This window comes from Chlorocebus sabaeus, chromosome 7 (genome assembly GCF_047675955.1).
Source record: "Chlorocebus sabaeus isolate Y175 chromosome 7, mChlSab1.0.hap1, whole genome shotgun sequence".
NCBI lineage: Eukaryota > Metazoa > Chordata > Mammalia > Primates > Cercopithecidae > Chlorocebus > Chlorocebus sabaeus.
Genome location: NC_132910.1, coordinates 114,227,557 through 115,380,989, shown reverse-complemented (window position 1 = coordinate 115,380,989; position 1,153,433 = coordinate 114,227,557). Strand labels below are relative to the sequence as shown.

At 35.8% G+C, this 1,153,433-nt stretch overlaps 3 protein-coding genes, 1 non-coding gene and 3 pseudogenes across 12 annotated transcripts; 3 read left to right on the top strand and 4 right to left on the bottom strand.

Moving 5' to 3' along the window:
* Positions 1-5,441: 5,441 nt before the first annotated feature.
* LOC119623968 (U6 spliceosomal RNA) lies at positions 5,442-5,547 on the bottom strand. The gene has a single exon (XR_005240070.1). It is a non-coding gene; the product is annotated as a U6 spliceosomal RNA (small nuclear RNA).
* Positions 5,548-238,934: 233,387 nt separating this feature from the next.
* On the top strand, positions 238,935-1,055,186 carry MARCHF1 (membrane associated ring-CH-type finger 1). 8 transcript variants are annotated; one of them, XM_073017702.1, is made up of 11 exons: positions 239,438-239,804; positions 500,751-500,825; positions 613,334-613,542; positions 689,292-689,400; positions 744,922-745,070; positions 890,073-890,123; positions 967,096-967,175; positions 967,453-968,220; positions 995,238-995,418; positions 1,033,012-1,033,159; positions 1,050,941-1,055,186. In XM_073017702.1, the coding sequence occupies exons 5-11, from the start codon at positions 744,960-744,962 to the stop codon at positions 1,051,237-1,051,239; spliced, it is 1,638 nt and encodes a 545-aa protein (XP_072873803.1). In that variant the 5' UTR covers positions 239,438-239,804; positions 500,751-500,825; positions 613,334-613,542; positions 689,292-689,400; positions 744,922-744,959; the 3' UTR covers positions 1,051,240-1,055,186. The 8 variants fall into 8 exon arrangements, with proteins under 8 accessions (XP_072873802.1, XP_072873806.1, XP_072873803.1 ...); XM_037986963.2 differs by lacking the exon at positions 689,292-689,400 and adding an exon at positions 578,027-578,060; XM_073017701.1 differs by lacking the exons at positions 239,438-239,804; positions 689,292-689,400 and adding an exon at positions 238,935-239,120.
* Positions 401,610-418,001, top strand: LOC140712134 (uncharacterized; annotated as a pseudogene).
* On the bottom strand, positions 425,297-428,706 carry LOC103236735 (endoplasmic reticulum chaperone BiP pseudogene; annotated as a pseudogene).
* LOC119619652 (14-3-3 protein theta pseudogene) lies at positions 665,857-666,993 on the bottom strand (annotated as a pseudogene).
* Positions 1,055,187-1,059,698: 4,512 nt separating the features above from the next.
* On the bottom strand, positions 1,059,699-1,085,775 carry TMA16 (translation machinery associated 16 homolog). Of its 2 annotated transcripts, XM_008000176.3 has the most exons (8): positions 1,085,431-1,085,775; positions 1,077,485-1,077,577; positions 1,073,183-1,073,295; positions 1,067,417-1,067,454; positions 1,066,130-1,066,214; positions 1,064,821-1,064,969; positions 1,062,763-1,062,805; positions 1,059,699-1,060,918 (listed from the first exon to the last, which is right to left on the bottom strand). In XM_008000176.3, exons 2-8 carry the CDS (start codon positions 1,077,515-1,077,517, stop codon positions 1,060,738-1,060,740), a joined length of 642 nt encoding a protein of 213 aa, XP_007998367.1. In that variant the 5' UTR covers positions 1,077,518-1,077,577; positions 1,085,431-1,085,775; the 3' UTR covers positions 1,059,699-1,060,737. The 2 variants fall into 2 exon arrangements, with proteins under 2 accessions (XP_007998367.1, XP_007998368.1); XM_008000177.3 differs by lacking the exon at positions 1,077,485-1,077,577 and having other exon boundaries at positions 1,085,463-1,085,601.
* An 18,388-nt stretch (positions 1,085,776-1,104,163) lies between these two features.
* TKTL2 (transketolase like 2) lies at positions 1,104,164-1,108,560 on the top strand. The gene has a single exon (XM_008000175.3). The coding sequence runs from the start codon at positions 1,105,276-1,105,278 to the stop codon at positions 1,107,493-1,107,495; it is 2,220 nt and encodes a 739-aa protein (XP_007998366.2). The 5' UTR covers positions 1,104,164-1,105,275; the 3' UTR covers positions 1,107,496-1,108,560.
* Positions 1,108,561-1,153,433: the final 44,873 nt, after the last annotated feature.

Below are 1,153,433 nucleotides of genomic sequence, written 5' to 3'. Positions count from 1 at the left end.
TGCTATAAACTTCCCTCTGAACTTTTACTGTATCCCACAGGTTTTGGTATGTTATGTTTCCATTTTCATTTGTTTTAAGAATTTTTGATTTCTATCTTAATTTCTTCCTTGACTCAATGGTCATTCAGGAACATGTTACTTAATTTCCATGTATAGTTCCCAAGTTTCTCTTGGTGTTAGTTTTTAGTTTTATTTCACTGTGGTCTGAAAAAAATATTTAATATTATTCCAATTAAAATTTTCTTTTGAGACTTGTTTTTTGACCTAACCTATGGTCTAATCTGGAAAATGTCCATGTGCTGATGAAAAGAATTTATCTTCTGCAGTTGTTGGATAGAATGTTCTGTAAATGTCTGTTCAGTTCATTCAGTGTAGAGTCCAGTTTAAATCCATTTTTTCTTTGTTTTCTGTTTAGGTAATGTCTGACTCTGAGAAAGGGATGTGAAAGTTCCTCACTATTATCGTATTGCAATTTATCTCTCATTACATCTAGTAATATTTGTTTTGTAAATCTGGGTACTCCTGTGTTGGGTGCATATATATTTGAAATTGTTATGCACGCCTGCTGGATTGATCCCTTTATCATTATATAGTGACCTTCTTTTTCCTTTTTTTTACTAGTTTTGATTTAAAGTCTATTTTATCTGACATAAGTGTAGCTCCTCCTGCTTGCTTTTGGTTTCCATTTGTATAGAATATCTTGTTCTATCACTTTACTTTCAGTCTACATGTGTCTTTACTGGTAAGGTGAATTTCTTATAAGGAGTATATACTTGGATAATTTTTAGAATTCCTTCATCTATCTTTTAAGTGAAAATTTAATCCATTTATATTCAAGGTTATTGGTATGTGAGACTCTATTCCTGTCATATTGTCCTTGTTTTCTGGTTATTTTGTACATTCTTTGTTCCTTTTTTTTTTCTTTTATTGTTTATTGTTGTGGTTTGGTGGACTTCTGTAGTAGAACCATTTGAGTACCTTTTTTTTCTGCTCTCTGTGATTGCTTTACCTGTGAGGTTCATACTTTCATGTGTTTTTGTGATGGTAAATGTCATCCTTTCACTTCCAGTTTTAGGATTCCTTGAGCATTTCTTATTGGATCAGTATAGTGATAATCAATTCCCTCAGCATTTGCTTCTCTGGAAAAGAATATTACTTTTTCTTCATTTAGGAAGGATAATTTTGCTGGATATAGTATTTGTAACTATCAGTTTTTTTTTTTCCTTTCAGCACTGAATGTATCATCCCATCCTCTTCTGGTCTATAAAGTTTCTGCTGAGAAATCCACTGCTGCCTGACGTAGTTTCCTTTATAAATTACTAGATGCTTTTTACTTGCTGTTTTTAGGATTCACGCTTTATCTTTGACTTTAGAAAATTGAATCATGATGTGGCATGGAGAAGTCCTATTTGCATTTTACCTGCCTGGGGAATCTCTGAATTTCCTATATCCAAATGTCTAAATGTCTTATTTGACTTGGCAAGTTTTCATGTATTAATTTACTAAATAACTTTTATAATACTTTCGTTTTCTCTTTGCTCTCATGGACACCAATAATTCAAATATTCTTTTGCTTATGTTATCCTAAATGTCATGAAAGTTTTGCTCATTCTTTTGCCTTTTTCCTTTATTTTTTTCTAGATAGATGATTTCAAAAAATCCTGTCTTCAAGTTCTGAGGTCCTTTCTTCTGCTTAATCTAATCTATCATTGAAGTTTTCATGTGTTTTGTTTTTTAATGAATTCTTTAGTTCCAGAATTTCCATTTGATTCTTTTTTAAAAAAATCTGTCTTTGCTAAATTTCTCATTCTTGTTCTGAACTTTTTTCTTCATTTACATGTATTTTTTCTGAATTATTTTGTATCTCACTGAGCTTATTTTACATCAATATTTTGAATTGTTTATCTTGGATTTCAAGAATTTCTTTCTGGTTAAGATCTATTGCTGGAGAATTATTGTGTTCCTTTAGAGGTGTCATATTTTCTTGCTTTTTTATGTTTCCAGTGTCCTTACGCTGATGTTTGTGCATCTGCTGTAATAGTCACGTCTTCCTGTTTTTGAATTTATGTTCATAGAGGAAGTCCTTTTTCTGAAGATATGGATATGATATTGGTTGGCCAGGGCACTTTGACTTTGATTCTGGGTATGTGCAGTAGTATAGAGTGTAATCTCTGTAGGATTTTGGGGGGCATAAACAGCATCAGTGGTATCTGTGATTTCCTTAGTGGGTTAGGGTACGGTTACTGGCAGAGACTATGGTGACGTTGTGCTGAGGACAGAAATGCCAGGTGGGCCAGTGTTCAGTCCCCAGTGGTGGTAACAGTGGACTAAGCATGCCTGTCCTTGTGCCTCATGGGAGTTTCCGCTGGTCACATGGTTAGTAGCTGCCAGTGGGCAGAATCTTGGATCTCCAGATGGCTTGCTCAGATGCCAATTATAGCAGTCATGGACCAGGTGGGTGGGTGAGTTTCCTGGCCTTAGGAAGCCAGTGTGGTATAGGCAATGACAGTAGCAGTGGCAGGATAATTCTCTGGGTTCCAAGTGATGTACAGTGATGTTGGCAGTGGCTGCAATTAGCTGGGTGGGAAAGTCTCCAGGCCCATGGGTGGTGCTTGTAGGTAGTTGTCAGCTGAGATGGTAATAGCTGGGAGTTTAGGCTCAGCCTCAGGCCCCTGGGAGGAGTGCTCAAGTGCCCAACATGGTGGATTGCGTTTGGCAATCCCCAGGAGCCCAGGCTATGTGCTCTACCTAAGAGGAGAATAAAGCTAGGCTTTGCAGGCTTATGCTCAGAACCCCCTCCTACCACCCCAGTGGTGAGATCAGGTACCAGCCATGGTGGGCAGGGATAGGGTAATACTCAGGTCACAAACAGAGTGCTCAAGTGAGGGGCAATAGCAGCTGTGCTGAGGCCCTGCCACTGGGGGGAGTGGGGCTGGCCTCGATGGCCACAGCCCAGGCTGGCAAGTGGGGAATGCATATCCCTCTCACGCTGTAGTGCCAGTGGGGCTTGTCCCCCAGTCCTGGTGGTGATAACCTGTTCATAGCTTGTGCCTCAGCCCCAGCTGCTAGAGACCTTACTTAGCTTACGACTAGGTTCCAGTGGAAACTTGCACTGGCATCACAGTCTCAGTTCCAGTAATGCTTGCTTCCCGTCACCAGAAGCTGTAACCTACATCTCACTTGCTTCTCAGCCCCAGCTGCATGACTGCTCCAAGGTTATGCCCCACTTTCAGCAGCAACAGCCCACATTTCTATAATACCTCAATTCCCACACTGCTGTGCCCCAGTGTAGCCTGCCAAAGGCTAGGTTTGAAAATGGTGCCCTGCTGTGGCCACATTAGGTCTAAGAAAGGTCTCAGAAAGGGTGTGGGACTCAGCCTGAACTCCCTCCATGGAGCAGCTCTGTCCCACAGCCTCTTGGAAGCTCCCTGTGTTAGTTTCATGGGTTGGGAGGCTTGTTGGGGTTGGGGGGGACTCTCCTGTGGCCAGGATTTCATGATTCTATGGTGGGAATGTAGGCCCCTGGGATGTCTCTCACTTACCCTTTCTTCGCTTTGTGAAGTCACTCCAGAGAATTGTTATTTTATCAAAATGAGATAGCCAACTTCAAATTTGAGGTACATTCTCCTTGTATTAAACCAAGTGGCAAAATCAAGGTGACCAAATTGAGAAGAAAATGTCCCTTCCATCAAACTCTACTCATTTTTAAAAAGCCTTACTTTTCAGATTTAAAAGCCACAAATATTGTGTCGTAGATATGATCAGCAGGTAACAGAAAAAACATAGCAACAATGACAAAAGACATTTGAGTAGTCAAATGTTTGAAGCTTTGAAGATTTCCAAACCCCTAGCTTTGCAAGTTGTTTTCTTTGATTTTATATTACTTCAGTCCCCATGCACCTAATGCAATCAGAGTCATATTGAATGAGGATGTATAAATGCATAGTGACTGGGCATGCAAAAGGCTAAAAATGAGCAGGTTTGAGTCTGATGGTAGCTGGAATTTGCAGTTGAAACACTTGGCCTGAGACTGTCAGGGCCAAACAGTACAGTTCTTAAAATATAATTCCTGAAAGAACTTACTCTTTATCAAGAAGTCAAAGTAGAAATTAGGCTAACCACTCTTCTGTTCCATCTAGTGATTCTACCCAGTATCATTTCTTGCTAACCATGTGCCAGATTGTCTATCTGCCAAGGCACACTTGAACTCACGTTCTAACTGTCAAATGAGTTTGTGATTTCAGGGTAAAATACAGGCAGGAATGCTTGGCATTGGCACTATCCACTTAGCCCCAAGTGACCATGGGCTATTACATAATTTTGGTGTGTATTTGTACACTCTTCTAAGTACATTCAAAACTCACTGGCACTAGCATTGTTATTAAAACAATTCACTGAAGAGATAGAGTTTTAACCAAATGCATTTTTTTTTTGTTTCATTTCAAATACACTAACCTTAGTAAAAAATGTTCAAATCACTGCTTAATCTTCTTGGTGGCTTCAGGGTCAGTTTTAAAGTGTTTCTGTATAGTGTAGCATCTGCAAGAATGTGAAGGATTCCAACTTTGAAAATAAGTAACCAATTACATCCAAGAGGAGAAAATAGAGCCAAACCTTGGCGATAGTTCAGTTTATCACTTCCCTAATAACACTTTTTAAACCATTTGATGAATTTTTTTTTTTTTGAGATACTGACAGCTTGTATGCTTTTGTTTGGCACTTATAGTGAGAGCAAGGATAATTTATTAAAGATTAAAGATGTTTTTCATTTACTTAAAAGGAGCAGGTGTTAACTTAGGCTTCCAAAATTATTTGGAAAATGGAAATATCCTATGGAAATTCACAGAGTCCTGAAAATCACAATATAATAATTTTATATCTACTCGACACAAGTTTTGAACATTCTAATTCCTTGGAGGTACACTGTAAATGGACTGGGCTAGGAACCAGGAAATCGTCAGTTTTGCTTCAGGTCCCACACTATCTCTCTTTATGACTTGAGACAAATAGCTTTGCCCCTCTGAATCTCAGGTCTATCATTTGTTGATTGTGAAGATCCCTTTCAACTGTAAAGTGTTACATCTGAATTTATATTTACATGAGATAAGTGTGGGATTTGAAAAATACAAGTCTCGTGTCATCTCTGCACATTTTCCACAATGCAAAATAAGGCAGAGACAATAAATCTGTAATTATATTAATCTCCTGGTTAATGACTAATCATATAAAATTATCAGGCCAATGAAAAAGATTAGTAGTCTCTAATCTGATATTAGAAACTTCTCCACCATTTAATTAATTTTTAATTTTATGCATACATAGTATATATACTTATGGGGTATATGGGATGGTTTGATACAAGCATGTGTAATCATCACATCAGGATGAATGGAGTATCCATCACCTAAAGCATTTATCCTCTGTGTCACAAACAATTTGTTAAAATTATAGAACACTTCACAAATGTGCATGTCATCCTTGCCCAGGGACCATCCCAATTTTCTCTGTATGTTTCAGTTTTAGTATAAGTGCTGCGGAATTGAAGACTCCACCATTTTAATTGTTCATTTCTATTGAAAATATTTTCAAGGCAACTGCGTAGGCAGCAGTGTGGAGGAGATCAGGAATAGGCATTATTATTAACCATTAGAATAGGCTGGCTAAAAACCTTGATTGATGAATCTTATTTCTATGTCTTAGAACAGCTAAATCTGCAGCTCATGCCAATGGCTTGATACCTGCTTCAAGGTAATTAAATGATTTCCTAATAATCTAATGATTGTTTCAACTGCCAACCATTTTTGAAAAGAAGAAATATACTTCTGTGTAAACTAGCATTAAACTTATTTTGGTTTAAAGATATATTTTTCTCAAACTGAGAAAATTTTAAAAAATCTGTAATTGTCTTTTCTAGTTTATGAAATCACTTCTCCCAAGTGTAACATAGGCTGTGAATCTATCTAAAATAGTGAGCTGATAGTCTCTAATAAGTTTCTCGGGTCAATTTACCACTGCAAGCCACTATACTGTTACATTCAGGCAGAACAGGCTAACCACAGTTAAGTGTTTCCAATTATTCTTGTTCTCCCTGCCCATTTCATTTACCTTTTGATGACTTTTATCTCCCAGCAACATGCAAACCTATAAGGCAGAGAATGTGGTAGATATTTCAGTAGCTTGTCAGGTTCACTTTTGAAGAAGAGCTTAAAAACAGCTATGCCTTATTGGTATGCAACTATGTCAAACTGAGTGGTTTTAATATTTTTCTTTTACTACTGAATACCAACAAAAGTGTCTGGTGCTATTAGCTACAAATTATGCTGCCCATAACTTATAATTAGAAGAATATTAGCATTTTCACTCCTTGCTTCTAACCAAAATATTTGATTCCTAAGTTTTAGTATAATAATATTGAAAATTAGTATGGTATAATTGGAGTATAGTGACATTTTCACATTTTTAAAAATCCTTATCCTTTTTATATTCCCTAGATAAAATTTTCTGCAGAGTCTCCCATAATTCATGCATATGACCCCATGTAAAATTTCCTTGGCAGGGAAATTCAGAGTTTAAAATGGCTTTTTTCCTATAGAAAGTTATAAATTTAAATCTTGTTTTTCTGTTCAAGTTGAATGATAATTAAAAATCTAATTAGTACAGTCTTTTCTTGGTGTAACACACATGGCTATGACAAAATAGTGATGCAAACCACTGTTTTTAATATTACATGTTGACTTTTATCTTGAAATAAAATATGCATTTTTACTGATGTTTATTTGTATGTGATTCTCAGCATAAGATCAGCTTTAAATATAACTGCAATCATTTGAGACTTTTTCCTACAGGGAGCTTAACAGCTTGAATTAACAAGCTTTAATGTAAGCACCACAATAATGAATAAAATATTGTCCCACCCAGACTTACAGAGCAAACATATATATACACACACATATATATTTGTGAAATATATATTCACGTATATATTTGTGAAATATATTTGCACGTATATATATTTGTGAAATATATGTGAACATATATTTGTGAAATATATATGCACATACATATTTGTGAAAGATATATATGTGAAAAGGATATCTGAGACACTTAGAATAACTATAATAATGATCCTTTTATTAGTTAATAATCTATAGCTCACACTGAATGCTAACTCTCTACAATGAACTGGTTGCTCAGCAGATGGGTTTTGGATGACTTGGATTTGTGAGTCCATGCCTGTCTCCCCAGCTCCTTCCTGATCATGGGCCTTTTGAAGGAGTGGGTGGAAACAACCTTGAATAGTTTCTTACTTAGGGAGAAAAGAATCCACTTTGGGTATTTATCCAACAACAACTAAGAGCAGAAGAATCAGTGGTGTGTAGACTATTCACAAAAGTCAACCCACAATAACATTGTCCTCAATTTCCAGATATCTTTTCAGTTTTTGACTTGAAGTGATGCCCTCCACAGTTCCAGCAGGTTTTCAGGAGGCTAAACAGGATTCATGTCTCCATTCAAACATCACTGTTAACAATATTTCTGCAGGTCAGAAAATTCAAGTTTTCTTAACTCTTCCTTTCATCCTGTGTCTCCTCCACACTTTCATAAACAAAATATCCCTGAAGAGATTCTAAATAGAATTTCCTCGAGAGATGGTGGTGGTTTGGCCAAGCAGATTGGAAGCCTATGCTCAGTGACCTGCTCACCAGGGCACTTGAAGAGAAAGCATCCTACTATGTGACAAAGAAAAAGACTTGGAACTAAAGGGCCTGTGAAGGTGGTCTTTAGAGTCAAACTGTATCAACCCATTTTAGCTAAAATTTCTGACACCAGAAAATAGAACTGCCTTTTTAAAACTAAGAATTGAACCACAGTATCTGTAAAAAAATGTGATCATTTAAGCAATAGTACAAGGAGTTTGGTGATGTACTAAGTGTGAGTACGAAAAAAAAATCTTCTGAAACTCTTTCTTGACTTAGTGCCCAGGCGCAATGTGGACAGAAGGGAGAGATCCCATAGCCTCTTAACCATGCCATATTGGCATAGGTTTTTGCTAGTTTGCCCAGTCTTCCTTCAGCTTCTCATGTTTTGTTCAGACCCAAAGGTTCTGCTGACTTCAAAGGGAGTTTCATATGAAGCGAGATGAAAACGGCAGGGGTGGGGGAGACTGTGAATTTCAAATTGAACTGTGGAGAATACAATATTTTTAGCAAGACACAAGATAATAGATTTTTTTTCATTTGAGAAGAATGATATTTTTCTTCTTTGTTTATTCTTACAAACATAAAGCACAATCTCTGTTCCTACAGTGAAGAGTCTTGAATATGTCTTTTTTTCTAAATAAGCATAGTGAAAGGTTGTGGTTTCCCTAGCAACAGATGACTTCTTTCTATATTTTTCTCTTTGGGGAAAAAACATACTTTGGCTTTATAAAGAGCCTTTCATTCTGGGTATCAAAGCATTTTATGGCCAAATTGTCACCCTGCCCCAGCAAAGCAGACGAATGACAGCTTCCCCACTTTATAGATGGGGGAGGAAAATGGCCGCTGGAACTCACAGCTGCAGTGGGAATCATCCGCAGCTCTGTGAGGTCTTTGCCAAGGGAATATGGCAGAAACACCCTAAAGTGACTCACAATAATTCAGGCCCCTGAATGACTCCCTCCCCACTGAGTGTAGGTGGGACCTGTGACTCTGTGACTTGCTTCTAATAAATAGGATATAGCAAAGGTGGTAAAATGTCATGCCTTTGCTTAGGTGACATTACATAAAACTCCATCATAGCACATTGGAGAGGGGGAGACTCCTGCTGCCTTTCGAGAAGCCAATAGCCATGTTGTGAACACTTATGAAAAGGGCCATGGGAAGTCCTTTTGGAGATGAGAGCAACTTTCAGCCAACAGCTGGTAAAAAGCTGGGGCTGTCAGCCCTACAGGTGCAAGGAAATTAGTTTTTCCTGCAGCTTGGAAGAGGACACCAAGCTCCAGAAAGGAACAAAGGCCAGCTGACACGCTGATTGCAGATTTTAAGACTGAGCAATGGTGCCAGATAAGCCATAGCAAGTCTCCTGACCAGCGGAAACTGTGAGATAATGAATGTTTGAAGCCACTAAGGTTGTTATGCAGCAATAGATAACTAGTAGAGGGGGCTATGCAAATGGATAGTTGTTAAGCTGACTAGTGAGAAGTTAGAAGACAATAAAAAGGGGGGTAATAGGGTAAAGACTTGGAAGACAGATCCATATAGGATTATATGCAGATTTGGCACTTAATATCTTACCCTTTTTAAACTACAATTCCTTCATTTGCAGAATGGATAATACCTACCTCTGCAAGCTACGATAAAGATGAAAAATTATGGCTCTAAAAGTATCTGGCATTGTGCCTGTCACATAGTATATGTGCAATAAATGATAGCTAGCAGTAGATATAGTTATAACAGGAAAAGAATTTTGACCCTGATTCTAGAGCTCTAGTAATTGCTACATGAACAGAGGACATTGTTAAAGCTAGTGTTCCCCTAATAAACATCAGTTGATGGGATGAGGTCAACTGAGCAGTTCAAGAAAGCATCTCACCTTTCATCCCATTGGGAGCTCACAGTACCTGGGGCAAAGGTGGCAGAATTTATAGGCTTAATCTATTTGGAATCTTGGCAGTAGAAAGCCTCCTGCTTGTATGGTGGCTTCTCTTGAGTTCTGTTTATTTTATTCTATTTTAAGGGATACATTGAGGACATTGTCTAGGATCGCAATATTGTGAGGCATTTGGATGGTGGAGAATGAGCCATTGCTGGCCACTTATCCTTGGATATACCCAATTGGATTATCCATCCATAAAAGTTCCTGTGAGGAGACAGGGGAGAGGAACGAATGGAGGAGGAGCAGAGATTAGTGCAGAATCACAGAAGATGCAGAATGAGAACAAGGAAGATGTCACTTTTACGGCTAGAGTGTGCCTTGCTTTGGCAAATAGCTGCCTAAAACATGAGATGTGAGCATAGACAGGTATGACTCTAGGTTATAAAAAATGGAAGAGATATGACCCAAGTAAGAGTGTTACCTAAATGTGAACAGTTCTATACTTAATCAGAAGCCTGCTGCCAAGGTTTTGGGTTTTCTCTGCCTCTAATATAGGTTTCAAGAAAGGATGCCCAGTAAAATAAGCTCACAGTTCTGACTGGATCCTAGAAGTAGCCTGACCTCCTTTAATATGTAGAAAATATGACAGTCTCCCTCAGCGCCCTCCCTCCCTGTACTATAGTTTGCTCTTAGAGCGGTCAAGTGCAGAAGGCCTTCAGTAGACAAAGAATTGTCACCTAGCAACAATTTATCAAATCACTTCTTTGGGAAGATTCATTTGTAGTTATGAGATTTGCATGGTTAAATTTGTAAACTTTGTGATTTATATTTGTTTTTTCATCCATGTATTCACAGAGGCATACATCTTTAAATAAACGGCAAACAAATTGACGTATGCAATAAATACCCTTTTCAGCTAACAATGCTTGATTAAGACATGTAGTGTAACGAAGCACTCAAGAGATTAGGTGCCCTGCCCAAAGCCATTTAAAATATAAAAACAATGGGAACCTCTAAAAAAAAAAATTCTAATTTTTCTCCATGATCAGTGCTTAAATGCTATTTTTTCTTGATTTGAAATATCAAATTTTGCAAAAACTTTCCCGTCCCCTCTTTTAGGTCCCCTGCTTTGCCAGTTCCCTAAGCTTAGCTCAGGATCTTACATGCCCTAGAAGCTAAGACTATGAATGTACTCTTGTGCAAGTGGTTTCAAGACAGTTCTTCTAGGAAGAACCTGTAAGGAAGTGAAGGAAGCAGAGTAGGGGTCTGGGAAGAAGCGAGACAAAGATGCAAGTTCAGCTAGATACTAGCTTCAGGCTGAGCCTGTGAGGAGTTCTGGGGCCGGAATGGTAGCCCATAGACATTCCAGCTCTAAGTGAGGCAGCTGGAATTTTGTTCTGCATATCAGCCTTTGGCTATGGTTGTGGGCTGCTCCTGAGCCAGGAATAACCATCCAAGAATGTTTAAGCTAAGTGGCTCCCACTGGTGAATAAGAAATCTCCAGAGATGAGTACCGCTCATAACCATGAGTCCTTACCAGTCAACACTGTAAGCAACTGGAGGACGGATACACCAGTCCAGGAATTGGGAATTGGGGTAGGAAACCAGGAGCTCTCATTACATTCAGTGTACTTATCGGGGATTCAGCACTATCTGCTTCATAGTGAGACTTTCTTTAAAGACTCCTAGACAAATAGAGTACATAATTATTTCCATGATGTGGTTTAAAAGACACACTATCCATCTCTGGAGGCTGGATGTTCCACAACTTGTGTTTCTTTGGGTTAAATATTGCTCTCTTCAAATAACCCTCATACATAATAGAAATTAAGAGGTAACATGAGATCCTCCAGAATGAGAATTAGCTCCTCAGAGACAGAAAGGTCTTACAGCAGTGGAAGAGCATTGGTTGTGGGGATGAACAAGAGAGAAGCACAGCATAAAGGGTTGGGGGTATGGGCACCCAAGATACTCTCACTTCATTTTCTTAATTTACCCAAGGCTGGTACTAACTACATCAGCTACTCCACCCCCAACTCCAGCAGGCTCAGTGGGTAAGTTACACCACTACCTACCAGGCTGACTACAGCTGCAATGTGAGCAGAACCCTTCATAAGATTAATCATATCAATGAGGCTGAGAAACAAAGAACATGGGACAAAAGAGAAGCAGCAGAATACAGCTGTTTCATACCTTAACATGCAAAACTTCCTATACCTGTAACAAACTCCCAAAGGACTCACAGGGAAAGAAAGCAGTTCAAAGTCTTGACTAGGGGGGCGGGGGAAGGGCGAGAAAGAGAACTGAGGATATTGATAATCAAAGATAGGAATTTCATACTATTTTGAAATAAATGGGAAGTCAGTATTGTTTTGGGGGAAGGATTTATTCAGGAATCACAGAATTTCTTACAAATTATGATTTAAAAAAAAACAAGCTTTGAGAAAATCCACAATTAATGAAGAAAGGGAGAACACTACACTGTCAGAGGGGCAGACTGCTGCTCTCTGAACTTTGAGCTTCAGCTGTTAGATCAGTGTGCAAGTAGCAAAAGCCAGCTGGTTAAGAATCCTGCAATGAAATAGGTGCAGAGAGGGAAAGCAAGGCTATAACCTTGCACATTCATGAATGATTTATTTGCTGGAAAGCCAAGTCCACTTGGGAACTGCATATATTTCATAACTTTGCTGGTTGCAATGAACTTCTCCATTTAAACTAAGTGTGAATAAGGCAACCATGCTGCTGCCTAAGGTTTTATGAGATAGGCCTTTATTTTATCCTGATTTCCCAGCAGTCACAAAAGGAGAAAAGGAGAGAGAAAGATAAAGAACAAACTTCTCTTTAACAGGAAGCAAGCCACTTTTCCCGATCAGATTTGAAGAACTGACCTTTTTCTAACCATTGAAAAGGAAAGAGTTGTATCTCTAGAAGTGCCAAGGAAAGCAATGTAAAATAAATGTTTTTCAGTGTACTTGCATTGGTATAGATACATAAATGTATTTCTCCATACAAAGTTTCAATTTGAATGAGAACATCTAACAATGTAAAAAGCTCTTTTCTACATCATGTTTGCTGTTTTTCATGATCACTCAAAATGTCTCCTATTATTTGAACAGTAGAAGTATTTCTAAAGCAAGCTACAAAATAGTAGTTATTTTTTTCAACACCACAGTGGTTGCTCGAATAACAACAACAAGAGTTAACGTTTAATGAATATTATGTGCCAGAAAATGTCCTAAGTGGTTTGCATATATTAAATCATTTAATTCTCAGGACATTCTTTTGAGATGGTATTATGGTTAATTTTATATGCCAACTTGGCCATAGTGTCCAGATATTTGGTCCAACATTATTCTGGATGTTTCTATAAGGGTGTTTTGGCTGAGATTAACATTTAAATTGTTCGACTTTGAGTAAAACAGATTACCCTCCATAATATGGTGAACCTCATTCAATCAATCGCTGTTGAAGGTCTTAGTAGAAAAAGACTGATGTTCCCCAAGCAAAAAGGAATTCTGCCAACGGACTGCCTTCGCATTCAAAGAGCAACTCTTCCCTTTTTCTCCAGCTTACCAGCCTACATCATTGGCTTTGGGACTCCAAACCTCCACAATCACAGAAGCGAATTCCTTAAAATAAATTTGTGCTCTCTCTTCTTCTCTCTCACACTGTCACACTCTATGACTGTATCACATACCCCTTCTTGGTTCTGGAAGACTCTGACTAATACAGATAGGTATTATTTATTTATTTATTTATAGATGAGAACACTGAGAATTTTAGCCAAATTTGTCTTGAATCAACTTGGAACCTCTGACTCATTTTTTAAAGTATTTCTTAAATTCCTTCTTTACTGTTCAAAGCAACTGAACTACAAGGTCTATAGAGAATCAGACACACCCTATATTTGAGGGCACCCATATAAACATGACTTTATTTGTTCCATAGACAAGAAATCACTAAGAGTAATTGTAAACAAAAGCAGTCTATTGGTTTTATTCTATGTCATCATGAAAACCAAGATCTGCAATAATTTTCACCTCTTTTACCAAGGTTGTGTTTCCTAAAATTGTTCCCCCTCAAGTCTGCCAAGATCAAAACATCTCATTATTTGAATTAAGCAATCCAAATTGTATGATTTTGAAAAAAAGTTGTGGTTTTGGTTTCCCCCCAGAATCAGATATTAGGTATATTAAACAGTAAATTAAATTCTATTTACATGAAAATTTTTAAAAATCCAGGTGCTAACCAAGACTTTGGTTTTACCAAAATTTATATTAATGTTTTTTCTAACTGTATAACGTTTACAGATCACTTCCGACTGCCATTCTGTAAGTAAAGCAAAAAGAGTGAAAGAAAGAAAAAGAAAGAAAAAAACGATCTAGACCAGCCTGGTCAACATGGCGAAACCCTGTCTCTACAAAAAAATACAAAAAGTTAGCCAGGAGTGGTGGCACATACCTGTAGGCCCACCTACTAGGGAGGCTGAGGCAGGAGGATCATCTGACTCTAGGAGGTAGAGGCTACAGTGAACTGGGATTGTACTACCACTGCACTGCAGCCCAGGCAACAGAGTGAAACCCTGTCTCAAAAAGAAGAAGAGAAGAGTACAAAAGAGAAGAGAAGGAAAAAAAAAAAAGGAAGAAAGCCTAGACAAACGAAGTTCTCAGAATCAGCTAGCCCATTCAAATATAAAGGCAGGTTGTATTAATAGGTTTTGGAAAGTACATTTTCTTTTCACCTCTTAGGGACTCAGATTGGCTCAGATATTACTTGATCATTAGTAATAGCATTTCCAAAAAGAAGATAAAATGTGCTCATATAGCAGTTTTGTCAAAAGAGAAAACAATATTGCTAAAGTAAAATGTCTGAATACAGACTTCAGGTAAAGAACCCAGGACACGGGTGCACTGGTGCCTCTTTGAGACTGCGCTGTCTCTGAGCACACCTTCCAAGCTACTAAATGCCACTGGGTGACTAGGACAGTGGTCCTCCTGCTCTAGGTGAATGTGGTCCCACCCGAGGAATACAGCTGGAAGCCCATCTTGACTTTGAAGTCAATAGAGACCAATGTGTGATCATGGGCTAATTACATTTTTAGAGCTTCAATTTGTTTACCTACAGCATGGGTGTATCAATACCTGCCTTGTTCTTTTTGCCATCCATTCTCCCATGTCTGTTGCTCCTGCTTCAGAAACCCCCATTGTTTCTCTCAATATTCTCTTAACTTGCCCTCCCACTCTAGTTTTCACCCCTATAATTCTTCCTCCATTCTATTCCAGGGTGATGTTTTTTAAATTAAAACCAAAAACCAAAAAACAAAAACCTTAAGGGAGGCCAGTCTGCCTCCATTGAACCCATTAATAGCTTTCCATTGGTTTTTATTGTTTGACCTCCACATTGTGCACTGGCTTTGACTTGATACCCCATATGCTAACTCAGGTCTGCTCAGCTGTTCTGACCTCCCTCTAGCTCTTCTGTTTCCTAAACTCCTCACCTGCTGACCCCTCCCACACACTCTCTATACCTTGAAACAGGACACCTAAACTGCCTGCCATTTCACAAACACACCAAGGGATTGTTTTTGTTTTTGTTTGAGACAGGGTGCCGTTCTGTCACCCATGCTGGAGTGCGGTGGCAGGATCACGTCTCACTGTAGCTTCAACCTCCCAGGCCCAAGCAAATCTCCCATCTCAGCCTCCAAGTAGCTGGGACCACAGCCATGTGCCACCACAATGCACTCTTTTTTTTTTTTTTTTTTTAGCTAGGATCTCTCCATGTTGCCCAGGCTGTTCTCACACTTCTGTGCTCAAGTGATCCTCCAGCCTCAGCCTCTCAAAGAGCTGGGATTATAGGCATGAGCCACCACACCTGGCCTACACCATTTTTTTTATTCCTCGATACTTCGGTGTATGTATCCTTTTTCATTTGAGTTGATCTCTTTCAGTCATTTCTATCAGATTTTTCTAACCTCCCCACATACACACATGTGCAGACACACATACACACACACACAAACACACCCCATACTTTTTCTCATCAAAATCAGTCAAATATCTTCCTTTTTGGAAATCAACCCTGGCTATGACTTCTTTGGTCCCTTTTAAAGTATCATCACCAAATCTTTTGCCCACACTTCTGTTAAAGTACATATTTGCACTCTTTTGCAGTTCTCTTTATATATATTTGTTTCTTTATTACATTGTTGCTTGGGGGCAACAGTTATGCTCTGTCCATCTTTAAATTCTCATTGCCTATCACAGAAAGTACGCAACAGATGTTTGTTGTTTGGAAAAACCCACATAATCACTAAGTCACTATGTCAGTAAGTCACATAATCACTACTAAATCACTAAGTCACTATGTCAATAAGCACTGGCTTCCCCTCCATCTTATGAAAAGAAAGCCAGTGTGAAATAGTAAAAAGCTTACCAGTAGGAGGGATTGGGAACACCTGAGTCTTAAATCTTGCTGTTATAGAAAGCTTCTGGTTTGTCCTTGGGTTTCTCCCTTACTTCTCTGTGCCCATGTTTCTTTAACTATCATACAAAGAGAGTAAACCAGCTTTTAGAGGATTTTACTTAAATGCTTAACTATATTCATGCTTAGTTGGTTTATGGCTGTTTGGATGTTTCCACACGATGCCAAATAAATGAATGAAAAATAAAAACTCAATTGCCTAGAGCTCTAATGCCTGATGCCAGAAAATTCCAATGGGGAAATGATAATGTGTGAAATGTATATGAAAAATATCTTGTTTTGCATAGTTTATAAAATTAGTAGTTTTAACACATTGTCAGATGCATTGTTTCATTTTAATTATCGCAATATTCTTGAATTATTTTCTTCCTATAGATGAGGCATCTGAGTCTTAGAGATGTTAAGAAATTTGCTCAAGATTACAAAGGTAATGAAAAATAGCTGGAATGAAAATAGAATCTTCTAAAAAGGCATCCGTTATAATCAAGATATTCAATCAAGAGATTAATTTTTTTCCTTTTTAGGAATAATATGGAATCAAAATAGTAAGAACGATAGTCTACATCATAGTCAGCCTCATCAGGATATTACTTTTGAATGTTTAAAATGAAGAAAGAAAGGACAGGCAGAGAGAGAGGAAGAAACAGAATATTTTAAATTATTAGGTAAAACGTAGTTGAGTACATATTAGAGTAAAACATTATTTTTTAGAAAATTAAAATGTTATTTTTTCCAAAATTCACATCTAGGCAGCTTGTTCAAAACTTAAATGTCAAAAATTTTATTTTTTATTCATACATAAATTGTGCATGCCAAAGTTCTCCTACATTATTTTCTAGTCCATTGGCAATTGCTCCTCTTCCAAGTGGTCAAGTTCATTTATTTTTGGTTATCACAATCTGTTCATATTTTTCTAACTCATCCTTTTATTAAATGAGAGAAGCTAGCAAATAAATCTATTTAGAAAATGAGAAACTAGTCCAAATAAAAACATCTGTAATGCTTCATAATACTCTTTAGAAGTGTTTTTATGGCCTGCTATTCATCAAAGTGCTGTTTCAGCTTACTAATTTGGACATAAGACAATACATCACTTTTATCAATTTTAAAACATGTATTTTTGGGAGGCTGAGGCAGGAGAATCGCTTGAACTCGGGAGGCGGAGGTTGCAGTGAGCCAAGATCACACCACTGTACTCCAGCCCAGGTGACAGCAACAGAATTTGATCTGTATTATAAAAATATAATGAGAGCTTCCACCACCCAGATTTTCTTCATTAGAGAGGCAAGCCTGAAACAGGTGCCCACTGAAAAAAAGTGAAGAAAGAAGCTTAAATAGTTTTTACAGTGATGTGTGATACATCAAATATTTTAACTCACCTCTCCAAGCTTCTTATTTTTAGGACTAAATATTTATTTATTTATTTATTTATTATACTTTATGTTCTAGGGTACATGTGCACAACATGCAGGTTTGTTACATATGTATACATGTGCCATGTTGCTGTGCTCCACCCATTAACTCGTCATTTACATTAGGTATATCTCCTAATGCTATCCTTCCCCCCTCCCCCCACCCCATGACAGGCCCCAGTGTGTGATGTTCCCCTTCCGGTGTTCAAGTGTTCTCACTGTTCAATTCCCACCTATGAGTGAGAACATGTGGTGTTTGGTTTTCTGTTCTTGTGATAGTTTGCTTAGAATGATGATTTCCAGCTGCATTCATGTCCCTACAAAGGACATGAACTCACTGTTTTTTATAGCTGTATAGTATTCCATGGTGTATATGTGCCACATTTTCTTAATCCAGTTTGTCACTGATGGACATTTGGTTTGGTTTCAAGTCTTTGCTAATGTGAATAGTGCCACAATAAACATACATGTGCATGTGTCTTTATAGCAGCATGATTTATAATCCTTTGGGTATATACCCAGTAATGGGTTGCTGGGTCAAATGGTATTTCTAGTTCTAGATCCTTGAGGAATGGCCATACTGTCTTCCACAGTGGTTGAACTAGTTTACAGTCCCACCAACGGTGTAAAAGTGTTCCTATTTCTCCACATCCTCTCCAGCACCTATTGTTTCCTGACTTTTTAATGATCATCATTCTAACTGGTGTGAGATGGTATCTCATTGTGGTTTTGATTTGCATTTCTCTGATGGCTAGTGAGGACTATTTTATTTCTACTTTGTATTATGAAATATTTCAATCATATAGAAAACTATAAAATAATATATGCAAATTCAACAACAGCTTTTTCAACCTTCATATTTTACCATATTTGCCTCAGAGTCTTTTTAAGAAATAAGATGTATCAAATACAATTAAAACCCATGTATATCTGTGTTCCTTTCCCTTCTTTTCTTCTTCAGACAAAACTTCTATTCTGAATTTGGTATTTATCATTTGTGCACATAATTTTACGGTTGTGTTACATATGTGCATATCAGTAAACAATATTTTGTTAGGCATGTCTTTTGGCTCTATAATGGCATTAACTGTACCTATTATTCTTCAACTTGCATTCTTTATTCTCTATTATCTTTATAAGCATCGTCCATGTTGATGTATGTGATACTATCCATTCACTTTAGCTGCTAAATAGAATTCTACTGTATGAAAATGCCACAATTTATTATTCAATTGATGAATAAGTTGCTTCCAGTCTTTCTCACTTAAAACCAGTGCTTCAGTGAAAATTATTGCCATGTATTTCCTTATGCATATGTACCTAGAAGTTAAATTTCTGGGTCAAAGCCTTGAGCATCTTGAAAATATGATCAAATTATTTTTCAGAATGGTTGTACTGAGTTTCACTTCCACATTCAATGCTATGTATGAGAGTTCCTATTCCACCACATCTTTAAAAGCATTTAGTATTTTCAGATTAAAAAATCCAACCTGATGAGTGTGACAGGATGTTTTATTTGTGTTTTAATTTGTATCTTCCTAATAATGATATAATTTAGACTTTTTATTGCCAATTTGAACTTACTCACCTACGAATTATAAGTTAATTTCACGTATTTTATTTTTCTTAATGTGTAATTCTTTATACATTTTAGATATGAATCCTTTTATGGAAATCTTCTTTCCCACGATATAACTCATTTTTGATTATAGTATCTTCTGAAATGCAGAAATTTATAATTTTAATGTAAACCTAATTATCAGTTCATTTAACTTTTAAAGAATAAATTTCCAGTCTTCTGCTGGCATGGGAGAAACCATTTTGCAATTTAATTTTTCTTCATCAACTTTTCGATTTCATACCTATTTTTAACTCTGTGTTTTTCCCCTATCATCAGTCCTACCTTCACTCCTGATTCTAGATATACCTGTTACACCCCTTTCTGAAAGTTTTGCCTTCTCACAAACTGTTGGTTTGTGCTTTTTGCATCTCATATGTTGAAATCATAATGATTTTCTTCAGTATTTTTGCTAAATATTTTAAAGGGCTGCTTTTTCACATTTAGGTCTTTAGTCTACCTGAAATGAATTTATGTGTACTATGAGATAGGGATTTAATTTTATTGTCCCAATTGTCCCAGCACCTTGTGTTGCATAGGCCATTTGTCCTCCATGGATTTGTAATAACACCTCTATAATTTATGAAGCTTCTTCAAAAGATGATGTCTCAGCTGGATGCGGTGACTCATGCCTGTAATACCAGCGGTGTGGGAGGCTGACGCGGGCGGATCACCTGAGGTCAGGAGTTCAAGACAAGCCTGGCCAACATGGTGAAACCCCATCTCTACTAAAAATACACAAATTAGTTGGGTGTGGTGGTGGTGCCTGTACTCCTGGCTACTTGGGAGGCTGAGGTAGGAGGATTGCTTGAACCCAGGAGCTGGAGGTTGCAGTGAGCCAAGATCATGCCACTGCACTCCAACCTGGGAGACAGTGATATTCCATCTCAAAAGAAAAAGAGAGAGAGAGAGAGAGAGAGAGAGAAAGAGAGAAAGAAAAAGAAAAAGAAAGAAAGAAAGAAAAAGAAAGAAAGAAAGTCTCTTTCTTAGCAATCAGTTTCATGCCTTTAGTTTGGTATTCACACTCTGCATCAATTTGTCCCTTTTTATATTTTTACAACTTTATCAGAAGTCTTCATATCTGCTAAGGTGAATTTATACCATTTGTAATCCTTAAATTTTTATGATTATTCTTAATCTTTTAATGACACATGAGAATTTTTGAATCAGCTTTTCAATTGCAATTTTGGTAATAAAATTACCAAACTCCATTGAGATTTTAAGTGAGATTGTATTAAAACTTCAGATTAATTAACAGCTAAGTTACATATTTGTTATTTTCAAGTTTCCAATTTAAAACTACATATTTTCCTTTTCATAATCTAAAACATCATTTGTTGGATTTTAGCTTGGTGTCTACTTTTCTATCTTTTAACTACTACGTTTAAAAACTATATTTTAAAGTGTTGCCAATGTATAAAATTGCAGTTAATGTTTGTGTATTTACTATGCTATTGTCTTAGGTGGTTTTAATACTTTGCCTATACATTATCTTGGATTTTCTACGTAGATCATCTTTTTATCTGTAAATAGAGCTATATTTACTTTTTAAAAGAAAATTATACCTTTTATTTCTTGTTTTTAACTGACTGAGCTGGTTAAACTTCCAGCACAATTTGATTAGAGGCACCCTTTTTTGATTCTTGACATGAATTGGAATATTCCTAATGATAAATATAAAGTTTGGTCTTGATATTTGGTAGAAATACAGGTTATGACTATTTTTAGTTCTAGTTTTCTATGAGTTTATATTTTAAATTGCAATAGAAAATTTAACAGATGCCTCTTCTGTCTTATACAGTTATTTTTTTCTTTGTATCTTTTGGTTAATGATATTAACAGATTTTCTAATGTTAGAAATCTCTTATTTTCCTGGTATAAATCCAGTTTGCTAAAGATACTTACAGTCTTTAATACAAACACTGTAATATAAAAGAAGTTGCTTGATTTTATGCATTGCAATGCATTTTCTCATAAATATTTTTGTTGTATTCTTTCTGATTTTTTTGTATCAAAATTATATTCTCTCATAAAATGAGTTGAGAAAAATTCTTTCATTTTTTAGTCTCAGGAAGAGTTTCCTGAAGATAATCTGCTCCTTGAATGTCACTTACTAAAACATCTAGATCCGACTTTTGCTTAAAGAAGATGAGTTGGAGATGTATATTTGCCTCTGCTCCTTCCCAAAATGAAGGGATTTATAAAGCTGAAAAATAGTTGGACAAGTGATAACTGTCAGACGGACTGAGTAACCTGAATCCTAAACAGGTTGCAAAAGAAGTCAAGAAGAAACACAACTACCACCTCAGAAGGCAAAACTTTCAGAAAGAGGTGTAACAGATATATCTAGAATCAAGAGTGAAGGTAGACTGATGATAGGTGAAAACACAGAGTTAAAAATAGGTATGAAATCGAAAAGTTGATGAAGAAAAATTAAATTGCAAAATGGTTTCTCCCATGCCAGCAGAAGACTGGAAATTTATTCTTTAAAGAGAATAAAACCAAAGGTGGGAAACTATGTAAAAAACTGAGGCATTTAGTTGAAAAGTTATGTAAGAAATATGGTAGCCACAGTATTTTGCATGAATCACTCTATGAATTTTGGCACTAAGTATTCTACACTCCAGGAAGGAGATTGAATACTACAAATCAAGGCTTGTCTATAGTGTTGCCAAATAAAACTTGAATTTTATATATAGAATAAATACTTTTTAGTATAAGTATGTCCCCATTTAATAATTGGATCACACTTACCCTAAAAAAATTCTCCTTGTTTTTCTGAAAATATAGTTTAATTGGGCATCCTTATATTTTTTTTTTGCTACATCTGGCAACCCTACTTGTTTGGAGAATCTGACCAGCCTATGAAAAGTACCTGAAGATACTGACGTTAGGTGTCCCACAAACTGTCTATATTTAAAATGCCCCACACATGTGCAAAGATCTTCCTATCAGCTTTTTAATGTCCCACTTTTTTTTTTAATCAGAGCTCAATAAATAAAAGTCCCTTTATTCACCAAAGAAACTGTTAATACTTTGATTAATACAACGCAAGTTTCACTTGGTGGTTAGTGTATACCATATGAGCCCATGTCTGTAAATATCAATGCCTTGTGCTCTTGTTTCTTTGACATGGAAATTTAGTATTTTCTTTTTTATTCTCCAAGTTACACTTAAATTACCTGCTTTACTTTTTATTTATTTTTTCAACTTTTTAGAAAGTACATGTGCAGGTTTGTTACAGAGGAAGAATGTGTCATGTTGAGGTTTGGAATACGAATGAACTCATCACCCAGGTAGTGAGCTTAGTACTCAATAGGTGGTGTCTTTCAACCCTTGCCCGCTCCTGTTTTGTATTTCCCAGTGTCTACTATTCTTATTTTTATGACTACATGTACCCAATATGTAGCTCACAGTTGTAAGTGAGAACATATGGCATTCGGTTTTCTGTTTTGGTGTTAGTTTGCTTAGGATAATGGTTTCCAGCTACGTCCATGTTACCCTAAAAGACACAATTTCATTCTGTTTCATAGCTGTGTAATATTTCATGGTGTATATGTACCACATTTTCTTTATCCAGTCCTCTGTAGACAGGCACCGTGGTTGATTCCATGTCTCTGCTATTGTGAAGAGTGCTGCAATGAACATATATGTGCATGTGTCTTTTTGGTAGAACAATTTATTTTCCTTTGGGTATATACCCAGTAGTGGGATGGCTGAATCAAGGGGTAGTCCAATTCTGTTTTTTTGGAAATCTCCAAACTGCTCTACACAGTGGCTGAACTAATTTACACCAATGGTATATAAGTGTTTCTTTTTCTCTGCAGCCTCACCAACGTCTGTTATGTTTTGATATTTTAACAAAACCTTCTCTTCTTGGTGTAAGGTGATATATCGTGGATTTGATTTGCATCTCTCTGATGATTACTGATGTTGAGTACTGTTTCAAATGTTTGTTGGTTGCTTGTATGTCTTCTTTTGAGAACTATCTGTTCATGTCCTTTGCTCATTTTTTTATAGGGTTATTTGCATTTTGCTTGTTGATTTAAGTTCCTTATAGATTCTCCATATTAGACCTTTGTTGGATGCATAGTTTGTGAATATTTCTCCCATTTGGTAGGTTGTCTGTTTACTCTGTTGACAGTTTCTCTTGCTGTGCAGAAGCTCTTTAGTTTAATTAGGTCCCCCTTATCAATTTTTGGTTTTGTCGCAATTGCTTTTGAGGACTTAGCCATAAATTTTTTGCCAAGGCCTATATCAAGAAGGGTATTTCCTAGATTTCCTTCTAGGATTTGTATAGTCTGAAGTCTTACATTTAAGTTTTTAATTCATCTTGTGTTAATTTTTTAATATGGCGATAGATAGGAGTCCAGTTCATTTTTTCTGTTTATGGCTAGCCAGTTATCCCAGCACCATTTATTGAACAGGAAGTCCTTTCACCATTGCTCATTTTTGTAAAGTTTGTCAAAGATTTAAGATAGTTTTAGGTGTGTAACTTTATTTCTGAGTCTTCTATTCCGTTCCATTGGTCTCTGTGTCTCTTTTGTACCAATACCATGCTGTTTTGGTTATGGTAGCCTTGTAGTATAGTTTGAAGTCTAGTGTGATGTCTGTGGCTTTGTTTTGTGTGTGTATTTTTTTCTTTTTTTTGGCTTAGGATTGCTTTGGCTATTCAGGTTCTCTTTAGGTTTCATATGCATTTTACAATGATTTTCTAATTCTGTGAAAAATAATGTTAGTAGTTTGATAGTAATGGTATTAAATCTGTACATTGCTTTGGGCAGTATGGCCATTTTAATGATGTTGATTCTTCTCATCTATGAGCATGAGATGTGTTTTCATTTATTTGTGTTGCCTCTAATTTCTTTCAGCAGTTTTTCTTTTTTCTTTTTTTTTTTTTTTTTTTTTTTTTTTGGTAAATCTCCTTGTAGAGATCTTTCACCTCCTTCATTAACTGTGTTCCTAGGTATTTTATTCTTTTTGTGGCTATCATAAATGGGACTGCATTCTTGGGAAGTCCACTATTTTCCACAGTATTTTTTTTAATATAAAAAAAAGAACTGCTATGGAGTGATGTCATGCTACTCTGAGTTTATTATTATTTTGCTCTTAATGGGTTGCTGCCAATCCTGATGCTAATCACCTCTTCTTCTTTTCATTTTTTTTTTTTTTCAGGTAAAATTCACATAACATAAAATTAACCATTGTAAAGTATACAACTCGATGTCATTTAATGTATTCACAATGTTATGTAATCATTATCTCTAATTCTAACTTTGAGTTATAATATAATCCAATGTCATCTTAATCATTAGTTAATTAATTATGTTGGCCTAATTGTTCCAGCTTTGGCTGCTAGGAGCTCTTTTTTTTGGCCTCTGGGCTCCATGAGGCTTCTTTTCAGTTTCACTTCTGATTGACGGTGGTGTTGTTCTTTGTTATTATTATTATGAATAGTGCTGCTAGGAATATTTTTGTACAACACAAAAATGCAAAAACATGGCACTAGATACACCATATTAAAGACACTTGTTTGCAATATGGGAGCTCAACCCAGAAGGCAGAGCACTGCCTTGTTCAGCATCATCTGGGAACATGTGCACCAAACAATTCAACTTCTTGCCACCCTGCATTTGTCTGCAAATAACCTTTGCAAGTGCAAAGAAGTGACTTTGTAAATACAGAATCTGCAAATAATGAGGATCTACTGGGCTTGATCTTCCTCCATCAAACTATAAAATTAACAAAAATAATGAATTACTTCCTTTGCATCCTTACTATTTAGCACAGAGTATGTAGTAGGTAGGTTTTCAACAAAAGTTTAACAAATGAATTAAATCTCAATAAAAATTCATTAAGCAAATTGTACCTTAGTGGAATTCATATGCAAGAAATTTAAATATCTAAAAAACAAATTCTAAGTGAGGCATCGAGTCATGTATTTGTTTTTTTTTTTTAAAAAAGCATATTTATTTTAATATTTAGTTTTATTTTTAAATTAAAGTTATTGGACAGTTTTTTTGTTACTTAACACTTATAAGAGGTGAGACAAATACAAACTATGTATTAAATACTGGCAGTGAGTAAAATTATTGTACCATGCATTTATAAAAGCCATGGTTTTTAAAATTATTTATCTTTTTATTTGACATGTAATTATACATACATATGGAGTACAATTTGTTTCCATACATACCTATGTCATATAATGATCATATCAGGGTAGTTAGCATATCCTTGCCTCATGCATTTATCATTTTCTTGTGGTAAGAATATTCCAAAGCCCTTTTTCTCACTTTTTTGTAATGTACAATATTTTACAGTTAACCATAGTCACACTACTGTGCAATAGAAATTTAGAATTTATTCCTCCTATCTAATCATCACTTTGTGCCCATTAACCACCCTCTCCCCATCCTCCTCTTACCTCTCTCCAGTCTCTGATAATCATTGTTTTACTCTCTGCTTCTATGATATCAATTTTTTATTTAGATTCTATGAGTGATATCATGTGGTATTTGTCTTTCTATGTGTAGTTTACTTCACTTAGCATGATATCCTCAAATATATTAAAAAGGAAAGAAAAAATTTCCTTGAAACAAACAAGAATGAAACACATCATACCAAAACCTACAGGATACAGCAAAAGCATTTCCAAGAGAAAAGTTTATAGCAATAAAAGCCTACATCAGAAAAGAAGGAAGATTTTTTAATAAATAACCTAACAATTCATCTTAATGAACTAGAAAAACAAAAACAAACTAAACCCAAAACTGGTAGAAAGAAACAAATATTAAAGCTCAGAGCAGAAATAAACAAAATAGAGACTAAAAAACAACACAACACAAAACAACAATTCAAGATTGGCAAAAAGAGAAATTAGTTTTTAATAAAGATAACCAACTTTTTTTTTAAAAAAAAACCTTTAGCTAAACTACAAAAAAAGAGAAAATACTCAAAATCCGAGGTTTAGAAAGAGACATTAAAACTGATACCACAGATATACAAGGGATCATAAGAGACTACTATGAACAACTATATACCAAAAAATTTGATAACATGATATAAATTGATAAGCTCCTGGACACATACAACCTACCAAGATTAAATTATGAAGCAATAGAAAATTTTAGCAGACCAATAATAAGTGAGGAAATTGAATCACTAATAAAACTCTTCCATCAAAGAAAAGCCCAGGAAGGGCTTCACTGCTGAACTTTACCAAACATTTAAAAAGAAGAACTAATACCAAGTCTCCTCAAAGTACTCTATAAAAATCAAAGAAAACAGAATATTTCTAAACTATTTTTACTAAGCCAGCATAAAAGCTGTGTTTAATAGTAAAAAGGTCCAGTCATACAACTTAACTGAATAGTACAACGTTCCACTTATACTACTTACTTCTAGTTAAAACACATTCTAATTTTGGCATAATTTACCTTTCTCACTCAATTACTACTATCCACAACATTTTTTTTTTTTTTTATCCAAATTGTAAGACTTTATCACTTTGGCAGTATGACTTAACTGTACTTAAGAGTTTCTTAAATGTAATTTGAAATTTTAATTTTTACTTTGTTCAATTTTAAAACGTGATATAATTACCATGAGTTAAAACAAACAATGGAATTTTTAAGTGGTAATAGAAATAAACAGAAATTTTAATTATTTTATATTTCTACTAAGCATAAATAAGAATAAACTGGTTCTAAAATACTACAATGTTTGGCATCTTTACTGCCATCTTTAATCCTAGTTTTACTCTTCTCAACAAGTCTAAGAAAATGGCAGTGTTCATAAGTACAGAAATGGCTATATGCAGTAGGTGGCATTCTACATAGTCAAATGAACTCTTTATAATATTAGGTTGAAATGCAGAATGTTGGATAATCACTAACATCCCAAAAGTTAAAATCAGAAAAATGCAGAAAATAGAAGTGGTTAATATTATTTTCCTTTGAGAAAGCCAGAAATAATTGTATTATAAGAAATAAGCAATAATGGTCAAAGATGTGACTAATACACTGTACTTCTTTGAGCTAAAGGACAATTTTCACCTCAGAGTAGATAATTCTGACTTTTACATTCTTAAATTTCCTTTCTCCAGAACAGGATCTTATTTTAAGCCATTATTTAAATAGAGTTAATAATCCAAAGTCATATTTCTCCACAGGAAGTTTTCATTTTAATGCATACACTGCAAAATGGCAAATGACTACTTCATTTATAAAAAATTGATAGCATAATAAATGCTAATTTAAAATAACTGTCAACAGACATCAATAAACTTTTCTACCGCAAAGATTGGAAGTTACTACAATACTGAGGTAAGAACTAGCATGATTCTTCATTATGGTTAGATTGCTTTCATTAAATAATACTGTCATAATATTCAAGGAAGAAACTTTAGTGGGTCCTTCTGAAGCTACATGATTTTACACAGCCTGTTCATTCCTTTAATCCTTTTTCAGTTGTTTCCCTTATGTAATAATATTTCCTCAACATTTTTTCTTCTTTTGCTCCTTTTCTCTGGTCTCAATCATCCCGGCCAATTTCCAGGACAGTATGGACTTGCTTAAGCAGTAGAACAAGGGCCAAAGAATTTCTATAAAGTAGTCACAGGGGTCCCTTGCAGTTCATTCCATAACATTCTCAACCCAAGCCTTTAGATCAAACGTCTTTGCAGCAGTCTTAGGAAAGCTTATGCTTGAATAGTGATAACTTTGTCCTGGATTTATTAGTGAGCCATTACAATTTCACATGACCATTGGTTGTCTTTTTTTTTAGTTCTACTGTACATTTTGTCTTTTTTTCTGATTCTTTTTTTATTGACAAAAATCATACATCACATATATTTATAGGATACAGTATGATGTTTTGATATATGTATATGTTGTGGAATGGCTAAACCAAGCAGTTAACATATTCATTACCACACATACTCATGTTTTGTGTTGAGAACATTTAAAATCTACTCTCAGCAATTTTCAAGTATATAAGGCATTGTTATTAGCTATGATCATCATTTTGTAAATAGATCTCATGAACTTATTCCTTCAATCTAGCTGAAACTTCCTGTCCTTTTGTTACCCGAAGGCCAGGTGTTCCATCTAGGTTCAATTGCTCATGGCACAGAAAGCCAGTCACTGAGAACATTGCCAAGGAAGAAGGCTTTTTTATTCAGGTGCTGTCAGCCAGAGATGGATCTATCTCTGCCAACCGACTCAAATTGGGGGTTTCTATAGCACGGGAGGAATGCAGCTATGTGTGGGAAAACAGGAAGTAGGAAGGGGTAAGGAAGCAATCGTAACACATGAGAGGTCTGGAGTCTCACTGTCTGAATGTGGTTTTCTGGTGAGTTTCAGTTCCTTGCCAGAGGGTGGATTTCCTTAGGAAAGAATTCAGGTAAGACAAATGTTAAGCTTCAAGTTCTGAGTCCACGGAGGGTGAATTTCTCTGTTTATTCAAAAAACCCTAATCGTCAGTTCTATGGGACAATTGGGCTGGTTTCACTCTTCCACTCTGCTTCTGTGAGTTCTGCTTTTTTAGATTTTACATGTAAGTGAGATCCTGCGGTATTTGTCTTTCGGTACATGGCTTATTTCACTTGGCGTAATTGCCTGAGACGTTTCCCTCCCAAGGGTGCCCCAGGCTTGATCCCCTAACCAGACCTGCCCAGCACGGGAAGCTGCAGCTGATGGCCCCATCCGCACTTCCTTTTTGTCTTTCCCTCCTTTCTTATGCATTTCCCCCTTGCTCACTCTTCTTTCCTTACCCTAGAGGCCAGCCCATGGGAGCCACATTAACTCCTGAACCTCAGCCTGGGCAAGCGCTGGTGTGTCCTGCTGCTGGGGCACAGAGGGGAGGGCGCCAGGGAATCCTGGGTTGTTCCCACCATGCTTTGCACAGCCTCTGTTGGGTCTGGTCAAACCATGGCCATGGCCGCTACCAGCCTCCCCTACATCGTGCCCTTAAGGAAGACATAGACCCCCCACTCCCAACTCACAGAGCCATTATTTCTTATTCCAGCTACTGTAGTCCGGAGATATTTAATAATGAGAGACTAAAATTTCTTTTGTTGGCTTTCTTTAAAATCCTAAAACAAACAGTTCCTTAAAGAATTTGTCCAGAAAAGACTGACCATGTCATTTTCAGGTAAGATTCTAGACCCCAGATTGGGCAGTCCCTGGACAAACTTATTATTATAGTATGTTCCAATAGGATTGCGTTCTCTTTGGGCCAACAAATATTAAGCATTGAATTAACCATGATTTCTATGATACAGTATTTGCTAAGCTGTATTAGAAAGCAGAGACTGATACAATTTCCTTGTTGCAAGCAACAGGCAATTTAAATGCATTCCAGAAATCTTGAAGCTGTGTCAGATAGTTGGTGTTGAAAATATGTGTGTTGTCCATGATGGTGGTGATGTTTCTTACAGTGAAAAACATTTTTCAGATGTTAATAGCTGGCCCTCCATTCTCTTCAATCTCTCTTAGCACCTCGATTTACTCACACCTACAAATGCAGTTTCTCACTATCTGAGGAAAACGCGGCACCAGGACCCAGAGTCCGTATTAGATCACCTTTTCTTGTCCTTGGAGGCCAGTGGGATTTTCTCAGTACTGTTCTTCCAAAAACGTTTTGATTGTACCATCAAGCATTTACTATAGAAAATGCTCTTTGCAAAAACCAAACCCCGAACCACACATCCTGCTTCTGTCTGCCTATTCTACACAGTTCTCCCTAAGTTTGGCATTCCTGTGCCATCTTCTACTCAGTAATCCCCTAGTTTTAAATAAACAATAATCAAAGATGTTTTATTTCAGTGTAAGCGTATTGAGTGAAAGACAAAGCAGCAAGACAAAATAGCTCTTACTGCATTTGGTATTTATCTGGGCACTTGGTTGTGAAGACTTTTCAATCATTACCAGGATATTGTTATGATGGGATTTTTACTCATCCCTCTTCTCTGCCCCATAATTGACGGTTGTTAACCTTTCTTCTTTCTACCACAAAAATCTCTTCCCTGATCTGGACCCACTCTCCATTAATACTGCCAAGAACCTAATTCATACCTCAACCACTGCTCTCAACTCTTTTGAACGTAAGCAACTTTTTAAATGTTAATAAAATTGTGTATTTCCTCCTACAAAAAGGGACTGATATTTTTAGTGTCTGATGTTTGAGAAATTCTATAATGACAAAATGTCATTGTATGAATGACAACCTATAGTGACAAAATCAGTAGTAGCTATTGATTTTCAACATATTTTAATAAACTCATACTTTATCAATCACAATATCTAAATTCATTTCCCCATGTGCGTGTGTGTGCATGTATGTGCTCTAAGGTTTTTTGCCTGCTTTGTACCTCTCCTTTTTTGGGACACAGGCTACCTTCTTCTGATTTAGTTGTGTTGCCTTTGCCACAATAATTGGCCTTGGGTTTTAGGGTAATCATGTCACACATTTGCTAATATCACTGCTTATGTCAGGGATTGGTCCAGAGCTTTGGCAAGTGACATAAACTAAGATCATCAGGGTTCCTCTGTGACTTGGAAGAAGAGCCCTTTTTTTGCCTCGTGGGAAAGCCGTGAAGATGGGAGCCTAAATGCTGCAACAGCTGACTCCTTCACAACCTTATAAAGGTTGGAATGAAGCCAAAACACAGAGAGCCGCATAAATGAAAGATAAAAAAATGAGACAATATCTCCTGCTTTTTGTGTAGGCTGGTTCAGGTTGAGTTTCTGTTGTTTTAAACTTCCCATCCTTGGGTGCAGTGTTAAGAAAGCAAGGTCTGAGAAAACCAGATGACTTTTCAAAAAATCAAATTCATTTTTTAAATTATAAAAGTAAACATCAACATGAGTTAAAAAAACAAATCAAACATTACATAAGAATATACACTTAAAAGTGAAAATTTTCCCACCCAAATCTACAACCCAACTTTTCATTAGAGATTTCTAGATATCCTCCGAGAAAAATGTTAGTACACACAAAGAAAAATGTCATATAAAGGAGAGTCTTTTTAAACTTTGTTTAAATCATTAGTATCATATAATACATGTTAATCCAGCTTTTGCTTTCATACTGGAAATATAGATCTACTCCATTATTTTTAATAAGCTTTCATTGTAATGATATGCCATTATTTGTTTTACCAGTGCTTTATCAGTAATTAGCAAAATAAATAGAATGTTAAGACATTTGCTTCAGTGAAGAAGCAAGCTATTTTTTTTCGCATTGTTTAGATGTGAAAAGACAGAAGTTTGTATTTGTTTCACATATACTTACAATGGGAATGATAATCCCCATTCGAGTGATGGAGTTGACTATCTTAGCTATGCAGCTTTAAGAGAATTCAAAAATAAATAGTTGAGAGGAATTGTCTTTAATTTTGTACCTTTAAAAAATATGTGCTGGCTGGGTGTGGTGGCTCATACCTGTAATCCTAGCACTTTGGGAGGTTGAGGTGGGTGAATTGCCTGAACTTAGTAGTTGGAGACCACCCTGGGCAATATGGTGAAACCCCATCTCTATTAAAGTACAAAAAAAAAAAAAAAAAAAAAAAAAAAATTAGCCAGGTGTGGCAGCATGTGCCTGTAGTCCCAGCTACTCAGGAGGCTGAGGCAGAAGAATTGCTTGAACTCGGGAGGTGGAGGTTGCAGTGAGCTGAGATTGTGCCACTGTACCCCAGCCTGGGTGACAGAGCAAGACTACGTCTGGGAAAAAAAAAGAAAAAAGAAAAAAACATCTGCTAAGGGCTGGGCACAGTGGCTTATGCCTGTAATCCCAGCACTTTGGGAGGCCAAGGCAAGTGTATCACTTGAGGTCAGGAGTTCGAGACCAGCCTGGGAAATATGGCAAGACCCTGTCTCTAATAATAAAACAAAAATCTGCTAAGTGTTTAAGCAGAGTAAATCTTTGGAATTATGATTCAAAATTGGACCTATGTATTTAAAAATTTCTTTCCTCGTCATAGATGAATACACTATAATTTCTGAAGACAAGAAATATCACACACAGAAATTCAAAGTATTTTCTGAACCCTATGGCAGAACTATCTTTAATCGGCTTATAGTTTGGATACATTTAAGAAGTATGCCCATGTTTCCTTTTTTCTAGTTTTTTTTTTTTTTTTTTCTTATTTGGGGTTTTATATTTAGTTCTTCAATTTCTTTCATATGCTCAAAATCAATGATATTTTTTTCCATTAAGTATGATGCTATCATTCCTCGATTTTGTTTGATTTCCCCCACTGCTGTTAGCCCTATGTGCGTTGTATCCAGTCCCTGCTGTGTACAGTTGGATAAATACACATTCTTAATGCTTAGTCTGACTATAAAGCAACAACTTTGAAACACATATTTATGTACCTGAATTACCTTTTGCAATCTGATCAAGTTGGCCTCAATAAGCTATATCTTATCTCCCTTATCTGAAATATATCATTTTACCAAGAATTATGAGAAAAAATATTTGATGATACACATTACAAAACCTGGGATCTATGACCTCTGAGAAAGTAGTCATTGAAGACAGTTTTTAAAATATACGTCTATTAAACATCAAATCAACAATACCTCAGCAAGTTTAATTTTCTGCGATTTTTCCACAAGATACTCCTGTAGTGTGGTAGAAATAAAACTTAGATTTATAAAATACTTAGGATGCAGAGAGAGAGAGATACCTGCCATTGTGAAAGGTTAACATGAGTCTTGCAAAAAAAGTAATTATGTAAATTTAAGTCAAGACTACCAATCATTTGAAATTCTATGAAATAGCTAAATGTGAGTTTCTTAATAGATAATAGTGAACATTCCCTGCAACAGAACCATGACAACCAAAGGAAAAGATTTAAATATTCCCGTGATAATGACTATTTCAAATTCACGTTGTGTCTTCCCAGAAGAACTCTGAAGGCTTTATGAACAATTCTTTTTCTTAGTAGCTGAGTTTTAGTGTAGACTGAAGAAAGCTACTCAAAAACAAGTGGGCCCTACCTAAAAACTTATTTTGTATATGAACCATATAAAATATAAGGGATGAGACAAAACTCTTCACAATGATAAATATGTTCCAAAAATGTAGGTTAATGGGAGCAGTGTAGGATTTAGTAAGTTTTCACTGGAAAAGCAGTTCCAATAAATTTTCTTTATTAGAAACCTCTGCCCTTAATTGCCAGTGTCCTCTATAGCCCATTAGGTATACTTAAATAAATAATAAATATTACTCAGAATGGTTCTTTATATTCCCCTCTATAGAAAAAAAAAAAAAACAAAATAGTTCAAAAGTCAGGACAGCGTGTATTTTCTTGGTTCAATTTAGATGCTTCATATCGCTGCAGAATGTTCTGTTATTAGACAGTAGTGATAGTAGCACATTTAGGAACATTAACAAGTAATAGTTCTGGAGACAAGCCAATTGGCAAAAGTTGCTACCATATCAAACAAAATTAGCAAGCTCTTATATTCCCTCCTGCACTGGAAGTGGAAATATCTTTACAATCACAATTATAAGACATTGCATATGATTGCATTATTTTTAATGTTTATATGCACAAAGTGTGTACATTTATAAAATACAATCATTTTTAGTTAACATTCACAAAGTGCTTTGAGACACTAATGGCTTGATAATTGCTATGTGCCATGTGGTTATCCACATGTAGAATTAGAGAAGTTTTTCTGAAACATATGGTCTTGCCAAAAATGCAATGCAAACCAAGTTGTCCTCATACTGAGCAATTGGGACTCCTTATAGTCTCATGAAAGAAGATCCTGTTCTCTGGAAAGCTAATACTTTTCTTAATCAATATTCTTGACATTTTTACATAAAAGTACAGAGTTAAAAATTTCAAAGATGATCTTTCCTGTGATATCAATGGTTCTATTCATTTAAAAAAAGAACAAATATCAGGTTTGCATATGGCTTATCAGATACTCGCCTCTTTTTCCAACTTTTCTGTTCCTATATAAACCACCCTACCATACCATATAAATTTAGTTTCCTGAGATGTTCACCTGGGAAAGGTGTGTTATTTGGCATAAGTTTACAGTGATCAACTTAACCCAAACTTATAATAATAAAATTATAAATACTATTCATACACTTTTTTGAGTGTCTATAATATGGTAGGTACTTTACCAGGTACCTTACGAGGATCTACATTGTAGGCATTCACAGGGGGTAATATTCAAAATATTAACAACATCATAGCATATGCTGATTTATCAGTATAGACAGGTCATAGCTACAACATATCCTGGAGGCTACTTACCAGCTGAATATCAGCTGCTCATTAGTTTTATTAGTTTGCTAGGGCTGCTGTAACAAAGTATGCATATTGTGTGGCTTAAACACAAATTTACTTTTTCACAGTTCTGAAGGTTAGACATTCAAAATCAAGGTGTCAACAGGGTTGGTTTCTTCTGAGGGCGATGAAAGAAGCATTTATTCCCGCATTCTCTCTTGGCTTGTAGATCACCACCTCTTTCTTGTGACTTCACATGATCATCCCTCTGTCCATGTCTGCGTCCAAATTTCCTCTCTTTATAAAGACTCCAGTCATATTGGAGAAGGGTCTGTAACTAAGCAGTTTAGCTTCAAAATGCATTCTAAAACTTTTTTTCCTTTTTCTCTTTTCTCCATATAGTCTCAAATGTAACTTTGAAGCAAACTGCAGAAACCTTTTTTTTATCCTTAGTCTTGAAATACAGCCTTGAAATGTACATTGAAACTCTTTGTTTCCCTCCCTTTCCCACCAGAAACTCCCATGCATAGTGCTCGCTTATGTAATTATGAGCTTGCTTAGAAATTCCAGGAGCTAATTTTGAGAAAAATCAGGCATGGAGACCCAGCTACGAAATTCCAGAGATAACCTCAAGGCAGTTAGTCTACAACCTGACCATTGTTGAGATAATGTCAACCCATGCTCCCAGTGGACCATGACTCAAGATAGCCACTGGAACAAGATACACAGACTTTGTGCCCGGCACCACTCCCACATGCCTCCGATTCCAAGTTCCCCTTTCTAACTTCCTCTCCCCAGCCTAAAGTTTTGGAATAAAGTCACTTTCCTTTCACAGTATCTCATCTTTATTCATTTGGCTTTGCAAGCTGGGAGCAGCCTAGCTAGCATTTGGTTACAGGCCTGCCCTAATTACTTCATTTTAGCCTAATTACCTCTTTAAGGATCCTGTCTCCAAATATAGTCATATTCTGAGATTAGGACTTAAACATATTAATGTAGGGGAGAGGGTTATACACAATTCAACCAATATCACCTGATTATATTATCTCCATTTTCAATAAGGAACTGAACCCTAGTTTAAGTATCTTAAGGTCATATAAATAACAAACTAAAACTAGAATTCAAATCCAAGTAAGAGTTCAGTGCAAATGTCACAATTATTAAAACCTTTAAACAATTAATCGTTAATTACTTGATTTAATTTTCTTCCTTAAAAGATTTTATAAAACTTAGCATTAAGCTAATAATAGACACATTTTAGCTAAAAGCCAAGTTCATCAAGTTAGCATTATCAACTTCCAATTATATGGTATTTGATGTAATTTGTGGGTTTTATTTGTTAATATTTTAATACTCATCTATCTTTCACAACAGATTTAAAGAAGTTTATGTAAAAAGACATACCTAAAGCAAAAGCATAAAATAAAGACAGCAAAATTAAGAGCCAACGAAGAACGATACTGGATTAAAGCAAAGAAACACAGATGAAAACACTAATAATAATATTTCTAAATGCAAACTATTTCTGAGCATCCTTACTTATATGTGTGGGGATCCAGGGAGGGAATCAATGCCCTGTTATGGTATATCTGCATTTGGAAAAACGATCCAAAACTTGGAAGTAAGGCAAGAATATTACAGCAAGCTCTTTCAAACTCATGCTAGTACATTGTATAACAAGCTCACCTGTGAGACAACTGCCTCCCTAAGTGTTATTTGACTCTCTAGAAACTGGAACTTTGAGAATGTACAAGTTATTAGGACTCAGATTTTTGAAAAATTAGATGTTGCTTGTAGAAAATGGAGAAGCTGCAAATATTTTTGTTTAAAAAAGATGAAGGCCAGGTGTGGAGACTCATGCCTGTAATCCCAACATTTTGGTAGGCTGAGACACGATGATTGTTTGAACCCGGAAGTGCGAGACAAGCCTAGGCAACATTGTAAGACCCTACAAAAAAAAATTAGCCCAGCATGGTGGTGCATGCCTGTAGTCCCAGCTACTCGGAAGGCAGAGGTGGGAGGATCTTGTGAGCCCAGGAGGTCAAGGGTGCAGTGAGCTGTGATTGTGCCACTGTACTCCAGCCTGGCTTACTGCGTGATTTCTATTAGAAAAGATAAATCAAGATTTATCACTGGGATAGGGATCATCATGGCTTACGGGAGGCTGGACTAGGTTGCAGCTCCATACAGAGCAGCATTTGGAGATTCACATAGTGAATTTTAGCTTCAGATTGACTGCAACAACAAACCAGCAATCCAGAGAGGACCCACAGAGCTTTGAAGGAAGTGGACTACTCCTGCTGGCCCTGGGAGACACCCCAGATACTGTGCTGGTATCCACGGCTGAGAGTCCCATAGATGATTCATACCACAAGACTCGCAGACAACCCTCAGTACCAGCCTGGAGCCAGGTAGACTCACTGGATAGCTAGACCTAGAAGAGAGATGACAATCACTGCAGTTTGGCTTACAGGAAGCCACATCCATAGGAAAGGGAGGGAGAGTACTACATCAAGGGAATACCCCGTGGGACAAAATAATCTGAATAACAGCCTTCAGCCCTAGACCTTCCCTCTGACAGAGACTATCCAAATGAGAAGGAACCAGAAAACCAACTCTGGTAATATGACAAAACAAGGCTATTTAACACACCCAATAAATAATGCTAGTTCACCAGCAATGGCTCCAAACCAAGAAGAAAATCCCTAATTTGCCTAAAAAGAATTCAGAAGGTTAGTTATTAAGCTAATCAGGGAGGCACCAGAGAAAGGCAAAGACCAATGCAAGGAAATCCAAAAAATGACACAAGAAGTGAAGGGAGAAATATTCAGGAAAATAAGTAGCTGAAAGAAAAAACAATAACAAAATTCAGGAAACTTCGGACACACTTTTAGAAATGAGAAATGCTCTGGAAAGTCTCAGCAATAGAATTGAACAAGTAGAAAAAAGAAATTCAGGGCTCAAAGACAATGTCTTTGAATTAACCCAATCAAACAAAGACAAAGAAAAAAGAGTTAGTAAATATGAACAAAGCCTTCAAGAAGTCTGGGATTATGTTAAATGACCAAACCTAAGAATAATTGATGTTCCTGAGGAAGAAAAGAATTCTAAAATCTTGGAAAATGTATTTGGGGGAATAATCAAGGACAACTTCCGTGGCCTTGGTAGCAACCTAGACATCCAAATACAAGAAGCACAAAGAACACCTAAGAAATTCATCACAAAAAGATTATCACCTAGGCACATTGTCATAGGGTTATCCAAAGTAAAGACGAAGGAAAGACTTAAGGGCTATGAGACAGAAGCACCAGGTAACCTATAAAGGAAAACCTATCAGATTAACAGCAGATTTCTCAGCAGAAACCCTAAAGCCAGACAGGATTGGGGCCCTATCTTCAGCCTCCTCAAACAAAGCAATTATCTCAGCCAAGAATTTTGTATCCAGTGAAACTAAGCATAATATGTGAAGGAAAGATATGTGAAGTCTTTTTCAGAAACACAAATGCTGTGAGAATTCACCATTACTAAGCCACCACTACAAGAACTGCTAAAAGGAGCTGTAAATCTTGAAACAAATCCTGGAAACACGTCAAAACAGAACCTCTTTAAAGCATAAATCACACAGGACCTACAAAACAAAAATACAAATTAAAAAGCAAAAGCAAAAAACAAAAAAATCAAAGTACACAGGCAACAAAGAGCTTGATGAATGCAACAGTACCTCACATTTCAATATTAACAGTGAATGTAAATGGCCTAAATGTTCAACTTAAAAGATACAGAACCGCAGAATGGATAAGAACTCACCAACCATCTGCTGCCTTTAATAGACTTACCTAACACATAAAGACTCCCACAAATTTAAAAGTAACGGGGTGGAAAAAGGCATTTCATGCAAATGGGCACCAAAACCCAGCAGGGGTAGCTATTCTTATATCAGACAAAACAAACTTTAAAGCAATGACAGTTAAAAGAGAAAAGAAGAACATTATATAGTGGTAAAGGCCTTGTCCAACAGGAAAATATCACAATCCTAAACATATGTGCACCTAACACTGGAGCTCCCAAATTTGTAAAACTAAATTACTAATTACTAAAATTACTAATAGACCTAAGAAATGAAATAGACAAAAACACAATAAAAGTGGGGGACTTCAATATTCCACTGACAGCACTAAACAGGTCATCAAGACAGAAATTCAACAAGGAAACAGTGGATTCAGCCTATACCTTGGAACAAATGGACTTAACAGATGTATATAGAACATTTCATCCAACAACTGGAGAATACGTATTCTATTCAAGAGCACATGGAACTTTCTCCAAGATAGACCATATGATAGGCCATGAAACCAGCCTCTATACATTTAAGAAAATTGAAATTATATCAAGCACTTTCTCAGACCACAGAATAAAACTGGAAATCAACTCCAAAAGGAACCTTCAAAACCATACAAATATATGGAAATGAAATAACCTACTCCTGAATGAGCATTGAGTCAAAAACGAAATCAAGATGAAAATTTAGAAATTTTTTGAACTGAATGACAGTAAAGGCACAATGTACCAAAACCTCTGGGGTACAGCAAAGGCGGTGCTAAGAGGAAAGGTCATAGCCCTAAATGCCTACATCACAAAGACTGAAAGAGTACAAACTTGACACTCGAAGGTCACACCTCAAGGAACTAGAGAAACAAGAACAAACTAAACCCAAACCCAGAAAAAAGAAAATAACCAAGATCAGAGCAGAACTAAATGAAATAGAAGCAAAAATATACACACAAAAGATAAATGAAACAGGTAGTTGGTTGAAAAGATAAATAAATTTGATACACCATTGGCAACATTAACCAAAAAAAGAGAGAAAATCCAAATATCCTCACTAAGAAATGAAACAGGAGATATTACAACTGACACCACTGAAATACAAAAGATCATTCAAGGATACTACACTATAAACACCTTTAGACACATAAACTAGAAAACCTAGACGAGATGGATAAATTCCTGGAAAAATACAACCCTCCTAGCTTAAATTAGGAAGGATTAGATACCCTGAACAGACCAATAACAAGCTGCAAGATTGAAATGGCAATTTAAAAATTACCAATAAAAAAAGTCCAAGACCAGATGGATTTACAGCAGAATTCTACCAGACATTCAAAGAATTGGTACCAATCCTTTTGATACTATTCTGCAAGATAGAGAAAGAAAGAATCCTCCCTAATTCATTCTATGAAGCCAATATCACCCTAACACCCAAATCAGGAAAGGACAACCGAAAAGGAAACCACAACCAATATTCTTGACGAACATAGATGCTAAAATCCTTAACAAAATTCTAGTTAACTGAATCCAGCAATTTATCAAAAGGATAATCCACCATGACCAAGTGGGTTTCATACTAGGGATGCAGGGATGGTTTAACATACACAAGTCAATAAATGTGACACACCACATAAACAGACTTAAAAATCACATGATCATCTCAATAGATGCAAGAAAAGCATTTGACAAAATCCAGCATTCCTTTATGATTAAAACTCTCAGCAAAATCGGCATATAAGGGACATTCCTTAATGTAATAAAAGCCATCTATGACAAACCCACAGCAAGCATAATACTGAATGGAGAAAAGTTGAACTGGAATAAGACAAGGATACCCACTGTCACTGCTCCTCTTTGACATAGTACTGGAAGTTCTATCCAGAGCTATCAGACAGGAGAAAGAAACAAAGGGCATCCAAATCGGTAAAGAGGAAGTCAAACTGTCACTGTTTGCTGATGATGTGATTATTTATCTTGAAAATCTTAACGACTCCCCCAGAAGGCTCTTAGAACTGATAAAAGAGTTCAGCAAAGTTTCCAGATACAAGATTAATGTACACATATTAGTAGCTCTTCTGTACACCAACAGCAACCAAGCAGAGAATCAAATCAAGAACTCAACCCCTTTTACAATAGCTGAAAAAAAAAAAGGAAAAGAAAAAGAAAAAAACTTAGGAATATACCTAACCAAGGAGTTGAAAGGCCTCTACAAGGAAAACTACAAAATACTGCTGAAATAAATCATAGACGACAAAAATGGAGACACGTCCCATGCTCATGGATGGGTAGAATCAATATTGTAAAAATGACCATACTGCCAAAAGTGATCTACAAATTCAGTGCACTCCCCATCAAAATACCACCATCATTCTTCACAGAATTAGAAAAAACAATTCTAAATTTCATATGGAACCAAAAAAGAGCCCACATAGCCAAAGCAAGACTAAGCAAAAAGAACAAATCTTGAGGCATCACATTACCTGATTTCGAACAATTCTATAAGGCCATAGTCACCAAAACAGCATGGTATTGGTATAAAAATAGGCACATAGACCAATGGAACAGAATAGAGAACCCCCAGAAATAAAACCACATACTTACAGCCAGCTGATCTTTGACAAAGCAAACAAAAAAAGTGGGGAAAGGACACCCTTTTCAACAGATGATGCTGGGATAATTGGCTAGCCACATGTAGGAGACTGAAACTGGATCTTCTCTCACCTTATACAAAAATCAACTCAAGATGGATCAAGGACTTAAACCTAAGACCTTAAACTATAAAAATTCTAGAAGATAACATTGGAAAAACCCTTCTAGACATTGGCTCAGGCAAGGATTTCATGACCAAGAACCCAAAAGCAAATGAAATAAAAACAAAGATAAATAGCTGGGACCTAATTAAAGAGCTTTTGCACAGCAAAAGGGACAGTCAGCAGAGTAAAAGACAACCCACAGAGTGGGAGAAAATCTTCATAATCTATACATCTGACAAAGGACTAATATCTAGAATTTGCAACAAACTCAAATCAGTAAGAAAAAAAAAATCCCATCTAAAAGTGGGCTGAGGGCATGAATAGACAACTCTGAAAAGAAGATATACAAATCACCAACAAACATGAAAAAATGCTCAACATCACTAGTGATCAGGGAAATGCAAATCAAAAGCACAATGTGATAACACCTTACTCCTGCAAGAATGGCCATAATCAAAAAATCAAAAAACAGTAGATATTGGTGTGGCTTCGGTGATCAGGGAACACTTCTACACTGCTGGTAGGAATATAAATTTGGATAGCCACTATGGAAAACAGTGTGGAGATTCCTTAAAGAACTAAAAGTAGGGCTACCATTTGATCCAGCAATCCCACTACTGAGTATCTATCCAGAGGAAAAGAAGTCATTATATGAAAAAGATACTTGCACACACGTGTTTATAGCAGCACAATTCACAATTGTAAAATCATGGAACCAACCCAAATGCCCACCAATGAATGAGTGGATAAACTGTGGTATATATGTACGATGCTCAGCCATAAAAAGGAATGAATTAACAGCATTTGCAGTGACCTGGATGAGACTGGAGACTGTTATTCTAAGAAAAGTAACTCAGGAATGAAAAACCAAACATCGTATGTTCTCACTGATATGTGGGAGTTAAGCTGTGAGGACACAAAGAAATAAGAATGGATTTTGGGACTTGCAGGGAAGAGTGGGAGGGAGGCGAGGGATAAAAGACTACAAATATGGTGCTGTGTATACTGCTCGGGTGATGTGAGCACCAAATTTCACAAGTCACCACTAAAGGACTTACTCATGTAACCAAATACCACCTGTACCCCAATAACTTATGGAAAAGGAAAAAAAAGGATTTGTCATTGTACTTCACTGTATGATATTAACCAGTTTTGAATCTAAATTAACCTCCTTATTCCAGCAATCATTTTCCACACATCTCTTTCTTCCTCCCTCTCTGTCTGTCTCCTTCCCTTCTGTGTGTGTGTGTAATCCGCTTTGCCATTCCATATCATTTATAAGTTAAAAAGATCTCTTGATGTTATACAGATGCTCACTAAGAGACTTATCTATTTTTTTGAAAACTGTATCTTTGCATTTGGCAAATTGATGAGTCAGTGATCTTCCAGGCAACTGTTTAATTAATTAATATGTGCAGGGCAAATATTAATTTTCATATTTTATGTTTAGATGCCTGGGCCAAATCTCAAGAGGGACAAGAGGACAGAGACAATCTGTTTGTGCCCTGGGCCCCACTCTAAGGATTAAATGTAATCTGCTGTGATCAAGGTGTGCACACAAGGTGTGCAACACTTCCTGTGTTGAGGAAGCTCAAACTCAATTGGTGCTGCCTCTGAGCCCACCTTTGAGAGAAAGCTGCAACTCCACATATCCAAAGGATGGGCGGTAGGAATCAGGGCCCTCGAGGCAGAGAAGACCTTTACACTGCGGAGAGGGTCACCAGGGAAGCAGCCCGGTGCTGGCCATTAGCATTTGGCAGCCAGACACCACTTTGTAATGGCTTGCGAGCAAAGGAACTTACTTAGAAGTCCACAGCAGAAGGATATGTAGGGGCTTATTTCTCAGGTCATAGAGGATACCCCTTAAAATTCACAAAAAATGACTGAAGGGGAAATGGTACTTTGCTTTCAAGGTAAAGAATATAGAATGAGAGTGAGGCCTTAGCAAAATTCAGATGTTTGTGTTGATGTTATTTCATTTAAATAGAGACCAAGGAGAATTGAAGATATTTTATTCATTCATGACTTAATATTTCAGCAGACCTTATTCTATTTAGGTAACCAATCTTAAGGAGTCTAAGAGTCATCTTTATATAATATTTTACAACGCTAAAGAAATGTATTCTCAGCAGTTGGTGATACTATCCCATTCATATTAGTATAAGAAAAAATAAGTGGTTGTGATTGTCAAACTTCTGAGTTTTTTTTTTTTTTCAGCCAGCATGCTGACAACATTAGATAAGTGATGCCAGACCTGACAATTGTTTTATCTTTGAAAAATTTTGTAAACAGTGTCAGAGCTCTTATTTTTTAAAAATATTATTTTTTAGAAACTAAATTAATAAGAGATTATTAGTAGAGGAACAAGAAGGAACAGAAGAGCATCAAGAAGGTAAAATAACTTATATCCAACCAGGATACTTTTAAGAGTGAAAGGAGAAGCTATTAATAATTTATACTTGTATAAACCAGGACTGTATTAAGCAAATTGGGATTTAAGGTTCCTTTAAGAAGGAGCAGGAGTGGCAGAATAAACTTTAAATCTTTCCTAGATATTTTCAGAAAATAGAAATGTATTTGTTATAGGTACAGAGATGCACTGTGCAGATGAGATCCCCCTTAAGAAAGTTGCCTTGTAATCAGAAGTAGTGTCAATAGGCAGACTTTACAGCCAGGCCTTGCAGATGCAGAGCATGCCTTGTCCAAGATCATGCCCTTCCTGAGGCAGCTCTGGCCCTTTCAATCCAACACAGGACAACTCCCTCAGGCCATTTCACTCCAGCACTCCCAATGGGTTGACTTCTCTCTGCCCAGTCCTGCTTCCATTCCCACAAGTGTTGATCTCAGGAGTATGTCCCAAGTGCCCTGGTGCCTGGGAGTGGTTACAGTAGGCAGGCTTCATTGTTGGGCCCTGCAGATAGAGTACCGCCTTACATCTTACATACTGCACTCCATCTCAGAGTCTGCTTCCCACAATCCCAACCAGGGACAGTGCTTGACATTGGCATGGTAAATAGAACTGTAACAGGCCATGTGCAAAGTGGATATAACCACAGACTCCAGAACACACACACAGACTGCTTGGTTAGAAGCTGGCCCCACCACTTACTAGCTATATGGCTGTGGGCAAGTTACTTAGTCTTAATTTCTTTTTCTATAAAATGTATGTTAAGGTAGAACCTACCTCAAAAGGTTGCTGTGAGATTTAAATGAACTGGTACCTACAAAACAGGTAGATCAGTGATTAGAACATAGAAAATTCTCAGTTAATTAAGTCTTTGCTGCTATGATTAGTATCAGTGACATTATTTTTAGTCTGTCAGCCAGAACTGGAAATAAACCAGCATCTTCAGGGCATAGAAAAGCCGTAACAACTTTGGATTGATTGAGTTCCCTAGGACGGAGCCCTTTCTCACATTTCAGTGCAGCCCACATGTGGGCTTCCTTACCAAGACATAGGTCCTCAGTGACTTGACTCTTCCATTACCCAGTGCTGGAATCTGGGTAATTTCAATGATCCTTATATAATATTCTTATTTCAGTGATGAAATTCCCTGCCTGCCATCCAAATTTACACAAACTCTAAATTTCTGCTTGCTATATCCCAATATTAATTCCCACAACCAGGTCCCTGATAGTTGCTCCTGGACCTCCTCAATATCCCATTATCTATTTACCTGAACCTCCAGCCATCATCTGGGTGAGCAGGTCTCTGAGACTCCCCTCAGTTTGATCTTTTGCCAACAGCATGCTCATCCTGCCTTTTCTTTCTCTCTAGATCAATTGCCCAAGTTGAAACCCAGCTTTAATTCCCACTCAAACAATCATCTCCCATGTTTTCTCCTAGGTTTACATACCCAACCCTTTCAAGCTGCAGAGACCTCAGTCCCCTTGTTCTATAATCTGGCCTCTGCTGATGCGACCAACATTTCGGTCCCAATCATTGTGATGAAAAGGAAATCTCTCACGGCAGCTAGCCATAAGTGACACAGGGATGTTGTAAACGTGGCTCCATAATATTATATCAACCACAGTGAACGTCAAGAGACTGATGAGGGTTTAACAAATATCTCCCCAAGTGACCTACACTGGAGTGCTCAGCACATCCGTTGCTATTGAAGTGAAAATCTAGCTTGTAATAGCAGCAACTGCTTCTACGGTTAGAAAATGAATATTTCTTTCTGAGATATAATTCATTCATTCTGGAAAAAGGAACTGTTTGTGAGGGAAGAAAGAATACTTTTTAATTAATTTATTATTATTGTTTTATTATTGTGTTGTAACAATTATTTTTTATTTTAAAATTTTTTTATTATATTTTAAGTTCTAGGGTACATGTGCACAACATGCAGATTTGTTACATATGTATACATGTGCCATGTTGGTGTGCTGCACCCATCAACTCGTCATTTACATCAGGTATATCTCCGAATACTATCCCTCCCCCCTCCCCCATCCCCACAATAGGACCCGGTGTGTGATGTTCCCCTTCCTGTGTCCAAGTGATCTCATTGTTCAATTCCCACCTATGAGTGAGAACATGCGGTATTTGGTTTTCTGTTCTTGCGATAGTTTACTGAGAATGATGGTTTCCAGTTGCATCCATGTCCTTACAAAGGACACAAACTCATTCTTTTTTATGACTTCATAGTATTCCATGGTGTATATGTGCCACATTTTCTTAATCCAGTCTGTCACTGATGGACATTTGAGTTGATCCCAAGTCTTTGCTATTGTGAATGGTGCCACAATAAACTTACGTGTGCGTGTGTCCTTATAGCAGCATGACTTATAATCCTTTTGGTATATCCCCAGTAATGGGATGGCTGGGTCAAATGGTATTTCTAGTTCTAGATCCTTGAGGAATCGCCACACTGTTTTCCACAATGGTTGAACTAGTTTACAGTCCCACCAACAGTGTAAAAGTGTTCCTATTTCTCCACATCCTCTCCAGCACCTGTTGTTTGCTGATTTTTTAATGATTGCCATTCTAACTGGTATGAGATGGTATGTCATTGTGGTTTTGATTTGCATTTCTCTGATGGCAAGTGGTGATGAGCATTTTTTCATGTGTCTGTTAGCTGTATGAATGTCTTTTTTGAGAAGTGTTTGTTCATATCCTTTGCCCACTTTTTGATGGGGTTGTTTATTTCTTGTAAATTTGATTGAGTTCTTTATAGGTTTTGGATATTAGCCCTTTGTCAGATGAGTAGCTTGCAAAAATTTTCTCCCATTCTGTAGGTTGCCTATTCACTCTGATAGCAGTTTCTTTTACTGTGCAGAAGCTCTTTAGTTTAATTAGATCCCATTTGTCAATTTTGGCTTTTGTTGCCGTTGCTTTTGGTGTTTTAGACATGAAGTCCTTGCCCATGCCTATGTCCTGAATGGTATTACCTAGGTTTTCTTCTAGGGTTTTCATGGTATTAGGTCTAACATTTAAGTCTCTAATCCATCTTGAATTAATTTTCGTATAAGGAGCAAGGAAAGGATCCAATTTCAGCTTTCTACTTATGGCTAGCCAATTTTCCCAGCACCATTTATTAAATAGGGAATCCTTTTCCCATTTCTTGTTTTTGTCAGGTTTGTCAAAGATCAGATGGCTGTAGATGTGTGGTATTATTTCTGAGGGCTCTGTTCTGTTCCATTGGTCTATATCTCTGTTTTGGTACCAGTACCATGCTCTTTTGGTTAATGTAGTCTTGTAGTATAGTTTGAAGTCAGGTAGCGTGATGCCTCCAGCTTTGTTCTTTTGGCTTAGGATGGTCTTGGCAATGTGGGGTCATTTTTGGTTCCATATGAACTCTAAAGCAGTTTTTTCCAATTCTGTGAAGAAAGTGATTGGTAGCTTAATGGGGATGGCATTGAATCTATAAATTACCTTGGGCAATATGGCCATTTTCACAATATTGATTCTTCCTATCCATGACCATGGTGTGTTCTTCCATTTGTTTGTGTCCTCTTTTATTTCACTGAGAAGTGGTTTGTAGTTCTCCTTGAAGAGGTCCTTTACATCCCATGTATGTTGGATTCCTAGGTATTTTATTCTCTTTGAAGCTATTGTGAATGGGAGTTCATTCATGATTTGGCTCTCTGTTTGTCTGTTACTGGTATATAAGAATGCTTGTGATTTTTGCACTTTGATTTTGTATCCTGAGATTTTGTTGAAGTTGCTTATCAGCTTAAGGAGATTTTGGGCTGAGATGATGGGGTTTTCTGCATATACAATCATGTCATCTGCAAACAGGGACAATTTGACTTCTTCTTTTCCTAACTGAATACGCTTTATTTCTTTCTCTTGCCTGATTGCCCTAGCCAGAACTTCCAACACTATGTTGAATAGGGGTGGTGAGAGAGGGCATCCCTGTCTTGTGCCAGTTTTCAAAGGGCATGCTTCCAGTTTTTGCCCATTCAGTATGATATTGGCTGTGGGTTTGTCATAAATAGCTCTTATTATTTTGAGATACGTTCCATCAATACCTAGTTTATTGAGAGTTTTTAGCATGAAGGGCTGTTGAATTTTGTCAAAGGCCTTTTCTGCATCTACTGAGATAATCATGTGGTTTTTTTCTTTGGTTCTGTTTTTATGCTGGATTACATTTATTGATTTGTGTATGTTGAACCAGCCTTGCATCCCAGGGATGAAGCCCACTTGATCATGGTGAATAAGCTTTTTGATGTGCTGCTGGATTCGGTTTTCTAGTACTTTATTGAGGATTTTTGCATCAATGTTAATCAGGGATATTGGTCTAAAATTCTCTTTTTTGGTTGTATCTCTGTCAGACTTTGGTATCAGGATGATGTTGTCCTCGTAAAATGAGTTGAGGGAGGATTCCCTCTTTTTCTATTGATTGGAATAGTTTCAGAAGGAATGATACCAACTCCTCCTTGTACCTCTGGTAGAATTTGGCTGTGAATCCATCTGGTCCTGGACTTTTTTTGGTTGGTAGGTTATTAATTATTGCCTCAATTTCAGAGCCTGCTATTGGTCTATTCAGGGATTCAACTTCTTCCTGGTTTAGTCTTGGGAGAGTGTAAGTGTCCAGGAAATTGTACATTTCTTCTAGGTTTTCTAGTTTATTTGTGTAGAGGTGTTTATAGTATTCTCTGATGGTAGTTTGTATTTCTGTGGGGTCGGTGATGATATCCCTTTTATCATTTTTTATTGAGTCTATTTGATTCTTCTTTCTTTTCTTCCTTATTAGTCTTGCTAGTGGTCTATCAATTTTGTTGATCCTTTCAAAAAACCAGCTCCTCGATTCATTGATTTTTTGGAGGGTTTTTTGTGTCTCTATCTCCTTCAGTTCTGCTCTGATCTTAGTTATTTCTTGCCTTCTGCTAGCTTTTGAATGTGTTTGCTCTTGCATCTCTAGTTCTTTTAATTGTGATGTTGGGTATCAATTTTAGATCTTTCCTGCTTTCTCTTGTGGGCATTTGGTACTATATAGTTCCCTCTACACACTGCTTTAAATGTGTCCCAGAGATTCTAATATCTTGTATCTTTGTTCTCATTGGTTTCAAAGAACATCTTTATTTCTGCCTTCATTTTGTTACATATCAAGTAGTCATTCAGGATCAGGTTGTTCAGTTTCCATGTAGTTGAGCAATTTTGATTGAGTTTCTTAGTCCTGAGTTCTAGTTTGATTGCACTGTGGTCTGAGAGACAGTTTGTTATAATTTCTATTCTTTTATATTTGCTGAGGAGTGCTTTACTTCCAACTATGTGGTCAATTTTGGAATAAGTGTGATGTGGTGCTGAGAAGAATGTATATTCTGTTGATTTGGGGTGGAGAGTTCTGTAGATGTCTATGAGGTCTGCTTGGTGCAGAGTTGAGTTAAATTCCTGGATATCCTTGTTGACTTTCTGTCTCATTGATCTGTCTAATGTTGACAGTGGGGTGTTAAATTCTCCCATTATTGTTGTGTGGTAGTCTAAGTCTCTTTGTAAGTCTCTAAGGACTTGCTTTATGAATCTGGGTGCTTCTGTATTGGCTGCATATATATTTAGAATAGTTAGCTCTTCCTGATGAATTGATCCCTTTACCATTATGTAATGGCCTTCTTTGTCTCTTTGGATCTTTGATGGTTTAAAGTATGTTTTATCAGTGACTAGGATTGCAACCCCTGGGTTTTTTGGTTTTCCATTTGCTTGGTAGATCTTCCTCCATCCCTTTATTTTGAGCCTATGTGTGTCTCTGTAGTGTGAGATGAGTCTCCTGAATACAGCAAACTCATGGGTCTTGACTCTTTATCCAATTTGCCAGTCTGTGTCTTTTAATTGGACCATGTAGTCCATTTACATTTAAGGTTAATATTGTTATGTATGAACTTGATCCTGTCATTATGATATTAGCTGGTTATTTTGCTTGCTAGTTGATGCAATTTCTTCCTAGCATCGATGAACTTTACATTTTGACATGTTTTTGCAATGGCTGGTACTTGTTGTTCCTTTCCATGTTTAGTGCTTCCTTCAGGATCTCTTGTGGGGCAGTCCTGGTGGTGACAGAATCTCTAATCATTTGCTTGTCTGTAAAGGATTTTATTTCTGCTTCACTTATGAAACTTAGTTTGGCTGGATATGAAATTCTGGGTTTAAAATTCTTTTCTTTCAGAATGTTGAATATTGGCCCCCACTCTCTTCTGGCTTGTAGAGTTTCTGCCGAGAGATCTGCTGTTAGTTTGATTGGCTTCGCTTTGTGGGTAACCCGACGTTTCTCTCTGGCTGCCCTTAACATTTTTTCCTTCATTTCAACTTTGGTGAATCTGACAATTATGTGTCTTGGAGTTGCTCTTCTGGAGGAATATTTTTGTGGCATTCTCTGTATTTCCTGAATTTGAATGTTGGCCTGCCTTACTAGGTTGGTGAAATTCTCCTGGATGATATCCTGCAGAGTGTTTTCCAACTTGGTTCCATTTTCCCCGTCACTTTCAGGCACACCCATCAGACGTAGATTTGGTCTTTTCACATAATCCCATATTTTTTGGAGGCTTTGTTCATTTCTTTTTACTCTTTTTTCTCTACACTTCTCTTCTTGCTTCATTTCACTCATTTGATCTTCAATCACTGATACTCTTCTTCCAGTTGATCGAGTCAGTTACTGAAGCTTGTGCATTTGTCACGTAGTTCTTGTGTTACGGTTTTCATCTCTATCAGTTCTTTTAAGGACTTCTCTACATTGGTTATTCTAGTTAGCCATTCGTCAAATCTTTTTTCAAGTATTTTAGTTTCTTTGCGCTGTTTATGTAGTTCCTCCTTTAGTTCTGAGAAGTTTGATTGACTGAAGCCTTCTTCTCTCAACTCGTCAAAGCCATTCTCCCTCCAGCTTTGTTCCATTGTTGGCGATCAGCTACGTTCCTTTGGAGGGGGATATGCGCTCTGATTTTTTGAATTTCCAGCTTTTCTGCACTGCTTTTTCTCCATCTTTGTGGTTTTATCTGCCTTTGGTCTTTGATGAGGGTGATGTACTGATGGGGTGTTTGTGTGGGTGTCCTTTCTGTTTGTTAGTTTTCCTTCTAACAATCAGGACCCTTAGCTGTAGGTCTGTTGGAGTTTGCTTGAGGTCCACTCCAGACCCTGTTTGCCTGTGTATCAGTAGCAGAGGCTGCAGAAGATAGAATATTGCTGAACAGTGAGTGTTGCTATCTGATTCTTTCTCTGGTCGTCTCAGGGGTGTACTCCACTGTGTGAGGTGTGAGGTGTCGGTCTGCACTTAGTGGTGGATGTCTCCCAATTAGGCTACTCAGGGGTCAGGGACCCACTTGAGCAGGAAGTCTGTCCGTTCTCAGATCTCAACCTCCGTGCTGGGAGATCCACTGCTGTCTTCAAAACTTCCAGATGGGGGCATTTACCTCTGCTGAGGTTTCTGCTGCTTTTTGTTTAGCTATGACCTGTCCCCAGAGGAGGAGTCTACAGAGGCAAGCCGGCCTCCTTGAGCTGTGGTGGGCTTCACCTATTTCGAGGTTCCCAGTGGCTTTGTTTACCTACTTAAGCCTCAGCAATGGTGGGTGCCACTCCCCCAGCCTCGCTGCCACCTTGCAGTTAGATCTCAGACTGCTGTGCTAGCAATGAGGGAGGCTCCGTGGGCGTGGGACCCTCTGGGCCAGGTGTGAGATATAATCTCCTGGTGTGCCATTTGCTAAGACACTTGGTAAAGCACAATATTAGGGTGGTAGTTACCCGATTTTCCAGGTGTTGTGTGTCTCAATTTCCTTTGGCTAGGAAAAAGAATTCTCTTCCCTCTTGCACTTCCCAGGTGAGGTGATGCCTCGCCCTGCTTTAACTCTTGCTGGTCGGATTGTACCCGTGGACCAGTGCCAACTCTCCGACATGACCCAGTGAGATGAACCTGGTACCTCAGTTGAAAATGCAGAAATCACCCATCTTCTGTGTCACTCAAGCTGGTAGCTAGAGGCTGCAGCTGTTCCTATTTGGCCATCTTGGGTGCACCCCCAGAAAGAATATTTTGTATTGACTTTTGTCTTTAAATAAGGCAGGAAGAGTGAAGCTAAATTGTCTGCAGAATCCCCTGCTCCAACATATTGACCAATTTATTTTTATTAATAAGTAAATTTTTTACTTGTAACTAATTTAAACTTTTAAACAAAATTTGTTTTTATAAAGCAAATATTTTTTATTCCTAAAGAAAAACATTTAGAAGAAAGCATTTTTAGTCATATGTTAATTTTTGTGATAGGCTGTTTGCCCTGATGTTTTAAAATGCATCATGAATATAGTAAATCTTAATAATTCAAATTGCCATACCTCTTATAATTTCACATGTCTCTCCTTCAATTATTTTGATAAATAAAACAACTAAACATCATGTTCTGATGTTGATTTAAACTGTTTTGGGGGAAAAAGTATCAAAACAAATCCCTGCTTTAAACCAGACTGTGTGAACCTTCTACAATGAAGCTTCTGGTCACTATAGAGTGTGTGGCCTGTAGTGAAGTCATTTCAATAAACAAGGAGGCACTTCAGGTTAACATTTGAATTGTGACTTCAAGGGGATGGCAGGAAATTGTTTGATTTAAATCAGATATATCAAAAATAATATATAGTCAAGACTTAAATACTTTGAAGTCCCGATTACCCATGACACAGATTAAAATCATTTTAAAACTTCGACTATTCCTTTGCTGGTAGAAATCTACCATGGAGATGCCGAGTTGTTAGACAATGAAGCTATAGATTCATCTGTCTTTTAGTTTTCCACTCATGCTGCTGGTGTGCATTTTCAGGCTTTCCTAAAAACATCTCTGGCCTGTCTATCAGCTTTCCCTCAGGAGAGCAGTTAGCACTGCGGGAGACCAAGCACTCTTCACTGGTCCTAGAATACAGGCAACTACTGATGTTTAAAGATTTCAATGTTGACACAACCTATTATGATCCTGAATGTGGTTTCTAACATGTCCATATTTCACTAGCATACTACATTTCCACTGTAACTATTTTATCCCTAATCATAGACAGATAAGTCCCTAAAGAAAAAACATTCTTTTTAAAGACAGAGGATCCTAGCTCACTGTACTCCTCTGACATTTGAGGGAGATTCAGATACTTCCACAAGAGTGTTTAACTCCCACCCACCAAATCCTGTTTTGACATGCATAGTTTATCAATTATACTGGTTTTCTTTTCTTTCAGCCACTGTACAAATTATCTTTAAGAATTGATGCTAGAAAACGTGTTCACAACCAAAATAAGAAAAACCTGCACTGAAATTTATACCAATCATTCTTCAAATGATTCCAAAGTTCCAAATTATTATGCATTTTGGAGCTGGAGAAAAAATACTCATAGCATATTTTAGGTCAACTCATTTCAGATAAAATAATGCAGAGTAAAGTTAATTCCACTACGTTTAATTCACAAATACTCAATAGACTCTCTTGCCTCTTATATCCTTGCATTTGGCACCATCCCAGAGCTCTGAGGTAATATGAAAACATCATTGGATACACATTTTTTTCTTTTTCAAATTTTATTTTTGATTCAGGGCATACATGTGAAAGCTTAATACTTTGATATATTGCCTGATGCTGATGTTTGGGTTCCAAATGAATCTATCACCCAGGTACTGAGCATAGTAACCAACAGTTTTTCAACCCTTGGCCCCCTTCTACCCTCCGCTCTCTAGTAGTCCCCAGTGTCTATTGTTGCCATTGTAATGTCCATGACTACCCAGTATTTAGCACCCACTTATAAGTAAGAACATATATTTGGTTTTCTGTTCCTGCATTAATTTGCTTAGGAATGCAGCCTCCAGTTCCATTCATGTTGCTGCAAAGGACATGATTTTGTTCTTTTTGTGGCTGCATTAGTATTCCACAGTGTATATGTACCACATTTTAAAAATTCAATCCACCACTCATAGACATCTAGGTTGATGCTATGTCTTTGCTATTGTGAATAGTGCCATGATGAATGTGCGAATGCCCATGTCTTTTTGGTAGAAAAATTTGATTTCTTTTGAATATATACCCAGTAGTGAGATTTCTGGGTTGAATGGTAGGCCTGCTTTTAAGTGCTTTGAGATATCTCCAAACTGCTTTCCATAGGGGCTGAACTAATTTACATTCCCACCAACAATGTATAGTGTCTCCTGTTCTCCACAGCCTCACCAACATCTGTTGTTTTTTTTTGACTTTTTAATAATAGCCATTCTGAGTGTATGAGATGGTGTCTCACTGTGGTTTTGACTACTTGCATCTCTCTGATGATTAGTGATGATGAACAATTTTTCTTGTTTCTTGGCCACTTGTATGTCTTCTCTTGAGAAGTGTCTGTGTCCTTTACCCACTTTTTAGTGGTGTTTTTTCTTGTTGATTTATTTAAGTTCCTTATCGATTTTGGATATTAGTCTTTTGTCAAATGTGTAGATTAAGAATATTTTCTCCCATTCTGTAGGTTTTCTTTTTACTTGATAGTTTATTTTGCTGTGCAGAAGCTCTTTAGTTTAATTAGGTCTCAATTGTCAATTTTTGTTTTTGTTGCAATTGCTTTTGAGGACTTAGTCATAAATTCTTTTCTAGGGCTCATATCCAGAATGGTGTTTCCTAGGTTTATTCTTCTAGGATTCTTAAAGTTTGAGGTCTTACATTTAAACTTTTAATCCATCTTGAGTTAATTTTTGTATATGGTGAAAGGTAAGGGTCCAGTTTTGTTCTTCTGCATATGGCTAGGCTAGCCAGGTATTCTAGCACTATTTATTGAATAGAGAGTCCTTTCTCCATTGCTTATTTTTGTCACTTTTGTCAAAGATTAGATGGCTGTAAGTGTGTGACTTTATTTCTCAGTTCTCCATTCTGTTCCATTTTCTCTGTTTCATAATTTAGGAGAATGGGGCTTCTGTCCCCTGACTACATTTAACATCCAAGAAAAATACTCTAAGTGCCTTAGTTTGTGCCATGCTATCACTCCTGTGACCAAGAGGATAGAATAAAATAATTTTTTGAGGTGGAAGGAAATGAAGCTCCTCAAAAGAAAAGAGAAACTGTCCCCTGACAGAAGGAAAAAATAACAGCTGCCCACTTTGAAAAACACCACGGTCTTCAACTTTGACTTTCAGCAAGTTACTGCCTGTTTGAATGCCTAGAATACATTGCTTATAATTGCTATTTCAGATATCATTAAAACTGAAACCTTTTATTCCTGACCATGCTCTATTCAGATGTCCCAAGTCTTGACCCCCAAAAGTCTGACATCCTTATCCACACCAACCCAGACCAGGGTCCCTTTGAACTAAAAGCAGACAGTGACACTCTTGGCTTGCTCTTTAACAGAGAGCTCAATTAAATAAGAGAGGTAGTTCCCTTATTGGGTTCACTTATCATTGATATTGAAATCATCTTGAGAAATACAATAGTTTTCTCTAAGGACTTCAGGACTTTCAATTATAAGCCAAATATATGCCTAGTCAGGACTTTCAATTATAAGCCAAATATATGCCTAGTCCATAACCTTGACATGGTTCTTGTACTCTCCAGTGTGGTTCCAAGAATTGGGGATAGACTGGTAAGGGCAAGAGAAAGACCAAAAAAAAAAAAAAAAAAAAAGACAAAATTTTCATTAAAATATACAATTACTGTAAATGTCAGATGAGCTGCCTACAAGACAAAGAGAATGACACAAGGCTAAGATAGATTTGAGTCCTTTCCATTTTAAAAGCGGTGAGTCATTGGCCATTATTCCACATGGTGGCCTAATAATACTGGAGAGATTTATAAGAAAAATTAAAAAGTAATCCAGACTGTGCACCAGTGGCACCATTCATTGGTCATATCCTGCTAATTGTTCTTTCTATTAGCTTCCTAGATGAATACCATTCTGGCAACAGAAAAAAAAAAAAAAAGATTCCCAAGGTTATAGCCCATTTCATTTCTAAAATAGTCAAATTCTTACTAAGATGATAAATCAGTGTTTCAAAAGAAATGACTCATTCACTGTCTGGCAGGTGGATCATTACTGAATTAAGAGTTCCTAATAATATTATAGATGTAATAATGTATTATAGCTCTTTTAAATAGTAGGTCAAGAATTATGAACCTTGCCTTTTAATCCATATTGCCTTAAAAAGCTATTATAACTAAGCACATAAAAATTAAATACATTTTTCCAGGAGTTGATAAAGAGAATTTATTATTAAATTTGGTGCCAGAAATATGGCTATAATGGTAACTAAAAACAGAACAGAACAAACAAACAAAACCTATCAGGATCAATAACCACTCAAAAGGAAAAAAAAGGAGTTTGAATTATAATACTCTCAAATCAATGGCCCTCATCAGTTTAAATTTTTTTCAATAATCCAGAAAATCAGTTATTGATACCTGACAAATAGGGAGTGAACTACATAAAAATCACATTAAAATCCATACCATTTACCTTTGATGCCATACACAAAATTGAGCAAAATAATATAGATCTATTTTACTCAATGCGATGAAGTGAATTCAACTTTTAAAATGCAATGATTCTCTCAAACAATTGGGTTTTTTTCTCATTGATGAATTGGTGGATTTATTACTGGGTTGTTAGATTTGGTGGCGATAATCTGAGCCAACCTTGAAATGTTAGTCTGTCCAGGGTCTGCTCATCAGTGGCTCTCTCTATCATGGTTGATTATGTTTTTCATCAGCCAGTGATTTCACTTACCAAAATGAGGTCAGTAGCTATGCCAGCTCACTCCACTTCCTTTTAAATAGCTCAGATGTTTTATAAACCAAGAAAATAGAAGCTTCTATGAGATTAAATCAAACCAAGGTTCAAGGCTCATGGTGCAGAGAAACAGATTTCAGTGAATATTGGGAAGAACTGAAAGGTGAAGAGTTTTGTTTCCATCTCAGGGGGACAGCTGAGAGATTGTTTTACTGCAGGTGATATGTCTGCATGTTACTTACTCATCACACCTGCCAACCTTGAAAGGGTCTCTTTGTCATTACTTATAACTGCCAATTTACAAGATGGCCCAATAGGGAATGAAAGAACCAACTGGAACAAATAGAGGTTTTACCACAGCTGCTGTCTGCCTACTCTAGCCAGCACAAGTAGTGAATCGTAAATAGGAAGGAGCAACTCAAATACTTTTCCTTTCGGGTCACTAGACATCACAGGCCTGCGTGATGGGCCCTGGCCTCAGCAGCTGACATTCGTGGAATGCTGTGGACCAGGTGTTCAGATTCATAGCTGAAAGGGCTTGATTTGGTCATATAAAGACTTTCTGTATTAACTGGTTCAGGAGATACCTAGAATTTTTCCTAGTAACGTTACCTTGGGTTCATATTCCAAGGAGGATGCAACCAATTAAGCAGAAGCATCAGTAAAAAGACTCAGTGCAGCAATAGGGGACCCACCCAAAGAAAACCATGATAGTCAGATTAAATAGAAATGAGATCTACTGAAATTGAAAAAAATAAAAAAGACTTTGGACTGCCTACAACATTTCCGCTGTGCTGTTGATCACCCTCTGGTCATGCTTGTGTGTTTAGGCATTTCAGGCTAGAGACTGTTCTGGGCACATTATAGGCTCCTCTGTTCACCCTGATCTTACTTTGATTTGACCTTTTAGTTAAATTGGCATTTTGAAGGTGTTTGGAAACTATGCCTTAGGGAAGGAGCTTGCAGTGGTGAGCAGAGAGAGTACTGATGCAAACGATCACAATTTATAACCATTTTGGTTGCCTGTTGACAGTGGAAGGTCATGAGACAGGGTTTTGAATATATTCCTGGGGACTATTTCAACCCCCTAAGGTGGCTGCAGGTTAAAATTTCATTTGGATGTGGCTTTAAAGCATAATAGAATGGCCTAGGGAGCTTTTAAAGGTACCCATGCCTGGACCTCACCCTTGGGCATTCTGATTTAATTGGACTCGAATAGAGCCCAATTATCAGAGTTTTTAAAAAGCTCCACTAATATTTCTGACATGCAGCCATGGCATAGAAGTCCTGCTTTATTTCAAGAAAAGCAGGAGAAAAGCCATATACAGAGACATGGTGAGCTCCGCTCTATGAAGGCATGTCTGCTGCTATCCTAATGGCACTGGCTCTGTCATTTGATGAGATGCCTCAGCTTCAGAGATGCTTGCTTCTGTGTTTCTTCACCAGCTATTTCATGTGTCAGAAACATTTGGACTAAATTATTCAGGCTGGGCTCTTATTACCTTCCTCCTCCTTCAATAGTCATGATATATATGTAGTGCCTGGCATGCATGTGGCATGTATACCAGTTAATATCTTAAAATAATTGTGGTATCTGGCAAAACTTGATTTTAAGGAACTCCTGCTGAAAGAATGCCACAGTGATCATTATAACACTAATGACCTTTCAAAAGTATAAATCTTCTCTAATTTGGCCTTAAATTTTCTTTTAAGTTGGCATTAAAGAGATCCTTCTGTATCTAAAATTTGATATTCAACCACAGTAAGGAAGGCTACAGTTTTTAAATTGACACAATTTCTTTGATAAAGTAAAGGCTGTCAAAATTATATGTAGAAGCCCTAAGGCAGGAGGAAAGATACTTTCCATCTTGGTGGTAAATAAAGTTCTTGACAGTCAGTGTCTGAGTGAAGGAGGAGAGTGGTCCAGCTGGCACTCTCCTGATAGTCATTCTTTGGTATGATGGAAGGAGGTTTAAGGAAGGGGGACATAATTAGGTTTCATCAAAATATCATGACAGAATCCTCTCCTCTGTGGGACTAGCCTTATGGAAAAGATTATCATACCCAATGTCATTCTATAAATCGGTTGCGCTATGCAGTCTATGATAAAAAATGTTTGACATTCCATGAAGCCTAAATGAAGAAAGCACAGCACATGAATTATGATTTAAGTGGGAAAGCAACCTCATGGGAAGAGAGCAGTTTAGTCCATGACAAGAAATTTGGGCTTTGCAATTCCTCTGTGTTCCAAGTTTCAATGGGCTTATAAATAAGAAGTGGTGAATGATTGACTTTGTTGCAGGGTATGCAACATTATGTGAGAATTAGAATGGATATTGGATATTGGCTCATTAGTCCCAAAAATGTATTTGGCTTTTAATTTTGTAGTGCAAGCACAAAATTTGGCATTAGGAGTCTGGGTTCTAACCCCAGATTTTCAAGTAAGTAATGGTGAACAACGAAATATCTCTGCATCTTTTTAAAAAATCACCTGTAAACAATAGAATCTATTCACTCATTTGTTGGTTTATTCAAGAAATATTCCTGGTTGCCTATTACGTGCTTAAGCACCTTGCTAGGCACTGAGGATACAGAGGTGCAAACATGGGCCTTGTTCACAGTTTATAGCCCAGACAACTAAGTAAATATTGATTGTTCAGTGCTGTCAATACAATAGTAGAAACATATAGAAAACAAGCAAGAAAGTAACTAACTTGGTTGGGGAAGGGAGGTGAGAATCTCAGTGCAGACTTAAAGAACAAGAACTTCTTGAGCAAGGTCATAAACATAAAGATCCACATTAGTTTAAGATTCTGTGATCTTAAAATTGTAAATAAACAGTTTAATAATAAATGGATTTATATGGGCCACTTGCTGTCTCTTCTAGGTATAAGTTGCAAGAGTTTGTCCATCAGTTCTGTAGACCTGTGAATCCTTTAGAGCACTGGCAGCATCATTTTATCACTCTTCCATAGTGCTGTACCAGGCCCCATCCTGGAAAGCATCATGGTGCCACAGTCCCTCAATTCAATCATTATGGATGTCTACCATATGCTTGGCTTTGTACCACACACTGGGAAGATGAGAAAGAGCAAGACATGATTCTGCTTTTAATGAGTTTTTAGGCAGCTAAAGAAAAAGATTTACAAATGAAAGCGTTATAGAGTAATGAACACTGTAATAGAGATAAGTAAAATCTCTACGTTTGTGTTTGTGGAAACACACAAAACCAGGGTGCTTAGTTTTGACTGGGAGTAGAGGTATTAGAAGAATAATAACACCATTGTTCATGTATTGAGCTCTTATATCATGCTGCCATTTTCCATGATCGTCTCATTTAATTCTTATTGTAATTCTGTAAGGTAAACATTATTACCCCTTCTAACAGATGAAAAGAAAAACTGAGGCCTAGAGAGGTTAGTAATCTAACCCCAAATCAGTTATTTTTTAATAAAGTGAGTTTCATATGCAACTCTGCCTGTGGCCAGAACCCTCATGTGTTAGCCATAATTTGACACTCCTTCCCAAAAGGAAACTTTCCTAAGGAAGTGGTTGTATTAATTTCCTAGGCTGCCATAATACATTACCACAAACTGAATGGCTTAAAACAACAGAAATTTATTCTTTTACAGCTCTGGAAGCTGTCAGTTTAAAAACAAGTGTCAAATAAAGAGAATTAAAAATAAAAACCATATGATCATCTCAATAAAATCCAATATTCCTTCAAGATAAAAACTCTCAACAAACTAGGCATCAAAGGAACATACCTCAAAATAATAAAAGCCATCTATGACAAACTCACAGCCAACCTCATACTGAATGAGCAAAAACTAGAATTATTTTGTTTGAGAACTGGAACAATCAAGGATGCCCACTCCTACCACTCCTATTCAATATATACTGGAAGTCCTAGTCAGAGTAATCAGATAAGAGAAAGAAATAAAATGCATCCAAATAGGAAGTCAAATTATCTCTCTTCACTGACAATATAATTTTATACCTATAAAACCCTAAAGAGTTCACCAAAAGATTCCTAGACCTGATGAATGATTCCAGCAATGTCTCAGGATACAAAATCAACATACAAAAGGTCAGTAGCACTTCCATACACCAATAATATTCAAACTGGGAGCCAAATTAAGAACACAATCTCTTTTCAATAGCCACACACAGAAAATATACCTAGAAATCCATCTAACCAAGGAGGTGAAATCTCTACAAGCAGAACTACAAAACACTGTTTAAAGAAATCATAGATAACACAAACAAATGGAAAATCATCCTATGCTCATAGACTAAAAGGATCAATTTCATTAAAATGGTCATATGGCCCAAAGCTATCTATAGATTCAATGCTATTCCTATCAAGTTATCAATGTCATTTTTCACAGAATTAGAAAAAACTCTTCTAAAATTCATATGGAATCCAAAAAGAGCCAAGACAATCTTAAGCAAAAAGAACAAAGCAGGAGGCATTACATTACACAACTTAAAATTACACTACAAGGCTATAGTAACCCAAACAGTGTGTTACTGGTACAAAAATAGACACATAGACCAGTGGAAGAGGATAGAGATCCCTGAAATAAAGCCACACACCTACAACCAACTGATCTTTGACAAAGTCAACAAAAATAAACACTGAGGAAAGGATACTCTTTCAATAAATGGTGCTGGGAAAACTGACTATCTATATGGAGGAATGAAACTGGACCCCTAGTTCTCATTATGTACAAAAATTACTCAAGATGGATTGAAAACTTAAATGTAAGACCTCAAACTGTAAAAATCCTAGAAAAAAACTACAAAATATCCTTTTCAACATTGACCTAGGCAAAGAACTTATGATTAAGTCCTCAAAAGGAAATGCAACAAAAATAAAAATTGACAGTTGGGACCTCATTAAACAAAAGAGCTCTGCACAGCAAAATAAACTATCAGTAGAGTAAGCAGAACACCTATAGAGCAGGAGAAAGTATTATCAAACTATGCATCCAACAAAGGATAATATATAAATCAACAATTAAAAAAACATATAACCCCACTACAAAGTAGGCCAAGGACATAGACACTTCTCAATAGAAGACATACCCTGCACATGTATCCTGGAACTTAAATTCAGTTAATAACAACAACAAAAAAGACAAACATCCAAAAAACATATGAAAAAATGCTCATCGTCAGAGAAATGCAAATCAAAACCACAGTGAGATACAACCTCACACCAGTAAGAATGGTGATTATTAAAAAGCCAAAAAATAACAGACATTGGCGAGTCTGTGCAGAAAAGGGAACTCTTATACACTGTTGGTGGGAAAGCAAATTTTAGTTCAGCCCCTGTGGAAAGCAGTTTGGAGATATCTCCAAGAACTAAAAGTAGAATTACCATTCAATCCAGCAATCCCATTACTAGGCATATACTCAGGCAAATAAATTGTTCTACCGAAAAGTCATCTGCACTCATATGTTTATAGCAGAACTATTCACAATAGCAAAGACATGGAATCAATCCAGGTGCCCATCAGTGATGGACTGGATAAAGAAAATGAGACACACACACACCATGAAATACTATGTAGCCATAAAAAATGAACAAACAAAATCATGCCCTTTGCAGCCACATGGATGCAATGGGAGGCCGTTATTCTGAGCAGAATTAGAATTAACACAGAAACAGAAAACTAAATACCGTGTGTTTTTTTCCCTTATAAGTGGACACTAAACACTGGATACAAATGGACATAAAGATGGGATCAATAAATATTGGAGATTCCAAAAAGATAAGGACGGAGAGGGACCAGAGTTGAAAATTACCTATTGGGTACTATGTTTGCTACCTCGGTGATGAGATCATGAGAAGCTCAAACCTCAGCATCATGCAATGTAGCCATGTAACAAACGTACACATGTATCTGCTAATCTGAAATGTAAAATAATAACAAGAAGAATAATAATAAAATAAAGTCAAGGTATTGGCAAATCTATGCTTTCTTTGCAAGCTCTAGGGGAGAATCCTTTTTTGCCTCTTGCAGCTTTTGGTTCCTGTAGGCGTTTCTTGGCTTGTGGCAGCATAATACCAATGTCTGCCTCCTTTTTCACATGGCCTTCTCCTCTGTGTCTCAGGCTCTTCTCCTTTCTGTCTCTTATAAGAACACTGGTAATTAGATGTAGGGCTCACCGTAATACAGAATGATCTCATCTCAAGATCTTTACCTTACTGATATCTGCAAACACTTATTTTTTTTCAAATAAGGATCCATCCACAGGTACCAGATTTTTGGAGCACCACAAATCGACCCACTAGAATGGTACTTTAGTGGGGTTTTCAGGACAGGTTGAAGTTAGTCAGAATGGGAGAGACAGCAGAGGTAACAGTTGGTTCAAAGACCAGACATTTAAGAATATGCCATATGAAACAAATCCTGCACGATCTCACTCATATGTGGAATCTAAAAAAGTTGATTTTCTAGAAGGAGAGAGTAGAATAGTGGTGACAGAGGCTGGAAAGGGTAGTAGGAAGAGGGGGTGTGGGAGAGGTTGGTCAACAGACACAAAGTTACAGTTATACAAGAAGAATAAATTCTGGTGTTCTATTACACAGTAGGATTGCTATAGCAAATAACAATGTAGTGTATATTTCAAGATAGCTAAAAGATAAGATTTTGAATGTTGTCACCACAAATAAACTAGCTTAAAACGATGAATGTGATACTTACCCCAAGTTGATCATTATAAAATGTATGCATTCATTAAAATATCACAGTGTTCCCCGTAAATACGTACAATTATCATGTGTCTGCTATAAATAAAAAAGTTTTTAAAAAGAGACAATGCCATCCTAGGAAACTACATATACTTTGTTATAATGGGAATGCTAATACAAAAATAAACAACAAACAATATGCTGAGAAATGAGGTTCAAAAACTAGATGGTAACAGGATAATAGAGAGTCTTGCCCACTAAGCTAAGTGGTTAGGCTATATTCAAACTTGAGAGTCATTCAAAAATCTTTATGTAAGGAAAATGTAATTAATTATGCATATGATAAAAGTCACTCTAATGCCAGTGGAGGAAGCAGTATAGAATGTGAGTCTGTGGGCAGGGAAATTCATTAGGAGGCATTTGATAAAACCCAGATGAATGAGAATGGATCAAAAACCATTAAAAGGGAAAGGAATTATGAAATCAAGTGATTATAAGTGATAGATTTGATCAGATTTGATAATCAATTGGACACATAGAACTAAAGAAAAAAAGCTGAAAATGAGTTGGAGGTTTTAACATGGACCACTGGGTTGACAGTGCCGTTCACCAAAAAAGAAAACAAAGAACAGGTGCAGTGACATGAGGAAGGAGAACTAATTTTGCTGTAGACTTGTTGACCTTTAGGACCTTAAAGATATACAAATGGACTAGACAGTTGAATGTAGAGAGCTGCTGGTTAGTTTTGTGTAATGCAATTCTGCTACTTCCTCTAGAACGTAACTCTTCACAGAACCCATATTTTATTCATATTTACATTCTTAACAGCACACCTGGTAATAGTGACAGGAGGCAGAGGAATTCTAGGCAGACGGGGCAGGTCCCTGGCAAAACCCCACCTTTGAGCTAAAAAGCCTGAAACCTACAGCCCAAAGTGAGAACTTCCATCCATATGTGTCTGCTCTCTCCCAATTGGTTCTTTCTAAATATTATCTTTTTACCAATCGAATGTTTCCTTTTCCAAAACTACCTATGACCCACCCCACCCCCATCCTGTGCCTATAAAGACCCCAGACTCAGTCAGCAGAGAGAAAAAGTAATTGGACTTCGGGAAAAAGTGGTTGGATGCTGGGGAGAGGCGACTTTGAAATGGGGGTGGTATGAGGTAACTTGACTTCAGAAGAGAGAGGCAAAGAGGTGGCTTGACTTCAGAGGAGAATGACCTGCCCTTCCCATCCCCTTTCCAGTTCCCCTCTCCACTGAGAGCTGCTTTCATCACTCAACAAAATTCTCCACATTCACCGTCCTTCAATTCATCCACATGACCTCATTCCACCTGGGCACCAGACAAGAATTCAGGATGCACAGGGTGTGGGTACCGAAAAAAGTGGTCACGCTGGCCCTTTTCCCTAGCTGGCAGAAGGTAGCCACCCCACATGATGAGGCAAAGGGCACTGAACTGGTAACACACTGCTGTCTGCAGACAGCAGAGCTAAGAGAGCACTGTAACATGCCCTCTGGGGCCTTGGGGTCACAAGTACCCCACCTGGATGCTGCTGCAGGGCCTGCATGGAGTTTGCTCCTGCCAGTGCCAAAGCGGCCAGTTCCTGCATTCACTCACTCTGGTTCCTGCACTCACTAGCTTGCTTGCTCCCTCCTGCGAGGTGTGGAGCCCAGTGGACCTGAGTGAGTGGAGCTTGCTCCTGCTGGTGCCAAAGCAGCCAGTTCCTGCACTTGTTGCCCCAGTTCCTGTGCTCATTCGCTTGTACATTCCCTCCTGTGAGGGGTTGAGCAGGGCAGGCTGAGTAAACGAGGCGCTCCTGTTGCAAGTCCCGAGAAGGGGTCAAGAAAATCTTCTGTATCACTGGCTTTGAGTAGGAGTTATAATGTCTGCTGAATTAATTTCAAAATCATTACTATTAATTTGGTGTCAATGAAACTATAATAACCCATAAATGATCATGCATTGATTTTTAAAATATGTGTGATGTATTGATATTTTAGATATGTGTGGTGTATTAAGCAGGTTTCTTTCCATGTAGGTCTTTTATTAGAATGTCTCCATTCTGTGAGAAGGAGAAATGACTTTCTAACTGCTGAGTTTAGACGAGGGGCTGGGCCTGCACGGTTTACAAACTCATTCTTTCTGTGAGTGCCTCCCCTGCTAAGGGCACACATCTGCTCTGTTTCTTCTCACCACACGGGGACAGAGCCTGAGGGGGATGCCTGGTGCCACCTGAAACAGACAAGACTGTCTGAGGCTGAGGATCAGAACTTACTGCTTCTGCACCTAAGCCCTGGTCTGAAAGTCCCGTCAGTAATAATGCTGAGTTTGTTAGAGCCATCCTCCTGAGTCTTGCATAAATTATTGATTCCTAAAATCCCAACAGACATCTTTGTGGGCCTAATTTCTCTCACTAAAACAAAATTGACTCGTTCCTTATGCAAATCTTTCAAGAGTTCCTCTTTAAGTAGAAAAGTTTTTTAAATTAATTTTTATTTTATCCATCTGTGGGAGAAAAATTATCTCCATTTATTTTGTTTTATATGTGTCTAAACAGAACAGTCTTTATTTTACCTAATTTAAAACATTATTTGAACTACTAAATTAATATATGGTTATCATAAAACATTGAAATTATGACCAAATGAAACTGTTTCTTTAAAAGAAATAATCTATAATTTACCAGATGGAAAAATAATTACAATTTTTTGGTGACTATCCTTCTAATCATTTTGCTTTGCAAACATATACTGTTTGTTTCTTGATGTACAAAAAATGTCATACCATCAGTCTATTTTATGAAAAGTTCTGATGAAATGCAATTCCATGTCACAAGATTTACTTTAATGTCATTTCATGTGACTTAATGTTACTTCTTTGTATTGATAAACTAGAGTTTACTTAATCAATTTCTTGCTTTTAGGCATTTAGATTATTTTTATTTTGATACTACTATAAACACTTTTGAAGAACATTCTTGCAGCTTCATCTTTGTGAATATTTATGGCATTTTCTTATAATACATTCTTAAAATTGAGATTTTTAAGGTATTGAGACATTTTGCCAGAATTTTTATCAACTACATAAACGAACAAGTTCCTTGTCATTATTTAAAACATTTGATGATATAGTAGATGTACTGGCATTTCCAGTGGTCCTTGCAGATGCACACGCTACCTACTTCTACCCAGTTCTATGTTTCAGAAGGCTGATGCCTAAAGATCAGAGACTAATTTCCTCATCTCTGGATTCTGGTGAGGTTTGGCCCAGGGAAGGCAGCAGCAGGATGTTGGAATGCTGGTGGAAAGAGAATGTGTTTATTCTCATGGCCCTCTCTAGGCCAGCGTGATTAGGAGTAGCTACAATTATCTTCTGTTGGGTGTCCCTTTTATAAGCTGCAAACCAAAAAGTATCTGAGACAGGAATCAATCAACTTAGAAGTTTATTTTGCCAAGTTTAAGAACACGCCCAGAAGAAAAGAACATGGAATCACACTAACAGCCCGTGGTTTGTGCTTTTCTCCAAAGGTGATTCTCAGGGCTTCAGTATTTAAAGGGGAAAAGTGGGCTGGAGGGGAAAGAAGGAGGGTATGGTAATCACATGTTGTCAGAGAAAAGGAGCAGCTAGAGGAAAAGTGAATTATGTATTCACCTTGCACTCAGTATATCAGCACCCTACATAAGATAAGGTGATTATAGAGTAGCTACCGTGGAGATACTTAAACTTTTATCTGTAGCTATCTGCTTAGGAACAAAAGGAAAGGCAGTTTCTTGCATGACTCAACTTTCAGCTTCATTTTTTCCTTTTGGCATAGCGAATTGGGGTTTTTATTTTCTTTTCACAAAACCAGAGCTCTCCCAGGATCCTAATAAATACTGCCTTCCCTTGTCCTATCAGGCCAATAATGGTGAGTGTTTTCCATGATTACTATTAGCAGAGTGCCTCACCATTCCTAATTAAGGTATCGCCAGTGTTAAAGCAGCCCCCTCTTTAAACTCTCTTCATCTGTCTCCTTCCAGGACTTGGACTAAAATATTAGGCTAAGCACAAATTTGTAAACATAGGATGATACAGGGTAGTCTATATAAAATGCCTGTGAATAAAAAATAGCAAAGTAAACACTTTCTATCCACTCTTCATACTGTGATATGCTTGTCTCTAGGATGCTAGCTTTTTTTCTATTAACAGATTGGTTAGAATCATTAAAAACATCAAGCTACTTTTTAAAAGCTTAAAGAAAAATTAGTTTTCTCATAAGAAATTAAAATTAAGAGTTTCCAGTATGTTGAAACATTGTCAAGCATGAATTTTTGCCATTTTATAACATCGAAATAAGTAGCTTATTTTAAGCAAATGTTCAGAAATATTTATTTTTAAATTATAACAAGATATAGAGAAGCACCAGCCAGAATTTACCTACAATTTTCAGTTATGCTCTTCTCTAGCACATTGCATACAAAGTCTGCATATTGAGAGATGTTCCAGACTTTGCAGTCTCTTTAATTTTGTGGCTCCATCTCGTATTTTTCTGCTAAGATTTTGCTAAGCTAAAGCGCCTTGCCAATGTCAGTAATCTGTTGCCTTTTTTAAACATAGTCTCCTTTGGTAATCTCTACTCACCGATTCTTCACCCAGGAGCCACTTTCTGGGGTTAACAATCAAGAAACAATGTCACTGAGCATCATCCTGAACCTTCTGCACACTATAGCACCACATGGCTGTGAGTGAGTGATGCCAACGGTATGGTACCTGGCATTGTGCTGAGATGACTGTTACATTAGCTCAGCTTGGCTACTGGACAATATCCCAGCAGGAAGTCTTAAAAACATTTCTCAAGCAGTTCAAGACATATTATTCTATTTTTTTTCTAAATTTAGTGTGTGTTTATTTTAAAAGTCACTAATTTTGCTACTATATTCCAAAAAAGAGTAAAGTCATAACAGAAATGGAGAGCTAGATGTATCATACTTACAAAAAGCCTGTTATGACAACACCTCAAAGCTGCAATGGGTTGGCAAATACACATGTTCTAATATCCTCAGGAATAGATATAAACACCTGTTCCTCAGTGGTAACATACAGATATGTAGATATAGATTAGATATAGATGTATAGATTCAGATATAGATATAGATGGATAGACAAATGTAGGTATTTGCTGTCAAGTTGCAGTTCAGAGAATTTGCCACCCTAAAAAACGTTATCTAGTCTATGACTAAAAATAAAAGTTTTTTGCCAGGCGCAATGACTCACATCTATAATCCCAGCACTCTGGGAGGCTGAAGTGGGTAGATCACCTGAGGTCAGGAGCTCAAGACCAGCCTGGCCAACGTAGTGAGACCTCGTCTCTACCAAAAATATAAAAATTATCTGGGCAATGTGGCACACTCCTGTAATCCCAGCTACTAGGAAGACTGAGGCAGGAGAATGGATTGAACCCAGGAGGCAGAGGTTGCAGTGAGCCGAGATTGCATCATGCACTCCAGCCTGGGAGACAGAGCGAGACTCCATCTCAGAAAATAAAAATAAAATAAAATAAAGTAAAAGATTTTTCCCTATTTTGTCTTAAAATTACTTAATTGTTCTAGATAGCCCTGAAAGACTAACAAAAGTGGCGAAATAAGCCTGTAATCTCATGGCACTTTGGGAAGCCGAGGCGGGTGGATCACTTGAGATCAGAAGTTTGAAACCAGCCTCACCAACATGAGGAAACCCCTGACTCTACTGAAAATACAAAAATTAGCTGGGTGTGGTGATGCATGCCTGTAATCCAAGCTACATGGGAGTCTGAGGTAGGAGAATCACTTGAACCTGGGAAGCAGACGTTGCAGTGAGCTGAGATCCTGCCACTGCACTCCAGCCTGGGTAACAGAGTGAGACTCCATATCCAAAAAAAAAAAAAAAAAAAAAAAAAGGTGGTGAAATAAGATATCATCCATGAGAAGTTGAGGAAGTTAATTATTTGGTATAATTATTAGTTTGATGTTGTTGAGCCTTTACAGGTGTAAGACAATAGACCATGTTAGATATTTAAGAGTTCATATGTAAAGTTTAAATTGTGATTTTTTTAAATTACCAAAACAATATTTAAAATAGTAGTTTTGAACTTATAGTAATTCCAATTTATGTTTCTGCTTGAAACTTCATTGTAGTTCCTGAATGTTTTTTTAAATATGTCAGCCTGAGAGAACTAGACATAATTGAAGAGCCTGTTGAGCAGTTAGCAAATACTTGTACTATGTATCCTTAATAAAGTATGACAGCCCCCTAGATTAAGTTTTTGTTCAATTCAGCTTGAAATGCTACTATTCTTGAGTCAAGTTTCAGTGTAGTTATAAAGCATTCTAATTCATGGGTGTCAGTTTAGTCTCTGGAGTACTTGAAATGCCAGAAGAGAACACTGAGAATTAAAATAACAAACAATTAAATATAAAAAGGCTACCGGGTATAATCTCCATTCTCTAGTTCTTCCCAGACCAAATGTATACAAAATTACATGAAAATGAGCTCTACTTATCATCTTCAACAAAACAGTGTTTAACTAGTTTTGTACAATGCCAAGTAGTTTGGAGTGCTATACGTAATTAAATGCTGCAGAAGTCTAATTCCTTTGATGACAAAGAGAATTTAAAGTAGAGGGAATTTCAGGCAAAAATATTACCCTTCCCCATGAGCTTTAACCCACTTCCTTTCAACATTAGAAATGGATCACATTCAACAGACATCAGTATTTCAAATACTACTTGAAATTTGCAAGTGCTAGATCATCACCAATGACACCCTGTATTCCCTAGGTGAAAATAAAACAAGTGGAAATCTAGAAGAAATTAAAATGGCCTATGATATGTTTTGGTTCTGTGTCCCCACCCAAATCTTATTGCGAATTGTAATCCCCACATGTTAAGAGAGGGATTTGGTGAGAGGTGATTGGATTGTGGAGGGGGGTTTTCTCCCATGCTTTTCTCATGATAGTGAGTGAGTTCTCATGAGACCTGATGTTTTAAAAGTATGTGGCAGTTCCTCCCTCTCGTTCTCTCTTTCTGCCAGCATGGTAAGAAGTGCTTGCTTCCTTTTTACCTTCTATGATTGTAAGTTTTCTGAGGTCTCGTAGTAATACTTCCTGTTAAGCTTGCAAAACTGTGAACCATTACCCAGTCTCAGGTAGTTCTTTATATCAGTGTAAAACTGACTAATACAGAAAATTGGTACCAAGAGAGTGGGGCACTGCTATAAAAATACCTGAAAATGTGGAAGCGACTTTGGAACTGGGTAACAGGCAGAGGTTGGAACAGTTTGGAGGGCTCAGAAGAAGATGGGAAGATGTGGGAAAGTTTGGAACTTCCTAGAGACTTTTTGAATGGTTTTGACCAACATGCTGATAGTGATGTGAACAATGAAGTTCAGGCTGAGGTGGTCTCAGATGGAGATGAGGAAATTATTGGGAACTGGAGCAAAGGTCACCCTTGCTATGCTGTTTGTTTGTTTGTTTGTTTGAGATGGAGTCTTGCTCTTTTGCCCAGGCTGGAGTGAAGTGGCATGATCTTGGCTTGCTCCAACCTCTGCCTTCTGGGTTCACCTGCCTCAGCCTCTCAAGCAGCTAGGATTACAGGCATGCACCACCACAACCAGCCAATTTTTGTATTTTTAGTAGAGACCGAGTTTCGCCATGTTGGCCAGACTGGTCTCCAACTCCTGACCTCAGGTGATCCACCCACCTCGGCTTCCCAAAGTCCTGGGATTACAGGCCTGAGCCATCATGCCTGGCCCATCCTTGCTATGCTGTAGCAAAAAGGCTGGTGGCATTTTATCCCTGCCCTAGAGCACTGTGGAACTTTGAACTTGAGAGAGATGATTTAGGGTATATGGTAGAAGAAATTTCTAAGCAGCAAAGCATTCAAGAGTTGACCTGGCTGTTTCTCAAAGCATACAGTCATAGGCATTCCAAAGAGGTGGCCTGAAATTGAAACTTATATTTAAAAGGAAGGTAGCAGAGTATAAAAGTTTGGAAACTTTGGAGCCTGACCACGTCGTAAAAAAGAAAACCCCATTTTCTGGGGAGAAAGTCAAGCCACCAGCTGCAGAAATTCACACAAGTTAAGAGAAGCCAAATGTTAATAACCAAGACAATGGGGAAAACGTCTCTAGGGCGTTTCAGAGATAGTCACAGCATCCCCTCCCATCACAGGCCCAGAGGCCTAGGAGGGAAAAATGGTTTTGTTGTGCCCAGGGCCCTGCTACTCTGTGCAGCCTTGAGACATGCACTCTGCATCTCAGCAACTCCAGCTAAAAGGCCCCAGTGTACAACTCATGACATTGCTTCAGAGGGTGCCGGCCCCAAGCTGTGGTAGTTTCCATGTGGTGTTGGGCCTGCAGGTGCACAGAAGGCAAGAGTTGAGCTTTGGGAGCCTCCACTTAGATTTCAGAGAGTGTATGAAAATGCCTGGATGCTCAGGCAGAAGTCTACTGCAGGGGCGGAGCCTTCATGGAGAACCACTGCTAGGGCAATGCAGTGGGGAAATGTGGGATTGGAGACCCCACACAGAGTTCCCACTGGGGCACTGCTTAGTAGAGCTGTGAAAAGAGGGTCACTGTCCTTCAGACCCTAGATTGGTAAATTCACTGACAGCTTACACCATGCTCCTGGAAAAGCCACAGGCACTCAATGCCAGCTCATGAAATCATTCATGTGGGGACTGTACCCTGCAGAGCCACAGAGGCAGAGCTCCTCAAGTCTGTGGGAGCCTACCTTTTGCATCAGCATACCCTGTATGTGAGACATGGAGGGAAACAAAATTATTTTGGAGCTTTAAGATTTAATGGCTGCCCTGTAGAGTTTTGGACTTACAGAAGGCCTGTAGCCCCTTTGTTTTGGCCAATTTCTCCCTTTTGGAATGGAGTATTTACCCAAGGTCTCTACTCCCATTATATCTAAAAAATAACTAGCTTGCTTTTTATTTTACAGGCTCATAGGCAGAATGGATTTGCCTTGTCTCAGATGATTCTTTGGATTTGAAAGTTTGGGTTGATGTGAAAATGAGTTAAGACTTTGGGAGACTGTTGGAAAGGTATGATTGTGTTTTTAAATGTGAGAAGGACATGGGATTTGGGAGGGGTCAAGGATGGTTGATGTGGTTTGGCTCTGTGTCGCCACCCATCTCATCTCGAATTGTAATCCCCATGTGTCAAGGGAGGGACCTGGTGGAAGGTGATTAGATCATGGAAGCAGTTTCCACCATGCTGTTGTCATGATAGTGAGTGAGTTCTGAAGAAATCTGATGGTTTAAAAGGATATGAAAGTTTTCCCCAACCTCTGCCTCTCTCTCTCTCTCTCTCTCTCTCTCTCTCTCTCTCTCCTGCCCCCATGGTAAGAGCTGCTTTCCTCCCCTTTGCCTTCTGCCATGATTGTAAGTTTTCTGAGGCTTCCCGTAATGCTTTCTGTTAAGCCTATGGAATTGTGAGTCAATTAAACCTCCTTTCTTCATAAATTACCTAGTCTTAGGTAGTTCTTTATAGCAGTGTGAAAACAGATTAATGCAGCCAATTAGCAAGAGTCCAACTCAATTCAATAAATTTTAACTGAGATTCTACATGCAAGACAAAGATAAAATATAACCATGACCTTATGTTACTTACAACCTAATTAGGAGATAATATAAATTTATAAATAATAATAAAGTTAGAATAAATAAAGACAAAAAAGCAAAATAGAGATAATTACCATGAGACATACAAAGGAAAGAAAATATCCCTCCTTAAGGAAATCAGAAAACTTCATGAAAAAAATCACTTTTGAGATGAAAGTTCACATTTAAACATAGGGAAGATAGGAATTTCAGTAGACGGTAAACGCATGGACAAAAACAGGAAAAACTACATTGCACACAGAAAAAAATGCTTGTTCCACAGCAGAATAGTTGAATATATGAGATCAATAATTGAATGATTGTGTTAAGACCTTCAGATTTCACTCTGTAGGCAATAAAGAGGCGTAAAAATTGTATGTGCAGGGAAAGTCTCATAGGTAAAGTTGTGATTCATATCTCAGCAATGAGTAGGAATAATTGGTGTGGGGAGTTATAAGAATTGTGAAGATCAGTTAATCAATCTCAATAGTTCAGGTGAGAGATAATAATTAAACTCAATACTTCAGCCAAAATGGTGGTAACAATTTTTGACGAATTTTGCTGCTCTACCTGAAGTCACCAGATCTAATCCTGTGAGAACAAGTCTTTTGTTACAACACAGTAGTATGTAGTCAACATGCTATAATACAGTTAGAAACAGAATCGGCTAAGTTATGTCATCGTAGCTGACTATAATAATATTAAAATAGTAAAGTTCAATTATCTTCAGGAGGCTGACCGCAATGAATCCAGCATCCCTATGCATAGGTGTTTCTGACATCTCTTTTTGTTTGTATGTGTTCTGGATAGAAACATTAAACTGAGTGACTAGGACTTGGGCCAAAGCGCTGGTGCTCTATATTGGCAGCTGAAACAAAAAACGCTGTCTGAACTCTTAATCCTATATTTGTGCTTTCAGTGTTTTTTAAATTTTTTTGGTTTGGTTTGGTTTGGTTTATGCAAAAAAGGATGCAGTGATAATTGATGTCATGTTGGTGGAATCTTCCTTATTTTCCGAAGTTGGCTCTTTCTGCTGACGTGAATGCCTTTCTTCAGCAAATAGCCTGAATCTAAATAAGATAAATAGTTGTCCTCTGGGGTTTACAGCAGAATAGCCTCTGGGCATTACTGAATACACTCAATTAGGAGTGTCATTCCCAGATGGTGACAGTGACAAGAAACTAAATCCTAAGAAAGTGCAATCTGGGCACTTGAATTTCGGGTGACTAATTTGGTTGACTCCACGTGCAAGGTTTGACCTACCACTACAGGTGAAAGGATTTGATTGAGCATAGATCAAAAATCTTCCCAGAGCTGAGTGACCTTGTTAAGCAACTCTGCTACATCTTTTATGCAGTGAGTTACGCTCAGCAAAGCACGGATATTTTCCATTAACCTCTGAGACAACAACAAATTTAGCCATTTCCTTTCCCTACTTAGTCATCTCACTCAAATCCTTCATCAAAATGTCCTTTGTTTCCCCCGTTTGCCACTTTGTCATGTGGGACATGTGAACTAAGTCCCCAAGTAAGACCGCTGTCCATATCAGATCTATAGGGCTCTTGAGTTTTAAACTGAGTTCCTGAAATTCTGATTTCTGTAAAAGAATTCCAAATATAATTTTAAAGTGCCTGGAGAAACAGATGGAAACTTCTTGTCTTCCATAATCTTCTAATCAGACTAACTGAATATCTTTGTTAAGCTTCATCAAATCAGTCCAAAGATATTTATTATAAGCTAAAAGCGTCTAGCCCTGTGTTAGGCATTTGGTATACAATGACAAGTCATGATTCCTGGGAAAATAGAGAATGCCACTTATAGAACAGGTTTACAGTCAGGTAGACCTGTGTTCACATCCCATCTCTAACTTTTTCTGTGTTTTTGATGAAATAGTCAATTTCTGTGAGCCTCAGTTTATGCATCTGCAAAATGGGGATAATAGTATTGTCTCATAGGGTTTGTAAGCATTGGATGCTGTAGTTGTAAGCGTTGGATGCTATAGAATGCTTAGTTGAGTTTGTGCAAATAGGGAGGATACCCAAATGCCAGCTGTTTGTTGTTTTTGTTGCAGGAGATTATTTTGTTTGGATTTTTTAGAAGATCACTGTCTAGAGGAAGGAATTAAATTAAACAAAGAAGGTAACATCCAGATGATCACACCAATGGGCAACTCTCCTTCATCTGCAGTAGATCTTTAGTTATTTATAGGACTGCCATTTTTTCACAACCCTTCAAATTAAATGAAATATAAGAGGCCACATTTATGTCAATATCATAAAGTATATTTCATGTGTATAGACATAAATCATAACAAGAACCCTTAAACACACTTCTCATCTTAAGGCAGCAACAGAGGAAGGCTTTAAAGCAGGGCGTAGTTGCCCTGCATGTTATTCGCATTTCCACCAGCATAATAGGTCAAGGCCAGGCCTTAGTCACACTCTGGTTCAGCCTCTGCTGCTTTATAGGAAAGCAGTGTACATGCTGTTTTGCTGAACCTGCTGAGGAACAGTCATGCCTGGAATTGTTGCTATGCTACTGAAAGGACAGCAAGCTCATGATATTCCCACAGCAACTATGTAACATGCACAGAAATCTGTTGGGATTTCTAACAGAACTCCGAACAGCCAAATGGCCACTTGAAAAATGTCTGATTCTTTTTATAACCTAGATCTTGAAACACACATGATCAACAAATGGCAAACATAATTAGAAATTGCAGGAAACATTTTTAAATGTTGAAGATCTTGTTGGATCTAATCACTTTAGTTATTTTTATTCACATTGGTCCTCCATGCCATGTCACATCATCAAAGGCTCAAATCATGCAAAGTAAGAGTTGAATAATAAGGTGGATAGAGACCGTTAGAGACTCAAAAGAAGACAGTGACCTAAAAAATTTACAACTGCTATAGACCTAACATATCCTAAGTGCCCAGTGATTCTGCTGGCTTTGCTCACAGAAATATTCATACCTGTATAGTAAATGCCACATATGGGATTCTGCTCCAAACCACCCTTCCATCCACAAACCCAGCACCCATGTCCACCTGCAAAAGGCTTCCTAGGAGGCCTGCCTCATGACATGCCACAGGATCATAAAAATCTAGTTTAACATAAATGAAAAAAGTAAAGGGATTTGACACTGTTGGACGTCTAGATTTTTAGGATATTCTGAATGCAGAATTGGAGTTAGCAATATTTATCATGAGGTATTTCTCTTTTAACTTAGATTCAACTTTTAATTCTGTCTCCCTTAATCTGATAGATGGTCTGGAAGGCATTATGCCTCCTGGGTTTATCCCAGATGGGCTTCTAGATCTAGCTTGTGTGATTTCTGTTACTTGCTGCTTTTATTTTCTCTTACTGCGCATTTTCCACTGACTTTAATTAAGCTCCCTTTAGTGTTATGAGGTTCTCAGTATCTGATCTAAACCCTTTCATACCTAAAAAAAACAAAAAACCCAAGTTGGAAAGAGAGCAGTGCAGTCATAAAAGAGATGTGGAATATGTTTAAGTTTCTGTATTATAAAAGGTCAGCCCTTTAAATGGTCAGGTCAAATAGGATGAAATTTGGGCTAAACCAAACCTCTGTGAGAGCCACGATCCCATCCGCAGACATACTACTGCCGGGGGAGGAACTGCAAAGCTTCTTTTCTCTTTGTGGTGCAAGTCACATTTCAGTAGTTGAAGCCTGCTTTGGAAGTGAATGGTACTGAGGCTCTCATAACCAACACAAAGTCATATAGAACCCAAACAAAACTTCCTTTTCGAAATTAAAGAGCTGATAGTTTATAGTGATTGTTAGAATCAAGAACACGGGACTTTAGAAAGGCATTTTAATACTGATAACCTTGTTTTCTTATAGGAAGTTTTGACTTTTTTGTTGCTGTTTTGTTTTTTAGTGTAACATGCCAGTTCAACAAGGTTAAGTAAGGGTCTTCTAGGATAATGACATACTCAGAGGCACTCAAGAAATTTTATTGTACTGCTGTCTACAACATACACAGTTTCTTTTCTTTATTTCTTTTATTTTCTTTCTTTCTTTTTCTTTCTTTTTTTTTTTTTTTTGAGATGAAGTCTCCTTCTGTCACCCAGGGTGGAGTACAGTGGCGTGATCTCAGCTCACTGCAACCTCCACCTCCCAGGTTCAAGTGATTCTCCTGCCTCAGCTTCCCAAGTAACTGGGATAACAAGCACTTGCCACCATGCCCAGCTAATGTTTGTATTTTTAGTAGAGATGGGGTTTCACCATGTTGGTCAGGCTGGTCTTAAACTCCTGACCTCGTGATCCACCCACCTCAGCCTCCCAAAGTGCTGGGATTACAGGCATGAGCCACTGTGACCAGCCCACATTTTCTTTCTGTAGCATTGTTGGTTAATAATGTCTCCCAGGACATGATAGCAGAACCCTAACTTCACCAATTCCCCCACGCTGTCTTCCATGTGTTAGCCATGCTAGCAAATTCCTCAAGGGGCATGTACAGCAAAGATGATATAAAGGCAAATGACTATTTTATTACTAACTAGAATTCTGCTCCCTGAACCTCATAAAGGCCACAAGGACCCTATCTGCTTTTTTTTCACTTCTAACTGATTATCAGGTAAAGGACTTGCCCTAGATGAAAAGCTCATGTAGACACTGCTTCCTGCCTTCATTCTCCTGAGCCTTGGTCTTATTTTAGTGTCTGCTCACAAGCTGGAGAACACCTGGTCCCATTTTAATATACCAATCCCATAGGGAAAGACTGTAAAAAGGAAAAGATTCACAAGAGAGAAATAACCTAAAGAAAGATCTTCTTACACAAAGATAAAAGTTTCTGTCTCTTTCCTACTCATATTAAAATCTGTACTGTTTGTCTATCTGACCCATCAGGTAACTTCAGGACTTCCCTCATCTTTCTGTAAGAGTCCTGTGAGGGAGGTTAGAATGTACCGTTAGTTAGTGGCCATTCTTCCACAGTGCTCTGTGGAAGAATCACCTGGGAAATAGGGTAAGGCCCAGGAACACACACACACATGCACACAAATGCACATGAGGGAGGGAGAATACATATATTAAGTGTCTCTATAATTTCTTTCTTTTCCGTCTCACTGCTTCAATAGATATGTAATTTCTGATGTCATCTCTTAAAGACTACGTCCATTGCTTGTAACAAAACACAATGCCGTCTCAATAACTGACTTAACAGCAAAGAGGTGTTTTTTTAAACCACAGAAATGGAATAGTCAACAGAACTAAACATCTAAATAGCAAAAATATTCACATTGGTTAGAAAGAGAAGTGTTAGTTTATAGGAAAGGAGAGAAGCTGGGTAATATTATGAGAAGTTTGATGGCAGATAACACAAAGGAGGGTTTCAAGTGTCTGCATACATGATTGTCCCAAAGGACCACAGGAATTTCTAGTTTCCCCCAAATATGATGAAAATCAAATAGTTTTTCCCACCCACAACCTCTACTTCTACCTCGGCTGGAGACAGAGAAAGCTCCCATGTTCACTGTTTTATAACACGAGTGTTTTCTAGAACACTTGTATGCTAGGAATCATTAAAATTGTCTTTGATTGCTCCATGTACCAGCTGCCTAACTGCAAATTTAACACAAAAGCCTCACCGTGGTATGTGAATGAATGTGTTGCTTTAGCCCTTAGAGAGATTTCTCAAATTCTAAGAGGCAAAATATGTCTAAACCAACCACTAATAATATGAATTATTATTTGCCTGTTAAAAAGAAGAGCTGTAAACAAGCCAAGCCTTCCTAATCAGCATGGAAGAGTTTGAAACCAAAATATCTAAGTTATTTTTTAAAAGTAACTTAACACATAGCCAGCCTATACTCAAATGGTGAGAAATAACCCAAAAGGTATATATAGAAAGCACCGTCCTCACCAAAAAGCTAATAATTAATTTTTAGTGAGAACTGTATAATAAATAATTGATATAAAGAATCAAAAAATCACTATAAATTTTGCACATATCCTTTAATATATCGAATACCTATCATTGTCATCACAGCTTTAGGATAACTGTTTTGTTAGTATGAGTACCGCATACTACTTGATAAAAATTTGCCTTCCAGTTAGCTGGTTTACTAAGCAACAGCAATGCAGGTCTTACCCACTTAACTGACATGTTGCTAGGAAATTGTAACTATAACTCAATTTTAGTAAATCAAATAGAAACTTGCAAATGCTTTTCATTATACATTTTAGAGATGCAGTCAATTGATAGTTCACAATACAAAACCTTCCTCTTCTCTATTTCCTTTATTCTGGTCCTTCAAACAGAGTAAATTAGAGGCATTATATGGGAATAAATTGAAAAACATTCATTCAGCAGTGTCTAGGGTCTGAGAAAAATGAAGAGTCAGGAAAAGGAATGAATCAAAGAAATGAGCAATTGAAGGAGTAGTAGACCTCGGAATGCACAAATAAGCACATCTAGAAACTCTTACGTGTGTGTACTACAGAGGAGACACTAATAGAAGATTTCTTAAGACTTTTATAGACCTACAAACCTGTGAGTGAGTGAGTGAGTGAAGATGTGGCCAGTGGTCATCTTCAAACTCTCTGTTACCTAATTTTCATACCATAATCTAATTAACTATTGTCACTTCTGTTTCTTAATATGCTTGGAATCCAGTTCTCTCATACAAAGTTTTTTTCTCAGTTTAATGCTTTTTTTATGGTTTAAAGGTCATTGATTTGACATCAAGCAGAAGTCATAGCAGTAAGTAAAATAGAGCATTAACTAACAAAGACACACTTCTAGGTAGAAGGTATAGCCTCAAATCCCCCTCCTGGTTAGCCTGTGAGTCAAGCAACTTTCCTTACCTACAAGCTAAAATGATGTATTTTTTTTTTTTTTGAGACGGAGTCTTGCTCTGTGCCCAGGCTGGAGTGCAGTGGCCGGATCTCAGCTCACTGCAAGCTCCGCCTCCCGGGTTCACGCCATTCTCCTGCCTCAGCCTCCCGAGTAGTTGGGACTACAGGCGCCCGCCACCGCGCCCGGCTAGTTTTTTGTATTTTTTAGTAGAGACGGGGTTTCACCGTGTTAGCCAGGATGGTCTCAATCTCCTGACCTCGTGATCCGCCCGTCTCGGCCTCCCAAAGTGCTGGGATTACAGGCTTGAGCCACCGCGCCCGGCAAAATGATGTATTTTTAATGAAAATTGTTTTTTATAAGTAATAATAAGAAAAGTCTGGTTGTAATTGTTTGCAATGATGGTCAGACAGTGAAAAAAAAAAAGGCAGGCTTATTTCGACTGATGTTTATTTTTATTTATTTATTTTTGAGACAGAGTCTTGCTCTATCACCCAGGCTGGAGTGCAGTGGTGCCATCTCGGCTCACTGCAAGCTCCACCTCCTGGGTTTACTTACACCATTCTCCTGCCTCAGCCTCCCGAGTAGCTGGGACTACAGGCGCCTGCCACCACGCCCAGCTAATTTTTTGTATTTTTAGTAGAGACGGAGTTTCACCGTGTTAGCCAGGATGGTCTTGATCTCCTGACCTCATGATCAGCCCGCCTCAGCCTCCCAAAGTGCTGGGATTACAGGCGTGAGCCACCGCGTCCGGCCTCGACTGGTGTTTTTGTAAGAGCCAAGTAAAACAGGAGGAGCATTGCAATGGTAGAAGTGGTTGCTTGCCTTTTGTTTACTCATCATCATGGTAATACACCAAGATTCATTATAGTGTATGAACTATATTCTTGACCTTTACGTAAGCACCCACTGGCATAAGCTTTTTTCTCAATTTTTCACAGCAAAGAAGTCATAATAAAAACGTCATTTGTATGTAAAATAGTGAAACCTAAGTCTATTTCTCTGGGAATAAAAAATGAGAGCACTTTTTCTCCGTGCTCTTTGATATCTTAGTTTCTTCAGGAAATTTTCGAATTAGCTGAATTAATCATGAGACATCTACAAAGGTATCCTTACCTGAATCTTTCATGGACTAAAAAATTATGTTTATGTTGAAGAGGCCCTATGTTCCCGTAACTTAAAAAAAAATTTCTCGATTGTATTGAGGAATTATGTAAACAGGTGAATGCAAGATGTCACTAATAGAAAAGATACTGTTGAAAACAGTAGGCCAGTGAGGGAACCACAGCAGTAATTCAAGCTTTTGGTCTAAGGTGATAGTCGTAATGATTGAGAGTATTAGACAGAAAATATTTTGAAGGTAGAGCAAAAATACTGTGATGGGTGTACTGGATATGGAAAATGAAGAAATGAGATGAATTAAGGATACATAAGTAATCTGAAGGATGGTAGTTCTGTATACTGGATGAGACCAGAGAAAGAACGGGAAGAAAAAAATGTGAGTTTGAGATATTTATTAGTCATCTAAATGACACGTTAAGTAGGTGAATGGATTTTGGAGAAAACCTGAGCTAGAGCTATTTGGGAGTTATTTCAGTATCAAGCGTATTCAAAGCCATGAGGTTGCCTAACAAGGTGTATAAATGGAAAAGCCCACAGGCAGCTCAACATCTAAAGGTCAAATGAAGGAGGCAAAAGAGAAAGGGAATGAGTGACAATCAGGCAGGAAAAAAAAACAAGAAATGATGATGTCTCGGGAGCTAAGAGAAGAAAATTCTTCAAAAAGAAAAAAGTGGCCAAATGCCATTAACAAGTCAGTGTCTGCAGGGTAAACACACCAGATGGCAATAGCTTAAGCACACCCTTAGAATGACCCTGGATGGCAGATGCACCTTAATGTGTGTTCCGAGCTAGGGAATCCAGGCTTGGCCCACCGGGAGATTCATTTCTTATCTATGAGAAACATCTGAGCCTCCATCCCGTCCTGTGAAACATGGGCCATACAGGGCATTGAGTTCCTCAGTTATGGGTTAAATGAAGGTGGCTGGATGGGGGTCATTAAAGTCAGGATGTTAAGTGAAAGTGCGGTTTGCGAGTGGTTGCAATTCTCCTGCCTAGCTCACAGCCACTAGACCGTAGGAAGGCTGATATGTTGTCCAACCTGCTGCCACTGGACCGTTCTGTATGTAAGGTACTTCTCCTGTCTAGTCTGCCACCACAGCACTCTCTCCCCTGTATGTAAGCCCCCAGTAAAACCCCACATCTCATTTGCTGGCCCTTGGTCTCTTCTTTGGCCTCTTCAACCTAACACTTTCCATATTAAGGTTAATAGGGGCTCAGGACAACAATGTCAGAGGGTGTGGTGACTGGATTTGGGGAATGGACTTCATTGGTCATGCAGTCAAGTACAGTCTCAGTGAATTGGTGGGAACACAAGCCTGATGGGAGTGGGTTGAGAAGAAAATGGGTAGCGACAAAATAGAGACAGTTGCTACAGAAAATTCAACAAGTTTTGCAGTGAAGAGGACAATTTGAAGGACCACAGCTGAAGGTAAATGAAGGCTACAGAGAGAGTTGGTTCTTTTAAGAGGGAAAGTGCAAGCCTATTCATACACTAGTAAGAACAATTCAGTAAAACAGAAGACACTTTCAGGAAAAAGATTCAGTGGAAAGGAAGGTGATGCAGGAAGAAAGGAGACAAAGAAATGAGAAAAATCTTTGAAGGGTTCTTGGGATCCAGAAAACAAATGGAAGGGGTGTCCTTGATAAGGACGAATCATTTTATCCTTGTGATTCAGGTGCAGGAAGGGAGGTAGGGCTCACAATGGGAAAGTGAGAAAGTTGCAGTGGTACGTATTTTCTGAAAGAAAATGAGGCTACATCATCAGCTGAGTCAGTGGATTTGATATGACAAGAAGGTAGACAAAAAGAGAAGAGAAGAGTAAGAATAAAATTGTCATTTTGGAGAGGGAAGCAAACTACAGAAATATGGTAGGTTGGCCAGAGTTGATTGCCATCTGGACATTCGTGGTCATGGTTGCGTTATGGTTTGTTATGATCAGATATTTAACATAACCCTAATCTTACAAGCAAAAACATATCAAGAATAGAATGAGCAAATAAAATCAGGATATAATTTCAAACATAGCTTTAATAATTGTTTAAAACCTGTTCCCCAAATAGTTGGGTCCTTTACAGAGTGGTGTAGTAGTAGTTATTAAATACATAGAAGAGTATAATGTTTACAAGCACAGATTTTGGAGCCACACGGCTTTGTCCCTAGGTAGCCATATGATCTCAGCCTTTATAAATCTCAGTTTTCGCATCTATAAAACAGGAATTATGTCTAATTCAGCATCACTGGGAAGATTGAATGTGTGCTAATGCAGGTTAAGTGCGTAGTACAGAGATTAACACATTCTATTTAACGAATAAACGGTAGCAATCTCTATTACTTGTATTATCAGTGATGGAGGTTACAATAATGTTTGACTTGTGAATGTTGATTTAACTTACGTTTTTAATGTGTAAACTGGCCAGAAACAGAGAATTAAAGGAAACAAGATGCATTTACCTGGATAATCAGTTAATACATCATTAAGGATTAACTATTCTTCTTTATTTATTATCTCTCATTTGATTTACTTTCTTTAATCCTCATTCCCATGATTTTAACTTTCCAGCTCAAAAGATAGTGGGGGTGAGTCATGGTAGCTTATGCCTGCAATCCTAGTGGTATGGGAGGCTGAGGCTGGAGGATCGCTTGAGCCCAGGAATTTGAGCTGCAGTGAGCTATGACTGCACCACTGCACTGCAGCCTGAGCAACAGAGAGAAACCCTGTCTCTTAAAGAGCAAACTAACAACAACAACAACAACAACAAATCACAACGGAAATGTCTCCTTTTTTAGATCAAATTATATCTCTGTTAAAACAAACAATTTATAGTCTCTAATCCTCTGAAGTCTTCTCTCTTCTAAAAAAGCAAGGATCCACATTTGATTTAAGGCAACAAAGAAAAGATACGAAAATGAAAAAAGTTACTGAAATGCAATTAGCATTCAACTATGCTAATAAAGAAATAACCATAACAAACTCTAGTATTTCCATAAGAAAATAAATGGATGGGGTCATACAGGAAAGCCAGCTCCTAAGCATCAGAGCAATGGAGAAAGCGCAAAGAGTACACAGTGTAGAAGAAAAAGAGGCAGCCAGAGAGCCCAAGGGCATGTCTAAAAATCAAAGGCAGGCAGTTCACATCTAAGAACTGGGAAAGGATTATATTTCTAACTACTGAAATTAATATATTTTTTCTCTCTATGTCACTGAGAAATGTAAAGAGACCTAAAAGTTAAGAAAAAAATTTCATATCAACTTAATCATTCCATCATTTTTTTGGTAGCAATTTAGATGAGTGTCTGCTGTATGCCAACATATACGACTAGTCCCTGAAGATACAGAGAACGTTGGGTTTCCTGCTCACAAATCCTTCCCTGTTGGAACAATTAACCCATGTGGGATACAGGGGCAAGAGGAGCCTAGAAAAGAAAGCACCCATACATACCTTTGAAGCAAGTAATTTTATTTATTTATTTACTTATTTTGAGTCGGAGTCTCACTCTGTAGCCCAGGCTGGAGTGCGGTGGTGCAGTCACAGCTCACTGCAGCTCAAATTCCTGGGCTTAAGTGATCCTCCATCCTCAGCCTCCCATCGCACTGGGACTGCAGGCATAAGCTACCATGACCCGCCCCCATTACCTTCTGCAGTGGTGCGATCTCGGATCACTGCAACCTCTGCCTACCAGGTTCCAGTGATTCTCCTGTCTCAGCTCCTCGAGTAGCCAGGGCTACAGATGCATGCCAGCACGCCAACATGCCCAGCTAGTTTTTTGTATTTGTAGTAGAGACGGGATTTCACATGTTGGCCGGGCTGGTCTTGATCTCCTGACCTCAGGTGATCCACCTGCTTCGGCCTCCCAAAATTCTGAGATTACAGGTGTAAGCCACCACACCCGGCTGAAGCAAGTAATTTTTGAATGTTCATAGAAAGTTGTAAATATGTATTTTCCTATTTGCTTGATTTACTTGGAGCCTCTGTGAAGTGATCTTAGTGCCTGGCCCAAGCATTCCAATATGAACTGCCATTGTGACTGAACAGCTTTTGCAACATCATATTTTTTTTATTCTTGGTAAAATTTTTTAAAAAGACAATAGACAACTTACCAGTGAACTTTATTACCTTTGTTATTTAGTCAGGTATATGGTCTTGTTTATTTTATTATAGTTTTTAAGAATTAAATGTATGGGCTGGGAGTGGTAGCTCACACCTGTAATCCCAGCACTTTGGGAGGCCTAGGTGAGCAGATCACATGAGGCCAGAAGTTCAAGACCAACCTGGCCAACATGGCAAAACCCCGTCTCTACTAAAAGTACAAAAATTAGCCATGCGTGCTGGTGCACTTCTGTAGTCCTAGCTACTCAGGAGGCTAAGGCAGGAGAACTGCTTGAACCTGGGAGGTAAAGGCTGCAGTGAGCTGAGATCCAGCCACTGCACTCCAGCCTGGGTGACGGAGTGAGACTCTGTCTGAAAAGAAAGAAAAAAAAATCTGTCATTAAAATTATTTTCCACTAATTGTTATGCAAGAACCAAGGTACCAAGATTGCAGTCCCTTATGGGACAATTTAGATCGGAAAATAAATGAGGAACACCTCTAACTCCACTGTAAATGGACTTCGTTGTAATTTGTTTGTTACAAAATTCTCTGCTGTGACAAAGATATGTGCACCTGCAAAATTTTTATAGTAATGCATTTTAGATAGTGAGGAACACCAAACCCAAAAGACAATCTTTGAAAGAGAAAAATTTCATTTTACAGTTTATTATTTTTGAAGCATTAAAAAATGTCATAAAATAAGTCAGAAGGAAAAAGAAATATCCTGCACATTTCTGCTAAATCACCATAATCTCTGAATACAGTAGGCGTGCCTGGCTCTTCCTTGAAAGCAATGTATTACAGCTTCCTTTAATAAATCTTAGGGCACTGGAACTAGATTTAACTAGATAGAGTTATTCTGTCAGATCTTAATAAATGCGATTATAACTGAAAATCTATGCATTTTCTAATTTATGACTTTATGCTTAGTATTTAAAAGCAAGGAAGAAAACTGGGTTGGATTACTCCAAAAGGCTAACCCTGTGCCCCAGTCACATTGTAACTACAGAGAGATTCCCCTTGTTTGGAAGTTACTTAGCTCAAGACAAAGAAAATGAAAAGTAGCTATAAAAAGCTTAGCTTGGCTTTACAACAAATGGAGGTGTGTTCGCTACTTAAGCTCTGTTTTATCCTTCCTGCTAGTGACTTTGTCAAAGGAGATGCATTAATTGTAAGCCATGAAAAGACTCTTTGTGAGGATTTGGGAACCTTTTGTTGCTCAGCAATTAAACATGATGGAAAACAGTTCAAGGTGGGCTCTCACATGTTACTGTGAAGGAAAAACCTAGCTCAAGACTTTTACATTCATTGCATATATATTCTGGGATATATATATACACACACACATATATATACTTAGAATATATGCATGTATACACACATGCATGCACACACATGCATATATGTATATAATAATCAAGCTGCCTCTTTCCGTTCCTTCTCTCCGAGTCAGGTAGAAGATTTAAAAGCATACCACAGCTGTCTGTTTCAGAATACTAAATCACTTTAGAAGGGACAAATCAAAGTCTTTTGACTCAAGTCCATCTTGTCCATTTAAAAACGATCATCACATCTTATGTCAAAATAGAGCCAACTTCCTCCTCCAGAAATGCCAAAATTCACTAACATGTAACTCAGCTTGAAAGAATTTCTTTGATATGGTTAGAAGAGATACTTTTAAATATACTAAAATGGCAGTTTCAGCCTGGGCTAGAACAGTGAAATCATGCCAGAGAGGTATTGGTTTTCAGTGAAGGTAGGAACAGATTAGGATTATAACTTTAGCCTTAATTTGTTTTTCCAGATATAAAGCTCTGAACTGCAGAGAAGTGCATGAAAAATGCAAATACCTTACTAACACCAGTATCTGTGTGAGGAGTCGTTCCTTGGCAATGAATTATGCCCAAGTGATGATGACATACTTTGTGAAAGAATTGGATTCTCCCTATAAAAAGAAAATTTAGATTCTTGTTGAAATCTCTTAAAGACAGGTTAATAACTATTTTACCTTTCACATGTAATATCACTTTTCTGTAAAACCATTCACAATGATTTTTTCCTACTAGAAAGTAATAATGTGCCATTGTTAAAAATGTATATCACTTCCAGCTTCAAATAAGCCTTGTTAAGGCCATAGTCCTCAAAGGGTATGTCTTGCAGCAGGCAGGTCTATGCAGACCTATCCCTAAAGTCCGAGGAAGTTGAGAGGCCAAAGAAAGAGGCAGGCAAACTGAGTTTCTTAGAAAGAAACATTTAATAGGGACTGACAAACAGAAGCCATGTCTGTGTCTTGAGTGGTGGCAAGACAAGATGGTGGATCCCTGTGCCATTACTCCTCAAACCCCTCAGACAGAGAGCTTGTGTACCATAGGGAAGGGGTGGTTCGGAAGGGAGGTATGGGACAATTGAAGTATGATAACATCAAGGTTGTTTTACCTGGGGGCAGGATTTACAGTAAGTACCTGCTCTACACAAGGAACAATAGATGAACTGGAAATCTTAGAGGCCTTCCCAGAACAGGGGTTAATCAGAATCCACCGTGGTGAATTACCATGCAAGATGGAGTTGCTTTGGCCTCTACATGGTATAACAGGTGGCCTGATCTGTTACCAGATAAGTCACTGCTATCCAGACAGAATAACCAGATAAATCTGCTTCTACTACTATTTCTTAATAACATTGTCTTAAAGGAGTTTATCAAGAAATACAGTAAAAGGATCAATAGAGAATTAATGGATAAATGATTCTATAAAATGGCAACAATATACAGTGTGCAATACACTAAACTCGTGTACACATGCACAAAGGATATGAAGAATTCTAGTTCCTTAGACTGTAAGCTCTTTGAGGTCATGGACTGTATTTTAATTTATCTCTGGCTTTCCAGCATATAGAAGAAAGTCTAGTACTAGGTGGAACATCTTGACTAAATATCTGATCCCTGGCAACTGCTAAAAAAACTTTAGTGAGGTATGGTCAAATAAATGATTTTTTTCTAGGCTAATCTGGAATTCTCCTCATTGATATTGATGATTTTATTCTGGAGGTCCTGTACTTTTCTTTTACAATGGCAATCTGTACTTTCCAGATTGTCTATAGTTGCCTAGTGTTAATAGTACAATGAAATCCTCACAAACCGATTTCTAAGAAATTCAGTCTTTATTCAGTCACATCTGTTGAACTGTCAGATTGACATAAACCCAGGAATGACTTCCCTGTTGATTTCTGTATTCCCATGACTTTCTCTCCTTTTGTTCTATTGGTGGTTTGTTCCCATAATAGCAATGGGAAGAGGGTTTTGTCTTGCTTGTTTTGTTTCTGAAAATACTTCTAGGTTAGAGTTTAAGCTAAAAATCAATCCTAGCACTGGCTAGAAAGAGAGACATTATGAAACTTCTTAAATAATACTGTTAAATCTATTCCCTGGATGGCATTATTAAAAAACAACCAAGAAAACACATCGACAGATTTATAAGGAAGCCTTCTTTTCTTGCTAATTGCCTGCTGCCTTAATTTAAATCACAACTAGACTCTTTCTCTTTCTAGTGGTTCAGCATTAGAGCTATAACCACTTAATAAATGGAAAAATAATTACCTAGGATTCTCTAGGAAGGCACTCCCTCCTCTCAACTATTTTTTTTTAAAGCTGAAAACATTAAAACCCACTTCTGACCATTATCCAAATGACCACTTTTAAAATTTGAGAAGAAAAAGTATTAAATGTGCTTCATCCTTCTCTGCAATTATGTTGTAGATCAACCAAAACGTGCTTTCTATCTTCACCAGGACCTAATGCCTGAAACAGTAATTTCTTCAAACACAAACACAAAACTGCACTGATTTGCTGCAGAGACACTGAACATTTACAAATTTTACCTACCATTTCTTTTCTTTTCACTTCAGGTCTTCTTGTCATGCTCCTATGAGATTTAATCACACACAACAAAAACTTGATGTTCTTCTTCTACTTCCTTGGAGCTATAATTTTAGTTTCTTTGTTATCTGCAGAGTTTATCTTTTCTAGCCCATCAAATTCAGTCAAAATGATTTCTTTTTGCTCTTTAGGAAGTTATAGTCTCCTTTATAGTCATGTCTTGGTGTAAAGCAATGGAAAGTTTGAATTAGTCTACCGTGTTTCTGAAACAAATTTTATTCTCTTTGCTCTCAGGCTGCTGATTTCTTGTGGGATCCTGTTTGTACTCCATGTATATGGTATTGGTGATGATTGGATTGGGTTAGAGGGCCTACCTACAAAATATTTTCTTCAAATGTTGGCTCTTGGGGCTTCCCAGCAGTTTTCTGGGATGTAGTTGCAAAAATTAAGCACAATAATATCCTCTTTCATAGAGCTCAACACAATCATAGCTATAACTTATCAGGCACCCTATATGTGCCCTTTATACCAATTTTCTCTATTCATGACCGTGATCCTACAGTAGTACTCTTATTTACATTTTACAGGAAGAAAGACAGATAATCAGGATATTTAAATGACTTGACCTACGTATCAGCTAGTCAAATCCTGGATTGTTGCCATAAAGCCCACTTCATTGTCACACCACCCTGCCTATCTAATTAACCACAAATATCCCCTGGCCATTTTCCCCCTTCCCTCTAATAGCAGTCACATTTATCAACTCTGAAACCATAGTGAAATCTGTATTCTAGAGTAGTGGTTTCAAAGTTGAGTAGGTAAGAATTACCTGGGCTGCCGATTAAGAATGCAGATTCTTAAGCCCTATCTCCCAGAATCTCTGACTTAGCATTTTAGCATTTCATAGTGAGCCTCATTCATTGGCAATTTGACAAGTGCTTCATGTGATTATAATATAGGTGGTCTGCAGATCATACTTTGAGAAACACTGGCCTAGTTTCCAATTATATCTCGTGGGACCAGAGCTCAGTTTGTCTCACCTTAAAATGCTTCCCTTTTTTCATTAATTTAAGCTGTAGATTTTGAATTTTCTTTTGTTTTGCTTGATGGAAGACATACATTATTTACTGGAACTTAAATGACATATTACAATATGCATCAAAATCAAGATATTTAGACTAACGTGTTAGTCCATTCTTGCATTGCTGTAAACAAATACCTGAGATTGGGTAATTCATAACAAAAAGAAGCTTAATTGGCTCATGGCTCTGCAGGCTTTACAGAAAACATGGGGGCATCTGCTTCTGGGGAGGCCTCACTCAGGAAGCTTCCAATCACGGTGAAAGGTGAAGGGGAGCAGCATGTCACATAGTGGAAGCAAGAGCAAGAGAACAAAGAGGGAGGTGCTGCACACTTTTAAACAACCATATTTCACAAGACCCACTCACTATTGTGAGGATAGTACCAAGGGGGCTGGTGCTAAACCATTCATGAGAAATCCACCCCCATGATTCAATCACTCTCACCAGGTCCCGTCTCCAACACTGGGGATTACATTTCAATATGAGATTGGGGCAGCAACACACATCCAAACTATATCTCCTAATAATTTATGTAATCCACTATATAGATTTAGAGTATCCAACCTCCTTTAATTTCTACCAATTCCTGAATCCCATTTTTCCAACTCTCTTGTCAATGCCTTTGTTCCTTTTATATTGGTGCTCACTCATTTTACCACATATATACATAGAAATTCTATCCAAAAAATTAGTAGTAGAGAAGGGAGGTTACTTAGAGGTGAGTCCACTTTCAAAAATACTTAAAGCCTGACAGAGCCAGGCATAGTGGTTCACTCCTGTAATCCCAGCACTTTGGGAGGCTGACGTGGACAGATTGCTTGAGCCCAGGAGTTTGAGACCAGCTTGGGCAACATGGCAAAACCCCGTCTCTACAAAAAATACAAAAATTAACCAGGCAAGGTGGCATACACCTATAGTCCCAGCAACTCCAGAGACTGAGGTGGGAGGATCTCTTGAGCCCAAGAGATCGAATCTGCAGTGAGCCATTACTGCACTACTGCACTCCAGTCTAGGTGACAGAGTAAGACCCTGTATTAAGAAAAAGAAGAAGAAGAAAAAAAGCTTGACATCAAGGTAGTCTGAAAACACAGCAAGCAAGCTCTGGCTATGAAGTGTCAAAAGGCCACGTACCTCTCTGTGTTACACTATATTACCACTTCAGAGCCTAATATGGTTTTTTGTTTTTTTTTTTAAATTGTTGTTTTGTTTGTTTTTAAGACAGGTCTCGTTTTGTCACCCAGGTTGGAGTGTAATGGCACAAACAAACTCACTGCAGCCTTAACCTCCTGGGCTCAAGACATCCTCCCATCTCAGCCTCCCAAGTAGTTGAGACCACAAGTGTGCCACCATGCCTGGCTAACTTTTGTATTTTCTTTTTGAAACAGGCTGTTGCCATGTTGCCCAGGCTGGTCTCAAACTCCAGGGCTCAAGCAATCCTCTTCCCACCTCAGCCTCCGAAAGCACTGGGATTACACGTAGGAGTCACTGTGCCCTACCTTATCAATTAATCTTCATAATATTGATTCTGAATCCACAAAATGTTAACTTATATTTAGCATCTTCATTTTAAGAAAATAATTACATGTACAATATATGAGAAACATAAAGCAGCTGTTATACTCACAAAGGTAAGCCCTCAACTATTTGAGAAACTGCTACCTAGAATAGGAAATAGCTTCACCTTTAAGAATTTTGAATAGTGATAGCAATATATGTATAGAAGATATGAAAATATAGTTCAAGAATGTCTCTGATGAATCAATAAATGCATACAAATACATAGAAAATATATTGATCGGAGGCGCCAAGATGGCTGAATAGAAACAGCTCCGGTCTGCGGCTCCCAATGAGACCAATGCAGAAGGCAGGTGATTTCTGCATTTCCCACTAACGTACCTAGTTCATCTCTGGGACAAGCTAGGCAGTCGGTGTGACCAATGCGAAGAGTGATCAGAAGCCGGGTGAGCCATCACTTCACCCAGGAAGTGCACGGAGCAGGGGAACCTACTTCCCCCAGCCAAGGGAAGTGGTGAGGGACTGTGCTAGGGGTACTACGCTTTTTCTATGGATTTTTGCAATCCGTGGATCAGGAGTTTCCCTCTTGAGCCTACACCACCAGGGCCCTGGGTTTCAAGCACAAAACTGGGCAGCTGTTTGGGCAGACACTGAGTTGCAGAAGTTTTTGCATACTCCAGCAGGGCCTGGAACTCCAGTGAGACAGAAGAATTGTCCACTCTGCTGGAAAGGGGGCTGAAGCCAGGGAGCCAAGTGGTCCGGCTCAGCAGGTCCCAATCCCATGGAGCCCAGCAAGCTAAGAACCACCAGCTTGAAATTCCCAGTGCCAGCACAGCAGTCTGGAGTCTGTCTGAGTCTGATGGGGTAGGGACAACCACCATTACTTTAGTAGGTGGTTTTCCCCTGACAGTGCTAAGGGGACTAGGAAGTTTAGAGGGGATGAGATTGGCCACAGTGCAGCAAAACAGCTGTGGCCAGACTGCTTCTCTAGATTCCTCAACGGCAGGGGATCTCTGCAGGAAATCTACCAGCTCCACTCAGGAGCTTACAGACAAAACTCTCATCTCCCTGGGACAGAGCACCTGGGGGGAGGGGTGGCCACAGTCTCAGGTTCTGTGGACTTAATCCTTCCTGCCTGCCGGCTCTAGAATGGGTGATCATAATGAGGGGGAGTCCCCAAACACAGCTCACCAGCTATGCTAAGAGACAGACTGCCTCCTCAAGTGGGTCTCTGACCCCATGCCTCCTGAATGGGTGAGACCTCCCAACAGGGGTTGACAGACACCTCACACGAGAGTTCTGGCTGACATCAGGTAGGCACCCCTCTGGGATGAAGCTTCCAGAGGAAGGAGCAGGCAGAAACCTTTGCTGTTCTGAAGCATCCACTGGTGATACCCGGGTGAACCGGGTCTGGAGTGGATCCCCAGCAAACTGCAGCAGACCTGCAGAAGTGGGGCCTGACTGCTAGAGGGAAAACACACAAACAGAAAGCAACAACAACAACATCAACAAAAAAGACCCCACAAAAACCCCATCCGAAAATCATCAGCCTCAAAGATCAAAGGTAGATAAATCCATAAAGTTGAGGAAAAACCTACGCAAAAATGTTAAAAATCCCAAAAGTCAGCGTGCCTGTTCTCCTTCAAATAATCACAACACTTCTCCAGAAGGTCACAGAACTGGGCTGAAGCTGAGATAGATGAATGGACAGAAGTAGGCTTCAGAAAGTGGGTAATTTCGCTGAGCTAAAGGATTATGGTCTAACCCAATGCAAAGATGCTAAGAACCATGATAAAAGATTACAGGAGCTGTTAACTAGAATAACCAGTTTAGAGAGGAATACAAATGACCTGATGGAGCTGAAAAACACAGCACGAGTACTTCGTGATCCAAATGCAAGTATCAATAGCCAAATCGACCAAACGGAAGAGAGAATATCAGAGCTTGAAGACTATCTTGCTGAAATAAGGCAGGCAAACCAGATTAGAGAAAAGAATGAAAAGGAATGAACGAAACCTCCAAGAACTATGGGACTGTGTAAAAAGACTGAACCTACAACTGACTGGAGTACCTGAAAGAGATGGGGAGAATGGAACCAAGTTGGAAAACACATTGCAGGATATCATCCAGAAGAACTTCCCTAACCTAGCAAGACAGGCCAATATTCAAATTCAGGAAATTCAGAGAACCCCAACAAGATACTCCACTGAAGCATCTACCCCAAAACACATAATCATCAGATTCTTCAAGGTGGAAATGAAAGAAAAAATGTTAAAGGCAGCCAGAGAGAAAGGTCAGGTCACACACAAAGGGAAGCCCATCAGACTTACAGCAGATCTCTCAGCAGAAACCCTAGAAGCCAGAAGAGACTGGGGATCGATATTTAACATTCTTAAAGAAAAGAAATTCCAACCCGGAATTTCATATCTGGCCAAACTAAGCTTCATAAGTGAAGGAGAAATACTTTTTTTTTCAGACAAGCAAATGCTGAGAGATTTTGTCACAACTGGGCCTGCCTTGCAAGAGCTCCTGAAGGAAGCACTAAACATGGATAGGAAAAGTCATTACCAGACACTACAAAAACACACTGAAGTACCCAGACCAATGACACTATGAAGCAACTGCATCAACAAGTGCAAAATTAACCAGTCAGCATCATGATGACAGGATCGAATTCACACATAACAATATTAACCATAAATGTAAATGGGCTAAATGCCCCAATTAAAACACACAAAATGGCAAGTTGCATACAGAGGCAAGACTCATTGGTGTTCTGTATTCAAGAGACACTTCTCATGTGCAAAGATGCAGATAAGCTCAAAATAAAGGGATGGAGGAAAATTTACCAAGCAAATGGAAAGCAGAAAACAGCAGGGGTTGCAATCCTAGTTTCTGACAAAATAGACTTTAAACCAACAAAGGTCAAAAAAGGCAAAGAAGGGCATTACTTAAAGTTAAAAGGCTCAATTCAATGAGAAGAGCTAACTATCCTAAATATATATACACCCAATACAGGAGCAGCCAGATTCATAAGACAAATTCTTAGAGACCTACAAAGAGAGTTAGACCCCCCCACACAATAATAGTGGGAGGCTTTAATACCCCACTGTCAGTATTAGATCATTGAGACAGAAAATTAACAAAGATATTCAGGACTTGAACTCAGCTCTAGACAAAGTGGACCTGATAGATATCTGCAGAGCTCTCTATCCAAAAACAACATATTTTTTTTCAGTGCCACATGGGACTTAATCTAAAATTGATCACATAATTGGAAGTAAAACACTCCTCAGCAAATGCAAAAAAACCCCTGAAATCATAGCAAACAGTCTCTCAGATAGTGCAACCAAATTAGAACTCAAAACTAAAAAGCCCACTCAAAACCACACAACTACATGAAGATTGAACAACCTGCTCCTGAATGACTCCTGGGTAAATAACGAAATTAAAACTGAAATCAAGAAGTTCTTTGAAACCAATGAGAACAAAGAAAAAATGTACTGGAATCTCTGGGATATAGTTAAAGCAGTGTTAAGAGGGAAATTGATAGCACTAAATGCCCACATCAAAAAGCTAGAAAGATCTCAAATTGACACCTTAACATCACAGCTAAAAGAACTAAAGAACCAAGAGCAAACCTGAGAGCTAGCAGAAGACAAGAAATAACCAAGCTCAGAGTGGAACTGAAGGAGATAGAGACACAAAAAATCCTTCAAAAAAAATCAATGAATCCAGGAGCTGGTTTTGAGAAAAATCTATAAAATAGACCACTAACGAGACTAATAAAGAAGAAAAGAGAAGATTCAAATAAACACAATCAGAAACAATAAAGGGGATACCACTACTGACCCCACGGAGATACAAACAACCATCAGAGAATACTATAAACACCTCTATGCAAATAAACTGCAAAATCTAGAAGAAATGGAAACTAAGAAATGGGAAAACTAAGTAATGAAGGAACATATCTCAAAATAATAAGAGCTATTTATGACAGATCCACAGCCAATATCATACCGAATGGGCAAAAGCTGGAAGCAGTCCCCTTGAAAATTGGCACAAGACAAGGATGTCCTCTCTTACTACTCTTGTTCAACATAGCGTTGGAAGTTCTGGCCAGGGCAATCAGGCAAGAGGAAATAATAAAGGGTATTCAAATAGGAAGAAAGCAAGTCAAATTGTTTTTGTTTGCAGATGACATGATCCTATATCTAGAAATCCCTATCGTCTCATCCCAAAAGCTTTTTAAGCTGATAAGTAACGTTAGCAAAGTCTCAGGATACAAAATCAATGTTTAGAAATCACAAGCATTGCTATACACCAACAACAGACAAGCAGAAATCCAAATCAAGAATGAACTCCCATTCACAATTGCCACAAAGAGAATGAAATAGGAATACAGCTAACAAGGAAGTGAAGGACCTCTTCAAGGAAAATTACAAAGCACTGCTCAAGGAAATCAAAGAGGACATAAGCAAATAGAAAAGCACTCCATGCTCATAGATAGGAAGAGTAAATATCACAAAAATGGCCATACTGCTCAAAGCAATTTAAAGATTCAATGCTATTCCCATGAAACTACCATTTACATTCTTCACAGAATTACAAAAAACTGTTTTAAAATTTATATGAAACCAAAAAAGAACTTGCATAGCCAAGACAATCCTAAGCCAAAAGAACAAGCCTGGAAGTATCACACTACCTGACTTCAAACTATACTACAAGGCCACAGAAACCAAAACAGCATGGTTCTGGTACAAAACCAGGCACATAGACCAATGGAACAGAATAGGGAACTCGGAAATAAGACCACATGTCTACAACCATCTGATCTTTGACAATCCCAACAAAAACAAGCAATGGGGAAAGGATTTCCTATTTAATAAATGGTGCTGTAAGAATTGGCTAACTATTTCCAGAAAATTGCAACTGGATCCCTTCCTTACACCTTATACAAAAATTAACTCAAGATGGATTAAAGATTTAAAAATAAAAACCAATGCTATAAAAACCCTAGAAGAAAATCTAGGCAATATCATCCAGGACATACGCATGGGCAAAGGCTTTATGATGAAATAGCCAAAAGTAATTGCAACAAAAGCAAAAATTGACAAGTGGGATCTAGTTAAACTAAAGAGCTTCTGCACAGCAAATGAAACTATCCAGAGCAACTAGACAACCTACAGGATAGGAGAAAATTTTTGCAATCTATCCATCTGACAAAGGTCTAATATCCAAATTCTACAAGGAACTTAAGCAAACTTACAAGAAAAAAACAACCCCATTAAAAACTGCTCAAAGAAGACGAACAGACACTTGGCTCAAAAGAAGACATTTATGTGGCCAACGAACATATGAAAAATAGCTCAACATCACTGAGCATTAGATAAATGCAAATCAAAACCACAATGAATACCATCTCACACCAGTCAGAATGGCGATTATTAAAAAGTCAAGAAACAACAGATGCTGGCAAGGTCGCAGTGAAATAGGAACACTCTTTACTGTCGGTGGGAATGTGAGTTCAACCACTGTGGAAGACGGTGTGGCAATTCTTCAAAGATTTAGAACCAGAAATACCATTTGACCCAGCAATCCCATTACTGGGTATATACCCAGAGGAATCATTCGACTATGAAGATACCTGCACGAGTATGTTCACTGCAGCACTATTCACAGTAGCAAAGACATGTAATCAATTCAAATGCGTATCGATGACAGACTGGATAAAGAAAACATGGAACATATACACCATAGAATACTATGCAGCCAAAAGAAGAATGAGATTATGTCCTTTGCAGAGACATGGATGAACCTGGAAGCCATTCTCAGAAAACTAATGCAGGAACAGAAAACTAAACACCACATGTTCTCACTTATAAGCAGGAGCTAAACAATGAGAACACATAGACACAGGGAGGGAAACAACCTTACTGGGGCCTTTTGGGGAAAATGGGGTGCGGGGAGAGCATTAGGGAAAGGAGCTAATGCATGCTGGGCTTAATACCTAGGTGATGGGTTGATAGATGCAACAAACCACCATGGCACATGCTTACCTATGCAATAAACCTGCACATCCTGCACACATACCCTGGAACTTAAAACAAAAAAACACAATAGCCAGGCTTGGTGGCTCCTGCCTGTAATCCCAGCACGTTGGGAGGCCAAGGTGGGCAGATCACGAGGTCAAGAGATCAAGACCATCCTGGCTAACATAGTGAAACCCTGTCTCTACTAAAAATACAAAAATCAGCTAGGCATGGTGGTGCGCACCTGTAATCCCAGGTACTAGGGAGACTGAGGTAGGAGAATCGCTTGAACCTGGGAGGTGGAGGTTACAGTGAACCAAGATCGCACCACTGCACTCCAGCCTGGCAACACAGCGAGATTCCGTCTCAAAAAACAAACAAACAACCAAACAGAAAAACACACAAAAAATAATTTTTAAAAAAAGAAAATGCGTTGATCCCTGTTGCTGTGCCCTTCTCATTACTATTATTTATTTTATGAATGTAGTTTTTGTCCTCATATAAAACCGTAACATATAAAAAATTTGGTTCATCTTTTTTCTCTATTTACTCCTTGTTTGCCAAGCCAATCTTTATTGGTTAAATTTTCAGATGGACTTAGGGAATGCTGATATAGGATGGCAGTTGTCAGACAAATTAGCAAACCATTATGTAAATACACATGTCTATTTTCTGATATTCTGACAAGCAGCGGCTGTGTCATCCACCTGTGGATTGGCACATGCTAGTAATAGAAGGGTTGGTTGGAGCAACTTATGTGACAGGAACCTTACAAAGACTAAGACTAGTCTGGGAAAGCTTCCAGTGAGGAAGTAGGTTAAAACAAATGAGAGAATAGACCATTTTAGTCAACTGGATATGGTGTGTGCAAAATGGAATGGAGATAAGAGAGAAAGAGTTTCTTGGTAACACAAGAGAGAGCACATAAGACAAGAAGAGAAATGTAAAGCAAGTCTAGAAGACTGTAATCCAGAGTTTTAATTTAATTCAAATTACAATTTTCATCCATTATAAACAAAAGATAATTTAATGGAGTCTCATGTTATAAAAGACTCTCAAGCACTTAAATGATGTGTGAGTCTCTACAGAACTGTGGTAAGTGGCTATTCAGAGTGTCTATTCAGATTATTATTTAATGTGTCTCAGGATAATACATTTCCTTCCTTACTTAAAAAATTTCCTATTTTAGAAAGGTCTTAATTATTAGAATACAGTCTTTTGGTAATATCCACTTACCATTTATAGTTGTGACATGGGGAACCGCACAGAAGAACAACCTATATGCCACCTGTTTGACCTTACAGTGAGAAGGGAAAAATAGAAAAAAGCCCCACAAGCTCTTACACTAGGACTGTCAATACTCTCACCCTTTCATCATCTTGGCTGTGCTGAAATCTGAAAATGTCTATGCTTTTTTGCTTTTCCTCACTTTTCATTAATCCCTCAATATGATAAAATCTGATTACTGATTTTTTTTTTTTAACCGAACTTTTATCTACCTGCCTACCATTGGAATTGTACTAAAAAAAAAAAAAAAAAAAAAAAAGACATTAAGACTTGCTAATTTTCCAAACAATGGACAAGACTAAATCCTTACATTATAATTTTTTTGCATTTATTACCTTGTCTTTCATCTCCTTCAGTAGCTTCTCTCAGTTCTCGTTTGCCTCTCGAGGATTCTATGTTTCACTCTCTTTTTTCGCTTTTTATCTCTTCATAGGCAACTTCATTTGTTCTCATGGTTTTAATTACCATACTTAGACCAAGAAAGTATAATTCTTTATTACTCACACAGATAACTTTCCTAATCTCTATAAATCTTATTGTGTATCTCCACTTAAATGTTCCAGAGGCTCTTCCAAACTGAAAAGTCTAAAGCTGAACTTGAACCCTCTCCAGGCCGTGCCTTACTTAATACTCACAATGTCATTGGTGTATATACCACCATCCAATCAGCCACACAGGCCAGAGGCCTGGGAGTCACCTTTCAGACTTTGTCCCCACTCTTCCCTACCTCTACCTTCCATTGGTCACAAGCCTCATTGATTCCACCTGCTCTACATACCTTGAATCAATTCTTTCCTCTCCATTCCTATCCCTATGTGCTAGCTCAGTACTTCTTAGGTCTTGTCTAAACCCTTAACTGATCTCCCTCTTCTAAGACTCAGTTCCATATCACCACCAGAATAATTGTGCTAAAAGGTGAATTAGACCACGTCATTCCAACTGCTAACTCTTCACCTGTTCTGTATCACCATGCAAGAAACTCAAATACCTTAGCGTGGATAAAAGGCCTTTTGCACTCTGGATCCTGGCTGTGTTTCCCTTGTTTTCTCCTGTCAGCCTTCCTCCTGCTGCCTGGGCCTCAGCAGTGCTCGTAGTTCCATCTGCTTATAAAGTGCTGCTCCTACTCACCTGGCTGGCACCACTTTCTTATTCCTTGGTAAACAATTCACCATTCAAAACCCATTTCAAAATTTACCCTCACCAGAAATCACCCCCTGACTAATCCACACTTTTCTGTGTTAACTTTGGCATACTCATATTGTGGATCTATTGGATTCTGAACTCCTGGGGAAAAAAAAGATTGCTTCTTTGCAATATTCAACCTCTTTCTCCCTCCTTCCTGTGCATAGTAATTCACAGGCACATAACATTTCAATATTTATTGAATAAACAAATGTGGTCATTAAACCACATAAATTAACATTAAAATTGTCAGTCTAATGAGGAGAACATATTTAAAAACCATTAAAATATAACACATCTTTTTTTTTTTTTTTTTTTTTTGAGACAGAGTCTCACTCTGTCTCCCAGGCTGGAGTGCAGTGGCATGATCTTGGCTCACTGCAACCTCCGCCTCCTGGGTTCAAGCGATTCTCCTGCCTCAGCCTCTCGAGTAGCTGTGACTATAGGTGCATACCACCACACCAGGCTAATGTGTGTGTGTGTGTGTGTGTGTGTGTGTATTTTAAAGTAGGGATGGGGTTTCACCATGTTGGCTAGGCTGGTCTTGAACTCTTGGCCTCAGGTGATCTGCCGGCCTTGGCCTCCCAATGTGCTGGGATTACAGGCATGAGCCACTGAGCCTGCCAAAATATCACACATCTTTCGACATCTTATATCCCATGTCTATGTGGGTATTGTAGTAACACAGGCTGCACAGACTGCTTCTGCTCTGCCTAAATGTGGGCCCTAATGGATGTTATCTCTAGGCTTAACATGTTCATCAGTTCATGAACTGGAGCTATTAGAATCTGAGAAAGTACTGGTAACTCCTACTTCCCCATCTTGAGATATAAAGAGAAACAAAGAGAAAGTCGACAGAAACAGAAGTCTTATAGAAGGAGGAAAGAGGTACAAGAGGAGGAAGGGAATTGTGGAAGTGGTTGAGAGCCTGGCACATATTGGCATTAACAAATATTTCTGCATAAATGAATGATGATGGATAATATAGAAGTATAGAAGCAAAAGGGGAAGTCTAATAATACAAAAAAGTTGTGATTTTAACTACTAACTTTCTCTTAAGTGTGATTAAGCTACCACTGAGTGGATCTTTCTTGATCTGGCTCAGTGATATACATTGATTCACTCCCTGCTGCCTTAAAACTTTAAGTAAGGTTTGAAGCTCATGCTCAAGGCTATGGACTATGATGACAGGTAAGTAACCTATTTTTAAGAAGTTTAGGATAAAAAAGGATGAGTTTGTGTCCTTTGTAGGGACATGGATGCAGCTGGAAACCATCATTCTCAGCAAACTATCGCAAGAACAGAAAACCAAACACCGCATGTTCTCACTCATAGGTGGGAACTGAACAATGAGATCACTTGGACTCAGGAAGGGGAACATCACACACCGGGGAGGGGGGAAGGGGGAGGGGGGCGGGATTGCATTGGGAGTTATACCTGATGTAAATGATGAGTTGATGAGTGCTGACAAGTTGATGGGTGCAGCACACCAACATGGCACAAGTATACATATGTAACAAACCTGCACCTCATGCACATGTACCCTAGAACTTAAAGTATAATTAAAAAAAAAAAGAAGTTTAGGAAGAACGCCAGAGGAAGGGATGCTCTAGAATATAGAGCTCAATAAATATCTAATTGTTGACTGAGTCCACTATCAATTCATAAACAGTCTAAAGCCCACGGTCTTGACCATCAGTCTCTCTAAGATCCATTGACTAACTCATCTACTCACATCCACAATGATGTTTTCAAGGTGTCATCTTCTTCAAACCCCTGGTCTTCCTTCCTCAGAGTCAGACTTTGACCTCACCTCTGCTTCTCAGAAAAAATAGAGGCTGATAGATGAGAACTCACACACCTTCTTTACAAAATATAAGCACCCATCTCGGGCTGTATCCTTTTTATCCTCTCTGTTGTTACTGCAGATGAATTATCTCCTTTCCTCTCTAAGGTCTATTCTTCCATCTGAGTGCAGGAGCCTATTTCACTTGGCCCAGATCTATTTTGTGGGTTTGACCTTTCTCTCATAACTAAATCATTTGGATTCGGTTAAAATTCCTTAAATCTTGAGTTGCCTACATATTCCCTCCAGCGCTCAGGCTTCTTTTCTCCTTTCATTCCCTGTCAAGCTTTTAAAAAAATTGCTGCCATTTACATTTTCTAGCTCCATTTTCTCTTCTCCTGCTCCTCCCTCCACTCTCATGTGGTCTGCACCCTCATCAGTCCGCCAGAATATCACTTGCTAAGGTCTACAATGAACTCCATCTCCCCAAATTTAGAAGATACTTTTCATTCTCCACCTTACCGAACTTCACATCAGTGTTTGACACTGTTGACTATTCCCCTTCCTTTTTGAACCAATCTTTCTCTGTAGTTTCTATGACACACACATACACATACATGTGCACACACACACGCGTGCACACACACACACAAAAGAAAACCCCATGGTGTTTCTCCTATAATTCTTGTTCTCCTTTGCAAACTCATCGAATGTGAGAAACTCTTAAGGCATGGCATGAAGTTCTATTTTCTTCTCACACCACAATCTTTTCTGAAGTAATCATACCTGCAACTATAGAACAACAACAACAACAAAAAACAACTATATGGATAAACAAATGTGACCTATCCATACAGTGGAATATTATTCAGATATTTAAAAAAATGAAGTTATACTTGTTCCAATGTGGATGAACCTTGAAGACATTACTAAGTGATACACTTATCATTATACTCAGTGATACAAAAAGCCACATATTGTATGACTGCATTCACAGGAAATGCTCAGAACAGATAAATCCGTAGGAAACAGGAAATAGTGCTTGCCTAGGACTTGGGGTAGAAGGTCAGAGCAGTGAGGGTGTGGGGGAGGTGATAGCTAAAGTGCGCAGGGTTTCTTTAGGGCGTGACGAAAATGTTCTAAAATTAACTGTGGTAATGGTTAATTTTATCTGTATATCTGAAACATACCAAAAACTAATGAACTGTGTACTCTAAGTGGGTAAATGGTATCCTTGGTAAACTATATCTCAATAAAGCTATTTTTTAAAGTTAACAACAACAACAACAGTAACAACGACAACAAAGCAACTGTATGGAAATGACCCCAAATTTTATCTCCAACTTACACCTCTTCTTTGACCTAAAGACCTATGTAGCCAACCTCCACTTATATTTCTCAAATGCATCCCTAGATCAGCATACTAAACAACAACAACAACAACAATTTCTGGCCCACTCCACATAGCCTCTCTCTCCAGATCTGATCCACTTGTCTCGATCCCAGTGGACAATGCCACCTTCCTTCATCTGTTATGCAATCCTCAGTTTATGAGTCATCTCTAAAACCTTCCTTCCTTTCAGTATTAAACCCAAGTGAACTCTCATGTATTCCCGTGCTTCCATCTCAGCTACCAACACACTAATCCAAGCTCTAATTATGACTCAATTGGAGTAGTTCTGCATGTTCCCATCCACTTCAATCCATTCTCTAATTCTTTTCAGGGCTATTGCTTCAAAATACAAATGTGAGTGTGTGACATTCCTCTTCTCCCTGCCTTGTCTCAGCTTGAAACACTTCAAAGAACTTAAAGACCAAAATCTTTAATATGGTCTAAAAAGACCTGCTATCACAGACCCCTTACTCTTATTCCCAAGTAATCTCATCACTTACCCCTGCATTTGTCTAAATCTTGCTCCTCTCTCAAGCTCAGCTTCTCCGAGAAGACTTCTCTAACCTCCCTATGTTCTTATAGTATAATATTATTCTCTCCACCATCATTCCTATCCCCATTAGAGTTATACATATATTTGTGTCTCCTCTTAAGACCATCCTTCCCACTAGATAGCGATTTCTATAAGGACACAGATCTTGCTATTATTTTTGTCGTATTGTTGTTGTTGTTTTGCCATCTTTATACATCTTTGTATCATCTCAAGTGCCTCACAGAGATAATCTGGACTAAAATAGTAGATTCTTAATATATATTTTAAATTACGCAGTTAAGCAGGTTAAGAAAAATCTGATTTTACTTAGGAAACTTTCAGCGCTCCCTTCTGAACCTAGTGAAGGTGGGATTTGCCAGAGTGAGAGAAGGGGTGGTTGAACTCTTCCTAAGGCAGGCTTATATAGTCAAAGAATTGCTTCCTGAAGACAAAGTTTGGCTAAATAGGGAATGCAGAAGAGACTTGGTTGGACATAGAAAATTCGGAAGGTGTAGGTATGACTGAGAGTGCTAAGGAGTTGTAGGAGGAGAGACAGGAAAGAGGGGAAGCAGCTAGGAATGGAGAGAAAGCTGGGGCAGAGAACATCCATGGAAATTTTTGCTAACGTGTAGCCCTATAGTGTCTCATGTAAATACTTTTCCCCATTAAACTTTAAGTAAAACATGTAATTAAGTTGCTAATGAGCAATGGCATTGTATCTGGTTTGGTCAGGGGCAGCAGGGAGATGAGGAAGCAAGTTGCTGATTTCTGCTGCAATGTGGATGCAGGATGAGAATAAAACACTTCACTGTGATTACAACACATCCAGAAACTCTAGTAAGAGTCTGAACAATTTCATTTCTCACTCAGTTATTTTGGAGATTTTAAAGATGGTCCTGTTTGACTTTGCAGTTACCTCGTGTTATCGCAAATTGGTACTCTGATAGACCATGAGTGAAGTATTTCAAATATAGTGACTTGACCATGTAAATAAAATTTTGTTTCTCTCCCTATAATAGGAGAGCATTTCCAAGAATGTTCTTTAAACAACATTTAGCTTGTAGTTTTGTCTTTATCTCTTTAGCAGTGAATAATTAGAAACTATGGGTTTGTGAATTCTTTAGGTTTAGAAAAATGTTAAGCAGTACAACTTACAAATGTACAATGAAGATATGACTCATTACTATTGATTCTTAAGAATCTGAGTGAAATATTTCAGTATGAAAGAGCATTTTGATGAAATAAAGGAGCAAGAAAATTACATCTGCTTACTTTGATCTAAAGCCACATTGCATGGTTTAGATTCATGAATACATTAATCCCAGAGGCTATGCTTGGGAGGTAGAATTATAACACTGTCGTACAGCACTTATGATGCTTTTGTGATTTTTATAAACAGAAATTCTTTTTATTGGTTATGTCTCACCGTAGTCTTATGAGTCAATCTCCTTATATTGACAGCATATTTGAGTCCACTGACAAACAGGTAAAATAAACTGCTAGCATCACTAACGAGTGAGAGAACTGGAATAAGTGCGTTAGTGTCTGGGTTACCAGACACCTTCAATTTTTTTTCCAATGCATCACATGGGTTTCTTAGGTCACAAGAGCACTGACTCTTCGTGTGACTGTCTTCAAATTTAAAGACAATCTTGATTCATGCATTGGGAAAGATCTGCATACTGCAGAACATCTTTTATTGATAATCTCATTTTTACATTCAAAATCTGCAAATTAAGGCAAATACACCTTCCAGTTTCACCAATGATGGAAATGAAACCCAGGGAAGTGAAATGATGCTCAGGAACATGCAGCTGAAGGACCTAAGGCTAGAATTGCACCATCCAGGGTTACTGAATTATGGTTTTACATATATTTTTACACTAAAGATTATGTGTTTCTAAAGACAACACAAGATCCACAGCATGACTTTTAAAGACACAAAATTGCACACACTGAAAATAAATTAAATTGGGTTTTCTGGTCTTGGTAATAAAAACAGGGTTTTTTTTCTTCTACAGAAATAGTACCATTTTTTATAACATATAACTATAGATTGGAAACAAAATAAAAAATGATTTACAGAGTGTTACCAATTTTTGTAATACCCAATTGTATAATAGAAACAAGAGAAAACAGAAACTATTTATAAAGTTTTTTATTACAGTGCGCTCAAAAAAGAATTAAATAGATCATGTTTACCTACCATTATCTGTGAATACATATTTAGTGAGCTCCCTTAATATGCTTTGGATTTTTTAAGTACAATAAAAAAATATAAAAGACAAGGAGAAAAGAAATGAACCAGTTCATAAAACTAAAAAAACATATGTTCTCAAGCACAGAATCTATCAGCTCAATAAAAAACGTTTACTTAAAAATAAAAAGAAAGAAACTTTTGGAAAGAATCACATAGCCTAGAGGAGAGGACATTTTTTTTTTTTCCCAGGAAACTAAAATAAATGCTTCAGCAAATATTTAGCAAAACAGCAGCATACTTGTTTTAAATACTCAAAATGTTTGCCTTTTTAATTGTAGGAGAAAAACATATCCAGTGGGAAATATGTCTAATCAGTTTCAAAACATTAAATTTTTCTTCTTGCACTCTCAGTTAAAAATTAGTTGTGCATATGATAGTGTATATACAGATACAAAACTGCTGCCTCTTTCTTTCCCTGTATAACATCACAGTGGTTTCAGAGCCAGTTGAAGGTTTTCATCAGGACTGTTCTCAAAGCTTCTGACTCCATTAAAATGAAAAATGACATTAAAATGTAGAGTACTTGACACCAAAAATGTTTTACTGTTATCACCCATCCAAATAGATGCCGGGCAGAATTGTTTAAAGGAACCGTAGAGTTATTTTTCGGATAAAGCAGAGTGACAGGTGATATAAATAACTCCATTATTTACATATTTCTTCTACACTGCTCTAGAAATGAACAAGTAAGAATTTTGTGTTGTTTTCTTTGTTTTGTTTTCCTCCTATTAGAGGTTTTACACTAGCCTTCTTTAGGTCTTTCACTAAGGAATAAATTCACACCCCAAATCAATGAGTAGGTAAATCTTCAGGAATGTAATTGAAATTATATTCAAACTTTTGACTGAGAGCAATGTCCCCAGGTCAATACAGTGTCACAGAATCCTGTGGCAATTCCTGAGACACAGAGCATTTTAAAGGGAGAGGAAAGCTGACTCTAAATAAATAAAGATAGTACTTAGAGAAACAGGGTAGAAAAGAGGTAAGATTAGTTTGATGCAAAATTTATTGTGGTTTTTGCCATGAAAAGTAATGTCAAAAACCGCAATTACTTAAAATTTTTTTTAAATTATACTTTAAGTTCTGGGATACATATGCAGAACAGGCAGGTTTGTCACATAGTTATACACGTGCCATGGTGAAAAACCACAATTACTTTTGCACCAATCTAATAGAACAGGTAAGAACAGATAATGAAAAGTTTATTGGACTGAAAAGGAGAGAGAAACACAATGCTGTGGTGTAGCATTGTGAAGGGAGCAATCTACTAAGTGGAAACAGGTAGAATATAGTATTGTTCTTCTCATTCTATAATAGTGCTACAAAAATATATATTATCTTGACTAGATTTGCTCCTACCAGCAATTTTATTGTATGAGTTGTGTACAATGGGATGCCTTACAAGATTAACCACACACAAGAACAAGTCTCATGCAGTGAGCATTCTGTATAGGAAGTTACTTACCTGTGACCTTATTTGGGATATAAGAAACTTGACTACCTTGGCCAAAAATTCAGTCTCTTTCCTTGAAAACATTGTATAGGAATTTTAAAATCAGGGCTTTCAAAAGTCCCCCAAAATATGGGAAGGTGCATGGAGTTTAGTTGGGATGATACTGTCATATGACCTCAGAACTACACATAGCTCCCTTAAGCATAGAGAATGATGCTCTGCCTGCATGCTTTTTTTCTATTTGCTAAAACACCACAATGGCAAATGTTCAAAGTGTGGTTTATTTCCAATCATGCAGTCCTACCTGCCCATGTATACTAGGAAATGCTTTCTTCTTCTTCTTCTTCTTCTTTTTTTTCTCCTTTGCCTTTGAAAGAAATGCTACAACTTGGGGTAACCCCATATCAGAAAGTCAACTACTGCTTTCAAATACCTTTTATTCGATATGTAATAGAAACTATAAAAGATATGAGATGAATTATAAATAATAATTCACCATTGTCCTCCCCTCTCAAATGTATGCAGTCATGTCCCAAATCAATGAGTGTTTCTGAGCAGTCTGATTAGTCATTTCAGAATAATATTTTACTTCACAAAAGTTAGGGGATTTGGTCCTCTGACATTTATTTGACAGTTTCTACATATCAAAGTAACAAAAGAAGTACTGTTTCCAAACTGGAAAGCCTCTCACTGTTCAGGCCAGAGCTCTCCTAACTTAAGCAGAGAGAGAACATATCTAGGCCCATCATTGCTCTGTTGACAGGGCTAACTCCTTCCCATCCATACCACTTTACTTTCCTGCCGGTTGACATTGGAACAAATGCACAAAAAGAGAGAGTTCCATCCTTATTGGCAACACTTAATTCCTTTAAGTCGACTCCTTAAACAAACCTGCTCGTGGTCAAGATGTCTTAAGACTCTACAGATTATCTGGAACCTGTCAGGCGCCGTCTGTTAACTTGATTGATTTGGATCTCTGGTTCACATATGGTTATTTCCTGTGTTCCATTATTCAAGGTAGTCTCTCACAGGCCAAAGGCCACGCCAACAGCTCTGGTTAAAAAATTCTAATGTATTCGGTAGATTTTTGTTTTGATATTTAATTCTCATTAAACTTGAGCAATATATAAGTATAATTGGTGAATGAACATCAGGTAAATAAAAAACTTGAAGTATTTATATCAGATCATAAATCTTTCTCATCTTTCAAGTTTCCATCTCCTTCATGAAACATTCCATGATTTTTACATTAAGCTGTTTCTTCTAATTTCTACAAATCAAAGAACCTATAAATCAACAAAATATGCCAGATGCTCCACTATCTCTACTTCTAAAGTGTTCTTCCAGAATATTTCTTATACTTTGAAATAGCACAATTTTCTATAATGTTCAACTTCGCTCATTATAAAGGAAATAAAAATTAAAACAAGATGTCCTCATTGGCCCATGAAACTAGTCAAAAACTTCAAGTTAATTAACTAATTATAAATTAATAAGTTGAAATTTAGAATACCAAAACTAGTGAGTAAATGGTGAAATGTGTTCTCATTGGTCTCATCCTCCAGTAAAATGGAATCTATTCAAAAAGCACGGGCCTCCTTTCTTTCAATACCCACTTATCCTAATTAAAATTAATTCTTGTTAACTCATTTACTTCTGTCCCCTCAAATAGTATGGATTGATTACCTTTAGTAGTTACCAAAAACAAAAGTCAAGTACTCAACTTTCTTGTTTTTTAAGAAAGCAAAAGTGTGTTAAATTTCCCATCAACAAAGAGGGGGAGCGAAGCCCATTAAATAGAACTCTTTGTACTTGTTGATGACAAACAACATGTAATTTCTAAATTTCTAGTTGGCTGCATGGGCCTTTCTAAATTATTTTTTTTAACTTTCATCAATGTAGAGTTGCCCATGATTATAAACATAGAGATCTTAGTATCCTAACTTAACAACACGTGAAAGAGATAAACCTTGTCTTTCAAAGTTACTTCTCCCTCCAGTTTATTGACCCTTTTGGGCAGGTGAGATAATCCCTCTTTTAATCTGAGCGAGCAAAAAAAGTCAATCAAGTTCACTATAGTAAGCAGTACAGAAATCATGAAAATTGGACTATAGGACTGAAAACTGCTAAAACATGACAGCAAAAGAATGAACAAATGAACAGAGCAGATATAAAAGTATCTGTAGTCTCTTACTGTCAAAACTTTAACATGCAGATTTGAAAACATTCAGCAAGAAGAGGAAGCGTCTGGCAAAGAGATTATACATTAAATAAAAATGAGATTTCAAATAATGGATCTTTGCCTTTATCTTTGCATAGAAAAATCTCTGCCCTATCGCCAAAGTTGGGTTTCCTTGGCTGTGAGAGAGAGGAAGGGGGAAATGGTTTTAGCAATTACTCAATGAGTGAAATACAAAAAAAAATGGAATGAAGACAATTGATCTACGTTAAATTGAAGCTCCAGAAAAAGAGGAGAAAATAGAGCAGAGAAAATATTTGAAGGAATAATGGTTGAGAAATATTCAGAACTAATTAAACACTCCAAGCCACAGATCCTAGAAACTGAATGAATACTTAGGAGAACATTAAAAAATAATATCATAGTGTAAAGACACATAACAAAAAACAAAGATCTTATGTAAGAGATTGCTTACATAGGAGAAAGAATTTGACTGGCATCTCACATCTCAATAATAACAACACAATCTAGAAGACAGTCAAATTATATTTTCAAAACACTGATAGAAAATAACTCAATATATAGAATTTTATGAACAGCAAAACTACTTTTCAAAACGAATAAAATTATGCCTTTTCACACAAAAATATGACACCTTAAAAATATACAGCCCCACTGAACTTTTAGATGATATGTTTCAGGATAAAAAACATGGTCACAGGAGAAATAAGTAAAATATAAAAAAAGAAAAATAAGTAAACAATGTAAACGTAATAAAGAACATGGTCACAGAAGAAATGAAATATAAAAAAGAAAATAAGCAAACAATGTGAACATAGTAAAATCTAAATAAAAATTGCTGAAATAAAGTATCAGTTGGACTTAGAGCATTTAGAAGGACTTTGTATTGTTTGAAAAGGAGATAAAGTTACTACTAATAAAATTTAAACTTTATTGTGCTTAATATAAATGTCAAAAATTTTAGAGTATAGAGGTTATAATTTTCAAACCAACAGAGGAGAAAAACTGAACCAAAACAAACGCTAAAAAATAAAACTTAATCCATGAAAAGGCAAAGGAGAAAGAAAACGTAGAATGAATAGAAAAAGAGTTCTAAGCAAAATAAAAATTAAAAAAAAGTCTAAGCAAAACAGCAGTAATTGTATATACTTAAACTACTTAGTTAAAACACAAGACTGACTAAATTTTCAAAATCAACTGCACACTGTTTACAAAAGAGGCATTAAGATAAAGAACAAAGAAAGTGAGAGAGGAAAAAGAATAATACTATTCAAGAGAAATCTGATGTGGCTATATCACTATGAGGCAAAATTTACTTTAGGACAAACAAATTAACAGAGATAGAGAATATCACTTAATAATAAAAGATTCCATTTCCTAGGACATTATAAGAATACTAAGCTTATATGCATCAAATAAGATTGCCTCAAATTATATTAAGCAAGTTTTTAAGAAATGATTGCACCTCAAGAAGAAACTGACAAATCTAATAGACTAAGAGATTTTACTACAGCTTTTTCAGTAATTTGTACTAATTTCTTTAAATAAATTCTTCATTTTTAAATTTTAAAATGTAAAACCCTTTTAATATAATTTATGGTTTCCTAGCTAAAAATTAGTTAGCTAAGTGTCATACTTAAAACTTTAAAAAGAAGCAGAATTAAACCCAAAGAAATTAAGAAGAACAAAATAATAAAGTTAAAGCATAAATTAAACAGGAAATAATCAAATAAAGAATCAATAAAGCCAAACGCTGGTTCCTTGAAAACATATAGTTGACAATTATAATTGGCGAGACTAATAAAGAAAACAAAACACAAATACAAAGCATTGAGAATGAAAAAGAAACATAACTGTAGATGTAAGAGATTTTTTAAAATAAGAGATTATGAAAAACTTTGACAATACATTTTAATATTTACACAAAATAGAAAAAAATTCTAGAATAACATAATTCACCAAAATTGGCTAAAGAAAAAATAGATAATCTGATCTGTCATATATTCATTGAATAAATTACATCTGTTTTTAGAAACTTTCCACCAAACTAATGTCAGTTGAGATGATTTTATAGGCAAGTCCTGTGATACATTCAAGGAATAGATGAATTCAATCTTAACCAATGTCCCTACAGAATAGAAAAAAATGAAGTACCCTCTGTTTCAGTTAGGATAATTATAGTGTGTCTTATCAGAGAGTCAATACTAATTTTAGTATCCTAAAGAAGGCTGAGGTTTGTTTTTCCATTATACAATAATCCAAGGTTTCAGATCAGAGAGTGGTTACCATTCAGGACCCAGGTTCTTTAATCTTGTTTCTCTGCTGTCTCTCTGGTTCTTGGTTTGGGGAAATTTGAGGAGTCTTTTCTGTTATTTTTGCTTTTGGGTTTTAAATTTTGGACTGCCTGATTGAAACTACAGTGCAGGCACATCCACATTCTGGTTCATAGGAAGTAGACAGAGCATATGAAGGATGGATGCCCCAATATTTTAAGTCTCTGATTTGAAAATGGTGTGTATCACTTTGGATCACATTCCACTGGTATAAACTTAGCAAGTAGTAAATATCCCTTGGAAATTGGAAGTCTGGGAAAACTATCCCTACTCTACACAGGTATGTTTGAACAAGTACCAACTCACTTCTGGCATCTCAAGTATGTAAGTAACAGATGAATAAGCACCTATTAGAACTGCTGTAAAAATTCATGGAACAGAAAAAAGATTTCTCATGTTCCAATCTAAGAGTCTTTTATGCTCCAGGATTCTGTGAATCTATAACATAGATTTCTCAAAAAGCAAAAAAATAAAGAAAACAGAACAAGAAAATGGGTGCAAAATAAGAAGGCTGACAGTGCCATTGCAAGCAATTCACCTAAAAATTTGCCCATGCATGGAGCTGAAAAATTATGTCATATTGGCTGTAAGATTGTAATCCAAAGAATGGTGATTCAATTCCCTTTTGCCTGAAATCCATGCAGTTAGAATAAATTTCTCAATCAAGGGCCATTTATGTATTTTATATATAATTACCATCATATGATCCTTTAATTGGTTCATTAGTAAAGAAAGAGAACACAAATTTTATGTAGAATCTATTATACTAGGTGTTCATGCATAATATTTATTTAATCTTTATTTTTATAGGTAAACAATTTAGAATTAAAGAGATTAAATCAATAGCCGGAGGTCACATAGGTTTTCGTGCCCATTGACTTGATTTATACATTGATTTCTTTTCATTCAGCACTAACAGCCCAGTTATTTGGAGGGTTTAGCATCATTATACCACACTGAAGAACAACAGTAATAATTCACTATAATATAAATATAGTTTCATTTTAAAAGAGTAAGAATAATTTTATGTAGAAACTGATTTATGCAATTATATTTGGAAGAAATATATGGAAACTAATAATTGTAAAATAATTTAGCTTATTGATGAAGAGTGTCAGAAATGGCATGACAATTGCATAAATTATTAAAATTTGTACAACTCTTAAAAAGATATCAATCAGAACATCAAAACTTTTTACCTCTTCAAATTGGAAAGGTCATATTTTTAGTTTATTATTCCCCTAATAGAATAAATTGAGTTAATTCCCTCATTTTAAATTAAATTTTAGCTCACTGATAGGCCATTACTGACAAAATTGGTATAATTTATTGTTTTATAGGGAAGAATAAAACATTCAAGTTTGTCTTCAATGATAAAATATTCTATTTAGTATTTGGGTATTATCTCATGTTTCAATAATAATTTCTTATAGACATTTAGAGCCTAATTCACCTAGAAACTCAGCTGTGAGGGAAAATGTCATCTTCTCTTTTTCTAGAGCCTCCCTAACTTAAGTGGTAAATATATTATCTTTTTTTTAGCCATTTCATAATAATCCAGTAACATCTCAACTTGTTTTAAAAATAAACAGCATTTGTTTAGGATCACCAAGACATTTCAAAAATGGCCTAGAAGTGGTAATGACTCGCTGTCTCCTGCACATGTCTTTTACTGATTCACACATTTCCCTATGGCTTTGACCCCAGCTTTCTCTTGTCCATAGTGGCTTACATTTTTTAAATTGAGTCCTTATGATAATAACAATAACAAAGAAACCCACATTTTTCTTTTAATTTTTATTTCTTTTTTTCTAAACTGACTTTGCTTACCTCTAGGGTGCTTCAAATTTAATTGTGTGGAAATAAGCTGGATGGCTGATTTAATAGTCACTTTTGACATTATCCAAAACCTCTTAATGAGAGCTGAAAAACATTCCAGTTTTATAAATACAATTTTTTGAAGTTATAGTGCTATAAACTAGAACCTACTAAACTAAAATACTAACCACCACTTTCTAATTCTAGCAAAGAGACAATGGTATGATGTGGCATGAGTGAGATATAAAAAATGAAAAGGGAATGATAGACAATTCCAGATTTCTGTATTACAACACAAGTGTCATAACATTACTTTTGAAAGCAGCACAGATTATTTTACAGACTTAAACTGAAGACACTCTTAGAATGAAAAAAACAAAAACAAAAAAACTCTTCAAGCACTGCATCTTTATTTTGTTAAGTTCCAGGGTACATGTGCAGGATGTGCAGGTTTATATATACGAACAAAGCACTGCATCTTAAAAGGCATGTCATGATGTATGGTACATCATACTACAGGATAATTGCTGAGCGTACTTTGCATTATAAATATGGGGACAAAGTTTTTGGTTTTGTACATTACCGTTGTGCAAACGAGAGGATAAAGTGTTAATCGTGACATAGTTAGATCAACTGACATTTTCCCTGCACAGCAGCAGTGATCTTTTCAAACTGTTAGTTCTATGCTCAAACCCTTTGTGTGTTCCCATCTCAGTGGAATAATATGCCAAATCCTTACTAGCGCTTAGGATGATTGATCATTATGTGGCCCCTGAGAACCTCTCTGACCTCATCCACTTCCACTGCCACCAGCTTCTTCATCCCGCATCACATGAGTCTCCTTGCTGCTCCTCACATGTGCTAGATAGTCTCTTACCCCAAGGTAACATTATAAAACTTACCTCTGCCATGACCATTCAGGTGGAAATCAGTTTGGCTCCTTTCATTTCAGTTCTTTGCTTAGATACCACCTTGCCTGTCCAATCACAACCCTGTCCCTACTTTTCTTTTCTCCATGATAGACATAAAAGATAATTGAATTTTTTTTTTTTTTTTTGGCCTGTATTTCTCCACTGAAATGTAAACCATATAAGAACAGGGCTTTTTTTTTTTTTTTTTTCCAAATATGTGTTCCTGTTGCCTAGAATAGAATCTGGCAAAAATTGGCCACTCAGTAAATATTACTCTGAATTAATAAATGAAAAAGTTGGCCCAAGATGGCAGAATAGGAACAGCTCCAGCCTCCAGCTCCCAGCATGAGTGACACAGAAGATGGGTGATTTCTGCATTTTCAACTGAGGTACTGGGTTCATCTCACCGGAGAGTGTCGGACAATCAGTGCAGGTCAGCTGGTGGAGCCCAACCAGTGAGAGCTGAAGCAGGGTGAGGCATTGCCTCACCTGGGAAGTGCAAGGGGGAAGGGAATCCCTTTTCCCAGCCAAGGGAAACTCAAACAGACAACACCTGGAAAATCAGGTAACTCCTACCCTAATACTTCACTTTACCAAGGGTCTTAGCAAATGGCACAACAGGAGATTATATTTCACACCTGGCCCGAAGGGTCCCATGCCCACGGAGCCTCCCTCATTGCTAGCACAGCAGTGTGAGATCTAACTGCAAGGTGGCAGTGAGGCTGGGGGAGGGGTGCCTGCCATTGCTGAGGCTTAAGTAGGTAAACAAAGCCAAGGGGGCTCCAACTGGGTGGAGCCCACCACAGCTCATGGAGGCCGACCTGCCTCTGCAGACTCCTCCTCTGGGGACAGGGCATAGCTAAACAAAAAGCAGCAGAAACCTTGGCAGAGGTAAATGTCCCTGTCTGATAGCTTTGAAGAGAGCAGTGGATTTCCCAGCACAGAGGTTGAGATCTGAGAACGGACAGAGTGCCTGCTCAAAGTGGGTCCCTGACCCCTGAGTGGCCTAACTGGATGACATCCCCCACTAGGTGCAGATCCATACCTCACACCTCACATGGCGGGGTACACCCCTGAGATGAAGCTTCCAGAGTGGGAATCAGACAGCAACACTCGCTGTTCAGCAATATTCTATCTTCTGCAGCCTCTGCTGCTGATACCCAGGCAAACAGGGTCTGGAGTGGACCTCAAGCAAACTTCAACAGAGGGTCCTGACTGTTAGAAGGAAAACTAACAAACAGAAAGGACACTCACACCAAAACCCCATCAGTACATCACCATCATCAAAGAAAAAGGCAGATAAAACCACAAAGATGGGGAAAAAGCAGTGCAGAAAAGCTGGAAATTCAAAAAATCAGAGCACATCTACCCCTCCAAAGGAACATAGCTCATCGCCAGCAACGGAACAAAGCTGGACAGAGAATGACTTTGACAAGTTGAGAGAAGAAGGCTTCAGTCAATCAAACTTCTCGGAGCTAAAGGAGGAACTATGTAACCAGTGCAAAGAAACTAAAAACCTTGAAAAAAGAATGGATGAATGGATAACTCGAATAATCAATGCAGAGAAGACCTTAAAAAAACTGATAGAGATGAAAACCATGACATGAGAAATACGTGACAAATGCACAAGCTTCAGTAACCAACTCGATCAACTGGAAGAAAGAGTGTCAGTGACTGAACATCAAATGAATGAAATAAAGCTAGAAGAGAAGTGTGGAGAAAAAAGAGTAAAAAGAAATGAACAAAGCCTCCAAGAAGTATGGGATTATGTGAAAAGACCAAATTTACATCTGATTGGTATGCCTGAAAGTGATGGGGAAAATGGAAACCAAGTTGGAAAACACTCTGCAAGTTATCATCCAGGAGAATTTCACCAACCTAGTAAGGCCAACATTCAAATTCAGGAAACACACAGAATGCCACAAAGATACTCCTTGAGAAGAGCAACTCCAAGACACATAATTTTCAGATTCACCAAAGTTGAAACAAAGGAAAAAATGTTAAGGGCAGTCAGAGAGAAAGGTTGGGTTAAACACAAAGGGAAGCCCATCAGACTAACAGCAGATCTCTTGGCAGAAACTCTACAAGCCAGAAGAGAGTGGGGGCCAATATTCAACATTCTGAAAGGAAAGAATTTTAAACCCAGAATTTCATATCCAGCCAAACTAAGTTTCATCAGCGAAGGAGAAATAAAATCCTTTACAGACAAGCAAATGATTAGAGATTCTGTCACCACCAGGCCTGCCCTACAAGAGATCCTGAAGGAAGCATTAAACATGGAAAGGAGCAACCAGTACCAGCCATTGCAAAAACATATCAAAATGTAAAGTTCATCGATGCAAGGAAGAAACTGCATCAACTAATGAGCAAAATAACCAGCTAATATCATAATGACAGGATCAAGTTCACACATAACAATACTAACCTTAAATGTAAATGGACTACATGGTCCAATTAAAAGACACAGACTGGCAAATTGGATAAAGAGTCAAGACCCATCAGTTTGTTGTATTCAGGAGACCCATCTCACATGCAGAGACACACATAGGCTCAAAATAAAGGGATGGAGGCAGATCTACCAAGCAAATGGAAAACAAAAAAAAGCAAGGGTTGCAATCCTAGTCTCTGGTTAAACAGATTTTAAACCATCAAAGATCCAAAGAGACAAAGAAGACCATTACATAATGGTAAAGGGATCAATTCATCAGGAAGAGCTAACTATCCTAAATATATATGCACCCAATACAGGAGTCCCCAGATTCATAAAGCAAGTCCTTAGAGACTTACAAAGAGACTTAGACTCCCATACAATAATAATGGGAGACTTTAACACCCCACTGTCAACGTTAGACATATCAATGAGACAGAAAGTTAACAAGGATATCCAGTAATTGAACTCAACTCTGCACCAAGCAAGCCTAATAGACATCTACAGAACTCTCCACCCCAAATCAACAGAATATACATTCTACTCAGCACCACATCGCACTTATTCCAAAACTGACCACATAGTTGGAAGCAAAGCACTCCTCAGCAAATGTACAAGAACAGAAATTATAACAAACTGTCTCAGACCACAGTGCAATCAAACTAGAACTCAGGACTAAGAAACTCAATCAAAACCACTCAACTACATGGAAACTGAACAACCTGCTCCTGAATGACTACTGGGCACATAACGAAATGAAGGCAGAGATAAAGATGTTCTTTGAAACCAATGAGAATGAAGATACAACATACCAGAATCTCTGGGACACATTTAAAGAAATGTGTAGCGGGAAATTTGTAGCACTAGATGCCCACAAGAGAAAGCTGGGAAGATCTAAAATTGACACCCTAACATCACAATTTAAAGAACTAGAGAAGCAAGAGCAAACACATTCAAAAGCTAGCAGAAGGCAAGAAATAACTAAGATCAGAGCAGAACTGAAGGAGATAGAGACACAAAAAACCCTCCAAAAATTCAGTGAATCCAGGAGCTGTTTTTTTGAAAAGATCAACAAAATTGGTAGACAACTAGCAAGACTAATAAAGAAGAAAAGAGAGAAGAATCAAATAGACACAATAAAAAATGACAAAAGGGATATCACCGCTGACCCCACAGAAATACAAACTACCATCAGAGAATACTATAACACCTCTACACAAATAAACTAGAAAACCTAGAAGAAATGGATAATTTCCTGGACACTTACACTCTCCCAAGACTAAACCAGGAAGAAGTTGAGTCCCTGAATAGACCAATAGCAGGCTCTGAAATTGAGGCAATAATTAAGAGCCTACCAATGAAAAAAAGTCCAGGACCAGACGGATTCACAGCCGAATTCTACCAGAGGTACAAGGAGGAGTTGGTACCATTCCTTCTGAAATTATTCCAATCAATAGAAAAAGAGGGAATCCTCCCTAACTCTTTTTATGAGGCCAACATCATCCTGATATCAAAGCCTTACAGAGATACAACCAAAAAAAAAAAACAGTGTGGTGATTCCTCAAGGATCTAGAACTAGAAATACCATTTGACCCAGCAATCCCATTACTGGGGATATACTCAAAGGATTATAAGTCATGCTGCTGTAAAGACACATGCACACGTATGTTTATTGTGGCACTATTCACAATAGCAAAGACTTGGAATCAACCCAAATGTCCATCAGTGACAGACTGGATTAAGAAAATGTGGCACATATATGCCATGGAATACTATGCAGCCATGAAAAAGGATGAGTTCATGTCCTTTGTAGGGACATGAATGCAGCTGGAAACCATCATTCTCAGGAAACTATCGCAAGAACAGAAAACCAAATACTGCATGTTCTCACTCATAGGTGGGAATTGAACAATGAGATCACTTGGACGCAGGAAGGGGAGCATCACACACCAGATCCTATTGTGGGGAGTGGGTAAGGGGGAGGGATAGCATTAGGAGATATACCTAATATAAATGACGAGTTAATGGGTGCAACACACCAACATGGCACATGTATATATATGTAACAAACCTGCATGTTGTGCACACGTACCCTAGAACTTAAAGTATAATAATAATACAAAATACAAAATACAAAAAAACCCAAAAAACAAAAAACTCATTTTGGAGAAAATACAAAAATAAATAAATGAAAAAGTTAATGTAGTATAATGGTTGGCTCATGTTACTTTTTCAGACAATATTTTTGACACCCGATTTAATTAGGCAGTTTGCTAATGTGTTAACCCTAGAAATTAAGTAGTTCCAAGCAGAAATTGAATGCTGTATCCCAGCCCCACACTGGTGTCCCCTGGTTATAGCCTGTGTACGTTTAATCACAAGGGTATTGGGACAATGAAGAGTAAAGAGATGAAACACAGAAACATAACGGGAAAAATAGCTTACAGAATATGTGTAATGCTTATGAATTTAAAAGTACAGCATCAGATCTGTGATACATGAAGCTCCCTATGTTTTCAGAATTGCACGTGTTACTTCACCACCCCACTCTTACCAGACTATAAAACTTATTCTGGGGTGCCGGGCAAGATGGCCGAATAGGAACAGCTCTGGTCTGCAGCTCCCAGCAAGACCAACACAGAAGGCGGGTTATTTCTGTATTTCCAACTGAGGCACCCAGTTCATCTCGCTGGGACTCATTAGGCAGTGGGTGCAGCCCACAGAGGGTGAGCCAAAGCAGGGAGGAGTGTCGCTTCACATGGGAAGCACAAGGGGTGAGGGAGCTACCCCCACCTCCCCCCAGCCAAGGGAAGCCGTGAGGGACCCTGCGGTGAGGGATGATGCTATCTGTCCCAGATACTATGCTTTTCTCAAAGTCTTTGCAACCCACAGACCAGGAGATTCCCTTGGGTGCGTATACCACAAGGGCCCTGGGTTTCAAGCCCAAAACTGGGAGGTCGTTTGAGCAGACACGGAGCAGCCTCAGGAGTTGTTTTTTTTTTCATACCTCTGTGGTGCCGGGAACACCAGTGAGACAGAACCATTCACTCCCCTGGAAAGGGGGCTGAAGCCAGGGAGCCAAGTGGTCTAGCTCAGTGGATCCCATCCCCATGGAGCCCAGCAAGCTAAGATCCACTGGCTTGAAATTCTCATTGTCAGCACAAGAGTCTGAAGTCAACTTGGGATGCTCGAGTTTGGTGGGGAGAGGGGCATCCACTATTACTGAGGCTTGAGTAGGCGGTTTTCCCCTCACAGTGTAAACAAAGCCACCTGGAACTTCAAACTGGGTGGAGCTCACCACAGCACCTCAAAGCCACTGTAGCCAGGCTGCCTCTCTAGATTCCTCCTCTCTGGACCGGGCGTATCTGTTGGAAAGACAGCAGCCCCAGTCGGGGGCTTAAAGATAAAACTCCCATCTCCCTGGGAAAGAGCACCTGTGTGGGGAGAGGAAGGAGCAGAAAGCATTCTTTGCTGTTCTGCAGCCTCTGCTGGTGACACCCAGGCAAACAGGGTCTGGAGTGGACCCCCAGCAAACTCCAGTAGACCTGCAAAGAGGGGCCTGACTGTTAGAAGGAAAACTAACAAACAAAAAGGAATAACATCAACATCAACAAGAAGGACAACCACACAAAAACTCCATTCTAAGGTCACCAACAGCAAAGACCAAAGATAGATAAATCCATAAAAATGAGAAAAACCCAGTGCAAAAAGCCTGAAAATTCCAAAAACCAGAATGCCTCTTCTCCTCATAAGGATCACAACTCCTTGCCAGCAAGGGAACAAAATTGGACAGAGAATGAATTTGATGAATTGACAGAAGTAAACTTCAGAAGGTAGTTAATAACAAGCTCCTCCAAGCTAAAGGAATATGTTCTAACCCAATGCAAGGAATCTAAGAACCTTGACGAAGGGTTAGAGGAATTGCTAACTAGAATAACCAGTTTAGAGAAGAACCTAAATGATCTGATGGAGCTGAAAACAACAACACGAGAACTTTGTGAGGCACACATAAATATCAGTAGCTGAATCAATCAAGCGGAAGAAAGGATATCAAAGTTTGAAGATCAACTTAATGAAATAAAGCAAGACAATATTAGAGAAAAAAAGAATAAAAAGGAACAAAAAAAGCCTCCAAGAATTATGAGACTGTGTGAAAAGACCAAACCGACGTTTGATTGATGTACCTGAAAGTGACAGGGAGAATGGAACCAAGCTGGAAAACACTTTTCAGGATATTATCCAGGAGAACTTCTCCAACCTAGCAAGAGAGGCCAACTCAAATTCAGGAAATGGGAACACCACAAAGATACGCCTAGAGAAGAGCAACCCTAAAACACATAATCATCAGATTCACCAAGGTTGAAATGAAGAAAAAAATGTTAAGGGCATCCAGAGAGAAAGGTCAGGTTACCCACAAAGGGAAATACATCAGACTAACAGCATATCTCTCTGCAGAAATCCTGCAAGCCAGAAGAGAATGGGGGCCAATATTCAACATTCTTAAAAAAAGAATTTTCAACCCAGAATTTCATATCCAGCCAAACTAAGCTTCATAAATGAAGGAAAAATAAAATGCTTTCCAGACAAGCAAAGACTGAAGGACTTTGTCACCACCAGATCTGCCTTACAAGAGCTCCTAAAGAAAGCACTAAATATGAAAAGGAAAAAGCAGTACTAGCCACTGCAAAAACAAACCAAAATGTAAAGACCATTGACATTATAAAGAAACTGCATCAACTAATGGGCAAAATCACCAGCTAGCATCATAATGACAGGATCAAATTCACACATAACAATATTAATCTTAAATGTAAACAAGCTAAATATCCCAATTCAAAAGCACAGATTGGCAAATTGGATAAAGAGTTAAGGCCCATTGGTGTGCTGTATTCAGGAGACCCATCTCATGGGCAAAGACACACACAGGTCCAAAATAAATGGATGGAGAAACATTTGCCAAGCAAATGGAAAGCAAAAAAAAGCAGAGGTTGCAATCCTCATCTCTGATAAAACAGACTTTAAACCAACAGAAATCAAAAAAGACAAAGAAGGGCATTACATAATGGTAAAGGGATCAATGCAACAAGAAGAGCTAACTATCCTAAATATATATGCACCCAATACAGGAACACCCATATTCATAAAGCAAGTTCTTTTTTTTTTTTTTTTTTTTTTTTTAAAGGCAGAGTCACTCTGTTGCCCAGGCTGGAGTGCAGTGGCATGATCTCAGCTCACTGCCAACTCTACCTCCTGAATTCAAGCAATTCTCCTGCCTCAGCCTCCTGAGTAGCTGGGATTACAGGAGCGTACCACCATGCCAAGCTAATTTTTGTATTTTTAGTACAGACAGGGTTTCACCCTGTTGGTTAGGCTGATCTCAAACTGACCTCGTGGTCCACTCGCCTTGGCCTCCCAAAGTGCTGGGATTACAGGCATGAGCCACCACACCCAGTCAATAAAGCAAGTTCTTAGACATCTATAAAGAGACTTAGACTCCCACACAATAAGAGTGGGAGACTTTAACATCCCACTGTCAATATTAGACAGATCAACGAGACAGAAAATTAATAAGGATATTTAGGACTTGAACTCAGCTCTGGACCAAGCAGACCTAATAGACATCTACAGAATTCTCCACCTCAAATCAACAGAATATACATTCTGCTCAGCACCACATCACACTTATTCTAAAATCGCCCACATAATTGGAATAAAACACCCCTCTGCAAATGCAAAAGAATGGAAATCATAACAAATGGTTTCTCAGACCACAGTGCAATCAAATTAGAACTCAGGATTAAGAAATTCACTCAAAATAACACAACTACATGGAAACTGAACAACCTGCTCCTGAATGGCTACTGAGTAAATAACAATTTTAAGGCAGAAATAAATAAGTTCTTGAAACCAATGAGAACAAAGACACAATGTACTGGAATCTCTGGGACAGAGCTAAAGCGATTTTCAGAGGGAAATTTATAGCACTAAATGCCCACAGGAGAAAGTGGGAAAGATCTAAAATCGACACGCTAACATCACAATTAAATGAAGTAGAGAAGCAAGAGCAAACAAATTCAAAAACTAGCAGAAGACAAGAAAGAACTAAGAGCAGAACTGAAAGAGATAGAGACGCGAAAAACCCTTAAAAAAATCAATGAATCCAGGAGCTGATTTTCTGAAAAGCTTTACAAAATAGATAGACTGCTAGCCAGACTAATAAAGAAGAAAAGAGAGAAGAATCAGATAGACACAATAAAAATGATAAAGGCGAGATCACCACTGATCCCACTGATCTAAGGAAGAAATCACCACTACCCGCTAATCCCTGGTAGTACGATAAACATCTCTATGAAAATAAACTAAAAAATCTAGAAGAAATGGATAAATTCCTGGACACATACACCCTCCCAAGACTAAACCAGGAAGAAGTCGAATCTCTGACTAAAGCAATAAAAAGTTCTGAGATTCAGGCAGTAATTAATAGCCTACAAACCAAAAAAAGCCCAGGATCAGAGAGATTCATAGCAAAATTCTACCAGAGGTACAAAGAGGAGCTGGTACCATTCCTTCTGAAACTATTCCAAACAATAGAAAAAGAGGGACTCCTCCCTAACTCATTTTATGAGGCCAGAATCATCCTGGTACCAAAACTTGGCAGAGACACAACAAAAAAAGAAAATTTCAGGCCCATCTCCCTGGTGAATATTGATGCCAAAATCCTCAATAAAATACGGCAAACTGAATCCAGCAACAAATTAAAAAGCTTATCTACCATGATCAAGATGGCTTTATCCCTGGGATGCAAGGCTGATTCAACATACGCAAATCAATAAACATAATCTATCACATAAACAGAACCAATGACAAAAACCACATGATTTTTCTCAATAGATGCAAAAAAGGCTTTTGACAAAATTCAACACCCCTTCATGCTAAAAACATTCAATAAACTAGGTACTAATGAAAGATATCTCAAAATAATAAGAGCTATTTATGACAAACCCACAGCCAATACCATACTGAATGGGCAAAAGCTGCAAGCATTCCCTTTGAAAACTGGCACAATATATGGATGTCCTCTCTCACCACTCCTATTCAACGTAGTATTGAAACTTCTGGCCAGAGCAATCAGGCAAGAGAAAGAAATAAAGAGTATTCAAATAGGAAGAGAGAAAGTCAAGTTATCTGTGTTTGCAGATGACATGATTGTGTATTTAGAAAACCCCATCGTCTCAGCCCAAAACCACTTTAAGCCAATAAGCAACTTCAGCAAAGTCTCTGGATACAAAATCAATGTGCAAAAATCACAAGCATTTCTCTACACCAATAATAGACAAAGCGAGAGCCAAATCATGAGCAAACTCCATTCACAATTGCTACAAAAAGAGTAAAATACCCAGGAATCCAACTTACAAGGGATGTGAAGGACCTCTTCAAGGAGAACTACAAACCACTGCTCAAGGAAATAAGAAAGGATACAAACAAATGGAAAAATATTCCATGCTCATGGCTAGGAAGAATCAATATCATGAAAATGGCCATACTGTCCAAAGTAATTTATAGATTTAATGCTATTCTCATCAAGCTACCATTGACTTTCTTCACAAATTAGAAAAAACTACTTTAGATTTCATATGGAACCATAAAAGAGCCCTTATAGCCAAGACAATCCCAAAAAGTTCAAAGTTAGAGGCATGATACTATCTGACTTCAAACTATACTACAATGCTACAGTAACTAAAACAGCATGGTACTGGTACCAAAACCGACATATAAACCAATGGAACAGAACAGAGGCCTCAGAAATAACACCACACATCTACAACCATCTGATCTTTGACAAACCTGACAAAAACAAGCAATAGGGAAAGGATTCCCTATTTAATAAATGGTGTTGGGAAAACTGGCTAGTCACATGCAGAAAACTGAAACTGGACCCCTTCCTTACACCGTATACAAAAATTAATTCAAGATTGATTAAAGACTTAAACGTAAGACTTAAAACAATAAAAACTGTAGAAGAAAACCTGGACAATACCACTGAGGACAGAGGCATGCGCAAATATTTTATGATGAAAACACCAAAAGCAAATACAACAGAAGCCAAAATTGACAAATGGGATCTAATTAAACTAAAGAGCTTCTGCACAGCAAAAGAAACTATCATCAGAATGAACAGGCAACCTACAGAATGGGAGAAAATTTTTGCAATCTGTCCATCTGACAAAAGGCTAATATCCAGAATCTATAAAAACTTAAACAAATTTACAAGAAAACAAAGAAACAAACAAGAAAACCTATCAAGAAGTGGGCAAAGGATATGAGCAGGTACTTTTCAAAAGAAGACATTTATGTGACCAAAAAACATGAAAAAAAGTTCATCATCACTGTTCATTAGAGAAATGCAAATCAAAACCATCATGAGATACCATCTTACGCCAGTTAGAATGGTGATTATTAAAAAGTCAGGAAACAACAGATGCTGGAGAGGATGTGGAGAAATAGGAATGCTTTTACACTGTTGGTGGGAGTGTAAATTAGTTCAACCATTGTGGAAGAGAGTGTGGCAATTCCTCAACATCTAGAACTAGAAATATCATTTGACCCAATAATCCCATTACTGGATATATACCCAAAAGATTATAAATCATTGTACTGTAAAGACACATACACACGTATATTTATTGGAGCACTATTCCACTTTTCACATAGCAAAGACTTGGAACCAACCAAAATGTCCATCAATGTTAGATTGGATAAAGAAAATGTGGCACATATACACAGTGGAATAATATGCAGCCATAAAAAGAATGAGTTCATGTCCTTTGAAGTGATGTGGATGACGCTGGAAACCATCATTCTCAGCAAACTAACAGAGGAACAGAAAATCAAACAGGGCATGTTCTCACTCATAAGTGAGGGTTGAACAATGAGAACATATGGGCACAAAGAGGATAACATTACACACTGAGGCCTGTCGGGGGGGTGGAAGGCAAGGGGAGGGATAGCATCAGGAGAAATACCTAATGTAGATGATGGGTTGATGGGTGCAGCAAACCACCGTGGAACATATATGCCTGTGTAACAAACCTGCACGTTCAGCACATGTATCCCAGAACTTAAAGTATAATAATAAAAAAAAACTTGAAAAAAAAGTCATGATAATTTCTGTTTCTGAGACAGGATGTTATTTAAATTTACTTTTATGAATTTATAATGTTGAAAGTGATATTACCAAGGTGGCAGAATAGGATTTTGTAGTGCTCATCCCATCACTGAAACCTCAATTAAACAACCATCCATTCATTAAAAAACAAACAAACAAACAAACAAACAACAAAGTCCTTCGCAAGATTTAAGGAATCTAGTGAAAGATTGCAGCATCTGGGTGGAGCACAGAAATAAGAAAAGATGCATTGAAGAGGATAGGAAGGATAGTTTTATATTATCCGCATCTGCTCCTCTTTCAAGTCTGGGTATTGCAGAGTGCAAAGTGGAGAGAGATACCCTGTGTATAGGGGAAGGAACGTGAAGTAACCACCTACCTTTGCAAGAGTCCGTAACACCAGGCCCACTCCAGTGGACCTGGTGTTAGGTCAGTCTTGCAGCCCAGGCTCCAGATTGGCCTCTGTAGCCCCAGAATTCAGCCCCGTCTGAGCTGTATGACAGCTCTTGCAGCCCCAGGCCCTAAGCACACCACAGTGCCAAGCTGGCCCCTGTGAACCCAGGCTTCAGGCTGGTCCACATGATGCCAGGCTCTAGGATAGCTTCCATAGACAGGACTCAGCTGTCCCCATGAACTCAGTCCTAAGCTGGCCATGCAGACTTGGGTTAATGGCCTGCCCTAAAATCAGATCTGCCCCCATGGATCCAGGATCCAGCCCTGCATGGACCCAGGCTTGAGACCCATCTGCACAGACCCCAGGGTCTAAGCCTGGATCCAGGGATGCAGGATCCAGGTCTACACCCGAGGGCCCAAGCTCCAGACCTGCCCCTGAAGACACAGTGCCAGACCCACCCATATGGACAAAAGCTCCAGACCTTCTCCAGTGAACCCAGACCATATGCTAGTCCCTGGGTACTCAGGTGCTACAAGAAGACACAAGGGAAATGCATGCACACCTCCACAGTTGTCTCTGTAGCTTTCTCCTTTCCAGATAGCTGCCTTAATAATTCCAGCTGTCTTGGTCTTCCTGAACTACCTCCTTGACTCAAGAAAACTACCAGTCTTTGTTTGGGTCTCTCTCTCCTGCATTGCAGGCCAAAACCCCTCTTCAGGCCGTAAACTTTAGCATTCTTAGATCTCACCTTATTTCTTTCCTTTACTTTAACACTGCCTGTTGTGCTATGTCTGAAAACTGTTGTTTCATGTATTTTGTCCACTCTTGCAATTATTTCAGTGGGTGTGAGGGGGATGCATATCTAGTTTCTGTTACTCCTTTTTTTTTTTTTTTTTGGAGACGCAGTCTTGATCTGTCGCCCAGGCTGGAGTGCAGTGGTGGATCTCGGCTCACTGCAACCTCTGCCTCCTGGGTTCAAGCGATTCTCCTGCCTCAGCCTCCTGAGTAGCTGGGGCTGCAGGCGCATACCACCACTCCCGGCTAATGTTTTTGGATTTTAGTAGAGATGGGGTTTCGCCTTGTTGCCCAGGCTGCTCTCAAACTCCTGAGCTCAGGCAATCCGCCCACCTTGGCCTCCCAAAGTGCTAGGATTACAGGTGTGAGCCACCGTGCCCAGTCCCTGTTACTTCTTAATGGGTACAAATGAAAGTTATGGGACAGAGGTTTTGATGGGATGTGGGAGGAGGCTTGTGATATTATGTTATTAATATATATAGAACATGAGGTAAGAGTATACTATAATACAATTTTCTTTAAAAGTAAAATCCATTTTAAATGTTTTTTCAAACATATTGATTCTTGACTTTTATGTCTTACATGAATTATAGGATGATTACAATTGGTAACTATTTGTATCATTAAGTAACTTGTTTTTTGTTGTAGCTTTTTCTTATAGTATTAATTAAAATAATATATTGTGATATTTTTGTTTCATTTCTTTAGTCATGTATTTCAAGAACAAATTTAAAATGTTTGAAATAATTGTACTTTTTTCTGTTAGAAACATTTCCTTTAGGTATAAATATATTCCATATATTTTAAACCACTAAAACTATTGAGGTATGATCTAACTGACAGTATATAGTTATATTATCTAAACAAGATGCCTAGATCAATTGTGTATAATCATATATAAACCCCAAATTCTCCAGGAAATACTAGCTTTGAGGCACAAGTGAAATCACATATTTTTTATACCCCAATTCTGATTTCTCAACGACACCCTTCTTGTTTAAGCAATGGTTCAAGATAGTTTTTGGTTATTTCTAGGAATCCCTAAAGATGTATCTCATGCATGCCTATAAACCAACCTTATTCCAGTGAAAGATCTGCAGTCCCTCATATAGCATCTACCATGTTTGACATCCATAGTGCATAAAGTCACTCCATAAAGCCACTCTGCTGACATGGCTGATGGCATCTGTAGTGGAAATAACATGGTCCTAGCTAAGGGTGTTGTCTTGTGATTCGTTGAGTCATAGCATGGTGCTGGTTTCTGTGCAGAGGCAGGGAGAATGTGCTTGGAGTTTTCCTCAAACTTTTTCTCAAAATACAGCACTTTCTGCCATTTATTCTTCTCTTAGAATCTTGTCAAGTATTTTATGAAAATAGTGTTATCAGCTTCTAGCCTTTACTTTTGTAATTAATGTGGTTCAAACCAGTCCAGGGAAGCCTGATGGGTAATAGACATAGTTCTCTTAATTATCCTTTTTGTTTCTCCTCAGGGACCCTTGGCCTAGCCAAAGTAATGCCACTTTCTGTGGTACGAAATAACCTCCTCCCTGTGTATTAAAGTACACAAATTATATACTGAAAGAGGATGGTGCTATTCCTACCAAAAAGTGAAATTACCAAGATACTTTTAGAAATTAGATACTAGAGAACGTTTGAACATTATAACATTTCTAGTCTCTGATAAAATGTAGATAATTTAACTCTATCTTTGAAAAATAATGTATATCAATGATTGGGTCATTTTCTACGTCTAGATTGTGTAGTTTGCTAACTTTCCTGAATAAATAATGATCCATTGTCATAAACGCATTTTAGGTATTAACCTACTTAATCCTCACAACAAGCTTATGCGTTGTGCACATAATATTTCCATCTCAAAACTTTGCCTAAGTTTCCATAGCTAGGACGTAGAAAAGCCAGGATTACACCCATGTTTTTCTTGCCATATTTTGCCCCTTTAAGGAGGGAGTTAACTCTTGCAAGGTTTAAGTTGATTATAATTTTGACTCCACTTTGAACACTTACATTCAATGTATTTTATATTATGTCCCATACATATACAAATATACATACATATATATGCATATATATAATGCTGGATATTTGAATATTAATCTATTACACTTGAAAATTATACAAGGATATATTAAAATATCACTGGCATATGTGGTGTGTGTGTATTTAGTTTATTGGTATCTGTTTTCCTCAAAGTGGCATAGACACAGATCTGCTTAAATTAAGTTCATTCCAATGTGTCTAATTCTAGACTAGAATAATGAACCATGCAAATATTTTCTCAAATGCATTACTAATTTATATGAGTAGATCCTTTTTGTTTTGTTTTGTTTTTTGACACGGAGTCTCTCTGTCACCCAGGCTGGAGTGCAGTGGCGCAATCTCAGCTCACTGCAAGCTCCGCCTCCTGGATTCACGTGATTCTCCTGCCTCAGCCTCCCAAGTAGCTGGAACTACAGGCACCCGCCACCATGGCCAGCTAATTTTTTGTATTTTTAGTAGAGATGGGGTTTCACCGTGGTAGCCAGGATGGTCTCGATCTGCTGACCTCCTGATCCGCCCATCTTGGCCTCCCAAAGTGCTGGGATTGCAGGTGTGAGCCACCACGCCCGGCCGAGCAGATCCTTTTGTTTAAACAATTGATCTACCTAATCGGGTTGTTCTAATTCTATATGTTAGAACTAAAAGGGTAGAACAGGAGGAGTTGTGTGGCATTTTGCACTTTATTGAGATATGAGTACTATTGGTGCCCTGGTGTCAGGGCCAACTGTAAATAGATAATTTTTTGCACCATTCTATAAACTTACCTGAGAAGTGTACTCTTAGTGGGAGAATATTGCCTAAGACCATCCTATGATATCTTTAGTGTATGATATCCTTACACTCTGTTACTGTAATTGAAGAGGCTCTTTTAACCTGGAACCTTCTACCATGAAACAACTACTTGTTTCCTTGTGTTAATGCACTGGTGTTCAGTTAGTGTGCCAGGTTATGGAAAGATTTGGAAAGAGTTTTGCTAAGGGAAGGGTGAACTATTCAGACTTGAGTAGGTGTTGTAATGTGTAACGTGGAGGCTTTGAGTGTCCAGCATGGTAGGATGGTCAAAAGAACGGATAAAGATGAGGAACAAAAGAGGGAAGCATGGATGATACTTGTTTCAATATTTTATCACATTTGGATAAACTGTTCATAGCTGCATTCTGGAGTGTCTGTGTTTCATTTTTAACTCCCTTTACTTATTGTTACATATTTTAATCCCAAACAGTATTTCACTTGCCCCCAAATGTCCCTGATCGTCATTTACTTTTTTGCTACCCTCTTTAATTCTTTGTTAATTTAGACTTAGATTTAAAAATTTTTCTCAGCTTCCCAGTAGGATGTTCAATGAGGCCTCATTTTAAATATTATAGATATTAAAATTTCATTTCAAGTCAATTCATTAAGTAGCCACCAAGTGTTAATAATTAAGTTTTTTTATGCTTTTAAATTGTTGAATATTGTATAAACAGACTATACTGAAGCAGATGAGAAATGACTTCTATAGAGTCCTTTGCAATAAACAATGACCAATCACAGAGTAATCTTTGTGGCAGAGGATGGTGTCAGGAAGTGACATGGTCTTATCTTGTGTATGGAACAGAGCCATCCATACAGTGTATGACCAGGCTAAATGCCACCACTGCAGTGGGACTTTCAGAAGGTTCAACTTTCCTGCCTGGTAAGACTTTTAACTGTGTGATTCTCCAGATAGGCCTAATTCCAACTTGGTCTATAATTTATTCAGTATATTTAGACATGCTTCTCAATACACACATTCTAGTCCTTTTTCTCTGTGATGTTTTTATTCCTAAGCAATTTGACGTATTCAGGGTAAGGTACATGTTACTGTAGATTTATGATAAAAAATTGATTAAATGACTTCTTATGATGAAATGGATGAACATTTGTCTTTCTTCAAATTATCATCACTTTTGCCCTTATACGAGGGGTCTTCAAAAAGTTCATGGAAAGTTCACATTATAAAACAACTATGTATGGAATTCATATTTTTTTTATGCTAAAATAAACTCATACCACCTGTTACAACATGCCCGAACAGGATCTAGTTTAAGGCACCAAGAAGGATACAACATCAGTTTGAGAAGAGCCCCTTTCAGGACAACATGAATTCTGCTAAAATTTAAGCAAGAACAAACATCAAATTTGTGTTGAAGCCTGGGTGGAAGAATGGCGAAATCATTAATACTTTATAAAAAATTTATAGGGACGACGTTCCAAAAAGGGTAGCAGTTTACAAATAAATAACTCATCTTAAGAAGGGGTCTGATGATGTTGGAGAAGAAACAGAAACCTGCAGCAGCAGACCATCCACATCAATTTGTGATGGAAAAATTAATCTTGTTCATTACCTAATTGAAGAGGACTGATGATTCACAACAGAAAGGCCAACACTGTAGACATCTCAGTTGATTCAGCTTACAAAATTCTGACTAAAAAGTTAAAGGTGAGCAAACTTTCCACTTTATGGTGGAAAGGAGAAACTTTCCACATTATGGAAAGGGTGCTCGAACTATTGTACCCAGATCAGCTGCAGACAAGAGCAGAAATTTTATTTGAATTTTGAATAAGTGGGATCAAGATCCTGAAGTATTTCTTTGAAGGATTATGACAGGAAATGAAACATTGCTTTACCAGTAAGATCCTAAAGACAAAGCACAATCAAATCAGTGGCTACTAAGAGATGAAAATGGTCCAGTCAAGGCAAAGGTAAACCAGTTAGAGCAAAGGTCATGACAGCAGTTTTTTGGGATGCTCAAGGCATTTTGTTGTTGACTTTCTGCAGGGCCAAAGAACAGTACCATCTGCTTACTATGAGTGTTTTGAGAATGAGAATCAAAGCTTTAGCAGAAAAATACCTAAGAAAACTTAATCATAAATTCCTTCTCCATCATGACAATGTACCTGCTCATTCCTCTCACCCACAAGGGTAATTCTGAGAGAGTTACAATGATAAATGATTAGGAATCTGTCTTACAGTCCTTATTTGGCTTCTGACTTCTTTTAGTTTCTTGATTTTTGAAAATCTTTAAAGGACACCCATTTTTCTTCAGTTAACAATGTAAGAAAGACTGCATTGACATGGTTAAATTACTAGGATGCTTGGTTCTTTCAAGATGAACTAAATGGCTGTTATCATCACTTACAAAAGTATCCTAAACTTGATGGGGCTTATGTTGCGAAATAAAGTTTACATTTTTATCTTGTAATTCCATGTTTTCCGCAAACCTTTTGAAGCCCTTTCATATATTACACATAACAAATGTACAACCAAAATCAATATAACAGCTGTATCTTTAAGGTAACCAGTAGGGATTTACCATGTGTGGAAGACACAGAGATGAGCCACACAGGTCCCCATTCAAGAAGGAGGGTGGCCAGCTGACAGCCTCCTGTTATTAACTTCTTCAGGTCTGTCTCAGCTTTTGAGTTAAGGTCATTCTATTCTTGAGGTAAGCCCAGCCAATGACTGAGCAAGACTGTGGAACCATTTCTACCTAAATGCGATTTCTTTAATGAATGGTTTTTGTTCCTGCTGTCTCATGGCTCCCCTTGATTGATGCTGCTTCCTACCTTTTACCTTCGTAGGTCTCACCACCAATAAGTCTTTTATATGTCTAACTCAGTCTCAGCATCTGCTTCCTGAAATCAGGACCCAATTACTGTGATAGGATTGTATAGTTCACCTTAAGCTTTGGCTTTTCATTGTTTTCCAATTTCCTGCTGGAAATGTAGGAATTGAAGGGAAAAAGCAGAATAATTCAATCTTCTTAGAGGACTGTTATGGCACCTCCTCCCTGAGCCTCTGGTTGTATGAAGGGAGTGAAACCAGTTTCCAGAAATACACCTATCCTTTCTTGGGCTAAACGTCAATGCTACAAAATGAGGGTGGAAATTTGCAGGCCATTAAACTCAAATTTAAGCTCCATCTTTTCCCTTTCATTAAAATGGAAAAACCAAGCAAGCCTGTGTTTCCAGCTTGATAAAATAGCCTGCTGCTAATTGGTCATTTTCATAAAAGAAAGGGACTTGTAATCATATAAGCTTCAGCTGTTAAAAATGTTGCTTCACTAACCATTATACATTCCCGCTCTAATGAACTCTTCTACTTCTCTATGTGCTAGAAGATTCATTTGGGTCATTTAAAGTCAATTCTATGAACCTTTAAACATGCAAAATGATGTTAGTACCCTATCCTGTGGCTTCTAAACTTTAAACTAGGGCTGAAATGTTTTTTATTGGGTTAATTGGCTTAAATATGAAATTTCTAATTACCAAGTGCGTGTAGTATAGAGGGAAAAAAAGATAAAATGCTGCTTTTGTAGAATAAGATAAAGCTATTTATGGTTTCAGCTGGCTAACTGTTGAGAAATTCAATAATATAACAGTAAGAGACTCAGGAGATGCTCTTCTCCCTAGAGCATCTTCCTTCTCTAGTTTTCTTTTTCATTTCTTTTATTTATTTATGTTTATGAGGTGGAGTTTTGCTCTTGTTGCCCAGGCTGGAGTGCAGTGGTGCAATCTCAGCTCACTGCAACCTCTGCCTCCCGGGTTCAAGTGATTCTCCTGCCTCAGCCTCCCAAGTAGCTGGGATTACAGGTGCACACCACCACACGCACACCACCATACACTCTGTTTTGTATTTTTAGCAGAGATAGGATTTCATCATGTTGGCCAGGCTGGTCTCGAACTCCAGACCTCAGGTGATCCATCTGCCTTGGCCTACCAAAGTGCAGGGATTACAAGTGTGAGACACCGCACTTGGCCTCATTCTCTTTTTTTCTAAAACCATTGTGGAATTTCCCCCATAACAGAATTTAAAAAGGCTAGATCTGAAGTCAACCTATCTAGATTCTTGTCACAACTCTGCTCCCTGCCTGTTATGCAATGATGGACCCATTTAAATTTCTGGTCTATGACAAAGAGGTAATAGAGAACCTGATTTCTTCAGAAGGAGGCTGTGATCACCAAATGGAAAGATGTGCATGAAAATACTTTTTAATCTCAACACATTTTAGAGTGGTAGAAAAATGTTATTATTTTGTCTATATTATCAAATTGACAAAACATAACTGACATATTTTGAGAAAACAGGTATTCTGCAAGGAAAACAAGGCAAACATTTACTCTCAAGACATAATCATAATTGTAATCACAAACCAAAGGATAGTTTGGAAGGGTATAGAGTGACTGTGACTAAAATGTATCAATTTATGTGCATTTGAGTTTTGTCCGTAGGACGTGAAGACGCTCGTTTTTGTGCCATATTCATTTGATAGATGACTATGCATCTCTAAATTTTATACACATACATTTGTATGTATTTAAGAACTTTTTATTTTTTACATAATATACTCTTGCTCACATACTTATATACGATCATGTATCACTTAATGACAAGAACATGTTCTGAGACATGTATCATTGAGCTATTTTATTGTGAAAACATCATAGAGTATACTTACACAAACCTAGATGATATAGCCCACTGCACACCTGGGCTGTACGGTATCGCCTATTGCTCCTAGACTACAAACCTGTATAACATATTACTGTACTGAATACTGCAGGCAATTGCAACACAATGGTAAATGTTTACATATCTAAACATGTCTAAACATAGGAAACATACAGTAATAGTATGGTATTATAATGTTATGGAATCACCTTCCTGTATGCAGTTCATCGTTGACCAAAACATGGTTATGTGTGGCATGATTGTATATACAAATTATATTTTTCCTTCTTATCTTCTTCTCCTCTACCCCTTCCCTTTTCTCTTTCTTTTGCTTCTTAATTTTGGTTAAGAAATAACTACTTGAGGGGGGAAGGCTTGCATTGGGAGTTATACCTGATGTAAATGACGAGTTGATGGGTACTGACGAGTTGATGGGTGCAGCACAGCAACATGGCACATGTATACATATGTAACAAACCTGCACGTTGTGCACATGTACCCTAGAACTTAAAGTATAAAAAAAAAAATACAAAAAAAAAATAATAAATAAATAAATAAATAAAAGAAATAACTACTTGAGTCACGTGTGGCCACATTTGTCAAATTACACAGCAAGAAGGCCCTTTCATGGCCTAACTTGAGCCAGCTTTGTTTTCTTTCAGGACTGCCTTTCCCGCTAACAACCCCTCTTCTGCCCCTGGAGCTCATTTGTCTTGCTGTGGTTTCTGTTGCAAAGTCTGAAGTTATTAAGAAAGGCAGTGACAAAATGCCAACAGGAACATCATATATAACACACAGGGTCTACTATCGAAAAATCACTGGAAATGCTACATAGGCACAAGTCACTACATTAAAACAACATATTTTTGTTTGATCGAGAAATACACTTTTTGAGCATCTATTTTGTGCCAAGAAGTTTTAAACTATTAATATTCCATTGTAGCTACCCAACAAAGGGAAGCAAAGATAAGAGATAATCATTATCCCATCACTAATACATTTGATTTTCTCTGTTTCAAGTAAAATGAATATACTCACTTCATTAAAATTTCAAACATTATACAAGATTGACATAAAATGAAATAAAAAGATCTTATCCTTCTTTCTAAAATTTTCATTAATGTTCCTCAGAAGTAAATAGTCTTAACAGTTTACTGTACATCCTTTCAGAATATTTATGTATTTATCTACCATATAAGTCTCCTTGCAATGCTGTCAGAAAATGCCATAGACTGGGTGACGTAACAACAGACATTTGTTTCTCACAGTTTTGAAGGCTGGGAAGTCCACTATCAAAGTCCTGGAAAATTTGGTTTCTGGTAAGGGCCCACTTTCTGGCCTGCAGATGGCTGCCTTCTTGCTTCTCACGTGGTAGAGAGAAAGTAATTTCTTTTAAAAAATTTTATCATATTTTAAACTCCAGGATCCATGTGAAGGATGTGTAGGTTTGTTTAACAGGTAAATGTGTGCCATGGTAGTTTGCTGCACCTATCAACCTGTCTCCTAGGTATTAAGCCCAGCATGCATTAGCTATTTATCCTGATGCTCTTCCTCTCTCTGCCCCCTGCAACAGGCCCCAGGGCCCAGTATGTACTATTGCCCTCCCTATGTCCATCTGTTCTCATTGTGCAGCTCCCACTTATAAGTGAGAACATGTGGTGTCTGGTTTTCTGTTCCTGCATTAGTTTATTGAGGATAATGGCGTCCAACTCCATCCATGTTCCTGCAAAGGGCATGATCTCATTCCTCTTTATGGCTACACAGTATTCCATGGTGTATATGTACCACATTTTCTTTGTCTAGTCTATCATTAATGGGCATTTGGGTTGATGCCATGTCTTTCCTATTGTGAATAGTTCTACAATGAACATATGCAAACGTGTATCTTTGTAATAGAATGATTGCTATTCCTTTGGGTATATAGCCAGTAATGGGATTGCTGGGTCAAATGGTATTTCTGGTTCTAGGTCTTTGAGGAATCACCATACTGTCTTCCACAGTGGTTGAACTAATTTATGTTCCCACTAAGTATAAAAACATTCCTGTTTCTTTGTAGCCTCCCCAGCATCTGTTGTCTCCTGACTTTTTAATAATTGCCATTCTGATTGTCATTAGATGGTATCTCATTGTGGTTTTGATTTGCATTTCTCTAATGATCAGTGATGTTGAACTTTTTTTTATATGTTTGTTGGCTGCATAAATATCTTCTTTTGAGAAGTATCTGTTCATGTCATTTGCCCACTTTTTAATGCATTTTTTTCTTGGAAATTTGCTTAAGTTCCTTGTAGATTCTGGATATTAGATCTTTGTCAGATGGATAAATTACAAAATTTTTCTCCCATTCTGTAGGCTGTCTGTTCAGAGAAGGTTACTTGTTTCTCTCTTTCTCTGCTCCCCTCACTTCTTATAAAGCCGCTAGTCCCATCAAAAGGGTCTCATCCTCATGACCTCATCTAATCCTAACTTGCCATCTTTAAATACCATCACAATAGGGAACAAAGCCTCATATGAATTCGGTGGGGGACATAATTCAGTTGGGTGTGTATATATACATATGTATGCAAATATGTGTGTGTATATATAATAATTTGAATCATATAAAAATTGTTAACCAATGTGATTTTTTACTTTAGCAATTTTAACTTGAGTAATTTTCATTGCATAAACAATGCAATAACAACATTAAGGGAAATTTGAAAAAACTAAAATAACATTACCCATATAGTTTTCTTTATTAATATTCTTTTCCATTTTTTCCACATAAATGTCTATTTTGCACAGTTATAATTGTAGTGAACAACTCCTTTTAAATTCCGTGTTTAAAAATTGACATTGGTGTAAATATTTTTCCTGTGATTATTTGATGTTAATAATTGTCATAATTACAAGTATGTACAGTATTTTTTTATTCACTCCTGTTGATAGTGGATTGTTTTTCTTATTTATGACTGGAAATGTGGTTATAAAATTCATTACTTACTAAAGTAGTATGAAAATATGCATATGTCACCACAAGTATTCTGTTACTCGCTATATGACTTAGAATAAGTCTAGAACTTAACTACGCCTCATTTTTCTCATTTGTACAGTGAGCCCAAATACTATACTTATCTCTTTCCTAAAGTTTAACGAAGGTTATACCTCATAATACATTTTAAGCCCTTAGACTACTCTCTAGCATACAGCATATGTTCAACAAGTGGTTATTTATTAAGTAAAAATATTAACAAATGTGTTTTACAATGATTTAACATGTTAAATCATGTTAGACATATGGTTAAATCAAAATCAGATGATTGGGGGCCCACAAACCTAATTATCAACCAAATGTAACTGTAATACTTTCTACAAGAAATCCAATCTATTAAAGTTGTTTTTCTTTTTGATAGCACTACAGTAAAAGATGAATAGGCTAGGCATGGCTCACTCAACTTTTCCCATTAATCAGAAACTTCCATTGACTCAAGTGATTGCTGACAGCTATTTTCTGAATATTTACAGAAGGCAGTGAATGGATGACCTACCGAAAATATCATTCGTGAGAAGACACCATTTAGTGCAGTGGACCATGAAGAGTTTACTCTACTTAGCAAAAAAATAACGCTCCCAGGGCTGTATCCTTACTGATGATGAAAAGGGAAGTCTGTATGCCGAAAATGCTGACATTCCAGACAGATGGATGTCTTATTTCAAAGTTCTCCTGAACAAGCCATGAAGAACAGTATTAGCTGACCCTCCGGGTATGATTGACTTTGCTACACAGAGCATCAAGAGTGACCTCAATTCCATATCCATCAGTGAGATTTATGACCCAATTGTAAAAAGCAAAAAATGCATTAAATGCTAATGGAATATACAATGAATATCTTGTAAGAAATATACACATGCATGATGCATGCACACATGTATGTACATGGATATATTCCATTGTAGCTTTGCCAGGAAGAAGAGCCATTGGTGTATGAATCTTCCTGATACAGAAGTGATTGAAAATTATGAGGAAAAATATATTTAAAATCATGACCTCATCTTCCTTTTGATGCTTGTAATGATCCTTAAAGATTCTCTTAATGTTTTTTGTTGAGGAGTGAGTCTGAGTAGGTTGAATTTATGCATAATCATTTTATGGTTGAGCAAAATTTTATGTTCCTCTACAGCCATCCAAGAGAGACTGGGATTTCTTCCAGGGCTATCCCAGGCTTCATTAATTTTAAGGCCACCTTCAACTACGCAGATCATAGTTACTTAAGAAGAATTCTTATACCATAAGGACAAATAAATTTTCTATTGGATATTCATGCATTTGATTCTATTCCAAAAATTATTGGGTACATTTTATGAAATTCTGGGGACTGATGCCAAATTGAACACATTCAAAGATGGGATAATCTAGCTTAGGAATAGTTTATGCAAAAAACATTTGAGTATATTCTTCATCATTTTTTCCTGCTGGAGTTAAAATAATAACATAAAACTTGAATAATGCCATTTGTAGCTTAAAGAAAGTCAGAAGTGGAAATTGGGTTTAGAATCAGATATCTATCTAATAGTCTAAAAACTCTGGTCATATATACACAGAACTCAGAAAAAAAGATAAAGAAAATTTATTTTTTTGATAAAGATTTTTGGTTTATAGAATGTTAGGCTTTCATGGAGCCTGAAAATCACCAGCTCCCACCTCACCCCATCTCCCACATCTCTCATGGTATTTTTGTCATATGATCATTCATCCAACCTCTGCCTTATATCCTAGGCAGTTCCACAGTTGGAAAGATCTAGTGGCTGAAATTGCTGATATGGAGACAAAAATTCCTCCCCAAAGTGCTCGCTAATTTTTTCTGAATCTGTCTCTGAATAGGTGAGAAGATTTGTTCCTCTTGTTGACTGATGGTTCTTATACATTTTAGGAAAATGATTGTGCTCTTCGCTGGTCTTGTTCAGGCTAAGCAGAGTTAAACCCACAAACTTTGGAGTCCAATTGAGATAAGATTCCTCATTGCCCTTTCCTATTTTTGTGATCTTACTGAACCTTTCTTAGTTTCCCTTTCTATAAAATAGCTATGAAGCAACTGACCTTCTGTAACTCTGAGGATTAAATAACAATGCAGGCTCTTGACAGATGTTAGCTACTATTTTTATTTTTTTAACCATTCTTATGTAACATAAATCCTTAAGAGCTAGAATAGATACAGATAAGTTTGATTTGAATCCATTTTTTTTAAAGCAAATATGTAATTCCTGGAAATTTCTGGAAGTGTGTGTGTGTCTGTGTCTATGTCTGTGTCTGCGTCTGTGTGGGGTGCAGTTGTGTTTCTCTGGCATCTCTAGCTCTGGCATTTTGTCTCCACTGAAGTTTTGCTTTTTGATTTGTCTTTATTCCTAAATAGTCAACTAAACATGAAGTTTAGCCTCTTTGATTTGACGCACATGTACGCGCGCACAACCACCCACACCCACACACCCATGTCAAGTCTCTGAACACGCAACAACTTTGATAAAGGGTTGGGAGATTAAAAGAACTTTATTTTGCAGCACATGGAAACTTAAAATTCAATATCTGACATTTTTATTCTAAAACATTTTCTTGCATCAGCTACATGTCTTTTTGCTACCTCTCTTTTTTCCTCTTCTTGCTCTCCAGGCCAAAACTACCAAAATTCCTCTGAGAATATCTTCCCTAATTAAAATAATAAAATTCGTAAGACTTAACTGGTTAAAATCTAAGAATAGTAGTGATCAGTTTGTCTCTAATTAATACATTCCTTTTTGGGTGGATCTTATTCCTTCATAAAGATTCCATAACAAAATAATGTAATTCTGTAGAGAGCTTTCTGCACTGCCAATTTGAGAAGGCAATGGAGCTATTTACAGAAGATCTTTAAACAAGAGCAGTTTTTATTACTTTGAAATCACTTGCAGATGTTATTCACTATCTTTGCAGTTGCCATAAGATCAAAACTCATATATGGCACTTGTTACAGCCATCTGTTTAATGCTTTATTGAGAAACTTCATCATTCCAGCTTTTTCAGGATTTTGTGAGCTCAAATCTCTGCAAAGGTGAATGTTTAAAACCTAAGTACTTACTTTTGGAGTTTAAAGTCTGTCTTCACTGCTAGATGAGACTGTAAGCTATGTGAGGGCAGGCATCCTGGCTGTATTGTTTCCTGATGTTTGCTCATCACTTGGCACAATGTATGCCACATGATAGAGTTTCAATCAATGTTGGTTGAATGAATGAATGAACACATTTTTAAGATATGTTACAGAATAAAAATGCAAAAAGTACCCTTAATTTATTTTTAGATAAGGAAGCCAGGGCCTTAATAGCTTTAAGCCAGGGCCTTAAATAGCTTTTAGAAATCAAGACCAAAATTTTAATGATTATAAGAAATTATTTTGGAAATGGTTGAGACTTTCTGCTACTCATGTCAGAATAATAATTCTTGGTGAACAGTAGTACTGGAGTAACCTGTTATTATTTAGATAAATGTAGACAGAATTTTTATAAGACCTTTCTGTTAGATTTAAACACACAACTGCCCCTCCCCACCCTCCCTCTGACTCCCTGTCAAAAGTCAAAGGCAGATTAGCATAGAGGTCTTAGGAAGAACTCTGAATTCAGGCTGTCTGAGCTCAAATCTGCATTCTGTACATCCCAACTAATGTATTCCTGGCAATCTGAATAACTCTGCGTTCCTCACTTGGAAAATAGAGGTTGTAATGTACCCGCATCCTAGTGTTACTTTATATTTCTATTCAACAGTACCCTTTCTTTCCCTGCTCTCTTTGCCTGCATCCCTCCCTCCCTCCTTCCCTCCCTCCCTCCCTTCCTTCTTTCCTTCCTTCCTCTTTCTCTCTTTCTCTTTTTTTTGCTTTCTTGCTTGCCAAAGTGGCGTCCCCTTAATTGCTTCCTTTTTTCTATAATAATATCCTAATCTCCTTTATATGAAGTTGAAACAAAATTGATTCAACTTTTTCGTGGCCTTCAAATGGGTGTTTCTAGCCCCCTCAAAGAAAATGTAGTAAATTTAAATGAGCAGGGAAATATAAGGTTTAAACTATGATTGGGATTATCCTTTGTTTTCTATATGGAGCTCTTTTCCCCCCAAGCTGAGCAGCACTATGGTAGCTATCTCATTGTTATCTCTACTGCTTTGTTTTATTCATTTTAAGACACATATGTTTTTCACATTTCAACATCTCTGAAACTGGGATGCAATTTAAAATCTACAGAGCCTTGTAGCCACTGTCAGCCATGCATCATAGAGAATTTATCATTCTTTGTGTGTGCATGAATTTAGTCATGGCTGTACATATTGTCCTTTCACTGGAGTTCTGTGCATTGCCAATACTACACATTGGTTAATTGTGATTTAACATGTCTAAGCCTGGCACGATGGCTCACATCTATAATAACAATGGCTTGAGAGGCTGAGAAAGGAGATCATTTGAGACTAGGACTTTGAGAGCAGCATGGCAACATAGCAAGACTCCATCTCTAAAAATATTTTTTAAACATTAGCTGGTGTGGTGGTGCATGCCTGTAGTTCTAGCTGTTCAAGAGGCTGAGGTGGGAGGATTACTTGAGCCCAGAAGTTCAATGCTGCAGTGAGCCATGATGGCACCACTCTACTCCAGCCTGGATGACAGAGTGAGACCCCAATATTTAAAAGTTTAAAATATATTAATCTATGATTTGGCATTACAATTAAAAGTTATGGGGAAAAGCAAAAAAATAGCAGTAAGACTTTTATTTATTTATTTATTTATTTATTTTTGAGAGGGAGTCTCACTCTGTTATCCAGACTGGAATTCAATGGCATGATCTCAGCTCACTGCAACCTCCACCTCCCAGGTTCAAGCGATTCTCATGCCTCAGCCTCCTGAGTAGCTGGGATTATAGGTGCCTGTCACCATGCCTGGCTAATTTTTGTATTTTTAGCAGAGATGGAATTTCACCATGTTGGCTAGGCTGGTCTTGAACTCCTGACCTCAAGTTATACATCCACCTCGGCCTCCCAAAGCTCTTGGATTATAGGCATGAGCCACCACGTCCGACCATAAAACTCTTAATGAAACAAATATTCATTATTGCATGAATAACCACAATTCCATTATTTTCTTTGAAAACAAATTCAAGTGTTTTGTGGAAACTGATGGGGTTCAGAAAATATATAAAATAATGCTGTATCATATAACTGGTGTCATCTTATATTCATTGAAATAAAGTAAATTTTTAGGGATCCCAAAATTGCAATAAATTTTAAAGGTATATTACTTAAGTGCTTCCCATGTATAACACAGCAAGTATGTTGGATGTCGTTTTAGTCTCCTAAGGCTGCCACAAAAACACCACAAACTAGGTCGCTTAAAATAATGGAAATTTATTGTCTTAACAGTTCTGGAAGCTAGATGATCAAAGTTAATGTGTCAGCGGGGCCATGCTCCCTCTAAAACCTGTAGGGGAAATTCTTTCCTTGCTTGTTCCTAGATTCTCATGGTTACCATCAATCATTGGCATTATTCAGTTTGCAACTACATCACTCTAGTCTCTGCTTCTGTTGTCTCATGGCATTCTGCCTGTGTGCCTGTATCTTGACATGTTTTTTACCTCTTGTAAAGACCCCAGTTATATTGGATTTGGGTCTAATCCAATGACTTTATCTTAATTAACTAAACTTTCCAAATAAGATCACATTCGTAAGTACCGTAAGTTAGGAGTTCAACATGGTTTTTTTTTTGACAGACACAATTCAAGCCCTTAACGGATACTATTTTGAAAGAGAAAAGATGACATAAATATATGTTCAGCCCACAGATTTATTTCATTGTGGTAGAAGAGAATACACACACACACACTCCAACACACACCCACATGCATGCATACACAAACACACAACAGGACAAGCTGTAAAGAAATAGCTATCATAAGAAAATGTAGGCAAAATGTCAGAACAGTTGAAAGGATGAAAATATTACTTTAATAGTACTTGTCTTCTAGGAACTTCCATTCCAAACAATGTATAGAACCATAAACATGTTGGGGCTTTGTCTACTAGCACAGCAGTGTTCATTAAATAATTAACTAATTCCATTTATTAATGTTTAATATGTAATAGTGCTATGTTCTTCTCTACAGATAACCTAAGAACCTATATCTAGATTTATTTACAACAACTTCCAATAATGATCACTGCTTCCCATTTAACCTGTGAGATTAGTCATAAAAAGATTATTTTTACTATTTAATGTAGAAATGTTAAATATAAAATATGTAAGAATTAAACAGTTATATTTTTTAATATTAACTTTACTCCAGGGGCTTGAAATAAATAATATATTTTCCACAGTTACCTTTTTTAAAATCAAGAGTTTGCTTAGATGTTTGTTGGAAGTACCTAGTTCAACAATGAAAATAAAGTTGACTTTTTCTAAAGCTTTTGTTTTGTTTTGTTTTAATTGGATGCTGTGAGTCCAATTAAAACATCTCTATAATATGTGTTTTATGTTTATTTTCTTGGGAAGACCGAAGAATCACTCAGGCTCAGTTTAGCCATATGTAAAATTTATGTGGTGGGCAGATTTAAGGTGGTCCTTAAATCTCATCCATATCCTTGTATAAATAATCCCCTCTTCTGAGTGTGGGTGGAACATATTAGTTTCTTCTAGACAGTAGAATATGGCAGAAGTGATCAGATGTCATTACTGTGATTGTGTTACAATTTATTCAATATTTTGTCTTGAAATGGACACACTAGTGAGACCCTCCCCAACCCTTTATGAGTTTTGAAGAAGCAAGCTGTCCTGAATAACTGGCCACATTGGAGTTCACATGGCAAGAAACTGTGGATGACCCTTAGGAACTAAGAGCTGTTTCCAGAAATGAACTGAAGCCCTCAGTTCTGCAGCCACAAGGAAATCAATTCCACCAAAACCCAAGGGAACTTGGAAGTGTATCTTTCCCCAGCCAAGCCTCTATGGAGACTACAGCCACAGACAGAACTTAAATTGCAGGCTAGTAAAACCCTGAAGAAGTGAACCAGCTAAGTTGTACCCAGATTTTCAACCCACAGAAATTATAAAATAATAAATGCATGTTTTTTTAAATGGCTAACTTGTGACCACTTGTTACGCAGCAATATAAAGCAAATACAAAGTAGAACATTATGAAATCCCAGGATAGTTGGAAGAAGTAAATAAGGGAAGGGACAAATCAAGGTAGCTGAATAGATGGCTCCATCGATCATTTGTCTCACAAAGACACCAATTTAACAACTATCTACACAAAAAACATCTTCATAAGAAGCAAAAATGAGGTGAGGACCCAAGTACCTGGTTTTAAGCTCATATAGCTGAAAGAAGCACTGAAGAGGGCAGAAAAAGTATTGAATTGCCAATGACACTCCTGTCCTATCCCCCAGTAGAGGCTGCGTGGTGCAGAGAGAGAATTTGTGTGCTCGTGAGAGTGGAGCAACTGTGAGACATTGCATTAAACTCAGTGCTGCCCTGTCAGAGTAGAAAGCAAAACCAGGCTGAACTCAGCTGATGCCCACCCCATGGAGGGAGTATTTAAAACAGCTCTAGCCAGAGGGGAATCACCCATCTCAGCAGTTCAAACTTGAGTTCTGGCAAGACTCTCCTCCATAGGCTAAAATGCTCTGGAGAACTAAATAAACTTGAAAGGCAGTCTAGGCCACAAGAACTGAAACTCCTAGACAAGTCCTAGTGCTCAACTCAGCTCAGAGCTAATGCACTTGGGGGCCATAAGACCTACAGAGACACCAGCAGGGTGGCTAACTGAGTGCTTGCACCACTCATCCCTCAACCCCAAGATGCACAGCGCTCTGCTCCAAAATGAACTTCTTCCCTCCACTTGAGAAGAGGAGGAAAAAAAAGTAAAGAGGACTTACTCTTACATCTTAGATAGCAGCTCAGTCAAAGTAATATGGGGCACCAGGAAGAGTGATGAGGCCCCCTTTCCAGGCCCTAACTCCCAGATGATGTTTCTAGACACACCCTGGGGAAGAAAATAGCCTGCTGCCTTGAAAGGAAGGATCCAGTCCTGGCAGGACCAAATGCCTGCTAACTAAAGAACCCTGGGGCACTGAATAACCAGAAGCAATGCCCAGGTAGTATGCCGAGGGCATTGAGTGAGACTCTGAGACTTGCTGGCTTCAGATAAGACTCAGCAAATTCTCAACTGTAGTGGCTACAGGGAAAGAATCCTTCTGCTCGAGAAAAGCAGAGAGAAAAGTCAAGTGGACTTTGTCGTGTACCTTAGGTACCAGTCCAGCCACAGGGTGGGTAGAGCATCAAGTGGGCTCTTGGGGTCTCTGATTCTAGGCCATGGTTTTAGATGGCATTTCTGGACCTTCCCTGGGGAGAGGGGAGCCCCCTGCCATGAAGGGTGAGTCCCAGCCCAGGCAGCATTCACCACAAGCTGACTGAAGAGCCCTTGGACCTTAAGATAATATTGGCAGTAGCATAGCAGTACTCCCTGTGGACCTGCTGTGGTGTTGGTCATGAGGTGAGGCTCCTCTGTCTGTGGAAAAAGGATGGCAGAGTGGGAAGACTACATCTCACAGTTTGAGTGCCAGCTCAGCCACAGTACAATAGAATACTCGGTAGACTTGTAAGATTTTTGACTCTAGTCCCTGGCTCCTGGACAGTAGCTCTAGAACAATCTGGAAAGGACACAGGCCTGGCTGGCTTTGTCAACTATTGATTATAGAGCCCTAGGGCCTTGAGCACATATAGGTGGTAGCCAGGTAGTGGTTACAGTGGACCTCAGTCAAAACCCAGTGCCGCACTGGCTTCAGGTCTGAGTCAGCACAGTCCCAGCAGTGGTTGCAACAGGGGTGCTTGTGTCACCCCACCTTCAGCTCCAGGAGGCTCACAACAGAGAGAGAGACTCTCTGTTTGGGAGGAAGTAAGGAAAAAGAATAAGAGACTCTTCTCTGCTTAGTAATCCAGAGAATTCTTTTGGATCTTATCTAAGACCATCAAGGTGGTACCTCTATGAGTCTGCAAGAACCACAGCATTATTGGGTTTAGGGTGCCCCATAATGCAGATATGTCTTAGATTACAACACCCAACTTTTTTTTGAATATCTGGAAAGCCTTCCCAAAAAGAATGGGTACAAACAATCCCAGACTGGAAAGACTACCATAAACACTCTTCAATGCCCAGATACTGACAAGCATCCACAAACACCAAGACCATCCAGGAAAATATGACCTCACGAGATAAACTAAATAAGGCACCAGAGACCAATGCTGGAGAAACAGAGATATGTCACCTTTCAGACAGAGAATTCAAAATCCTTCTGAATTTTGTGTTGTGGAAACTCTAAGAAATTCTAGATAACACAGAGAAGGATTCTATCACTTAATTTAATAAAATAATTAAAATAATTAGAAAAAAATCAAGCAGAAACTCTGGAGTTGAAAAATGCCATTGAAATACTGAAGAATACACCAGAGTCTTTTAAAAGCATTAATCAAACAGAAGAAATAATTAGTGAGCTTCAAAACAAGCTATTTGAAAATACACAGTCAGAGGAGACAAAAGAAAAACAAATAAAAAACAATGAAGCACATCTACAGAATGCAGAAAATAGCCTCAATAGGGCAAATCAATGAGTTATTGGCCTTAAAGAGGAGGTGGAGAAAGAGGTAGGGGTAGAAAGCTTATTCCAAAAGATAGCAACAGAGAACGTGTCAAACCTAGGGAAAGACATCAATATCCACGTACAAGAAGGTTATAGAACACCAAGTAGATTTAATCCAAAGAAGACCACCTCAAGGCGTTTAATAATCAAGCTCCCAAATATCAAGGATAAAGAAAGGATTCTAAAAGCAGCAAGAGAAAAGAAATAAGTAAGATAAAATGGAGCTCCAATACATCTGGCAGCAGACTTTTCAGTGGAAATCTTACATGCCAGAAGACAGTGGTGTGACATATTTGAAGTGCTAAAGGAAAAATCTTTTACCCTAGAATAGCATATCTGGCAAGAATATCCTGAAAACATGAGGGAAAATTAAAGACTTTCCCAGACAAACAAAAGCTGAGGGATTTCATCAACACCAGACCTGTCCTACTAGAAATTGTAAAGGGAGTTCTTCAGTCAGAAGAGAAAAGGACATTAATGAGCAAGAGCAATCATCTGAAGGTACAAAAGTCACTGTTAATAGTAAGTACACAGAAAACACAGACTATTATAACATCATCACTGTGGTGTGTAATCTATCTTAAATAGAAAGATTAAAGATGAACCAATCAAAAATAATAACTACAAGAACTTTTCAAGACATAGGCAGTACAATAAGATATAAATAGAAACAACAAAAAGTCAAAAAAGCAGGTGTGTAGTTTTTATTAGTTTTATTTTTTCTGTTTGTTTATGCAAACAGCGTTAAGTTGCCATCAGCTTAAAGTAATGGATTATAAGATAATATTTGCAAGCCTCGTGGTAACCTCAAACCAAAAAGTCTACTACAGAAATACAAAAATTAAAAAGCAATAAATTAAATCATAATACCAGAGAAAATCACCTTCACTTAAAGGGAAACAGGAAAGAAGAAAAAGAAGACCACAAAACAACCAAAAATCAAATAATGAAAAGATAGGAGTAAGTCCTAATTTATCATTAATTAAACATAAATGAACTAAACTCTCCAAAAGACATAGAGTGGCTGAAGGGATTAAAAAAACAAGACCCAAAACCTGTTGCATGCAAGAAACACGCTTCTCCTATAAAGACACACATAGACTGAAAGTAAAGGGATGGAAAAAGATATTCAACACCAATAGAAACCAAAAAAAGAGCAAGAGTAGCTATACTTAAACATCAGACAAAACAGATTTTAAGAGAAAATTTAAAAGAGAAGACAAAGAAGGTCACTATATAATGATAAAGGGCCCAGTTCAACAAGAGGATATAACAATTATAAATAGATATGCACCCAACCCTAGAGCACCCAGATATATTAAGTAAATATTATTAGAGCTAAAGAGACAGACAGACCCCAGTACAATAATAGCTGGAGACTTCAACACCCCACTTCAGCACTGGAGAGTAAATCAACAAATAAACACTGGAGGTAATCTGCACCATAGAGCAAATGGAGCTACCAGATATTTACAGAATACTTTATCCAATGTCTGCAGAATTTTCCTCAGCACATGAATTATACACAAGGATAGACCACATGTTAGATTACAAACAAGTCTTAAAACATTAAAAGAATTGAAATAAAATTAAGCATCTTCTCTGACCACAATGGAATAAAACTAGAAATCAATAACAAGAGGAATTTTGGAAACTAGACAAACACATGAAAATTAAACAATATGCTCCTGACTGACCAGTGGGTCAATGAAGAATTTAAGAAAGAAATTGAAAAATTTATTCAAACAAATGATAATGGAAATACAACATACCACAACCTATGGGATACAGCAAAAGCAGTACCAAGAAGGAAATTTATAGCTCTACGTGCCTACATAAAAAAAAGAACTTCAAATAAGCAACCTAATGATGCATCTTAAAGAATAAGAATAGCAAGGGCAAACCAAATTCAAAATTGGTACAATAAAAAAAAAAAAAAAAAAAAGATCGGAGCACAAACAATTTGAAATTTAAAAAAGATACAAAACATCAACAAAGCAAAACATTGGTTTTTTTTTTTTTGGAAAATATAAACAAAATTGACAAAACTTTAGCCAGACTAACAGAGAAAAAGAGAGAAGACTCAAATAAAATCAGAAATGAAACAGGAGACATTACAACTGGTACCACAGAAATTCAAAGAATCATTAGTGGCTTGTATGACCAACCGTAGGCCAACAAATTGGAAAACCTAGAAGAAATGGATAATTTCTTAGACACAAACAACCTTCCAAGATTGAACCATGAAAAAATCTGAACAGATCAGTAACATGTAATGAGCTTGAAGCCAAAAAGTCTCCTAGCAAAGAAAAGCCTGGGACCTGATGAATTCACTGCTGAGTTCTACCAAACATTTAAAGAAGAACTAATTGCAATCCTACTCAAACTATTCTAAAAAATAGAGGAGGAGTTGGTATTTACAAATTCATTTTGCAAGGCCAGTATTACCCTAATACCGAAAACAGACAAAGGCATGTCAAAAAAGAAAACCACAAGCCAGTATCTCTGATGAATATTGATGGAAAAATCTTCAACAAAATACTAGCAAACTGAATTTAACAATACATTACAAATCATTCATCATGACCAAATGAAATTACAAGGAGGGTTCAACATACACAAATCAGTCAATGTGATACATCATGTCAATAGAATAAAGTAAAAAAAAAAAAAAATTATTTAAATTCATACTGAAAAAGCATTTTATAAAATTCAACATCACTTCATAAAAATCCTCAAAAAACTCGATATAGAAGGAATATACCTCAACATAATAAAAGCCATATACAACAAACCTATAGTTAGTATCATGCTGAATGGGGAAACACTGAAAAACTTTCCTCTAAAATCTGGAACATGACAAGGATGCCCATTGTCACGACTGTTATTCAACATCGTGCTGGAGGTCCTAGCTAGAACAATTAGATAACAGAAAAAAAAAAAAAAAAAAAAAGAGCATCCAAACTGGAAAGGAAAAAGTCAAGTCATTCTTGTTTATAGATAACATAATCTTATATTTGGAAAAATCTAAAGACTCCATAAGAAAACCATTAGAATTGATAAATTCATTAAAGTTGCAAGATACAAAATCAGCATACAAAAATCTCTGAACACAATGGAATGAAAGTAGAAAGCTGAAAGACTTTCCTCTAAGAAAAGCATTTCTATATGCCAACAGCTAACAATCTGAACAAGAAATTAAGAAAGTGATTCTGTTTACCGTCACTACAAATAAAATTAAATGCCTGAAAATTAGCTAAAGTAGTGAAAGTTTTCTGCAATAAAAAGTATCAAGCATTGATGCAAGAAATTAAAGAGGACACCAAAAAATGGGAAGAGGTTCCATGTTCATGGATTGGAAGAAACAATATTGTTAAAATGGCCACATTACTCAAAGCAATCTATAGATTGAATGTAAATCTCTATCAAAATACCAATTTTTTTTTTTCACAGAAATAGAAAAAAAACTAAAATGTATACAGAACCACAAAAAGACTAGAATAGCTAAAGCTATTCTAGGCAAAAATAACTAAACTGGAAGAATCATGTTCTCTGACTTTATACTACAGAGTTATAATAATCAATATGGCATGGTACCGGCATAAAAATAGACACATAGATCAGTGGAACAGAATAGAGAACCCAGAGGTAAATCTACACATATACAATGAGCTGCTTTTTGGCAAAGGTGCCAAGAACATACATTGGGAAAAGGACAGTCTCTTCAACAAATGATGCTGGAAAGACTGGATATTCATATGCAGAAGAATGAAACTCGACTCCTATCTCTAGCCATATACAAAAATCAAATCAAAATTGATTAATACTTAAATAGAAGACCTCAAACTATGAAACTACTAAAAGAAAACATTGGGGAAACTCTCCAGGACATCAGGGCAGGCAAAGATTTCTTTAATACCCCACAAGCACAAGCAACCAAAGCAAAAATGGATGAATGGGATCATGTCAAGTTAAAAAAAACCTCTTCAAAACAAACAAAACAATCAACAAAGTGAAGAGCCAACCGACAGAATGGGAGAAAATATTTTCAGACTACCCATTTGAAAAGGGACTCACAACCAAAATATATAAGTAGCTCAAACAACTCTATAAAAAAACCCCACAGTTCTATAGGATTAAAAAATGGGCAAAAGATCTGAATAGACATTTCTCAGAAGAAGACATCCAAATGGCAAACAGGCATGCAAAAAGGTACTCAATATCACTGATTGTCAGAGAGATGCAAATTAAAGCTACAATAATTGAGGAAATAACAAATGCTGGTAAAGATGTAGAGAAAAGGCAACCCTCATACACTATAGGTGGGAATGTAAATTAGCACAATCACTATAAAGAAGAGTTTGGAGGTTCCTCAAAAAACTAAAACTGGGGCTACCATATGATCCAGCAGTCGCACTCCTAGGAATTTGCCCCAAATTAAGGAAATTAGTGTATCAGAGCTATCTGCACTCCCATGTTTATTGCAGCACTATTCACAATAGTCAAGATTTGGAAGCAATCTGAGTGTTCATCAACAGATTAGTGGATAAAGAAAATGTGGTACATATACACAATGGAGTACTATTCCTAAAAAAAGAATGAGATCTTGTCATTTGCAATAACATGGATGGAACTGGAGATCATAATGTTAAATGAAATAAGTCAGACACAGAAAGACAAGCTGCATGTTCTCATTTATTTGTGGGAAATAAAAATGAAAATAGTTGAACTTATAGAGACAGCAGAAAGATGGTTACCAAAGACTGGGAGTAGGGGAACTGGGGATGGTTAATGAGTACAAAAAAAAAAAAAAAAAAGTTAGAAAGAACAAATAAGACCTAGTATTTGCTAGCATATCAGGGTGACTGTAGTAAAAAATAACTTAATTGTACATTTTAGAATAACTAAGAGAGTATAATTGGATTTTTGTAGCACAAAGGATAAGTGCTTGAGATGATGGATATCCTATTTACCCTGATGTGATTATTATACATGGCATGGCTGTATCGAAATATCTCATGTAATCTATAAATATATATACTTACTATGTACCCACAAAAGTTTTTTGCAAAAGAAGCAAATAAGTGATGGAAGTGAAAGACTCAGCAGAGGTTCTGGCATATTCTCTGTACTAGTCACATGTTAGTTTCCATGAATTTTCTTTGCATTCGGAATATTTCATGAAGTTCTGGTTATTGCAACTTCAAGCAGAAACAGTGCATCAACCTTTATAAAGATTAATTGTATATTAACACTTGGGTAGTTTTAGTAGCAGTAAAAAGACAACTGGACAAGCAATGAGGAGTTGATCAATATTTATTTATTGCCAGGAACATTTTTCTGGTTTAAAGTTCCTATGCCAAAGACCTTCAAATTTGGTAAGCAGCAAAGCATCACTGAACCACTTCCCCTCCTGGTGAACTTAACAGTTCCCAGTATGAAATATAGATGATGTTTGAGGCTTCACTGGAAATCTGTCTAAAACTGTTCTTCTGATTCTCTGCTTGTGTGTATCTGTCAAGACATACATAATTAATGGAAAATAGTTCCCAGAAATGTTATACCTTTTAACAGAATTTAAATCCTAATACTGACTTTGATTATCTTAACTTCAAAGTATATGTACGATATAAATTGGATTTATTGTGTGCCATTTTTCATTTGAGTTTTGATGATAATAAGATCTGAAGTGATTTCAACAACAAACTAAGACATTATGTCTTCACTTACTGAGGCTCTGTCTCCCTCAGTATTCAGCATTATTCAAAATCAGGCCTATAGTTGTTACTGAACAAATTCATAAAATGTTTTAAATATGATGCTACATAATAATTTTTCTCTTCTTTTTAATTTTTTCTTCTACAAATAGCAACTCCGTTATGCCACTGTATGTGTCGATTACATAACACAAAGCAACAGACTTTTTACAAGATTTGAATGCAATAATTTGTACAATGGGCATTATGAAATCAATTTTGTCACAAATCTAAAACCATTAATGACATACAATCACTACTATTTCAGAAATCCTGTAACCTAGTCTTTCCCAAACTGCGTTTCATAAAATGTCCCATCATAGAGCTCCATACACAAAATTAGGGAAATTTTGAGTGCAATATTGAGACTTTTGATATGTTAATGTACACTCCAAGGAAGGTAAATATTATGCAGATTTTCAAGAGTTTTGATAACAGATTTCCCTTTTCGAGGATCACCTATTAACATATGCTGGGACTAGAATTTATCAGAATCCATTTTCAAAAATTCTTTTTTGATTTTTGATGTTACAAAGTGTTGGACACCTGTTCAGGGAGAATAAAACTCAGTACTGGTTGTTTCTATTGGAAGGGAGTCCAATTGCACTCACTGCTGAGGATTGAACACAGTTCTTATATGTTTTATGTATGTCTAGTCTAAAAAAATCACAATTCATTGATTCAGAGACAAGGAAAGAAATGGCAATACTTAACAAATAGGGGAAATTATATAGAATTCCCAACCTAATGCAAGAGTTTACCCTCAATATCTAAAAAGTAATAATAGCAAAGTAAACATTTCCATAGCAAAAATCAAATAAAGGAAGGGATAATAATGAACAGCCACATTGGCCTGTATCACCCCTCCAACCTCTTCAGTTTGCTTCTCTGAGTCAACCTCTGTTTTAGGTTTTTTTCATGGTTGCCACATGGCTCTAAATAATATGTGCTTATGTTTTATCAAATTTAGATACTATAGCTTGATTTTCTGTCATAAGAGATGAGGATTTGCTCATGTACACAACCCTTCACCACCCTTACCTTTCCTCTGCCAATAGGTAGATCACTGTCCTCAAGGACTTTGCTGACCACCCTGCAAACTCAAACTACCTGAAGCTGTGCTCCTTGTTACATCAGCTCTAGACAGCTCTTTTCTTCCCTTGAGGCTTCTCAACCTCTGTCAGCTGCATCTTTACTTTTATACAGAGAACATAGATAATTATATTCCCTCCTGTGTGAATAGTCTTCTGTGATTTGATTATAAAGGTAGAAATGAGTAAACATCATCTGCATATTCATTAGCTTTAGAGCCAAGTCATGCACAAACTTTCTGTTTCTTTTCCTTTGGGTCCAGTGCCCTGTGCATTTCAAAGAAGAATCCTCCTAGTGTCTACTCTATTTCAAATTTGTTTTCCTTCCCACACTTCATCAGTTACTTTTACAATGTGCTCAAGTTTTGGTGAATTCTCAATTATTTTATCTATTTTTCCATCCTTCATCTCTTTTTTCAAATGTTTCTTTTATTTATTTTTATTTATCTTTATGTATTTGCTTTTAATTGACAAATAAAAATTGTATCTATGGTGTACAACATATTTTCATATATGTATACATTGGGGAGTGGCTAAATCAAGCTCATTAATATATCAATTACCTCACATCTCATTATTTTTGGGATGAGAACACTTAAAATCTAACTCTTAGCAATTTTTAGGTATACAGTAGCTCCTGTTTATCTGCAGTTTTACTTTCTGCAGTTTCAATTACCTGTGGTCAACAGCTGTCCAAAAATATTAAATGGAAAATTGCAGAAATAATTCATAAGTTCTAAATTGCACCCTTTCTGAGTAGCATGATGAAATCTTGCGCCTTTCTACTTTGCCTGCCTGGACGTTGAATCATATCTTTGTCCAGCATATACACACTGTACACACAACACAGTGGTTAATCATCAACATCATCTGCATCAGACATCTGATCATGGACATCATCATGGTTCAATGATCCAGAATTACCTGGAGCAGGTGATTTTTCTTCTCCTTGGGTCACAGGGGCATATCTCTCATGAATGACTTAGCTCCATCCCCTTGGTGATGAATGAGTTCTCCTTGTCTGAGTTCATGTGAGATCTGGTTGTTTAAAAGAGCATGGCACCTCCCCCACATCTCTCTTTCTCCCACTCTCCCCATGTTACACCACCTACGCTCCTTTCCACTACGTCTGTAAGCTTCCGAGGTCCTCAAAATAAGCGGGTGCTGGTTCCATGCTTGTACAGCCTGCAGAACCATAAGCCAACTAAACTCCTTTTCTTTGTAAATTATCTAGCCTCAAGTATTCCTTTATAGCAACGTAAAATGGCCTAACACAATTGGCTTCATTTTCTTTTAACATTTATTTTTGACAAAAAGTCTTATATTAGTCTAGTTCTTGTTCCTTTGTAAATAATCTTTTATTTCCTCTGTGGGAACTTTTCAAATTTTCTTTTCATTATTGCTCTTCTGAAATTTTACAATCATGTATTTTCTACTTGGTTATTTGTTTGCATGTTTGTTTATCTTGTTGGCTTTTTGGTAGGCCTTTAAATAAGAAAGCTTGGGTCTTTTAATTCTAGGAAATACTCATATTATTTCTTTTATAATTTTCTTACCCACATTTGTTTATTCTCTCTCTCTAGAATTTTTAGAATCAGAAGGCAGAGAACTTTATTTATATGTGTATTTTATCTTACCTCATATCATTTTTGAATCTTGGTAAATCAAGAAATATACAGGCATAATTATTGTGACCACTCACACACTGCATTTCTTCTTTATCTTGAATCTTTCTATTTATTTTTATTTTCAAAGTAAGTATTTTAAGTTCACAGTTATTTTCTTGTTAACTGAACAATCATGCTATTCTTGTTCTATGCATGTACTTCAGTTGTTAAGTGACTCTGAGGTACTAATTTTTTTAATGTCTCTTCTTTCTCCTGAATTATTCCTCTTTGATTCTTTTTTAAGTTTGAATGTTTTCTTTTATATTCAAGACATTTCTTAAACATCTGATAATTTGTGTTTGTCTAAGAAGGACTGAGACAAAACAAAAAGTTGATTTGGAGCTGATGTATTGGGCTGGTCTTTTGATAGTTAGGCATCACTTTAAGCTGTTCGGTTGGTAAGCTAATGTGATGAGACACTGCCTTCTACTGACAATGTCAGGGCCATATTGCCCAGTTCAGGAGTCCAGAATCCAGAAAGCTTATTCAATTTTGTTTCATTTAGAGAAAAATCCTCAGGTTTTTGTGCTTTGGCTTCTTCATTTGGGACAGGGAGTTAAACACTTTGGGAGGCCATTGGAAAAGGAGTGTTTGTGTGTGTGTGTATATGTGTTATAAATATACATATATTTGTATATAGTTAAAATATTTGTACTGCTAAGGACACAAAATCAAAAAATATTTTTAGGTCATTTTTGAAAACAATATATCTAGTTCAGGAATGAAAATGATGAAATCATTCGGCTTATATAATATTAAATGGCCTTGTACATCACATTAAATGAACATTTAAATTAACTTTATTATCTATGTAATTTAGATGTGGACAAGTGAGACATTTGGATGAGAACAAGTGAGATTAAATGAACATTTATTTTCATACTAAAACAGATGACTGTGTGCTAGTGCATTAACATAAAATGATTATTGTTATATTAAATCACTCTAAACAGAGTGTTTTTATTTAATATATTTACATCTTAAGCTCCTTTCTTAGGAGAATAACTTAAACTTCCAAAGTACAGGAGAGTTAGTATCAGAGTGCCCTATCCAAAATGCAAATCAGCAAAATTCTGTGGAAGTTCTAACCATGATAGGGCACCAAGACACAAATGAGTGATCTGGCTACTTCCTCAGGGGATTATAAGAAAGATCTTTTCTTATGGACATTATCTAGTTTCTGTCTTCACGTTACTCAGCAAACACTTCATGCACACGCTCTACAAGGCAATCTGGGAATAATAACACAAATGACCAATCCTTATGTGTTATAAAAATTTAATAAAGTACCTGCCTTTCAGAAACTTTTGTAAATTCATTTTAATGAAGCCTAATTTACTGTGCAAAGGATTTTCCCAACTTATTTTGTTAAACAAAATAACTAAAATAAACAGGAAAACTCACTGTACCCATGTCATCTGCCTGACTCCCCAACTCTTTCTATTTATTTGCTCTTATCCCTAAGAGAATTGTCTGAAGTGAAGGAAAGCAAGGGCTCCGTAATCAGAAAGACTTTCTTTTTAACATTTTCTAATTGTGATCTGGAGTAAGTTAGTTGATTTCTCAGTCTTGTTTTGTCATCTGCGTAAGGGTAGTAACAGTGAACTCATTGGGTTGTTGTTAAGTATTAATTAAAATGATATATGTGCCAGTGCCCAGCATTTCGCTAGGTATACAATATGGTCTTGAAAATGCAATTCCCTTTTCAGTCTAATATTTACTCTCCCTTTCCAGGTTTCCTGTATTTCAGCTGACAGTTAAGTCCCTCCCAATGTTTTCAGTTCTAGACTTCTATACAATTTCATTCACACCTGAATCCTTTGTTATTTAGATACTTCAGAAAATTTAGCCCTCCAATGCTAAGATTCCATAAGCATGCTATACTCTGCCATTCTTCTATGGACAATTTTCATTTGTAAGAGCAGCCAAATCAAAGTTGCATGAACATGAGTTTTCTGTGGCAGGAACTTTAAGGCATTTTTAATATTCTCCAATAAGTTTTCAAAAAAGTATTTTTGGAGATAATTTTCATCATTTTAAGGCATCACTAACATACTCTTGATTTTTCTGGGAATGATTTTTTTAGTTTGTAGATTATCCTTATCCTTTATTTCTCCTCCCTATTTTGTCTGCCTCTGGGCTATTTTTACAGCTCATTAGTGTTTCCATAAGAAGATGGGAAATGGAAATAAAAGAAGATGAAACTCAAATTCAGGCAGTACCTATGCAACATAAAACGGACCTTCAGGGATGAAAGAAAATCCGTCCGATTGGCTGTGGAGATGTTAATGACTGAATTATACTCCCTATTTGATTTCAGACTGTTATCCACACACAGTGCTTGTCAGCTACTTAAACTCAATTTGCTTCCTGAAATAGCTGATTGGTACTCATTACTATGGTGATATCCATCAGTCACCCAGACCATCATGCATGCTGAATTATTATCTTGATCTTTGGCTGTTGGAAAAGATGCCTCCACATAGCTTTCAGCATTATCCTGTTATGTTTGCTGATTCACTTACCTCTTCTCATTCTTCACCTGCCTATCAGGGCCTGGCATCTACCAGCAACTTCATATTTGGTGGAAAACTGTCAGTTACACTGATATCCTAGGAGCCAGTATAGCTAGTAACTTCAAGGACATTAGGAGATCTGACTCCATTCACTCTTTTTGGCCAGAGAAAGGTAGAATTGGTTTACGTACTTGAATAATCTATTCTGTCTAAGGCTGGGTCATCAATAGTTTTCCATTTAGTTTTCTGGAAGTTTTTTTTTTTTTTTTTTAATACAAATGCCATAGTATTTGAAAAAACATATAACCTGGACAAAAGATAATTTGCTTTTTAAAACATCAAAATTCAGTTTATTATAACCAGTTATATTATTTATAGTTAGCTTAGTATCATATTTTGCTAACACCTTTTATTCACAGATTTGGTTATGGAACTGTGGGTGGCCATGGAATTCAAATGATTTTGCTTCAAATTCCTAGTAACATGAGAATTAAGAGTGGAAAATAGGCAACTGAATGTGTGTACATAAGTCATTGTTTAGAAGCAGCACTAAACTCTTGGCCAGAGTGCTTTTCCATATTTAACATATGCTTTTCCATATTTAACAATATGGACTTTAATAAGACTTCTGAAACACCTATGTATTAAATGTTTCTTTTAATTTAGTGTCTTCGTGTGAGTTTCTTTTTCAATAGAAATAGAATAGAAAGAAGTCATGAGAAACTCCTAGTCAAACACTCATGGGATATTTAATTGCCTGTTGTTGGCTTAATATTGTTCATTTCAGTTTGCAGATGTTATTCGGGTTCCAAAAATACTGCACCTAAAAATTGCAATATTAAATATTGTAATCTCTTCCTCCACTCTCAATTGGCTAAAATTGCCATAATTGCCATCTAAATTGTGGAATGACCCTAGCAAGGAAAAGTTAAGCTTGATGGAGCAACTGTGACAAAAGTCTTTTTTGGCCAGGCTCATTTTTGCAGTGGTTAGACTGAAAACATTTATGTACAGGACATGCTGATGAGGCAAAGAAAAATGGGGCTACAAAGAAAAAGCAGGAACAGAAAATGAATGGGGAATTTGTGTGAAAAGCAAGGAACAATAGAGCTGTAGTTTCCTAAATTTAGGGCTGTATGAATATGCTCCCCATCCTGAAGTATGAGAGAGAGCTAAAGCAATGGCTGAAAAGTCTGATGTTGAAATATCACCTTGTTATTATAATTATTTAAAAATTATATTAGAATGAAAAGAAAATGGGAGAGTCAAGTTGGCATAGTATAAAATTTATTTCACACCCATTACTGGATTTCAAGAAACTTGCTCAAAGATGCGAAAGGGCAAGTCACTGTATGTTTGAGGAGTAATGTCCTGGTGTTTAGGACACTGTGATGGCAAACAAAAATCCCACTGTGAAAACTTATGAAAGTAGTGGAAACTAATTAGCTCTCCTCCAACCATGTGGGGATATCGTAAGTTAGAACTCAGGAGCACCCAGGAAGGGATTATGGACTTCAGAGGGGAACAAGAAAGGGAAAGTACTGCTGTCACCAAATTGTCACATTCACATCACAAAGAAAATGGATGAAAACAACAAAAACTGGTACTTTTCCACATCTTGAGCATTTAATTGAGATCTCAGGTTGCTTTTAAAATTGAAATATGGCGTAATTAACTCTCTTATCAGACAACAGCCAGACTGCAATGATTATTTAGGAGAGTTAGGGAGTGTGCTCTCTAGTCAACATGACCTTTATCATTTATTAGGCTATTCATCTGGCTGCTTTAAAGGTTTTTTAAGAAACTTTTCTAACTACACAGGTAAATATCTTTGTAATCTTTATTAATTGATTGTTAAAGTCACACTCAGAGTTCTATGCCTTGCATTTGCAAAGGTCAGAAATGTTTTGTGCATAAATGGCATGGGGGAATTCTATAAATAATATTTCTGATTTCAAAAGGTCACATGGAAAGGAAAAAGTTATCTTTGTACTGCATACGTTTCATGGCACATCGTGTACTTTTGTAAATGAGTCTTTGCCAACATACCATATAATATGCTCTTTTTACACTGACATTTCCCTCTCTTTAATCTGGATTTTACTGTAACTGGGTAAGAAGGAAAGCGTATACTTTATAGGCTCAGCAATCAACGCGTATCTGATTAGAGGAATCGTGAGAACCATGAGACTTCTAAAGTTGAGAGAAAGGTTAAAGATTAGCTTGAACGCCTTCTTTCTCTAAAAAATATATAAAGACCAGACATGTCACATGACTTGTTCCACTAAGAGAACTAGTTATGTCAGAGTGGACCTAGGACCCAGGTACCTTGATTCCCAATTCTGTGCACTTCGGTAATGTGATCTCAACGAACTACTGGACACACTTCTTTCAGAGAAAGGTCTTCACAAAGCTAATTCTCAAAAACAGAGTCCTAACTAGAATTGCTTATTTTTATTTACATTTTATTTAAAATAATAAAACCTTTAATAATAAAACCTAAAAATATTTTATTCATAAAAAATAAATTTAATATTTACTATAGAAATAAACTTTCTTTTTCTGTAGTAAATAAATGTAGAAACAAATAATACATGTATAGCTTGTATATATGAATTATCACAAAGTAAGCATATTCATGCAACCAATACACAAATAAAGAAATAGAATATTTCCTGTACCCCAGAAACCTCTCTCTGGGTCCCTTTCTAGTTCACTACCCTTACCTTCTCCCCAAAGGCAACCATAATCTTGATTTCTGTCACCATATATTGGGTTTTGCCTGTTTTTGAATTTCATATATAAATATGTTCTTTTGCATTTGACAAAATTTGTTAAATTTATCAATGTAATTTCACATAACTTGTTTTCCTTGAAATGATATGTGGCCTTCGCTTGTTTGAATATGCACCATTTTCTTATCTGCTCCAACATTAATGAACTGCTGGGTTTCTTCCAATTTTGGACTACAGGTTGATTATTCTTTATACAAAATTCTTGGGAAAAGATATGTTTTGGATTTTGAATTTTTCAGATTTCGGAATATTTTCATACACATAATTCTATAGCTTGTGGATGGGACCCAGGTCTAAACATGAAATTCATTTATGTTTCATGTATATCTTATATGCGTAGGCTGTAGGTAATTTTATATAATATTTTTAATTGTGTACATGAAACAAAGTTTTGACTGTGACACATCACATACAGTCATATTTGGAATTTTCCACTTGTGGCTCGAAAACTTGGGGATGTTGGAGCATTTTTAATTTTAAAATTTGGGGTCAGTGGTGCTTAATCTATATTACAAACAATACTTCCATAAACATTATTGTTCATGTTTTTGGATGCATATATGTATCATACCTCTTAGATGAGTCCTGGAAATGGAATAAAATAATGAGGTTTGTATAGGTTTGATAGACACTATCAGCTTTCCAAAGAGGTTATGCCACTTTACACTCCCAACAGCAGTGTATACCTCACTCCACATTCAGATCAAAGCTTCTGTATTCATTTGTTTTCACACCGCTAATAAAGACATACCTGAGACTGGGTGATTTACAAAGGAAAAGAGGTTTAAGGGACTCACAGTTCCATGTGGCTGGGGAGGCCTCACAATCATAGCGGAAGGCAAGGAGGAGCAAGTCACATCTTACATGGTGGCAGAGAAGAGAGCGCTTGTGCAGGGGAACTCCTCTTTATAAAAACATCATATCTCGTGAAACTTATTCACTATCACAAGAAAAGCATGGAAAAGACCTGTTTTTATGATTCAATTACCTCCCACTAGGTCCCTCTCATGACACATGGGAATTGCAGGAGCTACAATTCAAGATTAGATATGGGTGGGGACACAGCCAAACCATATCATTCTGCCCCTGGCCCCTCCCAAATTTCATGTCCTCACATTTCAAAACCAATCATACCTTCCTAACAGTCCCCCAAAGTCTTAACTCATTTCAGAATTAACTCAAAAGTCCACAGTCCAAAATTTCATCTGAGATATGGCAAGTCCCTTCTGCCTATGAGCCTGTAAAATTGAAAGCAGGTTAGTTACTTCCTATGTACAATCAGGGTACAAGCATTGGGTAAATACATCTATTCCAAATGAGGGAAATTGGCCAAAATGAAGGGGCTACAGGCCTCATGAAAGTCCAAATTCCAGTGGGGGCAGTCAAATCTTAAAGCTCCAAACTAATCTCCTTTGACTCCATATCTCACATCCAGGTTGCACTGATGTAAAAGGTAGGCTACCATGGTTGTGGGCAGTTCCACCCATGTGGCTTTGCAGGTATAACCCCCCGCTCCTGGCTGCTTTCATTGAGTGTCTGTGGCTTTTCCACGTGCTTTTCCAGATTCCAAAATCTGAAAAAGTCCAAAATCCAAAACACTTCTGTTCCCAAGCATTTTGTATAAAGAATACTCAACCTATAGTCCAAAATTGGAAGCAGCCCAATAGTGCAAGCTCTTGGTAGATCTATCATTCTGGGGTCTAGAGGACAGTGGCTCTCTTATCACAGCTCTACTAGGTGGTGCCGCAGTAGGGACTCTGTGTAAGGGCTCTGATCCCACATTTCCCTTTTGCATTCTTCTAGAAGAGGTTCTCCATGAGGGTCCTGCCCCTGCAGCAAACTTCTGCCTGGGCATCCAGGCATTTTCATACATACTCTGAAATCTAGGTGGAGGTTCCCAAACCTCAATTCTTGACTTCTGTGCACTTGCAGGTTCAGCACCATGTCGAAGCTGCCAAGGCTTGGGGCTTGCACCCTCAGAAGCCACCACCTGAATTGTTGCTTGGCCCATTTTAGCCATGGCTGGAGCAGCTGGGACACAGGGCACCAAGTTTCTAGGCTGCCAGAGCAGGGATGCCCTAGGTCCAGCCCACAAAACCACTTTTTTCCTCCTAGGTCACTGGGCCTGTGATGGGAGGGGCTGCCGCAAATGTCTCTGACGTGCCCTGGAGACATTTTCCCCATTGTCTTGGTGATAAACATTTGGCTCCTTGTTATTTATGTAAATTTCTGCTCAGAAAATGAGTTTCTCCTCAGAAATTTCTCCTCAGAAAATGAGTTTTTCTTTTCTATTGCATTGTCAGGCTGCAAATTTTCTGAACTTTTATGCTGTTTTCCCTTTAAAACTGAATGCTTTTAACAGCACTCAAGTCATATCTTGAATGCTTTGCTGCTTAGAAATTTCTTCAGCAGGTATCCTAAATTATCTTTCTCAAGTTCAAAGTTTCACAGGTCTCTAGGGCAGGGGCAAAATGCCACCAGTTTCTTTGCTAAAACACAGCAAGAGCCACCTTTACTCCAGTTCCCAATAAGTTCCTCATCTCCATCTGAGACCACCTCAGCCTGGACTTCATTGACCACATGATTATCAGCATTTTGGTCAAAGGCATTCAACAAGTCTCTAGGAAGTTCCAAACGTTCCCACATGAGTCCTCCAAACTGTTCCAACCTCTGCCTGTTACCCAATTCCAAAGTTGCTTCCATATTTTCAGGTAGTTTTACGAAAGTGCCCCACTCTACTGGTACCAATTTACTGTATTAGTCTAGGTTCATGCTGCTAGGGTATGTATTTATAAAGGGTATGTATTTATAAAGAAAAAGAGGTTTAATGGACTCACAGTTCCACGTGGCTGGGGAGGCCACACAATCATGGTGAAAGGCAAGGAGGAGCAATTCACATCTTACATGGTAGCAGGGAAGAGAGAACTTGTGCAAGGAAACTCCTCTTTACAAAACCATGAGATCACATGAGACTTACTCACTATCATGAGAACAGCATGGGAAAGACTTGTCCCATGATTCAATTACCACCTAGTGGGTCCCTCCCGTGACATCTGGGAGTTGTGGGAGCTACAATACAAGATGAGATTTAGGTGGGGACACAGTCAAATCATATTAGCTTCACATTACCATACTTTTTTAAAAAATTATTTTTAATTGACACATAATATTTATACATATTTGTATGGTACAAAGTGTTATTTCAATACATGCGTACAATCTGTAATGACTAAATCAGGATAATTAGCACATCCATCACCTCAAACATTGAGCATTTCTTCATGTTAAGAACATTCAAAATCCTCTCTTCTAGCTATTTGAAAATATACAATAAATTCTTGTTAACCATAACCACCCCACAGTGCTAGAGAATGCCAGAACTTATTCCTCCCATCTAGCTATGATTTTGTATATGTTAAGCAACCCCTTTCTATCCCCCCTTCCTGCCACTTTTCCCAGCCTCTAGTAACCACCATTCTATTATACTCATATGAGCTCAAAATTTATAGCATCAACATGTGAGTGAGAACATGTAGTACTTACCTTTCTGTGCCTGACTTATTTCACTCAACATAATATCCCATGTTGTTGTAAATGATAGGATTTCATTACTTTTGTGGTAGAATATTATTTCATTCTGTACATATACCACATTTTCTTTATGTATTCATCTGCTAATGAACACTTGGGTTGATTCCATATCTTGGCTATTGTGAATAGGGCTGCAGTAAACATAAGGGTACAGATATCTCTTTGATATACTGATTTCCTTTCCTTTGGATAAATATCCAGAAGTAGTATTACTAGATTATATAATAGTTATAATTTTAGTTTTTTGAGAACTTTTCATGCTGTTTTCCATAATGGCTATACTAATTTACATTACTGTCAACATTATATAAGAGTGTCTTTTTCTCTGCATCATTACCAGAATTTGTTATTTTTGTAGTTTTGATAATAGCTATTCTGAAGTGAGATGCTATCTCATTGTGGTTTTGATTTGTATTTCTCTGATGATTGGTGATGTCGAGCATTTTTCCATATACCTGTGGGCCATTTGTATGTCTTCTTTTGAGAACTGTCTGTTCAGCTAATTTGTCAATTTTTAATCCAATTATTATCATTATTATTATTTTTACTGTTGCATTGTTCGAGTTCCTTGTATATACTGGATATTAATCCCTTGTCAGATGAATAGTTTCCAATTATTTCCTCTCATTTTTTTTCAGTTGTCTCTTCACTCACTTGATTGTCTACTTTGCTGTGCAGAAGCTTTTTCACTTAATATAATCTCATTTGTCTATTTTTGATTCTGTTGCCTGTGTTTTTGGAGTCCTATCCATAAAATCTTTGCCCAGATCAATATTTTGAAGCATTTTTCCTGTGTTTTCTTCTATTAGTTTTACAGTTTTGGGTCTTACATTTAAGATATTCATTCATTTGGAATTGATTTTTGTATATGGTGAGAGATAAGGTTCTAGTTTTAGTTTTTCAGCACATTGATATTGAGTTTTACCAGCACCATCCTTTCCCCAAAGTATGTTCATGGTGTTTTTGTCAAGATTCAGTTGGTTGTAAATATGTGGATTTATTTCTGGGTACTCCATTCTGTTTCATTGGTCTATGTGTCTGTTTTTAATACCAGTAACATGCTGCTTTGGTTACTATAGCTTTGTAGTATAGTAGTAGTGTGATGCTCTGAGCTTTGTTCTTTTGTATCATGATCACTTTGGCTATTCAGGGTCCTTTTTGGTACATATGAAGCTAAGATTTTTTTCTATTTCTGTGAAGAATGTCATTGATATTTTGATTGGGATTATATTGAATCTTCAGATGACTTTGGGTAGTATCATCATTTTGACAATATTAATTTTTCCCATCTATGAACATGGGATGTCTTTCCATTTTTTTCTGTTCTCTTCAATTTCTTCATTAATGTTTCACAGTTTTCCTTGTGAAGATCTTTTACCTCTTTGCTTAATTCCTGGATATTTTAATTTTTTATAGCTATTGTAAATGAATCACTTTCATAATTTCCTTTTCAGTTAGCTTGTTACTAGTGTATAGAAATGCTATTGATTTTTGTATGTTTGTTTTGTATTCCATAACTTGATTGAATTCATTCATCAGCTCTGAATTTTTTTTTGGTAGAGTCTTTAAGTTTTTCTAGATATAAGCTATGTCATTTGCAACAGAGATAATTTGACTTCTTTTCAAATTTTGAGGCCATTTATTTCTATTGCTTAGCCTAATTGCTCTGGCTAGGATTCCAGTACTGTGTTGAATAAAAATGGCAAAAGTGGGTATCCTTGTCTTGTATTTGTATAATATGTGTATTCCACAGCTGTTGGATGAAATGTTCTGTAAAGTTCTTAAAGGAAAAGCTTTAAAATTTTCCCTGTTTGGTATGATGTTAGCTGTGGTTTTGTCATACATGACTTTTACTTTGTTAATATACATTCCTTTTATACCTATTTTTTAAAGAGTTGTTAGCATGAAGAGATGTGAAATTTTATCAAATGCATTTGCTGCATCTATTGAGATGATCATGATTTTTGTCCTTCATTATATTCATATGAGGTATCATATTTATTGATTTGCATTTGTTGAACTATCCTTGCATCCTTTTGATAAATACCACTTGATCATGGTGTATAATCTTTTTGATGTGCTACTGGATTTATTTGCTAGTATTATTTTGAGCATTTTTGCATCTATATTCATCTGGGATATTGGTCTGCAGTTTCCCTTTTACAATGCATCCTTGTGCTATTTTTATAACAATGTAATGCTGGCCTTGTAGAATGAATTTGGAAGAATTTTTTGCTCTTCAATTATTTTGGAACAGTTTGTGAAGAATTAGTGTTTGTTTCTCTTTAAAATTTTTGTAGAATTCAGCAGTTAATTTTGCCATTCCTGGACTTTTCTTTGTTGGGAGACTTTTTATTACTGATTCAATCTCATTAACTTGTTATTGGTTTGTTCAAGGTTTTTATTTCTTCATAGTTCAATCTTGGTAGATTGTATGTATTCAGAAATGTATCCATTTTCTCCAGATTTTCCGACTTGTTAGCACATGGTTGTTTATAATAGTGTTGAACTACTCTTGTATTTTTCTAGTATCAGTGGTAATGTCTCCTTTTTCATTTCTAATTTTATTTATTTGGATTATTTCTCTTTTTTCCAGTTAGTTTAGCTAACAGTTTGCCAGTTTGGTTTATTTTCTTAAAAATTTTTTTCATTTCATTGTTATTTTGATTTTTTTTAGTCTCTATTTCATTAAGCTCTGCTTTGATCTTTATCATTTATTTCCTTCAACTAATCTTGGATTTGGTTTTTCTTGGTTTCCTGTTTTCTTGAAGTGCAACATTATATCATTTATTTAAAATATTTCTTCTTTTTTGTTGTAGGCATTTATTGCTAAAAACTTTCCACTTATGATTGCTTGTGCTGTATCCCATGGGTTTTCTTATGTTGTGTTTCAATTTGCATTGGTTTTATAAATTTTAAAAAAGAATGCTTTTTAAAGGATCTTTATTGATTCATTGGTCATTCAGAGCCATGTTGTTTAATTAACATGCCTTTGTAAAGTTTCCAAAGCTTTTCTTGTTATTGATTTTTAGTTTTATTCCATTCTGATTTGAAAATATATTTGACATGATTTTGAGTCTTAAAAATTTGTTGATACTTGTTTTGTAGCCCAACATATGGTCTATCCTGGAGAAAATTTTACATGTTGATTAAAAGAAGGCATATTCTATAGATGTTGGATCAAATATCAGTTAGGCCCATTTGGTCTGTAGTGCAGTTAAAATCCGATTCTTTGTTGATTTTCTTTGTTGATCTGCCCAATGCTGAGGGCTGGTTGATAAGGTCCCCAACCTCTCTTATTAGCTCTAATAATATTTTCATTATATATCTGGGTTCTCTGGAGTTGTGTACATATATATTTACTATTGTTACATTTTCTTGTGAAATTGATACCTTTCTAATTATATAACTATCTTTTTGTCTGTCTTTATAGTTTTTGACTTAAATTCTATTTCATTCTATGTAAGTAAAGCTACTCCTGCTCTAAACTTTTGGTTTCCATTTGTGTGGAATATCTTTCTTTTATCCTTTTGCTTTTAGGCTTTACAGGTGAAGTGAGTTTCTTTTGGGTAGCATATAGTTAGGTCTTGATTCTTTGTTTATTAAGCCAGTTTTTATCTCTTAATTGGGGGATTTAAACTATTTACATTAAAGGTTCTTAATGATAGGTACAGACTTAACTCCTGTCATTTTGTTGATTATTTCTGATTGTTTTGTGCATCATTTGTTTCTTTATTCCTCTCTTATTATTTATCTTTGTGGGGTTTTTTGTAGTAATATAATTTGATTTCTTTCTCTTTCTCATTTGTATACCTGCTCTATCAGTGAATTTTATATTTTACTGTGTTATCATAATAGTAGTTCTTGTACTTTCACTTGCAGATGTAGGACTCTCTTAGGCATTTCTTACAGAACCTACCTAGTGGTGATGATTTCCTTCAGTTTTTTCTTGTCTGGAAGAGATTTTATTTCTCTTTTATTTCCCAAGGATAGCTTTGCTGGGTATGTTAGTCTTCACTGGCAGATATTTTCTTTCAGCACTTTCAGTATAAAATATCATTCTCTCCTGGCCTGTAAAAGAGAAATCTGAGAAATCTGCTGTTAAGTCTGATAGATATTTTGTTATTTTTGACTTAACACTTTTCACTTGTTGTTCCTAAATTCTTTGTCTTTGCTTTTTGTCAGTTTCATTGTATTCTGCCTCAGAGAGAACATTTTTGGAGGTTGAATCAATTTGGGGATCTGGATGTCCACATCTCTTTATAGACTTATGAAATTTTCAGCTATTATTTCATTAAATAGGTTTTCTATACTTTTTTCTTTTCCTTCATCTGAAACTTCCAAAAGCAAAAATGTGTTTTCTTAATGGTGTTCCATAAGTCTTGCAGGTTTTCTTTATTCTTTTCTATTCTTTTGTTGTTTTTTTTGGTCTGACTGAGTTATTTCAGAAGACTTCTGTTTTCAAGTTCAGAAATTCTTTATCTTGCTTTAGTCTATTATTGAAGCTCTTGATTGTGTTTTTGTATTTTATTCATTACATTCTTTAGTACCAATATTCTGATTGTTTCTTTCATGATACCTATCTCTTTGATGAATCTCTCATTTAGATCATGAATTGTTTTCCTGATTTATTTGTGTTATCCATCTGTGTTCTCTTATATTCCACTGAGTTTTGTATCATTATTTTGAAATCTTTCTCAGGCATCTAGCAGATTTACTTTTTTGAGGACTCTGTTACTGGAGAATAATTGTGATTCCTTAGAGATGTCCTTTTTTTTAGTTTTTGGCTTTTTAATGTTTCTCATGTCCCTACGTTGGTATCTGTACATTTGGTGGAACAGTAATGTCTTCTAATTTTTAGAAAGCCCTTCTGACTTTTGTATGGAAAGCCTTTTTTTTTCCTGTGGATTTTTCTCATAATGTCAGTTGGACAGGGTGCTTTGGCTTTGGTTCTTTTTGGGCACAATAGTGTAGTCTCCATATGACATCTTTGGCTGTAATCTATGTCAGCAGTGTTTATGAGTGCCTAAGTGGCCTAGATTGAGTGTGTTTATGGAGACCATGTGTTTATTGAGTGTGTTTACAGAGTGTGCTTTGCTGGCAGTGGCAGAGGGTGTCTACCAGGTGGGCCTAGTCTTCAGCCCTGGAAAGGTACATGATAGCTCTTCTGTTCAAAAGCACAGGGTTACCATTAGCAATGGTCCCAAATGGGCCAGTCTTTGGGACTTACAAGAGTGGGCACAGGGCATGGCAATTTTGTCTTTGGAGGGAGCAAGATTGCCAGCAAAGATGGGCCCCAGGTGAGCAGGTTCTCAAGCCCTTGAGAGGGGTGCATGGCAGTTCCATTGCTGGAGTAAGGTTGCCACTGCAGTGAACCTTTGTGTGACTGGAGGGTGACCGAGATATAGATGCTTTGTGTGACCGAGCATCTATATCACTGAAGTGGGAAGGGTCACTGGTGAGAGCGGGCCCTTGGTGGGAAATGCTGGTGAGATTCGAAGGTGCTTGGCAGCTCTGCTACTGGAGTAGGTGGAGTTGCTGCTGAAAGCAGGCCGAAGAAGGCCTAGGTGAGCCAGTCCTTGGGTTCTAGTGATGGCACCTCACTGTTCTACAGCTAGAGTAGTTGTGGTCACTTGTGGCAGCAGGCCTTAGGTGGTTCAGTTCTCATCATCCTTGAGGGGATTCATAGGCAGATGATGATTCTGCTGTTCAAGTAGAAGTGGTCACAGGTGGTGGCAGGCTGGGTGGTCTGGGAACGTCACATGTGGCTCCCTCTATATTTTGGGTGACCTCCCTGCTGCACTGTACCACGTGTTCCCGAGCATGTAGGGTGCTGCCTGGGTTCAGGTGCCTGGTTCACAGATGCACCACTGGATCTAGCTTAGGCCATGGCCCTGCAGCCTTCTGGTGTGGGTGTGGTGGGATGAGTGAAGGGCCCCAGAGATGTGGAGGTGCAGGGGCAATTGGGCTCTTGGAGAGGATGCACTCCAGCAGTGGTTTTTACTTCAAAATAGTACCATGTTCTGGTAGCCTGGATCCTGGGGAGTGTCGGTGGGGAACCCAGTGTGAGTTTTCCTCCCTGGAGTAACGCAGTCGCAAGGACTCTAGACAGCTCCCTACGCTGCGTTGAGACTGTGTGAGTACTGTGGGGCTCTCCTGTAACTAGGATTGCAGGAATTTATGGTGGGAATGTGGATTCCTAGGGATCTCCACTTACGTGTTTATCTGGGTTCCAAGCTGATCGTGGCTGGGTGCTTCACTTCCTTCTCTTTGTTTCCATCCTGAGTTATGCTTCTGTCCTGAGTTTCTATACTTCAGGGTATCTTTGTTACTTTCTTGCTGCATTCTAGTATTTTTTCCTAGACACTATTTGACATGTGGTTTTCTAGTTGTTTTGATCCTTCTTTGTGGAGGAGGCAAGTACCGGGTATCTCTACTCAACCATCTTGATGATGTCTTCTTTACCAGAATCTTGTTTTATTTTACTTATTTTTTATTTTATTGTATTTTTTGAGAAAGGTTCTCACTGTTGCCCTGGCTGGAGTGCAGTGGTGCAATTGCCACTCACTGCAGCCTTGACCTCCTGGGCTCAAGTGATACTCCAACCTCAGCCTCCCCTGAGTAGGTGGAACTATAGGTGTATGCCACCATGCCCAGCTAATTTTTTAATTCTTTTTTGTTGTTGTTGTAGAGACAGAGTTTCACCATGTTGCCTAGGCTGGTATTGAACTCCTGGGCTCAAGTGATCAACTCATCTAGGTCTTCCAAAGTGCTGGGATTACATGTGTGAGCCACCCAGCCCCAGAATTGTAAATGTTATCTAATCTAGTACATATGTAGTGGGGTATCACTGTGGTTATGATTTGCATTTTCCTAGCAATTAATTAATTTGAACACTTTACAAACGTTGGGTTTTTTAATATTCCCTTTTTGAAGTCCTTTGCACATTTTTCTCCTGGCTTATCTGCCTTTTTCTTACTTACTGGTATCTTAGTCTGTTCTAGCTGCTTTAACAAAATATCATAAACTAGGTAGGTTATAAGCCACAAAAATTTATTTCCCATCGTTCTGGAAGCTGGAAAGTCCTTGAACAACACACCAGCAATTTCATTGTCTGAACAGGGCTTGCTTTCTGGCTCATAGATAGCACCTTCTCTGGTAGAAGGGGCGAAGATCTCCAGGGTCTCCTCTATAAGGACACTAATTACACTTATGAGGGCTTTACTCTCAATATCTAATCACCTCCCAAAGGCCCTACTGATTTCAGCATGAATTTTGGGAGTACACAAACATTCAGACCATAGCAGTTGGTAAGAGTTCTTTATGCATTCTGAATGAATTATTTGCCAGCTAAATACATTATAAGTGTGTTCTAGACAGTGGCTTGCTTTTGTATGATCTTAATAATGTGTTTCAATTAAAATAAGCTCTTAATTTTATTGTAGTTCAATCTATCAATGTTTTTCTTTATGGTTAGTGTTTTTTGTGCTCTCTATAAAAATATTTGCTTACTCTCAAAGTCTTGAAGATATTCTCCCATATTGTCTTTTAGTTGATTTATTGTTATGCCTTTTATATTACATTTAATTCACTTTTGTCATAAATCATGTGTTCCTATGTATATGTATTTCAGGACTTCCTATTCTGTTTCTTTGGCCTGTTTGTTTTTCTATGTGTCAGCACCATATTGATTTAATTTCCTTTTGTTCGAATTCTTTGAAAATGCTGTTAGTTGTAGTTTGGGTCTTCTTATTTCATCCCTTTTCTCTCTATTTCTCCATGGAGCTTTCTGAGTTATTTTCTCAGATTTCTCTTTGGGTTATTAGTTTCCTCTATGACATATGTAATTTGCTGCTAAATCATTCACTGAATATTAAATTATTGTTCTGAAGTTCTTTTGAAGTCTTATTCTGTTCCTAAGATTGGGTTTACTTTCTTATGTCTTTAAAAATGTTTATAATTTTTCATATCATGAAAAATGATGTTTATATTTTTTCAGATCATGGTTCATAAAAAACCAATATTACATGGTTTATTTTTATAACATTACTGTTTATTGCTTGATGACTCTCACTTATAATTTTGTTTCTAAGTGTTGATTATACATTCATCTTTAGTGAAGATTTTTTTTTTTCTGTGATAATTCCTCATGACAAGACAACAATCTTTCAGGGAGGTTTAGAGTTTGCATCTGCTGGATATTTTATGCATCTCATTGGTCTAGAGCCCATTTTATGTTAGATCTTCTCTGCTTTTTGGACCACATATCAAAGCAAACACCAAATCTATGTGTTTCAGACCCAAAATTTCTCACTGGTTTTGGTTGTACCCAGAAACCTCACAGGGATAGATTTTGTCATTCCTCAAAGAGAGTAGAATAAAGGTAATGTATATTTCTGGTGATAATATATGTGAATTATTCCAAAAAGAAAAAAGCGCAGCACAAATGTAAAATGTTCTCATTATTTTTTATTTTATGTAAAATTTCTATTTGCATATGTTCAGTACAAAGAAACTTTACTGAAATTTGTTATTCTATCAAATAACAACAAATTGAAGATCTAATTTCAAAACTATAAGGGGAAATCTTTTCCCTTCTATGATGGTCTGCCTACGTATTATTGATACTGAAAAAAAAAACAACCCATATTTTGCTTTTACTTTTCTATTGTTTGCATGTCGCCTCTAAAACTCATGTTGAAACTGAATCCCCAACGTAGCAGTATTGAGAGGTATCCCCTTTAAGAGATTATGGGATCATAAGAGCTCTGCCCTCATAAATGGATTAATGGGTTAATAAATAAATGAGTTATCATGGGAGAGAAACCTGTGGCTCTGTAAGAAGAAGAGAGACCTGAGCTGGCACATCACCGCACTCGGTCCCGTCGCCATGTAATGCCCTGCATGTAATGCCTCAGGACTTTGTACAGAGTTTCTACCAGCAAGAAGGCTCTCACGAAATGTGACACTTCAAGCTTGGACTTCTCAGTCTCTGTAAGTATTAGAAATAAATTCCTTTGCTTTAGAAATTACGTAGTTTCAGGTATTCTGTTATCAGCAAAAGAAAAAAGACTACAACAGAAAAAATTGGTACTAAGAATGTGGCGTTGCTGATAAGAAATACCTGATAATGTGAAAGCAGCTTTGAAACTGGGTAATGAGCAGAGGCTGGAAGAAATTGGAGGAGCCGGTTAGAGAAAACCTAGCTTCTGTGAGGACTTAGACGACAAGAAGAGTCAGGAAGGCTTGGAACTTCTTAAAGATAGGTTAAGTGGGATGACCAGAATGTTGATAGAAATATAAACAGTAAAAGTCATTCTAATGAGGTTTCAGATGGAACTGAGGAACAAGGTATTGGAAAGTAGAGGAAAGGTCATTCTTCTTATCAACTGGAAAAGAGCTTGGCTGAACTGTGCCCATTTCTGAGGCCATGTGGAAGACCAGACATGAGTGCGATAAACTGGGATATCAGGAAGAAGACATTTCTAAGTAAAATATAGAAGGAGTTACATGGTTACTTTTGGCCACTTGCAGTGAGATGCAGAAGCAAAAGAATAATTTAAAGATAGAACTTATAATTCAAAGGGAATCAGAGTGGAAAGATGTGGAAAATTCTCAGTCTGGCCACTTAAAGATTGTAAAAGTGAAGAAGTATGTCCAGGAGAGAAAAACAAAGGTGTAGCCTAGTGACCATTTGCTAAAGAGATTAACACAGATAGAAGGAAGCCAGGTTTTGTTTTTCAAGACAGTGAAAAAAAGACCCTGAAGGCACTTCAGAGATCTTCAAGGATGGCCCTCCTATCACAGGTCAATCGACCTAGGAGGGCAGATTGATTTCAGGACACAGGCCCAGGGTGCTCTCCATAGGCTCACTGCCCGGGATTTCCTTGGGACTCCATTTCCCCACACCCCAGTGCAGTGCCCCATGGCTGCTCTAGCCATGGCTCAAGCAGCCCTAAGTGTGTCTTATGTAGCAGCTCTGGAAGGTACAGGTCATAAACCTTGGCAGTGTTCACATGCTATTAATTCTGCAGGCTTGCTGAAAGCAAGAACCTTCACCCAGATTTCAAAATATGTCACTGAAAGCCTGACGGCCCAGACAAAGACTTGTCACAGGGATGGAGCCACCACGGAGAGTCCCCATTGGAGCAATGCCTAGCAGAAATGTGGGGCTGGAGCTGTTGCCAAGAGACCCCATCAGGGCAAGACCTAGTGAATCCATGGAAGCAGGACTACAACTGAGACCCCAGAACTGTAGATCTACTAGTGGGCAACATTAGCTTGGGAGAGCTGGGTGGACTGAGCCCAGTTAAGCCAGAGTGGCAAGGCTTAACTCCCACACCAGTGTGCAGAAGATGTCAGACATGGAGTCAAAGATTATTCTGGAGTTTTAAAACCCAATGTCTATTCTCTTGACTTTTGGAATTTCATAGGTCCTGTACCATTTTTTGCCTATTTCTCTCTTTCAGAGCAGGAATCTGTATCCTATGCTTCTCTCACCATTGTATCTTACAAGAAAATAACTTGTTTTGATTTCACACGCTCACAGATGACACTTTGGGCTTTGAACTTTTGAGTTAATGCCAAAACAAGTTAAGACTTTGGGCTATGGGAATGGAATGAATGTATTTGTATGTGAGAAGAACATAAGTTTTGGGAGGCAAGGGTCAGAATGCTATGGAATGAATGTCCCTTTCTAAACTCAAGTTGAAATTTAATCTCCAATGTGGCAGTATTGACAGGAGTGACCTTTAAGAGGCTCTGCTCTCCTGACTAGATTAATCCATTTGTGAATTAATGGATTAATAGCTTAAGGGATTAATGAATTATCATGGGAAAGGAGCTGGTGGCTTCATAAGAAGAGGAAGAGAGCTAGCACATTAGCAAACTCAGCCCATTCAGCATGTGGTATCCTGCACCACCTTGAGACTTTGAAGGGTCTCCACCAGCAAGAAGGTTCTTTCACCGTGGACTTTTCAGCCTCGACAACTGTAAATATCTTTTCCTTATTCATTACCCAGTTTCAGGTATTCTGCTATGAATAACAGAAAACAGATGAGGATATACCCCATTTACATTTTACATTACACTTTTATCTACTCTCTCTGATTCCTTCTTACTAACAGAATGGAGATTCCACCAGGCCTGACAGCCTGATGTACAAGAAAATGCACAAACGTAAGCCAGTGCTTCCGTAATTGCGTATATAGCAGACTAGATAAACCACAGAGGTTTTCATCCTGCTGCCCCACCACAGGCTGCTCCAGGATCTAAGTCTCATTATGTATACTTAAAGGCAAATGTACAGTACTTCGTGACTCATAGACTGTCCTTCAGATTAGTGGTCAGAAAGAGTCTAGGCTCAGCAAAGAAGCAGCTAATGAGAGAAAAAATCAAGGAGAACAGTGTTGGAGTTAATTCATCTTTGTTAAGACACTTCATTGCAGAAATATTGGCAGCACTAGTTGTGAGATACTTGCTAAGGATGAAAGGAAGAAACTCCTATTTTCTTTCTCCCCGGGGAAATAAGGGCTAAAAATGAATTGGACCAAAAAAATAAAAAATAAAAAAAGCAGGCAGAACATTCTCATCTGACCGATCAGATTTCTTCATAAAGCTGCATATGTAAGATTTTCGACTTGCTCCTGAAACATGGAGAGATGTAAGTTATAGGTGCAGGAATTAATAAAAATAAATCCAACAAAAAGCTCCTCTCCTCTTTCATGTTAGTAAAATATCTCTGCATTTCTTAGGTCCTAGATTAGTTTTTATGGCTATTATATTTCAAATACTTATTAGGTTGAACTGCAATGACCTAAACATCGACCCTTCATCCATGCTAATGTGTCAAATGGGAATCTTATTTTTTTGTACTATTTGGGTTTAAATATTCCCTTAGTTATAAGTTGTCTTAAAAATGGAATCAACCTTTTGAGAATTGAGAATACTTTTGCATTAAAATGCTACTTTTATTAAATTTATTAAAATCTCAGAATTTTAATAGTAGATGATTAATGTTTAAAATGACAAAATAGAATTTGTATTAATTAGGTTTCTCCTAGCTCTAAGTAGGTTTTATGTGGAATTAGCTATGACTAATATTGGCTTATATATTATATAAGAAGGACATATAGAATTGACTTATTTATTATAGGTGTTGGTATATGTGCTAGTGAAATGTCCCAGGACAACCATAAGAAGACTACATTCTAAACCATGTCCCCTTTTGCCTATTTCAAAACACTAGCTCCAGGTCAGCTGCAAAATGCTCTTTTTCTTTTTTTGGCTCACTGCAAGCTCCGCCTCCCGGGTTCACGACATTCTCCTGCCTCAGCCTCCCGAGTAGCTGGGACTACAGGCGCCCGCCACCATGTCCGGCTAATTCTTTTGTATTTTAAGTAGAGATGAGATTTCACTGTGTTAGCCAGGATCGATCTCCTGACCTCGTGATCTGCTCGCCTTGGCCTCCCAAAGTGCTGGGATTATGGGCATAAGCCACCGCACCCAGCTGCAAAATGCTCTTGTCATTGCTTTCTTTTCCTTATCAATCCTCATCAATAGGAAAAAAATTGAATCTTGCTGGAGATAGAGTTTATCTATTTAATGCATCAAACAAATTAGATCAGGATATATGGAAGCAACCCAGAACTCTCCAAACATTGCTAGTTGTTCTTAGTTTGACCAAATGTAAATGTTTGACCTAAAAGTATATAATCCTGCAGATGTAATAACAAATTCAAATATTTAAGATCAGATATACAGCTGTATGGGCACAAAAATATGTATATGTATATGTATATGTATATCTATATCTATATCTATATGTATATATGTGTCTATATTTTTCTACACCTTCATATCAACTTGGATTTATCAAGTAAAATTTGGTTATTTGTCCAATAACAATGATACTAGAAGTATGACCAGAATTTGCCTACTTATGACTTAACTTTCTAGTTTTCTTTAGCGCCAGCAAAAATAAATGTGTCCTTACCTTAATGCCATCTATGAATAACATCTAACAGCTAAGGATTTCTGAACACCCACTTTATTTAGAGCTTTGCAAGCACTGTCTTTTTAAAATTCATGTAAATGTTTGAGGTGAGTTCTATTTTTATCATGTTTATTTCACATAAGAGGAAACTGAGGCTTAATAGTGATAGAGCTAAGGTTTGAAACTGGGCTTTTCAAAACTCAGAAGAAACCAATACAGACAGATAGCCAGTGGATAATTAATATAGCTGTGAATATCATATATAGTGAATATTAATATATCCGTGTTGCCACACACAGTATATACATAAGATTGGTTCTCAAAGAAATGTACAGAAATTATGGGTGTACTTGCTCATAATTTCTGCTGTAAGCAGATGTTCATATTCTATGTACAAATTTAGACACTGTGTTTTTTATTTTTTGTTTGCAGCAAAGAAACATGTTTAATTTTGTTAGCTTTCTCAAGTTTCTTTATGTGTTTTATTAACATTAAATTACATAGTATCAGCTAGATGCTAGAGTTGTCATCCAAGAGAGAGAAAACACTTACATTGGCTAAAGCAGAAAGAGCAGTACAAAAGTATTGGTTTATGTAACTAAAAAGTCCAGAGATAGACTGAGGGATAGCTTGATTCTGACTCTAGTGATGTCATCAGGGCCTTATTTCTCTCCAAGTGGTGGTAACTGACTACCAGCAGTATCAGGTTTTCATACCCCAAGGACAAGTGTAAACAAAGTAAAATAAAATAAAAGCCTTGGGGCAGATCCACCTACATCCCATAATTAATTCTATTGAATCTGATTTTATCATGTGGCTTAACGTAATCGTTGTGACTAGGAAAATGCAATACTTGTCCAAGTCTGGGTCATGTATCCTCCTGAATGAGGGTGAAGGGGAAGGAATTTCCATTCAGTTATGTGGACTAATGATGGGCATTAGCAGATCTTGAAATCCAATTCAACAAATTATCATAAGAACTAGGAATGTATGCTCCATGGCAAAAATAATAAAGTTACATGACAATTCTTCAAGTACTTCTAACACTTTACGAGGGACACTGAATACCTTCATAGGGAGATAGAGGTTTTAGGGCAGAACCAATGGAAAAAAATGGACGTCAGATACTGAGTTTTACGGTAAAGCATTTTAAAATGCTGTCTTTTTCCTAAATACTGGAATATAATTTTTGTGAGGTAGCTATATAAACATGATGCTTGATAAAAATGTGATCATGAATAATTGTAACTGCTGACTACAAAAATAAATACTGGATCTTACACTATAGGAGGATAAGAAATTCTGCATCAAACTAAGGATCTGGTCTATGCTGTAGTCCAGAATTTTCCCTCTGTCAGTTAATGAGGAGGGTCTTCTTTTTAAACTTTTATTTAAAACCCACAGCTAATACCATAAGAGGGTCTTTCCAAGTGTTTACATATATTGTACCTGATTCTGTCCTTGTCAGAGATTAAGGTTGTGTTTTATGTTTTGTTTTGTCTTGTTTTGACATTTTATGGCTGTTAACAACAAAAGAGATTTGAACTAAGGCCTGGTCTGGCAAACTTTGAAAAGCAACTCATTCACTGTTGGGGAGAAAATGCTACCAGAGGTTAAGCAATGAATGGGACACTCAACTTGGAGTTCACTGTACCTGTGTGAGCATGGGCCTATCGGTACTGATGCTTTCTTCTGAGGCATAAGAGTGTAAGATTTTTCCTTATTTTCTTAAAAAAGAAAAACAGTGGATTATGTTTGTATTTTCATTAGGTATACATTTTACCACCCAGTTGAAATGAATGAAAGACTTTTGCTCCATGGCTGTAGGACTTTAGTTTCATCAATCTTTTTTTGGTTGATAATGGTTACATTCTTATGTTCCAATAATAATATTAGACATAATAATATTATTAATATATGTAGCTGACACTTATTGAACGTTCATTATGTGCCAAGTATTCAGCTAAACCCTTTTAAAGAATTTTTTGGCAGCGCAGACTCCTGAACGGGGAGGCAAACTTGAATATTGAGCTGCCTACTGAACATCTCCTTTCGGGTGCTCTGAAAGCATCTTACTTATATCTTTAGTTTCAAACTTTCTATTCTTCTGTGCTTTCTAGGTCAATAAACACACAATCCACTCAGCTTCCCAGTGTAGGGTCTGGGCATCACATTTGACATGTTGTTCTTTCTCCCCATCCTGATTGATCAAACATCAAGCCCTAGTGTATAGAACTGACAACTCTAGCCTACAGATAGCTTGCACAGTGTTCCCACCTTTCTTCATCTCTGTAGTTCTCACCTGATGCACACCTCACCTGTTTCATTGCAAGAAGCTCTTGGTGGATCTTTAAAGATATGAATGATCTTATCATTTCCTTATGAAACACTTTTCTATAGAATAAACATCTACCTTTCTGTTCTGCCTCATCTGCTGCTACCCCTGGCCCCATACTATAGCTTTTCTGAACATTCAGATCTTAGTTTAGAAGATACTTCTTCAAGGAGAATTTCCTTGATTCCTTACGCTTGTTTTGATATCTCTATCACAGTCTACCATTTGTTTTATTTTTCTTTTCAAGATTATGTGCATTCTGACTGTCTTCCGCACCAGACGTAGACTACATGAAGGCAGGAGTACATGAGTCATGTTCATCATAATATTTACATTGTCTAGCATAATGCAGCTCCTGCATAAACGTGATTTAATTGACTGAATGAATGCACAAAACCTACACAGGTCCTCCTTTCCAAACCCTGGTTCCCTAAAATATGTCATTCTGCTTTGAGACACATTTTGGTTTTGTTTGCACTTCATGAACATTCAATCTTTGCCTCAGGAGCCCAATGGGAAAACCTAGTATATTCAATATAGACATTTACATTTTGTTTTCTATTTGGGAAATATATCAGTTTTTCTTAGTAATAAAATTTTCATGCTCTTTTTGAAAACTTAGCAAAAGGATCAGAGAGGAAAAGACGTTTTGGAGTGAAAGTGATTAAAGCACATTTTAAATAGTGCTGGATTATCCAAAGGCAGTTTTAAAATGTGCTTCAGGCAAAAGATTTTGAATATTGACATTTCCCAAAAAGAATCAAAGTAATACTGATGGAAAAAAGTCAGAAATTCTTTAAACGTCCTAAAACTCATCTTGATATTTATTATTGATTTTACCTTTGATTATACAAGAGGGACAATAATATTAGGATCACGAAAAGCCTTAACAGAACCTACCTTAGAATGCTAGTGTTAGAGTTGTATAATTTTCTACATTTTCTAAAGCAGTACTCTTTCATTTTTATAACAATAATGATAAGCATACATTATTATATATCAGACACTAAGGTATGTATTTTACATTCATTCTCTTTAATTCATGTTATCTTGAAAGTTAGATGTTTCCCTTCCAGTTTTAGAGATAAGAAAAGTAAGAGAATGACCAGGTAAGTAGCAAGATCTGCTTGGCTCTCCAGCCCATATTTTTTCTGGCAGGTCATACTAGCTTTCTCTGAGTGAATGGGGTCATAACTTCTTCCCCACTATATTCATCCTGGTAAGACAATTACAATGCTGACTATGCAGCGGGATTGCATATATTGCTCCAATCTGCTTAAATTGGCTACTGGACAAAACTGAAGCAAAGCCCTAGCAGCTCAATAGAAAATCTATATGTTCCAGCAGGATGCCCACAGGGAAGCAGCAGATCTCTAATTTGGAACAATCAGCACAGCATGGAGTGTGGCAGGGCTGCTTTGTAGAAATATACAAGAGTTTCAGTCATTGTAGTTGAGAGAAGAACTAAGATTTATTGTAGAAACTAAGGGTTTTCTTTCGAATCAGTCATTGCATGGATCTGAAGTCAGCAGTTAAATTTATTTTATTCAGGGCCTGGTTATGTGTCCCTAACTGGCTAAATGGTGTTATTTAAATACAGATCAGTATTTAGTATGCATAAAGGTATGGAGAAAGTTTGAGTAAATAGAACAGTGTCCATGGTAAAACCGGTTAGATCCAATAAAACATTTAAAATAAATACAATTGTTCTAGAAAAGTTTGAAAGCAGCTACAAAGAACAGGGGAAATGCTATGGCTGTAATTTGTGGCAGATACTTCTTGGAGAAGTAGTCCTCTTCAACTTGTTGGAATGTTTTTGCCTCTGTTTCCCAAGGTAGGCCCTTGAGATGCCATGGGTCAGTGCCAGCTGCTCTCCTTGCAAGAAAGCTGGTGTTGAGCTAGATCTGCCTCCAGTCTCCAGGAGAACCAAATGTGCATATGTTGGTAGAAATTTCTGAAGAAATGTTGTATAGAAACAATGGTAAGAAAACTTAATAATCAGATGATGATTTAGGCAATGTAAATTGAATACTTAAAAACCAGTGAACCACATTTACCTCAAAGGTAGCATAGTAACATTTTCCTTAGTTTTAATTTACTAGCAAATGTCTTCTCTTTATTTCTTTTATTTTTTTTTTAAGCCTTCTTTATAAAGTGTGAATCTAAGGCAGCCCTCTTCTTTCTAAGCCTTGCCCCATCCCCCAGGTTGATTTTTTACCCCTACCCTGCTTTCCTGACACATTCTCTTCCCTTGAGATATAACTTTCCACACAATATGTTTTTGCTTTTCATGTGAATTTCACTGAGTCACAGTGACTGTGCCTGTTATAACAGTTCAACATGCAGCTGGTTCCATAGTGATAAAGGCACCAATTTTCCACATATCATGGAACATAAAGGTTAGAATGTGGTGTTAATAAGGCCAAGTGTGCTTATCTACTTATAGATCAATTAGCATTGCTTGGAGAACTTATCCATATTAAGGGTACTGTTAGGGATTATATCTCTGACCCCAGGGATCAAGCATGCCATTGCTCATAAGGTGAGGCAAAGATTGTTACTTGTCCCTTAATATCTATTCTCCATTTCCTCCACAGATAGAGGCTATGGGCTCTGTGAATAAACATTAAGGAAAAAGTATAAGACAGTGTTTCCCAATGTCCCCTCCTGCAAAGTGCAGTTATGTGTCCAAAGCTGTACTGTAGAGATGAGACCGATGAGCTGGTAGAACCTTGGGACCCTAAAGCCTCCAAACAGGAGAACCCAACCCTGTACTGTCCCTCTCCAGACTTCTCCATGAGAAAGATTTTAACTCTTGTCTTATTTAAACCACTGTTATTCTGGGCCTTGGTTACTCAGCAGTGAAGCAATCCTAACTGATGTGTAAGGCAAAGAGTGTGGATGTCCCAATGAACATTTAGAACTTAGATCTTCAGAATACTAGTCAAAATGATAAAAAGAGTTGGTTATAGTACTTAATTAGTGAGTATTCAGGATTACTTTTTACATTAACAAAATTTAACAATTTTTCAATGTTGTTCTATTATATGAATTAAATGAGAACACATATAGTTCACCTGATTAAGTACCATATGCATAGCCAGTGCTCAATAATGATCATGTTCTCCTTCTAAATAAAACACAATGTTTCCTTGATAAAGCACTTTCTATTTATTTTTTATTGTAAATATCATTACAAAGTGTTAAAATAGAGGATTTCTGTGACCTGAAAAATATCCTATAAAAGCATTCATAAACTTGTTACTTCTTTCAAATAATGCTGTCTTAACACATGAATTGTTTTATTTCAAAGTAACAGTCTTTTCCCATTGTGGTACATGGTTACATTAGTGACCCTCAAGGAACCATGCCTCCTACTAGCAGTGCCTTTGGATGGTGGTCATCTCCTCCCACATTGACACTAGGCTTGGTCATGTGACCTGCTTTGACCAATAGGACCTCAGCAAACATGTGGCAAGCAGAAGCTTACTATGTGGTTATACATTGAAACATGCCCTTTTGGAATGCTGCTGCCACCAGTTGAGTGGGCTTGGAGTAGCTGCCCTAAGGATGAAAGATCACACAGAGAGGAGGAACCTGCTGTCTCAGGTGTCTCAGCTAAACTCAGCTGCTAGTTAACTTTCCAGATGAAGACAGTCCTAAAAGTGATCTCCAGGTGAGATCAGCAAAAAGCCACCCAGAGTCATGAGAAATAATAAATCATTGTTGTTTTACACCTGTAAGTTTTGGGGTGATTTGTTATTCAGCCATAGATAGCAGACATTCGCACACGCAAAGTACTTTTATGTGTACAAAGTATATATACATTTTTCATAGTAAGGAATAGAATACAAAGATAGCTAAGCTTTACTTTTCTCCTTATACTCTACATAACCATAGCAAAAATTTTACTTCATTTTTTATGTGTTTGACAGCAACAAATTAAATTTAAACTGTCAATTATTAAATTTGTGCATTGTGCAAGCTTTAACCAGAGACTGACACTTTGGATAGCTACAAATAATAATATTTTTAAAATTATAGAAAAATATATGATAATCAATTGAAAGTATTATTTTAATTAATTTTTTTTTTTTTTTTTTTTTAGAGAGACAAAGTTTTGACCTGTTGCCCAGGCTGGAGTGCAGTGTCATGATCATGACTCACTACAGCCTGAAATTCCTGGACTCAAGTGATCCTCCTCCCTTAGCCTCCCAAGTAGCTGAGACTACAGGGACATGCCCCCACACCCAGCTAATTTTTAATACTTTTTATAGAGATGGGACCTAACTATGTTGCCCAGGCTGTTTTTGAAATTCTGGGCCCAAGAGATCCTCCCACCTTGGCCTTCCAAAGTGCTGGGTTTACAGGCATGAGTCGCTGTGCCCAGCCGAGTATTTTTATTTAAATTGCAGGACTTCAGAGGAAGATAAAACTCAAGGTGGAAGACAGGAATAAAAGAGAGAGAGGATGAGATTGTTGCTCTGACTATATTTTTAAGAGGTAAATAACTGAGGAACCAATCATACAACATACCAGGCTATTTACCTGTTTTCCAAGAGTTCTTTCTTTGTGTTTATCCCATTAGTGAAAGACAGTGGTTGGAGGCAACTAGATGCTTCCAGCAGATGGAATCAATTTGCAAACCAGACAGAATCGCGTTCTCCATTTGCTGTTTTTATTATGATAATCTGCTTTCTACATCAGTGTTTTCTAAATGTCATGTCTTGAAAAATCTTTTAGGGCATCTAAAATCAAAATATAAATATCAGATTTTTAAGTGGTATTAGTTCCATAATTTCCAAATACCCATACTAGCTGTGAACTAACTGGTATCATCTTCAGAACAAGAGAAGTCTCTTTCAATTAATATTTTTACTCTTGATTCAGGCTAATGATAACTGTAACATTTTTATATAGGGAAGTGTATTTTTATTACAATTTTGTTACTTGGTTAGTTTACTTTTCTCACAGGTGTTCCAAGGATCTTTTTTGCATACTGTATTAGGTCTTTCTTGTGTTGCTCCAAGGAATACCTGAGGCTGGGTAATTTATAAAGAACTGAAATTTAAATGACGTATCGTTTTGCAGGCTGTACAAGTTGGCACCAACATCTGCTCAGCTTCTGGTGAAGGCCTCAGGAAGCTTACAATTATGTTGGAAGGTGAAATGGTAGCAGGAATTTTAAATGGTGAGAGTGGGAGCAAGTAGGGGGAAGGTGCCACACACTTTTAAACAAACATATCTCACATGAACTCACTCATCACCTAGGGGAAGGCTCTAAGCCATTCAAGAGGAATACGCCCCTGTTATCCAAACACGTTCCACCAGGGAATTGGCAATACAATGTAATTCCCTACATTACATGCAATCCATATGTAATATAATTACATGTAATCAACATGTAAATGTAATCTCTGCCTCCAACATTGGGGATTACATTTCAGCATGAGATTTGAAGGAGACAAATATCTGAACCATATCATGTTCATAATATTATGGGTATATACTGACCCCAAAAGCCAGAATACCTGAAGTCTAGACCCAGATGCAACATTACGTCGTCACATATGAGTAATTTAACTTGGCTTAATTTTCAAATTAAAACATAGGGTTAGTAGCATCTTCTCTGTTTTCCTCACAAGATTTCTGAAGAACAAAGCAAAGTCATCTCTGTGATCAAATTATTCAATATTAACAATATCTTACTATTTAGAGTAAACAATAAGATATTTTGAATGGTAACTGAAAGGTTTATGCTTAATTTCTCAGTAGTTCTTTAACATTTGTACATTATAAATTTTTGACACTGTACGTTGAAGGTAGTTCTATGGATATAAACTAACATATCATCATTTTGGTCTCTCAATGTATTTGGAAGAAAATTATTGAGGTGCAAATGAAAACCTTGAATTACCTCTGGAAAAGAAGCATGTTTCAGTGACACATTATTATAAAAAAATCATATACGCAGTTTGGGACTTTTCCATGGTCACAAAATAATTATTTGTTTTTTCACAAATGTTGGTTAAAAATGATGTGAACCTTTTTAAGGTGACACATGACCTACTTTACCACGTTCCAATTATATGCAATTTTCTTGATAATATATCTTGACATTTGCTAGATAAACTGTTTATCATTTCCTCTGAGTACTTTGTTAGTAGCAAACACTTTGAAAAAAATCTTGAAATATATGGAAAAATATGTTGCAGACAATATTATTTGCATACTATCAATCTTATGTTTGACTTCAAAAATATTATTTGAATCATTTGCATGAAAACAAGATCTTTGTCTTTTGAGAGTTTATATTCTCCTGTTGTTATATATGTTATACTGGATTATTACTTCAAGTGAGGAATAAACAGCAGGAACAGATGAACTCTGAAAAATAAAGATCCCCTTTTTATGCAAATACATCTAATAATTAACACAGAGAAATAGGAAAGTTATACACAATTTCTCTGACAGAATCCAATAGAGTTTTTCAAAAATAAAAAAAGGGCTTTCACGTTTTGATTTAACATCTGAAGTCAGTGGAGTTTGCATATGTTACTTTGATCTTCAAAACCCTATGTGGTCTCCGTGCTAGTGACTTTTAATGATGTCTCTTAGATTCCTGGTGGTTCTTTTTCTCAAAAGGTCTAAGGAGAACATAAACATAATTGTTTTCTCTCAAAGTTTAGTTTGCAAACACGTTTTGTGTTTGAAAATGATGCTGATAATAATTACAATATATGTATATAGCTGTATTTATATGTATATGTTTATGTATACATATATATGTAGTGCTTTTAGTACTTTATAAGGTACTTGATTAGATATATAAATTAAAATGTATTTCTCTGACAAAAAAGCAGTAGTTTTCAACCTTTTCGAACATGGGAATAAATTCTTGTTATTAAATAATTGTAAGTCCCCTCTCCACATAGTAAATGTTACATTTTTATTTATTCCAACTTCAGACAGTGTTAGGCAGGAATCTAGACATAACATGGCGGCGTTACCCGGTGTAGCAGGCCTTTTGTTAAAGACTCCCTTCACCCTCGTACACACCGGCAGACTTACATGCGTCAGAGTTCCGGCTGGGCAACCACACTCCCCCATGACCTGCAGCTCACCTGCACTCCACAAGTTCGTAAACAGCAGTTTCGGTTAACAGTTTCCAAAGACCCCTTCCTCATGACCCTTCCTCAACTCCTGCCCTAGTAGTCTCAAGACCCCCCAGGCCCTGTTTGCACAACCAGCTTCCCTACCTCTGGGGCTATACAAAGCCCCTACCCTCCTCCCTTAGCGCGACTTCCTCGGCCCGCACCTTTGGACAGAGGAACCTCGCCTGCAAGTCCTAATAAAGGCTATTCTCACTGCCATTTGCCTTGTGTCTTCGTTCCCGATTCGGCCCCAGCCTCAGTTTACCTTTACAGACAGTGCTTATTGTATACTCTTTTCTAATAACTGTACTCTCCCCTGCTCCTGTTTCTAAAATAGCCAACTCAACGTATCTCTGACTTGTTACTGAATAGTGCATCTCTGCTTGGGGCAGCTGGACTAGGACTGGTGATAGCCATCTGCTACCATTCCTTTTAATTTTTTATTTGTATATATTCATGGGGTACAACTGCAATTTTGCTACATTGACATATTGCACTGTGGTGAAATGAGAGCCTTCAATGCCTCCATCACTGGAGCAATGTGCATTGTACCCACCAAGAAACCTCCCATCATTCGCCCCCTCCCACCACTTCACCCCTCTGAGTCTCCATTGTCTATCATTCCACACTCTGCTTCCATGTGTATGCATTATTTAGCTCCTACTTAAAAGTGAGAATATATGGTATTTGTCTTTCTGTGCCACACCTTTTAAAATAGCAGGAGGCCATACTGAAGGATGCAAAAAATGAGCTCAAATTAAGACTACTGGATCTAATATTGTAATGAATGGAATGTTGCTATTTTCTAGATAGGAAGACTTGTGACTGACTTGTTAAACAGTGATTTTGTGGCTTAAATATGCTATGGCTTGCGTGTATAGTGGTCACTATTTCAAAAGACAGCATCACTTGGATATATAAATGACATTTGGGATGAAGGCAAACATTTGTAAATAGCCCCTACTCCATTTCCAGGACTTGCTTGGAGCCTCCCACTTGAATACACAATATCTCTTTCTTCTGGTCATCTCAGGCTTAATATAAAGTCTCCAAACTGGCCACCTCCTCTTTTACTTTAACCCAGAGTTTTTGATGTTTGAGATATATGTATATGTGTGTATGTATTGGTATATATATAATCTTATATATATTCATATATATGATATATATGGATATATATGAGACATATATATATCTATATATTCAATGTGACTTAGGCTTATTCATGATTAGATGCAGGAGATCAAGGAGACAAACTGAGTATTTATACAAATGACAATTACACCCTGAACGTTTTAAGTTTCGTTTTCTAGAAAGATTACACCTTCCTCGGAAGCAGAAGCAACTAGCCAGAACAGCCCTGAAGATATTATGCTGCTCAATTATATAGAACTAAAAACAAGTTTCTAAAAATGACCTGTTCTTATTTAACTAGTCAGTTTTAGTTGTTCCTGTCTTGTTTTCTTATGATAATGAAGTATGCAAAAGCAAGTTGATTTTCAATCATCTCTTTGTCTCTAATTCTCACAGTAGAGCCATTCACTTTTTAATTTGTAAATTTTGACCTAAATACAACATTATAGAAAGGCACACATATTTTTATGATACTCTAGTGGGTCTGCATAATCAAAGCACAATTAGATGTTATCCTAAGAATATGGGTGCAGCCTTCCATGACCAGTAAAAACTCACTTCTGAATGGTACAGACTGTGCTTTCAGACTGGCCCTGTCAGTCTGATCCAAGGAACATTTCATTTTATTTTTCTATTCTAGGGCATTATTTCAATGCATTATCAAATACTTTAGAGTAAGAAATGTATTGTTTTTGGATTGAACCAGTTTTTATTGTGAACTACTCAAAAAAATGTTAAGAAGAAAAGAGTATATTAGTGAGGGGGCTAGATTTGCTAACTTTTTGGGAATGACTCTTTCTTCTAATCTTGCTTCTTCCTAATAATTTCCTCCTTTGTTCTTTATGGATGTGCCAGTTTTCCTTCCCTCTCAGGTTCTACTCTTTTCATAGTTTGGGCAAACTCTGTTTGCCTAAACTGTTTTACTACTGGCACGACTTTAGATAATCACCAGAACTTTACTAACCTAACACCTTCTGTGATCTGACTCCTAAAATGAAGGAATTTTAATTAGTGTGTCTTTTGGTGCTATAGAAGTGACTACAGCAAGTAGAAAAAGCACTTCTTTTTCTAAAAACCTTTATTAAATGAGCTACCTGACTGACCACTGGATGTTAAAAAAAGTCCTGAATGTGAGACACCCAATTTAAGAGTAGTAATCATGAAAAGGTGAAGAAAAAAAAGGTTACCTGTGTCAAGTACCAAAATAAGATAAAAATATTTCTTCTAAGTTTTTATTGTTTTATTAACACTATCTTTCCCTAATGTAAAATTTCTACTGGATTTGAAAAAAATGTTATTTTAATGAAATTAAATTAATTGATTAAAATTAATTAAATTAATAAATTAAATTTAAAATTTTAATTTAATTTTCAAATTAAAATTTTTAACTTAATTTAAAAATTTAAAAAATGTTTAGTGAAGACTGAAGGGAATGTGTAATTATAGAATTAATCTCAGTTGAAAATCTGCAAAAAGTTTCCAGAAGGAAGTACTCGTTACCTCCTTACAAAACATTCTCATTATGTGCCAGGCTGTAATCTGATCGCTTAACCCTATCTATGCCATCATCCCCTACAAGGCTAACCCATAGCTAAGTAGGTTCAAAATATGCATAAAAGATACTTGCTTCTTTCCATCATTCACTCCTAGATTTTACCTTTCCAATATAGTAGCTCGGTCAGCAAAGTGTTCTACAGTGGTGTGATGGTTAATTTTATGTGTCAACTTGACTGGGCCATGAAGTGCCCAGATATTTGGTCAAACATTATTCTGTGTGTTTCTATAAGAATGTTTTTGGATGAAGTTAACATATAAATTGGTAGACTTTTAGTAAAGCAGACTGTTCTCCATAATGTAGGTGGGCCTCATCCAATCCACTGGAGGCTGAATAAAACAAAAAACCCAGCCTCCCTCAAGCAAGAGAGGTTTCTCCAGCGGACTGTCTTGGAATTTTATCTGTGACATTGCCTTCTGATCTACAGATGACACTTGGACTAAAATTGGAACATCAGCTTTCCTGGGTCTCCAGCTTGCTAGCCCACCTTGCAGATTTTGGACTAGCCAATTTCTATAATAACATGAGCCAATTCCTATAATAAATATCTTTCTGTATGTACACATCCTGTTGGTTCTGTTTCTCTGAACCACAAGTAATACAAGAGGGTTTTATTGAAATCTCAACCATTATATTGCTCTATTACCAACTAGCAATCATTTATATTTTGTCTTAATACATTTAATTTCTGTTGAACATCTTTCATTAATCTTTCTAAAAATATTGGTACATGGAGTAAAATATTTACATACTTCACTCAGACGTGCAGTTTTTTTTTTTATTATGAAATTCCTCTTGTTAATGAGCCACTACTCCACTAATGGAGTTGGGCTAGGGGTAGAAGAGCTAAAACTTGCCAATTAAATTTATCGCAAATGCTTCAAGTTTAGAATAGCTTCTTTAAGGTCTTCTCCATTTGTTTTGGATAATAATAAAATTAAAGCTTTAACAACCAGTCCTTTTTCTCCCTAATTTTTTTTTTTTACCTTTTCTCCTCCTCTTATAAGAACAATATTTAGATGTAGGAGAAATCTTATGGTAATGGATTAAAGGAAATTAGAAAAGCGAGTTTGTGTGCCAGTCTTCATGTACTTTTCACGGGCTTCTGTGAAATGGCCTAGTCCATCCTGGTCACTAGGCATGCTGATGGAATCTGGTGTAGATGTACATCACTAATAAAAATCATGACCTGGCCGGGCGCGGTGGCTCAAGCCTGTAATCCCAGCACTTTGGGAGGCCGAGATGGGTGGATCACGAGGTCAGAAGATCGAGACCATCCTGGCTAACACAGTGAAACCCTGTCTCTACTAAAAAATACAAAAAACTAGCCGGGCGAGGTGGCGGGCGCCTGTAGTCCCAACTACTCTGGAGGCTGAGGCAGGAGAATGGTGTAAACCCGGGAGGTGGAGCTTGCAGTGAGCTGAGATTGCGCCACTGCACTCCAGCCTGGGCGACAGAGCGAGACTGTCTCAAAAAAAAAAAAAAAAAAAAAAAATTCATGACCTGTTCTTTCTGAATTGGAAAAAGTCTTGGGAAATTTGGTTCTGGCTGGCACTAAAGATCTGTCTGGTCCTGACTATAACCTTCACTGAATCCCGGGCTTGGAGGTTCAACCACTGGTTTTTGAGTCCTGGACTTGGAAGTTCACCTACTGGTTTTTGGTACAGGAGCATTTTACCTGATTACTGTTACTCTCACCCATTAACAAACTTGCTTGCTAAATATCTCTGCTTTCTTCTAGAGTTCCACTTAGAGCACATGGAATTCTGAATACTTTTATGAACCTAGTAAGATTTGGACTGCTACCTCCAGCCCAGCCTATGCCTAAATATGCCATACCATTCCTTTTACATTACCGCCTCTGTTGGTGTGGAGAACCATTTAAAGAAGAGGCCTTTATGAGATGGGAGCAGGGTATAGGAGCCCTCTGAATCAGACATTTACTGAGGTGTCTAACTTCTCAACATAAGCCAGGGGTGAGGGAATGCTAAAGATCTTCCTTTTAGTCTTACTTCCAAATACTTCTCTCTTTCAGATTTTCCACCTACTCTTGAGAACTTCTTTTCTAGGTTATTTTACTTTCTTCTTTACCTACACTACATGCTGAGACCTATATAAACTCCACTCCTACTTTTTGTAGGTAATAACCTTCATGGTGTCAGAAATGGTTATAGGGGAAAGAACTGGATTTTAATAGAAGAAAATAAATGGATTTGATATTTTTAAAGCATGATTCCTGCTGGCTATTATGATATTTTTTGGTATACTTACATCTTGAGCAGTTCCACTAAAAGGAGCCAACTTTTTTCCTCTTTAGGTTTTACTGAGAGTTGAAACTCTCAGTAAATAAGTAAAATAAGTAAAACAAGATTCTATAGATTCTACTATCTGAGATGCAAAGGTTTGGGGTGCTCTAAAAGTGGTTGTAAATCGCTACAAAACACAGAACTGTATAAACCTTTTCTTTAGGAGTGTGGTTCCTTACTGCAATCTTACCTTCAAAATAATTACACAATCCAAGTTATTTGGGGGCAGTGTCATCATCAATTGCAATAATCAAATCATGCCAATGGCTCTTTGAGCTGAATGTAGTACATTCTTTAATTTCTATCACTATATTATTTGCTTGCACATAATTATGCATATTATTTTTTAAAATCTTAGAAAATAAAATAAATGCTGCCATGACAGTCTTAGAATTTTTTACAACATGGACTAAATAGGGTTTATGATGAGAATGGGCTTTTCCCTGAGGAATACTCAGACCTCAACTGAAGGGACTGCTGGGGAAAGTAAAGAGCCTTGATTTAATAGCTGGCATTACACGGATCAAAGGCTTCTTACTTGGTGCATTAGGTGCTGCTTTAGTATAGGGTGGGCCACATCTGAAGTGAGGTGGGTGGCTGAATTAAGATTGGGGAAATTAGAGAAAAGTAATCATAGAGTATTGGATTCTATGTCTTAGGTAGAGGATTATTGACAGCTAGACATGATGTAAAGTCCTGATCAATTACATTGGGTCAGACAGGGCTATACAGTGGGTGACCAGGAAATTTACTGGTAGTCTTTACTAGAGCTGAGATAATGTGCTAAGGGTTAAAGAAAAGCTGTGGCTTGCGGGAAGCCATTGGAAAGTTTTGAGCAGTAGTGAGACAGTCTGAATAATGTTACTAAAATGTCATCCTTTTAGGGGAAGAAGTTATTAAAACAGGGAAGATCATTTGCCCCATTTCTCTACTGTAAAGTTACTGTTTTCCCCCTTTCTATGCATAAGTCTTTGTAAGTGGGTCACAAAGTCCAGCTCACATTCACGGGAAGGGAGAGAGTAGTCTATCTATCTATCTATCTATCTATCTATCTATCTATCTATCTATCTATCTATTTATCGATCTATCTATCATCTATCTAACTATCTTATTTGGAATTATTTGGACACTGTTTAAAAAAATTTTATTGTTATTGTATTTTAGAAATGAGATTTCACTCTGTTGTTCAGGCTAGAGTACAGTGGCTGTTCCACGGGCACAATTCCATTACTGATGAGCACAAGAGTTTTGAGGGCTCTGTTTTAAAATGCTTTATACATGTTATATATTTAAACCTTATTACAACTCTATGGCCTATGTGTGTTGCTATCCTCACCTTAAATTTACAGATTAAAAAAACTAAGGCATAGAAAGGTCATGTGTCTTTCTTAAGGTTGCATAACTAGATTTGATACAGAGCAACTGGCTACATAAGGTATTTTATTAACCCCAGCTATTGCTACAGTTTCCTGCAGAGCCTGATTAATGAAAACCATGTGGAAAACCAGTTGATAAGGAAAGAGTATAGATTTATGGTTTCTGTCTTAGTCCCTTCAGCCTGCTATAACAGAATATGAACTGGGTGGCATGTAAACAAGAGAAATTTAGTTCTCAGTTCCGGAGGTTGGAAAATTCAAAATTTAGACACCAGCAGATTCCATGAGAACCCAAGGAGAACCTAATTTCTGTCAGTGAGAACCAAAGTCCTCACTGTTTCTTCACACAGTGGGAAGGGAGAACTCTGGTCTCTTCAGCCCCTCATAAGGGCACTAATCCCACTCGTGAGGCCTCACCCTCATAACCTAATAATCATCTCCCAAGGGCCCTACCTCCCAATACCATTGCATTGGTTATTAGGTTTCAACATATCAATTTTGGGGGGCCACAAATATTTGGCCCTTAGCAGTTTTTCATCCAATACCATTATGTCAATCAACAGATTAATGAATAAAAAATGATGAGGCATATATACTCAATGGACTACTATTTAGCCACAAAAGAAGGAAACTTTATATTTGAAATAACATGGATGAACCTGGAGGACATTATGTTGAGTGACATAAACCTGACACAGAAAGACAAATATTCCATGATCTCATTCATATAGAATCTTAAAATGTTGATCTCACAGAAGTAGAGAGTAGAATGGTAGTTACCAGAGGCTGGGATGGTTAAGGAGGAAGGGAGTTTGGAGAGATTGTGGTCAAAAAATAGATATTTACAGTTAGGAGGAATAGGTTCACGAGAAGTATGTATGGTGTGATGACTACAGTTAATGACAATATATTGTATCTTTAAAAATGTCAAGAGAGTGCATGTTAAGTATTCTTACTATAAAAATGATAACTATATGAGGTAATGCATATGTTAATTGGCTGGATTTAGCTATTCTACAGCGTATATGTACATCAAAACACAATGTACCTAATAAATACATAAACTTTATATCATTTACAAAATAAATTTGAAAAAATAAGAAATAATCCAATTTCTTGATGTTTCTTAAAATTTTTGAATGTCTGAACACCATTTCTGCATGATAATCATACATTTCCTAAAGTAAAAAAAAATTAAAATCCTTAATGTAAATTGGTTCACCAACAAACTCAAAGAATTAGATGAAAATACAGAAAAGATGTTGCAGTTTGTAATTTCTTCTTAAAGTGATGAAAATGTTCTAAAATTGAGGTGACAGTGGTTGTGCAACTCTGTAAATACCATTAAATCATATCCTTTAAATGAGTGAATTATATGGTATGTGAATTACACCTCAATAAAGCTGTTAAAAATATTAATTCTGTCACAATAACGACCAGTGTGTAAACTGTCATGAGTGTCCATGTGAAGAGACCACCAAAGAGGCTCTGTGTGAGCAATAAAGCTTTTTAATCACCTGGGTGCAGGCGGGCTGAGTCCGAAGAGAGAGTCAGCAAAGGGGGATAAGGGTGGGACTGTTTTATAGGATTTGGGTAGATAAAGGAAAATTACAGTCAAAGGGGATTTGTTCTCTGGCTGGCAGCTGTGGGAGTAACAAGGTGCTCAGTGGGGGAGCTTTTTGAGCCAGGATGAGCCAGGAAAAGGACTTTCACAAGGTAATGTCATCAGTTAAGGCAAGGACCGGCCATTTTCACTTCTTCTGTGGTGGAATGTCATTGATTAAGGCGGGGCAGAGGCATTTTCACTTCTTTTGTGATTCTTCAGTTACTTCAGGCCATCTGGGTGTGCAAGTCACAGGGGATGTGATGGCTTGACTTGGGCTCGGAGGTCTGACATAAACATTTTTGCCTTGGAGTCGCATACTCTAAGGAAGAATGTGTATACTTTCTAGATTGTACCATCTTCTTTGCCCTTTGACATCAGTATGCAGTTTTGGCTGTGAGAGCCTGAATGGTGGTAATGGCTACTAGATACAGGGCTCCAACATACCAGGCCCTATGCTGACCATTTTATAGACATTATTTTATTTAATTCACTAAGATATGTTGGTGTTAGTGTCTCCATTTTATGGAAGAGAAGACTGAAGCTGAGGATAGGTAATGTTTTGGGCTGAATGTTTTTGTCCCTTCAGAATTCCTATGTTGAAGCCTAATCCCTAATGTGATAGTATTTGGAGATGGGGCCTTTGGGAGGTAATTAGGGCATGAGGGTGGAGCTCTCATGAAAGCAATTAGTCCTCTTATAAAAGAGTCCCCAGCGAATGCTCTCACTCTCTTTTCGCATACAGGAATACAAAGGGAAGTCAACCACTTACAAACCAGGAAGAGGGCCTCACCAGAAATCGACTTTGCTGGCACCCTGATCTTAGACTTCTCAGCCTCCAGAACTGTAAAAAATAAATTCCTTTGTTTAAGCTACTCAGTCTATGGTATTCTGTTACAGCAGCCTGAACTAAGACAATTAAGTAATTTAATTTCATTCGTACAGGTAGTTAAGTAGTAGAACCAGGAAGTGAACCAGATCTGCCTGATGTCAAATACTATAAATTCCTGTCTTCTAATGTGGTCCCCTTTTGCTGAGATATTCCCTTGCTTTGAGATGGGAAACAGATTTAAATGACTGAAGTTTCCCTTGAAGGTGCTTTTTCCTCTGGTAGTCTTCTCCTCCGCTTTCTCCTACCCCTTTTACTATCTCTTTTCCTCTTTCCCCTCCTCCTCCTCAGCTCCCTCCTCCTTCTCCTTGTCTTCCTCATCCCTCTCCTTTTTTCTCCCCCTCCTCTTCATCCCCCTCCTCCTATTCCACTTCTTCCTTATTGTTCACCTCCTCCTCCTCTTTCTCCTTTCCGTCTTCCACTCTTACTCCTCACCATTTCCTCCTTGTTTTCCTTTTCCTCCTTCCTCTCTTCATCTTCCTTTATTTTTTGCTAAAAACAAAAAGATAACAGAGAACTTTGGAAATAATAGAAACAGAATATGTAATTCAGGAATAATGGCAGTTTAATTAAATTCTGGCTCCTTTCTGAAAGTTTTATAGAGGAAAAATATATGGTCTTGGACTTTATTGTGCTGTAAAATCTTGATTTTAATTCCTAAGAATAGACTTCCTTTTTAAGGTTACCATCTGCCTGAAACTGGTTGAGAGTAGCCTTAGATTATTGTACTTGTATATTCTGGAATGGGAACTGGAGCAGGGAAGTCATTGTTACCTTGTTCATGGATGGGGCAGCCTGTCCATTTTTTTTCCCCTAGAAATAATGTTCTCCTTAGTATCTGTGAAGGCACTGTGGCATTTCTTTGTCACTTGAGGCTTTCTGAATTAATAAAATAATACACCAAGTATTCATTAAGTGCCCCCAATATACATAGCACTATTGCACAGTATTGGGGCCAAGGGGTAATTGAGGATCTGTATCAATCCAAAATTTTATCAGCCTCTCCACTACCATAAATTCCCCAAAGAAACAAGTAAACTAAGTAAAAACTGTTGCTTTGAAAAGGACGTTTTAAGACAAATCCCCTAGACTACCCTTGCCTTCCCCTTCAACAACAGGTGCTGCTAATCCTATCTACAGATAAATTTTGGAACTACTATTGCTGCAGTGGGTATTTTGGGAGAACCCAAGCTTTATAAAGTCTGATCTTTTCCCTCAATGAGACTATAATCTAATTGGAGGGTAAATTTATAAACTTGTGAAAAAGTAAATATATTGTCTTTCTGACACCCACCTCTTCTGCTTTTTTTCTCAGTGAAAAAGCAGAAGAGGTGGGTGTCAGAAAGACAATATGAGTTTTGGAAGCATTCACAAGAGGAGCAGAGGTCAAGCACCAGCCCCTGCTGTCCAAGACCTAGATTTCAACCCTGGTTTCACCACTTGCTATGTGTGTGACCCCAGGCTTTAGCTTTCTCATTCTTCGTAGGATATTGCGAGGACTAAATAGATTAATACACCTAAAATGTGTAGAACACTTCCTTGCAAATCAGAACAATGTGTTAGCTGCCATTATTGTTTCCAGAAGGAAGGGAAACCTCATATTTGGGTTGAAATATGCTCAGGGGAGCTGCCTGCAAAAGGAAATCATTTGAACTGCATTTGCACAAAAGGTTAGAATTTTGATAGGAAGAACATCTTGAATCAAGAGATTCAAACACTGAGTGTAGAAAAAGTACATGGTGTTTGTTATTGTAATGCTGCAATGATTTTTTTCTCTTTTGTATCTCTTTTTACCAGGGTTCCAGGTAAAAACTATTAACAATTACTATTAATTTATAATAATGGGAGAGAATTAGAGACTCGTTGCAGCCAAGTGTTTTCATGGTGATTTTTAAATAATGATGAGATTAAATTTAACAGCGAACACAGTGCACTTACAATGGGCCAGACCTTACTTATTGGGCTTTATGTAAATGGATGATCTCACTGTATCTCAACAGTCCTAAAGGATGGTTTTATTTATGTTTTAATAGATAGTTGAGAGGCACAAGGAGCTTAAGGAACTTATCTATGACTACTCAGCTAGACACTGGATTCAAAGACATGAGGTCAAGCTCTAGAGCCCTCATTGAATTTAACCCATTAATAGGGTGAGAAAATACACTTCAAATTATGTAGTGTGAAAAAGATATTTTAAGATACACAGAATTAGGCATGGTGACACACCTGTAATCCTAGCACTTTGGGAGGCTGAGATGGGCGGATCATGAGGTCAAGAGATGGAGACCATCCTGGACAACAAGGTGAAACCCCATCTCTACTAAAAAAATACAAAAATTAGCTGGGCATGGTAGCACATGCTTATAGTCCCAGCTACTCGGGAGGCTGAGGCAGGAAAATTGCTTGAATTGGGGGGATGGAGGTTGCATTGAGTCAAGATCGTGCCACTGCACTCCAACCTGGCAACAGAGTGAGGCTCCATCTCAAAAAAAAAAAAAAAAGATACACAGAATTTAGTGCCTTTAAAATCATATTACTTAGGCTACATATTGCTGTGTTCCTGGGTAAGCAGAGCTCTGGTGTTGATAAGCTAGGAAACAGAATTGACTAACCAATCTGATGACTCCAAACCACTGAATGAAGTGTATGTAGTTACAAAATTAGTAATATCCAGGAGTAATTTCTCTATACTATGAAAAGGCTCTTTAATATGTTACCGTTGATTTAAAAGCATGATTTTTTTTGTTTTATTGCATTTTACATGCCACATTCACACACACACACACACATATACACACACACTCATTTTTCCATATGTAGTCCCAAAAGTTTTCTTTATTAGCTGGATATAAGGTCTAACCTGTATTCAGGAGCATGAACTAGATACCTGAGGACCTTTCCAGAGCTCTGATTCTTAGGATATATAGCAACTTCAGATAAGAAGTAACTCTTGAATCATTTTCAGTAAACTTGCTTACACTCCATTTGTCATTTTGTGTTCTTGACCCAGAAAAAGGAGAAGTTATTTAGAGGCAGTGGCTGAAGCGTTCACTAAGTAAACAAATAGAGTTAATGGAGCACAGTATGTGGCTCCACATGTGTGTCTTTCCATTATAATGTCATATGTCATAAATGATACAGGGAGTTCTAAGCAAGATATAGCAAATAGCAAAGCATTTTGTAATGCAAAAGTGTAGCTTTTCTTCAGTGAACAGCACTTTTGTTTGGCTAGAAGTGATGATATTAAGGAATTTATAATGATAATATTAGATTATAAAGACTATCTGCTTGAATGAGAAGTAAGATGTTGTCAAGACTTGCCAAGAATGACATTTATTTACTCTTTGTTAGATATATATTAGCATACACTGTAAAAAAATCAGAACCTAGACATATGGCCAAAATAAAGAGACTTCAGACTTTAGAAGATGCAAATAAATGTGTGCCATTTCTCACAGTTGATTCTTGCTATTTTAATTCTAAAGAAATGTATTGCCAGTTATTTTAAATATGCTTCTTTGCATTTATTAAAAAGTCTAGGATAGTATTGCCCCTTGTTGGCTAATCATCAGAATTCTCTAAAATAGATTTTTGCATATAATTTTGGAACAATTTAGTAGCTTTGTGTTGGGGCCCAGAAATCTCAATTTAGATTATTTCATGATTATTAAACCAAGCATGATTTCTAGATTATTACTTCTGTAAATGATCACAAAAGATTTCCAAAAACTATGACTTTTGTTTTATCTTCTCAAGGCACATTGGCATACTTACTGAGAAGAAAGCTTATTATTTTAGCAAAGATGAACTATGTGCCAACAAATTTACTTATATTTTTGAAAATTTAACTAGTGGTCAAAAAGGGTAAGTAAATAGCATATGTTCACACAGTTGGTAGATACTGGAGTTAGGATTCTGACCCTTTCTACTATGTCATGCTTCTCCTCTGAGGCAATTGTTTTGGATTCATAGAGAGATGATAATTGCAGGCATATCTTGGAGATACTATGGGTTTGGTTCCAGACCACCTTAATAATGCAAATATCACAATAAAGTGAGTCACTACAAATTATTGGTTACCCAGTGCAAATAAAATGTTTACACTACACTGTGTCTATTAAGTGTGCAGTAGCATTATGTCTGAAAAAAACAATGTGCATGCCTTATTTTAATAATATTTTATGACTAAAATATGCTGACAGTCATCTGAGCCTTCAGTGAGTCATAATCTTGTTGCTGGTCGAGGGTCTTGCCTCAATGTCAATAGTTGCTAACCGATAAGGGTAGTGGTTGCATAAGGTAGGGTGGTTGTGGCAATTTCTTAAAACAGGACAACAATGAAGTTTGCTGCATCAATCGACTCTTCCTTTCATGAAAGATTTACCCATAGCGTGCAATGCTAGTCAAGAGCATTTTACCCACAGCAAAACATCTTTCAAATTTAGAGTCCATTTTCTCAAAGCTTGCTGCTGCTCTACCAACTAAGTTTATGTAATATTCTAAATCCTTTGCTGTCATCTCAACAATATTCACAGCATCTTCATCAGAAGGAGATTCCATCTGAAGAAACCATTGTCTTTGCTTATCTATAAGAAACAACTCCTCATTTGATAAGGTTTAATAATCAGATGGTAGCAATTCAGTCACATCTTTAGGTTGCACTTCTAAGTCTAATTCCCCTGCTATTTCCACTACCTATGCACTTATTTCCACCACTGAAGTCTTGAACCCTTCAAAGTCATGTATGTAGGTAGAGATTAACTCCTTCCAAGACTCCTGTTAATGTTGACATTTTGGCCTTCTCCCAGGAATCACAAATGTTCTTAATGGCAACTCAACTGGCGATTTCTTTCCAGAAGGTTTTCATTTACATTGCCCAGATCCAGCATAGGAATCACAATCTATGGCTCCTATAGTCTTACAAAATATATTTTTTATGTTTTTGCTTTTATTTTATTTTTATTGCTATATCATTTATGTGCTGCAAGAAACATGGGAGTTGTACATATCTTTTGAACACATATGATATTTTAATATATGTAATGATCAAATCGGGGAAATTGGAATATCCATCACTTAAACATTTATCTTTGTTTTAGAGACATTATAATTCTTCTAGTTAATTTGAAATATACAATAAGTTTTTATTAACTATAATTTTCCTACTGTACTGTCAAATAGTAGAACTTATTTCTTTTATGTATCTTTGTGCCCACTGACAAACTTCTCTTTATTCCTCCTCTTCCCTTCCCAGCCACTGGTAACTACCGTTCTACTCTCTATCTCCATGACATCCATGATTTTAGCTCCCACATATGACTGAGAATATGTAATATTTGTTGTTCTGTGCCTGGCTTCTTCATTAGCATAATGACTGCCAGTTCCATCCAGGCTGTTGCAAATTATATGATTTCTTTCTTTTTCATGGCTGAATAATATTCTTATGTGTATCGCATTTTAAAAGTCTATTTGTCTGTTGGTAGACAGGTTGATAACACATCTTGTATACTATAAATTGTGCTGCAATCAACATGAGAATGCAGCTATTTCTTTGATATACTGATTGTTTTCTTCTTTTGGATGTATTCCAGCAATGACATTGCTGAATTATGTGGCAGTTGATCATATGAACTAGCAATCTTATTGCTGGGATATATCCTATTTCTAGTTTTGTGGCCTAACATCCGGTCTATGCTGGAGAATGTTCTATTTCCTGATGAGAAGAATGTGTATTCTGTAGCAGTTGGATAAAATATTCTGTAAGTATGTGTTAAGTCCATTTGGTCTAGAATATCATTTGTCTCCAATTATTTTGTTGATTTTTGCCTAGATGATCTATCCATTGTTGACTTTTGCCTAGATGATCCATCCATTGTCAAAAGTGGAGTATTTAAGGCCTCTACTATTATTGTGTATTGTAGTATATCTTTCCCTTTAGATCTATTAAATTTGCTTTATATATTTGGTGCATACATATTTACTATTGTTATATCCTCTTGCTGAATTTACCCCTTTATAATTATATAATGACCTTCTTTGTCTCTTTTTACAGTTTTTTTTCTTAAAGACTATTTTATCTGACATAAGTATAGCTACTTCTGCTTTTTTTTTTGATTTGCATTTACATGGAATATCTTTTTCCATTCCTTTACTTTCAGTTTATGTATGTCTTTGCAAGTAAAGTGAGTTTCTTGTAAGAAAGGAAAGTCTTTGCAAGTAAAGTGAGTTTCTTGTAAGACCCAGCATAGAGCTGGGTCCTTTTAAAAAATTATTGAGCTGGTTTATGTCTTTTAACTCGGGAATTGAAACTGTTTACCCTCCAGGTTTGTATTGATAGGTGTGGACTGACTCCTGGCATTTTGTTGGTTGTTTTCTGATGCTTTGAATTTAGGCATTGACTTACCCTTTCTAGCTATAAAAGTTCTAGATGACATTTTCTTTCAATATAAAACTATTCTTTCTATATTGAAAATATGTTATTTAGTGTAGCCACCTTCATCAATTATCTTAGATAGATCTTCTGGATAATTTGCTGCAGCTTCTATGTCGGCATTTATTGCCTCACCTTGTGCTTTTATGTTTTAGAGATAGCTTCTTTCCTTAAAATTAATGAATCAACCTCTGCTGGCTTCAAACTTTTCTTCTGTAACGTTATCACTTCTTTTAGCCTTTATGAGTTGAAAAGAGTTAGGGGCTATGCTCTGGATTAAGTTTTAGCTTAAAGGAATATTGTGACTGGTTTGATCTTTTATCCAGACCAGTAAAGCATTTTCCATGTCAGAAATAAGGCTGTTTCACTTCTCATCTTTTATATGTTCACTGGAGTAGCATTTTTCACTTTCTTCAAGAACATTTTCTTTACATTCACAATTTGGTAAACTGTCTGGCACAGGGGTCCTAGTTTTCAGTGTATTTCAGTTTTTAACATGCCTTTCTATCTAAGCTAAATCATTTGTAGCTTTTGTTTTTAAGTGAGACATGTCAACTCTTCCTTTTACTTAATACTTGAAGGCCATTATAGGGTTATTAACTGGCCTAATACTAATACTGTTGTGTCTTTGAGAATAGTAGATTCTCTATCTATGTAGGTAGAAATAGTGTTGTCTCCTCTGAGGAGAGGGAGAGAGATAAGGGAAACAGCCAGTGGAGCAGGCATAACATTCACATTTTCAGTTACATTAGCCATCTTACAAGGGTAGAGTTTGTGTTGCCCCAGAACAACTACAATAGTAACATTGAAGATCTCTGATTGTAGATCGCCATAACAGGTATAGTAGGAATGAAAAAGTTTGAAATACTGGGAGGATAACCAAAATGTGACCCAGAGACATGAAATGAGCACATGTTATTGGAAAAATGCTGTCAGCAGACTTGCTTGACCCAGGGTTGCCAGAAATCTTTAATTTGTAAAATATGCAATACCTGTGGAATACAATCATGCACAAAGCAGTAAAATGAGGTGTGTCTGTAATGGAATAACTGCTTTATTTGTCAAGCATTAGTTTCCATGTTTATATAGTGAAAAACTAAATATCTTTTCTATGTCATTGAAACTCTATGTTTAGATCGGATAAAACATTTGCAAGATTCTTACACAAGACATGAAAAATATTTTAACAATCAGTAGTTATAGACAGATCTCATTAAGTAGTCTAAAAGACTAATATTCTGTTGTAGTAATAAAATAATTAAATAATTTTTCCTTCATCTATATATATATATATATATTTCAACTTTTTTTTAGAATCATGGGTACATGTATAGGTTTGTTACAAAAGTAGATTGTGTGTTGCTGAGGTTTGGGGTGTGACTGAACCAATCACTCTGGTAGTAAGCATAGCACCCAACAAGTAGTTTTTCAGCCCTTGTCTCCCTCTAGTAGTCCTCTCCCCTATCTAGTGGTCCTCAGTGTCTACTGTTCTCATCTTTATATCCATATATACCCGATATTTAGCTCTCACTTATAAGTGAGAACATGCAGTATTTGGTTTTCAGTTCCTGCATTAGTTTGCCTGGGAGAATGGCCTCCAGTGACACCCATGTTGCTGCAAAGGACATGAATTCATTTCATTTTATGGCTGTGTAGTATTCCATGGTGGACATGTACCACACACATTTTCTTTCTCCAACCTACCATTGATGGACACTTATGTTTTTGTTTTGTTTTATTTTGTTTTTGTTTGTTTGTTTTTTGACAGTCTTACTCAGAGGCCTAGGCTGGAGTGCAGTGGCATGATTTGGGCTCCCTGCAACCTCCGCCTCCCAGATTCAAGTGACTCTCCTGCCTTAGCCTCCCAAGCAGCTGGGGCTACAGGTGTGTGCCACCATGCCTGGCTAATTTTTGTAGCTTTGGTAGAGACGGGGTTTCACTGTGTTGGCCAGGCTGATCTCAAACTCTTGACCTTAGGTGATCCTCCCCACCTCAGCCTCCCAAAGTTCCGGGATTACAGGTGTGAGCCACTGCACCCAGTCAACACTTATGTTGATATCATGTCTTTACTATTGTGATTAGTACTGCGATGAACATACAAATGCAAGTCTCCTTTTGATAGAATTTCCTTTTGGTATGTACCCAGTAGTGGGACTTCTGGGTCAAATGGTAGTGAAACTTTTAGTTCTTTAAAAAATTGCCAAACTACTCTCCACAGTGGCTGAACTAATTTACATTCCTTCTGACAGTGTATATGTGTCCCCTTTTCTCTGCAGCCTCACCAAAATCTGTTATTTTTTAACTTTTTAATAATATCCATTCTGACCGGCGTGAGATGGTATCTCATTGTGGTTTTGATTTACATTTTTCTGATGATTAGTGATGGGGAGCATTTTTTCATGTTTGTTGACTGTGTGTAAGAGGTGTTTGTTCATGTGCTTTTCCCACTTTTTAATGGGATTATTTGTTTATTGCTTGTTGATTTGTTTGTTTCTTATAAATTCTTGATATTAAATGCTAGTTAGATGCCAGTTTGTGAATATTTTCTCCAATTGTATAGGTTATATGTTTACTTCCTTGATAGTTTCTCTTGCTGTGCAGAAGCTCTTTCATTTAATTAGGGCCCCTTATCAATTTTGTTTTTGTTGCAATTGCTTTTGGGAACTTAGCCATAAGTTTTTTGCCAAGGCCTACATGGAAAACAATATTTCCTAGGTTTTCATCTAAGATTTTTATAGTTTGATGTCTTACATTTAAGTCTTCAATCCATCTTAATTTTTGTATATGGTGATAGGTAGTGGTCCAGTTTCATTCTTCTGTAAATGGATGCCAGTTATTCCAGTATCGTCTATTGAATAGGGAATATTTTCCCCATTGCATATTTTTTGTCAAGTTTGTTGAAGATCAGATAATGCAGCTTTATTTCTGGGTTCTCTATTCTGTCCTATTGGTCTGTCTGTTTTTGTACCAGTACCATGCTGTTTTGGTTACTGTAGCCTTGTAGTATAGTTTTAAGTCAGGTAATGTGATGCCTCTGGCTTTGTTCCTTTTGCTTAAGATGGCTTTGGCTATCAGGGTCCTTTTGGGTTCCTTATGAATTTTAGAACAGTTTTGTCTAATTCTGTGAAAATTGATATTGGTAGTTTGATAGGAATAATAGTAAATCTATGAATTGCTTTAGGCAGTATGACAATTTTAATGATCTTGAGTCTTCCAATCCATGAGCATGGGTTGTTTTTTCATTTATTTATGTCATCTTTAATTTCTTTCAGCAGTGTTTTTTTTAGTTCTCCTTGTAGAGATCTTTCACTTTCTTTAGATATATTACTAGGTTTTTCATTTTTTGGTTTGTGGCTATTATAAATGAGTGTGTGTTCTTGATTTGGCTGTCAGACAGAATGTTATTTGCATAAGAAATGTTATTAATTTTTGCATGTTGATTTTGTATCCTGAAACTTTGCTAAAATTGGTTATCATTTCCAGGAGCCTTTTGGCAGAGTCTTTAGGGTTTACTAGGTATAGAATCATATTGTCAATTAAAAGAGATAGTTTGACTTCTTCATTTCCTATTTGGAGGCCTTTTATTTCTTTCTCTTACCTTTTTGCTCTGGCTAGGACTTCCAGCACTGTGTTGAATACAAATGGTGAGAATGGGCATCTTTATCTTGTTGCAGTTCTCAAGAGGAATGGTTACAACTTTTGCCTGTTCAGTATGATGTTGGTTGTGGGTGTGTCATAGGTGGTTCTTATTATTTTGAGATGTGTTCCTTTGATGCTTTGTTCATTGAAGGTTTTTATCGTGAAGGGATGTTAAATTTTATCAAAGCTTTTTCTGCATCTATAGCAATGATTGTATGTTTTTTTTTTTTTAATTCTTTTTATGTGGTAAATCACATTTATTGATTTGCATATGTTGAACTGAGCTTGCATCCTAAGAATAAAGCCTGCTTGATCATGGTGAATTAACTTTTTGATGTTCTTATTTTTTAGTTAAGTTATTTTGAAACCTTTGCTAAGAGCTTTTAGACATTTTTGTTCTGCTATTTCTGATATATAAAATAAGTGATTGTTTATTACATATGATTAAATTGAGCCATTTATCTAAATTTACAGTATCAATGTACTTTACTAGGACATATGCTAATGGAATTTTCAGTTTTTCCAATATCTAAATTCACTGATTAATACTGCAACAATGCTATATACAGTTAAAGCTGTGATTTTTTTTGGTTGTCATTTGGATTTATTTTAATCTTAAGATATTTCTTGACAGTCTTAGCCAAGCTTGTTCTTTAAATTCAAAACATTATCAGCACTGGGAATGTTTCTTTTGTTAAGATAACATCATTTAGGAGGATATAAATAAACCTTGCATTTGGAGGGGAATGGGTTTTAGACCTTTAAAAATAGTGAGGTGGGGCATGGAGTTCCTTAGCAGCACAAAGCCCCCGAGACTACCCACATGAGCAGCATGTTTATAGTAGGAAATGCCAAACTTTAGCTTGTAGTTTGGGGATCCCTTTTTGACATGCAGCATCTTTCTTTTCTAAAATTGTAGATTTTCCTTTAATCCCCATGTCCTACTGAACTTTTTTCATTCAGATTTAAACACTTTTAAAATTTGCATTTATATATGTAATTACATGAGTAATAAGTATCAGAACAATTGAAATAAGATGAAAGCACATGTAAAAAGCACATGTCTTCTTTAATCACATTTCCTTCTTCTTACTTCATTCCTAAATTTGGTGTGGAGGTTTAGTTTTCTTGTTTACATATATGGGTACATTTTATTCATAGTCTAATATAGTTTGAATATATGTCCCCAACAAATCTCACATTGAATTGTAATCCCCAGTGTTGGAGGTGGGGCCTGGTGGGAGGTATTTGGGTCACAGGAGTGGATCTCATGGCTTGGTGCTGTCCTCACAATAGCAAGTGAGTTCTCAAGAGACCTGGTCATTTAAAAGTGTGTGGCACTTCCCTCCCAGTCTCGCTGTCTAGCTCCTGCTTTAGCCATGTGACATGCCTGCTCCTACTTTGCCTTCCACCATGAGTAAAAGCTCCCTGAGGCCTCCCCAGAAGCCAACCACATCCTGGCTTCATACTTGTATAGCTTGTAGAACCGTGTTCCAATTACATCTCTTTATAAATTACCCAGTTTCAGGTATTTCTTTATAGCAATGCAAGAACAGCCTAATACATATTCTGTTGACTTGATTTTTTTTGTACTTGTTTATTTTCTTCACATTTTTGGAAAATTTTACAAATCTCTATTATAAATAGAATTTCAATCATTATTAAGATTGTTATGAACAATGATGCAATAGATACTCCTATACATGTATTTGTGTACATGAGTGATACTGTTTTGTGAGTGAAATGTATTTCTAGAAGTACAATTGCTGGGCCAAAAAGTATGTATATTCTAAGTATTAAAAGATGTTGCCAGATCACTTTCACGTAATTCCATCGATACCTATTCTAAAACAATATTTTATCAATTTTTTAAAATTGTGCAATCTAATACCCCAAAACTTGATATTTTATATATATTTTGAATTTCTTCTTTTAAATTTTAAGTATATTTGTATATTTTAAGTATATTTGTCTATTTTTAAATTTATAGATTATTTGTATTTTTTCTGATAAACCTTTGCTTGGAAATTGTCCCCATTTGTATTAGATTTATAAGAGCTCTTTACATATTATAGAAATATATCATTTATTTGTTACAACAAGCCATATATATGTTAAAAATAATTTTTCAAAATTTGTTGCTGATACTTTCCCATGATACTCACTGGAAAGAAGTTTTAAATTTGTATGTAATGAAATCAGCTACTTTTTTCTTATGACTGTTGAAGGTTATTGGAAGAGCTCTTCCAACACAGAATTATATTTTAAAATATTTTTCTTGTTCAACTCCCACTTATGAGTGAGAACATGCAGTGTTTTGTTTTCTGTTCCTGTGTTAGTTTGCTGAGAATTATGGCTTCCAGTTTCAACCATGTCCCTGCAAATACATGAGCTCATTCTTTTTTTTATGGCTGCATAGTATGCCATGGTATATATGTGCCACATTTTCTTTATCCAGTCTATCTTGACACAGAGAGGGGAACATCACACAACAAGGCCTGTCGGGGGTAGGGAGCAAGGGGAGGGAGAGCATTAGAACAAATACCTAATGCATGTGGAGCTTAAAACCTAGATGATGGGTTGATGGGTGCAGCAACCACCATGGCACGTGTATGCCTATGTAACAAACCTGCACATTCTTCACATGTATCCCAGAACTTAAAATTTAAAAAAAATCAAAAAAATTTTTCCTGTATTGCTTCTAGTTACTTTTTTAGATTTGTTTTTGATATTTAGATACTTAATCTATTTGGAATTTGTTTTTGAAAATTATATGAAGTAAATATCTAACTTAGTTTTTTCCAAATATACAGCTAATTGCCTCAACATCTCTAATTTCTCCTATTTTAAAAAATACTAAGCATATAGTTATATTTACATATCTTTACATACATATACTATATAGTTTTATATATGTATTAAATATATATCAAATAAATATCCATGCTTACCTGTGTATATAGCATATGTTTATATAACATACAGATGTATATTTATGTATTTTTGTTTCATTGATATATTGTACTTTTTATGCCACTAATACATTATTTTAATTATGATATTCTAGAGTATAGTTTAATATAATAAAAAACAAATCTCTATTATCCTTTTTTTATACATTTAATTTTCCACATAATTCAGAATTGCAAGTTTTTTAATGGATGACATTAAAAAATAGATCTTATTAAGATTCATTAAGAAATCTAATTGAGATTTTTGTTTGAATTGAATTTACAAGTCAATTTTGGAATAACTTATGTCTTTGTAATATTGAGTCTTCTCAACTAGAAAATCAGAAGGTAAAAAAGCAACAGATGTTGGCAACACTGTGAAGAAAAGGGAATTCTTATACACTGTTGGTAGGCATGTAAATTAGTTGAGCCACTGTGGAAAGCAGTTTGGAGATTTCTCGAAGAACTTAAACAGAACTACCATTTGGCCCAGAAATTACTGGGTATATATCCAAAGGAAAATAAATCACTCTACTGAAAAGACACATGTACTCTATGCTCATTGCAGCATTATTCACAGTAGCAAAGACATGGTATCAACCTAAGTGCCCATCAGTGGTGGATTGGATAAAGAAAATGTGGTACATATACAGCATGGAACACTACACAGCCATAAAAATGAATGAAATCATGTCCTTTGCAGCAACATGAATGCAGCTGGAGTGTCTTATCCTAAGCCAACTCATGCAGGAACAGAAGACCAAATACTGCAAGTTCTCACTTATAAGTGGGAGCTAAATGTTGGGTATTCATGGACATAAAAATGGAACAATAGACACAGGGGACACACTTTATTAGTAAAGGGGAAGGGAGTAGGACAAGGTTTGAAAAACTACCTGTTAGGTAATATGCTTACTACCTGGGTGACGAGATCAGTCACATCCTAAACCTCAGGATTAAGCAATATACCCATGTAACAAACCTACACCTGTAGTCCCTAAACCTAACAAAAAAAAAAAGTTGAAATTAAAAAAAAAAAAATCAGCATGATTCTCTACTGATTCAAATAATCATCTATGTCCATCATTTCTTATTAATTTTATTCTTAGGTATATTGCCTAGAACTAGGTTGGCTGAAAGCAAAAGAAAATCAAAATGACAGTCACTCACACATGAAAGACATTTAGTTCTCTCTCACATGACAGTATCTCACAAACAGCTAGTATCATAGTTCTGTCACACAGTCCTCAGGGTCCCAGGTGCCTTCTGTATTTTCTTAGTGTCTCTTAAGGTGTCAATTCTGGTAATTAAGATTTGATATAACTGCAAGAGTGGTGGCTCTCATATCCCCATAAACAAGAAAGAGGCAAGGAGAACATCCAGGTGCCTTACAGGGAAAGCTTTTAGAAATGAATACAGAATTATTCCACTTATATCTTTCTTATATCCCTTTGTTCAGAATAAGGTGCTACATGGCCATACCTAGTAGCAAGAGAACCTGAGAAATATTGCCTTTATTTTGGGAAGCTATGAGTCAGCAAAAACTGACTAATATCCTATTAGTATGGGAGAAGGCAAAAAAGGACATTATGGCACAGCTAGAGTCTTCACCACAGTAGACACTTTTTAGTTTGTGTTGCTATTACTAACACATATTTTTCACATATATTTTTCTCCAATACCTTCCCTTATAATTATATAAAGTACAACTCTTTTATAACTTGAGAAATAATGCCCTCTAAATTTCCAAAAAGTAGGATTGTGTCATTGTGCAAAAAGACCAAGATGACCAAAGTGAGCCCGTATAGCAGCTAACTGAGCTTTGCAGTCAGACCATATGATTCAAATCCACCTTGGTGCTGTCTGGGAACAGTTCTGCCTTCTGTGCCTGATTGGGTTTTCCAGAATGTCTGAAACATTTTCAGGAATACTCAGGTTAAATGGAAGCCCCCACCCCCACTTTTTTTTTTTTTTTTTTTTTTTTTTTGGTCTTATCAGAGAAAATTAGGCTGCCCGAATCCTGAGAACAGAGGAAGCCATCCTTACCCTCTCCTGCTCCAAGTTTTCATTGCCTGGAGGATCCTATTTAGCATCGTTCTTTTTTCCTCTTATTTCTTGCCCACAGCTAGAAGTTCAGCCTACCTCTCATTTAGAACTGGGGCTCTGAACATGAAGGTAATTATCTGTGTCAGGTACAAATTCCCATCAGTGGTGGGTATATTATGGTGGAGTTTTTGGTAACAAATACATATTGTGATAAAAGTAAATAAAAAGATAAATATAAAAAGTAAGCCTACATCACATATAACTCCCTATGTTGAAATAAGTATTATTTTTTTCCCCCCATATCCCTTTTTATTTCTTACGTTTTCTTTTTCTGTAAACTCACAAGATGACTGTGAGATGTGAGGTAGATTGATTTGCACAGCTTTACTGTTAAATCACCCGTTCTCCTACCTGGAGTGTTCAAACCCTTCCCACATCATTAATCTCAACTGCTGAACTGATGGGAATTGAACTCTACAAACAGGTTGTCGGCCAAAGGAGATGTCCCCAGGCAAATACTTACGTTATTTTTACCTAGTAAACCACGTTTTCTTTTTTAAGAAAACAAAATCAAAATAAAAACAGCAATCTGTTTTCCCCATAGATGGATAAAATGACTCAAAATGTGTTGAAATTGAAATGGAAATGAATCACCTTTGGACACCTTCAGGACTTGCAACATCTAAACTAATAACTAAGGAAAAATGTATGAAGTAGTAGATAAAAGACTCAATTATACCTGTGGCGTGTGAATATTTCTGCCTGGAGTTAGACAAAACAATTTGTGTCACAGTCCCAGAGTTGTCTTCAACTGAGGCAGTGTAACGTAGTGGTCAAAATGATGGGCTCAGTGTCACGCAGACTTGGTTTGTAGTCTCACCTTTGCCTGTTACAATCATGGCTGTGTTATTTCTTCCTGCTAAGGTTCAGCTTTCTTATCTTTTGACTGAAAACAACACCTGCCTGTGAGTCTTGTTGTAAACATTAAATGAAATAATTTGGGCAAAGATTTTAGACTATAGTGAAATAATAAATATTAGCTACAACTTCTGATACTAGTACTACTACTATATTTTTATTATTACTATTAATATTTGCACTCATACTATGTGAAGATGCTCATCTAAATGCTGTGGGCCCCAAGGTGTGGAGGGTAGGATGTTAACCCTTAATATGCTTACAGTCTAGTTTGGAAGAATACACTTAAGTCATAATTACGTTTTATGGATAAAAGTATGATAGTTCTTATTAAGACAGAAATCATTTTGTTTTTCTAATAATGAACTCCAATAAATTATACTGCCTTGATTCATTTGCAGTGTGATGCTGCCATTTATCCCATAGTAAGTGGTATTTATTCCCATAGTCCTTGAATCTGAGTGACCTTGAGACTTGCTTTGGCAAAATGATGTTGTGTGACTTGCAAGCCTAGGACTTAAGAATTTTTGCTGCTTCCACTTTCATTCTCTTGGAACATTGCTGAAATTACATGAAGAATCTTTTTCTAGCTTCCTGGAGGATGAGACCATATGGAAGGGAACCAAAACATTCATTCAGGCAACATTCAGTGCCAACTTCCAGGTGCATAGTTGAGGCCATCTTGGATTATCGAGGCCCAGCTGAGCCATCAGATGAATGCAGCCACATGAGTGATCTTAGGAGAAATCAGCAGAGAAGCCACCCAGCAGAGCTCAAGCCCGATGCTCATGATCAAGTAAATGGTTCTTGCTTAAAGCCACTATGTTTTGGGATGGTTTGTTATGCAGCAATAGTTAACTGATCCAGTTTTATATGTGATTTTCCTCTACAAATGTCTTTCACTTAAACAGTTTGAAGGCCCAGAGTTGTGCACATTTCTTTAAAGCACATATGCTGGATCCAGAAACTAAACATTTCAGCTTATGCTCGCTAAGTTGACATTCAAATAGAGAGCTTTTTTTTTTTTTTTTAAATTTTTGAAAAAAAGGGAAGTGGTAGCATACAGACAGTAAACAATATGATCTAAGAAAGAAAAAAAGCAAAGTTATATTTTCTGTAGGTTTCTTCTTGAAATCCAATGAGAAAAATACATTGATATGTAAAAGTAAAGTAGAAACTGTGGTAAAATTTTGTTAGTTAAAATTCTGAAAGGCATTTTCCCTCAGTCTGGCACCTGAAACATTTGAGGTATCAGGAGAAATTGGAATCTGAGCAGAGAATGGCTTTACCATGATTGGTCTTGGGGAATGTCAACCACCTCTGCTCTGCAAATGACATGAAATCAAGAGTAAGCCCAGGGTAAATGCAGGAACTTAGGGAACAGCCCAGTAAAAATCCATGTTCTTGAAAACAAGAATGCAAGAAATCAAGAAAGATGAAAGTGTAGGAATTTTAAAGGGTCAAGAATTTTTAGAAAGAGTAAAAGTGGGTGTTTAAAATAATTGTGGTTTAGCTTGAAGCTGAAAGGGAGGGAGGGAAGGAGGAAGGGAAGGAGGGAGGGAGGGAGAGAGGGAGGGAGGGAAGGAAGGACGGAGGGAAGGAGAAGGAAGAAAGGAAGGTAAAAAAGAGAAAGTTCCTGGGGTCAAACTGGGACTGTTCCAAAAGTCTGAACCAGAACGTACAAAGGCCATGTTAGCTGAGTAGTTAAACTTTCTTATAGTCCACGATAAGGAAAGCCCTTGAGAGAAAAACAGGAAGCGGTTTCTTCCAGATCCGAGAATCCTTGGGTGTCGTCTCACAGATGGTGTACTATGCCGTTAGTGCCACTGGACACTTGAATGAGCCATTCTAGAAGGTAAGGATTTCTCTTGTTAACCACATCTATGCTGGCTTTGTGATGGTATACTCCAAGAATTAATATTACGTTTAGTAGTTCTCAACATTTTATCTATTTTCTTTCAGCAATAAGATGATTTTGCTACTTCTCGGGTAATTAAATAGAATGTACTAACTGGGGTCTTTTAAAATCTTTTTATAAATAATTCAAGATTGGAAGAACACTTAAATACACTCATTTTATAAAAACATTTAAAAAGAATATTAGCATTAAAAGTGATTGAGAAATTAAATCAGTCTTGATACTAATGTTTGAGTTGCAATTATTTTCTTTTTATTTTTAATCTATCATTGATTTATCATGTAACCTATAAAAATTGACAGCCATTAACTGGACTATAAATAATGAAACAATGAAATAATGTGAAACAAGGATTATTTGCTTACTACTTTGGAATTAGTTTGATGTAACTGCTACATGAATATCAGAATTTTAAAATTACTTCAAGGAAAGTTTTATGCCAATAAATAACCATATAGATTTATTTTATTATAACAGCTTATATTCTTTGAATATGAAACAGTTCTTTCTTTTTAAAATTATTTCTTTCCTATATGGTAGTAAAGAAAGAACTTGATGAATATATTAACCCTTCCAGAATTCTATAGTGTTATATTGTAGTAAAGTAATTGATATATGACCTGTGCCTAAATAGTTGTTGACAGTTGTATGTCATTATTTGTACCCAATAAACATGGTATCAAGTTTGTCAAGATTCATCTTAGGTTACTAGTAAATTTCTAGTTTTCAGACACTTTTATTAGGTATATTTTTTCATTTTTAACGATGAAGTCATTGAGGATATAGCATTGAACCAGTCACTCAGGATCACAGACACTATAAATGGTATTTGGACCCCACATATTATTCTGTAACACCCATCTCAAGAACAAAAAGATATGAACATTTTGATATGCTGTCCAAGTTGTTTATGAGTTCAACCATAAAATGCAAGAATTTCCAACAATTAGTCTCCAAATGTCAGTGGGGTGAGTATATTTGGAATGAGGTATTTAGCATCTGAGAATACTATTAGTTATATGTTAACATATGTGAGAGGAACACCCTTGTTCTCTCTGACAATTATCTCCCAGTTTCCCAGGTAACACTACTGTGAGTTTTGCATACTGCACTTTAGAACATTTTCACCTAATGTCTTCTACAGAGAGTTTTGAGGTAATGTTGAATATATTCTATGTCCGAAGGCATCTTGAAGGAAGTGACATTTGAATTGAAGTCCGAATAAAGTCAAGGAGCAGATACCTAAAGAGAGAACATTCCAGGAAGAGGAAACCTCCAGTGCAAAGGCTTTGAGATAAGGGCATGCTTGTTGATGAGAGAAATAGCCAGAGGCCAAGGTAGCTGGAATTAGTGAATCAGAGCGAAGGTGATAAGTGATGCAGATGGAGAGTTAGTCTGGGCTAGCCCAAGTAATTGTAGAACTCTGTACATTTAGAAAAAAGACTTTGGATATTTTTCTAAGTGTCATGGGAAGATCCAGAAGGGTATTAAGCAAAGACTAATTATCTTCAGTGTCTTAAAGGGATTGCTATGGTTGCTCCATGAAGAAATGACCAGAGCACAAACAGGAAACTATTTAGCATGCTGTGTGACCTTGTTCTAGGGAATGATGGTGGTGTGGAATGGGGCAATAACAGAGGAGGAAACCAGAAGTGGTAGAATTTATGTGCTGCCTTAACAAAACTTATTTTTTCTTTTTAATTTTTGTGGGTTAATGGGTACAAAGAAATAGAAAGAATGAATAAGACCTACTATTTGATAACAAAACTTCTTGATGGACTTAACGTGGGATGTGATAGATAGTGAGACACTAAGAACAATGTGCACACATGCCAGTGCTCTTTACTAAAATGGGTAAGCCTAAAGGAGAAGTGGTTGTAATGATTTTGTTTAAAGAAGCTCACTCAAGTGAAGACTTCTGCATATAGGTCTGAAGTTTATGGGAGAAGTTGAGTCGGAAGTAAAATTTTAGTCTTCAGCATAAAGATTGTATTTAAAACCAATGAAACTGGATGGGGTCATCTAAGGAGTTAACAGAGATAAAGACAAGTTACTAGGCGTAAGTCCCAGGGTCCTTCCATATTTATACATTAGGGAAGGAATGGCATTCATCACAGGAGATAGAGAATGATCTGGTATGAGAAAAACTAGGGAAGTGTGGTGCTCTGGAAACCAATGACCAACTGAGGCAATACAAGAAAAAGCAAGTGAATGTCTAGAAGGTTCCAGGAAGTCAAATAAGATGAAGACATGAAAAATGAAACATTAGAAGTAATGTGGAGGTCATTAATTAACTCGACAAGAGCTGTTTTAGTAAAGTGGCTGAGATGAAATCCTGGATAGAAGTGAGTTCCAGACAGAGCCAGTGAGTGTGAAAATAGAATCAGAGAGTGTGGGCAATTGAAGTTTTTCTTTAAAAGAGAGTAAAAAAATAAGGAAATGATCTTAAAAGAATTTTTTTTTTTAAGATGGAAGAAGCAACAGCATATTTGTGTGCTTACAGCAAGATCCAGTAAAGAGAGAATACTTGAAGAGGGAATGACCTTGGCAGACAAGGAGAAATGGGATCTAAGGTGCAAGTGGAGGTGATATCTTAGTAAAAATAGGTTTACTTTGTTTGTTGTACAGATGATATATTTTGTGAAGTTGAAGATGCTATCTAATGAGAATGTCTTCATGTGCATGGGAAGTGGGAGAGGATATTCAGCGGTTCAGGAAAGAATAGAAGATAGGAAATAATTGCCTGAGGAAGTCAGAGAATGAGTTGACTAAGGAAATGTATTAGGATTATAGGCAGTAATAAAAGTTTACTTGGATTGGAATGGCCTGAAAAAGAAATGACAAATCATACGCTTAAGCCATCAATAAACAAGTATATTCAGTATAGCAGGTGAGGAATCTGGCAGCTGTGGTGTCTTAATGGCAATCATATTTAAGCTTGAGTAAATAGCTACATTAGTTTCCCCAGTAATTTTCTGATTTGGAGGATATCAGTCATCACCTGGGGATACAGACCTCAGAATCTTCCTTGTATGAACATAGATTGTCTATTACACTTGTTATCAGAATTCTAACAAAGTCAGTTGTGTCTAGAGTAGGACTCCATCTTAAGAAAGGAACACGGTATGCTTATTTTGACACTTAGGCAAAAACACAGTTTTCCAGACTGGATTCACAATAAGAAAAAAAGATGAAGAAGAGAAACCTGCTGTAAGTGGGGATCCAGATATCCGTGATCCATCCCAGCTCACAGAATACTGCATCATCTTATCTCAGACCAGGAATTCTCATTAGGTCAGGCTTCCCAGTGTATTCGTTCTCCTGGTCACTTTAGACTCAATGTCTGCGTGGGATTGACCTCCAAATTAAAGGCAAAGAGAATGGCAAATAAATGGAGCAGAAGCAGCCAGGATTGAAAAGAGTTTTAAGGAAGTTTACTGATTTGAAAAGAGTTCAAAACTGTCGATTGAAAGTATACAGTTAGGAGAAAAAGTGAAAGGTTTTCAGGACCAGAATTGAATTACAGTATTTGGTGAATAATTTGATGCTGTGTTTTCATTTGGCTAAGATTTAAAAAGAAAAAAAGTAAAGAAACATGGCCTTCATCTCCTGACAACTGAAAGTATGCACATCCATCTGCAAAGATGATTTTTTGTTGTTGTTGAACTAAACTAAAGCACAAATTGATCATGTGTGTCCTTGGATAGAGGACATTAAGCAACAGAAGGTACAGTATCTTTAAGCACAGTTTTATAATCAGTAAGGAAAGCCTGTACACTTCATTTTCGTAATTAATCCTCCATAAAAATAGAGAGTTTGACACTGAATTAAAACCAAGCAAAGGCAATTCTGTGAGAAGTGGAGATAAAGTTGTACAGAAACTTTGTTCCTGTTGGTCAAGCTCAAAGTAATGTCAGAACATGGCATCTTTCTATTAAGTGAGTAATAAACACAACCATTATGAAACAGCTTTCAAATATCAAGTACCTTAAATGAGTTTTGTACAGATGTTGGAACTCATTCAATTTCTGTTCAAATCCTATGGGAGCTACCGAGTACAGATATTTTACACTCTTGATTACATCAAAGCCTGGTGTTTTAGATGACGAACAGGACAGAAGCCCAACATGATCCAGTCATCCTATGATACCAGTCATGGCATGGCACCCCCCAGGCATACAAAGTATTGGGCATTGCCATAGCTTTATCATGTGCCTTTATTTGGCCTAAGAGGTTGAGGTCCCCTTGATGCCACTCACACCAGTCCCTCAAAGGGGATAATAGAACTATATAATTTCCTATTTCTTTGTCAATAAATGTAGTGCTGAATGCTGAGCTGCCTACATAGAATTTGATGATAAATTTCAACTCAGTATTTTATGACCTCTTAGATCAACATCATAAAATTGATTCATATTTTGTGAACTTCTCCTAAGAGAGGTTTTCCTATTTATTTTATACCAAGGAATAAAAATTGAAAACAAATTTCTTTTCCTGCGATATATATTATTCAGTCTTTATCCTGTGTAATTTACTACATAGAATGCCCAATTCCTATTTTAGTGCCATTGAACTCGAATCTTGTTAAGATTATAACTGCTTTTATTGAACCATCTACTATCCTTCTTTTTCCATCAACATGATTTTGTGGCAAATTAATGGTGATTATCTAAAGGAAGAAAAAATTACTCTATCGAAAGCATTGAACACATATAGAGTCAGGTTAAGAAATAAGAATTTGTCCTAGAAATCTAGTAGCTTAAAATATAGTCACATTTTAAATTGTAAAGTACCATGTTTAAAAGTTATATTCATAAGTGTAGTATAGTTTTCATTTCAAAGAAACCTTAGACATAGCTTAGGTTGACTCAGATTTTTTTTTCTTTTTAAAATTATTATACTTTAAGTTCTGGAGTACACGTGCAGAATGTGTAGGATTGTTACATAGGTATACACGTGCCATGGTGGTTCCCTGCACCCATCAACCCATCATCTACACCAGGTATTTCTCCTAATACTATCCCTCCCCTAGCCCCCAACCCCCGACAGGCCCCATTGTGTGATGTTCTCCTCCCTGTGTCCATGTGATCTCATTGTTCAGCTCCCACTTATGAGTGAGAACATGCGGTGTTTGATTTTCTGTTCTTGTGCTAGTTTGCTAAGAATGATGATTTCCAGCTTCATCCATGTCCCTGCAAAGGACATGAACTCATCCTTTTTTATGGCTGCATAGTATTTCATGGTATATACCAAATTGTAAAGACTCAGATATTTTACAGAATACACAGACACATAATTGATACTTTCTGGAGGTCTTGGAATCCGTTATTAGATAATTTTCGTTAATTCTCTTTTAGGATTGGTATCTGAATTAAAACTAAATTCAAATAATTTAGGCACTGTTTAATACACTGCATATACTGCATGCTTATTTTTAAAATTGTAGGTTTTTTCCTACATTGTGGAATTAATTCATATTTAATGCTCAGTGGGACACCATTTGACTAATTATGGGTATATATGTTTGTATTTAATTTATTAGTTTTGAAGAAAAACTTTTAATTCATTAATCACTGCAGTATATATTCTCTCTACTATGTAAAATGAAGATGGTTTCTTTGTAAAGGTTGTAAAAATTCATTATTTGGTAATGTGACTGTAAGTTAAAGTTACAATCCTGCCAATGGTAAACTATAGAATCTTATAAAAGCAATGTAACTTTTCTTGGCCTTGGTTTCTTTAATCCAGACATGGTTGAAATGATTTATAAGATCCTGTTGAGTTTAATATCCTAAAATTCTATAAAATTATCAAGTCATGTCCAAAATTTTTTAATAAAAAATAGATAACAGGGTTATTACAGTTTCGTACAGGTTGTGTTGTTAATAGCTGTAATAATAAAGTATAAACATTTATCAGCTGAGATTTGTTTAATAACTGATGTGTTGACCACTAAAATGTTAGCATTACGTTTTCTCTTAAGTTGATTTAGATGATTTAATTTTTAAAATAAACCCTCTCATTACTTTTAAATCTATAGGTGGGATACCTTGCTATAAAGGGAGATCTGAAATAAGTGTGCTTCCAGGAGATATATTCACCTTTAGAATTAAATACATAATCCAAGTATCAGATGAAACATTCTTCCACTAGAAAATGACTTGTTTTGAAAAGAACAGTGTCTATAGAAATTAAGACTACCTGATGTAAATACTCACTATAAACAGATTATTAATGACAAACTAGCTATTGACACTTTCAGAGGCTTTTCATATGCACTTACTCATTTGATCTTTAACTTTAAGAGTAAAGAAAACAGTGCAGATATTACCATTCTGTTTTACAGATGAGAAAATGTGAGAGGTGAAGTGCATTTTTTTAAGGCTCTACAAGTAATGCAGATGTATTAGTTACCCCTCCCTTGCCCCAATTCTCTAGTGTTTACATGGACTGTATGTGTGTGAGGGGGAATGTTAAAAGCAGGAGATTCAGTCTTAGCATCACTGAAGCTATGTGAGTCATGTGTAGGTCTACAGTAGTCTGCAGTTGCTGGTCAATGATGGTAGCTTCATTCATGGTCCTCAAAGATGGAGTTGAAAGGCTTAGAGGTCTTTCAGTTTCATCTTGCTTAAAAACTTGCAAGAGGGGCCGGGTGTGGTGGCTCATGCGTGTAATCCCAGCACTTTGGGAGTACAAGGCAGGTGGATCACCTGAGGTCGGGAGTTCGAGACCAGCCTGGCCAACATGGTGAAACCCCATCTCTACTAAAAATACAAAAATTAGCTGGGCATGATGGCGGGTGCCTGTAATCCCAGCTGCTCATGAGGCTGAGGCAGGAGAATCACTTGAACTTGGGAGGCAGAGGATGCATTGAGCTAGGCCACAGAGTGAGACTTTGTCTCAAAAAAAAAAAGAAAAAAAACACTTGCAAGAGGATCAGCGATCATACACTATCTTTTCTGAGGACAGCTTTCCTGAGAATAAAATAGACAGTTCTTTTCTAGAAGGACCAGATTTATATTATACAAAAATATAAACCAAGTATGTGGACTGTACTAATAAATTTCCCTGTTTTCTACAAAGGGAAAAGTTCTTATAATTAAAAGGCAAACATCCCTCTTACCTCTCCGTCTTTTCCCTGGAACAAAGGTGCCCTTTTGAGTCTTGTTAACTCAAGCATTTCAGCCTCAATCTGGAGGCTGAGTGGAGCTTTTTTGATCACTCATTCCTGGTACTTAGGAGAACAGGGTGGATTCTTTTTTTAGAGCTGGTGGGCATTCTCATGCTAGCTCAGTATCCCGCACTCCCTCAGCAAGTGCTGCTGCTGCCCTCCTCACAAGTTTCCTAAAATCATGATGTCTTGCCAAGGTGATTATAAATTTTCTTTCAAAGTCTGCACAGGGTAGTATTGCACGGGGAAAACATTTATATATTAATATTACTTGGACTGTTCTGTCTTGGAATGAATCATCTTGACCTCTTTGTTCCAAGGAGCATTCGACAAATTACAGAGCCTGTTTATATTACAAGGACAAGCTGTATGTTTATATTACAAGGACCAGCTATGAATGAGTCTGAACCACCTAGTAAGGGAGGAGCCACTCTAATACCAATTCTTTTGATTCCAAACTTTCTGCTGATTAGGAATGTAGTTGTATTCAGTTCATCTTGATGATTTATGTACATATGTATATATGTACATTTATATATACACACACACATAAAAATATAGGTTTCACTCTTCAATGATAACTCTCAATTTGGTGAGGTTCTGCTGTTTTCATGTTAATAGTTACTGTGGAAGACTTTACTGGTGCTTTCCATACTTCCTGTTTTCCTTTCTTGCTACATACCTCCTTGAAACTATGTGTGGCAAAGTGACTGGCTTTGGGCAATAAAATGTGAATGAAGCACTTCTGGATGGAAGCACATAAAAACTAGTGCAGTTTCCTCATTCACTTATTTCTTGCCATGATAGACCATAAAACCTTGTACTGCACTGGTGGCATTATTATAATATGCCCATTTCTGAACCTGGGTTAAACATAAAGAATGCATGAGAAATGAGCCTTTGTAATTTTAAGGTTGAGATTTTGAGGGTTTTATAAAGACAACATAACTTAGCCTATTCAGACCATTATAGCAAATAAATTTATCTCTGAATTTATTGAGCTTTCTTGTCTATATAACCCCAATCCCTTCAAGTGCTAGTTCATTCAATTGAAAGAATTTTTATCTTTTACTAATATGGCTTACTGCAAGTCATGTGTGTATATATGTGTGTGTGTGTATATATATACACATGCTAATGTTAGTATATATATACTAGCATCTATATATACTTATATATATATATCCTGCCACATATGCTAATTTTTCTATTTTACTTGAATGTTTTAAATGTGTCATACATTTTTAACTTAGTGGCACAATTTTAACATTGCTACAAAGGTTTTGTTATAAATGATTTTAAAATATTTGAGTGTACAATAGAAGGGTAATATATAGGCAAAACTCATGTGTTAAGTATATACACAGTAGAAACAAAGAGCTTGTAAGTGTAGACCGAATCTCTAAGATGCTCAGTAAAGATAACTGAGGTAGTCAGCAGGGTATAAGTTGAACATAGCTATAAAAAGATAGAGACATCAAGACACCAAATAGTAATGATACACTGAATATATACGAAACACATACTACACATACTACTCATGAAGCACTAAATATATATAAGCCATTAGGTGTTTCTAAAGTTTTCATGTAGTTACTCACTGGTAACATTAATTTACCAGTAACATTAATTCTGGCCACATATGTCTCCTACTCAAGAAATACAAATAAAATTTATAACTTCCCGTAGGGCTAATTGGTGTGTACAGCAATTGATCTATTTGCCTTGCATCTCTCTGGTAATGCAATTGTGTGTGCTGGTCCCAGGTCTCCTGTGCTGTTGGGGTTATTTACTGAAACATCAATTCTGGTGCTTGCAGCCATACCATTAGTAAGATAGTATGGTTCAGAAGAGAAAGAGGGAGATCAAGGTGGAGATGGAGATGGAGAGAAAGATGAAGGGAGAGAAGAGAGATATGAACATGAGCTTTGCACAGTCTGGAAGTGAGGCAGTATGGTTTTCCACTCCACTCGCATAATATCTCAAGTGTGCCAACTATGTCATCTTATCCCGCTTGTAGCTCACTGTACATTTTGATTAATTATATACATCAATTAATCGAATATCTTAGTTTGCTCTGTGAGCCTTTTTGCTCTGTGGCCTTTGGGACTTTGCCTGCCAGTGTATTCGGAGGATATTATTGCATCAAAGTATTTACCTTGTGATAGGTTTCTTAATAATGGAAAATGTTTTAAAGCAGGACTAATGGACATAGCAAAACTAGTTGAGCTGTTACATTTGATGATTATTAATCCTGCTACCCAGTCTGTGAAATGTACAAACACGAAAACGTTGCTTTCTGCAAGTTTTAGAGATTTATCTCTATGATCAGTACTTTTTCTCTGGTAAGACTGTACCTGGAACAGAAGTATCTACTTTTTTTGCATTTTCCATAGTTTGATATAGCTCAAAAAAAATTATCATTCTTATCTCTTTAGTCTAATTTGATGAGAGCAGTTTTACATTTCGGCATAGTCAAAAAAATAGGTAAATGTACACAGAAAAAGGTTAATGTAAGAAAGAGATCTGTTAGTCATGAAAATTCTAATTAGAATCCACTGAGAAGTGCAGTTGTACCTGTTTTCTTGATAACTCTGAAAATCTAGTTAGTGTGAATAAAATCCTAGCAGAGGGAGCACAATGATACTGATTCTTTCTTTTCCTCTAAATTACTCCTATAAGATCTCAGAAAACTGTCACCCTGTAGTTTTATGTTGATAGTGCACTCATGTGATAAATAAACTTAAGTGACTATTGCTGCCTCAACAGAGAATTCAACTACTGCTCTTTAAGTCATCAGAGTGGGCAAACATTTACTAAAAAAAATATGCTAAAGATAGGCTTATGGACACCTGACTATGGTGAACAATGTGACTATTGTCCTTGAAGGTAAAATTCATATTTCTATATGCCAAATATTTCTGCATATTTCATGATATTTTTTCCTAAGCTGATAAAAGTCCTTCTGTTCTGCCGCTTGAGCTTTTTTGCAAATTATTTGTAAAATTCCTAATTTTTTATTTTTCTTAAAAGTTATCAAAAGAAGAATGTTCTGCCTACCACAAAGCACCCTCCAGTTCAGGCTCCTTTAAACAAGTTGATATCCAAAATATTTGAGAATTCTTTCATAAACTTTCTTTAAGGGCCTGTCATGTGTAATATGTTAAATGATGTTAAAATTACAAATGTGAAGAAGATATAATCTTTGTCTTCAAGGAGCTGATGTGTAATAGAGTAAGAAATGTTTATATGAAGTGCAAAAAATGTAAAAGCTACAAAAAGGCAGCAATACAGTGCTATAGGAATCTAGAGGAGGGATCAAGGAGAGTGAGAGATGGCAACAAGAAAAAAAAGGAATTTTAACCCCAAATAGTCAAATAAATCATCAAAAAGAATAAAGTTAGAGCCATTACACTATCTTATTTTAAGTGACACTACAAAGCTATCGTAATTAAAACAGCATGCAAATAGCATAAAAATAGACACATTAACCAATGAAACCAAACAGGCCCCAAATAAACCCACATATTTATAGTCTATTGATTTTTGATAAAGGTGCTAAGAACACAAAATGCAAAAGGAAGTTCTCTTTAATGAAAAGTGTTGGGAAAACTGGATATCCACATGCAGAAGAATGAAACTGGCATGATGGCATGTGCCTGTAATTCTAGCAACTTGGGAGGCTGAGGCAGGAGAATTGCTTGAACCCGGGAGGTGGAGGTTGCAGTGAGCCAAGATCGCACCATTGCATTCCAGCCTGGGTGACAGGGCGAGACTCCAACTCCAAAAAAAAAAAAAAAAAAAAAAGAGAGAGAGAAAACAGAAACTGCATCCTTAACTCACACTACATTTAAGAGTCAACCCAAAATGGATTAAAGGCTTAAATGTAAAGATGTGGAACTGTAAAACCACTAGAGGAAAACAGGAGAAAAAACTTTATGACATTTGTCTTGGCAATGGGTTTTTGGATTTGACCTCTATAGCTCAGGCAACAAAAACAAAAATAGACAAATGGGATTACTTCAGACTAAAAATTTCTGCACAGAAAAGGAAGCAATTAACAGAGTAATATGGACAACCTGTGGATTGGGAAAAAATATTTGCAAACCATACATCTGATGATAAGGGGTTTGTATACAAAATATGTAAGGAACTCAACTCAATAATAAGAAAATAAATAACCAATTTAAAGAATAGGCAAAGGACCCAAAAAGAGATTTCTTAAAAGGAAACATACAAATGGCCAAGAGATACATGAAAAATGGTCAATCTCACTAATTGTCAGAAAAATGAAAATTAAAATCACAATGAGATATCACTTTACAACTGTCAGGATGACTAACATAAAAAATGGAGGATAATGGGTGTTGGTGAAAATGTGTAGGAAAAGGAAACCTTGTGCACTGTTGGTAAGAATGTCGATTAATACAGCCCTTATGGAAAACTTCATGGAGATTTCTCAAAAACTAGAATTACCACATGATTGAGCAATTCTGCTTTGATGTCTAAAGGATATAAAATTAGTATTTGAAGAAAATATTTGCACTCCGTGTTTATTGCAGCACTATTCACAATAGCCAAGGTATGGAATCAACCTAAGTGTACATCAACAGATTAATGAATAAATAAAATGTGGTATGTACACAAAGTGAAATACTATTCAGCCTTTAAGAAGAGGGATAATGTGTCATTTGCAACAGCATGGATGAACCTGGAGGATATTGTGCTAAGTGAAATAAGCCAGGCACAGAAGGACAAATATCTCATATTCTCACTTATAAGTAAAATCTAAAACATTCAGACTCACAGAGGCAGAGAATAGAATGATTGTTTTTAGACGCCGGAGGACAGTGGTTAGAGTGGAGATGTGTTGCTCATAGGGTACGGTGTTTCAGTTATACAAAAGAAATAAAAGTAAATATTTGAAAAAAAAATTAGGTTTCTTCCAGGCAACAGTTTGCCATAGAAAGAGAAACTAAAATTTGGGGCTTGGAACGAGTTGTGTGAATCTGGCAGAGCCTGACTCTTCCTTGTTCCATCAAGCACAGGGCAATCAATTGTCCTTCAGAAGGTTTGAGTTACCGTTAGTGGAAAGGATGCATCTTTATCAAATTCTAGGAGGGTCTACTTCCTCTTCTCTTTCCACGAGCCACCACTTAACAATATTTTTATTTTGTTGGAATCTTTTTCTTGAAAATCTACATCTTTTTCTGTAAAATGCATTCCTAAAAAATCTCAAAATAAATGTCCTAATCAAGTAACTTAAAAATAAACTATTTTAAAAGCTAAAACAATAAGTTTTTTTAATTTTTTTATTTTTATTTTTTATTTTACTTTAAGTTCTGAGATACATGTGCTGAACGCGCAAGTTTGTTACCTAGGTGTACATGTGTCATGGTAGTTTGCTGCACCTATTAACCTGTCATCTAGGTTTTAAGCCCTACATGCATTAAGTACTTGTCCTAATGCTCTCCTTCCCTTTTCCCCCCACCACCGACAGGCCCTGGTGTGTGATGTTCCCCTCCCTGTGTCCATGTGTTCTCATGTTCACCTTCCAGTTATGAGTGAGAACATGCGGTGTTTAGTTTTTCTGTTCCCGTGTTAGTTTGCTGAGATGATGGCTTCCAGCTTCATCCATGTCCCTGAAAAGACATGAACTCATACATTTTTATAACTGCCTACTATTCTATGGTGAATAAGTTTTGTATGAGACAACTACTAAGAAAAAAAAAAAGGAAAAGAAAAAAGGAATTTTGAAGGGCTTAATGAATTTAGAAATGAAAGACATGTGTGAAGATAAAAATTTTGCCAAGGAAAGCCAACTGCCTGCTATGGGAACTTAGTGCCTTGAAGAGAAGTTACTAAGTATTAAGGTCAATTCAGAAGTTAATTTGCCTTATTTTTAACTGCAGGGAAACAGAATTAAACTTAATTCTGCCACGATAGTAGAAGCACACTGAGAATTTATAATTCTATGGTAAAATATTGAAAAACATAGTACTAATATGTTTTGAGAAGAAAGTATATATTGACACTGGAATTATCCTCCAGGGAGAAAAACCACTTATGTATTCTTAAAATATTTTATTTAAATACAATTCCCTTGCAGTGCATAAGTTTCTATTAAATAAAATAGGACTTATAAACATCAGTGCCAACATTTACCAATCTTATAAATTCCAATACTTTAGGTCCCATAAGCGTCAATTGAATAAAAATAAATTAAGTAATGATTTAGAAAACTTAGGAAAATAGCAATATGCATTCTTTTGCAGCGAGAAGGACAAGAACAATATAGCCTTGAGGAAATTTTAGCTATTCTTTTTTCTCTACTTTGCTTGACATATTTAGCTACCATAATAATCTTGATTTTTTTGTGAGTAGAACAATTAAATTCTTCTATGAATGTAAGAGATAAATTGAGTTACATACACATGTGTGTATATTTACTCCAATTTCTAAATAGTGCCTGGTCCCAACATATCTGTTTACACAGCCTGCTCCTGCTGCTGCTATCTGATTATTGATGGGCAAAGTGCTGTCCAGGGTGCTGAACTCAAGCTTACTGACCCAAGTGCACAGAATAACCATTAATCCAATAAAAACACTCCTGCTGAGTACTTATGTGATCTCAAGAATCTCAACTGCTTACCCAAGCAACCACTATCAATTCCTTACAGATGGTTCTCAAATTAAAACCTATTAGTCAACGCAAGTCTAATGATGTGTCTCAGCCTTACATGGGCTTCAGAACCTGTTAAAGGGAATTCCTGTGAATAAAGGACACAATAGACTAATCTATATATTGGAATAATGGCTTATTAATTTCCACATAGCACTACCTAATGAATTATCAACAAACATATAAATAATCTACTTTTAGTAAGAAAATAGTAATAACTAGCAACTGAGTCTGTGCCAGGCACTGTTGAAAGTGCCTCATATATATGAAGTAATGCGATCATCACATCAACCCTATAAAATCAATACTCTTATTTATCTAATTTTCTAGGTGAAGAAATTGAAATAAACAACTAGAAAATGGTGGAACCAAAATTCAAACTAAGGCGAACTGGCTCTAGTAAGTATGCTTTCAATTACTACAATATACTCTTGCTACATGGGAAATCAAATTATATGCAGAGGTTACCTTGTAAGGTTACAGTAAAGAAAAATTATTGATATGGTTTTATGCTTAATGGCAATTAATTATGATGGTTCGTTGAGCTCATTTTTACTATAGTAGAAGTAGAACCAGTCAGGGCAAGAAAATGGGCAAAGGGACTCCCTGATTTCTTTTTTTTTTTTTTTTTTTTTTTTTTTTTTTTTTTTTTTTTTTTTTTTTTGAGACGGAGTCTTGCTCTGTCGCCCGGGCTGGAGTGCAGTGGCCGGATCTCAGCTCACTGCAAGCTCCGCCTCCCGGGTTTACGCCATTCTCCTGCCTCAGCCTCCCGAGTAGCGGGGACTACAGGCGCCCGCCACCTCGCCCGGCTAGTTTTTTGTGTTTTTAGTAGAGACGGGGTTTCACCGTGTTAGCCAGGATGGTCTCGATCTCCTGACCTCGTGATCCGCCCGTCTCGGCCTCCCAAAGTGCTGGGATTACAGGCTTGAGCCACCGCGCCCGGCCGGGACTCCCTGATTTCTAATGCAATTTTTTTTTTGTATTCCATAATAATAAGTCAGTTAGCAGTTTGTTTAATAAAGGTAGTATTGCATAGTAATTAAGCAATCTTAGAGGTTAGACTACCTGAGTTCTCAATACCACTTGGGACATCATTGCATAGCCTTTGCCAGTTGCTTTTCTTTGTTTCACTTCAATATTTGTACCTATAAAAGGAGGAAAATAACAATGTCTGTTGCACATAGTTGTTGTGAGGATTAAGTGAGTTAATGCATGTAAATCACTCAGACAATGCCTTGCATTTAACAAACCCCAATAAATATTAGTTATCATTATTGCATGTTTTCATGGAATTAATTAGATTGCAATTAGATTTGTCATAAACTTTATTATCTTTCATAAAATATTCTGAAGCTAAACAACAATGTTTAAATATTAATTTTTTTCTTATGTATTGATTTTGTGGTTGAAATATAAAGGTTTGACTGCTTTTCTGTTTCCTATATGTATCTTCTAAATTTGTTCTATATAGTTGAGTAAATTAGAAACAACAAACATTACAAATGAAGACATCAAGGTAAACAGTGTTTTTCCCTGTGCAGATAATTTACAATGTATAATATTGGCGACAAAAAAGTAACTACTATCAGCACTCATATAAGTAACAAGTCAATTAAAGTTAACAGAATAATTGGTGTTTCTTGACACATATGGTCAATTAATCATTATTGGGTAACTTAGATGATAAAGAAACCAGAATAAAGTACACAATTGTCACAATGAGATAGTCAGATGCCACACTATGTACATATCTTTCTGGTATTGGATCAAGGATATAAACTAAATGGGCACTTTAGAAATGTTGCAGTGCAATAATTTCTAATAAACATTGCTTTATTTTAGTATTAAAAGTAGTATAATTCGTTTATAAAACATTAATATTATTGACACATTATTGTATATTTGATACCCAGATACCCTGTTAAGTTCTGGAAGCAAAGTAAAACAACAGATGAACAAACAGAAAGCAAGAAAAAGTTTTCATCTTTAAAGATCTCATAGCATAGTGGGAAAGATAAGCAAATACATAATGGCAGTATAGTATGGGGAAATATGTCCAAAGTGGCATGGGCATTAAAATGAGAATGGCCATGTAAGAGAGTTTTCAGAGCATGTAATCTTTTTATCTTCTGGATTAGCATCTTATTGGAAAATATGTCTTACATTTTAAGGTGTAGATATGAAATCAGGTCTGATTTCAAGTCTTAATTTTACACTTTATCATTTGTAAACCTGTACAAACCTCCTAAACTTCACCTCAGTAATTATAATGAGTATTAAATGAGATAATGGACATAAAATACTTAAATAAAAATCTAGTCTATTGACATTCAATATAATGTCTCTATTAAAAATATGAGAAGAATTTGCCGTGAAAGGGTTATTGAGTATGGATGAGTACCTTTCAGAAATAGGAAAAAGATTAATGAAAGTGAAGATGCAGAGAGAGTGTGGCACTTAAATAAAATGTAAGTGCATGTGGGTGAGTAGTAGAAGAATAAACTGGAAAACTGAAATCTAGATTTTATCTTTTGAATATAAAGATTATTTTGATATATACAATGGAATATTTGATTACCTGCAGAAACATGTAATGATAAAGTTAGTATGAAGCATGTCATGTTTTAAATGACCAGGCATTTAATTAGTCACAGTAGCATAGTTCTTAAAAATAGTAGTATATGCAAATACAAGACTTTGAATATTTCATGGAAAATCCTTGGGTGATGAGGATTTTTAGCAACAACTCTCTAGTTGGAAACTACTGCCGATGACAATGGGGAACACTGAGGAGTGTGCTGAGGATAGAATGGCACTATCAGGTTTGCATTTGAGAAAGGATATTCTGTCAATGGCTGAAGGAGGTTTTACACAGAATGTGTGGTGAGGGTAAGATTATAGGCATGAAATCAATAGAGGTCATTTCAGTGATAGGGAAAAGGAATGTGTACCACTCTGAATCTTAACAGAAAGGAGATAGCACAATATACTGGGATTTCTTTTTTATTGTTTTAATTTTTCTGTTATACTTTAAGTTCTAGGATACATGTGCACAATGTGCAGGTTTGTTACACATGTATACATGTGCCACGTTGGTGTGCTGCACCCATTAATTCATCATGTACATTAGGTATGTCTCCTAATGCTATCCCTGGTGTGTGATATTCCCCACCCTGTGTCCAAGTGTTCTCATTGTTCAATTCCCACCTATGAGTGAGAACATGCAGTGGTTGTCTATCCTTGTGACAGTTTGCTCAGAATGATGGTTTCCAACTTCATCCATGTTCCTACAAAGTACATAAACGCATCCTTTTTTATTGCTACATAGTATTCCATGGAGTATATGTGCCACATTTTCTTAATCCAGCCTATCATTGATGGACATTTGGGTTGGTTCCAAGTCTTTGCTATTGTGAATAGTGCCACAATAAACATATGTGTGCATGTGTCGGTATAGCAGCATGATTTATAATCCTTTGGGTATATGCCCAGTAATATGATGGCTGGGTCAAATGGTATTTCTAGTTCTAGATCCTTGAGGAATCGCCACACTGTGTTCCACAATGGTTGAACTAGTTTACAGTCCCACCAACAGTGTAAAAGTGTTCCTATTTCTCCACATCCTCTCCAGCACCTGTTGTTTCCTGACTTTTAAATGATGTACATTTTAGTAAAGAAAATACTTACATGTGAGTAGGGTTAAAAAACAAAACAAAACAAAACAACAACAACAACAAAACAGATTAGAACTATCAAGAGTGGGAAGCCATGGTTACCCTTAAACCTTACTAAGCTTAAAGTCCCAAGAAAGTCTGGCTGATGGCTGAAAACATGGAAGAATCTATTATGATGAAGCAAAGTAGCATCTTTTAGAACCACACTGAAGCATGGAGGAAATTGAGGAAACACAAACCCAGCTCTCCTTCTTCTCACCCTCTAAATCCTTCTGGTGTCTCCAAATAGAACCCAACCAGAAGCCAAAGGGCAAGGAAAACTCCAAAGAGGATGATTCTTTAGGGTATAGAGAAAGAGAAAGAAGAGTATAGGGTAAAATTTTTTTTTCTTTTTTTTTTTTTTGAGCCTATGTGTGTCTCTGCATGTGTGGTGGGTCCTGAATAAACTAATTGGTCTTGAGTCTTGATCCAATTTGCCAGTCTGTGTCTTTTAATTGGACCATTTAGTCCATTTACATTTAACGTTAATATTGTTATGTGTGAACTTGTTCCTGTCATTATGATATTAGCTGGTTATTTTGCTCGTTAGTTGATGCAGTTTCTTCCTAGTATCAATGGTCTTTACATTTTGGCATGTTTTTGCAATGACTGGTACTGGTTGTTCCTTTCCATGTTTAGTGCTTCCTTCAGCATCTCTTGTAGGGCAGGCCTGGTGGTGACAAAATCTCTAAGCATTTGCTTGTCTGTAAAGGATTTTATTTCTCCTTCACTGATGAAACTTAGTTTGGCTGGATATGAAATTCTGGGTTTAAAATTCTTTTGCTTAAGAATGTTGAATATTGGCCCCCACTCTCTTCTGGCTTGTAGAAATTCTGCCGAGATATCTGCTGTTAGTCTGATGGGCTTCCCTTTTTGGGTAACCTAACCTTTCTCTCTGGCTGCCCTTAACATTTTTTCCTTCATTTCTACTTTGGTGAATCTGGCAATTATGTGTCTTGGAGTTGCTCTTCTGGAGGAGTATCTTTGTGGCATTCTCTGTATTTCCTGAATTTGAATGTTGGCCTGCCTTACTAGGTTGGGGAAGTTCTCCTGGATGATATCTTGCAGAGTGTTTTCCAACTTGGTTCCATTTTCCCCGTCACTTTCAGGCACACTAATCAGACGTAGATTTGGTCTTTTCACATAATCCCATGTTTCTTGGATGCTTTGTTCATTTCTTTTTACTCGTTTTTCTCTAGTCTTCTCTTCTCACTTCATTTCATTCATTTGATCTTCAATCACTGATACTCTTTCTTCCAGTTGATTGAGTCAATTACTGAAGCTTGTGCATTTGTCATGTAGTTCTTGTGTCATGGTTTTCATCTCTATAAGTTCTTTTATGGTCTTCTGTGCATTGATTATTCGAGTTATCCATTCATCCATTCTTTTTTCAGGGTTTTTAGTTTTTTTGTGCTGGTTACGTAGTTCCTCCTTTAGCTCTAAGAAGTTTGATAGACTAAAACCTTCTTCTCTCAACTCATCAAAGTCATTCTCTGTCCAGCTTTGTTCCGTTGCTGGTGATGAGCTGTGTTCATTTTTTAGGGGGAGATACTCTCTGATTTTTTGAATTTCCAGCTTTTTGCACTGCTTTTACCCTGTCTTTGTGGTTTTATCTGCCTTTGGTCTTTGATGATGGTGACGTACTGATGTGGTTTTGGTGTGGGTGTCCTTTCTGTTTGTTACTTTTGCTTCTAACAGTCAGGACCCTCAGCTGCAGTCTGTTGGAGTTTGCTTGAGGTCCACTCCAGACCCTGTTTGCCTGGGTATCAGCAGCAGAGGCTGCAGAAGATGGAATATTGCTGAACAGCGAGTGTTGCTGTCTGTTTCTTGTTCTGGAAGCTTCGTCTCAGGGGTGTACCCTGCTGTGTGAGGTGTGAGGTGTTGGTCTGCACCTAGTGGGGGATATCTCCCAGTTAGGCTACTCAGGGGTCAGGGACCCACTTGAGCAGGCAGTCTGTCCGTTCTCAGATCTCAACCTCCGTGCTGGGAGAACCACTGCTCTCTTCAAAGCTGTCAGACAGGGACATTTACATCTGCAGAGTTTTCTGCTGCTTTTTGTTTAGCTATGCCCTTTCCCCAGAGGTGCAGTCTACAGAGGCAGGCAGGACTCCTTGAGCTGCTGTGGGCTCCATCCAATTCGATCTTCCCAGTGGCTTTGTTTACCTACTTAAGCCTCAGCAATGGCAGGCGCCCCTCCCCCAGCCTCACTGCTGCCTTGCAGTTAGATCTCAGACTGCTGTGCTAGCAATGAGGGAGGCTCCGTGCGCATGGGACTTTCTGGGCCAGGTGTGGGATATAATCTCCTGGTGTGCCGTTTGCTAAGACCCTTGGTAAAGTGCAGTATTAGGGTGGGAGTTACTCGATTTTCCAAGTGTTGTGTGTCTCAGTTTCCCTTGGCTAGGAAAAGGAATTCCCTTCCCCCTTGGGCTTCCCAGGTGAGGCAATGCCTCACCCTGCTACAGCTCTCTCTGGTCGGGCTGCACCCACTGACCAGCACCGACTGTCCCATGCACCCCAGTGAGATGAATCCGGTACCTCAGCTGAAAATGCAGAAATCACCCATCTTCTGTGTCACTCATGCTGGGAGCTGGAGGCTGGAGCTGTTCCTATTCGGCCATCTTGGGCACCCCCCTTTCCTCTACCTTTAAATAAAAGCAATTAATATAAGAACCTCTTCCATGTCATGTTCATGCCAATGACCAGCATAACTGACAAAGCAGCTGGAAAATTAACTAAAGCCATGGGATGTGTCCCTGTCCTGTCAAATAAAGATATTTAATGATGGAAGAACGTACTGGAACTAAAGTCAAAATAACACTAATATTTAGATCACAACTATGCAATAAATAAATTTGTACCTGCTAACATATCTAATGACTACAAAGGTAGCCCTTGTTTTTTTAAATGGTTTATATCATAAATGAGTAGTTCAAAAAGTCAAGTTAGGAGCATACTTTGAAAAAATGATACGTTGTTATGTGTACCTTTTAACCATTTCACACGTTCTCTCAAATAACCCTTATTAACAGAGTTTCCAAACATCAGCAATTATGAAACAAGATAAAATTTAAAAACAGAGTTTGAAAAAGTCTATACTAAACCTTTCTGTTTAAAGAAGCTTTGGTTATATATCTGGGCTCAGGTAATATTACTTTCTATGATAAAAAACATACTGGGCCTTTGAGGTCCAATAAGTAAAGTGATCTATTTTCCTTGTTAATATTCACAGTAGGAAAAAAAGCCTTCATTTGGATGGGTGATGTAGTTTTTCTCTCCCAGGGCTACTAATGGATTAACTGTACAGAGAAAATAGTTGCTGAGGTAGTCTTTATCTTTATTTAAATGAATGGTTTATGGCTCTTTTTCTTTTTTATTTCATTTTGCAATGATCTGTCTTCAAGTTCAAAAATCACTGTACCTTGCTTTATTTATGAAACTGTTTAAGGATAAATCCAAAACCAAAATTTATTTGGTAGTCTGAGATTCTTTTTCTTCATAAATAACTTTGAAAGCATTTCATTAGCAGGGATAATGGAAATAAAATTAGTGATGAATTTGTTACCTGATGGAAAAGTTCACAAAATCATATTATTTACTTCATCAGATAGAATATATATGTGTGTATATATGTATATATAATGTATGTATGTATATAGCATTTTATTTTTTCATATTTCATTTGTTTTCAGTGAAAAAATGCCTAAAAGTTGTAAGTATGCTGTTATGAGGACAGACTTTATATGTTTAGGCTGATAGAATCAAATTTTAAATTTGATTTGTTACTAGTTTAGTTGCCTGGACAATTTTTGTAACCTCTGTAGGTCTCTGTTTCCTCATCTTCAAGAGAGTTTAATACAGTTATATCATGCGGTGATTTGAAGAGCAGATGGAGTAACATATAATAACTTAGCACAGTATTTGGCACATGATACGGGCTTATTAATATTATTTCTGTGTATTATGTATCAACAATTAACAAATTGGTGTGTAGGAAAACTTGTTTTTAAAAGTCAAGATTGGGTGCAGTGGCTCAGGCCTGTAATCCCAGCACTCTGGGAGGCCAAGGTGGGCAGATCACCTGAGCTCTGGAGTTTGAAATCAGCCTGGTCGACATGGAGAAACTCTGTCTCTACTAAAAATACAAAAAAAATTAGCTGGGTGTGGTGGCGCACGCCTGTGATCCCAGCTACTTGGGAGGCTGAGGCAGGAGAATCGCTTGAACCCAGGAGGCAGAGGTTGCAGTGAGTTGAGATCATGCCAATACACTCCATCCTGAGTGACAGAGCAAGACTCTGACTCAATAAATAAATAAATTAATTAATTAATAAATTAATAAATAATAAGAATAAAAATAAAAGTCACTAGCTGTAAATGAATCTATCAATTTAAATGAAACCACAGTATAAAAAGTTTATATTCTGTGGAATTTGGAAAGAAAACATATTAAAATATGTCTATTTTTCCCACCAAAGCACTTGCTGCTTTTGTGAAGAGACTCATGTATCAGTATGAAAATGGTACAGTAGAGCATCAATAATTGAGGCAGAAATAATATATCTACTCTAAGTCTTCAATTCCAAGGTTTAATATATTCACCATTTAAATATGATTCAAATGTAAGTTAGGTTTGTAAAACATGATTTCAGACTTTTTTTGGCTAAGATTTATGATACTTTTACATTTTCATATAACAATTAGATGTTTTATTTATTTATAGCTATCCATTTGGATAAAAATATTTTGAAATATTCAAACACCACATTTTAAGAATTAAAAATAAATAAAAAAGCAGGCAGTAGTAGTGGAAAATGTCATTGGCACAGGCAAAGGTATTAGTAGGTTGGGACACATTAGGAAAGAAGTTACTGTAGAGATATAGTAAATTCACTTTGCTAAGTAAGATCAAGGTCCTGAGTGATTGCCACAGCACAGTATTTTTAATCCCAAAAAAGTCCCAAATCACACACTGAAGACATTTTTATAGAACCAAACACATTATCATGTATGAATGTATTTTTTCTTTAAAGTAAGAGATTTAGGTTTTGCTTTAATTTCTTAGAGCAGTGATGAAAAAGAAAACAAAGCTGAAGGATGCATTTTCTGATCTTTATGGCTACTATTATAAATTCCATGTATCTGCTAACTATGACCTTCTTCTTGTCTCCATTCTTATGAATTAGTTCAGAGAATGCTGAAGAACAGGAAGATAAACAGAGGCAAAGAAGATAGACGGGGCATCAAAGAACCAATCTCTGAGGGAAGGTTTACAACTTGACCTTCTGTTGCACTTAGAACAGTATCATTAGCAGTACTAATTACTTTTTTCAAGCCATTAGATTGTTTTCCTATTCTCAAAGACTGACATTACTTACATTTCCAAATTGTTACCTTTTCTCCTAGTTTACTTCCCATTTGGCCTGATTTTAAAAAATCTTTATTATTTTGGTATTTAAAAATATTTGTTTCTAAAATTTGTTCAATGATTTGACTTTATTTTTTGCTTATTATATAATGATATAAATACTAGTGATACCTAAAATATTTTAATTTGAAAATAAATGAAAGTGAACACTTACAGATTTCACACATTATTTCCAAGTATATGCATCACAATTTTTCTATACTCTATTTTATTAGTTTTTAATTTTTGTAGGTACATAGTAGGTATATATATTTATGGGGTACAGGAAATACTTTGATACAGGCATACCATATGTAATATTCACATCAGGGAAAATGGGGTATCATTGCCTCAAGAATTTATCATTTGTGTTATAAGCATTTCAATTGTACTCTTTCAGTTATTTTTAAATGTACAATAAATTGTTGTTGACTGTAGTCACTGTTGTGCTATCAAATACTAGATCTTATTCATTCTATCTATATTTTTGTACCTATTAACTATGTCAGTTTCCTGCCCCACCCTCCACTACTCTTCCCAGGCTCTGGTAACCATCACTTGAATCGCTATCTCTGTGAATTCAAGTGTTTTAATGTTTAGCTCCCACAAATAAGTGAGAACATGTAAAGTTTGTCTTTTTTTGTGCTCAGCTTAGTTTGCATAAGGTAATGCCCTCCAGTCCCTTCATGTTGTTGCAAATGACAGGATCTTATTCTCTTTTATGGCTGAATATTACTCCATTGTGTATATGTGCCACATTTTCTTTATCCATTACACTGACAGTTTATTTTTAAAAATAATTTCTGATGCTGCTTTTTCATACTTATTATTTTTCCTCAGAAAAGTCCCATCGGATTTCACAATTTCACAATACAATAAGAAGCCTGTCTGATAGTGAGTAGCCTTTAAATTGTTGTCGTTGTTATTATTATATTGAATACTTCTCCTTGTATTTACAAAAATTAAGGGGTTTCTAACTGTATCAACACTTGTAATAAATGTTATTCTTAGTCTTCACACTTCTAAAGGATAATGGTGATGAATGCAGTGGCAGAGGCTGCACGTTCCCACCTAGCGCTCTCGCTGAAGACTGCCTAATCAGCCCTGGCTCTGGTACTTTTCTCTGCAAGCTTAGTCTCTTCCAGGAATGCCAGGTGGTAGGTAATCCTGGGAACTCAAGAGCCTCCTTGAAGCTTGAACTGATTAGAGCACAAACCATGAGCTGTTGAAATCTGGTCCCTGAGCAGGAGAGTTTTTGACATGAAACTGCTCTAGATTGCTGTAGGGCTGGATCTCAGATCTGGTGTATCTGCCTGTTTCCATGAAAACAGCATAATCTTCAAAAATACTCAGGCTGTTTGTCTATTCCTCTAATAAAACTTCTATTGATATTACGTAGAATCTTGAGCAAAAGATTTGGCATTGAACCTTTTATGAGTTTCAATAAACCTTGTGATTTACACAGTTTCATCATTGATGACAGTCTTTGGGTGAGGCCACAAGGGAGTCACTTCTCGAGTGTCCATTAGCATATGGTAGGAGGACAGGAAGTCAGTACTAAGGCTAGGAGTGAATTCCTGCTGGTGCCTTCTTGCCTCAGACCAGCGGTTCATGTTCATGTCACAGATTGTCGAGGTCCCTTCGTTAATGTTTTGCCTCAGACTCCCGCCTGTAAACAGTACACATCTTTCTCCCTCACTTTAGCTGCTCATCACTGAAGCTGTCATTGGTCAGACATCCTAAACTTTCTCATTGTGACTAGGGCTTCGAGGTTTCCAGGGGTTCTAATTATTATCCTGGCTGCAGTGTAGGTGTCCATCACCGAGATGGGACACCTGAACTACTAAGCAGCCATAAAAAACTTTCTCCTTACCCTTGGCATCTGCCATCAGCCTAACTACTGATTTAGGAATCTACGGCAAAGAAGAGGCTCTTCATCCCCGGCCCCATCCCCACTGCGCCCACCCAGCCCACATACACCCTCGGAGCCACCTTTCCGAAGACTACCCCTCTGTCCTGTCCTTGACTCCAGTTAACCTGGAGATACTAGTTCTGGGAACTCCTAGAGGCTCTGCTGCCGCCTCCGCCTGCTCTGCGTTCCCCGCGTGAGCGCTGGATTATTCCAGTCTTTGAGCATGGCAGATTTCCACCGGATGACATCATGGGAGCCCAGTGAATGCCGGCTCAGAGAGGGGGACGGAGAATGGGAGGGGGAGCAGAGGAGGGGAGAGCACTGGGGAGCGGAGCCAGAGCCGGGCTGCCTGCCACCCGGCTGCTCGTCCGCTAGCTGGGGAGGAGCGCTCCACCCGCATCTGACAAAGGATGGGAGAATGCCCGCGCCCCGGTATGCCGGCCGCGCGCAGCCTGGCGGCCGCCTGAACCACTTCACCCTCCGCCGGTAAGTGACTGAAAACATCATTCATTCAATCAGCCTTACTGGGAGTCCCCTCTCTCCGGTTGGTAGTCCTGGGCGGCTTGTCCCTGACCCCGAGCGGGGCTTGGCACAGCATCAGCCCCGGAGGGCAGGCAGCAGGTGCTTTTGCCTGGTGGGTCCACTGGGGAGCGTGGCTGGGGGTTCGCGGCGGGTGCTGCCACCCAACCTGCTGGCGGCGGGCTAGCCCAATAGGCGCCTCTCTGGTGAGTGGAGGCGGCTCCAGCCCGCTGCCTGGGGTAGTTGCTACTATTGGCCCCCCGCGCCCGTTCTGCGCGCGCGCCGTTTCTGGCGGATCCCCAGTGCGTTGCGCGCTGTTTACACCGGCGTGGTACTAGTCACCCAGCCGCACCCCTCGCAAAGCGCGGAATCGATGACAGCCACTTCACAGGCTCACGCGCTCCCGGTGTGGGCTTGAAGGGGACAGGGACAGATTACCAAAGGAGAGCGCTCACTACGGAAGACACAGGGCAGCCTTTGTCTTGGGTTTAGCGCTGATGCGCTCAACCCTGAGTCAGGGTGACTGCAACTGTTGGGTCCGATTCTGGTTCCCTGCAACCGCCCTCCTGGGCGAGGGATGTCATTGTGTTCCTGCGGCCAGCGGGACTGAGAGCTGTGACTTAAGACGCCAGGAGGGTCCTGCGCTCACGGGTGAGTGTCGCAGTTATCCAGGTGCCGAGGGAGCTTCTGGAGCTCCAGGAAGTGGAGTGGCCAGTCGAGGCTGAGAGACGCCCAAGTTTTATCCCCAAGTGGTGTGAGGGAAATGGCAAAGTTAGGGAGACTCATTCTCGCTCTTTTCTCTGGTTTCTGAAGAGCTGAATTTGGAGATTTGTGACAGGTGGATGGAGTCAGAGGCATGCCCAATATGTAGTTAGAGAGCCTCACGTTTTCCTGGCAATTCTTTTTGTTATTCAGTAGTTGCAGAAAGGATTTGCTGCTAAACATTTTTGAGATCAAAATGTTTTCTATTATAGAGCTCTGTAGGTTTAACGAAAAATGATTCTGAACCTGCTCAGGTACCTTAGAGTTGTCTCGCCTGTAAGTGCTATATAGTCAACATGTTAACACCCAGCCCCCTGGCTTTTTGCTTGGCGGACACACGTTTTATTGATGAATTCCTTGTTTAGGAGGTTCAATTTTCAGATCACAAGGAAGCGGTGGTACCTATCAGAACATCTGTTTCTAATGTCAATGTGTTTACAAAAGAAATATCTTGTGAAAAAGAAGGAAAGAAGCAAAAGTTGGCTACTTTGGGATTCAGTTCCTCTTTTTTTTTTTTTTTTTTTTTTTTTTTGCCATCCACTACAATCGAAAACGTTTAAACTTTAGACAGTCATTTTGTATTTATGAATTTAATGTATATTAAATGTAAATAATCCTTGAACATTAAGGAGATTCTTGGTATACAAGTTTGGTATCCCAGCATCTAACATAATGCTATGGCATAAGAAAGTAACAATCACAATTATAATTCAAAGAGTTATTTTATTTTTCTTGAAAGAGGCTAATTTTTTTTCAGATGGTCTTTTTTTTTCTTTAAAGATAGATGATTCTAATGAAGCTTTTCTGAAACAGGATTAAAATAATTTTTCTCAGAGATTGCTCTTTTGATAAAGTTTGAGTCTTTTCAGAACAGATATGATAGAAAATTATTGGAATAATCAATGTGGTGGAAGTAAAAAAGAAACTGGGTGAGATAAGACAGGGAGGCTTTACTAAATATGAATGGTGGGACTATCAGAAGGTGCTGTGTCAGTTTTGATTTTGGAAAAGCTCATTGTAGCTTTTACATGCTTGTCTCTCCTGGGAAGTGCATAATTATATGGCTGATTATGCCACGCTATGTTGAGAGACCAATGTTATGAGCAAAGAGCTTGTTTTAATCTGGGACTTATGGGGTTATCAGCCACGTTTTCTTCTGTGATACAGAATTTTTTATTTCATTGTTTCTTGACTAATTGTCACAATAGGCTCCACCTGCTTTATCCAAGTCTTCTTTCTAACTTGGTTATACCATGTTTTTATAATAAAGTGTATGGGGTTTTACTTGAAGGTTCTTAGGGAACCTGTTGCTCATGTTGACTGCTTTCCTCAAGTATTGGAATAGCAAAAGCTCTTTTTGAAATAGACTTGTGAACGTACGAGCTTCTGACGTGCTTACATGATGGGGTGTACGCTCCATAGAAATCTACATTTACATACAATATATGTATAACTCTCATCGGGTAGTCAGCTGGCAATGATCAACAGGAGGTACCGTGGTGTTTGGCTCATGGTTTTTGGCAAATGATATTACCTTTAGTGATAAGATGTTTTACCTCCTTTACATAGTAAATAAAAATGTATATTGAGGAGAACAGATTATACTTTATATATGAAATCTTTAATTTTATTTCAAAAATATTTTATCCAAGAAGGTCAAAAGTACACAGATTCTTCACTCCACATTCCACTAGAATACTGAGAAAAGTTCTCAGAATGTATAAGCATATTACAAATAGATATAATTTGATTTATTTGATAGCCAGTACAATATTGTTTTTAAAACCACATGAAGTAAAATAGTGTCCTTGAACTAGAGAGTATTCTTCTAATGTTCTTTAATGTATTTCACAAATACTTTGCCTATTTTGTTGCACAAGGGGCTCTTAACTGGGCAAGGTGAGAAAGAGGAGGAAGTTGTATTATAGGACAAAAATAAAGCCATTGCACAAAGCCCAGGGCAGGCAATAGTGATGTTCCAAGGTCATTGAAAAAAACGTGATGTCAGGACACTGGGAAGTATCCATGGAAATATCCTGTGTGAAGAATAAGTTTATGCTATTTGATGACCTCTTGCTTTCATTGTTCCAGTTGTGTGATTTAACAGATACTTTAGGACCTCTATGATAGAGCAAAACTTCCTTTACCCTCCTTGAGGCAAAATTGTGTCTTGAACTCAATCAGGACGTTGTCTTCTGGGCTTTTTCATGGTGTAATTCAAATTCTTGCTTAAGGATGTTTTATGGATCACAAAACATTGTTGCTTTCACTTCCCTGTAGGCTTTGACATGGAAATTGGTCAGTAAAACCTTGGTTGAAAGGTGTTTGCATCCTAACTTTTTCTGGAAATACAACAGTGAAAGTCAACGGTTATAGTGTTGCTGAAAATATTTAGGAGCGTGATGATCTAATATTTAGAGGGTTAAAATAATGCTGTTAATGTAGTTTTAAAAATAAAATTTAAAAAATTGAGACAAATTCTCTGAAGCCACAATTATCCCTTTGCTATATATTGGGTTCATTTTGCAATTTATGACTTCCCTATGATACTGTTAATTCATTTCTACCTCCTAGTGTTTCAGTGATGAACAGTGGTAGGAAATACATGTTCTGCTTTTGACTTTGTCTTGTACTTGAGGACAAGGGTCAGAGTCTGTAAACATTAGTTTCATTTTACATAAAATAAAGATGACAATATCTGCCTTGCCTTTCTCATGAGGGACAGTGCATAGCAAATGAACTAGTGTACAAAAATGGCTTGGAAAATATAGGAGGAACTGTCTGACAAATATCATGTATTAGTGAACTTAATCACTTTTAAATTTCTAATTAGTTTCAGTTAAAGAAGTAAATTGATAGAGGTAAATCTAATATGTGATTTCTGTTTTATTAGGTTGTTGCAAAAGTAATTGTGGTTTTAGCATATCTGGTATGTTAAATTTGTGGCATTTTTGCCAATTCATTTATTATAATTTATTCATAAAAATTATGAAGTAAGTGGTTATGTATTTTTATTGAAAGCGTGCTGGCAACAAATTCACTCATTTTTTGTATGTCTGAAAATATTTTTAAATAGATGTAATTTTTAAAGCTGAGTATAGCATTTTTGTTTGGCAGTTTTTTTTTTTTTTTTCCAACACGCTATTTTTATTTATTTATTTTTGAGACAGAGCCTCACTCTGTTACCCAGGTTGGAGTGCAGTGGCACAATCACTGCTCACTGAAAGCTCTGCCTCGCAGTCTCAAGTGGTTCTCGTTCCTTAGCCTCCTGACTAGCACCCATGCCTGGCTAATTTTTGTATTTTGAGCATAGATGGGGTTTCGCCATGTTGGCCAAGCTGGTCTCAAACTCCTGGACTCAAGCAATCTGCCCGCTTCAGCCTCCCAAAGTGCTGAGATTACAGGCATAAGCCACTGTGCCCAGCCAACATTTGTTATTCTTTTGACTTCTCACTTCCATCAAACCTGTCAGTCGTATTGTTGCTGTGAGGGTAAATGTGTCTTTGTCTCTGGGTGATTTTATGATTTTTCATTTGCCATTATTTTCTTTAGTTTTCTATGATATTGCTAGGTATAGGTTTTTTGGATTTATCCTCCTTCATGTTTTCAGAGCTTCTTGAATTTGTGGATTGTTATCTTTCATCAGGTGAAATTTATTGGTGAATTCTTGACTATTATTTTCTCATATACAGCTCTACTTTACTGTGTCTGTTTTCTTTTCCTGAGATCTGAGTTACATGTTTAATAGATGATTTCCCTGTACCCAACATGCCCCCTGTACTTGTTTTACTATTTTCTACTTTTTTTCTCTCTGTGCTTGTTTGAGTATTCTTTTGATCTTCTCTTCAGTTTACTAACCTTCTTCTACACTATGCCTGTTATACTGCCAAGCTCATCCACAGGTTATTCTGTAATTATTTTTTTTAATTTCCAAGTGTACATTTGATTTTTTCTATAGATTCCAATTTATCTGTTTTCTCCATCTTTTCTTCTATGACTTTGAGCATATTAAACTTATTCTAAGGTTAAAGTCTGTTAATGTCAACTGTATTGCTGTAAGCCTCTTTTCAGCATATCTTTACTCTTAATTTTAGTTATTGTATGTAAAAATTATAAAGACTCGGCCAGGTGCAGTGGCTCTTGCCTGTAATCCCAGCACTTTGGGAGGCCGAGGTGGGTGGATCACCTGAGGTCAGGAGTTCGAGACCAGCCTGGCCAACATGGTGAAACCCCATCTCTACTAAAAATACAAAAAATTAGCCGGGTATGGTGGCGGGCACCTGTAATCCCAGCTACTTGGGAGACTGAGGCAGGAGAATCACTAGAACCTGGGAGGCAGAGGTTGCAGCGAGCTAAGATCATGCCACGGCACTCCAGCCTGGTCGACAGAGTGAGACTCTGTCTCAAAAAAGAAAAAACAAACTTATAAAGGCTCCAGATGATCTATACATCTCCAAAAAAGTGTCAACATTTCCTCTGCTACACAGAGACGATGGGTGGTAGCCAATAGTTGTAATCCACCCAGTGACTGAGCTGAGTCGTGAGTTGTTAGATTTCTGGGCTCCCAGATGCCAAGGCGTAGATGTCTTAAACCTCTACTGGTGCATTCACAGGCCCTCAACACAAGCCAGGACAAGATTCCTGAGAATCCTGCTCTTCTTTCCAGAAGCTTCTTTCTCAGTGTCTTAGCCTCCACACATATGTGTAACTTCAGGCTTTAGTAAATCTCATGTAGGTAAAATCAAGTATGTGTCAAGCTGAGTGCTACACCTTTTATTTCTCACCGGGCTCTTGGCCCCTCATAGCTAATTTTGTCTCTCCAGCCCCTCAAGACTGCCAAAATCTCTGCTAGATTCTTTGTCTCACATCAGTGGTCCTCTGCTCAGGCAAAGCCCATGTTCTTAGTCTCTCACTGTCTTTCCAGATTGGCAGTTGCCCCCCACTCTTTATCCCGGGGAGGGGGGGAAACACATTCTGAAAAGTCACCTTACATCTTTGGTACCTCTTCCATCTGGAATCTTGAAGCTTCTAGTCTTGACCTCTTCTGAAGCTCTCCACCAGGTTTTATCAGAATTTTGTCCTTATATCTGGCATTTCTAGTTATTGTTGACCAAAATCATCAGCTGAAATGGGTAATTATTTTTAACTGATAATAAGCATAGATGTACAGGGATCAAAGATCATTTCTTGGTGGTAAAATTGGAGTTAGTAGTCCCATCCCACAGCCTCCTAGGCAGTCCAGCTAACTCCAAACATATTTTTAAAAGTGATATAAAAAGAAGCCAGATTCTGTTAAACAGCCATTAATATACTATGTGCCATTTTATATTCACATGGTTTGTCTATGTTTTAAATTTTGAGGTAAATCTTTAAGACCAGTGATTGAAATAGCCAATAGATTCAAGTTATTGGTAACTCAACATAAGAAACTGCTAAAACTTTTGTTTCTTTTAGGACTAATACACACCCAAAAGTGCAGACACAGACACGTGTGTGTATATGTGTGTGTGTATAAAAAAGTAAGGCTCTTTTCTGAACACAAGAACTCCGTGGTTAATGAGTCATTCTAACTTACAAATAAGCGCTACATTTATGGAGTGAAAAATGTGTGAAGTCTGGAATCTCCCTCTTCTTAGAAACAACTGTCCTATTTTCCCAACTGTTGCTCTGAAAAGCAACTGATACAGACTGATTGCTTGTGATATACATGTAATAGTGTTAACAAGCTAGTACTATGTTGATCTTTTTCTTATCGGTATATGGATAAAACTCAGAATGTATTTCTAGACCAATTCATGGAACTATAGTTAATTCAGGTTATATCTGAAGTAGATTGTTAGAGATATGTGATTTAAATTAACTGTGCTTTTGTGGATTGACCTAGAATTTTTGTTAAGTCTGCCTAGTGATGGATGGATACTAATGTGGAACTATTATATGTAATGTTATTTTTGAGTGAATTTTATATTCCAGGTAACATATTCCAGATAACAAATTCCAGAAATCACTGACTATTTGGGACATAATGATTGGAAGTTGGAGAATGCCCGAAATAGATTCTTCTGCCTGCCTTCCATTCAGTGTCCTGAGGCACATTAAGAGATAAATGGAAGCTTGGTAGGAGTGATAAATTAGGTATTGACACTGAGGCTCATTGTTTGGGGCTGACTGTGGTGAGCAGTGATCTGATTCTCATGAAGTATATCGCATGCTTTTTGGGCCCTGCCGGATGTCCTGTCAGCCTCACATCTGCTTCCGGCTCTGGCTCGGGCAATCATTGTAGGCAGCCTTTGACTCAGTTGTGCCATTTCCCATCTGAAGCTTGCGATGAGTGTCTTTCATTTCCTGCTCTGTGACTTTACTGGCATGTCTTATCTTTCCCCCTGCTTCTGACTGTGGTCCATGCAGCCTGGAAGTGAGGAGGAGCTAACACCACCGTGGAGCCTCGCAGTCAGTGGGAATGGGTGGAGAGTTCCGAGATGCACTCTGTAGCTCCTCATAAGGTCCAGGTGAGAAGGAGCCTCAACCGGCCATGGAAGTGACCCAACTGCATGCACCTGTATTAGCCTTTACTCTCTCCCTGGTTCACTTTACCCAGTGTCTCACTCCTGCTTTCCAGGATCACCTTGTATTATTTGCACATAATTTTTTAGTTCAGACTCTGCTTTTGAAGAGAGCCTGGGCCTAAGATTTATGACTTTCCTTCTCTAGAGAAAAATGAATAAGAGAAAGAAAAAGAAGCAGGATTAAATCATAAGCTACATCCATTACAATGAGAGAAAATAAGAAAGAAGACAAAATATGTATTTTCAGAGGTATTTTATTTACAAATCTGTCATCTTTCAGGTCACAAGTGAGACCATTTAAATAATTTCTCTAGTAACTATGAGGTCATCTGTCGACATAATGATTAATTTCCATCTCTTCCTTCTTCCTTTTTTACCGTCCTTTAATATGTATTTATTGGCAGTCTATGCTCAATACTCAGCTAGGTCCTGGTAATGTAATGATGAGTGAAAAATGTGGCATGATTCCTGCCTCTTTGGAGCTTTTTATTTCTATGAAATTAATTAAATACTCACACAAGCCAGTGCACATACGCAAAAGTGAGTATAATGAAGGCCAGATGCACAGTAATGGGGAAGCCTATTAGAGGGGAGTTTGACTCAGCCAGGGAGGTCTGGACAAACCTCCTTGAGGAAGCGACAATTTAGCTGACATCTGAAGGAAGGAAGAGTTAATTAGGTGGAGAGAAAAGATAAAAGGGATAAATGAAGTGTGTTCAAGCTCCTATTGTTGGGGGAAGCGTGAAAGACTCATAGTCAGAGGGAGTGTGAAGTGGGCTGAAGAGATGTACCAAACATAAGGGACTGTCACAAAATATTTTCCACATTAAGGAATGAATTGTGCAGGTGTGTGCGCGTGTGTATGTGCATGCAGTAGGGGAGAAGTAAAAAGGTGATAACAAATACAGACCATCTAGTGGCAAAAAAGAAATGTTTGAATCTGCGAAGAATGCTGTATCAAATATGCAGCCTATCAAATATTAAGAGTTATGAACATTTGAATCAAATAAAATTTGTAGGAATTATCATTTAAAGTTAGAGAACTTCTCAAGAAATAGAGTTGAAAGAAAGGAGAATGAGCTATTTATTTATTTATTGCTCACTGTATTTGTTCTAGCTCATGGTGATGATACCTTAAGGACTACCTCCAAAGTTTTTAAGTTCCATATAACTAAGTAGTTTTAAAATAGTTACAAAATTTATATATTTTTGCTAGTTATCTATTGATTTTTAGAGTGGCAGGATTATGGGTAGATTTTTTCTTTTAAAAGTATAACATTTCAATTAAAATTTTCCTTAAGATTTATTTTAATAGTGTAACACACAAAGGTCTATTAGATGTTACTGAAGCATGGCCCATAGTCACATTTAATTATTCATTCTGGAATCAGCTTTTGTATTTAGGTTTTTAATGAAGTTAAATTGCCTCTATACTCACATGAGTTTGGATTTTGGTTCTGCTAATTTCTCCCAAATTTGAAATTCAATCAATTAGAGACAAATTATTTTCCACTTAGAGCTCTATTTCCTTTAATATTCCTTAGCAATTTTGTTTACATGGAACCCAAAGTCATGTCCCAGGCACCCTGTGAAATGACCCTTTAATATTTAGCATAATGTATATAGTAAGTCCTTGCCAGCTACCTTTCCTTTTAATAAGATAACTTAGTTTATTTATAGCTTACATTTAAACTTAATCTTTTATGAAATCTTTTAACCTCGTGAGTAAGTCTTATTTTAGAAACCTTTACTAAATAAATGGACAAACAAGTATTTATTAAGTAACTACCACATGAAAGAAAGATCCTGTGCCATGAAAAATGGCAGAGAATTAAAGAGATGGAGGAACAATTTGACAGATTATTAAGATATTAAGTGACAAGTATAATATAAAAGGAAAAGTCTGAGACTTTTTGGCTTGTTCCTTATGACACTCATTGTAGAGAAGATGAGTCTTCAGAAGTGATAATAGATGCTATTTCTATAGCTTTTGTTATGAGGATGAGCCATAGTTGTCAATTTTCAGAAATTGTTAAAAATGATGCAGAAGGCTTTAATTTTTTTAAGCATACATTACCCAGTAATGTCAAAAATAAAGGAAATGTTTATTTTACAAATAGAATTTTCAACTGTTAATAGTTGTCATAGGACTATGGTTAGCTTTTTGTCCTGCTTTTTTTATTTCCCCAATACTTTTAATAACAATAAGACTGAATTATTATCATAATAACAATTTAAAGAATTATTGAATTGAAAGATGAATATTAAAGCGAAACTTAAAAATGTTGACTTCTGTTAAATCTAATTAGTTTTCTTGGGGATTTAAAAAATAGTTTTCTGAGTGTATATTTATTCGTAATAAAAAATTATATGTAGAGGAAAAAATGATGTGAAAATAATCCTCTGTTTCATGCTAATTTATATTCTGTGGCAACACACCTAATGTGAAAATTTATTTGAAAAATTTCCCTCAAAACAGTGTAAGAGAGAACATATGCTGATAAATTGTTTTAAAGAAATTGTTGATTATCAACTATTGGAACTAAATTCTTTTTATAAACAACACAGAGAACAGTTTCATGGTTCATATAGCTAAATTTTACTTTTGTGTGTTTTCATGGTGATGAATGAGTAATCTACATTTTTACCTCCCATTTTTTTCATGGTGGGAACAGTTCAGCAGATTATGGGCTGTGAACTGACAAGCTACTCATTCTCTCTTGGGCTCCTATTTATTTAGCAGTGAGTGTGGTGTAATCACCACATGGCTACTGGGAGATGCATGCCTTTAGAGACAGAATATTTTTATGGTGGATCTTTCTGGATTCCAGAAAATTATCATAATTTCCTTAGGAATTTTTTTTGTTATATAAAATTTTTGGGCCTGGCATGGTGGCTCACGCCTGTAATCCTAGTGCTTTGGGAGGCGAAGCAGGCAGGTCATCAGAGGCCAGGCCAACATGGTGAAACCCCATCTCTACTAAAAATACAAAAATTAGCTGGGCATGGTGGTGCACACCTATAATCCCAGCTACTGGGGAGACTGAGGCAGGAGAATCGCTTGAACCTGGGAGGTGGAGGTTGCAGTGAGCCAAGATTGCACCACTGTACTCTAGCCTGGGTTAGAGTGAGACTCAACCCAAACAAACAAACAAACAAAGAAAAAACCAAAAAAAAAAAAAACAAAAAAAAAACCCCAAACCACCGAAAACAAAACAACACAAAAACAAATAAAGCGATTTTGCACATTAATTTTTAGTGGGAAGATTCAGTTTCTCTGTTGGAAGAATGAGAGATAAGTGATAGTTGGAGAAGCTCAAACTCCACGCCATATTCAGCTGTGTTGAAATATCCACTCAGTAGTGAGATGACACTAGTTGAATTGCTTAACCTGTTACAATGTTGGTTTCCTTATCTGCAAAATGCAGATAATAGTATTTTCCCAGTAGCAAGGTTGTTTTGAGGATTAAAGGTAGTAAGAAAATTCCCTAATAAATAGTAAGTATTTAATGGGTTCATACCATCATTAAAGCAAATATACATATTCTTTAAATTCTCAGGCATGGTTTCATTTTTATAAGATATATTTTATACATTTTAAGATTTTAGTTATCTTGCTACTTTTTAGACATGAAGGAAATGTAGAGTTTTATTTAGTTATCTTGCTACTTTTTAGACACGACGGAAATGCGAAGATTTATTTGCTTAAGAAACTAAGGAAAGGTGGCCACCACTACCACTGCTACCAACCGAATAAATAAATGAATCAATTAATGAATAAATAATATTAATGACTAGTATCATTTTGTAGTGAGTGTTTTATTTTTCCTTTTTCTCTTCCTGTATTTTTAAAATTTTCAGTACTGAGATCCTATCACTTTAATAATGGTAATATAAAGGAAACTTTATTTCAAAAATAAGTTAATTGTATAATTATTCGTTTATGAATCATGTACAACACAAACATTCACTCTGATAGCTGAGGGTGTTTTTACCATATTATAGTAGGATAATAAGCACAACACAGGATAAAATTACAAAATGTGGATTTTTTTCAATGGTTTATAGCTGTAAAACTGAGGTAAAATATGTTTATTATAAAAAATTAAATATAAAAATATTAAGACTGAAAAGTGAATGTTCCCCTTCCATTCTCTCCCAATTAAAGAATATTGACTTCTTTCCAGAGATGTATCCAAAATATATATTTATGCTTATATATTAGACTATAACATTTCAATAAATATGTAACATGCTGTGTGTTAACTTTCTGGAGTCTCTGTTGTCTTTTTCACGTCAATACAGTCTACTTACTGTGCAGTATTACATTTCTGGAGGTGATCAGCAATTTATTTCTAGAAAAACTTTCTGTATGTAGCCCCAAAGAGACATGTATTTATGGCAATGTCATTCACATTAATTTAAAGATTCTAGATAATCATTAATTATGATATTTTGATGCAATTGAATACTATACAGAAGTTAAAATGAACTAAAATTCACATGTCAACATTGATCATTATTTGAGTGAAATATAATTATAATTTCTTTTTTTAAATTTATTTTTCTTGAGAAAGGGCCTCCCTCTGTCATCCAGGCTGGAATGCCGTGGTGCCATCACTGGCAGCCTCGACCTCCTGGCTCAAGTGATCCTCCTGGCACAGCCTCCAGGAGGAGGCTTTAAAATATAATTTGAGCGAAAAAAGTTACCAAGGATAATTGTAATGTATAAATGATACATCACTTTTACAAATATTATAAACAAAAAGTAATTCTGTAAATTAGTTATAGGTACTTAAATAAGAATCAAATTGTGAAAATGTTGTAGTGGTATTAAGAGAGCAGTTTCTATCTTCAGCAAATCTTTACAGATCTGTCTATCTTTCCATATTGGTTATAGCAATTTACATGTCCATCAGTAATGTATAACATATTATCAGATTTTTGGTTTTCCATGCATATATTTAAATGTCTTATTGATTTTTTCACTTATTGGTGCTATTGAGCATCTTTTCATGTATATAAGACTTCACTTAAATATTCTCTTTTGCAGATTGTCTTAAATTTTGTTAATTTTTCCTCATTGGTTTGAATTTTTAAAATGAATTTTTAAGATTTTTTTGTCTACTCTAAGTACTAACTTTTTGTCATTTACATGCATTGAAATATTTTCTTGCATTCTGTCCCTTGTTTTTAAGTTATGTTACTATGTCTTTTTGTATAGAGATTTTGAAATTTTATTATGTTCAGCTTTATCATTCTTTTCCTTTACAAATTTAGTATTTCTTGTTTAAGTAGTCTTTTCTTACTTAGAGATTGTAAAAATCTTCACTCAGTTTTCTACTAAAGCTTTAACATGTTTAGCATTATGATCTTTGGCCCAGTCGGATTTCATTTTTGTGGTTGTTTTGGAAATAGGGATTAACCTATCCCCCCACCACAAAATGCACAGCCAACTGTTCCAGTTTAATTTTTCCTACTGATTTATGAGGCTAACTCTGGCATATCTAGGTGCCGTATATTTATATCTGTTCTTGGTTCTCTATTATGTTCTATTGATTTATCTAATCCTTTTCCAGTTTAATACTTGATTCTTCAATCTTTTTAACATTATACACCAACTTTATTAAGATGAATTCTCCTCATTCTCATTTTTAAAAATTTTCTTGGCTGTTCTCACAAACTTTGTCATTTTTTCTTAGAGTCTGCTTTTTATATTTATATTTATATTATTTATTTGTTAATTTTTGAGATGGAGTCTCACACTGTCACCCAGGCTACAGGGTAGTGGCAAGATCTCTGCTCAATGTAACCTCCACCTCCTGGGCTCAAGAGAGTCTCCTGTGTCAGTCTCCCAAGTAGCTGGGACTACAGGGGCACGCTATCACGCCCGACTAATTTTGTATTTTAGTAAAGACTGAGTTTCGCCACGTTGGCCAAGCTGGTCTCCAACTCCTGACCTCAGGTGGTCTGCTCGCCTCGGCTTCCCAAAGTGCTGGGATTGCAGGCATGAGCCACTGTGCCCAGCCAGAATTTGCTTTTTAAATTCCATGAAGTAGTCTATGTGATTGATATTCCTTCGTTGCTTATTTAGAGCCTTTCTCCATGGAGCTGCAACTCCTGTACTTCTTTGGCTTCTAACTTCTAGTTGGATTTGGCTAATGTGAGACACTACCAGGAGACTGTGGTGAGAGAGAATGGTAAGGGAATTTGTTCCTCTGGTCCCTCGCTGCCTCTTAGCAGGTGTAGAGGTGAATGCATACGATGATGGCCACGGCTCCTCTATTTCAAAGTTCCAGTTCAATTTGGATTTCCATAATACTGTTTCTTCCCTTTCCCCCAGCAGGCCTGAGAGGTTGTGGTGGTTGTAGTAGGGGTGGTAGACAAATTACTTTCTTCTTTTCACCCTGACCACATTTCTGTCTTAGTCCCTTTGGATGTGATATCTCTTTCCTCCAAGGCTTCTGACATATACTCTGTTGAGACTGGAAGGAATTAGGTTTATTATTCAATTTGAGACAGCTGTCATTTTTATGATAGAAGTTTCCTGTCCATATATTTGTTACATAACTCCATTTATCTAACTCTTCTTGAATGTGCTGCAATGATGATATAATTAATGTCTTCTGTGAAAATCTTGCTTAGGTTTTTGAGATTTATTCCCAGGATTATTATTGTTTTTGTTGTAATTATGAATAAAATATTTAAAAAGATACATGTTCTAAATGTTTATTGGTGATGCATATTGATTTTTACATCTTGATTTTTCATCCCGCAACCTTACTAAACTATTTGATTTCTTCTCACAGTTTGCTTTTGAGGTTCTATTGTATAGGCTAGATAGATAATCATGTTGTGTGTGTATAACATTTAGAACTTACTTTTTGAAAGACATGCTTTAAATGGGGTAGTTTTTTTAATCTTCAAATCAATCTTATGGTAGAGGTACTATTATAGTACATAAGTACATTAGAGAACATTAGTACTTTATAGGTACCTTATAGTACATAAGTACATATGTAAGTACATATATTAGTATATAAGTACATATGTACATATGTATATATGTACTTTTTTTGGAAGAAGGGTTCCCAGAGGTTCAGTGATTATAGCAACTTGATAAAGGCAATACAGCATGCAGTTGGCAGTTATTACTATTTCATATTCTATATAAGAAAATCTAACTACAGAAATATGAACCAATCTGACGAAAACCATAGAGTTAGTAAGTGGCAGGTGCAGGATTGGAACTCGCGTGTTCACTTTGATGCTCTTGAAATCATGGTGTCCAATTTTGAAATTGTCTTATCTTTTGAAATCTTTATGCCTATTTTTCTGTCCATAACACAGTAGTGGGAACTCATATACAAAGTTGTAGTAAAGGGATTAATGTAGACACAGAGAACCACCCAATCCCCCTTCAAGGATTGTTGCCCAGCTGAAGGGAATGCTTTCAGTGGGAAGCGTCTGGCTGTGAGCCTCTCTGGGTCTGTCTCAGCTGCCAAGAGCCACCTAGACCCTGGTTAAACCATCCCCCTCATCCCTGGAGCATTCCACTTACCTCAGAGAGAGGGAGCTGATATAAACATTCAGTCATAGGACAACTCTGATGGACCCTTGCTCTGGATGGATGGAATGAGACTTTGCTAGCCTGCAGCACAGTTCAGCTTCTCCTGCTGTCCAGTCAGAACTCCTGTGCTTTCTAAAGTGTCCGTGTCTAACAGACATTTTGTACCATGACTGTTCACAGCATCTGCTTGTAGAGACCCCAAACTGCAGTAAGGTTGCAAGCTGGTATCATAGCCTTTTCCTTGGTTTAAAGTAAACAACTTCTAATATTTCACAATTTAAATAGGTTTCTTTTTCTCCTTACTGTGGAAGTCATATTTATTTTCTTGTGAGCTGATGTTCAAGTGTTACGAATATAATTTTTTAGCTTCTAATCTGTTCATATGGTGAATTTCTAATAATAAACAGTCTCTGCATATTTAGGATAAATCCTGGTTGGTCATTATGTGCACATATTGCTGAATTTGGTTTGAAATGTATTTTTTAGGATTGTTGTAGCTGTATCAAGAAATGAAATCTCGTATTTTTCCTTTTTTGTGTTGTCTAGCTTTGATGATAAGGTTATATTAGCTATAAAAGTGAATTTTTCCATGGAAAAGCTTGTGTGATTGGAGAGATACCTTTTTCTTGAATGTTCAGCAACACGTGCCTATAAAACTTTCTAGTATTAGTGCATTTTAAGTTACTAATTCAAGATAATAATCATTATAAGTCTCCTGATGTTTTCTATTTATTTTGAATTATATTTTTATTATGCTTTTTAAGAAAATTATTTCATTTTTCATTTGTTCTTAAATTATTCCACATAATATATCTTTAGGTTTAAAAAAAATCTCGAATTCATCTAGAATTGTATGATATTATTTTTATTACCAAAGATTTTTTTCATCTAGGATTTGGCTATTTTTTAAACATGTATAAGAAAAATCGGTTTTTTAAAGAAAACCATTTCTTTGTATTTTTTTTTCTAGTTCATTCACTGATTTTTTTCTGCTTTCTAATTTCTTGGGTTTAATCTTTTATTGTCTTTTTTTACTTTTTTTGGTGTTGAATTCTTAGCTCATTAACATTTTTATCTTTTCTGATGTGTACTTCAAGGGTTGTATTTTCACACTATATACTAATTTAGCTATGTTGCCAAATTTTGATATACATATAGTGTTTGAATATTGGACTTAAGAGATGATGGAGATACAAAAGATACTAAAAAAAGCAAAATGACTCTAAGAAGGTTAATTTACATCTTCCTGCACTGGACTCATGCAATTTCACAGGTGAATTTATTTAAAACTTTAAGAAAAGATAATGAAATTTCAATTTCAGTTGTTTTAGAATACTGAAAAATAAAAACATTCTAATTTTTAAGAAATATGCATAATGTAAACACAAATGTTGTAGAAAAATAGAAAAAGAAAATAAAAGTAAAAAAGAAGGGGAAAAGGAAGAACTTTAAATCTAAGTCATTCCTACCAAGTGAATATTGGTATCAAAATTCCAGAAAAAATATCAAGAAAAGGAATATGGAACTATATTAAAACAATAAAGTATAAAAACGAAGTTATTTCTTGGAATAACTTTCTAACTTTAGAAGACCTATTAATATATTTCATCCAATTAATATTTTAAGGGTATATATTACTAGATATTTTCAATAGATGTTCAAGTGATTTTTGATAATATACAAATACATTTCTGATTTAAACACATTAGTAAAGCAATAGAAGGAATTTTCCTTAGCATGGATAAATACATATTTAACCTGATGCTTAGAGTAACAATTTCAGTACGCTGTCTGTATAAAATTAGGAATAATAGAAGACTCTCCATGATCACCATTACTATTTAGTATTTTTTCTGGAAGTGCCCGTTACAAGCTAAGAAAATGTAATAAGGAGAAATTTGGACATGAGTAGGCAAGTCTGTCAATATTTGAAATATGACTATACTTGTATGGTAGTGGTTTCTGTGAAAAAATTCCCTCTCTCTGGTGCTTGGGCCCTCTGAACACATGTCACTTTTGTAACAAGATTTTCTCCCTTTGGTAACTACACTGTACCTAAAAGAATGGAAGAAACTTAGGCCTTGTGTTATGAACTAAATGATGCAAATTTGCAATATTGCAGTGGTTTGAATTAAGGTAAAAATGCTATGAGGTTGGTACTTAGTAATGACATAAATAATGAGTAAATTATTTTGGATTAAACTGTTCTGAAACACTTAGAAATAAGAAAATTACCCTAATTTTTACTGTAAATGTAGATAACAGGTACATGTAAATAAACATGTATAAAACTTTTATAATAAAAAAAGGTATAATATAAAAATTTAATATACTGAAACATACAAAAATGCATATACAATAAATAAAATTATATAGCTCACTGGAAAAACTGAGGGAAAATGCAACAGTCTTGTCAAAATGATAAAATTATGCTGATATTTTTCCTTTTTCAAAAATATATTTAATATTGTTAAATCATATTTTCAACAAAATGCTTTAAAAATTATAGTATTTGTTGTATGTCTATGTAGAAGGGTCAGGGTCTTAACCTGCCAGTATAAGACAAGCCGCTGCCTCCTAGGAACTTGAATGTATGCAACACAGAAAAAGAAAATAATACAATATTAACTTATATTTATGTTATTCTTTAATTTTACAAAAGATTATATGCACATACATTATTCAATTCAGTTATCACTACAGTCTTTTCTATGCTGGCCCTTCTCCTGGAGTATAAGCTTTATAAGAGCCAGGACTATGTTTGTATCTGCATAGCCTAGCCACAATTCATTGCTATGTGTATGCCCATTGGTCTGTTTATTGGAATGGACAAGCCCTATGAAATATGCAGTAGTAGTATTTATATGCCCTTGAATGAGAAACTTATATTGGAAGGTTAATGATTTTGTCCCGTTAAATATTGTCAGGATTTTAACACAACTTTTCTGATTTTATATTCATAGTTCTATTTATGATATCATCTTTTTTTTCTGGTAATAATTTGCCAAATTATTATAACAATAGAAAATACACAGAGAATCTTGCAACTTCTTGTTCAAAACAAATGTATGCAATGTGCGCATTTCAGAGGGGAGAGAGGTGATCAAAACTTTAGGAGCCTGGGAAGGCATCATGATGAAGTGAAGGACAGGAGGAGGGGGAGATCAAGATTAGACGCCTTATATTTTTCTTCTCAAAGTCTTTTATAACGTTCATACAAAATAATATTAGAGTATATACTTGTTAATAGAAAGATTTTCCCTAGTTAATGAAACCTGCCAAAATGTGATGATTTGATGCACAAACTGAAATCAACAAACAGGAGTTCAAATCTAGTTCAACTTTTCATTAGCCTCTGACATTGGAGACATAGTTTAATTCTTCTAATCCTCAAATTTCTCATTGGTAAAGTATGAATGATAATATCTAAGTAAATGAGATTGCTATATTAAATAAACTAGTGCTTACAAAGGCCTTATACATAAGTGTTTAGTCATTGTTAACTGTTCTTATTATAGTTATCATTTATTTTCCTTCACATCTGTGCTAAATTTTTTCAGAGATTAAGTAGAAGCTTGGTTTTTCTTAACACAATCCACAGCTATGTTTATTTTCTGTTACCTTATGATTTTTCTCTGTCTTATGAAACAAGAAAGATCTAGCCAACACGTATCAATTTCTACTTAAGAAAGCAAAGTTTTGTTAATGCCAAATAAAATTTAAAACAGTCGAATGGAAGTAGAACGGAAATGATGCATTGTGAAAACCAATCTGAATCAAGCTTTTTTCACTAAATATTTGCATTTTTCTCTAATTCACTTTTTATATGAGTCCAGATAGATATTTCTCATGTGAGCATTTCTAAGGCATTTCTTTTTTTTAAGTTGCAATTATTTTGTACATTTAGGAAGTATCAGTGGTTGCATGCAGTCCAAGAATCTGTTACTCTATTCATTGCAGGGAGTAACAAAGACATAGTAATCAGCCTGGTTAACCGAATGGCAACTCCACTCCCTTTTTAATAATAATTCCATAATTATCAATTTTGAGGGATAAAAAATACCTTTCGTATGTTCTAAATTTTGTGGTATGAATCTTCAGTTTTATTGGGTTTCATTAACTGAATGATTTTATTGAACATTTTGTATGTTACTCTACCCTGAGGAACAGCTGTGAAAAGATAAATAGAGACTCTACAGGTTATAGAATTACAAAAATAAAAAATAGCTAGAAAAGATAAAGGAAAAAATGGTGAGGGGAATATGTGAAAGAAAAACACCAAATGGGTTAAACTACCTACATCAAATGGTGAATACAAGGATTGAGAGAAAAGAAGGAATTTTTATTAAAAAAAAAAAAAAGGAAAATTGTTCAAGACAAGGTTACAGAGACGTTAAAAAAATTTGAAATTGAAAAATTTAACTCTAAGAATAAATGGGAAACCTCTCAAGGAAACATTAAAATGAAGAAAAATCAGAACAAGGGGGTGGCAAATTGAATATGGAGAGTTGTAAAAGGTATGTTCAATGTTAAATGTGAGCATAAAAATAAATGAGTAGATTCGTCATTAAAATGTAGAGTTAAACAATTTCTTTTGTGATAGATAATGGTTTTTATTTGTATCTTGGTTCAGATGCTTGCTTTACCATTACAGCTCACAGAATGAATGTATTTTTAAGATTTACTAAATTCAGAAGTGATCTCTGAATTTCAGAAATAAATCAGATATTCGAGGGCTCTGGTAGGAACCTTTAGTCCTTTACTCACGTTTTTACTGACTATATGAACTTGCACATAGTCTGTCTGTAATCCAAATGAAATGGTCTAGTGCACAAACATATTGTTTTCAAGAAATACCAGAATTTTTCTCTGACTAAAGATGATTAAAAACGGTTGTTCTAAAATCATTTCTAATTTTTGATTTAAGATGTCTGGTCTCTCCCTTCCCTCCTTTGATAAACAAGATGGCTACATTTCCTAATTTTTCTAGAGGTTTATACAATACAATAAAGATAAAATCTAAATAATGGACCACAGAAAATTGTTACAAAAGGAAAATATTCATTCTTTTTGTATATTTTTATTATGATTAGGGTTTCTAATACAAAGGAAAGCATTCTTTTGTATTAGAAGCCCTATCATTGTGCTTGCTGAATTGTACATTACTGATAACACCAGAAGACCCCTACATTCTCTACTCAATAGGAGAACTAATGAGGTGGCATGTGATGTAGATCCGTAGTATGTAAGAAAACACACATTCACACACACACACACACACACACACACACAGCTCTTGTTAATAATGTAATGTTAAGTAATACAATGCAGGGCATTTACATTGAATGACAGTTTTGTTTACAGCAGATTTGCTGGTTCAGAAGGAAACAGTTGATCCCCTTAAACTCTTTTACTTCTTGAGTAGCCCTATTTCTGTTTTGTTCTTTTCCCCCAAAACAATGTATGGCCAGGAGCTATCTGGATGAACTTTTTTGGCTTTGTCCTGTGGATGCCTTTTAGTCAATTGACACTATCCACATCTCTAGTGGCCTCTGTTCTATTTCTAGCTATTCAGAGAAAATCTGCCAGTTACAGTTTTGGTGCCCTGGAATTCTCTCACAAAGATAAGAAGGAGTTTATAGTTCGGTTTCAACTCTTGTTTAAATATTTCAATATTCACATTTTCTTACTTCTTCAGAGAAAGAAAATTGGCCTTTCTTAGTCTACCCAGTTTCTGCCCTTATTTTTTTTTTCTCAGATTCAGTCTGTAATTATACATTTTTATTTTATATCCTATGGATATATCTTTTCTTATACCATTTATTGATTCTATAAAAGTCTGCCGTGTTGAAGTTTGAAACAGAATAGAACATATGTACATTTTAGGTATACTAAATTGTTTTCTTGTGGGTTTATTGTTAATAAGCCTTTTGCCTTCTGGGCTGTTAGATTGTTGCAGACTATGGCAATTATGTATTCAACAAGAGCTTATGTATTCAAATTAGTATTTTTTTAGACATTGTGAGAAATGATCTTAACAATTATATATTACAGAGAAATAGTTTTCCAGAAAAACAATTGAAAGACAAGGCAGTTTAGGAGGATCATCATAAAATATCAAAATGAGAAATTGGAACAGAACAACAACTATTTATAGATGATACTATTTGTAAATGAGTTTTCTAGCCATGGCAAAAATTTATGTTTTTGTCTCTCACTAAATTATGTTAAAAATTGTTATGCAAATTCCTTGTGATTTTGTACTGGTTATTTTCTTCACTTGTCTAAGTCATAGATCACAATTTAAATTTTAACCAGTAACAAAAATGTGTACCATTTGAACCTCAGTTATTGGTTTGTTTTATGAGAGAAAATTCCTGACCACTTGTTGGTAGTAAAACGTGGCTGGTTTCTAGTCCAATTAGCCTTGGGTGTCTGTGTGTCAGTAAATGGGGTACAAGGCCCCTAGTCAAGGCAGAGCTTCCTCTAGCTCCCTGTGTGGCCCTGATCTTCACCCACATAATCATGTACCCCCTGTACTCTTGTCTCCCAGACATTTTCACTAATCATTGTTCATCATCTAGATTTTTCTGGTTTGGGGTACATCACTATTTCCCTTTAACAGTACAAGTAATAGAAAGTTGGACATTTTAAAACAAAACAGAATTATTCACAAGTTTGAAAGATTAATTTTTTAAAAGTATGTGTCCCTGTCTTAGATATAATCACACACAAATGTCTATAGGTTTTAGATATTAATCATTATAGAAAATATTTTCTATACAAGCCAGTTTCTTTATTTGTTCACTTACTACATCTCTTACTTCCATACCCCAGTCATACTTAAATTTAAACTACATTTTTTGTTGATAAAACCATTTGGTGTCTACTAAGGGAAAAATATGAAGAGTCAACCTTGAAATCTACAAATGCATAATTTACCCATGAGCTTAAGTGTATCCCCAAACACTTGATTTGTAATACTTGGTCCAGCTAGATAGAAATACATGATTAAAATTGTTAGCATTCATTTCTGTAAATGAAATGTAAATTAAATCATATGCTCTATGGTCATTATGGTACAGTGTTGTAAATGTAATTTCAAAATCTATTCCAGAAGTTTGTATACTTACACATTTATTAAGTCCTTCCTTAGTAAGTTATCATTTAAAAGTGTCCATGTTTAAAATGAAAACCTCAGAAAAGCATGTAGTATATTGATTATGCTACAATAAATTCTCATGGTGAAGGATTCTTTTGGCATACTTTATCACTCATATCAAAAACAGCTTTCTACAGTGGTAGTAAAAGACAGGCGAAGCTCAGAGTTGCATGAATATATACAAAAATGAGAGAAAAACCACAGAGGCAGAGTCTAGATGAGAAGGTGGGGGGCCAGGAAACTGTTCTGTTTCTAGATAAACAGCAGTTTCAGTAGATACTGCAGGTCTTTGGTAAGGCCCATAATGGAATGACATCCAATTTCTTTATAGATTTATATTGTACTGATTCATACATTAGCAAATTAGGAAGTGTGACAACAGTTGCAGTTGTAGGAGGATGGCGGTTGCTGAAGGGTCTAATTTAATTTGAACTTTGAATAACTGTAGGCAAAAAGAGTAAGAATTCTTGTAATTAATATAAAAGTTTGGTAAATGGAAATGTCTATTTTTAAATGCAAGTGTGAAACTTAAAAGGTAGAAGGGCAGAGGAGAGAATTAACTAATAAAGCATCAGAAGAGGAAAAGAGTACAGTCGGGTTTAAAATTGATATGCTTTGGTCATGCTTAGCCAAGTGTTTCACCAGTCCTTCATGTGGATGAACCATCATCAAGACCAGTGTTACGGTACACAGCACCGTACACTGTACCGTAATGACCCTAGACCATCGAGTGCTCTAGACTCTCAAGGGCTCTAGGGTCATTATGGTACAGTGTTGTGTATGTAATTTTAAATTCTGCACATAGAACTCATGCATATCAGTAGGTTCATTTTATGTGTATTTGCCTAAGATAATTTAGAAATAGTATAGAAATAGTTTACTACCAATTACGGGTTCAGGTATTCTCCACTGATTATTCCTTTTACTATAAAATTCTGAGTTAGAGAATCTTTTTAGCTATTATTATAAATTGATATATGAAAACGACAATAGCAATAGAAATTTTGGAGACCATAGCAGAGAGAACAGTGCTGCAGGCCACTTATTGTAGTGTTTCTCCAAGCATGTCCATGGACTACCTGAGTAAGAATCTTTTAGAAGGGCTATGAAAATGTGGAGCCCCATCTCAGAAGAACTCTTTGGGTGGGGCTGAAAAATCGACACTTAACTCTCTGGGTGATACGTATGTACCACAAACTACAACTTCATAGAACACTGTTGGAATAAAGCTTATTCCTGTTCGAATATGAACACATACCAGGCCATGCAGTAGGAATTGTTTTTTATTTTCTTAGTTTTCTTCAGCCACTTCTCCTTCTAACTATTTTAAAGTGAAAAAAAAAAAAAAAATAGAGACATAAGAATCTACAAATAGTAGAAATGCCTGTTATGGATTTTTTGGAGACCTAGAATTTCCATTCTTCATTCAACAGGGAGTCAGATGCCTGAGAGACCACTGTACCTGGGAAACATCACAAGATAGCTACCTACAGTATCAAATATTTTGCAAAATCTGGATTTTTTTTTCTTTTTTTGCCAGTGGATCCAGCTGGAAGCTTTTATCTTGCAGACAAACCTGGTGGGAGAAAAGCCAGTGGCTCTGCTGGGTTTCCGCATTATTGTGATGCTCTTGTTAGTGATTACACAAGGACAATGAATGAGATAAGCTGGGGTAAGTGTTGCAGTAATAGGTGCGCAGTACCTGCCCAGCATGCTGATTGCATGGAGTGTTCCAGGGGGCGGTGTTCACGCGACCTACTAGAATATGACACTCTCTGGAATAATGTCATTTTTTAATTTAAAAAGTTTCTATCTGTGGTTGTCAGATTTTTGTGTGAATCACAGTCTCCTTTAGAACTGCTAAAAATCAGATTTCTGGGCCCTACTCCCAGAGGTTCTGACAGTTTAAATGAGAACACAGCCTGTCATTTTCCTAGAGACTTGTGTTTACCGGAGAGACGGACTTACAGGTGGTAGCTAAAATGTAAGCACATATGTTACAGCACTGTCAGTATTTATAAGGACATTAAAAAATAGACATTGGTACAGCAGAGAAGTTACTATAATAACAATAAATAGTTAAGCTTTGGAGGATGCCTTAGTTACTTTATTAAAGCTAGCACATTGAGATGGCAGCATAAAAACAATTTGAATATTCTGTTGTAGTTGATTACAATGTATATTCACTTTCCTATATAGAGTACGGATGATGAAATTCCATAAGGTACATACAGCATATCAGAAGTAAGGACTTCAGATGAGCTTAACTAAGCATCATACCATAGAAAATGTGTCTTTCTTCTCAATAGAGGAAGCAGCTCAGGGATTTATCTTGAAGTGTAGCAGAAATAGTAGCTTAATGGAAGGATCTCACTTCAGACAGATCTGCTGAAGTTTGTTCAGAACTTTTAAATGCATCAGACAACAATGCTGAAAACAGTGGCAAATGAGAGAAAGAACAAATTCTTCCCCAAACATTATTTCATGAATAGAGTACTATCTCTCAGAACCACCACACACACGCAATGACACACATCACTGGCGTTAATAGAGTGCTTAAAGCATGAAGTGAATGACCACATCTTCCCAACATTCTCTAACTGCTTGGTGCACAGCAACAGAATTGCTTTCCTATTACATATATCTATTGCAAGAGAAATGTTTACTCTGAATCCCCAGAATAAAACAAAATTTTTTGTTTTTGTAATTTGTTAGTTTTTTCGGAGTAGTAAGAGAAAGACCTTTCTTAAATGGATTGAGATATCATAATATATTATCATATTTTTCTCCACATATTTTAAAGAAAAACATAATTGCTATAAAAATACATGAAAAAATGAAATGACCTTTGGAGTTTCCTTTCACATTTTTATGTTTTCAATTTTTTTTTAAATCCAGTTGCTTGATGTCCAATATTATCAGTAGTCAGAAAAACCCAGTTCTTAAAATAATAAATGTTACTCTATAACATTTCTATTCCATGAACTATTCTGAACTTGGTTTAATAGAAACCACATTTCGTTTTCTTAGGATACTATTGATAATATTAATCCAATTACAACCTGATGATTTTATTCACTGACTTCCTTCTTTAAAGATAGCTACTTAAATAATAAACTACTTAAGTGAACCAGATCTATCAACTACCATTTACCCAGAGTAGTATCTCCTTTCACTTGCTTTTCATTCTGTGTATGTCACCAAAGCAAAATTCATGTTGAAAATGTCATTTATTTCTGTAAAACAAATTTCAGATATCCTGTTTAGTACGTTTCATTTAGAAATTCTTGCTATTCTGTTTCTTATCTCAGTTTTTTTTTTTTTTTTTTTCCTTAAACTGAGCCAAAGTTTCTTCTAATTCTTTCTCTGGTGCAAAGAAAACTTCCCTGGGTGGCTCATATTCAAATTAAGTTGACTAGTGACTTTCTTTGTAGCGTTTATGTCCCCCAGTGACATTGGCAAGTTCAAGGCTTCCCCTTTATGACCTCTATCATTTCTAGGCATTCCAAGAAAATGCTGTGGCCTCCTAGTACACATCTAAATCTTCATTACCCCCTGGGGTCAGTCTGAGAGCAAACCTTACCTAGCAGAAGAGGCTTTACAAAATCTCCTCTGACTCACGCTGGGCTCTAGTTCCATAATGTGGACTGATTAATGTAATCTCCAAGTTTTTGTGGAGGGAATTTTCTCACCTTCCTAAAGAGTGATTCATCTTGTATTTATTAGGAAAAAATAGCCACAGTATATCATTTCTACAGAGTTTGCCTCTCTTGTATTTCTCTCCTTGTCATCTGTCACCTGATCACTGAAAATCTGCAGCTCTGTGAGATAATCTGAAACTCTTTCTGATAATATATCTTTCTAGAAAATGGATGTTTTCCTTTTCTCCTGAGGTTTTGGGGAAAAATTATTTCTTAAAAATCTGTTTTGTACAAACTCAATACCTAGCTAAAGGTTTGATGTTGTCGGTATTGGGGAGGACAGAAAGAAGCTGTTTTAGTTGTTATCAATTGACACTTCAGTACTCATTATAAAATAATATTCATTTTTACAATGCCTTCATCATTATAAGATTCTGATTTTCTTCTACCTTGAAAATTGACTATACTCAGAATTATTCTCTTAAGTGTATTCTATTGCATTACAATGTTTTAAAATTAGCATTTCTTATTATCTTAAATGGGTGTGGTAAACTGAATAGTACCCTCCTAATTTAAAACTTTCATCTCATATGCGCTGAACCTGTGCATATTACTTTATTTAATGAAAATTACTTTATTTAACTAAAGTGACTTTGCAGATATGATTAAATTGAGGATCTTGAGATGGGGAGATGATTCTGGATGTGGCAAACTGTAACACAAAGGTCTTTATAAGAAGGAATCCGGAGGAACCCAGCTCAGAAAAAGATGTGATGGCAGAAAGACAATGAAATGATGAGCTTTGGAGATAGAGGAAGGAGCCAGGAGCCAAGAACTCTAAGTGGCCACTAGAAGCTGAAAAGACAAAGATACAGATTCTCCCCTCACAGTCTCAAAAATGAATGAGCCCCGGTCACGTTTTAGCTTGCTGAAACTGATTTGGGACTTCTGACCCGCTAGACTTGTAAGATAATGCATTTGTGTTGTTTTAAACCACTAAATTTTTATTTATCTATTTTTTTCTTTAAAAAAAACAAGTTCAGGTATACATATGCAGATTTGTTATATAGGTAAATTTGTGGGTGTTTGTTGTACAGATTATCTTGTCACCCAGGTATTAAGCCTAGTACCCATTAGTTATCATTCCTGATCCTCTCCCGCCTCCTAGTCTCCACTCTTAAGTAGGCCTCAGTGTCTGTTGTTCACTATGTGTCCATGTGTTCTCATCATTTAGCTCCCACTTATAAGTGAGAGTATGATAAACCACTATTTTTTTTTCTAATTTGCGCAGTAATAGAGAACTAATACAATGGGCATGAGTGTTAACGATACTGTTGTTAACACTTTACTATGTTAACATTGGTTAACATAGTAACTATTTGTTAACTATTGTTAACATCTAACTACCCTTTGGTATATGAAGCTAGATTGGCACACATTGTTTTCTCTTTTTCTTTCAGTTGACAAGAAATAGTTGTGCATATTTATGGGATACAGAGTGATATTTTGATACATGTATACAGTGTGTAGAGATCAAATCAGCAATTAACGTATCCATCACCTCAAACATTTATTATTTTTTTGAGTTGGGAAGATTCAAAATCCTCTCTTTTAGCTTTTTGGAAATATACAATAAATTATTATTAAATATATTCATCCTATTGTGTCATAGAACACTAGAACATATTCCTCTTATCTAGCTATGATTTTATATCCATTACAAACTTCTCCCTATCCTCCCTTCCCCCAAACCCTTCCCACTCTACTAACCTCAATTCTACTCTGAACTTGTGTGAACTCAACTCTTTTTGGCTCCTACATAAGAGTAAGAAAGTACAGTATTTATTTTTCTGATGGCACACCTGATTTTAAACGTAGACGTTTTGCACAGTGAGTCAGCATACATATACATATACATACACGTCAGTATACAATACCATGATTATGAGAGTAAAGCACCTTTTTCTTTTCTTGGATTATTAAAAATATGTATCTTTGTTTAAATGTGTATGCTTCTTATGCACTTGAATGTGTTTTATGTGCATTATGAACATTACAAACTAATCCTCACAACTATGCAAAATATGTGCTATGACCTCAATTTTTTAATGAAGAAACTGAGGTTTAATTGACCAAAATCATACAATCATAAGTGATAGAGTTGAAATTCCAGCTTTCATGTTTCTGACTTCAAAAGTCAAATTTTTAAAAACCACTATGTTGTATTGTCTTCTGTATGTTTGAAATCTCTTGACAACTTTTGAATAATTTGAGTGGATAAGTTTAAATGCTATCATTTCATGTGACTTTTCTGTTTTACCTCAAGTGCTGAAGAAATATTTTTCCATCTTCCTCCTTATTTCTTTCTTTATATTACGTTCTTTTATAGGTAACTGCTATGTGCTGATAAATATCCTTGTAAGTATAGTGATTTTGATTATGTTATTCAAGTCCTATAAATTATAGAGTACTTGAAGTCTTATGAAAACTTTTACTCCCCAAAATTTTATTAATTCCAGAAGCATTCCCATAAAAGGACATGAAAACTATAATATTGGACAAATACTAGAAAATAAGTACTGTACTTTGAAAAGGATATATACTAGAAAAAAATACCACCAGTCTTTTTATATAAAGATTGATAGTTCTGAATGGGATTGTTATAAAAAAAATACTTCAAAATTGAGAGATGTTGAGTAGATGATGGTTTGATATTTATGTTTTTTTTTAACAATACTGTTGGAGATGAGAGGAATAAAAATGCAGAGGTATTGTAACTTTTTTTTAGATTTAACTTCTATTCGGGAGATGGAGCAGAAAACATTCGTGGAGTTCATAGTACTTTGAGAAGTAGAATTAACTTTCAATTCATTTGTGTCATTTAAAGAGGATATACATTATATACCATGAAACTAAACATGAACTTATGAGTCGGTGCAGATCTATTTTGGTAACTGAAAAGTTGATAGACAGAATGGATTCCACAGATCTGGTAGGGAGAAGGGCTAGTTTTCCCTTCTCCACCATTACCTGATACTGTTCTATGTGCATCAGTACCATCTCTGGTGGGAAAAGTAAAGCCTTCCCAGATAGAGGAGATTCTTTGGGTATATAAAAGCATTGCTTACCCTTAGAACCTCAAAGCAGGTTTTGTTGATTATGAATTAACTGTCTTCACTAGACTATGAGACACTCTAAATCAGGGAGCTTATCTGGCTAATTCTTTGTGGTATCTCCTGTATCTGGAAGAGTAGTGTTTCAATAAATAATCACTGAGTGTGTAAGGATGAATTGACCAGACATCCCCTGCCATGGTCACTTAATGACTGAAGACCAGAAGACCATGTTTCTAGGCAAGAATGGTGTCTCCTGTTTCCTTTGCTGTTTTTCCATAATGCTTACTTGTTATTATTAATTCATTCTCTGTCCATAGTTTTATGTCTATTTAGAAATGATTATTGATATTAACTTCCCATGGACTTTAGAGCCCTATGTTTCTCAAGATCTGTCTCTAAGGCTTCATAGAAAGAATATCAGTATGTTCTCTGTCATTTGGATTCTTCATGTAGCACCAAGGAGAGCAACATCTACTTACAAACAAGCTATGTCATATCTATGTCTTTGGCACTTCTAGGTCAGGGGAACAAGCTGTGAGAGTCAAAAGAAGGTTGGATTAGATAAATTCCAACATTAATGTAGAAGTGAAAGAATCGTGTTCATAAAAATTCAATAAATATTGTATCTCTATTCCTCATTTCTTTTTGAAGCAAATCAGGATGAATCTTTCCTCTTCCTTTCTTCCTTCCTCCCAAAAGAAAGTTTATAAATCAATATTGGCTAAAATGCACTATGGGCTGCTGAGCAAACTCTGTGCTTTTAAGTAAGACTGATCTTCTACAGAAGAAAAAAATGAAGCATACTCTTTTGATGCCAATTATTGAGAAACATGTCTAGATTTTATCTCTCCCTTTTGCACCTGCTTCTAGAAAATTGCAAAAATGTCAGATTGCCACCACCTCCCCAAGCAAGTGTTCAATTCTTTTTCATTTAATTGATGCTTATCGTTTAATTCTGCCTGCCCTCCCTTCTCAACTACATCTTTAAAGTCTGATAGGATTAGGAAAAGGTTAACTTCTTAAATGCTACGTACTGATACACTTCTTAAATGCTATGTACTGACAAAATGAATATATATAATAAATGGCATTAAACACCATGAAAACAAACATTTTCTATTCATTTTAAATAGCTCTAAAATAGATATTTTTCATTTTGTTTCTTTGAGCCTCTTGGTTTTTGTTTCCAATTTACCCTACAATCCCTGAATTAATGTCCGTGAAGTATAAAACCTCTTAGTGACTGCAGAACTCACAAATAACAATTTTTCCTCAGTACTGATCTCCACTAAAGAGCTATTAAGAGTTTTAACTGATGTTTTATTTTGAGAACTATGATTAGGAATGTTTTGATTATTCTAAAAAATGGCAGCACAGTGGATATCTTAGAACTAAATAATTAGCCCAGTTTGGGAAATGGAACAAGTTGGCTTTTAGCAAGATGGTAACTTAAAAGAAAATAAAAATAGCTAAGAACAGTCAAAGGAAATAAACTTTGAATTTAACATGATGCAGAGGGTACGTCAAGCCCCTTGGCTGAGTGGGATAATAGAGGAGAACACCTGGCCCCTTTATCTAAAAGAGATACTTGTTTCTGGCAAAGAAAAGAATTTACCTGATTGTTCATTGTTCCTGCTCTGCAGGCCATTTTTCAGCCATACAAGTCACCAGAGGCAGTCCTAGTTCAGCAGCATTTGGAAGGACACATAGAAATAAAATCTGGTACCTCTGACAATGAAAAATGATGGATTAAATAAAAATAAGGATATTCAAAAGAGGTTTTCTAGAAGAGCACATCACTTCTTTATTCAGCTCAGTGCAAATTCAAGTTGTTCCTCACAATTTTTTTTCACATGTTCTTTCTTTATTTGACAAATGTGGAGTACCAACTATGGCCAGATTCAGTTCAATGTGTTTGGGAAGCATCAGTGTCTAAGCAAGGGTCCATTTCTTCCCAGCGCACACTCACTTGGAGGGGAGTCCCAGTTGTGAATGTCAGGATACAATGAATTTTAAAAATCTAGTCTGGAAATGAGAAGGCTGATATATGAATCTTAAAAAACAGAGAATTTTCTAAATTAAAGAATTCAAATATATTGTATTTACATTTACATTTTTTTCCTAAACTTGTTTAAAAAGGGATACTCCTGACTCATTTAGGTATGATGAAAATCACTATAAAGTATATGGCTCTCTGCAAATCTGCATTCATTCATTCATTCATTCATTCAACAAATTATAACCGTACTACTGATACTCATGCTAGGTGTTGCACAATAAAGCCATTGTTTAATTCAGCAGCATCTCTGAAATGAAAAGAATAAGCATTTTTTCATGTTTTAGTGTTTATAAATAAGCATATGGTCATATATATACATACAGGTTTGAGGACATCAGCATTTGTCAGGGCCATTCATTACTGGGTTTGGTACTACAGATACCAAGAGGCAAAAGATGAAGACCTGGCCTCCAGGGCCTTTCAGTCTAGCAATTGTGGTGTATTCTTTAAATACTAAATATATGCGACCAGTGCAACTCAGATTTATCTGCTCTTCAATAAATAGTGGATTGTAGAGAATTATAAAATCACAGTTTCTTAAAGCATAAGGGTTTTTATTTTTACCATGTCAGTGGTTCTACCTGTTTAATAACATTTGACTTCTGTACATTTATAGAACGTAAAATTCTAGTTATTCCAGTATGTCCTTTGTCTCTTTATTACTTGAACTCAACTCCTAAGAGACTCATTTTCTATATCCTGATATACCTAGGGCATTATCTGTTTAGTTCTGTTTAACTCGTTTACTCAGAGCTAATGAGAACAAAGTTTCAGTTCTGATACCCAAAGAAATATGTGGTCATAAGCTGCTGCACATTTGCCATCTCAGCTCTTAACCAGAGTAGTGAACTTGTTTTAGTAGCAATCAAACCATTGGCCTGAAAAACATTCATTTTATTGTTAAAAATGTAGTTTATGTAAATGCCTGATCTTGTTTAGTCAATTACTAATAAAGGCATTATGAATGATTTTATTATGAGTCATTAAAATGGGCTTTAGTATATCTTTTATTAAATTCTTCAGAAAGCTTCCAGTATTTGCAATGCATTATGAAGTTATGGAATTCAGGAGTGCTTAAGTGTTGACAAAAATTAGAAAAAAAATAAACAACTTTGAAAACAAACCAGCAGCAGATGATAAAATACCACAACTATATCTAGTAGGGAAGCCAAGGTCCAACAACAGTATTTAACATTGACAAGAGTTCACAGTAAGGTATTAAGCAAAGTCAAATTTGCATGATGTGTTAGTTACAGAAAAACCTTAAAGTTTTAAGTTTTAATCTTTTAAATTTATTATTATTGTTATTATTATGTTTGAGACAGATTCTTGCTCAGTTGCCCAGGATGGAGTGCAGTGGCGCCATCTTGGCTCACTGCAACCTCCGCCTCTGGGTTGAAGTGATTTTAATGTCTCAGCCTCCCAAGTAGCTGGAATTACAATCATGCGCCACTACGCCCAGCTAATTTTTGTATTTTTAGTAGAGACAGGACAGGGATTCACCACATTCCCCAGGCTGGTCTTGAACTGCTGGACTCAAGCGATCCTTTGGCCTTGATGTTCCACAGAGCAAGGATTACAGGGCTGAACCACTGTGCCCAGACATACATTTTATTTTTTTTAACCAACAATAATTGTACATATTCATGGAGTACATAGTAAAGTTTTAAGACACATAATGTGTGGTGAACAGATCAGGGTTATTAACATAGCCATCATCTCAAACGTTTATTATTCATTTGTGTTAGGAATGTTTAATATCCTCCTAGCGATTTGAAAATATATATTATTATTAACTACAGTTATCCTACAATGGTATAGAGCGCTAGAACTTATTTTTCCTATTTAGCTGTAACATTTTGGCCCACTAATTATAGATTTAATGACTAGCATGGTGGCTTAGCATGTGTGAAATGTTTAATTACAATTTGCCAAAGAGAAAATTTCATTAATGAGCCTATGAATGAACTGATTTTGGTTATGAAGAATAAGACTTTTTAGATACAAAGAGCAAAAGACTTCTTTAGTCTAATCTTCAGTTTCTTTAATTTGTAATGCTGGGTAGGTTGGTTCAGGATGGGGGCGTTGCTTGCTATTTTTAGTTTTATTTCTTTGTGTGTATGTTTTATTATTATTATTATTATACTTTAAGTTCTAGGGTACATGTGCACAACGTGCAGGTTTGTTACATATGTATACATGTGCCATGTTGGTGTGCTGCACCCATCAACTCGTTAGCACCCATCAACTCGTCATTTACATCAGGTATAACTCCCAATGCCATCCCTCCTCCCTCCCCCCTCCCCGTGATAGGCCCCAGTGTGTGATGTTCCCTTTCCCGAGTCCAAGTGATCTCATTGTTCAGTTCCCGCCTATGAGTGAGAACATGCGGTGTTTGGTTTTCTGTTCTTGCGATAGTTTGCTGAGAATGATGGTTTCCAGCTTCATCCATGTCCCTACAAAGGACACAAACTCATCCCTTTTTATGGCTGCATAGTATTCCATGGTGTATATGTGCCACATTTTCTTAATCCAGTCTGTCACTGATGTGTGTATGTTAATGGATGGACAGATAGGTTAGGTTTTGCCAAAGTTAATAGTTAAGTAGCATAACAGGACAAAAAATAGTTCACAAGCTCCAAGTTAATTTCTGAATGCTAGTCCTTTCAGGATAGTTGCCTTTCTAGATCCTCAGTAAATTTAAACTTTTATCACTTAGTTTCACTTACCCAAGTAACACAGCAGAGTGTTGACACAGAAAATTAAATATACAAAAAATCATATTTTATCATTGAAGATAAAGTCTTCACTTTAGTTTTCAAAAGTGCTGACCAAAACACACACACACACACACACACACACACACACACGTGCATGAGCACAAACACACATATTCTTATTTTCTGAAGGAAAGACTGATCAATACACAGACTTATTTTTTAACTTTTATTTTAGGTTCAGGGGTATACATGGAGGTTTGTTACAAAAGTAAACCTGTGTCACAGAGGTTTCGTGTACAGATTATTTTTTCACTCTAGTAATAAGCATAGTACCAGATACACTGTTTTTTGATCTCCCTCCTACTTCCTTCCACCCTCAAGTAGGTCCTGGTGTCTGCTGTTCCCTTCTTTGTGTCCATATTTACTTAGTGCTTAGCTCCCACTTATAAGTGAGAACACGTGGTATTTGGTTTTCTGTTCTTTTGTTCGTTTGCTTAGGATTGTGGCCTCCAGCACCATCCATGCTGTGCAACGGACATGCTCTTGTTCTTTCTTATGGCTGCATAGTATTCCATGGTATATATGTACTACATTTTCTTTATCTGGTTTACTGATAGACATTTGGGTTGATTCTATGACTTTGTGATTGTGAATAATGCTGTGATGAAGATATGTGTGTATGTGTCTTTATGGTAGAATGGTTTATATTTCTTTGAGTGCATACCCGATAATGAGACTGCTGGGTCCAACAGTAACTCTGTTTTGAGTTCTTTGAGAAATCACCACACTGCTTTCCACAATCACTGAACTAATTTACATTTCCGTCAGCAATGTATAACTGTTTCCATTTCTCGGCAACCTCATCAGCATCTGTTATTTTTTGACTTTTTAATAATAACCATTCTGACTGGTGAGAGATGGTACCTCATTGTGGTTTTTATTTGCATTTCTCTACTGATTAGTGATATTGAGCAATTTTTCATATGGCTGTTAGCTGCTTGTATGTTTCCTTTTGAAAAGGAGACATTAAAAATCTATTCATGTCCTTTGCCCACCTTTTTATGGAGTTATTCATTTTTTGTTTGCTAATTTGTTTAAGTCCCTTACAGATTCTGAATACCAGATCTTTGTTGAATGCATAGTTTGCAAATATTTTCTCCCATTCTGTAGGTTGTCTGTTGATAGTTTACTCTGTTGACAGTTTCTTTTACTCTGCAGAAACTCTTTAATTAAGTCCCATTTGTCAATTTTTATTTTTGTTGCAATCGCTTTTGGCGAACAGACTATTTAAAAAAATTTCCTCAGCTTTGTGGAGGTATGATTGACAAGTAAACATTGTATATATTTAAGGTGTACAAAGTAGTGTTTTGATATATGTATACATTGTGAAATGATTACCACAGTCAAGGCAATTAACATTTATCACATCATATAGTTACCAGTTTTTTCAATGTGTGTACTGAGAATACATAAGAGCTACTCTCTTAGCAAATTGCAAGTAAAAAGTACATTATTATGAACTATAAACATCCAGTTGTATATTAGATCTCCAGGACTTATTTATTTTATAACTGAAAATTTATATCCTTTGATCAGCCTCTCCCTCGTTATCCCCATCTCCAATCCCTGGTAACCATCCTTCTCTATTTCTGTGAATTTCCCTTTTTTAGATTCCACATATAAGTAAGATCATGCGTCATTTGTCTTTCTGTTCCTGGCTTATTTCACTTAGCATAAATTCCTCCAGATTCATCCATGTTGTCACACATTGCAACATTTCCTTCTTTGTTAAGGCTAAATAATATTCCATTGTGTGTGTTTGTGTGTGTGTGTTTGTGTATATACACATACCATATTTTCTTTATCCATTCATCAATAGACACTTTGTTTTTTTTCCCATATGTTGGCAATTAGGAATAATGCTGCAATGAACACAAGAGTTCAGATATCTCTTCAAGATAGTGATCTTACTTCCTTTCGATATATACCAAGAAGTAGAAATGATGGATTATATTGTAGTTTTATTTTTAGTTATTTGAGGAACCTCTGTAATGTTTTCCATGAGAGCTGTATGAGGTTATACCTTTCTACCAATAGTGTGTAAGAGTTTCTTTTTCCCTAGACCCTAACCCATGCTCGTTATCTTTTGACTTTTTAATGAAAGCCATCTTAACAGGTGTGAGGTAATATATATCATTGTTGTTTTGATTTACATTTCCTTGATGATTAGTGATGTTGAATATCTTTTAATTTACCTGTGAGCTATTCATATGTATTCTTTGGGAAAATGTTTATTCTGGTCTTTGGTCCATTTTCTGATCTGGTTATATGTCTTTTTTGCTTTGAATTTTGTGATTTTCTTATGTATTGTAGATGTTAAACTTTTATTGGATATGGGGTTTGCAAACATTTTCAGTGTACAAATCTTTTGGTTAAATTCTTGTTTAAATTCTTGTTTTATTCTTTTTGATGCTAATGTAAATGTGACTCTTCCCTTAATTTCTTTTTGGGACATTAGTGTATAGAATGCAACAAATTTTTTGAATGTTGATTTTGTGGACTTCAACTTTACTGAATTTGTTTCAGAGTTTACTTTATGTGAGATTATGTCATTTGCAAACCAGATGCTATAGTCTGAATGTTTATGTTCCCTCATAGCTTATATATTGAAATCCTCACCTCAGCATGATGGTATTAGGATGTGGCCTTAAAGGACTAATTAGGTCATGGGAACAGAGCCCTCATTAATGGCGCTAGTACCCTTATTAAAGAGGCCCTAAAGAGACCCTTCAACCCTTTCACCACGTGATGACACAGCAACATGATGCCATTTATGAGGAAGCTGACTCTCATGAGTGACAAAAATCTGCCTTGATCTTGGACTTTCCAGTCTCCAGAACTATGCAACATAAACTTCTACTGTTTTTAAGCTGCCCAATTTATAATATTTTGTTTTAACAACCCAAATGGACTAACATGCAGAGACGATTTTACTTATAATTTTTATTTGGATGCCTTTTATTTATTTTTCTTGTCTAACTGCTCTGGCTAGGACTTCTAGTGCCATGTTGAATAGAAGTGGTAGAGGGGGCATTCTTGTCTCATTCCTGATCTTAGAAAAAAAGCTTTCAGCTTTTTACTCTCGACTCTACTGGGTTTGTTTGTTTGTTTGTTTGTTTTTACTTTTGATGGAACCTGGTGGTTTGTCATATATGGCATTTCTTTTTTTAAAAAAATTATTTATTTATTTATATATTTTTTTAATTATTATACTTTAAGTTCTAAGGTACATGTGCACAATGTGCAGGTTTGTTACGTATGTATACTTGTGCCATGTTGGTGTGCTGCACGCATCAACTCGTCAGCACCTACCAACTTGTCATTTACATCAGGTATAACTCCCAATGCCATCCCTTCCCCCTCCCCCATCCCCATAATAGGCCAGTGTGTGACGTTCTCCTTCCCAAGTCCAAGTGATCTCATTGTTCCATTCCCACCTATGAGTGAGAACGTGTGGTGTTTGGTTTCTGTTCTTGTGATAGTTTGCTGAGAATGATGGTTTCGAGCTGCATCTATGTCCCTACAAAGGACACAAACTCATCCCTTTTTATGGCTGCATAGTATTCCATGGTGTATATGTGCCACATTTTCTTAATCCAGTCTGTCACTGATGGACATTTGGGTTGATTCCAAGGCTTTGCTATTGTGAATAGTGCCGTAATAAACATACATGTGCATGTGTCTTTATAGCAGCATGATTTATAATCCTTTGGGTATATACCCAGTAATGGGATGGCTGGGTCATATGGTATTTCCAGTTCTCGATCCTTGAGGAATTGCCATACTGTTTTCCACAGTGGTTGAACTAGTTTACAGTCCCACCAACAGTGTAAAAGTGTTCCTATTTCTCCACATCTTCTTCAGCACCTGTTGTTTACTGACTTTTTAATGATTGCCATTCTAACTGGTGTGAGATGGTATCTCATTATGGTTTTAATTTGCATTTCTCTGATAGCAAGTGATGATGGGCATTTTTTCATGTGTCTGTTGGCTGTATGCATGTCTTCTTTTGAGAAATGTCTGTTCATATCCTTTGCCCACTTTTTGAAGGGGTTGTTTGTTTTTTTCTTGTAAATTTGTTTGAGTTCTTTGTAGGTTCTGGATATTAGCCCTTTGTCAGATGAGTAGATTGCAAAAATTTTCTCCCATTCTGTAGGTTGCCTGTTCACTCTGATAGTAGTTTCTTTTGCTGTGCAGAAGCTCTTTAGTTTAATTAGATCCCATTTGTCAATTTTGGCTTTTGTTGCCATTGCTTTTGGTGTTTTAGACATGAAGTCCTTGCCCATGCCTATGTCCTGAATGGTATTACCTAGGTTTTCTTCTAGGATTTTTGTGGTATTAGTTCTAACATTTAAGTCTCTAATCCATCTTGAATCAATTTTCGTATAAGGAGTAAGGAAAGGATCCAGTTTTAGGTTTCTACTTATGGCTAGCCAATTTTCCCAGCACCATTTATTAAATAGGGAATCCTTTCCCCATTTCTTGTTTTTCTCAGGTTTGTCAAAGATCAGATGGCTGTAGATGTGTGGTATTATTTCTGAGGGCTCTGTTCTGTTCCATTGGTCTATATCTCTGTTTTGGTACCAGTACCATGCTGTTTTGGTTACTGGAGGCTTGTAGTATAGTTTGAAGTCAGGTAGCATGATGCCTCCAGCTTTGTTCTTTTGACTTAGGATTGTCTTGGCAATGCGGGCTCTTTTTTGGTTCTGTATGAACTTTAAAGCAATTTTTTCCAATTCTGTGAAGAAAGTGATTGGTAGCTTAATGGGGATGCATTGACTCTATAAATTACCTTGGGCAGTATGGCCATTTTCATGATATTGATTCTTCCTATCCATGAGCATGGTATGTTCTTCCATTTGTTTGTGTCCTCTTTTATTTCACTGAGCAATGGTTTGTAGTTCTCCTTGAAGAGGTCCTTTACATCCCTTGTAAGTTAGATTCTTACGTATTTTATTCTCTTTGAAGCAATTGTGAATGGAAGTTCATTCCTGATTTGGCTCTCTGTTTGTCTGTTACTGGTGTGTAGGAATGCTTGTGATTTTTGCACATTAATTTTGTATCCTGAGACTTTGCTGAAGTTGCTTATCAGCTTAAGGAGATTTTGGGCTGAGATGATGGAATTTTCTAAATATACAATCATGTCATCTGCAAACAGGGACAATTTGACTTCTTCTTTTCCTAACTGAATACCCTTGGTTTCTTTCTTTTGCCTGATTGCCCTAGCCAGAACTTCCAACACTAGGTTGAATAGGAGTGGTGAGAGAGGGCATCCCTGTCTTGTGCCAGTTTTCAAAGGGAATGCTTCCAGTTTTTGCCCATTCAGTATGATATTGGCTGTGGGTTTGTCATAAATAGCTCTTATTATTTTGAGATACGTTCCATCGGTACGGAATTTGTTGAGAGTTTTTAGCATCAAGGGCTGTTGAATTTTGTCAAAGGCCTTTTCTGCATCTATTGAGATAATCATGTGGTTTTTGTCTTTGATTCTGTTTATATGCTGGATTACATTTATTGATTTGTGTACGTTGAACCAGCCTTGCATCTCAGGGATGAATCCCACTTGATCATGGTGGATAAGCTATTTGATGTGCTGCTGGATTTGGTTTGCCAGTATTTTATTGAGGATTTTTGCATCAATATTCATCAGGGATATTGGTCTAAAATTCTCTTTTTTTGTTGTGTCTCTGCCAGGCTTTGGTATCAGGATGATGTTGGCCTCATAAAATGAGTTAGGGAGGATTCCCTCTTTTTCTATTGATTGGAATAGTTTCAGAAGGAATGGTACCAGCTCCTCCTTGTACCTCTGGTAGAATTCGGCTGTGAATCCATCTGGTCCTGGACTTTTTTTGGTTGGTAGGCTCTTAATTATTGCCTCAATTTCAGAGCCTGCTATTGGTCTATTCAGGGATTCAGCTTCTTCCTGGTTTAGTCTTGGGAGAGTGTAAGTGTCCAGGAAATTGTACATTTCTTCCAGATTTTCTAGTTTATTTGCGTAGAGGTGTTAATAGTATTCTCTGATGGTAGTTTGTATTTCTGTGGGGTTGGTGGTGATATCCCCTTTATCATTTTTAATTGCGTCTATTTGATTTTTCTCTCTTTTCTTCTTTATTAGTCTTGGTAGTGGTCTATCAATTTTGTTGATGTTTTCAAAAAACCAGCTCCTGGAATCATTTATGTTTTGGAGGGTTTTTTGTTTCTCTATCTCCTTCAGTTCTGCTGTGATCTTAGCTATTTCTTGCCTTCTGCTAGCTTTTGAATGTGTTTGCTCTTGCTTCTCTAATTCTTTTAATTGTGATGTTTGAGTGTCAATTTTTGATCTTTCCAGCTTTCTCTTGTGGGCATTTGGTACTATATAGTTCCCTCTACACACTGCTTTAAATGTGTCCCAGAGATTCTGGTATGTTGTATCTTTGTTCTCACTGGTTTTAAAGAACATCTTTATTTCTGCCTTCATTTCGTTATGTACCAACAGGTCATTCAGGAGCAGGTTGTTCACTTTCCATGTAGTTGAGCAGTTTTGATTGAGTTTCTTAGTCCTGAGTTCTAGTTTGATTGCACTGTGGTCTGAGAGACAGTTTGTTATAATTTCTGTTCTTTTACATTTGCTGAGGAGTGCTTTACTTCCAATTATGTGGTCAATTTTGGAATAAGTGAGATGTGGTGCTGAGAAGAATGTATATTTTGTTGATTTGGGGTGGAGAGTTCTGTAGATGTCTATGAGGTCTGCTTGATGCAGAGTTGAGTTCAATTCCTGGATATCCTTGTTAACTTTCTGTCTCGTTGATCTGTCTAATGTTAACAGTGGGGTGTTGAAGTCTCCCATTATTATTGTATGGTAGTCTAAGTCTCTTTGTAAGTCTCTAAGTACTTGCTTTATGAATCTGGGCGCTCCTGCATTGGCTGCATATATTTTTAGGATAGTTAGCTCTTCCTGATGAGTTGATCCCTTTACCATTATGTAATGGCCTTCTTTGTCTCTTTTGATCTTTGATGGTTTAAAGTCTGTTTTATCAGAGACTAGGATTGCAACCCCTGCTTGTTTTTGTTTTCCATTTGCTTGGTAGATCTTCCTCCATCCCTTTATTTTGAGCCTATATATGTCTCTGCATGTGAGATGGGTCTCCTGAGAACAGCAAACTGATGCGTCTTGACTCTTTATCCAATTTGCCAGTCTGTGTCTTTTAATTGGACCATTTAGTCCATTTACATTTAAGGTTAATATTGTTATGTGTGAACTTGATCCTATCATTGTGATATTAACTGGTTATTTTGCTCATTAGTTGATGCAGTTTCTTCCTAGCATCGATGGTCTTTACATTTTGGCATGTTTTTGCAAATGGCTGGTACCGGTTGTTCCTTTCCATGTTTAGTGCTTCCTTCAGGATCTGTTGTAGGGCAGGCCTGGTGGTGACAAAATATCTAAGCATTTGCTTGTCTGTAGAGGATTTTATTTCTCCTTCACTGATGATACTTAGTTTGGCTGGATATGAAATTCTGGGTTGAAAATTCTTTTCTTTCAGAATGTTGAATATTGGCCCCCACTCTCTTCTGGCTTGGAGATTTTCTGCCGAGAAATCTGCTGTTAGTCCGATGGGCTTCACTTTGTGGATAACCCAACCTTTCTCTCTGGCTGCCCTTCACATTTTTTCCTTCATTTCAACTTTGGTGAATCTGACAATTATGTGTCTTGGAGTTGCTCTTCTCAAGGAGTATCTTTGTGGCGTTCTCTGTGTTTCCTGAATTTGAATATTGGCCTGCCTTACTAGGTTGGGGAAGTTCTCCTGGATGATATCCTGCAGAGTGTTTTCCAACTTGGTTCCATTTTCCCCTTCATTTTCAGGCACCCCAATCAGACATAGATTTGGTCTTTTCACATAATCCCATACTTCTTGAAGGCTTTGTTCATTTCTTTTTCCTCTTTCTTCTTTAGACTTCTCTTCTCACTTCATTTCATTCATTCGATCCTCAATTGCTGATACTCTCTTCCAGTTGATTGAGTCGGTTACTGAAGCTTGTGCATTTGACATGTGTTTCTCGTGTCATGGTTTTTATCTCTGTCAGTTCATTTATGGCCTTCTCTGCATTGATTATTCTAGTTATCCATTCTTCCATTCTTTTTTCAAGATTTTTAATTTCTTTGTGCTGGGTACGTAATTTCTCCTGTAGCTCTGAGAAGTTTGATGGACTGAAGCCTTCTCTCAACTCATCAAAGTCATTCTCTGTCCAGCTTTGATCCGTTGCTGCTGATGAGCTGTTTTCCTTTTGAGGGGGAGATGCGCTCTTATTTGTTGAATTTCCAGCTTTTCTGCACTGCTTTTTCCCCTTCTTTGTGGTTTTATCTGCCTTTGGTCTGTGATGATGGTGATATACTGATGGGGTTTTGGTGTGGGTGTCCTTTCTGTTTGTTAGTTTTCCTTCTAAGAGTCAGGACCCTCAGCTGTAGGTCTGTTGGAGATTGCTTGAGGTCCACTCCAGACCCTGTTTGCCTGTGTATCAACCTCAGAGGCTGCAGAAGATAGAATACTGCTGAACAGCGAGTGTTCCTGTCTGATTCTTGCTCTGGAAGCTTCGTCTCAGGGGTATACCCCACCGTGTGAGGTGTGGGATGTTGTTCTGCCCCTAGTGGGGGATGTCTCCCAGTTAGGCTACTCAGGGGTCAGGGACCCACTTGAGCAGACAGTCTGTCCGTTCTCAGATCTCAACCTCCATGTTGGGAGATCCACTGCTCTCTTCAGAGCTGTCAGACAGGGGCATTTGCATCTGACGAGGTTTCTGCTGCTTTTTGTTTAGCAGTGCCCTGTCCCCAGAGGTGGAGTCTACAGAGACAGGCAGGCCTCCTTGAGCTGTTGTGGGCTCCATCCAATTCGAGCTTCCCAGTGGCTTTGTTTACCACTTAAGCCTCAACAATGGCGGGCGCCCCTCCCCCAGCCTCACTGCTGCCTTGCAGTTAGATCTCAGACTGCTGTGCTAGCAATGAGGGAGGCTCCGTGGGCTTGGGACTCTCCTGGCCAGGTGTGGGATATAATCTCCTGGTGTGCCGTTTGCTAAGACCCTTGATAAAGCACAGTATTAGGGTGGGAGTTACCCGATTTTCCAGGTGTTGTGTGTCTCAGTTTCCCTGGCTAGGAAAAGGGATTCCCTTCCCGCTTGTGCTTCCCAGGTGAGGCGATGCCTCACCCTGCTTCAGCTCTCGCTGGTCAGGCTGCACCAACTGACCAGCACTGATTGTCTGGCACTCCCCTATGAGATGAACCCGGTACCTCAGTTGAAAATGCAGAAATCACCCGTCTTCTGTGTTGCTCGTGCTGGGAGCTAGAGACTGGAGCTCTTCCTATTTGGCCATCTTGCTCCAGGGCCACATATGGCATTTCTTAAGCTAAGGTACATTACTTCTACTCCTAATTGGTTGAGTTTGTATTATGAAAAAATGTTGCACTTTGTCAAATACTTTCTCTGCATCTTTTGAGATGATCAAATGAGTTTTATTATTAATTTTTTTAATGTGGTGTATCACATTTAGAGATGTACAAATGTACCATCCTTGCATCCCAGGGATAAATTCTACTTGCTGAAGGTATATTATACTTATAATGTGCTGTTGCATTCAGTTTGCTAGTATTCTATTGAGGAGTTTTGCATCTAGATTCATCAGGGATATTGACCTGTTACTTTTTTTTGTTTTGTTTTGTTTTGTTTTGTTTTTGTTTTGTTTTGTTTTGTTTGTAGTACCCTCAACTGTCTTTGGTATCAAGGTAATGTTGGCCTTAGAAAAATGAATTTGGGCCCAGCACAGTGGCTCACACCTAGTACTTTGGGAAGTCGAGGCTGGCAGATTGCTTGAGCCTAGGAGTTTGAGACCACCCTGGGAAACACGGTGAAACCTGTCTCGATTAAAAATATGAAAAAATGGCCAAGTATGCTGGCTCATGCCTGTAATGCCAGCACTCTGAAAGGCTGAGGTGGGCAGATTGCCTGAGGTCAGGAGTTTTTGAGACCAGCCTGGCCAATGTGGTGAAACCTTGTTTCTCCTAAAAATACAAAAATTAGGGAAGCATGGTGTAGGGTGGTCCTAGCTTTTTGAGAGACTGAGGCAGGAGAATCGTTTGAACCCGGGAGGTGGAGGTTGCAGTGAGCCAAGATTGCGCCACTGCACTCCATCCTGGGTGATAGAGAGAAACTCAGTCTCAAAAAAAAAAAAAAGAAAGAAAAGAAAAAGAAAAGAAAATAAAGAGAAAATTAGCAAGGCCTGGTGACATGTGCCTGTAGTCTCAGCTACTCGGGAGGCTGAGGTGGGAAGATAGCTTCAGCCCAGGAAGCAGAAGTTGCAGTGAGCTGAGATCTGGCCACTGCACTCCAGCCTGGATGACAGAGCGAGATCCTGTCTCAAAGGAAAAAAAAAAGAAAAATGAGTTTGGAAGTATTCCTTCCTCTTTGGTTGTTTAGAAGAGCTGGAGAATGGTTGATGTTAATTCTTCTTTAAATATTTTGTAGACTTCACCAGTGAAGCTATCGGATCCTGGCTTTTTCTTTTTTGGGAGGTTTTTGATTACTGATTCAATCTCCTTACTCATGATTGGTTTGCTTATTCAATATCCTTATTCATTATTGGTTTGGTCCGTTTTACTATTCATGATTTAGTCTTGGTAGATTGTGTATATCTAGGAAGTTATCCATTTCCTCTAGCTTATCCAATTTGTTGGCATGTTATTGTTAATAATATTCTGATTATTTGTATTTCTGTGGTACCAGTTGTAATGTTTCATCTTTGAGTTCTGATTTTATCCTTTATTTGAGTCTTATCTCCTATTTTCTTAATCTGGCTAAATATTTATTGATTTTGTTTATTTTTTTCAAAAAACCAATCTCAGTTTCATTGATTTTTTTAAAAATTGTTTTCTAGTGTCTATTTATTTCTGTTCTGATCTGTGCTATTTCCTTTTTTATGCAAACTCTATGCTTAGTTTATTTTTTAAAAAGTCCTGAAGGTGTAAAGTTAGGTTGTTTATTTGAGATCTTTCTTTTTCATTCATGTAGGCATTTATCCCTGTAAACTTCCCTCTTAGAACTGCTTTTGCTGCATCTCATAAGTTTTGTTATGTTGTTTTTAATTTTTTTTGCCTCAGTACATTTTAATATTTTTTAAAATTTAGTTTTGAATCATTGGTTGTTCAGGAGTATGTTGTTTAATTTCTATATATTTGTGAGTTTTCCAGTTTTTTTCTTGGTATTGATTTCTAGTTTCACATTATTGTGGTTGGAAAAGATAATTATTATTCTAACTTTCTGAAATTCGTTAAGGCTTATTTTGTGGCCTAACATATATTATCTGTCTTTGAGAATGTTTAGCATGTGCTTGAAAACAAAGTGTATTCTGCTGCTGTTGGATGGAATATTCTGTATATGTCTCTGAGGTCTACTTGGTTTAAAGTGTAGTTCAAGTCTAATGTTTCCTTACTGATTTTCTGTCTGGATGATCTATCCATTGTTGAAAGTGAGGAATCAATGTTTCCTAATATTGTATTGCTGTTCATTTCTCCCTTCAGTTTTGTTAATATTTGATTTATATATTTAGGTGCTGTAATATTGGGTGCATATATATATTTACAATGCTTTATTCTAGTGATGAATTTTTTTTTTTTTTTTTTTTGAGACAGAGTTTTGCTTTTGTTGCTCAGGCTAGAGTGCAATGGTACGATCTTGGCTCACTGCAAACTCCGCCTCCCAGGTTCAAGTGATTCTCCTGCCTCAGCCTCCCAAGTAGCTGGGAATACAGGCATGTAGCACCATGCCTGGCTAATTTTGTGTTTTTAGTAGAGATAGGGTTTCTCCATGGTGATCAGGCTGGTCTTGAACTCTCAACGTCTTGTGATCCACCCACCTCGGCTTCCCAAAGTGCTTGGATTACAGGCGTGAGCCACTGCACCCAGCCTGAATTTACTTCTTTATCCATATATAATGACCTTCTTCATCACTTGGTACAGTTTCTTACTTAAAGTCTGTTTTGTCTTATATAATTACCCCTGCTCTTTTTTTGTTTCTATTTGCATGAAATTTCATGGCTTCACTTTATGTTTTTTTAAAGCTTAAGTATCTTATAGGCAACATATAGTTGTTTCTTTTTTAAAAAATCCATTATGCCACCCTGTCTTTTGAGAATTTGATCCAATTACATTCACGGTAATCACTGATGGGCAAGGACTTACTATAATCATTTTATTGAATATTTTTATGGTTGAGTTACATATTCTTTGTTTTCTTTTAAACCATTTTTGCTGCCTTCATGATTTTATAATTCTCTGTAATGGTATGCTTTGATTCTTTTCTCTTTATCTTTGTGTATCTATGATAATTTTTGCTTTGTAATTTCCATGAAGATTTTGTAAAACACTTTATCATTGTAACAATCTGTAAGTTATAAGAGTCTCATAGTTTTAGGTGATAACATAATTTTAATTGCATATGAAACTACACGTTTAAACTCCCTCAGTTTAGATTTTTAATGTCAAAATTTATATCCCTTAATATCATGAATTTTTTAACAAATTATTATACTTACAGTTATTTTTAAATACTTTTGTTTTTATCCTTCATATTAGAGTTCTGTGAGAGCAACATATTAGTTAGCCAGGATAGGGATTCTGAAGCACTTCGGCATTTTCTATGAAAGTGCCTACTCAACTCCTCTTGTGCCTTCTTTAGGAGGGGGGAGAATTGTTAAGATTCTGTGCCTTTTCTTGATCCAAGAAAGCCAAGTGAAGTGCTGATAGTCTTTCATTTTTTTCCCCCAGGGTGATACATTGACATGCTTGAGTTTGTATGCCTTCTTCTGATCCACAGAGTTAAGCTAGCTGGCTGCATGTGGTCATAAACTGTCTGCAAGACTCATACTCACCACCTGGGTATTATGTGGAGAGCAGGCTATGAGTTAGGGTGTAAGGTGTGTGGACCATTGAGAGTGTCTGTAGGCTAGTTAGGAGGTGTACACATGCCAGATATCCCAAGTGGTTTTGGGTGGTTGTCCACAGATTGGTTAGTAAGGACCGTGACCACTTTTTCCTGCTCCCAGATTCTCTTAGCCATTCACTCATACATGCTGAACATCTTAGTATTTTGGGTGAGTGAGAAAGATAATGGATCTCCTGGGCAGCATTCCGCATAGCTGAGGGAACCATGTGCTCACTTGTTACACTGTCACTTTTCCCTGTGAGCAGAGCCCAAGGGAGGTTCTCTTGGCATTGAGCCTTGCTGCCTTGGGGTAAGGTGCCGCAGGTAAAGTGAATTTTTTTAACCTTTTTAAATGCATCTATTTTCAGATTTTTGTGCTCCAACAGTCTGGTGGAACTTCTTTGCTGGACACCCAAATCTCACAGTCATCCACAGCTGGTAGTCGAAATGGATACTTTTGCAGGGTGATGATGGCAGAAAACTCCCATTTTACCCTCTTGTTAATTTGACTGAATAGCTTACTATTAATGTATTCAGTGCCAAGTACTCTAAAACTTACACTTTCACAGGTTTACTTTTTTCCTTTCTTTTCCTCTTTTCCTTTCTCTCCTCACCCTCCTTTCCCCTCTCCCTCCCTCACTCTCTTCCTACCTTTCTTTTCTTCTTTCCTTCCTTCTTTTAGATACAGCTAATTCCTGTTGGAAGTTAGAAGATTATTATATCCTCACTAGGTTTTGAAAGATTGATGGATAAAATTTTCCACAGTCATTAAAATGCCAGTGTATATAAATTTGTTGCTAACTTGTAGGAGAGAAAGGTTTTTGTACATGCCAGCCCTATTCGTATTTTTTTCATGTGATGAGACAGATCTTTTTCTGTTAATACTAACAAGAACTAAAGAGCAAAGATTTACAACCTGGTAGTAACCTTTGAATTGTTGACTGCCACACCTACAAAATAGGGTGAGAATAAAAGCAATGCTTATACGGATAATATTCATGATTTTTATTCTTAAAGAAAATTTATCCTCAACATAAGTATAAGCAACTCCTACTGTGAAAGAAGGTATTTTTTCAATACACTGTTTACTGATTCCAAGATGCATTTGTAAAAATATGAATATTTGCTTCAATAGAAAAAGCGTGTAACTTTTGTAATGTATTGTAAAATAAATGGAGCAAAGAAACTGATTTGCATAAAATGATGCTAGGGACCTCTGAGTTCTTTGAGGCTGGTAAATCTTTCTTCAATGGATATTGCATATTTTGTACATAGTCCAAAAGGAAAAATTCTATCTGGTTAATATTTCCTTTATTCCTTTTTTTTTGTCTTAACCAAATACCAATGTTTCTTTACCACCATAACACCACTTCCTAATGTTTCCTAAGGATGTTTATCTGACATGTGCTGTCTTTCAGGAATATTGGTAGTGTTCAGAATAGCCAATTTGGTTGTTTCATCTCTCATCTGTCAAGAAGACAGCAATTTTTCCCCTTTGGTGGTCTGGTTAGAAAAGTTTCGTTTTCACAGCTGTGAACCTTCTGCTTCAGCATTTTATATTCGTGGGTTTGATACTAATGTTGTCTCTTGGTACAGTAAATGCAAGTTCATTAACTCCTATCAGACATTTCTGTTCTTTCCACAGCTACTTATTTTTGGTGAAAAAAAGAGAAATATTTCTGTTGGAAATACTAGATGATAACATACTAAGCTTGCCTGATTGATTACTGAAAGAGTACATATATTCAGTATATATATTGTTCTAGAACACCGTATTAAAGCAAATGTCCCAATAAAGTGAGTCACACAAGTTTTTTGGCATCCCAGGGAATACAAAAGTTATGTTTATGCTATATTTATAGCATTACATCCAAAAATATGCCTATTTTAATTTAAAACTACTTTACTGCTGAAAAATGCTCATGGTCATCTGGGCCTTCAGCAAGTCATTATTCTCTTTGTGACTGGAGGGTCCTGCTTCAATGTTGGCGGCTGCTGACCGATCAGGGTGTTGGTTGCTGAAAGTTGGAGTGGTTGAGGCAAATTCTTAAAATAAGACAATGAATTTTTTTTTTTCATCAATTGACTCTTCATTTTGTGAAATATTTCTCTGTAGTATGTGTTGTTTTTTGATAGCTTTTAACCAAACGAGAACTTTCAAAATTGAAGTCAACCCTCTCAAACCCTGCCACTGCCTTTTCATCTAAGTGTATGTAATAATCTAAATCCTTTGCAGTCATTTCAACAATGTTCACAGAATCTTCACCAGGAATAGATTTTACTTTAAGAAATCACTTTCTTTGCTCATCAATAAGAAGCAAATTTTCATTTGTTTAAGTTTTATCATCAGATTGAGGAAATTCAGTTGCATCTTCAGGCTCCAATTCTAGTTCTCTTACTATTTCTACCACCTCTGCAGTTACTTGCTCCTCTGAGGTCTTGATCTCAGCAAAATAGTCCGTGAAGGTTGGAATCAACTTCTCCCAAACTCGTGTTAACGTTGATATTTTGACCTCCTCGCATAAATCATAAATGTTCTTAATGGCATATAGAATGGCAAATCCTTTCCAGAAAGTTTTCAATTTACTTTGCCCAGATCAATAAGAGGAATCACCAGTTATGAAAGTTATAGCCTTAAGAAATGTATTTTTTAAATAATAAGACTTGAAATCAAAATTATTCCTTGATCTATGGATTGTAGACTGGATATTGTCTTAGCAGATATGAAAACAACATAAATCTCCTAGTACATCTCCATCAGAGTTCTTGGTGATCAAGTATATTGTCAATGGGCAGTAACTTTTGAAAGGATTTTTTTTTTTTTTTCCTGAGGAGTAGGTCTCAACAGTAGGCTTAAAATATTTAGTAAACCATTCTGTAAACAGATGTGCTGTCATTATGGGTTTTTTTGGTTCTATTTATAGAGCACAAGCAGAGTAGATTTAGTATAATTCTTAAGCACCCTAGATTTTTAGAATGGTAAATGAGTGTTGGCTTCCATATAATGTCACAGTTGCATTAGCCCCTAACAAAAGAGTCAGCCTGTCCTTTGAAGCTTTGAAGCCAGGCATTGATTGACCTCTCTCTCTAGCTATGAAACTCCTAATGGCATCTCCTTCCAGTACAAGGCAGTTTCATCTACACTGAGAATCTGTTGTTTAGTGTAGCTACCTTCATCAATTATCTTAGCTAGATATTCTGGATGACTTGCTGCAGCTTCCATATGAGTACTTGGTGCTTCACCTTGCACTTTTTTTTTTTTTTTTTGAGACGGAGTCTTGCTCTGTAGCCTGGGCTGGACTGCAGTGGCCGGATCTCAGCTCACTGCAAGCTCCGCCTCCCGGGTTTACGCCATTCTCCTGCCTCAGCCTCCGGAGTAGCTGGGACTACAGGCGCCCGCCACCTCGCCCGGCTAGTTTTTTGTATTTTTAGTAGAGACGGGGTTTCACCGTGTTAGCCAGGATGGTCTCGATCTCCTGACCTCGTGATCCGCCCGTCTCGGCCTCCCAAAGTGCTGGGATTACAGGCTTGAGCCACCGCGCCCGGCCACACCTTGCACTTTTATGTCACGGAGATGGCTTCTTTCCTTAAACCTTATGAACTCATCTCTGCTGGCTTCCAGCTTTTCTTCTGCAGCTTTCTCACACCTCTCTACCTTCATGAAACGGAGAGAATCAGGGCCATTCTCTGGATTATGCTTTGGCTTAAAGGAATATTGTGGCTGGTTTGATCTTCTGTTCAAACCACTCAAATAAGTCTGTTTTACCTTCTTATCATTCATGTGTTCACTGGAGTAGCACTTTTAATTCCCTTCAAGAACTTTTCCTTCGCATTCACAACTTGTTTAGCTGTTTGGCACAATACGCCTAGCATTTGGCCTCTTGGCTTTCAACATGCCTTTCTCACTAAGCTTGATTGTTTGTAGCTTTTGATTGCAAGTGAGAGACAGTGACCCTTTCTCTTAAACACTTAAGAGGCCATTGTAGGCTTATTAATTGGACTAATTTCAATATTGTTGTATCTCAGGAAACAGAGAAGTCTGAGGAGAGGGATGGAGATGGAGGAATGGTCAGAGCAATCAGAATAGACATGTCCTTCATTGATTAAGTTCACCATCTTATGTGGGCACAGTTCATGGTGCCCCCAAATGACTACAATTGTTACATCAAAAATTTCTAGTCACAGGTCACCATAACAGATATAATAATGAAATCATTTAAAATATTGTGAGAATTACCATAATGTGGTAAAGAGATACAAAGTGAGTACCTACTTTTAGAAAAATGGCGCTGATAGACTTGCTCAGCACAGGGCTGTCACAAACTTTTAATCTGTAAAAAACAGTTTCTGTAAAGTGCAGTAAAGTGAAGTATAATAAAATGAGTTACATCTGTGTACATATGGAAAATATATGCATATTTATATACATATACAATTTTGTAATCTATTATTTATATTTCATCTTTATTATGTAAAGTCTGAAACACATGTGGAGAGGATAATGAAATGAATTCCCATGTTTCTGTCACTCAACTTTGACAATGACCAACTCATGGCATTCTTATTTCTTTTTTTTCACACTCCTCTCATTTTCTTTGATTATATTGAAATAAATCCCAGACATTTCACATCATTCGTAAATCTTTGAGTATATATTGTTAAATATAAGAACAATTGAACAATACCATAATATTCCCTAAAATTTAGCAATAATGAAAGTGTATTTAATATAGGCAGCTTTTAAACGTTTAATTATGTTAATGTGTTTTTTTCTAAGTCTTCTTGCAGAACTTTTCACCCACAATTATAATCTTATGTTGCTGATTTGGCATTTAGACTATATCATAGATACCCAGTTAATCATGATATAGTTAAGGTGTAACACCAGTTGCATTGAGTTCTAGGTGCTGAAATCAGGGTTCTCCTTTTCTCTGCTCAAGGCCAGCCCTAAAGTAAATTTTGAAATACAGTAAAGCTGATCTTCTTTTCTGCACCCTGTTCTCAGGAACCCAGCTGTCTCATGAATGTTGCCCCTAGAACTCACAAAAGGACATAGAACCCAGCATCTTCCCCTGCTCCACAGTGCTGCCCGCTGCCACACCACCTAGTTTTAATCCTGACTGCCATCAGCAATACAATCTTCTGTTCTCTCAAAGCTCCATTTCCTGAGCTAAATTTTAGTAGAAGAGCAACTCATACTAATTTATGTTTGTGAATATTATGTCTAATATCCGTGAATCTGAAATACTCATTTTTTGTAAAAGCAACCGTGGCATTATTTTTAATAACAGGCAGGTAAAACAGGAAGGTCAGAGGAGATGGAAGCTGCAACAACAGTCACTTGTGTGTCTGGGTGGTAGGTAAGCTCTGGGTGTGCTGAAAGTGACAAATAAGAAAGACCTGACGGAGGCAGGTTCTAGCCCATTATTCTGCCTTTTTCTCTTTCTATTTGCATACTTATTATTACGTTTTGGTCTTAACTTTAATAGGAACAGACAGAATCAGAGAAAAACTAAGTAGTAAGGGAAGAATATAAGGTAGAAAGAAAGACAGAGGTAAGAGGGAAACCAGAAGGGAGATGAATGCTCTGTGGAGCATTGAACTATGTGGGATCCTGACATATTTCTAATGAACAAAACCGTTGGGACTAGGACTATCCATGTAGTTATTAAGATGATTTCTAAATGACAAACACATGAAAGTTCTTTTATTGTCTTCTCTGTTATTGTATATATTTGAAATTTTACATAAAGATGAAGATAAGCTAGACTGTAAATAAAAGAGATGAAAATGAGCTTCTTAAGACTAAGCAGTATTCAGAGATTTTCTTTTTATCAACATACATAAAATTTGTCTTGAGAATTATTATAGATATGTAGATGTATTTATATACACACATACTCTACTATATATAAATGTGACCAAAAAAGAAGGAAAATGGGATAAATTAAAGCATTCTTATAAATATCTTATAAAACAACCTGTTAAGACACACAATTTTAAAGAGAAAGAAGTGAACTCTGCTAGCATTTTAATAGCCTTATATTATTACCTAAAATGTACATGCATGTATGCATACAAACATGAAAGGCTGAACAAGCAAAATTAAAATGCCAACATTTATATACAAATGAGGAGTCTAAAATCAAAGAATTACACTTACATTCTTTCTCTTCAAAACATTCTGTCTTAACAGCTTGCTTTGTAAAGCATTTGAAAGAATGCTTTAACTCGCCACCATTTTTCTTTTCTTTCTCATACAGGACCTTAGTTATTCAGCATTGTAATTAATTCTTGCATTTCATACTTTCCTTTTAATGTAACTTATTTTGAATGAGGCACTGTTTACTTTTCTATTTCCTCTGTCTCCACCTTTAATAAAGCTCTAAGATTATAAAAGGTAATGCTATTCACTTAGGAGAGAAAGTCTTATTATTATTTTTAAATAAAAGGAGATAAGAGAAATATTAACTAATAATATAAAAAGGATTAATGAAATTACTTGAAAACTGTTTTCATCAGGATGGTATTAATGGCTAAATATTTCAGGCTTTCAAGCAACTTAATTATCTACTGACATAAAAAAATGTAAAGTTTTAATTCAGGAATGGATGTGCTTTTATGTGTTTGTAGGTACCATTAAAAATCACTTTTACAGAACTGGAGCATCATTATATCTAGGTCTACCCCTGAAAAACCTGTGATTTATATTTTTCAATAAATATAGGTGTAGCCTGAATGGTTAACAGCTTCATTTCCAAAAATGTGGTAAAATCTCAAGTGCTATTCTGTAATCTTTAATATAAGAAATTTGGTGCTAGGTAGGATTTTGGTATTTTGCACAATATAATCCTATCCTGTATCAGTTAGCCGTGCATTTTTGAAGGCCCCCTACTGCCTTCATGCAGAGGACCAGCTATGTGCGTGTTCCTCGGCATGTTCTTGCAGCAGCTTTAGTACATCGTCATGTTTGGCTTTGTCTATTCATGTATTTTCAAGGGAAATTGTAATAATCTGTTTTATTTTCTAAATGACACACTTAATAATCCCAAAGTTTGCAACTTGCACAGTTTGAAGCATATGGAGCTTTCATTTTGTGGTTAAAGGTGGGTTTTATGGACATATGTCTGTGTGTGTGCACCGGGCTCTTGGCAGCAGTGGCAGCTTCAAGAGATCAAGTGGTGGAGGGGAAAACATGACAAACTTCAGAATTTCTTCTTAACCCCATCCTGTAAATGGGGTTTGGTTGCCTATAGGAAGGGAGTAGTGAGACAGCAACCTAATAAACTGGTTTTCTGTAAAGACTGTGTGGGCTCTGAGCAGACACAACACTGCTGTGTTGTCTAGGTGATGAAATAAGGTTTGCAGGTGAAAAGGCCTTTTTGTTTTTTTCTAACCTTCTTTCACAGAAGCTGAATTTGGTCAGATGGCTTTAGAAGCAGAAGGTGAGAATGCCCTTGGCATGGACTTGGCATTCTTACAACGAGTATTTTGCTATAGTCACCCAAAGGGAGATAGTGAGCAAAAGAGGAAAAGTGAACAGATGCTATCTGGTAACTGCAGTTGGCAGATTGGTTTGTGAGCAAAGTGAGACATCCCTATGAGGGCTTGAAGAAACACAGAGAACCTCTGATATGGTTTGCATATCATGCCTAAATCTCATGTTAAATTGTAATCCCTATTGTTGGAGGCGGGGCCTGGTAGGAGGTGTTTGGATCATGGGTGTGGATCCCTGGTAAATGTCTTGGGCCATCTCCTTGGTGTTAGGTGAGCTATCACTCTGAGTTCTGGTGAGATCTGGTCATTTAAAAGTGTGTGGCACCTCCCGGTCCACTCTCTCCCTGTCTTGCTCCTTCTTTCGCCATATGATGTGCCTGCTCTTGTTTTGCCTTCTGTCATGATTGGAAGCTTCCTGAGGCCTCCCCATAAGCAGATGCTGCCGTGCTTCCTGCATAGCTTGTAAAACTGTGAGCCAATTAAACGTCTTTTCTTATAAATTACCCAGTCTCAGGTAGTTATTTATAGCAATGCAAGAATGGCCTAATACACCCTCTGAATAAGTGATGGAAATATGGTGAGTAGATGGGGCTCAGCCCTTGTAATTTGAGCATTGATATAAGCGTGATCTTTTTTTCTTCCATCTTTTCATTTATTCATTCTTTCTCCTTTTTCTTTTTTTCTTTATTTCTCCCTTTTCATTTTTAAATCACATGCTGGTGAAATGTGGAGCACATTGACTACTTTCTTCTATTGTAATGTAAATATATATTATTGTAACACTTTAAGCAGAAGAGGGTGATGAATTATAAAGGAACCAGATGTCACAGTTTCCATAAGAAAAAGGTTGTCATGGAGGTCAAGGGACAGTTTACTTTTGCCAAAGTGCCATCTGTTAGTTTCTGATGATAATGTGGATTTTGTTTGTTTCTGGCAGTTTTTAATCTTCTTCCAAGTGTCAAATGATTGAATATTGTTTGGGGTGAAAAGTTCCTTCTCCAGTAATGAGATGTAGAATATTGAGTAAATCATTAATTTATATAATGCATTACATGTATGCTTAGGTTGGTGATCTATTTGAAATATATTAGTGGTTCTCCCAGGAAAAAAAAATCTTAACTGAAAGTTGATTCTGTGGCGAGAATGCTTAAACTAGGAATCTTTTGTAATTTAGTATGCCTCCACCCATGTTATCCTGTGAAATATATAAAGTCACATTTAATTTGTTTAAAAATATTTCATATGGCCCGGGGTGGTGGCTCATGCCTGTAATCCCAGCACTTTAGGGGGCTGAGGTGGGTGGATCACCTGCGGTCGAGAGTTCAAGACCAGCCTGGGCAACATGGTGAAACTCCATCTCTACTGAAAACACAAAAATTAGCTGAGTGTGCTGGTGCATGCATGCCTGTAGTTCCAGCTACTGGGGAGGCTGAGGCAGAAGAATTGCTTGAACCTGGGAGGCAGAGGTTGCAGTGAGCCTAGATTGCGCCATTACACTCCAGCCTAGGCAACAAAGCAAAACTCCGTCTCGAAAAAAAAAATTTCATGTGACTCGATACACTGATTCAACTATCCGCTTGGTCTCTGCTCTTTAGTTGCACATTATATTTAGTATTTGACTGATTTGAGAAATACAGACTGACACTGAAACAGTTTTCATATTTGAATTGGTGAATACATTCTTGCTTTAAAATTTTATATAATCTCCTTATTTTTGATACATAGTTGTAGAATTGTATAAATAAATCAAAATCATAAATCTAAAGATTACTCTGCTGTTTGCATGTCAAAAAGTAAATATTTGCCAGTTAACGTTTCAGCGTCTTTCAGAACACACCTAATTTGTTGCCCTAATGCTTTTCTTATTTAGATATGAGAAAATACGTCATGTGCTAAAATATTGGTCTAAATCTAACTTTAGAATTTTCTCCACAGGTATTTTTAAAGTAAAAAAAAATTCATGATCCACAGTTAGCCCTCTGCTCTTTTGATTTTGTGTACTCTCCCTGAGGGTATAGGATAATATACAGCCCAGGTTGTGATGACACACAGTTCTGTATCCCTAGCCCAGATATCTCTCCTGAGACTCAGGTGTGATGCCTAGTTGCATACTAAAAATGTTTTCTTGGATGTCCCACAGACAACCCACATATGACATACCTCATGCTGGACTTTCCTCCCAATCTGTTCTTGTTTCTATTTTAAAGAATAGCTGCACCAGCTTTCCAGCTGCAGGGGCTGGAAACTACACAAGCTGGAAAGTTATTGTAAATTCCTTTGTTTTGCCAGATTCCTACACCAAATTAGAAACCAACTATTAAAGATTGATTTCCTTCATTGCTGTATGTTTTTCCTTCTCCTTCCTGACATTGCTTTAGAATAGGCTATCATCAGTTCTTCCTGAATTACTGTGATGACATCGAAAGTGGCCTCTCAGCCTCCAGTGTCACTCTTCCCAGGCCAACCTGGACTTGGAGTGCAGGGGTGACTGAGCATGTCACTCTCTGACTTAAAAGCCTTTTAGGGTCATGTTCAAATTCCCAAGTACAATATATTTTTTAATCTCTTACATGTGTCATTTCACTGACCTGACCACAATCACCTCACCACATTCCTCTCCCTTGCCCCGACTTTAGCTCCAACTGTTGCAAAAAGGAGTTGTAATTCTCCTTTTACCATAATAATGCTTCATTCTCTCATCAGTTGCACAAGCTGTGCTCTTCACTTTTCCTCCATTCTTTAACAATCATCTCCATAGTCATATCTAGAATTGGGTTTGTGTTGACTTTTTAGTTTCATTGAGCGATGCTGCTCCCTCTGTTTCCTCATGAGACTGCGTATATCTAATCAGAGCTGTTTTACAATGACTTGAAATTGTTGGTAACTTGTTCATCTCCTTATTGAACTACTTGAAGTTAAGACTATATTTCTGATTACTATTTTTGTTCTAAGTGCTAATATAGCATCTGGAATATAGTGGACACTCAATAAATATATTTTGCTGACTGAATAGAAGATAATAATAGCTAATACCTACTAGTACTTATATGTTGCCAGGGATTGTTCTAAGTCCTATATATTTATATATACACACAATCCTCACGACAAACCTATGAGGTAGGTACTATTATTAACCCCCTATTGAACCGATAAGAAAAGTGAGGCATAATCAAGTTAAGAAAAATGCCTAGGGTCACAACAAATAAGCAGAAAATCTGAAATTAGGCTACAGGAAGACTTTAGTTTGGCTCCAGAATCTATGCTCTTAGCTACTATCTGTGAATAAGTAAGGTTTGTAGTTTAATTGAAAACATATTAGTTGCCTCAGAAAAGTTTTAGTTATCTTATTGCTAAATCTAGTTTATATAAATACAGCTTCATTAACAGCACTTTGAATTTGCCAGATAGATATAGTTCTGCTCTACATAACAGCAAATACTCGCTTTCTATAGTGACTTTGCTATATTCCTGATTTCATTTCTATCTACCAACTCACTGGTCCTTGTCCATTTCCCTTGTACAATGTTCTTCACTGTCCAGTAGTCACAGTTTTGCTAGCAACTATCTTTAGAGTCACGTGTTCTCTTCCTGTTTTGATGATTACCTGTATCTCTCTTGGCATCCAATTAATCCTTATTTTTGGAAGAATATCTTTGATATTACAACTTTTCGTTCATTAAAATTTAATTTCCTTTTGTATATGATGTAGACCACTGGCTGGATGCCTAGATCAGAAGATGATGTGGATCTTAAGAACTAGTCATTTTGCATCTCATTGTCTGGCAACTGGGACCACACCCATGCTGCTTCTACATTGCATTTAACCCCATTTGGTAACTTGCTATTTCGATCATTATGTCCTCAGTGGAGAGCTGCAATTCTAGTAAAGACAAGATTTTTTTAAAAAGTAGGAAAATTGAAATAATAACAAGCTTTCTTTACTGCTTGATGAGACAATATGCTGCTGGTTTGGGAGTTTAGAATGAAAAACATAAAGAATATTTTATTATTAAGAAATGTTTTAAAGCACTTATTAAAATGGGAAGTTTTGGAATCGACATAAAAATGTACAATAGTGAGCTGCAGCTTGAGTGTCTGTTATAGCCACTGCTTCATGTATTATGTTTTTAATGCACAATGTTATTTTAAATTTATTTTCATTTTTATTTTTATTTTTCCCCTTGCCTCTGGGCATCAATTATTTCATGCATGGTATCTTTGCCTATTATAAAATTTTAACATAGTGAAATGTTTCTATCATATTTCTGTACATTTTGGGTTTTCTTTCTTGAGCACTGAGGTCTTTTTTATTTTTATTTTTTTTGAGAAGGAGTCTCGCTGTATTGCCCAGGCTGGAGTACAGTGGTGTGATCTTTGCTCCCTGCAACTTCCACCTCCCGGGTTCAAGCGATTCTCCTGCCTCAGACTCTCGAATCACTAAAGTCTTATTTGTATTTGTAATCTCAGGTTTTAGTATGAGTTTTCTTATATTGGTTTTGTAAGTTTTGTTTTACTTTTTCTTTAAATAAGTGTGTTTAAATCATCTGAAACTAATGTTTGTATATGAAGTAAAAAAGGGTTCCAACTTAATACTCTAAGGTATGTAGCAAGTTATTTCAGTATTATTTCTAAACAATTCATCTTTTAAAAAACTGTATTGGACTATCATGTAGTTTTCTCACAAATGTCTGTGCAAATTATATATATATATACACACACACACACATATATATTTTTATTTCTGTCTACCAACTCACTGGTCCTTGTCCATTTCTCTTGCACAGCGTTCTTCTCTGTCCAGTAGCCACAATTTTGCTAGCAAGTATCTTTAGAGTCATGTGTTCTTTTATTGTTTTGATTATTACCTGCATCTTTCATTATTACCTGTATCTTTGATTATTACTTATATGCAGTATGCACACATATACATTTAATATAGACTTATTTATTTCCAATGATCTATTTGTCTACTCCTATTCCTATGCTAATAAAATATCAATATGATTACTTATCTTGTAATATCTTATAAGGCAAATAAATGTTGTCCACTCTCGATATCCTTTTTTTCCTTTATTGTACTATTCTTGGTTATTCTTGGAAATTTATTGTTTTCACACAAACTTCCATGTCATTTTATTAAATTAAAATTATTGGTATTTTAGTTATAATTGCATTTATCGTTAAATTTTTAAGACTTTCTATTTTGATTATATAAATCATCCAAGAAAATAGAATGTATTCCCTTTCATTACAACTTCTTTTGATCTCTTCCTCAATCATTTGTTTTCTTTATATAGATCTGAGACTTTCTGGTTAAATTTATTTCTAAAGATTTTATGTTTTGTTGCTCTTGCAAATATCTTTTGTTATTTTCTTTTTAAATTACTTATTGCTAACATAGAAAATAAATATTTATTTCTTCCTTATTGGAAGCAGAAGTTTTTCACTCATTGCTAAAACAGAGGCTAAATATTGATTTCTTCTAGCTTCTTACATTCAGAACTTTATTGAATTATTACATTGAGTATAGAGATTTTTAAACTTAGAGTCTCTTGAGTTTTCAAAGTATAAAATTGTATAATACATTCATCAAAGGAAGTTTTATATATTCTTTTTTGTTATTTATACAATTTTATATTTTTCTTTGATTATATTTACTAGAATCTTCACATCAAGGTTCAATAATAGTGTGTTTCCCTGTGCAATTTCCAATTGTAATTGTAATGGTTTTTGTGTTTCAATATTTGGGTTAACATTAGCTGATTTTTAAGTAATTGCCAATATATGTCAGCAGTGTTTTACTTTTTCTGTTTTATTCAGAATTTCTTTTAGGAATGTATGAAATGTGTCAAATGCCTTTCCTACTTCTAATGTTATAATCGTATGATTTTCTTCCTCTGTTTGTTTGTGTAATTGATTATGTTATCAGGTTTCCTGAAATAGACTTAGGTCATGGGGTATTAATCTTACTACACAGAACTAGGTTCTATTTATTCATATTTTACTTTAAAGTTTTCATTGAAATAATTAAAATTGGTCTTTATTTTTGTTTGATCTTTATTAGGTTTTGACACGAAAGTTATGCTGTCTTCCTAAAATCAACCGAATAATTTTCCATGTCATTTTAGCTTTTACATTGTTGACTATTTTAAATAACTTTGAAAATATGTGTTCCTTAAAAGTTAGAGGCTAGATAGAATTTGCTCTGAATCCCCCTAATTCAGGTTATTTTTCAGATAGTATATCTTTCATCACATTTCTGATCTCTTTTTAGCTGATTGATATAGTACTAATTTTCCATGTCTTAGGGCCAGTTTGGTAATTCCGATTTTGCTAAGAAATATGTTATTGCCTGTCACTTTAAAATATACTGCCGTAATTTCAATTATAATTTTTCCATTTCAAATATAATTTTTTAAATTTAATGTCTTCTGTAAGTGATGTGCCCCTCTTCTCAGTACTAATGCTGCATTTTTTTTTTTTTTTGCTACTCATCCTCTCCTTAATGAGTAGCTTATTTGCTTCATTGGTATCTTCATAGAAGTTTTGAACTTATATTCATTAATTTTATATAATTTCTGCTTTGATATTTTACATTAATTTCATCTTCCAAGTGTTAAAATAAGTGTAACTGAAATTATTTCTGTTTTCTTATGAGGACTATTTTTAAAGATATGCATTAATCTTTAATATTATAGGCACTAGAGACTGTATATTTTCCTAAGTACAGCTTTTGCCATGTTTCAATTACTCTCAGATGATAGTTTTTTCTTACATATGCTTTTTATATAGTTTATACTTCAGTTTTGCTTTCCTCTTTGATCCAGGGATTATTTTAAAAGTATGTTTATTAATTTGAAATAGGCTACGATTATCAAACATTTTCTTTTTTCTTTTTTTTTTTATTATACTTTAAGTTCTAGGGTACATGTGCACAACTTGCAGGTTTGTTACATATGTATACATGTGCCATGTTGGTGTGCTGCACCCATTAACTCATCATTTACATTAGGTATTTCTCCTAATGCTATCCCTCCCGCCTCCCCTTTCCCCACAATAGGCCCCAATGTATGATGTTCCCCTTCCTGTGTCCAAGTGATCTCATTGTTCCATTCCTACCTATGAGTGAGAACATGCGGTGTTTGGTTTTCTGTTCTTGCGATAGTTTGCTGAGAATGATGGTTTCCAGCTGCATCCATGACCCAACAAAGGACATGAACTCATCCTTTTTTATGGCTGCATAGTATTCCATGGTGTATATGTGCCACATTTTCTTAATCCAATCTGTCACTGATGGACATTTGGGTTGATTCCAAGTCTTTGCTATTGTGAATAGTGCTGCAATAAACATATGTGTGCATGTGTCTTTATAGCAGCATGATTTATAATCCTTTGGGTATATACCCAGTAATGGGATGGCTGGGTCAAATGGCACACATTTTCTAAATTTATTATAATATGATTAGAATAACTAACCTGTAAGATCTTAAAAAGAAACAACACCACAAGGTTTCTTAGAGGGCAAGTATATGATTTATTTTTGTTGGTGTTTCATAAAAGTACCAAAAAATGTAAATTTTCTAATGGAGAAATGTGAGGTTCTATATATAGCTATTAAATTAATTTGATTTATTTTTTAAGTGAAATTCTCTGTATCTTTGACAGCCATTTATAATTTATTTTTTAAATTATCAACTTCTTCTTTGATTTCTAACAGTTTTTACTTTACACATTTAGCAATCATATTTAGGTATCTTTAAGTTTATGGACATCATGTCTACTCATAAATTATAATTACCTAATATGACTTTACCTGTGTAGGTAAATGTAAAGTTCCACTTGAGCTGATAATATTATTGATATTCTTGCATTCTTTCTGTTTTCATTTATACATTTTGCCTTGCTAATCCTTTTATGTTGTCTTTTTAATTTTTTTATTTTTGTGAATACATAGTAGATGTGTATACTTATGGGATACATGAGATGTTTTCACACAGGCATGCAATGTAAAATAAACACATCATGAAGAATGGAGTATCCATCCCTTCTAGCATTTATCCTTTGATTTACAAACAATCCAATTAAATTCCTTATTTAAAAATTTACAATTAAGCTGTTATTACTGACTGTAGTCACCCTCCTGTGCTATCAAATAGTAGGTCTTATTCATTCTTTCTGTTTTTTTGGTACCAATTAACCATCCCCACCTCCCCCCAGCGTCCCACTACTTTCTTCAAAAAACTAAAAATTGAGCTACCATGTGATCCAGCAATCACACAGTTGGGTATATACCCAAAAGAAAGGAAATTAGTATATATTGTCTTTCTTTATCACTTTGATTTCAGTAGTTTCTTAAATAGCGTGTAGCTGAGTTTTTTCCTTTTTCGTTTTGTATTTTTACCCAACACTACTCCTTGGCTACAGTTTTGGTTTTTAATTCAGTTTTTATCATCTAATTGATAATTTAGTAAATGACTAATATATTCAGTTTTATTGTTTTCATAGATACCATTTTCTCTAAAAGAAACTGTCCTTCCGTGTTTCTCCTCCCCCAACACTCATCTGAAAGAAATTTACAATATTTATGCTTTTCTTTGTATTCCTAGGCTGAGACATTTTACTCTTTATTTCCTTCACTCAAAACTTTGAGTTTTGAAGTCACTGTAATAATAGCTATGACTTTCTCATGAGGATTAAATGAAAAATGCTTAAAGCATTACTTTGATATATAAGCAGTCAGTAGCCACATAGAATCCACAGTAGGTATTAATTTCTATGATTATTATAATTAATTATATTAGATTACGCTAGTACATTTATCTGCTAGTAAATACAAGAGGCTTGATCGCCATTATTTGTTTTCCTCTTTATCTTCCCTGTCTTTAGATGTTTTGTGCTATCTTTTGAAAGTTGGGTACATGGGTAATATACCCTCAGACTCTGCATGTTCTCAAAAGTCTTCCTTTAACACTAAAAGATGAATGACACCTTATCATGGTTCTAGGTTCTTGGGTTGCAATCCTTGAATTTCAGGGATCTTCTAGATGTTTTTCCATTAAATTCTTTCATCTGGTGTTGCGGGTGAGAAATTACATGTAAGTCTGATAACTTTCTCCTTTTCACATAATGTATTCCTTGTATGTGGAATAGTTTTTTTTTGTTGTTGTTGTTGTTTTTTAATCCTTGGTGTTCAGGCATGTTGCCAGGATGTATGATGTTTATTATCTCCTTGTATCTTTTCTCCATTATTAAAATATTTCTTCTACTTGATTTTTCAATCTACTATAGGAGACCTCAACAGAATCCAAGCACTCTTTAAATTCATCCACTGAGTCATTTACTTTGCAAATCCTAATTTTTAAAATTACTTTGTTTAATGCTGTTAACTCCGGAAAGTCCTTTCTTTTCATTGGACTTGTAATTGCTTCAGATATTCTGATGATATATTTTTACTTAAATCATCAGCTATCTTCTACAGAGGTTTTCTATCACCAGCATGTGTTTGTTTTGACTTTCTGTCTCTCTCTCTCTCTGTCAGTGATTGGTTTAAAAATCATCTCTGTTATATTACATTAAAAATCATCTCTGTTGGAGTAGCCTGTAGCCCTAGTGGCCATTGTATCACAAGTATCAGATCCTCTGTATTCACCAGATCACTCTCTGATGCTTGTCTCAGGCTCTCAGTCCATCTGTAATTGAGAAAAGCCGTATCAGATCTCCATTCCGAGACTCTAGCCAATGCTTTGCTGACACTTTTCTGGTCTTTGACTTGGGAAAGACGGAGAGATGGGAGCTTGGAACAGCGGAGCAGAGGTCACCTCCCCAGAATTTTCAGTTCCCAACCTACAACCCCCCAGCCCTGCTCCCCACACACACATTTTTATCACATTTTAAGGACATATCTATAGTTTTACTTAAGGGAAGCTTTTGTTTTGGAGGGGTCACCAGTTACAAGCATCTGGATTTCTTTTAAGGATATGAATTCCTAGGTCATCCCATGTTATAGTTAATTGACGGGTTTTCTGTTTTCAGTCTTCTCTGTGTGTTTGCTTATAAGTATGATGTACATGTTTATCTGGGATGGCAAAGGCTATACATTTGTAGGCGCGGTAAAATGAAATGCACAGTAGAGAGGAAGCCTGTGTTTTCTTGTTGTGTCTCTCAGCTTGTGTATGGAGACTGGCAAGTGAGAAACAGTTGTCCCTTTCCTTCCAGAGCTGCCACTTCTGTGACTTTAGTCGCCTTGCCCACTGTTTCTTATCATTTGAGGAGCAGTAATTCCTTAGTTCTCCAACTTCTCCTACTTCTGGTGTTTTGCAAGGGCTCCCCTCTCGTGAAAGATTTTGGATAATAATGTTTACCTTGGGAACCATCACCTGGCAGAGGATTTTGGACTTAATTCCCTAATGAATGAATTCTACCTTATTAGAAAATTTTCATGATTACTGGGCAAATTAAGTAGAATGCATAATTCCAGGAAGATAGACATATTGTTTTATTTTCCATCATTTCTCCAGCACCTAAAATAGTGCCTGGCAATAGCAGATGCTGGCAAATGTTTTTTGAATAGAAAATTGGATTTAATAATACAATTAGACGCATGGATGTGTGAAAAACATGACAGAGATTGTTCTTATCTGCATAAAGCATAAAATTGTGTTTATATTATCCCTCTTACAGTATAAGAAATTATACATATGTTAATCTTAAAATGTCTAGAGAAATGTAGCATAAACTACTTGGGCTTAAAGGTTTATTATATTGCTCATCTTACATTTGTTCTCTGCCATTCTCTGTGGTTATTTTAAAAATATGCATACATTTTTGCATATTGCTTTGCTGTTCTCATTCTAGGATATAAATACGACCAGCAGGGCCCCCAGCTATGTGTAAGTCATTCACAAAGACCACTACGTCAAATACATCTTTGTTTTCCCCTTTAAAATAAAGGATCTATCTGATTATCTGAACTAAATTAAACTGAACTAACTAAATAAATTATCTGAAATAAAGAGGAAAAGTAATTGAAACATGAGATACAGTATTGGGGTCTGACATTTTTCACATTCTTTCCTTATCAATGACAATTTTAAAGACCTTTTTACCCCACATGGGCTTATTAAAATAGGACATTTTTAATTAAAATATGGTTCTTGCTTCTTCATTGAAGAAATATTACATGCAGCACAGTTTGGGGTGAATTAGTCAGGTGAAGGCAGCATTCTGTTTGGGATGCTGCTCATCTTGCTTGCTGTGGGTACCAGGTCAGGGTACAGTCATTCCTTGGTATCCATGGGGAATTGGTTACAGGACTCCTGTGGATACCAAAATCCGTGAATGCTTATGTTCCTTATATAAAATGGTGTAATATTTGTGAATAACCTATACACATCCTCCTGTATACATTAAATAATCTTTAGATTACTTATAATACCTAGTATAAGTTAAATGCTATGTAAAGAGTTGCTATGTTATATCGTTTAGGGAATAATGACAAGAAAAAATGTCTGTACATGTTCAATACAGGGACAACTATCCATTTTCTTTCTAATATTTTCAATATGTGGTTGGTTGAATTCATGGATGTGGAACCCATGGATACAGACAGCCAACTGTGATTGTCTTTGGGGGTCCACCCAATTCAGATATCCAGAACAAAACCTGTAGAGGTTCTTTAACTCTGTACTTTATAATGGCAACCAGATAAACTGAGTATTATCAAGTCACAGAATGAACTGAAAATTACATGATTAATTTAAATAGAAATATATGTGTGTTTTATATATAAACATATTACAAATGATATAGATTAGTATTCTCATATTAAATTCATTTTTTAAAATAAAAAGTACTTTTGTGGCTAAGTGAAATGTAAGGCTAGTCCTTCATAATCCAGGTCAGGGTTGATGAACCTTGTCTTTGTCCTACATTACACACATTTCATTCTGCTTCAAGGCATTTAATAATAGCCACATAGAATCCACAGTCTGTGAAAGTACTCAAGAGTACTTTAGGCAGTCATCATTCACATTCATTTCTATAGACCAGTTATCCTTCTTTTTCATTGCATGAGACTTGAAGCAATTCCTTCTGTATTTACCAATTCTTAAAACGCCTGCCACCTCTTTTGTGCTATAATGTTTTCTCTCTCTTTGTAGGGTGCTTTTACTCTGTGACATCTAAATCTATGTCCTTCTCCATTATAGTCAGTTACTTTCACTTGACCATTTCTGAATTATGTGTGGCAGTATGAACGTTTTACAGAACTTCTTTCTACAGAAGGGAGAATTGATTCCAAATCTAGCATAACAAAACCAACCCCCTTACTTCTCACGTTAACATCAAACATTTCCTTGCGCTGTGGATTTTACTTTTTGGCTATCACCTGTATGATTGCTGGTTGTAGTCCACTGTCTTTTTCTAGAACACAAGTCTGCAGTTGATAACAGCTAACATTTTTTGAATAATTACCCTGTGCAAAGACTTGTTATAAATGCTTTACCTCTATCAATTCATTTAATCCTTACACCAACTCTATGAAGTAGATTTTGTTATTTTCCTCATTTTTATAGATGAGGAGCCTGAGGTAGAGAGAAATTAAACAATTTGTCCAATTCATACGTTTAGTTAAAAGAGTAACCAGGATTGAGATCCAAGCAATCAGGATCTCAAGTCTGCGCTGGTTACCAAATCCTGAAAATTGTTTTTAGCTTGGATAAAAGTGCCTCACCAGGAAGGAACAAATAAACAGAGGATTGAAACACAGTTGACCTAATTTACATTGAGTATAACAAATACGTGGGCTGGTATCTCCACATATTTAGTAGGCCCTCAGCCTGCACAAAGCTACTCCTCCATTCATCTACAGTTTACCAACCAACTCACAACCAGTACAACAAAAAACTTGCCCACTTGCAACAGGCTATTCTACTCTATTCTATTCTTTGATTTCTTTTTCAGGCAGAGATGGCTAGTTGTCTCCCAATACTCACTCCTCTTGAGTAAAAGTGCTGTTCAGCCAATGTAGTCTTCAGCCTCTCTCCCTCTTAGGAATGACCCGGTGACTGAGTTCCTGTCAATGAGACAAGGGCAGATGTGTATGGGGTATTTAGGGAATCCCTTTTGAAAAGGGTGCTAGTCTCCTTTTTCACCATCTTGCTTAGGTAGTGGATGTGATGTTACAGTTGTATGTGTAGATACCAGCACAGACCGTGAAGACAGTTGTCCTCCAGGAACAGCTGTGAGGTGAGCTGGAGAGAACCTGAATCTGAGTACAACTTTGAGGTGCTACTCTACCAGCTTACTTCCAGGTTTCTCTTAAATACAAGAGAATTAAACATCTGTCTTGTTTAAGCAACTGTTATTTTAGATGTTGTATTATACAGCTGAAGTTAACTGACACATACTCTAAGTAGAAGGGTTTTGAACTAAAGGACAATACCAAATCAGGTAAGCTGGTTAATAATAATTTGGACATAATATAATTTAGAGTACAGTTAGTTGCTTATTTTGAAATACAAATGTATTTACTTATGTCACTTTTCACATCTTCAAAACATTATCTACTAGAAAGTATGATGATCAAGGCAATAACAGAATAACTTTTTGTATTAGTTCATTCTCACACTGCTATAAAGAATTACTTGAGACTTGGCAATTTATGAAGGAAAGAGGTTTAATTGGTTCACGGGTTTGCAGGCTATACAGGCATCTGCTTCTGGGGAGGACTCAGGAAACTTACAGTCATTTCAGTAAGGGAAACAGGCACATCTTATGTGGCTAGAGTAGGAGGAAGAGAGCAAAGGGGAAGGTGCTATTTACTTTTAAACAACCAGATCATGTGAGAACTCACTAACAGAGAGCAAGGAGAAATCCACCCCCATGTTCCAATCTCCTTCCAACCGGCCTCTTCTCCAACTCTGGGGATTATAATTCGACATGGGATTTGGGAGGGGACACAAATCCAAACCATATCACTCTTAGCATAAAAGTATTTTGTAAACGAAAATATATTCTTTGGTTCTCTTAAAAATTGGTTCCTCACATTTTTAGGAAAATGTGTTGTCATTGCTGCTTCAATGGACAAGCATAGGATTTGGATATTTAAAAATATTTTAGGCAGACTTTTGTTATTGTGTCTTTTTATTCATCTTTTTTCTTATCCTTTTTATAAAAAGCACAATGTTAGCACCAATATCCAAACAAAACTTTCATTTCTACCCTTTCCCATCTCCCCTAATGAATTTGTTGCCCTCTTAAAATGAGTCAGCTGAGATCTGAATACTTACAAGCTGATGAGCAGAATCTGTCTTTCATTGCTCTAAAAAGTAGTTGCTAGTATGACTTATTCATGCTTATTTTTACCAAATCCCTCTCCTCAAAACACAGAAGTCATTGCAGCTTTTGACATGGCATGCTAGGTTTGGAAGGTTAGTTGGTTTGGGAGTGGGTAAACCTGACTTGCAGTTCTGATTCTGTTACTAATGAGTTGAATAACCTTGAGTAATAATAGGCACTAACATTTTTCACTCCTCACTATATGGCAGACACTTGTCTTATCACTTTGTATATATTAGCTCATTTGTCAACACAATAACCCATTGAGAAGAGTATTTGTTATCACTTCCAGTTTGCAAATAAGGAATTTTAGATAGAGATTAAGTTATTTGCACAAGGTATTACAGTTAAGCTGGACTTAAAACTCAGCCTGTCTACCTGCAGGTCTTGCACTCATAACCTCTACTCTGTACCTTAAGTTATATAACCGTTATAATACCAATTACTTATCTCTAAAATAAGGTTGATGTTTAGCCAATTCTTTTGATATATTTAAGAGTCTATGATTAACATAGTGTAAATAGATTATTATTATGTATGACCTAGTTATGATCCATAAGGATCTCATATAACTAACAGTCTCCCAATACCTCTCAATGCTCTAGCCAGATGCTTTGTGAAAAACAGAATTTCTTGAGGCGACTGAAAACCTTCAGCTTCCTGATAGAGGTTATCAGCTGGCCTGGGGCAGCTAAAGCAAGTTCTAAATCATTCACAAAATGGACTATTAATTTAGACAGTAGATAACTTTGTCTCCATATGTTTTCTTTCCTGCTTCCATCTGATAGTGATACAGAGTACGTCTACCTCCCTTTCTTATGATACTGTAGTTGGCTGGATCCTTACAATATGGAATATAGTCTGCATACTGAAGTGATTTTTACCTTGCAGAATTAGAAAACTTTGATACAAATATTGTCTATTGGTGTATTAAGTTTTCATTGATCTGCCATGTTTCCATAGTGGTTTGCTAACTATTGCATCAAGATGTTTGTGAGTCTTTTCATTGCTTCTGCATTTTCCACAAGATAGCATTGTAATTGAAAGTTAAAGGTCTGTGGAAATCTTTTTTTTTTTTTTTTTTTTTTTTTTGTCAAATTAACCCAATACAAAAGAAATCTAAAGTTGGCCTTAGCTACTCTTATTGGCATTGTTCACTTGGTTTTAATGATATCCGAAGTGTTTTATGGAGCATAAACAAGTTTGGTGCTTCATGCGTAAAGCGTAGCTTGGTTATCTTCCTTAGTATTCTGCCATACTCCAGTAAACTATAGCATAACTCTTTTCTGTTTTACTAATCTACTCTGTTTGACATTCACCTGGCAAGAGACTTTAAAAATCATTTCACAATGTTGTTGGATTGTCACTGTTACAGATAAGAGTTTTTAGCGAATGTAATCAAATGATATACATTTTCTGATATTTTCTTGGTTGAACAAAAAGAATAGGACCTGGAGGTTTTATTTTACTTAATATATTAAAATAAAAGTCATCACATTATAAACGTAGTGAACATAGTATCTGACATATAGTAGAGATTTGATACATGTTAAATATACAACTAAGAAATAATAGGAGTTAGTGGTGATGAAAGGCAAGAGCCACATTAAGAAATTCCTAACAAATATTTATTTAAAATTTTATATGACTGAGAAATGGTATATTTTGTATTCTCAAGAATATGGTAAATTTTTTTTAACATATCTGAGTATTTTAGTTTGGTTTTGGTTTAGTTTGGATTTTTCCAGAGTTAAAATCTGGCTCACTTTCAAGTGTATGCCTGCGGGAGTACTGACTGGTAAAACTCACGTTGCCTGTGGTAAAGGTGATATTTGTAAGTGCAACAGGAGGAATTATTAAGAGTCAATGACTTATGTACAGCTGAGAAAATTTTTAAGGTAAAATTAACAGTGAAAGCCTTCACATTGGACCTTGGGTGGTAAGAAGAGAGAGCAGCTATTCCCAGGTGTCTTTCCCTAGAGAAGTGTGACGCACGAGATTCATTTAATTGGTTCCAGCGTTGTATGGATCTCTCTTGCTAGCAATTAAGATAAAAGATAAGTAACAAGCTGTGACGAACACTCTGTCTTAAAGTCAGAACTTGAGTAATTAAATATAGACAGAAAGTGTACTTTCTCTACTCTTTACAGAAGTCATGATGAAAGAAGCGATCCATTCTGACACAAAGCAGAGAATTCCATAGAGCAATTTGAGATAGAGAAGACAATCAGCAGAACATGCTGAATGGGCATAAATGAAGGGGCTTCTGCAAAAGCTGAAGGAATTTAGCTCTACCTTTGAAACAATAAAGGATTTTAAGCAGGAGAGTCTCGGAATGTGATTTATTTATTGGAGCACTCCCTTTGGCATCTGAATAGAAATGTAGTAAAAGAGATGCAGCTGAAGCTGGGAGACTGTTCTCTTTTAGGCAGATAATGAAGATAGGAAGTAGAGCAGATTAGCTGGGATATAGAAGTCATGGATTTGAGAATTATTTATGAGCAAAATCCCGTCAGGGCTTGGTAATGAATTGAATGTGGGAGAGGAAGGAGGCTCAGACTGACCCTCAGGTTGCTAGTATGGGTGACTGGGTAGATTTAATTTTCATCCACTGAGTTAGGAAATCTAGGGAGAGGGGTATTTTGGGAAGATGATGCATTCAGTTATTCGGAGATTTTTTTTTTTTTTAATTAAATGCACATGATTTTGGAAAGGAAATTCATTAAGCTTTAGTAACTATTTAAAACTGCTAATATTGTTATTTAGGGAGGAAGAAAGAAGAGAGAGAGGGAGCTGGAGCCCTGGCAGAGACCATACCCACTTCACTGCTCTGCCTGGCATGTCTCAGCCTTCGTTCCTGTATTTCTAAAATATATCTAAGCAGTGTATCTTTACCTTGCAGATGATCTAGGCTTTGGCCCAGCTCTATCAATAAGCTTAGATATTGGGGGGTCATTATGGAAAGTTCTGCTGTTTAAGGAGTCAGATGATCAAAAGGGGATGACTGCAAATCTACACGTTTGTTTGTTTGTTTGTTTGAGGCGGGGTCTTTCTCTGCCGCCCAGGCTGGAGTGCAGTGGCGCGATCTCAGCTCACTTCATGCTCCGCCTCCCGGGTTCACGCCATTCTCCTGCTCAGCCTCATGAGTAGCTGGGACTACAGGCACCCGCCATCAGGCCCGACTAATTTTTTTTTTTTTTTTTTTTTTTTTGTATTTTCAGTAGAGACAGGGTTTCACTGTATTAGCCAGGATGGTCTCGATTTCCTGACCTCGTAACCCTCCCACCTCGGCTTCCCAAAGTGCTGGGATTACAGGCGTGAGCCACCGCGCCCGGCCTACACATTTTTAAAGAAATATTTTTCTTGATTTTTTTTCAGACAAAGACAAGGCATCTAGTGCCAACATCCTTGGCATTGAGAGTGTGAGTACTGACCTTCAGAGAAGTCCTGGCTTGTTCTACAGTTGCTTTATTGTTCTAATGCAAACTTGGAAGTTTGTGGATCCGTAGTGCTGACACAGGGCTCATGCAGGCTGGCCCCATATGTCAGTTACTACTTTTCTTGTGTAAAACATCTTCCTCTTTAACAAGCATCTTGAATTCAGTTTTAAGAAGGTTATTAAAATCTATTGATATATATATTTTTTTCCTTCCACACGAAGAAACGCTGTGAGCAGTATGAGACTAAGAACCTCTGTGGGTTTTATGTAAATCACAGATTCTTCCCCCAATTTTAGATAGTTAAGATTAGTGTAAAGAAAATAATTCACAGGTGCTTCATTTGCTTTTAGTATCTACAGTACAGTTGCTTTACATGTAATTCTAGCAAAACATCCCATATGCGACCTATTCATTGTCATGAAGCTTCTGGGATATCTGTATTCTGTAATTTGAATTTGCCATTTCTAGAAGATTGAAAATACATGAGAATTATTGCAAGCTACGAGAGTTGATTCACCTGAGTCTGGGGTAGCAAGAAAATTAATACCATCTTCTGTTCTGGCAAAGGTAGTGCCACATATAAAAAAGGACTTTTTGACATGCATAGAGAGTAATGAGTAATATGTGGTCATTATGGTCTTCTTTGAAACTTGGGGATCAAAGGGAAGCAAAATGAAAAAGAAAATTAGCCCAAATTTAAGAGAAGAGAGAAAATCATTGTTCAAAACATTAAATAGAAAGCCATAAATCTTTCCTCCATCCCAGGAAGAACTTCATGGCATAAATAATAAGATTATTTTGTATCTTTATTATTTGATGCATATGCAATGTTACAACCTAATTTTTGGTCTCCATGCAAATAATTAAGTCTTATGTGAAACACACCTGACACCAATAATACTTTGTGAGTAGAATAATGGGATTTCAAGTTCTTCACAAATACTATCTAATTTGATTATGGAAAAAATGTTCACACAAAAAAAGATAATCACCAAGATTAATAAGACTCAAGATGATATTTAGAACCATATTTTTTTTTTCTTAGTTTCATAGCAACCAGGAACTAACTACACAGATTTCTTTTTAAATGTCTTATTGCTTTTCAGAACTTCAACACACAGTTTGGACAGATGGTCAGTGGAAAGGTTTCTTATAGAATTGTTCAGTGAATAGTAATCTTTAAGAAAATGTATTTTTCCTCAAAATTTGCATAGCAGAGACATCAGCTAATTGCATATCTCATTTTGGAACTAAACCCAGTATGTTTAACTTTATTTTCATGGTAAGTCATAAAACTAAAGAAGATGTTTCTGTAACTGAGCTTCATAGTTATTTTCCTTTTCTTCCCCCAGTATTACCCTGGAGAACAACTGAGAGTTATTTAAGAAAACCTTGGGTATTATGAGTAATAATCCTCATAACGATGGATCAGTACATATCTGTCTGCAATTCAGTATAGAGCACAGTCAACTAAAAAGAATACTGTTTCAAGTGCACTCACCTGTTAGCATACTAAATAAACCTTAAAAAGCAACTACTTTATTTCTGGAGGCAAATTCAGCATTTACAATGCTATTAGAATGGTTCCACTTTTTATTCTCCTTGGAATTCTTTATGATGAATTCTAAGACAGAGCATCATAAGAAGGAAGGTGTTTTTAGTGGCAAATTGGAGCACATAATCTAAGAACTGAGTTTTCTACATTGAGCTTGTTTCAATTTTTAATATTGACCCACTAATCACTAAATGAAGAAGAAAAATCAATATTTATTCTCTACTATCATTATTAGAAAAAATTCTAAACTGTGTATAATAAATTGTTTTTATATTTCTCCAGTTATCTTATTTGATCTCTCAGTTTCCTTATGAAACTGTATTTCTGTTGTTTTATAATGATTTAAATTAAGGAGCTATGAGTAGTGGCTTTAAGCAGCTATGTAATTTCTCCCAGAGCAAATTGTTATGCACAGCAAAGGATGAAACACTGTGAAATCATAAATATTATTATTCACTACTAGAAATACATTTCAACTTTGCGTTGAACATAAAAACACATTTTTGTAAACAGAATGGTTTTAATAGTTTCTTGAATCTACATGTCCTGTATAAAAATGATTTTTTTTTCCTAGTAGTTCAATAAAACTCAAATACCATTTTTCCTAAAGATTTGGAAAATGATTTAGAAGGAACATTATTTTATGTGTTTGTTTCTTTGAATAAATATGTGATTATTTCACACTGAATGCCTCTATCAAAACATCTCATGCGGCTGGGCACAGTGGCTCACGCCTGTAATTCCAGCACTTTGGGAACACAAGGTGGGCGGATCATGAGGTCAAGAGATCAAGACCATCCTGACCAATATGGTGAAACCCTGTCTGTACTAAAAATACAAAAATTAGTTGGGCATGGTGGTACACGCCTGTAGTAGTCCCAGCTACTCGGAAGGCTGAGGCAGGAGAATCGTTTGAACCTGGGAGGTGGAGATTGCAGTGAGCCGAGAGGGTGCCATTGCTCTCCAGTCTGGCGACAGAGCAAGACTCCGTCTCAATAAATAAACAAATAAATAAAAATAAATAAAATAAATCTCAAGTACCCCATAAATATATACACTTTCTACGTACCTACGGATTTTTTTTTAAAGTAAAACAAAACAAAACAAAACAAAACACGATTTGTCATGAAAGACAACTCCTGCATTACATGGGCTTGGTTTCACTCATCATTCTTGATAGAGGAACTCTGAGGCATCAGAAAAAGAACACGTAATATAACTGCTATTTCTGACATACCATTAAGTTATTTAAAAAAAATACAGCATTACTACTACTTGGTAATTGTATAGCAATTCCAATTGTCTAGTTTAGTCCTTTTGCCCTTAATATTTTTGGATATTAATCTTAGATTAAAATGTCTTATTCCATTGACCTTGATTCAATTCCACAACTAATTATTTGTTGGTTACTATATTCTTGAACTGTGATAAACAGAATATAGAAATAGAAGAAAACAGAAAGGCTTGAATTGCCCCTGTACTTAGCACATTTATAATTAAAAGTAGAAATCATCTTTCAGTGATTAATAAAAATCATGATGCCACCACAGTCACTTCTAATCTAAGTAATACTGTCTTGCACTCAGCCCCATGACTGGGAATGCTCTGCTAGTTGTACTAGATCTAGAGATGAGCATTTGACCAACAATATTCCATCTGTGGTCTTGCCAGCAACTCTGGAGGGACTCACAGGAAGGGTTCTGTCAGTCGGGCATCATTATCATCGCCTCTTTCTGAAATGTGGCAGGGAGGACAAAGCAGACATGCAGACAAAAGCAGACATGCAGACAAAAGCAGAAAGCCACAATAACATATACACACATACTGGTTAGAAATTAATCAACACTTGGGAGTTGCCTGGAGTTATAGTGCTAAAAAGGATTCCTTTTTTTTTTCTTTTTGGCCACATACACAAATGGTAAAATAGACTTTATTTTTAAATATCCAGAGCAAGTAATTCTATATTTTTAAACCGTTTGCATATTTAGTTATTCTTGCAGCTTAATTTTTCTCCATACCTAGCACTCTCTTTGCACAATATGGATTCTATCTATCTATCTATCAATCATCTATCTAATCTACCTACGTACCTATCATCTATCTATTTTTTACTGATGCAAAATTTTATATAACACTGAGCTATGTCCTCCTTTATCTTTTTTTTTTCTTTTTTCTTTTTTTTTTTTTTTTTTTTAGCTTTTATTTTAGGTTCAGGAGTACATGGACAGGCTTGTTATTTAGGTAAACTTGTGTTACAGGGCTTTGTTGTACAGATTATTTCGTCAACCAGGTACTAAGCCTAGTACTCAATAGTTATTTTTTCTACTCTTCTCCCTCCTCCCACTCTCTACCCTCAAGTAGGTTCTAGTATCTGTCGTTCCCCTCTTTGTGTCCATGAATTCTCATCATTTAGCTCCCACTTATAAGTGAGAGTACGCATATACCCTCATTTTTCTCTAACATTATTTCTTGTCCTGTGTGAACATTTTAAGAGGTTTTCAACTTCTGATTTTTTAAAGTTTTTAATTCTATAAATTGTTTTTAATTTTGATATTTTTTACAAATAGCATTTGTAAAAAACTCACACAATTAGTTGTGGTGTTCTGGAACTTTAAGTAGAGAAGTGCAAGGAGTGCAAAGTGAACTGATTTTCTAAGAAAATTATCTTAGAAATTATCTTAGAAATTTTCCTTAAAAAAAAGGAAAATGATCTTGCTTACAGATCATATCTCCAGTGAGTGTGATTTAAAATCAATAGATCCCACCAACAATATGATTATTATCAGTTAATGATTTCTTTGTCCTGGAATCCAGAAAAGAAAATAGTAGATAGGTTATTTCCTACAAATGTTTGTTTTTAGTTCAATATAATTTCTAAGGTAATGTTTGCCGATATGTCTCACATTCAATGCTAGGTTTTAATGAAATATCAAGACCCTCTGAATTATGTACAAATCATAAGTATTGTGATTTTTTTTTTCCTAATTAGAACAAAATATATCACATCAAGTTTAGTGGTTTTTGAAAGAATGCTTGATCTCATGGCTCTGGGTAAAAAGGCAAATTTTCTGGTTTATCATTCCTGCCTCTCCCATACACTGGTCTATATTCTTTAGTGTATAGTTATGCTGTCTGGCAGATACGAAAGACTCAATGTAACTATAAGACAACTTTAAGATTTGACATGTTTAGTGGGCTCAAGGGGTCAATAATGTGAATGAAGAGACATGATTTGAAAGCATTTACAGCACCACAGTTTTGAAGACTTAAACATTAAGCTCATTATTCTTCTGGAAAGGAGGTAAAATAGGGGACTACAGCCATCTTATGGCTTACCTGGTCTTGTTACATTGCACAACTTGCATTATAGTTTTGTTTACTTTTGTTGTACCTGTACTCTGTCTCCTAACAAACTGTAACACGAATTTAAGACATAAATTATTCCTTAAATTTATCTGTACCTGTAGCATTTGGCAAAGTCTCTTATGTAGAGGGTGACAATCCACAGGAGGAGCGTTTTTGTTGTTGTTGAATTATTTGTAATTGAGGTCTCTGTTCTTTGGCATGGCAAAAATGAAATGGCATTGAATTCAGGCTTTCTCTTCCTTTTGCCCAGGGAGCAGGGATGTGAGAGGTAAGCTGAGATAGCACAAGAATTACATAGGGTTGGGAAGAGATGAACTTTGGCTTTTACTGGCCACATCTCCACCTATCAGCTATCGACACATCCATTGTTTTATTTCAGCCTCAGAAGAGTAAACAGGTTGCTGCTGTTTGGTCCTTCATTCTTATCCTCAAAGTTCTATCAGCTCCATCCTCTTTAATGTATCAGAAATAATTTGACTACTCCCTTACTATGCTGGGCTGTAAAGTTTTGTAGGTAAATACTGAGGTTTTCCAAATTCCTTAGCATAAGTCTGTTTTCCCCTATTCTTTAGATATATCAAATGTATCTGAGGGTCCTGTCCTTTGTACAGGAAATCTCTATCTAGTTGGGCAAGAAATGAGGTGTGGGTGGCGAGGAAGTCTAGTTTCTGCTTCTCCTGTGTTCCCCCTAATCTTAGATCTTTTGTTCAAGCAAGAGTTGTATTTTTCCAGGCCTAATGTTAAAAGTTTAAAAGTAAATTTTAACTTTATATAGCTAAAAAATAAGAAGGAAATCATTACAGGCTAGAGTGCCACAATGTAGAAAATATGCATGTAATAGTTCCAAATACGTAACTAAGCATTTAAAATGAAATATATAAGGAATAGATGTCATTGATGACGATTAGTTTATGGCATGTTGAATACCTATCTTTTAATTAACATCTTTTGTGTAAGAGGCTAAATTTATATCGCCTTTTTGATATAAATTAAATATGGACTGTCTTTTCCAGATCAGGGATAAATAAACACAAAAGAGCCAATTGTTTTCAAAAAATGCAAATGTTCTGTATGTGTACTGAATCACATTAGGACTCTCATTTATCTTTTCTCCATCTTGTTTGTTTATCTTAGTTTTAGAAGGAATATCTTGCCTTTTGTTACAGCAGACATAGATTATGATCTAAGATTAAGGAATATTAGAGGAGGGCCTAGGAGGTAACCTGAACACAAATGACTACTAATAATTTTTTTGAAACAAATCATTTTATTGCAGTAAGGAAAAAATGATTTGAAGTTGAGTTTTGTGCAAGAGGTTGATGATTATGATATGGCAAATATGGGGAAGAGTTTAGCAACAACACAACAAGCTTTGACCTGTTCCTAACTCAGAGTGTGACCTTGATAGAAATGAGGCTGGTTTGATTTTAGCGGATAATTTCTCAAGATTTCATAGAATTATATAATTCTAATAAAAAGTAAAGAATTTCAACTGAAGAAAAATGTATTGATATTGATAAGTTGACTTACTTTTTAATGATTATACTTTTTCTGACATGTTAAGGAAAGGTGAACAAATCTGTGCACTATCATCCTTGAGAATGAGAGGTTTCCTGACAATGACAAATTCTAGGGAATTAACGTTCTTAGCTATTTTTTAAAATTTTATTCACAGATTTATTTCATGTATAAAGACAATTTAATTTCACTTTAATATAGTTATTTGTAAATAAGACATATATGTGTTAGTGAGAATTATTTGTAACAATCAGTAACATCTTAAAAGTTCAAGGTATTATCAATGATTTGAAGTGAGTTTATTATTTAACATGCCAGGGTACTAGTCTTTTGTGTGACTTTTCCCTTTGATTTTTAGTTGACATATAATAATTTTACGTATTTTGGGGACACAGAGTGATATGTCAATACATGGGTACAATGTGTAATGATCAAATCAAGCCGATTAGCATATTTGTCACCTGATCAAATCAAGCTGATTAGCATATTTGTCACCTGAAACATTTGTCATTTCTTTACGCTGTGATCATTCAAAATCTTCTCTTCTAGCTTTTTCAAAATATTGTGTGTTGTTATTATAAAATTCTAGCTGCATGTGTAAAATATGCAGAGGTTTTCACTATTAGTCATTGGTAAGTAAAAATATTAAATATAGTCTATACAAAATAAATACTTCAAATAAATGATATTTTATTTTTTTAAAAAACACCAATTTACCAATCTTTGAAGAGAAGAATACTTACAAAAATTTGAGAGTTTTAGAATAAGACAATGCCTCACTCTTAATCTCCTCATTTGGTCATGCTGTTAGTTAGGACTCTGGTGTTCTGATTTCTAAAATAGCACTTTGCTGATTATATAATTCACTCCAGTTCATCTTTCAATTCTCTCCTGCATCTAATTTTTTACCCCACTCCTAATTCTTTAGAAGTTAGATTTAAGCTTAAATGCCCTTTATCTTGAACTCACCACTCGACAGTTAATCTTTCTCAAAATATTCTGCACTTTTATTTTACAGTACTTAATAATTTGTAATTTTGTATCTATATGTGTGTTGCATTTATTTGGTTAGTATTTGTCTTTCCAATGAGGATGCAATTCATTATAGGTTGGGGATTTTGCCATTTTGGGGGTCACTCTCCCATTTCACAGTGCCTAGTATGGTGTCTGACACATGGTACAATGCATTTATTTGCAATGAGTAAATTAAGGTGTGACTAGATGAGTGAGTGGGTCCACTATGGCCAAAGCAATGTGTTTGTGGTTTTTACAAATGATGTCAGAAACTTAGAGTATGTCTTGTTCATAAATTTATTTGATGAAAACATTCAGATTCATGAAATATCTGAAAATCTAAAAGCAACTGTTCTAAAACATAAATAAAACTTGAATGGTTTATTTACTATACTTTGCTTCCTTCTTCCCACAAACAAAGACAAAACGAACAAATGTAAAAACCTCCTTTGGAGCCTGTAGTGAAAAACACAGCCCTGGTATTTATGGGCATTTATAAAAGTATAGCATGTGAACACAATGGATACATCGGTAATGCAAAATTTTCGTGTAAACATTTTAGTTACCAGAAAGCATTCAGAGGTTAAGGATCAAAGGTGTTTTTAGTGTTATTTGGGGAAATAACTTATTTCTTGTTACATGTCTTGCCACAATCTATTTCAAAATAAGGTATTTCTGCCAGAGCAACTCAACACTTAAAATTCAGGCTAGGTACCTCTAAAAATGTATATACTGTACGTTCTTAGAAATTATCATTAAAGAATTCTGTGCCAGATCTGACCACTGCTGTAGTGCTATATTCTTACTCTAAATAGTTTCAAAATGAGTGCAAATATGAAGGAATGGGAGGGAAATACACCAGGGGCTGTACATGATTTCTCATTTATTGCAAAATGCACTTGTAGTGAATGTAAAAGCTCTTAGCTTACTAGTTAGTAATATCCACTTTACATTATTCGATTGATTTGCTTCTTTAGCATTTAATAGACTGTTGCTAGAGGCCTCACAGTTTGCATTTTGCCCCTGTAACTTGTTCTGTGTTCATGGATTACCTTCAGGGATATATATACTTGTTTTTCTCCCTTTGGTTATAGCTAATCATGTAACATAGTTTCTGGCATCTCTTCGGCAATCTCCTGCTTATGATCTTAATTGCAAGCTTCTGTACTATTTCATGGCTTACAGTCTTCCAATCTTTAAGGATTAATTTATAATTTGATTGTTTTCAAGAATGTGTTTTAGAAAGAAATAGCTTGCAGTAGTCTATTTGGAAGGGATTGCAAAGAGTATCAGCTTGATATCTTAAATGCATGCAGTGAATAGGGATAGGGAAGCTTTTATTTGGATTCATCACTGGGGGTGTTGATTACCCAGTAATGCCCATAGGGGCTATAACTTTTCTCTTTCCTAAAAGCAAATAAGAAAATAAAATGTCTCTTTATTTTGTCTCTCATGAAGTTTCACTTAAGATCCCTGAGCTGAAAGGTATGTGTACATGTTAGTGTTTGTGTGTGTACACGCGTGTGTGTATGTGTTGGTGGGGAGGGGATGGGGTTTGGGGTGTATAGGTGCAGTGGTTGTGGTGGGAAGAATGTAGTAGAATAAGTTAAACCCCATGAACTATATGGCTAGTTAATATTAGTCATTACAAGGTGACACAATAATGGCATGAGTATAATTTCATATAGAAACGAATGGTAATTTGTTAAGTATCTACTCTGTGCCAGGCACAATGAAAGATATTCTATGCACACAATCTCATTCATTCCTCATTTAATCCTTGAAGTATCAAAGACAAGGAGGAGGAAACTAAGCTCCAAAATGTTAAATCACTTGTCCAAGCTGGTCCAATAGTTTAGCTTCCTCTCCTTTTGGTACTTTTGCTAAGTGTTCTTCCCCACCACAAATGAGTTTTTCATTTCTTGAAAGGGAAATATGCACTCTTATGAGAAAAATCAAGTTTCTTGCCTTTATTATACTGGAATAAATCATAAAGTTTGGTCACAAATTATAAATCAGAAAGAAGTGTTCCATGTTCCATGGGTCATAAGATTAGAAGAAGGAAAACAAAATTGAACTGAGTAGCAGAAACTGTGGATGTTCACATATTTGCATGACTTATTCCACACTAGAGGGAAACCATGAACCATCCCAAGGAGCAGAAATAAAATTACAGACCCCAGTGTGAGCCTGTGGAAGTAATGGTGTCCAACCACTCCAGAAAGAGGAACATCTATTAGTGATTTTTTTAAAGATCTGTTTTGGAAGCCTTATAATTGTAAACATGAAAATATACTTGCAATTATGTCTATCTGAACTCTCTCATCCTGCAGATAGAGTTTATTATTTCTCCAGGCTTTAATAGCATGTGAAATAGGATATCTTTTTTTTTTTTTTTTTTTTTTTTTTTGGAGACAGTCTCTCACTCTGTCACCCAGGAGTGCAGTGACATGATCTCGATTCATTGCAACCTCCACCTCCCAGGCTCAAGTGATTTCATGCCTCAGCCTCCTAAGTAACTGGGATTACAGGTGTGGGCCACCATGCCCAGCTAATTTTTGTAGAGATGGAGTTTTGCCATGTTTGCCAGGTTGATCTTGAACTCCTGGCCTCAAGTTATCCACCTACCACAGCCTCCCAACATGCTGGAATTACAGGTGTGAGCCACAGTGCCTGGCCCAAATTATTCTTTATAATAGAATTTACAAACATTTGAAACGTGTTATTAGGCTTTCTTTCCCCAGCCTTATGTTCTGTAACTAAAATTCTCAACCTTTCTCAACCTTTTAGTCATGACCCCGTGATTAGTAAAGCTTACCCTTTTCTTAAAAAAGAGGTCTGAAAAATTAAAATTTGTTTTAAGATTTTTAAACTACTAAGTTATATTTTTAAATCAAGACATGTTAAAATTCCAGTATGTCATTTGTAAGTTTTACTTGTCATGTGTTGGAACAATGTATTTATGTAAAGTGTTTAATGAATTAGGTATGAAAGATAATAGCCCATAAGAAACCCAATGTTTTGGGGTTCCCAGAGGGTGTTTGATAAGCTCTTCAGAAAGGGAAAAGAGGAATTTTCTATTCTGCAGTGCTCATTTGAAGCGTCATCAGTCTCAATTATATATGTGATTTGTGGCTAGATTTGCCATCACTGCTTTCCAAAAGAGCCATTTAAGTTCTGAATGCCCCATCGGTCAAACAGGATGTGTTTCTGCTTATGTCAACAGTATCTGTCTCCTAATTCAGAGACTGATAAGTCCATACTCCTCTCCTGGACTAACCTGTCCTCAATGCCCTCTGCTTTTGTCTCCTCCACAGTCCTAGCCAATCATTTGTCTTCTCTCTTAGGGCACCCTCTGTCTTTCCCCCTTCCTCATGACCTTCCTCTGGCAATTAACTTTTCTCTTCCATACTTTGCTTTGATTTTTCTGTCAAAGTCAGCCAAATTCATGACCATTTCCAGCATTCAGTCCTTTTAGAATGGTTTTCCATCCACTTTGGTACACTCTTATTCCGTTTGCTGTATATGATATGAACCATTGACATTCTTTTTTATTTTTCTGTCAGTTTTATTTTTTGACACTTTATCTGCTCACTCCCTAAATATATGAATTCAATAAATTTCTGACCTTGGCCTTTTTTATTGGCTCAGGGTTTTCTTCTTGGTTAAGTTTGCGTACTGCCAAGGTTTAGCTAACAGTTTTGTGCTCATGATTCCCGAATGTACAAACCCAGCCCTATCCACTCTCCTGGGCACCTGGGCAAAAAGTGAACTCTTTTTCTATTTGGTAGATATTTCAACCTCTTTTTTTCCTGTAAAATTCAGTGTGGTTAGATCCAGACTTGCATTCTTAAGACAGCCTTACAATTAGCCCGTGTTCCTTGTGTAAACTGATGGTTTCTTTAACCCGCGTTAGAAAACAAATAGGTAGGACCTCATTTTATTTTCCTCACTTCTCAATTCCTAGCAATTGTATCTTCTAAATAGTTTATTTTTCCATCTCTACCTTTCAGTTGCTACTTAACCGTTCCCATAGTTTCCGCTATCGTATCTGGTACTCCGATCTCTAATGCATTTTCTCCTTTAGAATTTTTTCACATGGTCATGGTAGCTATTACTCCTCTGTAAAACTTAAATGTCTCTCGTTTTTACCATATTAAATACATTAATTATGCATAAGGGCACTTTAAGATCTGGTGTTATCTTAATTTATAGTGTCTTTAAAAAAAATAACATCTTTCCGAAGATCCTAGGCTAGGCAACCTAAACATGACGTGTGTTTGTGTTTCTGTGTTTCAGCTTTTTCTTCTCTTCCTCCATCTACTCAGATCTTCCTTATCCTATAATGATCAGTTTAAGTGTCACCTCCTTTTTTGGTGCCACCCTGAATGAGACTGGGCAAATGGGTAAATTCTCCCTCTTTACCATTTGCGTGTAAGTATTTGGTGCATTGACATACTTGTTTCATTCAAACTAGTATCACTTGGGAGGCTGAGGTGAACAGATTGCTTTAGCTCAGGCATTCCAAACTAGCCTGGACAACATGGCAAAACCCCATCTCTAGATAAAATACAAAAATTAGCTGGATGTGGTGGCACACACATGTAGGCCCAGCTAGTCGGAGGATGAGGTAGGAGAATTGCTTGAGCCCAGGAGGTCATGGCTTCAGTGAGCTGAGATCACTCTACTCTAGCTTGGGTACCAGAGTGAGACCATCTAAACAAACAAACAAACAAACAAACAACTAACTAGTATTACTGTTGATTTCATGCATATCTTCCTTCATCAGTTGCAAAATATGTATTCAATGGTAGAAATTGTTCAAAACATTGGAAAGGGTCTATAGGAGAGGTTTAGGGTACAGTTTTGGAATTTTAGGTTATATTGAGATAGTCATGGCTAGATCGGAATCCTAGGCATAGGTTGTAGGATCTATGGGTATCTTAAAAGCTCACTGTGACCAGAAATAAACTGCCATAAGTATATACCAATTGACTCTAGTCAGCTACGTGTATGATTTATTGTCTGAGAAATTGCTTCAGCTGGGGTATTTATTGTGACAGAGAGCTAAGAGTGGTCATTAGTCTCAGCAATAATGATGATAATGATGCTCTACAGTGATGGAAGTAGGGAGGATGGAGAGGAATAGACTTTAGAATTGAATTGAGTGCCTATTGTTTTAGAAGTGTTCTGGTTCTAGAATAGGTTTAGGTGTCTTAAATTTTGACTTTGGTTACTATTATTTACAGGTCCCAGGGCTCTATGTGGGGTTTATATTTGTTTGATTCATGTAATTTTCTTCTAACTGAACACATTTGCTAATAGAATTCTGCTAGATAATTAGTGAATTCTACTGCAAATTGAAATATTTCATATTGAACAAGTATTCTTGGGTTTTTAAAATATAATTTAATTTATAGAAAAGAATCCATAATCATGCTTACCTTTGTTTTAGAAAACTAAGTAACATAAAAGTTACCTGTTTTTGTATTATTGCCACCTCTCTAAGATATTTTCCTCTGTAAGAGTTGAATGTAGCATTGCATAGAGTCAGAGCCCAGTCAGAACCCACTCCATTCAACTGTTGACTGACTTTAGAACATCATGGAACATAGGTTGAAACAATATTTATGGTCTGGGTAGTTTCAGTTGTACCAAATAGAATAACTCTCCTCTGTGCAGATAAGGTCTCAGCAACTTCAATTGGATTGCTTTGGCCAAATTTGTCAGATTTAATTTGGTGGGAAAAAATCCAACTTCCTTAACCTTCAAAAATTGTGCCTTATGTACTTTTGATTACTTGATTCATTTTCCTTAAATGAATCAAATACCCCATTTCAAGAATAAAGGCAATCTCTCAATTTTCATCTTATTCTTTAAAGGCCTGCTGCTTTTGGATTCAATGATTTCCTTCCATTACAGTATTTCTAAGATTTCCATTTAATGTGTCAAAGTTGTCAGGACTTTTAGTGCTAGGTTTTTTTTTTCCTCCATTAAAACAAAGATTTTTAGAACTACAAATTATTGTGGACATTTAAGAGATTAAGTCTAGGAGCCTGTTTTAATGGAGAGAAGAAAGCTCTAATGGAAAGAACATAATACTACCTCCTTGTGCAAAGCCCAGAACATAGTAGGCACCTGATAAATACTTGTCAGATGAATAAGAGCTTAATGTTTTCTAAAATATTAATTTTGAGCAGGTATTTGATTAGTATGTATATGTGAGGAGAATATGTTTTGAGATAGTATGACTGCATACTTTAAAATGTATTTTGTTTAAAATATAATGATTTTTAAAGAAAATACACTGGAAACGTACTTTTTATACACCTCTATTTTATTTAGACCCTTTTTTTGTCCTGAAAAATAATTAATCATACTACCCTACAGAGTACACATGAAAAGGAAGTGAATTATCTATCTATCTATCACTTAATTTCCTCTAACCATATCAAAGTACCTCACTTTGCATCAATCTTTGTAGTAGATTAACTTGTAGAATAATAAAATATAACCTTCTTTCTAGAGACACTCTCAGAAGAGCAGTTATTTCCAATAACCAGAGTGCCATTTGTCCATGGAAGCAGTATGTATTGTCCATAACCTTAGACTTATATCATCCTAAAAGAAAACCTTATTTTAATCTCTGGTAGGATTTGAGTGTACCCTTGTAGAAAACAAAGCTGAAAGGCCTATAGAGAGACCAGTTCTTAATATTAAAAAGGTAACTGTAAATCCATGTAAAGGTATTGCATCACATTATGTGATGCAAAATATGAAAACTGTTTAAAATATATAAAAGGGAATTGTCTACATTCTGGGCTATAAATTAGGTTTGTAATGGGTTACTTTAAATGAGTATTCCCTGCTCAGACTTTGTAGAAAGTATCTGTTATGGAAAGATTTTAGGGCCATAGGGTTTTTTGTTGTAACCTACATCCCAGGAAGAGAAGTGCTACTTAAGCTTAATTAATTTGTTCTATATATTTATTCTCTTTTTAGCATTGTAGAACAGTTATGCAGGAGCCTTTTGTTTTAATCTGTTTTAGTTTTGAAAACTCTTTTTATGTAGTTGTTCCATATTTGAATTTGCTATATAAATGCTATTTAGTAGTGGGCAGTTTGTAAAGAAAAAGTACATTTCTGCTGAAATATCCAAGCGCTTTTACTTATGAGTAAAAATTGCGATTATGCTCAGGGTCTTTTAAAACTCTTTTTGGGTATTTTTTTTTTCACCCTGAACATTTGGTATTGTGTTAAGATATATAACTAGATTAGATAGGTGTGGATTAAGATGTGACTTGTCTTGTGAAGCTATATCACAATAAAAAATCATAAGGTTTTAAATTGAGGAGGTTCATGATATCTATTTAATACTTAAGTAAGTCTACTTTAGGTAAATTGAGTCTTATGGCTTTTACATTTGTTGACTTTCTTCTCCCCCTTACCTTCCAACTTTTAAAACGCTTTTTATTTTTGAATAGTTTTAAATTTAGGTTTATGGAAAAATTACAACAGTAGTACAATTCATGTATTGTATTCATTCAGTCATAACCATGGTATATTTATCAAAACTAAGAAACCATTAATTCTTGCTGCATTACTACGAGTTAAACTGCAGGCTTTGTTCATAGTTCACGGCTTTTTTCACTAATACCGTTTTTCTAATCCACAGTCCCACCTAGAATATTATGCCATGTCTAGTCATCTTTCCCTTAGTTTCCTCTGGTTTGTGAATTTCTCACTCTTTCCTTGTTTTTCACAACCTTTACAGCGTTGAGGAGTACTGATCAGCTATTCATAGCATATCTCCCATTTGGGGTTTGCCTGATGTTTTCCTCATGATTAGATGAGGAAGAATACTAGAGACTGACTTGCTCTTCTCATAGGCTCACATCAGGGGTCCATGCTCTCAACATGATTTATTGCCAATAAGGTTAATCTCAATCACCTAGACAGGGCACTGTTTGCCAGATTTCTCCACTATGAAGTTGCCTTTCTCAGACCTTCTCATACTCTATTCTTTGAAAATGAGTCATTAAGTCCTGCTGACCATGCGAGGCTCCATCTCCATTTTTAATGAATTAGGAAATATGTGGATGAATTTTTCTTATTGTTTGCATTGAGAATTTTAATAGTACTTACCATTTTTGTATGCTTTCTATAGTCAGTCTACTGTACTAAACATGATATATCAATCATTTTTCTTAATACTATAAATCTATGAGATAAAAATTTTTATTTTATTTTAAAGATGTGGAAACTGTGTCAGAGATTAAGCAACTTGACCATTGTCACACAGAGCAAGGGTGTGAATCCAAGTCTGCTGGGTGCTAGAGCACTTGCTTTTAACTATTAGGCTCTACCGCCTCCTTAATAGACATCCCAAACCTTATCAAATTTGCTGGTGAGAAATTTTCACATGCTCTTTTTCCTGGCTTCTTGGTTCCATCTTAATTAGAAGGTGCATGTTTGGGGCATGAACATATGTAACCTGAAAATTCACCTTTTCTAGAGACCATATTACAAGTGATATGCATTCATATATAAGGTAGATGTGGGATCTGAGGATGACAGAGTAATTATGTACAAGGGCATCAGTGTTAAATTAAAGAGTTTGGGCTGGACATGGTAGCTCATGTCTGTAATCCCAGCACTTTAGGAGGCCAAGGTGGGCGGATTACTTGAGGTCAGGAGTTCAAGACCAGCCTGGCCAATATGATGAAACCCTGTCTCTACTGAAAATATAAAAATTAGGTGGGCATAGTGGGATCTGCCTGTAATCCCACCTACTCGGGAAGCTGAGGCAGAAGAATTGCTTGAACCCGGGAGCTGGAGGTTGCAATGAGTCAAGATCATGCCACTGTACTCCATCCTGGGTGACAGAGTGAGACTCTGTCTCCAGAAAAATTAATTAATTAAATAAGTTGAGTACTTCTAACAGTTAAAACTTCTTTGATTGTCAATGGAATATTTATCCAATGAGTTAAAAAAAGCAACAGCTATGACAGATGTAGGAGAAATATGACCCATCTTCACAAAGCCAGTGGCCCTCAGCCTGTTGAGTGAACTAACATATGTTTGTTTGATTGATTTGGTGACACTGGTTTTGAGCCATAGAAAAAATAAACTAGTGTTATTACTAATTACTTTTTAAATTAAGGTAAAATTTTTTTATTTGAAAGTTTCAAAATTATTCTTGAGACAATTATTGAGAATCTATACAGAAACAAGGTTGGGAATTTCCGTTTAAGAGATTCCTATTTTGTTTTGAAATGCCAGACAAATTTCTCTTCCTTAATTGACGGTTTGTGTATGTGTGTGTATTATTCTGTTTTTGCTTTTAGATTCACCATTAATTCCTCTTCATACTCTCATACTCTATGTACTAAATTAACAAGTCTTATTAGTGTAACTAACTCAACAAATGCAGCAGTTTACCTGGTCTTCTTACTTTCATTCTCTTTCTCTTTTCTCCTATGAGAAACACCATCATGATGTGACATTTATGCTTACAAATTCCAGTGCCATCTTATATGCAGAATTGAGAGGCAAAGATATATGCCCAAGTTGCTTAAAAATTTGAAGCCTATTTAATAGTTCTACGTTAATTGCAGCCATTGCCCTCCTGAATATTATACTCCCACATTAAACTTACTTTAGTTCAAACAAAATCTTGTGATTTAATTTTTCCGTGACTCTTCACATACAGTTTCCTTGTGGGAAATGGCTTACTTCTGTAGTCAGAATGTACATTGTGTGTGTGTGTGTGTGTGTGTGTGTTGAAGTTCAGAACACATCACCCCAACATATATCACTTTAGTTGTAAGAATTATTTTGAGCCAAAAGCCCTTGAAAACCAGCAGATGTAAGAAGGGCATTCTAATCTCCCCTTCTTTCTGAAAACAGGAGATAAAAACTCCCATGTGAAAGATACCCTTCCTGTGCCAGGAGAAAAACATTCTTCTACAGGGAGTCACAGCCAAGAGAATTGTACACAAACAGATTTTGTTAAGATGATTCTTATCTTCCTTTATTCTCCCCCATAGTTTAGTTATTTTTCTACAATTGCATTTCTTTGTTCAACCTAATATAAAGCACACTTAGGTTTTGCCAATTCTTTGGATATTTATTTCCTTATGAGGGCTCCCATGTTATGTAAAACTTATGTAAACGCGTATATTTCTCCTGTTAATCTACCTATACCAAATTAATTCTCAGGCCCAGCCAGAGACCCTAGGTAGAGGTAAAGTGGCATCCATTAAAATACTGGTAAGTTTGGAGAACCATTTTCTTTCAGCTAGACTGAGGTTTAGTGTCCTCTGTATGGTCACAATAGGGTATATTTCAGAAGTGACACCTATAAATAAATTACAATATATTGCAATTACTTATAGCCATTAATGCCTTCCCTACTTGTTTGTAAATGTTTTGAGGCCAAGAAGCATTGCAATATTTTATTTGTATTCACAGTTTCTATGACAGTGCTGTGCATTTCAAGTAGAAGTTCAATAAACATTAAATTATAACGTATAATATGTACAATGTTTATATCTTAATTGACAATATTAATATGGCAAAAATCTTCTTGATTGACAAGATTTCATAGAGGCCGGAGAAAAAGAAAATGGTTGGGTTGTAAAGGAGTGAAAGAGAGAAATAGGAAGCAGGTGGTTTTTGCAGCATGTGAAAAAATATATTCTAGAGCTGGGATAGCAAATAGGTTTTACTTGTAGCATAAACTCCAGTCCATTGGTGTGGCTAGAGCTAGGTGTGAGAAGTCCCTGAATCCATGGCTGGGCTCAGAAGGAAAGAGAGATACAATTGATTTGTGTATTAGTCAGGGTTCTCTAGAGGTATAAGGTGAATGTATATTTGAAGGGGTATTATGAATTAAAATGAATATTATTAAGGGGTATTGACTCACATGATTACAAGGTGAAGTGCCACAGTGGGCTGTCTGCAAGCTGAGGAGCAAGAAAACCAGTCTGAGTCCCCAAACCTCAAATTAGGGAAGCCAAGAGTACAGCCTTCAGTCTGTGGCCGAAGGCCTAAGGAGCCCCTGGCAAACCACTGATGTGTAAGTCCAAGAGTCCAAAAGCTGAAGAAAGTGGAGTCCAATGTCGAGGGCAGGAAGTATACAGTGTGGGAGAAAAATGAGGCTTGGAAGACTCAGCAAGTCTGCTCTTTCCACCTTCCTCTGCCTGCTTTATTCTAGCCACACTGGTAACTGATTAGATGGTGCCCACCCAGATTGAGGGTGGGTCTGCCTCTCCCAGTCCACTGACTCAAATATTAATCTCCTTTGGCAGCACTCTCACAGACACACCCAGGAATGAAACTTTGCATTCTTCAATCCAGTCAAGTTGACACTCAGTATTAACTACCACGATTCGTAATGCTGCATAGGCATAGAGCAGAGGAACTAATGCGTGGAAGCCTTCATGCCTATAGACACGGCACATGTAGTCTTTTTATTTTATAACAAAGAGTCACTCAATTCTATGTGCTAGCAATTTTAAGTGTATGTACTAGCTATTGCGATTCTTAATCAGAAAAAAATCTAAAATTATTATATGCATAGTAGTTACTTGTTAGTACAGACTTTCTCAGTCAATGAACACTAAAATATCATCGTATTAAAAGAAAAACTTTAGACAAATTACATTTAGCAGAGTTTATTTGAGCAAGAATGATTCATGAGTCAGGCTGTACTCAGAGCCAGGAGAACTTTCGAGAGTTTCATCCAGCAACATTGGGAGGCAGTATTTATCGACAGAAAAGGAGAGGCGTGAGCCACTGCACCCAGCCGGGGGAATGGGAATATGATTTTTACATGTTATCTGAAAACTGTTTATTAACATCTGTGAGATCAAGAAAGCATCAGCTTCAAAACCTGCCATATAGGTATAGGAAGTTTGGAACTCTCTTTTAAGAAATGCTGCTTCGCCAATTTGTTTGGTGGCCTGGAATAAAACTCTGTATGAAAAAAAAATGCATAAACATTTATCACTTTGAATTGTGAAGTGTTTCATAGAAGTTAGACTCTAATTATGAAAAGTGTTTTAGTGATACACTTAATCTATTTTGCATAAATTTTTCAAGATGAGTTGGTAAAAATCTACGTATAAATAAATCTAAAAGAGCCCTTTTTATAAATATGTGTTCTAAGTGGTAAGAAATCACAGTGTCAAAGTTTTAAATAGGAAATGTGTTGTTTTCCTTTAGTGGCACATAAAATAATGCAACATTTATAATTGATAGCATTGTATATTCAATAAAGTATGAAAAAATCTCTGTTGGTTGACAACATGAAAACCAAAATTAATTGTGACTTTAGCAAAATGTATGACAACATCAATAATATTTGTTGAATGAATGAATGAATGAATGAATATATTACGGTAACTATAAATAACATTAAATTCCTGAGAAAATATAACACTTCAAAAGCACCTATGAGTCATTAAGGAAATACAGTCATGGCCTACATAATGATGCTTCTATCAACAACTAACTCCATATACAAGGGTGGTCCCATAAGATTATAATACCACATTTTTACCATACCTTTTCTATGTTTAGATACACAAATACCTATCACTGTATGACAGTTGTCTGTGTCTATGATACATGTCAACTGTATTCAGTACAGAAATATACTGTACAGGTTTGTAGCCTAGGAGTGATAGGCTACACCATATATCCTGGGTGTGGAGCAGGCTATACCATCCAGGTTTGTGGAAGTGCACATACTCTTTGATGGTTATACAATGATGAAATAATCAAATGGCACATTTCTCAGAATATATCCTCATCATTAAGTGACATATGACTGTACTGAATAAAGTTCAAATAAATGATAATTATGTCTTATGACATGTGAAATGTTAGTCCAGACATCGATCTCTACAAATGAGATAATTTTGTTACTAAATTAGCCATTCTGCAAACCGTTAGTTTAAGGAATATTTATTGCATTTAAATTCATAGCACTAGAAATGACATGCAGTAAATGGTTTTAATTGCATATAGCTAAAAATCAATCACATTATGTCCTTTCCAAAAAAAGACTCCTATTACTCAATCCAAATTTGTTTGAGTAATCGAAAATGCTGCTTTATAATGTCAAATTATAAAATCAAATAGAAAAACTATACCCAAATTTTCAAAAATTATCAAGTATTTTAAATTTGTAATCTGATGATATGCTTTGTCATCTGCAGAGTTTGACCTCTAGTCATAGTCTCTGGGGTAGTGTGAAGTTATTTTGAAATTTCAACTTAAAGATAATAAACAGTTATAATACTACAGGTAAGCATCATAATTTAAAAAACATCTTTACTTAAAATTGAATAAATTAAGAAAAGTTAAAAGATTGAAATATTTTAAATAAGATAGTAGTAGTATATTTGTAACTATAGTTACTTGGATTTTCTTTGTCCTTGCTTGGAGAAATGTATCTATTTCTAGAAGTTAAACGCAAATAGATTTCAAGGATAGCTTTTCCATGATCTTTCCTTCACAGACTATTTATATGACAGTTTGAAGTATTTAGCATAAAATAAATTCTTATCTTTCATTAAAGTAAAGTATGAACACTTTTCAAATGATTTTTACTATTTGAAAGTATTTCCCTCTTTGAATTAAGTATAAATTAAATATTCATTTATTTTATCTTTAAACCACATAATTGAAATTCCCACCTAGTATATTATTAGCAAAAATGAATTAGGTAAGTAATTAAGAATATTTGGAAGGGGACGTTCTTCTGTGCTTAATTTCTTTTGAAACAATTTTTTTCTTTTTTTCCATTCATGATTCTAATTTAGTGACATCACCAAAGTTGTGAAATGGAGGGTATCGGTTTTTGAACTTTAGGAATGCTTCTGAATACATGTGCCTGCCTTTCACAAAGCAGTAAGTTAGTAAACCTCAACTGTTTATATAATATTCTTATAATGAAATGTCTTTTTGTTTGTTTCAACTGATGAAATTTCAAACAATATGATAATTAATGAACAGGTCTCTTTGATTTTTTAGTGTAATTATGGAGACATCATTATTCATCCATTCATCAAACTTGTACTGAGTTACTGGCAAGCTCTGGGGACTATTCAAAGTGCTGAGGCTACAAGATGAATAAGATACAGTCTCTGACTGGAAAGAGTACATTTCTAGTGGTAAAATAGATATGAAGATAAATAGTTACAACTCAGTGTTGAATGCCATTATACAGACATGTATGAGATGTGTCAGGGCACAGGAAAAGAAATGTCTGTGTGTGTGTGTTTGTGTGTGCTGGAGGATTTAAAAACAATTTCAGAGAAGGAGGCGAAATAGAAGCTTTAGGGGAATACATGAAGACATAGAATAATTAAGAAGCAAGTAACAGACATGGCTGAAGTGTAGACAGAAGTAGGACTGAAGTGGTAGAGATGAAGCTTGAAAGATAGGCTGGGATTAGAGCATAAAGAGCTGAATATTTTGATCTTTGATCAAAGCCACTTTGATAAGCCACTGAAGACAACAATGTATGGTATGATCAGATTTTTGAAAAATCCTTGATTGAAGGTGGGATGGTAGACTAGAGACTAGTACACTCATAGCCTGTGAGGGTTTGATTAGATGTGAGGGAAGGGAGCTGGACCAGCCAAGTATAACCGCTGTTGCTTAAATCTGGGGAATGATGGTTTGAACAGGTTTCTTTTTCTTTTTCTTTTTTTCTCTCTAAGCAGTTCTAGCAGCTCATTCACTCCTACCTGCTGTGACAACTCACCTCCTCTAATTCACAGAAAAGTGGCCACATCAACAAAATATATTTGCAAGTCAAATTCAACTTTAAAAAATCTGTTTCATAATGTTTATGAAAATCCATATGATGATTAATGTATTTCAGGTTTAGTTTCATTACTTTCAAAATCCAGATATCAATAAAATCTAAAACCATCTATAAAATCACAGAATACTAAACTACACTAGAAATTACTGCTAAGACTATATCAGTGATCAAAGCCACAAATGGAGGTTCACAATCTTCCTAGGATTGATATCATACAGCATCAAAAGTGGAAACCACTTTTCATTTATCATTAGACTGTAATACATAATGCCACAGACACAAGTGTTTGTTTTATAATGAACATTTATACATCCAGCCAGAAAATATCTGTGGTAAACTAATGAGAACACCAGCTTACTTAGGATAACTTGAAACTTACTAAATTTGTTGAAGGAAAAATGAGTGTAGCAAATACCAGGAAAAGAAAAAATATTTTATCTGAAACATTCCAAAGCTCAAGCTTTCAAGATTTAAGGAATTTTTACATAGTCAATTCTAGCAAGTACAATTAAACCATTTGGATAGACAAGGAATAAAAGAGAATTCCTAGTAATAGAGTTTGTTTACAAGTTTTAATTGATTGAGAAACTAAACGTATATACCTTGCTGAGAGTCAATAACAAATGCCAAAGATTTCTGAGAGATTAAAGTCAGATAACTCTCACCTGAGAAGTTTTTCCCCATGTTTCAAAAGGACTCCCACTCATGTGTCGAGTAGGTCTCTAGAAATGTGGTGAAAAATGAACATTTGGCTAGCATTTACATAATAATATATAACCATGGGGAGATAATTATAATTGTTGTATTTGAGGGAAATCTCTATTTTATTTATTATATTATCTTCTAGTATGGCATTTAATCTAGCTTGAGGACTTTCTATTTTTCCCATTTTCTCTCACAATTAGTTTTTCATTAATTTTGCTTTCATACCTATTAATAGAAATTCTCATACTGCTGATTTCCTTTTTTTAGTTTTTATTCGTTTAGCTATTCTTTCCCTATGAATACAACACAGTAACAGAATTGAATTTCCATCATTTAGATAAATCTTTGAGATTCATGTGTCTATCACTAATAGCCCTACCCACCATTCTTTTCTTTTTTCACTTCATTCTTGCAATTAATTTCAATGGATTCCCTTTTCCAACCCTTACTAAGAATATTAATTTCAAGATCACAATTCTGACTTTTAATGTACCTTAAAGTTTTCCAAGTAGCTATAACTTTTGCGGTAAGATTTTTTTCTTCTACTTTTTTCTTAATCCTTTGCACAGTATCACTGGCTATTTCTAAACCCTACGAATACCTAGACGTCAGCATTAATTCTCTTACCTTGAGAATTGCAACCTAGGATTTTGAACCACATGGATCATGGATGTAATCTGCCTGTAACATTTTTGCATGCTCCCCACACCCACAAAACATTTCCTTTTTAAATACTCATAAGCTACCCATAGCAGCCTTAGTTTAAATTGTATCTTTATGTTTCTGGGCCAGTTTATGTTAACCTAAGTCATATAATTCATTTCAGTATGTTCTGATTCTCTGAGAAATCAATTACTGTAATCTAATGGTTTTCTAAATGAATATCTAAGAAATTTTATTTCCACTTACAAAACTTTATGTAATTATGTGATCAGGCATTAACTATTCTAAAGAATAGATATTCTATTCTAAAGAATAACTATTCAGTTCTAGAGAATATTCTAAACAACTATTCTATTCTAAATTATTCTTCCAGAATCTCTTATGAAGACAAAGTTTAGTTTTCATGACATCCCAGCACTGCTTCTACCACAATGATAAAACAGATCATTTTCTTTTTCACCTCCTGAAGTAAGAGATATTGTGAAGATCTCAGTTTGAAGGAAGGGTTGCTTTTCATTTAAATCCTACTGGGGTTGCACACAAAGTAATTAGGAAGAGCGATAAAGTCTTGGTGACTTTTTAAAAATTCAGCTTAGTGATTCTAAGGAATGCTTTGTAGTACAGCTTTTTAATCAAGATGTTCCATGACATCTTCACTGTTGTGAAACTGAGCGATATCTTACAACACGGCAACTGTTTTAAACTATATTGCCATTAATTTATCCTGGAGGCTGTCCTTTGGAGTGACAGGCAAGGAACATAATAGCAAAAACAATGACAGGCAGTCCGTGACAAGTTCACCTTCTCTGAGGATGAGTTGTTTTCCTCTTCTTTCCACTCCATGAAAACCCAAATTTGACTATTAATGACAATGGACTTTGTAGAACCCTTGACCTGAGAGACAAATGACCTTTAATTCAGACTTCATTTATTTTTTATATATATAAATATAAAATTCTATAGTTATATATAAATATGTTTACATATTTATATAATATAAAATTATATTATTTAAAAAAATAAATATTTAATATACAATTATTTTTTTCTTCTGCTTTTTTCTCAATCCTTTGCACAGTGTCACTGGCTACATCTGAACCCTAGGAATACCCAGACCTCAGCATTGAGTCTCTTTCCTTGAGAACTGCAACCCAGGATTTTCAACCACATGCAACATGGGTGTAATCTTTGCCTGTAACATTTCTGTTTGCTCCCTACACCCACAAAAAATTTCCTTTTTAAATCCTCATAAACTTCCTATAGCAGCCTTAGTTTAAATCATATGTATGTTTCCTGGCCAGTTTATGTTAACCTAAGTCATTTCAGTATGTTCTGATTCTCTGCTTATTGATTTATAACATAAAAATATAAAATTATTATATTTTATATTTTATATATATAATGGTTTGAACAAGAAAGTCTTTTCTTTTTCCTAAGCACTATCAGAAGCTCATTCATCTCCTACCTTCTAGGTATACATATATATATATATGTATGTACACACACACACACACACACACACAGAGTACATATTTTTAGCAGATATTCCCATGGCTTCTAAGAAAATATGTGTTTTCTAAGCACACATTTCCATGCTTTTGTAGTATCAAGGAAACTGAGTCAATTTTCTGTTTGCTCGTATAACTTTATATTTTTTTTGAAGAAACATAGTATTTTGTGAAAAATAATTGGAATGAATGATTCAGTAATTATACATTAATTAGCACAAAACATTGCCAAAATATGTTAATAGATTTATGAGTAGTTTAAAAATAGATTTATAGTTATTTTTAAAAATGTTGAGAATTGATTTAAAAGTGTGATACAGTTCATTGATTGTTGTATTCAATTATTCAATCCTCATACAGAGCAGGAAACATTTGACTTTAAAAATAGGTCTATGGAATTTTTTATGCTGATCTCCTGTGTAAGGTTGCCGGTCTAAATATAAGTTTCATAAAAATCACTCCACCAGGGTATGTAACTAAAATTTCCCTTTATCTTTTGAGAGCTGAGCACAAGTAGACTACTATGCTAAGTACTAAAAGATGTTCTATAGCCATTTTGTTGGAGCTATTTTGGTTTGTGGAGTATTTTCTTTATTGATCCTATCAGGTAAATCTTGATTTTTCTGTTGCTATGTCATTATTTTACCTGTGTGCTTACTTTTTACTCACTCCCAGGCATGCTGAAGGGGTAAGATGAGACCCGAGGTAGCCCAGATCGTAATTTTTTATGAGAAGTTCTGCTGGGAGTAATATATATGGCATTAGTTTTCATTAATTTTTATTTCATACAATTTGTGGCTTCAGTTTAGGCTATTTTAAAAAAAACTATAGAGTGGGTAGTTTTTTATTAGGATATTCAACTTAAAAAATAAAATTAAACATTTTTGTTTTATTTTATTTTTAGAGATGGAATCTTGTTATGTTGCCCAGGCTGGAGTGCAGTGGCTATTTGCAGGCTGAATCATAATGTACTGTAGCCTTGAACCCTTGGGCTCAAGCGATCATCCTGCCTTAGCCTTCTGAGTAGTGAGGCTGCAGACACGTACCACCGCTTCAGACCAAATATCTGCAATAGTAAATTGTAGTTTAAATTTTAGGATCTTTTGTTATATTGAAAATAACAGTTTCCAGTGACATGTCTTATTATAATTGTCTTTGTTCTAAAGTGATCACAATTCTTTAAATTTACAATACCAGATAGGTATGTAATTGTTCAGCAGAGTCAGGTAGTTTCTTATTCTAAAATATTTCTACACTGACACCTACAGTAGTCAACCTACTTTTGTAAAATAAACCACTGCTGAAGAGGCTGACATTTAATTTATTACTATGTGATCAGTTCATGAAAGAAAAACAAAATCAACCACTATAAAGGCATGTGTACTTTAGCTAAGTTTCCTGGGAGAAACCTAATTCTTTGAAAGTTAAAAAACCTCAACCATATTTGGGTTATTTTGTATCTAATTTTTTTTCATGTTGTATTGAAAATATGTGCTAAACATATACAGTACTGAAGTACTGGCTACTTCTCAATGTGTGTCAAAAAGAGATAGTTGCGATGGAGAAATACCTTTGTGATTTTGAACCAGTTGTCTTTCAACATATAAGGTAAATTCTGGTAGCTAATTAGGCATCTGTGAGGGGAAGAGACTAGCAATAAAGAACAACCTAGAAATCAAGACTAAGACCAGTCTGTTCTTAGTTTTGTGCCTTTACAAGACTGTAGGAGCTATTTAAAACTAATTAAAAGTGTTTATGCAAAGTAGTTTTTCAGCTTTTTCAAGTTGATTGCTTCTTTAAAGATATGTAGCTAGAACCTGAATATTCAAATCCTTACTTAGCTAATTGCCACAATACGTTATAAAGGCATATGTGCACCAAAACACTATAGGGCATCTTATTTCCTGTATAATTTTTCTACTCTGGAGAACTGAGCCAGATTAGCTTGTTCTTGCTCTCTCTTTCTCTCTCTCTCCCCCTCTCTCTCTCTCACTCTCTCACTTTCTTTAGCTTAAGGACTGGATTAAAAACAAGTTGAGCCACCTCCTAAATACCTTTTCATTTGGCCTATACTTACATATCCAAGGAATCCTCAAATTAATACATTATCAAAAACAATCCAGCATCACATTCAAACTAAAAATATGTATTTTCTGCCTACCCATTAAGTGATTTGAATAGCAAACCTCAGCATCTCAGGACCTAAGCTGTCTCAGTTTCAGTATCTTTTACCTCCAATTCATTGCTTAAATTGCTCCAATGGAATTGACCTTAAAATGTCAGAAATTAACCTTGATTGTTAAATACAGTTGTCTTTTTAAAATCATTCTCTTAACCACAAGTACCATTTGACATTTAATAATTCTCTCTGAACTGAAAGTGCTTATTGATATTTCTCATGATAATAAAATGACCTCATGTGGATAAATAGAATACATTAGATCAGAGCAGAATTGAAAATTCCTCTGCCTTGGGTTTCCATGATGTCCCCTTCTTCACCACCTTCTGCATGCACTCACTCCCTCCTGAATTTTCTTCCATCTTCATTCTATTATGTTGGTTTTCTTTGGCGAGATTGTTTAATGACTCTGTTGGTAATTTTGGACTCCATTCTGCTATTTTCTTACTGTATACAATCTCTTTGGTTGATCTAACTGGCAACCACAGTGCCTTTAATGAGTACACACATACTGATGAGTTTCCAGGACTTTCCTGAGCTTCTGGCACTGCCGGGAATTCTCACTTGGATACTCAAAATGTCCCAAAGGGGATTCATCATGGTTGTTCCCCAGACCTCCCTCTTGTACTTTTCCAGTGTTCTATTTGTTAGTGAATATTACTGTCTTTTTTCAGTTTTTTCAGGCATCTTTCTTGTAAGGCAGGCTAGGAACACATATATTTTGTGATGAACAGGTAAGAAATTACTCTACAGTGGCTTATATATGCTGTGAATGTGGTAGGGGAGGTGTGTTTAATATTGAGAAGGGAGGAAAAGAATGACATACTGAACCCAGGGAGTGGGTGAATAAAATTACTAAAGAGGAGAAGTAGGCTTGTTGGACAACAGTGAATATCCATTGGAATTTTTATGTTGCTGATTTTAAGTGGAAATCACTAAGCAAGGTTAAGTGATTTTTCTAAGTTCAGAAGTTTGTGTATACAAACCTGAATAAGATTTGTATTCAGTGGGGATGTAGTAAGGATTGGTATTTTTGTTCATTGAAAACTACACTATCTGGCCGGGCGCGGTGGCTCAGGCCTGCAATCCCAGCACTTTGGGAAGCCGAGACGGGTGGATCACGAGGTCAGGAGATCGAGACCATCCTGGCTAACACAGTGAAACTCCATTTCCACTAAAAAATACAAAAACATTAGCCGGGTGTGGTGGGCTCCTGTAGTCCCAGCTACCTGGGAGGCTGAGGCAGGAGAATGGCGTGAACCCGGGAGGCGGAGCTTGCAGTGAGCCGAGATAGCGCCACTGCACTCCAGCCTGGGGGACAGAGCAAGACTCCGTCTCAAAAAAAAAAAAAAAAAAAAAAAAAAAAAGAAAAGAAAAATGAAAACTACTCTATCGTGTGAATCTGGTGGAGCTATCAAGTTAATACTGTTGCCTCATTTCTTTCACCGTAAGTGAAGTCCTGAATCTTAAAAAGGGAAACAAGTTTACCCCATTTCAGTGTCCACAGTGATGGATGCAGAGGCAGGTATATACTGCAAGTAGGGTCAGAGTCATTTATAAGTGCTCGGTTAGAGATACTGGATCTCCTTTCTTCTAAGGTCATTGGTTTTAAAGATTACTTAAGTCTATTATTAGGGATTCATCATACCTGCCTAGAAATAATGATCACAGGGAAGGAAATAGAACAAAGAGTTGGACAGGCAGAGCCTGTTGAGCATGTTTGAACCTCTGAATTCAGATGTTCTGGTCTCTCAGATTTCCAAATTATGAGGAACAAGAAAAGTTTCGTTTTTGTTCGAGTGGGTAAAATCGTTCCACCTGTAACAAAAAGCATTCTGACCAAAAGACCAATTGAGTATTTTTGAGTAAAATAGGGGCAAAGGAATTGAGAGTGTGTGGTTAAGGGAGTATTTATAATGGCAAGTGAAACAAGACAGTGGTGATGAATGGTGAGAAAGTAGTATAGGTAAATGTATTCGAACAGTGGATGAGGTGGCAGTACTGAGGTATTGGAGATGGTGCAACTGTTGGTGATAATAAGGTTGCAGGTTTGATCACGCCAGTGGGTGGCTGAGGTGGATACAGGTGAGGTGTTCAAGGAATTGAGAGTCCAGGTGTAGGTTGATAAAAGTTGAAAGTTTTGAGCAAAGTCACAGTTGTTTGTAAATTAAAAATCTGGAGATAATATAGGTGAAGGCAGTGGTAAAATTAGATGGTTTGAGTGTTGGAGATGGTAGGGCTTGAAGGAGTCAAATGATACGGAAAGGAGTCAAATGATACAGTGATACAGAAGTGGTAGTTGAGGGCAGGGAATATATTGCCATGAGATGTGTGATGTGAGGGAGAAGCAGCAAACTCCATGTAAATGGGATTCAGTTAATATAAAAAAGCAAGCTTCATATTCAGAGAATATAATGATTTATGCAAGTTTATAAGGTCGATACTAGAGGTCTATAGGGTAGAGTGAAACGGTGAATGGAAGGAAGCCTAAATATGACATTGGGCCAGATGAGGGATGCATGCGACTGGTGTGGGGATTGAAAGCCAGAAAATCCTAGCCTAAAGGATATGACTGAGTTTTGCAGATGGACATTTTATAACGAGTTTCAAATCATTTGTTAGAAGAAGGTGGACATGCTGACTGGCTCTGCAGCCTGCAGTAAGGTGTGTATGATGGGCTGCCTGAATGGTAGACTCTAGTGCTCTCTTTTATAGGCGATGGCTCCACAATGGTCTCATGTCAACTGCTTCATGTCGCCCTGATGATAAAGTTTTGAATTTAATGTGTTATTCAGGTTCTTCAAGACCCAGACCCTTTAGCTTTCTTGCTTGCCACTTCTCAGCATTGCAGCCCTACCAAGCCACTCTTAGTTCCCCTATAATTCTCCATAGTCTCTCTTGCCTCTGGTCTGTACACATATTTTTCTCCTACTTGATAATGTCTTTTCTTCTCATTCCAGCCCCCTCTGTTTTTAGATAACACTTAGAGTTTTCACTCATGATTCAACTTTAATATCAGCCTCCCAGGAAAACATTTTACTCATCAGTATTGTTATCAATGCTGCCCATCCACAGGTGCTCATGCAATGTATTTTACTCCTATCAGAGTGCCTAATATACTACATTCATTCTCTTTGACTTTCAATGTAAGTCCTTTGATGGAAGGCAGTATGACTTCTATATCCAGCCCTAGAAGAGAGGCATTTGATAGTTATTCAATATGTATTTGTAGCATGAATGAACTGAACAATTTAATACGTTCATGACACAATCAAAGTTTTCCTTGACTGTTTCAGGTGATCGATCACAAGATTCTGTCATGCATTTATTTTTGCAGAACAATAAATGATGCCTATGTACCTGAAGATCATGCACCCTAACAGATACAAGAATATAACTGAAACACTGAGAAATATTTGAATCAAAAAATTTTTGAGTATTCAGGTTGATTGTAAACAATATGGGATTTTTCCATATTTTATGGAGGAAATTACAAGACATTCCATTCAGTCCTCTCTTCATTCCCTAAAGTATTGTACAATTGCTCAATCATTCTCTCTGTAACCAGAAATGTTTATTCTAATAGAATCAGGCAAATTTTTAGGACTATACAATTACAGCTAATATCTACCTACCTGGAAGGTGTGAGGTCAAGAATAGGAAAATAGAAATATGTGTTCTAGTTTTATCCAGTGGCATTCTCACTATCTAGCCACTTAATATAAAAGATCTAATAATATTAGAAAAAAGAATTTCCCAAAATTTGAAGTGGAAAATGGAAGTTTCCATTTTTAAAGTGCCTCATATTTGTTCCTGAAATGTACCTAACTTTGTGAAAACCAACCAGCCTTCTGTTTTCTGGGTTTAGTTGGCATGTGGAATAAATTTGGTTTCAATATTTGAACATAAATCTATAATCCTTCTGGAGTTTATTTTGGTTTATGTCACAAGGTAGGAATCAATGTTATTCTTTTTCCAAATGGTTAGCCAGTTGTTTCAACACCTTTTCTTGAATAATTCATTTCTTTCCACTAATTTAAAATGCCACTATTACGTTATACCATTGTAATTTATTTAACTAGGTCTATTGCTACTCTTTCTATGCAATTTCACTGATTTTTCTATTACTGTGTTGGAATATGCAATTTGTTGTTAAAAGTTCAGTGTTTGAAGATGTATAGACTTAGTCTGACATTTTAATTCTGCTTTATGCTGTATTCATGACTTTGAGAAAAGATCTCTGTAAACCTATTACTAAAATAGGAATAATAATAAATTAAAGTTGACAATATATACTTCTCATAGGATTATTAAGAGTATTAACTGAAATAATTCATATAAAATATGTCACTTAATATAACCAGTAGAGGTTTTTAACCTTTATAAAATAGGGTTAGAATTTGAAAATTAATCAAATATGCTCTTGCCATGTATTGAAAATAATACATAATTCTACCCTTTAAGTTATTGATGTGATAAAATATTTTAATGAATTCTCTAAAAATGAATGTTTTTTAAAATTTCCAGAATAATACATACTTAGTTGGGTATTTCATTCATATTATATAAAACTGGTCTTAATTTGATAATATTCTATTTATAATTTTGATTTGTATCTTTTGCCATATTTAATATTAGGTAATTGTAATTAAATTACACATAATGATTAGGGAGAGGTTTCATATTCTTCTAGTTAGAAATAGTTAAACAATGTAGTAGTTACTTTTTTAACATTTTACAGTTACATTTCACAGTTACAGTTTCAGAGACAGTTTGATACTTATCTAAAAATTTTCAATTTATGAAATTTTTTAATTTGACAAATAATTGTACATATTCATGGATATAGAATGATATTTTGATACATTTATACAATGTCTGATGATCAAACCAGGATAATTAGCATATCCATCACCTCAAATATTTGTCATTTCTTTGTATTGTGAACATTCAACATTCTTTCTTCTAGTTTTTAAAATTTATAAACATTTAAATTTTATTATTACAGAAGTTTAAATTTTTTTGATTCTGAAAAATGTCATATACATATGCAACATTTTATCATTTATTTATATATCTATGCATCTTTCATTTTAGTTTTGACAGAGATTTTCTATTTTATCATTATTTCAAAAGAACTCTCATCTGTATTTATCAATTATATTTCCCTTGTTTTTTCCTGGTATATTAATTTATTTACTTATCTTCTAAAAATCCTTCCATATAATCTGTTTATTTTGTTTCCTTTCTATAGCTTCTTCAATGATACTTCTGTTTTATTTTCTATTAAAATATTTAAATCTTGTATGAATTTTTGTCAGATTAGAAATTTAGGGCATTTCTTAATCTTCAATATAAATAAAAAACTGTTCTATAGTGACAAAAAGTACAAATGAGTCTAACAAATTATCAGCTTTTTTATATGCATAGACATGCACAGATTTTGGTAAATATGTACCTAGTGTATTGGTGAGCTTATTTTTATCATCCTTAACTCATTGTATAGTCTAAATCTTGGGGAAAAAATGAAATACAATAATCAGATGGTGTGAATAAGAAAGTTGTCCTAATGTTTGTAAGCCAAGCAACTGTTTTAACTGTCCTCCTCTTCCTGATTGACTTCTAAAAGGGATTAATCTATATTGGATCCTATCATATATGTTAGGGTATAACATTTCTGGCTATAAAATTGAAATTTAAGAATAACTTTACTGCTACTCAGATACATTTTATTTCAAAAACATACACTAAGGTGTTGCTGTTGAATCTTTACAAAAACATATTCACACAGAACTTTCAATCACACTGAGCCATGTTTGAACAATCTTTCAAGATCAACTCTGGCATAAACTAACATCATACCATTTAACTCAGAAATTACTTTAGTATTTGATTAATGGGTATATGTTTGGCATGTAATGTAATTTTCTGAATGCTAAATCAAGTTGTAATTTTGTTAGTCAAGTTGATTTAGTGGCTTGGGAAGAAAGCTTTTAATGTTGCCCTAATTTTTCCTACCTTTGACATGATCCTTCACATGTCTTATTTTGCTTAGTGATTTTTCTTTTTTGTTGAGACAGGGTCTTGCTCTACCACCCATGCTTGAGTGCAGTGATGCGATCACAGCTCTTTGCAGCCTTGACCTCCCAGACTCAAGCTATACTTCCACCTCAGCCTCCCAGGTAGCTGGTACTACAGGCGCATGCCAACAAACTTGGCTAATTTTTGTATTTTTTGTAGAGACAGAGTTTTGCCATGTTCTCAGACTGGTCTTGAATTTCCGGGCTCAAATAATCCTGCCTTGGCCTCTCAACATGCTGATATTACAGACATGAGCCACAGCACCTGGCCAGTTTTCTTCTTTAAAAAATCTATTGGTTATTAATTTGGAGCCTTCCTTTTCATAGCTGTGCTCCTTAATTGGGAACAAACATGAATGGACCACAACTTAGCCAATTTTCTATATATGATCTTTGCCATCCTAATTTAAAAGAACATGATTAATTCTTTCTTTTCCTCTATCATTCCACAACACTGTATTGACTATAAATTCTAAATGGTGCACTGGATGTTGAAAAAATTGATGATGAGCAAGAACAAAATTCTTCCTTTCAGGAGACTTACAGTTCAATATGGGAAATATAATTTGTTAAAATATAAAAGTGCAATTGTGTTACATGCTGTACAAAGTACATGTTGACATGTGAGCATATAATAAATGGTCTAGAGGCCAGAGAATTGCCAGAGAGAATGGACCTCCTGCTGAGATTAAAAGTTGAGCAGGGATTAGCTGGCGAAAGTGGAGGGATGATCCTTTCTAGGCAGGAGGAAGAACGTGTACAGAAGCTCTGAGATGTGATGCAACAAAGTCTGTATAAAAAAGCTGAAGAAAGGTCTAATGTGGCTTAAATACAGAAGCTAGTAGGAGAGGAGTTGAAAAGAGGCTGGAGAAGTAGAAAGTGTCTGCATTCTGCAGGAACTTACATTGTATAAAAAGAATTTCTCTTTATTCTAAGTGCACTGTGAAGCTAATGAAGTGCTTTAAACAGGTGATGTGATTTTATTGAATTTATTACTTCACTTAACAAATATTCATTACATGCCCACTGTTTGTCAGATACTGCTGTAGCCCCTGGTGATACAGTAGGGAATAAAACAGGCAAAAATCCCTGTCCTCTTGCAGCTTATAATGGACTGCAATGTTTAATACGTCAGAGGAGGTCCATAGAGCAGTGACTTCTAAGCAAGAATCTGAAAAAAATGAGGAAATCCAAGGAGTGAACAAATGGTTCAAAATCCCTATAATTACAAGCAGGCATGGTGAAGCAATTGTAGTTTTTTTCAATTTATGAACGTTTTCATTTGACAAATCATAATTGTACATATTCTTAGGATACAGAGTGATATTTCTTTACATGTATACAATGTGCAGTGATCAAATCAGGATAATTTCCACTAATTTAACATGCCACCGTTATGTTGTATCATTGTAATTTATACATACACTATATATACACACACACATATACATGTCCATATATATAGTGTGTGTGCACATGTACACACATGCACGTGTGTATATAATGCACAGTAATCTAAGCAATGTGCAAAAATAAAATTAGCTAACAGAGATAGTATAGAGTGAGAAGAGAGGCAGATTAATCTTTGAGGAAAAGCACAATTTTATGGCTGAATGGAGAAAGCTGAGGTGGTTTCTACGATGGGGAATCAGATGAAAAATGTAAGTATGTTGTTTGACTGAATTCAATAAAGAAGGGTAAAAGAGAAGAAGGTAGTGGTCTTATCATTAAATGCCACTAAGAGGTCAAGATAAAAACTTCAACATATTATTTTGGGTTTAGTAATTTAAGGGTTACTAAATTCTGTTTTGGAGGAGGAACAGATTCCATGTCCACTAGAATGGAATGAACAAGAAATGGAGGAGGAAAATAGGTAATTTTTCAAAAGTTTTCAAAAATATGAAAAGAAGAAATGAAATAGTACTTGGAAGAGATTGTTGAAATGGGAGAGACTATGGTGGCATGTTTAGAAGCAGTTGAGATAGATCCAATTGAGATAGAGGTATTGACTATATAAACAAAAGAATGACAAATTAATAATAGTGTAATGGATAAGTTGATTTTGGCAAATATTGTGAATTTTTGTGGAAGTACAACTAAAAGGCAATGTCACTCCAATAGTCACCAGAGTAATCAATTTGCTTCTTGCTGTCCCTTTAAATATAGTTCTCTGGTATCAGCTAATATATTTTTAACTAATGCTGCTTCTTCTTAAGGAAAAGGGAAAAGGCCTTTTACTTTCTTTCAGTTTAGTATTTGGCTTCAATGATTCACTGCTTCGTCTTGCTCCACCAAAGATAAATGAAATCTACATCTCTTATACATTAACAATGCATGACAATTTATAACTAGCTAAATTTTTGGAGCTAACTTTAAGTACCTGAATGGAATTTAATCAACCCACTAATCTCCTTCTCACTTCTCAGTTATTTATCAAGTTTATGTCAAGGGACAAGGAAAAATTACCCAAACATTGTTTAGAACAATCATCATTAATTAGTAACACTTATCCAGAAGGGTTTTTAACCTTTCCCCTACTCAAGGATTATTCTAATGTCGGAGCAGAATAAAAAATATGTGCAGCGATGCTGGTTTTTCCAAGCTTAACATTTCTCACAAGTCAATTAGCTTTGTACTGGGAGGAGGGCGTGAAGGGCTGCTTGCAGTAGTAGTATCTGTAGCAGCAGCACAATGGCTGCAGACGAGGAAAACAGTTTCTAGGAAAATCATTCCCAATTCCTCTTATATAATTTTATGTTTTTGACAAGATTAATGACCCATGCTCCCTTCCTTTTATTTCTTTTTTTAGAATGCTGTGTTGGCATGTAGTTACTATATTTTATTAAAGGAAATTAGCCTTATCTTTCATTATATTTTTATTAAAGAAAATTATTATATTACTCCTTTATGTTTTTATTAAAGGAATTTATTATTATTTTATTAAAGGGAATTAGCCTTATCTCTTATTATGTCTTTTATGACCTTCAAAGTAGTGTCTCTTCTTAAAAGTGTACCCTGAAGCACACATGAAGCAACATGTAGAGTGCATAAATTCTGGCCAGATGGTGATACCTAACCTAATCAGCACCAGGGCTCTTGACTTTGCACTAACAAATATGAACACTGGGGAATTTGGAAATGATCTCGCATCTAATATACAATAATTTTTAAGGTGATTTTCCTCTTACTCATTTTTTTTTTCTGGCTGATTCATATGAATTCCTCTCATTAAGAAAAATAAACCATCCACGAGTCAATGAAGAACTGAGTATCACCTTGTTAATCATTCAGAAACATGTTGCAGGCTTACGCCATTTTTGATATAGATTCTGAAACAATTATTTGCTAAGAGCAAACCTGAAGGTGTGGATAAGACCTGAGTTACCTTCCTGAGCTGAATGGTAGTTAAGCTGCGTGTGCGTACAAAGTATGATTTTCTAACCACTTGCTCACCAACAAGGAAAACTTTTAAGTAGAGCAGAACTTGAATAAACAAGACATTTCTTTCTTTTGGTAGAAAATGATTTACCATCACTGTCTAGTTAATTGTAGACTAGGTAATTTTAACTTTGTGATTTATTACCGGAGACATTTTCTTCTGTACTGTAAAGTGTGTGTCAAAAAAATACAGTGATTTTGAAGGGTTAGGGGCCTTTGATAAATTGCCTGCAATTCTGGCAGTATGAACTGAATATTAATTTCTCTCTTTCAAGAACATTTTTATTTATTAATTCCTTACAAAAACTCCCTGAACTTTGGAACAGCTCTCATTTGCCTGTATTCTTTTTTTCTTCTTATGGTACTCCTACAGAGATTTGGCTTGCATCTTTGAATAAGCCAGGACATCTTCAGAAATTGTCTGATTAAAAACACCACCAATGGAGCTTCATTAAATTTGTATTGCTCTGACTAGTGAAACACATACGTCTACGTTGCTGAGGATATTTTACTGCAGTTTGAGTTGTAATAATAGCTCTGTTTAAGATCTGTCAGTCACTTGAATCTTCTCTATGGCTTTGTATGTTAGAAGTCAATTTGCTTTCTTAGAAGGCCATATTCTATCTTGTAACTAAACAACTGAATTTTATGTCTTAGCATAGATGGTTTATTACTTTCTGGTTTTTCTTTAGTAAGAATCCTATAAAAACACTAATATTTTTCTCTGAGTTTAAAATTCAACACATGCCTACTGATATGGTTAGACTTTGTATCCCCATCTAAATCTCATCTTGAATTGTAATCCCCATAGTCCCCATAATCCCCACATGTCAAGGGAGAGACCAGGTGGAGGCAATTGAATCATGGGGGCAGTTTCCCCATGCTGTTCTTGTGATAGTGAGTTCTCACGAGATCTGATGGTTTTATAAGGGATTCTTTCCCCTTTGCTCAGCACTTCTCCTTCATGCTGCCTTGTGAAGAAGCTGCCTTGCTTTCTTTTTGTCTTCTGCCATGATTTTCAGTTTCCCGAGGCCTCCCAAGCTATACTGAACTATAAGTCAATTAAACTTCTTTCCTTTGTAAATTACCCAGTCTTGGGCAGTTCTTTATAACAGTGTGGAAACAAACAAATACACCGACTATATAAAACTTAAAATACAAAAATGTCAAAACATTACCTCACTAATATAGGAGCTAATATTTTGGTGTACTTTGTTTAGTATTTTATATTAGAAATATGTATATATACATTTATATATAATTAAGAACATGTATGTACAATCTTGCATACATCATGTACTTACATCTACTTAAGAAAATAGCTATGCAATATACCATTACTCAACTAGATTATAATTTTTTCTCCATTTCTTTATTATGTGTTAGTTATCATTTTCTACTTTTTATTTTCTACTTTTTATTGTATAATTATGCAAAAAAACATTCAATACATAGAAAATACATAATGTAGTTATAGGAATAAAGAACGATGGTAAAATCAATGCTAATACCCACTACCTGACTTAAAGAATACAATACTATTTTTTTTCCAATTGAAATACCCTGAGCTACTCAGAATTACTGATACCCCTTTTATCTTTTCATTAATTTTCTTCTAGTTTTCTCACATGTGAATCTATTTCTAAATACATTTCTTTATTTTGCAAGTTTTTGGACTTCATATAAATGTAACCATATTGTATATATTCTTCTGCAGCTTCTTACTTTTTCACTAAACAATATGTTTTACTGATACTTACATTCATATGTACAGTAATAATTGATTTATTTTAATGGCTATATATCATTCCATTGTTAGAATAGACCAGGATTTATTTTTACTTATTTTTTTTTTTTTTGCTGGAAAACTGGGTGTTTTTTTTTTTATTTTTTGATATCACAAACAATGTTGTAATCATTTTGTATTTACTTCCTGGTCCACTCCTGTAAGTTTCTCTTGAGTACAAACTAGCAATGAAGCTGCTGAGTTACTGCATATACATACTCACAACTTCATTGTATAATGCAATATTCTATAAAGTAGCTGTATCAGTTTATACTTTAACCAGTAATGGACAAGATTTTCTGTTACTTCCCATCTTTGTTAATTATTACTTTTAGACTCTAACTTTTATCAGGCTCATGGACATAAAAAGCATCTCAGGGTAGTTTTAATTTGCATTTATCTGCTCATCTATGAAGATGAGCTTCTTTTCATATAATTGTGAGTCGTTATTTTTGTTTTGCCTTCTTTTGTTTATGCATTTTGCTTGTTCTATGTCTTATTTTTCCTGTTGATTTTTGGGAGTTCATATATTATATATTCTAATTATACATTTATTCACTCAAATGTATGTTACAAGTATTACAGTTTATGAATTGTCTTGTCACCTTGTGATATCATCCAAATATAGAAGCTTTATATTTTGATGTAGTCATATGTTCATTTTTCCTCTTTAATGTTTGTTTTTCTTGGTTTTATGACCTACCAAAGGTAACAAAATTTCTCATTTATTTTTGATCTAAATGTTTTAAGTATTTTCCTGGAGTTCACCTTGAATTGATTTCTATTGGAGATAGGTATCCAATCTAATTTGCCTCATATGCCTCACTTGTTCTATTACTGCTGTAACAAATTTCTACAAACTAAGTGACCTAAAATAACACAAGCTTATCACCTTACAATCCACACAAGTGAGAAATCAGGCATCAATTTTAGTGAACTAAAATCAAGTTGTCGGCAGACATGTTTCTTCCTGGTGGCTAGGGTAGAATCCATATCTCGGCCTTTTCTATCTTCTAGAGCACATTAGCATTCCTTGTCTCATTGCTTCTCCTCTCTCTTTTTAAAGCTGGCAATGTCACATTTCTCAGACCATTCTTTCATTGTCACATCTCTTTCTGGACTCAGCTTCGAAAGGTTCTCCATTTTTAAGAACTCATGTGATTAGACTGGGCCCATCTGGATAATCCTGGAAGATCTCTCCATCTCATTCTGCATCCTTCATCACATCTGATAAGCCCTTCTTGCCATGCAGTGTAATATATTCACAGGTTCCAGGGTTAGGCATGGGCGTCTTTGAGGGCCATTATTCTCCCTGCCACATTATTTGCCTAGTATCTTTTATTACATGGTCCACCTATTTACTTACTGATTTCTAATGACATCCCAATCAGTTATCAACATTTTATATAAACATTGTTTTTAATTTTTATTTTATTCCATTAGTTTATTTTTCTACTCATGAATTATGGTACATGAGTTTATTTTTGCAAATTTAAACTCAATAACATGTTTTAAGATTTCCTCAACTTTCTTTTTCTACTTCTTCAGAAGTTGACTATTTTGGCCCTTTAGTCTTCTATACATTTGTATTCTAAAATACAAAGCATTTTAGAAATGCTTTGTTAAGGACTAAGAGGAATGCTACGATTTTGATAGGAATTTCATTGAAATTTGGGTATATTGGCATTGCTACAACGGTTAGTGTTTAATACATGAAAATAATATATCCCTTCCTCTTTTCCTAGTATCATGAGATATTTGTTAGTCAAGCATGAATATTGAACTTTATCAAATGTTTTCTTATGCCATTGTGGTGGTGATGTGATTTAGCTCCTTTAATTAGTTAATGTAATGAATTACATTTGTAGATTGCTCTAACTATTGAAACAAGCTTGAATTTCTGGGATAAGCCCAATGTGATATTTAGTCAACAAATATTCATTGAGTATACCCAGTATGTAACATGCTTTAAGAATATACCAGTGAACCAAACAGACCGAAATATCTGACATAACAGAACTTAACATTCCAGTATTTGGAGAGAGATATTAAAAAAGTGAACATGTATATTTACAGTTTGTCAACGAATGATAAATGAAGACTCTTAAAGTAGGTGGGGAATTCAGAGTGAAGTCTGTAATTTAAATAGGGTGGGCAGGAAAGATTCACAGAGAATGGGACATTTAAGAATAGACTAGAAGGACATGCAAGAGCAATTGCTATGTTTATATGGGAGAAAAGGTTCCAGGTGGATGCAGTAACAATGGCAAATATACTGAAGTAGGAGCATGCTGGATTTTTTGTGGAGCAGCAAGGGGGCCAGTGTGACTGCCGCAGAATCGGCCAACGGAAGATGAGAAGATCAGACCAGACCAGCACTTGGACATCTGATGGAAAAAGTTTCTCAAGTCATCATGAAGATTTCACTTTTACTATAAATACTATGAGAAACCATGAGATGTTTTACAGAAAGAAAGGAGGCATCATATATTTTAAACAAATTCTATAGCTTCTGAGTTGAAAATAGATTGTAGGGGCCCATAGCAGAAGCAGAGGTAACATTTAGGAAGCTGCTGTAAAGAATATCATGAAAAGAACAAACAAATAACGCTATGTAACGTGCTTAAATGGACTGAAGAACATGTAGAAAATCAAAATAATGTTACCTTTGCATCTTGAATCAGTACAATAAATCCCCCTTCCTAATCACAAAAGAAAAACTAAACACAAAAATCAGGTTTTGGTTGCTCAGACAATTTTACAGGTGAGTTCTAGCAAATATGCCAAGAATGTTTAATTGCACTGTTACAGAAACTCTTCTGGAGACAAGAAAATAAGACACATCACCCAACTAATTTCATGATAACAATGTCAACGTATAATAACAGAAAAAGTGGATCTCCAAAGAAATAAATTTATTTGGAAATAAACAAGGATTATGATCTGAGATATTTGTGCTATGATGAATCATAGGTGCATCCCAAGAGGTTGAGGTAAGGAAAACATTTAAAGACAAAAAGAAGTCTATGCGAGCTGTTTTGAAACAAACATCACTGGTCATAGGGCCTGATGCGGGAGCTGGTGTTAACTTATCGGCAGAAACAGCCATTGCTAGGCAAGTGTTCTTGTGAGGGTGGCTTATCTAAAATGCTGCAGTCTTGAGGAATTTTTTATGATAGGTCCTATTTTAGATACACCTACAGGATGAGCTGGACAAACAGAGTGTGCTGGGTGGGCAAATGTCTTGTGAGTTTATAGAAAGTCCTTGTGATAGTGCTTATCTTGTACACACACAAGATCCTCTTTTTCGTGACCCAGTTCCACTTTGCTTCTGGTCTGATGTAAGTGACTTTGCCTTATCATTGGCAACTTTCACTGTAGTATAATCTGCACGTTAAAGTTACCTAAGAATAGTACAAAGAAAGAAAATTAAAGGTATGTCTCTTAAAAAAATATAAACCCCCAAATTGTTAGGAAATTGTAATGAGTATAAAAGATAATTCATTATAATAGGCACCTCAAGCTTCACAGAATTCTGACCTTTGCTATACTCTCATCCACAATCTTTTCTCCTAGTAAATGGCAGCTCCTTCTGTTAAGTTGTTGAGGCTTCTTATTGCTTTATTCTTCACATAACAGTGTGAATTGAACAACTGTAATCATCCTAGTCCATACAATTGTTATATTTTAATTTAAAGAAGATCAACGTGTAATTCTTTTTTATATCTTTCTGGACAATTCTTTATATTTTAACAGTAGTCAGAATTTGATCAGGAAAGCAGAAGACATCCTATGTATTACAATGATAAAGGTTTAATATTAATGAGGGCCTTACACTATTATTGGAAGAGCTAGGTGAATAGATATTAGAAAAGCAGCTAGACAAGATCAGAAGAGGTCTGCTTTGTATCAGAGATCTCAGCCTGACAGTCTAGAGTGTGGGCACAGAACTCAAGCTTATAGGAATTTCTGAAGGGTCTGTAAATCTTATCCAGATGGACAGTGGGAGCTCATAAAGAATTCTGCAAGCCATCACATCTGTCAAACCTGCTATGTCTAATCCTTAAGCCTGCTTTATATAAAGACCTCCTCTTCACTCCTCACTTCCAGCTCTCATGAGTTTCTTTCACAGGCAAACTCAAACCTGGAACAGTATGTCTGAAGACTTTGGGTGACACAGTACCCAGACTTAAATAGGAGGGGAGCCATGGTGGAAGTTGGCCATCCAGCACAATTTTCTTGGTGTTTTCTCATAGTTTTGATTCCTTAAAAAAACAACCACATTAAAATGTTTGTTTCATTATCTATATCTAATAATAAAAATATTTAAAGTCTTTTCAAGTTTGAATATGCTACCCATGTTGTGGCTACCCCCATTTTGTGTGTGTGATTTGTGTGTGTGTGTTAGAAGCTCATGACCTTTGAAACCTGATCTTATGAGTTTGCTTTGATGGTGTATTTGTCCAGAGAGGATTTTTTTTTTTTCTACCCGGCATTTTGGACTGCTATCAACCTGAGACCACTTTGAATTAAATTCTCAGCCTGCAAATTTGGAAGCCACACAGATTGTGTGAGTTCAGGCTGAAACCTGTTTGAGAGCTGAATTCTGGCTATAAACTCTACAGGGAACATATTCTCTCTCTACTCAGAACTGAGACCATAGGGAAATTTATTTGCTGGCTCTCTTTGCAGATTTATTTATTTTTTTAATTTCTAGTACACACGCTCACTGAAGGTATAGTACTTACGTGAGAATCTCAAAATCAGTTGTGCTCTTTGTATGACCCTGGCTTTGTTTCCTCCTGCTCTCTTACTTTCAGTGTGACTCAATATGTCTGCTGCTGCTATGGTCATCTTAAATTTCGACTGAGGGTGGGTCTTCTTCCAAGCTCACTCACATGGTTCTTAACTAGATTCAGTTTCTCTCAGTTTGTAGGACTGAGGACCTCAGTTCTTCACTTAGGGTTGGCTACAGGCAATCATCAATTTCTTCTAACAGGACTTACGCTGGGCCACTGACAACACACCAGTTGGCTTCATTCAAGTGAGAGGACAAGAGAAAGAGAGAGAGGGAGAGAGCACAGGATGAATTTCACAGTATCTTACAACCTAATCTCAGAAGTGGCATCTCGTTACTTTTGTTCTGTTCTATTCAATAGACACAAGTACCTGGGACAGCTCTTACTATAGGGAAGAGATTATATAATGGTATAAATACCAAGAGGTAGAGATCATCAAGAGCCGTCTGGTAACAGCCACCATACCTTATCCAGAATATTTCTTATTCAGGCCTTCAAATGTGCTGTCTTTTCTGGTCTAATGGAAATGACCCTTCCATACAATTTCTTCTCCTAAATTGTACTCCGACTCTCTTACCACATACAAATGTTTATGTTAGATATTTGTGTCTGTCTTGATTCTTGGTAGGTTTTTAAACTCTGTGAATATTGGACTGTGATGTACACGTCATTTCAACCCACCCTGTGTAACCACCAAACCGTAGCAGCTTATTCAGTAAGCACATACTTGGCTCTTAATGACTATTGCTTAAATTGATTAATTGAATTAGTATTTTACCTTCTCCGTTGCTTAGCTAAGCAGAAGAATTTGTCATTAATTTAGTGACTGGTTCTCTTAAAAGTTACCTTTGTCTATATCATTTTGTTATGCTAAAACACAAATGTACAAGGTCAAACAACATTCTCAAGATTTTGTTTAAACCACAGCTCTCAGTTTTGTATATTTATCTCTTGTTTTCATACACACAGTTTCTCCTGAAATGGGCAACAATTACAGGAGTTTTGTTTCCTCTTCTGAACTAAGAAAATAAATATTTAATTCAGAAATTTAGAAAAGTGAACCTGAAAAGTCACAGGGTTAGATGGGTTATGAGGCCCACTGGTACATGTTAGTGATGAATGTGGGTTCTAAGAACTCCATGGATTAGAATCGCAGAGACCACAGGCAAACATTTACTTGTTTTAGAATAAGCACATTTGAGTCTGCAATGAGTATTACTATTTTTAGGTTGAAAATGTAATTGGTTTCTAATAATAACCATATTGGCTAGCATTATTTCAATCGTGTTTAATGTCATTTCCAATGTCATTTCGTGTCAGATATCTCTCTTGATTCTCAATAACAATATAGACAAGACAGCAAATGCTATTGCCCAAGTTTTTTAAAGAAGAATCTGAAGTGAAATGATATCAAAAGACCTATCAAGACCTGTATCCAGGAAAAGGTAAACCTGAACGGAAATTGTATCCCTTTTAAATGACCTACGTGACATACCGGATAGTGTTCATAATCCATTTAGTGCTCTGTTCTAAAAACGAGACTATATCCATTTATTCACTTGTTCATTTATTTAGTTTTTGTTCAGCCCTTACTGCATATTCCAGGCACTATTCTGACTGTGGCAGGAGTAAACAAACAGGCATGGTTCTTACTTGCGTGTAATTACAGTCTTATAGTGAAAACAAGTGTTAAACAACAAAATCTCCCAATTATTTTAAAATTATAAATTTGAGTCGATACTACATGGCCATATAATTGTTCCTAATTTGGTTGGAGGAGGGAGGCAGTTATGGAAGCCTTCCCCAAGTCAGTGTCATTTAAGCTGAATTATGATAGATGATAAGTAATTTGTCAGGGGAAACATACTCCAGGAATAAAGAAGGTACAAAGGTCAGGGTCTGGGAAGAGCTTGTCTTGGTCCAGGAACTAAAAAATGTCAGAGTGGCTGGATCTGAGAAAGAGACAAAGAGTTATTAAATGAGGCAGCAGGCTTCAGCAGGTGCCGCATTGCTCAGGGCCCTGTAGGTCATGCTAAGGATTTGGGATGTTAATGTCAGTGCAAACAATTGAGTCATAAGCAGAAAGTAAAAGCATGATTCCATCAAATGTTTATCTCTAAACAGTAATTTTATAAATACAGGTTAAATATATTCAGTATTCCTTTTCAACAAATATTAGGTGCCTACCATTAGCCAGGTACAGCCCTTAGCTACTTTGAATGAAGCATATATTCCAAAGTGGCAGAATTTCTTAAACAAAGAATCTAAAGAATGTACACCATAATCTTGGTATTTTATACATTTCTTGAAATTATTTTTATGTACACTGCTTTGCAGAATTTTAATTGGCTTTGAAATAAACAATGACAATAGTCCTCCATGTTACTATTTTCAAATTTTCCCAATACCTACTAAGACATTACATAATATACAGATTTATTGTCAATAGTCTGTATCAAATTGTGATGACATATTTGAAATTAATATTTTGAATCAAAGCAAAATCACAGATTTATACTTTATGTTATGAATTAGATTTACAAAAGGAGCATGATAATATATTCTGTTGTCATTGCATACAAAATAACATATGGAGTATGAATCAATAATTTTTCAAATACAAACCTATTACAATTAGGAATACAGAGAAATCATAATTAGGAATACTTCTACAATATTAACTGAGTTTAAGAGCAATTCTGAGCTCCACGGCAATGGTGACACTTGCAAAATGATGGTGTTTTTTTTTTTTTTTTTTTTTTTTTTTTTTTTTTTTAAAGACGGAGTCTTGCTCTTGTTGCCCAGGCTGGAGTGCAATGGTGTGATTTTGGCTCCTGGATTCAAGTGATTCTCCTGCCTCAGCCTCCCTAGTAGTTGGTATTATAGGTGCCTGCCACCACACCCAGCTAATTTTTGTATTTTTAGTAGAGATGGGGTTTCACCATGTTGGCCAGCCTGGTCCCGAACTCCTGACCTTAGGTGATCCTCCAGCATCAGCCTCCCAAAGTAATGGGATTACAGGCATGAGCCACCACACCCAGCCAGTAGTGGGTCTTATATCTCAATTTGGGCTTTTACTAACTCCCAATGCCTTGTTTTCCTCATCACTTGAAAGGAATGAATGAGAGATATGTGTTTTTCATATTACCAGGTAGATGATAAGGAGATTTTAATTTTCTTTTTAACTTTTATTTTAAGTTTAGGGGTATTTGTTACATAGGTAAACTGGTGTCACAGGGGGTTATTGTACAGATTATTTCATCACCCAGGTATTAAGCCTAGTACCCAATAGTTATCTTTTCTGCTTCTCTTCCTTTTCTCACCCTTCACCCTCAAGTAGACCCTAGTGTCTGTTTTATTCTTTGTGTTCGCGAGTTCTCATCATTTAGCTCCTGCTTATAAGTGAGAGTATGCCGTATTTGGTTTTCTGTTCCTGCATTAATTTGCTAAGGATAATAGCAGGTCTATCCATATTCCTGCAAAAGATATATCATTTTTAATGGCAGCATAGTATTCCATGGTGTATATGTACCACATTTTCTTTATCCAGTCTGTCATTGATGGGGATTTAGGTTGATCCTATACGTTTGCTATTGTGAACAGTGCTGCAATTAACAATTGTATGCATGTGTCTTTATGGTAGAATGATTTCTACCATATACCCTGTATATACCCAGTAGTGGGATTACTGGGTAGAATGGTAGCTCTGCTTTTAGTTCTTTGAGGAATCACTACTTTTCACAATGGTTGAACTGACTTGCACACCCAATAGTGTGTAAGCATTCCCTTTTCTCCACAACCTCACCAGCATCTGTTGTTTTTTAACTTTTTAATGATAGCCATTCTGATTGGTGTGAAATGGTATCTTATTATGGTTTTGATTGGCACTTCTCTAATGATCAGTGATGTTGAACTTTTTTTTCATATGTTTGTTGGATGCATGTATGTGTTCTTTTGAAAAGTGTCTGTTCATTGCCTTTGCCCAATTTTAATGGGGTTGATTGTTTTTCTCTTGTAAATTTCTTTACATTTGAAATGTTTTTATTATTAAGTTGAGCTGCCTCATTCTTTGCCTAGTTTTTCACTTTAAAAAGCATAAGGGTGGACATGGTGGCATGTGCCAGTAATCCCAGCTACTGGGGAGACTAATACAGGAGGATTGCTCGAGGCCAGGAGTTGAAGGCTATAATGTGCTATGATCATGACTGTGAGCAACCACTGTACTGCAGCCTGGGCAGAGCAACATGGCAAAACCACATCTCTAAAAAAAGAGAAAATATAATTTAAATCTTTAAATATATATGTTTATGTGTGTATATGTGTATATATATTGCATTTATCAAATATGTTTTATAGTTTCCATTCACAGCACATAGTAAAATGTCTTAACCTCCTCCCTCGTGTCCATTGCTATGTGGGTTTTTCTAAGTGTGTGTCTTTTTTACCTAACTTTTCTGTTAGTGTCTCATAGTCTTCCTAGGTCTCCCTCTTTCTCCTGTCTTTCATACAAATACACACACACACACGCGCACACACACACCACACACACGCACACATACACACACCACACACACGCACACATACACACACGTACCTTGAAAAATAGCTTTTCTTTTTCTTAAAACTGCCCAAAGCTTTCATAAAATTAGCCCTGAGGAACTCTTATGTATCTCATCCATTCTTCTTCCTCTTGTCTTCCCTTCCTGAAGCCGTTTGTAACTTACTCTATTACACTAGGAAGGGGAAGCAAATTTTCATATTATCTTCTTGTTATATCCTTAGCATTACTGGACCTTTGTGGTTTCCATGGATGAGGGACACAGTATTTATTGATTTATTCTAAACTTCAATCACTCATAATATACCCACTTATTCCTCCTTCTTCTGTGATATTGGGAGTGTACAGTTGTCATTGTGACAAACCCTTTGGTGTCAGTATCTAAAGTGGATGGGGAGAAAAGGAGAGCTTTGCCAATCATGGTCTCCAGTGCATTTCCCACTGTCAGCATCAGAGTCTAACGCTGTTTTCATCCACACAGCCTAAGGGAACCGTTTGAGTGACTGACTCCCTCCCTTCACTTCAGCCCATCACTTGAGCATTTCTCTCCCTTGCAAAAAGACAAGTGGTGCTTCTAAGACTTCAATAATTCTGAATATAATTGAGGACTAGATGTTCCTGTTTTATATCCTATAGGGCTGGCATCCCTAATGCTCAAAGTACAATAAAGTGTAGTGGCAGTCACTGGGTGTTCAGCCATGCTGGGTCATCAAAATAAAAGGAGATTGGCTTCCCATTCCTATCAGTGACCTCATCTCTACCAGATGTATAACTGGAAGAACAATGCATTTGCTTAAACGTCCAAAGTGAACCACACTTGTTTGGTGTTGTGGGGAAATGATGGAAAAGCACCTTTGTTTATTAAGGATCCAATTTTGATAGGCTGAGGCATGTTTTTCCTCCCAAGTCTGCACATAGTCATGCATTAAATATTAATAAGCATTTTCTCTGTATCAGGCTTTGGGGATATATTCACCTCTTGGGAGGTGAACATGATAAATAAGATCCTTTCTCTCATGTAGCATTCTCTCCATTCTTTTTTTTTTTTTTTTTTTTTTTGAGATAGGGACTAGCTCTGCCACCCAGGCTAGAGTGCAGTGGTGCAAACATGACTCACTGCAGCCTTGACCTCCTGGACTCAAGTGATCCTCTTGCCTCAGCCTCCTGAGTAGCTGGGACCACACACACACATCCACAACATCCAGCTAACTTTTAAAAAATTTTGTGAAGAGAAGAGGTTTTGCCATGTTGCCTCAGCCTCCTGTGGGATTACAGGTGTGAGCCAGTGCACCTGGCCACATTTTCTTTCCATTCTTATGGAAGGGAGTAGTCATCAAAACAGTTAATCAATTGAGACTATATTCAGTTGTTATAGGAACCATGAAAAAATAAAATAGAGTGTGTAAAGAAATCTTGACGGCCAGGAAGCTTTTACAGGGAAGTGACATTTGAACTGAGACCAAATACTTAAAGGAGCCAGTTCTTTGAAGAGTTGATGGTAAAACATTCCAAGTAGTGGGAACAGCAAGGAGAAAGGATTTAAGGTGTAACCTCAGGTTGATTAAGGAGGAGCATGGTACAAGAGGATGTCAGAAACATAGCCAGGAAAGAGATCATTTAGAGTATGCATAAGTATTTGGATTTTATTCTTTGGAAAATAAAAGCCCATTGAAGCTTTAAAGCGAGGACCTAAGAGTTAACATAATTTGTGATACCTTAAAATATTTTTTAAGGTACCTTAAAAATTTTGCTGAATGACAAATTCGTTGAAGTGAGTCAGGAATGTATGATTTTGGACAATTGACACAATGCCTGAGGCATAGTTTCTTCATATGGAAATTGGAGACAATGATCATATCTACCTTAGCAGATTATATAATGAATTATTTTCCTAGGGCTCCTGTCATAAAGTACCACAAACTGGGTAACTTAAGCAACAGAAATTTATTGCCTCACAGTTCTAGAGGTGAGAAGTCCAAGATCAAGAAGCTGGCAGGGCTAGGCTCCCTGAGAAGGTGCTAAGGAAGGAACTGTTCCAGTCCTCTTTCTCTGCTTCCAGTAGTTTGTTGGCTTGTGGCAGCACAGTGTGAATTCTTATATGACATCCTCTCCGTGTGCCTGTCTCTATGTCCAAATCTCCCTTTTATTTAAGGACACAGTCATACTGGATTAGAACACCCCCATAACATGAAGATTGCATGAAATTATATACATAAATAATTCAACAACATAGCTTCCAAATAGAAAACACTCAGACTATGTCATCTCATCATTATTTCTTTACACCTTTGTATTATTGGAATAGCTGTAGTCTTTTTAGAGGTACAGTTACTCATCTTTGTGTTTTCCACTCCTTTATAGCTAAGGGTAAGATGTTTTTGCAAAATCCAGTACTGCATATTTGAGAAATGCTTTTTATTCATACACATACTGCATATATGGTTACACAATTCGATTTTGTAGGTCTAATGAAGTTGATTTTTCTAGGAGTTCCTATGGCTAAAAATAGTCACAATTGTGTACTCCAGTAAATCGTCAGAATGAAGGAAAATAGCTTGAGTGAAATTATCAGTCTGGTTTTTCCAACTTCAGCTGTGTGTCATGTTTGGTTAGTCAAGAGAAACATCTAATGTGAGGCCCCTGGAGGACAGCTGATAAGTAAGCACACCAAGTAGCACATCTACTGGAAAAAGTGTGCCCGCCAGAGAGAGAGAAAAGAGAGAGTTAATTTACCATTTGCTCAAGTAAGGAATGATCCACAAATTCAACAAAATCTAAGTAGTCTTAAAGGACATGTCATTGGCAGATTTATCTTCTAGTCTCCTACTTTGTCTAACACTGCTTCAAAACAAAGCAATTTACTGAACCCAGTGGTCTCATTATTCTGAAGGTTTATAAGGTTAAAAATACCTAGAGTGTTGGGAGCAGCAATAGCACTGAAGTGGGATATTGGTAGTGGTGTGTGTGTGTACAGCACCTATGAACACACAGAGACTGAAGCTTGAAGGCTGATGACCCTGAGTTAGGAGAAAAGAATAAACTTTTTATTAGATTTTTTTAATGTCAAGAAGAAAATTATTTATCTCCACATTTCTTGAATATTACCTTCTTACAGCTAGGTCAATGATTCTCACCCCAGCTATATATTAAAATTACCTGGAGATATAAAAAAACTATCAATGTTCTACCCTTCTACAGATTAAATCATCATCACTGAGGGTGGCCCTCCAGCAACCAGGTTTGAGAACCACTTTAGACCAGAATTTTTCACTATGCCATTCAGTAATAACATTGATAGCTGTTGGATATGCAAATTGTAGAAAGACAACTGCAAATGGTTTAGCTTATCCCCAAAAAGCTGAACTATCTTAATCCTCATGGCTACTTTAGAGTAACCAAATCCATGTAGATGTCAGAAGCTGTGTCATACACCTATTTCAAGGGACACATAGAATTTACCTGTATATACCTACCTCAAGGGTCGCATCGGTTTGCCATTCCCCCTAACAACAGCTTAATAGTATAAACTGCTGAATTGCTGTCTGCCTAATATTTATTGTGGCTATACTTCTTATTTTTTTTCTTTTTTCTTTTCTTTTTTTTTTCTTTTTGAGATGGGATTCCACTTTATTAGTAGCGTGATCTCAGCTCACCGCAACCTCTGCCTCCCAGGCTCAAGCGATTCTCCTGCCTGAGTCTCCTGAGTAGCTGGGATTATAGGTGCACACCACTACCTCCTGGCTAATTTTTGTATTTTTAGTACAGATGGGGTTTCACCATGTTGACCAGGTTGGTCTTGAACTCCTGACCTTAAAGGATCTACCCCCCTTGACCTCCTAAAGTGCTGGGATTACAGGAGTGAGCCACTGTGCCCGACCCAGTTGTGGCTATACTTCTGAATTAATCATAACAGAATAACTGTATTGATGGGTGGGTGATACATAGGGATGGAATGAATTTAGGACGAGTGTGATCTGCCTCTTCAACATAGAAAATGAGGTTCAGTGAATTCAGTGTAATACAGATTTGTTGCTTACTGCTAAATCTTTTACTGAAAAAATACTTGTTTTATCTCTAAATATTATAAACATCATGCCTATAGTAAAATAGGTTCTCAGAAGTTTTTACGTGTTTTTTAAAATGAATTAGCCAATTGATATAAACTATGAACAGACTTTCAGTTACTATATGTTTGATTTTATAATCTCATTTTGTTGACACATAAATACTGAATGTGCTTCCCAAAAGTATTTATTTCTATAATTCTGACATGTCATTGTTTTTCATCATTAAAACACACCTTAGACTCTAAAGATAACAATTCCCCAGAATAATCAAACTAGAGCTACTAAAGTGAGCAATGAGAATGATAAAAAATAAATTCAAGTATTCTTTGAATACATATGTATAATCAAAGAGGTACACTTTATTTTGATGCCCAAGATGGAAATGTATCATAAAATGTCTGCATAAAATGATCAAAACATGAACCTTGAAGTACATTTCTTTGATATTGTGATTCTTTACACATGGCAGAAACTAATTTTAACAATTACGTTCACTGGGAAAAGAACTCCAAGACTGAAAGGTAAAATGACCTACAATCCCTAAGATAGAAAATAAGGCTCTGGGCCGGGCACGGTGGCTCAAGCCTGTAATCCCAGCACTTTGGGAGGCCGAGACCATCCTGGCTAACACGGTGAAACCCCGTCTCTACTAAAAATACAAAAAAAAAAAAAAAAAAAAAGAAAATAAGGCTCTGAATGAGGAAGAGGGTGCCACACCCATAATTAAATGTGAAACAGAAACTAAGACACAGATTTTTTTCTATTGTTTTGTCCTTTGTTATTATTATTATTATACTTTAAGTTCTGGGATACATGTGCAGAATGTGAAGGTTTGTTACATGGGTATACACGTGCCATGGTGGTTTGCTGCACCCATCAACTGGTCATCTACATTAGGTATTTCTCCTAATACTATTTCTCCCCTGTTCCTCCACCCCGCTACAGGCCCTGTGTGTGATGTTCCCCTCCCTGTTTCCATGTGTTCTCATTGTTCAATTCCCATTTATGAGTGAGAACATGCAATGTTTGGCTTTCTGTTCTCGTGTTTGCTGAGAATGATGGTTTCCAGCTTCATCCATGTCCCTGCAAAGGACATGAACTCATCCTTTCTTATGGCTGCATAGTATTCCATGGTGTATATGTGCCACATTTTCTTTATCCAGTCTATCACTGATGGGCATTTGGGTTGGTTCCAAGTCTTTGCTATTGTGAACAGTGTTGCAATGAACATAAGTGTGCATGTGTCTTTATAACAGAATGACTTATATTCCTTTGGGTATATACCCAGTAATGAGTTCAAGCGATTTTCCTGCCTCAGCCCCCAGAGCAGCTGGGACTACAGGCACCTGCCACCATGCCCCGCTGATATTTTGTATTTTTAGTAGAGATAGGGTTTTGCCATATTGGCCAAGCTGGTCATGAACTTTTGACCTCAAGTGATGCTCCCACCTTGGCCTCCCAATGTGCTTGGATTACAGGCGGGAGCTGCCATGCCTGGCCACACTATTGATTTTATTATGGTTTTTATTTCTATGTTTTATTAAACATTAAAAAATATACATTATATATCATATGTTATATAATTTGTATTTTTCAAATATATATATATTTTATCACTATCTCATGGTTTTTCAAAGAAATTTATCTTACAGCTAGTTAGTAGATCAGAATGTAATTTAGCCTAATTAAATACAAAACAAATGTGTTAGAAAAAAAGGATGAAACAAAACTGACAATTTATCATACTACCTAACCTATTATTTTTTATATGGTTTGGCCTGCAATATATCTCTAAGGTTTTGGAGTCACACTAAAAAGAAAAATCTAACTTACAAAATGTATTGTATTCATAAGAGAAACAAGAAAAATTATCCAATTATTTTTAAAAAATTAAGATAAAATTAAAGGTAAAACAGATACATAGATGAGCCTAGGTGTAGATATATTTGTGTTTACATTCTGAACAGGCACCCTTTTGCTGCTGCATCACATTTCAAAGTTTTACTGAGTAACTGCATTTTAATTTTAAGAATTAACTAACCATCAATTTTAATGTTTCCAATTTTGTATATATTATGTGATGAACAGTTTATTTATAGCTTTTCTTTCTTTTTGAGTTCTTCGTAAGGATAAATTCCATGGTTATGGAAAGATTTGGTTCTTGAAATGTATCATCAAATGACTGTCTACAGAATTGTGACAATTACACTACTATAATTTCTTCATGAGTATAACAGCTTCCCCATAGCTTCACCATCTTAGAGTATTATTTCCTTTTTAAATAAAGTATTCTTGGAAATAGAATTAATCAGTGATATGGTATTATATTAAAAAGATGACCAGAATACACACCAAATTGACTACCAATTTATGTTCCTAGCTGTAAGTATATGCTTTTGGGCATAGCTACTAAAGCCTCCTTTTGATTTATTTTATAGTAGTTGGTCTAGTCATGTTTTCAACTTATTCTTGTACACATTCTTAAGCTGTTCATAGAAACTAAACTGTCAAAATTATTTTCATAATATTTTTCTTGATATTCTCCTGTGATGCTTAAAAGTTTTCTGTCTGTATTCATGTCTCCTTTTCATTGATAATACTTTGCTTATTTTTCCCTTCTTTTTTTCTTAAAAAAAAAATCTTGTCTATTCAATTAATTCTTTGGAAAAAGCCAGTGCTTTTTATTTTGTTAGTTCACTGTCTTCATTATAATCTTTCTTTTTCTTTTCTTCCTTTCTTTCTTTCTTTCTTCTTTTTTTTTTTTTAGCTTCTTGTGCTACAAGTTAGTTCACATTTTTGGTTTTTTTGTTTTCACCCAAATACATTCAGGGCTATAAATTTTATTTTGAGCACCACTGTGGAGATTTCGTGGAGTTTGGAAAATAATGATACCATTGCTATTCAGTTCTAAGTAGTTCGCAGTTCTCTTTTATTTAACGTCTAATATATAAAATTTTCAGATATTTAGATTTTTGACTTGTTGTTTTCTAATTTTATTGCATTGTGATCAGTGCTTAGTGATTTTTATGATACAATTTAAACATATTTTTATTTTTATTTTTTATTTTTGTAGAGAGAGGGTATCACTATATTGGCCCGGCTGGTCACCAATTTCTAGCCTCATGCAGTCCTCCCACCTCGGCCTCCCAAAGCTCTAGGGGGACAGGCATGAGCCACCATGCCAGGCCAACATTTTTTTTTTTTTTTGTGAATGCCTTTGTGATCTACTAGGTGGTCAGATTTTATAAATATTCCTTCAATGTTTGATTAGAAAATTTATTCTTTATTTGAGTCAAAGCAATTAAGTCTATTAATTATGTTGTTCATAACCTCAATACATTTCTTATTTTTTAGGTATTTGGTCTATTAATTTCTTAGGGTTATCTCAAAGTATCAAATATGATTTATAGTTTGTTGGCTTCTTCTTGAAATTGTATCACTTTTTCTTTATATATTTTAAGGCTGTTCTACAAGGTACATAAAGACTCCCAATTGTTATGTCATTTGACTTTTTTGTTCATTTGAAAACTTTCTCTTTTTTATTTTAAAAATTCAACAACTATTACATTTTGTCTGATATTACTTTTTCCTTTTTTTTTTTTGTTCTTTTCAACATTACTGTGCCACTTGATTTTAGGTGGATCTGTTGTAAAGCGTAAGTTGGATCTTGTTATCTCTGATATTTTCCATCTTTTAAATTGGTAAGTATATCCCATTTTCATGCATGGTTTTGTTGAAGAATTTGGACCTATTCTTACCATATTACTTTTTTCTTTTCTACTTTTTTTTGTTCGTTCATTGATTTTTATTTTTCATCTTTCTTGCCTTTTCATTGATCATTGTATTTTGCCCTTCACTGGTTGGGCAGTTATAATTTCTGTTATTTTAGGGGCAATTCTTTATTTTTTGTTTCTGTTCTTTATTTTTTAAACTTCATATATTGAAATAATTAGAGACTCATGTAAGCTGCAATATGAGAACAGAGATATTTATGTATCTATCATCCAGCTTTCCCTGATGGCAACATTTACATAACTACACCACATTATCAAAAATCCTCAAATTGGTATTGTTATATAGAAGCAGATAGGCTACAGTTTCACCCGTTTTGGCATGACTCATTTACATATGTATATGTGTATAGTTCTATAATATTCATGGTTGGGTGTGGGGGTTCACGCCTGTAATCCCACCACTTTGGGAGGCTGAGGTGAGTGGATAACCTGAGGTCAGAAGTTTAAGATTGTGATGGTTAATACTGAGTGTCAGCTTCGTTGAATTTAGGAATACAAAGTGTTAATCCTGGGTATGTCTGTGTGGATGTTGCCAAAAGAGATTAACATTTGAGTCATTGGGCTGGGGACAGCAAATCCACCCTTAATCTGGTGGGCACAACCTAATCAACTTCCAGCAAATATAAAGCAGGCAGAAAAACATGAAAGGGAGAGATGGGCCTACTAGCTTCCCAGGCTCCATCTTTCTGCCATGCTGGATGCTTCCTGCCCTTGAACATCGGACTCCAAGTTCTTCAGTTTTGTGATTCGGACCGACTCCTTGCTCCTCAGCTTGCAGATGGTCTATTGTAGGACCTTGTAGTCGTATAAGTTAATACTTAATAAACTCCCCTTTATAGATATATATTAATACTTAATAAACTTCATATATATGGGAATTTATGGGAATTTATTAAATATTAACTATATATGTACACACATATATATACACACAATATGTGTTTGTGTATGTATATAGTTAATACTTAATAAACTCCCATATATAATATATATAAACTCCCCTTTATACATATATATAAAGTTAACACTTAATAAACTCCCATATGTAATTATTAACCTTATGTATAGCTACATATATTATATATAGGAATGTATTAAATGTTAACTATATATAAAGGGGAGTTTATATATATAATACCCCATATATATAGGGTATATACATCCTATTCTGTCCCTCTAAGAGAAACCTGACTAATACAGAGACCAACCTGGTCTTCATAGAGAAATCTCATCTCTACTAAAAATACAAAAATTAGCCAGGCACGGTGGCACACACCTGTAACCCCAGCTACTCAGAGTCGAGATCATGCCACTGCACTCTAGCCTGGGCAACAGAACGAGACTCTCTCAAAAAAAGTTCATAACAAATATAAATTTGTATGATCAACATAGCAGTCAAGATGCAGAACTGCTCTGTCCACAAAGGAACTCATTCACACAACCTCTTTTCAGTAGCACTACCTTCCATACCTTCCACGACAACTACTAATCTGATTTCTATCTCTATAGTAATGTGACCACTAAAATGTTATATAGATAGAATCATGCAGTATGCAAACTTTTGAGATTGCTTTTTTCCCCCTTGGCACCTAAACTTTGTGTGTTCTGTAATTTCTTTCATTTTAATGCTGGGTAGTATTTCATTATATGGATGTGTCAGATTTTCTTTATCCATTTATTCCTTGAAAGACATTTGGGTTGTTTCTAGTTTCAGGCTAGAATGTTTATAACTGGTTATAAACAAATAAACTGGTTTATAACAAATAACTGGTTTATAACAAATAAACCAGTTATAAACATTTGTGTATACATTTTCATATGAATGTAAGTTTTCATGTCTCTAGAGTCAATGCCCACGTATATACTTAACATTTTAACACAAAATTAAATAAACAAATATAAGAAGATACAGATATATACACAAAGCTTAGCTTTAATCAATATTTTTGCCCCAAGCAAATCAATAAACTGAGTATACTAAACAGACTGTATTTTTGCTGTAATCCACTGCTACCCTCCTATTGTCTGTTATTTTAGTTCTGACTTGTTATTAAAAGCATTTTAAAATCATTACTTATTTAAATGTTACAATAGATTTTATTAATTCATTGAGCTTACTTTATTTTACAGCTTATTTCCTTCTGAAGTTTTTCTTCTCAGTGGAATATAGTTTTACTTCAAAAAGGTTGAGTAGTCCACTTTCTAAGTCCTCAAATGTCTGAAAATGCCTTTATTGAGCTCATCTCTTTTGAGTGGAAGTTGAACTATTTCAAGATTTCTCGATTTAAATTCTTCTCACACAGTATTTTCAAGACATTTTTACAATCATTTTTGTATTTCATTTTGTAAATCACAAGATTGAAGTATTATATTTCCTTCATTTTGGGGTAATCTATAATTTCTATTTGAATGTTTTTGGGTGTTTCTTCATGTCTATTATTTTCAAGTTTTATTTTTAATATATTGTTATACCCCTGTTGTTTTATTTTAATTCTTTTCATGATACACTGGACTTTTTCAGCTGGAGAATTTGGCTGTCCTCTCTTCACCCAATCCTGGCTTTGGAAAATTCTCAGGCATTATTTCTTCAAATATAGATTAATTTACATTATCACTGACATTATCTCTTTTGTCCACTCTAGGACTGCTAAGAAATAGATCTTAGAACTTCCGAATCTATATTCCTCATCACTCTCCGCTGCCACTTTTTGAGTTTGTCTGATAATATTTACGTTTTTATTTATAATCGTGTTTATTACTATTAGATTTTTGTTATATTACCATTTACATTTATTTCAGATTGATAACATTTTCCTCCTTTCTCTGAGGATATTAACTTGTTAAAGTAAATAATTGATTGATTGATTCATCTTACCATGTCTAAGGATTTTACTATGTAAAATTCATTGATTCTTTTTGATGGTATTGGTGTTTCTCAGCTTTGGCTTCCCAAATGGCTTTGTTTTGAGGCTGAACTCCCTGAGCGGTGGCTGCTTTTTGTTACTGATGAGGGTGCTGAGCATGAGGCACAGCTGTGGGGATGGAGGAGCTTTAGGAGGCGGCTATATTGGGAAGCAGCTTCCAGGGCTTCCTGCCTTGTGTGAAGCTTTCTGTGTCTTGTCCCATTCCTCTAGTGATTTCTTTCTTTCCTTTTTTTTTTTTTTTTTTGGCGGTGGAGAGAGACATATAGTTATACATTTTTAAAAATATCTGCTCTACCTATTCTTCGATTTGATGCAGGAGGGGAAGATTTGAGCATATGCCTCATTTTTTAAATAAGCCAAATATTTAGATATATTCACGGTAACACTGGCTTAAGCCATACTTGGCAATATAGTAAATTCTCCTTTTAATTGTATGGCTCAAGTTATAGAGGCTAATCATCTCTTTTAGGACTTTTTAAAATACTCACATGTAGGCAGATTTTTAAAAATTCTAATGCATTTTAGTTTAGTAATATTATTTCTGAAAGTAATTTGAGAGTGTTTCTCCCTTAGGCTTTATTTTGTGATGATTTATCTAAGATGAAAATTATTTTCTTAAATAATCAAATAAAAATTATTTTTAAAATCTATTGGTGCTATGTGCTCTTTTTGTATACAATTACTTATTTTTTACACTTTTCCTTTAATCTTTCTTAAATTTGAATCATCAGCGTATTATGGTGTTAATTTTGAAATGTATCTTTTTGGTTTCTAGTTTTATTTTCACCCATCGAGATTTTAGTTATTAGCATGCAGCTATGATGTGATGTGTTCTCTCTGTTGGGGATTCTGCTGGAAGGGTTAATAAGGCAATGAAGAAATCGTTCCCCTTAAGCCAGTCCTTGAATTTTCAAAATCACTGTGAATTATAAAGGAGGCAGCAATAAAAAAGTTTTGTTTTATCAATACATGAAGTAATTTGCCTTTACCATCATCCTAGTACCTAGAGTGCAAAACCACATTCATTTACATACTTTGTAAAAACAAAATTTGAAGTCTTAAAGGGATCATTGTTTCCATGTGAATTTCTGTTTGGCCTGAGGCTAACATTTGGCATCTGTGGGGCTATACAGGATTTTACTAGAAGTGCCAAAGAAGAAAGGCTGCCATGGCAAACATTATATTTCATTACACACAAGCATTATCAAATGTTCTCAACCTCATGGCTTACTTACCATCTCATGAAATAAAAGTAAAACATTGTGACTTTGAATCTGCTCAGTATAATTATATGTTCTGGTATTATGCCTTTGAACAATAGAAAAAGTGACTTTTTATGCCATGTTAAGGAAAGAGCAAATTCAAAGAGGTTTTGTTAGGGAAATATATTTCAGAAATGAATAACTCACAGGAAAGAACATAAGGTTTATACCAAATATTTAATCTTACATAATGGCTAGCACATTGATGATGATTATGTATGTTAAATCATTATACTAATAATAATTGTTCATCGTCATATGTTTCTTTATTATTGTTGTGGGTCTATTAAATGTCAGGAAGAAAGGACATTACTCAAGTATTACTCAAGTATTTGCCTGACGCAAATGAAAACCAAAACCAAAATCAAAAACCAAAAAGAGGCAGGGAGTAATTTAGTCCAATTTGAAAAGTAGCAACAAGAGCATACATTCAGATATTTCTGGTTGATAGATTTGAAGGGTTTGATGGAGTCTTCCTCTTCTTCATTTCCATTTTCCATTATATTTGTATCCTTTTCTTGTTCTAGGCAATGTTGTTAAAATAACTTATCATCTAATTTTTATAGCTTCTACTAATTTAAGAAAATTTAAATTGCTTTAGTTGCAACAGATCCAAACTCCAATTTATCATGTTTTATGAGATTTATGATCAATTATCAATTATTTATTTAATCAACCTGGGATGAGAAATAATTTCCCAAAATATAATTAAAATGCCACATCATTTATTAGTATAATATATGTGATGTTAACTTTATTAATTAAGAAGTATTGAAGTGGAAAATTAAAAGATTTTTAATTTTCCCCTAGTTGTATCTCCCAGTTTACACAATAAGATCAAAATAGTACTGAAAGTATTTGGCCTATACCATGCAATTCAAGGTTTATATTCCACAGTGTCCACATTCAGAACATCTTCTATGTTGGCTTTATGGGGGAACATTCTAAAATCTGGTGACAAATGAAAATCCTTCAGATGTAACAGTTAATTTGAATATCGACACTGAAAAAGTGTTGCCTTCTATTTTCTTTGACCATCTCTCCTGCCTCTTTGTTTTAATGCCATATTCTCTCCATTGACATTGTTTTAATGCCATATTCTCTCCATTGACATTGTTTTAATGCCATATTCTCTCCATTGACATTGTTTTAATGCCATATTCTCTCCATTGACATTGTTTTAATGCCATATTCTCTCCATTGACATTGTTTTACTACCATATTCTCTCCATTGACATTCTGAAACATCATGACTTTAACCATGCACATTACTCACCCCAAATCTGTCTTGGAGGATCTGCTCTGTTTCTGGAGCTCCAATCAGTGCTGCATGTGGTCACCCAGGTTTTCCACCTCTTCCTCTAACTTAGCATGATACAAACTGAACTGATTGTCTTCTCTAGACCTGCTACTATCTGTGATCTTGGACAGATAACTTCAACTACCTCAGTGCCACCATCTATCATGAGGTTAAATAGGATAAAACCGGCAATATGCATAGAAATGTGTATGGAGATGCTCAGTAATTATTTGCTCTTCCAACTCTTCTGTCCCTGAATTCCTCTCTCAAAGTTTTCTATTTGCATTTTCCATTTCTGTCAAGGGAAGCTCTATCTAGTCATCAAATAATCATTTTTCAGTTTGTTCTTTTCCTTGCTTCCCACATCAAATGTATGAACTCTCTTAAGACTTTTTTTTTTTTTTTTTTTTTAATCCTAACCGTCTGCGTTCTAGGTTGAAATCTAATTGCATGGGTCATGATTTTTAGCTGGCTTTTATTGTTCTCCCTGACCCTGGCACTTTTTTTCTTAATTCATTCTTATACATTGCTTGGAAAAAACTTCTTGAAATGTAGTCCTATTGTGTCCTTCCTCTACTAATAAATTTTCAGGGGATTCCCCAATATCTACAAAATAAAATTCAACTTACAATGTTTTAGATTTAGGACCCTTAGTAATAGGGAATCTAGGCGTCTCTCTTTTTCTTTCTTACCTACTCTTTGGAAACCTCCCCTGCTCCCTACATTAAACTGCTTTGATTGCACATATACATCACGTATTTTCATTTCTCAGTTTTTATTTATGCTCCTCTCTGCCTCAGGGCCTCAGAATGTCTTTCCCATTCCCATACATCAAAAATCAAACCTGTATTTTAAAGGTGCAGCTCAGAGCCTTCCTTTCTTCCAGTGACTTCAAGTCACTTCAAGTGATCCAATCATTTCTTCACCTAACTTCCCACTTTACTTGTATGTTTCACTACATTCTGCTTTAATTACATGTCTTCTTGTGCTGTTAATCTTTAAGAGCCTTGATGGCAGAATCTTTATCTTCTTCATGTTGGTATCTACCCAGGGATTGTAAATAAATAGTTTCATTTAGAACTTTATAACTATTTGTTGAATAAATAAATAGATATAAATGAAATGCCAGCAACACTTGGGGAAAAGTTTTGGTAAGCAGAAATTCTGGCAACACTTGGTAAATATAAAGTATCGCTTTAGAGGTTCATGTTTGGTTTATTTACATATTCCAGTGAATGAATTATGAAATTTAAAATTTCCTGACCCTTATATGAAGCAGTATATTGTTTTTGTGATCTTTGCTGTCTTGAATCCTTCTGATTATATGAATAAATAAATATAAAGAAATGAGAAATAATTAAGGATGAGATGTTGCCACTAATATTTTCCTCTTTTGTTTTTTACAATTGTTTTCCTAATTTTACGTGGTCAGTGCTAAACATTGAACAACTTATCCCTAGAACACAATGGAGACTATATTACCAAACTTCTTTAAAACATTATTCATTTATTCTCATCCTGTTTACATTCCTCTGAATATATAAAAGAATTCTTGTGGATATGAAAATTTAGGTTGTTTCAGAAGCTGCTTGAGAATATGTTGAAACCTTTGATAACATGGAGGAAAACTGTGAGAGGTAAAAAAATAAATTTCTAAGAGAATCATTATAATCCTTTTTTCTCCAAGAATCACTGTCACCATCCCCATTATAATAATCTTGTAGCCATTACTAGGCAGATATCTAAAAGGCTTTAACAATGTGACATTTACTCTCACAATGCACCTTGGGATTGGTGCATATATTTTGTTTTTTTAATTAAATTCAGCTGCTAAGAGACTTACCCAAATCACAAATTAATAACAGAGTTACGGAAAGAACTCATGAAACCACATGACTAGCTCTAGTATATTGGTAACTAAATCACTTTATTGTTGTGTCAGTGTTTAATTAAAAAGTTGTATGTTGCAATTTGATACTTGGAGCAGTACTTCAGGTATAGTATAGGTCCTGATTTTCTCTAGGTTCTGACTTTTGTGTGGTTGTAAGAAAATAACTTCAATTTTATAAACTTCAAGAATGTGATATTGTTCCCCAATGGCTTCCCATGTTTACTAAGTGTAGAGTATTATGAGATAATGTGGTAGATTGTATTTTCCAATATGGCTGTAACAACATCTCACGTTCTCAAGCTCTTAAGCAATGCAACTTGACCAATTCCTCGTCAGAAAGGGAAGCCTAATTCTGCTCCCCTGAAATTTAGACTGGCAGATGATAGATGCAAATATCTCCTTTCCCACGCTAGATGGAATGCTCCAGCATGAAGTTTATCTGACTATGCAGAAAACAGTTGCATAAGATCTCAGTTACATTTAGCCATGATCAGTTTGAAAAAAAAAAAAAACAAAACAGTGACATAATATCTCTGCTGCCATATTTCATTCCTCTTGTCCTTCTTTCCTATTGCCTGGGATTGCATTCCTTTATATAATAGCATATGTGTCTGTTCTACTTTCTGGGAAGTCCATTATAATATACACAGAAAGGAGAAATTTCTTGATTTTAGGCCTCTTGACAAAACCACAAAGACTTATCATTGTGTACTGGGAAGGGAAATCGAACTATTGTCAAAAAAAATTAAAATATTAATCAATCTAGGAACTCAGGACAACGATGTGTGCTGAGTGATTGCTAGACCAAAGTAGCAAAACTGCAGTGGTGTTGCAGCAAAGAACTAGCTTAATTATTGCAAGGCAGCTGAGTGGAAGGACTGGAGGTATTTCTCTTTCCTTTTTTTTTTTTTTTTTTTTTGAGGCGGAGTCTCGCTCTGTCGCCCAGGCTGGAGTGCAGTGGCCGGATCTCAGCTCACTGCAAGCTCCACCTCCCGGGTTCCCACCATTCTCCTGCCTCAGCCTCCCGAGTAGCTGGGACTACAGGCGCCGCCACCTCGCCCGGCTAGTTTTTTGTATTTTTTAGTAGAGACGGGGTTTCACCCTGTTAGCCAGGATGGTCTGGATCTCCTGACCTCGTGATCCGCCCGTCTCGGCCTCCCAAAGTGCTGGGATTACAGGCTTGAGCCACCGCGCCCGGCCAGGACTGGAGGTATTTCTCAAATCCACTTCCTCAAGAGTTCTGAGGCTAGGGTTTTTAAAAATAATCTCAGGGTCCTAGGGAATGGATACTGCTGATTGGTTGGGGATGAAATTATAGGACTGTCCAAATGGTCTTCGCAGGCTGAGTCAGTTTCTGGGTGAGGGGGTCGCAGGACCAATTGAGTCAGTTCCTTCATACGATTCATGGATCCCAGTGAGGTCAGATAAGGTTGCCTTAATGCAAAAGTCTGAAAAAAATCTCTGAAAGACTAATCTTAGGTTTTACAAAAGCAATCTTATCTATAGGAGTAATTGGGAAAAAGTCCCCAATCTTGTGACCTCTGGCTAAATGAGTCCTGAGCAGTAAGCAAGCTAGGGAAGAATGGCTGGTTATTGCCTAAATATGCATAGGCCCTAGCAGAATCCAGGCCTCTCTCATAATTCTAACCCTGTGGCTTTTTATTAGTTTTACAATTGTGGTTTCTGTCCCCGAACAAGGAATGGAGGTAATTTCCCCCAACAAAGAATGGGATGATAGCTCCTGATATCCTTGCTTTAAGTTTAAACTGTAAACTAAATTTCTCCCATAGTCAGTTTGGCCCATGCTCAGGAATGAGCCAAGGCAGTTAGCTTGTGAGATTAGAAGCAATATTGAGTCAGTTATGTCTGAATTCTCTCACTGTTACAATTTTTGCAAAGGCAGTTTCAGTGGGTGGGACCTAAGATAAGAATGCCTGAGGACCACTTATTTTCAAAAGACTTAAGGGACAAGCAGAGGAAGAAGAGACTGCTTTTATGGTAAAGGATTAGTTGGAATGGTGGGAGACACCCGGGTGGGAGTAACAATCTGGGAGCAGAGGTCCAATGACGCAGACATACAGCAAGATGAGGAATGAGGAGTCTCCATTGCAGTTGGTCCTGGAAGCTTATCCAGACACCAATATACATTTCAGAAAGCAATCTCTAAAAGATGGCTAAGGTTATTTCAAAGTAAAGCCAAATAAAACGTAGTCAAGCCCCTCTCACGTGCTGGTACTTTGTGATCACCTCTAATGGATTGTTTGTTACTAATAGGCTAATAGAAAAATTCTAAAATTTGTGAACTGAAAGTGAACTTGAAGAGGCTTATTGACAAAACAAGAATAAAGGAACATTCCAGTCTCATGGCTCATTAGAACTGGAATCCAGGTCTCCTGGTTCTTATTTACATGTCCCTTGAGGTAATACAGATCTTGAGATGAACAAGTCTATTTCATTTGTCCTGTAAGTCCAGTTTATGTCAATGCTTAGCACCTAGAAAATGTGTAATGACTGTTTATTGAATTAATAAATAGCTGTGACCACACTGTGAATGTTTAAAGCAAGATGCTCTCTTGCTCTACTTAAACATGTACTTATCAATGCAAGAAATAGAAGAACGTATTTTCTATAAACTAATCATAGTATTACATTAAGAATGGTTTCTTGCTGTCAGAAAGATTTTCATAAGTATAAAATCAACACTATGTTCTGTAAAATTGCTGAGGAAATCAAGGAAATGAAAAGCAGAATATGACATAGACATATCCTCTTTTAAAAATTATTTTTGAAGATTCAAGTTTTTGAGAGATGATCAAGTTTAACATCAATGCTTACTTAAGGTGTCATGGTTTAATTACTGGAAATGTTGATGGGCCCATCATTTAGGTAGGGTCAGTAAGCAAAGTTCCTAAGTACGAGACGTTTTCAAATTTTGTCGAAACACTTACTCGTGCTCAAAGTATGTTTGAATTACTCATACTGTAGGGCTCCCTGACAAAGCAATCTGAATACTGTATAATCCAGCAGGAAAATCAAAGTTGTAAAGGACTGTGTGACTATAATAATGTCAAACCACATGATTAGGAAGATCTCTAGGGATACTAAAGTTTTAAAAAATTATCACATACTAAAAGTCTCAATAAAAATTATCTCTAGGTAAATTATTTAAAAAATTTTAAAACTATAATGGTAGTTCAAGTGTCTGCCATATAGGTAGGAACTATCAAATAAGTAAACTTAGACCTTTATCCAACGATAATGGATGCTCCAGAGTTCTTGTAAAGTGAATACACTATACTTTGATAATGACACATCTATTTTGTCCCTCACTCAGAGACTATCCACTTTTCTTTGATACACAATTTAAATAGGACCTAGGGCCACCAATTATGAAGGATGCTGGAAAACTTTATATATATATACATGTGTTTATATACACGTATATATACATGTACACATATATGTGTGTGTGTATATATATATGAAGTGATTAAATAATAGATGAAATGTAACATATCAAGAAGCTGAGAAGAATGAAATACCCCTATAATCACCTGAAAACCAATGGTGATCCATAGGCATTCACTATACAGGTGAAAAGCCCAAGGAAACTGTGAACCTTGAGATCGTAACTCTAAGTAAAACAGAATATAAGGTTTCCTTATCAGGGTCTCCAATTATCCAAACAAAGTCAAGTATATTATTTCTATTCGTAAGACCTTATAGAAATACATATGACATTTTAAAAATAGTTTCATCCAAAATGACCTGATTAAAAAGAGAGTGTTAATATTCATAGAAAATCTATTTAACCAGAAAAATAAGTAGCAAAATTGATGAGAATTTGGTTAATTAGGGTTTTATTTCATATATTTATAAATACATATTATTCATTAAACATAATTTCTTCTATTGTAGGAAACTCAGTAACTCTTTTCTGGATTCAATGTTAAATAGCTACTATAAAAATATCTTAACCATAATTTGTTAAAAATATAAAATGGAATAATGGACTTTTTTATCTCTTTTTAGATAATATTTAACTTAAAATCTACCCTCCAAGGAAGGTTAAAGGCATAAACAAATATAAATTTACTACATTAGTAATTAAAATATAAGTCCTTCAAGGGATGTACAGTTATGGAGGACTCAGTTCTTTCCTTGTAAAGTCATGCAAATTGAATTTTGCAGAATATTTGGTATGCAAAATCTGGAAAATGTCAGTATGAATAAGCCCGGTCAATTGTTGATTCAACTTTCTAATGGATTTACTATTGTTTTTCTCTGTAGATTCTCTTTGTCTATTCTAATATTTACTTCACTGCTATGATAGAGAGGAATGGGTTCCCAAGTGCCCAGGGTTTCTAAATTTGCTTTTGAACTAAACTGACAGTTATGCACTCAGTGGAAATAACTTTCAAGAAAAGGAAATGAAAGCTCTTTTCTAAAAATTGGGAAATTACCAGTGTTTACATAATTTAAAATACATTTCTTCTATATGGATTTCTACTTCAAGCTCATAATGAAATATTTCCTTTTAGTGGTTTTCCAGAATCATTGAATTATATTAGGTTAATTGTTTTTAATTTTAAAGTAGAAATAACATCCTCCCATGTATAGATAAATCGATAATTTTTAAATTATTGAATATTCATTAAAATAAGTCACATGAATCAATCGTTCTTTCCCAAGTTTTTTTTTTTAGCAATTTGTTAATACATATACTAGGTTGTATCCAGTCTGTTTAAGAATGCATATTCTTAATTTCCTTATTTTAATGATGATAAAAACTTCATGCCTGAAATTTGTGTTTTCATTTCAGCTTTAAAACCTCTCTCTAGGTCAAACACAAAGAACTATGCTGCATTTTGGAGGGATAGTTTAAGTGCAGAAAGAAGCACTTTCTGAGCAGCATTAGTATTTAAAAAGAAAATGAGTTCAACAGAATAAAAAGCATTATCAGAGTGTTTTACAATCAATAAAGATAATTATTTTGTAAATTTTATTTCCGATATGTTCATATTTCTGTCTGTGTGTGTATATGTGCATGTACTAAGTCATAATATAAAATGTATTTCTTATTGTGGATTGTGGTCCAAGTGTTTGAATGTTCCCAGTCTTTTAAAAATGCCTACACATAATAGGTAAGTGAGAAAGGATAGTGTTAGCAGAGAGAAAGAAGCAGCAGCATAGAGCAATGTCAAACAAAGAAGAAAAGCATGATACACAGAATGGGCAAAAATATCAAACGAAACAGCAGTAAGTGCCTCATGTTTAACTGAGATCTTAGACAAAGCCATCAGACTTGACAGAAAAAAGGTTTCTGGTGTTAGTGAAGCATGCAATTTTACTTGGGTGTTGTATGTAACAGCCAGATTTTTTAAAGAATTGGGACAGATAGGGAAATAATTATGTCATCTGGTGTAAGTGATTTATTCAAAGATTTCCGAATAAAACAGAAAGAAAATGAATAATATTTAAAGACATGGCATGGTCAAGGAAAAGTGTGCAAAATGGTAGAAAATTGGGTTTATTTGAAAGAGGTGGTTGGATTTGAAAATCTGAAGAACCAAATGATAGATATAAAGGTAGAGTCGAGTCCTGTGTTGCTGAAAGCAAAGGTGGATTTTACTGTTGTACAGTTACCAGAGATAGACAATGAGCAGAGAAGTGGAAGAAGGCTCAAATCAGAGGAAGCATTGTTAGAAATGTATAAATTTCACAGTTTTTAGGGGTCAGGGAGAAATTATATTTTTTAGATTTCAAAGCTGCTATTTGAAAGGTGTTCCAAATAGAACATATTAATCATTTGGGTTACATATAGTCAGTCTTCATTATTCTCAACTTCTTTATTTGTGAATTTGGCTACTTGCTAAATTCTTTGTAATCCCAAAATCAATACCCTTGGCACTTATGTGGTCATTTGCAGATACATGCAGTGTGGCAAAAACTTTGAGATGTTCAATGTACATGTTCCCACCTAAGGTTAAACAAGACAATGCTTTGCCCTCTTATTTCAGATCTCATGACGTGAACAAGCATATTTTTGGCAGCCTATTTAGTGGCATGTTTTTTCCCCATTTTAGTGCTTTTTGTTGGTGATTTTACTGTTTAAAATGGCCCCATCATAGGGCCAAAGTGCTGCCTAGTTTTCCTAAGTGCAAGAAGGCTGCGATGTGTCTTACAGAAAAAAATATGTGTGTTGGACAAGCATGAGTCCTGTTGCCTATGAGTTTAGTGCTAATGAGTCAGCAGCATATTTTAAATAAGGTGTGTTTCAACAAAAGCATGAATAAAACAAGGTTATATATTGATTTATTAATGGAAATGTTGCAACCGGCTGCTGTGGAAACCTAACCCAGTATTTCCCCTAGAAGCAATGGTTCAATGTTTGCTAATTTAGTGTTGACAATGGCTTTATAGAGCATAAACTAGTGGGATTGACAAACTTTGTGTCTTTTATTGTTCATTGTGATTTGTGAAATGTGATTAAAATAAGCTTGGTACTAAAATATTAGAATCCTTAGGACATCAGGAAGATTCTATTCTTGAGTGTATTGCTTCGGACATATCAGGAGACAGTACATACATTAAAAATGGCACACAAGCCATTTTTAACCTAAGCAATGCGGCCTCTCCTTGTATAAAAGTCAAGGATGTGAACTAGGGGAAAGGAGGCCAAAAGAACTTTCACGGTTTTTATTACTTTTTATTTCAATAACTTTTAGGGTACAAGTGGTTTTTTGTTACATAGATGAATTATTTAGTGGTGAATTCTGAGATTTTGGTGCACCCAACACCTGAATAGTATACATTGTACCTAATGTGTAGTAGTTTTGTATCCCCAGGGCTCCTCCCACTCTTCCCCTTCTGAGTCTCTAAAGTCCACTGTATCACTCTGTATGCCTTTGCATACTCACAGCTTAGCTCCCACTTATAAGTGAGCACATACAGTCTTTGGTTTTCCACTCCTGTGGTACTTCACTTAGAATAATGTTCTCCAGCTCCATCCAAGTTGCTGCCATGCCAATTTCTGCATATAACCAGCCTCTTCACTAATAGTTCCTGATTTTTTTTTGGAGAAAGAAGAGTAGAAGAGAAATTAAACTAGAACTTAAGAAGTAAATGACAACTTCAACTTTATCTGAGAAGGTTCTGAATCCTCAGCACTTATAGAAAGGGAAAAACAACAGGACTAAAAACAACAGAACTCAAATTTCAGTTTGAGTTCAATAATTTTTTGAAACATATTTATTTTTACAATGGTTCAAACACTTTAGATCTAACATGAAGAAAACATTTAGTATTCTAAAGAATAAGTAGATAATTTTGTATATTTTTGTTATTTAGCACCATTTAGAATTTGAAATTTGAGATACAGGGAAATGAGGACTATTCCCATAGTCCTTGTGTGTAACTACAGAAACTAAGCTGGATAAAATCAAGAATGTTTTCTTGAAAAGTTGATAATTACATATGAGAAGTGAATGATTTGGAAGAAATAAAGAAGAGGCCTGGGGAAACGTTTAGAGAACACCCTTCTTTAACGCATGTGAGGAGAAAGAGACATAAAGGAAGGGAAATTGGAACTAAATTGTAGCAGGAGAAACAAAATAAAGTGTGACAAAAGTATAGATACCTTAGCCTGATTGAAGTTGTAATAAAACTTATTTTGGTGTGAAATCACTTTTTTTCTTTTCATCAGGCCCCAACAAAGATTATCAGAATCTGTGTAAATCAATAGCACAGCTGAGTAGAAATTCAGGTGCTGAAGTAAATATGGATTCTAGTTAGGGTAGTTTAACTGAAACCCTTTTTCATCTTGTCTGCTGAGACTGAAAATCTTTTAAAAAGTTTTATATCTGCCTTTGATTTAAGATGTTAAGATGCCTCAAAACCACCTCATTTTCATTGTACATTTCTGTGGATTTAAGAGATTAAGGCGAATTAGTTCTGATAACAGGGCGTAACTTGAAAAAGCTTGAAAAAGTATCCCAAGTCAATCCATTATAACATTTCATCACATTTATCTTTTACTGTTTCCTTTAGAAATGTGTTACAGTAATGCATTTTGTAAAGAAAAATGGGAACAAGTAGGCTGAAACCCTGTATTGGTCATTTATTCTATCATAGGAGTGTCAGTAAATTAATTTCACTGAATAAAACAAGGTTTTATTATATATTATATTTATATTATAATCTATAATATATATTTATATTATAATCTATAATATATTATATTTATATTATAATCTATAATTATATTATGTATTATACATTATAATATAATTATAAATTATAATTATATAATATTTTTATATTAAAGGTTTTATGGTTGTTTTATGGCCATGTCTTATTAAAAAATGTTTAAATAAATCATAGAAAAGATAAGTAGGCATTGCATTATACCTTTCTAGCCATGACCATACATAGTTATTGTATAGCAATTATTCAGCATATCATACATGAATCTATAAGCCTTTTTGAAAGAGTTTTCAGAAGATTGTCAAATTAAATATTTTTCAATTGTTTACCTAGATATTAATAACCATAGCTTGTTAAATCATTCTGTTGCATCCAGAAGGTAATTATCCTTCATAGTAATTTTAGATAGGTAGCAATTCCACTGTGACTTTTCCAGAGGTTCTCTATTTCATCTTAATTCAAAATGTCAAAATAGACCTCAATTGATAGAGACAATTCAGAAGTAAATGATGGATAAACATAAATTCTTATTTAAAAATGCTTCAGAAATAATTTGCTATTTGATTTGAACTTTAATTGATAATACTCATGTGGCATCTAAATTATAAGAAAAACTTGGTTTTCTTGTAAACTGAATTATTTTAAAGTGCCCTTATAGAAATACATTTAGATTTCATGTCACTATTTTCTTTCTTGGTAGTGATGATGGTGTTGGTATATCCTTTCAATTTTTCAAAAATATTTACATGATTCAATTTCCAAACATGAAAGAGACCTTCATTTTTTAACAGTTTGCACTGACCATAAAAGTAATAACTCATTGACTATCCTTCTTGCCTAGGCTAGTTGCAGAGAAAATGGGCCATCTTGGAGGATAGGACCTACAATTTGGAACCTAGTGGGGAGACAATCTACTCAAGCCATGGTTTTAAAGGCATGGATATCATCCACAGCCACCAATCCTGTCCCGTGGTTGGCCTAGAGTAGTTCAGTCCAGGATAATGGTTTGTCATGAGAGATAAACAGACCAAGGCTCTGAGAGGTGTAAGAGGGGAGATGAATAGAGAAGTCAAGAAGTCAGACATGAAGACAAATTTTAGTCAGTGGCAATATCTTAGACCCTAAATTTTAACTAAAGCCAAGCTCTGGGGATTCGGGGCATTGAGAAAAATGGCAGGGCCTTATACTCAAAACAATTATGTCATTGGGCAGGTTAATAAGATAGAAATTGCAGAAAAGTAAATAACACCAGGATCTGATTATCAGTAACTTTGAACAGCAGAGTAATGTTTTTATGAAACAAACAGAAACCCAGTTATAAGAGTTGGACTACAAAGTAAGAGTTAAGAGAGTAAACCTGCTGATAGGATTTATTTATTTATTCAACAAATACATATAGGGGTACTATTAATTACCAAATCCTGTGTTATAATTCTGAGTCCAAGAGTATTACTTTTTAGATGCTTAAAAGCCTCTTATATGGTGCTGAAATTACTTCTAAAATAGCTGAGCCTGCAGATGGGGTTCCAGGAGAAGTTTTGCACAGGTAACGGTTGTAGCTAGTTTTGTGTAGGCGGTTTTATACAGGTAGTTACAGTGTTGAGAAAAACTCATGTTCACTGTTGAAGAAGTTTTATAAAATGGACAAAAATACAGCATGTGTCTGTGTGTTTCTGTGTGTGGCATTTGTAGTTGTGTAAGTACTATTGCATCTTACACTGAAATTGAAGATACAGAGTTGTGTGTGTATACAATTTCTCTAATTTAAATACTCTAACCAGCCAAGCAAAGGATAATTTATTTTACGGTCACAATTCAATATAACATATTAGGAAGCATTTTTGATATGATGCATAGAATTTTAATGTATGACATTAAGCATATTATTTATGATTAAAAGGAATAACCACATGTGAAATACATTATTACCAAAGAAGCTGTAAATCAGTTGGTGACTGCATATTGGCCAAGGATGAGTTTATAGTTTAGAAATAGTAGTTCTAATCTTCAGGATAGGGAGACAGGGGTTTGTGTTTTTAATTATTGGTTATCATTCATTGCTCTTAGTGTTCAGTGTCTTATATACTTAATATAAGGCATGCTATGCTCCCTTGACTTCAGATACTCTTTGGTCATTATGTCTATCTGTGTGTGTGATACGATTTTATAAACACAAAGACACCTAAGAACATCCAGTGATAGTCCCAGGAATAATATTTATTCATGGTGAGGGATTTACAGTGTTTTCTAGTAATAGGCATAAATGTAATGTGATAACTATATTAACCTTCAAAAATTATCAATCCCTTTTGTTTGGCAGTGATTAGAACCAAGAAATGATGAATGAAAATGATGTTGCTTGATTAAAATTAGGTTTTACTAAAATTAGTACTGACTTTGTTCTTTGTGAACTAATCAAGCTTGTCATGTGAGTGACTGCCTTCTTTTCTTTAGAAAAGATTGTATGCAAATGAAATAATACAGTGGCTTAATTGCAAAATTTCTTACTGGTCAATCACCCTATTAAATATTTTATAATACCTTTATAGGCATTAACTCAAGGAATTTGTTTATGATATGACTAGGGGTAATTCAATCATTTTAATAGCAATTATAGTGTCAAAGCATATAAGTTGTCCATAATTAGTCATTAGGACCTGAAAGTAGAAATGGTTATAGATTTAAGAACTTATTTTTTTCTGTCAGAATTTATTACTTACCATTATGAGTCTTTCTTATGATAGTGGAAGTTCAGGGAAAAGTATATAGAAAGAATGCATTCTTTGGATACTTTAATGTTGGTTATTTATGTATAATTTGGGCTGAAAGACTAGAGCAAAAGATAGGACCCTTCGTTCTGAAGCCATGAGGTTTGATTCTGAGCTCTTAGTTCTCCACTGCATATCAAAATGTCTGTACTCATTTCTAACTCTTTCGTTCTGTTTTCTCACTTAGTAATGTGTGTGTCAAGCACTTCTGAGTGTTCTTTTCACACATCTCTGCTAAAATTAAAAGATGTCATGTTAACCGTTTCAAAATATGAACAATTTTACACACTAGATTTGTTCTGTTTTGATCCAGATTGCAGAAATATGTCCAAGGGGAAAAGAAGATTATAACCTATCAAGAATATAACAATTGGCATTTCTAAATTTTAGCATGCTGTAAAAAAATAAATTGGCCATTTCTCTATCAATAGAAATATGAAAGAAACCATATTTTGATTGTCAGGAACAAATATTGTGAAAGAAATTTGTGTGGGAGGTCAGATTGGGTGACATGTGCTTTTATTTCACCTCAAAACATTTTACTATTATATTTTTATTCTTTGTTAAAAATATTTTTATCCTTTTCTTTCTTCACCAAAACAATATAGAGTTATTGGTAGAGACAGAATTTGATGAACTGAAGAAAATACATCAGTTCTTTTCACTCCTCACTTTAAGTCCTGGACCTTTATATCCATCCACATCCTATTTAATAAGAGAGGATTCTGCTAGTTGCAAGGTGAAAGGATTTCCTGAGCATTTGTGTCCTATTTTTTACGTATCTATTGTTCCCAGAATTTCTAGGCGGCAGTGTTTTCAGGAACAGGATCATTTTGACATTCTGGGGATTATGAAATTTCAATTATTGTCTCAGAAATCAGTACACTGCACAATAAAAGCAAATACACATTCTAACCCTTTACCAATAATAATAATAATAATAATAATAATAATAATAGTGACATGTAGTAGTTATTCACTGCTGCATAACAAATTCCTTCCAAATTTATTAACTCAGAACAACTCAGGAGTGGCTTAACTGGGTGGTTCTGGCTAAGAGCCTCTAATGCAGTTGTAGTCCAGATGTCACCCTGTAGGTAGATAGTAGAATGATGACTACCAGAGGCTTAGATAGAAGAAATAAGTGTTAATATTTGGTAGTAGAGTAGGGAGATTATAGTTAATAATAATTTATTATATATGTGAAAATAGCTAGTAAAGAAGAATTGTAATGTTCTCAACACAAAGAAAAGATAAATAATTGAGGTGATGGTTACCCCAATTATTCTGATTTGATCATCACATATTATATACATCAATCAAAATGTTGCGTGTTACCCCCAAATATATATAACTATGTTATATTAATTTTTTTCTTTTTCTTTTTCTTTCTTTCTTTCTTTTTTTTTTTTTTTTGAGATGGAGTTTCGCTCTTATTGCCCAGGCTGGAGTGCAATGGTGCGAACCTGACTCACTGCAACCTCTGCCTCCTGAGTTCAAGTGATCAGCCTCAGCCTCCTGAGTAGCTGGGATTACAGGTGCATGTACTATGCCCAGCTAATTTTTATATTTTTCATAGAGATGGGGTTTCATCATATTGGTCAGGCTGGTCTCAAACTCCTGACCTCAAGTAATTCACCTGCCTCAGCCTCCCAAAGTGCTGGGATTACAGGCGTGAGCCACCGCACCCAGCCTTATATCAATGTTTTTAAAAGGATGCTTAACTTGGGACTGGGTACAGTGGCACACACCTGTAGTTCCAGCTGCATCAGAGGCTGAAGTAGGAAGATTGCTTGAACCCAGAAAGTTAAGGCTGATGATACGATTTGGATCTGTGTCCCTGCACAAATCTCATGTGGAATTGTAATCTTCCATGTTGGAGGTGGAGTTTAGTGTGGGTCGATTGGATCATGATCATGGAGGTGTTTCTCATGAATGGTTTAGCATCATCACCTGGTGCTGTTCTCTCGAGAGTGAGTGAGTTCTCATGATATCTGCTTGTTTAAAAGTGTGTAGCAACTACCCTCTTGCTCTCCTTCTTGCTCTTACTCGGGCCATGTGAAATCTGTACTCCCCCTTTGCCTTCTGCCATGATTGTATGTTTCCTGAGGCCTCCCCAGAAGCCAACCAGATGACAGTATCATGCTTCCTATGCAACCTGCAGAACCATGAGCCAATTAAACCTCTTTTCTTTATAAATTACTCATTCTCAGGTGTTTCTTTATAGCAATGTGAGAATGGACTAATTCAACTGCAGTGGCCATGATTGTGTCACTGCACTCCAGCTTGAGTGACAGACTGAGACCCTGTTTCAAACTTGGTCTGGGAGTTCCTCTTTCAAGAAGCACCACTCACAACTATTGGCCAAAGGGCCTCAGTCCCCCATTGGCTATTGGCAGCTGGCCTCAAGCCCTGGTCTCACAGACCTTTCCATAGTGTTGCTTATGAGAGGGCAGTTAACTTTCCTTAGAATGAGCGATCCAAAGAGAGAGCACACAAAGGAAGGCACAAAGCTGCTTTTATAACCGCGCCTCTGAAATGCAGCCAGTATTTCCACCTTATCCTATTCATCATTAAAAACAATACACTAAGTCTAGTCCACACGCAAAAGGAGGGTAATCAGGCTTTGCTTCTTGAAGGGAGATGTATCAAAGAATTTGTTGACATTTAAAACTACAAGGTAACACTTCTGTTGATAATAGCTGCTATGTAGTGACAACCTTCTATATATTTGAGATCCTTCTTTTTGAGCACAAAGTTAGGTCTATGTAACTTCTCTTTTAACATCCAATTTTCCCTGATACAGATGCCCTGCCTTAGCATATACTCACAAAGCTATGCTTTCCCCTTTCCCTTTGTTTCTTTTACAGTCCTGATTTAAATACCGAATTTTCTTTATCTGTTGATTTCATTATAGACTATAATGTGATCATTATTTGGTCATTACTTTGTCTTCCTCTCCTCCCTCTATTACGACTAGGATTTGGTCCACTATTCCTAGAAACATTTGTTTGATTTCCCTTATCAAGAAAACCAATAGATTTTCACCCATTTGTTCACACAAGCTAAACTTTGTCAAGAAATCCTGGACAAAGTGGTTAGAAAATAAAAATGTACCTCCCTTCAATTTAATGTTTGAGGGTAAGTAAATTGTAAAGGGCTATGAATTCCCTCATATATTCTTATTTTCCTGATCACCAAGATTTTAACAAGTCAGATATACAGTTGGGTTTATCCTTAATTTAGAAAAATATGTTTTTCTCAACATTATGCATTTTACCGTCATTAAATCTTATGCTGTTTTGGAGGAACCTCCATGGTACACCAAAGGGTTCCACTTGCAGATTAACTACTAAAAAGAACTTTTCAAAGTAAAGGCTTTTAACCATAATAATCAACTAAGAATAAACTTATTATAATATTCCATTTAACTCAATTAGGGCAACTCGTGTTTAATTCAATCTATAGGTGTTCTCTAATAGACTTAGGAATTTTTAAGTTAATGGGACAAATAAATAAATTATGGTGAGAGCAAAGCAAATTTAACCCACTGTCATCCAGGGGAGAGTCTGTACTTCTAACCTTAGCTGGAAACTTGGTAGTATCTTGACTACACAATTTAGTAAACTGAGGGTGTGCTTCACCCCAGGTGCTTATGTTGCCACCAACATCGTCAGTATCATCATCTTTATCAGTTCACATTTATTGAGAACTTATTAGATGTGTAATACCTTGCTTACATTGTGTAATTTAATCATAAAATATCTATGATATAATTCTTCTTAATATTTCAATTTTGCAAATGAGAATCCTGGGTCATAGAGAGATTATGTGGCTTGTTGTCCAAGGTTACATTTCTGGGAAGCAATAAAGGGAAATAAAATCTAGGATTTTCTATGTTATTAATCACCAGGCTGTATCATCCTCTGGTTATATTACAGTGCTTCCCCCATGGATGACATTGACTTTACCAGCTATACTGCCTCTACAATTCATCACAATGTAATGAAATATTTCTCTTCTCAAACCTTTGGCAAAGGGAGTCCTACAATAGTTGAGTGTAAACATGTAGTTTCTTTCTTTTTTTTTTTTTTTTAAATTAACAACCTTGAGTAGGTACAAGAAGCACGTGGTGGGAAATATCTGAGATTACAAGGGTGCTCCTCTTGTCCTCCTCTCCCACACTGTTGTTTAAAATTTTTGTTAAAATAACACTGAGGTAAATAGAAAGACGTTTGCTAGTTTCAAGATATTTGTCAACATTCCTGCCTTTGTCTCCACCCCCAAACTTTAGCATAGTCAATATGATGAGTGCCTCTGTCATCCAATACCAGCAAATGCCATATTCTTCAAACCCTTTAATATCATGGCCTTTGATATGTTTTGGCTATGTGTCCCCACCCAAATTTCACCTTGATTTGTGATGCCCATGATCCCCATGTGTCAAGGGTGGGACCAGTGGAGGTAATTGAATTGTGGGGGTGGTTTCCCCCATGCTGTTCTTGTGATAATGAGTGAGCTTCATGAGATACGATGGTTTTATAAGTGTCTGACATTTCTTCTGCTTCAACTCATTCTCTCACCTGTTGCCCTGTGAAGAGGTGCCTTCCACCGTGATTGTAAGTTTCCTAGGCTTCCCCAGTCATGTGGAATTGTGAGTCAATTAAATCTCTTTTCTTTATAAATTACTCAGACTCTGGCATTTCTTCATAACAGTGTGAGACTGGACTAATTCAACCTTCTTGGCCATAGTTTTTGGATCACTATTAGCAAATTTATTATTCAGTACTCTTCAGTTGTAAGATGCTGTAAAAACATAGAATAAAATAAAAACCACCCGTAAATCTCTGTTTGCTGATAATCTAATTACTTTTGGTTTAATTCACCAATTTCTTGGGGGACATGGTGTTGCAATAAAACCTGCAGTTTGGTATTTTCATCAATAGATCTCCTTGGCTCCTTGGTTACACTTTCATTCAGCTGTTATGGGTGAAAACCTTTCACTAGGAAGCAAGTTAATGGGAGAAATGGGGATGAGCCATGGCAAGGGAAGAACATACTGTCATTTGAAATGGGCCATGGCTGTTTGCAATGTATCTATACTCTCTATACATTTAGTGCAAAGTTTTATATAATATATACACACACACACACACAAATATTTATGCATACACATATAAACATGTATATAAAAGTATATAGATATTATATGTTTTATTAGACATATTTTACAAAGTTTCATATGCTGTTTTCTATGTGTTGTATCTATTTTCTCCCACTTTTCATTTATTTCTGGTTTTTTGTTCCTGCATTTTGGGAGGTTTCCTTGTGTCAATCTTTCATCTCACTATTTGTGATTTTCAGTTGTCTTTGGTCTACTATCCAATCTATTTTGTTTGTTCATTTACTTATTTTTGTCTGTGTAAACAATCCCCTCTAACAACTCTAATAGCTTATTTTTCCCTCATAATAATTTATTGTTGCTGATATACGGAGGTGATACCCCTTGGAATATCTCTGAGAATATCTATTACATTTATTTATTTTCTGCTTCATTTGTCCACTTTATTTTTCGTAATTAGTCTGTTTGTGAAATTTGGCTATTTGTGTAAATGGGTTAGTGAGGCTTCTTTTATTCTTAATGTTAATTTTCATCAACTTTTTGGTGATTGAGAACATCCAATCAGATGGAATATGAGAAAAAAATAAAATAAATGGAAGATCATAAATGGTGAAGGTGAGTTGATTGTGTAAAATTCTTCCTGCAGCAGTTGATTGTGTAATCCTGCAGTTCCCATTTCGTGATATACTAATAATACTGCCCTCAGTTACTTCTCTGCAAATTGGAATGACTGAAATTTGAACAGGTTAAGAAAAAATTTAAAACAGAAAACAATAGTTGTGATTTACATTTATGAAAGACATTAAAACAAGTAGGAAATCTTTTAAATGAGTACTGATAAACTTGGTGAATAATTTGATGTTTAATTAAAAAGAAACTGCCAGGCTGGGTGCGGTGGCTCACACCTGTAATCCCAGCACTTTCGGAGGCCAAGGAGGGCGGATCACGAGGTCAGGAGATCGAGCCCATCCTAGCTAACACGGTGAAGCCCCGTCTCTACTGAAAATACAAAAAATTAGCTGGGTGTGGTGGCGGGCGCCTGTAGTCCCAGCTACTCAGGAGACTGAGGCAGGAGAATGGCATGAACCCAGGAGGTGGAGCTTACAGTGAGCTGAGATCGCGCCAATGCACTCCAGCCTGGGCAACAGAGCGAGACTCCATCTCAAAATAAATAAATAAATAAATAAATAAATAAATAAATAAATAAATAAATAAAATATAATAAAATAAAATAAAAAGAGAGAGAGAGAGAAAAAAGAAACTGCTAAACTGTTTTTCAACATGGTTGTACTATTTTGCATTCCCAATAATAATATATGAGAGTTCCAGGTATTTCACGTTCTCACTAGCACTTCGTTTGTCAGCTTTTAATTTTTGAAATTTTCAGCCATTCTAGTATGAGTGTTGTGGAAAATACAAAAATGTGCATAACTCACAAAAAGTGAGTAGGACTTCTTCCTATTCAGTTAAGGTGCACTTTGCCATTTGATCTTTAATGCACTGTAGGATGACCTAAAAGGAATAATTAGGTCAAAGTTATTGAAGTGCATTTTTCCAAGTTCTTTCCATGTTTACTACCTTCAATTTCAGTTATCTCCCACCAACCACCACCCCCCCCCCCAAAAAAAATCCTCCTTTAGAGGATATCAGTCTTGACACAGGTAGTTTGGACACTGTGGGAAAATAGAAATAGGCAGTTAGAGGAGTTACTTGAATTTGTATAATTATACACCATTTTATTTTATAAATTTTTTTATAAAAACATTAGACAAAAGAGGATATACTTGAGACAAAAAACCTGTTCATTGCACAAATGTTTCTTAAATGTCTACTTTATAGAATACATTATGTTAAGCACTGATGCAAACACAAAATAGAATGTAATTTGGTACGTGCAGGATAAAGCAATTATACAATTATCTCTGGTCCAAAGTAGATTGTGAAATGTACCATGAGAGACGTACACCATAGAGCCCTGGAGTTGGGAAGCAGAAGCAATGACATCTGTTAGGGAGATTAGGGAAGTCTTAGTGACAACAGAGAAACCAATTCAGCCCTGAAGAATGCATGCGTGTCTGTCTGTTTTGTTTTGATTTTTAGTCATAAAATTAATGATTTAAAAATCCAGATGCTTAAAAAAAAACTAAACTTTTACCACACAAAGAAAAACTCAGCATCGAAGCGTGTTTCTCTTTCACCTTTTTCTGTATTCCTTCATATATTTGAGAAAATAATATGCATATAACTTTATATGTTGCTTTCTAAAGTTAATGGGATATTATTTAAATAAATAAATGACTAAGAATTTTGCTATATTAAAAAATTTATAAACTTAACTATTTATTCTAGCATTCTACATACCCTAAATGCTGAGCCAGCCCTCTTATATAAAGCCTTTAGGTAATGTCTTATGTTTTGCTATTATAAGTTACAAACAGAAAATGCTTTCATGTAAAAGCACTTTTCTGTAATTTACATTCTTTTAGAATAGATTATTAGGACATAGACTACTAGATCAGAGATTGTGAACAGTTTTCATGCTAGCGAGATGTAGGTAGATGGATGAAAGACAAGGTAGGAGTTTGGGTAGAGAGTTTTTTAAAAAAGGGAAGAGTTAAATTCAAATAGTAAGACAGGTAAGAAATCTAGGACACACATGGAGAGTGTATAAAACTCCATTTTGATGTCAGGGGTGTCCAAATTTTTGGCTTCCCTTGGCCACATTGGAAGAAGAATTGTCTTGGGCCACACATACACTGATGCTAATGATAGATGATGAGCTAAAAATCGTAAAAAAAATCTCATGATACTTTAAACGTGTACTTTATAAAATACATTATGGTAGATACTGCTGCAGACACAAAATAGAATGGTGTAAAATATGAATGCAGCCCAATACGAATTTGTGTTGGGCCTCATTCAAAGCTGTCCTGGGCTACATGCGGCCTGTGGATTATGGTTAGACAAGCTTGGACTAGAGGGTAGAGTATACGGAAAGACGCTGTAAAAGAGAATCCTAGAAATGTATACTGAGGTAAGACTAAAATTTCCTGGAATATTAGTTTCTTTAGGTGCTAACAGGTCATACTAGATGGTGCTCTGGGTATAAATAAATTTTAAAATGTAACAATTGGACAAATTAAACAGGTTTTTAGAAGAATTTTCAAAGCCGTTAATATGTTAATGTGAATGACTGTTGTCTAAGAAGATACTACAATATGTAGGGTTTCCTATGTGTATTTTACTAAGGAACACTTTTTAAAAGAGCAGCATTAGTATTTCAGGAAACACACTTTGAAAACTGGTAGGCAAAGACAGTAAGGATTTGATTACTAAGGAATTTGAATTCAGTTTGATGGGCATGAAAATCACTGGTGAGAACATTAGTAGTTTCTATCCAATAGTATATGAAGGCATTGTGAAATGAGAACCTATCTGCCAACATTTACAATAAATAGTGAATTTTTTTTCTCTTTGGATCTTCTGCCTAAAACATTGGACTTAGAATACATAAATATCCATTGCTTGAGGAACGAAGGCAATTGATATTTTTCACTTGCTTCTCCAGTAAGTTTGTTATTGTACTCATTATTCAAACTTTCCACTTCCTGGTTGAAAAAATGCTCATCTTCAAAATTTGCTATTAACTGCCACAATTGTCACTATGTGCGTGTGTGTGTGTGTGTGTGTGTGTGTGTATATATATATATATTTGTTTGCATGACAGCTTCTAGTTTCTTCCCTCACAATTTTGGTTAATTTGGAATAAAACAATAAAATTATATATGATCTTTTGCTGTCAGTTTAAGTTTCTAAAACTTCATGATTGGTTCAACTCTACAACATTTCATTTGAAGTTTTCCTTCAAATATTCTCACTGATATGGTTTGGCTGTGTCCCCACCCAAATCTCACCTTGAATTGTAATAATCCCCAGGTGTGAAGGGTGGGGCCAGGATAAGATAATTCAATCATGGGGGCTGTGTCCCCTATACTCTTTCTGTGGTAGTGAATAAGTCTCACAAGAATCTGATGGTTTTATAAATGGTAGTTCCCCTGCACAGGCTCCCTTGCCTGCTGCCATGTAAGAAGTCCCTTTGCTCTTCCTTCATATTCTGCCATGATTGTGAGGCCTCCCAAGCCATGTGGAACTTTGAGTCCATTAAATTTCCTTCCTTTATAAATTACCCAGTCTCGGGTTTGTCTTTATTAGTAGTGTGAAAACAGACTAATATACTGACATTCTTTATTCCTTCTGTGTTATCAGATACATAGTTCATGTCTTCTATCAAATAATACATATCATAAACACTGAGAAATCATTACTCATTATTTCTAAAACCACCATCAAAATATATAATCTATCCTTACTGTTTTTGAATAGTCTTAGACATTTGTTACAAATGAGCTCTTTCTCTCCATCTCTCGCTGATTCCCTCTCTCCATCCTTTTTCTCTCTCTCTTCCTTTCTCTTTCCATTTTCACTATTTGGCCGACTCTGTAGAACTGCCTATAGAAAACACTTATGAAAATTTGGGCAAAATGGTGTATCTTGCTAGCATGTGTTAACAGGGCTTATCATTTTTACAAGTCTACACTAATAAGCCACTTTTCCCTTTACAAAATTATTTTACGTAGATCCAGGCTCCTTTCCTTTCTAATATACACAAAACATATTTCTTTTATATATATGAAATCACAATTTCTGTGATATATTTTTGAAATATTTCCCATAAATTAATTTCCTTATATGCCTAAAACATAAGAAACATAATCAAAATGAACAGGAAGACAGAAGTATAAAGAGACGCATGTTGACCCTAAAAATATCAACTGTTATTCTAAAAAAAAAAAACGATGTTGACAGGTGGTGTTATATGTTTTTATACTAAAATGACAAGAAAACAGTTTACGTTTATGCTGCTAAAGAAAGTGTACCTACCTAGTAGATTGAATTAATTTGAAAGGCACCTACATAAAATTTCCATTCTTCTTTCGTATTAAATTATAGGGTTAATTTCTGAAGGACATATATGGCGGGCACCAGATGTAATCTTCCCATCATCTTGTCACACAAGGTGCAATTTTTTTCTTCACTACCTGAACCCTGATTTCTTTAGGTACTGGCAGTTATCCCTTGAACCTAAGAAAAGTGGTTCAGGAAATGATTATAATTGATTCAAACTAGGCATGGTAAGCTCACTCTACTGGGCCAGTGATTAGTCTAGAGTGGACATATGACTCATTGCTGACTAACAGAATGTAACCAGTCAGCTGGCCAGCATAACCCTTTACCCTTTCTTCTTTCCACTGGGAACACTGATGTTTCCAGGTGCAGCAGCAGCTGTCTTGTGACCATGAGGCAACAGGGAAGAGTATAAAAATCATCAAAATATTGATGATGAAGAAGAAAGATAAAAAGATCCTATATTTCTGAAGACATCACTGAATTTCTAGCTCCAAATGTGTATGTTAAAAAAGAAACTTATTTGTTTAATTCACTACATTTAGGTTTTTTTTTTTGTTGTTTTGTTTTTACTTTTAGCTAAAATAATTTCTTTTTTTTTCTTTCTTTTTTTTTTTTTTTTGAGATGGAGTCTCGCTCTGTCGCCCAGGCTGGAGTGCAGTGGCCGGATCTCAGTTCACTGCAAACTCCGCCTCCCGGGTTTATGCCATTCTCCCGCCTCAGCCTCCCGAGTAGCTGGGACTACAGGTGCCCACCTCCTCGCCTGGCTTGTTTTTTTTGTTTGTTTGTTTTTTTTTTTGTATTTTTTAGTAGAGTTGGGGTTTCACCGTGTTAGCCAGGATGGTCTCAATCTCCTGACCTCGTGATCCGCCCGTCTTGGCATCCTAAAGTGCTGAGATTATAGGCTTGAGCCACCGCGCCCGGCCAAATAATTTCTAATGACTGCAAAGTTGATGCTATATTTTTTATTAATCTTTTATGTGGATGTAGGGAATTTGTTACATTATTTTTTTAATGAATTTTATTTTCTACTCTTTCTTTAGATCTCAGTTGCTTTTTCTGAGTATTTAGTTCTTCCACTATTGTTGTGTGTATTTCTCCTTATATGTTTTGTAATTTTTATTTTATTTGTGTAATTTCTTATTTAATGTCTGGTTTATCCACTATATATCTGATTTCTGTAATGTTTTGAACATTGGGACACTATCCCATAATGTTTGCTTTAACTTATGCATTTGAAACAATAGTACACAGGTTACTTCCAACATGTTCTCAAGAATGGTTTCACTGTAGAAGTGATGCCCTTATTGTCAACCATTCAAGCCTAAATTTAGTGAACAAAATGTGACAATGCCCATTACTGTGTATAAACATTATGGGATACATGTTTTGAAGGTTAAGATCAATTCTGAAAGGAATGGGAGATTATGTTCTTCTTTCTTTTCCACATGTTTTTCAGACTTCACTAGGATGAAGATCAGAACAAACAAAAATGATTTGAGGCATTTTTGCTTAAAATGCCCCTAAAATACATTATTCAATGTCTACTACTGTTTTTTTTGCATAAATGTATTTTATTTATGATAACTGATGTGTAGGAATGACAGTACAATTTTCTAAAAGTTTTTAATACTTTTCAGAAAGTATTATTTCCAGAAATATAATATGAATTTCTGTGTATATAGGAATGGAATATATATGAGAATATATATATCTAGGAATTCATATATATAATAAATTCATATATATAGGAATTCCATTCCTATATATATGTATGTGTGTATATATATGGGAATATATACACATATATAGGACTATATATATATATGAATCTCACACAAATACATGATGATAGCTATTTCATTCAAATGTTTAATTACGTAGAGACAGATAAGATAAATGTGATTTTGAGTGCATTTGGGAAGGAGGGGTTTAGATAGTCCATTTGTAAAGGCTTTAAAAATGTTAGAATAAGATTGCTAGTTTAGATACATGCAAAGTGACCTATTGTCTTACAAGGCAATAAAACCATAAACTTTGGGGATATAATATCTACAGGACAGAAATCTGTAAATTGATATGTAACTTCACCGTGTCTGGGGCCAGGGCTATAAATAAACAGTAAATGACAAAGTCAAACACATGTATGTTCTCTTAGAGACAAGTAATTTCGGCGTGAGTTTGTTAAATAATGTCCTAGCGTAGCATTGAAAAGTCATATTGCTCATCATTTTTTTATCCTTTTTATAAATTTTGATTAAATTTTAAGTGAGCTGATCAGAGTCATTGGACATTTAATAACTTTAGAAATGTATAGAGGAACCGACTTTTTAAATTGCTCCCTTACAGGCTTGACAGTTCTTGTGTTTAAAATCATTTTATTGTTATGAAGGCATAACTAGATACACTCTTCTACTCTGTGTTAACATTTCATCAGTGAAATTGGTTTGAAATATTGAAGGATTCATATCTCTGAAGTTCGTAAAGAGAAAAACTGGATTGACATAAATGTAAAACAAACTGGAATTTCAAGTTTTATGTTATAATTGATTATTCATTGTTATGATTCAAATGATGTATGTTCTCTATACCATATATTACCACTCTGAAGAAAGGTTCGTTTGAAGATCATTGGTTTTACCTGAGATGAAAAATAACATCTGAAGTTTAAAACTGAATTTTGAAAATTGGGTAAGAAGCAACTAGTGAGTGTGGAAAGCGGATACATTTTGTTTATTAATGAATCCGTTGTTTTTGAAAAATCTTATTTTTGTTCTTTAGACACTAATAATGATCACTATATAACTAAATATTTAATTTTAATATGCCTTCCGCATGATTAATACTAACAATAGACTTCAGCACCACTGTAATCTTCCTTGATGAATGCCCAAACCGAGGCAGCTGCTAGGAACACTCATGTGTAGCCTTCTTCACAAAAATGCACAACTCTTGCAAAACAAAGCTAAGTTTGTATTTCCCAAGAAAGAACTAAGTCATAGGAAATAATGGAGTAAAGTAATTGTTGTGGTAACCTACATCAATATCATCTATATATCCTTGGGTATTTCAGCCTCCTGGGGATACTTTTTACATTAATTGCTATATAAAATGGCCCATGCCCAATTTTGTTGCAAGGATTTCCCAAAGGCTCCTTATCTACTGTTACTTCTTTACCTACTCCTTTCTCTGGCTCATTGCTTCATTTCCTGTGGTTACTGTCCTGTCACCGCCTCCCCTTCTTTTATTCTCTAACCTCATTAATGCAACACTATGAATTTAATACTATTCGTGAAGGTTTAGGAGTAAGACCATTTCCATAATGAAAAAGAACAAAAATGCCACTTAAGTTTGAATACTCAGCACTACAATTCTTCGGCTTTTATGTCCCCTCCTTGTTATAGAAGAGTAATTTTCTACTAGATATTTCCAGTAAGGTCTCTCCATTACCTCCTGATACTTCTCTATAATTTTATTTTATTTTAATACCAAGTACTTATTTCCCTCTTTCTGACCTCCTATCCCAAGACTTATAGTTTTACCTTATTATGCAGGGAAATTTAGCACATTGTCTAAATGTTTCTCATAGTCTTTGTCCAGTGAGCCTTGCCTTTTTAAATAAATAAAACTCCTTAAAAATATTTTAAAGAATGTCTAAGACCTCTATGATGAAATAACTCCCTTTCACAAAATAGCAGAAGTTAGGCCATCTTTTTTTTGAAAAAATTTTTTTCCTCGCTCTCTCTTTTTGTTATAATAATACCTCCACTAAAAACCTTTCTTATACTCAGGGCGAGGGCAATTCCCCAGCCTATTCTGTAATTGTTTTCTTACCATATAGGCAAAAAGAACAGGGAGACTGATGAGTGGGGAGCATCTTTTAGGCTTCAGTTTGGCTTTCTGGGGATGCCCATGTTCTGGAGCACAGGAGTCTACCCTTCTCTCTTGAGTTCTAGTTTAATAGACCTTATAAATGGTTGGGGACAGAATGTGCTCCTGGGACAGGAATAGCCCATCAGTGCTAGCATCTGACAAAGAGTCTTTATCATCCAAGGTGTCACAACATAAATCATTTGTGGGAGCATGGCCTTTATTTATGTCATCTTGATTAAAATGACTGCTTTGGGGTAAAAATTATCTTCCCCTCCTGATAGGCCATCCTCAATCCTTAATAATACTAACAGGCACATTTCCCAAAGGCTTATATAGAATTTTTAGCTTTTGATGAATGAATGAATGAATGAATACACAGAATCATTTTGTTTTGTTTGTTTGTTTAACAATGTCTCAAAACTTTTACCTTTAATCGAAGTCTTATTTTACCCCAGGCTAAATCAATTTAAGCCTACATAAGAATCCTAGCTAGTTGGATATAGCCACGTGACACTTGTTTCAAAATTGTTTGGGGAAGTTGTTTGGTTTAGTTGAATGAAAATGTCTAGAAAAATAGGTTACTCATAAGTGAATGGTAATTTAGTAATAATACTTAGTCTAAAAGAGCTGCATTATGGTCAACAGCAGGATAAAATCACTGGCAAGCAGCTGAAACATTGACAAATTATCATCTCTAGTAAATAAGAGTGAGAGGTGATTGCTATATAGGTTTTTAAATTTCTTTTTATCCTTATAGTTCTAATTCTACATTTGTACTCCAGCTATATTTGTTTTCATGCCACTGGTTAAGGTAAAATATCCTACTTTCCTGGATTATTTACATCAGTAAATTTGGTGAATTGTAATCAGATGTATTTAAAATTTGATAGTTAAAGTATTCTTGGGTTACAGTACATACTGACCTTTGCAGATGACAGAGAACAATGGAAATATTATTATGTTTGTAAAGTCAGGAATGTTCCCTGCAGTAACAAAGACTCCAGTAGAGCCCTGCTCTCACATGGTTTTCTCAAGGAATGAGACAGCTGTAGGCCATAGATAACTCCTTTATTTTTCAAATTGGTAAAAGCATAGAGTATGAACTCTGTATTCTATCATGAGGCTCAGGATAATGAAAATTTAAATATTTTTCTTCATCAGTAATTAATCTAATTCAAGAAATGACTTTGCTTTATTAATAGAAAAATTAACTAAATCATTTCTTTGTTTGCGATTGGGTTCCAACTAATTAAATTTTCACGTAATTATTTTTTCAATCTACTGCTATTCCTTGTAAAGCATATTTTTTCTTCTCTTTCCTTATTAGCACACATACCCTTTCACCTTAAATTCAGAGATTTAATGAAGTACTAATGAGACTTGCAGATTTAAAAGAATGTTTAACAATATTATTTTCCAAGACATTTAGAATAAAGAGCTGTAACTGCACGTTATTTATACTTTAACTACCTGACAGTTTCTCCTAAAAGACATTTTCATTTCTAAACAAATGAATCAACTGCCAGCATTTATACTCATGGTGTTTTCTTGGATAAAGGTTAAGGGCAAAGAAATGGCCAAACCATAAAGGGAAGTACATTCATGAGTTCAAATGCTGGTATCATTATTGACAGATTTTGTTTGTTTGTTTGTTTCACAGAGACTTTCAATGCAGTTTAGGTTTGTTCTATTATTGGGAACATTTTCTATGTCTCTGACTCTAAGCAAAATTGAGGGCCAGGTGTCCTCAAGAATTATGTAGGCATTATGTGAGAACCTACTTAAATACAGAAATAATATTTTTCCTACTTTTTTCATTGTATATTCTTTGGTCACTTCTGATTATATTTCAACAATTTTATCTTTTTAAATAAAACAAAAAGATAGGTCCAAATTTTCTCTAGCATGGTTAATGGAAAATTGTTTTTACTGTTGTTAATATAGAAAAGTATATTTCAACCTCACGAATCATCACTGGGAGTGTTATATACTTCTTCAGGACTGTTGTCAACCTGCTTGGCTTTCGTCCTTGTGCTCTGGCTATTCTACCTTGGCCTCATCTCCCCCTCCTAAATCTTACAAATTTCAAATTCTTTCTCAACCTTACTTAATTTTGTTGCTTGAAGTTCTTGAAGCAATGACGTGATTTTGATACGGATGTGCTGGGAAGGGAAGGGCATGGTCCCTTTAAATGATCTGGAAAGGAGAAGGGCATGGTCCCTGGCTAGGGCTCCACCCCGGGGCCTGAGCCCACAGACTAGGTGAACACGAGCTTTTTTGTTTTCCTGCCCAAATGTTGCATTTCCCAAGACCACTCTGGCCTGTCACATCCCTGTGACATCCTGTGCCTATAAAAACCCCAAGACACTAGCAGGCAGATACACAAGCAGTTGGACATGGAGAGGAACCCATCGCTGGAAGAAGACAAGCAGCTGGACGTCAAGGGGAGCACGCCAGCCGAAGAGCACGACAGCCGCCAGAATGCTGGCAGGCTATCCACCTGCGGAAGGAGGCGGGGTTTGGCGAATGCTCCAGGGGAAAACCATCTCCCTTCTGGTCCTCCATCTGCTGAGAGCTACTTCCACACAGTAAAACCTTGCACTCATTCTCCAAGCCCACATGTCATCCAATTCTTCTGGTAAAGTAAGGCAAGAACCCCAGGATACAGAAAGCCCTCTGTGATAAGGAAGGGTCTAATTGAGCTGATGAACACAAGCCGACTATGGAAGGCTAAACTCTATGGACAGGTAAACTAAAAGAGCACCCTGTAACATATGCCGACTGGGGCTTCAGCTGTCAACATTCATCCCTAGCCACTACCATGGGGTCAGAGCCCCACAGCCTGCCCATGTGAGGTTTGAGCAGCCGGGGTACTGAAGAAGCGAACCACAGCCCCATCGCACGCCCTGCAAAGGGGAACAAGGGAACTTTTCCCGTTTCCATTTCAAGTGTCAGATAGTAATGGGGATGTGATGAGAAGTTAAGACAGAAGGGAAATGGTGGGGATTGTGGTAAACCATAAAATGTGTGCCCCACATTATAGACATTAATGAATTATAATTTAAAAGGAATTATAATTTTTTAAATATACAAAAATATTTTGCTTACCAAAGACCCTTGACCACAGTCACCCCAAAATCCACCAATTTGTGAGCTGGCTTCTAAACTGACAAAGATTCTGAAGATCAGAATTTTATGTACCTTGTCCAATGACACATTGCTATAATAAGCTATGACTTGGATCTATGTCTACCATTTACACAACCTTTGATCTTAGCCTGATAATATATTATCATGTCATATTAGACATTTACAAAGTGGAGGCCTTTTTTTTTTTTTTTTTTTAGAATAATGGGGATTCAATGAAGTGAAGTTATACAAACTTTGTTACATAAACAAAGATGTGTTTTAGAACCAACTTATAGTGACAAATGGATTGTAGACTTGCAGGTACAACATGGTTTCATGTTAACCAGAGAGGAAGCAGTTAGGAATTTATATAACATATTATCATAAATGTAGTAACTTAATACTCATTTACTGTCGCACAGTTCTGTAGGTCAGAAATCTGAGTGACCACCACTCAAAAATATATGAAGACAACATAAAATACATAATTCTTTTTTTAATGTAAATTTTTTTACTTTTTCATTAATTATTTACTTAAAATATCATTATATGTATCATGAATACAGAAAAATATATATTTACAAGGACTATTTTTAATTTTTTTTATTTTTATGGGTACATAGTAGGTGTATATATCTACCCATAAACATATCCATGAGTTATTTTTATATAAACATACAATGCATCACAATTACATCAGAGCAAACAGTATAACTATCACCTCAAGCATTTATTTTTTCTTTGTGTTACAATGCAATTATACTCTTTTAGTTGTTTTAAAATGTAGTATAATGTAACTTCTTATTAAGATGAAGATCATTAACATTTTGCCTGAAGTTTCAAACTCCAAAACCCCAAATTAGATTTTAATAAGATTTTTATTGTTCATTTATATATTTAAATTTCTAAATGTGCTTTCATTTATATAATAGACGAATAACATTTGAAGATATTATACTTTATTATATCGTCTAAAGGACATCTCAGGTATAATAGATACATTTTAAATTTTTAAAAATTCATTTTAGTTTTAATTTTTTAAAAATATTGATGACCTAATTCTATTAGCATATACCTATTTTATTAATATTCCTTTTTTGTTGTCTATAGTCGATGTGTTATGTAGAAGTTTTAAAAGTAAAACACCAGGCCGGACGTGGTGGCTCACGCTTGTAATCCCAGCACTTTGGGAGGCCAAGGCGGGCAGATCACGAGGTCAGGAGATCAAGACCATCCTGGCTAACACAGTGAAACCCCGTCTCTACTAAAAAAAAAAATACCAAAAAAAAAAAAAAAAGCCAGCTGTGGTGGCGGGCAACTGTAGTCCCAGCTACTGGGGAGACTGAGGCAGGAGAATGACATGAACCCAGGAGGCAGAGCTTGCAGTGAGCAGAGCTTGCACCACTGCACTCCAGCCTGGACCAAAGAGCGAGACTCCGTCTCAAAAAATAATAATAATAATAATAAAATAAAAATAAAAGCCCAGAGAAAAGTAATTAAAGGCATTATTGAAAATTTAAGAAATGAATTACTTACAATAGGCACTGTTATGTGACATAAAAATACATATATAACATAAGCACGCATCTATATATATATATATGTAATATATATGCTGGTTTATCATTTACCCATTTGCTTTAGTTACATTTTTGCCCTTTGCTGTTATGCCCTTTCTTTCAAAACACTGATATAAAAGTATGTGTATACAGTCAATCTTTATGCCCTGGAGGCCCTGAAGACAGAAACACTGGCACTTTCAAAATCTGACTCACAACTTACCGGTGGCATGATTGCATAAACACAATACCTTGGTGTTTCTCGTTTTTCTGTCTTGTAAAATGGGGAGAATAATGGCACCTCATATGGCTAGCATAATGATTAAATGGGAGAATTCTTAGCATCTTGGATTCAACCAACCTTGGAGGAAATTTCTAGGGATACCGAACCCATGGATACATAGGACTGACTTAAGGGACTTGAGTGTCAGTGGATCTTGCTATCTTATCTTCTAAGGACCTGGAACCAATCTCCCGTGGATATTGAAAGCTGATCATATACATACGTATTTTTTTTTTCTGAGTAAAAAATAATACGTGGAGTATGAAATAAGATGTTGAAACAAACACATGTGTCTTTGTTTTCTCTCCTATTCCCAAACACATGAAAAAACAGAAAATATACTTAAAAAAATTTTAAGTCTGTTAACATCCATGGAAAGATAGCAAAATAGAAAAATGTCTTTAAATAATTCAGAGCCTAAGCTCTGAAGACAGAAACACTGGCACCTTGAAAGTCTGACTCATCGCTTACTGGCTGGATGATTGCATAAACAAGATAACTTGGTGTGCCTCATTTTTCTCTCTTGAAAAGTGGGGAAAATAATGTCATCTCATATGGCTATCATGACGATTAAATGAGAGAAATGTGTGCCAAGAGCTTTGCATAATGCTTAGGACAGAGCAAATGTTTGATGAATGTTGATGGTTGTTGTATTAAATAGTTGTTATTGTTTTTGTTGTTGTTTCTATTCCTTCTCCTCTTTCTCCTCCTCCTCCTCTTCTTTCTTCCTCCTCCTCCTCTTCCACTTTTTATCATTATTATTATCATCATCATCATCATCACTTTGAGAGTAAATTATTAGTTTCTTTCAAAGGAAGTAATATGCTACATGACCCCATAATAGTATTCTTTCTTCTCAGGGACTTTGTTCCATGACTTTTCACAATGTTTTCTTTATCTCTCCCTTTTCAATAATTCTTTCCTATAAGCATTCAAACATGTTGGAGCATCCTCCATATTTTAAAAATATTCATTTAAATTTACTTCTCCCTCTGGCTACTGCTCTATCCCTGTATGTTTCAAAGCAAACTCTCTCAAAATAGTTGTCTAAACATGTCATTTCTGCTTGCTTCTTTCCACTTCAACTCATTCCCAGATGGCATCCATACCTACTACTTTACCCACACTGATTCTTCTAAGGTCTTTAACCATTGTTAGGTTTCTATAAGGCCAATATAAGACCATGAGGGCAAAGAGCTTTTGTTTCCTTCTACAGTTTTAGTACCCAGGATATGCCTTGTGTTGGCAAACACTCTATAAATATTTGTTGAATGAATGGATACAATTTTCTGTCTTTTTCTCATAAGAACTTCTAGCATTATTTCCTATTTTTAAAACAGTCTCTTAACTGGGTCTTTGACTTTTGCCAAATCACATTTGATGTTCTTTTCATGTTATTTTTATTGACAAATAATAATTGCATGCAGTTATGGGTTGCAATGTGGTATACACACACACACACACACACACACACACACAAAGATTAAATCAAGCTTATTAACATATCTACCACCTCAACTACTTATTATTTTAGGGGTAAGAATGTTTAAAATCTAATATTTTAGAAACTTTTGAAATATACAGTGCATTATTACTATGATCATCATTCTCCATGATAAATCACTAAAACTGACCTCTCCTGTCTAAGAGGAACTTTGTACTCTTTGACCAACCTCTCCCCTCTCCCCATACTACCCATGTTCCTAGCCTCTGGTAACTACTGTTCTACTCTCTGTTTTTATGAATTTTACTTTTTTTAGATTCCACGTATAAATGGTATCTTGCAGTGATTGTCTTTCTATATCTGGCTTATTTCACTTAGCATAATGTCCTCCAGATTCATTCATGTTGTTATAAATGATAGTATTTCTTTCCTTATAAAGGCAGACTAGTTTTCCATTGTGTATATATGCCACATTTTCTTTATCCATTGTCCTTTGATAGACGCTTAGATTGCTTTGTCTTGGCTATTGCCAATAATGTAGAAATGAATATGGGAGTCAGATTCCTCCTGCCTTTCTGACTGCATCTCAGTCAACTTTGCTGGCTCCAATTCTTAATATAACTGCTACATATTGAGGTCCTTAACTGAACTTATCCACTCATTTCTTAGCTTTATTCGTATAGTATCATAACATGAAACACTATCTATATGCCAAGGAATGCCAATATTTATACGTCCAGATGACTCAGATCCTCAGAGCTCCGGCCCGTATCTACGACAGTCGTCTTGACTTCCCCAGCTGGGTAACATACAGGTATCTGAAATTCAATATGCCTCGAACTGAACTCCTGACCTTTCTTCCATATCTATTTATCTTCTGATTTTACCTCTCTTGGTTAATTGAATTTTCATTCGAGTTGCTCATGCTAGACACTGAGTAATTATCTTTGATATCTCTTTCTTCTGCATCTTCTCTATATAATCTGCCATGAAACTGTGTCAATTTCACCTCTAAAATGTTCTTCAGCTTTAAGCCATCAGCTTTTTCTCATCTTCACAGATGCTGATAAATGATCCAAAGTCTCTCATACCTAGGAAAATGTCATAGTTTTTTAATCAATCAGTTTATTCACACTCTTGCCTCTTTCCAATTAATATTCCATACTGTAATCAGAGTGATGTTTGTTTGTGTTTAAATGCTTTTTCATTTATAACTGAAAACTAGAATAATATAGCAGAACTTTCTTTTGTACTGTTCAATAAGAATAATTTCATTAAAAAGGTAGAAAACATTTAATTATATGTAACTACCTAACCAAGATGTTTATTCAAATAACTCATTAGCCAATAAGGCCTAATTATTTACCCCTTTTCACTGCATTAAAAATTTTTTTTTCTTCCTTTAATGTTAGGCTTTTTCTCATCATTAATTATAAAGTACACATGATTTCCATGAAATCTAAATTTTCTTCTAGAGGCCACTTAGTAAAATTAATTAAGAGATTTTTATCCTATTAGTAAAATATTCCAATTATACAAATGCATGTTAGATGAAGAGGACTGATTTTATGAGAAAAGCCAGTGGTTCAAGTAAGGGAAAGGCAATTTGTAACACTGTTTTATGCAATGAGGACAACATTATTTAATGTATAAAAGCATAATATTAAATATTTCCTGTTTTGTTTTGCTTTCTGGCCATTCCTTTTTCTCCATAAATCTGGATCTCTCTACTATCATGTTATTTGCTTTGCACTGCAGGATTTTTGTACACATATGTCATATGGCACCCTATAGTTTCAGAGACTATCTAGCTTCTAATCAATCCATCTCCTCCTCTTGTTGGGTGCTCCAGCTTGACTTATAGTTAAGTATGACTAAGTTCTGGCCAGTGCACTATGAGAAGATTGCAGCCCTGGGCCATAAGAACCTCCCTGGCATGAAACTCATGCTCCTCCCAAAGTTGAAAACAGTATAGATGAGGACGGAGATCTTGGAAGATACATTGTCCAAGCGGTAGACCTATAAATTGGAAGAAAATCATTCCTGAATTACTATTTGGAGGAGAGTCTTCTGATCAGGCATCACATTTTGTTCTTGATTGAGCAGAGAAACTAATATGTTAAGCCACTGAGATTTTTCCTCTTTGTCAAGAGCATTGTTTTAACTAATGTTAATGCAAAACAATTACAACTAGTTTCACTGGCTTTTTCAATTAATGTTTAGCATACAAGGCAACTTTTATTTTATACACACAAACATTTTACATATGTAAAAATATATATGTGTATATATATATTATATATATATAGAGAGAGAGAGAGAAAGTGAGAGAAAGAGAGAGAGACACACAGAGACAGAGAAACAGTGTATCACTCTGTTGCCTCCGCTAGAGTAGTATAACCTCAGCTCACTGCCACCTGAACCTCCTGGGGTGAAGTGATTCTTCACCTCAGCCTCCCAGCAAGCTGGGACTTACAGGCTCACACCACCACACACACCTAATTTTTTTTTTTTTTTTTTTTTTTTAGAGATGGGATTTCAGCATGTTGCCCAGGCTGTTCTTGAACCCCAGAGCTTAACCAGTTTCCCACAAGGCAGCTTTTAAATGCCCATTTCAATATCCAGAGCTCTCACTCATTTTCTTCTCTTGAAATAGCCCTGTCCTTGTCTGACACTACTTGTAAAGAATCTTCTTTTCTCTCTTGCTTGATCATTTATCCATGTTGAGAGGAATGACACTTATTCCTTCTATAGACAAATCCAAGTAAGGAGGCAAAGATTACTACTTCTTTTTGGGAAATAACTTTAGATAGCATCAGGGAAGACTCAGGAAAATGTCAAACTTTTGCAGTTTGTCTACAAATACTCAGCTTTGGGTTAAACTCACTTTAGATGCTTAGGGCTGTGCATTACATAAAGTTCATCCTTCTCAGTTTACAAGGGAGGTAGGGGAGGCAGGAAGAAAGAATTCAGCCCAGAGTGTCAGCAGAGAGGATCTTTTCTAGATGCAATTTAAATTCTGTCACTCTCTTCCATCAAACCCTTAAATACCTTTCCATTGTACCTGAGTTGCTTTTGACAGTCTTGATATGACCTAGCAGGCCTGGGCCCTTTCCTGCCTCTCCAGTCCCTTCTCAAGCTTCCTTTATTTTGTTCCAGCAACATTAATGAGTTAGTCCCTTGAAGACACAGAGCTCTTTGACATCAGGGATTCATACACAATCCCCCTTGCCTAGAAAACTTCTCCCTGAACCTTTGCCTGGCAGTTCCTATCCTCAAAGCTCTGCTTAAATATCCCTCATTCAGTGAGGTTTTTTGTTTTGTTTTGTTTTTTCAACTTTTATTTTAGGTTCAGGGGTACATGTGCAGGTTTGTTACATAGGTAAACTTGTGCCATGGGGGTCTGTTGTACAGATTATTTCATCACAAGGTTATTAAGCCTAGTATCCATTCGTTATTTTTCCTGATCCTCTCCCTCCTCCCACTCTCCACTCTCCGAAAGGCCTCCGTGTGTGTTGTTCTTCTCTCTGTGACCATGTGTTCTCATCATTTAGCTTCCATACCTGGCCCCAAACCAACTCCAGTGCAACAGTGCACACAGTCTTCAGCAGGGGACCCCCGTTCCCCCTACAGGTGCCTTCACTGCGCTGCTGTGGTGAACACCAGCAGGGAGGCAGGCACCCCTTCATCTGCTAGCTCTAGGCTGCGGCTGCCTCACCTCAGTCCCCCCAGCACAGTGGACTCCAAACCTTCCGTGAGGTTTTATCTATTTCTGACTCAGTCAAAACTGGTTTCTCTTTAATATTTTCTTAATAAACTATGCTTTACCTTTATTGAAACTATCACAATTTGTATTTATAAATGTATTGCTGTGGTAACTGGTTTAATACTGCCTGTTTTCTTCCCATCTGGATTCATTGCCAGTGCCTGTAACACAGTAGGCCTCCAAGAAATACTTGTCAAATGAATAAATAAAGAAACTTAAAATAAAAATTGAAAACCCTATTGAATTTATTGGTCCACAATGGATTAAACATTTCCAAATTGGCAGGGCTGTAACCAGGAGATCATGTTATACAGACATATCAGGAAATAATGTTTTTATGCATTGTAAAACACAAAATAATGAACACTTACCTTTGTATATATGACTACTTTTCATTTCTTAATAACGGCTTCTATTACCCCTTCCTCACTTGTAAAAAAATCAATGAGGAAAAGAACTTTCTATTGTTAAACGAGTTTATACAATAAATGCTTAGAACAGGACCTACAGCCTAGTAAATTCTCAGTCAATATCCCCTGTTACTATTATATCATCATTTTTATTTAGTGTTCCTGGTAAATTTTATGATCAAATTAATACAATTTTTATTTGGTATTATCATACTTGTTAATGATAATTCAAAACTTGATTTTTCTCTACTGTTTACAGCGTTTTTTCCTTTGTTATTGATTTATATTTAGCTTGAACAATTATTAAATAAAAGTATACAGTGACTAATTCCCAATATATATTTGAATATCTTAGAGTTACTTGTATACAAAAGTTTAGCCTAATCATTAGTAATAAGGAATTGTCAAAGGAATGAGGCCCCAATTCAAATCATCACTGGCCATCAGAGAAATGCAAATCAAAACCACAATGAGATACCATCTCACACCAGTTAGAATGGCGATCATTAAAAAGTCAGGAAACAACAGGTGCTGGAGAGGATGTGGAGAAATAGGAACACTTTTACACTGTTGGTGGGATTGTAAACTAGTTCAACCATTATGGAAAACAGTATGGCGATTCCTAAAGGATCTACAACTAGATGTACCATATGACCCAGCCATCCCATTACTGGGTATATACCCAAAGGATTATAAATTATGCTGCTATAAGGACACATGCACACGTATGTTTATTGCAGCACTATTCACAATAGCAAAGACTTGGAATCAACCCAAATGTCCATCAGTGACAGATTGGATTAAGAAAATGTGGCACATATACACCATGGAATACTATGCAGCCATAAAAAAGGATGAGTTTGTGTCCTTTGTAGGGACATGGATGCGGCTGGAAACCATCATTCTTAGCAAACTATCACAGGAACAGAAAACCAAACACCGCATGTTCTCACTCGTAGGTGGGAACTGAACAATGAGATCACTTGGACTCGGGAAGGGGAACATCACACACCGGGGCCTATCATGGGGAGGGGGGAGGGGGGAGGGATTGCATTGGGAGTTATACCTGATGTAAATGACGAGTTGATGGGTGCAGCACACCAACATGGCACAAGTATACATATGTAGCAAACCTGCACGTTGTGCACATGTACCCTACAACTTGAAGTTTAATAATAATAAATAAATTAAAAAAAAAAAAAAAAAAGAAAATGAAATATTCTTCCTTTTTTACTTGAAACAAAGATGAATGTAGAGACTGTATTACAGTAAGTCAATGGATAGAATTTTTTTCCTCTTTGACATTACTAATGCTTAGTTTGATGTCTGATGTAACAAAGCACTTTCAAATTTTAGAAACTGAAGCTTCTTTTAATTTGTATTTTAATGAACAAGTTTTCTGGAACTTGTTCTGGCCCATTCAATAAAAAAAATAGTAAAAAGCTTTAGTTCGGTTTGTGTATTATGAAATAAAATTTATATATTTATTTATTTATTTATTTGTTTGTGACTGAGTTTCACTGTTGTTGCCCAGGCTGGAGTACAATGATGATCTTGGCTCACTGCAACCTCCGCCTCCTGGGTTCAAGTGATTCTCCTGCCTCAGCCTCCTGAGTAGCTGGGATTACAGGCAACCGCTGTCGTGCCTGGCTAATTTTTGTATTTTTAGTGGAGACCAGGTTTTGCCATGTTGGCCAGGCTGGTCTCGAACTCCAGACCTCAAGTGATCTGCCTGCCTCAGCCTCCCAAAGTGCTGGGATTGCAAATGTGAGCCACCACACCTGGTCAAAATAAGATTTATTATTTTTCATTTTCACTATTTAACAAAGATAAGTGGGGGATGGGATGTCATGTTACTTTTAGTCTTCAGAAGCAGAAATCTAAGAATACCAAATAGAATAGAATAGATTAATAGAGTGGGTCATTTACACAGTTTCAAGTATTTTTTGAATGTAGTTTTTGTTTCATATTATTAAAGCTGAGCCTATTATTAATAGTCATTGTCAATGAGGTTTGAGTTTAATTGTATACTGATCAGAAGATATTACTGTGAAGTATTTCATTCTGAAAAACTTTATCAAATTGTGTAGTTCAGTTAGATTTTCCTTTCTTTGGCTACCTTACGGATTATTTTTCACTATTTTTTTATGGTTGTAGAGATACGGTAATCTAGGTTAAATTAAATTCCAGAATAGTTAGAGAGATTTTTTTTTTTTTTAAGTAGAGAACTGTGGCTCAACGTTGGGTAGCAAGAGCAAAGAAATAACAAAAATGTTTCAAATTTCTAGCAAGTATTTCAAAGAAAACAAACAAAAATTGTATCTTCATACTATCACTAAATTGATAATCGGCAGATAGGATAGAACCTATGTTGATTACTCATTTAGAACAATTTTGATTATTTTAAATTAAATAGCAAACTTTAAAATCTTTCTTTTTCTTATGCAATCAGTTGAAGACGATGGACATGCCTGTTTCCTGTCAGTTTATTCCCCAGCAAAACTGTTTATAGTAGCGAGTTTGCACTGGAGTTTCCAGAGTTCAAACCCAGGTTCCACAATATGACCCTGGGCAACTTATCCTACATAAGCCTTATTTTAGCTTTTCAAATACAAGTGTCAATAGTGCCTATACTTTTGTGTTTTATAAACAGTAAATAATCAAGTAAAGTCCTTTGCACAGTTTGAGGACATATTGACTGCTCAGTAAACATAAGCAAACTCTCATCATTACTTAGCGGCAGAATGTAATCATTATACGTAGATGGTTTTCTTTTCTGTCAATTACTAACAATGAAATTAATTCTTAGGTATCAATATTTTATATAGGATTAAGAATAAAGTGTTTATATAGAATTAAAATAAGAATAGTAGATTTAAAGTCAGTAAATCAAAGGAATGGATACAGTAAAACACTACATAAAAATTAAGACATTTTCTCAAAGAAAATGTTCACTGCATTTGGATCATTTTAGTTTAAAAATAATTGAATACTATTTTATTTAACTGTTTATACTAAAAGAAATTAGGTTTCTTGATTGTACAGAGACATGAAAATGCTGAAATGGCGAGAGAATTTCATGTTGTAATTGTAAAATTAAATATTTAATGCTCCCATTTACGTTTACAAGGCCTTGAAGAAATTACCTTCTGATGAAACTGAATAAGGCTGGAAGTGTCACTGCAGAGAAAATTCTCAGTACTTGGCTCTGAATTGCCTTTTGACACCTTCAGCATTACCTTTGACATTCTTTTCACAGCCTCAACCATTACCAGCTTCCTGATGCCTGTCATAGTATGCATTTTCAGGATTCCAGGGTTTCCGAATCAGACAAGCTTCCTGCATATTTCATTAGGCACAAAGTTTTTAACACAAAATGGTTAGCTGTAACTGGGTCATTGCTACTGAGCAAGGAATGACACATTTAATGTCATTTTTCACTGGCAAAATATGTTCTGTACTTACAGTAAAATGTGACTTACACAATGTAAAAAGCTCATATTATTTTCCCTTTGCCTAGCTGTCTCAAAGAGCAAAAGCTTAAGTCGTGATTTTTTTAAAAAATGGATTCTTTAGTGGAGGCACATGTCTAAAATTTGAAGGAAAACATTACTTATCCAAAACAATTTTTGTAAGTGAAAAACAGTTTTTTTGATTTGACTGCTCTTATATGTCAATTTCTAATATTTGTTCTACTTTTAACCATGTTCAAAATGGTGAACTATCAGTTTGCTGTTTTTTAGTTTGATGAGATGATATTAAATCTGAGAATTTTTGACGTTTGATGAGACTTCATGCCACATACTTCAATTTAGCATCTATCAACCAACCATGCTTAGACACATAAACATAATCAGGCCTGTTTCTCATATATAGTAGGGAAAAAAGAAATCACATCCAAACAATTCTAATAGAGGGACTGGATACTAGTAGAGTGATGCCCAGAACACTACAATGAAGTCACAATTTTAGAATTACAAATGTAAATCAGATGTATAAATACATATTTTTATTCCTTATCATTGAAGTTAACTTTTCTGTAGATCTGTACTTAAACATGATAGTAGAACAAAACACACTTTACAATTGTAACCCAGTTACTTCCCATTTTTAGTTCAGTCTCAGCTTTTTTGTTTCTTTTATTTTCTTCTTGAGGTTACTTCACAATGATGCCTACTCTCAAGTGAGGGTGTTTTCCCTACACTCCAGTTTGAAAGTCAGGCAAATCTCTACTATTTTCAAAGTCCTTCAGTGACGGATATATTATGTGTCAACTTGGCTGGGTCATGGTACCCATATTTGGTCAAACATTATTCTGGATGTTTCTATGAAGTTGTATTTGTTTTGTTTTTTGGCCCAGGGCAGGATGGTAAAATTAACATTGAATCAGCTAGACTTTGAATAAAGCAGATTAACCTCGTTAATGTAGGTGAGCTTCATTCAGTCAGCTCAAGACTGCAATCGAACAAAAGACTGTCTTCCATGGAATCGAACAAAAGACTGTCTTCCATGGAGTAAGAACGAACAAGACCAAGAGACAGCCTTTAGACTTGCTCTGCAACTCTTTGCTGAGTCTCCAGGCTGCCAGGCAACCCCATTATATTTTGATTTACCAATCCTCCACACTAGAATGAGCCAAATTAGCAAAATAAGTTTCTCCCTCTCTCTGTCTCTCTCTCTTTCTCTCTCTCACACACAGCCACACACCGCCCCCCATCCCTCTCTCCCCTTCTTTCTCTTTCCTAAATGTCCAATAAAACTGCTTCATTATTATACATCCTTCCTTCCCTGTGGTTAATATAAGCTGTTTGTTTGAGTCTGCCAATGTTTAAAATGCGATTTTTACAATAAAGCTCTAAAAATCCCATAAAACCCCAATGGGTGTCTGATTCTAGGCTGAATCCAGGGCTTTCATTACTATTGTCTGTATCAAGGAGAGAGAGGGGGCGAACAACTCCAAAATCAGAAACTCAATTTACTCTCTTATTCTCTCTCTCCCCCTCTCTCTCTATCTGTGTGTGTGTGTGTGTGTGTGTGTGTGTGTACATTTGTATGTGTTTCATTTTGGTTTAATGGTGGATGGATATAGGTCAAAAGGAACTAAGAGAATAAACATTACATTGACTACCTCAAAATATTGTTCCACTACAGTTACTGTAATTTGGTAAGTAAATTCATGTTTCCAGTATCTTGAAGGATGCTTTTATGTTTTATGAAATCGCATAAGCAAATAGTAGGAAATAATCTAGAACTATGACTACCATTGTGTAGATACATCAGAAAGAGCTAACAAATTATAAAGCAGTGAGGTGTAGTGGAAAAGCATGGACTTTAATCGAGTCAAATTTGACTTAAATCCTGGTTTGAATACTAGGTATGCCTTGAACAGGTTTCTGAAACAGCTTAAGCTTTGATTTTCTAACATATATACTGGGGATAATAACAAAATCTGCCTGATGAGGGTTTTTTTGAAAATTAACATTTTACACATTCTAGTCTTTTAAAAATACAAATTATTTTATACCACTCTTCTGCTTTAAGTGTTTTATTTCCTTACCAATATACTCCATAACTTCTTCCTGCCTCTGCAACCATATTTCATACCACTTTTGCCCCTTACACTCTAAGATACAGTCATATGGAACATTTTATAGTTCATAATATCTACTGCATTCTCTTGTAGGAACCCAGTTTTCAGATTCCTTCCTGGGCTGGGGTCGCCGCGAGAGACCACTCGACACGGAAGTCACAGCGGAGAGATTTATTGCTAGCGCGCTAGGGTCCTATGTCCAAAGTTGGCCACAGGACCCCGAATGCTTGTTACAGACAGTTTATAAAGGAAAAAACCACAAAATTTTACAAAGCTTGAGGCGCAAGATGATTGGAGCAGGTTATGGCCTGAGCGAGATGTCTTACTTTAATTGGTTGGTTTGAACCTGGTTTGAACCCGCGCGGGGTATTTCCCGGACTTGTTCTTCTGTTTGAGTTCCAGGAATATGGGTGGGTGTTTTAGATAGCCACACGGACATCAGGCGGGTGCTTTAGATGGCCACCTGGTCGTTGGGTGGGTGCTTTTAGATAACCACCTGGTGTGGCTTTTCTAAGCTTCTAAGTTTCTAAGTCTCTAAGTTTCTAAGCTTCTAAGTCTATAAATTTCTAAGTCTCTAAGTTTCTAAGCTTCTAAGTTTAAAGGTTTTTAAGTTTCTAAATCTATTTTCACTCTCACTTTTGGGTTTTGGTGTAGATTATGTCCTCTGACTGGAACTCTCCCTCCACCATCTCCTTAGCTTAGACAATGCCTGTTCATCTTTCAAATTATCCAAATGTAACGACGTTTTCTTGGGCAGGCTTTCCTGATCTCCAAATCAAGGTCAACTCCCTAAGCTCCTTGGCTCCCATACTGAAACTTCTTCTTATGTAATTCTCATAAACAATAGCATAGTTTTTTGCATGTTTTTCTTCCCTATAAATTGCAAATTCCAGCAGAGCTGCTATATTTTCATTTCTTCCTGAGTGTTTTCCCACAAATTCTATAGCCTGTGAAAAGATTGTTTTAGGGAAATATTATTTTTTAATATACCATATTTAGTCAATGTAGGATATATGACTAGTACCCACTGAAAACCATCTCGTGATCCTTGTGTAAGAACTAATTAACACTAGACATATTATTTTCCTTGCTCACTAAAAATATAAATGTCTCAGAAAGTAGAAAATTATTCCTCTCTAAATAAACATACATGCCATTCAAATTTTATTCCTCTACTATTTGCCATATCTAAACCTAGTTAGATACTTTGGTTTTAGTTATAATCTGATAGAACAGATACAACCAAGATCACATTGTGAATCAGAAGTGGAAAATTCATAATTCATTATGATACCAATAAAAGATAGATTTAGCTTTTTACAGGATTTTTTTTTTTTTTTTTTGGCATTTTATTCTTTCATTTGAGGGGAACTCTCACCAAATATGTCTTTCATGGTTCACTGTGTTATTTACTATCTGTGATGCATATTCTTAGGTTGCTTTACACCTAATCTATAGATTCAAAGATATCCTGTGTCAGGTCTCTAAAAGTAAAAAGAAAATGGGTACTTGTGAAGGCTGATTCACAGTTAGTAGTGTAGAGGGGAGTGCCTTGTGTATTCACAAATTATCAACCAGAGAATCAGATAAGATTTCCTTTAGTCACACACACCTACCTTCTTAGTAGGAAGATCTACATACTTGAAAAATTGTTCTGCTTGACCCAAGTTACTTATCAATCCCTTTATTATAATATTTGTAAGTATTGGGGCTCGAGAACCTAGCGGAGCTGGTTGAGCCTTCAAAGCCCTAAAACGTGTGACCATGGGTTCGGGGTTTATGGATTGAATTCCGCCGGCGCAGGAGCCTCTGCAGAGAGCGAGCGCGAGACATTGCAGATGGGCAGAAGGATTCATCAGGGCGCCCTCTGATGTGAAATAGCTTGTCCTGGACAGCAGTCGGTCGAATGAAGGCAAACTCGAAGGCCTCACAGATGACTCTGAAGAACTGGAATTCTTAAGTACAATCAACGTAGGCCTCGCCTCAATCTCAAACTTACCAAAGTTAAACTAACTTAAGAAGCTTGAACTAAGAGCCTCGGGGGGCCTGGAAGTATTGGCAGAAAAGTGTCCAAACCTCACGTATCTAAATTTAAGTGGCAACAAAATTAAAGACCTCAGCACAATAGAGCCACTGAAAAAGTTAGAAAACCTCAAGAGCTTAGACCTTTTCAATTGCGAGGTAACCAACCTGAACGATTACCGAGAAAACGTGTTCAAGCTCCTCCCACAACTCACATATCTCGTCGGCTATGACCGGGACGACAAGGAGGCCCCTGACTCGGATGCTGAGGGCTACGTGGAAGGCCTGGATGTGAGGAGGAGGAGGAGGAGGAGGAGGAGGATGAGGAGGAGTATGATGAAGATGCTCAGGTAGTGGAAGATGAGGAAGACAAGGATGAAGAGGAGGAAGGTGAAGAGGAGGACGTGACTGGAGAGGAGGAGGAGGATGAAGAAGGTTATAACCATGGAGAGAGAGATGACGAGGAAGATGAAGAAGAGTTTGGTGAAGAAGAAAAGGGTCAGAAGCGAAAACGAGAACCTGAAGATGAGGGAGAAGATGATGACTAAGTAGAATAACCTATTCTGAAAAATTCCTATTGTGATTTGCCTACCCATATCCCCTCCCCCCATCCGATCCTGCGCCCTGAAACTTATTTTTTTCTGATTGTAACGTTGCTGTGGGAACAAGAGGGGAAAAGTGTACTGGGGGTTGTGAGGGGAGGGAGGGCAGAAGGGGGTGGACTAAAATACTATTTTTACTGCCAAAAAAATAACAATATCTGTAAATATTAACTGGGATACTAGCTTTGTAGAATGATTTCTATTAATTATTCTCTTTTTTTTTTTTTTTAAACACATTCTCTTAAGTATAGTCCTTTCAGTCCAAGGAAAAGACACTACAATCCACTTATTAATGCTTGCTACTATGTTCAAGTAAAATAAGCTCCATGATTAAAAGAAAGAGGGGAAAGAAAACATTTGCAACGAAAATGTTGCTAAAAATTTAAAACAGATTACAGTAAATGTATTGTTAAAGCAAATTCTATTTTTAAAATTTATTACTAAGAAAATAATTTGTTGCTAAAGCAAATTTTTGGAAAAATAATAATGCACTTTATATATTAAACAATGATGTATAAGCTTCAAATATCTCAGAACTTTATTTTAATAGCATGTTGCAAATTATTTAAATCATGCAAAATCATTGCAAATAAATAATAAAGCATACCTCGGGACATTATGAATATAGTTACTTTGGTAAAACAGTTTGAAAAATATATATTGTACCTTAGAGACTGTGAATCTATAAATTTTTTATTTAAAAGCTGAGTAAAAATGCATTGAGACAAATAACTATCATTGTACATTGAAAGATACAACCAGCAATAATTCAAATAACCGGAATGAAACTAATAGTAACATAATTAAAAACTAATAAAGAGCAGTGATTAAATGCTATCATCAATAATACCTTTATGAGTCAAGGCATTCATGAATATAATGATTGCTAGAAAACTGCAGCATTTCAAGTATATTTATGTTGAATTTTTAGCATTAATTGTGGTCTTTGTTTTTAGCATAGATTTGGAGACCTCAATACATTATAGTAATAAAGTAGCTATTAGTATCACTTTTTTAGTTCTAATAACTCTCTTAACTAATACCATGTATAAAAATAAAAGCATAGAATTTCAGTAAAGACAAAAAATGATTTATAATTTTAGATTAATTCAAAACCCAGTAAGAGTAAACTCTAAGGTGTCCAACAAGTTAGGGACCATATATGAAGTGTCAATGGCTTACCTTTGTAGAACTTTATTGCTGGTCTGTATGATCTTCCTGGTCTGTTTTAGTTAGAAATTCCCTTATTTTATAGATCATGAAAGTGAGACTATCAGGGTTTCAATTCTAGGTCCCAAGCACAATCCAGGGAGTCATAGAGCTAGAATGAGGGCACAGACAGTAATCCAGGGTGCCTTCTTTTATTTATTTATTTATTTTATTTTATTATTATTATTTTTTATTATTATACTTTATGTTCTAGGGTACATGTGCACAACGTGCAGGTCCCTTCTAATGCACAACGTGAGAATAACTTTCTATTTTCATTTGTCTGAGAAATTGTTGGTATAAAAAGATTCTAGAGAATTTGAGGTATATATCTTACTTAGTTTGATTATATTTTACCCAATAGCTTTGTTTAAAATATTTGTAATATCCTAATATCACACTTCCCATTAACGTAAAAAATAAATTTTCTCTTTTTAATCCTTTTTTATAGTACCATAGAATTCTGAGATCTTACATGTAAAATTGCATTTGGAAAAATATTCTCCTTTTGTTTATTTGGTAAACATATGAATGCTGGTTACAAGAAAAAAAATTTCTAGGTCTTTTAGAGGGAATACAAAGATTTGGTAAAGAATAAATCATGTCCTCAAAGAACTTAGAGCTAATGAGTGACTATAATATAAAAATAAAAGACATGGATGATGCTGGAAACCATCATTCTCAGCAGACCAACACAAGGACAGAAAACCAAACACATCACATGTTCTCACTCATAAGTAGGAGTTGAAACATGAGAACACATGGACACAGGGAGGGGAACATCACACACTTGGGCCTGTCGGGGGATAGGGGACTAGGAGAAGCTTAGCATTAGGAGAAATACCTAATGTAGATAACGGGTTGATGGGTGCAGCAAACCTCCATGGCACATGTATACCTATGTAACAAACCCGCACTTTCTGTACATGTACCCCAGAACTTAATGTATAATAAAAATAATAATAATTTTACTTTTCATACTAAGTGAAGTTTTCAGGTGTCTGTAATGGTGTGTTAGAAATTAGCATAACACAATTTATTTTAGAATTTCTGAAATATTAAATTTTTGAATGTTATTATTAGATATCAAATAGTTAAATTCATGCTTTTCTCGCTTTTGAAAATCCATTAAATGCATCATAGAACTTGACCTTAACATTTTGATATTAGTCAGTGCTATCCTGCTAAATTTTATTGTAAAATGACAGCATACAATTAAGAGATGCAGGCTGTGAGTGTGAAAAGTTAATTAACTGCAAGATTTTGACAGACACCAGGTAATTAAACACTAAAATGAAAATAGTTTTTTGAAAAAAAATTATGTTTTATTTTATTTTACGATGGTAAGAAATGTGAAATGGAATGTTTTCCATTAGCTGGATTTGTTCGTCCATCATGATCGTTCTCGCATTATGCTCCCAGTGAAGTCATCGTGCCTTTCCCACCTGCAGTGCCCTTAATCTGTTTCTTAAAGTAATTTTAGAAATTAGAATACTGCTGTGGCATTAAAGTTTAATACTTTGTTGGCACTATAGGCAGAAAAAGCTAAAAGAAAAAAAAATCCACACAATTAAAATTAAAATTATGTTTCTTACCTTTCTCTCTTTTCACAGAAAAATAAATGGAGCTTGTGTGTAATGTAGTCATGAGGACAAAATTTTAAGTTATGATTCACTATAATGCAGTGGGAGTATTATACCTTATTGTGTCTCTACCTCAGTTTCCTGATATTTTTATGTGGTGATGATTCTGGTCGCCATTACCCACTTTTTTTTTTTTTTTTTTTTTTTGAGACGGAGTCTCGCTCTGTCGCCCAGGCTGGAGTGCAGTGGCCGGATCTCAGCTCATTGCAAGTTCTGCCTCCTGGGTTTACGCCATCCTCCTGCCTCAGCCTCCCGAGTAGCTGGGACTACAGGCGCCCGCCACCACGCCCGACTAGCTTTTTGTATTTTTTAGTAGAGACGGGGTTTCACCGTGTCAGCCAGGATGGTCTCGATCTCCTGACCTCGTGATCCACCCGTCTCGGCCTCCCAAAGTCTGGGCATTGCCTACTTTTGAGAGAGATAGCTCATTTTTGCTAATCTTGAACCATAGTCATCAAGACCTTTAAAATGAGTTTTAGACTAGAATGTGCTAAAAGCCCTAGAACATTAAAGTCGCTTACTAGTAACTTCTAACCACAGAAATGAAACTTCTTAGGGTGAGTTAACAAAAGCCAGTTGCTTCTTATGGAGACAGCTTGTTTACTACAAGAGTCTTTGGAAATTATCTGACAAACATTGGACTGACTATTGGTCTGAAATTTATAGATCTTTGCAACATTCTAGTTGACAGATGCAGGGTGATTTTGGATGGCATTTGTTCATTTACCCATTCATTTTTAAAATATTTCTTATGTCATAATAATTATTCTAGCACTGAAGATAAAATAATGAGCAGACTAGGAAACTGCCCTCATAGAACATCCACTGGATTGTCAATGCCCAGGCGGCCAGCAGCCACATTGACACGTGAAGTGTATTCCACTTACTCAATTGAACAAATCCAAGTGAAGGAGTCACTGTTACTGAAGGTCCTCATTATTCCAGAAGAAGCTCTTTCATGTTCTGTGTCATGAAGCAAATACACAAAACCAAAGTGAGAATTAAGCAGTGCAGGCTTTAGTCCAGTGGCCTCGGAATTGGAGAAGTGGGAGCATAGCTCGCAAATCAACTTCATGGCTCCTGAGAACCATGTTCTCCTGAGAACTAAGGATACAGATATAGGGTATCCTTAATGAAGGTATGGGGCATTAAGAACAAGCAGAAGAATAGTCATGCTTTTTCTTGGAAAGGGACAGAGATTTGCTTGAAATCAAGGCCAGACCTCTTTTTTGACCTTTTTTGGCGTCTTCCAAAAGAGGTGATTAACAGTGATTGTCAAGTGTCGTGGCACCAGTGGGAGTGTCATTTAGTGTGAAAATTAGATAATAATGAAGCTAGAGTCCTTCAGAAGTCAAATAAGCTGCCTAAGAGATAGCCTCTGACCACAGACATCCTGTCTCCTAAAAATAAGCAGAGTTAGAGCTGAGTAAGAATTTAGCTATGTCATACAGGCGTAGGTATTTGGCAACAAGAGCCAGGTAGGGATACAGATAAGTCACATAGGCACTGCAGTGGGTAAGAGTATCCTCCCTCTAACTAGTCTCAGAAACTCAAATTGTGCCTAGAACTTTTCATAAGGAATGTTCTTCCAAAAAGTGCCTAGTAGAAGACAAAGGTCATTGGCATAGCAGCTACAAGTTCCCAGTACAGTGTTCTGAGTAATTTCTTAAGGGGAAGAGGACTTTCGGGCATGCCTAACTTGAATGTACCGCTAAAAATTTTATAAATGTTTCATACTTTCAAATTTTATGATTTATTGTTTTATTATCTTGTTTAGGGGGAAAGAATCCAGCAGAAGTAGCCCCAGGTGCTTCAAGAGTGACTGAAGTGTTTTTAATTCCTTCTTGTAATTTCCAGTATTATAACTTGTAACTTTCCACTTGAAACATTTGGACAAGTGGAACCCACTTTATTCTACACTGTCCAAAAAGTGGCAGTTAATACTTGTTGAATGATGGAAACAAGAAGGTCAGAGATAGCTAACTTTTTACTTTGCTGGTATTGGCTACCTGAATGATTGACTCCCTAATGAGGGTTCATGATGGAAGACTTTGCATCGTAATATTTACTTTGAAGCTGAACATAATTAATCATTCAGTTTGTGGTTTTAAAAGCTAAATTCTCCTAAACTTATATAAGTAAACAGTAAATCCTAAGGTAAAAGTAAAGCAAAGATGTATGAATTTAAAAGAATATTGTTTTAAAATATAGTCCACAAATTCCTGGTTACAGACATTATGAACTTTTAGAGTAAAATATGAATAAATATAATCCTATACTTAGCAATTTACAAATTAAGATAATCTTTATGGAAATTCTGTTCTGTTTTTAGTAATGACTATGCTCTTACTTGTTAGGAATGTACTGCAATGTCAGTTTTCTCCCTAATATTTACTTTAGAGGTATAATTGTTCTTGAGATTTTTCTTGTCATTGGTTTATGTAGGCTTATCAAATTTTTAGTTGTCATATTTTACCATTGGTTGTGTTCTATTACTAGTTTCTCCAAATAAACTAATTACCTAAAAGCAATTCCTGAGTCATAATTACAATGATAAGAATAGAAACACAATGTTACAACACATATGATGTAGCAAATATTTATCACGAATAGAATTTGAGTAAAAATATAGGATGTGAATATGTATCTGTCAGCAAGTGTTATTGTAGAGATTTCAAAGAAATCCATATAAAAATGGGGCAAATAAGAAGTATGACTCTCAGAAAACTAGACTATATTGGATTCCAACAATCCATTTGCCTCGAGTTTTTAACATATCACTTATAAAACTTCCAAATTGTGATTTTTCAGAATAAGTGCAAAATTACATTTCCCTCTACAAACTTGATTAACTCTATAATTGTTTGTGGAGCAGGCACACAACTTTAGAGTCATCATTCAAAATTGCATTTCTCAAAGCAAAAAGAAGAATAAATAATACTATTACCAAAAATTTTGTAGAAATAATTGCAGAGATAATTACAAATATTATACCCAGAGAGAAAACAAAATGAGTTATTGGCAACATTTTTTTGTTAAATAACAATGCGTGATGACACACTAAATGACATATTCTGTAAAAGTAATTACTTTCTAATATGTATTCTAACAGATACTTTATTTTATAGCTGTATTAATTAATGTGCATAGTATGAATTTGCTCTTTGCATTTGCGCAAACACAGCATGAGGGAGGTATGCAATGGTGATTCAACTTCAGCTATATGAGGATTACGAAAGAACAAATTTACTTTAATTAAAAGGACTTTGCATTGACTTTCAATCCATAGTCTGAGTATTGTTTACATTGCATATTGAAGAAAATGGTGAAAATTATGATTATGATCCAATCACTATCAGACAATGCCATTCTTTTCAGTATGCAAAGAGATTTACATAGTTCTGTTTATCTATCCTGAGGTCAGCTGACCATTTAGGGAATGACAATTTCCTGAGCGTTTGAAATGAAACAAACAAACAACAGTAACAACAAAGAAACGACAATAAAAACAATTGCTTCTTGATACTAAAAACACAAAAAGGAGTACCATGATTTCAAGGGACGTGCCCAAGTGGCTAGCTCAGTAATGTGTCCTCTGCCCTAAAAAGTCTGAAACTATTGCTTCAAGGCTGAAGGAGAAAAACTTCCTATCATGCAAATATAACAGGATTTCATATGAAGATGAAACTCAACAGTCAAAAGTTGGACATTCTTGGATACTCTTTCTAAAAATTTTTCCTTTGAGAGAGTATTCTTTTTAGACCAGTGTAAATAACTAAAATTTATTGGTGTCACTTATGGCAGAAGAAGCTTCCTACACCAATGCACATGGCCCAATTGTTAAATAGAACATTTTGAAGGTGAACACATGCCATAATCTAGGTTTTTTTTACCCGCTCTTTTTTTTTTTTTTTTCTTTTTTTTTGAGACGGAGTCTCGCTCTGTCGCCCAGGCTGGAGTGCAGTGGCCGGATTTCAGCTCACTGCAAGCTCCGCCTCCCGGGTTCCCATCATTCTCCTGCCTCAGCCTCCCGAGTAGCTGGGACTACAGGCGCCCGCCACCTCGCCCGGCTAGTTTTTTGTATTTTTTAGTAGAGACGGGGTTTCACCGTGTTAGGCAGGATGGTCTCGATCTCCTGACCTCGTGATCTGCCCGCCTCGGCCTCCCAAAGTGCTGGGATTACAGGCTTGAGCCACCGCGCCCGGCCTACCCACTCTTTAATCTGGCCAATTCTTCTGCCCCCGACCCAAAGACGTGAGCAACTGCTAATGAAAAGCCATAAACAGCCACTTGGGCTATAGCATTTTCAACTCCACTGTGAGGTGACGATTCCAATTACATTTCAGACTTAACTTCTCTCAATTTTTTTCTAAGGAAAGTTCCTGAGTCCAGTATTTACAATATTATAGCACTAGCAGATCTGTGTCTACAACTCATCTTTTTCTGCTGTATCCTCTTCGCTACTGGGGGACGGCCTGCACTTCCATAGAGTTTGCTGATAATTGGCTGAAGAATTTCTTCCAGTTCCTTCTTCTTAGCTTTGAAGACTTCAATGTCAGCAGCTTGATGGCTTTCCAGCCATTCAGTCTTTTCTTCTACAGCTTTTTCCATGGTCTCCTTATCTTCAGAGGAAAGTTTACCTCCCAGCTTTTCTTTCTCTTCAATCTGATTCTTTAAAGAATAGGCATAGCTTTCCAACTCATTTCTAGTATCAGTGCACTCCTTAAACTTTGTGTCTTCCTCAGCAAACTTCTCAGCATCATTAACCATCCTTTTGATTTCTTCAGGTGTCAGGCGATTCTGGTCATTGGTAATTGTGATCTTATTTTTGTTCCCTGTACCCTTGTCTTCAGCTGTGACTCAAAGAATACCATTCACATCTATCTCAAAGGTGACTTCAATCTGTGGGACCCCACGAGAAGCAGGAGGAATTCCAGTCAGATCAAATGTACCCAGAAGATGATTGTCTTTTATCAGGGATCATTCACCTTCATAGACCTTGCTTGTAATGGTTGATTATCAAAAGCTGTAGAAAAGATCTGAGACTTCTTGGTAGACACCACTGTGTTCCTTGGAATCAGTTTGGTCATGACCCCTCCCACAGTTTCAATACCAAGTGTAAGGGGACATACATCAAGCAGCACCAAGTCACCTGTATCTTGATCACCAGAGAGCACACCAGCCTGGACAGCAGCACAATGCACTGCAGCTTCATCTGGGTTTATGCCACTGGATGGTTCCTTGCTATTGAAGAACTCTTTAACCAGTTGCTGAATCTTGGGAATTGGAGTAGAGCCACCAACAAGAACAATTTCATCAATATCAGACTTCTTCAAATCAGAATCTTCCAACATTTTCTGGATGGGCTTCATAGTAGATTGGAACAGACCCATGTTTAACTCTTCAAATTTGGCTGGAGTCAGGGTCTCAGAAAAGTCTTCTCCTTCATAGAAGGAGTCAATTTCAATTCTTGCTTGATGTTGAGAAGACACGGCCTGTCTGGCCTTTTCTACCTCTCCCTGGAGTTTCTGCACAGCTCTGTTGTCTTTTCTAACATCTTTGCCAGTCTTCTTTGTGTACAGCTTGATGAAGTGTTCCATGACACACTGGTCAAAGTCTTCTCCACCCAGATGAGTATCTCCAGTAGTGGCCACGACTTTGAGGACACCATTATCAATGGTGAGAAGAGACACATTGAAGGTTCTGCCACCCAGGTGGAACACCAGGATGCCTTCTCCCCCTCTCCCTTATCCAGGCCATAAGCAATAGCAGCTGGGATAGGCTCATTGATGGTCCTCATAACATTTAGCTCAGCAATACTTCCAATGTCTTTCGTTGCTTGGCGTTGGGCATCATTGAAATAGGCTGGTATGGTAACAACTGCATGGGTAACCTTCTTTCTCAAATAAGCCTCAGGGGTTCATTTCATTTTAGTGAGAACCATGGCAGAAATTTCTTCAGGAGCAAATGTCTTTGTTTGCCCACCTTCAATATCAACTCAAATGTATGGTTTAGTTTTCTTTTCAACTACCTTGAACGGCAAGAACTTGATGTCCTGCTGCACAGACAGGTCGTTCCACGTGCAGCCGATGAGCCGCTTGGCGTCAAAGACCGTGTTCTTAGGGTTGGAGGTGAGCTGGTTCTTGGCGGCATCACCGATCAGATGCTCCCCTTCAAGAGTGAAGGCCACATAGGACGGCGTGTTGCGGTTGCTCTGATTGTTGACGATGATCTCTAGGCGCAGACGCAGGAGTAGATGGTCCCCAGATTGACGCAGACCAACGTGCCCACGTCCTCCTTCTTGTCCTTCTCCTCAAACGTGCCGCACCAAGCAGCAGCAGCAACGCGGCCACCAGGGAGAGCTTCGTCTTGCCAACCAGTCAGGCAGCAGCAGGCAGGGCGTTGCAGGCAGTGCAGCCACGGGCCGCAGCACAGGAGTGCAGTGTGGTTACCCACCTCTCACATTTGCGAAACACCCCAGTCGGTCTTCTGTCTGTGCTATCTTGGCCAGGGTTGAGAAAGTATTTTGTATATGTACTTGATCGTATGTAAAAACCACAACCAAATGTGGCAAAAGCAGAGAGAAATAATTTCCTGGGACTGTAGGCAGTCAAAAGTCAGACTTGGACTCTCTGTGTTGCCCTCAGCTTTCGAGTTTTAACTGTGCCCTGCTCACTGACTTGGCATTTGAATGAGTGCTAGAAATGGCCCTTAATGGAAAATTATAAGAAAACACTCAGAATTTCTAAGCCTATGTTCAATCTGAGTATTCTGAAGGGCTTCACAGTGTTAGAAATAATTACCATTTACAATAACTTATAGGTTTACTAGATTTTCTAAATTGAGATTTAAAGAGTCAAAAAAGATGGGGAAAATAACATACAAAACAAGCTATCTGCCATCAAGGCTGAATAGACCTATGTTGGCGAAAATAGTTATAAATAATATAATTCCTATCATTGCATGAAACAATTGTGACTAGTCACTTTTAAAGGCTATACTTTATTTTTATTACTAAAAACATTGTATTGATTTCTCTTCATTTACCTACAACTGGGGTCCGTGTTGTCAAGTGCTCAAGCTGATCCTAAGCAGCAGCAAATATTGCAGGTGCAGGTGGTCCTTACCAAGCTTCCATTGGTTGAGCCAGTGAGGAGACAACACACCTGAATGATGTAGCTGTTTATTACTCACAGCACAGCAGACAGCATGAGCTTCAAGTTCACATCAAACCCCCGGGTCCTATGGGGGCAATGTGGAGGAAGCTTGGGTAGACACTATACACAAGGTGGGTCTGTGCCACAACTGAGGAGTCTTGGAAATCCTGACTTATAAGGGGACTTCAAGCAAACCTACTCATCCTCCACTTTAGAGAGAGACATTATTCATATTTTATTGGTCAGGAAACCAATCTGCCCTCTGATCCAGAGGGAGACACTTTCTCTATCACCCTGAAACATCTCCAGGAGAGGAGGGAGACCTAGTTTTATGACCCTGGTGCATAAGCAAATCTGCTCCCTGCCCCCACAGCAGCTTTGTAGATTTCCATGAACAAAGCTGTCAATGTTTTTTGCCTAGAGGATGGACAGAAATACCAAATCCTTGGAGACTATCTCCCCAACACACAAGTGTACCCAGTGCCCATAAATGGCGTTTAGGGTTGAGCAAGATCAGAAGATTATGTGCATTTCATGGAAAAAAAAAAAAAAAAAAAGATTGCTTCAGCCATAGTTGAAGGCACTTGATACCATCTCAAGTCATATTGTTTTTAATGATAAGAATACTTACAAATAATTGATTCACAAACATGGAAACTACTTTTGACACCTTAGACATCCTTGCTCTAGCCTGGAGCCTTTGGATACATTCCTCTCTAGTTTTGGGATTTAGTCACACACCTTCAAGGCTCTGTCCACAGGTAGCATACTTAAGAATAGCCCTTATATTATAAAGAACCTGATAATATTTAGCTAATTAAATGGTAGGAGATAAGAATAAGAACTCTTCAGGAGTCTTTAATTTAGTTCAAAACTTAAAGAGTTCTCAAATAGTGCAACATTGCCCTGAGGCATTTATTCATGTGAGCTTCTGTCACTAAGAAAGTAAAGAAAGACAGATCTGAGCAAATCTGAATTTTTAACTGAGAGTGGAAGAGCTTTTCCTTTTCACCTCAGATCATACTGTTTCTGCTTTTAAGAATGGAACAGTAGGGTCAGATAACACAAAAGGCACCCTTCCAAATAGAAGCCAAAAAGATCGCACTGGCTCATAGAGGGTATCACTGCTTGAATAAAAGTCAGTAGTAGGAAGTTAGAAGTGAGCAGTGTATTGGTTCTCAATTTTTTACAAAATAGAATCACATAGAGTGTGGCTAAATGATATCAATTCTTTGAGGATGACAGGTTTTTTAAAAAGGAGAGCCATAGACCAAAGTAATGATTAATTGAAGCAATTTTTCTACCTTCAAGGAGATCCTGAATATAACACATTATTCACATTGGTGACTATGGGGCTTCAGAATTACTGCATTTTCAAAGATTATTAAAACCAGAAATTGGCTGGGCACAGTGGCTTACGCCTGTAATCTCAGCACTTTGGGAGGCTGAGGCTGGCAGATCACCTGAGGTCAGGAGTTGGAGACCAGCCTGGCCAACATGGCAAAACCCCATCTCTACTAAAAATACAAAAATTAGCTGGTTGTGGTGGCAGGTGCCTGTAGTCTCAGCTACTCTCAACGCTGAGGCAGGAAAATCACTTGAACCTGGAGGCAGGGGTTGCAGTGAGTCAAGATCACACCACTGCACTCCAGCCTGGGAAACAAGAGCAAGACTCCATCTCAAAACAAAACAAACCAGAAATCGGCATTTGTCTTATTAAACCCTCAATAAAATAATAGACTCTTGCAAAGAACTTTAAATATTGGCTTGAAATGTGTGTGTGTGTGTGTGTGTGTGTGTGTGTGAGACTAGTTTTAATATCTTCTACAATTTAGAAGGAATTTTAGTGTTTATTTTTTTCTGAAAATAAGTAATTTATTTTGTATAGATCATACAGGTATCTTCTTATCTCAATGCGGAAAAAAAGTCTTTCTTTTAAATGCTCCAGAGTTTGCAGCAAATATTTTAGTTAATAGCTCTTCCTTTAGATCAACTGAGCCTCAGATGTCATGAAAACAAACATGAAGTTTAATCACAGAAATATATTACTCTTCAACAATCCTTATGTCTGTAAGTACTTAATGTTGTCTGACAGTATATATTATTCTATAATAAAATCTGTTTTGCTAGTGTATGGTAACATATCAGATAAAACTTATTGGACGTGTACAGGACCCAAGATTGGTTAAGTGTGGAAAGGAATTTTCCTAATGAAGTTATTGGAAATAGTGATGGCAATATTTCTGTATTTTAAATAAAAGCTAAATTCAATTAAATATAACCATTCACTCAGATGCCTTATGTGTGCTATAATGTTTATCTGAAAATGTTAATATTAGAGTCTTAACTAAAACTAATGTAGTATGCTAACGCAACACACAGCAAACACAGAAATAACCATCAGAGTTGAGGTTTACTGATATTTTTGCCCATTCCCAACACCCATCCTAGGCATCAAAATGTAATTCTTCAAGAGTTCTGTGAGGAAAATAAAATGGATTTGTCTAGAATGACCTACTTTATATCGTTAATGCAGATTTTAAAAATTTTGTTTTGCTTTTTAAATCCTTATGTCTCGTTAAAATTGTGATTAAATATAAACAATATGAAATTTACCATCTTAATCATTTTTCATAGTTCAGTGACATTAAGTACATTCACTTAGTTGTACCACTATCACTACCAGCCATCCAAAGAACTCTTTTCATTTTGCTGTACCAATATTTTTAGATAACATACTCTATGTAGGTGTGGGTATTAGTATCTATTTATAATCACTAAGAATCTTGGAATTGCATTTAGGCATTATGGCTAACTGAGACTACATGGACAGGTCTGATGAGGCTTGGGCCTTTCTTGTGTATCTCAAATGGTCAGGTCAACATTGGGAGTTGATCATTACTTTAGGGGTCATACCACCAAGGGATTTCATGTTTGATTATGTTACTGTTTAAGTATATCATTCTGTATGAGTCTTTATCAACTAATTTCTATGGAGGTTTGTTTTCTATCAGTAGGCTAGGCAAACTTCTTGCTACTATTTAACTGGTGTAACCCTTTCTATTTCAGGCACAATCCATGTTCATCAGTGCAGAGTGTATCCTTTTGTGTTTTGTGTGTGAAACAATGGACATGTAATTCTTTTGGTAGAAATAATTACTTTCTCTTCAATGTGGAAGCTAAACGTGGATAACTATTCACCAAATAGGTGATATGGAAAGGTCGAAAAGAGGTATGTGGCAAAAGCATATCTATAATATTTGAGGGAGATACTGTTTTGTCAGTTTATTTCAAATCAAATACTGTAAATTTGTATCATAATCAATGGGGTGAGTGAAGGGATAGAAACTGTAAATGGAAAACTGAAGACTTATATAGGGAAAAAGTTGTAAAATCTCATATTGCGGTGTTGAGCAAACCAGCTTTACACTTTATGAGTTTCTGCCACTGTTGTATTGAGAATACCTATATCTGAACCTCAGGATTTTTAAAAAATTTCTTGTGATTTCCCATCATTGCCTCCCTCCCGCCAAGGAATTATAGATTTCATACAAGACTTTGAAGATTCTACTCCAAGAGGCTGGCATGTTCTAAAGGGAAACCTCTTCCTGGAGCACTTTCATTCTTCTTGCCTCTTTCCTCTGCTTCCTCCTTCAGTGGACTAAGGGCCAGTAGTTTTCTTTCCTACCTCTTCCTAAATGTCACTTTCCTATGATGATTTTTTTCTTTTTGTCTCTCCTAGACTTGATTAAATGTCCCTGTTATATGCTCCCATAAAATCCTGACCTTTTAGTCTCATGAATTCCATTGCACTTTATTTGAATCAGGGTTATGGTTGGCCTCTTCCTCTGCTGTATTTTACATTCCATGATGGTGGTTACCTGCTTATCTTGTCAATGCTGCATCACCCAGCACTATGCGTGGTATCTGGTATCAGCCTGGAATAATTTTGGCTCCAAAAGTTAAAAATGTACATTTAAACAAAGCAATAAAACTTCTGGAAGAAAACCTAGGATATTTATTTATAACCACAGAGTGAGAAGGCTTTTCTGGCATTCAAGATTAAGAAAATTGAAAGAAAAGATTGATGCTTTTGATCACATAAAAATTAAAAGCTTTTACATAGCAAGAGATCTCATGAAGTCAAAAGGTAAATGACAAAATGGGGAAAAGATTTTCTACTCTTATCACAAAGTAAAGATTATAAAGAAATAGACCAAATACTCAGTGGATCAAAAGTAACGATTTGAACAGATAATTCTCAAATACCACTTTTTATGCATTACCTTGGGAAAGTTAAAAGATCAATTATACATTCATTTGACAATAATCAGTGTGACTGTGTAGAGTGAATTGAATTGGATTGGGTAGGTGGGAATAGAGACTTGAGGTGAGTTTTTAATGTACATTGCTTTTTAACATTTTACTTTTTGAATCCGGAAGTCATATAACCTGTTAAAATTTAGTGATCAAACAATTGGAGAATGGAAAAAGTTAACAGTTGTAAAAATATAAAATACGAGGCAAGTATAAGAGCTAGAACTTTTAAATATTAGGCTGAGGGAAGTTAAGGCTAAATTGGTAATAGTCTTTAAGCTTAAATGCTTCAGCTTAAAAATAAGGGATTCACACTTTGATCTCTTGGTCACTTCAAATTCTGAGACTCCATCATTTGACATGAATGGTTTTTTTAAAATAAGAAGTCTTATGTCTAGATATTTTCTATCTCCATTAAGAATAGCACAAAAAATGTGAACTTAAATTTTCAGAGGAAAAATATGAGGTTGGAAAACTATAAAGAATATCAAATTACTAATTTCTAATAACAGGAGTCTTCACTTGCATATATTGAGCATCGCTATGTAGCTGACTTTGGGAGCCTCTTTGTTTAATTTAGAATTATTTATTTAATTTAAAATATACAATTGTAAAATACGTGTAACAGTATTTTAACTGTTTTTTCTTGCACATACATTAGATGCTTTTATAAATGTACATGTAAACACTAAAAATGTGTGTATATTATATGTTATCGATACATGTATAGAAGGAAGGAAGGAAGGAAGGAAGGAAGGAAGGAAGGAAGGAAGGAGAGAGATGATATTCTTTGAAAAAAATGAACTTATATTTCTCTGCAAGTGCTTTTTTCACTTACTAATATGCCTTGCTTTCTCTGATACCTATATACCTAACTTAGAAAACACATTCTGTACAACTCTTGCTTTTTAACCTTAACAAGGTCAGTTTTATTTTTGAAAATATTTTATAGAAATATTTAAAAATTGCTATATATTTATTAGTCAAGTTTAGTGATTATATTTTTAAATATTTTCTAAATGATTCTATCTTTATTCGCTGTATTGATCTGCGGCAGGCTCCCGTTACACTATGTGGTCTAGAGAAGTACATGGAGATCTAGAGGGAGCCAGATTATGTCTACATATTAATGTCTTTATGAAAAACCTATTAGTGTTTCATAGCTATTAATTGTTTGTCAATGTCATGTTTATCTGTGTATTTCATTCGTTAGTTTATGTTAATGTATTTCAGAGAAAATGAAGAGAAAAAAATACTTTTTACCTGAAGTTCTAATTGTACAGCATGAATTGTCTATTATATGTTGTATGCATGATTGAGTCCCAAAAGAAAAAGCTGACACTGGCAAATGATTTAATTTTGTCTACATTCAGAGAATTTATAATGTGATACTAAAAATAGAATTTCAAGCAACTGTGGCATAGTCCTTAGCTAAAATACATTAATTTGAAACCAAATTTAAAAATAACAGTAGTTCATGGACTGTGTTGCCACAATATAAAAAGAAGATCATAAATCTAAGGAAGAATTATTTATAGAAAATCTCTGAGCTAGGACTATATTGTCATGTTCTAAGCAGCACTTAACACATCTATTTGATGGTACTAAAAATATAATCACCTTCCTGAAGAAGCCTCATAATTTAGCACTGTTCATTACAGAAAAGTTATCAAAAAACTGTCATGGAAATAAATAACTTGGAATGGTACTATTTTAGGGGGTTTTATTTTGTAAGATTTTAGAATTTTATTAGAATGCCTCCTCTGTGTCTTCAAATTCGAGTCCTTTCTTTGTCTATTTCCCTAGCATGAAATTAGTTATAGTTCTTGAACATAGTTAATATAACTTGTTATGCCTTAGTGTGTGCTAAAAATTAGATATACATTGTGTATATAGTGCGCTTGTGTGTGTATATATATGATTGTGTGTGTCTTGTGTATATGTATACACATATATGTGATACACACATTATATATGAGATACAAAAAGATATATAAGACCATGAAAGCCTTAAAAAGAAAAATTCTATCTAATTTGGGAGCTAAAATTGAAGGGAGAGTAAGAGTTAATTAGTCAAAGGTGGTCAATGTATTTAGGCAGAGGACGTATTCACACAAATGTTTTGTGGAGGGAGACGCTTGGTGGGTGTGAGGAGATAAAGAAGGCTTCGGTGGCTAAAGTGGGAGAGGCAATGGGGACCCCACACTGTGCGAGCTTGCAAGACAGACTAAGATTTTGTTTTTGTCCTATGAGCAGTGGGACTCCAGTAAAATAGGATTTTAAATAAGGAAATGAGATGATGAGACTTTTACTTTGAGACGATTTCTCTGATTGCAGAATTGAAAACAAGTTTTAGGAAGGTAAATGTTGTTTAGAATGGATATTAAGTAGCCTAGTGAGAAGGCTGTTGCCTGATTCAGGTGAGAAATGGCAGGTTGGACTAGAGCAATGGAGATAAAGATGGCAAGTAGACGTAGCAGTTCTAATGACATTTTCTCCTTAAACACTAAATTCTACATTGGTCTAAACTGTATTACTTATTACTTACTAAATCTTACAAAATGGTAAGAGTTAGAGTGCCTTGCAAGAGATTATTAACATAAATGTCTCTGAGGATTAGGGTGAATTTTGGATGCCCAGACTCATATTCAGCTGTCTTGACATAAATAAAACATTATCTGCTTAAAGATGATATATCACTGTCTCCTCTGCTGCGTAATCCCTCCCTTTATAAAAAATAAAGGAGCACCATGCCAGTTCTCGTATTTTAATAAAACTTAAGCCTTGAAATATTTTATCGTTACCAAGCTCCATATAATTTTCAGTCAATGCAACTCTGAAATAAATTTTAAAGTTATTAGATGAATATTAAATGGACAGCTAGAATACTATTAGGTAGCAATTTTATATAATTGACCTTCTTGAAAGGTTAGTTGCACTAATCTTCCATCTTAGGCAAGAGTATTTTACAAACACGTAAAAGTTCAAGTGACATAAAATTCTTTAAATTCAGCACATGCTGAATTTATCTAATAACTCTATATTTATTATATCCAGTAAAATTACCAGCACAGAAGCCATAATTCAATATAAATTCCTGCATTAAAAAATGTATAACTCTGTGCCTAATCATGAAATTTTTTCACAATTAAACATTGGGAAAATTTTGTCTTTTTAATTTAGTGCTTTTACTACTAAAGGATATGACTTTTATTAAAGTCCTGTAATTTCAATCAAGAAACAGTTAATCAGCATTTGCAAAGTACAAAGATAAGTCACTGCTAGAGAGTCAGTGGTGAATGAACCCAAATGTCCAACATCAGAAGTTTTACCATCTAGTACGGAGTTATTTTTTCCTAGTATATCCTTGCCATAAACATTTAGCCAGTATTCAAATTCTCCCTTTGGAAATTATTAAAATATTCTTAGACTGAGCAAAACTTTCTTCTCAGTATTTTTCCTGACTTGTTTAGTATTACTATGGGTTATAGGTCATCTAATTGTTTTTATGCAAATCAAAATTTTCTTTTTTTTAAAAAAGAGACTTTGTCAGCTGGAGAGTAATTAACTACAAATGAGAAGACATATTAATAGTATCTTATAAAAAGGATATTTGTAATATTAGCCTATAAGAAAGGATGAATGTGCAAAGTTTTCTCATTAAAGTACCCTTTCCAGCCTCTATAAGTATGTGCGTGTGTATTTTAAATCCAAGTAATTAATTTTTTGAAGTGACGTTTATTATATCAACTGACATTAATTAGGAAAATTGTATTTTCAGTGGTTTCTGTAGCACTTTGGGAACATACTGTGTTTCTGAAACTATTCAATATTATTGTATTGGTGTATTATTTACTAATCCATATAAACTTACTACTATTTTCTTTTCTTTGTTCAAGTATTACATACTTTGTCTTAAGAATATGGCTATAAGAAATTCCAAATGAAATCACAATACAGAGCTAGTGACAAATGGTGTCTATTATTTTTCAATAATTTTAGCTTAATAAGAGTTTACTATGTGCAGAATCCCGTACTGGTGTAGAGAGGAAATCACAGCCTCGCCTTTGCATAGTTCCATTAAAAAGGTGGAAAAAAATTATCTCCCTCTATCTCATTACCAGCTCCTTCTGCTCCCTGGGATTATGCCCCTGGCAAACTCAGTGCTCATTGATAAACCATTTATAGAATCAGAAGACTCCCAGCAACAGTATCAGGAGGAGAACATAATCTCATCCCACAACCACACTGCCCAGCAACACAGGGAGAGTCTGCGTGCCACATGGTGTTCTCTATAAACTGCAGCCCTGAGCTTTTTCTCTAGGTGGTATCATTTCATCTCCGGGTTGTGGTGGTTCCAGGGGAAGGAAGATCAGCAGCTGTGATGCCAGGTTTTTCAACTCGTGGGAGAAAGGCTTCTCCTTTTTTTGGTAATTTTCATTTTCCGTAGGCCTTTGTATGATTATCTTCTTCTTATATTTTTATTTTTAACCTCAAGCCATATTTTTAATTTAATTACTATAGTAAAATATACCAGCATGTTTGAAATAAGTCAACATTTTATTATTATTAGATGTTAAGCTCCATCTTAACAGAGAAAACATGAACCCATCGAAATGTAGCATAGTAATTAACACTGTAGTGATATTTAAGTATTCTTATACCAATGGTACCATCAGTACTCGGTGATGTAATCTAGGAGCTTGGACTCCTTAGGTCTGATGGAAAGTACAGACCCAATCATAATTGTTTTTCTGTTATCTCATTAACTAAAATTGTTAAGGGAGGTGAAGAAACCTCACTTACATTATATCCAACTTGCACTCTTTTCTGCAACCAGACTGACTTTTCCATGTTCCTCCAAAGAGCCCAGATCTTTACTGGACACATAATTCTGCTCCTGCACTTTCTCCTTGTGTTTATCTATCCCTCAGTCAGGCCTCTGTTTAAGAGTCACCTCTGTCCAGAGGCTTTTCTGTCTCTTCTGGCTGTACAAGGTTGAGCAGGCGGGGAGTTAGGCATCTCCAAACTAAAGTTACTTGGTACAAAGATTTTATCCCTTTCCTAACACCACAATACACAGTCATTGACACCAATAGGTCCAAAGCTACCGGCAAGATGATGTAACTTTATTATATTGAAGTTATTTGAATTTAGATATATGTACTGTTTTTTGAATTAGGAATGTGATTGGGTTCAAGGATGTATTTTCAGAAACCTGAAGTCTTATGTGTAAAATAAGACCATCACTGCACATCAGTACTCTGTTATAGATCAATAAAAGAGCACATTTCAGTGACATTCTGTGTAGGATAGATTGGCAGATTGTTATACCTAAGTTCATGATGGTGGAGTTACTGTCTCTCTCAGACCAAAGCAGATGCAATGCTTCTTGTGATCTGACAGATGCAGAAGTATACTTTTAGCTACATTTTTTCTCTGTCTCTATCTCTGTCTTTCTTTGTCTCTCTGTGTGTGTGTGTGTGTGTGTTTCTCTCTCTTTGAAGCACACACTGAGACTCAGAGAGAGAGAGATGAGAGAGAGAAATCTGCATGCATGTTTGCATGACATTTTACCTGAAATTATGGAAGTTGTAACCCTTAGTTTTCCCTGGGTTTGGGACTATCCATTTTTCTTCTTAAGTATGTCACTTACTACTATCAATATTAAGGCTTGCTTTTGTTTAACTCATATCCGGTAAGTCTGCATTCTCCATTAAAAAACCTACCTTGTTAGACGAAAAAGAACTTGTCCTTAGTTTTACCTTAAAAGCAGAAAAGAAAAATCTATATTGAGTCTCTGAAAGAGTAGATGACATTGACTTCATTCCACAATAATCTCCTTTGTCATTTACAAGCCGTGCAATTCTCCGTGCATGGTAATTGCACCAGCTGAGAAATCAAAGAACCTTGATTTGATGTTCAGTTCTGTACCTTATTTATTGTGTGATTTTGGTAAATTACTTCTTTAAATCTTGGTCTTATTATTTAAAAAAGGATTTCTCTTTTGGCCATAGGAAAGTTACTTGTATAAAATAGTGCATGTGAGATTATTCATTGATCAAATCACTTGATAAGGATTTATGAGTCATTTCTATGTGCCAGTATTGTTCCAGATGCCAGAGGTACAGCACAAAAGAACACAAATGTCCTACTCCCTTCTAGCTTCACTGCAGTACACTTGAAACTATTAAGGGCTATATTAAGGAGAATATCAGAAAAGGCTGTGTAAATCATTTAATTAAGCTGTTGTTTCCATTGGGAATAAGAAACATGCTTATTTCTATCATTCATATATAGAGAGAGAGCACAAGGTACTCAGATAAGTATCAAACTGAGTTTAAGAAAAAAATCAAGAAAAATCTAAGAATAAAATTAAGGAATCAGAAGGCCTGATGGCTATTCACAGAGTAAGTTGTTTCAGACACTCAGTGTGTTTCCTGAGAAACTTATCGCTTGGTTATTTAGTGTCGTAGAAGGACTATAAAATTAAAGCCCTTGCTAGTGGATCTAATGGTGATATTTCCACGAGGCAGCTGTGTGAAAAAAAAAAAAAATTAGCAGAACAAAAACGAACTATCTCTATCCTTCTCAGAAAAGCTGCATCTTAGATTCCCAAATTCTTAGGGCAGGAGCATATTAATTCTGATAATTATTTGGTTCTCTGATTTCATAATTCTGTACTCCTGTATCTTTTTTGTCACTAGGGAGTTAATTTTAGGCCAATTAAATATTAGGATTGCTAAGGGGTTTGGTATTACCTGAAGTCATATAAAAATGGGATGACTATTTTTTTTCCCTTGTGATATGTATCAGTTTGAACAGAAAAAAATCCATAGCAAATATGTTGATAGCTTTTGGTAGTGCTATATGATACTGAATATTTGACACTATTTTGCTTCTATGTCTGTGCATGTGGCAAGCACCAATGACTATATTATAATTAACACTACATTAGTAAAGACCAAGTATAAAATGATTACCTCTCTTGCATGCAACCCTTGGCATTTCTGTCACCATGATTGTATTTAGTCAGGTTTGCCTTGGTAACTATAAAGGTTTGAGGTAAGTGAGATGTTATGAGGGATTTTCAGGCCATACTAATAATACTTTCTGATATTCAAAGGTCTTTTGAAACTTTTAGGTCTTGAGTTTCTTTCTTTATCAATAGATTGATATTTAAAATCATTTTTATCCCCATATTCCAGCAAATATAGGTTCCTTTTTTTGATGATTGACTTGATGAGGACTGATTGCTAAATTTAGGAATAGTGCTAGGTTATTGAGGCCCAAATAGAAACAGTTTAGAAAGGATTACAGGGGTGTATTAGGGTTCCCCAGAGAAATGGAACCAAGATAATGCATATGTGTTATATGTGTTGGGGAGTGGGGGGATGAAAGAGAAAGAGAAAGATTGTAAGGAATTGGCTCAGGTGGTTACTGGGGCTAACAAGCCCAAAACTGCAGCCCAGGGTGGTGGGCTGAAAGTTCTGGCAGGAGTCAGTGCTGCAGTCTTCAGTCTGAAGACAGTCTGGAAGCAGAATTCCTTTATCATCTGCGGACCTCAGTCTTTTCTCCTAAGACCTTCAACCTATTAGATTAAGCCTGCTTACATTATGGAGCGTAATCTGCTTTACTTCAGAGTCTTCTGATTTAAATGTGAATAACATCTACAAAGTACCTTCACAGCAACAGCTGACTGGGATTTGACAGAACAACTGAGTACAGTAGCCTAGCCAAGTTGATACATAGAATTAACCATCATAAGGGAGTCTTATCATACATTAATTTTACATAGAAATTTTGTTGCCTTAGGAAAAAAAAGTAAAGTAAATAGTATTGAGAAGACCTAAATTTTACCATTAGAACAAATGTGACCACCTATGGGAAAACAGGGGCCAAGGTTGTGGGTAGTTATATCTAGATTTATACCCTGAAGGCTTAAATTTTCTTAGCTTTATAGATGCATAAATCAATTGTGGATAATTTTGTAATAAAAAATCATAATTGCAGCAAATTAATTACTAGCCATTATATCAAGTAATCCACATTTGTTATTTCATTTGCACAAATCTAGACACATATTATCTTTACTATAAAGATGAGAAAATTAATGCTTAAATAGGTTGAGGTTTGTGTAGGGTTACAGCGATAGTAAGAAGTAGAACTAGGATAATTACTGTATGTTTTAAGGATTTTTTGCTCTTCTCACAGTTCAAAACATATCCTAAATGGAAGATTTTACAGTTTTCGTCCTTACATACACCATCTGGATGAACCCAAGATATCTCATAGCTAATTTTTATGAAAAAAAATCTCTCTTCCCCAAATGATGAACAATTAGCTAATTAGTAATGGCTTATAAAAAGCATGACTCTTTTATCTTAATAATTTACCAGAATTAGTTTTTGTGGTCAGTATTTTTTAAGAGGTTTATATAGGTATTAGGCACAACTGGACAACTATCTGCTACTGTTAAATAATGTATCTATTTTAAGAGAAATACATTAGAACAACATAAGACTACATTCCCTTGCACCTTTAACCCAGTAGAAAAAATGAATCCGTATAAGCTTAATCAAAACGCTTGACTACTGAGGTTTTCTAGCATCTGGAGAAAGAAAACCGGGAGAAACAATCTCAATAGATACAACCATCAGGTTGAACTGCTCTCCAGCCTTCCTAATCTCATACCACTCCTCACTTGTACTCCACAATCACTCTGCAGTCTTTTCTGTTTTCTGAACAATATCACAGTTGTATTTCTAATGCCGAATAACACATCTGGTGCACAGTGCTTAATAAATAACTTTAGAAAGGTCAGAAGGAAGGAAGCTAGGAAGGAAACAATATTTTCTAGAAATGCTCACTTTTAGCTCTGTATTTACTTCACCTCAATCAATCCCATTACTTATATAACACTCTTTTACTTGTGTATTTGGCAACCAAAAAGCTGAGAGGTTATGGTGAAATTTGTCAGTTTTGATGCAGGTGATTATTTCTTTTTCTTTATTGTTTTTTCCCATCTCCCACTATGGACTAGTCACACATAAAGCCCAAGATTGCACATTGAATCTCAGCATGTTCTGAGCCATGAAGAATACATTTATTATCTTTGAAATTTCTTATTTTAAGTCAGAAGGAAATATTGACTAGTGTTTTCTAATGGACACGTTTTAGAAGGTTTGTTGACCTTATAGTGTGAAACAGTTTCTACTGAGTAATTACCCTTTTTTTAAAAACAAACAAAAAACAAAACAAAACAAAAACAAAAAAAACCTCCCTGACTATACTTTCTAACAATAGAATGGCACTTGTTATAAAATTGGGAAACATGTTTTAAGAATGAGAAAGGAAAGGAATTGTGTGTTAGTCTGCTCTTGCACCGCTCTAGAGAAATACCTGAGACTGAGTAATTTATAAAGAAAAGAGGTTTATTTTGGCTCACGATTCTGCAGGCTGTACAGGAAGTGTGGCTCTGGCATCTTCTTCTAGTGAGGACCTCAGGAAGCTTCCACTCATGTCAGAAGGCAAAGTGGGAGCAGACATGTCACATGGCAAGAGAGGGAGCAAGAGAAAGGGGAGGATGTGCAAGGTTCATTTAAACAATCGGCTCTCACATGATCTCATAAATCAAGAACTCATCCATTACTGAGAGGATGGCACCAAGCCATTTATGAGCCATCTACCCCCATGACCCAAACGTCTCCCACCAGGCCCTACCTCTAACATTGCAGATTACATTTCAACATGAGATTTGGAGGGGAAACACATCCAAACAATACTAAATTGCATCTGCCATTGTTATTTTAATCTAACAATTTGTCTGATTTGCTATTGGAAAAGTAATCTGTACTTACGACATTCAGCACAAGTAGTCAACCTCGCCCATCTGGTTTGAAAGTAATAATTGGAAAAAATAGTCATCATATGCATTTTGAAGCAAATAGAATTGGTTTGCCCAAATTATAACCAATTGCTAATTTTATTGATCATCTTTTAAATAAATTATATTTGCCATCAGTGTTCAAGAATAAATTATTTTCCAGTATAAAAAATCTGTTCTGGAATGTGTGTTTAATTGTTCTAGAAAGAATAAGAATCAGAAAGGAAAGGAATACCCTACACATAGTTTTGTCTAAGTGTTGATTTAAATACAAAACTTAAATATCTGGAAATACGTATTTGGTTTCTTTTGCACTCAAAACTTGCACATTGTAGTGTATCGAATTTTCACTCCATTAGATTCCAGTTTTAAGAATTCTGTGAGTCTGTGAAGTAATTATAGTGCCTTTTTTTTTTTTTTTTTTTTTTTGAGGTGGAGTCTCTCTTGTCGCCCAGGCTGGAGTGCAGTGGCACGATCTCGATCTCGGCTCACTGCAAGCTCCGCCTCCCAGGTTCAAGCCATTTTCCTGCCTCAGCCTCCCGAGTAGCTGGGACTACAGGCACCCGTCACCACGCCCGGCTAATTTTTTGTATTTTTAGTAGAGACGGGGTTTCACCATGTTAGCCAGGATGGTCTTGGTCTCCTGACCTTGTGATCCGCCCACCTCTGCCTCCCAAAGTGCTGGAATTAAAGGCGTGAGCCACCGCCCCCAGCCTATGGTGACTTTTTAAAAGTGTCCTTTTATAATAATCTGACACACACACACACACCCCACACACACACACATTCTTTTAAACTTCCTAAAATCTCTTTAAGTTATTTATTTACGTATATTTTACCTTGATTTTTATCTTTTTTCTTTAAAAAAATTCTTGTGTGAGAATCAAGACAATGAATTTGCATATCTCTGTGTATGTAACTAAGAAGGTGAGACTTATGTAACTTGTAACTTGCAAAGATATTTTTGTCTATAATTCAATATTCTATAGCATCGTCTAGTGGCTTCATTGTTTCCCTGGTGCTTAGAATAAAGAAGGTAAGATAAGGAAATTCGGTTAATAAAATAAAATTGAAGCTTATAAGCAAATTCTTGTTTATGAGAAAAGGTATACCTTGTTTACCACCTATAAAGTGATTATAATCTCAAAAACAAGAATTTAATTTGTTTATAGGGTTTCATTTTATGTTATTAAACACATTTACTCATCTTCTTTGTTCTAGGCACTAGGGAAATAATGAAACCACATGAATGATGTCATAGTTTCCACTCTTATAGACTAGAGAAAATGAGGGGTAGACAAGAAAGGAGCATCTGGGGATGGGTAAATAGGCATGATTAGGGTAAAGACTCCATATTGGGCCACAGAGGTTGTGGTTTGACATCTTAATTCTACCCCATGGGAGCCTGAAGACTGTTGGAGAGACGGGCTATGACATAGTGATCAGGGTGCCGGCCAGATGGACAGCACCCACTATAAATTTTACCCAACAGAATGGACTAAACTTGGGCAAATCAGAATGTCATTCTTAATAGATTAATTGAAAAATGAAAGAAATATTGGATTTGCTATATCACTATTGTTTCCTTAACTTTACATTTCAGTATTTGTTGAGAAATCTCCTGAACCAAAGTTTAAAAGACTGAATGCCTTTTCTTCCCCAGCCCAGTTTCCAATGTGATGAGGCATTTGGATGACAGGAATAGTCAGTATACTGAGAACCTTGATGATAAGTTTTATTTTTTTAGTTTATTATTCCTAAAAAGTGTACTTAAATTCATTTTAGGCTTGGTACTCTAGTAATTTGTGTGCTTTCCTTAATAACCTTTGGAAAAAATAATGTATTCCTACTTTTTTCTTTTAATGGTGTAATAGCTTTGATTTTTAAAATTTTAACCATTATTTGAGAAACAATCATTCCCATAATCTTCTAATCACTTATTTCACTTAATATTACATAGTATAATAAACATTTGATAATTTAATGGCACAGAGCCATACACTTTCAAATCAAGTGGGTAGACATAAACAAATATTTATTATATTACTACTCTATATTATTATTGTTAATGTTGCTTAGTGATATAGTCATTTTTCTAAGTTAACAGTAACTTATGGTAATGGAAACACTCAAGCTCATGAATAATCACATGCTCTTTGTATCACTTAATGATGATGGAATTTACAGGCTTTCCATATTCACATTGGAAAGGAATTATTTGAATTAATAGTAAAATAAAGATGTTTATAAAAGGACAAAAGTACTATTAAGTGCAAATACATGCATAAGACATTTTTCTGGTAGTCTATACTTAGCATTTAATTAATTGCAATATTTATTGAATGATAAAAAATGAACATTTCAATATGTTGGTTACTATAAAATGAAAAACATGTTTTTTCCAATGTGGAATCTCCATAAGTAACCAGCGATAACTAGTTATTCCATTTTAAATTAATTTTGTCAGATTTTCTTTGATGCCTTTATTAACATACATAAGAGCCGTCCTAATTACCCATGAGTATTTGTGACCTGTGAACATAAGTAACATGCCAACCAGATATTATAATGGCTTTCTCTCCAGTGTTCTGATCACATTTCTTCTCACCTCCACAGGGATTTCATTCATTAGTTTTGAATAATTTTTTTTGTACTATTTAACTCTTATATGTCCTTCAAAACTTATTTTAAGTATAATTTCTTCTAATTGGATTCAAAAGACTGCCCTTCCCTACTCCCATAGTATCATTGGGAATGCTTCTCCCACCAAAATCATAGAAATATCTCACTATGGTCAAGAATTTATTGGGGAACCCTAACAGACTGTTTGCTTTTTGAGGGAAGGAACCATAAGTAAGCTAATGTTTAGTAAACATTTATTCAGTGCCTGGCATTGTCACATATATTGTCTCATTTAATCTTTACAACCATGGTGATTGTAAAAGATAATGCGATCTCATTATATTGATGCAGGCTCAATAAATACTTATTCATAATATTATTGATGACAATAATAATGTCCCTCATACGTCTGAGAATATATAAGCTAAAACAAGTTTTGAAATCTACCGCCCATTTATCACAAACTCTAAAGATATGTTCATTAAAGGCAGTTAATACCTGTTAAGTGTCATGAAAAAGTAGACCTTTGCAAAATATGCTAAAGCTCGGTGTCCATCACAGTGCAGTTCAACTCATTATGCTCTTAGAATGGCACACTACATTTTTTTGAGATGTGTTTACTATTTTCATCAGATTTATGGAAAAGTTATATTTTCATTCTAAGAGCTGGATCATATTCATAGGACCTAAGGTGTTATCCTTCCATTTTATTTTATTTTTTTGGTGGTTTCCCTGTACATATGCCTTTGTGGGAAGATAGCTGAGAATTTTGGCTTTCAAAATACACCTGAGTCCAATTAAGCAGACTGAAGTACAGAGAGCAGTAAGAAAAACTGGCCAGAAAATGGCATGAGTTACTACTGTCAAATGAAGGGTAAATGGATATTTTGCAAAAGTGATACATTTTTAATTCACCAAGTGGATTTAAATCTCGTGGTTGTGTTTTCTGGCTGAAGATGATATATAAGGTATAAAGTGAGTGAGTCATTCTCTCAAGTAAAGATGGTAACCACGAAAGGTCAAGTTACTCATGGTTCAGCAATATGGCACCCGTGTCCACAGTCCTGAGTGGTCATGGTTTTGTATAATTTTCAACTTTAAATAATTTAAAACCATTAAATTATAGAGAGCTTTTAATATGTTGAAAGCTCTCTGCTTCTATAACTATTTAACATTACATACTTTAAAAAATATATATTTCTCTTTTGGGGGTTTATGAATTGCCATTATCCCAAAAGAACACATTTTAAAATAAGACTACATTTAGAAACTAGTTATTTTCTTGGTAATCTATGGTCTGTCTTTTGAAAACCCTCAGCATTTTGATGTAAGATTTTTTTGGATAACTTGATTATATAAGTGAGGCAATGATGAAAAGCGTTTAACTGGCTTCACACTTCATTTGGACTGTGATGGATTAGACTGAACAAGCTCACCTAACATGCCTATATATTTATCATCCTGTGCATGAAATAAGGGTGTCAGGAGAAATACAGTAAGAGACAAAAGGAGCACCTCAAAGGCAAGGGTCTAGAGTAGGCTGATGGGACTCTAACCCCAGGTTGATGTTTTAAGTTTAGTTTTTTAAAGAAATTGTATTGTTTATGTTTGAGGTTTACAATATGATGGTATGGGATAGTAAAATGTTTATTATGAAGCAGATTAACATATCTATCATCTCACATAGTTACTTTTTCGTGACAAGGGCAGCTAAAATCTACTTATCCAGCAAAAATCCTTAATACAAAACAGTTTTATTAACTTCATCTTCATATTGTACATTAGATCTCTAAACTGGCTTATCCTACATAGCTGCTACTTATTGTTTGACCTATGTCTGTTGACCATGCCTCCCCACCCTGTGGTAATGGTAACCACTGTTAAATTTTCTATCTCTCTGTATTTAAGTTCTTTGTACAGTACATATAACATAAAAAAGATGTCACAATCAACTTTATATTACTGGATTCCAGTTAACAGTAAACTTTCGGTAGTAAAGGTTTCAGGAAGTAAAAAGTTATACACGGATTTTCGACTGCGTATGAGGTTGGCACCCCTAACCCTTCACATTGCTCAAGGGTCAACTGTAGGAGTGTGCATGTGTTTGTGTGTGTGTGTGTGTGTGTGTGTATTCCACATAAAAGTGAGATCATGCAAGATTTCTATTTCTGTGTCTGACTTACTTCACTTAGCATAATGTTCTGCAGGTCCAACATTGATGTGGCAAATAGCATAAAATTTTATTGTGTGTGTATACACAAACTGTATATATATGTATGCACACAGATATGACATTAAAATTTTTTCCAGATCTTGGCTATTGTGAATATGCTTTAATGAATATGAGAGTGCAGATATATTTACAAGGTGGTGATTGCATCTCCTTTGGGTGTATACCCAGAAAAAGTATTACTGGGTTGTATGGTAGCTCTATTTTTAATTAAGAACTGTTTCAATCTACATTCCTACCAACAATATACTAAGGTTCTGTTTTCTCCACACCCGCACTAACATTTGCTATTTCTTATCTTTTTTATAACAGTTGTCCTTACAGGTGTGAAGTGATATCTCATAGTGGTTTTAACTTGTATTTCCTTGATTATTAGTCATGTTAGGTACATTTTCATATACATGTTGGCCATGTTTATGTCTTCTTTGGAGAAATGGCTGTTCAGATCCTTTGCCCGTTTTTCAATCAGTTTGTTTTTTGCTATCAAGTTGTAAAAGTACTTTATAAATTTTAAATATTAGCTCCTTACAAGATGTTTGTTTTGTAAATATTTTTTCCCAGTACCTAGATTGGCTTTTCCTTTTTTGAGTATTTCCTTTGCTGTACAAAAGCTTTTTAGTCTGATGTAGTTCCATTTGTTTATTTTTGCTTTTGTAGCCTGAGCTTTTAATGTGACATCCAGAAAATCATTGTCAAGGCCAACGTCAAGAAGCAATTCTGTGTTCTCTTCCAGGAGTTTTATAGTTTCAGTCTTATATTTAGGTCTTTTATCAATTTTGAGTTGATTTTTGTGTGATATAAGCTAAGGGTCCTCTTATTCTTTTGCAGGTGGAAATCCAGTTTTCCAAGACCATTTATTGAAGAGATTATTATTCCCCACTGTGTCCTCCTGGTGACATTATTGCAAATTAGTTGCCCTTATATGTTTGAATCTATTTCTAGACTTTTTGTTCTGTTCTATTGGCCTTTGTGTCTCTTTTTTGACAATACTGTACTTTTTAAATTACTATAGCTTTGTAATATAATTTGGAATCAGGAAGTGTGATGTCTCCAACTTTGCTTTTCTTTCTCAGTATTAGTTTGTCTATTTCAAGTTTTTGTGGTTTTGTATGAATTTTAGGATTTGTTTTTCTATTTTTGTGAAGGACATCATTAGAATTTTGATAGGAATTGTGTTAATTCTGCATGTTGCTTTGGGTAGGGAGGACATTTTAATGATATTAATAATTCTTCCCATCCACAAATATAATATACCCTTCCATTTATTTGTATCTTCTTCAATTTCTTTCATCAATGTATAAAACATTTATAAATCTTTACATTTTTGGTTAAATTTATTCATTGATTTTTTCTTTACCAGAAATAAGTTTTTTCTTGATTTATTTATCAGTTGGATCATTTGTGTATAGAAATACTACTGATTTTTATAGATTGAAATATCCTGAAAATTCACTGAATTCATTTATTACATCTAACAGCTTTTGGTAGATCTTTGGGGTTTTCTACATATAAGATCATGTCATCTGTAAATAGAAATAATTTTACTTCTTCCATTCTTATTTGAATGCTTTTTATTTCTTTTTCTTGTTTGATTGCTCCTGCTAGTACTTCCAGTACTATACTAAATAGAAGTGGTGAGAGTGGGCATCCCTGTCTTGTACTAGATCTTAGTGGAAAAGCTTTCAATTGTTCTCCACTGATTAGAATGTTAATCGTGGGATTTTAATAAATAAACTTTAATATGTGGGGATATTTTCCTCCTAGAGCTAAAGTGTTAAGAGTTTTTATCAAGAAAGGATGCTGCACTTTGTCAAATACAAAGTCTTCTAAAAACCCTCAGCATTTTAATGTAAGATTTTTTGGATAACTTCATTATGTAAGTGAAGAAATAATGAAAAGCCTTTAACTAGCTTCACACTTCATTTGGACTTTGATATAATTTTATTAGACTGAACAAGGTCACTGAACATGCCTATATATTTATCATCTTGTGCATGAAATAAAGGTGCCAGAGGAAAAGGCATGAAGAAACAAAAGGAGCACTTCAAAGGCAAGAATCCTGATTAGGCTGATGGAATTCTATCCCCAGGTTGATTTTTGATAGGCATAAAGTTATTTGAATTTCTTATCCCAAATTCCAATGGGAGTGTGTCTTGTTAAAAGCTGAGCCTATCAGTCTCTGTTCCTGGCATAAATTAATTTTTAAAAGTTTTCTGAAAATGAGTTGCTACATCATTTGCTGAGCATATTCAACCTCTATACTTTTATATTAGATTAAAGCAAACATGAAATGAAAAAAAAGCAACTGAAATGGCATTTCACTCCTCTTTCATTTTGCTCTCCACTGTCCACAATTACTCTGGTGACCCACTGACTACTTGTTGTATCAGAGTAGGAGAGGCAAGAGAAAGAAGAGAATTAAGAGGGAGAAACACTGCAGCTTAAATTGTAATCTTAAAAAATGATAGAAGCAGAATTTAAGGTCATCAGCAAGTTCAACACACATCCCCTCAATGCCCACCTCTGTATTAATCTAAAATGCAGCCTCTGTATTAATCTAATCTTCAGTGCATGTACATTTTGTGTTTTTGCTCTACAAGAAGCCTTCAATATGTAATCTACCTTCACCAGGCACCAACTACTTAATAGAATGAAAATAAAAACTTATAATAAAAACATATCTTAGTCAGCTCAAATGACCATAACAAAATGCCATTGACTGGGTGGTTTACATAACAGAAATTTATTTTCTCATAATTTTGGAGGGTATAATTGTGAGATCAAGGTGCCAGCATGATCTGGTTGTGTTGAGAGCCCTCTTCCTGTCTTGCAGAAAGTTATCTTCTCATTGTATCCTCATGTGGCAGAGAGAAACAGAGACAGAGACAGAGAGAGAGAGAGAGAGAGAGAGAGAGAGAGAGAGAGAGAGAGAGAGAGAAAATGTGCTTGTGTTTCTTCCTATAAAAACATTAATTTTTATCAAATTAGGGTCCCACCCTCATGACTTCATTTAAACTTATTTACTTCTGTAAAGGCCTTATCTCCAAATATAGTCACATTGGGGGTTGGGACTTCAACTTATGTCACAACTATTCAGTCCACAACAATGGATACAATATTGTCTCTGGGTCAAAGCTTTTACTAGAAAAATAGGCAGAACCACAGCTCAGAGATTCTTCTCTCTCTTATTCACAGAACGCTTGGGCTATCTGACATGTGCTCTTTGCACTTATGGATATCTGATCCCCTTCTGTAGGTAATTTTCTTTTCTGCCTTCTCTACCTTGCACCGAAATAGGTAAATCCAATTCTTGCTGAAGTTGAGCTTCTTTTCCTTATGCTGATTATTTTATGATTCTAGATGCTTTCCTCTAGTGGTTGAGTGGGTCAGGGAGAAAAGGAATTGAGGAGGGTCTTACTTGGCCCTTTGTTGTTTTATTTCATTTTATTTTATAAATTCACCATGATAGAGTTACCTATACATGAAGTTAATAACTTCCGGATATGTATGTATGTGGAGTCATTATTCAAACCCATGTTCATGTGCATTCAAAGCCTTGATTGTTGTGGCAATCCATGAAGGTTCTCTACCACCAAATTAATCATTGAAACACTGTTTTCTTACACCAACATAATGGCACATACTTGAAACAAATTATTTGTATAGACATTGTAACGTGTACAACTCACCAATTACAGTCACCTAATTGTGCACATTCAGCATTTTTTTGTTATGTAGATGACTTATTTATATCATTTCTGAATATGGCTAGAAGTTGTCAGGGTTTTCCTTTACTTGCTGGGTCTGAATATTTATTCATAGATCTTAATAGATTTCATAATGTTCATAAAATTCTCATCTTTTAAATATATGTAGTGTCTGTTATCCCATTTTGTCATTCCTGATATTGGTACATGTGTCTTCTGTCAATTTTTTTTTCCTGAACAAGTTGGACAAAGGTTTATCTATATTGTTGATATTTACAAAGCACTAATTTTTGGTCTATGGCTTTTAATGAATTTTAAATCAATTATCTATTTCATTGATTTCTTCTCTAATAATTTATTATTACTTTTATTCTGCTTACATTGGGATTCATTTGCCTTTCTTTTTCTAATATCTTAAGGAAGAAGTTGAAATATTTTACTTGAGATCTTTTTCCCCCTTTTCTAATATAGATGTTTAGTGCTATTAATCTTTCTTAAGAACTGCTTTAGTAGGATTCTCCAAAATTTTGTAATGTTTTGTTTTCATTTTCTATTAGTTGAACATATACTCGATTTTCCCTTCTGATTTTCTTCTTCGACCCATGTGTTATTTAGAATTCTGTCATTTAGTTTTCAAATGGTTGTGAATTTTAGAAATCTTTGTACTATCAATTTTTAATATAATTTCATCATAATCTGAGAACATACTTTGTATTATTGTCAATCTTTTAAGATTTATTTTGTGACCCAGAATATAGTCTATCTTGGTAAATGTTACATATTCTTTTGAAAGAAATGTATAGTTTGGTATTAATTAGTGGAATACTCTATAAACGTCAATTACTTTAAGTTGGTTGATATTGTTGCTTTTGTGTTCCACTAATTTTCTAATTATTTGTTCTGTCATTTATTCAAATGAGGTATTACAATCCTTAAATGTAATTCTAGATTTCTGTTACTTCTTCCAGTCATATGTTTTGCTTTATGAATTTTGAAACTTTCAATTTGTCCTCTCTTTTTTGTATTAATTATTTCTTGTTTTCTTACTTTTTTGTATTAATTGATTGGTTTTCTAACCTGGTATTTTCCTCTACTAGTTTGAAAGTTATACACCCTGGTACCATTATTTTAGCATTTACTCTAAACGTTTAATATGTCAAATTTAAACTCAAATATCAAGAGCAAGTTCTTCAGGGTTTCAACCTTTCTTCCAAACATTGCAGTGAAATTTCGATCACTTTATCTCCAATTATTTTGTATCTTACTTGTATGCTATCTTTATTTTGTATTTTAGTTTTATCTTAGTTTTTAATTCCTGAAATATTATTATGATAATTTTATAGTCTTATTTTTATTGAAATATCACCAAATATATAATAGTTTGCTTGCATTTTAGTTCTTCCTGTATTTAGGATCTTCTATCTGGGATAATTTTATTTTTTGCCTGAAGTGCATTCTTTACTATTTTAATTTAGTAATTCTATTGATGGCAAAATCTCTGTCTTTTTCTGAAATTTCTTATTTTGTCTTCCTTCATGTATGATATTTTCACTGAGTGTAGAATTCCAGGTTGACTTTTATTTTATTGCAGGAGATAGAAGATTGTGTTCCACCATTTTCTGGCTCCCAGTGTTGCTCTTGAGAAGTTAGCTGTCAGTAAATATGTTGCTTATTTAAAGATGATGTATTTTCCTGACTAGCTTCCCTTAAATCATACTTTTTTTCATGTATGTCCTGCTCTTTTTTTCATAATTTCACTAAATATTGTTTTCTTCTTATTTAGTCTGCTTTGAATTTCCTGGGCTCTTGTATTAGATAATTGAATCTTTCATCTATTTTGAAAAATTCTCAGTAATTCTTTTACTTTTTCTCCTGCCTCATTGTCTTCCTTATTTTCTTCTGGAACCTCAGTTGTATATTGTTCTGGATATCATTTTTTGAATCCTCTTTATTTACTTTTTCCCTTAAAGGGTGACATGTAGGGACTGTGTCAGTGACCGCTATTGTCCTCTGGTTTCCAAATATGTTCAAATAATATGAGACAGTGAGTTTGGGCACTGATTGCCATTAATCCCCCTTTGCCAGGCTTTTTGGTCATTTACTGAAGGTCACAGCTCCTGTCAGGCAGCTTTTTCCTCACAGCTGCCCTCTCTGGATTCTGTCATATTCCCTTTCCTATTCTTCGTAGGCCTATAAACCTTCTCACTGGATCTTCCATGACACTTAACCTGCCTTTCAGATTTGGTGTCTCCATGTCCATCTGTGTTATACTCTATGTAATATCTTCCAGTTCAGAATTTCTTTCTATAGTTGTAATGATTTGTTTTGCGCTTCAGGAGTCTAGAAGTTCTATTTGGTTCTTTATCAAATCTGTTTTGTAATTTGTTATACTCTGTGTTTTTATTTTATATTTTATCTGCTTATTTTTTGTCTTTAAACATACAAAACATATTTCTTTTATATGCTGTCTGATAGTGGTTGTATCTGAAGTCTTCGTGCCTCTGGTCTGCAAATAACTGTTTTTGTTGTCTTTTTTTCTATTTCTTTTAGTGTTCTGTGCTTTTATGAATGTGAGATTGTATGCCTTGGAGTTTCATTTATGGGAATTTTCTAAATCCTGGAATAAACATGGGTTTCTCCAAATAAATGGGTTTTCCTTTGCCGGGTCCCTCAGTGAACTATGTGTCAAGGATCACTATAAATTATAACATATTGGAATTTGGACTACATAATGGATGGCTAATAATTATTACTGTTTCATAGCAGCAAGGTGGCTGTATCTAATTCATATTTACAGTATGTTTAGACAATTGGGAGCCTAGAGTTGCAAGATGGATTTCTTCTGGGAGAAGACTCCTGATTTTGCAGGAGTTACACAAGACTATGAAGACATAAATTTAAGTTGCATAAGACTATGAAGATATAAATTTAAGTTTATGAGATTTAACAATTACCCTAAAGATGAAACTTGTAATCACTGCTTCATTCTTGGTTTCCAACTTCACTTAGGTTTTGGTCTGATGATGATGATGATGATGATGATTTTAACATCACATGGAAAGATTTAAAGATATGCTTTCCTAAATTGTATCCAACATGGCATATTAGTCTGTTCTCACATTGCTATTAAAAATACGTGAGGCTGGGTAATTTATAAAGAAAAGAGGTTTAATTGGCTCATAGTTCTGCAGGCTGTATAGGAAGCATGATGCCGGCATCTGGCTTCTGGGGAGGCCTCAGGAAACTTACAATCATGGCAGAAGGTGAAGGGGGAACAGACACATCGCATGGCTGGAGCAGAAGCAATAGAGTGAGCAGGGAGGTTTTACATATTTTTAAACAAACAGATCGCAGAAGAACTCACTCCCTATCATGAGGACAGTACCAAAGGGGATGATGCTAAGCAATTCATGAGAAATCTGCCCCCATGATTCAATCACGTCCCACCAGGCCTCACCTCCAACACTAAGGTTTATATTTCAATATGAGATTTGGAGGGAACACACATCCAAACTATATCAATTGGTAAGTGGGTTCAGTTAAATAATCACTTAATATACCTTGTCAGCCAAAGTGCTGGTATCAAAAACTGTCATGTTATTCTTATATTTTTGTCATTTTTTTGTATTAGGTATGTCTTTTGTAAAGAGCATAGAGTTAAGTTTACTCTTATTGAATCTGAGATTTCATGTCTTCTAACTGTGTGGTCTGTCTTCTGTTATCTTATTACATGCTTTCTGATCTTTAAAATTTTTTACTTGGCTTAATCTTTAAAAGCTTCATGGAGAAGTTACAGCTTAAGCTGAGTTGTGATGAAAGTGTACCTGTCAGTTGGAGTTTTGTAATGAGAGAAGGAGAAAGCACTCACTGTCAGTGGTTGAATTCATACATTAATATTGTATCATGCTGTACCTCTTATTTTAAAAGTAACACATAAAAATTGTATCCAAAGTTATTTTCTGATAATGGCTATTTTATGAATTTTTTTAATGTAAAACATTTTATAAAGCCAATATTCACACAAGAAATCTAAAGTCATATTATAATAGTGCAATTTTAGCATGCAGTCATGTGCCACATGATGACCTATGGTCAACAACATACCACATATGCGACTGTGGTCCAATAAAATTATAATACCATATTTTTACTTTACCTTTTCTATGTTTAGATATGCTTAAATACACAAATACCATTGTGTTCCAATTGCCTACAGTGTTCAGTAGAGTCACATGCTATACAGGTTTGTAACCTAGGAGGACTAGGCTATCCCATTTAGCCTAGGTGTGTAGTAGATTATACCACCTAGGTTTGTGGAAGTACACTCTGATATTCCCAAGATGAGAAAATCACCCAAGGATGTGTTTCTCAGAACATATCCCCATCGTTAAGTGACACATGGCTGTATTTCTAATAAAAATATGGAATTTGAAAAGTAATAAAACCTTTATAATTTATCCATGATTAGGGCAGCTAATAAAATTAAAACTTTGTAGCATCTAACAATAATAAAAAAATTGAGTGTGTCTTAAGTATGTTTAAAAAAATGCTAAAGCTAGGTCCTGGTTCAGTAGGAAAGATGTTAAAAGGCATAAGTGGTGATTTTTAAAGCCATTTTATAGGTCAAAACACTGAATGTCTTATATTTACCATGGTGATTAAATTTAGTGTTACAGATGAAGAATGAGGTCCAGAGAAGAGATGCAATTTACTGGAGTCAGGGAGCTCTTAAGTGGCGGTTTAGCTCCAATGCTGAGTCTAAATTCACTTCTCTTTCCCCTATACTAGATTTCCTGCTAGCTTACATTCCTTCCATCGCTAATAATTTTCCCCAGAAATGTTTCATAAATATTTCCTTTATAGCTCCTTTACACTAATATTAAAAACGTTTCCTCACAAATTTACAAGTATCACCTGGACGAATGCAGAAGCTCATATTGAGAACATGCTGCAATGATCTGCTACATGAGGAAAATCCTATTAACATTACTTTCCTCTTCATTTCCAACACTTAAGAAAACCTATTGTCAAGTAAAGTACAGTAACAAAATTCTAGTGAATTCATTCATTTTTCAATTCTTCCTCAATTGTGTCTTTTACCCATTGGTTTATTAAAAAGGAGAGAAACATTTATTCAAAGAACAAATGAAAATAAATTAAATTTGTAATTTTTTAACGTAGACGTTTTGTGGTAAAGAAAATTATATATGATATTCATAGTTTGTGCAATTATTTAACAGAGATGAAATAAATATTAGGTTGATACAAAAGCAAAATCTGCGGTTACCTTTGCACCAACCTAATATTTGTATGACTGTGTATAATTGCTAATGCCCAACAGTTTCAAGTTAACGTGTTTTAGCAGCAACAGCATGTGCAGTATTTGTTATGTTAGCCTTACAAGATTAATTACTTTATTATCTCCATTTTGTACAAGAGCAAAACCAACTTGAAGAGATTAAGTAATTTGGCCATTGCCACACTAGTCAATCGTGAAATAGAAAAGTTTGTCTAATTGCAGAGCCTGTGTTCTTAACCACAGTGCTGTTATTGGAATCTCAAGCACACTAAACCTTGGCATGAAAAAGCATAAGTATTTCTAGAAATCTACATGTACCATTTCTAACTACTGTGACTATTATTGTGATGAAGGTTTAGGAGGAGAATGATTCTCAGAAGTAGACATGTCCATGCTGAAGATGTCATTTAAACTGTGCCTTGAAGAAAAGGAAGAATAGAGGGAATGGAGGCTAAAAAATACATTTTTGGTGGAGCATAGTTGGAAACAGATGTGGTAATAGAAATAGCAAATATGGCAACACACAGGTCAGTCTGGCTGGGGAGAGGATTGTGGAACAGTTAAATGAGATGATTAGAATTAAAGCAATTCTTTCACTTTTTATTCATTTATTTTTAATTTATTATTATTATTTTGAGATGGAGTCTCACTCTGTCACCCAGCCTGGAGTTGCAGATCACTGCAACCTCTACCTCCCTGGTTCAAGTGATTCGCCTGTCTTAGCCTCCTAAGTAGCTGGGATTACAGGTGCCCCCCGCACCACACTTGGCTGACTTTTGTATTTTTAGTAGAGACGGAGTTTCATCATATTGGTCAGGCTGGTCTCGAACTCCTGACCTCAGGTGATCCACCTGCCTTGGCCTCCCAAAGTGCTGAGATACAGGCATGAGCCACCACACTTGACCTTTTTTCACTCTTCATATTCACATATTTGGTTCAAATTTCCTTTATAAAAGGAAAAATACATAGGCATTATCACTTTAAAAATGAATTTGTCCTCATGAAAATTGTACTTATAGTTCTTGGCCATGAAGTGCAGTACTTATTTGATTAGGTGTTGAAATATAATAGGAAGAGTCTTTTTTAGCTAATTAAAACATTGACTTATATCTAAGCTTGCCACTGATTAAACAGAAGTTTTTTTTTTTTTAATGTAAGAACTTGTCATTTCTGTTTTATTTCAAATATAGCATCAAGTGCATGCAAATACTTTCCCTGTGTGCTACTGATGAATTTAGCCAAGTGAAAGTAGAAGCAATTACTAAGAATAGTAATGACTAAAACATGTTTCTGAAGAATCATCAAAAACAGCTTTGGAAAACCATTGCTGGAATTGCCATTGAAGTTGCTGCTGTTGTAGCTGTTTTTTCATATTTATTTTGGGTTGACTTGTAATTCCTCTCTCAGAAAAGAAAAATATATGTTGTAATCACAACTTCAAGTACCTCAGAATGTGTCCCTATATGGAAATTTGTAATTACTTAAGATGAGGTCATAGTGGAATAGGGTGGGCTCCTAATCCTGTATACTGGTGTCTTTTTAAGAAGAGGATCATGGGAACACACAAACACACACAAGGAGAGCACCATGCCGGGATGAAGACAGAGTCTGGAGTTACACAGATCCAAGTCAAGAAATACTCAGACGCTAGACAGAGACAAAGGACTCCCCTGCAGATTTCAGAGCAAGCATGGCCCTGCTGACACCTTGATTTCAAGCTTCCAGAACTGTGAAACAGTATGTTTCTGTTGTTTTAATCTACTCAGTTTGTGGTATTTTGTTATTGTAGCCCTAGGAAACTAATACAATATGCAAAGTAATAAGATGTATGGAACAGGTTTTCAACACAGAGCAATATGCATTATTTTCACAAACTATGAAGCCGCCTTTTATTTTTTTAAGGAAAAATATTTTGTTTAATCCGAATAATATTATGCCCATAAGTTGTCTTATAAAGATGTTAATATAGTTACTTTAACATCAATTTAAAGAACTATCTTTTCTAATGTGCTAATTTTAGGTTTATTGAAAATAAATATGAATTATATAACTATATGAGAACATGTTAATATATGCCATAATATCTTTTAATATTGTAAATATTTAAATTTATAAATTCTAGTTCTTAAGATTTTCCATTTATGGAGAAATAAATACATTTAAATGTGCATATATATCAGAAATACAAAAAGCAATTTATAAGAGTAAGAGAAGTAGCAAAGTTAGAGGAAAAATACTTAAACTGAAGTTCAAATATAATTGATTTCTAGTCTTAGCATAATTGTTTAGGTGCAGAATGTAATCCAGTCCTTTAATGCATGAACAAACCTCAAGTATTTCATTTGAAAAAACTAGTATAGTGGTGAGATGCTTTGAAGATCAAATGAGCAGCATGTCTCCAGCTGGTGGAGTTTTTGCACATCATAGGTACTCAAAATGGGCCTATAAACAGATACATGGGCATAGTCTGGAGGACTCCTGATTTAGGATGGGATATATGTGACATTATTCATCTCCCATAAAATGACAAGAATTCAGGCCGGGCCATGGTGACTCACCCCTGTAATCCCAGCACTTTGGGAGGCCAAAGTGGGTAGATTGCTTGAGCTCAGGAGTTCGAGACCGACCTGGGCAACATGGTTAAACTCCTTCTCTAAAAAATACAAAAATTAGCCAGATGTGGTGGTGTGTGCCTGTGGTCCTAGCTATGTAGGAGACTGAGATGGGAGGATGGCTTGAGCCCAGAAGTCAGAGGTTGCAGTGAGCAGAGATGGTGCCACTGCATTCCAGCCTGAGCAACAGAGTGAGACCCTGTCTCCAAAAATAAAAATAAAAATAAACCAAGACTTTGAGTTTTATCTTCCCCATTTCTCTATGGACTCCATTCCTCCCCCATTTTCCTACTGAAGTCAGAGTTAATTTTGTTTAATTAATTAAATACTAGTTTGGGACTATGTACTAGACATTTTTAAATGAACAATGAAGATCTAAGACTAATATGAAGCTGTCATTGTCTTCAAAAACTTCAATAGTTTTGTGCGAGAAAAATTTTTGGAGTTCTTGTTAAAAACGTAGAACTGGGGGCCTCATCTCTAAAAGTTAAATTCAGTAGGGTTACAATTGGACCCAGATTTCCCATTTCAACAAGAGCCCTAGGTAATTCTGGAGTAAATAGTCTATAAACCATCTTTGAAAAAACCTCTGATTTTAATGACCTAAAGCTGATTGAAACAGTCCATTAAGTCTTTTGATAATTTTTCATTACAGAAGTAGACACTTTCCCCCAAAATTATGATTTATTACCACTAATATATGTTACTTTGTATCACAACTGAAAGATGAAAATCGTTTTGAGGGAGAAAGTAAGATGAAGAGAAACAGGTTATAGATAATAAGATTTGCTTTACACAAAAATCTCTTTAAAAATTTTTGCATAAATTTAAGTGGCACAAGTTCAGTTTTATTACATGAATACATTGTATAGTGGTGAAGTCTATAACCATCACCCGAATAGTGTACATTATACCCATTAAGTAATTTCTCATCCCTTCCCCCACCAAGTCTCCACATCTATTATTCCATCCTCTATGTCAATGTATACACATTATTTAGCTCCCACTTGTAAATGAGAACATGTGGTATTCGATTTTCTTTGAAAAAATTCTTTTAATAGAAATTCCTAAATCCATAGCCCTAACAAGAACTGTTAAGTGTGTAGAGAACCAAGGCTAGAGAACATATATTTTGCTGCATCAAATTTCTTTGAACTCAGGAAATTAAATCACATTATTAGCTCTTCAGTAAAGTTAGTGGAATTTTAATAAATTACTGGTATTCTTGAAATGTTGAGTAATGCTAATTATATGAAAAATTAAAAATGCACTTCTTTTTGTTTTTTTGAAAAGTTTAGTTTGATAAATTATAATGAACAGGTAAGAGATTTCCAATTGATATGGACAGGAGACAGGGAAATACTGGGAAGAAGAGAGTGGTTCCTTGGCAAAAGCCCCACCCTTAAGCCTGGATACCCACAGCCCTAAGTACGAACAGGCATTTCTGTTGTCACAGCCAAAAAGTTGCCTTTTGGCTCACCACACCCCCTATCTTATGCCCCTATAAACCCCACACCCCAGGCTCCAGAAGCTGACGAGGAGACAGACAAATGACAGAATGGTGTGGCAGAGAGGATGAGAAGCAAAGGAATGTTGGGAGGAATTTGGCTGGGGACAGTCGGAGAATCAGCTGCTGGATGGCCAAACTCCAGGGCAAGATCATCTTCCCGCTCCATTCCCTGTCCAGCTCCCCATCCAGCCTGCTGAGAGCCACCTCCACCACTCAATGAAACCCGCACATTCATCCTTCAAATCCATGTGTGACCCGAGTCTTCTGGGAGGCTGGACAAGATCTTGGGGTACAGAAACTGGCACAATGGCCCCCTGCCCTTGCAAAAAGGCAGAGGGTCCACTGAGCTGGTTAATCCTTAAGGCATCCATGGATGGCAAGGCTAAAAGAGTTCACTGTAACACACACCCACTTGGGCTTTGGGAGTCTCAGACACCTACCCTTAGATGCTGCTGTGGGGCCAGAGCCCAAAAGAGCTCCCCTCAGTTCCAGCACCTGCCCATCTGCATGCTTCCCATCCCATAAGGGGTTTGAGCTTGTGGTGGCTGAACAGAGAGCCACACCCCTGTTGCATGACATGCAAGGGGGGCTCAGGGAACTCTCCTGTTTCATGATGAGTACAGCAAAATATGACGAAGTTGGAAAAGACCCAGGCTCAGAGTTTGGGTCATGAAGTTACTCACACGATGTCACTAATTACTTGAATTACTTGAATCAAAACCCTTAACATATCTGTAAACCAGTTTCCTCATCTATATAATGTGGATAGAGGCTAAATGAGTTTTAGACTTTGTTCCATTTCTAAAAGATCTAATTCTACCTTAGGGATTTTCAAGGCATCCATTCCCAAACTTTACAGCATAAGTAGAAATTTTTTCTTTTCCTTTTAAATAGACTGTTGGCAAATGGCAAGATATTTTTCACATTTAAATGGCTATCTATGAAGCCTATTATTGTTAATATTTACTTCATAAAACACACATAAGTACATGTATTTAATTATATTGTCTTTTGAAATAATATTTGTTTAAAAATATTTCACATATATAACCCAAAATGTGTGCAATGTACCCAATTTACATTTAGGCTGGCTCTTGAGTGGCAGAAAAGACAATATAGAACAGGTAAATAGAGTAATCACACTTCTCTGGCTGTTTATAGTTTAGAAAGCTATTTCTGAATCTGTCATTAACAATAAACTTAAGACTTCAAAGAAAAGTCCTTAATATTTTAATGTATCATACTTTGTATATATTGTTATATATGTATTTATCATACATGTTGTTTTTCCTGATTTTTGTTAATAGCACATTTGTTTTAAAAGCATAAATTAAGATTTAAAAAGTCAAATTATATTTTAAATGCACAAGAAGAGATAGCTTTTTAATCTGTGATGAATTTTTATTTTTAATTTTTAATTTTGGTTATTTGTATGATGTATAAATCAGCATAGTTTGTCTATGGAGAACACTTTTGCATAAAAGTATCATTTATCCCTAAGTGCTAATTTGTAAAAAGTTAATCCATTTTTAATCAAAGTTGGCCAAATTACTTTTCCCATGTAGGTGGATTTTCTTTATTAAATTATTATTATATTCTCATACAAGTACTATTGTGTGAGTAATAGTCTAACTAATTTCAACATTTCAAATTTAATTTAACAACTTGTGTTTATATATTTTGATTTTATCTCAATGGTTCTTTATTTTTCCACCTGGATGGGTACTTGAGTTCAAGTTATTCCTTCTATAAGATATGTTAGAAAGTTTTCTTGTTTAAAAGGGTAGGGATGGTTTTTAAGTCGATAAAAAGAAAACAGGTGTAATAAAAATTAACAGATTCATAAATCTAAGGTAGTTTAAGTGACTGCTTTAGTGGTTGATGGTTAGTGAAGATTTGTGTGTTTCTGTTTGTGTGCATTAGTATATGCAATGTAATCATTATTTTCACCGAAAATGTCAGTTTATATATATTTTCTGTTGATGAAAAGAGTCAAACTCTATAAAATATTTGAAGAGATTTATTCTGTGCTAAATATACGTGATCATGGCCCATGACACAGCTTTCAGGAGGTTCTGAGAACATGTGCCCAAGGTGTGGGGTACAGCTTGGTTTTATATATTTTAGGAAGGCAAGAGACATCAATAAAATACTATTAAGAAATCCATTGGTTTGGTTTAGGAAGGTGGAACAACTCAAACTGGGTGGAGGGGGTAGGGATGGTCTTCCAGGCTATAGGTAAATTTAAACATTTTCTGGTTCACAATTGGTTGAGTTTGTCTAAAGGCCTAGGATCAATAGAAAGGAATGTTCAGGTTAAACATAAAGGATTGTGGAGACCAAGTTTTATCGTGCAGATAAGCTCTTAGATAGCAGACTTTTGAGAGAGCAGTTTGTAAATTGTTTTTATCGAACTTAAAAGGGTGCCTGGCTCTTAGTTGATTATCTCCTGGATCTGAGAAGGAAAGAAGGGAAACAAAGGGAGAAGAGGATTCTCTATAGAACATGGATTTTTCCCACAAGAGACTTTAAAGGGCAATTTCAAGGTATGTCAAGGAAATGTATTTTGGGGTTAAATAGTTTTTTCCTTGTCTCACAATGTTATGCAAGAGTCAGACTGAAAAGTATGTCACAATATATAGGATCAAATAAAACCCATCTGATGAGAATTCCTGGTTTATAGAACATGACTCTCTAGACCCCTTAGGTAGAAATTTGGGTAAGATAAAAAATCAGAGCTTAGTCCTCATTTCTGATTATCTGGAAATATGGGACAGCAGAAAGTTAGAAATGACAAAATAAAATACATATTTTTAAAATTCAGAATAATTATGATACCATCTTAGATAAAACAATCTCCTCTACATCACTCTGGTTCCCATGGTTTAATTTGACTTACACCAAGTATCACCACTTGAAATCACAATCCTTAATGTATGTATATATGTAGGTACATGTTTATTTGTTTATTTTCTATCTTCCCCCGTTTCCATTAGAACATAAACATTCCATAAGGGCAAGGATTTTGTCATTCTTATTCATATTGCAACTGCAGGACTCAGAATAATGCTTGGCAAACAGTAGTCACTAAATATATAGAATGAATGAGTGTATAGATATGGTTAGAATTATAGAAGCTAACAAGAGCTGCCCAACCAAGAAATTCTTTTTTTTTTATTTTTTTTATTTTTATTTTTATTATTATACTTTAAGTTCTAAAATGTGGCACATATACACCATGGAATACTATGCAGCCATAAAAAAGGATGAGTTTGTGTCCTTTGTAGGGACATGGATGCAGCTGGAAACCATCATTCTTAGCAAACTATCACAAGAACAGAAAACCAAACACTGCATGTTCTCACTCATAGGTGGGAACTGAACAACCAAGAAATTCTTAGTGAAATTGTGAAGGGCAAAGGTCAATGAAAACTGAATAATTGGAAACGTCAAGAAAGCTGCAGTTCTATAAACACATGAAGTAAAAGCTTAAGGTGTTTAGAGGCTAGGGAATTAGGACGTTGGCCAATATTTTTTGTGTGGGTGGCGGGGGGGTGGGCTGAGTTAGAAAGAAATACTTTTAATTTTATTTCCCTATTTTAAATAAAGTCACAACATGAAACAACCTGAAAAGCATTTAGGCCAGCACTCAGTGCCTTCTTTGCATGTAGTGGCTTCAGTGGAGTAAGAGAGGCTTGCCCTTGCTGCTTGAATGAGCCCTTGGGGAATATGATGGAGCTGTTTTCAGAGACAAATCCTGTGAGCATTGCAAGCCCAGAAGTGGAGATAAAGAATATGCCCAATTCTGAGCACAATTCCTTTAGTCTGAGACAAGTACAGCATAGGAAGTATTGCTCCAGGAAAGGACTATTGTTTGTAACATTAAAAAGTACCTCTATTTTCAATCTTTCAGTTTATAAAATTTCATAGATAAGAATAATTTCTGTCTGAGAACAAAGGATATCACCTCTGTCACCACACAACTGGTGGCACTGGTGGTAGTTTTCGTATTGTAATTTTGAACTTAAAGAACAAATGAACTTGCAACCAGTCTTTCAAAATTCAAATAGAGGAGCTTCTGTAGTGTTTTTTTCTCCTTAGAACTATCTTAGCTCTCCTATTCATCACTGACTTAGTTTCTATTGCTGTTACTACAAATTATTGCACACATTGTCTTAAAATAATTCACATTTATTTTCTTACAGTTCTGGAGGGCAAAAGTCCAAAGTGGATCTCCTCCGGCTCAAATCAAATGTCAGCATCATATTCTTTCTGGAGGCTCTAGGAAGAATCTATCTCCTTTCCTTTTCCAGTTTTGAAAGATCCTTGGATTGTGATTTTCTTTCATCTTCCAAGCCAGCAATGGCTGGTCAAGTCTTTCTCACATCACAGCACTCCACCACTGACACTTTTGACCTCCTATTCCCATTCAAGGACACTTGTGATTACTTTGGGCCCACTCAGATGGTCCAGGATATCAGCTGATTAACAACCATAATTCTATTTGCTACCCTAATTCTCCTTTGCTAAGTAACATATTTCTAGATTCTGGGCATTAGAATGTGAACATCTTTTGGAGACAGCTACTTGTCTACAGATATATTTTCTTTATGAAAATGTGTGGTTTTTATAAACATGTATTTCAAGAAACGAACTATTCTATTTTCATGTCTTGTTGAAATGGTCCAAGTCTAGAGTAGAAAATAATCAACACTCTTGTTTACTCCTAGTCAGTTTATTCCTCAAAAAGAACCAAGGTCAGGGTGTACCCAGAGCAGAGTCAAGCTTAAAGAGGACCAAGCTCAAGACCACCAGAGTAGGGCAAGGTCAGAACACTCACAGCTGAAATTTATTTTTTCCAATTAGACTTTGCTGCTCTTTTGAAGAATACCTGTTCTCCATGAGAAGAAAGCAATGACGTTGCTTGTTATATGTAACGACCTATTTGCAGACACAGAAGTTTCAAAGAGGGGTTTATATGCAGTGACTTTTGGTACAATCCCTGTGGTTAGTGGAAGCATTTATACCCTGGGAAAAACTTGAAATTAGCGCTTTACTTTTGCAAAGCACACAACACTTGAGGCACTCCCAAAGTTTTTAAAAATAAAGTTCGTAACAAATTACTTGAAATTCATTATTATCTCTCCAGGTAAACTCTAATAATAAAATGTATGTATTTGACCTCTGTGACAGATTCTAAATTGGAATTTATCTCTGTAATTAACTTGTAATGGAATTTCACTTTCTAATTGTGTGCACATAAAACCTAACAGTTGCTTATTTTATACTGTTTTTGGCAGGAACTGTTCCATCACATCGTTTTATGAGGCAATAATATAGTGTCTAAATAGAAACACTCAGAGCACAAATAATTTATCCTATCGAATAACAAAGAGATTTTCATCAATAAATCAGGAAATCAGATTATTTTTCATGTGGGCCAGCCCTGAGTGAGACACTAATGGCTGCAATAAATGTCATGATTAATGACGTTTGAATGTCAGAAGTTTGAAAATTCAACATAAATTTATTAAATATCCAGACATTCATAAATTGATCCACACCTCAAACCATTTAAGTTTCTTTACATCATTCATCCAACATCTATGTTCTAGAATCTTCTCATTTATCTCACTTTAAGTATATCCAGAATTGTGTGGATTCATGGCATTCTTGACCAAAACCAGGAATTTTTACTACTGACCCAAATCTAAAAATGTCTGTTTTTACTGAAGGAGTCCTTGAAGATGTTGCTAAGGAACAAGCTTTGGGAAACAAAGACAACGTTTAATAAAAATGTATTGATTAAAAAGAAGAAAAGCTCTGAAAGGCAGTCATTTCTCGAGAAAGCTGATATGTTATGATAAACTTTTCTAGGCTTTTGTCTATTCCCTGGTTGTTGTGCCATGTAAACATCTTCTTACTCCACTCTCTGAGCAATATATTCCATGTTCTGATGATTTCTGAAGTGTTATTTGTTGGATTTAATAAGAATTTACATTTCAAATGCAAAGATCTTAGACAAGAGCTAGAGTTCATAGGCCATACTAAATATATCTGAGTTAGTCCATTTTGCATTGCTAGAAAGGAATGACTGACTGGGTAACCCAAAGAGGTTTATTTGGCTCACAGTTCTGCAGGATGTACAAACATGGCACCAGCATCTGCTCAGCTTCTGATGAGGCCTCAGGAAATTTATGGTCCTTGCAGAAGGCAAAAGGGGAACTGGCATATCACATGACAAGAGGGAGCAGGAGAGATGCCAAGTTCTTTAAACAATCAGATTTCACGTAGAGTAAAAACTCACTCATTACCACAATGGCAGCACCAACCCATCCATGAAAGACCTGCCCCCGCCAGACCTCAACACCTCCCATTAGGCCCACCTCTAACATTGGAGGTTATCTTTCAACATGAGATTTGTAGGGGACAAAACATCTGAACTATAACAATATCCTTGCCTACAGGAAATTAAATATCATGTTAGTAGACAGCACTTGTGAGACATGTTAGTGTCTTTGTCCATGTTAATTGTTATGGGTGGTTTGAAGGCAGAATAAGCAACATTTGCTAGAATCTTCTAGAATTACTTATAGGAATAATCTTTTTTAAAAAAGTAATATTTATAATGGCACAGTGGTCAATTAGCCAGAATTTTCTAAAGGACTTGGCACATGCTTAACAATAGCTTGATAAACAGAATTTTTCTTATAACAATAATTTTTTTTTATTTGAGGACCTTCATTGCTATAGGAACTTCAGCTTCAGTCAATGGCTTAAATAGAAGCAAAATAGAAGAAACTGTGCTCACCTACAGATTTTTACAGACTGAAAATTTATAGGGAAAGCAAAGTACGAATAAAGAAACTAGGAAAAGGATAAAGAAATGGTAGAATGGGGTAAAGATTAATTAAGAGAACATGGCCAGCCATCATTAACAGTAAAGGATTACTTAACCAGGATTTTTGGATATGATATTTTCTTCAAGAGTCTGAATTATCAGATGTCATTTGTGTTTATTTTGACACTGATTGATTTTGGAATTGTATTCAAGAATTGAGCAAAATCTTGTGAACTGGCATCATGTCAACATCCCCTACTAGTAATTGTAGTTCCAATATCTTTTTGGTCCTCTGTTATATAGAGTTTCTTGGTTAAATCTCTGTGTGTGTGTGTGTGTGTGTGTGTGTGTTATTTTTTTAAACCAAGGTTCATGATCATCACAACTGGATAGCTATTGCCATAATGTATTTTTGGAAATATGAAATGAAAAGGACTGAGTACTAGACTCCTTCTAATATCTGAATTTGGATATTAAAATAAAATATGAATGTATTTTGCTTTATCAAATTTTAGCAAATTTGAATATTCTATAGATTATACTTTGCTATATGTATCTAAAATCCAGAAAGACTTTTAATGGAAAAGCTAAATCAAGCTGATTAACATGTGTAATTTTAACTAACTTTTAAAATATAGTTTGCACTCTTTGAGTAATTATTTGGGGCACCAGGGTTTTTATAAAGGCGATTTTCAACAGTTATTTCTGCACAGTACCTTTAAGAGGGTATGTGAAGAATTTACACTTTTACCAAGTTGCCATTTTCCCCAAAGCTTGCACACTGCCAGGTGAAATCATGGGCTCTATGTCGCAACTTGTAGCGGTGCATGTCTTCTTTTTTCAGTTAGAGTGTTAATCTTGTTGTAAGGTGCAAATCATAAAAATATGACCAAGGATAGACCAAGGAATAGTTAAGAGCCTGATTTGGTGTGGAACAGACTTGTTAATTTTAATAAAAATGATGGGAGGACGTTGTCTTTAAATAAGTTTTAGTATGTGACTCTTCTTTGTAAGTAGTTGTCTAAAGACAGCTAAAAAGAAACCTGCTGGAACTGGGTTTTAGATGAAGCAAATAGAAGTCGACATTGGTTGATTACATAAAAAAGAAACCAATATCTATGTCAGAGACCCATGGTGATCTTAAAATATTAGCTGACAGAAAAAGTTCTAGAGGTTCCCATCCTTAGAAAATATCAGTAGTAGCATACATTTGCCACAAAGGAAGGATAAGGAAGTCACTGATGCCTGCTGCTACAACCAGGAGAAGCAGCTGCTGATCAGTTCTCCCCAGTTTTCTCTTTCCACTTAAACTCACCAAGTGATCTACTGTTAGAAGCCAATTTCAGAAGCTGCCATTGAGAATATACCATCAGATGACAGGAAAATAGGGTGCTATTATTCAGAGAACCTCTCAACACTTGGGGTTGCAAATAGGTTTCCATTCTTATGCTAACCCTCATTGATTGTTAGAGACCTCCTGCAGCACTGTCTTGAGGAAATTTAGGAGGTCATGTTCAGGTTACTTGAGTAAGGATGTTATGATTAGTTAGAGATGTCCTTTGTGGATAAGAGTATAGGCATGCAGGTGTAGCATGAGTCACTCTTGACAACTGAGTTCAGCGTGTGTGTGTGTGTGTGTTTGTATGTATGTATATATGTGTGTGTGTATATATGTATTGTGTGTGTATGTTGCCAAAACACTGGGGGTTCCACCTAGGTCCTGCTGCTTGCTGCACAGAAAGGAAATGAGGGAGACAAGTTTTGCCAAGGAAGAAGACTTTAGTTGGGTGCTGCAGCCGAGGAGATGGCAGATCAGTCTGAAATCCATCTCTCTGACTACAATTAGGGGTTTATATAGCAGAAATGTACCTACATGCAGAAAAACAGGAATTAGTGAGGGGTAAGGAAGAGCAGTTAGTCAACAGGAAGCAGGTAGTTTGTTAGGTAATCTGTGGGTGAGGGGTCTGACATCTTATTGTCCAAATGCAGTGATCTGGTCAGTTTCAGCTCCTTGATACTATCTGGGAGGCCTGCTGGTTGGTTTCCTGAGAAAGGAACTCAGGTAAGACAAATGTGAATTTCTCAAGTCCCAAGGCTTTGAGGGTTGATTTGTTTTGTTTATTCAAAAGAAATGATAAACATCAATTCTATAGGACAATTGGGTCAGTTTCACATATATATAGTGTGTGTGTATACATAACATGGTGTGTGTGTGTGCATGTGTGTGTGTGTGTGCCTATGTATCTTTAGTATCTAAGGGTATGTTTTACCTCATATATAGAGAGAAATACCGGTGCTATTAGAATCCCAAAAACCTGTTAAAAGGTTTAATCCAGAAATAGCAGTCTTAATTTGTTAACTTTTCCTTAGATTTATTACATAGATTATACCTGAAAAAATAGATCAATTAACAAGCCTTTATTATTGGGGGTTGGGAGAGAAAAATGAAGTGAAAGATGTCATCAATTGCCCAGAAATTTGAGTGAGTCAAAATCTAATTTACTATCTCTATTTTCCTAATGGTTGACATAGTTAATGATATAAATAGTATTAAACACTATTTTTAGCATTTATAATAGCCATTAAATATACATGTTTGTATATAGTGTTTTTTAAATTTTTGTTCTTTAGCATTGGTTTTCCATTCTGCTTAAAGTGTCTTTGAACTTTCAAACTAAAGACATTTTCTACTTCTGTGCTGAGTAAGCAACTCTTAAAGCAGGGATGAGCAGCTCCTCCTCTCAGATCTGGGTTTCTCTCATATAAATACTACAGGTCATTTCTTTCACTCTACCACATAACTTTACTTTCCCAGCCCCTTGCTGACAGAAGGATGTCCTTTCCCCCTCCCCTCCCCTCCCCTACCTTCCCTTCCCTTCCCTTCCCTTTTTTTTTTTTTTTTTTTTTGACTTTAGTTAGCTCAGCTACTGCTGCCAATCAGCATTTCATGGTTTTGTTTGTTTGTTTGTTTCTTTTGATACAGAAAGTCACTAACTGTTGGACTGTCAACATTTCTTACATGAAAAGGACTGGGTTAATGATTATGAGAATTTGAAAACCTTTTAAAGGTTAGAGCTTTCTACTTAAGTTTGGGCACTTTGCTGGTATCCTTCAAGATTTTTTTTTAAAGTAAAGAACCCTGCATTTCGTCTGGTACATGATGTTCGTATGTGTTTATTATTAAATATTGTCAGGTTCTCTGAGATTTTCTGTGTTATTAACCAGCTAAGTTTCCAAATTTTGCAAAATATTGTACTCATCTTACCACAGAGCTTTATATTTTCACAGAACTCTTGAGTATGTTTCATGTACTAGACCAAAACAAAATTATTGCTTTAATACACATTTTACATATGCAAAATTCAATTTCAAAAAAGCCAAGTGAGTAGTTACAATGAGATAACTAAAAAATAAATTCTAGCTTATTTTTGTTATAATAACAATTTCGTCATGGCTAAGTCCATGCCATACCAACCCAGTATTTCAGAATACTTTTTAAAATCAAATTGTTCAGCCCTGATAGCTTTCAAATACCTAATTGCCTATACAAAAATTTAATCTCTCTGAGATAGTCTTACTCATTGCCGAAAACCTCTTCTAGCAAGGAGCTATCACTTAATGTACTCTGGACAAGCCTCCACATAAGGTGATGAAATCTCCCTCTTCAGTTCTTAGCCCTCATGAGATCACCAAGGCAAGCAGAGGAGTGATAATGACTGATGCTTGCTTCTACTGGCATTAACACTCTGCACTGTTCTGTCCATACCATTTCATCTGAGTTGTGTCCATACCCATTCCTTAATTTGCTCCTGGTATATTCCCATTTGGTAAGTGCTCAAAACCTGCTACTACTGCAAGTCCTTCAAGAACATCTATATCTCAAAGTCCAGGCCCTACTTCTTGGAAGTGATCTCAAAGTCCAAGGTCAGGCCTAGCTCCCTTGCTCCTACTTCTGGTCACAGGATCTCACTCTTATTTGGCTCACAAACACTTGAAACCCTTTATGTCTCCTATAAGAATGTCTTTGTGTATTATGTCAATGTAACATTGACGTATAAGTACATGTCTATGTCACATCAACACATTTTCCAAAATGTAGTTGAGCAGTCTTAAACAGGGCCATATATACGACAATAATTTTATAGTGCTGATTGGTCTTACCCAAGCCCAGACCATTTTTATTTTTTTTATTTTATTTTTTATTATTATACTTTAAGTTCTAGGGTACATGTGCACAACATGCAGGTTTGTTACATATGTATACTTGTGCCATGTTGGTGTGCTGCACGCATCAACTCGTCAGCACCCATCAACTCGTCATTTACATCAGATATAACTCCCAATGCAATCCCTCCCCCCTCCCCCCTCCCCATAATAGGCCCTGGTGTGTGATGTTCCCCTTCTCGAGTCCAAGTGATCTCATTGTTCAGTTCCTACCTATGAGTGAGAACATGCGGTGTTTGGTTTTCTGTTCTTGCGATAGTTTGCTGAGAATGATGGTTTCCAGCTGCATCCAGGTCCCTACAAAGGACACAAACTCATCCTTTTTTATGACTGCATAGTATTCTATGGTGTATATGTGCCACATTTTCTTAATCCAGTCTGTCACTGATGGACATTTGGGTTGATTCCAAGTCTTTGCTATTGTGAATAGTGCCACAATGAACATACGTGTGCATGTGTCTTTATAGCAGCATGATTTATAATCGTTTGGGTACATACCCAGTAATGGGATGGCTGGGTCATATGGTAATTCTAGTTCTAGATCCTTGAGGAATCGCCACACTGTTTTCCATAATGGTTGAACTAGTTTACAATCCCAAATATCTTTCTTTTGACAAATATCTTTCTGAACATCTGTCTAAAGTCTAAGGGGGCTCAGTTTAGGATTTTCAGTGTAACCTCTCAACAGACACACACACACACAGAAGCAATAATCAAATATTAAGATAATACAGAACTGATAAGGACTTCTCTCAAAGACGCATTCAGGTTAGTCAGGTCAATGCTTTCTCCAGGAAAAATGGCAGATGACTCTCTTTATATTTAGATAATAAAGAGCCTTTTCAAATTATTTTGCCAGATCTAAAGAAGACACTCGTTTCACAGAGCCAACCAAAAGTATAACCCAAACTACTTACAATTTTAAAATCATGTGGTTGGGCATGGTGGTTAGTGTCTGTAATCCCAGCACTTAGGGAGGCTCAGATGAGAGGACTGCTTGATGTCAGGTGTTCGAGACCAGCCTGGCAACATAGCTACATCTCATCTCTTGAAAAAATAATGCTCCTCTACAGGTTCTTCTCCTCAAGGTTATCAACTCACTACCCAAACAAACAAAAAATTAAGTATCTTATACACTTATATTTTATGTGTGTGTTTTTTAATTTAGTTGTTAGGAGGGATATAGACTTTTCCAATATCTTCGTTCAGAAATAATCTCCTCTTTCCTAGACATTCTGTACAACACTTTGACTCTCTTCTTGCGTTGCTGGCTTTTTAATCATTTAGGTACCTTGGTTTTTATACCATATTGTAAACTGTGAGGATGGAGACAAAGATCATTTTCATCTCTGTGTTCCTTTCCATGCTTGGTTAATACACTACCCAACATGTCCTTTTGCGTCATTGTTTCTTAAGAGTAAGGGTCTTGCATTATGTTTTAATTTAGTTTGTATGGCTCCTATAGAAAAAATATTCATAGACTCTTAAAGCTGTTGGAATATTACCTTTAATGCTCGTGATCCCTGATAAAGAGGTGCCAAGGCAATGTTGTCATGTGTGTAAAAGGTTAGAGGCAGATGCTGAGCAAGTTACTTCACTCCCTGCATCAGTTTTCTCATCCATGAAATGAGGTTCCTAATGGGACCTTCCTAATAGTGTCTTATGAAGATTATTTGAAATTAATTTATGTAAAGCTTTTAGAACAGTGTCTGACACATGGTTCATATTCAGGAAAGGTTAGCTCTTATTATTAACATTATCTTAGTAATTTGAAAGACCAATATCTCTTTAAGTCAAGCCAAAGGAGAACTAAATATACCAAAAATGTACACTATCTAGCCAATGCTAATGAAAATTTAGTTTTGTGGTATGTATACTGCCAAACTTAAGTAGCCCACAGAATGAGCTGACACAGTCTTAGAAGTTTTCTATTTTCCAGGATTAAAAAAAAAAAAAAAAAAAAGAAACTTAAGGTTACAATTGCAAAAAGAAAAAAAAAGAAAAAAAAACCTAGATAGTGCCAGAGATCAGTAAAAAATAAACCAGATGAAAAAGTACTTAATAAATGAAAATGTCTTATTTGGTCCCATAAGTCCTGTTGTAAACATAAACACTCTTACTGCTCCCGACAGCTCACTGGCTGCTGGGGCCACTGTGATAATTTGACCCTTAACAGCTTTCCTTGGCTTTGTCATTACTACAGTGAGACACACCTGGAAGAACCTAACAGCCAAGGAGTAAAGGAGTGAATAAATTTCAGAAATTACCACCAGGGAACAATGTGGTTTCATGCCCCTTACTTTGTGCTCATTTCAGGTCAACTTGCTCAAAAGAACCTCACAATAAATCTGTTGCTATCAGTTCTTCTTACCAACTTTTTATCATTTCTATGTGTATTTTATTTTTTCTTGTTTTGGTGGCTTAAAGATTTTAATTCTATCATAACAAGGGAAAATATTCCCCAGAAATCTGGAAACTCTATAATGATTAGATACAATACTGGAATTTACCATTTTATTAATGGTGTACTTTATTAAATGTAATTCCCCAAATTAAGATGTTAATGTGTTTCTTTTTTGTATATGACATGTTTTACCAGGAAAACATATTCTCATATATCCTGAAAAAACATAAAGAGTTTTTATTATTAGATGTTAACCTGATAAACCTAATCCATAGCATCTGGCTGAAAAATCTGAAATGCATTTTCCACTAATATTGTGAAAACAGGTTGATAGCTGAATTTTCCTTGCTGCTATTAAAAAAAGTCACTCTATTGATGTTGCATGAAATATATTGCCATATATTTTATCATCAGTTTTGTCTGTCATGTTCTATTATCCTACTATCATAGAAATATATTAACATAATTATTTTACTAAGATTAGTTCTCCTTTTGACATATTCTAGAGTTTCAGTCTAGTAAGCAACAAGGCTGTCTATTAAGGAGAAGAAAAGTCTTTAGGAAAGTCCTGACAATTTTAAAGTTAGAAAATGCTTCAGAATTAATATGAGACAGATACCAATGACAAAAAAATACAATAATTATTAGGCAAATAATAAGAGCGGTGAATTTGAACTGAATTGAAAGACATTAAAATAGCAATATTTTTGACTAAGGTAAAGCTTGTCATGTTCAAATTTCAAAATACTGTTTTTTTTTTCCCTTTAGATATGAACAAATTGTTTAGACAATGCGTTTCTTTCAATCCTTTGGGGTCTAACAAAACTTTAAAATATCCTTCTTTCATACATGGGAAAGTGATGTGTCAAAAGTCTGCATGTGTGTTCCTAAGCTTTGAAATGGTGTATTTTTTTTTATATATCTACCCCTATGTCACAAATCTGCAGTCTTCCTACCCCACTTCTCTTCCATACCACATTGATTCTTTGGGAATAATTATAGTCAGGGAAACACATAACTTTAACAGTCCCAGGTCACATGAGTTGGTTGACTGCTCATGCTCTGTCCGCAAACTCTTAACTTCACATCCCAGGTGTGTTCACGGGAAGCCAGCCTTGGTGGGGCACCAGGTGACATGGAGCATTGCAGCCTCTGGTGGGTCAGTTGAAAGGCTCCGCGGTTGAGGTGTCCCAAGGAGCCTTCTGATGGAGTTCCTGAAGTGCTCAGTAAGATACACAGCCCTTTGTTAAGTTCCAGGAGGCCTAATTGCTTTCAGTACCCCACTCTCTTCCCTGCTGCAGCCAATCTGCTATGCTGAGCCCCTGAGGATTCTGGTGGGGCAAGAAAGAGGTGGCTCTTGAGCAGTGTTCTACATATCTGGGGAAGCCAGATTACTCACTCACTCTGTTCTGACTTTCCCTTGGGGAAGGAGTTTCAGGACAAGGGATATCTGTTGGCACTTAGCTGGGCCCTCTGCAGGAGAGATAATGTAAGTGAAGTGAAACTGTTTTTCTTACCTCTTCAATGCATCTATTCTTGACTTTTATTTTTTTCTACTTCAACTGTTTGCTGGATCTTCTTTTTTGGACTCCTAGACTTCCACAAATGTACTCTTGTCGTGGGTGATTGTCCAAATCGGTGCACTGTGAGAAGATAGTAAACTATTCTGCCATCATGCCAACATGACTCTCCCAGTTAGGATATATTTAAACTGATGCTGATCTGCACAGGAAAAAAAAAAAAAATGAAAATTTGATCACTGAAAAAAATATGTGTATATCTTTTCTCTATATCTTATCATTTTTCTATCTAGAAATCGATGTAGTCTTTCTTATATAAAGTTTCTAAAGTTATTGTTCTATGGCTTAAGTATAAAAAGATTTACCTTTGGGCCTTTAGAAGAATCTGGATCCCTGAAGTGGACCCCTGAACATTCTCATTTATTGAGTTGAGGAAAAACTTAAGTTTCTGCATTTTCACAAGGAATTCCAATAATCCTGGTGTGGATATTTCTGAGACCACATCTTTGAATATTTTAAATGGTAATTATCTCCATCAGTATCAAATGCAGTTATGCATTAATTAACTTATTTTTGTTGATGGCTTATACAGTCTGACTCTATGTCCCCATCCAATTCTCATCTTGAATTGTAATCCTCACGGGTTGGGGAAGCGACCTTGTGGGAGGTGATTGACTCATGGGGGCGTTTTCCCCACGTTCTCATGAGAGTGAGTGAGTTCTCATAAGATCTGGTAGTTCTGTGACAGACTTTTCCACCCTTCCCTCTGCACTTCTCTCATTCTTCTTCTCCTTGTTGCCATGTGAAGAAGGATGTGTTTGCTTCCCCCTCTACCATGATTGTGAGTTTTCTGAGGCCTCCCCAACCCTGTGGAACTGTGAGTTAATTAAACCTCTTTTTTAAATAAATTACCCAGTCTTGGGTATTTCTTCATATCAGCACAAGAATGGACTAATACAATGGCTTTAACAATTTAAGCAAATCCTTCACTGAATTATTGATTGGCTGTCATGCTAAAACAGCATCAAATATTTTTAAAAGGCAGCGCTCTCTAATTCTTCTGTGTATACTGTACTCTATTGCTGTAGTGTTTCCAAATGGAAGAACTCTATAGTTTTAACTGAATCATAGTGCCTCTCCAGTATTTCTGATTTACATGGAGCTAAGGAGGCTCTGCATAAAATAGAAGAAAGAAGACACAGTGCACCAATTTGGACAATCACCCATGACAAGAGTGCCTTTGTGGGAGTCTATGAGTCCAATAAAGAAGTTCCAGCAACGAGGAGGACTATGTCTTTTTATTTAAATAAGAGGATCTTAAAGACAATGATCAAAGCAAATTCTTCAAAGGACAAACTAAAATGTAAAGGAAGTATCATGGATACCCATTATCCTGCCTAATTTTGATGATATTGTCCAGATGCAGGTCAACTTGCTCCATACTTTACTTGGTTAGAGATATAGTTGCTCAATTAAACTTAAGCAAAAAAAAAAAAAAAATTATTGTTATTATTTTTTTTACTAAGACTGATTCTCTGACGACTCCATAATACTTGTTTTTGTGCTTTGAATCTCCTATTTTTTTTTTAAGTTGGTAACATATGCTAAAAGAAGCTCAAGGAGTTAAAAAAAAAAAAAAAGGAGAGAAAAGACAAAAGTAATTCTCTCTTTTATACCAATACACAATCCTCAGGTTCTTCCCCTTGTAAGCAAATGCTATCAGGCGTGTCTATTTCTTAAGTTTATTTCCAGAGTATATTGAATATTGTGGAGTGAGGGTAAGTGTGATGTGAGAAGGAATATAAATAAATGCAGATCAGGAAATGCCCTTGGTTTCAAATTAGCAGGAGACATGCACTAAAGAATGTCTTAGTAACCTAAATGAATTACTATTACTAAGCAGCATTTTTACCACCAGAGAATGACTTAGATACCAGAGAAAATGTAATATATTCTTCGAGTATGCATATATTCTCTGAGGAAAAATAAATGAAATTTTTCTTAACAAGTACTGCTTTCAGCAGCTAACAGAAATTTAAATGATAATGCATTTTAGCATAATGAAAATTACCTGAGTTTTAAAATAACCCTTGGGATTGTAGAAACACTGGCAACCAATCAATTGTTCTTGCAAAGCAAGATCAATGACTACCCTCTTGTAGGAATGTGTTTGGAAAACAATTTGGAGGTAAATGGAGAAATTGCTTTCTTTGACCTATTTATGAAATTTCTTTGTAATACGTCACTAAAAAGATTTTTAGAAAGATTAAAAAATATATAATGGCACCAAAAGGGCAAAAGTTGTAACTAATTATTAAGTAAGAATGACTTTGAAAACAAAACTTTAATTGAATACCTACTACTTATAAGATACTATGCTAGGGTTATAAAATAACTTTGAGAAATTTTCAGTATAATTAAGAAATGACATATATGCAGAGTATAATCTTCATCTAATACAGTATCTATTTAGAAAATGAGACAAAATTAAGTGGACTCCGTAAATCAGATTCTCTTCAGACTTATGCTACTCTTTGTCTTTTTTGCAAAGTGCAGTAGGTCATCTAGGTTAATGGGACTGCTAGCAGTTAGCAGGTAGATGGGCAATGCTCACTACTGAGATCAGCCAGATGCTCTGCTAACACATACCACATTTTAAGAGGTTTAGCTCTCTTTTTGGGCTGTGCTTCTATCAGCACTTACCAACAGCCTCGGTTAGTAATTTATTTTTGGTAAAGTTACCAATAACTAGTCTTTGGTCATTAGAATTCATGTCGGTGCAAATATATAATTTCTCTTTAGGTAAGATTTCATTCTCCGTTGCACTGTAGATTTGTGTTTATATTTGTGCTTATATTTTAATGTGATGAGACTTTTCTTCAAATAAATTTTATAATGGTTTTGAATTCAATAATACGATAATCTATTTTTCTTGTGCAAGTTCACAACCAATTCAGAGAGAGAGAGAGGAATCGCAATGACAGAAGATCAAAATGTGAGTTTTATTGTTGATAAAAGCTAGATTGGAGTACATGGCTTCAATGTGCAGTAATAATGGACATGTCCTTCAATTTTAAACTAGGCAAACTTTTCCACTCCAGTCTTTAGAGCAGCTGGGCAACCACACGTTTTCCCCTCAGGGACAGGTCCTTTACTGCCTGTCTGAGAGCACCCTAGAATATGTGCATTCTGCTGAGCTATCCATATAAAGAGTAAGACCCCTAAAGAGACTGAGCCACATTTTGTCTGTTTTTTCTCCCAAATACACCAGTCAGATAATTTACTCCCTTTCCTCCTTAGAAAGTTGATTTCAGCTGTGGGGCAACTATAGTACAAATTGTGTCTGGGATACTTTATTCCGTCAGAGAGCAAGGAAGCTAAAGACTAATGGAATCATGTCAAAAGGAAAAATAACCCAGCTTGAAGATGTTCTTGCTGGATAAATTTATGACACAGTGAGCATGAAAACAAAATACTGTCTAGAATTGATTATTATATATATATTTTAAAAAATCCATGGACCCTAATGATAATTTATGAATAAATATATATACACACACAAACATATATAGATACACAAATATGAAAATGAGAAAGAAGAAAAACACTTTTCTTATGCAAGATGCACTAGATTATAAAGATATAGAGAATGATAAGACTGGAAATTTAACATTTGTAATTAATTCAGGTTAAGTGTCATCGGTAAACACTAAAGCCATTATGTCGATGGTCAGTGGAGAACAGGATATTCAAATGTTGGCAAAGGAATCCAACACAGATTGCAAGGGGGAAAAATGTACACTTAAAATAGCCAGAACTTGCAGTTGTCATCTTAACTAAATAACTGCATTTATAGTTGATGATCACTAATGGTGGGACAAGGTGGTAATTTTTTACTTTTTGCAGTGATGCAATATGAAGAAAATCACCTCTAATGTATTCTTGCCAACAATGTCAACCATAATCTAATCAAACATCTACATTTAATTAAAGAGAATATAGAAGACAGAGGAAAGGTTAAATGATCCCAAGTGTTAAAAATCACAAATTTGGAATGAGAGGCATTCTACAAGAAAAAAAAAAAAAAAAAAAAGACAGGACTGTTTTGTCAAAAAAAAAAGTGATTGTTTAAAAAAATTAAGATGAAGAGGCTAAAAGCAAACAAATGCAATGTATAAGCCTTGATAAGATCCTAGTGAAAGGAAGAAAGAGGAAGGAAGAGGGGGAGGAAGAAAGGGAGCAAAGAAAGGATTATTTTATCATTATTTTTCTTACTACAACAACTTGTCTCTCTTGAAGTGTAAAACATTTTTATTACTAGCTAACAGGCAGCTACAGGTTTTTGTTTATTTTGCTTTATGTTGTTCCATTGGCTGTTCTGTGACTAATTTCTTACTGTTAAGAATCAATACTTTTCACGTAGTAATTCAAGCTTTTATTTATATGTAGAATTCATACATTAATATTCTCAAGTAATTTCTGGAGAGGACTAGTATGTCAATGTATTTCTCTAAAATATATTTGCCTTTTTAATAGAAATTTACATGACATGTATCATATGTATTCAATACACAGACGTCATGTAATAAATTGCATTTTTATGTAAAGCTAATGAATTCACTGAAGACTTCTCAGGAGTTAATTTATTTAATGTGGTGGCTGTTTCATAATATATCTGTAAGTTACTTAGAGCAGCAGGTAAAAGAAACAAGTTTGCAAAATGGGCCATCAGCACTAGAATTTTAAAAAATTTTCTCTTCCCTTTAATAAAGCTTTAGATCCTGGGATAGTCACAAATTGTTTCCTATTTCTGTTTGCCTATAATCATACAAAAGAAGAGGTATAAATTTATATTACTTAAATATGATATTAATTTGTTTTTCTCAATAGTTCTCAAAAACTATTTCCTTTAAGCACATTACAATGCTATTATAAAAACTGCTCTCTCAAGTTTTAAAACAAATTAGGTCTACAATTATGGGATTGTATTTCCAAATGCCACATGTAATTTGCTCTGACAGAAGGGATTTTTTCACATAGACAAACATTTCAAATTCTTCTATTGTTTATGGAAAATTAAAAAGAAAACTTCTCATTTCATACCTGCATATACTTTATTTAGCTTCCTTCCATCTGCTCTGCACATGCTTTTATAAAACTGTATCCCATGGCAACCCCCAGTGGCATTTTAGCTCCACGTCTCCCAACTGAGCTCATCTCTCCTAGGGAAACCACCTTAGCACCTCAAGTAAACTCGTTTTTCATTAATTTGGAGGGAGTTTGGTTTGGTAGAATTCTCTCCACAATTTCTGTGATAGGATATATATGTTACATACACATTTCTTTATGCTTCCAAGAAAATACTTGATTTTTCACATGGTTTGTGAATCATGTTTAAATCCCAAAGAGAGGAATGAGTCGAGTTATTTTACAAAATCACAAAGAAATGGCAGATAATCATTTTTATCAACGTAAAAGATGTCTTGTATACTATAAAGTTACTTGAAATAAAGCTTATAACGTTTAAACATGTAATGGGAAGAGAGAAATTCAGGTACATGCATGTACTTCAGATTTGTAACACATAACAACATCAGTCAATGTATTAATTTATGCTGGCGAAAATGTGATATACTGGACAGAACAGAGCTGGGATCTGTTCACAAGGTGTGGCCACTGATGGCCATAATATTTAGAGAAGTCATTTAATCTCTGTAAGACCCAATTTTCCAGATCAGAAACTGGGTGAAGCCTCTCAGGGTGTTGTGAAGATAATATGAGATTCTTATAAAAACACTTTGTTAAGGACAGAGCACTGTTTAGCGCAGGGTTTATTGTTATATTCTTTAAATTGGTATTTTATTGCGAGTGTCATCTATACACAATGAAAATATAATGATATTGCAGCTTTAAGTACATTTATTTGAAACAATGAAATGATACCGTTAGAATCTTGAGGAGTGAAAAAGGAACAGTAAACTGCTTTCTGAATAATCTGTCCTTTCTTCAGAAATCAAAGCACTCTATTCCTTAACATTCAGTATCTCAATTTAAAATTGCTTTTATACCTTTTAATACACATCCACACTTTTAAAACCATTTTCAAAGCATAATTATTTTGAAAAATGTGTTAACATTATAATAAACCACTATGAAGAAACTAAAATCCATATGTGCTTATGTGTATCTTTAAAATATTCCATTTCTCTTTCTGGGTGTAATCATTGTTTCTTAAGTTTAGAATAATAATGTTTATAAAGTAGTGTGGTTTTTATACATTCTAAGGAATTTTATTCAAACCATTTTATTTTATTGCAGATACTTTTCCAAAATCTGAGTCATCAATTACAGATATTCTTGATGAAAATTCAGAACATAGGATTTATTTTCAAAAAGTGAATGTGATTGTTTAGGACAATTTTCTTGTTCAACTTTTAAGTTCTGGGTTACATGTGTAGGATGTGCAGGTTTGTTACATAGGTAAATGTGTGCCATGGTGGTTTGCTGCACAGATCAACCCATTCCCTCAGTATTAAGCCCAGGATCCATTAGCTGTTCTTCTTGATGCTTTCCCTCCCCCAACCACGACAGGCCCCAGTGTACGTTGTTCCCTGGCATGTGTCCATATTGTTCAGCAAAATTTATTTAGAACAGTGTTACTAAAAAAATTCCACACTTGATTATACTTACTGGTATGGAATAAACTATGGGAAACAATCTACACTGAGACAATACTTTTTGTTTTACATGAGCAAATCATATAATCTACTAATTCAAAAAAATATATGTAGCTTGAAATGCTTAACAATATACTTTAATGACTAATTCTCTGAGACTATGCCATCCCTTTTGATAATTTATTCTCAAATAATTGATTCTAGCATTAAAATTGGAAGGAAGGTCTCAAATAATTTTCTGTTTTTGCTTAACTGTAACCACATAGAATAGGAAAATACAAATTCATATGAATAAAATATTATGTTAATTCAATTTTTTAAATCAGTTCTTCAAATTAAACATTTTCTTAAAGATTATTACCAAGCCACTATAAAATTGCCTTAATAAGTTCTAAAATAAATTAGATTTATAATTATGAGATCATATTTCCAAATGACAAATTGCATTTGAGGTGATGAAATTTCCTTCTTCTTCCATCTTAATCATTATTCTACTACAGGAGAAAAGTCACAAAAAAATCCACAGTTCTAGATGAACTTATCTTTTGCTAAAATAACACTTTCGGCTTCTCAATCATTTCTCCAAGGAGAGGTGTTTACAAATCAAAATCTGTACTCTTTATCTTCTTCCCTGACTTCACTTTCATAAGCAAACTGGTTCAGAAGCCATTAGGTGGGATGAGCAACATAGACACTTGTTTGGATGGTAGGGAAGGGAGTTGGAGCTACCAGACAACAAAACAGTTGTTAAATAGAACTCAAGAAGAGTAAAGAGGGAGCCTACCTGCTGAGGTGTTGGCTTGGTAGGAGGTATTGGAGTCTGAGTGAGATGACCAGTGTGGCTTTGTAAAGCAGATATTCCAGTACTGGGTTTTGGTGCCCAGTAGAATGAGAAGACCACACGGAGAAGCAGATTATAGCAGATTGTTCATGTTATTTCATGGTTGCAGAGGGACATCTTCAGCATGGAGTGGGCATGCTAAGTCAATGGGTAAATCCACTAATAATTTTGGAGATTCTCACCAGCAATGTATGTATATGTAACCATTGTTTCCTTACAACATAAAACTTGCCAATATTTCTTCTCAATATTTAAAAAATTTTGCCAACCTGATAGATGAGAAATAGTGTCTCAAGGTGTTGTTACTTTTTTTTTCATTATGAGTTCATGAGCATCATTTCATATATATAAGGATCATTTGTATATCTTCTGTTATGAATTCTCTGTTCATATATTTGGCTATTTCTGTGGAATTTTAAGGTTTTTTTAATCCTTAATTTTTAAGAGCATTGTGAATATTAATAACTGTTTTCTGAGAGTTTTTGAGTTTCATCTTTTGAATTTGCATGTTGTATTTTTGTCATTTTAAAAAATGTGATAAAATCTGTATTTTAAATATATATAGGTGATTATGTGTACATTTTCTTTTATTGCTACCTCCATATTATAAGGAATTAATCCATGTTTTCTTCTTATGTATTCATTCTCTTATTTTTTAGATTTGATGTCTGATGTTCTTAAAGTAATTCTGGTCTGTGTTGTTAGATATAGATCCAATTTTAATTGATTTCCAAATAGCTACACATTTATCCTCACATTTTTATTTTGAAAATTCATATTCTTCAGAATTATACTGATGAGTCTAATTCTTGAATTTCTACTCTATGTCTATTCATGAGCCAGTACTATTCTATTTTATCTACAGAGGCTTTATATTATGTTTTACTGTTTGCTGGGGCTAAGCCCCCTTCATTTTTTTTTTTTTTTTCAGGAGGTGCTCACTAATTCTCCATTGTTGATTCTGCCACTTGTACTTTAGTGTCATTCTGTTAGAGTTTAGAAGAAAAGACTTTAGCATGTTGAGGGAATAACTTAAAATTTATGTCTTACCTTGGATTACAATTATTGTTTTATGTTTATTGTTTACTTTGCATCTTTCATAAGTATTTTTAAGCTTTCTTCACATAAATTATTTTAATTTTTTGATAAATTTATTCCTAATTCTTTGATCATTTTATTGTTCTCATTGCTTCTATAATAGGTGAGTTATGCCCCCTCATGGTATATCTTCAATTCTTGAATGTCAATTTTTTATTTTTCTAGTTTGCTACAGTTTTTGGTTTAATATTTGGTTCCGCATTGTTTCAGCTCTTGAATATGCCATGTAATACATTTTATCATCTGGAAATATAATTTTCCCCTTTTTTCAATGCTCATATATCTAATTCTTTTCTCTTATGTGACTGCTTTGACTAATAAATCTAACACAAGTGAGCATAGGGAGAACCACTGCCTCGCTCTTATTTCCTTCAACATGGACAGGGTGAGCATTTTCTAAAATTTTAAGTTCTTCTTCTCATTTGATTAAAAAAAAAAAGAAAAAAAACTGTCTAAATTTTTTCTCTCTTCTTGCATTTTACTATATGCTTTTAAGAGAAGACAAGCCACATCTTCAAAACTTTGCTCAGATGTAGCTTCAGGTAAATACCAGCTGGATACCTATTTCATCACCCACAAGTTCTACCTTCCACAAAACACGAGGACAGAAACTCAATTCAGCCAAGTTTTTGGCTGCTTAATAACAAGGGTAACTGTTCCTCCAGGTCAGTTTCCAATAATATGTTTAATATGTTCCTTTTTTTTTTTTTTTTTTTTTTTTTGTGACGAAGTTTCACTCTGTCTCCCAGGCTGGATTGCAGTGGCACTATCTCGGCTCGCTGCAACCTCCGCCACCTGGGTTCAAGCAATTCTCCCGCCTCAGCCTCCCAAATAGCTGCGATTACAGGCACCCACCAACATGGTGGGCTAATTTTTGTATTTTTGTAGAGCCGGCGTTTCACCATATTGGTCAGGCTGGTCTTGCACTCCTGACCTCAACTGATGCGCCTGCCTTGGCCTCCCGAAGTGTTGGGATTACAAACGTTAACCGCCGCGCGCCGTCCTCATTTCCTTCTGAGACATCATTAGAATGGCATTTACCATCCACATTGCTACCAACATTTTGCTCAGCAATACTCAAACCTTTTTCCAGAAGACTGAAGACTTCTCTACAGAAATCCTCTTCTCCTTCTGAGCCCTCACCAGTACCACCCTTAATCCGTTCATAGCAAGATAGGGTTTTTCTACAATGTATTTCAAAACTCTTCTAATTTCTACCCATTAGCCAGTTCCAAAGTCATTTCCACATTTTCAGCCATTTGTTACAGTAGCACCTCCATTCCTCCATACCAATTTTTCTGTTTGTGTTCATTTGGGTTGCTTTAACTAAATACCATGAAGTGAGTGACTTATTAACAAAAGGAATTTTTTTTTTTTCTCACAGTTCTGGAGACTGGGACATCCAATATTGAGCACTGGAAGATTCGGTGTCTGATGAGGACCTACTTTCTGGTTCATAAATATTTCTCTCTCACTGTGTCCTCACGTGGTGGAAGGGAAGAAAGAACTCCCTTGGGTCTATTTTATAACATCATTAATCTCATTCACGAGGGCTCTGCCCTCAGGATCTAATCACCTCCCAAATGTCTCATTCTCTAATACCATCACATTGGTAATTAGATTTCAATGTACAAATTTTGGAAGGACAAAAGCCTTCAGACTATAGCATTATTAACTATGATGTTGCTTAGAATTAAAGGATGAAGACTGGAACCTTAGTCATTTGACCCCAGGAATGACTGAGACTTGACCTTGTTCAAACTTACAACATTAACTCACGGAACATAGGTGTATAATACAGTGGTCTTCAAACTTTTTGACACCAGGGACCGGTTTCGTGGAAGACAGTTTTTCCACAGAATGGGGTCAGGGATGGTTTCGGGATGAAACTGTTTCACTTCAGATCAACCAGGTATTAGATTCTCATAAGGACTGCACAACCTAGATCCCTTGCATATGCAGTTCACAGCAGGGTTTCTGCTCCTATGAGAATTTAATGCCCTGCTGATCTGACAGGAGGCAGACCTCAGACAGTAATGCTGCCTTGTCTGCTGCTCACTTCCTGCTGTGCAGCTCAGTTCATAACAGGCCCACAGGTTGGTACTGGTTCACAGCCTAGGGGCTGGGGACTGCTGGGATAGTAGATCCAACACAAATGTGAGCTTATAATAAGATTACTATGTACTGAGTTGAACACTTTGTACCAGGTAGCTGGAATTGTATATATGTAAACAATAATCATTTCAGGAGTGATTTTGGATATCAGAAGTTGTGGCCTGGGATTCATAAGACCTCTTGATGTACATTTTGGGCTTCCTATTTTACATTCTTTCTTAACTTAAACTTGGTCCTGAATGAAGTATATTGTCTCATGTGCTTGATTGCCATTCCAAACTTCCAACACAGAGTGGGAGTTGCAATGAGTTTTGGGTGAAATGTATATACATATATATAATATGTGTGTGTGTGTGTGTATGTGTGTGTGTGTGTGTGTGTATGTATGTGTATATATATATATATATATACACACACACACACACTTTTTTTTTTTTTGAGACAGAATCTTGCTCTGTCACCTAGGCTGGAGTGCAGTGATACAATCTCGGCTCACTGTAAACTCCGCCTCCCAGGTTCACACCATTCTCCTGCCTCAACCTCCCGAGTAGCTGGGACTACGGGCGCCCGCCACCATGCCTGGCTAATTTTTTGTATTTTTAGTAGAGACGGGGTTTCACTGTGTTAGCCAGGATGGTGTCCCATCTCCTGACCTCGTGATCTGCCCGCCTCGGTCCCTCAAATGTATTTTATTATGTTGAGTATTTATTCACTGAGTCCTATTCATAATGTTTTTATTAAGAATGAATGTTAAATGGCAAAAATTTTCAGAACTTATGGAGATGATCATGAAAGTTTTCTCCATAAGTATATTTACCTAATAAATTTTGTAGTCAATTTCCTGATACTGAGGCATTCTCTCACTTTACTGGAATAAACTGTCACGTTTGTAATGATGTTTTCAGTTTTTTATCATTCAGTTGAATTCTGTTTTAAAATTTATTTTTATTTTTAATTTTTGTGGGTGAGTACATAGCAGGTCTGTATATTTATGGGGCACATGTAATACAGGCATGCAATATGAAATAAGCACATCATGGAGAATGGTGTGTCCATCCCCTCAAGCATTTGTCCTTTGAGTTACAAACAATCCAATTACGTTCTTTAAGTTATTTTACAATATATAATTATGTTATTGACTATAGTCACCCTATTGTGCTATCAAATAGTAGGTCTTATTCATTCTTTGTATATATTCTTTTTTTTTTTGGTACACACAAATCATCCCCACTTATCCTTCACCCTACACTATCCTTCCTAGCCTCTAGTGACCATCCTTCTACTGTCTGTGTCCATGAGTTCAATTGTTTTGATTTTCAGATCCCACAAACAAGTGAGAACACGCAATGTTTGCCTTTTTGTGCCTGGCTTATTTCACTTAACATAATGATCTCCAGTTCCAACCATGTTGTTGTAAATGACTGGATCTCATTTTTATGGCAGAATAGTACTCCATTGTGTATATGTAACACATTTTCTTTATCCGTTTGTCTGTTGATGGACACTTACGTTGCTTCGGAATCTTAGCTATTATAAACACTGCTGCAGCAAACATAAGAGTGCAGATATCTCTTCCACATACTGATTTTCTTTCTTTTGAGTATATACCAAGCAGTGGGATTGCTGGATCCTATAGCAGCTCAATTTTTAGTTTTTTGAGGAATATCCAAAGTGTTCTCCAGAGTGGTGTACTAATATACATTCCCACCAACAGTGTGCCAGGGTTCCCTTTTCTCCACATCCTCACCAGCATTTGTCATTGACTGCCTTTGGATATAAGCCATTTTAAAGTGGGGTGAAATTATATTTCATTGTAATTTTGATTTGCACTTCTCTTACGATCAGTGATGTTGAGCACTTTTTCATATGCCTGTCATTTGTATGTCTTCTTTGGAGACATATCTAGTCCAATCTTTGGCCAGTTTTGATCAGATTATTACAAATGTTTTCCTATAGAGTTGATTGAGTTCCTTGTATATTCTGGTTATTAATCCTTTGTCAGATGCATAGTTTGCAAATATTTCCTCCCATTCTATGGATTGTCTCTTCACTTTGTTGATTGTTTCCTTTGCAATGTGGAAGCTTTTTAACTTGATGTGACCCCATTTGTCTATTTTTGCTTTGGTTGCCTATGCTAGTGAGGTATTGCTCAAGAAATCTTTGCCCAGATCAATGTCCTTGAGATTTTCCCCAATAGGAAACTATTATTTGATTTTTTGTATATGGCAAAAGCTAAGGGTCTAGTTTTGTTCTTCTGCATATGAATATCCGGTTTTTCTAGCACCACTTATTAAAAAGATTGTCTTTTCCTCAGTGTATGTTCTTGACATCTTTGTCAAAAACGAGTTCACGGTGGTGTGTAAATTTGTTTCTGCATGCCTTACTCTGTTCCATTGGTCTGTGTGTCTGTTTTTATGCTAGCACCATGTTGTTTGGTTACTATAGCTTTGCAGTACAATTTCAAATCAGGTAATGTGATTAAACCAGTTTTGTTCTTTTTGCTTAGGATGGCTTTGGGTATTCTGGGTCTTTTGTGGTTGCATATAAATTTTAGGATTTTTAAATTTTATTTCTGTGAATAATGACAGTGGTAGAGATTGCATTGAATCTGTAGATTGCTTTAGGTAGTACGGGCATTTTAACAATATTTATTTTTCTAATCTATACACGTGGAATATTTTTCCATCTTTTGGGGTCCTCTTCAACTTCTTTCCTCAGTGTTTTACAGGTTTCATTATAGAGGTCTTCTACTTATTTGGTTAATTCCTAGGTAATTAATTTTATGTGTGACTGTTGTTAATTGGATTACTTTTTAAAATTTCATTTTCACAGTATTCACTATTGGCATTTAGAAAGGCTATTGGTTTTTCTATGTTGATTTTGTATCCTGCAACTTTACTGAATTTGCTTACGAGTTCTGATAGCTTTCTTGTGGAGTCTTTAGGTTTTCCCAAATATAAGATCATATCACCTGAAAACAGGGATAATTTGACTTCTTCCTTTCCAGTTTGGATGCCCTTTATTTCTTTCTTGAAATTCTTGAATTTCTTGAATTGCTTTCTTGTCTGATTCCTCTCGCTAGGACTTCCAGTACTATGATGAATAACAGTGGTGACAACTGGCATCCTTACCATGTGCCAGATGTTGGAGGAAAGGCTTTCAGCTTTTCCCTGTTCAGTACCGTACTTGCTGTAGGTCTGTTGAAGAGGCTATGTTGTCTCTGGTATATGCCCTGGGGTTCATCGTCTCGCGCCAGGAAAATTTAGGACACAAACATATGCAAGAAGTTTAGGAGCAGAGATTAAATAGGCAGAAGTGAAGAGAAAGAGAAAGGGCTCTCTCTGTAGAGAAGGAGGGGTCTCCGAGTAGAAAAGACTGGCGGGAGGATGCGACAGGTTTTGTAGTCAGGTTTGAGGAAGCAGTGTCTGATTTATATAGGGCTCATAGATTGGTTCTATCAGTTATGATGTTTACATAGCGTGCGGGAAGGCTGCCCGCCCCGCCCTAATCTTATTATGCAAATGAACTTTCCAGTTGATCGGCACTACCTTGTCTGCTCTTTACTATACATGTGGCTGATAAAAAGAAGGAAAGATGGAGACGCCATCTTGAACATTATTGGCCCAAATGCCAATATCTATGTCTGCTGCTTGAATTTACAGGCCACTCTTCGTTAGAAAGGAAAATAAGTTGGGCTGCTTTTCATTAAAAGGAAAATCTTACTGGGGACTTCCATATCCTCACTATATGTCTAAGTGATTTTTTCTTAACTCTTGTATCACTGTCATAAATAACTTTTATTATGCTGAGGCACATTCCTTTTATCCCCAGTTTTTTTAGCATTCTTATTATGAAGAGATGTTGAATTTTATTAAATGCTTTTTCAGCATCGATTGAAATAATCATATGACTTTTGTCCTTCATTCTGTTGGCATGATATATCACATTGATTGATTTGTGTATGTTGAACCATACTTGCATCCCTGGGATAAATCCCACTTGGTCATGATGAATATCTTCCTAACGTATTGGTGATTTCAGTTTGCTGGTATTTTGTTAATGATTTTTGCATCAATATTCATCAGAGATATTGGCCTGTAGTTTCTTTCTTTCTTTTTTTTTTTTTAATGCGTCTTTGTCTAGTTTTGGTATCAGGATAATACTGATGTCATAGAATGAGTTTGGAAGTAATCTCTCCTCTAGTTTTTGAATAGCTGTAGTGGGGTTGATATTAGTTCTTTGAATTTTTGATAGAATTCAACAGTGAGGAGAACAGATCCTGCGCTTTTCTTTCTAGGAGACTTTTCACTAGAGTTTTGATCTTACTACTTGTTACTGGCATGATATGGTTTAGCTGTGTCTCCACCTGAATCTCATCTTTAATTGTGGTTCCCCAAATCCTCACATGTCATGGGAGGGACCTATTGGGAGGTAATTGAATCATAAGGGCTGATTCCCCCACTCTCATGATAGAGAGTGAGTTCTCATGAGATCTGATGGTTTTGTAAGGGGTTTTTCCCCCTTTGCTCAGCACATCTCTCTCCTGCTGCCTTGTGAAGAAGGACGTGTTTTCTTCACCTTCCACCATGGTTGTAAGTTTCCTGAGTCCTCTTTAGCTATGCAGAACTATCAGTCAATTAAACCTCTCTCCTTTATAAATTACCCAGTCTTGGGCAGTTCTTTAACGCAGCGTGAGAATGGAGAGTTCAGGTTTGTTCAGGTTTTGGATTTTTTCCTGGTTCAATCTTGGTAGGTTGTATGAATCTAGGAATTTGTCCATTTCTTCTAGAGTTTCCAATTTTTGGCAGATAACTGCTTATAGTAGACACAAATGATTCTTTGAGCTTCTGCAGTATCACTTGTAATATCTCCTTTTTTATTTCTAATTTTATTTCTATCTTGTCTCTTTTTTCTTCATCTGGCTAAAGGTTTGTAAATTTTTTTTTAGCTCTTCATAAAAACAACTTTTTGTTTCCTTGATATTTTTTATTTCTTTTATTTCAAACTTATTTATTTCTGTTCTGATCTTCATTATTTCTTTTCTTGTACTAATTTTGGGTTTGATTTGCTCTAGTTTTCTAGTTATTCAAGATGCATCATTAGATTATTTAAAGTTTTTTCTCTTTTTTGATCTAGGCACTTATAGCTATCAACTTCCCTCTTAGTACTGCTTTTGCTGTATCCCGTAGGTTTTTGTATGTTGTGTTTTCATTATCGCTTGTTTTAAGAAAATTTTTTGTTTCCTTCTTAATATCTTTGCTGACCCACTGGTCATTCAGGAGCACATTGTTTACTTTCCATGTATTTGCATCGTTTTCTAAATTCTTCCTGTTATTAATTTCTAGTTTTATTTGACTGTGGTAAAAGAGGATGCTTGATATTATTTCCATTTTTTTTTTTTTGGTATGTTTTAAGACTTGTTTTGTGACTTAATGTGTAGTCAGTCCTTAAGAATGATCCACGTGCTGAGGAAAAGAATGTGTATTCTGCAGTTCTTGGATGAAATGTTCTGTAAATATCTATTAGATCCATTTAGTCTATAGTACAGATTAAATCTGAGGTTTCTCTGTTGGTTTTCTATCTGGAAGATCTGTTCAATGCTGAAAGTGGATTGTTGGAGTTGCCAGCTATTAATGTATTGGGCCCTATCTCTCTCTTTAGCTCTAATAATATTTCCTTTATATATCTGGGTACTCCAGTGTTGGGTGCGTATATATTGAAAATTGTTGTATTCCCTTGCTGGCTTGACCACTTTGTCATTACATAGTGACCTTTTTTGTCTCTTCTTACAGTTTTGTCATGAAGTCTGTTCTGTCTAAGTGTAGCAACTCCTGCTCTCTTTTGGTTTCCATTGGCATAGAATATCTTTATCCCTTTATTTTCAGCTATGTGTGAGTTAAATTCTATTTGATAATATTTTATTTATGATTTTTCATAAATGAATACATATCAGGTTGATTTGTAGTTTTTTTATTAGTGCAGTTTAATCAAATTTAGTTATCTGTTATATATTCACTTCATAAAAATAACATATAAATGATCTTTTATGTGTTATCAGGGAAAATTTAAATATCATTGACATTATTAGGTCTATGAATAATTGATTGATTTCATTTGTGAAAAAATCTGAGTCTTATTCTTTTGTATGTGGTATTTATTTGATAACTTTTTATATTTTCTTTTTGAAAATTGACCCATTTTAAGCTTTTTTCTCTGCTAGGGACAGCTTTTGTAAATTGTATTTTTCTATAAAATTACCTACTTCAGCCTAAGTTTCAAATTTATTTGTATAAACTTGTTCAAAAAGTCTTAGGATTTTAAAAACATTATTAGTTTCAAAGATTCAAAGGTTATTCCACGTTCGTTAATTCTCAGTTGGTGTCATTTTGATTTATTTTATTTATTAGTTTGGCTCATGTTTTTATTAATTGTCACTAAACATAATTATTACTTAAAAATTTTTAACCTCAATTTTTGTGTTATCTTTACTTTTTATTTCTTTTGCTTTATTTTGGTTTACTATATCCCCTAAATTTTGATTTAATATTTGACTCATTTATTTTGATTTTTTCCATTTATATTGACCTTTGTACTTAAATATATGTATTTCTGTTGATTATTGCTTATACTATAATCCTATAGATTCTAACAGTCTAAATTTTCATTATCATCATTTTTGAGACATTTTAATTTTGATTTTAATTATCCCTTCAAATCTAGAATTGTACAAAAGAAATTTTTAAAATTTGGGGAAGAAAGCAACTTTAAAAAGCTTTGTATTAAGTTTTAGTTTTATTGCATTGTGACTGGTGAATACTGTGTGTCATTCATACTTTAGGATATTTACTAAGGGTTTTTCAGGGTCTAATGTGTAATCAATTCTTATTTATTTGAAGAAGATGTAACTTCTATTTTTGGTATGCAAAAAACCTTAATGATGTTATTTAGGTTATCTTTATCCTTATATATTTTAATACATTTTTCCCACTTGTGTCTTGGTGGGAGAGTCCTGTATTATGTTTTTTCAGTCAATTTATTCTCATATCTACTTGAGTTTGTAATTTTTATCAGTAGTTGTGGTGTTATATTATTTGGATACTTGTAACTCTTTTATCTTTATTGTGACTTTTTCTTTTAGCTTTGTAAGTGGTTGTTTGTTACCTGTTTTACGGTTTTTGGACCTGAATTTTACTTTCTTATTTCACAATTGAAAGCTACTATATTTGTTTGGCATTTAATTTGATTTGCATTTATTGTAATACCTTCACACATATTTATATTTTGCTTTTCTTAATATTGTTTAGCTATGTCTCTTGTGTTCAGAGTAGAATTGAATTTTATTTTGCAAAAAAAGATATATTAAACTCGACATTTATTTCATGGATATGATATATTTGGTCTGAGCTTTGTCTTATAAGCGTAAATGAATGTATTATATTACATATTACTGTTTTCTATATTAGATTTTCTCCTTGCTCTATTTTGTATTTCTTTTGATAAAATTTACCAAATTTTGCAGTTTATTTATATGTTTATATACATAATATCTTTATAAATATATACTTATATCTTTTCCACTTTCTTTTAACTTTGTATGTTTTTATCAGGAAATCTGTGATCAGTTTTAATTTTTTGTTAATCATTTCTTTTTGCTGTATGCCCATAAGATTTTTTGTAATCCTCAAAATCTAATGATTTTAATAGAATATTAAGTTCTGTCTTGGGGTTTACTGTTTTCCCAAGTACAAGTTGATGTTTTCCATATAAAAAGAATTTGTTTTTAGTTTCTGGAATATTTGACTGAAATATTTATTTAAAATATTATGTCTTTTCTGTTGTTTGTTTTTTTGTTAGTGACTTTTTGAGTGACTTCGATTATATTCATTTTGGGTTGTTTGTTCCTTTTTATCTTTTTTCTTAAACTTTCTTTTTCTGTACTTACAATTATGAGCACTAATTGATGTTATCCATTTTCTATCATTAATAAAAATCACTTCACTGATTTCACTTATATGTTTTTAAATTTACCTCTGAATAGACTTATAACTATCAATGCTGATTTTTTTATTTGTTTTTTTGAGATGGAGTCTTGCTCTGTCACCCGGGCTGGAGGGCAGTGGTGGATCTCATCTCACTGCAACCTCTACCTCCCAGGTTGAAGTGATTCTCCTGCCTCAGCCTCCTGAGTAGCTGAGATTACAGGTGCCCACCACTATGTCCACCTAGTTTTTGTATTTTTAGTAGAGATGGAGTTTCTCCACATTGGCCAGGCTAGTCTTAAACTCCTGGCCTCCAGTGATCCGCCTGCCTCGGCCTCCCAAAGTGCTGGGGTTACCGATGTGAGCCACTGCGCCTGGCTTCAGTGTTGATTTTAAACGTTTATTTACATTTTCATTCACATGTTGTTGAATGTTTTATAATAATTATCTCACAATTATGCTATGGAATATGGATGGTTTTATTTGATATTCTTATTGATCTTTGTTCATTGGAAAGAGATTCAGGTTTAAGTCACTGAAATTTTGTTATGGAAATCAGAAATCTGTAACTCAATTATATATGACAGCCTCAGTGCTTACATGTTCTAGATTGAATTTTCTACATTAAAGGTTGATACATTTGATAGTCTTTTTACAGACAGCTGTTTCTCATAATTTCAGTATTGAGAAGGTATATTATATTTGGCAAGTGATACTGAAGACATTTGAGTACATTCTGAGAAACACTTTTGAAGTATTTGGTAAATTACTACTGTAAATATTTTACAGAACTTCAGTAAGTGTCATGCTAGATTTTTAAAAAATCACTTAATGTTTTTAGTTCCTGATTGGCTGATTTCTCATTAATACATATTTTTATAAACTTTAGTAAATATCAATTGGGTGTTTTACATAGCTTCCTTTATAGTCACCAAATTGAATGCATCATACTGAAACTTGCTATGCATACTGTGTCTATGGACAGAAGTTTCGGCATCACCTAGAAACTTACTAGAAATGCAGAATTTACAGCCCAATTCAGATCTAATGAGGCCAAATTCACCTTTTAAAATGTTCCTAGATAACTTGTGTTTCCATTAAAAAAGGATAAGCCTTGACCTAAAATAAGAAGAAAATTATCTTTTATTATTACAAAAATTTATATTAAAGCAGAAATTATTCTATTGTTTATTTACTTATTTATTTTATTTATTTATTTTTTCAAGATTGCGTCTCACTCTATCACCCAGGCTGGAATGCAGTGGTGCGAGCTTGGCTCACTGCAACCTCTGCCATCCAGCTTCAAGCGATTCTCCTGTCTCAGCCTCCCAAGTAGCTGGGATTACAGGCATGTGCCACCATGCCTGGCTAATTTGTGTATTTTTAGTAGAGATGAGGTTTCACCTTGTTGGCCAGGCTGTTTTCGAACCCCTGACCTCAAGTGATCCACCTGCCTTGGCCTCCCAAAGTGCTGGCATTACAGGCATGAGCCAGCATGCCCAGCCTATTCTATTATTTAAAAGAGACATTGATTTGGCATATTTATATGGATTTTAACTTTGTATAAAAGATGGTAACAACGGAATTCATAGTCAATTACGTCTTCTTAGTTTTGGCATTTTCTACTTGGGATAAGTTAGCATCAGTGTCAAGAGATCTAGCCCGTTCTTGCTTTTATTTTTCCTAATAAATTTAAAGGGTATGCATACATACACACACATTTGGTTCTCATGTATATTTTTCTCTACAACAGTGTTGTCTGATAGCACTTTCTGGAAATGCTTTCTATGTATGGTATTCAGGATGATAGCTACTAGCCACATGTGACTGAGTACTTGTAATTATTAAGAAGTTGAGAATTTAAACTTTGATTTAATTTTAACTACTTAAATTTAAATTTACATGTGACTAGTGGCTACTGTAATAGACAACAAAACTCTTGTAACAGAGACTAGAGACTATGGCCTGCTTTTATATGGCCCTTGAGCTAACAATGATTTTTCTGTTTTTAAAGGATTGTAAACACACACATACACAAGCACACACTTGTGCACATAAACACATGCAAATGAAAAAGAATATTAAGTGCAATGGAGTGGCCCACAAATCCTAAAATAGTTTTTTGCCCTCTATGAAAAAGTTTACAGACTCCTGTCCTAAAATGTTAATTTTATTTAGTACAGCATGCATAGTTAGGAAATAAATTTAAAAGCAGTTATTTTTGAAAGTATGCTATTTTCTAGCATTCTAGAATTTATACATTTATTATGATGATGGGTTACTATTAAGAAATTTGTAAACGTTTTACATGACAGTTTTGAGATTTTGGAGATACGAAGGCCTTAATTTAACTTTCCCATTAACTATTGATAATGCTTTATTTCATGTTTATGGTTGATAAATTATCAATATCATCTAAATTTTGATGAACTAAAGATACGTTATTTAGATTTTAAACCTTACAAAAAAAGATCAGTGATAGCCAAAGACAGTTTTTCTCTATTCTAAAGTATTCGTAATTAGAGATGGGAGAGCAAATTTTCAAATGTGGAATTCCTTAGAATTGTCTTTTATGTACCTTCTACTGAAGTCTTTTGCTTTCTGTGTACATCTGTGGGAACTATGGCATCTTCCAAATCTTTTAATTATTTTATTCCTAGATTTTGAATTTTAAGAATCCATAAAAATTGTATCTTATTGTTTCATCTCCTGGAAAATTTTCTCCAAAATATTTATTTTAAGGTATTGAAAATTTTGAGTTATCAAATTCACAATATTTATAATTTGTTATACCAAACTTACTCCATGAACTGTATCCAAAATAATTTGAATAACATTTAGCATTTCTTTTATTGAAAATGACTTGACTCATTTCTGCAATGTCTCTTCAGTTTTGTATATAGTTTCTTAAATGATGTGTCATATTACTTGATGCCAATGTTTGTAGTCTGAATAAATATTCTTTCACAATATTATCAAGTTTTACTGTGGTCTCTGCCAAATGCAGAAAATTTCCATTATCACTCTCATAAACTTTCTTGGATGATCTTCTGAACACATTTGCCTTGCCAAAATCAAAATTATGTATATCATATATTCAACAACAACATGCCATATCTTCATTTAGTCTCTATTCTTCAACAAAAGTAGTTACTGATTTTTCCAAATTAGATTTTCATTGTAAATATCTAACACTGTGATTGCTGTCCCGTTTATTGTATTCATGTTTCCTCATTGCTCATGACTGATTATTGTCCATTCTTAAGTAATGGTTGATGTTTTTTATCCCTGAAGAAATTGAAAAGAAATATAAGACCCTTTGCATGTAGTAACCAGAGCATATGAGTTTTTTTATCTGAAAAATATCAGAATAAAATAACTACCCTCAAACTTCCTTCCTGCTCTGTCTTTTGTAAATTTAAACTTTCTTATGTAAGTTGCAAAATCTTCAGCAAGAGTGGCTCATTGCTGAATATTTAAAAACATGTCCACCTTCTGAGATTGTAAGGGAACGCATTTCATTTGATGATTCTTCAGAATTTGTTTTTGTCTGCTAGATTTTCTTGAAGGTCAGTAGTCGTTGACATGGCAGTGGGAGATAATTTCATCTGCCGTTCCATCAGTGAAGATTTGTACTATATTCTGTTAAAGTTAATAGCTCTGAAGTCTTTTCCTCTGCCTTTTTTTTTTTTTTTTTTGGTAATTCACTCTGAATTCTCCAAAATTTTTGCAATGTTCCAAACGTTTTATTGTGTGTGTGTAGTTTACCATTATTTTTTTGTCTCAATACTATTTATCATAATAAAATAAGCTGTTTCAATAATTATCTTCTGACAGTTTCATTGTAAATCTTATTGAACTTATAGTACTTAGGAAAAATAGCAAAATATAACATAATAACACATAATACTTTTATACTGGGAAAAAGCAAATTTTAGCACAGCATTTAATTTTATACTGATTAAATTTCTGCACTAAATATTAACAATTCCTGTCATTTAAAGAATGGATCATTATATAAAAGTCGTTAAGCCTTCATTAATACTTAGTTTTGAATTATTAATGGGTAATTGCTAATTGCATTTATGTAATTTGTATCATACTGGAAGCATCTTTTACTTAAACAGGGAACTCAGAAAAACCTTAATGTTACAATAAACAATAAGAAAATAATGTGAATTGCAATAAAAATATATTAAATATAACCAGTGCATTAAGTTCAATGAGAGATGTTTTTATTTTTATGAATATATATACATATATGTGTACATACATATAACAACAGATTGGTTGATTGGTTAATCATTTGATTTATTGATATATGGATAGATAAATTGACTGCCAGGTAGATAAACATATTTTTTGAAGCTCAGCTACTTGTTCAGAAGCCAAGGTTATCATATATGTTATTAAATCAACACTGGTTTTCGATTCACAAATATTTAGTTTACCAACTTGTCCCTCCTTTATAAGCCCCAGCGGAATAATGTATAATGACCCTATTATAATGGAATACTTTATCCCCTCTACTGGAAAGTTTGTTTTAATAAATATGCAAGTCTCCTACTTTGGGGTTAAACAGTTATGGTTTTTATATAAAAATTAAAATGATGTTTAAAATGAGTGGATCACCCTGAGAAGTGTTATGCTCGATTTGAATAACCAAAGCAGTCCAATATTTCACTTTTTACTTACATTCTTGTTCTTTCCAAAAGAATATGCAATGAGTCAAGGGAGATTGTGTTGAAAGATAAATCTCATGTTTAATGGTTATGCACCATCTGTTGCTTCAATTTTGACATCCCCGCTACCCCTCCCTGAATAATTTATTTCTGGGATAGATGTACCTATACAATTATTTATTAGATTTTTCTCATGATTCACCTAAGTCATTCATACAAAGAGATTTTTGGCACCTATCTCACCAAATGCCCAAATATGTAAGAACGCCAGTGCTGACCACAGTTTAGAGGTCCCTCTTTCACAATATACATAAGTATGCATCTTTCTTTCCTCTTTCTCTTTATCTCTCCTTCCCTCTCTCTTTTCCTTTCTTTCTCTCTTTCTTTATTGTCTTTCATGCCATATTACACAAAAGGATGTAAATGTTAGAAAGGTACCTATGTAGAGAGAAAGCATCAAGTTATTAAGCTTTCAAAAGGCCATGTGGGGAACCTAAAATCATGAAGCAGTAGAATACATAATCCTAATCTCTTTCATCCAACCAATGACAACATAATGTTTGGAGTTTGTTGTTCCTGTTTGTTTTCATTATGCTAATGCACTCAATGATATTTCATAATACTTTGTATTTGGAACTTGGATTTTAATATATAAATTTCATTAAACTATGTAATATGTAAAAAGAAAATCCACTGCAATAGAGAATGTTCCAAGTTATTCAGCTTAAATAAGCAAAACTGCAGGTAGCCACAGTTAAAGCTGGAAGACAGTGGCCTCACTATCCTGAGCCAAGGAAATATATCATTCTTTAATTTGTCAAATTTATTTGCAATTGTTTAATGGGTATTTGATTGGTAATATCTTATTTTCAGAATTTGAAAATACATAATTTGTTCAAAAATTATACTACATAATTTATTTAAAAACAGTGGAAATGGAAATAATAACAATGACCCATTTAAAATTGAGTTGATAATCATCTAAAAATTAATGGAAATTTTTAAGGTTCTATGCAATGTATTCTTTTCTTGTAGAAATATTTTGTTGTTTTTGTTGTTTCTCTAACTGATCTGATTTTTAATGTGTTGTATACAGTTTTAATTTAGTTTTCTTACCTTATGTGATTACAGTGTGTTCCCAGTGTCAGCAGTTGACTTTTATATATCAACTTATTAATTCTATAAGCAAGCTCATTTTAAATAACTATTATACAATTTGTGCTTTAATGCTATGTACATTGACTTCATAAACAGATACAACTCTGATATGAAAATGTCATATTTTCTCTGCAACTACAATGCTACTGTATACATTCTTTGAAAAAATGATCAATAATATCCCCTATTACTTTAGTTTGTTAAGATACCTTCTTGTGATCATCCTACATACAAAAAAAAGAATATAGAGAGATTATAAGATATAGATACAAGCTCATTATACACACAATTGTATCCTTAGCCCTTTCAACTAAACAAAGGCAATTTAGTGTTGTAGCCACGTATGTCTTCTATTGGAGTGGATCCTAAAACAAGAGATAAAATAGTTGGCGTTGTTTTATACAGAGGGATAATAGAGGTAGTGAAGTACATGACTTGCGGATATTTCCCCCTGATGTACTGCTTAGATTTCATAAGGATCCAAAAGTGAAACTGTTGCTGATCCTTCAATCACCTCATCCTTTTATTCATCCTCATTATGTTCAAAACATTGAGGCAAATTCAGACTGTATTTTTATCAAACAACTGGATCAAGTTGAAACCAGATATTCTAGTTTGACTTTTAAAATTTTGCCTCTGTCTTTGGAGAGGTTCCTGAGTGTCTTACATTGTTTGGCAGCACATAAATGGCACAAACAACCCTTCTTATCTTATGTCAGAAGAGATTATTTTGAAATTCTCTATTAGAAAATAAAACTTCAGTTTATTTCTTATTATGAAGTATGTAGATATTTCGTAACCATATAGAAATCTATGTAAATTCTTTCACATGATCTGAATATTGGCAGAAATGAAATTAAGAACAATATTATATTATATTTTAAAGCCTACTTATATAGGCCCCAAATTTCTACAACATTTGTGTGATCTTTCCATTAAAAAACCATAGTTTCCTTATGGTTATTTTTAAGCTTGGCCTTAACATTAATTTTTGTTTTCAGGAAATGTACCCCAAAAGAACTCTGAGAGATTATACTCAACTGTCCTGCTGTGATTAAACAAGACTGCTGTATTTTGTAAGTTCATCTATTTTTATCTTTATTCTTTAAATAAAGAACACTTTCTGCTGCAGAAAATCCCTTTTCTCATTTGGAATTAGAGTCTAATTTTGTTTTAATGGAAGGCTTAATTGATTTTATTTTTTTCAAACTTTGTTTTATCTTAGTTTTATTCAGTTTCAATGAACAATGAAATATTTCTTTTTTAGATTAATTCTGTTTCCTTGTATCTATTGGGCAATATTTTAATGGCTTGTGATATGAATCTTATCGTTTGGTAAAAGGGCAGTGCTATCAGTAATGCTGACTTGACCTTGGCAAATATATTGGTAATTTTAGTACCTCCATTTCAGTGAACAAATACATTTGATTTTACCAGTGGAAACTGGCTTTATGAAAGTAGCTAAATACTGACCATCTTTAGGATACAGAGTAATTTTATCTTGTTACTAATACTTAGATTATACATTCAAGGATTATCATATTCATCATGATGAGATATGCACTATATGATTTCGATGTATTAAGATATAACTCTTTTTTGCACTATAAGATTTAGATGGATTAGAATATAACACTTATTTATTTCGCATGACCCAGAGCAACCAAAGGCTATTGTGTAGAAAATCATGAATGACATTAAATTGAATGTTTCCTAAACGTTCAAATTTATAATCCTTCTCAGTATCTCAAAGTTGAAATTTTGCTATTTCAGTTTCTGAAACACAATATAAAGCAAATAGATTTTCCCCTCCTTTACAAACTGCCTTCTGATATTGAGATAAAATAGTCCCTTTGCCCATAAGTAGTTTTCTATGACAGAGGCAGTAGGTTAAGAGACCTGTATTACAGATTATTTATTTTGACATTTGCAGCTTTTTTTTTTTTTTTTTTTTTTTTTTTTTAATTTTCATTCAAGCAGATTTTTTTCACAACAGAAAAAAAAACATGGCTGTATCCCCTTTTAGCAAATGAATGGAGGGATCGACTAGATGGAAAAAAGAGTCTAAATTTCTGAATTCAGTGGCATAATAGTCATTACAAGTGCCCTTCATCAGGGAATTTTTATTATCCCAGTATTTTAAACAACTTAAGTGCTGCGTATGGTAACATAAAGAACACACTTAAGAGTTAGAACAGATTTTAGAAACTTTTCCAGTAATTCCAACGGCATAAATTAGTTCAAAAATATCTTGAAATTGGTGAAGAATCACATAAAAAGGGAAAACTTTGGAAACACAAATTTTAACATATATTGTGAAGCAAAAATAAAGATTATGTAGGAGATTTACAAAAAATAATTATCTTGGCCGGGCACAGTGGCTCACGCCTGTAATCCCAGCACTTTGGGAGGCCAAGGCGGGCGGATCACGCGATCAGGAGATCGAGACCATCCTGGCTAACACGGTGAAACCCCGACTCTACTAAAAATACAAAAAATTAGCTGGGCATGGTTGTGGGCACCTGTAGTCCCAGCTACTCGGGAGGCTGAGGCAGGAGAATGGCGTGAACCCGGGAGGCGGAGCTTGCAGTGAGCCGAGATTACGCCACGGCACTCCAGTCTGGGCCACAGAGCGAGACTCCATTTCAAAATCATAATAATAATAATAATAATAATAATAATAATAATATCTTAAACTTAAATGGTGCCCCAGTGGTTTCATTTTGTTTCAAATTCTATCCATTTACATTATTATTTTTCCCCAAGGAAATAATCGAGTTTTTCCCCTAAAAAGAAACCTCATTTAATAAAAATAATCAATTCTCAATTTTTAAAATAAGTAATCATTTAGCTACCTATGTATGTATATATCTCTTCAATTCCAATAGGTTTTTTAAAATTTTCAAATAACAACATTAAAACTTTCAACAATTTTACATTAATAGGAAACTTCTGTTGAATGTGTCCATATATCAGCTCCTAAGTGTGAACAATGGCAAAGAGATTTGGTGTTGCATATGACCTGTGCAGTTCCAAAAATAGAAAAAATTTTCTATTTCTTTTTTTTTTTTTTTTTTTTTTTGCTTTTACTTTAGGTTCAGGGGTACGTGTGAAGGTTTGTTACGTAGGTAAACTCTTGTCACAGGGATTTGTTGTATAGATCATTAGGATTTCACAACAAGTCTTCTGTTTCTTCTTTACTACATTCACTCTCTATAGGTCTGAGAAACCCAAGTTGGGTATCATAGAGGTGTTATTAGAGCTTAGATTTGTAAAATCCAGGAACGATTTTTAAAAGTCAAGAAGTGTTTTCTTGCTTTGGTCACACTCTTCTTGATTACTCTGAATGCTTATGGTTGAGTCAGCTAATGAAGAATCTGGAATATGTGGGAAAGGTGCAAGGATAAATACAAATTATGATGAAGAATTCTCAGTAATCATGTCTCTGATAAAAAATTTAAGGAAATAGAATACTTGCATTTGAAAAGGAAAACATAGTGAGATAATTATTCTTCTTCATGTACTGTATATGAAGAGATCTTATAGAAAAGGTGGCCAATTCTTCATTTTGTAATTATTTTTTAAAACGTATAGTAAACCTGGACTGTTATTAGTGTAGATTTTCAAGCTGTGAGAGTTTTTAAGCACAGGAATAACTGAAGATAGCACTTTGAAAATTCCTTCTTTTGAGAAACTTTAAAGTAAAATAGATCTTATCTTGGACTGTCTGGGGGACGAAAGTGCTCATTAATCCAACATGAAATCTTTTAAACCTAGGATTATATGATCAGAAATTAGTTACTGTTTTACATTCTGTAAATAGGTCATTAGCTTTATGCCTTCAATCAACAGTGGCTTTGCTTTTCTGGAACCATACAGAGGAGAGAGTAACTGGTTTAACAAAACATCTCACCCTCAACAATGGTCCCAGTCTAATAATTGTCCAGTTTTTGATGGAGAATTAGTACAGTTCTCTCTAAAGGTTTAAGAGATGATCAAAATAGACCCCCTGCTTTTGGAATGGGAATTGCTCTGGGAGCTGAACTAATTTCCTCTGGCTAGAATAGATTTAAACACATGTTTTAACAAACACGTTTTAAAAATCACAACTATCATATGCAGCCTATTATTTCCATTCTCTTAAGAGAGGATTATACTTCATAAGGTAATACCTATAAAAAGAGACTATTTTTCTTGTATTTTAAATAAGCAATTTTAGCTTAGAAATAATTCTACTTTCTGGTGATAATGCTAGTTATTTTATAGACTTTGTTTTTTCAGAAACTTTGTAGAGATAAAATTAACATTATATTTTTCCAAGTTTTTTTTTTTTTAATTTAAGAAATTCAATCAAATGAATATTTCTGCCAAAAACTGTGAGGAATAGAAGTGTAAAATATGACCACTGCCTCTAAATTGCTGTAATCTCATTGTGGAGAAAATTCATTTATATAAAAATTAAATGTGGGATTGCAGTTAGTTATAAGTGCAGACTATGTTATAAGTCTTGCTCTTTCACAACACCTTAAACTGATCCTTTGCATGTCATGTGTTTATTCAAAGGAATGTAGAAAAAAAAAATCAATGAATGAATGAAATGCTGCAGTTATTCAGAGAATAATGCGATTAAATTTTGAACATAACATACAGATAAAGCTTAGTAAAAAAATTGTTATTACAAATAGAATAAAATAAAAACAGCAGGCTTGACTTAGGAATTTACTTAGTATCGGGGGAATCTGCCCCCAGTATTTCAACATAGGTTCTTTCTATTTTCCCTAAGTGTCAGCCAGCTGAGAAATAGAAAGAGTACAAAGAGAGAAATTTTACAACTGAGCCTCTGGGGGTGACATCACATATCAGTAGTACCGTGATGCTCACCTGAGCTGCAAAACCAGCAGGTTTCTATTAAGGACTTGAAAAGGGGAAGGGGGTGTACGAACAGGGAGTAGGTCACAAAGATCACATGCTTCAAAGGGCAAAAAAGAAGAAAAAAGATCACATGCTTCTGAAGCCAATAAAGATCACAAGGCAAAGGGCAAAGCAAAGATCACAAGGCAAAGGGCAAAATAAAAAACTCCTGATAAGGGTCTGTGTTCAGCTGTGCACATATTATCTTGATAAACATCTTAAACCACAGAAAACAGGATTCAAGAGGAGAGAAATGGTCTGACCTCAACTTCACCAGGGTGGGTTTTTTCCCCCCACCCTAATAAGCCTGAGGGTACTGCAGGAGACAAGGGCATATTTCAGTCCATATCTCAACCTCATAAGACAGACACTCTCAGAGCGGCCATTTATATACCTCCCACCAAGGAATACATTCCTTCCCCAGGGTATTAATTATTAATATCCCTTGCTGGGAAAAGAATTCAGTGATATCTTCCTTACTTGCACGTCTATTTATAGGCTCTCTGCAAGAAGAAAAATATGGCTCTATTCTGCCCGACCCCACAGGCAGTCAGACCTTATGGTTGTCTTCCCTTGTTCCCTGAAAATTGCTGTTATTCTGTTCTTTTTCAATGTGCACTGATTTCATATTGTTCAAACAAACGTTTCACAATCAATTTGTACAATAGTGGTCCTGGGGTGACGTACATTCTCAGCTTACGTAGATAACAGGATTAAGAGATTAAAGTAAAGAGAGGCATAAGAAATTATAAAAGTATTAATTTTGGGAACTGATAAATGTCCATATTAAAATGTAATCTTCACAATTTATGTTCAGAATTACAGTAAAGACAGGCATAAGAAATTATAAAAGTATTAATTTTGGGAACTGATAAATGTCCATGAAATCTTCACAATTTATGTTTCTCTGCTGTGGCTCCAGCTGGTCCCTTCATTTGGGGTCCCTGACTTCCACAACAACTTTGTGTATAATGTTACATATCTGCTTTAAAGGTATTTAAATCCTCATCAGAGAGATTTTTATTAATAGTGGGGAGCAATGCTAAGGAGATAAGGTTGCTTTAAGCCACAAAAAGTCTTAATTCCATGTTAGGCAGCCTACACTTTGTTCAGTGGTAGAGATATTAACAAGAGAGTTTGATGAAATGGTATTCTATCACTTTCTGAAAAATTGATGTAAGAAAAAACGGTAAGAGAAATCAAAGATTATGTCAAATTTCAGACTCTGAATAACTGGAAAAATATGTAGTGAACCGATGTGTGGAAACATAAAAATTAAGAAAGAGGATGGAGGAGGTGGAGGGGGTAGTTTGTGTGAATGAATCATGGAGTGATATTTTCCAATTTTTGAAATATCCTGAACTTATTTTCCATGGCTTCCCATTTTACAACTTTTAATCTCAAACCTATTCTCTTTTTTTGTATTATTGACATTTTGATAGTAAAACAAATGGTTCATTTGTATTCTTTTTCTTTTTATGCTGTTACTGCACTTCTAGATTATCTAAAAGTGAATTTTTAGGTGAATAAACAGGAGTCTTGGAATGTTGAGAGAAATAGAAATTAATATCTCAGGTCAGGCATGGTGGCTCATGCCTATAAACGGAGCACTTTGAGCGGCAGAGATGGGTGGATTATTTGAGCCCAGGAGTTCGATACCAGCCTGGGCAACGTGGTGAAACCCTTTTTCTACTAAAGATACAAAAATTAGCAGAGCATGGTGGTGCTTGCCTGTAGTTTCAGCTGCTTGGGATGCAGAGTGGGGAGGACTGCTTGAGCCCAAGATGCAGTGTTTGCAGTGAGACAAGATTAAACTACTGCACTCTAATCTGAACAACAGAGTGAGACTCTGTCTTAAAAGTTAATAAGAAAAGAAATTAATATCCCATAACCTATTTTAGACCTGTTTTACCATTATGTCTTTTCAATATATCGTTATATATGTTTAATGTTGTTAAATATTCAATTTTAAAATTGTGGTGATTGATAACAAAAATGTATACTGTGAGTCAAAAACCACTGATATGTGACAAATGGCACTAACTAGGGAAGTACAAAATTAGATAATTGTTCTATCAAAATAAAGCAAACGTGTTGGAGAGAGCTATAGCATTTCAGCACATAGCTTTTTATTTGTTGTACTCTCCTTGTCTAAAAGAAAGGATAGCAGTTCATCAAGAGAAATATTTTTTCCCTTAAGTTTTATGAAGATGCTGATGCATTTAAACAACATGATAGCCTGTATTCTCAATACAACTTTGTAAACTATAGGAATGGTCCTCTGCATATGGTTGTTTCTTGTATCAGCCTTTGATAGACACCTTGAACAAAATTTAAATGCAATTACTCTGGGAACCAAAGTGATTATGACAGCATTCTGATTATCTGGAAACACAGGGAAAAAGTCTGAAGAGTCTTAAGGAGTAAATGGTTGGCAGCTTATTCCTTAGACAATTATCTTGAATATCAACTGCCTCCAGCAGGCTTAAAATAGGAGTTTTAGGGCAGACAACTCATAAATGAGGTTTTAATGAGAATGTGAAAGGCAGGCATTTTTCATTCATGACTGAAAAAGCACCTCTATGCTGTAGATATCAACCATGTTGAAAACAAAGTCATTTCATTGTGAAAGTTGAAGGTTATGCCTTTGTTTGTTTAGGCAACACATATTCTTATTTAGCCTGGATTGCTGGTAATTCTACTTATCACCAGAAGTTGAGGTACCTGTGTGCAGGATTAAATTTTGTTTTTGTCAGGAAGGAACTCTAAATGTTTAAATGAATGCTAAAAGGCTATCTAAAAGTTGGATATGTCTATGAGAAGATTTGGACAGGTCTTGGAGATATACCACATACCATCAGAAGTAAAACCTTGAGTTGACTCTCTTAATTAGTTTGATACTTCATTGTAATTAATCTGCCAGGTGAATATGGTTACTAAATAGATTTATGCAAAATGTGCACATTTCTCTTGCTACTGTTTTAACCTATGTTCTATACTTGGTAGTTATAAAAGTTTCGTTATTTGGAATAAAGTTCTTAACCCCTCTAAAGAGGAAATGTTTGCTATTAACATGAGTTTGAATGAATAAGTGTAAAAATTAGAAGTCTTTAAAAGGAAAATTCAGTTTCTTTTCAGTTGGAGAGATTCCTGTATGGAATAGAGATCAATACAGAGACCATCAGTTGGCAAAATGACAGAATATTATTTATTCCTTCTCATGAACTGTGGCAGTTTTCTTTCCTGATTAGAAGAGATATACTTATTTCTTCTTCCTTGTTCATAATTATTATCACTTGCAACTTTCGCATCTGTAATAGAAAATATAACAAAATTTAAAAGTATTAGGTTCTCAATTTTCACAGCTTTTAAAAGCATTTATACATATATTTTTGATATTATGACCTCAGAGAACAATATTAACAAAATTTTCTTTTTAATCATATATTTTAAAAGGTTTTTTTAAAGGTGACGAACTCTCATTTGTTTTTCCAGCATAATTAACAACTGTGACTTTCTATTTCATTTGTTTTAACATTTGCACTAGTGAATTCACCTTTTGTCCTGCTTTGAATTTGATATTGAAAAGAAGTTTTATGCTTCATTGCTTTCTAATATGCCTCAGGTAATCAGTCCTGTTACAGTAGCTTATATAATACTTATCTGAGGCAACAAAGGAGACTTTTCTAGGAAATAGAGTTTATCTCCAACTGATTTTTATTTCAGTGAGGTCATTATCAATATAATGGAAGATGTTTTGACAAAGAAATCTGTACAATTATAGAAAATGAAGAAGTATATAGATAGACAGACATAGTATTTTCCCACATAACCTTAAATCTTTGTAACCTTGAAAGTGCTCTTATTAAATAAGTGAAAATAACTCTCACAACTTTACATGGTAGCATGATTGCACATAAATATCAATCTGCTGAAATATCCTGACTTTTCCATATTGTATCCCATTTTTGACATTCTCTGGGTCTCCTGTGGATTAAGCACCCCATACAAGTCAGACTGGTTATTTATGCAGCTGAGAAAACCAATTTCAATCATCCTGTTAAATTTTGCAGAGATTGTGAATCAAAACATTTTGATGATAACATGCACATGCATTTAACTGAGGTTCAATGATTTTCCACACAAATTCAACATTAACTGTATTTGAAATAATAAATCTGCAAAAGGTAATCTTTTCTGCTTTGCAATGGTGACAAAAATTAAATGTTTTTTAGAGTCAACGGGGGAAAAATTGGAGCATTTACATGACCCTTTTCTAAATTAGCATGAGCAGTTCCTCCATATTTTTAATCTAAAGGCAAGACAGTCATGTGTCTAAATGCATTACCAGTCATGTTGTTGGTCAGACAAGAGTTATGAATATAGATGATCGGCCCTTTAACCATTGCATAAAGACAGCCAAAATAACTTTCACATCACATTCAGGGCTCCTTGATCTGAGCACATCTCTCTTCTGTGACTGAATAGATCATGAAAAGATCTTCATTCTTTCTTAAGATAGTTGAGAATACATACCAATTTATTGGTGATGCTGCTGTATCACTTGCATTGTGACACACAAATCACACAGAGTTTTTAAAATACCAATCCTAGAATAAGACTGAAGTGTAAGGCTGAATGTCACAGCATGAAATAAGACTGAAGTACACCATGAACTCAACTAGAGTAGAATTAAACTATCTCCTTGAATTGAATCATGACATTTTAGGGCTCCTCTTCAATAATTCCTCTTGTCTTTCAAAGCGAACACTTTCCAGTGATCTTGAATTTTTTGTTCTCTATTTCAGGGTTGTCTTCCCAACATACCTGTCCTGGAACCATTAGATTTAGGAAAAGCTAAACAAATATAGTGAAGTTAACCTACATATATTTGCATAACCAGAAAATACCAGCCAACAATTACTTTAAAAATTAGAATAAACCTAGAATAAACATTAGCTAATGTCATAGCCTTATGATTAGTATTATGATAACCTGAAATTTTGTTTTAGATGGGTGTGAAGTGGGAAAGAGCAAGTGGTAAGCTGCAAGCATGAGCTGAAATGAACCAAATGGGTTGTAACTCATGTCAGCTCTCACTTATCACTGCTTTCTACCTTGATTATGGAGCTGTCCCACGGTAGAATCTAGTGCCCATGATCACAGAGCTAAACACTTGTCTAGCCAGGAGAAGCTGAAGGGGTCACAGGAAATGGTGTAATAGTGGCAAGTCCAGGTTCTGTGTCACATCATGAAGCCAGCCAGAAGATAAACTGCGAAGGTATGACCTACACAGGCAGTGGCTGACCCTGCCCAGCCTTCCAAATAAAAGGGAATATGGATGTTGCTTCACTTGTTCCCTCAAATTTCACAAAATGTATGTGGCCCAACCTGCCTGAATCAGACAGGGAAGAAGATTCTGGAAAGTGTAATTGATCCTAGCCCAGTTGACCCATTAAAGAATCACCACAGTGCCATAAGTCCATTTGGAAGTCTGGTGAAGTTTATGCATTCCCTCTCAGAATGTTTGTTAATATTTTTAATACATATTCTTAAATATAGAGCATTACCCAAGAAATCAATTATTGTGAAACAGAGATCAAAAACATGAGAAATCAAATTTGTGCCATAATAATAGGTAAACTTAAGAAGGTCTAGGCATATGTTTTAATAATAATAGTAATTTTGAAACTCTAATGAGTATAAATCATAGTTTATGATATCTATAATATCCAAAATATGATATGAAATAATTTCTAAACTGAAAATTTCAAAGATATTGCTAATATTATTGTGGTTTACTGACTAGTCATAATTTAAGGATTCAAGAGATGATCAGTTTCAGTTAGAGATTAATGACATCATCTGAAGTCTATTCATGGAACCCATAGATAGGATCTGTAAATCCCAGGATAGAAGCTCTCCCTTGGTGTCACAGTCTTTCTTAGTGAAATATATTTACCAAGATCTTTAAAATATGCTTATTTTAGGCAGTAAGTTCAAAAAACATGAGGCCTAGATGCTGTGTTGTGAGACTTGCATTACGTACTAAATGATGTCTATAGTATACCAAGCCTTACATTATTTTTTTACATGTCTACAGTTTTTAAAGTCTTAATTATAGAGAACAGATTTTCTGTACTTCTCTATGAAAAGTAAAATGAACATTACCAAAAGAATTGGCAGTGCTAAGTTGTTAGTAGGCTCCCTGGGGTTTTCCCTCTTGCTGTAAAGGCTTCAATGATTTCTTCATGGTTTAGTAAAACAGCACCATTTAAGCTTCTGAGCATCAGTTACTAAATGTTTTCAAATAAATTTCTTTCAACTTGTATGATACTTATGCCTAAAAAATGATAATGCACAGTTTATTAAAAGGATAGTGTCATATGGGTACAAGGTGAATTAATCTTAAATGTTAGTATAGAAAACACATTTCTATTACATTCTGTTTTTGTGTTTTCTCTAACTTTGGTTCCTTTTACTTTATGCTCACCTTATTTGTTCTTGTGTATTCCTTACAAAGAGAACGACTCTGGAGGCACAATTTATTTTTTTATTTTTTTATTTTACATACAGGAAATACTTGTGCAGGTCTGTTACAAGGGTGTGTTTCATAGTGCTGAGGTTTGGGTTCTTATTGATTCCATCACCCAGATAATGAACATAGTACCCAATAGGAAGTTTTTCAGCCCTCTCCCTCCTTCTTCTCTTCCTTCTTTTGGAGACTTCAGTGTCTATGGTTCCCAATTTTATGTCCACAGGAACCCAAGATTTAGCTTCCATTTATAAGTGGGAATTTGCAATATTTGGTTTTCAATTTCTGTGTTAGTTTGCTTAGGATAATGACTTCTGGCTGCATCCATATTGCTGCAGAGGATATGATTTTGTTAAGGCTGCATAGTATTCCATAATATATATGTGTCACATTTTCTTTAGGTAATCCACCATTGATGGGCACCAATTGATGATTCCATGTCTTTGCTATTTTGAATAGTGCTGCAATGAACATATGAGTGCATGTGTCTTTTTGGTAGAACGATTTATTCCCTTTGGGTATATACCCAGTAATGGGATTGCTGGGTTAAATGGTAGTTCTATTTTTAGTTCTTTAAGAAATTTTCATACCGCCTTCCACAGTGTATTAACATAAGACACTATCCCAGCAGCACTGTATGAGCGTTCCCCTTTCTTCTCAGTCTCGTCAGTATCTGTTACTTTTTGACTTCTTAATCATAGCTATTCTGACTGTGTGAGATGGTATGTCATTGTGGTTTCAATTTACATTTCTCTGATGATTAGTGATGTTGATTTTTTTTTTTTTATGTTTGTTGGCTGCTTGTATGTCTTCTTTTGAGAAGTGTCTGTTCATGTCCTTGAGGCACAAATTTTAAATTTTAAAAGTTTAAATTTTTTAGTTGAGTTTTGGTTTTGCTTTACACTTTTAGAATACTTTCAGACATAGATATGAAAATTTGGTTTCTTTTTACAGTAACAGATACAGTTCGTAATGAAACTATAATTAGTGATTATGGTTTATTATAATTATATTATGCAATAGCATCAAAAATCACTTAAATATACGTCATTTTATTTCATACTCTTGACACCATAAATGCTGAGAAGGTAATTTTCATTTTATGGACAAAAATCATCAATCAAAATGAGTGAAAATGACTTAACTAAGGTTGTGTGTGTGGAGGGTGTGTGTGTGTGTGTCAAATATAGCAAACACATTTACCACTTCTCAGGCATTTGTTTCTTTTTTCAACTGTATTACCTCATTTATCCTCACAATCGCACTAGTCATATGTACTATTACTATGCTAATTTTACAAATGAGTAAACTGAGGTACTAAGGTTAAGTAACTATCTGAAGTTCTGATGCTATGGAGTGGCGGCTAGTGAGGAATCGGCCCTGGAGTATAATCCAGGCTGTTCTGGGCTTGAAGTCTGAGCTCTCTATACTCAAGGAGACCTCTCATAATTCTGTTTTCTCCTTTCTAACAACTATAGGTATTATTTGTGGTTAGCATTTTGTTGCATCAACTAAAATATTTAGGCTATTGTTAAGCATTGTTAACTATTAGTGATGATAATGGGCAACTTCAGACTTTAATGGGATTGCTTTTGGTTTGTTTACTGTTAATAGGTTTTTGGATGGTATTTTTATTGTTATGATACAGCTATTTTTCATAATGTAAAGATGTGTTCTTATATTACTATTTAACTTAGTTTCTCAGAAATATTTAAATACAGTTAAATTACTTTTAGCAGTCAGGTGATCACAGTTGTTCTTTTCTTTGAATTGAAGGTATATTTTTTGATAAGCATCCAATCGATTAATCATTGTGTTTTTTAAAGTTGCAATCCAGGCCGGGCGCGGTGGCTCACGCCTGTAATCCCAGCACTTTGGGAGGCCGAGGCGGGCGGATCACGAGGTCAGGAGACCAAGATCATCGTGGCTAACACGGTGAAACCGTGGCTCTACTAAAAATACAAAAAATTAGCTGGGCTCAGGGGTGGGCACCTGTAGTCCCAGCTACTCAGGAGGCTGAGGCAGGAGAATGGTGTGAACCCGGGAGGCGGAGCTTGCAGTGAGCCGAGATCGCGGCACTGCACTCCACCCCTGACGACAGAGTGAGACTCTGTCTCCAAAAAAAAAAAAAAAAATTTGCAGTCCAGTGGCAAACAACACCTAGTCATGTTTCTGAATTCAATTTTCCTGAAGTTTGCTTTGAATATTTGGTTTCATATTCTTAAACTATCTTTATATTTGTGTAATATTTGTCAGGTTTTTATATCACAATCATATTAGATAACTTTCAGTCTTTGGGGATACTTGTAAATACACTTGCATTCCTATTTTCTTGCTCCGGTAAGAGTGATAGGAAAACAGGGCTTACATAACCTTAAGGCAATGGAGGCAGGTCCATGGCCACTGACATCCGCTGCTCAAATCTTATTCCCTTCTCTCCGCACTTTGGTGGAGACTAGCGCCTCTTTTTGGGCCAACTTGGCTGCTCCTTGAACTGGAGGGCATAATGTAATTCAGTATTGTCCTTGCCGTTTCAGTCTTAGTTTAGTTGACCTGTACCTGTACTGCGCTACAGCATTATCCTCCCTTTACTAACCCGGGCTCATGGCAGGCTGCTGGCTTCAAAATCAGTGTGCATACCTTTAGTAACTGAGAGCGGATTAGAGTTTAAATTATTTCCTCTTCTTTTTCTGACCGTACAGTTCAGCCCTTTTTATTTTGCTGGCATGTCCGTCCTCTTCTTACAGGAATGTCCTGCACAGCAGACAGAAGACAGACCCAAAGAAATGTTGATCTGAAATGAAATTCTCTATTTTACATATTTCTCTTAAGTATTAGGGCCACTCTTGTTTGTACTGAAACCTAGGGAGGTGAAATTTGGACATGTGCTAAACAGATAACAAAAATAACTCTAGTTATTTCAAACAAAAAACATATGATATTAATATTATATTGATTACAACAGTGTCAGAAGAGCTGGAGGAACAAAAGAGAAATATAAGGGACAAAAGAGAAGAAAAGATAAAGCAACTCAAGAGTCCATTACTGGTTTTTCTCTTCTGGGCTGGAGTTGTACAAACTTTACCCATACACTAAGGGTGCTGTGCTAAGAAGGCTTCTGTTGCTGGAACACAGATGCCCAGGAATTTATGCTAGCCTGAAGGAACCACCAGGATCCTCACTGCCACTGTCCTCCCCTTCAGTGCTAAAAATTCTACTGAACTGTCCTGTGAGAGACGCTGCCAGAAAACTGAAATGAAGGGAGTCACTATTCCATTTCTCCTGGGTTCTAATATTCAACCCCAATTGAAAACTTAACCAAGAGAATCTGGGAAATACAGTTTGTGATGTCATAGACTTTTTGTAATAGAGCACAGAAGAGTGAGAATGGAGGCTGAGAGCAAAGATACAAGAGATTAATCTAGTTATTACTTTTCATTTCTCAGTGTCTATTTGCAACTTTCTGTCCATGTGTAAATTCTACACAACAATGGTATTGGTTGTGTTTGATATTTCTACTTAGTATGATAAAATCCATTTTTATAAAAATGAAGAGGATCTTACTTTCTTCTCCAAAAGAAAGAAAAATGTTCCATCAGTCCCCATATTAATTTCTAGGGATGGTAATTCCTCCTGTGTTTTAGTAATAGTCCAATTGGGTCTACTGTAATTTAAAAACCACATTTTAAGGTATACTATCTCCAGTACTTCTACTGTAAAACAATAGGAGAAAGTGAGAGGAAAAAGTAAGTTAATATAACCAGATGAATAAGGAAGAAATTATATAAATCTGCTAATGGCTTCACTTCTGTTTGAATATAACTTCATTGTTCTAGCATGCATTCCATCTTACCCTGTTATTAGCCAGACCTTCAAATTACCAAGGTTCTTTACTTGTGGAGTGACCCGAACTTTCATTTACAGAGGGTTTTTAATTCTGTGGTCTTCTATTCATAGGATTGATCTAAGTTTTCCTTAACTGTTACCATTGGTTGTAGAATAATAAGAGAAGCTTTAGAAAATCCCCTGTGTTCTAGACATAATCTTTTCTGCTCCAGTATAGATCAAGAAACCAATTTATTTCTGATAATTGAGATTAATCAACCTAACCAGTAAAGTATCTTTCTTCTTTACCCACTGGTTCAATAAGATGAGAACACAATAGTAGACTGGTGGCAGTTTCAATATCCAATTAAATTAAAACAGTATTTTTATCTCTTGGAGAAAACATTACACTCTTGGGAATGAAGAACTGTGAACTCCTGAAGACAAAAGTTTTGGTAAATGGAAGTAAAATTCTGTAAGTGGCTTATTGTGCCTAATAGAGAGAGCAACAACTTCCACTACACCCTTGTATGCTTGACCCAAGTATTCTGGATATAGAATAGGCAGCATTATAAACCTGTTTAATCTATATATATCACATCCCATTGAACTAGACTCCAACTTCACAGAATGCCTTAACTGAGCCCTCAGTCAGTTCCCCCACCTTCTGTCAGGTTAGCTGCCACTGAGTGTTGGGGTACATGTTGTTCTTTGGTTGAAACCAGTGTTATGTGGGACACATGATAGTGAATATGGCCTTACCTGAGTCCACAGATGTTAAGGTTTGCAGAAACATTTTTGTCAGGGAAGACAGATGCATATCCAGAATAAGTGTCTATTCCAGTGAGTACAACTCTCTGTTCGTATCATGATGGAAAGGACTTAAGGTAAATAACCCGCTGCCAAGTAGCTGGCTGGTTCCCCCCGCTGACTACTGGTACAATCATTGAGGCTTCATTACTTGTCCTGTTGTAGGCAGGTTAGATATGCAACAACAGCGGTAGCCAAGTAAGCCTCAGTGAGAAGAGACCTTGTTGTTGATTGTTTGCATCTATCCCTGGCAACATGACGACTTTGTACCCATTGTACCTTGGAGTTAAGTGTGGAAAAAAGATACCAGACATGCACATTTTGGGTCATCTTTTTTTAAACCTAATTATTGGAATCCTCCATATAAACTAACATACACAGACACACACACACACACAAAAGTATACACATACTTCCCACTTCGCTAGCATATCATTACTCTGCTTAGATATTTCCTTTAGTCAAATTTCCCTGAAATTTCAAAAATTAGTTAAATGCTGTTTTTTATTACATATCCAGTATTTCATCACACTACAACATTTCTAACACAATATTACAATTGCCTCTTGAACATAATTTCCAATTTGACTATAAACTACTTATAGAGGTGATCTTTTATTTATTTTTGAATCTCCAGTTTGTAACCTGTATTTGAGATATAGTATTTCAAGCCAATATTTGCTGACAATGATTGCAAGTAGTTCTGACTTAATATTTGCATTTTTCTTTAACTCACTTGTTAGGAAACTATGTATTCTTAATTTTCAAGTGATTCGTCTTTCTGAGTGCACACATTGTACACATTAACTATGTGCAATTCATTATATATATATATAAAATACATATATATGTATAACTTGGTGAAAATTATCCCTGTTCTCCCTATTTTTACATGTTTATAATTTTTCACTATGAAAAGGTTTTTAAAAGACCTTAACTATGTTTCAAATATTTAACAATATTAAAAATGATGTGCCAGTGTTATGGAATATATAACCTAATGCATAATTATTAATTCAAGAAGATATCATTCAACACTTTCTGTATTTTATTTTTAAATTTTTAATCCACAGGATCTGTCAATGACAGAGAGAGAGGTGTTAAAATTTCCCATTCTATCAAGAGCTGATATATGCCACCAGATTGCTATTTGGTGTGACCTTATTTCTTTCACAGTCCATTTAGGTACCAGTTAAATTACATTCTAAAATTTGAGAACAAGTACAGATTGAGGGCAGAGATTCTCCTAGCTTCTCGTTCAACAGTCATTTTCAAGGTTGCTCTGTTGTTTGAAATGGGGTGATTTCTTTGACTCACTTCAATCAAAGGCGTTTCCTGGAGACAATAGCCTTCACCTTTTCTTCAGGATCTCTCTCTGCCCTTAGTTCTGGTGTTTTACTCCTGGTGTTCAAATGCAGTTATTTCCCCCTCTACCAGCTTTTCCTAAGCCTCACAAACTTTCTGATTTGTTTTTCTCTTTGTTTTGCCACCTTGGTGTCTGTCTTGCTGTTTGAATGCCTATTGATGTGTGGGCCACTGATGATAAGATTTCTTATCTCAATAAGATCTCTTAATCTTATCCTATTAATCTTGAGATTACTTACATTTTACCCAGATTTTGACTACTTTGTTTGTTATAATGTATTTTTTCTGTTATGAATTTTTGCATTTTTAATATTTTTATAATATGTTATTGTGAAGCTATAAAAAGAGATTCAGAAGATAACAGATGATATTTCCAACCAAAATCTACAAACAACAATTCTATGGATATATACTACAATGTCTTATAGATATACCCTTTACTTTTTGTTTGAATAGTGTTGTTTCAAAATTTAATCATTATAACTACAATAAAAACATTTTTAGAAATCCCTATTTTAAATTATTTTAGAATAATTCACAGAAGTAGAATGACTGAGTAATTGGGTATGAACATTTTTGAGCCTTTAATATATATTATTTCCAAATAGCTTGAATCATTTTATACTTATATCAATATCACTTGAGAGTCCTTGTTTCAAAAAGTCTCAGCTGTATTGAAATTTTTATTTAAATTATATTTTCCCCGATTGCAAGGCAAAAGTGATACTTCATTAATTTAATTTACACGTATTTAATTGGTTAGTGATTTTTGTACTTTCTTCACATTTTGTTAGTTCATTGTGTTTCTACTTGGTGAATTATGTGTACATGCTTTGCCTATTTATCTGTTGCCTTTTTAGAATATGTCTTATCAATAAATATTCCAGTTCAATATAAATTCTAAGACATTATTTTATTATATTTCTGCAGAAATATATATATTTTAAAATTTTCTAAGGAAATATAATTTACTAAAATTTACTCAAGGAGGCAGAGAGAATCTAATGAGAAGAAGTAAAAAGCTTGAGAAAGAGACATCCTGCAAAATACAGCAAGCTTGCTGAGATGGTTTCACAAGTGAATTCCTCCAAAACTTTAAAGAGTCATAACTACTTACTTATCTTTCTAGATAACTCTGAGGATGAACCCTTTCACAATTATTATGGTTCCTGAATCAAAATAGCTTTCCTTGGATCTTGAGGATGTGGTTCTTCTGTTTTTCATTCACCGTAACCATACGGTAAATGAAATATTAGTAGATTAGTAAATATTAGTTCCTTTAAGTTTCTATAGCATCAACTCTAGAATATTCTTTATTTTAAACCAAGAACTGCACATATTTAGTGTGTATAATTTAATGAGTTTGGACATATGCGGCCATTTTAAATACCATCACCTCAGTCAAGGTAATAGACATATACAACACTTTCAAACATTTTCTTGTATTCCTTTGTTTTTGTTTCTGTTTTGAGGGAAGAACATTGAACATCACATCTAATAACCTCAACAAATTTTGAAGTGCACAATTTTTATTAGAAATTATATTTAACTGGTATGTGTTCATCTTCCACAAGTACAGGTGTGAAGACAAATCCAATTTATATTTTATTTCTAAAACTCTTTCATATTGTTGGAGATGTACACCAAAAAATATTAAAAACATTTATTTTCATGACAATATTCAATGTCATGTTTTGTTATTTAGTTTATTCTTTCTCAAGAGAAAAATACTTTTTAATGAATGCTATTTGCCTTTTACAAGTAAAGGATGATATTGCCTTAGAGAGTACATTTTATAGTTAAGTACAATTTAAGTGACTGTAAGAAATGTAAAGCTCTCAGCTAAATCTTAGGAGCATGTGAAGGATCATTCTAGGTTAGATACATGTTTTCATGAAGCTTAAAACTTTGTCTGTGACATTGAGTCTAAAATAAGAATTATCCATATGTTTGTAAGTCAAACTGGTTTCAATTTTAGCATATATATCTTACATATAATTTAAAACAAAATAATCCCTATTGTATAAAGTATGCTTCTTTGTCCTGAAAAACTATTGTTCCAGTTTTATGATTATCTTATTAAGTTGTCTTTTGCATGTATTCAGTTATTTGCTTACTTATTTTGTTTTATTTTATTTTCATTTTTCTGAGATAGAGACTGAATGTCTCCCAGGCCAGAGTGCAGTGGTGTGATCTGGGCTTACTGCAGCTTCAGCTTCCTGGGGCTCAGGTGATTCTCCCACCTCAGTCTCCCTAGTAGCTGGAACTACAAGCACACGCCACCATGCCAGCCCAAATTTTGTATTTTCTGTAGAGACAGAGTTTTGCCGTGTTGCCCAGGCTGGTCTCGGACTCCTGGGCTCAAGCAATCTGCCCATCTTGACCTCCCAAAGCACTAGGACTACTAGCGTGAACTGCCACACCTGGCCACTGGATTTATAGACTTTAAGCAGATGCTTTCTGAGCCTTCACCCCAAATTATGAATAATATTTGTGTTAAACACTTATAGAATACTCTTGACTAAGGAAGGCATCAAATTATAAAATAAATTGTATGTTAGCTTCTCAACCTAACTGTAGAATTACCAAACCTTTACTCTCATGGGAACCTTTGAATGTCAGTTAATCTCAAATTAGAGTAATAGCTCTATTTTTGTGATAAGTGTATAAATAACGAATTCTGAAAAATCTCCAGTATCTATCTTAGGGAGTAAATCCGTGAGGAGAAACACATAAACCCATTTTTAACGTTATTTCACTATATTGTCATTTTCAAATGGCTAAATTAACTCTACTTCTTATTCCTGATTTATGGTTCTCAGGGAGGAAAATACTTTTCATCTGTCTAATACTCATTCATATGTTTGAAGACCATTTCTAGGTCATATCTCAATTTAATGTCTCTACTGAAATTTCTGCTCTATTTCAATGTCAGTCATCCTTTCCTTCAAGTGTAGCAGCAACTCTGGAATTATTGAAGTGATGCGGACAAAGCATGACAGATTCCAGCTGGGTTTTATATATTTTAACTTGGAAATGCACAGAAAAATGCTATCAGGAACCGAAAAGAAAAACACAGAAAAATGTTATCAATTAGGGAATACAGTGAGGATTTGTTGAGTTCCTTGATAAGAACAGAGGGCTGTTTGTCTAATATTTCTTAGATTTGCAGTATAGACCATTAAATTAGTCTAGGCTAGTGTGTATTTAGCTGGGAACCTGGGATGAAGAGGGAATTGGCAAAGGATTAATTTGTTTATGAACAGAGCACATTCATCTTACATAATTTTAATTGATTCCATGTGTTTATTTAACTTTAATCCTCAGATAAAACTTAACTTATCGCTACTCTGAGAGTCTACACTAATCTGTTTTTCTGACTATCTCTTTTGTGTTTTATATATTGTACTTTGTCCATCTGTGTTTCTATGTCTTCATGTTTTTGCTTATAACAATTATAACTGCTTGTTGAAAAGACTAAAAATTTTTCTTATTAACAATTTCACTATGGACATTGATCATTCAATATCACATTGAAATATTTGTGAATAATATTGTACACACTATAAGGGATAGTTCTAGACAATACATTTGTATGATTAAAGGAATCATTTATTCAGCCCTCTTGAAGAAATGATTCCTGCAATCATAAAATGTGTTGCCTGAATAGTTATTGTCTCCTTTTCAGCATCCTTAAGTCTTTAGAAAGATAAAATAAAAATTTCAGTAAATTGACCAAAACATCAAAATTCAGTTGGTTAAATTAACTGTGCTTCATCTCTGAGGCAAAGTCATGTGGCAACACCCGCAAGGCACTAGTCTGTTCCCTAGGATTACAAAAACATATTCAATTACTCCTGTGTTCATTAAATACACACTTATTAAACACATACTGTGCTCTAGGCATTGTACTAGGTGCCTCATTAAAATGAAAGTCACTAAAGATGTTTTTAAGGTTAGCTTTTATTTGATTTTAATATCTTTCATTTTGAAATTATTGTTATGATATTTCCTGTCATTCACTTGACAGGTGTTTTCTTCCTCTCAAGACACCATCTATCTTCTCAAAATTATATAAAATTAATTCTGTCCACATTCATAATGAGAAGTTGTTCACAGAGATTATGTGTGAGTTCTTGGGAATAACTGACATCCCTAAGTACCATTTTCACTTGATGTCCATTAATTTCTTAAAATTAAGTAGAGTGTGGTTTATTGATTAAAAACACAGAGTGTGAATTTTTCTAGGCTTAAATATTAACTCTACCAATTTTGGATATGTGGTCCTACTAATCTAAACATTTGAGTCCTTAATATGGAAGATGGGTAGAACAAAGAGTTCAGTGAGATGATTCACAATTAATAATGTTCAATAAATATCACTCATAATAACTGGTATGTACAGTAGTGAAACATATTGAACTTTTCATGATGAAACATGAAATATATGAATGAAAGATCTTAGTTGCTATTAGCAATTTGTATATCATTAAATTGTTTTATATTTTTGAAATAAAAGTTTTCCTTAAATTATAAGACACAGTGTTTTTCTAATGATAATCATTTGAAAAGATTAATGATACATCTCCATGGCAATGTATATTTTTAAGCAGTATTTATGAAGTTTGTATAGCGGTCTTTGATATAGGAAATAAAAATGTACTCTGGTATATTGAACTGAACCAACACTTGAAAAATAAAAGCCTACTTAGAGAGAAAAAAGTATTTTGTTTTTCCTCAGCGCTAATGATGTTTATCTCTCAATAATGTTAGAAATTCCAAGATTTAAAATCAGCCAGCGAAACATTATTTGGGAAGATTTGATTTCCAGAATGTATACCATTGGTTTTTAACAGCCTTTTCTTTTTTATAGTTATTTTTATTAACCAAAGTAATACATTCTTATAACTCCCAATTTCTGCACGAAAATTTCTATAACTGAAAAAAACAGGAAGTTTGCCAAGGTTTAATTTTTCATAATTCAAATTGTACTTTCTCCAATAAGTATTCTATCTTCTCTCATGCCTATTCAGAAAAGTAGTACAGAATACATAATCATAAGATAAATTATTTTTATGCACCAAGACAGTACTTAGAATTCCGCTACACAATTGTTGCAGACATATTGTGAAAAACCATTACAATGATTATCGATATTTGCCCTTGAGACTTCTCTTTAAGTACTTAAGGGTTTTATTTGTGATAACCATACATTATTTATAATGCACAAAAACTCTTAAATTACATATTATTTCTTCAGTCTGTGCCTTAATGTCAGTGGGCATTTGGCAAATGAAATGCCAATAAGGGAATGTGCTATTGTTGAGAACATAATATGACTTGGCATTATTACTACTTTGTGTTATTGTGTTGGAGAAAATAATTTTCTTCTATCTAAGTGTTCAGAACCTTAATTTTTATCTTTAGTTTCATTATGGCACTTTATATAGTGAGGAAAATAAGACATTTCCCTTAAGTGCATGTTTTTTGAAGTGCTGAAAATCTCATTTTAGGTAAAAGCAAATTTAACTTGGGCTAAATATTTGCAATTCATTTTGCTTGCAAAGTCTCATAAAACTAATATTTTTGGCTTATCTAGGGATTTAAAATAAATTATAAATCAAAGTAAATCTGAGATTGATATGCAGATTTATAAATAGAATTGTTAAATATGAATTTTGCTGTAATTCAAATAATAGATCCACTACACAGAAAGCCTTTCAATTGTTTGAAAACCAATCCTGTACTTTGGGATATATGTCAACTTAGATTATGTAAATGAAAGAAATATACTAAAAGAAGAAGCGAAGAGAAAACTTATTAAGTGGACTGGTTGAGATTATGAAATCAAACTATAGAACTTAGAAAGTGATATAATAAATATTTTTTATGGGCTTTGTGGGTTTAAAAGTCAATTTATTTGATAAAATATAAACAGATGACTATTGTTTTATTTCATTACTTTTTTAAAAATCAGGTTTTCCACTTACATAACAGCACTGTTGTTTTATATATTGTGATAAAATCATCAATGTGGTTTGTTCCTTTGACATTAATAGTGGTTCAAACAATATGGCTGAAGAAGTTCAATCTTACAATAAAGAGCCATGAAATAGAAACATATGTCTCCGAACTAGAACACTGAAAAAACATTGCTTACTTTGCAGTATTTCTTACTTGAATTTTGGAAGTCTGCAAATGTATGATTCATAGAGGCATTAAAATAGCCCATTATAAGCATTTACTTTACAGTGGGAGTTGGCAAATTTAGAATTTATATAAAATAGTAGCTTAGATTAGCAAATTATAATTGCTTATTTTACTGTTTATGCAATGCTTATTCCATTTATATAATGATATTATTCTACAAATAAAAAGTTTTTTAATCTAAAACACGGAAAATGTGGAAATTCACATACTTTTCTTATTCAAATGCCTTATATAAAAGTAAAGGTTAGGTATCTAAAATATACTTCATTTAAAACATGAAAATGCAATTCTATTTAATTCACCAAATATTTATTATATACCTTTATATTCAAGAAATGAATTAGTACAGCTGGGGAAAGTAATAAATAATAATCTATGGTTTCGTTAGTCAAACAAATTATACTAAATAAGTTACTACTCCAAATTTAGCATTCTTAAGAGAGAAGTGCTTTATTATGAAAAATTTGATAGGAGAAAAACCATAATCCCAGCTTCTGTTATTAGCTGTGAGACCTAAGTTATTAAAATATCCTAGTTTTCATAATCCTGCCTATGAAATGGGATAAATCACATATTCATTACAATGATTATGCAATGGGATAAGCATATTGAATCAAATGCTTAGTGATTTTTAGGGACCTTGCCACTAAGTTAGAGAGTTTTTATATTATGGAAACTAAAATAGGTTGAAAACAAGAACAAACACAAAAATTACATCTCTAGGTTAAAATAGTTTGCAAGAAGTATGGCTAATGAAAATAGGAAGTATATGCACTATACATGATTTCTATTTTTCCCTCTGTTTTTGTGCCATCAGGTATAATATTGTAGTGTTGGAAGTTACTATTGAGTCAATTTAGGTTTATTCTTCTGTGAAGTGTGGAATCAGATTTTTGAAAACGTGACTGAAGCAGAATTGGGTAGTGTTAGAATTCAGCCCTGAGATCATACAAAACATTTCCTAATGCTGTTTGTGTCTTCAAAGATCTGACCAAGAGGCAGCATAGATTTGGAGGGAATGCTGTGAAATGCACCATTCTATTTCATTTTTTAAAGTATGTTCTTTTTAGAAAAATCTTTCTAGCTATTGCATCTACCTTGTTTTCTGCGTAAAGGAAACGTACTTCCTTTGGATATTTTCCTTTCCAACATGGAAAAAAAAATTGGGACCAAGCCCTTGGTACCAATTCCTTGTTGTCTCCTTGTGAGCCAGGAATGGAGCCATCACACCAGCACTCAACTTTGAAATGCTTCTTTAGAAAACATGTAACAAGATGAGTCATCCATATATTTGTTTAATTTTGTATGATACTTGGTCTGAGAGAAAGCCAGATGATTATTAAATAATAAAAAATGAAAAAAAACTTTCAGTAACTTTTAAATGTTGTCTATATCCACCCTTGTCTGATTTTTTTAAAATTTATTTATTTATTTATTATTATTATTATACTTTAAGTTCTAGGGTACATGTGCATAACGTGCAGGTTTGTTACATATGTGTACTTGTGCCATGTTGGTGTGCTCCACCCATCAACTCGTCAGCACCCATCAACTCGTCATTTATATCAGGTATAACTCCCAATGCAATCCCTCCCCCCTCCCCCCTCCGCATGATAGGCCCCGGCGTGTGATGTTCCCCTTCCCGAGTCCAAGTGATCTCCTTGTTCAGTTCCCACCTATGAGTGAGAACATGCGGTGTTTGGTTTTCTGTTTTTATTTCACCACCCCGCAGAGACCATAGACAAGACTTTCCCACCTCTTACCCATCTGAACTCCTTTTTAGCTTTCAGAGAGGAGGCATCACCTTGGCAACTACTTTTGTTTCCTTATGATATAGCTAAAATGTCATGTGCCCTAAGAAAGGGAAAGAGAGGAAGAGTGGTAAGTGGGTAGACCTTCCCTGTCAAAACTACCATTTACTTTTATTTTGTAGCAACATTGGGTGGTACAGATTTTAACAAATAATTTAGAAGAGAAAACATTCCAACACGTGAGAAGGGGCTTGAGGTTTGAGATCCAGGGAAGAATAATTGAAACATGAGTTTTTAATGTTGATTCAAATTTCAATATTCCACATGGATGGTGCTGATTTGTAGCAGTGATTTGTGAAGATGTGCTTCATTAAAATCTGATTTCTCCTCTGCTTAAAACGGATTGCAAGTGAGGATGAAGGCACTAAAAAAGGTTAATTTCAGGACTGATCACATTGCTTGCTTCATGGGTTTGAAAGTAAGACACAATTTATGAATTGGTCTGTTTTTAGAACATACATTTTTTGCCATTTCTCTGAAAAGAATATAATGCCCAATTACTTGATGTCTTTTGTGGAGAGGCCTCAAAATAATTTACTAAGTTAAAATACAGATAACATTTGTATATATGCTTTCTAGAAAATGTGTGAATGTTTAATGAAATGAAATTTTTACTCTCTCTGCTTATTTTCCTTTTTTATTTCTTGTGAAGTTGGCGTCTTCTAAATTATAAACTAGCTCAAAGCCATGTTGAAGACCTAAGGTGGGGATAAGAATTACTGTAAAGATGTTTTATCTGTTGCATCATTTCTTATTATGCAGATTTTTTGGTAAAAGGTGTAATGGGGCCTATAAATTGATGTATCTAAGCTGATGACAGTAAGAAATGAAGCGTCCGTCCCTAGTGTTCTTGAGGACAGTTTACTTCACTGATAGATAATTTTATGCCTTATTGAAATGAGAGAAACTGTTGACTACTAAAGGTGAAATAAGAAGACAGGCTTCACTGGAGAAAAACAAACCTGTGTGCTCTTGAGAGAATTTGATATTTGCAGTGAATATGCATTTGCATTTTTGGGCAGGAGAAGGCTTTAGGGAAAGTGGCCTCCTGGGGCTGGCTGTTTTTGCAATCTGGAAAACACTAATACATGAGTAAGTTGCCTGGCTGAGTTGGCAAGGTAGACAGGATTACATGCACAGAACAGGCCTGTGTGCGTTTGCCAGCCAGATGGTGCGAGACAGTTTGTTAGCACAGTGTCCTTAGATGATGTCTGTATTAGTCTTCTTAGTCAACATGACTATTAGTATAGAATGGCTATAGTGGAGTCCTGGATAAAATGTGCCCATACAGGGAGAAGCCAAAGGCAAAACACTTAAGTAGCTAAAGGTCTAGTGAACAAATTTCCCAAGAGCTCACAAGGACCAATGATCTGATTTCTGTATTTGTGTGTGTGTGTGTGTGTGTGTGTGTGTGTGTGTGTGTGTGTGTGTATGCATGCAGATGTGCATGTTTTCCCCATAATTCCCAAACCAAGTTAGGAGAACTTAGCTACACGAAAGTCATTTTTTTCCTTTTGTCACACAGCTCAGGAAAGGCCCTGTGTCATGCTACTAGGTGAAGAAACAGGAGCACTCATAGGGCGTAGATTCCTCTCTCCCCAGGAGTTCCCAGGCTTCAGAGAATGTCCTTTTCTTTACTGGGCTTCTTTTGTACCTTTGAGCAAGGAAGAGAAATAGGTACTATTTTTATGTAGGGCTTTGTCAGAAAAATTGTTTTACAAACATCTGTTTTTTTGCTAAGTTATTCCAAAAAGTGTTTATTACAACAGTATTATTTCCCATAGCAAGTTGAAATAGAACCAATGAACAAGATCTGCTGACATAATTATATTGTGTGGTATTTTGAAACATGAACGTTTCTGATTTTGGTAATTTAATATGCAAATAACATTTCTTAATCTCAAGATATTTATCTAGTTTAGCCCTCTTAAATCATTATGTGCAAAATTTACCAAGAATAACTGGATTGACTTTGTCTATTTTTCCCCCGAAAGTAACTTAAGAATTTTATATATAATCATCTGAGGATTTAGGGACTTTTATGCTTTTTACATTTTTAAAATATATTTTTTACTTTTGGCTTTTCAGTGAATTTTTTGCAAGGATATATATACGCACACACACAATAGAATACTATTAGATTTCTTTGAAATTCATGAAAGATAATAAAAAACAAATTTTATAAGAAATTTGTAGTATACCAAAAATAATGAAGGAAGAGATTCTGTGAATATGCTTAATTTATGACTCAAGAATTTTTTATAGTGAAAGTCCATGCTCTATTTTTTTCCTCTTACCTGCCCATCCCCATCTATATAATAATGGAAATATAATAAAGATACATAACTAGATACATGAATATTTGGAAGTACAATAAAGATGATCTATTAATGTATAAACACCCCAAAATGTTAGTGGCTTAAATGAATTAACTATTTTATTTGTTCATTATTTTGCAACTTGGGCAGGGCTCAGATGCTGCTTCTTCTGGTCTCGCCAGCAGTCAGCCATAAGATTGTAGCCAATTCATAGGTTAGCTAAAGCCTAGTGTCAGCTCAGATCTTGAAAGGCTGGGAATCTTTTCTATTCTATATGATCTCAGGATCTGTTGTTCTACATGTGACTTATCCACGTGGTCTTTTCAGCCAGATAGCCAGAGTGCTTACCTGATGTAAGCACAAAAGCAGAAGCTTCCTGGTCTTTTTAAGGCTTAGGTGTAGAATAGGCACATCATCAATTTAACTGTATTCTATTAATTAAAGTGAGCCACAGGACAGCCCAGAATCAAGGGAATTGGATTACACTGGGGCATGAATAGTGAGGTATGGTTTATTGGGAGCTAACAGTGTAGTAGGCTGTCACCCTGATATTAATGTATTTTGTTCATAGCATTATTCATTCTTTCTGTAATAAATTAGTAATATTAATATTACAGAAAATTGTGCTACTTAAAATGCAAATAACTACATCTTTTAGAATATATGTGTTTTGAAATTTCATTTTATTTTGATAGTGGTCAAATTATGACTACTAAAAGATAGATAAATAGAAATAGACAAGTAGATAAAATTGACCAAAAATAAAGGATCACACAAATCATTTTAAGAATGAGTGTAAATACCTAGGAAAACCTGTAGACTGTATTATTCATTGAACTGCTGTATTCTATTCAGCAGTTAGAAGTTAGGAGTTATATGAGTCCTTAAGCATATTTTCTAGTATTTTTTTAGGTATCAATTGTATGTGAACTCTATTAAATAAGAAGAGATGTCGTCTCGATAAATACATTACAATAATAAAGAAAGTGAACATATTAACATTGTAAGAGTAGGGTTTCTATAAAAGTACTCGATTCAGCAATCACTACAATTGTTTATTACTTTTTATTAAATTTACTTATTGTGATCATCTGATTTCCATTTTCATTTTTCAGTTTAGCTAAAAATACAAACTTTTTCGTTTTTGTTCAGTGACTACTTCCCTGTGTTTCTTAAAATATTGGTCTTCCAGAAATAGTATAACCATATTTCTCGACAAAGAACACACATTGAGAAAATATTTACCATAAATAACAACACACAGTGCTAATATCATAGTATAAAATCTACTTTCCAATGGAATAAGAAGTAGATAATAATTCAGTAGGAACACAGAGGAAAAAATATGAACAAGCAATATACAGGGAAAGAAATGCAAAAGGCCATAAATAAAGAAAAAGATGCTGAAGCTTCATAAAAATAAGAAGATGCAAAGTAAAGTAATAATAGGATACCATTTACCATCCATCAGATTGTTAAGAGTTTTGAGAAAGCAGGCTCATGTATTGTTGACGGGATTATAAATGTGATTTCTAAAATCCAGTACAGGATTTTATGCTCAGAAATACATCAAAAACATCTCTTAATAAACAAGGTTAAATAGTCATGTCTACTTCACTGTTAGGCCAGTTCTTGAAATTTTAACTTCAGTTCTAGTATTTCTAGAAGTTCTATATAGTTCTTTTTCAAACTGTTAGGTTATTTTTTATAGTTTCATGTTAACTGATAGCATTTTAAATCTTTTACTTTGTTGAACACAGCAAACATAGTTGTTCTTTTTTTAAAAAAAATATTTATTTATTAAACTTTAAGTTCTGGGGTATATGTGAAGAACTTGCAAGTTTGTTACATATGTATACACGTGCCACGGTGGTTTGTTGCACCCATCAACCCGTCATCTACATTAGGTATTTATCCTAATGCTATCCTTCCCCCTGCCCCCACCTGCAACAGGCCCTGCTGTGTGATGTTCCCCTCTCTGTGTCCCTGTGTTCTCATTGTTCAACTCCCATTTATGAGTGAGAACATGCAGTGTTTGGTTTTCTGTTCTTGTGTTAGTTTGCTGAGAATGGTGGTTTCCAGTTTCATGTCCTTGCTAAGGACATGAACTCATCCTTTTCTTATGGCTGCATAGTATTCCATGGTGTATATGTACCACATTTTCTTTATCCAGTCTGTCATTGATGGGCATTTAGATGGTTTCCAAGTCTTTGCTATTGTGAACAGTGCTGCAATAAACATATGTGTGCTAGTGTCTTTATAGTGAAATGATTTATAATCCTTTGGGTATATACCCAGTAATGGGATGACTGGGTCAAATGGTATTTCTGGTTCTAGGTCTTTGAGGAATTGCCACACTGTCTTCCACAATGGTTGAACTAGTTTACAGTCCCACCAACAGTGTAAAAGTGTTTCTATTCCTCCACATGCACCCCAACATCTGTTGTGTCCTGACTTTTTAATGATTGCCATTCTAACTGGTGTGAGATGGTATCTCATTGTGGTTTTGATTTGCATTTCTCTAATGACCAGAGATGATGAATTTTTTCTCATATGTCTGTTTGCTGCATAGAAGTCTTCTTTTGAGATGTGTCTGTTCATATCCTTCACCCACTTTTTGATGGGGTTGTTTTGTTTCTTGTAAATTTGTTTAAGTTCTTTGTGGATTCTAGATATTAGCCCTTTGTCGGATGAATAGATTACAAAAATTTTCTCCCATTCTTTAGGTTGCCTGTTCACTCTGATGCTAGTTTCTTTTGCTCTGCAGAAACTCTTTAGTTTAATTAGATCCCATGTGTCAATTTTGGCTTTCGTTGCCTTTGCTTTTGTTGTTTTAGTCGTGAAGTCTTTGCCCATGCCTATATCCTGAATGGTATTGCCTAGGTATTCTTCTAGGGTTTTTATGGTTTTAGGTCTTATGTTTAAGTCTTTAATCTATCTTCAGTTAATTTTTGTATAAGGTGTAAGGAAGGGGTCCAGTTTCAGTTTTCTGCATATGGCTAGCTACTTTTGCCAACACCATTTATTAAACAGGGAATCTTTTCCCCATTACTTGTTTTTGTCAGGTTTGTCAAAGATCAGATGGTTGCAGATATGTGGCATCATTTCTGAGGACTCTGTTCTGTTCCATTGGTCTATATATCTGTTTTGGTCCCAGTGCCATGATCTTTGGGTTATTGTAAACTTGTAGTATAGTTTGAAGTCAGGTAGCGTGATGTCTCTAACTTTGTTCTTTTTACTTAGGATTGTCTGGGTTTTACAGGTTCTTTATTGGTTCCATATGAAATTGAAAGTAGTTTTCTCTAATTCTGTGAAGAAAGTCAGTGGTGGCTTGAGGGGGATATTATTGAATCTATAAATTACTTTGGGAAGTATGGCCATTTTCACAATATTGGTTCTTCCTATCCATGAGCATGGAATGTTTTTCCATTTGTTTGTGTCCTCTCATTTCCTTTAGCAGTGATTTGTAGTTCTCCTTGAAGAGGTCATTCATATCCCTAGTAAGTTGTATTCCTAGGTATTTAATTCTCTTTGTAGCAATTGTGAATGGGGTTCACTCATGATTTGGCTCTCTGTTTGTTATTGGTGTATAGGAATGCTTGTGAATTTTGCACGTTGGTTTTGTATCCTGAGACTTTGCTTAAGTTTCTTATCAGCTTAAGGAGATTTGGGGCTGAGGCAGTGGGGTTTTCTAAATATATAACCATGTCCTCTGCAAACAGAGACAATTTGACTTCCTTTCTTCCTGTTTGAATACCTTTTATTTCTTTCTCTTGCCTGATTGCCCTGGCCAGAACTTTCAATACTATGTTGAATAGGAGTGGTGAGAAAGGGCATCCTAGTCTTATGGAGTTTTCAAAGGGAATGCTTCCAATTTTTGCCCATTAAATATGATATTGGCTGTGGATTTGTCATAAATAGTTCTTATTATTTTGAGATATGTTCCATTTACTAGTTTATTGACAGTTTTTAGCAGGAAGGGGTGTTGAATTTTATCGAAGACCTTTTCTTCAAGCTGATTCATTGAGCTCTAATATTTTGTTTTTCAAAGTCTTCTTACACACTTTAATGTTTTATTTTTTGCTCATTCTTCCTTATTTTCTAATGTACTTGATTCCAATTTGTTTGTTTTTTTTCTGATGGGCTGCTTATTGTTGTTGTTGTTAGAAAATTATTTGTTCGAAATCTTTGTGTCCTAGAACGAAAGTTGTCTTTTTTCAAAGAGGAATTTGACCAAGCACTTCTATTAAGCACCTACCAAAAACCTGTATCACTAGTTTCAGGAAACGCTTTTAACTACATTCATGGCTACAAGTTAATTGCATCCTGTTGACATGAATTTGGGTTCAAATCCATATGATATACAGTCAGTGGCTGTATCTATGCTGCTTATCACTTAAGTAACTTTTTCTTATAGGCTCCTATATGCATATGTGTCTAGAGGGAGATAGGTTCAGTTCATGACATGAGTTCATTTCAGCCTCAGCACATAACTTTTGGGGCTTTAGGTCTAAGGGGAGATGGCATCTTAGACTACAACCCTACCTTGGGCATATTAAAATAAAAGCATACGTTAATTCAATTTGGCAAATGTCCTAAAGACCAAATAGAGCTCAGAGATTCAGTTAGCATCAGGATTTCAACTATCACTTAGACTTTGACCTAGGTATCAGTTATCTATTACCATAATAATGGCTTGTAACAAATAACCACGGTACCTTAATGATGTACAACATTAAGCATATATTGCACATATGTCTGATGTCAGGTGAGGATGGCCTCAGCTGACATGATGCTGATCTGACTGTGCTCCTTATGGCTGTCATCCCCACCCTGGGGCTCCATAGGACTAGCCTGGATGAATCCCTCTCTTGGTGATTATAGAGGACATGAGTGAGCAAAGCTAATCATACAAGTACCCTTCAAGATATTGTTTACAACATGTTTGCTAATATCCCATTGGCCTGAAGCAAGCTGCATAGTGAAACCAGAACTAGAACAGGAGGTCACTACATGACAAAAGGGTGTGGATATAGTTTAGGTTGAAGAATGGAAGTATACTTCCAATTGAATGAAGCTCAGTAATTTCTTACTATCTTGTCAGTTCTGTGATGCTATTAAATTTATTGTTTCTAACGTCCTAACACTTTTGCTGTTTCCTTTGGAATAGATGATTCAAATAAAAAAGCCTGAGATAACAGAGGCTGCTTTCCTGGATTTTTCGTGTTTTAAAGAAAGTTATATAATTACCGATCTGTTTTATCATTTAAGGCAGATGTCATCAAATATAATGTGCACATAGTGTCAGCATTACAAACCAGGAAATTGGTTGGACCACATATAAGTACATTCCAGGGTGACATTTTTGTAAGAAATTATTTTATGATTATAAAATATATTTTATAAGAAATTATATTCAGATAAAATTTTTTTAAATAAATTTACATATAGTATATATATTTACAAAATGAAGAAAACATGAATTTTATCTAACCAAAGCCATTTAGGAGAAACCACTAAAGATCCATTTAAAACTAATAATGGTCCCATTTGTTAGCATGCGTACATAACCTGTTTTCATTTCTTTTCAAGATGTAACAAATTTTTCCATGTCTATAAATACTCCTTTACTGCATACTTTTAAATGACTACATAGTATTTCATTTTGTTTATTACCACAATTCGTTTAACCAACTACCTATTTTTAGACGTGTTGGCTTTAATTTTTCAATATTATAAATAATGAAACAAAAAGTATTTAGATTAGTTTTTATTGCCATTTATATTAATTTCCTGGGGATAAATTTCCTGAATTAGAGTGAATCAATGAATATTTATTATTATTTTCAAGGATATGATACAGTTTTTTTTTTTTTCTTTTTTACTCTAAAACGGTGTATGTGTTACATACTCTGGAAATGGACAACCAACCTCTTGAATGAGAGCAAACACAGGATACTTATTCAGAACTTGCAGCAAGAGAAAAACCACCATCCCTTGCTTTTGGCAGAGACTCAAAGACAGTCAGAGACTTAAAGGCAGTGGAAAAGCTTTGTAGTGAAGGAAAGGGAAGGCTTCAGGTATTCTCCGATTACAGGTTATTGGCATGGGAAGGTTGGAGGCATGCTAACTAGTTTGCATTGTAGTTATTTATTTCAAAAATTACTTTCAAAATGAAATACTTATGGAAAGTTCCTAGCCAAACAATTGATATATAGCAAGATCTCAGGGAATAATGCTTATTATTAGGGCAGGAGATTGAGACCATCTGACAAACATGGTGAAACCCCATCTCTACTAAAAATATGAAAATTAGCTGGACATGGTGGCGCGTGCCTGTAATCCTAGCTAAGGGGCTGAGGCAGGAGAGTCGCTTGAACCAGGGAGTCAGAGGTTGCAGTGAGCCAAAATTGAGCCGCTGCTCTCCAGCCTGGCGACACAGCAAGACTCTGTCTCAAAAACCAAACCAAACCAAACAACAACAACAAAAGCTTTCTAAAATAGTGTATTCAGCATATTACCATGCATCAAAATTTAGTGGTGTTTAATTACCTGCAGGATGATGTGAAAACCTTTAGCTGGTATTCAGAGGCCTTTATATTCTGTTTGTTTGCTTATTTATTTATTTATTTTTATTAAACTTTAAGTTCTGGGGTACATGTGCAGGTTTGTTGCACAGGTATCCATGTGCCATGGTGGTTTGCTGCACCTATCAACCTGTCATCTGCGTTGGGTATTTCTCCTAATGCTATCCCTCCCCTTGACCCCCACCGCCCACCCCGCCGACAGACCCCACTGTGTGATGTTCCCCTCCCTGTGTCCATGTGTTCTCTTTGTTCAACTCCCACTTATAAGTGAGAACATTCGGTGTTTGGTTTTCTGTTTTTGTGTTACTTTGCTGAGAATGATGGTTTCCAGCTTCATCCATGTCCTTGCAAAGGACATGAACTCATCCTTTTTATGGCTGTATAGTATTCCATGGTGTATATCTGCCACATTTTCTTTATCCAATCTATCATTGATGGGAATTTGGGTTGGTTCTAAGTCTTTGCTATTGCAAACAGTGCCACAATGAACACACACTTCCAATACTCATCTGCCTGTTCATTAACTCGGCTCATGAATACAACTTATTTATAATGTCTGTACAAGTCACTGTACTTCAAGAAAACTTTGTTCCTGACTTTGTTAACATTATTTTTCCCCTCTTCTGGAATTTCTTCTCTCCTTCTGACTATGTGAATTCTACCATTTTTTTCTGCCATTTTTTAAAACTCACTCATTTTCATCCTCTATGTTAAAACCAGTTACCATGAGGCTCTCTCCTCTGAAATTGTATTGCACTTGATATCACTACTACTAATTTGACATCATATGCTAATTGTTCCTGTTGTCTTATATGACCAGTTCAAATACAGGCAGGTGCAAACATTTCTCACACATTTTTATATCTTCCCTGTTGCCTAATATAACCTAATAACCTTTATTAATAGGTACTCAATACACATGTCTTCATCCATCAGTGTTTTCCTATGAAATCTAGAATATAAAAAAAAAAACTGATGTAGTTTTTTTTTTTGTTTTTTGTTTTTTTTTTTTTTACTGGAGAAAATTTCTTGAGGGTTTTAGTGCTGTCATTTTTGAAAAGGGGATAATGCTTTAAATTTTCTTTTAGAGAAATGAAAATAATGGGAACATTTAAAGTTCTATCTGTTTCTATTTTTGTTTTATTTTATTCTATGAGACAGAGTCTCACTCTGCCATCCAGGCTGGAGTGTGGTGGCATAATCCTGGCTCACTGCAGCCTTAAACTCCTGGACTCAGGTGATCCTCCTGCCTCAGCCTCCTGAGTAGCTGGTACCGCAGACACACACCACCACACCCAGTTAATTTTTGTACTTTTTGTAGAGACGGTTTCACCGTGGTGCCAAAGCTGGTCTCAAATCTGCCTCTGCCTCCATAAGTACTAGCATTACAGGCATGAGCCATTGCACCTAGTCTTGTTTCTAGAGAAGACATTATGTACTAAACAACACTGATTAGAAAACATGAATAAATGATGGGAAATTATGATGTTTTTAATATTTGTTGAAAGAAAACAAATTATGACCTAGTAACAGCAGTTTCTGTGTCTCTCCCACTGCATGTCTCCTTTGATGTGTCAAATGGCAAAGGAGCCATGACTTTTGCGTGTCAGAAATGACTCATTGTCATTTTGACTAGCTAAAAGTTCAGAGCACAAGTGCTTTTATTTCTGCTGCTTCTTCTTTTTTTTTTTTTTTTTTTTGGTTTCTGTGTTAAAAAATATCTACAGATGCATATCTTATTATTGACATTTGATTTACCTACTTGATATGATTTCTTCTTTCTTGCCGCACTAAAAAATTCATTAAAAAATGCAATGAAATACTTCTCTTTTGGACCAGAGTACAGGATTTTGAAAGGAAAATGTTAATTGTTATTTCATATAGTGTATACTTACAGGAGGAGCCAGAAACACAAAACAGGGTGAGAAATTTTAAAAGCAAAGTTTACCACTAGGAAGCTATGGGTTGTCAGTAACAACGTAAAGATACATCTTATAAAAAGAGCTAAGATCAGCAAAACATCTCAAAGGAACAAAACCAAATTTTAAGTATTCATTACGACAAGCTGGAATAATTGGGAAACTGTCATTATATTTTCTTTATGACTATTAACTTAAAAATTTGTATTATATAAAAGAATACATATTTTGATTAAATGCAAGATTAATATAGCTGTACTTCTTAAGGATAAATCTAGTTTGTAACATTTTCTTAATATTTGATAGTATCATATTTTAATCACTATTTATTTTTGTTTCAGAATGAAATGTAAGTAAAATATAAATTTTCACCTAAGTTTCGTGAAAACTAATATAGACCATGCAAAAACACTCAACTGCTAGTGAAAAATTATTCTTTCTTTTGTTTCCTATTTCTTTTAGGTTTGAGAAATAATGCCAACACTTTCAAGAACAGTGATTGATGGTCATTGTTTTTATAAACTAAAATTACCATATACAACTGATCGAACATGTTTTACTTTGAAAAGGAGATAAAATGCTGCTTACTTACTATTTTTTACATTTGAAAAAGGTCAAACCAGATTTTTGTATTACTCTATTAGTTTGTTTTCTTGCTACTGATAAAGACATACTCGAAACTGGGAACAAAAAAGATTTAATTGGATTTACAGTTCCACATGGCTGGGGAGGCCTCAGAATCATGGCAGGAGGTGAAAGGCTCTTTTTACATGGCAGTGGCAAGAGAAAATGACAAAGCAGCAAAAGCAGAAACCCTTGATAAACCCGTCAGATCTCATGAGACTTATTCATTATCACGCAAACAGTAGGGGAAAGGCCCCCAAAGGTCCCTCCCACAACTTGTGGGAATTCTTGGAGATACAATTCAGTTGAGATTTTCCTTGGGACACAGCCAAACTATATCAATTACATGTTTGAATATTTTAATAGAATGGATTGAAGCATTTAGCCTGATAGAAATAGACTGTGTAACTCTGCCTGCCTTGAAGGCCTTTAATTGTTTATTAATATACAGCAAGAGAATTCACTTCATACCTCTTAAAAATCCTTCCAAAATGAATAACCTATAGAATTATAGGTTGAGCATGTAATTTGTCATCTAAGCTGGGATACTTTTCAGAGGGAAAGGAGAACTCACCAGATGTGATGGTGGGGCAGCTGGTGTGCATGTAGACCATCCCAGGCAAATCAGAATATGTAGTCATTCTACAAACAATGCACATTGAATCTTTTCCCACATCCCCAAGTAGCCGGTTTTTAAAATGATCCCAATCTTTGTTGTATATACATATATACGTTCCAATAAAATTCTAGGTAAGGATCCTTTTGAATTCCTGACTATCTCAAATCTCTTGGGGTGGGGGTCTGTACAACTTTTACAGGGTACTTTAACAGTGATTTTATTGAAGGCCTGTATGTATCACTTATTTGTCACATTTAACATTGTGTCATGACAGGAAATTCTTTTCTTAATTTAAACTTTTATTTTAGATATAGGGGGTGTATATTTAGGTTTGCTGCATGGGTATATTGCACTCAGACAGGGAGTTTAGTACTTGAAAGATAGTTTTTCAATCCACACCCTTCTCTCTTCCTCCCCACTGTAGTAGTCCACAGTGTCTGTTGTTCCCATATTAATGTCAATGTATGCTCCATGTTTAGTTCCCATTTATAAATGAGAATATGCAGTATTTGGTTTTCTGTTCCTGCATTAGTTCTCTTAGAACTATGGCCTCAAGCTCTCTCCATTTTTCTGCAAAGGATATGATTTTATGCTTTTTTACAGCAGCATAGTATTCTGTAGTGTATATGTACCACATTTTTCAATCCAGTAAACCATTGATAGCCACCTAGGTTAATTCCAAGTCTTCTCTATTGTAAATTTCATGGTGATAAACATACAAGTGCATGTGTCTTTTTTGGATAATGATTTATTTTCCTCTGGGTATATGTCCAGTAATGGGATTGCTAGATAAAATGGTAGCACTGTTTTAAGTTCTTTGGGAAATCTACATACTGCATTCCACAGTGACTGAACTAATTTACATTCTCACCAATAGTGTGTAAGTGTTCCCTCTTCTCCACAAGCTCACTAGCATCTGTAATTTTCTTACTTTTTAGTAATGACCATTCTGATTGGTGTGAGATGGTTTTCATTGTGGTTTTATTTGCATGTCTCTGATTAGTGATAATAAGCATTTTTCCATGTTTTTCTGCTGCTCGTATGTCTTCTTTTGAGAAGTATCTGTTCATATGGTTTGCCCATTTTTAATGTGATTACTTGATTTTTGCTTGTTGATTTGTCCAAGTTCCTTATAGATTTTGGACATTACACCTTTATCGGATGTATAGTTTAAGGATATTTTCTCCCATTTTGTAGATTGTTTGTTTATTGATAGTTTCATTGCTGTGTAGGAGCTCTTTAATTAGGACCATTTATCAATTTTGGGTTTTTTTTGCATTTGTTTTTGGGGAGTTAGCCAAAAATTCTTTGCCAAGGCCAATGTCAAAAAGGGTATTTCCTAGGTTTTCTTCTAACATATTTATAGTTTGAGGTCTTACATTTAAATCTTTAATCCATTTGAGTTAATTTTTATATATGGTGAAAGGTAAGGATCTAGTTTCATTCTTCTGCATATGGCTAGACAGTTATCTCAGCACCATTTATTGAATAAGGAGTCCTTTTCTCATTGCTTGTTTTTGTTGGCCTTGTTGAAGATCAGATGCAGTTATACTCCTTTATTTCTGAGTTTTCTATTCTGTTCCATTGGTTTACATATCTGTTTCTGTAGCAGTACCATGCTGTTTTGTTTACTCTAGCCTTATAGTATAGTTTGAAGTCAGGTAGTGTGCTGCCTCCAGCTTTGCCTAGAATTATTTTGGCTATTTGGGCTCCTCTTTGGTTCCAAGTCATTTCAGAATACTTTTTTTTCTAATTCTGTGTAGAATGACATTGGTAGTTTAATGGGAATAGTGTTGAATCTGTGAATGTCTTTGGGCCGTATGGACATTGTAATGATCAAATAATGTTTTGGAATTAATGAAAATAGGAACACAACATACCAAAACCTCTGGGGGATGCAGCAAAAGCAGTATTAAGAGGAAAGTTAAAAGCACTAAAAGCCATCATCAGATCATCAGACTTTATTTATTTATTTATTTTTTTAGTTTTTAAGTTCAGAGGTACAAGTGCAGGTTTGTTACATAAGCAAACTTATGTCATGGGGGGTTGTTGTACCGATTATTTTATCACCCAGATATTAAGCTTAGTACCTATTAATTTTTTTTTCCTGATCCTCTCCCTCTTCTCACCCTCCACCCTTCAAAGGACCCCAGTGTATGTTCTTTCCCTCTATGTGTCCGTGTGTTCTCATCATTTGGCTCCTACTTATAAATGAGAATATGCAGCATTTGGTTTTCTGTTCCTGTGTTACTTTGCTAAGGGTAATGGCCTCTAGCTCCATCCATTTCCCTATAAAATACATGATCTCATTTTTTTTTCTATGGCTGCATTGTATTTCATGGTGTATGTGTACCACATTTTCTTTATCCAGCCTATCATTGAAGGGCATTTAGGTTGATTTTATGTCTTTACTATTGTGAATAGTACTTCAATGAACATGCACATACATGTGTGTTTATAATAGAATCATTTATATTCCTTTGAGTGTATACCCAGTAATTAGATTTCTGGGTTGAATGGTATTTCTGTCTTTAGGTCTCTGAGGAAATGCCACACTGTCTTCCACAATGGCTGAATTAATTTACACTTCCACCAACAGTGTAAAAACTTTCCTTTTTCTCCACAACCTCACCAGCATATTATTTTTTGACTTTTTGATAATAGTCTTTTTGACTAGTGTTAGATGGTATCATGTTGTGGTTTTGATTTGCATTTTTCTAATGATCAGTGATGTTGATCTTTTTTTCATGTGCTTCTTGGCTGCATATATGTCTTCTTTTAAAAGGTGTTTATGTCCTTTGTCCACTTTTTAATGGACTTTTTTTCTTGCAAATTTGTTTATGTTGCTTATAGATGCTGGATATTAGACCTTTGTTTGATACATGCTGTCATGGTTGATATTAGGTGTCAGCTTGATTGGATTGAAGGATGCCTAGATAGCTGGTAAAGTATTGTTTCTGGGTGTGTCTGTGAGGATGTTTCCTGAGGAGACTGATAATTTGAGTCAGTGGACTGGGAAAGGAATTCTCACCCTCAGTGTGGGTGCACACCATCCAATTGGCTGTCAGCTCCTAGAACAAAGCAGGTGGAAGAAGGTGGAATAAACTGGCTTGCTGAGTCTTCTGGCTCTTATCTTTTTCCCACACTGGATGCTTCCTTCCATTTTTCCTGTCCCTGGACATCAGACTCCTGGTTCTTTGGCCTTTGAACTCTTGAACTATTACACCAGTGGTTTGCCCGTGGCTCTCAAGCCTTCAGCCACAGAGTGAAGGCTGCACTGCCAGCTTCCCTGCTTTTGAGGCCTTTGAACTCAAATAGAGCCACTAGTGGCTTCTTTCTTCCTCAGCTTACAGATAGTCTATCATAGGACTTCACCTTGTGATCATGTGAGTCAATTCTGCCTAATAAACTCCTTTTCATATATACATATATCCTATTAGTTCTGTTCCTCTGGAGAACCCTGACTGGTACACATATTTTGCAAAAATCCTCCTCCATTCTGTAGGTCACCTGTTTACTCTGTTGATAGTTTCTTTCACTGTGTAGAAGCTTTTTAGTTTAATTAGAACTCATTTGTCAATTTTTGCTTTAGTTGCAATTGCTTTTGATGCCTTTGCCACGAAATCTTTGCTCATGCCTATGTCTGTATGGTATTGCCTCGGTTGTCTTTCAGGATTTTTATAGTTTTGGGTTTTACATTTAAGTCTTTAATTCATCTTGAGTTAATTTTTGGACCAGACAGATTCATAGCTGAATTCTACCAGGGATACAAAGATGAGCTAGTACCATTTCTTCTGAAACTATTTCAAACAATTGAAAAGGAGGGAGTTCTCCCTAATTCTATGAGGCCAGCATCATCCTGATACCAAAACCAGTCAGAGATACAACAAAAAAAGAAAACTTCAGGTCAATATTCTTGATGAATGTTGACGCAAAAGTACTCAACAAAATACTGGCAAACCGAATCCAGCAACATATCAAAAAGCTCATCCACTACGATCAAGCTGGCCTTATCCCTGGGATGCAAGGTTGGTTCATCATGTACAGATCAATAAATGTAATTAATCACACAAACAGAACTGAAGACAAAAACTACATAACTATCTCAATAGGGATGCAGAAAAGGCCTTCAATAAAATCCAATATCCCTTTATGTTAAAAACTCTCAATAAACTAGGTATTAAAGGAACATACCTCAAAATAATAAGAGCCATATATGACAAACTCACAGCCAACATCATACTGAATCGGAAAAAGCTGGAAGCATTCCCCTTGAAAATCAGCACAAGACAAGGATTCCTTCTCTCACCACTCCTATTCAACAAAGTATTGGAAGTTCTGGTCAGGGAGATCAGGCAACAGATAAAAATAAAGGGTATCCAAATAGGAAGAGAGGAGTTCAAACTATCTCTGTTTTCAGATGACATGGTTCTATATCTGTAAACTCCCATGATCTAAGCCCAAAAGCTTCTTAAGTTGATAAGCAACTTCAGCAAAGTGTAAGGATACAAAATCAATGTGCAAAAATCACTAGCATTCCTATAAATCAACAACAGTCAAGCCAAGAGCCAAATCAGTAGTGAACTCCTTTCACAATTGCCACAAAAAGAATAAAATTTCTAAGAATATAGGTGAAGGATCTCTACAAGGAGAACATAAACCACTGCCCAAAGAAATGAGAGATGATACAAACAAATGGAAGAACACTCCATGCTCATGGATAGGACAAATCAATATCATTAAAATGGCCATACTGCCCAAAACAATTTATAGATTCAATGCTATTCCCATTAAATTACAATTGGCATGATTCACAGAACTAGAGAAAACTATTTTACAATTCATACGGAACAAAAAAAGAGCATGAATACCCAAGACAATCTTAAGAAAAAAGAACAAACCTGGAGGCATCACACTAACTGACTTCAAACTATTCTACAGGACTACAGTAACCAAAACAGCATGATGCTGGTACAAGAGCAGACACATAGACCAATGGAACAGAATAGAGAACCCAGGAATAAGACCACACACATAAAACTATCTGATCTTCAAGCATACTGACAAAAACAAGCAATGAGGAAAGAATTCCCTATTAAATCAATGGTGCTTGGATAACTGGCTAGCCATATGCAGAAGATTGAAACTGGACCCCTTTCTTATACCACATACAGAAACTTTAAAAAGAAGACAGTTATTCTACATATTTTGAAAAGATATTTACTATAACACAGTTTATATGACTATACTCCTTATATAGAATGCATAAGCGTTATTTGAAATGTCAAGAATAATATTTGGAATATAAAAAACTAAAATTTCAAGCACAATGAAAATGTCTCTTTTACTTTCGTTGAAGTTGAGAGAAATATGGGCTAGGCCCACTTCATAGGGGTAGATAATATAATGTTTGCAGATGACAAATTGAGCAACTTGAGATTAAATTTACTTACAAATTTTCCCATTTAGGATACCTCAATTTAAATGTTTCTGTATGAATTTAAGCAGTTTGATGCTTGCAGAAGTTGATCCATGGGGTTTAAGAAAAGACACCATCTTCATAACATAAAAGTGCAAGGTGAAGCTGCAAGTGTTGATGGAGAAGCTGCAGCAAGTTATTCAGATCTAGCTAAGATCAGATATTTAATGTACATGAAACAGCTTTCTATTGGAAGAAGATGCCATTTAGGACTTTCATACCTGGAGAGATGTCAATGCCAGGACTCAAAGCTTCAAAGGACAATCTGACTCTGTTATTACGGGCTAATGCAGCTGGTAATCTTAAACTGAAGCCAATGCTTATTTGCCATTCTGAAAATCGTAGGGCCCTTAAGAATTACACTAAGTATACTCTGCCTGTGTTCTATAAATGGAACCACAAAGCTGGATGGCCGCACATCTGTTTGTAGCCTGGGTTACTGAATGTTTTAACCCCTATGTTGAGAACTGCTTAGAAAACAAACAAGCAAAAACCACAAAGACTACTTCTAAAACATTACTGATCATTAACAATGCACCTAGTCATACAAGAGCTCTGATGAAAATGTACAAGAAATTAATGTTTTTATGACTGCTAACATAACATTCATTCCATGCCCCATAGATCAGGGAATAATTTTTACTTTCAGGTATTATTATTTAAGAAATAATACCTGGGCTGGGCAAGGTGACTCATGCCTGTAATCCCAGAACTTTGGGAGGCCGAGGCGGGCGGATCACCTGAGGTCAGGAGTTGGAGACTAGCCTGGCTAACGTGGTGAAATCCCATCTCTACTAAAAATACAGAATTAGCTGGGCATGGTGGTGGGTGCCTGTAGTCCCAGCTACCCAGGAGGCTGAGGCAGGAGAATAGCTAGAACCCAGGAGGCAGAGGTTGCAGTGAGCTGAGATCGTGCCACTGCACTCTAGCCTGGGCAACAGAGCGAGACTCTGTCTGCGAAAAATAAATAAATAAATAAAAATTTTAAGAAAATATAAATTTTGCAATGTTATAGTATCCATATATAGTGATTTCTCTGATGAATCTGGACAAAGTCAATTGAAAACCTTCTGGAAAGGAGTCACCATTCTAGATGCCATGAAGACTATTAGTAACTCATAAAGGAGGTCAAAATATGAACATTAACAGGAATTTCAAAGAAGTTAATTTTAAGCCTCGTGGATTACCTTGAAGAATTCAAAATTTCAATGGAAGAAGTAACTATAGTGGTGGTAGAGATAGCGAGAGTACAGAGTTAGAAGCAAAGCCTGTCAATGTGACTGAATTACTACCATCTCATGATAAAATTTAAATGAATGAAAAGTTGTTTCTTATGGATGAGCAAAGAAAGTGATTCTCTGAGATGGAATATATTTCTGGTGAAAATATTATGAACCTTGTTGAAACAACAATAAAGGATTTAGAATATTACAAAAACTTAGTTGATAAAGCAGCAGAAGGGCTTAAGAGGTTTGATCAGAATTTTGAAAGAAGTTCTGTGGGTAAAATGCTATCAAACACATACTACAGAGTAATCTTTCATGAAAGGAAGAGTCAATTAATGTGGAAAACTTCATTGTTGTCTTATTTTAAGAAACTGCCATAGTCATCCCAGTCTGCAACAACCACTAGCCTGATCAGTCAGCATCTATTAATATCAGGGCTAGATTGTCCACCAGCAAAAAGATTGAAACTCACTGAAGGCTTAGATAATCATTAGTATTTTTATCAATCAAGTGTTTTTAAATTAAAGCATGTACATTTTTAGATAAAATTCTACTGCACTCTTAATAGACTATAGTATAATGTTAATATAACTTTTGTATGCACTGAGAAACCAAAAAAATTGTGTGACTTACTTTTTCTTGGTGGCTAGGAATTGAACCTACAATGTCTCCAAGGTATGCCAAAATTTGGGGAAAAATTATGAATCAAAGAATTGATGAAAGACAAGAATAATCAAAGTGGGGAAAGCTGTAATTCAGAAGCAAAGTACTCAGATAACATGACTATTCATAAGATAAATTATTTTTAAAATGGTTTCTAAACTGACAGATATAATTACATTGTGAGTGGACCCAACAAGATTTTAATGTGAATGATCTGTGATGAATTAGGCCCTCTTGGTCTTTTGTTATTGTATTCAACTCATAATTTACTGGACTATTGTAGATGTAGAAAGACTGCAATAGTCTCTTATTATGACCTTACAAATAGTATGGATAAAAAAGAGCAAAATGATAGGTTAGTTGGACAAATTTCTAAGTGATGGCACAACAATTGTCAGAGTATTAATTAATAAATTGATGTCACTTCGAAGACGACCCTCTAGCCTTATATCACTTATATCTTCATCATTTTTATTAGTAATTGTATGGGGAGGTTACTTACACATTCAGCAAATCTTAATGTGATGCCTGAATGAAAACAATCATAACGCATGGTATAGAAGAAATGTAGAAAGGAACAGCTTCATTGTTGCTTATTAGAGTCCATTTAATCTTTGATTAATTGCAGCTGTTGGAAAGTTTTTATTTACATTGACTGAAAATATGTCTCCTTGTAATTTTTACTTATTTTTCCAAGTTCTATTCCTAGGGGACTATAAAGAATGCTGAATGTTTTTTCTAATTAAAAGCTATTCAATTTTTGGAAAATTGGATAATTGTTTCCATTTTGTCCTGGAAATATCCTTATCTTACTCAATTATTTATCAAATGACATTATTACCTGTTAGTCATAAAATATTTGTATACACTTCATAATGTTTCACTACAGGCCTGCAAATAAGAAATATAATCTGATGGATGAACAATAGTGTGTGTTATAATCTTCTCTTTATTTGATGAACTATTTTCTATTAATATAGTTTGAAAGCACATTAGAAAGTCTTTCTCCAATGATATTAATATCTATTAAATTTTCCAATATGTCTTTTACATGTTTGTGTACGTATGTCCTACATATATTATAATTACATATGTAATCACAGTTTCTGCAGCCTGTACTCAGTTTAAAGTGCCAGTCTTCAGCTGGAATCTTATAATTTCACATTCTGCTTCTCAACATGGTATACGAATTTGAGAAAATATGGATATTTTAGAAAAAAATGAGCCATACTTAGTTGTTAAAATTATCATCGCTTGTACAAAACAACAATTTGGTAGACTGTGACTCAGAAACAAAACTGAAATAATTTGGATATATATTGATTTGTATATGAAATTATCTAATTTAATTGAGTCAAAATGTTTACAAATGAGAAAACTGAGACACAGAGTTAAAAACAACTTGACCTTGTTTATATCACTATTAAGCAGCAGGCCTAAGAATCAAATAAATGGGTTATTTACTTACTCAAACTGCAAACGGTTTGCAAAAATATTTTGTTTTCTCAATTTTATCTACCTTTATGAAACATATTAAGGTGAAATCTAATCAAATATTTATTCATTTCAAACAAGTATAAAATGTCATGGAATATTATAAATTACCAGATGAAAAATTGTCTGCTTCACATAGTGATACTCAGAATTCCTATAATAAGAATTTTTTAAAAATATCCAGCGTCATGATTATGGAAATCTGTATTTATTTGCATCAGGTTAATTTTTATTTGGAAAGCGTAACCATAGTGCATTTGTTTAATTTTATTTTCATTGCTAAGTTTGATGATACACAAAAGCTGCAATGCCTCCTATATGGGTAAGAGTTTTCTGCCAATAAATTCATATAATGCCAATAAACTAAAGAAGCCTGTTTTATTTATTCATCTTGAAAACATGTCAGTTTTATGGAATTTTTAATGAGCGCTCTTAATTTTAAAAGACTAGAACTTTATCAAAACTTAGATTTACCTCAACCAAAAGCCTTGTCTTGAAACATTCTACCAAATTGCGTATCACGTTGCTAAGAGAAAGAATCTATACACATTGGAACGCTCTTGGTGAAGCAGACTGAATTAATGCCTGGAAATATGTCTTGGAAATATCAAGTCACTTTATGAGAAAGCAAACTGAATCAATGCCTCTGTAACAGGACATCATTTACTCTGGACTCACTGATATTTCTTTTAATATTTTGAAGCAGATCCTGGAGGAGTTGGCAGCTTATACTTCCCTTCTGCATACAACTAGATGAATCTGCTGCTGTTCTTTCAGTACAACCAGCTCATATGTGCATGCACCAAACATCAACAAAGAATTCTTATCCTATGAGCCCTTTTTGCAAGCTGTTAAGGCTGTTGGTATTTCAGATAGTGAAAAATGTCTATGCCAAGCCAGACTTTAACTGGAAAAATAATCTTGTTACTCTGCATAGATGGAACACCTGCAGTTTTTGGCAACATCTCTGAATATGCAATTTTAGGGAACAAAGATGTTCAACAGGCATCATTGTGACTCATTGGTTTCTATATCTGTGAAGACTGGCAACAGAGACTTTACCAACCATTCCCCCCAAAATATTTTCCACTACCCCTTTCCAACATGGTTTTCCACCATGGTTTTCCACCAAATCTTTTCCCCTTGTGAAAGTTGTCAATTTCATCAGTGACAGAGGTGTGCTGGGTCAGGTGCTGGGTCAGTTTCTGGGTCAGTGTGAAAGGCTGAGAACCCGTCTGTCCTATGGAGATGGGGAGGTGACAGAATGCAGGGTCACGTGTGATCCACACCTCCAAGCCGTTGGCATTTGCTTCCCCCATAGGCTTCACTAGCAAAAGACAAATTCAAATATAAAATTATTAAGAATTTCAAGATGGCAGACACAGACAATGCCTGAATGCCACACAAGTGAGGTCTCCTGAGCATGAATCCCAGAGTGACTTCACTGGTCACAATCCCTAAAGCCAGAGCTAGGTATGAGTTCTTCTGCCCGATATATTGAATAATTAACTTTTCAAAAGCAAGTAATGTAATAAAATTTGAAGAAACTTTCCACTACATCAGTGGACATTGGCTTTCAGAGGATATGTTGCAAAGAGATTGATTAGATTTTCTTTTATTTTCTTTTTTATTATACTTTAAGTTCTGGGTTACTTATGCAGAACATGCAGGTTTGTTCCACAGGTATACACGTGCCGTGGTGGTTTGTTGCAGCCATCAACCCATCACCTACATTAGGTATTTCTCCTAATGTTATCCCTCCCTTAGCCCCCGACTCCCTGCAGGCCCTGGTGTGTGATGTTTCCCTCCCTGTGTCCATGTGTTCTCATTGTTCAACTCCCACTTATGAGCGAGAACATGTGATGTTTGGTTTTGTGATCTTGTGATAGTTTGCTGAGAATGATGATTTCCAGCTTCATCCATGTCTCTGAAGAGGACATTAACTCGTCCTTTTTATAGCTACGTAGCATTCCATGGTATATATGTGCCACATTTTCTTAATCCAGTCTAGAGATTGATTAGATTTTCAACATCCTTTTTGAGAAAAAATGATTACCTCTTTTGTCAGCTAAGGGTAAGTTTGCCTATACATAACAGAAAAAAATTACAGTGCCTTATTAAGATAGAAGTTTATATTTTCCTCTTAAAGCAGTTTGGGGCTGTTGACAATTCAGGGAAGTATGGTATCTTCAATAGGGATCTCAGATTCTGTTTTACTGCCTTAGCCCATGCTTTCTATCTTCAAAGTTACCTCTTGACCCAATATAGTTGCCTCATGTTTCGTGTCTGAGTTACATAAATTGCATCTTCTAAAAAGAATGAAAGACAAATGAGAAAAAAATCTGCCACCGTTTTGGGGCAGCTTTCATGAAAGTTCCACGAAACATATACTCTTATATGTTATCAGCCAGAATTTAGTTATATGACCATATCCATACATGAAGGAGATTGGAAAATCTAATCTGAATTATATGAAATAATGTGTCTACAAAAATAATTAAGTATATGTTACCAAGAATAAGAGGAAGAAATAGAAATTTTATTAAAACTTCTTCCACATTAGCTCAGAAAAACTTAGTTGGGTATTTCTTCTTAGCTTGGCTTAATTGATGGATATTCTTATGAAATGAATATGGGAATAATTTTCATTCAAGGTACTGCAGTATTTTTTATGATTATTATTAAAAAAAAGTATGAGCAAGACCAGCTACATTATTTGTAGGACCTTCTGCAGTGTGAAAATATAAAGCTCCTGGTTTAAAGAGCAAGAAAAATGCTCTTTTGTTTTATTCTGTGGTCTTTTTCTTTATGTGTCACAGTGTTTTTAATTTGCTGTTTAGTGTTATCGATCTTTCTGGGGTGAGACAGGAACTCCCGTGCCTGGATCCCTGCCCTACAATGCCATGTAACCTTCCCAGAGCCCACATTCCAGCCTCTTCTGGGAGAAGAGTGGCTGCAGTTGCTGGGTCAGTGTGAGAGTGAGAGGCTGAGAACCTGCCTGTCCTAGGGAGATGGGAGGTGGCAGGAGATGCAGGTCCACATGTGATCCACAGCTCCAGGCCCTTGGCATTTACTCCGTTGTCCCATAGGCTTCACTAGCTAAGACCAATTCAAATATAAAATTATTAAGAATGTCAAGATGGCAGGCACAGACAATGCCCAAATGCCACACAAGTGAGGTCTCCTTCTGAGCATGAATCCCTGAGTGACATCGCTGGTCACAATCCCTAAAGTCAGGCCTGGGTATGAGTTCTTCTACCCAATCTATTAATCTAAATGAATAAGTCGGAAATGGATAACAATACTAACATTTTTAGGCTGGACTTCCCAGAAACAGACTCTTACATGAATGTTCCTGTGAAAGTGATTCATTAGGAAGTCTTCCAAGAAAAGCAGGGCAGGAGAATGGAGGAGTGGCGCAGGAAGTCAAGGAACCCAAGTGAGAATCTAAAAGTTCTCATGGAAACTTTGTCTCAAATGCTCAGGAGATTTCTTGAGCCAGTGTAGGTCACACTTTTGAGTTGTCCTTATCAGACAGCAGGAGTGCTGGAATATTTTTATACCTCCACACCTTTCAGTGTTAAGGAATGACCCTTGAGGACATAAATTCCCGGGCACTTTCTGTTCTCACAGCGGCACACAGAGAAAGTGAGCCTGGGCAGCCTGGAGGGAGCCTTTTGACAAATAGATGTAGGTGCTGGTTATGGGAGACAGAGCACACAGAGCCAGCGCATCACTGCACTAGGAAACGGTAAAGGGAACTAGGAGAATGTGATCCAAGCGCCAATTAATGTGTATGGTAACTGTCCAAAGCTAAAGGACTCCTGCAGGCTATAGTAGGATTTTTTCTCCTGCAAATATTTATAGACACTTAGAAACATTGCAAAGCTCTTTGAAAGTTATTTCTGCAAGGTGGATATTTGCTCCTTTCCTTAGTGACAAAGATGAACAGCATCACTAAAACAGACTTGACTAAAGAAGAACAAATTGATCTAAACAAAAAGCAATGATCTAACAAAGATCTTCAAGATCTCAGGTCCTTCTTTTTATGAGCCACACCTGGCAAAATTGATAGTGAGGATATAAAATAAAGAGGATGAAAAGTATTGTGTGCATATATATATAGGCATTTTACTGTAGAACAACTATTAATTTAATCAAGCAATTGTCCCCAGAGGACCTTTACTCTGAGGATTGTATTCCTTTTCCTAATCCATGCCACTAAATATATTTTAAGTCAAAAAGAGAAATGTTTTAATTGAAAGGTTGGTATAAATATGCCTTTATTTATGACGGCTATTCTTTTTACTTTATTTATCCATATAATAAATATTTAGTTAGCACCTAGTCCGTATTTTCAGGGAGAGAAAGCCTCAGTCAGGACATCCTTGATTGTCCTATCCAAAGAGATTTCCCTGTTCCTATTTTTTTTCTTTTTTTTTTTTTTTTTTTGAGACCGAATCTCACTCTGTCATCCAGGCTAGAGTGCAGTGGCGCAACCTTGGCTCACTGCAACCTCTGCCCTCCAGATTCAAGCAATCCTCCCACCTCAGCCTCCAGAGTAGCTGGGATCATAGACGTGTGCCACCATGCCCAGTTAATTTTTGTATTTTTGATACAGATGGGGTTTCAGCATGTTGCTCAGGCTGGCCCTGAACTCCTGGACTCAAGCGATCCACTACCTCAGTTTCCCAAAGTGCTGGGATTACAGGCATGAGCCACCTCACCTGGTCCCCATCCCTAATTTCTTTATTACGTTATTCATGCTTATTACCATCATTGCTGTTTTCACTGATTTACTGTATCTTTTTCATTTCTTTGCTTAGTTATTTATTCTTTTACCCCTGCTTACATATCCCCCAACAGATTAGATAGATAATTTAATTAGATAACACGAAAACCACTTGCCACCTTCACATTGCATGACAGTGTAAATAATAAGTTTCTGACAATTAGAACTGTTTCAGATCAATATAGTCTTCTTCAGAACATTATGAACTCTTCATTGCTGCACTTTTTCAAACAGACTCTGGCTAATGGTTTGTTTTGTATGTTGAATAAATGATTCCTGCATTAGAAAAGGAGGTTGAATGAAATGCCCTTAAAAATCATTATCTTTGGGAATGTAAACAAAAAAATAGTAAAGCAAGAAAGAGAAATATGAAATAAAGAAGGTTGATGAGGTACTTGAACTGTTTCTATATGGGTTGAAATAGGGCTAATTCGGGTTAATGGAAGAAGCCTGTGGAAAGCACGGTAAAAGCTGTACTACACCGGGAGATTGATTATACTTTAACCTTCTCAATCATAAGCAAATATTGCCCAGCCAAGCATCACTATTACCTTCATGTGTATTAGCATCACAAGCTGTATGAGGGCTTTTTCTATGTTTAAACATGGCATCTTAGAATGAGAAATATCAGACTCCTAATTTTCTTTCTCAATTCCTATGTTTGGGGTTGACGCATATGAAACGACATTGTAGGTCAAAAATACTCAAATATCAATGATTTCATGTAGTTTAAAACCATGAGAAATGGTCATTGGTAACTTTTTTATTTACTTATTTATTTATTATTATACTTTAAGTTCTAGGGTACATGTGCATAACGTGCAGGTTTGTTACATATGTATACTTGTGCCATGTTGGTGTGCTGCACCCATCATTGGTAACTTTTTAAAAAAAACTTCAGGATACCTAATTTTTATGCATTAAAATAAACTTTTCTCAAGCAGTTTTAAAAGAGCTTTTCACTGTACTATGTGTGTTATAAATCACAAAATGTTCTCTAAATCAATATGCTCCCTCAATAACTACATATTTTGAAGAATTTAATATTCTTTGATTATTAAAAAAAACTTGAGTTGTTGACTGTCAAATCAGACTTAATTATATATTCTTTTGAAGAAACTCTAAAAGTAGAAAAAATGAAGAAATTATATGAGACAGTTACTGAAAGAAAATAAGCCATCTGGATGTAAACACCATGTTTTGGTAGGATAGTTCTATGTTGAGTTGAACTCTTTCATAGTTCTACTCTAAGATAATCGAGGTATAAATACCTCAATTCTAAGTCTCCTAATTACGTTTTAGCCATGATTAGTATCACTATGATTTCTAATCCTGGTGTCAGGAAGTGGCATCAGTCTTGAGCTTTTACCTGACTTTTAAGGACTTTATCATTTATGAGACAGCTGGTGAATGAGCTCAAATTGCATCAGTTCTTCTTCCCTGTTCCATGGGGGTGATGTAGAGCAATACAGGTGGGTGCCGTGCAAACAGTATGCCTGTGTCAGAGTCAAGTAGCCTTGAGCTTAGAAAATCCTTAGTTTTATAGGGGACTTCTAACAAAACTGTGTTTTCTTTACCCAGGAGGAAGGTTTTTTTTTTTTTTTTTGAGATGAAGTCACTCTGTCACCCAGGCAGGAGTGCAGTGCCAGAGTCTTGGCTCACTGCAGCCTCAGCCTCCTGGGTTCAAGTGATTCTCCTGCCTCATCCTCCCGAGTAGGTGGGATTACAGGCACCCGCCACCACGCCCAGCTAATTTTTTGTATTTTTAGTAGAGATATTGTTTTACCATGTTGGCCAGGCTGGTCTCGAACTACTGACCTCAGATGATCTGCCCACCTCAGCCTCGCAAAGTGCTGGGATTACAGGTGTGAGCCACCACGCCCAGCCACATTATCTCTATTATTCTGATTTGAGAGGCATAATCTCTAACTTCCAGGCTGTTTGCTCTGCAAATATATATATTTTTAAAATACGAAAAAAAAATCTTCCACAAGATGTGTAGAAATGCCTCAGAATTGTCTCAAAATGTTGGTACTTTTTTTTTTTTAAGTAGAAATAAGATAGCAAATATTGTCATTTGACTTTCGCTGTTTATTGTTTGGAAGTCAGATAGATAGATGAATATATTCAGTGTCTGAAATCTCCTTGTAGCAATATTCATTTTAGGTAGCTGCAAATGAAAATTCTTTTGCATTTTGAGGGGGCTGTGTGGGAGCAAGTAGAAATGATGTCCTCTAAAGTATAGAATTCTAAAATTCTCCATTATTTTAAAGGAATCGAGTCAAATCTCTATAAATTCTGTTCTAACTCTAAATAGTTCTGTAGTGCCAATGCATTGTCTTCTTCCTTTCCTTTGTACATAACAGAATCACATGGTGATTAAGTATGGACAATGGAATCAATTAGACCTAGGATAAATTCTGGTTCTGCTACTTATTAGTTACATGTTCTTGGGAAAGTTACCTACCTTCTGCAAGTCACAGACACCTCTTAAAGTAAGGAAAAAATATTAATACCTATCTCATCAAATTGTAAGATTTAATAGTGTCTAGTAGATTGTTACATGCAAAATGTTACCTGTTACTATAAGAATACAAATTTGGAAAAGATAGAAAAGCAGCATAAATAGGATTCTTCCACCAGGTACAAATCATAGTTACTATTTTGGTTTATTTGCTACATGAAGATATAAATACACACACAGAGATACACACAAAGCATATTGTATGTAATATATTCTAAAGTGTTCCCTTTTAAAAGTACATTTTGTGCATTTATCAAGTTGGCTAAATATTCTACAAAAACATGCATTTCAGTGGCTATGCATTATTATATCATGTAGATATATTATAATTCTACTAACAGATATTTAGTCTCTTTCCATACATACATTTGCATATATTTTCTGTAAACCTTTGAGATGAACACCATTATATATAAGATAAAAATCTAGGAATTCAACTGGAAGGTTAAAGGGAGTAAGTATCTTAAAATATTTTGAAACATTGTGCCAAATTGTCCTCCAATTTGTGGTGTGCACAGGAGGGATGTAATCTCTCATTTCAAGATAATTATTTAGGTAGAAATAGTAGGAATGCTAATTAGAATAGTAGTACTTCTCAGCTTTAATGTGCCTATGATCTCCAGATATTATCGTTATTATTATTATTATTATTATTATTATTATTATTATTATTATTATTGAGACAGAGTTTTTCTCTTGTTGCCCAGGCTGGAGTTCATTGGTGCAATCTCGGCTCACTGCAACCTCTGCCTCCCGGGTTCAAGTGATTCTCCTGCCCCAGCCTCCCGAGTATCTGGGATTACAGACATGTGCCACCACGCCCGGCTAATTTTTGTATTTTTAGTAGAGACGGGGTTTTTCCATGTTGGTCAGGCTGGTCTCGAACTCCTGACCTCAGGTGATCCGCCCGCCTTGGCCTCCCAACTCGCTGATATTATTAAAATGCAGATTTTAATTCAGTAGGTTTGCTGTGATCCTGACATGCCACATGTCCAGCAATCTCCCAGGTGATGCTGATGCTGCCTGCTGGTCTGCAAAGCATGTTTTGAGTAGCAGAAAGTTAGAGGACTGTTCTAGCAATGTAAATGAGGGATCATGGTGGATTAGATCAGAGCTTAGCAATGGAAGTGTAGATGTCTGATATATTTTGAAGGTAAAACTCACAAGATCTGGTGAAAGACTGAAAGAAGAGCGAATTAAATATTTGAGGCCTTTGATATGTGCTATTGAAGAAATGGAAATGCTGGCCTCTCAAAGTGCTGGGATTACAGGTGTGAGCCACTGCTCCTGACCTAGGGCTTCATTTTCTATATCAAACATAAGATGCCAATGTTAGGCATCCAAATGGAACTGCTGAGTAACATTTGACAATGTAAATCCTGGGTTCAGGAAAGAGGTCTAGGACAGATATATACATTTGAGTTTTTATCATACTATAAATGTGTGCCTGCCTGATGAAATGCAAGGAAACAGTGAAAATAAAACTATAATTTCACCAAGTTTCTCAAATGTGTGTATATACATGTGCATAGTATATATGACAAGAATTATATGGTGACATTTCCTTTCATGCTGCATTTTAATTTCTCAGATAAAATTTATAAGATAAAATGATGCAGATAATTCTTAGTTTTTTTGTCAATTTTATTTAGAAAAAGGACAAACATATGTATCCAAGGGTATGTTTTCAGTGTGTCATCAGGAAATCAGTGTGGTACATTGTAGAGGTTAATAAATTATGTATGGAATTAGAAACCTGTTCTAATTTTTAACAGGTATATAAATTTAGTCATTAACCTCTCTGATCTCCAGTATCATTATTTTAAAAATATAGAGTATAATATCTGTTGCCCGAGATTTTTGAGATAAATTGATATGGTTTGGCTTTGTGTCCCCACCCAAATCTCATCTTGAATTGTAATCCCCATGTGTCAAGGGAGGGTCCTGGTGGCAGGTGATTGAATCATGGGTGTGGTTCCCCTCATGCTGTTCTCGTGATAGTGAGGGAGTTCTCCTGCAAGCCGATGGTTTTAAGTATGGCACTTCCTTGCTGTCTCTCTCTTGCCTGCCACCATGTAAGATATGCCTGCTTCCCCTTCTGCCATGATTGTAAGTTTCCTGAGGCCTTCTCAGCCATGCAGAACTGTAAATCAATTAAACTTATTTTCTTTATAAATTACCCATTCTCAGGTGGTATCTTTATAGCAGTATCAGAATGAACTAATACAGGACTAAACCTGAAAGTGTTTTTAAAGTAATCAATAATATTTTATAGATTAGGTTCTTGCCATCTATTAGTGTTAAATTGACCTCTAATAATCAGCATAGTGATTATCTAGCTTAGAAAGCTTTATGTAAGATAATTATATAAAACTGATCTTTGGTGCTTTTTTCCCTTTATAAGTAAAGGCAGATTAGATGACAAATAGAGGTATGCAAAATCTTTTATGAAAGCAGCTATAAGATAATGAGATTTAACATATTTGAGTAAAAGAAAATGAAAAAAATTACTCTCCCAATTAATTTTAGGAAGAAATTTTGAACGGATTTTTGATATTGATTGAAATATTCTGGTGGGAAAATAACTGAGAACAAAAGTTCCAAGGAAATTGGAAGTTTTTAAAACAATTTTGTGACACAATCAGAGCAAGATACTAAACCAGATAAATTGAGATTTGCAAATTTTTTAGGAGTAATAGGTAAAATCACTAAGGTGAAAATGAGATAAGAAAAAATGAAGTAAAAAAGAAAATGAAACTTTAATGGTCCATAAATATAATGATAATATATGTGAAGAGAAAATTGGAGATATAGTAATTTTTTTAAATCATGCAAGTTAGTTGTGTACTGTATTGTTTCTGAAATAATGTTAAAACACAAACACACACTGAAGACAAACTATCTGTCCAGGGCATAGTGACTAGATGTGCAACAAAAGTCTGCCCATTAATTAACTTCTCTGATCCCTTATGTCATTATTTTTAAAAAATAAACCTCTGGCTGCCTCTCAGCTCTTGTAATTTTATGGAAGATGCTCAAAAATGTAACTGGCAGGTAATATAAACGTTGTGATTTAGATAATTTTTTTGGTTTTGAATTTAAACTCTTTCTAAAGTTACCATCCATCATCTGTTAGAGTATCTGCTATTCATTTTAGCTTTTTTCTATGTAAATTATTTTATATAAAATATTCTTAAATTTTAATTTTGTAAGGTGCAGTAATGTACTTTATGGGTTAGATTGGAGTTATTAACAATATTGCACATTAAAATAGATGAAATTAAGCTCTGAATTCAAAAGGAGTGTCAGCCTAGTAGATTTAACCTTTTCCTGTTTGCCCCAGGAATACTCGCCAGTGGCACTTGTAGCTGCAGAGTTTACCCTGAGAAAACGTTGCCACAAAATATCTTGCTTTTATGTTTGTTTTTGTATCACTCTAGTATATCAACTTTGGAAACAAAGACATTATTCCTTTTATAGTATTCTCTTTTTAATAGTGGTATTTCCATTTACAAAATATAGTAATTCCCAATCGCTGCAAATGTCCAATTCTAGAAAACGTCACATGTGATATTAACATTGTTCTCGAGCAGTTGTTGGCTGAAGATTCATTTGATGAATCTGATTTTTCTAAAATAGACAATTCTGATGATTCAGATGATTCTGATGTTCTATTTATAAATAACTCGAATGACAGTTTTTATGTTTTATTTTCACATTGAAAATCAGTCCGATTTGCTTCAGCCTCAAAGAGCCTGTTTACACAAAATTAAATGAGTGATGTAGTGAGCTACGCTTTGTTTTCTAAACTAGAAGAAATGATTAAAGTATAAAACAATAATAAAAATACTGATTTGTTTAAGCTGATTAAAAAATATCTATTTATAAAATCAGAATTGAAAAGTAATATATTGTTCACGTGATAAGGGAATATGATATCTGATAGAAAATTAGGAACTATTTTACTTACAATTTAATTTTATTATTAACATGTTATATATATATATATATATATATATATATGTATGTATGTACTGAGCTTTTGTTTTGGTTTGACTTTTGCTTTAAATTTTTTAACAGAAAAAATAATATATATTAATCACCATAAACTTCTGAGAGAGTTTTGAACGTGCTAATGCTGCTTTTTAGGAAAAATGTTGGTTATATAGAAGGATAAAATAATATTTCTCATGGAGCTAGAAATCAAAATTGGGAAATGCAGAAATGAGAAAATGTAATTACAAATACAAGATATTAATTATTTAACCACAAAAAAGTGCGTAATATGAACGTAAGTTTATCAAACTAGAAATTTCTTTAAGCCTACATGCTCGAGTCATTTTACTCTGGATTTAGGCTGAACCTTGAAGGATGGATATGATCGTATTTAGCAGAAATAACACACAAGGGTCTTTCTTGAGAACTTAAGACAAAACTAATAGTGGTGAAAGAACATATGTATGTTTAGAAAACAAAAAAGTGAGAACACATTAGATATCTATATGGTCAAATATGGGAGGAGGTGGGAAAACCTGCAAAATTAAGTTGGGATGCATTACAGGAGGTCACTGCATTGGTTTTCTGTTGCTATTAAATTACCACAAATTTAATAGATTAAACAACATTCATCTACAATCCACAGATCAGTGGGTCAGAATTCCATGTGGATTTGGCTGGTTTCTCTGCTCTTAAGTTTCCGGAGACTTCAATCAAGATGTTGGCTGGTCTGGGCTCTTATCTGAGGCCTGGAGGAAAGTCCACTCCTAGGTCCCTTTACATGATTGTAGGAATTCTCATTTCCATGTGATCACAGGACTGAAGTGTCTTTTCTCTTTCTGCTTGTCAGCTGAAGTCATTCCCAGCTTTCAGAAGCATTGCCTGAGCTAGGAATTCTTTTCTATGGATGCTACTGGGATTAGGAGCAGAATGATCAAACTAGTGTTTTAGAAAAATGTATTTAGAGATATTCTTAGCAAATTTTCTTTATTTTAAACATATGTATTTATACATAATAACACTTATACAAGCTTACATTTTCTTGAGGAACGTCCATATTTGGTGTGTCAAGTTTGTGGCAGTGATCTTTGTCCTATGGTTTAAACACTAGTATTCTTTTTTTAGCCTTTTTATTAAAAGATTAATCTATCTTTAATATGCATTTCTCAACCCTCCACTACGTTGTTCCTTTCTCTTAAACAGATTTGAAAGTAATCCTTTTTCCATGAAACTTCTCCTCTGAGTTCTTATCCAATAACTTGCTCCTTTCCTTCACCTTGTCCTAGGTGATCACATTTCTACAGTTGTTTTTACTAAACCTCATTCTAATTATGTAATTAGACTTTCTTCTCATTTATAGAATGCAGTGATGTCCTGAAAATAATGTTCTTTATGTTCATTCAAGAATTTTAGGACTGATGTATTTGTGTTTTGATTAATATTTCTTATCTTAGATTAAAAACTCATTACAGGGCAAGGAATAAGCTATAATTTCAAGTATAGAGAAAAGACAGATTAAGCATTTAATGAGTTATTAAGAATAAAACGGATGATGATGATTACATTCACATTGGTCATTTAAGAATATACCAATAATTAGTGTCAGATAATACTGTAAAATAATGGTTATCATTGGAATAGTTTTCATTTTTATCAATTCATCAAAACTGGAAGTATGCACCTATTATGTATTAGAGACAATACTTCATGAGTCTTTTGTGTTTCTGCTCATATTGTGAGAAGAGACACTGACAGTTTTTGTTCTGGAGTATCTGTTTAAGAATATGTATAGAGCAAAAGACTTGGAAGATGGAAATAGTGCCTCCCTCTGGGAAAAAAGGTAGATTTGTTTACAGTCCAATAGGATAAAGATAATATGTCCCTCTTGGGCAAAGACCCATTACCAAACATTTGATATTAAGCTTGAAGTTCCTCTCGTAATGCAACCCACTGCATGCCCAGCTGTCACCTGTCTCATATTGCTTCTCTCTATGGAAACTGGGGCTTTAATTTAGAAATTAGAGAATTGAAGTAAGAAAATGATCCTACTCAGGCTACTCTTACTGCTATGAGTAAGAAACTCTTTTGCTTCTGATTTAGGAATCTTGTGTCTTCTGCCAGCTTCCATGAACTGACAGCAGGCTAGCTTATTTGCTTGAGAACAGGGTAAAATCTCAGATCTTCTGCAGTTCTTAACATCATATTTTTAGGTATCTTGCTATATATAAAAACTGAAATAAATTGCATCCTTGTCCTCATGTAGCTATTAAATAGTTAAAGGCATTTTGAGATGCATTTGTTTGAGGTGAGAATGCCAGAAGAAAATCAGGAGGAGGAAGTGTATTACATGACCAGTTTGTTTTTTCTATTAGAACAGTATATTTTGCTATTTTTTTTTACTAAGCCAGAATAATTTCATGACTATATTGCCATGATTTCTCCAATAAACAAACAAACAAAAACCTAAGCTAAACTAAACGTGAAGCACATAGTCCTTAAAATTTAGTTTAAAAACTGTTTTATTTATTTATTTATTTTAAGATGGAATCTCACTCTGTCATCCAGGCTGGAGTGCAGTGTCACAATCTTGGCTCACTGCAACTACTACCTCCCAGGTTCAAGTGATTCTCCTGCCTCAGCCTCCCAAGTAGGTGGGATTACAGGCAACTGCCACCATGCCCAGCTAAGTTTTGTATTTTTGGTAGAGACAGGGTTTCACCATTTTGGCCAGGCTGGTCTCAAACTCCTGACCTCAAGTGAGCCATCCACTTCATCCTACCAAAGTGCAAGTGTTACAGGTGTGAGCTACCATGCCTGGCCATAAAATATTCATTTAAAATGAATGTAATTTATACTCATTTAGAAAGTTTAAAATTTTTAGAAGGCCCTTTTTTGTTGTTGTTAATTTTTTGTTTTTTTGTTTGAGATTTTAGAAATATCTTAATTTTTTTAGTTATTGTGCCATAGTATTGATTTTTTCTTCTAATGTATAGTTGTATGACTTTTAATATATCCAACCAGAGCTGCATTAGTTTCATTGTCCCCAAAACTCTTAGAAGGTTCTTACTCCAATTTTGATTGTTCTGAGTTACTGGAAATATTATCTTTCTTATGTTTACTGAGCCTTAGAGTCTCAGTTACATCACCTGTCTGCTTCTAGCAGATGACACCATGGTAGTTATTTTAGAACTGGGGGAGAGAAATAATGTCTATATATATAGATATATAGAGAAAGTCTATAGTGTCCATATATAGTGTCCTCATGTAAAGAATCTATAGTGCCTATAGACTAGAGAGTCTATAGTGTCCACACATATATATAAACACTATCGACTCACTATATGCAGTGTCATGATAGGATGACTTGAGAGAGATAGAAAGCAAGTACTGAGGTTCTTAGGATTAATTCCAGTCATCCACCACCTACTCCCTCAAAGTCAAACTTCTCCCCTGGAATGATTTATTTTAATTATGATATTGATATGGTTTGGATTTGTGTACACACCCAAATCTCATGTCAAATTGGAAGAAGGGCCTGGTAGGAGGTGATTGGATCATGGGGGGCAGATTTCCCCTTTGCTCTTGTGATAATGGGTGAGTTTAAATATGGTTGTTTAAAAGTTTGTGACACTTCCCCCTTCGTTCTCTCTGTCTCTCCTGCCACCATGTGAGGACATGCTATCTTCCCCTTTGATCTTCTGCCATGGTTTGTAAGGCCTCCTAATTATGCTTCCTGTTAAGCCTGTGGAACTGTGAGTCAAACCCATTTTTATAATAAACTACTGAGTCCCAGGTACCGAGTCTTTATAGCAGTGTGAGAACAGACTAATACAGAAAATTGGTACTATGTGTGGGGCACAGCTATAAAGATACCTGAAAATGTGGAAGCAACTTTGCAACTGGGTAACAGGCAGAGTTTGAAACAGCTTGGAGGGCTCAGATGAATACAGGAATATGTGGGTAGGTTTGCAACTTTCTGGAGAGTTGTTGAATGTTTTTGAGCAAAATACTGATAGTGATATGGACAATGAAGTGCAGGCTGAGGTGGTCTCAGATGGAGATGAGCAACTTATTGGGAACTGGAGTAAAGGTGACTCTTGTTGTGCTTTAGCAAAGAGACTGGCTCCTGCCCTAGAAATCTGTGAAACTTTGAACTCAAGAGAGATGATTTAGGGCATCTGGTGGAAGAAATTTCTAAGGAGCAAAGTATTCAAAATGGGATCTGGATGTTTCTAAAAGTCTATGCTTATGTGCATGGAACTTATTTTTAAAAGGGAAGGGGAGCATAAAAGTTTGGAAAATTTGTGGCCTGACCATGTGGCCATTTTCTGGGGAGATATTCAAACTGGTTGTAGAAATTTGCATAAGTGACAAAGACCTACATGTTAATAGCCAAGACAATGGGGAAAACGTCTCCAGGGAATTCAAGGACCTTCACAGCAGCCCCTCTCATCACAGATTTAGAGACCTAGGAAGGAAAAATGGTTTGTGGACCAGGCCGAGGGCCCTGCTGCTCTGTTCAGCCTCAGGACATGTTGTCCTGCTTTGTCGCAGCTCCTCCAGCTCCAGTTGTGGATAAAAGTGGTAAAGGTACAGCTTGGGCCATTTCTTCAGAGGCTGCAAGTCCCAAGCCTTGGCAGCTTCCTTGTGATATTGGGCCTGCAAGTGCACATAAGGCAAGAGTTTAGGTTTTGGAACCTCCACTTAGATTTCAGAGGATGTATGGAAATGCCCGGATATCCAGGCAGAAGTCTGCTGCAGGGATGGAACCCTTATGGAGAACCTTTATTATGACAGCATGGAGGGCAAATACGGTGTTGGAGCCCCCAACAGAGTCCCTACTGGGGCACTGTCTGCTCAAGCTTTGAGAAGAGGGCCATCATCCTCCACACCCCAGAAAGGTAGATCCATTGACAGCTTACACCACGTGCCTGGAAAAGCACTGACACTCAAGGCCAGCCCATGAAAACAGCCAGAAGGACTGTACCTTACAGAGCTATGGGAGCAGAGCTTCTCAAGGCCTTAGGAGCCCCCTCCTTGCATTGGCATGCCCTGGATGTCAGAAACAGAGTCAAAGGAAATTGTTTTGGAACTTTAATAGTGAATGACTGCCCTGCTGGGTTTTGGACTTGCAGGGGACCTGTAACCCTCTGTTTTGGACAATTTCTACTATTTGAAATGGGAGTATTCACCCAATGCCTGTACCCCCATTGTATCTTGGAAGTAACTAACTAGTTTTTGATTTTACAGGTTTATAGGTAGAAGAGAATTACCTTGTCTTAGATGAGACTTTGGACTTGGGACTTTTGAGTTAATGCTGAAATGAATTAAGACTGGGGACTGTTGACAAGTATAATTGTATTTTGCAATGTGAGGAAGACATGAGATTTTGGAGGGGTCAGGGGTAGAATATATGGTTTGGATTTGTGTCCCCTCCTAAATCTCATGTTGAATTGGAGAAGGGCCTTAGTGGGAGGTGACTGGATCATAGCGGGGATTTTCCCCATGCTGTTCTCATGATAGTGAGTGCATTCTTATGAGATCTGTTTGTGTAAAACTTTGTGGCACCTCCCCTCTTTGCTGTCTCTCCCTTTTGCTGCCATGAGAAGGTGCTTTCTTTCCCTTTCCCTTGCACCATGACTGTATGTTTCTTGAGGTCTCCTAATTATGCTTCCTGTTAAGCCTATGCAACTGTAAGTCAGTTAAACCTCTTTTTTCATAAATTACTCAGTGTCAAGTAATTCTTTATACCAGTGTGAGAACAGACTAATACAGAAATGAATCCCTACTTGTTCAGCCTGGAGAGGCTCAAGCTGGAGAGGTCTCATTCTTGGATCCTGGCCCAGGATGAGCAGCTTCTGAGGACAAAAGATAAAAGACAATGGTAAACATATTCAGTCTTTTAGAAAATAATATTAATAAAGAGAAATAAATTGAATATAGTTGGCAATGGCATTTTGTAACAGTATTGGCATTTCTTGGGAGCTGGGACAATAAGTGGCATTATAACTCATGTGAATAGCGAAAAGCGAGTGTCCTTTTCCAAGTCTGGATTGATCATTTAAATAAGGGATCATTTTTCCCCTAAAATACTCATGGTAATTTTAAGAAATTAGATTACTTAGTGTTCTATGATAGCTACAAAGATAAGAGCAAATGAAAGGTTATAAGCATACCATGCATCTTTAGATCAATGCTTTTCAAGCACCCTACATCAGAATCATAAGGAGGTTTTCTGCAAACAGATTTCTAGGCCTTACCTGCAGAGTTTCTGATTGGGCATATCTATGGTGGGGCATAACAGTTAGCATTTATAATTATTTTCCCATTGATGTTGATGCTACTGGTGCTAGAACCACACATTAAGAACTACAGCTCTAACTAATTGGGGGAATGGAAGCTAACACGCATTTAAATATTTTCATCTAAAATATAATGGTTTTTGTTATAAGATATGTACTGATTTGGCTCTGTAATTAATGTCTTCATCCTCTCAACAAATAATTGCTCAGGGCACATCATCACCAAGGAATCACTACGTTAGTATTTTGGGTAGATCAATTAATGAGGAAGGTGTGAATCTTATCCACAAAGAGCTTCTAGGCTGTTTGAGATAGGACAATGATTTCTGAAAGAAATGCTAATGCCATAATAAAAAGTCTAAATATAGTGCTATGGTGGTTGAAAGAGGGAGATATTTCTGATAGAAACTGATAGGGTATGGAAGTTCTGGTGAGTAGGATAGGCCTCTCAGCTCCATAGCTAAATATTCTTGTTGACCTATAAAAAATATTTTGTTTGTTCATGCCATGCAATTCTCGGTCTGCTTAAGTGACAAACATCTAGATATGTTTGCCATATACTGAGAGGTGGGGTTGGTTGGCTTCAGTTTGATAATGCAGTATGTGGTAACAGGTTTGTTATATTATGATTCCATTAAAACTGTCTTTATAATTACATATAAGAATTTAAATTGAGTGTATTATCCGAGAGCTAGTAAAGTTACACACATTCAGGAAAGGTAGTAGTGAACATACATTTCACTAAAATATGCACACAGTTTTAGCTCAGTAGCTTTTCAGCGTAAAACATGGGATTTATATTAGATTAAACAATTCAGAATTTCACAGTATATTCTATAATCGGTAGCTTAGAAAATGGCCAACCTTATTTTCTAAATTTGATTTTTATACTGGAAGCTCTCCAAGCACAAAATAAAGATACTCTTTTAAATACAGAAACAAAGTAACAACAAAGATTTGATGGTATTGAACAAAATTTTATTTTGAATATTAAGGAAGAAACAGGAAAACATTGCCATGTACATATTTAGTGCAAAATCTAAAGCTATGTTTATGTTTAAAATATATTTATCCTGCATGCCTTCCAAAAATCTACTTATTAACCATCAACACACATTCATTCCTTTCAGAAGCCTATTTTTTAATTCAAAATTCAAAAACACTTTAACTTTTTAAATTCCATATATTTTAAAAATATTTTTATATCTATGATTTTGTATACATTTATAAATATATATAAATATACAAGGATATACCTGTATATTTACATATACAAGTATATATACTTATATATAAATTTATATATAAATACTTATATAGAATATATAAGTATTTAAGTAGTAAGTATAAGAACTAAGTGTATAAGTATTATACTTATATAAGTATTTATACATACTTATTTATAAGTATATGTACTTATAGATACTTGTGTCTATATACACACAAGTGTATATATAATTACATACACTTATATATAAGTATATACCTGTGTACATATAGTATAAATATATATAGAATATATTTATAATATATATTCACATATTTATATAGTTATATGTTTATATAAAAGTATGGATATAAAATATTTTAAAAATACCTTTATATAATTAAAAATATACTTATATATGTGTATATATGCATATATATACTTTGTATATAAATTATATATACTAATATATAATTTGTATATAAATTATACTTACATATATAAATTATAGTTGTATATTATATATGCAAGCATATGTAGTTTATATATACATGAAATTTCATGAGGTGAAATGTATTTTATCCAAGATGAATATGCATTTTCTTGGACTATTTTAGTTAGTTGTTTCTGTAAGCGTGAAATGTCATAAGGTAGAACTGATGTTTATAAGTACTCAGCATAGTAAAAATCTACCTATTCTAATGATCTCCAGTAAAGACCACTTTCATTTTCTGAAACCACTTCAAGACTTCTCAAAGTATTCATTTATTATTTCATAAAACTCTATTGTCAAGCAGCATTGTACAACAATAGAAAGTTGACATGTCTATGCTTTTTTTTTTTTTAATCTGTATGTGGAGAGATACAATGTCTTAAGAAAAAGATTATGCTTTTCTAGTGAATAATGGATGAAATTTCATACCTCAGAGTGCCTTCTCTTCACAGTTCTTCCTGATAATGCAAATTCCAGTGAACAGGTCCCTTGGACAGTATAAACTGGAAAGGGTGAGACATTTTGTTTTTAACTGGAATTGCATGAGCCTTGTGGCAGTGGTGGTGATAGCACATAGAAAGGATTCCTTGAATTAAGGACATTGGCACTTTTCACTTAATTTTGTTGCATAGGTTTTTACTGTTACATGGAAAATGCAATTTCAACCCAAGTTCTTTCTGTAATTTTATTGGTGTGCCAAAATCAATATATGTTGCTACTCTGAGGCAAGCAGTTCCATAAGGAGAGTCAAGTTCCACACCAAGCCTGTGGTGCCTAATATTGTTTTTGAAACATCTTTAAAAACTGGATTAGTAAATGTTACTGCATGTGGAATTTAAAAAGTGAAACAAATATACAGAGCTTTTTTCATTTCTCCAAATTAGGAACTAGGTACTAATGGATTATTTTACTCCCTAATCTATTACACACGTGGGTGCATGTATTGGTTCTACATGTTCAAATTTCATATTTTAGAAGCTTATATTGACCACACTCTTGAAAATATGCATTAAATTAATGAGTTTTCTTTAAGTGTTTATCTTATTCAGCTTTACGGTCTCCTGTCATCACATTTTATTTTCCTTTTATTTTGTATTTGATTATTCATCATCAATTATATAAATTATTGAGGGGGTTCCACTTGAAACCTTATAATGGAAGATAATAAATTTGGTAATAAAAGTAAGGTTTAATAATCTCAGATCATAAGAAATTATTTGTAACATGAAATCAACTATGGTATTAATAAATGTACCACTTATAAATTAGCACATAGTTCTCTAGACATAGGATGGAGCTGACACAGTGGATATAAGACAGACATAAAGAGGTCAGTTGGAGTTTGCCAAATACAGTCAGTCTGCAATCAAAGTTTACAAAGGATAGACTATATTCTATTGGTCTTGGAAGAAAAAAAGGACCATGGACCACCCATGGGATATATACCTCTAGCCTATAGAGCACCTGCACAAATTTTAATAAGGTAGTTCATGAGGTTAGATTTGTGTTTATATTTTATTTTTCGATTAAGCTTTTAGTTTAAGATAATTGTGAATTTGCATGCAGTTGTAAGAAAATGTACAGAGTGATCCAGTATACTCTTTACCCAGCTGCAATGGTAACATAATGCAAACTATAGTACCATATCACAACCATGATATTGACATTGATACCATCAAGACACAGAGCATTTGCATCACAGCAAAGCTCCCTCATAGTGCAGTTTCATGGCCACACCCATTTCTTTCCCACCACCATTTCTTTTCCCTCCTTAAACCCTGACAATAACTCATTTTTCTCCACTTCAGGAATTTCGTCACTTCAAGAATATTATATATATAAATGGAATCATGCAATATGTAACTTTTGGGGATTGGCTTTTGTTCACACAGTGTAGTTCTATGAAGAGTCATTAAAGTTGTTGCAAGTATCGGTTATTGTCATCGCATCACATCAAGGGTACATACTATCAACATGACATATCACTATTGATGTTGACCTTGATCATCCGGCTGGAGATAGTGTTTTTCAGACTCCTCCAATGTAAAGTACCCATTTACATACGGTACTCATTGGATTGAAGTCACCAAGCACAGCCCACACTTAAAGAGTGGTGTATAATGCTCCATCTCTTTGAGGGTGGAGTTTCTGCAAAAATTACTTAGAATTTTCCTGCATGAGAGATTTGATCATCTTCCTCATTTATTAGTTTGGTTAATCATTTATTTATATGAGTATGAATTTGTGGAAATTTATTTTATCTATGGCTGCTGGTAAAGAGATCCAAAATAGTAGTTGGAAGGTGACTAAAATATATTGCTTATCAGTTCACCTTTTCATTTTTGTAATATATTCATACTTCTTAACATTAACTATAATTGTAATCAGAGATTGATTTTCATCACTTTTTGTCTCTAATTACATCTGCTTCCTTGATGACCTAAGCTAGTGGCATGACTTTAAATATCTCCTATATGCCAACATCTCCAAATTTCCATCTCCAGCCCAAACCCCTCTTCTGAATTCAGACTTGCATATCCAACAGCCTACCGAGCATCTCTGCTTGAATATCCAATAGACATCATAAATTCAACATGTCTTTTCCACCCTCAGAACTGCTCAACCTGTACTCTTCACTATCTTAGATGAACATATCATCTGTCCAGTTGTTCAAGTCCCAAATCTTAGAATCATGTTTTGCTCTTTTCTCATTCCCCTGATATTAAATTAATCATGAAATCCTGTTGTCTGTATCTTTAAATATATCCAAAATCTAATCACTTATAATCAACTTATTGCTGACACGCTGGTCTGAGATATCTGTTTACTAGAGATAAAAATACTGAGTCATTTGGTATGCATATATTCACCATTAGATAATGCCTTTTTTTTTTTGCCCCCACCACAGAAATGTATGAATGTTTTCCTTGTTCCATATTCTTACCAACAGCCTTTTAAATTCTAGCCCTTTTATTGAGTATGTGGTGGTATGACATTGAGATTTTAATTTGTGTTCTCGGATCACTGAGGTGGAACATTTTTATCTCTTTACCATTAGTCTAGCTTTTTCATGAATTATCTGTAATTGCATCACATGTTGAGAATTATTAAATAAAAATAAATATATTGTATTTTCTTTTATCTTTTAAACAACACTTGAAAATACAACAAAGCAAATTGTATGCATTTTCATTCTTGGAGACCTTGAATTTTTATTACAAGTAAAACATCAATTTTTGTATTCCACATATTTATATTTCACATATTTTCAGACAGCATTTGAATCACTAGAGGAAAATTCTATAGGTAAGTTTTACAGCTTCCCAACTCAATTACAGTAGTCACTTTTCTTTATCTGTTTGGGTCATAAAATATAGATCCTCCTAGCAGCTTGCTTCAGTTATTCAATCTCTATCTCCAATTGTAGTATAGAAAAAGATGTCAATAAGCCATTGGTTTCTGATAAATTGTTTAGAAACCATAATTAAAGGGGATTACTTATGGGTGAGGTAGATGTCTACACTCCCAGAACTTCATTACTGTTAAATCAAACTAAAACGTATAGCATTTCACACACCGATTTTTAGCAACTCCTTTTTTGTTAATCAAAAAAAATTTTTTTTTTTGTTTGAGACGGAGTCTCACTCTGTCACCCAGGCTGGAGTGCAGTGGCACAGTAATGACTCACTGCAACCCCTGCCTCCCATGTTCAATCAATTATCCTGCCTCAGCCTCCTGAGTAGCTGATATTACAGGTGTACACCACCATGCCTGGCTAATTTTTTTTTTTTTTAAGTTTTAGTTTTAATATAGACGAGGTTTCACCATATTGGCCAGGCTGGTCTAGAACTCCTGACCTCAGGTGTTCCACCCTCCTCGACCTCCCAAAGTGCTGGGATTACAGGCGTGAGCCACCGCACCTGGTCAAAATACTATTAATTAGATATGGTTTAAGTTTGGTTTTAATCCATGTAAAGTTTACTTGGAACCAGGAAATCTACTATTTTTGATCTCAGTACCCTCATTAAAAACATTTATTTTTTTTGCCTGTGTCAATGTTTCTATTTTTTGTTTCTGATTTTGTTTTTTTCTTCTTTATCTCTGGTAGTTTTTTCTTCTCTAAAAGGTTTAAGCATGAGTTTCAATGAAAAAGAAGAGAGACAATATACTATATAAGGAATATGTATATACTTTACACTGAAAAGTGTACGTGGTTTTTTTTTTTTTTTCTAAAAGCTATAAGAAGTTGTTGATTCACTGAGATAATCCAAAGAACTTGCTTTATTTCATAATTTGGGTTTGGGTAGTGACTGTGATTCTTTCAAACCTATGGAGAACCCCTTAAATTTTATTTATGAAAAACATAACATCTACAGAGGAATTACAGATTTAATTCATGATTACCTGGTTGTCACTGAATTATTTTGTTACTATGGGTATACAGTAATGTTCTAAATGTCTTTCTGAAGACATTTGGAACAACATTGGAAAAGCTTTTAAACATATGATTTCACTAAGATATATAAAACTCTTTGATTAGACATAAAATGTTATGTGTTCAAGTAATATATAAAAATTATATAAGTAAATTTTCATTGATCAAAAATATTAATTAAAATATGGAAATATATCCACATGTTTAAAAGTAATGGATATCAGTGGCATTTTCCCTTTGATATCTCCTTTATAATGTGATACATTACATGTGTCTAGCAGTATATTTGTGGAAGTCAATTTATAACACGTATTTTTCTTAAATTCTCTGGATTTGAGAGCAAGAGACTTGTAGGGGAATCCCAGCTTTATTGTCTATCATCTGAGAAACTTCATAAAAGTAAAAATTTCTTCTGATTTTTAACATCCTTTCTGTAACACCAGACTAATGACAGAGTCACTTAGAGAAGTAAAAAATACTACATACAAAATGCTTGGTAAAGTAAAATTAAGAAAACACATATTGGGCTATGCCATTTTTCTTTTTTAAAATAAAGTTTTTTTGTGTGTTACATGATATTTACTATAATGAACTGTTATTTCCAAAATCTAAATAATAAAGCTATTATCAGGATATCATTATATATATGTGTGTGTATATTATTTGCTCAGGTAATCATTTTTTATATATATGTATGTATATATGTATATTATTTGCTCATCTTTTGAGTGAAAATAGTGACAATACAGGTTGAACATCCCTAATCAAAATTTGAAATCATAAATGCTCCAATACAGTTGCATGTGTCTTTTTGACATAATGATTTATTTTCCTTTGAGTACATACCTCGTAGTGGGATTGCTGGGTTGAATGATAGCTACATTTTTAGTTCTTTGAGCAATCTCCATACTGTTTTCCATACAGACTGTACTAATATACATTCCCACCAGCTGCGTGTAAGCATTCCCTTTCCTCAGAGGCCTTGCCAACTGGCCCCAGCGTGTTGTTCCCCTCCCTGTGTCCATGTGTTTTCATCGTTCAACTTCCACTTATGAGTGAGAACATGTGGTGTTTAGTTTTCTATTCCCATGTTAGTTTCCTGAGGATGATGGCTTCCAGCTTCATCCATGTCCCTGCAAAGCACATGATCTCATTTCTTTTTGTGGCTGTGTGACTGCATAGTATTCCATGGTGTGTGTGTGTGTGTGTGTGTGTGTGTGCGTGCGCGCGCGCGCGCATGTATATCACATTTTCTTTATCTGGCCTATCGTTGATGGGTATTTGGGTTGGTTCCATGCCTTTGCTATTGTGAATAGTGCTCCAGAAAACATATGCATGCATGTATCTTGATAATAGAATGATTTATATTCCTTTGGGTATATACCCAGTAATGAGATCACTGGGTCAAATGGTATTTCTGGTTCTAGATCCTTAGGAAATCATCACACTGTCTTCCACAATGGTTGAACTAACTTACATTCCCACCAACAATGTAAAAGTGTTACTATTTCTCCACAGCCTCACCAGCATCTGTTGTCTTTTGACTTTTTAATAATTGCCATTATGACTGGCATGAGATGGTGTCTCATTGTGGTTTTGATTTGCATTTCTCTAATGATCAGTGATGTTGAGCTTTTTTTTCATATGTTTGTTGGCTGCATAAATGTATCATTTTGAGAAGTGCCTGTTCATATACTTTGCCTACTTTTTGATGGGATTGTTTGTTTTATTTGTGTGTGTAAATTTCTTTAAGTTCCTTGTAAATTCTGGATGTTAAACCTTTGTCAGATGGATAGATTGCAAAAATTTTCTCCCATTTCGTAGGTAGTCTGTTAGGTCTGATGATAGTTTCTTTTGCTGTGCAGAAGCTCTTTAGTTTAATTAGATCCCATTTGTCAGTTTTGGCTTTTGTTGCAATTGCTTTAGGTGATTTCCTCATAAAAGCTTTCCCCATGCCTATGTCTTGAACGGTATTGCCTAGGTTTTCTTCTAGTATTTTTATGGTTTGGGGTTTTACATTTAAGTCTTTAATCCATCTTGGGTTAATTTTTGTATAAAGTATAAGGAAGGGGTCCAGTTTCAGTTTTCTGCATATGACTAGCCAGTTTTCCCAGCACCTTTTTTTTTTCTTTCTTTTTTTTTTGAAATAGAGTCTTGCTTTTTCACCCAGGCTGGAGTGCAGTGGCACGATCTTGGCTCATTGCAACCTCCACCTCCCGGGTTCAAATGACTTCAGCATCATTTATTAAATAGGGAATCGTTTCCCCATTGCTTGTTTTTGTCAGGTATGTTGAAGATCAGATGGTTGTAGATGTGTGGTGTTATTTCTGAGGTCTCTATTCTGTTGCATTGGTCTATGTGTCTGTTTTGGTACCAGTACCATGCTGTTTTCATTACTGTAGCCTTGTAGTATAGTTTGAAGTCAGGTAGCATGATGCCTCAAGCTTTGTTGTTTTTGCTTAGGATTGTCTTGGCTTTGTAGGCTCTTTTTCGGTCCCATATGAATTTAAAGTAGTTATTCTCTGTGCCACATGACACTCTAAAACCAACGACATAATTGGAAATAAAACACTCCTCAGCAAATACAAAAGAACTGAAATCCTAAAAACAGTCTCTCAGACCACAGTGCAATCAAATTAGAACTCAGGATTAAGAAACTCACTCAAAACCACACAACTATATGGAAATTGAACAATATGTTTCTGAATGACTCCTGGGTAAATAATGAAATTAAGGCAGAAATCAAGAAGTTCTTCGAAACCAATGAATCAAAGAGAAAACATACCAGAATCTCTGAGAGACAGCTAAAGCTGTATTAAGTGGAAAATTTATAGCACTAAATGTCCACATCAGAAAGCTATAAAGACCTCACATTGATACCCTAACATCACAATTAAAAGAACTAGAGAAGCAAGGGCAAGGAAATCTAAAACCTAGCTGTAGACAAGAAATAACTAAGATCAGAGTGGAAATAAAGGAGATAGTAACACAAAAATCTCTTCAAAAAATCAATCAATCCAGGAGCTGGTTTTTTGAAAAAAATAATGTAATAGATACCTCACTAGCTAAACTAATAAAGAAGAAAAGAGAGAAGAATCAAATAGACACAATAAGAAATGATAAAGGGGATATCACCACTGACCCCACAGAAATACAAACTACCATCAGAGAATACAATAAACACCAGTATGCAAATAAACTAGAAAATCTAGAAGAACTGGATACATTTCTGGACACATTTACCTTCCCAAGACTAAACAGGGAAGAAGTTGAGTTCCTGAATAGTCCAATAAAAAGTTCTGAAATTAAGGCACTAAATAGCCTACCAACCAAAAACAACCCAAGACCAGGTGGATTCATAGTCAAATTCTACCAGAGTTTCAAAGAGGAGCTGGTACCATTCCTTCTGAAATTTTTCCAAACATTTGAAAAGGAAGGGCTCCTACCTAACTCATTTTATGAGGCTAGCATCATCCTGATACCAAAACCTGGCAGAGACACCACAAAAAAAGAGAATTTTATACCAATATCCCTGATGAACATCGATGCAAAAATCCTCAATAAAATACTGGCAAACCGAATCCAGCAGCACATCAAAAAGTTTATCCACCACGATCAAGTTGGTTTCATCTCTGGGATGCAAGGCTGGTTCAACACAAGCAAATCAATAGACATAATCCATCACATAAACAGAACCAATGACAAAAATCACATCATTATCTCAATAGGTGCAGAAAAGACCTTTGATAACATTCAATATCCCTTCATGCTAAAAGCTGTCAATAAAATAGGTATTCCTGGAACATATTTCAAAATGATAAGAGCTGTCTATGACAATCTCACAGCCAATATCATACCGAATGGGCAAAAGCTTGAAGCATTTCCTTTGAAAACTGGCACAAGATAAGGATGCCTTCTCTCACCACTCCTATTCAGCATAGCATTGAAAGTTCTGGCCAGGGCAATCAGGCATGAGAATGAAATAAGGGGTATTCAGATAGGAAAAGAGGAAGTCAAATTGTCTCTGTTTGCAGATGACATGATTGTATATTTAGAAAACCCCATCATCTCAGCCACTCCTTAAGCTGATAAGCAACTTCAGCAGTCTCAGGATACAAAATCAATGTGCAAAAATCACAAGCATTCCTATACACCAACAATAGTCAAGCAGAGAGCCAAATCATGAATTAACTCCTGTGCATTTTCAATCCACCACTCTAATCTCACCTTCCCAATAAAAATTTCCTCCCCAAAATATACTGATTAATTCATGCTGAACATTATGTTGAAGTTATTATCTATGCCACACGTTTATGTGTGATATTGTATTATTCTAATTGCTAAATAGAACCTGTTTTATAAGTCTTAACTCTGCCACAAAGCTATTTCCTCAGTGCTTCCTGCATACCTGACAGTGCCTAATAACATTCTGGACATTCTGTAGACATAGCACAAAGTTGTTTTATTGTTATTAAAAGTGATCACCCTCATATATGTCATTCATGGTTAGAGTGAATCTTTTGTGTTAAGGTAAATCTTTCACAGAAAGTATTCATATGAACAATGAGTTTAATCTTGAAGCAGAATGCTAAAGTGGATAGCAAATTATTATCTAAGGTTATCTTTTTAGAGTAGCTTTTCATCTGTCCTGACAGAATTTATGATAAGGTTAAACTTCATTTTTAAGAAGAATATTAAAAATGCTTCTTCATTTTTGAATGTTAAAAGACAATGGAAATGGTATATGAGTTATTTTTCTAAATTTTTAAAATATTAAGCTATATTTTAATTTTTTTCCAAAAAAGACATCTTTTGGTGTTTTTAAACTCTCCTTGTTTTATAAAATGTTTTTGTTTATTATGATTTTATATTAAAATTATATTCTTATCAAAATTTTAAATATATGAACCCTTTGTAAATGATGATTTAAAGTATTGATAAATATTATTTATAAATAGAAGAAACATTAACAGATATGTATTCATTACATATTGCTTTCAAGAAATGTAGCTGTCCACTAATTGGTTTTCTCTTTATCTGGTGTTTTTGTTACTGACTGTTGTCAATTTTTTACTTGCAAATTATCTATGAATGATATAATCCCCAAAGGGGAAAGGAAGCATTCAAAAATTTCTTCATAGAATACAAAGTTTAAAAAGCTAAAATCCTGGGCCAGGTATGATGGTTCATGCCTGTAATCGCAGTACTTTGGGAGGCCAAGGTGGGTGGATCACCTGAGATCAGAAGTTTGAGACCAGCCTGGCCAACATGGTGAAACCCTGTCTCTACTAAAAATGACAGAGCAAGACTGCATCTCCAAAAGAAAAAAGAAAAAAAAGTTAAAAATGACATATATATGTCTGTGTATATATGTGTGTGTGTGCGTGTGTGTGTGTGTATAATCTCACATCAGTGAAAAATAAAGCGTATTACTAAATCTTGATATGGTGTGGATCTGTTTCCCTGCCCAAATCTCACATGAGTTATTGTAATTCTCAGTGTGGGAGGTAGGGCCTGTAGGGGGTGATTGGATCATGGGGGCAGATTTCTCCCAGTGGGCTCTCGTGACATCTGGTCATTTAAAATTGTGTAGCACCTTCTTGCTCTCTCTCTCCCTCCTGCTCTGGCCATATGAAGCTCCTCACTCCTGTGTGCCTTCCTCCAAGATTGTAAGTTCCCTGAGGCCTCCCTAGAAGCCGATGCCGTTATGTGCCTCCTGTATAGACTGTGGAACTATGGGCCAATTAAAGCTCTTTTTAAAATAAATTACCAAGTATCTGTTTTTTTTTTATATAGCAGTGGGTGAACTGACTAATATAAAATCAGTAGATTTTAAAAATGGAATTTGCAACTGTGATATTTCTTTTGTGTTTCTCATAGGAGATTAATGGTTGCTATGTACAAATCCTAAATTAAACTAAGAAAATCACCTCAAGTATCACATTTAAACAACAATAAATAAATATATCACTTTGTAAAGTTACTACAAATCAATATAAAGAAGGTAAAATTCAATAAGGCTTATTATACTGAAGTATGTATGACCACAAACTGTTTCTACAATGAGGCTGCTCAACAACACTTTCTGAGACAATAGAAATACTCCATTCATTCTGCAGTGTGTGGTGAGATGATCACTATCACATGTATCTACTGAGTACTGGAAATGTAGCTAGTAGATACATGTGAAATGCAGCTATTGTAAGCTAAATGTAAATGTAGCTTGTAATAGCTAAATGTAAACTGAGAAAGTTTTTTTTTTTTTTTTTTCCATTTCAACTTTTATTTTAGATTCAAGAGGTACCTGTGCAAGTTTGTTACATGGATATATTGTATGATGTTGAAGTTAGGGGTATGGATCAAATCACCCAGGTAGTGAGCATAGTACCTAACAGGAAGTTTTTCAATCCATTCTCCCTCCTAGTTTCCCTGCCCCTTCTAGTAGTTTGCAGTGTCTGTTGTTCCCATCTTTACATCCATGTGTAACCATTGTTTAGCTGTCATTTATAAATGAAAACATGTGGTATTTAGTTTTCTGTTTCTTCATTAACTCACTGAAGATTTTGGCCTCTAGCAGCATTCGTGTTGCTGAAAAGAATATGATTTCATCCATTTGTATGGATATGAAGTATTTCTTGGTATATATGTACTGCATTTTCTTTATCCAATCCACCACTGATGAGCACAAAGGTTGATCCCATGTCTTTGCTATTGTGAATAGCACTGTGGTGAACAGACAAGTGCATGTGTCTTTTTGGAAGACTGATTTATTTTCCTTTGGGTATATACCCAATAATGGGAATTCTAGGTCAAATTGTAGCTCTGTTTTAAATTCTTTGACAGATCTCCAAACTACTTTCTACAGTGGCTGAATTAATTGACATTCCCACCAAACCTGCATAAGCATTCCCTTTTCTCCATAGTCTAACCAGCATCTATTATTTTTGACTTTGTAATAATAACCATTTTGACTAGTATGAGATATTGTGGTTTTAACTTGCATTTCTCTGATGACTAATAATGATGAGCATTTTCTCCCATGTTTGTTGGCCACTTGTATGTTTTTTTTAAAGAAGTGTTTGTTTAGCTTCTCTGCCCATTTTTTAGTGAGATTATTTAATTTTTGCTTGTTGATAAGTTCTTTATGGATTCTGGACATTTCACCTTTGTCAGATGCATAGTTTGTGAATATTTTCTCTCATTCTGTAGGTTGCCTGTTTACTCTGTTGATAATTTATTTTGCAGTGCAGAAGCTCTTTATAGATCCCACTTACCAATTTTTGTTTTTGTTGCAATTGCTCTTGGGAACTTAGCCAAACATTATTTGCCAAGGCTGATATTGAGAATGGTACTTCCTAGAGTTTCTTCTAGGATTTTTATAATTTGTCATCTTACATTTAAATCTTTAATCCATCTTGAATTAATTTTTATATATGGTTAAAGATAGGGGTAGTTTGATTCTTCTGCATATGGCTAGCCAGTTTTCCCAGTACCATTTATTAAATAAGGAATCATTTCCCATTGCTTGTTTTGTCAGCTTTGTAGAAGATCAGATGGTTGTAGGTGAACAGGATTATTTCTGGGTTTTTCTACTGTGGATATAGATCCATTGGTCTATATATCTATTTTTTACCTGTAACATGCTGTTTTGGTACTGTAGGCTTAAAGACAAGTATTGTGATGCCTCCAGCTTTGCTCTTTATGCTTAGGATTGCTTTGACTGTTGGGGCTCTGTTTTTGCTTACAAATGTAATTCTAAATACTTTTATATAATTCTGTGAAAAATGATGCTGGTAATTTGATTGGAATAGCATTGAATCTGTAAATTGCTTTGGTGAGTATGGTCATTTTAACAATATTGATTTTTCCAATCCATTAGGATGGAATGTTTTCCTGTTTATTTATGTCATTTCTGGCTTCTTTCAGCAGTGTTTTTTAGTTCTCTTTATAGAGATCTTTCACTTCCTGTAGACATATTACTAGGTGTTTCATTTTTCGTGGCTATTGCAAATGGGATTATATTCTTGATTTGACTCTTAGCTTGAGCATGATTAGTGTATAGAAATGGTACTAATTTTTGTACATTGATTTTGTATCCTGAAACTTTACTGATGTTATTTATTTTATTCTAGGAGCATTTGGGCAGAGACTGTGGAGGTATTTTAGGTATGTAATCATATCATCTATGAAGACAGAGTCTTACTACTTTTTTTCCCATTTAAATGACTTTTATTTCTTTCACTTGCCTAATTGCCCTGGCTAGGACTTCCAGTACTGTGTTGAATAGTATTTGTGAGACTGGGCATCCTTGTCTTGTTCCAGTTTTCGAGGAGAATGGTTCCAGCTTTTGTCCACTCAGTATGAGATTGGCTGTTCGTTTGCTATAGATGACTCTTATTATTTTGAGTAGTTCCTTTGATGCCTAATCTGCTGAGGGTTTTTATGATGAAGGGATGGTGGATTTTATTGAAAGATTTTTTGTGTGTGTCTATTGAGATGATTGTATGATTTTTGCTTTTAATTCTGTTTATGTAGTGAATAACATTTATTTATTTGTATTTGTTGAACAAGTCTTGCATCCCAGGAAGCAAGCTTACCTGATTGTGGTGTATTAACTTTTCAGTGTGCCACTGGGTTTTGTTTGCTAATATTTTCTTGAGGGATTATGAATCTACATTCATCAGGGATATTGATCTGAAGTTTTCTTTTTCATTGTATTTCTGCCAGACTTTGTTATCAAGCTGATGCTGGCATTGTAGGGTGAGTTAGGGAGTAACCCCTACTTCTCAGTTTTTTGGAATAGTTTCAGCAGAATTGGTACCAGGTCTTCTTTATATGTCTGGTGGAATTTGGCTGTGAATCCATCTTGACCAGGGATTTTTTGTTGTTGTTGTTGTTGTTAGGTTTCTTTTTATTGCTGATTCAATTTTTGGAACTTCTTGTTGTTCTTTTCAGGTTCACCTTCTTCCTGGTTCAATCTTGGGAGGTTGTGTCTTTCCAGGAATGTATCCATATCCTCTATATTTTCTAATTTTTGTGCCTAGAGTTATTCATAATAGTTTCTGATAATCTTTTATATTTCTGTGGGATTGGGAGTAATACCTCCTTGCCATTTTTCATTGCACTTATTTAAATATTCTTTTTTTTCTTTGTTACTCTAGCTAGTAATCTATCAATCTTTCTTATTCTTTTGAGAAACAAATTCTTGGTTTCATTGATGTTTTGCATGGATTTTTGCCTCTCAAGTTAATTCAGTTCCTCTCTAATTTTAGTTCCTTCCCTTTTTTTTTTTTTATAGCTGTGCGGTTGGTTGATTTGCTGCTGTTTTCTAGTTTCTTGAGGTGCAAAGTTAGATTGTTAATTTGTTTCTAACTTATTGATGAAAGCATTTAGTGCTATAAACTTTTCTCTTAACATGCTTAATCTGCATCCCAGAAATTTTCGCAAGCTGTGTCCCCAATTTTATTAATTTCTAATAATTTTTTTGCCTTAATTTTGTTGGTCATTCAGGAATTATTCAGAAGCAAGTTGTTTAATTTCTGTGTGCTTGTGTAGTTTTGGGAGACCTTCTTGATAGTAATTTCTGTTTTTATTTTACTGTGTTCTGAGAGTGTGGTTGGTATGATTTTGTTTTATTGAATTTATTGATCCTAGCTTCATGGCAATATTTGGTCCATTTTAAAGAATATGTTCTGTGTGCAGATGAGAAGAATGTATATTCTGTGATCTTTGGGTGGATTGTTCTGTAGATGTCTATTAGGTTCAATTGATTGAATGTCACATTTAAGTCCAAAATTTTTTTGTTAGTTTTTTGCCTCAATTAACTGTGTAATGCTATCAGTGGAGTCTTGAAATTTCTTACTATTATTTTGTGGCTAAGTCTTTTCATATTTTAAGAAGAGCTTGTCTTTTTGTTTGTTTTGTTTTTAATCTGGGTGCTCCAGTGGGTGCAAATATATTTAGTATAGTTAAGTCTTCTTGTTGAATTGTAGCCTTTATCATGTAATGCCCTTCTTTGTCCTACTTAATTGTTGTTGGTTTAATATATATTGTATCTGATATAAGAATAGTGACTCCTGCTGTTCTTTTGTTTTCCATTTGCATGGTAGATCTTGTTATATCCCTTTACTTTGAGCTTGTGGTTATCACTACATGTGAGATGAGTCTGTTGAAGACAGAAGATGGGTGGGTCTTGACCATTTATCCAGTATGCAACTCTGTCTTTTAAGTGGGGTATTTAGACCATTTACATTTAGGGTTAGGACTGACATTAGAGATTTTGATCCTGTCATCTTATTGTTAGCTGGTTGTTTTGTAGACTTGATTATGTAGTTGCTTTATAGTGTCTGTGGGGTATGTACTTAAGTATGTTTTGTGTTAGTATGTGTCATTCTTTCATGTCTATATTGAGCACTCTCTTAAGGACTTCTTGTAAAGCTTGTCTAGTTTTAATGAATTCCTTTAGTGTTTGCTTGTCTGAGAAAGATTTTATTTCTCCTTCACTTATGAAACTTAGTTTGGCAGGATATAAAATTCTTGGCTGTATTTTTTTTTTTTCTTTAAGAATGCTGAAAATAGGCCACCAATATCTTCTGTCTTGTAAGGTTTCTTGAGAGATCTGCCGCTGGCCTAGTGGGGATTCCCTTGGTATGTAACCTGACTCTTTTCTCTAGCTGCCTTTAAGACATTTTTTCTTTCATGTTGCCCTTGGAGAATCTGATAACTGTACTTGAAGGGTGGTCAGCTTGTATGATATCTAGCAGGGGTCCTTTATATTTCTTGGATTTGTATGCTCAAGCTCTGTAGTGAGATCAGAAAAATGTTCATGGACTATGCCCTCAAAAATATTTAACAAGTTGCTTATTCTTTCTCCTTCCCTCTTAAGAATGCCAGTGAGTCATAGGTTTAGTCTCTTCACATAATCCCATATTTCTCAGAGGTTTTGTTGATTTCCAAAAATTCTTTTTTCTGTATTTTTATTCTGATTTGATTTAAAGAAGTGATTTTTAAGCTATGAAATTCTTTCCTCATCTTGGTTTATTCTGCTAATAATACTTCAAATTGTATTTTGATATTCTTGTAGTGAATTTTTCAGTTCCAGAATTTAGTTTGGTTCTTTCTTAAAATGGCTAGTTCATTTTTCAGCTTTTGGGTTGTTCTACTAGATTACTTGGATTTTTTAGATTGGGTTTCAACTTTCTCTTGGATCTCAATAAGCTTTCCTGTCATTCGGATTTCGAATTCTATGTCTGTCATTTCAGTCATTTCAGTCTGTTTAAGAACTATTTCTGGGAAACTAGTGGACTCATTTGAAAGTAAAGGGATACTGGCTTTTTGAATTGCCAGACCTCCTAAGCTGATTCTTTCTCATTTGAGAGAGCTGGTGTTTTTTTTTTTAATTGTATTGTAAGCTGAATATAGCCAATTATCTTTATTTTAAGTATTTTCAGAGGGCCAGCCCTCTGTCTAGGATTTTGTTTATTTATTTATTTATCTATTTATTTATTTATTTATTTATTTATAGATTCTTGCTCTTTGTATCACATGGGTCTATATTGGCAGAATATTTTTAGCATTGTAGTTTGGGCTATGATCCAGTAGATGGTGCTTAAGAGTAATGGCTGACAGATGGGTTCTTTCTTCTTTTAGCAGCTCTTTTGTATTTCCTTGTGTTGCAAGCAGTGCTCTGTAGTGTGCAGGGAAGACAAATGATACCCTTACCTGGTCTACTTCTGGGCCTTGGGGGAGCCCCCTTCAATCAATGGTGACACAGTCATATTTCTTTTGTTAGGTGTTCCAGATTGCTTGGCTCTCCAGGGAAGAGGTCTCAGCAAGGAGACAGAACACACCTTTTCATTACTGTCCCTGCATTGGGAGGGATGCCCTGCTCCCATGCTGGCCAGTGAACCCATGTGTCTCATGCCTCTCTGTGCTCTGAGAGTGGGGCCTTTTTCCCAACTCAAGTGCTGTCCACAGATCTTGACTCAATATTCCTGAGCTGCATGCTGCAGCCCTGGGGTGCTGGAACCAGGCCACACTTCTGTCCTCTAGACCCTGTGAATGATGCTCTAGCTGCCAAAAAGTGCTCCCAGGATTCCAGAAAAGTCCTCGAGTAGAGCAAAATACCCAGGCTAGGCAGTGGAGGCTGTGCTGTGCACCCCTTTCTGTGGGGTGGCCAGGCAGGGGCCCTAGGAGGGGCTGGTGAGCAGGAAGGTCTAGGCAACGGATGTGCCCAGTCCTGAAGAAAAGTCAGCCTCACTCTCTCCTGGACCAGCTGTCAGATGGGACTAGAAATACTTGGACGGAGATGGGGAACCATGAGTGGGGCTTTGGAAGCTGTGGCCGCACTCCGCTGCAGCAGTTTCATGCACAAAAGCTCCTGGGCTTCAGGCTGGCTGAAGCCCTATCTCTGCCCACTCTCTGGGATGATCTCTTTGCCAGTTTGAACGTTCATGGTAGATACAGGGTCACCTTTAGCTAGGATCCCAGAGGTCTGTGGCAGGAATGGGCTGTCCATCCTTCCCTTAACTCACCTGTTTCCCAGGAGCCATTCAGGTAGCCCTAGCATTTGTGTACCCCGCATATGGTTTTCAGCTTTCTCTCTCTTCAGCCCTTGTTTCTGTGTCAGCTCTCCGTTGACTGTCAATGTTCTCTGTCCAAAGATCTGCCAAAGCATGTTGGTTTACTCTATATTTTGGTCTGTCTCATTGGAAGCAGTGCTTCCTGGATCTGGTCATCCATCCAGTCATCCTTCTTGTCTTCAATTGAAAGTGATTTTTAAGTTAATTTAATTAGTCATACTTGGCTAGTAGCTTATGTATTGGACAGTACAGTTATAAAGAAGAGGAAGTCTTGGGACAATGTATCAGTGGCTCTTGGCAAGAGACATAGCACAATCAATAGGGTTTGACTAATGAAAAAATAACAACAATACATTGTACTTGTATAACATATGTAAAAGTAAAATATATAACAAAAAATGCACAAAGAATACGAGGGAATAATTGGAATTGATAGAAGTCTTTTACTCTACCAAAATGTCATATAAAATATTTTTTCAACAAATGTTGCTGAACATTTGGATTTCCACAGACAATAAAATTAACCTGGATGTGTATTTCACACCTTATGTAAAACTAACTAAAAACGGACCATATGTGTATATATATATATATTTTTTGAGATGGAGGTTCACTCTTGTTGCCCAGGGTGGAATGCAATAGAGCAATCTCGGCTCACTGCAACCGCCGCCTTCCAGGTTCAAAAGATTCTCCTGTCCCCATCTCCTGACTAGCTGGGATTACAGGCATCCACCACTAAGCCCGGCTAAATTTTTGGTATTTTTAGTAGAGACAGGGTTTCACCATGTTGGCCAGGCTCATCAAAAATGGACCATATTTTCAAATATAAAATGTAAAATGATAAAACTTCTATAAGAAACTGTAGGAGAAATCTTTTATCTTTGTGTTAGGCAAAGAGTTTTGGGATATAATACAAAAAGCAAAGCTCAGAAAAGAAAAATTGGACTTGATAGAAATTAATTTTTTAATTCACAAAGCCTTAATTTCAAAGGCTCAAGGAAAAACAAATATAAATATTTATGGGGTTAAGTAAATAAAAAATGGGATGGTGAAGCACTCTGAGACTATTATCAGCAGGACACCATTTTATTCACAGAATTAAATGATATTACCATGATCCAGTAAGAGATAAAATCCTGGAAGAGAGATACTGCCTAAGAGAAGTTTCATTTGATGAGGAAAGCGGCCACTGGCTAGACCACAATTAGGCAGGAGTTAGCCCAAGAAATAAATTATCTGCCTCTAACAACCTTATTAGAGGTTGTTAGAGGCAGATAAACCTTATTAGAGGTTGTTAGAGGCAGATAATTTACCTGGCTTTTGCTTCCCAACTGGTCTGGGCAATATGGTCCATAGAAGTTAGCCTCTCAAGTGTTCACTAAAAGAAAAAAAAAGGGAGGGGGGACACAAATGCATGGGAGGGAATATCCCTCAAATTCTGCTGTCATTACACTCAGCTTCTATTTTTGTCCTTTCTTTAATTAAAACAAACAAAACAACAACAACAACAACAACAACAACAACAACAACAAATGAGCACTTCCTACACGGATAAAATACAAAGCCATAACCATAGTCACTATGGTCTTTATCACCCAAGCTGGAGTGCAGTAGCACGATCACTGTTCACTGCAGCCTTAACCTCCTGGACTCAAGCGATCCTCCCACCTCAGCCTCCCCTGTAGCGAGAACTACAGGTGTGTGCAACCATGCATGGCTAAGTTTTGTATTTTTTGTAGAGATGGGGTTTCTCTGTGTTACCCAGGCTGCTTTCAAACTCCTGGGTTCGAGCAATCTGCCTGCCTTGCCTGACAAAGTGCTGGGATTACAGGCAGAGCCATGGCACCCAGCCCTACCTGGATCATACGTTGTACAGAACGTCTAGGTATTTCACTCTTTTCCAGAGCTTATTCACCCTGATAAGTGGCGAAAACTCCGTCTAGCGAAGGCGTGGGGAAGATATACTCTGTAGACTTGTTGCCATGTTACAAATTTTTCAAAGTAAGCAGACTTCTCAGTTAATGTGCTGCAGGTCTGTAAACTGATGTAGGTCTAGGACTAGACTAAGGAGTGTGAAACTCCAGTGGGAACTTGATTCAGATATATCCCTGCCAAACATAGATACTTCATCTCATATTTTATCCATAATCCTTGCTTGACATTCCTATATTGAGCTTAAGCATAGTCCAATGTCATAATTCCTCTTTCTTGGTATAACATCACTAGATCATTTCCCAAAACTCCCCTGCCAGATCTAGACAAATGAAATTGGCGAAGGTCCTACAAATACCTCAGTATGTACAATTTATTTATTTATTTGGAAAGAGATTTTTCACTTTTCTCTCTGGTAAACTCTTATGAAGAAACTGGAGGCAATAAAAGATGGTGAAGTTAAATCCTGAGTAAAATCAGCATACTATTTTTGAGCCAACTGCACACAAAGTGAAGTCACTAAAACAGTTCTTTGCAAGGAAGATTGGTTCTCTGAAATAAAGATGAACTGCTTCCACTGCCAAAAACAATATGGGAGGGCTTTTGAATTAAAATTTTCAGTTTGGCCTGTTTTTGCCCTAATCTCATTGTTCTTTCTCAACAACTTTTCTTAGCATAAACAATGTGTCAAGTTGCACATTTCACTAACATTGCAACTCTACACTCTTACAATTATGCCTCAGGCTTTGTCTTCAGCCCTGTCTGCCCTATACGATCCCAAATAAGGGATTGTTTTAAAACTGCCCTTAAGGTATTCTGGATCTCCACCTGTGACATGAATTGGGCGCTCAGTGTTTTAAGTATGTATTTATCTTTGTGTAAATTCTCCAGAATTGTCAGAAGCAGTTTTGCCTCCTTCTGTAAATTTTCCAATCACCATTTTTACCATATCCACTAAGTGTCAAAGACAATTGATTGCCCAGTGCTTTGTGCTCAATCAATAATTCATTTCACATCATTCTAGTAAGAAATTGAAAATTGTGATGCTACTTAGTCACAGATTGCAGTGTTCTATTTCCCTCAACAATGGGGTTTTCCATCTGCTCACAGATAAGAGAGCAAACCCATCCCAGAATCTCACTCATGATACCAGTTATTGTATCATTTAGGTCTGTGGCGGAAAACAGATGGCATACTCAAAATGGTTTTACTAAAAATAATTTAAAGAAGGAAGAGTTAAGTGAACCAAAAAGGGATAGTGAGGCACTTCGTGAATAATTATAGTAGTGGAAATCCTGCAGGGAACAGCAAAGAAAATGCAGTGCACCTGGAGAGACCTAGCGCAATTGAAGACCCACTCAACAGGTGTTATAGGAAAGCAAGTATTGTTGGAAATGTAAGAAACAGAGAATTGGAAGACAAATACCCTAACCTCACTAACCTCACACTCTTCGTTCCTTTGCTGATGCGTCCCACTTACCAAACCCAATCAAAGGCAGAAGACCAAGATGTAGTCTATGGTGATCAGCCTCAGGATACAGAGTTGAGCAGAATAGAAGAGAGATCAGGAAATCATAAACACTTTCAGAAAATCACAGGCAATTTAAGAAGGGCCAATATAGTAACCTCTCTTGTGGATTATGGATATTGAAGGTAAAACTTAGAGAAACTAACTTAGTAGATGGTTATTGCAAAATAACCTAAGTGCCATCCAATAGCACTTTGTCCTTCATATGAAAATTGTTGACTTGAAAACCACCATATCACATTCTGTGATGAGTCCAGTGCATTATTATGATTAGCAAAAGTAGCAGTAAAAGGCGGAAAGTTTAATCTATTAGGAAGTTATGTCAATTATACAATAGTATATGAATATCATAAACACAAGCATAATAATATAACTGTTTAAAATATGTTTTACTAATGGGTTATGTAGTGGTATCTATGGTTTAATTTGCGTTTCCCAGGTTATTTATTATATTGGGCATTTTTGATATGCTTATTTATCAATTATATATCTTCTTTGATGAAACATTTATTAAAATAATTTGCCAATTTTATATTAGATTATCTTCCTATTATTGAGTGATAACAGCTTTTTTCCATATTTGTAATATATAACTATGTTTAAATAGACAGATATATAGAGGTTAAGGTATAAATATATAGATATTTATAATCATATATATGTTGCCATATGTGTTAAGTATGTCTTTCCATGTCGTAACTTGCCTTTTCATTTCTTTAACAGTGTCTTTCAAAGACATGGTAGTTGTTATTTGAATAAAATTTATCAATTTTTATGTATGATCTGAATTTCTTTTAGTAAAAAAAAAAAAACAAATTTCCTTAGCCAAAAAAATTTATCCTATATTTCCTTTTAGAAGTTTTATAGTCTTGAATCTTACATTTTGATCTTTGCTCTAATTTGAGTGAAATTTTGTATATGGTGTGAAGCAAAGTTCAATTTTTATTTATTTCCAAATATATACACAGATATTAGTGGACCATTTGTTTAAAAAATACATAATTATTTTTGATGAATTATCCTGGCACATTTGTAGACAAATCAATTGACTGCATAAGTGTGGGTATACTCAGAAACTTTCTATTTATTTCTCTTGATCCATTTGTCCATCCATATGCCAGCACCACAAAGTTTTCATTCCTGTGACTTTTTATAAAATCTTGAAACCTGATAACGCATGTTCCTCAACTTTGATCTTTTTCAACTTTTTCTTTTTGCTAAGTTAGGTTCTTTGCATTTCCATATAAACTTTATAATTAGAGTATAAAATTTTATACAAAGGGTACTAAGACTTTGCTTGTAACTGCATTGAATCCAAAAATATATTTAGGAAGAATTCACATAATTATATTGATACTGAAATAAACATACAATAATATATTTATTTATCTTTATTTTATTTCAGCAATGTTTTGTAGTTTTCAGTGGCTAGGTCTTACATATACTTTAATTTATCTTTAAGTATTATTGGTTTAGATGCTATTGTAAATGGTGTTTTGGAAAATTATAGCTTATTGTTTGTGGTCAGAATATATAAATACAATTGGCATGCATATTGGCTTTCAATTGTGTAGTTTGTCTTAATTCAATTAATTGTAATTGCTTTCTGTGAGATTCATTAGGCTTTTCTATAGAACTGATTATGTGTTTAGAAAAAAGTCAATTTTGTTTTGCTTTTCTTTTAACATTCAGCATAGCTTTTACTTCCTTTCTTGCCCTATTCAATATTAGAACCCTAATTCAATATTAACTAGAAATAATGTGATTGAACAATCCTGATGTTGCAGGGAAAGCACTCAGTTTGTTTATCATTAAGCGTGATGTTAGATATAAGTTTTCCATAAATGTCCTGTATCAAGTTGAGAGAGTGCCCTATCTTTAATCCTTTTTTTAATGTCCTTAGTATAAAGGAATACATTAATTTTTTAAATTGTTAAACCAACTTTGCTTATTTGGGGTAAGCTCCATTTATCATAATGTATTATGATTTTCAAGTATTGTTAGATACATCTTATTAAAATTATTTGAAATATTTTGTACTTTAGGTTCATGGACGGTTTTCTTCAATTTTTAATGTTTAATTATAAGGGATACATAACTATTGTACATATTTATAGGGTACATGTGATGTTTTGATACAAGCATACTATGCATAATGATCAAATCAGGGTAAATGGCATATCTATCACAATTATTTATCATTTCTTTGTGTTTGAAACATTCCAATTCCACTCTTTTAGTTATTTTGAAATGTACAATAAGTTATTGTTAGCTTTAGTTTCTGTATTGTGCTACTGAGCATTAGATCTTATTCATTCTATCTAACCATATTTTTGTACCCATTAACCATCTCCTTTTATTCTCCTCTCCACAGCATCCTTCCCAGCCTCTACTTACCACTGTTGTACTCCTTATCTCCATGAGTTCTTTTTCTTTAGCTCCTACATATTAGTGAACACATGTGATATTTGTCTTTCTCTTCCTGGCTTATTTCGCTTAAAATGTCCTCCAATTCCATCCATATGATTGCATTCTTTTTTATGGCTTAATAATGTTTCATTGTGTATATGTGATATGGTTAGGTTTTGTGTCCCCACCCAAATCTCATCTTGAATTGCAATCCCCATGTTTTGAGGGAGAGACCTAGTGTGAGATGATTGGATCGATCATGGGAGCAGTTTCCCCCATGCTGTTCTTGTGATAATGAGTTCTCAAGAGATCTGATGGCTTTATAAGGGTCTCTTCCCCCTTCGCTTCCTTGACACACTCCTCATGTGCTGCCATGTAAGATGTGCCTGCTTCCCTTCTGCCATGATTGTAAGTTTCCTGAGGCCTCCCCAGCCATGTGGAACTGTGAGTCAATTAAACCTCTTTACTTTATACATTACCCAGTCTCAGGGAAGTTCTTTATAGCAGTCTGAAAACAGATGAATACAATATGTATAATATTTTCTTTGTTTATTCATCCATTAATGGATACTGAGGTTGATTTCATATCTTAGCTGTTGTGGGTACTGCTGTAATACATGGGAGTGCAAATATATTTTTGATATATTGATTGCCTTTCTTACGGACATATACCCAGCAGTGGGATTGCTGGATCACATGGTAGTTCTGTTTTCAGTTTTTTTGGGGAAGCTTTATACTATTTTCCATAGTTGCTGTATGTTGGTAACTTCTGTTCTTACCAACAGTGCATAAAGGCTCCTCTTTCTCCACATTTGTTATTGCTTGCCTTTCAGATATAAGCCATTTTAACTGGAATGAAATAATATCTCATTGTAATGCATTTCTCTGATAATTCGTGAAGCTGAGCATTTTTTTTTTTCATATACTATTGGTCATTTGTGTGTCTTCTTTGCAGAAATATGTTTTTAGATATTTTGTCCATTTTTAAATAAGATTATTTGTTTTGTTTGTTTTGCCATTGAGTTGTTTGAGATCTTTATTCATTCTGGATGTTAATCTCTTGTTAGATTGGAAGTTTGCAAACACTTTCTCACATTCTGTAAGCTGTTTTTTCAGTTTGTGAAAAGTTGCTTTATTTGCTATGCAGAAGCTTTTTTAGCTTGATGTGATCTCATGTGTCTATTTTTTATTTAGTTGGCTGTGTTTTTGAGGTCTTACTCAACAAATGTTTGCCCACATCAGTGTCCTGGAGTGTTACCCCAATGTTTTCTTCTGGTAGTTTTATAGTTACAATTTTTAGATGGAAGTCTTTAATCCATTTTTACTTGATTTTTATACGTGGTGAGAAATAAGGGTCTAGTTTCATTTTTCTGCATATGGATATCCAATTTTTCTAGCTCTATTTATTGGAGATACTGTGCTTTACCCATTGTATGTCCTTGGCACCTTTGTCAAAAATGAGATAACCATAATGGATAGATTTATAACTGTATTATCTATTCTGTTCCATTGTTTGAGGCATCTGTTTTTATGCTAGTACCATATTGTTTTGTTTACTATAGCTTTGTAGTATACTTTAAAATCGGATCATGTCTACTAGGTCCATTTGGTTTGTAGTAAATCTTAAGTCTGATGTCTCTTTGTTGATATTCTATCAAGATGATCTGTCCAATGCTGAAAATGGGTGTTGAAGCATCAATCTATTATGGTATTGAGATCTCTCTCTCTCTTTAGCTCTAATTATATTTGCTTTGTATATCTGAGTGCTCCAGCATTGGATGCATGTATATTTGTAACTGTTATATTACCTTGCTGTATCAATCCCTTTATCATTATATAAAGACCATTTTCAGTTTTTTTCTTGAAATATATTTTATCTGATGTAATTATAGCTACTTCTGCTCTTTTTAGTTTACATTTCCATGGAATATGTATTTTTCCAATCTTTTAATTTCAATCTATATGTGTTTTTATAGGTGAAGTGAGTTTCTTGTAAGCGTCATATATTTGGGTCATGTTTTTTATTGATTCCACCTCTCTATGTCTTTTGAATAATTTAGTCCATTTATATTCATTGTTATTACTAATAGGTAAAGACTTACTACTGCCATTGTGTTATCTGTTTTGTGGTTGTTTGGGTGGTCCTCTCTTCCTTCCTGTCTTCTTTTTCGTAAAAGTGTTTTTCTCCTGTAGTATGTTATTTCTTGCTTTTTATTTTTATGTATCTGTTATAAGTTTTTATTTTGTGGTTACCATAAGGCTTGCAAATAACATTTTATACAAATTAGTGTGAACGAATGACAGCTTAACTCTAGTTACAAAGAATGGGAAAAAAGCAAACTAAAGAGAAAATTAAAAACCTCTACACTTTTTTATTCCACCCTGTCCTCATTTTTTTGACATTTTGTTTTCTCTCCTTTTTTTTTTTTTTTTTTTTTTTTTTTTTGAGATGGAGTCTCACTCTGTCTTCAGGCTGGAGTGCAGTGGTGTGATCTTGACTCACTGCAACCTCTGCTACCCAGGTTACAACAATTCTCCTGCCTCAGCTTCCCAAGTAGCTGAGACTACAGAGGCACACCACCATGCCCAGCTAATTTTTTTTTGTATTTTTAGTAGAGACGGGGTTTCACCATTTTGACCAAGATGGTTTTGATCTCTTGACCTCGTGATCTACCTTCCTCGACCTCCCAAAGTGCTGGGATTACAGGTGTGAGCCATTATGCCTGGCCTCCCGTTAGCATGTCTTTAAGGCAAGTCTGGTGTTGACAAATTTCTCAGGTTTTGTTTGTCTAGGAAAGTCTTTATTTCTAGTTTGTGTTTGAAGGATAACTGATTAATGTAATATTCTAGGTTGAAAGACATTTTTTTCCATCAGCACTTTGACTTTTTCATCCCACTTCCTCGTGACCTGTACAGTTTCTGCTGCTAGACACATCAGAACTCCTTTATGTTATTTTCTTCTTCTTCTTCTTTTTTTTTTTTTTTTTTTTTTTTTTTGCTACTTTTAGGATATTTTCTGTATCTTTGACCTTTGAGAGTTTATTACATGTCTTGAGGTAATCTTATTTGGGTTAAATTTATTAGATTTTTAAAAATCTTCTTGTACTTGAATATTCACATCTTTCCCAAGTTTTAGAAGATTTTCTGTTATTATTTCTTTGAATAAACTTTCTCTCCCTTTCCATTCTCCTTAAGGCCAATAACTCCTATATTTGTCCTTTTGAGGCTATTGTCTAGATTTTTTAAGGCATTCTTATTCTCCTTTATCCTTTTTTCTTTTTTCTCCTCTAATTGTCTATATTGATATAACCTATCTTTGAGCTCAGTAATTCTTTCTTTCTTGATCAGTGCTGCAGTTGAGACTCTGATGCATTTTTATGTTTCTCAATTGTATTTCTAAACTCCAGAATGCCTACTTGAATTTTTAAATTATTTCAATCCTTTGTTAAATTTTTGTGATAGAATTTTGAGTTCCTTCTCTGTGTTATCTTGACATTTATTAAACTTCCTTAGTACAACAATTTTGAATCCCTGTCTGAAAGGTCACATATCTCCATCACTTCAGTATCAGTTGCTAGTGCCTTATTTTGTGTATTTGGTGAGATCATGATTTCCTGGATGATCTTGGTGCTTGAGGGCATTCACTGATGTCTGGGCATGGAAGACTTATATATTTAAACTTATCTTCACAGTCTGGACTTGTTTGTACCCTTGAGAGGGCTTTTTACAAATTCCAAGGGGAGTGAGTGTTGTGACCAAAGCCTGTGGTCATTGCAACGTTTCGGCACTAGGTGGATCCATAAGCTCATGAATGGTGCAAATCCTGCAGCCTTCTATAGACATTGCCTTGATGAACTTGGGTAAGATAAGAGAGAATTCCCTGTGTCACAAGGCAAAGTCTCTCACTTTCTTTTCCCCAATCAAAAGAAGTCTCTCTTGGCCCTGGGCTATCTGAAATTGGGAAAGGGGTGATGTGGGCACGCTCATGTCCACCATAACTGGCACTGTTCAGGGTCACATCCAGATTTTTATAGAGCACAAAATACTGGACTCACTCAAAGCCTGTGGCCACAATTGCCTGGCTGCTGCTGCTGCTTCTATTTAGCCAAAGCCCAAGACCACTTCAGTCAGCAGTTGGTTAATTCAGCTGAGTCCTTATTATCAAGGCAGTGGAATCCCTCCTGACCAAAAGTGGATCTATAAGCACCATCCAGGAGCAAAGACCTGGAATCTGGGGTTTCAAGAATCTTCCTGCTGCTTCATTTTACTTTGGCTCAGGTGGCACCCAAGTTGCAAGATGCAGTCTTCTGTACTCTGCCCTCACCTTCTGTCAAGCAGAAGGAATCTTTACTGAGGCTGCAGTGCCTGGAGTTGTGGGAGGGGTGACAGTGATACAGGCATTCATTTGGACACCACAGTTGGTGTTGCACCCCAAGTCCCCTGCCTACAAAATCAGTGCAGCAACAGGACTTGCCTTAGGACTGTGGTCCTTGTGTCCTGACTACCACTTACATTTATTCTGGGACACAGGTCAATTTCATCAGCTAGTGGTGAAGCTAGCTAGGACTCAGGTTTTTCCTGCTGGTGGAAGAAATTTCCCTCTAGCCCAGGGCTGGTCTAGATGTGCTCCCACCATGAGCGCTATCAGAATTCCGCCCGTCACAGCAGTGAGTTCCAATGCAGTGCTCCACACTCACTTTGCTCTCCCTCCCCTCAAAACACACATTTTGTCTCCATCTGTGAGGCCTAGAGTTAGGGTAGGTGTGGTGTAAGCATTGCAAGAGCATCTTACCCACTCTCTTCAGTACCTCTCTCCTCGATATTATGTTCAAACCAGGTACTGTGATACCTCACATGACTTTCTGGTTCCTATTGAAGGTGCTATTTTTAGTTTTTTGGGGGAACCTTCATACTGACTCTGTAATAGCTGTACTAATTTACATTCTCACCAACAGTGTACAAGTGATTTCCATTCCTCACAACCTGCCAGCATCTGTTATTAACTGTCTCTTTGATATAAGCCATTGTAACTGAGATGAGATGATATTTGTATCTCATTTTGATATGTTGTATCTCATGTTCATTCTCACTTGTGTTTCTCTGATGGTTATTGACATTGAGCATTTTTAAAGATACCTATTGGCCATGTATATGTTTCTTTTGCAGAAATGTGTGTTCAGGTCTTTTGCCCAGTTTTTAATTGAGTTACTTTTTTTTCTATTGAGTTGTTTGAGCTTTTCATATATTCTGGTTATTAACAACTTGTCAGGTATATAGTTTGCAAACATTTTCTCACCATTTGTGGGTTGTCTCTTCAGTTTGTTCATTGTATCCTTTGCTGTGCAGAAGCTTTTTAGCTTGATATGATTTCATTTGTCAATTTTTGGTTTTATTGACTGTGCTTTTGAGGTCTTACACAAAAAATCTTTGCCCACACCAATGTCTAGGACTCTGTTCCCAAAGATTTTTCTTTTTTTTTTCTTTTTTTTTTTTTGTAGTAGCTTCATAGAAGTTTCAGATTTTAGATTTAAATCTTCCATCCATTTTTATTTGAATTTCAGGCATGGTTCGAGAATAGGGGTCTAGTTTTATTCTCCTGCATGTCATTATCCAGGTTTTTATTAGCATCATTTATTGAAAAGACTTTTCTTTCACCGTTGCATATTTTTGGCAACTTTGATAAAAATGAGTTGGCTGTAAATTTGTGGATTTATATCTGGGTTTTTCATTCTGTTCCATTGGTCTATGTGTCTGTTTTTATGCCAATACCATGTTGTGGTTAGTACAGCTTTGTAGTAAATTTTGAAGGCAGATAGTATGATGTTTCCAAGTTTGTTCTTTTTGCTCTGGATTGCTTTGGCTATTTGGTGTCTTTTGTGCTTCATATAAATTTTAGGATTATTTTTTCTATTTCTGTGAATTATAACATTGGTATTAGAATAGGGATTGCATTTAATCTGTAGATTGCTTTGGGTAGTATTATCATTTTAAAAATATTAATTCCTCTAAATCATGAACATGAAATATCTTTTCATATTTTTGTGTCTTAAGTTTCTTTCATTAATGTTTTATAGTTTTTCTTGTATAGGTCTTTCATTACTTTAAGTTTATTCCTAGGTACTTTATTTTTTCTGTAGGTAATATAAATGGTAATATATATCTTTTCCTGATTGATTGCTACTGCAACATAGAAATGTTTCTGATTTTATTGTTTATTTTGTATCCTGCAACTTTACTGAATTCGTTTATCAATTTTAAGAGTTTTTGGCTGGCCACAGAGTTTTGGCGTGAGGTTTTAGCTCAGGCCTGTAATCCCAGCACTTTGGGAGGCTGAGGCCAGTGGATCACGAGGTCAAGAGATTGAGACCATTCTAGGTAACATGGTGAAACCCCATCTCTACTAAAAATACAAAAAAAAAAAGAAAAAAAAAAGCTGGGCATGGTAGCATGCTCCTGTAGTCCCAGCTACTTGGGAGGCTGAGGCAGGAGAATCCCTTGAACTCGGGAGGCAGAGGTTGCAGTGGGCCGAGATTGCACCACTGCACTCCAGCCTGCACAACAGAGTGAGACTCCGTCTCAAAAAAAAAAAAAAAGAAAGAAAGAAAATGGTTTTTTTGATGGAGTCTTTAGGTTTTTCTAAAGCTAAAATAATATATTCAAACAAGGATAATTTGACTTCTTTCTAATGCAGATGTTCATTATTTTTTTTCTCTTGCCTAATTGCTCTGTCCAGTACTTTCGGTATTTGTTGAATAGAAATGGTAAAGGTAGGCATCCTTGTATTGTTCCAAACCTTAAAAGGAAATCTTTCAGTTTTTCTCCATTCAGTATGATGGTAGCTGTTATATATGGACTTTCTTATTTTGGGGTATATTTCTTCTATACCCATTGTGATGAGGGTTTTTTTTTTTTTTTATCATTAAGGGATGTTGAATTTTGTCAAATGCTTTTCAGCATCTATTGCAATAATCACATGGTTTGATTTTTCTTGATTCTGTTAATGTGATATATCATGTTTAGGGATTTGTGTAAGTTAAACCATCCTTGCATTTCTGGATGAATCCCACTTGATCATGGTGAATGACTTTTTAACATGTTGTTGATTTCAGTTTGGTAGTATTTGGTTGAGAATTTTGCATCTATGTTAATCAGTGATATTGGCCCTTAGTTTTACTTCTTTATTGTATCTTCATCTGCTTTTGGTATCAGTGTAATGTTGGAATTGTGAGATGAGCTTAGAAATATTTCCTCCTCTTTAACTTTTAAAAAGAGTTTGAGTAGAATTTCCATTAATTTTTTAAATGCTTGGTAAAATTCAGCAGGGAAGTTATCAGGTCCTGGACTTTTATTTGATTAGAGACATGTTATTGTGGCTGAATTTTATTATTTCTTAATTGATTTTTTGAACTTTTCTCATTTTTCATGATTAAATCTTCATAGGTTGTTTGTGTACAGAAATTTATTTATTTTAGGTTTTCTAAATTATTGGTGTATAGTTGCTCATAATAGTATCTAATGATTATTTGTATTACTGAGGTCTCAGTTTTTACATATTCTTTTTTGTTTTTGATATTATTTATTTGAGTCTTCTCTCCTTTATTCCTAGTCTAGCTGAAGGCTCACCAATTTTTTAATTTTTTCCAAACACCGTATTTATGTTTCATTTGGCTTTTGTATTTTTGGTCTCAATTTCATTTATTTCTGCTCTATAGAGTATGTATTACTTCTTTCCTTCTACTAATTTGCTTTTTTTCCTTGAGGTACATCATTAAGTAGTTTATTTGAAGTCTTTCAACTTTTTTGATGCATGTGTTTCTTGCTATAATCTCTCTTCATACTGTTTTTGCCATATCCCTTATATTTTGGTATGTTTTATTCCTTTTCATTTGTTTCAAGAAATGTTTAAATGTACTTCTTAACTTCTCAATTGACTCGTTGGTTCTTCAGAGGTATGTTGTTTAAATTTTGTGTGTTTGTCTATTTCCCGAGTTCCTCTTATTATTGATTTCTAGTTTTATTCCATTGTGGTCAGAAAAGATACTTGGTACAATTTCTGCTTTTTTGTATTTGTTCAGACTTGTATTTTTGCCTAAGATATGGTCTGTTCAGGAGGTTGATCCATGTAGTGATGAAAATAATTAATATTCTGCAGCAGTTGGGTGAAATGTTATGTAAATGCCAGTTAGGTCTATTTTATCTAGCATGTAGTTTTATACCATTGTTTCTCTTTTTACTTTCTGTCTAGATGACTTGTCCATTACTGAGAGTGTGGTGTTAAAGTCGCCTGCTATTATTGTTTTGCATTCTATTTCTGCCTTTAGATCTGTTCCTGTTTACTTTACACACTTGTGACCTTTGGTGTTGAGTGCACACATATTTATGACTGTTATATTCTGTTGTTGAATTGACCCCTTTATGATTATGTAATGAACTTATTCTCCTCTTTTTATAAACTTAAATTTATAGTCTGTTTTATCTGGTATTAGTATAACTACTTCTGCTCTTTATTGGTTTCCAGTTGCATGGAATATCTTGTATTACTCCTTTACTTTCAGCCTATGTGCGTCTTTATAGGTAAAGTGTGTTTCTTGAATGAAGCATGTAGTTGGGTCCTGGTTTTTTCAATTCATTCAGCCACTATATGCCTTTCGATTGGAGAATCGAGACTATTTACATTCAGAGTTATTATTGATAAGTGTTATTGATAGAGTGAGTACTTCTGCCATTTTGTAGCCTGTTTTCTGGCTGTTATGAGACTCTGGTTTTCCTCCTCCTTACTCTCTCCCTTTGTGGATAAGCGATTTTTTTCTTGTAGTATAATTTGTTGCTTTTTATTTTCAGTGAATCCATTATAAGTTTTTGTGCTGTAGTTACCATAAGGATTACAAAAATAATTCTATAGATATAGCAAGTTATTTTAAAGAGATAACAACTTATCTTAGATCACAAATAGAAAAATAGAAAGAAAGCAGGGCAAACACGCACACACACACACACAAAGAAATTCTACATGTTAACTTTATCTCCTCCACGTTCTGACTTTTGCTTGTCTCAACTTATATATTTGTATATTATCTATCTCTTTACTTGTTGCTATAACTATTATTGTTTTTGATAGATTTACGTATGGGCTTCATCCTAGAATTATGAGTGGATTGCACACCACAATTACAGTAGTAGGATATTCTGGGTTTGTCTGAGTGCTTAATTTTACCTGTGGGTTTTGTAGATTATCCTTATTTTTGCTTTCTCCATCAATTCCAGAAAGTTAAGTTTTGAAATCGTGAACTCTAACTATAGATTTGTTCAGTTCTTTCAGTTCTCTGCGTGTGTGTGCGTGTGTGTGTGTTTGCCCTGGTTTCTTTCTATTTTTCTATTTCTGATCTAAGATAAGTGTGTATATATACACATACACATATATATGCACGTATATGTATATATGTAAATGTGTGCCATGGTGGTTTGCTAAACCTATGAACTCATCACTTAGGTTTTAAGCTTCACATGCATTAGCTATTTATCCTGATATTCTCTCCCCACAGTCCTCGACAGGCCCTAGTGTGTGTTGTTCCCCTTCCTGTGTCCATGTTTTCTCATTGTTCAGGTCCCAATTATGAGTGAACACATGCAGTGTTTGGTTTTCTGTTCCTGTGTTAGTTTGCTGAGAATAATGGCTTCCACCTCCATCCATGTCCCTGCAAAGGACATGATCTCGTTCCTTTTTATGACTGTGTAGTATTCCATGGTGTATATATACCACATTTTCTTTATCCAGTTTATCATTGATGGGCATTTGGGTTGACCATGTCTTTGCTATTGTGAATAGTGCTGCGATAAACATACACATGCATGTATCTTCATAATAGAATGATTTATATTCCTTTCATTATATACCTAGTAAAGGGATTGCTGGATGAAATGGTATCTCTGGTTCCAGATCCTTGGGGCATCACCACACTGTCTTCCACAATGGTTGAACTAATTTACATTCCTACTAGCAGTGTAAAAGTGTTCCTATTTCTCCATAGTCTCACCAGCATTCATTGTTTCTTGACTTTTTAATAATTGCCATTCTGACTGGTGAGATGGTACCTTATTTTAACATAATGAAATGTGTTTCTTTGTTTCCAGTACTATTTGTTTTTCTTAATTCTGGTTTGTTTTGAATAGTGTTTACATGATATTTCTCTTTAAATAATTTTACATTTTACTTATGTGTGTACTTACATTCGAGGTACTTTTTTGTTGACTACATATAGTTTGCTTCTGCTTTATTTATACAATCTGACAATTTCTGCCTTGAATCAATGTGTTTATACTGTTTACATTTAACATGAATGTAAGACTTTTGATATGAAATCTGTTTTCCTGCTGTACTTTTTACTTGTTCTTTTTGTTTTTGTTTTCCACTTCTTTATGACTTATTTTGGATTATATTTAGAATTTAGTTGTATTGCTATCTTTGGCTTATTAGCAATATCTATTTAATTTTTTATGGTGATTTCCATTATTTAATTATTAATATTTAACTGATTGTCCTCTGTCTTTATACCATATTGCACAGATAGTATACATCATGCTAGTTTACATCTAAGATCCTAACATTGGGATTTTTCCTTATTCCTCCTCTCATTCTTTCCTTCTGCCTGAATAATTTCCTTTAACATTTTTTGTAGTTCAGGAATGCTAATATAAATTTTGTATTATTACATGTGTTAATAGAGTTAATTTTGGTTTCATTTTAGAAGAATGTTTTCATTCTTGTTTAATTCATACCTAACAGGCTTTTTTCTTTCAGATGTACTAAAGATAAGTTGGTAGGATTCTTATTTTTCTTCTCTTCTATGAAATAGGCCTTTTTCTCACCAGCGTTATTTACGATTTTCTTTTAGTTAAACATTTCCAGAAATTTGAATTTGGTATATCTGTATCTGATTTTCTTTATGTTTCTTAAGTTCGAGATTTAAGGGGCTTCTTGGATCAGTGGATTTAATTATCATACATTTTAGAAAATTTTCAAACACTATTTTTTCAATGTATTTTCCTATTCCTTCCTCTCTTTTCTCTACTTCTTGTACTCCAGTTATATGTATGTTTAACATCTTGATTTTTCCCACGTGTTACTAATTCACTTTTTTTTTAAGATTTTTTTTTGTGCTATGGTTTGGACATTATCTATTGTTGTTTTCAAGTTCACTTATCTTTTTCTGTAACATCTAATTTGATTTTACATTTACTTAGTGAATTTTTATTTCAAATATGGTATTTTTTAATATCAAAAGTTCCATGTTCTTTTATATATTTTCCATTTATTTTTTCCATAAATTGATTTTTAAGTTAATTTTTTAAATATAATAGCTGTTATAGTTGCTTGTCTGCTAATTTAATCATCTCTATTTTTGGACTCTGTGACATCACTGACCTTAATCGTGATTAAGGTTAGAATTACATTTTCTTCTTCTTTATATATCCAGTCATGTTTTATTCAAGGCCAGATATTGTGAATATTCTGTTGTTGAGAATCTAGATTTTGTTATCTTTCCTTATAAAGTGTAAGTTGTTTTGGCAAACAGCCAGTTTACTTGAGGTTAAATGTCTTCCTTTAGAGATTTGCTTTAATTTGTATTTAGGGAGGGTCTAGAAGATCATTTATTATAAGACATGAGTGTTCTGGGGATCTCTGCTGAACATCTTATGATTCTATAAGTTATCTGCTCTCTCATTTGCTAAAACGTGAAGTCTGTGTAAACTCTGAGGTTTGTTTTGTCTGGAGCTCTCAAGTAGTTATTTTTTTCCGTCTTTATTTGTGGAGTTTCCCGTCATAACCATGCAAATTAGCGTGCAGCCAAAGACTCAACGGGACAGTTATACGGATTTCAGGAGCTTTCTATATATAGCTCCTTTCTCTCTGGTTCTTTGCTGTGTGCATTCCATCCATCTCTATTACTCTCCACCTTAATCTTTATCTCCTTAATGAAACAGACAACAAGGCACTGCTTTTTGACTCCTTCTCTGCAACAAGTCAAGTAATTGCTTCCAGGCAGAAAGCTGGAAAATTGTAGGAATTACCTTCTTGTTTCCCCCTTTCAGGAATCATATGTCTGTGCTGCCTATTATCCAATACCTAATAACATTTGTTTCATATAATTTATCTAGTTTTATAGTACTTTATAACTACAGTTGCATACAGTGTGAAAAAGCCTGAAAACAATAGAGGATCAAATCTTCCAACCTTAATTTTTAACGTGCTACTGCTTCCTTTCCTATGGTTTTTATCTTGTCTCTTGTATTATTACCTGATTATGTCATTTCCGTTCTGTTCCTAGGTGTATGTAACCTAACATTTCTGAGTGCCTAGTAGGAGTCATGATGTATCTGTGTGCTTTACACTTATCTAATCTAACCACATGCTTTTACATTATTGATATATAGGCCACAAGTGAAGTTACTAAGTATTTTTCTAGTAATTATTCCCCTACTGACACTATCTAATGGCAAATGGTTTTCTTTATTTGGAATTAATTTAAAGGGTAAATTATATATTAACCTCTTTTTAAAAAGGAAAAGTAGACTATTGGATAATATGATTGTGGCTGCATTAAATTATCTGTTCTGAAGTAGAAAGCTTTATATAATAATTTTAATATTGTCTAAATGTCCATCACTTTTTAAAATTTCTTATTCATTTGCTAATAGTAGCTACTTTTAGAAAAATGATCCTTGTATAATTGTAGTCTTTCTTAATGACTAATTAAACATCACCAAATAATTAAAAATTCTAAACAGAGGTCTATGTTTTCATTGCTTTATTAGAAACAACAGTAATCATTGTTTCTATTCCATGTAATAGTAAACATTTTATTAAGTGGTTGTTTTTCTATGAAAGAAAAGCTGTCAAATTTAAAATTATGTAAAATATTCACAATAGAGTCATAGTTCAGAATTTATTTTATTTTCAAACCAAGTATAGATATTTTCCATTGTGTGGATAAGTACTTCTTAGTACTTTGCTTAAGTGTTCCTTCTTCTTTAATGTAACCTCCACAGTGACTTAAAAAAAATTACATTCTATCTAAGTAATTGTATCAGCAAATGTTCTAACCCAAATAATCCAGCTTATTCTTTTTAAGTATCTTAAAGTTTGCAGTTTCTCAGTCTCTTCAGTCTCTCTCTTGTTCTTTCTCTTTCTCCAAATCTTTCCCTTTTCTCATATATTTGTATTTACTGAATATTTTATTTAATTTTCCATCCAAAACCTACAAAGATTTGAGGGTAGTAAATTAATTTTGTTTTCTGGCATCCCTGGCAACTGCCATCTATGAAGACTTTCAAGAAATCATAATATGGCCTAAAATATTATGTAGCATATCTATGTTTCATTTATTTTTTCAATTATTTTAAAGTTAGTGTTTTAGATTTTTGACCTATTAGTACTATACTGACTACTTATTCTTGGGAAAATGGCCAAATAGTATAGAAACTTATGTTAGGTGTACTCATTTTGCGCAATTCCATGAAAGCAAAAACGTTACTACAGAGGGCCTTGATCTGGGTGTTATTGTTATCAAAACCAGAAGAACATTCTAATAATACCACATACATTGCCCGCTTGGCTTTGTGGCATGGATTTCAAGGGCAGTGTAATCAGGGATCCAGGATCAGTCTGATTATCACTTCACACAATTAATATCATATTTGATCTGCATTCTATACATCAGAACTCTTTATTAACACGTTGTTATGAAATTGTTTGGTATCAGACAGAGTTAAATGTAATCTTATATCAGTCATTTACTATATGTGGGACCTTGGGCGAGTTATGTAACTCTCAGAGCTTCAGCTTCCTTCTCTGTCAAATGGAGATAATAAACATGCCTAGGAAGATTGTGTTGGGGGACAAATTAAATTTTTAAAATATATATATTATATATTATATAATCATATAATATATAATCATATAATCTATAATTATATTTATTATATATAATTATTATATAATCATATAATATATAATCATGTAATATATAATCATAAATTATATATTATATAATCATGTAATATATAATCATAAATTATATATTATATAATCATATAATATATAATCATATAATATATAATTATAATTATATATGTATATATATAAAATGCATAATGCATTATTTGGCAGATATGAGTTGGTTCAATAAGTTACTTGGTTCAATAAGTTCCAGTTGAACCAAGTAGTTATATAAGTTCAATAAGTAGCAATTGCTGTTGCCATTATTATTTTCTTCAATACAATAATTCAAATTTATAATGATACTATAACACTCCAATTATGAAAAGTTGCATCTTTTAAACTATAGTTTTGATGTGAGGTATATAGCTTTATTATAACTCCTATTTTTTTGAAAAGTGCTATTTGATGTGTGTCTCTATATTTAATCAACTAGTGGAAATAAATCTCTTTACATAAAAGATACTGAGTTTTACTGCGTGTTTGAATACTCTTAAGTAGAGTGTCAAGAAATATACTCGATTGTTATTTTTAAAATATTTAATATCCATCTTTTTTTGCAAGATAAGTATTTTTAAAATGATTAAAGCCTTTATTAGGTAATTTTAAGCTTCAAATATGAGTGGTTAACTATTAGAACTTTTTCTTTGACAAGCCATGTACCAAGGAGTTTACATGCATTATTTTCATTTCTTGTGTTTTTTTTTTTTTTACCAAAATAATATTTATTTTTAAAGTACAACGTGTTTTGAAATATATATACATTGGGTAATGGCTAATGGGAGATCACCTCACGTCTTTTAGAATGATAATTACCAAAAAGATGAAGGAATACACATGTTGGAAAAGATGTTCAGAAAAGGGAACCCTTTTATACTGTTGCTGGGAATGTAAATTAGTGCAGTCCTAGGAAAAACAGGATGGATGGTCCTTAAAAATTTAAAAATGTAACTACCATATGATCTAGCAATCTATTTTTTTATCTCCAAAGGAAATGAAATCACTATGTCTAAGAGATATCTGCACTCCCATGTTTATTACAGCACTATTCACAATAGTTAAGATATGGAATCAACCTATGTGTCCGTCAGTGCATGAATAGATAAAGAAAATGTGGTAAATATAGACAACGGAATGATGATTCAGCCTTTGAAAAAAGAAAAATATCCTGTCATTTGCAACATCACAGATGAAGCTGGAGAACATTAAGATAAATGATGTATAATCTCACTTGTATGTGAAATCTAACAAAATTAAACTCATAGAAGCAGAGAGTAGAATGATGGTTACCGAGGGTAGGAGGATAAAGTTGTGGAGATGTTGGTCAAAGGATATCAAATTTTAGTTAGATCGAAGAGATCTATTTTGTACACAATAGTGTCTATAGTTAATAACAATATGTTGTATTCTTGAAAATTACTGAGAGTAGATTTTAATTTTCCTTACAACAAATTAGTATATGAGGTAATAAATATGCTAATTAGTTCAATAGCCATTATCCCATGTATTTAATCAAAATATTAACATAGTACTCTTGTGCTAATATTAATTAACATGACTATTAATTCTATTTATATAAAATAATATGAACACACCAGAACTTTACTGCATTAGAGTATTGAAAGATCTACATGATTATTAATATTGTTCAAAGTTTTAAAAAATCTGAATGACTGTTACAATGCTCTAATGTATGAGACTTTAGAGGCCTAGTATAGATAGAGAATAGTCTATAAAAATGATATAATATCTGATAAATCTTCAGAATTTTTTTCTTATAGAGTAGTTGTAATGGTATTTACTTTTAAATATTCAATAACTTATTTTCAAATATTTTATTATATTTTATAATTTATTTTATGCCCTCTCACCTTTTTATTGAATGTTTTTTTCTCTGTGAAATTTTCTTAGGGTAATAAAACAATTTTTAGTACCTATTAGGAATCTCTTTTGTTACTTATATCTTTTTTTAGATATTTTGCATGTAGAATCTATGTGTGCATATGTGTGTGTGTGTATTTAGGGCAATCACTTTAAATTATAGATAACAAATGTGTAATGGAAAATCAAATAGTCAATAACTAGACCATTATATCTTACATTTCTTTTTTGTCAGAAGCTGATTATTTAAGTCTTCTTCTTTGATAAGAATGGACACCTATTATCTCCTTTACCTTTTTCTTCAGTGTTTCTGCTTTTCTTTATGGTAAACCATCAACAACAGCATACTCCTTGTGTATTCATATAGAGTTCTCTTTAGTAAAATATATTACTGTACAAGGTTTCTCTATATAAGGAACCATTTCTTTACAAGAAATAACCTATGTACAAAGAGTAAGCACAATATCTAATGTCACAGAAACCACAAATTAAAGGGTACTTCAGAAATTATTGAACCCAGTCTTTAAAAAGATTTTTGAATTAATTTATTAATTGTCCCAATAAGTGGTTGTATATCTCCTACTTGAACATTAAAGTTCGGTACTATAAGAGCAGCCCTTGTTTATTTTCTCAGAGCTAAAATTGTCATAATTACCTTTCTTATACTGACTCAGATGGACCTCTAACTGTTGGATTATGTTCAAGACTTAGGGAATATATGTTCTAGTGTTTCAAAATACACCTGGATTACCATTTGCCTTTGATTATTTACCACCTGCTCCTATACTGTTTTTTAGCCTCAAATGGCTCCTTCAAGCCCCCTGTAACCAACATGCAGGGTAACACTTATAAAATACAAACACTGGTACATATTCTTCATTCTCAGACTACTTTGAGGCTTTGCTTTTCTCTGCTCTTGGCCCTCACTATGTCATCCTCTGTCTTTTCTTTCTATATTGGCTGTTTCCCTTGGATTTGATGCCCACTGGTATCATCTGAATGTTATGCAGAGGGTTAACAGTAACAGTGAATCAATGGACCTGTCTATGGAAGTGTTTTAACTTCCTAAGACTACTGTAACAAAGTACCAAAAACAATAGAAATATATTGTCATGGTTCTGGAGGCTAGAAGTTCAGATCAAAGTGCTGATACAGCCATGCTCACTCTGAAAGCACTAGGGAAGCATCTTTTAGGGCCTAGCTTCTGGTAGTTCCTTGGCTTGTGGGGGAGTAACTCCAGTCTTCACATCATGTTCTCCATGTGTGCATGTATGTTTGTTAAATTTCCCAATTTAACAAATACTCTAATAACTTTTACATTTGACTGAGAAGAGTTCTGGGTGAAATACCATAGATATATGTAGACCTAATAAGACCATTCTAAACTGAAGATAATATCTATAGGAGATTGTGTAGGAATTGGTGGGGAAGGTTGATGCCATTTTTAGGTTGAATCAGATTTGGCTAAAAATATACGAATACGTATCTATAAACAACAAATGAAAATCAGTATTTCTATAGTCAACTAATTACATCTTTATTCTTCCAACAACACAAATAATGACATTTGGCTATGCCCATACATAGTTACCAGGACAATTATTTTAACCAAATTTCATAAGTCTGCTGGTTGTTTTGGAACTTTAGGAATATAGCATATTCAGCAGCAGAAAATACAAATTATAATTTTACAGCAATAGTTCTTTCATTATTAATATCCACCAGCTCTAGAAAGAAGAATATATACATTGACTTTCTGAATTTTGACCCATTATTTCCTCTAGCACTTTCCAAGTTACTAATTATATTATAAAAATTATTCGTCATAAGTATCACTTATTCCCAAAAATAATAACATTACTAATGTTAGGTTAATTATACCTGCCATTTTTCATAGTCAGTGGACCATGAGAATAAAAATATGATGGAAAAAAGTCAGCCCTCGAACTTTATTATTCCTTGAATAATAAAAAATTGAATCAGATAGAAAAAACTTAGTAAAATATAGTTTCCAAAGAGGCTATGCATGTAATTCAGAATTATATTATAAAATATATTTCTTTCAGAACTATTCCCAGTAGTAAAAAGTAACTAAACAACATGTAAACAAATGTACTTGTTAGATCGTTGGTTTTTACTTAAAACATACCTATGCTTTAAACTCATCAAATTGGGTCAGAAATTGACAAAAGAGCAGGGGTCTCTGGATCAGGAAATTTTTCTACATTGTTTCTGCCATCTACTAGCCTTCAATGATATCAAAACGTTCAGTCTCGCAGGACTTAAACTGGTCGTCAAATGGTAGGGTGCTTTATAATTTGCCTTTGAAATATAAAATTCCATGATGCCATTTTCCCCTTAAACTAAATGAAGACTTGCGATATTGTGAAATACATATTTGGTCTTTGATCCCTTTCCTAGCATACAACTCCTAAAATCTTTAGAATTGCCAAAGTGATGTCTTTTTTGTATGCTAATGAGTTGACTGATGACCCGCAGCCCCTAGGTAGCTTCAGGATGAAGGCTGGTCACTCAGAGAGACCGAGCAGGGTTATAGAGAGTTGAGACTTTTTAGCACAACCCCTCCTCCAAGGAGGAGGGAGAGGGCGAAAGTTAAAATGATGACATCAGCTAATGGTTTAATCAATCATATCATAAAAACTCAGAAGGGCTTGATACAGAGAACTTATGGATGGCTGAACATGTGGAGCTTCCTGGCTGGGGGTGACATGTAAACTCAGCACCCCTTCTCACATGCTTTGCCCTGTACACCTCTTCATCTGTATCCTCTGTAGTAAACTCATACACCTGAATATTTCCCTGTATTCTGTGAGCCACTCTAGCAAACTCATTGAACCTAAGGAGGAAGTTGTGGGAACCCCCATTTGAAGTCAGAAGTTCCAGGAGCCTGGACTTGTGACTAGTGTCTGAAGGTTGGGGGACAGTCTGGTGAGACTGAGCCCTGAACCTGTGGGATCTGATACTATCTCCAGGTAGAACTGAATTTGGGTGACACCCAGCTGGTGTCTGCTGCAGAATTGCTTGTTTGTTTGGTATGTGGGGGAAAAAAAAAAGCCCTGCACATTTGGTCACAGAAGTCTTCTGTGTAAAAGAGAAAATCACAGTTCAAGGGTGTTTTTCCTTGAAAAACTAGTAAGATATTTCATTGTAAGGAATAAAAATAATATTTGAGCAGATACATATATCTCTACATCTAGACAAACTTCAGGAATCCAAAATAATGTCATTTGGTGTGTGTGTGTGTGTGTGTGTGTGTGTGCGCGCGTGCGCCCGCTAGATTAGGAATGTTAGGTCCAGGTCTCCTTTGCTCGAACCTTAATATCATACAGGAAGCGCTTTGTTAATTTTACTTTTTAATTCTCTAATGCATTAAGTTAGAATTTCGACACTTATAAGAGGAAACTACTACTTCCATCTTTAAGTCATGAAATGGCTTAGAGAAACTATGCCACTAGGCTTGAGAATACCAGGGTCTATGAGGACCCCAGAGATACTGAGAGTGAAGTTCCAGAATATGGAAGGGGAAGGAGCCTTACAGCTATGTGTGAGAATGCTTCCTCCCCACCACACACAGACACACACACGCACACACACGCACACACACACATTTTCTCTCTTATTCTTCAGCAATAAGAGTGGACAGGTTCTGAGGCAAGCTGTAATTAAAGACCTTCTGCCATGATTCCAGTTCCCCCTTTTGGGATGACTGCTTCACATTTTCTGAAGATAAGTGAAGAAATACATATTGGCGGTCCGAAACTGTTTTTTTCTATTTTTGCTCCTTGTTCAGCTAGATTTACTAATATTTTGAAAGCTACAGAGAACATTAACAAAGATTAGCTTGTACATTTATTTACTTGGAGAGTAAGGCTGAGTCTAACTTTATTTGCCAAAATAAATCTTGTTTTTAAACAAAATTTTAATTCCATATGTCTTTTCCACAAAGTAAAACAGAATATAGAAATTTGATTTTAACCCTAAATTATTTTCACAAGCTAATTATTAATACCCATGTACCTTCCTTAGGTATTTTGATTACTTCTAACATGTTACCTTTTTAAAAAGAGGATTTAATAAAATGATTCTTTTTACTCTCTCAAAAATTAGAAAGGAGCAAAAATCAGTCCCATGGTGTTATTTGAGAGACTCAGTTTGTGATGATATTCTTTTGTCACGAGCATAAAATAAATCATATAAACTAGTATAACTGACTCTTCAGGGCATGCTGTAATTATCACATATATTATGTGATTGTGGTGATTGCTATTGATTCTCCAACAGACTGAAATGAATGTCTTGGCTATGTTGTAATCTGCATCAACTTCAGAAAATATATGTGGTCAAAATTAGGAAAAATAATTTCAAGAGAATAGAATCAAAGATCTCAAGGGTTCATCTGATCCATTATACTGTATTTGGTATTGAAAGCTGATCATCCAGTTGCTTCTGAAAAGTCTTCAGAGACAGAATACTTACATTAAAAAGATGTTGTAATTACAGAAGACACTTGCACATACTAAATGTAATCACAATTGGGTTCCAATAATCAGACAAAACCCATAAAAAACATACAAGCATTTTAGAAACGCTTTATTACATTGTAGATTTTTAAATAAACACATAACCAGAAATTTTAATTATTTTTCTGTTTTATACTCCCTCTCATTATTTCCACTAAGCTTGTTTTGCTAGCTTGCGTTGTTCCCTAACTCTCCAATTAATATGTAACTGTATACTTCAGAATTTCCCTAGTAACAATACCTTTAAATTCAAGTTCCTTCTCCCTCTCCTTTACAAGATAACGTAAATTCTTTGTGCCCTGATAACTTATCCATATGTTCTTCCCAGTAATCTTTGACAGTGGCCATTTGACACCCTTTGCAATGATGCTTTGAAAACCCACTCAAACCAGGTTTCCTCCCTTTCACCAGGGATTTGTAATGAAATATTCTTTTGCCAACTCAGTGTACCTTGTTTCTATTTTCAGAAATAACTTAAAGTTCTTATCTTTATTACCTTTCTGTCTTGTATCAATGTATTTATAATTTTATAAATATAAATATAAAATATAATTTTATATTTTATAATTAATATGATTTTATATTTTATAATTAATTTAATTGTATATTGCTTACAGGCTTTTTCTTTCTGCCAAGTCTGCCACCTCTCTCCTTTCAAGTGGTGATCCTCATAACTGTATATGGCTTAAACCAATTAATAATCTTAAACAAATTTTCTATGTTATTTAAAATAGCATCCTGAACTCTCATATGCCAATCTCACACATTCTCTGTGCCTTGAAATGATTTAATCACTTTATGTCTACCAAGCCCAATAGAAGCCTCAATTCCTCCTTAAGACTTTCTTTATGTATTTAGATCTAATATTATTTATTGTTGCTCAAACCTTCTTTGATATTTACTTTCGGTATTCTATAATATCTTTCAAATATTAATTGCCATATGCTGCATATTTTTTAAATTGACTTACTTCCTTAAATCTTATTTCCCTAATGACACAACAAACTCTTTGATTACAGATATTGTGCCACATAATTTTCTGCATTACCTGCCACCCATTAATTCCTAGCATGTTTCAGATAACACAGAAGATGCTTAATAAATGTTTATCTAATTGAATTTTCAGTCTGTCCATTTAATGTGTTAGCAGATGTTTACTCGGTTCCTTGTCTTAGCCTAACACTGGGTTTCCTTTCTTGATTAATTGCAATCAAAATAATGTTGTTGTTGTTGCAGCTGGCAAAGATCGAGCTGGTCTTAGGCTACCAGAGTTGCATATTTTGCCTCGTTTACCTTTTAAACTAGAGACAATGTAGGCCACTGAGAATAAGGAACAGCACCAAATCAGAATCTCTTGGGGGAAAACTGAGGTCTGAGTATTAGAGTTAATAAATAAAAATGCCAAATTTTGGAGCCAGAGGCAGGAATGAGGAAACTGTCCCCAGAGCTGAGGGCTGGAAGCCAGAATGTGGAAGCAAAACAAATACAATTTAGACATGTATATGGAAAAAGTATTCAGTGAAAAGCGAATATTCCAGGATGAGTTCAACATTAATTATAGTCCCTGGTTTCCACAAAAATCAAGTTTAAAAATCTGGATCACGTAATGTGATCACATATGTAGAAGCAGATGAGCTGAATGATTCCTGAATCCACGATTATTCTGGCCAGTGTCTGTCCGTGCCTAGTTGCTGGGTCCATTGCTCCTTGTGACTCCACAGGGTTTAATTACTACACAAGATGGACTGTGCTCCCACAGGAGAAATGCATTCCACAACAGTTTTCTTAGTGTGGGTTTGTTACATAATGAGTCACCGCAGAAACTTCTGATTGTTTCTAGTTGGCAGAGCACTATGGAATCTGATTGAGGAAAGGTATTAGGTAAATGCAAAACATTGACATTAGCTGATGTGTATTCAGTGTTCCAAGGCAGCAAAGTGTTAGAATGTACAAAGTATTAAAAGCATGTTTTTCCCCTGATACAGTTGGAAAATTTTAGAAGTTCAATTTGTGGCAATACCTAATACAATATAAGGTAAATATTTATTAAACAGATTGACTATTAATTTTTCTTAAGTTATTGCTAAAACATTTGCTTAAAACGATATAACAAACCTCTTCTTGTTTACTGTGTAAAATACTCTAAGAAACAAATACACTTTTCCAGAAATTTAATTTATATTTTAAATTTTAGGATAAGAGAAAGCTAACTGAAATAACTCAACCACATACATCAAATTAACTCAAAATTAAAATCTGATTTCTGAAAAATCTCATAGCAAACAAAGAATAACCTCATATGCATAATGAGGTAAAGGATTAAGACAGCCATTTAGTTAATTCAAGCTAAAAATCTTCTTTCCTATAACTTTAATGAATATTTTAAGCAAAACTACCGAAGTCTGAATTTATCTGGAAAGCTGCCTTGGCTTTTCAGGGAATTTTCCATGGATGTAAACACTGACAATGTTACTTGTCTAAAGAGCTTCATAATTTAAATTTTAGTATTTGTCACACATCGTTAGATTTACAGACTTCTATTTCCAGCATTCTCTTAATTAAGACAGTCCTTCTAGATAGAGGGATTAAAAATTATTAAAGTAAGGAACTTCTCACACAGGTCACAGATGTGAACATTAAGCCACAGAAAATTTAAGAATTCTTAATTTTAACTGTAGACACGGCATTTGTGGCAAAGGTTGGCTTTTTAGTCTTTTCATTAAAGCTCTTGTATGTCACAAATACATTCTGTAAGCTTAAGTGTGATGATGAACAAATGCCAGGTTTGAGGCACCTATTTTTTTTTAACTATTTTAAGCAAGAGATTTGCCTCTATATGAACTGTAATGAACTTGTTGTGCTCAGCTTATTTTAGTGATACACTGGAATGGTTCTCAAAATTGGTTTGTATCAGAAACATCTGCAATTTTTTTAACTGTCCACTTCAGAACTGTAGTCTTCTTGTCTCCACTGCAGCCCTCCTGAAAATGTATCTATGAGGGATCTATGCATTATAAAATCTCCCCAGATGATCTTGATGGATGGTAGGGGTTAGAACCATGGACAGGTGGCTAATTTAGGTTGAAATGAAAACATATTTGGACCAAACTTATAAATACATTGAAGTGTTTATTTCAGTGTGAATATTTAAGTTGAAGATGTTAATTCAATCTTTACCTATATTGTTTATGGCTTTATTGCCAACAACAGTACAGATCTTTTTCCACATTTTGTTTCTATCCTGAGTTTAAACAAATTGTAATGTCATCATGGAAATGGTTTTATTGCTGTATACAACAAAGACAGGTAGATATGAGTTGCAATTAGAAATCACTTTGAAGATCTCTGTGATTAGGGACAAATTCTAACTTATAAGCAGTACTTGAGTATATAAAAACAAGGAACTTTCTGAATAATGCTTCATTTAAGGTGAACAAACACAAAAAATGGTGGGAGATCTGATCTATTCACAATATCCAGAAAATGTACAATGTACATATCAAAATGAGAAGAGAAAATTCTGTCCTTTTAAAGACAGAGTGCCAAATACCCTGAAAAAGAGGGAATAATCATGCGGGAAAGTTATTTTTACAAAGTTAATGTAATTTAAGAATTTACTTCACCGAGACAGTAGAAAGTTTTAAAAGGAATTTTTTAAAATTTACAAAGCAGAAGTTCTGATTAACTATTTACTTCTTCCAAACTGTGTAACTATTGAGAGGACAGTAATAGTAAAGTCTGCTTCCTTTCTGGAAAAGCAAGGAGAAGCTGCTACTAATTCTAACATATATTTCAGGGAGCACAGAAGTTGCAATAAAGCTGAAATGAGTAGTATAGAGCTCTGTGCTTCAGACTACCTGATGCCTTTTGACTCTTGTTGCTGATGTTTCAGTACGAAAGGTGCAGTGAATGGTTAACCCTCTTTACAACCATCCAGAAAAAGACATCTGCAATTGCTCCAGGTCTCCTCTTCTGTCTCTCTCTCTGTCTCAACACCTCATTCGATCTCATGCGATGCTCTTCACTTGAAGACAGATCCTTTGACCTAAGCAGATTATTGTAGATGCATGAAGGACACAGCCAGCTAACTGCGCTTCTCAAGGAAGAGATTTGGCTCCAAATAGGACACTAAGCTTTTCAGCCGTCTGCTTATTTACCTAGTCAGCAAGATGCAGTGTCTCTGGGTGCTTAGTGGACTCCTGGGGAATCAGAGGAGAAACAAAAGCAGAAGTGGCAGCCGCTGCAAATCTGGGAGTCTGCGCCATTAAAGGAAGCAGTTGCTAATAAGGGCCTGTGAGACCTAGGTTTCCTTGGTTTCCATGACAGTTATTAGGTACCATAGAAATTGAATTGTCTCCCACAATGCTCTTAGGGGAGAGGGGGTGCTCCAGTGACAAAGCAGTTCCATTATGACTTGCAGTAAATCGTCCTTTGGAGAATGCAGTACTCCCTGGATTATTTGCTCTTGCATTTCTTGTAACTCCCCTTTCAATGTGTTTAACATTTTGACCAGAAGACTCTGGCCTCTGCTGCACAGTGTCTCAAACACTATTTTTCCCCTTTTTGTTTAGACCTGAGCTTGGCAAAGCAAGGATATGAACAATTGTGCAGGTGGGCTACTCAGGGCGAGTGAAGAGATAAGGCATCCAATCAGGGATTGGCCACCTGCAGCCCTGCCAATATGCCCCTCCACCAGATTTCCGTAATCCCAGCACGGGAGACTGCCAGCAATGGGAGAAATTCAATGGGCAGAAACAAAGAGAAGAACAAGGAAGTCGAGGTAAGAGGAGGTTTAATTTAATAAAATCAGAGAGCCAAGCCACTGTTGCCAACACTGCTCTCTGCACCGTGGGACATAGCAAGGGCTTCAGAGCAGCTGGATCCCAGCTCTCGGTGTGTAACAGTAGATTGGAAGAGAATTACTTGTAATTGACAGGGGCATTTTAAACTTCACCTCTATTTTGTGAATGAAGAGAGGAGCCAGATCCATAAGGACACTTCCTACTTGACAGATGGAAACTTTTGCCTCTTTTTCTAAACAATCTACGGAGTCACTTTTGACTTTTATGTCTTGTGGGTTACAACCGGCTGTTGTGGGTTGGCTCTGGACATTGCTGTGGTACATTTTCACACAGTGGAACTGGTGATGCTTGCTAATTCTGCTCACTGCCCATTAAGCTAGGATATTTGAAGATAACTGTCTTAACAAAGGGACAGAGAAGCCAGTTATGACACATACATAACATGACTAATACATAACATGAATTAGTGCCTCATGGGATCTATTTGCTCTTCATTCATTGGCAGTGCATGATTGTGTATGACTGTTGTTTGATATCTGTACATTTATATTTTATCTTCTGAAAAAAGGCTTCTTTTGAAACTTCACACAGGTTATAATTTTCGACTCCTTACATTGAGTCTTTATTTTGCAGGGAAATTTAGCAGCAGTTGTTCTAAGTTAACCTGCTTGAAAGATCATATGCTGGAAACTTATTTCAAAGGTTTTTAAGAAAGGGATTGAACTGAACACAGTCAAGGATATTGAGTGGAAATGTCATAAATGTTGTGGTGTTCCCCTAAAAGGGAGCTTGAGACTGAATGCCAAAAACTGTAATCCTCTTGTCTCTTTAACATAACTATTTTCTAGTCCTCAGGTGTCCTTAGCTTTGTAGGAGATGGGCTTTGTCTACCTCCAGTTCTACATGTTAATGTTTTTCTTTTAATCAAGAATAGGTGCTGGAGACAGAGGGAGCAGCAAACAAAAAATAAAGCAAATAAAATAAAGGAAATGGGAGTGGAGCATCAAGGAGTGTCTAAAAAGAAAAGACTAATAAATTTGAATACACATTCAAATGAGAAAATGTATTTGCAGCCTCTTTCTACTTTATTTGAACTGATTTTGAAAATGTCATTCAATGCCAATGAGTTCTTGATGTGGCTAGAATTTGTAGATAACCTTGGGAGATTTTTCTAAGTTAGTACAAGAGATACTTTTACATTAGTAATTGCCTCATGATAAACACATCAAATATTTCTGGAATTTCTGAGAACTAAACATCCTGTAAAGAAACTTCAGCAGTCCAGAATGCTCAGGCACATTCTCTAGAGTGTCTCTTTCTTTGACTTGGAAATGTGATTATTAGAATGTGAAACAGGTTTCTCTTAATTTTGTTGGTGTTAGGTGGAGAAGGTGGGGTACACTGATCAATTCTGCAAATAGGTATAGAAATGCCAAAAGCAAGATTCATAAAAGTTATACATTGCTTACTCACAGTAAAATTTCTGGATAAATTTAAGATAATGTTGAAGAAAACTTTATGTGAAGATATCAGGTGGCAAATTTGTTTGGTATCTGGAATGGTCAGCATCTGAATAATATTTGGAAAAGAAAACACTGTGTCAATTCCAGGGCTTTGCCAGAAATCTGTTTCTGTAGATGTCTACTTGGCATAAATTGAGATGGCTTACATAATTGTTAAAGAACAAATAAATATTTTTTATGTTAGAAATAATGGTGAAATTATTCAATGTCAAGTAAAAATAGCCACAGTCGTTATCCAGATATGGATATTAATCCACATATTTAAACATCTTCACAAATATCTTGAATTATTAAAACATGTATAGCTTTGTTTCTTTCAGGGTCAAACACCACTCTCATGTGTCACAATGGGAGTTAGTGGGCATTTTTAAGGAAAGAAGAGGTTAATTAGGAGAAAAACAGAAGAAACTGTGAGCCTTCATATAATTCCTAAAAAGAGACACAGTTCTCAATGTCAGAAAGGGAAGCACTTATAATGTTTCAAATGCTTCTTGGTTTTCTATAGGATGTAGTTAAAAGTTTCCTTTTAAAAATATGTTTAAAACATATTAGTCAATCTTGTAGGCTGTTGAATAACTTGTTTTGATAAGCTAAATAAATAGTCTAAAAGAATTGTAAATGCCTTTAAGGTGGATAAATTAAATAGCATACACCTGTGTGTTGGACAGCAAGAAGAATCAATGATTTCTGTAATTTCAAGTGGTGATGCTTTCTAAAGAAAAGTAATACATCTTGTACATATATGGACATTTCCTGATGAGCAAATGAAAAACATCCTTTCTTGAAGTTTCCTTAATGTTTTTTCTTGTCCTAAAGTTATCCAAAGCATGTATATGTGCATTGGGCAAATGATCTAATTTCAGAATTAAGAATTTAGTTGTAATTAATTTAAGTTAGTAAATTAAATTAAAAACTAATTTGAATTTAATGCAATTTAACTTCTCTTCATTCAAAACTTAGTGACTCCTAACTAATGTATTAACTTGATATCATATTTCTTAAGCCATATGAAGAAAAAAATAGGAAAACTGTCAATCATAGTTGGAATACAGAAGATCCACCCTGTTAAGAATATCACAAAAAGATTTCTAAAAATTCTTTTGTTGATTTTTTAACAGCATAGGTCTTCTATATTTTAAGATTAAAAAAAAATTCCTACCTCTAGCTTTATAATGAAAATATATTTTGCATGCTATAATATTATAATCATCTCTATTTGGTTAATAACCCTGGAAGTACAAAACACAAAATAATATATTATGTGCAGTTTGAATACAGTTGATATTAAGGGTTAGAGAAGGGATATAGGTTTACCTTTCAGAGGCACCAGCTCTGGAGGTTGATTAGGCAGTTAAAATGAAGTGCCTTAGATTTACATTTCTGGCACAAGATTTTATTAGCACAACCAGAGTGGTTACTACAACCACTTCACTTCTTATGAAGTGAGTAGATATTGGTCCATTATGAAGCTACAGAAAATTTAGCATAATACAGTAGTCAAAAGAATTAATTTACACTTTGAGACTGTATATATGTGATGGAATGTTTGAGTGCTAGCTCCAGGAGAGTTCTGGAAGGAAATTACTAATCAGATGTTCCTTGGTAAATGGAATCGATAAAGGAAATAAAATGGTTCAGATTCACCTACACCTTGGGAAAACCACATTCTTGGGAAAGCTTTGGGAGAAGATACCTCTTCAAAATGGTTCATAGTTCCAGATTTCTTTTTCTTTTCTGTTTGAATGTCAGTTTGACAGTTTAGCCTCTTTATATCTTACTTACCTACTTTTCTAAATAGATCATTTCTTCTATTAATTCATTCTTCTTTTTTAGATATGTCCATACCACTTACTACGCTGTAAATAATTCACATTAGAGATTTGGGTCTAAAAGACATCTGTCTCTTCCAAGGGCAGTAAATTTTATTAATCAAATTCTTAGCCCTCTAGGTGTAACTTAAATTCCTACTCTAGATCTGGAAATTATAATAATTGTACAAATTCCAGTATTTAGTTGACCTCTAGCACATATTCCTTATACTTCCCTGGGATTTGTAAGCAAATGCATCTATGAGTTGTAAGTGTAGAGATACAGCATAGATGGGGCCAAAGCTATTTTTGGCACCACCTGCACTGCATGCTGCTATATTCTTTCTCAACACACTGAGTCTATACCTTAGATGATGGGAGGGAACTAAGAGGGAAAAATAAGACGTGAGTTCTTTGCTTCTGATCCTTCTTACTTTCAAGCTGACCACACATGGTTATCATCCTTTAGAAAGGTTTAGGAGGAAAACAAAAACCAAACCCCTTTGTTTATATGTAGATTTTCTTTCACTGTTGCCGTTATTTTGTGATCTCTACCTCAGTTTTTACATTTTTTTCCAAAAAGAATATTTAGTTTTTCTTCCTAAGATATCCCTTTTAAGATCTTCTACTTGTCTTTCCAGTGATAGCTCATGGGCCATCTCTTGTTTTCAAAGTAGCTGGAGATCTGTTACTAGAGAATCTCTTTTGGTACAGATTCCAGTAACCTGGAAAAATATGGCTTTTTACTATATATTTTTCATTTTAAAAATAATGGACAAGTTACTGATTTATTTATTCTCATTTTTAGTAAAAAATTTAAAAAGTTAAAAAAACATATTTAGTCTCAGGGCCAGACCTGTTCAGATATGTTCAGGCTACTCTGGGCTCAAGTCTTACATTATTTCTTTACAGTTAAGATAACTTAATCTTTTCACATTACTTAAGCAAAATTCGTAGAAGCAAAGGATCCCAAAATCAGAAAGTTCCTTATAAAATATTCATTTTAATTTACATTCCACCAATGAAGTCCATAGAGAATAAAGAGTTTGCCAATATCAATAACTAGTTAGTGGTGAATTTGGGACAAAAATTCAGGCCATTAACTACCAGTCTACTGCTCTTTCTATCACCACTACATTTAGCAATCTTTTTTTCAGACACCAAGTTATTACCCCCGAAGAGTTAATGTAACCCCCAAACCTGCTAACCTGTAAGTGAAGGGAGTTTTGATTTCTCTTTGTTACGGTGTCTGCCCATGACTCGTAAGATCAGATGGAATATACAGTGGGTACTATTTTAAAATATAACTAGAATTCATTTTATTCAAATTCAGAAAATATGGAAAAAATTAAATAATAATGGGCAAAGTAATTTAATAGGGAGGATACTGGGACACAATTCAGAATATTTGAAATAGAATCCTGGCTTCATCAAGGCCTCTTAACCTTGAGTAAATAACTCACTTAGCCTTTCAAGTTTGTCTCCTTGAGAAAAAAGTACATTTTCACTAGATCTCATTTTGAAAATAAGATTTCATTTTCTTCTATTATCCCTTGAAAATGATCATGTGGCCATGCTTCACTTTGGCACACAAAGGCCATGTTTGTCTTCAAATGCATATTTGTCTCAGGCAGGATAGGCCTGAGTAGTGAGGACTCACCTCTAATGGACATCTGTTGTGATTACTGTGCATCATCCACGTTTACTTCTGGTAACAGTGTTCAAAGAACCAACCCTCCCCATTCGCAGTCATGTCGTTTGGGATGGGCCTTCATTGGCTTAAAGTAATCAGTGTATCACAATACTCTGTCATGGTAACTGGTTCAGGAATGGATACTTGTTTCCATCGAATCAGTGACACACACTGAACCTTTAAAATGGTTTTTGGGAAGAGACATCTTTTTGTCCTGAAGACTTCTGAAGTAAACTTGCTTTCTTCTAATGGGTGGCTTATATAAAGACATGTGAGATATACTGAGGGAAAAGGCTGGAGCTTCAAAGGGACCACAGATGCTCCCAATGCTGAAGTTGACTTGGAAATAGGCAGAAAAGAGAGAGAGAAAAAAAATGCATTCTGGGTAATATTGTTTGGGCTAGTGGATCAGTCCTTCTTTAAAACCAATCCTTGTTAAAAACCAAACAGTTTTCCCATGAAGTGATTTGATATATGTCCTTTATTGTTTAAGCTGTATTTTTGGTAGAATGTTACGACACTTACAACATTAAGGACTCTAAATGATACTTTGCCAAAGGGCAGTTGCAATAATTTCCTGCTTTGTTACCTGTGCAGCAACTGGCTTATGAGATGGGAAATAGCTGGGATCTGGGGAAAGCAATCACAAACGTTAATTTTTGAATAGCCTGTGCTGAGAGCCCATTTACCCAGAGCATACAGGTTAATGCTCTATATTAACCAAATGAAATGCATTTTTAGCAGGTGTGAATCTGACACTACAGGGTGAATGCCAAGGGCTAGAAAGGCTAATTCTCTTTTTCATTTCTTCAGAAAGGCACTTTCCAACTACTTGCCTAAGTCTAAATTGAGTATTAGAGTCCCATGTGCTTAGAGTGAATTCCACTGAGTATGCTAATAGTGTGAAAATAATTTTATATAATGAAAATCAGGAAATTTCCATATTATTGTTTGCTTTGAGCAATGAAATTAGCATAATTCACGTTAATTTTTCTTGTTTAAAACAGATGTTGTGGATAATTGCATTAATAAGTAAGACTGAATAACACATTTTATAGACTATTAAATGAAAACAATTAGTAATTGCTGTCACACCCTGGTCAGTATTTTTTAAATTGTGGCCTCAATTAGGCAGGTAGATTGTTGAAACTCCTCCCTGGTGTAGAACTTTACAATTTTTTATTATGAATTTTTAGCTGATTTAATGAGACTCCATGTGGTCATTGTGTTTGAAAGACTGTTGAACAAAAACTTCATGTGGAAGAGTCTTGGAGCATCGGAGGAGCAGGTGTAGCTCTGCATGTTTTATTAATCAGGATTTTTAAAACTCGCTGATTAGCCAACATTTAGCTCAATTCTTTGTAGCACAGAGAGAGCACTGACAATGCCAGCATGGATTTAGAATACCTCAATTTGAGGTACTGCTGAAGTGGGAGGATCACAGATTGAGAGCATTGCTTTCCCCCCAGCTCATTCCCAGGAATATCAGCCTGAGCCACTTGCAGCAGCCTTCATAACCTCCAGGTGAGGATGAGAAATGACATCTATTCGATTCTCATTCTCTTCCTTGTCTCTGTGACCCTCTTAAATAATTGAAAGAGGCATGACACGGGCGTAGAGCTGGTGATAGCATTCTGCTCTTAAAAGAGTGAAAAGGAGACTGAAGAAAAGGACAAAGTGCTTCTAGGTGCTGGGTGTCTGACTTTTGGCTTTCAGCCTGTCATCTTTCACCTTGACTATCCCATTCATCAAATTGTGCAAATCTGGATAATGAAAGTGAAGCAGGTAAATGAAGTGGGCTTACTTTCACTCAACCAAAGGTTGCACATTTTCTGCTACAAAGCAACATGGTGCATTCTTTAGGATTGTGCTTTTGATGCCAACATGAATAAAAGGGAGTTTCTTAGGAAGAAAAACAATTCTGGCACCAGGAAACCACTGGATGCACAACGCTGCAGGGCACAGATAATGAAGCTCATGTGTGAGATACAGAGTAAAACATTTAAATGAGGCACCAGCTATACAGTTTCACACATGGTCAGATTCTATAGTAATTATCCTTACCTGTAAACCTAAATAGGTTTATTTCTAAGTGAGCTCCATACAGTGGTCTATGCGACGAATGCTTAGTGGCTGAAAGTTGTTATGTTTAACGTGTACAGACTTAGATCTGTAGCACAGTTTTACTTTCTAATTTTATTCAAAATTAATGATCAAAACTTACAAATGTTAGAGATTTGTCATTGCAAATTTTACAAACCTTCAAAAATTCCAATACAGCAATTTGTTTTATTTTAACCTAAAACTACTTTCTGTATGACCATTTACTATGTGAAACTACTACTAGGGTTCATTTAGATTTTGCAAGAAGTGATTACTGCATACACTTCACTGATTATACAGTGCAGGACTCATCTTTGACTGTTAGTTTTACCATCTGACTCAGGCACTCTTTGTGGCCCCATGAGATTGTAAGAGAACCTCATGCTTTAGAATGAAAGGGCCCCAAATCCCAGTATTCTGGGAAGCCAAGATGTAAGGATCACTTGAGGCCAGGAGTTCAAGACTAGCATCATCAGCAACATAATGGTACCCTGTCTATATAAACTATTAAAAACAAAAATTATCCATGCATGGTGTCACATGCCTGCAGTCCTATCTACTTGGGAGTCTGAGGTTGGAGCATTGCTTGAGCCAGGAGTTGGAGGCTACAATGAGCCACTGTCCTCCAGCCTGGGTGACAGAGTGGGATCTTGTGTCTAAGAATAAAACAACAACAACAACAACAACAACAGAAAAGTAAAAAATACAAACAAAAAATCGCAAGGAATCACTTATATGTTGTATGACTATTTCGATGGGCAACAGAGTGAGGTGGTTAAAAGCATGTATCTGGAAGAAGACTGACTGGGTTGAAATTTGGGCTATGCTGCTTTGCAGCTGTGGAAACTCAGGTCACTTTCCATCTCTGTGCCTCAGTTTCCTCATATATAAAATAATGACAAATATGAGGACTACCTCATGAAGTTATGAGACTTCAAATAAGTTAATATCTCTAAGGTTCTAAGATTTACTGGGATAAAATAAACACCATTAAGTGCTTGATAAATAAAAGTGCTAAAGGAGTCAATTCCCTATGTTGACTATATTTTTCATCAGCATATTTTATTATTCTTAGTGAGTATGGCTCATTAATTAATATGTTCTATTGTGATGAGAAAATATTTAAAGTTTCATGGCTCCAGAGATTGTGCCTTTTATAGGAATTATGATAAAATTAATGATAATAAAAAGACCAACACATTGGTATTTGAAGTGTGCCAATGGCCTGACCTCTACTTAAACAGACCGTGTTTGTTTGCCTTAGATAAGGGAAATCTAACCTCACGACTTTTCTTTGCTGACTTGGTGTCAATCTCAGAATTGCTGAGCCATGAATTTTCTGGAATCAAGAATTTATAATGAAACACATGCTAATCCTTATTTTATGCTATTTTTTTCAACATTTCATGGGCTTTTGAACATTTTAAATATTTGTTATTTTGGTAATTATTTTTACTTGTTCACTTTTATAGTAGTAATGCTCTTGATTGCCATTTATTTTATCGTTTGTTAGGTTTTATAAAGAACAAGCCATGCTGTGAAAAGCTAAAATAGCTAATAATAATGAATGAAAAAGTTTGTTGAAAGTTTATATTTATAGGATTATTTTGTGAATATATCTGAGTGCTTAGAGAAATGGTAATTTTTTTCATTTTTCTAAATCGCATCAAAACTTTTCTTAAAATAACATTATGCTGAAAAGCACTTAAAATGTTCTTCAACTGCACAATGATGACTTCATTAAACTGTTGTACTAACAACATTTAGCTGAGGTCCTGGCCTGATTCATTTCTACGCGAATTGCTCTGTGAAGTTTTTTTTTTTTTTGTCTTTTGATAATCTTTGGGAATATCAATGCTTGTAACATCCACAAAATGACTTTTGGAGAATAGAAATGGCCTAAGAAAAACCCTCTTAACTGAATTTGAATTAGGATAACAAAATAGGATAATTGAGGGGCTTATGTATATGGACTGGTTAACACTTAGGTGATGGCTAAGGGGAAACAGTCACTGTCCCTTTGTTTGATGTCAACAAGGGAGGTGATCATTTCCCCCCAGGTGCCTTAAGCTGTGGAAATCCTAGTTATAACAGCCCTGAATGTAGCTACTGATCAGGTTTTCTTCTCTTCTTGAATTTATTCTTATACATTCTTGGCAAACAGCATTGACAAATAATTTCCCTAACTTGTTAAACTAATGCATTATGACAGTAAAAAGTGGCTTTTCTCTAATCCTGCTGCTAATATTAATAACAATTATATATTTTATATAATTATAATAATCACTATTGTTCTAGCTGATAATTATTGAACACTGATGAAGAAGTGTTCAATAACCACTGTTTTACATTTCATCAAACTCACAACTGTTCTATGAAATGGTATTTCAGTTGCTATTTCTGTGTAATAAATTGCCCCAAAACTTAATGACTTAACACAACTATTTTTTAACGCCCGTGAATTCAGTGGGTCAGAAATTTGAACAGTGCACAGTGCGATGCTTAACTGTGTTTGGCTATAACTCCAAGTCTGTTACTCTACGGTGACTGAAATGCAGTGCATAGAAATATCTGAACCCTCATTGACTCAGATGTCAGACACGTGATTTGAGATGTTTAGAAGAATAAGACTGCCAACCAGAAAACATCCATGTGACCTACTCCTGTGATTTTGCTTCTTCACATCATGGTACTTTAGAGAAGTCAGGCTTCAATTGGATTCATTGTTCTAAGTGTGAGTTTTACAGCAAACAAATCAGAAGTTGCACTGCGTTTTAACAACTCAGTCTCAGAAATCACCAAACATCATTTAGGCAGTAGCCTATTGGTTAAAACAATTCCTCACATAACTACTCAGAGGCAGAGGGAGTGGATATGGATCCTAATTTTTGATGGAAGTTGGGTCAAATAATTTTGGGCCCTTGCTTTAAAATCACCATAATTTGTCTTGTGGCCACAATTATTTATATTTCTTCCTTTGTATTCTAGGGTACAAAATAACTATTATATCCTTTGCCAAGACCTCTAAAGTATCACCTCATTTTGTCATCAAACACAAGTCTAGGACTTTTATGTCTAAATTTTCCAGCTGCAGATGAGTTTTCTTAAGAACAGTTCTAGTATAGTTGCTTTCATTCTGAAGACCTCTAAAATAAAGAGACAGCTTATCTGTCCTCTACACACTTGCCCTGTTAGATGACCACCAGTGCTTCTCCTGTTCAAAAAGAAATAAAAATAGGAGACACACAGCAGTCACTTGTCCATAGCAATTCTGAAATCCAGCTGGGCACTTGTTGCTAGCTCTTCAACTGGGATCTACTTTTATTTCCCCCAAACAGTTTTCTGATGTTCTTGGTTCCTCTCTTTAATGCGTTATTTTTTAAAAATAAGATATGGCTTGCATTTCAAATAAGATACCCTTTTCATATTGCTTTGTGCTCAAAATGATGGCAAGTCCAAAGGAATCTTTCATTTTGTACTGACTCCATCCAATCCAAATCGACCAATATTTTTAAACATTGTATGGGCTTCCTGTGTATCAACTTATAATCCAGTTTGTTAGAAAAAAGTAATACCCAAAGTCTCTTTGAGATAAACTCTTTTCTATTTTGGCCTCTTGTGAGGCTGCTGGACCTAAGGCCCTTATGATTCTCAGAATCCATATTGTTCAATAGAGGAGGCCAATCAGAGATGCTGTTAAGATCCTTAGAAGGCTTTGTTTCTTTGAAAGGGTTTATAAGGCATCACTTCCAATCTTTCTAAGCTCTTACTGAAGGGCTGTAAAGCCAATCCCTTGATTTCATCTTAATCCTGGGATGTTTACCTGAAAAGTGCTGTGGTTTGATACTTGATTTGAGGCATTATTTTTCTAATTTGAGATTATTCTGCTAGTAACAACTGAGGAAGGTAAATACTTTTACTTTTAAACCCAGCAAGTCAAGGCTTCCTTATAGTTTATCTAAATTTTTGTTGAAAACTGAAATTTTCTTTCAGTTTGTCTCTCCATTTGTGTCTTATATGCAGCCCGGAAATCCAATTAGCTATTTTGTCCATCACAAGTGAGAGTGTTCTAAACTTTCTCCCATTAACAATACTCACTCTTTGTTAAGACTTTGATAATAATTTCTTCTCAAAGTCTGCATTAGTCAGAGTTGAAAGAAAAGCAGAAACAATAGGAAGTGTGTGTGTGTGTGTGTGTGTGTGTGTGTGAGAGAGAGAGAGAGAGAGAGAGAGAGAGAGAGAGATTGATTTATTATGAGAAATTGGCTTATGTAATTATGGAGGCTGAGAAGTCCCAAGATTGGCATGCTAGAGAACAAGGAAAGTTGATGGTATGAGTTCATTTCCAAAGCTGGCAAGATTGAGACTCAAGAAGAGCCAGTTTTCTAGTTTGAATCTAAAGGCAGAAAAAATCCTATGTCGCAGATCAAGCAGTCAGGCAGGAAGAATTCTTGCTTAGCTTTTTATTTTTAAATTCAGGACTTGAATTAATTGGATGAGGGCCACTCATATCTGTGAAGGGAATTTGCTTTACTCAGTTTACCAATTTAATTGTTAATCTCATTTAAAAACTCCCTCAGACACATATCCAGAATAACTCTGGTCAAATGTCTGGTTACCCAGTGACTCAGTCAAGTTGACACATAAACACTATCACCAGGTCTTTCTGGCTTCTGCCTGATACCTGCTCCTAAAGCCAAGGCAGATGTTTTGGGTTTTTATGATAGCACTTTTTCAGGCACCATATATCTATTATAATTCCTTTTACTATATACAAATGACTTTAAAACTGAGTGGCTTAAAACAAATACTCCTATGCTTATGAATTGTGTGCATTAGAAATTCAAACAGGGTATAGCAGGTATGGTTTTTCACTATTCCCTGATTCCTGGGCTTCAGCTGGAAAGATTCAAAGGTTGGAGAGTAACTCAACAGTTGGAATCATCTGGTTTGTTCACCTGCATTTCTGGTATGTGGGTTACAAAGAGTCTAAGAATAGGACTGCCAGCTGAAACACTTGCACATGGCTGTTCGTGTCATTGGCTTCCTTACAGCATGGTGATCTTAGAATAGTCTAATTTCCTAATGGAAGCTCAGCACTTCAAGAGTGAGTGCTTCACCAATCAAGGCTAAGCTGTATCACCTTTTATGACCAAGTCTTGGAAGTCATGCAGTCTTATTTCCACCATCCTCTATTGATTGAAACAGTTACAAGCTCACTCCATTCAAAATTAGGGTCTGTGACCCTACCTTTTAAAGGGAGTGATGTCAAATGATTTGGGAGCCATGTCTAAAACCACCACACACAGGTACTCTCATTATTTTCATTTTACAACTCAGGAATTTAGGGCACAGAAAGTGTGGTTCTTTCTCCAACAACACACGTTTAATAAGAAGCAAAGCCAGGATGTAAACTCAGGCAGTCTGATTTCAGAGGCCATATTCAAAAATTACTGTATTACCTTATTTTTTCCTGCTGTGCTATACAGAGGTGTGTTTTAGCATCCTAGTCCTTGAAGAGGGAAATTCACTTCATTAAATTATTTATTTATTCAACAAACATTTGTGCCAACAAGAGCCAAGCATTGGGCTTGTTACTCAGAATATGTTGGTGAACAAGAGGGACAGGACTTTGTCTTTTTCTTAGTGCAACATGAAATCTAGTTTATCATTACCTTTCTCAGAATTCTGATGTCATTTCTTGCAATGTTTCTTCCATTTATTAGTATTAAGATTTAATTTAGCCTTGGATTTATTCTATGTGGCTATGGTAGGTTAATTACTGGAACAACTCCTATTTGTTTCCATCTCGCTGTATTGAAGTCCTTTGGTAGTGCCCTCCAGCACGATTTCTGGGCATGGATATGTGACTTCCTTTGGCCAATGGGAGAGCTAAAAACTAATGCAAGCTGAGCCTTAAAAAATACTTGTGAATTAGCATTTGCCCTTTCGCTTTTCTTGAAAATTGGATAAGGCTAGAGTAGCTTTTGGATAATGAGGGACCTGTAGCCCAGCCATTTCTGTTGCTCCCAGCTAACAGCCAGTCACCAGACAGTTGAGCGAGGCTAAGAACAACCAGCTCCCAGCTGATGGCAGTTATATGAACAAGTCTGGCTGAGATTATTTGAGGCTGATGTAAACAATCCAAAAGTATCATGAGCTAAATACAATGCAAGTTGTTGAAAGTCACTATGTTTGTTATATAGCAACAGAAATCTGATACAGTGGTCTTTAAAATATATGCTTCTTTCCTCTGTTATAGAGTATGACTTTATACTTGGTAAATTTGTACAACTGGTTATTATAATCTTTGAAGAAGTTAAATTCAGATTTTATGCTTGCAACACTGTTTTTTGAAAGGATACGACAATCTATTTTAATACCACATTTACATATAGAAATCATCTTTGCCATTGCTAGATTGATTAATTTCAACTGCTAAATTAACTTTACAACCATAGCAATTACACTGTTAGTAACTAATTCTGATTCTTCTAAATTGAACCCCTTAGATTTCTATACCTAATAGAGCTTTTAAACATATACATTAAAACTTTTTATTACAAATATACCTTGCATATAAATAAATATAGTACTTAATAGTGCATTGTACTTGAACTTTTAAAACTTGAGCAATTTCTAATACAAACTGTAAAATCCCTTTGGCAGCGTTCTTTCCCTTGTCTAATTCATATTTCACTATTTTGATCAATTTTAAAAAATTTTTTATTATACTTTAAGCTCTGGGATACATGTGCAGAACGTGCAGGTTTGTGACATAGGTATAATGTGCCATGGTGGTTTGCTGCACCCATCAACCTGTCATCTACATTAGGTATTTCTCCTAATGTTATCCCTCCCCTAGCTCCCTATCCCCTGAGAGGCCCCAGTGTGTGATGTTCCCCTCCCTGTGTCCATGTGTTCTCATTGTTCAACTCCCATTTATGAGTAAGAACATGCAGTGTTTGGTTTTCTGTTCCTGTGTTAGTTTGCTGAGGATGATGGTTTCCAGCTTCATCCAAGTCCCTGCAAAGGACATGAACTCATCCTTTTTTATTGTTGCATAGTATTCCATGGTGTATATGTGCCACGTTTTCTTTATCTAGTCTATTATTGATGGGCATTTGGGTTGGTTCCAAGTCTCTGCTATTGTGAACAGTGCCACAATAAACATACATGTACATGTGGGTCTTCCATACTTCTTAAGTATGTAGCCTTGTATTTGGAAGGCTTAATAATTTGGGATGATATCTTAAGAGACAGTCTTCTCATCTAACCTTGGGCCTTTAAACAATAGTAGCTCTCCAATATATCTTACCACAGAGACATATTTATTTTAAACACGGGAGCAAAGGTTCTGTTTTATTGTATTTACTTGGTCCATTCCACCACTCCCTGGCTTTCTAATTGCATTTATTGAGTTTTAGTTTCTGTAACTCCACTCTGGTCCAGCGTCCATGTTTGACAAGCCATTTGGCCACATTTGCCTAGTGTGTCAGCCTCAAATACTTGCTCCATTCCCACTTCAGTCTTTCCATTAACTTTGGTTTCTTAGAACCCTCACTAATAGAACAAACCTGACTAGCAAATCTAACATGACTTGAATTAGTCCACTCTAAAACACTACAGTTAAGTTATACATAACACAACTGTTTCCTTAGTTTTCTATAGGCAATAACCATGGACTGTTCTTCAGTTTGAGGCAAGGTGAGCTAACTTCTGCCTCAGAGGTTAAAAATTACTGTTTTTACTTACCTATTCATGATTTTCTCCTGAGTCTTCATGTGGATGGCTCTACCATTTGTCTGAATTTATCTGAAATAATACTGCAGCATCCTGCCTTGCACTGTATCCCACTGCTTGGTTTTATTTGCTTCATTAATATGGATCACTATCTGAAATTGCCTACTCTGTTTATTCCTACTTGTAAATAATAGGGTACGAGAAAGAAGTGTGTTGTTTCTCTTCTTGGTTACAACACAGTACTCAGAGCAGTGTTGACACATTGCAGCCCTGCTGTAAATATTCATAGAATGAGGAAATCTTATTTAGAACTAGTGAAATTGAGAGTCTCACTGTAGTCTGTAATGTTCAGAAATTGCCAGGGATATTGTGCCTAGTTCCAGTTGTTGCATTTTAAGAGCACTGTTGGCAACTAAAATTTTCTAAACAATGGGCCACCAAGGAGGCCACCAAGGTGAAGAGACTTGAAATATTTGTTTTCATAAAAATCTGTTTTTGGAGCATATATTGGTATGTCTTAGAGAATAAAGATTATATATAAAATCAAAATTTGTTGAGATGATTGGAAAGCTGACCTGGGTGAATATTGAGTGTTAAGAGTCTGATGATAAGTTAGGTTAATAGTAATCAAACTCCTCTTTTTCAGGTAAATAGAAATAAACTCCTGACTTTTTAATATACAAATATGACCCAAAATGTTAGAGATCTTGATATGTGGGAGTAAAACTGAAATCTAGACTTCTTTATTTCTAGTGCATTGTTCTTTATACTGTATTTGTCTTCCTTTCCACTTAACATTACTGTTTTCTCAAACACTTGAAAGGTTTGTTCATCTGTCCATTCATCTATGTATCCATCCATCTGCCCATCCATCCATGTATCCATTCTTCCATTAAACATTTATTGAGTAGTTACTATCTGTATTCATGACTAATCTGTTTTGAAAGAGTTAATGGATGACTCAGCATATTTCCTAGGTGGCCTGAGTGGCCCCAAGGCACTTTAGGACCCATGGGAGGATGGGAAAATTGAAGATTCTTTACTCAGGTTGCTTGACTTGAAGCACTGTCAGGTCCCTGTTTTCAGTCATATTATTGTAAAAATAGAAGTTTACAACATACTATTTTTCAAACTAGTTGACTACCTCTAAACAAATATTTTAAAACACCTGCCATGTGCCTAACACTATAAAGAAATGTCATGAACAGAACCTTGAAAGTTCTCATGTGTGAGAGTAGACTAAGTCACTGTGTCTTGTATTGGAGGCTGTATCTCTCTCGGGCCCTCTGAATATGTGAGATCTACTGGCTTTAGCTCCTGCTTTGCCCTATTATCATCCTTCTGCCTTCCTTCTTGCCAAGTGTCATTTTGATGATTCCATGAAAAATATGTTTCTTTGAATAGAAATCCTGCTTATTTAAATAATGATTTTTTTCCACACTTTAGATCATTTTGAGACTCTGTTTGCTGTCATTCCCCTTACGGTTTCCCCCAAAACATGTGTTATGGAATAAATAATTTTACTACATTGAGTAGCATCATTTCTTTTACCATTTCATATTTCTACTGTAATATACTTTTTGAATGATAAATGCATTGATTAATAAGCTACATGACATCAAGTTTAAGAAAATTGGATCGTAGAAGCATGTTGCATGTAGCATATATTTCTGTTTCATGTCATTTATTTTGATCTGTTGCCCATCCAGATGGACTACAACATATGCTACATTTATCACTGGAGGTAAATAATGGAAGGATGAACATACAGTCTGAGAAAAATCGTTTTTACTTTTACATTAAATCTAATTTAGTTTTCTGTAAAAGCAGGAAACCATGTTAAAAAATATTCCTGTTGTTCTGTCATGTTCCAACTGTATTGGCAAGAATCAATACCTCCAAAAGAATGACATCTTCCCTGAAATATATCACCACACTGACAAGGATCTCTTTGAACACATTTTAAAGCATCCTCATTCCAGCAAAAATTTGCTTTAACTTGTAGAAAATGCCATAGGGAACATACAGAATTTCACGATACTGCTTTTACATTTTTCTTGCTTGAAATGGTACTCTTAAATATTGAGCTTAGCACAAAATATGGAAATGCAAATAGAGTTTACCAGCTGTGTATATGAAGAGGGAAAATGTGATCTTCCTTTCTCTGGCAGTGTATGAGCTACATTTTGCTCCTAGAAATGCCTTTCTGCCTCTTTTTTGTCAAGAGAAGCAGTCGGTCACTCTAGAGAGCTCCTGCCCAAACTCACCCTTCTGTGTATCTGCTGAAAAACCTCCCAGCCACGTTCCTATGGCTAGCTGCAAGGCTTAGCTGTGGCTTCTTTATGAGCTCTGCAATCCAGGATATTTCTAGGACCTCTAAGTCCTGTTTTCCTCCCTGCTTTACATAAGCCTGGGGGAGCAATTAAGCTTAGCCCTCCTAATTAATGCACTTTGTCTAGACACAGTGATTTTGGATAAACAATTTCTGAGCCAGGAAGTCTACTCTTTGTTTTGTTGCATTTTATTTTTCATGGCGGATTGCACTTCAGAGCTGTTTGTTAGATGAAGGGCAGATGGAAGAGGAATGGTGCTGAGTGAGGGAGGAAATGGTGGCCAAGTATTAGGATATGGGTGTCTGCATCTACAATCCCATGGTTCTTTTAAGTGCAAATAGTATGGTGTGCCCAACTGGGAAGAGGTACCCAGAACCATAGGAAAGCAGAAAGTGTGTATAAAGTGCTCAGCATAGAGTAGGAGCTCAACAAACAGTGGTAAGGTATAATGGTGTTTTTGATTAATGCTCATTAAAAGCTGTAAATATTATTCGATGGCAGTAATGTGTGCAAAATAAATGAGATTTTTCTGAGTTTTCGAGAAAGACATGATGTGTGTTATTATTGTCTTTGCAACAAGTAGTGAAATGCATTTCCAAATGCTGATTTTAGAAATTGGCCACATAGAAATCTCAGTCTAAATTTTCCTCTCATTTTATTTTATGTATTTATTTTGCCCTGCCTATGGAGCATGAGTGCCTTTAAGTGAGTTTTTAAAATGTTTTGCAAAAAACCAAGAAAAGGATTTCATTTTTTCCTAGGTGCTTTAGGTATAGCAAATAGGGTCCAATGAGTGAACAAGAGACTATCTGCAGATCAAGGTTCTCACGGAGATGGATACAAAAATTCCTGACTTTGACCTTGTGTCTGAAACATGCCTGCAGCAGCTGAGAGGGTTCTTCTTGTTACTGGATGAAAGATTGCCAGTGATGCGGGGCACATTTTTATGAATTCTTAATTAATACCTCATCACGTTGAAACTTTATCGAGGAATGACCACAGTAATGGTTAACTTTATCAACTTAGAAGATGGTTTTGGATGAGATTAACATTTAAGTCAGTGAATTTTGAGTAAAGCAGATTGCACTCATATTGTGAGTGGGTCTCATCCAATCAGGTGAAGCCCTAAATACAGCGAAAAGACCAGCCTCCCCGCGCCGAGAGATAATTTGCCAGCAGACTGGGTTTGGAGTTTACACCATCAACTCTCCTGGGCCTCGAGCCTGCGAGTCCACATTGCATATTTTAGGCTTCTTAGTCTCCATAATCACATGAGCCAATCTTTTATAACAAATTCGCTCTCTCTGTATGTGCATATCCATAGATATTGATATAGATAGATGGGTCAACAGTAGACAGAACTCCAATTATTTCTGTTGCTCTGCAGAGCCCTGATTAAGACAGTCATCCACTGTCTATGAATGATCCTCCATGATGTACTAATAGAAGTAAAGGGAACCCGAGAAACTGGCTGGATAATGAGACAGAAAGTAAGAAAGCAGGAAAGGCATTGACAGCTGCGGATTTAAAAACTGCTCTTGTAATGTTTTGACTGGGCTAGTTATGCAAATTGCCAAAGTGATTTGCCTTTCTTAAAACATATCTTCAAAGTTAAAAATACATGGACCACAAGACATGCAGCAGCACAGTGAGATCAAGTATCAGCCTCTGATCACTTATTTCCCCTTCCCTTCATTCCCACTGATCACTGCTCCTGACTGATCACTATTAAGAAGCGACCTTACCTCTGTCAACAAGTTATATTAGTGACAGATAATTTGACAATACACTCCTCTGCTTAAGTGACTTTGATTACTTCCCACTGCCTTATTGGTAAATTTAATTTCCTTGTCGTGGTATACAAAGTCTCTTAATGATCTGATTCCAAAAGACATTTCTTCTTCCAAGTGTCTCTAGGGTCCTGTTATTCTCTGAGTGCAGTAGAAGTTGATCTACTCATCACTGCCTGAATATACAACTATACTGGCATATTTTCCCTCCCCCTGGAATGTGATTTTCCTGTTCTTTGGTGTTTGGTTTTTTAAAAGCCCAACTAAAAAGGGAACTCAGCTGTAAAATATTTTTCATCTTATAGAATCAGAATAATTCCCTCCTTTGTGCTGTCAGAAGGCTTGTTTTACATGTCTGCAATCACACAATCATGCTAGTTTTTGGTAGATTTGCAAGTGTGACTTTCCTGCTGGAGCTCTAAAGTAAACAAACCTGTCAATAGAAACTCAGCTGTGCTACTGGATAGCTGTGTGGCGCTGGACAAGTTATTCCTTCACTAAAGCCTCATTTCCTTATCTGTAAAATTGTGATGCTAATAGGAATATGAGGAAAATGGAATGCTTTAATACATAAAAGTGTTTAGGACAGTGCTTGACATATGGAAAAAGCCCTAATATATTAACTTCAATTCATTTATAGATTGCCTCCTCAAGAAATATGTATTGACTGCCTGTTACGTGGGAGGCATTGTTTATTGTCATCACCCTTACTATTATTGTATTCTCATTCATTTTTTAATGCTGAGCATCTAGCTCAATAAAAGTTATATAGATGTTCATTATATGTTTCCTGATGTTAGAATTACTTTGGTCATTAGGCTTAAACACTGTGAAATTGGATGCTCAGTTTTCATTCTATTTATTAGGTAAAAATTTACAGGCTATAGCTATGAAAAACATACTTAATATCCTAAAGCTGTTTTTTTAAATGGTGGGGAATTTAAATAACCTAATTACAATGAAATAATGTCTCCCTTATATGCAAAATAACTATGTTTGTAAAGACAACAGATTATTAAATTACATTGGAAGCATCAATTTATAAATGGTAAGATTACATATTTTGGTAATAGTGTAATATAGCACATTTTAGTATAATTAGACATAAATTGAAATATTAATAACCTCAGTTCTTTGAAACAAAATCAGTATTTGTAAGAGTTCCATCTATAACAGTAACTGTTTGTAATGACCCACAGCATCAGATACCAAATATACTTAAATTTTATAATTTTTATGTTATTGTATCTATCATCTCTCAATCTCGGGGTATATCATAAATTTCACTAAAAATTGTGAGAGTCACAAATGAAAGTATGTCCTTTCCCTCATAGAGATAATGCACCTATTCTTAGGTATCAAATATGGGGCATACTTATTGAACCTATCACTATCTGTGTTACACACTCATGAGATTCAGTAGCAAAGCATGCACATTATATGCTCCAGTTATGTAGTTTTTCAGTTGCAGGATTCTGTTTATTTGGGAAAAAATTGACATAGATCAACTTGGTTTAACTATACAGTGTTATAATCTTTTCAGTCATACAGTGCAGATATAAATTCAGTGCCATTTGAGAAGTGAACATATCAACTATTTTGATAAAATTGTCATGTACAGTAGTACTAGAGATAAGACAGAGATAAGTCTGGGTCCTTGATGCTGCCTTTAGGAGTTCCTACCATCCCATTGTAAGAGAGAAATGAGAGAAATGCAGTTTAGTCCATAAGGAACCCAGACTCTGAACTGCCTGAGTTGAAATCCATTGGTACACTTGTTCTCTGTCTTATATCAGTCATATATATTAGTTCCCTCATCTATAAAATGGGGATGCCGAAAAGAATAGTCCTACTGTGTAGAGCATGCATGAGGATTCAGTGAGTTGATTTACATAAAGAGTTCAGAGTAGTGGACGTCTGGCACAGTGACAAGCCTATGTCTTGATGTCTCAATCCCTAACTAGAGAGATCCTTCCCTCATTTGAATGGAGTCCTTAGAATCTCCATATTTTGAAACAAAATCTCACCCTTTCCACTTGTCTTCCACCAGTTTGTGAGTACTTGGAGTGTTATAATTGTGTCCTATTTATCATTATTCCCAGTTCAAGTTAACATAGGTGATTAATAAACGTCTCCTAAGATCTTAGTTTTTTGAACCTCTTAAAAATATAACACTGGTGTTTCATTTGTTTTCAATTTACAGACATAATTCTGAAGCTTGTGTAGAACCCTTGCCATGTATTGTCATAACAAAACTATCAATAATATACACTTTAGATTGACTTTAATTTTATTTAAAAATTTTGGGGTACCAACTATTTATTTCAGGCACGGTGTTGGGCACTGCTGATGGAAGAGTAATAGCACAATCTCATTCCAATCCAGGACAAGCTCAAAGATGATCATTTAATACAATATTTCTGAATCTGAATTGAGGCACTGGAAAAGTTTAGCATGTTCTGTGTGCTTGGAGGATGTCCTAGCTGTGAGAAATTTTAGATGGAGTGGCTCTGGGAAGGCAGAAATGGCTGTGAAAACTGCCATGGAAAAAGGGTTATAGAAACAACGAATCAAAAAAGAGAGAAGCAGAGGATAAGAAAGTGAAAAGCAGAACAGACAAATTTATTTAACCTGATTTACAAGATTTTTGACCAACAGTCCTAGAAAAGAGAGTTTTGGCATTATCTTAAGTCAGGGTTTCCAAAGTGTGTTCCTTGACCTACAGTGTCAGCATCACTTGGGAAGTTGTTAGAAATGTAAATTCTTGGGCCTTGTTTTAGGTATTCTGAATCAGAAACTCTGGAAGATGAAGCCCAGCAGTGTAGTATTAACAAGCCCTCTAGTTGGAAAAAACTGTCATAACCTAACCCACAGTGTTCGTAGTAATTACTCATATTGAGTTTATTAAGTAAATAGTAATGAATCTTAATTTTCAAAACATCATCATTATTATCACTAAATAACTACTAAGTTATGTGTTTCTACTAGTAGTGAAGATTTTTTTTAAAAGCTATTTTCTACTCTCTCATTAGTGGCAAAGAAGACATAAATTAGCTAAAATACAGCAGTAAAATTTGCTAAATATCAAATTATTATTTGTATAATAAATGTTATAGATATTTCGAGAAAGTGATGGTAAGCACAGGTGCAGGTGATTGTGAAAATGATTAGGAAAGAGGTTATTACCCTGTTTGAGCTCTGTGGTCCCAGAAAACCTTTTAGCTTAATGATTACCAAGTAACGTATTACCCCAAAGTAAAACAACCAACAATTTATTAGTATTCCTCATAGTTCTGGGGGTTTACTGGGCTCAGTTTCTTGCGTAAGGTCTCTTACTGTTGCAGTGGAATTGTAGCTGGAGCTAGAGATCTCCAAAAGTTTGACTAGGCTGGATGTCCATGACTGTTTCTTCACTCACTTTCTTTCTGTGCTCAGTATTTCATCCTTCAGGGCCTCTCTATATTACTTGAGGTTTTAACAGGATAATAGTCTTATGGTAGGTGCTTCATGGCATGATGGAGGTTGCTTCAGAAAGAGAAAAGGTCTTCTGAAAGACCTGGAATTAGCATAGCATGGTTTATTATAGGGCCATCTTTGACGACTAGCTACTACACGCTACTGACAATCTCTTGAAAATGTTATATTTGGCCTTAATGATCTCTGGAGTAATCTTACGTTAGCTTCACCTTTCAATGATCCATAAAACTTCCCTTTATAAACTGTAATTCACTAAGGAGAATAGTAAAATGTATCTTAACTCAGTATCATTGGTTTTCAATTCCTATGTCATTTTGTTATCAACTGGTTAGCAATATGGTCTGCCAAAAAAGAAAAACCAACAAGAATTTTTTGGAAGTTATGAAGTCACTAGAAACCTCTGAGAAAAATATAGACCTTATATTGATGAAGCATTTTTGTGTTAATTTGATCTCTACAATCAAAGTACACTAATTGTGTCACAATGTTAAAGGGCTGATGTATAATCAGTGCATTTGTGTATGCAAGTTTTAAAAAATCCGTCGTATCTTGTAAATTTATTTTAGTGGATTTTGGGAAGGTTTATTTTATTAAAATGATTATTCCTTAAGAGCATAATGATTTTATTCTGACCCAGATGTTTTGAAATACAAGGTTCTGTAGAGAAATGCAGTGCCCTCTAGGAAAACCTGTTGAGTGGAAATAAATGTGGATATTTTTTAGAATGTATTGAATATAGAGGATGTGTTATTCAGAGTACTTAACTTGTGGGATCAAGCCAGATGTCATGTCCTTATATAAAAGTCATTAAAGTTTTACCAAAGAAGCAAAGTAAAATTCTAGGCTCTAAATCATTTAAAAATCACTTTATAAAGCTTATTTTTAAAAAAGTAGTATGGGATTTTAAGAAGATTTGAAGTTTTACTAAATTCATGATGAAACTAATTTTTACTAGAATGCCAAAACCATATTTTTGTAAATATATTACTACGGTATCTAAAGTTTTAAAATTAAGGAGAATAGAAAAGCTTCCATTTTATGCCTTAAACAGTTTCTAACTGTATTATTCAGATTTGAATGCCTAAGCAGAACATTTATTTCCTTCACAGTTGTAGTATACAATATGGATACAATAAACTACCTGCTTTTCAAATTTAGGTCATAATCATAGCATATTTTGAAATCATTCCCTACACAATTTAAATAAGAAAAATAAGAACTATGACCTCTACATTTTGTGATTTTACTTTTTTCTTATCTAGCTACTTCCACCTTAAAACTTTCTTTGGCCCCACCCCCAATTCCACACCTCCTCCCCTCTCCTGACTTATTGTTTACCAGAACCTAGCACAAGGTCTCGGGTAATGAAGATATCCAATAAATACTTGTCTCTGGTCCCAAATGATGTCAGCTTGCACTTTTGGTGTCTAAGAGCACCTAGATTATGGAGAAGTCTATTAGTTTGTTAATTGCAGTTGCTTCCAATGGAAAGTTTCCCAAGATTTAGGCTATTGGCTTTTGGGTTGGGGGGAAATATTAGAAAACATTTTTAGAAATAAAATTCAACAGAAATGCCAGCAATTTTCATTTAGTGTTAACTATTAAAAGTTCTATTTTTGCAAGTTACAGTAAGTCCTATTTTAAACATTTTAACAGACAATTGTTTCTTAATTTTAAAATAAAAACAAATGTTAAAATCATCCACTTCGTCCCCAGAAAACGGAGCCATATACAGTAAATGAAACAAATGGAAAACATTACAGCACAATGAAACTCTTCTACAAAATAATAATATGCTCTTCTACTTATAACCTTTCTTCCTGGATTTCCAAGTATAATCATGAAAATTAGTGCAGTTATCCTCAGAGCATCAGTGCCTTTAGCCTCACTGTGTTTCAGAGAAAAGTATTTTTAATCTTATTTTTAACTTTGGGGAAAAGGCGTCAAAGAGAAGTTACATAAAATTTTAGATCAGAGAATATCAAAGGCATTTACTAAGAAAGAATAATAAGCAAGTCTGTCAACCATGACAGTTGAGTGTCCCTTTGATCATATAATGCTGCTTCAGCTCATGGCAAACCGAGATAGGACAAGAGGCTTGCGGAGAAGGGTAGCACATGAAAAGGTTTAAATGAATGGCATAGTGACACCATCTCATATGACTCTTCCTTATTATTTTTTGCTTCCACTTAAGTCAATTAACTCTTCTTTAAATTCAACAGGACTCAGCCACTTTCACAGATTAACAGTAAAGGAAGTATATTTGACTTTTATTATTTTCGATGACAGCATTAGGACTCATTTTAAATGTAAGAAAGAGCAATGTCATATGTGTTAATTTTCTCTAGGACTATTAATGCTCCGTAGAGATCACAAGCACCTTTATTACATGGAAAGTCAATACGGAATTGAGTAATGGTTATTGGTAGCTATTCTATAGATGAATGTGTAAGTCGTTGCTGCTGCTGTGGACTGAACTGTGCCCCTCCCAAAATTCACAGACTGAGGTCTATGAATAGAAACCGTTGGTTCCATAACCCCTAATGTGACTATCTTTGGAGATAGGTTCTTTAGGGAGAAAATTAAGGTTAAATAAAGATGGGACCCTAATCTAACAGGATTGGGTCCTTATATGGAGAGAGAGAGAGAGAGAGAGAGAGAGAGAGAGAGAGAGAGAGAGATATATCAGGGAACTCTCCACATGCACACAGAGGAAAACCCGTGTGAGGAGAGAGAGGAGAGAGTGACAGGGCAGCTGCCTATAAACTAGAAAACAAGGCCTCACCAGAAACCAGCCCTGACAGCACCTTGATTTTGGACTTCTAGTCCCTAGAACTGTGAGAAATAAATTTCTGTTATTTAAGATACCTAGTCTGTGGTACTTTTTAAAAAACTTTTATTTTAGTTTCAAGGGTACATATGAAGGTTTGTTATACAGGTAAACACGTGTCACAGAGGTTTGTTGTACAGATTATTTCATCGCCCAGGTATTAAGCCTGGTACTCAACAGTTATTTTTCTTGCTCCTCTCTCTTCTCCCACCCTCCACGCTCAAGTAGACTCCAGTGTCTGTTGTTCCCTTCTTGGTGTTTATGAGTTCCATCATTTGGCTCCCACTTACAAGTGAGGATATGCGGTATTTTGTTTTCTGTTCCTGCGTTAGTTTGCTAAGGATAATAACCTCTAGTTCCACCCGTGTTCCCTCAAAAGGCACAAGCTTATTCCTTTTATGTCTACATAGTATTCCACAATATAAATGTACCATGTTTTCTTTATCTAATGTGTCACTGATGGACATTTAGGTTGATTCCATGTCTTTACTGTTGTGAATATTGCTGCAATGAACATTTGTCTTCGTGTGTCTTTGTGACAGAATGATTTATATTCCTCTGGTTATATAGCCAGTAATGGGATTGCTGGGTCTAATGGTAGTTCTGCTTTTAGCTGTTTGAGGAATCTCTATACTGCTTTCCACAATAGTTGAAATAATTTACATTCCCACCAACAGTGTGTGAGTGTTGCCTTTCTTCTACAACATCACCAGCATCTGTTGTTTTTGACTTTTTCATAGTAGACGTTCTGATTGGCGTGAGATAGTATTTCATTGTGGTTTTGATGTGTGTTTCTCTAACGATCAGTGATATTGAGCTTTCTTCCATATGCTTGTTGGTCGCATGTATGTCATCTTTTGAAAAGTGTCTCTTCATGTCCTTTGCCCACTTTTTAATGGGGTTGTTTTTCTCTTGTAAATTTGTTCCTTATACATGTTGGATGTTAGACTTTTGTCAGGTGCATAGTTACAAATATTTTCTCCCATTGTGTGGGTTGTCTGTTTACTCTGTTAAGAGTTTCTTTTTCTGTGCAGAAACTCTCAGTTTCATTAGATTCCATTAGTCAATTTTATTGCATTTGTTGCAATTACTTTTGGTGTTTTCATTATGGAATCTGTTCCCATTCCTATGTTCAGGATGGTATTGCCTAGGTTGTCTTCCAAGGTTTTTATATTTTTAGATTTTACATTTAAGTCCATAATCTCTCTTAAGTAGATTTTTTTATATAGCACAAGGGAGGGGTCCAGTTTCAATCTTCTGTGCGTGGCTAGCCAGTTATCCTAACACCATTTGTTGACTAGGGAGTCTTTTCTCCATTGCTTGTTTTCATCAGCTTTGTCAAAGATCAGATACATAGGCATGTGGTTTTATTTCTGGGCTCTCTATTGTGCTCCATTGGTCTATGTGACTGTTTTTGTACCAGTACCATGCTGTCTTAGTTACAGTAGCCCTGTAGTATAGTTTGAAGATGGGTATCACTATGCCTCCAGCTTTTTTTTTTTTTTTTCCTTAGGATTGCTTTGGCTATTTGGGCTCTTTTTTGGTTCCATATGAATTTTAAAATTGCACCCTGAGCAGACTAGCACAGTTGCTTAATGAACCACTCTGAATTTTAGTCGCTTAAAACACCCATAATTGTATTTGCTCCCAATTCTGAGTCAGGTATTTGTGTACAGTTCAGCAGAAACAGCTCTTCTCTGCTCCGTGTGGTACTGTGTAGGGTAGATCAACTTGGGGAACAGATTCCCAGATAACCTCACACACATTTCTGGGGTCCCTAGCTGGCATTTGCCTGAGGAGCCTCAGTTTTTCTTCAAATTGCCTTCATTTATCTAAATGTCTCTAATTCTTCAGTGAGAGCAGATGGTTAGACAGCTTTCCATGGTAGATGAGTTCCCTCTTTGTGAAAGTGGAGGCTATAAATCCTTTTAAAGCTTGGATTCAGAAGTCCCAGAATGTCATTTTTCTTATTTTCTATTGGTTAAAATAAATTCTTCCCAATTTCATCCCAACTGTGAGATTTTGTGCATCATACAATGAAAAAATTATCAAGAATGATCTCTATTCTTTTAAAATAATTTCAGGTGTATTTTTGAATTACAGTAGATCTTAAAACACCAGCCAAGGTAACTAAGCAATATAAAAAAAATCAAGTAAGAAAATTGAATGAATAAAATATCTTCAAATTGTTCAAATTGACTAAATCTTGCACTTAACAAAGGCTAAATTTTATGTTATATGTTGTGTAACCCCAGGTTTTTCCTCAATATGTAAGGCAGTCAACATCTTACATGTATAAGGAAATTATACATCTTACATGTATAATTTCACATAAGGAAACAATGTATGACAATGTTCTTTGTTATAAGAAACAACAAAAATAGATGAATTCATTTGTTCATTTACAAAACTAATCATTATTAAATGTCTGCTACTTTGTATGTGTTAAGCTTCTGGACACTGAATATCCATTGAGAAATGAACAAAGTCCATACCTTTGTAACAACAGTCATCATATCTAATTTTCTAGTGGTAAGAGATGGATAATAAATATTTATGTATTAAGTCAGATGATAATAAATGCAATGACAAAACACCCACAAACACACACTTGATCAAAAGTCATTTGGGAAAGCAAAAGTTTGCTATTTTATAAAGGTCAAATTATAGCTGTGAGAGAAGGTAAAATTTGAACATCTGAAGGTAAAGATGTTCCTGTGCAAAGGCCGTCAGACAGGAATGTTATAAATGTTCTAGCAAGAATGGCTGAAGCAGAAGTGAGGGAAAAAAGGGAGTTGAAAAGTGTCCAAAGATCAGATATCAAGAGTCTTTTGGGCTCCTATTGTAAGGCTCTGTTTTTTATTCTAAGTGTGATTGGAAATATCCAATTTTTAAAAGACTTTCTGAATGCAGCATGGAAAATAAAGTTTAGAGAAACATGAATTGAGCAGGGAGTTCATTAGGAGGCTATTGCAGGAGCCTGTGAAGAGACAAGTGTAGATCAGGACCTAGATGGTAATTGTGGATGTACAGAGAGCTGGTTAGATTCATGATACACAATGTAAGTAGAGTGGACCCACTTGCGGGGTGAAAGTTGGGTATAAAGGTTATAAATTGTCAACAATGACTTAAATTTTTTTGGCATGAGAAATTCCATGACTGACAAATAGAGCTATTTCCTTAACAGTAGACAATGGAACAGAGTTAAGTTTCAGAATAAAGGAAACCAAGAGTTCAGTTTACATGTATATATCTGCCAGCTATTAAAGTAGATGCTCACTCAATTTGATATCTCACTTCCCTTCTTCATTACTTTTTTGGGGACTAAAACACATTTTATAAAACTGTTTTAAAAAAGCTAAGCTTTTGATAGCAAAACAGAGCATTCTTGATAAGAACTTTTGTGTACTCAAAGCAAATTTCAAATCAGTGGATGATATAGTTTCCTGAGCAACACAAGGCCATGTACTGTGTTTTATACTAGTTTGGTTCTGCTGCATGGACTTAACCTTAAGAAACCTTAGAACTACTGTTAAGGTTAATTTTTTATTATAGTTACTACACATATACACATAATTTTGAAAATACATTTGTCACATTACATTGATGATGGTAGAATTTAATGCATGATTTAGAATGTAGTATCACAGTTTAAGCAGCTATAACATTTTTCAAAGAAAAAGTTATTGTCAGCTGTAACTAGAAAATTTCTGTTGGTAAATTCAAATAAAATGTATTACAATACACAGATTCTATTGTTTACCTTTATATAATTATTCAGCAGTTAAAAATAGTAATTGATGTAATAAAAGTCACATAGCGTCTCTATATTTGGAGGAAAAATAAAAATCATTTTCTGAAGATTCTAATAATACAGATATAAAGTGAATAAATCTTCTGGGTTAAGTGAGAATGGGTTAGCGATAGGGACTCTTGCTGGTTGAACACTTAGCTTCTTTTGATTGAATGTATAACTATCACAGTAAGTTTCGCTTTGTAGTCTTTTGATGAAGATACAAATTTGTAGATGTTATTATTTGAAACTGATAAACATACTATTTAATTGCTAATGCAGATACTTAGTATCGAGAGCCATGTTACCACTCTGTATTTGTTTTTGTTCATTGTCCCCCAAACCACTTATTTGTTATCTCAACACATAAACTGCGTTGTTTACTTAAAATAATTTTGCACTTCCTATTACAATTTTGCATATAATATGGTCTATTTCACTGATATCTTTCCTATTTTGTTGCCCTTAAAGAAAATGTTCCCCCAGTATCATCTTTATTTGTTGCTTAAAGAAACTGTTAAGTAGCATGAAAATCTTAGTACTAATTAACTAGTGGGCTAAAGAATGCTATCTGATTCCCTCACTGAAATTGTGACATTCTGACAACAGTACTGGCTTCCTTTGTTAGCTAATTTACCAGTGACATTAACAATGACGTGTCTAAGAAAGAAAGTCATCACATGTCCTATTATTCATGTAGCAGTGGTTCATTCAAGAAATATTTTTGAACACTTACTATATGTTAGACATTTTCAGTAAATATTTATTGAATGACTAAATGACTTAGAAAATCTAGCTTGAGACGATGATTTGAGCAGACTTTCTTTTAACTTTCTATTGTGGAACAATTTTAGATTTACAGAAATATTATGAAGATAGTATAGAGCGTTCTGATACACTCATTACCCAGCTTCTCCTGATGTTAACATCTTACATAATTGTAATTTTTCATATTACTTTTGTCAAAACTAAGAAATTAACATTGGTACAATGCTATTAACAACAAACCTTTTTTTCTTGGATTCCACCAGTTTTTAACTCACCTCTATTTTCTATTCCAGGATCGAGTTCAGGATCCATATTGCATTTACTTGTCATGTCTCCCATCCCTTTCTATTTGTGACAATTTTTGAGCAGGTTTTTAGCATCTATGTTCAAAATACATGTTTATAGTTTCTAATATATATTGTATGGAAATAAAACTCATTTATTTGTCAATTCACTGGACATTCAATCAAGTATCTATCACAATACACTACACTTGGCCCTGGAATATTAACATGACTGGAATATGCTTATCCTAGAGAGAGTCACAGTCTATTGCAGGCAAAGAATTTCAGCCATGACCTAAGTGCTATAACAGAGGAGTGGGAAGATATAAAGGAAAGCCCCAGATTCTGACTGGACACGTTAGATGAGCTCTTCAAGAAGAGTGAGTGAGTGAGACAGGCAAATCAGAGTACTTCAGATCAGGGAACACCACACGCAGGGGCACAGGCCTGAGAAGCACAGCACAGTCACAGACAGGACGGGCCTGTGGAGTGAGTGCATGAGTTGTGAGAGAATACAATGGCCAGGGAGTGTCAGATTCAAAAAGGCTTGTGTGTTCTGCTGAAGTGTGGACTTCATGTCACAGGTAGTGAAAGCCATTAAAGTGTTTGTTTTTTTTCCCCTCAAAGCAGATCATACCCTCTATTATGTGAGAGAGCTTGCTATAAGATCATTAAATCATTCTGGAGAATTACTCCAGACTGTTAGACTTTTATCCAGAACACTATGTTTCTTTCTTTCTTTCTGTATTTTTTTAATGTTCAATAAGGATTAGGAAAGCCATTAGAACTAAAGGTGTCATTCATAAACAGTTTTAGAAGTTATCCCTCCCCAAAAGTAAATTTTAGTATAAAGCATGAAAACAAACATTCCACCTCCATTGTCCAAATTCCTGTATTTCTTAAAAATAAGAAAGATGGGCACGGATGGAACCACAGACTGTAGAGGAACACAAAGAATGTGGCTAAAATCTAGAATTGGTTTCCCAAAGGCAAACCAATGTGTTACTTTTCTAAGAAGATTAACATTTAAAAATTTCAAACAGTCTATAGTTTGTGGAAATCTCCAAGCAAGTATCAAATGAAGCAATTTTATTCTGAGTTTATACAAGGTGCAAAAGGCAAAATTATAACTCTTAAAGCATGGCTACTTGATTTTGCGTCTCTGTGCGAGAAGTCAGTCTTCTTTACACATTGCCACTGAATGTGATGTCAGCATCACCAGGGAGTTATTTGAATTTGTAACAAGATCCCCAGGTGATTTGTAAACACATTTACATTTTAGAAGCACTAATTTAAGACCTTGCTTATTAGATTTTAAACACTTTATGAAGAAGTATGAGATAGCCATAAATAAAATCATGGCTATAATTTGTTTTTAAATGAAGAAATCATGTCAAGACAACATGAACATGTGAAAATTCTATAAAGGAAAGAACATCGCATATGATTATAAATCTTTTAAAATGTGCATTTTATTTTTACCTAACAGTATCCAAGGGACAAATGAGAAAATTGTTTTTATGCATCTCTAAATGTCACCTCATTATATTTCACTTCTACTGATTATGTATTTTTAATGAGTAAATGAAATTTGCTATATTAATCATCCAAGAAAGTTTTAGACATGGAGTTTAAATGCCAACTATTTTACATAACATATAAATATTTGGATGTATGCTAAACAAAAACATGACTTTTTCAAAGTCTGAATTTCTTGGGAATTAGTGATGCTCTCTTAATATTCCATGTGATTTTTATGAGAACTATAATTTCCTACCTTATTTTAAGGGAAATTTTAATACGTGAAAGAATTATTTTACCTTTCACAGGACCTATGTCTTTTACCTAATTATTTCCTTACATATTAAAAACTGTCTATTCTGAGCTTACTGTACACAAACTATTGTTAAGTTGCAGCCATTTTTATTATCAGGAAATTAGCACCAAAGTCTGGGACAGTAGCCTGCTCATTAATAATTCTGGCATAGTTTTTTATTGGTATTAATGGAAGACAAGCATTAGTGGACCTTTTCTGTAAAAGGCCAGATAATAAATATTTTAGGTTTTGAGTCTCATTCATTCTCTTATCTACTCAACTCTGCCATTGTAAGAAAAAAGTAACCATAGCCAATACATAAACAAATGACCATGTATGTATTCCGATAAAACTACATGAGCACTGAAATTTCAATTTCACATCATTTTATTATTCTTTTGATTTTTTTTAACCCCTTAAAAGTGTAAAAACCATTCTTAACCATAGGCTGTGCAAAATATGCAGCAGGATGGATTTAGACTTCAGGCTATAGTGTGCTGATATCTGCTATAAGACACTAAGTATGTGAATGTATGTTAACAGTGGATTACTATTGACTCTGGGTTTATTAGAAACTTGACTAATTTCTTGTATCTATAATATTGACACTGTATATGTAGATCTGAGAAGAAAAACAGAGGCCAAAAGAGAAGGAAGCAAAGAGAACTAAAAGTCATTGTGAATCTACCATGTATTAAACTACTACATGTTCAGCATTTTATATATTTAATCTTGTTTAAACTTCATGACAGCCCCATGAATGGCTTCATGACAACCATTTTACACATGAGACAAATCAAGCCTAAATAACTTTTCAAAGTCATACAGCAAGGAAGTGGCAGAAATGATCCAAGTCCGACCCGAAATCCTGAAATATTTTGCATTGTATCACAGTAGCCACCATGCCTCACCCAATCGGATGTGTGCTAGGTATTAAAATATTTATTTTTATAGGAAGGTGAGGGAGACCATCACAAATAATGCAATATTTGTTTGGAAATTTGAGGTGGAATTCTGAAAGGTAGCTGGAGGTTGGAGGAAGACATCCACATATAGGGGTGTAAAGCTAAAGAGAATATGGAGGTCGAAAAATGGCACATGAATGACCACTTCTGAATTTCCAGTGGACATAACATTATCTTTCATTTCATTCCTCTTGACTTTATCTTTCTTTGCTTCTGCAACTGTTAGCCTTTCTAGCCTGATGAAAATGGATTGGCTCACATTCTTCCTTTTACTTATCTGTTTTTGTTCTTGGCCCAGATTTTCAAAAGATAACCTCAGAGCTTCTTACCTGGCATTTCTGAGTCCCTAGGAAAAATTTCAGAAGAAGCTTTTTTTTCTTTGGTGATTGCCATATAAGCCTTTTGACTAATTGTGCTTGGCAGTGTGCAGTGATAAAAGACAAGGGAGATAGCTGGTAGGGGTTGTGTCTTTCATATACCATTGACTTTTGTACTTTCTCAAAGCAGATTACAGCCACATAGCTATTTAGATGATATGCAAATTATATGTGGTCACAGTATTTGAGCTGGATCATAATTACTACATAGATGGAGTGGTGAATGTCTCATTAATACAAATAAGCATCTCATGCAGACCCTCATTCTGTTGAATGGTATGCATACTGAGAAACACAACCCACAATTTTCTCTTAATGACCCAGTCTCATATTTTATAGCATGCTTAACATTTAAGCACTTTAATTATTTTCTTTTTAGGAATCCCTTATAGCCAAAAAGAGATGGGGTAAGACATTGAAAATATTAGTACAGAAGCTTTGCACTAGAGTGTACAGTAAATTTTATAAAAATGATATGAGAGAAGTTATACCATAACAGAGATTTCACATGTCTCTGGTTTAGCATTTTCTACAGTGTGTATCGTTATATAGGATAAAGAAAGAATAAAAGAATGTGTGAAAGAATCGCTCATAGATAAAATATACTATATTAAACAGTGTTCAACTTTGATTTAGGAAATGGAAAATGTGTCTGTATGTTTGCAAGATCAAACTCAAATATATATTTCTCATGGTCTAATGCTTACTTGGGGAAAAACAAGCAATTTTCATGGAGTCTTAAAGGGGTAGGAGATCAATAGAATTTTTGTTGCTACTAATAACTATTTCTGAAGATTTAAGAAATGTTCTCTTCTTTATAATGCTAAGTTATATCACAAAATGAAAAACAAGGAAGCACAGATGCTTCTATAATTTTATACAAATGTTGACCTCTATAATTCACAGTATGTAGCATATTTGAAATGGTAATCTGGGGACTGTCTGCTTCTGATAATATCATTCTAAGGTACCTTCAGATATAGCTTATTGAGATAACAAATATTTGAGAAGCTATAACCAGGAGCATAACTCTTACTTTCTAAAGTGTACTTTCAGCTAGTCTAAGCTATCCCTAGATCTTTAAAGTCAACTGACTTATCCACAAGACCTTTCTAGAAAGGCCTCTGAAAACCAGCTGTGAACTGTAGCACAGCACTTGCCTTTGACAATTACTCTGGTCCCCTTCCTGCTTTACCTTTCTGATATTTCTCTTAATCTTCCTTGTTTCTCAGATTGTGGTCCTTGCTCCCTTGGAGGCTTCATTTCAGGGATAGCTTCCGCCAATCATTCTGACCTTTTCTCTCGTTTCTCTTAATTGCCCAGACTTCGTTTTCCTTTTAGTTTTAGCTTTGGTTTTGGCTTTGCCTGTGTATCCTCTACCAGGAAGTAATCCTCCCGCTCACTTAAATAGGCATATTTTTGTTTCAAACTCTACTATCCCTAACTTTACTGCAGGCTTACACCTGTGTTTGTACTTACATGCATCTAGATAGCGAATCTACTTCATGGATGAGAGTTAAGGACAAAGGTTAACAGTGAAAAAAAGAGCCAGGAATTTTGATCAATAGACCTAAAGATAAAGTTACAGATAGTTTTATGGATAAGTGCAAATATATCTGGCTATTTCCAGATGTAATAAACCTTTTTCCCTCCAATTTATTTTGCTTCTGTTAATATCAGTTTTTCTCATTTCATGTAATGTTATTTTTGTTGAAGTTTAACTTATTTTTCAGTCTAACATCAAAATAAGTGAAGTGATATTTTTGTGTGCTCTCATTTTTTGGTAGATACTCTGTTCAGTTTACATGACTTGACTCTCTCTGATACTATGACATTTTATACTTTGGCAATAACTGTAGTGGTGTCTAAATTATTAAGCTGCTTTGCTTATTACGGCCCTGAACAATGTTCTGTGGAGCTCATGTCAAGTTGATATTTCTTCTAACGTCAAGGAACAATGGATTTCTTTAGATCAATTTCTCGAATATGTACTTTTCATAAATTTACATTCTCAAATACAAATAATCTTATAAATTAGTATGTTTGATCTCCCTAAGTTAACATTTATACTATTTAAGCATCACTATGTGGACTCAGAACTTTATAGTATCACATATAGAAGCCCATCTGGAGCAGCCGCTGCCATGATGCTGGCTGCAGTGGGGCAGGTGTGGTTGGGGCTACATGCTCCATGGAGCCAGCTGGAACTGGGAATAGGAAGAAGCCATGACCCCTTCCAAGTTGGAGGGGCAGGAGTCCCACCATCCTGGACACAGTTGCAGCTGCCTAGCCAGGGCTGCAGACCCAGACGTTTCTACATTCTCTGGGGCCAGGAAGCCCCCCACCCCTGCAGGCTCAGAAGTGCCTGCTCCTGCTACCTGGCCTCTCCCCATTCTGAGTACCCACTCCAATTTCAGAACAAATTTGTGGCATAGTCCGGATGCTGTCATGACCTGTCCAGGTGTGCACACACTTGAGGCAGCACTGACATGCCAGTCCCCTGCCACCTTGGCCCCCTCTGGACTTTGGGCACTGACAAGCACAGGAGGGAGTCCAAGGGTGGGGCTAAGGGTGGCTCAGAGCAAGCCTGCAGGCACACCTCAGCACAGCTTGGGTGCTGTGGGCACTGTGAATGACAAGTTAATGGCGGCAGGAGGCAGACAGGCTCCCAGGCAGAAAGGGGTGGGTCCCCAGTGAAACCCCACATTCAGGCTGGGTCTGACCTGTGCCCTGGGAGCCAGGCTGCCAGAATGAGAACTTATGGTGCTTTTCCTGGGCCCTCCCATGACCACCCATGGTCCAATCAGTATGCACATCCTCCCCTCTATAGTTCGTAAAAACCCTGGACTCAGCCAGACTCCAGCAGTGGGACAACCTGCCTGTGGAGAGGAGCTACCCACGTTGGGTCTTCTCTCTACTGAGAGCTAAGCAGACAACAGGAGAACCTGCCTGCCTAGAAGAGCTACCCAAAGTGGGTCTCCTGTCTGCTGAGAGCTGAGCAGAGGACAGGACAACCTGCCTGCAAAGAGGAGCTACTCATTGTGGGTTTCCTCTCTGCTGAGTTGTAAACACTCCAGACACACTGCCTGCAGAGAGGAGCTACCCACTGTGGGTCTCCTCTCTGCTGAGAGCTGAGCACTTATCAGGACAACCTGCCTGGACAGAGGAGCTACCCACTGTGGGTCTCCTCTGAGTTATTCTGTTGCTCAGTAAAGCTCCACTTCGTCTTGCTTACCCTCCACTTGTTTGTGTAACTCATTCTTCCTGGATACGGGAGAAGAACTTGGGACCTGCTGAATGGCAGGACTGAAAGTGCTGTAACACAAACAGACCTGACACACGCCCCTTGCTCACCACATTGTGGATCATGAGAAGAAAAGAGGATAGATGAGCTTCAGCCCCTTGGGGCGCCCAGCCCTAGAACTTCACAAGCCAGGGTTGTGACACTCTCTTTGGAGCTTTGTGCTTCTTGTCATCTCCAAGCTTCTAGGTGCCACTGTGTTCCCCAGTATCAGCCATGGAAACCTTTTGCAGTACTCCTCGTCCAGCTGCAGCCTTGCAGGGAGCTGGCACCTGTGCAGGTGCCTGGAACTGCCTGCCCCACTGCAGCAGGCATGCTTGCCTGTGTGCAGTGGCCGGATCCCATGCTCACTCACTCACATACCCTTCACCACTCCGCACCCGGCTTGCCCTTAGCAGGCAAGGGATCCAGGCCAGTAGTGAGAGTTGAGTGCAGACTGCCAGACCAAGTGAGCAGAATGAGCCCAGTGGACCCAAGCAAAGCACAGGCAAAGCTGCCGCTGGCCCAAGAGGTTTCCAACTGGAAAGGTGACACCCAAAGGATCCTGTGACAGTACTATGGGTCAGATGGCTCCTGGATTAAAATCTTGTTCTCTATTCACAATCCCCTAGACTTGGTGTTTCTAATTTGTGGCTTTCTCACCCTTCAACTTGTTATGGTAATCATTGTCTTTTTATTTTATTTTTTTTTTTGAGACGGAGTCTCGCTCTGTCGCCCAGGCTGGAGTGCAGTGGCCGGATCTCGGCTCACTGCAAGCTCCGCCTCCCGGGTTCACGCCATTCTCCTGCCTCAGCCTCCTAAGTAGCTGGGACTACAGGCGCCCGCCACCTCGCCCGGCTAGTTTTTTGTATTTTTTTAGTAGAGACGGGGTTTCACCGGGTTAGCCAGGATGGTCTCGATCTCCTGACCTCGTGATCCACCCGTCTCGGCCTCCCAAAGTGCTGGGATTACAGGCTTGAGCCACCGCGCCCGGCAATCATTGTCTTTTTAAAGCTTTTATTCACTTTATTGCTAAAGCTAACATGGTATTTCCAAGCTGTTGCTGATTGTTCTATTAAATAAGACTTTCCTTCCTGTTTATTGTTATTTTCCATAGTTCCTCCATTTTATGTAATAATTGAAATGTTCCACTTAGGTTTTCTTCTTGTCTTTTTTCTTGTTATTTGTTTCATTTAGAATGGCTTCTCTCCTGTCCTCTATTTAACTGCATCCTGCACATAATTAGAAGCTCAGATCATGTCCTGTCTACATATAGGCTTTTCTGAGCAACAACCTGTCCTTGATCAGTCTTTAATTTTCTTTATACAGATCATATTGACTGAAATACCTGATGACTAATCATATACTACTGTTTTTAACTTGCTTGTGCTATTTCCCAAACTGATTGTAAACTTCACATATGTAAAGAATTAAAGTTTAAAGTCAGTACTGGACATGTAGTAAATTCTTAGAAGATTACTCTTCCTAAGAAGGCTGCTCTTTCCTAATGAGAATAAATGTGCTCCTTTTACTATATTGGGACATCTACAATTAGTTTAACCTCTAAGAATTTGCTTCTTAATACGAAAAAAGTCTAGCTAATGATATTACCTGATTGGAGAATATTATTGTTAATGAACCATTAAAACATAAAGTATACCACGTGATGCCATTTTAGGACATTGATTATTTAGTTTAAAATGCCATTGCATGTTTTGTGACCTTATTGTCATCAACTAGATCTTTGTTTTGTACTTAGATTTGTAATGTGCTATAGTAGAAGACACAACATGGCAAAGAAACAAGGTAGATTGGTGAGAAGGCAAATCATGTAATCAAGGGGGAGTAGTGGTGGCTGATGATTAAAAGTAGAGAAATCTACTTTGGGAAATATTATTGCATACCTTTAGAATTTTGCTAATAGCCAATAGAAATGGAAATGTTACATCACATAGTTATTTTTCTCCTAAGAAACTAAAATAACTACAAAGCAGTTTTTATTACTTAGACATGAAATGAAAAACTATGGTAAATTATTATAAACTAAAGGTAGCTCAGATCATACACAAGAGGAAGCTATGTTACCTCAAAGTCAGATGGCTTCTAGACAATGTAGACCACTCTACTAGTTTCCTGCTTCTACCACACATTTAGTAACCTAACACACCACACATTTTATTATATAGTTATGAGGTTGAGAAATCTAAAATTGGTCAGCAGAGCTTATTTCTTCAAGCGGCTCTTGGATAGGAGTTGTTTATTTACCTCTTCTGTCTTCTAGAGGCTGTGTTCATTTCTTGGCTTGTGGCCACCATCACTCTCATCTCTGTGTCCAGTGTTACTTAGTCTTCTCTGACTCTGACACTTCTGCCTCCCTCTTATGTGGGCCCTGTGATTATATTGGATCCACCTGCATAATCCAAAATAATCTCCCCATCTCAAGATCTTTAATTTCATTATATTTTCAAAATCCTTTTGACCACATAAGAGAATAATATTCACAAATTTCAGGAATCAGGACATGGGCAACAGTGGGGAACGTTATTCTGGCTACCATAGCTACTAAGATTATTAGGTCCATAGCTCATTATCCTCCTACTCTAAGGACCTCAGAAAAATAACAAAAAATTAAAAATCTAGTATTTTTAGACAATATATTTGTAACTGAGTTATTATCATATAAAGTGAAAAGCCTTCCTATGAGTGAATTCAAATTCAAAATTGCCATGAAATACAATTTTCTATTATATTGCTTCTCATTTACACTATTTCTATGTACACTTGCTGAGTCAAAAATATTCAAATAATTTTTCATTATTTGCTGAATATGCTATGTTCATTCATATTCCACAAGCTTGTATTAAAGGTAAGTGCTGCCTACTTTAAAGGTAAATGCTGCCTACTTTATAAAAAATCTGTAAACAAGAATTCTTTATTTAAATACAGATCTGGAATGTCTTTACAGAATTTGATAGGGTATTCTAATGGTGTAGCGATAACATCTTAACAAATTGTTGCAGTGATATTTCAGGTGCATTCGTATAAATAATCTAGTCCATCCATGGAAAATAGATAATGAGAAATTGAATCACTTTTTAATTGCTGAGGGAGACCATTGAGATGCCTCTGTGCCTTTAAAAGCATGGCCACAATCGTGTAAAGTTAGCAAGATTACTGAAAAATAGCTCATTGTTCACTTGTGCTTAGCATAATCTGAAGCCTCTAGGGGAACATCAAATGAATGTATGCATGGTCTTGTCTACCAATCTGTTTGGGGGAGATTAGGGAAATAGTCACATAAACTAATTTCGTTAGAAATTGGGAGATGAAAATAACTGTCTTGGACTAGAAGAGTCAAGAAACGTTCCTGGGAGATATTATTCTTAACATTGATCCATACAGGTGCGTTGGATAGGTGCAAAAATATAATGGACCTAGGTATAAAATTGATTTTTAAAAAGATTAGGGTGAATAGAGAAAATCAGTACTATAGAGAGATGTTATTATGGTATCTACTTTGGATAGATATTATGGGGTCAGGTTAAATGACCATTTAAGGACAAGTGGAGAAGTTTGGGCTTGATAATACAAGGATATTTAAAAATCAATCAGCCAAACAAATAAAACCCTGGAGTGTAAAGCTCTCTCTCTACCTCAGGCACATAGTAGAAAATATATTTGCAATGTTGAGAGAAATTGTTGGAGATTTTTGTCTTTCTTTTATTTTCACTGATATACCAAGTGCCCAGAGTGGTGCCAGATAGGTATTTATTGAATGAATTAATTATTTTCCATATATTTTTGCAGCAAATCAACTTTAAAATTAATGTTTTACTATAAATGATCAATTTGGTGCTATATGGAATTAAGTTTTTTTAAAAAAAATGTACTAAAAATACAGGTTGAGAAGCTGGGTTTGACATTTTCCATAACAGAGATCTAAAACGTAGGGAACCTGTGAGACTTTAGAGTCTCCATTCAGCATTAGAAGGTTGACTTGGTTCAGGCTTTTCTCTAAAGCTGAACCATCCTTAGACACTTCAAGGCAGTAGAACCCTTTTCAAATGAAAGCTTATTTCTTAACCTGACCAAAAAGTGGAGTATTTTAACAGTCTTCTGTGGTAAACCTCTGAGTGTATCCATTTTGTATTTGTAATGTTTTATCCATTGAAATATCAAGATTACTCAAGAAATGAATTAGGTGTGCACAGAGGAAATGCAATTTTCCATTAAATTAATATGCAAAATATTGAGTTGCAAATAATAAGCTAGTTTATGGAGATAATGAATTATGCAACTCCTTTAAAGATCTGTACTTGTTGCATTGCTGGAACTGAGTTCAATAATTCAGAAAGACCTAGGCTGTTTTTCTTTACTCGCTTAACTGTTAGATACACTAATTTAGAAATATTATTAGTGGTGATTTTAGATACCATTTGAAAATTACTCTACTTGCACCTGCTCACCATAATCAACCCCAAACAGACTGACAACCATGAAGATATATACTTATTATAAAATGTCAATTTTTATAAGACAGCAGAAATGTTTGATTACCTTATTTTCTCCTTGTAGTATTGACTCATCTAGTCTCCAATTAGATAGTTAAATAATTTGTAAGGTTTTATGAAAAGGAACCCCAGAGAGAAAAAAAAAAAACCCCACCATGTCTAGCCTACAACCAGGATTTCAGAGAAAATTAGGAGAAAACCAGACATTTTTGTAAATAAATAGATAATATATGTGACGCTATTTTCTCGAAATCTTTGGGAGTAGAGGCTAGCATAGGAATTATTGGAGCATCTCATATGCCTGAGATGTAGCTTTTGTGGGTATTGCTCATGTGTGTGAGACAATATCAGTTTGTATTTTACCTGTACCCTTAGGACTGTACCAGCAATTAGCTGACTTACGGAGATTGAAGGATGAACCAGCAACCTGTGCTTCAAGTTCTTAGGTCCTAGGAATATGAATAGTCAATGGGTACAGGTGACTTTATGGTTTTCATCCAGTGTCTACATCTAATCACTTTAAATTGATATTATGCTTGAAAAACTCAAATTAACCAAAGTGTCCTGGATATCTGTGGACATGGGGCTGAATGGAAAAGTAGAAAACTGGTTTTCTGGTTAAAAGATTCATGTTCTAATGAAATGCCTGCCTGTAATTAACATGATTTTTAGAATATTACATTTCTACTCTTACCTCAGTTTCCAAGAACTGCAAGTTGCATTTTCTGGAGTAGATGTTAAGATGAATTGGGGCTTTAGGATATTTCTTAGAGATTAATACTTGGGAAAGAAAATGGAGGAAGTGGGATGGAGAAGAGGAAAAGTCGAAATGCAGTTCAGATCCAACACAGCCTTGGCCAACCAGGATGGAAGCTCAAGGAAGAATGTGGCACATCAGAGTTACCCAAAAACTGGCTCAAGTGGCTGGACTTTTATCCTGTTGCCTTGCTCGCTAGGTCACTGGTTGTGGACTTTCTCACAAAAGGTGTGACATCAGGTGAAGCAGCTCTCTGCAGCTGAATCAAATCTAAAGGAGGTAACAGCTAGAGGCTGTCTATTGACCACACTCACTGCAGCTAGACAACTCCCTTCTTAAAAGATAGCATATTTATATGTTTCCATCCTGAGTCAGTAAATGGTGCATTGTAGTAAAGGGTTGCATTAATGGTAGAGTGTGAACAATAAGATGATATATAACATTTAACATCCTGTGAATCTTGTTTGTAGCCACCTTAAGCCCTGGTTTAAATTCCTTGGAAGGCTCTACAAACAGCCCAAGGATGGAGGTGTGGTCTTTTTTTTTCAACTTCTATTTTAAGTTCAAAGGCACATGTGCAGATTTGTTACGTAGGTAAACTTCTGTCATGGGGGTTTGTTTTACAGATTATTGTGTGACTCAGGTATTAAGTCTATTACCCATTAGTTATTTTTCCTGATCCTCTCCCTCCTCCCAACTTCTACCCTACAGGTACAGTAACCCAAACAGCATGGTATACTAGTACAAAAACATACACATAGGCCAATGGAACACTGTAGCCCAGAAATAAGGCTGCACACTTACACTTGTCTGACCTTCAACAAAGGTCACCATGGGGAAAGGACTTCCTATTCAATAGATGTTGCTGGGATAACTGGCTAGCCATACACAGAAGATTGGTACTGGACTCCTTCATTACACTATACACAAAAATTAACTCAACATAGATTAAAAACATAAACGTAAAACCCAAAACTACAAAATTCCTGGAAGACAACCTAGGCTATGCCATTCTGGACATAAGAACTGGCAAAGCTTTCATGACAAAGAACCAAAAGTAATTGCAACCAAAGCAAAAATTGACAAATGGGATCTAACTAAACTAAAGAACTGCTGCACAGCAAAAGATACTGTTAACAGAGTAAACATATAAACTACAGAATGGGAAAAATTTTTTGCAAACTATTCATTTGACAAAGGTCTAATGTCCAGCATCTATAAGGAATGTAAACCAATTTACAAGAAAAAACAACCCCATTAAAAAGTGAGTAAAGGATATGAACACACACTTTTCAAAAGAAGACACACATCTGGCCAAAAACAACAACAAAAAACTAGTGTATCCATTTTGTTCTTTTTTTTTTTTTTTTGGAAGAGAGGTTTTTCTCCAAATAAGTACAGTTTCACATTGAAGGAGGGATATTGGTTGATGGTCTCGAATATGAAGAAAATAATGAGTAAGAGAAAGGAGAAAGCTAAGGTTGAGAGGAAATGGTTTCAATTTATTATAAGGGAGACTTTTTGATCAAACAGAACTGTCCTAAAAAGATCTGGGGAGGTAATTAGTTCTTTCCTGTAAATCCCTATGGGGAGAAACAAATAGGGAAAAAACATTTTACATGCAGGGCTGTTGTGAAGACACATATCCCTTCACTTTTCTTATCATGGTATATTTGTCATCACTGTAAAATTACTTGGCATGGACATTATATATGGAAATTAGGCAGAAGTGTATTCAAGGTGGAAAACCATCCTTTTAAACATGAACTTTTATGATTCTCTGTGCCCATATAATCAGTCACCTATTTCATCAGTTTGGGTTCTTAGGAGCACTGGCTTGTTAACATATGTAGCGTAAAGTCAGGAAGCTGTCCAAGGGGCTTATTAAACAATTCTCCTTATCATCATGGTGTAAGTCTTGACAAGAGCTATAATTAGACAGAAAAATATCTGTGTTCTTATCCAGAAGGGTATGCTTCTAAAAGAACTGTATATGAAAGGGAGAGTCGAAATCCGTGACTAATGTCTTTGCTTCACTTTATGCTACCTGGTGTACTTTGCGAATAACTTCCCGATTGGGCATGGTGGATTTGGTCACTTTTCCAGGGAAATGATGATGTGAAACCTTACAGCTTCACAGATATTTTACAAAATCAGGCTGTCACTTATGAAAGATGCAATATAAAGCAATAGAAAATAAATATTTTAGCATGCTGTTTTATTGTTCGTGAAACCAAATACAACAGTTTTTATTGAGAAACTGTTTTATCTTTAACCACCTCTTCACATTCAATTTCATGTATCAAATATTTGACTTGGACTTAAAAGTAAACACAGAGAAGAAAGTTCTTTTGGCTTGAGAAACAAAATATGGAAAGAGACAGGATTATTTTATTTAACTTTATTTTCTAAGTGTAAGTTAACACTCTTTAAAATTGAAACATAAATTTAAATAGTAATTTTAAAGCATTTTATAGCACTTACTATATGCCATTTTAAGTACTTTCCATATATTGAATCCTTTAACCACTGCAACAACTCTGTGATATAAACTCTCTTATCTCCTTTTCAAAAATGAGAAAACTTGGGTACCTAGGCATACTGTTATTTAGGGACAAACCAGAAAATGGAGGAATGTCTCTGAAGGACAGGGGTAAAGGGAAGTCCATCTGTTGGGCAGAACTTGGAATAGCATATTTTGTTGTTTGTTATCTATGGACTGAGAAGGACCCAGAAAGCTCACACAAAGTAAACAGCAAGGCAAGGATATGAAAGCAGGGAGACTCATCCAGAATCGAAGCATTTATCCTTTACTTCTATTTAACCTACATAACTAATTCTAATCCAATACCTACGTTTTCCAGCTGGTGCCACATCTGTCATGTTTATCCCTGCCTCAACATTTACTCATGTTATTTCAATTTCATGGTTTCTTGGAATGTTCTTTTCTTCTCTTTAACTTATTCAAGTCCGTTCAGTGCCTAGCTCAATCCTAACACCTTCCTGAAGCTTTTCTTGACAACCACAGCTAAGACTGAGTTTGCCCTTCTTTTCACTCTTAAAACTTACAGTGTTTGTGTCATGCAGATCACTACTTAAATCTTTGAAATATCCATTAATATTTCTATTTTAGATAAAGTCATAGACTTTCAGAAAAAAACAAGTTACCCTCTCAAGGATATATAACCTGTTTAGCAGAGTAGGATTCAAGCATAAGACTTCTAAATTTAAGCAGGGTGCTATTTAACTCTTGTATTATTTTGTCTTTAGCTAGGTTGGAAACTCCGAGGAAGAAAATATCACACCTTATACCTCTATGTCTCCCCAAATTTACTACCATAATGCTTGACATAAAAAATAACAAATATTGTGAAAACAAGTATTTATTGAGAGTTTACTCTGATCCAAACTTTATATATTTATCTCATGTTATTCCTTTAGCAACGTTTAGCAACATTGTGAGGTAGGAATTCTTATCACTCCTGTTTTCCAAATGAGGAAAAATCCTTTAAGAGATAATCAGTCAAATGTATATAAACTATGTCCTTTTTAATTCTTGATTTATTTTTCAATGCTGATTCATAAGTTCAATATTTATTTTATAATTTTACTAAGACACACAAATATTGTATAAAACTAAAGAGAATCCCAGTAAACAGCTGTATAGTTTGTGTTGTCTGTGAACAGAGTACTTTTTGAACTTTTGGTGTTATACCTGATACATTTTCCATAGTGTGCAAAGATCCAATGGTGGGCATAGAGGAGACACATATGAAACACACACACACAAACACACACACACAACTTATTACACTCTTCATGTATTTAACTAGTATATGCATACATATTTATGTATAAGCAGGTACATCTTCTGCCTCTTTCTGGTATATTTAGATATATTTACAGAAATAGATAAATATATACATGTATATATCAACACTAGTGCAGTAAAAATAGAATATTTAAATAAGATGGAAGGCACAAATGCATGGACACATGGCTTGAACTCCTTTTCTTAGTCATTTGCAAACTGCCATTATATAATAGAATATCATAAACTTAGTGGCTAAACAACAGAAATTTATTTCTTTGTTTTTTAGTCTGGAAATTTCAAATCAAGACACTAGTTGATTTGGTGTCTAGTAAGGGCACTCTTCCTCATTTGCAGATGGCCATCTTCTCATTGTATCATCACATGGTGGAGAGTGGAGAGAGGAAGAAAATTCTTTCCTGTTTCTTCTTATAAGGGCACTAACTCCGTTCATGAGGGTGTCACCTTCATGACCTTATTATCTCCAAAACTCCCACCTCTGAATACCATCACATTTAGAGGATTTCAGATTTCAACGTATCAGTTCTGAAGAGACATAAACATTCAGTCCATAACAGTCCTATAACACCTGTCTCTTCTGCATTGAATTCTCTAGTCAGTTCAAACATGTGGTATGATAAGCAGTTCCTTAGGATTAATAGTTCTGCATGTTATGCTGACATCAGCTGAAAAATGCTGCGTAATTAAAACCCCAACCACAAATGTCTTTGAAAAGCAGTATCAAAAGGCCATCTTTCAATTGTGCAGAACTTGGAATAGTATATTCTAAGTATATTGTTGGCTTTTTTGTATGACTTAAGATACACCCCAAAAGAAAGAGATAAACATATTTGTCATTAGTTGCTAACAGTTGGTTTGATGGTCAGGTGTGTAGAAAAATATCAGAATTTGTAAACTGATAACAAGGAGCAATGGAGAAGAGCTATGTGGACGAGCCTCTCAAAATGAGCATAGAATGTGAAGAATGATTATCACAGACCACCCACTACAGAGGACACTTTGAATAACGAGATAACAAGAAAATATATTCTGCGGATACCATTCAGAGTTTTCCCTAGTGAGCTAACATGCACAACTGGATTGTCAAATGAGTCATCTGCATCAGAGATCTTACCCAGTATCAAGCTTTATTAAATAATTATCAAGGATACAGGAAGTCAAAAGGCTGAAGAAGAACAGATGAGGTCTCTACATGAGGTTGTGGGATCAACTCACATAGTGGGCACATTTAAATTACAAAACATCTCTGTTTTATATCCCAGAGAGTTTTCCAACTGTGCCTGGAGCTGTGCCTCAAAGACTGAGAATTCTATTTACTGTAAGTCATCTTTAGCCAGATATATACTGCTCAGGGCATTTCAAATATAAAGTCTCTACCTACTAGCAAATATAATCAGTCTAATTTACCAGAGGGTTAGTAAGAAAGGAGATTGCACCAGGTCATCTGCATTTTTTTCTTACCTTAAGTGCTGATATGGTTTGTCTGTGTCCCCACCCAAAATCTCACCTTGAATTGTAATAATCCCCACATGTCAAGGGCAGTGCCAGGTGGAGATAATTGAATCATGGAGCAGGTTTCCTCTATTCTGTTCTCATGGTAGTGAGTGAGTTCTCACGAGATCTGATGGTTTGATTTATAAGGAGTTCCCTGCTTCCTGCTTCACTCTGCACTTCTCCTTGCTGCCGCTGTGTCGAGACGGATGTGTTTGTTTTCCAGTCCACCATGATTGTAAGTTTCCTGAGGCCTCCCCAGCCCTGTGAAACTGTGACTTAATTCAACCTCCTTCCTTTATAAATTACGCAGTCTTGGATATTTCTTCCTAACAGCATGAAAGCGGACTGATACAGGTGCGTCATTCAGGTTAAAAGAATAAGTGGATTTTTCTTTTCACCCAGCAATCCAGGTAGTTGTTCAGTGTGCCATGGTACACTGCGGTCATGGTGGCAGAACTGGAGGCTACATAGTTAGCTCCACAGTGTACACTTTTCCTTACCAATGCTTATCTGGCTGCCATCACTACTGAATGCCTAACGCTTTTAAGAACAGAAATCAATATAAAACCCTCAAAGGCACCCTCCTAATGAGGGCCAGCCAGTCACCTCATTGCTGAGTGATTGCATGCCTTACAACAGGGAGGAGATAGTAATTTGCCACCATTAGATCGAGATTGTATTGTGGATATACGTTTGCTTTTTGTGCCCCAAATCTTTATATTAGCACAAATATCTGTGGCCTTATTTACCTCCATTTTATTTCATATAACATTTCCTAAGACCAAGATCCTCATGTCACACTAAAAGAAGTGTGCCAAGTGGTTTCATACTCAGAGAATTATTTGATTTTATTCATGGACTTTATCACTGTAAAGCAGGTGGCCTGAGAGTATGGTGGAATGGTCTATTGAAAACTTAATTCTAGTGCAATTTAGAGATCATCTCCTGTTTTAAAACAAGAGACATTTTATCTCATATAATGGAAAATATGTTTTGAGCCATCGACCGATATGTTCTGTTATGTGTCCTATCGCCAGGATATCTGGGTCTGGGTATCAAGGGGTGGAGGATGGAGTCACATCTTTCGCTATTTTTCTTAATAATCCGTTTAAAAATTTTTTGCTTCATTTCCTATAATTTAGACTGCTAGTTTCAATTTTTTACCTCCTAAGGAAAAAGTGCTTTCAGCAGAAGACATAATAATGCTTTTAGTGAATTATAAGTTGAAGTGGCCACTTGGCCAATTTGTGCTTCTCTTGCCATTGAACCAACGGGCAGGTTATTGCACTGGTTGGCTTGATTGATCCTGATTACAAGGAAAAATTAGGTCACTACTCCAAATATGTCAGTAAACCCAAAAGATTATTTAGGATGCCTCCAAGTCCAACTGCAAAGGTTAATGGAAAATTATATGTGTGTGTGCGTGCACGCACACACAGGTGCATGCATGTGTTATATATGTATATATTTATGTTATATTTATATATGTTATATATTTATATATGTAAAACCACTGAGAATTCAGATATCTTAGGAGTAAAGATTTGAGTTCATTCCTTTTTACCAAGGACAAAAGGCATATGACATTAATAATAAAATAAATAAGTTAAAAATTCAACTATACCTTTTGTTATTAACTATATAATAAAAACTATGCATATTTTTATCATATATTTGGGTAATTAAGAATATATATGTGTATATATATGTTTGTATATATATGTATATATTGGCTAATTTCTTTTTCTCGTCCCTCATTTCATTTATTATTTTATGTAAGGCTTGTTGGTGGTGGCTTACTTTAGGATTTAGTCTCGAAGTTGCAGAGTATTCCAGTGGGACTCATTGAAATAGAGGACTACTGAACATCACTAGACAAGTATAAATTATAGTCACTTAGAGATGAATACGTGAGAGTTTAGCTTTTATATCACTCTTGTTAGGGAGAAGGTGAGAGTGATTTCATTTATACAATTATAAATGTAAAACTTGTATGGAAACATAAAACTGGTATTGTTTTGAATGGAAGTTCAAGTACGTATACATGACTACCAAGGATGAACTGTGTCCCAAAGTCACTCTTATGGACTCTTCTTGGAGAGGCTGAGCCTGAGGCTGTGAGAACTACCTTTACTTTTCAGCTGTTAGTTTTACCTAATTGGAGACACTGAGAAAAATGAAAAGGCGGGGAGAAAAATTTTGTTTTTATCAACATCATTCTAGCAGATGGTGTTTCACACAATCAACTGCAGTTGGTTTACATCTCAAGCTGGTATCGTCATTTCCAGAACCAGCCTTGATGTGCACACACACAGATACCAAAAGCAGATGGGTAGTGCCTGCTCCCCAGAGGCCTCAGTCCCAGGTCACAATGTCCAATCTCCACAAGCTTGAAGTACCATCATTAGCCAAGCATCACACCATCCTCAGAGATCTAAGCCTCAGTTCCTAGTGTGCTCCTCTCTGAATCTCTCAGGTACAAGAATTAGTCAAATATATTTGGGTTCTCAAGAGAAATAGAAGCAATGGTGTATACGCAGGCACACCTCATTTTGTTGAGCTTCACTTTTATTGCGTTTCACAAGGCAATTTTGTTATTTTTACACACTGAAGGTTTGTGGCAACCCTGTGTTGAGCAAGTCTATCTGCATTGTTTCTTCAATAACTTGTGCTCACTTCAAGCCTCTGTTACATTTTGGTAATCCTCATAATTTTTAAAATTTTTCATGGTTATTATATTTGGTATGGTGATCTGTGATCAGTGATCTTTGATGTTACCGTTGGAATTGTTTTGGGACACCCTGAATCATGCCTACACAAGACTGTTGTGTGTGTTCTGACTGCTCCATCATCAGGCCCTTCCCCTGTCTCTCTCCCTCTCCTCGGACCTTCCTATTCTCCGATACACCACAAAACTAAAATTAGGCCAACTAATTACCCTATGATAGCCATTAAGTGTGCAAGCGAAAGAAAAAGTCACATTTCTCAATTTAAATCAAAGACTAGAAATAATTAAGCTTAGTGAGGAGTGCATGTTGAAAGTTGAGATAGGCTGAAAGCTAAGCCTCTTCTACCAGTTAGCCAAGTTGTTCATGCAAATATAAAGTTCTTAAAGGAAATTAAAGTTCTACTCTAGTGAATCCATGAATGATAAGAAAGCAAAACAGCCTTATTGTTGATATGGAGAAAGCTTTAGTGGTCTGGTTAGAAGATCAATCATCTACAACATTCTCTTAAGTCAAGGACTAATCACAGCAAGGTCCCAACTCTCTTCAATTCTGTGAAGGCTGAGAGACTGAGGAAGCTACAGAAAAAAGGATGGAATCCAGCAGAGGCTGGTTTATGAGGCTTAAGGAAAGAAGCCATTTCCATAATATAAAGAGCAAGGAGAAGCTTCAGCAAGTTATCCAGAAAATCTAGCTAAGATAATAAATTAAGGGGTCTACCTTTAAAAACAGATTTTCAATGTAGTTGAAAACATCCTTTTCTTGGAAGAAGACACCACCTAGGACTTTCATAGCTAGGGAAGAGAGGTCAATGCCTGACTTCAAAGCTTCGAAAGACAGGCTGACTCTTTTGTTAGGGAATAATGCAGCTGGTAACTTTAAATTGAAGCCAAGGCTTATTTACCATTTAGAAAATTGTATGGCCCTTAAGAATTATGTTAAATCTACTCTGCTTGTACACTTTAGAGTAAGCAACAAATCCTAGATGACTCCAGAGCTCTGATGGAGATATACAAAGAGATGAATGATGTTTGTATGTCTACTAACACAACAGCTATTCTGCAGCCATAGATAAAGAGGTAATTTCAAACTTTCAGGTATTATTTAAGGAACACAGTTTTTAAGGCTGTACTGTAGCTGCCATAGATAGTGATTCCTTTGATTGAATCTGGGCAAAGTAAATTGAAAACCTCTGGAAAGGATTCATCATTGTAGATGTCATTAAGAGTATTCGTGATTCATGGGAGGAGATCAACATGTCATCATTAACAGGAATTTAGGAGAAGTTGATTCCAGTACTAACAGATGACTGCATGGTTCAACACTTCACGAGAGGAAGTTACTACAAATTGGCAAGAGAACTAGAAGTAGAAGTAGAGCCTGAAAATATGACTGAATTGTTACAATTTCATGATCAAACTTGAACACACAAGGAGTTGCTTCTTTTTTTTTTTTTTTCCTTTTTTTTTTTACTTAAAAAGATTTTTTTAGAGATGGGATCTTGCTCTGTCACCCAGGCTGGGGTGCCATGGCATGATCATGGCTCATTGCAGCATTGAAATCTTGGGCTCAACCAGTCCTCCTACCTCAGCCTCCTGAGTAGCTGGGACTACAGATGCATACCACCACACCTGGCTAATTAAAAAAAAAAATTGCAGGATGGGGTATTGCTCTGTTGCCCACGTTTGTCTCAAACTACTGGCCTCAAGCAATCCTCCTGCCTCAGCCAGGAGTTGCTTCTTATGGATAACCAAATAATGTAGTGGGTTTTGTTGTTCTTGTTGTTGTTTATAAAATGTAATTGTATTTTACGTTACTCTGCTGTTACATAGGACATATCATTTTCACAAGGCTTTTTTGGGACAATGGTCAATGGTTAGCAATGCACAATAGCGGTCCAAATCTCTAAATAACAATGCTAGACAAACTGGACTCCCCCTCACATATGCACATATCTGCATGGAAGAGTACTAAAGTTGTAGACTTGGACTTGAATACTTTTATTTGTTTCCCCTTTGTAGTGTATTAAGAAATATCATACACTTTAATTCCCAAAAGCAATTCTTGTATTCTGGCAGCAACATGCTAATCCTATTACACAGCAAAGTGAATACCAGAACTACAAAGGCAGGAGGTGTAATTGAATTTTTATTTGGAAGGGAGGTTGTCAACATAAACAGCAGCAAATAAAGAGTGAATAAGGAAAGTCCCTCTTGCCACACCTCCATAATATGTGATATAGGAGGCATTTCAATTTGTGACCTCCAGCCAGAAATGGCAAGTGCTTTTCCATTCAATCTAATACTTCTGGATTCCTACTAAAAAGGAATATATTAGGAGCATGGAAAAGTTGCTTATTGAAAGGAAATCCCGAAGAGTATGGGAGGGAATGTAGAAATTAAGAAGTTATGTGGAACACTCTTTAAAGTGTAAGTAACTACATTTTCATATCTTCACAGTAATACAAAACACAGTCACTTGCAGAACTGGTTCAGATTACTTAAACACCAGATACATTTTTCGTCCTCTACCTGAGTGTTTGGAAGTTGCTTATGTTTATATGAAATGAAGGTATTAAGACTACAGCAGTAACTGCACACCAGGAAGGCCAAGACAAATCAAGGAATGAAGTTTTCGTAATGCTGCAGTGTGAAAAGACTATAAACAGGTGATTCCATATGCATAAATGGGTTTCTTTGCTATAGGAAATCCAAGTGGAATAAGGAATGGAGATGTGTAAAAAGGTTTATTGAAGGAAAGAAGGATGACACCATGGGTTTAGTTTCAGCCCCTTCTGCTGCATCACATTCTTCTCCTTCACTGTCTGAGGTCCATAGTGTTAGGCTGTCTCTAAGCAACTGCATAATGAGGGTGCTGTCTTTGTATGAGTCTTCATTCAGTGTATCAAGTTCTGCAATGGCCTCATCAAAAGCCATTTTAGCCAGCGTACAGGCAAGCTCTGGGTGATTATGAATCTCATAGTAAAATACCGAAAATTTAACAGCAAGCCCCAGGCAGATTGGATGAGTGGATTGTATCTCTTTCTTGCTTATATCAAATACCTCTTGGTAAGCTCCTTGGGAATTATCTGTCATTTGTTTTTGATTCTCACCACATGCAACTTCAGCAAGGTACTGGAAGTAACCACCCTTCATTTTCAGATAGAAGATACCAGTCTCTGGACTAGTTGCATTGGCTATCAAATATTTATCCCACTATTCCAGGGCCATGGTGCAGATCGATCTCAGCTCGGACTCCACTTTCTGCCAATAGTCCTTAATTGGCTGCAACTTCTTGTCAGAGGTGTCTGTCTTCTGCTTGATGCTTGAGATGACCCTGCAGGCAGACCTGCAGTCCCCAACCACATTCTTGTAGGCCACAGAAAGCAGGTTGCACTCCTCCTTGGACAGCTTGGTGCCCTGCTTGGTCATGGTCTTCATGCAGGTAGCCATATCATCATAGCACTTGGACAACTTGGCCTTCTGGATCAGCTCCATCTTCTCTGTGGCAGGCGTGCGGGTAAAAGTAGTTTATTGAGATGGAATTTGCTCCTGGTGAAGATGCTGTGAACGTTGTTGAAATGAAAACAAAGGATTTAGAATATTACATAAACTTAGTTGATAAAGCAGCAGCAGAGTTTGAAAGGATTTACTCCAGTTTTGAAAAATATTCTACTGTGGGTAAAATGCTATCAAATAGTGTAGCATGCTATAGTGAAATATTTTGTGAATGAAAGAGTCAATCAATGTGGCAAATCTCATTGTGTTATTTCAAGTAATTGCCATAGACATCCAAACTTTGGCAACACCACCATGGTTAGTCAATAGCCATCAAAATCAAGGCAAGAGGCTGGGCATGGTGGGTGGCTCATGTCTATAATCCCAGCACTTTGGGAGGCCAAGGTGGGTGGATTGAGATCATCCTGGCTAACATAGTGAAACCCTGTTTCTACTAAAAATACAAGAAATCAGCTGAACATGCTGGCAGGCACCTGTAGTCCCAGCTACTTGGGAGGCGGAGACAGAATGGCGTGAACCCAGGAGGCGGAGGTTGCAGTGAGCTGAGATCGCGCCACTGCACTCCAGCCTAGGTGCCAGAGCAGGACTCCATCTCAAAAAAAAAAAAAAAAAAAGAAACAAATCAAGGCAAGAGCCCTTACCAGCCAAAAGGTCATCACTCATTGAAGGATAAGACAATCATTAGCTTTATTTTAGCAATAAGGTTTTTTTTTTTTTTTAAATTAAGGTATGTACATTGTTTTGTTGATGTAATGCCTACTGCACTTAATAGACTACAAGATAGTATAAACATAACTTTTATATGCATTGGGAAACAAAACAAAACGTGACTCGCTTTATTGCGATATTAGCTTTATTGTTATGGCCTGGACTTGAACTTAAAATATCTCCGTGGTATGCCTTTACATACAGAAAGATTTATTTCAAAGAATTCGCTGATACAATTATGGAGATTTGGTAAGTCCAAAATTGATGGTGTAGGCCAGTGTGCTGTAGACTGAGGGAGAAGTTTTAGTTCAAGTTGCAAGTGTGTCTTCCTGGAAAAATTCTTTTTTGGGAAACGTGTGTCTTTGGTCTATTTAAGCGTTCAACTGATTGTATAAACCCCACCCCCACATTAGGGAAAGTAATCTGTTTTACTTACCGTTGTGTTAACCTTTTGGGCTGCTACAAGTACCATAGACTCAGTATATGGTATTCTGTTATAAACAGTGGAAATGTATTTCTTTCTGGAAGCTGAGAAGTCCAAGATTTAGGGACTAGTATATTCAGTGTCTGATGAGGCCCCATTTTCTCAAAGACAACCATATTCTTGGTGTAACTTCTCATGGTGGAAGGAGAAAACACGCCTCCCGAGACCTCTTTTATGAAGGCACTAATCCCATTCTTCAGGGCTCTACCCTCAGGACCTAAATACCTTCCAAAAAGCCCCACATACTAATGTCATCGCTTTGGGAGTTAACACTTTGAACATTTGAATTTTGGGGAGATACATGCATTCAATTGCAGCACCAATTTAAATGTTAATATTACCCAAAAAACACTTAGTCAGCTCAGGCTAGCATAACAAAAATACCATAGACAGGGTGACTTAAACAACAGAATTTATTTTCTCACAGTTCTGGAGGCTAGAAGTCCAAGATTGAGGTTCCAACCAATGCAGTTTCTGGTGAGGGCTGTCTTCTTTGCTTGCAAATATTAGTCTTCTTGCTGTGTCCTCACATGGCGAGACAAAGATATTTCTCTTTTCTTCTTCTTAGAAAGCCACCAAACCTATGGGATTAGAGCCTTACTTTTTTGACCTCGTTTAACCTTTGTTACCTCCTAAAGTCCCCATCTCTAGATACAGTCACATTGGGGGTTCAGGCTTCTGCATATGAATTTGAGGGCATGGCACAATTTAGTCCACATTATGCACCTGCCACTCCCCCAAAAATCTTACGTCCCTATCTCATGCAAAGTACATTCATTTCATCCCAATAGCCCCAAAAGTCTTAACTTATCCAGCATCAACTTTAAAGTCCAAAGTCTCGTGCAAAAAATCCTCAAAATTATCAAATTATCAAAATTATCAAAAATATCATCTAAATCATACATGGATGAGTCACAACGCTCTTTGACAATGTACCTAGTGAACCAAAACCTGTGATTTATCTAAGGCAAAATTCCTCTCCATCTATACACTTGTAAATACAGACTGTGTTTTCAAAAGATGATCGTGGAACAGGCATTGGATAGGTAAACACTTCCAGAATCATTTAGAATAAAGTTTGACTGAATATCTGGGCACTATGGCCCAGCTATAGTGATACATAAAATTAATCATCACACAAGGAAAAAAAAAAACAAACAGAAAAACACACCATTTTCGAAGGCCCAAACCACAAGTCCTTTTTCCAGACTCCTAAAGTAGCATCATCACCTGGAACTCATGCCTTCCCCAGAGGTCTGAGTCCCACCTCTCCTGGTGTCCTCTGTTGAATTTCTGAGGTATCAGCAATGACCAGTTGTTACCCATTCCCCAAAGGATTTTAATTCTAGGTCTCTGATGTCCTCCTCTGAACTTTTAAGGTCTGAAAATATCAATGTCTTTATTTTTGCTTTCCCACCCTAAGAAATGCGGGTTGATTCTTACAGCTACTATCTAACTTAGTGTTCCCTGTTTCCTTTTTCATTTCAGTATACCTTAAAAATACCCCATGTTAAATTCTCCACATTAAAATACTTGACAAAGTTTCTATTTTATCTATTAATTCATGACTGGTATGCCATAATCCTGGTTTGCCTGAGACAGCAAATCTATCTATCTATCTATCTATCTATCTATCTATCTATCTATCTATCAATCATCTATCTATCTCTATTTTCAATGTGTTTTTTACAGTGCCCTCTTTCACAAAAGTGTCTTAGTTAAACAATATATTATATTGCCATGCTAAAAACAAACAACCATGCAGTAGAAATCAGAATATATAGGATCTAGTCCTGCCCTGCAAAAAATGTCATGTGGCCTGGAACAAATCACTTAACCTGAGGAGTAGATGATTATTTCTACCACTTATTACAGCTCCTAAACTCTAATTTCATCATCTGTGATACTGTCATACAGTTTACCTATATATGCTTAAATGTGTTATCATTGAGATATTGATAAATATACACCTGGTTGGCATTAGAAGGTGCCACAGATGGCATGATTTTTAAGCAGTGTTCTGACGAAGGGAAAAAATACTTAATCAGCAAAAATGAACTGTAAGAGCTTTTCTGAAAAAATTGTTAAGTTAATCTGATCACTATAGCACCAGAATTATTGCAGCAGAAAAGGATAAATATATATGATAATTTTAAGTACATAAAACTTTAGATAAAAATTAGTAGGTGACCTTCATTGATTTTTTTTTTTTCTCTGTACAGGCACTGCTTTAAGTGCTTTGCCTATAATAATTCTATGAGGCAGTCATTATTATTGCTACCATTTTACTGATGAAAGACTTAGGAGGGTAAAATAATTTGTTTGAATAAGGAAGCAGTGATCCTAAGAAATGTACCTAGTTGTCTAATTTCATAACTTCTCTACCATAATTTTAAATATCTAGATTAATGTAGCTGGATATAGAAGAAATAAAGTTACAATGAAAGTTTGATGAGAGAAAGTACTCTACTTAAGCTCTATTAAAATATTTGGATGATTCCTTTCCAGAATTATGCCTATTTTAAATATCAAATATGTTTTGGTATAAACAATGTGTTATGTGTTCTTTCTATTTAAAAGTTACAAAGCTTCTTAAATAGAAGCATATATAGGTCTCTTATTTTTTCCCCTTTGTCCCATTGGTATCTTGAGGACAATTACTACAGTGTAGAAAACAATAGAACAGTGAGATTTCAAAAGTTGTATTAAGAAAATAATATATTTTAATTTCATTGTGGTTAAAAATTTAAAACCCAGTGAAAAGAAATTAAAAAGTTAGTCCTTAAAGTAGACTTTTTACCACTCTCTGTGTGTCCAGTTTTCCTTGATTTTTACTTTACGAATTACTTTTTTACATTTAGTCTTTATAATATTGATACATAAATTAAATCAGAATTTTAATGTTTTTGTTCAAAGGCTGCTGCAAACTTGATTGAAATATCATTTCTGTCCAGAGTTTTCAATCAAAAAAGAATATAGCAACTCACCTTTCTGTCACTGTGATAGTGCAATTAAGATTGCCTCAAGTCAGTTACATTCTCTTTGTCCTAGATTCCTCATCCATAAAGTGCAAGTCACAATACCAACTACCCTAGAGTTGTAATAATTGTAAAGTCCACCTAAATGCCAAAAAGAGTCCTCTGCCACCATGCCTAGCTCTTCTTCCCTATCCATTGTCTGATTGCCTGTCCTCTTGCGCTTGTTGTTCTGCTTTATCTTACGTTTTTGTTTTGACTAGCTACTTGGAGGTTAGCATCTCCAATCAAAGGCAGTATGTTGATGTGTTGTTTTATTTTAATCCCTTTGGCCTAGCAGAATAATTGGTATATAGATAATACTAAGTAAATTTTTATAAAGGGAAAGAGTACATCAGTGAAAATGAGTGAGTGAAGTTGATAAAAGAATCCTTTCAATTTTTTCTACTGTAGAGAATTACATAGAAGAATTACATAGAGAATTTCTCAAGAGCTTGAACATCTAACTGAAGCTTTTCTAACAGGAGTAAACTATGTATACCTCATTCAACAACAAATGCCTAATTCAGAAGTGGGCAATCATTAAAAAAAGAGGAGAACTTGAATAACAAATTAACAGAAAGAAAATGTACAAACTTCATTCCTTCATTTATTATACTTCATTTGGAAGAGAGAAAAAAAATTTAAATCTTCATACAAAGATCCCCTTGCTCATGAAGCTCTGCATGTGTGAGTGTACATGTTCAATATTCAAATAATATGCTAATTTAAAAGTTATACTTGATCTCATCTATCATCTTAGAATTTTTATAAAATGGATACACATTAACTCCTGGGTGCATTTTACCTTTTACTCAGCAGGTAAAAGGTAAAAGAGTCCATAGACATTCTATCTTTCTTTATTGAGGACAATTTCTATAACATTTGTTTTAACGATGTATATAGCTGACTCTAAAATTATTCTGCAAGCTAACCAGGCAACCTGTTTCATTTTAGTTCTGGAAAAGTTATTTCTTGAATGTAACAAGTTTAAAATGAATATCAGAATCAAGAAGTCATACATAAAAACCTCCTATGCACTGAAAATATAAAGGAAGCACCTCTATGACTTAAAATTTTCATAAATTCATTGTTATAAAACAACCCTTTCCTCCTTTTTTCTTCACAGGAAAGTGTTTGTTGGCTGAATATAATATGCAAAATTCACACCTTAAACTTTAGTTTCAATGAAAGTAACTGTTTTTGCCAGTTCTTTACAAGGATAGTGCCAGCAGTTTATTTAAAATTGAAACTTTTTCAGCTGCAAGACCAGAATTATGAGTCTTGTTAGGCTTGTCTTATTTGTAGTCATCTGAAATACAAATCTAACCAGTAGTAGGAATGACATAGTCTAAAAAAGGAACACTAATCACATCAGGTTACACTGTTCCATTTTACATGTCAAAAGTGTGAAGCTTCATTGTAAAAAAGAAAGAAAATACAAACATTTAAGTCTGTCTCAAATACAACAAAATTGTGATATTTGAAATATTTTTCCCAAATCAAATTTCTTGTCTTAATTTGGGAGTGATTGGAAGCGTATGTAGCATTTTGATAGCTTAAAATCAGCATTGATTATACCACAAAATAATAAAAACTAATATTTTTACTTCTATTAATATTTAGCTGTTCTATGACATATGTATTCTATTTTAGAATTTTGTTTTAATTTTGCTAGCATTCTCTGAATTAATAAAGTTAACTATGTTCCTTAGGAGATATTTTCATGGATTATCATAGTTTATCTTGATACCTGATCAAATTGTGGATTAGGAATAGTAAACTATTCCTCTTTTTCCTTCTTTAAAAACTCTTTAAAATATAAATGTGTTAGTATTAGAGAAATGCAAACTAAATCTCAAATGAGTTTCTACTACTAATACATACACCAAAATATATGACATTTTTAAAATTACTGATAATTCTAAGTGTTTGTGAGGATGTAGAGTAACTGAAATTTTCATATGGTATGTTGGGAGTGTAAATTGATAAAACCATTTTGGAGAAGGATTAGACATAATTACTAAATCTAATTCTATGCTTTTTTCCTGGAAATTCCATTACTATGCATTGGCCCAACAGTTAAGAGTATATGTTCACTAAAAGACCTATACAAGAATGTTCCTAGCAACACTGTTAGTCATGTTATTTTACTAAAAAAAATCCAAATGTCTAATAACAGTCAATGGATAAATATAATATAGTATAGTCATATAATGCAGAAAGTTTTTGAAAAACTCCAACTGACTGCAAAAATGTAGATGAATAGTACAGTACATTAAGTGAAAGCAGCCAGTCACTAACATCTATGATGTGTGATTTCATTTGTATGAAGTTCAAAAACAACCAAAACTAGCCGATGGTTTTCTGAAGTCAGAATAATGGCTGCCTTTGTGGGGCAAAGACGGCTGTTAACTGGGTGTTCTGTATTTTGACTTAGATGGTAATTATATAGTTATGCTAATTCATTATATGTAACAAGGTATATACAATTAAGATTTTCCCCTTCATAAATGTAATACCTCAATTTAAAAGTATTAAAATATATTTATATGTAACTTAATTACTTGCATAGTGACATCCGAAGAAAGTAAAAAAAAAAAAAAAAAAAACCTCAGAATGTTTGGCAACTAAATACTTCTTGGAAGGAGGGTAACTTTGGATAAGTATTTATAAATTTTAATTATTAACTTTCATTTTTTATACCAGAATTTTTTCTTTATTAACGGGATACATGTATTATGTCAACATTTCTGTCCATGTATTTTAAGAGTAAGTAGTATGTTATTACCTAATAATTCAACTACAGCACCCAAAATGAGCAGTTTCTCTAAAGAGATTTGGTTCAGTAAAGGTCAGTCCTACTTAAATTTTAATCTGACCCTTCTCATTCTTATGTTCTACTTAAGTATTTATCTTCTATTTTCGTAACAAAATTATTAGATGTTTCTTAGTTTACATTAAGCTTCTTTTAACTGGTAGCACGTGAGGATTTTCGTAGACAATTCTTTCTTTTGAACAAAATTGTGAATGTATCTTCCTTGACCTATTTTAAGTATCATTCATTTGTGCTGAATACAAGTAGTAATGTAACAATGGGTTGATTTAAAAGAATTATTTCCATTGTTAGATAACTATTGCATAATAGTAATTAAAGCTAGAGATACTAATTAGAGAGCATTTCCACCTGGGAGTACATAGAACATTCAGATATTGAGTTGGGATGTCTGAGGAATGGACCATTTTATAAAGTGAGGTTAATTTTTGACTCCTGAGTTCCAAACAAATATGGTATATCTGGAGTTCTGCTCTGAATAGCTTCATGTATGAATAAAATCTTAGTTTTTTCTTATTAATCTTTCCTTCCCTCTCTTGGAAATAATTAGTATGGCAAAAACTATCTTCAGATAAATAGAAAAACAGATTTCAAAAATGCCAGCCTTTGGCCAACTTCACTCACTCCTGTAATAAGGTCTAAAAGAAGTTTATCAATAGTTACAGTTTTTCTTAAGGAGACCAAATTCAAAACAATTAGAAATCAACAGTTACTTTGGGATCTTAAAAATCTCTTTTAAACTACAGATTCTGCAGTTTTGCTCATGAGAAAAGCCATTCTGATGTTATTTTATTCCTGTATCCCATAGGACTGGATCAAAAATAAATTGGTTCATGGAAATGGAGTATCTATACAAATAAAGTTTGTATAATCATGTACCATGTTGCTGCTTAATTTATTTCTCCTAATATTATTTATTTTTCCTAATATTATAATTATTAATTATAAACAGAAAGGAAAGAGAGACAGTAGAGCAAATTTGGCGAAGAGCTTGGACTTTGGATTAAGCCTTTCTAGGCTCAATATCTAGCTTCGGTATCTACTAGTTGTGCACCCTTGATTACATTTCTTATCCTCTCTATGCCTATTTTCTCATCTGCAGTATTTACACCCACCTCATAGTATTGTCAAAATGATCAAATAAGTAAGGTTATTTATGTTTGTAAGGTCATAAGATAAATTCTTGTCACTATACATATTTTTTAATAAAATCACAAATTTGGAAAGCAAGTAAGTAAAAGTGAAAATCACCTGCAGCTCAACCACTGGCATAGTCTTTATCTTTGTTGCTATATTCTTTTCTTTCACTGTTCCTTGTTCTATAAGGCTTCTATGTCCATGAACCTGATGTATTATGCCACACTTTCCGAGATGTTTTGTCCACATTTTACATGCACATCTGCCTCTTTTCCTTAGCTCATGCTTTCTCTTCACTTGTAAAGTCTGTTCTTCTCATCTTCACGTGTCAAAAGTCCAGCCAGCCTTGACAACTTAGCTCAATGTATTGACTCCTTTGATTACTTTCTAAAAGAGGATCTTAATTTTTTCCTCCTCTGAAATTGTAAAGCATGCTGTCCTTTTGCAGCGTTAAGTAATTTTCCTCTGTGTCAACAGCATGAATATGGCACTTCATATCCTAGACTATAATATAACTCTTTGGAAATGTTGTGCAAACCTTTCGACACTCTATGCATCAAGCACAATTCTTTGCATAGATTAATGAATGCTCAATTTAAATACATTTTAACACAAAATACATTGATCTTAAAAATCAGATGTTCTAAGAATATTTATTGGCAGGCCAAAATAGTCATGATAAAATATTAGATGATATAAAACTGTAAGCCATATGATTACAGTTTTTAAAAATAAAGTATCCATGTATTTTTTGTCTATGTATCATCACCTATCACAAAATGACTGAAAAAAACTTTCTAGATGTTGACAGTATTTATGTCTGCATTATAAAATGCAGATGATTTAAGTTTTCTTTTTTTTGGAAAATGTTTTTACAATTCTATCACCTTTAAAATCATAAAGACATAATATTGTAGCATAAAGGCATATTTTAAATACAATTATTTTAGCCTAGAAATATAAGAAATGCAACTGCCATCTTTGAAAGTTTGATTTTATGTTAGATAGATTTACTTTCCAATTTACAGCATATTGATCCTAGGCTCACTGGAGTGAGACAGCATATAAGATAGTATCCTTCTTCCTTGCTTATCCTAAGTATAGTAACTGGCATGTAATAAAAACTGTAATGTTCAGCTTGGGCAATTTTTCATAAGAAATCTTAAAAGAAACTACTTTATATTTTCCATACAGAAGTCTTAATTATAGAAAACAACGTTTATTTTTAACTTGCTGTTAACATGTAGAAGGGAAAATCCTGTAGAGAGAAATGAAGAAATACTTACAGGGAGCTGAAAAAGAAGGAGGTGGTACTCATCTTCAGAACGATTTTTAATGATTCATTTTGAAAATGGATTTCATAACAGTACATATATAAAGGAATAATGCATAAGTATTTTGATTTTGTGAAGGGGAAGTGTTTGTCATTTCAGAAAACAATTAGAAGTGAGTTCCATTGATCTTTCAAAATGTATTTCCAAGGAATTACATTAAGTGTTTTTCTACCTTGTGAAGTTTAGCAACCCTGGATCACCATTGGTGTGCTCTTCAAACACATATTTTAACACCTTTTTCCAGTAGGACTTTTTCAAATCTTGTGAGAGTTGTACATACGTGACATTTGTTCATTTAGAGAACTCTTTAATTCTTTGACAATTCTTTCTCTAACTCTATAGCTTTGCTTAAGATAAAATTTTCTTATGATTACTTGGTTGAGCTGAATTTTACTTTATTGGTGATTCTTTTTTCTAAAAATTTTTTAAAATTGGAAGAAAAATGCATTTGATTTTTTATATATCTGTTGAAAGAAACAACCCTATATTAATCAAATGGAAATAAGGGAATTGTTTGTTCAGTGAAGAAGATCTATTGACGTGTGTCATTTGGCATTTAAGGGAGAATTAGTTGCTCTTAGTGAACTTGCTTTATTTAGCGGAAATATCTAATGTAGCTATGAAAATACATTAGATAGACATATTTGAAATTCAAATGATATAAAAGCAAACACCACTAATTCAACACCTAAGTAATCACATTGTTCACAGAATTGTAAATTACAGTGGCTTTATGTGAGTAACAGATGGATGAATTAAATGTGTTCAGCAGCCTTTCTGTATATTACAGGAAATCTGACTGCCAGAGATATTTTGGTAGAGTACAACAGGCCTATGTGATTCACTGTACAATAGGTAAAGGAAAATTATTTCCTGTTTAGTACAGAAAAGTGACCTAACATGAAAAACCTCAACAATGCTGATTTTTAAAAATACGTTATAGAGGTACAAAATACCTTTGCCAATTTCCAAGATTCCTGATAATTTTTTCCAACTGTAAAGTTTATTAACTAACTAATAATCATAAAAGAAGCAACAATCACTTTTTCGTCTAAAAATTTAATTCTAGATTTCCTGAGAATTAAACAGTTCTAAGTATAAATTGATTTATTTATTATGGTATCACCTTTATCATAGCCATTTTAAATCCAACACAGCTGTAATAATGTGAGAAAAATGTATGTAACCAATGAAGAATTCCTAAAGTATGTGTGTACTATTGCTAGCTTACTAGAAATTATTTTGTCTTACTGTACTCTCTTCAAGTTTTGATTCATAGTAGTAGTCAAATTGTTTGCAAACACCAAAGTCCACAATAATTTTTTATTTTCTTAGAATCTATGACACATTACCATTGGATTAAGGGAAAGCATGTAATATGAATATAAGCTTCTAGATATACCGTCTCTTTTTTTTTTGGAAGTGATGATTTAAATCATTCCTGATATAGACTCATAAAAATCGAAGTATGACATCCTGAGAAGATTTTTAGTTATATCTTTAGGCACGATTAAACAACTCCAAATTAATAGAAGTTTCCTCTATTTCCAAAGATCTACAGGGGAATTAGATCCTGTAACGAACTGATAGCATCATGTGTGTTTAAGAAAGAACATTTCCATCAGACTATCTTTACTTCTTCTCATTTAATTTTCTTATCTGACATTTTACACTTATTTACCCTTAGTTTGCTCTTTGTAGAAACACAAACATTTGGTATCAGTTTCTTTGGAAAAACATGCGTTGATATAATTCAATTTGAACCTGCTAAATCTCTCAAATTGTATGTTTTTCCAAATTTTACATTGCTAAAGCTTTACAAGTTTTATTTTCTAAATTGTAGCCAGTTTGGCTACAATCTTTTTTTTTTTTTTTTAAATTTATTTATTATTATTAAACTTTAAGTTGTAGGGTACATGTGCACAATGTGCAGGTTTGCTACATATGTATACTTGTGCCATGTTGGTGTGCTGCACCCATCAACTTGTCATTTACATCAGGTATAACTCCCAATGCAATCCCTCCCCCCTCCCCCCTCCCCATGATAGGCCCCGGTGTGTGATGTTCCCCTTCCCGAGTCCAAGTGATCTCATTGTTCAGTTCCCACCTACGAGTGAGAACATGCGGTGTTTGGTTTTCTGTTCTTGTGATGGTTTGCTAAGAATGATGGTTTCCAGCTGCATCCATGTCCCTACAAAGGACACAAACTCATCCTTTTTTATGGCTGCATAGTATTCCATGGTGTATATGTGCCACATTTTCTTAATCCAATCTGTCACTGATGGACATTTGGTGGCTACAATCTTTTGCTTGAATGCTTTTTACTTTTTTCTGAGTTTCTGTTTGTAAGAGGTTCTTACGTTGTTCAGATTACAGTACTTAAAATAGTTTCTGCAAATTCAACTCTAAAACTAAGAGACATAGTTATTTTTCAGATTTGTTTTAGCAGGAAGATTCAATAACTGATTTTGCTTAATATATTTCCAAAATTTCTATTAAAATACAAAATTATAGCAAAAATGCTTCCCAGCTCTTGAGCTCTTGGCCCATCTATCTCTGTCAGTTCATCCTCTGGAGGCAGGGAATGCAGGTTGAGCTCAGAGGGCAGGATCCCAGAGCATACTGAGAGCATAGTGCACAGGAGTTCTCCCTGGACCAAACAAAGAGGAACACCAGAGCTATAGGAGCATAGGGCCAGCAGTCTGTCTCCAGAGAAGCTGTCTAGGGCATAACCTCATTCTTCAGAAATTGGCAAAGTCTGGAGTAAGTACAGCAAAGTAAAGCAGGCTTTAGAAGGTTAACATGTCATTGAAGGTGAAAGCAAAGCATAATACTGATAGGAAAAACTACAAGGAATCAGCATCAATCGATGGCAATACCAAGTCTAGAATCTTTGACCAACCAAGAGAGTTTTATACCATTAATTCTTGCAAAAAGGTGAACAATTTCATGGTTATCTGGGTTCTTACACATTAACAATATTAAGTCTATGTTTCCAGCTGGAATAGGGGATTTATTGTGTTTATGGTGGGGAATGAAAGCAGAGCTTGACCTCAGATCATTTCTAACCTTACCACTTACCATTTCATACATGGCCAGGTAGCCACTAAGTGCTTCTATTCTTTGAATATCATTTCTGAGTCAAATCCTACATAGGACATTTATACATGGTTATCTCATTCTAAATTAATTATTCTAATAGTCTTTATAAGACACCCATGAAATACTACATACTACTCTCATTTTAACGTAAGGAAATGTGATCAAGAAGACTTTATTACCTACGAGGATTACACTCTAATGAGGAGGAGGAGCCAGATTCAAACTGGGTTATGCTCTTTTTATTCATGAACAGGATGCAGGACATACACTCTCTTGTAGGATGGTAGATCCAATGTTGACCACTTATGACTAAAATAGAAAAATGCTATTAAAACAAGTGTTCTTAAGACATAGTGCTGAAATATGTTTTTTAGTCTGAGATACTGTTAAAATATCTCTGGATATTCTGAATTATTAAAACATTTTTGTAACCTCTTTTGAAAAGTGACACATTGAGATAACAGAGTTCATGCTCCTATTATGTACAATTCAGTAATGTGAGCTACATAATTGAGTATAATCATAGGAAAAATGGAAGTGCTTTAACATGTGTCTTTTTAAAATTCCTAAAATTTGTTACTCTATTTGCAACTATAAATAATATAGATGCTAATTTTACAAACGAGGGAAAGTACAGTAATATAGAGACAAAGAAAGAAACATATAAACTCTATCAGTGTAGGACATTGTAATTCTTTTGTCCTTCCTAATATAGATACAAATTTGACTTTTTGTTAATTTATAATTTTCCATGCAATATTTCAAGTGTTTCATTTTTACTTCCTTTTTCATGAATTATTTATTTGTATTCATTTTCCTATTAATCTTTTTCATAATGAAAATAGTTATTGTCTTATTGTCACTCTTACTGAAATACCTTTTCTCTTCTCCCAGCAACTCTAGCTAGGTTTAACATCTTTCTCCAATATTTTCACAATGAACTTTAAGGAAACAAAACAATTTTTTAACATTTGCTTTTCAAATAAAATTAAACTCATAATAACATTTGTTAGTCAATGGTACCTCTCTGGTTTCCTGCTTACAATCTTCAGAAGAAATCAATATTAATCATAGATTGTGTGTCAATATAGTTTCATAAATAAAAGAGAAACAAATTTTTGCTTTAGAAACTCTTATGGTCTTGTCAGAGTATTTCAAAGTATAGGAGAAAACTAAAAACAAATAAAAATTTATATTTCTCTTAGTTTCGCATATGTTCAGGCTACAGAAGGAAGAGAGTATCTACGAAGACCAGACTGATAAATAAATCCCTACATAAGTTCCACACTGATGAGCAAACGTATTAAATTGATGCAGAAACCATTTTGTTTTTCTCACAGAGCTTACATTGAAAAAATAATGCATTTTTTTGCTCCTAACTGCTGATTTCTACCAATTAATTATCAGTTAATCCATACATTAGCAAAAATAAACACAACAAATCAGTAAACAACTATCTATATAAAAATAAATAAAATGACTTCAGATATAAATTTATTTGTAACTATAACCTGAAAGAAGAAAACATTACATGCATTTCAATGAACAAAAATGCTTGTAATTATAAAGTGAAGTTGTATGTTCCTGAAGATACACATTTTGTTTTCTTATCACTTAATCCCTACTGCTGGATTTTCCCCACAATCAGATAGGCTACATTTCCATAATTAATGCTTCTTTTCACATTTTGGGCTCTTACCTTAATACCTTTTAATCCAATGGAAATGCCTCCATATATTTCTCTCCCAAACTGTGTGTGCTCTTAGAGTAGACACCATAAAAAATATAACATGGTCAAGAGCATGAGAAGACAAACAACAGATAGGGAGAAACTATTCGCAAAACGTCTATCTAATAAAGAACTTGCATCCAAAATATACAGGCAACTCTTTGCAACTCAAAAGAAGAAAATGCAAAAACCTATTAAAAATGGTCCATGGTGCAGAGCTCAGAAATAAGACCACATATCTACAACCATGTGATCTTCAGAAACCTAACAAAAACAAACAATGGTGAAAGCATTCCCTATTTACTAGATGATACTGGGAGAACTGGCTAGCCATATGCACAAAATTGAAACTGAACCCGTTCCTTACACCTTATACAAAAATAAACTCAAGATGGATTAAAGACTTAAATGTAAAACCCAAAACTATAAAAAACCCTAGAAGAAAATATAGGCAATACTATTTAGGACATAGGTGCGGACAAATATTTCATGACGAAGTCACCAAAAGCAATTGCAACAGAAGCTAAAATTGATCTAATTAAACCAAAGAGCTTCTGCACAGCAAAAGAAACTTTCATCAGAGCCAACAGGCAACCTAAAAAGTGGGAGAAAATTTTTGCAATTTATCCTTCTGAAAAAGGTCTAATGTCTAGAATCTACAAGTGGTGAGAGAGAAAGTATCAGGAAGAATAGCTAATGGATACTGGGGTCTTAACACCTAGGTGATGGGATGATCTGTGCAGCAAACCACCATGGCACATGTTTACCTATGTAACAAACCTGCACATCCTGCACATGTAGCCCGGAACTTAAAAGTTGAAGAAAAAAAAATAAATTTAATATCAGGAAAAAAAATGGCCCAAAGACCTGAACAGACACCTCACCAAAGAAGATAGCAAATAAACATATAGAAAGATGTTCAACATTTTATGTGGTTAGGGAATTGCAAATTAAAACAACAATGAGATACCACTACACATCTATCAGAAAGGCCAAAATCTGGAACACTGATAAGAACAAATGCCAAAGAAGATGTGGAACAGAAACCCCCATTCATTGCTATTGGAATACAAAATGGCACATTGTTGGAAGACAAAATAGTACTGTGTTGGAAGACAGTTAAACAGTTTCTTAGAAAACCAAATGTACTTTACCATAAAATAAACCACAAGCTTCTTGCCCAAAGGAGTTGAAAACTTATATCCTAACAAAACCCTGCAAACAGTTGTTTATAATGGGTTTATTCATTATTGCTAAAAATAAATCATCAAGCAATGAAAAGTCATGGAAGAACTCTAAGCGCATATTACTAAATGAAAGAAGGCAATCGGAAAAGACTACATACTGTATGATTCCACCTATAGAACATTCTGGAAACAGCAAAACTATGGAGATAGCAAAAGGATCAGTGGTTGTCAGGAGTTGTGGGGACGAGATGAATAGGAGGAGAATAGAGGATTTTTAGGGCAATGGAAACTACTCTGTGTGATCCTATACTGATAGATACATATTATTATACATTTGTCAAAACCCCTAGAGGACGCAACACCAAGAGTGAACCTTGATAGAAACCATAGACTTAGGGTAATAATGATGTGTCAGTATTTGTTCATCAATTGTAACAAATTCATGTAGCACTCTCGTATGAGGTATTGATAGTGGCAGTGGCTGTACATGTGTGGGGTAGGGAGAATATGGAAAATTTCTGTATCTTCCACTCAGTTGTGCTGTGAACCTAAAACAGCTCTATAAAATAAAGTCTGATAAAATATATACAAAACACAAGGAAGATACATGTCTCACTATTTGTCTGATAATGCCAAAGGGAAGTAGCCCAGTTGGTGTGTTTCTCAGAGCCTAGGAATATAATTTCAGTGACTTACGAGATCACCAGGGAGGCAGTGATCATATCCCTGGCTATTCACAGGCACATCTTCATAATCACCTTTCTCTTAATCCCTTCTACTTGTGCCTTTCCCCTCTCAGACCCTCACACACCTGTGCACCTGCTGGCTCCTCTCAGACCCTCACACACCTGTGCACCTGCTGTCTCCTCTCAGATTCTGGCCTGCCATGATTCTTAGAATGACTTCTATTGTAGTAGAGTAGGAGAACACCCAATCTTGATGCCAGTTTTTGTCACTCTGATATCTAGGCATTGAATTAAAAAGGTCCCTGGCTCTGGGGCAAACATATTAGCCTGTGTAACAAATTGTGGAGATCCCTGTTTCAAAAGACTGAGGGAAACTAGCATTATATCACAAAGGTGATTGTTGCTTTCTGCCTGTACTAGTCTACTTCAGTTACATGTGCTGATCCATACATTTTCCAGAGATGCGGATCAACCTGCCTCATCCCTGGCATTCACTCAGGCTCCAAGTTTCATGCACTGGCCACCCAGAGGCAGTTTACAGCAGATTCAAATCAGGTTCTTACTGAGTTCAATGAGAAGACCCATACCGTCTAATGGCAGGCAGAATTAATTGCCATCCTTCAGAAACTACCGAATTTGGTACTAGAATTAAAATCTCTATATTCAGGTTCTTAAATGGGAAGGTTTTTGGATCAAGCCACTGGTCAAGTAGGAAATCAAGCAAAGCTCTTGCGTACTAGAAAACAGTGAGCTCTCAGATCCAGGCCAAGGCTGACAGATCTTACTACCTGACTATTGAAGGGCCCCAAGATTGCTCTAACAACACCCATTTCCATAAATATGGATCAATAAACACATATTCATTCTTTATAATTAGACTCCATTGTTAGAATTGTTTTAGGTTTATAGAAAATTCGAGCAGATAGTACAGAAGATTGCCATATACCCCTCACCCACACAATTCACCCTGTGGTTAAAATCTAACATTAATATGATATATTTAGTACAGGTAATGGAATTATATTGATACATTATTATTAACTAAAGTCCATAGTTCATTCAAATTTTTTAGTTTTTGCCTAAAGTTATTTTTCTGTTCCAGGATTTCATCCAGGATACCATATTACATTTAGTTATCATGTCCCCGTTTGCTTTTCTTGGTTGTGATAATTTCTCAGTTTCTCAGTTTTTCACAGTCTTGACAGTTTTGAGGATTACTGTTAGGATGCCTGTCTATTGGAGTTTTTATATTTTTCTCATGATTAAGGTGGGGTTATGGTTTTCGGGTGGGGATAGCACAGAGGCAAGGTAAAGTGCCATTTTTGTCATATCATATTGAGAGAGAATTTTTTTCTTCGTCTCTCTCTCTCTTTCTTTCATTCTTTTTATCTTTTGGATTTAAAAACAACTTAAGATTTTTAAAAAGTTCCTTTGTCTTTCTCCACTCATTTCCAATCTTGCTTTCTCTCATTCTAATCTTTACATAAGAGCAAGATGTAGTTTTTAAAAATAAAACAAGATATGCTCCTGTTTAACCCCCCCCAAATACATTATATTGTTCTTGGAATAAAATACCCAAAGACCTCACCTTAGTTTGCAATGCCCTGCAGGGATCTGTCCCCTGCCTATTTCTCCAGCCCTATTTTGACCACTATCCCTGCCCCAGTATGCCCAGCCATGCTGGTTATAAAACATGGCAGCTCGGAGTATTCAACACAGTTATTATGCAATAATAGGTAAAAGTATGTACACTAATAATACCTAGTGTACATTCAATCTCCAGATAATCCGTAATAGAAACCTACAGGGAAAAATATGACAGAAGCTGCCAACTGGATAGCTACTTGTTTTTCACATGAGCTTTAAACACTTATCATTTCTTAAAATCAAAACAAAAACACACTGCTGGTATTTTTATTAGAATTACAGTATATTTATAAAATAATTTGGAAATATTTGACATTTTTTATTGTACTTGGCAGAATATTGTCTATTTAATTCTTGTACTCCAAAAGCTAGCCATCTGATATATTTATCAATTTTACTTTTATTGTGTTTAAACAAAAGTAAAATGTTTTTCTTTTTAATTTATTAATTTTGCTTTCAAGTTTTAATCTTTCTCTTCTCATGTCTGTTATACTTGCTCCTAGTTTATTGAAATATATATTTAATTAATTGGTTTACATTCTTACACATTCGAAAATGAAAAACTTTTTTTTTTTTTTTTTGAGACGGAGTCTGGCTCTGTGGCCCAGGCTGGAGTGCAGTGGCCGCGGGTTTACGCCATTCTCCTGCCTCAGCCTCCCGAGTAGCTGGGACTACAGGCGGACGCCACCTCGCCCAGCTAGTTTTTTGTATTTTTTAGTAGAGACGGGGGTTCACCGTGTTAGCCACGATGGTCTCGATCTCCTGACCTCGTGATCCGCCCGTCTCGGCCTCCCAAAGTGCTGGGATTACAGGCTTGAGCCACCGCGCCCGGCCTGAAAAACTTTTAAGGAGACAAATTTGCCTCTAAATGAAGCTCGATAGCTTCCCTTAAGTTTCGTTTTTCAATGTCATAATTTTCTAAATAATGTATGTTAATAAGTTTTGCATTCTTTTTAAGTAAAATTTTTAAAGAAAAAGCTTCTTAAATGTGGTATAAACCTCTATTTTTATTTTATTGTCAGTAGTTTGATATCCGAGTGATTTTTCAATGAATATTTGGCATGAGCTTGAAGTGTACTTTGTATAAGGTACAAAGCTGAATGCTATTCATCATTCATGATTTTTTGAGGCTATGCTGTCTGTATAGAGAAAGAATCACAATTTTTCCACGTCATCTAAATTATTTAGAGTTTGAATAATAACTGTCAGAAAAGATCGTTTATTTCTATGAATACACAAAGAAAAAAAAAAACAAAGAATAGAAATCCCTGTGCTGTCACATCCCTGACGTAAGTCAGACTCACATCTGCTTTGTGGTCTGCTGCTCCCACTGTGCAAATGTTAATGACACTTATCATTCAGGGCCAAATGAAAGCCAAGAGTCTGATCAATGAACATTTATTAATGCCCAAGATCTGCTAGGTGTGTGCATGCAGACCGTGACGGCAGTTACAATTGGTGACAGTAGGAAATGTCAGAAGGAAAGACACCGGAGTACCAGTGTCCAGAAAGCAGTAGGATTGGGGTTTTGCCAGCTTCATGTGTTTGACAACAAGAGTGCCCATCCAGAGGAAGGCTCATTCTCCTCAGTTATCTTCCTCTTTACACAAAGCATATTAAACATTGACTATCAAGTTACACAGGCTTAAATGCCATCATTTTAGTTCAAACTATGGATGAGGGTGAGGGGAATTTCCTGACATTTTCCCATTAGGAATGTAGGATTCCACAGAGGTAGTGGGATGCAGGGAAAATAGAAACTTTCCTTGATAAAGGAAGAGCGTTCTAAACATGAGACTCGAGCACTGAAAAAAAAAAAAACATTGCTAACATTTTTACGATAGGGCACCAGAAAAGGCTATTCTGAGTAACAACTAAAATTAACAGCCCGGGTAGTTGTATTACAAATTAAAACAGAAGCAGATCCCGCTTTGGGGGCACAGAAAATGAATCAATAACTCTATAATCACCAAAACTAGAGAATTTGACATCAAGCCCTCAGGCCAGTGTTCAAGTTCATTATGCATGGGTGCTCACACACAATGCAGACACATAATGAGGCTTTTGCCATTCTGATGCACTTTGACTAGGTAAGGAGAATGACATAAGTCATAAGACCTGCCATGTTTCTATAATTTTGTAATTTTTGTAAAAGGCCGTACACTTTAAATGTCTCAAAAATCTCCTCAGATACTATTGACCAACAGGTTGGATTCCACAAAGAAAACATATTTGATCACAAATCATAATAGAACATTTTAACTTTTATAATGTGTCATTTACCTAGGAAGAGCCTTTCTGTGACATGTTTTAAATTAACGTGCAACTTGCTTTACAAGAATTTATCTTTCAATTTATGAAGCGCTTCATATTTTTCAAAGTAGCTTTATTTCATGTGAAATTATTCATAGTAACTCCGTAAATAATTTTCTCTTATTTCTACAGCAATACATTTTGGTTTCTGTGGTTGTCAGACTGGAGTTAAGGCCAGTAGACAATCTTGAAAATGTCACTCCTATGCAGCCACGGTATATGATTGTTTTGTTTTGATCTGCTTTGCTTCTTCCATTATCACAAACAAGAAGAAGAAATGTTAACTGTCTTAAATGATCTATGTGGATCACCACATAATTGAGTAGAAACTAGGAAATAGTAATAAGCAGGAAAACGGTGAAAACAATCAAATCAACCATGCTTAAATACAACTCAAAAAACAACTCTTGCAGATTTCAAGGATAACTTCTTGTATGCAAATATATTTTTTCACTCATATCTATTTTTAAAGGCAATCCCAAGTGTCCCTTCCTTCCTGTTCCATGGAGCTACCTATAGTGCTCTGAATAAATCTGTGTTTAAAAATTGCTGGTTCTTTAGGGAGTAATTATATAACACTTTTTTTATTTTCCTTGGCTCAGATCCCATTGAAAGGCAGCTCCTTGTCTGCCAATGTCTATTCTCTCTTTCTCCTTCAGTAAGGGAAGCTTAAGTATTTAGCGGAGCACAAAATACTAATTACATTATCTAGCCTTCCTCACAGCAACTAGGTATGGCTGATATCTAAATTCCGACAATGACTGTGTAAGCAAAAATGGTCACACAAAGAGGGAGCCCTCATCTCTCTCTCATTTTTTTCCCTGCTGGCTGGATTTCAAATGTGATGTCTAGAACTAAAATATGGGAAAAAAAAAACAAAAAACAAGCAAACAAAAAAACCTCCTTTCCTAATGACTTAGTAATACTGGTCTACCAGCCTAGACTAAGGATTTCTTTTCTTCTGAGAGAAGCAATATCTCTCTTGATCAAATCATTCTATTTGTTTACTAGGGCTACCCTAACGTAGTACCACAAATGGGTGGCTTAAACAACAGAACTTTATTTTTTCATAGTTCTGGGGGCTACAAGTCTGAGACTGAGGTGTCAGCAAGACTGATTTCTCCTGAAATCTCTCCCCTTGCATAGTAGAATAGATGACCATTTTCTCCTTCTGTTTTCAAAGCCTTTCCTCTCTGCATATCAGTGTGCTGATTTCTTCCTTTTATGAGAAGGAAGAAATATGACACCCATAGGACATCCTTTTACCTTCATTAACCTTTTAAAGGTTTTTTCTCAAAATACAGTCACATTCTGAGGTACTGGCAGTTAGGACTTCAACATAAGAATTTTGGAGTGATACAATTCAGCCCATAGCATGCTTATTTTTTGTTAATCTGTACCAGAATATATTCCTTATGGATACAACATAGGGGATGTTCAAATGCTATAATTACTAGTGAAAAGTAGATGATCAGATTATCTGGCTTAGATATGTGGACACCTCAGGCCTTGTAGAACTTTTCTCTTCAGTAATACTGACTTCCCAGCTAAACTTGGGCACACACCTCCCCTCTGATAGGGAAAGCCTGTCTTACTAAGCTTATTATTGCAGGGAAGAGAGCAGAACATAAAGTGTGCTTCGTGTGTTCCAACAAAGAGATAGGACTTGGAAGATGCAATACCATATGTGTGCAGTTTCTTCTTCCAAACCTACCAATCAAATTACTTAATCACCCCATCCTCTGAAGAAAAGTGATAAAGATAGATGGTAAAACATAGGGTGTTACTCTAATTAAAAATTCTCATCTGTAGCCCAAACCACAGCGTCATGCAATACACATAACAAACCTATATATGTACCCCCTAAATCTAAAATAAAAGTTGAAGAAAAAAACAGAATTTAAAAAATTCTCCACATGAAAACGTGAAGTAAGGGAAAATGAGATTTTCCCCCACAGTAATGCTGAATCAACTCCCTTTCATGGGCCTACTATTACTGATATTCGTTCATGTTATTTTTGCATTTAACTTACTGTTAAGGACTGATTACTTATTGCAAGTCAGGACTTGAACATGTAGCAAATCAATTTACTAAAATTATTTGTGGTAACTCAAACTGTCTTTTGTAGGAGAGACTTTTCACCAGGAACTTTAGAAGATTACTATTTGGGCTGGGCGTGGTGGCTCACACCTGTAATCCCTACACTTTGGGAGGCTGAGGCAGTCGGATCCCCTGAGGTGAGGAGTTTGAGACCAACCCGGCGAACATGGTGAAACCCAGTCTCTACTAAAAATACAAAAAAATTAGCTGGGTGGTGGCGGGTGCCAGTAATCCCAGATACTCATAAGGCTAAGGCAGGAGAATTGCTTGAACCCGAGAGGCTGAGGTTGCAGTGAGCCGAGATCGCGGCATTGCACCCCAGCCTGGACGACAAGAGCAAAACTCCATCTCAAATAAATAAATAAATAAATAAATAAATAAATAAATAAAAATTTTAAAAAATAAAATAAATTACTGTTTGGGAAGCTTAGAGAAACTGGGGACACCTGAATGTCATACTATAGCAAGAGGTCACAGTGCATAGAGCAGAGAACATAGCTTTGAGAAAATGTTGAAGCCACTTGGATTTAGTTTATTTGTTGGCATAAGCCTCACGTTGGCAAATAGTTTTACTGCAACACATTGTTTATGTAGTGTCTATGGTTGTTGTTTATGTTAAAACAACAAAGTGGAATCATTATGACAGAGATCAAATTGCCCACCAAGCCTAAAATATGTACTATATGTTTATATATAATTTATTCATAGAAAATTTGGAAGGATTAACTCAGATATAAACTAATGAATTCTACATTTCTTCACAAGCTGAGGATTGTGTTCTTATATGTAAGATGTTTGACTATGCTTCAAATATTGTAAAATATCTCCTCACCTAGGCTAAGAACCATTGTCCTAGGTGAAATACAATTAAGTAATTTTATTTCCAGTGTACTCTAATGAGAACAAATTTGTTGATAAATGTTTTCAAAAGTTGATTCAGCTGAGTAGCTAGTATTTAATGAAGTGTTTTCTCAGTGTACTGATTGTTTAGGATAGCTGTTCACTAGCATGTCTCATTTTAATTGATATCACATACAAGCAAACTGTAAGATATCTGTCTTTTAAATATATTTATGCACATAGCCTGACTGTTTTCTAGTGATTGATTAAAAAATATGAACTCAAGTAATTTAAGCTGTATTACCCAATTGTATTTTATATGAAATTGTTTCTTTAATTCTTTAAAATTTATTTAGAGTTCCATCAATAGTATGATGTATTAGATTATGGAACATAAGCCTCTATTTTTATCTCAGACATCTGAATAAAATTTTTGATAGCTGCTTAACGAAAAAAGAATAAGATTTAGCATTGTGCTGTAAAGCATACTCCACCCACTAGACTATTGAACCCCTCATAGAAGGTAAACTTTTTTAATTACAGACATCAAAGTTTTTCTCTTTCCCTTGAAAATATTTTGTAGCATTGCATGGTAATTATAATATGAGTATGGATTAAACATGATTGTAAGTGTCATTTATATTTATCACAGTAGGACACAATTTATGGGCTTGCAATGACAGAAATGCTTATGTTCATGCATATAAAAGATAATGGTAAGCTTCTGAAATCAGAATCCTGGAGTGCTACAAGAGTTTATTATCATCTCACATTCAAACACTTACTGTTTCTATTATTGCTGGTGGTTTTCCATGGTAACCACTGTGTGAACACAATTTAATTACATTATTCAAAAATTTAAATTAAATTAAGTTAATCCAGGATGGGCTGTTTAAAGAAGGATATTATACTCCAGTGTATCAATTAACACATTAAAAATAATTTTTAATCCTAAAAGTTCCACAGGAACTGTATTATTGGGAAAAATGTAATGTTAGAAAAATAATGAAATTGTGTTATTGATTTTATTTTCTTAATGTTATATTCTGGAAGAATGAGATAAACTTGATTGATCCACTGGTTTTACATTTTCTATGTTCCCTATAAACTGTTATATATTTGCTTAATATAGTTTAGTGCAACAATTTAAGAAAAAAAAATCTATAGCCTTTAAAACTATTAATTCGGCTTCTAGGATTATAAATACAAAGTTTATATAGAATGATGCCTATTAGATTATTTTTTACCCTTTGGTCTGCTTGGGGCTCTTGATTTTATTACCGAAAGTCCTATATTCTGAGAATCCTATTGGTCCACAGTAGATACTATTGTGACAGATCTTACATTATTTATGTATCTAATCTTGCACATCTACACTAGAGAATCATTGTGTTAAATATACCTCGTTGGAATCCAAACATTTCTGGACAGTGATCAAGTCTTAACTTGTAATATTTTGTGTCATTGTGGGGAGATGCTCGCAGGATTACTTTTTAGCCCTTAGCCGAGACTCCTGGGGCTACCATTGGTCCTCTAATTGCCTTAATGGAGAAATCCTGAATTCTGGATAGGACTTTATAGGACTCCTTGGTTTTGAAGTGATTTAGCACATGGGACTCTATCTTTCTAGAATTCCCAGCATCTGATCTACATTCTTACCCTCCTTCAAAATCCAGCACAAACCTGTCCACCTACAGGATATATCTACATAGATCACAACTCATTCAGCATAGATCACAATTCATTCAGCATTTAATGTACTTGGAATTGTATTGATATTTTCTCTATTAACGTATATTTTAGGTGTAATGCATTCTTCTTAACGAGCTTATAAGTTTGTAGCTCTGAAAAGATGAATCAGCCTAAAATCTCCCGTTTTCTCCTCTCTCTCTCTTTCTATCTCTGATAGTGTCTAGATATCATTAAGTAAATGCATAAAGCAAACATTTTGCATGTCATAGGTACATGATTAATATTGTTGACTGAAACCTTGTATCTACAACAAGGTAAATTTTCATTTTGATGTATGCAGAAGATAGTTGCAGGTTTTATGTTAGCTGCTGATTAAAGTCTTTTGTGTGGATAGAATGTAGTTGAGTTTTAACCTTCTTTATCTGGATATTACCAACCTATATTGCAGAATTAATCCTGTGAGATGAGCCGTCATACTGCATGTCTTCTCATATGCGTGCCAAGTGCAGGCATCACTTGTATTACTGTTAAAATAAGTGTCTTGAGGATGAAGCATGCTATATGTAGCTAATTGAGTTGAGACTTTTAGAGGGGTGCAATAATGTATTCTAGCACCAGTCTTCAGGTTTCTGGTCTGATTTTCAAGCAACCTTATTTCTATTTCTGGTGAAATATAATGGGGGAGTCATGTGCTAGGAACTCTTGCATGAACTTTCCACATATATCGTCCTAAAGTAATATATCTTGGTGAAGTTATAAAGGAATCGGGCTTTCTTAGTAATTGATATAGTTCAGCTTGATTTAGTGTCTAGATAGGAGAAATGAGTCACAATGGACAAGGCAGGCTGTCCATATCAAAGGAGAAATTGCAGTTCCAATTCATTCCAGCTAGTTGACTCATCTAAACTTTCCTTTTCTCATGCATTATTATTATCTTATTTGATTAAAAATTCAACTGAGAACTTATTGTAGAATGTTTTGAACTGAAAACCCTAGACAAATATGTGGATGACTGGTTTAGAATGAAATGTTTTATTCTGCTGTGACTTGGCTACTTTGTTTATATGGGGCCAGTAACAGACAAAGAAGTGAAGAGGTAGGTGCCATCTTCTAACCTATATTTTCTTTCAATACATGACTGTTTTTTTATATTGTGACCTATTACTACTCTTGCCACTCATTTGTCACCTGTTTCCTACCTACAATTTCTTAAAACAAACAAGATAAAATTACAAAAACACATAAAACCAACAACCTTTTACTGAGACATAAAAAAAAATTTCATTCATTTGCAGTCTGTTTTGTGAAGAAAGCTATAAAACAAAGATCTTACAATAGAAATATAGGGTACAATTTATATAAACTAGGAAATGTAAATATATAAGAAAATACAGTTAATGCGATTGAGCATAAAATTTACTTCTGAACTTCTGAATACAAGGAAAGTATGGAAAAAGGTCTTCTGTATAATTTGGATTATCAGATGATATAAAATACATGTTACTGAAGAAATACCATCATTTCTGACACTAAGGTTTAAAAAGAAATGCATCACATATGTTCACACATATTAAATACGATAAATGGTAATATCCGGACAATGGATTTGTAAAAGATGCAAAAAATATTCGTAAAAATACTTTATTGATTTTCAATGAATATGAAAAGCATGCAATAACATTAGCACTGAATAAAATATGGTGGTTATTGTGTGTGTAGGGGTGTGTGTGTGTGTGTGTGTATCAAAATCAAATCTTAGAAACCTGGTCTCTATAAGACAAGAGATACTGTTTTTCTTAAATTGTCTTTATCAAATAATATCAGTTTTTTTCTTTTTTTATTTGTCTAAGACTTTCATAGGATTTGAGAGTAGTCAATTTAAAATTAAACTTCTTGTCCTTGAACTAAAATGCAAAAAGATGCAAACTTGCTACATAGCTGATAAAAGAAGGTGATAAATAGGTTTATTGCATAGATTGTGGTGATGGTTTCATGGGTATATATTTATCTCCAGACTCATGTAGTTGTATACATTAATTGTGTACAGCTTTGTGTAAGTCAGAAATTTAAATAAAAAATGTTGAATTTGAAAAAAAATATTATTTGAATTATAGTCAGATACCTAACAAACTTTCTATTCTTTCATCTACATCTTCTTTTCCAGATTCTAGTCTTTTCTTCCCCTTCAACCTCAGCAGTATTACAGCAGCCCCAAGGTCAATTCTAATGAGCCTGGACATTTCCCATATTCTTCCTCAATACCCCATTTATTTCTTCAGTTACATATTAAGGCCTGGGGAAATGCTTAGTTTTCGGTGAGTAGAGAAAAATGAGAGGAGATGAGTAAAAGCCAGTAATCATCAGCAAGGATTGTTAAACATTATGTTTTAATTTCTTAATCCTCCTGTGGAAGAGGGAACAATTTGTGACTACTTATTTATTAACACTTCCATACTAAGTAAACTAGCCATCATTTGAGTGTTTTAAAGGCAAAGTATAATAATATTTCTCCATGTATCCATTGGGTAAATTTTAAGCTTTCTGTAGAATACCAGAAATTTGGTATCCTGATATCTTATTTTGTCTGACAGACATGAAGTTAGTCTGAATTATTAAATCATATATGTTAACAGAGAAATGTATGGAAACATTTTTGAACTTTCTATGTGACTTAGAAGATCCAATAAATGAATTTTTTATAGTAACTAGTTAAACTGACTGTATGACTGGAATACATTGTCAGTGGGAGAAGTACATTCGGCCATATTATTATCAGGTTGCTCTTCTAGAGATCAGGTGAAGAATTGGTATATGGGTACTTTCCTACCTGAAGGATTATCTTAAGGGTCTGACAATCATCTTAGTCTTCCTGCACCTCATCATTAACATCAGAAGATGCTCAAAGGTAAAACAATAGTACAGGTTGCCTAAATCTGGTTTATAGCATCTCAAAGGACCTCCATAGCAATGTCTTCAAGGATTTGGATCCTTGGACTTTACATAGCAGAACTGTCCTTTCCCCTGCTGTCAGCAGAAATTCTTTCTTTCAATGCTTTATTTCCTCTTTTTCTGTGATATGACCTAAGATATATATCCTTGAAAATACATGCAAAATGGACTTGAGATTGAAATTAGCTCAATATTGGAATAGCCGTGTTCTATTTCAGAAGTTTAAATCTCTAAGCTGTAGATCAATAGTCTGGAGAGTAATCATTAAGAGAGCATATTACGTTTGTTCTAGATTCATTATGTGGCTCAAATAGGTCATTATCTATGTTCATGAATGTTCATATTGGGCACTCAATAAATATTTGTTGAATGGAATTGAAAATTATAGGAGGCTTGACATTTAGGATTGTTTTATACTTTTCTTCACTTTTTGTCTCAAAATTAAAGTATAATACTGTTCATTATGCCCCAGTTTCTTCATCTGTAGTGTTAGAAACACCTGCCTCCTCTAATGAATGATTGCAACTCTGCCAAGGTATCAAAGTAAGACCTTCATGGATCATTATCCACCATACTTGATGCCTTTGTTCTAAAACATACAACATAATTTTTATTAATGATATATCTTAAATAAAATATTGTAAAAGGTTTTAATGAAACATAATCACAACAGTATTTTTGCTTTTGTAACAGAACCAGCTTTAGTTACTGTTTTCCTTAAGCAAAGTGAAATACAAGTTAGAATCGGATGTAATGATCCAATGAATAATTCCAGAATTAGGAGATTCACAATTATTTTATAAGTGCATGCAAACACATTCATTCTCTCTCTCTCTCTCTCTCTCTCTCTCTCTCTCTCTCTCTCTCTCTCTCTCTCAGAAACCATACTGAAAGAATAAAATACAAACTTCAAGTAAAAAACCTAGAGAGTGGGACCTATTCATAGAAATGGTAACTAAATATTTCCTACTTTAGAATAGAGGCTTGCTACCTGATAACAGACTTTCCCTAATGTCTACTGTGCCAAGGGCTGAATCTCAGTATGGATTTTCTCTAACTGTGCTCAGTTTCCTAGAAAACCATCCATTGCTCTGGTTAGATCTTCCTGATGGCTGCAGGTTTTGTATTTGAGGCACCCACTGGCTGTTGTCCCTTTTGGGTGAATTTCATTTAACACTCAGCACCTGTCCCATTAAAATTCCCTATCTACTTCCAAGGATCTTAAACGTTAAAAACTAATACTGCCCTAGTATAACCCAGTATCACAATTACTCTCAGAAGCTAAGTTGCAGGGAGCATTCTAATTTAATGGAATCTTCGAGCATTTAGTTGATTGCAGGTTAACTGGAAGTTGTTCAGCTTTTCTTTTTTGGGGATTCTGTGTTTATTTTATGACTTCAGACCTTAATTTTAAATGGGTTACATCTATAGGGATTTGCCTCAAAGCTATATTTTTCATATAATTTTAGACTGAAAATATTATTAGCCAAATGGAATATTATTAGCCACAGTTAAGTAATTCTTATGACAAACACTAAATGAAAAATAAGTGTGTCTAATCTGCCATTCAGATGATCTATATTTGGACATTTTAAATAGAACCAACTTGTTTTCAGTACAATAATTATAAACACTAATTAGGTAGCTTTTATTTAAATTATTACACAGTTAGAACACAATTTAAGTTGATGACTAGGTGAGGTGGCTCATGCCTGTAATACTAGCACTTTGGGAGGCCAAGGCAGGCAGATCACTTGAGCTCAGGAGTTTGAGACCAGCCTGGGCAACAGTCTTGTCAACTATATCTCTACAAAAAAATACAAAAAAATTAGCTTGTGTGGTTGTGCAGGTACCTGTAGTCCCAGCTACTTATGGGGCTGAGGCAGGAAAATCACTTGAGCCTGGGATGCAGAGGTTGCAGTGAACCGAGATTGCACCATTGCACTCCAGTCTGGGCAACAGCAGTGAAATTCTGTCTCAAAAAAAAAAAAAAAAAAAAAAAAAGAAAATTTATAGAGAATAAAAAAAAGTTGATGTAGATTAAACATTTGTTATTTTATGTAAAACTTTATGTTTATCACTAATATTTGGAAGTTTTAGATTTAAAAGATACAAGTCATCTATTTAAAATAGTGATCTCTTTTCAACTACAACAGAAAATCTCTATGCTTATCTTCTTTTATTTGAACGAGTTAAACAGGCATTTCTGAAATCACAAACTAAACCATTTCTAATTCCCAGGTTAAATAGAGATAGCTTGAGATAAGCTGCAGTAGAATTTCCAAGGCTGAACTAGAACTTTTTGAAGCACAGCCAATGTATACATACAAATATATATGCATATACACACACACAAGGGAAGGAAAGTAAGAGATAAATTAAAATCCAAAAGTTACACTTCCCACACAAAAGTTCAGGATTTAGGACTTTTTTTTCAGATATAAAGTAAATTTACAAGATTATGTGATTTGTCTGTATTGACAGTAAGCTGAGTCTTCTGAGTCTTTAGTCGATTTTAAAGAACAGGTAGTTACTAGGAATGATTTTAGAAATGGAGGTTGTTAGGAACAGTCTGTAGAGTATGAAGGAAAGAGGTGCATTTGGAAGTGCAAGTATGGTGGGTGTAGGCAGGAGATGGCGTGCCTCTCAACAGAAGGGAAAGGGGCAGACATTGGAGAAGGAAGACGATAGTCCATGGAGCTATATAACAGGAGTGATGGAGTCAGCTGTAGTTTTGGAGAATTTAGACATACAATGTTTAAGGAATTAAGACATATAATGTTTGGAGGCTTAAAAAAGCATGTATTTGCAGCAATAGTAATGATATGTATTTGTTCATTGTGACTGGCAATTGGAAGCTTTCTAGAAACAAAGATGAAATTATGATTATTTCCTTTTGATAGAAAGACATAACTGCAGTTACTTTCTCCCTGTCAGGGAATCTGGGATGTGCCAGTTTGGGCTTTTCTAGGACAGTACTGTGAGAATTTCTTACCTGAAGCTCTTTGTTTAGGGGAGGAAAAAGTCATTAAAGATGCAATAGGTAGTTTTAACAAATGCATGCAAATTACATTCTGATGTAAATTGTGTCTCAAAGATTTTCTCATTAAAAAAGGGGCCAACATCAGTAAGTATAAAACACTTCATGTCTGCAGGTTGATACATTCGCCGTATTAGTGCCACTTAAGATACTCTGTGAGCCAGAGATAGCATTCTCTTGGTCTGTGTGATCAACTGTCTCTAATTATGGTATCAAATCACTAGAAAGGATGTGTATTGCCTTCTTAATATTTAATTAGATTTTAAAAATTAGCATTCTCTGATGGTAATGCAGGCATATTACAGCTGCTACAGCTAATTGAGAGACCCCTGTGGGATCTAAAGGTATGCTTGACATTAGCTGTGGTGATCTGTTTTGATGTCACTTCACTAATGTCTTATTGTAGAATATTGTCAAGTATCTCGAACAGTGCTTCTGACTTGTGTTACCTCCCGTCCTTAAAGATTTTTCACTGCCCATCTTTTGAGGAGGTATTTGGGGAAATGAAAAATAAGCAGAGTTTGATCCACACAGGCACTGTTTTCTTGTTCATTCAGCAGTTATTATAGCAGAATTTCTTACTTAAGTGCTGTGGTATAATTCCATTATTCACAAGACTTGGAGTTGATTTCATATTAATTTTAAAGAGCTAGGGCTTTTAGACAGGAAGACAAAGGAAGCCAAACACTTGAGGCAGAGCCACATTTGTACTGTTGTTGATTCTGAAGTTCCTGAAATGAGTGCTTCAGTAGATAGGATAAAAGGGGAGATTATAGATGCCTTGGTTGTTCCCATAAATTTTGCAAAAACTCTTGAATATCTGCAATGGAACACAACAATTGCTCTACTGGGAAGAGAAATGTCATTCCTGCTGTAAATCTTTACTGCCCAGGCCTTCACAACTCATTTGTCAGTCTATGCTTTTCTATAACAATTTTAACTCTGAAAAAATATCCCCAGGGCTGAAAACTTATTAAAACTGCCTGCGTGCAGTAAGTCCGCTGCCTTGGGTGCTCCATAGAGCTTCAGAAAGAGAGAAGCCTGGTCCTACCCCTAGGGGCAGTAAATCTAATGAGAGCCACAGGGAAATAAAAAGGACTGTGCCTGTAAGACAGGTGACCAAGTATGAATGAAGACAACTGCATTCATAACATAGGCTGAATGAAAAGTTTGCCATTAGGTTACTGAGCTGTATTACAGCAGGGACAAGACATATGCTAGCCCTGCTACTAATAACTACTATTGAAATCCTCTGTGTACTAAACTATTTATTTACCATAATTTATTAAAACATTGCTATAGCTCCATGAGATATTGTAATCATCTGTTGACAGAGAAAAAAAGGTGAGATTCTCAGGGCGTGTTTACTGAACAAAGGTGCCTCAGTTAGTTTATCCTTAAAGCTGAATCTAAACCCAGGTTGTCTCTTTACTACTCTAGTGCTTCTACAGTATGCATCACTTACAATCAATAAATATAAAATATACAATGGGATGGTTCTCACCAATATGCATAAAATGATGTGGTGAACAAAACTATGGCAATGTGGTGTCTAGTTTGTTTTACGGTAGACAGACTAGGATCTGCCATAAATATCTGATATTTTGCCAACAGTTTTAGTAATGTCATCCTGGAACCATTCTTAATATAAAATGCTAATTGTTAAATGATATATTAATATTTATGTCATTAGTCCCTTAATATACATGTTTATTATATGGCTACCATTATTTGAAAGTAGTGTAAGAGCTAGCATGTCAATATTTCCTCAGTGCCTACCACAATACCAAGTACACGAAAGCTTCCTAATATATGCTGTTAGACCAAACTGAATTAAAGACAAAATATCTAAAATGAGACTCTTTCATCTATGCCAGTGGCAACAATGTTGATTATGATATCACACAACGATTCTTGGTTAACTCTCTATAAGAAATAGATAATCATGGTATCAAAAATATTTTTACATAGTAGGTTTACATCAGTAGTAGTTAGACTAGATCGAAGAAATATCTTTAACACTTTCCTTGCCATTTACCTTCTTAGACTTAGCAACTATAGGACAAGTCCCTAGGTACTGTTTTTTAGGCCTGAAACTATATAAGGATTTTGCATTTTCTGGGACACAGATTCAAGATTCAAGATCAATTATAAGACAAGAAAGTTCACCATGTATAAACATTGGAGATTTTTTTTTTTTTTAACAGGACCTATACTCTGTGGGTTGGAACATAATGATGTCTGCTTGCCACTTCTCCCTGAATATTTTTTTTTAATTTGACAGAGTACCAGTCAAAATTCATTCATTTACCAATATGTACTGAGAGACTGCTGTATCAGTCAGTATTCTGAAAGTGAGGCTTTTCGGGGAGCAAACCTTCACTGCGTTTGTATTCCAGTGAGAATGGATAAGCAATAAATATTAGTAGTAAAAGATTATAAATAAAATCTTGATGAAGGCAATGGATAGAAATAAAAAGGGGGAGCAAGAGTTCCTGGGGATGGGACCACTGAAGTTCTCCTGAGAATGTGACATTTTAGCAAAGACAAAGGACCTGAGGGAGCAAGCTATGTTGATATTAGGAAAAATACTTTAAGGCTAAGGAAAGACCATTGCAAAGGCCTAACTTGGCAACATGAGTGGGATGTTTAAAAAAAAAAAGAAAGAAAGAAAGACATAGCTTGGAGTACTACAAGTACTCTCTTGCTAAGAAAGAGAAAACTGTGGCAGAAACTGAGGAGTCTGTGTGTGTGTGTGTGTGTGTGTGTGTGTGTGTGTGTCTGTGTGTGTGTGTGTGTAGTGGATGAGACTGGGAGTCTGTTTATGAATATGTTATGTTTGGCCTATTTATTACACATCCCAGTGGAGATGTCAAGATACAATAGTAAATATAGATATGAAGGTGAGGTCAGGAGAGAGAGGCCCAGGATATGGACATTTGAGAGTCATCATCATTTAGATGGTTAAAGCAATGATACTGTTGATATCAGCCAAGAAGTATGTCTGTATAAAGAAGAGATCTGAGGACACAGACATGGACTATTCTTATGTTTATAAAGAAAACTGAAGTAGAATTGGCAAGGGAGATGGAAATAGGACACACAGAAGTAGGAGGGAAAGGAGGAGCATACTGTGTCCTAGAAGCCAAAGAAGAAAGTCTTCGATGAGACAGGGAATAGTCTATCATATATAGTGCTGCTGATAAAGTAAAAATGAACAACCAACCACTAAAGTTAACAATGTGGTGTCATTAGTGACCTTGGAAAAAGATGTTTTAATGAAATGGTACAAGTAAAAGTCTAATGGGAGTTAGATATCGAAATAAGGAGGGGGAACAAATTTGAAAAAAGGGAGTATGGACAACTTTTTATTTAAACATTTGTATTTTGTTTTAGATTCAGAGGGTATATATGCATGTTTGTTAGATGAGTATATTACATACTGGTGGGGATATGGCTTCTAGTGTAGCCATCACCCAAATACAGAACATTGTACCCAAAGGAAATTTTTCAACCCCTTCCAATTTTGGAGTTCCTTGTGTCTATTATTTCCATCTTTGTGTCCACGTGGACACATTGTTTAGCTACCACTTATAAGTGAGAACAAGTGGTAATTGATTTTCTGCTTTCTGGTTAGTTCACCTAGGATAAAAGACTCCAGCTCCACCTATATTTCTGCAAAGAACATGATTGTATTCGTTTTATGGTTACATAATACTCCAAGTTATATATATGCCACATTTTCTTTATCCAGTCAAGGGTTGACAGACACATAGGTTAGTTCCATGACTTTGGTATTGTCAGTAGTGCTACAATGAATATACAAGTGCAGATGTCTTTTTTAAGTAATGATTTATTTTCCATTGGGTAGATACTCAGTAGCGAGATTGCTATAGGTTGATTGCTACTTCTAGTTTTAGTTCTTTGAGAAATCTTCACAGTGTTTTCCAGAGAGGTTGAACTAATTTACATTCACACCAACAGTATTTAAGCATTCCCTTTTCTCTGCATCCTCACCAACATCTGTTGTTCTTTGACTTTTTAATAATGGCTATTCTGAGTGGTGTAAGATGACATCTCATCTTAGCATCTCATCATTTGATTTTCTGCTTTCTGGTTAGTTCACCTAGGATAAAAGACTCCAGCTCCACCTATATTGCTGCAAAGAACATGATTGTATTCTTTTTATGGTTACATAATACTCCAAGTTATATATATGCCACATTTTCTTTATCCAGTCAAGGGTTGACAGACACATAGGTTAGTTCCATGACTTTGGTATTGTCAGTAGTGCTACAATGAATATACAAGTGCAGATGTATATTCATTAAATCAAATCTAAGCATTCCCTTTTCTCTGCATCCTCACCAACATCTGTTGTTCTTTGACTTTTTAATAATAGCTATTCTGAGTGGTGTAAGATGACATCTCATTGTGGTTTTAATTTCTCTGATGCTTATTGATGTTGAGCATTTTTTCACGTGCTTGTTGACTACTTGTATTTCTTCTATTGAGAAATGTCTGTTCATGTAATTTGCCCAGTTTTTAGGTGGTGTTTGTTTTGTTGTTGTTGTTGTTTGAGTTCCTTGCAGATTCTGGATATTAGTCCTTTGTCAGAGGCATAATTTATAAATATTTTCTCCCATTCTGTAGGTTGCTTATTTTCTTTGTTGATTATTCCTTTTGCTGTGCAGAGCTTTTTAGTCTCATTACATCTCATTTGTCTATTTTTGTTTCGGTTATATTTGCTTTTGGGGCCTTTACCATAAATATTTGCCTAGACCTATGTCCATAATAGTTTTTTCTAGGTTTTCTTCAAGGATTTTTATGGATCCACGTCTCACATTTAAATCTTTAATTCATCTTGAGTTAACCTTTTTATACAGTGAGAGATATGGGTCCATTTCCATTTGTCTGCATATGGTTAGCCACTTTTCCCAGCACCTTTTATTGAATAGTGTATTCTTTCCCCATTCTTTATTTTTGTCAACTGTGTTGATGTTCAATTGGTTGTAGGTATGTGGCTTTATTTCTGGGTTCTCTATTCTGTTCCAAGTACCTATGTGTCTATTTTTGTACCTGTACCATGCTGTTTTAGTTATTATAGCCTTGTAGGATAATTTGAAGTCAGAGAGTGTGATACCTCTAATTTGTTCTTTTTGCTTAGGAAAAATCCTGAGAATGTAAGAAATGTGAGGGTAAGAGAAAGAAAATGATTATAATGATGGGCTCTATCATTTAAGTTAGACAGAGATAGGGTGAGAATATGTTAGGCAAGCAACAGAAAAAGGTGATGAGTTCAGTAAATTGTATATCCCAATGAGGTTGAAGAATTTGTTGACATCAGATATTTGAGGTAATAAGCTGAAAAGTTATGAAATGCTGGACAATGAGTTGGGCGTTTGATCTTGAGATTAAAGATGTAATGCAGTTGCCAGTAATGACAAGGTCTATGGTGTTACTCCATAAAAATTGGCCATAGTTGGGTGAAGATCAAGAGATTTATAGGCCACTGTGTTGGAATATTATCCATGTGGATATTAAAATTATAAAGAATTATTCACGAGTAGTAGAGAGAATGACCAATGAGATAAGAGTTCAAATATTCAAGAAACGAAGCAGGGTTGACTGGTGCTGAGTGAGCCACAATTGAATTAATATAGATACTGTGGTTTGGGGACATGCATTTTAAAAGTGATGAGTTTTAGAGAGGAAGAGGGAGAATTATTTAGAAATAGCTTTGAGGAGCATGGATGACTCTCACCTCCCAAATCTGTGGTACAAGAGCTTTGGGGAGAAGAGGCTCATCATTTCACCTGTAAAATAGGTGATTTCCCTTTTTTTTTCAATTCTCTTTTACAGGCACTTGAGGAAAGTAACTATTTTTGACCAGGATATTGCCAGGATAAGAGATAGAGGTCAGGAAAACTTATCTGCCAACTATGTTTCAAACAGATTAGAATCAGAGGAGAGAGAGGCCAAGAATAATGCTATTATACAAGTCCAGGTGAGAAATCATAAGCATTTGAAAAGAAGAAGCATCATAGAGGGACAATTAGAGAAAAACCAAGAAAAAGACCATGAAAGAAAGGAATTTCAAGAAGGGAGTGAATATCATTAGATTCTCAGAAATCCCTAAAAACAGTAAGGAGATAATGCCTTATTTTGACCAGACACAAACCAGGTAACTAAAGCACAAAGAAATAAAATGATTAATCAAAATCACATGACTGAGTACAACCTGATAGAGCTGGAATCAAAATTCCTCACTTCCTCACTTCCAGGCAGTGCTACAGAGGTGAAAGAAAACAGCCAAATCCCCACTGAATCCTGTAGATTCTGTTCTTCTTGATTTCATCATTTCTATTATTGTTTTTATAATTAATTGCATGCTAATAAACCTGAGCTTGAATAAAACAGAAAATTATTTTTATTCTTTTTGGCACAATATATATTTAGCATAAATTCAACAGAAGGCAAGAGAACACAGTGAAAAAAATGAAAGTATAATCAGAGGGAAATGGTTACACATAGTTATTTTATGATTGGTTTTAGAATATCATTTTTGTTTTACAAAACAGTGATTTAAACTATCAATGTCTATCAATGCTTCTCACAATGAAGTAATTGAGCCACTTTTGCTAGGATCCTTTATTTGCCATTTTGCAGTTGTATCTGTGTTTATTGTTGGGCAGTGGGGGGTCATGCTTACTGCATGACTGAGCAAATGAGAGAGTCATAAGTAAGTGCTGAGGAGGCTGAGGGACACTGTTTGTGCATTACCCATGTCACAGTGACAGCTGAGGCCCTCACTGAGCACACCCAGTGGCAAGGTAGACAATTACAGCTTCTACTTGTAAATCAGAAGATTAACAGCAAATATGCCCATAGCTTCTCTATGAAACCTGATCAAAACAGAACATCCTCTTTCACAGCATAAACAGACCTCGCTAAGTTTGTGGTGCAGGCAGCCTTAGAGAAGGAAGCTCTCCACTGCGTTATCTGTCCTTTCTGCCTCCACCCACACTATGCCCCTCAGAGGTGGGAAGAGCAGTGGCTTACCACATGAACAATTCACTGTGGAGAAATACGCTCTGCCTTACTTCTGGTTTGGGTTGCAGAGTGTGATGTTGCGGTTTAGATAGTTGCCTTCCCATAATAAATATGGTGCTTATCATCTGCCAAACATCATCCTTTCAGCCAGTTCATCAAGCATCCAGGAAGTGTAGCTATCTCAGGAAAGCAGCTAAAATGATTTATTCCTGTTCAGAGGGGGGTTTAATTGGCATTTTGAAGAAGTGAGGGCAATAATGGAGCTAAATAATTCCAAGTAACTATTGTCCTAATTGTGTAAATAGACATCTTAATCATTTAAACTGCTGAAAACTTCCTAGCAAAAGTTGCCAACACTCCAGCCATTGCAAGTGCATTGTTTTACACATATATGATGTATATGGGTATTATATGCATGCTTGTAGAATGCATATATATATATATATATGCGCGCATGTGTGCAGGAGATTTCTTATCTTTCATCAAAATTATTTTACAGTGACTTCTGCATATAACTCTGTCATCTTTATGCTTACAGAGGCTGGCATTGAAGTTTATCTCTTTATTAATCTTTCATTCACTTATTGTACATGTAATTATTACAAATCTATATAGCTTTGTACTAAGCATATTGGGTATGTAGCTATGATTTATGGCTCAATTTTTGTTCTATATTTTCTTATATCCCCATGTGCTGATTTATGCAAGTAAATAGACCACTACAATATAAAGTGCAAAATGCTTAAATCAGGATGCTGTAATAACAGGAAAATTGCCAAACCAATCCAGCCTTGAAGGAAGGTTTCTTCTTACAGTTAGCTGAGCTCTCAAGGATGACACAAGTTAGGTCACTGTCCCTAATAGAAAATAATATTACTTTGTCCCTAAGACTTCAGTGGCCTTGTAATTCTGAATCATCATTTTATGCTGCTTCATTTTCTGGGATTACACAAGGAAAATGAGGAAATGGATAAGCACTTCAATTGTATCATAAAGTTAGCTTGAATTCAACTTATTGAGGAACATCCAGTGTTCCTATTTCACCAGTGATCAAATTTTGAGTAGGTAACCAGTTTCTTATCTGGCTGAGTCCTTCGTGCTACCTGTGGGCGCTTCTTTGATGGTGTTGGTTTCTAGCTGCCTGACCTATGGTGGCTTTGTGGCTTACTCTTGCAGGCTGTAATGAGGCTTCCATGAATGTTTTAGGGATGTTACTAAATGTCTCTTCATTTTGACTTAAAAAAAAATTATTATTAATTTATGCATTTATTCAAAAGACACTTTTTAAGCTTCATCTATGTGTCAAAGGCTCAATACATTTTAAAATGTTTTCTCACATTTCAGCAATAGTAATTATTCAAAAAATGGGGAAGATATTTAAATTTTTAATAATCATTTACTTGAGTTCCCTTTCCGTTCGTATACTTTATGTGTCAGAAAATTATTTTCCATGGCCATCCTGCATTTCTGCACATCTTATGAGTGGAGACACAGACTGCCTTTGTTCTCAACTATCTTTGCAAGGATGATTGTATGGCAAACAGCCCTAAAAGACAGGCAGGGCGTGGTGCCTCATGCCTGTAATCCCGACACTTTGGGAGGCAGAGGTGGGCAGATCACTCGAGGTCAGGAGTTCGAGACCGTTCTGGCCTACATGGTGAAACCCCGTCTCTACTAAAAATACAAAAATTAGCCAGGTGTGGTGGTGGGCGCCTGTAATCCCAGCTACTCAGGAGACTGAGGTGGTAGAATCGCTTGAACCAGGAAGGCAGAGGTTGCAGTGAGCTGAGATCCCCCCACTGCATCCCAGCCTGGGTGACAGAGTAAGACTCCATCTCAAAATAAAATAAAATAAAAATGTATATAAGGTTGTGTCTCCCTCTGGAGTGGCGGGAGGTTTGTTTACTGTCCAGATTTAAAAAAAAAAAAAAAATCCTTCTGGGGCAGAGGTCAAACTGACTTACTGTGCTTTATAAAAGTTCTGTTTTCCCTAAGCTCAGGGTCGTTTTGCTATAATGCTATCCACTATGCAGGCAGGCATCACCTTGTCCTCTTTGCATTACCTCATGGAAATATGTGTTTAAGGAACTGGCACAAATATGAATCCTCTGGCTACTGCTGTTTCCATGAGTAATAAAACCATGTGTCTCTAACCCTGGAGCCTCTTGTCTATGTCAGCATCTATAACTAGCAGGTTCCTACTAGCTTGCAAGTCAGATGAAGCTTCAGACCCTTACCAGCTCTTGACATAATGTCTGTTTAAATGGCTTTTCTTCTGTCATCATCTTCCTTATGGCAAACATAAATACATAAATTGATAACTCTTTAAAAATAAACCACCAAACATTATTTTTCTTATATCTGTATTTTTATGACAGAGTATTGAGTACCTGATGACAACTCTAGAATCTTTCTCTCTAACTCAAGCAGCATTTCCTAAGGAGTGGTTTTTAAACTAAGCTCTACAGGATGGGTCATTCAGTGGGACTGTGACAAACTTGAGTTTGCTTCTTCCATTTCAAACATAGCAGCTCCACTCTTAGATGCTCTGAATATTACAGGTCTGCCTAAAGTTTTAGGCAATAAATAAATAAATGAAAACAGAAATGAATTAATAAAATGATACATAAATATAATGTTTAAAGCACTGCACTAGATTATATATCTAAAGGATTTGTAGACTAGTAGAGAAAGAGTTAACTGGTAAGGTGTTTGTGCTTTATTTTCCTTCACCTTTGTTAATTTGAAATGTGAATCTAGTTGAGTAAATTAAGCTATTTGGACATAATTATGTTTTATTTTCTACATATTTAAAATTCAATTGTTACAATGTCAATGAGCTGAGGTTTTTAATTTGTTCTTTGTTTTTTAAAAAACAATCTATTGAATCTATTGACACTTTTTAGTGCCTTGTTTAAAAGGAACAAGTTAATGCCACATAGTATTAGTTGATGATTGTGGGATGCATAGAAAGACACAATCTTGTAGCAAAAGCATGTGCTAATAAAAGAAAGACCCATCATATATGTTATTAATTGCTTCTAGAAAGATGAGCATCAAGGATTATGTATTTAAAAAAAAAAAAAGAAAGAAAAAGTCCAGGTCAATCTGTTGTTTTTTTGTTTTGCTTTCTGCAGTAACCTGCTTTAGCTCTGTTTGGATTAGCCTTAGATGATAAAAGGAATCAACGCTCCGCTACTTCACAGTCCTGTTCAATTCAGGGGGAAAGAGATACAGATCCTTAGGGCAAAGTGAAGTCTATGATGGGAACCCATTGGAAAGCTCCTTTTGCTGTGTGCAATGGTGACAGCTTTTTAAGCTTTTTTTGGTTGTTGTTTCATTTTGGTGAGTTGAGAGAGTTCATAAATTTCCGTAGGCAAAAGTGCTCCTTTGTGAAACATAATTAGGAAAAAAAAGTTGTAGCTTTATATCCGTTGGAAATTTATGTTAACCTTTTAAAATGAGAAAACAGAACATGAAGTGTTGTGTAAATAATTTAATTGGAAATCTCAGTTTTGTGTTTTTTAGTTAACACCTTTTATTCTGGATTTTCCTCTACAAATTCAGGTATTAAAATTATTCACCATTATGAGCCAGTGAAGTTATTTATCTCCATGGGACCTAAGTAAGAAATCAGGAAGATAATTACTCACCTTCTCAGAGTGAAAATATAATTACTGTTTGTATGCTGCCAAGATAAAAGCATGGCAATAATTATTACAAAAACATATACAATAGAGATCTCAAAATTGCGACCTGACAAGATTTTGGTGACCTTTCCTCTCCTCACATGATGTCCCCTGGACTCTAAAGCTTGCTTTTGCCTCTGGTTTTTGAGATTTAGGTTAATTATATTAAGTAGGGTTAAGTCAGAAAAATAAAATGAGTATGAATAACAGCAGTATATTTCTGACTAGCCTGGCATAATTTTCTGAATATTTATGCCTTTTTTAGGCACTCGTTTGTTATACTAGGAAGCAAAAAAAAAAAAAAAGGTTTGAAATCTAGCAGAAATTTTACCCCTGAAGCTGACTTGTACCAGATTAATAAAATTTCCAGACTCCTACTGGGGGACCGGGTGCGGTGGCTGACACCTACAATCCCAGCCTTTGGGAGGCCAAGGCGGGCAGATCGTTATTCCAAAAGTAATTAAAGTAATTATATACAATTATTATAAAAACAAAAATATATAATGCAAATACTCCCAAATCAAATAAAAAAAAATCTAAGTCTGAAACATTTCTGGTCCCACGCATTTTGGATAAGGGATTGTCAACCTGTATTCACTCATTTGAGCTTTCTAGCAGCATAATGAAACAGGTGTATAGTTATCTTTCACTTTATAGGTGAGCAAACTAAGGCATAGATTGATTAAGTTATTTGCCCAAAGTCACACAGTTAATGGAGAGCAAGAATGAAGGTTTGATCTGAGTCAGTCTAGCTCTAAAGTCCACACTATATTTGCTGGCATTTTATTGTCCTTCAAGTAACAAACTAACAAGAAGAAAAAATAAAATGAGAGAGAGAGAGAGAGAGAGAGAGAGTCCATTTAAATATTTCAAAGCTGCCTGGAATATTTTGTGAAATAAACAAAGGAAATGAATTTTACTTATTAATTTTGGAACAAAACATCAGAAATTAGAGCATACACTCCTCCATTTAAAGTTTAACATAAATAGTATATGCATTTATTATTGAGATTTTTTTTTATCTGCAGGTAGTGATTTGGCAGATCACTTGGGAACATTTGCTAGAAAAATATATGCTGAGGTGGATTAAGAGGTTGTGACAGAGGTCAGAGCCAACAGCTAAGGAGTACATGGCTTCTAGTCTGTAAAGTATATCAGAAAAGGGAAATAGGATCGAGTCATGATTCTCATTGCTTGTGACAGAAGAACAAACCACTTAAGCAGGAGATGCTCAGGCAATCCTGAGACTATAATCTGAGAAATTTAATCAGAATCCCTTTTTTTCTCAATCGCATCTATTGTCTTTACTTCTTTTCTCCCCCCATGTAAGATATATTTATTGAATATGTTTGGCTGTACTACATGGTGCTGGGACTACACCAAAGAATACGAAATTTTCCCTGCTCTCATTGCATTTAAAATTTAGTAAAAATGCTTTTAAAATTACCGTATTACATAGTCATCAAAGATGAGGCTTGTGGACTCCCACTGCCTGGGTTTAAGTCCTGGCTCCAGGACTATGATTTGTGTGACCCTAAATAAGATATTAACCTTTCAGTTTCCTCATCTCAAGAGTGGAGGTGAAAAGAGTATCTACTTTGTAGGATTGTTCATGGATTAAATGGTTTTATACTTAACAAAGTACCCAATACAGTGCCTGGCACATAGTGAGGACTCTGTAAATATGACTTGTTATTTTAATGTAATATATGTGATAAACTACTGTGGTCCCTAGAACTTGACATTTCATTTAAGTTCTGTTTGCCTTCTTTCTATATGCCATTCCCTGACTACTCATTTAATTCCAGTTTGTTATTGATATTCAGCTCAAAAGTCAACCCAAAGCTCAAAGAGCTCTCGTATACCTACCATATAATAATAATTGATATAATTTATTGTACACATTGATTTACTTAGACACAGGCTTACCACTCACAGGGATTATATTGAATGTATTTGAATCCTCAGCATCTAGTAAAGTGTCTGGCATCTAGTGCAGACATTAAAGAACAACAACAAAACAGTGCTTGTTGCACACAAAATAATAGGGACATAGGAGAGATGCTATGATCTCCAAGAAGAAGACCTCTGGCTACCAACCAAAAAGCCTTCAGAGTGCTTGTCTTGGTAAATTTCCAACTGTTTTTCTGATTCTTAGCCTTATCGGCTTAGAAAATGATTTGTCTGGCACATCAATAGTTGATCTCCTTCTCAGGAGGAGACTCCAACCTCATTAAACAGATGTAGGAAACCTCACTGCAATTTATCAGTTAACAGTGAGAAATAACTCTTATGCAAATAAGAATACTCAAAATGCAAATAATCAGCATTTTCTTTCACTAAAGACAAATGTGCAGAAGGAATAAAAAGGTGCCAGAACATTGCTTTGGGAATATGGAGCTCAAAGCAGGAGCATTAAGTTGTCTAAAATGTGTTGAGATTATGTTTTCCTTAAAGTAGTGATGGATTTGCCAATCACACCAGAATTCTATAAGGGTTGCCTTTGAGATTTGCTTTCTATTTTGTTTCCATGTCTAATAAGCCTCTATTCTTTCTCTACCCTGTGCCTGTGTTTCATTAGATTTCTTTTCTTTAGTATATTCACTTATTTAATCAGGTTACCTTCAATTCTATGACTCTGAGGGCCATTTCATCTTTACTCCATTGTGCATATGATGATTTTTTTTTATTATTGTATTTCAAGTTCCAGGATAAATCTGCAGAACATGCATATTTGTTACTTAGGTATACATGTACCATGGGGTTTGCTGCACCCAACATAGGTTAATAGTTTTAAAGCACAGGCATCCTATTTTCACAATTTTAAGTCAATACTTTCCTATAGTCCTTTGTAACATCAGCCAAGAATAAGCATTGATTCTTGTAGAATGAACAAAACACACTTTAATATCTTTGTGAAATAAGAGACCAGTTGGCAAAGGAACAGTAAATGGAAGTAAAAGAAGGGATAGATACTTGAGTTATTGTCCCTAAGAAGATTGACTTAACAAGAGTCTGTACCTATTTGAATGTGGGACCAAATAAAGGAAGTGTTATAAAATTTGGAGTCTCACTAAAGAAAGAGCACAGTGTAGAAGAAGAAAGTAAAGGACTAAAGATGTTGACTTCAGAATTTAGTGTTTATATCCACATGTTGGTAAAACAGCCAGATTGCTTTTCTTGGCGTAGATTAGGGTTTTCTACAGGCCTTGGAATACAATTCTCCCACCTCTTCTTGTAGCACTCTCTTCGTAAGTACGTGTTCTAGGACAATACTTCTCAAACTTTAATGTTCATGTGCATCACTTGGGCATCTTGTTAAAATGCAAATTCTGATTCAGCAGGATAGGAATAGGATCTGAAAGTCTATGTCTCTAACAGGCTCTGGGAGATACTTTTGCTGCTGCTGCTGCTGGTCCCTGAACACCGTCTGAGTAACAAACTCTGGGGATACTTGCCTCTTTTCTTTTCTTTAGAAACAAAATTATTTGCCAGTTCAGGACATTGACTCTAGCAATTCTGCATATCTGGAGTATGTTTTCCCAGTTTCTTTGAGTGCTTAGCTCCATCTCATTCTAGATTTCAACAGAAAGTTCCCATAAACACCTTCTTTTTTGATCTCATCTAAAATATCCCCTCTCCTCCCCAATCATACACCTATTAATTACTCTCAATCATATCTACCTCTTTATTTTTTCAGTCATTATCACAGTGTGTAATATTTTTATTTATATGATTATGTAATTATTGTCTGTTTCCTACTAAAATGTCAGTTTCTAAAGGTAGAGAACATATCACTTTTGATAATTCCATTCAATAAATGCATGTTGATTAAATAATAAATCAAGGTTAAAAAAACACAAGTGAAAGTTGGAAATGGGGGTCCAGAGCTCAAGAGAGATTTCTGGGTTACAATGTATAACATTTGAAGATGTTGAAATAGAAAATTCTACTCATGAGAATTTGGGTAGGAAGATAAGAGGATGAAGGACACAAAAGCTTAGGGAACATCTGACATTTTCATTTTATTTTTCAAAAATACCCCTTGATCTTTAGAAAAAGTGTTCCTCGTGCATGAAACCTGGTGTTGCTCTTGGCTTTGACTTTATTATCAAGGATCTTTTAGGTATTCTGCTTCTGAAAGTCCATCTTTCCTTATCTCACCAAGGAAAAAATTGCAGTATGCCTTTTTACTTTGGAAGTGAGAATTCTATAGAAGTTCCCCCCAAACACAAAAGGTCTTTCTGTCTTCCTTCAATTACATTTGCATTTTCTGTACTTTTTTTTTCTACATTAACAGAAATCTCCATCCTCTCCTCTTCTCTGCTTATTCTATTGCATTTACCTAATCCTAGGATTCTGGTAGCTGTTTTTTGTTGTTAATGCTGCACCAGTATTTTTTTACAAGCTGCCTCATGCTAGTTACACAATTTTTTGGTTGAGATGCTTTATTAGTTTAAGACAATTGCCACACATTCATCTCCCTGCCCGCCTACCCCAGGTATCTCTATCTGTCTATATCAATCTATGTATCTATCTATCTATCTCTATTAAGAGATATATCTATATATCTATCTACATCTACATATATATCTATCTATACCTATCTCTATATTAATATATATTTATTTATAGATATAAATCTGTATATAGATTTATATATCTATAGATTTATAGATATAGATTTATATATCTATAGATTTATAGATATAGATTTATATATCTAGATTTATGGAGCTATAGATTCATATCTATAGATTTATAGATCTATTTATAGGTCTATCTATTTATATCTATAGATCTATCTCTCTAGACATAAATATTCTATTTGCTTCAATTTAATATATATTTAAAAATGTTTATCTGTATATAGATACCACAGGGGCACACTGTCATACCAGGCTACTTTTTTTAGCCAGGTGTGGTAGCGTGTCCTGTAGTATCTATCTATTTATCTTTGTATATAGAGAGATAGATACATAAATATGTACGTTTATCTATATATATATTAGATAGCTAGATAAAATATATATATTAGAGACAGGGGTCTCATTTTGTTGCCCAGGCTGGTCTCAAACTCCTGGGCTCCGGTAATACTCCTGCCTTGGCCTCCCAAAGTACTGGGATTACAAGTTTGACCCACCATACCCACCCGCCACAATATATTTTCTTTGCAATAATTTCATATAATAAGTCATATATTGGGTCATTATATTGTGTACATTATAAAACATACATATATTGGAAACTTTAAAAAGTGAGGTAAAGCTGAAAAAAAATATTTTTAAATGCTGTCTATGGTGATGACTTTATACAATCATCAGTTATCACAAGGCCCAAAGCACCTAGGTGTCAAGGCCTACTGCTGATGATAGAGGACAGGAAACATCTTTCAAATAGTAATCTTGAGAATTTTCTTATTATTTGTGGCTCTTTTTAAGATCTGATTATATGATCACTATTTTGCACCTATAATGTTCCTAATAAAGATCTTGTTCTTCCTTTTTCCTATGAGTTGTGCCTTGTGTTACTGTATTTTTTATTTTTGGTTGATGGTGTCATTTAAGGCAGCCTTAAAACACTTGTCCATAACAAATGATATGAGGGTTAATTTATTAAACTACATTACATAATCTTAAAATCCATTTTACAGGACCTAAATGAAGGAAGATTGAGACATGCTAAAGGTGAATGACTGGGTGAGGTGGCCACTCATCCCTCCTCACCAGAAATGCATACTTTGCCTTCAAGAAACCTCTGTGGTGTGTGTGGCTGACTGAGGATGCTGGCGCCAGCCATTGCATACCAAAGTTTAGTTAAGCTTAGTTTTCTTTGTAGTTACATGCATGTAAATACACATGTTGTTTTTTCCTTCTAAGTCTTACACACTGCCTCATTTGCTTATTCTATTTTAGAGACCACTGATTTAAATGGGATACTTTTCACAATTTATCCTAAAATGTCACCATCTGCAGAGGGAAGAAACGCATGTTCCTGAATGGTAGACAATTAGCTTTAAATTTCCCTCTTTAGTCTCTAAACTTTCTTTTGAAGTATTTTTGTTATGTCGTTAAAAGTGAAACAGCTTTGGTATCCATTCATTTATCAATTTTTAAAGTACTGGTTTCAGTTACTAACCATTTCTAAAATGGTTGCCATGTCTATCCTCTGGCTTGGGCCGCCTCCTGGCATTTCCTTGTTACTTAAGCTTGAAACCAAGTTGAAGGACAATTTGGACCAAAGATAAAAGAGATCTCATTGAATGTGTTCAGGATATTTGAAAGTAAGCAGCTCTGTGACGATCGTTTTTGAAGACTTGGTGAACCCAACAAAATCTGTGACCTGACTAGGTCTCAAGAGACTTTGAACTAGGGACATGGGACCTTTCATTAAATGTTATTAGGAACAAGGGGGAGGAGAAATCAGTGACAGTGTTCCTGTTTTACCTTTGTTTCCAGGACTTCTCAGAGGCAAGAGAGGCTGGGGACACTTCCATTTTAAAAGTTAATTTATTTTGACTATTGAGAAAAATAAAGAAATGGCCAAATATAGTAATAAATTATAATACATTTTAAGATAAAAAAGGAAACAGCTTATATTTATGTGACACTAGAGATATATTTATTTTATAATTATTATATTTGCTTAATATCAGACTCCCTTCCCCTTTCTTTCGAGAAAAAAATTTAACAGGCATTTGGTCTTCAGGTCCCAGGGCATGAGTTACTCCAGGAGTGGTCTCTCAGAAGACCACTTAAGCTGGATCATTCTAAAAACATAGTTCCCTGAGCTACGCCACTGATGGTTTTAGCACCTCTAACAATCAACCATCAACTCCTTTGCTCAGAAACCGGTTTTCTTTTTTTTTTTTTTTTTTTTTTTTTAGATGGAGTCTCGCTCTGTCGCCCAGGCTGGAGTGCAGTGGCCGGATCTCAGCTCACTGCAAGCTCCGCCTCCCGGGTTTACGCCATTCTCCTGCCTCAGCCTCCCGAGTAGCTGGGACTACAGGCGCCACCACCTCGCCCAGCTAGTTTTTTGTATTTTTTAGTAGAGACGGGGTTTCACCGTGTTAGCCAGGATGGTCTCGATCTCCTGACCTCGTGATCCGCCCGTCTCGGCCTCCCAAAGTGCTGGGATTACAGGCTTGAGCCACCGCGCCCGGCCAGAAAACCGGTTTTCAGACACAGTTTATAAAGCCTAGTAAATCAGGAATTTCTTTATCTTAGACCATATGAGGAGCTATTTTCTTATCCCACTATTTTAATATCCTGGGGAGATGGTCAGTAATCACAGTGTGTGTGATTCAAACACGTTTGTCACTTCATGCACCAAGCAAAGATCTATGAATACCAATTTGCTATTTTGAGATAGATTTATTGAATTCCCTTAGATTTGATGCAGGCGAGTGCAAGAAATGGGCTCAAAGTGGTGGTATATTGTCTGAATATTTATCATCAGTGATTTGTGATTGTGTTGTTAGAGTTAGCAAAGAAAATACAAGACACCCAGTTACATTTGAGTATCAGATAAACAATAAATAATTTTTAGAACGAATATGCCCCATGCAACATTTGAGGCATACTTACACTAAAAAATTTTCTTTGAAAGTTAAATTTAACTAGATATCTTGTATTTTATCTGGCCGACCTATCTGTATGCTTCAGGAAAAATATATTGTAACCATAATATCCTTCTAAAATCTCTAGTGCTGGCACTCAGTACTCTTCTCACATTGTGCAATATCTGATGCGTTTTTCGTAGCAATTATTAAGACTCCTTAATAAAGAGATGGGTCTCCTACTGGAACTTTTCAACTTAAAAGACAATAAAGAATGCAATTAAGAACCCTAAATGGCTAGTAATTATGAGCCCTTGTTTCTTCATACGTAAAGGGCAAAAAAAAAAAAAATCTGTATATAATTCTTGCTTGTTTAATATGGATCAATAATAATTGAGTTAAATGTAATCTCTCTCTCTCTCTATATATATATATATAAAAAATAGTTATAAATAAATTATTAGTTGTATTAATTTATTTCCAATGGTGAGAAACTGTGTAGGCAGGAACAAATGATAACGAAGGGAGCAACTCCCGTGCATCTGGCACATAAGCCACAGTATGAGACACAAGTGCCAAGGGGCCTTTTTTCTACACACCTGTCTCTGAGGTGCTGTTACATATATTTCATCTCCTCTGAAATGTAAGACTGCATGTATGAAATAAGTATATTTTTTGAGACAAGGCCTCACTCTGTCATCCAGGTTGGAGCACAGTGGCCTGATAATGACTCACTGTAGCCTTGACCTTGTGGGCTCAGGCAATCCTCCTACCTCAGCCTCCTGAGTAGCTGGGACTACAGACATGCACCACCACGCCCCGATAATTTTTTGTATTTTTTGTAGAGATGAGGTTTCACCATGTTGCCCAGGCTAGTCTCCAACTCCTAGGCTCTAGCAATCCACCCACCTCTGCCTCCCAAAATGCTGGGTTTACAGGTGTAAGCCACTGTCCCCAGCTAATTAATTTGGAAAAATTTTATTGTGGTGTCAACATTGGACATCTGCTATCATAGTGACAGGAAAAAGAAAAGCCATGAGAAAAAGTGAGCCAACAGTGCTCTTCAACAGGCTCTGTGAGAGGTTCTGAGGAATGTCAAAATAAAAAGATAGCATTTAAATAATTTCACAGAATTATGAAACTTAAATATAGGGGAAATTATTTTAACATTTGTAATCCCTCTCCTAATATCGTAGCTGCCTCCCTGACTCAAGTGGTACACCTTTGCCTGAAGACAGGCATTTAGATTCAGTAGCTTCTAAGGTTCTATCTTCCCTGGACCCTGGAGCTTTGAGGCTGTCTAAAGACTCTATGGTAACTTTCCATAATGTAAGTTAGAATTTCTATGTCATCTTTGCTTTGGCAAAAAGAGGTTAAGCTAATTCACTGGCCCAGTCATTACCCCCAGATCCCAGAGACACAATCCTGTGTTTGTTTCTGTGACAAATGCTTTTTGTGATTGTGAACTTTTTAAAAGGATTTTCAAAATAAGACATCTAAAAATTTCCATTCATCTCTGCTCTGTGAAGGACTGTATTTCTCCAAATTAAAATGAGAAGTGAGTCTCTTGCCCTTTAGAAAAGGAAAATAAATCAGTAAGTAGAAGCTGATGCCGCAGACACTAGCTACCATTCACTATTTATGTAGCTTTCTTCATAAAGTGACAAAGAACTTTATGATTTTATTTATAGTTTTCACTAGGGTAGCCTCATAATCAAAATATTTTATCTTCATGGCACTTTCTTCTTGAAGGAATGACAGTTAAGAAACATTAGACTACCATGTCTGCTCATGTACAACAGGTAGAATTCAGGCTGCTGTCAGATTTAATAAATAGTACTCATCTACATGTCTTTGACTATTTTTATTAAGGTTATGGGTCCAAGTAAAGTTCATAGGGTATGTTTCTGTTATTGAATCTGTCCATACATTCCTAGATAGTATTTCCTACATTCTACATATTTCTTATCTTTTCTCTAACCCAATCCCAACCAAGTTATTACCTCTCTTGTTCTTTCCACTGTTATACATTTAATTATTTTGTAGATGAACTACCTTAAGGGCTGGAAACATGTCATAATTTCTTCTCCTCCAGGGCATGGCAAAGGGCCTAACATGGAGTGGGTGCCAAATCTACAATTGTTGGATTTTTCTTTCTTTTTTTTTTTGAGATGGAGTCTCACTCTTGTTGCCCAAGCTGGAGTGCGATGGCGCTACCTCAGCTCACTGCAACCTCTGCCTCCCAGGTTCAAGCGATTCTCCTGTCTCAGCCTCCTGAGTAGCTGGGATTACAGGTGCCCACCACCATGCCCAGCTAATTTTTGTTCTTTTAGTGGAGACGGGGTTTTGCCATGTTGGCCAGGCTAGTCTTGAACTCCTAAACTCAGGTAATCCGCCCGCCTCAGCCTCCCAAAGTGCTAGGATTACAGGCGTGAGCCACTGTGTCTGGCCTCGTTGGATGATTTTATTCCCTGTACTTGACAATGTGAATTGAATTCTGTGTTTAAATGTGCACTTGGATGTGATGAGATCATGAATGGATGGAGCTATGGTAACTTCCAGCTCCCATATCTGTTCTCTACTGTCATCTGCAATGATGCTGGTTTACCAATCTCCTCAGACTTTTATCCCTATTCCTAATTTAATCCTCTTTAAAAGTACTTCTGTCTTCCTTAGGTGATTCCCTGCGTGTGGAATAATGTGTACCCACTGACATGGGTATGAACACAATCCCTGGGGCAGGAGTTCAGGTGGAAACCCATGAGATATATGTCAAATATTTAATTTTTTAAAAAGCCCATACATTTTTAAATAAATATGCTCCATATGCTTTCATTGAAAAAATATAACTTTATGCAATAAATTATTTTTAGAAAGTATATAGCTATGTTTTTAAGTATAAATTGATAAAAATTATAGATATATTAATTTAATTACTGCTGTTAATATCTATGTCTTAATACTGGACCAACAATAGTTGGCAGAATCATGTAATAAAACCTTCCTACTTCATATATTATTATATATTTATTCAAGAAAACCTATTTTCTTTCTTTCACTTCAGCAAAATATTTAGTTACAATTGATATATTGCATAATTTTTATCTAGTAATAGTAATAATTTAAAAGATTAAAAGTATAATATATAATTATATTAGAAATATAGAAAATTAAAATCTATTATCATAAGAATGTTTCCTAAAGTAAACATAAAATAATAAAAATTATATTTGTATTACTTTAAAAGTTATTTTATAAGTAATTTTGCCCTGAAAGCTATAGTTATATAAATGTTATATAAAGTTAGCTTGTGTTAATAGGGACAGCTACACTAGTTGACAGCCATGCTGATGTTCTGAGCACCCCCAAACCCAATAATTCCCTCTTATTGCCTCAGTTGCCCCACTCTGTTCCCCAGGACACCACATGCTTCTGCCCAATCGGCAATCTCTAGGACTCTTTTCCAATGTACACAAGTTACACAAACTCTTAAGAAACCTTTCTCTTCATAGTATCTGTTTCATGACTGCCTTAAAGATGAGTTTTCCTTCTGAAATTCAAGAAGTCTAAAATGCTTTACTGTTAATTATTTAATTAATGATTCAATACTTAATATTGTTTTGCTGTGGGAGCTGGTTGCCCTTTGCTGGTTGTAATTTCTCAGAGGACAGATATTTTAGATGTCCCTGTATTACTCAGTGCTACACAAATGAAGCTTCTCACACTCATATCCAGGCCTAGTCCTGAACATTTCATGGGTGGAGAATGGGCCTCCAGGTAGCATTCAGAATAAACTTACCTAATTACTCTGCAATTGCTGGTAGAAAATAATTACACCGTAATTGCTGGTACAGAAAACTGACTTTGGATGATACACAGATAATGGTACCCATAATTTAGTTTTTAATTCCACGTGAACCACAAACTACTGAAGATGGTTTATTTTGATGGCTTAGGGAAAGAGTCCTTCAACTAGGTTAAGGGAGAGTCCCCTACATTCCTTCTCACCATCCAAGAGATAAATGGACTCACATACACAAGCGCTGCTGGATTCAAGGTCATGCACTCAGTTTTAGCCTAAACTCCAAAAGAACAAAGAGATGAGGCAGGGTTAAATCTGGGAAGGAACTGAGTGTTTCCCAAATGCTGAGTTAGAAAAGCCTTTCTGGCAGGATAGCAGGACAAGATGTTGCGCTTCTTCAAGAGTCTTTCAAATCCCTAAAACTCACACAACCCAGAAGCAATACCTCTTTGATGGACTAGCAGGGCACAGATTCAGTCTACTGACTGTCTATGCACAGATCAAAATCAGAACAATGACAGATTCCTATGCATGAGTAAATATCCTTTTTTTCATAGCAACGCCATGTTCTCCTGTTGCTTACCTCCACTGCTACTTACCTACCCTTTTTGGCTGCCCACCAGACTAAAAAAGCTACTGTTATAGAGAAGCAAGCCAGTATTTGGAAAGTGTCTGTCAAAAGTGTGTGTAACTACAAGGCCCTTGGAATAATTCCTCCAAAGGAAGTTAAGAAGAAGCAGTGCAAGTCAAGGGAGCAGAGGGCTCCTTGTTTCCTGGCAAAGTGGCTGGAAGGGGAAAGTGAGAAACATAGGAAAGAAAACCTTCAGATAGCTTGAAAATTGTCTCATGAATCCATGTTTGAAAGCATGTGTTTGTTTTCCCCTCTCTCTATCCTCTGCTTTCATGTCCATGTTTGCATCCTTGTACCCCCACATAAAGGCCATGGGAAGAGATCTGGCTTCATTCTGAGTGTGACCAAGTCATTGGAGGGTGTTCAGCAGACATTACTCGATTTACACTTTCAAAAAGTCTTTGTGACCACTCTGTGAAGGATATACTATAGGAGGACCAGAGTATGGGCAAGGAGATCCAAGATGGTAGCCGTGAAGGTGAGACATGTCCGAGTTGTTACATATTTTGCATGTAAGCAGGAGGGTAGTAAATTGGGTAGAAGCAAGATTCAGAGAGGAAAGGTCAAGAGTTTATTTTTGGAGATAGTAAGTGGAGATGTTGAATGGAGATTTGGAGATATTAATCTATAGATAAGGAAAGTAAAGAGATTAGGGTGATAAAATTTGAGAGTATCTGTGATTTTTCAGACGGGGAAAGTGTAGATCAGTGGTTCTCAATCCTATCTTTCTGTTCATTAGGAGGGAAAAAAAAAAAAAAAAAAAAACTTCTGACACCCAAGTGCAAACTAATTGGATAAAAATGTCAAGGGTGGGACTGAGGCAGTGATAATTTTTTCAGAGCTCTTCAGTTAATTCTGATGTGCAATAAGGGTTAAGAAACATTGTTGAAAAGAGAGAAGACCGAACCCTGGATATGTACAAAGAAAAAGATAAATGGTGAACATATTGAGATTAAATCACTGGTACCTCTGTCACTTAGACATTTAATCAAGAACTTTTCAGTAGGAATGAAAATAACGATCTTGGTATCACAAGTGATGACAGATCAAAGAAGCTTACAACATAATGCTGTCATTATCATTTATGCAGTACAATTCTGAACAATTTCCATATAGTTAAGTGTGGGTAATAGCTATTATTCAGAAACTGTGGAGATTTAAGATTTTGGGACTCCTTTCCACTTTATAAAATTTTCAAAAATTAGGAATAATTAAATACTGTTGTAATATAATTACATTTATGATTGAATCCATAAGGTTATCTTTTTTATTATGGCCTATTAATTATCATTATTATTAGCTTAACATTTTCTCTACATAGCCTTCTCAACTACCAATATTTTTTCTTATGGTCATTTGGAGAATCAGGCTAGTTAATTTCCTGACTTACCTAGTAAATTAATAAAAGTATATTCTACATGCATATGCAAGGTTGTAGAAAATCATCAGCAGTAGACTGTCAAAAAGAAAAAGACATTGCTTCATTTGGTTATTTCATACCCTTTTTCCTTTTACATCCTCCTTATTTTGGATAAGACCATCTATTTCCATGATCTCTAATATTGCTTCTATCCTGATGCTTACCAAATTTGTAACTGTATCCCTTACCTTGATCCTGTTTCATAAGAATATTTTAAACTGCCATGTAAGCATATTTGTATGGAAAATTTAGTGGCATGTCACATTCTACATACTTTATAGGGAAAACAGGCAGTTGTTTTAGTAATCCAAATGAGAGTTGAAGACTGAATGAAGTCAGTAGTGGAAGTAGATGGAGGGAAGAAACAGGATTTGAGACACATTCTGAAGTCAATCTTTATAATCACATGGCACACTAGTAGTATTAGGAAGACATCAACTGAATGATATCCAAGACTCTGTTTTAGGAATGTGAGGGGATGGGAAGTCTAAAGAATAAATGGAAATTTTAGATGACAGAACAAGTTCTGAAGAGAAGTTGTATTTTAGATATAGTAGATCTACAATTTGTACAGTATATTGAGGTGGATATAGTTGCAGTTGGCTGTTGAAAATAAAGTCTGAATTTGGTGACAGTTAAGGCTACATTTTAAAATGCAGGATTCAAATATCAATTTTTACTTTCTAGGGTTTGTCATGATATAATTTCTCTGAATATTTATTTTTAAAGTAAAGAGATTGTATCTACAAATCAAATAAGGGTTTTTTATTCCAACTCTAATATTTACTTTATCTCTTCAATATATATGTCCTTACGGTTCTGTGTTCTCTAGTTCTGTCATTTTCTCTGCCTTAAATCTACTTTCTTCCTTTTTAAAAGTATCAATTTATTATTCAACCTTCAAAGATTTGCTACATTTCCTCTCTTTGGTACCCCTGACCAGAATCAGTTAATCATTCCTCTCTAACCAGAGCAATTTTCTTCAAACTGTGTATTGAACAAATGGAGTTAACCTGACCTTGTTGTATTGTTGCATGAGAGTCTTAATTTGCAAAATACGAATTAGGCAGTTCACATCAGTAAAGATTTTGTATAGTTTGGTTTAAACACGGAAAAATTGATTCACTTTTCGTGCATTAGTACCAATGATAAAGGGAAAAAACAAAGATTCCAACCTTTTATGCAAAGCAGAAGAGAAAGTTCATGAGACTGCTTTCCATTCTGTCACCGAGCAAGATAGGGCAAGTTGTGGAATTTGTGAGTTGTTCTCATAGCATGTTGTGGCAAGGAATGTAATTAAGGGAGTGGATTTTCTTTCCTATTGAGATTTTAATCATCACCAATTTAAGGTTATTTCTGAAAGAAATTCTGACAGATTATTAAGATTTGGTATATTTTACTGCTGAGACTTGCTGAGTTGCCTTTTCACATCAATGACCTTTTGGAATTAAAGAGTTTTTAAAAATCACTGGCCCCCCAGGGAATCACTTGCTTAAGTCATAAAACTATCTGAACACACTTAAAGGAAGATTGAAGGGGTGGCCTGCCCCTCCACACCTGTGGGTGTTTCTCGTAAGGTGGAACGAGAGACTTGAGAAAAGAAATAAGACACAGAGACAAAGTATAGAGAAAGAGAAAGTGGGGACCCAGGGGACCGGCGCTCAGCTTACAGAGGACCCACGCCGGCACCGGTCTCTGAGTTCCCTTAGTATTTATTGATAATTATCTTTACCATCTTAAAGACAGGGGAGTGGCAGGACAATGGATCAAAGAAAAAGAGGAAATCGGCAGTAAGACATATGAACAAAAATCTCTGTGACATGAATAAGTTTAAAGGAAAATGTTGTGCCTTGAGATGCATATGCAAACATCTCCATAAACCTTTTAGTAGCATTGTTTCAGTCTATCACATGGGGAGAAACCTTAGACAACACCTAGCTTTCTTAGGCAGAGGTCCCTGCGACCTTTGGCCGTGTAAGTGTCCCTGGGTAGTTGAAATTAAGAGAATGGTGATGACTTTTAACCAGCAAGCTGCCTTCAGGCACTTGTTTAACAAAGACACATCCTGCACAGCCCAAAATCCATTAAACCTTGAGTCACCGCAGCACATGTCTCTTGCAAGGACAAGGTTGGGGGTAGGGTCACAGATTTACAGCATCTCAAATACAGAACAAAATGGAGTCTCTTATGTCTACTTCTTTCTATATAGACACAGTAACAGGCTGATCTCTCTTCATTTTCCCCACAGAAGATAAATTGAATAATTTCTTTTTCAGAAAAAGTATTACTGATGTGTTAAAGAAATGCAGGCATCAAACTAAAATTTAACGTGTGTGTTGAGCTAAGGCAAATGAAAAATTGAGCTAATTCCACAATCATGAATTATCCTGAACTGACCAGAATTAAAGAAAATAGGGAATTATAGAGACATTTTATAAACATGAAGTCAAAATTTTCAGAGATTCAGACATTTCATTGCACATAAAAAGTACTCAAATCTTTGTGGTTGAAGAGCAAACCTCAGAGTGAGAGTGTGTGCAAAATGTGTTTTTTCCATATAAATTTGTATTTATTTCAAAGGACATAGGTACCAACCTTTGCCTGAAAGAGGACAAAATATCTCAAAGGCAAGTAAATAAAGTCCAGAAGTTTTCTGTGCATTTTCATAATTCAGTGCTTCTATTTATCTAAAAATATATCATTTTTCATAAACTTTTGAAATCTAAGCTTAAGTACCCCAGATATATTAAATTGCACAGAAAATATAGCTTAGCCCATAATGAACAAAATTCCCAATGACTATTTTATTAAATAACACATTTGTTACTGAATATTTTCTGAACATGAGTTCATGTCTGGTATATGCCTGTAGCCACACAATTTTAATATGAATAGTGTTGATTTAATTCTTAAGCTTGATTTTCTCTTGCTATGAAAATATGTCACCTTGATAGCTAGCAGGCTATCTAAGTAGACTTACAAAATAATCAAGTGTGGGAGGAACCTATGATATAATATTCTAGCTTGGTGCCCCACTAATACAAATCTCAGTCACTTGCATATCCCTTTGTTCCTGCCTCTTTGGGTCTTACAGTATTTGGTGTGTAGAGCTGATATTGAGCTACTACACACTGGAACTACCATATCTGATTTTATAGGTAATATATTCCAGTTCTTCTCCACTTGGCAAATTATCACGGACCTTAACCTTCTGAGTGTACTTCTGCCACGTGGTTGCCCAAACATCTCTAAGAATCCAACAACTAAAAGGCTAATATCTGTTGCAGTTTGTGAGTTCCCATGCCCCGCCGATTGTTAAATATTTGGGATACCATCCCGGTTGGTAACTATTGCTTTAGTGCCTCTATCTATCTCTTTTGCTAGACTAATACCTCTATGAGAACTCAGCCTAGACTATATTTATGTTTACAGCCTTCCAATATCTTAGACTTAGAGGATAATGCTTGTTAAATTAAATTTACTTCTTTTAAATTCTTTAAAAATAAGAGTTGAACTACTATCAGGGTTTCATTACTGTCTTAGCCCAGCTAGCCTATAGAACACAAGGCTGAGGCAAGGCCTACATGCCAACATTTTCTTAGGGGTGTGATTCCAGAGTAGCACACATGAGGGTAAACACATAAAAGTGGTGCATTACCTTTCTGCTTACAAGTTCACAAGAAGACATGAGCAGTTGGCCTGGACAAAAAGATGTCTCCAGGGAAAACATATAGAGCTGCTATGCCTCAGAACAGCCCAAGAACAGAAAGGAAGGGAAATGAATTTTTTATCTTATTGTTTTTTACTTTCTATCTCTCACTGATCTTAGTTTTCCACAGTGGGCATTAATCTCCACACACTTCTGGATTGTGTAACCAAACCACTTAAAGCAGATGCTGGGGGAGCCAGAGCTCCTGTAAATTTACCATCAGGTAACACAGGGCTGTCTGAGTGGCTGCATCTCCCACCATCAGGAACCTTGTGGATACCATGCAGAGTCCAGCTCTGTCAAAAGCCTGACTCTTAAAAGAAGCTAAGATAAACAGAGGCATTAGGAAATGAGGCAACAGCAGGGGAAACCAGAGGGCTCTGATGAGAGCAAATGGCCAAGGTTCAGGGGCTAAGGAAGTCTGGAGTGGCAGATAAATGAGAACCAGTACAGTTTCTACAAGACTTTCCATTTTAAATACTTAAACTTGGTCCTCTCTCCCCACAGTCTAATCAACAGTGCCAGTACACTGAGGTGTAAACTAGCTAGAGCGGAAGCTTAAAGAGAAACTACTTAGGCTCCAATTTTACCAGTCTGATGGAAAGAGAGAGATTGTTCATTCGCTGAAGAAGAACCTTAAGAAATTGATTATTTTTCCAGTTTGTAACAAAAGTATGACTTTATCATTTTTATTATCTTTAAATAAATGTCAAAAAATCACAATACATCACTATACACATACACACACACACATACACACATGCGCACACCCTAGTATTCTGACATAGAATACCTTGAAAGTAAAATATGGATTTTTGGTTTGGTAAAAACACTTCTCTTTGAATGTAGGTAACTCATAGTTGACTATGTTTATCTTTTATTTTAAGATACAGCATTTCTACAAAATAATCTCTTCCAAAGCAAAAGATGTTACCTATCACACCACTTATTTATTGTAGAAAAGATAAGTGTGATTTTCGAATTTCTCACATGAGACCATCCTTTGCTGAGAGCTTTTAGCTTCAACTCTCCAAAGAATATACTTTCATCTTCTTTTGTGGGTACAGATGGACCATTTTTCAAAGGTTCAATGTGTAGATTTAAATGAAAAAGTTAAGTGTTCTTTGGCATGCCGTCCTATTTAAGTGTAGTCTTCGCCTTCCTTTTGGGCAGGCAATCTACTTAGTTTCACTTCAGAGTGATACATATGCTCAGATAGCCCCAGAACACATGCACATTACATAGACAAAAGGGCTGGCCAATGCAATGCAGGCTATCTCCGGTTATTTTGAATTAGAATTAAATGTCACTTATATTCACATATGTAGAATTTAGTTCCACTAACTGTGTGTAGTAAAATATTCAACTCTATCTACTGGCTGATTTATTGTATTAGTAGTTTTAATTTTTTCTCTTAAGCTTCTTCAATTTAAATACTTGAAGCTACATCTTGACTAACTACATAACAAACTCCGGTATAAAATATCTTTCACTCACAAATAAAACTCAATTGTTTTGGGCATTATAGGTCATGAAATTATGAATTGTAATAAGGAATCTAAAACAAATTTTCTTGGCATTTGATTTTGGATTACTCATTAACTAGGAATCCCTGGCATGAAATGTTAACAAACGAATATGTATTTTAATCTTCTTAATTGCCTAATAAGATAATAAGCATATATTTACATAATAAAATAATAAGCATATAATTTTCATATGCTATAAGTACAGTTATCAGATGCACATCCTGTAACCATTCTTTTTTATGTCTGGTATCATAGAGTCACATACATACATTTTAACATAATAAACAAGATGCGATGTATTTATTTTAAGATTTGTGGGTCTTTCTGCAAGTGAATTCTGTCTTATACTCTACCTTTCACTTTTCTGTACTTTTTATTATGAAGGCAAAGACTTGTATATAAAGTTCTCTGAGTGAACTCCACACAGTGAAGTTAGTGAGAGGGCACTTTATAAGTAGAGTTTTGATATTGGTATAGGTGGTATTAGGCATAACATAAGCTAAATGTTAATCTCAATGTTGCACTATACTGAGACTCTTGGGTTATTTCCCCAGTTAGGTTATATCCCCAATTAGACCTTGCATTAAACACCTTAACTGTGCCAGACCATGTAAAAAGCAATGCTGTTTTGTGCTGACTCTTCAGATATGATTGTGAATGAGTACCATATCATAACACAAAAGAAAAATACCTTCTCTGGCTCTCACATATGAAAGATGATGATTTATGTTTTATTTACTACTTTCTTGGTTTCTAGCTATTTTTATCTTAGTTTTATTTTTATTATTATCTTTATTTGATACATAATGATTATACATATTAATAGTATACAGAATATTTTGATACCTGTATACACTGTATAATAATCAAATCGGGATAATTATTATATTCATCACCTCAAATATTTATCATTTCTTGCTGTTGGGAACATAAAAAATTTGTTCCTTATAGGCATTTGAAAATATATGATAAATTCTTACAAATTATAGTCACTCTCTAGTGCTATAGAGCACTAAAACTGATTCCTTAATCTAGCTGTAATTTTGTATTCATTAACCGATATCTGGCAGTGCTCTTCCCTCTACACTTCCCTGCCTCTGGCAACCACTATTCTGCTCTCTCTTTCTATGAGATCAACTTTTTTAGCTTTCACATATGAGTGAGAACATGCGGTATTTGTCTTTCCATGCTGGCTTATTTCACTTAACATAATGTCCTCCAGGCTCATCCGTGTTTTTGCGAATGACAGGATTTTATTCTTTTTTAAGCCATCCTAATCTTTCTCTAAGCTACAACAGAAAAAGCAGCATCTCTAGACTGACAGTTTCCCTGAATTCATCCCATTTGCTTTACAATCACGTCAAGTAAATGTGATAGCAATTAGGAAAGAAATGTGTACTCCAGAATCTTTTTTATGTACATTAATTTTAAATAATGGGTCTTTTCTGTGATATATAAAACATAATTCATAAAATGCCAATAAACCAAACCAAACCAAACAAAAAACATGTGTATTTGGCAGAAATGCTATACCTTCCCTCTTTTTTGTCCATATCTTACATGTATTTGGACAAAAACGACAGTAATGGAAAATTGGGGTCAGTTTGAAAGATAAGCCTTTTGAAATGGAAAATATTTTTCAGACACATCTTAATGACAGTCATTTAGCACAATTAGACACTTCAGACAATACAGAAATTCTTTTAAAAATTAATGTAGAGAATTGAAAAATAATTTTTCTGAGTCATTTTTTTCTTTACATTATTGTACTTGAAGTACACAGAAATCCTGTTTAGCCAGAAAATCGGCCATTAAACTTTGTGAAGTGTTACATATTGGAGTTTTGACTTTGTAATTAAGTGTCAGATTTTTAGAACAAGACCAATATTTAACTATGTTCATTTCTTAGGCTTTGTATTTCTCTCATATTCAAAGGCAGTCTCAGGACAGTTCACTATTTTGAAAGATGCCAATCTTCAATATTATTTCCACCAATCCACTTACATGTTGACTTAGATATAAGCTTGAGATTTTGATGCACACAGGGTCATAGACAATATATTAATGACAAGAGAGTGTCCATTTTTAGTAGTATGAAATGTGGTCAAACTGTTATATAAATTTGACCTAAGTTGTGAGGTGATTCATAAATATAGCTGTAGACTCCATGTAATATAAAATAGTCATTGATTTAATATTATTTAATTGCCTTAGTGTTTTCTGGTCTTAATAAAAGTAGACTTTTATAATGTACCTTAAGAGGTAAACTGCTTGGAAAAGTTCTCTTGTTTCAGCATTTTTCTATTTCCATTGGGTTGTCTGACAGATAATATAGCAGGAATTTTCAACAGTAGCAACATATAATTTGTGTTTTTATTTGATTGTGAATTCTGAGGTCAAAAAAAGCAAGACATTAATGGCTGTGAGGCAGATTTTACACCTGTTCTGGAATTGCAGTCTCTCGGGTCAGGGCTTCATTTATGCAGCCTACTGGATTTGCAAAATTGAGTCCGCTCATCACATCAGCCAATCTGTTGGATTGCCCTTGTTATTGGAGCATCTCTGTAACAAATTTCCTAAAGAACAGCCTTCTGTTTCTACCTACCTTCTAAGAAGCCACGGTTAAACTTGCATAAATGTCCAAGTTATCACAGATACAGATTATGCGTGGGGAAATAAAGCATGATACCTAAATGTTACCAAACTCACTCAAGTAATCTTTGAACTACACATGCATTCCTGGCTTTCTCTTGCTTCTCTAGAGATCTTTTTCTGGGGGGCTGGGAGAAAGGCTGTCTAGTAGAAACTTGCTCATTCTAGGTTATTGTTTGAAGGTTCATACTTTTGATGTGTATTATGAATTAAATTTAAAGAGACTGTTAGACAGAGTGTAAATGGTCTATTAAATATTAATGAAAATAGTGCCATCAGGAATATGGCAGGAAAACATGTATCATGTTATAACTTCCTGCTATTTCACATGGCCTTATTAATCTTTTTTGAAAAAAATTTTCTGAAGTTGTACACTACTTGCTTGTCACCACACAGGCAGTCTTTGGAATGATATAAAGCCCAGCAAAGTCTCTTTTTATTTTATCTTGTCAAAAACAAAGTTTTTTAAAAATTTTTAATCACCAGTTCAACTTTAGTCTCCACAGTGAAGCAGAATGTATTTTAAATGTCAAACTTATCTTCAGATGGATCTTCACAGATGCTGTTTTAAAAGTTACTATTCATATATCCAAATTTAGGTCTCATGGGATTGGCTCCAAAGTACACATTTGTGTGTATGGGTATATAATAGATATATGTACACAAATACATACATTTGTGAAATGACAAAATTACACAGTGAAATTAGAACTCTTTTAAAACTCCTAATGTTTGATGTATTCAAATTATGTTTTATTTTTCTCTTTTAGAATCAACTGTTGAATATTTTCCATAACATATCTTATATTTCCTAGTTTGGTGCCAACATTCTATTTGTATTTAAAGAAATTTGCAGTTTTTGTCATATCCTCACAAATGAACTTCTCTCTGTATGATTTTCATTTTAATTTATATTTTATAGTATTCTTATACATTTTTCACGTAGACAGCAAAATAGTGTTCATCATTGGGTCATAAATTTTTCTCATTAATTTGTGAAACAATTTTTTTTTATTTTGATACTGTTTATTTTTCCTTTCTATTTTGATATTGACATTTGATATTTGAATGTTGAACACTATTGAGTGCTATGATCTGTTCCTGGTCTTGGAGATATAACAGACCTATTTGAAATTGCCCCCATCCATTTCTTGGAGTACTCTCAGTGCAGATGGGGAGGTAGACAATTAACAACTAATAGTAATGCGATGCAAAAGGCCCTCTGGTGATGGAATAAACAAACTACCAAGTTCACATAGATGGGGAAACAGGTAAGTAACCAGACAAGATATTGCTGAGCTACTGATGAAGTATTCCAGTGTAGACAGCATGTCCACAAGTGTGAGAGTATGAGGCAGGGAGAGAAATTATGGGGAAATGAATACAGAAGAGGAGACAACTCACCAGAAGAATAAGCTTCTCAGGGGGAAAAAAAAAAGGAAATAGATGAAAGTTGATATAGCTATTATCACTTTGAATTTTGGATGTTTGTTTATAATCAATTAAATTGTCATATTTTAAACTTAGATACTAGTGAATATCTATATCAGTATTTTTGGAATTTGAACAAAGTAATTTCTGGGAATGGCAAAGAATAGTGTGTGGCAAATTAGCCTACTGCAAAAAAAGAAAGTCTTGGTAGTCAATATCTGAGTCATTATTCAGGTAAAGTGTCCCTGAAGAAAGGGGACCGAGTATACAATGGCATATTCATTGTATTTCTACCATTGGAATTAATTCTAATTAGACTATATACAATAAGTTTATTATTAAAATAATTAAATTCTACTATATTATGGATATGTGTGTTCAATTAACTTCATATATGGAAGGAAATCCACAAATAGGCCTCCATATATTTAGTGTTTAAAAAATTTATATTTATTGTCACAAAATTTATATTTATTGTCATTATCACCACTATCACCAGTTATCTAACAAAGAAATTAGATGGCAAGAGTAACTGATAATACATTAGTACTTTATCTCTTTTTATCTTCATTTCATGTAAATATCATAGTTTAAGAAATAGATGAAGAAGGAAGAAGGGGATTTTATGTTGGGCATCTCAGACCACAACTGATAGTTTATGCTTATGAGGTGACTCATGGCGAGTCCCTAAATGGTTTACACTAATGAGATGACTTAGGATAAAGTCTGGCTGTGCCAGAAAGACTAACCATGTGATTAGAAATTTGAGTCATGTGATATCAGCCTAATCGCCAGGCAATTTAGGGGGACCTGGAGACTGAGTCATGTGGGCAATGACTCAATCATGTCTACGTAAGAAAACCCCCCCAAAAAAATAGGTCCCAGAACTCAGGTGAGCTTCCCTGGCTGGCAGTACTTTTTGGTCATTGTGATATTTTATTATTGGCAGAGTAACATATCCTCAAGGACTATAGTAGTTTCACTTTTGAAAGGCTTCTAGACTTCTCCTTATGTCTTTTCTTTGGATAGTTGTAACTTGATTCCTTTTGCTAGAATAAAACTGTCATTTAAAGTACTGTGCTTTCCTGAGTTCTACGACTTGGTCTAGTGAATTATTAAAACTGCGAGTGCTGTGAGAACGCCAATTTTATAGCCAGTTGGTTAGAAGTGAGTGTGACTATGTGGACCTCTGGGCTTCTGTCTGGTATTTAAAGTGAAGGTGAGAATTTTGCCCTTAATTTTTAGTTTGACTACCTCTGGGTAAATGGTTACCTAGATATGTCTTGATTTACCTACTGTTATATAATTGATATTTGAATAATATATAATTCATAATATAGGTGTTATAATCAGAACACCTAATTCCATATAGTCTCTTTTTCCTAACTTGTATGCTATTTTTTCTGTATTTTCATTCCACATGTATATTTTGAAACCTGAAATAAATTACTGTTTTATATAAAAAAGAATTCTTTGACTCTTGGTATAGAATACAGTTTAGAAATGTATTTATCTGAGTGTAGTTTTTATTATTTGCAAAATAATTTTGAGAGAACTATGTAGGTTTTTGGAATAGTTAAAAATAGGTAAAAAAGATGAATACCAATGGCTAATGATTTTCAGACTTTAAAACTTGCTCAAGATTACATTAAGTAAACATAAATGCTGGAAACATTTAAAAAAAAAACATTAAATGATGTTGTTAATTGATTTCTGAGTTCCCTAGAGACCAAAGTCAAGAAGAAAATATATAACTCTTTTAGAAGAGTTACAGTGTCAAGAGATAAAAATACCTCTTTGGTTCTAAGAAATTTATTAGAAATTTCAACTGTTAATATGGGAAAGGAAGGAAATGGAGATTCATATTACCTTAACATGGGCAGAAACAGAAGGAAAAATTGTACATGACATTTTTTAATCTTTAGAGTTTTGCAAAATTTATCAGAAAAAAACTATATTCATATAAATGATTGAAATCCCTAAAATAAACCTAGACATTCAGGCAAGTATTTATTTATATTTTCATATGTTAACTATTTAGATGTTATATTATATTAAATAATAAAATGCCCCTGCCCCAGCTGTTGTGCTTTTAAGTGAAACAATAAAATGTATGTAAAATATTTACATTAAATATCAGTCATGCCTGTCTGTTATAAAGGCATAGATCTTTCATACACATTTTATAGGTAATGAGTGATGCGATCTTCTTGAAATCAACTCAGACAGCATGACAGACATAAAACTGATCTTCCTGGAAGCCATTTTTTTCAGACTCCATGTGGCTAGTAAAAACTGTATATTAGAAATTTTTATGCAAAGTATCTAGTCATTCCAATGGCTTTTAAGATGCAGGCCATAAATCCCTGGGATGGATTACAAAGTTATTACAATCAGAACTTAAATCCACATGGCAATACAGTTTCTTAATAAATCTATGTGGAAAAGTAAACTTACTATTATGTCAAGTGTCTTTGCTAAGCTTGTTATATTCAAAAGATGTTTCACACTGGAAAACCTGTAAACCCATATTTTATTCAGACACCGTTAAGTGTGTTCATAAAGAGCTATTCAAGAAACCCAAGCTTCTTTTTCTTTACCCTTCTTATACACTCATAGTTTCGTGCCTTTGAGAAATGGAATTGTGAGAAAGTATGTATGTCTGATACACATAGCAAAACATATTCTTAAGGCATTGCTTTAAATTCTATGATTTTTATTTTCATACCAAATTCTCTCATTTAAAGAGAGATGGGAGTGCAAGCTGGCTTATTTTAAGTCCAGAGGTGATTACTTTTGAGAAATGAAACAACTTTTACTTCACTTTTTCGTCCTAAATCAGTGATGCATGTTTTTCTTCCAGTCTCCCATAGTTATTTATTTATTTTTCTTAAGAAGGTAAAGAATAACTCCACTCAAAATTTCTGACTTTATCTGTTACGTTTCCTTACAATAAATGCCTGAACCATATAATTTGGAACAATTTGTTAGTGTTATTAAATCATCAATTAGCCTTTAGACACACAAACTTTTCTACAGGTTATTGCTTAGAACTCTATATTGAAATATGTAGTTTTCACAGACCTGAAAATATGATTAACATTTTAAAATAATATTTTTTTAAATTTTAGAACAATTTTAGAAAATTGCAAACCTATTACAAGGAGTTCCCATATACTCTACACCCAATTTCTCCTATTATTAACAGCTTACTGTGATGTGGCACATTTATTACAATTAGTGAATTGATATTAATATATTATTATTAACCAAAGTGCAAACTTCATCCATATTTTCTTCATTTTATCCAGTTTTTACCAGCATCCTATGTAGGTTGCATTACATTTAGTTTTCAGGTCTCCTTGGGTTCCACTTAGCTGTATGTAACAGTTTCTTAGACTTTCCTTGTTTTTCATGTCCTTGACAGTTTTGAGGATTATTGATCAGGTTTGTTGTAGAATGTTCCTCAATTGAGATTGTTCTGATTTTTATTTCTGATGATTAGACTGGAGTTATGTGTTTTTAAGAGGGAAATGATAGAGGTAAAGTACCATTTCCAACACATCTTAAGTCAATATATCATTTTGATCACCTGGCTAAGGTATGTTTTTCAGGTTTCTCTACTATAAAGTTACTTTTCTGTCTTTTCATATTGTACTCTTCTGAAGGAAGTTTCTATGTACGGTTCACAATGCTGTGAGAGGTTATGTTCCTTCTCCACTTTTGAGCAGAGAAATGACAATTCTGCAGAAGAGACTGTCTTTCTCCTCCATTTATTTCTTTATTCAATCATTCATTATATCAGTGTAGACTTGTGGATGTTTATGTTATACTTTGGGTCATACTCTGTTACTACTTTATTTCGTTGCTCAAATTGTGTCAGCTTTGGTCATTGTGGAGCTATTTTGTTTGGCTACTGTGTCTCTTTAATACATTCCCAAATTGTGTTTGGTTTGTGTCTTGTTTTGTCTTGCTTTTAAGCATTTCCTTACTTTCCAGCGCTGCAAGTTTCTCCAGGCTCATCTCTTGTTTTTCCTACCCTAGCCCCAGAATCAGCCATTTATTAAAGCAACCCTGGTTCCTTTTACTGGAGAATAACATTAAAAACCAAAATTGGGGCACTCGGCATATTTGTTGCCACTAGGGTATCATTGTTTCCAGGACCTGTCAAGTGACAGAGTAGAGAGATATATGAATGTATACTAACCTAAGTGTGTACACATATTATGTAATCACATTTATCCATATTAAACTAAACATGAGTTCATATTAATGTCTCCAACTCCGACCCATTATTACATGGCATATACTTTTCCACTTGCTTATCTGCAAACTCCCACCCCAACAATCAAAAACCTGGTCATCTACTATCTGCCAAACCTCTATCGAATTTTTCAGTTCTCATATGCATTTATAGCACTGTCAGTGTTGCTAAGTCATACCTCCACAGGGGACCATGTTATGAACTAGAGCACAGTGCTTATGTACAATGTATTTTGCCTTTAACCTTTCAGACTGCACTCCTTTCTTAGCTTAAGTCAGCACATTTTTCCTCACCATCTTCAGTGAGATGGTTCTATAATTTGTAATATATGTAGATTGTATTTTTCACAGCCTGCTTTCCATCCTGGGATCCCTGAACTCCGAAGTGATATGTTTTAATTTTCATACATTAAGGTTTACACTTTGTGCTGTGAGGTTCTATAAGATTTTCACAAATGCATAGGGTAACATATCCACCACTAAAGCATCATACTAAATAGTCTCACTGCCCTCCACTAATCATTTTACTGCTGCTATAGCATTATCTTTTTTAGAATGCTATATAATTGGAATCATACAGAAAGTAGCCCTGTTCAGTTTAGTTTTTTAAATATAGCAATATGCATTTAATATTCATCCATGCCTTTTTAATGGTTTGATAGGTAATTTCCTTTAATTGCTGAATAATATAATATTGTATGAATGTACCACAATTTAGTTATCCATTTACCCATTGAAGAGCATGTTTGTTGCTTCCAGTTTTTGGTGATTATGAATAAAACTGCTATAAACATATGTGTGCATGTTTTTGTGAGACATAGATTTTAAAAATCAGTTGGGGTAAATAGCTATAAGTGCAGTTGCTGGATTGTATGATAAGATTATGTTTAACTTCATTAGTAAACTACCAAATTGTCTTCTAAGATGGCTGTACTATTTTGTATTCCCACAAGCAATGGAAAAGAATACCTGTTGCTTGGCATCCTTGTCAGTATTTGGTATTATCAGTCTGTTGCATTTTATCCACTTTAATAGGTATGTAGTGGCATCTCATTGTTGTTTTAATTTGCAATTCCTTAATGACATATAATGTTGAGCATCTTTTCATATGCTTGGTATCCATCTGTACATCTTCTTTATTGAAATGTCTATTCAGATCATTTGCTTGTTTTTATTGGGTACCTCACTTTTTAATTGTTGAGATTTAAGAGTTCTTTGTATGTTTGGAATACAAGTCCTTTATTCAATATGCATTTTGCAAATATTTTTTCCAGTCTGTGGCTTGTCTTTTAATTCTCTTAAGAGTCTTTTATAAAGTATACATTGATAATTGTAATAAATTCCGACTTATCAACATTTTTTATTTCATGAATCATGATTTTAGTGTTGCATCTACCACCTCATTGCGAAACCCAACGTCACCCACATTTTCTGTTTCCTTGTAGAGGTTTACAGTTTTGCATTTACATTTAAGTTTATGATTCATTTTTAGTTAACTTTTGTGAAAAGTATAAGATCTGTATCTAGAGTCTTTTTTTTTTTGCATATGGATGTCCAGTTGTTCCAGAACCATTGATTGAAAAGGTTAGTCTTTCTCTTGAATTGATTCTGGTCCTTCGTCAAAGATGAGTTGACTCTATTCATGAGTCTATTTCTAAAATCTCTATTACATTTTATTGTCTTATGTATTTACTCTTTCTCCAATACCACACCGTCTTGATTACTGTCACTTTATAGTAAATTTGGAACTGGGTAGTGTGAGTTCTCCAACTTTGTTTTTCTTCAGTATTGTGTGGACTAGTGTAGGTATTTTGCCTTTCTATGTAAACTTTAGAAGAAGTGTATCACTATCTATAAAATATCTTCCTCGGATTTTGATTCAGGTTGCATGAAATGTACAGCTCAAGTTGGGAAGAATTAATGTGTTAACAAAGTTGAGTCTTCCCATCCATGAACAGAATGTCTCTGCTATTATTTAGATTTTCTTTGATTTTTTAAATCAGAGTTTTACAGATTTTTATATAAATCCTGTAAAATTATATTTATACTTAGATAATATTTGATGCTGTTAAAAAGTATTAACTTATTAATTTCAAATTTTAATTGTGCATTGCTTGTATATAGGTATAAGGAAAGGTATACAGGAAAGCAGTTGATTTTCTATATTAACCTTGTATCCTAAAACATTTCTTTTGCTCCATTATCTCTTTTTTCTTCTGGTATTCTGGTTATGCATATGTTACAAATTTAAAAATTATACCACAGTTCTTGGATGTTCTGTGTTTTCTTTTTTCCATTCTTTGTTCTCTTTGCATTTCAGTTCTGAAGTTTCTCTGTCATCAAGCTCATTGACACCTTTCTTGGGCACTTCCAGACTACTGATGAGCCCACCAAAGGTATTCTTCATTTTTGTTACAATGTTTTGGTTTCTAGCCATTTGTGGATACTTTCTTAGAGCTTCCTTCTCTTAGCTAACATTCCCCATTTGTTCCTGATGTTGTCTCCTTTTTCCAATATAGCCCTTAACATATTAATCATATATATTTTAAATACCTTGAGCTATTATCTGTATCATATTTAATTTGGTTCTAGTGCTTTTTTAATATATCTTTTCACTGTTTTTGCCTGCTTTCTAGCACACTTTGAAATTTTTTTGTCGTTGTAGAAAGCTAAACATGATACATTAGGCAACAGAAACTGAGGTAATGGGCGTTTCTGTGTTATTCCAGCTAGAAGTTGGGCTGTATTTAATGTTTACTCTAGCTATAGAATTCTTGTAGTGCCCTAGTATTTGTCTATCCTGTTGCCTTTGGGCTCCCAAAGTACTCCTCCACAAAGAGTGTGTATCTTGCAGTTCTTTAAGCTGTACATCACTGTTTTACCTTAAGCCTTGTTGGTATCATGGTAAGGTACAGTAGAGGGGAAGTGTTCTGTAACTGTATGATTCAATCAAAGTCTTTTAGTGAGCCTGTATTTCTGGGCTGTGGCCTTCACAAGTGTTTCTTAGCTTCCGTCCCCACCATAGACAGGGCAGAAAGAGTAAAAAAGCCTGGAGTGGATGAAATGACACTTATTCTGGTGGGTTAGCAAACCTCTGCAAGATATTTTCCCTTGGAGAATAAACCATTTTTATAAGACCGTTTGGGGTATTTCACAGTGTTTGCTTGTCCTTTTCCCCTGCTAGTGCCACCATTATATCTTTCTCAGATATTCTTATGAAATATAGATAAGTTGCCTAGCAGTAAAACCCAGGAAAGTGTAGAGTCCCCGCTAATAATGCAACCTCCCGGAAGTTCTCACTTTCAACCTAATCCCCACTGTCTCCAATAATATATTGAAGATACAACTTAAGAATTTCCACCCAGTTAGGGCTCCATCAGCTTCCCCCCATGTATTCTGAAATCGACCATAATTCTCTATATTTTCCTCTCTCCATATTTTGGGAGTGGTGGTTTGTTCTGCAACTTCAATTCTCTAATGAATCTAAGAAAAATTATTTTCAGTTTTTATGCAGCTTTCTCATTTTAAAAGAATGGGAGTTATGACTTCCAAACTCTTTACATGTCAGAGCTTAAACTGGAAGTCCCTACATTTTATTTTTATGTCTACAAGATTGGCCCAAGCTGTGTGCTGAGTTCCACACTAACACACTCAATTCCATAAGGAAGGTTTTCAGTCATCACTAAAGAACACCAACTGCCCTATCTCTGGATGTAACTATTTATGTGGGAGCTTCATTCTCTCTTTGGGGTCACTTACATCTCTTAGTATAATTAGAATTGGAAGAGTCACTATTGTTATAGTTTCTCCAAAGTTACTTACCTAGAAACCTCTCCTTCCTGTTCCTGAGGATCTCTAGGACAATGGCTTATATTGCTACCAGTACTGTCTTTTCAAAAAGCTTTTCTTGGCAGGGCATGGTGGCTTACACCTGTAATCCCAGCACTTTGGGAGGCCAAGACAGGTAGATCATCTGAGGTTAGGAGTTCAAGACCAGCCTGGCCAACATGGCAAAACCCTATCTCTACTAAAAATCCAAAAAATTAGCTGGGTGTGGTGGCAGGCACCTGTAATCCCAGCAATTTGGGAGGCTGAGGCAGGAGAATCGCTTGAACCTGGGAGGCAGGGTTGCAGTGAGCTGAGATCATGGCATTGCACTCAACCTGAAGAACAAGAACTCCATTTCAAAAAAAAAAAAAAAAAAAAAAAAAAAGCTTTTCTCTCTGCATTGCCTCAGTAGAGGAGAGAATGAGAGCCTTACTTCCTTGTATTGTATCATTTCTTCAGTCACTATCATGCCACCTTGCAAGGTGAGGGTAGCTTATCTGACTTCATAGAAATGTTAGTGGTTTTAAAAGTAATTGCAAGGTAGAGGCAAATTTTTTTTAAAGAAATCTCTATACTAAATATATATTTCAAATAGTCTAAGCTAAAAGCACCAAAGAATTTAAGCCTTCGCTACAAGTCATGATTATTCAGAAAAGAACTCCTCTTTACCTTCTCATTCATTGTATGATCAACAGAATATTGGATTCTATTTCAGTTGCTCTTCCACATCTTAGAATACGACTACAAACCTCTCCCTCCATTTGAGAAACTTAACATCCTACTCGCAGAAATTAAAAGGACCCCCAGGACACATCTCCATTACATAGCAATAAACTTATCATATACAGTCATCTGTTCTTGAAGAATTCAACCCGAGAAGAAGTCCTTAGTGTTCATTGGCACCCCAAGTCGTTAGGAACAATTCATGTGTGAGGACTGTGTTTGAGCACGTGAAAACATCTACTCAGAGGTCCACAGCAGCAGCAAATGTGAGTGACAGGCATGAATGTTAGAGTTTTCTCAATATGTACTGAGTCACTATTGGAACACACACAAGCTCACACATTTTCACTTCTCTTAATTGCAAGTTGTCCCTTTCATAATGGAAATTGAACTTTATTATTATTTAGGTGATGGGCTAATAGTTGATACTTATGTTTCTTAATGACACATTAGCTAAACAAATACACAAAATCTCTAAAATGTTCCGTTTAAAAGCCCTTAACATTCTTAGACAAGACCATTCTCAAGTCTCAAATTTGAGAATGGAGAAGGTGGGCACTTTCTCAGTTCTATGCATGTGGTGAAGAGAGGGAGCATTTAGCTCAGTCGTAACTGCACAACTAGATACGATATGGAATGCGCAAATTTGAGGAAGGAAGTAGTTGAGGAGACAGAGAGATAAATAGAGGTAGGCAACTGCATTTTTCTGTGGCAAACAAATCTCTGAGTTTAAGATTAAATTACATTAGCCTTGCGGTAAAATAAAGTGAGTATAATAAGCTTCACTTGGAGAAATCAGTCCAGCAGGGCTGCCAGGTTGCACAATTCTAGGCGTACCATTCTCATGGTGTTTAATGTGGAAAGCATTCCTTGGAGTACAGTGCCATTTACATGGATTACAATGTGGATGATGCCCCCCCCCGGAGTTGTGCAAAACAGCTTGTAGTGACAGAAGCCTTTAGAATAGTAACAATTTTAACTTTCATGTAAATTACTTGTAATTGTTACTTTCTTTGGAAAGTCTTCTAAAATCAGCCATTCCCTGCATCTCATGCTAAGTTAAATGTCTTTTCTCAACGTTTTCATAGTGCTCAGTGTACTGCTATCATAGCTCTTATCACACCGTCTTACAAAAATTGGGTTTCTTCTCTGTTTCCCTTCCTAATTATAAGCTCTGGGTCTTTTCTCTCTCTGTACCAAAGGTTCCAAGCACGGTGTCTGGCACAAAGAAAATGTTCACTAGATGTTTACTGAATTAAAAGTAAATTATTATCCATAAGATATACCCAATTGCTTTGAATTTTTTCCTCATATTAATTTGTTGTCAATGTAGTTCACAGAGAATGCACTATGCTACTATTTATTAAATTAAATATCTGCTTCAAGTAGCATATTAAAAATTAAGCTTAGTTAAATCTCAATTTCCTGTGATCATTATATAAGTTGCTCATTGCTGCATCTCATATTAGCTTGGTTCAATGACTAGATAGCAATTAACATGAGTGCTTAATGACCACTTTCCTATTTTGATATATTACTAATGATACTTACATTTTAAAGGGCTTTGGGGTTAATTATAAATGCTTACAATTTGCCTACCCTTCTGACTGACAGCACATTCTTACACCTAAAAATATGATGAGTACTCCAGACCTGTGTAGGAAGAAGGCTGGTCTACAGAGGCTTAGCAATCAACATTTCAATTCTTCAGTTCTCTCAACTCACCTAAACTATTTTTAGAATCTGTATTTTAGCATCAGTAATGCAAAAAAGAAAATATTTTTGAAATGTGATCCAAACTTTAAGTGTTTCGTGATAACAGAAAAGAACATATTGTTATTGGGCAATTGTAACAGTCCCTTACCAACAGGAATTTAAAGGGTAACGCAATGGTCTCTCCTTGTTTCTCTCTCTCTCTCTCTCCCTTCTGATTTACACCTATACTCATGCTGCTGCTTTTGAGGCTACTTGTTTGTTTGTTTGTTTGTTTATTGAGACAGAGTCCTGTTCTGTCACCCAGGCTGGAGTCAGTGGTGCCATCTCAGCTCACTACAACCTCTGCCTCCCAGGTTCAAGCAATTCTCCTGCCCCAGCCTCCTGAGTACTAACTGAGACTACAGAAGACACAAGCCACCACACCTGGCTAATTTTTTGTATTTTTAGTAGGCACACGGTTTCACCATGTTGACCAGTCTGGTCTCAAACCCTTGAGCTCAAGTGATCCACCCACCTCGGCCTCCCAAAGGGCTGGGATTACAGACATGAACCATGGTGCCCAACCCCTTTTGAGGTTATTCAAACATTGACTTCTCCAGGAGATGATGCTGTGATTCTAACGTAGCTGACAACTCAGAAAATGCATATTATTTAAAGTAAATCGTTAAACAAAATATATCTCTTGGACGTGAAATGAATGTCCAGATATAGAAATGCAACCATCACAGACATTTTTATTGTTTTCATAGATTCTACATTAATATAATAAAAAACTGAAGTGAAGCTGTGTAGTTAGATTGCTGTCTCTCATTTCACACACTGAACTGTCTTTATAAACATTCCTATCAGTTCAAACTAAATTATAAACTTTCCAGTCCATAGCAATGTATCTTGTTTCTGGTCTGCTTTCTTAAAATAGTCTGTACACTGTCCATGGATAGTATTTAATGATTATTATTAACATATTATTTATATTAAAAGTTTGTATTTTAACTTTCTGAATTATTTAGCCTAGCTAATAATCCTAAAATAAGATAATGACAGTTATATGCAATAGAAAACTAGAATGCAGTTGGCATTTTGTTATAATACTTCAGCAGGTGTAGCCAAAAGTTTACAGCTTTTGTCATGATGATTTGTTGACAGCTGTCCAACAAAACAGTTCAAAAAGATGATTTGCATAGGCCAGCTTCAAGGAAGACATGAAGGGGAGCAGGCAGTCACCTTAAAGTTGTGCAAGTAAGCGTACAAATCTAAAAATTAGAGATCAGAAAGATCCCAGTGGTCCATGGACTTTAAAATTCTCTAGAATAGATCGCTGCACTGAACCCAAATCACATCAAAAATGAAAGTTATCCTCTTCTTATGACAACTATTCCTGCTTCAGTACCTAAAATATAGTAGGGGCTTCATAAATATTTATGGATTAATATTGACTGAATAAGGAATGACAAAGCTACTACCACCACAGCATCAAAAAGAATCTGAATGGGAAATAAGAAGTTGGCTACCTTTACAAACACATCTCAGAATAGATACTGATGGTGTCATAATTTTGTGGGCCACACGATTATGTTCTTCATTCATGAATGAATTTAGCATTTTATTATAAGTACTAAAGTGATATTTAATTATAGAGTTAAAATTGAAAAAAAATGGTAAATGATTTAGAAGTAGAACATTTGTTTATACTTGATTAAACTGTTTTGGTCATTATGTATCATTTCACTCCTTGCCTTTGAATAAAGATCCTCATTTTCATTTACTCTTAGCACACTTCAAGAAATGCAATTAAAAGCTGATGAGTAACCAAGATAGTGTTACTGGGAATGAGGAAATATTTACTTTTTGTAGAGTGCAAATTAAGTATGCAGATTTTGTATTGAATAGATCACAATTTTACATAAATCTGAAGCAATGTGTTTGAAAGGCCAAGCACTAATAATTCAACATCATTCAAACAATTGTTTCCAAGTTCCCTTTATCATTTCTCTGTACCTCAATTGAATGAGTCACTCATATTAGATTGCTGGTCTTATTAAGAAATCCATTCTGTTGAGTATCTTAGACATTTTTAATAAAAGATCTTTTTTATCACTTTCCTATTTACACTGTTCAGATGCATTTAACTTGAGTATTTTGTCATTTAGAATAATAACTCATCAATCTGTTAGCGCACCGTTCTTTATGTTACTTTTCTTAGTGCTTTGAAATGTGCAGTTTCGAATCTCTGAAATGTTACAAACGACCAGATTGCTAATTGCTTTGGATGCTGTGAAAAATAATTACTGCACATTATTTTTGATATTTAATTGACAGTGTAATGCATTTAACTAAAGACCTGCAATAAACTATTTCTAATTACTGAGGGTGGTGGAGTGGAAAAGTAGGCTGTAAAATTTTACAAGGGAAACAATGTTTCTCCATTATGTTAAAAGTCATTGTTGATATGACTTTTTCAGAGACAAAACATTCCCCCAAATAAGAAGTTCTAGAAATCTAGAAAGAGTTGTGGAATATTTCTACTCATGACGTAGTAAGGATTTTTTTAAATTATTGCTTTGGCTAGATTGTACTGGTGATAGATGTCATATGCTAAATTTATTATACTTGCAATAATTTTTTTCAGATGGCAGAACTTTATGAGAGAGAAAATCATGGCACTGCCAGAATGACTAATATTTATCACTGGCCTGTATTCGATTTATTTGGCTTCTGTAGGACATTTAGCTGAAAAGTTATGCCAAATTTTAGATGTCATTGAAATATGTAGATATTATCAGGAACCAGGTCTGTTCTTATTTCTCGAGGTAAGAACTTACTGTTATAAGCTGATCTCTGATAATAACACTTAGAACCTGGCACAAGGAATTCTCATTGTCTACTAGTGCCACAAAGAGAGATATAAAAGATGTTAGGTCCTTTGAAAAGATGTATACTCATTCTATTCTCCTGTGACTCTAGGATATTATTAATAAACAGCATATTCTTCTTTTCCTCCTTATAACCCCTGGTTTTAAAAAAAGTCTCCATTAGTGTTTTGTTATATTGTTGATTTAATTTTGATTATATATATTTTCCAAAACACAGCTAAAATAAAAGACCTGTTTCAGGGAATGTAAATTATTTTCAGAATTTCAGAAATTGAAAAGGGATAAGAGGAAGGAGAAAATGCTGGGCTGGTGTGAAGCGATAGCCCGTAACCCTCACAGAATTCCAAACAACACGCGAACACCCGAGATCTCAGGGGATTTGGCTGACACCTCACAAACCTCCACATTGGTGAGTGGAAAGTTCTTTTACCTCAAATTGGCTTGTATGTAAATAGAATGCTAAAGAAATGTGGGGAGGATGACCTTATAACTAAATGTTATCCTTGTTTACAACAGTATTTGCATTTGTATTATATAATATGTTCATATAGATTTGGTTAGTAAACTAACACAAACACCTTCGTGACATATAATATTAGAGCTTAATTCCAATTAAACAGTTGTTTTTCTTTTTATTAGTTTGGACATCATCCATTTATTATGTTAGTGACCTTAAAATATTTAAATTAAAGTTTATGTTCTTGGATTCTATACTGCATGATGAAATCAGTTGAAGAAAAGTAAGTACGCAGTCATCTAAGGATGATTTAAAGAAAATCAGAATCCTACTTTCTGTATTTTTCTATATTTTTTCTAAAAATGTCTCCATAATAAAATCAAAAATTATAATTTTCACAACAAATTGTGAATTAACACAATTGCAAAAATAATCTGAAGACCAATTCAAGAATGTGGTCCTTCATGTTTTATTTACTGTGATAAGTTTAAATGCTGGGCTTTCACTAGCCATCATTTTCCAGGGATTGGGACAAAGCATCCATTAGGAAAATGAGTTTTAAATGTCTTTGTTTAGATTTGGCTGTAACATTCTTCATTTTAATTTAAAGGAGGAAAATTCCATTCGGTCTCCAGGTTTTAAACTAATATTAGATATATTTTAATTATTGTTTTACCTTTTTATAAGAATGAAAGTGTTTTGATTAGCCTGATTAGCTGTTGAACATACAATTAAATATGAACAAAGAACCATTTAGATTTTTTTTTTTTTACTGTTTATTTTGTTTTATTTTACAATTTGTATTATTTGACTATCTTAGTATGTTTGGGCTGCTATTACAAAATACCATAAACTGGTAACTTATGAACAACAGAAATTTATTTCTCACGGTTCTAAAGTCTGGAGTCCAAGATTAAGGTGCTGGCTGTTTTGGTGTCTGTTGAGGACCTGCTTTTCTGATTGGTAGATGGTGCCTTCTCACTGTGTCTCTACATGGTGGAAGGGGCAAATGAGCTCCCTCAGGGTTCTTCTATAATGACACTAATACCGTTTATGAGGGCCCCACTCTCATGACTTAATCACCTCCCAAAGGCTCTACCTCCTAATATCATCACCTTGGGGGTTAGGATTTTGACATGAATTTTGGGAGGATACAAATATTCAGACCTCTAGCAGTTACATAGAAATGACGACCTTGAATTAACCTTAGTGAGTTGATATTAAGAGAAACCATCTGAAAGAATAGACTTTCACTTAATAAAACATAGAAAGAGAAGTGAGGATCTTGCTTAAATCCCATCCTTAGATTGTAAGGGGAGGGCTGAGGATATGGAGAGATGTGTGCAGAACTACTAGGTATTCAAAGTTTTAGGGAATGGTTTCCTTTTGAAATTGTCATCCGCATTGTCTCGTCTCACTCTGAAATGACTTATGTGTTGTATCTGGATAGCATAAAAGTCTGGGGCATGAGTTAACACTACTAAGACATTGTATTATGTAATAGGTATGCGTACAGCTGTACTTTGTCAGGTACCGTACTATAACCAAGCATTTTTAAGTAAGAAAAAATTACTGCTCCTGTGCTTTAGTGCATACCTCCTATTTCATGGAATCATAGATCAAAAACCATAAAAACTGTGAGCAAATTTTTGGACTGGCTTTCTGCCTATAATTGGGTAACCTAATAATAAACCTAATAACAGCTTCATTTTACAGATATGCACTGGGGCCCACGAAAATTAATTGACTTTCCCAGTGCCACTTATCTAGTAAATAATAAAAGGGTTACTAGGAATGGGACTTCTCAAAACAATGCTTTTTCTGCTACACCTCATAATCTCAATTTCTTGATAACATTTTCTTCACATTCAAATAATTTTAATATACAGAAAAATATATCAAGTTACCAATGGAATTAAATCCAGTAATTAAATCTAATGCTATATTACAGGGATAACCTCTATACACTTTAACATATAACCCCCAAATCTCAAGTTTCTTAACATATAAAATAAGAGGTTTCTTCCTTGTGTTATGGGCTGATGTGTGTTGGCCAGCTCTCCTTGGAGGTTCACTGCCAAGTCATGATTTAAAGATCCAGACTCCTTCCATCTTTTGACGCTGCCTTTGTAAGCACATGGTCACAGAGGAAATGGAAGAGATTGTGTGGAACATCGAGCATGGGCTGTTATGGAGCAGCCTTGAATGCATGGACATCCTTCCATTTCAGACCCAACAGAACTGCAAGGGAGGCTGGCTGCCTTTCTATGTGGCCAGAAAAAGGAGATGGAATTAATGGGCATATAACCTATCTCTGCCACAGTCCATCTTACTGGTCACCAGATATTCATGTCATGTTCCATTATCTCCTGAAAAGAGATGATTACTCTTCACGAGTGACAATTCAAATTCTTTCAGTCACTAATTTCAGCACAAATCCATGATCTCTGGCTAGCCATTGTCCTCATCAAATGATGAAAATGAATCACCCATGAACAAGTTACCTGCATTTTGCAATCCACTTCCCATGCAGCTAATATAAAAGAGAAGCATAGGAAAAGGGAAACCACAATAAACTGTGATACTTAAAGAAAGAATCAGGTACACATGTCAGTCACAGGCACAATCCTGCTGGAAAGACATTATAAAGTCTCCCAATCTAGAGGTCAGGAATAGGGTCTGACCACCTCCCTGGGATATCCTCCTTGTCCATAGTTCCCTGTAGCCTCTGGCTATGACTTCTCAGATGTTTCTCTTTTTCCATTGTCCTGTTTAACCGTGTTTGAAGTGCCTATTGAGAGCTATATTACCTTATTTTTTTTCCTGTTTGGGGAAGATAATGGGACCTAGAGTTTATTTTAAGTTTTAAACGTTTAAGTGTTAAATTCCGGAATCATGGGATTTTGTACTACAATACCCTGAGATCTCAGTAGGGTTTGCCTTGAGTCTGCTACACAAATGGAACTTTTCAGTGGGCCTTTGTTGTTCAATGCCTTCATCAATGTCATGTTCCACCATTTGGGCTTTAGAAGAAACCAGCCATTTTGGTCAATAAGTCCTGGAAACTTCTGTATTCTGTTTCTCTATGTATCTGCCTTCACACTAGCCACTCATGTTTCTCTTGTAATACTCCGCCAAATGTAGCCAGTAGTAGTCAACATACACTATTAAAGTTTTGTTTTCCAATCTCTTTTGAGTATTGCCAGCCCAGCAGACTCACTGTCTGCCTCTCTAGTTAATTCAAGCAGCAGTTTTACCAAGAGTTTTGACAAAACATTATGCAACTAGAAGGCTTTCTACTTTTGAATCACTTTCCTTTCTACCCATTGCCCAACCATTAAAGAAATACTATATATTTTAGATTTGTGCTATGGTGGCACAGGCTTTGTCTTCAAATTTCTATATTTCAATGGTATAAAAATTTGAGTACAGTCAGGAAAACAGAAAGAAAACAGGCAATTTTAACAAAGAGAATATAATATGCAAAAGTATTTAATCTGGTATTGGAAAGCTAACATGTCAAAAAGATTCACAAGTTTAATATCTGTAGAAGTAACAACCCCTCATGCAGAAGAGTAACAAAGGGAGGAGGCTGGAATTGTTAGAACCTGAAAGGCTAGAGGACAAGCCCCTCAAAACTGTGTCTTGGTCCTCTGAGGAGGAGTGCATCTCCCCAGATACAGGTACCTCAGGGGTTCAGAGGTGGGATCCTGTATATCTAGGACCCACACCCCTGAAGAGGATGCACTTCTCTATTTTTAGACATTTGGGGTGGTGGTAGTGCAATAAGGATAGTTCAGCAAGTGTAAAATAAACTTAGAAACTGTACCCAACATCCATTACTGATCTAAAGAAGCCTTCCTGGAGTGACACTGACAGAAACAGAATAAAGAATGAGTTGTTTGTCCTCCTGACTTCTAGTTGTCTTCAGGACTACCATTGGCAGAACCCACCCAAAAGCATAGTGGCAAAGAAGAAATCTCGTTTGAAGTCTCCCAGCTTTAGGATCTTGAAGTAGAATATAGAAAAATGGGTTTAGGGTCAATAGGCAATAGCTTAGTAATCAGTATAGAAAGTTAAAGATAGGAGCTTTAATAAATAAACTCAGACATTTCAGACTTAACGTGACAAAAGTTTGCTTTTGCTCACCAGTCAGTCTGATACAGATAATATGACACTCCAACAAAAAAAATACAGAGTTCTCTTGCTGCTATTATATTATAAATATGGCTTTTGAATTTATCAGAGAAGAGAAACAGTGGGAGTGGGTAATCATGGAGATATATGGTTTAGGTTTGGAAGTGATATGCATCACTTCTACCCTGATACCTTTGGCTGGAAACCAGTGACATAGACTAATGAATCTGTAGGAATGATGAAAAATACAGTCTTCCTATATAACCTGAATAGGGAAATTGAAAGCATTTAGCCAGCCTATATCAGAAATGCATTCCTTCTTTGGTAAGTAGCCTGCTTATCCTACATTTCCATTTTATATACCCATGCTTTTATTATTACTATTTTGCTGTCATCCAGAGCAGTTGAGGCTTTCCAGTACAAATTATACCCCATCTAAAGATGACTATAATAATGATGGTGGCTGATTATTATGTTCCAAGAACTTTTCTAAGTGTTTTACAAATAATCTTATTTTTAATACTTAACTATAATTCAGTATGGCAAGTGTGATAATTACCCCCCTTTAATAAATAAAGAAACTGAGGTATAGAGAAATTTTAAAACCTGTCCAAGGTAACTTAGGTAATAACTTGTGAAAATGGGAATCCAACAGTCCAATCAGTCTCTATCTAGTGGGCCACTCTATCACGCCTTTCTCAGGTTAAGGGGAAGAAGACAGTCATTATTTGGATTGTACATATTTGGCTAAACACAAAGATTATAAATGAGATAACAATTTATTGCACTGTGGCATAAAGACAAATAGGATATTTCCTTTATAATCTAAGATTATGCATATCTACTAGATTATTTTCTGCTCTGCATTGACTGACTTATAGCTAGTCTCATAGTCGTTTTCCACATACAGTTCTCTATAACTGTCCTGATTGAAAAGAGTAGTTTTTTTTTTTTGCTTTTTTAAATCTGTAGAGCAATTCATACTACCCGCATTTTAAATTCAGAAAATATTTATTGAGCTTAAAATCTTTCATAATGAATAATAACCTTGAGGGGTTTAGAAGATTATGCTTATTAAGCACATATCCTCACAATTGTAACCTAAGGGTGGGATGTGGCCTCATCTTGTATGATAGCCAGGGGAGAAACCTCTCTCTTAAATTTAGCGTAACATGATTTTACTCTTTAAAAACAAAAACATCTTATACCGACTATACCCTTAAGGAATTTACTGAATCAAATCAGAGTTTCAATATTAAATTTAAAATGAGAGCAAAGGAGATCATAAGAATCAGAAGTAAGAAGGTGAAACATTTTATGAGGATTACAGTTGAAAAATCCATGGAAGTCAAAACAAGAAGATTAAAAAAATGTCATTTTAGATGGTCAGCAACGACTCCAGAGAAAATTACACTCCTATAATCAATGATGATTTTTTGAGGCTCCAAATAGACTGTAGTTACAAAGAAAAAAAGAGCAAAGTGTCATTCTATGTGTCTGATAGAGGTGAGTTGCCACTTTCAAACATATATTCATCAGCTCAGAGCACACTTTCTAACCTGTGTATTATATTCCAGGATGAGATGCTTCTTGCTCTAGAAAAAAATTAAAGAAGTGAAACTAGATAAGAAATTCTCAAGGAGAAGTATGTAATACACATATATGAAATTAAAATGAAAAATGACTTGTAATCAGACATATATTTATAAAACTTTTCAAAGCAGTCTTTATGTCCATCGTTTCATTACAGCTACAACCCATTGTGCTCAGGTGTGTACAATGCAGATTTAATTATTCAAACAGATAATGAAATAGGACTGTTAAGAGTTTAGGCAATATACTCCAAATCGTAAGAATTTAGGTCTTCTAATTTTTAGGTTATTTATACGCAACACCCATGATGAGAAGTTGATCCTGTTGTTTGCACAACACTAGTGGAAAGACTCTAACTCGGGTGCAGTGGCTCATGCCTGTAGTCCCAGAACTTTGGGAGGCTGAGGCAGGAGGATCATTTGAGGCCTGGAGTTCAAGAGTAGCCTGGCCAACATGGGAAAACCCCGTCTCTAATTAAAATACAAAAAGTTAGCCAGGCGTGGTGGCGGCTGCCTGTAATCCCAGCTACTTGGGAGACTGAGGCAGGTGAATTGCTGGAACCCAGGAGGCAGAGGTTGCAGTAAGCTGAGATTGCACCACTGCACTCCAGCCTGGGTGACAGAGCAATACTCCATCTCAAAAAAAAAAAAAGACAAACTGTAATTTGAAAAAGTCAAATAAAGAAAAAAGTAGTAGCAGGTAAGAAGGGAGGATTGGTGAGCTTGGGTTCTGTCAGATTTTAAATGCCAAGATTTTTCTAATTTAACATAAAAAATCTCTAGAAATAAAACAAATTTACTGATAATACAAATTTACTGTTTTGCAAGTCAAATTTTCAGCTACTGAATCAAATACCTTCTTACACAGCCTCAGTATTAATAAAACAAGCAGCTAAAAATAATCAAGTTTAATTTTGTCATAATTTTTTGTTTTCAAAGTAGAGTAGATGTGTTGAAAGTTAGTTTCAAACTTATGAAACTTTTGAAAGATCAAGAATGAAAATTATAGACTTTTATTTTGACTTTAAGAAGTGTGTAAATGAATTTTATGTTTTAATTGAGTAATCTTATCATTATCAGCTTATTGTTGTTCTAGTTCTTGTTACTTATAGGCCATTCAATTATCCTTTGTTTTAAGCTAACCCAGCCCACTTGGGTATTTCAATAGTAGGATGAAAGCAGCCCCTAGACTTGAGATTTTCTTTTCTTCTAGAATCCCATTCTTTATTATTTAATAAACACTGTCATTCTCTGGATATCATACAGAAAACGATCTGGCTTTCACTCAGTTTTTTGTGCTCTGCTCAAGCTGTTTATGCATTCCACAAATTTTATTAAGTTTTTATTATATTCCTTGAGTACAGCGCATGAACTGAGCAAAAGTGGGATTGTGTTTTTCTTACAAAACTCTATTAAGCACAATATCTTGTATATTAAACCTTTTCTGCCTATTAGAAATGCCATATGCCTTAAAATATGGAAGAACTAATCATAAAAATCAAACAAGTCCGAGATGGTTTCTGTGATCAAAATACATTGTAAAAGTTTCAGAAACTAAAATGATTATAAAATTACATTCTGTAATACTAAAATTCTGCCCTCAGTAAGAATCTAGAATATTGCAGATAGTTTCCCCAATGCATATGACAATGAAATGTAAATTTGTCCTTACAAAGAAACCAAATTTACTGGTTAATATTTACCAGTGACATCCTCCTGACTCTCTTCCCAGTTATTTCCATCTTCTACTCTTAGTCAATTGCAAGGTTAAAGGAAATCATACATCCACCTACAGCAAACGGACCAGAATTGCCCCGCAAACATAGCCTCTGTTGGAATCCAAATAAATGGTAAACAGAAAGAGGAAGTTGAGTATATTAAATTTCTCAGTAAACCTATTGCCTTATTTCCAACAGACTCACCCTTATTTCTTTTAGTCTCTGTGCAAGTGGGCCAGTTTATTATACAGTGGCCTTAATGCATTCTGAAAAGAAATCAGGTCAAAGCAGATAGAGTTTTCAGCTGTGTTTTTTTTTCCTCATTTTTCTCCCTCCTTTTAATTCTTTCTCATTCAATCATGTATCAGTTATTGTTTCCAACTGCTATTACAAAGCCTTTGCTAAGTACTGCCGAAGGCAATGGTGAATGAAATCTAAATTTTTATTAGAATAACCATCACAAACAAATGAGAGAAATTAAGCTAAAGACGCAATGCCTTTTAAGAACTTTGATTTTTGTAGGAAAGTAAAATCGTTAAAAATTATCCCAACGGTTGTTATGGAAACAGATTGAATTGAAGAATGCAAAGGGGAGACTGATGCTTTAAACTTCACACCGTGAGGAAAAAATTACATTAGCTGTGCAGCTTAAAGTATCGTATTAACTTTAATTGTATAGTTACTGAACAATGTCAAAACATGATTATTCACAATAGTAATAATTGATCTAAAAATGCTCCTCACATGAATAAATCGTTTCCTCTAAGGAGTAAAGTCGTGAGATCATGTTCACAGCTGCTCTTTATCAAAATGTGTCATGTCTGTCTGCTTAATTTAGATATAAATGACATTGTGAGTTCCTCTGAAAGGTGTTTAATTCTTAGTGGTTGTTTAATTCTGCTATGTGTATAGTGCTTAGAACACTTTAGTTTTTTAGTATCTTAATTTCGTTATCAGAGGATCAGTGGGTGGAAACTCAAATAGGAGAGGCCCTATGTGTGTATATATGTGTGTGTGTGTGTGTGTGTGTGTGTGTGTGTGTGTGTGTGTAACTGAAGTACATTGTTTCTCCCCATTCACAGATAACAAAGGTGTCAAAGGTTTCTTCTTTGTCTTTGCTTTAGTGGGAATGCTTTTATGCTTTATAAAAAGGGAGCAGGCAGGACAGATTAGCCTGATCTTTGTTGAGTCAGCTTGGTTTTGCCTCACAATAAAAATTGTAACTGGAAATAAATGGGACCTGTTAGAATAGGACTTAACTCTCCAGAGCTGTTTCCATGTAAAAGACAAGTGAAATAAATAAATTATAGTTCTCAAAGAAATTTATGTATCAAGACACAATAATTAATAATACAATCATAATATTTTAATGGTTTTTCTAAGCCAAAGAATTTGGATGTGTACTCTAAAAGTTCGCAGTAACTATGAAAGTAGGTAATAACCCTTCTTCTTACACAGAGAGAGAAATTAAGATCTAGAAAGATTAGAAAAGTGGTGAAACAGGAATCCAGAGTCCTATATCTTCCCAGTCCTTTATGCTGCTTCATAGAGAATGTTTTGTTCATGTACATATTTGAGAGACCGTTACATGATATAGCATGACGGTTCTTAACCTGGCACAATTATTCTGCTGATTCTCCATCTGTAACACATAAGCTTCATAAGTCCACTATCAACCACCAGGTCCATTACAGATTGTACTGTCTAATTTATGAATTGTTTAGTATTCAGCATTGTACATCATTAAGTGCAATTTTGGGCTCCATAGCTGTTTGTTATCATGGAACAAAATAGGAATAAATGAATCACAGAGAAAATGAGTGATTGGCTATATTCTCATTCAGAAATATTTGAATCACAGTAGTCACCCAGTTGGAAAATATCTTCATTAATTTACCTGGCTACTCTATATTGAATCAGTTGTATACCAAACGCTATCCTACGCAACCAATATGCAGTTTGTTTTTTAAAGGCACAATCCTTCTCCTCATTAACCTAGTCACATTGGCCTTGGCAAATAATTTATAACTAAATCTCAAAAAGCAATTGCAACAAAAACAAAAATTGTTAAGCAGGAACTAATTAAATTAAAGAGCTCTGCACAGCAAAAGAAACTATCAACGGAATTGACGGACAACCTACAGCATGGGAGAAAACATTTACAAGCTATGCATCCAACAAAAGTCTAATACCCAGAATCACTTAAAAACTTAAACAATTCAACAAACAGAAAACAAAAACACCATTAAAACATGGGCAAAAACTAACACAGGAACAGAAAACCACATACCACGTGCTCTCACTTCTAAGTGGGAGCTAAATGATGAGAACACAGGAATGTATAGTGGGGAACACATGCTGGGGCCTTCAGAGAGTGGAAGGTATGGGGAGGGAGAGGATCAGGAAAAATAATGGATACTAGGCTTAATACTTGGGTAACGAAACAATATGTACAACAAACCCTCATGATACAAGTGTACCTATGTAACAAAACTGTACTTGTACCCCTGAACTTAAAAGAAAACATTTTTAAAGAAGCAAATAAATTGAAAAAGAAAAAATGGGCAAGGGACATGAACCAACACTTCTCAAAAGAAGACATACAGGCATCTAACAAACATATGGAACAATACTTATCATCACTTATCATTAGATAAATGCAGATCAAAACCACAATGGCGTACCATCTCACACCACTCCAGAATGGCTATTGTTAAAAAATTAAAAGACAATACATATTCTCACTTATAAGTAGGAGCTGAACAATGAGAACACATGGACCCAAGGAGAAGAAGAGCACACACTGGGTCCTGTTGGGGGTAGGTGGCAGGAGGAGAGCATTAGGGAAGAGCTAATGCAGGCTGGGCTTAATGCCTAGGTGGTGGGTTGATAGATCCAGCAAACCACCATGGCACATGCTTACCTATGTAAAAAGCCTGCACATACTGCGCATGTACCCTGGAACTTAAAAAATAAAATAAAATAAAAACAGATGTTGGCAAGGTTGCAGAGAAAAGCAAACACTGATACACTGCTGGTGGAAATGTACATTAGTTCAGCCACTATGGTAAGCAGTGTGGAGATTCCTCAAAGGACTTAAAACAAACCTTCCATTCAACCCAGCAATCTCATTACTAGGTATATACCCAAAGAAAAATACGGTGTACTACCAAAAAAACACATGCACTCGCATGTTCGGTGCAGCACTATTCACAATAGCAAAGATAGGGAATCAACCTAGATACCCATCAATGGTGGACTGAATAAGGAAAATATGGCACATTTCCACCATGAAATACTATGCAGCCAAAAAAAAAAAAGAATAAAATCATGTCCTTTGCAGCAACATGAATGACATTGGAGGCCATTATCCTAAGTGAACTAACCCAAGAACATAAAACCAACTACCGCATGTTCACACATATAAGCAGCAGCTAAACACTGAATACACATGGGCACAAAGAGGGGAAGCAATAAACACTGGGGACTTCTTGAAGAGGGAGGAGGGCAAGGGGACATAAGTTGAAAAACTACCTATTGCACCCTGTGCTCACTAACTGGGTGAGGGGATCATTCATACACCACACATCAATGGCACACAATTTACCCATGGAACACACCTGCACATGCCTCCCCTGAACCTGAAATAAAAGTGAAGAGAGAAGGGGCAAAAGAAAAAACAGACACAATGGGTATTCCCAGTGAACAGTGAAGAGAAGTGTGTGTCAAACAAATTCTTTGGGAATGAAACAAGAACATGTAAGTGTATTTGTATTCGCTCACTTGACAAAACACAGGATAGAAAAATAACACGACAAAAGCAAATATTGCTAACCTTTATTGAATACATACTGCGTGCCATGGGCCCCTGCATGTTAACAACTCATATAATCCCCATCACAGCATTATAAGAAATGTACAAACTCCTCATTTTGTAGAGGAAAAAGGTAAGTAATTTGTCAAAGTTTACCCTGTAAGTAAATCAAAGTTTAGGATTCATGCTCTAAGACACTCTTCTGTGCTGCAAAAAATATGCTCAGGTAAAGATACAAATAGTGACTTCATTAAAAAAAAAAAAAAAGCTTAATTTAAATTCATGCTTAACTAACCGTTACTAAACACTTATTTTACATATATATGTAATATTCTCTAATACGTATATATACATATATATCTTAGAGATACATGATTCTCAAAATAGGCCTCTAATGTAGATACTGTGTTCCCCATTTCACAGATGGGAATCTAGAATTTTGGTTAAACATCTTGCCCAAGGTGACACATTAAGATTGGATAGATAGATAGATATCAGATATACCTGATATGGCTGACTGATTATCCTCATGGGTACATATAATTATCTACTACATTTCTGGAAGAGGTAAAGTTGTTTGATAGATTCTCTTTTTTAGGTTTAATTTGTTTTAACTTTTTAGCATAATGCCAATCAGGAAAGTATTCAACATTAGAAGACGATTCCTTAGGTTAAAAGCCAAAAGCCACCTCTTAGTTGATGGCCCGTTAAATTATTTTTATATCACCATAGTAATTGTCAACTGTAATTATTAGGTGAAATAATCCGTAAGTACAGCTTTGTGATTCCACATTAAGAAACCAGCAACTCAAATGCTGATATGAGAACTTAGACACCTGGTTTCTGTGTGTTTGATGGAGCCTACAGGAATAAAATTTAATTTAACAATCCAGTAATTCTTTAAAGATAAAAAATGAAATAGCTTTTCACACTGCAGTTACCAAGTTGTCAACTTCCACAGACACATTGTCATACCAACCAAATTTTATTACACATATTGCAATGAGACTGAAAATAAAAATTGGTTATCTTGTTTTCATGGGTTGAGTAATTTCACCTATGGAAATTAGACAAACTAGAACTATCCAATGGGTACAACATTGCTGATGTCATTATTGCCTCTTACTATGTGAGAATAAATTTAAAAATTAGTGCAACTATATGCATAACTGCATTATCAAAACCTGGAAGCATATCATTAACTATATTTTCTGTAATTTCTTATATTTAGGTTCCACTGCTACTGGCTCACATTAATTCTTTTTTTTTTTTTGAAAAAAAATAGACTGTATTTTATATAGCAATTTTATGTTCTTAGCAATACTGAGCAAAAAGTGTAGAAATTTTTCATCTACCTCAGCCCCTACACAAGCATAGTCTCCCCAACTGTTAACATCCCCAAAGTGGTCCATTTGTTACAGTTGATGAACCTGCATTTGTGTGTCATACTAACTCAAAGTCCATAGTTTATATTGGAGTTCACTCTTGGTGTTGTACATTCTATGGGTTTGGACAAATTTATAATCATATGTTTCCATCATGATAGTAGCATAAAGAGTAGTTTCACTGCCCTAAAAATCCTCTGCTCCGTCTCTTCATCCCTCCCCGCTTCCTAGCCCCCGTGTATTGATTTTTTTTTACTGAAAGAATTACATTCTTTTACCTAATCTTAATACAGTGTGTGCTAATCTTTGAGTTACTATAATACGTTGAGTTCGCTATACAAAGGTAATGCAGTATATCCAGATTTATTGATGTATATTTGCAAAGTAAAAAATCGTATATACCTATTTAAGATGTATACCATGATGTCTTTATATACATATACATTGTAAAATGATTACCAAAATCATTAACGTATTCATTACTTAACATAGTTTTGCATATTTATCTCTGTGTGGCCGGGGTCGGGGGGCAGGCAGGGTTGAGAACACTTAAGGTCAATTCTTAGGAAATTTCAAGTATACATTGCAGCATTATTAACTAGAGTCACTATGCTTACATTAGATTACTGAATCTTTGTATATTTTCACAAGCATCTCCCCTTTTCCCCCACCTCCCAACCCCTGGGAACTGTCATTCTACTCTGCTTTTGTAAGTTCAACTTTTTAGATTCCATATGTAAGTGAGATCATACTTTTATTCTACCTTCTCATCTTCAAGGGACAAAGCGATGTTTTCTTCTAATCACGTTAAACTATTGGGTACTATGCTCACTACCTGAGTGATGGGATCAATTGTACCCCAAACTTCAGCATCACACAATATACCCATGAAACAAACTTGCACAGGTACCCCCAAATCAAAGTTGAATTTATAGAAATAAATAAGTAAAAGTAAAAGTGTTTCATTCAAATCATCTGCCTTTTTCTACTTCCTTTCTACACAAATGTCTGCTTTCCTTTCAGAGGGGTAGATTGAACACGCCGTGTTCCCTTCCTAGGAACCTCCAAAAAAAGGATTGTATAAAAACACAAAAAGGAAAAAAACCATTACAGTGAATAAAGATTTCAGTGAATTTCAGAAATGTAAAAGGCATAATTTATTTCATTTCTGTATTAAGTGTGATGTCATGTTTTTCTAGAGCCATCTCTGTGTCATCCAAATGATAATTAGATTGTCAAATTTATTAACATAAAGTGGGTCCTATTGTTCACTTAATGTCTGTAAAATCTATAGTGATGTCATTTTTTCTGTTCAAATATTGATATTTTGCTTAGTCTCTTTTTTGTTATATTTCTTGCTAGTTATGACCAATGTTTGCCAAAGAACAGACTTTAGGCTTTTTCAATATTCTCTATTGTACATTTGTTTTTTTCTTTACAGCTCAAGTGAGATATATTTTACATATCATTAAGTTGATTCATTTAAAGCACACAATTCAGCGGTTTTAATATATTTACAGAGTTGTGCAACCATCAGTATAATCTAATTCTAGAACATTTTCAGTATCCCAAAAGAAACTTGTATGCATTAGCGGTTACTCACCAGCCCTTCCTCCATTCCCAACCAGTATTTGCCTCCTCCAACTGGGCAACTATGATCTACTTTGTCTCTGTAGATGGGTCTAATCTAGACATCTCACATAAATTGAATCATGCAATATGTAGTCTTTTGTGACTGACATCTTTTATTTAGCATGTTTTTGAGGTTCATCCCTGTTGTAGCATGTGTCAAAACTTCATTTCATTTTATTGTCAATAATATTGCACTGTATGAATACAGCACATTTTATTATCTGTCCATCAATTTATTTGGGCTGTTTTCACTTCTTGGCAATTGGGAATAATGCTGCTGTGATCATTCAAAATGCAAGTTTTTATGTGAACCTATATTTTTATTTTCTTGGTTAGATGCTTAGGAGTGGAATTGATTGGTCTTATGGTAACTCGGTGTTTAACAATTTCAGGTACTGAAAAAATGTTTTCCATAGTGGCTATACTATTTTAAATTCCTACTAGGAATTAATGAGAATTTCTGTTTCTATTCTTTTTTTCCAACACTTGTTATTGTCTGTCTTTTTTCTTATAGCCATCCTAACTGGTATGAAGTAGTACTTTATCATGATTTTGATTTTGATTTCTCTACTAACTAATAATGGTGATCTTTTCCTGTGTTTATTAGCTATCCATATATCTTCTTTCAAGAAATGCCTATTGAACTTTTCATTATTACGTTGTCAGAGTTATTTTTGTATTCTACATACAAGTCCCCTATTAGATACAAGATTTACAAATATTTTCTTTTAGTTTATGGGTTGTCTTTTCACTTTATTAATGGTGTCCTTTAAAGCATAAAAGTTTTTCACTTTGATGAAATCCAACTTACCAGTCTTCTCTTTTATTACTGGTGCTGTTAGTGTTATATCTAAGAAACTGTAACCTAACCAAAGATCACAAAGATTTACTCCTGTGTTTTTCTATAAGAGTTTTGTAGCTTCAACTCTCACATTTAGGTCTATGATACACTTTGAATTAATTGTGCCTGGTGTGAAGTAGAGATCCAAATTTATTCTTTTTCATGAATACAGTTATCATAGCAACATCTGCCACTAACTTGGAAGACAATTCAGTTCAATTATCTTGGCCCTTGTAAATTTGTTTTTAATTTAGTTATTTTGTTCTTTTGAGTTATTATTTTCTTTCTGCCATTTGCTTTGGGTTAAACTTACTTATTTTCAAATTTCTTGATAAATATACTTATATCATTAAATAGCCATTTATTTTCTAAAACAGTTTTCTTTCCATATCCATGGGTTCCATTTATGTGGACTCCACATTCCTGGATTCAGCCAATGTTGGAGCCAAAATAGAAAAAATATTGTGTCTATACTGAACATGTACAGACTCCTTTTTTCTTGCCATTACTCCCTAAAAAATGTGGTATAACAACTATTTCCATAGGGTTTACATTGTATTAGGAACTGTAATTAATCTAGAGATGATTTAAAGTACATGGGAGGATGTTCATATGATATATGCAAATACTAAACCATTTTACATCAGGGACCCGAGCATCCACAGATTTTGGTATTTTCAGGAGTTCCTAGAACCAATCTCTCACAGATACATGGGGATGGCTATATGTGCATTTTAAGGCTATAAATTTTCATCAAAGTATAGCTTTCCCTATATCACTGATTTGATCCAGGAAATATATTGTTTTAAAATTATTATTTGGTTCCAAATAGTCTTGTACTTCCATTAAGATTTTTTGACCCATCTTAGAAGGATATTTCTTATCTTTTAAACTTTGAAGAATGTTTTTAGTTGTCATTTTATTATTGATTTTAATCCTTTGAAATTTGTTACAATTGCTTTATGTAACACAAAATGGTAATTTTGGTAAATTTTCCATGTGTAATTGAAAATGCGTTTTGCAGTTATTAGGTGCAGTGTTTTATAGAAGTCAATTAGCTAAAATTTGGCAATCATGTTTTTGATATCATGCACACTTATTGATTTTTTGTTTGCATGTTTTAGTAGTTATAGAGACATGTTAGTGTTTTCCATTATGATTGTTGGCTTCTCTTTTTAATTTTGTTAATTTGTTTTCTTTATATTTTGAAGCTATGTATTAGCTGCATAAAATTATATTTATATATTCTTTTGTGTATTGACTGTTTTATCATTATAAAATGTTCTTCTTTAATAGTTTTGTTTCTTTCCTTAAAGTCTACCTTGATGCAGTTTAGCTGCATCAAATCACTTTTTGAATCAAGTTTTTGTTTGAGATGTATTTTCATGTTGCTAACACATTTTTCTCTGTCATTATATTGAAGTTGTATCTCTTATATGCAGCTTATAAATAGTCGTACATTTTAAATTTGCACTGAAACTATTTGCCTTTTATTTGAGTTTGAGTTTATATAATGACTTTTAATATTGGTGTTTAAGTCTACTATCTTACTATTTTTTTTTTTTAATATTGCAGCTGCTTTTTTGTTCCCATTACTTCAGTTTGAACATAGCTTTGACACTTTCTACTTGTGTGACCATAGACAAGTAAGATTTACAGTGTCGAAATAACTTCACCAAGTCTGTTAGCACTGGATCTAAAATTCTGTCCTTCTGACTCATATTGCTTCCCTTAATTGTGATTCATGACAATGGTATGTTTGATTCTGAATCTACCAATAATTAGTGGTGTGTCTTTATTTATGTTAGGCACTTAACTTTCTTATGATTATACAAATATGATAACTGTCTTATGCTTATGGTATTTTTAATTTTCACAAAAAATGCATTTCTATTTCTCTAATTCAGTCCTATATTATATATAGAGCAATTATTAAAATACACATTAGAATGGCTTCTGCCTCAACTTGGTCACTTAAAATTAGACCTCCTCAAATTTTTCTCCAGTTACTCTGTGAGGCTTCCAGGGGGCTAATTCACATGAGATCAGGAATAATGCTTCTGTTGTAGTCGTGTCATCAAGCAGACTCAGTGCTCTTTGCTGCCAATGGTGCACTTGGTATCTGTTTATTGGGGGTCACACTTATCTCTGCTGATGACTACAGCTTCTATTACTCAGTTAGCTTTGACTAGATGGACTCTATTTCCTTATTTTGCCTACTTTATTCTAAAGGTAGAACTTTATTCCTCATAGCAGAGAGACTAGGAGGCATCTTTTAACAAGCCCTGAAATATACGGTAGAGTAAATGTGTATAAAAAAATAAATTACAACTACCCTGTAGGTAAGGATCTGAAGATGGGTCACTATAAGGCCAGTTCCTTCCAATTACATGGAAAGATGTTTATTCTAGAGGTCTTCATGACAATTCTTGGCATTATAAAAAGAAGTACATACTTCATTCAATCTTGCCGAATACCATCCTAGGTTGCCCATCACCAGCCGAGGCCGGGAGGAAGCGTGCCACACTAAATCCAGTTCATTTTCTCTTCTAAAGGGGCCCTTTGTTATATTATTTTCCTTACCTACAGCTGGAAAAGCTGAGATGAAGACATTTCAAGCAAATTATTTTCTCGTCACCAAACCAGGTAATAATAAAGAAAAAACAATCATTTCTAATTATAGTATGTTAACGCTCTGTATAAAAGGGTTATATGTACTTTTGTAAAATGCATGTGAAATTCTGAAAATTGATATACATATAGCCAAAATCTATATATGAGTGCATTCCTCATGATAAAGGAAAAAATTTGGCCAAATTAAATGTAGAGTTTAATTGAACAATGAACGATTCGCGAATTTCACAGCCTCCGGAGTCAGAGTAAGCTCTGAAACTGCAGCACAGCCACGTGGTGGAAGAAGATTTATGGATAGAAAAAGGAAAGTGACATACAGAAAATGAAAGTGAGGTACAGAAACAGCTGGGTTGGTTACAGTTTGGAGCTTGCCTTATTTGAACACAATTCGAACTGTCAGCTACATTTTATTGGCCAAAACCTGGAGATTGGCACAAGTTCAGGCAACTGTCTGTCTACGCCTCCACTTGTTATGGTTCACGTTGTACAGGAAACCTTTAGACCAAACTTAAAATTTGTAAGGAGGCAGCTTTAGGTTAAGCTTGATTTAAAACTCATCTGACTGTTTAAAAAGATTTCTGACTGGGATTTTAAGAACCTCAAATGTGGTCTTATCCATTTCTATATATTTATTATAAATGATAAGGAGAATGCTATCCTAGTAGTTATGATGGAATTTATTCCCCGAAATATAATTAATATAAATAGTTACATGGCCCTGGCGTGGTGGTTTATACCATTAATCTCAGCACTTGGGGGAGACTGAGTGGAAGGATCACTTGAGGCCAGGAATTTGAGATCAGCCTGGACAACACAGCAAGACCCCATCTGTACAATAAATTTAAAAATTAGCCAGGCATGGAAGCATGTGCTTTTAGTCCTAGCTCCTAGTGTAGTTGAGGTAAGAGGATAGCTTGAACCCAGGAATTCAAAGTTATAGTGAGCTACGATCGCACCAATGCACTCCAGCCTGACCAACAGAACAAGACCCCATCTCTAAAAAAATAAATAAGAAGATTAAATAAATAATTATATGCATCTATAATAATAACATAGGTCAACCAGGAAGCTGCACTGATCTGAGTATAATTATAAAGGGATTGACTTAAGAGCCAATATGTGAAAAACAGCTTTATTTTCTTATAACACTTTATAGAGATTGAGAAAATATAATAAGTTATGTATGTCCTTTTCTAATTATAAATACCACTAAATCATTTGGAAGGACAAAGAGCATTCTGCACAATTTCTCAATTAGTAAGGTTTTTTTGGCAGGTTTTTATCAGGCACCCAATTCCTGCTGCTATTCTCCTAAAGTTACAACTTCAAAGTACTGCAAAACAAGATGATTTTTCACCTGCTTTTATTTCTGTGTCAAACATGAAATTAGTTCAGGTGCTGATTTACAAGTACAATTTTTTCTATTGTTTTGTTTTTGTTAGAGAACACATTGTCTCTTTCTCCTTGCAACAAAACCATGTTGCAACTGCATTTGTTTTTTAAATATAACAAGATAACACATAAAATGACTTTTTGCTTGTCAGAATGACTGAAAAATAAAGACAGGATTCTCTACTGGCCCTGCTGCTCATTTGTAGACATGGACCTGATGATGAAATTGTAGTTCACTCTGTTCTCCTTTCTTCTAATTGCCTCAGAAAAGCTTTGATTGATGTTACACAAGGGTGTGCACAATAAACTGAAACACATTATTCTACAGTAATTGCCCCCATTTCCATTGTGATCTCTGAATTACATCCACTTTATTCAGTTGTCTTTCTAAATAAAATGACATGCCTCACACCACATTATTCCTTTTTTCACACAAAAGCAGCCCAGAGCACCTACTCGGGGGCAAAAACAATAAATAATATTTTAGATTCAACTTTTAACTGAGCTAGATGAAAGAAACTAATCTGTCAAGTTTTTTGAGTTTTTACTAGACCTTTCTAGTTTTGCCAAATGAGTTATAATGAGTTATAATAACAATCAAAAGCAACTTAATTTGTCATGTCACTGTCCCAGTAGCTCATTTTATGTTCATCCCCATTACATGCATTGTGGAGAATAGATATTATTACCTTCATTATACAAACAATAGAAGCTTGAAGATGAAGGGATTTATGAAGGGTCGCAAAACTCATGTGGAAAAGACCAGCACTGCAGTCATGTATTCCTGGTTTTTGACCTTGCTGAGTCCTAATTTGTTCTTTATTCCCATGAATCTGCACATATACTATATCTCTATAGAGGGCATCACAATTTAGCTGTTTTCCCCAATTAGAAACAACATCTCCTTTTGTCATGTACCTCTAATCTCTTACCCATTGCCTTGTTAACTCTGCCTCATATACCTTTTCGATCTTTCTGGACTTCAGTCATGGCTTCATTGTAATGGCTTCCTAATTTGTTTATCTCCTTCGAAGCCTTACTAGTTCTGATCTGTTTTGAGCTTTACTTGAAAGTTTTCTTTCCAAATCATACACGGAACCCAGCACTCTAGAACCATCAATGGCCCTGCCACTGTCTATAACACAAACTCCAAGCTTGTTACATGTGGTGCATGAATGAGGACCTTCTCACTCAAGCTCTATATCCACTAGTCATGAATCCCTTAAGTGGTTCAAGCTCTGCCACAGCAAAGAATTACCACATACACTGCAAAAATTACATTAGAAATGCTGGATTTCAGCTGACAAATTTCTCTATACGCATTTTATTGTCTTCCAATATTGTCATGAATTGCCTTTCCTTTTTCCTCAAACATCTGATTTGACAGTTTAGTTTGGATTTGGATTTAGTGACTATCCCAACCTTGGACTTTATTTTTATTTTTTAAAATTTAATTAATTTTAACAGATGGAGCTTTACTCTGTTGCCCAGGCTGGAGTACAGTGGCACAATGAAAGTTCACTGCAGTCACCAACTCCTGGACTCAAGCAGTCCCCCCACCTCAGACTCCCGAGGAGCTGGGACCACAGGCACATACCATCGTGCACAGATAATTTATTTTTATTCTTATTTTTGTAGACATGAGGTCTTACTATGTTGCCCAGGCTGATCTTGAAGTCCTGGCCTCAAGTTGCCCTTCCACCTCCATTTTCCAAAGAGCTGGGATTATAGGCATCAGCCATAATCTGGCTGGTGCCAGATCAGCCATAAGTCTGGCCAATCTTGGACTTTAGACTTGGTTCTAACCTGGCAATTCTTTGAGGGTTGCACCTGGGCAATTTCCTTCGTTCCAAAGAGAGAAAATTCAGTTCTGGCCCCCACACCCTTTGTCACTCAGGGTTCACTGCAGAAAACAGAAACTACACCAGGAGTCAGTTATGGAGGGAATTTAGCCATAGGAAAGGCAGAAGAAATTTTTGGCTGAGCTGTTTGTAAAGACTCCCAGAACTATACCAACTGATGCACCAAGGGAAGTATTAACTCTGAGAACATTACTAGGATGATGCTTGAAACAAGAGCCCCCACCAATACCACCAAAACTGCATCTCAGAATCTAAAAGACTGGATAACATGCTTCAGTGTTGCTGCTGGGCGTCCTTATATTTTCATAGCTTTGGTTTCCAGTAGCAGCTGCCACCTAGCAACAGAAGGAATTCTTCATTTCAACTCATCTCAGCTTTTTCAAATCTCAGGAGAGCATACACTTTGTTTTTAATAATTTTTTTTTTAATTTTTCTTTTTGTTGCTGTTGTTGTTTCTTTTTTTTGAGACTGGGGTATCACTCTGTTGCCCAGGTTGGTCTTGGAAGTCCTGGCTCAAGTGATCCTCCCGCCTCAGCCTCTCAAAGTGCTGGGATTACAGACATGAGCCACTGCAGCCAGCTGGAGAGCATATAATTAATAGGACTTAATTTGCATCTAGAACCCTAGCTACAAGGAAATCTGAGAAAAGCAGTTTTATCTTTCCAAATCTGGAAGGAGGGAGGAATAGAGGATGAGTGAGCCAGTTCAGAGTCCTCAGCATCCTGCCCACCCCAGCTCCTGTGCTACTTCTCTGAGAGTTCCAACATTTCTTTCCTCTCCTCTCCATATTTTCTTTATTTCAGGTAGAGAGTTGCCTCCTTTAGTCCGATTTGAACCATCAATGTACTATGATTGTGCTGAAACATGTATATATCTTTAATAAATATTTATAAAATATATGAACTTACATATAATTTATGTAATTATACAATTATATGTTTAATATATATTTAAGAAAAAAGCAGTGTAAAAAGAGAGATGAAATATTCCTGGGAAATCTATGAAAAGTTTCAAGTATACTAGGTGCTGTTTGATCTAGTCTGCATTTATTCTTCAAATGCTAAAGCAGGTAAGAGACTAAAGCTAAATGTAAGATGAATCCTACTCCAGAACTTTTTGAACATTTAAGTTAAGTTTTTGGAGGCTTTAATTAAACTGTTCACAACAATTTACCCACAAAATCCTGAGATTTCAACATTGCTCCAGTTTATACACAATATGTTTTAGAAACTAAACCAAAAACTGGACTGGCCAGATAATATCTATCTGCTATTTCAAAAATTTGTTTCAGAAACTTAGGAAGTCAGGCAAGGCCAAGTTATTAACCTGTCTGCTGGGAAAGGTGAGAAGCTTATCTCCTGTGTACAGTGGGGCCTGCGGTCCAATTGTTTGCCTAATTAATTTACACATAAACATAGCTGTTCACATTCCTTTCAGTACAGAACTGTGAAGAAAAATCTAAATTCATAATATACATTTGCATTGCCAAAAGTAATGCTGGCAGAAACAGTGTTTACAAATTTAAGTGTTATTTATTTTTAAAAATATTTGCATACATGTCATCCAGTCCAGGGGGAAAGCAGTCTTCGATATTGTCTTCCTTTTACCCTGAGCCTGCATGCACTTCCATAGAAATTCAGGGAGAGGGATACTGTGTGGTACTGAAAGAGCAGTAAGGAGATTTGGCAACTCCTGAATTTTGACGTTTCTTGCTCTGTGGGTGACTTAAATTGGCATATATTAAAGTGTGTAAATCAAAACAGGATAATCATAAATATGCTAGTGATAGAGGGTGTCTATAATAGGTTTTATGAGAGAATAGTCAAGCACCTTGAATTTTGGTTTTCATGTTAACTAAAACAGTACCTCCAGTCTTTCTATGTCTCTTTATGGCAGAATAGGCATGGACATGTTCTTACCATCCAACCCTTTTCAAGGTATGGTGGTGTTCCACAAACCATGTTGAGCTTCTCTGAGTAAAGTAAGTTCTTAGAAAATCCACAGCATATAAACACTGAGTGACAAAGTATATACCTAATGGTCACAAATCACACTGATTAAAGATATATATTTATTTTTGAGTTTTCTTTCCCTTTGCCCTTTTGGGTGTGAAGGATTTCTGGCTGTGATATTCATCACCACCCTGACTTGACAGGGTTGGTTCAGATGCTCAGCCTGGCTGGCCAAGTGCCCTTCCCTAACTCTGCCCCTCATGAATCTCTCCTGAACCTGCGTGTTCATTTGAAGAGAATGACCTTACCAGCAACAGAGACCTTCAATCAAGGGGACAAACAGCTCTATACCTCTGTCTAGAACCTGTAGACTGCTTTCATTTAGCACAAGATTCAAAAGGTGAAAGTTATAATTGTTTCTAATCAATTTACCTTCAAAAAATGTCTAGAGTCCATTGAACTTGCTTTTGCTCACACTCTCCTGTTACACAACACAGACTTACATGGCCAGAATACCCAATGTTCAGGTTGACGACAAAATTTAAATATTGTTTTATGGTCCACAGTGAGTGCCAATCAACATTTTTTTCCTTTTAAGTTGTTTTGAGGCTTTGTGTGTATGTGTGTGTGAAACTTGAAATCATATTTATTTCTATTTTTAATGTAAATACCTCCTTATTTCTTCCTTTTTTTTTTTTGGTATCAGTATGACTTACTTTCCGAAAAGAACTCTTAACACATTAATGACTATGTTTTTACTTTAACTTCTTTAAAATATTAGCATTAGTCCTTTGAAATGTGCCCTCCATCTAGCTACATTACTTAGAAGTTTTGTGTATATAAGAAAGATAACCACAGAACAAAAGTCTATAAAGACTGAAGCATTAGGTTTCATCAAAAAATGAGGAAAGAAAGAATGATGTAAAAGGTAAAAGTAGTTATGAAAATCAGTTGAAAAATAGTTATTTTTCACGCTTCATTTCACGCATCTATAGGTTGGTCCAAAAGCAATTAAAAGTACTTTGCCATTAGAAGTAATGGTAAAAACTTCAACTACTTTTGCACCAATCTAACAGTATCATTCAAGATGCTTCTATAAGTTAAGACCAAGTGTTAAAGAACATTTTAAAAGTAAACCAAAAGCATATGTTTTCAACCAGGATGAACATCAGAACTGCTGAGGAGGAGGAGAATGATTGTGTGTGTGTGTGTGTGTGTGTGTGTGCGCGCGCGCGCGCGCGCGTTTGGAGGTAGGAGGTTCATATCTGTCCATCATCTTAAATCCACTGAATCAGCAGTAACATGCAGTCCATGAACACATTGACACTGAAATCTGATTTTACTTTAGATTTTCGCTTCCTTAGCTATATTGGTTTAAAAGTTTCCCGTCAAGAAAAAGAAAGGTCTTGTTTTCACTGGCAGCATGTCAAATTGCATGGTCCATTCAACTTCAGTTTTGCAAAATTGCAAAATAAGGTTCAGTGTATACATAGTGTACAAAGAATTAATAATATTATCTGTAACTTACAAAGCATCCCTGGAGTATACCTAGGATTAACTTCATTGACTGCAGTAAGTGGAAAGGATTTTTTCTGTTCAGCCATGTCTTATTGATGCTAACCATGTGACAGGCATTGGGCTAAGAGACACAGAGGGGTGCTCTGCTTTTTAAAGGAACTGACAGTCTAAAAGGTAACATTTTATTCAATCTCAGAAACAATACATTAATCACTTATTTTGTGAAACGTATTTATTCAGCAAATTTATATCTTATGTCAATTAAAACAGAAATTTAATCCAGCCATTTAAAGAAATCATCATCTGACCTAAGATTTTATTTTCATAACGTCATTGGTTAGAATAATCTCCTACAGAAGTGTCATGTGCTGTAGCCTTCAGCTTGATTTCAGTCTTTGAAATAGTTCGTTCTTTATCGCTGACTCTCCTAATGGAGGAAAAATGAGTATGTTTGGTCAAATATCTGATGATTGAAAGACAACTAAAGCTCCATAAAACATCAATATGTTTCAGAGAGGTTCAAATGTAAACAGTTCTGGCCGGACGCGGTGGCTCACGCCTGTAATCCCAGCACTTTGGGAGGCTGAGTTGGGTGGATCACGAGGTCAAGAGATCGAGACCATCCTGGCTAACACAGCGAAACACTTCTCTACTAAAAATACAAAAAATTAGCGGGGCATGGTGGCGGTGCCTGTAGTCCCAGCTACTCGGGAGGCTGAGGCAGGAGAATGGCGTGAACCTGGGAGGCAGAACTTGCAGTGAGGGGAGATCGCTCCACTGCCCTCTAGCTGGGCAACAGAGTGGGACTCTGTCTCAAAAACAAAAAACAAACAAAAAAAAGAGTAAACAGTTCTATATCACTACACATCTTATTTTCAGCTGAAGATAAAAGGAGACATTACTACCTGCCACACACATAAAAATAAGATGTTTTCATTACTGATTTTTGTTTTTTATTATTTTAAAAAAGAAACTGCTGGTCTATGCAAAGGGAAGATAAGTTCATATAATTTTAGGCTGTACAATGTTTTGTAGTCATTAATTGTGCAGAGATAAGTTCAAGGAAACCATAAACTTAATCCAGCTTTTTTCTTTGTGGAAATTGTGGAAAATACCTCAGTATTGTCATTTGTGAGTCAGATTTGCTAATATTATTTCTCTGTTGTGCCTTATTTTACCAAATTTGTATCTCTGCCAAGGATAACCCTATATACTTTCTAGCCCCTGCCAGAATTTCCATGAATATACAGAGATGAGCATAAATGTTATATTTGTGTAGTCACCTTCTACCCTTTCAAAGCAAGTCCTCTTTTATTATTCTGTACTTCAACACTTGTTGTTCCCTTATAGCACTTTTCATATTTTATAATTATTTAATTCATATACATATTTACTTTTATTTTGTCTGTTTCCTCTATGAACATTATGAAGTATAGTCTATGTTGATTTTGCTAAATACTGTCTGCAGGGCTTAATACAGCACATGTTTAGAGCCTCAATAAATATTTATTAAGTTAGTAAAATAAATTTAATATTCTGTAGTTCAATAAAACCTATTCATGGACAGCTTTAGGATATTTATATTCATAACTATGAATTTTGGAAGTCACTTTATGCAAAGTAAAATTTTTTAAGTGAATTTTAAACATAATTATTTTTGGTTTTTCTTCTTACATTGACTTCTTTCTAAACCAAAGGGAAGAAATGTCTTTATTCCTACTTGCTGACCACTTAAACTCTCCAAAGGTTATCTTAATAACTGTTGGATTTACAGTGGGCAAGTAAATTGCCAACGTCAGATTGCACTAAACATTACAAATTACTCTACAAAAATTGTTAAATTACTAAAAAATAATCTAAATAGATTACACTAGGTAAATAGGTAAGTACATTAACTAGACAATAAAATATTTCATTGGTTATTTTTAACAACTCCTAAAACAACGTTATTTGTCAGCAAGTTTATTTATCAGTATGTGAGGTCTTAAAAGTTGCATGACAAACTAAGCGTCTAACAGTGATACAGAGGACGAGTTCAATAACTGACCAAAAATATTTTACTCATGTTGTATAATAGCCAATTTACTTCCTTGCTCTGCACTGGGTATAGGGGGTAGGTATAGGAGAGTACATTCAATATCTGGATAGCCATGAATAATTAGCTCTATCAAACCTGTTTTCATATAAGGAGAGGTGAAAAATGAATTGCTAGTAGCTGATTTATCTTACCATTTCACTGAAATTCTAAAATGAGTAAACATTCTTAAGAAAAAAAAATCGGGTGAGAAATAATTAAAATGATTAATAATTGTGTAAATGCAGCCAACATTATATGAAAAAATGCTCAACATCACTAATCATTAGAAAAATACAAACGCAAACCATATTGAGATACCATCTTACACCAGTCAGAATGGCTATTATTAAAAGGTAAAAAAGTAGCAGACACTGGCAAGGTTGTGGAGTAAAGGGAATGCTTATACCCTACTGGTGGGAATGTAAATTAGTTCAACCATTGTGGAAAGCAGTTTGCAATTTCTGAAAAAACTTAAAAAGGAATTACCATTTGACCCAACAATCTCATTACTGGGTATATAATCAAAGGAATATAAATCATTCTACCATAAAGACACATATATGTGTATGTTCATGACAGCACAATTCACAATAGCAAAGCTATGGAATCAACCAAGATGCCCATCAATGTTAGACTGGTTAAAGAAAATGGGGTACATATACACCATGGAACACTATGCAGCCATTAAGAGGAACAAGATCATGTTCTTTGCAGCAACATGGTTAGAGCTGGAGGCTATTATCCCAAGTGAACTAACACAGGAACAGAAAACCAAATGCAGCATGTTCTCACTTGTAAGTGTATTACATATGGATACAGAGATGAGAACAACAGACCCTGAGGACTACTTGAGGGTACAATGTGGGAAGAGAGAGAGGATCAAAAAACTGGTATTTTGATAGATTTGGTATAAAAAATAAAATAAGCCTGGGACCTAATTTATGTATATATATTTTCAAACCTTAATTTTAAATAACTATAAATATGAGCTTTGAAAGATGGCACTAAAGTGTATATTGGAATTATCAAAAACAGATTATATGCACTCATTGTCTAATTTGATCATTTATATATATATATATAGGGGATTTGTAATTATTAAATTCTTATAAAAAGGTAATATATTCTCTAAACTGGATATAAATTCTTTTTCTTAATTTCTATTACTGATCTTTAAAATAATTTTAAATCGATTTCATCTCAAAGTACATTGATTGTGGTTTTATTAAACTTAGTAAAACAAAACATAATTATCTTGGAGGCTTAACATTATTTGATTATTCTTAATTTTCCGTAGGTTAGTTTATTTTAACATACATTAATTACTACTTTTGATCATTCTACTTTGTAAATGTTTATGCTTTAGCAATGATAGTGATAAAATGGGTAAACCAGGATAGAACATTATCAACTCAGTTAATCATCTAAGAATAATGTAATAGCCACAAATGTGATTTTTAAAACAATAATGGTTTATACAGTATGTTAACCTGAATTTGATTAGAAAATTGGTTTTCTTGTCAAATTATACAGTAATAGTTCTTTTAAATCTCTGATATTCTAATACATACCTTCTGTCTTTCATTAGATAAAATTCAAGTAGTGGACAAGGCAAGGTATTTAGAGTTGATTAGATTTGATCAGATTTTGTTAGATTTGATTCAAGCAAAGTGTTTTGAGTTTATTAGATTAGATTTACAAATTCTGATTCTGTCACATATCAACTACCTAATCCATGCCAAGTTGTTTTATATTTAGTTTTTTCACCTATAGCATCTATAGCTTCCCTACTGGGGTAGCTGTGAGGTAGTCCATACAAGATACCCGGAAAAGCAATTAGAATTGTAACTATTGTTTTTCTGACACAAATGTCAGATACCAGAATGCTTACGGACATCTAAGTTAATGTGGAAATATAAAGAAAATTCTTCATTCATCCCTAACTCTCCCAATTTTGGTAGGCCAAAATTGTATTAGTTTTGTAAGTGATGTTGATATGGGTGGTATGAGACAAAATCAAATGAAGTAAGCCTATTTGTGTTATTAGCACAATGGATTTAACAGTGCGTGAAAGAGAGAGGAGGACTCTAAGGAGCTGCTATGGTCTTAGAGTCTACAGTTTATAACAGGGTTTCTTTACCCATATCTATGAGTGGAATTTAGAGTGCTACAAATCACCTAACATTTTTTGTAGAATTCTATGTAAATGGGCACAAATATATACGTGAAACAAGACCTCCTGGTTTTCCAATAGATCAGTAGGGTGAGTATAGTTAACATAAATTGATTGTACACTTCAAAACAGCTAAAAGAAAAGGGCTTGAATGTTTCTAGCATAAAGATAAATAATTAAGGTGATGGATAACCCACTGACCCCTACTTGATTTTTTTTTTTTTTTTTTGAGACGGAGTTTCGCTGTGTCGCCCAGGCTGGAGTACAGTGGCGCAATCGCGGCTCACTGCAAACTCCGCCTCCCGGGTTCACGCCATTCTCCTGCCTCAGCCTCCGAGTAGCTGGGACTACAGGCGCCGCCACCACGCCCGGCTAGTTTTTTGTATTTTTAATAGAGACGGGGTTTCACCATGTTAGCCAGGATGGTCTCGATCTCCTGACCTCGTGACCCACCCGCCTCGGCCTCCCAAAGTGCTGGGATTACAGGCGTGAGCCACCGCGCCCGGCCGACCCCTACTTGATTATATGAATGTATCAAATTATTACATTACCTTAAAATATGTACATCGAATATGCACCAATAAAAAACAAAATTAATTTTTAAAATAAATTTTTCACGTAACGGGCAGTACAGAATCAAATGTTGAATGATCAAACATTAAAATAGTCCCAATTTTTTTTTTTAAAAAAAGAATCGTATGTGAAGTGTACTTTTCCAGAGGAAGGAGTCACATTTTATTATATTCTCAATGACACCTATGACCTCTATACCTTAAATGACTGGCTTAAAATTTACTACTTCTTTTTTTGCATAACTATTCATATAATTGGCAAATACATAGATTGCAGTGGTATTTTTAACAGTTGCTCTTGCATTTTCTTATTTGTGTATGAATGTTGCGCAAAGTAGAAATAATTACAGAGCAGGCAGCTTTTAGAGTCTTCTATGTAATAAAGGAATTATGTGATCCAATGTGCAGAGTGAATATTCATAAAAAAAAAAGAATACAAACCTTTTGTCTCTTTTGTTACAGCTCCCTTTAGATTCTCAACTTAGAAATCAAATGGTAAATTATGTGTCGCTAAGAAATTCAAAGTTAAGGTCATGGTTTAAAAACAGGATAAATAAAAAGTAATTAAAAGTTTTGGCAAAACTTAATAAAATCATGAAAAGTTATGCTTTTATTAATTTTGTCTTATTACACTGTCTCATAAAACCATGAATTTCCTTTTATATCTGCTTCCAGTGGTATAGGTGAAGTTACAGAGGAAAACTTACCCTGTGCTTTTTTTGTCAAAAGAGTTTGTGTTTTGTGACACCAAATCAACAGATAGAATTTTCCCATGGAAGTGTGATTATATTGAGTAGTCTGTTTTCTCTGATTTTCTCTGAGCTCTCTTTTACAACAACAACAGCAACAACAAAAAGAAAAAAAAAAAAAAACTCTTTTCCCAGGGCATTGCCAATACGTAAGAGATTTAGAATTGAAGCTGCAATTTTCCACCTTCATGGTCTTTTAGTCTACAAAACACAGCTTTTCATTAATTTGTGAAATTAATCATTTCTAAATGAAATTGGAAAATAAAAAATTAGAACCTAAAACCTAATTAAAGCCGTCACTTTCTAATCCTACTAATAAAATTTTTATGAATAATTTTTTGTTTGTGTTCTTTGAACTTTTTAATTTTTGTCTCATAGGATGTTTTAACTTGCTTCATAGTGTTAGTGATTTTACTTTTCATAAATGTATCAACCTGGATGACTGAAATTTGTCTTTAGTATTTTACAAATATTTACTGAACGCCTACTATTGAAAATCCTCTAGCAGGCAATAACCATACATGGTTATTGATGTCATGGTCAAATTGGAGAGATGGCCATTCATTAAATAATCAAACACACACAAAGTATAAAATTGAAATTGCAGTGGATCCTACAGAGGAGAGGTAGTTGGGCCAAAAGTGAATACAATTAGAAAGTAAGGCTATCTTGAAGAAGTGGTCACTTGTGTTGAGATTTGAAGGGTAAGAGTTAGTTGAGCAATGGAGGGAGGGAAGTGTGCCCCAGAAAGAGGAAACCATGTGCAAGGGTATGCATACTATAAGCAAAGATTAAAGTATGTATAAAAGCCTAGAGGGCCAGGGAGACTGGAACAGAACAAGTTGGTCAAATGCAGTGCAAGGTGAAGTTAGAGAGCTGGAGGCAGGACCATGCGGGACAGTGTAGAGGAAGTTAACCAGCTTACTTTTTATCTTAAGAGCAAGCAGTAAGGAATTTTAAGCAGATAGGTAGCAAGATTACATTTGCATTTTTAAAAGCTCAGCCCACATTATAAATGGGACAAGATCAGATGTGGGTAGAACTTAGAAGGCTATTTCAGTATCCCAGGAAAAAGATGATGATAACATGGACTAGAATTCATGGGAATGGTGTTTAGGGATAGAAAAAAAAAAAGTATTTGCATATGAAATTTTTAAAGTCAACCTTACAAGATTTAGTGATGGATTGAATGTAAAATGAGAGGGGGAGAGAGCTCTAAAACCACCATAGCTGTCCAACTAGTAGATTTTGATGAATGGGTTATTATTGTTAGAAATAAAGAACAGTAGTCTGGAATTAAGTTTGGAAAGAATGTGAGAAAGATAATAAAACTGTACCTTTTGAATATCCTAAGTAAGATGTAACTAGACTTCGAATAAATGATTTGCAACTTGAAGAATTGTCTGGGTTGAAGATACGTATAGGTACATCATTGAATCTGTGAACATGAATGATTTTTCCCAGTGAAAGAGGATAAAACAAAAAAAGGCCTAGAATAAAGTGTAGGGAATTTCGAATTTGAATGGCCAAGTAGTGAAGGATAGGCTAGACCTCTACAACAGGCAGAGAACAATCAGCTGGAGAATGAGAACACTAGAGAGGGCTGTGACATGGAAGTTTATAAAAGAGATTACTTCAGAAGTATAACTGAGCCAGCATTACAGAGTGCTGATGAGAGGTCAGGTAAGAAGAGTAAAAAAAATGTGCATTGGATTTGGTGATGTAAAGTCAGCACTGCCCTCACGAAAAAAACTATTTCAGTGGACTATCAGGAATTGAAGCCAGATTGGCATACTCTAGAGAAAAGAAAATAAAGACAATGAGTATAGATAACTCCTTTACAAAACTGGGCTGTGGAGGAGACAAGGCATTAGCTGGAGGAGAACACAGGATCAGTATTTTAAAAAAATTATTGATTTAGATTTGTTTTCATATGTTGATTGCACAGACTTGTGAATGTTTGAAATACGATGGGAAGGAGTCATGTAAAAGGAAGAGGTTGAATATGTAATTCAGCAAAGGAATCATCTAGTTTATGATGTCCAGGATGCAGGATGAGATGAAAGCTGTAGCTCAGGTGGTGGGCATGGCTTTACCTAGGCATGGGACAACCTCTTTATTGTAGTAGAAGAGATGAAAGAAACTGTAGGTGCCTATGCAAGTTGTTTTCTAAGATGGTTTGTATGAATATTGGTGAGAGCATTAGGATGATAAAGACATTTCCATCTGGGAGCCTCTATTTTCTTTGTAAAGCAGGAGGTGAGATCATCTGCTGAATATGGACATTTGGATTCGGAGAGGGATTTGGAGAGGTAGGAGGGTGTCAGAAGTTTGATGAGACTTGAAAAGTTTTCACATGGTTGTGGTGAATTGGAGAGTTTTTCAAAGAGACAAAGTAAGGCTCACAAAAAGTATTTTAGGGCTTTTTTAAGTTTGGGAATTACTAATTTATAATCGAATGAATGTTACCTGGTGTGACACTTTCTTATGCAGAGCTCTGCTACTCTGGAAAAGAAACAGAATTCAGATGTGCAATGGTTTCATTCAGGCTTGTGGTTCAGCCATCCAAATGGAATGAGAAAAACAGAAGCAGGGACATCACAAAGTATGTTATTAAAGGTAAAACCCATGGATGATCAGCTTGATAAGAAGTGAAGCAAAGTAAGCAAAAGACTTATGCATCAGGAAACAGTAGAGAGAACAAAGGACTGGGAAGAACAAGTGTGTCTTAAAAATGGTGTAGAGTATGTAGTTGGGTAATAGAGGTGGATTTGGAAGTGTGGTTGTTAGAGAAAATGGCAACTCCAAGCTGTAACTGCTGGGTGGATGGTTGAAGTGGAAAAGGCAAGAAGCGCATTGGACATATGGAGGCCATGTTGATGATGGATCATTAAGATGAATATTGTCATTGGACAAATAAATATCATGGTTTAGGTTAGAAAAGAAGACGGTGAAACTGGTGCCATAATCTTGGTTTAGTTTAAGTTCACCTGGGCTATTAAAGTGTGAAAAAAATATGCTTATACAGCAGATGCAAAGTCAAGATGCATTATTTTTCTGGATCTATTTTCTGAGAACTCGTCTTTCAACTATTAGTTTCTAGGATAAGATGAATCTGATTTTACTGTGAAATGCAAGTGGCTTTTATTTCAGGTCTTTGCATAGCTTAAGAGACATTATTAGCACCTAAGTGAAATTTGCATAGACAAATGAAATATTCTGCCATAATCTTCAGTGAAAAACAAGGGAGCAGGATGTCAGTTGCTGCTAACAATGAGAAGGTGGTAAATGTAATGATGTATGCTTCAAAAAGAGAAGTGACCATATGGGAACTTTAAAGGAGAGCAAGTTCAATGGCAATTTACTGTCTTGACCATGAAGTTCATAAGATGGTGAGAAAATAACCACAACTTGAGAGACTGGAGTCTTTTAGAGACGAACGAGAGGTCAATTAAAACCTGGAGAAAATGAACATTTTGAGAAGAGCCTGAGGATATGGGAGATTTGCAGGTTTTGGAGTGGCAGTTCCAGAGGATAACATGCAAGGGTGTGGGAAATGAGGGAGAGATAAAAGGCTGGGTTCGGGGCAAGGGTGGCCAGAGCAATGTGGGAATGATAAGCTTGTTTTGAAATGATAAAGAGATCAGAAAAGAATTATCTAACCACAATTTCGACAATATAAAATGAATGTTATGGCATACATGCCTTATATCTATCAGGATTCACGAGAGTTGGACAAAAAAATAGTGTACAAAATTCTGCAGAATCAACAAGGGACAGAATCTGATTAATGGATGCTGGGCTTAATACCTAGGTGATGGGTTGATAGGTGCAGCAAACCACCACGGAACACGTTTATCTATGCAACAAATCTGTGCATCCTGTAGGTATACCCTGGAATTTAAAAAAAATAATAAAATAATAGGAAAAGAAAACTTTAAGACATGCTTAATAAGGACATATAAAGAAATAAAGTATTAGTAAATGAAGCAACCTAGAACAAACTAAAATATCTAAATAATCATTTCATTATAACTATCTTTCTAAGTGGCTTTCAAAACATATGCAAACCCTTAATAGAAATACTATCAAATCCTAATTTATGTGTAAATTTGATTTTTAATTTAACTGAGTGTACATACATTCAATTTGGGTGCTGTCCCATTGAAAATACGTTTGAGTGCAACAGATTGTGAAATGTGGTTTATAATTGTGTGAAAGTAGATCTCATTAAACCATAAAGAAACATAGTGTAGAAACAATTGTACACCAAAGAAAGATGATGTGCTTACTGAAACATGATGAATATGTGTGTGTGTGTGTATACACACATATATGTAGCTGTGTGGTTAGAACAACCAGAGCTGAAAGGTACCAAAACAAGCAGTGGTAAAATTGGGGAGATCTCATGTGATAATTTTGAGTGAGGTGTAATTAGGAAAGACATATCTAGCATTGTTTTTCATCTTATGGATGTTTCCAAAATACCCTGGCATGTGATATCATGCAACTTATGTAAAATTGCTGAGAAAGTAACTGACAAAGCCAGAGCATGGTCGATAGTGAATAAAATTGGGATCTGAAAGAGCAGAGACAGAGTCCATATTCACCACCTCTTGGCTGTGGGCCTTCACCAAGCAAATTAGGCTGACCCTCATTTTCCTCATTTGTAAAATAAAGATCATCATAGCTATTGGGAGGATTGCTGGCAGTGGTGGGGTGCAGTGTGATCACTGAGCATGGGTTTGGAAACCAGACTTCTGGGTTCAGATCCCAGCTCTGCAGTTGTTCATCTCTCTTGGGATTCAGTGCTCGCCTCTGTAAGGGAGATAATCGCACCACTTATCTCAAAAGGCTGTGGTCAGAATCAGATAAATATATGCCTCTTAGAATACAGCCTGATGCATAGTCCTGGCTGACACATTCATTTATATCCAATAAATATTTATTTGGAAAAATTTAATTTATAGTATTAATTATAAAATAGTATTACTAATAAGAGATTATTAGTAGTAGTATCATTAAAGATGTTTTGTTAGGGTACCCAGTCAAGAGAGGAATATGTATGAAGGTAAACAGTTTTAGTTGAACCCGAATACTATTTATAAAAATATCACAAGAAAGTACTATTTCACTCATCTAATATGATCTAAATGCTTTTTTGAAGATCAATGTAATTTATGATAATGATCTGCCAAAAATTCACATTGGACTGTATGAAGAGTAATCTCCTGACTATTGATCAGCCTCAGGTTTTATTTCCTTCCCTCAGCCAATTCTTCAATGCCTTCGCAGCAGTTTAAATGTAATTACAAACATCTGGTCCCACTGAAGTCTCCTTAATTTTACAGTTATTGCTCAAGCTCCAGACGTTGTTTTTAGAAGTGTGATTTTATTGTTCATTTAGTAGAAATGAGGCAACTCTGAGTGCAATATGGTTGCCGTGAAATAAGTAATTTCTGGTAACCCATAGAGACAATGTTTACTACTTTGTTCTTGGTAAATACATGTGCATTTCCCTTGAACGTATTACTTGGAGATAGAATTTACTTTTTTCCAGCCATAAAAAGGGGAAGTGAAAGAAGTTAAGATTGTTGGAAAAGATGTATGCCATTTTTATGTTCATATGGTTGGTTCATTTCCCTGTTTCTGTATTAATTATTAAGCAGGTAGCTCCCATGATTTTTCTCTGAAGTAAGAAATGCTTTTCTGTAATATCTTACAATATTCTGGTATCTTATAGCATCTATATAGAACAAGCATTAAAAATTATTAAAATTCTTGGAAGATTTAGATATCCCTAAATCTTTTGACACCTTTGAAGAAAAAGGTCTTACTGTGTGGAACAATAAGCACACGCAAAAATTCACTGTTAGCAGAATGCAAAGAAATTGGGTTTGGGGACCTAGTATATCAGGATTGGAATCCTAGCCACTCCAGGAGATAGCCATGTAATCCTCATGGAGGAATTTCCTCTCTGAGCCTCTTTACTTTTAATAGTAGCACCGATAAAACTCATCAGATCCTGTTGTGATGGTTTAATGCAATCAATGAGGTTTAAGCAACCAGTACAGTGCAGTACTCATAATAGATGCATAGCCAACATTTCTGCCTTTCTTTATTAACAAGAAAATATAGCATGTAGCTTTATTTGGCAATTTTCTTGATCTGCTTCAAAAGAAATTTTGTTCAAAAATTTGCAGCATGGCAGTTTTAAATAAAACTACATTTATATTATGCACATTGATTATCACTAGGATTTTAGGGAGTTTTTAAGTCTCAATTTAAATGGAAAAGTCATTGTGAGGAGATGTTATGATAAAAGTGAAATACCTAAACTTTTTCTTATTACTGTATTGAAGAATGTGCTCATGTAAGATTTAAGGTAGAATGCCAACTTGTATGGTATAGTAATGTTGCCATTACTATTTTACTTCCTAGATAAACACACCAAGCATATTTTCTTTACTCATGAATATGTCTGAAGTTGGCACTTGTGGCCTTTTCATTTCATTTTCATTTTTTAAGTAATGCTAGAAAAAAATTCAGCTTATACACATTTACTGTATTTATTATAATAAGTAATGAAATTCTAAAAAGAGATACTGACATTTTATGGTATTATTAATTTCTTGATTTGTTTATGTATTTTCAACATCTCAGAATCCTGTAACATTGATAGTTATATTGCTGATAGTTGTTTCTTAAACAAGAAAACTAGGGAGAAAATAAATGATTTGTCCAAGGCCACATGATATGTAAGTGTTGGAACCACAAATGGAAACAAAGGGATTCCATTTTCTGCCTTTTAGTCCATCTCAATTTCTGTTGCATTATGTGACAAAGTTTCTTCACCCTAAATCATACATAACCAGAGCAAACAATTTTTTATTTTTTATTTTTTGAGACAGAGTTTCACTCTGTTGCCCAGGCTAGAGTGCAATGGCACAATCTCAGCTAACTGCAACCTCTGCCTCCTGGGTTCAAGCGATACTCCTGCCTCAACCTCCTGTGTAGCTGGGATTACAGGCATGCACCACCACAACCGGCTAACTTTTTTGTATTTTTAGTAGAGATAAGGTTTCACAATGTGTTGGGGTGATCAGACTCAACACCAGGTCGTGGGGGCAATGAAGTCCGGAGAGTCAAAGGAATGAGAAAAGACAGTTTGAAGGAGTAAGTGGGTCCAGGGGGTCAACACAAGTATGGAGGCTGTGAAGACCTCGAGCTCCAGAAGCCCAGACTATTTATTGGTGATCAAGCTAAGAAACAGGTGGTAACAGTGTGGGGGTTGAAAGGGCAAGTGCATGATTTACAGCTGTGATAGTTTAGCATTTACTTTGCAGCATATGGAACATATTCTGCTACTTGAGATAATGGAGAGCAGGTTCTTTTAACTCAAGATGCAATTGATCCTGGGAGAGCAAAGAGCAAGGATCCAGCAAGTCTAGACACATTCCAGAGGCCGTGAGGGGTTTTATGCCTTGAGCCCTGGATTCTATCCAAGCCACGAGGGGTTTTATGCCCTGGGTTTAGATTTTGGTGCATCAGCACAGCCTTCCACCCTTTGGCATAGAGCTTGGTGTTCCAAAGGCCACGAGAGGTTTTAGACCCTGGCCCTGGACATTTTCCAACACTCTTTTACGTTATGTCAGGCATGCAAGCCCTGCCTCAGCTTCTCCCACCACTCAGCTTCTCTCAACACCATATTGGCTGCAAATAATTTTAGAGTCATGCTAGACATGTTTTTTAAACTATGTTACTTATTGGTGTCTAGGCTGTATAGTATTTGCAACTCATTTCTTCACTTTATAGTTTTATTTTTGACTGATACTGCTTAATATTTAGGATCTTGTATATTAAAAAGTAAATGAAGGTAATTTATTCAAATATGAGTAGATATAATTTGTTTTTGTTCTTCAGTTTCCTCTTAAATACGATTAATGACAGGAAGCTTTGTAGAATTCAGACATATGTAATATTCCAATACAGCATTCTGGTTGTGTTACCCAAATATTCATGCTGTGCATTGTCCTGAGGAAATCTGAGGGTGGAAGGAGAGTGTCTGAGTAATTATTATTTAGAGAGAACCAACCAGGATAATAAAATAGTTTGGCAGAATTGAGGCAAGACACTGACTAACATACAAAGAAATTGAAATCAAAGTCTGAGAGTTGAGTCAGTATTTTTGAGTTGAGACAAATATGGGTTTGAATTGTAACTCCTCTACCCATTACCTCTGTGATGGGTAGTATAAGGGTTATTTTCCACTCTGGAAAAACAAAAATTTTGACTTTCAAAGCTCATTTGGTTTCAAAAGTTTAGTTTTTTTGTTTGTTTGTTTGTTTGTTGTTGTCATTTTGAGATGAAGTCTCGCTGTGTCTCCCAGGCTGGAGTGTAGTGGCATGGTCTTTGCTTACAGCAACCCCCGCCTCCCAGGTTCAGGTGATTCTCTTACATCAGTCTCCCAAATAGCTGGGATTACAGGTGTGCGCCACCACGCCTGACTAATTTTTGTATTTTCACAAGAGACAGGGTTTCACCATATTGGCCAGGCTTGTCTCGAACTCCTGACCTCAGGTGATCCACCCACCTCGACTTCTCAAAGTGCTGGGATTACAGGTATGAGCCACCGTGTCTAGTTGGTTTCAAAAGTTTTGAATCAGGCACTGTGGACTTATACCTGACATATGTCAGCCTCTGCTTCCAAAACTACCTGAATGTATTAGTCAGGGTTTCTCCAGAGAAATAGGATCAATATGTGTATATACATGTGTATATGTGTATATATAGGAAGCTATGTATTATATATGTAATATATGCTGTTTATATATAATATATAACTACATATTATATAGATATATGAATGAAGAGATTTAGTTTAAGATATGGGTTAATGCTATTATGGAGGCTGAGAAGTCCCAGGATCTGTGAACTGCAAGCTGGGGACCCAAGAAAGCCCGTATTGATGGTGTAGATTCACACCAGGGTCTGATGCCTTGAGAACCAGGAGCACCAAAGACAGAAGATCAATATGTGAGCTCAAGTATTCAGGCAGAGCAAATTCAGCTTTCCTACACCTTTTTATTCTATTTAGACCCTCAACAGATTAAATGATGTCCTCCCACATTGGGGAGAGTCATTTGCTATACTCAGTCTCGCAATTCAAATGCTGTTCTCTTCTGGAAATCCCTTTGCAGACACACTCAGAAATAATGTTTAACTGGCTATCAAGGCATCCCATGGCCCAGTCAAGTGGACACATAAAATGAATGTCACACAGAGCTACTAAGTTGTTGTGAATATAAAATGATATAATCCATGTAACTCACAGTGTCTAGTAAACAGTAAGCATTAAATAAATCTGAATCATTACTAGTATAGTAAAGCTTTCTCAATATCAGGCCTGCCTACTTTTTTCTAATAAAATTGTCTAAGCTTTATTTTATCTGTAATTCAGTGAAATTCCCTTTTCCTCCCAACATACATTTTCAGCCAAGGCATCGGAAATTTGATTCTACCATTCCTTATTTCCCTCCTACTCTCTATTTCTCTATTTTGGCATCTTTCTTTCTTTCCTTCCTTCTCTCTCTGTCTTTCCTTTCTTTTCCTTCTCACTATGTTGCTGGCCTTGGACTCCTGGGTTCAAGCAATCCTCCCTCCTCAGCCTGCCAAGTAGCTGGGACTATAGGTGAACACTACAGTGTCCACCCAGCTGTTTTGGTTTTCTTAAGACAAAATATTTAGTAACTTTTATTTTGGCAGTTAAAGTATCACCAAAATAGAATGTTTAGTGGCACTAAAAGTCTTAAAAACTGGACCTATCTGAAGTATAAATGATAATGTTAATGTATTAGTTACATAAATGATAATATTATCATTTACACTTCAGATATGAACAGTTTATCAAATCGGAACAAATTAGAGTTTACAAAATAAAAACAGAGTTTGCAAAATTAGACAAAACTGATCCTGAGAGTTTTAAAAAGTCAAGAAAAAAAGCAGCTCCAGATATGAACAGATGAAAAGCTCAAGGTCTCATCTGTAGTGTCCTGGGAAAGAAAAATAGGCAAAACCTGATAGGTTTCCATTATGATCAACTTTTACTGTAGTGAAACTTCTTAAGCTAACCCCACTTTAACAACAACAACAAAAAGTACCTCTCACAAACAGCAATATTTACCACGCACCACTCCCTGGTGTTGACGGAAGCACCTGAGTCACTATTGCTTAAAGGTTTATTCAAGCAGATTTAATGGTTTGTTAGTCAGCTTTGTGGAAGGTGGGTGGAAGAGAATGGCTTCAAAGTGACTTTTTGACCATGGATGAAGTTACGTTAAAATTCTCATTAATTATTTAGTAGTTATATTCTACTAAAGTAGCAGAAAGTATTAAAGATGTTTTATTAAAACATTAACACTTCACATTTACAAAAATAAAACAATCAAAATTTTACTTAGTTTTTCTTAATTTTAAATTTAAACAGCATTCTCAATGTTTTTTTTTTAGGATGAGGACTTCAATTATAAGTTTAACTTAACAAATTTGTCACATTGTCATGGAAATTATTGTCATATGAATGAAGTGTGGAAGAATTTCAGGAAGCAGCTAGCAATTGTTACCCCCAAGAAACTGCTGGCTAGAGAGGAAGAGATAGATTCACCCACAGACATTCTTACTTAGGTCCCAGTGAAGCAGTAGAACCTGATTATTTTTAGATAGAAGTTTGTATTTGCTACATTGTAAAAGAAGGTAAAAACAGACATCATGGGAAAGTTATGAATGTTGGCCAATCTAAAATTTATCTGTGATTAATAATTTAAAAAAAATTATTGAGTTACGTGTTGTGGAAAACACCATTATCATTCTGAGCTTAACATTGCTAAAGAACTTAAATCAGACCAGAGTGTAGGCATCCATGGATTTATACATGGAACTTTCCTCATTTTCCTCCTCTTTCACTTTATTTTGTGCAATGGCAGTATCAGTTATCTACACCACGGATAGAGTCCAAATTTACGAGGGCAATCCTAGAGGCTTGTTTATTGTCAGACCCCTTGTATTGGTCTTTCCCAGTTGTATCTTGATGGTCAAGAATTCCAACTGTCAGTGTCTCTCTATCTGATAACATTTGCTTAGAACTTTTCAAATGGCACCATTTACAAGATACAGTACCAAAGAAAATTCTGAGAGGGCAAAAAAAGTATTGTGGTAGTTACTGAATCTTAAAGTATAAGATGATAAACCTCATTAAAAATCTATAATACTTCTTCTTTGTATTTCTTCATTATTTAGATGATACAACTCAGTGCTTAACATTGTAAATTTTGTATTTGTTTAAAAATATTTTTAGTTTGACTAAAAACTGGCCACATAAATATATTCGTGTGCATACTTGACTTTTATATGTATGTGTAAATATATGTATATGTATATAATATACATGATATATGTTAGAAAAAAGGAAAGTAGACAAAAGAAATTCTATCTTTTGCACACAATAATATCCTCAGCAGATACTATTTGCCTCATGCAGTTCTGGCTTTTAATACAAATTGTGACCTTTTCCTCTGACTTATTCTGAAATCATGGAGGACTTCATAATAGGAGAGGGTGAACCAAATAGCAATTTAACATTTTCAATTCTTGTGGGAATTTTCTCTTAGCAAAGAGACGAGCAGAAATGGTATTTATGACTAAGATGCTATTTTGAAATAAATAGGAGTGTGAAATATTATAGATGCCATTATAAAATGCAAATGTCACAGCAGAGTGGATTAGAAGTTGAGGTCTCAGCTGGATTTTTCTGAAACCTCTTGCTTTGTAAAGATAAATTCTGGTAAACTGTTTTTCTTCTTACTATTAGTAAGCCACTTTGCATAACCCATAGCTATGCTAGTCTTACACAAATGATGACCCTTGTTTAAAATTTCTCAGAGAATATTTATTAATTGACTTAATACCAAAGCATTTTAAAGTTTAAAATCGTGTGTTGTTGATTGTTATTTACAGGGTAGGATTAGATAAAATAAGAGAGGGAAGGTGGATTGAAAGCCGGGAATCAATTGCAAAGATGCAAGAGGTGAGGAAAGGTAAAAGGAGGAAAGAGAGGACCTGCTGTTTGAGATGAGGTGGTAGAGGTGGTGCTGGTGTTTGAAACTCCAACTCTTTATGAAATAGACGAGACCGTCTCATCTGATGACCACTCAAGCAACATATCTTATTTTCTCCTAAAATACTAACGTGGACTTAAAATGCATTTCCAGGCCGGGTGCGGTGGCTCACGCCTGTAATCCCAGCACTTTGGGAGGCCGAGATGAGCAGATCACTTAAATTCAGGAGTTCGAGACCAGCCTGGATAACGTGGTAAAACCCCGCCTCTACTAAAAATACAAAAATTAGCCAGGCGTGGTGGCAAGCGTCTGTAGTCCCAGCTACTCGGGAGGCTGAGGCAGGAGAATTGCTTGAACCCAGGAGGTAGAGGTTGCAGTGAGCTGAGATCGTGCCACTGCACTCCAGACTGGGCGACACAGGGAGACTCTGTCTCAAAAAATAAAATAAAAATAAAATACAATGCATTTTCATGTGTCTCTCTCCTCACATTACTATTTCTAGAGCCCAGGCCTCCTTTGTACTCATTTTATCTATGCTTTTTCTGACTCTAAAAAACACATGTTAACCAATATTAAAATTCAAAAACATTCATTGAAAAGGCATTTTAATTGATACTTACATTTGAAATTTTATTTTAGCAGCGACATGTCACATTCAGGCTGCAGAACTTTCACCAAACTAGGTCAATTAAGCTGAGGCACGCCTGCCAATTGTGTTCTTGAATCAAAAATGCTTATCTAGGAAAGCCAGGTAGTTACCATGGAGAACAGAGGTTCCAGACAGCATGTGATTAGTGAAATGGACATTTCATTTTATGTGAGCAGAAGTTATTATTCGTTTTTGGTTAGCTGAGGGTTTTGTTGCAATTACATTGCCCAGTTGGAGATAAACTAATGTCACTTAGTATCTGCGTGTAAGTAATGGTTTTGTCTCAAAATATTGTGTCACAAAATAGCACAACAGAAAGGTAGCAGTGCATGAAATATGTGTAGGAGTGAAGCAAGAGAATATAAAGGCAGAGCCTGACATGTACTGTGATTACCCAGATCACTGTGATCAATCACTAAAGAACCAATTCTGTAATTCAGAAGCAAGTCTAAAAAATAGTGTTAGCAAAGTGTTAAACCTTTACAAATAACACTTTTATAATACAGGCAATTAACACTTCTTGGAGAAAAAGAAAAGTATAAGAGGCAAAAGAAACAAACAAACAAAACAACCTATGATTTCACTACCCAGAGTTAATTATGTACCACTATATTTGGGGGTATATTTAGCTTCATTATTTGTTATATGTGCATTTTTATTTAGTAAAAATAATTTTATCTGTGAAGTATTATAATTTTCTTCTTTACATTGAAACAGAAGCATATTTATAAGTTCATTATAAACTTTCATTAGCATTATTTTAATAGCAAAACATACTTATTAAATGGACGTGCCAAATTTTATTTAACAATGCCATTTATTGTAATATATTTGAATTACCTCTAGTTTGTCACTTTTACAGACCTATTTGGCCATATGAATTCTTCTGGTAATTCTGAATTATTTTCTTAAACTAAATTTCTAAAAATGAAATTATAAGACAGTAAATGTGATGAAGATTGTAAAAGCCTCTTCAAAAAAAGTATTAAGTTGCTTCCAAAACAGAAATTTACATATTCATAGAAAGAGTATAGATATTCATTTCAAATGTATGTCTATATACACAGAATAAAAACATTTGACTAAAGGTTATAATTCATTTTGCATTTCTTTTTATCAGTGATAAATTTTTAAACTGTTTTTTAGTCATTTTATTTTTTCCTCTTAGTAAATTGTTTATATATTGACCCATTTTACTACTGGAGACTTCCGTGCTCTTCTTCACCAATTTTATAAACATTTTACAAAGTATCCCCTTCGTGAAAACTTCAGCAAATATTGTGCTATGTTTTTATCCAATTATTATTTTGTTTGGGATTTTTGACAAACTGAAGTTTCTGCTATTTATTTTGCGTATTTTATCTGATACTTTCTTGTGGCATCTTCTAATTTTAAGCTTAGAAAATTTTCTTTGATTCTGAGATTTGTTAAGTATATGTTTTTTCTTTCTACTACATTTTGTAGTACTTTTTTTTTTTCCACATTTATCTCTCTAGTCCATCTGGAATGTAGTTCGTTGAGCAATGTTTCATTAGTCAGGAATCTTTTTCTATCATGAGTGATCACACTGTTTTGGACTAAGTGGGCACATTTATTAATCCATAAAAGTGAGAATGGAAACCTTGTAAATGGGGATAAGAGTAACTGGGACCGGATGCCACCAGGATGCTTTTCCCATCACTTTTTCTTGCATGCTAGCTTCTTTTTTTCCTTGAGCTTGGGAAGTGGTGACCAGCCATTCATATTTTCACAGCTTTGCCACCTGAAAGTAAACCTCTCCCCAATAAAATATTATTAATAAAAGACGTCAGTTGTCACAGCATGGTTTACTTAACCCCCGTGTCCAAGGTGAGAGATGGGTACCAGTATTAGCAGCCCCCACTGGAACCACATGGCTCAAGTGGGAGGGAAGTAATTTATCCAAAAGGGTAAGATTCCCACAATTAACAAGAAAAGAAGTTGAATGGAAAGAAAGGCATTGGCGCTGAGATGAGAGCCTTTCAAATGAGACTTTCCTTCAGTGTTCACTTTGACTTTGTTTCCTTGTTTGAGATTTATGAGGGTTCCTAATCACACTCCCATTCCTCCCATTAGTCCCTCTTACCCAGAATTTGGAGCCAACTGAGAAATAAAAGAAGGACATCAGACAGATGGTGATTAGCACATTGATTGTATTGCTTATAATGTTGTTTGGGAGAAAACAGCATGTTTATTTCCCAACAATTGAGTTCTTATTGTGAAACTTCTAAATTAAACCTACACCTTCATGCTTCAGGCCTGCACCTAGTAAGAACAGAACTCCTTGATAAGCTTAGTACATGAACTAACAGAAAATCCAAGCATCCTCTCAAGAACCAGCAGATCCAAGTGTAGAGGACATCTTTCCTGAGATAGTGGGCAGAATGAAACTAGAATTAAGATCTCTGGAGAATATCTAATGTGTTGACAAAAGGTGAAGAATCCTTGAGTCTTCACAAAAAATTGGGGTAGAGTATTTTGGCGAGGTAAGAGAAGAACAAGAGGAGGGGGGATTCTGCAGCTGAGCCTAGTGTTTGTGTAGATACTGTGACCATTTAAATACACAGCAGTGATCATTATCATTTTATCATGTCACAGCAACTAATGTGGTGGCATGGAATACACCAACGTCTGCGTTTTTAAAGGGGCAATATGGTACAATGACTTCAAATCTGTGTCTTCTACAACATAAGGAAAATTTGGAGCCTAATGACATATCTTTGGAGCCTGATGTTCTCACATGGTTACTTTCATTTAGGAAAATCAAATTAAGATTTAACATTTAACACTTGTTATTTTTCACGCTGCCACTTCATACTGTCACTTCTAAATTTAATGTTTGGGTCTCAAAAGTGCCATGCCAAATTTTGGTTTGCTACCACTTTGGTTTTGAGTTTAAAGTTTTTTGCATTCATGTCTTTTAAAGCCCATTTTTTAATCTTGTATCAACTATAAACTTGTTGAATCTTTTTTTTTTTTAGAGACAGTGAAAGATTTTATTTTTCTTTTACTTTCATCCAAACACACCCTTTCCTGAGAAACATAAAGGCATGCACAATTATGACATTCTTATAAAGAAAAATTAATAACTAAACTATAAATCAACACTAATAATTTCAAAGTTTAAATGATAGGTGAAAAGATTTACAGGTAGGTATAGGGCTCTTAATTTTAGAAAATAATTATAGTCAATATCAATACAGGTTAAGGCGAAGCTTCTAATTTTCCCAACACTTGAATCTTAAAACATGTGGGTACATACGTATATGTATCGTATATACAGATTTCTATCTTGCGTTCATGGATTATGTAGGTAGCTAATGTATCTGAGCCACTATCCAAAGATGAAAAAATAAGCTATTTAAAAGCATCTTACGAGTACATAACTTTATTGTAGTCTCATTTCAAGATTGTAATCATTGAAATTTTCCAAAGGGTTCTGTCTTTTAAGTGAGGAATGTGAAACACAGGAGACTAAGAACAATGAGAGCTGAACATGCGGATGCAAATGAGGACAAGATAGAGAGATTAAAAGGGAATGCCTTGAAAAATGGTGAGGTGCAAGTGAAGTCATTTCTACATTTTTATGGTTTTAATGCACCCCTAGTAGGCATTTGCATATATTTTGGCTCTCTATTCTATGGATGATTGATTCAGCTTTGCATAGAATGTCATTTCATTACAGCTGTAGTTCTCTCAGAAATAAAACTTTTCATATTTGGTCCTTTATTTTTCTCACAAGAGGTGACAAACAGGAAAGTTTTAAATACATTGATTTAATCTGGTGATTCTGCTTAATATAGGGTTTACTTATAGACCACTGACTCTTCTTCCAGATATTTTCATATTATTTTAGTTCAATATTTCTATGGAACAGTGGTTTACAAACTTTTGTGTGCATCAGAATCCCCCGGTGAGCTTGTTAAAAGTATCATTTGTCCCCAGCCTGTGAATCCTTTAGTAGGTCTGGGATGGAGCCTGGGAATTTGCATTTCTGTGAAGTTCCCAGATTATATTAATGCTGGTTTGAGAACCACACTCAGAAAGCCAGTGCTGTAGGAAATTGGCTGTGGCTCGAAAATGGAGGTATTTGATGTGCTTGCTTTTTAAAAGTTTCTGTTTTGGGTTCTAAAGTGAACCATGTCTCTAGATGGTGGCTGCTTATTGTGAAAATGTGAGAGACTTGTGGGAATATGGTTTTATTAGCAAGTGAAGATGTCTATGAGTACTCTTGTTGTAGTTCTATAATGACAGTTCTTTAACAGATCATTTCACTATGATCTATTTGACTCAAGAGCTGCATCTCAAGAATTATTTTTTTCTCAGTCAAGAGTGAACCTTAAACATTAACTTGTCTAGAAAAGAAAGGGTATACTAGGAAAAATAAATAAATAAAAACATGTCTGCCATATCACATGTCTTAAGAGCATGCTCTTTGAAGCAACTGTTGTTTCAGCTGCAGAAGTCAGAAATTCAGTGCTTGGTTTACAAGTGATTTCAAGCAATTCTTCTAAGATGGTCTTATATTTGTGTAACTTTAAGAATATACCTATATAGAAATATTTTGCCAAAGTATACTCTTGACTTGCTATTGAGATCAAACACTGTATTTTCTTTTCTTTTTGTTTTCCTTCTCCAAATCCACATGGAATTGAAATCGAAAGATGCAAAAGACCATTACAGTGAGAGAAAAAAATAATTGACTTTAGCTGTAGGTAAAAATCCCTACTACTTTCTATTATTACTATTATAATCTCAAGGGGACACTATGCTTGAGCTATGTACATAGTATCACATGAAAGAGAATATGCTTGCAAAGCTAAAGCATTTAATTAAAATGCAAAGTTTAAAGACACCTATGGATTCAGGATAGTGAATGAGTATATTCTTTAATAATATGTTTTACAGCCGGACAGTGGCTCACGCCTGTAATCCCAGCACTTTGGGAGGCCCCGGTGTGTGGATTATATGAGCTCAAGAGTTCAAGATCAGCCGGGCCAACATGGTGAAACCCCGTCTCTACTAAAAATACAAAATTAGCCAGGTGTGGTGGGGCACGCCTGTAATCCCAGCTACTCGAAAGGTTGAGGCAGGAGAATCACTTGAACCCGGGAGGCAGAGGTTGCAGTGAGCTGAGATCAGGCCATTACACTCCAGACTGGACACAAACAGTGAAACTCTATTTCAAAAAACAATTAATAATAATAATAATATGTTTTACATTGAGACAATATTATTTTTAAATAGTCACAAATAACTTCCCAATGATGTGTGTAACCATGTGAACAACTCCTTCCAGAAATTGCAACCAGTGTATTTCAGCAAGAATTCAACAGATTTAAATATATAGGGAGTCAGAAGAAACTCTTTAAGATGAGGCTTGATAAACGTGAGTCAGATAGTGAATGAGTACCTCCTTTATCACTTGAGTGTGCCATCAGAAGTCATTTCTGCTATGTGAAAGAAAAGTTCTAAATCACTATTAGAATAGTCAGGATAATAACTCTCTGTAACATAACATTCACTGTGATTAGAACAAAGTACCTAGATACCTTAACTGATCTATGCTTAGCATTCTCGCCACAGGAAAGAACAACATTTTGTTATCTATCTTTCTTTTATAAATGCAATAAGGCCCTGGTAGCAATATGTACAAAGTTACAGAGTATAAGCCCTGGGCCAATCAAGTGAAATTTTGGTTGATGGTTTTCTCTCAAGGATCGAATATGTCTAATGTATATTCAAAGTTACCTTTGCTTTCCAATTTCATATATTCTCTCTGATACAGAAAGCCTCTTAAAAATCCTCCTGTAAAAAACATTGCAGTTATAACAAAAGCTGTTTGAGGACTCAAAAGGAAATGGTTACTTCTGTAAAATACACAAATAGCCTTAGTAATCCAAAAATACAACCATTCAACATATTAATTAATGAATTAAGATAATATGAAGTAAATTACAGTCTTTTGAAATATGTTTGATTTTTATTACCGTATCACTTTAATATTTGTGAGTGTCTGCTTTGTACCTAGCAGAGATCTCCACACTAGCAATTTAAATTGAAAAAATATATAGGCCCACCTTTTTGGTTTAGTGGGGAAAAAACACAGATAAAGCAACAATGTGTCATAGCTTTGATACCAGATAGACTCTGGCATGTTGAGGATGCATTTCTACTAGTAAAGAATGGTGACATTCTTAACTTTTTGAGGGATGGATTCAAAGGAAAAGTTTTGAGAAACTTGAAGGTGACATGTTAAACTGAATGAGAAGTCTATCAAAACTCTGCAAAGAGCTATCATTGATGCTTCAACAGTTGCCTGAAATAGGATTGTCAAATCTACAAGTCTGTGAGATTTCCTGAATCAGAGGTCTAATCAAAAACATTTAGCATCCCCCCAACAAAACAACTGAAATTTTAAAAGTAAAAATGTATCTCTTGGGTGAAAAAAATAAACACCCCAACTGATAAACAATATACTCAATACTTACCAGAAATTTTAAAAAGAACTTATATAGGCAACAACATGGACGAAACTCAAAACCTAAGGTTGTGTGAAACAAGCCAGATACAAAAAGTGTTTTTATTGTTATTCTATTTGTGAAATTTTAAAACAAGTGAAATTAATGGAAGGTGATGGAAGTCTCACTTGTAGTTACCTCTTAGAAAGAGGAATTGACTGGGAAGGGGAAATATAAATCATATTAGGGTGGGGAAAATGTTGCATATTTTAATCTGGGTGCGCAGATGATAAATGTAAAATTTCATTGTGCTTTATACTTAAGATTAGTACACATTACTGATGTTATGATACACCTTAATAAAAATAAAGTGAAAACAAATCAGTGTGTGGAATTCAAAGTATTTCCGTAGCATTCTGGAGTATTTAGACATAGTGTTTTCTAAATAGAACCAAAATCAGAATTTACTTAAAGAATTTCAGAAAACATGTAGGTAGATGTCTAGGGATATTGTATTTTCAAGATCTGGTGCATAAAGTATTACAGTCTATCCTTATATTGGCATTTGGATGATTTATAACAGTATATTTGAGATCCTACTACGGTAATAAATTTACGGATTTTCTGTGACTAAAACCAGAAAATTTAGGATTCATCCTTTATAAGTTCTTGGTAAAATGAATAGCTAAGACACATAGTTTTGGGTTTGGTTGGGTAGAGGAATGGTGTCGTCAAGCAACAAAGCACCATCTTTGTTCTTCCTCCAATTCCCAAGTGCCGTCATGATGATATCACAAATTCTTTAAGAATTGCCAAAACAAAGAATAAAGTTAGAGACAGTTTTCTGTGAATGCCAGTTATAGACATGAACAGATTTAGTACTTGGTGTTCTTCCCCATGAGTATTTCAGTTCGTTGTAGTCTACAGGATTTAAGATAATCGACAGGATTTAAGAGGAAAATAATGATTTTAGAGACACCTTGAACTTCTCAGTTATTATCTGTTTATTTGCTGATATGAGAGTTGGCCTTGTCCTCTGGAGTTTAGAGACGCTAACAACATCTTGCCCAGTGTCTTTCCCCTGATGGAAGTTTACAATGATTTTTTCCTTTAAAAGGTTTGCAATTTCTTCTTGTAATGATTCTTGATGTTCTGTACAGTCTGAAGACTTTCTTTTTGAACAATCAGTTTGAAAAGTAAAGTGTGACACAATAATTTTCTAAAGCCTCTGTACCAGATGATACTTTGTAGTTTCTTGCTTCAATAGACTGAAAAGGAAGTCAAATATATTTCATCATAGAAAATATCATACAATTATGTTTATCTTTTTATTGTCATCAGAATTCTCTGTGTTTAAATATACAGAGAGGAGATGGGAGGGAGCTACTTTAAGTATCCCTTAAAATCTCTTAACTTTGATTTAAGATATTATAGTAAAGAGAAAATACTCTTTGGAATTATGCATTAGATATTTTAATATCATAGAGTAGCAAAGCAAAAAGATGTTGAAAGGACAACACATGTCTCACTTAAATGAGGGAAAATACTGGTTATAATTAATAATATATAATTAAATGTTTAAAATAAAAATAATTTTAAAATCAGGTTAAAACTATTACGTTTCCTTATTCTGATTTTTATTTTAGATTCGTGGAGTACATGTATAGGTTTGGGTATATTGTGTGATGCTGAAATTTGGTGTACAAATAATTTCATCACCCAAGTATAATCATAGTACCCAAGAGCTAGTTTTTCACCCCTTGTTCCCAACCATAGTAATTCCCAGTTTCTATTGTTGCCATCTTCTACGTCCATGAGTACTAAATTGTTTAGCTTCTACTTATACATGAGAATATGCAGTTTTTGGTTTTCCGTTCCTACATTAATTCACTTAGCATAATGGCCTCCAGCTGCATATGTATTACTGCAAAGAACATTATTTCATTCTTTTTATGGCTGCATACTATTCCATGGTATCTATGTACCACATTTTCTCTATCCAGTTCACCATTTATGGGCAGCTAGGTTGACTTCATGTTTTTGCTGTAGTGAATAGTGCTGCGATGAACGTAGGAGTGCATGAGTCTTTTTGGTTGAATGATTTCTTTTCTTTCGGGTACGTATGTAAATTAGTTCAGCCATTGTGGAAAGCAGTCTGGACCATTCAGCCCAGAAATCCTATTACTGGATATATTGCTTTTCTTTATTGAATTCTTCATCATTAAAGAAACAAATAATAGTTACTGTCTTATTTTTAAGCCCTACAAAGATATTGTATGTTTTGAAGAAATTACCTTTTCTCCGGAATCTGGTTGAGAACTGTCAAATATTTGTAGGTGTGTTTATGTGTGTATTTGTTTTGTATTAGGTCTCAGATCACTTAAACTTATATGCCTTTTTACATGTTAGTTCACACTTGCCTGATTTAGCAAAAAATTAAATTTATTTAAATTATTCATGCCTTTCAAGTATTTTAAGACAGTATATTAACTTTTTAAATAGCACGCTAAACATTTTTTGCAAGCTTGCTATAAAATGTATATTCTTCTATGCATAAAACTTGCAAATTAAAGAACAAAGATACAATACCTTGCCAGAATTATAAGAAATTATTTATTAAGAATTTGTTTGAAGAACCACATTAGATGAATGCTGGCCTGCTAGTCTCTGTGATAATGAAAATGTTCTCAGTCTACACTGTCCCAATAGGGAGCTGCCAGCCACATGCAGCTACTGAACACTTGAAATGTAGCTAGTATAGATAAGAAACTAAATTTTTCTAATTTTTCTAAATTTCATTGTATTTAATTTTTATTCATTTAAATAGCCATGCATGGCTAGTCATTATCATTTTTTAACAATGTACTTTAGATTCAGAAAATATCAAGTAGTGGGCTATTGTGAAGACGAAAATATCTACCTGACAACACCACTGAGAAGACTAAATGAGCTAACATTGATAATATGCATAGACGGTGCTGGGCATGCACTAGAACTTGTACATAAGTAACTTTCCTTCCTTTTCTTCTTGTAGCTCAATGTGTACCCATTACTGACTCTCTTAGGGATGTGCCGACTTTCTGTACTACTTTTTATAGCCTTTTTTCCATTCCCTTGTTATGATCTCCATTTAGAATTCTTTCTCTTTCCTTTCTGTCACTCTTTTTCTTTGTTTCACTAAATATTCCATCCACTGCGCTTTATTTTCTTCCTTTTATTTCTATTTTCAACTCTTTTGTTTTCTGTTTCCATTCATGATGGGAAGGGCTACTCAACAATTACTTCTCTTTCCCAGAATGCTCTATCTTGAGTGTAACTATGACTTGGGAATGAACTTGCTTGATTAGAATTTGGTACCTCATGGAGACTTATTACATTTGCCCTGAAAACTTGTAAATATAACCCGAGTCTGAAAAAATCTTTCAAAATGAGAATCAAATTTAAAAAGACATTACGTTGATAATGCTGTCTATCTTCATCTGCTAAGACTTCCATAACAAAATACTGTAAGTTGGGTAGCTTAAACAAAACTAATTTTTGTTTCTTTTCTGAAGACTTCAAAATCTAAAATCAGGGTTCTGGCACAGTTGCTTTCTGATAAAGGTTCCACTCCTGGCTTGCAGATGGTTGTTTTCTTGCTTTGTCCTCACAGTGGCTCTTCCTCTGTACATCCGAAGGAAGAGAGAGAGAGAGACATTTCTCTTTCTTTCTCTTTGTATAAGGCAGTGTTCCTATTGGATCAGGTTCCATACTTATGATCTCATTTAACCTTAATTATTTCCCTAAAGCCTTATATCCAAATACAGCCACATTGGTGATTAGCGTTTTGACATAGGAATGTGAGGAAGACACAGTTCAGTCCATAGCACCACCTAAGTGCAAATACGTATCCTATCTTGAAGACCGTACCTTTAACAATGGCCTTCAAAAACTTCTGAATTGAAGTTCTAAGAAATGTGAGCTTAGATTTGAAAATTACAGATACAGAAACACAAATACACAAGCTCTAATATGAGTGTGAGCAGAAAACAAGAGAAAAGAAACAGCAGACTTAGACTCAAAAATACTTAAACGTTGAAATTATTGGGCATAGAATACTGAATAACAATAATATATTATAAAAATAGAAAATATAAATTGTGGATAAATAAGAATGGATTTTCTAAAAGACCAGCACACTTGGAAAGAATCAAATGAAACTCTAGAAATAAGTAAAAATAATAAATGAAATTTTAAAATAGACAAGTTAAAGAACAGATTAAATGCAGCTCAAAGTTAGTGAACTGGAGTATCAAACCAAATATCTGAAATGTAGTACAGAGCAAAATTAATGTAAATGATAAAAGAGATGTTAATTAAAACTAAGAATAACATGAACATGTCTAACATATACCAATCTATCTTGAGTTCTAGAAGGAAATAACAGAGAGAAAGGAAATCTGGCAATACTTGAAGAGATAATATTTGGCAACTTCAAGAATTGTTGAAAATACCAACTCCATATCGGGAAGCCCAAAAAATCTCACATTGAATAAGTACACACACACACACACACACACACACACACTCACATAAACACACACCATACCACACTGAGAGTACATAATACCAAAGACAGAAACATCTTTAAAAGTATCCACAGAAAAAAGACAGATCACTTAGAAAGGACTACCAACTTCTTGATAGCAAGAACAGAAGCCTGAAAGCAATGTAAATGTATACTCAATATATCAAGAGAAAAATCCCATGCAACTCAGCAAATGTGAAATGCAGCTCAAAAATAAAATGAATTAAAGAGAAAAAGAAAAAAGAAAGATTGGAAATTTTTATTACCAAATTTATTTATTACCAGAATTAATTACCAACAGACCATTCTGAAAAAAAATTATAAGGTAAGTCTCTGGTTATTGAAAATTAATTCTAAGTAGAAGGTTTGAGATACAAGAAATTAGTAAAAATTGAAATAAAGATATCAATTCTTTTTTTGGTGGGGTTAAGAATAAGTAGATCCAACATATTAGGCAAAGCTGGCATAAAAATTGTAAGATGCAGTCAGATCTAAAGCACTCTTAGGACATTTATAACTTATGACAAGGGTAAGTATATTGGCATACTGCATATATTATTAAGTATGCAGGTTAAAAGCTATATAATTACTAAAAATAAGCCTGATGAATATAATTACCAAAATAGTGAAAAGAAAACATTAGAATAGAGGAAAGAACAATTCAAAATAATCCCAGAACAATGATTTGGAGAAGTCCAAAATATCATAATTGATATGAATGCACTATACTCACCAATTAAAAGAGAAAAAAATGCCAGGCTGTGTGAAAAAATAAGTATAGTGTTGTGCTTTTTTAAGTATGTAAAGCAAATACTACCTCTCTATTCTTCCTCTGCTCCTGGAAAAAAAAGAACAAATCAAACTGATGTGTCTACAATAATAACACACAAATTAGACATTAAGGCAAAATATATTGCTAGAGGGAAAGCCTGACTACATACTTGTAAAAGTTGCAATTTTCTACAAAAAAAAAATTAGCCGAGCATGGCAGTGCACACCTGTAGTCCCACCTACTCGGGAGGCTGATGCAGGAGAATCACTTGAACCTGGGAGGCGGAGGTTGCAGTGAGCTATGATCATGCCACTGCACTCCAGCCTGGGTGACAGAGCCAGGCTCTGTCTCAAAAAAAAGTTTCACTTTTCTGGAAGTATATAGTTACATATTTACATATTTATAGGCAATTGATTCTTGAACAACACAAGTGGAACTTCCTGGGTTCACTTAAATGTAGATTTTCTTCTGCCTCTGCTACTCCTGAGACAGCAAAACCAACCCCTCTTTTTGCTGCTCCTCCTCCGCCTACTCAATGTGAAGATGAGAATAAAGATGTTTATAATGATTCACTTCCATTTAATGAATAGTAAATGTATTACCTCTTTCCTGGGATTTTCTTAATAGCATTTTATTTTCTCTAGCTTACTTTATTGTAAGATACCATATATAATACATATAATGTGCAAAATATGTTTTAATCAACTGTTTATGTTATTTGTAAGGCTTCCAGTCAATAGTAGGCTAATAGTTGTTAGGTTTTTGGGGAGTCAAAAACTATACATAAATTTTTGACTGCATGTGGGGGTCAGTGCCCCAACTGTCACATTGTTCAAAGGTCAACAGTACATTAAATAACTTTCAAAATTAGACATTGTCACATGGAGTAATTTATAAATCCCCATAATAGTGGAAAATATTTAAAACATTTCTGCCAGGAAACGACAGAAAATTCAAGAGAAAAAATAGTTACAGAAGTACAAACACTGTAACAAAAGTTGCATTTCCATACAAGTAAAAAATAGTTCGAAAATATCATTAAGATGCCAGGCATGGTGGCGCATGCCTGTAATCCCAGCACATTGGGAGGCCAAGGCAGGTGGAGCTCCTGAGGTTGGGAGTTCGAGACCAACCTGGCCAACATGGTGAAACCCCGTCTCTATTAAAAATACAAAAATTAGCTGGGCATGGTGGTATGCGCCTGTAATCCCAGCTACTCAGGAGGCTGAGGCAGGAGAATCTCTTGAACCTGGGAGGTGGAGGTTGCAGTGAGCCGAGATTGCACCATTGCACTCCAGTCTGGGCAACAAGAGTGAGACTTTATCTCAAAAAAAAAAAAGATAAGAAAATATCATTAAGATGTCTGGGAATTAATCCAACCAAAGATATGCAGCATCTATGCAGTATGTTATAAACTTGTGTTGAAAGACACTGAAAGAAGACTAAATGTGATTGATTAGGATAAATCAATTTCACAAACTGACATTTTTACGAATTTGATTTATAGGTACAATTCAATTCCAATCAGCAGAGATTTTCCTTAAAAATGATAAACTGAATCTAAAATGTGTATAGAAAGAAAATAGGTGAAGAATAGTCAAGACAGATTAGAAATAGAACAAGGTGGGGAGACAGGATTCCAAGTACTGATTGGATGTTCTCTTTCTCAGTTTTGGTGGGGGATTTAAAAATGTTTGTTTTGTTATTTTTAATCCAGAAATATATTTATATGCATTTTATGTTCATGTGTTCTTTTTTACAATGAAATTTTTTAGAAACCTCACATTGTATAAATTTGAGGCTCTAAGTAAAACCCAGGATGTTTTATAATTATATGTATAGAATTTGTACTGATAGTTATTCACTGTTTAACAATAAAATACATTTTAACATAAGATGCAATGTATGTTTAATGCAGAAAATTTGGAAAATACAGGAAATAGGCAGAAATGAATAAAAATCCCTGCAACCCCCACCATCAATTTCAGCCACTGTGAATGTTACATACATTCTGAGCTTATCTATACTCATATATGTGTGCTTGTGTATTTGTAAGTTTTTAGAGAATTACTGTCCTATTATGTAACAAGTTTGTGTTATACTTTTTTATTTGACAATACAAATGTATTATTTAATGTGTTAGGAACTTTGCGGAACCACCAGATTTTTATTACGAAAAGGCACAGTTGAAAATTATATACTGGCTCAAGCAATTCGTTCAGAAAATAGCAATATTTTAGAAAATAAAACTTGAGAATTCAGCCAAGAGGGATTATATTGACAGGAGAATGTAGACTATGTAGGGAACATACATAATTTCAGTAATCTGAAAACAGGAGAAGGAAATACACATCTCATACACTGATGTCAGTCGGAATCACAATACTCTGTACCACATCTGCTACTCAGTTGATTTATTAGTGATTAAAATGTAGTACAAATGGTTGTCCTTAAGCAGTTCCCTCACAGAGACTGTTCTCAACAGTTTGCATAAGTGACACACTTATTTCAAAAAGTACTTAGAAAGAAAATATAATGCTGGACTTAATAGTATTGTAGCAGGATAAGCCGCAGACAAAACCCTTCAGACACCAAGTTAAAGAAGGAAAGGCTTTATTTGGCCAGGAACTTCAGCAAGACTCACATGAACAACCGAGTTCCTGGAGTGAGCAATTCCTGTCCCTTTTAAGGGCTCACAACTCTAAGGGGATCCATGTGAGAGGGTCACGATCGATTGAGCAAGCAGAGGGTACGTGACTGGGGACTACACGCACTGATAATTAGGACGGAACAGAACAGGACAGGGATTTTCACAGTACTTTTCTGTACAATGTCTGTACAATGTCTAGAATCTATAGATAACATAACTGATTAGGTCAGGGGTCGATTGTTAACTACCAGGCCCAGGGTGTGGTGTTGGACTGTCTGCTTGTGGATTTCATTTCTGCCTTTTAGTTTTTACTTCTTCTTTCTTTGGAGGCAGAAATTGGGCATAAGACAATATGAGGGGTGGTCTCCTCCCTGAGTCTGACCAAACACTTTGTACCCGCTTCTTTCAATCAATCACGAAAATGAAATTTATCTTTGAAGCCAGGAAATATCCTGATTAGTGTTTCAAGGGAGAGTAAGGAAAATCTCTCACAATTTGAGGAATCCTTCCTTTGAGTCCCTATCTTTGTTTTCCAGCAGAAGAGAATTACAGGCCTTGGGCTGGATCCAGTTCCCAACAAGTGAATTTATACAAATCCACCAATGCTAGTAATGCTGAGACTTTTCTAAATGCTGTTTTCAGTAGGTAAAACATATTCCTGTTACTACCTAACTAGAGAGAATAGTAGTATGATATTTGCATTGCCATGGCAACTTGTATCTCTAGAGTAAGATGACATTTTTGCCTGTTTATTTCTACTTTTCATTGAGGAATAACATTTTTATTGCATTTTAACTTAAAAAATAGTTGAGGGTGTATAGAGAGGGAGAGAAACTGAAAGTTATTTAACATCTGCTATATGTCAGACATGTAGTTAAGTTGTTTATATTCACCACTGCACTTAGTCCTCCAAGGACTCTGGAAAGGAAGATTCACTTTAGAGAGGAAACAGAGAAATTTCAGCACTTATCTGTGCCTAAGTTCAAAAAGTTATAAAGCAATAGAGCCAGGGTCTGTTCAGAGCTTGGTGACCCTGGTTCCCAGGCCGGTGCTTTTTCACTGCATCACACTTCCTCCTATAGGGTTTATTTCCTCCCTGGGTTCCTAGTCTAACTTTCCCTTAAAACTGACAACCACCTTGTGAAATACCAGTAAGTACATTGCAATATGTAGTTTTTAAGTGTTATGGTTCTTAATGTTTAATTCTAATTTCCATATATAGAAAATTACATCTAAATCAGGATTGACTGATTATGTTTTACTCTTCAGTTAAAATAGTTATTCAAATGCTTTAATTGCATACCATGTGCTTCAGAAGATGATACCAATTAAGTAGTTAGGATTTAGCTGTACATATGATGGAGATTTAGTTATGTCACTATAAAAGAATTATATATAATTCAAATTTACAGATATGGAATATTAAATATGAATTGCAAATATTGGACTATGGAGATCAGCAAGTATTTGTTGAACATAAAGAGATATCTATATGGATTATGTGTGGGATATGTTACTCAGAAAAAGCAAAAGAATAAGCATGAATTATATTTACAATTCATTGAAACAAAATTAAGATGACCATTCAATTCTTCAATTCTAAATATTCTGTTTATTAAAAAGTAGTTCTTACTCCCTTTATATTTTACTATTAGGATTTTCTCTCAAATAAAATAATGTGAAGACAAATGTATAAAGACAGAATTCCTTTGTGATAGACTTTATGAGACATTTAAATTGTTATGGCATAACAATATGTTGTTAAAGGCCTTGGTGGCAATTGCAGGAATGAAAAAAGTAAAAATTATGTTTGTTGATGTATTTATGAAGAAGCAAGTGAAAGGAAGTATTTTGATATTATAAAAATGGTGACATTATGACTTTAGCACCAGATCCATTCCTTTTTCCCTCTTAATTCCAGAAAAAAAGGTCTCAGAAACAGTTATTGTTTGGGCAGTTTGAAGGATCTTAGCACTTGAAGGAAACACTATTCTATGGATGTAATAAGGGCAAAAGGCAGCTAGGAAGCTATTATGGACTAGTGGGCTATGTAAGCAAAATACATGGAATGCTTACCTGAAGTTTAGGAATGATGAGAGAGAGAAGTGCAGCAGGGTACAAGTAAGAGTCTTCATTGGACATGGAATCTAATTTGTTTATAGGTAATTAGAAAGAAATCAGAGGAAGGAAACAAATTGAAGATGTGATATTGAGTTGGAAAAGTTATGTAAGCTCAAGGGAGGAAGGGAGCAATGCCTGGGTGAGTACGTTTGTTTTTGTAAACAAAGGACTGGTAGTTTCTTCAGGAGCCAGTGCCTCAACTCTCATTCTGCAGTCCTGTAGTATCCACCCTTGTCAATCAGAGGTGGTTTTGAATTGGTATGATGCCACATTCTTGCATAAAAACATTTCATTTTTGATTGACAAATTATTTTGAAAGGTTAATATGAATATGTATAATATGCAGAGCACAGAACTGCTAAAACATTATGAATCTCATACATAATTACCTTTAAATGAAACTATAGTCGTGAAAGTAATTTCACAGTCACATTCTTTTAGATTTTAGTAACACTATATTTGTGTGACTTTATATGGGCGTATGATGAAAACCCATATGTAATAGAAAAAATGTAATAGTAGCCTGTAAAAATACAATGATGGCTACATATCCACATACGTATCATAAGATCATAAGTTTCTAAATCATGTGTGGTACATTTTCAGTTAGAAGAAGTAAACACGTTCTTATATGCCTTAGTTCTGGTAGTGAGTAAATGTGCTCCTACCATATAATTTTCTTTACTGTGCCCTTGAAACTCTTAGGGTGCTATGGTTTTTACATTCCCATTCTGAACTCATTGTTGGAACAGCCTCCCATGTTAAACCAAATAGGAGTCAATGAGTCATTTTGTTACTCTTTTTTCAAAAATATGTCAAAGGAAACTGAAAACATGGTAAGCGCATTATTGCAGGGAGGCATTTAATGAGAAACTCTTCCTGACATAAATACTTGCCCCTTAATTACATTCCTTGCATGCTAACAACCCCTTCAACCAGGTCACCTTGCAGCTATAGGAATTCTGTTTTTATCCCTCATGCCACTGCTGAGCATGTAGCTCCATGTTTTTATTCCCACACTTCTCATTCCACTTATGCCTAAGAAGACGCTACTCCACAGTGTTCACCTCCAGGCCCCAGCATTTTTGGTTTAGTTTAAGTTCATCTGGGTTACTAAAGTGTGAAAAAATTATGCTTATACTTCAGATACGAAGTCAAGATGCATTATTTTTCTGGATCTATTTTCTAGGAACTCTTCTTTCAGCTATTAGTTTCTAGGATAAGATGAATCTGATTTTACTGTGAAACACAGGTGACTTTTATTTCAAGTCTTTGCATAGCTTAAGAGACCTTATTAGCACCTAAGTGAAATTTGCATAGACAAATGAAATATTCTGCCTTCTGAGACCTTATGAAAATCTGCCCTATATAACTACATCAGATGGGAGTCATAGATTTTTGTCATTTCAGCATTTTTCTTCTATTGAGTGGTTAGTTTCTGTCCACGTAATTGAGTAATTTAAAAAGAGGCACTACCATTTGTCTTTTCTGGGCTAAGGACATTTGATTTCATAAATAAGAACAAACAGGCTTGTGTTACTTTTTGGGAAAGATTACAGCAGTAGTAAATAAAGCACTATTAAGCTTCATACTTCTTTTTAAATATTCTTATTAAACACAGTGAACAACTAATTAGTATACACTTATTTCTCATATGACTGCCCCTTGCCGTCATCCCTTGTGCTACAAATAAATCTATAAAATGGATGATAATCAATGAAATATTTGAAAAGATGAAAATTATCCTCATCTTAGCTATTTATCATGAACCTACTTGAGTTCAGTAAGTAAGTTTTACTTACTGAACTGGTACTCTTAGAACACTTTAATGTTATATCATTGTCAAATTTGACAGACACAATATTTATACTTTTAACTTGCATCATTAATGATAAATAGCATATATAATATTGAACTATGGCATTCTGAAACTTCTACTAATACATGAACATTTTCAAACATTTCTCCTTAAGGTTATCCAATCAGGTTTCTACAGATTCATTTATTCACAAATAATAATAATAAAAAGAACTCCAAGTGCTATATTTTCCCACATATTAAACAATGGTGAGTGATGTTTACTTCAAGCAATACATCTCAAACTTTTTCATGGGCATGTATCAAAATAATCTGATATATTTGTTAAAATGCTAAATGTATGCCCTACCACAGACTTTCTAAATCATAAGAGAGCCAAGAATCAGCTCCTTTTTCTAGCTCCTCAGATGACTCTAATATATGTTAAATGTGAAAAGACTATTAAAATTTTTATTTTATTTATTTATTTTTTTACTCTATGGTAAAGTTTATGTACTTAGGAATTAATACCAACTCATTATTAGCAAAAATTAAACATCTTTACATCAAGAGTAGTTTTTCCTTTAATAAAAAAAGGTAGAATGTGTATAATGGAGAAGGGATAATCAAAATTTGCCAAATGAGGCTAGTAAGACAATCCCAACAATTCACAATCATTATTCACTGGTCCATTAATCACAGGACAATACATACAAATAAAATAGTTTCTTTTTTAAAAAAAACTTCTAAGTTCAGGGGTACAAGTGCAGGTTTGTTACATAGGTAAATGTGTGTCATTGGGTTTGTTATACGGATTATTTCATCCCAAGGTATTAAGCAGCCTAGTACCCATTAGTTGTTTCTCCTGATCCTCTCCCTCCCCAATCCTCCACCCTCCTAAAGACCCTAGTGTGTGCTATTCCCTTCTACATGTCCATGTGTTTGTAAAACTTCCCAGTTATTTTAAATACTTTACACAAATGATCTTTAAGTTACTTGTATTTCTATCCTGCAGTATTTGCGTGTTTTAAAATATGAAATTGATGAGCAACAAAATAAAAATGACAATTTTGGTGTATAACTCAAGGAATAAAATAAATATCCACAAATCTATACCGAGACTAATAAATGTTTAAATAAATACATACATGAAAAAGAGAAAATCTTTCTTGCAGAAAATTTTCAAACAAAAAATGTAGAAAGAATGGGAGAAATAAAAACAAATCACCATTAGAACCTCTCAGTAATAATTTTGGCAGGCAAGATTTGTGATGAATGCTAAAATAAGTGGAAAAAACTTTAAGGAGAAACAGAATATTTGCATTGCCTCAAAGTATTTTCTCTAAAATATTTATTAATCATGTGATGCTTCTAGCATGTTTCCACAAATTCGTTGAGATTGCTTTCTGCTAAAGGTCCCTACCCCTGGATCATAGGCTGGATTTAGTGGCTCACTTCTATCAGAGTATGGAAAGGGAACATTAAGTAAAAAGCTGTCAGATGCCACCTTACCAAATGACCAAGGTTAACAGCACTCCTAATACGCTCATTGATAGCATGTACCTCCTGATGTGATGCAGTGAGAAAGGGCCTTCACCTATGTGGGATTCTTTACAAAATTCATAACCCCAATCTAATAATGAGAAAAAAATAAGACAAACTCAAATTGATAGGCAGTCTATAAAATACCTGGCTAGAACTCTTCAAAAATGTCAGGTCACGAAAACCAGGGAAATACTAAAAAACTCTCTAGATCAGAGAAGACTAAGGAGACTTGATGAAGAAATACAATGTTGTCTTCTTGATTGGATCCTGAACAGAAAAAGACATTAGTGGAAAAACTACTGAAATCTGAATAAAGTCTGTAGTTTACTTAATGTGATACCAATGTTAATTTATTCACTTAAATTATTCGTAGGTAAAATGCTGTTATTAGAGTGAGAATTCTCTGTATTATCTTTGTAACTTCTATAAACCTAAAATTAGTTCAAACCGAAACAAGGTGGTTGTTATTTTCATTGTGGTAAAACATATATGATATTAAATTTGTCTCCTAGTCATTTTTTAATGTACAGCTCAGTAATATTAAGTATATCCACTTTTTTGTGCAGCAGATCTCTAAATTTTTCCATCATGCAAATCTGAAAATCTATTTCCATTAAACTCTAATTTCCTCTCCCCGTTCCCCTATCCCTTGACAATCACTTTCTACTTTTCTGTTTGCATAATTTTTGCTACTTTAGATACTTCAAAGTATACAATATTTGTCCTTTTGTGATTGGCTTATTTCGTTCAGCATAATTGTCCTTGAGGGTCATCCATGTTGTAGCATGTGACAGGTTTTTCTTCTTTTTAAGGTTGTATACTATCCCATTGCATGTATATGCCATGTTTTCATTATCCATTCATCTGTCTGTAGACATTTGGATTGCTTACATCTCTTGGCAATTGTGAATAATGCTTCAATGAACAAGGTGTGCAGATATTTCTTTAAGATCGTGTTTTGAATTATTTTGGATGTGTACCTGCATGTGGGATTGCTGGATCATATAGTAATTTTCTGTTTTAATATTTTTAAGGGACTCTCATACCATTTTCCATAGTGACTGCACCATTTTACATTCCTAATAAAAGTGTACAAGGGTGTCAGTTTCTCCACATTCTTGATAAGACTTGTTATTTCTTTTTTTTCAATAGTAGCCACCCTAATGGGTATGAGATAATATGTCACCGTGGTTTTGATTTGCATTTTCCAAAGGATTAGTGGTGTCAAGCATCTTTTCAAGTGCTTGTTGGCTATGTGTATGTCTTCCCTGAAGAGATGTCTATTCAGATCCTTTGCCAATTTTTTAATCAGGTTTTTTTTTATTGTTGAGTTTAGAGGTTCTTTATATATTTTGGATAGTAACCCCTTATGTGTTATGTGTTATCCAAATATTTTGTCCCTTTTTCACATTGCCTTTTCACTTTGTTGATTGTCCATTTTGATGCTCAGAAGGATTTAAGTTTGATGGAATCCCATTTGTCCATTTATTTTTTGTTGTCTTTGCTTCAATGTTATATTCAAGAAGTCATTGCCAAAAATAATATCTGAAATCTTTTCTCCTTTTTTTAATTCTAGAAGTTTTATAGTTTTAGATCTTTGGTTTATATCTGTTAACCAGTTTGTTAATTTTTGTATATAGTGTAAGGTAAGTGTCCAACTTCACTCTTTTGTAAATGGATATTCAGTTTTTCCATCACCATCTACTCTAGTGACTTTCTTATATGTAGTATTGGCATCCTTGTCAAAAATAATTTGGCCATATTCTCAAAGGTTTAGTTATGAACTTTCTATTCTGTTCCAGTGGTCTGTATATCTGTGTTTATGCCAGTACCACATTATGTGGATTCCTGGTGCTTTGTAGTATATTCTGAAATCAGGAAGTGTGAGGCCACCAATTTTGTTCTTTCTTTTCAATGTTGTTTTGGCTATTTAGGGTCCTTTGAGATTCCATCTAAATTTTAGGATGATTTTTCTATTTCTGAAAGAAAAATTGTTGGGATTTTGATAGGGATTGCATTGAATCTGTGGATTGCTATGAGTACTGTGGCATCCAACTAAACTTTTTTTTTTATATGTAAGTTTAACATTTAGTTTTCCAGGAATATTGGTGCAGCTCATGATTTTATGAACACCAAATATGTATTTGCTATTTTCATTTGATATATTTACTATAATGTCTTATTACTGCCAATGTTTTACAAGCAAGTTTAATAATGTACATTATTATTTTCTTATTCTTCATTATTTATTATTCTGCCTTACTTAGAGGGAGAAAGAGAGAGAGAAAAAGTGTACTTGTTTTCTCTTACCAGTTTGAGATTATTTTTCAGAAAGAATTTTCAGTGCCTGTATACCTCAAATCTATTTATGCCAAATCCAGTTGAAGTGTTAACATGATTACACAATTTAATTTTAATTCATATGCTTCAAAATGTCAAATTTGAAAAAGTAATAGAGTCAGAGAGTGAATGCATTAATTTTCTCTTAGTGTTATAACAAATTAACACAACTTAGTGGCTTAAAAAAAACACAAGTTTATTATCTTACATTTCTGGAGGTCAGGAGTCCTAATATCAAAGTATCAGAAGGACTGAATTCCTTCTGGAGATTCTAAGGGAGAGCTCATTTCCCAGCATTTTTCAACTTTTGAGGCTACCCACATTTCCTGCCTCCAGATTTCTTCCTTCATCCTCAAAGTCAGTATCATGGCACATGCAAACCTCTCTTTCTGACCTCTTCTTCCTCATAATATCTTCCCTGACCCTGTTCCTCCTGCCTTCCTCTTTTTGAGTATATATTGGGCCCACCCAATAATCCAGAATCTTTTCACCATCCCAGAATCCTTAATTTAATCACATGTGCAAAGACCTTTTGCCATTTATGGTAACATATTCACAAGTGTTGGGAATTTGGATATGGACATTTTTTAGGTGGCCATTATTCCATCACAGTGACTTTTTTTTCTGTGTCATTCATTAAATTTAACTGTTACTTTTAATCATTTGATAGGTAGTATGGGAATATATTCGCTATTATTTATTATTCTAATAATGTGTAAAAAAGTAGAATCTTTTATTCTTCAGTTAATAGCCACTAACAACCACTAGATATTGTTCTCCTACATATTCCCACATTAGTAAATTTTTCTTGAAAGTGAAGAGGAAAAAAAGTCATTGTCTTGATTTTATTTTGATTCTGGCTACATGGGAACAATAGAGCCATAATTTGAAATTCATATTCAACAACATCTATATTAGGAAAGGCTAAGTGTATCAGGGTGTGAACTACCAGCTTCTTTAGGTTGTGACACACTTTCAATCGAGCAAGTTGTACAAATGAACGAGTAAACTGTGGACATTGGTATGAAAAACAATGGAGAAAATTTCAAATTGCAAAATTAATATAATTGGGGGATCAGTGCAATTTGTGTCATTTTTTTCTTTGTGACTGGAGATCTTCAAATTGGAGTACTTACATTTTAACCACGTTAAGTTCTAAAATCTGCGATTCTGATTTCTAGCAGCACTAGACTTTATGTACTCAATGAAATTAAAGGTAACTACTTTAGTGTACATTATTTAAGATTAATTATCTCTCTAGCATTTCTCTTGCCACAGTGGCTATAAACACATTTTTCCATTCTGCAGTCAATACCTTTGCTGGTACAAAAGAATATCGATTGAGAACAGGCAGTGTTTTACAAGAAAGAGGTTGAGAGGCCTAAAGATCAGATAGAAATCTTTGTATGTGGGATTTGAATTTCTCAGAGAGTGTTTGGGAGACATGTAAGTCAAGAATATATAAAGCGGAATATGTTTTTGTGGGAATCAGATTTTTCTGTGGAAAGTTGCATGGAAAAATCCTTCATTTAAAAATTAATTACTAGGGGAGCATACATATTGATTGTTTGTTATATATTTTGTTTGCTAGGCAATTACAAGCATTTAATGATTACTGTTTTCAGCAGTTCCTATGAAATGTCACTGTCTTCCAGTTCTTATTTTTCCAGAAATATAGAGGCAAACAAAAAGTGAATTATTGTATTATATATGTCAATGGCATAGGTAGAAACAGATCTACTGCTGAATTTTTAGTCTCTGACTTGGATAAATTGTCCTGGTGCTCCATGACAAACTTGTCCTAGATCTCCAAAAATGTTCAATCAGCATTTTTGTATCTTTAGTGGAGATGGGGTTTCACTATGTTGGCCAGGCCCGTCTCGAACTCCTGACCTCGAGTGATCTGCCCACCTCGGCCTGCCAAAATGTTGGGATTACAGGAGTGAGCCACCGCACCCGGCCTGCTGGACCTTTCAATAAGGACTCTGTCGTGATTATGTATATTGCCTATTGCCATATTGCTGGATAATGTCAATCTGCTTCGTGACTTTTTCCATTGTTTAGAGGTAGATAGACCCTGAACATCTGTCTCCTCCCAGAGAGTTTATTGAATCTTTGAATCAGAATGCTTGTGCTTCTTCCTATCCAATTCCCATCTCTTCCAGGATGGGTATAATACTAAAGCTATTCTGTCCTGATTTTGGGGAAAAAGCCATTTAATATATATTTTTTTCTGGGCAGTTAAATATATCCCTCAAGAAACTGTAGTTTGATATGAGGCAACCTGTTACTGATAGTGGTTTGATCTTAAGGTGACTATTATACACAGTAGCTCAGATGGAAAGATGTATCGTATGTAAGACTGAACAAAGCACTGACCTTATCTGACTTCACCTATGTAAGAGCTTTTTAAAAAAATGCCTCAGGCAGTTTTCTTAGATTAATGATGATACTAACACATTATCTTTGTAAAGGCAATCTCTGACTAAAGTTCAACCTAAGTAGCCAAAACTCACATATGATTTTTCCAAACTGTGACTCATTTTGCCTGTGGCCCTCTTACAGAAAATGTTTTCATTTTTAAATTATTCCTTCTCTTTTCCATGTTTTCTCCTTACTCCTGTTGCAGAAAATGCTGAACCTTTACAAAATGATATGCAGGAATTCACTGTACCCAACACAATTTCTGCTCAATATTTACTTTCCCTACTGTTTTAGCAAAGACAAATCACTTGCTAACTTTGAATCCTGCTTTTCAGCTTAACTTCTTGGCAATTAGTTTTTATCCCACCTCTTTTCTCACATGATTAGTCAGGACATTTAAATAATTCCAAATTAATTATTTCCAATGAATAATACCAAATAATCCCAAATCACTTATCAAGAGTGATTCCATTGGTAAGCTAAAGGCTCCCCTCCACTACCAATTGGGCTTAGGTACAGAAAATGGCCATATCTGGCTCCAAGTCTGAAATAATCTAGGTCAATAGTTTTCTCTCTGTTCTTTTTTTGAGATGGAGTCTCACAGTATTGCCCAGGCTGAGTGCAGTGGCAGAATCCTGGCTCACTGCAACCTCCGCCTTCCAGGTTCAAGCAATTCTTCTGCCTCAGTCTCCTGAGTAGCTGGGATTACAGCCACCTGCCACCACACCTGAGTAATTTTTGTATTTTTAGTAGAGACGGAGTTTTACCATGTTGGCCAGGCTGGTCTCGAACTCCCGATCTCAAGTGATCCACCCACCTTGGCCTCCCAAAGTGCTGGGATTACAGGCATGAGCCACTGTGCCCAGCCTCTGTTCTTTTTAATTGTCCTTTCCTTGTGTCTTCCAACACTCAAGACTTACATTCTATCAGCATGTTGATCCCTGTAGTAAAAGGCATCTCAATGGGCTCTGATGGAAAATTACCAAGGAGTTTTACTTACCTAACTTCAGTCACTTGCCCTTTTCACAACAAGCTCAACAGTCAATGAGGTGTGAGGTGGCACTCTTTCTCCCTGGGCCTGGGTCATACAGACACTGCTGTGGGCATGTACAGACAACCCTGCCAAATGCACAGAGAATGATTTTCTCACAGAAGAGATGGTTCTGCTATTAGGAGAAAAGTTTATTTGAAAAACAGAAACAACGGTTCACTCACTGATCACCTAATATCTATGCACACTTTTTTTCAAATATGATTTTCTTAAACTATCCCTTCAAATACACCACCTTTTCCTGGTAAAATCAAAGCCATAATTCCCACTTTCAAAGGAAATTTTTTTTTTTTTCTTACGACCTTCAATTTTGTGCTCCGGATCACCAAATAATGACCCCTTCTATTTGACAAGCCCAGAATGTCTCCTCAGGAGCAGAGAACCTATAGAGGTATCTAGTACCCAAACTATGGGTAGCAATGACCAAAATATACTGATGAAGTATTAAAGAGGATAATATAAATTTTAAACTTTCACATTTGAAAGCAAATAAAGAGGAATCAAAATATAACATATTCCATTGGACAAAGATAAGGATTCCTGTCCTGGCAAAGAGTGATTACCTTGGTAAGCTAATTTGACAGCGTTCCATACCAAACTTCAGGAACACCTTTTCTTTCTGTTGTCACAGCCACATATGAGAAAGGCATTCAGGAATATTCCCCTTCTTGGGGCTCTGCATTCTACTTTTTGAAGATGTGGGTTTGGAATTCTGAGATTTTCCGTACGTGTTAAACAACTATAGGCCCCGTTTCGCCTGTCTTTAGGAAAAAATAATATCTGTAAACTTTTGACCGTTCTCCATTTTGTCGACTCAGTGGGCTCATAAACAAATCCGTATGGTCCAAACCTGGTCCTTGAGTTCATTCCCGAAGTGTCCTCACTTCTCAGCAGTGTCCTTGATGCGCTGCCCAACTAGCTTACCCTCAGCTGCACTGCTTTCACAGTAGTGTATGCCAACAACACAAAGGGCTGTGTTAATTATGAAATATTAATTGCCTCTCAATCAGAGGTTTTGCCCAGGGGATGGATCTGTATAATAAGTATTTTTTTTTTCTTCTTTTTTCAAGTAGGCAGTGGATGACAGAGAACATTACGGTAGATTTTAGAAAATGAACCTCTCCTTTCAGTTCTTTGGTTTCTTCTACATCCCAAGAGTATCTCCCTCTTTGCTCCCTGTTTCATAATAACCTCAGTTTAGAGCAAATAAATTGACCTCCTAAGTTCTATGAAGCCCATCACTTTTTTTTTTTTTTTTTTTTCTGTACTGTGGGTTATGGCACAAACATCCTGTCTTAGGCAATGTCTCTTTCCTTTCTCATTTATGTTCAAGCTACCTTAGATTTAGGCTTGTCCTTTTTGTCAGATGTTTATGGAAAACTATAAGAAGTAGCAAACTTGTTCTGAAATGCTAACATTTTTTTCTACAGAAGTTCAAGCCTCTTATGTATACAATCTAAGTCCTAAGTACAAGAGACAGTAATTAAACCTATAACTTTGCTACTAAGTAAAAAAGACTTCCAATTTCCCAGCTGGGATGAAGCTTTTCTATGCCTCTACTCCATCTTGACTTATCTTTCATATATTTAACTATCACTTATAACACTCCAATTTTTTATATCATTGTGTGATTCTATGTGAATAAAATATCACTCAAATTAGCTAAGACAAAAAGCTAGTTAAGGAAAAAAAACAGAAGGAGAGATAATTTTTTACTCATGTTAGTAAAAAGTACAGGCATAGTTGAGTTCATTTCTCTCCACATGGCATATTTCATATTCTGGTTCATAAAAACTTACATAATGGCGGACAACCAACTTTAATGTAAAGACAATACATTTTTGAAAAGAGGAGACGAAAAAAATTATGGAAATGCTGCATGCTTCTATTTATTGTTTTTAATTGTATAAATGTATGGCATACAAGTATAATTTTGTTGCTTGCCTAGATTTCATAGTGGTGGAGTCAGGGCTTTTACTCATTGTACTCATGACATAATCTCTCATCACATACCACGCTCCCACCCTCTCACTCATTCTAGTCTCGATTGTCTATGACTCCACACTCTACATCTGCGTGCACACATTATTTAGCTCCCACTTGTGAGAACATGTGGTATTTGTCTTTCTGTGTCTGACTTGTTTTGCTTAAGATAATGGCCTCCTCTTCCATCCATGATACAATAAAAATACATAATTTTTTTTAATGGCTGAGTAGTATTCCATTTTTTATATATACCACATTGTCTTTATCTAGTCACCTATTGATGGACATTTAGATTGATTCCATTCATGCTTTGAAAACAAATAGTATAAGAAGACAAATAGTTACCAGAAATGGGCAGAAGATTTGAACAGACACTTACCAGAGCAAATGTATAGATGACAAATAAAGACATTAAAAGATGCTCACTTAACTTCATTATTCAGTATAGCAATACAGAATAAACCACAATGAGATGGTACTACATACCACTAGAATGACTAAAATTCAAAAGGCTGACAATGCCAGACATTAGTCAACATGTGAAGCAACAATTTTGCAGTTTCTCATGAAGTCAAACGTATATTTAATACATAATGCAGCAATTTGTCTCCTAGGTATTTACCCAAGTGAAATAAAAATATGTGTGTACATAGCATGTATTCAAATAATTGTAACATCTTTATTTATAGTACCCAATTCATGAAACAACCAAAGTGTCCATCAACTGCTGAATAGATAAGAAAATAGTGGTATACCCATGTAATCAAATGCTGCTTAGCAATAAATAGTTGCAAATTATTGATAAATGCAACAACATGAATGATTCTCAAAAATACTATGTTAATTGGAAGAACAAGAGTGTATACTTTATGATTCACTGATGTTGCATTCTGGAAAAAGGCAAAACAATGGCCACAGAAAAGTTCATTGGTTGCCAATGGCCACTAATTTTGGGGTGTCAAGAGGGGATTGACTGCAAAGAAACCCCAGGGAACTTTTTGGGATGAAGAAATTATTCTGAATCATTATTGTGTTGGTGATTAGTCAACCGTATACATTTGTCAAAACTCATCAAATTGTATGTTCCAAATTGCTCAATTTTATTGTATGTAAATTATACCTTAATAAAACTTACAGGAAAACAGTACAAAATATGAAGGAGGTAAACATTAAGTAAAAGTATTATTATTTATTTGGGTACAGTTGCCTCTTGTACTTGATATCTTTATACCCCTAAAATTTTTTCAGAAAATGAAAAGACAAACCTGTCAAAACAAATAAGCATGTAATTCCCAAATAAAACTGAAAGTCTATCTGCTGGTCCCAAACTCATTTTTTCAGTGATTATCACTGTGTTATTAAGAAATTAGTTTTGTAAAGAATCAATTGACCATTTTTTATACAATTTTTTTGGAGTTAACATGTAATGCCTTACAATAGAAGTCCTGAAGCATAATCCAAAATATCTGCAAAAGTCACAAGGGACTTTAAAATGTTCCAGCGCAGACATCTGAGAGAAAAATAGATATGTAACGTTATGCTATGTTTTACATTTATGGATACATGATTCATCACAAAAAAAGAATGAGTGAAATGGTCCATCGTTAGCAAAATCGCTTTTTGTGGAATTTATATTCTCAGAAAATTCCCAAATGCAGAGCTACTGTTTGAAAGACCCATTCATCTTTAGAGAAGGCATGACCTTATCATCATGCAGATTAGCATGCAACTTAAACATGATTCATTGACCAACACTTCTGAGAAGACGGTGTCCTGACCCAGATGCAGATAATCATAAAACATTTTCGGACTTGAATCACGTGGATTGAAAGTCTGTGTCTTTTCTCTTTAAATATGAATTACAAATGATTTTCTTTGCAAAAGAGTTGAATTACAAAGCAAAACAGGTTAGATTTAAAAAATGTGTAAAGGGAGTACAAAGGCATTGTATCTTAAGGGTAGAAAAAAAATGCCACAAGTTTTTCTATACTCTCACAATTACCTTTTTAATCTACATGTTAATCTGAATATTTCAAATCAAATATTTTTAGGTGTTCTAAATTCCATACCCAAAACTAATCATTTCTTTTTTTTTTTTTTTTTTTTTTTTGAGACAGAGTCTGGTCCTGTTGCCCAGACTGGAGTGCAGTGGCACTATCTCAGCTCACTGCAAGCTCCACTTCCTGGGTTCATGCTATTCTCCTGCCTCAGCCTCCCGAGTAGTGGGGACTACAGGTGCCCACCACCACGCTCAGCTAATTTTTTTGTATTTTTAGTAGAGACGGGGTTTCACCATGTTAGCCAGGATGGTCTCGATCTCCTGACCTTGTGATCCGCCCGCCTCGGCCTCCCATAGTGCTGGGATTACAGGCGTGAGCCACCACGCCCAGTCAAGACTAATCATTTCTACAGCAGTGATGATACTTACAAGATACTTTCATATATTGTCTTGCTTATACAATTTTAATTATTTTCCACAGAAAATAACTTGAGTATCTTCTGTGTATAAAACAATGTGCTGAGTGTTGGAGATACGGAGACGTGTGAAAAACAGTCAGCCCCCAATGGATGGATAGTGAGAACATGAAAACAATTAAGTATTACTATCTCATATATCAATCAAAACATGAGACTAGCCAAGTGTATTATCAAAGGCAAAATGCACTACATATTTGAATGAAAGTAAAAGCTAAACACTATTGGAAAATTGTGCTTTATCTTGGATGAACATTTTATGAAGTTTCTTCTTTCACCATTATGTTACTCTGGTAAATTTTAATTATGTAAACTACAACAACAAATTAAATGATATATGTATATCATTTATTGTTTATAAATTTATATATAGAGAGAAAGAGACAGAGAGAGAGAGAAAGAGAGAGAGAGACATGCAGAGAGAGAGAGACAGACAGACAGAGAGAACAGATACTGAAAAGTAGCAGGTCTGGATTTGAACACAAAGCCTGAAGCTTAGTAACTAATTGACTATAAGTAAGTTCCTTAATTTTTTCTAAGCTCTAATTTTCTTATTTATAAAACTTACATAATGATGTCAAATAACATCTTACGGGTATCTGTAGTAATTTAAAGACAGTGTATGCAAGGGTTCAGAAAAGTGTCTGAGATATGGTAGGACCTAAACAAATTGCTAGTTTCTATTTTTCTCTCCCTCTCCTCATAGGATTTCAAATCCATGGTCTATCAGAATCTTCTTGCCAGAAATATAACCTAAAGCTGCACCCTTGCCATCAAGTTTTTAGGACTATTGCCAGCTAGGTGTCTCACCTGTCACTTTCACTGGGTCACTGCATCTTCTAGCTTGATCACCTGTAGATGCTCATAACACTTCAGGTCCTATACAAAATCCTCTCCCTCTTCTTGACCATCCAACACTGGCTGCTCTAAATGACTTCACATTTCTGGTCTGCTCTTTTTTCCCCCCTTTTTTATCCACTCAACTCAGATCAGTTTGCTCACTGTTTTCTCCTTGGAGACATTCTTCATCCAAAACTAAGCACTTTTCCTAATATTTGTCCTACTCCTAGCCTTCTTATTTTTATCTTAAAATCAGGGAATCAAGCCCTTTAATCCATCCCTGAAAATAGTATCTGCTCTATTCATCCTTCCCTGACTTAGGAATTTGTCAGTAAATTCCTCTTGTATCTTCCTGAACTGAATTTGAGAGTATCAGGACCCAGTCACACAATGCATATTCTTTCTCCATGTATAAAAACGTTAAGAATTCATATATTCACTCAACAATATTGAAGCAACTACTACCTGACAGGCTTTGTTCTAAGCACAGGGGACATGGTACCAAGCAAAAAGTTAAGAATTAATACAGTCACTCAACAATATTGAAATAACTACTACCTGACAGGCTTTGTTCTAAGCATAGGGGACATGGTACCAAGCAAAAAGTCCTATTCTCCTGCAGAGAGAAAAGAAAGACATACAGATGACAAGCAAAGAAATATTTGTAAATAAATACTATGAGGAAATATAATACAATATTAAGGGAGAATGATTAGAACCCTATCTGATAAAGTGGCATATGAGTAAAAATAGGAAAGAAGTAAGCAAGCAAAGTAAGATGATATCTGTGGAAAGATAATTCAGTAAGAAGAGAACAGCAATGCAAAAGCCGTTTGCTTGCTTTTGCAGCGAAACAAGCTAGAGTTTGCTTGAGAGTGGCTAGACCTGAGTGAGTCAGGGCAAAGTTCAGTGTTGAGCTGAAGAAAGAGTTAGCTCAAGACTTACCTTGAATGAAATACTGATGATTTGGGATGTCTTTGAGAGAGGGGAGAATCCATTAGGTTTTTAGACAGAGAAGTGACATGACATGACTTTTCTTTAGGGGGAATCTTGAAGCAGCCTTTGAATATAAACTGAAAATCTACTGGATCCTGCTGAAGTTATCCAACATATTGGAGGCCCAATTTCCTCCTTTAGAAGATAGGGATAATAATAACAGTCATGTCAAATTGAGATAATGAAATAAAGAGTTATCAAAATGCCTAACATGACTGGGCGTGGTCGCTCACACCTGTAATCCCAGCATTTTGGGAGGCTGAGGTGGGTGAATCACTTGAGGTCAGGAGTTCAAGACCAGCCTGGCCAACATGATGAAACCTCGTCTCTACTAAAAATAGAAAAAAATTAGCTGGGCATGCTGGCACAAGCCTATAATCCCAGTTACTTGAGAGGCAGAATAACTTGAACCTGGAAGACAGAGGTTGCAGTCAGCTGAGATCGCACCATTGCACTCCAACCTGGGCAACAGAGTGAGACACTGTCTGGGAAAAAAAAAAAAAGCAACAACCACCTAACACTTGAGTGCACTAAACATAATTTTATCTGCATTTGTCAATATCAACTTTTATCTTTCTCTATTATTTTTCTTGAGATCACATGTAAATGACCATGGAAACTTTTGATACATTCCAAAGATAATCACTTTGTTATGCTTTATGCAGCTGGATCTCTGTGTCCATGGGTTCCACATCAGTGGAGTCTACCAACAGTGGATTGAAAATATTTGATTAAAACATATACAAATGTTTTTATTTTACTATTCCCTAGACAATTCAGTATAACAATTGTTGGCATAGCACTTCCATTGTTTAGATATTTTAAGTAATCTGGAGATGATTTAAATATACAAGAGAATATGCACAGATTATATGCAAATACTGTGCCATTTTATATAAGTAAGTTGAGCATCTGTGGATTTTAGTATCTGCTGGGTATCCTGAAACCAATCCCCTACAGATACAGAGAGACAATTGTATGTGCATTCTTAAGCTAGTTAGGCAGAACTGAAAATAATTTGCATTTAAGAAAAAGCATAAAAAACAGATATGATTCTAACTTCTTTGAATGATGATTAGACTTGTTTTATTTGGCTTGAATGGCACCATTCATGGCATTATATGTATTTTTATTGTAAAAATGTTTATGAACTTATCTTAAAGGAAACAGGTATGTAGGAACTTTGTCTTCCTCACTGATTAATTCTCAAATGATAGCCTTTTATTCAAAATATTATGTGAAATTTCTTAAAACCACTCTTAAGAATATCTTAGAAGTCTGAGCCTAAGGGAGAAGGAGATCATTGTGTATAAAACCATTATAAACCTTCGTGCTTTAAATTCACCTGTTTTTTTTTTTAACTCAAACATGAAGTTTTTAGATTAGATTTAATAATACTTTTATATAATAAGAATCTGTTTGGCATTTTCTAAAATTACTATTCAGTGGATAAAAGCAGAACATCAACCTAAACCCAGACTGAAACAGCATACCATCAATGTACGGAGTCTCTGAAGCAAGGTGTGGGGTGTAGGCCAGAGAGCTTTCCCGCTCACTTTTCCATGACGCTGTGTGCACCAGGGTAAAAAGTGTAAAGGACAAAGAACATCCCTTCAAGGCTGTTGTCCCTGTGAGGTGTGTGAAAAATGAGGTGTCACCCACTGCTTTTGTCAGTCTCATACTTCACAATCTCTTATCTGTAATAAAATGTGAGAGAAGATAATATAACTGTCCCTCTGTGCTATATTGTTTGAGCATCATTATCAAGAATCTCTCAAGAGAGTCTTCACTATTAGCAAGGTAACCACAGCATTTGCCTTATAGCCCATTGGAAGATGATAAAACTGTCTTCCTGTGGCTTATAAAAGTCCCTGAAAGAAATTAATTCAGTGGTATCATCCATCTATTTAAAATCCTGTAGCTCAAAGGATATGTGATCCTCTTTAGTTCATATTCATTTCACAGTAAAAAAGAAAGAAAAATTTAGCACATTTCTCTTCCAGGTATTGGGCTGCCCTTTGGAGGAGACCGATTCCTGGATAGACCTCAAAAGCAGGGCCTGCCCCATCCTCCTCTCCCCATTTCTGTCAGATAACTTCCAGTCTGTGACTGCTCCACCTTGTATAACACACCTATGCTCTTCTGGGGCGCAGCCTGTCTCCTGCTGGACTCTGCACTTCCCAGCAACAGTCCTTTCATTCTTTTCTGTGAAACTCTGTACCCCATTGCCTCTAGCAAGTGTTTCAAAACTGTTTTACTCGCCTTCGAACTTTGAGACAGGTACTTTCCATTCATTTTCAGCAAACTAAACATTTACTTGACAAATAAAATCTTCCACAGCCAGATTTATAAATTGACCAGCACATATCCCCACCTCCTTCTCCTTTCGTATACTACAGGGATTTCCCTTCCATTGAGGCTCATCAGTTCCGTGGCAGTGTGTGCCAGGCAGAATTTTAAGATGCTCTCCAAGATTTCCTGCCCCTCCTCCACATAATCTCAAGAGATGTGAATGTTTTGCTTTCTTGGTGAGTTGATAGTATGGAACAATTGATTTTAAAAGAAAAGGAGATTATTTGAATGCCCTAACCTAATCAAATGAGCCCCTTTAAAGTGGGGCTTTTCTTTGGCTAGTGCTGACGGGAAAGACTAAGATCTAAAGCATGAGAAGGATTCAATGAACTATTGCTGACTTGAAGATGGAGGGTGCCACATGGCAAGGATTGTGGGTATTCTCTAGAAGCTGAGTGTGCCCCCCTGCTGACAGCAGTCTAGGAACTGGAATCTCAGTTCTACAACCAAAAGGGACTGAATTCTGCCTGCATGAAGAATTAGATGGGCAGTGGATTTTTCCCCAGAGCCTCCAGACAAGCCAGCTGACATCTTGTTTCATCCTGGTCATGTCCTGGGCAGAAACCCGGTCATGCCTACACAACAGTGACTTAATAAATTGGTGTTTGAGGCTGTTAAGTTTGTGGCGATTTATTACACAGAAATAGAAAACTAATATATCCTGGGTTCCTTTTTATCTTTTCTAAGGAATCTTTTCATTACATTATTCCCTATCTTCAGCCTTTCCTTATCACTCTATTTATACTGTCATCATTACCATTATTACTAATGATGATCACCACGACTTCTTATAGGAATTGAATATGCTGGGTACTATACTTAGATACTTTATTTCATTTAAAGCTGTACAATGGTAAAATAGCCAGAGGTGTTGTGAATATGCAGATTGTGAGTCCGTAGGTCTGAATTGGAGCCTGAGATTCTAACAAACTCCCAGGTGATGCCTCTGCTCCTGATCTAAAGCTACATTTGTAAATATATTTATAATTCATGAAATTCAACTAGAATTTCTAGTTGCATAACTAGCCCTATTGAAATGGGTAACTCCTTTTAGGCACCATTTTTATGTTAGATAGTGATCATCAATTGGTAATGACTTGACTTTGATTGAAGTATCTGAGTACTTTGTTTGATGTTTCTCAAAATAGAACCTGAAAGGGGAAAATGTAACCTGAGGAAAATAATAAACTGGGTACTGATTCCGGAATTCCACCTCCACCCTTGAGATCAGAATTGCTGGAGCAGTGCTCAGAAACTTGTATTTTTAATAAGCTCTTGCATGATCTAAATGTGTGTATCTTCCTAAAATTCATGTGCTGAAATCCTATCTCCCAAGGTGATGATATTAGAACATGGGGCCTTTTGGGAGGTGATTAGGCCATGAGAGAAGAACCCTAGTAAATGATATCAGCAGCACCCTCACAGAAAAGGCCCAAGGGAGCTCATTTGTCTTTCTACTGTGTGAAGATACAGCAAAAAGATGGTGTTGTGTGTGAATTAGGGAGTAGGCTCTCATCAGACACCAATCTTGTACCTTCCAGCCTCCAGAACCATGAGAAATTCTTGTTGTTTATGAGCTACCAGTTGATGGTATTTTGATACAGCAGCCTGAATGGACTAAAACAGCTCCCCAGGAGAATCTTAGGTTACTGGAAAGCCGCTTTCTCAACCTCAGCACGATTGACATTTTGGACCAAAGAACTTTTTGTTATGGGAAGCTGTGTCCCATACACTGTAGAATGTTAGTAGCACCCCTGGCCTCTGCTCACTAGATGCCAATAGCGCTGCCCCTGAGAAGTGACACCACAAAATGGCTCCTAATTAAAAACAACTACTCTTAAATTCAAGAATACTTAATGAGGCTTTAATTAGGAAAGGAATAACTAAAAGTACATATGTTAGCACAAAATTTTGTCACTATTTTTCTATAAAAATATAATGGAATAAATGTACATTCAAAAAAAGCTATGAAAGTTATAACATGATTTAGTTTGTTTAATTAAAAATATATAAGTAGAGTCTATCTTATTTAAGTGAAGCTTTTTTCAATCACTGCTGAATTAAGTTTTAATTTTGCAATAACTTACTGTTTGTTAACACTCATGCCCATATAAGGCTGAGTATTTCTTTTGCATTTTAAAAGATCATAACTGTCTGATAGGAGCTATAAAGAAAAATAACTTTCTTTTGTCTTCTTAACCTTTCTCATCTCATGAGCATTGAAGAACTTTTTCTTCCCAACCCCTCTCAAACTTTTTGCCATCCAGTTTATTAGTTATTTTCTTAAACTAGCAAATATCTGCTGAATAGCATGCCACTCTTTATTCTCCACAAGACAGATAAAAAAGACCTGATTTTGAAACTCTCTCCGAGTCTATATAAATCCCCATCATTAATATATGAGTGCATTAATATGTGGGTGTGTTTGTGTGTATGTATGTGTGTGTGTGTGTGTATGTGTTCAGTGAAGGAAAATGTATTCTAACAACTATGCTTCTATGTTATGTAGCAGTACTAATTCTCCTTTGAGCTTATATTTTATACTGAAGTTTATTCTTAAGGCAGTCTAGCAAAAAAGCAAGTGTGTATCTGTGGGTATCTTCAATTAATCATTTTATTTGCTAGACGCAATCCTTTATTTTCCATCTGACCATTTAAAGACAAGTTTGGGCTTCAAATCACTTAAAGGAGGATTTTAAATATACACTTGACTCTTGAACAATGTGGAAGTTGGGGCACGGCTGCCCCTATGCAGTCAAAAATTTCTGTATAAGCTTTGACTACCCAAAAACTTGTCTACCAATAGCCTATTGTTGACCATAACCCTTACTGACAACGTAGTCAATTAACATTTATTTTGTATGTGATTATTATTTTATACCATATTCTTAAAATAAGCTAGAGAAAAGCCAATATTACCAAGGAAACCATAAGGAAGAGAAAATATATCTACTGTTCATTCAATGGAAGTGAATCATCATAAAGGTCTTTATTCTCATTGTCTTCATGTTGAGTAGGCTGAGGAGAACAAGGAAAAGTGGGGGTTAGTCTTGCTATCTCAGGGGTAGCAGAGGCGGAAAAAATGCACATATAAGTGGATCCACGTAGTTCATACCTTTGTGACTCAAGGGTCAACTGTATACACATTCACTTCCTGACAATTGATCTCTAGTAGCTGGTAACCCAGTTTGTATTGTGTGTACCATTGTAAATGATTATAGTGCAATAACTCATTTGTAATTAATTGTGTCCAGCTACTGCTAATATTTCCAATTCACAGACCATTCTAAAAGAAATGATTTACTGAACAAGGTTATAGTAGTTCTGTTAAAGTTGGCTAGAACACTGTTGATTCACTTTCATAGTTGTCACGTAGCTTTTATTCAAGGTGGTAATATCACACAATGATGTGACAACATGGTCTTTAGAATGGGACAGACATGAGTTTGATTCTAGCTGTGTGGCACCTTGAATTCTCTAAATCTTAATTTCTTCATTCACAAAACTGTGTGAACCTACCTTATAGATTTCTTGTTAAGATTAAATAAGTTAGTTTATGTAAAATGCTTAGCTCAGGGCGAGACCCATGGAAAACATTCAATTTTATAGTATCTGTCTTATTACTTCTTCTAATCTAAGAGATAACTAATATATTGTCTGTCACTTACATACATACAGCTAAGTGATTACCATGAGAATGAATGAGCAGTGTTCTGGCCAAATTTAACAGAACTATTACAACCCTGTTCGGTAAATTATTTCTACTAAAATAATTGTTTTTCTTAATGCTTTGCAGGCATATAGGCATGTCTATATCAGAAATGTGTTTGCCTGTTTATATTAATATATAGGTAACAGAAATTTATAGTTATAAGTCACTTATTACAATATTTAGGTCTGCTTTTTAAAAAGCACAGCAGAGACCTCTCTCTGCAATAGTCTTTTGCTAACTAAGGAATAACAGGCCTTATTATTAGCTGGACTTATTCACATGGTATACATTTTAAGAGATTCATATTAAATATTTCCAGCATTATTGTAGCCATCAAAAAGTCCAGATATTTGACATATAATGGTTGAATATCAATTCAAGAGCTACTGGCTTAAAGAAAGAGAAAGTATAGGAAATTTAATCCTTTTCTCCTGTGTTGAATGACCATTGACTTACAGTTCTTACTTTGCTACTTATCTGCCAGAACTCAAACCAAAAAATGAGATTCAATTTGGTCTTACAAAGAGATTAGTTTTCAGAAACATATTACAAAGTGCAAAAGGTTACACTCAATAAATTCCTAATAAGCACAGAATTGTAGATGACTCATTCAGTCTTTGAAATATATTCAAGCTCTTGCAAAACAATAATTACGTATGCATTTTCTAAGAAAAAAATAAGAAACTGCTGTAGCATGATTTTAATAAAATATTTCAAACTTTTTGTTCATGACTTTTCATTCAGGGCAACTGAATAATCTTCATGTTTGACAGAACTTTTTTTGTTTCTCCCCATGCCAAAATGGGAGTAAAACTACCTGTCCTTCTAACTAATTGAAATTCTATTTTTAATATGCTCATAACTGTGTAATAAGGCAACTTAAAGTATTAATGTTTCTGTCCATAACTCACTGAAGTTGTATGTTAGTGTTCTTTTCAACGAGAGGAAGTAAACCCTTTATAATGACAATTCTGATTTCTTTTTAATCTGAGAATATGTGTCAGTTGAAAAATCAGAGTGAGGATCTCCAACTGGGGAGGAGAAGTTAAATTGAAAGCTAAATGCTTCAAGGCAGAATTATCATAGATTCCGTAAGCTCCTAGACAATTTAGAGAACATTTAGTTCAGTTTGGACCTACTAAAGAAATCAAACCTCAAAATTCAATTTTTAAAAATTTCTTAAGCATTTTAATAAAGATGGCAGATCATTTTAAGCCATTTCAAAGAAAAAGATATATATATAAAATGCATTATTTCTAAATAAACTTGGCCATCTCTTTACAGAGACCCTCAAGCTAAAACTTTAAACCATACAGGAAAAAAACTAAATTTCTTACTTGATAAATTTGGATGATAGCAATGTACAGCTAGAGTCATTGGTGGTAACATTTGTAAGTTTAAAAAAATTACAAATGTGCAGAAAATTAAGCTATTTAAATTTTCTTTTTTTATTTTAAAGAAAAGGCTGTTTTAAAGGATAGTAGTATAAAATGCAATAAAAAAAAGTAAAGCAAATTTTATAAAGCTAACTTGAGGGAACAAATAAAATCTCTCAATCTACAGATGAGGGTAAATCAGAACATAAGACAGAAAAAGCCAGCATCAACTTTGGTGTCTCTGAGGGTCAAAAATGGCAATATTGGCTGGGCACGGCGGTTCATGCCTATAATCCCAGCACTTTGGGAGGCCGAGGTGGGTAGATCACGAGGTCAGGAGATCGAGAACATCCTGGCTAACACGGTGAAACCCCATCTCTACTAAAAATACAAAAAATTAGCTGGGTGTGGTGGCGGACGCCTGTAGTCCCAGCTACTGGGGAGGCTGAGGCAGGAGAATGGCGTGAACCCGGGAGGCAGAGCTTGGAGTGAGCTGAGATCGCGAGACAAAGCGAGACTCTGTCTCCAAAAAAAAAAAAAAAAAAAAAAACAACAACAACAACAATTTTGGTTTTGAGGTCAGTACAATGTGTGTTATGTATTGATAACTAGGCAGAAACCAATAAAAAGAAGTTTTTCTGTCTGGATTGCCTTTTCTTCCCATGGGAATGAGTGAAATCTCTAAAAAGACTGTAGAGTCAGGCAGATCTCTAACACCTACAGGCTTTATATCTTTGGATAAGAAATTTATTTTTTTTACATTGCCATATCCTTATCTGAAAAAAAGACAGCCGCATCTACACTGAAGATTTTTATGGGACTTAAATGAGATAATGAAAAAAATTGTCCTAATGCTTGGTCTATAGTAATTATTATTTTTACCACCAATATTAACAATATATGTATTGACTAGAGTTCTATAATGTTTAAAAATCTGAGGAAACTATTTTTTACATATGAGTAAAAGTTGCAACATTTTTACAGTAGATGCAAAATGATAAAGAAAGCTCTGATATTTCATAAAATTATGGCTTGGAAACATTCTATAATACCAAAGGGTGTCTTTTGGTTATCAAAAGATAAATAATCCACTAGCTCTACAAAAAGAAGCAAATGTTTGTCTCTTTGAGGAAATTTCCTGATATCAGGTGTGTAGTTTACTTTGTGTTGTGTTTTCTGTGATTGATTGAAGGGTTATTATCTATTAACCTGTAAGGAAAACAAACTCCTCCCTTATTTGTGAAAGGCATTTTTATCTGCAGCCACAGTATGTTATAGCGTGTCTGCTAATGGAATGTTATTGCCATCCTAGGGAGTAGAACGGAGTCTGAACAAATATATTGGACCTGTACTAAGGCTATATATTTGAATAAAGATATTTCTTCCAAAGCCATATTCAGCCTTTATATTTTATTTTTAATATTATGTGCTAAGTTCTCAGACCTTTAGAAATGTAGGTAAAAGGTAAATACGAGAGGAGAATTGAGGGAGTGAAGCATTCTCTTCTCTACTTTACATAAGCATTGTAGGACTTCTGGATCTTTTACTTTCCCCCAAAGTTATATTGGTTTGCTCTGGATGACACTTACCCTATTCATTTTTCCTTCAGTTTCTGCCAGTGAGAATAGAAATTTTAAAAGAAACGCTGAGATGATTTATAGGTGTCACCACACCTCTGGTGTAAAAATATCATCTTCTGTGATATACCATTTAGGAGTATTTTATTATTTTATAACTTGTCAGGAAATTGCTGGAGTTTGACTCTTATTATGCTTGCATACTCATGTGAGAATTCATTGATAATCATAGAAAGAAACTCACAACATAAATTAAGGCAAAAAGCAATCTTAAACCTGTCATTCAGGATTCAGAACACAGAGGAGGGAAAAAAATTCTTCACTGAAATACACTGCAGATTTCCCTTCACCACTGTCATTTGTTATTTTTCATTTTACTCCATTGTATTTCTCTTACCTGGGAGAGTTAAAAAATAAAAAAAAAAGAAAAAGAAAAAAGTCTTTAAGCATACAGTCAGCAGTTACAATATAAAGGAGAATTGATTTGGAGAGGTAGTGGCTGTCTTTAATAGTAGGTCCACTGAAAGACCTAAGTTCAGTTCTCAGCTATGGTAGGGAATAGCTGTGCAATATTGAACAAAAGCCATTTCTGCAAGACCCAAAATCCTCTAAAATAATAACACTTTTTGTTATGACTAATAATTTATAATACTTGTGTCTGTATCTCTAAGAATGTCTTTGCTATCTATTCACACACTTTATGTGGATCAATGAGATGGTATGTGGAAATATATGAAAACTGAAATGCCATATAAATATAAGATATTTCTTCTAGCCTCCTCTCTTAAAAGTAAATTAGACTTGAGAAAACTTTATACAATACAATAGAACAAACAAAATCAGTAAAATGCCATATAAACAATATCATTTTTGGCCGGTCATAGTGGTTCATGCCTGTAATCCCAGCACTTTGAGAAGCTGAGGCAGGCGGATCACTTGAGGCCAGGAGTTTGAGACCAGCCTGGCCAACATGGTGAAACTCTATCTCTACTAAAAATACAAAAAAAATTAGCCAGGCATGGTGGCACACGCCTGTAACCCAGCTATTCGTGAGACTAAAGCAGGAGAATCACTTGAACCAGGAGGCGGAGGTTTCATGAGCCAAGATGGCGCCACCGCATTCTAACCTGGGTGAAAGAGCAAAACTCCGTCTCAAAAAATAAAAATATCACATTCTCAGTTTTAATTATATATTAATTTAATTAATATATCGGATTGAGATATATTGGAAACAAATGAAATGTCATCTATATTATATTATGTTATATTATATTAAATATATATTATATAATAAATTACATATATCTTAAACTGATATATTAGAAGCAAATAAAGTGTCTAAATTATATATATATTGTGTATATATAAAAGGATCTGGTATATCAGTTTAAGATGAAGAGCTAGAAAATATTCCATAAATATGTTATTTCAGGATACAGACAGCTAACCCCAAAGTGTCACACTTGGACACCATGAAAGTGGTAAACCATTGGTTCCATGTCTGAGGCAGTGGTGTTTAACAGGTGCTTACTGAAAAAATAAGGTCTGCATACATGTTTCTCCACATATTTATTTATAAACTACTGATGTCAAGAATGTGTAGCACACAATTTATAAATACTAACAAAATATGTTTATGGTAAATTTTGTATCATTAATTTTCACAGAATGCTTTAATTTATGTAATATAGCTGTAATTAGCCTATGGCTACAATTTACAGATTAGTGTTGTAATGATAGGCGGTTTTGTTTAGTTAACAGTAAGATGAATGTGAGTCACTGAAAATGTACATTGGAATGTTATTTGGTCATCAGTAGTCAGTGATGAGTGTTTTCTTTTGTAAATTGATAATCGTCTTTGAGTATCAGAAGACTATATTCCCAATTTTTATGGTATTTATAATATAATGACTATACATCAAATACAGCTTCATGCTTTTAAGTTTAATCTTCATTATTAATATTTTCTCTGCTGTCTTAATTCTGACAATCAATGAAACAATAAACCAAGCCTAAATTTGTAGAATTTGCCAATTTCAGTGGTGTAAAGACTCTCACTTTGACTGACATTAGGGAACACATGTAACCTCATTAGATGCAGAGTTGGTAAGGATGCACACTGATTTATAATATTTCCACCATACAGGTACAATAAACACGAAAAAACCTCAAGAGCTCAGATAATATTAAAATGTACTAAATAATTAAGTAATGAGCTTGAATATTTATTTTGTTTTCCATATAATATAAGTTCACATCATATGAATTCTGAGTATTGGCTGTGTTTAACAAACAACTGGTCACAATATTCAAGGTTTAACAATTGGCTCTCGTGAACTAGTAGAAGCTAGCTCCAGCATGCCACTGGTCTCAGGTTATGGTATCATAGTGACAACCCTCAATAATGGAAGTGGGAAATGGTTGAAACTAGTCATACTCCCTTGCTGACTCACCTTTATGTCTAGTAGAGTTAACCTTATCATCCCTCTTGGGTTTTCTATTAATGCATTTACATGGTCACTGCAGTCATTACCAGGAAACTTGAAACCTTGAAGCCACATAATATTCAGACAAGGATATTTCTTTAAAATTATCTAATCCCAGTGGGTGAATAATTTTCATCAAAAAGACAAATTTTCTTAACGTAAAAACTGTCTATTTATTAAGTTTTATCGTGTTCTTTGATGTGCATGTATGTCACTATTTCTCCAAAGAATTAGCAAATCTAGCAACCTTACACATTTTTCCTCTGTGCTAGATAATGTCAGCTTTTCATGCAAATAAATAGTCATTTGAGCCACTGAAAATACTCCAACAAGCTTCTGGATACAATTTCTTACTCTTACATATTCTTTTTCATATTATTTATCTTATTAAATTGCTCTTCTGTCTACTAGTTATCTACAAAAGAAGTGTTGAGGTCATACTAATTTCCTCTTTTTCCTTCATTCTTCACAATTTGTAAGTTACTAAGACCTGGTCTTTTTTCTTCCTAAGTCTCATTGAATCCAAGATGCTGGAACAATGCCTAGGCCTACTAAACCCTCAATGAATATATCATTCAGTAAGTTGACTTAGGCACAGATGAATAGAAGAAGGTCAATTAGTCTAGACCTTGTGGCAAAAGAGAAGGTTTACATTTTTCATTTTAGCTGCCTGCAGTGGTGTAGAATTGGAATAGTATTTAGTTCTATAAGAAAAATTTAAAATAAGAAATTTCAAAAAATATGGGGAAATGGGTGTTTTGTGACTGATACATTTAGCCTTGTAGTTGTATCATCAAAAAAAAAAATTTACAAAGAGATTTTAATGTTGTTTCTTTGATTTAATTTACCTATTTACTTAATACACACTAGAATAGAATAAGTGACATTTGAGACTAAATAATTTACTGCCAACATGACAGTATGACCTATTAATTTGAAAGCAGAGCTATCAGAGTTCTTACTACCACAACCTTCGTTGCTATACAGTACATAACATTTCCAAACAAGATACTACTGTCAAATGATATGCAGCGTGTGCTGAAATATTTCTCTTTTTAACTGTTTGGGGTTTTCTTAGAAGTCCGTAAGGGGGGAAAGTCATTCAGAAACCCCTCTAAAGCAGTAATTCTTATATTTTTGTTTGTCATAGTCCCAGTTAAAAACGTATAAAGTCTTGGACACTTCTGAGAAAAATGAGTATAAAAATGAGTGTCTGCATATAACAGACAATTTTGCATGAGATTTCAAGAAGTTTTTCAGTCTACAGATTAAAAATCAATGCTCCAGAGAAACTGAGTTTGGGCAAACCTTGGTAAATAAAATTAATCAACATTAAATCAAGGGAGGGTTAATTCAATCCTTGGACAAGACAAGACTGTCCTAGCCCTGAAAATAAGCATGTTCCTGCTCAATGAATGAGAATGACATCCGAATAGGTATAGAAGTAAGGACAGAGTACAGGTTGTGATCACGTTTACCTCCCCAGGGGATTTGCTAGGATCCCTCCTTGATACCTGTTCTTAGATTTCATTAAGGATAGAATGAACTGTAAAGATCTGTGGTTCAGATCCCAGAAAATAATTGCATTCTGACTGATTTATAGTGAAATAGGAACTATAAAGTGTCCTCATTTAAGGTTTCTCTTTTACTACACGTATAAAAAGTAAATGGTAAAATTGTGCTCAGAATGCTATAAGCACATTGAGGATTCCAATGACATGAACACACCACTTGTATTTTGCCTCTGTGGTTTATATTGTCCTCTGAACGTTTCAATATAATTAGAGCCTTGTTATGTGCAGTAGGAAGATGCACATAATGAACAGAAAGCTAGTGTAAGCTTTTAAAATGGCCGTTTATGTTCTTATTATATCCCTACTCCTATTATCATATTCGTAATAACCATCAGGGAAGTATGCAGTCAGAAATTTAACTTTAAAACAGTCAAACAGCGTACCAAGATTTCATATGTTCAGCAAATGCATCATAGATACATTATGTACATTTTTGATTACTAATTAAGGTAAGTGTGCTATTTGTATAATTTTAAGTCATTATAACATGGTTTACAATGATCAAAGAAATGATACTAAAGATGCAATTTCTTCTAAAAAATCGTGGAATACAAAAATCTTTTATTTACATTTAGATTTACTTCGAAATACATAACTCTTTGTGTACATAAAGGAATTTGGACAATCAGGACAATTTTTTGGGGAAAAGTAGCACAAGTAATGCAATTTTTGCCTTAAATATCCAACTAAAAACAGATAATTTTTCTTTATACATATTCAAGGTAATTGTTGCATTTTTCTCTTTTTTCTGTATAGACATATTTATAATGATTTTTGCCTGTTTCCTAAACCAAAATATAAGTAACACTTCACCAATTGTTAGAACCAATATAATGAAAGTTGATTTCATAAAATGCCTGTGCATTAATCGTACCTATCACACATACAAATGGGAAATAAAATAATGAATAAATTGAAATATGTGAATAATTTAAAGTAAGAAACCCTGTTTTGAGAAATACAATTTAAGGAAGAGAGGCTTTATTTAAAAAACAAAGAAACCTGGAATTATACGGAAAATCACTTCAACATTCTAGCTCATTTAGTTAGTTAAGAGTACAGCATTTCTATAAAAGAGGGTGCTTAATTCCTATCCTATTGCTTTATTTTCCATTACTTAAATAAAATAAAATACCATTTGGCCTGAAAAGGCTGATGACATCTGACAATATATTGAGAAATAAAAATGAAGGACATAAAGGCTTTATCAGTTATTGTTTTTTATCTCAAAGAAAAAAGTTATGTGACTTCTATTTCAGTAAACAAATGCATTCAATTCTCAAATCAAATGTGAAGAAGGGAAAGGAGGAGAGCAAGATGATGTGTTGTATTTGATGGTAGAGAGTCACTGGAGAGAAATATTTTATTAGATCATAAATATTCTCATACCATGTGGTGACTTTGTAGTATGTCAAGTTGGCTAGGCTGAAGAACATTTCCCAGAATTCCCTTCACTGTGTGTTTCCAGTTAGGGTGGGCAACAAGGAAGATTACTGTGGGGCTCATGAAGGGCAGCAGTGAAGCAGCAACTATTCTATCATTCATACATTCTGGCAATTACTTACTGGCTGATCTCATTGGAGTGAGGCTTCAACCAGACCTACAACTTCTTCTTCCACTTAATATTCAATTATCCTCCTTCAGCTTCTGTGACTCCTAGGCTCAAGGACAATGGATCTCAGCTTCTACAGGACACCAATGCCTTCAAGGTCACAGGCAGCAAGAGATGATATGGGTTGTGATCTGTTCTCGTGGGCTCAAACTCATGCTTGGGAGCCCATCCTTGCTCTCTACTATTTTATATCTATCTTCCCTTCTCTACTTTCTGCCCTGCAAACTTCAAGTTCCACCAAGGCTTGAAGAAAGACAACAGAAACCGCTTAACCATCTCTCACAATTGTATAACATCAAATTTATATAACAAGTCCCTTCATATACAACTATATATTCTAGCAGTTCTTATATGATTACATTATGACTGATAAACATCAGCACTAGAAATTCTTTTATTTTTCTCATTTTGAAATAACTGTCCCACAAATACAAGTAATATTTTACTTTCATTGTCACTATTCTAAGAGTCATATTTTATGTTTATCTCATTGGGTATATTCTTATTTGCAGAATTCTTCACTCACATTGTTAAACGTTTTCCGTGGAGTCTGGAACTTGGAGTTGGGCTAATAATTGTGATGTTACAATCTCAACAAGCAAAATGTAACTTCATACCCATTTAAGTTAAGCAGAAATATGTTTACCAGTTGAAAAACAGTTTTCACTTTAAATGGAAAAATGAGCAGAGTAAATTTATAAGATGAAATATTGGCCAACCCATAATAAGTAAATGAGAAGTTTAAAAAAGTAGGTACACCGCTGGGCGCGGTGGCTCACCCCTGTAATCCTAGCACTTTGGGAGGCTGAGGCGGGCAGATCACGAGGTCAGGAGATTGAGACCATCCTGGCCAACATGGTGAAACCCCGTCTCTACTAAAAATACAAAAAATTAGCCAGACGTGGTGGCCGGTGCCTGTAGTCCCAGCTATTCAGGAGGCTGAGGCAGGAGAATGGCGTGAATCCGGGAGGCGGAGCTTGCAGCGAGCCAAAATCGCGCCTCTGCACTCCAGCCTGGGCGACAGAGCAAGGCTACATCTCAATTAAAAAAAAAAAAAAAAAAAAAAAAAGTAGGTACACCATAAAATAAGAGCGCAGGGAGTTTCTGAGTTAGTTTAAAAAAAATACTGCTTTTTCATGCAAAGAAATGGAAATTTGTATGTACTCAATTGTACATTATAATGATACCCAAGGGAATCGCCTTTTAATGCAAATTGTATCTACAGTTCTGCATCCCTTAGGGAAAACTCTTGTTGTATTATCCATCTATGACTAGAAAATATTGTTAGCATATGTGCAAACTGGTAAATATTAGCCAAACCAAAAAGGAAAAACTCTTTCAATTACTTCAAGAAGAAAGTAAAGGTATCACTCTTTACTCAGGTATAAGGAATAGAAAAAACTAGTTATGTGTGGAAGACAGAATAATGGCCCTCAAAGATGCCTGCATCCTCATCCGTAAAACTTGTGACTGTGTTATCTTATGACAATAGAGAATTAAAATTGCAAATGGAATTAAGATGACTAATCAGCTGATTTTAAAATAAGGAGATTGTTATGGATAATCTGGATGGGCTCACTGTGATTGCGGGGGTCCTTAAATGAGAAGAGGAAAGCAGAAGAGTCAGAACCAGAGAGAGCATCAGGAGAAGGAGCAGATCAGCCATGCTGGCTGCTGGCCATGAAGATGGAAGAGAAACACAGGCCAAAGAATGTGGGCAGTCTCCTGAAGCTGGAATAGGAAAGGAAACTGATTCTCCCTTACAGCCTTTTGAAGAAACACAATCTTGCAGATACCTGGATTTTAGCCAGTGAGACACATTTCAGACCTTCCACCTCCAGAACTGTAGGATTATAAGCTTGTGTTGTTTTAATGCACCAAGTTACTTGTAAATGTTTTAACAGTAATAGAAACCTAAAACACATGATATCAGAACAAAATGAGCGATTGAAGTCAGCAGCTTTCAAAGAATGTTTGTGTGCTCATCAGCTTTATCAACCCTACCGAAAGTGAAGAGAGAAAATAGGAATAAATGTCAGTTAGATGAAATTCACATAAAGGAAAATGTTCCCATACTGAGAAAATCATAAGGAAATTCTGTATTCCCAGGCTTCTAGCTTTTATAAAATTTTTAAAAAGTCTTTTAAAAAAGAAGAAAAAAAATTAACATGTGCAACAATAACTTACATCTCCACGTCCCCCACTGCATTATATCCTTTGATTATGCAAAGTTCATTTCAGCTCAATGTAGATTAAATCGAATAGTGACATTCCCAACTGGACCACCAGATGGAATCACATTTTAATTAACTTTTCAACCAGCATACAGATGTGCTTCTTGTGATCATTATCAAGAAATCATTTGCTTTCAGCAAAATGAGAAACCCTGGTGGCAGATTATAACTTAGAATGATTGATCACATCATGAGATCATTAACCTTAAAATGCTCTTAATCATTTATTGACCAAATGAAAAAAAAAGCTTATAAACCAGTATTGAATACATCTAAGGCACATTATCATGTACTTTTGGAAGATAAATATTTTTACAATAAAATAATAGTTGGTATGTGTGTATTATATTATTGACTTCCAAAAGAGTCACATGGCTTCTGAATTTAAGCTTCCATACATTAATAAAATAAAAAACTAATACATCCTTTAAAAAAAAAACAGTTAAGGTCTCTACTTTCCAAACCCTTACACACTGAAAAAGAAACCAGCATGAATAATTTATCCTTAAGTAGAAGAAATTAAGTGAATATTAATGAGCTATAAAGGATAATTGAAATTACATAGAAAGGATGAAACTTTATATTATAAAACTTATTACTTTGGTGATTCAGTTCTTTTCAAGATGTAACGAGAACTCTAGTATCTAGAACTCTAGTAACTAATAACACTAGTAATAAGTCTTTCCTAATATTTAAAAACCTTTTATTTGCTTATTCCAAATTTTATAGGTGAATATCAATTTGTAAAATATATTATCAGTTATTGAGTTACAATAGTATATTCAATATCAAGGAAAAAAAACAAGAGGCATCTGTCTTTGAAAAGTTTTAGACTGTGAGAAAATACAAGGCAGGCATTTTAGGAGGTCAGAACCAAGCCCACATTATTCAGTGTATCTTTTAAGGTGTCAAGATGGACAGCATTTCATTATTCATTTCATCTTTACTCATAAAAGTTACAGCATGTGTATTAACCTAGGCATGAAATGTTCACGGACTGAATTGAAATTGCAATTTAGGCTTCTGTCCTTCAAGGATAGTGGGATTCTTTTTACAGCACTGTAAGTAACCATGGAAAAGACACCTAAACACTCTGGATCTCAGTTTATTTTTCAGAGAAATGAAGAATTTTTTGAATTTTAATTAATATCTTAACCCCTTTTTTAAATAAAATATCACATATGACAGTCTAGTTCTTAAAGCTGACAATGGTTGAATGTCCTTGATTGAACTGGAGCTGGGATGAGGAGCCTGGACCCCACTCACATTGTCTTGGTCTTCCCCTGAAATGCCTAAGAGGTGAGATTGGAAATCACCGTGCCTCCAGCCCAGCCCGGTCCAACTGCTTTGTCTGAATGTAACTTTTTGGAATTATCAAGACAGCAGCAATGGCACCGCCAGCTGGGTCCTTCTGCCTTCCAGACTTCTCATCCCTCAGCCAAGTGACTGGCCTAGGAAATCTGACTATGAAAATATTTGTTTTAGAATTAAAATATTTTAGAAAGAAAAATAATGAAAAAGAAAACAGTTTGTAGAAAAGGAAAATACTGGATTAAAAAATGAATAAAGCTTCTAGCTTTAATAACTCCTATTTTATCGTTTCCATCTCTAAAAATCTCATGCATTTTTTACTATACATAAACAGAAAAATTAAGTCATGAACTAAATAAATTAACTTTTACATGGCCATGATTACCCTGAAATATCATTTTGACCCTATTAATAGGCTGAACTCAAGCTCCCTGTGAACAAATGACATCTTAGCACAATGAGGCATACTAATGCTCCAGTCCTTAGTGTAACTCGGCCATTCTTTTGTCATGAAGCCAAAATGGCTATTTAATTCAAAGACCATTTAGTCAAACAGATATGAAATAAATTCTTAAAAATTTACCATCATATAGGTCAATAGAACCCTTAAATTCATTTATAATAGTTGCTCTCAAGCTATGAAAGCAATATTGGACAAATTTTGTGTTTCTATGGCGTTTCTATTTTTTTTTCAAACAACTATTTTTCTTTTCCATGTTTGCTGTTCCTGAGCTTCTTAGCAAGAAACAAAAAAATTACTTATCTTCTTAGGCAATGTTCTCTTCAGCTTTCCCTAAACAGGCATTCTTAGGATATAAAAAATGACATCATTATTATGGACTCAAAATAGGGATGGGCAGAGGATCTGAATAACAAGCTGGATATAGCCCAATCAGTATTGCTAATGTTCAAGATGTCCACATTTTCCCTGAGGTTTATTCAGAAATTCACTCGCAGAAACTGTACAATAACACAAATTAGTGTTTGGGTGAGGTCCCTGATGTTTTCCTAGTTTCACGGTTCTTCAAGTCCCTTCACATGGAGACACCAACAAAATGCCAGGACATGGGAGAAGCAACCATGGAAACTCAAGGTTGCACACGTATGACCTCTCTAATTCCAGAAAGAATGTTGAGAATGAGTTTGTGTTTGCCAGTTTACACAATGATCTTCTCCCCAGGGACTAAATGTTGCAAATGTTACTGATTTAACAAAGATTTTGATGTAGGAAGAGTTGAGTTTAAGGAAAAAATATTGCAATTTCCATTTTCATTTTAAGTGTGATTCTTAAATCCGTGTAAGTCTTCCATACAACAAAGATGGGCAGCCCATTTCTTCTCCATCGTCTTGTGTGTGGCCAGCAAGTTTCTGAAGAAATAAATTTAAAGCCTTTTGAAAAAATATGTCCATTTCTTTTTTTCTCATATCCTGGCTTTCTTTCAATTGAGATATTTCTGCTTTCTTTTTAGACATATCACAAAATACCAGAACTCTAAACAAATTTATCTTAGGAATTTGAATATAAACAATGCTTATACTAGACACCTGAATATAAAACATTTTATTCAAATTTTACTTTATTATTCTCAGAACACATGAAAGTTAGAATTAGAGTCCCAAATATTTTTTTTTCCTGCTCATTTTCTTTTTCTTTTCTTTTCTTTTTTTTTTTTTTTTTTTTGAGACAAAGTCTCACTCTGTCACCTAGGTTGGAGTGCAGTGGCACTATCTCGGCTCACTGCAACCTCCAACTCCCAGTTCAAGTGATTCTCCTGCCTCAGCATCCCTAGTAGCTGGTACTACAGGCACGCACCACCACGCCAGGCTAATTTTTTTTTTTTTAAATAGAGACAGGGTTTCACCATGTTGGCCAGGATAGTCTCGATCTCCTGACCTCATGATCAGCCCGCCTCAGCCTCCCAAAGTGCTGGGATTGCAGGCGTGAGCCACCGTGCCTGGCCTCCTGCTCATTTTCTTAACTGACTTCCTTCTGTACCCATGACTTCTCTATACTGGTGTAGTAGATAGCGCCCTGGGGTAAGAATTAAACAAATGGGATTCAGTTTGGGCTTCAGCTCTATAACTTTGGACAAAGTATGTTTCTACGTTGAGTCTCAATGTTCAACCTTGTACATGGGCTTCTGTGATGGTCTGAATAGAAACTGTAGGTGAAAGTATCAAAGTTACTATGTCTGTTAAGTAGTATTTGAGTTGCTTTGAAAAAGTCACAAATATCCTTAAAATGACAAGCATTTAGAAGGCTTAGGCAATTGCTACATACACAGAGCAAGGTCAAATTATATAACAGAATAAAATATATTTCACTGCTTCTTAGAGGGGATGAGATTGGCACCAGTATATCTATGAATTGTAGATAAAGCCCAGTAATTTGAATTAAACTGATAATTCAACATTGGTAATATCACTTACTTTGCTAGGAAGACAAAGCTCATGTACACCTTTACATAGTTGTCTATATCTTCCAGGGGATCTCTCATTCAGCACCAGTGTTATTGAGCTTGCACAGTTTTCTGTCAAAAATTTAGATTCTTTGCTACCTCTCTCATTATAACAGAAATACAGCATGGCTTCCATACTTATTTTGGTGATTTTCTTTTTCTTTTCAGATGTCCAGTAGCTCAAGGTTCAACTTTGGGTCTTTTTCCTTCAGGGGGAAAAAAAAAAAAAAAAAAAAAAAAGGATCTTTGCCCTGTGGTTTACTTTTTATCTTGTTCTGTATGATCTGTTCAAAATGTTAGTGTCATACCCAGCAAGACAGTTGTCTTCAGTGCTGGGGTTAAATTTGAAATTAAATTTACAGAGAAAATTAAAGCCCTGGTATTGTTAGGGATTCAACATACAACATCTCTTAAGTTGATGTTTACCAACTATAATGTTTTAGGTAGGCTGGTGGAGGAGGCTTTACCTGCCATGAGAAATCTCTGTCACCAGCCTCATGATGTGGTATAATTAAAAGAAGAACAAAAACTTTATTAGCTGTGATATATGACTTCCTGTCTGCTATAAGCTAATCAGTAGGGGCAGCAATCTCCGTGTACATGTTTTATTGGCTTGGAAATTTGTTTAGACATCTAAACTGTTTGAGAAATGTCTGTAACTTTCTTAATAGCAACACTATTGACATATTGGACAAAGTAATTCTTTGCTGTGAGGGGCTATCTTTGCATTGTAGATATTTAGCAGTAACTCTTGCCTCTGCCAACTAGGGGGCACCACCACCACACCCCTACTAAGATGGGAAAACTAAAAATGTCTTCAGACATTGCCAAATGTCCCCTTGGGGGCAAAATCATGCCTAGGAAAATCATTAGTCTAAAACTTAAATAGTGAGACTAGAGGCAAAATTGCAGTTTATCCGTGGACTCTTTCTGCTTCCTTCTGCCATCCCCTTTCTGCTTCCTTCTCCCCTTCTCATTCTCCCCTCAAGACTGCTTCCTTTTCTATTTGCCTTCAGGGTCCCATGTTTTAACTTACTTTGTCTGTCCTTCTGTTATTAAAACCTAACCTCGATGCTTTTGAATTCTTGTTCCTGTGTAAGTGTAAAGTGATATTTTTGCACTTTATCTTAAAAAAAGTTTTTAACAGTTTTAAATCAAAGCAATAAAATTCTAATTGTGGAATTTTAGGTGTTGAGGCTTTGCATGGTCTTCGATTTAGGTGATGGGAAGAATGGATGGTGCAAAAAAAGATTGATTTAACTTTCTCCCCAAAAAATCTCTAGAATGCATCCAGTAATCTGAGTAATCTACATCTTATCAGCTTTTTGTTATTAAGGAGGTCATATTATCAGTAATAACAAATTTATTCACTGACATGTGATCCCATCTGAAGAATCCAGGATGTCTGTTCTTGCAAATTTCACCCTATGTAATAGGTATTTGTTGTTTTCCCTTCCACTTTTTGTTCTATTATCTTCCAGTATTAGCTACAGATTTCATTTTGAATAAACTCTTCCATTATTGGTTCAGGCAATCTGAAAAGCGAGAATCCCCTTCGAGCTGAAGGTGTGATGCCCACAACACAGATACAATCCAGTAAGAGTGGAAACTTTGGCTTATAGGGATAGAGGAAAGCTTCTGTTCTTGCTGGGCTTGAACCAAGAATAATATAAGTTTGGAGCTATTGCAGTTATGTGGAATCTAAGAGTGAAATCACACATGGAAGAGAACAAAGCTTAGCAACAAGGAGGGTCATCTATTCCTGGTGACAATGTTGACCTTCCAGAAGCAACCCAACACTGGGCCTTTCAGTCATGATTCAATAAATTCTTTTTCATCCCTTGCAACCAAGAGTCTTACTGAACTGAAACGGCTATTTCTGGTAGTCCTTTGAGGTATCTCTTGTTTGCTCACAAATAATCTTTTCCTCTGCTCCAGGTCCCCTAAGTGATATCTGCTCTTCTGCTGCTATTGCTGTTCATTCTGGAATTGACACAATAATGCCAATGTTTATGCCAAGGGTGATATTACTCAGTGTTCCCAAGCCAGCAAACACCTGTCCTAACAACATTGTCTTCTCTAGAGTCTTGGTGTGTCATAACTATAATAGAATAAGAAGAAAACTACCTTGCTTGCTCTTTACCTATTGTCACAAGTGGTCTTCTGAATATAAAAACAGTGTTACATCTTCTTATGGGGACCCTAATAAAAATACTTCTTTCACCTCCCGTCTTTAGGTCCAGCCATGATATTTAAACATGAACTAGTAAGACTCAGAGTTTAAGGGTTTGATCTTGTCTAGGCTTTCTCTCACCCCCATCCCAGCTTTATCAGGCTATTTATGATAATATCTTCTCTCCTACAGACAACAACTTTCCATGACAATGCAGCGGTGGTGATTTAAAAAATGGAAAAAAAAAAGAATAAATAGTACATTGTTCTTCAAAAAGCAGACACTAAAATTGGGCATAATAGTACTTTTAACATTGTTTAAGATACATATTATCTTTATTTTTTTTTTTTTTTTTTTTTTTTTTTTTTTTTTTTTTGAGACAGAGTCTCGCTCTGTCGCCCGGGTTGGAGTGCAGTGGCCGGATCTCAGCTCACTGCAAGCTCCGCCTCCCGGGTTTACGCCATTCTCCTGCCTCAGCCTCCCGAGTAGCTGGGACTACAGGCGCCCGCCACCTCGCCCAGCTAGTTTTTTGTATTTTTTAGTAGAGACGGGGTTTCACCATGTTGCCAGGATGGTCTTGATCTCCTGACTTCGTGATCCGCCCGTCTCGGCCTCCCAAAGTGCTGGGATTACAGGCTTGAGCCACCGCGCCCGGCCAAGATACATATTATCTTTATTAATTATTCGTTATAGTAAAACCATTTGGAATCATCTTTTCTCATAAAATATCTTTCATGAATCAAAAAAAGTAATAGTAATAGAAAAAAACGCAATAGTAGGTTCAGGAAAAGGCATTTCCTGGAACATTAAATAACTAAAATGCTAAATTTGAAATTTTTAAAACCTCATAGTATCCTAATCCAGGAAGAAACCTGAGGGATCATCTGGTTCAAATAAGTCATTTTATTTTATTTTGTTCTTCTATTAAAAAATGAGTAGATACAGAAGAATATACATGAAATATGGGTATATGTGTGTGTTCAAAAGAATGCATGGTAACAAAGCCTCGTATACCATTGTGTTGAAGAACATTGCCACTAAGTGTGATTAGCTTCAGTGTTATTGGCAGTGAAAATTTATTTTGCAAAGTAGTTGTAAAAATTTAAATTTTCCCTAGCAGGGTACTAGTGATAGCAATACATTCTTGCCAAGATTTAATGTTGTCAAACTCTAGTTTTCACCAACTTATTGGGAATAAGATGGCAGCTATGAATTTGGATTCTATTTAATAATAACAAATGAAGTTGAATAGCTTCAAACATTTATCAAACACTTGTGATTTTTCTTCTTTGAATACCTCTTTAGACTATTTTGCCAATTTTTCCAGACTGTTTTTGTCATTCAGAAAATTCTGGGAGTACTTATGAATATCCTGTATACTAATCCTATGTTGGTTATATATTCTGCAAACACTGTATCTATTTGTGACTTGTCTCTTCTTTTTATAATAATAATGCTTAATGCTTATATAGCGCTTATCACAATTTTTAAAATGCCTGAGAACAAAGAAACTGAGGCTAAAGTCACACAACTACTAAACAGTGAAATGAAAAATTAAAGCCAAGTAGGCTGGCTTCAAAATCTATGTGCTTGTGTTCTATACCGCATTGTTTTCCTGTGGTGTCGTTGTGATATTTCTTGTTCGACAGAAATGATTAGAATAATGTCATCCAAGTTGAACTCTTTTCTCCATAGGTTTCACATTTGTAAGTTAATTTAAAAAATCCTTCCCCATTTAGAATCATAAAATTATTTTCTTATGTTGCCTTCTAAACATTTTATAGTTGTTTTCTATTGCATTTAGGTGTTGCATTTACTTTGGATTGATTTTTGAATGTCATATAAGATAGCAGTCCAATGTTGAATTTTTTTGTAAATAGATGACACAGTATTACAACCGTCTTTACAGAAAAGTTCCACTATGAGTTATAAGTCCCTATTGTGAGTTTTTTCTCATCATGTGTCCAGATATTTCTCAACTACCTATTCACTTCCAAAGGAAATTTTTTTACATTGTGCAAATTTCACCTAACTTTAATTACTACTGTTTGAAGACAGTTATTGTTATTCAGTAAGGCAAGTCCTCCCATCTAGTTTCTCTTCTTTTAAGATGGCCTTGACTCTTCTTTGTCTTTATTTCTTCCATCCACATCCTGCAAACAGCTGGGGAATTTCCTCATCGTACACACACACACACACACACACACACACACACACACACACACGTGCACATGTGTGTTGGGATATTTTATTGGAATTATATTAAATCTAAATACCTACTTGAGAAGAAATGATATCCTTCGATATTGTATCTTTCAGTCAGGAATGTTAAGTGCATGTCTCTATTTGTTTAAGTCTGTCTTTACTATCTTTCAATAAAACTTTACAAGTCTATTTTTATAATTTTTTCATTAAGTTATTGTTTAATGTTTTCTAGGTCATATATTATAATTTTTGGTAATGTATAAAATTGTGTCTTATTACAGTATGTTGATTTTGTATGAATAAACTTTCTAAATTTTTTTAAATTAATTATATTAATTTTCCTACATAATCTTTTTATTTTCCACTGTATAAAATTGCATTCTCTACAGATAAAAGAAGATGGTGATTTGATTCCCTTCCTATCCAATTCTTATGCCTTTTATTTATTTTTTTCATGTGTTATTGCATAGCTCAGACTCCAGGATGATGTTACATAGAAGTGGTAATAGAGCCTAGCACAATGACACATGCCTGGAGTCCCAGCTACCTAGGATGCTAAGGCAGAAGATTTGCTTGAGGCCAGCAGTTTGAGGCTATAATGAGCTATGATCACACCTGTAGTCACTGCACTCTCCAGCATGGCCAATAGAGAGGGACTCTGTCTCAAACACACACACACACACACACACACACACACACATACACATACACAAAGTGGTAATAGCTGACACCTCTGTCTTGTTCTCAATCTTGAAGGGAGTGTTTTTAGTATACACCATTAAGTATGAGATAAATATGCTCTTTTTGTGGTCATTCTTCCATCAGTTAAGCATATTTTATTATCTTTCTATTTTGAAAATAATTGTTATCATGCACTGATGCTAAAATTCAACAATTTTTTTTCCTTTACATATTTTAGGACATTATTTTATTCTTGAATTTGTTAATGTGGTAAAACATACATTTTAAAAAATTTAATCTTACATACCAGAGAGAAGTACAGAATGGTCAATTTTATTATCTTCTATGATAGTGGATTTGGTTTGCCACTACTGTGTTTATAATTTTGTTCCTTTGTTCGAGAATTAGGTTGTCCTTTAATTTTTCTTCCCTAAATATTCTACTGTGGGTATCAAGGTTATGCTAACTTCATAAAATGAGACAAACTGGTTCTTTGTTGTTCTCTGGAGGAGTTTGCGTGTGCTTGGAATTATTTGCCCATATAAGTATGGAAGAACTCAATGGCAAAGCCATCTAGGCCTTATGTTATATTTGTCTGATATGTTTGTTTGTTTGTTTGTTTGAGACAGAGTCTCGCTCTGTCGCCCAGGCTGGAGTGCAGTGGTGCAATCTCAGCTCACTGCAACCTCCGCTTCCTGGGTTCAAGCGATTCTCCTGCCCCAGCCTCCTGAGTAACTGGGACTACAGGCGCCTGCCATCATGGCCAGCTAATTTTTTATATTTTTATTAGAGATAGGGATTCACCATTTTAGCCAAGATGGTCTCAGTTTCCTGACCTTGTGATCCGTCCGCCTCGGCCTCCCAAAGTGCTGGGATTACAAGTGTGAGCCACCATGCCCGGCCCTGTCAAGTATGTTTATTGATTCAGTGTCTCTGATGGTTACAAAGTGTTTTGGTCTAGGATTCCTAGGGAACAGAATAGTCTGAGACAATTCATTCCCAAAAATGAGGAGTGAGGGACAAGAAGAATTAAATAGAGAAAGAGGAAGAGTTTTTTTTTTTTTTTCCAAAACAGTCTCTGTCACCCAGGCTGGAGTGCAATGGCACGATCTCAGCTCACTATAACCTTTGCCTCCCAGGTTCAAGTAATTCTTCTGCCTCAACCTCCCGATTAGCTGGGACTACAGTCATGCACCACCATGCCGGCTTATTTTATTTTATTTTTAAACAGAGACAGGGTTTCACAATGTCAGTCTGGCTGGTCTCGAACTCCTCACCTCAAATGATCTGCCTGCCTCAGCCTCCCAAAGTGTTGGGATTATAGGTGTGAGTCACCGCACCTGGCCTAATATTTGAACATCTTACTGAGATAGCCACTGTTAAGTGCTTCTGCTTGGCTGATTCCACAAAACAGGCTCTTAGAAGCTGTATAACCACATCATATTATCAACTCAATAGATTCAGGAAATACTCTTGATAAAATTTAACAACTATTTATGACAAAAATTATCAGCAAACTTGGAATAGAAAAGAGATATTCCCCCTATTTGATGAAGACCATCTACAAATAGTTACAGCTGATGTTGTGCATGGTGGTAAAGGCAAACTGCATAAGGTATAGAAAAGGCAAAGATGATCGCCCTTATCACTTCTATTAATATTCAGTATTTTATAGGATTTCCAGGGCAAGAACGTGATAAAAAAAGAAAAGCCATAAAAATTGGAAAACAAGAAGCTGACCTGATTTTATTTTTAGATGACCTGATTGTTTGCAAGGGTATTCCAAGGAATCAAATAATAATAATAATAATAATAATAATGAATACGAGAAACAATAAGTCAATTTAGAAAGGTCAGTAATGATGTTAGTGTACAAAAAATGTTAATTAAGAGGCCAGGCGTGGTGGCTCACTCCTGTAATCCAAAAACTTTGGGAGGCTGAGGAGGGCGTATCACAAGGTCAGGAGTCTGAGATCAGCCTGACCAATATGATGACACCCCGTCTCTACTAAAAATACAAAACTTAGCCGGGTGTGGTGACGCGCACCTGTAATCCCAGCTACTCGGGAGGCTGAGGCAGGAGAATCACTTGAACCAGGGAGTCAGAAGTTGCAGTGAGCCAAGATCGTGCCACTGCACTCCAGCCTAGGTAACAGAGTGAGATTCCGTCTCAAAAAAAAAAAAAAAAAAAAAAAAAAAAAAAGTTATCTGTTCATACACTCAGAAAAAAAAAAAATAACTTAAAATGAAATAGTGAAATCAATACCATTTACAATAGCATTAAAATATAAAATTCTCAAGGATAAGTTTAATAAAAAGATACAAGATCAGTATACTGAAAACAATGTGCAACTACAGGGAAAAAAAGATTTGAATAAATATAAAAAGATATACCACATTTATAGACTAAAGAAAAGCAATATTACCAACACCTGTTGGAAAAGGCTCTATGTAGCTCTTGACCCTTACACATTCACATGAATGGCTACAAACCTGAAACATTTCCTTGCAAAGAGATGAAGAGCCCTCACAACCTATGTGGAGCATATCTCTTTATTTGGTGATGTATTTGTTATTTTAGTCTTAATATGTACTTCTTTGTTCTGCTCAAGCATATGTGTCAATGGGGGGGCCTGTGCCACCCCGCTGCTGTATCTGTTTCCACCAGGGAGGGAACCAGATCTTTTTGTGACAGCAGGAAGTGGGATGTGTGCAGCCACACTGCTCACGTAGGCTTGAAAGGTGATCCCTGGCCCTGAGGGATGGATCACCTGGCAATGGGCCAGATCTAGTAACCTTTCTCTCTCTTGCTCTTTCGGTACATAAATGCTGTATTACTTGAGCCTGGCAGGCACATTGTCTGTTCTCAGCAACTCAGAATGATGCAGTAATCTCTTCCCTGTTGGCATGCAGCCTGATCACCTGAGGAACAGTGAATCAATACCAGCTATCCCCAGTATGACTATAGTTTCAATGCAATACCTTTAATTATGCCAGCAAGCTCATGGGATTTTTGTTGGTAGAAATTAGCAAGCTAATTCTAAAATATACATAAAAAGATGAAGGATCTAGAATAGTTAAATATAGCCTTTACCTAATTCTTTTGTCTAGTTAGATATTTGTTAGATGTCCTCACTCAGTCGTCTGTGGGGGATTGGACAGAGTGGTGGGAAAAACTACAGGGAAAGGACACAAACCTTCTGAAAGGTCAGAAGGTTCTGCAGAGCCACAGGGGGAGAATAGCTGAAGGTAGCTGTGCTATAACCCTGAGGCAGAGGACCAGGAGTAAGTACAAGGGGATGTGGAGGAATTTATCCTTAACAGGCTTGTTTACTTATGTTGACCAGGAAATGACCTTTGACCATCCAGGCACATGATGTTCCCTGAAAGGGGAACAATAAATGTTAATTACCTACGGGTTGCGTGGGCTCCAGGTTTTTGGCATTGTAGCTGCACTGAATAAAAGCAAGCATCTCCAGCTTCTCGGGCCTGCTCTCTGGCCACTAGAGCCAGACAATCACCTAGCTGCTCTTACACCACATACCTGTATCAGAGTACTTGTTTCATCCGTTGGCCAGGGTCTGTGGGACAGACCCAGCAGTCGTCCAGGTCTCTAAATGTCTTTCTTATATTTCTTTCTGTTTTCTGTATTTTATGTACATTATTTCGCTCTATATCTTTCAGCTAACTAATTCTCTTAGTGGCATCTAATTTATTGTTATATGGGTTTTTTAATTTCGGTTGTTATATGGTTATGCTATTTTAGCTCTAGAAGTTCAGTTTGGTCCTCTTGTTCCATTTTTCTAGGAATCTGCCTGATAATTTTTCCTTCTTGACTTATATATTCAATCCCCTCATTTATGTTATTAAACATTTTGAGCATATGGCTTGTCTCACACTACCAGATTTCAAAGGCTTTGCATGTCAAATTCAACTGTCAGTAAATTCACTGGGTCTTATATGATAGCTTGTTTTCTGGTGAATTTTGAGTTTTGACTATGAGCTTATATATCTTGGAACGTGCCTGTGGGAATTATTTTGAGACCTAAAAAGGGGTTCCATCAGAGAGAATTTATATTTGTTTCTGCCAGTACCTCGGGGCACTACCAGCTTGGGATCACTTTACAATAAATTCTCAGCTTGAGGTATTTTGGTCCAGTCAGCTAATGTAGATTCAGGCTGGAAATAGTTACAAATTCTCAAAGGAGAGTATTTTTCCCTTCATCTAAGTGTCATGGTTTGTGAAAGACAGTTTTATAGTGCCATGAAAGGACATGAAATACTTCTTTTCGGTCGTGACACTGGCAGTGCAGCCTTTTAATGTTGCAGATTATACATTTCTCTCCTATTCGGCGGTACCATTGGCAGACCCTGAACTTTGTTCCCTTTACCTCACTCAGCAAAGTGTTGTACTAGAAACTGTTGATCAAGTGCACCCAGCTTTGAAAATGTGCTCAAGGTCAAAGACAAGCTTCGGTGGTCAACTTATGTCTCTGGATTTGTGCTTTCATTTAGTTTTTGGCCTCTGAGGAAGCAGCCTCAATCCCCAAAACTCCCCCACCGCTGATGCACAATGATGAGGATGATGGCTCATGAGGTGAAGTGATTCCATCAGCTTAGAGGTAGCACGATATACATGTCGGTCACATTAGCCCGTATTTCTAAGAAAACAAAACCTCAGTCAAAATATTACATGCTGATATATTATCAGAGTATGTTTCAAAAAAAAAAAATCATGAAAAAGAAAGTGGAGGCATGGGAAAAGGGAGAGCAAAAAGCCAGAGCGTGCGAACAGGATACTGCGGGAATGCAAAATGGTACAGCCATCACAAAAGTCACTTTGGCAGTTTGTTACAGAACTAAATATAACTGTTATCACACCATCCAGAAATCTATGCGTTGGTATTTACCCGCATGAGCTGAAAACTTACTTCCACATACACACACACAAAATCCTTCACGTAAATGTTTGTGTCAGCTTTATGCATAATTGTCAAAACTTAGAAGCCGCCAAATGTCCTTTGCTGGGTAAATGGATAGATAAGCTGTGGTACATCCAGACAATGGAATATTATTCAGCACCAAAAAGAATGAGCTCTCAAGCCATAAAAAGACATAGAGGAAACTTAAATGCACGTGACTAAGTGAAAAAGACAATTTGAAAAGGCTATGTACTGTTTGAGTTCAACTATACCTATTCTAGAAAACGCAAAACTAGATAAAAGTGAAAAGATCCAAGGTGTCCAGGGATTAAGAGGAAGGGAAGAAAGAATAGGCAGCGCACAGAGAATTTTTAGGGCAGTGAAACTGCCGTGTATGATACTGTAAAGATGGATCTATGTCATTATACATTTGTCCAAACCCATAGAATGAACACCACCAAGAATGAACTCTAATGTGAAGTATAGACTTTGGGTGATATGTCAGTGTACAAATGTACCACTCTGTTGGGGGGTGTTTATAGTGGAGGAGGCTATGCATTTGTGGCAGTAAGAGGAATATGGAAAATCTGTGTGCTTTCCCTTCAATTTTGCTGTGAACCTAAAATGGCTCTGAAAAAGAAAATCTTGTTTTCTTTTAAAGCTATAAGATTATGCATTACTCAACTGACCAGCTTCAAAACAACCCAGCTTCTGCAAGGTGAAAAGAAATTCCTAAACTCCTCAGAGGAAAGCAACAATGCCACCCATGCAGGATGCTCACTTGCTTTTACATTGCTAGCTCCTGGGAGTTATCTCATGGCATGTTGTTGGATGAGCAATTTGAGAATGTAAATTTTGATTAGATGTTTTACTGTTTGAGGGTAAAATGTGAGGAGATAAGAGGGATCTGTATTGAGCTATTTGAGAGCTGCTTCTCAGGACTCAGTATACTCACCTGCCAGCTGCAGTGTGTCCCTGGCACTCCTCCAGCATGATGGCCTCATTCAGAGATCTTCCCCTGTGTGTTTGTATCAGTGGGGTCAAGTATGTTACCTACTACGTGTCCCTTAAAAAACAAGCATGGAGGCTGGGCATGGTGGCTCACGCCTGTAATCCCAGCACTTTGGGAGGCTGAGGCTGGTGGATCATGAGGTCAGGAGTTCAAGATCAGCCTGGTCAAGATGATGAAACCCCATCTCTACTAAAAATACAAAAAAAAATTAGTCAGGCGTGGTGGTGGGCACCTGTAATCCCAGCTACTCGGGAGGCTGAGACAGAGAATGGCTTGACCTGAGAGGCAGAGGTTGCCATGAGCTGAGATCACGCCACCGCACTACAGCCTGGGCGACAGAGTGAAACTCTGTCTCAAAAAAAAAAAAAAAAAAGAAAGAAAGAAAGAGAAAACACAAGCATGCAACACTTCATGAAAAGTTTCATTTCTGGTGTGTGATTGCTAAGCTGTTTAAAATAAGTAAGCTATAGTTTGGTACTGGTTTTGTTTTCCTTTTTGCTTTTGGTCCCTTGGGAGCACAGAGCCTAATTTTTAGGCCTATTTAGTAGGGGAAAACGTATATGGACTTAAGGTCTATTTTTCATAATTTCTATATCATATTCTCTCTTTTATGTCTATAGTCAATATATTTTCTGACTCTATTTTATTTTCAACTTTACTGTATTTAAAATATTTTTACAGCTTGACTCAATCTTGTGAAATGAGGCACATACATAAAAGGATATATACACATATATGTAAAAGGATAATTATTTATTTTACAAGAAAAGGTGTAACCTTTTCTTGTAAAATCTGACTTCACTCTCTTCTAATTTATAATGTAAGCAATGCACAATCAAGAAAAAAGTGCTCTGTAAATATTGTGCCCTTATTTGACAAGTATTATTCTGGACACTTATATTTATTTGAGCCTTACACACTATTTGCCAACAAATTATGTATTTTTTTTTCCCATTTTATAGACAAGTCACTGAAGATCAGAGGGCTTAAGTAACTGCAAATTCCGATCGACTCAAAAATACAGACTTATACTAATACATGGTGCTGACTCAGATACCTAGACAAGGACATGAGGAGATACTATATAAGAGGTTCATTGCAATCTGATGAATAACTTGCTCTTTTTCCATGCCTTTCACGGATGTGTGGACTTCTAATACAATTCTGCACCTAAAATATGGAAATAAAATATGAAAAACCTCACCCTGAGACTTTCCCCTAAAAAAAAAAAAAAATCATTTGAAAATGCAAATAAAATGCTGTGAAAATTCATCCAGTGGTTCCTTGGAATCCTCTTATCTTGGCAGAATAAGTGCACACGGTAATAAATTGATCACTGTCCCTATGAGTAAGTTGAATAGAGTCACTTTGAAAACTCCTCTAGCATCTACTAATGCAATAGAAACTGATTTGAAAATAGGGATCAATTTCCAAATTTAGATTAATATTTTATGGAAAAACTACATTTGAAGTACTTCTCACTAAAACTGAGGTGATTTATTGCAAACACTTAACCAATGCTGGAGCTATAGCCAAAATGTGTTGTCATACAATTGAGAGTATAAGTTGTGATACAAAATGTCTATTTCAGTGCCAATTTCTGGGTATTTATTTTTTAAAATCTAAGATTACTAATTTCAGCAAATTATTTACCTCTACATTGCAAAAGATGGTGTATCTCCTAGCTAACATGGTGAAACCCCGTCTCTACTAAAAATTCAAAAAATTAGCCGGCCATGGTGGCGGGTGCCTGTAGTCTCAGCTACTCTGGAGGCTGAGGCAGGAGAATGGTGTGAACCCGGGAGGCAGAGCTTTCAGTGAGCCGAGATGATGCCACTGCACTCCAGCCTGGGCGACAGAGCAAGACTCCGTCTCAAAAAAAAAAAAAAAAAGATGGTGTATCATCTTTCCATTGCTTGTTAATTTAATTGAATTTGCTTAAACAGAGAAGCAAATTAGGTGTGGGTAATTAGTGTCCACTTTATACATTAACTTTACCATAATCAGGTATGGTGATAAAACATTCAACATTACATTTCTGTCATAGAACATCTTACTGGGTTGCCACTGTTCGTTGTGTTCAACCTGAAAACAATCTTTAGATGCTTGGAAATTCTGCCTCATACCACTCTTCTCATCTGTTTATCTGTAGCGAGTATGTGAGAGCTGGGAATGAGTAAGAGCAGTGGAACTGTCCTGGCAGTTTTAGTGCCACATCAGATAATTTTATAATCTTTGTTTTGACCCTGTAGTAAATATCCAGTGTTCGTCAACATTCCAGACTTTACTGTTGTTTCCTTCCAGATTCAAGATTGTCCTTCGCCTCTGTCCTCTTCCCCAGTAACCCTTCTAAAATTGGAATCGAGGATATTGTTTAAAGCAAATGCTTTAATTTTTCATAATTAAGAGCAGATAAGCTTTGCAGAAACAAGTGCTTAAAGCTGTACTTAAAATAGCAATTGGTGAGCTTAATAAAGTGGTTATCATCATACTTTTCTTTTTGGGGTTAAAGTACCAGAATCACTTTAATGTAATGTCTGCTTAAGTCATACATGTTGGCCAGGCACGGTGACTCATGTCTGTAATCGCAACACTTTGGGAGCCCAGGGTGGGCGCACCGGAGTTCAAGACCAGCTTGGACAACAAAGTGAGACTCCATCTTTACAAAAAAAAAAAAATTTTAATTAGCCACATGCACTGTTGCTTGGGAGTCTGAGATGGGAGAATCCCCTGAGCCCAGAAATTTGAGGTTGCAGTGAGATATGACCACAGCACTGCAGTCCAGCCTGGGTGACAGAGACCCTGTCTCAAAAAGCAACAGCAACAACAAAAACCAACAAAAAGAGTAATATGTCTTTAACTGATCAGGTATTTGTGTGTCATGCATGCAAATGGTTATGTAGAAGAGAAGGAATCACAGGATAGATCCAAATGAAAGTACCGTTATATCACCCATAGCATCTACTTCATGGGGCTAGTTTTCTTCACAACGAAAGCTTATCAGAGGAAGTACTACTGAAAATAGAAGAACTAGAGATACATACGTAAGAAATCTTTAAGTAAGCAAAGGGTCTCACCCTTCTGATTCATCTTCCAGGAATAGCTCCTGCTGTCTCATGCAGATCAGGTGGTTGACTCAGTCCTTCTGACTCTGCACACTACCGATCTAAACCATGGACGTAAACAGTTATATTCTTTCACATTCTTCCTTCATTAAAAGCCTGTTTGTAATTTTTAAGTAATTACACACAGAGAAAGAGGGAGATAATTTTAGCTTTGATTCACATATTTAACTTTCTGCTTCTGAATACTGCTCAGATTTCTCCTCCAGAAATCCCCTTTTAGCTTGAGCTGAACCCATGATATGCATGCCTAGGAGTGAATGTCACTATCAAGATACCTTCATCTGGATGTAATTGTTTCTCTGCTCCATTCTGAGTGATAATAGGTTACCACAACACTGATAGCATTGAGGAATTCCAGAAGTACTCTTCCTTCAATGTCTTGTCAATTGTCAATTGTCTTGTCAGTTATAGCTTTGCATTCCCACAAACGTACATGTTGGGATTCTTTCATTATCTTCTCTTTTTTCTTCTGCTCCTTTTCCTGCCCTTAATTCTTTCCTTCTTTTCTTGTCTAAGCCTGTCAGAGGCCCCCACAGGCATTAAGAAGTTATTTCTCACTAATACATCTGCTGATGGACACATTAAGCACCTCCCTTCTCTCACTTGGGCTTCATGATGACAGCGGTCATTGGCCAAGGCGCAGCTTTAATCACTGCCTTTGGAAAATTATTCCTCTTTCTAAGTTAATTGCTCCCTGATTACTATAGAAAACAATCTCCTGACCTTGACTTTATTAGTCCTGAATCTTTACTAGCTGAGCTATCCAGCCCAAACTGTTTCCATCTGTTTCCTTAAGTACAGTGTAATTGCTCACCAGGAATATAGGAATGAATGAGAATTTCTCATAAGGGATCCCTGTGGAGCTAATGCCTACATTAACTGTCCTAAAGATGTTACTGGAAATGGTCAGTAGGACAATGAGGTTGTGGAGTGCGGCAACAAGAAAGGCATGGCAGTGGAGATCATTTGCGGACTCATGATTAGGCTGCAGTTCTCAGTCTGCTTCAGCCACTGAAAAGAAATAGGTCCTTCCACTATTTCCTCAAAGCAGAGCCAACACTGGGCTATAGCACTTATTGCTGAGAGCTTGGCAATAGTTATTATCAGAGGAGAAAGAAATGATACAACTTTAAAGTGAAGATCACATATTTTTTTCTAGAACCCATTGGCCATGTCCTTCCAGAGGTGAAACTATCTCTCTCCATTGTCTGCAGCTTGCTGCCATGTTTCAAGGGTCAGTTTTTCTCCCATGTAAACTAAAAATAAATTTGAGCCCCCCAACTGACTGAACAGACTATCTCTTTGCCAAAGGGGGTCCAGTGTAACCTTGAAAACTGATTTCTTGGCTATGACAGGATAGAGGATCAGACATGCTTTGTTATATCCCCTCCCTCACTAACCACAGTTCAACTTTCTTCCCTAAGAGCTAAACAGAAACCAGCTCTTTCAAAGACTCCACCACTGACAACCAGCTATGTGGAGCTACCCCTCATTTCTGCTTTAGAAGAGACCACCAACCATGGAATGGTTCTGGCCAATTTATGGAGGAGAATGCACAGTAAGAGTTTTCATGTCCTCCGCTTCACTTTTGATGTCAAAGGGCTGAAAACTCCACCCTCAGATCATGCTAATGCCATCATTTTTTGAACATGGGATCCAGGAAGGGGCATGAAGCTTAAATATGAATGTATATGTTTCCCTTTCATAAATATCATGACTTCTCACATAATTTATTGAATATGTATATTTGACCACCCCAATCAGCATAAATTTTTATTCCCTTTCCCTCCTCTCAAGTATCTGTTTCCAACTCCTGGCTATCAGAAAGACCATGCTACAAGTTATGTGAGAAATAAAGCTCTCCTTTTCAAATTTTTGAACCTCATCACTCCTCGGTTGACATCCATTAATTGCAATCCTCCTTGCCCATGTACTCTCCTCAGGGTACAAAGTCCAACTCTCCACTTAACATGAGACAGAGGAGAGGGATTTTTCTGAACTAGCACAAGGCACAGTCATTCCTGCTCCAGCATTATAGATGGATGGGGCATCCACTTCCCTCTGGGCAAAGCCCCTGTCCCATCCCAGCCCTCGTTCCACATGTGTGGAGTCGTCTGATTTTCTCCAAAGTCACTAGAGCTAACAATACATGTCTTAATGTCTAGATTGTTCAATCTCAAAAAGTGGGACATGAGAGGCTAGTAAGAATCTATATTTAGGCTAAATGTAGCTCTAATTATGTGAGGACTACTCTATAGTCCACAGACACATTTAATTTATATTACTAAACAGACTATATAGCAAAAATTTAATTGATATGATATTTTATTACTTGACAAATGTAGACATTGTTCATTTACAATGAGTATATGCTTTTCTTATATTAATTTTACTTAAAAGGTTCAAATTCCATGTTAAAATTCAAAAATAGTTTGACTATTCAAATGTCAATTTTCTAGTTTCAACCGTTCAAAGAATCCAATTCCAGACAATACGAAGAAATTATTCTCAACTTGAAAATGGTATTTTGTCCCATCTACATATTCTTTAATTAAAAACCAGTCCACATTTGGCCCCTAAAAAAATCATCTGGGAGACAGTTTAAAATACAGATTTGTAGGTGCTATCTTAGATCTCCCATCTTAGATCTCCCATCTTAGATTCAGAATCTTTGGTATTCCAGCACTGGGCATCCCCATAATCCCAACACACTGGGAGGCCAGGTGGGAGGATCACTTGAGCCTAGGAGTTTGAGACCAACCTGGACAGCATAATGAGACCCTGTCTCTACAAAAAATTAAAAAATTTAGGCAGGCATGGTGGTGTGCACCTGGGGTCCAAGCTACTCAGGAGGCTGAGGCAAGAGGATGGCTTGAGCCCAGGAAGTTGAGGCTGCAGTAAGCCACGATCATGCTACTGAATTCTAGCCTAGGTGATGGAATGATACCCTGTCTCAAGAAAAAAAGGAAAGGAAAGGAAAGGAAAAGAAACGAAAGGAAAGGAAGGGGAAGGGGAAGGGGAAGGAGAAGGGGAAGGAGAAAGGGAAAGGGAAAAGAGAAAAGAGAAAAAAAAGGAAAGGAAAGGAAAAAGGAAAAGAAGAGAGAAAGAGGAAAGAAGGAAGGAAGGAAGGAAGGAGGGAGGGAGGGAAGGAGGGAAAGGGAGGGAGAGAAAGGGAAAGGAGAAGAGTTAATCCCTTTTAGTACTAGTCAATAATTGACTGTCATGTTTGTTTGACATCACTCAGTCTGAGGAAGAGGAATTAGAAGAAAGTGAGCACAACTGAAGAACACAGATCAACTGGTGGATCTGGTAGAAGATCATAGAGTAGTTCCCTAAGCCAGTGGTTCCCATGATTTTTGGTTACGCACCATCGTAAAAAAAATTGCAGACACACCCCCCAATGTGCCTATATTTTAAAATAGCATTTAAAAATGCATATGCTACTGTACTACTTTATTCTATACATTGTAAGGCATACACAAAAATGAAAACTTCAGATGATGAGACTAAACAAATTAGTAGAGGTTGCACAACTTTGTGAAGGAAATTAAAACAACAAATTGTTTTATATAAATAAATACATATTGCTATAATAGAAAACATTAAAATGTGTTACAAATAAGTAGAAATAATATTGCCTCAGTTCACAATGGCTAGTGAACCTTGTGACTTGGCTGGAGATATCAGAGAAGCTTAAAGAAGAGAGAACATAGATAACATAAAAAGGACAACACACTCCTTATCCTCTCTATTTCAGGCCAGATCTCCTGTGAGACAGAATTTCCTGTGAGGGAAATGTCTGTGACACTGGAAGGAAACCAATATGTGTTATCAGCTTTGTGATCTTGGGCAAACAAACACACAGTTGCTTAAACACGCTGATGTTAGGTTTCCAAATTTTTTTTCCTTTTCTTTTCTTTTTTTTTTTTTTTTTTTTTTTGAGATACAGTCTCATCTGTCGCCCAGACTAGAGTGCAGTGGCACAATCTCTGCTCACTGCAACCTCCGTCTCCTGGGCTCAAGCAATTCCTCTGCCTCAGCTTCCCGAGTAGCTGGGATTACAGGCATGTGCCACCACACCTGGCTAATTTTTGTATTTTTCGTAGAGATGGGGTTTCATCACGTTGGCCAGAGTGGTCTTGAACTCCTGACCTCCTCGGCCTCCCAAAGTGCTGAGATTACGAGACTTGAGCCACCGCACCCGGCCTGTACACATACAGGTACTAACACATCAATAACACTCCTAATCAATTAAACTATAAAAGCACAAGTAAAAGAATAATAGGGGTAACAGAACAGTGTTCCAGATTTAGCCCCCTAATTTTACATATAAGAAAATTGATAGTGATTTTGAATTATTTACCCAAGGTTGTATAACTAGTAGAAAAGAATTGAGTTTAAAACCCAGTTTTCTGACCTCAAAAGCTATGTATTTTTACGTCACACTCTGTGCTATGAAGACCAAGTAGATAAAAGAGCCACATAGACAATAAGGAGACAATAGAGAGGGTATCACAGAAGGACAACATGCAACCTTAAGAGTGTAAGTGGAAGAAAGGAGAGGTCCATATTGACAGATATTATTTATTAAAAATGGCAAGGGCTCTTCTTTGCAGCAGATGACATAAAAATCTCCTTTCATCTGGTTGCCACTATGTATCCTCTGATAACTCTTGAGTAGCAAGGTGAATAGCTTTATGTGAACTGTGAGCTCTAGAGTTTCTTCATTCTACTATTCACCTACTCAGTAAAAACAACTCAAATGCATTACCTTGCATGGAACTATGTTGAAATATAGTTCTCTGTGAATCTTTTACATTTTTTCCAAGATTTACATCCTGCAAATCTTGCTAACGTAGTGCTGTCTGTTTGTGCTCCATACTACCTTTGTAAGAATATTTATATAGTGAAGATCCTTGGAAGGGAGACATAGTATACAATAAAGGGCAGGCATACTTACTGGCCATTGTAATTAACTTGGTTCCCTAAACTCAAGACTTCCCCCTAGTTACACAACCCACTTAATGTATAGACATCACCTGGCCCTGTACCCGTTGCTCAGTGGGGATTGGGCCATGAAGAACCAGCACAATGTGATACTCAGGCTACTGCTATTGCTATAGGTAATAAACTGACCTTATCTCTGACCCATGAGTCTTGTGTCCTCTGCCCCCATCAGTGAAACTGGCAGACTAACTTGATAACTTGCAAGTAAGGTAAAATCTCACTACGTTCACAGTTCTTGAGAGCAGAAAGGATGATATAAGCTAAGACCTGTACTGGGACTAAAGCATATAATGGTGAATAACAAGTGTCCTGCACTGAATGAGGTCAGGTTAGAGCAGTAAGTTAGTGGGAGGTTGGGGGATTAGGAGGACAGGGGATGGAGACAGGTAGTTTTACAGTGCCATTTGTCTTATCAAGAGCTAAAACTGTGCTCACTCAGCTGGCATAATCATCAAGTCTCTCATTTTAAATAACTGTGAACCAAGTTTAGTTCAATCATGCAGTGTGCCTATAATGATCAGGTAATTTACATATTGGTAAGTAAATGGCTAAAAGTGGTTGCCACAAGAAAAAAATGGACCACAATTTGTCACTTTGTTTTACCACCATTCAAGTATTTTGACTTACAGGTAGAATGCCCTCTCAAAGAGAATTTTACTCCATTGAAAGGTGTGTAATGAGAAAAATAGATTTTTTAAAATAGGACAAGATTTTGTGAAGTTCTCAAGTGATGATTGTTGTTATATTTTAAATAAAATGTACCTTGATCTTAACATAAAACGGTGAAGTAAAGATTATTTCTGAAAATTAGCATATAAAAGAAGTTCGAGTGATTAAATATAACTGAAAACTTTTCCTAAAATTATTTCCTCCTCAGAATTTATTCTGAATGTCATGTTAACGAATTTTACATGATTATCTCTTATACTATTTTAGTTGCTAAATACTGAAGAGTATTCTTTAAAACTTTTAAGAGGAGGGTATTTTTGAGTTCATGACATTTCAGTTTAGTGTTCTTTTATTAAAGATATGGCATACTTTGAAATTACTGTTCTATAACACTTACCACACATACAATTTTACCATTCTTCCTGACATAAATGTCAAGAGCAGGGATGTCCTTTTCATCATACCGAATTGTCTAGTATATAATAATCAGCCTTCATAATTTGTGAATAATAACTTGTTGCATAATGACATTGAACTAGTTTATTATGTCCTTTTGTGACTTGTCCAGTGATTCTGTATTTCACTGGGATTGTCTGATTCATTGGAAACTCTGTGAGGAGTCTCTATAATATACCACTTGGGAGGAAGAGTATAAAATCCCTTCACCACTCAATGTGTTGAAAAGGTTGTGAAATATTTCAAAGATATGAACAAATATGTATTCCATGTGTAAAATTTTTAGGTAAATAAATGAAAACCAAAATGCTATAAAATTATACTTCGTTGAGTATTGTATTGAGGTGTTTGGTTTCCATAACAGAATAATATTTTCTTTCATAAGACAAATATTGCTAACGTTTGAAGAGAATTTGACAAAAAGAATAAAATCTTCTGAAACTTTAACCATCGATTTAAGGAATTTTTTTCCCTTCTTTTCAGTCTTGCTTTTCTGGGCAGCAGCTGCCACTCATTTAAAAACAATGTAGGAAGGAAGTAGAGGTTAGTTGCTGGCCTAAGAATTTAGGATATTTATGATGTTTGAAGTAATTTGTAGTTTAAAATATGCTTTAGGTGTTAAAGTTTAATGAGTGCTTTTCTGTCATCTATCCAGCTGTGGCTTTTGTCTTTATGACAGTGAAGTATTTTTACTCAGTCTAAATCCTGAACAGAAGAATGAAATTCTGTTCTGCTTTGCATTAGTGAGAACTGCTATTTGGGAACATGTTAATCACCCAGCATAAAGTATTACTTAAAACACAATTTTGAATAAGAAAAGTAGCCCTTTATTAGGCACATAAAGACATTGCGGGCATATTTTGGTATTTAATGTGAGTGTACCAGGTGACTGATAATACATTACTCCTCAATTTGTAGAAGTTTTATTACATAAAATGTAGGCTCTCATGTGTAGTATCACCTAAGAGGCAATAATAATGAAAATATTCTCACAAAATAGCAAAAGCTCTCTGTTGCTAAATATATGTATTAAGATTTAATAAAGCATGAGGGAAACAGAGCCCCAAACCCATAAGTACTCATCTTTGTTCTGACAAGTAATTCAAATGACCCCAAAGAAGGTTTTGGTTCTTCGATGGAAACTTCCACCATAAACTGAGAAAAACTGATGTTTACTCCAAGTGCCTGAAATTAGATTAAATTGTATCCTCTACATTTTTCTGTTGCCCACACTAATTGAAGCCAATTTGAAAAGACTTTCCTCTAGCCCTTTCTGAAGCAACAAGAAGGAGAACTGAAACATGTTTGTTAGGGCCAGACCTACAAGGCAGCCTGCCGATTTCAGAAGAGCATATAACCCCACCATGTCCTCTTCAATGCATCCAACATGCAGACCACCAGGAAGCCTAAACTGCTTCCAGAAGCAATTGAAAAAAGCTGTGAGTGCTGAGAAGTGACTTAAATAAATGAGCATAGCCATAGGAGTCACCTAATTAAAGGACACTTAGACACCAGGTCTCTACTTTGAGGCCTGGCAAACAAATGAGCTTTCCCTGACGCATTTCTGGCTTTGCCCAATCAGTCTCAATTGATGGTAGAACTTTCCACCAGAGAACCTGAATGTGTTAGGACCATCATAAATTTATTAGGCTTTTCACTTTAGGGTATTAAGGGAGAAAACTAAAAAATGATATGGAATTTAAAAAGTATGAAGAAAGTAAATTATATTTTATGCAAGACTTTATTTTTAATGAAAAATAATTTCTGACTCACAGGTATAAAATAACTATCTGTTGACATATTAGAATAAAAACATACTGGTGAATACTTTATAATTTTTTATTGTATTTCTTACATGTGATATAATTTCATGTCATCTACATTTATTTTACAGCTCTTAGTTTCTTTAAACTATCTTAGGACTTTAGCCCTATATGTCTTAGGCATCATAATATTCTACTGGATTTAGGTATCACTACCCATTTCAGCATGATTCTTTGCACTCTGGAAAAAGTTAGGTTGGACATAATGCAATACCCCACCCCGCCCCCACCCCCCATCTACAGTTTCAGTATCTATAGTTTCAGCTACCAGAAGTCAACTGAGATCCAAAAATATCAAATGGAAAATTCCAGAAATAAATAATGTATAAGTTTTAAATTGCCTGCAGTTCTGAGTAGCAACATGAAATCTCAGTGTCCTGCTCCATCCCACCTGCGACGTGAATCATCACTTTTCCTAGCATATCCATGCTGTCAATGCCACCTGCCCCTTAGTCACTTAGTAGCTTTCTTGGCTATCAGATTAACTGACGTAGTATGCAGTGCTTGTGTTCAAGTAACCCTTATTTTACTTAATAATGCCTCCAAAAATAAGGGTAATGATACTGGCAATTAGGATATGCCAAAAAGAATTCATAAAGTAATTCCTTAAAGTAAAATGATGAAAGTTCTCTACTTAATAGGAAAATTTAAAATATATATATATATGGAGGTTGCTAAGATTTATGGTAAGAATAAATCTTCTATCCATGAAATTGTGAACAGCATATTTTTATAATTGTTCTATTTTATTGTTACTGTTGTTCATATTTTATCCTGCCCAATTTATAAATTAACTTTATCAAAAGTATGTACATATAGGAGAAAACATGATGTATATAGGATTTGGTATTCCCTGTAGTTAAAGGCATCCACTATCTTGGAATATATCCCCTATGAAGGGGGGACCCCTGTATCAATAGTTTAAGACTCCAATCCTAACACATATATCAACATATCTCAAGAAAAAAATGGAAGGAAAAATTTAAATGGTAACAAGGACTCTTCCAGTACAATAGTGTACAAGAAGCAAGGGTTAGCACTTGCTGTGGTTTGAATGCGGCCCCCTGAAATTCAGGTTTTGCCAATCTGATAGTTTTAAGGGGTGGGGCCTTTAAGAGGTGATTAAGCCATAAGGGCTCCTCCCTTATTAATGGAATTAAGATTCTTATACAAGAAACTTCACACATGTCAGGATATAGCAAAAATGTCCTCACCAGATGTCAGCACATTAATCTTGGACTTCCTAGCCTCTTTAACTGTGAGAAATAAGTTTTTGTTCTTTATGAATTACCTAGTCTCAGCTACTCTATTGTAGCAGCACAAACCAACTAAGACAGCCTACGTCTAGATATTTGTATCAATAAATCTTTATTGACTGTATAATATGTTAGAAACTGTTCCAGTTGATGGAGTTATAGCACTGAACAAAATAGAGAAGTTCTCCATAACCATAGCTCTCACATTCTAATGAGGAAATGAATAATAAATAAAAAACAATTTAATGTAATACCAGGTGGTGCTAAGATGCAGGGAGATAGATGGATTGGGGTAATAGGATGAAGAGTGATATGTCCTGAGTGTGTGAGGACTACTGTCAACAGTGTGGCCAGGGAAGCCTTCTCTGAGGCAGTAGCATCGGATTAAAGAATTAAAGAGAATGAGGAAGCAAGATGTAAATATCTGTAGGGAAGGTTTATGCAGTTGAGAGAATAACAAGTGTTTTTAACCAGCAACATGCTTATGTTCAGTGTCAAAAGGAAGACTAGATGGAGTTAATAGTAAAAAGTATAAAACACTAGCAAGGAGCCAGGTCATGTAGAATCTTTTAACTCATACTAGGAACATTAAATGTTATTCTAAAACAAATGGAAAAACATTATAGGGCTATTAACAGAAGAGTGATTTGTTTTATTTTTATGATTTTATTGAAGTACAACTGACATACTGCAAATTGCGAATGTTTAAGGTATACAATATGATACATTTTAACATACGTATAAGCCTGTGAAATCATTACTGCAATCAATATAATGAGCATAGTCTTCCCCTAGAAACTTTCCTCCATTCCCTATACAATTCCTCTACCCTTCCCCTCCCCACTGCCTTTATCCCCAGGCAATTATTGATCTGCTTTCTATCATTGTAGACTAATTTGAATGTTCTGAATTTGACCATCCTACCCTAGAATTGGAACATTACAAAAAGCATGCACTTTTTTGGTCTAGCTTTATTACTCAGCATGATTATTTTGCGAATCATCGATGCTATTTTGTGTGTCAGCAGTTCATTCATTTTTGTTGATGAATAAGACGTCATTGCGTAGAAATTTCACAGGTATTTAGTTTTTGCCCCAGTATTTTGCTGTTATAAAGAAGGCTACTGGGATAATTTGTGTACAAGTCTGTCTGCACATATGCTCTAATTTTCACTGGTTAAATACCTAAGAATAGAATGAATGAATCATATGGTAGATATACCTTTAACTTTTTAGAAGTTGCAAAACTATTTTCCAAAGTAGCTGTCTCTTTATACATTCTCACCAACAGTATGTGAGGATTCCTATTTCTCGCTATCTTGCCAACACTTTAATGGTCAGGTCTTTTTGTTTCTTTCCTTGTTTGTTCTACTTTTAGCCATTTCACTGGGTATATAGTGGTATCTCATTGTGGATTTAATTTTCATTTTCCTCCTAGCTAATGATGTTGAACATCTTTGCATGTGCTTATTAGACATCTGTATGTCTTCTTGGTGAAGAGTTTGTTCAAATATTTGTACATCTTTAAATTGAGTTGTTTATTTTCTTATTATTGAACTTTAAAATTTCTTTGTCTATTCTAGACAAAATGTCTTGATCTGATATGTGATTTGCATACATTTTTGCTCAGTGTTTTAGTACTTTTACTAGTGTCATTTGAAGATCAAGTCTTTATTTTGATAAAGGCCATTTGCTTATTATTGTTTTCTTTTATGAATTATTCTTTTTGTATTTCACCTAACAAATCTCTGCCCAACGCAAGGTTACAAAGATTTCTTCTGTTTTCTTTTAGAAGTTGTATAGTTTTAGATTTTACATTTATAGCAATCATTCATTATGAGTTAATTCATGAACAGAAAATGAAGTCTAGATTGAAGTTTTTGGGATTTTTTCCCTTAAAAATAGTAACAATTTCCAGTGCTTTTTATTCTTTTGTATAGATCCAGATTTCCATCTCGTATTATTTTCCTTCTACTTAGAAGACTTTCATATAAGACTCCATCTCTCTGAGAGAGATAGAGGGAGGGAGAGAGAGAGATTGGGAGAGAGAGAGAGAGATGGAGTCTTGCTCTGTTGTCCGGGCTAGAGTGCAATGATGTGATCTTGGCTCACTGCAACCTCTGCCTCCCGGGTTCAAGAGATTCTCCTACCTCAAGCTATTCAGCCTCCAGAGTAGCTGGGATTACAGGCATCTGCCACCATGCCCGACTAATTTTTGTATTTTTAGTAGAAATGGGGCTTCACCATGTTGGCCAGGCTAGTCTCGAACTCCTGACCTCAGGTGATCCACACGCCTCGGCCTCCCAAATTGCTGGGATTACAGGCAGCAGCCACCATGCCTGGCTTCTTTAACATTTCTTATAGTTTAATTCTGCTGGGGTGAATTCTTTCAGCTATTGTATGTCTGAATATGCCTTTATTTTGCTTAATATTTAAAAGATATTTTTTACTGGGTAAAAGTATAGCTGAAAGATTTTTTTTTTCTTTTATTACTGTAAAAGTGTTGCTCCACTGTTTTCTAGGTTGCATTATTTCCAATGAGAAGTCTGCTGACAATATGAGTTTCGCTCCTCTGTATATAATGTGTCTTTTGTCCTCTGGATGTTTAAATATTTTCTCTTTATTAGTAGGTTGAGACAATTTAATTATGAGATGCCTTGGTATATTTTCTTCATGTTTTTGTGCTTAGAGTTAATTGACTGTCTTGTATCAATGTATTTATAATTATCATCACATTTGAAAAATAATTTTCTTTACCTCCTCTCTGTTCTTCGCTAAAGATTCCAATTACATATGTAATTGGCTGCCTAGAGTTATCCTCCAGTTCACCATTGTTCTTTTTTCCACCTTTTTTTCTGTCTGTGTTTCTCTTTAAGTGTTTTTTACTATGTCTTCAAGTTCACTGATTATTTTCCCTGAACATCTAATCTTACTGTTGCTACCATTCAGTACATTTTTTATCTTATGTATTGTAGATTTCATCTTTAGAAGTTTGGTGAGGCTCTTTTTATCTCCTTCATATCTCTAGTTTTATATATTAATATTATATGATTAATAACTAATCATATATTAATTCTATCATCTGTGTCATTTATATATAAGTTTTGAATGATTGATTTTCCTTCTCAGTATGGGTCATAGGACATATTTCCTGTTTCTTTGCATACCTAGTGATTATTTATTTAATACCAAACAATGTGAACTTTACCTAGTTGGATATTAGATATTTTTATATTCCTAAAAATGTTGTTGAGCTTTGTCCTGGGATTTTGCTGTTAGTTGAAAACAGTTTAATCCTTTCAGGTCTTGCTTTTAGTATTTGTTAGGCCATATCAGGGTAGCATTTATTCATGGGTCATTTTACTCCATTACTACGAAAAACTTAATACTTTAGCCAATTCTTTATGAATCATAAGATTACCCATTCAGGTGATTAATAGCAGACACTATTCCTGGTTTTGTGTGATATCTAGGCACTGTGTCTACTAATCCTTTTGAGTGATTCCTTTAGGTAGTTTCTTCACATATATGTGATAATTAATACTCAGCTAAATATTTGAAGATCCTCTGCAGATCTCTGGAGCTCCCTCACTGAGCCATACTGTCCTCTGTGGTACTAAGCTCTGTGACATCTAGCCTCCTTGGTTTTGTCACACTCTCAAAATTATCTTCTCAGCTGAGGGAACCTGCTAATCACTGCCTGGGTTTTCCCTCACTATGTCATGTCCTGGAAACTTTCTCCAGGCAGCAAGATGGGATAATTGTAGGCCTCACTTTATTTGTCTATCATCTGGCAGAATCAATGTCCTTTGTTGTACACTGTCTTGAAAGCCATTGTTCCTTATATTTTGTTGGTTTTTTCAGCTGTTCCATATGGGAAGAGAAATCTGGCCTGTGTTGCTGTATTGTTGTCAACAATAGATGTCATTTCCAATTAATGCTGACCATGCAATGTTGCAGTTGCTAATGCTCATAAGGCTTTCTGTTTTTCAGTGGCCTGAATTACTTTTAAAAAATGATTCCAGCTACTATGAAGAGAATGAATTGGATATGTAGAGGGATGTGCTTGGTCATAGGGGGCTTTACTTTACTCTTTTTTACTGAAAATAATGTTTATCAGAGTTATGAATTAAGAAATGTTTATCCTATTGTTTATCCTTAAGTCATTTAACTGGAAGAGATCATTCCACAAATGAGTATACATAGAGAAGATAATAAATCTAAGAGCTAATCCCTGGGGTACTGTAAGTTTTAGAAATCTGAAAAAGGAGAATAATTTAGCAAAGAAGACAATTACAATGGTTAGTGAAAATAGGGGATGGCATTGGGAGAGGGAGAAGCAATAACACGTAATTCACTTTTATTGGTCTGTGATGCTAAGAACTCACTGAATCACAATTAGTAGAACAAATTCATTTGTTCTTTGAAATGAATTTTTGTATGTTTTGTATGTGGAAGAAAAAATAAACAGGCTTTTAAAAGACCTGAGAAGACCTTTAGCTTACTCTTCAGACTGATCATCAACACAGAGGCAACTTACAACAATCAAAAAATAAAAACAAAAAAAGCAAATCTTGAGTAAAAGGTAGAATTGTATTTCCAGAGTTACCACACAATTACACTCATGTATCTGCTTTTCAACAAAACAATCAGAAGGCATAAAAATAAATGAAAAAGTACAACTCATTCTAAAGAAAAAACAAACCATAAGAAACTGTTTCTGAGAAAATCTTGATGGTAGATCTGCCAGACAAACACTTTAAAAGAGCTATCTTAAAGATGCTCAAAGAGTTAAAGGGAGAAATGGAAAAAGTCAAGAAAACAACGTACTAACAAAATAGAAATAGCAATGTGGAGCTAAGCAATCTGACACAACACCAAAAATGGATTCTGTAGATGAAAAGTACAAGAACTAAAACAAAACAAAAAAAAAATTACTAGAGAGATTCAAAGACAGTTTTGAGCAAACAGAAGAAAGAATCAGCAAACTTGAAGATAAGACAATGAAAATTGTCGAGTCTGAAAAACAGAAAGAAAATATTGAAGAAAAGTAAACAGAGACTAAGGGATAACTGGGACACTATCAAGAAAAAGAGTACAGAGAAAATTGGAAAAAATAATGGCCCAAAATTCCCAAATTTAATGAAAGGCATTAATATAAAGATCTAAGATGTTAAATGAACTCTAAGTAGAATGAACTCACAGCAACTAATAACTGAGTCACATTATAATCAAACTTTCCAAAGACAAAGAGAGAATTTTCAAGACAATCAGACAGAACCAATTTCTCACATGTAAGGAATCCTCAGTAAGGTTATAAGCAGATTTCTCATCAGAAATTTTGGTGGTCCAAATGCCAAAATGTCTGAGAGAAGACACAAAGTACTAATATCAGATGAAAGAGGGGACATCGGTGCATATCTTATAGACATCAAAAAGTTAATAAAGGAATATTATAAACAACTCTGTGCCCACCCACAAACTTAATAACCTTGATGGAATGGATCAATTTCTTTAAAGAAAAAAATCTATCAAAATTTACTTAAGAAGAAATAAAAAAACTTGAGTAGACTTATATCTATTAAATAAGTGGAGTCAGTAGTTAATAACTTTCTAAGACATTAGACAAAAAATCTAACTAGGCTTGTATCTATTAGATAAAGTAAATGAATAATAAATAATCTTCCAAGACAGAAAGCACCAGAAGCAGATGAGTGAACTGGTGAAATGTACATTTAAAGAAGAAATTATAAGAATTCTGTACAATCTCTTCCAGGAGATAGAAGTAGAGAGTACACTTCCTAACTCATTTCATGAGGTCAGCATTACCCTAAAACCAAAATCAGACAAAGGCATTGAAGCAAAAAAAGAAAACTACAAACCAGGAACATAGATGGAGGAACCTTCAACAAAATATAAGCACATTGAATCCAATAATGTATACAAAGAATTATATGTCTTGACCAGTGGGATTTATCTCAGGTATGCAAGGCTGATTAAACATTCAAAAAATTAATTGATATAATCCACAACAGGTTAAAAAATATAAATTGCATGATCATATCAATAGATACAGAAGAAAATTGACAAAATCTAATAGCCATTCATGATAAAAATTCCCAGAAAACTAGAAATAGAAGAAAACTTCCTCAGTGGGATAAAACTAACCTCATACTTAATGGTGAGAAATTCAGAGCTTTCCTGCTAAGATTAGGAACAAGGCAAGGCTCTCACTCTCACCATTGCTTTTCAGCATTATACTGAAAGCCCTAGCTAATGCAATAAGACAAGAAAAGGAAACAAAATTATGTAATCAAGAAGCAAGAAATAAAGCTGTCTTTATTCATAAAACAGGATTGTCTATGTAGAAAATCTGAAAGGATCAACAAAACCAAAAAGGCTGGAGCTAAGAAGTGATTATTGTGAGGTTTTAGGATGCAAGGTTAATATATATAAATCAATTATTTTCCTATATACCAATAATTAACAAATTGAAGTTGAAACCACAACACCTTTTATATTAGCACCCAAAATAATAAAAGACTTAGGTGTAAATATAACAAAAGTAAGGGGAGAATCAATATTAAAAAAAAACCCAAAACTCTGAAAAGAAATCAAAGAGGGAGAAAACTTAATATTGTTAAGATGTTAATTTTTCCCTGATTGATCTATAGCTTAAATATACTCCAATCACCATCCCAGAAAGTTATTTTTTGGATATCAACAAACTGATTCTAAGAATATTCAGCAAAATATTGATTCAGAGCACTGACACTACCTGACATTAGGGCTTCCTATTATAGCGACAGCAATCAAGACAGTAATAAAAAAAGAGGGTGATAAAAAGAGTGGCACAGCCTGGGCAACATGGTGAAACCCCATCTCCACAAAAAATACAAAAAAGTTAACTGGGTGTGGTGGCATGTGCCTGCAGTCCCAGCTACAGTGTGGTATTGGGAAAATGTAGACAAATAGATCAATGAAACAGAACAGAGAGCCCAGAAGTAGATCCACATAAATACAGTCTGCAGATATTTGACAAAGGAGCAAAGGGAATAAAATGGAATAAAAGTAGTCTTTTCTCGCTTGTAATCCCAGCACTTTGGGAGGCCCAGGAGGGAGGATCACTTGAACCCAGGAGTTTAAGAGCAGCCTGGATAACATGGTGAAGGCTTATCTCTATACAAAAGTAAAAAAATAAAAATAGCTGGGCATGTTGGTATGCACCTGTAGTCTCAGATACTTGGGAAGCTGAAGTGGGAGGATCACTTGAGTCAAGAAGGTTGAGGTTGCAATGAGCCATGATTGTGCCACTGCATTCCAGCCTGGGCAACAGAGTGAGATCCTCCCTCAAAGGAAAAAAAAAAAAAAAAAAAAAAAGAAAACACCTTTTCAACAAATGGTACAAGCATCACTGTAAATCTTCATGGCAAAAAAAAAAAAAAAAAAAAGAATTTAGACAGAAACCCTGCACCTCTCAAGAAAATTTGCTCAAAATGGATCAAAGACCTAAATGTAAAACACAAAACCATAAAATTATTTTTTACAGGATAATTGCAGCCACTATTTTTACAGGATAAAATGGAAGAAAATGTAAATGACCTTGGGTTTGGTTATGACTTTCTAGATACAATACCAAAAGCATGATTCATGAAAGAAAAAAACACAAACTGGGCTTCATTAAAATTTAAAACTTCTCTGCAAAAGACACTGCCAAGATAATGAGAAGACAGGTCACAACCTGGGAGAAAATACTTGCGAGATAAATAACTAGTAAAGGACTGTGACCCAAAATGCACAAAGAACTCTTAAAATTCAACAATAAGAAAATGAACAAATTCATAAAAAATGGGCCAAAGACATGAACAGATGGCAAATAACCATATGAAGAGACGTTTGACATTTCATGTCGTTAAGAAATCGCAAATTAAAACGAGAATCCCACTACACGTCTATTAGAATGACCAGACCCAAAATACTAACAACACCAAATGTAGCAGGATGTGGAGTAACAGGAATGCTCATTTATTGCTAGTGGGAATGCAAAATGGCACCACTAATTTAGAAAATAGTTTGTGAGTTTCTTACTAAACTAAACATACTCTTATACAGTCCAGTAATTGTGCTTCTTTGGATTCACCCAAATGAGTTGAAAATGTATGCCCTCACAAAAACCTACACATGAATGTGTATAGCAGCTTTGTTCATAATTGTCAAAGCTTTAAGAACAACAAGATGTCTTTCAGTAGGTGAATAAATAAATAAATGTAGCACATCCAGACAATGGAATATTAAGTACCTAAAAAAAGATCTGGTGAGCCATGAAAAAACATGTAGAAAACTTCAATGCATATTACTAAGTGAAAGAAGTCAATCTGAAAAGACTACATCCTTTATTATTTCAATTATATGACATTCTAGAAAAGGCAAAACTATGAATACAGTAAAAGAATCAGTGGTTGCCAGAGGTTGGGGAGAGAGAGATGAATAGGCAGAGCACAGAAGATTTTTAGGAAACGGAAACTATTAACATATAATACTACAGTGGTAGATACCTGTTATACATTTGTCAAAGTCCATAGAATATACAACACCACAAGTGAACTCCAGAGACTTTGGGTGATAATGATATGTCAGCATACATTCATGAATTCTAACAAATGGGACAGGATTTTGGTAGTGGGGAGGCTGTATATGTGTAGGGATGGGGGATATAATAGAAATCTGTATACCTAAGACTTCTAAAAAAGACTAAAAAGAAACAATGGTAAAGATAAGTAGTAGCTTGTATTTGTCATCAATTTATTACAATGTTACATTATTAGAAAATGATTGGAAATCATAAGATGTCATCCTAAACATAGTTTAGTAAAAATTAACGAAAACAGACACTAACTGTATGTTAGACTAAAAACTCTTACATAAAATATCTCATTTAACTCTTTCAAAGCAGGTATCTAATGATACACAGGCACGGGAAGGTTAAGTAAGTTTTCCAAGATTGCAGAGCTAATTGACAAATAATAGATCCAGCACTAGAGCTGCGGACTTTCTGACTTGAGATTCTGTGCCCTGACATGCTGTTCTATACTGACTTACAAGCATAGATTATGAAAAGCTACAGGGTTTATTTTAAAATTATTTTTAAAGCACTTATTTAATGGAAAATGTATAATTCATTATCACTTGAATTCATTACTTTCTATATTACCATACTGTTTTGTTCATATTTTCTTTTTATGTCATTATTATTATTACTTTTTTTTTTTTTTTTACACCCAGTTAACTTTTTTTGTATTTTTTGTGGAGATGGGGTTTCGCCATGTTGTCCAGGTTGTGCCACTATTTTTATCATTTGTTTTTATAATTCTTGAAATCTGAACTTCTCACTGAAATAAACTATAATGCTATGCCACTCTAGAACACTTAAGATTTTCTAGAGACCTTATAAATTAATATATATTATTAACCTAAAATATTTATTCTTATGTAACAATTAACAAGAAGATTGCTAATTTGCCTATTTGGAATAACAACAAATAAAATCTTTCTAGATTTGTAATAGTTTGTGGAACTAGAGTTGCTGTTCAACAGCCAACTCAAACTTTGACACTTCTGTGTGCTTTTTGATTGTTAGGTGACCCTCTTTTGCAGATGGCTGCCTCCCAACTCTGCCAGCTGCCCGCAGGTGATTTTCGCACTGGCCCCTGAAGCACCAGTCGTGGGTGTGGAGCTACTATAGTATAAATGAGTCAAAACCACTACAATAACAAACACCACAGTATGTCCCCTGTACTCCTCGGCAAAAGGAGCATATCAATAATAATTTAGCAGTATTAATTCTCTATACCTGTTTATAAGTTGAGCTTCTGCTTGTGTTTTCATAGGAATAATGAATTTGTCGGGTTTGCGGGATGCCTAATTTTAACTTAACTGTAATTCTGTCTAGCATCAACATCTAAGAATGTCAATATTTTCATCTGGAAAGTCATGAAATGACCCTTGCATATACTCAAGAAACAATTTGCAAGTTACTCGGTACAAACAAACATAATATTGTGCATTTTGTATTCTGAAACTTATTTTTAAAATTAGGACTAAATCTGAATTATCATACACATTGAATACTTGTTTTGTTGTTTGTTTGTTTTTTTTACATAAATTGAATTACATTTACCAGATTTAAGATGCCTCCTGGAACATGTTGCCAAGTAAAGAACCATCATAAAAGTTCCATTTTGTTCTTCCATTAGGAGTTTCAGAAAGCTAGTTATGTAAGTATATGGATTTTCCCAGTAATAAACAATAATTTACTTACACTGCTTTATATTGGACCACCAATATTTTGATGACAGCACATATCCATCTTCTTGCATTATCTTGATGAAAATTCTGTGCTTTACATTTTTTATGTTTGTCAAAGATTTTAGAAAGTTAGTTGCTTCCTGGACTATATTATTATATCTAGGTATCTAGGAAGTGTTGATTTTAATTCATCCCGTAGAGTGGTGTTTGAAAATTTGTTACATGTTTTAAAAATCTGCTTGTGGTCAAAGGCCTTAATGCCTTTATATTTTTGAGCTTGAAGCAGAGCATTTTCAGCAGATATGCTAGCCTTATTTATTTTATTTTATCCCTAGTGAGTATTTCTATTATGAGAAATTCAGATGTCCTGAATAGTCATTAGTTCATAATATTTTTGTTATAGTATGTACATATATTGGATCTCAGTAATTTCCACTGAGATTAAAATTCAGCTCCTTCAGATTTTTGCATCTGGGTGGTAGAAATCATAGAAACACTTTATAAACCCAAAGAAGCACAAATATACAAAAGAAAATACCTTTGCCTGGGGAGAGTCAACTAATATAGACTCAGTATAGCTTACAATACTAGAAGTTCAGGTAACACTTTGAGAGCATGTCAGGCCACTGTTCTTGCAACCTCTTTTAAAAATTTCAGCTCATCTAGTGGCGTGTGCTTGTAGTCCCAGCTGATACCTACTTGGGAGGCTGAGGCAGGAGAATGGTGTGAACCCAGGAGGCGGAGCTTGCAGTGAGCTGAGATAGTGCCACTGTACTCCAGCCTGGGTGACAGAGCGAGATTCCGTCTCAAAATAAAATAAAATAAAATTTCAGTTTATCATCCTAGGTCAAGGTATGACTACCTCTGATTAATCCAATACTGCTGTCAAACATTCATAAATAGCACCGCATGGAAGACTTGATAATATTGTATGTTAAATCCAGATTATAATGTACTATGACCAAAATCCATTCAATAGTGTTTTATCTTTGTGGCTTCTAAATTAGACAATTTAAAAAACAGATATGACATTTTTCAAGAAAAATAAAATCAAATAAATTATTTGTGAATAAAGCAGTGTGTAGGCTGAGTGCAGTGGCTCATGCCTATAATCCCAGCACTTTGTGAGGCTGAGGCAGGAAAATTATTTGAGACCAGGAGTTCAAGACCAGCCTGGGCAACACAGTGAAACCTTGCCTCCACAAAAAACAAAAAGGTTTTTTAAAAAGTTAGCCAGGCAAGGTGACATGTGCCTGTAGTCCTAGCTAATTGTGAAGCTAAGGTGGGAGGATCACTTCAACCTGGAGGTGGTGACTGCAGTGAACCATGCACTGCACTCAGCCTGGGTGACAGAGCAAGACCCTACCTTAGAAAAAAAAAAAAAAAAAGAAAAAAGAAAAAGAAAATAGCATGTGAATTGTCATATGCTTCCTGCCTACTATTCTCAAGAATGACTATGCTAATACATCTCTGAAACCAACATATAGAATTATAGTCTTACTTAATTTATGAGACATCTGTGATATTCCAGGCAGGTATTGTGTTAAAGAGAATAAATGTAATTGAAATATAGTCTCTTCCATTGAGAAATAGTTTACTAAGTAATGTTGGTAGAATAGTACATATAAACTTACCCCCAAGCTGATTTCATTAGCAGTGATAGCTATTTATGGACAATGAGTAGCCAGGATTTCTATTTAAAAGAAGTTTGAGTGCAGTAAGATAGATAGAATTGGAGCTAGAGTATTTGCATAGCAATTTGCATAGCACACACAGCGTTTTTAACTTCATTACATATATATTTGGAATGGCCTCTATGTGTGTAATGGAGAATTGGGTTCTTGGATGTTGAATGGTTAAATATTCCCTTTCCAAGCCACTTCTTGTAACTATTGCTCTTTACAGAAATATGTGCCAGAAATCCTACTGAACCCTGTATGTATAATATTTCTAAATATTAAAAACCCAGTGAAAGAATAACATGAGACACTGAAATATAAATCAACTGGCCCAAGATTTCATAGACTGTGGGTGGTGAACTGATTTATAATTTCAACTATGTACAGTCTTACTGCAAATTTATTGTTATGCTTATTTGTTATTATAAGCTTATGTGTTGCTCTTTCATGTCTTCATTTCCTCCCACCTGTTTACAATAGACACATATTTTCATTATGTATTGCCAACTTATGAAGACTTTTCTAGAAGTGTAAGGTTCACTGAGCCTTTGGTTGTACCATCCAGGTGAAAGTCTGGGGCAGACATCCTGTTCCACACTGCCGTTATTCCTACTGGGGTCTCACACCTCTCTCACTATCCATAGGTGAGATCTAAAGGGGGTGGTTTTAATTTTATAGCATATTTCTGAAACTAATTTTTTTACATTTAGAAGAAATGCCTTCAGAACTTCTGTTTCTAACAGCTATGCCTTTAATGTAATGGCATACAGGCTGTATATAGGTAAGATGTAGGGCTCACATAAAATACAAGATTAGTTATGCTACCATTTGTTGAGCACATTATGTTCCATGCTAACCACTTAATCTCATTTACTTACTTAATTCTTACAGCAATGTTGAGAGAACTGTATTATTATCAGGATTCTACAGATGCATAAACAGAAGTTATGGATAAGTAACTTGCCTAGGGTTGTACCACAAGTGGTATAGTTGGGATTTGGACCCAGGCATTTTGGCAAATTTTTATTTATTAGTAAAATACTATATGAAATAATAATTCTCCAGTGACATTCCTATTTATTTCCTCTTGGATCTAAGAGAGCGGGTATGTAAAAAGATTAAATTTGATGTTTTTTTAGGCCCTTAAGTGGCGACTTATTTTCCTACCTTCTACCATTTGTCCAATAATTAATCCAATAATAATGGACAAGAATTCTAAAATTCTTATCTAGGGTGCAAGTTAAATTTGATTTTTTGTTTTTAAAATTAGCTTAATAAGGGAATACTCTGAATAATGAAAAGAGACAGAAAATGATAAAAGGAAAGGAGATGAGTCGAAGCTGCTGTCGAAATAATAGGATTTGTAATTTAGAAGCAATTCAGCTGTGTTGATTTTTTATGATGCATGAAATTTGCATTCATGCAAACTAAGGTTGCTTTTCCAGCTCCTAGAAGAGCTCCATTAAATGTTGTCTTAAGACTTGTGACTCCAGACTTCCTGGTAGGCCAATATTATTATATAACAAGGGATTGTCAGAAATGGACCAACCATAAGTGAGTGACACCGAGGGCAAAACCTGAAACACAGGCAATATCAGCTTTCCTGGCACTTTGTTCTGATCCATATTTAAGTCCTTGAGTCTATTTGTTCAACCAGGAAATTCTCATATGTATCCTCAGCTGTTTTATAGAACCAGAATGTATACATCCAAAGATTAAAATTTCATCTCATTTATTTACATATTACTGACATAAGGGAGGAATAACAAAGAGTTGAATAATGGAGTGAGAAGCAAGAAGAGAATTCAGGTATGAGACCGGAACAAAAAGGCTTGAAGTAACGACCTCACAAGTGAGTGAAGCACTTCTACATGAAGGATGAATTACCAGCCTTTACGGGAATCATAAATTTGCCTAAACATTTATTTTGTTTGAATCACAAAGCATCTAGTATTTTTAAATTTTATGCCTCCAGGTAACAGATGTATTATCTAGATTGGCACTGACACACAACTTTTTATTTTTTCATAAGAAAGCCATTGCACATATGCACACACTTGTGTGTGTGACCCATGAAAGTTTTAGAACTTTTAAATCCGATTCCAGACTTTAGTAAAAAACCTAACTTGCAAATTCCCTGACAGTCTTAAAAAAATATATGGCCATTAAAGTGCTTTTAATAGCATGGAGGATGAAAAATACTAATGAAAACATTCCACCATGCAGCAGATTTTACACGGTCGGTCTATAATGTGTGGTCTGTTTTACAAATATGTCTCCAGTCTTAAACCCGCAGAAGGAAACAATATACCTCTTATGCAGAAAGTGGTTTGAAACCTACTTGATAGATTTTTAAGTCATCGCAGAGTCTGATTGATAAAATATGATTATACCTCCAGAGTAACTTTCTAAGATATTAATGTGACAAAAATAGCAAAAAAATAAAAATAACAATAAGACTACACAATACTGAAGATGACTTTTATCCATCAGGGTCTAGAAAGAAACAGATGGCATTTCCAAATTGGATAATTTGGGGAGAGTTAACACTCAATTTGCAATGAGCATGAGAAGAATATATTGAAAATATAAGGGATAGTTGTATACCCCATGGGTGGATACAGCAGTGGGTGGTTATCACCCATAGTCTTGAAAAAGCAAGGAGAAGGAGCATTTTCCAGAACCCAGAGAAAGAGAGGCATTTTTGCAGAAAGCTACCTGACAAATACTGAGACCTTCATTTGTGGGACAAAGTCAGCTTGTGGTGATCCCTCAAGGAAGGGATAATTACTCTAAACTCACCCTCTTCCATTCCTGTAATCTCCTACCGGGACTCTGGATTAATTCTTATTGGTGTAATGAAACTGAAAGCCAGGAGCAAAGGAGCCTTCGTGAGATCCAACCTGGTGTGCCTCCTGGGCACAGAGCAGGGTGGGGAACAGTGGGACAAGGATCTACGCGGACTAGTGGAAGATATATCTAGCACACCTGTGAAAATAACATTTGAAATGCAAATGAACATGATACTTTAATTATTACTGAAACTGGGATTTCCAACAGAAAAAATAAAGATCTTAAAACTCAGTGGAATGTTAAGCACTTATAGGAAGGAACAGTCAATTAATTAATAAGCAATGGATCTTTCCATTTTATTTTGGAAAATTAAATTTACAGAATGAAAACTACCGGCAGATTTTACTTTGGGTGATCTTAAGTAAGAAGACTACTGTGAAAGAAGGATTTTGTAAATTACATGTGTAATTTACAAAAAATTATACATGTCATTTACAAAACTTCTGTTTGTCTTATTAATTAGGAAGTTTGCCACACCTCTGGTCATCTAAGAAAAAACTAGAGGTGTGGCAAGCTTTTTGGTCTCATGTGAACATAGTCATATAAAACAGAATTTTGGGAAAAAAATAAACCTGCCCATATACCATCCTTTATAAAGGTTCAACAAGTGTTACACTAAAAGCTTATGCGAACCTGACTTTATATATTGCTTTAAAAAAAAGTAGTCACCTTTTCACACAAACAATTGAAGTAAAATCATCACCTTCTGCATTTTAGAAATCATTGAATGCACTTATTTTCTGTCCTTTCATAATTACAAAGATGTGTTAATTCACTCCTCAAGGCTTTTTCTATGGTGCTTTGACAATGTAGCCAATGATCATTTTACTATATTCTTTTTCTTTTCACCCAAATTAGAGTCCATTTGAAACATTTTCAGTACAAGAGTGTGCAAACTTACAAAAAAAAAAAGTCTTTGGTTCTCCTGCTAGGGATTACAATTACTAACTTGTTCAGAATAGCAACTCATTTATCAGTAGAGTCTTTTATAAGTGAGTAGAGCAAGGACATGCTGTTGAATGATATTTTTTAGGGAGAAAAGGGAGCTCTTCTTTAGATATTTTTTATATTATTTCCTAGTCAATACAATTGTTTGGCCTGCCCAGTTATAAATACAACTTATATTCATGGTCATGATTAATAAATGGATAAGTACATAATATATTATGTTGGTGCAAAAGTAATTGCAGTTTTGCCATTGAATGTAATGGCAAAAACAGAAATTATTTCGCACCAACTTAATATCTGTACCAAAATTCAGATGGCTTGTTGTGATATCTGTCTTCTTTTTATAGGATAGTCTTTTAATGGTTACCACTTTTCAAAGTATTGGCCTTGTACTTAGGGAGAAGTTCTAAGGGGTGTTTAAAATAGCCTTCTGGTCACAATTGCTAGACTTTTCATAGTGATCCTGAAGTTAGATAAAGAGATTAGCAAGTATACCCATTAAATTTGATATTTAGGGAATGACATGTTCATTTTTAAGAAAATTTGGAGTGTTTTTAGAAAATTCTATGTAGCGCAAAATTTAATAATAAATGCGGCAACTTACAAGCAATTGTCCTTATCTTTCTAGCACATCTAAATGTAATAACCCTAGTTTATATTTATACAGTGCTTTACAATTTGAAATACACGTTTCCAAAGTTTACCATGTTTGCTCCAACAGAAATTCTATGAGGTAAACATGCAAGGGTCTTTATACTCATTTTGCAAGTTCAGCAAGTTAGAATTAAAGAAGGCCCGTGATTTTCTTCCTATCACATGGTTAGTTATGAAGCTGCAATTCTAATACAAGTGTTGTAACTACAAATCTTGTGATTTTTCCACCGATCCCACTTGACTAAATAAATAATTTGTGCCTTTATATTCCAGGTCCTGTATAGTCTTGGAGAATATAAACATTAACTCTTTTTTGCAGCTCTTTTTGATTACATACACATACATACAATACACATAGATATACCTTTATGGTATATACTCTGTTCAGTAAGGCTAATTTTGCCATTTTTGTTTTTCAGAGTTTCTTAATTAGATGTTTTATTGTTTAAAAGATTATAAAAAACAAGTAAACTTTTTAAATTTAATTTCTTTTTGTTTTTTTAAAATTAGAGATGAGGTCTTACTATGTTGCCCAGGCTGGTCTTGAACTCCTAGGCTCAAGCTATCCTCCAATCTTGGCCTCCCAAAGTGCTGGGATTACAAGTATGAGCCAGCTTGCCTGGCCTAAAACAACTAAAACTTTATACACAACGTTGTTTAAAGAAAAAGTTGTTCTATTCCCATGGACCTGCCTGCTTACCTTCAATCCCACCATGCTAAGGACTAAAGGTAACCATTGTACATAGATTGCTATGTTAATAGCCAAAATTGGATTAACATATTTCTGCTCAAACATACATCTGTAAATATGTAGAAATATATAGAAGTTCTGTTTGTTTTTAAAGAGAGGGGATTACTCTCTATACATAATCTATTTGAAAGAAATGGAATTGTCCTCTACACATTGTTCTATAACTTTATTACCTTAACAATATATCATGAACATTACCATTTGCCAATAGAGAAAGATATAACCTCATATTTGCATTATAATTTCTGTATGCACATCATACCCGTATATAATTTTACACAGATCTCTTAGCATTCTCTTTTGCTTTTTAAGATTCCCTGACCCCCATCTCCTCTTTTTTCTTCATTCCCTTCCTGCTGGACTCTCTTCCTTCCTCCCACCTCTCTACCCAATAATTTAAGTTAATATAGTTTTTGCATAACTTTCCATGACTCTTTCCATGCTTATATAGTCATATACTACTGCATGTCTAAACACAAACCGGTGCATGCATATATATTTATAGAGGTTCTATCCCGGTATGTTTTACAAAGAATCATATTTTATCACTTCTTATTTTACTTTCCACTCTTGAAGTTATCTTATGGAAATCTCTCAAATGCCAGAGATCTAATTCATTTTTTATGACTGCATGATATTTTCAAGGTTCGGCTCTACTATAAATTACTTAACCATTCTTTATTGATGAGCATTGCTTATTCTGTTAGTCAAGAGGGAGAAATGACGCCTTTTGTTTTAACACAGATAATTTAGTATAAAGATACATTCCCTGGCTGTAAAAGATCATTAACTAGGTAACTGAAAGGAAAAAAAAATAAGGACACAAAGATGTTGCAAAGGCAGGAATTCTAGAAAGCAGCCATCCTCCCTAGGTCTGAGTGAACAGGAGAAGGAAATTAAAATTATTAAAAGCTTGGGCGAGAGCCCCATGGAACTGGAACTCAAACCTCCTAGAATTCTAAGAATCCAACAGCTAGTCTTCAAAAGAGTGCAATGAGCCTGTTTCTGGGGTGTTAGAAACCGTGTATCTAGCTGCCAGCTGCTGCTACAGGAGGGGATTGCAACTAACTCCCAGGGTGAAGAAGCATTTCTAGGATGATGCAAACACAAGAATCCTATAGAAATCAAATAGATGGAGCAAATTCTGTTTTCGTTTTCTAGCCTTCCAGTTTCCCTGTGACCCCCCTCAACCCCCACTCCCCAATAAGCAGAGCTTAGAACAGAGTCACATGACACAACAGAAAAGTGGTTTGTGGAGTCCCAGCCCAGAATAGAAGCTAGAAGGGTGGGTTTAAAGCTTTGAGGCATTAAATTAACAACTGTCCCATCTTTATTGCTGGGATTCTTTTTTTTTTTTTTTTTTTAGTTCGAAACAGAGTTGTATTAAGTGTCCTCATTCACATATTTTTATGTACTAGTGCTTGTATTTCTCTGGGAGAGATTCCCAAGGGTGAAATTACTGCATGAAGTAATATTTTTAATTCAATATATGTTGCCAGATGTTTTTTCAATGATATTGCAGAAGAAAATCACATTTCTACTAGCATTTTTTGAGAGTATTCATTCTTCCTATTGCCATCAGCAACAGAAGCTATAAGTCTTAAATTTTTTCAGCGTGATGAGTAAAAAGTGAAGTCTTGTTGATACTTTAATTTACATTTTTCTGACTGCTCATGATTTTGAGCATCTTGCCATACATTTATTGACAATATGTAGTTCCTTTTTGTGAATTTCTGTTTCTATCTCTGCTCATTTATTTTTTCTATTGGGTTCCTTTCTGTTGCCTCTTTTGTGAATAGACAAAACGACTGCATATTCTAGAAATTAAACTTTATCAGTCATTTGTGTTTCATGGTTTACTAACACAATTGTTTACTCACTTTAATTTTTCGTATTTTTCTAGACAGAGGATAATCAAATATATCAATGACATATAGTTTCCGGTTCATGTCTTAGCTATGTAAATCTTGCCCATCCCAAGATTGAATTCGTAATTTAGACTTATTTCGAAGTTTTTTTTTTTTTAATTTTATTTTTTATCTTTAACATTTAAGACATTGTTCCATCAGGACTCCATGATTATACATGCTAAGTGATAGAGGTCTGATTTTTTCTTCCACAGAGGTAGCCAGTTGTCCAGCAACATTTACTATATCAACTAGCCTCAATACTGACTGGAAATATTTTTTATATGTGAGATTCTTACATATATTTCTGGATTTTCTATTCTTGATTATACTGATCTTTTGCTTAATTTCTATGCCAATACCATATTGACTTAATGATAGTGACTTTTAATATTTGCAATGCCTAGCATAAGAAGTTCTCCTTTTTTTTCATTATTTTCTTGGCTATTCTCAGGTATTTTTTTATGTATATGTTCTTTAAGATCATTCTTCTTTAAGGTAATTTTATCTATCTCCTTTCTTCTCCAGAAAACAAGAAATAAATTCTATTGGAAATTTAATTGGAGCTACATTCTATTCATATGTCAATTTGTAGTGGGTTTGTATATTAGAAAATTATCTTCCCATCAAAGTATAGTACTTTATTTGTTCAGATCACGATTTATACTCCTCAGTAATATTTTATAGAATACATTTTCAAATAAAATTTCATGTCCTTGTTAAGTTTCCTAAGTGTTTTATAGTTTTTGTTTTTGTTATTACATTTCTAGATATTTATTGCTAAGAGAAAGCTATTGATTTTATAGTGTTTCCATTAGGATAGACACAGTATTGTAATAAATAAATCAAAAATGTAATGGCTCACAAGAAATACACTATTTTTTTCTCTCTGATGACAGTTTAGAGTATATACTTCAAGTTGACAGAAGGCTTTTCATTATGTGGTCACTCAAAGACCCATAAGAATTCAGCTCTACCATCTTTGATATGTGGCTTCCTGCCTTGCCCTGATAGTTTCCATCCCAGCATAGAGCAGTAGGAAAAAAAACATGTAAGAAATTGTATGGGAGATTCATGTGACAGGCAGGAAATTGACAGTTGTTAGTTCTGGTCACATCTCATTGGAGGGAATTTGACCTTAAGCAACCTACAACCAAAGGAAGGCTGGGAGATATAATGCCACTGTGAAGGCGTATATTCAGTTATTATTCCATTAATGCATAAGCAAAAGACAACGGATTTTAGGAAACCTAGTAGACTCTGCCATGGTATAATTGTCCTATATCTAACTACTCTACTAAAGTCTAATTAACTGTAGCAGTTTTTATTCTTAACCAGAGACACTTGGGATTTCTAAGATATTATGTCATTAATAAGAAAGGATTGTTTTATTGTTTCTTTTTCAATACTTTTTCCACAAAGTACTCAATTTCCTTGTTGTATTTGCTAAAAACTCTAAGACAAGTTGAATAATGATAGCAAGCACTTCTAACAGATGTTCTTCAATTTTTATAGTTTCTGTATTTTAACAATTAGAATTATATTTTGTATTTTTTTAGAATATTGTCTTTGTTACTACAAGGGGTTTCCTTCAATTCTTGTTTTACTTAGAGCTTACGTTAGAATAAGACTGCCAGAGTTTGTCAAATATCTTTTCAGAATTTAATTATAAAATCATAATGTTTGTCTCTTTCAATGTGTTAATCTAATAGATTATGTTGACAGGTGTCCTGAGTTTTTAAAACCTGAAATAGATAAATTCTATTTATTCTATTCTTTGGTAATTTTAGTGATACACTGCTCATGTATCAAAGATATATGCTACTATCGAAATATACACTATTTTTTAAGATTTTCTGCATCTGTAGTTCCAAATGAGATCAGAGCACAATTTTCTTTTTTTTTTTTTTTTCCTTTTTTTTTTTTCCTACTGGTTTTTTTTTTTTTTTTTTTGGCTGGGTAGGGAGTACTATCTTAACACATCTGAAGTTTCATATATGCCATGTTAATAATATGGATTAGGGAAATGTATGTTTCTATGACAATAATAGTACACATAATATTGGAATTATGTGTTCTTTAAAGTAAAATACAGCTTAGTTGTAAAATCAGAATGCCCTTATTCATTTTAGAAGCATATAGACTTTTATTTACTTTTTGAATATTTCCTTGATTAACTACCTTATGTTTTTCTCTTTTTCTTGAACAAATTCTGGGAGTTTTTGCTTTACTGAAATATAATGTATTTCCTCTAGGTGTTCATATTTGTTGCAATAATGTTACATGTAGCATTCTTTTTATATAGTTTTTTGTGCCTGTGATTATGTATCATTTCTCATGTCATATTTGTTTTGTTCTCTCTTTCCCTTAATAAGTCTTATAGGAAGTTCATCTATTTTGCAATTATTTTATTTTCAAAGACTTTCTTTAAGAAAATCTTTTTATCCTTTCTCTAACTTAAATCAATTTAATTAGTTTTAGCTTTTATGTTTCTTTTATTACATTCTTGTGTTCTTTAATAATGAAAACATTTATAAACTTTTATCTGGATACAGCTTTTGCAACATTCTATAGGTTTTAATATTATGTATTCTATAGCTTCTGGCTCTATTTCAGTTTTCATTCCTTTGTACCAAGTATTATATAAAAGTATCTTAGTTAATTTTCAGGTGATTAAGACTTATGAGTCACTTTTCAAAATTGGATTACTAATTGTATTGGCTCAATATTGAAAAAAAATGCTCTGTAAAATCTCTACTTGGAAATATTTGTTAAAGTATTATTTAAGATCAAATAATTTTTAAATGTTTCATAGACATTAAATGTTTATCACTTAACAGGCATGAGATGTTTTATATATCTTTTAATCAAACTTTATTGCAGTATTCAATTTCCCCATGTCCTCGCTTAGTTTTCGTTTACAAACAACATTGTTTAAGACTTTTCTGGCCGGGCGCAGTGGCTCAAGCCTGTAATCCCAGCACTTTGGGAGGCCGAGACAGGCGGATCATGAGGTCAGGAGATCAAGACCATCCTGGCTAACATGGTGAAACCCCGTCTCTACTAAAAAATACAAAAAACTAGGCGGGTGAGGTGGCGGGCACCTGTAGTCCCAGCTACTCAGGAGGCTGAGGCAGGAGAATGGCGTAAACCTGGAAGGAGGAGCTTGTAGTGAGCTGAGATCCGGCTTTTCTTCTATTCCAAGTTATAATTACCCTAGCAAAAATTGCTCTACTGTCTACTTAAAGTTTTCAGATGACCTTCCAAATTACCTTATTTTCTCCTTTCAAATACTTGGGATTTTTAACCTGAAAAAAAGGGGGACATAAAATTACAGAATAACATCAGATTAGTGGTCTCTGTAGGAATGTCTTAGTGTGTTTTTTTCTGCAGAAATATTTTTTTTCCAGGTTACATTAAAAAAACTTTTTTAAGCTTTATTATGTCCCTCAGTCAATGACATAGTACACAGAAAATTTATACCTAGATTCATACATGTCCAGTCATGTTGTGTATTCTCAGGACCGACCACTTCGGTGTGTGTTTGTTTGTTTGTTTTTTGAGACAGAGTCTTGCTGTGTTGCCCAGGCTGGAGTGCAGTGGTATGATCTCAGCTCACTGCAAGCTCCGCCTCCCGGGTTCCCGCCATTCTCCTGCCTCAGCCTCCCGACTAGCTAGGACTACAGGCGCCCGCCCCTACACCCAGCTAGTTTTTTGTATTTTTAGTAGAGACAGGTTTCACGGTGTTAGCCAGGATGATCTCGATCTCCTGACCTCATGATCCACCCACCTCGGCCTCCCAAAGTGCTGGGATTACAGGCGTGAGCCCCCACGCCCGGCCAAGACCACTTCGTTTTAAAGAAACTGTGTCACTTTCCTTAGAGTATAACATCAAAAATTCATTGAAACAAAACTTGGTAATGATTTTCTCATTTGGTAATCGTTTTTCCTTGCTAGTAAAACGAATCCAACCATGTTTAGTAGGATCAACTTTGAAAAACAATAATAATCACAAAACAGAACTATTAATATCAGACACATTCATAGCAAACTGATGATTAGAAACTTCTTGAAAATATTAAAATATTTTCAATAAAACTTACGAAACTGGAAGTCTCTCTCCCTGTCTGTATACTGTGAATGACATGCTGAAATCCAACATTACTGCTTAATGATCCTGTCCATTCCACGCAGACTTGTTAGGAACTCTTTTTGCTTCCAACTTTGATTGACCTACAAGGTCACTATAATTTGGGTGCCAGTAAGTTATGTTAGATTCTGAGATTCTGAGACAGCTCATATTTAATCTAAGGTAAAGTAGTTAAACTGATTGTAATAAGGTATGACAACCATATTGACTAATCTGCAAAGAAGACTATGACATTGCAATAGTAATGGGACAAGCCACCCAATTAATTAGTAGCAAATTGGACAGATTGCTTTGGACGTTTTCCAAGAGAGGAAGTGCTTCTGGTGCTTTGCGTCAAAAGCAAGGCAAACCAATTTTCTTAATCCCCCTGGGCAGAGAATGATTTAATTTTTAATTTTTAAATTTTATGTGCCAGAATCAAAGGCAGAATTGAAAGTTATAGAAACTAAGATGTTTACATTAAAAAAAAAAAAGAGGTATATAGTGAGCTATGATGATCACCATGATTTTTAAAGAAAGCTCTTTCAGTGTTTCTTATACATCTGAATTATAGTGGAAATGTCATACCTTCACAACTCATAAAATGTTTTCATTTATAACTCATTTGTTCCTTACACAGATTTCTAAGATATTATCCCCCATTTTACAATAAGGAAGTTGAAGTCCAGGAATGTCAAACAATATACTCCTGCCAGAGCTAGCACGTCACCAGAGGTCTCATTGCAAGACAGTCTCTCAGTTGACATCACTGCCGGCACAGCACAGTGTGCACCACTGTCCTCCCACATGTTAACTTTTCTGATGCCCTTTCCTCTTCCATGTACCGGTATAGAAACAACAGAGAACGTAGCCATGGCAAAAATGTTAACCTTTGCCTAAGTTTGTTTATTTCAATGCCTGACCTTATATTGGGAGAAAATAAAGCCAATCCATTTCAAGTTAAAAGATCCTTTGAGGTATCAAATCATCAGTCAGATGCTTTTCCCCCATTAGATTGGTGGATGCTGGCAGAGAGTATGGAAATAATATTCTTATGATATCTCTGTGGTGAACTCACACAACTGTAAAGTGAATCTGGCCTTTCTTGTTTTATCTCAAAACACCATGAAGTCCCATGTAGTTTGAAAAATTAAGTAATCCTATGCAAAATTAAATTTCCTATTTTGCATGATTCCTGTGGCAGCACTTTTCAATTCTAGTTCTTAATCATGTTCTCAAATGTCAGGTAAATATAGAAAATGTAACAAAATAACCACTGCTACCACTCTTTCCCAAAGCCTATTATGTGACTCTGTCCTACACAATAATGTGTCAAAATCCTAAATTTCACTGAGAAAGAAAGATGGATTGATTTTGTTTTCTAGTCTCTAGAAGAGGAGTTGAGATGTCAGTAGAAAAGTGCCTCTCTCCATCACCAGTGGAGCTAATCAGGGAAAAATGTCTGCGGTAGCATACACATTAATCTCCAGCTGGAGCATGGAGCTGTTATGAGGTGTAACTAACCATATCGTTGTGACTCATCTCGGTCTGTAATAACATGCTTCACAGTGACATCAGTGGTTGTATGAGATGGATGTTGCATGTAAAGGAAAAAGTACTGTTCAGCTGGAATATCTGTAAGTCTGCACATGACACAGTGACAGTTTGCAGTGAATGCAGCCACTGTTTTTCTGCAATAACACATCTGCCATATCCTGTCATCACTGTGTCTCTAAAACTGTCTCAAGTAGTCATCATGAGCAATTTCGGCCCCAAGGGTTGTTATAACAACTTAGTTCTCAAAAATGGCCTATGTCAAGTTGCATTGCGGTTGCTTACTCAGGCCTACTTTGGGGTTGAGTCCAGAAGTTTAAAAAAAAAAAAGAAAGAAATGGAATTCTTACATTGGTAAATTATTTCAACGACAATGTTAAGTCAGATCCTTTATAAACTTTTAGTATTCAGAATTGATTCTTCCAACATTTTCCCTACAGAAGTAGAGATGTACTTTGATCTTTGATCTCTTTCTACATGTAAAATGCATAATGCTTATAAACTCTGTTTTTTCCAGTTGATTATCCACCATAATTGGCACAGTAGAAAAAGTAGCTATATAATTTTCAGGAACACAACGTCTCTGGACTTCAAATGAGAGGGCCTAACTACTTAAGGTTCATTTCTACTTTAAAATTATATGACCTTTTAAAAAACATTTCTTCAAAAGCTTTTTTCATGCCTCTTTTCTGCTAAATAAAAATTCTTTCAGAGGAAAGAACTGAGGATATAAATATTTATAAAAGTTTTAAGTTTTAATTTGAAAATATATAACCAGAAGCATCTTAAATTTTAAAAAGTAAATGTTTTCATTTCAAAGTATGTAAAATAACAAAAAATAAGTAAAATGCAGTTTAGAAGAATACAAGGTGGATGTATATACCATATACCCAGCACAGAATATTTAATGATGTTGAAAACCAGAATTTACTCAGAATTGCCTAGTTGCAAGGGCAAAAGGGGAAATAGTAGGCTACACTTTTACTGTCTAATTTTAGTTTCAAAGAATTTCAAAAATTTTTCTGGAGAAATAATTATTTCCTGGAAACAAATACTTGTAACCTGATTAATACTCAGATACTAATTGAAACATTTTTAAAAGTACACTAATATATATTAGAGAAATATGATTTCATAAAAGAAAAAAGCATTCTGTGTAAGCAATTAGTATGTGTATTAGTCAAAATAATGTAGACAGCATTCACAAATTTCCCTGTGCTGTGGTTTCTTTTCTCAGTGGTCCAGTATGGTGAAAGTGCCATACCTGCTTTTAATTAATGTTTCCAATTTTATTTTTCAGAATGAAAAATCCCCAGGGCGATCTGCAAGTCGATCAAGTAACATTTCAAAAGTAGGTGAAATGTACTCATTTTCTTGTTTTGTTGATTTCTACATTTCATGAGTTCACATAAATGTTTATGTTTAACCTGTAATTATCTGTGAGCAGAACACAAAGGTGATTTCTTCATGGTTTTAACTATTTTAAGCTTTTACTATAATAAAAGGACGTGATTTTACTCAAGAAAATAAGTTAGACTACTTTTTCTTTTACCATGCTGTGTGCAAGAGATAATTTGCTTCTTTCTTCCCTTCCCTTCCCTTCCCTTCCCTTCCTTTCCCTTCCCTTCCCTTCCCTTCCTTTCCCTTCCTTTCCCTTCCCTTCCCTTCCCTTCCCTTCCTCTCCCCTCCCATCCCCTCCCTTCCCTTCCCTTCCCCTCCCTTCCCTTCCCTTTCCTTCCTCCCTCCCTCTCTCCTTTCCTTCCTTCCTTCCTTCCTTCCTTCCTTCCTTCCTTCCTTCCTTCCTTCTTTCCTTCTTTCCTTCCTTCCTTCCTTCCTTCCTTCCTTCCTTCCTTCCTTCCTTCCTTCCTTCCTGCCTGCCTGCCTGCCTGCCTGCCTGCCTGCCTTCTCTTTCCTTCCCTCCTTTCTTTCTTTCTTTTCTTTCTTTTTCTTTTCCTTTCTTTCCATGCTGGTTAAGAGCACTAACTCTGGAGAGTAAGGATCTGACTGTAAGTCACTGCTCTGTCACTTCCTGCTTACATGACCCTGAGATGTTCACTTTACCTTCCTGAGACACAGTTGCCTCTTTTATGACATAGGGGCGAAGATAATATCAGTCACCTGAAGGAGGTTTTCTGAAGTGGTTATAAATTAAAACAAGGCCTTTCAAATATCTATCACCCTAGTTTCACAATGAAGAGCTTTGCCCGAACCAAAGCACTCTGTCATGTGTCTCAACTTGAATACTAATGTTGAATAAGTAATGACCAAAAAACTTGTAAACAGTACTGACAACACCTTTGTCACACCAAATACTTTTTCATGATCTAGGGGTGAAATTATATCTGCATTTCTAAACTGCTCTTTGAGTTTTACTTAATCCAGCTTGTTTATCATGTTTTAGTCTTTAATGTTTTAAGAAATAGAAAAATCAAGAGTCTAGTTTCCCTTCTATGAGTTCTTCTTCAGGGTCTGGTATGTATTAATTGTACTTCTGTGTGAGAGACAATTAATTATAAAACTGCATCTCATTTGGAGAGAAATGAAAAACTCTTTTCTTAAACATCACTTAAATTGAACCACAAACATTCAACCATCGAACAGTGGTAGGATAAACAGATTTCAGTGCACATGAGTTTACCTATTTAAACCAATTTAACTTTCCTTTTATGTTCAGAATGAGTCACAATGCTAAATATGTTGTTGAATCCTCACTACTTTTTCATAAATTGATAAGTGAAAAACTATTCATTGATTACATAATTTATCAATTATGAAGTGGCCAAATCTAGAAATACTGAAGTTCTTTAATTTGTAAAGTATTGGAATGGAAAACTTTAACATTGGAGCAAAGATTTTTTCCTTAATTTTGTCAAAATAATTACTTATGTTGAAGACTGTGAGCATTTTTAGAGTGTGAGGGTCAGTATAATGGAGTGATTGGATGGATAGCAGAGTCACTCTTAGGAAGGTTATTTAACATCCCTAATAAGTTTGTCTGTAAAAGGAGTATATATATTAGTATCTACCTCTTACAGTGGTGCTTAGAACAGTGTTTGCCCTGTGTATTAGCTATTTTTAGTATGGGGTTCTTAATATTTCTTTATCAGTGATGGCTTCAAGCAAGTGCTCAATAAATATCTTTTTAAGCCAGTAAATTGGAACATGGTCTATAATATATGCAATGTTTTCTAGGTGTAATAATAACAAAATGCAGAGTAGATGGGATTAAGGAAGATGTTAATAATCTGAAGTTATTTCCTTGAAAAAATGCATATTCCTATTTCCATAAAAAGCATGCATATATTTAACAATAAATAATAAATTGTCTTAAGTCAGTAATAGTATTACTCATAATGGGTGTCTTCCTTACCTTTATCTCCTGTCCTTAGATACAGGAAAATCACAGAGAGTACAGAGGACTCCATCTAGAATGCAATGGCAAAATTATTTTTTATATTTCTAAGTCTCCTTTCCTGTCTATTTCTTGCAGTTCTTTAGTGAATCAGACTTTCTCATCATCCATATTTGTTGAGGGTCACATATCAGAAATCTTGTTCTATACTGGGAATTATGGAGTAATAATTTTAAAAATTCCTTCCCCATTCCTCAGTGAGCTTACAGTGAGACTGGGTAACTAACAGTGCACAGAAGAGTTCACATAACAGGTGTGAGACTCCTATCCTGAGAATAGCCTGCGGCAAAATTAGTCCTTGGCTGACATCTGGAAACTTAGATTCCATAAGTAGTGCTTCACCCGACCTGTTAAGGATGATTCACTGTGCCTGAACTGCAAACAACATAGCTATCCTAAGCACATGCCTTCCTTCTGGGAGTCTGGAGTCTTGGTACATGTGGTTGCCTACACAGTCAGCCCCCAATAAAAACTTTGAACACTGAGTCTCTTACAATCTTCCCTGGTGGCAACACTTCTTCACATGTGTCATCAAATGCATTGAGCACTTCCCAGCACACCCCACTGGGATGGACTTTTGGAAGCTTGCTCCTGGTTTCCTCTGGACTTTACTCCATCACTCCCTGTGCCTTTTCCCTTTGCTGCTTTTGCCTTGTATCCTTTCACAGTAATGAATCACAGCCATAAGTATGAATATATTCTATCCTGAGTTCTCTCAGAAAGTTGCTGAACCTGGGCATGGTGAATGGAACCCCTAATATGCTATTTAAAAAAGAAGTAGAGACAGAAGCTATGGGAATTCAGAGAGCCATCACCTCCATCTAACTGGGACAGGGTAGCAGCAGAGAAAGTTTCTTAGAAGAATGGTATGTAAAAAGGCACTTGAAGAATGGGTGTGAATTGATCAACTGTCAAGGAAGGCTGTTTAAAGGGTTATAAGTCCAAGGCATGGAAGCTAGAAAACATAGATCATAAGGAAGAAGTTATATAAAATACTTTGTAAGGGTTTTTGAGATGGAATCTTAATAGAATGCATTATCTTCAGTCTACTCATAGAGGTCATACAACCTTAATCTATGTGAGATTGTCAAGCTCAGTGAGTTTGACAGCACATGTGAAGAAGTGTCACCTACCAGGGAAGTTCATGAGAGTCTTGGTGTTCAACACCAGTCATTGAAGTGTTATCTGGCTTTGAAATAGAGAAACTGATCTAGAACCCATCACGGTCCTTGAGACTTTTCTTGGTGAGTATGTATAAAATGGAACATGATTATTTTTGTCATTCAGGATTGTGTCTTATAAACATGATCTTGCTATTGTGAAAGTAAAAAATTCCAAACATGGGATAAATAATAAATGTGCAATTGTTAGTGAACATCAAAAATTATATGTCCTAAGTTTTTACCTCTGGATCTTTGTACCATATATTATCCAACAGCAATTATACTTTGAGTTTCATTGTCCTTGCAACATTTACTTTTTTATTAATTTATATTTCTAGTTTGTCTTAGTAAATATAAGACAGTTACACGTATAATTCTCTCTTTCTCTTTTTTTTAATTCAAGTAAGGTTGGTGTGCCTTGGATATGTTACAGTTGATCCAAAAGCTACAGAGAAGTTATATAGGTTTAATACAGTATATGTGAGATTATCAAAATGCCTTGGATGTGAAAAAGGCAGCTTTCATTTATCCATCACTTAACTTTTTAATATTTTTTTATATTAGTGCTTGTTACTGCTTTTTAACACACATATTACTCACAAATAGGCTCCTCAAGAAGAAAAGTCAGCCAAATCTGGCCTTTTATTTCTTCTAGGGTGAAGGATCATTATATTTAACTAGCAACAGTATATGTATCTCACAAGAAAAACCTTTCAAAACCCAACTGTCAAAAGGAAAGAACGGCTTGTACTTCCAAGTCAAGTCAACAGAATTTTCTTTTAAATAAAATCTTTTGCTTTTTGGTGTGTGTAGGAAGCAGCTCACAAAATCTAATCTGTTTATGAGAAGATATTCAAAAACCACTACCTTAACAAAATGATATTTCACTTAGTTTCCATCATTTCCTGTTACATTCACTAGACTTCATTTACATGACAGAGAGTCATTTCAATTCTTCAGTTAGTCTCTACCTTAAAATGTCTTACACATTGTTAAGGTAAAGTTTATAAAATGTGCACACCAGTTAATTCTGAAATAAATAAAGATGCATGGGATAGTCGGTACAATTTACTCAACAAATATTTTTTGATGATGTACTGTGTATAAGGTATTATATAGTTCACAGCATTTTAAATAGGTGTTTTCTTCTGATCCAATATATACTTTAATTTTACTTCTGTTAATCTTCATCTCTCCATATTTTTCCAGATTTGTCTTTAAGATCCCAAGGTATTTTCCAGCAAGGTCAAGGTGAAAGTGTTTCTTATGTGTAAAACGTACTGAGAATTCTTTTCAGCTGAAAACCTGAGCCAAGTGTTTGCACCTCTGAACAGGTGTTTAATGTTCTGATTTATTGAGAGATCCATTTTGGTTTGCTAACACAATGGACCTATAAATCATCTGTCCCTTCAGACTACATACCTTTAGAGGGTAAGTTTAATAGGTTGATGAAGTAAAGTAGGATATATAATTAGGAAATAACTAGGAATGAGGTGGACTAATTTGAGAACTTTCAGAGAGCCTGAGTTAAGGTCTGTCCTGAGATCAAAGTTGAGGAAATGGGTATAAATTTAGTTTAATTATTGAAGTCTGGGTGGGAGAAGGTAAGAAAGTCTGAGACCTTCTTAGGTCCTGAGGCATGTTATTTATATACACTCACTCCTTGGGTGATCTCATTTAGCTTCATAACTTTATATATAATCAATAGCCCAACAACTATCAAGTAGATCTTTTTATCTCAAATCTCTGCCATGAATTCCAGACTCAAAATGGTAATCAAATTTCCCACAAAAATAAATAATAGGAATCTGTCTTAGGCCAGGTTTCTCACAGCAGATCCTGAGATGATAATTTTTTGCAATGACTCACTATGAGAATATTCCTAGGAGAAGACATCCAAGGAAAGGCAACCAAGGGAAGAGAAAGAAGTCAGAAGTTCTCTGCTCCTGCATGGGGATGCTGGAATGTAAAATGCACTTCACTTTGTCCCCTCTTGAGGCAAGGGAGCAGGGTTTTCTTCCTCCAGTGTTTGCCATTGAGAAAGTTCCATTGTTCAGTAAATTGCTGCTCTGCCTACTGGACAATATAACATGTGTTATTAAGCTCATGAGGGATCGTTCCAGTCATATGGTCGACTGATGTCCACAGAAAGGCCTTCAGTCTTACTATGGCCAAGTAGCTTGTCAGGAGCTGCTTTCTAAATGGTGAAAGAACTATGCTGCAATAGTATGACCTTGATCCAGAACACTAGGCTTTTCACTGCAGTTGTCCATTCAAAGCTTGTCAGAGAGCCCACATTGCATTTTTATTTATCATGGTACCTCTAGTAGTATTGCCATTTATTATTGCTCTGGCATCAAGTGTGCTTGTATTGCAGCTGATATTGCTGCAGAACCTTCTACCATTCTAGGCCCCACTCAAAACCGCAGCTTTCTGAGTCATCTAATAAAGGGGCATCATTCCAAAATGTGGTTTATGCTGTGTTTAAAATTCAAAGAGTTCTACCAAACACTCTGGGTCCTTCTTGATAGTGAAGTAAAATGCAAAATTTGATCTTAACTCTGGAAGAAATGCACTAGCACGCACTAGACTACAGAATTTCTAAAAATTTCACTGATTTGTCAGCTCCTGAAGATATGTTCATTTTATTTCCTACTCTCTGGGATACAGATATGCTAACAAAGCATTCAGAGTATTGGTGCTTCCTGCTCATTAGACCTTATTGTACCTGATGATATCATCAATACAGTGGACTGTTCTGATATTTGACAACCACTGGACATTTGAGTCTACCTCCAATCTGTTTTGTAAAATATCCCTGGAGCAGGACCATGATTGTATACTAATGTCCATGCCAGATGAATACAAACTGCTTTTGATCCACATTTGTGACAAATATTGAAAATAACACATTAGTAGATTAATAGCCTCATACCACATGCCAGATACTGTGTTGTTCGGCTGTAGCAAAGATATTACATACAGTACACAGCGGCTTCAGTTAGTGCTTCTACTTGGTTACATTTGCTGTGGTCTACTGTCATTTGCCTGACCTACCGGTTTTCTGCGGGGAACAGACTGAGAAGCTAAATGGTGACATGGCGGAAACAATCATTCTTATATTTTTTAAGTCTATTTTTCATACAACAGCCAAAATGATCCTTTCCAAATATCAGTTAGGTAATGTCTTGCTGCTTTTCAAAACCTCTAATGGTTTTCTGTATTACTCGAAATAAAACATAAATTCTTTCATGGGCCAAGGAGCCATAATCCAGCCCTGCGGTATCTTGCTAATTTTCTTCTCATTCTTCCTCTTAATAACTCATCTCCAGACACACTGATTTCCTGTTGTTCCTCAAGCATAGGTTTTGTTTTCAGGGCATTTGCCCTTCATGCTTCTGCTGCCCAGAATGCGCGTTCCTCACACAGCACCATGATCGGTTTCCTTGTTTCTGTTACATTTCTACTGAAATATCACTTTATCAGTGCAGACCTATCTCCTTTGCTACTTATTTTTCTTTAAAAATTTTATCATAATCTGCAGTATTATATATTTTTAATTAGTTTAACCTATATGAGGGCAATAACTATTTCTTCATTCAATGCTGCTTCCTCAGTCTCGGAAAAGTGACTGATAAATAGGACACATTCAACAAATATATGTCGAATGAATGAATAGAGCCTGCTTTGTTCTGTTAACTTATAAAGCGTAAGTTCTTAACATGGGATCTGTGGACTATGAGCAGTGATCCTTGGGCCATGCCAGTCCATGAACATGTTACAATACACACAAGCTCAGCTGATCCTGTAGGGAAGCTCTGCCAGACAAATTGCACCACATGTTAACCCTCTCTTGAGGAAAAGCAGTCAGTCTCCCCATCTCTGTCAAGCAACTATTGGCCTATTGGTGTGGGAGAGTGTGCAGACTTTTGGCTGAGAAAGTTCCTGTTAGGCCAAAGGTGATTCTACAGAGAAGGGAGCAGCTATGATCATCAGCCACACAGCAGCTGGGTAATGGGGACACTGGCTGGTAGTAAACATCTGCTTGGGGAAAAACCTCCACCATTGATGACTGCTTGGACCACTGAGATCCACTTAAGTATCACATTGTTTCACCTCATCATAGCTTCTCCAGGATTTTGGTTAGTTACAGTTTGTAGGAAACATATAAAAAGAGGTTAAGTGGAATGAAACACAGCCCTTGTTGTTGCATTTGGTTCACAGGTCATACCTGATACTCACTATTGTCTTCGCCCATTCATTTTAGATTCCTTTCACCTTTTCCAGCACTTATGCTGCTCTAAGTAGCTTACCTGAGAAATCTGAGTCCCTGGCTGCCATTCCCTTCTCGGGCCATAATTGCTATGTTTGTCCATTTACAGCCACACTAGTGCGAGGGAAAGAGATGTCCTGGTATATCACTTGAGGGACATATGTATTTCTCCTGTCACCATTACGTGGCAGATTTTCTCATGCTGTCACATCCAGCACCAACATCTGAGGTCTCAGTATCTGATCTACTAACATGGGACAGGATTCTGCCTAACATGGTTTCAAACCCAAGGATTCACTTTATAGCAAAAACTGGTGTGGCGGTGAATATGATCATGGCATTTACTGGGATTAGCACATACCCTACCAGCCAGATGCTGCCAGCCTGACACAACAATTCTATAGCCTTTTGAAGATGCCTGAGAGGCCTCAGCTTGGAAAAGACACCCTGGGAAAATGGAGCTAAATCCCTCAGGATGCAGCATATTTTTTAATCCACAGTCATAAAATGATGCTTTGCCTTATATACCTATAATACTTGGGCCCAAGAACTAACAGGTAAAAGCTACCCTGCTTATCACCACTCCCAGTGGTCCCCCTGGGGAATCTGCACTTCCCAGAGCCAGCACTTTGGGCTGTGCAGGTTTATAACTTCTGGTTCACAGAAGGAGATGTAACACTCCCAAATGAGAACAAAATAAGAGTCCAATAAACCTAAAGCTTTGATTGCTGCCTGTCGTTTCAAGCTTCTTATGATAGGAGCCTAGCAAGTTAAGCAATCTGTTACCATCCTAGCTAGCTTTGGTTAGCCCGTTAAATTATGTTTAAGGCTTCCTGTTGTATTCTGGCCGTGATAGGGACAGGAGGGTATGAAATATATTCCCTCCTTTTTTCTTCAGTAAGATGGTCCTTAAATTGTGTGATCTTTATTTATTTGCTGGTTTCTTTCAGCATTAGTCCACATTCAGCTTCTTCAACCTTTCAATAGTAACTGGAAGAATGGGAACCACTTTTTAATGTACTTTTGTGTGAACAATGTTTGGATGGCTGGTGAGGAAGGGCTCCATCTCTCAAACAATGACATTTGGCTTCCCGGTTTCTAAGGACTTCTTTTCACTCCACCTTTAATTATTGTCAGTGACTAAAGCCCTGAACAGAACGTCCACGAAGTTAGGATCAATAACATTTTATCTCCTTCAGCACTGTAAGAGACAAATATAGACTTCTTTGAATGTTTAATAAGTTTGCATTCTATTGACACTGTGAACATCTCTTAACAAGAGGAAGACTCTTTTTTTGAGGGAAGTCTAAGGTCAAAGCAATTTTAATTGAAAATACTTTTTGTTGAGAAACTACACTTGCGGAGTTGAAATTCAGAAACGAGGCTGCAGGTTGGCTCACAAATCAGACACAATGGGACATGGGATTTCTGTTGGCATGTAGTCTTCATGCTCTGTGTCTTCTTAGCTGAAGAACTCTGGCCTATCACCAGGAATATAGACAACTCAGATCTCTTGACACAATCCCCAGCCAAGTACAGCCTCCCAAAAAACTCAGAAAAAGGGGTCATGCCAACCACATACTGGGTGAGGACAGGCAGAGCAGGAGCTTAGAGCCAAGATAGTAAGAAACACTGGCAGGGGCAATCTCGACATATAAAATGGATCATTTTAATTTAACTTAAACTCTTCAATAGAGCACTTTAATATGTTTTGTAATTTCCTTTTTTACTATAATATGAACTAGTAGACTTATGACATGAATTTAGGATCTCGTGTCTTTTAAACATGCCAGATGATGTGAATAATTCTTACTCATCCCACACATGATAGGACAAGTCTTTCTCCAAGAGTCTGGTCCCCGAAGGTCAAGATGAAAAAGGATTTGCCTTAGGAGATGGATGGCAAAAAAAAAAAAATTCCATGCAGGTGAATTTACAGTAACAAGTAGTTAGTTATTGACTCTAGAACTGCACTATCTAGTATGGTAGCCGTTAGCCACAGGTGGCTATTTAAATTCAAACTAGTTGCAATTATATAAAATTTTAAAAATAAGTTCTTCAATTGTGCTGGCCACATTTCAACAGTTCCGCTTAGTGATTTCCATATTGGACGATATAGCTATAGAGTATTTCTATCATCACAGAAAGTTCTATCAGACAGACACTACTTCTCTAGAAAATATGTTAAACTTTTCTCTAGGAAGAAGTGAATGGTGCCTAAATATTTTCAATACAGCTAGAAAAATAACCCAAATCTGGACAATGTGTGATGATGTTTTCAAGTTCTTACATCCTAATACTTGACATTCAGCTTTGCTTAAATTAAGGTAATTTTTTTCTTAACAAGAAATACTGAAGATTAAAAACTATTGACCATAAATGGTCCCCAGAGAATTAAAGAAACATTTCTAATTGTTGTGACTGTAGTATTGTGGTAATGTTGGAAGTTGTTTTTCCAGACCAGCAATAAAGCTAATGTGGTTCAGTATTTGGATTTCATAATAACTCAAAAGTATTGAATAACATGGTTTTGTGGTGCTTGGGATGGAACTCATTCCTCGCCACTGACCATCTGTCATATTATCCCAAGCAGAAACTGAAACAACTTTGCTATTGCAGTTGCTTTTCCAACGGAAGGAATTTATTTTAAATGAGACTGATTCCATTTCATTTATTTCTAATTTTTGCAGATACTCAATAATTCAGTATAATGAATCTCTGATGAAATAAGAGCATACATTCAATCTATCCATCATTAATAGTTTTCTAGGATTTTGGGAGGTGGAATAGGAGACAGTACTCAGAGAGGAATGAATGCTGTCTACTGATACTTTTAGCAATCATTACTTTCTCCTTCTGGATTTTCTGAATTAAAAACTCCGTTCAAGAAAAGTTGTTCTGAGGCCAAATTGGTGTATCTTTAAAAAAAAAAAATCTATGAGGCTGATGAACTATACAAACATTCTTTAAATTCATATTATCTAACATAGTAGTTTGGAGGTTGTATCTTTGAGTTTTTCACCTATCATTTTAAGAAATAATTTTATTTTGCAGGTATTCTAACTATGACAATAAGCCACATTTAGATCTATCATCAACAAAGATTGATCAGTCAAAGGCTTGGACGTATTTTAATTCAAATACCTCAAGTAAATTAAAGATGCGTATTTGAGTTGTTAAAAGTAAAGAAGTCAGGTTTTTAAAATCATCTTTAGTCCATTTAAACAAAAGATGATATGTTGATATGGTCTTCATAGGATTACACCATCTCTTCTTATTATCTCGTTTTATTTCTTATATTATTAAGTACTAATGATCGACTTTAATTTTTTATAACTTCAGCTTTTTTTTTCTTTGTTGTTACAATTGAGTCCTGCTTTTTTGCTTCTTTTGGAGGCTCTCACTATCATCCAATATTTATTTTGTGTGTGGTTTATCACCCCCCATTTTTGAGCTGTTTCCATGTGTTCTACAGTGAGGATAATGTTGGCAGCTGTGTTGTTAATATAATTAATGTGCATAGTCTATTTGGATTGACTAGGCCAAATAAATCCACTTTGAGACATCAACTACCCAACTGGGCTGTCTTTGTTGATCAGATTAACTGGGTAATTGTCAAATCTCTATTGCACTAATTACTGCAGAGTCACATCATATATTCCCTCATTCAATTCTCATTTAATTAAAATTTACAACCAAAGCTATATGAAGAAATAGTGATATATAAATACAGATAAATAGACCAATTGGAATTCAATAACCATGTGCATTGTTTCCCTTAGTGTCTTTCTACTGAAATAAGAAAGGGAAAGTTATCAGAATGCATCCTTCCTCCTTTCACCCGAGAGCGGAGGAACTAGGAGAACTCTGTATTCACTCTACCTAAAACCTGTAAAGATAACTTCCTCACAGCAGATTGAAATTCACAGACTGAATAGCTCTTTAGTTTTACTTTTAGAAAATGAAAATATAGGAATTAATTACTTTTTGGTTCATCACAGGTCTTTAATCTACCAGAAAAAAATTAACCAATCTTTATTTTTTTCCATTCTTATAAAAACTTTATTAAATTATAAAATCAATACATATTTTTTCTATACAGTTTGGAAGTTACAGAAGAAAAATCCTTCAGTTACACTAATAGGAAATAACTATTGGAGGCTTTCTTTCTTATTATTATTATACTTTAAGTTCTAGGGTACATGTGCACAACGTGCAGGTTCGTTACATATATATACATATGCCATGTTGGTGTGCTGCACCCATTAACTCTTCATTTACATTAGGTATATCTCCTAATGCTATTCCTCCCCCCTCCCCCAACCCCACAACAGGCCCCGATGTATGATGTTCCCCTTCCTGTGTCCAAGTGTTCTCATTGTTCAATCCCCACCTATGAGTGAGAAAACCAATCTTTCATAAATTATTTATTTTTTCAACAAAGATCTTTTATACTTGGCTTGTGCTACATTAAAAGAATATGACTTCTGACCATCCTGGCCAACATGGTGAAACCTGTCTCTACTAAAAATACAAAAATTAGCCAGGCATGGTGGCGGGGGCCTGTAGTCCCAGCTATTTGAGAGGCTGAGGCGGGAGAATCCCTTGAACCAGGGAGGTGGAGTTTGCAGTGAGTCATGATAGCGCCACTGCACTCCAGCCTGGGTGATAGAGCGAGACTCCATCTCAAAAAAAAAAAAAAAAGGGATCTGGGATCTGACTTCTTACCTCTTGGAATTTTCATTGAACTTGGGGGGTCAGACAGGTAACTCAATGATCACAGTTGCATATTTAAGTTCTTTCTTGATTCCCCAACTTGATATTTCCAATATTTTTAAATGATTTTGTTTAAAGTAAGAAAAAATGAAAGACAAAAATTTCTCTTTGTGGCTGCCCATCTACAAAATTAGATAAAACACATTTGCTGAAAAGCCCAAAAACAATTTGAAAATCACTAATCTATGCACTGCAAGGTAAATGCTACATGGTTTGGAGACTTCTAATAGGAGAGATCTCTTTTGCAAAAACTTACTTTTTCTGAGAACTTAACAAGATGACTACAAATAACAAAAATTATCGCAATTATTTAATGACTCTACAAATATTTCATTTGATTATTGTATTTCTAAGTTTTGCAAAGTTAATTTTAATATCACACTCATTTTCTGCATGGGCCTACACTGTATAAAAGAACATTTTTCTTATGTCAGTTGAGTCTTGTCTTTGACTTGTATTTTTAATGGAAAAATACATGATATCAGTAATAATATTTAATGTTTTTTGAATACTATTTGTCAAGTACTGAGTTCAACATTTTAGCTAGGAGATGAAATTTTTCAAAGTAGATATTTAGAAAATTAGAGCTTATTATAAAAATAGTTTGATAAGTATATATTTAAGGTAGTTAAAGGAGATTTGAAGAAAAATGTTATTAGGTTGGTGCAAAAGTAATTGTGAGTTTTGCATTTCTTTCAGTGGTAAAACCTGCAATTACTTTTGCATCAAGCTAATAACAGAAATTTGGTCCCTCCATCCAACTTTCCCCTTATCTTATTCCCTATTATGTTTATTCACTCCCATGTGAACCCAAATGAGGAAACAGAGCAACATATAATTTGTAGATAGATCTTTTTTGCCCAAATATAACAAGAAGCTTTGTTTGCTACTTATTGCATAATAAAATTATTTTTTATTATATCTGAGGTGAAAACATTATTTGATATTGAAAATTATTTTGTTATTAACCCAACAAAAAATTGGATTTAAAATTTCTGGAGTTTTGAACTTTGTTATGTCTTACTAATATTAATAAGATCACTCAGTAAGCATCTGTTATATATCATTTATTAAGCACTTACTATGTGTTAAGCATTCCAGTAGGTACTGTACATGTGTTATCATTAAACCTGACAAGAATCCCTCTGGACAGTTTTACAGTTTGAAGATTATGAAATTAAGACTTATACTAAGTAATTTACCCTCAGTCCCAAAATAAGTTAGTGGAAGAGCCTGCATATGTAACCAGGTGCTGTACTCCCAGAGTTACTTGTCCACAGTTCAACATGCCAAACCACCTCCACAATCCTCTCTAACTTTTCTTCAGTGTGACACACACAGAAGTGTAAATTGGCATCACAGATTATGTAGGACCAATACTATCGAAAAAAATGGGGCCGTGATTTTAAAAATAATTGGAGAATTGACCAGGTGTGGTGGCTCACTCCTGTAATCCCAGCTACTTGGAAGGCTGAGACTTGAGAATCATTTGAACCCAGGAGGCGGAGGTTGCGGTGAGCCGAGTTCACACTACTGCACTCCAAGCCTGGGTGACAGAGTGAGACTCTGTCTAAAAAAATAAAAATAAAAGTAAACAATTGGAGAATGAATGCAGTTGTATTAAGAAAAGATTGGGAGGCTTATTTTGCTAGTCAATAGTAAACTATTTGAGTTTCTTGAGAAAGGGAATAGGATAATTAAAATGGAGCTTAATAATATGAGGCATTGTAAACTTGTCACACGGTTAAGATTTATGCATTTCACTACATTAAGTCTTCACTTAACTGCTGTCAAAATGTTCTTGGAAACTGCAACTTTATGAAAAAAAAATGTATAATAAAACCAGATTGTTTTGTCGCAAATGTTGTAACAAAATGATGTTTAATGAAGGGAGTTTTTTGAGGACCTACTGTCCATCATTTTTCTTAAAGTCAGTTTCCAAGAACCTATTCACAATGTTAAGCAGGACTTACTGTATATGTAAATTTTATCTAACAAAAGAAATGTACACAAATATTCAGTGCTGTTTAATAGTTAATGATATGCATTCTGAATTATTTAGGAATGAGGTGTACTTTTGTGTGCAGCTTACTTTGATATGCATCATGGAAACAAGATACATTCATGAATGGATAAAGGGATGAATAGCTGAATAAATATGTGATAAAATAGAAAAGTTTCAGAAATGTGGATGTTGAATATACTGTTGTTTACTGTGTAATTCTTTTAACTTTTGTGTTTATTTGAAAATTTCATAAAATGCTAGAAAAAAGTAGATTCATTGGTAGCAATATATAGGATAGATTGGAGGAGCAAACGGAAGAGAGTAATGCCCAGAGGCACTGAAATAAATGAAATAGAGATGAATCTTGTGAAGAAAGTTCTAGCCTGGTAAAAAGAACAAATGGTAGTCCTCTCAAAATCTGGTGTTGAGGAGTTAGCATGACATGTAGCCAAATGCTGGCTTTCTTTTGAGGCACTTCTGTAGCAGTTTTATTTGTTTGTTTGTTTGTTTATTTTGTTTTTTGTTTTTTTCTTGAGACTGTCCAAACTGGAATTCTTTCTGACATGGGCAACATACATTCCACTTGATATTTCATGATCCTTCTAGAGCTCCTTTTACTTGCTACACCAACATATAACCCTGCCCCGTGTTCTTCCTACAATGGGACATTGACACTCTTCTATTAAGTGGAGGGCCCTTGTTCCCTTCTCCTTGAAACTAGGTGAACCTTTGCTACTTCCTTGACCAACTGAAGGTGACTTAAGAGATACTATGTGGCTCCCAAGGTGAGGTCACAAAAGGTCATACAACTCTTACCTTTCATGGTACATACCTTGAGAGCCATAAAGGCTATGCTGGCTGCCCTGAAGCCCATATGCTGGAGAAATCACACAGTTTCCAGAGAGAGAGAGATGCCCAAGGAGCGTCAGCTGTTTCAGCCCCAGCCCAGCGGGTAGACGTGTGAGTGACTGAGTGAGTGAGTGAGCCAGCCTCCACATGATGTCTGCCTTGAGCCTTCAATCATTTTTAGCTGATACCAAGCAGAGCCCCAAGGGTTATCTTTACTGAGTCATGTCCAGATTGCAGAGTTGTGAGCAAAATAAACTGTCATCACTTTAAACCGCCAAGTTTTGGAATAATGTGTTACTCAACTATAGACCATTTTCCCCTACCCCAGGCCTCTAGGCCTGTGTTGGGAGGGGCTGCCATGAAGGTCTCTGACTTGCCCTAGAGACATTTTTCCCATTGTCTCTTGGTGATTAACATTCAGCCCCTCATTACTTACACAAATTTCTGCAGCCGGCTTGAATTTCTCCCCAGAAAATGGGTTTTTCTTTTCTATCACATTGTCAGGCTGCAATTTTTCCAAAGTTTCATGCTCTGTTTCCTCTTGAATGCTTTGCTGCTTAGAAATGTCTTCCACCAGACACCGTAAATGATCTCTCTCAAGTTCAAAGTTTCACATATCTCTAGGGCGAGGGCAAAATGCTGCCAGTCTCATTGTTAGAGCATAGTAAGAACCACTTTTATTCCAGTTCCCAACAAGTTACTCATCTCCATCTGAGACCAGCTCAGCCTGGATTTCATTGTCCATATCACTATCAGCATTTTTATAAAAAACATTCAACAAGTCTCTGTAAGAGGTTCTAAACTTTCCCACATTTTCCTGTCATCTGAGTCCTTCAAACTATTCCAGCCTCTGCCTATTACCCAGTTCCAAAGTTGCTTCCACATTTTCTGGTATCCTTACAGCAGCATCCCACTCTACTGCTACCAATTTACTGTATTAGTCTGTTCTCACACTACTATGAAGAAGTACCTGAGACTGGGTGATTTATAAAGGAAAGAGGTTTAATTGACTCATAGTTCAGTATGGCTGGGCAAGCCTCAGGACACTTACAATCATGGTGGAAGAAGAAGCAAACACATCCTTCTTCACATGCCAATAGGAAGAGAAGTGCCAAGCAAAAGAGGAAAAGCCCCTTATAAAACCATCAGGTCTCATGAGTACTCACTATCATGAGAACAACAGCATGCGGGTAACCATCCCCCATAATTCAGTTACCTCCCACCGGGTCCTTCCCATGACACATAAGGATTTTGGGAACTACAATTCAAGATGATATTTGGGGGGAACATAGCCAAACTATGTCAGTCTGTGATGTGAATATCACCCATAGGATGCAGTATGCTACCTGTGTAACTGTACATGTCAGTTCTGAAAACTCTGCTCAACGTTTTCTGAAAGCTTCCCTTACTTAGCTTGAGATAGATAGAAACATTCTCCCAACCACACGTTATAACCCCTTTTTTCTATCAATCTTTCCTTCTTTATATAGCCTGAAAATGGTTAATGGTATAAAAAAGTCAGAAAACTAGTCAGGAAAAAGGAGATATCTGAGTAATTCCTATATACATGTGATAGCAAAGCCCTTTAAAATATGGAGATACTGTTTACCTATTTACAGATGCTGTTCACAAATGAGTTAGTTCCCTTTAATATCTGGTTAGCATTCATCTAATGAGTACCTAATGCACCATATTTATTATACATAAATAATATCTAACATATTTATTAAATATATTAATATTATGTAATAATGTATTACATATATTATTAGTTGCTCAATAATATATATGTATGTATGTATTAGACACAGTGCTAGGCAACTAGGAATACAATGGTGAGCCATATGATTTACAGTGTAATGAGTCATTCAGGCAATAATAAATTATAGAAATACATAATGGTGAACTTCAGTAAGTGTTGTGAAAGTGTTTTAAGTCATAGTGAAGCATCATGTAACACAAGTCTGGATTAAAAATGAAGATACAGGATTTATCCCTTAGAAGTGGTGGTTCCAAATATAAGAAATGATATTCCAGGTACAGTATGTAGGAAAAGAGTTCCGAAGTCTAAAGATAGAATGGCAAGAAACACTCCTTCCACAGAGGAAGGATAATAAGGAGCCTGGAAGAATTCAGAAGTGGCAAGAGAGAGAGGAGCAAATCTGGAGAGTGATGAGCCACAGAATACCAAAGAGAGTATGTTTCAACAAGTGCTGGTGTTCCAGGGAGCAGAATTCCCCAGAAGGCTTAGGGAGGAGTCATACTGAGAAAGATTATTAGGTTTGACAAAGACACAAGTACTAGTTACCTACAACTTCAAAGAAATAGTACTGAATGTTTTTAAAAGACACAAGGAAGATACTACAGTGTCACAAAGAAGAGGGATCCAAATTGGGCTGTGGCCCCGCAAAAGGCTTTCTGGGTGGGTTAAGCCTAAGTTGAGTTTTAAAAAATAAATTAATATTAGATTTAAAACAAGAAATGTAGCAAAGCTATAGAGAAACAAAAGAGCATGATGTTCTGGAACTGCTGGTAGTTGGATTAAACCGTTGCATCTGGAAAAGTAACAGAGAGGGAACCCTGAAATAAGTACAGACCATATCACGTAAGATACTTGAACTAAGTTAAAGAGGAGAACTTTACTATGAAAGTTATTGGGAACATTAAAAGATTTAAAACAAGAAAGCAATGTGAAAAGATTTGAGTTTTAGTAAGAGCGCTGTAGTTAGTCAATTTAGGGGAAAAAAAAAAAAAAGATAAAAAGCAAGAGATAGTTAACAGGCAATTGCACTTGGCCCAAGTGAATCATGGAAGTTTAAGAAGTGGAGATAAATATGAGATATTCTTTAAAACAGCAGTCCCCAACCTTTTATCTTTGTCAGTCTGTGACTCAGAGGTAAGGGACCCCTTTAAAAGGTCACTCATGTAAGGAGTTGAAGACTCTGGAGTTTGAGGGGTAGACAAGAGAGAGGACTAAGATGATGTTCAGATTTCTGTCTTTATTACCAGGATGAAGATGTGGGGCCACGTGCTGCCATCTGTTGCTAAAAAGAGTAAGTGGCAGTAGGCTCTAGACAGGCTGATCTGGCAATAGGGAAAAAATGAAAACAGAACATACTCAGAGATTTTCTTTTGGAAAAGAATCAAACAGAGGTGTCTTCCTATCTGGTAAAATATTCCTGAAAAACCTAGTGATCTGCTGAAATCCACAACACCAGTTCAAACATGAGGTCCAGAAATTCCCATTTTGGATTCTCCCAAAACACTCTACCAGGAAAGGAAACAATTTCAGCCTCTCCTCTTTCAACTGATTTGAATGTTTTGAGAGCCAAACACTGCAAATAATGATTAATGGCCACAACTTGCAACTCCACTGGATGCTTCATCCCACTTGCCCAAATCCCACACCATGGTGACAAATGCAAATGCCCAAAGTATACAGCACATTAGTTCATGCATTCATTTTTGGGAAATCAGGACACTTATGGAAATGAAATATTTGTTAAAACCATCCAATAAAATTCTTTTATCTACAAGAAGTTGCTATTACACCTGGTGAAAAATTACTGTGGTTGTCTAGCTGACTGAACAACTTGATAAATAAAACTGTTAATATGTGGATAAACAGTGAGGCAGGAACTTAAATTTTATTAAATCTCCATAATTCCAAGAATCCAATACTGAGAAAGAAAATGTTGAAAAATACAAGGTATTCCTGAAAGCATAAAGTAAATCCCCAAGAGACACAGGCAATGAAGAGAACAGTATTCAATGTCCTACTGTCAGCTTTATGCCACATAACTCACACAAATAGCTTATTTTCTGTCCAGAAAATGCTCCAGGATAATAGAGGAGATATACTGAATGTTTATTCTAAAATTACCTAGTGTGAGACTTAAGACATTTGTTCCCTTAAAGGAGTCTGCCTGACATTTGAACTTCCTTGTAAAATTACATTAAATATGTATCAGCTTAGAGGGCCTACCAAAATAGAATAATGCATTTTCAATTTAGTCTTGGTTACACTTGACCTGTTTTAAAGTGCTCCTCTAATGAAATGGAAGCTATACCAAAATTAATTCTATGCAAGAGGCAGAACAGATTCTGTGTTATTTAATCATAATGTATACCATCCACTTTCCTGGGCATAGCAACAACACCGAGATGGCGGTTGCTTTAATCTGGCAGGCCTGATAACATTGTCATAATAATCAAAATGAAGTTCAAGTGTCTTCCTGACCTGAATCTAACACCCATGTTTTAGTATAAGACATAGGGAAGAACAGAGAACCAAGGAATTCCATCTGTGACAGTTTTAGCTTACAGTTGCACTGATAATTCTGTATCAAGGGCAATTGAACTAAGGAGGAAGAGTCCAGAACCCAATCTTCTTCATTACCATCATCAATTTATCTGCTAAATTCTAGGCACTATTCTTGGAATTTTTCATATGAATTCACTCATTAATGAATTCATTCTTCCAACCTTGCTAAGTTGTTGAGAAACTGTACTTTTACAGATGAGTCATCTGAGGCCAGAAGAGTTGTAAAATTACACAGCTGGCAAGTTGGAAATCTGGGATTCTAAAGCTACATCTTTTCCTCTGCCATGCTGCCTAATTTAGTAATATGTTGACATGTCCAGTGTGTGTCCAGCACTCTGCTGGAGTTTAAATGTGCAAAAGATAGAAAGTCATAGTCCTCAATAGAGCTTTTATACTAGTGGGAGAGACTGATATAGACGAGTAGAGATATAAACAAAATAATATCACATGATGTAAAGTGTTGCTGAAAAATCAAATGTTGGCACAGAGAAGTATTGGGAAAAATAGGCGTCTTTGTTTGTATTAAATATAGCATGAATTGACAAGACTTCTCTAGGGAGGAGCTATTTTAAAGAGAAATGTGTTTATTGCTTACAAAAGCACTAAACATGGTGAAAGCTGTTGTAGCAGGAAACAGTAAACTCCAAGATTCCAAGGCAAGAAGGAGCTTGGTGTCTTCCAAGCTGGTACCATGGAAGACCAGTTTGGTGAAAATGTGATATATAAAGAGAGAGAGAGGAATGAAGTAAGATGGGAATAAATCATGACCAGATCACACAGAGACTTGCAGAACCTTCTGGATTTTATTCTGATAACAGGGGGGAAGCTATAGAATTTCCATAGGAAAATGACATGATCTAGTTTACATCTTTAAATTTTTGCTCTAGTTTCTATGTGGAGAATAAATTGCTTATTTTTTGTCTGTTTGATCACAGTTTCTGACAGGAGTGTATAAAATCTCAAATGACAATTGTTAACTTACTTATTTCTCCCTGAAAGGTTTTGATTTATATATTTTGAGCTTGTATTATAAATTCTTATAATGTCATGCCTTCTTATTCTATTTTTTCTTTTTTCAATATATAACATCAGTGTTTTCTCATGTGATATTTTGCCTTAAATTCTATTTTCTTTGATTTTAAAATTGCTACCCTGGCTTTTTTGTGGTTAATGTTTTCCTTTTATATTGTCAAATCTTTTTTAATACAATCTGAGTGTCTATATCTGTTTTATTTAATTATGTATGAACTTAATCTTTTCTCTTGCTTTTTCTTTTATTTTCTTTCCTTCAGTAGACCTAGTTTAGTTCTCATTTTGTTTATTTACTTATTTATTTCTTTTTGGGACAGAGTCTCACCTTGTCACCTAGGGAGTGCAGTGATCCAACATAGGTCATCGTAACCTCAAATTCCTGGGCTCGAGCCATCCTCCAGCCTCAGCCTCCCAAGCAGCTGGGACTGCACTAATTTGCCACCATAACTCCTAATTTTTTAATTATTTATTTATTTTGTAGAAATAAGGTCTTGCTATGTTGCCGCAACTGGCCTTGAACTCTTGGCGTCTAGCAATCCTCTTGCTTTAGCCTCCCAAAGTGCTTGGATTACAGGCATTACCTACTATGCACAGCCTCTTATGACTTTAAAACTATACGATTATCTTCTTGCTGCTATGCTGCTTGATGTCAGCTGAAGAACTATAGTATGTTTACTTAATCTTCTGATTTTTCTTTCTTTTTCTTTTTTTTCTTTTTTTTTTTTTCTTTTTTGAGATGGAGTTTTGCTCTTGTTGCCCAGGCTGGAGTGCAATGGCACGACCTCAGCTCACTGCAACATCTACCTCCCGCATTCAAGGGATTCTCCTGCCTCGGCCTCCCTAGTACCTGGGATTACAGGTGCCTGCCACCATGCCCAGCTAATTTTTTTTTTTTTTTTAGTAGAAATGGGGTTTCACCATTTTGGTCAGGCTGGTCCAGAACTCCTGACTCAGGTGATCCATCCACCTCGGCCTCCCAAAGTGCTGAGATTTCAGACATGAACCACCACACCCGGCCAATCTTCTGATTTCTGACATAGATGAGTAGAAATATAAACAAAATAATATCACATGATGTAAAGTGTTGCTGAAAAATCAAATGTTAGCACAGACAGATACTGGGAAAAATAGGCATCTTTGTTTATTTGTTTGTTTGTTTGTATTAAATATAGCATGAATTGACAAGACTTCTCTAGGGAGGAGCTATTTTAAAGAGAAATGTGTTTATTGCTTACAAAAGCACTAAACATGGTGAAAGCTGTTGTAGCAGGAAATAGTAAACTCCAAGATTCCAAGGCGAGAAGGAGCTTGGTATCTTCCAAGCTGGTACCATGGAAGACCAGTTTGGTGAAAATGTGATATATAAAGGGACAGAGAGGAATGAAATAAGATGGGAACAAATCATGACCGAATTTACTTAAATTTACTAATTTACTAATATCTATCTACACATTTCCTATGATAAGACCACTACCTTAGCACAGACATATCCCTTTGTTATTGCCCAGTTCCAATTTTGTTAATATTTTCTAGAACTTAAGAACTTAATTTTCGGTTGCTATTAATGAACTTTCTAGTTTAATCAGGTCCTAGCAATTTTGTGCTTGTTCTTTTGCTCTCTCTCCTCCACAATATGTTGCTGAAGAATTTGGCTACCCCATGGTCCCCTGATATTTGTAGTGCCTTTGGGATTTGTTTATTTATTTTTCACTTACTTGAATACCTACTGCAAGAGTAATTTTATTATGTGAGCTTAACAAAAATTCTGAAATCATAAATGCCTAAGAATATTTTATGCCTTCAAATTGAGGAATTATCCAGCTGGGTATTCTTCAATATTTTAACATTATTACTTCATTATTCTTACATCCTGCTACTGTCAAAATGTTTGGCAATCTGATTCTTGTTTTTACACAGATTTGTAATTTCCCTCTGAATGCTTTTGGAATATTCTCACTGTCTTTGATATTCTTAAATTTCATTAAATGTGCTAGGTAAGGGTTTTCCTGTTTTCCTCTTATTTAGCATCTGTCAACTCTTCCGACTTGAGGAGCCTTCTGTCGTTTGTTAAGTTTATTTTTATTAAATTTTGTGTATATTTTCTATATCTTTAGAGCTCTCATCTAGAAGATTTCTTCAACATTATCTTGCGAATTACTAATGTATTCTTCAAGTATATCCAGGCTGGTATTTTTCCTTCTATTATGTTCTTTATTTCAACCATAACATATTAATGTTTAATATTACCAATTATATGATTTAAGTTCCTGATTTCATATTGCTGAAATCTTAATCTTTCCTGCCTAAGCATAAATACACATATTATACTTATTTAAATTATAAGTCTAATTATTGTGCTTCAAATGTGTATATTGTTCTGTTTAACCAATAGTGGCATTACTCAGGGGGTATCTAGTGTCTGATTTGTGAGCCCCTGTTTCCTTGGAGGTGTCAGTTAGTCTGTGCAGTCACTGGCACTAGGGGTGGAGAACAGTACCAAGGCAGAAAGCTCCAATCCCCCAACCACTGTGGATAACCCCGGTTTGCTGCCACTCCCCAGGCAAACTCACTGGTCCTTTTCACCTCCACTTTGAAGAAAGAGCTGACTGAGGAGATTGTCTTCTTTGATACTAATCTAATGGGCCAAGGAAGGGGCTGCAAGCTCCGGGATACCTGCTGCAGTTTGGTCAGCTCCACTTGTCTTCATCAACTTCTCAGCCCATCACTTTTTTTTTCTTTTTTAAAAATTTGTATAAATTTGTGGGGTACTAGTGAAGTTTTGTTACACGGGTAGATTGCATAGTGTTGAAGTCAGGGCTTTTAGGATATCCATCACCTGAATAACATACATCGTACCCATTTTTGTTTCCTTGTTGTTTGCATTTTGCTTTGTTGTGTTTTTATAGCCCCGATTGTTCATAAATAACTATATTCCAGGTGTTGGTGGTGATTTTGATGGTGAAAGGGAAAGTAAGGATTGTCTGAAGGCAGTGAAGAGGAGGAGCTTGAAGGGATTTTAAAGATCACTAGGGGCCTCCCTCTACCACCTACCAGATTCACCAGTTCAAGGCCTGGGGAGTTGCCCAGGGTAGACCAAGTTGGGTTGTTGTTTGTTATTTCCGTTAACTCGTGGAATTCATGTTCCTACTCCTTTCTTTGATTTTTGCAAGTTTGATTTTGAAGGAGGTGGCTACAAACCCATGCTAGTTTATCATCATTAAAGGACTGGGAGTTTTGATTTTGGGTTTTTTTTTTTCCTCATGTTTCTTTGATTTGAAACAATACTGTTTGTATTCTGCAACTCCAATTCATGAATTATATTCAGACAGATTCCAAAATTAGTATTTTATACATCAAGTCTGTGGTATATGGCAAGTACTTTAAGAAAACTCTTGCCTCCTATGATAAGCTACTTATTAATTTATGTAGAAAATCACAGCTTTATTTCTTCTTTATTTAGATGTTACAACATCTCACCTATTTTGTCACCTGCATTTCCTAAAATGGTCATTTTAGGGTTGATATAAAAACAAATCTTATTTAATAGGATTCTTTCTTCTGTTAGTGTTTTGTTTGAGTATAAAAAAACTAAAGAAGTTCTTCTGTTTTTGTTATTGGAACATGGCTAAATGAATAAAAAGCCAAAAAAGAAAAAGAACAACAAAATAAAAGCCTAGTGTTAAGCGGATTAAAAGGTCTGGAGATTCCAAACTGTTTAACATTAAATTAAAATGCATCTGCGTTAAAATCCTGGTCTACATCCTTAGATTTAATTAGATAATACTTGCTCAATTAGGCTTTTGCTAAATGTTTAACAGGCTAATATTGGGTAAAAATCAATGGCAGTTATTTAATCAGTATCTCTCTGTCCAGAAATATATTCTTAGAAATAATGCAGTACATGCAAATTAGTTTCTCTAAAGATATTTATTTCAGTTTGATGTATGTGGTTGGCTGAATTATAGCCCTCCAAAGATAGCCACTTCCTACTCCCTGGAACCTTTGACTATGTTGCCTTCCATAGCAAAAGAGATTTTGCAGATGTGATTAAGAATCTTGAGATAAGAAGATTGTCCTGTGTTATGGGAAGGAAGGAGGGCAGTGGAGGGGCAGGGACAATGTAATGACAAGAGTCAACAGAAGAGGGAGACCAGAGCATCAAAGTCAGAAAAAGTACGTGTGACAAAAAGACCCAGAGCTTGGAGTGATGCAGTTTGAAGAGGAAGGGGCATGAGTCAAGGAATGCAGGAAACATCAAGAAGCTGGAAAAGACAGGGAGCTGGAGTCCAGCCTCCAGAGAGAAGACAGCCCTGCCCACACCTTTATTTTAGACTTCCGACTTCCAGAATTTTGAGGTGATAAATGTCTGTTGTTATAAGCCACTATGTTTGTGGTAATTTGTGAAAGCAGTAATAGGAAAGTAATATAGTCTTTAATGGTAGTTAAAAACAAATCAACTACAAGAGTTTATTAAATAAAATATGATACACCAAAACAATATGTATTATACATCCATTAAAATTATGTTGTAAAACAGCATTTTACTATATAAGGTATCTATACTATTTTATTAAGTAAAAAGGAGTCTTATAAAACAAAATGTTACATAACTTATTTTTAACAAGGAAATGATAAATAACAAGAGCTGGTATTTATTAAGTGCTTCTTGTGTGCCAGGAACTTTTAAAGAGCTTCATACCAAGCTGTGCTGTGCTGGGGAATCCCTTTTACCCCCCGCCGTGACATGTGTTCACCTATGTAACAAACCTTCACATGTACCCCAAAACCTAAAATGAAAGCTACAAATAAAAAATTAAAATAAAAAATGCATAGTTTAGAGGGAACAAAGATCTTCACACGTCTTATCTCAATTAACTGTTTCTATGGGGTGAAGAATATAATCCCAATTTTACAGATAAAGTAATTATAGAAATGAGAGGTTAAAATGCATGCCCAAGATCACATGGTTAGTGTGACACATTTGAAACTACAATATCAGAGCCCTGAGCCTGCACTCTTAGTCCTCTTTGTATAAACAACCCTGGAGTAAACAAATCAAATGTATTACACAGTACAAAATAGGTGAGTTTTATTTTCTCCTTTTCTTTATCTGAACAATAATCTTTGATTACGTCTAAAATACAGAATAAATAAATGTTTAAAAAGAACAGAAAATAAAAGTTTTAAAAGACTGTTGAGATAATCTTTAGAAAATACTGCCTGTTCTCATTTTATTTTTAGAAAAAAATAGTACCTTTCGTCTTTCAAACTAGATTGCTATGCGGATTTTATGTAAATATGTAATTGTCTGGGAACAAAATTATGCCATGACCTGCTTGATTACATACCATTCAGAGTTTTGCAAATTTAATACATGCATACTTAAATACCAATACATTTACTTACAAATACCAATGAAAACACATATAAGAAAATATAGCATAAGAAATTAAACTAAAAATTAACCCTAAGGGAAAAATGGCACCTGGTTAGCCATTTTTATAACCCACTCCATCACTACTTACAAGGAAAGTATCTACAAAGACACAAAAAACTGTCAGAATAACATCACACTTTAAAAAATGCAATTAGTAAGATATTTGCATTGTGCTCTTTCTGAAAGTAAGTGGGATAACTATTATACTCTGCCTTTACCAGATCCCTTGTTCGAATTATAAATCTCTACTAAAGCAAAATTTTGGCAGCTATTCCTCTACTGCGATTGTTCTGCTTTTGAAGTAGACAGAGTGTTGATTCACTCAACTTAATCTATCTCAGTCTTTGCACATCTTGCTATAATTATATTTTCCAGAAAATAAAAGGCAGATTTACAGAGAAATGGCTGTAGCCATAGAAAGAGATAAGGCTCAAGACCTCTTTAACAATAAATTGTGATAGTTTTGTTTTCATTCATCTCATCCATTTATAAGTCTAGGTATTAGATCTAAGAGTAGATACCCTCTGCATCCAACTGCTAAAGCAGGGAACTGGGAACTGGGCAAGGAGCTACATCCTCCATCAACTATCCAGTCAAATGCAAGGGAAAGGGCTGAAGCAGCAAGCAAATGAACTCAGAGGAGGTGAAATCGATGAATTTCATGGTCTTTCCATTACCACTTCCTAGGTCAGCCTAGCTATCCTCATGGTCAAAGATTAATAAACATAAGTAAAAACAAATTCACCATTGCTAGGCACTACAGGAAGCTAAAAAGGAAATACTTGAAGATTCAGAAAAAAAAAAAAAAAAGGAACACAGTGATTTACTACCAAAATAAAAACATTCGTGTTTCTCGATAACCATTGTATTCCTGGATACTAAAACCTTTGTATGACAGATGGTAAGCATTCAATAAATATGCATTGAATTAGTGAATAATCTTTCAGAAAATGTTTCCATATCCTCAGTGGGTGGCAAGAAGTCTTTGAATCCATAAAGCATGAATGTAAAGCTATAGAAAGAATAAACTTAGACCAAATATATATATATATACACACACACACACACACACACACACACAGAGAGAAAGAGAGAAAAGAAAAGAAAGCAAGAAGGCAAGCAAGCAAGAAAAAAACAAAGGAAAGAGAAAGAAATGAAAAAAAATGTACAAAGTAAGAAAATATAAAAAATAAAAGTGCCCGAGGTGGGTGGATCACGAGGTCAGGAGATATAGACCATCCTGGCTAACATGGTGAAACCCCGTCTCTATTAAAAATACAAAAAATTAGCCGGGCGTGGTGGCAGGCGCCTGTGGTCCCAGCTACTCGGAGGCTGAGGCGGGAGAATGGCGTGAACCCGGGAGGCGGAGCTTGCAGTGAGCGCCACTGTATTCCAGCCCGGGCGACAGAGCGAGACTCCGTCTCAAAAAAAATAAATAAATAAAACAAAAGTGCAATTGAGGGATTAATAGATGATGAATGTAAATAAAATTTTCCATATATATATAAGAGAATCTTTCCATATACATTTTCCATATATATATATATATAAAATTTACTCTAGGTCTATAATTTGTCTTTTGACTTCATGTTATTTTTTAATAAACAGAAATATTTAATTATTATATAAAAAATCTCTCCCCCCATGGCCCCTTCTTCCTGGTTTCTAGTTTTTATGCCTGACTTAGAAAAACCGTTATCAAACTAAAAGTATGTTTAATTTTCACTAATTTTATATCATATTTTAAATTTTAATCTTTTTAACCTAACTGAAATTTATTATTATGTCTGATGAGCAATTTGTGCTTAATAAATGATATTAAAGAGATACACTTTGTAAGAAGTCACTGATGGTGGCTTGTCATTACAGACTACGCAATTTGGATCATGATTCCTTCCAAAGACAACTTAAAAGCTGAAAAATTATAAAAATAATATCTTTGTAGGCTTTGGAGAATTAATAAGATGGTGAGAAAATAGTGGACAATGATCCATAAGAAGATAAATATCTCAGGCCAGGAGCGGTGGCTCACACCTGTAATCTGAGCACTTTGGGAGGCCGAGGCAGGCAGATCACTTGAGCTCAGAAGTTCAAGACCACCCTGGCCAACGTGGTGAAACCTCATCTCTACTAAAAATACAAAAATTAGCCAGGTGTGGTGGCGGGTGCCTGTAATTCCATCTACTTGAGAGACTTAGGTAGGAGAATTGCTTGAACCAGGAAGGCAGAAGTTGCAGTGAGCCCAGATTGTGCCATTGCACTCCGGCCTGTACAACAGAGTGAGACTCCATCTCAAAAAATAAATAAATAAATAATAAAAATAAAATAAATTAAAATAAAATAAACATCTCAAACATCTCAAAAGAGGACCTTGGCATTTGAGTCTACTTTTCCCTAGAGGTGTTTACCAATTTCGGAAGTAGGAGTTCAGGACTTGCCCTCTCAGAGTCCTGGAAAATATACCCTGCTTTCAATGTTTCTTCCAGCCTGAGCCCAAGGATTAAGTGTTAGCAGGAAATATTGGTGCCCCACATCACTTGCAGAACATTTCAAATTTCAAATTGTTTCAATACCTAGAATAGAATTAACAAGATTCCGAATTAATAGTGGTACTAGTTGTTTGGCATGAGCAAGCCTAAATTCTCACTTTGCCTCAAATTATTTCTGAGAAGCACTCTTACTAACAAAAGGTCAAATGATAAAAGATAACTAGGAATACAATGAGACAAGGCAATAAAACCAGAGCCAAGTCAGGGTTCACTCAGAAAAAGAAAGACCAATGTACGTATTCCAGGTATAAAGTATTTAATGCAAGAACTTGAGGCTTATGTTAACCCTGGAAGATCCGCAGGAATGAAAATCTGAGAAGCTTCCACTGAATATTACTGTACTCAGCTTGAAGCACCAAAGAAGGGCTTCTCAAAGGCTTCTAAAAGCAGCTGTAATTCTCCAGAAGTTCTCAGAAACTCCATGAACTTTCAGTCTGCAGAACTGAAATGGATGGATCTCAAGGACTTGCCAGAAAACCAATGTGAATCTCTGGTCGGCCCACACATCTAGCTACAAATGCCTCTGGAAAACGATGACTTCTTCGACTCTTCTACCTCCCAAATCACTCCCAGAGGTCTCTCAGTTAGCAGTAGGTAGGAAAGGGAATTTTGATAACTTTGCTCCTTGGCTCCTTTTCTTGGATTCTTCTATATTTGGTTTTGCCTTTTGGAGACACTACCCCAAGCCATATTTATGCTTTCAACTTACCTTATTTGTGATTAGCCTGCTCTAGTCCCACTACCCAGCTCTTTACTGATGCTGTGATTCAAGAATAATTAACATGCTCTGCTGTTTATCCATCATCAATACAGTTTCCATCCCACATGTATCTGGTAAGGTCCTGATCTTTCCTAAAGACCACCCCACTTGTTATATACTCTAACTTTTCCTTGCCCATTCTACCTCCATCTCCTCCTCTTCCTTCTTAGAATGAGTCATTCTTTTGTGTTAGTCTCTATCATATATGTGCAATGATCCTATTGATTTATTATGAAATAGTATTTTTTCATTAATTGTTTATATATCCACTTCACATATAAGACCATTCTTGAGGGCAGGTACTTACTATGTCTTTCTTACTCATTTTCTGTTATTAGCACTTAGCTCTCTGCCTCACTGAGGTGAGGATCCCAGCATTTCTCTTGAATGAAATTCACTAATTCATTGCCAGCTTGGCAGTGAAGTTTGTGAAACTGGATGTTTGGACTATGCCCACAAAACTGCAGTAAAGTTTCCCCAAAGAATGGTAGTCTACATCATAGAGAGTCATATAACTGTATCATGATCAGTTGGTCATATGTTGATGTCAAATAAACAGCATATTTCAATCTCTAAGCGCCAATATTGTTTCTAACGAGAAATAGGGCAGATTGTGATAGGGGCCATGCACACATTCATTCTAACACATATCTTTCCAAATTTGCTTTTTCAAAAGCAGGACCACAAAAATCATACTTTTTATTAAATTTAAAAGTTTGGCAGCCAGGAGCTGTGGCTCACACCTGTAATCCCAGCACTTTGGGAGGCCAAGGTGGGTGAATCACTTGAGCTCAGGAGTTCGAGACTACCCTGGCCAACATGGCGAAAACCTGTCTCTACTAAAATTACAAAAAATTAGCTGGGTGTGGTGGCACACACCTATAATTCCAGTTACTCAGGAGGCTGAGGCAAGGGAATAGCTTGAACCTAGGAGATGGAGGTTGCAGTGAGCTGAGATCATGCCACTGTACTCCAGCCTGGGTAATAGAGGAAGACCCCATCTCAAAAAAAAAAAAAAAAAAAAAGGTTTGTATAATAATGGACATTATGCAATGGAATAACCAGGTAAAATTCCCTAAAACTGACAGAGATCTCCCCCAGAATATTCCATTATTCCAGAGACTTCTCACATAATTCCAATCTTAACTGAGGATTAAAGAAAATAAATGTATTTATTTTGATGTCGATAAAAGGTTTTATGATTCACATGTTCAATCTGTAGAACACTATTTTCAACATCTTTTAATATATATGGTATTTTTGTTGTTGTCAAAGCCATCACTGTAAGGGAAAAGAATCAAATGTAGTTAGTGATTTAAAAATGTGATACTTTTCACGTGTTGGTGGGTCATGTGATTCTAGCCTTGCAGTTTCAGCCAAGAATGCAGCTTGAGTCGTTTATGATAATGCCACTCTCTAGGACAACTTCTTTTTGCCACCTGGAGTTCAAGAACTTCACCTTTCACCTGAATCTAAAACAAAAGTTGAAATTATAAATAATTTTTTTAAAAAAGAACTTTATGATATGTCTTATCAGAATATCTGCGAGCAGTCACACTGCTGGATTTCTTAGAAAATATTTTGTATCCAACAAACTACTAGCTTTAAAAGAAAATGCTCTTGAACAAATTTTTTGCTGATAAATTTCTCCCATATTATTTTAGCCACCAAATATTAATTAAACAACAAAGCAGGGTATGAATACGAGATTAAAATGGTCCCTTCTCTCAAAAAGATTAGAGTCCTCAAAGTCCACGCGTAACACAAAAACATCAAAAACGCAAGGTTTTGTCAGTTTTAGTGTCATTTCTATTTACCTTTGTTAAGCTAGAATTCTAAACTGTTTTTAAATTACATTTTAAAATGGGAACATATAACTGTGGTTAGAAACAGGAAGTGTAAAGCAGAACCTTGAAGTCTCCTGAAAATAGGCCAAAAAAAAAAAAAAAGATCTGAAAATTTCTTGTGACAAGACATCTTCTGTCTGATCCCACTGTTCCCTGAAAATAAACTGGACAATGAAGACCATGATAAATGTTCTGTCCATTCATTGAGAGTAAACACAGCAGTCAACTCAAGAAAAATGAGCTATTGCTATTTAAAATGATTGTTTTAAATTTATGGAGATGCAAATGGTCTGTTTGAACATGTACTTCCTTAAAAAATTCTTGATAATAAGTGCACGAAATAATCCCTCTTGCTGCAATATTTAAACAGCACTGACACTGGGAACTTTTGAGGGGGTTGGATGTAACTAAAAAGTGGAACAATTGCTTAGGAGCAATAAAATAAAATGCACTTTTTTACTGCTCAAATATTCCTTCAAAATCAGTTTCAGAATTACCTACAAGATGAAGCTCATGTAATGGGAAAAAATATATATATATTATTATAAAGCTGTATGTTAAGGTCAAAACTTTATCAAACCATGTGACTATCAAATGACACATATTATGGTTTTCAGAAGACGCGTGAACAAATGGTTCAGATGCTCTGGTTAACCGAGTACTTTAAAACTAGACGGAAGGAATGATATTAATGACTTGGGCCTTCTATTGAGGCTTATTCTCCATATTTAGAGTGATGATGTATATAAAATGCTTAACAGTAATTAAAGAAGACATTTTCAACTTCCCATGGGAGATTTTAGTGAGCATATCTGCATGTGGCATGAACGTTAGTGATTGCCTGAAGGGGCATAGAAGTGTTACACATTTTAACCCACTGGGTACAGTATCCTCCTCAGCATTCATCCAAAAACTCTAACCTCTGGGAGATTATCTTGGTTTACCCAATGAAGTAGTAAAACTAATAGCCTGTAGTTATTCAAAAGTAATTTAACATGTTTTTAGACAAATTTATAATAAAATGGGAAGTATCTTTGAGAGTTTATAACACTGGTTTATTCTCTCTGAGACAGTAGATGGCAGTGGTCAGATTTCTACGTAGGGTTTCACTATTCTTTGTTATGAAAGTAAACAAAATTTCACAACAAAAGGGAAGAGGATGAATAAAAGGGACTAGTTCACAGTTGACCTTAACAGGTTTTTGTTTTCTTAAGTGCTATACACGCTCCATCAATATCTTCACATGAACACTGAATATTATCACATGTGTAAAAATTGTTGTAACAAAAGTAAATTATAGTGTTAGTGGAAGAACATCATCAGTCATCTTTAATGCCTAAAAATGCACATTGAAAAAAAAATCTTTTTTTAAGATGAAAGGACTAGACAGATCCTCTAAGTCATCCTGCCGTAAGAACATCTGAACTCGTAGGCTGTAGATAATGAAGTTCTTACCCAAAGCAAGATACCATTTTCGGCAGCATTTTCGGCATCTCTCTTCAATTATATCCTCGAAAGAATCTTTTATGCAATTAAAAAACATTGTAATTTGCATTTGTATAGTTATTTTAGTCTACATTACTAAATATTATGACATCAAGAGTGACATGGGAATTTTCCCGTATACTGAAATTCAGAGACAGAATCAATTTGCCTTAATTCTGTGGACTGTTCTGAAATTGCTGTAATCAGAGCCATAGCATTGTGTCCAGTAACCAACATTAAGATAGACACAGTGGGAATTACAACCTTTGTGAGCCTTAGACACTTTTACTTTGGTAGACCCCTCCTCCAAAAAACAATATTAAAATTTTATTTTATGATGAGTTTAACATATAGCTAAATATAATCTGATCTGGGTTCATTATTATATGTTCATTTTTATTTTATTATTTTTTCTAATTTTTAAAAGAAATTAAAATTGAAATACTTTATTGGGTCTTTGAAAATATCATAGGCCCTAAGTTCTATATGTACTGTGCCCACTAGATAAGTTGACCCTGTGGATAGAATGTCTTTATTCTAGCCTATAGTTATTAAAAAGTAATTTAATATGTTTATAGACAAAATTATAATAAAATGGGAAGGATCTTTGAGAGTCTATTTATAACACTGATTTATTCTGTCCTAAGCCCTGTATATAATGTGCCCACTAGATAAATTGACCCTGCAGATACAACATCTTTATTGTAGCATGTTAGGAACTTAAAACATGATTTTTAGATTCAAAATACCTCCGTACAGAATCCGGCTTGTTCATAAGTAAGTCTGAGGACAACTGAGTTCTCTGTAGGTGGGGCACTGACTGGCTAAGGTGATGGGGAAGTCTCCTCCACTTCTTCAAAGAAAACATTTTAACTTTCATCTGTTTTATATTTAAGCATTCTTTGTAATGTTTAACTTGGAAAAAGGAGCCTCTTTGCCTTAGAAACTCTTTTGGAAATCATTAATATGAATTTTTAAATTTTATTTTAAAATAGTATTTATTTTAAAATAGTATCCAGTTACTGTATTTCAAAGTATCTTTTCATTAACTTGATCTTCTGTATACATCTGGGAATGTACTGAGGAATCTGTTCTCAGCAAAACCATTATATATGCTGTGAAAATTACATGCAGGAGTACATTTATTATTTTCTCAGGAAAAGGCACATAGAGATGGCCTTACACATGTTCTCTGCTTTAAACTTCTTCTTGTTTGGTTTCTTAAACATTTTGTCAGGCTTTTATAGCATGTAAAGTGGCTTTAGATTCTATTGCCTATGAAAAATAGGGTAGTGAGAGTACTCTGTTGGTTTATTTTTCAGTGTCCAACCTCCAGTTAGACAATGCAAATTCATGTATCACAGCTGATTGCATTTGTCAGCTTTTTGGTGTTTTTTTCAGGTTTTGTTTTTCTTTTTTCTTTTTTCTTTTTTTTTAGCTACCCCATTTTGTCAAGTACATGAAAGCTTTGACCTAACTGTGTTAATAGCTCAAAGTTCTGATAAATAATCTAGTAGTAAGAGGTTAATATTAAAGTCTAAAGATTTTTAGCTTCTATCAGTTTTTATATACTTGTTTCTCACTTCTGAATATGTGATCATAGATATTAGTATGAGCTAATACATATTAGTCTATGTTGAAATCAGAAAGTTTCAGACATAGAAGAGATCTGGGGACACAGCATGTTGGAGAGAACACCAGGCCAGGAGAGAGATGGTCCTGGCCCTGCCACCTATTTCTCACTCTTGGGTTAGTCATTTATCCTCCACAAGCTTCAGCTCCCTTGCCAGTAAAACCCATGATTGTGAAGATGAAAATAAGACAATTAGAGACTAGTAATGTTGCAGACAAGATGATCCAAAATCATGCAGAATATAAAAACATAGAAATGCTAGATAAAAATATAACAAATGCCCTTATTCGTGCTCAGCTGTGCTAGGAAAAAGAAAAGAAAAATCTCCAGGAGTCAGAAAGGAAGAGAGAAACATAAGCCAGAGAAATTGGCCTGAGAGCTGACAGTGTGGCTGCCCTGGGGGGTGGTCAGTTGTGATCATCCAACGGCATGGGTGTCAGTGCCCAGGCAGAAACAGAAGATAAAGCAATGGGCCTTAGTGGGATGTATGCTTGAACACCCCTCAACTTAAAAAACAAATGATTTAAAATACTGTCGTCTCTGTGTAAGTATCCACTAGGAAAAAAAATCCAACTATCCACACAGAGAGATAAAAAGAAGCTTGACTTTTTATTTTGGCCTGAATTCTGTGTATATAAGAAAAAACAAATTATCTGAGTAGTGTAATCACAGACTTATATTACATTCCAGTTAGGAGGTTAAATTTGTATTATCTGCATGACCTGGGAATCCCCTAGTGAAGAAACTTTTTTTTTTTTTCCCCCAGGCCAATAATAACCCATGGCAAACAAACACAATCCCTCTGAAGAAGGGGTGAGGTTACTGTAGTGCAGACAGTCCTCATCCTTAGTGGTGATGAGACCCTAAATCCTCTTTCCCATATTCGCCTCAGAATGCTGGCCTTAGAGCTGTGTGCCTCCACACAAGAGACTGTAGGATTTTATTATTATTATTATTATTTTGGTGAACTGACAAAACAGAGAATAACAGCAGAAATTTAGAATTGAGAACATTTTCCCCAGAAACAATCTGGCCTAAGTACCCTAGAGGGAAAGCCATCACTAGTCCAAGATGCACATAGACCTAATCAGCTTTTGAGTGATTCATTTGTAATACAACTAATATCCAGAGATCAACAGATATTTGAGGAAACTTTCTATCAGGGACAGAGAGAGACCGTAACAGATGGACTTAGAGCAAGGAGAGGTAACTAAAGTCACAGTGGGTTGAAAGGGAAGATTCTGGGACTAGAAAGGAGTGTGCTTAGATATTACAAATATGAGAGCAGAAATAAAAAGTAAGTTGGAAGTTTCAGGAAAAAAAAGTAAAAGAAAACTTCTAGAAAGTATGACAAAAGTAAAACAGAAGAGAAAGTTAGAAAATTTAAGAATTAATTCAGGAGTTTAAGCATCCAAATAATAAGAGTTCCAAGATGAGAAAACAAAGAAATCAATACTTGAAATAAGATGAATAAAAATGAGAAATAAAAACAGTACTGGAAATAATAAGAGTTCCAGGATGAGAGAACAAAGAAAACAATATGTGAAATTTCGTGATTTGAAATTCTCAAGGAAATAATTGAAGAAAATATCCAAAAACTTAAAGATATAATTTACAGATTGCATGGACCAACTGTGTACCTAGCAAAATGAACAGTGGAAACAAATGCTACATCTTACACATACCAAAAAAGAAAAAAAAAGTTTTATTCCAAGAATCAAGAATCAGGATGGCTCCTAACTTCTCATAACCCTGGAATTGTTTTTTAAAAAGGAGGTATTACTTCACATCTTTGAAATAAAGTTATTTCTAATCCAGAATTCTATATCCAATCAACCATCAATTGAATGGCAGGGTAGCATAAAAACATTTTCAAAAATTAAAGTCTGTCCTGTGCTATATAATTAGATTTGTATAAAACTCTAGAAAATCCAAACTAATCTGCAGTATTAAGTAACAGGAAGAAATCAGCAGTTGCGAGGGGAAAAGGGAGAGAAAGGAAGATATACTGCGTGGGCAAGAGAATACTTGTGGGTGATTGACATGCTCACTCACTTGACTATGTGGATGGTTTCAAACATCTACACATTTCCCAAAACCTATTAAATTGTATGCTTTAAATATGTTGTTTATTGCATGTCAATTATACATCAATAAAGCTATTAAAAACTTTTTAAAGTATCAAAATTTTGCATCCCGTTCTCTGATACTGACAGCTGTATTTTTTAAAAACAAAGAAAAGCATCTAGAAAAATGAAGATACTGGATTCAGGAAAAAGGGCTTCCAAAATAGGAGAGTCACAAAGGGAATCCCCAGAATGATGACAAAGAAAGTTGTCAGGGCAAACCAACAGCTTGAAATCACGCCTAAAAAGCCAAAATTTCAGATCACAGAAGAACAGAAGGCTCCAGAGGAAAGTACTGTGAAAAAAATAAAACTAATAGATTTTCTGATGTAATCAAATGTAGAGGGAAATATAACTTCTAGAAAGATGAGGGATGAATTTCAGGAAAGATCATAGAAAATTAAGCGAAAAAAAAAAGACAGCTAGTAGCAAAAAGTTAGCGTAGTAGGTGATTTAATATTCGTGTAGCCAAAATTATTATACAATCTTATTTGGAGAACAGAAGAAAGGGATGGATGGGCAAGGGAAGAGTTCAGGAAGAATCAGAAAGAAAACTAAATTAATTTCCACAGTAACAAGTCAAGAAACAGCATCCAATTTAAAAAATAGTGATAATAAAACCAAGATTACCATATATTTAGGAATACAAAGTGTAAATACCAAAAGAAATACAATACCTCAATGAACTGAAAGTGATGTGTCTACTTTCAGAGTGAAAAATTATAACCTAGGTCTACTTGAAATTACATAATAGGTGAGAAAGAATGGAGAAATATGAGTCAGAGAAAAATGGGGATTTTTTTTGAATTTGGATTCTTTAATAGGCTCAAAATAAGTGTCATACAGGGTGTTTATTCACAGGCTTGAATGAAAATTGAAGAAATTCTGACAAGTTTAATATCCATCTGTGATTAAGTCTGGCAAAATACAGGTCATTGAAACAGACATTTTAATTGAGTTTTATAAAACTATACAAATCTTCCAAGTGATCATAAACTAGTTTCTCATTACAAAGCAACTTTTTGAAAGTCAAACAATTACATTTTTTTTTTAAGTTTTACTTTAAGTTCTGGGATATATATGCAGAACATGGTTTGTTACATAGGTATACATATGCCTTGGTGGACTGCTGCACCTATCAACCTGTCATCTAGGTTTTAAGCCCCTCATGCATTAGGTATTTGTCCTAATACTCTCTCTCCCCTTGACTCCCACCCACCGACCTGGCCCCGGTGTGTGATGTTCCCCTCCTTGTGTCCATGTGTTCTCATTGTTCAACTCCCACTTATGAATGAGAACATGTGGTGTTTGGTTTTCTGTTCCTGTGTTAGTTTGCTGAGAATGATGGCTTCCACCTTCATCCATGTCCCTGCAAAGGACATGAATTCATTATTTTTTATGACTGCATAGTATTCCTTTGTGTATATATGCCACATTTCCTTTATCCAGTCTATCGTTAATGGGCATTTGGGTTGGTTCCAAGTTTTTACTATTGTAAATAGTGCTGCAATAAACATGTGTACATGTGTCTTTCTAGTAGAATGATTTATAATTCTTTGGGTATATACCCAGTAATGAGATTGTTGTGTCAAATGGTATTTCTGGTTCTAAATCCTTGAGGAAACGCGTCACTGTCTTCTACAATGGTTGAACTAATTTACAGTCCCACCAACAGTGTAAAAGCGTTCCTATTTCTCCACATCCTCCCCAGCATCTGTTGTTGTTTCCTGACTTTTCAATAACTGCCATTCTGACTGGTGTGAGATAGTATTTCATTGTGGTTTTCATTTGCATTTCTCAAATGACCAGTGGTGGTCAGTTTTTCTTCGTATGTTTGTTGGCTGCATAAATGTCTTCTTTTGAGAAGTGTCTGTTCATATCCTTTGCCCACTTTTTGATGAGGTTGTTTTTTATTGTAAATTTGTTTAAATTCCTTATAGATTCTGGATATTAGACCTTTGTCAGATGGGTAGATTGCAAAAATTTTCTCCCATTCTGTAGGTTGCCTGTTCAGTCTCATGATAGTTTCCTTTGCCATGCAGAAGCTCTTTAGTTTAATTAGATCCCATTTGTCAGTTTTGACTTTTGTTGCAATTGCTTTTGTTGTTTTAGTCATGACGTCTTTGCCCATGCCTATGTCCTGACTGGTATTGCCTAGGTTTTCTTCTAGGGTTTTAATGGTTTTAGATTTTACATTTAAGTATTTGATCCATCTTGAATTAATTTTTATATGAGGTGTAAGGAAGAGGTCCAGTTTCGGTTTTCTGCATATGGCTAGCCAGTTTTCCCAGCACTATTTATTAAATAGGGAATCCTTTCCCCATTTCTTGTTTTTGTCAGGTTTGTCAAAGATCAGATGTACACTTTTAAGATAACAGTGTTTAATAAAATTCATGAAAATCATGAATCCTTAGATTTAGGAATATCTCTACCTTCTGAGTAAAAATCTAGACTAGAGAAATGTAGTGAATGCAGTACACAAAAGACAATGAGGAAGAGCAAAACAAAAGAAGGATGGCTGACTCTAAATAAACTAATGCCATATTTTTCAATGAAAACAATAAAATCCAGAGGACAACAGCATACTATTATGAAAAGATTTTACAAATTGTTAATATAAAATGAAATATCCTGTTAAATCATTTTTTTTTCTTTTCTTGATACTTTTTTTTTTTTAAGTTCCAGGGTACATGTGCAGGATGCTCAGGTTTGTTACATAGGTAAACGTGTGCCATAGTGGTTTGCTGCACCTATCAACCCATCACCTAGGTATTAAGCCCAGCACGCATTAGTTATTTTTCCTAAGGTTCTCCCTCCTCCCACATTCCCCCCACTGTCAGACCCCAGTGTATGTTGTTCCCCTCCCTGTGTCCATGAGTTCTCATTGTTCAGTATCTACTTATAAGTGAGAACATGCAGTGTTTGATTTTCTCTTCCTGCATTAGTTTGCTGAGGGTAATGGCTTCCACCTCCGTCCATATCTCTGCAAAGGACATGATCTCATTCCTTTTTATGGCTGTACATTATTCCATGGTCTTGATAGTAGAATGATTTATATTCCTTTGGTTATATACCCAGTAATGGGATTGCTGAGTCAAATGGTATTTCTGGTTCTACGTCTTTGAGGAATTGCCACACTGTCTTCCACAATGGCTGAACTAATTTACATTCCCACTCATAGTGTAAAAGTGTTCCTATTTCTCTGCTACCTCACCAGCATCTGTTATTTCTTGACTTTATAATAATCACCATTCTGACTGGTGTGAGATAGTATCTCATTGTGATTTGCATTTCTCTAATGATCTTTTATGACATTGAACTTTTTTTCACGTTTATTGGCTGCATGAATGTCTTCTTTTGAGAAGTGTCTGTTGATATCCTTTGTCCACTTTTTAATGATTTTTTTTTTTTTTTTGTAAATTTGTTCAAGTTCTTTGTAGATTCTGGCTGTTAGATCTTTGTCAGATGGATAGATTGCAAAAAGTTTCTCCCACTCTGCAGGTTGCCTGTTTGCTCTGATGATAGTTTATTTTGCTACGCATAAGCTATTTGGTTTAATTGGATCAATTTTAGCTTTTGCTGAAATTGCTTTTGGTGATTTTGTCATGAAATATTTGTCCGTGCCTATGTCCTGAATGGTATTGTCTAGATTTTCTTCTAGGGTTTTTACAGTTTTGGGTTTTACATTTAAGTCTTTAATCCCTCTTGGGTTAGTTTTTATATAACATGTAAAGGAGGGGTCCAGGGTTCAATTTTCTGCATATAACTAGCCAGTTCTCCCAGCACCATTTATTAAATAGGGAATCCTTTCCTCATTGCTTGTTTTTGTTAAGGTTTGTTGAAAATCAGATGGCTGTAGATGTGTAGTCTTATTTCTGAGTTCTCTATTCTGTTCCATTGGTCTATGTGTCAATTTTTGTACCAGTATCATGCTGTTTTGGTTACTGTTGCCTTGTAGTGTAGTTTGAAGTCCAGAAGCATGATACCTCCAGCTTTGTTCTTTTTGCCTAGGATTGTCTTGGCTACATGAGCTCCTTTTTGGTTCTATATGAATTTTAAAATAGCTTTTTTCCAATTCTGTGAAGAATGCCCATGGTAGTTTAATGGGAATAGCACTGAAACTATAAATTACTTTGGGCAGTATGGCCATTTTAATGATATTGATTCTTTCTGTCCACGAGCATGGAATGTTTTTCCATTTGTTTGTGTCCTCTCATTTCCTTGAGCAGTGGTTTGTAGTTCTCCTTGAAGAGGTCCTTCACTTTCCTTCTTAGCTATATTCTTAGGAATTTTCTTCTGTTTATAGCAATTGTGAATGGGAGTTCATTCATGATTTGACTCTCTGCTTGCCTGTTGTTCGTGTATAGTAATGGGTGTGACTTTTGCACATTTATTTTGTATCCTGAGACTTTGCTGAAGTTGCGTGTCAGCTTCAGAAGCCTTTGACTGAGACAATGGGGTTTTCTAGGTATATGATCATGTCATCTGCAAAGACAACTTGACTTCCTCTCTTCCTGTTTGAATACCCTTTATTTATTTATTTATTTCTCTTGCCTGATTGCCCTGGCTAGAACTTCCAATACTATTTTGAATAGAAGAGGGGAGGGAGGGCATCCTTGTCTTGTGCCAGTTTTCAAATGGAATGCTTCCAGCATTTGCCCATTCAGTATGATATTGGCTGTGGGTATGCCATAAATGCTTCTTATTATTTTGAGGTATGTTCCTTCAATACCTAGTTTATTGAGAGTTTTTAACATGAAGGGATATTGAATTTTATCTAAAGCTTTTCTACATCTCTATTAAGATAATCATGTGTTTTTTGTCTTTAGTTCTGTTTATGTGATTAATTACATTTATTGATTTGTGTATGTTGAACCAGCCTTGCATCCTGGGGATGAAGGCAACTTGATCATGGTGAATAGGATTTGTATGTGCTGCTGGATTCTATTTGCTAGTATTTTACTGAGAATTTCTGCATTGATGTTCATCAAGGATATTGGCCTGAAGTTTTTGTTGTTGTTGTGTCTGCCAGGTTTTGGTATCAGGATGATGCTGGCCTCATAAAATGAGTTAAGGAGGAATTCCTCCTTTTCAATTGTTTGGAATAGTTTCAGAAGAAATTGTACTATCTCCTCTTTGTAACTCTGGTGGAATTTGGTTATGAATCTGTCTGGTCCTGGGCTTTTTTTAGTTGGTAGGCTATTAATTACTGCCTCAATTTCAGAACTTGTTATTGGTCTATTCAAGGAGTCAACTTCTTCCTAGTTCAGTCTTGGAAGGGTATATGTGTCTAGGAATTTATTTATTTCTTCTAGATTTTCTTGTTTATTTGGATAGAGGTATTTATAGTATTCCCTGATGGTTGTCTGTAGTTTTGTGGTGTCAGTGGTGATATCCTGTTTATCATTTTTTATTATGTCTATTTGATTTTTATTTCTTTTCTTCTTCATTTGTCTAGCTAGTGGTCTATTTTATTATTTTTTTCAAATAAAAAAAAAACAGCTCCTGGATTCATTAGTTTTTTGAATTTTTTTTGTGTGTCTCTATCTCCTTCAGTTCTGCTTTGAGCTTCATTATTTCTTTTCTTCTGCTAGCTTTGGGGTTTGTTTGCTCTTGGTTCTCTAGTTTTTTCAGTTGCGATGTCAGAATGTTGGCTTGGGATCTTCCCAGCTTTCTGATGTGTTCATTTAGTGCTGTAAATTTCCCTTTTAACACTGCTTTACCTGCATTCCAGAGATCCTGGTATGTTTTCTCTTTGTTTTCATTAGTTTCAAAGAACTTCTTGGTATCTGCCTTAATTTCATTATTTGCTCAGGAGTCATTCAGAAGCAGGTTGTTGAATTTCCATGTAGTTGTGTGATTTTGAGTGAGTTTCTTAATCATGAGTTCTAATTTGATTGCACTATGGTCTCAGAGAGTGTTTGTTATGATTTCAGTTCTTCTGCATTTGCTAAGGAGTGTTTTACTTCCAATTAGGTGATCAATTTTAGAGTAAGTTCCATGTAACACCAAGAAAAATGTATATTCTGTCGATTTGGGTGGAGAGTCCTGTAGATATCTATCAGGTCTACTTGATCCAGGGCTGAGTTCAAGTCCTAAATATCTTTGTTAATTTTCTGTTTTGATGATCCATCTAATATTGACAGTGGGTATTAAAGTCTCCCACCATTATTGTGTGGGAGCCTACGTTTCTTTGTAGGTCTCTAAGAACTTGTTTCATGAATCTGGGTGCTCCTGTGTTTAGGACAGTTCAGTTAAATTATTTTTCAAGAGAGAAAATAAAATGAATTCTGAAGGCATTTACTACATAGATTATCACTAAAATAATTTAAAAGTTGTATTTATTCAAGAAGAAAAGTAAGTACAAAATGTCATGAAATACAAAAAAGAAATTATGAATGAATAATTTAAACAAAAGAGTAAAGCTAAAAATAAATCATCTATTATAAGACAGTAGCAAAAATAATAAGTGATTTGAAATGATAAGCATTCAGCAAGAAATCAGTGAATGCCTTTAGAAATGTAAACAGTAGCCTTAAAATCATAAAAATAGAATATGTAACTTCCAAATGCATGTGAATGGGAGGGAGGGTGACAAGGAGAGACATACATAAATTAAATTTGATCAAGATAGTAGAAAGCAGAAAGAGAAAAGAGGCAAAGAAAAGAAGAAGCATGGCCAATAAGAAGAACATAAAAAGATAATAGAAATAAATAGAAATCTATATGACTAATCATAGTTTAAGTATACAAATCAAACTCAGTGTTTAATGATCAATTGTCATTAAACAGAGATTAAATTGACAGATTGTAAAAGTGACTCAAGAAAGCAAAATTCAGCTGTATGGAATTTATAAGCGACTTACCTAAAGTCTAAGAAAGACACTGATGATCAAAAGTAAATAGATGGAAGAAATAAATAACAGGCCAATAAATGGCAAAAGAAAGTTAGAGTTGATATACCAACATCACACAAAATTGACTTTATGGCAGGAATAATTATCAAAGATGAAGAGGAACACTATAGAATGAAAACAATTCATCCAAAAGATCTCTTAATTCTTAAGTTGTATGCACCAATAACCTAGTCTTAAAATGTAGAGTAAAAGTTATCAAAATTTCAGGAAGAAATAGAGGAATAGAGGCCTCTATCCTGTTGTATACCTAATATATTTTATAATTTAAAAATGAGAGAATTTAATGTTCTTGAGTAGGTTTTACAATCTCTGAACTGCTTCAAAGGCAGAATTATACAACATCACACAAACTTCATCTGCCCCAAATTTTCCTTTTTTCTTGCACTTTTCCATTTTGTTTTCCCTGGAAAGAACCCTGTGTAGCTGCTGACATGATTTCTATTTCAATTATGTTTCAAACATCCTCTAGTCAGGCTTTCTACCATAATGTTTCAATGATCAAGGTGAACAATGAATTCCACATTGCCAAATAGTTATTAGTGTTTATGTCACCACATATTTAACACAATGGTTCTCTCTTTCCTCCAAGTGCCTTGTCTTTGTCACCTGATTTCCAAGGCCTCACACTGTTGACTTTCCTCCCACCAGACTGATTTCTCTTCCTAGTGGTTCTTAATGATTTATCTTTACCTTTCTGAATTCCAAAATCAGAGTGCAGTGGGATGTATCTTTGCCTGTCTTTCCTATCTATACTCAATTCCTAGGTTATCATATCAATTCTGTGGTTTAAAACACTATTTATATAATGTGGTTCTAAAATTTATAACTCCAATATTATATATCCAGCTACACACCCATCATCTTTACTTGGATTTCTAATAGCCATCTCAAACTTTTATTTCCAAACCCAAACTCTAAAATTCACACTCATATGTCCAAAGAAAATCCTCATTTAGTTCTGAGTGCTCCTCATCTTTAAATCCACTCATCTAGTTCCTTGGAACCAAACCTTAATGTCTACCTTCTTTCCTTTCTTTTTCTCCTATCTGACATTCAAACTGTTCCATAATCAGTTGGCCAGCAAATTACATAAACTTGTCCTTCAACATACGTCCTAAATCCAACCACTCTTCACCTCCTCTATCACTATCACCGTAGATACAGCTCCTATATCTCATGCTACAGTTGCAATAATCTCATAAATAGTCTCCCATTTCCATTTCTACCTTCATCAACTCTATTCTCTACATAATTGAGAAAATTTTCAAATATAAATCCGATCATGTCACTACCATGCTCAAAGCTCTTCAATGGGTTTCCATCAAACTCAGGAAAATAATCCAACATTCTTAGCACATGCTACAAGATATACATAACCTGGCCCCTGGCATTTCTCCGAACAGTTTTCTTCTCACTCTGTCTCTCTCCTGCTCTGCTCCAATCATATCAGAGCATGTTCATGTCTTCTTAGCTAGTTCATGTCCACTTACAAGAGCACTCACCGTTCTCTCTGCCTACGTGCTCTTTCCAATGCATGAATCACTCGCTGACTTCAGTTGCCTCTTCAGAGAGGCCTTCCTTAGCCACTCTGTTTAATAGTGACCTCCATCACCAATGACTCTCCATCCCCTTATCTTGATTAATTTTCCCTAATAGTACTTAGCACTACCTGATGCATTTTCTTGTTTCTATTTTTTAAATTTCCTGTGCCCAACCTTCCCCACTTTGATAATACATGAACTCCATGAGGGAAGGAACTCCTTTTTATTTACTGTTATATCCCCAATACCTAGAATAACACCAGGAACATAACTGGAGCTCAATAAATATGTCTGTGGTGTTTGCTGAATTAACACATTTGGACTTTAGGTAGGCAACTGATACACGTTAAAAGTTGGATGAGAAAATATGACTTGGAAATGTGCATACAAATGAGGTCACCCGGTGTCTTCCCCTTTAATTAAAGAGTGAAACATCTCTAAATTCTTTTGGAACATTTAGAAGAAATAAAAGGTATGTTGAAAGATACAGTCAAGGTTCCTGACCTCATGTAAGAAATTGAGAATAGGTACTATAGAGCACACAAGCAAGGTTATATTTCACAGTGTTACTGGAAACGGGGACTTTTAGATAGAGCAAATAACAAGGGCTTGAGATGAAGTTAATTGATGAGTAAAAGGAAGCTACTCTGCCAAGAGCTGGAGCAGAGACAGCACAGTCAGAAAAAAAAGAGTAAATGCAAAGTCACTTTTCCAGGAGAGGTCTCAGTGTGTTGAAAGAACAGAAAAGAAGCGAGTATGGCTAGCGCATGGTGAATACAGGGAGAATCGTCGATGACATCACAAAGACGTATCTCATGTATCTTTACCAGCCACGGTAAAGAGTTTGAATGTTATTCTAAATAAAATGGGGAGCTATAGAAGTGTTTTAGTTAGGGAAGACAACAACATCTGTTCAGATAATGTCAGTTTGTTGTGAAAAGCACTGAATTAGAAGTAAACGCAGAATATTACGGGAGCAACTTGAGAGGCATCTAAAAAAGCCCAAGAGAGTCAGAGAAGCCTTCCTAGATGAGATGGCGTCTGAAAGATAAATAGTCATTATCCATCTGCAGATGACGGCAGAACATTCTAAAAAGAGGGAGCATGTGCAAAAGCCCCGTAGTAAGAAATCAGGAGACTAAAAATAGTTCAGAATGAGTAAGGCATAGTATCTAAGAGAAAAAGGGAAGAGGCTGCATGACCAGGGGCCAGATCATAGAGCCTAGTTGGCCACAGTGAAAGGCCATGACATTGTCTTTAGGGAAATGGAGTAACATTGAAAATAATCCAGTTAGGAAACTGTTGATGTCACATGGTCCAAAAATAATGCCTTGGACTAACTTTAAAAAAAACAAAAGTGGAAATGGACAATGTGAATAGACTATGAGACTAAGGAGGAAAAAGTAACAAAACTTGATTGTGGCTTAGATATGAAGATAGTGTAAAGGGAAAGACATCAATAAGAAAATCTAGATTTTTTTTGTTCAAAATGGTGGGACTGACCCCATCTACATATCTCCACTTTCCTTTAAAATGCCACTGAAGTGTGACTAAATGAACTTTTAGGTATAAAACCACTTAAAAAAAAAAAAAAAAAGAAGAAGAAGAAAGACTATTGCAGTAAAAAAAAAAAAAAAAAAAAAAGTTATGGTACTTGAAAGACAGAGAGAACTTCAGGAATTAAAGAAGCAGTGGAGAAAGCAGACACCTAAGGTGGCAGTAGGAAAACAAACACTCAGCTTACAAGGAATTCCCAGAAGGTAAAAGGATGGACCTTTGGAACCAGGAGAAAATGTGAAGCAGAAAGTACTAGGACTGGTTGAAAATCTGTTTTAGAAGCAGTTAAACCCTCAGACCATATTGTTCGCATGTTCTAAGAGAAAATTCCACAAATATATAGAATATAGTGACAGCAAATGTTTTAAGTACACAGACTAGCAAATAACAATCCAAAAACATAACAATGAACTCCAAGGACCACTTTCACCTGGTCTCAAATGGCACCCAAAACAAACCATTCATTCATTTGTCCATGTGTTCATCAAAAACATATTAGAGTAATATAATGTGATGATTACATCACTGATTTTGGAACTAAACTTCTTCAGTTCTTACTCTGATAAGTATCAGACTGGGATACTGTTTCCTGTGTGGCTTTAGAAGGACATGACACCTCTTTTTACTTCAGTTTCCCTTTTGTAAAATAGGAATATAGGCACATTCACCTCATCTAGTCATTATGAAAATCAAATTAATATTTTAAACTCCTGGCATACAATAAGCGCAACATTAGTGTTCCCTTCTACAACTACAACATATCCAATTGTTTCAGACTCTGAGATTAAAGGCAGGAAATAGGCAGTTTCAGGGACATTCTAGGGTGAAAGACAGACAAATTGACCAAAGACTAACAAATATACATGGTAATCTTCGACAGTGATAAATGCTATGAAGGCAATGAATTACCTATTATGAAATTTTTTAGATACCAGTTTTCAGATTAAATAAATAATTAACTGAATGAAAAGATTTTAACTGGCATTGTATTATTTTTCTGTGGAATTTAATTTTCAGCAACAATCTTAAGAAAGAAGAGAACTAACATAGTACATGTACTATGATACTTTACACCTGATTTAATATAAGCTTCATCATTACATATAATGCAGGCAGTGTTATCTTTATTTTACAGACAAAGAAACTAAGTCTCAGTAAAATTCAGTAACTTTCAGGGGTCCTGAGAGCCATGGTACTAGTGAATGGAAGAGCAGGAATTCAAACATGTTTGTCGGACTCCAAAGTCCATACCACAAAGTCTCATATTTTTTGAATACCTTAGTATTTTTCATTACATAAATATTTACTTCTTCTAACATTTAACTTGTAAAGTGACTTTGTTTTCTGTTTTTATCCTTTTTATTAGTTGTATTAGGTTTATGAGTTTAATAACTACTTTTAGAAGACATAAATGCTTGATTATGTTTAGTTATAGAGATTTCCATACAGCTTTTTAAATATCAACTTCACACTTCTCAGTGTGACCTCAAAAAATACGTGTGTTTATAAACACCGTGTGCCATGACCTTTTCTAAAATCTTCTGTTTACTCACTCATTGTACTGTAACATACTAACTTTAACACCTACCCATACCTTGTCTTTAATCAGAGCTTACATCCTAAAGATCTACCAAGGACTATTTATCTTCTTTATGAAAGGGCTTCTGAGTCGGAAATCACCTTCTCATAAATGTAAATGGTAGTACATATTTTTGTCTCTAATAATCAGGAAGTGGGTTGTGCTTATTCAGCTGCTCATTTTGCCCTTACCCTCACTTGGGTCCTCTCTAGGTTTTTTGAGGTGGAAACTAGATTTTAGCCTTTCAGCAATTGTATCAAGCACACAATGACAGAACGAGGCATGAACAAGGAGAGACTCCACAGGGCATCATGGAAGGTAGTGGGGGCGGGGGTCAATTAGCTGCACTTGAGAAAAAGTCCCATGTGGTTTTTTTGTGTGTTTTGCTTATTTGTTCTTTCATTGTTATTCATTAAAACTATCAGACTAAGACGTGATGAAGTGCTTCTGGGGTCCTTCTGCAGATGGACCTACAGCCTCAGCTACTGGAGGCAAGCAAGGCGGAGAGTCTACAGTGCAGATGCTATTTATGTCCTAAAATCTGTTTAAAATGTCACCAGATCAATCTCTCTGGTTGATAGATTTGGAAACAAAACACATGGAAATCACCGATTATTTTTCCCAATAGCCTTTCTTTTGTACAATGTGTTTTGATTTACAACTCTCTGCCTATGAATTGCTCTTCCAGTGTAGCATTAGGCATTCCAGTGGGTTTAAAAGACAGTAAACTTAGAGTAGCTAGATTCCAAAAATACTCCAGGAAAATGTCCTTTTAGTATAATATAAGTCAATGTGAGGGCTCGAGTAGCCTATTTCAGTGCAGAGAATCTATTCATTTTAATGGAATATCCTGTCTAATGGAGCATATTGTGCTCAAAGAAAAACTCATTCTCAGGAATGTGCTGAATCAGGTATGTAATTTACCAGAAATGAAGTTAAGCTCAGCATATTCTAGAAAAAATAAATAAATCACATAAGCCTTGGATCTCAAGCTATGCATTCAAATTAAATAGTAGCTTGCCTTCAACAACCACAATTATTTTTAGAAAAGCAAAAAATATTATCATATTGGGAAAATAGTTTGCAGTGAACTCCTTGCCCCTTTAAGATTTTTTTTTTCCCCAAAGATTGTGTCTGTAGCAATACCTTGGAGGCATAACAGGGAAGGACAGAAAGGGATTTTAAAAATTGTTGTCATTGTGCGTTTGCATGTTTACTTTTAGTTTTTTCAAACATCAAAATCCCACGTTCTTTTTTGATCTTATATCCATTCTTCTTTGAACTGCTATTTAATACTAGAGTTGTAATTTTATATATGCTCTGTTATTTTATATATTTCTTCTCCTTCTTCTTCTCCATGATAATTTTCAGCTCCTTGTTTTTGGTGTTTTTTTTGTTTTTGTTTTTTGTTTTTTTTCCCCAACAACATTTTCTTTCCTCTCCAGTTTTTTTTTTTTTTTTTTTTAGCTCATGGGCTATAATTGTCTACCGCTGCTATAGAAGGGGGGTACTATTACTAGGCTATAGAATGGCAAAGTGAATAAAGTCTTCACAATTAACTAGAAGAGATGCAAAAATGCTTACCCTGCCTAGTTTTATGCATCAAATTTATTCAAATGTTTCAGAAACAGTCAATGTCTTAAAATTGCTGACTCACCAACATTCAGAATATTAATAAATTGAACACAGAACTCCTAATCCTTACACAGTGTTCTGTACATGTCTAAAATTAGTCTCACTAATTGTCTAACAATCAAGCCTAATATCTTGAAACTAGGAACTATATGAAGGTACATTTCTACTTACTCTTATTTTCCTATATTTTAAGCAAGAAATATAATTTTTCTTTATAGTTAGCCTGGAAACATTTTTATTAACTAAATGATAAATTTCAAAAAGTTGAATCCCTAATAGAAAGAGGAAAAATCCCAAGTTTTATTTTTATGTTAATAGAAAAACTTTATTAGGTAATATTCTTTCCTGTAGATCAAAACTTATTGAACGCTTTTCTGAATTTGCTCCCTTTCTTGTGGACAACAGAAGTTTGGACCTTCTATTTTTTTATTACTTTAGCTAAAGTTTTGTCAATTTTGTCTTTTTTAAAAAACCAACTCTTATATTTTAATTATCTTTTCTTTTTTTCAATATTTATTTTATTTATTTTTCTCTGATCTTCATTATTTCCTTCTTTCTATTAACTTTGGACTTCTTTTGTTCTTTTTCTAGTGTCTTGAGATGAAACATAGGTTATTTATTTGAGATTTTTCTTAAATGTAGGTATTTATTACTATAAACTTTTGTCACAGAATTGCTTTGGCTATATCCTATAGTTTTTTGTATGTTGTGTTTCTATTTTAATTTGTCTCAAGACTCGTTTTTATTTTTCTTTTTATTTCTTCCTTCACTCATTGGTTGTTCAGAAGTATGTTTAATTTCTACAAATTTGCCAATTTTCCAAATTTCTTTCTATTATAATTTCCTAGTTTTATACTATTGTGGTCAGTAAAGATACTACATACAATTTTAGTCTTTTTAAATTTGTTAAGACTTGTTTACTGGCCTGCTGTATGATTTATCGTGGAGATTATTTTGTGTGTGCTTGAAAAGAAATATGTATTCTCATGCTGCTAGATAGAAAGTTCTCTATATATCTGTTAGGTCCATTTCACCTAAAGTGTAGTTCAAGTCCAATGTTTCTTATTGATTTTCTGTCTGGATGATCTATCCATTGTTGAAAGTGGAGTATTACAGTCCCCTACTATTATTATATTGCTGTCTATCTCTCCCTCCAGATCTATTAATATTTGCTTTTTATGTTTAGGTGCTTCAATATTGTGAATATATTATACATTTACAAGTGTAATATGCTTTTGATGAATTAACCCCTTTATCATTATATAGTGACCTTCTTTGTCTACTTTTACATTTTTTGACTTAAGGTTTATTTTTTCTGATACAAGTAAAGCTACTCCTGCTGTCTTCATTTCCGTTTGCATGGAATATCTTTTCACATCCCTTCACTTTCAGTCTATGTGTGTCCTTAAAGCTGAAATGAGTCTCTTGTAGGCAGCATAGAATAAGGTCTTATTCTTTTATTTATTTAGCCACTATGTCTTTTCATCAGATAATTTAATGTATTTACATTCAAGGTAATTATTGATAGACGCAGACTTAACTACTGCCATTTTAGTAATTGTTTTCAGATTTTTTGTGGATCTTTTTTCCTTTTCTTCCTCTCTTGCTATCTTCCTTTGTGGTACAATAATTTTTTGCAGTGGCATGTTTTGGTTCCTTTATCTTTTGTGTATCTACTATAGGTTTTAAGTGTGTTGTTTTCATGATACTTCATAAAACATCTTTAACAACAGGTCATATTAAGCTGATAACTTAATTTCAATCACATAAAAAACTACATTTTTACTCCCTGTATATGAATATTTTATGGTTTTTGATATCACAATTTACACATTTTTATATTGTGTATTCCTTAACAAATTCTCACAGCTATAGTTATTTTTAATTGTTTTGTCTTTTAATCTTTATATTAAAGATATAAGTAATTTATACACCACAACTCCAATATTGAGGTAATCTGAGGTTGACTATATATTTGTCTTTACTGAGTCTTTTTAACTTTTATATGTTTTCATATTATTAATTAGCATATTTGTCTTTTTACTTGAAGAACTTCCTTTGGGATTTTTGATGAGGCAAATATAATGGTAATAAACACTCTCAGCTTTGTCTAGGAAAGTCTTTATCTCTCCTTCATTTCCAAAGGAGAGATTTGCTGAGTATAGTGTGCTTGGTTGCCAGGTTTCTGGGTTTTTTTTTTTTATTTCATTTCAGCCTCTTGAATATAACATCTCATTCCCTCCTGGATTGCAAGTTTCTGTTGAGAAGTCCTCTGATAACCTAATGGAGGTTCCCTTGAATGTGACCAGTCTCTTATCTCCTTTTGCTTTCAAGATTCTCTCTATGAGAACTTTTGATGTTTGATTGCAAGATGCCTCAGAGTATTTTTCTTTGGATTGAACTTTAGACTCCTTTGAGCTTAGGAATCTGGATTTACATATTCCTCCAAGATTTAGAAAGTTTTCAGACAGTATTTATTTAAATAATATTTTTGCTCCTTTTTTGTTCTCTTCTCCTTCTGGAGCATCTATTATTTGTATTAGGTTGGTGCAAAAGTAATTAACATTAAAAGCAGTATATTAATATGATTGATTGTGCTCCAGAGGACCCTTATGTTTTCTTGACTCTTTTTATCTTTATTCTTTTGTTCCTTGAATTGGCAAATTTCAAATGATCTGTCTTCAAGCTTTTCAATTATTTCTTCTCCATGATTGAGTCTGCTGCTGAAGCTCTCTATTGAGTTTTTACTTCTGTCTTTGTATTCTTCAGCTTTATATCTTTATATCTTTATTTACCTTTGTTAATTCTCATTGTGTTCATGCATTGCTTTTCTGATCTCATTTAGTTGCCTGTTTTCTTGCACCTCATTGAGCTTCATTAAGATGATTATTTTGAATTATCTTTCAGACAATTTATAGATCACCATTTCTTTGGACTTGGTTGCTGGAACTTTATTTGTTTCTTTTGGAGGTGTCATGTTTGCTTGGTTCTTCATTATCCGTAGACTCTTTTTTTGCAGTCTCCATTTAAAGGAGCAAGACCCTTTTCTAGTCTTTACAGACATGTTTTGGCAGGTTAAGGCTTTCTCCTATTAGGTTCCAGGTGTGATGGGATTGCCTCTGACTGCAGTTGTATGGGGCTGGAGCCAGGTCACATGGTTGCTACTGAGTCTGCAATGGAGTATGTTGTTGGCAGAACTGTTAGCAGTGTTCTGGTGGACATGGATGGATCCTATCTATCTGGTTCCTAGGTGGACTGAACTATCTTCAGGACCTTGGTCTGTAGGGCTGGTACTGGAATGAGGGTCCACTTTAGAGTCTGAAGACAATGGGACTATTACCAGGTTTATGGATAAATGTGGCTTCCTCCACATTCCTGGGAGGGCTTCTGCTATGTCACTGGGTGGGTCCCTGGGCAAGCAGTACTGCCTTGGTTGTAACTGAGAGGGATTGGAACCAGATCACAGAGCTGCTTCAGGGTCTACAGCTGGGACCAAAGTCATTCAGCCTATCTCTGGGGTATGTCTCTTAGGAGGTCACTGTGAAGGTAAGTCTGCTCTTATTCCACAGTTTACAGGGACTTGACCTGAATTATAGGGAATTTTGAAAATGCAGAGTGGGACCAAAGTTAAGCAGGCCAGCTTATAGGAGCAATGATGGACACTGGAACCATCTATAGATCTTTCAGGTCCCTTCGTGGACAGAACTGCTGTCAAGCCACAGTTGAGATGAACTATAGCTGACTTTCTGGGTTTTTTCAGGATCTGCTGTATAACCTAAGTTAGCTGGCCTTCCTGTGGGAACATGGAGGCTATGCTTCCCTCCAGATCCCTGAACAGGTAGAACTGCTCTCTGACCATAGCAGAGAGGGTCTGGGGCTTGAATTCAGTTTCAGGATCTACTGTGTGACCAGGGTTGGCAAGTCTGACCCAGGGACTCAGATGGATGTGTCTCCCTCTAGGTCTTTGCGTTAGCAGAACTGATCTCAGACCATAGCTGAGAGGAGCTGGAGCTGGTTTAGTGGGTCATTAAAGTGTCCATAGTCAAGACCGAAGTGGGTAAGCCTGTCTCACTTTAGGAAAATCTGGCGTATAAGTATGAATCCGCCCCTTCAAAATGACTCTCCTAGGTCTTGGGCTCCACAGGGGTTTCACAAACTCCTACTTGAATTCCAAGGCTCCCACAAAGATACTTTTTGCCATGGATGGCTGGGAAATTATTGTTGCTATAAGGGAAAATGAGTGGGGGACCTTCTATTCTAACATCCTTCTCAAATAATATAAGTTTTGAGAAAACAATATTTTACCTAAAATGGTTAAAACATGCCTAGAAAAACATGACATGAACAAATATGTAAAAACATTAGCTTTACCTAAATGTTATTAAGTTTATAATTAAAAAAAATTTTGAAGAAGCATGGGCATTATAAGAGCACTACTGAAGTAAGAAAAATACACTTGAAGTTTAAGAAAGCATAGGAAAACAATTACACAATAATATTGTCATTTGTACTCTTACATTCCTTTCTTCATTACTCCTATCTCCATTCCATTCCCTCTATTACAAATATATATAATTTTCTTCCACATGTTTTCTTTGGTCATTTTCTTTTTGTTGTAACAAAAAAACCTAAAACATGCTTTGAAAAATCAAAAATTTTGCTTATTCTTCCTCCTCAAATAAAGGAAAGAATGTTTAAAGAAATGTAAATAATAGAAATCATTGCTAATTATTCAAAACATCCCCTAGGAAATTACAAAAATAGGAACAATAGCCGTTTTCACTTTTAACTGACTTTTTCAAAGTTGGTATTTGGGAATTATTTAATTATACAAATGTGTTTCTTTCTTGTACCCTGACATCCCCATTTTTAACAATAAGGGGAAAAACAAAATGTTAAATTTAATATTTTTAAGAAAAAAATATTAAAATGTAGGGAACTGGATGCAGTGGCCTATATCTATAACCTCAGCTACTTGGGAAGCCAGGAGTTTGAGTCTAGCCTGGGCAACATAGCAAGACCTTGAATATTTTTATTTTTATTTTCTTTTTTATTTTTGAGACAGGGTCTCACTCTGTCACTCGTACTGGAGTGCAGTGGTGCCATCTTCACTGCTCACTGCAACCTCCACCTCCCAGGCTCAAGAAATGCTCCTGCCTCAGCCTCCTGAGTAGCTGGGATTACAAACGTGCACCACTACTACCTGAATAATTTTTTTTTTTTTTTGTAATTGTAGTAGATACGGAGTTTTACCATGTTGGTCAGGCTGGTCTCGAATGCCTGATCTCAAATGATCCACCCACCTTGGCCTCCCAAAGTGCTGGGATTATAGGCGTGAGCCTCTGTGCCCAGCCAACCCTGACTCTTAACATATATATACATGTATGTATGTGTGTGTGTGTGTATATGTACACAGACACATACACATATATATGTATGTATAGGGATAATACAATATTTCAGTTAGTGCTTATCCCATATTAAGAGGACTTTATTTCCATTTTCTTATTTTAATCTAAATCCTTTCAGTCTATTGCCTAATAATTATAATATATAATTTCATTCATTGTAGTCAAGTAATTTTTATTGTAGCACTCCATAGATACAGGTGTTTTTAGGAAGATTATTTTGACAGACTCATAGAGACATAGTACCTTAGCTCTCCAAAACATGTTTAGGAAATCTGGAGTTCTGGAGGAACAAACCAGAAGGATAAATAGTATATCCTCTAAGCTTCATTAATCACCCATCCCTTCATTTTAGAACATACAAAGCAATCTAATTGTAATAGTTATTATGGTAAGAACTTCACAAAAAAAAATCTAGCAAACTTATCTCCTTAATGAAAAGACAAATACGCAATCAAGCCAACTAGAATGCAAGCCATTGATTTATAAATTCAATGAGAAAGATTCACCCAGAAGTGAAGTGACTTTTAAACACACATTTTTAAGCAAACAGTGACAATTATACATATTAATTGGAAAGTAAATTCAGGTAATCCACTACTCTACAGAAAATGTCAACACTGACTATTAAAATTGGGGGGAACTTAAAGAAAATGAATGTTAATAAAAAAGAACCAACTCTTTATTATCTGTATTAAAAGAAAAAAAAGAATGTGTAAGTCTGTCTTTTCCCCTGGGGAGCAACAGAAACCTAAAATCAGGTCTCAAATTACCTTCCGGAGAAAGGCAAAAATACGTCCAATCACTGGCACTGCCACATATTTATGAGCACCTGCGTACTTAAGCTCAGTTAAATGTGTTGAGTAATTTATCCAAATACAAAGTCACGTTACTAATTGTTTGTCATCTTGGCTCAGAGATCAGGAATTTTGCCTAACCGTACAATCACTGAAGAATGAGGCAGTGTTAGCATTGTAGGAGTGGAGATGGAGGTTTGTGAGATGTCCACAAAAATAGTAACATAGCATCTCCATTGGTGGACAGAAGACGTACGTATTACATTGATCTTCAGTTCAACATCCTGAGAAGTTACACCCAGTGCCCATCAAAACAAAGAAATTAGGAAAGTCTGACTAATATTTAACTCCAACATAGATAAACCAACTTTCTTCTTTGTCTCATTCATCTCTAGCACCAGTCTGAAGAAGATAAAACCTAACAATAAGAAGAAATGAGATAAATGGAAATGAAAGAGAACGGGACTAGCATAGAAAGTTGCCTTTTGTAATTCTTTGGTACTGCTAAATATATCCATCAGATTTGTGTTCCTTAACAAATGTTCTACTCCTCTTAGCACTTCAGAAAGGAACATTCTGTTCCTCACATATAAATATTTGCTTTGCATTGAACTTAAATATATTTATTAACTCCTGTATAAACACAGGAATTAATATCTTCTTTGTAACTTCCTACTTCTGGTCTTATATGTGGTAATTACAGAGTAGATGCTTGATTTTCAGAACAAATACATCCCAAGGTATTCTGAATATCACAAGAGTTCATTTCCCTTAGAAACTTATTTTTTTCCCTGAAAATATCTATAATTTTTATACAATTATTAGTCATAATAACTAAATTACAGGAATTGTACTAACTTTAGTTCTTCTTTTTTCCCTATTCTTATTTGATCTCCCTATGTTCTGCCAATCAAAATCAAACTGTCATTTTATTCTGGAAAAGTGACAGATTTTATAAAGTAACAACTTTGGTATTAAATGTTCTTTAGCTTCTGATAGCAGACACTATTTAGAAATTAGCATGTAAGAAATGTAAGAATGACATATTGTAACATTAAGTAAATGTATTATATTTGCCAGATGTTAAAAATGACTTTAGAGACAACAGAGACTGCACTTATAGGTTGACATGAAAATGAAGTTTTATGTTAAAATCATAAAAAAACAGAATTTATAAGTGAAGGAAGTGTGAAAATTGAGACTAATATTATGAAGTCTTTTTTTAATTATTTATCTCATTGCCCATTTTTAACCCCTTGGTGTTTGAAATGGAAAATAAATATTCTCTTTGCGATAGATAATATTTCAATAACCAAAAGCTGGCCTTAACCAATAATTGGCCCAACTTTAAATTATTACCATAAAGATAAATACATTAACTAATCTAAAATTAAAACTTTGCTATGATTTAAAGTGTCAATAATACTGTATAAGAATCTAATTTATGCAGTCACTTAGGCATGAAGTTGGCAATTCATCTAACTTGGTGGACATAATAGAACGGATCAGGCTGGTAAATAAGATGTAGGTGATTTGCTGAATTTTTTTTTTTGTATGAACATGATAGAAATATGATTGGGTGTACTTTAAAATTTTTCCAAGCTAAAAGTATCCGTGGCTATTGTCTATAGTATTGAAATTTGTTATCTTTTTTTTTTTTTTGAGATGGAATCTCACTCTGTCGTCCAGGCTGGAGTGCAGTGGCCCGATCTCAGCTCACTGCAAGCTCCTCCTCCCGGGTTCACGCCATTCTTTTGCCTCAGCCTCCCGAGTAGCTGGGACTACAGGTGCCCGCCACCAGACCCGGCTAATTTTTTGTATTTTTAGTAGCGGCGGGTTTTCACCATGTTAGCCAGGATGGTCTCGATCTCCTGACTTCATGATCCACCTGTCTTGGCCTCCCAAAATGCTGAGATTGCAGGAGTGAGCCACTGCGCCCGGCCTGAAGTTTGATATCTTAACTGTCCTTTTATCTTTGCACTTGTGTGGACCTCAGAAGTTTCTTCTGATAGCTCTTAGCCCTGACTATGTGTATATCTTTAACCAACTTCCTTATCGTGATTTGCCACTGCACATTTTTGATAGAATCTTCACTATGCATAAGAAGTTGTCTGACTTTAGCTCCATCCTTAACTAGTCACATGGATATAACTTCATGGAAGCATATTACTGGGCATATAAAACTCTGAACTCATTTAACTCCTTACTGACAATCCTGTTGAGAGACACAATATTTACAGTATAGTGTCTGATGTCCAGCTTTTTCTGCTGTACTCTAAAATTGATTCCTGAATTAAGCTAGATAGCAAAGAGAATGCTAGATCCCACAGTTTGCTCTCCTGTATAGCTGCTTTTTAATGTGTAATCATCTAACCTATTAAATCCAGGTCTTCTTGCTTCCAATTTAAGTCCAATCTCAACCCAGAATCTCATTTTAAAAATGCAATTCCTATTCTGAAAGCACTGGCAAACTCTTTGATGAAGGTTTTCTTGGAGTGGTCTGTGAGATGAGGGCAGGGATGAAGATGAAGTTGGAATCAGGCCAAAGAATATGGCATAAGAATTCCTAAAGATACACTTTTCTCATCTCCATCCCCTAACTCTTCGCCAACACAATAGCTGTTTGTCTTTGTTGCATCCACAAAACTCTGAAAACTGATCACAGCTACCAGTCTCACTCTGTCCATATTCCTTCTCCTTATTAGATCTTACTTACTTTTCAAACTTTTCATTTGTAGAGAAATGTATTCCACTTCTCTTTCTTCCTGTAGTATACTCTGTCTGAAAATCCAAATAGTATGACAAAGACCTGGTAGACAAGCAGGGAAGATTTTTTAAAAGAGGTGGAGAAGGGAGCTAAGCATAATTTATAATGAACAGAACAAAAACGTGCCAACACACGTGTTCATTACTATTTTCTGAAGGCATAATGTCAAAGTAAAAATTTTTCTGTTACACTGAATTTTATTTTGACATTATGCCATCAAAATATAATAATGGACATGTGTTGGAAACTCCTTGCTTTACTCATTATAAAAATCATGTTGAACACAAATGTTTATCACTGTTTCTCTCAAAGAATCACACACAGATAAAACTTCTCTCTTGTCACAGTACCAGCAATGTGCTTCTTCTAATTATCCAGCTTGTTTTTATATTATGGACAGTTCAACTCACCTAATTATTTGTATCAAGGACTATAAAAATTAGAACCTAATATGGATTACTGTTTCAGCTCTGTACTCGAAGAAATAAATCTCATCTTTCCTGCTCTGATTTTCTGTGTCCCATTTGTGGTTAAATACACATAAAGTAAAATTTACCAGTTACAGTTAAGTAGTAAGTACATTCAATTGTTGTGCAATCAGATTCCAGAACACTTCTCCTCTTGAAAAACTGAAACTCTATACCCATTAAACTCCCCATCCCCCGCTGCCCTCTAGTCTCTGGGAACTATTATTTTCTCTCTATATAAATTCAGTTACACTAGGTATCTTGTATAAGTAAAATCATAGACTTATATGTGACTTTTTGTGAATGGCTTATTTTGTTTATCATAATGCCTTGAAGTTTCAACAATGTTGTTGCATGTAACAAGATTTCTATTCTTTTTAAGACTAATAAATATTATATTATGTGTGTATAGATGATACAGATACACATATACATACACATACCTCATTTTGTTTATCCATTCATCCATCAACGGACAATGAGTTGCTTTCACCTTTTGGCTATTGTGAATGATGTTGCAATGAACATGAATGTACAAATATCTGTTAGAAATCCTGCTTTTAATTCTTTTGGAGTGGAATTACTCAGAAGTGGAATTATTTTCCTTTCTTGTGTTGCTATGTGGAAATATCTGAGGCTGGGTAATTTAAAAGAAAAGTAATTTGATTGACTCTTGGTTCTCCAGGTTGTACAGGAAGCATGGCACCAGCATGTTCTCAGCTTCTGTCGAGGGCCTCAGGAAACTTTCAATCATAACAGTAGGCAAAGCAGGCATTAGTACTCACATGGTGAGAGCTGGAGCAAGAGAGAGAGGGAGGGTAGCTGCCACACACTTTTAAACAACTCACTCATCACCAAGACGATGGGACTAAGCCATTCATGAGGAATCCCCTCCATGATCCATACACCTTTCACCAGCCCCACCTCCAACACTGGGATTACATTTCAACATGAGATTTGTAGTGGACAAATATTCAAACCATATCATAGAGTAATTCTACCTGTATTTTCCAGAGTAACCGCACCATACATTCCCACCAGCAGTGCACAAGGGTTCCAATTTCTCCACATCCTCACCAAGACTTGTTATTTTCTGCTTTCTTGATAGTAGCCATCTTAATGGGTGTGAGATATCTCATTGTGGTTTTGATTTGCATTTCCCTAATTATTAGTGATGTTCAACATCTTTTTATGTGTTTTTGGCCATTTGTGTATCTTCTTTGGAGAAATGTCTATGCGATCTTTTGGCCATTTGCAATAATTAACAAGATTTGTAAATATTTTCTATTTATGTAGGTTGGCTTTTCATCCTGTTGTATCCTTTGATGCACAGTTTTTAAAAATTTTGATATAGTCTGGTTGATCTCTTTACCTGTGCTGCCCATGCTTTTGGTATCACATGTAAGAAATCATTGCCAAATCCAATGTCATACAGTTTTTCCTTATGTTTTCTTCTAGGAGTTTCTTAAATATATTGTTAATTAAACTTTGTCTTGTATTGTTTGTGTCTGTGTATTGTTTATATTTATGTAAGTTGTATATTCCCTGAAACTTATTCTTAGGCAAAATTCAGAAGAGGTATACAGATAGGTTTTCTAAATTATCTATTTTTTGGCACTGTTCCTGTAATACTCAAACCAGTAGACAATCTTGTCACATTATAAGAATGTCTTGGCCTGGCGCTGTGGCTCATACCTGTAATCCTAGCACTTTGGGAGGCCGAGGCGGAAAGATCACCTGAGGTCAGGAATTCAAGACCAGCCTGGCCAACATGGTGAAACCTCATCTCTACTAAAAATAAAGACATTAGCTAGGTGTGGTGGCAGGCGCCTGTAATCCAAGCTACTTGGGAGGCTGAGGCAGGAGAGTCACTTGAACCTGTGAGGCGGAGGTTGCAGTGAGCTGAGATTGCACCACCGCACTCCAGCCTGGGAGACAGAGAGAGACCCCGTCTCAAAAAAAAAAAAAAAAAAAGTCCTGCAACATATTTTATGTGGTATATTTAAATCTTCATAAATATATTTTATTCTAGTGTAAGATATACCTAATAAGTTTCATGTTTCAGAAAGTTCAGCTTTGAAAAACAACTTAGCAAAATAGCTAAGTTAAATCATTTGATATTCTATGAAACTGGGAATCACTCCTGTAGTACATAATGTTTCAAAACCACAGACACCTACATTTCTCTCCACAACATACAACAGGTATGGACAAAAATATCGCTTTTCTTTTTTCTCCCTTTCCTTCTCTCTTTTCTATTCTTCCATTTTCCTTCCTTCTTTTCCTCTTTCCTTGCTTTTCTTCTGGCCGTCTCAACTTTTTTTCTTTACAGCTTTTTCTCCACTACCAATTTTGTTCTTTTTTGTATTCATCTTTCTCTTCATTTCTCTCTTCTCTCCCTTTTTCTTTTGTTCTTCTAATTTTTAACATTTCCTGTATCATACTCTACAATAGATATTAATAATATCTCACTTTGAACATAGAAATATGTTTTGCTTCTATAGCTTCCAGTCTGTTTTTCTCACCACAATCCATTTTGCACACTGTAGCCAAATTAAACTTTATTCTTATCAAATTTATTTGGGAGAAATTTAAAGTATTTTAAGTAGAATGGATAGGACAATAGATCATTTCCCTTTAAATTGCTCAAGCCAATGAGTTTTGATTAAAACTCTGCCACAATCAAGACACAGAACATTTCTATCAACTCCCCCAAAATTCTCTGGAACCATACGGAATCTATCCATCTCTCTTTCCACCTCTGCCCTCAGCAACTGCTAATCTGCTTCATGGCACTCTAGATTGTTTGAATTTCATAAATAGAATGGTGCTGTATATACTTTTGTAACTGGCTTCTTTCACTTAGCATAATTATTTTGATATTCTTCTATGTTTTTGCATATCTCAATAGTTTTTTTTTATTGTTGAGTAGTATTTTATTGTGTGAATATACCACATTTTGTTTTATCAATTTACTGTTGAAGATCTTGGTTATTTATAGTTTGGGCCTATTGTAAATAAACTGCCATCTATGAACATTCATGTATGAATCGTGGTGTGGGTAGACATAACGATATAATTTTTCTTAGGTAAGTATATAAAAGAATGATTAGGTTCTATGGTAGGTGTATTTAACTTTATATGAAACTGTGAAATTATTTCCTCCAACATTGTACAAAACTTTCAGTTGCTCTGCATCCTTTCCAGTACTTGATATTGCCATGTTTTTAATTGTAGCTCTTCTAATGGTTATATACTGGTATGTCATTGTGGCTGTAATTTGCATTTCACTGATGATTAATTACTTGAGGCACTTTTTATATACTCATCAGAAATGCATTTTTTAATTATATTTTAAGTTCTGGGATACATGTGCAGAACGTGCAGATTTGTTACATAGCTATACACGTGCCACGGTGGTTTGCTGCACCCGTCAATCCATCACCCACATTAGGTTATCCCTAATGTTATCACCTAATGTTATCCCTCCCTTAGCCCCCTCAGATTCTGGATATTAGCCCTTTGTCAGATAGATAGGTTGCAAAAATTTTCTCCCATTCTGTAGGTTGCCTGTTCGCTCTGATGATAGTTTATTCTGCTGTGCAGAGGCTCTTTGGTTTAATTAGATCCCATTTGTCTATTTTGGCTTTTGTTGCCATTGCTTTTGGTGTTTTAGTCATGAAGTCTTTGCCCATGCCTATGTCCCGAATGGTATTGCCTAGGTTTTCTTCTAGGATTTTTATGGTTTTAGGTCTTGCATTTAAATCTTTAATTCATCTTGAGTTAATTTTTGTATAAGGTATAAAAAAGGGATCTGATTTCAGCTTTCAGCATATGGCTAACTAGTTTTCCCAACACCATTTATTACATAGGAAAACCTTTCCCCATTGCTTGTTTTTGTCAGGTTTGCCAAAGATCAAATTGTTGTAGATGTGTGGCATTATTTCTGAGGCCTCTGTTCTGTTCCATTGGTCTATATACCTGTTTTAGTACTAGTATCATGCTGTTTTGGTTACTGTAGCCTTGTAGTATAGTTTGAAGTCAAGTAACATGATGCCTCCAGCTTTGTTCTTTTGCTTAGGATTGTCTACACGGGCTCTCTTTTGGTTTCATATGAAACTTAAAGTAGTTTTCTTTTTCTAATTCTGTGAAGAAAGTCATTGGTAGTTTGATGGAGATAGCACTGAATCTATAAATTACTTTGGGCAGTATGGCCATTTTCACAATATTGATTCTTCCTACCCATAAGCATGGAATATTTTTCCATTTATTTGTGTCCTCTCTGATTTCCTTGAGTAGTGGTTTGTAGTTATCCTTGAAGAGGTCCTTTACATCCCTTGTAAGTTGCATTCCTAGGTATTTTATTCTCTTCATAGCAGTTGTGAATGGGAGTTCACTCATGATTTGGCTCTCTGTCTGTTATTGATGTATAGGAATGCTTGTGATTTTTGCACATTGATTTTGTATCCTAAGACTTTGCTGAAGTTGCTTATCCACTTAAGGAGATTTTGGGCTGAGACAATAGGGTTTTCTAAATATACAATCATGTCATCTCCAAACAGAGACAATTTGACTTCCTCTCTTCCTATTTGAATACGCTTTATTTCTTTCTCTTGCCTGATGGCCATGGCCAGATCTTCCAATACTATGTTGAATAGGAGTGGTAAGAGAGGGCATCCTTGTCTTGTACTGGTTTTCAAAGAGAATGCTTCCAGGTTTTGCCCATTCAGTATGATATTGGCTGTGGGTTTGTCATAAATAGCTCTTATTATTTTGAGATACGTTCCATCAATGCCTAGTTTATTGAGAATTTTTAGCATGAAGGGGTGTTGAATTTTATCGAAGGCCTTTTCTGCCTCTATTGGGATAATCATGTGATTTTTGTTGTTGGTTCTGTTTATGTGATGGATTACATATATATTTAAATGGATACTCAAATCTTTAGAGCATTTTTATTAGGTTGTCTGTTTATTATTGAATTATAAGTGTGTAAGAGTTATTTCTATATTTTGGGTACAAAGTATTTATTTAATGTGCACTTTGCATTTTCTCCTTTATAGTATCTTTCAAAGAACAATTTTTTAAATTTTTATATTGCCTAATTTATCAATGGTTTATTTTATCATTTGTGCTCTTTGTGTCTCATCTAGAAAATCTTTTCTACTCCAAGATCACAAAGATTTTTCCTGTGTTTTCTTCTAGGAGTTTTTTAGTTTTAGCTTTTGTGTTTAGTTTATGAATCATTTCAAGTAAATTTTTAACATCTGGCAAGGTAAGGGTTGAGATTCATTTTCTTGCATGTGGCTATGTGTTTATTCTAGCACCATCTTTAAAAAAAGGAATGTTCCTTTCCCCATTAAATTGTCTTTCAGCTTTGTAGTAATTAATTGACTATAATTGTGTGGATCTATTTCTGGACACTCTATTCTCCCACTGCTGAGTTAGTATGTATTTTATGGTTTTAGTGCTATTATAAATTAAATTTTTAGGGTTTTTTTTTTCCTATAGACTACTCTTTTTAAAGAACACTTGTCATCATCTTTATCTCCAAGTCAGAACCCTTCACTGATTACATATCAAATAAGGTTGAACAATACTTAACCTTACATCTAAGGCCCAGCATTTTCTAAAATCTTTCTTAACCAATTTGTCACACACATTCTTTGTTTCTGATAAAATTACGTACTCGCTGCTCCAAATGTATACTCTAAACTAATATAAGGTAAAAAGAGGGTCAAGTGTGGGGTGCAAGAATAGGGTATATATGTGAATTAATAAGCAGTAAAGGGCTATGCTATAGAAGAAAGAGTTTAGACATTAAGCAGATTCTGTGTGACTTTGGAGATCAAACTAGGAGTAGTGCAAGAAACCACAAAGAAATTGAGTTCAATAAAATACTAGGATGATAAAATACTGACTTCAGTAAAATACTAGGAGCATTCTAAAAATGCAAGAGATGTTCTCAGATGATAGTGAATTTCCTGTCATTGGCCTCAAGCAGCGGCCAAATGACCACCTATTGAAAATATTATAAATGAGATAATAGTATAATTATAAATGGAATAATAGTATCAGATGAGGTTTAGACCTTTATAAACTTCCATCTAGTCCTGAGATTGCATAAGTACATGCTAAAAATTTATCTTTTTTAGTCATTAAATATATTTTTCACAACCAAAAAGACTCTTTCAGATCATTTTTGGCCTATTTCTGTTCCCTAGAACTAGGTTTGGTTTGGTTTGGTTTGGTTTGGTTTGAGATGGACTCACGTTCTGTTGCCAAGATGAAGTGCAGTGGCATGATCTCGCTCACTACAACCTCCACCTCCCAGGTTCAAGCAATTCCCCTGCCTCACCCTCCTGAGTAGCTGAGACTACAGGTGCACACCACCACACTAGGGTAATTTTTTGTATTTTAGTAGAGATGGGGTTTCACCATGTTGGCCAGAATGGTCTCGATCTCCTGACCTCATGATCCACCCACTTCAGCCTCCCAAAGTGCTGGGATTACAGGCATGAACCACAGTGCCTGGCCCCCTAGAACTAGTTTTAATATTTCTTTTAATACCTAATTCTTGAACCTGTTACTCATGAACTATCACAGATATTAATGGGGCTTTAAAAAAGAAGCTTCTGCAGCAGCATTTCCCATCTGAAGTTCTAAAATCATTCTTCACAGAGTATAATTAATGTATTACTAAATAAGAGAAGCCATTTGTAAATGATTATGCATGATTATTCTTTGTCACACTCATAAATTATATATTGGGTTCTCCTAGTGGATTGGATCTAAACTGGTCAGGGCACCAGGCAGCAACCACTTTAGAATCTTTTGAAACCATAATTAATTTTCAAAATGCCAAGGCCAATTGGCAATAGTTAACACTGCCCCTAGAGCACAATCATGGCCTAGATGCCACTAAGACAAGTTGCCTTGTGTTGTCTATAAATGGATTCACAGAAAACCTAATTTGAAATTACTGCCTTTAATTATACTGCTGATATAAATAACTTTGATAAAATTAGTGCAGCTGGCCTCCTGTTTGTTTTTCCCATTTGAATGCACTGTACAATGTAATCATCTGAAATAAACATCCATTACAAAGAATGCTTCATTTCAAAGAACATATTATTCTGCTCATCCAGCCAATTGTTATTTTTCCCTTCCCAGCCCCATTTCAATCTCACACCTATTAAAGGGATGAACAAATTACCAAGCTCTCGTAATGTACCAACTAGTGAATTAAAACAATACATTGCTGCTGAATAGGGCCATGTATTTAAAAGACACTAATTCATTTTATCCTCAATTACAGTGTTTTCTTTTTAAACAGACCCTTGCAGCTTCAAAATTGTTAAAGGATATACTCTTCTCCACATAATAAAAGTATGGTATTTCCTAAATAGAAATTCGTATTTTACCAAGAAAGCTTAAGATACAACTTTCGTTTGATGTGTTTTTTGACTCTGAAGTCCAAAGAAAGAGCCTCATGACTTATATAAAACTTTGGACTGAGTTCATTTATTTTGTTACAGTGTAGAATTGCCACTTCCACAGAGGAGAGTGGAGCCCTTTCTTTTTTGTTCACTGTGATGCGATTGTCATCTCTATCTCTACCGAAATCAGGATAGGATTTACCAAGGTCAGTTCAACTTGGTTCAACTATTACCAAGTTCAGTTCAACTCAATTCTACTATTACCACACTCCATTCAACCGCACAAGTCTTTATTAGCTACCTGCTACACATAAGACACTAGGAAGATTTCCAAAATGAGTATGACTGTGGCCTTTTTTTCTCAAAGTGGTAGTGAAGCACAAAAGAAGATTAACTATAAAACATTGTGGCAATTTGGAAATGGTTAGACAGTAATACAGGTGATAAAATAAGTGCTAGAGCAAGATTAACACCATAGTAGAAGTTGAAAAGGGCCCATGGAGTTAAAGAAAAATGGGTATACATAAAGCTAGGAAACATCACTGGACCTTGAGAGAAATTCCAAGAGTATGCTCTTACTATTTTCTCTATAGAGTAAAGGCATAGAAATAAAAGAATGGGTATGTTTGGGAATAGAAAATGAGCTAGGTTTTGCTGGAATCCTGGAATTTGAAAGAATTGCTGAAATTAAAACCAGAAAAGTAGATGGGATCCAGAATATAGAGGCTCTAAAATCCCAGACTGGTCTTTTTGTATTTAATTTGTTAGATAAGGAGAAACCACTGAAGTCTTTTGACAAAGCAAAATGAAATGACGGGTTGTAACTTCAGAGGATGAATCTCAAAGCTCTGAGATCTTCAGTACAGATAAAAAAGGAGAAAAGTTGAAGGCAATGAGAACTGTGAGAATAATATTTTCCTATTTCTCAACAATTAAATGCATTGAATTGAAAGAAGGGCCAGGTTCTGGAGCTGGATCTGTTTGCAGTGAGACTGAGGTTGGACACTAGACCTACAACTAGGACACTCAAGTAATGGGGAATACACAAAGCTACAAGAGCACAGGAGATAGTCCAGGCCATTAGGTGTGATGGCAACAGTCAACCAATTTATATTCCAAATGTACAGCACAAGCCCTGCCCTGTGGACCTGAGGACCTCATCTCACTCTAATCCTCTAGTGTCTAAGTTTATGTGCTCACAGAAGCAGAACCTGGGACAAAAACTTTTACAAGTAGTTTATTTGGGACATGTTTTCTAGGCAGTAGGAGTGAGAGAGAAAAAGCAGTGAGACAGTAAAGGAGGAGAAGTCAATAAAAGGGTATAGTGCAGCAGTCACTGATGTGGCAACAGGGCTTGATTGAGCAGAATCTTCTAAGAAATGTAAAGAAGGTCTCCAAGAATTGACTACTTGAAGGAATGTGTTGGTGCATTTATCCTCCAATGCCTGACCTTTCTTGGTTGAGGATTGCCTGGGAATAACACGTCTCCACTTGGGGCTACACTTGTACACAGGGTTTCATGGAGCATTCTTGGTGGATAGTTGGCGCAGCTGAACTTGCCATTCTCTTTCATAGACGTTTCCAAGGTAGTTAACCAAAGCCTTGGAACAGTTAACAACTGCATAGCCTTATAATTATCATTGGCCCTTCCTACACATATTTTTGGGCTACTGCATGCTTCCCACCCACTTGTACCTCGTCCAACTGAGTAATTGTGATGTTACAGTTCACGAGGCATTATCACCACCCCATTCACCAACAGCAAAGGGTTCCTGGTATGCCTGACCATGAGTGATCTAGCTCCTAAATTCTGTCTTGTGGATCTGCTTTCTGGCACTATTTCTGGTATCAACTGCCTCTCTGTCCAGTTTGGGTTCTCCTCAAAGCACTACTTCTGACAAGAATATTGGTGCAGGTAGGGGATTTAGGAACTAGCCCCGGGATTATAAATGAATGGGTAGGGAAAAGGAGACAAGGATGAGGAAAAAAGTTAATTTAAGGGTACATTTTGAAGACAGTAATGAAATTAGTAAGGAGTTTAGTAATCAGTTACTTCCATTGTAACTAATGAAGTTAATTGGTTCCAAAGGGAGGCCTGAGAAATATCCAAAGTATCTCTCAGAATTTTCCACCTGAAAGTCAATGAGATGGATCTCTTATCCACAAGCTCTCAGACCCCATTATTGAGAGTTGTCCCTAGAAGTGTTGATGCCCTCCCATTTAGGCTTGTGCAAGACACGTGGATTCTCATGGAATCAGGAATAAAAAGTAGAAGATAAGTGGCACTCATACAATGTAGGACATTGTCACCATAACATTATTTGACACTTACAAAGAACTGTTCACCAGTGCTGCAGCTGATACAAGAAGTGGACTGAGAAGATGTGACCCAGGGTACCAGAGACAACTGCCTGAACCTGTTTCTCTAGCTGCCAGAATGCCTACATTTTACTAGGAAGCCTGAGTACTATAATGCATCCTCACCTCCTTTGCGTAATGGTCCCTAATCATTACCCGGGGAGATGGTCCTTGCTCTCAGAACTAGCTTTATCATCTCCTGATCCCAGTGCTTCAGTCTGCACTGCCGACAAAACTTCTCTTGGATCTTGTCTATATTACTAGGAATGCATGGCAATTTCTGTTGAAAAATGGGAGGTGACATGGGCTGCTACTTCAAACCGGATTTCCTGCCTCGCCCTCCCTGATGACCGTCATTATTCCAACTCTGTTTCCAACTGTATGTTTCAACAGGAAATGTCTCCTGACTGAGCTTGTTCTCTGCACACCAGTGTAGCGCCACTTGCTGGCTTTCTAGGGCCTCTCAAGATAGTCTAGATTCTGCATTATTAGTTGCATCTTCTCTATTTGACCTGCTAAAAGGGCCTAGCCTTGCTCTAAGCCACTCCCCTAATGGTGTGAATTGTCAAAGGAAGACTTGGCTTCCCCTTTTTGAGAAGATGTTCAGTTCCTTCCAAACTCTGGTGTGCCAAAAGGAGCATTAGGTGACTTGCCGTGCCGCCCTCTTTCACGTTTAGCTGTCTAGCCTGAGTCTTCCTTTAAAATTATAGACTCGGCAACAAGATAACTTTCTCCTACAATTAAATATTTTAGTCAGCCCACAGTGCAGATGTCTGCTATGTGGAATCACTTAGGAATGTTACATGACCCTCAGTGGGTAGTGTGGTAAACTTTGCACAACATAAGGAAGGAAAGCATGTGATTTTCTAAAAGTGATCTCAGTCTTTTCTTATTGAGCTCCTATTGCTGTAGATGTGGGAAATGCTTGATTTTTTTTTTTCCAAAAGATCTGTTTCTACCAGTTTAGAAGCTAATCACATTCAGTATTTTAGAGTTTCTTCCCATTCCCCTTCCATTTTCTCACACACTGGAGCAGTGACTTCTGTTTAGAGTTCTGCCCTCCAGGTTTTTCCCAGACCTGTTGCTAGGGTGCTCCTGGCTGGCGGACCTGGTGGCCAGCTATCTTGTCATAGTCAAGCCAGGCCCTGGCCTTCCAGCCCATTTCATCTGTCACTGACAATGCCAAGTGTCTCGGCCGGGTAGTGTTTTCTGTGGCTTTCTGTTATAAAGTCACATTAACTTTAACTCTGGTGACCCCTGGTTACTTTCCCGGGCAAGCAATCTCAGCTGCCTTTTACACAACCCAGAAAGGCAAAAGAAAATGTCTAGATTTTCTAAACCCCCATCAGGCTGGGGGCGAGGGGGAACTATCTCAGGTCCATCTGCCTCAGTCACTCCTACCCTAAAACACTGGTGCCACAATAGTCACTGCCCATGCTGGCTGAGAAGCTGGCCTAAAAGGCACATAGTCCTCCCAGGAAAGAAGGAACAAGAGTCATGCTCTTAGTTTTCCCCCAGAAATATCCTGGTGAGTCTTCCTGATACCCTTCTCTATCCCGACACCCTCTGCCCAAACCACATTCAACCCAGAGTGGATAAATGGAGACTAAAGGCAGTGGAATTTCACTCTCTGTTTTTCTCCTCCTGTCCTGCTCTTCAGCAGCAAGTGGTGGTAAGCAGAGACCCAGTCTTCCTGTATGCTGCAAATTTTTCTTCAGTCATACCTTCTGTCTCCTTTCGCTATAGATTGTAGTAAAATTATACCCAGAACTCCAAGATCTTATCTAGAAATATAAAGCAAAAATTGGGAATTTAGAAAACACAGTTTTCTTTGTTTAAAAAAATCAAGCTTTCACAAATATTCTCTCACTGAAATCTCAGGGAAAAAAAACCTAATACAAAATTCTAAGTAGGATAGGATCCCCTTTAATCTAACTAAACCAGTGGTTCCTAACTCTGGATGAACGTTACAGTCACTGGAGCAGCTTTTAAGGATACTAACATCCAGGTACTGTGCCGCAGGTCCATTTCTCAGAGATTTGAGGATGAACCTGGGCAAAGGTATTTTTTAAAAACTTCCCAGCAATTCTGATTTTTATCCAGGATTGAGAGTTACTGGCCTAAGACTGTTATATGTCTTCCATCTGAACAGGAGAATACCATTGAGTTCATGTGTGGGGAGAAAAAATGACTTACTGAGAATTAGTAAAAAGAATTATAGTATTTCAAGAATAGTGTCCTATTACAACTCTTAGACACTCTACAAAACAGTTATCAGATCAATGATTTCATGCTATTATCCTCACAATCCTTTTATGTCGATGTTATTATTGACTACTTTTAATTGAAAGGGGAAGTGGAACTCATAGACTTTAAGCAAAAAGTTTATCACTTAAATAATAGAGAACAAAACACAAATCTTGTTTCTTGATGTTAGTAGTTGTCATTTATGACATCATCAACATAACCAAGGAATTACTTTTCTCATTATTAAATTAGAAATTTTAAACATTACAAAATATATAGCCTGAGAAATAAAGGTTTCCAATGATCCCACCTCACAGACATAATCACTGCTAATGGCTAGATGTGTACCATTCCAAATTTTTTCTGTGCATACACAAACAGTTATCAATAAAGCACTATTTACCCTAACAAGATGACACTATATACAATTTTGAAACTTGATTTTTCTCCTAAAAATATATTCTATAAGTGTGTATGTGGGGGGGGGTATACCTCATTCTTTTTATGGCTTATGTATTTCATTGTAAATAATTAGTTAACACGGGTAGTTTCCAACTTCTTGCTATTACAGATAATGCTGTAATGAACAATCTTGTAAATACATCTTTGTACAATTGTAAAAATGTTTCAGCAAAATTAATTCCCATAAGTAGAATTTCCAACTTTAATGGCATACACTTTTTTTTTTTTTTTTTGAGACAGAGTCTTGCTCTGTCACCCAGGCTGGAGTGCTGTGGTGCAATCTCAGCTCACTGCAGCCTCCGCCTCCTGGATTCAAGCAATTATCCTGCCTCAGCCTCCTGAGTAGCTGGGATTACAGGTGTGTGCCACCACGCCCGGCTAATTTTTGTATTTTTAGTAGACACAGTGTTTCACCATGTTGATCGGGCTGGTCTCAAACTTCTGACCTTGTGATCCACCTGCCTTGCCCTCCCAAAGTGCTGTGATTACAGCACTTTTTTTATTTTAATAGACTTTATCAAATTTCTCTCCAAATAAGTTGTACCAATTTACAGTTACTTCAACAATATATAGCAATGCATGGCTTCCCCACCTTGGTTACACTGGGTATTATCAATCTCTTTAAAATGTGCTGATCTGATAAGTTAACATGGAAACCATTGTTAATTGAATTTACATTTATCTGTTTATTGAGATTGATCATCTTTTTACACAGGGCTTTTGGTCATATATAATTCCCTTTCCGTGAACTACCTACCTGTTTTGCTCATTTTTCTGTAAAACTGATCAACTTTTCCTTCTTGATCTGTGAAAGATCTTGAAATACTAGAGAAATTAGCTATTTGGCTATCATATAGGTAATAAATATGGCATTATTTATGAATTCTGGTTTGTCCAGGATGGTTTTGGTATATGGGTGTATGTGTTTCCTTTTTATAAATTGGAAGTTTTTATTTTTTTAATCATCATATTTATCTGTGTTTTCCTATATTATGTTTTGTTTTACATCATCATAAGTAAGGAATTTTTCCACCATATTATAAACATTAATTAAATATAAATTATGTTTTGTTCATACTTTGATGGGGTTTTTTTTACTATATTTAAATCTTGCATTTGCCTAAACTTTACTGTAAGCAGTAGACTCAGGTTTACATTCTTCCAAATGACTAGTCATTTTTTCAACACCATTTTTTTAATAACCTACCTTTTCCCACTGACTAGAAATGCAACTTTGTCTGTACCGAGAAACAGAAAGATACATATAGACAGATAGATTCCTAGCCTCTCAGTTCTGTTCTAATGATGTGTCTTTCCCTGTGCCACGTTCATATTCTGTTAATTTCTAGAATCATACTACATTTAGATGTCTGGTAAAAGTACTCTCATTACTGGAACCTACTGAGTTTTATTAAATAGTTTTCTTGGATCTCTTCCCCTGTGTCACTTTTTCAGTTGATCTTTCAAATTATTTTTACCATATTTTAAAATAAAACAACCTGTTGGGATTCGATTGCTCAAGCTATCCCTTTTCTCTATCCTCACTGCATCCTGAATATATTGAATCCTAACTCTGCTCTTTGCTTTCAGTCAACCCTGAACTTTCCAATTCTCAGCTGCCAAAGTGAGCTTTCTAGTACCCAGATTTAATCAGTTCTATTTGCTGCTGAATACTTGAGTAACTTTTCATTCTTTTCAGGATGCAACCCAACATGTCAATGTAACATTCAAAACCTCCATCTACTTTTTCATCTTGACTATGTACCACTTCTTACCTCACTCAACACCTTTCTCTCATTACAAAACTTTCTGTAGATCCCATACCAAGACGTCTTCTCTTTACTGTGTGTTTTGACACATCCTTGTCCTTGCCTGGACTGCCATTCCCCACTTGACTCACACTCACCTTGTGTTGGACAGGCGTCTCCTTCTCTGGCAAGCTGACATTTAATCCCTGTTCTACTCTACATTAGATGTGCTTTCTTCATCAGAACCCCATTATTGGGCACTATCAGGTTACACCAGACTGTATGAGTTTCCATTTGTTTTCATCCTCACAAATTCTGGTGAATTTTGTTTTGTTACTTTTGTGTGTGTGTGTGTGTGTGTGTGTGTGTGTGTGTGTGTGTGTGTGTGTTTTAAGAGACAGGGGTCTCACTATGTTGCCTAGGCTAGCTTCAAACACCTTGGCTCAAGGAAGCCTACACCACATCCTCCCAAGTAGCTCGGACTACAAGCATTCACCACCATGCCCATTTGCTATATTTTTGATAATAGACATCCTAAGGATAGTGAGATAATATCTCACTGTGGCTTTGATTTGCAGTTCTCTAATTATAGTGATATTGAGCACTTTTTCATATATGTATTGGCTATTTCTATGTCTTATTTTGAGAAATGTCTATTCAAATCATTTTCCCATTTTACAATCAGATTTTTATTATTATTGCTGTTAAGCTGTTTAGGTTCCTTGTATATTCTGTATATTAGTTCCTTATTGGATGTATGGTTTGCAAATATTTTCTCCCATTCTACAGACTGTCTCTTCACTACATTGATTGTTTTCTTTGTTGTGCAGAGGAAACAATCATTTGCACAAGCAAGGAGAAAGCTTTGCTTTTTAGCTTGATGTAGTCACATTTGTCTATTTTGTTTTTTGTTGTCTGTGCTTTTGAAGTCTTTCCCACAAAATCTTTTCTAAAAGATCAATGTCCTGAAACAATTTCTCCATGTTTATTCTAATAGTCTTTTAGTTTTGGGTCTATATTTGAGTCTTTAATTCATTTTGAGTTGATTTTTATATATGGTGAAAGATAGAAGTCTAGTTTCATTCTTCTATATATGGATATCCAGTTTACTAAGCATTGTTTACTGAAGAAGATGTCCTTTTACCAACGTAAGTTCTTGGCACCTTTGTTAAAAATCAGTTGGCTATAAATACATGGATAATTTCTAAATTCCCTATTGTGTTCCATGGCTCTGTGTGTCTGTTTTTATACCAATGCCATGCTCTTTTGATTACTATGACTTTGCAGTACATTTTGAAGTCAAGTAGTGTGATGCCTCTAGCTTAGTTCTTTTTGCTCAACATCACTTTGGTTATTTTGGCTCTTTTGTGGTTCTGTGTGAATTTGGGTATTGATTTTTCTATTTCTTCAAATAATTTCCTTGATATTTTGGTAGGGTTTGCATTGAAACTGTAGATGGCTTTGGATAGTATGGTCATTTCAACAATATTAATTTTTCCATTTCGTGAGCACAGAATCTTTTCATTTTTTAATTCCTCTTCAATTTCTTTCATTACAGTTTTGTAGTTTTCATTGTAGAGATCTTTCACCTTCTTAGTTAAATTTATTCCCAAGTGGGGTTTTTTTTTGGTCACCATTATAAATGTGATTTCTCTTTTGATTTCTTTCTCATTTACTTTGTTTCACCAGGGTTTGGAAATACTATTGACTTTTGTATGTTGATGTGTATCCTGCAAATTTACTCAATCTGTTTATCAGTTCCAAGAGTTTTTTTTTTGGTGGTGTCTTTAGGTCTCTTAACAAATGGTTTCCTCTACCTTGAATATTTTTAATCTTTTTTAATAATTCCTATTTGCCTTTTAAGATTAGCTGAATAGTTACCTCTTTATTAATTTCCTGTAACTAATATCATAGGGATCCCCCCACCTCCTGGGACCTAACCTGCTGCAACATGGCACCATTTTGAGAGCAGAGCCACTACCAGAATACATCATGACCTGGGACCCAGTAGTCTCTGCATCTGCATCTCCCTGGGGCTTTGTCATCTTATAGTTCTAGAGGTTAGAAGCCAAATAGGGATCCCACTGGGCTAAAATCAACATGTTAGTAGGGCTGAATTCCTTCTGGAAACTCTAGAACTCATTTTCTAGCCTTTTTAAGCTTCCCCATGCCACCTTCCTCGGGGTTCCCCTTTTTTCACCTTGAAAGCCATCAGTGTAGTATCTTCCCTCCTTTCTTACCTCTATTCATATTCTTCATCTTCTCTCTCAGATCTTAACTCTACTGGCTCCCTCTCATAAGGATCCTAATGATTGCATTGGGTTTACCAGTATAATTTGCATAAATCTCCTCAACTCAAGATAGTTAACTTAATCACATCTGCAGAGTCCCTTTTACCATAAAAGGTAAAATATTTACTATCCAAAGATTAGGATGTTGAGATCTTTGGGGGACCGTTATTTAGCCTACTATACCTTCTCTTCAAATATTATCTGATCTCTTGAGTTAGCATTTGTTCCTCATTCTCTGGATTTCAGAATAGTGATTATATATTTCTAATATGAGAAATTTTAGAATGACTTTGAAATTGGGGTAATGTTTCTACCTTTACTGTTATTTTCTTGGTGATGAAATTGTGCGTTTCATCTATGCAGTCAAGCAGGCCTGAACCTGGACCCAGATCTCCACAGATAGTGGAGCCAAATACCTGGTCCAGATCTCAGCTTTACCACCTATTAGTAAGAAGCAGCACCAATTTTTCAGTTTCTTCAACTGTAACATGTATGTAGTGATAGTATTTACTACAAAGATTTATTGTGAGTATTAATGAATATATGGAAATGACTTAGAACAGTGATAAGCACATATTATCCACTCAAAACTGTTAGTTATTATTACTTTCCACTTGTGAGATTATTGTAGGATTAAAGAGACAGTAAATAAAGTTACAGCACAACGTCTGGAACACAGAAAATTATCCCTTCATTCTAGGTTTTTATTTATCATCATGATCTATGTTAAACACAACAGGTTAAAGTCAAATAGAATGAAGAAAATACTGTGTTTCAAAGGTAGGACTTTAGTGAAATGCACTCAACTTTATGCTAATAATCTGATGTTTCAGGCGTTCTTATTCTCAGACTTAGTGTGGTTATAGGGTTAAAGATATGAAAGGTCAGTAGTGTTGCAAGGGATATATTTTATTAGTTTCATTAATGAAATTTTAATAGCAATAAATTCAGGCTTTTAAATGTTACAAAGTATTTTCAAATATCTTATCTCATGGGGCCTTGATGTTAGCTTCAGAAAGTATCTAACAACCTAATAGCTATTTGATTAGACTCCTCAGACTATTAATATCCTTGTCACAGAATCGTTCTTTAGTCCTTATGTCATAGGATCTTTAAGTATTGTTCATTTGTTTCCAAAGCAAATTGAGCTATTTCACTCAAATGATTACAGTAAATAGAATAGAAACTTGTGGAATCATCTTCCTCTCTCGTAAATGAAGTAACAGCGAAATAGCACAGCGTCTCAGCTGTTCCAGGTTCCTCAAATAAGTTTTACTTTTGCAAAACGAACCTCTAACTTCCTATATTCTCTGTTCTGCATTATAAGCAACATGACCAGCAGCCACGTTTGTTGTAATTTTTTAAATATGTGGAAAAAAAGCAAGATATCAACCATGTATTACCTTAACCAAGATGCCAAATTATCTAACTTGTTTCTCCAGGCAAGCAGCCCAACAACAGGGACAGCTCCCAGGAGCCAGTCAAGGTTGTCTGTCTGTCCATCCACTCAGGACATCTGCAGGTAAGTGCTGAACAAATTCTCTTAATCAATATTCTTTGGATCAGTATTTGTATTCTTGTTTTTTGTTCTGAGAATGTGTGTCTCTTGCTTCTGCTTTACATGGTCCATAGAAAATTTATACTGGCTATTTTTTTTTCCATTTAGTTCATTTTCTTCAATTGTTCTTTATTTATCTACTTCTGGTCCATGCTGTCATTTTCATCATTCTCTCTCTCTGTTTTTCCATGGTTTTCCTCTCCATTCCCATTTCCCATCCTTTGCCTGCTGCTCTGTCTAGATCTGCCATCTTGCATGACATGTCAGAAGAGTCATTTGAGTATTGCACCCCTGTCGTGGTGCTGAGCCCTGCTAGGAAGGAGTCTGGTAAGAAATCAGTAAAACAAAGACCTAGGAGGAGGAGAAAAGCCTCTGAGAGATATGAGCATGCTGCAGAAGAACAAGTAAGAGGAAGAAAAAATGACTTTCACCTTCAAATCTCAAGCCCCAGATGGAGGGAGCTTTACACAGATTCTTCAGATTCATCTTCCACAGATGAGAGTCGTTGGATTCAGGCAAAAAGAAGAGCCCAAGTTAAATTCAGACTGTCAAGAAGAAGGAGGAGAAATAATAATAAGCCATGTGAAAACTTAGCTGGGTCTTCCACTCCTAATGGAATTGAGCTTGTTGATCTGGGATCCAAAGGTAAAGAGCAACAAGAGCTGATCGAATGTGAGAGCTGCTCTTTAAGTCTCCGCAGAGGAAAAGGTACAGGGTGCCAAGAATGCAGCACTTCTCTGACTCAAGGATCCTCTGAAATTAAGAGATCCTCAAGGAATCATGAGAAGAGCAAAGGTAGATATCACCACAGAGATCCTCAGCTCTTGCAAAGTCTTAGGAAAAATGAAATAATAAAGAAGACATTTTCAGAAACAGATTCCAGCACTGAAATGCTGGGAGTTCCAGAAGGCAGCAACGACATGAATGATGCAGGCCTCCAGGTGAATAACCCTGTTCGGAAGCCTCCTGCCACCTATGACGATGGGTCTGATAATTTAGAAGTATGCAGGTCAGTCACTATAGAGAAAGACTTGATGTCATCCAAATATGGTTCTTTTTGCATTGAGTTAGGTGCATGTTTGACACCTACCCTCAAAACTTTAACATTTATTTACACTGTTCTTTTTCTGATTGGATATAAAAGGAGAAAAGGTGGGTATGAAAAGAATAATGCAAATACAAACATGGGTTTGAAAGCTGTTACCAAGTGCAATTAGATATCCCCTTCCTTTTAACTGAATAATGATTTATCCTGGTAAGGGGGCCGACTCAGGTGAGTCTTGCACTCATTCTAGTTAGGACAGTAATAGTGGGGGAATTAAGAGTGAGACTGTGTGAAATGTTAGACTTTTCAATGCAAATTTGGTGAACTGCTGGCATCCTGACAGAAAGATATTCAAGGCTTGAGTTCTTTAAGGTCAGATTTTTGTATCAGAAAATAATCTTCTCTGCAGTTGGCTTTAATTTGTTCTCCAATTGTCTGACTCAGCAGGGTAATTGAAGACTCAAAGGACACAGAAACAGGTCAGGGACATATCAGTGGGGTTGCAAGAGCCTGCAGGGAAGGGGACCACATTAACTTTACTGATAAACATATACTGAAAGGTTTCAGCATGTGGATATTTTTTAGCTATGAGACAATTTTCTTGCTCTTTTTAACCCAACAGCATACATTTTCAAAATAACCTTACCTAAAAAGAATTATAGGAATATTCATGCTAGTGTGCATAAAGGAAACAATTTCAAACAAAACAATATATTTTTACATTTTCATATGATACCTAATCATTTAAGCTGTTTAGATTCTGTAAGGGAGCAAATGAAGATTTTCACTGCGCAATACTTGGTATGTTTTGCTTTGTTTTTATAAAAGCAGAAGTTACTTCATAAAATATATATGCGTGTTCATGTGAATTACATGACCCAGAGAAGTCTGCTCATGTCCATTCAGGGAAGGAATGAGAAGAATTAAATGCTACATGTGAATAATATAAGAATGGTTTGTTTCTCTGAAAGTTTTATTGGATAGTCATTCATAAAATCCTCATTCATTTATGTATTCAAGCATCTATTATGCATTGGGCTTTTATTCTAGAGGTTGAAAATATTTTAGTGAATAAGATTTGTATAGTCTCTAACATCTTGCAGCTTGTAGTTTAATGTGGAACAGAGACCCAAAACAAATTAATTTACAGTTGATATATAATTATAATCATGGTAAGAACTATGAAAGCACATAGCAAGGAAACTTAACCTACTGTGGGAGATGAGACAAAAACTCCCAGTTTTGGTAAGTGACAAACAGGCTAAGGCTCAAAGGATGATGGGAACTGATCAGGAAAGAAGCAGGGAAGACCATCCAAACAGGGGCTGCCACTGCAGGTGGGAAGGAGCTTGGCAATTCAGGGAACATAAAGCTTGCTGTTGCAGCTAGGTTGTGGTGAATGGGGGGATGGGTGGTAGAGAGAAGGATGGAGAAGTGGAGAGGGCTCAACTGTACAGGGCCATGTGAAATGTGCTAAAGGACTTAAAGGAAATTTACAAAGAAACTGTCACCATGTAATTTATCTATAAATGTAAATTTCTCATAATCTTTTGATTATGGTTTATATGTATCTTTGCTGAAAAGTTAGGGGATGGACTAAACCATTCTTTCTAGTCTGAATGGAGAATTTCCCACTTGCAACCATCTGTTGTCATTCCCCAAATCTAGCTTCCAACATAATCTAATGAAAGACAGTCGAAGAAGCTAGTTGTAGGATTAATGGTAATTGGAGAGAAAAATAATGCTTGCAATTAAAGTCATAATGACTGGTTCTCCTAACTTAAAAGCACTACTCTGAAGAAACATTTTCAGACAGGATATTTAACTTAGACTTCTATTAATGAAAGTGAGATAGATGAGTCTATAGGTATTATTGCCTGCTAGAGATTACCATCAAAATATATCAACTAAGCGAATGCTACAGGCAGCATATTATAGTAGATGCTGAGGATACAAAGTAGCAAAAGACCTGATTCTTCCCTTAAGTGGCTTATTATCTAAGTGGCAGAGATTGAACACATACTCAAAAAAAAAAAAAAAAAGTGTATAAGATAGTACAGGATGAATGTAAAAAGAGGAATACTGCAGGATTTGAAGAAAGAAGATTTGCTGAGATCTGGGATGATCTAGAAAACCCCTAAAGAGGGACTGGGGCTGAGAAAAATATACGTTAGAACTCAAGGTGAGGGAAATACCATTAGCACCACAGGGATGGAATACTGACACCTGAATTTATGAATTCTACATGAACTTATATGACTAGATTGGAAAGTTTGCATACATTGATAAAAAAAAATTCTTTAAAATAAGACATTTTGAAGAAAACTTACATATTCAGAGCTGTTTATTCATACATATATATGTATGTGTGTGTATATATATGTATGTGTGTGTGTATATATATGTATGTATGTGTATATATATACAGAAAGACCTTTTCTAAATAAAATAGGCTTAATGAAGTCACACATACAGTATAGTCACCAGTGTCTCTGATAAAGGAACCTAGATTTAGGAGATGGAAGTATCCTGTGTATTGAGTAGAATACTAGAACAATAATGGATACGGAAAGGGAAGAACAAATGGCAATTTAGCATTCCACCAAGTGAATGGGGACAATCTCAGAGTTTGGATTTGGTGAGAGCCTAAGATAGAGAGGAGTCAAGGATGACTCCAAATCTTGGAACTTGGGACAACAGTAAATGTTGATGTTAATGAAAAGAGGCAGAAGACAGAGGCAAATTGATTTAGGAAAGACATAGTGAGTTCAATTACAGGCAAGCTATTTGTGGTTACAATGACATTCCAGGGTCAGCTGTCCAGCAGACAATATGAGACAGGTTCTTGAACTGCAGAAGAGCAGTCAGAGTTGGGCATGTATAATTTTTCAATAATTAGTGAACTCTACACAGCCTGACACTAAACAATGGCATGTGTGCATTTTTTAACACAATGTGTTAGCACAGGATACTAAAGATATTAAACATTGAAAATCTATTCGAGGTCAGGAAGGACATACAGATTTGGGAATTATTCTCAAGGAGGTGGCAGTGATGCCTGGAAAGTGAATTTAATCACTATAAAAGATCGTGTGTAGGAGAAAAGATACATATGATCTCTAGAAATGGATACAGCCTCAGCACCAGGGTCTTCTATGTAGGCAAAACAGTAACCCCTGAGAGAAGCAGCAATTGCCTGTGAACTCGCACTCTCAGGCATGCAGTCTTATGTCTGACTAGCAGGAGCAGTCTCAGCCACAACCACAAAAAGAAAGAAGTTCGTAAGCCTTCCTTTTCTGTTCCTGGCATCTGGTCCCCACAGGCACACTCTATTCTGTTTCCCTCCTTCATCACAGCCTTTTTCAGAGAAGGTATCTCTCTCAGCCCATTATATCTTAGAGGGAATTTAACTCATCATACTATTATGCCTACAGTTATTTCCACAGTACAGTGGAAAAGTATTTGCTTTTTTAAAAAAGGAATTGCATTTAATTAAAAAGGTAAACAAGCATGAATCAGATCACGTTAGCCCATGATTGAAACTTTTTTGTGGCCTGTAAATTGCCCTCAGTGGAAGGTGCAAAATCTTTAATATTTACAAGTCCCTGTTAATCACTCCATCAGATCTGCCTCCCTAGCTCCACCACCCATGATTAACCATGACCTTTTCATGTTGGTCTGTTTCCAATTCCCTGAAAGCATTCAGGCGTACCCCTTTCAGGACCTAGAGCGGCTTTACCTTACCTCCTCGGCTCTTCTCCAGAGAAATTCCTGTTCTTTCTCAGTTTAAATGCCATTTCTTTACGAACAGCTTCCTGACCTCCTAACCAACACTCAGGTCCCTTGGCAGTCACTTCCATAGCATAACTTTTAATTGCTAAAATATAGGCATTATTATTATTAATGGTGTCAAATTTGTTCACTGCAAAATCCAAAGTACCTGGAACAATGCCTGGCAGATAGCACATTCTCAACACATAGTTTTTGAATGAATAGCTTTAGGGAAAATGTACTTTTCTAAGGGAATAATTCTTAGGATGCAAAATCATAGCACTGTATGTTGGATTGCCTCACCTGCTATAGAGCCAACACGGAAAGAAAACTCTACACCAGCAGTTCTAAAACTTTAGTGAACATCAGTGTCAACTGGAGGGCTTGTTAAAATGCAGATTCCTGGACCCACCCTTAGAGTTTCTGATGCCCTTACTCTGGGGTGAGGCTCATGAACTTGTATTTTTAAGATGTTCCCAGGTGATTCTGAAGCTTCTGATGCAGGAACCACACTTTGAGAAACACTAATCTAGGGTACAAATCATTCCCATGCTTTAGATAGGAAGAGAAAGGAGAGAAAAGAATCTAAAGAATGTATTTAAAAAGCCGAATGTCTGTAGTTTTTTATCATATTCCCTTGAATGATGACACAGAGCATGACTAGGTTCCATTCCTGTACTTCACATTGTTGGACCAATATAGGATGGGTTATGTCACCAAAACCATAGTCTGGCAAAGTCCCACCTCTGCCAGGAACTCAAATGTCATGGTTTGGTTATTGCTTCCATTCAAATCCACTTCCTCATTTCAATTACTTCCATTTCTATCAGTGAGTCCACAAATTTCCTGGATTTTCCATTTTTGATCTTATTCCTTCCATATGGGATGTGTCCAGTCTCCAACAAAGTACTGTCATTTCTTCCTCTGGATATTGGTGTCTGATCTGTGCTTTCTTTCTCAATTCCAGTGTTCCATTCCAGTCCTTCTCTACACTTTCCATCTCCACCACATCCACTTTTTAGCCCACTAGCTGTTTTGTTAAGTACTTTTCTAATGGGATAAAATCAACAGAAATCAATTCAAATGAGCTTAAACAAGAAAGGGGTATGTTAACCACACGAACAGTAAAACAAAGTATACAGATCGCTTCGGGAACTCCAGAAACAATGTGGTTCTCTCACTCTCTCTCTCCTTCTCTGTGAGGAGTCATTTCCTCCAACTGCAGGCAAATTTCCTATATTTAGAAGAGGGAAGAGATAGTCTGGCCAGACATAGCTTCAGGCTTACGTTTTATCAGCAGTGGCCTAACAGAAAAGAGAAATGTTCTTTTCAAGCACTTACACATGAAATCCCAGGGAAGGCATAAAATTAGCCTGCCCTGGGTCACATACCCATCTTTGAGTCAATCACTGTCACCAGGAGCATGGGGTTTTGTGCTTGGACCAAGTTCTTGAATGGGAAAGCTGGATTTAAAATGTAGCCATTGGCAACCCCTCCAAATCTTATGAATTGGAAAAAGGAAATTTCAACAGCAAAAAGAACTGCAGTAGTACCAGAAGAAGTGAAAAAATAATTATGAGCAAGAAAAATAAGTGAAACAAAACAGTAATGCTCAACTACACCACCACCAAATGTAGTTCTTTCCCTTTTAAATGTCTCACTCCTCGTCTCCAAATGGCTCATATTTAGGCATGCTTCAATATGCACTTCATTTTTATCCTCCTTTATAAAGGTTTTCTAAGCCAGTCTGGTCCACAGTGATCTTTTCTTTCTTGGAAATCTCATAATTCTTCTAGTCAGTGTCATATATTCTCTACTTTTATGTGTTTTAGCTCTCTTTTCCCTATAGAAAAAGTTCCTTGAGCACAGGAGTCCTGTCTTACATCTGTTTTGTGCCCTCCACAATACTCAGAACAATTCAGGCAGTGCTCAAAGACCTTTTGGGACAGCTTCCTAATCAGTGAATGCTAAGAGCATAGACTTGCAGAAACCATGGAGACAATAATGGGAATTTGGTGTTACAGGGTAAAATAAGTAAGGAACATTGAATTCCACTAATGGTTTCTTTAAAAGAGGAAAAGCCCAAAGGTAAGTGATAACTCCTGGGAATGTTCTAGCTCCAGCTTGGGTTGGATGGTGAATTTGAGGTTATGCTTTGTACCATTATGCTATAGCTTTCATATATGTTATGCATATTCTCATTTTTTAAATTATACTTTAAGTTCCGGGATACATGTGCAGAACGTGCAGGTTTGTTACATAGGTGTACACGTGCCATGGTGGTTTGCTACACCCATCAACCTGTCATCTACATTAGTATTTCTTCTAATGCCATCCCTCCCCTAGCCCCCCACCCTGCAACAGGCCCTGGTGTGTGATGTTCCCCTCTCTATCCTTGTATTCTAATTGTTCAGCTCCCACTTATGAGTGAGAACATGTGGTGTTTAGTTTTCTGTTCCTGTGTTAGTTTGCTGAGAATGATGGTTTCCAGCTTCATCCATGTCCCTGCTAAGGACATGAACTCATCCTTTTTTATGGCTTCATAATATTCCATGGTGCATATGTGCCACGTTTTCTTTTCCCAGTCTCTCATTGATGGGCATTTGGGTTGGTTCCAACTCTTTGCTATTGTGAACAGTGCTACAATAAACATACATGTTCATGTGTCTTGATAGTAGAATGATTTATAACCCTTTGGGTATATACCCAGTAATGGGATTGCTGGGTCAAATGGTATTTCTGGTTCTAAATCCTTGAGGAATCTCCACACTGTCTTCCACAATGTTTGAACTAATTTACACTCCCACCAACAGTGTAAAAGTGTTTCTATTTCTCCACATCCTCTCCAGCATCTGTTGTTTCCTGACTTTTTAATGATCGCCATTCTAACTGGTGTGAGATGGTATCTCATTGTGGTTTTGATTTGCATTTCTTTAATGACCAGTGATTATGAGCTTTTTTTCATGTTTGTTGGCTGCATAAATCTCTTATTTTGAGAAGTATCTGTTTATATCCTTCACCCACTTTTTGATAGGATTGTTTGTTTGTTCTTGTAAATTTGCTTAAGTTCTTTGTAGATTCTGGATATTAGCTCATTTTTTAATTAAGAAATTGTGCCTAAAGCAAACCCTTCTAGCTCTGTCATCATATCTGTGTTTTCATTTGCTTATCCATTTATATAGCAAATAACTATTTATTTTTTAATTCGTTCTTTGTCAAGACAATGTCTTAGAAGCTGGAAATAGACAGTAATGGTGTCATAGTTTATGTACTTATATTTCAGTTGCTAAGACAAGTAATTAAACAGGTAAAAGTTAAAAAAAATCTGTGAATGAAACTAAAGGAACAACTTTCATCTACTAGGGCATTTCCCTGAGGAAGTAATAACTACGGAGAAATCCAAATGAGAAGTAAGAGTAAGTCAAGCAAAGAGGAAGGGGTAACCTGTTCCAGGAAAATGATATGGCATGTCTGAACACCCGGAGATGAGTGAGATATGGTATACAAGGATTTCATTGTAGCCTAGTAGAGAGCCAGGGAGTGGAGGTGGGGGAATCAAATCATGGATTTCCTTATCAACCATAGTTAAGAATTTGGACTTTGTTCTAACAACAAAAATAAAGTTTCTGCAGGCCTTTAAAGCAAAAGGATGACACTATCAGACTTGTGTTTTGGAAAATCACTTAGGCTGCTGTTGGAAAATAGATTGGTGGACGCAAGACCAAAGACAAAAGAAATCAATTAGAAAGCCATGACTGTGTCCCAAGGAAGAGAGGACAGTGGCTGTGAGAATAAAAAGAGGTGGATGAATTTTTAAAAATTTTTGAAACTAAATCAAGCAAGATTTGGTCACAAATTACATACATATAATTGACTCTCAGGTTTCTGATTTAGAACACTGGGTAGGTAACCACACCATGTACTAACAAGAGCGAACATTGTTTGAGAGAGAGATTTAAAAAGGGAGGATGAGTTCAGTTTGGGACGTGGTAGTTTGAGGTGCAAGACAAATATCCAAAGAGAGATATTCAGGGGGAGATATAGGCAAGGTCTAGAGTTCGGAGGTGAGATCTTGATTTAGATTAAGATGAGGAAGTCTTGAGTAGCTAGGTGGTGACTGTCAAGATCCCCCATGAAAATTCTGTAAACTGAGATGTGGTCTTGAAGAACTCTGTAACTAGCAGCATTTAATATTCCCCGGAAAGGGGAAAGAAGCCAACGGAGGGAAGGAACATAACAGCCAAAAAGGCAGACAGAAACTGAGGAGTCTGTAAAGAAAAGAGAGAGTATGAAAAGTGGAGGGAGAGGTAGATTCAGAGGCCTTTTTTATTTTTGTTTTTAATTTAGGGGACCCTTGAGTCAAACAGAGAGCCGTTGAAGATTTGGAAAATTGAGAGGCTCAGTTCTTTATTAAATTCCCACAGAGAAGGTAGGAAGGTATAGGACCTAAAGTGGAAAGATTGGCCATGGAGGGGAAAATAGGTATGACTTTTTTTTTGCAATAGAAGTAAAAGAGAAAAATTAAAAATGTGGATATATGCAGGTCTATAGATTTTAAATGTTTCCATTTGATGGCCTTCTAAGGTCATCTGTTCAGAGTAAGGGAGTTGGTTGCAAGATCAAACATCCAGTGAAGTTTCAAATAAACTACAAAGAATTTATCATTGGGACGTACTCATGCTAAAGAAGTATTCATTGTTTATCTGAAATTCAAATTTAACTAGGCTGGACATCCTGTATGTTTTTGCTAAGTCCAGCAATACTAAACATAGTAAGATAGATAAACATGGGTGAAAGCCCTGTCGAGGTTGGTAACTAAGGGTTTATGGAAGCACAAACTGCAAGAAGTGTAATTTACCTCTGCAATACGTCATTCAAATGCAGATACAACCAAGCAAGGCAGCTGAACATGAATCTAGGGGAGTGGTATCATAAAACATTTAGATTTCCTGTTTCCCCAGTTTCATGTGTGTATCTTCAGATGAACCTGAAATTTCATAACTAAGAAAAAGTGCATTATAAAGAAAATTTTTGAGTAAAATTATATTTTAATGAGTAGCTTTGCTCTCAACATTTATTTAGAGAAAAAAATTATACTTCCCTTCACCTTAATCTTTCAGACAATTTAGTCATTGGGAAGACTGAGTTTATATCGTCTAGGTCACTTTCCCATTGGCCCTTGGCAAACCCTTGGAACAGTAGCACACGTTATCATCTATCACATCCTTGAACATAGTGTTTCCTGGGGCAGCCTTTTTCTTTTCAGAGTCTGTAAATGTGAGAAAGTTCTTTGTCACATTTAATATTTAATAACCAATATTTAATCAGTCAGACTCATGTTTTCTACCTGTTGGTCCCAGATTTATATTCACTCAGTAATAGATTTTTTTTCAGCTTTTGTTACTTATTCAGTTACTTCTCCCTATTATTTTTTCTGTACAAAAATGAGACTGACATTCTATTGTCAAAGTCTATTCTACAGGTGAAAGATAAGCTGTTCAGTCTTCAGTATTCAGGTGAGAAAGGTTACACTAAGCAACCGAATGAAGCATTCATTTCTAAGAGGTAACAGACTCTTAAGAAAGTTCAGATTTATTCTCTCATGTTTTTGCCTTTGTTTTGCTAAGTCTTGTCAGAACAAAGACTAACCATGCTCCTGTTGATTTTAATAAAATCTGAGTTGGTAGGAAATCTAGGTGTGAACTTTGTTGGTAACCTGCCAAAGCTGAGTTCCTTGGGACTACTCAACGTAGAGTCAGGACATCTTGCTTCCAACTTTTCTTTCTACTTGGAGTGGTCAGACTTGAAAAAGGTAAAATGACTCTCTCTTTATTTATAGGATCATAAAATGAGAGAAATGGTATGTGCTTTGCAAATGAATACATTACTAGCATAATCCAATGTTTTCAAACTAATTTATTTCCTTGATATGAATACTTTTTATCATTGCAGTTGTCAGTAGATATTCAGATATACCCTATGCTACTGTGCTTTACAGAGTAAGCATTTCTCCAACAAAGAGGAGAAAAATTGTTTATGACACCACATTTTATGTTATACATGTTTAGTATTATTTTATACAGCATTTTAGCTCAGTAATTTGTACTTTGAATGGATAAAAAATGAATTAAGACACTGACACACACACAACTTATGAAAAACAACTTGAAAAAATTGTAGAAATGGCATTTTGTCTTTTCTTTATATATTTTAAAGATATGCCTTGTTCTTAGCAGGTTTTTTTTTTTCTAGTTGTTTTCAGTTTGGGAGATAATCTTTCCAGGGATGAAATGATAGTATCATCAATAATACTGATTATCTTGACTGGAAAATTATCTTGCATGACCAAAACCAAATGGATTGATTAATTAGTTTCTAATTTAGCTAAACATGTCACTCCAATTTTTAGAAATAGCATGTATTCTGAAGGCCAATTATTTAACAAGTGGTGCCTTTAGATAGAAACTAAGAAAAATAGACATTTCCTTGCTTAAAAAACCATATTAAAGTAGATTTGAATATCAACCAGGAATTTTCTAATCACAGAAAATTTCTAGCAAAAATAGATAGAAGTATGATGCTCATTCATATATGGGTCAGTATTTACATGTTATGAAGCTATATTGTGCTCCATTTATCTTTTCCTTGATAATTTCTAGTTTGTTGAATATCCAATCGTATAGAAGTGCAAAATATTGAAGAGGAAGGATTATGAATTAGATAGAGTTTATCTACTTCTTAATTTAAGAACAATATGTGTCCAGAATTACAGTTACATTGAACTATGTGCTTCCTTTAATGAATTTGTATCTGTTTAGCAATATGAAATTCCTCCTCTGTCTTAAAAAAAAAAAAGCAACACCTTCTCTCTTTTCTCACACATACAATTCATTTTTAAAACTATTGTATGTGCATTAAATTTAGATCCCCTATACATTTATACAAACTGAAAATAAACATTGTGTGTATAAACATGAATACTGGGAACAGTGTTTGTTGCTACCGAATCAGGATATATAGCTGAGAATTTATATGTAGCTTGAACATTTTCTCCATTTCTAATTACCACAGTTAGGTTATCATCTTCCCTATAACTATTGCAAAGTAGTTGTATATTTATTTCAGATCTTCTGCAGTTGGTATTTAAGTAGGTAAATTTAAATACCAGTATCTAATTTGGTTCAGAAATTAAAATGCCCCTGCAGAGACCTCGACGAGTTGTCTTTTGCTCTTAGCACCCTGACAGCCCTACACACAGCACAGTATCCTCCTTCCCACCTCTGTCAGACACAAGCACTCCAGGAGCATGTTAGTTCTCCTTCATTCACTTTCAGGTTTATGCAGAACTGAAGATGTCATAATTCAGAAGTGTCTGTGTTTAGCAATAGATTTTAGTGTCGACGTTAAACTGAGAACTTTCTTCTTTCCCTGAAGGTTACCCAACAAGTGCTAATCAAAACCTCTCCATGTTCTGCCTGATTTTTACCAGCTTGTTCTTATTCGGCCCCTCTGAGGCCCACTTTAACAAATTCTGATGTCTTTATTTTAGAAACTCTTTTATCTAAATTAGATCATGACTCTCTGGGGGTGTAACCAAATTAAAATGTTTTGCCACACAGTAAGAGGGTCACAATGGAGAAAAAAAAAAGAGGAATAAGGAAAAAATAATCATTACCAGAATGAAATAGAAGCCATATATACTGTCAAAATGTCCCGCACATCAGAGGACTCCTTGTTCCAATAAGCATTCCACAGTCTCAAAACTCCACCAGTTAGAGCTAGAAAAGCCCAGAGACGACATCTCACCAAGTGGTTCTCAACCTAGGCTGCATGTTACACTCACCTGGGAATTTTTTTTTAATGCTGCTAGGATTCCCTTCAGATGGCTTGGAAGTGGTGCTTCAGCATGGGTACATTTTTAAAAGCATGCCAGATAATTTTAATGAGCAACCGAAAGCTGAGAACCACTGATTTTTAGCCTAATCTGAGGTGAACAAATTGATGCCCAGAAGATGTGTGTGTGTGTGTGTGTGTGTGTGTGTGTATAGCAAAAATATATATGGAACAGGAGGTCTGCTTGAGTGTGTCTCTTATAATTAAGACATACCCAAAAAGAAAGCTGGGGGCTAGCAACTGGTACAAGTTTATTTTCCTTCAGCTCCTGAAGCCATCTAAAATATAGGACAATAGTTCTCAAACTTGACACACTTATTGATGGAAGTAGAAAATACAGTAGCTTTCAACAGCCTTCATCTTGGAATGACCTCAGATTTCTCATTGGTATAGAAAATTGCAATTCATTTTCAAATGACACTTTGCCGGGGAAGCTCTAAATCTATGATTCTCTAAGTAGAGTCCCTGGACTAGTAGCATCAAAATCACCTCGGAAGTTTTTAAACATGCAAATTATGAGGCCCCAATCCAGACCTATTGAATCAGAAATACTGGGAGGGGAACCTAGCCATCTAGGTTTTAACTGACCCTCCATGTGAGTCTGATGCATGGAAAAGTTTGGAAACCACTGAAGTAGAGAATACAGATAATAAAACAATCAATTGCAATAGAGTGTGTTCACTGTGCATGGGGATAGGTAGAGGGCTTTAGGGAAAAGGAACCTAACAAATCTGTGAAAGGACAGTAAAAACACAAAGCAAAATAAAGGAGGTGAGCATTTGTGTTTGCTGAGCTTCTGTTAAAAAATTATTTGACATACTAAATACGCACATATGTGTTTGTGTGTATATGTGTATATTGTGTGTGCAGTATGTGTGTTTTGATCAAGGACAGACTGCATATATGTGTAGGCCTAGGCTAATGTGTATGTTTTTGTCTTTGTTTTTAATTTTAAAAGCTTTAAAAGTAAAATTAAATATATATATAAAATTTTTTTGAGACAGAGTCTCGCTCTGTTGCCCAGGCTGGAGTACAGTGGCACGGTCTCAGCTCACTGCAACCTCCACCTCCTGGGTTCAAGTGATTCTCCCTGCTTCAGCCTCACAAGTAGCTGGGGTAACAGGCGCCCGCCACCACGCCCAGCTAATTTCTTGTATTTTTAGTAGAGATGGGGTTTCGTCATGTGGACCAGGCTGGTCCTGAACTCCTGACCTCAGGCGATCCACCTGCCTCAGCCTCCCAAAGTGCTGGGATTACAGGCATGAGCCACCACGCCCAGCCAAAAAATTTTTAAATAGAAAAAGCTTGTGAAATAAAAATAGAAAGAAAGTAAATTTTTTCAACAGCTAAACAATTTATTTCTGTTTTAAGCTAAGTGTTATGACAAAAGAGTCAAAAAGTTTAAAAACATTAAAAAGTTTATAAAATAAAAAAGTTGAAGTAAGTTAAGGTGAACTTATTACTGAAAGAAGAAAAATATTTTTTATAAATTGAGTATATCCAAGTGTACAGGGTTTATAAAGTCTAAAGTAGTGTACAGTAAGGTCCTAGACCTTCACAGCCACTCGCCCATCACTCACTGACTCATCCGGAACAACTTCCAGTTCCGTAAGCTCCTTTCATGGTAAGTGCACTATACAGGTATACTGCTTTTTACACCTGTCATTACTGTACCTTTTCTATGTTCAGTTGCTCAAATACTTATTGTTGTGTTACAGCTGTCCACAGTATTCAGTACAGCAACATGTGGTACGGGTTTGTAACTTGGGACCAACAGGCTCTACCAGGTAGACTAGGTGTGGAGTAGGCTACACCATCAGGTTTGTGTATGTTCACTCTGTAATGTTCACACAACGATGGAATTTCTAACGAGGCATTTCTCAGAACATATCCCTGCCATTAAGGGATGACGCATTTCATGACTGTACTTCATAATGAAAAATTTTGACCAAGAAGGATAAAGGTCAAAAGATAATGAAAGGACAAGGAGACAAAATGAAGGACAGGCATTGCAAAAGGCTCAACAGACAGTGATGAGTGTTGGGAAAAGTCAAACAAACCTACAAATGCAGGGATTTGAAAATGCAAATGATGCAGTTTTGCCATTACTTTTGCACCAATCAAATAAAATGTGGTTCCTTCCTCTAATTTACATTTTCCCAGTATATAGGGAATCCAGAATGATTCTTACATCATTTAATTACACCAATTATTATTATTATTATTATTTGAGACAGAGTCTTGCTCTGTCACCTAGGCTGGAGTGCAGGGGTGCAATCTCGGCTTTCAATGGCAGATGATAGGGTAAACTAGTTTTATCTTCTGGGAAACTGTAGCAGAATCTCACACACCTAAATAGAATGTCTAAATACACACACTTGCATAGAGTATAGATGTATACCATAGCTGACATGAAATATGTTTTAGATACTTAAAATTCAGATAATACAATATATTCCTAGAATACCAGTGTATCTGAAGGAGGAGGGGAGCAGAAAATACTTTTCTGTCCTTGCAATGACTAAGTATATTGAGATATAAAATTAATTGTAGGGTTGGCACCTGCAAGTTTATATTTCTGTAAAAACATAAATGACAGTATGCAGAAGTCTTTTGGTTACTATGGAAACAAAATACTACAAAAGTTACTCCGGAAGCTGGACAGGAAGGGAACTAGACCCAACTCAGTATCTACTGATAACTCATGGCATGTTTCCAAATCATTCAGATATATAACTCTATCAAATTTATTCATGAATCTATTAATTAAAGAATGAGAAAAAAGTGAAGTAGAATTAGAAAAATATAACCTTTGTATTTTAATGTTTTTATTGATTATTACAGTAATTTGTAGTTACTAGAAATAAAACTTAAAAATAGAGAAAACTACCATTTTAATATAAACTTAACTGCAGCATCACTATTTCGATTTTGATGTTTCCTTGTAACCTTTTTCCATGATTAAGATTATACTGTGTTTTGCATTATATCGCTCAGTGACAGAGTTTACACTTCATACACAGCTTTTGGAGAATGAAAGGTATCAGAAAAAAGTCTCAGTGGTTTTGTCTAACTGGAAATTCCATTCTGTCAGGATTCTGAATAAATAAGCTTTTGTAATTTAGTTTTTGTAAGGCATTTTCATTTGGTTCCAGAAAATTATATTTTGTCCTATTTGAAAGATAAATAATTGGGAAAGGGCCAGGCGTGGTGGCTCATGCCTCTAATACCGGCGCTTTGGAAGGCCGAGAAGGGTGGATCACCTGAGATCAAGAGTTTGAGACCAGCCTGGCCAACATGGTGAGACCCCGTCTCTACAAAGAAAATACAAAAGTTACCCAGATGTGGTGGCACGTGCCTGTAATCCCAGCTACTCCGGAAACTGAGACAGGAGAATCCTTTGAACCCAGGAGGCAGAGATTGCAGTGAGCTGAGATTGTACCACTGTACTCCAGCCTAGGCGACAGAGCAAGACTTCATCTCAAAAAATAATAATAATAATTAGGGTAATTAAGTTATGTAAGAATCATTCTGGATTCAAACCCAACAGAGTAGCAGCTTTGAGAAAGTTTAGACTACTTCCTTATTCTTTTCAAGACTACTGTCTCTATGCTGAGTAACTAAGTCAAAAATCAAATTATGAGCATGATTGTTTTCAAGTGGTAATTGTGGGGGCAAACAAATGCTCAGAGGCCCTGTAAATAGATGACTTTTCTTTTTCTTTTCTTTTCTTTTTTTTTTTTTTTTTTTTTTTTTTTTGAGACAGAGTCTCACACTGTCACCCAGGCTGGAGTGCAGTCGTGCAATTTCAGTTCCCTGCAACCTCCACCTCCCGGCTTCAAGCAATTCTCCTGCCTCAGCCTCCCAAGCAGCTGGGATTACAGGCACGTGCCACCTCTCCTGGCTAATTTTTGTATTTTTAGTAGAGATGGGGTTTCATAATGTTGGCCAGGCTGGTCTTAATCTCTTGACCTCATGATCTCCCTACCTCGGCCTCCCAAAGTGCTGAGATTTCAGGTGTGAACCATCAGCACCCAGCCAATAGATGACTCTTGAGCATCTATCCCCAGGAGCTTAATCGAAAGCCTAAAGTCAGCTTGGTCCATCCTTTGCTCTCTTCCTCCATAGCTCATCCCCTTTCCTTTTCCCAAGTTGATGCCTAAGTTCTACCAACTCTAAGTTTATAAAATATCTGTTCTCTTTTTCTGTTTCATTCTCACACTATGACACTAGCATTTGTTCTCATTGTTATTGACTTTGACTATTGTAATAGTCTCTCCCTGTTTTCCCTTTTCTTTCTAATCTAACATGCCAAGTTAATCCTTCTAATAATTTTACTTTTTATGGGCAAATACTTTATTTATCTTTATTGTGGTTTAAAAAACACTTAACAGAAGATTTACCCTTTTAATAAATTTAAGTGTGGAGTACGGTATTTACTGTTAACTATAGGCACAGTGTTGTACAGCAGATCTCTAGAACTGAATCATCGTCTTGCGTAATCAAAAATTACTCCCATGGAATAACAACTTCCCATTTTCCCCTCTCCCCAGCCTTTGGCAGCCACTATTCTACTCCCTGTTTCTTTATGTTTGACTATTTTATACATTTCATATAAGTTGTATTATGTGGTATGTATCTTTCTGTGAGTGGTTTATTTCATTTAGCATAATTTCCTCAAGTTTCATCCAATGAACAGCCAATCCTGTAGCAAATGGCAGTATTTCCTTCTTTATTTAAGGCTGAATAATATTTCATTGTGTATACATACCACATTTTTTGGAGACAGGGTCTTACTATGTTGCCCAGGATGGAGTGCAGTGGCATGATCAAAGCTCACTGCAACTGCAATCTCTCAGGCTTAGGCAACCTTCCTGCCTCGGCCTCCCAAGTAGCTGGGACTACAGGCACATGACACCACATTCCACTAATTTTATTTTATTTTTTACTTTTAGTGAAGACAGGGTCTCACTGTGTTACCCAGGTCGGTCTCAAACTGAGGTCAAGCAATCCTCCTGCCTCGGCCTTCCAAAGCGCTGAGTTTACAGGCATGAATCACTCGCCCGGCTTATACCACATTTTCTTTCTCTATTGATAAATTGATGGACATTTAGGTTGTTTCCATAGCTTCACTCTTGTTAATAATGCTGCAATGAACATGGGAGTTCAGATACCTATCTGAGGTCCTGATTTCAATTCTTCTGGATACTTAGAAGTGGGATTGCTTGCTCATATGGTATTTCTATTTTTAATTCTTTGAGAAACCTCCATGCTGTTTTCCATAGCAGCTGCACCGTTTTTATTCCTTTTATTTATTTATTTATTTATTTATTTATTTATTTATTTTTTATTATTATTATACTTTAAGTTCTAGGGTACATGTGCATAACATGCAGGTTTGTTACATATATATACTTGTGCCATGTTGGTGTGCTGCACCCGTCAACTCGTCAGCACCCATCAATTCATCATTTACATCAGGTATAACTCCCAATGCAATCCCTCCCCCCTCCCCCCTCCCCATGATAGGCCCCGGTGTGTGATGTTCCCCTTCCCGAGTCCAAGTGATCTCATTGTTCAGTTCCCACCTATGAGTGAGAACATGCGGTGTTTGGTTTTCTGTTCTTGTGATAGTCTGCTAAGAATGATGGTTTCCAGCTGCATCCATGCCCCTACAAAGGACACAAACTCATCCCTTTTTATGGCTGCATAGTATTCCATGGTGTATATATGACACATTTTCTTAATCCAGTCTGTCACTGATGGACATTTGGGTTGATTCCAAGTCTTTGCTATTGTGAATAGTGCCGCAATAAACATACGTGTGCATGTGTCTTTATAGCAGCATGATTTATAATCCTTTGGGTGTATACCCAGTAATGGGATGGCTGGGTCATATGGTACATCTAGTTCTAGGTCCTTGAGGAATCGCCATACTGTTTTCCATAATGGTTGAACTAGTTTACAATCCCACCAACAGTGTAAAAGTGTTCCTATTTCTCCACATCCTCTCCAGCACCTGTTGTTTCTTGACTTTTTAATGATCACCATTCTAACTGGTGTGAGATGATATCTCATTGTGGTTTTGATTTGCATTTCTCTGATGGCCAGTGATGATGAGCATTTTTTCATGTGTCTGTTGGCTGTATGAATGTCTTCTTTTGAGAAATGTCTGTTCATATCCTTTGCCCACTTTTTGATGGGGTTGTTTGTTTTTTTCTTGTAAATTTGTTTGAGTTCTTTGTAGGTTCTGGATATTAGCCCTTTGTCAGATGAGTAGATTGCAAAAATTTTCTCCCATTCTGTAGGTTGCCTGTTGACTCTGATGGTAGTTTCTTTGCAGCAAAAGCCAAAATTGACAAATGGGATCTAATTAAACTAAAGAGCTTCTGCACATTTTTATTTCTAACAGTGTCCAAGGGTTCCAACTTCTCCACATTCTCAGGAGCATTTATCTTGTTTGGGTTTGGGTGTGTGTGTGTGTGTGTGTGTGTGTGTGTTTTGATGATAGCCATTCTGATAGGGGTGAGGTGACTTTTCACTGTGACTCTGATTTGCATTTCTCTGATGATTAGTGATTTTGAACACCTTTCCATATAGCTGTTGACCATTTGTATGTCTTCTTTAGAGAAATGTCTTTTCAGTTCCTTTGCCCATTTTTTTAATGTAATCTTAATTTTTTATTCAGATTGTGTGTTGGGTTCCTACTCCAAGCAAATACAATTAAAGTTAGTTTGTGTGTGTGTTTGTGTGTGTGTGTGTATTGGCACTGGCTGAGGGAAATACAAGACTCTGTGTAATCTTTATTTTTCAGCATGATATCTCACTATTAAAATTGTATTATTAATTATATTATTATATAATAATGTGGTATCCATTGTATATAATAAATAAATATACGAAATATGTACTAAATATTGTATTTAGTTGGAGTAAGAACTTTCATGTTCTTTTCATACTTGGCCACATAATGTTACCAAATTACCCAGTCAATCCTACTTCTAAGCATTGGCTGAAAACATCTTCTATGCCTAGTGTATTCTACCAACATCCTTCTCCATCTGCCATGATTCTACCCTGGATTCAATTCCAATTCCCATGCCACACCTTCCATTAAACTTTAACCACCCTCCCCTGACCCCAGATCTGAGATGATCTTTCTCTCCTTTGCATATAACAGCACTTGATATGGCACACATCCCATTTTAAATGTATCCTGCCTAATTTTGCAGTTGTCTGATGCATAAACTGTCATAGTATAAACTTCTTAAAGGAAAAAGACTGAAACTAATTCATCTTTATATTTATCATAGAACCTTATAAAACCTTGCATATATACATATGCAACAAATTATTTGTTGACTGAATGAATGAATGAGTGAATAAATGAATAAAAATTGATCATTCTTCACTCAATGTGGTTGGAACTGCTGTAAAACATCAGTGTTTTTCACTTACTTGCCTTTGTAGAAGAATTCATATGCAAAGGCGTATTTCTAATTCAATGCATTTTTGGTTATCTGTAAATAAAGTGCCTGCTTTGTCAATTATCCATGGCAACTTGAGACTTTCTTTGATGTAATGCTCAGCCAGATAAAATTAATGAGTGGACAAAATTGAAAGGAAGTCATGGTTGAGGATGAGCTTACAAAAATTCAAAGACTTAGCCATCACAAAAGAAAAAAAGATCAGAAAATCAGTTTGAATTAAGAATTTCTGCCACATGCAGAAAAGAAAAAGACTAAAAGGTTATAACTGCATAATTTTTCCGATAGCTCTGTTATTATGTATATATGAAAGCCTTCTTCTGTATCTGACCACATATATTTCTTTGATTATATCTACATATTAAAGCCAAATGAGTTTTTATTATCTGTCCCTTTGTTTGCCGTTTTACTTCAACGTATGCAGCTAACAAAAATTTAGCCTAATAACTTTAAGCACACTTGCTTAGAAATATCTCTAGTTTAATTTTGTCAGTCTTACAAATATACCTCAAAAGATCTCAAAGCTGATATAAAATGAATATTTATGCCATATGCAAATGTAGAGAAAATCATAACCTTCGGATATTCATTCAATATATATTATCTATTTACTTATCTACAAGTCATCAAAATAGTAAGGTAGGATCTGGAAAGATAAATGGCACTGGGGAAACTCATTTCCTTTATGCAGAAATACATGGTCCTCTGAGCTAACCAATGAGTATAGAGAGGGCAGTAAAGCGATGGTTAACAGGGAAGGGATTATCCTAAAAGATACAATCCAGCTTTTAATTTCTCCTGATTTGGAGGATTTGGACAGTCTGAACTGATCTTGAGATAAATAAGAAAGATCTATTCTATTGCTAGATACACTGACTGGGACTCCTAGGGCTACACACATCAATAGAGGGAATGGGGGAATCTAATGTGTTTCAAGAGCCCATGGAGACCTCTCAGAAAGTCTTCAAAGAGCCTCTGATGAGACTGAACCACTAGGCTAGATGAGAATAGAATCTCAGTGGGAATCCTCAGTCCCAAGCAGAATTTAAAATCCTAGTATCAGTGGCATCGAACCATCTCCAGAGGTGATGAGACACCCAGGGGAAGCAATTCCAATAGCACCTTCCCAATCCATTTCAGAATTCAATGTCTATGAATTCAAATAAGACTTGGCCTCTTCTGCTTTCATTATTGACCAAGCAAGGTGATCATTATCTTCTTCTCCACTGTTTTCCATCACTGTGATGTCTGGTGGGGGAAAAAAAAAATGTGGCTGATTACTTGTGACTCTTGGATCAGCTCCAGGAATAGAGTTAGGAAAGCTAGGGACATTGCCATGTCATTGTCTTTGTTGTTGATCATTCCCTACAGCTCTGTGCAGATGGTCTGAGGTTTTGACCAAGTCAATGGTGACAAATTAGGGCATGAAATTAAACTCAGGAAGTCATGCTATGTAGCAGCTTTTTTGAGTTGAAAATATTCCTTTGAGAAAAAAAAACACTTTTTAAAAATCTCATATGTATGAAGAACTGTCACTCATCTGCAGATGTAAAAAAAGAGTACATATTCAGAATGATGAAATGTATGATTGCAAAAATGATATTATCTGTTGATAAAATATTTTTATTCTTATGTCATAACTGTATTTTCAACTTGAGTTTTCAAGGTATTTTAAATCTCAGGCCGAATGATGGCTTAGGATATTTATCTTCATTTTTGTTAAGGAAACCTTAGAAATCTGGCTTATAACACCTTTTTGTTTCAAGTACAAAAATGCATGCTGGCTCCATGTCAGTAAGAGTAGCTGGAAACAGCTGTTAGTCGGAATGATATTAACTACTGTCCATCTTGTTCTCTGTTTATGAAGTATGTTACTTCTCCTTTCTACTGCAGATCAGTTTGCTTGACTTCCTGTGTTGCTCAGATAGGGTATAAAATTGTTACACCTCAGTTTAGTTCCTTAAATGCAAATTAAAGAGTTCATGGTATATAAAAGGATCACACATTTCTCACTTTCACTATAAGTGAATTTTCCCAAAACATAAACAAAACACTGGTCATTGGTAACATCTTCTGAGAACTGCCATATCCTCTGACTAAGCTGGCTTTTTTTGGTCTATGCTCTGTAAATGTTTAAATAGAAGCTTAATGAAAGCCAGTCCATTATGGTCTAGTGCTTTGCCATCTTTATCCTGACGTCTTAACATTCTCATAACTTAAATTACTCTGAATATCAATACAAATCCACAGAAACATCCTGCCTCCACAAAATTATTAAACATGAATTTATTCAGCTCATAATTCCATGAATGAAACAGTTAACAAACAACAGAGACTGTTTATCTGTGTGGTAAAGGCTTTAAGAGAAATGGCAGTTCAAGAAATAGGAGAGAGCATTATAGGGAAGGAAAAACTAGGGGCTGTTTAATTAGGGGTGTGAGTCTGAAATTTAGATGAGTCTTAATTTAGATGAGGTGTTATTAAAGGAGGGAAAATATCAAAGGTATGAAGAATATACTTGAAATTCTCAGAGACAGACTTTAATATAGAGAATGCAATACACTCAGGAAATAATCATCTGACCATTAATTTTAAAAAATACTTTTAGTAGACTATTATGCTGTAAAATGGGACAAGAGTGGTCATAGACTGTTAATAAGGATTAAATTAAGTGATCAATTAAGTGACAACAATTAATAATTAATCATATGAAATAATTGATTATTAATAATTATCACTTAATTGATCACTTACTTTAATTCTTACTAATAATCTGTGACCACTATTCTCCCATTTTACTGATGATTAACTTGAAACACAGAGATTAAGTAATTTAACACGTATAGATGGGCGGAACAACAAATATAATGCTGATTGTATTTTCAATAGCCACACCAGTGTCTCCCAACATTTTTTACAACATGCAGAACGTGGTAACATTTGTGAGTCAACCAGGGTGAACGGACGACACACCCAAGACCTCAAAACTGCTCTCTAAGCTGATAGGAATCAAGATCTTGGCACAGCAGTAACTTATTTGTGGCAAAACCCACAGCTTATTAGCTGTTAAACTCTGTACCATGCTACTGTGGTTGTATGTCAGAGATTCGTGGAAAATATGCCTGCATAGGTAAGGTAAACTCAAATTGTGCAAGCTCATATGAAAAGAACGTGAAGCAATTTGGGTTTATATGATTGGTGATAGAGTTCTTGAAGAGTGGCAGTATATTAAGAGGATCTAAATAACTGCATATCTTAAGAATGATTTCCTCATGGAAGGAACACAGTCTTAAAGATACTTTGTGTCTCTGTTGACAATTCAAAGCCACTAGAGACACGGTTGTGGGGAAGAAAAGGAAGAAGATATGAAAGACACTGAGGTGTCTGATTTTCTTTGCATATAGCAAGAACCAAGAAAATGTGCGTGAATGAAATGACTATTGAGTGAAAGAATTTAGCAATTCCAGAGTTGCATAATACTATGGCCCTCACAAAGATTTTTTTTTTTAAGTGATGAGTTTTAAAAAAAACTTATGAAGAAAAAAATATGATTCTACCAGTGTCAGGAAACCTTGGCAAAGGATGGGGACAGGGAGTACTAAAGACCATTTGAAGATATGTAACACCAAAAAAAAACCCCTACTTTTCTTAAAACTGAAACATTAAGGCAAGAGATGTGAAGCATACACACACACACACACACACACACCCCAATCTAAAATTCAATTTGCTGCATAGCATTATGTGGTCTGCTATTCACAGATAGCTAGAAATTATGTAAAAGTAAGAGTTTATTCAGTCATAAATGGTGAAAGTCTCAACATATGCTAATTAGATAGCAAGCAGACTGGTAAAATACTAAAATGCCAGTAAAATCTGTGAATTCAGCTTGTAACTGTCACTAGGTGACAGATACCAATGTGGATCACCAATAATTTTATAGAATCATTCAATTCCCAAGCCCCAACTTCCCATCAGGTAAAAATGTACCAAAATTATGAATATTTCGCAATGCAATTGTATTACATTATTGAAATCAGTTTTTCTACACAATTATTCTGTTGGAAAAGCGTGTTTATGTTTTCATTACTGTGTTTCCACTGATAATTCAGTGATTGTGATTTTTGTGAAGTATATCAATTTAGGAATTATTTAATTCTCTCTTTAATGGCACTATCACATTATTTTTATTTCTAGTAGATATTTGAAGTTGATATTTAGCTTTTAAATTCATTTAGAACAATCTCAACATGGTTTGAAAAGACTCCTGGGGTTCAACTTGAGCCAGATAATTTGGAAAAATTTCAAAATGCTAAAAATATGTAAAAATAAATCATGTGAAATGGGAATGAAAAATGAACCAAGTTTTTGATTTTCCCTATGGGAAATAACCTTAATTTTATGAGAAAATGATATTGTTAGTGGTGCTTCAGGTAGTAGTTTTAGCAGAAATTTTTAAAAACAACTTTATGAGTCATAAGAAGCTGGATGATAGTAAACTGGTCAGGTCAGTTTGAACTCAGTAATCAGTGAGGTCTTTGTTTAAAGCAGTTTATGAATAAATTACTTTTGCAAAGTCAATGAAAAAATCAGAACTGCAAAATATTTTTCGTACCTATAGAGCATTTGACACAATCTTCTTTTAGTGATGAACTTATCTGATAGCATTAACTGCAGTTTTGGTTTTTGTTTTTTTTTTTCAAATAAGAAATTTTGTTCATGGAAGCAACAGGAATTAATGCCAGGCCAAGCAGGGTGTTTCTCTATGTACCTTTACTTGAGTTTTATTGTTAATTGCAGAGGTTAGAGTGATTCATTTTGTAAAATTTGTTTTTATTATTGTCAATAGTATTAATACCTTGTCTTTAACTCAGAATCACATGTGCACTTTTAGGCAGAGATCTGTGAACCTTTTCTGAAAGGGTCAGATTGTAAATATTGAATTGAATCATTTGCCAGATAGTAAATGTTTTAGTTTCTACAGCCAGATGGTCTCTGCAGCAACTACTCAACTCTGCCGTTACTCTGCAAACACAGCGCTAAACAATACATAAACCAGTGAGTAAGACTGTGTTCCCATAAGACTTTATTGATTAAAACTATTCAGTGGACAGAATTGGGTCATAGTTTACTGACCCCCGGTTGAAGAGATTTTCTTTCTGTGGAGGCAGGAGATGGATGTCCAAGGAGTTAAGAAATATCAAACTCTTATTGTGTATAATTCATTAGATTTTAGTGGCTCCAAAAGTAAATATTACAACTGAAGTGTTGGAGACGCCTCTATTTACTTTTACTGACTGCTTTTGTAATAAGTCATTTTGTTGACTAAATTCAATTCTATTCAATTTACATCTACTGAACATCTATGCTATGACACTAAACTGGCAACAAGCATGATACAAAGTGTAACAAGTCCAGTTTCTGAGGCCTAGGTTTGGAGAGAAGCTATTTCAGGTTTTTATATTAAAAATAGGCACTCAGATAATTTTTAATTTTCCCTTAACACATTGGCCTTTCATATGTAGTGCTACACCCAACGCGGCTGCTTCCTAAGTTAGTTCAGGGGGAAGGGGACATTAATATTGACTTTCCCTGTGTTCTCATCCCAGCACTTCCACCCCGGAACTTTAGATGGCAGTGTTCCTTTTTGCTCACTTTATTTTTACTTAAGAAATTCATTCAAAATCCTGGTGTACTCTGTCATACTGTTTTACTTTGAGGTCTCGGGGAGTGTTGGGTTTCAGTTCCTGTATCTTTCTGCACTATCTGAGTTTGCAGCCATTTCATTTCCCCTGGGGAGAGAGCTGATATATCTATATCTATACCCACTTTATACACTGTAAAGGAAAGAACAGTAGCAGTGATTCGTACATTCTTCCAGCCTGCCATTGTGACTTAGGTCAAAAAAGTAATTATGTAGGTTTTTTTTTTTTTTTTTTAAGTTTAAATGTTACATTGAACATTCATGTTGCATTTTGTAAAATTTTGTTTTAGATTTAGGGGCTACCTGTGCAGGTTTGTTACATGGGTGTATTGCATGCTGCTGAAGTTTGGTCTTCTAATGTTTCCTTCACCTAAGTAGTGAACATAGTACATCATAGGTAGTTTTTCAAACTTTACTTCCCACCACCCTCCCCCACTTTAACAATATCCAGTGTTTATTGTTTCCATCTTTATGTCCCTGCGTATGCAATATTTAGCTCCTACTTATAAGTGAGCGTATGCAGTATTTGTTTTTCTGCTTCTATGTTAATTCACTTAGGATAAGGGCCTCCAGCTGTATCCATGTTTCTGCAAGAGACAAGATTTCATTTTTTTTATGGCTGCATAGTATTCCATGGCGTAAATGTGCCACATTTTCTTTATGCAGTCCACCACTGATGGGCATCTGGATTGATTCTATGTCTTTGCTATGGTGAATAGTGCTACAGTAAACATACGAGTGTCTATGTTTAACAAATTTAAAGCAACATTTCTAATGAAATTTATTAACAATGTCTAACTGCTGGTTACATCATTCAGATTATTAAAGGGCTGAGATTTGAATTCACCAGCTAAAGTTATGGGAGACTTGTCTTATCCAAAGAGAAAAATAAATTACTTTTTAAAATCTGAATATGGGATAAAATGATTTTAGACTGCAAATCTGTGAAACTAGAATTCATAGTAGTTCAGAAACTGATTCAACTCAATTCATTGGTAGATGTATTTATTAGCATTTTTAAACAATAAGATTTGCTGTACTCAAATTTTGTGTGATCAGTGATTTTTGTGATTTTTTAGACAATGATGATTATTGACAGTTTAGACCATTTGTTGTGACCAAATAGGTGTGCATCTTCCTAAGAACATATCTGTAATATTTTCAAGCTAAGACTTCTTGTATTAACTTCGTTCCTTCAAAAATTTTTTGAGAACTTTTCCACATTGGTAAGATACCATATTTAATAAATTTTATGCCATGGTCTGATATTATTGAAGTAACACAATAAAGTTTACCAAACTATAATATTCCTTAGAATACTTAAAACTCGTAACTTTTATATATGAAAACGCATAGATAGTATCTTATTAAATAGATTAAATTGGAGACATAACATGATAGTGGTGCTATTAAAATTGACTTCCATGTATGAATGAAATGACAGTGCATTGTTGATGTGCTGGTGTGTAATGCACAACTTATTACATGATTTGAGTCCAGCAATGACCATAAAAGTAAAAGTCAATTAATACAGGTTGAGTATTCTTTTTCCAAAATGGTTGGAGCTGGAAGTGTCTCCAATTTCAGTTTTGGTGGGATTTTGGAATATTTGCTTATATGTAATGAGATATTTTGGGTAGGACTAGAAGTGTGTTGGATTGGGGATTTTTTTTTTTTTTTTTTTTTGATTTGGCAATATTTGCACATACGTAATGAGATATCCTGGGCATGCAACCCAAGTCTAAACACAGAATTCATTTATGTTTCATATATACCCTGTACACATAGCCTGAAGGTAATTTTACTTTTCCCTTCGGAGTAGTGAATTAACTTTGGGTTGTGCACCTATGTTTTGACTAAATGGAATTTTCTACTTACGGCATTGTGTTGGTGCTCAAAAAGTTTTGGATTTGGGAGCATTTCAGATTAAGGATTTTTAGGTTAGGAATGCTTAATCTGTATTGGTCATAGATTTGGTTCCAGCATTAAAGTTGAAGTGAAGTGTCCAAGTGTTCTGAATCTTAGGTTGCTGTTTCTAACAGCCCTGGTATAAGCAAGGGCAGAAACAACACAGGTGAGAAATGTTCTCTGGGAAATCTCATGCTGGCTGCTGCGTCTTTCCACAGAATCTGTCACTGCGAAGGGGATGAAGAGAGCCCCCTTATCACACCCTGTCGCTGCACTGGGACACTGCGCTTTGTCCACCAGTCCTGCCTCCACCAGTGGATAAAGAGCTCAGATACACGTTGCTGTGAGCTCTGCAAGTATGACTTCATAATGGAGACCAAGCTCAAACCCCTCCGGAAGGTACAGTATCAATAGGAATTGGTTTGGGAGAGACCATTTGCAAAGCAGACTTGTTTTAGAAATCTATTCCCTTTGCCAGTAAGAGTCTTCTAATATGCTAATATGCATTAAGGGTACGTGTCTTGTGTTCAGCTCATTGCACAAAATTCATCCAAGGGTTTGCAGATAATCCTTCCTTTCTTCTATGTTTTATATTCTAGAGCTTCTGATTGGTATATTACCTTCAATGCTTTTTTAAAAGTGTGCGTACATAATAGATGTATATATGTATATGCATGCAAAATGTACTTGTAATTTGATGTAATTGAATTGATGAGAACTATGATAGTATTGTGCTTACGGAAGCCAATTCCCAAGAAGGTTACGTGATACATTGCCTTAAGCGACATCAACTCATCAAATTTCTTACAAGTTATTTATTAGGTAATAGAAGAGAATGATTGCTTCTATGAAGTGTATACTATTTATGTTTGCTTTTATTTGGGAATTGGTTTAATGCCTCATGTGTAATTAGAGTAGGTAGAAATAAAAGATACTATTTTCCATATTGTGCATCAGGCTGTAAGAGAGAGGTAAGTGTATTTTGTATCTATAATGTTTGTCTTCAAATTCCTCATTTATGTTATATTTTTCTAAAGAAAAAAAGGTAAGACTGTAAGTCAGATACAAAGTTAGTGTCTCACTCAAAGCCACTGAAGAACAACTTGTAAACAATACAAACAAGAACGATGAACTTTATATAATTCATGTTTGATAGCTGGACTTGTAGATTTTAGCATGTAACTTATTTATCTTCTTGCCTAACTGTAGCCTTACATATATGGCTGCCTCAGTTTCCAAGGGAGAGTATTAAGACCACAGTTTAAATACTGAATCATCCTAGAGCTGCTTTTTTTATTTAAATTGAATGCAAAGCAAAAGTTATAGGACATTGCCTGGAAAGAAACACAATGGGTTCCAGAATGAGCAGAGTTGAAATGCAAACAAGAATATTCTAGTACATAGCTGATTGCTGGCTAACCATTGCAATTCTTCATTAATTCTGTAAATTGTATATAGAGAGAATCACATTCCTTGCTTTTGTGGTAGCCTCAATTTTTAAAATCTACAAATGGTTTATAGCCATCGAAAATAATATATAGAATTCATTTAGGATATGCATGGTCTTTTCTTAACAATGGAGTGGCCTGAGTGCTGCAGGGTAACACTGTTTTTCTAGGGCCCAGAGGTATCAATGCCAGAAATAGAAATGGACCTTGATTCTTTGCCCTTTGCTTCGTCCGCTGGACAGATGCTGAATACTGTCTGCAGTAGTTAAATAACACATTGTACTCCATTATTTTCTAAATGTCTTTTCTTAGTCCTTAGGGAACTACAAATTATTTCGTAGAATCTATGTATTTCTTCATTTTTTTCTCACCCTAAATTTACATGAAATTTTCATTTCAACTTTGTCAAATACACTCTTTTAATTTGAGGGCCACAATCTAGGATAATAGCATATTCTAATTTTCTCTTCTTTACTGTATCTATCACCACTACTCATTTTTTGTTTAATTAAAAAACATGATGCTGAGAAGAAACTTGAAAAGTCTTTTTCTTCCACTGCCAGCTTTTGTAGTATCTAGTATACCCTTTCAATATAACTTTCATCCTTTGTTAATATTCCATTCCTAATAATTTACAACTTTCTCAGGAAATCTTTTTTTTTCCTCAACAAACACACTAATAAACCAGAGAAAGGCAGCAAATATATCTATCTTTTTAAATATTCATGATAATGGACCAGGCACAGTGGCTCACACCTGGAATCCCAGCACTTTGGAAGGCTGAGGCAGGAGTATCCCTTGAGCCTAGGAGTTTGAGACCAACCTGGGCAAAAAAAAGGGAAATCCTGTCTCTACAAAAAAATAAATAAATAAAAAAATTTAACCTGGCATGGTAGCACACACCTGTAGTTCCAGCTACTCAGGAGGCTGAGGAAGGAGGATCCCTTGAGCCTAGGGTTTCAAGGTTGTGGTGAGCTATGATTACAGCACTTGCACTCAAGCCTGGGTGATGGAGCCACACTTTGTCTCAAAAAAAAAAAGAACAATTCATGATAATGAATGTGTCACAGCAATCTAGTGGGCACCTATGTACCTACTATCTGTTGATTAATATCTTAGTTTCTTCTTAAAATCTTCTTTGATTAATTTGAATAAATTGAATAATTTTCTTTTATTGATTATTAATATATCAATATATTAAGCATTGATGAAGGACAGCATTTCAACATTTTTTATTTTTAATAGCACTTATACATGTATGGGGTGTTAGAATCTGATCCAGAGGTTGCTTCCCCAGCACCCACAGATGTGTTTTATTTGAGCCATGGGTTAGTTACCAATGTTTAAGCATGTAATTATTTCATGTGCAATTCCATACATGTGAATTTATTTGAAAAATCACAGTATCTGGCTTTACTGGAACCACATTCCCATATGACAACAACCAGTGGAGCCAAGTGGTGTCTAGCCCCTTTAAAAAGGGACTTGCTTTCAAATTCTTCACAGTTCTCAGCCTTCCCGCTCTTTCTGATCCTGAGACCTTGTGCCATCTCCACTCATCTGTGTACCTCTGTGGCACTTGTGTAGGGATCTGAATCTTCAACTTCTTTTCTAACACATGAGTCCTAGACATGCCTTCTATTCCTCCCTCCATGATGCATAGGCTTTAAAAACCTAGAGAAAGTATTCCAACGTCTCACTTTCTCCTTTAAAAATATGAGGCACTGGAATAATACTTAAGAGGCAGTAATCATAGTGATGACCTTCTCAGTCATCAACCTGAGTCATCACATTCTGAGGTGATACAAACCATACAGATATGAGGCGTTTTAAAACTGTTCTAGTTGGGCTATTTTGATGGCACTAAGATTCATCAACAGTTTTCTTTTGGTAGTTTCTAAACAGTTACAGAGAATGCTAGGTATAGCATTTGGTTAGAATATATTTGAAGTACATCCAATTAATTGCCTTCAACTTGGTAATTCTATTACAGTTTATAACATTCTAAAGAACAACCCACATGAAACAATTAATTTAGCTAATGATGTTGAATTTCTGCCATTAGCCAATGCAGGCAAGAGATTCTGTTTAGATGAAATGGCTTCTTAAAGTAGAAAGGTACAATTCTGCATAGAAAGGTGCAAATCTTCATAGGCAAACCTTGGGGCTTAATGGTTAGTTTCTAAAGATATCAGCAAAATGTTAACTCATTAATTGCAACTCTTACTCCACCAAAATCTAGTTAGTAAATTCATCAAGGTATTTTAATGTTTCCAGAAGACAATCTTTAAAGTGAAAATAAAATCAAGTGCTTATTCAACGAAAAGCAATCTTCATCATCTTTAAGTCAGTAGCCCAGCTACTTTTGTAACACTCATTAAAAGTCTCATTAATCTGCTAAGTTATCCAGGGTCAGAAATAATTCTGAGAGCTCAGAAAAGTCAAAATGTCACACACAAAGAAAGCATAGTGACTACTCAGTGCAATTGGAAAATGCACTCAAGATCAACTAGGAAGCATAAACTAATTTCCTATTCTGAAGCTGAAGAATTGCATGGAGTTCATATTTGAGTTACTCCTGACTGGGCGAAACCAAATGTTAAATATGAAACCAAGTTTATGAGGATAGCAAATACTACTGACAGCTTTCTATCTCCCCAATTATATTTTTTCTATTTTCTATATAGAAACTATTTGGCAAATGTACAATACAGGATATGTAACTCCATGCATCTTTTTATCTCTTGTCTCATTTGTACAAATAAACAAGATAATGAATAAATTATCTTTGCTTTAGTAATGCTTATGTTGAGTCATATGCACTAACCATATTTGTAGATCAAAAATAGTTGAAAATTGGAAAGTTCATAAAATATAAGTTCTGTGTGAATTAACTATGTCAAATAAAAAAAGTAGTCATCTTGGTATTTCTACTTTTCCACTATAATTATTTACAGTGCTGTAGTTGACATGCCTATTTTTAAAAATGAAGAACTATCTTTAACAAACACGGTTAATTCCTTCCTTGCCTTAATTTGATGTAACATTGGTCTTTCAAAAGAGCCAAGCGCTGGTGCAAGTTACCGTAGCAGGTTAACTGCCCCAAATTTGTTATTGATTATTTGATGATTATTGATTATTAATGATGTCTTATCATTAATAACCTTAAAATTGAACAGGAAAAGGGATAAGACCAGATTCCTAGCTAGAATCTTCCTGCACCCTTTGAATGATGTTGCCTAATGACAAAAATAAATTCAAAATGCATAATTTTCTTACCATTAAGGGGAATTTGCTATTTCACTGATATGACCACCACATACTGAATTCCTTCTATGGGCCAAATATTTAGCATATATCATTTAACTAATTCAGTTTTCATTACAATCCTATTTTATGTAGGCATATCAAGACCCTTTTGCAGAGGAGAAAAATAAAATAATCCTATCAAACTCGCTCAATATCACACAACTCAAAGCTCCCTGATTCTAAAGCATGTTCTCATTGCACTGTGCTACTCTACCGCCAAATAGCTGAGACATTCTCTCTTTAAACATCAAAACTTTAATTCTTACTTAAATCATTCCTGATAGAAGTCTTTTAATACAAATCATTCTAAAAATTTTTTTTTCTGAAGTCGTCTTTCTTAACCAAGAATATTTTACCCAATGTATTTTCCTCATATCTCAAGTATATCATTGTATTCACACCAATTATTTTTCAGGTTGAAAACATTAACGACTTCTATATCTTGAAATACATATAAGGCTGTTTAACTTCATTCTGCTTTCTACATCCTGCTATGTTTTAAAAGCCTTTCTATCTGGGTTTGTTGTTTCTCTTTCTTCTCTGTTCTTAGAGCATCAGCTGTCATTTCTGTTTCTCCAATAGTCCTTATTCAACATTTAATGTAGCTACTCCTTTTCTGCTTTAAACAACATCGACACCAAGAGTTAGGGCTTACAAAAATGTGTCTACAGGGCCGGTGCAGTGGCTCACACCTGTAATCCCAGCACTTTGGGAGGCCGAGGCAGGTGGATCATGAGGTCAGGAGTTCGAGACCAGCCTGGCCAACATGGTGAAACCCCATCTCTACTAAAAATACAAAAAATTACCCGGGTGTGGTGGCGAGTGCCTGTAATCCCAGCTACTCGGGATGCTGAGGCAGGAGAATCGGTTGAACCTGGGAGGCAGAGGTTGCAGTGAGCCAAGGTCATGCCATTGCATTCCAGCCTGGGCGACAGAGCAAGAATAAGTCTCAAATAAATAAATAAATAAATAAATAAGGGTCTACAAAAGACAATTCTGGATGAACTTCTGTTCTTTTGATCATTGGCAAGAGTTTTAGTGTGCATGGACATTCTGAAATCATTCTATAGTTCTTTGAGTTATCTTTGGCATTCTTTTTAATTAATTCTCAATTTTACTTAAAGTACTTGGGATTACATGATAAGAAAGCCCTGAGCAATGAAGTTTTGATGTCTTCAGGCTATTTCCCTATCATAGGAACCCAATTCTGTGGAGCAGATTTGCTATTCCATTTATTCACAAATATATAAGCCTGAAAGCAATGAAAATTTCTGCCGTAGTATAGCTCAAACAAAGCTTTCCTACAATGCTTGCAAAAAAAAAAAAAAAAAAAAAAAATTCATACAATTCACAATGCATACTCATTTCCATTCTATTATTATATGATGCCTAAGGGAAGTCTAAATGACTGAGAACACTCTAGGGAACATTTCTAGGGAAATGATTTTGTTTTCAAACCTATATGCTTCAAATCAGCCAGATAAGTTTTCCACAACAAATTTCTCACTGTCCAGTGGTGGTATTGTCTACAGTCAAATGCCCTTCCCTTTACTTTCTCACTGCTTCATTCATTAAGAAGGAAGAGTCCAGTAGGCTACTTAGCTGTTTGCTATGAAAAAGACAAAATAAGTAGACTACAAAATAACAAAAAATTATTAAAAGAAAAGTATTTCAACTTGATTGGAGCATTAATCATGTTACTAATTTTTTGTCTTTGTTTTGTTGTTTTATTTGTTTTATTTCCTTAACTCTTAGCAGTACAATTCTTGCTCTTAGAAGTACAATTGGTATTTCAACTAAAATAATATTCCAGTGTGAATAGATTACAATGCCAACATGTATCAAATAATTAGGAGATGAAAAATACAGGTGTCTCATGATTTACTCTAATAGAACTTGGGATTTATCACATGCATTGTATCTTTTGCCTTTAAATAAAATACTAGTAGGTCAATTCGTCTTTTGAAATTTCAAAGAAATTCACCTGAGATTGATATTATAGAGTAGCTTGTTCAGATAGAAATATTCTTCTCTGAGCAGCAAAAGAGCTTATTCTTTTGGGAACCATCCATCCATAAACATAGTTCTCTCTCTAGTCAGAGTTCAGTTCACATCACCAGCAAAGTATGTTCTGAATGATTGTTCTGAGAGGCCTCCAATCATGCCCAGTTTATTAATTCTCTCAGCTTACTGTAGTACCTACCATATGCCAGTCATGTTCAGTAGTGAACAAGATAGAATAAAACCCTACCCTCAGGGAGCATATAGTCTACTGCAGAAGGATGGAACAAGATGAAAGAATTTTCTGTAACTGCAGAGGAAATGGTACAGGCAATTCAAAGAGAGAGCTGTACACCATCATGTGCTTGGTCTTTGTAAGACAATTCATAGCTAAAGATATGCAAAGCAAAAACAAAGCCAAAAATGTTATAAACACATAGAAAATTTAATGTCTCTCTCTTTTGTTCTCTGTGCTTCACAAAACCAAGACTAATCAAAAAGTGTTATTTAGCAGTTAAATATCCAGGACACTACTGGGGAGAGAATTGGGAATACAGAGCAGGATTTGATACAGGCTGTCACAAAGTAGCCTTAAATAAACAACTGCTGAATAATAATTGTTGATTGGATAGATTAAATGGAACATATTTTTAGTACTTCCTTATTAGTAGATTGATACACTACTTTAATTCTGTTCGTTGTTTTCTTTCTTTGAAAACTATTGCTGGGAAAACACAACCTCACTTGCTTAGTAAGAATGTCACTCTGTGTTACTATTACAGATATGAAAGTAAATTCTTAACTGTAAAAGGATACAGATCCACTTCTGAGAAAAATCCATTTTTTATTTTAACAAGAACTAAGAATACACAAGAACTAACAATACACAAAATGGAGCTTCTTTTATTCTGGTTTTTGAAACATAAACTATATTTAAAATGATGAAGTCAATATTCCAATGATCTATATGGAAAGCACAAAAAGCATCAAGTTAGAGTGTGCAGAAGTCAGAAGCATACACACACACACACACAGACACACACACACACACAATTACAACTAAAGATTTCCCCAAAGTATCATCTTATGATTGAGTTTTAAATTAATTTTACATTTAAATTTTTATTAAGTTAAATATATTTCTCTCTCAGCTGTGGAGATGTTTTTCTTAATTTGAGGAAGTTCAAAATGCAATTGGAAGCTGTATTAATAACCAAGAAGAAGAAAGAATTTCAGAGCTTGAATACTGGTCTTTTGAACTCACCCAGTTAGATGAAAATAGAGAAAAAAAATTGTAAAAATGAACAAAGTGTTCATGAAATATAAAATTATATAAAGCAACCAAATCTACAAATCAGTGGCATTCCTGAGAGAGAAGGAGGGAGGTAAACAACCTAGACAACATAATTTAGGGAATAATTAAAGAAAATTCCCCTAATCTTGCTAGAGGGGTAGACATCCAGATACAAGAAATCCAGAGAACGTCTGCAAGATACTATATAAAATGAATATCACCAAGACATGTAGTCACCAGACTGTCCAAAGTCAACATGAAATTAAAAATCTTAAAGGCAGACAGAGAAAAAGGTCATATTACATACAAAAGATAACTCCATTAGGCTAACAATGGACTTCTCAGAAGGAATCCTACAAGCAAGGGGGTATCAGAGGCCCATTTTCAGCATTCTTAAAGAAAAGAAATTTCAGTCAAGAAGTTTATATCCCACCATACTAAACTTCACAAGCAAAGGACAAATAAAATATTTTCCAAACAAGCAAGCACTAAGAGAATTTGTTACCACTAGACCAGTCTTATAAGTGATCCTTAAGGGAGTTCTATTTTTTTTAAATTTATTTAAACACATAACGTGCAGGTTTGTTACATATATATACTTGTGCCATGTTGGTGTGCTGCACCCATCAACTCGTCAGTACCCATCAGCTCGTCATTTACATCAGGTATAACTCCCAATGCCATCCCTCCCCCCTCACTCCTCCCCATAATAGGCCCCGGTGTGTGATGTTCCCCTTCCCAAGTCCAAGTGTTCTCATTGTTCGATTCCCCACCTATGAGTGAGAACATGCGGTGTATGGTTTTCTGTTCTTGCAATAGTTTGCTGAGAATGATGGTTTCCAGCTGCATCCATGTCCCTACAAAGGACACAAACTCATCCCTTTTTATGGCTGCATAGTATTCCATGGTGTATATATGACACATTTTCTTAATCCAGTCTGTCACTGATGGACATTTGGGTTGATTCCAAGTCTTTGCTATTGTGAATAGTGCCACAATAAACATATGTGTGCATGTGTCTTTATAGCAGCATGATTTATAATCCTTTGGGTATATACCCAGTAATGGGACGGCTGGGTCATATGGTATTTCCAGTTCTAGATCCTTGAGGAATCGCCATACTATTTTCCACAATGGTTGAACTAGTTTACAATCCCACTAACAGTGTAAAAGTGTTCCTGTTTCTCCACATCCTCTCCAGCACCTGTTGTTTCCTGACTTTTTAATGATTGCCATTCTAACTGGTGTGAGATAGTACCTCATTGTGGTTTTGATTTGTATTTCTCTGATGGCCAGTGATGACAAGCATTTTTTCATGTGTCTCTTGGCTGCATGCATGTCTTCTTTTGAGAAATGTCTGTTCATATCCTTTGCCCACTTTTTGATGGGGTTGTTTGTTTTTTTCTTGTAAATTTGTTTGAATTCTTTGTAGGTTCTGGATATTAGCCCTTTGTCAGATGAGTAGATTGCAAAAATTTTCTCCCATTCTGTAGGTTGCCTGTTCACACTGATGGTAGTTTCTTTTAAACATGGAAACAAAAGAACAACACCTGATACCACAAAGCCACACCTAAGTCCATAGTCCTACAAAGCAGCCCTATAAAACAGACCCTATAAAGCAACCACACAATAGAAACTACAAAGCAACCAGCTAACCATCTCATGATAGGATCAAAACCTCACAAATCAACATTAACCCTGAAGGTAAATGGTCTAAATGCCCATTTAAAAGGCAAGTTGTATTTAAAAAAAGAAAAAAGAAAACACACTCATTTGTCTGCTTTCTTCAACAGACCCATCTCACATGTAACGACACACATAGGCTCAAAATAAGTGGCTGGAAAATTATCTACCATGCAAATGGAAAACAGAAAAGATTATGCATCACTATTTTTATATCAGATAAAGCAGATTTTAAACCAATAGTTTTTAAAAAACATTACAAATAGACAAAGACAGATATTACATCATAATAAAGAGTTCAATTCAACAATAAGATTTAACTATCCTAAATATATACACTCCCAACATTGAAGTACCCAGATTCATAAGACAAGTACTTATAGATCCAAGAAAAATACTTAGCCACACAATAATAGTAGGGAACTTCAACACCCCACTGACAGTTAATTGAGGCAGAAGATTAACAAATTCTGGACTTACATTTGACACTTGACCAATTGGACCAAATAGACATCTACAGAGCACTCTGTCTATCAACCACAGAATACACACTTCTTGTTATTTACACACAGAACATACTCCAAGATCAACTACATGCTGACCCATAAAGCAGAAGTCTCAATAAACTAAAAAAAAATAAATAAATCTAAATCATACCAAGCCTACTCTTGAACCATGGTAAAATAAAAATAGAAATCTATATCAAGAAGATGTCTCAAAACCAAACAATTACATGGAAATTAAACAACCTAATCCTAAATGATTTTTGTGTAAACAATTACATTAAGGCAGAAATCAAAAGTTCTTTGAAATAAATGAAAACAGAGACACAACATATCTTAATCTCTGGGATGCAGCAAAGGCAGTGTTAAAAGGAAAGTTTATAGTGCTAAACACCTACTTCAAAAAATTAGGAAAATCTCAAATTAACAATCTAACATCACACATAGAGAAACTAGAAAAACAACAACAAACTAACCTTAAAGCTAGAAGAAGGAAAAAAAGAACTAAAATCAGAGCAGAGCTAAATGAAATTAAGAACCAAAAGAGCATACAAAAAATCAGTGCAACCAAAAGTTTGTTCTTTGAAAAGATAAACAAGATCAACAGAAAAACAGAGATCCAAATAAGCACAATCAGAAACAACAAAGGTGACATTACAACCAATCCCACAGAAATATAAAAGATGTCCAAAGACTGTTATGAACACCTCTATGCACACAAACTATAAAATCTAGAGGTAAAAGATAAATTTCTGGAAACCTGCAATCTCCAAAGACTGAATCAGAAAGAAATGGAGACCCTGAACAGATTGATATCAAGTTATGAAATTGAATTAGTAATTACAAAAATAAAAATAAATTTAAAAGCCCCAAACCAGATGGATTTACAGCCAAATAATACCAGCTATACAAAGAAGAGCTGATCCCAATTCAACTGAAAATATTCCCGAAAATCGAGGAGGGACTCCTCTCTAACTCATTCTATGATAACATCATCACTCTGATAAAAACCCTGGCTAAGACACAACAAAAAAGAAAACGATAGCCCAGCATCCTTGATGAACATAGATGCAAAAATCCTCAAAAAAATTAGCAAACGAAATGCAACAGCATATCAAAAACCTAATTCACTATGATCAAGGAGACTTCATTTCTAGGATGCAAGGTTGGTTCAACATATGCAAATCAGTAAATTTGATTCACGACATAGACAAAGTTAAAAACCAAAACCATGTGATCATCTCAATAGATGCATAAAAAGCTTTCAGTGAAGTCCAACATCCCTTCATGACAAAAACCCTCAACAAACTAGTCTTAAAAGGCGTATATCTCAAAATAATAAGAGCCATCTACATCTAAAGAGCCCTACAAACCCACAGCCAACATCATACTGAATGGACAAAAGCTAGACGCAGTTCGTTTGAGAACTGGAACAAGAAAAGGATGCTTAGTCTCACCACTCCTATTCAACATAGTACTGGAAGTGCTAGCCACAGCAACCAGGCAAGATAAAGAAATAAAAGGCATCCAAATAGGAGAGGAAGAAGTCAAACTATCTCTCTTTGCTGTCAAAATGATTCTAGACCTAGAAAACTCTAATGACTTTCAAAAGGCCTCCTGGAACTGATAAACAACTTCAGTAAAGTTTCAGGCTACAAAATCAGTGTACCAAAATAAGTAACATTTGTAATTTCTCAAGTCTTAACATCAAATATCGAAAGACATTTTCTCTAACTTCTTGGTTTAATTTTTTGAAATGTAAGATGGTGGAAATCAACATGGCTTTTCTGAAGATAATATTTTAGATTGAACCAAATTCCTATTGGATTGATAAGTATGTGAGGAATAAGAAATACTTTGATAGTATCTGTCTGTACTGATGGTGCCTAGCTTCTTTGTACATGCATCAACATGCAAGTGTGAGATTATCAACATTAAAATAAGGCAGATGGCTGAAAGATTTCATGCTAAAAGATAATTAATCTCTCCCAAGTAAGCCTCCTTCTGGTCCCTATTTTTCTCTGAATTGCACCATCAGTGGCTTCACTTCTGTTGTTTCCCACATGAACATACTACTCATAGCCTAATTATTCCAATGTTGTTATCTTTCACATGAGTATTTCAAACTAGACAGCCACAGAGGAGAACTGTGAAATATATAGCATGAGAGATTATAAAATATGTGGGAAAAGCAGGGCAGGAGGTAGACAGATGCTGAGGAATGCATACCCAGTATTTTTTCCTCATTCTTGATGGTGAAGAAGTGAGTGATGGGCTAACTTTGTTATGCTGACAGAGATCCCTCCACATGGAAACATGAAACAAAGTAAAAACAGGTTTACCTAGAACACAACAGTCCTTCCTCCCAAGGACTTTGTACTCCCTTCCCATGGCGCAAACAGCCCTACACTTAGGGAATGATAAATAGTTTTAAATCATCTTTTAACTAAAATATAAGGAGCATAGCTTAATAAAAAGAAGAAATAATTTCAACACTAAAGGAAAGAGTACTTCTGACTAGGAGTCAGAAGGTTGGGTTTTAATTCTGGTTCTGCACTTAACTGCTTTGAGTCTTGTCTCAGTTTCTTCATCTGTAAAACAAGGAGACTGGTAGGGTATCTTTAAAGTTTCTTCCAACTTAAAATCCTGTGATTTTGTGAAAAGCAAAGTGAAAAATCAATTTATTTAAAAAAAAAAAAGAAGAAAGAGACCTCACATTCAAATGCATTTTAAATGTTCAGAAGAATTTGTAAAAGATATAGAGAAAATGCTTCATGTCTACAGTAGCTTAGTGGTGCAGGATAGGATGCTGCGTAAGACGGGAGTCCAAGATCTGAGTGACGAAGAAACAGCCTGTGTCTTAATCTCTCGTTACCCTTTAAAGCAAACCATGGTGAGAAAAGCAAGAAAGACTCTCTCTCTATTTTTTTAAATTTAAAAGGTAAGATTAAAATAGTCGAGTTAAAACAAGGAAGAAGCAAGAAGAGAAGAGAGAGAAGGAAAATGTTTGAGGCCGTTAGCATTTAGGAGGCATCCTGAAAAGTGACTGCAAGCCAGATGTAAGTACCTTCGCTACACTTTCTTTTTTCCTTTTAAGTTGTTGGCTAGTGAGTAAAGGTCACAATAAAGCAAAACCAAGTGACAGCAAAGCTCTTCTGCAGCCCTGAGACATACATGAAAGATTTTTGACCCCAAGAAAAGAGGCTGGATGGGCTGAAAGCAGTTTTCAACTTGGCACAGTGAAAAAACAAACAAACAGACAAAACCCAGTATAGATTTAAAATCTAAGCAAATCAGTTTAGTTAACCTAAGAAAGATAACTCTGTTTTCTTAAAGGCTAGGTTTTCTGTAAATGTTAGTTCAATACAAAAACTGATATTTTGAAGGAGTATTTTTATCAATAAAAAAAGTTAAGAAATTTCGGAGCTAGTTCCTTTTCTGCATCTAGGAAATGAATTATTTCCTAAAAGATTGCTGAGCAGAGAGAACTCTGTTAATATAGAAGACCACACAACAGGCAACTAGGTCTGAAAGACCACACTGAGAGGGCTCCAGTAACATCCACTTATGATTCATCATTTTTACCTTCTTCATTCAGTAAACAAATATTTACTGAGCACCTGCCATGTGGCCAGTCATTGTACCTGGCCCTAAGATTTTAGTGATGGGCAAGATAAGAATCTTCTGACCTCAGATAATTTACATTCTGGCAGGACAGAGATGGAGGGAGGGAGTTGGAAAATGAGTTAGTCAAAATAATTTGAAACAGATTTGAAAATGGTATGGGGAATGATTCTAGTAATTCCAGACAGGGCTAATTCCAACTATTAAAGTATGACACAAGGGAAATTTGTGGGAATTTTTAGCTGAAGAAATCTTCAATTTCAAAGCTGCCTCTCTGTTCCATTAGGGGAACAATTTAATGAAGAAAATTAAGATTAAAAGGTTGTTGACTGTAGGGAACCAGGGCTAGAAAGATGCATAAAGATTACCCTGTCCAAGTTGGATGAGGAAAATTACTAACAGTGTCTATAGAGATCTTCTTAGTCCACAGACAATTTACTTTATATCAGGAACCAGATAGGTAATAAAAATGAATGAAGAGATCTGGTTTTATGATGAAAAATAGCAGATAACAGAACTGAGGGATACGGTAAGGAGTGGTGAGGTCTGTAGCATTCTGAAATAGATGTGCCTACTCTCACGGGGGATGTCCCTACTAAATTCTAGTTGATTGTTACCAAAACTCTTTTGAAAATGAAGTGAAAATCCCAGATTTCATCTCTTACCATTATTAAAATAATAGTAATTCAAATTCAAAAACTCTTCAGGCAAAAGAAAAGAGGTCTGAAGGCTAGATTCAGTCCCCAGGCCAAGAATGTATAATCTCTGTGAGGTAGAAATGTCCGTATAACTCTGCAAATATTTTCCTATTGAGATACAGTAAAATACAGTGGAAAGAATCTAGATTTAGTGTGTGGAAGAACTGGATTCACCTTCCCCACCATGTAGTTGTTTGCTGGCATTGGGTGAGCCCTATGATTTAAGACAGTTTTATTTCAAGACAGGGAAAGGAGGTAGAGGGTTGGCAATAATACCTAGTTTTCCAACTTTGGGGGGTTCTGTCAAATAAAATGATGTCAGTAAAAGTACTTTGTAGAGTCCTAGAAAATAATGGTATTATTGTCTCTCCCATCCCTCCATCATCAACACTGTAGCGGATTCATTCTTTTATTCTTATAAAATCAGTATTTAGCATTGAATCCACTTTAAGGCCAACAAGAGGGTAGCATGCACATTTTTAAAGAGCTATTTCTCAAGCACTAGATGATGTGGGGGTTCAATGCATTGATTAATTTGCATATCAGTCATTCAGAATAATGACCATCCAGATAAGGGTTATGCTGGCTTAAGTTCACAATCTAGATTATCTATAAAGAACTTGCTGAACAAATTAATAAAGTGAGCATGATTAAGATAGAAAAATAGTTAAACCAAAACCTCTTCAGGAGTTCATTTTAAAAAGTTAATAAAAACAAGTAGCCTTGTCTGACATATTTGAACAATATTTATCTTATGCTTACTTTCTAAAGGGCTGTACTAATTGTTCCAGGCAGTCATTTGTATAAGTGTACCTGATAAGCTAATAAATCATTGTATAGATGCATTAAAATATTTACCTTAAAGACTTCTCTTACAAAGTAATCCAATAGCCCATAATTTTAGTCTACTGCATGACCAGTGTAATGATTAAATCTTGAGCTCTAGAGTCAGCGGCTAAGGTTTGGGTTCTTAAAAGCAGTCATTGTAGCTTTATAACCTTAGATAAGCTATTTAATTTCTCCATGCCTCTATTTCCTCATGTGTAAATTGGGATAATAAGAATATGTACCCCCTTAGATGGTTCATAGGAGAGCTGAATAAGATAATGCATGCAAAACACTTAGCATCATATCTGGAACATGATGAGAATAAATATTAACTATCAGTATGTCTAAACTATAAGTTAATTTCAGCTTTTTAGCATTTTTGATAGTTCTGGAATTTTTGTTCAAAGAGTCTTTGAGATTACAAGTCGTTTTCAAAGCTGTTCAAGGTAGTAGAATCCCCCTCCCACTTCAAAATATAATCTTATTTAGAATTCAAATATATAAAAAACTAAAAGGACACAGAGTAGACAGAGACACTACAGTGTGGCTATCGTGACCCAGCTGATTGAACTATAGCATTCCCAAACAATCTCATGTCAGCAAAACCAAGCTGTGTACATTGAGGTCATCCAGTTTTTACCCTGGAAGAGCTTAGAGTGTTTAAATGTGTGTTCCAAAAGACCATGTACACAGATTGCTATGCAGTATCAACCCTCCACCTTGATGATCCACTGATAACTATTTGGTTCAAGAACCGTGAAATGGAAGAAGCAGAAGTGAAAAACTCAGCAGTGACTGACACCAGGAGCACCAAAGCATACCATTTCAGTGAAGGAGGAGAAACCTACTTGGCCCCAACTGCTAGAGACACTGCCTTTTGAGTCCTGGAATTTAGATGCCTGATGCGCCTGATTCACCTTTAGTTTTCTGGCACTGAGCAACCTTGAACAACTGCGGCTTCTGTTTGGAGTTCATTGTGGGATTCTTAGCTTCAGGCCCAACAGATATGTCTAGGAGTCTCTGGTCCTCCTTGGACCACAGCGCCCTGTAACAGCCACAGACCAATTTGTGCAACTGTATGCCTTAAATGTGGAAGATAATCCCTGCAGCTAGATAAGTATTCCTTTCCCAAGGTACACTGGCCTAAAAGGGCTGGCTGCCCCTGATCTTCAGTATGACTTCAGCCACTCAGCTCCTGAAGAAGGTGTGTGCTCCAAAGACTCATTGTCATAAAGATATTTCCAGACACCTTTAATGGGTAGGCTCGAGTCTTTTCAAGAAGTCTAAGCTCAGGAATTTATTTCTGTAAGAAAAATAATCTCCTCGTTTCCACATAGCCTATATCTTCAGTCTTCCCTAGAGTGTCTCCTCATCCACATTTCTGAATCACAGGCACTTATCAGGTGACTTTGGAGAAATAGTAGAAACTAAGACCCCAGCTTAAGTTGATTTCAATGAAACACTCCAATCAAATTTAACCAAATTTGTTAAAATAAAAATCAAAGAATTATTATTAGTTTTGACTGCATAGATCCCTTGAAAGGGTCTTAGGGTCCCCAGATGACACTTTCAAAAGCACTGCTCTAGAGTAACAGTTAATTTACTTAATGAATGCCATTTTATATAGTTATAATTTCTTATATTGATATAACCAGTGTAGCCAAACACTTATATTGGGATGTTATGGGAAATGGGAGTGAGAAATGGTATGGCTAAGCATTAAGTCATCAACAATAATGGGATCAAGAGAAAAGCTGTAATATTAGTGAGCTGTCAATAGCAATAGAAGACCATTATATAAAAAGATGGAGGTAAATATCAGGAGCATTATTTAACATATTTGAAAATTATTATCGTGAGATAATGGAAAAGAAGCGTGCAGAGGAATAGAGCAAGAGATTGCCATACAGTGAAATTCTATGTGGTTGTTAAAATGATACTTTTCCTCTAGGTACATGGCATACATCTCAAAAAATAGAAATAAAAAAAGAATCAAGTCTTGTGTGTCTTGTGTATTAGTCTGTTTACATGCTGCTAATGAAGACTGGGCAATTTACAAAAGAAAGAGGCTTAATGGACTCACAGTTCTACACGACTGGGAAGGTCTCACAATCGTTGTGTAAGGTGAAAGGCACATCTCACATGGTGGCAGGCAAGAGAACTTGTGCAGGGAAACTCCCCTTTATAAAACCATTAGATCTCATGAGACTTATTCACTATCACGAGAATAGCACAGGAAATACCCACCATCATGATTCAATTACCTCCCACTGGGTCCCTCCCAAAACATGCGGGAATTATGGGAGCTACAATTCAAGATGAGATTTGGGTGAGGACACAGGCAAATCATATCATCTTGGTTCAGTACGCATAAGGTGGGGCACAAGATTCTGCATTTCTACCATGTTTCCAGTGATGCCACCACAGGACCGTGTTTTGTAGCATTGACTCAGGGAGAGAATGATTAATAACATATTTTTCAGTCATTCTGAAAATATCAAGAAGAAAGTCTCAGTTAGATGCTAGACGTCATTGGCATAAAGATGGTTCTTTTTTTTTATATAGAATTATGCTGCCACACTTCATTTCTTACTTCCCTATTATTTATTTGTGGAAGAGATTTTATTCTTCATTGAATATGCTGTAGCTAGAATTTTTTATTATTATATTTTAAGTTCTGAGATATATGTGCAGAAAATACAGATTTGTTACATGCATATATATGTGCCATGGTAGTTTGCTGCACCCATCAAGATGGGTTCTATTTTCTTAAATTCCTGGTTCATGTGGTCCCTAAGAGTGTTTGCATGCAAGGTGTGTTGTGAACCTATTAACTTATAAGGTAAAAGAATGTAGTAAAGCACAAATTATGGCTTTATACTTGTGTTGATTTTCTGCATTCTTATTGATTTAATGAGAAATTCTAATATTTAGGACTGAACCAAAAGCTAGCCATGATTATTTCTCTGGCAAATTTCCCAAATAAGCTTATTTTTCTGCCTGGTATATAGTCAGTGAGCCATTGTTGATGCTATGTGTGTTCACTCATCATTTCTAAAGATACTTCTAGCAAACAAGGCTTTCATTCTTCCACTGGTACCCTTTAAACTATTCATAGGCTTAGAGTGATGGTTTGTGCTTCCACCAGACATAAAATCTGATGAGTAACACCGGCCTTTATTATAGATGGTGGGTCCATCTATTAGACATCCTATCACCCAGGAGAAAGAAAATAAATGCCAGTTAGAACAAAGACTCTCTTTGTTCTTAGCTTTCATAGTCAACACCACAGTCAGTTAGGTTACCTTGGCCCTGCACAGGTTGGAGCCATCATCGTGTGCAGATTCATACTATCTGAACTCATGGGACTTTGCCCTGGTGCTTCTCAACTTGGTTGTTACAGAGGCAGTTCCTTTGCTCCTAATATGTGTCCCTCCAGTCCCAATTCACTTCCACAGTCTTCAAGCCAGGAAAGACAAAAGCGAAGGGCAGCCCAGACACACAGTATGTCTCCTGCACTGGGGACCACCTCTGATAATATCTGATGGATCGCAGCATGTGACAGTGTTGAAAATGAAACTCATACTGCAGTTTAAGCCAAAGAAAAGCATTGCTCTGATTTCCTTAAAAGAATCCTTTATAAAAGAAAAATCTAAGCTCTCATTCAAAATTGCTTTATGGTGATGTTTAGAAGCAGAGTATCAAAATTGTGAACTTTGAACAGTGCCACAAAGGGGCGCTTGCTGGGGGAAGGAAACAAGCATGTTCAATAATGTAGGTTTTCAATAACAGGCTTCATCTCTGAGGCTTGATGCTCTGTAGATAAATCTTTCCTCAGCCCCGCCAGGATAATTGGACTACAGGGCTCATATGTTAACAGGTTTTGTTTTCTATTTAACTAATAACTAGCTTTGTTGTGGCAATCCTTAGTTATGCTCATTATTTAAGAATATGCAATAGGACCAAGTGATAATCCCCAGAGAGAAGCTTTGTGGAGACTGCTGGGGAAATCAACAGAATCGGGGTAAGATACATTTTTTCTTAGCAGGATCGACTTTCAGAGAATATGCAAGAACTCCTGGAATCCTTCTGGGGGTGAAGCGGTTTAGAGGAGAGGAGAGCAGACTTTTGAGTGAAACCCACTTTACTCCTGCTCTCCTGACTGTCTTGCCCACCTAGATTTTTTCATCTTTTCTAACAAGGTTCATGATAAAAAGTGAGAACTAATATTTCATAGGTCAGATAATACTGCCTTGCTGTGGAATTCGTTTTCTTTTAACCTAATGTGGTAGATTGTTTGCAATCCTGACATAACAGAAGAAGGTCCTGTATTGCCATGGATTTCTTGATGCAGCTAACCCACGTTGTCAAGGCAACCCACTTTGCTGATGTCTCCCCGCTAGAAAACCATTTCCACTTTTGCAAACCTTAAGTCACAATCATCTTTTAAAACACACAGGGTGAAATATGTCTCCTGTATGTACAAACCTGTTACTTTTTTATAAGATATCATGTCATTACAGTGAAATAATTTGGCATGAGGGATGTGTATATTAAAACATTAAAGTTAAAAGAACCCCATAGCATTGATGGCCTGCCTCTGCATTCGCAGGAGATTCGGGGCTGTTTACTCCAAGCAGCTATATTTTTTGAAGCTGCAGTCATAATGTTGGCATAGTTTGACAAATTTCTATGCAAATTGATTGCAATCAACAGCTTTCTCATGGTTCGAGGAATTAAATCACTGGAAAGACAAAGTATTTTCTGAAATTAATATCACCCACTTGTATATTTTTCTTCTTTTTAAGAATCAAGGCCCAGTTTTGGGAGTTCTTTCCATGAAAGTGGGGTCACTTCAAAATTCTGTGAGACTCTTTGACAGTATCACACTTGAATTCAGAAATAGTTATCATGAAAAAAAAAAGTTTTTCTCCAGAGATCTGCACTGCTGAGTGGTTGATTTAAAGGAAAATCCCAATGACAGGATAGTAACAAACATCTGACTCTTTTTTGCTGGCTCACTATTAGCAAGAAAACTGGGCTTCCTTAAGATCCTTATTGAAGTTTGAAGATTGAAAGAGCTTTTTAAAACCTAATGCTGGCAATGCACCTCGCGGGCTACGTTTAACTTACATGGTAATTTGAAGTAATTCTTAGTCACTCACCCATTGGTCTGGGTTTTCAGATAGTTTTTAAAATATTTACAAGACTTTTTTTTCTTTTAACTTTTTGTTCAGAAACTGATCACATAAAAGGTAGCCGTGTTTCATTTCATGATTCCTAAAGATTTGAGAACACAAGTACGTGGCCTTAAATGAAGTTTCTTTATGGGTCTTTCTACATGTTTAGATAAAACATACTTCAGCTCCTTTCAGCTGCTTTTCTTATTTCAATAAATCAAAGAATTTTATCCATATAAAATAGTACAAATTATCATATCCATTATTGAGGAATTGGCATTATTTTCTTTCCATTATTGTGATTTGACAGATCAGGCATTCAAACGTCAGTCAGTCAACAAAGGCTTTTAGGTTGCCGAGTTCAGCCCTCTCTTGTTATAACCTCCAAAAATTACTAGCACTGCATCACAATGCACAAAAGATTTGAGCCTGTTTATAGAAATACATACCAAACAGTAAGGTGAATGGTTAAGGAGGTTGTGGTAAAAAGAGTGAAGTGAACTCATAAGGCAAACATAAGGACAATGTGTACTACAGGTCCTGTGTATAGTTAGGTGGGAAGATAATTTGCTTCTAAAACATTTCACAGTCAAAGCAAAGACAGAAACTTGGTCAATTAAATGATTTATAGTATATCCATAGAAATGTTTTGGCAAATACAGAGGATATCGGGTCACTGAGAGCCTAGGGAAATTTGCCTTCTGGGTTATGATTAAGTAAATTCGATAAAGGCACAGATTTACTGTGACAACTATATTCTAAGATCCGCTATGTTAATGACTGCAATATTCGGCCAGAATTCACACATGGCTTACTAGTGCCAAGCATTGTGGTTTGTGCATTGTTACATACGTAGCCCCATTTAATCCTGCCGGGAAACATGAAATAGGTATTCTCATCATAGTGTCACAAATGATAAAACTGAGGCTTAGACAGACTAAATAAATCTTCTGAGGTCTCAGCTTTCACCTGGTGGAGCTGAATTAGTTTCAAATCAATGTGATGTCCAAGTCTACAGTTGTAAGCACGATCCTACGCTGCCACTGTGGTTCAGGGTAGGGAGGGGTAATTTCTACCTGGGTGTATTAGAAAACGCTTCCCAGGGAGGAGGTAGTTGAAACTGGTTTTGAATGGTGACTAGATGTTTCCCAGTGATATAGAGAGAGTTGAAGCCATCCTAGGAAAGAAAATAGTACATTTAAACACGCAGAGGATAAACCATTCACAAATTCAAAATAGCTGGCTTTGCTAGAGAGAAGGATGACTGCAGGCAAGTTTCCTAGCCACCCCTTTCTTATCTAAACGGAGGTAATAATAGGATGTCCGTCACAGAAAGGTTGTGAGAATTAATAATATAAAACCATTAACATTAATATTATTAAGACAGATAATATTAAAGGTTAAATCAAAAGCAATGATCAGATTATATAGGCAGCTTTGCTAAAGAATTTCAACTTTATCCAGAAGGAAATGGAAAGATAGTTACAGGTGTTAGATAAGGAATTAACGTATTTGTAGTTTTCAAACATCACTCCACAGTAATGTGTGGAGAACGAAGTGTCCAGGTGAGTGAGCCAGGCACAACATGCAAGCTAGAAAAGGAGATGGACTCAATTAAGTAGCAGCTGAGATGACAGAGTAAAAGCACTTGGCAGGGTTTAGTTTCTGAGCTAAAGTTTAGTTACTGCCAGGGCCGAAGATGAAGGATGTGCTGGAGGAAGTGGTTCATGATATTCAGCTTTCTGATCTGAGTGATGGGGTGAAGGGTTTAATTATTAACTGGGGAAGAACATAGAAGTGTGCAAATCTGGAGAAATAACATAAAAAGTCCCATCAGGACACATGGGTTTGGGATGACTGTGAGCCAACCAGATGAGTGGTAAATCTGAGAAAGGTTGAGTCTGGACTGAGAAGTGTGAGAAAAGAAGTCATCAGGATGTCTCTGGAAGCGTCAGGCTCAGAAGAGTCAGCAAGAGAGCGATGAGAAAGAGTGGGAGAGTATGATGAGACTAGGGATGAAGGTGAAGGCCTAGGAACTGAGAGGCAGGGGCAAGTAGAGAAGAGGAGCAAAAGAGAATGAGAAGCAGCAGCCGTCAGAGAGGTGCAAAGGACAAATAGAGACTAACACTCTTGAATCAAAATCTAAAAAACACGGGAATAGTCAATAGTGTCAGGTGCTGCAGACAGGACTGACAGTAAATATACATTTAGGATGTCGTTGGTAATTTTGGCAAGAGCAGTTACAGTGGAGTGTTGGGTTTTGTTTTGTTTTGTTTTTGAGACAGTGTCTGGCTTTGATGCAAGGCTGGAGTGCAGTGACGGGATCTCAGCTCACTGCAACCTCCACTTCCTGGGTTCCAGTGATTCTCCTACCTCAGCCTCTGGAGTAGCTGGGATTACAAGCATGTACCACCACGCCTGACTGATTTTTGTATTTTTAGTAGAGACAGGGTTTCTCTACCCCATCTACCATACCAATAAAATTCACAGCATGAATTTTTAAAATAAATTGCCAAGCTAATTATAAAATTCAAATGGAATGCAAAAGAACTAGAATAGCCAAGTCAACTTTGAAAAAGAACAAAATTGAAGGAACAATACCTGATTTAAAGACATATCATACAGCTACCAAAGTCAAGGCAGGGTAGTATAGTTGTTAAGACTGACAAGTAAATTGATGGACCATAATAGACAATCCAGCAATAGAGCCACACACACACAGTCAACTGATTTTTGATAAAGCAATTCAGTAGGGAAAAGAAGGTCTTTTTAATAAATGTAAAAAAGATTATCTGTATCTCACACCATATACAAAAATTAACTCAAAAGGTATCCTATAAATATAAAACCTAGAACAGAAACACTTCTACAAGAAAACAAAGGGGAAAACTTTTATGACTTTGGGTGAGGTAGAGATATTTGGACATGACACCAAAAGGAAGAAACATAAGAGAACAAATTGATATATTAAATTATGTCATAATTAAAAACATCTCCTTTTCAAAAGTTACTTTTAAGATAATAAATTGACAAGCCACATATTGGAAAATAATATTTTCATATCATATGTCTGATAAAGAGTTTATATTCCATATAAATAAAGAAATCTGAGAACTCAGCAATAAGAAAACACTATGTAACAAAGAAAAATGGGCAAGACATTTTAACAAGACATGTCACTAGATTTCCAGGGTTGACACTCTTCCTATCTGTACAAATGTCGTGGGGCATTGTAGAAGGCATTGTCCACACTGTTATTCAGATTAATACTGAGAGAGACACTATGGCAAGGAAGGGGACACTCCCCTGCTTGGCAGCCAAAGACTGAAGTGACAGATGGAGATAAATTCAAGTCCTCTTGGACCCCACTGATGTGAGGAATAATAGACATAGGACACAAGTGCAGATAATCAGAGGTTCCGAAATAAAGGACAGTCTTTGAGAGGTAACTCAAATCCAGTGGTGGTTCCTGTCATTTTAGCTACGTTTCTCAAAGTGGTTCTTTGTTAGATCTCTTCTCTGAGTTCTTCCTGAGCAATGTGACCTCAGTCTGCTAGGGCAGCTTCTCATTGTCATCATCCAGGCTCCCAGCATGGATGTGGTTTTTTCTTCTTCCTCCATCCTTTGACTTCTTCTTAGTTCAAAATGAACCTTCCTTTCTACTTTCCGAATCACCAACCACTCTCTGTATTTCTGCATTGCATTCTGCTAGTGCCCCAAAGAAATGAAAATATACAAAAACTAAAGTTTCATTTTAAAAAGGTTTGAATATTTACATTCCAATGCATTTGTATGTATATTTAAAGACTAAAAGATTGAGGACATACATTGCAAATGAGATTATGAATAATTTTATTTCTGTTTTAGTTTTCTATGTTTTATAAATTTTCTACAGTGAACATGCAATTAATAAAAAATAAGCTATTGTAAAAGTGGAAAGAGACATAGAAATAGGTTTTAATGCTGAAGAGAAGGGGGCTATAGGGCTAGAAAGAAATTAAATATAAATGAAAAAATATAATCAAAGGATCACGGGTCATGGAGAATGATGAATTTGGACTGTACAGGGACATTTTGTCCTCATAAATAAGAGAGGAGGAAGTGAAAAGGGTGTGATGCAGTTATAAATGTATCTATTCTAAGGACAGGAAGTTAAGGGAGTTTATCTGTGAGAGGATCAATGTTCTCTGAAGTAGAAGTCATATTTAATAAGACCGACTGTCAAGATAGCAGTTCTTTTTATTCTCTGGTCTGTAGACCCTAGCTGCTCAGCCTCTCTCTAGTGCACTCTCCACACAGCGCAAGAACAGCCTTTCTTGAAACCCTGGCAACTGAATAGCCTGTTTACCTTACTCCTTAGAGATCTGCTTAAATGTAGCCCACATTTCAAAATAATGGCCTGAGCCAATCCACACCCGTCACGTGCTCTCTGCAAGTGCCTGCAGCTCATCGTCCTGTTTCTGCAGACTCTCTCTATACAGGCTGTCCCTCAGTTGTTCATGTAAACCTGAGTTCAAAGATCAGTTACTTCATAGATTTTTGTCCCTAAATCTACTCACTTCAGCACTGACCAAGTTGAGTAGCAGAAGACCCATCCTGAAGCCAGAGAACCTTCTATCTTCTCCAAAGCATCTCTTCCACTTGCTCAAGCATCTCCTCAGAACAACAGAAAAACTCTTCCTACTGCCTCACACACAAGAGTTCAGCTTACATTTGTGTCTCTTGTAATCATGCTTTCTACCCCAAATAGTCATAAAGACCTTATTCCTTTTGAAAGAATTTCATGAAGGAAATCTGGGAAGAACAGTTTCTTCTTCTGCCTGCACATTCAACCATTCACGCCTGCTCCACACCCCACGTTTCCCTGCTCCGGATGGTAATCAGGGGTCCTCATCATCTGGTCCCGCCCACTCTTCCCCCCTCACCTGTGCCCTTCCACCTCATGCTCAGACAGTCATCTCAGTTTCCTCAGACAAATCTCTATTCCATGCAACTCCATGTATTTTCACAGAACCCAAATTTTTCCTTTTTTCCCCTCTTTGTCATGGTCAGCTCAAGTATCAGAAGAATTTTATGTTCTTCAATAGAAAGGAGATGTTTAAATGGGAATATTAAACCTTCCTGTTCCATTTTCAGTGTGGATGCTGAACCTTACCTCCTTACTTTTTGTAAGAACAAATTACAGAATAATATTAGATTGGTTTAACATTTAATTTCTACCCCTTGCTGTGATCCAATAATACCAGAGAAATCTGCAGTGAAAGAGTATTCAACATAAAGATTTATAAATAATAATCATAATAGTAAATAAGTGGGAATGAAGGATGTAGGCAAAAAAAAAAAAAAAAAAAAAAAGCAAAGCTAACCCAACCCATTTTTATTAGGTTTCCAAAGAGAGAGAAAAGAAAACCAACAGGCTATTAAAGAAGAACTTTTAAATGAGTTCCTTTCATGTTCTATTCTCACTCTTAAGCTTTAGGAAGAAAAATGGGATCTGTTCTAGAATGTGAAAAATTATCACCTATGTCTCAAGAAATTTCACGTAGAGAGCATAAGGGCCTGAGGAATCATTACAACAAACGGACCCGCTTGGCATGGGCTCCCGAAGACCCAGACAAATTATTCCAGTATCCTTGGAACTAAATGAGATTCTTAGTCCCCCTGAAGCTTTCTTTGGTTCAAACCAACTGCTCTCTAATTAGAGGAAAACTGTATTTGGAGATGATAGGATAGGACAGCTTATACAGCAAAATAATGAAACAAAATTGAATATGGCCATGTAAACACGAATGAGCAGTTTACACTTTCTCCCATCACCCAGGAGGATAAGAATTAACATTTAGGATTTCATCCTAAATGCTGTAAATGAGGAAATTTGGCCAGTTGTGGTTGCAAAGTCATTTTTTGATTTCCAAACATTTCAAGTCCCTGCACCACAAGTTTCATTTCCTGCCTGTGGAGATTATGTATACCTCCAACCCTTCCCTGACCCAGCGCTATCACTATTCAATCAATTCAAGGGAGAGCAGTTTAAAGCAAGGATTTTAACTTGGATGTCTCCGACTTCTTTGAGAATCCATTGAAAATCATGAATCTTTCCCCAGGGGGAAAAAAAAAAAAAATGCACACAATATTTTGTAACCAATTTAAGGAATTTATATACCCCAAAAAATCTTCTCTTTTAAAAAAAAATCTTCAGTTGTAGGACAAAATTCTTAACAAACACTGAGTCAGTATGATGCCAAAAACAAATTCAAATGTAATATATTGAGCCAATTAATCATGCTTGATATCAAAGTACTGATAAAATGGATTTTTAGATACAGTAACTAAAACACTATTTTTTAAAGTACTATTATATCCAAAACTGGAACCAATACTTAAAGTTTCACTGGCTCTCATTTAAACTGGAGTAGAATATATATATAAAAATATATATTCTCTGTTTTATTTATATATAAATCATATGTATATGATTTATTTCAAGTGTGTATGTGACTAAGAGACTCTCAAGAGTAAAAAAAAAAAAAAAAAAAAAAAAAATCAACCCGGTTACATTAAATACAGTGTTCAGATGTGACACTGCTATTAAAGAGTGGAAATAGGGTGTAAGAATTTTTTTGACCCATGAGAATAAGCATTGACAATGGATTGTCAGTAGATGAGCTTACTGTGGGTAGATACAAATAGAAGGTTCTAAAAAGATTCTCTTTTTATTTGCTGCCACCCAAAGGAATATTCTAGAAAGACATTTCTAAACACACACAACAGAGAATTGAGAAAGGGACAGAAGCACTTATGAAATCAAAACCTATTATCTCTTATTGATGGAAAATTACACAGTTCCCTATTTTAACAACTACACAAAATTCCACAATTGTGACCCTAATATAAGCTTCATCAAAGCAGAAATCTTGGCTATCTTCTTCCCCAGCATCCTACAACAATGTCCGATACATTGTGATGCTTTAATAATTAGCTCCTGAATGGAAAGAAAACTAATAATTTCATGTATCTCACTGAGTAAGTCAGCTCAGTGCTCTGGGCCTCAGTTTCTTCAACGGGAAAATGACGGGGTAAAACTGCGTCTTTTAGAAAGCTTTTCTCTTTTAATCTTCCCAGTGTCTGTGCTTCTGTTTAGTACATGAGCACTGTCTCCTAAACGGCAAGGCTATGATCGCTTTAGGCACAGAGAGTGACCACAGACCTGTGCAGATTCCACATGTGAGACAGATGTTCACTGAAGAGGAAATAGGGGAAGAGCCCACAACAGAAATGGGCTTCCAGGGAAAACATCATCAATGGCAGTGTCATCCAAGAGTCCGCTCGGCAAGGGTTTCAATCTCTAGGGAAGAGAGACTATGCCACTGTGAAATATAACCCAATTACTCCTTTTGTTTTCTTTATGAAGCCACAATCCATAATTAAGTATCCTCATGGACAAAGCTCAGTAGATTTTCTGCTGGTTCAACATGCCTGAAGCAGTAATATATTGACTTCTCTTTCAGAGTGTGTGATAAAATATCTTTCACCATAACCTCCAAGAGAAAACAGACAACCAAGTATTGATTCAATATTTTTAAAGGAAGTTTGTTTAAATGCATCTGTTAATTAAATTTTCAAGTAATTTGTGTTCTTACATGGCAATATTAATCAACTCAGATTTAAATGAGTTTTTGGGAGGGATATGGAAGGAGGTGAAAGTATATTCACTCTGTGAAAAACCGTCAGATATTACAATGCCACTCTAAAATATGTCCCTGAACTTTTCCTTCCTTAGGGAAGTAATTGTCAAACTTCAGCAAACATAAACATCTCTCCGAGTGCCTGCCAGGAATGCAGATTCGTAGGCCACACCCCCAGATACAGATCTGGGACAAAGCTTAGGAATTTGCAATTTTAACTTTCATCCCAACAGTTCCACTGCAAACGTGCCTAAATCCCACATATTATATCTACCCTCAGGACAGATATATAAAATAAACATTTTTCCATTTCTCTTTTTTCCATTCAAATCATCATTATGTGTGATATCATTACTCCCTCTAGTGGATGATTTTACTCAGCACCTTTTTTTCTATATTACAAATACCTTGCTTGAAACTTTTAGGAAATCCCATCCGTCATGAAAATCTTGAAAGAAATCAGTGAGAGATCAAGACAAGGTTTATAAGAAAAATTATTTTGGTAATCTAACGTCAGGCTCATATATATTTATATATACATGTAACATGTAATACACATATATTTTGTAGAGAAATTCTTAATCATCATTTAGTTGACTGAATATAAAATGGCTTACCTGTTTTATAAAAATAATTTGGTAGCTTTGAATTTACTGACCACACTATTTTTAGAATATTTATGCCTGGTTTACTTGTCTGCTTACTATTTACTAACTAGATTATCCCATATAATTCCAGCAAACTCTATACAAGAGACACAATTGTCATCCCTAATTTTACCAATGAGAAAACTGAGGCATTAGGAGGTTAAGTTACTTGACCCAAGTCAGACAGGGGTCTTTGATCCAAGTCTCCCTAACCCAGGAGTCTGAGTTCTTAGTCGCTTTGCTCCAATGCCTCTCTGCCCATGCGGCTTCTAGCCTGTTTGACCTAACTACCACATTGCACTCCTTTCCCTCCCCACCACCCCAGGCCTCCTGCTCCTACCCCAGTTCTCTCTGCTCTCCATTGCTCTTTCCAACATCTTCTATGTTCCCTTGGCCTCTGACTCTACTAATACCTTTGCATTTGGACAATTTCTCATCTGGCAGTTGTTAACACCTCTCTCATGCATCCAGCAGCACCACTGAGTCACAATTCTTAGTAGCGTATTCCTCACATTGTAAACTAACGTGACAAGCATATCAGTAAAATATATATCCCTTACTGTTATTTTAAGTAAACGCACCTTTTTCTAAAGTCCTAAAAATGATATTTCAACAATGCTTGGATTTATGTTATAAGTTGCATTTTCCCTCCTATCACACCTCTATTTTTTACTCAACTGGCGTGTCTCAAGTACTAGTCTAAATACTGCAAAGCAATGTGAGCTCTTCTTGGTAAAATACTGGATCAGCTAACCTCAAAGATGTTTTTGAAAAGTAATAGAGTCTTCATGTGTAGAAATCCAAGTGAATTAGCTTTTGAGGAACAGAGCCATTTTTTTCATGTATCCATTCTTGGGTAGCTTCTTGGATTTTGCAGTCACTAAGGTTGTCAGAATAGCATCCCTGGGGCAGTCTCAGGACGTTTCTAGTCAGATTGCTTCTCATGTCCTGCAATACCCATGGAAGACATAATTCCAAGCCACACACCCACATTCATGCTTTCAGTTTATTTGGAATGTTTGAGTTCCTTTAACCTTTTGTGAAATCTGTCACCCAGAGCAATATGTCTTTGGGAAACATGAAACCTTAAGATATCATTTTGAATATGACAAAAAGAATGACAAGTTACTGGGGCATATATTAAAACCTATAATGATATTTGTTCCATTTCTTACAGAAATGAAGCCATCATTATGCCGTCTTTTAGCTGTTTCTACCTAGTATATGCAAAGTAACTTTTGTAATAACCCTTCTTATCTTTGTTCACATAGTTAATAAAAACAGATTGTATGTTCCTGATATGAGACTCAGTATTCCGAAAAATATATTTGTAATTAGAAAATAGATGTGGGGAACGGGTGCTTTTGCTGACTTAATTCTGCTTGAACAAATCTCATCATCATTCCTCAGAGATGTTATCAACATGATGCATTAATGTAGACAGTAAGGACAATTGAAGTCTAATTGGATGTCGTGCTGCAAGCTCCAAGTTGTGATAACTGCTAACATTTATTGAATTCATTTTAAGTGCCTGATAGTGTTCTGCATTTACATGTATTAAGTTGCTTAGACTTTACCCTGCAAAGTAGGTGCTATTCTAATCACCATTTTACAGATAAAGAAATGGAGGCACAGAGAATTAAAATAACTCACCCAAGGCCACATAGTACTTAGTGGCAGAGCTAGAATTTGAACCCAGAGCCCTCATTCTTTTTCTCCCTTTCTTTCCTTTTTGAGACGGAGTCTCGCTCTGCCACCCAGGCTGGAGTGCAGTGGCACAATCTCCCATCACTGCAAGCTCCGCCTCCGGGGCTCACGCCATTCTCCTGCCTCAGCCTCCCAAGTAGCTGGAACTACAGGCGCCCGCCACCACACCCGGCTAATTTTTTGCATTTTTAGTAGAGACAAGGTTTCACTGTGTTAGCCAGGATGGTCTCGATCTCCTGACCTCGTGATCCACCCGCCTCAGCCTCCCAAAATGTTGGGATTACAGGCGTGAGCCACTGCGCCCGGCCCCCAGAGCCCTCGTTCTGAATCACTTGTGGAATCACAGACAGAATATACCGCACATCTGCACCATTCACTCCTCAGTGATGGATTCAACGAGGCCTGAGTGTGTCTATTGGGAACTTGATGCCCCAAATGATTCTGTGAAACAGCTAACACTGAAAACCACTTCTAGTTAGAAAAGACTCCCACTACCCGTCAGTTCAGAAAGCAAAAGGAGACTCAAACTGAGTGGCAGTAAAATGAAGCCGTTGATTTCAGGGTCTTAGGTATGCCTCTTTGTGGAACTGTTTATTACAAGTTTTCAGTAAGACTGCCACTTGCTTGCAGTGGTATCTTTACCCAAACCTGGGTCTCAGTAACTACTTCCCCCAATTCTAAACCAGAGTGTGCACACACTGTCCCAAGACGGTAGCTGTTAATTTGCTGTTTATATTTGGGTTGTCGATCTCCCAGGTTCATCTGGACACCTGGCCCATTCCTCACTGTTTCTTCTTGCAGTTCCTTTGGATTGCAGATCCTAATCTTTGGTGCAGTACAAGACCTTTCCTCTTGCACTATTATCAGGAGAGACAGAGGAGCTGCACTTTACCAGAAAATAGAGTGTCCCCTCACATTGGGCCATGTAAAAAAGCTGTCAAATGATTATCACTGGTGGACCTATCACGGAAGAGAACTAGGGGGAAAATATATTTTTTAAGGAAATGATAGACTCATAGAGAATGTATGGCTATTGTATCTGAGGTTTTGACTCTTAGTAAGAAAGCCTGCGTGTACATGCTTATCTGTATGTATTAGTCCTTTCCGCACTGCTCATAAAGACACACCTGAGACTGGGTAATTTGTAAAGAAAAAGGGGTTTAATGGACTCATGGTTGCACATGACTGGGGAGGCCTCACAATCATGGCAGATGGTCAAAGGCATGTCTTACATGGCAGGAAGCAAGAGAGAGACCTCAGGATCTAAAACCATCAGATCTCGTGAGACTTATTCACTACCACAAGAACAGTATGGAGGAAGCCGTCCCCCTGATTCAATTATCTCCCACCAGGTCCTTCTCATAACATTTGGGAATTATGGGAGCTACAATTCAACATGAGCTTTAGGTGGGGACACGGCCACTATATCACTGTAGTTCTGAGGAAGGAACAAGTTTGCACCTGGGTCCACTTCCTGACTTGCGTCCAATAGTGAGTACCTTAACTAGTGAACTTTACCGGCTGCCTACCACCTCCCTGGCTTTGTTGTTTCCTCCCTATCATCAGTTTTGTAGCAAATTTCACTAAAGGTCTACAGAGGTCAAATTGTTCTGCTGGTCTTTTAAAGTACATTTTTAAGAGGGAAATTGTTTACCATAGGCATACTTCTGAACTTAAAGATTTATTAAGGTTCAAGAGTTACTCCTCATAATTAAGAGTCTGTTGTTTAGTTCTCTCCCAGAGTATTTGAAATTGTTACTAATATAATTAGATTTTAATAGGCTTTTATGTTACCTAAACACTAATTTGAAAAGTAAAACAAAAAATGAAAGTTTGCTTTAGTGATTAATGAGCTAACTCTGAATCGTTTCAGTTCAAATAAATGAATTGAGTATGTAATTTTGTTTCAGTCAACCTGAAATATTTAAATCAGAGCCAGAAAACCAAATTCATTTGTTGATTACCCTTTCCTGGACTGCTAATTAGTTTATGACAGGGAGTGACAAGTACTACTTGTAATAGAAACTCCACTGAGGTCACTGTGCAACTCTGCTAAGTGTCATTCTTTAGGCAGGTGGTTCTCTAACTTTAGCTTGCATTGGAATCACCTGAGGGCTTGTTAAAGCACGTTACAGGGTCCCCATCGCCAGAGTTTCTGATTTAGTGAGTTTGGTGTGGGGCTCAAAATATTGGGTTTCTAACAAGTTTCCTGATTGCTACTGCATCTGCTGTGCTGCATCTGCTACTGGAAACACTGAGAACCACTGCTTCATATGATTGGGTCCCCTAGAAATTTCTCCAGCATAGCAAGTCCAAGGACTTGTAAAAGGTTTACTTATTATCCTCTAGCACAACATATCTTACTAAGGCATGTAAATAATGTGATAACCTTTACACTTGCGATTCCAGGTATTATTTTCGGTCGCTCGTCTGCAGCAAAATCCAATATGACAGGCAGGGCCAGAAAAATGTAAACAATTAAAATGTGGCTTGGCATTTATGCAAAATGACAGGAAGAATCTGCACACCAGGCCGGCTGGAAGCTCCTGGGTCTGGCGGTACCAAAAAAAAAAAAAAAAAAGAAAAGAAAAGAAAAGAAAAGAAAAAGCTACTGTACTAGCTACTGTTTGGGCTTTGCGCCACCTGGTGGTGATTTTTTGGTCTATCACTCTATAGAGGGATAACTCTAGGTCACGTGACTGTTACCGAAGCGGAACCCCTAGGTGAACTGTCAAAAAAAAAAAAAAAAAAAAAAAGACGACATGGATTTGGCAAAGTAGTCCCTACCTCCTCCTGCTTTTCTTTCTTTCCTTTCTCTCTCTCTCTCTCAATCTCTCTCTCTTTTTCTGGCGGACTCTCGCTCTGTCGCCCAGGCTGGGTGCAGTGTAGCGCGATCTCGGCTCATTGCAACCTTGGCCTCCCGGGTTGAAGCGACTCTCCCTCCTCAGCGTCCGAGTAGCTGGGACCACTGGTGTCTGCCACCACGCCTGGCTAATTTCTTGTGTTCTAACAGAGACGGGGTTTCACCATGTTGCCCAGGTTGGTGGCAAACTCTTGAGCTCAGGCAATCCGCCAGCCTCGGTCTCCCAAAGTGCTGGGATTACAGGCGTGAGCCACCGCGCCCGGCCCGCATTTTATGTTACAGATAAACTGCCTTTATTCTTCACTGGTACAAAGATTTAAACACCACTTTTCTTTGGGCAGTACTTGTAAATGTATATTTTAGGACAGAATATAATGCAAGTAATTTGATTTAGAAAACCTGACCCTGTCATGCAGTTTGATTTAGCTCATCACATAGACAATTTCGCAGAAACAATGTTTGCATCAAGTTATACTACAATTCAGAAAAAACACATAGTCATATTTTACTAAGTGAATACTAGAGTTCTGTTGGATTTCCTTCTATTGTTTAGGAGCTTCCAAAAAGAAAAAAAAAAAAATCAAAAGCAAGAACAGTAAAACAAGTAGCAAAGACCCAGGGGCTGTGAAGTCCAAAGCGAGGTTCAGGACTACCTATGCAGGAGGTGCTAAGATGTTGTGAAACTACTTTTGCCCAATCTGAGCTCATCCTCCATCTTCAAGGTATAAAGCAGAACTTGAAGACTAAGGAAGGGCAGATCAGAGTCGGAGTGTAAACATTTGTGAAAAGTATGATGGTGTGTGTGCTGTCGTGCATTCCCTCTCCCTGACCTTTGGGAAACGGGAAAGGGAGCTGCCGTCTTACCATTTCCACCAGCTTCCTCGAGACCACGTGGAGAGACACGTCTTCTCAACACCGAGAGACTTGAGGATAAAATATTCGACTCAGGCCCAAGCAATAAGCAAAAGAAACTTTACTTCATCACTGACAAGCCAATAGTTTGTATTTTCTGAGGGTCCTGTGGGAAAAACTAACACAGAGTCATCTCCAAGGTGGAGCTCAAGAATTTACAGAAAAATTAGCCGTGCGTGGTGGCGGGCGCCTGCAGTGTGCCTGAGTGAGGCTGGCACTGCTGAGGCTGACCAGAGACCACACTTTGGAGACCCGAAGAAGATCTTCTCAGGAACAACCTACTCTAGAGGTGTAACTATGGTAACAGTATAACTCCTGGTAACAATATACTCCTGGTAACGGGGTCATAAGTCACACGTTATTTGCTAAAGCAGGACAGGGGAGTAGAAATGCTATGGAAAGTTTCACAGGTTATCACTTGCCTATCAGGAAATCTTTTGTGAACTGCTACTGAATTTCAGCATCACAAATATTAAACGAAGGCACTTTCATGACAGCTTTGTTAAGATAATCTATCCTTATCTTCTCCATTTCTCATTCTTAGTAAGGCTTGCAAAATATACTGAAATTTTGTAAACAAACCTGAAAAGACAATATGAAGGGGAAGGTTTATAATGTACATTGATTTCTGCCAGCCCTATTTACTGAATATTGTATGCAGTAATGTAGTCGTTAGGAAGAGGGCGCTGTGGCATTACATTTACTTGTGTGCTGTCTAGCGAATCTCTAAATGGTTCCTGTAGGGATTTATAAAGTGGAAAATGTGGATGGTTCCCTTACACTTCACTTCTCCTTAGAATGGTACTGAGATTTACAAGTGATGACTTCAGAGCTTCTATTGTCTGGAACTAGAAGAATCTTTACGAATGATTTGGTCCATTCTTGTCAGCTCCACTGACATTTTTCTATTTGAGGAGCCTTGCTTTTTAATTATGTGTTCCAGCCATTTAATTAAATTGCTCCATAGATAGAAGTAGTCCCAATTTTAAGAGTATTTTAAGTCAACTTGATAGTTGAGGGTTGATTTGATATGAATATTTTGTTGCTGCAAGTTTTCTATCCACTTGGAACGCAGAAACTTTAAAAATGTGAAGCTGTTTTTCTGCACCATCTTCCACTTTTTATCTGTCTGTATTAAATGCTGAAGTAGTTCAAGGAATATTTATTAAATTGCAAAATGCTATTGCCTAATAATATTCTATGATTATGTGTTATTCAGATTAATATTACAATAAACCAAAGCTAAAACAGGATTTTTAAAAAATCAGTTTTGCACAGATATGAGGTTTTGATAAAACTCAATTAACATTAAAATCTCAGTTCAAGATTGATTAATTCAAAATACAGTCTAAATTGAAACATCTGTTTATTCCCTAATCACATTAATATTTACCCATTGTTATGCTTGGAATAATATATAAATATAGTTTGATAAAAAACAAAATACAAGATAAAGTATGAATTTGTAATTGGCAAACTCCTGCAAGGAAAATTATGTGATGACTGGCCAGTAGGAGGAGAGGAAGAGATAGTGTTTGTAAATAAAATATATCTTTCTGTAAAATGTTTAAACTGCTCTAGAGCATCAAGGTCAGAATTCAAGTATTGTGCTCTCTTACAAATGAAATTATAGGCTCTTACTCCTTAGACTGGAAGAGAAGCTAGGAAGTATCTATTTAATTCTTTTACCAATAATTGCATTTGACGGCAAGTGGCAGAGACCTGGGAAATAATGGCTTAATCAGGAAGACAACAGGACGTCCAAAGGCAAGCTGCTGATTGGGCTGAGAAATCTCCAATTCTCAAGACTTTTCCTCAAGATTGCAAGATGACTGTTGACACTCTCTCACTTAATTATGAATTCCAGTTAGCAAAGAGCAAAAAATGAAAGAAAAGATCAAAGGACATTACCTACATTAAAAAGGCAAAAACTTACTGTCCCACTAGATACCGGCTTACATCTCATTGCTGGAAAATAATCAATGTCCACCTGTGCCAAGAAAGGTTGAAAAGCCAGCGTTAAGCTGGGCACGATGCCAACCCTAATGAAATTAGTTTGTTAACAAAAGAAGTGAAGAATAACTCTTCTCCACCTCTCTGTCACAGCCTCTGTCAAAATCTGCTCCTCATGAAGATGAGGCAGTGAGGCCCAGAGAGAGTGTGTGATTTTATCCACATCTCAAAGCTGGTGGCAGAGGCAGCATTTTATGTACCACAATGTACACCATCTTGCTTTTGAGTTGTGCATTGAATTCTACATATGTGATGGTCGGGTGGGAAAGGAATGGGGTCTTCTGAAGTTCTAAAGATTTTGCTTTAGTGAGGGCATAATAACGTAAAGAATCCTAGATTATTAAAAGCTTGGCATGTCGGCTCACTTCTAATCACATTACTGTAATTTTTTATGGAAAGACTGCGAAGAAAAATAAAAATACAATTCCTAACATAATAATGAAGTGATATTGTAGCTACAAAGACATTAAAATATATTTTGAGAGGCTATTTCTTCAAAGTAAATATGAGAGATATTCCCTTATATAGACCATAACTTCAATAAACCTTGTGGCCTTCTTCCTCTCCCAGACTGAGGGGGCAGCCCTCAACTTTCTCAGGAGTGTGATTAAAGGACAGCGGTCACCACAGTAGTTACAACACTTACAGTAGCAGGAAGTCAAGGTTGCTCTAAAAGAGGCTTCAGCAGATTTTCTTGTATCACCTAAGTGATAAAATTTGTTTTTCTAGACTAGTTGTGAACAGAAAGTGTTGACTTTCTCTTGCAGATATCATTCAGCCATTCAAATACTTATTAAATGTATACATTCAAGAATGTAACACTATGTCCAGTTGTGTGATAATCCAAGAAGACAGTGTTACTTATTACTACATATAACCTAGTGCCACAAGGAAGTGATAGGCAGAATCCTGAAAAGAAATTGTTTAATTGTTCAATATTAAAGCTATCTCATTCTTGGTACAGAGGAGGAAACTATAGGCTTGAAAACAGAAATGACTTGATTTAATTCATTCGGAGAATAGAAAATTATATCTGTTTGTAAATTAATATATATTTAAGTTAGGCCAGGCACAGTGACTCACGCCTATAATCCCAGCACTTTGGGAGGACAAGGTGGGTAGATCACTTGAGCCCAGGAGTTTGAGACTAGCCTAGGCTACATGGTGAGACCCCCATATCTACAAACACGTACAAAAATTAGCCAGGCATGGTGGTACATACCCATAGTCCCAGCTACTCTGGGGGCTGAGGCAGGATGTTCTCTTGAGCCTGGGAGGCAGAGGTTGCAGTGAACGGAGATTGTGCCACTGCACTCTAGCCTGGATGACAGAGTGAGACCCTGTCTCAAAAAAAAATATATATATATATATGTATACACACACACACACACACAATGAATTTAAGCTATATGTAACTCTCTAGGTTATAATTTCATATCTCTCTAAACATGAAGACTTATTTGAATATTATAGAGTCATCTGAAATTGAAGATAATTACTGTTTTTCTTCCATTCATGATCTATGTCTGGGAAATAAAAGGGGAGCAAAATTTCCTAGTTTGCAATTCAGTTTTGTGTCCTTGGTTTCTGATTGCAGTGGGAGAAACTACAGATGACCACAAGTGAAAGGAGGAAAATATTCTGCTCTGTCACATTCCACGTAATCGCGATCACCTGTGTGGTTTGGTCTTTGTATGTATTGATAGATCGAACCGCGGAGGAAATCAAGCAAGGCAATGACAATGGTAAGAGCACATCTTCTTCTTTCTTACTCTCTTGGATCCTAAAGGCAATTCTCAGAGGTGGATAGGTAGTCGTTCCCCGGGTTAGGCCTTCATCATGTATGATACACTAGAAAAGCTAGTATTTGCTATTGATTCTTCCCTAATCATGTTATTGATTAATACTCTGATTAAAAAGCATTAACTATATGTAGTCCCAAGCTGAGATGTGAAATTCATCAAATCCACATAAAACGTAGTGTCAGTTACATACAAATGGCAAACACCACTTTGGGCTTTTTGGGAGCTGAATAAGGATCAAGTTCTACCGCACATGAAAAGGCAAATGGCTGTAAAAATGAAGGGTTTCATTTTATTTAATTCACTCTAGTCATCTCTCCTTTAAAGCATGAAGGAGATGGCATTCTAGTAGAGAATGTATTACAGCTCTTTAGTTAGTACTATACAGTTTGATAGAGTGGGTTAGCACCATGGTTTGACATTTTAGCCGTGCAAAGTTTGATTGTGAAGGATGGTGTCAAGTCTGCAAAGAAAAATGTTTCAAAATCAGTAAGGCATATTCTCATAATGGATAGGCCACTTAAAAGAGAAAGCACAATGTCTATAAAATATTATTTTCATGTGTGAAAGGACCCAGTTCTGTTTCTCACTGCGCCCTGTAAGTTTTCATACCTTATCCAGCCCAAATCGTAGTGGTAAAACAGTGAGAACCATCCCCACACCCCGGCAGGAAACAGTATTAAACCACTGATGCCTCTAGAAAAGACGTTCAGATGGTAACATTTTGAGTTTGTAATGTTGTGAAAAATGTTTGCACATCCCTCCACCCCGCAAAAAAAAAAAAAATGGAAGAAAATGAAAGAACAAAAAAATGAGAAGAGGTAAGAAAAAAAAAATAAGGAAGAGATTAAAACACAGAAAGTTTGGTTACCTCTGTGTTTCTGTGTGTGGATTCGTAAACACAGAAGGGGAGGCTTCATTCTCACATTCGCCCTCTAGGTGGCAGCAGCACACACCAGTGTGCACCGCTCTGAGCATTGCAAAAAGCCGAACGCGGCTGCAGGGATAAAGGGAAGGCCAGGAGCCACGATAGGAATTGTGCATGGGGTTTGTGTGTGTCAGAGAGGGGATGGTGACAGCGTTTCAGGTGCCACTGTCCTTTTCTGGAAGAAAATGAAAGCACTACCGTGTCGAGACTAAGTGCTAGAAAAACAGGTAGAGTGGGGTTTTGTGGCTTGTTTTTATGTGTCTATGTATTCCATATTAACTCATTTACATACCATTAATATCAAACTACATTGTTTGCAACTACATAATGTACTGTTTCAGAGAGTCTTGATTTTAAAATGTTACATTACATCCTTATTTAAATAAGTTCCCTGAGGGTAGAACTTTGTTTTTCTTTTTTAAATCCTATGTCCTTTCTTGATATAGATATTGGTCCAAGCCAAGTAAAAAACAGGGTGCTGTAAATGTAAATACTGCAATCACATATGGATGGAAAAACAAAGAGGCATCCCCACCTCGCTTCACCCAGTGTCTTACCCTAGAACTCTAGTGTTTTCCTAGCAATCAAGGGCAGACACGATACCCTTAGATTAGATGACACATTTAGAGCTCAGCATTTGAGAACCACAAATTTCTTCCAGGTAATGTAGTCTTTCCGCTCTCCCAGTGGTCACCCTCACTTGGTCTCTTTGTAGTAAACTGTAGAGCTCTTCTCGAGCCACATGGAAGGAAAGAAAATTAAGAGCCCCTCTCGTAGATGTAAGAAGAGGAAGCAATCTCATGTCAGCTATACATAGACCCTCATAGACACTCATAAGAAAACCCCTCTCTTACATTTATTTTATCCAACCACATTTCTAAAGCATGTGACTGAATAGCAATCATTTACCCTATAATGAACATGATGGTCTCAACTTCAGCCATAAAAATATCTCCAAAATCCAAGAAACTCATGGCTCTATGCTTTCTTCCATTTTTCTCTGTCTCCTTGCTCATTCTGTAGGCCCCCTGGATTTTATTTTATTTTCAGCTGCCATGTCAATGCTGTAAGTTCCCAAATTCATCTCCAGCTCCCACTGTACTCCAATCCCATACATCCACCGATCTTCTGAATGATTCTGTTTGAAAGTCTTAGCGTGTCGCAATGCGTAATCCCCTACCACTTCTCACTAACACCTGTGGAAAAGGCACCACTAACACCCAGTAGCCAAGCCCAGATATCCAGCTTTCACTCTGATTTCCTCCCTCTTCTACCTTAAATCAACCACCAAATCCTGTTTACTCTGTCCCGCATACCTCTGGAATCTGTCCATTTCTTTCCTTCCCTATGGCTACTATCCATGTGGAAACTATCGTATTTTTAACTTGACAACTGCAGAAGCTTCTTGACTAGACTTTCTCCAGTTTTGCCCAACTTCAACCCAACCCATTCTCAATAATGTAATCCCAGCAGATTTACAAAAACACAAATCTAATCACATCCTATCCCCACTTAACCGTTAAAAGGTAACCCAAATTCCTCAGTGGGACTATGCTGCCCCCATGACCTAGCTGAAGCCAGCGAGGCCGAACATTCATTCAGCTCCTCAAATCTACTTCCAGGCCCTTGCTCAGCTTTCCTGTCTGTGTAAAACATTTGCTTCCAGCTTCTCTTTTCCACTGCCACCACACACACTCTTAAACACTCATATATTCTCACACACCTTCCTAATCCCAACTCAGCCTTTGCAGTTTACCTTGAACATCACTTCCTCTGGGAAACTCACTTCAGTTCCCTGAAGCGGGATCATTATTCCTACCACAGTGGTTCTCAGAGTATGGTCCTGGGACCAGCAACATCAGTATCCCCCGGGCATTTGCTAGAAATGCATATTTTTACCTCCTACCTCCCTAGACCTATGAAACCCTGATGGTGGAGGATGGCAGTTTGTACTGAAGAAGCCGACAGGTTGTTCTGATGCCGGCTAAGGATGGAGAGTCACTGCCCTACCATATGGTCACATAGCATCCTGCATTTACCCTCCCCAGGGCTTCTCCACATTTACTGCATGGTAGATTACCTGTGTCATGTTCCTAATGCTGCAAAGCTGGACTTTATCCCCAGAGGTTTATACTTAGTCACCCCTTAGATGATTCTATCATGCAGCTAGGGAAGCTCTGCCTGACAGTGAGACTTACCACATGCCATTGCAATTGCTCATTTAATTGTCTGTCTTCCTTCACCTGCTCAAAGCAGGTAGGGGCTCACCACGCCATCTCCCCGGTGCGGAACACTGTGTCTGGGACCAGGCAAGTAGTCCAGTCAACGTCGTACTAGGAATGATGAAGTGTGAATGTCTGGTACCTAAGCTTTTCCACCTCTTATTTTTCTTTTAGAATTGTTTTCAAAATATTTTTTTCTTTCTCAGCTGTGGGTGGGTGCGAGATTCCAGACAGTAACCTCCAGTGGACTCTTAATGACAATCAAGGGTCCATTTCTTAAAGGAAACTGCAAATGACATGATTTTTGTATTTGGCATTTAGAGCCAAAGCAAAATAGAAAGCAAGATATTTATCAAGCAGCAGTGTCCGTGGTAATTCCTGTAGAGCCGCTTACCAGTGGAACAGCTCTAAAACTTGGGTAATTTCAAATGGAAACCATAGTGACTTTCATAAAGGGAATCACTTGTATTTATGTTTAAGTTATATTTATTTATTTATTGTTTGTTTGTTTTATTATACTTTAAGTTCTAGGGTACATGTGCACAATGTACAGGTTTGTTACCTATGTATACATGCGCCATGTTGGTGTGCTGCACCCATTAACTTGTCATTTACATTAGGTATATCTCCTAATGCTATCCGTCCCCACTCCCAGCTCCCCACAATAGGCCCCGGTGTGTGATGTTCCCTTTCCTGTGTCCAAGTGATCTCGTTGTTCAGTTCCCACCTATGAGTGAGAACATGTGGTGTTTGGTTTTCTGTTCTTGTGATAATTTGCTGAGAATGACGGTTTCCAGCTGCATCCATGTCCCTACAAAAGATGCGAACTCATCCTTTTTTATGGCTGCATAGTATTCCATGGTGTACATGTGCAACATTTTCTTAATCCAGTCTGTCACTGATGGACATTTGGGTTGATTCCAAGTCTTTGCTATTGTGAATAGTGCCGCAATAAACATACATGTGCATGTGTCTTTATAGCAGCATTGTTTATAATCCTTTGGGTATATATCCAGTAATGGGATGGCTGGGTCAAATGGTATTTCTAGTTCTGGATCCTTGAGGAATTGCCACACTGTTTTCCACAATGGTTGACTAGTTTACAGTCCCATCAACAGTGTAAAAGTGTTCCTGTTTCTCCACATCCTCTCCAGCACCTGTTGTTTCCTCACTTTTTAATGATTGCCATTTTAACTGGTGTGAGATGGTATCTCATTGTGGTTTTGATCTGCATTTCTCTGATGGCCAGTGATGATGAGCATTTTTTTGTATGTCTGTTGCCTGTATGAATGTCTTCTTTTGAGAAGTGTCTGTTCATATCCTTTGCCCACTTTTCAATGGGGTTGTTTTTTCCTTGTAAATTTGTTTGAGTTCTTTGTAGGTTCTGGATATTAGCCCTTTGTCAGATGAGTAGATCGCAAAAATTTTCTCCCATTCTGTAGGTTGCCTGTTCACTCTGATGGTAGTGTCTCTTACTGTGCAGAAGCTCTTTAGTTTAATGAGATCCCATTTGTCAATTTTGGCTTTTGTTGCCATTGCTTTTGGTGTTTTAGATATGAAGTCCTTGCCCATGCCTACGTCCTGTCAAATTATATTTAAACCTGCTTTCCAATGTGCATATTGAAGGGGAGTGTGGGCATCTGTATAAATTGTTATTTGTTTAATCTTCTTGTGGCATTGGGACTGTGAATGCTGATCCTGAATTTACTTGTAAAGTTGTAGGGAAAAACTGTATAATTTAAAAGAAATCAACATATTTTAAATCCATCTTGAAAAACATTTACAATATTTAAAAAGAAACAAATTGTCCTTTTTCAGCCAGAATTGAGGTTGAATATAAAACAGCAAAATCTTTTGAACTGTAATGATGATCCTGGAAAGAAAAAAATTGCTCATATGTCTGTAAATGGTTGTTCTTTTGGATTAAATAGGCATGATGCCACAGAGAGCCCTCACCTCTCTTTCCCCTGTGATGACAGGAAAAAAAAAATAGCAAATATATGGTACTTGGAGCTTTAACACTCTAAATAAGCCTACCACTAAGTTTAATTTGGGCAACAGTTGTTATTCTTGCCTTATCTTTTCATAGTCTAGAAGAATTCTTTAGTATATTATCCATGTATAAACAACAAAAATACAAACTACAGCTACAACAATTTACAATATTAAAGAGACTGTAGGTGTAGATAGTAAAGTTGCCCCAGAAGTGTTTCAATGTATACATAAGGGACTAGCATAACAAATTGACTTTGTTTTCATGGCTGACTCACTCCCAGGCCTCCAAGTTCCTCCAGGGCAGAGGCCTTGCTTCGTTATTTAGAAAATACTTGGTGTTAGTAGAGGCTCAAAAAATGTTCACTGGCTGTGACTGACTCCAGCAGACGAGAACAACCCAAAAAGAATAGATGCTGGCTTGAGTTAGTTGTCAGAAGGCCAGGGTTCTAGCTCTCCCTTGGTCATTGACTAGTTATTTATTTATTTATTTTTCCTTTGAGACAGGATTTCACTCCTTCCACCCAGGCTGGAGTGCAGTGGTGCGATCTTGGCTCACTATAACATCCTCCTCTCAGTCCCCCTCCCTGGGCTCAAGCGATTCTCCTGCCTTAGCCTCCCAAGTTGCTGGGACTACAGGTGGGCATCACTGCGCCCAGCTAATTTTTTGTATTTTTTGTAGAGACAAGGTTTCATCATGTTGCCCAGGCTGGTCCTGAACACCTGGGCTCAAACGATCTGCCTGCCTCAGCCTCCCAAAGTGCTGGGATTACAGGCATGAGCCACCGTGTCCAGCCTAGTTATCTTCAATAAAATGATTAATCACTCTGAAGCTCATTTTTTTCATTTGCAAAACTACCAAGGTTGGAGTGAGTAGCTGCTAAAAGTTCTTTCTATGATTTATTATTCAGACAACATGAACTTTACCTTGCATCAAACAGATTGAAACATGTCTATATAAATAATGTACATATATGACACGTAATTACTCACGGTGAATATTGTCATTAAGACAAGTTAAGAAAAAGATTATAAATATGGGAAACAATTTTGTTGTTGTTGTTTAATAATCTACCCGACTGGAGAGAAGCAACCAGGATAAAAGTAAAGAAGAAAACCAACTCCCCTGCAGACCCCAAGGCCCCAATAGCCACTCACACACACCCTTCCTTATACACACACTTTGTAGTTCTGCATACCCTAAGCACCCAGCCAAAATATTCCAACTTACGGTGAGATGCTTTCTGTAAATACACACTGCCACTGTCGCTGTTAAGTGAACCAGGTTCTCTTCTGCTGCTTGGTGATTTAAAAAAGCTTTTAGACATTCTCCAGGTATCTCCAGTCGCATGATCTCCTATATAACATATGCAGAATACTTTGAGAAATCAAATTTCAAAGCTGGAAGAGACCTTAGAGATCACTGTTTATAGATGAGGAAATAAGCGATTTGCCTGATCTCCAGCTGTATTATGAATGCCCACCCGGGAGCTTCTGCTTTACCCACTTTGACTTAAAGAGAAAAGAGAAAAGTGAGATGTTACAGGTATGCTCCTGTGCCTTCAGGGGAGAGGAATGGGAACCCCATTCTATTACCAAAGGAAATATATCTTCAGAGAAACAGTATTTCTGGAAAGTCAATGAGTCTAAAAGGGCCTGGTAGATAAAACCCTGCTGATAAGCCATTGTCACTGTGGTCTGAAAGGTTGGCAGAAATATTTCCTAACAAATGCAGTATACATAATTGCTCCTTAAGCATTTAAGGATGTTTTAGTTTCTTTTTTGATGGGATTTCTGAGCATTTCTCCTGACGAAGGGAATTGTAACTGCAAGAGATGCCCAGAGACACACTATTACTAAATGCCAGTGGCCTGGCTGACAACTAACTAGACTTCCTCCCTCTGTGATTCTGGAGGGAAGCTTACCTTCAGTCAAGCTGGGACACCCTAAACTCACAACACAGTGAAGTTAGAAAGATCTTACTGGTAGACACCTGTGAAAGCTCCGCTCTTAACCTACAGCTGAATCAGCCTAAGGTGTGTAGCCTTCAAATCACACAGATAATAACAATAACGAAAACTTACATTTATACCTTCTATGTGTCAGGCACTGTTAATTTGTTTAATCCACACTAACAGCCCTATGAAATTGGTAGATACTATTACCTCCAATTTTAAGTAATGTATCAGTTGGCTTTAGCTATATAACAAACGATCCCAGGCTGGGTTTGTTGGTTGAAACCTGTAATCCCAGCACTCTGGGAGGTTGAGGAGGGCAGATCACTTAAGATCAGGAGTGCAAGACAAGCCTGGCCAACATGATGAAACCCTGCCTCTACTAAAAATGCAAAATTTAGCTGGGCATGGTGGTGCACACTTGTAGTCCCAGCTGCTCAGGAGTCTGAGGCCAGGAAATCTCTTGAACCCAGGAGGCAAAGGTTGCAGTGAGCTGAGATCGCACCACTGCACTCCAGCTTGGGTGACAAAGTGAGACTGTCTCAACAAAGAAAGCATCAGGAGAGCATGAAACCACCATCTGCAAACACATTTAAAGTTTCTGATTGAGTTGTGTTTCCTATTGTCCTATTGGCTAAAGCAGTTCATATAACCAAGACCAGCATCAATAGGGGATGGGATACCCCAGGACAGAATTACAGGGAGGCGTGAGCCAATCAGGGGCTATTATTGAAACAAGCTATCAAAGATAAAGAAATTGAGACGAAAGAAAATAACAGAGCAGGCCTAACACCTCAAGGAAATGAAACAGCTATCTGAGTTTAGGTGGATAAAGATGTAAAGACTGCAGCAGATTCTTAGGAATAGAGTTCTTCGGAATCAAATCCATAACCCTCAAAAACAATTGGAGATTTTGCACAGGAAAACCACTCTTGAGAAGTCATTAACCATAATAAGGGAAATCCTCTTAGGACATAGGCTGCAAAGAAATTAACTAGAAGTCTGAATCATTTGGGGATTTGGCTATTCCTTAGCCAGGAAAGAGATGAACAAGTCAGTCCGTTGCAGAGGTCATGTTTATAACTAATGCTTAATTCTCAGGTTCCTGGTAGGGAAATGCTCTTGGATAACCCAATCCATGTCTCCTGACCCGACTCCAATAGTACAGGATTAAGAAGATGTGAGGGATTTTTGTGTGTGTGTGAAAAAAAAAAAAAATTATAATTTTTACTTTTTTATTTATTTTTGCCTTTTCATTCAAGTTTTTTACATACTGTTACTTTTAACCTGGAGATCCCAGTATCCCTCTCTGCCTTGCTAAAAATAATCTTGTCCAGAGTCAGACTCCCAAGAGTCTAGAATGAGTTGTGAAGTCCATCTGCTTTTCTTTGTCTAAAGTGTTTTCACTCACTCTTTAAATATAAATTTCCCTACAAACTGTGGACTGAAATTTCTGGTTCTGGTGGCATCAGACTTTAAGGCTGCAGCATTTTGATCCCTTTAACTCTAATTTGTGAACTTTTCAATATCACATTGAAGGGCAAAACTACAAACTATCTTAAGCCTTTCCTGGAAAACCTATTCACATGTTGATTGTTTTGGAATGGCCTGGAGGATGCTGCAGCCTGCAAGTACCAGATCACATATATGCAACTGTAAAAAGGAGCCCTGGAAGAATTTACTTTAATAATCATTACATCAACAACAATATTGAGACTGAGAACTTACTGCTCATCCTTGTGGGATTAACATAATATAGAATGTGAATGAATCAAAGTTAATATGAGAGACTAGAGTAGCTTTCTAAAATTTCCTCAGAAAATGGTGGTAGAGAGAATGCCTGCTCTTTTAATTGCTGTCCAAGAATTTCCAAGAAATGTTTCCCCTTAATGCTTGAGAAGTAAAGATGGGCAGAGAGTTTATTACTAAACCTACAGAAACTCCTGCAGAAGTATTCCAGACACAAAGAGCAGTAGAGATGGGTTCTTGCGCCCGAGAGAAATGAGCAGATGCTTGAATTGCCTAAGTTAGATTTTCCAAATTCCTTTGCAAAATCGGCAAATAGAAACAACTTTGTGCTCCTGGAATTTAAAGTGCAGGATACAGCTTTATATATGACTGAGAAGAAAGATACCTTGAATTGCACATAGGATGCCCAGGGAAAAGATTTAGTGCCTTCCTTTCGCTACCATTGTCCTTTTTTGTGGTGTACATTCTTTTGTCTTTGCTAACGACAGCATAGAAACTGATTAGTCTAATAGAATGTAAGAAGACAATTGGCTGTGTCTCAATAAAAGGAGGCAAGTACATTTCCTGATGAAAACATTCTTGAAAAATCCATTTAACCCCATTTTAGCATCTCCTCTCAAGATGTCCTTAAAGTGAGTTTTCCAAGATACAATCCTTATAACCACTCAACAGTAATTTATTTCCTAGGAAACAAAAATTGTGTCCACTTAGTTGAAGGCAAGAGGAAGAGCAGGCTGTCTGTTAGAGATGGTCATTTGGATAGTGAGTTTGTACTCAAAATGGCTTTTGTATGTGGGGGTTGGGGTGCTCTGCACTCTAAACTTAATGGAGGGGTTTTGTGGGAGATTTGACTTCCCAGGAACATAGTAAAGGATGGCGTGGGCAGGGGAAACTGATTCAGAGATACCTTGTGAAGGAAAATGGAGGGATCAGGCTGAGTCTCCCAAAAAGGGCGGAGAAAATGGCAACTGTTTCCCCCTGGCCCAGATTCCCAGGTATATTATGGGCTTTGGTCACTGTTTCTGGAAAGAGAGGTGAAACGTGAGTGGACTTTAGATTGTCCACCATCTAAAGCATAGTTTTACTGACAGTGAAGAGGAGTTGTAAGAGCTTTCATTAGTCCTTGAAATAGCTACTGAGCAAGGAACTATGGAAAACAAAGTCCAGCTCAGACAGATTCTGTGCTCGTCAAGATTATAGCATGACAAAATAAAAATGCTTATGTTAGAAAGTGAGCTCATACTGCACGTGGAGAAATAACATGGAATTGGAACAGTGGGAAAATTTATTTCCAGCTGGAAATGACCTCTAAGATGGGTTTTGTTGGACAGGTAGACACAGAGAAGTAGGGAAGCAAAACACAGAAAGAAAGATCGTAGACAAAGGCTCAGAAATGGGAAACCTCCAGGCATGTATGAGGAACAGCTGCTAGTTTGGTTAAGCGGAGGAGAAAGCTGGATGTAGTCCATGAGAATTTCCCTAAAAATGGGAAATACAGCACATTTCATCTCCAGCCTGTCTGTGGTTAAAGCTTTCTAAACACATTGAAATTACTGCTTAATATAATAGCTTACAGCAGAAATCCTTTTTGAATTTGGAGAACTGCAAGATATCTCGCTCATATTCCAAATCCTTTCTGCAAATTTCCCAATAAAGAGACGTAAGTTATTGTCTTCCACGGCAGGGATTCTCAGCCTGAGCACTATGGACGTTATGGACTGAATAATTCTTTGTTGGAAGGTGCTGTCCTGTGCATTGTAGGATGTCTAGCAGCATCCCTGGCCTCTCATAAAAGTCAGCGGCACCCAACTCCAGGTACAACGATCAACGATGTCTCTAGACACTGCTAAAAGTCCCCCAGAGAACAAAACTGTCCCCAGTGGTGAACCTGTGGTCTACACTGAGTCAGTGTTTCAGATGATTGTTCTCCTTGTGTAGATGAAGACAGCTAAGTAGGAACTTAAGAAAAAAAAAAAGCCCTTCTATATTTCAAATGCGTGGACTCTCTGTGTAGAGAATAATTTAGCTCTTTTTATTTCTAGCTACCATTCGATACTGCTGTTTTACTTAGCATATAGGAAAAATGGACACAGGAGTCCAGCCGTATATAAATATGTGCTGCCACTTACCTGGGACTATTAGAATCATCACATATTCCTGATTATTCTTCAGAACTTCTTAAATCACTTATAAAGACTTTGTCTTGGAGTATTTTTAAACAAAAATAGCAAGTTAACTGCTATTTCCATGCAATTCACAAATCAAATTTCAACACTATCAGAGATTACTAGGTCAAGATCATTGGGTAATAATCTCACCTATGGCATGAAATAGCAAAATGGGAAGAAGAAGGGAGAATCGAAATAGATGGTCTTTAAAGGTCTTTGAACTCTGAATTTTTAGTTCAGTTATTTTGCTGGAACACCAGAAAAATCAAGAATAAAACAATTTTTATTCCATCAGCCTGATATTTTCTTTAAAAACTTTTTTATAAGAAAAATGATTCTTTTATATACTGCCCCTCAATTTTTCTCCAAAAATGAATAATATATGTAGGAATACATAGAATATGTTAAAAGTATGGAATATATGTTTCATTATGAACAACACTGTGAAATTTTTAGATGAGGAACTAGTGCTGCCAAAGTAAAACAACATTTTTTAAAACTTGTACTAATGGTCAAAAATTATTGTTACTACCTTAAAGTATTATATTTGATTGTCTATAAGTTACTTGGGAAATTTATAATAAGTATAAAGCAATTCATCTTATAATTTTCATAATTTTATGTAATTATTTCTGTATTTTTTATCCTAAAGTGAACATGTTTCTGGAGAGTATTGTAATACATAATACAAAAACCACTATTATCACTAGATAACAACAGTTATCGAACATGTGTTGGTTGCAAATACATCTGTATAAATAAATCAAATCCAGGTAGCATACTTTTATTTTTAAAATTCCTATCCTTAAGATCAAAGAAGTCTATAGGAGAAAGGGACCACGGAAACATTTGTATGTAACTAACAGACACTGATTAATGATAAATGCCTGGTATAGTCCATTGTTGTACTCTAAAGTTTCTAAAATCAAAGGTCTGTTTTGTTGACGATTTGTTTTCTAACATCTTTTAACATCTTCTCTTAAGTATTTATTGATAATTGAATCTGTTCCTTCAAAGACTTTAACTCCATGGTACACTAATTAATTTTTTTAAATAGTGACTAGGGTAGGGAGAGACATGAAACCACCAGTCTTTCTCCTAGTTTTACTAAGTTCAAAGTTACTCTATTTTACTCCAAACAACAGTATTTAATTAGTTAACATTAATAAGGTTTCTCCTGGACTACGATGTAGGGAATTTGCAATATTGTAAAAAAGCATCTTCTTCCTCTGGGCCAGATGGCAAAAAGATTTTTTCTCATGCCAACTCCAGAAGTTGACCTAGATTGTGGTGTTAGGAACCGTAAATCTATCATAGGGATTAGCAGGAAACAGTGTTGGCAGTAATGAGGGCACGAATGCTGTGTTTGCCAACCTCATGACAGACTGCACCCTTTTCTCCCTGGAGTGGATTCTGAAAGATTAGTAGAAGTTTATTGTAAAGAGGGCGGCACTCTAGACAGGGGAAATAGCATGTGCTAAAGCTTGAACCTGTCTTAGGGCGTGCAGTGTTTGGAAAACAGCTACCCAGGTAGGACTTTGGAAAAAGTGTACTAAGAAAGGCACTGGATGAGAGAAATCAGGAAGCTGAGGATGACGATAAAATAAATAGAGGTATAGGTCATGAGCATTTATTGTGCAGGGCTGCAGCAAATTTTAGGCACAATAAACTCCCTTGGGCATGGTTGAAAAGAAATGGAGTGTTTTTGTGCAGTAAAGTTTCCATAAATATATCATGCATACATTACCAATTTCCAAATATTTAAATGCTCACAAACCCATCTCTTACTCAAAGAAATCCTATCATCTGACCTAGACACAGAGATGAATTCATGGAACTAATCTCAAGTAAGGAGCTAATATATATAAATATATATATAAATATATTACATATAAAATACTATTTTTAGAGCAGATTTAGGTTTACAGAAAAATTACAAAGAAGGTAAAGAGAGAGTTCCCACATACCACCCTGCACATACACAAGGTTTCTCCTGTTATTAACATCTTGCCTCAACATGGTACATTTGTTACCAGTGAGGAGCCAATATTCATACATTGTTATCAAAGTCCATAGTTACACTGGGGTTCACTCTTTTGTTGCACAGTCCTATGAGTTTTGACAAACACATAATGTCCTGTGTCCACCATTACAGAATCATACAGAATGGTGTCCCTGCCTTAAAAAGTCCCTGTGTTCCACCTATTCATCCCTTCCTTTCTGCCCCTAAACTGTTGGCAAACACCGATTTTGCTATCTCCAGTTTTGCCTTTTCTAGAATGTCATATAGTTGGTATCACACAGTATGTAGCTTTTGCAGACTGACCTCTTTCATTTAGCAGTATGCATTTAAGGTTCCTTTGTGTCCTTTTGTAGCTTGATAGCTCATTTCTTTTGAATCACTAAGTAATACTCCATTGTATGGATGTATCACAGTTTATTCATTCACAGATTGAAAGACAACTTGCTTTATCCAGCTTTGAACAAATATGTATAAAGCTGCTACAAACATTTGTGTGCAGGTTTTTGTGTGGACATAAGTATTTGTTCATTTGAATAAGTATAATGTTGTATCATTTGAAAAGCTTGTGTACCATTGTAAAAAACGGCCAGACTATCTTCCAAAGTGACTGTACCATTTTGCATGCCTATCAGCAATGAATGAGAATTCCTGCTTGTCATTCCACATCCTTTCCAACATTGTTTTCAGTGTTCTGTTTTTAAACTTTAGCCATTCTAATAGGTATATAATGATATCTTGTTTTAATTTGCAATTCTCTAATCACATATATCGATAATCTTACCATCTGTTTATCTTCATTGATGACATATCTCTTCAGATCTTTTGTTCATTTTGTAATTAGGTTATTTTCTTACTGAATGTTAACAGTTATTTGTATATTTTGGATACAAATCCTTTTTTCAGAATGTGTTTTGCAAATATTTTTTCCTGTGGCTTGTCTTTTCATTCTTTTAACAGTGACTTCCTCAGAGCAAAAGGTTTTAGTTTTTTTTTTAAATTAATTAATTTATTATTATTATTATACTTTAAGTTCTAGGGTACATGTGCATAACGTGCAGGTTTGTTACATATGTATACTTGTGCCATGTTGGTGTGCTGCACCCATCAACTCGTCAGCACCCCTCAACTCGTCATTTACATCAGATATAACTCCCAATGCAATCCCTCCCCCCTCCCCCCTCCCCATGATAGGCCCCGGTAGGTTTTAGTTTTAATAAAGTCCAATTGATCAATTTTTCTTTTCATAGCTCATACTTTGGTCACCTAAATTTTCTTTTAGAAGTTGTATAGTTTCACAATTACATTTAGGTCTATAATCCATTTTGAGTTAATTTTTGTGAAAAATGTAAGGTCTGTTTACAGACTTATTTATTTGCATGCAGATATTTAGTTATACCAGCACCCATTTGTTAAAAAGACTATCCCTTCTCCATTGAATTGCCTTTGCTCCTTTGTTAAAGATCAGTTTCCTATATTTGTATCGGTCTATTTCTGGGCTATTCTGTTTTACTGATTTATTTCTTTATTCTTTCATTGATACCACACTGTCTTGATCACCATAGTGGTAGTAATCAAGGATAGTGTCAGTTTTCAAAAACCCTGTTCTTCCACCTCGACGTTGTGTTGGCTATTCTGGTCTTTTGCTCTCCATATACACTTTAGAATCAGTTTGTCAATATCCATAAAATAACTTGCTGGAATTTTGAATGGGATAGTATTGAATCTGTAGATCAAATTGGGAAGAATAGTTATCTTAATAGTATTAAGTCTCCCTACCCATGAATGTGGAACATCTTATTTCATTCAGATATTCTTTTATTTCCTTCATCGTAGCTTTATAGTTTTCCTCACATAAATCTTGTACATATTTTGTTAGGTTTACACCTAAGGTTTTTGTTGTTGTCATTGTTGTTTTTGTTTTGTTGGCACAAATGTAAATTAGCTGGTGTTTTTAATTTCAAATTCTGGTTGTTTGTTGCTATATATAGGAAAGCAATTGACTTTTTGTAAAACTTTGTATCCTGCAATGTTGTCATAATCACCTATTTAAAAAAACAAAACTTTATCAATTCTTTGAGATTTTATACATAGACAGTCATATCATTTGTGAACAGATAGTTTGATTCATTCTTTCCCAATCATCTTTTATTATTCTTGTTTTATTTCATTAGCTAGGACTTCCAGTGCGATGCTGAATAGGCATGGTAGGAAGGAACATCCTTGTCTTGTTCCTGATCTTAGAGGAAAAGCATCTAGTTTCTCACCATTATGATGTCAGCTATAGGTTTTCTATGTTCTTTATCCCATTAAGGAAATTCCATTCCATTCCTAGTTTTTATCATGATTGAGTGTTCGATTTTGTCAAATGTATTTTCTGCATTTATTGATATATTCACATTTTTCTTTAGCTAATTGATGTGTTTACATTGATTTCTGAATGTTGAACCAACTTTGCATACCTAGAATAAATCTCTATTGGCTGTAGTGTATAATTGTTTTTATACATTGTTGAATTCAATTTGCTAACATTTTGTTGAGGATTTTTGTATCTGTTCATGAGAGATACTGGCCTATAACTTTTCTTCATAGTAATTGTCTTTGCCGAATTTAGTTTTGGGTAATGCTGGTCTCACCTGATTAGTTAGGTAGTAATTATCTCTTCTATTTTCTGGAAAAGACTATAGAACATTGATGTCATTTCTTCTTTAAATGTTTGGTAGAATCCACTAGTAAAATTATCTGAGCTTGGTGCTTTCTGCTCTGAAAGGTTATTGTTGATTTAATTTCTTTAATAGATCTAGGGATATTTAGATTATCTGACTATTAATTACACCTGCCACTGTAATGATCTCTTATTTCTCCTGTGTGAGCTTTGGCCAATGATATTTTGAAGTATTATTTCCATCAGAATTAAGTAAATATTCAAGATGATGACTACTATGAATTATTCAAGTCATAAAGAAGTCCTTGCATATTAGGAGTTAGAAAAAAAATTACCTTTGCCACTGGTAAAGGTTCTAATACATTTGATTACATATATTTAATCTACTGGAAAACTAAGTTCAGATTTGATTACTCAAAGAGGCATAGAAATTTATTTTAAACTGACAATGCCAAACAGAGCAACAAATTAATGAAACATCAACAACACTGAGAGGCTTTTCATGTTTTCTTACAATCCCTTTTAAGATCAGAGAACATTTTTTTCCCAAAAAATTTCAAAGGAAGAGTCAGAGCCAAAGCATTTTGAAAAGAAAAAGAGTTTACTTGCAAAGGTTCAAGAGAGTCAAACTTCAGAAAAGCTGGATAAGCAAGTGAAAAACATAACAGGTATTTAAAGAAAAATATAAAGAAGATTACCATGATTACTAAGTTTGCATTAATTTGTTCATGGAGAAAAAACAAAATCTTATCACATGATGATCATATCCAGAAAGATCTTGCAACATGAGCTAAATAAAAGTCAAGAATAAAATGGTCTTTGTTAGGGTCTGGGGATATAAGAAATACTCAATGTTTCATTATATTGGGACCAGAAATTGACAAGGTAACCCTGTTATTTTTGGTTAATCTTAGGGTACGAAGTGCTTCATCATGACGGAAACAGGGCATGACTTCTGCTTTGATTCCAGAAGCATAAAGCAATGTCACTACTACAAAATATAGATACGATATTTCTTATAACTCTATTCACTGTTATAAGTAAATAAAAATCCAAAGTCAAATCATAGACGCTCAATTACCGTGGTTTTTACATATGTCTACCATCCATTCCTAGTGCACCGTATTGAGCCATACTGAGCTATATTTTTCTCCTTCACAACTTTTCACTTACGGGAAGACAGCTATTGTCCCCCACACTATCGTAATGTGGGCAAGAGAACCACTTGTCCCTCATATATTTAACACTCTTGACCTTCATATATTTAACATTCATAATTACGTGTTGCCTAAATACTCACTGTTGTAGTCACTGAAACACCTGTGAAATAATTTTTAAAACTGTATATTTACAAAAGCCTATTTCTAGTAATGATGATGGAAATTAAGAGAAAATATAGACATCTATAAAAGTGTGATGGTTCTCAATGACAAAATATGATTTATGAAACAAATGGCTAAAATCCTAAATATTTTGCTCGTTTGTACTCAGGAAGTCTCTCTCTGGTGAGATGTGGCAGCTTTTTCCTTCCCTTCCCTTTCACTCCTCCCCATCTCCCTTCTTCCATTCCTTCCTTTTAAATTTTAAAATGAGGGTGGAGAGACCTGTACATACAAACCCATGCATGTACCCATCCCTCATCTTCTTAAAAGGATTTTAAACTCTGATTCTTCCATTATGTTCACCAGCCTTCCTTAAAGGTTTAGCTATAAGGAATAAATGTCAGTGTCCTAATGTCCAAAATCTAACATATTATCTCATAATTATGATAGGTACTTGATGCTAGGAGAAATAAGAGATTTGACAGTGAGAAAATTTCCTGATATACCATTTTGACAGTACGTGTAGAATACTCAAAAGGAATTAAGCCAATTCACGTTATAATTCTTTCTAGTTATTAACAATATATTCCTTGTTAACATAATCTAACAGGCAGGCATGCGCTTTTGAAAGGGCATAGAAAAAAAATGACCAAATCCACTGAAGACAACTTGGTGATAACATTCTCTCTTTTTTATTTCAAAGGTGTCCTTGAATGGCCATTTTGGACAAAACTGGTTGTGGTAGCCATTGGCTTCACAGGAGGTCTTGTCTTCATGTACGTCCAGTGTAAAGTCTACGTTCAGTTGTGGCGCAGGCTGAAGGCCTACAACCGTGTGATCTTTGTACAAAATTGCCCAGACACTGCCAAAAAACTGGAGAAGAACTTCTCATGCAATGTAAACACAGACATCAAGGATGCTGTGGTAGTGCCTGTATCACAAACAGGTACAAATTCACTGCCATCTGCAGAGGGTGGCCCCCCTGAAGTTGTGTCAGTTTGATGGAACCTGTTGGGAGTTCCTTCACCGGAGAATATCTTTCTAGCCCTCAGCCACTACAAATGACAGAAGTGATCTTGAATTATTTACTCCCTTCAGCTCCTCCTTTCTCCTACTGACACATTTTTCCTGACTTTGTTCAAAGAGGAAAGGAGAAAAACACACCAAATGCCCAGGATCCCATGAAGTATAGCGTGAAGTATGATATGGAAATGTGAAGTTTGCCAGAGAATGATTTCTAAGACAATTAAGAACTACTGGGGCAATGAATGCTTTTAGGCAGTAATCAAAGATTAAATGGACCCATGATACTCTTCAAAGTAACAGGGGAAAAGTTCAAGAATACAGACTTGAATTGCAATGTGTATTACTTCTAGGGCCTTGTAATGTTAACTGTCTCATCTGGAAATAACAAACATATTTGGTTTTAAGCCTGAAATTGTCTGCATTATCCCTAAGTCACATTGGAAGCGAACTTGGAGGATGCGTATTTTGATATGTTTTGACAGCTAACAGATTTTTATGGTTATAGTGGAGTCCGGTTATTTTGACAGATGCATGTTTTTTAAATGATGCAATATACACTTGAAGACATTGATATTTGGAATTACGTTTAAGTCATGAACAAAAGATTTTCAGAAAATGTTCAGATATAATTACCTCTGTTAAATACCCACAGAACTCAGTTATCAGGTCTTATATTCTTTTCTGATTCCTCTAATACAGTGCTGTCCAATAGAAACACAATAACCACAAATGCAGGCCACATATGTGAATTTTTAATTTCCCAGTAGCCCCATTTTAAAAAGTAAAAATAAATGTAAAAATGAATTTTGATTTTTTAAAAATTTAACACTATATATGTTATTTCAACATGTCATCAATATAAAAAATTGAGAGAGTTTATATCTGTTTCTTGAATCAAGTTTTCAAAATCCAGTTTGTAATTTAAAAGCACACTTCAACTTGAATTAACTATATTGGATAGCACAGCCGTAAAATTAGAGACTAAGCTTCTGCTTTATTTAACAGTTGAATATTTCAAAAAAGTTTCATTCATTCTTTTATTTCAAAGTCTCATAAAGTTATGATTTTTAAAAGCACTAAATTAAGTATCCTCATTTTAAAGTCAGATGAAGTTCACATCTCTAAAGGGTAAAAATCCAAAAGTATAGAAAGATAAAATAATCTGCCTGTAGCAAAGTTGTGAAATTAATTTGTTTGTTACTATGAAGTACTTACGATAGGGGAATAAAATTATCTATTTTTGTTATTGAATCAAATGTGTAAGGCTTATTTCATCCATATGAGGTGTCAACTTGACAGATGAGTAATTACGACTAAGAATCTAGACCTTACTTATAAAAGCTGACAGGATTTCCCTTGCTCAGTTAGAAAGCAAAAATAGTCAACAGATTCTGTGATAAGTAATTAATTGTTTAGGTTTGACAGTTGATTATTGTGTTCTTTGCATATTCATGTAAAACTGATGTGTGAATGGCATTACAGTGAGTTAATGATTATAGATATAGTAGCCTGTCAAAGAAAGACGTCCTACATTAAAAAAGGTGTCATATTATGTTAGCTGTCATTATTTATTAACATGAAAAGGCAATGATGGCCATAAGAACCAAAGCATGAGTATTACATTGCACAAATCTGGGTATCACATGGATGCACTTTGTAATTATCAGTGTGCTTGTTCTTCACAGATCATAGGAAAAAGGAAAAAAAAAAAACTTTAAATGAGGAGAAAGATGGTATGAATATTAGTAGTGGCTGACATTGAGTCCAAATAGTCTTGATTCCTAGAAATAAACAAAAGGTAAACAATGTCAATTTTGTGTGTGTGTATGGCGTGTGTGTATTCATGTATATATGCGGGGAAAACGTTAAGGTATTCAGTCAGGAAACACAAGGTTTAAAACTCATCTTTCTTAAAACTTGTTATAAGCATAGGGAAAACAAAGTTGAGGTAACTTAACCAAAAATTCTGTATAAATAAGGATATAAGTAATGTTTTAAAAAACATGTGGACCTTAAACAAATTAAACTATATTAAATTCTTCTTAAATTCCCATTTTAAATATTCAAGATAAATATATTTATGAATAACAAATCTGTGGGTGATTTAACCATGGCACCACATCCAAGGGATTAACCTTAATGCAATTTTCGTGTTAATTGTCCCAAGCTTCTTACTAATCCATTTTTCCTGTGGGTTAGTAATGGCAACATGCTGTTTACAGATATTCCCGGGGAAAAACATCTAGATGTCAGCAAACAAAGAAATGTTGATTTCTCTTTTGTTTGCTCTGAAAGTAAAATAGTCATTTACCTTAATTAATATGGAAAATATTGTTTAAATTCTGTACGAACCTAAACAAGATAGGTTGCAGGGTTGACTTCACCGTGGAGGATGATTGGCTAAAATAAAGCCTCATCTATTAAGGGCTACACTTAACACTAAGAAAACATTTCTAGAATGAAAAGCAAAGCTAAGCATTATTGTATTAATAGTAAAAGAGGACATGGGATTTTAAAACTATATCTAAATTCTTGAAATTAACTTTTATGGGCTTGGACATTGTTGAAATGAGAAAATAATATAGCTTCCTGGCAGGTTGGAAGTCAACACTTGATTTTGCTCTTCTTCTGACTTTTTGAAACCCTGAAGTTCTGAATTTCAAGCTTTTAAGAAGCTTTTCAGCAGTGGTTGTTTATGGTTCAAACATCTGAAATAACTACCTGCATTTAAAATCTAATGTTGATTATTTTATTTTTACATCCTGTGTGGCAATGGAATATTTGCCCTTTCAAACAATAAAATGATTTAGCTTCGTGGCAGTGCTTTTTTGTAGACTGACTATACCCTTCAAAAAGAAGAACTGCTCTACAGAATGCCAATTTTGAGGCATGTTTACCTGCTCATGGAAGAAATAAAATGGAACTGAAAAAAAAGGACTAAAATTGAAGAATGAAATTACCGTTGTGTTAAAAACCTTGGCTCTTTATAATCATTCATCTTCAGTATTATCGATACCATAAACCAGACACTGATGCTGTTAGTTTTTTAAAGAACTATCACTCTTATTGTACAGGAGCAAAGATTACATTGTAAAAGAAAGAAATTCCAATTTTTTTAAAAGTAAAGCCCAAAAGGCAAGCCTAAGTACAAAACCGAAATAAAAATGAACACAATCTAAACTAAAGTGAGCCTAACAACCTGATACAGCAATGCGTAACCTGCAGGAAGAGAGGTACAGACTGAAGGAGTCTTTCAAAACACCCCAGCAGTCAATCTCACTCTGCGCTGCTTCTACACGCGATTATAGTCCCAGAGAGACGACCTCATAGTTATATTTTATCTTGTTTTACAAAAGGTCCTTGGGTACTCGTTAAAACATCTATTCTTTGGCAGGAAAATTAGCTCATTAGAGCAATGACAGCATTAAGGGAAATTATAAGGGCCCTGGGGTTGAGGTGGGAAGATTCTTCCATCTGCCCCATATGGTTTACCCTTCCTTGCCTTGAAAATGAATCTTTTGGAACCGAGTACAGCTCTTAAAAGTTACTAATATCATTATTATTATAGTTGTTACATAATACTTTAATTAAGAAAGATGAAAACCTTTTTTCTTTCCTAAGTCAGCCCAATGGTGCTATTTTACATATCAACACAGTTGAAAGGAAGTACTGTTATTTTGGGCTGCAGTGTTTCCTCCACATCTAAAGAAAGCCCATTTTGAAATTGGATACTGCATTAAAACAAAGAAGGAAAAATTATTTTAACTGTGTGCAGTTTTTGAAATTAGGCATTTGTACTATTTTGGTTTTACATAATTCTCTTGCATTAACAATTTACTGTTTTGTGAATCATGTGTACTAAAGCAAATTAAGAAAAAGAAAATATCTGTGAAAGACTTTGTATATTAAACAAGTGACGCAAACCTTGGTTGTGGTTTCCACACTTTTTGCCTAACAGACTGATATTTGTATTTGCAACGTCCAAACACATGTAAGTTTTTGATTTAAGATTTTACAAGGGTCTGAACATATATTATTTTAAAGCAAACCTTCATTGACTAACTCATGACATGGTACAAAAAAATAAATATACAAACAGAGAGAAATCAATGAAAAGAAACAATGTGGACTTTCAAACCTGCTTTAAAAAAGTTTAAGGGCCGGGCGCCGTGGCTCAAGCCTGTAATCCCAGCACTTTGGGAGGCCGAGACGGGTGGATCACGAGGTCAGGAGATCGGAGATCGAGACCATCATGGCTAACATGGTGAAACCCCATCTCTCCTAAAAAAATACAAAAAACTAGCCGGGCGTGGTGGCGGGCGCCTGTCGTCCCAGCTACTCCGGAGGCTGAGGCAGGAGAATGGCGTGAACCTGGGAGGCGGAGCTTGCAGTGAGCTGAGATCCGGCCACTGCACTCCAGCCTGGGAGACAGAGCAAGATTCCGTCTCAGAAAAAAAAAATAAAGAAATAAAATTAAAAAAAGTTTAAGAGAAATCACAGTGTAATCTAGAGGGATTTTCTCAAGAATAAGGCTTGGATATAGACAAATAAGAATATAACAGCATTTTTCTATTAAGAGCTAATAGTGGATTCAGATAATTACATGGATAATAAACATTAAAAGCAAGATATTACAATCTAAGAGGCTTGGTGATAGCAAAACACAAAGCCCTTTCCAAATGTCCAACTTATAAGGACCTACAGGGCTTTCTACCAGTCTGCTAACTATACGAGCCAACTCTTCCGCCCAAACTGGAAATCTGAACTTAACACCCTCCCTCACCACCAGAAATTATAGCAAACATTCCTAGATCATTAACCACTGCCATTATGTGTTCAATGATCCTAAACGGGGTGCTGTGATAGAGATTACCAAGTGTAGCAAGGGTGTGGGGGTAGAGATGCTTTAGATACAGAGGACACTTTTAAGCTCAGACCTAAAGGAAGAGAGAACAATCATTTATTGTTGGCCTTGCGAAAGCTCAGAGAATGGCAACGCAGGCAGAGGGAATGATAAGTACCAAAATCCTGAATGGGAAATGTCAAGCAAGGCTGATGGATTCGGCCAGTAGGGAAATAAGCCCTTGTAAGACTCTTTATTACAGTCATCCCTCAGTATGTGTGGAGGACTGGTCTCAGGACCTCCTTTGAATACCAGAATTCATGGATGCTCAAATCCCTGATATAAAAATGGTATAGTATTTGCATATAACCTATGTATATCCTCTTGTATACTTAAAATCATTTCCGGATTACTTATAATACCTAATACTATGGAAATAGTTGTTACAATGTATTGTTTAAAGAATAACGACAAGAAACAAGTCTGCATGTTCAGTACATACTTTTTTTTCCAGACTATTTTTCATCTGTGGTTGGTTGGATCCAAGGATGAGGAACCCTTAGATAGGGAAGGTCAACTGTACTTACAGAGGCAGTAAAATGCAAAGGTGTGGCCTTCCCATACGTCTTGTCCTACAGAAAGACACAAACAGAAAAGGGGCCAGATGACCTGATAATGCTACATAAGGGGAAGGGCTGAGATGCTGAGTCCATTTTGTTGAGTCCATTTTGCAGCTAAGTATTATATTAGATTGGTGCAAAAGTAATTGCAGTTTTGCCATTAAAATTACTTTAAAAAAAAAAAAAGACAAAAACTGCAATTGCTTTTGCACCAATCTTGAGTCATTAGTTTTATAGGCTGCAGCTCTATGCTACAGTGTCTCGAGGTGGAGTCTCAGAGGTCATCAGAACTCAGGTGATGACAAACTGTCTCACTATCTTCTTCCCAGAAGATCGGGAGGCAAATGATATCCTCCATATCTCTGTGTTCCGGGAAGATTACAGGACAGTCTTCCAAGGCTCAGTCAGGTCATCCGCGGCAAAACCCTGCCCAGCTTGGATCAAGTGAACATACACAAGGCCATCAGGGTGCTGGCAACAGGAGCAAGAACAGTGGCAAGAAGGCCAGTTAAGAAGCTACTGCACATAGGACAGACAAGACATGGTGACTTTGGTAAGGATTAAAAGTAGAGACTGACTGACAAGGGCCAATTTGATTTTCATTTTGGAAGTGGAATCACAAATACTCGCTAATTAAATTATATTGCGGGAAGGCATCAAGGATGATTTTACAGGCAGATTTCTGGCTTAAGAAATTGTGTGAAAAACTTAGAAAAATCAGGTTTCTGAGAAAATAAGGAGTGGGAAACAGAACATAAGTAGGAGTATTTGCCTGTGAAAGGAAAAAAAAGATATATCCATTAAATCAAAAGAAAGTGGTAATTTGTATTTTCTCAAAGATGTATAAAAAGGTTGAACATTGAGAACGCTAGTATTCAAGTCAAGCTAGAAAAAAATTAAAGAAAGTAGTAAAATAATTATCTCAAAGTTAGAAAATGAACTTAGTTGGGGAACATAATAAGATCACTAAGCAGTACTGAGAATTCACTTGAGATTTGCAAACATCAGTATGAAAATGGTCTGTTTGATATTCTTCAGCGATGTTGAGCTGCTTGAGAACAGGCATGAAGGAAACAGCTATTACTTGGTTTGGGTTCTGAAAGAGAAATAAGTCTGTTACAGAGTCAGAGGCAAAGGAATTGAGGGTATATGCAGGGAAGCAACTATGAACTTGAAGCTAAGCTCAACAGGATAGATGATGCATGAGAGTGAGGTCAAAGTGCAGAACTTCAGCAGTGAAGAGGGGTGGTGACAGTGAATGAAGAGTGGAATACTCAAAATCAGGTCTACAGAGTGGAGGTGCTGATAAGGATCCACGTGTGACCATTGAGAGGCCTCTGATGGGATGGAGAAAAAGACCGGAAAACTTAAAACTCACAGTGTTGTTATATTTGCTAGCCACTATTTGTTATCCACAAGGAATCACTAAAATGATTGCTACAGGGGAGAAGAAAACTAGGTCACGAGCTAAAGCATTCTATGAATGGGCAGAAGGTTCTTCTGGGAGGTAAGATAGTAAGGAAAGGAGGCAAGAATAGAACTTCAAAAACCTAAGGGAGAAATTATTCTGAAGTGGCAGTAGAGCAAAAAGGACACCTACCCAATCTCCTGCCCCTGAAGCACACGGAAAATAAGAATAGAAAAAGCTTCTATTTGAGGTAAGCAAGGTCCTAAAGGGACACCTCTGTCAGTAATCATGGCAAGGAAGCAACTAGGATATTAGGGAAAAAGACCACAGATGTGAGTCAGCTGCTCTGAACTTGGAAATGTATCACTAACTTATGTCCATGGAAGTTCAACTCATTGGTTTAGACAAGGGGTCAGCCAATTATGACAAGCAAGTCAATCCCCTGGTCTATTTTGTATGGCCATTAACTAAGAATGGTTTTCATATTATTATTATTTTACTTATTTACTTATTTATTTTTTGAGACAGGGTCTCACTCTGTCACCCAGGTTGGAGTGCAGTGGCACAATTTCAGCTCACTGCAGCCTTTGACTCCCGGGTTCAAGCAATTCTCCCGCCTCAGCCTCCCCAGTAGCTGGGATAACAGTGTGCTACCACATTATAGTTTTAGTAGAGATGGGGTTTCACCATGCTGGCCAGGCTGGTCTCAAATTCCTGACCTCAAGTGATCCACCTACCTCGGTCTCCCCAAGTGCTAGGATTACAGGCATGAGCCACCGCACCCAGCCGGTTTTTATATTTTTAAAAGGCAGCAAACAACACGCATATGCACACGAATATGCAACAGAAACTACATTTGGCCTATAATGCCTAATATATTAAATATTTACTTTCTGGCCTTTTATAAAGAAAAAGTTTGGCAGTACCTACTTTACAAAAATAAGTTACCTTTACTTTGTTCCATGGCCATGAACTGTAGACGTTGTCTTACAGAAAGATGCCACTGATTTAAAAGTGGTCTAGATGAAAGGAGCATAAGTTATCACCCCAGAAAGAACATGTTCAACAGGCAAGGAGTAAGGACATCTTAAGCATCACTCTAAAGACAAGTTATCTCTGAGGCTGCTTTGATCCAACTAGGAGTGACATGATTATTATGGTCCTAAATGGTAAATGCATTCATTCAACAAATACTTACCTATCCTAGTTTCCCAGCAGTGTAGCTTGTTAATTGTAATCTCTGCTTTGACAACACAGGGGAAACTAGAAACAAATGTTTAAGAAGGAGGACAATCTGTCATTTTTCACAAGTTATTCATCTAACAGTAGGGACTTTTAAGTGTCAGTCCAGATAAAGCAGTTCTTATTCTCTTTAATGCAACTTATGACTCAGTTTTTACAGCCATTTTAAGACTATGAGCCAAAAGCGAGAGAGGAGGAAACTTTTCAATGATTAAAGAGACATTAACTACTCATGTAATCCTAAAAACATACTTTTACACAGATTACTAACTAATCAACATAAGTTACATCACTAAAAAAAAATAATTAGGACTGTAAGAAGTGAAATTGCAGAAATAAATTTTATTTTTAATTTTCAGAAGTAAAAAAAGTAGTTACAATACTTTAACTGTTAACAAGGCTTAGTTGGTATCTGGTTAACCTAATACAGCATTAATGTTTTTATTCTTCTCTTGAAAATATTCAAATACACCTGCATTGTGCTCTTTTAAAAACATACCAAGGATGCTTACATTTAACAAGTTTTTTGAGGAAGAAAATTGTACAACATTCATGTTTTTCATGACACTGAAAATACTGAATTATATGTCAACTTATCTCTAAGAAAAAGTAGCATAATTAAAATCACTGCTTCTCTAATCTTTAATTCTCTCTCCACAAATAAAACCTATCACTTTTCACAATAAAAAAGCAAAAAATAATATACAATTAAAAGGAGGTAAACTGAAACTCTTTATCCCCTTTGTCAAAAGATAAATTAATTGTGGGAGATCAACACAACAATCATCACTGATTTTTTTTTCTTTTACCATTTAACTCTGGTTCAAAAGGTAAATAATAATCTATAATCCGGCAGTGTATACAAACTTCTTATCACATTTTCCCTTATTTTGTAAAAAAGGAAAATAGGTTTAATGTTTAAAAGAAGCATTAGTGTGATATTATTACTGAAAGACAATTTTGCTATTATCACAACTCAAAAAGTACCCACAGGAATCTTTTAGGAAACAGGTTACTGTCCATTTCACAAAACATAAAAGTAGGTGGTCACAAATACACAAGAAAAACAAAACATTTTTTGTCCTTAGTTATATTGCTCCCTCCCGGCCCGAAATTCAGATGAAAAAGATTAAACAACTTCTGCAGATCACATCTATCTATTTTAACAACTTAATGTAAATGAAAAGCAATCTTCATTTTAAAATAAATATCGTAACACCATTTTTGAACCTGCAAATGAAACTCTCATTATATAAGAGAATGTCAGTATCAAAATCTTGTATCTTGACAATTAGGTACCATAATCAATGAATATAATTTGAAGCTCTCAAATTATTTATTTTCAATTCAAGTGAAGACAATTAGGCCACTGCAGTCATTTCCTCATCTGAATCACTTGATTCATTGTTTAGTTCCAATTCCCCTAAATCTTGTTCTACAGTTATAATAGTTTTCCTCTTGCACTTCTTGGGAATTGCATCATTAGCGCCAATTTTTCTCATTTTAATGTTCGGTAATTTCTTCAGATCAAAGTCCCATTCCCTAGACAAAAAGTGAAAAAAAAAAAAAAGGGGGTAGAAAAACAGGAGACAATAAATTTTCGAAACTCTGAGGATCCTACATATTCAAAACTTCAAAAGCATTAAAGGAAAATATTAGGCACAAATTACTAGAAAGCTCTTCTATTCTTTCATCCTCTCTAACCTGAGTATCTCTTTCTCTCAGGCTACCCAGATCAAGAATTGCAATCAAAAGTAGGAACTGTATCATACCTGACAAATCTCCAAAATACAGTCAGAAGAGGTTTTCCTTTTCACACACAGAAGTACATCCCAGTTAAGTTTCAGTAATCAACTGTTATTCTTATAATGGAGAATTTTCAGTTTTTCAACCTCAGTATTTTATTAATTACTTTAGAAGTAATGTGAATATTGTTTTGGGAACTGAACTCTAACCAGAAGGCTATACTCATCTCTTTTCTTATTTCTGTCTTTGGAGGAGGTAGAAGATATGTTGTTTTAGAAATAAAGAGCATATTTATATATTTAAGATTATACTCAAAATAAAATTAAGGTATAAAAAGAATCTTAAACTCCATATACTTAAATTGTAAATACATACTATACATAGGCTCAAAAGTGAACTGCACCTTAAACATGATAGATGAATTCTATTAAAGCTAATTTAGTTTCAACGAATTCAAAAGTATAGACAATGACTGGATTTAAATTTACCTAATTTCAATTAACATTAAATGTAAGACCCTTCGACATGGTCTAGTTAAGACCAAAATGATTAATAAAACAGAATCTATGTTTACAAACTAAAAAACTCCTTGTTGATTCATTTGCTTCTTATAGATTTCAGGTATTAGAACTTTGTTGAATGCAAACAATTTGAGAATATTTTCTCCCATTCTATAGGTTGTTTATTCCCTTGACAGTTTCTCCTGCTATGCAGAAATTAGGTCCCATTTGTCAATCTTTGTTTTTATTGCAATTGCTTGAGGACTTAGCCATAAATTCTTTGTCCAGGCTGCTATCAAGAAGGGTATTTACTAGGTTTTCTTCTAGGATTTTTACAGATTATCCTAAGTGAACTAACACAGAAACACAAAACCAAATACTACATGTTCTCCCTTATAAGTAGGAGCTAAATATTGGGTACACAAGGTCATAAACAAGGGAACAATAGACACTAGGGAATACAAACGAAGGGAGCGAAAGGGGTAAGAGGTAAAAACACCATGTACTGGGTGCTATGCTCACTGCCTAGGTAATGGATTCATTCTTACTCCAATCCTCAACATTACACAATATACCTTTGTAACAAACTTGCACATGTACCCCTGAATTTAAAATCAAAGTTGAAAAAAGAAAAAAAAAAAAACCTACAAAACCGAAATCCTACTCAGTAGTTTCCCAATTTACAAAAGAGTACAACTAGAAACCACTGGACAAAGCGGGTCTTGATGACTTAACCAGTTCCCTGGAGTCATTCCTATAACCATCTTCTCTGCAAAAGAGGCTGCTACAAAACAGCCTTGGGATGTGACTCTGAGCCATCACATCTGTTGCTGCTATTTCTTTTTCTAAGAAAATAAGAACTGGGGAGGAATAGTGAGATCACATACTTTGAGGTACTATAACAATGTATCTTAAACCATTTCGTAGAACAAAAAGCACACCAGGTCACTATCTGGTCTGTGCAGATCAACTGTTTGTAAGCCCAACTTCAGAAAATTCTTACTTGGTCTGATAAAAAAGAAAAGGTTAAAAGAAACTCCTGATTTTCTTTTAGTTCTACCGTGTAGACTCCCAGGAAGAAAGTTCAACTGTCAGGTACTTTACACACAGCTTCAAGGGAACGATACAAGACAGACTCACCTAAACGTTTTCAGATTACTTGCATTTAGGATGTCAGGAATCTCTGGAAAAGAAAGTAATTTATCCCCATGAGGCAATGTTTTCTAAATCACATAATTTTATATACAACAAATAATAATTTTTAGCAAGAATATCCAAAAGAAAACAAAATTTCAAAGTATTGCTGCAATTAACATGAAAAATTTGCAAAAGGGGTTAGTTTAAGATGACTTAAGAAAAATCCTATTAAATGATAAATTCTAGCATAAAATCCATGAAAAAAAAACAAAGCTATTAACAAAATAAACTCTGTCCTTTTTTAACAATAAAAGGTATCTGGCAAAGTATAACTATCAATTCACTAAAATAATGTGACAGGTTGTATATTTTTTCTTGGTGAAAAGTACCATGTTTTCAAACATATAATCTACCTTCACAAGGTAGAATTTATCTCAGGAATGCAAGAATTAATGTTTAAAAAAATCACACTTTTCCAAATGTGAAAAAAATACTGTTTTAAATTTAAAAAAGAAATTTTGCTTAAAGAAGTTCAATAAAACTTAAACCCATTTTTTTTTTTTTTTTTTTTTTTTTTTTTGAGACGGAGTCTCGCTCTGTCGCCTAGGCTGGAGTGCAGTGGCGTGATCTCGGCTCACTGCAAGCTCCGCCTCCCGAGTTCACGCTATTCTCCTGCCTCAGCCTCCTGAGTAGCTGGGACTACAGGTGCCCATCACCACGCCCAGCTAATTTTTTGTATTTTTAGTAGAGACGGGGTTTCACCGTGGTCTCGATCTCCTGACCTTGTGATCCGCCCGCCTCGGCCTCCCAAAGTGCTGGGATTACAGGCGTGAGCTATTAAACGCATTTTTAATAAAAACCAGGTATATGGTAGTTCCTTACATATTTCAAAAGTTCAACATAAACCAATATGCATGATCACACTTAAATTGGTGAAATACAAGAGGCATGAACAACAAAAATTGGAAGGCTGCCGCAAATATCTGGCCAATTCAATACAATGTTAAATGAAATGTAGTATCAAGTAATAAAGAAAATAAAATAAGCATGTTTGCTACAACTGTATATTGACTTTTACAATAGCTTCAGAGAATAACAGTATGAGAGGCTAGGTGTTAAAAGGTATAAATAAGCACAAAAAAAGTTTTTAAAGGAACCTTAATGAATCAGAAATAGTTACATCACATGAGGAGGGGAGAGGGGATGGTTATATCTAGTCTTCTCAAAATCTTATCAAAACAGAATTTGGTGACAATTTCCCTACAGGGAAATTGACACCTGCAAACTCATCAGAGTCTGTTCACCAGACCCATCCCCTGATTCTGGGAAAAGCACTGCAGCATAGCAGATCTGAGTTTCAGTTCTAGCCGTATCACCAACAAATGGTTTACTTTGGATGTGCTCTGATAAACACTGCCAACTCATCTGGTTGCTACATGTTGAACAGACTTTAGCAGGGAAGAGTGGAGGCACGGAGAGCAACTATTACCATTGTACAGGTGAGATGATAATGGCCTGAACCAAGGAAGTGGGAGGTAGTAGTAGTAGTCATCAAAGTCATCAGATTCTAAACACTTTGCTGAAGGGCTGGATGTGGACTATGAAAGTGTTTCTGATCTGGGTAACTGGGCAGGTGGTGATGCCACTGACAGGAATAAGAAACCTGCAAGTTTTAGGAGAAAAGCTGGCCTTTGTTTCATGACATGTCAAGTCTGAGATGCCCAAAAGATATGCAAGTAGGGAGTTTGAGAAATCCATATGTGATACTGCAAATCTGGAGTTCTGGAGACAAGTTAGGGTTGATAAGATAAATGTGAAAGTAATCAGTATTACTACCACAGTAAAAAGACATGATGTCACTGTCACAAACTTGGTAGTTTTGTTGGGAATGTAGAGGGAAAAAAAAAGAATCCAAAATTTTTCTAAACCCTCACAAAGAAAAAGACATCAAAGAAAGAAAATCAAACGAAATAAACAAGATCTAAAATAAACCTTTGAAATCAATCACAAATTGATACTGCTATGTCACGTAAAAGCAAACTAAAAAATCAGTGAGCACACCAAGGCCATATCCTTCATACTGCTGTCGCTCCCGCTCCATGGTCTGCTTGATGACAGTCTCCCGGGAACAGTGCCGCCTCCCCTGCCTGTCCCTGATACTGTTATGTAACTCAATCTGCTCCAGCTCACTGCTGAATCGATTCAAGTACCTGAAAAATAAGAAAATGATTTGTGTTACATACAAAGTCTATGTATTGGGCTTATATGACTTAATGGAAAACTAAGTATCCAGCCTTCTTGTGGCCTTTAAATGTTTATGTTTCTCTAAGTTCCTCAGGTCCTCAAACCTCTTTTATCCATTCCCTGGATAACACAACCATTTCTTTTACTTCAGTGACCAAATCGCAGCCTTCTGTCAAATTGCAGACCCTCACATTCAACCACCATCTCCATCTGGATGTCCCCTAGTGGCTTCACCGTTAGCACATCAAAACTGAACTTGTCATCACCCTGTCCCCACCTACCCCCCACTAAACGCCCTCCATCTCCTGGGTTCCCTATCCAAGGAAATAGTTCTCCAGACAAGGAATCTGATGACTTCCTTGACTGCTCTCTATCCCTTTTATTACACATCCTAAGTTTTCACTAAACACTGACACTTCTACCTTCTTAATATCTTTGGAATCTTTTACTTCTCTTTATCATGCTATGAGCCAAGCCAAGGCCACCATCATTTCTTGCCTAGATTGTTACATCAACCTTTCAACGGTTTCCTGGCCAGAGTCAGGAACCTCTCAGTCTGTTTTCTTCATTCTCAATGTGTCCTTTCTAATGTTAAGTAGGATCATTTCAGCTGCTTGCTGTAAAAGCCTCCTATGGTTCCTAATGTCCTTGGATAAGGTCCCAACTTTTAGACTGACATCTGAGGTCTTTCATGAGCTAGTTATCACTTATTGTACCTGCCACACTTCCCTCCTTGAATTTATTTTAGTCATATTAAATGTCTGGCAGATTACTAAATATGTTATCTTCATTCTTACTTCTGGGCATTTTACTCTTCTTTCTGGCTAGGGGTTCTTCAAACTACCTTGCCTCGATCTGCTAACCCCCACCTTTCAGTTGCCAGTTTAGATGACACTTCTTCAGGAAGCCCATCCTGATCCCAAGAAAGTGGCCTAACTACCACTCTGAGTCCCAAATAGGTTACGAACCTCCTATAGTGACTAAGACAGGAAATGAATCCAAAGTCTTCCTGATAACAAAGCCCATTTGCTCTTCTGAAAATCCGTAACAGAGCTCTGTGTCTTAAAGAACCAAGCTGGAGAACTGCCTTTTCTGACCCTTTGCTCATAATATGCCCAGTGTTTACCTTTCAGTTAGTTGACAAGCATCTTTCTTTGAATATCTGTTCTTTTGGGGATCCAGATGGTTTTGAAACCATTGCAGTTTTTCACCTATAAACAATAAGTACCAAGACAGTTTACCCCACAAGTCATCATTTAAGCAAGTAAATATTCATTATCATTCTCAATATTAATGTGTTTAAAACAGAACCAACATTTATGTCAATGTTAAACATAAAGTGGGCTCAAAGCTAATTAAACCAATCTGTCACAAATTAAACTGTCAGATTTTAATTTAGAGAAGAGAGAGGAGTGAGATGGATGCTCTTCTGTATTGATTTCTTATCCAATATGGATGCAAAAAAGGAAAGTAATTATTTAGTCAAGCCTGAACTTCTAAGTATTTAAAAGCAAAGGATAGCTTGTCATAAATAATGAGAACTCCATTAATGATGAGAATGATATTTCCTGAGTATTTAATAAGCTGTAGGCACTATGTAAATAGCTTTATAATCCCATCAGAATTAGTACTATTATTACCCCCACTTGTGAATGAGAGATGTTAAATGACCTGTCCAGGGCCCCAAAGCTAGCATCTACATTAAGCACACAAGAGCTACCAGGTATTGTGTAGAGTAATTGATATATATTACTAAAGAGCCAACAAAATTCATCCTTATGAGTAAACCTGACCATCAGGGTCACTTTCAGTGAGATTTCTCAAGATTACAGATCAAAAAAAATCATTTTGCCCAGTATACTGAGATCCCATTTAAAAACACTATTCTGTTACCTGATGAAGCACTGATGGGGGTTAAAATACCTTTCATTTTAATACAAAAAGCCTAACAGTCAGTATTTAAATCTCAGACTTGTGAGTAAAAAATGATTAGCAATAAATCTGACCAAAAAAACAGTGACATGACACTGAGATACAAACTGAAGATGTGTATGTCTACATCATTAAATAAACAGGAATTGTTGTTTCTACCTAGGCCATAATCCTTCATAATTCTAATGGTTAGGGAGGTAGAGTTAAACTTCAGATAGATGGACAGATGGATATGAATGTATGTGTAGACAGATAGGTAGGTAGATAAATATAAACTAACAGTTACTGGAAAACTGAGCTAGAAATCATTAACACTGTTTATTCCATAAGTTTAATGACTGATTTGCTTTGTTTAGATCATGTCTGATCAAATTCACTCCGATAAAAACAGTATTTCACTAAAAGAGTAAAAAGAAAAATAAGTATAGGGCAGAAATGCCCTATACTCTAGCCAGAGTTTCAAATAAGTAAACCCACTTACCAATAAGGTTGAGACGCAAGGCCTTTTCATTCTTCAATCTTTGAAGGAAAGGTATATAAATGTGTTAGAAAATTTCTAAAGCAAGTTTTAAAACTCTGACAATAACAACAAAAAGAAAAACTGCCTAAAGAACTCTAATTAAAAGATCATTGTTCACAAATTTGAAAATAATTTTGTTAATAGAAACATTAAATACCATGCTTCTCTTTTGAATCACTAGAATAAAATTTTTATCAGAAATGTTTTTTAAGCACCTCAATGTCTAAAGGAAGCCTATAGAACAAGCTGGTTTTGAAAACACAACTGAAAGCTTTTCTGAATTATGAACGTTCAGATGGGTTCTGTAATATGCAGAATATTTGAGCACAAGACTAATGTGAACCTTCTGGAAGACTGAGTGCTGCCACTAAGACCAAAAGGCACTACTATCATCTTTTAAACTTCAATAAGAACAAAACAGAATGGTTACTTTCAATGTATTTGAAAAGAATTATAACAAACGAAAATTTCATTTATTCTCAGAAAGTGTATAGGTAATATATGCCTCCTATTACTGATATTCTAAACACTTATTCATTCAGCAGACCTCTGGATACCAAGTCTTTGCCAGACTTTAGTTTCTGATAGCCCCAAGGGATACAGCCATGAACAAAAAATCCACTGTCCCTGTCCTAAAAAACTTAACAATCTAAGGGCAATAAAAACACAGAGAAGCACACAGAGCTATAAAAGCATATTTAAAAAGCACCTACCATATGTTTTAGGATTTGGGAAGGTTTTCCAGAGAAATAAACTTTAAGCTGAGACCTGAACATGCAGAGAAGTTATTCAGGATTAAAAAATAAATAAATAAATAAAAATAAAAATAAATAAAAAGGATAGGGACTACAGGAATGGTAAAAGAAAAATGTTAGCTATGAGAGAAGGCTTAGTATAAAGCAGGAAGTATATATGGCTTTTATCCACAAAGAAGTAAGCAAACCAAATTTATCCTCCCATTTTACTCAACTAGAAAACTGGAGAAATAAAATGAAATCTTTTGTTCTTCTTCTTATTTTTAGAGACAAGGCCTCACTGTGTAGCTCGGGCAGTAGCACTATCACTGTTCACCGCAGCCTCAAACTCCTGGGCTCAAGCAATCATCCTGCCTCAGCCTCCCAAGTAGTTAGGACTATTGTTATACACCACCATGCCTGGCTAATCTCTTCCTTTTTTACTTTTATTTTTGTAGAGACAGAGTCTCACTATGTCACCCAGGCTCATCTCAAACTCCTGGCCTCAAGCAATCCTCCCACCTTGGCCTCTCAAATCACTGGGATTACAAGAATAAGCCACAATACCAGGCCAAAACCTTCTCTCTATAAAATTTGTAAGTTACAGAATAGGAGAAAATATCCATAACACAAATAACAAAGGACTTGTATCTAGAATATATAAACAGTCCTTACTACTTAACAGATAACCCAGTACCAAAAAGGCAAAAGATCTGGACAGATTCTCCATCAAGAAAACACAAATGACCAAAAAGAACCTAAAAAGATGCTCACCATCATTAGTCATCAAGAAATGAAAATTAAAACCACACTGAAATACCACTGCACACCTACTAGATTGCTTAAAATTAAAGAGAGAACAACAATAACAACAACCAAAAAAACCCTGACAATATAACATGTTAGAGAGGATATATAGCAAATAGAACTCATACTCCGGTGGTGAAAATGTAAAATGGTACTATCACTTTGAGAAAAGTAATTTCGTATATGCTTAAAAATACACCATATGATCCAGCAAGTCTTATAAACCCAATTTCTTATATACTTAAGCAAACATCTTAAGTATGTAAACCAAACGTCTTATAAACTGAATTTCTTATAAACTCAAACATCTACCCAACAACTATAGTTCTAGGAAGTAAAAGGAAAATGAAAACATATGTCCAGACAAACACCTGTACATGAATGTTCTACAGGAACGAACTTTATTCCTAATAGCAGAGGTTGACAAATATTTTCTTCGACGGTCAAGTAGTCACATTTTAGGCTTTGGGGGCTGTGTACCTGTCACAATTACTCAGCTCTGCCACCACAGCATGAACGCAGCTATAGAAAACACAAAAAGAACCAGCATTGATTTTTCCAACAAAACTTTTCATAGTAACAGGTGGCTAATGCCTTAGCTTGCAGACCCCTGATAACAGCGAAACCTAAAATATATCCAAACGAACATAGACAGTGAATGGATAAACAAGTTGCATATCCAGTGAATGGATATAAATAAATTGCCTGAGGATGGAATAATATTCCCAATAAAAGGAAAGAACAACTAATACATACAATGACATGGATAAGTATCACAACCATTATGCTATGTGAAAGACACTGGCACAAAAGACCACATACAGCGTGATTCCATTTATACTAAACATCAGAAAGATAAATCTCACCTATCAAAATAAAGAGCAAATTAGTGGCTGCCTGAGGCTAGGGGTAGAGGGTAAGGACTGACTGGGAAGATGCACAAGGGAATTTTCTAGGAAGATGAAATTGTACTATATACTGATCAGGATGGCTACACCAATGTATACAATTGTCAAAACCCAAAAACTACACTTAAAATGTGTTTGCTTTATTATATATGAATTATACCTCAAAGTCGATTTTAAAAAACAAAGAACACTTCATAAAAAGTTGGAGAATGCTTCTGAGAGGAATTTGCTGCTTTTAAATAAGGCTGGAGGGAAGAATCTAGTTAGAAGTCAAGTTGCAATAATTCTGAATGGACTCAGTGGGAACCTGAACTTATAGTGGTATCAGTTGCAATGAAGAAAAGTAGAGATTTGAGATTTAAAATGATACTTGCATGTAAATATGAAAAAATTCTTAAGACAATGTGTAAACATGATTTTTCAAGAGACTCAGTAAGATTAATTCTCAAAGGTAGTTGTTTCTGAGATTCTTACCCATCATGCTTAGTTTCCTTTGTTAATCTTCCATTAGGAGTCATTTTCATTTGCTATCTAGAATTATTTGCCAAAATGTTGCTATACTGAAAAATCATAAACCAAAAATCACATGATATCAAAGAGCCACTTGCTGCTTGTAAATTGTTTATTGTTCGGAATGTGCTAGTCTTCAAACCATCCTAGTTCCTGTCATACAGTCCTAAATCAGAGCTTTTCAAATGTTGAAGATAAAGAATATGCTTGAACTTTTACTCTAGCATTGTTATCCACTCCTACGGTATCTTTTCTGAGGTCTGCCAACAGCCATGTGAGGAAGCTTGGAAGCAGAACTTCTCCCTAGCAAGCTCTGAGATGAATGCAGTCCCAGACAACAGCTTAGCTTCAGGCTTGTGAAAGACGCTGCGTCAGAAACATTCAGTTAAGTGGCAATGGGATTCCTACCTAATCCAGAAACTGTGTTTGTTTTAAAAAATTGTAGCAGAATTTCTTACGCAGAATTGCTTACGCAATTAAGAATTTCTTACGCAAAATTGTAGCAGAATTTCTTACGCAGCACAGTTACTAAAACAACATCTGGTAACTGCTATTCATTTCTAAGAAGCCACAGGTACCCAACTTCAAGTTGTCTTGTTGGTACCTTCTTCAATCACCTTGCTTACAGTTGTCCAGACCATCTGGGTATCTTGTCACCAATCATCTTTTGAAATAGGACAGGGAATCAACAGCATTTCAACATGCCTTTTGTGACCACATTCCCACTCGTGGTTACTGATGCTGCTACTCAAAAAACTGACATTTATGGTGGCCTAAGCCTATGATTTCATAACATAAATAATGTTAAGTACTATTAAAATTGTGTATTTGGTTCTAGAGCCACTCACTATTAAGAGAGTGACTTTTTGAAAATAAATTTTAAAAAGGGAAAAAATCCGATCTGTTTAGAACACTGTCCAAGCAGAAAAATTAACTGATGTTTTTCTACTTTGCATTACTAAAAGAAAAGTCTCGGCCAATAAACAGAATTTTCTTAGGACAATATATATATCAGATTAGCATGTTGTTCTGTTTTATTCTTCCACAATTTTTCTATAATGCTAATTCTGTAAATCAATACACAACATGCTGAATATACTTGACAACATACAAACATTCTAGGCTCATGGTCACAATGACAGTGAACCAAGTACTTAATCATATTCTAAAGCAGTTACTTGCTAAAATATTGCACATTATATCACTGGTACTGGATGTAAGGTAAGCAGTTCATAGACACAGAATTAAACAATCTTTAATAAAATGGTAAGCAAGTTACTTCCCCCACCTCCATTTTATTTTGATCCTTTCACTTTACATTAAGGACAAAAGTGTGGGTTTATTTTACCAGTCTTCCAACCTTCACCAGATCTTTTCACCAAACATATACAAAAGTCATGTCTCAGACTCAGACCATTTACAGCAGGTAATAGTATCTACTTGACTTTAAGACAGAAAAAAATCTCCTTTTTAAAAAAATGGTATTTAAGGGAAAATAAATAATAGTATAGGTCAGTGATTCTCACAATGTGGTCCCTAAACCAGCAGCAACAGCACCAGTATTACCTGGAGACTTGTTGGAAATGGAAACCCTTAAGCCAGAAACCCAAACCTTCAGAATAGAAAGTTCTAGGGATTGGAACAAACAGTTTTAATAAGTTCTACAGATGTGTTTCATGTACTTAAGTTTGCAAAATACTGATATATATGATTGCAGAAATTGTAAAATCACAGTACTAATAAATCATGTTAAAAAGATACAGTAAAAATCATAAAAGTGATGCACAAATAGCTGAAGTTTGAAAACTACTGTGCTAAAGCAGAACTGCTATCATCATAGTAAATATTTGTTAGGAAAAAAAAAAAAACTACCCCCCAGAAAATAAAGAAAATTTGACTCTGCTGTCACAACACTTAATTCCTTCTAGTCAAATCACTGTGAAACAGCTAACCTTTACTATATAAGGCTTATCTTAAGCAAAGAATCAACATTTAAAAATATACTGGTTTCCATTATCTAGTATGCAAATGTATCTACCATTCATGAAAATGGCAAGACTATTCTAAAATAGTCAAAACGATGATTTTTATTTGAACTTCACTTCATTTTAAGGAATCTCAGAAACAGCCTTCTTTCCCTTCCTTCTCAGTCTCACTTGTGGAATGCTCCTTCTTTTCCTAACCTCTGAACGGTAGAGCCACTGGACTCAGTAATTGGCTCTCTTCTCTTTCCTGTCAACAGTTACTCCTTAGGTGAACTGATCTTATCCAATCTCATGGCTTGAAATCCCACATGGATGCTGATCGCTACCACATTTGTGTCAATACCCCTAACCTATTCTCTGAATACTAGACTAAACATATCTAACTATCCATTCCATACCTCCTCTTATATGTCTCATGGACACTTTAACCTATATGCCTTATATATAGACCTCACATTTTTCAACTCTGTTCAAACATAACTTCTTCAGAGAAGGCTTCCATGACTATCCCATGTAAAACAGAACTTCTCCCTCACTCTCCATCTCATAACTTTTTAAATTTTACATGGCACTCATCACCTACTGCTACGTAAATTACTTATCTGTTTTAGATAAGCTCTAAAAGAGTAGAGTCCTTGTTCAGTTTTACCCTCTGCATACAGAACACATTCAATAAATACTTATGAAAGGGAGACAATATTGCGAAAGGACACATGTTTGAAAGATAAATGTATAAAGGGGCTTTTTACCAATGAGTAATACAAATGATGAAAAGATACTTACTTTTCCTTTTTTTCTTGTTTGTGGGCCTCTCTCGTAATTTGAGCTGCTTTTCTACTATATGGATGGATGACTTTTTTTTCCCGTCCTGCACTTTTTCCCTTTGGTGCTTTAGGCTAAAATATATGAAAACACATGACACATAGAGTCAGATATGTAAGTGCCTCCAGTCACAAAAATCTTCTTTACAAATAAATTTCAAAAACAGTAATATGACAGAAATACAGTAAGCCAAAACCATTACAAGAAAAATCAGGAGATAAGCCAGACTTATTAAGTAATTCTAATAATCTGTTGCCATGGTAATGACAGAAATGACATATTCAGAGGTGCTCTCCAATGACAGAAGAAAGGCACAGAAGGAGTCAATAAACTCAGCTCTTCAACAACATGTTCCATCTTCAAAGAAGATATAGGGAATACAGATAGTGAGGAGACTCACAGCCAGAAATTTGTTACAGTTAAGAAAATTGAGGGGGTAGAAGGGACTTGGATTACTAGTAGAGGTTTGATTGTAGATGTTTCACATGGAACAAAGCGGTCAATGAATCATGTAAAATCAAAGTTGGGCTCATTGCCTGTACAAATTAGGAATAGAGAAAATAATAGAAGCCATCTCAGAATTAGTATATCCGAAAGGGAAAACGTATCATTTTCCCGCTGAAGCTCTATGCCAGTTAATCAGATCACAATTCATTAGGTCCTCCAAACTAGACGTCTCAGGGTTTTTTTATTCCTACATAATCCTGTATCTTACCCCACCAATAATGATTTGGGAATCAGATTTGGCTCTCTGTAATAAAAAACCCCAAATAATGGCATAACCCAGATCAAGTTTGGTTCTTTATTGTTAAAAGTAGGAGCTGAAGGTTCTGTTCCACAAAGCCCTTAGGGATTCAGGATCCTTCCATTTTTTTGTCTGCTAGCCTCAGGCTATACCTCCTATCTAGTTCAAGACAGCCTAATACCAGGTCTACACTCAAGCCAGTATGAAGTAGGAAAAGAAAAATCTGAAGGTACATCCCCTTTTTTTAAGCACGTGACCTGGGAAGTCACAGATCCTTTTGCTCACATCCCACTGACCAAAATTTATTCACAGTGTTACATAAGGGAGAATAGTAATATAATCCTTACTCTGTGAGAAAAAGATCCATTCATATAGAAAAACAGAAAGAATACATTAGGGGACAGCTGGCAGTCTCCAACATACCTATTCCAGAAAAAGGCCAAGTGGCTCTACAATCTTCTTCAAAACTATTGTCAATTGCTTAATTCAGTCCTCAGAATCTTTCATAATCAGGATGGTCTTTAGATTCTCCCCACTAGTCCTTTTTTCAGTAAAGCTACGGAGTCTGTCTTCATAAAACACTAATAGAGTAAAGTCCCTCTCCCCTGCTTAAAGCGCTCCACTAGCTCACAGTTAGGTCCCAAGTCTTTAGCACAGAAACAATCTAGCCCCAACCTGCTTCTCCACCACTATTTCCCATGCTCCTCTATAAAAGATTCTTCATCCCATTCTTACTGAACTTCTCACCATTCTGGAACATACCAAGCTGTTTCATAACTTCTTGAGACTGAGTTTGTTATTACATCTGCCTGCAAAATACTTTACTTGCCCTTTGATAAGATGCAGCTCAAAATTACTTCCTTTGTAAAACTTTCTAGGCAGAACTATTTAAAATAACCGCAAATTCCTCATTCACAAATGTATTCATTCTTTCAACATTCATTGAGTGCTCTGCTCACTTTCTGATAAAAGAAGATATATCCACATCTGAATCTTAGGGTTATCACTGGAAGTTGGGTACAGGTATAGGAAAATAAGTAGAACCATCATGTAACAGAGTATATGTACTCTTATGTATCTCTCTGCTCACATGGCAGGTGCAGAGGAGAAAGGGAGGTGTAATGAGAAATTTTTGAGATTAAAGAACCTAGCAAACATGAATCAAGTAAAACCTTTCAGGACATTTGGCAGGCTGCCTCTAAGATGGACCCAATAAACCCCACCTCCTGATTCTCACGCCTCCGTTACAGAATCCCCTCCCTTTGAATGTGGGCTGGACCTACTGACTCACTTTTAATGAAGAGAATTTAGCAAAAACAACGAAATGTCAATTCTGAGATTAGGTTATCAAGTAACTCTGGCTTCCATCTTTCTCCCTCTCATGGAAACCAGCTGTCACGCAGTGACCTGCCATACGGAGGGGCCACATGACAAATAACTGAGGGAGGCCTCCAAACAACAGCTAGTGAAGAAGTGAGGCCTGTAATTCAACAGTCCACGAGGAGCTGAATCCTACCAAGAACCATCTTACCAATCCTACCAAGAGCAAGCTTAGAGGTAGATCCTCAGCCAAGCGTGGTGGCTCATGCCTGTAATCCCAGCACTTTGGGAGGCCGAGCCAGGTGGGATCACCTGTTAAAGACCAGCCTGGCGAACATAGCAAAACCCCATCTCTACTAAAAATATAAAACTTAGCTGAGTGTGGTGACACGTGCCGGTAATCTCATCTATTCGAGAGGCTGAGGTGGGAGGATAGCTTGAACTCAGGAGGTGGAGACTGCAGTGAGTGTAGATGGCACCCCTGCACTCTAGTTTGGGCAACAGGGTCAGACCCTGCCTCAAAACAAAACAAAAACAACAAAAAGAAGTAGAATCTCCCCAGCTGTGCCTTGAAACCACACTCCCAACTGATACTTTCACTGCAACCTTGTGAGAAACCTTGAGGGAAAGGAGCCCAGTAAGCCATGCCTGATTCCTGACTCAAAGAAACAGTGAGATCATAAATATTGGTTTAAGCCATCAAATTTTAGGGTAACTTTTTACAAAGGAATAAATAACTAATGCACAACCAAAAATCGAAAGCAAAGATGCATCCTGTAAAAGAGATCTGATCCCACATATCATTTTTTTAAAATGCTTGAAAATATGAAAAAAAATCACGAAAATCCCAAGGGAGAAAATAGAAACTCTCTGAAGCTGCTAAAACTGAAAATACATAGCCATGAAGTTCCAGCAATATGTTCAAAATTGCAAAAAATTTCCTTTAAAAACTCAAAAACTTCCTTTAGGGAAAAAAAGTTTGATATCCCTTGAATAGAAAAATGCCCTCATAGCTTTAGATGATCTTGACTAAAGAACCTTCAAGACTTAGTACAAAGAAGGTACCGGATCGGGCGCAGTGGCTCACACCTGTAATCCCAGCACTTTGAGAGGCCGAGGCGGGCGGATCATGAGGTCAGGACATCGAAACCATCCTGGCCGACATGGTGAAACCCCATCTCTACTAAAAATATAAAAAATTAGCCGGGCGTGGTGGCGAGCGCCTGTAGTCCCAGCTACTCCGGAGGCTGAGGCAGGAGAACGGCGTGAACCCGGGAGGCGGAGCTTGCAGTGAGCAGAGATCGTGCTACTGCACTCCAGCCCGGGCGGGGGCGACACAGGGAGCCTCTGTCTCAGAAAAAAAAAAAAAAAAAAAAAAGAAATGAACTTATTTTTGACTCAACTGTAAGTTACGATTCCTTATAATAATGCATTCTGGAAAAGGTTGCCTCAAGGCAGGATATGAATATATAATGAGACACAAATATATACAATTAAATTTACTATATTTCAAAACACTTTCATATTTTTCAACACATTAAAATTTGGAAAAAAATGTTTCAACAGGGAAAAACTAAAGTAAAACTCTATCGTAAAATAATTAACAGACTGTTTTGAATACCTACGCCTATAAAAAGGCTCTGGCACCACAGAAATAGTCCAGTCGGAAAACCTGCATTAAAAGTATCTCCTCCCTATAATCTTTAGTGACTGCTTAAAAAATTTTAGTGTGAAAGTCTGTTCTTTGGATTCATAACTAGAAGTAACAAAAAAACACATAAATAGTTTATTCAAAACAATATAGCAGAGTCATTTTAGGGGCAATATGCTTTAAATATTCCTGTTAAAATAATAAGTAGCAAAAAAGAACTTTGCCTAAAAGACCATCAAGTTGAGCCATAGTCTAGGCTCAACCAGAGACAGAAATGCCATTTAGACTACTCAGTGAAAGGAGAGACATAAAAGAGTGAACATTTCACAAAACACACTTGAGGGACACAAAGTGTACATAGATACATTTTTTTTTAAAGTGTAAGACCAAACCCATGCCTACACCTGAGAAAGCTTATAGTGCAATACTGTAAACACCATATACCTTTAAACATACAAATACAGGCATGCCTCACTTAACAGGGATACTTTCTGGGAAATGAGTCAGTAGGTGATTTTCTTTTTATGCAAATAGAAAGTGTACTTACACAAACCGAGATGGTGTAGCCTACTACACACATAGGCTCTATGGCACAGCTTATTGCTCCCAGGCTATAAACCTGTCCGGAATGCTACTGAGACTGTAGGCGAGTATAACACAAAGGTTAGTATTTGTGTATCTAAACATGTCTAAACAGAAAAGGTAAAGTGAAAATACGGTATTATAATCTTATGGGACCACCATCATATATGTGGCCCACTGATGACCAAAATGTCATTATGCTGTGAATGACTGTAAATTACAGTAAATGATGTACCAATTTTACACCAGTGACATGATGGAAATGGGATGGACTAAGCAAATCTACACATTTTGTTTGCAGTGAATCTTCACTGCAAAGATAGTAGTGAAATGCACTAGTGAGCATTTTCCTTCTTTAACAGATAGATATGATGCAATGACAGGTGTCAATGACAAATAATTAGTGCTTCCAAGAAGACTTTAATTGTTCCATATATAAGTCTTTCTAAACCCCACCCAATCTTCAAAGACCACTTAAAGGTCAAGTTCAACTGTTCCTTGAAGGGATCCAAGAATCATTTCATATCTCAGTAGCCCTTCCCTCTTGGTTGCATTTACCATTCAGCACCTAATAATGTACTGCACTGCCCAGCATTAACTGTACATTTGTGTGTTATTTCCTTAATAGCAGCTCATTTGAGACCGCAAATATGTCCTGAGGTTGCAAACCACAGTTTGAGAGTAAAAGAAAGTGGGATGCTGCCTTCAGTGAGCATTTACTGGGCATCCACTTTGTACTGTACAATGGGCTACTATGAACTAAAAATATGAAGTATGTTCTTTAAAATAGTGTGAGGTATAAAATATAAAGGTAATTTATAAAATTGCTCACGATAGTGCTTTCTTTAACATTAAAAGAATATGTTAATAATTATCTAATGCAGACTTCAATTGTATCTTCATTTTAGATTCTAACATCTAGCTCAACTTATGTTATTCCAAACTTACCTACTAACATCTAGTCAGAATAAACTTCTTCTCCCACATTCTCTACTGCCACTCTTTACACCTCAACCTCACAATAGTACTTGTTATGTATATATTTTTTTAATTACTGAGCACACACTAAATATACCATGTACTAGGAAAAGCACTGAGGCTTCCAGATCAAAAACTGACATGAATTTGCCTTCATGGGGTTTACAATGTAGTTTTCTCAGGAATAGCTAACTTAGTAAGTGCTGGCTAGAAAATAGATCGAAAGCACAGGGTCCTGACTCACTCTGGGAAGTCAGAAAAGGCCTCCCTGAGAAAGTAACTTGAGATTTAAAAATCAAGAAATTTACTAAATGTTTCTCAATTTCCCAGCTACAAAATAAATCTACCACCTAATTAATATGGAAGTTAATGTTTAAATCAGAAAATCAAATCAAAATATCTTCCTTGTTCCCAGAACAAAAGAGAGAATATGAAATAATACTGTTCAGTACAGATTTTGATCCAACATCAACAAATACTTGCATCACTGTATATCTCTGGATACAGATAATCAAACACTTTTCGCAACAAAACAATGAACATCTAAAATCAACAAGTTGAAAAATGATTGCCTTGCATACTGGTATTTTTTAATGGCAAAATGGTGAGAACTAGCAAACCTAAATAACAAATGAAAAAAGAAGCATTAAAATAAGCTGTAGAAAGAGACACATAAACAGACTGGTTTTAATTATCTTTAACTTCACTAAGAATGGCCCAACCAAAGTTTGAAAGAAGAGTTTAAAGAGACGATGTCACACATTATAATTGTTTTACTCCTGTAAAAGTAGACAATAAACGTAGTAAGAAGGAAGAAGTAGTGTGGTTTAAACTCGTCTCACATGCAACCCCATTTAGGTCTACCTGGAATAATAACATAGGAAATTAATATGTCACTAAGTGAGACTTCTATCAAAGACCAGAATATCATATTTGGGATCATAATGAAACAAAGATGTAACTATCAACGAAGGACAAGTTCTTTCCAGAGATAAAGGTAAGTGTAGTCTCCTAAGGATATTCAGATGGGAGGCAATAAAGAAATAAAGGTGATTGGCCTGATCAATTTTAGTGATACAATGCTACAATAAAAATAAAAATGTTTACCTCATTTAAAATTTCCTTCTGACTGAAGAAAACTTTGAAACAAAAGCACTTTGAAAAACTTTTGCTAGGTCACACAGAAAATAGATCAGTTTTTCCAACTTAAATGCAATAGTACTTGCCTTCTATCTTTTCTATAACAAGGTACAGGCATACAGCCACTGGAATTCTAGCGCATATTCATGTTTATCCTTCTCATTTCTGGGTCTTTTGTAAGAAGCGAAAAACAAGACTGTAGCTCAAATCAGTTTGACAGATTTACTGTATTTCTACCTAAATTAATTGCTCCTGGGAGAAACAGACTTTCTTGTTGGCCTGGCCCTGAAAAGGAGCAGGCAAGTAGACTACCTACACACTGAGATGAACACAAACTCTGTGCCAGTCCCTGTCAGAGGCACTCTTTTCACTGACAAAGTTACACAGCAAGAAAGAAGGCACTGTCTTGTTTGAGTCAATTCACCAACCACCATGACCACCCCAACAGACCTACAGCTTTCAAAAACCCTTATCAAGTAATAAATAATGGGGCCGGGCACGGTGGCTCAAGCCTGTAATCCCAGTATTTTGGGAAGCTGAGGCAGGCAGATTGCTTGAGGTCAAGAGTTCAAGACCAGCCTAGCCAACATGGTGAAATCCCATCTCTACTAAAAATACAAAAATTAGCCAGGCGTGGTGCACACCTGTAATCCCAGTTATTCAGGAGGCTGAGGCTGGAGAATCTCTTGAACGTTGCAGGCAGAGGTTTCAGTGAGTTGAGATAGCACCACCATACTCCAGCCTGGGCAACAGAGCAAGACTCTCACTCAAAAAAAAAAAAAAAATTCCAGAAAGAAAGAATGGATAAACTATATACATTTCTTAAGTATTCAAATTAGGATGTTTCATTCATAAGCCTTCATAAGTCAGTTTTGTGACCTCCAAATGTACTTTTGGATTAGATTTGGTAGTGATTTAGAAAACAGTGACTTCTTAGCAAGCCTAGGTTCCAAGTGCTGAACGTAAAGCAGATGTCACACACACAAAAAAGAAAATTTCTTAAAGTGTATATTATGTGACAAAGTAAGACAAAAAATAACATTTGGTAATAATTTATCCTTTAGGTCACAAAAGCTTAGCTGAGCTCCTTATTTATTTGTAACATTTGCTGTATGTTCAAGTTTTAGATTAGCATTAACTATTCCAAGCACTCAAAAAATGTAACTAAATTCAGTTGGCCCTTCAGGTTTCACATCTGGGTATTCAACCAACTGAGGACAGAAAATGTTCAGAAAAATAAATAAAAAATAATATAACAATAAAAACAATACCAATGTAAAAAACAGTATAATCACTATACAGCATTTACATTGTAATAAGTATGGTTAAGTGTGACTTAAAGTATACTACATGCAAAAAGTACACCATTTTATACAAGGGACCTGAGCATCCATGGATTTGGGTATTTGAGTGTGTCCTGAACTAATATCCCTCGATACCAAGGGACAACTGTAAAAAGCATAGGAATCTTTAAAAAATTTGGTATATCACTCTGCACTCTTTTAAGTTCCTCATAGATCACATTTAAGCATAAAAAATGAAACCACACAGGTCTCAGAAAAAAAAGATTTTCTTATTTTTTTGTAGAAGAGTCTCAGAGAAAGGTCTTTCTAAACATTACATAAAATTCAGAAGATTTAAAATAACAAATCTACATAAAAACCTAAAAGCCTGAACTGCAAAACATAAACCAAGCCAAAAACAAACTACAAAAAAACTTGCAACACAAACAAAGGAGCTAATTCTCTTAAGAAGTTATTTTAAGATTAATATGAAAAAGATCAGCGAAAGAATACATACAAATCACAAGATGAGTAAAAACAAGTGTTATTTAAAAGCTGGAAAAACTTTAAAAACGAAAACTTCAATGAAATAGAATTACTAGTGTGTAATACTAACAAAGATAAAAAATAATTCACATTGCATGAGTGGAGGTGTGAGTGTATTTGTAATCTCATAGTTCAAGGGGGTACAAGCCAGCACAGTCTTCTGGAAGGCAATTTGATAGTACCCATCAGGGCTAAACACAGTGGCTCATACCCATTATCTCAACACTTTTGAGAGGCAAAGGTGGGTGGCTCATTTGAAGCCAGAAGTTTGAGACCAGTCTGGACAACATAGTGAGACCCCGTCTCTACAAAAATATCTAAAAAATTAGCCAAGTGAGGCAGTGTACCTCTGTAATCTTGGCTACTGGGGAGACTGAGGTGTGAGCCCAAGAGTTTGAGGCCGCAGTGAGCTAGCTATGAGTATGCCACTACATGCCAGGCTAGGTGACAGAGCGAGACTCCATCTCTAAAAACAGTTTTTTAATAAAATAAAAATAAAGAGAGTACCCATCAAGAGAAAAATAGAATTTCTTGGTCAATTTTGACTAAGAAATTCTATTTCTATTAATCTATTCTATAGACATACTTACACATGTACCAAAGGGAGCACAAATAATCAATGCAGCAGTACTGCAATGTCTGTGGCAGCAAAATAGTGGACACAATTTAAAGGTCCATCACAGATCGGGTTAAATAAGTTACAGAAGCAAACGATGGAATGCTCACTATTTAAAAAGCAAGAAGTAGATCTATATGTACTTACATAGATCTGTAAGATCAGGTAAGACAAAAAAGCAAGGGACTAAGGTGTCTAGCATACCATTTATGTAAAAAGAGAGGTTAGGGAACATACATATATGCTGGTACATACATATAAAATATCTGAATCAATAGCTAAGAAACTGTTAATAGTGGCTGTTTCTCAACAGAACCAAGGCATTAGGCAAGAGAGTTGGAGAAAGTCTTTTTGTGGCAGATGAAATAATGCTCTGCCCTCCCCCGACCAAAAGATATCCATGCCCTGATTCCCCCAGAACCTGGGAATATATTACCATATATGACAAAAAGGACTTGCAGATCTGATTAAGATCTTGAGATGGGGAAAATCGTCCAGGTGGGCCCAATATAATCCTAAAGGTCCATGTAAGAGGAAGGCAGGAGGATCACTGTCAGAGAAAATGTAACCTCCTCTAGAGGAAAATTTAAAGATGCCATGCTGCTGGATTTGAAGAGGGAAGGAGCCAAAGAATGTAGATGACCTCAAGAAAAGGAAAAAATTCATTAGAGCCCCTTAAAGAAAGACAGCCCTGAAAAACACATTAATTTTATCTCAGTTAAGACTCATCCTTGGACTTCCGACCTCCAGAAGTTTCAGGAAATGAATGTGTTGCTTTAAGCCACTAAATATGTATCACTTTACTATAGCAGTTAATACGAAACTAATAAAATTTTAATGAGTAACCATTTTTTAGTATTTTAAACCATGTACAAGCAATACTGTCTCAAAAAGTTTGGTATACTAGGTAGATTTCCATTAATGTTTTTCTTTAGTTTTACTAACTTTCAGGAGCAAGTTTTCACTAACAGATAATCTCTATGAGATTTATTAAGCTGATTTATTGTTGTAGCTCACATTTATAGATGTAGGCTCCAAAACACACAATCTCTACCATTAAGGTAGTCAGTAACAGTTAATGCCCCACAGTAATGTGCACGGATAAATGCCGGCAGGATGATGGCGCACTTTTCAACGGTATATAGTCTAGCTAGGGAGGAAAAGCAGCACACACAAGCTGTATGACAGGTTTATACAAAAAGGAGTATACCCATCGGTGCCTAGTAGTATAGTATGAGCCATACTTAAAAATACTAAAATCCTGGCTGGGTGCAGTGGTCCACACCTGTAATCCCAGCACTTTGGGAGGCCAAGGAGGGCGGATCATTTGAGGTCATGAGATCCAGGCCAGCCTGGCCAATGTGGTGAAACCCTGTCTCTACTAAACATACAAAAATTAGCTGGGTGTGGTGGCTGGCGCCTGTAACCCTAGCTACTCGGGAGGCTGAGGCAGGAGAATCACTTGAATCCAGGAGGCGGAAGTTGCAATGAGGCAGAAGTTGCAATGAGCAGAGATTGCGCCACTGCAATCCAGCCTGGACAATAAGAGTGAAACTCCACCTCAAAAATAATAATAATAATAAACACTAAAAAACTTTTTAATGCAGCATAAAGAAGTGTTGAGTGGGATGGATTAATTTGAAAAGATTCTTTAAGTATAATAAAGTAAATTTTGACATAAAAAAGATATGAACTTGCTGAGCTCCAGCAAAGATTTACAATAAGAGAACATTAATGAGCAAAGTAACAGGGGTGGAAAACTATAAGCTGTACTGTTACTATACATTTACATAACTAAAGTTAACAACAATAACATTTACTAAGTGCCAGGCACTAGACTAAGCACTTTACATTTAATTTCCACAACAATTCTATGAGGTAGTACTACTGTTATCCCAGTTAGACAGATGGGAAGTTAAGTAATTTTGCCAAGATGGCAACTCAGGGAAAACCAGGTGCCCATCTCTGTCCTCTGGGACCACATTCTGAGCTGTACTGAAAGAGGATGCAGCAGAACCACGAATGAGGTTGTATTAAAAAAAATGACACAGCCAGAAATGAGCCAATGAAAACAGGTTTATATACCACTCTTTTGACTTCTATGCCAAAGCAACAGACTTCTACTATACAGCCTGATAAAAAGGTGAAGCTCTGATAGTCAAGGACAACTACAAATACCAATCAACCTCCCCAGCCCCTCAAACACAATGAGATGTAATTGCTTTCACATTCCACTCTAAAAGGGGAAAAAAACTAACACTATAAAGAGTTGGAAATCCCACAAGCAAAGTGACAAGCAAACACTGAATTTACACAAATGTGTACAATCTAAATAAAATACAAAATATGCCTCAGTGGTGGATCAAAATAAATAAAGCACAAAAATCTCGCGAAACAAACAACGAAAGACCCAGACTGTAAGACAAAAATGACTGGCATACAATGAAAAGAGAAAAAATGAAAAGAAAGGTCACATTGTGGGCACAGTATCATAACCTTTGACCAGATTATAAACGTTTTAAATTTTGCTTTTATTACAAATTAATTTAAAAATATTTATAAAGCCTGTTTCTATGCAAGAATTATTCTCAAGAACACAACGATTAAGTAAAAAATAGGCAAGAAGAAACAACATACTGTTTCAGAATACAAATATAAAGAAAAGCGGTGAAATTATAATTACAAAACTTAGATAATGTTTGCATCTTAAGGTTCTGAAAGTTACAGGTTCAAAGAAGGTAACACAGGGCTTTCAAAGGCTGTTTTATTTCTTAAAACTACATAATGGGTAAACGAGACTTCCTGAAACTACTAATCTTTACACTTGAAATGTGTCTTAGAAACACTCTTTTGTATCCACTCAACTTTTAATAAAAACAACAAAACTGCTTCAGAGCCCTGGGAGGGAATGCGGGCGTAAAGGCAGGATTCAGGGCAGGAATGGGTCACTGACGGGAGGTGAAAGGCCGCCGAGGAAGAGGCGATTAAACCCACACTGAGTCTACCTAGGCCAGAGGGGCAGAGGGGTGTGGGGCCAGTGACCTCAGGAGTTTTGCCAAACTCCCCGATGCGTTTCAATGGAAAGGTGCCGGGTTTCCCCCGAGGAGGCAATGACTAGCGAGAAGTTAAGCACGAGGCAAAGAGAAGCAAGGCGACATCTGGGCACTTCAGCACTCGGACGCGGAACTCTAAGGACCAGGCGTTGGGCCTGGGACTCGTCTCACAGAGGATTCGCCCCTTCCCCGCACACTCTCTCGAATAAACACTTTGAATCCTCCTCTCTCCTAGGTTCCCGAAAACGCACCCTCCCTCTGCGCCTGCTCAATAAGATCCTTCCGGGGAACCAACCGAGCGGTTCGGGGGAGCAGCAGGGGGCCCACCATGGTGACGTCCTCGTGGCCACGGAGCAGCTCCGTACTCTAGACCCAGGTAATCTCACCGACCGCAGGAGCAGCAGCTCACAAGAGCAGCCGGGCCGAATCCCACGTGGGGCCTGAGAAGCCGGCGCAGATCCAACCGGAACAGGAGAGGCGAGTCCGTTTCTCTAAAGCGTCCCCGTCAACTGAGACCACATCTTTTTCGCCCGTGTTGGGCTTTTAAGCCCCAGCCCAAAGGCCAGCGGCACCTGCGTGCTTGTCGGGAACGGCGGGAGGGAGCTTGCGGCTGGAGGGTGAACTTGGCCTGGCGTTGACTGCGAGCCTGGAGATTGGAACCCGGCTGGCAGACGCTCCAGGCTTCCGGCCCATCGCATTCCGGCCCCAAGAGGGGAGCTCGCCCGTCTGTCCCAGAGCAGGACTCCAGAGCGCAGCTGACTCTTCAGACAAGAGGTTCCTTCTTGAGGTGTCCCGCATATTAGGGGCTGGGACCCTCTCAAAAGGGCTGCTGGGTGTTGGCTCCCCCGTGCTCTTGTGCGGCACAGGCTCCTGCCTTCCGCTTTTCCAGGTACTAGATTACCTTGGGCAAGTCCTTTCCCCCATTGAGTCTTTCTTTGCCCTGCCCCTCTTCTTATTTTGTCTTTTCTTTTTTCTTTTCTGCTTTCTTTTCTTCTTTGCGTCTTTCCTTCCTTCCTTCTCCTTTCTTTCTTTCTTCCTTCTTCCCGGGGTCAAGCGATTCTCCCGCCTCAGCCTCCCGAGTAGCTGGGATTACAGGTGTCCGCCACCACACCCGGCTAATTTTTTTAATTATTATTTTCTTTTTCTTTTTCTTTTTTGTATTTTTAGTAGAGACGGGGTTTGGCCATGTTGACCAGGCTGGTCTCGAACTCCGTACCTCAGGTGATCCGCACGCCTTGGCCTCCCAAAGTGCTGGGATTACAGGCGTGAGCCACCACGCCCTGCCAGGTCTTAGTTTCTTTATCCGGAAAGGCCACTTCCTCATATTCAAGACCTCTGCCAACCCAGTTTTTGTTTTCTTTGAAGGTCTTTGTTTCACCCATACATGTTAGAATTCCGTAGACAATGCAATCATTCAAAAACTATTTATTGAATGCCTACTGTGTGTCTGGTATTGGGGATACTCTAACAGTATTTCTCACTCAGCTCATTTTCCAGGGGAGGGGGGCATGTAAAAATAATATTATTTCAAATAATATAAATACTCTAATAAAAATTAGCTGGTGGGGCACGTAGCAAAGCTGTTTTACACATGGTGGTCTCTATAAAGTCCTCTTTTAGAAGTGATAATTTAGCAGAGACCGGAACTGTAAGAGAAAACTAGGCATGGGAAGAAGCTCCAGGCAGGGTGAAGCCGGTGTGCCTTGATACATGTGTGCAGCTGTTATCGGTTGAGGGTAGTTGTCTGGGTACTTGGAGTTTTGAACAAATAATTGAACAAAACGCACAAATAAAGCAAGGCAGCGAAAAGACAGATTTATTTTAAATGAAAGTACACTCCACTGGGTGTGAGCGGGCTGTAGCAAGCTGCTCAAAAGCACGGGTTACAGAATTTTCTGGGGTTTAAATACCTTCTAGAGGTTTCCCATTGGTCTGCCACAAGTGTGATTGGTTGAGGGAGAGGACCAATCTGAAGCACTTTCATTTTTCAACTGCCACACAGAAAAAGAAGAGTTGGAACTGCCAGGCAGCAACTGCCACGCAGAAAAGGGAGGGGTTGAAAGAGGAGTAGGCTTTCAACTGATACTCCGTTATGCATATCCCGTCAGCACAAATCAGTCCTAAGTTCCCTGCTTACAGACCCTATTCTCCTGTTGCACAAATACTTGTATTTAATCAACAGATGTATCAATTTTTTGAAATAGTTTAAATTGTAAACAAGAGTGTGTCCAGAAGATACCTGAATCTAGGGGCAAGATATTTTCACACGACTTTTTTAAGTGGGTGAAAGTCCATTCATGTGAATCTACACAATGAAGGTCACCTTTGAATATATACTGTGGAGGCAGCACATTCATGCATCACTTAAGGTCAGGGATACTTTCTGAGAAATGTTTCAATGGGGGTTTTGCTGTTTGTTTTTTGTCATGTGAATATCATACACTTACAGAAGCCTGCATGGTATAGCTTACTACACACCTAAGCTATATGGTATAGCCTTTTGCTCCTAGACTACAAACCTGTGCAACATGTTACTCTAGTGAATATTGTAGGCAACTGTAATACCATGGTAAGTACTTGTGTATCTAAACATAAGAAATGTACAGTAACAATAGGATATAATTTCATGGGATCACCATTGTAATGCAGTCCATGACCAAAACATTGTTACATGCACATGACTGTACTCTGTGAAAGACTCCAATTAATCTAGAATATTTACACCCTAGCTCCATACTTTAGCCGCTTCCTGTGAAGCCATCTTTCACCCACCCTACCCCATTCCCTAAGTCTGGCCCTGTGGCGATCACCCTCCTAAGTTCTGTGTTACTGCAAATCTTTTAAATATTAAATGTTCCTACTGGCTATTTTAGCTGTAACTGATTGCTCTATTGATCATAAAATTCCTACCTACTCCTATCCCATTCCTAAACTCCTATCCCATTCCTAAACTTCAAAACCAACAACTCAATAAGCCATATATTTGAAACTTTTATTTTTTATTTTTAGTTGGGTTTTGAAAATAAATCTTCATATTTTCGTTATTCAGATTCAACCCCTAAATAACATTGATTATAGACATGTTAAAAATATACTGTATATGTTCAAAATACACTGTAGCAAATGCAAACATGAATTATACAGAGTAAGAATAAAGATAATAATGATGGCTAATTTTTTGTTATTATTTAATATATATATGCACCACTGTGATAAGCATAATGAATCCCCCCACTTTTCCCCTCCAACCTCCTCCTTGCCCCATGCAATAACCACTGTAGATGATTTGGAGACATCTTTAGAGATATTTTCCTGTACTTTAACAAATATACTCAGATGTGTGTGTATGTATGTTCTGTATGTATGTGTAAGGATTAAGTATTGATTAACATTAGGTATTGATACAATAAGTACAAATGCATAATTCTAGGGTAACCACTAAAAGAAATAGGGTACTTAACTTTGTACAGGTTACATACAAGTAGAGAAAATAAAATAAATGGAATGATTAAAGTATACTCAGGTAATTTGAACTAAGAAAATAAAGGACAAAAAATAAAAGACAATAAGGAAAATAAAAAAAAAATGACAGTTGATTTAAATCCATAAAGTAGTAATTATGAAATAACTGCCCCAACTAAAAAAAAAATCAGATTGCATTGAAAACATCCAACCGTATGCTGTTTATAAGACACATCTAAGATACACGAAAATAGAAAAATAAATGGAAAGAGCTATGCTAGGTGAATGCTAACTGAAAGAATTCTGTATACATATATCAATGTTATACGAAATAGACTTTAGGTCAAAAAGTAATATGGTGGATATAAAATATCACTTATTAATGATAAAAAGTTTCCATTTTAAATTCGTGTGCATCTAGTAATATAGCCCAACAATATATAATGGAAAATCCGATGTAGTTTCAAGTTGAAAAACCAACAGGCTTGGTGGAAATCTTAGCGTGCCATTTTTCAGTAAATAATAGAACAAACAGATAAATAATCACCAATGACTGAGAAGACTTGACTACAACAAAATTTGACCTAACAAATCTACACAGAATAGTGCTTCCAGTTCTTACAAGAATACATGTGTTCGTAAATATGTGTGGTATAGTTAACAACATTGATCATACATTGGGTCAGAAAGCAAGTCTAAACAAATCTGAAAGGATTTAAATCTATAGAATATGTTCTCTGACCACCTCATAATTAAAGTAGAAACCCATAACAAGGAGACAACTAGAGAATTGTCATATATTGAGAAATAAAAAATTGTACTTCGAAATAAGTCAGGAACTAAAGAAGAAATCATAATGGGAATTAAAAAATAGTTTGGGCTGAACAATAACAAAAATAATAAATATCCAAACTAGTGGGATGCACCTAAAGTAATAATTAGCTCCATTCGTATAAATGTTCGAGACTTCAGTATAAATATTAGAAAAGAAGAAAAGCTGAAAATTAATGAACTAGCCATCCATATGTCAAGGGGTTAGGGGAAAAGAAAACAAAATAAGGTCAAAAAAGAAGGTAGAATAGAATAAAAAGCATAAACTATTGAAACAAGAACAAAAACCTACATAATTGAGGACAAGGAGAGCCAAACGTGTGTTTTTTTTTTTAATGTTTTGAAAATTATAAAATATTTTCCTATGTTAAAATTACAAGCCTAAATTTTTTTTAGATTTGTGAAATACACCGGGTGCAGTGGCTCATGCCTGTAATCCCAGCACTTTGGGAGCCCAAGGTAGGCGGATCACTTGAGGTCAGGAGTTCGGAGTGTGAGACCAGCCTGGCCATCATGGTGAAACCCTGTCTCTACTAAAAATACAAAAATCAGATAGGCATGGTGCTGCATGCTTGTAATCCCAGCTACTTGGGAGGTTGAGGTGGGAGGATTTGCTTGAACTGGGAGGCAGAGGTTACAGTGTGCCAAGATCCTGCCACTGAACTCCAGCCTGGGTAAGAGAGTGACTCCATCTCAAAAGAAAGAATGAGAGAGAGAGAGAGAAAAGAGACAGAAGAAAGAGAAAGAATGAGAGAGAGAGAGAGAGAGAAAAGAGACAGAAGAAAGAAAGAGAAAGAGAAAGAAAGAGAAGGAGAGAGAGAGAAAGAGGGAGGGAGGGAAGAAGAAAAGGAAGGGAGGGAGGGAGGAAGGGAGGGAGGGAGGGAGGGAGGGAGGAAGGAAGGAAGGAAGGAAGGAAGGAAGGAAGGAAGGAAGGAAGGAAGGAAGGAAGGAAGGAAGGAAGGAAGGAAGGAAGGAGAAAGAGAAGAAAAGGAAGGGAGGGAGGGCAGGCAACATTGTCTTATTCCTGACTTCAAAGAGCAAACTTTTGTTTAACAATTTTAGAAACCAGTTAGGCATTATCTAAAAGTTAAAATGTGTACATTTTCTAAGGCAACAATGTCATTCCTGGGTATATACCCTAGACTAACTCTGGCACACTTCTCTCAGGGTACATATACAAGAACAGCAGTAGTGTTATTTATAATAACAGTATTGTGTGGTAAATTTTAGATAGCAATGAAATGACCAAAGGACAAGTACACTAAACATGTTGGATTAATTTTTATCATAATATAAAAGAAGCAGTGCACAAAAATATGTACAGTATAATCTCATTTATATAAAATATAAAATCAGGCAAAATGGATTATATTACATTTTTTACAGATACTTTTATAGGTGGCCAGCAATATTTCTTCACCTCTGTGGTAGTTACCTTGGTGTTTGCTTTATAATTCCTCTTTTTCACATTTCCATTTTGTGCACTTTTATGTTTATATGCCATACTTCACAATACAATATGTTAATTTTTTTTTAACCACAAATATATTAGTTCATATTCTCTTGGAGAATATGGGTTCAATACTCCTATTGTGAAGTTGCATTTTAAATTTCATTCCTTTGTGAGTGGTTTAGCTTTGCGGAATTGTTTAATAATATCTTCTGTCTTTGCTCTTCTTCAGTTTTACTTTATATTTCTAGGTATTGGTATTTTGTTACATCTTTGGTAATCTGTGGCCTCTTTCAATTTGCTTTTGGAATTTATACTATCTGGGCATTGATAATACTATTCTCCCTAACTTTTAGTGCCCCCTTTTCATTTTTATGTTTTGTATTTCCCATCTATTTATTTCTGCTGCCCTAGGGAGACTTTCTATTGATCTTCTGATTTACTATTTTCTTATTTGATGTAATCATCTTGCTGTATATCCCTCTTATTGTCATCTACATTTTAACTATCTCATTTTTAAAATAAATACTTATAATTTTTAAAAGTAGTTTCTTATTTCTTTATTCTATCATCAATATCCTTCTTTAACTCTTGCAGATATATATGGTACTTGCTTATTGGTCCATCTCTTTCAATAAATCTGCTTCATGTGGTATGTGTTATTCAATTTGTTTTAAGTTTCTTTTATTGTAATTATTCTCCTCAGGTTCAGATATAGTTTGGCTCTGTGTCACAGGCCCAGAAGGTGAGAAGGGAAAAATGGCTTTGTGGGCCTGGCCCAGGACTCCTCTGCTCTGTGCAGCTTCAGGGCATGGTGCCCTGCATCTCAGCTGCTTCAGTTGTAGCCATGGCTAAAAGGGGCCAAGGTAGAGCTTGGACCATTGCTTTAGTGGGTGCAAGCCCTTAGCTTTGGCAGCTTCCATGTGGTGTTGGGTCTGTGGGTACTCAGAAGACAAGAGTTGAGGTTTGGGAACCTCTGCCTAGATTTCAGAGGATGTGTGAAAATGCCTAGATGTCCAGGCAGAAGTCTGCTGCAGGTGCAGAACCCTCATGGAGAACCTCTGCTAGAGCAATGCAGAAGGGAAATGTGGAATTGGAGCCTCCACACAGGTTCCACACTGGGGCACTGCTTAGTGGAGCTGTGAGAGGAGGGTCACCATCCTCCAGATCCCAGAGAGGTAGATCCACTGAAAGCTTGCACTGTGCTCCTGTAAAAGCTGCAGGCACTCAACACCAGCTCATGAAAACAGCCACAGAAGCTGTACACTGCCTTGCATCATGTTTTATATTTTGTATTTTTGTTTTGTATTTTCCATCTCTTTATTCAAAGGAGATTTTGGGGCTTTAAGATTTAATGACTGTCCAGCTGGGTATCGGAGTATCATACTTGCAAGGGGTCTGTAGCCTCTCTATTTTGGCCAATTTCTCCCATTTGGAATGAGAAGATTTACCCAATGCCTGTACCCCCATTTTATATTGGAAGTAACTAACTTGCTTTTGATTTTACAGGCTCATAGGCAGAAGGGACTTGCTTAGTCTCAGATGAGACTTTGGACTTGGATTTTTGAGATTATGCTGGAATAAGTTAAGACTTCAGGGAAATGTTTGGAAAGCATAACTGGTTTTGAAATGTGAAAATAACATGAGATTTGGGATGGGCTGGGGTGGAATGTTATCATTTGGCTCTGTGTCCCCACCCAAATCTAATCTCAAATTGTAATCCCCACATGTTGAGGGAGGGACCTGTTGGGAGGAGATTGGATCATGGGGGCAGTTTCCCCTATGTTGTTCTTATGGTAGTGAAGGAGTTCTCATGAGACATGGTTGTTTGGTAAGTGTCTGGCATTTCCTGTGCTTGCACGCTCTCTCTCTCTTCTGCCACCATGTAAGATGTGCCTTGCTTCCCTTCACCTTCTGCCATGATCATAAATTTCCCGAGGCTTCTTCAGCCATGCAGAACTGTGAGTCAATTAAACTTCTTTTGTTTATAAATGACCCAGTTTCAGGTAGTATCTTTATAGCAGTGTGAAAATGGACTAATATAGGTACCTAGTTTCTTTGGACCTGTAGCATCACATTAATTTACTGATGAAATCAGCTATACTGTTCTGTGTTGTGTATTAGGGAAGTGCTCAAAGATACATTCTCAACTGAATCCTTTTTTAAGAATTTGAGGAAAGCAGAAGGGTTAAGTTTCAGAGGAGAGAGCTCCAGGGACCAGTAACCTCTGCTGACAGGAGTTGGAGGCCTGAACATTCCAGGGTACAATTCATCCTAGTCCTGTTTCTATCAGCTCCTTATTAGCCTGGCCCTGTGCTCCTCTGGTAGTACTTCACAACACTGAGAGGCCAGCAAAAGTTCCCATTTCTCAGGTGAAGTACAGGAGACAAGAGCTAAAATTATACACAACCTCTCCAGAGCCTCCCAAGCTTCCAGGGACATCCTCCTCCCCATGCGACTGCTGTGGTCTTTGGCTGCCTCCCACCCTTCTAGTCACTAGTTCCCTTCTTCCCAGGCGTTTTTCGCAATCTTCATTTTACTTCCAACAGCCAATTTCTTCCTGTTTCTGTAGTTTTCAAGGTTGATTTTGGAGACAGCTGTACTAATTCATCATTTTTCTTATTTCTACGAGTCCTGATTATACTTATAAAATTAGACTTTTGTCATATATAAATTCGTAATTTTTCTTTTGACCTGTTTGTGACTCTTCTTTTCTTTTTTTTTTTTTTTTTTTTTTTTTGGCTGGGGAAAAATCGTACAGTGCCTCTCAACAGGGAGCTAGTTGTTACAAAAATGAGTTAAAGATGGCCCCTGGCTCTGTGTTGTTTACTTCTTCACAGCAGGCTGGGACTTGTTAACTCAAAAGCCTGCTACTGCCAAACTTAAATTTCTACACATCCAGTCGTTTTAAAATATAGCCCCCAAAAGCAGATTGTTAGCCATTTAGAGCCTGCCTGCTTTGCGCATCCTGAGAAACTGCACCCAACATCTGCTAGCCATAGGTCCCATAGATTAGATACATGCTGGGGCCACGGCTTCTCTCAGAGTTCTTTGCCCAGGGACTCCCACCATGCTGCTGAGTGACATCACCTAGACATATACCCCCTCTAAACACTTCCCCTCAGACCTTCCTCTATGTCCCTTCTGAAAAGTCGCCTTTGCACCCTTTCTTTTATAAGGTATCATGCTATCACTGAGAAACTGCCCCTGTCCTTACCCCAACTCCCAACCTCACCCCCAGTCAAATCTGTCAGTCTCTGCTCAAATAAACTGTGTGCTAGTGCCATCTGGTGGTCGTATCTTTTTCCTTGCTCAGCTATCAAATCCCCTTGGCAACATATTTAACTCCTTACACAAGTTAAATATGTTACAAAGAATTATCTGCTGCTATTTTAAAGAAATAAGTTAGATTGATACGTACCTGTGAGGAAAAATGCTCTAGAATTGTTGGGTAGAAAAAAATGAGTTATAAAACAATGTGCATTCCACATTTACAATAAAATGTGGAATGAAGAAATATATATGCCCATTCATGTACAGAAAACATCTGGATGGAGTTACAATATGCTGTTTGCAGTTTACAAGATTAGGATTGAGGTAGGGAGTTCGGGAAAGGACCTTTCATTGTATTCTTCTACAGTGTTTGAATTTTTCAAAACAGTATATTTTTTAGCTTTTTTTCCAATTAAAATGAGGAGGACGGAGAAAAGTTGAATTTAATGAGTACAGTGGCAATAATGCACCAATAAAGTAGTGTATTAGAGATGTGTTGATGCAAACCAAAATATACAGGTTGATCATTGAGATCAGGCTGCAAGTGTTATTTCTCTTTTAAGAACGATGTTAATGAAAGGAAGCTTTGAAGTAGAAAGAAGGAAATTTTGGTTATTCTTGTTAAGACCTTTTTATTAAATTTTGTTTTAGGATAGCTTGTCTTAACCACATATAGTAGCAGAATCAATAAAAATAGAGTTTGATAATGTTTTTGTTCTCTCATTGTCATATTTAAAAGGAGTTGTAAGTCACATATTATGAATACATGAATAAGTGATATATTTTCCTAAAATGTATTGAGTTTTTTAGAGCAATGAATTCTTTAGGCGAATCTTCATTGTTGTAGGTTGAATTGTGCCTCCCCCACCTCTCCCACTAAATTAATATATTGAAGTCCTAACCCGCAGTACCTCAGAATATGACATTATTTGGGTCACAAAGAGCCTTACAGGGTCATTGCAGATATAATTAGTTGAAGTCTTAATGCAGAAGTGGAGGCCACTAATCCAATATGACTGGTGTCCTTATGAAAAGAAATTTGGACTCACACATGTACACAGGGAGAACTCCATGTAAACGTCGCAGTTATGCCGCTACAAGCCAAGTGTTAGGGATTGAATTGCATCCCCCCCAAAAGATATGTTGAAGTCCTAACCACTAGTATCTTACAATGTGACTCTATCTGGAGGCCTTTACAGAGGTCTTTTTAGGGTCTTTACAGAGGTTATCAAGGTAAAAATGAGGGTATTAGGATGTACCCTAATCCAATATGACTGATGTTCTTATGAAAAGGGGAAATGTAGACACAGAGATATGCATAGAGGGAAGATGATGTGAAGACATAGGGAGAAGGTAGCCATCCAAAGTCAGGAAGAGGGATCAAGAACAGATCTGTCTCTCAGCCCTCAGAAAGAACCAACCCAGTTGATACACTGAATTTTGACTTCTGGCCTCCAGATCTGTGAGACAGTAAGTTTCTGTTATTTAAGTCATCCAACTTGTGACACTTTGTTGCAGCAGACCTAGCAAACCAATACATTCATCAGAGAACATCCACTACCTTCCTCACTCCTTCTTCTCAGTCTTGTCAAGTAATTCCACTTGCTTGCATTAAATTTGATGTTCAGTACTATCATTTTAAAAATCTTACGGAACTTACAAGACAAAGAACCCCCTACTTTAGTCTTTTATTATCTGACTTATGTGTTTTTGCAATAAAATTATCTTCCCTTTTTTTTCTCAACTAGACCTATCTTTCGTAACACTACCAAAACAATTTTAAAAAACACTACTATGATCAAGACACTCAAATGATAAAAACATTTCCATGGTACTTCACCCTCACCCCAAAAGCAAGAGAACATAGCAAAACAACTTACTTGGCTGTGTTTCAAGGCCTTGTCAAAATTGATCTTCCTGCTTTCTCTACTGTTCTCAGGATGAATCTTTCCTTCCTTTCAGATTAGAAATTATTTTTATTCTCATAACTTTGCATTGACTTCTCATATTTAACAAAAATTGTACTCATTCTACAACTGTACTCATCTTCAGTGGAAATATTACCTTTTCAATGACATTTTCCAGGTCACTATCTGAGAGTAAGCACTTGTTTCTCTGCCCTGGTATAACATTTAGCACCTATTGGCATCTACTGTAATCATGTGTTGTGCCTACCTTGTCTTCCCTATTAAAGTCCAGTATCTGGAGAGCAAGAACCATCTTCAACTCCTCCGTAGAGCATTACATAAGGTCATTATCTATCAAGTATGCAATAAAGAAATGAATAAATTTTCACTATTCAGTGAAAAAATCTGCTTTGGTTCTAAAGCATGTAGAGCTTTAGAGCTCTACTTTAGAGCATAGCTTTGAAGATAAACTGTTTTAGCTTGTAAATGCTATAAATAAACAATGTTACGTGGTTATTTGTCTACAAAGCACAACCAAAAGTTAAAAGTTAAAATAATAAGTGGTGGAGATTATAACTTGTCCAACAGTATTGGTTCTTCCTTTTGTCTTAGTATTATAACCTCCTAAGTTTCAGCAGAGCAATGGCCAGATTGCTTCATTTCACAAACTCCCTTTATGTTGGGTGTGGCTAGGCAAGTAAGTTCTCACCAACAGAGAATGAGAAGTGAAATTGACAATTTCTGGGTTGCTTCCTGAAAAAGAAATAGATTGTCCCCTTGTTTTCTCTTTTTGTTCTATTCTGTGGTGGCCCAAGTGGTTTCTGGCTTCAGTTTTGCAGATGAGGCCAACACGTGAGTCAATGACTAGGCAGCAATGAAAACAATCTGGGACCCTGTAAAACCCACTTGAGCAGAGCTGCCTGACTTCCAAGCATACTCTGAGCGTTTATGTGAAGGAAAAATAAACTTAAACCTTGCTTGAGCTACTTCTTTTTTTTTTTTTTTTTTTTTTTTTTTTTGTTATTTTGTTACCACAGTTACATACCCTGAAAAATACACTACAGTAGAGTAATAAAACTTGAACATTTATTCTGAACAAAGATGCTTGAATAACCTTCCTTAAGCACCATCCTCAATAGTAATTTTGATTTATCTGATTGAATTTCAGTAAAGTTTAATAGCCAGTGTTCATAATGATGACCATTAGTCATCAAAGAAAAGGTTAATGCTCCATATTCCATGTATAAGAAGAAGGACAGTTATTTGATATGTTTTAGAGAATTTAATTTAAAATCAATCAAATGCAAAGGGTTTTGGGGTTTATCAGAGCAGTACTAAATCTCTCTGGAAAATTTAACCATAACAGTGAAATTTTTTTGATAGTTCTTAACAATTAAAGTTTCATTAGACCATGCTTTGAGGGACATCATTTTAAAATTACTCCATAAAGGTTAGTAATAATTAGTGTAATTGGAAATTCCAGAGTCTTCTGGGGTCAAGAAGTAATATAAATGTGTGAATCAGAGGGGTGCTAGACATAAGGAGTAGCGCGAGTTGGGATATCGTTTTCTGGAGAATATATGCCCAGTATAAAGTATTAACATTCAAAACATTTTAAATGCTGTTCTGAGGCTATGATGAAGTAACTGGAATGAGATCTACCCTCCAGCCATAAACAACTAGAAAACTAGATAAAGTTTATAAGTAGACAAAGTTTCATATATTGGAAAACAGGCAGCACAGGATCGTGGTTTATGAAAGAGAGAAAACATTATCTTTCCAGCTTTCTTCCTAGAAGCCCTTTCCAGACAGTGTTACAGGGAAGGGCATCTGACACACAGCATGGCAAATAAGGGAACAGAGATTGGAGCTCATGAAGCCTATGTTGGCTAGCATTTTGAAAATAGAATGATTATAAGAGGAAAACTGCACAAAGATCTCCAGAAATCTTTAGAGTACCTTTGCATAAAGCATACATCTTACATGGCCAGGAAAATGACAACTTGGGAAAGGTAATAACCAAACAGTTCCCAGAACTCACAGAGGGCTAAGCCACATTTGAGTCCTAGCCAGTCAGAGTGGAGGAGCCGGATTGAACACACTGGGGCATTCGGTGGAAACCCTGGAGAGATTACGCTTTTGTAGGGGAGCTAAACTAACACTAGAGCAAAGTATACCCTACATTTGCCTTAACAGACTTAAAATATTCAAAAGGAACAAGTGGCTTGTCAGAACAAAGTCCAACACTCTAAAAATATACAAGATAAAATCCAACCTCCCCAAATAATGTCAAGCATTTAATTAAAAACTAGATATGTCATAAAACTGGACAGTGTAACACATTATCAGAAGAAAAATTAGTTAATGGAAACAGAGCGACAAAATAATAAGTTTAGTAAGCAAGGACTTAAAAAAATCTTTTTAAAATATGCTAGAAGGGCCAGGCATAGTGGCTCACGCCTGTAATACCAGCAACTTTGGGAGTCAGAGGCAGGCAGATCACCTGAGATCAGGAGTTCGAGACCTGTCTGGCCAACATGGCGAAACCTGTTTCTACTAAAAATACAAAAAATTAGTCGTGTGTAGTGATGCACACCTGTAGTCCCAGCAACTGGGGAGGCTGAGGCAGGAGAATTACCTGAACCCGGGAGGCGGAGGTTGCAGTGAGCCAAGATTGCTCCATTGCACTCCAGCCTGGGTGACATGAGTGAAACTCTGTCTCAAAAAAAGAAAAAGAAGAAAAGAAAAGAAATATATATATATGCTAGAAGAATTAAAAGGAGATTAACATTATGAGAAGAGCAAGATATAAAGAAGAACCAAATGGAACTTCTAATGATAAAAAGTATAATATTTGAAATAAAAAATTCAATGAATGGGTTTCAGAGCAGATTAGACACTGCCGAAGAAAAATTCAGTGAACTTTAAGACACTGCAATAGAAACTATCCAAACTGAAGTTCAGAAAGGGAAGGAATAAAAAACAAAAAGGAACAGGACCTCAGAGACAGAAAGCAAATCGGTGGGGCCTAGGGTGAAGAATAACTGAATGCAAAAGAATATGGGAATGTTTGGGGATGATAGAAATATTGAAGTTATATTTTGATTGTTATGATAGCTAAATAGAAATAAATATTTGCCAAAATTCATTAGTTTGTTGGTTAAATGGATTAATGTTATTAATGTTATTGTTTGTTACTTGTGGCTCAATACATTTGCTAAAATATTCTAGCCAAAATAAAATCTCAACAAAGGGCTAAATTTGACCTGAGGATGGGAAGGAGTTAGGTGGGACATGGCACAAGTACTAATCCACTATTTAATGCATACAATACTGGTATCTAATAAAAATGGTTTATAGAATGAATTAAATTCCTCTCATATATTTAAAGTTGATCATGCTGATTTACAATCAGAAATATAAGTCTAATACCTTGGATTTTAAAAAATTACTATTGCTATCATTTGTTATTATATTTTAGTTTTCAAAAGTAAGAGATTTGGTTGTAATCGACTTCAAGGTTATTATCTGGATGGAAGGCAAGGCATTTTCTCCACAAAATATAGCTAGTCTATAGGAGAATAAATCCAGCTATATCACTTTCACATTTCCATCATACCCAACCACCTAGCAAATGAATATGATAAAGCATTTGAGTGTTTTCTATACATAAAGCCCATGCACCAAGTTTAAAAATCCTAGTTTTTGAAGAGATAGTCAATGTAATAACAACAACAACATAGCAATAGTAATTATACAAAAAAGACCAAAGTTGTAGGTGTGTGGGTGGGACCAGGCACCGAGAATAAAAATACTAAGTAAACTACATTTTCTAGAGCCGCTTCTCTTCTACTGTGAGCCCTCTTGATTGTTTTTTTCCCCCTGATTACTAGACTTATAGGAGCTTGTTTAGATGTCTTTTTGTATCTCTCAGAAATGTTTTCAGTTGAAGACAATAGAAACTCATTCATAAAGTGGGAATATTTAATTTTTTTCTTAACAAGGAGTCTAGAAGAAGATAGTCCCAAGGCTTGTGGATCCACAAAGTTATGAAGAACTCATACATTTATTTTTCCAGTCTACCACACTAAACGTATTAACTTTTATCTGTAGGCTTTTTCTTTTCTTTCTTTTTTTTTTAATCATGAAGTCTTGCTCTATCACCCAGGCTGGAGTGCAATGGCATGGCCTCAGCTCTCTGCAACCTCCACCTCCCACATTTAAGCGATTCTCGTGCCTCAGCCTCCCAAGTAGCTGGGATTACTTGTGTGCACCATGTTGCCCAGCTAATTTTTGTATTCTTAGTAGAGACAGGGTTTCACTATGTTGGCCAGGCTGGTTTCAAATTCCTGCCTTCAGGCAATCCGCCCACTTCAGCCTCCCAAACTGCTGGGCATGAGCCACTGTGCCTGGCCTGCACTATTTATTTTAATTTCTTTTAGGTTTACAGGAAAAGTGGTTAACAATTGATCTACAGGCGTGAGCCACAGCACCCAGCCTTATCCTTAGGCTTTTGGCTGCTGTAGCTCCAACACATCCTCTGGTGGTGGTGGTAGAGGGGTTGAAAAGAATCGCTGGGCATGATGTCTCATGCCTGTAATCCCAGCGCTTTGGGAGGCGGAGGTGGGCGGATCACCTGAGGTCAGGAGTCAAGACCAGCCTAGTCAACATGGTGAAACACTGTCTACTAAACGACAGAGCAAGAAGAGCAAAATTCCATCTCAAAAAAAAAAAAAAAAAAAAAAAAAAAGAAAGAAAGAAGAGATCACAGTTCTTCTGGTACTCTCTCCTGTTTACCAGAAAGAAAATCTTTAATAGAAAATATTCCCAGCTGGGAGGCCAAGGCAGGAAGATCACTTGAGGCCAGGAGTTCAAAACCAGCCTGAGCAGCATAGCAAGACCCCATCTCTAAAAGAAAGAAACAAGAATTATTACACCCAAAGCGGACTTCTGCCTACATCTTATTGGCCAGAACTGGGACACATGCTGACCCCCCAGCCAAAGGGAATGGCATTGTGATGCTGGTCCTAGATTAATTATGATTTTCTCCTGGGACTGGGAGGTGGGCCAAGTTTCTTAAATTTGTTGCCACCTCTCTCTTCCGCCCCTTCTCTCCCCACCCCAAAATAAGGACTTGTAACTATGGAAAAAGTGGGATAGCATTCTACAGATGCATAATAATAGCATCTGTTAAAATTTTCAAAGCAATAATCCAGGAAGATAAAGCACATTTTTCTTTCCAGGGAACTTACTGCCTTACACGAGAATCTTATTCTCATTTGCTCCATACTTTAGCTTCCAAAGCCAACCAGATTTAAACAGTGGAAACAAAAGATGAATTCAGCATTTATGTATTTTATATAATTCCATTTTAACAAAACTTAACAGTTTAAATAAGATTTAAGTAAAATTTCAGCATTCCCAACTCCTAAATATTACTCACCCTCACATGGCGAAACGTATATTTTCACAAATAGGTTTAGACCTACACAGTAATCAGTAATTGTGTGCTCTGTTTTCTCTGCTGCAGCCCAGTAGAAATTACACTTATCAATTGCTACTATTTATGTTTTTCCTTCATAGCCACTTGTATTGGTAATCCTGCTAGGTTTTGTTTTCATGTGAAGTACACACTATAATGAACACTTTTAGATACTATGAGAAGAAAATTAAGTGAAAAATTTAAGCAAAGATAAAACAAAAATTATTGTTGCGTTTAAACAGACTTTAAGTTGGGGTAAAACGTGGCAGCCTGAAGGTATATTTTATTTTTTCAGCAAAATGTTTACATGTTTTTCAATTTTAAATCCCTTTAGGTGGTCTTGTATTCTTCAGTTTGACACAGGCCCCTCTAACCTGTCTTGTAGCTGACATCCAAGCACTCATGGACTCTTTATCCCAGTAGGCACTTGAATTTGCCAATCTCTGCTTTGTCTGGATAAACCAAGATTAATAATAAATGAATAATGTTTTCCTATTTGCAGAACTCTTTCGACTGGCTTCCAAAATGATCTCTAAAATGAATAATGAACTTTTCTCCAAGACAACTACATTTTTGGCATGCTGGTTTAAAAGGTTTTGGCTGACCTTTTGTCGGTGAAGGCCTCTTCTAAATAGGGGAGAAGGTGGTATCAGGTCTTTGATTTATTTGATGAAGTTGTGTTCCCAGCCATATTGGGTAATTTTGCATTATGAAACTGTGCATACTTCAAACAAGTTGAGTATTCTTTATTTTAAATTATTTGCTTAACACCAGAAGTGTTTTGGATTTCAATTAAAAAAAAAATTGGAATATATGCATTATACTTAGCAGCTGAACATTCCAAATCAGAAAAATCCCAAATCCAAAATGTTCTTTGAGCAATTCCCCTGAGTAACATGTCGGTGCTCAAAATGTTTCAGATTTTGGAGCATTTCAAACATCAGATTTTCAAATTTGGGATGCCTACTTGTATTTATATAGATATTTTCAATTGTATATTTTAAAATATGTTTTAAATTTAAAAGACTAAAACGCTTAAATAATTTTAACAGCTTATATATGTTATTTATATATTAATATAAAATTAATTTTATATAAAATTAATATGTTACATATATTGATATGTTTTATATATAAATATATAAAAGTATATGTATATCTATATTTTTCCAGAATTGCTTTTACAAAATCTCAGAATACTTTATAAGTATTTTACACATAATTTATAAAATATTATTTTCTATATAGTATAAAAAATTCACACAGTCTCACAGAATGATAGAAGGAAATTCACACATACTGTCTAGGGTATTAAATCCCCAAGACTACATTCTCCTCTTAATAAAATTGACCTTTGCTAATGTTAAAATTTTTTTTATTTAATACTTTAGGAAATAACTGTGCAATATTTTAAATGAATGAAAGATTCTGGGAACTTGGAAAGAAATGTTAAGCATTCCCACGTTTTTATTCATGTGAACATTGCCTCATAAATCATTTTTATGTTATTGTGTTTACTAATTGTGTGGATTTATTCAAGTTCTTTCTGGCTAAAATAATGGTGAGCTACCCATGTTTATAATAACTACTTTCCTGTCAGCCTGTAGTAGTTTACTATTATGTTACTGTGATTATTATTTTTTCTCTAATTCCCATCTTCTTTACTACTAGTTCTAGCCTAGTCTGCTTGTATTTCCTCCTCCTTTATTTGTCTAAAAAGATAAACAAGCTTTAATTTGCAAAGCGCGTGGGGAGTTATGAATACACAATGACCTCTCAAGAACTTGTCCAATGCCAATATTCCTGCAACAAATCTTAAAATCTTGTTAGTGTCATATTATTAACATTTATTCTAATATGCGTCCTTAACAGTTAAAATGATAGAACTAGTTGAAATAGCAAATAACATTTGAAATATTTTTCTGAGATATAATGCAAAAGATAATAAGTATAAAGATAACAACACACTCTGAGTTAGTTGTTTACAACCCTGACTGAACATTGAAATTGCCTGGGGAAGATTTTGAAATTACTGATGCCTAGATCTATTGCCTTGAAATTCTGATATAATTGGTCTGGAGTGCAGCATGGACATGAGATGTTTTTAAAACTCCCCAGATAATTCTAAACTACAAGTAATGTTGAGAACTACTGGTCTCAGACTATATCCAGATTGTGTTATTAACCTTGACTACACATTAGAATCAATGGGTGTATTTTAGAAACATAGCTTCCCAGATTCCAGGTCCAGAAATTGAAATTCCATTTTTCTGGGATGGAACCAGGCACTGTTTTTCTTGTGTGCCTTGATTTTAATGTGAAGTTAAGGTAAGAATTATTGCTCAAGAAACCAAGAGGTTTAACATCACAATATGGGAGGGTATGATATATTATCATTGTGGTTTTTTTTTTAATTGTTGTTTTATTGATGACAAACCATAACCTTGGCCTGCTAGAAAAGTTCAATGGCACAAATTTAGTTTTTTACTCATTTATTTTTTTTTTAGACGGAGTCTCGCTATGTCGCCCAGCCTGGAGTGCAGTGGCACAATCTGGGCTCACTGCAAGCTCCAACTCCCAGGTTCATGCCATTCTCCTGCCTCAGCCTCCCAAGTAGCTGGGACTACAGGTGCCCATCACCACACTCATCTAATTTTTTTGTATTTTTAGTAGACACGGAGTTTCACTAAACCCCATCCTCTATGATTTGTTACTACATGATTTGTTACTACTCCCATCCTCTATGCTGTTTGGGTGAAGGTGGGTGACATCAGTGAATCTGACTTGCTGAACCTGAGGAAACTTCACAGCAACTTGGAGGGACACCCTACCCCCCGACTGCCATTTGTTGACATGGCAACAGGGTCCCTAGGAGTGCTGCATGTGGAATGGCTTGTACTGGCAAGGACCTTGACAAGGCCAGCTACTGGCCTTGTCTGTGCCAGGATGGTCTCAATTTCCTGACCTTGTGATCCGCCCGCCTTGGCGTCCGAAAGTGCTGGGATTACAGGCGTGAGCCACAGTGCCCGGCCCACAAATTTAGTTTTTTAAAGTAAGTAACTTTGTTTTAAAAATGATTTGTAGTAACAGTCGTTAAAAGATAAACTGAGGCACATTAAAATATTAAAGCATTTATTTAACCATTCAGTGATTCACGAATCTGGTAGCTCCTGATGAAGGAGCTAAGGAGAAGGCTTTTATAGGGTAAATTTGGAAACAAGGGAAAGATATTTAATTCGTTAAAGCGGAGTTACTAGCCTTATTTGGGTCATCCCAGTGGAAAGTCCCTAGTTAGAAGTTAGCTGGCAGTTTCTGATTGATTAAGCTTAAATTTCCTTTTTATCATTTATACTGATTTGGGTTTCCTTTTCTTAGGTAAGAACTCAGTGAGCTGAAGCTACGTCAGCCTACTGGCCTTCTAATTATTTCAACACAGAAATAGTACTTTAGGGCACACTGGAGTTGCAATTCTATTCTGCCATTGGGTGGTTTCAGATTTGTTCTTCCTGCACATTTGGTCAAATTAGTCATTGTATTTCTATAAGTCTGAGATTCAGATATTTAGTTTCTCTGAGAAAGTCTCTGTTGAGACAGCATTGTCATGCTGGTCAGATTGGAAGTGACTTTGGATCCTTTCTGTTAATGTTCTGATGTAAAAGAGTGATGTCTCGGATATAGTGTTAATGCATTAAAAAAGCACAGCCTCACAAATAGCTTCCTATAATACACAGAAAAATGTACAGTTTTGAATTTATAACACAGGGAAAGGTAAAAAGAAATTTAATTATGCTTACTAATGTTGAACATGCAAGTGACCAAGTAAATACTAAAAATCCATTCAGCTGGGCTTGGACAGAGAAGGGGAATGGTGCACAGCAGAGGGGGCAGACGACTGCGACGCTTCCGCTTCCTGGGTCTCGCGGGAAGCTGCGTTGTGGGCGCTCCCGCTGGTGGCTGAGCTCAGGCCTCCAGGCAGAGGCGAGGCGAGGGCGGGGAGGTCACGTGACAGCACTGCTCCGGTGGGTTGTGGGAGTGCTGCGGCGCCATTTGCTTTGCCAAACCGACAAAAGAGAGATCATGGCCAACGACGCCAAGCCTGATGTGAAGACTGTGCAGGTACTGCGGGACGCCGCCAACCGTCTGCGGCTCCATTCCATCAGGGCCACGTGTGCCTCTGGTTCTGGCCACCTCATGTCGTGCTGCAGTGCAGCGGAGGTCGTGTCTGTCCTCTTCTTCCACACGATGAAGTATAAACAGACAGACCCAGAACATCCGGACAATGACCGGTTCATCCTCTCCAAGGGACATGCTGCTCCCATCCTCTATGCTGCTTGGGTGGAGGTGGGTGACATCCGTGAATCTGACTTGCTGAACCTGAGGAAACTTCACAGTGACTTGGAGGGACACCCTACCCCCCGACTGCCGTTTGTTGACATGGCAACAGGGTCCCTAGGGCAGGGATTAGGTGCTGCATGTGGAATGGCTTATACTGGCAAGTACCTTGACAAGGCCAGCTACCGGGTGTTCTGCCTTATGGGAGATGGCGAATCCTCAGAAGGCTCTGTGTGGGAGGCTTTCGCTTTTGCCTCCCACTACAACTTGGACAATCTCGTGGCGGTCTTCCACGTGAACCGCTTGGGACAAAGTGGCCCTGCACCCCTTGAACATGGCGCAGACATCTACCAGAATTGCTGTGAGGCCTTTGGATGGAATACTTACTTAGTGGATGGCCATGATGTGGAGGCCTTGTGCCAAGTATTTTGGCAAGCAAGTCAAGTGAAGAACAAACCTACTGCTATAGTTGCCAAGACCTTCAAAGGTCGGGGTATTCCAAATATTGAGGATGCAGAAAATTGGCATGGAAAGCCAGTGCCAAAAGAAAGAGCAGATGCAATTGTCAAATTAATTGAGAGTCAGATACAGACCAATGAGAATCCCAGACCAAAACCGCCTGTGGAAGACTCACCTCAAATCATCATCACAGATATAAAAATGACCTCCCCACCTGCTTACAAAGTTGGTGACAAGATAGCTACTCAGAAAACATGTGGTTTGGCTCTGGCTAAACTGGGCCGTGCAAATGAAAGAGTTATTGTTCTGAGTGGTGACACAATGAACTCCACCTTTTCTGAGATATTCAGGAAGGAACACCCTGAGCGTTTCATAGAGTGTGTTATTGCTGAGCAAAACATGGTAAGTGTGGCATTAGGCTGTGCCACACGTGGTCGAACCATTGCTTTTGCTAGTGCTTTTGCTACCTTTTTTACTAGAGCATTTGATCAGCTCCGAATGGGAGCCATTTCTCAAGCCAATATCAACCTTATTGGTTCCCACTGTGGGGTATCCTCTGGAGAAGATGGACCCTCCCAAATGGCTCTGGAGGATCTAGCCATGTTCCGAAGCATTCCTAATTGCACTGTTTTCTATCCAAGTGATGCCATCTCAACAGAGCATGCTGTTTATCTAGCCGCCAATACCAAAGGAATGTGCTTCATTCGAACCAGCCAACCAGAAACTGCAGTTATTTATACCCCACAAGAAAATTTTGAGATTGGCCAGGCCAAGGTGGTACGCCACAGTGTCAATGATAAAGTCACAGTAATTGGAGCTGGAGTTACTCTCCATGAAGCCTTAGCAGCTGCTGACCATCTTTCTCAACAAGGTATTTCTGTCCGTGTCATCGACCCATTTACCATTAAACCCCTGGATGCTGCCACCATCATCTCCAGTGCAAAAGCCACAGGCGGCCGAGTTATCACAGTGGAGGATCACTACAGGGAAGGTGGCATTGGAGAAGCTGTTTGTGCAGCTGTCTCCAGGGAGCCTGATATCCTTGTTCATCAGCTGGCAGTGTCAGGAGTGCCTCAACATGGGAAAACTAGTGAATTGCTGGATATGTTTGGAATCAGTACCAGACATATTATAGCAGCCGTAACACTTACTTTAATGAAGTAAACTAAGCTTATTTCTAAAAAGTCAAGTCTATTGGCTTTGGTTCAAAAGCAGTGGTATCTTTGTATTAAATTCATGCTTATTGCTACAAAGCCATTATTTATACCTATACAGTTGTACTGTTTCTTTTAAAGCAAAGTCATTTAATATCTTTCTTCATTCCTAAAGTTTACCTTTCTGTTAATCTATGTATAAATGCTACTCTGAGTTATTAATGTGGATTTTAAAATTGTAAGCAATAGAATAGGAAATAAAACAACTATCTAATACAAATATTTCTGATAAGACTACAAATATCTGATTGAGTTGAGGATTAAGGTAGAGGTAACTATATCTTAAATGAGTATGATTTCCTTGTAAGTTAAAAAAATTGAAATTTAATTGTAGACTTCAATAGTCAAAGTTTTGAAGGCTGTTTGAGCTTTTGTATAATGCCATCCTATACCTGCAGTTTTACAAATAATATTTGACTGCAGTTGCCTTGGAAATTCCTCTAAAGTTTGCCTTCATCTCCCCTCTACAGTTTGGAGGTGATGGTGCAGCAGTGAAAGCTCTTATGATGCACCACACTGCTTGTGGTGTTCTGTGAAGAGATGAAAGTATAACTGGTTCTAGTTTGCACACTACACACATAGTTTTGTGAAGCTTCAGAAATGTTTTGTTTTTTCCTTGTGGCCAAACCAGATTGTTAATCTGATTATATTAATCTACTAATGATACTAAAGTCAATATAATAAAGCATTTAAAAATCAGATACTTTAGTCTGTGCTGTGTATGTGAGATTTGATTTCTTCCTGATGAAATCCTAAATAAAGGAGAACTTGTGTCTAAATGAGAAGCAGAGAGAGTCATGTCCCCCAGAAGCAAACCTGGAAAAAGGTTGAAGCTGTAGGTAAGTTACTAGAGAAGATTGTATGAACTAAAAAGGCATCCCTTAAGCAGACTCTCGACTGTTGGCTGTGAGTGTGTAAATATATGCTTGGAGTACAAGAAAGTACCAGTCAGGCAAATCATAGAAGGACCCAAGGTTCCACACTAAATTAAAATTACTCTGTGTCTATGTCAGGTAATTATTTCCTTATTTTTATTACCCTCATTAAGTTCTTTGGAGGCATAACAAATTTGTCTCAGCAATCATTGTCTTAGGAGGAATAATAGAGTCAAAAAATATCAATACTAACCTGGGAATTAGAGAAACCAGGCTCTTCTCATCTACTACTACCTGTTTTCTCTAAGCTGATTTCCTCTTTTGTAAAATGATTGTGAAAATTGCTCTGTTTTTCATAAGATTTAAAAATTACTTTGTAGAAATAAAAAGTTGATATAAAATCATTGTAGAAATTTAGAAAATGCAAATAAGTAAAATATATTTACCCCACATTTCACACACAAAAAAATCCATTTAATTGTATTTACTGGCATGTGTTCTGTACATGCTATGAAAGTGGGCACGTAAAATTATCTGTTTCCAACCAAACATGCATAAGCAAACCTTTAATAATGACAGTGTATCAGGTTCTTTATGTCTAATGGAATCTCAGACACCACCAGAAATTATATATATTTTTTGTAGCAGGGTGGGGAAGCCCTTAGCAATCTCTCCTGTAAAGACTCTGTTTCACAGGTTATCAACAATAGGCTATGAGGTCCAGAGAGAAGAAATAGCAGGTGAGTCTTATGTCCACAATTCTTCAAGTAAGAATCATATCCAGTTTTGTTATATTGAATGTTCTCTAGCTTTGAATCTGTCCTGAGATCTTTTAAGTGTTCATGGGAATCTTAGGAGAGAATCATCTGGACAGATGCTAACCTTTGACTGCTAAAGTTTATGAAGATGTAGTTTTGATGAACAACATGATCACTGGTTTAACTCTGGCCTTCTATTCATTGTTTTTGCTGTGAAGGTCTATTAGATTATCAATAACCTGGTGATATTCCAGGGACAGTTGTTGACACCGGCAGCTGCCTTGCTTATGTTTACAGTTCTAAAGGCTGCAGTCATCTGAGAGTGACAGTGATCATTTACATGGTGAATGGCTCCCTGGTCATTTCCTGATTTCTATGACCCTCAGAGATAGCAAAAGAAGGAATCAGTACACTGAACTTTCATTTTATGTTACCTTATTTAAATATATCAAAGACTCTTAAGCTACATGGAAATTCAATGGAGAGCCCTATTTGGGAAAAAATATAATTTTTTAAAAAGTAAGACTCAATATATCTGATTTTAAAATTATGTAAGAGTAATGTGAAATACTCACTGAGTTTTAGTTCTCTCAGTTTGCTGAACTTTACAGGAATCACCAAATTCTCCAGAGTCCAATCAGAAAGGGGTTGATTTGAGAAGCTGAGAAGTATTGAACTGTTTTGGTAGCCTTTACTATCATGGTATGGAAGAAAGGTCCTGCCACATTTTTGTGGTAGAATGGCAGAGTGTACTGTTCTTAGAGGGAAACTATCTTCTCCATCCTCCCATAAGAGAGGGGAGGAGGTACTGAACCAATTCCCTTTACTGACATTGGTAGGGGAGAGTTTCTACATGAGAATTGCTCACGAGGTTTGGCGTTAACACCAAGAAGGGGAGATAGGTATTTCATTGCAAGGTTGGATGTTGATTTAGACATGGGTTTGGTTTCCTGACAATAGATACAACGACTGGGTTAGAGCAGAACAGGTTGGCAAACACTGACAGTAGGAAAAATCTGTCACCACCTGTTTTTATATAACTATAAGATAAGAATGGTTTTTACATTTGAAATGGTCGAAACAATTAGAAGAGAAGTACTATTTCATGACATATGAAATTCAAATTTCAGTGTCCATGAATCAAGTTTTATTGGAACATAGTCATGCTCATTGAATTGAGTATTGTCTATGGCTGCTTTGGAGCTACAGTGACAGAGTTGAGTAGTAATAACAGTCACCATATAATCTGCATAGCCTAAAATATTTACAACCTGACTTTTTAGGGTAAAGGTTTGCAAACCCTGGGAGAGAGCACTGGGGAGAGATGAGGGTGACAGTGTAGACATGTGCGGGGGATAAGGGCTCACCCCTTGAGGTCCAGGTCTCAAGGCCACCTCTATATTTGACTACAGAGTGTTAATAAGATTGGAGGTTGCAGGCTTGTCAGAGATCACTACACTAAGAGTAGAGAGGTACATGCCTCAGAAATTCTGTGTGATGCCTGCAATTTGGGAACAATAGAAACGGTCCCCCAGAAAAGGACCACCAACTGTTAAAGAGTATCTACTTACTCTTAAACCCTTCGGTTGGGATCAGTTGGCTCTAAACCTTCCTGAGTTTTTACATAGATTCGCAGGGTTGTTTAACAGAGAGTGGGCAGTAATCTATTTGGAGAAACTGTAGAAACTATTGGGAAGAAAGATGGAGAAAAGTTGTAAGAAAACTCTCTTCAACTCTCACTGTTATAACAACGAGGGAGAGAGGGAAAATAGACTGTAGCCTTAAAAGGTGTATAGTTAAATTTTAATACAATAAAGCTGTTTTAATTACTGAAAATGAAAGTGTTATGAAATTATAGACAACATTAAAGGTAATTTATATATAATGGGTGGGATACAGGAAGTTTCAACAGAATACAGATGATAGAGGTTAATGTAAAAATAAAACTATTTTGTGATTGTGTATACCAGAGTTGAGTAACTGCAATCAAACTGGTTATCCTAAGAAGAAACATAATTCTTTGCACAATATTTTTACCTATTATAAATTTAATATTTGTAATATTGAAATATTTTTGTAATAAGTTCATAAAAATGATTTATGATAAGATTAAAACAAAACTTTATTTTTGTTTCCCTCTATCCCTTTAAAAGGAATTTAACGTAGGTAAACTTACTGTGGTTCTGAATGGAAAGTTAGAGAGATCCTGTGACTTTCCCATTTGCTCTTAGGTAGTAGAAAGTGCCATAGCTACTTTACATGACAAAAATCCAATCTGGATTCAGTGATTACAATGTGTCCAGCTTAACATATTAAGCAATGCTTGTCCTGACTAATATTAAGACTTTTGCTTTACTTTACCTGAGTAAAGAGCTATGGTTAGCAGCTGCTGAACCTCAGGAAAGGAAGTGTTGTTGCCTTCAGTTTCCTATTCCCTTCCTTTCTCCAAACCGCTACAACTTGCTAGCTGTAGTTGTAGACCAGAAAAGGGTTGGTAGGGGCAGAGGAGAGAGGAGAAATCACTCTCATTTGGTTGGAAGACTATATGTTCCTTGAGTTTTGAACATGGTTAAAGCTGGTGCATCATTGTACTTATATCTGTATTTTGCATATGCAAGTATTTCTGAAATTTAGAGAACCTCATCACTATGTCGTACATTAGAATGAATGCAAATGGTTAGAAGCAAATCTGACAGATATACAAATTTTATTTGCAAGAAGACAGAAAAGCAGCCATGCAATGCATTGTAAGCTCAGGTAAGTTGCCGCTCTGTATGGTGAGGCACTTCAACCAACACCCTGGATAAATGTTTGCTCCAAGAAGGGCATGAGTAGATTTTGTAAAATTCAAAATTATGCAGCAGCCACTATGGCATGGGCACCTACCACTAGAATGGGTGCGGACCTAATGGGAAATCTCCCTGCCTGAAAGGATGTTTTCCTTCCCTGAAGACGCATGACCACACAGAGCTCTAGACTTGGAGTATGGATTCTCTAAAACAGGACTGTTTTATTTTAGATGTCCAGATTCTTATGTCTCATGGCTTCAAATGGCGAGTGATATGCATACAGTTTCAGGTCAAACCAATATCATGGACACAACGTATTTTCCCAATTAAAAATTATTTTAATATGCTGATTAACAAAAATCTATATTATAAATTACAGATTAGTAATTTCAAAAGTAAACTAAGTATCCTAAGCATGTGTATGAAAACTAGCATACACACAGACATTCATTCACATATGTGTTAATCTTGTTAATTTTTGTAATTTTAGTAGAGATGGGGTTTTGCCACATTGGCCCGGCTGGTCTCGAACTCCTGACCTCAAGTGATCTGCTCGCCTTGGCCTCCTAAAGTGCTGGGATTACAGGCGTGAGCCACTGCGCCTGGCCTATCACACTTCTTATACTTAAGTGTTTTAAAGAAAATTACTAAATGAATAGTAAATGGTACTGTATTGTCATTTTAGAGATGAGGAAGCCAAAGTGCAGATAAATTATGTATTCAAAACTTCCCCAAGGTCACATAGCTGGCAAGTTGTAGAGCCTGAATTTAAGGTTATGTATCTCATATAGTTGTAACGATAATTTTGAAATATGTATTTCATTATCATCCCCATCATCACATATGAGAAAACTTACTCTCAGAAAGAAAATGTTACTTGTCTATTTGTTCCTAAAATTTATTTTTCAATTCCACTATACCTCTTTGCCTCCACATATTTGATTTTCCCCCTGAATTGTGTTCTCTATTTAAGTAGATTTTTTATGCAGTATAAATACTAATTTTATAAAGACAAACTGTTACAAAATAGCAATAGTGTGGCTCCAGCTTTACCAGTGTGACCAATTTCTGGAAGAACAGGAAAAGGAAGGGAACAAATGCAAATTTATTCTGGTGCCTTGGCATGGGTCCAGTCTATGCACACATACCCAACCTCTGCAACTACTCTCTAGGTAAGCAATTAATGCCAAATATGTGTTAGGTGTTCATTATATTACAAATCTAATTCAACCAGCTACAAGTGAATTTTATTTATTAGAACTAAAATGTATTTATTAGAAGTTTGCTGATTTGGTTAATTGGTACTTTTACCTTCTTTCTGGACAAATGCAAAGATGTTGGAATACTTTAACTTTGACCGAACCGCCCTCACAGAAATGGTGTTGTTTTCATGTACATTAAATCTTTTCATGTATTTTTGAATTTAAAAAACTAATAAACTGTTTTGATGCCTAGCATTCAAACAACAAAATACACAAATCATTTGTGCACAGCTCAGTGAATTTTCAACAAGTGAATACGTTTATCTAACTCATACCTGCCTGAAGAATTATGACGTTACAGCACTCTGGAAGTCACTTTCTTGCCCCCTTCCATGGATTACCTCCTCCTTCCTCCTCAAAGATAACCATTATTTAAACTTTTGACTCTATAGACTATCTTTGCCTGGCTTTGAACTTTATGTAAGTGGAATAATGCAGTGTATGCTATTTTATGGCTGGCTTCATTTGCTCAATATAGTGTTTATGGAATTTTCCATATTGTAACCTATATTTGATGTTCATTACATTCTCTGCTGTATAGTATTTCAGATCATGAATATGCCACGGTGTATTTATTTAAATTGTTGATGAACATATGGGTGTATTTATTTGGGGGCTGTTACAAGTAGTGCTACTATGAACATTATTTTACCGGTATTTTGGAGAACACATTAACTTATTTTTATTGATTATATAAATCAAGGAGAATTACTTTCATTGGCTATACATATATTCATCTTTAGGATATACTGCCAAATGTTTTTACATAAAAGGGTACTCTATTTTTATTTGCTACTCTTGCAAACTTCTTCATAGTCATTATGCTAATTTATACTCTCATGTCAGAAAATAGGCTGGGTGCAGTGGCTCACATCTGTAATCTCAGCTCTTTAGGATGCCGAGGTGGGTGGATCAACTGAGGTCAGGGGTTCGAGACCAGCCTAACCAACATGGTGTAACCCTGTCTCTACTAAAAATACAAAAATTAGCTCGGTGTGGTGGCACGTTCCTGTAATCTCAGCTACTCAGGAGGCTGAGGCAGGAGAATCTCTTGAACCTGGGAGGCGGAGGTTGCAGTGAGCCGAGATCTTGCCACTACACTCCAGCCTGGATGACAGGTGGAGACTCCATTTCAAAAAAAAAAACAAAAAACAAAACAAAAAAAACAAACAAAGAAAAGCGGTGGCTCACGCCTGTAATCCCAGCACTTTGGAAGGCCAAGGTGGGCAGACCACGAGGTCAGATCGAGACCATCCTGGTTCACACGGTGAAACCCTGTCTCTACCAAAAATACAAAAAAATTAGCTGGGCATGGTGGCAGGTGCCTGTAGTCCCAGCTACTCGGGAGGCTGAGGCAGGAGAATGGCATGAACCTGGGAGGCGGAGCTTGCAGTGAGCCGAGATTGCACCACCACACTCTAGCCTGGGCGACAGAGCAAGACTCCGTCTCAAAAATAAATAAATAAATAAATAAATAAATAAATAAATAAATAACCAAAAATAAGAAAAGAAAAGCTCAGGTGACAACTCAGTCTCCACAACATTTGGTTTTTGTCTTTTCCCTATAGGTTGTTTGTATATTGTTAATTTTTATGAATATATATATGTTGGATATATACCCTTTATTGGAATATAGATATTTCAAGTATCTTCTCTCACTATGCATATTTCCATTTTACTCCGTTAAGAGCTTCTTCTGATGAACAGAAGAGTTAATTCTGATGTCCTATTTATCATTTTTCTCTCTTTGGTTTGCACTGTTTGTATTCTGTTTAAAACATCTTTGCCTTCTCCAAGGTTATTTTCTTATGTTTTCCTCTGCAAATGTTGTATTTTTATGTTTTACATACAAATCTACAATTCATCTGGAATTGATCATTGTGTGGGGTGTGAAGTTGGGGTCAAGATGCAATTTTTTTTTTTTCATATTGTCACAACTGCATAGCACTATTTAAAGAAAATACCATCCCTTCACTCAGTGCACCACAGTGTTATTTTTCTCACAAATCAAGGACTGTGTATGTGTAGATCTCTTTCCGTCCTATTGGTCTATTTGCCTATTCTGATGCCCATATTATACTGTTTTAGTTATCATTGCTTTATAGTAAGTTTTAATACTCAGCAGTTAAGCTCTCCATTTCCTCTACTTTTTGTTCTTCTTTTTCAAGATTGCCTTGGCTATTGCTGGTCTTTTAATTTTCATATAAATTTTAAAACCAGACTGACAATTTCCACAAAAATTCAGTTGCATCTTGATGCTGTTACATCTGGATTATAGTTCTTTTTAATCTTCCATTTAAAGAGATCATATTACTAAAAGTCCTATAGGAAGTTAAACTAAAGAGATCTCATTAAAGTGCTTCTAGCAAGTGAAGTTCACAGTCTTCAAACTGAGGTAGATCTACTTTGGAAGAATCTTGGTATATTGGCATGGAAGATTTTAAGTGCATCTTTTTCCAGGTCCTGAAGTCTATGTTTTTGTTTCTAAAATTGATCTGTTTGCGAATACCCCTGTAATCATTCCCAATATTGTCTTTCACAATTACCCCCTTTTTACTTTTCAAAATAAAGGCATACTTCTTACCATTCTTAATGTTATCATTCACTACCAGTTGTGAAATTGTCACAGTGCCAACCAATACTTCAAAATATTGGTTCTGGCAAAATCTCCTTAAATGAAGTCGCTATGAACCAGCAGTAAATCATAGTGTTTTTTCTTGTTTTACTCCTAATATTGGTTAAAAATGAATCCTGTAATTATTAAGTTACTTTAACCCATAAAAACATGTTATGAATTCTGCATACAGATTGGAATGGTGGCAATGATCATAATTTTTGTTTAGTAAAGTCTGTTCTCCCATCACTCAGCTATTGTCAAACCATTGTTGCTGAGTATCTCAGGGGAGCAAAGCCAGGAACAACAGCAAGGAATACTGAAGATGGTAGCACCTGATTCATGCAGTCTACAAGTTCTGACAAGTCTCTATGCCTTATCTATGAATTGAAGAAATGGAATATTCAAGAATTAGGAAAGGCATTTTCAGTCTTACTAAGGAGAAGAAATCTGGTAAAGACTCATTCAGCCGGGCATGGTGGCTCATGCCTGTAATCCTAGCACTTTGGGAGGCCGAGACGGGCAGATCATGAGGTCAGGAGTTTGAGACCATCCTGACCAACATGGTGAGACACCGTCTGTACTAAAAATACAAAAATTAGCCAAGCGTGGTGGCGGGCACCTGTAATCCCAGCTACTCAGGAGGCTGAGGCAGGAGAATTGCTTGAACTCGGGAGGTGAAGGATGCAGTGAGTCGAGATCCTGCCACTGCACTCCAGCCTGGGTGACAGCGAGACTCCGTCTCAAAAAAAAAAAAAAAAAAAAAAAAAAAAAAAAAAAAAAGACTCGAATTCATTTGTGTCTATAGTATGAAATTTTACTTTATATGATAAGACAGAGGAAGTTAAAATTTGCTGTGTATTTCTGAAAGACCAGTAGATTTTCTTTTTTGCCTATATTTATTTAGATTCACAGGAGACATCTGTTTCTTGATTTGTGACAAAATTCCTGGATAATGGACAGCTATGTACATTTTTTCATGTGGGTATAAGATTTCCACTTGTCACTGATACACCACAGCTTTGTTTATTTATCAGTAACATTCCTGGTTATCTCTCAAGGTGTGCATTTGTTCCATGAACTTACTCGATTTACATTAACCTAACTTCCACATATTGTGGGTTATACTGTATAGAGCATGTAAAAGATAACAATCAATATACTTGTTTTAATCCTTATATTTACTTTCAGTCCAATATCTCCTCCTATTTTTTATGTTAATTTCCATAAATTAGGTAAAAAACTGCTCTCTTAATAGTAGAAATCTTAAGTGCATGTACTGGACAAAATGTACTGCTATTGCAATCTAGGGCAGTCTAGGGCAGAGTGCCCTGGACTTTAGAAAACCTGCTTCTTTTAGTCAGAATTAATTTATCCCTCTCAGATGTGATATGCCATTTTAATTTTATTGGATGTAATAAAATGTTTAACAACTGAATCATAAAAGGAAACATTAGTAATATGACCAAAGCTACATCCTTAAAATAATAATTAAAAATTAAATGTAACCTTAAAGTTTCTAGGAATATGTGAGGAGAACAATTTTAATTCCACAGGTTTAGTTTATTGGGGCTCATTTGTACCAGTAGAGATGACAAATTGCTGGCTTGGGAAATGAATCCAGCCCATAAAAGTCATCCTATTTCAGCAACACGGCTTTTCTTTATTTTTTTGAACATTGAATTTGTACTGAAACAACTATAGAGAATTGATTTCCTTTGCTTCCTCTCCATTCTCCCTCCCTACTTTCTTAAATCTGTTTCACAAACTTTTTTGTGCCTGTCTCCTGAATCAAGCATTTATTTTTCTATTCAAGTGTCAATTTGTAAGGAGATTGTATGGATAATGAGTAAATAGTATTGATGGGCATTTGGGTTGGTTCCAAGTCTTTGCTATTGTGAATAGTGCTGCAATAAACACACATGTGCATGTGTCTTTACAGAAGAATGATTTATAATCCTTTGGGTATATACCCAGTAATGGGATTGCTGAGTCAAATGGTATTTCTGGTTCCAGATCCTTGAGGAATCACCACACTGTCTTCCACAATGGTTGAACTAATTTACACTCCCACCAACAGTGTAAAAGCGTTCCTATTTCTCCACATCCTCTCCAGCATCTGTCTCACTCATAAGTGGGAGTTGAACAATGAGAACATATGGGCACAGGCTGGGGAACATCACACACTGGGACCTGTCAGGGGATTGGGGGCAAGGGGAGAGGTAGCATTAGGAGGAATACCGAATGTAGATTATGGGTTAGTGGATGCAGCAAACCTTCATGGCATATGTATACCTATGTAACAAACCTGCACGTTCTGCACGTGTATCCCAGAACTTAAAGTATAATGAAAAGAAGAGTAAATAGCTTCTTTAACAAAGTACAAACTCTATTTGTAAGAAAGTATAATATTTTACTGAAGCACACAGAAAACAAGATCTGAGTAGATGTCAAAATAAACTACGTCTAGGATGGAAAGTCTCAAAATAATAAAAATGCCAATTCTTCTCAAATGAATGAGTCAGATAAAATACCGAAAGGATGTGTGGGGAGTGGGTAAGGTGTATTAGGGTGGTAAGGGTGAGGAGAAAATAGATTGGTTCTAAAGTTTTTGTAATAAAATAAATGCCTAAACATTGCCAAGACATTTTGAAAAAGAAAAATAATAGTACTGACTACATAATTTGAGGGGCCTAATGCAAAATAAAAATACAAAACCCTTTGTTAAATATATTAAGAATTTCAAGTCAGCAAGAGCAGAGAATTACACCCAGTGTAGAAGTCTGCACTACTGCACAGGTTGCACGCGGATGAAGCTAGTCATGGATATGACCATTCGGTGAGATCTACAAATGGATTAATGGACATATAGAGATATGTTCACTGTTTTGTTAGAGACTATGATGACTAGTTCACAATTCTTTTGTGTGCTTTTTGTTTGCCTAGTTTAATCTCAAATAAATTAAGAAGTTGGGCTTCAACAGGAAAAATAACAGCTTTTTGATATCTGAATCAGTGAATCCCGTTGTTTCTCTGTCTCTTGTGTCTCTTGACCTGTGGCCAAAATTCTCCTGTGTCTGAGAATATTAATAACTTAGACTATAAGTAACTTTAAAGGAATTGTATTTCAATGGGCTTATAGAGATAAATCAGTGCTTATATAAATCAAATATTCCTAAAGTTTCAAGAAAACAAAGATATCAAACTTATAAGAAATTTTAGGTCTAAAATTTATTTTCTTACAAAAACTATCTTAGAAATGTTTTAAGGATATAAGCTAAGTTAACTTAAGATTAATCTGTAAGCAAATAAGCCCAGTCTAACAATTTTGATTTAACTAAAAAACTGTCTTCTGGTTAATCGATGTTAAGTTTAAGACCAACTTATATTTGATTACATTTGAGTTTGTTTTTCATAAACTTAAATAGGCTTACTTGATTATGAAAATGTAAGTTTTTATGCACCTTAATTGTATTATTATTCTGATAAACATTGTTTCAAGACTAATCATATTTTGTCATATGTCAACGTAAAAAAATTTCTAAGACCTTTAGGTAACTTAAAACCTCATTGATACAATTAATGTTATTATGTGTTAATACATAATCATTATATATTTTTTAAATAAAACAAGATAGCAAAACCTAATAAGAAAACTTGGAAAGTAAATTTTATTCCCCTTGATTTATCATACCTGAGACTGAATAAAAGTCTGTAAAATGTGTTAAAATTTTACAAAGTTTGCACAATTTTTATAAAAAACTAATGTTCTTTTTAATTGTGGAACCCATTTTTTAAAAAGCATTTTATTATAACTTTTATTAAATATGTAACCAAGTATTGTTTATCAGACCATATCTTAATCAAGTATCTAAATCTCCTCTTCTATTTTCTTTCCTGCATTCCTCAAATCAGATTCTAAATACATAAAAAATAAATGCAATTGTCAGGATATCTTTTATACCTGAAAATATTTTGAGATAGCCCAAAGAGCACCTGGAAAATAATTTTTTTTTTCACCTTAAAAATAGAAGTACTGGAAAGCATTTGGTTTGTTTGATATGTTACTATGGTAACAGTTGCATGGGAATAGTTACTGATTCTCAGCCTTCATTGACCTAACTTTGTATAGGTGAAATATTATTAGTATCAATATTTAAGAAATTGCATGCTTTTTGGAAGTTTAGTGAGAGTTGTTAATGTCCTCACTGTCCACAATATGTTTCAACCTCAAGAGAAACAGTTATCAAAACTCTTTGGAATATTTGTCCAGTCTTTGTATAGCTTACAGCTTCCTTTTTTGCCCAATATTTGATAATAAATAGTAGTCATAATTTCAGTTATTATTTAAAATGTCAATTGATGGTAATTTTTTTAATTCAAATATAATATCTTCTAGACAGTAGTTCTCAATTTTCTCAATTGAGCATACATATCCGACTTACCCTTGGAGTTTGAGAGAAATACAGATGTCTAGGCCCTACTCTGGACTTACTGGATCTTTTTTGCTTTATATCCTTGATCTATAAAATTAAGTCTTGGAATCACTCTATCACATATCTTGAATTTTTCTCTTAATAAAAATCATGTTCATACATTTGTGTAAAGCGGATGAGATATTCGATGGCTTGAAAATAGGCTTAATTATCGACCTTAGGAATATTTTTGTCTAACTATGATCTTGGGAGAGTGCTGTTGTTTATTTTGTACGCCTCGGAAACAATTTTTTTGTCACTTGCATTATTCTTGTTTTGAACCCTCATTCGACCTCTCAAATTTAACTGTTATTAGGAATAAATTAACTACAGCTATTTTAAATATCCATCATCCACAGACAGTTTTCATTTGAACCTGATGCTTGCCTGAAGTCTCCTCCAAAACCTAAAAGTCAGAGATTTTTTCTTCAACAAGAAAAACACTTTTAGAGACTTAAGTAAGGGGCCCTATTAGGTAAACTACTGACTATCCAGATAACAGACTCTTGAAGACAGATTTCTGAGCAGATATCATTTAGACAACTTTCAAACATATCAGTGGACTGAATCAGGATACCCAGAACTCAATTCTAGACAAGAAGTAGATGATATAATGTAACTGCTAATTCATGATCCCTCAGGACAACAATTAATGACTAAATGAACTAATGGGGGAAAATGTATTATGGTTATCTGTTTGGAGTATTGTTTATTTTGTTTTTACAATTTTTTTTTTAGATATATAAGGAAGCTACTTCTCTTTCTTCTTAAGCTATCTAATCAACACTGATTTTACAAATTCCAGTGAAACATTTTAGAAATAATATCTGATTCTCATGACACCCTCGCCTGCTAGAATTGGAAAATTTAAGTAGATCTCCTTATTTTTTTGTGGTAAGTTACCTTATGGTGATTAGTTGCATATATTTGGTAAGAAACTGTCGTTCTTCTTACCAAGTAATAATTGGACAAATCAATTATGCAACCACTCCAATATGGAGTATCATATCTGAGAATGGTGATTATCAAGTCAGGTACATTAAAGTACAGATATTTTAAAGAACGAAGATCGATGTTCCTGTGGGACCAATGCCTATGGAGTTGTCCCAGGCCAACTGGCTTGGTACAGGTGGAAAGAAAGGCAAGAAACCTTAATAAATTTACAGTCCTTAAGAAAAAAAAATCCATCCCTGTTCTTAGCTACTATGGTGAAAACTGGCAAAAAGAGATTTTGGACTTGTGTTCCTAGCTTCAGGACAGCAAATAATAGAGGCTTTCACACACTGGGAGCCTTCAGTCTGATATCTCTCATCCACAATTTAAATACTGCATGCATTTCTTACCGTTTTTTTTTATTCTTTCTTCCACACTCTACACAATCAGAATACTTGAAATTAACACCATCAAGATATGTCCTCTATTATATGTATACAAGATACCACTCCTGGCTGGGTATGGTGACTCAGACCTGTAATTTCAGCACTTTGGGAAGTCAAAAAAAAAAAAAAAAAAAATTAGCCGGGCTTGGCAGCGTGTGCATCTGTAGTCCAAGGTACTCAGGAGGCTGAGGCAGGAAAATTGCTTGAACCTGGGAGGTGGAGTTTGCAGTAAGCTGAGATCACGCCATTGCACTCCAGCCTAGTAACAGAGCTGGACTCTGTCTCAAAAATAAATAAATAAATAAATTCAGTTGTAGTGATAATAGCTTCTCTTTGTTGTGTGATATAAAGTTCACGAATTTCCAGTCAAGACATTGGCTCTTTGGGCTTCTTTTTGCTGGGTCCACAGAGAACAGATACTGTGGTACTATTACCCAATATGGCATCATTGCACATTGACTGGCAATATTCTGATCTGGACACAGCTTGGCCAACATCTTATCTTCATTCTGTCCTCTGAGGGACATCCCATAATTTCAGCAATACTTTCTCCCTTTCTCCTTTTCAAGGCTTACTTGTACCTAGTTTTTTCTTTTTATTTATTTATTTTTTTTATGCTTCTATTACTTTTGTATTCTTGGGACCTTACTCCATTAACTATCCCTTCCTTTTTCTAGAACCTTCAAGAGAACAGATGCAATAGCAAAAGGAAGGTAGAATTCAGATACAATAGGTAAGAATGAAGGAAGTGAAGAGAAAATTAAGCCAATAACATATGACAAGACTTTTGAGAATTTTTTCTACTAAGAAGATCTCATAAAAAGTAATAGGCTTATGAAAATGGCTTTTTAAGATTAGTGGAGGCAGAGGCATGGTACAGGCTTAGAAATCAATGGTGAGAGAATGCTATAAAATTTTTAGAGATGAAGGCATTAAAAGGAGGAGTGGCTTTGAGTTAAGAAAGAAAAGGATTAACATCATAGAAGCTTTGAGGTAGCGACAAGATAAATAATAATGATATTTAAATTTACAGAGGAAAGTTGGATAGGAAGGTATAAGGAAGTATACTGAGGAAGTATTGATAAGGAAATGTGTAAGATTCCAGGTTATCCATGAAGCAGCGGTGACATACTCTACAGATTTGTTCATAAACTGTAGAGTTTACAAATCACAATCTAAGAACTCCAAATGTCACTTATGCCCATTATATTAGTCATCTTCATTCTTGACCCTTTCCAGCTTTGCACTTATATCTTAAAAATCTATTTCTCCCCTCATAAAATAAAGGGAATATAGCTGTTGGTGCTGGCTTACGTTTATCTTTAAAACTCCTTCTTAGGTAAGCCACATCCAATAATTTTAAAGACTATTTCTCAGCCACACATGTATTCAGTGGAAGATGGAACACAGCTCTACAGTGTTGTCTTCAATCTTAAAGCCTTCTCCTAAAAGCTTTCCTTTCACTGTCCTCGCTTTGATCTTAAGTGCACTTTCTAAGCATTCATAAGACTAAGACTCATGTCATTTTCCATTTTCAAATAATGACTTGAATTAGATTGTATAACATATTTCCTAACCATTTAGAATTGCTGTTCCTTCTGGACTTGTGTCCTTCAGCATGGCTATTTTGGAATAGAAATAGAAAATATATCCCTTAGCAATCAACAGATTGGTTTACCATTAATCATAAGAGAGCAATAGCAAAATATGCTTTATGACCAATGTTGACACCTGTTTTTTGGGATTTAGCTAAATTATACACTGATAGCTGTACCTTTAATTTTTATACCCTCAAATAAAGTGTTTTAACACCTCCTTTTTATCACCTTATCTGCCTCTTGACTTCAGAATTTCTCCATATATTCATTTACTTTTACACTCTGCAATCATCTGATGAATACATGTACTATGTACAAAATACCCTGTTGGCTTTAAAGATACAGAGATTAAAAAAAAAAAAAAGATTTGGGCACTGAGGTAGAACTCACTTCAGGAGGAACCATATATTTATGGTAACATCTGTAAAACACAAAGAAATATTAAATCAAAACAAATTTCCATTTTTGTTGGCCAAAATTAGCCAAATATTACATATTATTGTGGTTTAGCCAAAGACTATAACACGCTGTAGTATATTGGAAGCTTTGCATAAGGTATTGTGAAAAATGTCAGGAAATGAATGTTAATCAGGCAGTAAAAAGATTGAGAAAGAATATAATAATTTTAGATGAGGGAAAAAGTATATTCTATACAAAGCAAAAATCTTTTAGATTCGGAGGCATAAAGTAACATATTCTAGGAAGTATAAGAAGCATGTAGCTGTTGAGAGAGCTAGCCAGACAATCTGGGTGTAAAATTTACTCTACTGCTTATGAGCTATAAGACTAAGACTATAATTTAGGCTATATATGATTTATCACATTATATTACATCATATGTATATATATACACACACACATATATATATGTACACACACAGGCATACATCATTTTATTGCACTTTGCTTCACTGCAGTTCACAGATACTTTGTTATTGTTGTTTGTTTTTCAAATTGAAGGTTTGTGGCAACTCTGTATTGAGCAAGACTGTTGGTGCAATTTTTCCAACAGCATGTGCCCACTTTGTGCCTTTGTGTCACATTATGGTAATTATCACAGTATTTTAAACCTTATTATTATTATATCTATTATAGTGATCTGTGATCAGTGGTCTTTGATGTTACTATTGTAATTGTTTGGGGGCACCACAAACCATGCCCATATAAGATGGTAAACTTAATCAATTAATGTTTTATGGGTTCAGATTGCTCCACATACCAACCATTTCCCTATCTCTCTCCCTCTCCTTGGGCCTCTATCCCAAGACACAAAAATATTGAAATTAGGCCAATAAGTAATCCTACAAAGGCCTCCAAGTGTTCAAGTAGAAGGAAGAGTTTCACATCTCACATTTTAAATAAAACACAAGGAATAATTAAGCTTAGTGAGGAAGGGACTTCAAAAGCCAAAATAAGCCAAAGGTTAGGCTTCTTACGCCAAACAGTCAGGTTGGGAATGCAAAGGAAAAGCTCTTGAAGGAGATTAAAAGTGCTACTCCAGTGGACACAGGGTTCATAAGAAAGTGAAACAGCCTTATTGCTGATATGGAAAGACTTTGAGTGGTTTGGATAGAAGATTATACCAACCACAACAATTCTGTAAACCAAAATCCAATCCAGAGCAAGGCCCTAATGCTCTTCAATTCTACGAAGGCTGAAAGAGGTGAGGAAGCTGCAGAAAAAACTGTGAAGCTAGCAGAGATTGATTCATGAGGTTCAAGGAAGGAAGCCATCTCTATGATATAAAAGTGCAAGGTGACTTTGGGAGGCCGAGACAGGCAGATCACCTGGTCAAGAAATCGAGACCATCCTGGCCAACATGGTGAAACCCTGTCTCTACTAAAACTACAAAAGTTAGCTGGGTGGGGTGACACACGCCTGCAGTCCCAGCTGCTTGGGAGGCTGAGGCAGAAAAATTGCTCACCAGGAGATGGATATTGCAGTGAGCTGAGATCATGCCACTGCACTACAGCCTGGCCATAAAGTGACACTCCATCTCAAAAAAAAAAATATGCAAGGTGAAACAGCAAGTGCTAATATAGAAGCTGCAGCAGATCATTCGGAAGATCTAGCTAATACTGTCTGTGATTTCTTCTAGCAGCATTTTGTAGTTTTCTTTGTAGAGGTCTTTCACCTCCTTGGTTAGTTATATTTCTAAGTATTTTGTTTTATTTTAATTTTTTGCAGCTATTATAAAAGGGGTTGAGCTTTTGATTTGATTCTCAGCTTGGTTACTGTTGGTGTATAGCAGTCTTACTGATTTGTGTAAGTTGATTTTGTATCCTGAAACTCTACTGAATTCATTTATAAGATCTCAGAGCTTTTTGGAGGAGTCTTCAGGGTTTTCTAGGTATATGATCATATAATCAGCGAACAGTGACAGTTTGGCTTCCTCTTTACCAATCTGGATGTCCTTTATTTCTTTCTCTTGCCTTATTGCTCTGGCTATGACTTCCAGTACTATGTCGAATAGAGGTGGTGAAAATGGGCATTTTTCTCTTGTTCCAGTTCTCAGAGGGAATGTTTTCAACATTTCCTGGTTCAGTATAATGTCGGCTGTAAGTTTGTCATAAGTGGCATTTATTAGCTTAAGGTATGCATGGTCTATGCCAGTTTTGCCGAGGGTGTTACACGTAAAGCCATGCTGGATTTTGTCAATTGCTTTTCCTGCATCTATTGAGATGACCATATGATTTTTGTTTTAAATTTTGTTTATGTGGTGGATCACATTTATTGACTTGCATATATTAAACCATCCCTGCATCCATGGAAGAAACCCACTGGATCATGGTGAATTATTATTCTATTTTTGATATGCTGTTGTATTCAGTTAGCATTTTGTTGAGGGTTTTTGCATCTATGTTCATCAGGGACATTGGTTTGTAGTTTTCTTTCTTTATTATGTCATTTCCTGGTTTTAGTATTAGAGTGACACTGACTTCATAAAATGATTCCCTCTTTATCTTTTGGAATAGTTTCAATAGGATCGATACCAATTCTTCTCTGAATGTTTCATAGAATTCAGCTGTGAATCCATCTGGTCCTGGACTTTTAAAATTACCGTTTCAATCTCACTGCTTGTTATTGATCTGTTCAGAGTTTCTATTTCTTCTTGGTTTAATCTAGGAGGTTGCATATTTCCAGGAATTTATCCATCTCCTCTAGGTTTCCTAGTTTGTACACGTAAAGGTGTTCATAGCAGTAGCCCTGAGTAATCTTTTGTATTTCTGTGGTGTCAGTTACAATAGCTCCCATTTCATTTCCAGCTGAGCTTAATTAGATCTTCTCTCTTCTTTTCTTGGTTAATCTTGCTAACAGTATATCAATTTTGTTTATCTTTTCGAAGAACCAGTTTTTTGTTTCATTTATCTCTTCCTGTTTGTTTCAGTTTCATTTACTTCTGCTCTGATCTTGGTTATTTCTTTTCTTCTGCTGGGTTCGGGTCTGGTTTGTTCTTGTTTCTCTAGTTCCTCCAGGTGTGACCTTAGGTTGTCTATTTGTGCTCTCTCAGACTTTTTGATGTAGGCATGAACTTTTCTCATAGCAGTGCCTTTGCTATATCCCAGATGTTTTGATAGATTGTGTCATTATTATTGTTCAGCTCTAGAAATGGAACAACAAAGCCTGGATGACAGCACATGTATTGATAGCATGGTATACTGAATATTTTAAGTCTATTATTAAGACCAATTGCTCAGAAAAAAATATTTCTTTCAAAATATTACTGCTCACTGACAACATACCTGGTCATCAGGGAACTCTGATGGACATGCACAGGGAGATTCATGATGTTTTCATGCCTGTTGACACAACATCCATTCTGCAGCCCATGAATCAAGGGGTCGTTTGGACTTTTAAGTCAAATCATTTAAGAAATACATTTTGTATGCCAGGCGTGGTGGCTTACGCCTGTAATCCCAGCACTTTGGGAGGCCGAGGCGGGCGGATCACAAGGTCAGGAGATGGAGACCATCCTGGCTAACACGGTGAAACCCCGTCTCTACTAAAAATACCAAAATTTAGCCCGGCATGGTGGCGGGCACCTGTAACCCCAGCTACTCTGGAGGCTGAGGCCAGGAGGATGGCGTGAACCCGGGAGGCGGAGCTTGCAGTGAGCAGAGATGGCTCCACTGCACTCCAGCCTGGGCGACAGAGTGAGACTCCGTCTCAAAAAAAAAAAAAAAAAAAAAAAAGAAAAAAAAGAAAAAAGAAATACATTTTGTAAAACTATAGCTGGCATAGACAGTGATTCCTCTGTTGGGTCTGGACAATATACATTGTAAACCTTCTGGAAAGGATTCACCATTCTAGATGCCATTAAGAATGTTAGTGATTTACGAGACAAGGACAAAATATCAACATTAACAGAGTTGAAAGAAGTTGATTCCAACCATCCGGGATGACTTTGAGAGGTTTAAGACTTCATGGAAGGAAGTAACTGCAGATGTAGTGAAAATAAGAAAATCAGAATTAGAAGTGGAGCCTGAAGATGTGACTGAGTTGCCGTAATCTCATAATAAAACTTGGATGAATAAGAAGTTGCTTTGTATGAATGAGCAAATAAAGTGGTTTATTGAGATGGAATCTGTTCCTGTGTAAGGTGCTGTGAATATTGTTGAAACGACAACAAAGAATTTAAAATGTTCCATAAACTTAGTTAACAAAGCAGCAGAAGCAGGAATTAAGGAGATTGACCCCAATTTTGAAAGAAGTTCTACTGTGGGTATGATGCTACCAACAGCATCACATGCCACAGAGGAATCTTCCATAGAAGGAATAATTAATTAATGTGGCAAACTTCATTGCTGTCTTATTTTTAAAAATTTCCACAGCCACCTCAGCCTACAGCAACCACCACCCTGATCAATCAGCAGCAATCAACATTGAGGCAAGACCATCCATCAGGAAAAAAGATGAAGGCACAGATGATGATTAGTGTATTTTAGCAATACAGTATTTTTTCATTAGGGTATTTACATAGTATTTTTAAACATGATGCTATTTCACTCTTAAAAGACTACACTATAGTGTAAACATAACTTTTATATGTATTGGGAAACCAAACATTTATGTGACTTGCTTCATTGTGATACTCACTTTATTATGGTGGTACGGAACTAAACCTGCAATATATTTGAGGTATACTTTTATGTAATTAAGACTATATTAAGAATATTCAGCTTTGAGACTATAAAACTGTTAAGTTCTCTCTCTCATATGTCTCACTGTTACTTCATCTGTAAAACAGAGGTGATAAGACCCATTTAATATGCTTGTTGGAGGATTAAATGAGTCAAACGTATAAAGCTCTCGGAACTGTCTGCCAAAAAGTAAGCAGCATGTGTCAGTTATTGTTGTTGAAAGGTAGACCAAAGAGCCTCATCCTAACTTGCATTGCTGAAGAAGAGCCAGCCCTCCGCCTTTTAAAGACTCTTCCCTTAGGAACTGCCTGATCTGATCAAATCATCTCCTGACTTACTTGCCACATCTTTGCTTCATCAGTTTTCCCTCATCCCCATTCATTCTCTGTCCCTAAAGACATCAACACTCATTTCCTTACGAGGAGGTCTCAGAGTGAAAGCTGGAGGTGAGCTGACACAGTGTTCCACAATTTTCGAATCTGAATGCTTTGCAGTTGCCACAGGCCCACTCACAGTGCAAAATCGGCAAGGTCCCTGGAGCCACTTGTATGACTCATTCTGCAGTCACATACAACACTGTACTCACTATGCAGTAGCTACATGTCAGGTTGACATTTTCAACATTAAAATCGACCTTATGTCACTACTACAGCTTCTTTTTTTTTTTTTTTTTTTTTTTGCCTTTCTATATTAGATTTTAAAATGACAAAAATCATACAGAATTTTATTAGTAAAAAATTCATGATCTTACACATCACAACCTTTCTTTAGTTCATCCCTCTGTAATAACCAATGTTAACTGCCTTTTACTCCTTTCAAGTTCTTCTCCATAGTCAGACAAATGGCCTTTTCACAAGATATTCTTATTTAGTATATAATACATGAAATTTAATTTGGTTTTGTTTTAAAACAATATACTACAAACATCTCTTGAAGTCAGTGGCTGTGGATACAGTATAACTTGTGATTTTTTATTATAGTTTCAAGATATTCCAAGGCATGGGTATAACATAATCTATTTAGCATTTTCCAACTGGTAAACTTTCAAGTGCTTTCATGCTACAAAAAACATCTTTGCCTAAGCTGGCAGATTGCCTGAGCTCAGGAGTTGAAGACTAGCCTGGGAACATGGTGAAATGCCATCTCTACTAAAATACAAAAAATTAGCCAGGCGTGGTGGCGTGTGCCTGTAGTCCCAACTACTCGGGAGGCTGAAGCAGGAGAATTGCTTGAACCTGGGAGGCGAAGGTTGCAGTGAGCCAAGGTTGCACCACTGCACTCCAGCCTGGGTGACAGAGCAAGACTCCATCTCCAGAAAAAAAAACCTTTGTGCGTATATACATGTACACATGTACTTATATATAAATATATTTATACATACACAAAATATGTATATATATATAATGAATATATTCATATAAAGGTGTTTTGTATTTCTGTAACTGAAATTAGGAAAAATGGGGCTACTGAATCACAAGCTGCTTGTCTTTTCGTATATTAACAGTTGCTGGCAGATTACTTTCCAAAATGATTTTAGCAATTCCCTCTCCCAGTGCTTGTTTTCTGAACCATTGCCAGAAGAAAATGTTTTCCATTTTCTAATTTTTGCCAATCTGATAAGTTAAAAATGTTATGTCATTACAGTTTTATTTTGTGTTTTTCTTACTACCAGAGAATTGAAAAACATTTTATGTTTGTTGATGTTTGGATTTTTATCTTCCTTGACTTGTCTGTTGAAGTATTTTGTGAATCCTTTGCTTCTTTTTTTTCTATTTGTATTATTAATTTATAGGCTCTGTGTATATTAAAAATATTGAAACACATTTAAAAGACAAACAATAGAGTTGGAAAACATTTATAGTGCAGATGATAGTAAAAGCATTAGCAGAAATGAGTAATTAGAAAAAACAAATGCTGGCCGGGCACTGTGGCCCATGCCTATAATCCCAGCAGCTCGGGAGGCCGAGGCGGGCAGATCACGAGGTCAGGAGATGCAGACAATCCTGGCTAACAGGGTGAAACCCCGTGTCTACTAAAAATACAAAAATTAGCCAAGTATGGTGGCGCGTGCCTGTAGTCCCAGCTACTCAGGAGGCTGACCCGGGAGAATCGCTTGAACCCGAGAGGTGGAGGTTGAAGTAAGCCAAGGTCACACCACTGCACTACTGCATGGCATCAGAGTGAGACTCCATCTCAAAAACAACAACAACAACAACAACAACAACAACAACAAAAAAAAAAAAAAAAAACGGAAAAGAAATAATAAATGTGGTTGACATTTCAATACAATCAAATATGTCTATTTTGTACTGTATGACTTCTGGGTGGGCTGTTTTGTTTTAGAAAGTCTACCTTTCCCCACGTTTTGCTAAATCTAAGACCGTACAAATATTTTCCAAAACTCTCTCCAATAATTTGATGTTTTTTATAACAAACCTTAATTTAGATTTTTAAAATGATTGTTTAAAGTGAGAATTGAACTTTGTTTCTTCCAATGAATTTGTAAAAAATATAATCACTTGATATTTTAAAAGATTTTATGTTTGCATATTATATGTTCTAAGAGAGATATCTGTTAAAACTGAACAAAGCCAGCTACAGAAATTGGGAACTGGGCTTTCTTTCATCCAGTGTATCTTTATTTCTGTAGTTCCTAAATTTAGGAATCTTTTACTTTACTCTTAGGGCCTAGATTTATTTCATTTTTTTTCTTTTTGCAAGTTTGACTTCTATATGGGAAATGATTAGGAGTTCAAAATCTGAAGTCAGATAAGCCAAAGTCCATATATGTATGGTATTTAGCATGTGACAAGGAATTTATACAACTTTTGTAATTCTTAGTTTCCTCACCTTTACAATGACCTCAATGAAATGAATCTATAACATGGGATTATTGTAAGGATTAAATTTAATAATGCATTTAAAGAGAATAAATGCTTGAAAAATAATAAGCTTTCAACAAATGCAGCTATTATTGTTATAGTCTATTAAAAGATATTTTCTTATCTGAGATGGGCCTGTATGCCTGATTTAGAACTTAAAAGAAGTATCAGATTATTAACGCACATGTATAATGAACTAAAAGACTATTGTGTTCTAATATTAAAAATTCAGCCCAATGTGTTCTTTTAATTTACTACAAAGATAACATCATTGATTATTTATTATTTATTATACTTTAGTTCTTTTAGTTTACTCCAAGGATAACATCATACTTTAGCTCTGAAAGTTGTAAATGACTATTTTAATTTGATACACTGAATGTTAAAATATAATTGTTTAGCTCATATCTTTTAGGAAGAAACTTTGGAAGTATTTAACTTATAAAGCAGAAAGCAATTAATACCTGCCCCCTCAAGTCTTGTATCAAAAAAACAATATAGTATACAGATTGGTTCCAACAGAATCCTAGACTTTCTGTTGTCATTTACGGGCAAAGTAAAAATAGAATCTGGTTACTTCTGTTTTAATTAAGATTCTTTTAGTTCTAAATAAAACTGAAATTCAAACTGGCTTGAAGAAAAGGGGAATTTTTGACTTTCCTGACAGATGAGTACATGGGTATAGCAAGCTAATGTACTGCTGGATTCAGGGCCAAAATTTTCTGTGTCTTTTCATCTTTTGGTGCCATGTAACTCTGAGATAGCTTTCTTTCTCTCTCCTTTCTTCTTTCCTTCCTTCCTTCCTTCTCCTTCCTTCTTTCCCTCCTTCCCCTTCCTTCCTTCCTTCCTTCCTTCCTTCCTTCCTTCCTTCCTTCCTTCCTTCCTTCCTTCCTTCCTTCCCTCCTTCCTTCCTTCCTTCCTTCCTTCCCTCCTTCCTTCCTTCCTTCCTTCCTTCCCTCCCTCCCTCCTTCCTTCCTTCCTTCCTTCCTTCCTTCCTTCCTTCCTTCCTTCCTTCCTTCCTTCCTTCCTTCCTTCTTTCCTTCCTTCCTTCCTTCTTTCCTTCCTTCCTTTTTTTAAGACAGGGTTTCACTCTGTCACCCAGGCTGGAGTGCAGTGGCTTAATCATGGCTTGTTGTAGCCTCTACCTCCTGGGCTCAAGCAATCTTCCCACCTCAGCCTCCCAAGTAGCTGGGACCACAGGTGCATGACCCCAAGCCCAGCTAATTTTTTCTTAGTATTGTAGAGACCGGGGTATTCCTATGCTGCCCAGGCTGGTCTCCAACTTCTGACTCAAGCGATCTTCCCACCTCAGCCTCCCAAAATGCTGCGATTACAGGCATGAGCTGCCGTACCTGGCTAAGTTTCTTTTTATATGTACTTTTCCAGGGTGGTGATCACAATAACCACCAATTGCTCTAGGTTTACATTTACCAGTTTAGGTGCCAATACAAACAAACGAACAAACAAACAAAAACAAAAACAAAAAAATCCCCGAATTTCTTTCCCAGCATTACAAAGGCTCAGAGCTGACTGTACTGACTTTGAGCCAGCTTGCATTAAGTAATATTTCTTAATCTGTTACTGTTATTCTAATAGGCCAGGCCCAAGTCTTCACTCTATTGCAGAAGTCTTCAGGTAGATTCCACTCCACCAGATACACATGGTCTGAGAGTACAGGGAAATAGTTTTCCAAGGAAATCTGAGATACCATTACAAATTGTTCCATATTTTTACCAATAGGCAGTGGAGTTACTCCTTTTGACTTTAGCTAATCTACTGAGTATGAAATGGTACCTTATTGTGGTTTTAACTTACAGATTCCTATGACTAAAGATGTCAAGTACCAGATGAGGTTGAGGACATGCTATCCCCAAATATAGCACCTTAATATATTGAGTATCTAAACTTTCATGTGTTTATAGAGCATTAATACATCTTCTGTGGTAAAGTGTGCAAATCTTCAACTTCTTTTAAAAATTGAGATGGTCATTCTTTTACTGTTGATTTGTAGGTGTTCTTTATGTGCAAGTTCTTTGTCATATGTGTTACAAAAATTTTTCCTTAGTCTGTGGCTTGTCTATTCATTTTTATAATGGTGTGCTTTGCAGAGCAGACATTTTAGTTTTTTAAGGAATTTAATTAATTAATTTAAATTGTTTGTTTAATGCTGATTGTGTCCTGCCCAAAAAATTTTTGCCAAATCTAAGTTTCAAAGATAATCTGTTTTCTTCTAGAAGATGTCTGATTCTGGGTTGAATCTTCAGGTCTATTATCCATATCAAAGTAATTTTTATATTTAATATGAAAAAGTAGATGAGTGGGGTCTTTTCTGGTGTTTTTTGTTTTGTTTTGCTTTGTTTTACTTTCCCCATACAGATATCCAGCTGCAACAAAGTAACATATCCTAAAAAGAGGATTCTTTGTTCATTGACCTCTCCATTCCGCTCAAATGATCAAACGTTTATTTGCCTGGCATTACCCTATCCTACAGCCTTATGGTAAGTCTTGAATCTGGATATCTGGTACTATAAGAGCTCTCCCTTTTCAAAATTGTTTTAGCTACTGTAGATCTTTTATGATTCTATAACATTTTTATGATGAACTTGTCTATCTCTTTAAAATGTTTTTAATGACACAGTTTTAACAGGGATTTTGTTAAATCTATGAGTCAATTTAGAGAGAATATGCATCACAACAGTCCATGAACTAGTAGAGCTTTCCACATATTTCGGTCTGTTCAAGTTTTTCTCTGTTCAGTCTTACGGGTATTTTTGGGTAGAGTTATTTTACATCTTATGTGAAATATAAGGTCAGAGGTTCTCAACCTTGGCATATTGACAGGTTAAATCAAATAATAGACATTTGTAATAAAAATTGTTTGTAAGATATAAATAAATTTTCTTAATTTTGTTGAAGGTATCTATAAAAAAAGGACAGCAAACATTATACGTAGTGATGAATTGTTAAAATAGTCTCATTAAGGGAGAAAAAAACTGACAAGGATGCCTACTGAGAAAGAAAAGAAGCAATTCGGACAACTATTAGATTGATGATCTGACACTCACAGCAAGGCTATTGTGTTTCTTCGTTAATATAAACAATTTCATGGAATACTCACATCAGACAAGGTCACTGTGAATGACTGTGATTGAGGGAGAAAAACAAGACTATTTCTTAATCATGTCTGAGCACAGAAAAAATAAGAACACTGAGCAAACCACAAAAATAACTAAGCATGCCCCCACTGCATGCTAAATGAGCAACTGCTAATTTTTTTTAAAAAAATTACAGCCTTAGCCTAATTTCATTTCACTTACTTCCTAGATAAATATTAAGATACACAATTGTACAATCACCTCCATTTTCTTATAATACCCATTCCAGAGGTAAACCTGCTTGGTCCCACTCTAGCCCAAATGTTATAACAATCTCCTCCTAATATCCTTTTAGTGACACATCCCATTGTTTCCCCAAATTTTATGGTCTCTCCTGTTGCAACAAGTCATAAACCCAGCTTTGTTTGATTCTTGTGATTTTGTGGTCTTCAGTTGGTGGGCATCTACACTACTTTATTGCAAACATTAAGCATTATTCAAAAAGTAAGAGAGAGGAAACCAGGCACTCAAAAAAATGCAGGAGAAGCAATATCCTCAGTAGGTGTCACTTAAAGTGAGAAGGTGAGGGTAAGATTCAGAAAAATGACTGATATGGTCTGGCTGTGTGTCCCTACCCAAATCTCATCTTGCATTATAATCCAAATTGTAATCCCCACATGTTAAGGGAGGGACCTCCTAGGAGGTGACTGAATCATGGGAGCAGTTCCCCCAGGCTGTTCTCCTGATAGTGAGTGGGTTCCCACTAGACCTGATGGTTTTGTGAGTTTTTCCCCACTTTGTTCTGCACTTCTTTCATTCTTTTTCTTCCTGCTGCCGTATGAAGAAGAACTTGTTTGCGTCCCCTTCTGCCATGATTGTAAGTTTTCTGGGGCTTCTCCAGCCCTGAAGAACTGCGAGCCAATTAAACTTCTTTCCTGGCTGGGCATGGTGTCTCACACCTCTAATCCTAGCACTCTGGGAGGTCAAGGTAGGCAGAACACCTGAGGCCAGGAGTTTGAGACAAGCCTGGCCAACAAGGCAAAAACCTGTCTCTACTAAAAATACAAAAATTAGCCAGGCATCGTCATGAGCTCCTGTGGTCCCAGCTACTTGAGAGGCTGAGGCACAAGAATCACTTGAAGCCAGGAGGCAGAAGTTGCAGTGAGCTGAGATTGTGCCACTGCACTCCAGCCTGGGAGACAGAGTGAGACTGTCTCAAAAAATTAATAAAACCATTTTTAAAATACGCTCTTTTCTTTATAAAATTACTCAGTCTCAGGTATTTCTTCAGAGCAGCATGACAATGGACTAATACAATGACTGAGGATGCAAGCCTCACATACGTTTGAGGGGTTGTGCTCTGCCCAAAGGTGTTATGCAAGAGGGCACTGGGAGGCTAAAATCCAGCCTGGACCCCAATACTCAACCTGTGGGTCTTGACTTGGCACTCTCACACTGGAGACAGAAGTATCTTTCAAAAGCTGTATGGCAGCATAGTGTAACTTAGCTATGGTACATTTGATAAAGGCTTTTCTGTGAGCTCATAATGAGCTCCAGAGGGGGATGTAAAGAACTCCATGAGGATGAGAACCTAAGGGATGAGGATTGGTTCAGAAGTCTTGGGCTTCTTGTAGTGACTTAGGTAGTCACATAACATTTATGAAATGATCAACTCTGTCTCAAGTAGAATGCGGTACTGGGGTTATGAGATTTGGGGATGGGTTCCTTTTACTAGGAGCATGCTGAGCATGGGGCCCCCTTTCCACAGCCTCTATCAGTGAGGTAGAGGCCAGTCTTCTCAAAAGTTTTGTATCTTTGGGTCTCCCTTCTATAACAGGCTCTGTGACACCCACTTGATTCCTGCCAATTGTGTCAGGAGAAGGGATGATTTACCTGGTGTATAAGATGTTCTTGGCTTTCCTCTTTAATTTCTGCTATTGGAGGTATGGGGGCCAGGAGAAGTTCACAGAAAAGGCTATGTTCTTTTTTGCTTTTTTGCTTTTAGATCTTATGCTAGGTCAGGGGTTCTCAACCTTGGCATATTGACAGGTTAAATCAAATAATGGCTATTTGTAAGAAAAATTATTAGTAACATAGAAATAATTTTTCTTAATTTTCTTAAAGGTATGTATGAAAAAATGACAGCAAACATCATATTTAGTGATGAATTGTTAAAATATTCCCATTAAGGGAGAAAAACAATTTGACATGGATGCTCTTTCTTTTTTCTCTCAGATAGAAATACTCTCCCACTGGGTTTGACAAATAACTGATCTCTCCTCAAACTCCATTCAGGAATTGACTTTTCTGTGATGCTATCACTGACCTGCCTCAATTGAGCTGATTGCTTCCTCTTTGAACCCCCAATACTTCTATCATGGCACTGATCTCAAATAAATACAATTTATTTATGTACATATTTCTTTCTCCTTAGAGTTTGTAATATCTTTTATTCTTTTGTTTCCATCACTCAGTGTCTGGGTAATGATGAATACAGTAATATTAATAGTGTGTGATTATACTGAACCAAATAAATTGTACTGAGTTGATTTATAGATAAGCTAATGTTATCTAATGGAATGAATATGTGATCACAAGCAGAAAACTCTGCTTTTTGTGTTTTTTTGTTTGTTTTTTTGAGATGAGGTCTCACTCTGTCTCCCAGGCTGGAGTTCAGTGGCATGACCATGGCTTGCTGCAGCCTCCATCTCTGTGGGTTTAGGTGATCCTCCCAACTCAGCCTCTCAAGTAGCTGGGACTACAGGTGCACGCCACCACACCCAGCTAGTTTTTATAGAGACATGGTTTACCTTGTTTCCCAGGATGGTCTCAGACTCTTAGGCTCAAGAGATCTGCCCATCTCAGTCTCCCTTCCAAAGTGTTAGGATTATAGGTGAGAGCCCCCACCCCCGGCCAAACTCTGCTTTCTAACTTTGCCTGTGTTAACTAGTTTCATATACAGAAGCCTCTTAACCTCTGTGCATTTGTTTCCTAATCTGTAAAAATGAAAACATCAGTTGATCGCTGACATTACTTTTGATATCAATACTCCATGATTCAGACTGATGTGTCCCATGCTTGACCTTGCTAATAGAGTTTTCATAATTTGCATAAAGAGCGCTGATGCATTCCTAGGCACCGAGGATCAAATACAATCATATAAAAATTGATAATAAGGCTTTTGCTCAAGCACTAATGGCTAACTAGGAAGTCTGGCTATGAATACAAACATTTCCCAAAGCCACCAGATTTCTCACACTGACGCAAAACCATGCAAGGGTGTAATTAAACTTTTATCTAAGTAGAATCTATACAGTGCACTTGGGGTCTATTGAATTACCTTGAATACAAAAAGGCTTACATGACTAGGCCAATTGGAACCTGTGATTTATTGGAATGATTTCAAAGTCTATACACATACTGTTAACCCATGTCATTAAAGAGTAATTCCCTTTCTAGATTTTGAACTAAAAAAAAATATTTGGCTACCAGGAACCAGTTATCAAAACAGTGTGATTTGAAGTGATTTAAACTGCAACAGTAGCTCTAGCCTTATGAAGATGTTTACAAAGAATTGAGTTGTTTTTGAATTATTTCCATAAAGAGCTACACTAGCTTATAAAACAAGGACTTTTCTATTATCAAAATCACACTATTTCTTCAAGCTGCTTTTGTAAAAGCAATTGATGATTTTATTTTATATTACCAACTGGATAAAACAACAATATACTTTTATGCAAAGTAACCTAAAATACAAATAATATTCTTAGCAATATGTCAATTTTATCACCTAATATAGATTTATAATGTGTACATTACCATGGTGAGGGCAAGTAATATGTTATTCCAAAGTGGTGCCTGCACGTTTGTATTAATTAAGTAGCTATATATGTATTAGTCAATGTACTTGAAAGAGTGACAAGGGCAGTTTAGGTCATAGACTTTGCATTTCATAAGTTATTATTTTAATTTCGAATGAGCATAGATAAAGCATCAAATCACTGTAGAATTTTTCCAGCTGCCAAAAATTGTTATAATTATATTCAAATGATTATCAAGGTTTTAAAACTGTTTTCTAGGAAAAAACAATTGCATTTGAGTAAAGAATGTCATTTGTGTAAATGCTAGGTATTAGATCTATTCAGTTTGAGACCTAAATGGTGATCTTTTTTCCCAAATATTAGAAAATACATCTACTCTTTTATTTTTGGTGTGAGGCCAATATAAACTACTAAAACCTTAAAGATGTTTTGGTATAAAATGGTTCCAAGAAAACAAAGCATTTGTTCTTAGTATTATTCCATTTAACCAAGGCTATCTTCCTGCACGAAAATATTGAATTGCTTCTTCTAAGTTATGGGAGAATTGATATTACCCTTCAGCATCGAGCAAAATCACTTGGGTGTTCTTGACTCTTTGACACCATGATATATTAGTTTCCTACTGCGGCTATCACAAATTACCAAAAACTAAGTGGTCAAGACAACACAAGTATATTATCTTACAGTTCTTAAGGTGAGAAGTTTAAAATCAGTTTCATTGAGCCAAAATCAAGGTGCTGCATTCCTTCTGCATACTCTAAAAAAGTGTGTGTTTCCTTGCCTTTTCCAGCTCTTAGCCCTGCCCCAAGTCCCTGGCTTATGGCCCTTTACTTCGTCTTCAAAGTCCATCACTCCAACCTCAGCTTCCATTATTATATCTATTTTTCTGACTTTTACACTTTTGCCTCTCTTAGGGTCTTGTGATTACATTGGGCTCACTGGGATAACTAATCCAGGACACTCCTCCCATCTCAATATCCTTAACTTAATCATATGTGCAAAGTCCCTTTTGCCATATAAGGTAACAGATCCACAGGTTCCAGGAATTAGGACATGGATATTTTTGAAGGGCTATTTTTCTTTCACACATGGAACCCTTTGCAGTCTGGTGAAACCTGTGGTTTTCTTCTCAGAATCAAGTTTAAAACCTAAAATATTGAAATACAGTAATAAAAATATTTTAAAATAAATGTATGCTTTTCAAAGTACTGCATTAAATATCATTGCAATGGCTAATAGTAGCCATAATAATTTCAAGGCAGTTAAGGGCATAAATAATATTTGCCATACCTGTTATGTGATATGAAAATATCTGCTTTCAATTGTACTGCTAATGGTGTGGTGTTTTGTTTTGTTTGTAATTCCAGTTGATCAGTATGAGCCAAGGAACCTGTTATTATTCTATAACTCTTCATTGCATTCACTTTTTCCTATCATTCAGCTAACTGAAAAGTAAAATAAACTAGATTGTGGACATTGTTTATCAGAAAAGTATACATGTTTTATGAGATACTCATTCTGCTCAACATTATATGGTAAGATATTCTTAAACATGTGACAAGTCTTTCTGTCTGTTTTTAAATTAAAATATATTGTCCTGTCTGATTAATTTTAATACTTACTGAACGTTAGGCTTTCTATAGATTCATAATATAACATTTGTCTAGGAGCTTCTATTTGATTTAAAGTAATAAGGTGTACATATTCTATTGCACAAAAACTATCTAAAAGCATTTTGGAGAAATAGTGGCTTAATCATTTGTTGTTTTCATTTGCTGAAATTTTCTTTACATTTATATACAGTAAGCAAGCCTTTGTCTTTGCAATCCAAAACAAAATAAATAGGTTATATGCTATAAAGGCTTATAGGTGGCAGAACGTTTACCTTTCAAAAACATTTTTATACCCAAAGTGTTGACCCAGTAAAGTAGAAGTTCTTTATTTTTCACTTGACTTTATTCCTGAATAGCCCATCTTCAATAAGCCCTGATAAGCAGGTATAACATGATTAATTTTATATAGCTAGATACATGCACTAAATATATATGACTAACTAGAGAAAGATTGAACTATGTTTTAATACTTCCAATACCTGAAAACACAGAAATTAAGGCCAAAATATAATACTTTGATGCCCAAGTTATGGCTTAATATGGGGACATTTGAGGATTGCATTTGTAGAGCTTTTAAAAGTTCTTGTTTTGTCTCACTTTAAAATAATCAGTGTGTTCCACTTAGTCATGGAGTCTGCTTACACTTTCTAATCAGAGATTTTGCTTGTATTTTGATTATCCAATAAGCACATCTTTCTGGTTAATGGGAAATTGCAGGTTATGGGAAACTGTTTAACCAGGAAAGTTGATTTATAGGCATAATAGTCAAATAAGAGTGGATTTTGTACATCAAGGCCCCTAAACACTATTAGAGCTTTACTGGATTTGTGGAAAAGGTAAGTGATTTGTGGAATTAAAGTGCTCTGCAATAGTAAGAGGAATGCTGAACTGTGATGCCGAAGCATTTCATATTAGCTTGTCCTTACCAACATAGTTGCCATCTACTTCCTCCATGTTTTCCTGTTTTCACCAGGGAGTCAGTACTCTCCCAGTTTTAGTAGTTTGAAATCCTATACACTTTCAGGGATATCTGTCCTGTGTATGTGCCTATGCAATTTACATAAAACAGAAAGCTGCCGTGACTAGTTTGAGATTTGAATAATACGAATAAGACTTGCTATATTAATATTCTATTTTTTTCTTTTCATGAGAACATTTTCTGTAAAGAAAGGAATCTCCATGTTTATTTTCATTTCTTTATTTTTGAGGAGAGTTGCAGCTTTGGTTAAATTACCATAACAGAGCTGAGGAATTCAAAATCTCAGTTGCTGGGAAGATATGCTTATTAGACATTAGATAACATGGTTCTTTGATCAATCAAAGAGATAAATCTGAGTAAGTGTCTTGGGAGTCATAAGTGACATTTGCTAAGCGGAATGTTGTGGCTAGATTGAAGGAAGTATAACTCAAGAAATGTCTTTTGTATTTGCCACTAAATATCATTAAAATGTTTGGCAATGTTCTATCAAAGACACGCTAAAGTGTGATGCACATATTAAAATATAAAAATTCAAGTAATATGATTTGAAGCATTAGAAAAATTATAGACTTAACAGTACATTTTTATTATTATTTGCCACCCTTAGTGTTTATTTAGCAGAAGTTTATTAAGAACCACTTCTTAACATTTACTACGCCAGGCATTGGTAACACAAAGATGAATGTACTACAATTCTTCTCTGAAATCACAGTTTGGGTAGAGAAAATTGAAAAATAAAACAAAACCAAACCACAGTATATTCCAAAAATGGAATAAAGAAGCATGTAAAATTCTTTCTGGGATCAGAGAGTAAAGCACAGTTCTAATTTTAAAATATTCCCTAAATATTTCAATATAGAATTGTATTTTATAGCAACATATTATTTTGGAAAAAAAGCAGGATTGGAATTCTGACTCTCACTGACCAAGCTCTTACCAGATGTTTCTCTTCTTGAACCTCAGATGTAACACTTAGAATAATGATAGCTGATGTCTATAAAGCACTATGTACCAGGCATTGTTTCGAAGTCCTTCACATATATTATCTCATTTGATCTTTACAGCAACCCTTTGAACTAAGGACTACTGATACTGTTTCCATTTTTCTAATGAGAAAAATGAGGCACAGAAAAGCTAAGTAGCCTGACCAAGTTTACAGCCAATCAGTAGCAGAGTCGGTTTTCCAATCCAGTCAGTCTGGCTCCAGGGGCTAAGCTCATATTTGTTATATTCTACAACCTCTCAAGCAAGAATGTAATAAGCTGCAGCAATAATGATGATGATATATCCGTCTTAATTCAGCATTTGGATTTCACAAGCCATGCACAAATAAATATTGCTCTTTTTATATTTTGAAAGACCAAATGGTATCCTTTGTCATATGATGTGAATGGTCAGCTTTCACTAGGTGCTTATTTATGTAGTTTCTGTCATTTCTCACCCGTTTGTACTACCCTTTTTGTTGTTGTTCTTTTTCACAAAAAATTAGAGGAGTGCCCATTTCCAGATGGCTCTCTCTAATACCTACTTGCAAATCCTCATACGGGAGCTGTCTAGTGGTTAATAAGTTTCCGAGAGAGACCCTGAAGCAAGAAGGGGCCTGTAGGCAGAAAGATTTAAGTCAACACAGGGAGAATTCTGTGATATTCACATTGACTCCCCAAGGTTTTGCTTCCTGCATCAGACACATATTCTCTGATGCCTAATAATATATGAGATTTCAAAGTAGAGTACTGTGGGTTTACCACAAACAGCACGTCTCCATTTTTATATTCCAGTTTATGTGGCATTTTCCATAGACCAGGCCTATAGATTTGGGGTTTATTTACCAGGTTTTACTTAACCAGAAACATCCTGTTAAAAACATTCCATAGATAAACATCCTCCTCCTGGCCAATATTATTAACTCAGAATTTTTTTACTCAGAGGTTCTGTTAACGTGTTGACAAGGAGATTATACAGGGTCATCTGCCCTTTTTCATTGCCCCAGGGGTGTCCCCCAGTCAATTAGGGCAAAAGAAGAAAGGATCACAGACCAGTGCCCTAACCTCTTCCACATCACAACACATACAAATCTTCCAGTGTCACTGCGAGGATCAAAGGAGGTAATGCATACAATGTACCCGGCACATTGCTAAGCAAGATCGGATTTTACTCTCCCTTTCTCTCCATTTATGTGTGTGTGTACACATATATATAGATTTATTATTTATATATATTTATTATTTATATATATTTATTATTTATATATATATGTATATACACACACACATAAACACATGTTCTGTATCAGTTTTAACGTGTCTATGTTGGTGAAGAACTACTTTTTTTTTGAGACGAAGTCTCGTTCTGTGGCCCAGGCTGGAGTACAGTGGTGCAATCTCGGCTCACTGCAAGCTCCGCCTCCTCAGTTCAGGCCATTCTCCTGCCTCAGCCTCCTGAGTAGCTGGGACTACAGGCGCCCGCCACTACGCCCGGCTAATTTTTTCGTATTTTCAGCAGAGACGGAGTTTCACAGTGTTAGCCAGGATGATCTCGATCTCCTGACCCCGTGATCCGCCAACCTCGGCCTCCCAAAGTGCTGGGATTACAGGCGTGAGCCACCGCGCCCGGCTCGTTAGTGAGGAACTACTTCACAAAATTCAAACAATATGAAATGAGTACAGTTGTTCTTTAGTATCCTTGAGGGATTGGTACCCAAACACCCACCCCCCAATACCAAATTTCAAAGATGCTTAAGTCTCTTATGTAAAATGGTGTAGTACTGACATATGACCTCCATGCACCCTCCCATATACTTTAAATCATCTCTAGATTACGTATAATACCTAATACAATCTAAATGCTGTGGAAATCATTGTTATACTATCTTTTTTTAAAAAAAAATTGTTGTATTTTCTGTTTTTTTATTTTTGTAGAGACTGAATCTCACTACATTATCCAGGCTGGTCTTGAACTCATGGTCTCAAGTAATCCTCCGACCTTGGCTTCCCAAAGCACTGAGATCAAAGGTATGAGCCACTGCATCTGGACTGGTATTGCTATTATTTTATTGTTTTATTTTCAAACATTTTTGATCTGTGGTTGGTTGAATTCATGGATGCAGAACCCATGGATATGGAAGGCTGATGGTATACAGCAAAAATAAATTTTCCACCTATCTCTTCCTGCTCCAGTCAACCAGTTCCCTTCTTTAGAAGCAACCACTGTTACCAGCTCCAAATTGCTCACATGGTCTTTGGAGATATTTCAAACATTTAAAAATGTCTGGCTTAAAAAAAAAAAAAAAAAAAAATGGATGTTTAATCTCTTTGTGGGAATTCACCAGGGAAAAGATAGCTCAAATGGTGGGTGCAATATTTTGCTCTTATGAGTAGTGAGTGATGAAATTAAAACAGGCACAGAAGGCTGGGTTTTAGTCTTGGCTCTTCAATAATTAGCCATTGTCCATCTTGACCAGGTGATTTAATTTCTCTGATTTAAGTTATACACACACACACACAAACCGTAACTGGTTGGTTATATGTAAAACCCCTCTAAGCTATAGCACTTTAGGGTTTCCCATATAGCTCCATACAATTTTAGCAATGGTGCCAGGAGTCTACCCCAAGGAGAGGTTTACTTGAAGAGTCTTAGATTAATCATAATATTTTCTCTTTACCCAGTTACCAAAGTTGCTACCAAGAGGTTTGCACACTGGGAAAATCCTAAAAACCATGGAAAATGTTATCAGGTTTGATAAAACAGAACTTCTTTTTCTTTAGAGGAGAGAGTGCTATCCTGAAGTGAGCTGTGTTGAGACCTGTACTTCCTATGGAAATTAGGGTGTTCCACAGGTAAGTTGTGATATGGTAAAAGCTAGATCAATTCAGATTATAGGACTGATCTTTGTAACTGTTGGAATAATTCCTTCCCAGACTAATTAGGCAATCTATTAAAAACCTTTGACCTGATGCAGAGGGAGAAAAGAAAGTTTGACTTAATTTAACTTAGAAACTCTGAGAATGCTTCATTTCATAAAAAGTAGCACACTGAAAGAAAAATTCTCTTTTATGCTTTGGAGTTGATAAAATAAAAACTCAGCCATAAGATAACTAAGCATGTTTCCAAATCTCCTATAGATTTAATTAAAGAGGAAGAAATTTGACTTCCATTTAAAATGGCAAAGTAGTGCATTTGTTCAACCCCACTACCAAAACTTTAAGTGGAAGAAAAAAGTCCATATGGAAGTAAATAAATAAAATTAAGACTAATCAAATAAAACAAAAAAAATTCCCAAAATAAAAAACTGGAAGAGAAACTTCTTCTACATTGAAGTTAGGGAACAACTATAATTTCATATGAATATCCTAAATAATGTCTGTGCCATAGAAAATAATTAGGACCAAATTAAAAGATGATTTCAAGATTTGACATAAATCTCTAATACTCTGTCCAGAGCAATGTGCTATAGAAATGTGGAAGTTTCCAGAGAGCCTACTGATAGTGAATGCCTGAAGGCATTAACAATTGTGAATGTGGCTCAGCTATGGGCAGGATAGAGAACTTCTACTTATAATCTATTTCTTCACTACAGAGTAGGTGCAATTCAGGTAAGGCAGAAGGAGAGTACTTACCATAATATCGTTTAGGTTTTTCTCTATTCGGTGGGAATAAAGACCAATTGTGTTTGGGAAATATTTCTAACTCAACTCACTAACAATGTCTGGCAAAATCTGACTCTAATTTACCTTTCCCACCTTGTTTCATGACTCGTAGCTCTCCTGACTCACCAGGCATTGGTTGAGTTGATCATCAATCTGGACAATGCATGATACCTATGTTAACTTCATCTTTCTAATGATGACTTTGCAATGTGGTATTGACTTCTTGCTATGCTTCTTCCAATAATATGTACCTGTTGCAATTCTATCTGAACTTCAAGGTCTACTTATGAGAAACTTTTGATTTACTGATCTTGGCCCCAAAATACTTTTTCATCTTAAGTAGTCCTTTATGTATTCTTTTATGACATTTAATGTTCTACCTCATAACAGTTATTTCTGTTGATGAGTTCTGTCTTCTATGGCTCAAGTTTCCTAAGATGGAAATCATGCCGGTTTTGTATTTATTTATTCTGCATATCTCTTTGTAGAGTTATTTAAATAAAAGAATCATTCTGTGACTGCTGCTGAATCTATCTATATTTTGATTTTTTAAATTTGAGAATAACCACAGACATGAAAAGCCTTTAACTCCTGAAAGATATTTTTTTCCCCTGGGCAATGTAAGTCTCAACATTATCTCAGTAATAATGACCCACACTACTGATTAAATACCTATAATACACTAGACATTATTACAAAATGTCATCAAAATCTCATAAAACGCCAAAGACATGAGAATTATTTCATCATTTTACAAACATGTTCTACAATCTCTAAACAACTTGTCACAACCAAAACAGCTACTTCTATTAGATACTGAAGTTGTGAATCAAAGAGATACAATAAATTGCTCAAGTCTATCCAATAAATAATTATTGGAAGCCAGCATATTCTGATTTCAAAGCCTCTGATCAGTTCTAGATACCAGAGTTCCTTATTCTTAATATTATCCAACTTAAAAAACTGTATAAGACAGTATGATACAGTCAAGAAGTACTTTTTCCCAATGTAGTATGGAGGACATTGGTACCTCAGGTTAATACATTTGCTTCTTTTCCTGTATTTTCTATACTGTTTATTAGACTTCTTGATAATATTTTCAATTGGGAAAAACTGAGCTATGTAAGAAAGAATCTAATATAGAAACTTTCAAAGAAAACCAGGTTTGTCTTTCATTCAAATAATACTGACCTGCAAATATTATTTTACTTCTAAAAATAATTATTTTGGTAGTACTGTAGAAAAAGCTTTTTATTTTCTTATATCAGATTCTAATGTCAAAAATTCCTAAAATGGTGGATAATCACATTGTTATTTCATTCTATACAATCATACTTATGAACTTATCTATTTTTGTATTTTGTTGAAAAAGTCCAAAGGATTGGCTAAACACACAGATGGAGGCAGCATTAAATGAATAAAAGTTTCAAAAATAAGTTGTGCTCTCAATAAAATGTACCAGAGCCAACAAACTACAAATAGGTTGAATTACTTTTAGGAAACTTTTCAGAAATAACTCATCTTGGATCATATTTGTGAGCTAATTGATTGATTAAATTACAAGTCAGGAAAACACAGATCCTGAAAACTAAGGTATACAAAATAAAATCTTGGGAACTCTAATCTGTTCATGAGATAGTATTGTACTGACTTATCAACTGATAAGAAATATCAAAAAGGCAGTGTGAAGAATGGAAATTGGTCTGTGGTGATGGAGAGGTGTTCTGATTCGAAACTGTTGGTCCCATTTGCTTAGATATAACTATCTCTAATATAAAGAAAATCAATTTATGAGAGTATTAGAGCTTGACAGATGCTCCTTTGTAATATCTCACCTTGTGGGTTATAATACTTAGCTCAATAAGCAACATTTTTCTATAAGTTTTCCAGAATCATCAGGAAAGGGTTAGCCTCTTCAGATAATTGGCTCCAATTATTAGACCAAGATAATGTTAACTTCTCCATTCAAAAGAAATAAATTGGAATGCAGGTAAATCATGCTGTGGTCAGAGTATCTGTTCAGTAATATTATTGAAACTTGGAGTGGGTGAGTACTTAAGTACTCACTTAGGACCACTGTGGGTCAGGTTTGGTCCTCCTGGTATCATTTTTTTGGAAAATAGTAGGGGATAAACTAATTTTTTGGAAAATGATAGCATGAGAACCAGACCTGACCCACAGTGGTCCTATCTGAAGTAGGCCCTACTTTCATCTTTACACCAGAGCTTAGGTCCACATTAAAGAAGTGAGTAACAAAGAGTGGGTTTTAAGTGTGTTTATCATGTGTGACCTGGAAAATGGTGTGACTCTAAAGGAAAATTCATGCGCATCTTTATGTCCCTTCCATTTATGAGCAGAATGTGAAGCAGAGTTGATGTAATTTAGATATGTGTCCCCACCATATCCAAATATAATATAATCCCCAGTGTTGGAGGGGGGCCTGGTGAGAGCACCCAAGGTGTTTGGCTCATGGAGGTGAATCATTCATGAATGACTTAGTGCCTTCCTTGATAGTGTGTGAGTCCCCCTGAGATCTGGTTTTCAAATGTGTGTGGCATCTCTCTCTTGCTTCTCTGTCTCTTGCTTCTGCTGTCACTATGTGATATGCCTGCTCCCGCTTCACCTTCGGCCAAGAGTGAAAGCTCCATGAGGCCTCCCCAGAAGCTGAGCAGATGCTGGCACCATGCTTCCTGTATAGCCTGCATAACCATGAGCCAATTAAACCTCTTTTCTTTGTAAATTACCCAGTCTTGTGTATTTCTTTGTAGCAATACAAAAACAGAATAACACAAGAGTCCTAAAAGTGTGCAATTTGTAAGCCTTAAAGCAACTATCAATGTCATCAGGAAGGTCTGGGAATCAGGTAGCAGAGTAAGGAAGGAGAGTGTGTGGCTTTGATTTTGAAGGAAAACAGATGTAAGAGTGGAGAACACAAGTGCAGTAATATTTTACCTTTCCTTTTTGAAGTGTTTGTTTGCTTGTCTCCTTTTTTAAAAAAATGTACTAGGAAAAACCTTCCTAGGGTGATCTCTATGCACAATAAAGGCTGAGAGCCACTGATTTAAGTGTACTCTGGAAGAGAAAGTGCTACTAAAAGAAAACACTTCAAAGTCTCTTTGTAAACAGTGAAGAGTCAGGAAGTATCCAGAGCCAGATGGGAATTGGGGGTGGAAACCAGGCCAGATTTTTGAAGGGTGCTTCCTGAGCCACGCAACTCTCTTGCTGGTAATCATGACTGAGTGGGAGGAAGTCTTGCTGCAGCCTCTGAAGACCATGGGGCAGTGTAAGATTACCTGGCACTTCATATACGCTCTAATTTTTAAAGCCTTTATGTTAGTTAAAGCTCATTTGAAAATATGTGTGGATTGTTTGCAAGTGATACTCATTAAGGAGAAGAATAGGTCCATCTTTTCAGATTCTTTAAAAAACTGTGAGTCAAAGTGTGTCTGGAATTTATTCTTTCCGGTGGGTTCTTGATCTTGCTGACTTCAAGAATGAAGCCGCGGACCCTCGCTGTGAGTGTTACAGCTCTTAGAAATGGTGTGTCCGGAGTTTGTTCCTTCAGATGTTCAGATGTGTCCAGAGTTTCTTCCTTTTGGTGGGTTCGTGGTCTCGCTGACTTCAGCAGTGAAGCCACAGACCCTCACAGCGAGTGTTACAGTTCTTAAAGGTGGCGCATCTGGAGTTGTTTGTTCCTCCCAGTGGGTTTCTGGTCTTGCTGACTTCAGGAATGAAGCTGCAGACCTCCTGATGTGTGTTACAGCTCGTAAGGGCAGTGCAGACCCAAAAAGTGAGCAGCAGCAACATTTATTGTGAAGAGCAAAAGAAAAAAGATTCCACAGCGTAGAACAGGACCCCAGCAGGTTGCCACTGCTGGCTCAGTGGCCAGCTTTTATTCTCTCATTTGCCCCCCCCCCCCACATCCTGCTGATTGGTCCATTTTACAGAGTGCTGATTGGTCTATTTTACAGAGTGCTGATTGGTCCATTTTACAGAGTGATAATTTGTGTGTTTACAATACTTTAGCTAGATACAGTGCTGATTGGTGCATTTTTATATAGTGCTGATTGGTGCGTTTACAATCCTTTAGCTAGCCACTGAGCACTGATTGGTGTTTTACAATTCTCTAGCTAGACACAGAGTGCTGATTGGTACGTTTTTACAGATTGCTGATTGGTGCATTTACAATCCCTTAGCTAGACAGAAAAGTTCTCCAAGTCCCCACCTGACCCAGAAGTCCAGCTGGCTTCACCTCTCAATCCCCCCTCTAAACAGGACACCCCAACTGCTGTTGGGAATTTGACCTATGACCACTGTAGCTACTTCCTGCTGGGGATAGGGACGAAGAAGGGGCCCTGCAGTTGTAGTGTCCTCCAGAGGGGAATTCTTTAGGCCAGTGAAAGGGCCAGCAGGTCAGTCCAGGGGGTCTTTGGTAGAAGTTATTAGTTGGGCTCATTTGGGGTTCCATTTAAAAGACCATCAGTAGCTTGAAGGCCTCGATCCTAGAGGAAACAAATTTGACAAGGAGGTTAAAAATACAGGGCCTGAAGACGAGTAATAGTAAGATGGCTGTCACGGGGCCTAGAAAGGGGAGAAGCCATGTTGCCCAACCACAGAGGTTGGTATAAGAGTTTGAAAGGCATTGTCTGATTTCAGAAGCCTTTTCCTGTAAATGCCTGGTGGCATCTTGTACTATCCCTGACTGGTTAGTGTAAAAACAACACTCTTCCCCTAAGAAGGTGCAGAGTCCTCCTTTCTCAGCAGTGAGGAGGTCTAGGCCTTGGCAGTTTTGGAGAGTCACTGCTGCCAAAGAGTCTATTTGGAATTGTAGAGTAAGGATAGAGCTCGTTATTTCTTGCAAACTGTCTGAGAGGCAGATATCGGTTGAAGTTGCACATAAGAAGAATATGTCTTGGCTGGGTAGACAGAAATTTACTCTGGCTTTTAAAGGAATAGGGTACACTGCTTTTTCTTTACTACTTTTATCTCTTTCTCTCTCTTTGACTCCTTCTTTGTCTCTTCCTCTCTTTCCTTCTCTCTTTGACTTTCTGTCAGTCTCTTTCTCTCTCAGTCTCTCTCTGACTTTCTGTCTCTTTCTCTCTTTCCTTTCTGTTGGTCTTTCCCTGCCTCTGCCAGGTCGCTTATGCTGCTGTTCTCCTCTCTCCTTCCCCTTTTTGATGGTTTCGGCAGTGTAAGAGTGCCACCTCCTTTCGTTTCTGCACTGCATGGAGTAACTCCATGATTTCCATGTGGTGTTTAATGGGGGTTCCCCCGGAGGTTAGGAACTCCCTTTCTTCCATATTGCAGCATGGATATGTAGGATTAGACAAGTATACTTACTATCTGTATACACATTTATTCTTCTTCCCTTTCCCAGTTCTAAGACTCAGGTAAGTGTCACTAGTTCTGCTAACTGGGCACTGGTCCCTGGGGGAAGAGGCTTACTTGCAAGTACTGTTACTAACTATGGCATAACCTGCCCTTTGTATCAGATTCTCCAATGAACTTTCATCAGTATATAGGTTAAGGTCAGGATTAACTAAGGGGACTTCTAAGAGATCCTCTTGGGCGGCCTAAGTCTGGATCATAATTTGGTGGCAGTCATGCTCGATTGGTTTGCCATCCTCTGGGAGAAAAGTGGAAGAAGGGTTGGGGGCTGCACACATGTGTATTTGAAGCACTGGTCCCTCAAGGAGTAGTGCCCGGTGTCTAAGCAGGTGATTGTCTAATAGCCATAAACTTCCTTTGGCACCTAGTATGCCATTTACCTCATGAGTAGTCCAGACAGTGAGATCCTTTCCTTGTATTATTTTGATAGCCTCTGACACTAAGACGGCCACTGCCACAACTACCCATAAACAGTGAGTCCAGCCTTTTGCTACTACATCAATTTCCTTACTTAGGTATGCCGCTGGTTGTGGGGTTGTACCATGAGTCTGAGTAAGGACTCCAAGAGCTATCCCTGCTCTCTCTGTGACGTATAAAGAGAAGATTTGTCCTGTGGGAAGCCTTAAGGCTGGAGCTTGAGTTTGTTCCTTCCAATGCCCAGACTTCAGGGTTGATTCCCTTCTCAAGTAGGGGACAACAAATGGGTAACTTGCTCCCCATGTTCATGTAGATAATAGCTCCAGCTTTGGCTAATATGTCCCTCCCTAACAAGGGTGTGGAACTTTCTGGCATAACAAGAAAGGCATGTGAAAAGAGGAAAGTCTCCCAATTACAACTGAGGAGGTGGGAGAAATACCTGGTTACAGGCCATCCCAGGATTCCTCAGATGGTAACAGACCTTGAGGACAGCTGTCCGGGACAGGAGATTAACACTGAGAAAGTCGTGCCAGTGTCCAGAAGGAAGTCAATTTCCTGGCCCTCAATGGTTAAACGTACCTGGGACTCAGTGAGGGTGATGACATAAGCTGGTGCTCGCCCTGGGCACCCTCAGTCCTGTTGATGGATCATCTGGTTGGGGGCTTCTGGCCCAGAGAAACTTTGTCCTCTAGGGCAGTGTGCCTTCCAGTGATTGCCTCAGCATACTGGACATGGACGAGGGGGCAGCTTGTTTCTCCAAAGCAAGTTATATTCCCCTGGATGAGCAGCATAGTAAAGACCCTTTATCCCAAGGCATCTCTGCTATTATAATTTCCAAATTTCTTTTTAAGTGTAGGGTTTATGCCATTCAAAAACACGTTAATAAAAATATATATTAATAATGAAGTATACATGTACACTTCAACATGTTTAATAGTAGGGGTTAAACTAAAGACCATTATAACCTTAATTTCTATATTGTTTGGAATTATATGATCACAATGTTTCTGACATTAAACACAAGTTTGACATATATAAGTAATATTTATTTATTTATTTATTACTTTTTTGAGATGGAATCTCACTCTGCCACCTGGGCTGGAGTGCAGTGGTGTAATCTCGGCTCATTGCAACTGCCTCCCAGGTTCAAGCAATTCTCCTGCCTCAGCCTCCCAAGTAGCTGGAACTACAGGCGTGTGCCACTGTGCCCAGCTAATTTTTGTATTTTTAGTAGAGATGGGGTTTCACCATGTTGATTGACCAGGATTGTCTTGATATCTTGACCTCCTGATCTACCCGCCTCAGCCTCCTAAAGTGCTGGGATTACAGGTGTGAGCCACCATACCTAGCCCATATGTAAGCAATTTTAAATGAAACTCCACTATGCTAGAGATGAGAATGGAACAAATAAAGTTTGCAAATCGTTTTTGATACCCAGAAATTTTGCACATTTGAGAAACACCTTTCAGGCCTACATTTTCTCTTGATTGGGAGGCCAATCTTAATGAGGCACTGTACAAGACCGTCGGCTCTCTGCTCTCCTTACCCTAGAATCATCTAAGTTAATCGTAATAGGATTCGTTCTTTACAGATTTTATTTATATAATCTGTATTACTTGTTAAATGTTTAGTTTAGATTGCAGATATTGAATGTTTTGGGAAACTGAAGATCTTGGGTGAAACTGGAAAAGAAAAGTAATATATAATCAGCAATCTCATTAGGGGCCAAACATGTTCAGAGGGGCTCCAGTCCTTCAGGGACCAGATTCTGATTCTCTGCTTTTGAGTTGCTGTGATGAGATACGAATACAGAAAGTGTACGTAGATGGAACTTGTAAGGTGATATTTTCTGAGACAAGCAAGGGGGACAGTAATGAGAGAAAGGCCGCATAAATGAGATTGATTTGAGATATATGTATATTTTTTGAAAAAATTCTATAAAAAGGAGACAAAATTATGGTCACTGAGAAAAGTTGTATTACAGTCTCCCCAGAGGCAAAAGAGGGATTAAGTTCACTTTTGAAGGAACAATGGCCAGTTGGACTGCTTCAGGTTAAAATAAATCATTACTAGACAGAGGGTAAGACAAGCTTGTAAGAGTTAAAGTCAACAAAGCCAGAGACAATGGATATAAACTAATGATGTGGAAATTTTCA

Coding starts and splice junctions, on each gene's coding strand:
- MARCHF1 (XM_073017705.1), top strand. CDS start 744,960: ATGCTGGGCTGGTGTGAAGCGATAGCCCGTAACCCTCACAGAATTCCA. Junction 890,124..967,095: donor GATCAAGTAACATTTCAAAA/GTAGGTGAAATG, acceptor TTGTTTCTCCAG/GCAAGCAGCCCAACAACAGG. Junction 1,033,160..1,050,940: donor CAAGCAAGGCAATGACAATG/GTAAGAGCACAT, acceptor TTTATTTCAAAG/GTGTCCTTGAATGGCCATTT.
- TMA16 (XM_008000176.3), bottom strand. CDS start 1,077,517: ATGTGTGTAGTAGGCTACACCATCTCGGTTTGT. Junction 1,073,296..1,077,484: donor GCTACACCATCTCGGTTTGT/GTAAGTACACTT, acceptor CATATATTTTAG/CCTAAAGCACCAAAGGGAAA. Junction 1,060,919..1,062,762: donor AGTAATCTGAAAACGTTTAG/GTGAGTCTGTCT, acceptor CTTTTTGTCTAG/GGAATGGGACTTTGATCTGA.
- TKTL2 (XM_008000175.3), top strand. CDS start 1,105,276: ATGTACAGTTTTGAATTTATAACACAGGGAAAGGTAAAAAGAAATTTA.